The sequence below is a fragment of the Tribolium castaneum genome, chromosome 2 (assembly GCF_031307605.1).
Source record: "Tribolium castaneum strain GA2 chromosome 2, icTriCast1.1, whole genome shotgun sequence".
Taxonomy (NCBI): Eukaryota; Metazoa; Arthropoda; class Insecta; order Coleoptera; family Tenebrionidae; genus Tribolium; species Tribolium castaneum.
In genome coordinates this window covers 22,248,082-23,346,824 of record NC_087395.1, presented here as the reverse complement: position 1 = coordinate 23,346,824, position 1,098,743 = coordinate 22,248,082, and the positions used below count along the sequence as shown (strand labels likewise).

Here is a 1,098,743-nt window from a genome sequence, read left to right as displayed (position 1 = left end):
TGTGCATTTTTTCAGCATTTTTCTACAGTTCCTTATGATAAATATTAATTAATTAAAATTAATAAAATTCAGCCATAGAAATTAAATGATTTTTAACGTTATTCCTAAACAAACGATGCTTAAATAATGTTTTGAAGAAAAAATTAAACAAAATTGCTAACCTAAAATTACGTTTTTCTACTTTGGTTTAAAAAAAAAAAGTATATTACACTCGTTTAATTGTGGCACTCCTTCGTCGTGCTCCAAAATCATTCGTGCCACAAAAGAACGTCTTATAAAACTCGTATAATAATATACTATTAGTATTTGGATTTTTCATTTAATTCAGTGACAATTTTTTTACGATTTTTTTGCAAAAAACATCTAACTAGCGCTTATTCTAAAATGACGGAAAAGAAGTAATAGTTTTTTTGAAGTTAATAGTAATTCATTAATTTATTACTCTATATATTTTAATTATTTTAACCAAAAAATATAAACAAATAATTAAGTAAGTATTTAACAGCAAACGCTGAAATTTAACTTATTTAAATTTTTTTTTAGAATCTAACTTTTTTCAAAAGACAACCTTGATTTATTTAAAACAGGATAATCTTCAAACCTTACATTGTTACAAATTTAAAATACTTTTCCCTCTATGTGCATTTTTTCAGCATTTTTCTACAGTTCCTTATGATAAATATTAATTAATTAAAATTAATAAAATTCAGTCATAAAAATTAAATGATTTTTAACGTTATTCCTAAACGAACGATGCTTAAATAATTGCCAGCCTAAAATTACGTTTTTCTACTTTGATTTAAAAAAAGTAGTATATTACACTCGTTTAATTGTGGCACTCCTTCGTCGTGCTCCAAAATCATTCGTGCCACAAACGAACGTCTTATAAAACTCGTATAATAATATACTATTAGTATTTGAATTGTTCATTTAATTCAGTGACAATTTTTTTACGATTTTTTTGCAAAAAACATCTAAGTAGCGCTTATTCTAAAATGACGGAAAAGAAGTAATAGTTTTTTTGCAGTTAATAGTAATTCATTAATTTAATACTCTATATATTTTAATTATTTTAACCAAAAAATATAAACAAATAATTAAGTAGGTATTTAACAGCAAACGCTGAAATTTAACTTATTTAAATTTTTTGTTTAGAATCTACTTTTTTCAAAAGACAACCTTGATTTATTCAAAATAGGCTGTCTATCATTTATTTAATGATTTTTTCAGCCCCAGATTGGGGTGGGATTTTTAAAGTAAAATCAACTTTTGACTTGTAATTTTAAAATTAATTAGATAAGAGTGCCGGAAGATTTTTTACCAATTTGATTTGTTCACGGACAGAAGAATGGACTGCTCCTGATTTACATTGAATGGAGGCTGCATCGGAAGCTGCTTATATGCGCCTCATTTTTGCTTATCTGTTGTAAAACATGGTAAAAAATTAAAATAATTTCGCAATCGCATTAATTATACCACACTCTGTAATAAAACTGTAAGCGAACTACCCTATATACTTATCTCATTAATTAATTGGCTCGCTCTGAGTTTACTACGCAGATTACGTGTCAATGTTGTCCATTATTTTTATTTATAACTGAGGCTGTAATAAATGTTTTGTGTTGCGCTCCTAATGGGGAAATATCACAAGTGAAGTTTTAAATCATTCCCGGTTTTTTAGCGCAAACCTTGTCGGCGAAATATGAAATTATTTCCTCTCTGTGCCATTTCCATCGCAATTGCATAATCAATTAAATCCGATAATTCATAGTCCATGGGAATGGACGTTATTTACAGCTCCTCATTTTACTTTCAACGTGATCCTTTGGCGGGAAATGTCCAATAAAACAAATTGCGGATTAATTATTCATTGGCGATTTTTTCAACTATTGCAAAATTAAGACTAGTTGTCTCGGTTCGCTTTCATGTCTCGGGACGTATTTTACTCCACTTGGAGTTATTGGCTTGACAAGTGACTAATGTGGCGTTCTAGGAACAAAAATAGTCATTTTTTGATTCAGTCCGCTCGCGTTGGAGGAAGTGCGGTCGAGTTTTTTATTAGCGAGCTTGGGACTCCATTGATGAATCAACATTTATGATTCAACTAACCCAGTTGTGGCGAACAGGCGGCTACCGATTTGCTGACATATCTGGAGGATTAATTTTTATGGCGTGGCTTTGGTGTAATCTTAAATTAAGTAGCAATGGGCGTAAATCACGCTGATAAATTGGTCCTCACTACAATGATCACTAATCAGAACCAGCCGATACTATATGGTAATTTAATGAGATCATGCATTTGCATGGAGGTTTGAGGTAGCGGCTTCATTATTCGTAATTAATTGCCTTTTTTAATTACGCGAAAATTTATTGCACACTAAAAATCCACTATTTATATTCTTACACTCGCGTCTGAATACATCAGCTGCCAATAACAGCACAATGAAATAAAATATCACTCACATACATATTAGCAAATTTTCTTTTTTGCTATTTTTATTTTTAAGTAACTATTATATTTTATAATAAAATTAAGTGTTTAAATTTTTGAGATAATATGTAATGTGATAATATGACCGGCGGAATTTAAATTTGCAAGAATCAAGTTGCTAGGACTAACCCTTATGAAAATATGTGCAAAAATTTAGCCTTGTCAAAATTTATCGAAACCAAATAGTCTTCATTATTTTCTTTCTATTTGGGGTTATGTCTTTAGAATTGACTGTTTCTGACGTAGAATGACTGGCGGAATCCAAATTTGCAAGAATCAAGTTGCTGGGACTAACCGTTATGAAAATATCGGCAAAAATTTAGACTTGTCAAAATTTTTCAAAACCAAATTTTCTTCATTATTTTCCAACTATTCGGGGTTATGTCCTTAGAATTGAGTGTTTCTGATGTAGAACGACCGGCGGAATCTAAATTTGCAAGAATCAAGTTGCTAGGGCTAACCGTTATGAAAATATCGGCAAAATTTTAGCCTTGTCAAAATTTATCGAAACCAAATAGTCTTCATTATTTTCTTTCTATTCGGAGCTATGTCCTTAGAATTGAGTGTTTCTAACGTAGAATGACTGGCGGAATCCAAATTTGTAAGAATCAAGTTGCTAGGACTAACCGTTATGAAAATATCGGCAAAAATTTAGACTTGTCAAAATTTATCAAAACCAAATAGTCTTCATTATTTTCTTTCTATTCGGGGTTATGACCTTAGAATTGAGTGTTTCTAACGTAGAATGACCGGCGGAATCCAAGTTTGCAAGAATCAAGTCGCTACTACTAACCGTTATGAAAATATCGGCAAAAATTTAGACTTGTCAAAATTTATCAAAACCAAATAGTCTTCATTATTTTCTTTCTATTCGGGGTTATGACCTTAGAATTGAGTGTTTCTAACGTAGAATGACCGGCGGAATCCAAGTTTGCAAGAATCAAGTCGCTACTACTAACCGTTCGGAAAATATCGGCCAAAAATTAGCCTTGTCAAAATTTATCGAAACCAAATAATCTTCATTATTTTCTTTCTATTCGGGGTTATGTCTTTAGAATTGAATGTTTCTGACGTAGAATGACTGGCGGAATCCAAATTTGCAAGAATCAACTCGCGACGACTAACCGTTATGAAAATATCGGCAAAAATTTAGCCTTGTCAAAATTTATCGAAACCAAATTTTCTTCATTATTTTCCAACTATTCGGGGTTATGTCCTTAGAATTGAGTGTTTCTGATGTAGAACGACCGGCGGAATCTAAATTTGCAAGAATCAAGTTGCTAGGACTAACCGTTATTAAAATATCGGCAAAAATTTAGCCTTGTCAGAATTTATCGAAACCAAATAGTCTTCATTATTTCAACATTATATTGACGTCTTTTTTTGGGACACTATGTATAATTATTAATCACAAATATTTTCCTGAAATATGTCCTAGACTATAAATAACATGTAGAAAATATCGAAACTTTAACTTAAATAATAACTGACCTACAGTCACAATAAAAAAATGACACGCCTGAGACCGCAGCTACAAACCTTTTCGATGTGTAGATTTGGCTAATATATAAAGTAACTGGACAAACTGTTTGTTGAAATTAATGACCTAAAAGATTTTAGTCGGACTTTTGCTCTACAGCCCGATTGGTAGAGGTGTCATTTATTTTGAACGTGACTGTACAGAAGACGGGATCTGCGCTGGGCCAGCCTGTATAGCTGTATTTTCTCAAATAGTATTTGGAAACGTTGTCAAATAGAAACAGTGTGTAATAATCTCTTAATAATGACTACATTTTTAATTTTATTTTCGGTGATAAATCCAACAGTTTATAAGTTTATTAATTAATTTAAATATATATTATCACTTATTTGTGTTAACAAATACTTTTATTTCTGCCTTATGTCATACATAAAATTAATTATTGTGTTATATGCAGGGCGAGGATCATGACCAAATGTGTCGCAATTATGGAATGACGGCAGTCTGTAATTTTATTTTTAGGAAATAAGTGAGATTGGAAATTTTTAATTATTTTTAAAAATAAAGATACAACTTGTTCCGTCTAAACCCCACATTAAAAGTATTGAAAGTTCTAATAATAGTTATTTATTTAACAATTAACAACTTGTCCAGAAGGCCTTAGAACGACGCAGACTATAGATTTTTTTTTTCAAAGTCACACCTTTAGCAAAACTAATTAAAAATCGTGTCCACATATCAAAATTAAATCGTCAGTAATTGCTTTTGTTCTCTCAATTAACGGCAATTAATGCAAAAATGCGTTTAACTAGCCGGCGCCAGTTGATGGCCTTTTTTCCCGGAAAAAAGCTCGCAGCCATACAAATATCAATTAAAAATAGTAGTAACAACTATTATTACAAGATTGGTATCACATTAATTGTGAATTGCATTTGAATGTGTTATTTTAAATAATAATACACCAACACATTTTCTTATTGTCACAATAACGCACAATCGATACCACATTCCATATCTGGCAATGTAATACATAAAATTATTAGTCTTAAAAATATGTAACATGACACGAAAACATAACTTTACATATTTGATCCACCCTTTTTCAATTAAACTGCTGATCCAACTTAATTTCAAAATTACAGGTCATTCGGATCAAAACTTAACGCAACATTGTGGCGTTATTATTACAAGAGGGTTAAATTTAAACGAGGACCTTGAATCAAAGATTCATTTACAAGAGCTGGTCTGCATTTATTTCCGAGCATTTCCTTGTATAATTTATACAATCTATTAGTAGGAACGCTTGCACCTCGCATGCAATTTGTAAATTCAGCTCATCACAGGGTGCCTTCATTGCTAATCCTAATGGGAAATAAATAATTCACAACTTCCGTGTTGTCTTAGCAGTTTTTTGACATTTCCTACTATTGATAAATGAGTTCTACGGGCGATATTGTTTCGCGTTCAGTTTTTGGATAAATTGGAGTGACGACTTGCGTGGGACCCTTTTTTATGCTACCATTAATAAATGTCACAAATAATTAATTGGAACGTTTAAATATTTCATTCCGAGCAATTGACTCATAACGTGATATTCTGTTAGCTTAGTTAATTCAATATTTCAAACTTTAGGTTAAAACTTATTTCCTCAACTTGTTTCTTCGTTTCACCAAAATCTTCTTTAATTTCTTCTTCTAAAATCAATTTTTTTGGTTCCACTTTAGCTTCTACAATTTCCTATCTTTAATCTTAATAGATTTTTTACATATTCATAGTCCAAATTCTTTTTTTTTATAACCGAGATATATATTATATAACAATAATATACAATATATAATATATAATACATAATACATAATATATATAATATATAATATATAATATATAATATATAATATATACAATAAAACAATATAACCGCAAAATCCCAAAAGTGTTAGTTAACCACCTTATCTGACAGTTATCTACGCGCGGTTATGTTGCGGTTATTATAACTCCTGTTATATCTCAGTTATATAGCGGTTATGCCGTTAGTTAAGTAACCATTATATATGTACGTGGTTATATTGGTGGTTAAATAACTGGTTTCACCAGGTTACAACAGCTAAACATAACCATGGTTAGATAACCGTTATATAAGCTGAGTCTAACATAACCAATGGTTGTGGTTATATAACATTATACAGTGTGTTCAAAAAGTCTTTAGATCACCTCTTGCTGTGAAATTTTGAAAATTCTTTCGCAGTCTTAAGTAACCGTTTCTTGTTTCTACAACTGGATTGGTTACTTAGTAAGATATTGTTAGAAATTCTAACAATTTTATTATAGAGGAGCGAGAACTACCAAAAAAGTGAAGTGCGTTTTATTTTGTTTGTTTTAATTAATCTTTATAAAAACGGGTTCGTATTTGTTTTTTACTTCAAACAGATGCCCTTGATATTTGATAACAAAGAAATAAAATTAATATTTTACTGGAAAACAAAGCATTTAAACAACAAAATAGGCGCCAGAAAAGTGAGATGATTTGATCGGCGATTTCTAACGTCGTTAAAGTCTTAGCCATAATATCACCCCTCGAAAAAATAAGCCAGTGTCAGGCGATAATAAAACTTACATAACATATTTCGGTCGTGAAAATACGTTTTATGGCTAAAATTACAAAATTGGAGCCTCCAACATTAAACAAAGCTGATAATTGCGAAAATCTTTGTCGGTCCAATTGCTGAAATGTTTTATGTGCGTAATTAAGCACATTTTAATGTGATTTTATTATTATCAACATCTTTTATAAGCATGTTTGTCTAAAAATATGTGTGTACAATATCGAGTGGAAGTTTTATGGCTGTTTTAAAATTCTTCCGAAAATGTGGATTTTTTCGAAAATATGTGGACGGTACAATGACATCCACGCGCGGACTTACTTTCATTACCACACCTTGAGTTATACGACAGTTGCGAAGTGCACCTGCTGGTGAGATCTTTACCAGGAAAGTTGGCATTCTTTGAAAAAGTGCGTTTCCACCACATCTAGAAAATCACTGTCGCCACCAAAAATCCTGGCTCGAACTTTACGGCTTTATTATCAGTTTCGTGCCGGGAATAAATTAAATTGATTAGCCATTTTTAAAGACAGTGGGACATGATTTTTATTTAAAGTCGCTACGCTTTTCAAATGATCAATTTAATTTATTCAACACACGATTCGTTTCAGCGTGTGGATAATGAAATTATATTTTCGATAAATTATGCATGGACAAAATTTGTCATTTACAACACGTTAAAAATGATGTCCATTTATTAAATATCAGATATGAAGGTAAAGGACGGGACGTCCTAGAACCAAACAATTCGAGTTTTCAAAGTTTGGGCAAAAACTCCCAACTTCTTCAGATACAATAAATTGAATAAACGCTGTCAGACTCACAGAACGACCAACTTTAAATTAGGTTTGCTGAAAATATTTTTATTAAACGTCTGAAAGGAATACTTTTTCTAGACGTTGATGTTTTCATAGTAAGACTGAAAAGAAATTGGACATGAAACTTTACGACACATAACACTGTGTATACAGGGTGTGTCGTCTCAACCCCACATTAGAAATATTGGTAGTTTTAATAACGATAGTCATCTGAAAATTTGTGTACAACCATAATTTCTTAGGTCCTGCCCAATGAAAATATTTTCAAGATGGTGACACTTCCGGTTATACCGGAAGTCGCTATTAACTTCCTTACTTTAAATGGAAAGCTATATTTTTTAATGAGTTTTGGATTACTAGCGTTATTTTAAGATAGTTTACATAAGCTTTTCCTATATCTAAAAGCCGTTTACGAAATATTTAGAATTTAAAATTTTTTTTTTGGATTTACACCTTCCAGTTCAAAAATCGATAACTCTGCCATTTTTTAAAATTTGGAAATATTTTTTAGCTCTTTTGAAAGGAGAAGCCTAGATCTTTCATTTGGTGTTTTCAAATTTGAAAAAAAAACAAAACCGAGTTTTCAGAACATTAAGCACTCATTACTCAATTTTTTTTGCCACAATTATTTATTTATTTCATTAACTCGTAGAGAATTTAATGTTTAAAAGTTTTCAAGTTACAATAACTTTTGCCTAGGACTGAGAAATTTATTAGCCATGGGCCTTTTTTCATAGGTTGCCATGGAAACGGGGAAAAAAATGCGAAAAATTAAAGTTTTTAAACCAACATTCAATGAATTTATTTTATTTTCACAGGACGGACAACACGATTTTGAACAAAGTTTGTCGTTTGTTTAATAGAAATGTTTTTATGGCCAACTATGCAAAAATAGCTTGGTAGTTGGTAAGAAATTTTCTACAATGTCAAAAAAATCAACATAACTTGAAAACTATCACAGATAGGTATAGGGAATCTATTTTAATAAAATAAATCATTTAATAAAATAAAAATTAGGAGATCCCATTTGAAAAAATTAAGTTATGGATACTTGAAGTTGTCCAAACTTAACCTTAAAATTTTTGGGTTTATTAACTTCTTTTCCAATTTTGAACACACTGGAGAACAGACATAGGCTTTCTCTTTTAATTCTCCAAATATGATTTCGAAATCTCTAAAACTAAGCGAGTTACCGATTTTTTAAGTGACAGGTGCAAATCCAAAAATTTTCAAAAAATCTCAAATATCTCGAAAACCGTTAAACTTAGGTATAGGAAAAGCTGATAAAAACGGCCTTAAAATAACTCAACTAATCCAAAAACGCAGTGAAAAACATAGTTTCCATTTAAGATAAGAAAGTTGGTGGCGACTTCCGGTATAACCGGAAGTGCCGCTACGTTAAAAATATTTTCGTTAAACAGAACTAGACGGATTATGGCTGAGTACCAACTTTCAGATGAATATTTTTATTACAACCTTCAATACTTCCAATGTCGGGTTTAGACGGAACACCCTGTATATGATATTTAAAAATGTTTAAAACTCCTAGTAAAATAAATTACTATTTTTCTATCAACCACCGGTAAAAGTTTTCTGAGAGAATAAACTCGCTCCCAGGTGGTTTCTTCAATTAGAATAATCTCGCATATGTTGCGCAAGAATCTAATTACGGCACCGGCATCCAAATGAATTGTTTTGAAGCCATAATGGCTCTTCTCCGAACCGTAGTATTTGCTGTCGAACGCCAAAGTTACATAATCATCGCTTGCACATAATTGATATTATGAAAAGTGATAGTGATGTCTTCGTTTTAATTAAGCCTTTAATGAATAAATTAATGAAGGTATTTCTATGAGTTTTAATTGGATGTTTTTTGCTTCTTTGACCAGGAATGCGATATTCGAGCGCATGCACACATCTTCTAGAAAAACAAGTATTTTGTAACAAAACCGGACAATAAAAATTCAGCGACCGCAGCTTTACGAGGATGATTAGTGCTTTGGAAAATTCAAAGGACGAAAGTTGGACGCGCTCCAACTGGTTGACCCAAGTGGGGGCGTGCTGATCGCCAATAATATTTTAGCCGTTTTTTACAACGTCGCAAATATGCTCACTGGCCTGCATTTGCAAGTTTGATTCTGCCACAGACATTGGCCCGGTTTGCAGCCAATGACAGGCTATTTAATGGTAATTCAGTCGCGGGCTTTTTCTCTATTGTAATTACGTGTGGGCGAACAATGAAAGCCGGCCACTCCAAGGCATTTTTTCTAATCTAAATAGCTTTTGACATAATTAACAAGAATTCCGCAGCTTCGCTTTTTGTTCGACGTGTTAATGTGGGTGGCGACTTATGTAATCTATTAGAAAATAATACCGTATTAATAATTTATTTATTATAATACAAACAAAATTATTAACAATTAAAGTGACACAACAGGGCCGTGCGTCAATGCAGCGACTTCCTGACGGATTCTTCACTACACCCACCGCCAAGATGTGTTTACTCAATTTGCATTTGCGCCCACTTTACAAATACAAGATGAAAACGAAAGCCACAATAGCTGACTAAAAGCCGACGAAAAATATTATACAGACGTTTCGTCCGAAAAAATTACGACCCACTGGATGTTTATGCATGTAAATGGAGGCACAGGATAATAAAACATCACTTGGTGGCAGCTAGAACATACTTTAAATGGTAGAATTATAACTTGATTATCGCCACTCCTTACCCGAGCTTTCAGAAATTAAAAAAAATTATAAGTAACTTTCTGTTTCTAAAATTATGAATATTATTCAAGTCAATAATAAGGAACAATGTTGTTTATAAATGAACAAAAAATTACAGCCAATATCACATTTCAGGTAGATTATTTTTATTATTAATATAAAAAAATAACAAATTTCGAAGAAAACTTGAAGTAATAGTCTATGTAAGTAAGTTTAGATAATCAGTTAAAAGTTTTTAACAGCAGTTGTGAAAATAAAATTTCAAAAATAAAAAGAAAAATTGTTGCCTTATGAATAAATTGAGAATATTTGTTAGGTACATTTTTTCTCTTTTAACTAAATAACTAACCAATTATTTACAGTTAAAAAAATTGTAAAAAATGAGAGTTTTTTAATCATTCTGGAAATTTTACGCGTGGAAATAGATCGCCCAAATAAAATAAATTTCAAAAATAATTATTTTACGTACTGAACTTTTGTAGATTTTGTCAATAAATTTTGTTGTAGGTAAACGTTTTTCTATAAAAATTTCTCACTTTTATTTTGTTATTAGAAAAGCTCTTTCTTTGTAATATGTACATTTGGTGAAGTAATTAGAAATAAAAATGCTTATACATTTGGTTTTTCTTTAATTCTAAACAATATAATACACAATCTACACCATATTTAACTCCAAACAGTGTACTTGAAAAGTTTTTGGTACAAAAAACAGTTTTTTTTCTTTAGAATTTAGAAAATATCTAAAAAAAACAGGAGTTTTTTTAATCAACCTGAAAATTTTACGCTTGGAAATAGAATACATTACAAAAATAACTATTATATGTGTTGTATTTTTGTGAAGATTTTCTAAAAAAAATTGTTGTAGGTAAACGTTTTTCGGGGATTACCTGAGCATTTATTATTTATTTATTATGTATTTATTATACATTTGGTTTTTCTTTAATTCTAAACAATATAATACACAATCTACACCATATTTAACTCCAAACAGTGTACTTGAAAAATTTTTGGTACAAAAAACAGTTTTTTTTCTTTAGAATTTAGAAAATATCTAAAAAAAACAGGAGTTATTTTAATCAACCTGAAAATTTTACGCTTGGAAATAGAATACATTACAAAAATAACTATTATATGTGTTGTATTTTTGTGAAGATTTTCTAAAAAAAATTGTTGTAGGTAAACGTTTTTCGGGGATTACCTGAGCATTTATTACCTTACGTGCTCTGACCCTGAATCCTTCCAAAAATTCCTTTGTATTTGTATTTATTAATAAAGTATTATTACTTTTAACTGGATTTTGCAATTAATAATTTTCAATTTGTCCATTAAGTCTTAAACTACATTAAGAAAATAAATTTCCAATTCTAATAATAATAATAATAACAATAGTAATAATAGTAATAATAATAATAATAATAATAATAATAATAAATTCTCTAGAGGGTTCAGTCTATATTTAATCCCTAGGGAATAAATGACCCACTTTAGTCCCTGTAGACAGAAACTCGGAAGTGCAAAAAATAGTGTATATACCTCGGGACCAAAGTGCCTAAATCCCTTTAGTAGTTGTTGCCCTAGGTCTGGTGCTATTATTATAACTAAATAACATATTTAATTATTACGATAAATTTTAAATAACTTTGAGTTAAAAAAACTTTTTGCTTTGGAATTATAAAATATCTCTTAACGATAATCATCAGTCAATTATTTAAATTTTGAAAAAAAAATTCTAAAAGACGAAAGTTACCAAAAAAACACTTTTTTGAACTTATAAAATATATCAGGATAACCAATTATTTAAATTAAAAAAATGGGAGGTTTTTCTTAATCAACCAGAAAACGCTTAGAAATATACAATAATAATAATAGTAATAATATAATAAGTTTCAAAAATAATTATTTTACGTATTGTATTTTATTTGTTTTGTATTTAATCATTTCTTATTTGTCCTTTAGAACATATACCTGTAGATATTTAGTCTTAAACTACAATAAGGAAATAAATTTCCAAGTCTATTAATAATAATAATTTATAACTGGATAATATATTTAATTAAATTACGATAGATCTTAAACAACTTTGAGTTAAAACTATTCTGGTCCTTTGACTGAATAAAATCATAAACTCATCAAATAAAACGACTTCTATTTACCCGAAAGCATTTATTTGTACGCACATATTAGCAATTTAAATATAAATTGGAACGTAAATTTGCATATAGCGAAAAGTTTATTTATTTGTAGAGATATTAATGAATATATATTTGATAAATATGACGTATAAAATAAACAGACCTCGTTATTTTTTTCACAGAAAGACACACCACAGAACGTATAGTGAAAAATAATGCCATGTTTTTTCAAACATATTCAATATTCAATGGTGATCTAGCCTCTAGAAATTGCCGGGGCTTCCCCATTTGTAAAAGTTCGAATTTTACTGCAAACCTACTGACTGCGCCAATTAAAACTGTAAAAATGTGCTGTTAACTATGACTTTGAGACTAAATTTTTTGGGCCTTTGGCAAAAAAAGTGTCAATAAATCTGGGTGCTTAATTGTAAAATACCACTCCTGGCGCTTATTTCCCTGCTTTAGCAGCGATCAATTGGCTTGAATTTACTCGGTTTCGATAGAGGCCGCACTGACGCGTGTAGATTTATTTGGTTGTTGTGGTATCGGGTTTGTGTCGAGAAAAGAATGCTTTAAAAACCGGATCCTCTCATTAAGCTCAATGTCTAATTAACGTTATATTGAGCTCGGTTTACAAACTTCGCGATACGGTAGAAGACAACATAACACTGCCCTACTTGGAAATCCCATATCGCATTCTCGATTCGGAAAAAAGCATTGTTAAATAAATCTTTGCACTTGTTTTTTACCGAACACCTACCACCTGGGGCAGTTTACACGGCGAAATAAATCACTCGGACCGTTTTGCGCTAAAATGATACTGCCTTACCGAAAAATAGGCTAGTGTTTACCTGGTTTTGATTTATGGAGCCGTGCGATTTTTTTCAATTTATTTTTATTCAGCTGCATTCCGTTTGGATAAGTAGGTGGAACAGTAAAGTCGCGGTACTGCAAGTGCGGCAATTAATATTTATATTATGGATAAAACAGCATTGGCAACAATAATTTATTGATTTTGTTATTAAAATGGTATCTTTATAAAGTCATTAACTAAGCCCACACTTTGGTTACTTAAGGCAGCTACGTCACCAATTGCGTCAGGAATATTTGTCATCATAAACACCAGATATTGCCCATGACAGGTTGCAAAATTGCACCAGTTTACACAGCTGAATATTATTAATTCGTATAGATTTTTAGATAAGTTCAAAAATATTATATAAAAAAACACCATTTCAAATAACAAATTAAAAATTAATTATTTAATTTTTTTAATCAGTTTTCCTTATAGTAGCGAATTTCTTGTCGAAAATTACTTTTGAAATGTGCAGTTAAGCAAAAAAATATTTTTGGTCGCTACAATACCTAAACTGTAGAAGATAGAGATCTGGTGTTGCGGACTTTTTTATAGGAAATTTAATTCTCTACAACTTTGTTCCTTACACTTTTTTTGTATCTTCAACCGCATTCCCAGCGTTTTGATAAATATGCAACGGTGCGCAAAGAATTATCAATTTGCGTTCCACCTTATATTTTTGCGAACGCTGCAAATACGGTTGAAAATACAAAAAAAGTTCAAAGGACAAAGTTGTAGAGAATTAAATTTTCTACAAAAAAGTCCGCGACACCATATTTCTATCTTCAGCGGTTTAGGTATAAATTAACATTCAAATACTTGACCACCGGCAAAATGAAGCAAATTCGCAGCTTAAGCGTCTTTGAACGACTTTGGGGCCTAAATGGTTGAAGATAGAGATGTGGTTTCGCTGACTTTTTTGTAGGAAATTTAATTCTCTACAACCTTCTGTCTAACATTTTTCCTGTATCTGTAACCGTATTCGCACCGTGTTGAAAAATAGGGGGCATAGTGCAAATTGGTAAAAGTTTGAAATTTTTTTAAATATAGTTTACGATAAAATTTTTAAAGTATGTTTATGTCTTACTATTGAGAATTTAATGCTCTATCAGCCTGTATTTTTTTTGTTTGCTGTCTGTTAACCGTTATACAAATACAACCGTTTTTTCTAATAAATGCTTTAAAAACTTGGACGGTAATGGAACAACTGCGCTCTCTGGCGACATTAAGAGAACTATTGAAGACGGGAACGTTTTATTTGTACGTCGTTTCGTATCCTAACCTTTAGATATCCGTAGAATAATAAATAAATTATCAGTTTTTCAACGAAAACACAATTTTTTATAGAATCATTGTCAAAAATAAACCAAAAAAGAACCAAGTGATCTCGAAAGTTTTAGTACGTTTTTATTTTTTTGGTCTAAATACGCATCTGGCAAGAATTTTATTAGAAAGATAACTCAAAAAATAACTTTTTTCACCTGATTTTTGCCAAAACGGTTTAAAAACTGTTTTAATTTAAGCCAAAATTTAAATTCACAGCTACCTTATTTTGCTTTTTTCGTAAATTTAAGCAAGTTTATGATAAAAATGAAGCTTTTTTGCACGAAACTTTTACAAGCTGGTCCGAAAAATTCAAAAAATTGCGATATAAATTTTAAATTGTGTGGAAGACAAAACAGTTTTTGCCTTTTTCGATCGACTATGAACCAAAAACTCGCTTTTTCCGCTAAAGTTTGCTACAGCCATCTAAAAACATCCAAAATTTGGTCAAAAATGACATTATTATGTGCAAAATTTGGTCAAAAATAAACCAAACACTGATCAAATTAGGTCAAAATGTAGTAATATTTTTCTCTACCCGAGCCAAAAAAAATTTTTTTCGTCGATTTATTAATTAATTAAATTTTGTGTTACTGCTGAGGTTGATAATATGTGTAAAATTTGAGGAAATCTTGTGGAAGTGTTTAAATAAAAGACATCGTGGAACATTAGCATTTATTCATCAATTATTTGTACAATATTACGTAAAACATAAAGAAATAATTATGTACAACAACAACAAGGCACTAATTAATTATTTTTTGACGCTCATAATGACCCAAAAACCATCTCAGGCCCCGTATTGGTATTTTTAGCCTTCAGTTGACAAACAGTCTCGTCAGAAAAGAAAGTAAAAACAGGAAATAAACAAAAGTGCCATTCCCACTGGCCGAACTTTCTTCGCTCAAGCGAATTTGTCTGGCATTTATCGGCTGCTTCTCTTCGATTATTTCAGTGAAAGAATCGGTTGTGGAAGCGCCATCTAAAGTCTCTCTTACAAGTTCCGTCGTCACTCTTGTAGTTCTCTGCGTCGTGGTGCTAAAACTTGAATTTATCAAATAGATTTTCAAAAAGGTCAATTCCGGCAACGAATTATTGAAATTCCTGACAACGAAAGGAGCACTTTGGTCGTAATATCCCTCCGCCGTGACTTCAAGTTCGTAGTTTCCGGGCAGAAGGAGTCGCCAGAATTCTCCGGTTTTTCCGGTGCGGAATGTGATATTTCGGCCTGAAACTCGCAGAGCTGCGTGTGCGATGGGCTTGAGGGTGGCCCTGTCGAGGATTTGGCCCGTTACGCCCCTGTGGGCCTCCACACAGTAATTTAGCAAGGCCTGAAGTGGCAATTAAGTCGGGAATTGGTTATGGATGGTATTACCATTCTGTTTTCTTCCCAGAACTGTGGCAGGTCTTCCGCGCTTGGATATTTACAACACGAGATTTCTAGAGTGATTTCCATACAGCCGTGGAATGCATAATTGTAATCTTGCATTCCTCCTGTTGAAAATATTTGAATAAAACCTTGATCGATGAATTGTTGCTACGAGTTGTGTTTTACGTTTCACTGCATGATAAATTTTCGGTCCTTTTCTCTCAAAATGTTTAGTAAATTGCACGTTTTCACAAAAAAAATTTTTCCTTACTTATCTAATTTTTTGTGGTTGATTGAATCAAAGGCTAAAGCCTAAAAATCGGGTAAAATCATAAACTTATAATTTTGTTACAATAATTTAATAATTTTTCGGTTTAACGTGATGTAAAACATGTCCAAAGGCTTGAAAAGAGCAAAAAACGTTGGTAATTGATTAATTAGCGATTTATTGACTTCTGTTTTATCAAGAACTCGATAACTACGACATTCTGTGATCTTTCGGTTTACTTTTGAGGAAGTTTCGCTCAAAAATGGGCTAAATCGAGTGAAACTGAACGAAATAACATAAATTTTAATCCAATTTGTAATTTATTCAATGGTTTAATGAAAAATTAACTCAAAAACACTCGCATAAAAGGCAAATTTAACAACATTATCGGCCCAGTTAGGTAAATCTACGGCTATTTTAAGTATTTCGGAAGAGATGACGTAAAGATTAAATAATCTACCACATGCGTAAAAGTGCGTTTTTTTTGTCAAAAAAATACAGCCTCACTTGTATCATCTTGTCTTGAAAAAAAAATTCAAAAAAACAAAATTTTCAACTAAAAGTGCTTAATTTTAGGTTTTATTAGTAATTAACACAGTAATTCGGCCGAAGTAAATTGATTTAATCACCAGAAAAATTAAAGTGCTTAAAAGTTCCTTTTTATTTTTCATAAAAAAAGTACAGGATGATTCGACTAAAATAACCACGACATTTTGATGTCATCACCCTTTAGCTCTCGGAAATGTAAAGTATTATTTGTATTTACAACAAAATTAAAACATTAAAACAACATTAAAAACAAAATTTTTAACAAAAAACGTTTATATTTGTACGTTTTTCCATTGCCAAAGTGTACAGTAGAGTACAAACTTAATGAGAAAAAATTCCTACAGAATACGCCACTGAATTTGTCCATTTCACTTTTTTTAATTCGTTAGTTAGTTGTTTAGCGTGTTAGAAACACTATCGTTTGTGATATTTTTTTTTCTTTTGGGCAACTAGAAGAAGGTATTTATTTTTTGACAAGCACTAGAACTTGAAACACCCTGTATAGCGTATTATCACCATTTTTTTTCCTAGCAAATTTTATTAAAAAATACAATTCTACTTAGAATTGAGATTATTTTACCTAGAATTTACAATATTTGACTTGGAAAATGACTAATTTACCTAAGCAGTTTATTATTATCCAAAATTAATCTACAAAATGCTTAATTGTACATTTTTATTTGTTCTACGTTTATTTCGAAAAAACTTACCTTTTAATAATTTTTTAACTTGTATAATTATTTGTTAGGTTTTATTCGTTTTTATTTTTCAAGCAGAGACTCATCAAAGCTAACGTAAAATAAGCCACAAAAGTAACTCTAAATTGCCCACATTTTGCCTATTCTGCACAACTGAACTCGTTTTAAGCGAAATTATGTTAAAAATAAACCCAAAAAATAATAAAATTTAGCACTTCTTATTAAGTCAAAAACGCAATTATATCTCAAACTTCGTAAAAAACTAGTCGAAATTTACTCTTTATTTTGCAAGGGATCACGTTAAAACAGTAAAACAGCGTCATTAATTTAATCCGCAATTAAATACCTGGTCTAATGATCACGTGATCAAATTGAACCAATCAGATGCTCCTCTCACTCATCAGCTCATCACATTGACTTTTACAGCGCATTAAATGTGGAGCTTTCTTACAAACAAAAATGTGCCCAAACACTCGGAAAAGGCAAATTTTACAACATTTTCGAACAAGGTTTTAATTAATTTTCACACATAGGAGCAAAAAATGTTATTTTCGGCACGGGTTTATATAGTGCCATCTCGCGAAAAAACAAATTAGGAACTCCATATTTTTACAAAATTGTAGGTTTTCGACATATTTAAGGAGAAAGTTTCTGTGCAAAATGCCTGAAAATGTAAGAATAATTATTTAGTGACTTTTTCAGCCCAATAACTCATTTTGAAATAAATAACTATTTAACAATCGAGTATTTTCGTTAGTATTTACTAGAATTTGCTTTTCGACTGCAGAATCGGCCTAAAAACTGTAGCAGGAATTTGTAAATAAAACTATAACGTCATTCGTTTTTTGGGCGAGAATACAAAGTTTCATTAAGTTAAAGATTTAACGAAAATAATTGGATTAAATCTAAAGGCTGACATGAATTTTGCACCTGTTCAATAAAATTATACTCGTTTAGAATCATACAATCGTCCGAGATAACTTATTTTCGTCAAAACTATAACGTAGTTTGTTTTTTTGTGCCAGAATATAAAGTTTTCATTACGTTTTATAATAGTTTACTCTATTTTAAGCAAAGAATCAAACAGCATAAGCCATTTTTTTCCAAACTGATACATAATTCGCTCTAATAAGACGTTTTCAATCTGTTTGATGAAAGTTTTCTTGTTCACAGCAAAGAATCGTAAAAATATGCCAATTTTGTTTAAACTGACACAAAATTCGTATTTTTGTGACCGATTAAAAAAAACTGTTTTTTTAATGTAAGGTTCGTTGTTTCTAATAAAGAATCAACAAAAATAACGAACGAAAATAAATAATTCTTTGTTTTTTTGAAATGTTAACTAATTATAAATCACCAAATAAATAAATAAATAAACTTTTAAGTTTTTCAGTAAAACCCACGCTGACAACACTACCTGTAATCGGATACCACGCAGCCCCGTTAACAATCCCCCCCTGGAATTTTTGAAACTTGTTACAAGCATCACCCTTGTGCATTTTCAGGTGATTCCTGGCATAAACCCCGGCCAAATGCACGAAAACATCGTTATCGGGGGTCTCCGAGGGCGGATACGTATCGAACGAAGCTACAAACTACTGAAAAAACAACCACAAACTTAACCACAGCCTTACTCAATTCTTGCACTGTATCGAATGGGTAATTCGCGACCAGAGCCCCGCCATGGAGAGCCGCCGATAGAATAAAGGGCACCTCACGTAGCCACTTTTTCACAGCTTTGGTCTCCGGCGCCTCCGGAATCCGATTGGTGCGGAAATAATCCGGGAAGTTCCGGTTCAAGTCCATGCCGCGCAAAGCGTTATTCCGGCCGTATTCGCCCTCGCACATGTTCTCGCTAGCTAGCGCGAACCCGTCCGGGTTCAGGTTGGGCAAAAAGTGGATTTTTGTGTTGTCCAAGAGCCAGGTGATTTTCGGGTCAGTGCGGTAATTGGCGCGCAAAAACTACAACCATTGTTAGGAAAAATTGTGGCTTGGTAATTACAACCTCCATGAAGTGGAGCAAAATTTCGCGGCCAACTGGCTCATTCCCATGGACAGTTCCTATGAGTTTAATGTTCGGAACACCTAGTTTTGACTCTTTGGCGGCGGTCAAACGCACCACCCATAAGTCGTTGTCTGAAAATAAAACTCACTTTTCTGCCCCTTTTTTGCCGAAAACTATCACTTTTTGTTGATTTTCCGATGGAGTAAAGGCGGGTTTTAATCCCGCGTGTTGTTGCCGTGAAATTTTTCAAATATTTCTCGAGTTCGGTGTTGTTGTGGTATTGCCAGTCGAGTGCGTTCGTTAAACGCACCAAGAACAGGGAAATAATCACCAATTTGCGATGAAACATTGTCACTGGAACTTTTGGCGCGATTTTGCACTTTGGTATAGTGATATCGTTGTGGTCGTTCGATGCTTTTCAGCAAAATAGAGATAATGAAGTGTTTCTTCAGCAAGTTTCGCACATGACAGACGTGTGGAACAGAAACAAATCACTTTATCGCGGCGATTTATTATCATTTTGAATTATTTTCTTTTGATTAATATTTACTTTGACCGGAACGGAAACCACAACGGATGTTCTAAACGATAATAAATGTTTCACCTTTAACTGATTGTAAACATAACTTCTCATAAATTCAGCACGAGGTGAGACGCGTTTTAGAAGTTTACGATCAATTACTAATGTTATGAATAGAAAGTTAAATAGCTTCGTTTTTTCAAATCCATAACAGCGGTCTTCCTTTTCACAAATTTAAGAAGTCTTTCATTTAGGTAGAGATTTTTTTTATGATTTCAAATTCGACAGCTTCAGTAGTTCAGTAACATAATATTCGTTCTATTTTTTATTCTGTATTTCTGTATTTTTTTATCGTATTTCCGATGATATTTCATTTTGCCAAAGTGATTCTTATAGAGCTCTACTGCTTTTTCTGTGAAATTTTGTATATTTAAGAATCTCTATTGTACCCATTCTATTGTTATGTCCTAAAAACATAACTAACATTGTATAATAAAGAATCTATTTTAATCTCCAATCCATAAATAAACAAAACTGCAGGAAATAAATACCAAAATTTGCAAATCTTGAAGAATGCTTCTAGATACCTACTTAACATTTTACAAATCTAGGTAGGTGCTCTGTTTCAAAACAAAGCTAAAACCTTGTTCAAAATAGTGAGATTCTCTCCAATGCTGCGATGTAGTTTTTTATTATTAATAATTCTATTAATTAAAAAAATATTAAGTAATTATTTTATCCTAGTTATCAAAGTGCATCATAAAGTCCTGTCACAAACTAAATTTGAAAACACAGCAAAACACGTTTTATTTCTTTTTAAAACCCAGAAAAGTTCTGTTACAAGTATGTAACAATAAACGTAACAAACATAATCATCTCGATTGAATTAAACACATTTCCAAGAAATTCAAAGGAAGTGAATAACTCTTATTAATCTCGGTCAACCGGCACTAAATGCCACACAAAGACAATTTGAGTCATCTTGCTACAACACAAAAATTGTGGAAATATTGAAACAAACATAAAATTAATTTCAAAAATTGATTCATTTAATTAATTAATTCCTGCAATGAATACAATTTGAAAAATTTAATGATATTCTGTCAAAACAAAAATGAAAAAACACCAAGGCAAGTAAGAATATTATGAATTTAGCGGCATTTTTATGACGCCACGACCTTTCCCATGTAGTGGGTAAATTTACCCCTAAACCAAGCAACCACACATGCAACTGTGTGTGTCAGTATATCTACGGAAAAAACAGTAAAAAACAAGACTACACTTTTTGTCTGTTGCCGCAAATTTAACAGTTAATTTTATATATTTTGGGAGTAGATTTTTAATCTGACGTCCAAATTTTAGAGCTTAAGGGTCGGTTTACAGAAAGCGAAATTAGGATTTAATTCGAAATTAAACTAATTCGAATTAAGTTGCCATTTAAAATGCACTGACAAATGTCAAGTTAATCGCGATTAAAATTTAATTGCAATTAAAATTTTTTGTAAACCGGCTCTTAGTTTTTATGAAAAGAGCGGAAAACTAGAGAATCTGCTGGCTATTTTCAGCGTCTAACAGCAAAAAAAAATCTGAAGCAATAGAGAAGTAAATGACTAAAACATCTGAGTGCATTTTTCTAAATATGCTGATAGAAAAAATTGTTGGGCTATTCTAAGGTCAGCATCTAACAATAATTCAACAACAGCAAAAAAAATCTGGAGGTAAACTAGTGTATTTCATCTGAAATAAAAATCTGAAGTAAAAAACTAAATATCTCGGAAATCAGCAGTTGAATGAGATTTTTCAATAAAGCTTACGACAGACGGTTAGGTAACCAATATTTGATCTTGAAATTGCTACAGAGAAGAGATCAAACCTTTAGCTTTTTCGTTAACTTTCATGAAGTTGTACTTTGTAAAGTTATGAAGTAACATAGCATGAATTAAATAAATAACTACTACTCAAGTTCTTTTTTCTGTTGTTGTATAATTTTGTCGATTAACTGATTAGGAACATCATAATAACGAAGAACGCGCAACAAATAAAGAAAAATAATGAATAAAAGTCAGTTAAACCCTGAATCGACTAATAAAACACGTAGAAATTATTTAGGATAGAATATCCAGAAATGGGCCAACTAATTGGTTCTCGTTAAAAGAAAAATTTTTTTTTGCTGTCAGACCTTAAAAGACTTATTTCGGAAACAAATAATTAATTACGTATCAAGTATTTGTACACTGGATGAACTGGATTTTACATATTTCTTTGCACACAGCATTCGAAAAATCACTGCCTGATGACAAAAAAACTTGCTATCAGCTATTTTAAAAAAGCAAATTTTATTTTAGTTGAATTTATGTAATATAATGTACTCATTTCTATTCCAAATTCTGTAATCCATTTCTATATAATGTTTGTAAAAAGTCAAATCAATAATTTTACAAAAAAACCCGGAGAGAAATAAAACTAGTCTTATACACTTCAACTTCTTATGTTTTTTTTTTCAAGAGGTTCTACGTGGATTCTAATAGCATTTAACATTTTTCGGTAGCTCCAATAATTTCGCCATATTTGGCGAAAATTTCTACAAGTTTTTGCAGGCAATACTTATTTTATTTTTTTAATTTTTCTGTTACTATAGCTGTTCGCTGTTACCTTACTTTCGTTTCGTTCAAACTCGGTCCAAGAAGTTTTAAGCAGGAAAATAACCTGTTTATTGTTGTAGTTGGGAAAAAAGGAGTAGAAAAAGGGTTGAGAAGAGAGGCGCGTGTAAGTTAAGATAGCCGTTGCCATCACTTTATTTACACAAATATCCTGTTTACAAAACTGATGTGAATTAAATGTAGAACTATACAATGGCATGGGGGCTGCCGGAACCAGCGCAGCCCGTCCTCAGTCGAGACCAGCTCGAACCGAGCCACACATGAACGATGAGGCCACGAAACACACACGTGGCAAAAGTGAACTAAACTAACGAATACGTTGATTAATTTCAAAAATTGTGACAACACTCAGGGGAAGTCGAGAAGGCTACATCCTCCTCTCTCACTTTCTAAATGATCCCGGTCGGTGCTGATCTCGTCTGTGAATAGTCCACAAGGATAACAAAGCTCCAAAACGAGCTCTGCTCACAAATCAATAACAATCTTGAAATTCTCTTATATTATTTTATGTACATTGTTTCGTTAGTTAGTTTCTAATGCGCCTCTAACACCATCACAGGTCTCCGGGAAGACAAAAGGTGGATGATTTCGACAAAACAACACAAGATGATTTTAGTAAACTTATGCAAATAAAGCTTTCTCGAAATTAAAAGTAAAGTACCTCATGTCTTGCATGCAATTCTACTGTAGCAAAAAAATCGTATAATCGAGTTAGGTGAAAAAATAAATAGCTGCAAGTCTTCTAAAATTAAATTACTCTAGAAATATAATAAAAAAGCGTGAAGATCGATCGACCGAAGAGTTACCACTTATCTACAACAACTTCGCCAACTGAAACAGAATACAATACGGCGTAAGCAAAGAGAAAGATAAAGCGAGCGAACGTTAAAAAAACAAAACCAAAAATTAGTTAGGTCCGAGAGCTCCAAATCACTTCCAAACTCGCTCATCCAGTCTCAAGATGAGTGGGGCGTTATTCGCGAAACACAATTTGGGGGACTGGAAAAACCAAAATCGTCAAAAACACATTACATTCGAATCGAATCAAAGAACATAAACAATACTTACACAGACTTCACATCCTCGGAACAAGTGACTCGACACACCAAACAGGGATTAGTCAACAAGCACGTGTTAGAGTTAGCCAAAAAACGGAAACGGGCGCCGACCGGTTACAGAAACGTTTTTCTATTTAAAAATTAGCTAAAAATTCAAATATGTATTGAAAGTTCTAATAAAGATATTCATCTAAAACTTGATACCCGGCCATAAAACGTTGTATACATATTTTCAAATGACTATCGTTACTAGAACTACCAATACTTCTAATATACAGTTTAGACGGAACACCCTGTATAAACCACCCAAAAATCCGAATTTTTTATTTACTTTTGTTCATTTAATAATTTGAAAAGTCGGCGCCCTGAAAGAAACGGCCACGTGGCTAAAAAGGTGAGGTATATTAAAAATTAAAACATACAAAATGCAAAACAGTTAATGGCAAACACACTGAAAACGTTTATAACTTTATTATTTCAATAACACTGCCCATTACAAATATGTACATTTTTGTAACAGTTTACATAGTGTAAGACAAACAGTTTCCAAAGAAAAACCTATTTAGAAATCTCAATCAAACTGCACACAGTGGCTATTTGTACACCAGGGGAAGAAAGACATGTATCCTCCCCCAATGAATAAAAAGACTTTCCTCCAGTGTTATACTTGTGAAAATGAAAACTATTTGCCGAAACACCGACGAGCGCGTCGAAGACGCGCCAATAAATAAACTAGTAAATCACAAAATTGTTTTGTAATTGTTATACAAATTGAATCTACGAAAATCGCTTCAACTCAAGGGGTAAGAGACGTGAACCAGTGATAATTTCAAATTTACTGCATAAGTACACGAATGGCTATGTTTCTAAGTAAAATGGACGAGCACTATTAAAAATATCACCGAAATCTCTACGAAACGCGCCATAAATTTGAAACTACTTCTGATCAACAAACAAACATCATGCTCTCGCTTGTATTAATTTCACTAATTTACGCCATATCGTATGGTCTGTAACATTCGTTGCTGGTCAAAACTGTCAGTCTTGTTGCGTTTTATTGAACCATGCACTTTTATTCGCTTTTGTCTATGATCACAACACTTGAGGTTTACCAACTTGCCTGTTCTTGTCGATCGCGTTCAAGGCATGCACTTGTTATTGATCACAGGCATGAGGCATGCCTTGAACGAGGTGCTGGAAGACGCCTGTTCTTAGGGTACTAGGGGGCGCTAGCAGAGTTATGTAGCACAGTTAGTGAGTAAACGAGATTCAGTATTCAAAGCGTTAACCTAACCCATCCCATTATTAAAAATCTAATTTAAAACTGCACTTTTTATTACTTTTTTTTGATAATCAATCAATCAAGGGCACTTGATATAAACAAATTAAGTGAAAAAAAGTTGGTCCTACTATTGACACCCGTTTACGCACTAACACTGTCCTCGACCAAGGAGGCAGTCACACTTAGATGGGGCTCACACACAGTAAACCAAAGAAAACGGCCCACATTAGTACAATCCAATGCACAGTGTAAATTGGACTCTCACCATCTGTGATCTTTCTTGCGACGAATTTGAGCGTTTCATCAAGTAATACTACTGGAATTGAGAATTTCATTACAGTTAACCACTCGTCTCCGGTCAATGGACACACTTGGAACACAACCTGTGCGAAAAAATTAGCACAAATTCGACCAACAACTCGTAAAACTTACGGATAAGACATCAATGTAAAGAATAACAAAATGAAGGGTGAAGGACAGAGCCATCGAGCCCATCAACCACCAGTTGGACCATGGGGGCATGACAATCAACGACTGGTTCTCAGACAAGCTGCAACAACATTTCAGTAAACACGAACCCAAACATGCCCAGCTTCGCTTCATTACGGCCAAAAAATTATTACAAATAAGAATCGATTTTGAAAACATAAAAAGTAAAAAGATATTAGCAGATTACGTAAGTATGCAAAATTTCAATTCATTCGGACAACAGAACAAATTTATTAAAGAATTGCTGTGAGACATTAAAAAATGTCCCTGTACAATTTTTTTGAGCTGAGAATGCAGTAATTCCGACCGTGATAGAGCGAATCAACAGAATTGTACACAAGTTGGGAACGTACCTGTTCATAGCGTTCAGCATTTCAATAGTTACGAGTACAGAGAGAGCCATGGTCATGGGATGAGGATCGTTGAAGACCTTGCAGTCGATACCTTTGAATTCAGGCCCACCGCTGATGCATTGCAAGTGATGAGTCTACAACATCCCCATTACCACTACCATCAAACCCTTTTTTACCGACCTACCAATTGGTAATAATTCATTTGTGGGCCTTCAGGCGAGTACATAAACCACCAGGCGGCAGCACCAACAGTTGCAGCACCGACATAGCCACCAATTGCGAGATACCTGAAGAACAACCAGCCGGAAATGAGCGATTCGTCGGCTTTTCTGGGCGGTTTTGACATGATGTCCAAGTCGGGTGGATTGAAACCTAATGCAGTAGCGGGGAGACCGTCAGTTACCAAATTGACCCACAAAAGTTGTACGGGGATCAAAGCTTCGGGAAGACCAAGAGCAGCCGTCAAGAAAATTGATACGACTTCACCGATGTTCGAGGAAATCAGGTAACGGATGAACTGTTTCATGTTGTTGTAAATGGCGCGACCTTCTTCAACCGCTGCTACAATGGACGAGAAGTTATCGTCGGCCAAGACCATCTCAGAGGCTGATTTAGCGACGGCCGTTCCAGAACCCATGGCAATGCCAATCTCGGCCTTCTTCAAGGCTGGGGCGTCGTTGACACCATCACCAGTCTGGCAGAATAAATTAAATGCATTGGAAATTTAAATAATTTCATTTACAACTGCGAAAACCGCGTCTCTTTAGCTGCTCTCTACGAATTTTGCCCAATTTTATAACCAAATAGTTTTGAAAATAAAGAAAAGCAGATTTTAATTTTGTAAAAAATAGTTAAGTCTACAGAAAATACACGTACAATACACTGGCTCGCTTTTAATACGCCAGAGATAAATAAAAGTACTTGTAGGTCCAAATGGTTTTAAATTAATTTAAGTTCGTCCAGTTCACGACAATAGTTGAAATGTTGGGAGGTTTTCTGGATAATTTAGAAGAAAAATAAGTTACAAATTTTTAATAGTAGTTAAGAGTACATACTTTCAAAAAAAATCACTCGTACTTCCAAATAAAACTAAATAATTAATTTAGTTTAACAAACTATTCAAAAACCATATTTTTATGTTATCAACTTGAAAAGAAATTGTTTAATAGCCATTCAATGATTACGGACGGGACAATTCTATCAACTTTAATTTTCAAAATGATAATATAAATTTAAATACCCATAAATCATCAGTGTTGTAAGATTAATAATTTAAATACAAACTGCAAACTTTCCCAAAATCGCAATAAATAATTAAGTCTAAAAAACGTAAAAAAAATTGTGAATACTAACATAAGAACAAAAGTATGTTAGAGGTGCTAGATCTATTTACTCATAATAGAAATATTATGAGTTTTTTTATGAAAACAGGTAATACAAAGGAAGTGTAAAACAAAAATGAAGATTAGAGAGATTACGGACGGGACACAAAAAATTATGCAAAGTAATTCTATTATACCACGGAAATTTTTACAAAAATAAGAAACAAGCAATGATTATTAAAACGAGAACACGGTTTCACAACAACGTGCTGTACGTTTAAGAATTAAGCCTTGGAAAAATATTTTTTATTGTATTTCAGTTATAGGGTTAATACCGTCACTAATTGGAAACAACTTGCGCACGTATAGAACTCTTTAGCATTAATAATTATTGAGCAATCTTTGTTCCAAACAAATCTTTTTACTGAACGCAAAAGTTAATAAAGCAAAGATTTGGTTATTTAAAAAAAAAATTATATTTTTGAACGAAATTAACAAATAAAAATAAATCAGTTATGATAATTACCGTAGAATGGCTGCTAATTACTTGATATGTTTCATTCTATTCTACAAAGATTAATAATTCGAAGTAAACCTCAGTCAATCTGGTTTAGGGCAAGTGGAATTGATCAAAATTATTTTTATATACTTCATTTTGTAAGCATATAAGTTTTCGTTAAATTTTTTGTATTACCTTTATCTCTCTCTACTGAGAACTTTATGATCTATATTTATTTGTTTTCCTTGAGTCCCATCCTAATATTTAGGTATCCGTAGCTCACAACAACACTTAACAAAAAAATAGAAATATAATACGTACCATAGCGGAAATTTCGTTCATGCTTTGCAAATATTCAACAATCTTGGATTTGTGAGCGGGCTCCACACGTGAGAACAGCCTGGCTTTGGCACAGGCGGCCTTTTGTTCAGCCGGACTCAAATCGTCAAATTCCCTTCCAGAGAAAGATTTTCCAGTTGTATCCTCATCTTCCGTAAAGACACCAATACGTCTGCAGATAGCCTCAGCAGTAGCCTTATTATCACCAGTGATAACAATAACCCGAATACCAGCCGCCCGGCACCTGGCAATCGAATCCATAACTTCCTTACGTGGAGGATCCAACATCCCCACAACACCCACAAAGGTGAGATTAACTTCATAAGTGTAGAATTTGGTGGAATCACCCAAGTCCATCTCTTCGGGCTTCATCGGGTTATCGCCGGTCGCAAGCGCAAGACAACGGAGAGTGTCCCGTCCAGTACCGTAAACTTTCGTCAAATCCAAAATCCGGTTCTTGAGCGTGTTAGTAAGAGGAACTTTCTGGGTACCAACACGGGCATGCGTGCACCGCTCGAGCACACCTTCAGGGGCACCTTTAACGAACAGCTTAGGACCATTACCCAGACGCGAGGGCTTCAAAGGAACACAATAGGAAGACATCGATTTGCGATCGCGCGAAAACTCCAGCGTGAACTCCTTCTTCCACTTGGTCTCAATGTCCTGGCGCACGCAAATGGCCGTCTGGCGACGATCACCAGCCTTGGTGACTTGGAACGGATTCATCTTCTCGGCCAGGACAATCAGCGCAGTCTCGGTAGCTTCACCGACCTTCTCGAACGCTTGCTTAAACTCATTGAAATCGATGGCAGAGTCGTTGCACATAATGCAGATAACGCCAAGTTCTTGCAGACCTTCGTATTCAGAACACTTGACCTTCTGGCCTTTGAGGAAAACCTCGCCGATTGGTTCGTACGTCGAACCGGTGATTTCAAACTCATGGAAACTGCTATCGCTACCCTCAACCTTCTCGAACACGAACATGCGCGAAACGGACATTTGATTGGTGGTCAAAGTGCCGGTCTTGTCCGAACAGATGACCGAAGTGCAACCCAGGGTTTCAACAGACGGTAGTGACCTAACAATTGCGTTCTTCTTGGCCATACGGCGCGTGCCCAAAGCCAGACAAGTCGTAATAACAGCAGGCAAGCCCTCGGGAATCGCAGCCACAGCCAGGGCAACGGCAATTTTAAAGTAATAGACAGCACCCTTGATCCAGGACCCGCCATGGGCCGGATCGTTAAAATGCCCAATATTGATGGCCCAAACAGCGACACAAATCACAGAAATAACCTTCGACAATTGCTCGCCAAACTCGTCAAGTTTTTGTTGCAGCGGCGTTTTGATTTCCTCAGTTTCGGACATTTCGGTACGAATCTTACCGATCGCAGTGTTCAAGCCGGTGCCAACGACAACACCACGTGCCTTGCCAGCCGCTACATTGGTACCCGAGAAGAGGATGTTTTTCTTGTCCTGGTTGACGGCACGTGGGTCGGGAATAGCGTCGGTGTGTTTGATGACTGAGACCGATTCTCCGGTCAAAATCGACTGATCAATGCGCAAAGTTGTCGAAAAGATTTTTGTTAGACGAATATCAGCGGGGATTTTGTCGCCGACGGAGACCTCGACGATGTCTCCGGGGACGATTTCTTTCGCCCGGATTTTCTGGACGCCGGATTTGTCGCCGCGGAGGACTTTGCCCATTTCGGGCTCGTACTCTTTGAGCGCTTCAATGGCCGATTCGGCATTTCGTTCCTGGAAAATTTAAAATAGAGAATTGGTGGGTGTTCGAGGCTCAGGTAGGGATTGTGTAAGCGTGCCATATCCGGGTTCTTATCGGTGTTGCTTTATCGTTTGTTGCGCGATTAAATACAACAAATTGAATGTGGGTAAAGCTTACTTAAGATGTGTGCACACAAAAACATGGAAAAATTTCACGCCTCCGTCTGAATTTGGAAGAAAACATTTTTTTTAAACGAGACTATTTTATTTAGATCAAACAGAACCGAGTCGAGGGTGAGGAAAAATTATAATCAAGACAAGTTATATCGTATTCATTCGATTTTTTTTGAATCAGCATTGAATTGAATGTATAATTTTAACTAATAAACAGGCGACTTCAGATTAGAGAAACATGAAATAGTAATTTTTAAAAACAAGCACACTATGTCCGACTTTTCCATTATCTCCTCTTTGAATTGCTTAATAAATGTACACTTGCAGTCACGTTTATTCGCCCGTTATACAAACATTAAAAAAAATACAAAATTAATAGATTAAGACCATGTTAAAGTTATTTTCAAGAATACAGGGTTCTTTCAGAAATTAGTTACATGCACACTAATGCTTTTTTTTAATAAAACACCCTTTATTTTATCGGATTTTTAAACGTAGTTTTTAGTAAAACTAATGGTTTTGACCTAAACTTCTAATCGATTCAGCTTAGTTTAATAATAATTTATTTCATGACGAAAACAAAGTCTTTTAAAAATGTAATATTTCAAAAAAATAAAAATACTAGAAAAATAATGTCTACACCTCTTTAAAGAAGAAAGTTCAAATTAAAAGCTGTACAGTTGCAACTATTAACGTAAAAAAATAATTTGTTAAAAGTTGAATAAGTTAAAAAAAATAAAATAAAACACCCTATTTTTAAGAACAATGTCTAAAGTTGATAAATAAAAAAATATTTGAATATAAATGTTAATTTTAGCAACAATAGCCATTATTCAATAAGCACTTAATTTCTAATTTTAAGCACTAAAGCTCATACTTTCTACTTTTACGCTAACACGATTTATTTTTGTATTATTCTTAGTTCAGAAGTAATAAGTTTATAAAAAAGTAAGTTTTCGTTAAAAAAGTCAAATTAATAGTTGATAATTTAACCTAAACTTCTATTGACCGATTCAACTTAGTTTAATAAACCTATGTAATTTAATTTCTTGACGAAAACAGGATTTTTTAAAAACCTCATACTTACAAAAAATTAAAATGCTAGAGAAATAACGTCTTTATCCATTTAAAAAGAAAAGTTCAAATTTAAAACTGGACTAACTGTTGCAAATAATAACGTAAAAAATAAAGTAGTCTGTTAAAAGTTGAATAAGTTAAAAAATTAAAAATGAAACACCGTATTTTTTTACTTCAAAGAAATTTCTAACAACAATCACTTCTTGTTGATTTACAAAAACAATAAATAAGATACGTGTTTCATTAAAAAAAAGTTAACTTAAGAATCTTTACCGACTGTAACTCTTCAAAAAAATGTTAAAGCACTTTTAAAGGTTATACTTTATACTCTTCAGCACACAATTTTATTTATTTTTATTATTCTTGGTTCCAGAATACTGAATTTATAAAAAAGAGTGTTTTCGTTAAAAAAGTCAAATTATTTTAGAAACTAAATATAGTCAAACAAAAATTCAAAAAATATTTATTTAATTGAAAAAAAAAACACACAATGTTGTATCGAAACACCCAGTATGTATACTTAAGTATAATTTAAAGAGAATAAGATTAAGAATAAAAGAATTCGTATCTATAAAATCTGTACAGATTTATTTAAATATTTTAAGCTTTATCAACTTCCTGGATTAAAAAATGAACGAACAACTTATTTTATTTTGAGTAAATGTGCTGGGAAAATAATGGGTCACAGCCTTGACATTACGCACGTTATTTTCACAAGTACAACGAATTAATATAACAGTTACGTAAATATACAAATTTGATTGTGTTAATTCTCGAGCGCTGTAACAGCAATAACTCAACGTCTTTCAAAGGTTTCAAACGTTTATTAATCACTGAACCATATAGCTATTTACGTAACGAAAATGAATTTGAAAAAAATCCCCAGTTTATTTAAGACACATAAAAAGAGCAAATATTTTTGTTACAAGTTTTTTTTCAATTTCAGAATCATCTCACGTTTCCCCACAGTTATTTCTGTAAGGTTACTTTTGACAGGCTCTTCAAAAATAGCCCAGGAACATTTCGCTACGTAACACCTGACCTTACATTTCAGGGCGCTTTCGTAGGGATTTCCCCTAATCTCGCGCGAAATCCAATCTTGATTACATTTCCGAGAAGAATAACAAATTAATTTCGTGGCAAGCTTACGCATTTGCATAATTCTGCATCGACTTGGAAATTATTTTTTTCACTCACCTGCCAGACACCGACGACTGCATTGGCGATAAGAATGAGAAGAATAACGAAAGGTTCTACGAAAGCGGTGAAAGCTCCATCGTGTTCTTCAAATAAAGCGAGAACCTAGAGAGAAAAAATCCAAAATTTAGGACGTCGCGACGGCCGGGCGTCGATCGTAAAACCCCACCGGTCGATAAGTCAATAAATCAAACACTTACGAATGAAATAATGGCGGCCAACAATAAAATCTTGACTAGTAGATCATCGAACTGTTCTAAAACTAATTGCCAAATGGACTTTCCTGCAAAAAATCGCCTACGTAAACAACAAATGAAATTGGCCACATGGCATGCGGAAAAAAAAGGCAAAAAATTTCTACTGTAACCTTCATGTCACAGTTTTTGTTTACTTGACTTCAACGTGGCCAATTAATAAAGCTTTAAAATTATCTCGAGCAATTTTATTGCCACTTGATTAGTTTTTCCGGCAAAAACACTCGGTCACGCGCAGACTGCTGCATCCGGGCTCGAATCTACAATTTAGGTCGAGTTCGGGAGCTTGGAGAACACTCAAAGAAAAATTAAAACCACTCAGGGCTGCATTTGAGTGCCAACGCAAATGAATAAAAATCTAGTTTTAGCTATTTTAAGACCGTTTTCATCAACTTTCCCTATATCTAAGTAACCGTTTTCGAGATATTTAAGATTTTTTGAAAATTTTTGGACTGCACCTGTCACTTAAAAAATCGGAAACTCGCTTAGTTTTCGAGATTTCGAAATAATATTTGGAGAATTAAAAGAGAAAGCCTATATCTGTCCTCCAGTGTGTTCAAAATTGGAAAAAAAGTTAATAAACCCAAAAATTTTAGGGTTAAGTTTGGACAACTTCAAGTACCCATAACTTAATTTTTTTAAATGGGATGTCCCAATTTTTATTTCACTACATGGAAGAGAATTTTTTTCTGCATCGATCTGTATTAGCATTCCCTATACCTATCTGTGATAATTTTCAAGTTATGTTGGTTTTTTTGACATTGAAGAAAATTTCTTTCTAACAACTATTTTTGCAAAGTTTGCCATAAAAACATTTCTGATTAAACAAACGACAAACTGTGTTGTCCGACCTGTGAAAACAAACGAAATTCATTAAATGTTGGTTTAAAAAACTTTAATTTCTCACATTTTTTCTCTAGTTTCGATGGCAATCTATGGATTAATGAATTTCTCAAACCCAACAAAAAATTATTGTATCTTGAAAACGATTAAACATAAGTATAGGGAATGCTAATACAGATCGATGTAGAATTAAATTCTCTACAATTTAATGAAATAAAACTTGTGGCATTTCATTTGAAAAAACTGAGTTATTGGTGCTTAAAGTTCTGAAAACTTAACTTTAAAAATTTGGGGTTTGTTATTCTTTTTGAGAAATTTGAAAGCACCAAAAGAAAGATCAAGGTTTCTTCTTTCAAATGAGCTAAAAAATATTTCCAAATTTTTTAAAATGGCAGAGTTATCGATTTTTGAACTAGAAGGTGCAAATCCAAAAAAAAATTAAAAACCCTAAATATTTCATAAACGGCTAAATTTCGGTATAGGGAAAGCTTATAAAAACTATCTTAGAATAACTCTAGTAATCCAAAAACGCATTAAAAATATAGCTTTCCATTTAAAATAAGAAAGTTGATAGCGAGTTCCGGTATAACCGGAAGCGTCACCATCTTGAAAATATTTTTATTGGGCAGGACCTAAGAGTTTATGGTTGTATACAAATTTTTATTATTATTACAACCACAAATATTTTTAATGTGAGGTTTAGACAGAGCCCTCGAATAGTGTATGCAAAAAGGGTTCAGTTTCGACAACGATTTCACGAAACGCTGCTTTCATCCACTCGACTATAAATACCAACATGAGAGACAATAAGCCACAATCAACCCCTTCATCGCGTCCTCAAATTTATTAAAAAGGCCATTAGATCGCAAAATATTGATTTCAAACGACGAAAGACTAAAACATTCCGAAAATGTCAAGTGTTAATTGTTGCACGTGGAAAAACACCTTGACAATTATTCGCTAAAACCTGACCGGGCAATAATTAGCTTCATTAAATGGCCACGAAGACGACATGTATTGATCCTTTGTTTTAAATTTTAGATATGGTATTAAAATCGATAGACTAAATAAATAACAGTCTATCGTCAATATTGATTATTCGGGACCTGTTGCATCAATCAACTCACCTTCTTCCGCTGGAAGTTCTGCAAAAGAAAAAAATTCATTAGTATTTCTCCAACTCAATTGAATTTCGGAAAAATCGCATCAAGTAATTGTGTTCCTTTCACTTTATTAACAACATTCTAGAAACAAGTTTTAATCGCGGAAAATCTGTTCCGATTGACTTTTCTTAATCCATTTTACAATAACAATTTAGATAAAAACACACCAAGGCCAGCAAGAAACGTCACATCTCTGACGTGCCATCCACGTCATAAAAAATCAATGGCACACAATTATCGCAAAATTGTGATAATGTCCTCTCAAGTATCAACCAGCGTGTCACACTTTTAAATTCGCAATACGACATTGCGTTCCGTGTCACTGAATGAATGTAAAGATTACGATTTTTTAGAACATGACGCAAATAAACGCAGATTGAATATCCAACTGTGAATTATTCCGAGTCAAATTTGGTATCTGGCTGTAATTAAATTCATTAATTTAACGCGAATAAATCGATAAATCCCCCAGATTCGATTTTAATAGTCCAATCTGTGTGTTCCCGATAACGATAAACCAAATTTGATGAAAGTCGTCAGATTTAACCTTCCGCAAAAATACCGATTTGCTAATTTGAATACCAAACCGGCCCGATTATTTAGTAAACAAACCCAAACAAAGAAACTGTTTTTAATTTTTTTCAGGTGTGTTAAGCACGCTATTTTTTCCGTGTTTTTCAGGAAGGGGAGCAAACGACAGTAAAACCGATCGTAAAAATGGACACATGTGTGCGCTTCTCCTTCACAATGTAAACGCGCTTACGTCAAGAGATTAATTTTGATCCACTAGAGAGAATGCGTAACGACAACGAGGAGAAACCATTACGGTGGCCGCCGACTCTGCATTTGCACCACGTCACTACACCTTGAACAAATCAAACATTGCGGCCGATTTTAATGGCTGGATTACAAATATACGGCCGTATTTATGAACAATAAAATCCTACAAGGCGAAGGCTCTACACAAATGTGGAACGAAACTTCCACTTTGAAATTCCGAAACGTTGCACAATAACGTCTGATTCACCTAATTATTCATATTCCGAAAGAATAATTAAAACCTGCAATTCTGTTATCTTTCTAAAGAAATAGTTCAGCCATTCCAGGAAATTTCACAATGATTTTAGTAATGTTGTCTCTTTCAAAATACACGATTCGGTTCATATTTAAAGTATTTTGTATTTATTGAATTCCAAAATATGCATACTATGCTTTTTAGGCATAAAATACAACTGTTGAAGATTTTTCGAAGAGTATTTTTCTAGTTTCTGGTAGTTTTGAAAATGGAAATCGGTAAGTAAATTGATTAGTAATATTACTTTTTTTATTTTCATCACTTTTGATGTACCGTCCGTTATCGCAAACATAAAATATTGTATGTTGTTAAACAAAACCAAGAATTTTTCATTTCGACCTGCCTGAATAAATTTTTAGAGCTATTTTCACACACATATTTTTTTGTCCCGTCCGTCATGTGTAAAAGTAAATCAATCAGAAGTCGTAGCACATTGCCTTATTCTTCGGTTTTGTGATTTCAAGAATTTTAAAAATAGTTGTTGGAATTAGTGCCTTTTAAATTAACGCGAATGTTCAACGATAAAAATGTGAGGTCTTTTTTGTGTCCCGTCCGTCATGAATTTCTTTTTCCTGTCCGAAAAGTTCACTTCTACTGATACTCTTCGTAAAAACTGAAAATAAAATTTAAAAATTTGTGCAGTGTCCCGTCCGTTAACCTGGAATGGCAAATTTTGACGAGGTAGTTAACTTCTTAAACACGTGGTGAAACTGTTTATTTAATGTTGATTTTTTAAGGTTGAAAGAAATAATTTAAATTTACATTGGACTTATCTGCACAAACATCATTGTTCTAATGCACTACACGCCTACAAAAAACGAAATCATTTGCCTTAGAAGCGTAGTCAATGTCAAGTAATAGCAATATGATAAGTTATCAGATTATCGGTAGTTTCAGAAATCAATTATAAAACTAAACGTGATTTTATGTTAATTGGCATAAATTTAACTCGTCTGATGGGCTTTAATCAAATAGAAGTTCGCAAGTTGAAAACTTTACCTGAATTTTTTGCTTACTCATGATAGAAAAGTTCCGAATCATCAATTCGATCGATTGCGATAAGAAAGTTTCAAGAGTTGAGATTTTGGCCAACGAAGCGCGCCGCCGAGTTAATAATAAAATTAAATAATCCTATTTGTAACTGCATTAACCCGAGCACATTTTAACTTTGATCTATTTGTACCGCGGCCAATAAATTCCCCGACCATGTAGGCATGTTAAAATGCTGTAATTATATTTTCGTAATTGAAAAATTACTGCGGAAATGTGTGAACGATTTATATTGTTCCGGTCGTTGTAATCATCTCAACCTTCAGCCCATGAGCCCGGTTAATAATTTCACAGTTCAGAAAGAAGTCAATTTGATATTTTTATTATGTAAGGCGCACAAGTAGATTACAACATTTGAGTTATTTTGATTATTACTAAACGTTATTTTTAGCCTGGAACTGGGGCTTGTTTGTGGCTTACCATTGGGTCCATATTTTTCTTGGTTTCTTTTGACTTGATCTAAGGTGAGCCCCCGTTCTGGGTCGGTATTGAAATAGTTTAATACTTCTTCCACCGTTTTGGTGTGTCCGTCCTCCATGGTGTTTGTCAGTCACTTCTGCAACAAAAGCCGTCTTAGCGTTTGACGTTTGGGCCCCCAGTTGTTTCAAAAGTTAGGTTAAACCGTCGAAATTTTACTTCGAGTGGGAACTAGGGACAAAGTCAATAACCTTCAACATTTGCAGAAAGTGCGAGCTAACGGCAGTGACGTATAACCCATATACTGAAACTTTACTCACCACACAGGAAACGTGCATCAACTATTAAATATTTACGTATTCTATAACCTAAAACTCGCGAGAGGAAAACGGGCAAAAGCGCTACAAAACTCAGTGTTTCACCGAAAATGAGTCGCACAACACCAGCATTTTCTCACCGAAATCGTTCAGCAGCCACACTATCGTGAGTTACAGCCTCATTACCGGGAGCCGTGAGCCACGTTCGCGAGCTGCGCAGCGTGACAGGCGCTTTTCCACGTCTAACCTCACTCTACCTCCAATTAAACAGCGTGTTTTGCCGAAAATTTGGCCAAAATCGTGCTCGCAACTCAAACTGAATTAAATAAACGTTGACTTTCCGCTTTTGACAGTTTTGTCAAACAATCGGCATGTGGACGCCGCTGATTGGTGCGTCCCACCGCGCCAAAATCAAGCCGCCCGAAGCGGGCGCGATTTTCGAAAAGCGGAGACCCAGTGCGTCATTAGCGCAAAAGTTGCGTTTTATTTTGGTACAGCCCGGGTCTGGGCGTGCTGCCAACATGCTAGCGGACGGTTTTAGCACCGATGATTTTGGCAAGGCCCGAATTTGCGGTTTACGCAATTCAAGCAGGTCCACGTCGAGGGCACTGCACTGCACTAGAACTTACCGCTATCACAATTGTGGTCCCAGTCGTATCACTCGATAACGCTTTGTATAAATAAAAACTAACACGAAGTGGTTAGGCCCCCATGGATGAGCGCAACGTGTACTAAGCTGCTAAACGAACGGGCGCCGGACGAAGTTTGTCGGGGCTTTTATAAGCTCGGTAGCTACCTGTCGGGGACGCTGTCCATGGGCAAAGTGCCAACCCGGGCCTTCGGGCCTCCCCTAAGCGCCCGCATTTTACATTTTCGCCGATTTGAACGCGCGCCGCAATTTCCAAATTACCGAAATAGACGCACATGCCTTGCACTTATTTTAAGGAGGCAGATAACATGCAGTTTATCATCGGCACGTCCAGGCCTGGACAAAGGGCGCGGAGGGTCCGTACATTCCGAGTAAAGCAGCCCATTAGCGCAGAATTGCATATAAAATTATGAAAGTAGCAAGTTTATGGGAGCGTCTAAATATACGCACTTGCTAGCGAAACGTGGGCGCAAAAATTTCGGAGATTTTGCCGATTCAAAAATAGACAGTTTGCAACTCGTGCATTGTCATCGTTTTCTGATTTTTTTCGTTTTTTTCATATTTCATAACTGGGGAACTTTGCCAATTGTTGCGCCAAACAAAACGAGAAACAGGTTGGTCGATAAGGTGGTTTCTATTATAACGTAATCAGTTGGATAAACTGTGGAAATTTATTTTGTTGAAATGGGTGATTGTTGCGAGTGGTGTATTTTTGGAGGTTGGTATGAAATAAATCCGTTGTACTTTGCACCGATATGATGTCTGTTTATTTTTTCTACAAAAAATCAAAAAATCCAAGTGTTTGCTTAATGATTTGTGCGTTTATTATTCCAGAAAGTAAAAGACTTTCCACTCCTTGCGATTATTTATCTTCAGGAAATTTTAATTGATAGTTTGTTGCCTTTTTATATGTATTATTGTAACGTTTGTTTTCATTTCTAAATTTAATGGACCTTAACTTCTGACAAATTATATTTAAATCTGTATCTCTCCACCTTCTAATTCTTTTTTATTTAGTTGCGTTTCCAACCGAATTTAATACATGAACAAGAAACATTTTGAGTCAGAGTCATAAATATCTTTGAGCGATTTATCACAATACAAGGTGTCTCACATAATTGTGCAAAACTTTTTTCTTGTAGTTTGTACACCACTCAAAATAAACAACAACAAGTTGGTTTAAAAAATTTATAAATTACTAAATTGTCTTCATTAACACATTTATTTATTAAAGAACTATTTTTTTATTTAAAGCATGTCTCGTGACTTCTGAATATGCGTACATTAGGCACAAAAAATATGTGAAATATGCGATTGTATAGTTCAGGAGATAATTCACGTTATGGAAACCCAAAAAGTATCGGGGATGTAGCTCAGTGGTAGAGCGTTCGCTTTGCATGTGAAAGGCCCCGGGTTCGATCCCCGGCATCTCCAATTTTTTTTTCCGTTTACTTGAAGTCATTTTCCATTTAAAAATATTTTTCTAAGAAAACAAAGTAAATCCTGGAACGTCAATTATATTTTCTTCCTTCTAAAACGTCTTGTTAATTTGTCGTAAGTACTATTCTGATTACTTATTGACTTATACCACAAGTGCCCTGCGATCTTGACATTGGATTGGTAACACTGAACAATGTGGAAACTTGTAAATTTTGCTGGTTTACGTTTTGCAATATTCTCAACACAACTATTAATTAACGTAAAAATAAAAATTTCTAGGATTGAACCGGCGCATCCACCAAAATTACCAATAAAAAAATTATTTATTTCCAAATTGTAACAAAACAAATGTTGGCGAAAACAAACAAAGGCATAAAATATGTTGAGTGTTTTCTGCGATTATGTTTACTGGCGTTCGCAATGTCTAAGCGCGTTTCTCGTTTTGTGTTAGAAGTCTATATTTTCGTATTTTCGTTTAACGAGCACTAAACTCACGTTTAGTTTATCTTTGGACGTCTGGCTTCTTCAACTTCAATTTTAATGGCAAAATATTGCGGCTGAAATTCTTCAAACTCGATAAGTCACCCGAATTGTCAATTTTTGTCTCATTGTTAATTTCTAAAAATACCAAAAAAATCAAACGAAACCACAAGTCGCCCGTAGAGAAATAAAAGAGTTCGAAAATAAATTAAATAAACAAAAACTTCCAAAATATCTTTACGAGTTTGTCGTAATACAATAAATCTTTTTACCAACTTGGCAATGCGCTGCAAAATCTGCTTTAAACAAAAAATACTACTTACAGATCTCTTTAAACCCCACAAAGTACGATTATTTATTTTTTCTGTCTTAATTAGTGCGCAAAAGTATGTCAGAATTTAACAGTTAAAACGACACTATCGGTGCAAATATTATTTATATCACCCACGTGTGCAAATTTTCAGCAGCGATTTATGTTATTTTTGAAATACATATTAATAGAGGTATTCATAACTGCATCAAATTAGGTTTGAAGTGTTATTCAGCGATCGTGTGATCTAAAAGGAAGCAAATATCTGTGTATTTCCCACCATAAATAAATACTCTCGATACGACGTAAACATTTTTTCAAAATGAAAATAACTCAAAAAATTCCGATAGCAGATGCAACTGCCACCCGAACGTTTTGGCACCTCTGCAAATCAGATAATTCCCGCAAGGCCTTTCATCTCATTAAAGAGAAAAATAGCAAAAGGCCCGAATTTGAATTTCAGTTCAACAACGGCGCCCTATTTGCGCCAATCAAAGCCCTTCAAGGACGCTCTTGATCTTAAATCCCCAATCCTCATTGGTTAATCCGCCCCGAGCTCAGCTAAAACGAGGAAGCCACCACGTGACGAGTGTATTTTTAAAGTTTGAGTTGAAAAATGTGTGAAGTGACTAAAAATAATTTCAAACAAAAGCTTCCTGAAATAAAAAGAAGTTTAGAAAAGGCGAAATTTATCTCAATCGATCTGGAATTCAGTGCGTTGCAACCTGTGGAGCATCAGGCCCCAAGGTAACCACATAACCTCACAAACCGCCACTACTTGGGCAATTCCAGGCTTTTTGACGACAATAAAGAGCGGTACGCCAAACTCCGGCTGAACTTGCTCAACGTGATCCCGGTGCAGGTCGGGATCACTGCCTTTCACTTCGACAATAAGACTAACGATTATTTCGGAGAGGTGTTCACGTTTTGGGTCGCCCCGGCCTGCTTTGGGGACACGGACAAGGCGTTTTACTTCCAAGCCAGCACGCTCAGCTTTCTAACCATGTACAAGTTCGATTTCAATAAGGTATTAGCGGCTAGGGCCGAGCGAGACCGTTACAACCTTACGTAGTTTGCTTACTCAGGAGTTCCGTTTTTAAACAGCAAGGACGCACGCGACTTGAGATTAAAGCTAAAATCGGGCGACTTAGTCGGGGAAAACTGCACGTTGCGCCACGAGCTCGACGAGGCCTTAAAAGCCCACACTCCGGTCATCTCCAAGTGGTACAACAGCTGCAAAATCGGCGATTTTCTGGAAATACCAGACGTGTACAACAGGTTTGGGCCTTTCTACGAACTGCTGTATTTCCTCCACAAACATTTGCGCAAACGCTTCAAGAATTTGTGGACGTACGACCGGAACGGCGTTTTTTGCGTTAAAAAAGTCACAGAGGCTGATTTCACCGAGTTGGAGAAACGCTGCTCGCTTGACGACGCAATCCTGGACGATTTGACGGGTTTTAAGCACGTTTTTGACACTCTGACTGCGCTCAAGAAGCCGATAGTTGGCCACAACGTCCTCCAGGACCTTATGATTATGATAAACAATTTCGAAAACGCGTTGCCAGAGTCGTATTTGCAGTACAAGGCTTTGGCCCACCAGCTCTTCCCCACGATTTTCGACACCAAGACGATTTATTACGAGCTGAGGGCGACAATCCCAAGGGAGAAATTGCCGGATGATACGAGCCTTTCGGCCCTTTTTGACTATTTTAGAGGGGGACTGGGGCGCCACTTGGCCGTGGACAGCACGGCGATTGAGTGCAACATCGACCAGGGGAAATTTGGGAGTTACCATGAAGCGGGTTGGGATTCGTTTTGTGCGGGGTATATTTTTCTCAGGATGGGTTATTATAACATTTCGCAGCATTATCCCAAGTCGAAAACTTTCGTTTTTAGCGAAGTTGTGAGCGGGCTGGCGGAGTACAAAAATCGGGTTAATGTTATTAGAGGGGCAGCTTCGCACATTGTAAGTGTTGGTTGAACACCGTTTGATTGCGCGAAAACGTTTGGTGAAACGCATCAATCAACCAGTTGTGCATTTGTAAACAAAGTTTTAGAGGTGAATTGCATCCGCTTTATGCGAAAAGTAAGATAAACGGATTTGGAGCAGAATAACTTCCGGTTCTGCGTGATATTTTTTGTTTGTTTTTTAATACCTTGAATAATACTTCGTCAAATTGTTGTGAAACTGTAATATTTTTGTGTCTTCTTTTCATTTAACCCAGTTTTTGCATTAAAAAACTAAACGCTGGTTTTCATTTTATAAAAAAAAATCGCGGTTTCTAGTAAAATAAACTTTTGTATAAAAAATTAGTAGTTAAATTGCTATTTTTGTTATTTCCTCCATGACAATTGAATCCTCTAAACACTTTACACACCTGGATTAACTCACAAAAATCAAATTAGTTTGAATGTTTTCAAAATTAATTTTAAAAAAATCAAAAAACTATCGATATTTTTAAAGGTGTCGCCGATTTTACTGCTTTCTCGACGTCAATCGATTTCTCGGAACACTTTACATACATAGTTATACTTAAAAAAATATAATTTGTTCGTTTCTCTAAAATGAACAAAACAAGAAAAAATCTAAAATAAATAAACAAACGGCGATTTTTTTCAAGTTTTTGCGATTTCCTCGATACCAGTCGATTTCCCGGAACATTTTACATAGATGCAGTTTTCAGTTTTTTTCTCATAGTTTTCCCGAAATTGACAATTGAATTAAGTCGTGTGTTCTTTATGTGACCTAATTATGAAAAACCTATTTCAGACTTTTTTGGTATTAATTATTATTTCTTTACGTAATAGACAGTCCACTTACAGATAAACAATTTTCAACTTTAACCAAAAATTATTTATGCACTTGTCACAAACACTAAACTGGTGCTGTGTACTATTATTGATTAGTAGATAATTTTTTTTCTAGACAGTTTCAGCTGACTTAAATTTTTTAAAGACATTTTACAAGAATTTGTCAAAACGAGAGTACCTAAAAAATTATTATCAAAATAAGTGTGACTTAATTTCAGCCAATTTTGAGCGATTTAAAAACTGAAAACTGAAAAATTTTTAAAAAGCGATAAAATGTTACATGTAAAATGTAAAAGAAAAAAAATAACTTCATGATTTCAGCCAACGATGAGTTATTTAGCCAGAAATTTAGTTATTTTAAGGCAATTTAGGCGATGTAGTCCGTAAATAAACAAACTTTTGACGCGACTTCAATGATTTTTTTGTATTACGAATACCTACCTTTTTATTTTTTTTTGAATTATGAAATTTCATATAAATACATTCCCTCTTAGAACTCTCTTAAACTTATCTGAAAACTTTTTGGCTATTTGTGATTGTGTCTTAATTTTATTAAAATGCAAAACTTCTTCCAATTTCTTCTTGTAAATTCTAATAAATGGACAAAAAACACTTGAGTTTTTTTTAATTATTCCAAACTGCTTAACTCTTTCCAATATTATCAAAAATAATTTATTTAGATATTGAAGACAAGGTAAATAAATAAAATTGAATATTACAGCATTATGTACACAATTTATAATCTCCAAGTTTGTTTACTTTTGTTGGCCCAAAAAAAGGCTGTGGAGAAGGAGAATATTAACTAGATTATTAAGTGAGTGACTAGGCTTCCAAGCTCAGAAAATTGAAAACATATTTTTGTCTCTCTAAATAAATAAGTTATTAAAAAATGGAAATTGGAACTTGTTTTTGCATGCTTCCAGATTAAAACCAGCCAAAATGATGGATTAGCAGAACTGGACAGACGGGAACATTTGCTAAACAATTAAGACATCTCAAGTTAGGCAAAGGTCAGTTGCTATTGCGCCTAATATCGGCCTTAACCGTTTGGGACAAAAGACCGAAATATTTATACCACTGTTTTTATATAACAGATAAAACAATAAATTATCGAGCGGCGACGCAAATATTAATAATAGCCGCAAACAACCAGGTCCTGTCAATAAAGTATCCGAAGCAATTATTCGAGCAAAGCAAGAATGCGAAATGCTTTTGACGTTTAATTAACATTTTTTGGCTTTTGAACTGTTGCTTTATAAAATTGGTTCTTTATCTGCGGAGTTAAAATAAAGTTTTAATAATAGACTGTTTTCCAATATAAAAAAAGAAAAACGTTTCCGTCAAAGATTTGTGTGTCAGCGTAACCAAAATATTTTTTCTCATCTCCAGACCGAGTCAAGGTTGTGCGAAATAATCAGACGGTGTTCCGTTTTAGCCCTTTAATTCGTCTAGACGTAATTAACCAGTTTTTGCATTAAAGAAAATCGATGGAGAGGATCCAACTTCGCGAAGGCCCCCTTGGCTGATCGTCGAGTCGTTAAAAAATGAGCCGCTCGACGTGAGTGATGTAAGTGTGCAATTAATAACAAAACCGGCCAGAAATAGGATAATTTATGCAGACAATACAAATTTGAGAGCGTGTTTAATAGTTGCGCTTTTGCCAATCATAAGTCGGACCCCATTTTTATAACCCCCGAAATTGTTCGCTAAAAATAGGCCTTGGAAGAGGCCTTCCGAACGCTATATTTACACTTTTCCAACTAATTCGTTTGGACTATTTACTCACAATTCCAAACCGAACCTATTTGTTGCAGCTCATGTCCACGCTGAGCTCGTACGGCTTTGTCGATATCAAAAAACTGTCTTCGAGGGGCGACCGGGTCCTGGTCGCCGTGGACAACTTCAGGGCGTGAGTATTTTAGGTGTTAATTGAACTGTGCTGTACCTAATTGGCCCAGCAAGGATTCGTTTCATTACACCTGTTCTTAATTAATAACAGCCCGAAATGTGGCCAAATGTGTTTTTATAGACACTAGCAATATTTTTAGCACTTGACTGAATTCTTACAAAGACTTTTATTGTGCTTGCAGCGCACGGGAGATTTCCAAAACTTTCAAAACGAACCCCAAATTTCAAGTAAAGCAATATAACGTTCTGAGGCACTCGCCCCTGGCCCAGGCCGTGCTCTTGTGAGTACTTCCCCGAAATTGTTGTGTAATTCGTGGGCAATTTTCAGGAGTGCTGTGACCATTTCGGGGACGTTTCTCCTGTGGTTGACTCACACGATGGTGAAGAGGTAACGACAATTTTTAATAAAATTTTTACGCAACCACTGTTTTATTGTAAAAGGCTCCCTAGTAATTTTATTCGTCTCGGGCCAAGGCTTGGACTTAAATGAGCGTAATGTGGTGTTTGCTTGCATAATTTCATTTTAAAAATAACCGAGCTACAATATTCGCGTTATTTTCGCTCGCTATTGACTTAATGACCTATTAACTCACTTATTTGAAAAAATGTCAAGTCTTGTAATTAACTGTTTAAACCGAAATCGCTTAATTAATTTCGCTTCGAGGAGTGTCTATTAAAAGCTCGTATAAAGTGATGATTGATCGGAAGTTTGTTTTCAAGGCAGGTTTCGCAAACATGGAGCCAAGTTTATAGACCTCGGATTTATCCGACCTCAGGAATTAATAATTGATTGTTCTTCACCTTGTTATCGAAATAGTTTCATTTTAAAGTGCCAAAATAACTCAAGGCCAGGATTTTTTGTTCGCAAGTTCCCAATTAAAACTTAGATGCTTGCCTTACGCCTGACGACATAAACCGAAAACTTGGGTTAATATCCAGGAACTTAAGTTTGATGTAAAAAGTTTGTACACATGGTGGGTAAAATCAAAGCTGCAATTAAGTTGGAACTTCAACTTTCATTGCCACACTGAAAGCTCGCGCACTTTTTGCTTCTTTTGATGTTTTGTGGCAAAAAAAACCTTCTAGAGTGATTTTTTCTTTATTAAGATTTATTTTTAGTTTGCTTTTGTGCGAAATAAAAATACACAAAATTTTGTTATTGTTTAAAATCATGTTTTCCTTACTTTTTCAACCTTCCTTACAGCTTTGCTCGATTTAGCTCGTTTTTTGAACAAGAAATTCTTTGTACCAAAATTTTTAAAACAGATTGTTCAAAAGTGTTGTTTTTTGCGAAATTTCGCAAATGATTCTTATTTTTTCTTTTGTTTATCACATTTTCCAACCAGAGAACTAATTATTTCGTAAAATTTCGTTCAGATAAGCCGAAAACTCACAAAAATAGACTGAAAAAGGTATTATTTTTGTATTTTTCGAGAATATTAGCACATTTTTTAGATATAAACACAACTTTTTCGATTAGTTTCACTAACAGTAGCTGGAAAATCTGTAGCTTATTTCGTGCGATTTATTGCGTTTGAACTTTATTTTGCAAGATCATGTCAAAGCTTTGATTTGTTTTACTCGAATTAGCTCGTTTTTGAGCGACTTTCTCCAAAAGCAAGCTGAAAAACTGTTAAATTCGATCGAAAATATGTTGTTTCTATATTTTTCGGATAAGGAACACGTGTTTAAAGTTATATTCACATTTTGTTGTGAGAAACAGAGTGAAAAAGCATTAAATTTGGTCGAAAAACATTCCTTTTCTTTTTCCGAACGTTGTGATACGGTTTACAGCCAGAAAGAAATTATATCTCAAAATTATGTAGAAAACTAATCGAAATTTCAGCAAGTTAGGCCGAAAATTGTGTGAAATCTCGTTTTTCGAATTTTTAAGATATTTTAAGAGATGAAAACAATTTTTTTTTTTTAAATTTCGCTTAAAGTAGGTGAAAATTAGATTATTTGAACCAGAAATTATACAAGAACTTTTTACAACCATAAATTTTGGTCAAAAGTAATGTTATTTTTGCGTTTTTTGAGCATTTTTAGAGTAAAAATTCTAGTTTTTTCCCCATATTTCGCAGAAGAAACTGAAAAGTCCCCAATCAATCCCAAAATTATCCTGTTAGTACCTTTTTTGGGCACAATTTTATTAAAAACAGACCGAAAAGTCACCAAATTATACAAAATTTGTGGTTGTTGAGGTAAAAACTAGTGTAGTTTTTCACTATTCCAGCTCGTTTTTAAACAAAATTTCGTCAAAATAAGCCAAAAAACCACGACAATCATCTTCTGTTTTGAATTAAAATTTTAAGTTCAAACAAGTCGCTTAAATTAACCCGAAAAATTATCAGATTAAGTCGAAAATTACAAAATTTTTGCTTTTTTGGGGCGTTTTGCACGTGCACACGTGTGTGTGCAAATTTTTAAGCAAAGCATCAATAAAATTAGACCGAACGAAATAGTAATTACTGTTTTTTACGTGTGGTTAACACACGTTTTTTTCTCTCCAAATATTGCGCTAAAACTGCCTGAAAAATCACTTATTTTGCAAGATTTTGTCAAATTATGTATGTTTTTGAGCGAAATTTAGGCTGAAAATGCCAACATTCGGTGGAAAAGGAGTTATGGACGCGTCATTTTCATTGTGAGTGACTGTACATTAGAACTATGATTTATTAGTTATTACTCAAAGTTTTAAGATCGAAAAGTTGAGCACATGCTAACAGGCATATGCATCGCTTGATGGTGTTATTTATGCTCGACAATCAAAGTCCGATTTTATCTCTTACGACTTAAAATTTGATATTTCGTACCGCCGCATAAAATTTTTAATTAAGTCATAAAAGTGTAGTAAACAATGCGAACATTAGACGCGGCCGCAAGTTATTTTTTATGGGCCACTGTTGATGGAATAGCTTATTACCCACATTAAGCGATTTAATTTATTTACTGCTTATATTGCTATTTTTGCGCTATGTTAGCATTGTCGAGTGTCCACCCACAAACTCGCGCTTGGTTATTTTCGGGTAATATTGATGGATGCGCTATTTTAGCGGTTCTAATTTACGCACTTTGCAAACAATTAAAAATAACACATGTGGTCCGGCGGCCGATCAAACAATGGATTAATTTATGGCCCTGTAATCATAACTCGGCTTGAAAATAGTCCAAATCCTGGCATTCGATGATTAGTGATTTAAAAAAATCGCGCAGACCACCGTTCACGTGCGCACCGTTCGCCTCAACTGTCTGTAAAAATACGCAGCAAGGTTGCGTTTGGCGGAAGCCGCATGCAGCCCAATTTTAGACCATTATGAAACGATTTGTCGCAAAAATGACGCACGCCAAATTTTCCATTTGATAACGGGAAAGTCGTTTATTTGCAAAACATTACAGTATAACAGTTATTTGATTTTTGCGAGTCTTCTCGGCTTCACCAGGCCGGGCAGTTGCGGCGCACCTTTCACTTGAGGCTGAAAAAAACTCGGTAAAAATAGGCGAAGCGAACAAGTGGCCTACCATCACGTAAAGGTGCGTCGGCAAGCATCTCTCGACGAGCGATTTTAGCTGCTCTTGTCGCAGACCGGGGACTTCACCGGAATTTTCTGGTAGCGTCAAGACCAGCTTTGGCAGCGCCACGCTGCCAGCTATCAGCGGGTACAGGTTGTACTGGATTGACTTCACGCTTTCAGGTAATACCGACACGCTGAACTGGAAGAAAAGTGAAACTGGACGTTTGGACAGTGTTTGCTACACATGTCCATCACGCGATTCGCTAAATCACGCACAAGTGTTGAAAGCAAACACAAACAAAGCGGGAATTTTATCTAAATACAGCGAGATATCAATAAATCCAGTTCAAAATCGAGTTGTTTTTATGTTTATTTATTTTATTTAGTCAATGCACTGCGACAAAAATCCCAAACTGCAACATAAATCTTGCAAAGAAAAATATTTTTTTGTGAAATTTGTTTTTTTTTTATTGCACATTGTATTAAATTTTATCGGTTTTTAAATTAAATTTGAGCTGTTGGCTCGAAAAATTTAGAATATTTCAGTGTAACTCCTTTCGAATTACAAATATTGACTAAGGCTATCATGAATTTTTTTGGGGGTAGTGTCAATTTTTTTACACCATCGTTTGTTTTAGAATGGCATTATGGTAGAATATTTTTTTGTGTAGCGACTTAATAACTTTGATTACAAGGAATTGTAGAATAATTCTGAGATAATTTACTATGACGTATGTGATAAGAAACGCTGGTTTTCTGAGGTTTTTTATTAGTTTCTAAGGTACAGACTCAACCAAAAGTAACGCAAAAAAATCATAACTTTGTTAATAGTCATTTTTTTTTAAATCCTCGAATAAGTTGATCTAATTTTTTTAAATGCTACATTTTGACATCACATGATGTTCCTCATTTTTGAGTTGTTATTAATTTTTTAAATAACAACTAACATTTTTGTTCACTGTTTTAGATAGTACACATCTTTATCTTGCTGACAAGAAAAAAAATTAAAAAAAATTAACAAAGTAAAAAATATTGATAGTTAAACATAGTGGACTTTATCTATTTGTTGACTTATTTTATAAGCAGGCATTGTTTTTTATAATTAACATAAAAGCACATAATGATACCTAAAATCTAAACACAAAAAAATGACAAGAACAATCACTCCTTTTAAAATAAAGCAAGAACGAAAAGATATAAAGCTCTTTGTGTAATACTCTCAATTACTTTTGTAACTTTTTTATTTTATTTTATTTTATTCTTTTTTTAATTTTTCTTGCTACTTTTTTGAGTTTTTTATTGCTTACTAGAAAGATCACATTATGTCAAATTTCTAGTAAGCAACTCAACTGCGGTTTAAGCTTAGGTTAAATTTAAGCCAAGCTTACGTAAGGAAAAGCTTACGAAGCTCGAACTGAGCAACCAGGCTTTAGAGAATTGAAACCTTTTTTACGTTTAAATGTTGAAACAATAAAAAAAGAATTTTTTTGACATTTCTTTAACGAGAAGACGCTCTTTTTAAAAATCTAGTACACACAAAAATAAGTCTTGAGCTACTTTCAAAAAAAAAGTACTAACTTTAAGGCTGTAATATTTTTAGAGATTATCAATGCAAAGCAATAGTAATGAAAAACGTGTAGAGGGAAGAATAATTATTATAATTGTATAAAAAAATCTTTTATTTTCAAATTGAGATAAATTATTAAAATAATAAAAACTTTGAGACTTGTACAATAACTATAACACTACTTTTTAGTTGATTAAAAATTTTTCTTTGCAATAAATATTTAAGAAACTGTTGTTAGTCCAAAAGTGAAATAATCGTTAGGCTGCAAAACTTTTTTTTAGAAGTATTACATTAAAATTGTAATAATCTTATTTAATAACTTGTACGGGCTTTTTTAATTACAATGGTAACAGAAGTAGATTTTATTTTTTTCTCTTTTCGCCAAGTAATTTTTGAGTGCTCCAAAGCTGATTTCTTTTCGCAAATATTCACTAGCTTACGAATACAAAATTCCAATTGACGAAACAAATTCTTCTCTATCAATCAAAATCCAAGACCTCTTAATTTTTTATTACTTCAGTTTCAGAATTTTTGTCTTCGAATATTAAGTAAAATATTTTTATCTTCACAATATTTTTTAATTTTTTTTTCCGATGTTTTTCCTTTTACCTGTTTATACCCCGCGTACATAAAAGCCTCGCTGCCCTCCATCGCCACATCCAACTGCAGCAACTGTCTCGACCTATTATGCAAGTGATAATCGATAAGCAACGGCGTCCTCACAAACCCATGTGCCGGCACACTCATCTTCAACTCCAGTGGAATCCAGTGACACGTGTGCCCAATGATGGTCAATTGGCTGGTGGTACTCAACCCATTTTCCCTAAAACACACCACTAGTGGCGCCCTCACGCTCCAAAACCCACCTCCTCCACTTGACCATATATTGCCCCACTGTGACATTACTATCCGAGCTTTTCTCACACACCGCTAGGAATAACTCAACTCCAACTTCCTTATCTTCAAGCCTCGTGTTAGCTAAATGGCTTACGATGCTATTTTCTGTGGATTTACAAGGCGACGTCTGAAATAATTTTTTAGACGGACGCAAACACCAATAAATCAACGCACGAATTCGAATGAGGTATTTTCGATGATTAGTGGCCAAGGTGATAAGCAGCGCACACTGCACATTACGCCCACCTCCTCACCTACGTAAAACTGCCCAATTTCTTCCATCAGAGACGACTGGAATTTCGTACTGATTTCGAACGGTTTCACCACTGGCACTATTATAGTCTCGGTTTTTATGCTAACTACGGGCTTTTCGCGGTCCAGAGTGTACGAAATTTTAACTTCGATGTGGTTCTCGACCACTTTGTGGGCCCGTAGGTAGAAACACCCCGAGCATTTTTCGCCCTGTCGCAACGTTGGGGGCAGTTTCACAACCAGGGGCAGTTTTTCGGGAACCCCCGACGAATTTGTGGAGAATTCGGCTACAAAATTATTATAAAAAAAAATATAAAATTAACAACTCACTTAAACTAATCGTCTCGTCTTTGCTCAGAGCCACTTCGACTCGCATGTCTTTAATATCGTGCAGCTCCTCGTTGTTTATTGCAATCTTGATGGCGAACCACTCGCCTAAAAGCGCCGGAATTGCATATTCGAGCCCGATTTCCAGCTTGGAATGTCTCGGGATGATTAAAGTGGCGGTTCGGGGCGAGATATTGTCGAAGTTGAGTTTGTGGGGACTGTATTTGAAGTGCAAAAGTTCGGGACAGACGCGGTTTGGGCCGTTTTGCGGACTGAATTTGAGATCCAAATTCGTCTCGCTCGCGTTGCCCATCACTAAATTAATTGCGCCAATCTAGAAATTAAATTAAGTTGGCAACACCCAATGTTGCCAATTCAAATTTGGACTTTGAAGCTTTTTTCCCAAGTAACAATTTAAGTTTTATGATAGTCTGGAAGAGTGCTATAAGAATAGTTTCTAAAACTATTTAGAATGATAGGAAAAATGAAAAAAGGCCCACTCTTCAGGAGGTTGTCAAGTCTAGTCTTTAAAAACTTTATAAAACTAATTTGTTTTTTTTAAATAGTTTTAAAATGGTTTTAAGACATGCTCAAAGTGTCTTATAAAACCTGGTGTTAGAGCATTGGGATTGAAAAGGGTTTTATTGCAGGAATAAAGATAAAAGTTTAGATAACTCGTTTTTAAAATTTATGTTTCAATACTGTTATAAGAAATTATTTCTCGGAGCACAAGACTGTATTTATTTTTACGTATTTATTATATTTGTCTTTTATCCCTTTTAAAAACTATTAAAACACGATATCGAGGTAGAAAATTTAGAAACGACGGCCAGCTTTTGATGGAATTTATTAAGGAACTTGTAAAATTTTAACGCCCTTCATAAATACCGAAAATATACACATTTGTAAAAACATTATTTTATAGATATAAAAAATCTGCGTTAATTCTTTAAACTGATTTTTAAAGTGATAACAACTAAGTTTTACTGCTGAGAAAAGAAAAAAAAACAAAAATTATCACAATTTCTTCAAGGTTTAGAAAGTGCGTATTTTTTAATTTTAACTCTAACAGCAGTAAAATATGACTACTAAACGTATAAAACTATATCTTCTATATAAAATTACTTATAAAAAAATTACTCTCAATAAAAGCCAATAAAAACCACTATAAGACAACTTAGACTACAGATAAAGTGCTTTAATTTAATAAAGACTATAAATATTTAGATAAAACATAAAGTGCCATACAGAACCTTTTTAAAACCATTTAGTTTCAAGATGGTTTTATAAGGTAGTATTTAGTTAAATATTTCCCGACAGAAATTATAACTGTGTTCAACGTAGAGTTGGTTTAATTTTCAATTAAATGCTGAGATAATTAATCCATATTTACTTAATTTTGCAGCCCCTGCCTTATAAAATTTTTTTCTTCAAAAAAAATTGGTTCATTCCGAAAATAAGGAAAAATTCACAAACTCTAAGAAAAGACAATTTTTATTGACAGAGGGACTTTTTTTGTTGTACTCATGTACAACTATTAAAAAATTCTAACATCAAACAAATTCTATAAATGTTCGTGCGTTGGAGCCAGCTAAAGACAAGTCAGTAAATATGTATCTGTTTTTAACTTCATTCTTTCGTCGGTTGATTTTCTCTAGAATTTAGTAAATATTTTTTACTTATTTTCATTAGTCTATTTTTGAATAAAATAGAAATTCCAGTTCTACGAATAGTAAAAGTTCCGTAAAAATGCAAGATAGTTCTGAAAACTAAATTAAAAAAAAAAGTTCTTTGTAATGTCACCAAACATGCATCAGATTGTTTAATGTTTCTTTTACCAAGATATCTATTAAAAAATCACCTTATATTTATTTAAAAAAAAATTATTTCAAAAAAAAAAACGTAGCCATTTTTACAACTTTTTTCTATAATAAAGACATTTTTCTGTGCTGTGTACTAATTAGGTTTTTTCTACAATTACTCATCGTGAATTTTCTACTATAACATGAACTGAAACTAAAAATACACTGCTTCTTAAAACTCATTAACTAAACAATAAATAATTAAAGGTAAAAAAATACGACGAAAACTAAAAATGTGATCAATTTATTTAAAAAAAATGCAACCCATCTTCTACTAGATATTTTTTAAATCAAAATCAAAATATTTTTACCGTCTCAGGCTATAGCCTATTTAGCCGTTAGAGCAACCGTTATTTGCCAGAGAATGCCTTTTAACTAATACACGAAACAACGCAGCTCTCAATACTACAGTGAGTGTGTATGAAGCAAATATGTATTTTCTTACAACAAATTATTTATTTATTTATTTTATTTCATTTATTGACCAAATAAGATTGTCTGAGAATAAAAAGTTTTAAAGACGACTACCACCTGGCAATTATAAGAGTATTATAAAACTTTTGTTAAAACTATCTTAGGAATTATGACCTGACCTGACCTGACCAGTTAAGATTGTCTGGAAGTAAAAAGTTTTAAAGACGACTCCAAGGCAATTACAATTAAATAACTGTGATAAATCTCAAGCTGTATAATGTTAAATTGGTTTTATCATTTAGTTTGTGATCTGTAGGAGCTGTTTTACAGCAACTACCTTCACAAACAGCATTTAAATTGTTACTTGGGCTGGCAAAGTCACCAACTCACTTGGATCTCGCTGTTGACGTCGTTCGAGTCGGGTACAAAATCAATAACGAATCGTTTCGTCTCATCCGAGCCGAACTCCAAAGAATTCGAACTCAAATTCTGATTATCAACGGCATATTCGCAATTATACGACGGAGTATTGATCGTGACTGAGACTTTTGTGAAAGTTAGAGGCAGGGGGCTCGAGCATCTTAAACGAATTTATCAAAATTGTAATTTTTACGTTACAATTCAAGTACTTGATATAGACTTCAACCGTAACGTTTTGATCGACTTCGTATTTCGCTTGCATGAAAGTTGCCTTAGTTTCAATGCAAGTCGAGACATTTCCCAAATCGAGCGAGAGGTGAATCGGCTCGGTTTGCAGCTTTGGCTGCCACTGAATTACGGCGTGTTGTAACACATCGGGGGTTAGTTTCTGGTCCCCGAAAGGAATCTGTCTCTAAATTTTTCGTGGAATCGATACTTTTCGTTGCCTCCTTACCTTCAAAATCCTTTGGAGATTCTCATGGATGCGCTTTTTCTGCTCAACGCTCAGCTTACTGTATTTCCCCAAAATTTCAAGACTCAGTAGGACGTAGTCCTGGACGCTTGCCGTCAAATAAGCGCATCTGATTGCCTTCTCTAAAATATCCGTCAAGAGCAGCCACCAGTTTTCCGCCCGAAAATCCCACAGCATGTGGGTAAGGAGACTAATAATAACTGTGTAAATAGAAATCCGTCACTTATGGCAAATATTTACGTCAATGCTTTGCCGAAATCGTGAGAGTTGTAATATTCCTCGGCCATTTGCAGCACCAAGTGGCGCCTCGTCCGAGGGCATCTGTACGTCTTGTATTGCGAAATGGCCAAGCCATAGAGCGAAACGATTGCGTTCTGTTGAAACAAAAATTGTAAATAATGATCGGGGGATTTTGCCACGTACAGAGTGCGCAAATTGCTTTTCCAAATACTGAATTGCCTGGATTCCGTTCGATTCCAGTTGCGGGTCGGGAGGCTCGGCCGATAATTTTCCGGGCCTCCAGGGCCTCTGCCCGTAAAATTCCATACTGTTTGCCCCTTCTAAGGGGTGCGGTTGGGGCAGCGCTATGATGTTCTACAATTGGAGATTCGTTTATTTTAAGCGAAAATATATGGCTTTTGTAGTCGCTTCCTGCGATTTTATGTACTGATAATATTTACATAAACGATAAACTGTGTCAGTAAATGGAAGTCGTAAGTTTGGTTTTGTATGGTTGCCTCCGGAAGCAAAAATTCAACACGCCCACAAAAACTTCAAATAATAATCAATTACAGTGCGATATATTTTAGTTCAAACAGAGAGTTTCGTTTATTTTTGTAGCAATTCGTTATAAGGCTGATGAGTTATGGAGTTGAAAAAGTGTAAACTGGCGGTTCCTTAAACAATAGAATTTGCATTTTGAGCCGGATTTAAAAAAATCACTACAATATTTTTTATAATTAAAACAAACTTTACATCTTTACGCATTTTTTTTCAATAATTCAAATTCGACGAAAGATTGGTTTTGTACTTTTTTCGAGTGTTTGAGTGCAAAAAACCTTATTTGTTATAATTCTGTCAACTTAGATCCTTCATTTTTTATGCGGGGTTATTCTTTGAAAACGGCAAGGGCTTCACAATTTTTACTTATGGCCCCATTTCAGAAATTAAATGAATTATTTTAATTACTTCACATGTGTGGTGAAAAAATTTTCGGAATATTATCTTTTATTCCCTGCTTTTTGACGAACGTCATTGTGTTATTTGATACCGTACAACTAGAATTTATTAACTTTTATTCATTTTCTTCAAATCTGATAAGTTTTTTAAGCAATATTTTTTTGTACAAGTAGAACTTACCACTCGTATTTGTACCAAAAAACTGTTATCTTCCATTTTATGAAAAGAAAAATGTAGGTTCCAATTTAAAAAATAGCCCAAAATACACTATAATATTTAGAAAAAATGTAAAAGTATTAGATCATACTACATTAGAAGCCACTTCATTATTTTTAATTTTTGAAATCGGAACTATAAATAAAAATTCTACAGCCGATTTTTTAGTCACCCTGTATTAAACAAAAATTAATATAACGAGCAGTGCGAGGTTTTTCGCTTCAAACCTGTCTCATTTATACAAGGTGATTCTGCTAAAAGTACAATATTACTCAAATGTCAAAAACTAATATGTAATTAATTAATCAGTTATCACATAAAAATTAGCATTTTTATTATTATTTTATTATTACTTTTATTAAATACGTATTTTACCTTTTTTCTCTGTGCATATGAATTTTTTCAAATATTTTCTAGAATTCCTTACTATAAATTTCAATAAATTAAAAATATTAGTATTGAAAATATTAAAATATTCACTAATCGAGATTTCATAATTCCACATACTACCTACAAAAAATATATTTTATATAATTTTTAATTTTTATTTAAATATTTTTTGGCGTAGCGATACTTAAGCATTAGTTATTTTTTATGGCATTGGAAATAATATACGGAATAATAATTTCTTACAGCGACAATATTAGATAATTTATTAATCAATTAGTTAATCTTAATTACGAACAAACAACTGTAGAAAAATTCTGAAAAAATCACATGTAGTTATAGATACATTGAGAATAAGTTATTTTATTAAATGATAGAAACAAGACTAAAGTATTTATACCAATCGCTGAATTTCGTGCGATGATTAGTTTTTGAGATACACTTTTATTAGACTCACCTTGTAGATTTTTTAATGCTTATTACAACGGTGTTTTGCAATAGTTCATTTAATTTCGCTGTTTGTAATTTGAAAAATTATTTTTAGTCATAGTGTTTTGTACAGTAATAAGGATAATTTTATATTAATCGCCGTTTAAAAAAAGTTAAAAATTCTAATATAAAAAACTTTAAACGCATTTTTCTCGAGATCAACAGACCTGACGCTAAAAAAATTAAAAACCGCCTGAAATCTCTGTGGTTAGAATCTGCTTTTAATTTTCTATCGAAAAACTAGAACCCGGAGAAAATCGGATTATAATTTCGGCTACAGGATCTTTTTTTTTTATTTTTAAAATAAAAAAATTGCTACTCAAATCTCTAACAGTCTTAGGAGAAATGCGTTTGTAGTCAGTAATTTCGAAAAAATTGTCCGAAGACTTAAAAAAATTTTTTTTTCCTTACGGAACACAACTCCTGGCACGACTTTTTCCGGAGAATGGCGTACTGCGCAGCTTGCTGGTAGTAAATCCCCGGATGTTGGGTCTGGACAGCCGGTAATCCCAACTTCACGGCTTCATCAAAAATATCACCAAAAACGGAAAACCTAAACAAATAATGATTTCCCCACCAAATTAAACCACTCACTGTTTCGACAGCCAGGCGTAGTGTTCAAAACTCAATTCGTGAAAACCCATTCGATTTTTAAAGCGATCAATGTGGGCTTTAAACTGCGAAATGGCATCACGTGGTAAATTCAACGCAAACATCAACTTGCACAACTTGTAATTAATGAAACCAGCCACGGTCCTGATCTCTAACGCGTTCGTGTCCACCACCCGAATTTCCAATAAATAATTATACGCATGAGTGTAATGTCTACAAATTAATTAATTGAAAGAAAGTTGCAAAAGGACGTAAATGAAGTACTTGTGAGCCGTATGAACGTCCTGTTTGAGTTCATACAGAAACCCCATCTTGAACTGATGTCTCACGAATAAATACTGATGCGAACTCTTGTTCAAGTGTTCTTTATGCGACCTGATGGTTTTAATTTCATTGTGGTAATAACTCTGGGCGAACTCGTAGAAAGCGAAAGCGCTCTCCAGTCGCACAGCATACCCCTGGAGATGGTCCCCGTGGGGCAAAACAAACAATGAACTGGCGTTCAATTCGCAACTAGCGCATAAACTAACAGCGCGGTCAGAGGCCAGGACGTCCTCTCCAGGAGGCAAAGGAAGAGTGTTCTGGATCAGGACCACAGCTATGCGCGTGTTGCGCCCCTCCAGCGCTGCCCTTTTGGAAAAATGTAAATTTTACCCCCCAACAGAAAAAACGCACCTCAAGGACTGCACTCGAGAGGCGCATTCGATCATCTTCTCGTTCCACAAACTGTCATTCCAGTCCAAGTCGTAGAAAATCACAATCACTGCCGGGATCTCGTACAGGTGTTTGTTCATCCAGTTGCGCTTCAGAATCCCCTTTGGAATGTACCAGTCGTAGGAGTTGCGTTTTGGCTTAATTACGGGGAATTCGTGGGCATTGCTGATTAGTTTAAAGAAGACTGGGGACCGGTCAGCCCGCCTGTTATTGCTAAACGTCTCCCAGATTGATTTGTGGACCGCATTGTTGAGGGTGTCTAGTCCAGACACTCCTACCAGAGCCAGAGGCTTGGCGCACAATTCTGGCGGAAGATCGGAAGTGTTTTGGATGTAGGACTGCATTCTAAGTTATTTAGTTCACAATGTCTGCATACTTGAGTGAAAAAATCAAAAATTCGTATTTTTTGGCCGAACTGACATAACCACAAACGTCATGTTGTTGTGACGTTTCTCGCAAGGTGCTTCTGGATTTGTGTGAAGACAGCTCCCCAAACCAGCTCCTCGAATTCCGAAGAAACCCGACATGAAGCCAGTTTCACACTAGCAAAATACGTTTCAATTTGCGTAGATGTATGTTTGGTTGTCAGCGTTGAAACCGTTTAATAAAATAAAATCCGAAAAACACTAAACACCCTCTTAAAAATGACATTTTAAGAAAGTCACTGTGCTAATAGCGAAAAACTCAATTATTTACCACAAATTGCTTCTTAATTTTTCCCACTTTTTCACCTAATTTCAATAATTATAGCTCCGCAAATGCACTATTGCAGTTTTCGCCCATTTCACCGACCTAATCGGTTTTTCTCACATGCCCTTTTGACCACCAATTCAACAATAAAAAAGACGTTTTTCAAAAATAAAATTATGGCCTTTTAGTTGTCGGAACAATGTTAAAAAAATTTATCTTGTCCAGCTCCGCAAATGCACTATTGCAGTTTTCGCCACATTTCACCCCGAAATCGGTTTTGTCACACAATGCCCTTTTGACCACCAATTCAACAATAAAAAAGACGTTTTATTTAGAGTTTAGTTTAATCCCAAATAACTCGAGAACGGTACAGTTTTGACGACATGAAGCAAGAGTACCTTTTTTATTAAAAAATAATTGGGCTTTTGATTTTTGACATCAAAAATACGTGTTTATAGGCCGAAAAATTGAGTTATCACCTAAAAACTGGAAGGGCCCTCTTGTCACCGGAAATGTATAGCTTTTACAAGATTTCCATTTACACATATCAAAGGGCGTCTTTGTGTCTCTTGGCATGCAAAATTTCATAATAATCGCATGAACGGTAACAAAAATATTTTCAAAAAACCATTTTTCCATACCAATTTTTGAAAAATTGTAATTTTTCTTAATTGTAGAGGGGTATTCGTGGTTAAAATTATGCCACACATTTTTGAATCACCCGATATTATCAAGTTATTATCTAACCAAGTTTCAGTGAATGTGTGTAGAGAACAAAAGAATTATCTAGATTTATCTACAGGCTGCTCACAAACTGGCGCACCAACGCAGTGGTACGTTGTTGAGAAGCACGTGTAGATCACGGGAAAAATGTTAAAAAAATTCCTAAAGTCATATTTTAAAAATCTTGAGCTACAAACTTATTGTGTTAACTTCTTTAGTTATCATTATTTTTTTATATTTCTATGTTTCATACCAGGTAATCGTCCGTAACAAAACGATGAATAATTATTTTTAAATTTACTATCAGATTTTAGCAGTTTTTTTAATTAAAAAAAAATTAAAATTCATCCAAAAAATCACAATGTGTAGATGTGCCAACACTGGGAATTATTTCCTAGGAAACCGTTTCAAAAATAATTTATTTTTATTGTTGATCAAATTCTATTGCGATCATGACTGTTAGACAACGTTGCCACATATCATTTATCTAAAATTAGTTATTTATCAATAACTTTAATTCAAAGGATTTTTTTACTATTTTTACCTTTATATGTAACCAGTTCTCTACCACACACCAATGAGTTGGTGCGCCAGTTTTTGAGCACGCTGTATACTGACTGTTTAAATTTAAAGATCTACCGTTTTTAATGAAAATAGCAATAGCGGATTTGCATTTTTTTTATTGAAATAGGGCACAAAGGTAGACTTTATAGTTATAGTAAGTTATAGTTATAACTAATGGACCCAGAAACCCAGAAATTAAGAAAAATTTTTTGCTTAAGATTATTAGAAACCATTTACAAATTTCATTATGTAAGTAATTTAGTTTTGATAAAAAGAATGTTGTTTGCGCTTTGCATTGATCTGAGACACTTTTATTTTTGTATATATATATATAACTAAGGGCCATTATGTTAATTTGCAACTAACAATAGCAATAGCAATTGATTTGATTTGCGTGGTTAACTTTTAACACCGAATTAAATTTTAACAAACCATTTTATAAACGGGCCCCAAACGTTATATTAAATAATCACACTAACAAGAAGTAATAAATAATAATTAACACGAAAGTATTTGAATGGCATTAGTCGGACCATTAATTCAAAAATATGTACAATATAAAATAATTGAGAAATTTTTATTCAGTAGTTTGTTAAAATCGGGTAATTAACTATGAAGTCGCAATTTATGGCACTTTTTACACATTTCTAAAAAAATTATTGATGAAACTAATTTTTATCGAGGATTAATTTTTTATTCGTTTTTACTTTTGTTAGCTCTTTTGTAACAACTAATAATAAGAAGACAAAAGTCTTGTATCACTCAAGGATGAAATATCACGGGATTAAACTATTGAAGCGGGATTTTTAACCACTAAACAATATTTGAAGACGTAATCCGTTAAAACACTGGATTAAAAGAGAATTGGGACAAATTCAATTCAATTTTATCGAAGAATCAGCAGATTAGACTGTTGTTTATCCACGTTTATAAAAGAGATTCTGCTCTCGATACCTCAGTAGATATCGCAATGAAAGTGCCAGTACTGATAGTACTAGCCCTCGTGGGCTTGTCTAGTGCCAATACGAGGGGCTCAACAATCTTGAGTTTAGCATTGAAATCGAAAATGTTGGAACCGCCATTCAGGCTGAAAAACACTACCACAAATCGAGACAAGCTTTAGGTTTGGGAAAAATTACTTTTGACCAATATTTACCGCCACGTTGAGGTAACACTTGGAAAAAATAACTCCGTTTTTAGTTATTTGTTTTAAAGATTAATGCTTATTTGGCCCAACTGGCTAAAGACTACCCGACACTGTCACTCTAGAAACAATCGACAGTCGACTACAATCCGATCTATTCTTACAGCGATCTCCTCTTTCACGACAGCTTATACCGTTTATAGATATGTGTCTAGCGAGAGAATCATCGGCACGACCCATCAATCCTGAATACCCCGAAATATTGTGGATTTCATGTCCTGATCAAGCTGGTTTGGGGTAACTGAACCGTTAAAACCCATCAGACCGGCTTCCAATTATTAAAGTCCAATATCAAAAAGGAGGTCTTTGCTTTCTACTAAAACAATATAAACTCTGTAATTCATGTTTATTATAACTATATATATAATATGAAATATGAAAGGAACAGATTTAGTTGATCGAAACTGAAATTAACATGCCGCGTTGAACTTAAAAATAGCTACTTTAAATTCAAACAAAAACTGAACCGGTTTCTCTGGTATGTTAAGAGCCAAGAATTGCTTTTGCGCAACAAATGTTAATGAAACGTTCACCCATAGAATTAACAGCTATCTCAATGCGACCTTCTAGCGATGACTCTCTAGCGTCAAGTTGCAGATCATCCAGAACGTGAATAACATCCTCGCGTGGCAGGCACATCACAGATCCTTTCTTGTCAGAATCCACATGCATTGCCATAACAAAAGAAAGAGAAGGAGATTTCTTACGTTCATCAAAATACTTCTTATTTGTGAAAACATTGTAGTACCGATTTTGAAAGATTTGTTTAAATGCGTCTTGTACAGTATTTGGACCACATTTTAATTCCATTATTATCCCAGATTTATCATTAAACAGTACTATATCAACTTTGGTGTTATGAAATGGAATTGTTATTTCGTTTCCGAAGAGAAATCCTGCTTTACTACATGTCAATGTAATTATACTCTGTAAAGTTGCCTCATTCAATGGATCGATAAGTGTTGAACGTTGAAGTAGACAGGTTATACTATTTTGAAAATTTGCTAATTCTTTTTTGAACTTTGCTAATGAATCACCTTCATCACAGAGAATGGTTAGCTTAGAAAATGATGCTGAACAAGCGTTAGCCAATTTACTGTTAATACCAAATTTTTCAAAAAAATAAGCTCGTAGCAGCTTCGTAAATTCATCAATTAGCTCAGCGTTAGGTATTTGGAGTTTGTGATCATCAAATGAATATGTTAAGTATCCTAGAGATACAAGAAATCGAACAACTATTTCTATGTCACAAGTCAAATTTTGATTAACTAATATGTTATGCAAAGATTTCAGATCGCTTAATTGTAACGGTGCTAACGTGAATTGAAAATCTTCTTTAACACCTTGTAGAAGTTCATACAACAACGTTTTCACGCTGCCCTCTTCAAATAGTTTAGACATATTGTGAATGTAACCAGATTCTTGCCAATAATTTTTTAAAGCACCTTCTCCCAGAGATAAATTTCCCAAAAACTGCACAATCGATTGAGGATTATATAGGCATTGTTTCGAGCCATTTAAATACCCATTATATTTAGCCTTCGCTTTTTTTTCCAATTCCCCCGTTACTGCAAACCGATGAAATAGAGTACAAACTTCATCTTCAGTGAATCCATAGAAATCTTGGCACAGATTCTGGATTCCGAATTGCCGTCGCAATATATTACCCAATAGGGTGGAAATCGCTACACCACCCACATCCAAAATTCCGGTAATAAACGCTCCTTTAATGATCGCAGAAAATTTTTTTAGAGCATGTCCAATTACTTTAATTGGGAATGAGGCAGCTTCCTCTAGCTCTTTGAGCTCAGCCTCTGGATCAGCATTCTTCACATTATACAACGCATTTGAAATGATCGAGTCGTACTCGTCAACGAGCAGAAAAACCATTCTTTTATGAAACTTATTCAGATAAGCTGCCAAACATCCCAACCCCTTGACTACTTTGGCATCTGGAATTCCTGTGCAAGTAAATTCGCCACACCATTGTTCGCAAACCTCTTTTTCATCGTCTTTCAACGGTGACAATTTGGATTCGTAAAGGTATCTGTGTTGCTTAAAAGCTTCCGATATAGCGCTTCTACACACATTCACTGCATCAGATTTGCTTTTCACGTCATCATCACAGAGAAAATTTATGTTGATTATCGGAAATTGTCCGAAATGAGTATTTACAAACTTCTTATTCTCCATGACTTTTAAGTTGAACTTTGCTGAACTGAACAGTTTGTAATTGTCTTTGTCTTCCAAAACCGTTGCTTTCTCCTTTCCATTTTCATCTACTTCCAGCTCCAAGAATCGTTGCATCATGGATAAGTTTACAGATTTGCCAAATCGGCGCGGTGCGGTACACAATACCATAGGTTGATCGTACGTTTCAAAAACTGCTAACATCAACGCACTTTTATCAACAAAAATACCGGATTTCAAGACAACTTCAAAATCCGGTGAAAGGGTAGCTTTCAAAGAATTGGCCGGATTATCCTCCATAATAAACAAACTGCCTGTAACAATGAATGAAAACCACGAATTAATGTTTGCACAATAAATCGAAAAATACTACAAAGAAATGGGAAGCATGATAGACAAACCTTGAGTGAGTTTAACAAACGTTGAATTTTGAATTAACCCTTTAACTTATAATTTATGCAATAATTACGTAAGTTTGAGTATGTACAATATGCACCTTTTACGGACATTGTAAGTCAATGGATTAATGACAAAATTCAAAATAGAATTTGTAATAGCTCTAAGCTCTTTATGCAATAAGCTGCAAAAAACAAAGGCATTTTGCAACGTATTGCATACTAGTATTTTTTACGAATCAGTCACGAAAAGCAACCATTTTGATATGAGTGATTCTGAAGATTCTTAAAATCAAAGAAATTATACGAGTCTGCTTATAAAAACGGATGTTTCTCCAAGAGGATATAATAAATTTGATTCCTTGAATATATTAATGATATTCTACAGAGTGGAAAAAAAATGATTTTCATCAAGTCTCGTTTGGATTACTGATGTAAAAATACGTAGTCCCGCTATACGCAAATAAGGACGGCAGTACTCTAACCAAAAAGAATTGAATATTGCCATTCTCGATTTACCTTATGTGTCCAGGTCGGATGTACGCCTCTAAAATGTAGGACAGTAGGTATTTTCTTACAAACTGTACATGGAAAGTGTGTGTTACTACAGTTCCGAAAATTGTAATAATTTGTAATTGTCAATTTTATTGATTGATGACATTTATTGACAGAAATCCCAATGAAGCGGCACAGGAAACATTCCATGAGAAAAAATCTCACAAGCAACTAGATGAAAATCATTTTTTCCCACTGTACTTTTAAACAATAATTATAAAATAATGTTATTTTTTAACACTAGTGATAAAATGAAAGGCGTTTGACAACTCAAATGACATATCAAAATACCTGTTTTTCATTACTAAATTGTAAAAAATAAAGCAAGCAAGATTGACCCATAGTATTAACTACACACTGTTAACAAGCACACCAACAATTCAAAAACAGTTTTAAATCTTTTATACGGAACAGAAAAAAATAAACAGGTATACCCTTGTAAGTTAACCTTTATAAGTTAATCTTTACCCAAACTCTGAATAGATGTCTTATACTTTCTTTGTGAGTATAAAATTAGTCTCGAAAAAATTGACCTCCACAAATGGTGTGAGTTTGGTGGCTTATACTCTAGCAGGTGTAAAAAACAAGCATTTTTTTGTTGTCATGTACCTAATTAATAATCAGATAAATTTTCTAAAATAAATTAAAAAATGGCAAATACTAAAGAAAGTAAAATTGTAGCAGAATATTATACACCATTAAAAATAAGACAACAATCTGACCTCCAGCAATTTAAAAATAGTTACAAATCTTTTACTCAAGATAAAAAACTAAATATACCAAAAAATATCAAAGAAGTAACTCAAATGAGAAATCGTAATTTTGCTATAGAATATCTCAATTCGACCGTAAATAAAAAACTAACAAAGACAGATTTTTGCAAATCTAAAAGTATTTCCAGAAATTCCCTTAATATGGGACTAAATTCAGTTGGAATTAAGATTGCATGTAAAACGAGAACAAACGGGAACAAACCAGAGCAATCCGGAACAAAAGAGAACAAATCGGAACAATTGGGAACAAAAGAGAGAAAAAGTAAAATAAAAAATAAAAAAATATTCGATAATGTAGAACATAAAGCAGGTAGTCGTAAAAATACAAGTTTAGATGAAGAAGCAGACGAATTAATTAGTAAATCTTTATAAACTTTTTAGAAATAGACAGATTAGAAGATGGAGCAAAAATAGTTGGTTTCAAACAAGAAGTTGTAGATAAATATATTGCAAGAAAAGCAGCTAATTTATTCCTTGAACAATTAATTATGACTGATTGTGAGCTAGAGTCCGCTAATAATAAAATAGATGAATTGGAATATAAATTAGATAACTACAATAATTACGATCCTAAGAAACTAGCAGAATTAAGAAGCAAAACAGTAGTAATACCATCAAACATCGATGATGTAAAGAAAAGAACTTTGAAAATATTTGAAAGACATACTAAAAATATGAGAGCAATAAATGAAAAGATTCAAAAATTGTAAATTAAATGGAAAGTACTGTATTCAAGAATTTAAATATATTCAATGAAGAATATCCAAAATTCCGAAAAAAGTTTTCAAGTCTCATTCAACAAGTTAATAAATTAAAAATTATTATTTTTGTTCTTATGCTTATTATCGTAATTGTAATTATTGTTTTCTTAATTTATTACTTCAACACTAATAAAAAATAGCGATTATGTTATGTTATGTTATATTATGATGATACTAATACGTGTCCATAAGCTAATGTATCTGTAGAATTAGGTAAAAGGTATCTTTTATCATCTTTCCAACTTAGAGACTTTTTCTTTACTTCTTCAGTAAATATATCATGTTTATGACTCCTGATCACTTTCTGCCTATGAAAGTATTCTTTTTGATTAAACAAGCAATTTTTGTAATCTTCAAAACTTATTTCTTTCTTCAATACTGCTTTTTTGATACCTTTTAACTTTTTCGAAACAGACGTTTCAGTTCTGTAACTGTACATTTTTGACCTTAAACCTATGCATTCTAATATCTTAATACCATTCAATTCATCTTTGAACTTCCCTATTACTTTCTTATTTTTATCCGAATATAATGGATGATTCTTTGGATAATCAGCTGTATCAAAATAGTCGGGATTGTTTTTCATAAATTCATAGAAATCGGCATTTTTAATCTCATATATAAAGCTATCAGTGTCTCCATAAAGAAGTTTTACGTTTTCATTAAATTCTTTTTTAATTACATTGTAATGGAAGTTATACATTAACAATTTCGATAAATCTAATACAGCTTGTCCAATATAAATTGGTTTATTAAACAATACTTTTGTTTTAAAATTGTGAACTGCTGCCAGGTGTTTGCTAAATATAGTTCTGTGTTTAAAATTAGGTTTGTTTATCGCTTTTTGTAATTTTTCTTCATCACAATATAATTTAATATTTTGTTGGTTTCTAACAGATTGCATTGACTTACCATATGGGGCATTAACCATTAATTTCCAGAAATCTTCTGCATTCGGGTGCTTTTGATATATTTTCCACATATGTCAGATTTGACTTTACTAACTCTCTTTTTCCTTGGTTCAGCAAATAAATCATCATCAAATGAAAATATTTCTGAATTCGCTTCGCTCATGAGGACTCTGTCCGAATTCCGCAAAGGAGGCATAACTGATTTTTTTCCGTTTTTTATTTCCTTATGTAATTGCTCTTCAGCTTTAATAATAGCTTTTATTAAGTCTGCTTTATTATATTTTCTAATATATTTGATGTCTAATGATTTTGCAATATTAAACAGTTCAGATAAACGAAGATTACTTAAGTTCCTTCGTTCCATTTATTATAGGAAAAAATCTAACAAACAATTTTTAGTAAATAAATAAATTCAATCCATTTTTATGCAAATCTGTTTTTATATGCCTTTTAAAATTAGTTCTAGTGTAATATCTACCACAATCACATAATAAACGAGTAGAATTAACTGCTTTTTTACATTGTTTACATGTTTTTTCATATTTATTTCTATAGTTATAAAAATCATCTGGACATTTTAATTCCAAACAAATGGAGCAAAGACTTGTCATTTATTAGAAAATTTATTCATCAAAGACTTCAAGATTACGAAAGTGTATTTTAAGAAAATCTTATATTATATATACTTATCATATCGTTTAACCTTTTCTGAAACATTTGTCGTGCTTCTTGGTCATCGTTATGTGAGCAATTCATTTAATTTATTACATTTTTTTCATAAGAAATTATCTATAAACAGTGCATGATAAAACACACTGTCCCTTTTGAGGTAAACTTGTGATAAGCCTCGAGATTCAAAAAAATATGTGTGGTATAGGGAGGAGGTGATCAATTTAATGTTTATTTAATTCATTGTCAAAAAAATAAATACTTGTAATAAAAGGGATCTAGTACAATATGCGAGGCAATATGGGACCTACGTATTATAAAAAATAAAATAAATAAAACTATTAGATGTAATTATATGATGAAGACAAATAACGTATGGAAAGAATTTTATCATCCAAGAAAGAAGAAGCGAAAAATTAAAAATTAAATTATTGACATAGATAATACTGTTACTTGAAAGTTTATGATCAAGACGTATTTTTCATATTAGACAATGATAATCAACCTTTGTTTAAAGGTAAAGATTTAGCAGAAATATTGGGTTATGAAAAATCAACAAATGCTATAAGTAAAAACGTGGGTAGGTGTTGATTTTAAGAGAAAATTGATAGTCGTATTTTTTTGGAAATATGTTGTTTTTGCAGAAAAAGAAAAATATTAATCACAAATAATTTGCTTCAATTCATGGGATTTATTGAAGAAATAACGCGATTTTAAGAACTTTTTAAAGGACTAGGAAATCTCATACGAAGAAATAGATTATAAAAATGCTAAAGCAAATTTGTATAAATATATACAAAATGATTAAAAATTTTAAAGAATTAATAATGATGTTGAATAACAATAAGGCAAAAAAAGTTAGGAAATATCATTTTAAATTAGAAGAATTGCTAGATAAATAGGAAACTAACGTTAACGAATATAATCTTTTAAGGCAATACATAATTATAAAATTAATACTAATCCATTAAACCTGTTGGACTTTATAAATAAAAATAACTACTCCTATAAAATTAATTTGAGTACGTGGTTGACCGATATATGGTTTACGTTATTTAAAAGCAAAATATAATATGTAATAACAAATGATCCTTTATGCTTTATACAATATGGAATTTCAGTGGGGGGTGGCTATCCCCCACTGAATTTACGCGATATTAAGAAAGATTTAAAGAAAATTTTAGAAAACTATAAAATAGAATACAAATAATAAATTATGATAAGATTAAAAATGAATTATCATATTATAAAAATTGATAACAAAATATATTATAAATATTTCGCCAAATAGTTAATTTAAATAAAACAATATGGATTTTATTGAGTGTTCGTAATATTAAATCCCTAATAATAACATTAAATACAAAAACGGATCAAGAAATTAAAGAATATTATATTACTTTGGAAGAAATATTTTATTCATATTTGGAATACACTAAAAAGTTTTATTTGAATATAGGAGAATCACTCGAAAAGATAGTCAGATAAAGCAAATTGAAACGATAATTGAAATTAAGAGAGATGATTAAAAATATTATCAAGTTAACCAAAGAGCATATAATAAATAGTATAATAGTTTTATAGCAAAGATTCGGTAATAAACAATATAACAACAATTGTGGTAAAGACATGTTTTCATTATAATTTAATCGATGATGATAATGTAAACAGGTAACTCATCTTTGATAACCTAAGCACAACAAATTGTGCTTAAAAAAATCCAACTTTTAGATTACTTCAATATATATATATATATATATATTTTTGGAATGCAACTAACTTTGAGAGAAATTGTGTTGTTGATAGAATGAGTAGGTAAGGTTATTAAGGCTTCAGGGTACCGAAGCGATTGTTGAGAATTGGTGTACTACAAGTTGCATACTTTTTTTAGACCTGTTTTCAGTGACAGCTGTCAATCATCAGATAGGCATCCGACCTTCGCCTCGGGGTGTCTTGTCCCTTCTCATAAAATGCAAATAATGTAAACAAACTGAATTCCACTATCGCCCACGATAGTTTCTCTTATTTCAGAGATTCAAGCAACATACAGCGAAAAATACGTTTTTTATTTTGTTAAAAAAATTTGATACTAAAGAATAATAAAATACTAGCATAGTTTTGTAAAAAATAATACACCATTACACCATTTATTTATTAGGTTTTATGTTTTAATTAACCGAATTCTGCTCGCTATATTATCTGTCATGTGCATTTCCAATTGGATCACTTGCATTGAAAAAATATAAAATAAAATTAATTGGTGAAAACAGTTTAACTTTAAAAAAGTTACTAGGAATATCTCATTAAAATGATGAAAACTTCTTTAAACCCGCTTTTAATTTTATCCAGGTAATAAATTCTGAAAAATACATTGTTGTAAAAATTTATTGTAACTATACCCAGTAATAATTATAGTACAAATAACGTATCGAGAGATTGTAAGATCCAGTCTTAGGGATATAATTTGTTTACGTTACGCCTAGTAAAATAAATGATACTTTTATAATTATGTATTATTTTAGAATTTAGGAATTATTTCTCGTTTTTTTATTAAATTTATACAATTTTTCTATAACTAGCTTGCGAAGATATAGCTGCGTTACTCTTACATTATATAAATTTTGTGTATTTCTTTAAAATATAAGTAAACATTGCTAAAGATCGGGTACCTGAAACTGAAATCACATGTAAACAAAAATGTTTATTAGAAAGTTTAGAAAGTTTTTCATAAGCTCATGAGTCATAAGACTTGTATTTAGTGGAGGGTTTAGGGTGGTGGTTGGTACTTATATATAATCAAAACATATAGTTCTACAACTTCTTTACTCTCGGTGTCGGTGCAAGGACTAAAAAAATTTTATACGTGGGAGTTAAAAATAAAAATTGTAAAAAATGTATGTATTATAAGAAAAAAAAACAAACGACGCCCCCTCATAAATGTTTTAAAAATTGGAAAAACACTTCAACTTCAATGGAAGCAGCAATTATTTTGGATGGATTTAAAAAATCAGTAGACATGCATAACGTAAGATTTAAAAACCTCATAGGAGATGGTGATAGTAGCGTCTACAAAAAAATTCGTAATGCAAGACCATACGGGCCTAATTATTTTATTAAAAAAATTGAATGCCGAAATCATATACTACGAAATTTTTGTACTAAAATTAGAGAAATCGCTAAAACTCCTCGTTCTGACATAAATATAAAAACTTTTTTGCGCAACAATTATTTGAAATTTAGAACCGCAATTGTTTCAGCGATAAAATACAGAAAAAACGAAAACTGTACTTTCGATCAAAAAGCAGAAAACCTGAAAAATGATATTTTAAATGGACCTGCACATATTTTTGGTAATCATTCAAAGTGCGCTACGTATTTTTGTAAAACAGTTGGTCAAATAACAAATGCAGTTGCATATTCTGACTTTAAAAATAGTTACTTGTTTGAGTTGTTCATGCAGGCATTAAAACGAGTTGCAAATTTATCTTCAAGTCTATTGTATGATGTCGATAATAATTCTGTTGAGTCATTTAATTCAGTAGTTAACAAACTTGTTGGGGGTAAAAGAATAAATTTTTCAGAACGCGGTTCTTATCATGGCAGATGCTTTGCGGCAGTCGTAAATGTAAATAACAAAAACAAATTTGTGTTTAAAATTATGGAGAAAATATCAGGGAATAGTGGCATTTACACCACAAAATTTTCAAATCGCTTATTAAAAACCAAAGAACTTCAAGCTAGAAAATTAAATAAAAGAAAAATTCGTATTCAAAGTGCAGATTCGGATTATGGTGCGACTAATGACATAATAGACATGCCAACAGAAACATATGACAAAATAAAAAATGAGTTCTTGAATGATTTGGCTGCTTGCGATATTTTAAAAATTCCTTTGTTAACAATTGGTCAACGTAATAATGAGCATATTAATATGAAATGTACGACCAATACAGCGAATGCTGTAAAAGATATCTTGTATCGTGTGGGATTATCTAAATTTAAAAAATTACCCGAACCACTACAGTGGGAAATTGATAATGAAGAGAAAGCAAAGGAGAAGTTTGAACAGACCACAGGTATAAAGGTAGATTCATGCGGCTTTTTTGTTGATAAAGAAAAAATTTTTTTAGGTGTAACACCAGATGGGTTAGTGGGTTCAAATGCTATTGTTGAAATTAAATGTCCACTTAGCGCAAGAAACACAAATATTAAAACTGCCATAGAACAAAAATTGATTAAATACTTAGAAATAGATTCTCAAGATGATAGTAAAATAGTTTTAAAAGAAAAAGATAATTACATGTATCAAGTACAAGGTCAGCTCCACATTACTAATCGCCAAACTTGTTATTTTATAGTATACACCTCTCCAGATTTAAAATATTGTATTATTGAGAAAGACGATAGTAAATATTGGAACGGAAGAATGATAGATTGTCTTGAAAATTTTTATATGAATGCCATGTTACCAGAAATAATTGATTCAAGACATAGTCGCAATTTACCATTACGCAGCATAATAAAAAAGGATTTGTAAATAATATTTCAAGTTTAGTTTTAGAGATTTTTACATAAATACATAATATGATGATAAGCATTTTAATAATAATTATAATTTTTAATTTGAACAATAAAAGTAAAAAAAAACTTCCTCAGTGGGTTGACACTTTGTCGTGGTGAGGGAGCTCAGTAGTTCTATCACAAAACCTGTGCAGAACGAAGCTAAGTACAACCAAAGTTTTAATCATCTTTTTTATACTTTTTTTAAAACAGGAATAATTTTATTGTTAAAAGTATTCAAAAAAATAGCGAGCGTGGTTACTCGTATTTCAAAATCTCATAAGATACGTTGATAGCAGTGTCTACAAAAAAAACGTAATGCAAATCTATAGGTACCTAATTATTTTGTTAAAAAAATTAATTCCGAAATCATGTGCTTTAATTTTATACCACTATTAGAGAAATCGCTAAAATTCCTATTTGTGCCGATACATTTCTCTGTCTTGAACAAATGCAATAAAATTATTATCTTGTGGGTCACCCCAATGGTGGTTACCTCCAGCGGTGCGTCCTAAACCCGTCATAAATCTTCTTCCAGCTAGCTACGCATTCGAAGAAGGATGCATTAAAAGTTGCCTACTTACAATTTAATTTTTGCTTTATATCTAACAATTAAGAACAGTTAACAAAAATCTAAAATATCTCAGGTCTGTATTTTTAAATTTCCTATAAAATGGTTTTTTTAAATTCTCAATACAATGCACCGTTATCAAAAATTCGTACCAACTTCATTAACAGACATTTTATTTAATAAAAAAATATCTAGGCATTTATTTCAATCAAAAATGACTCTTCGACCTACATTTACTTATAAAGAAACACTGCAAATGTCAAGAAACTCTTCAAGTCTAAATTTGCGGCTAAAAACAGTGAAAACAGTTTACACGTAAAACGTATGCGCCAGCTCCCAGAGGGTCTAGAGCCTTAATGGTCAAGCTTATTTGCCTGTAAAGTATGCTATTATAAAGTAACTGCGAAAGGCAATTAGTTAACTTTAACAAACTAGTTGAGTTTAATGAATAATTGGTATTCTGAATATAGGTATGCCTTTCTTCCGATAAATGAGATTATTCACTTACTTCCAAGTATAAAAAAAATACCTATTGTGCGATTTGGACCTAAGAACAGTGTTGTATCCACGATTTCGTGATACTTCAGAAAGGGGAAATATTAATATACTCGGTGTAAAATTCAACAGATTTATTCTCTACAAACTTCCAACAACTTACAACGTTACAACAATTTACTTTTAGCTCTACATCGCGTCTCCTTCCCTCATTTTTGTGACGGTCCTTTTTAAGAAGGAAAAACTACCTGCTCCCAGAAGGGGGGCGTCACGAGCGGTTAAGGATTGAGGGTTGCACATTTAACAGGAAAGTGAAAGTTGTACATTACAACAATAGAAACAACTTACAGTACGAGTCAGCGTTAAGCAGACATTTTCTCTGCGATATGTAAAAACCTTTACAAAAACACAAATTCAGATAAGCAATTTTGCCTACCGAACAACACGTGTTACAACTTCCTAGTGATAACAGTATAATAAATATAATTATTCTAGTTATTATGTAATTACTGCCATGTTTTGGACGCGAAAACAATTACAATATAAAAACCACGTGGTCGTGGGTCAGGATTCAGTTATTTGATTTACTTTAATTTTAGACACAATCGTTGAAAATAAACATAATGTCAGACGAATTACATTTTACTTATAACATTTAATAAATATCAAGACAATCAAGACTTACCTGTTAATCGATGCACAACACGCTCACGCTGCTACAAGGTGTCAACCAGAGACATAGAATAAGAGAGAGGAAGAAGCGAATCTCTCTGTCTACCCCTCGTTTTTTCGCGAAAGCGCCACCTAACCCTGAGAGAACAAACTAATTCGATAATAGCGGGAAATTCAAACAGGACATTTTATTTATTTTCCAAATTTAAAGAATTATAAATGTTAAATGTTTCTGTACTCATGCACTGTTACGAGACATTTTAATAAAAAAGCATCTGTAACAGTTGCAATAGCATAAAAACATTTAGCATCGCTTAATAAAATGAAACAAAGTCTTTCCAATAAAAATTTATTAAAAAAATAATAACGTGCTGGAATGTATAGGCAAAATTAATTTAACTCGAATTGTTCTTCATAAACATATTCAGATGTAGTAATATATGTAAATACATTGTCTAAATATACACAATGATCCAGAGAAACTGAGTATGTTGGCATCAGATTAAATTATTGAATTGCTACCTGAAAGTGTACACTATTGGTATCCTTTAAAATTTAAATTCAGATTGCTAACAGACACAGTATTTCGGGATCAGTCTGTATAAATACATCAGTTTTGTTGGTTTGATTACTTGTCTACAGACTGTTCAGAAAAGCAAAAAAATATCAAAATTTTGCTTGTAACCTTTGACAATAGTCCAATTTTTAAGTCCATTAAGGCTAAATTTAAACAACTATTTTTCGAAATTTATTTGCGGTTATAAGGTTTACGGACGTTTGTAAAAGCGGCCCTAACACGTACTTTAACAGTTTGATGTCAAAGTTTTTGATAAGTTTTGAAATTTTTTAAAAGTAATCTCGATTGCATCGTAGTTATTAGTAAATTACTCAAACACAAAAGAATTACAAGTGTGCTAAAATTATTTTAAATAAAAAGCCACATATCTGATATACATAACTATAACTGGAAGTTAACTGATTAAAACTACCATGTAATCATTTAAATTTATAATAATAGTAGGCTTTAATATTGATTAACTTGTATGATACTTGTAGAATACGTTTTTTTCGCTTAGTTTCTAAATTAAGCAATCACAAAAAGGACAAACCTTATTTTTTTAACAGGCATAGGCGTTATAACATTGTGTAAAACAACATAAAAGATTAAGACATAGAGGGATATGGCGAATTTGAAAACCTTGAACCATAGCAAGTCCTAAACTCCCTGCTTTCACAAAATACTAGCTTCGCAACTACAATAAATTTATTTATTATTATGATATACCTATTAATTACTGCACATTATATTTAACTCGCCTTCATGGGATTTTCAATTACATCCCAAGAACCGTTATCATCTCCAAGGACGGTCTTCATCTCCTAAACATCAAGAAATTCCCTTATTAGAGAAGTTTGTGTGATCCTTCTTAGTGTAATATGATTATATTAATATCTAGAAATCGCAATTAATTGTTGTATAGACACCTTTCAATAACGTTTACCTTAATTTGCCTTAAGTTGATTCATCCTTCATTAAAACACTGTCATTCACACTATACACTAGATTCAAATAAAAGATCCATATAAAAGTAGAGATGTTTGATCACAAAAACATTCAAAAAATCACGTTAAATCGTTTTCTGAAGTCTTTAAAACACATTAAAACAAAATGTCGCCAAAAACCGCAACGACAGCAAAATAATCGGCTGTTGATAAATCAAAGAATTAAAAAGAGAAGTGTGCGCACGTCGATTATTTTTAAGTGAACTTTCTTTACTTTTAGCAAAATGTGTGACAGATTCCTTTAACTTTACAGATTTCTTTGGAACTGACGCGACCTCTAAGCTGGAGCACACGAACTATTTTAGCCGTTTCCCCTCTTTGCCTCACCCCTCCCAGTGAACACATAATTTGTATACACTTTCAGGGGCCTGACCAGAGACTTGGAATGTGTACTTCGGAGTGACAGACCGGGCAGAAATGCAACGGCGCAATCGTAATGGCTGCGGGTGCGTGCTGGGTTGACTCCGGACCGCCCGCCGATGAGCTGGGGAGTTTAGGGCGCGGCTCACAGGTGGCGACAGGTGAGATACAGGGGTGGGCCAATCGCAGGCATGGGTTTGCGCGGCTATTTTTCGATGTTGAATTTACAGGGATCGCTAATCACGGGTTGGTATTCTCAAATAAAACAAATTGATCAACCCTTAAGCCCTAATCATACTCGTAATTGGGAAATTCAAACGAATTTTTAATTAATTATAATTAATTAATTAACTAAACCGTTTTACCCGAAAAACTAAATTTTGGTCCGGTGCTACTTTTACTTTTTTTACTTTTTTTGACACCTTGTAGCAGCGTGAGCGTGTTGTGCATCGATTAACAGGTAAGTCTTGATTGTCTTGATATTTATTAAATGTTATAAGTAAAATGTAATTCGTCTGACATTATGTTTATTTTCAACGATTGTGTCTAAAATTAAAGTAAATCAAATAACTGAATCCTGACCCACGACCACTGGTTTTTATATTGTAATTGTTTTCGCGTCCAAAACATGGCAGTAATTACATAATAACTGTTATCACTAGGAAGTTGTAACACGTGTTGTACGGTAGGCAAAATTGCTTATCTGAATTTGTGTTTTTGTAAAGGTTTTTAAATATCGCAGAGAAAATGTCTTCTTAACGCTGACTCGTACTGTAAGTTGTTTCTATTGTTGTAATGTACAACTTTCACTTTCCTGTTAAATGTGCAACCCTCAATCCTTAACCGCTCGTGACGCCCCCCTTCTAGGAGCAGGTAGTTTTTCCTTCTTAAAAAGGACCGTCACAAAAATGAGGGAAGGAGACGCGATGTAGAGCTAAAAGTAAATTGTTGTAACGTTGTAAGTTGTTGGAAGTTTGTAGAGAATAAATCTGTTGAATTTTTTAGGGTTTTTGCGTGCGACCGTTGGCAGCGGTTTGAACTAACCCTAACCCTTGTTCTGTGGTTGACAGTTGACACCTTGCAGCAGCGTGTGAGCGTCGTGAGCGTGTTGTGCATCGATTAACAGGTAAGTCTTGATTGTCTTGATATTTATTAAATGTTATAAGTAAAATGTAATTCGTCTGATATTATGTTTATTTTCAACGATTGTGTCTAAAATTAAAGTAAATCAAATACCTGAATCCTGACCCATGACCACGTGGTTTTTATATTGTAATTGTTTTCGCGTCCAAAACATGGCAGTAATTACATAATAACTAGAATAATTATATTTATTATACTGTTATCACTAGGAAGTTGTAACACGTGTTGTACAGTAGGCAAAATTGCTTATCTGAATTTGTGTTTTTGTAAAGGTTTTTAAATATCGCAGAGAAAATGTCTTCTTAACGCTGACTCGTACTGTAAGTTGTTTCTATTGTTGTAATGTACAACTTTCACTTTCCTGTTAAATGTGCAACCCTCAATCCTTAACCGCTCGTGACGCCCCCCTTCTGGGAGCAGGTAGTTTTTCCTTCTTAAAAAGGACCGTCACAAAAATGAGGGAAGGAGACGCGATGTAGAGCTAAAAGTAAATTGTTGTAACGTTGTAAGTTGTTGGAAGTTTGTAGAGAATAAATCTGTTGAATTTTACACCGAGTATATTAATATTTCCCCTTTCTGAAGTATCACGAAATCGTGGATACAACACTGTTCTTAGGTCCAAATCGCACAATAGGTATTTTTTTTATACTTGGAAGTAAGTGAATAATCTCATTTATCGGAAGAAAGGCATACCTATATTCAGAATACCAATTATTCATTAAACTCAACTAGTTTGTTAAAGTTAACTAATTGCCTTTCGCAGTTACTTTATAATAGCATACTTTACAGGCAAATAAGCTTGACCATTAAGGCTCTAGACCCTCTGGGAGCTGGCGCATACGTTTTACGTGTAAACTGTTTTCACTGTTTTTAGCCGCAAATTTAGACTTGAAGAGTTTCTTGACATTTGCAGTGTTTCTTTATAAGTAAATGTAGGTCGAAGAGTCATTTTTGATTGAAATAAATGCCTAGATATTTTTTTATTAAATAAAATGTCTGTTAATGAAGTTGGTACGAATTTTTGATAACGGTGCATTGTATTGAGAATTTAAAAAAACCATTTTATAGGAAATTTAAAAATACAGACCTGAGATATTTTAGATTTTTGTTAACTGTTCTTAATTGTTAGATATAAAGCAAAAATTAAATTGTAAGTAGGCAACTTTTAATGCATCCTTCTTCGAATGCGTAGCTAGCTGGAAGAAGATTTATGACGGGTTTAGGACGCACCGCTGGAGGTAACCACCATTGGGGTGACCCACAAGATAATAATTTTATTGCATTTGTTCAAGACAGAGAAATGTATCGGCACAAATAGGAATTTTAGCGATTTCTCTAATAGTGGTATAAAATTAAAGCACATGATTTCGGAATTAATTTTTTTAACAAAATAATTAGGTACCTATAGATTTGCATTACGTTTTTTTTGTAGACACTGCTATCAACGTATCTTATGAGATTTTGAAATACGAGTAACCACGCTCGCTATTTTTTTGAATACTTTTAACAATAAAATTATTCCTGTTTTAAAAAAAGTATAAAAAAGATGATTAAAACTTTGGTTGTACTTAGCTTCGTTCTGCACAGGTTTTGTGATAGAACTACTGAGCTCCCTCACCACGACAAAGTGTCAACCCACTGAGGAAGTTTTTTTTTACTTTTATTGTTCAAATTAAAAATTATAATTATTATTAAAATGCTTATCATCATATTATGTATTTATGTAAAAATCTCTAAAACTAAACTTGAAATATTATTTACAAATCCTTTTTTATTATGCTGCGTAATGGTAAATTGCGACTATGTCTTGAATCAATTATTTCTGGTAACATGGCATTCATATAAAAATTTTCAAGACAATCTATCATTCTTCCGTTCCAATATTTACTATCGTCTTTCTCAATAATACAATATTTTAAATCTGGAGAGGTGTATACTATAAAATAACAAGTTTGGCGATTAGTAATGTGGAGCTGACCTTGTACTTGATACATGTAATTATCTTTTTCTTTTAAAACTATTTTACTATCATCTTGAGAATCTATTTCTAAGTATTTAATCAATTTTTGTTCTATGGCAGTTTTAATATTTGTGTTTCTTGCGCTAAGTGGACATTTAATTTCAACAATAGCATTTGAACCCACTAACCCATCTGGTGTTACACCTAAAAAAATTTTTTCTTTATCAACAAAAAAGCCGCATGAATCTACCTTTATACCTGTGGTCTGTTCAAACTTCTCCTTTGCTTTCTCTTCATTATCAATTTCCCACTGTAGTGGTTCGGGTAATTTTTTAAATTTAGATAATCCCACACGATACAAGATATCTTTTACAGCATTCGCTGTATTGGTCGTACATTTCATATTAATATGCTCATTATTACGTTGACCAATTGTTAACAAAGGAATTTTTAAAATATCGCAAGCAGCCAAATCATTCAAGAACTCATTTTTTATTTTGTCATATGTTTCTGTTGGCATGTCTATTATGTCATTAGTCGCACCATAATCCGAATCTGCACTTTGAATACGAATTTTTCTTTTATTTAATTTTCTAGCTTGAAGTTCTTTGGTTTTTAATAAGCGATTTGAAAATTTTGTGGTGTAAATGCCACTATTCCCTGATATTTTCTCCATAATTTTAAATACAAATTTGTACTCTGCAAAGACTCAAAGAGTAAAGAAGTTGTAGAACTATATGTTTTGATTATATATAAGTACCAACCACCACCCTAAACCCTCCACTAAATACAAGTCTTATGACTCATGAGCTTATGAAAAACTTTCTAAACTTTGTAATAAACATTTTTGTTTACATGTGATTTCAGTTTCAGGTACCCGATCTTTAGCAATGTTTACTTATATTTTAAAGAAATACACAAAATTTATATAATGTAAGAGTAACGCAGCTATATCTTCGCAAGCTAGTTATAGAAAAATTGTATAAATTTAATAAAAAAACGAGAAATAATTCCTAAATTCTAAAATAATACATAATTATAAAAGTATCATTTATTTTACTAGGCGTAACGTAAACAAATTATATCCCTAAGACTGGATCTTGCAATCTCTCGATACGTTATTTGTACTATAATTATTACTGGGTATAGTTACAATAAATTTTTACAACAATGTATTTTTCAGAATTTATTACCTGGATAAAATTATCAGACGAAAAAGCGGGTTTAAAGAAGTTTTCATCATTTTAATGAGATATTCCTAGTAACTTTTTTAAAGTTAAACTGTTTTCTGAAAGAACAATAATGTTTCACCAATTAATTTTTTTATTTTATATTTTTTCAATGCAAGTGATCCAATTAGAAATGCACATGACACATAATATAGCGAACAGAATTCGGTTAATTAAAACATAAAACCCAATAAATAAATGGTGTAATGGTGTATTATTTTTTACAAAACTATGCTAGTATTTTATTATTCTTTAGTATCAAATTTTTTTAACAAAATAAAAAACGTATTTTTCACTGTATGTTGCTTGAATCTCTGAAATAAGAGAAACTATCGTGGGCGATAGTGGAATTCAGTTTGTTTACATTATTTGCATTTTATGAGAAGGGACAAGACACCCCGAGGCGAAGGTCGGATGCCTATCTGATGATTGACAGCTGTCACTGAAAACAGGTCTAAAAAAAGTATGCAACTTGTAGTACACCAATTCTCAACAATTGCTTCGGTACCCTGAAGCCTTAATAACCTTACCTACTCATTCTATCAACAACACAATTTCTCTCAAAGTTAGTTGCATTCCAAAAATATATATATATATATATATATATATATATATATATATATATATATATAAATATATTTATATATATATATTGAAGTAATCTAAAAGTTGGATTTTTTTAAGCACAATTTGTTGTGCTTAGGTTATCAAAGATGAGTTACCTGTTTACATTATCATCATCGATTAAATTATAATGAAAACATGTCTTTACCACAATTGTTGTTATATTGTTTATTACCGAATCTTTGCTATAAAACTATTATACTATTTATTATATGCTCTTTGGTTAACTTGATAATATTTTTAATCATCTCTCTTAATTTCAATTATCGTTTCAATTTGCTTTATCTGACTATCTTTTCGAGTGATTCTCCTATATTCAAATAAAACTTTTTAGTGTATTCCAAATATGAATAAAATATTTCTTCCAAAGTAATATAATATTCTTTAATTTCTTGATCCGTTTTTGTATTTAATGTTATTATTAGGGATTTAATATTACGAACACTCAATAAAATCCATATTGTTTTATTTAAATTAACTATTTGGCGAAATATTTATAATATATTTTGTTATCAATTTTTATAATATGATAATTCATTTTTAATCTTATCATAATTTATTATTTGTATTCTATTTTATAGTTTTCTAAAATTTTCTTTAAATCTTTCTTAATATCGCGTAAATTCAGTGGGGGATAGCCACCCCCCACTGAAATTCCATATTGTATAAAGCATAAAGGATCATTTGTTATTACATATTATATTTTGCTTTTAAATAACGTAAACCATATATCGGTCAACCACGTACTCAAATTAATTTTATAGGAGTAGTTATTTTTATTTATAAAGTCCAACAGGTTTAATGGATTAGTATTAATTTTATAATTATGTATTGCCTTAAAAGATTATATTCGTTAACGTTAGTTTCCTATTTATCTAGCAATTCTTCTAATTTAAAATGATATTTCCTAACTTTTTTTGCCTTATTGTTATTCAACATCATTATTAATTCTTTAAAATTTTTAATCATTTTGTATATATTTATACAAATTTGCTTTAGCATTTTTATAATCTATTTCTTCGTATGAGATTTCCTAGTCCTTTAAAAAGTTCTTAAAATCGCGTTATTTCTTCAATAAATCCCATGAATTGAAGCAAATTATTTGTGATTAATATTTTTCTTTTTCTGCAAAAACAACATATTTCCAAAAAAATACGACTATCAATTTTCTCTTAAAATCAACACCTACCCACGTCTTTACTTATAGCATTTGTTGATTTTTCATAACCCAATATTTCTGCTAAATCTTTACCTTTAAACAAAGGTTGATTATCATTGTCTAATATGAAAAATACGTCTTGATCATAAACTTTCAAGTAACAGTATTATCTATGTCAATAATTTAATTTTTAATTTTTCGCTTCTTCTTTCTTGGATGATAAAATTCTTTCCATACGTTATTTGTCTTCATCATATAATTACATCTAATAGTTTTATTTATTTTATTTTTTATAATACGTAGGTCCCATATTGCCTCGCATATTGTACTAGATCCCTTTTATTACAAGTATTTATTTTTTTGACAATGAATTAAATAAACATTAAATTGATCACCTCCTCCCTATACCACACATATTTTTTTGAATCTCGAGGCTTATCACAAGTTTACCTCAAAAGGGACAGTGTGTTTTATCATGCACTGTTTATAGATAATTTCTTATGAAAAAAATGTAATAAATTAAATGAATTGCTCACATAACGATGACCAAGAAGCACGACAAATGTTTCAGAAAAGGTTAAACGATATGATAAGTATATATAATATAAGATTTTCTTAAAATACACTTTCGTAATCTTGAAGTCTTTGATGAATAAATTTTCTAATAAATGACAAGTCTTTGCTCCATTTGTTTGGAATTAAAATGTCCAGATGATTTTTATAACTATAGAAATAAATATGAAAAAACATGTAAACAATGTAAAAAAGCAGTTAATTCTACTCGTTTATTATGTGATTGTGGTAGATATTACACTAGAACTAATTTTAAAAGGCATATAAAAACAGATTTGCATAAAAATGGATTGAATTTATTTATTTACTAAAAATTGTTTGTTAGATTTTTTCCTATAATAAATGGAACGAAGGAACTTAAGTAATCTTCGTTTATCTGAACTGTTTAATATTGCAAAATCATTAGACATCAAATATATTAGAAAATATAATAAAGCAGACTTAATAAAAGCTATTATTAAAGCTGAAGAGCAATTACATAAGGAAATAAAAAACGGAAAAAAATCAGTTATGCCTCCTTTGCGGAATTCGGACAGAGTCCTCATGAGCGAAGCGAATTCAGAAATATTTTCATTTGATGATGATTTATTTGCTGAACCAAGGAAAAAGAGAGTTAGTAAAGTCAAATCTGACATATGTGGAAAATATATCAAAAGCACCCGAATGCAGAAGATTTCTGGAAATTAATGGTTAATGCCCCATATGGTAAGTCAATGCAATCTGTTAGAAACCAACAAAATATTAAATTATATTGTGATGAAGAAAAATTACAAAAAGCGATAAACAAACCTAATTTTAAACACAGAACTATATTTAGCAAACACCTGGCAGCAGTTCACAATTTTAAAACAAAAGTATTGTTTAATAAACCAATTTATATTGGACAAGCTGTATTAGATTTATCGAAATTGTTAATGTATAACTTCCATTACAATGTAATTAAAAAAGAATTTAATGAAAACGTAAAACTTCTTTATGGAGACACTGATAGCTTTATATATGAGATTAAAAATGCCGATTTCTATGAATTTATGAAAAACAATCCCGACTATTTTGATACAGCTGATTATCCAAAGAATCATCCATTATATTCGGATAAAAATAAGAAAGTAATAGGGAAGTTCAAAGATGAATTGAATGGTATTAAGATATTAGAATGCATAGGTTTAAGGTCAAAAATGTACAGTTACAGAACTGAAACGTCTGTTTCGAAAAAGTTAAAAGGTATCAAAAAAGCAGTATTGAAGAAAGAAATAAGTTTTGAAGATTACAAAAATTGCTTGTTTAATCAAAAAGAATACTTTCATAGGCAGAAAGTGATCAGGAGTCATAAACATGATATATTTACTGAAGAAGTAAAGAAAAAGTCTCTAAGTTGGAAAGATGATAAAAGATACCTTTTACCTAATTCTACAGATACATTAGCTTATGGACACGTATTAGTATCATCATAATATAACATAACATAACATAATCGCTATTTTTTATTAGTGTTGAAGTAATAAATTAAGAAAACAATAATTACAATTACGATAATAAGCATAAGAACAAAAATAATAATTTTTAATTTATTAACTTGTTGAATGAGACTTGAAAACTTTTTTCGGAATTTTGGATATTCTTCATTGAATATATTTAAATTCTTGAATACAGTACTTTCCATTTAATTTACAATTTTTGAATCTTTTCATTTATTGCTCTCATATTTTTAGTATGTCTTTCAAATATTTTCAAAGTTCTTTTCTTTACATCATCGATGTTTGATGGTATTACTACTGTTTTGCTTCTTAATTCTGCTAGTTTCTTAGGATCGTAATTATTGTAGTTATCTAATTTATATTCCAATTCATCTATTTTATTATTAGCGGACTCTAGCTCACAATCAGTCATAATTAATTGTTCAAGGAATAAATTAGCTGCTTTTCTTGCAATATATTTATCTACAACTTCTTGTTTGAAACCAACTATTTTTGCTCCATCTTCTAATCTGTCTATTTCTAAAAAGTTTATAAAGATTTACTAATTAATTCGTCTGCTTCTTCATCTAAACTTGTATTTTTACGACTACCTGCTTTATGTTCTACATTATCGAATATTTTTTTATTTTTTATTTTACTTTTTCTCTCTTTTGTTCCCAATTGTTCCGATTTGTTCTCTTTTGTTCCGGATTGCTCTGGTTTGTTCCCGTTTGTTCTCGTTTTACATGCAATCTTAATTCCAACTGAATTTAGTCCCATATTAAGGGAATTTCTGGAAATACTTTTAGATTTGCAAAAATCTGTCTTTGTTAGTTTTTTATTTACGGTCGAATTGAGATATTCTATAGCAAAATTACGATTTCTCATTTGAGTTACTTCTTTGATATTTTTTGGTATATTTAGTTTTTTATCTTGAGTAAAAGATTTGTAACTATTTTTAAATTGCTGGAGGTCAGATTGTTGTCTTATTTTTAATGGTGTATAATATTCTGCTACAATTTTACTTTCTTTAGTATTTGCCATTTTTTAATTTATTTTAGAAAATTTATCTGATTATTAATTAGGTACATGACAACAAAAAAATGCTTGTTTTTTACACCTGCTAGAGTATAAGCCACCAAACTCACACCATTTGTGGAGGTCAATTTTTTCGAGACTAATTTTATACTCACAAAGAAAGTATAAGACATCTATTCAGAGTTTGGGTAAAGATTAACTTATAAAGGTTAACTTACAAGGGTATACCTGTTTATTTTTTTCTGTTCCGTATAAAAGATTTAAAACTGTTTTTGAATTGTTGGTGTGCTTGTTAACAGTGTGTAGTTAATACTATGGGTCAATCTTGCTTGCTTTATTTTTTACAATTTAGTAATGAAAAACAGGTATTTTGATATGTCATTTGAGTTGTCAAACGCCTTTCATTTTATCACTAGTGTTAAAAAATAACATTATTTTATAATTATTGTTTAAAAGTACAGTGGGAAAAAATGATTTTCATCTAGTTGCTTGTGAGATTTTTTCTCATGGAATGTTTCCTGTGCCGCTTCATTGGGATTTCTGTCAATAAATGTCATCAATCAATAAAATTGACAATTACAAATTATTACAATTTTCGGAACTGTAGTAACACACACTTTCCATGTACAGTTTGTAAGAAAATACCTACTGTCCTACATTTTAGAGGCGTACATCCGACCTGGACACATAAGGTAAATCGAGAATGGCAATATTCAATTCTTTTTGGTTAGAGTACTGCCGTCCTTATTTGCGTATAGCGGGACTACGTATTTTTACATCAGTAATCCAAACGAGACTTGATGAAAATCATTTTTTTTCCACTCTGTAGAATATCATTAATATATTCAAGGAATCAAATTTATTATATCCTCTTGGAGAAACATCCGTTTTTATAAGCAGACTCGTATAATTTCTTTGATTTTAAGAATCTTCAGAATCACTCATATCAAAATGGTTGCTTTTCGTGACTGATTCGTAAAAAATACTAGTATGCAATACGTTGCAAAATGCCTTTGTTTTTTGCAGCTTATTGCATAAAGAGCTTAGAGCTATTACAAATTCTATTTTGAATTTTGTCATTAATCCATTGACTTACAATGTCCGTAAAAGGTGCATATTGTACATACTCAAACTTACGTAATTATTGCATAAATTATAAGTTAAAGGGTTAATTCAAAATTCAACGTTTGTTAAACTCACTCAAGGTTTGTCTATCATGCTTCCCATTTCTTTGTAGTATTTTTCGATTTATTGTGCAAACATTAATTCGTGGTTTTCATTCATTGTTACAGGCAGTTTGTTTATTATGGAGGATAATCCGGCGAAACGTTTAAAATCTACCCTTTCACCGGTTTTTGAAGATGTCTTGAAATCCGATACTTTTGTTGATAAAAGTGCGTTGATGTTAGCAGTTTTTGAAACGGACGATAAACCTATGGTATTGTGTACCGCACCGCGCCGATTTGGCAAAACTGTAAACTTATCCATGATGCAACGATTCTTGGAGTTGGAAGTAGATGAAAATGGAAAGGAGAAAGCAACGGTTTTGGAAGACAAAGACAATTACAAACTGTTCAGTTCAGCAAGGTTCAACTTAAAAGTCATGGAGAATAAGAAGTTTGTAAATACTCATTTCGGACAATATCCGATAATCAAAATAAATTTTCTCTTTGATGATGACGTGAAAAGCAAATCTGATGCAGTGAATGCGTGTAGAAGCGCTATATCGGAAGCTTTTAGGCAATACAGTTACCTTTACAAATCCAAATTGTCACCGTTGGAAGACTATGAAAAAAAGCATTGCGAACAATGGTGTAACCATTTTGCCCGCAAAGGAATTCCAGATGACGAAGTAGTCAAGGGGTTGGGATGTTTGGCAGCTTATCTGAATAAGTTTCATAAAAGAATGGTTTTTCTGCTCGTTGACGAGTACGACTCGATCATTTCAAATGCGTTGTACAATGTGAAGAATGCTGATCCAGAGGCTGAGCTCAAAGAGCTAGAGGAAGCTGCCTCATTCACAATTAAAGTAATTGGACATGCTCTAAAAAAATTTCCTGAGATCATTAAAGGAGCGTTTATTACCGGAATTTTGGATGTGGGTGGTGTAGCGATTTCCACCCTATTGGGTAATATATTGCGACAGCAGTTCGGAACCCAGAATCTGTGCCAAGATTTCTATGGATTCACTGAAGATGAAGTTTGTACTCTATTTCATCGGTTTGCAGTAACGGGGGAATTGGAAAAAAAAGCGAAGGCTAAATATAATGGGTATTTAAATGGCTCGAAACAATGCCTATATAATCCTCAATCGATTGCGCAGTTTTTGAAAAATTTATCTCTGGGAGAAGGTGCTTTAAAAAATTATTGGCAACAATCTGGTTACATTCACAATATGTCTAAACTATTTGAAGAGGGCAGCGTGAAAACGTTGTTGTATGAACTTCTACAAGGTGTTAAAGAAGATTTTCAATTCACGTTAGCACCGTTACAATTAAGCGATCTGAAATCTTTGCATAACATATTAGTTAATCAAAATTTGACTTGTGACATAGAAATAGTTGTTCGATTTCTTGTATCTCTAGGATACTTAACATATTCATTTGATGATCACAAACTCCAAATACCTAACGCTGAGCTAATTGATGAATTTACGAAGCTGCTACGAGCTTATTTTTTTGAAAAATTTGGTATTAACAGTAAATTGGCTAACGCTTGTTCAGCATCATTTTCTAAGCTAACCATTCTCTGTGATGAAGGTGATTCATTAGCAAAGTTCAAAAAAGAATTAGCAAATTTTCAAAATAGTATAACCTGTCTACTTCAACGTTCAACACTTATCGATCCATTGAATGAGGCAACTTTACAGAGTATAATTACATTGACATGTAGTAAAGCAGGATTTCTCTTCGGAAACGAAATAACAATTCCATTTCATAACACCAAAGTTGATATAGTACTGTTTAATGATAAATCTGGGATAATAATGGAATTAAAATGTGGTCCAAATACTGTACAAGACGCATTTAAACAAATCTTTCAAAATCGGTACTACAATGTTTTCACAAATAAGAAGTATTTTGATGAGCGTAAGAAATCTCCTTCTCTTTCTTTTGTTATGGCAATGCATGTGGATTCTGACAAGAAAGGATCTGTGATGTGCCTGCAACGCAAGGATGTTATTCACGTTCTGGATGATCTGCAACTTGACGCTAGAGAGTCATCGCTAGAAGGTCGCATTGAGATAGCTGTTAATTCTATGGGTGAACGTTTCATTAACATTTGTTGCGCAAAAGCAATTCTTGGCTCTTAACATACCAGAGAAACCGGTTCAGTTTTTGTTTGAATTTAAAGTAGCTATTTTTAAGTTCAACGCGGCATGTTAATTTCAGTTTCGATCAACTAAATCTGTTCCATTTCATATTTCATATTTATATATAGTTATAATAAAACATGAATTACAGAGTTTATATTGTTTTAGTAGAAATGCAAAGACTCCTTTTTGATATTGGACTTTAATAATTGGAAGCCGGTCTGATGGGTTTTAACGGTTCAGTTACCCAAACCAGCTTGATCAGGAAATGAAATCCACAATATTTCGGGGTATTCAGGATTGATGGTCGTGCCGATGATTCTCCTCGATAGACACATATCTATAAACGGTATAAGCTGTCGTGAAAGAGGAGATGCTGTAAGAATAGATCGGATTGTAGTCGGGGAATGTTTTTCGTACGACTGTCCGATTGTTTCTAGAGTGACAGTGTCGGGGTAGTCTTTAGCCAGTTGGGCCAAATAAGCATTAATCTTTAAAACAATAACTAAAAACGGGAGTTATTTTTTCCAAGTGTTACCTCAACGTGGCGTAAATATTGGTCAAAAGTAATTTTTCCCAAACCTAAAGCTTGTCTCGATTTGTGGTAGTGTTTTTCAGCCTGAATGGCGGTTCCAACATTTTCGATTTCAATGCTAAACTCAAGATTGTTGAGCCCTCGTATTTGGCACTAGACAAGCCCACGAGGGCTAGTACTTATCAGTACTGGCACTTTCATTGCGATATCTACTGAGGTATCGAGAGCAGAATCTCTTTTATAAACGTGGATAAACAACAGTCTAATCTGCTGATTCTTCGATAAAATTGAATTGAATTTGTCCTAATTCTCTTTTAATCCAGTGTTTTAACGGATTACGTCTTCAAATATTTGTTTAGTGGTTAAAAATCCAGCTTCAATAGTTTAATCCCGTGATATTTCATCCTTGAGTGATACAAGACTTTTGTCTATTATTATTAGTTGTTACAAAAGAGCTAACAAAAGTAAAAACGAATAAAAAATTAATCCTCATAAAAATTTGTTTCATCAATAATTTTTTTAGAAATGTGTAAAAAGTGCCATAAATTGCGACTTCATAATTAATTACCCGATTTTAACAAATTACTGAATAAAAAATTTCTCAATTATTTTATATCGTACATATTTTTGAATTAATGGTCCGACTAATGCCATTCAAATACTTTCGTGTTAATTATTATTTATTACTTCTTGTTAGTGTGATTATTTAATATAACGTTTGGGGCCCGTTTATAAAATGGTTTGTTAAAATTTAATTCGGTGTTAAAAGTTAACAACGCAAATCAAATCAAATTTGCTAATTTGTTAGTTGCAAATTAACTTAATGGCCCTTAGATATTTATATATATATATATATATATATATATATATATATATATATATATATATATATATACAAAAATAAAAGTGTCTCAGATCAATGCAAAGCGCAAACAACATTCTTTTTATCAAAACTAAATTACTTACATAATGAAATTTGTAAATGGTTTCTAATAATCTTGAGCAAAAAATTTTTTCTTAATTTCTGGGTTTCTGGGTCCATTAGTTATAACTATAACTTACTATAACTATAAAGTCTACCTTTGTGCCCTATTTCAATAAAAAAAATGCAAATCCGCTGTTGCTATTTTCATTAAAAAGGTAGATCTTTAAATTTAAACAGTCAGTATACAGCGTGCTCAAAAACTGGCGCACCAACTCATTGGTGTGTGGTAGAGAACTGGTTACATATAAAGGTAAAAATAGTAAAAAAATTCTTTGAATTAAAGTTATTGATAAATAACTAATTTTAGATAAATGATATGTGGCAACGTTGTCTAACAGTCATGATCGCAATAGAATTTGGTCAACAATAAAAATAAATTATTTTTGAAACGGTTACCTAGGAAATAATTCCCAGTGTTGGCACATCTACACATTGTGATTTTTTGGATGAATTTTAATTTTTTTTAATTAAAAAAACTGCTAAAATCTGATAGTAAATTTAAAAATAATTATTCATCGTTTTGTTACGGAACGATTACCTGGTATGAAACATAGAAATATAAAAAAATAATGATAACTAAAGAAGTTAACACAATAAGTTTGTAGCTCAAGATTTTTTAAAATATGACTTTAGGAATTTTTTTAACATTTTTCCCGTGATCTACACGTGCTTCTCAACAACGTACCACTGCGTTGGTGCGCCAGTTTTTGAGCAGCCTGTAGATAAATCTAGATAATTCTTTTGTTCTACACACATTCACTGAAACTTGGTTAGATAATAACTTGATAATATCGGGTGATTCAAAAATGTGTGGCATAATTTTAACCACGAATACCCCTCTACAATTAAGAAAAAATTACAATTTTTCAAAAATTGGTATGGAAAAATGGTTTTTTGAAAATATTTTTGTTACCGTTCATGCGATTATTATGAAATTTTGCATGCCAAGAGACACAAAGACGCCCTTTGATATGGTGTAAATGGAAATCTTGTAAAAGCTATACATTTCCGGTGACAAGAGGGCCCTTCCAGTTTTTAGGTGATAACTCAATTTTTCGGCCTATAAACACGTATTTTTGATGTCAAAAATCAAAAGCCCAATTATTTTTTAATAAAAAAGGTACTCTTGCTTCATGTCGTCAAACTGTACCGTTCTCGAGTTATTTGGGATTAAACTAAACTCTAAATAAAAACGTCTTTTTTATTGTTGAATTGGTGGTCAAAAGGGCATTGTGTGACAAAACCGATTTCGGGGTGAAATAGGGCGAAAACTGCAATAGTGCATTTGCGGAGCTGGACAAGATAAATTTTTTTAACACTGTTCCGACAACTAAAAGGCCATAATTTTATTTTTAAAAAACGTCTTTTTTATTGTTGAATTGGTGGTCAAAAGGGCATTGTGTGAGAAAACCGATTTCGGGGTGAAATGGGGCGAAAACTGCAATAGTGCATTTGCGGAGCTATAAATATTGAAATTAGGTGAAAAAGTGGGAAAAATTAAGAAGCAATTTGTGGTAAATAATTGAGTTTTTCGCTATTAGCAAAGTGACTTTCTTAAAATGTCATTTTTAAGAGGGTGTTTAGTGTTTTTTCGGATTTTTATTTTATTAAACGGTTTCAAAGCTGACAACCAAACATACATCTACGCAAATTGAAACGTATTTTGCTAGTGTGAAACTGGCTTCATGTTCGGGTTTCTTCGGAATTTCGAGGAGCTGGTTTGGGGAGCTGTCTTCACACAAATTGCTTCTGGCGTAGGCGACCGACTATACCGACGCCACAAAAAAACTAATACTGGCGTAAACGGTATATACCAATCCGAAAAAAGGGCCAAAAAATGGGTTCCATTTTGTGAATTTTCTCCTGAACAACATGGAAGGTTTGGGCAAGTCATAAATTCGATTTAAACCTATATTTGACTGGCTGATTATGTCCCTGTAATCGGCCATCCCATGGCCTCCTTGATGTATGGAGAGCATCCTCTTGTAATCGGGTCTATGTTTAGGTTTTGGGGTAAAAAAAGTCGAGTTGTGTCTTAATAAAATATATTTTTAAATATAACATAAAAAACAACATTACAATACTAGTAAATGTGTTAATTCCGCACATCGATATTTTCGAACAAGAAGGCAATGATGCATTGTCAGAACGTTACCAATACTGCTTACTGAGGCAAGCTTGGTACAATAAACTGTACGTATTAAACATGAAACCTTATACATTATTTTAATGTACTCCTTACCCTAATAAAGTGTCGAAAAATAAGTCATAGCGACTTTAAAAGGCTGCATAATGATCACATTTCATATAAAAGCACAATTTTGTACTAAGTAATTTAGTTGCCGTTAAAAAAATAAAAAGGGCTCGCTTTCGCAAGCAGTCCCTCACACATTAAAACGGATTCGGAATCCAGCAATTATAAATAACAAATAGGTACAATAATAAATAAAATTATATCACTTTGACATCATGTGTACGAAAATACAATAATTCACTAATATAGTTTACACGCCAGCGACTTATTTTTTAATAAGAGATCTCACTTTACTGACACATCGGTCCATGAAATTTCGTTTTCGTTTCGAATCACTTGAACCGCTCTGTATCGAAACTTTATCGACGTCCAGGTTATTTACACTTAAATTAACGTCTTCAGTCTGTTCGTCGAAATCTTTATCTAAATCGTCACAACTTTTCGTGTTTTGGGACGGAGTGGGTTCGCTTATAGTTGCGTCTGAAGCTGCACAAGTCGGTTCCGAGTCCAGAAGGCCATCGAGACTGCGAGACCTATTCGGGGTGGGGGGCTTCCCGGCCCCCAGGAGGCCCGACGGGCTGTTGGAACCGCGCCGGTTGTAGGGGTACTGCGGGGGCAAGCCCCGCGGGTATCGACTCGTGTTCATAATCCAGTTCCGCGACGGACTAGCGGTCTTATAAAACCTGCAAGAAAGAACTGAAATATTTACGTTAGTCGGGGAGCGGTTAATAGAAAAAGGGAAAGTTACATCAGCGGCTCAAATATGCACAAAAATAATGAAAGTCGTAAGCAGCAAGGGGGTCGTGCAGTCACCCTGGGACTCACCTTGGCAGCGGAGTTGGGGGGCCCGAGGCAAGGGGACCATCTAGTCAATCCCTAGAGAGTCCCGTGTTGCCGTTCACGTCCTTGTCGGAGCCTTTGCCACTGCCGGAGTCGTTACTGTGCATTCGCTGGTAACTGGGCGGCTGTCGGGCCAGGACCGGGTTCGCGGGGGTTCCCGGCGTGTTGTCGCCCTTACCAAACTTCACGCCTTCGGTGCAACGTGTGCTCAGTTCGCCTCGCATGAACCTGGAGTTCCACACAAATTTCATAATAATTATTACGTAATTTCTCGGGTTTATTTAAAAGAACTTATTCCCGATGAAACATACAGAAAATTCAGTTTAATTCAAAAGTATATCTGGAAAAAATTTGCTTATGCCATTTTAGAACAGGCGATAGTTCAATATTGTAAACGTAATTTTGCTCGAAACATTATTTAAGAACTTGTAAACAAAAAATTTCGGTTAATTGTTTTTGAGACATAGTAAAAAATACTTTTAGGAAGGGCACCTGACTATGAATTAATTTTATAGAAAAATTAAGTGTTCAAATATTGTAAAAATTGTGTCAAAAATGTCCACCATTTTTAAAGTAAACAAAAGAAAATTTAATATTGCTTAATATTTAATATTTAGAATTGATCACTTAATTTTTTTTAATTATAAAAGATTAAAACAGGAAACTCTTACATTAAGATGATGATGTCTTTTTTTCTATATTTTTTATTACAGCGATTATCGTAATGAGAGTAAATAACTTAAAAAGATAACTAAACACTTTTTAAATGAATATACGTACACATAACACTGTGTAACTGCGAAAAGTTTCATGATCGTAAATGTTTCATCAGTTTTACAATTTTTTTCTCATAAATTACCTTTCTAATTTGTCCACGCAAGCGTCCTGATAGTCATGAATCCACCGAACTCCGTTAAAGTGACACACTTGCCTCATATCTTCGGGTAATTCGTCCGCTTCCGGCCATTGAAAATTATCAATGATAGGAATAATGTTACACTGAGCTTGCAAAGCTGCCACAATCTCCTAAAATAAAAAAAATATATTTAATAAATACGATATGACACGCGAAAGTGATGTTGAAAAAAAATTATGTAAAATGTTTTTTTCTTTCTTTAAGTGTGTCCTCAGTGATATTTTTTTAAATTTTATAATAACTCTGTAAAGTTGTAAGTTTTTTTTATGAAATGTGGTTTATAAATTAATTGATTTTTATCCCCTGAAGTGTCCAAGTACCAAATTACATAATATAATACGTTTAATTAATTTTTATTTCTTCAAGACCAGACTGATTAAAAATGCCATAAAAATGTAAAAATAAAAAATAAATATATTTGTATTTTTTTATTTTCTTTTCACTTTCAGATGCAATAACACCACGATCGCACTTTTTTAATGTTATAGTATTTATTACGTTTATACTATAGTTTTTCTATTTTTTTATTCTTACAAATTTTTACATAATAAATGTATTCAGCTTACTCTATGCACCCAGTCTTTCCGTTCAGTGTCCCCTCGGCACCTCTCGAGCGCATTCGGCGTGAGCACCAGCAAGAAATGCTTGGCTTTTTGAATACTTTGCAGCAGATTATTATCGAATTTCCCTGCTTCCAGCCGCTCGACATCGATAAAAACACTGAATCCCCTTAATTGTAAATGTACTTTTAATAAACTAGCTAATTGAGATCCGTTCGACCTTCGATAACTGACAAACACGTCCAACGACTTGTCCAGATTATCCTCATTCAAATTCGCAAGCCCATTTTCCAGCTGCCTGATCCCTTCCATGATCCGAAACCGGTGAATCGAATTCGTGATTGTGCACTCATTCAGCAACTGATCCTCGGAAATATTCCTCAGCGCTTCTTTGGTCTCAACTCCCGCATTCAGCAAACTATACGTGTAAATACTAAACTCCGGACCCAGCGTTTGCAAAAACGTGTTAATATTGGCCGTGTCCCTCGACGTATAATCAGCCATTTTCTTCAACTTTTGCAACTCGCGGGTAAACCGCTTTCGCTTGATTCCGTTCGTCAGCCCGATATCCTCTCGTAAATTCTCCTCCGTTAGTTGGAGCAAAAGATCGCCATCGACCCGACTTTCAACAAAACTGGGGGCGTATTGTGCGAACCCGATCTGTTTGACCCACTCTTCCACGTCCTCAGCCGACCACAGGGGCACTTGTTGGCTCAGCTTGTGGGGCACTTCCTCGCCGATCAGCCTCAGGGCTTGAGCTGCGTATTTCGACGCCACGGCGTTCGGACAACTTGCCACTTTTTTGAGCGATTCAATCGCGCCAATTTCGGCAAAAATATTCGTGTTCCCCTGCTGTGCTTTGATCCCCGCTTCCATGCAAAAGTGGAAGGCGGCCAAATTGCGCGCCTCCTCCCGCTTGGAGCTCAAGACCGGCACCAGGTGCTTGAGCCACGTCTTGCTCTGGCCGTGTGCGTGCGCCAGGTTCGACCTGGCGAACTCGGAGGGGTTGTGCGACGTGACGAAGGGCTCGACGAGCCCCAAGGTGCCCGACTGGAGCACTTGGGCCTCGATTTCCGCGTTCGCCACCAGGACAGTGATCGCCAAACAGGCGTAGTATTTGATGTTGTCGTCGTGGTGGAAGGCCAGCGGGAACAGCCACATCGGCACCTTGCGATTGATCATCGCTTCCTGGTTCTCCGCCCCTCCGTATAAACTCAAGTTGGCCAAAGCCCCAGCGCAGTGCCGCAAAGTCTCCACGTCGCTCTTCCGGCATTCGAAGAGGAGGGCGTCCAGGCCGCCCAGCCTGACCACGTCGCTGCAGGTTTCCTCGCTGTGCTTGAACAGGTGCTCCAGGATGCCCGTGCCGACGCGGGAGTGGTCCACGGAGTTGGAGTTTTTCGTGCAAGCGCAGGCGATGTTGACCACTTTGTCGAGGCCGTGTTCGACGACGTGGGCCCTGTTTTCGGTGGTTAGGCATTGTTCTAGGAGGCGGGCGCTCGCGAATTGGAGTTTCTTGTCGGTTTTGGTGCAGTTTGTCATGAGGAGGTCCAGGCCGCCGCAGTTGCGGAGCGCGTTACAGAGGGAATAGCCCAGTTCGTGGCCGTGGGTCGGCACGGCCCAGGCTTTCTGCATCACGTCGTTGATTTTCTCGAGGATTAGGGGGGCGTTTTTCGCTTGGTCGGTCTTCTGGAGGCATTTAATTGACTGATCGAGGTACGAGGAGTACTTGTGGATGGCGCGCTCCACTTCTTGTGGGTTGGACGTAGTGGAGAGCTGCTCGAGGTCCTCGCAGGTCATGTTGAGGATCTCTTCTTCTTTGTTGCCGTTCAGTAAACTGATCTGGTGGCGGAAACAAAACCAATATTTTTAAACTTTCCGACACGATGTTTCTTACAAAAAAATTAAAATGCAAATAAAAAAGCTGAGTTTGGGCTGAAATTTGTCCGAGATGTCATAGAAAATCTGATTTCAACCACCGGTAACCCTTATTTTAATTAGATTTTTCATGTTGTAGCAACAATTCTGAAGAGTTGATTTTTAACACTCGTAAAGTAACTAAAATTTAACCAATAATTTTGCAGTTTGGCTCACTTTTGTAGCAAACCAGAGCCTATCTATCAGTAGTAGCAGATTTTCAATAAAGATTTTCGTTTTTGAGGAAAAAATCCTTTAAAGTCTCTCCGTACGATTTTGTACAAGAAATTATACAGCACAATTCAGTCAAGAATTACCTAAAAAGAATTATACTTTGTCCTTTTTTGGATAAAAACTCAAGTTTTTGCAAGAGATTAAATAGTCACGAAATTTTCCGCGTTACATTTGAAAAGGTTTTCGCCCGAAAACGCAATTACTTCGTAAAATTTTTTCCGTCAATGAATTGACTATTTTAAGAAATTTCCTCAAAAAATTAAAAAAAAACTTAAAAACTCGAAATAACTGCTATTAGGAGGAGAAAATACTGATAAAAAATAGTCATTTAACTCATTTATTTCATTTGTAAAGACAGAATGTTTAAAAACACAAAAATTAAAAAAATAAAAAGTGCTGAAACTATAAAATGTGAAAAATCCTATTTACCAATTTTTGACCAGTATTTGTTAACTTTAAGGGCCGGTTTATTTCAAAATCATAGTTACATCGTCTGAAAAGGCAAGTTTGTGAAATAAATCATAATAAAATATAATAATAAAAATAAAAACAAAACCGTTTATTTTTTTTGTACATATTTATTGTAAGAAATTGTAGAGAAATCCCGAAAATTTCACACTCATACTACTCACAGAGAAGAATATAAATCACTTAATAGATTGCCCATTTTACAAAATATGAATAAGTTGTAAAAAAAATTAGATCAATAAATTTTATGCTCGTTACACCAGCAGCATACGCATATACAACAGATTTTTTTTGTGACATCTCACATGCAAATTAATAATACGTTTTCAATTACCGTAATAACTATTGAAAAAAAATTAAAATAAATCAGCTTTTTTTTCCAATATATCAATTCCAAAAAGGATCACAGTTAAAATAAAACGCTTCGAACTTTATGACTTTTTTCCTACTATCTCAAATTAAAAAAAACATTAACTAACATTAGGTTTTACTGCTTTAGCTTTCTGTAAAGCATTCTGGTATGTAATTCGTACATATTGCGTCTTTATAAATCTTTAAAAAATAAGTATAATATAACTTTACATTTATCTTTAATTTCCTACCTGTCGCAACGTCGTGGCTGCCGAAGTGCTAATTCCTTTGGTGGTGGTCGTGTAGGAGTGACTAGATGAGGTGTGTTTTTCGGAATTGTAAACACCACTAGAGGTGACCGTTTGTCGTTGTTGTTCACTTTCCCTTGCTGTTTGCTCCGTATAGAATTTATCAGTTTTGACTTTCATATTAGTCTGTGCCATATTTTTCGACTCTTGTTGGCTAAGATCTCCAGCTTTCAGTGACCGTGTCTCCTATCAAAAACCAAAAGTCAGCATAATATACTAAATATAAATCTTTTATCTTTAGTGTAGTAACAAATTATTTTAAAGCCTTGAGCATATATAATCAGTTACCAAAAAACGTCATCTTTCCTGCAAAACAACTTGCAGTAACACAAACCGCCACAAAACTGAACCGGATGAAGGTTAAGTCTCGTGAATACTATAAAACCATTAGCGTGAGCACGTAAATAACTTCAAGGAAAGCTAAATCGTGGAAATATTTTACGTTTTTCGCGATGACAAGTTTCAGTGGTGGTGGTCCAAGCGGCGTATCACTTTGCCCAATGCTTCTGAAAGCGCCTTTTCGGACCGGCCACGGTGCCGACATTTCCGCACTACACACGAAAATTGGGCGAAAAATGCGAAACGTGGGTGTTGTTACATGTTTGCTTGCCCAACACAGATATAGACCTGACTGACAAAACTCTTCAACTGTGCAAAAATAAGGAATGAGCTTGGATAATTGCCATGTTTATTTTATGACCCGGAATTTCGAGAAACAATGATTTGGGCGCCGGATTGATAAGAAACGCACACGTGTGATTCACACACAATTTGCCAAATAAACCCTCTGTGAATCACACAATTTATGAATAATTACGGCGGTTTTCCAGAAACTAAAACTCGCATGTTTGCGGTTTGTTGTGATTTTTTTCGCGGCCAAGTTTTGGTGTAGTACGGCGTCACGAGTGCGCTATAAATATTAATGTATGGCGTAATAAGACTCAAAATCGATGGCTCGCAGTGGCGGCTCGGGGTCAAAAGTAGGTTAAAAATAATTCAAATCCGAGTAAAAAAGCAAAAATTCAATTAAAACACCGATAAATTACCGAATTATTATGGCGAAGTTACCCTTATTTTGAGCTAAAAAATCGGAAAATAGTTTCTAATGCATAGGTATAGCAAAAAAATTGTTTAATGTAAGGTAATTTATCAAAAAAGCGGTCAAACTGCATATGCAATTAGTTAAAAATCATTATTTTTCAATTAGTTTTAGTCAATGAGGATTGAAAATGAAATTACAATTATATTTTTCGAGCATTTTAGCACGTTTTTCAATCAAATAAGTTCCCATATTCCGCATAAATTCGCTAGAAAATATTAAAAAATCAGAAAGAAAGCGCTGGAAATTGCCTTTTTACTTAGATTTGTCTTGTCTTTGAGAAAGAAACTCAAAAATAACAGATGGAAAGGCCTAAACCCAAGTTTAGAGCAACAACACCGGAAAGTCACTGAATTACGTCGCAAATTAACCCATTTTGAACTAAAACATTTTCCGAAAATTCACTCTAGTATATCGAAAAATCTCATTTACGGTCGAAAATGAAGTTATTTTTATCTGCTTCGCTAAGATCTCGTATTATGGGATAATTTCCATAAAAAAACGAAAAATTACGTTGGCAATTATTTTACAATAAACCGAAAAGTTACCAGTAATTAAAAATGATTACTTTTTTCGAGTATTTTAGTACGTTTTTGAGTCAAAAACTCAAGTATTTTGCATAAATTCAATGGAAGAAGTTAAAATTCATGAAGAAAAAATTGAAAATTGCATTATTTTACCTAGATTTCTCTTATCTTTGAGTAAGAAATTCAAAAATAATCAACCCAAAGGCCTAAACCCAAGTTTAGAGCAACAACATCGGAAATTCACCGAATTACGTCGAAAATTAACCCATTTTGAGCTAAAATATTTTCCGAAAATTCACTTTAGTATGTCGAAAAATTTCATTTAATGTCAAAAATGATGTTATTTTTAATGCTTCGCTAAGATCTCGTCTTATGAGATGATTTCCATAAAAAACGAAAAATTACGTTGGCTATTATTTTACAATAGACCCAAAAGTTGCCAGTAATTAAAAATGATTACCTTTTCGAGCTTTTTTGCACGTTTTTGAGTCAAAAACTCACGTATTTCGCATAAATTCAATTGAAGAAGCTAAAAAATCAGAAAGGAAGGATTGAATTATTTATGCCTTAGATTTATCTGAAACTCAAAAATAACCAAACTAGGTCGAAACTGACGAATGATTTTGGTTCGGTGTAATTAGACGCACCTTAATCTTACCGGCAAGTCTTACGACGGTGAGCGTTTGCGGGCTTTTGTTGAAAATGTGTGAATTTTTGAGCAGAAAAGTGGCCGCTAGACGGCTCATGACGCGAGACTGAGGTCACGTCGGGCGTCCCGACGGCGCAGTGTTCCAATCGATGCAACAAACCTCTTGAGGCGAATTTGGTTGGATCGCGATAACACCAATAATAACGTTTGTTTCACGCGATTTATTCGATCCGAAAAAATCCAGGCATATTGCGCGCTTGATTAGAACGTGACAAAATGATGTATGGTGTCCATTATGGTAGCGCGCGGTAATTATTTTTATCTGTCTCGTTTATTTACATTTATAATGTGGCACACCTGAGAAGGAGTGTTGTCTCAAATGACCCAAATAGCGATTACAAGGGTCTCAACATGTCAAGGTTTCGCACGCTATATACCTACCTTAGCTTTCATTTGGCTCTTCTCCGCCGAGATACCGTCGATTTCCAGACGGGCCCTCGAAGACGCCGCTGCGCTGTTCTCCTCGTAGGACACGTCCCCGGCTTGGATCTTCTTCATTTCGGCACATTTTGCACTCTCCTTCTCGGCGCTTATCCCGTCTTTCACAACCTACAACAACGTGAATGTCACAGCAGAAAAACAAACTAATTATATCAGCTGTGACCAATTGCGAAACGCTAATTACGGCGCAATGGATCAGAAATCGGCCAAATGCAAACGCAAATGGACATTTTTCATAATGAATGTGATTCCCCGAAGCAGCCCGTGCCACAATTCCCAATACCTTATCGAATTATCGCACTTGGAGCCTCTAATTACCGAATTCAAAGTTATCTATTTATCCTTATCGCCGGTATTTCCAATTCTAAGAGCGCGTGTTATCAATCCTCAGAACTAACAACTAAATATTTGGAGGAATATCTTTGTGTTTATTTAAAAAAAAAACTAGTATAAATGGAAAAAGCACGTTTATTTTGTAACTTGTGACCTATTTAAAAACTACTTTAAAGTACTTGATATTTAACATAAAAATCAAAGAAAAAAAACAGAAATAATATCTGACAATTAATTGTTTGGGCAAAAAAAAGAAAAAACTTTTTAGTTATTTGTAACAACTCCTTTAGTTTTGAATTCCCGTTGGCATTTTTTTAACGAATCTGTCAGAATTCTGGCGTTTTATTGTTCCAAATATGTTCTATTTTATTTTTTTAAACTTTCAATGATCACTGGGTAAGACCTCTGAGATAACTTTGTGCCAAAAAGATCATGATATTTAAATCACGGCTATTTGCTGGCCGAGATATAAAGAAATTAATGACAGAATTACCGAATACTATTATTTGAAAAGTTCTACTGTGTAACACAAAGCATAATTTTTTTTAATAAAAATTCGTTCGAGATTTTATGTTTCAGTCGGTAGTTACGAACGTTTTTGCAAAATATATTTGATGGAGTTTATCACTAAATGGCCCAGGGCGACAAAAAAGCCAAATGGTACACAATACAAAAAAATGTCTTTGAAAAAAGTCAAAGATAACGTAATATTAAAGAAAAAAGAGTAAAAAAGACCATGTGATTTTTTTATAAATATCTTAAAAAATGAAGAAGGCACTTAAAAATTAGTGCACGTTTGGAGACATTACAAAAACTTTTTCAGGGCTTTTAGATTAATTTTCGTAACCATTTTGCATTTTTTAGAACTTGTGCTAGAACTGGGTTTGCTATTTCAGTCATAAACTGATTAAAAAAAGTTAAGGTTATTACGAAATTTTTGAGAAAATCAACTGATAAGAAGAATAAGTTAAAAGCAGATATGTACATACTAACTGATTTGCTTTTATCAAATTCCAATGCTCAAAAATTTATAGAATTTGTTTGATGTTAAAATTATTAGAGCCCTTTAGCTGTTGTTAAAACACCCATATCCATAACATTTGTCGAGCAGTATATCAGTTTATTTTGAGGTGTCATAAAAGGGGTAGTACCATTTAAAATTTTGAAAGGAAATTTACGAAAAAAAATTTCCCTTTCAAAAAATTTGGACCTTTTCGAAGTTTGTAAATTTTTCCTTAATTTCTGAATATTTTTTTGAAGAAATGTCATAGACAGGGCCGTCAAATTTAAGTAGAACCTAAATACACCACATGCAAACATTTGTTCCCTGGGTACTTTTAAGACAGTCTTTGTGAAAAATCTCTTGCTTATTTTTTAATAGTCGTTTTCGAAAATTTTAGAATCTCCAAAGCACACATCAAATTACGATTCATCACTAAATAAGACGTTTTTCCAGTCAGTGTATGTCCACTGCCTCTAACTTTTGACCCAAAGAATTTTAAGCAGAAGTGAGTAATGTCTTTTTTTATTTTGGAAAGTAACATTTTGTTATTCATTTATTTTTACTAAGTATGGTAGCAGCCTTTGCGTCCCAACTCGTGATCTTCCAGGATTTTTTTCTAACAACTAATCTTGCTCTTCAGTGTGCACTGAAGAATTGTCCAATTTTTTGGGAACTTCTAGAGCGAGTACTCCAAAGAAATTATTTTGCCTTTGTTGTAAATTCCACTCATTTAGTTATTTTAATCATTAAAAACGCAGTTTTCCATCAAATTGAAGATTAAACACAAAAACTTTGGTTTTTAATTTCTTAGCCCCCACACATCCAGTTGCCAAGCTCATGTGAGTAAATTTATCATTTATATTTTTTTCTGATAAGTGATTGAAAATTAGACAAAAAACACTTTACGAGTATTTAGAGAATTGTATAAGTTAGCTTGAATCCAAACAAATTAGGAATAAACTGTTGATAAAAATAAAAATAAAAAATAAGACGAGATTCCTAACACTTGTTAGGGCTCGTAGAAAAATTTTCTTCGTCTAAAATTAGTTTCGCGAGTCGGGGAAAATCCCGCCGTTGCAAAACACAAATTCGAAGCGCACCTTTGTCTTTTTGAAGTTGTTCATGGTCTTCTGCTCGAACTTGACGGTGTCGACCGTCCTCGTGGGCGAGCCCACCTCCGAGGGCACCGGCGTGTCGTCGGGGAAGGTGACCAAGGGCTGCGCCATCTCGGCCATGTCGTCGTCGTCGTCGGCGAGGTTCTCCAGCGAGCTCCGCAACTTGTTCAGATTCGATATGCTGCTCTTCATGTCGTTCAGATTGTTCTTCATTTCGATGAGATCAGATTTCATGTTAGATGCCTTCAGGTCGGAGGAGGTCACATGGACTCGTTGCGAAGAGGTAACGCGTGTCGTTGTCGTACTGCTTTGCGTATTCGTCTGCAACTGATTTTAAAAGGTCGCCCGATGAGACATGATAGTATTTTCAGTAATGTGATTCGAAGCGTTATTAATAGAGACGTTGGAAACAATCCAGTCGTTACGTCGAAATCGGCCGCAAGATTCGCGTGATAAATATTTGGGAACGGTTCTCGATAATCTACAGTTAAATCGTTGAGTAAATAAATAAGACACTACTTGTGATTACAATAAAGATCCGCCGATAAACACGATGGTTCAAGGCGAGGGACTTTAAACTGCGCCTGAACGGGAAAAATAAAGGAAGCTGTACCTGCGAGGATGTGGTCACTGCGGACCTCGGCTTCGGGATCGTCAGGTTCATCATCGTGGGATGATGATCGTTTCCGTTGGCATTGTCGACGGACAAATCGGTCGCCATCTGCAACCAAAACAAATTCCAATAACCCCTGGAGGTAAACAAGCATTGGCTCCGGACCGGATTTCCGGCCAAGAAGACGTGCTCGTATCACTTATTCATGATTTTGGCGCGAAACAAACGCTCTGATGCACTACTATCTCGCGTTATGATTATTACAAGAATGTCCGCGACCTCTCGCCGATATAACAAACTATTATTAGTAAAGTGATGTCACTGGAACAATTCATGAGTTACGTATGAATGAAAACGTAATACTCGGCGTATGACATGATGTCACATTGTTTCCTGCAAGTTCCATCATGTACGCGCTATTTGAGCGTGGGAGGCTTCTTCAACGTCCTTCACCAAATCAAACAAGTTCTAAATTAATGTTCTAGAAAACCAGGTAGCGTTTCAATTATTGTTGCGTAAATTGATAACGCGAGGGCTCATCTGTTCGGTTTTGATAGTCATACCTGTTCCCGCTCTTTGAAAAATTTAATCCGTTCTTGGATGCCGATCGGCCGCGCGTGGTAGAAGCTGTGCGTGATTCCCCGATTGGCTGAGTACATTTTGAGCAAAATTCGAACACTTTCATTCACATGGCGACGCGTCTGCTCCCTCGCAGGTAAGGAATAGCACTGGCGTTATCTTTACCTGCTCGGGGAAATTGTGAGCACTGCCCGAGATTACCGATCGTCTTGGCTTATCAGCGAGATTATTTGCGAAAAATTTTTACCTTGTCGCTATTTCCACATGTACCACATTGTTATTGTTAAATCGATCAAGCCATGACTGAGTGAAAATCCGACAGTCATGTGTTTATACAAGGCCGGGCCGATCGCGAGCACCCACGGTGGACGACGATGAATGGGAGAGAATTTAGAATTGGATTATCCTGCTGATTAGAAAAGCGCTTCAGCAGGATTGTGTTTGACGCTTTCGCGCCGGCGTAACCCAACTATGCCAAGAATTTAGGTACCTGAGGTCCGTAATTACATAAGTCACCTAAACATGCATAAGCCTCGTATTTTTAGATCCTGTTATCAATGGAGTCTGACTCATGGTGGTGAATCACCGGATTCCACGGATTTTTCAGAGCTTTGGGTCACCAGCTGATTGACCTGACGGTTACCGGCACAACAATTAACCGCTTTTTGCATCACAAAAACGAGATGACTAATTTTAACGAACGATTTCGACCAAACCTGTTCCAAACACTGGCCGTTAAGCACTTTGCAAATTCAACGGCACACAGGTTACGATGTTTCGAGATGAAATGTTGACTCAACTAATCAAATTGTAAAATTTTAACGATACTACCCGAGGATTGAGAGAGGAATCTTGAACTTCGGGTCATTTTTTAGAAAAAAAAAAAATAATACACAGTTCCTATTATAGATTACACGTGATTGTGATCAGTTGATCACTGATAGTAAAAAAATCATAATTAGTGAATGCTCTGTGGAAAATCAAAACTAATTTTTCGTAGTTTTACACAAAATCTGCCTAAATAATCAAAAAAATTCAACACTTAGTTGCGTTATCTTAAATAAAAATAAAGCATTTTATTGAAAAAATACAGTCGAATTGTGATAACTCGAATAGCAAAATAGTTCAAGTCATTAGAATAGTTAACAAAACAAGTTTTTAGCGAATAACTCCGAATGTGTTAGGATTTACGTTAGGGTTGTAATAAAAAAATTCGTTTTCTAATTCCGTATCAAATGATGTAAACACAAACAGGGATTCCCATTTGAAAAAGCTCAAAGGTTTAAAAAGTTTAGAAATAAGTTGTAGTAATTCAGATCAATCAAACTTTTATTTTTATTTTTTTAACAGTAATTCCTTAACCGATTTGAAAAAAAATAGATACATGTAAGAAGCTCAAGGGGTCACAAAAAATAACAGTATGCCATCAAAAAAATTATTGTTACAAACATTGGGACAAAAAAATAAAAATATCTTCCTGAAATGCGTCGTAAATCCAAATTTAATAATAACTGAGCTACAGAAGATGGAACCTGTGCTGGATCACCCTGTATTATGTATATTTATGCTCGAAAAAATCAAGTATTCGACCGTATTCGGTAACTTTTTGGGTTATCTTAGACCGTTTTTGACCAAATTTTTCTATTTTTTTGGGAAATTTTAGAAAATAATTGAATTATCATTAGATCAAACTGTGCATACACGCCCGAAAAACGCAAAAAGAACAACTTTTCCGACTCAATTCCACGGTTTTTGACGAACTTACAATAAAACACAAAAGCAACAAAATTATTTTATTTTCGACCCGATGTGGAGGATTTTCACCTCGATTTAGCAAAATTTCGCCACAAAAAGTAATGTTTAAACGCTTGAAACATACAAAAAATTTCTTCCATTTTTTATATTTTTTCATTTATTTACTGACAAAGCTCGAAAAACGTAAAAGATGTAATGTTTGTGTAAATTTTTTGGCCAAACCAAAGCAAAATCATGCATTATTTGATTTTTTTTGCCTCCTCTGTGAGGAAACTGTATCAATGGAACGATTTGCATAAAAAACAATAAATAATTCATTCCCGGCTAAACGTGGGTGAAATTTGGATTTTAGCTGTGTTTGATATACCTGTTAACATTTTTCAGTTGCTAAAAATTCGGGTGATTCAAAATTCCGATAATGAAATAAATAAATATCAGCACCTAGTATCAGCTCGGCATTTGTAGGTGTTGGTTTTTCTGAATTGAATGCAATTGACCTTAATCAAATCTTGTGTTATCAATTGATTTTAATTGATTTAGTGGATCGGAATTTACAGCTATCGGATGAAAAATGATCTCTTATTGTTGTGCTACCATGAATCGTTAACTTTGTGACCCGTTTTTCTATTGAAAAAAATCTAACTTGGTTCCATAACGTTTTCCTTAGATTTGAAGTGGGCGAACGCGACGGCAATTACAAACTCGATTTTATTACGTTATTGTTGCTTCGTCCTTGTTTAGTTCATTTACATGTAATTATACGGTACGGTTCAACGGTTAAAAACAAACGAAAAACCCAGTTGAGGAGTTACACATCGCTCCTTAAGTCAATTAAACCTGGAATGTAAAACAGCTGATATTCAAATCCAAAAATAGCCGCGAAGATACGCAGAAAACAAGGTAAATTTCCTTCTGGAACTTTGACCTCGCCATCTGCACGGCCATCTCCAATTACCAACATGAGGTTCTGCAATTTCACCCCGTGCAAATTAAGCTGTTTTTAAGCAGATTCAGGCGATTTGCGCTATCGTCTCGGAGGCACAAGCCACAACAAACGCATTTTTACGCGCCTTCCGCGCTCCTTTACTCCCGAAATTCCGGATATTTTTAATCCGGGTAACGTAAACATTTGCGGCGATAGGCTATCTAAACAAATTCCGCACGAAAATTTCACGGGTCACTCATACATCTAGCATAACTGCATTGATAAACTTATCAGAAAATTGGCATGGTAACCCGCACAGCGCGCCAAAATTTTTTCAAATTACCTTTCGGTTCAGGAAGACCCGACGCATGTTCATATTTGGCTGGGCAGGCATTGTAATTTTATTCACAACCATGCTTGACACAATATCACCACACCGGCCTATTTGACACAAAAACACATAGCAGAAGTTGCTGAAATTTCAGTGACTTCACAAGCGACTCGAACGCGCAACCGTTGCTTACTAAAGTCACTCAAGTCAATTCTGCTCACTATTTAAATCCCCCTCTGCTCACGTTTATAATAGTGAAGTTCTGCGAAACGAGATGTTGGAAGACACTGAACTGGAGTCACAAAACCGATTTTTCAGTTTTCAGGACGAAAAAACGGTTTGCAATTTCAGGAATGCCACAAAAGTGAGACAATCCCCTGATCGTTATCGCAAAATTAGTAGTCAATTAAATAGTGACATTTATACACCTGTTATTCACTTAATAACACCTAATTAATAAGGATAATAGCCTTGCTAAATTTATAATTCCCGCATCTGGACGGGAGACCTTCGAGCGTGAAAATTTACGCAAAAATAACTTATTTATTTACCGTGATCTCACAGAATTTTGAAAAGGTGGTTACGTTTCATAACGCGGTTATTATTACCTGCTTGTTTTTAGCGCGATAAATTACTGACATATTTGACAAATATTGGCGTACATAAATCAATTAACAAGTAATAGCTTCATCGTAAAGAGTATCGCCAATAAGCTGCAATTTCCGCCTGATAAGGCAAGGCCCCCCTCGTTCACATTGTGATTTTTTCACTAGTTCCGACTTTTGGCCCAGTTTTTGAGTAAATAAACGCGAAAATGTCAGCCTGGTGACGCACTATTCAATCTGTGTCTGCTACCATTTATCAACGGAAAATTATGAGACGTCACGAAAGTAGACAGTTAGAATAATTTGAATCATATTCATGAGGTTTTAAAATACCAAACTCCGGTAAACAAATTTGTAAAAAACAGCACATAGTTACAGGTTCGGTATTTGTTGACGGAATCCGGTATTTGATAACACTAAATCATCAAAGGCGGGCCCAACAATTGCATCAATTTGGTAGTGGTTATCTATTCTCTAACCGCGAAGTGAGGAAGGAAGAAATTCTTGACTTTGTTTAGATGACGAATGGGAAGTAATTAATCCAAACAATCGCTGATAAGAGTTGGGAAATTGTGCCAAGATCAAGTTTACGAAATATGTGATAGCAGGAAAATAATAACCATTTCCGAATTTTAATTTTTCATAATCAAAACTGTAATTATAATTTTGATGTTCTGGGAACTTCACATTTATTGGAACGTTTTTATTTTTAAAGACCTATAAATACAGAACTGAAAACCTCAATCTTTGTGCCTTATCTCCAGAATTTTGCATCTCTTGTTAATAAAGACCGATGACTAAATTCCCTGATAATGCGGTTTTTAATAAAACGGTTTCTTGAACCAATGTGGGTACACTCTTTACTTTTGATAACCCATGATTCGTTGGCAATAAAAACCTACCATTCATTCTCCGAAACCCCACATGACACATCTCGGTTATTGATTTAGTAAATCGCGTAAAGTGACATAACTTAGTCTCCTCTCGTGATTCATATTATTTAAGAAAAGATTATGCATGTTTACAGGAAATACAAATTAAAGTCGTGGGTGAATAATCCTTTCACAAATTCGTAAAAAATCTGATAAACAAATAAGTGTAAGGTAAAATGATACTCGAATTGCGTTCTATTTTCGCCGACCTAAGAAACACTTGTCAGCTTTTTCTCGAGTAACTGATAATTCATCTTATTCCTGGTTTCCAATGAGGAGAAAAACTAAATTTAAATGATCGTAACCGAGCACAGACCCGACGGCGGCTTGTCGTGTGTCGACAAAAGTTAATCGGAAATTGGTCGCTTGCCAGCCGTTCCAAAAAGTCACACCAAAATAAATACTTTATTTGTAAACAGTAGTAACCAGAAGAGAAAAAATATCGGGAATGGAAGAGCTGCAGTAATTCTTTTATATTTAATAAAAATTGAGAAATAGTGCATTTTTAGTGTTTCCGGGGAAGCACCGCGTTTGGTCGGTCAATTTCCCCGAAGTTTCCGCTCCTGCAACGTTGCGTAGATAATTGATGCAGGAATTTATGGTTTACGGAAATGTTATAACACTACCCCCCTTTGCGTTTGTTTTTGTGGTTACAAGAAAACAGCTCCAAACCCAAATTTTAAGCACCGGAAGCTCCTATAAAAGAAATGATGACGTTTCCTGTGTTTTAATTCATAATTACCAAAATCTAATGCTTTTAGGGCTCCAGCTCAAGCAAGTGATTTGCTTTTAATTAACGAATTTGCATATTTGAAAAGCTATGGTTTTAAATACCAAATTTGGCGCTGGAACGTGCACTGATAAGTCGCTAAAAACACGATTACTGTGTTAGTTTTTGGTTCATCGTTCATTCTTCTGTGACAATAGCGAAATTATATTTACATTATTATGTTGTACAAGGCTTCGTGAGTCATCTAAATAATTGGGATTTAATAAATTCATTGTGCGAACACGTACGTTTCTTGCAAATGCCATTCAAAAGTGTGGCGTTTAGTCGCGCTATTTCTTTGTTGGTTGGAAAAATCGGGGCCGTTTCCAGTATTTTACAAAACCCACACGTCGACATGTTGCAAGAGAAGGTGCAACGTTTCCGCTGCCCACATCACGAAATTACGGTCCAATATAATGAAATAAGTGGCTCCAGGATTCTTATAATACTCCACCAAGTTCTTTCATAATATTTTAATGATTATTGCAACGTATAAATCGGACGTAATGTCATATTCAAGGTTGCTTTTGTCCATCCTCCGGACGTAGGAGGACGAAGAATGAGACTCGTTTATCTTTTCTGCATAAACGGATTTGGCATATCGGTACTCAAAACAAGTTTTCAACTTATATAGAGATAAGGAAATTATTTGCTTGTTGGTGTAGGCAGGACCTGTAGAAGGTGATATATTTTTATTTTTTATGCCGCTAATAGCCAGGTTCTTGAAAACTTGCTCAACCGTTTTAACGATTTTAAGCCCAGCTATAAGTAGGACACGCGGCTTTTCTCAGTTTTAATTTGCGCGATTTGCCAATCGCAAGTGCCAGTTGCGCGAAAATGAAAGCCAAATTATTGACCATTTAGACTACACTTCGGCGGTTTTACTCAAATCACTTTGTCATTGCGAAAAATTGAAAATACTACCCATTTTTTTGAAATAATTTATAATAATTTTTGGACTAAAAACGTGTTTAAATCCTCAGAACTTTTTTTGCCAATTTTCTGTGATTTATTGGCATAATTGAGTTTTTGCTAAACAAACGCTAAGAAAAGGTAAATTTTTTGTCATTTTCGACCAAATTTGGTAATATTTCGTTCTAGTTTAATATAAACAGGAAGAAAAATTTGATTTTTCGTCTAAACGTTTACATTCTTAGAATTTGAAAAAATTATGTCATTTTTGAAAATATTCTGTGATTTATTGGCTTACCTTTTAAGACATTTTGGGCAACAATTGAGTTTTTGCGAAATAAACAGTTGGAAAAGGTACATTTTTGGCCATTTTTAACAAAATTTGGTAATTTTTTTTAGAAAAATTTGCGTAGTAACTGAATTTTTGCTGAATAAACGCTTAGAGAAGGTAAGTTTTTGGTCATTTTCGACCAAATTTGGTCAATTTTTTTCGTTCTAGTTTAATAAAAACAGTAGGAAATAACTTGATTTTTGCCTAAAAATGTGTTTAAATCCTCAGAACTTGCAAAAATAATGTCATTTTTAACATGATTCTGTGGTTTATTGGGTTATTTTTAAGAAATTGTGCACTAATTGAGTTTTTGTTTAATAAACGCTAAGAAAAGGTAAATTTTTTGTCATTTTCGACCAAATTTGGTAATTTTTTCGTTCTAGTTTAATATAAACAGGAAGAAAAATTTGATTTTTCGTCTAAACGTGTTTACATTCTTAGAATTTGAAAAAATTATGTCATTTTTGACAATATTCTGTGATTTATTGGCTTACCTTTTAAGACATTTTGGGCAACAATTGAGTTTTTACGAAATAAACAGTTAGAAAAGGTACATTTTTGGTCATTTTTGACAAAATTTGGTAATTTTTTTTTTAGAAAAATTTGCGTAGTAACTGAATTTTTGCTGAATAAACGCTTAGAGAAGGTAAATTTTTGGTCATTTTCAACTAAATTTGGTCAATTTTTTTCGTTCTAGTTTAATAAAAACAGTAAGAAATACTTGATTTTTGTCTAAAATGTGTTTGGATCCTCAGAACTTGCAAAAATAATGTCATTTTTACCATAATTCTGTGGTTTATTGGGTTATTTTTAAGAAATTGTGCAACAATTGAGTTTTTGTTTAATAAACGCTTAGAAAAGGTTCAGTGTTCAGTGTTGCCAATTTAATTTAAAAATCGTAGGCTAATTTGATCAGAAATGTAACTAAATGTGTGACACTAAAATATGTTAAATAATTATTGTCATGTGTATTCAGCGTCAAATAAACTAGAAAACAAAAGTTTTGGCAAAACTTACAATTTGTGAATTTTCAAAATTGACGTTGTACAATGTTATTTTTAGAAACGTAAGTTATTTTGCGTGTTTTAACGCGTCAGCATTGACGAGACAGATTAGAGTGCAAAATACTATACAAATTTGCCAAATGTGGAAATTTTTAATTATTCGCAATTTTGTCAATTTTTTCTCTCCCAGAAGATTCTGTCTCTGTAAGATAAATGTCGCCAACTTAATGTCACTTTGAGAATGAAAAAAATGACTGAAAGCATGGTGTGTTTAACGACAGAATCGTTTCAAACTAAAGTATAGAGCAGCGGACAAAAAGATCTACTAAAAGGATAAATGAGTAAATGATTAATCACTGAAAGGGAAAATACCCATTGGGAGCCTATATTTGTGTAAAAACAACAACAAATACCGAATTAACAAAACGGATGTTTAATCAACCGCTTGAAAATCCAATGATGGAGCAAACTGTTTGATAAAAATTGGAGTTGTCTCCTGGTGTTCTAGTGAGTCAGGTCACGTAGTGAAACGGATTTGCCTCATTTTCGTAGTTCTGCTCAATGTCGCAAGTGAAAATCCTTTTCTGAGCCATGCAGATGTGAATCAGGTTTATTTCTTGTCGACTAGACATGAACAGACGCCACGCTTAGTGACTCCATGGGATTTATTTACTCCAGCCCGCAAAAAAAGAACTCCGGTTCATACGCGACTAGCGTAAACAGAAAATGAGAAAAAACGCACAACTGCAACTGGCTCATTTCGCTCGTAATTTTCATAAAGTGACGTAACATTTAATTAATAAACAATCATTGGTTTATTTCAGGTGAACGGACCTGTAGTCCAAAAGGCAAAAAGCTGCCGCATTTGCAATAATTGCCTGACCTAGTTCCGGTTTTATTTTTTGTTGTTGTAACTATTGGGCAACTCTTTCATTCATTATTTTAGTTGGGGAGCTATTTTTAGGTTTTGTTGATGCAAGGATTTGGTCAAGATGAGGAATTCCTCAAGTTCCGGCCTCAACATCGGCCACTCCTTCCTGCGGGAGCGCCGACCTGGAAGTCGGACGCTTCTGCTCAATGACTCACTCTTTTACTCGAATTTTCGAGCTCTTAAAATTCCGCACCAATCGCGGTCACCACCCCGAGATTTTGAAAAAAAAAGTCTAAAATTAAATGTGTTCTGGTTAAAAATAATAAAAACAACGTAATAACACTATTAACAAGCCGATTTTTCTAGTTATTTTCAGTCAGTCCTTTCAGTATTCTAAATTTTTCGAAACTATTAAATTTAACTGAAAAATGAAAAATAATTCTCTGCGCAAATACGAATAAATATTTGTACGCAGGATGTCGAAATCTTTTTTAATTTTTTTTTAATCGTTATGTCCGGGTCACTTATTTCTCAAATGAGCACAAAGATCGTGAATTTCTTCACATTTTTTTCACAATGGCCTCATTAGAGAAAGCTGCAAGGAATAAATATCCACGATCAGAACCATTATTTGTTTTATTAGATATCAGTATCATTACAATAGTCATTCGTGAAATTTATGCGGTGAAAGTAGGTATCATAACACAGTTAAAAAGACCAATCTTTATACAAACTATTATTTTCAAAGCAGCCAAAGTGAACTCTTCTCAAATTGTCCTCGGAATTGTCATTAAAAGTTTTATCGCGATCCTTCCAAGTTATTTTAAAACAAATTTGCATTTCAATAAATCTCTTGTCAAAACAACCAAAATTTATGATTTTCTCTTATTCACAATTGGAAAGGAAAAAGAAAAAAATGGATTAGACTGGACGTTTTAAAATTAGCAAGAATAAACAGATGGGTTGTTTTCGCCTTTATGCTAGTATTAAAGCCCACAAGTGAAGACATAAAAATTAAATTATTTTGTGTTCATTCTAATAAAATTCTAATCGGTGGAAAAACCCAAAAATTGGCATTTCATTGCGTCCACTTTATTAATGAAGTTGATAACCAAAATTTATTGTTTCCTAATACAATCGTTAAAAAATAAAAAAATTCGAGTCAATCAGTAAAAATTATATCAACTGGCATGTGCAATAGGTGTTAAAACAGTTTTGGTGAATGTTACCAAGCATGAGACAGAAATCCTGCTATAAATTCAGTTAATCGCACGGTACATTTGGCACCATAATTTAATCAGTTGGACACAAAACACACACAAACGTGTATATTTTACACGAATGCAGAAATGTGGCGAATCGATAGAAGGAAAACTTTACGCAAATGGCGACCAAATCGCCGAGTTGTAGAGGCGGAAAATTTTAATTACATCCGTTTCGTATTCGGAAAGAAGTAGTTCCACTGCAATAGACCTGCTGCATGCATCAATTAAAAAAATACACTCTCCCTTATAAGGCAAAGTGATTCATTGATTGGCTGTTTTAACAAAAAAGCCGCGTTGATGAGTGTCACGTACATGCATTGCTCACATAAACAAATAAATTGGAAAGTGTGGGGATTTTCGGGTCCCCATCAAGTGTGGTCGTTTTTGCAACCTTTCCACTTCCCATCAGATTTAAATAATTCCTTATTCGGCCGGAAAAAGGCCAATGACTGGATGCTCCACGTGCGATTTGTGTTTCAAAGAAGATTGCCGCACTCACATTGCATAATAATTGTTGTAATGATGATAATGACAACAACGACTTGCTTGTCGCAGCAAACTTCATAATCTTTCGAAACTGCATCTCTTACAAATGTTAATTCGTAAACCAGACGTTTGTTTATAAAATAATTAATGGCATGGTGAAACTGTTTGTTTTAAAATTAACATTGTGGCATTTGAATTAAGGTTAATTGGAGCAGTTGGGAAAAAAAATTGCAGTTTGTGTGATTTTCAACTGCATTTTTTAATGGGATTTCCCGCTTGTTGTAACACTTTCGGAGCCCATGCAGGGTGAAAGTTTCCGTTAATGTTGAAAAAAAATTGCCCCGGGTGAGGATCGAACTCACGACCTTAAGATTATGAGACTTACGCGCTGCCTACTGCGCTACCGAGGCAGTTAATACACATACTTTATGTCCACATGTTGAGCATAAATTGCAGTTTTCAAAACTCAGCAAATTAACTGTTTAATAAAATAAATGCCGTAGAAACCTACATTTAGTTTCTCTTACCTTAAGTTTCAAATCGGGATTCTTTTGTTTCCGCTTGTGTCTTTCGGGGACAATTTTCCCGTCCATTCTTTTTACTTATGGTAATGGTTTAGTAGCAGATGTGCACTGTTAGGTGTGTTATTATGTAATTGGCCGTCCACTTGATTAGTTTTTTCCTCCACACCGAAACTTATAAATAACCCAAGTAGAAAAGGCAAATAATCCAAGCAAGGCCAAGAAAAATAATGTTAGAGCTATGGAAGAATGGGAAAAATGAGACGAGAGTGTGTTAGATTTTTTATTATCATAAATTATTCTTTAGTTATGGATTTTGATGGTGCTTTTAGGTCATTTTGTTTACAATTTTAGTAGCGAGGAGCACACGTTCTCAATAACACGAAAACTATTCAGTTTCGAGATGAGGCGACATCTGGTGCGGCCGCAAAAGAACAACTTAAAAATACTTTCACATGAACATCCGTAAAATGACGTTATTTTCGCCAATAAAACGATAAAACTAAAATAAAAAGCTTTGAAGATTTGCCAAGCATTTTTTCATTCTCTACAGGAGCTTTCTCAATCAGCAGGCTTGGGGCCTTTGAGCCGGAACTTTGGAAATTTATTACATAGACAATTTATTCTTATTTACTGTTTACGATAAACTACCTATGCTTCCTCATTTGTGTCACACTTGCTTATAAACATTTAAATTTATCTTGTAGTCCCCCACTGATGCAACTGCAAGCGACTATTTAGGGTATTTTAAAGATATTGGTCTCTTGTTTATGTATTTATTTGTTAAGCAAATAGATAAACTGAAAAAATACTAATAAATAATAAATACCTACAATCTGCCCATCTAAAGCTAATATTACTTAATACTTGATGTAAGTATTTATTTCTCTATGCACGTGAATTTTTTTCAGAATGTTTCTACAAAAAATCATAAATACAAATCAACGGAATAATTATAATAAATTAGCTCTTCTCTTTCGAAATATATTTTTACATAGTACCTATTTAATAAAATAAATATGCAACCAACTTTTCCACAGTATTCCACACTCAGAGTTCAACTTTTTTGCATCATAATTCAATGAACCAAATAATATTAATAATATAAATAAATTAAAAGTTGTCTTTATAATGTAAATAAAAAACCAAAATGTTTAATTCCTTTAAACATTTCTAGTGGTTTGAGTTTTTTATGTTATTGGTGTTATGTTTTTATTTCAATAAAACTTGTTATTTTAGCTTGACTGACTAGGCCATCAAAACACTATTTCAATTAATATACAACTTCTGTTTTTTTTGTAGAAAAAAACACATATTTTAAAAATGTGTCATTCCAACTACATGCCAATATTTTTATTACCGTGTTACATTATGCATGTTTATTTTGTTGGGCTTCAAAAGTTGATGTTTTGTTTAAAACTGTTTACATTGGCTTGGCCCAACGGTAGTTGAATTAAAAAAAAAAAAGGATTTTGGTTTCAAGTATTGGAAAAAAGTGTGTCAATAACTGGTTAAACATTATAATGAGACCCAGCATCACTAAGAAATAAAGAATGTTGTTTATCAAACAATCGATTGTTTCAATTTTTTGTCTTCAAAATTATTCCGAATGATGATCGCATCAAAATCCGTCTCGTCGTAACTGATTCATTGTGATTTATAGCACACATACGGAAAAAACGTTCAATTCGATTCGTGACCAGTGACCCTATTAAATTTTGCCGAATTTTAATAAGCCATGTCACGACTGATTTGTCTATGAACTCCTACACTGGCTCGTTCTAATAATCGCACTTGCCAACGAAAACCTGCAAAATGTTTAAACAAATAGCTCTGGCCAATGACCATTTATTCCACCACTCAAGTGGCGCTTAATTCCTATCCAAAAATAGATCTTTATGAAGCACGTATTTTTACCACCCAGCTGTTTAATTTAAACTATATCTTGAGCCACAACAAAATTTTGGAGCCATGTCAAATACGTAACCACCAGACGAAGACGATTTTGTAATTGCAGAAGGTGCGGTTTTGTAATTCTTATATAAAATCACGGATTTTGAAATTGATGATATCGGGACTGTCAAAAATGACCATGAACGCGATTGTGGTGAAGGGAAAAGTAAAAATAAATTGTAATCGCATCATACGTGAGCACTGAGCTAAAAAACAGTTTCTTGATAGTTTAATCATTTTCATGTTCTGGAATCGTCAAGATTGATTCGAGCCATTGTTTGTCAATGAACAACGCTAGGTAAATGAAACCCGTGTTTTGCGTGCGTCTAATGCATGATACATCACCCAAAATAACCAGAAAACGTACGTTTGTGATAAGTTTATGTAATAAGTGAGCCTTAAACTATTTTCACTTAGTTTCTATTGTGTGTAAACTGTAAACGCCTTAAATTTTCGTGCACTTACCGAAAATTTTGCCTTTTTGTATTTAGGGGCGAAACATTGTTGTACATTTCCCATCATCTATCGAATGCATCACAAAAACACAAACCAAACAAATTATTACAAATCGGCAAGAATCATCATTTTCGACCGTTCGAATTGTTAAGAAGCGCGCGCCTGTTTATTTTTTACGAAGCCGATCAAATTAACATACGCGGGGCCCATGCGCGCCTCTTATTTTAATAAAATACTCACAACCGGTTGGAGGCGCAAGATTATTTAATAGAAACTACTTTCATGGCATTTTCTCCGGTAAGTAACAGTCTTACTTTAGACTAGACGGAAGAAAGTTAAAGTTCTTACCTCCGAAGCAACCCCTTGAATTTGCAAATTTTCGGCCCCACTTGGGGCTCTCAAAACTGGCGAATTTTTGACCCAAGTTGAAACTGGCGAACATTTTTACCGCTTCTTGTAAATAAAGTATTAACATAGAACTTATTAATTCCGCAAACAGGCAGCAAATTCGTAAGACCTACAAATAAAATGATTAAAAATTTTGACGTTTGCCAAAAATGGCACCTTATTCCCAGTTTCCAGGAGTCTTGATTTTAACAGGAATAGGTTGGAAAAAAAGAAATTCCTTCTATCTGGGTTGATACGGTTGTTTTTACTTATAATTATGATAAAACTAACTGATAAAACTCAAATAACAACAACCACCAATATTCCAAATTTGTTTCATTAATTAGAATTGTTAAAAACGCAAAAAACCAAAATGGCAGTCATTTTTTCAAACGTCAACATTTTTAACTTGGTTTTCGTGGTTTTTTATTGCAGTGGGGGCGCCGGATGACTTGCTTTTCACTGGTAATTATTATTTTATCAGATATTTGTATTAAATGGTCACTAAACTATTTTTTTTGGGAAAACCCTCACATACTTTTTAGGGATGCAAGTGACGTAGGTTGGCAGCGCTCCCGCCAGTACGAATTTGTTTCTCGTAAGTTGTGACAGATTTTAGCCCCAAATATTGAATAATCACAGAAAAACCGTGTCTTTGTGTTAGTGCGTACTGATAATTGTGTTTATTGTGACCATTTGAGTGTATTTAGTGTTTCCCCAGCGTTGGTTCGTCAACTTGAAGGTGAGTGAAGCCCGCCATTTTATTTGGGGTTAGGGGTTTCACACAAATTGTTTTTTTTATATAAACTTGGGAATAACCATCCACAAAATGTGTATTATATGAGATTCATCCTAGTTCAGATAATTTTTAATGTCATGCACCCAGTTAAGGGGTGTGTTGGCCATGGGGCTTGTGTGTAAACTTTCCGCGAAGTGGCGTCAGTTTGTGTCACTGACACCGCACTGTTCATGAATCATTATTAAAATTTGAGTCGTCTCCAGTCATGAATATGTAGCGAGTGATTCACGGGGGAAGGTTGAATGAATGAAATAGTTGGTACATAAGTGTTGTTTATTTTTTCATATCAGAGTATACTAAGTTAAAGTAAACATAGACTGACCATTACTCGAAAAAAGTCTGAATAAAGGCAGCCCTACACGCCCAATATTGTCATGCAATAGAATTTTGCATAATATTGAACGTTAAAGGGCGAACTGATAAAATAAGTAGTTACAGTATTGCGTAATAGTTATTGCGCAATAATATTGAGCAAGAGAGGTGCCTTTATAAAATATATTTACATACGCGTATGAGATCTCTGGAAAAACCATTGGAATAATTACACAAATTCGTTAAATAATGCTAATGGAACTCGAAAAGCGCCGGACAATATTTACATGTTGTGGTTATTGACATGAAAATATTTCTGAATTTTTTTCGTCAATTTCTGCTAGAATTAGAATACAATTAACTAAACCTACGAAAGAGTAAACATGACTATTTACAACATTTTATCAAATCACCAACTTTGCAAATAATTTGTTGTTTGGTCGTAATCATTTGCAAAATAGCAGTCGAAAGAAGGATAGTGACTTAAGTGTACTGTTGTGTTATTTACAAAGAATTAAAGTAGCTACAAATTTCGTTAAAACAAGGTTACTAAAATTTCCTACAGAAAAATTACACTTAATAAAATTTACTAAACTTATGCTAAACCTAAAGTGTCAATTTCCTCTCACAATAAAAATATAATATTTACAAAAACACGATAAAAGCCTATAATTTCCCTGTAGGAGGCTTGCGGTGCTACCAACTGAACCAATCGTAAAATAGCACATTGAGCGTCAAATCAGAGTTCCAAATGAGCTAATACAAAGTAAAGGCCACTGTATAACCAATTCACTTCCATTACACTACATCGGCTTAGTAAAAAAATGTCAACTAATGAACAGAGGAGAGCTGAACTCGAGCCGAGTTTTCCCAGTCTCTAATCTCATTGCACACTTAACAACTCACACTGAATACACTACAGTACATACTATTTATATGTAAAGTTGGCAATTATAACATGAAGTTCGCTATAAAGGAATTTATAGAGCTGCACATCGTTTCTGGGTTTATATGTAGCTATATTCACAGTCTTTACCTTACAAGTCTTAAATTAACGTTAAACTACCAAATTTGCGGTAAACTTGGTGCTTGTCGAAGGCAGTTAAATCGATGTCGGGAGTGGTGGAGCTGAGTGAAAAATTTTGATTCTGGTTGGAATACCGACATGTGATCAACCGCCCAACATAAAAAACCTGCCAGTCTTATTCAACTAAAAATTCTATTATACTAATCAAGGCAGTGATATCTGTACACTGTATCTAAATTGGCTGATCTACATGGTATAGATAAAATCACACTCTGAGCGACTAAATATACACGAAACACACACTACGATAAGTTGCAGCGCGATTGTCCATTGTCCATAATTTGCATTGCATAGAATCCCTGAATGAATATATTTGGTGTACTGTTACTTATAAATAATTATTGTTCATCGAACAACGGAAAGAGACGAGAAGAGAGTGGTTATCTACGGACAACACCCCATGGTCAATCCCATTGGTGGGGCGAAGGAGGCAACTCGGATGGGTGAGCTACAGTCGAACTGAAACAACAAACAATTAAACTAAAACCCACAAAAAGCAAAGAAGGATGAAAGAAATGACTGATGCGAGCCTGGTCTCCCTGCCAAATTTTGACTCTGCATGCAAAACTGCGAAAAACGTAAAGAAAGAAAAAGAAAAAACTCAAATCACTAACCTAAACAAAAATGTAGTCACGCAGCACAGAGAAAGATGACAGGTGATAACAGAATTTCTAGGGTCTTCTTGAAAGGTTCACAGCCTTTTTCTTTCCTGTGCAACAACCATCATCTTACTTAATGCCAACAAAAAAGCGATGAGGTGCAACGTTAGTTTGTTACCGACTGTTCGAACTGACTTCCATGCATGTGTTTAAATTTTTACTAGACCTATTACGACGTGTTTACACGTCACGTGTAATAAATCTGATCGTCCCTCTCAAGTGCATCGTTATTAGTGGAGAAGGAAATGCTATTATGAGGTGGACAGGTTCTACGAAACCAAATAGGGAAGAAACCAGGTTCTAACTACTGTAAAAACAATAAAAATGCTCAAAACGCACGCGCCAGCATGGAAATCATTTTTGTGTAAAAGTTCCGATTATGTTATTTGTATGATTAAAAATAATAAAAATAACACTGAGACCCTTTGGTGCACGTTATTTTTCTCATAACAATACACAAAATGACTTATTAAAATAACACGCCAAACAAAAGTACCAGAAAATGTCATGAGTCTACCAATCACTGTATTGCAATTAACAGCAATAAAGTCGCTATTAAGCCAAGCAGTTAGTGGTTTTACCTTCTACACACACATCTACACTGTTATTACACGTCACAAGTATCTAGTTTTTGGGTAAGTCTTAAAACTGCTAAATACAAGTGCTTTACACACTTACCCTTTTAAATGTTTGAAAAATTGCAGGGATTGTTGTTACAGGACCCTGCGATTTATAATTAAATCTTAGTTCACGAAAATTGTGTTTTTATGGTAAAGGAAATAAAAACAGAGCGTTCAAGTTCGAAAATAGAGACCAAGAAATAAAAAACAACCACAGTTGTTTGCGTTCAACGTAAATATGAAACGTACTTTTGGTAATTTTCCAAAGTCAATATTTCTGCAAAAATACCAAATGCCGTCAGGCTGTGAAGCGAAATAAGGCATTTTTTTGAAAATAGTTGTGCTACGTCTTATTATGTTTTCCTTTATTTTCACAAAATAGACTATTTTTGTTTGCGGCTAATACAATAAGAGGACTGACTTCCAAATGAAGTTAATGCTGATGAAAAGTTTTCGTTTTATAAAGTTTTCGATTTATCTTTCGTACTATTTAATTCAAACTTTTTTTCAGAACTTAAGACGGTCTTAGGGAGTTTGTTTATGTTTTTCTTATGCTCGTAACTAGTTCAATGTATTTTTGACGCTAAAATCAGAATCGATGGTCAAAAAATTACGTCAGTAAAAAAATTATACCTGCCTTCAAAGGAACAAGTATCGTTAAAACTTGTTTATTAAAAATTGATTTTAACAGAAAATGTTTGAATTTTTTAACACCTTACTTGCGCTCCTCTACTTTTAAAGCAGATTTTGGATAAAAATTACCAATCAGGTAATTTTAACTCCAGAATTTTCGTGACCAATTTTCTTTTATATAAATCCGAACATTTAAAAATATTCCATCTAACTTTGCAATTTTTTTAAGATATTGGTTAATGGAAGAATTTTGTAGGATTATTTTGCCGTTCTGTTTTACTTAACATTTGTTTTTTTGGACTTGTCTTTAAAACTCACCAATAGTTAGTTCATCAAACTTTACTATCAAAGGGGAATAGGTCTGAGTTAGGTACATTTAAACTTGGAATCTACGCACTACAGTGTAATTTAACCATCTCCTGGGTGATAAAGGACTAAAAATTCCCATGAGAAAAAATTGCTTGAACCTTTTTTACCGGAATATAGCTCTTCAAAAGTTAGATTTTTGGAAATACTTTTTGGCAGAAAACTGTGCAATAATTCGTTGCTATTTTTTGGTTAATACTATTTTTATTTCACGTAAATGACAATTATTTATATTATTTTTGAGCAACTTTAAAAAAATTAAGCAATTATTTATTTTATTTAAACAATTTATGTTCGATAAACACAAAATCACGACGTTTCTCGTGTGCGGATGAGCTCATTCATGCCAAAATAACAGTTAAAAATAAGAAGGTAAACAAATAGTACACGTATTAGAGCCCATAAGAAGAGAATATGTAGAAATATTGCCACAGCTCTGCCAAAATTATTTAAAATAGTGAACCACACGCAAACGTGATTTTGTGCGAAAGTGGAAGTAAAAATGCACAAACTAACGTGAAAATAGAAGACGAAACAAACAGAAAAAACAACAGACGAGGTTTATTGATACTAGGATCGCAACATCAATATTTTGCAAAAAATAAACAGACCACGTCCTCGTCTGGCCGTTCCATTACTGCTATTTAAACCTCCCTCTCATGACACTTTCCGTTGCATTTATTTGGCCGAATGAGAATGTTAAACCTCGAATAAAAACAAACAAAACCAAGAGAAAAAAGTCGAAGTGCATGTATGATAAGTGCTTATGCAACGTACACCAAGAGGTAAGTGAGCGGTCACCTATGCAATGGCGCTGCGCTGGTCTGCGGCGTCGGCGGCCGTCTTACCTGGCGAAACTCTTGAACGCCGCAGATTGGGGGTTTATGCAAAGAGGAACTCTACTAGTATTCAGTTGCTCTGCTATGAACTTATGCATCTCCTCTGCAACAAACACCACATTAATAATGAAAAACGCGCCATTGCCGTCAATAGCCACCTTTCACATGTTGTACAGACGTCAGCTTCTTTTCCCAATGATCGTCGAATCCTTGGGGGGCGGTCGTTTCAAATTCGGACGTGTATTGTCTCATGCCGCTGGCTGTCGTGTAGCAGCATTTGCACATGCACGAGTGGTACCGCAGACGGCCCTCGTCCAAATAGGGGTGCGCCAAGGCGTCCACTACCGAGATACGTTTGTCCTGAAACAGATACGCAATTGGCACGTGTGCGTTTTCGCAATTTCGGATACTATTTCCATGGCAAGGCCTTGAAATTCGAAGATAAACGAGCGTTCTTTTGATCATCGAGGATCATCCGCTTCGCCAATTATGCGCTACTAGTTTATTGCTATTTGCAGGGCTCTTGTTCCACGCGCGGATTTGATACCTTTATTAGGTATCATTGGCGAAATCTCTCCGAAATAACGATTTTTATCGGGCGATTGCATGATACGCAAACTTTTTTGCTTTCATTTAAGTTTGTTTATTAGTTATTTAATGCACTAATTTTTTAATGAAGGATATTCATACGATCATCAATTATGTATCGATATACTGTTTAAAGCACGAACGAGCAAAAGCGAGATTATTTTACCTCAATAGGACTGTTTTGGGTACAGTTTATGTACACTTGCTCTAGTGAAAAAGATATAGAAAACGAAAAACTACGACATTAATTTATTATTATTATTATTTTAAAAAGTTGGCATTGGTACTAAAATACCTACCGGTATTAAATATTAATAAACGGGAATACATAAAAGAAAAAGGTATTCATTTCAAACAAACAAAAACCAAATAAAATAAATATCAATAAAAGACAACTTCAATAAAAAATTCAATTAAAATTATTAAACTGTTAAACTATTATTAAATTAAAAAAAAGTTGTTATAGACCTCTATCTACATAGGTACTGGAGTCAATCTATTTAAGGTGTAAAGTTTTGCCTTGGAAGAAGCTTTTTATTGGCTAATTTTCTTTAAAAAATGTTTTATGTGTTATTTTTCGTTTACGAGAAGAAAATTTTTTCTGCCTTTTATAGCCAATTTCTTACCCTCTCTCTGTTTTGTTCCTGCTTTTTAATTCAGCTTCTCTCCTCTCTCTTTTTTATTATCTTTATTTTTTATTCTCTATTGTATGTTCTATTCTCTATCCGAAGTAGGATAGGTATTTATTTTTTTTTCTATTTCTTATTTCTTTATTCTTTATTTACCTTTTATTCTCTACTGGAAAAGGGTTGGGGTTGCCAATATCCTCTATGATTTTTCTTCTTTTATATTCCTCTTTCTTTCCTGTTCTTTCTTCTTGCTACCGTCATTGTAAATTTTTTGTTGTATACTTTTTTCAATTTTAAATACTAGATCATGAACACTCGCGAGACGCTGTTAATTATTATTCCTTCAAATTTTTTATATACTTTACCTCTTCATATTAAAACCTTATCTTGTTAATTATTTAAACTCCAATATTAAATTTTTAGTAAATAATCCGCATTACTCTTCTGGGGAATTTTTTAATTTTGATTTTTCCATATTATACATTTTCACTTTAAATTATGTTCACTTTCAATGTTCAGTCACTCACTATACTTATATCTGCCTAAAGCATAGAAATTATTACGTCTATTATTATTATTATATGTTTTTTTTCCTTTGTTCAGTCTTCTAGTCTTCCATTCAATATTCTTTCTAAATCCTACTTTTTTCAATTCTGTCTTTCCTTCTCTGTTTTCTCAGACACAGAAAGTTAGAAACCATTTCTGGACATGGGTCTATAGAATTTTTTAATTTTAACTCAAGAATCTATGACCTAAGGAATCACTTTCCAAAATCTTTCAACGTTTTTCCATTGGTTATATTGGTTCAAAGAATAAATTGATTCAAAGAATAAACAAATAAAACACCTTATTCTTCCTCAAAAATGTAATTTATGGACTATTTTTTATTTATTTTGCACAATTTCTTGCTTAAAAACAAGAAAACTCCTTGAGATTTGGCTGAGAACGGCTTATTCCAGCCGGAACAACGACTTATTATTTATTTATATAGTTTAATAACGGCTTTTTTCGATGATTATTTGCTTAAAAACGAGAAAACCTTGACAGAACAGAATAAAAACGCCTTATTCTAACTCAGAAAAACGGCTAAAACCAAGACAACCCTTTAAGAATTGGCTGAAAACAGTTTATTTTAGCTGGAAACTAGGCTTTTCATTATAGTTTGGATGAAAACGGTTTATTTTGAAACACGAGAAAAAGTTTCACACAACAGATTGAAAACAATGTAACTGTTTTTTATTCTTTGCTTAATGACAGAATAAACCAAAAACGCGTTATTCTAACTCAAAACAAAGGTTAAAAACAAGAAATTATCTGAAAATGGCTTATTTTGACGATTCTTTGCTTTTAAACACGAGAAAACTTTTATGAAATAGACTGAAAAAGCTGTTACTGTTTTTTGGCATTTTTTGGACATAATAGCATCTACAAAAAAGAATACCGTCCTGGATAAAACATCACTTTTTAGACAAAATTGTTGATTCAATTTCCAACCACGTTAGGAAATAGCTATTAATCCATCTCGAAATGCGGTACTTACCGGGTCAAAAACGAGCATCTGACAGAGCAGATGGACCACTTCGTGCGTCGCCTGTGAACTCAGCGTGTAAAAAGCCGATAACGAAGGCGGCTTGGGCGCCCTCCTCAGCATATGCGTCTTGGCGCCTTCGCAGGCGTATTTCATATCGTCCAACGACGGCGTTCCTAACAATTCCGTTATTAATTCTAATTGTTGTACGGGATTTTGGGCCTGGAACAGTATCCTCCGGCCCAGTAATTCCCCGAAAATGCACCCGACAGACCACACGTCCACAGCCGCCGTGTAATGTTTCGCTCCCATTAGAATTTCCGGAGCTCTGTAATACTGCGTTACCACTTCTTGGGTCATATGTTTGGACGAGTCGGGTTCTTCTACTCTCGCTAAACCAAAATCACAGATCTACGACACAAAAAGATGAACCTGGGGCGGGTTATTTCAGTGTGAAAGCTCACCTTAAGAACACAATTGCTGTTTACTAAAAGGTTTCCAGGTTTTATGTCTCTATGTAATATCCTAGCCGAATGTAAATATTTTAAACCTGGAATTAGACGAGTTTTATTAGCGGGTTTCGAGCGGTGTGAGAGTCTAATACCGACCTCTAAGTATCTGGTAGAGAAACACCTTGATGTGATCCGAGGAAAGAGGCTGGTGTGATACTATAATTTTGTGTAAATCGCTTTGAAGCAATTCCGTTATTACATATCTAAAAATGTGTTAAGGAAAACACGGAATAATGCTCATTAAAGTGAGAATTAATAAACTATGATTAGAATAATAACGCAGTTATTTGCCACAGTCCTTTGCGATTTACGTACAAGTAGGGACTTTTGGTGAGGAGAAAGTTTTAGATATTTATGGAACTGAGGTGGGTGGCCAACAATTTCAGTTATGTGCAGCGCAAACCTGACAAAATTATTATTGTGAACTGCCTAAATAAATATGTACTGAGACGCGATAAAAATATTTCACAACCTTTGCCGCTTTCTATCAGGATATTTATAACTTTTAATACAGAAAACAGCAAACAAACGTTAAACTGGACACAGGGACTGATGTTCCAACATTTGTGCAGAAATTTTAAAGAATCAGAGAGTTAGCTCTTCAAAATCTGTTAGTTTTCCAAAAAAAATTAATAAAAAATAGTTTTTCGAACTTGATATTAATTTAGTCGTTATGAGAGCGTTTTAAAAGTGGACAAAACACGGGAATTTTGTTTGTGAAAAGCCTTTAGGCCCGAGACCCGTAAAAATTCAAATGAAACGACTGGCATCAAAATTCAAGATTTAGTGATAATCAACACCGCTGCGGACGTGTTCGGGGTCACAACAGCTTCCTCCAAGTAATCCATACTTCGGTAAAAAATTAAATATAGCAACGTTATTGCGTAATGAAAAAGTATTTTCATTTAGTTTGATTGACTTGTGTTTACACAAACTGAGCCTGGAGGATTTTCTCGAGAAAACTGGATTCCAGAATGAGGAACAAAATCAAACGAGTGATTATGCCAAATAAAAACCAATTGCTTTTAAGTGCTCTACATGATGATTAACGCTGATATAATGGTGCATTAATAATCTCGTCAAAAGGACTTTTTGTCCGTTAACATTTTCAATAAGGAAGTTGTTACGTTATGAACCTCCGGTGAGTCAAATGACTTCTGCTATATCCATCAGAATAACTATGAAAAATACCATAAAATTACAAAGTCTGCGGTTTCTAACCAAGGCAAGTCAAAATCGGGCCCAACTAGGTCACCACTTGACCTTGTCCTGTTCACTTCTGTTTACATGAAAAAATAGATCAGAGTTAAAATATCCGCGGTCCCATTTAAGCGACCCAACCTTCGATCGATTATGTTTATGAGGACACACCAACAAGATCTATATTTTTAACAAAATTACCCAACTATTGACTTTGGCGTGCAAATGATAAGACGGGAAAGAAGGTGAAGGTGACGTCTGGAACAAAGGGCTCAAGGCAGCTCCCATGGAACTATCGATTATTGTTCTTTGTGCTGGTTTTGCGCCAGTTTCGTGTTGATTTAGCCCCGTTTTAAGAAATTTAATTGACTCATCCACGCCTGTTAATATTGACACGACTTTCCCTCTCGATAACGCCTGATTAGCATGCCGAAAGTGATAAAAATGGAACTCGCTTTCCGGCGAATTTGGAAAATGCTGGCAAGTCTGTGTGAAATTCCGCGGAATCGCTGAATCAGTGACAGTATGGTAGCAGCATCGTGGGAACGTTAAACTCTTGTAAAAGTGAGTAGTAGGAAAGGGCAGGATGGTTGTTGGTCATCGGCATCTCCGCTTGCTGGCTACCAAGGCCGTCGGGCCTTTGTACCATCAAACCCGAGCCCAAACACCTGACCTGCTACTCCAGGTGAAGGAACAAATCACCAGCAGAGAGCAATGCCTCCTCAGCGGCTTTGGCCGCCACGGCAAGGAAATACCAGCGAAATGAAACAGACAATGGTGAATTGATCATTTTCAGGACACTGGAACGGAAAAACGCCATGCAATGCGCAACCTATTTAAATATTAACTCCTCTGCACCGAATGCGACTTGCTAACGATTTTTATTTACCGATATTGCATGCGAATGCCGCACAGAAAATTCGTCTAATTGCCTCCAAGGCGAGGTGTTTGGTTGAAAGCCGCCGTCGAAATTCTATAATTAGCCGTAGGTGCCTGTATACATTTTTCATTTTGAGTAATGTGTGGAAGACAGTGGAAATATTGATTATTTGTTCCGCTAAATTTGGAACGGTTTTAATTACAAAGCTTTTAACGCCTTACACGAAGTCACGTCTCAAATTTCCCTAATAATCTACACAGTGTTCCACGAAAACGTTACGAGTTCATTCAAATGCAACGCGAGATGGTAAAATTCCGAAAACGCTGACGTTTTATGGTTGAATAGAAGTGCATTCCAAGGTGCATCCTTTAAAACGTCGCGACGTCGATAACTACTTTACAAGTATAATTAATTAAAAAAGAAACTGGCGGACGAGAACCGATAAATGCATTTTTAATAAAGGAAGCAAGACACGTTTATTTGCATAAGTGACGGACCACAAAAACTAATTACAGGCGCTAATTTCATAAAGTGTAAAGCATGTTCGAGGTCCTAGCTTTGTAGCTATAGAATTAAAACACAGAAGAAAACGGCCACGCAATAGTTTACTGTTAAACGTTAATAAACGGCAAAATTTCAATTGTCAGATTTTTACGATTTTGGGTTATTTCTTTAATAATTCTTTACTAATCAATAATCGTTTCTAATTTGACAAATCACTGGCAATTTGGAAGTAAAAAATCGGGTCGATATTTTTATACGAATTGTGTTCAGGGTGAATCCGTTTAGATGGCTAAGTTCTAATAAACCGCAGAATTGAAAAAAATGTATTGTTAAGTCTGGAAATTGTTGAAGAGTTTGAAGATTATCTAAAAAACATTCTTGATATGTTCGCCAGATTACTCCATTCAATCTGTTGAGTTACTTAAATACTCTTGAAACAGCTCGTAAACTTTTCGAAAATATTTAGAAGTCTTTCATGTCACTCTTTATTTGATATAGTTGTTGCTGAAAAAAATACTGAATATAAGGTTGATTCGCACAAAATCAGCGTTTGCTGTTAAATACTTTATTTTTCTCTTTATGTGTATAAATAAGGAAGCGTAGTATTTTTTTTTAAATTTGCGTGCCGAAAAATTACAGATTGAACCAAAAATAACGCACAAATTTCATACACAGCTTTGTTACTAAGTCATTTTCCAAAAAAAAAAGCTCGAACAGGTCGATTTTATTTTTTTAAATGTTACATTTAAATAATGTTCACATCGTTCGTTTTTGAGTTGTAACGTCATTCTTAATTTTTTTAATGAAAACCGACGATTTGTTTCCTGTTTTAGAAAGTAGAAACTTTTAGAAGGATAATAACAAAAAAAAAATTAAAAGCAAATAAAATATTGAAAATTAAACATAAAGGGCTTTATCTTGTTGTGCGTGACATATTTTATAAACGGCAATTGTTTTTTATATATTTTTTTGTATTATTAGCATGAACACACTTAGTATAACACCTAAACACAAAAAATAAACGAAAATAAAATAAAGCAAGAACAAGAAGAAGTTCAGTTTCTGTGTGATTTTGGCTGATTTTTTTTTAATTTTTATTTATTAATAATTTCTTTTTTATTTTTTTTAATTATTATCTTTATCTGTAAGTAAAAAATTGCCAAAAATTACCTTTTCGAAAGTATACTTAGGCTTGTAATATTTTTTTTATTTACTTAGAAATCGCGATTTTCTTGGGTGCGCGATAAGGTTGCCTCACCTGGTATTATAGGCAAGTTTGTCTATAATTATAAAGTCACTCTGTACTCATTTTTTTATTTACAACTAATAAGTTACTACAGACGGCAGTAATAATCGTAGTAAAGAACTTATCAAAAAAAAACAAAACGAAATAAATGATTAGTTTAAAAAATCTGATGTAATGGGTGATTTAGCTGAGATTGCACCGTAGTTTGTTCTGTTCAAATATTGAAAACTGAAGGACTTTGTAACAGTTAATTACATTTGACAGTGACACTAAAAAGCAGCCTTTCGTCGTCTTTAACTGAATCACCTTGTACATATTTGAAGCCATTTTTTACATTATTATTATATCGTGAAATTACTTGAACCAGCCTTTGTGCGTTTAGAATTTCATAGAAATTGATAATTGGAATTTTTATCTCAGTACACAAGCAAGCCCAGGAGATAATGCCGCCGCCCTCGTGCAAACCCGCTTCTAGGGTAGACTCCGAGCCGGTTTTAACAATACTTTAGGGCGGAGTGGCACAAAAAGGGCTCTACAATAGCTATCCTACCCTCAAAGACTTCCTCATCCCACGAAAATCAAACAGTGAAATAATTCGCAATAACTGCCAAGCCCAAAAAAATTCAGTTAGTTATCCGACACGAGAGAAAAACAACAAGTCGAACTCGATGTTCCACACGTGTTCAGTGACGTCACACCCTTCTACGGTCGTACCCCACCCTCGGTTACGCCACCCCACACAGCTGGCAGATAACGAAACAAAATAGGTCATTTGAACTTCGTTTGCTTGTTTCAAACACACATTTAAATTTATTCGCGGAACGGAAGCGGTAAAGTTGAAAATAAATTCGAAACGTTAATTATAAATTGTGGCATTATCGCTGCCTGCGACAGATTGACGTTAACTAATAACGCACAAGCGCTCTTTTTTCCTAATCCTTGAGGATTTCAAAGTTTACGTCTATTTCGGTCCCGAACGGATGTGGCTAATGGACGGTGGGACCCAAGTCTGCACATGTTTCTCAAACAGGTGTCTGAATGCAAAAATTGTGTCCTTGGGTGGATTTGTCGCCGCCACTGTCCCTCACATGTAATAATGCATTTAATCTAAATTATGTATCTTGAGTGTGCTAGTGAATGAACCACTGAATTCACTCATTTAATAGCCAATTAAACGCTAACGGAAGTTGTAAATTAAAAACGCAGCATTCAGATGATTTCGACCCCAAAGGTTAACAGTTCCGACGAGGGTTAACTGGTAATATCGCCGTGCGTTAACAAAAAGGATACATTTCCTGGAAGAAGTCTAAGTGAGGCGGTTGGAGGATATCTAAGGCGGAAAGAACCTGAAAAAGATTGAATTTTCGTTAAACATTAAGCGAGTTGAGTGAACTTTTAATTAGGAGAGCACCCTCCAGATAACCGACTTGACACGTGTTGATCTGGACGAACTATGGAGCGATCACTTACGTTTTCGTGTTTGAAAAAGCAGAGCATTTTCAGTTCTCTAAACACTCTTTTCGATGAAACTAACGATGCGAACACATTCGGTAACTTCTTCAGGGCGACCCTCCTGCCGTCGCGGGGATCCGTCACCGCCCTGCAACAAATACGAACCCAGTTAAAAATTTAAAATAGACTCAATAAAAGGAGCATTAACAGCCTCGGTACACACTTGTGCGTTAATTTGGTTTATTTACGCCGGGGCCACCCAGCGAGCTCCTTATAATTAGCAAATTAGTAAAAAAGCTTAATGCGACTTTGCTTTTACATTAAACTCGCGTCCGATAACGAAGGGACATTTTAATTACGGCACTGCAGGCAGTGCCACTTTTCCGGACCTCTGCTTCGCGGCAGGTTCTGGAACAGTGGCCAAATTAAAAGTAGCTTTCAAGCACGTGCTTGCATCTAATGTTGGTCACACTGACCGGAAACCAAATCCTGACAATTGAAATTAGGAGAACAAAGAAATTTCTAGCGGCCTTGAACCTCCCTGTCCAATGCCGACTTGGATATTTACCAAGTTCAACATCCTCACCTCGGAAATGCTAAAAATACTACAATAAAATGAATGTATGCGAGCGCTTTTTGCGTCCAAATAATTGTGCATGCAGTGTTTTTGAACTGATAAAATAGAATAAAACGAACAATAAATTCTCGAGCGACGTAAATCTTCCTAAATGATGAGCAACGGTCAAGTGCTACGCTTGTATTTCAGGATTTTATTACGGAGTTCATAAAGAAGTCGTTGAAATACCTGACCAGTTGTAAATTCAATGTTCGTTGCTGGTTGGTGAACAAAAGAGCTACAGGTAGAAACGGACCTGGTGCTGGCTATGTGGAACACCTGTCCATCCGCCCGCTTTCACCCAAATTTCATAGAGCACTCCACTCAACACTGTCATAAAAGTGGAAAAATGTACCTGAATAGCCCCCATCACAAGACTTCGATTTTGTCAAATTCGAATTTTTTTTATTATAAAACTATAATAAAACCAAACAAGTCCTAACTTTTTACGTGTAAATTTGAATCTTTAGACTGAACAAAGTAACCTTCAAAATTTATATTTTTGTTATGGGTCACTTGTCAAAAAATCCACATTTTTGTTTACTGTTTTTGATAGTGTATACTCTTCTTTTTTTCTGCTAAGTACAAGAAATTCAAAATTTTAAGGAAAAAATCAAGAAAAGAAGAAAATAAAATAAAGTAATAGTAGTTATTTATCCAACGAGTTGGACTGTAAATCGGACGCTTTATTTCACGAATGGATTTTTAAACCACGAGGTGGAATAAAAGAATAGAATAGAACAGAATATATTTTATTTGTGTTAATAACACCAACAAAGTATTTTACAGACCTCCAATTTAATTAATTTGGATTTACATAAGTATTACATAGACAAAATATTATTAAAACAATTCTGAAGATATTCGTCAATCGAATAAAAAGTTTTGGAAATTAAATAATACTTAAGTTTTTAATAAAAACATATGAAGGAAAAAACTATAATGTCGGGCTTTTAAACAAAAAAAAAAAAAATAGAAAAAACGATTGATACAAAGCAGTTAAATACAACATTTTACTATTAATTTTAGTCAAATCAGACTCAACAAGGTTTAAAATTGCTCTAATTCTATTAAAAATAATCTGACGTTTTATATTGAGTAAAAAAAAGACGTAAACGTAAAAGTTTAACATGACTTAAACGTAAACTTGAACCATAAAATAACTTTCTTCTTGAATAAAAAATATTTAGAGCCAAATTACTTGACTATTTCATTCCGAGAAACAACTGATTTGAAGTGAAAAAAGAAAACTTTTATTTGTTAAAGAGTAACAACACAATATATTAGCAAACTCCTTAACAAAACCTATATTAAAATTTCCACCTCCCATTAGTGGACACCTCTCCACAACGGACAATTAAGGATTCCCCATCGGTGTCCGTTTTTGAGAGGTTTTACTGTATTTTAGAAAGATTTCATCAAGAAGTACTAACTTAAACATGTAATACAGAATTTATGTTTATTTGCGTATTTTGTGATTTTTTTTTTGATAATTTGACACAGTGTGCTTTATCTTTTTGTTCTTGTTTTATGTTATAAAGTAGTTTTATGTATTTTTTATTTATTTAGATTTACTATTAAGTGTTTTCATGCTAATTATTTAGAAAAATATATAAAAAACAAGAAATGCCTTTTATTAAACAAGGCAAGAACAAAAAGATAAAGCCTTCTGTATTAATTATCGATAATTTATTTGTTTATTTTTGCTTACTACCAGACAGATAAGGCAATAAAATAAAAACGACCTGTTGGAGAATTTTTTGAAAAATAACTCTGAACAAAGAATGAATTTTGTGCATTACTTTTCGAATACACTATCTGGGGGCTTAAAAATCAGTTTTTGAAGGCTTTAGCCAGTTCCAGGCCAGACAGTCTTGTTTCGTTTGATGTTATTCGACTCATGACCTTCTTGGCTTCCGTCGTATCGCGATCGGCGACGCCGCTTCCTCCCTGTCCGGAATATCGTCGGAATATTAAATTCTTTTCAGTTTTGGTGTCCACAACCGGTGCGTTTTCGGTATCAAGGGCACCAAAGCCTGGCATGTTCCCACAGTTTCAAGGTGAAAAAGCCCGGCCCAATTCGTCTATGAAACGTCAAAGCCCCCCAGCTATTTTTACCTGCCATCCGAAATATTCGCCAGTCGCTTTCCTCCCAAAACCGGCAATATCGTCTTTGTGTCCACCACCGAAAATCTAAAATTACCGCCGCTGTTCCAAAATCGGGTGCATCAGTACAAAATCCCCAAGTTAAATTTAGTCTTTCTTGTATGGGGAATGCGTTTCACAAAGCGCTCTCTAAATAACCCAACATTCATCTTCCGACACAAAGAGCCAGCTCTTTTCATATTCACAATAACATATGCGTGGTGCTTTCACACGACGACGCCACAATCGGAATATGACCTATCTTTCGGTGATTATCGATCAAGACAAGAGTCGGGGGCCCGAACACGTTTTTTCCCCGAGGTGCTCGGACTGGAGTTCCAGTAAATCAAGTCGATGATGAGCTTTGGTGCGGCCAGGACGACCGTCCGTCTAGACGGCAGCAGGTCGCCTTGGGTAGACAAAGACCGGAGCGACCTGCCAGCCAGTGGCGTACGTGCCCCCGGAATCAATAACCGCCGAAGAAATTCCGCACCAAGGCCACGACTGATAACAACAAAGAAAAATCATTTTTTTGGCGGACTTCTGCAGGAAATGGTCCAAATTCCGCTGTGCTGGTCGTGATGACCCATGGGGATTTAAATGCCCGGAACGAGCACCGTCAGCAATTACGCATGCTAAGAAGATGACGAATCTATGACACATGTGCTTTGTCATTGTACGGCACTCTGTGAACATGAAGATCCGAGCTGGGGGGCTTATGGTTCATTCTCTATTCAGTGTGCAGTAATAACGCTGCATCTGGAAGCTCCTCAACTTTATCGCTGGTTGGCTTGGGAACTGACAGGCGAGGGAGGATGCTTTTCAGGCAACTGCCACAGCTAAGTACCAGAAGCAGTGGCCGCCTTTCACTCCAGAATATTTCATTCCGGATCATTATTTAGGGAGATAGGATCGGTTGGGAACGGGAAACGTCAAAGACTCAATTAATTTTCTTCTCCAATTTACACTATTTTTACCCGTGGTATACTAACCCGGTTTAAAGTCACTCATAAATATTATAATTTCGGTTAGAACGAGTTCTAATAGCGTTTTTTTCAAAAACTGATCACAATAATCTTGCCGAGGTAGAAAATGTGCGTTGATCCAATGTTTTGATTGCAATTATTCCATCAAACCAATTCGATACAGACTACGGTTCAACGGCGTTCCGCAACGGTGCAAACTAAACCTCTCAACAACGGACACCGATGGCGAATCGTCAAATGTCCGTTGTAGAGAGCTGTCCCCTAATGGGAGGTGGGTAATTACAATGTTTTGTCCGTTGTGAAGAGTGTCCGTTATTCGGGAGGTTTCGCTTATTAGGAGTCGAAGCCTTGGAAGCGCTCAAACGTGAGAATCGATTGAGAAAAACACTGATTAGTGGTCACGTAATTTACGAATGTCATGCAGTTTACATAATTTCGGAAAATATCACTCAAATGACGTCTTTCTCACTCGTTTAAAAATAAAAATTCGCCACGTGTGAGTAACGCATTGAAAGGTAAATGTTTTTCCTGACTGATATGTAGGTAATCGCTATTTTTGCGATATTGCAACAACTATTCACTTTCTGTACACTTGAACTTACGTTGGTGGCTTGTAACCTACATAATAAGTAGGTTTTCCGACTGAGATTTGTGCCTGAAACGGCACAGTGCCAGGCAATTAATACCAAATGTATTTTTACAATAGATACGTATTTACTTAAGTAGCATGTTAAGAAGCCTTATCTGCTTTTTAATGATAATGGATTGATCCTGTTACGTGGGTAAGCGCAACGACCTCTTTCGTAAATTCGACGTTTTATCGAATTTTTTCGATCGTAATGGACAAAAGCGTGTATTCTTGTTTCTTAAAATCGCCATTATAAATATTCATACTTCCTTTTAAATTATGGTAATCACTCGAAATTCGCTGGAAACAGAGCCGGGAGAATAAATATTTCAAAAGCCGAGTTTTGCGTAAATCAGTTTACAAAAAGACCGAACATAAGGAAGCAATCAAAAGAAGGTGCAATTACAAGACGTACATAATTCCTGGGTAAATGAGAAAAGAAGCCAGCACGCAAGTCGGATGAATATGGCAAGAGATGTAATTTCTAAGAGACTTTCAAAAACGACGACCACATTTGGTGTGTACGGCGATTACGTGGAATATACTGGTGATTTCCACTAATTTTTACGTGTCGCAACCACACCCTGGCCGTTTGCGGCAAAAGGCGCAATTCGCTAGTCGCGTCCATTCGCTCGTACTGTCGTGTATTAATATGACTGCTCACGCCTCATCTTCCACCCAACAATGAAGGATTTATGTGATTGTGAACAATACCAATTTCCTCCTCGTCGCCAGACATAGACCCAGCAAGGATGCGTTCACCTTGGTTTCGTGCCGGTTTTCAAACTTCATGTCACGGAGACGCTCGGTGTATAATTTGGAAACCGGCGAGAGGGCGCACTGACCCGTTCGATATAGCATCCCCGGGTATCGAACCCAAGCCCATTGCGCACCCCTGCGACTAGAGAAGATTTTCTAATATAACACGAGCCCTGTCGGATGATAACCGCGAAATTAAATATGGAAAGGCGATAATTCATTAAAAATCAGACGACATTGCTCATTTAACTGGAAACGTGAATTTTTCGGGGATTTTCGAGCACCAGATGACCAGTTTTTAATGCATTCGGCGAACTTATATGCATTTTTCCCGTTAAACTCCCACGTAATAATTCTGCCAGAGCGTATCAGATTTTTTATAATGGAACTCTCTAATTTCCGGATTTATAAATTAAAATTAATTCCAAATCACAATTTCGTTACTTTCAAAAAATAGTCAGTGTATTTCAGAAATGTCGCCTACTGCGGCTACTTTTTATGTAATAACGGTGTAATAACTAATAAAATACGTATTTTATCGATGCATTGTAAAAATGTGAATATGAAATAAGAATTTTGCGAAACAAATGTTAATCTGCAAACAAGGCCACTGGCCTGGTGGTTTTTACAGTGAAATCTCTCTTAACGGACACCTCCTACAAGCGGCCATCTTTCTTAGCAACGTTTTGAACTAATGTATTTTAAATGGTATAGTTTCTCTTTTAAGAGGACTCTCCAATAAGCGGACGCGGATAATGCAATTCGCATCCTTGAAAACAAAATCTCTCCTTTAAGCGGACAGTATGCTATGCGCGCGTGTTATTATGACAAACCGGCAGAAAATTCAGGGGGAATCACATAAAAGTTGTTTTTACACAGTGAAATCTCTCTTAACGGACACCTCCTACAAGCGACCATCTTTCTTAAAACTGTTTTGAACTAATAAAAATAATAATAATAATAATATTAATAATAATAATAATAATAATAATAATGTATTTTAAATGGTATAGTTTCTCTTTTAAGAGGACTTTCCAATAAACGGACGCGGATAATGCAATTCGGATTCTTAAAAACAAAATCTCTCCTTTAAGCGGACAGTTTGCTATGTGCGCGGGTTATTATGACAAATCGGCAGAAAATTCAGGGGGAATCACATAGAAGGGAATACATATTTTGTTTCAATGTTAAACTGATTCAGATTCAAAAAACCTCAGTAGGGGTTAAAGTTATACGTGTTATACAGCGTTACCATGGTAAATAAAACTGAAATAGGGTTTGTTAGAAGAAAAAAAAATATTTTTTAGACCAAAACAATTAAATTAAAATTGTGTTTATTTTCGGTTTTTATTGAACAAAACCGATAGAAACAAACTGGTGTATTAATTATATTCATTCTGCGTCAAAAGTCAACAGAGGCCACCCACTATTGACCTTTTTTCTGAACGAGAAATTGCCACTAAAAATATTCAAACACAGCCAAAGCAAAAATTAACGACCCTCTTTATATTCAGCACAAAACAAAAAAAGAAAAAAATAAATGTGACGAAAGTAGTTGGGTCTTTTGATTTTTGAGTTTTGTGTTGATATTATCACAACTTTATCAATAATGCTTCCAGTTCGAGAAAGAAATAGCACCAATGTGCTCAACCCGATTATTACTAAACGAATAATTACAGAAAAAGCCAATCAACGCCAAACCAAACCGGCGAAAAAGCCCGAATCACCTTTCACTGCATTTTTTCCCACTAATTACCCAATACTTTTATTGTAATTAAAAGCTAATCGAGTCGCTCAACACACCAGTTATATGAATCAAAGTTCGTCCACACTACAGATAATAAATAAACGTCGCCTCTCCCAATATTGATCAAAAGTTGCTCTAAATTAGCAATGCACTTTTATCCGAACGCCGCCGGAATAAAAACGCGCCCACTTTTCGGTGACCTTTCGTTTTCGTCCTGTCAAAGGACACCGTGAGCACGTGCCTCCGCCAGGACTCGGACTTTTCTCAGCGAATAACTTTGAATATGAAATTAGTTTTGCATAGTATCGCGTACGTGTTCCATGACTCGCGGAATAACTCGAGATTATGCTTTTCTGACTCGGATGTGGATATTAAAAGTGTATAATTATATTCTAGACCGGCTCGGAGATGTTTGCGTTCAGCGACCTTAACGTCTTGCTCGACCAATGCCACCAGGTCTTTTTGTTATCCACACACACAACGACGCAAACCTGGAAAGTGCGATCGATATCTGCGATAGTAATAAAAAATTGGGGTTGGTGCAGGGGCGACCAGACTCCGCATAAAGGAGCAAGGGTTGCTACCCCCGAAATTGTGCCCTAATCGCTACTGCGGCGTCTGCAAGCGAGATAAACAATTACTCGCACTTGGATTAAACAAAAACGCGTCCAAAACATCCAGGGGAAATTAAGTCTTCGCTAATACAATCGAATTAGGCTATCTAAACTATTCATTGTTATCGACATGGGTTAACGTTTCTTGGTTGACAGTCGTCGATACGGCTTCGTGTTGGTGTATGATGATGTCATTTTCATTATTTAGAAGGATCAAATGTTTGAACAATAATGTTAAAAACTGTAGCAAGTTAAAAGAGAAAGTCGCCTGAAAAAGTGCTTTTTAACATTTTCCCGACTTCAAACGAATTCCTTTGGTGCGGAAAATCGCCAACTTTACGCTAGTTGTGAACGTAAATTAATCAACAGACTCTAAACCGTTTAAACCAACTATTTGTCGATTTAGTATCAACAACAGCGAAAAGTAAGGCGTGGGAATAGTTTTGGGCTTTTCGATCGACTTTGGGTGTTGGAAATTGTTACAGATCGTGGTTTATGTCAGCAAAAATCGTTCCGCTTTCGCAAAAAACCCGAGAATAGTTGCGTGAGATTGTTTATAGATACCTACATAAAGTTTTTTCTACTGCCGGAAGCTATGCACTAGTTAAATATTTATAGGCAACGGCGACATATGCCATTTCTTGGCTTATCGGCGATACACAACAAGCATTTGGATCTTTCTTGCTTCTCCATAGAGTGTGATGCAGAGTTTAGTGGGATCTATCTAAATGAGGTAAAAACTGTTGTTATATGTTTGTATAGGTCTGGTCTGGGCAATGTAGATATATTTCTAGAGCAACTTGGTCTGTTGCTAGATCATATTCAAAATAAAACTACAGATATTGTTTTGATGGGTGATTTTAACATAGACTTCAAAATGCATAAATCGAATAATAAACTAAAAGAGTTGCTAACTCTAATAATGTCTCATGGTTTAAAAGTTACTATAGATACCATGACAAGAATTAGCTCTTCATCCGAGAGCTGCATTGATAATATTTTAACAAATATAAATGATGGGTTATATGAGTCAGAGGTATTTAATCCTTGCTTATCTGATCACTATGCTCAACACATTACATTATTTAACAAAAATACCCTAAAACCAAGATCTACCACTGTGACAATCCGTAATAAAAGTAACCGCAATATGAGGCTTTTTATTGAAGCGCTAGAAACCGTAAATTTAAATTTTCAATTGAAAGATGTTGAAGAATCAACTAACTTTATAATTAACACATACTCTTATTTGATTGAGAAATTTTTTCCCTATAAAGAGATAGAATGTAAAGATTCCTATGTTCCGCTAAAATGGTTTTCTGATGAGTTGCGTAACCTCAGAAATAACGTCTCAATACTAAAAACTGTAAGTCTCGTGTCTAAAGATCCCATTGATATTAAAGCTTATAAAAGTTTGCATTCACAATATAAAAAAAATATTGCAACGACCAAAAAAAATGCTTATAATCAGTTTCTAAAAAATTCAGTTAATAAATCCAGGGATATATGGAAGCTAATAAATTTTGAAAGAAATTGTAATCCACACAGAATTAATAACGAGATTTCCAGTGATGAGTTTAATAACTTTTTTTGCTCTATAGCAGAAAAAATTGTAAACTCAATACAACCAAATTCATTTCCAAATACTAGTCAATCCTTCAATCGTACTATAAATACACAATCATTTTTTTTAGAACCGGTGTCACAAAAGGAAGTCAGCAATGTTATTAATAAACTAAATAATTCGAAATGCTGTGATATATATGACCTAGATTCCTCAATACTTAAATCTTCCGAGTTTATAGTAACCCCCTTCTTAACGGAGCTTATAAACAAATGTTTTGTTTCAGGAGTTTTTCCCAATAAACTAAAATGTAGCAAAATCATCCCAATTTTTAAAAAAGGTAATAAAATGAACGTTGAAAACTATAGGCCCATTGCAATCATTCCCATTTTAGGCAAAATTATTGAAATCTTAGTGAAAGAAAGATTAATTCGATTTTTTGAAAAATATAATCTACTAAGTAACAGTCAATTCGGTTTCAGAAAAGGCCGTTGCACAATCACTGCTCTTCGAGATATGGTGGAACACGTAGTTGAATGTTTGGATGGGGGACATGCAATAGGTGCAGTTTTGTGCGACCTTAGTAGGGCTTTTGACTGCGTGTCTCACTCTATTCTTTTACAAAAGCTAGAGCATTACGGTATAAGGGGTACGCCATTAAAATTCTTTGAATCTTATCTTCAGAATCGAAAACAAATGGTACTCTCAAACAACAAATACTCCAATATAGGGAAAATTGAACATGGCGTACCCCAAGGATCCGTACTTGGACCGCTATTGTTTATCATTTATATAAATGATTTGTCTGCTCACTTATCACCTATTAAAAATATTTTGTATGCTGATGACGCAACGCTACTCTTTGCTTCAAAAAATCGTAATGAAATCAATCTTCAATTTGAAGATGGATTGCGTAAAGCAGAACAGTGGTTCAACAATAATTGTCTGAAATTGAACAAAGATAAAACTCAAAAAATTATCTTTTCGTTTAACAACAATCATATAAGGGGCGTCCAAGTGAAACTTTTAGGTTTAATAGTTGATGATGGTTTAAAATGGAATTATCATATTGACTATTTGTGCAGAAAGATCTCGAGCCAACTGTTTGTACTTCGACAACTTAAAAAGGTACTCAACTTTAACAATCTAGTTACCACCTATTTTTCACTAATACACAGTGTTCTCAGTTACGGAATCCTTCTTTGGGGAAATTCATGTCACTCAATAAGAGTATTTAAACTTCAGAAAAAAGCAGTGAGAATTTTAGCTGGGATAACACAACGCGAAAGCTGTAGACCTTGGTTTCACAAATTTCAAATAATGTCGTTACCCTCAATGTTTATTTATTCTACTTTAATTGAAACCCATCATTCAAATAATTTTCAAACTCATGGTGAACTGCATGGTTACAATACAAGAGGAGCTCATCTCTTGGTTACGACGAAACACAACCATGTAACAACAGAAAAAAATTGTTTAAATCTAAATATATTTAATAAACTCAAACGCGAGACCAAACTCTTGCAACACAAACAATTTAAGCAAACAGTCAAAAACTATCTTAAAGATAATGTATTTTATTCCATCACTGAATTTCTTACGTCAAATATTACTATATAACTAAGTATTCATTGAAACCAGTAGATATATTTGTTAAAATTTAAATTGTAGGTCACTGTTTTTAACATTTAAATATTGTCTGTATTGTCTTATTATTTACAACTTTGTATGTTGAGCTGTTGACTTGTATACGTATGTTTTTTGTTATACTGACGTGTCTGTAAGTTCTTTTGTAACTGTTTTGACGAATAAATTATTATTATTATTATTATTATTATTGCTACGGTGCCGTTTAACGGAACTCCACTCGATTAATCCGAGTTTTGAGTTTTAAAAAATCGGCAGTAATGTAACAGTATTCGGATTATTACCGGTAAGTTGAACCTTGATGAGGAAAAAAGGAAGAGACTGGAGACTTCCTTGCTGTAACTGTTGCCAGTCTCGTAGCAAAAGGATGCAGAGTATAATTTACTGAAACAGGTGAGTGTCTCACCTGTGCAACGGTTAAAAGTTGCGAGAAATTTTCGTAAGAAAATCACCTGTTGAATCAAAAATGCGCTTCGATTGCGGAAACGGTATAAAGGTCAGTAATTAACCTTGGCCCTAAAAGCCAACAATGGGAATACACGAGGAAAGTATAAAAATAAAAGTAGAACCAACGAGTTAAAACTGTAACCATTGAGGCAATCGTACGTTGTGTCATAAGTCAAAGTGTGCCAGTAGGTCGCCTGCCACATCTTCCTTGCTCGTGTGGAAATTAAAACAGCGATTTTTCTGCATGCGAGTCACTGTGGCTCCAGATCGACAAAAATCGCCCGATTAATTTATGTACCAATTAGCTACTGCTAGCATTTAAAACGAAAGCGGAAAACGTGGTGTTACACGAAACGACCCAAATTCCGTAATGATGCACACATAAAAGCCTCATACACAAAATCACCATCGCTCAACAATCGTCAATAATTGACTTGTTGATACACACGGGAAAAAACCGTTGAATAATGGCGAAAAAGCGTTATTCAAACGAGATGCTACATGTGTAAAAACCCCTCCCCTAATTGTAGCATTATCAGGCAGCATTATGATCATGAACCCCTTCCCTTCCTCATCAAGTAGCATCGATCCAGGACACCCCAACGTTTCAAGTGACGTCACGAAACCGGCGTCGCAAAGCTCCACCGTTTCAAAACTTTGCTCTTTAATTAGACGACAAAGTGATCGGAATTGCGATTTTTCCCAACGATTATTACGAAATTGCCTCTAATTAAAAGGGGAAACTGACCAACGAGATTGGACGACATCTGCAGCGGAATTATTTATACTGCAGACAAAGGCGGAAGCTCAGTGACTACTGAGCATCCACAACGCAGTATCGACTACTGAGCACTGCTGCGGCAGGGTGCCGGCCCCTTCGTGGCTTCACCAAAAAATTACTCAATTTTCTTAAATTACTCAAAATATACTCTTTAATTTTTACATTTTGGCAACGTCTTTTGACAGGAAATCACACAAAAAATGAGGCATCTAGTTCCAAAGTGTACGATGTCTTAGTTTATTAACGAGAAAACCTCCCGACTTTATTTTTTTTTTCAAAATGTAAATATTCCGTTAACATTATCATCTATTTGTAGGTAAATTTAATAGAAAAAAATGTTTTGTCAAAAAAATTAGAATCAAATATCGAACAAATTGAAGGATGTACAGTCGCACAAAGTCAAAACGACCAGCCCCTGCTATGAGGATCTTTATAACCGCAAGCAGTTGCCACTTGTTTGACAAACGTCAAGTTAATTAATTGAAAACGTCCAGTTTTTTAAATAAAAACAATTTCTTAAAGAAAATTATGCATTAATCGGATGAAGTTGACAAATAAAGACAAATTACTATTAATGTATTTTTTTGATTTCATCTGTAACAATAATATTGTCAATGATTTATAAAAATTATAAGTAAATATTTTCTGAAATTTTATGTAATTATTCGAAACTATTTGTTATAAAATTACAATTGTTAGTAAATAGTTCCAATTTATGTAGTAACAAGTCAAACTTTTTTCTTAGGTTGGACGTGGGAACAAATTACATTTGAATAAATTGATGATAGATTTGTCAAAGTAATTATATGGAAATTATAATTTTCAAATATAAAAAAATAAAGATAAACATAAAAAACTGTTGTCTTTCCATGGTTATTAACAATTTACGTTTCCATTTATCTTGACATTTTTCAATGCGAAATAAATTCTGAATTAAATTTTATTTTTGCTTTCTAAAAACTGGCTTCTAATAGTTATTTATTTAATGAGTTTGAGTGTAAATCGGACGCTTTATTTCACGAGTGGATTTTTAAACCACGAGTGAAAACGAGTGGTTTGTCATCCACGAGGCGAAATAAATGAACCGATTTACACAAAAACGAGTTGAATACAACATTTTATTCTTCGAAATAGACTTAGCAAGGCTTAAAATTGCTTTAAATTTGTTAAAAATAATTTGACGTTTCGTACTGAGAAATGCCAAACAGTTGTCAAAACTTCCTTACACAGGAGAAAAACCGTAAATTTTGACAGTGTCGAAGAATAAAGGAATTTATATTGGAACTACGACTAATTTGCAATCCACAGCAGGGACTGGTTTATTGAGGCGTCATTTTCACTTTGTTCGCCTGTACATCAGTTTGATTAGAATTTAGAACTGTTTTACTAGACATTACAACCAAGCAAGAGCTTTTTGAAAAAAAGGAATGGTAAAGTTTATTTTAAACCAACACGTAACGAAAGAAAATATACAAACTCACAATAATATAAACAAAGCAGCAGATAATAAAAAAGGTAGCCAAAACCTTTCCCATCTACTCATGTTTGATATTTAATGCTTTGCTATCACCTGACGTATCAAATTGTTATTTCGTGCTTTAAAACACAATTTATAATTCGAACACTGTCGTTAAGAACATTGCAAGATAGCAGAAACAATAATATCCAGTATTTTATCTGTGAGTTGAAGTTTATTTTTAATTTCAAAATCGCCAGAGTTTGGTGCGATCTAATGGGTAAAACGACACGAACTGAAGTAAAGCAGATTTTATGGAAAAGTTCGCTTTTACAACCACTTGGCAGAAACTAAAGTATTGCATTTAATACCTCGACATTGGAGCTACAAAAAATAGATTTATGTCCCAGTTAAATAAATACAGTCACTACAAACAGGATAAACAAAGTACTTCATTATTTACTGCAAATGCCGTAAACTTTTTACAGCGACATTGTTACAGTTTTTAATCATGATTGCAATTTTTTCGACTTAAACACTTCACTATCAATGATTTACTAAATGCAACCAAACCAGTCCTAATTATTATCAAGTGAAGATAAAAATCCTCGTAACACGAGTAAATACCAGCGAGCCCTATGTACGTGCTGGTACCACGTTTTCACCAATTAAGCTCCCGTCTTACCATTTCTTCGCGTGCTTTGGTCATCTTACGAACCCATTCCCATCAGACAGATGTGGAGCCACCTGCCCTGAAACAACAGCTGGCTGCGCCCGTACGCGCCCTCAGGTTCTTTTTTCTCTTGCTCCAAGCCCACCAGATCACTTTTTACTTTTTACCAACAACAACTGCAGCATGTCCTGCTTGTTACTACCAGGAATTAATTGAATTTATTAACACAGTTTTGCGTTAAAGCAAAAACGGGCTTTTTGAGGGCGTACAAGAGCAGGTGAAATGTCCGATTCTAGCTCCAAGCACTTGCTCTTCTCAGAACCGGCCGCTAGTTCAACTTCTTTGTCCCGAACCTGATCTAAAATCTACCTGGATGGGATTGTGGGTAACTACTAGTCAAATATTTTCTGCAAAACCGACCGTACAAACAGGATTATATGGTCGGCGGCGAGGAAAAAAAGCCCAAGACGAGATGTTATTGGACAGTATCGTCGTCTAATTCAAGGACAGCACGGCCAGTCCACATCATAAAAAGGCCGTTTCAGGATTTTCGAAAAAATTCAACCATATCTTGCGCTTATTATTATTATTCGCACCCAAGGTGTGTGCGCAAATCACTGTGAAATATTAAACTTTGCACCTTCGATTCTATAGAGATTTTTGATCCCACACGAACTCCTTCCGGTGATCAGTTTTCACCCTAGTGAAAATCACAACCGAGTTACTCTCACGCTCAACTTCCATTAATTGCTAATACAGCGAAGAGTATTAATACTCGAATAAGTGTTTATAGTTTAATTGATCGTGTCATTCGGTTTTGATGGGTGGGCGCGATTTCCTCAACGTGTAATTACTTCCAATGGAGGTTTTTACTATATTTGATTAAATCAGCTTACGCTGAATAATGCCATCATCTGTAATTAACTCTGCTAACGCAGGAAAAATAACCACTGGATGGAAATGGAACGACAAAGTGCATAATAACAAGAACGGTTTATTTGCGATTTATTTAAGGAAAAGGATAATCCTTTCATGGGCGGATAAACTTTTAAACAAACGTTTGATGACTGAGATTAATTGATCTGTTAGGCTAATGTGTAAACTAGCCAAAGCGTTGGCTGTTTTAATAGAAAACCCAATTTCAACTAAAATAGCGGCTTTACTTGATAGTTTATAAATTTTCTAAGACATTCTATGGCTAATATTAAAATCATACTTTCATAACTCAAAATAGGGGCATTTCACGTGTAGAGGACAACTCAAAAAAATGCGACAACCAGAAATGTAAATACGTAATGATTTTTTTGTGAGCGATTTATTTAAAAAGTTATTGCCTTCTAAAAATTGACCAAATATTAAGCATAACGTTTTTGTAAACTGTTATTCTAATTAAACAATATATAACAAAATATTTAAAATGATGTTTTATACAAAAAATTCACTGTTCTTTTTAACTCTACAATCAAATTTGAAATTTTTTTCGTATTGGAAACCGAAAGTGAAGTTTCAAATTCGACTTTTAGTAATTTGGACATTTTTTTTAAATATTTTTATTTTAAAAATTGTTTAAAGTAAATAGAGCTAAATAGATATTATAAGCTATTTTTGAAATCAAAATAAATTAAAAAAAAAATGGTCCAAGTTATTAAAATTCGAATTTGAAACTTCACTTCCGGTTTTCTACACGAAAAAAAATTCAAATTGAAAATCTGATTTCAGAATCAAAAAGAACAGAGAATTTCCTGTATAAAGCACAATTTTAGATATTTTGGTATGCATTAGTTTTTTGAATAAAAGCTTCCAAAAACTCTGTGTCTCATATTTCGTCAAATTTTTAGAAGTCAATATCTTCACAAATAAATGTCATACAAAAAATTTATTATGTATTTCTAGGAGAACATTTAGCCCGAATATAACCGAATTTCAAGATGTTATTTTTTTTTCCTTGTCCGCTTCGCGTAAAATGCCCCAATATCTATTTTTTTAGCTAGTTGACAAACTAACCGTCTTAACTTAGAGTGAATTTTTACGCCCGGTATTTCAGTGCTTGGTTAAAATCTTTTTTTACGCCCGGTATTTCAGTGCTTGGTTAAAATCTTAGGTAACTAACCGATGAACCAAGCACTGAAATACGCCAAACCTGGAAATAAATTGGTAACCAGTATATTTTTGGTTTAACTATCAACTGAAATACCGGGAGTTATTAAATAAACTAAGGTTATGAATTTTTTTTAAACACCTCCGAATAACGGACACCTCTGTACAACGGACATTTTTGTGGAAACGTAACAAAACCTATAAATTTCCCACCTCCCATTAGTGGACACCTCGCCACAACGGACAATTTAAGATTCCCTATCGGTGTCCGTTGTGGAGAGCTTTTACTATAATTGAAACAATGGATGTTTTATCTTGTTTATAAACCAACCTTCTGACAACTTGGACAATTATTAAAATGCTAATTGAAATTCCATTCTATCTTTCAAGTAAATTAGCCAAGAATTTGGCTAGTTTGTTTAGCCAAGTTAACAAATTAGCCACAAATTTTTCGACATTTTCCACGTTACGTAAATCTGAGTCATCTCGCCGTGCTCTCATCCTGTTTCAGAATCGATAATTGCTCGGTAATTCCCTTAGAGAGGGAACGACTTTACCTACTTTGGAATTAAAAACTTGAACTCGGAGGCCTAAAGGCAGCTTAAGCAAAATTTATAATTCATGACATTTACAGTCGACTGCTTTATAACTCTGATCAGTGGAGTCATTTTCTAAGCTACCATGCAACAAAGGCCTCCAGATCACTTTATTGAGGGTATTACGATAAAGGAAAATTTATGACTACTTACTCAACTCCAACTGACTAGAGGTTTTGGTCAGTTTATTAATCTTTCAAAAGCATGAATAACGATAATTGCGCTTGGCAAAAGTGTACACCAAATACCATCCAGTCAAATAAATTTTGAAAATATGACGAGTTTGCACCGGAAAAACATCAACCTTTTAGACTGTAATAAAATGAAAAACGTACGGCCTTAGGAAAGCTGGAACAATGGGCAAGCGGTTGACAAACACTGCTCAAGGTTTGTACGCAATTACTGGATAGTGGCCCAAATTTAATTGCCGAATTTGAACCGTGACTAATTCGATTCCTGTTCTTGTGGCGATTTTCTCGATCATCGAAAAAAGCCCGACTTTCTATTTAAAACAGGCGCTCATCTCCTTATCTGGGTCGTAAACCCAGCGGCCGCTTGACAATTACCAAAATTTGAGGTATTGTTTAAAGCCTCGGCCATCGACCCACGCAGAGACAACGTGGTTTTATTTTGGTCCGTCTTTGTTCGTATAACCAAATATTTATAGTTCTGCACGAAGATAAAGGCTGTCCTTTATCAAGCGCACGCTAAGGTAAAGTTTTGATTCACGGACACGCTCCGACCGATTGAAAGCCGAGCTATTCCAAGAGTTAAAAATTTGGATACGCGGCGCCGCTGCTTAAAATGCAAACACGGAGCTAATGACCCTATCCGCCGGTCATGACGATTTACAACGCTAATCGCTTGATTTTCCGCGAGTTTACCAAAATTTTTGATTAAAAAAACAATGAGGTGGACTACTTAGGAAACAATGAGCATTTGGGTCGCGCTGTATGCGCTCGTTACGAAGAAATTTGCAATTCCCCTTCTAACACGTGGATTTGGAAAAGTGGTGGCCACAGGGACAAGGTGAGGATTTTACCAAACGCGTCAGCGTTCACCTCGCGTTATTATGGAGTCTATATTTACATTTCTCGTTTGAAATAACAGTTTCGTCGCTAAAACGTCGGTTTACAAAAAATGGTACATGGCACCCGACGTGTGAATCGATTAGCCTTGTAGTTCCACTAAAAATAATTGGATAAACACCAACTTTCAGGAATTTAACTTGATTATAATTTATCAGTGTGTTGTGGAAAACGAGCAGTGATCATAAACACACCGTATTTTTGAATCATAATCGGTACAGACAGGTGATGGAGTTATTGCATACAATTTTGTTTACGTCAAAAATGCTTTGAAAGATAAGCACATCGGTGTATGCACGTGGATTAATTACAGGTAATTCGGAACCGAAATAGCCAGACGCCCACTGGAGAGGTTTTTCGAACCATTGTGACCTCATTAATCAATTTTATAGTTTCGATAAAACTATAGACCAGAGATTAAGACGTAAATTGTGATTATCATTCATAAAATTTATCGCACGCTCACACTGATTATCTTGAATGGCTGCAGATAATTGAATTAATTTATTCAAAGAGCTTCGGCGACAGTATGCATTGCGACATTCGCAAGGTTGGAGAAAAAATATATTTTTAATTATTGCAGTGTGGAAATAGCTTTTGTTTTACGTTATTTTTATCTGTTACGTCTAAAATTACCCACAGAGTGGGATGGACTCGTGTAGCATGTAATCAAAATAATTTGGCAACTTTGTCGTGACTTTTGCAAATCGGCGCTTTCATTGTTGCAGCGAGAGTGAAAAATACTTCTGCGAAAAACATATTTTTTTCATTTCAAAACGAAACAACCATTCCAGGAATAATGCAATCGAAATTTTCAAAATAATTTTAGTACGTAAGGTTTCTTTCAAAATACATCATTCGGTTTATGTTTAATTATTTTGCGACAAAAGAGTTTTTTGTGCAGTGTTCAGTCATTCAAAATGAATTAGCTTCAAAGAAATGAGTGGGTACGATTTTCGAAAAAAATATATAAAGGAACTGAAAAACTGCTTTGTTTTCAAAATTAGCTCAATCTGGTGGTCATTCAATATCATGAATTTAATCACCAGCAGTCAAAATTTTCGCTTTTGAGTTTCAATTTCGTTAAAAATTCCAAAATATTTAAACATAAACTGGGAAGACTATTTTTTTAATCTTCTTACGTTAATTTAAGTGTAAATTTGTTTATCGATAATTTGACGTTTTTTTTGTGCTATTTTTATGCTAGTTTTGGTTATTTTCAAGTTTCTGATGTCTTTTTACTTTAATATTATCTAATAATTTTAGAAATTTCTAATTTTTCGAACTCAAACTTTAGTCATTTTGATACTTTCTGGTCAATATGCCGAATGAAATTCGGTCAAGTTCCGAAAATCTTAGTAATGAGTAATAATGAGCTCGGAATGCAACTTTAATTATTTAATATAAAAAAAGGCACTGGTTTAAAGGCATTATTTTTGAATTAGAAGTCATTTTTAGAGCAAAATCTTTTACCAAAAAAATTGCCGTTTAAAAAAATGTTTTAATAACTAACTCTAAAAATACCAAAATAGAATTTCGAAAAAAATTATTCTCGAAATTTTTCTTTCAATTACTTGATCATGTATTAATTAGTTTGTTTTCATAAAGGAATGCTTTTGTAAAACATTTGATAAGTAAATTTTGTTTTGAACAGTGTTGAAGCTTTTTTTTTCTAAAGTTTTGAGTATAATTTTAGGCATATTTTCAATTTTTGAGCATATTTAGCGTAAATTTCAAACTTATTTTAGCACTTATTTCCCACATTTTTGTGCTAAAAGTCCGAACTCTAATACGAAAGAAAATGATTTGAAGATTGCCTTTCAAAAATTTTGTTTTTAAACTTGTGGCACGAAAAATATTTGTTGACGGCAAATATTAAGATAGAATTAAATTAAAAAAAAACTCCAAAACATTATTTAAATAACATCTCGTTTTCACCTAAAATAAATTCTGCTTATAAGACACAATAAGTAAATATTTTTTACAGCAATGAATTCCTGCTCGTAAATTTTTTTTGGAAAAACGAAGACTAGATTTTCAAAATTTAGTTTTTAAGTTTGTCAAGTTGATAATACATTGTTGAACTTCTAGACCTGGCCGTACTTTTTTTATCAGAAAATACATTTAAAACACGTTAAAAATTTTGATAATTTGCAGCAACCAACAAAATTCACTGGAATGCCTTAGCATTTAAAACTTATGTTTTAATTGTGATTCGGTGTGTAAAAGAACACTTTGTATCATTTTTACTTCATGAAATGGAAATTAACATCGAAGTTAATTTTTCTTGTTCAAATACTGAAAAAATTCACAGGCATGGAAAAAAAGTATTTAATATCAAAAGCTGAGCTCTTTGCGATTATTAGTTTTTGAGATATAGTGAAAATATATACTTTAGGCTAATTTGCACTAAAATTTAAACAAAAATCCTTTAATAATTTCTTCTCAAATTGTCAAACTATCATTATCAATATTATCACTCTTGTACCTTTTTTGAACAAACTTAAACTTTTAATAAACCTGACTCTTGAGATAAAGTGGAATAACTGTTTATTGTTGTTAAAAACTTTAGCGTTATTTGGGAATTCTGAAGAAACGCAATTCTGAACAGTTTAAAAAATAAATTTCGCTAAATTTTTTCGTAAATAAAGCTGTACATTTGTCAAAACGAATTTAAGTGGCTAAGCATCAGAGCTACTTTCGTAACACTCACTGCTTTTTAAAAGGATAAAATTTACTGCATTTGTGCAAAAGCTCATTAACAGTAGTTAATTAAATAAAAAATAATTAGGTTTATGTGTGCATTATAAACTGAAAGCCGTTGTAAAATTTCACACTTTTTACGCTTTTAACCTTTTACTATCCCCATTACAATAATATTTTGCGAATAATTCGAAACGTGTGACTTTTGTTCACCTTGAGGCCCAATGCCTCAGTCACGTGTCCGAAAACCGTCTTGTAGCAATACGGATTTTTCGTCGTAATTAATGCAATTTGTGCGTCGGCCCCTCCCCAGTGGGGTGTCTGAGCGCGTTCTCATGGCAATTCGTTAAAAATCTCTTTGAGGGCTGGCGTCTCGCTCGCCCCTCGCATCCACCGCCCTCAGGCGGCTCCCCAAGCGTGCAACAAAGAGCTTTGGACTCACCAAACGACTCCGAAAGCTCCGTATCCGATCGGTCGGTCCGGCTGGACCTGCTCCTGGGTGTGCGCCGGGGCCGCTGCATGCTGGGGGTGGTAGTAGGGCTGCGCCGCGTGCAGGCCCCCTTGCTGCCCCCCGGCGGTGGGGCCGGCGGTACCCTGCATCAGACTCATGGACACGGACATGGACACCCTTGAGTGGCGGCTGGGGCCCACCACAGCCATCAAATACTGCACCAGTTCGACGCTGTTTTTTCCCTCCCGTGATAGTCACCACCACCGCACCAGGACTCGGCTCGGTCGACGGGTTTTTTAACAAAGCCTTTTGACTACTCGTTATCCTTGCGGTCGGCTTATGCGAAAACGGCGACTTTCCTTTCCTACACTAGGACACTAGTTTGTTTCATTACGAGTCACTGGACGAATTACGAGTGAACTTGGTGGTAAAATGCTAATTTCGAGTCCTTGTAAAGAGAACTTGTAATTAAATTTAATTTCACCGTCATGTTAACGCACTGCTCCACACTTTAATTTTGCCCTTTTTCTTCAACGGAAACGAACGCGCAACGGAAAGCTACTTTCGAGGATTTGGTGCAAAACAAGGGGGAAATAAAAATAAGGAAATAAGTTGTAAATTTGTGACACACAATGCACAACTTTCACAACCGTTCGATGCGAACTGAAATTCTACTAAACATGGCTGCAGGAGTTCCAAACATTTGCGACCCCACCATTTCTGATACTCTCTGCGCAGGACCGGACTCGGGGAACAGCTGACTACAGCTGGACTACGGTCATGTCAAGTTACAAATGCTGCATACAGCTGGGTTACCACCAATTACATCTTACATACACTTTTTTTTCACTAAATTACAAGCCCCAGGCTTGACTAAAACACACCACAAGCACTAAAGTTATCTCAAACGGAATTTGTCAATAGTATAGATTATGGAAAAAAGGTCACATTGACAGTATTTTTTCATAAAGCGCAAAGTGCAGAAATATTATCCTGCAACACACAACGAAATGTCAATACCATTATCTATTTATAACACCCTTTACAGTGCAAAAGGTCAGAAGAAATTCCTGTTACATGTACAATAAATTAGGAACTCAAGTATTAAAAACGCTTGCTTTGTGGGCTTTTATGACAACTTATGTAGTGCCCATGCGAAGTTATTCATTTTTACGTGTTTATAAATAAAATACTCATTTACAAAACTATTTGTTAGAGGAGACAAATGACGAGGCTTACGAACTATAAAGCAAAGTATTTTGGGTTGCATTTTGTCTTTAGAAGGCTCGCCATCTTACGTGAATCATCTGGTATGTTAATGGGACAGGCGCAGTGTAGGACTGTTTCTACTCAGTTTATTGAAGTTGCAACTTTCTCAAAAGATTTGCAATTACATTTGAATGTATTCTACTGTTTTTAAGGCTTTAAAAAATGAGATTTTTTTATTAATTCAACAAATTTCTGACTTCTTTGAAAAAGACACATTGAACGATACAAAATAATTCATTTTTAAAAGAGCAGTATTTTGTAGACACATTTTTTAATGGGGACAATTGGAGGAAAGCTAAATTTAGTCTTTCTATTTCCATTGATAAATCTTTAAAAAGCCAACAAAGCGGTCAATTTGGCCTATAATTTAAAAAGTAAAGTACCATATTTTTGCATAATTTAATCTTTATAATTTTATTATTTAAACAACTCATTCATTATTTTGCAATTTACATTTTGACCACAATTTATTCAAATGGTTGGAAAGAAACTGCTTCATTTTTAATTGGATCTACATGTTAAAATTAAAATAATGACTTCTGTTTTCATAAGCATTGTGGCATTTTTTGCCCTTTTTGCTTCTTTGCCCACATTTTGTTGGATTATCAAATAATTTAACAATTTTCTTGTAGAAAGTAGTTTGTACCAAGTATCAAGTGATACACCAGATTCTTCCTACATGGTAAATCCCATTTGAAAAAATCTTGAAATAATAATGATTTATTCATTCATGTTAATCAGTTTAATAACAAGAACAACAAAATTTTAAAGAAAAACGTATCCTTATTCCATTTAAATAAAAAACTACGGTTTTTTTTGAAAAATTAATTAATTAATTTTTACAAATCATGCATTTTAAACGTTTCTCCTTTTTAGCAAATGCTAATTACTATATGATTTAAAAATTAACACTAACTTCCAAAAATTTAATAATACACGGAATAGTAGCTTATCTGATACACAGCTAAAAACAGAAAAACTCAATAATGCAGCTCATTAGAACCAACTATTGAATTGTAATACAATTCCTGACTCCAGTCGTAGTGACTTTCAGTTAAATAACATCTACAACTCTAATTAGACATAATTATTTTCTTATAACATAAAGTATACATTCATTTACTGGTTTACCGTGATCATTTTCAAGAAAAATAAAATAAATCTACCTACTTAACGTATTATTGTCAACAAAGTGTGAGAGGCAAGTTATTAGACTCAGTTGGCGAGTAATAAAGCTCTGCTCATTACAACTAACCATCTTCACTGTCATTATTGTTCGAAATGAATCGATTTTTGCATTAAAACAAAAACAGTATTTCTGCTCATCCTCAATCATACAGGTGTAATTCAAAATTAATTAACACAGCAATGAGGTTTACGTAACGTTCGTTCCCAATAAATAAAAATCACAAAAATAGTGCTTTAATTAGAAAATAAGCTATTGATTTGCGTTACGTAACGCAACCACGTCAAAAATGTTATGAAATTAGTGACTGCTTTTAGCAAAAATAGACAAAGCAACTCCCATTATACTATTTTTTACTAATTTACATGGAAAAAAACACACAAGGTAACAGTAAAATTCACTCCACGTAACACAATTAGCAAGCTGAGACTTTTACTCAATAAAATTGAATATTTATTATTATTACACTGTGCAGGACACAACATCAAATTTCAGCAATTAATAGCTTGTCGAACAAGGCGAAGCGTGTAAAACGCTAATTTGTGTAACTGCCACATTAGCATTTAAAAACTTGTGCAAATCAACAATTGTTTATCGGTTCTTCGAGTGGGCGTATAATTAAACCGTTAATTGGTGAATAGTTACAAATTGTTGGAAGCCACCTAATAATTTTTGTGAGACAATCATTCTGGTCAATTAGGGCGTTTGCAGTAAATAATTTCTCTCCGATTAGCCCGAGTTATTTTTTCCAGGAAGGGTTGGATTCCTTACCTGTATCTACAATCGTTTAAATGCACCTCAAGCCAACAGGCGATGATATAATACCGAGAAGCAGGACATTTAAATTATGCCTTGTCTTATTATTCCATCCCGAGCTTTGATTTATTTTTATACTTCCACATTCTTAATGACATGACGCGATAAATCGTGTGAAAATTGTCAATTTTCCCATCGCGAGCGGAAAAAGCGGTGAATTTCTCTGTGTTGTTCACAGCGAGGCAGAGACTTGGCCTTGCTGGATTTTTACCACAGACCCACGGACACGTTAAAGCGAACCGGAGTTTTGAAACGGTAACTGCACAGTTGCATTAATAGGTATTGTGAGCGTCTGCTGCGGAAAAATGGGCCTGTTTTAGTGCAAAAACTATGTGATTGTTTCACCTTTCCGAGCCACAGTACAAATTTAAGTTCCTAAGGTAAGTGGCTGCACACATGACCGAAAAGGCCGAACCAAGTTTTCGATTGTTGCAATTCAAGCGTGAAAACGCTTGTTGATGGAACAATTAAAGCGAAAATTTCGTCTAGTGCCTTGGTACTACGTTGTACTTTTTCCCAAACCCGTTTTGGTAACGAAATTACGACCACAGGACGTAGGCAACTCACTTTACACTTTTCTTGCAGTACGATGGGTAAATGGATCTTCGCAATGACCAGTATTATCATTTTTAAAGTAGGGCTAAGTCTGGACTCGGCAAAGTCCTGCCGGAAACGGACGAGTCCTTTAGGGGGCGAGGAGCTGATTTGTTCCAACGCTTCGACCTCACTTTTGAGAAACAACGACTTTATTTTGAGCAAAACGCATTGGTTCACTTGCGAGAACTGTACCTTGAACACGCTAGACGGTACCACGTTCAATTTCACCAAAAACAGTATTAATTATTTGTACCTAATTTCGTCCCAAATTGTTACAATAAAAGGGCACGCCTTTGTCAAAATGAAATTTTTGAAAATTGTCAATTTGCGGAACAATTCAATCAGCGACTTGGACCCTGAAAGCTTCACGAACTTGACCCGCGTGACACAAGTCGATTTGAGTCACAACAGTCTCAGGATTTTAACAAATAACTTATTCAGCGAGTTGGCAAATTTGGATTTGTTGAATCTGAACCACAACACGGTTTTCTACATCCAGCCGGACGCTTTCAAGGGTTTGTCGAATTTGCGGCACTTGTACCTCAGCCATAACCGCCTTGAGCGGCTGGAAGGCTACGTTTTCAAGTATTTGCCAAATCTCCTGTTGCTCTATTTGGAGCACAATCGCATTATTTCGATCGATTCGTTCGCGTTTGCAAATTTGAGCAATTTAAACGCGCTCTATTTGAACAACAACAGCATCAACTTCCTGACGCAGTACAACTTCAAGCCTTTAAATAGCCTGGTGGACTTGCAGTTGAGGCGCAACAACCTTGTGGAGGTCCAAACTAGCGCGTTTAACGGCCTGACTAATCTCAAGCATTTGTATCTCGGGAACAATCGGCTGAGAACCGTAAAGCGTTACGGTTTCGTTGGCCTGGACAATCTCCAAAATCTGGACCTGATCGGCAACGATCTCAAGCATTTCGATTTGAGCCACGTCGAGAGTTTGAGAAAACTGAACATGCTGTGGCTGGAGCAGAACCGACTGACGAATTTGAGCATCGACGTTAAACTGGAGCCTTTAAATTCCTTGTATAGTTTGGGAATAAACGACAATAATCTGACCGTTTTGAACTACAAGTTGCTGTATAACAAGATGCCGAACATTCGGGACATTTTTATTTATAATAATAGCTGGAACTGCGAGCTGCTGATTAGCATGCAGCAGTTTTTTCAAGAGCTGAATGTCAGCTTGTGCATGAGCTTTGATTGCAATCCGGAGAAAAATAAACACGTTCTTGAAGCGTCTTCGTGTGATGTGCGACTCAAGGAGGAGGAGAGTGATGAGGATTTCGATGCCGATTTTGTGGCGGAGGCGGGGACTTGTTGTAGGTTTAGTGTGATTTTAGTTTTAGTTAATTTACAAATGTTAGTGTTTGTGTGAATTGCACTGTTAGGTTTTAACTACCAGCTACCTCATGTTGTCAAAGCTTTATTTGTAAATAAAATATTTACGACACGTTTTTTGTTTTATTTTTACGGCCAGTTTTGTCACGGTTCACGGGACAGGAAACAGAAGGAAATAAGAAACATTTATTCTTTGAATCACGCTTAATATGCAATATGAAAATTTGAAATTTTCACACACCCACCTTTCAAAGGTCGATTACGGCAAGACTATTTGAAAAAGTACAACTATTTTAATGTAGTCTTATGTAAAATAGTTGAAGAAATCGATTGTCGTCGAGAAAAGTGCTAAATTCCCAATAGTTTTTTAATTACGATTTTTTCAATTTTTGCTTTAGTTTGCAATTTTTTCGCAAACATTCGGAAAACATGATTTTTTTTTGAGAAAAATAGACTATTAAGAAAGCTTTTCAACAATAATAAACCCTATAGGGTTACTTATGTAAAATAGCTTTTGAGTTATTGTTTGATGAATACCGAAAATATGTTCAAAACAAGGAAAGTCATAAATTTATTTATTTACCTATTTCGGAATTTTTCGTTTTTTTTTTAATTGTTAAAATTGATATGTTCTAAATTTTTCTATTAAAGAAAATTAAAAAAAAATTGTAAAGTTTTCTTTTCATTTTTATATTTTTTTTCATTTCATTTATTATTTTTTTATTTAATTTTTTAAGTTTTGTGTATAATTTATCGTTATTAAATACTAGTCAAGATTTCTACTATAAAAACTCAAACAAGATTTTAAGCCTCGATATTTATTTTTCAGAATTTAAATTTTTAAGGATTCTATTATTAGGTATAATGTCTAGATCTAGACCATTTACTCTGAAAATATATGCTGATTTATTTTTTTAATGTGTTCTTTCTTTAGATTTTAAGTTTCTCTTTTTAGATTATTAATTTTTAAGACAATAGTTCACTAAATTTTTAAAACAGATTTTAAAACACTATACTGAGACGTCAAGATAACTGTTTTAAGAACTCAGTTTTTTTGAGATCTAATTTTTTTCTTAAGATTTAATTTTTTTAACCTAATGTTTGATGTCAAAGACAACTAGGTACACTTTTAGCGACGTTCTTACATAATTTTAATTTTTTGTTTCAAGATTTTTTTAAACTAGTAGTCTTTCGTGATTTATTATTAATTTTTAAGACAACAATTCACTACATTTTTTAAATAGATCTTAAAAAACTATACTGAGACGTCAAGATAGCTGTTTTAAGAACTCAAATTTTTTGAGATATAATTTTTTTCTTAAAATTGAATTTTTTTAGCTATTGTTTGATGTCAAAGACAACTAGCTTACATAATTTTAATTTTTTGTTTCAAGATTTTTTTAAACTAGTAGTCTTTTGTGATTTATTATTAATTTTAATGCAACAGTTCATTAATTTTTTTAAACAGATCTTAAAAAACTATACTGAGACGTCAAGATATCTGTTTTAAGAACTCAGATTTTTTGAGATCTAATTTTTTTCTTAAGATTTTATTTTTTTTACCTAATGTTTGATGTCAAAGACAACTAGATACACTTTTTAGCGACGTTCTTACATATTTTTTTTTGTTTGAAGGTTTTTTAAACTAGTAGTCTTTCGTAATTTATTATTAATTTTTAAGACAACATTTCATAAAATTTTTTAAACAGATCTTAAAAAACATATTGAGACGTCAAGATAGCTGTTTTAAGAACTCAGATTTTTTGAGATTAATTTTTTTCTTAAGATTGAATTTTTTTTACCTATTGTTTGGTGTCAAAGACAACTAGATACACTTTTTAGCGACGTTCTTACATAATTTTAATTTTTTGTTTCAAGATTTTTTTTTAAACTAATAGTCTTTCGTGATTTATTATTAATTTTTAAGACAGTTCACTAAATTTTTTAAACAGATCTTAAAAAAACCATACTGAGACGTCAAGATAGCTGTTTTAAGAACTCAGATTTTTTAAGATCTATTTTTTTTAAGATTGAATTTTTTTTACCTAGTGTTTGATGTCAAAGACAACTAGGTTACATAATTTTAATTTTTTGTTTCAAATTTTTTTAAACTAGTAGTCTTTTGTGATTTATTATTAATTTTTAATACAACAGATCATTAATTTTTTTAAACAGGTCTTAAAAATTATACTGAGACGTTAAGATAGTTGTTTTAAGAACTCAGATTTTTTGAGACATAATTTTCTTCTTAAGATTGAATTTTTTTTTACCTAATGTTTGATGTCAAAGACAACTAGATACACTTTTTAGCAACGTTCTTACATAATTTTAATTTTTTGTTTTAAGATTTTTTAAGACTAGAAGTCTTTCGTGATTTATTATTAATTTTTAAGACAACAGATCTTAAAAAACTATACTGAGACGTCAAGATAGCTGCTTTAAGAACTCTTAAGGAAAGAGTTCCAAGTTATAACTTTTTGCTTCTACGGCCTACCACTGATTTGTTTAGACTTTTCATTTTGAAATTTCCACTCCTTGTCACCGATTATTTCAAATCAAATAAATTAGAAATATCCGTCAAGTTCCTGTCAGCTGTAAAATGAGTGGCCAAGTTCCGGCCCGCTACAATTACACCAACTACGACATCTACTTCGGAGTGGTTCCCGTCGGCACCACCGTCGTCAAACCCTACCACATCAGGAACCACCACAACGTAAACCACCCCCAAACCCACTTCCTCTCACCATATTTTCCAGGAAGTCGTCTCTTACCTCGTAACCAGAAACACGCGCATCAGTCCCATCTACCAAGTCTTTGACGCCAACAAATACGAAACCAAACTCGATCCCGGCCGAGAACTGGTGCTAAAAATCAGTTATTCCCCCAACATCCCTGGTACCAAAAACTACGACTATTTCACAATCAACGACAGTCGCCAGAACTTCTACCGCCTGTGCCTCAGGGGCGAGTGCTCAGGCCCATCGGTCACAACCTCCATCCGACACTTAAATTTCCACAAAACGCCCAACCACAAAAGCGTCAAACAAATTTTCACACTTAGTAATACTTCGGAATGTTTGGCAAGGTTCCAGTTCGACTGTATTAGGGACGAACAGGGGGCTTTCGCAGTGGATCCGGTCGAAGGTGTTATCAAACCGCAAGAACATGTCTACATTGAAGTGAGGTTTTGCCCCAAAACTTTCAGGTTTTACTCGCGGCAATTGGCTTGTCTCATTTTATATCATGTAAGGTTGCAAAAATTGGGCCCGACTTTATACAGTTTATTAGGAACCGATTTTGATCAACTTATTTGGAGTCTACTCAAACATTGACTACGACTTGACCCAGTCACCTCTCAGGTACTATCAACTTCCATACGAAGAAACTGTGAGTTTTGCCGGATATTTGAGTGATAGTGTGACCCTCAAATACGTCCCTCCGCCCGTTTCTTTCACCGTTAATTACCTCGATTTTGGGCGAATGTTGCCGGAAAGCTCGTGTCAAACTTTAACAACTAGTTTCACAAATCATATGGATAAGCCAGTTGAAGTTGAGTGGGAGCAAAGCGAACTGTTTCGAATTTATCCGGAAAAACTTGAAATTCCGGCTAAAATGTCGGCTTTGTATGAATGTAGGTTTCGTCCAAGTGCCAAATGTAGACTCTCATCGGCCATAATTAATGGTTTGGTCACGTGGATCCCCACGGAGGAGGATAATCCCTTTACCATCAATGTCCCAATCCCTGTCTCCCTTCGTTTTATTGGTAAAATCCCCCTATTTTGGCTTGAATTTTATGGGTTTGACTTGCCAAACTATTTGTGAGGGTGGTTGTAAAGCAAACTGATCACCTGGGTTCAAACAACCTTAAAACCCAAAAATTAATTGCTTCGTAAAGTTCAAGCAAAGATAGCCAGAGTTTACAGTATGAGCTCGATTATGTGAACTAAAAAAAAACAGAGGTGGCCGTGAGATCGGTAAAGTTCACATAATCGAATTTAGTTTTTCTTTTTTTTAACTTTATTAAGAAATTTTGCCTTTTCCAGGCAATATACCGTTTTTGAGAAACGAAATTATTTTTCAAAATTACTCAAAAATCCAAAAGTCGGTACATAAATTTTGTCCTTTCGGGTCCTTTCGGCACATTGTCAATCAGAGATGCCGTTGATAAGTAAAATTATGACAAAAATTAACGGAAAAGTCTGTTAAAAAATGCAACAATTTTTCCATTTTTCGAAAGTTTGAGCACTTTAATAATAATAATATTAATAATAATAATAATAATAATAATAATAATAGTAATAATTGTTTATTAACAGACAAAACTCGAAATATGTTTACACAAGACACATATGATAAATAAAAATAATAGAAACAATAATAATAGGTCTATTAAGAAAAACGCTGTTTTTACAAAATTTTGCTAGATCTTGCTGAAAAATCAATAAATTTGATCCAAATATGATGAGATTTTACAATTTTTGCGTCATGTTTGTACGTTTTTTATTTAAAAACACAATTATTCAGTAATATTTCGATGAAAAATACTCAAAAAATGACCGCATTTTGTAAAAAAATTTTTTGGACACTTGAACACGTTTTTGAGCGAAAGTTTGAAGAATTACAAACTGGATCAAATAAAAAATTATTTCAGTAATGTGTTTGTAAAGTTTTCCTTCCAAAAATTCAATAATAATTATTTTAGTTTCCATAAAAATCATCGAACTGTGTAAATTGTTTAAAAACTAAGTTTTTGTCAAAAATTTTATGTAAGTGGGATGAGAAATTATTAAAATAAGAAAGATTTCATATTATTTCTCTTTATTTCGCCAAAACATCCCCGAATTGTCTTGAAAATGGTGTTTTTTTGGCACTAAAGCGAGTTTTTTTTTGTTAAAATGGAATGGAAATTTACTAAAGTAAATCAAAAATCTCAATATCTTTTCTTTTTTCGATAGTTTTAGCAAGAAACGTGATCATTATTTAAAGGAATGTCGTTCAAAATAAGCTAATGAGTAATTATATTTACTTTTAATTGCCTCTTTAGACAAAATCTCGTTTTTCATCCTTACTATTATCTCCGTAATTAATACAAAAAAATCGCAATAACACCTGAACAATTAACTAATTGGTAAAAGAAAAGTATTTTTAGTGAATTTAAGTTGTTTAAATTTTCCTTCTAAAGAATTTTTAAAGACCAGATCTCTGGATCATAAGATCATGCGCATTTTTTTCACTCCAAAAAAAGTTTCGCTTACAGTCCTTTCATTTCCTTCGTTTTCACATTCCTATTCCAGTTTTCAACATATTCTGCGATACTTCGGCCTACATTTTTTTGTTTTTTGTAGGCAGTAATTCCCAAAATAACCCACTTTCATGGGCGTTATAAATATTTGATCGTTTGTTAAATTCAAATGTTTGATTATTTTGTAAAAAATTTTTTGAGCTTTCTCTCGAAAGCATTTATTAAACGAATGTCGAATAATTTTACAATTTTCGAAGCTATCGGCCACTGAATTTTTTTTCAAAATTCCATGTAAAACTTTTGCTTGTGCCTTTTTTTTACCAGACGCTGGTAATTTTTTATTCGTTTCTCTTCCGCTTCCATTTTAGGTATTTTTCCCAATATCAATAACAGTAGATTGACTAACTGATATTTTTTGAAAAAAAAATACCTACTCAATTTTTTTGGATTGGTTTTGATAAAATTTTAAAGCTTGTTCCGAACACATTGAAGGGACACGAAAAAATGAAAGCAAATACCAACACAGACAAAGCAAAAAAGAAAAATTAACACAACAGAAGGTTTTATTTTTGATCGTTTATTGAACAATTCAAACTGAATCGAACTTATATTGTTTTGATTTTTTTGAAGAAAATACAATTTTTGAGGTTTTTTTCCATCAGGACACAGTTTTCCCGGAAAGCAGGCCTGGATCCCGTCCATTTCTATTATTCCCAGTACTATCATCCTTCCCTTATGTCTGCCAAATCACCCTTCTTGGACCACATTTATGATAGAGGCCCACGGCCACTTGCCCGTCCTTTTCAAACTGTTACCACCTCGCAAAACGTTCGTTCCCCTAATAAATATTTAATCCAAGCGTTGTAAAAACCTTTCAGAAATTTTATAATGAAACCAATGGTTGGTTTGGTGCGAACCTTTCAAATAATCGTCGTCCAACTCGAAAGCAGTTCCACCGAACCAAACTCATACATCGAAAAATGGAACATCCAGCTCAACGGCCACGAAAGCTCGCACCCAATTTTCATCAAAGCCCAAACTGACATCCCCAGAGTTATAGTAGGCTACGAAAACTGTATCAAATACGAACCCATGCAGCCTGGAACCCAGACAAGTCTTTATGTTCCTTTGGCCAATGTCTCCTGTTGCCACATCCAGTACTAATGAAACGATTCGAGGAAATTTTTGCTTGGAGTTGTTACAGGTATGAATTTTTGACCCCGGAGTTCTTCGGAGTCGTTACTCCACGGGGTGTTTTGGCCCCCAATGAAGAAGTGTTTGTTACTTGTTGGTACCAGTCGGATTTAAGTCAAATTGGTGAAAGTAATTTTTCGGTGAATTGTCGCATTCGGTGCATTTATAAGGAAAAAGTTCTAATTGGAGAACCTGTGGATATTCCTGTTACGGTTTTTGTAGAAGTGGTTTATTCAGAGCTGTGTGTAAGTTTGAAGGGCAGTTGGAGCACTAACGAAGGTTGTGTTCACTACAGTTTTCGAAAACTTAAGAAAACTGTCCTAAGGTGTTAGGAGAATTTGATATTAATTTTAACTTCTTCTTTTCCCGAGATTCCGAAAATTATTAATAAAGACTTTAATTCGTATAACTTCCAAGCGAAATAGAAATACTGCTAAGATTACAAACCAAGAATTAAAAAAATATGCCAATATATCACTTTTTATTACAAGAAGTTTTTTTAAAATCTAGACTTGTTTTTAAAATCAGAATTTTGAAACGAATTGGGAATACTTTGAATGTGATTTTTGTTGTAAACCCCGATTTTTAATACACGTAGGTACTAAAAAATTTTTGTAATTAAATTTTTTTTTCAATTTTTTTAAAGTTAATCCTCTTCTTAAAATCCCTAGGTGAAGGTGAAATCGAAAAACCTCCTAAAATTTTAAACGAATAATTAAAAAAAGGCCAATATCTTACTTTGTTTTACAATTTTTTTCTCTAATGAGATTTGCAGTTTTCTTTTGAATTTTATCTTTTTTAATCTAGACTTCTTTTAAAATCCTAATTTTGAAAAATTTTACTACGAATTGAATGTATGTAAAAATTTTGATTTTTGCCCTTGAAAAACTTTTAAACATTTTATGTAATTTAATTTTTCTTTAATTTTTTTTTAAGTTAACCTTCTCCTTATAATACCTAGGTGCAGGTGAAACCGAGAAAGTGCTAAAATTAGAAACAAACAATTTTAAAAAAATAGGCCAATATCTCATATTTTATTACTTTTTTTTTCTCTAATGAGATTTGAAATTTCTTTTTCGAATTTTATTTTTATTAATCTAGACTTTTGTTTTTGACATCACAATTTTGAAAAATTTTACTACGAATTGAAGAGGATACTTTTAATGTACTATTTAAAAATCTTGATTTTTGTTCTTGAAAATCTTAAAATTTTTATGTAGTTTTAATTTTTCTTTAAATTATTTGAGTTAACCTTCTCCTTGTAATCTCTAGGTGCAGGTGAAACCGAGAAAGTGCTAAAATTACAAACAACAAAACAAAATTAAAATTAAAAAAATAGGTCATTATTTCACATTTTATTACAAATTTTTTTTCTTTAATGAGAATTGAAATTTCTTTTTCGATTTTTAATTTTTTTCATCTATAGTTTTTTTAAAACCAGAATTTTGAAAAATTCTACGACAAATTGAAAAAGATTTTGAATGTGAAAACCTTGATTTTTGTTTCTGAAAAACTACTAAAAATTTTGTGTAGTTTTTATTTATTTTTTTTTTCAATTTTGTTAAGTTAACCTCATTATAATCCCTAGGTGAAGGTGGAATCGAAAAACTGCTAAAATTTCAAAGGAATAATTAAAAAAAATAGGCCAATATTTCACTTTTTATTACAATTTTTGTTTTTCTAAATACATACCTTTATTTCTAAAATCAAAATTTTGAAATCTTGAAAATTCTGAAAATTTTGATTTTTGATTTTAAAAATCTGCAAAAGATTTAACATATTTTTTACCTTGGTTTCAAGATTTTGATTTTTTTGAGCGTTAAAAATTTTTAAAATTACAAATAAAAACCCTAACTTTGATCTTGAAAAACTGCTAAAACTTTTCTGTAATTTTGTGGACTGTTTTCTTCCAAAATCTCGACTCACAAGATTTCTAGAATTCTTTAAAAAATTATTTTTTTCGTCATAATTTTTCGGTAAAATAATAGATAGCTTCTAAGATGACAAATAAACTATTAAACTCAACATTATCTATGGTTTTATTTTGGCAAATCACCAAGATTTTTGGAATTCTTGACCTCTTCACTATTAAAACTTGAAAAAAACATCGAATTTAATTTTAAGAACTTTAGAAACGAAACACTTTAAACAACCAAAAAATTATCGTCAGTACTTCAACTGTACTTCATCAAAGTAAAAACTGGCTCGATTCTAGGCTTTTCCGAGCATTTTCAAGTGCGGCCAAATCGAATATGGAACCACAATCAGCACTTGTTTCCACATTTTCAATTTCGGTTACTCTAACATTAATTTCAAACTATGCCACGACCATGCCTTAAAAGACGTTGCTTTGTACCCCACTTTTGGACGTTGTGGCTCTCGCGAAAAACTCCTAGTCAACGTCCAGTTCACTTTAACCAACTTGGGAAAACGAACCCTCCACATAGGCTACACGAACCGCCTCAACGAATTTTCCGAAAATGCTATAAACGAGGGAACGAAAACCATTTTCCGAATTGACTACGACTGCATCTGTGCCACGCTCCAAGTGACTATTAAATCATGCCTAAGCAAGTTTGGCTAAGTCATTTTGCAGATCACCGACTTGTTGGAACACAATTTAGGCGGTTTGTTCAGTCACAGCGACTTGTGGCGATTTTTGCGAATAGACGCGTAATTATTTACTAGTGAAGCCTGTACATTTTCACGTATTATTGCTCCAGAATCAATTCGGCGTTAAAAGAAACGAATGAAGGGGAGATATCACGCGTGGATTTGTGCGTCCCAGACTGTGAAATGTCCCAAAAGTTGTACTATTTGGTTTTTGTCGTGAAAAACGTGTCAAACGCCCACATGAGAGTGGCTCTAAAAAGGCGAAAAATCTGCGATTGTGAGCAAAGGCAGTCGGAGGAAAGCCTCACTTTCAGAATTAAAGTCTACGATTGTCCCCACAAGGACTTATTCACGCTTGAATTGGCCAATCCTTTGATGCCGGTATTTCGCTTTTTTGGTCTCCACTGAAGCGAAGTTGCATTTTAGGCCAATTCCGCCCAGCGCTTGACTCTCAAAATTAGACACACGCTCCCTGACCTAAACACGCTCTCATATATTCTCGAAATGGGCAATGAGAGGACAATCATTTTCAATATTTCCGTCAACAGTATCCCGCCTGATTGCTACGCCTTGTCTGTTTATCAGCTGGACTATAGGTTGCACCTGGGCTTTGTGTACATCGGCCTGAGGGAAGCCCCGGTCTTTGCCTTCTGGTTGTACAACAACACGAGCAAAGCAGTGCCTTTCAAACTGGACGATCTTGAAATCACGAAGTTGTGCAATGAGGACGGCTTTCCCGTTTTAAAGTCTCTCAATTCGATCGGCTTTGTCAAAGCGCAGAGTCGGGCGCCGCTTTTGTTCAAGTTTTGGCCGATTGAAGCCAAATGTTACCAAGTAAATTTCTAGTTAAAGGGGTATACGTTATACTGTGTTTCAAAGTGGTGCAGAATTTATTTTTTTTTATCTTTGTATCCATTCACTTTTTTCGGAAACGAAAATAAGTTTGGCCACAGAATCATAATTGAATTTGCGCCAACGTTTCGCTTTTTTATTTTTTGACTTATTTTTGAAAAAAAGTTTTAAAATAAAAATATTCTTAAAAATCAAAGTAGGGCAACGAATCTCCATTTCTTGCTGAATTCAGATGTATTTTTGTTTTCAAAATTTGATAATATTTTTTTAAATGAGATTCGAAATTTCTTTTTGGAATATTTTTTAAAATTCCACTTGTGTTTTAAAATGCAAATTCCGCTACGTAATTACGTAATTTGTGATTTTTGCTTCAATATCTTGACTTATAATAGGTATGTATTCCCAGTTTTTTTTTGAGAGTTAACTTTTACTTCATAGTTCCTAAATAAAATAGACTAACTTTAAGATTACAAATAAAAAATAATGAACTGTGAAAAAACACGCATAGGTTTTTATAGTGAGGTTTGAGCTTCTTCTTGTTAAACCAATAGGTTGAAAAATTCTACTATGATTTGAAGAAGATACTTTGAATGGGTTTTTAATCTTGATCTTGAAAAACTATTAAAAATTTTATATACCCAATTTTTAATTTCTTTCTCAAGATTTTTTCATTTAATTTTCTTTTTATAATCCTTAGGAGAAATCTTAAAACTGCTAAGATTATAAGGGGATTATTAAAACAAATAGGTGTCATTTTTATTCCAAGTTTTTTTTCTCTAATGAGATTTCGAATTCCGACTTCTGTTTTTAAAACCAAAGTTTTGAAAAGTTTTGCTGCGGTTTGAAGAAGGATGTTTATTATTTTTTGATTTATTTTTGAAAAAAAAAAGAAATAAAAAGTTTTAAAATAAAAAATATTTTTACATGTTCTTTTACATTGTATACATGTTAGCCACCAGCAAGATACTTTCTTCAGTGGTATAGAAAAAATTCAATTTTATGTAATAATAATAACAATAATAATAGTAGTAATAATAATAATAATAATAATAATAATAATAATAATAATAATAAGTTTATTTTTCCAACAGGTACATAACCCAATTACAGGAAAAAAAAATTAAAATACAATTAAAACTAAAATACAATAAACACTAGTTACAATTGCAAAAACAATCTAACATACACATTTTATACGTAATCTGTAAGCAACAAAAAAATTTTTAGAACTATATATATATTTTTTTCTGTATCTATGCACCCGATTTTTTTTCTACAATTCCTTATAGTAATTATTAACAATGAACTAAAAATATTAATAGATATATTAATAAAATTAAAAATATGACATTAAGTAAACAAACTGTCGTTCAAACAAACGATGCTTAAATGTTTTGTGCAAAAAAAATTGAAAGAAATTCAGGTACGAGTACCTACACACAGAAAAAAAATAAGCATTTAATAGCAATACTGAATTCTGGATATTGTACGAGTAGTTTCTATTTGTTCAGTCTCTTTCAGTTTTTTTTTGGTAACTTTTTTCGTGGAATGGGAAGCAGGTGTACAATCACGCTCATAAAGAATGTCCGGTTTGAGTTCAGCCCCTTGCTAGACGGCCGGTTTGTAGGGGGTAACATTCTTTATGATCGTGACTGTACTTGGGCTTCGCTTTCTGATTCCAACTTCTTCCGAGAGAATTTTGTGTATCTCAAAGAATTTAATTGCTGAAAAATACGAATTTTAACGTGAAATTACTTGCTGTATGCTCAGTTTTCTCAATCTCCATTACTCGAAATCTTCATTACAAATTGCTTTTTTACCGAAAATAATAAAATTAAATTTTAACCTATTGTTTTACAAAATAAAACGTAGATTTTGACATATTCTAAACTTTTGATCATTTCCATTTCTGAGCAATAAAGAAATAACACATAAAAATTACTAACAAAAGTTTCTTTAAAATTGTAACAAAAAAATGTCAATTTTTTTTTTTCAAAAAAGTGTTACGTTGGCGCAAATTTAATTTTTTGATTTAAAATTAGATTACAAATATCGCTAAAAATAGAAAAAAAATTCATTTGTCCCCTTTTCAGCCTTAATTAATCTCAGACTAGGTTGTAGTGCCCTTGATGCTAGGAACAAACCCTGCGACTTTTCAAATAGTGGGTTATGGGACCGATCAAATAAAAAAGAGCGAGTTTAGGGACGTTGCAAGTTTGGCCCAAAAACCGCTCTACAACAACGTTGTGAGCCTGTCGGTGGATCGTCTGGTGATTGAGCCACTTTTGGTGGCAAGTTCGACCGAACGCTTGTTTTTTATCCGAAATCGGGACCGAAATCACCGAATCCAGTTTCGCTGGAAAACGTTAGTTTCGTTCAAATGGCGCAAACAGGATTATATTTTCTTCCAGTTGTTTTATTGACGGTTTGGTCAAAGTGGAGCCGTTGACCAGTGACGGTTTTTTGGAAGCGCAAGAGGCGCAACCTGTGATTGTCAAAATTACGTCCCTTTGTGAACCGTGTAATGTTCGACTGTTACTTTGTTGCGAATTTGTTGATTACGACCAGTTGGTGGTATATAACGATTCTGCGACGTTATTTAATGAGAGACGGAGAAGTTCTGTTAAGGAATTCGTAATATCGGACGAGATTGATGGGAAAGAAAAAGAAAATAATGTTAGTTGGTTGTTGCTACCGCAATTTTGCTCAATCAGTTGCAGGAACTTGAGGATATTGAGCTGCCACCAAAACCCGAATACTTTACCATCACTTTACCAATTAATGTAAGTGTGGTTGGGTATTCGGACCGTGATATTTGTCTTTCTGTGGAGTCGCAAATGAAGCAAAAGCCTTGCGATACGGTACCGATTAACGTGGATGAATTTCTAGCAGAGTATTTCAAAGAAACGGAAAAAAAGGAAAAGCCGATTAGGCCTCCGTTACAAGAAATAAGCCAAGAAGAGGGTAAAGTTAAAGATGATGAACCCTTGATTGCGGAAGAATTGACCAAAAATGTTTTGGAGCATTTAACGAGGTAAAACGCCTCATATTCATAAAAACAAACAAAACTAACGCATTTCCAAGCCATGCTTCTGGATCTGTCAACTCTGTTAGTTGACATAAAAATAAAAAGAATAAAAAAACGAAAAAAATACGCTAATAGACCAAAAAACATCAGTATGACTCACTTATTTTTACAATACGTTCCTCATTTAAAATCAAGGTAGTAAATAAAAAAATAATAAAATTAAAATAAAAAGATAAAGTTAGGTTCTAACGAATTTATACGAAACAATGAAAGTGAATTTTCAGCTGAAAAACGCGCTGTAATGCTCCAGAAAAAATAGTTTAGCAAAATTTTCTGAGAAAACTGTCTTTTTTACTTTAAATTAGTTGCAAAAATAAATGAATAGTGTCTTTAGACCACTATTCATCCCTTAAAAGTGCAAAAAAGTCAACAGGATCCATTTTTTTGTCGAAATTTAACTAATTTTTTTTTAACTTGATATAACAATTTTTTTTGTATCTCGACTTTCTAGGGATCCTCAAAACTTAAATTAGATTATTCAATTCATCAAAATGTGTTTTTTATTCAAGTGATGCGGTCTTCTGTGACTATTTCCGCGAAAAAGTCAACATAATGAAAAACGAACCCAACCCCTTGTACTCCCAAATCAAACTCGATGGAAAGAACAGACGAAAGGAGTTGGAAAAGGAAGCAGAAAAATTCTTTACTCAAGCTAAACTGTCGGAAATTGCCGAAATTTCCAAAGAAGCGGTGGTTCACAGTTTGGAGGCGACATTTCACGTGGGACCGTTTGCAAGAAAACACAACGATGGGTTCGTACCACATGACCTGTGATTTGAAATTAAGTTGGCCCCACTGTAATTCCAACTTAATTTCAAAGTCATGGACCACTTTATTTCGTTTTTTATTGTTTACAATAATTATCTTCGATTCGCCGAAAAACAGCTAAGAACTTGTCGCCCTCGTTTCGCGTCACTTTCTGCCCTTCTTCAGAGCTATCAAATAACTTGTCCACTACTGGGTCACGTTTCTGCAATTAAATAATCAAAGAAATGAAACTGGCAGTTGTTTCATGTACCAATTCCTCATCAGGGATTTGTTCAAATAAAGGATGTTCGTTAAAATGTTGTTTCATCCACTCGTGAAGTTCCTTAACATCTGTTACCGTGTAAACTATCCCTCCAACGGCCAACACGTAGGCGTACTCAGCCAGTAACGACTGATTAATAATGCGCCACTTATGCTTCGATTTTTTAAAGTGTGGGTCGGGATACAAGAAAAACATTTTTTTCAACTAAAAAAGTGCAACAATGCGGCCTTCAAACAACTTACTTGCCCCTTCTTGAAGTAATTTGGCAAATACTTCATGGCGTTACTCCTCAAACATGCTATATTTTGGTACTGGCCCGGATTTTGCGACCTTAACGCCGCTATCCTGTCCATCACATAGTCGGACACTTTCACCCTAATTTCCATCCCTAGCATGAGCGTTTTAGGGAAAAGTGGCGACAGGGTGGTTAGTAAGCCCCCATAGCCGCAACCAATATCAGCAAACTCAACCACAGGGTTACTGCCTTGGTCCTTGTTGACCAATTCGGGGTAATAGGCACACCAGTCCATATCATCGGGGGTCCGGGGGCTTTAAACAACTCAGTAGAGACAATTTAGGACAAAATTAAAATTTACTAGTCGAAACAATGGTCTGCGATGGGGTTTGAATGCGCCCTTTGCCTGTAGTAGCGCTTTTGGGGCAAGGCCATCGGAATCGTAGACATTATTACGAAAATGAATTTTTTTGACACGTTTTTTTGTTGGGTTATGTTTACATTTTGTGACAGTTGACGTTGACGTTCAAGGCAAAGTTGCCATAAGCAGGGAACGTCAACTCTTGTTATCCCATTTTAAAATTAACTTGATGCGGTTTTTTAATTTTTGTTTGCATTATTCGAATTATAATAAGTTAGTACACTTGTTGGGCATTTTGTAATTAAAACCCCTCTTTTGTTGTTGTTTTGACGCTATCGCCAGTTGACGTCAGTCAGCGCGATGACAGTGACAGATAAAAAACAATGACCGGTGTTGCCAGACCCAAAATAATATTGTTCAAAAGTGGAAAATATGTTTGGTGCTTGTTGTGTGCACAGTGATTTTGTGTGTTGAGATGCCAGGTCAGGGGCAAAACTGACGAATTTCCACAATGTTCCACAAGGCGGACAACCCCAAAGGCAGTTTCCTCGAGCAGACCAAGGCTGCCCGAGAGGAGCGGGCCTTTGAGAAGCGGAAAGAAAGGGCAGCGACTCTGATCCAAGCCAGTGTCAGGGGGTGGCTCACCCGAGTCAAGTTCTCCCGCGATATTTTGTAATTTTGCACTAGGTGTCTTGTAACAATGTAAAACTGTGTCTTGCAGACAGGAGTTTGATGACACGGTGCCCGAGGTTGTGGAAGACGGGGCCAAGCCGAGCCTCAAGCCGGCGGTGCAAATTTACAACCAGTCCTGTCGGTTGTTGCTGATCTGGCGCAAGGAGCGGGACAAAGACAGGTTTGAGAAGCTGTGTCGATATTTAGTCGCTACGCTCGAGTGCGAATCCCCCAAGTTCAGCTACGTGGGGGTGGCACTGAGCAAGGAGCATGTGATAAGATGGATCTCTCATATGAATGATATTTTATGGAAGTGCTGTGAATACTTAAATGACTTGAAACCCGAGTTTGCTGGTGATATGAAATCAATTGTTTTGTATTTGCACGTGTTAGTTTCGTTCACTAGCACAAGTAACTGGATTGTGTTGAAACACAAGAATATGGAAGTCTTGAAGTCTGGGATGAACCAGTTGTGCGCCAATTTGATGGGCCAGTTGTTCCACAAGGGATTCTATCTAATACTGAAGGTTGCACATTGGGCAAATGTCTCTTATTTTGAATAATTTTTGTTGTTTAAGAGTCTCTTGTTGAGGGGTTTAGGGAGAATTAAAATTGCCTTCAAACATGCTACTTTATCGGCAATTTTGACTCTGGCCTTAAGACCGTTAATAGCTGCCAACTTTTCTGATAAGCTGATGACGATGTTTCTTATTCACATTTTATCAGTTCCTGCGCTGATTCAGCATTTGGATAACTTAACACCTGAGGTACAGTTAAATATTGGTCAAAGTGGCCTACGACTTCGAAATTCAATTGGCAGTACTGGCCATCACACTTCTAGTGTTGCCAGCTCAAAAATTTGTACAATAAATTTCGCAATTTCACGAGATTTTGGCTTTTGCCAAGTAGACGTGTTTAAAGCGTTCGAAAAGGGCAAAAATAATATAATTTTTGACTTAATTTGGTGTTTTTTTCTGGAAAAATATCTGAACTTTTAGTTTTAAAATGTGCTTGAAAGATTGAAAAAGCCTCGTAAAAAGCAAGAATTAACTCGAAAAAACAAAAAATAAATGATTTTCGGTTAAATTTTTGTAATTTTTTGACGAAATGTTGCCAAATAATTGCGTTTATGGCTGCGGATGTACTAATTGACTTGAAAAGGTCAACAAATAATATAAATTTTGACTTGAAATAATGTTTTATGAAAAAAAATATCTGAAATGTTAGTTGAATCAGCCGATTTTGTTTTCAAAATCATGTTAAGTCGACTATAATAAATATTTACTTTTTGTGACGTATTATATAGGTGTGTTTTGACGAGATCTTGCTAAATAAATAATGTTTTGCTTAAAAAATGAATTAAATAGAAGGGAACAAGGTAGATTAACATCAGTCTCGATCTAATTTGTGACGTTTTAATTGAAAAAAACTTATTTTACCTGAGAAAAGGAAAAAATTAAAGACTATTTTCGTTTTAGTTTTGTGTTTTTTGGGCCTATTCTCAAATAAACTTTTCGAAATATTGTGTTCCTGCCTAAAAAACCTGTTGACACGCTTGCAAAGGCAAAAATAGAATAATTATCGACGTAAATTAATATTTTTTCCAGTTTGTTTTAGTGAAATCTTGTGAGTGAAAATTACACCATTTTGGATCTAATTTTGTTTTTTTTTGGAACAAAATTTCACTCAAAAGCGACCTAAATCCAATAAAACAAAGAAAATAGCATTTATTTATGTGTCTTTTACGCGTATTTTACGGTTGTTATTAAATTTGTCGTAGAATTTTTTATAAAAAGTCGTTAATTTTATTATTTGTCGTGACTAGAGACCGGATTTTTTTAGTCTAATTTAGCTTGTTTTTAAGAAAATTTTGCCAAATAATTGTGTATCTGAATGAAAAACCTGTTGAAATGTTCGAAAATGTTTTTTTGGTTTATTTTAACGGAATCTCCTACAAGAATCTGAAAATTTACTTTTAAATATTTAAACAACTTTTATTTATTTGACACAAAATTCCACTCAACGGCGACTTAAATCCAATAAAACAAACAAAATAACATTTATTTGTGTCTTTTAGGCGTACTTTGACATGATCTTACAAAAAAATAAAAAATCAGGTGTTAAAAACGAGCGAGACAAACTATAACAACATCAGTTGTGATATAATTTGGTAATTTTTCAGCCAGTTTTGATAATTTTTTTGTAAAAGAAGACAAGAACAAGACAATTTTCGGTCAAATTTAGTGATTTTTTGGCTTGTTTTCAACAAAATATTGCGAAATAATTCTGTTTCTGGATGAAAAACCTGCTAAAACTCTCCAAAAAAGCACAAATTATTATGATTTATAATTTTCAAAAACGACCTAAACGGTTATTTATGTGATTTTTGGCGCTTTTTGAGAAGATCTTAGAAATTAAGACGCGAGAACTCGGTTCAAAAACAAGTTAAATTGTTGATTTTTCGTGATTTTTTTGGAAAAACTCGGTTTCTAGATGCAAAACATGGTAGAACAGATACACAAGTAATTTCAAATCGTCTTCGTTTTCTGCAGTTTTTGCACTATTGCCAACTTAATTTCAAAACCAAGAGCCACTTTGACCAGAAACAGTGATTAACTTTGTAATTTCTAGTGCATATCTACGATAAATAACCACAAATTGTTTTCAAAAAGCCTCGAACTGTTATCAAGCCAGCAGTCAATGCGAATCGTCTTCAACACCCTCGAAGGCAGCTACGCCCTTTGCCTCCTTGCAAACCTCCTCCAGTTGGCTTACATGGAACGAGACGCTGCCTTAAAAGACTTAAGTTTCCCAACTTTCACAGTACGGCCCCAAACCCCCCCAAGAACAACAAAAAATCTGTATCAAATTCCAGGTTGTTGTTACGGGTTTACTCGAAAGTTGCCAAAATTACGTAGTCAATAAACAATCCAACCTCACCCACTGGCACCCAGTGCTGGGTTGGTTCGCCCAGCCCATGGACCCAGCATTAAACGCGGCCATGCCGCACGTAAAAATCCAACTCAATCTCTTATGGAACTCACCGATTGTTCAAATTCTATTGGGCAATCTTTTACAACAACTTGTCCTAAATGTGGACTCGCCCCAGCCAAGCTCGAGTCCACAAAACATGAATTTCACTGGATCGAATTTTTTTAAGAAGGTTTTGGAATCTAGAGGCAACAAAACCAACACTCAGAAAAATTATCGCGCGCTGGGAAGTCCCGAAGTTCATCGAGTCGTGTTAGTGTGTTCGCTGTATCATACGGCTTTGAATACTTTGACTCAACTACAGTTGGATATTTTAACAGGTTTGGCGGCGAAAATGTTAGCAAATTGTGGAAGAAAAAATTGTATTTTAGGTTTGTGTTATCAGAATTCAATTTTGTACGATTTGTGGCTGTTCTTGTGCTCACTTGGACCAAATTGTGGGCTTAAAACGTTCCTAGATCATCTTGCAATTAACACAAAGTGCACAGCTCCCGAGTTTCAAATGTTGCAATTATTTTGTGATTGCATGACTCATTATGTAACGTAAGTGGCGTTTTTCTGCCCTAGAACGCAGGTAATGGGTTTATTTTAGGATTCTTGATGATGTGGAAATGTACGAGCAACAAAACCCGTTTAAATTAACCGACTTTATTGTTTTATCTTCGTTTTTAAACACGTTTCTGTACAAAGCCGTCTTAGGGAATTTATTTGGTAAGTATATTTACAAATTTCAAATCTTGTCCCTATTTTACTCATTGTTTCAAACTTAATTTAATTTTTACCAGAAATAGCAAGTTGGACAAACTATTTCAACAAAATTTTATTTATTGACAATGTCATAACTAAACTTAATTTCTTTTTTTTTGCTTATGTGGTCACTTTTTTTAAGTTATTACATACAATTTTTCAATAATTGCCTTAAAAATCACTACAGTCGTAGATCGTTAATGGTGTTATTTTTGAGCACGTTTTTAAATTAAAAACGGATTTTCGATAAAGCAAGGAAAAAATATTTTGCCTGTTCCAAGCGTTTCAGTGCATTTTCAGCCAAAAACGCATTTATTTCTAGAATTCTTTACAGAAATAAACTGATAAATCGTCGAAATGGATAAAAAATGATGTTATATTTTGGTCTTTTTTGCGTATTTAGTCAGGTTTTTGAGATACTCATTTTTTTGTAAAGAAAAAGATAAAGTTATGCGATTATTTCCTTCATTTTTGTCCAAAAAAAAACCAAAAAATTATCAGATTAGGTCGAAAATTATGTGGTTTTTGCCTATTTTTTGCTTCTTTTGAGCAAAATGTAGCACGTTTTTTGTAATTTAAAATTTAAATGTTTTTTAATCGAGTGTTTTCACCAGAAATGCGATTGTTTTGAGAAACTTCATCACAACTAGTTGATTATATGCCCTGTTGGGATGAAAGTGGTGCTATTTTTGTTTTGTTTGAACATTTTTTATTTATTATTTGAGCTAAAAGCAGAGTTTACATTATTTTTACATTTTCCGAAAGTTTTTTTTTAATCTGAAGCATATTTATTGCTCGAAGTTTGTCAAAAATGACACGAAATTAGGTCGAAGGTGGAATTATTTTTGTCCTTTTCGAGAAATTAACCACCTTTTTGAGTTAAAAATGCCACTTACCGAAAATTTTCTAAATTTTGTTATAAAGTACATAGGTCTTAATAGCCAATTTTCATTCTTTTTTTTTGAAGTTTTCAACTCGTTTTTCGGACAGAAACAGGTTTATTTTTTAAAACTCTCAAATGGAAATCGAACATGGTTTAATTTTGCCCTTTTTTCGAGCGTCTAAGTAAGTTTTTGAACTAAAGATTCAGTTATAACTCGTGATATTTTTCTAAACTTGGTAATGATTTGGTTAAACTTATCATTTTTTGGGTTTTCTGAATTATTTTTAGAAATTTCTGAACAGTAAACCAAAGACTACCAGAAAAAGTGGAAGATGGTATTTTAGATTTTTTGAGAAGGAAATCTCAATTTCCGAATTAGTTCTCAATTATGTAATAAACTACGTAATCTTTTGATACGTTTTTTTGGTCAAAAATGCGATTATTTTAACGAATTTCGTCAAAACTAACGCAATAAATGACCAAATTAGGTCGAAAGTTGTAGTATTTTTCCCTTTTTCGACTGTTTTTTTGGCAATAAAAGCTATTATTGCTCGAAATTTCCCAAAAATGAGTCAAAAAGTCACGAAATTAGGCCAAGAATGTTTGTTTTTTAAAACCATTATTTTGATTTTTTGCAGATTTAAAGACAATTCAGACCAACACGCTGTTCCAGTCCTTACACACTTTATTAATGTTGTTGTATCGGCGAGACTGTCGCAGAACGTACACTCCTCAAGGCCACTGGTTACTTAAAGATGTAAAAATATCGACATTTATGGCCGATCTAGAAAAGGGCCGAAAGGCCCCTCAATTGCTCCTCCAAACAATGCCACATATCATACCACACGAGGATAGAGTGCGACTATTTCGAAAATACATAACAAACGAAAAAACCGTTTTGGGTTTAACCGAGTCGGCTTGTGCCTCTCCCCAGTCGACTCTGATCACAGTTCACAGGTAAAAAAAACCACTCAATTTTCGTGTTTTTTTTTAACGAAAAACAATCCAGGTCTCGAATTGTTGAAGACGGCTATCGCCAACTGGCCCTCCTCCCGCCCCAAGCCCTTAAAGGCGTAATAAGGGTTCGTTTTATCAACGAGCAAGGTCTAGACGAGGCCGGGATTGATCAAGACGGCGTTTTTAAAGAGTTCCTTGAAGAGAGCATCAAACGTATTTTTGACCCCTCTCTAAATTTGTTTAAAGTAACAAGTGAGGAACGTTTGTACCCTTCGCCCACTTCATATTTGCAAGACAACCACTTGCAATTATTTGAATTTGTGGGCCGGATGCTGGGCAAAGCCGTCTATGAAGGAATTGTAGTCGATGTGCCTTTCGCTTCGTTTTTTCTAAGCCAGGTTTCAGGACAAACAGCTCAAGCTTTGTACAGTTGCGTCGATGAATTGCCGTCTTTGGACCCGGAGTTGTACAGAAGTTTAAGTTATGTGAAACATTACGATGGAGATGTTTCCGATTTAGACTTAACGTTTAGTTTAGACGAGGAATGCATGGGGAAGTTGGTCACGCATGAGTTGGTGGCGGGGGGCAAAGCCGTCCCCGTGACAAATGAGAACAAGTAATTATTTTGTTACTTTATTCACTTATTTTATTACTTTTGTGTTATTAATTCCTACTTTATTTGAAGTCCAGCTTTGGCACTTTTTGTTGTGATGCTTGGTTTTTGTACTTTATGTTCGTCCCCAAATTAGCTTCAATGATTTTATGCTCTACTTGAAAGTGGAGAAGTAATTATTATTTTGATTATGGCAGAGTGTTTTAATAAAGTTTTTTTGTTTCGAAGCAAAGAATCGTTTGTGAGGCATTTTTTTATTTTCGGAGTTTTTTTCAAAGGATAAATAATAATAATAATTAATAATAATAAAACTGAACATAGGATAATACAAATAATGTTATATGTATTCTGCAATGTTCAGTAAAATAAAATCCTTAGAGTATAATTTTTTCTAAGTGAGAACTTATAATACGGACGAAGTTTTTATGAATAATAAAGAAAGTTTGGTTTAGGAAAAGATAAAAAAAAGAAAATTCTTATTAGTGACCTTTTTATATGAAGATATTTAATGTATTTCCTTTGGAGTGTCAGACGTAAAAAGTCTTGTCTTTCTTTATATTTCATTTTTCAAATTTTTGTTTTTTCTGTTGAAATTACCATTTTTTCTCCTTTTTTCCACGAATATTTTTGTTTTAATTCCAATGAATTGTGCTTTTAGGATCAATTACATCCACTTGATGGCCCACTTCCGAATGCACGTGCAAATCAAGGACCAAACCAGCGCTTTCATTCGCGGCTTCCGCTCGATTATCAACCCCGACTGGTTGTCGCTCTTTTCAACACCTGAAGTGGGTTCAAACCGTTGAAAACGCTCTTTTAACAATAAATTTCCAGTTGCAACGCCTTATCTCGGGTGATAATGTCCCCTTAGACATGAAAGATTTGCGCAAACACACTCAGTATTACGGCGGTTTTCACGACTCGCACCGCGTGGTGGGTTGGCTGTGGGATATTTTAGAAAAGGATTTCACCGAGGAGGAGAAAGGAATGTTCCTAAAGGTGCCCCCCGTAATTTAAAGCCCAATTTTCCTAACTTAGGTAATTGCAGTTTGTGACAAGTTGTTCCAAACCGCCGCTTCTAGGCTTCGCTCATTTGGAGCCGCCCTTTTCGATTAGGTGTGTCGAAGTTGGCGATGATGAAGACACGGGAGACACGATCGGTATTTTTTTTGCAATTTGTTAGATTTTGGAAAAATCTGGAGGGGATTTCAGGAAGCGTCTTTCGGGGGTTTTTCACGATACGGAAAAAGGACCCACAGAATCGCTTACCGACGTCTTCCACTTGTTTCAATCTTTTGAAGCTGCCCAACTACCAAAAGAAAAGCACTTTGAGGGAGAAGCTGCGGTACGCTGTCACTTGCAACACTGGGTTTGAGTTGTCGTAATTGTTAGTGGAAATGGAATTTCGACATATGTGACACCCATATCAACCTTTTGTGTTTTAATATTACGATGATCCGTGTTTTTTTTCTCCAAGCCAAATATTTTATCAGATTAATTTATTTTAACCCAATTTGTTGACTATAATCACTTCCATGTTGTGATGTCTTTGTTGTATTTACTTATGTAATAAAATATATTTTAACGAGTTGTTTCACTCCCGGGGCTTCCCTCAATTTTTGGTGACTATGACATGTCACTATACGCACCAAGTTGGCGCCGCGTCAAGTCTTTTAAGCCAAACATTCGATCAGATTTACGTTATTTTAGCCAAATGTTGTGTTTAATTAACTAAATATTAGAAAAAAAGTTTTATTTATCAGTTATCACGTTTTTTGGTGATTGTGGCTTGCCACTGGTGCCGGTTGGCAGCCGTGCCAGTGGCCTTGTCAGTGTCACTTACGTCAATCTGGAATTTGTTTTGATAAAATGCACTTGGTTGTGTAAACTGGGCTAAAAACCGAAAAAATGGCATTTAACCCCTTGACCGAGGCCGAGTGCGGCCAGAAGAACCCCCTGGCCCGCCTGACGTCGCACCTGACCCACGATCATGCCTTCGCGGAGGCCCACGGGCATGCCTTCCCCAGCAGCTCGGACCAACTGGTCGAGCAGTTCCTGCAAGAGACGAAGTCGGTGCCCCAGAGCTTCCGGATGGACGGTAGGGCCCCCCCGTGCGTTAAAACCCCCGTAATTCACCTGTGACGCTTCCAGATTTGATGCGAGAAATGCACGAAATTGAGTCTCAAAGGTCGGCGCTGCCGCCAATTCCCGCCTCCACGATCAAGGACCAGATCCACGACGACGCCTGGGCGCAGCAGTACATCGACGACGGGAAAATCTTCAATGTAAATAGGCGCTGGTTGTGAGTTTTGCACTGTCATTTGTGTTCAAGGACAATGTGAACAGTGAGGCGATCTGGACGGAGATCCTCTCGCAGGAGCAGAACAATGCGGCTGTGGTGGACGACTGGGGCACTGATAATTTCCCAGAGATACTGCCAGGGCCCAGCAAGGTAAATGCCTCGCAGCAGAGCGCTCGGGAGTTTGTTGAGGCTGTTGATGACCCCAAATTTGTGTATTCGAAGGTCAGACGTTACGTCAGGGTTTGGGGACGGTAAATAATGAATAGGTTTCAGTTTATGAGATTCATGAAACAAGTCGGCGATGGTGATGTTAATTTGGAGGACGGGAGGCTGACGGAGGAAGAGGCGCAGTCCTGGAGCAAGGAGTTCCTCCAAAATAACAACGAAGCGGAGGCTGAAAAAGTCGCCAAAAAGTGGGAAAAGGATTACGGTAACCATCTTTTCCTTAAAAAGTTTTTATTTATTTTTTACAAAAATGTTAAAATCAGTAATAAACCAAAAGGCTTGAGCTAGGGTTTTGAGGTTTTGCAAATATTGGCGATTAAAAATTATCGATTATACAGAATAATATCATATATCTTAGGTAATGAAAAAAGACATCCAACTGAGTTAGAAATCGTTTTGATAAAAAATTGTTTAAGCCTTTTGTTACGAGATATAGCTGTTCAATTGTTAGATTTTTGAACTAAGTTTTTGAATGTAGTTAACATGATTACCTATCACTTTATACTTTCAGAACAAATTATCGATTTTTTTAATATATTATTACCAGAAAAAAAAATAGTACAAGGTAAGTAAAAACCAAAAAGCGAATTTTATTAAATTTCGAGATCATAAATTAAATAATTATCAAGGATTTAAATTAAACCAGTTTCTTTTTTTTTGTATTATTTTCTGTTTGTGTATTTGTTTTCCACATTTTATTCACATGAAATACAAAAAAGTTTAATTTCCTATGAAAATTTCATCTGGATTCAATTTTTATTTAATTGAAAAATACATTTTTTTAAATTAATTAATAGTTATTAATAGCGCTTTTATCTTTAAAATCTAGTTTTTATTTTAATTTTTATGTTCTTGACACTTGTTTACTTTCTTTTTGATAGTTTATTTATAAAAATAATAATAATAATAAATCAAAGCTTTTTATTAAATAAAATTGAACAATAATAAACAGATGAGAAGGCGCAGTCTAGCTTGAAGGTATTCAACTTACCTTCAAAGAAAAATTAACAGAAAATATAAAAAAATTAAATTAAAATAAAATAAACAATATAGAACTTGAATAAAAATAAAAATCGGAAATTACTTAAGAACTGAAAACTAAAAAGAAAAATCACTGCCAGTCTCTCAGGAACAAAGGCAAGAAGAAAGAATTCTTTAAGAAAATAAAAAAATACACAGGAAAAAATTCCTTTATGTTTATTATCAACATCACTTACCTAACTCAGTTGAGCAAAGTTAATTATTAAAAAGGAAATTTTTAATTTTACTCTCGAATGTAAGCATTGAATTTATTAAAACTTTCCGCTGTATTCGTTATTTGCTGTAATTACGTTGGAACCAAGCGTCATCCAAAAAAAAAAAAATCGCCGTACAAGTGTGCCATTAAAAAAATATTTTTTAATAACTCGAAACCTAAAAGAAATTTCAAAAAAAAATTCTTGAAAAATATCACATTTTAAAGTCCAAATAAATAAATACAGGCGAGTGATATAAAAAAGCTGTTTCTAAGATATGGATTTTTTGTTGTGATAACGCATTGTTAACAAACTTATCCGATTACACAACTGTGCAATTTTCGCTCAGTTTGTGAATAATGCTCTTATCCCACATGAATGTTAAATATTTAATATTAAGTTACAGAAGTCTTGATTTTTACGAGTGATATCAAGAAATTTTATTTGTTTTAATACAAAATGAATGATTAGGTCGAGAACTAGCCTTGAGCCCTAATTTCAGAAGACGATTTCAATTCCAAATACTGGAACAACCTCCAGGAAGAGCTCAAACAAACTCTAGAAGGCGCCGAATCTAGCGAAAACACTTGGGCGAGCGAATTCGACTCCTACTATACTGCCCCATACAACGACTATACCTTTACCGAAGAAAATCCCATGTTTGATATTCCTGACCCTTTACAAAGAGGCAAAAAACTGCTCGAAGACGGCGATCTGCCGTCGGCTGTTTTATGTTTCGAAGCGGCCGTAAAACAAGAGCCTGAAAACAGCGAAGCTTGGCTACTATTAGGCAAAACCCAAGCGGAAAACGAACAGGACTGTAATGCCATACCGGCATTGAAAAAGTGTATAGAACTGGAACCCAATAATTTAACGGCGCTCATGGCCTTGGCTGTCTGTTACACCAACGAGAGTTACTACAGTCAGGCTGCACAAATGTTGCTCAAATGGCTCACAAATAACCCGAAATATAGCGATCTGGTGCCACCCGATTTTCAACTAACTGGGCAAGTTACAAGCTTTTTACAGCCGTAAGTGAGGGGGCTGGCTTTGAGTGACTCTTTGTAAATATTAGTGCTAAGCTCAGCTTCTGTAATAACCTTTGTGCCTTCAAAGTTTCGGTCAAAGTGGCCGCGAAATTAAATTGGCAACATTTTATTTTAAGTGTTGCCAACTTAATTTAAAAATTCAAACCGCAATTAATTTTACGATTACATAGGAACCAGCAGCGATTCATCCAGGACTTATACATAAAAGCCGCTTTACGACAACCTGTGGATATTGATTACGAAGTACAGTGTGGTCTCGGCGTTTTGTTCAATTTATCTGGAGAGTACGAAAAGGCGGCTGATTGTTTCCGAGCCGCGCTGTCCGTAAAATACGACGTAATAACGGCACTGGTTTAGGGATTTTTGTTAAGTTGGTTTTGCAGGACGCCAAATTGTGGAACCGTTTGGGGGCGACGTTAGCCAACGGGTCCAAATCGGAGGAGGCTGTGGAGGCGTATCACCGCGCACTAGACCTAGAGCCTGGTTTTATACGAGCGCGGTATAATGTAGGAATAATTTGTATAAATTTAAGGGCCTATAGGTGACTTTATTTATTTGGAGTGTATTTTTTTTGAGAGGTGTTTTACAGGGAGGCCGCCGAACACTTTTTAACTGCTCTCAACCAACAGGCGAGGGGCAGGGACGTAAAAAATTCACCCGCAATGTCGCAGATGTCGGACACGATATGGTCCACGTTGCGAATGTGTATCTCTTTGTTGAATAAGGTGGAACTTAGGGCGGCAGTGGATAATCGGGACTTGGAAACGCTGAATAAGGCTTTCGATATTGTGTAGAATTGAGATTGTGCAGATTGTTATTTTTGTATGCCCCAAAAAATATACTGTTGGTCTTTTTACAAGTTTCATTGCTTATCTCTGTCCCCGTTAAAATCATTATCCCATTGTCTGTAACTTATTTAACCAGAACAACGGAAAATGATCATTTTTTGCCTTTTGTTTAGGTGTATGCAGTTGTAAGGGGTTTCACTGTAGTCATGTCAGCTTAATAATTGTTTGAATTAAATAGTTTCATTTTTGTGGGTAGCAAAAGGGCTTGTACTTTTTTCAAAGTTTTATTGCTTATCATTACAAAATATAACACATCCAATTAAATGATACTTTTAGATTTTAAATAACTAGAATCGATGAGCGTGACAAAACTTCTGTAAAAACGTTACTGTTTAAAGATTAAAACTTAATTTACATCACATTTGTAGTTTTATCAAAATGAACTCTGCACAATGGTACCGTGAAAATGTTTTATTTAGTAAACAATTTAATTGCCCCCTGAGTCTTTATCTACATTAAGTTTTTTATGTTTTTGGGCTGCTATTTCTTTCTGCACTCTAAGCTGGATCTGTGAGTACAGTTGTTTACTATCTTCAATACTAGCCTGAAACAAACGAGCAATAAAAAATTATTTAAAAAATCACTTTAATTCACCATTACGAGGAAAACTTTGATCACACCTTGCGGGTCCATCGCCGTGAACCGCACGCTTTTCTCACTAGCCTGTTCTACAGTCATTTCCGCCCAAATCTAAAAAATTACCGAAATTAACTAACCAGCTTTAATATATTTTAATGAAACCAGTTTTATTTTTTGATTAAAGACAAATGTGGAAAAATTTTGAAAAAATTCATAGGCCCGGGGAAATAACCTGGCCACTCACTTTGGTGTTCAGTATAACCCTCCAAATCCCCGTTGTCCGGAAAAGCAGCCGACTTTGCGCGTGCCCTTCGCCCTCAAAGTCGTTCAGCCTTAAAACCCCTCGGCCCCTCTCCTGCCAACTCCCAGACGCCTTATCAAACGCGAACAATTTACAATTAATGTTTAAAATATTCGTTTCGTTCTCTTCCCCCGTGATAATTTCCACCTCTTCGTACTTCCTCTTATTGGCCCTCGACTCCTCGTACTCCCTCGCCGACTCACTCAACGACTTCGTTTCTTTACTGGTAATGGTTCCATCAGTTTTGCCCTCACTCTTAATAGCGCTGCTAAAGAGCATTTCCGACGTCCCATTGGAATTTAAACTAGTCGAAGGTTTAGGTTCGTCCGCTTTCGCGTCACTGCCCACAACACGGTCCTGTAGGTTCTGTCCAAAAACGAAGGAAGTTGTCGAGAGGGTTGTGCTGGCCGTTGTTACAACCGGCTGAGTTGAGTTCGTTTTTGGTTCTGTTTGCACCAGTGGTACGAATTTTGGTGTTTCCCCGTTCAATTGAACAGTTTTGCTCTCTTCCTTGGCGCCATCATTTGTTGGTTTAGCAAACGGGTTCAGTCGACTCGGATTTAGAATAACAGCCGGTTTTGCGGAATTGTTAGCGTTGTTTAGACTCAACTGAGGAGGCTTCAAAATGCCACGCGTTGCCAATTTGTTTTGTGAAGTAGCGAACGGGTTTGTTGTAACACTTGTTACTGGAATTCTATCAGGAGTGCACGTTTTGAATTCTTCGTTCTTGGCGTTTTTCTCGTTGTCACCAGCTTCTGGAACGGGGCACGTGAAGCAAACACGAGCAAAGCGAAACGTTTGGGTTACCTGTTTTGTCTTCTTCCGCTGGTGCATCCACTTTCATTGTTATTGGGGGGTTAAGGCTACCACTATTGTCCAAATCTATAAAAGCGACAAAATCAAAACATGTACCTCGCACTAGCGCAAATCTAAACCAATTCTGACCGTTATCACAACACTGATAACAAAAATTGAAATTATATGTTTATTAAACAAACTCACTTTCTGTGGTATCCGCCATTTTTCTAATCAACCAGCTGCCAAAAGAGTGACGGCTGTCTATGCAACCAACACCACACGAAAAACACCCTTTTCCTTGCCCTTTTCCAGCCTTTGGATGATTTAAAATAATCAATAAACACCGTTTTAAACAACACTAAAAAAAATGTTGCGCTTAAACAATTTTATTAATTTTTTTCCAAAATTGTAATTTTTGGGTTGGCGACAGTGGGGGCGCCTTAACCTCGTCCAATTCGTAAATCGACAATTTGTGTTTTTTATCGTGGCAAAAAGTGCACAAAAACGCCCCATTTCCCAGTTGGTGTCAGCCCCCTTGGCCCCCAGCGCGTGTCGTAAGACTGCTGACGAGCGCGTATTTTTGACAGTTATCGACGTAACGCCGACTGTCACTCCGTAAAATGTAGCAAAAGTAAAAACAAACTCGTAATTAATTCGAAGATTTGGTTTAAATTCGCATCAAGCATGGAATACACGGCGGAAAATTTGGAAAAAGCCGTGACCTTATTTTACCGCACCGAAGCGGGGCAACAGGCGGAGGCCCACCAGTGGCTGACCGAGGCCCAGAATTCGCCCCAAGCGTGGAGCTTCGTGTGGGAGTTGTTGAGCCCCCATCGCGTAAGCCTAGTTTCGCGCCAGTGCGTAAAGTGAGCTTTGATTTGCAGAATTCCGAAGTGCAGTTCTTTGCTGCCACGACGCTCCATACGAAGCTGATGAAGCACTGGAATGAGGTGCCGGAGGATCATTACGAGCTGTTGAAGAAGCGCATTCTGGAGGCGATTATTAACTATGCCATGGGCCCCAAAATTGTCCTGAACCGGCTCTGCATTACTGTAAGTTACAAAGGGGGAAGCTTCGACTTATGGTCTGTTCCAGTTGTCGGCTTATATTATACACACTGTGCCGACGCATTGGCCCAATGCGTTTGAAGAGCTGGTTTCGAGTTTCCAGCCCCAGCACTTGCCCAACGTTGAGCCCGAAAGAGTCATTTGGATACTTTTAGAAATCCTGACTGTGATACCAGAAGAGGTAAGGGTTCGGAAATTGAGTTGGCAACACTTAAGTCACAGGCGACTTTGATCATGGTAATTTTTTAGTTTCAAAGCACGTTATTAGCAGTAAGCCAACGGATGAGGGTACGCACTGTCTTGCAAGACGTTTCGAAAGACATCCTTAAAGTGGTCGAGATGTGTCTCATGCCACTTCCAAGTGCCGGGTATTTACGCACTTTTAAATTAATTTCTTACAATTTTTCACACATCTTTTAGCTTCGATATGTTAAATTTGACGACGTATTTAAATGCGGCAAGATGTGCGTCTGCTTGGATACAGTTAGGCGGTTTAAATATTGACGATTGTACGTCAGTTATGAATCTTTTAATAAATTTGACGTGTTTCGCATATTGGTAAGTTCAGGAATCGATTTTGGAAATTTTCTCAGTTAAAATAATAAAGGAACAAGACGGATCCTGAATGCATGTCTCCAGAAGAAATGGAGTTGATGGAAGTGACTGTGGAGGCTCTAACCACCATAATCCAGCACCCGCACACTAATCGGTATCACAACCATGTGATGAAATGTAGTGCTGATATGTTGTACAAATTTGAAAAAATCCTTGAATGTGAAAGGAATAGTCCAGAGAGCAATAAAGTGAGTTTGGTTTAGGGAGGATAAAAACGTAGCCTCCTTGATGGATAGGAAATGGTATTAAAATTGCCTTTTTTGAAAATTAAGCAGATTTTTGGGGGACATTTTTTTTCCAAATTGAATCGAAATTGATACTTGATTTAATTCGTTTTTGAACTTTAGACTCATTTATTTTGTCAGTCAAATAATACGTAAATAATAACACCAAAAATATCTAAATTGATGGTACTTTGTAGTAGTAGCAGCTGACTTCAGTAAAATTTCGTCAAAACTAAGCTGAAAAACTCCAAAGTTTGTGGAAAATTGTATTATTTTTAGCTTTTTGAACTTTTAAAACCCGTTTTTATCTTAAAATTTCGGTTTTTTTACCGAAAGCTTGTAAGATAACATCCAAATTAAATTATTTTGTAAAATTTTGTTACAAACAAGGCGGAAACTCGCCAGTTTAAGCCGAAAATGCGATTATATCGAGTACATTTTTTTGTAGGTAGAAACGTTTTCCCAACAAATAAATTCATTGAAAAATTACTTTCTTACGTTTTTAGCCAGAAATGTCATTATTTCGCACATTTTCGTTGAAAATAAGTCAAGAAACCCAGAAAAATTTGGTTGAAAATTGTGTTGTTTCCATCTTTTTAGTGTTTTTAAGCACGTTTTTGAATTAAAATCTTAAGTGTTGGGTGAGGTTTTGCTAAAAGTGATTGAAAAATCAACACATTAAGCCAAAATTTGTGTATTTTTTTATGAAAAATGTCGCAAAACTGCTTGAATTATTTAATATTGAATTTATTTTGTTGTTACGAGAATTTTTTTAACTTCTTTTTAGGATTTTTTTTTCTTGAAAATTGTGTTATTTTTACCTTTTCACTTTTACACTTTTTTACACACGTATTTACGCAATAAATTCTTAATTTTTTGTGACATTTTGATAAAAGCGCTATTATTTCTAGAATTAAATTAAATTCTTCCATCTGTCGAAATTTGCCTTATTCTTACCTTTTTCAATTATTTTCAAAATAAACTGTCAGTTTTTTGTACGAACTCTTTAGACAAGACTGAAATTAATTACCAAATTAAATCGAAATTTTTTTTTGGCTGTTTTTGGGTGTTTTATTAGGTCTTAAAGCCATAAACGAAATTATTTCGCAAAATTTTATTAAAACCATCCAAAAATTCACAAAATTAAGTCAGGAATTGTGTTATTTTTGCTTTCTTTGAGCGATTAGTTTATTTTTCTTAAGGAGAGACGCAAGATTACGTTGGAAAGTAGTCAAAAAAATCACAGAATTAGACAAAAATTGGTAAACAAAACTGTTAGAATAAAAATATTTTAACCTTCTGCTCTATTAAAGAAAATCGATTAAAATCTGGTAAAAATTGCCACAAATTCCCTCAAGGAGGCTGTGATTTAGTCCTCGATTGAAGTGATGCTGACACGCATATTTTAGGACATTGTAGCCAACTTGTATGGCTTATTGGTAACAATAGCCGACGTGCATTCGAAAATTTTCATCAACAATTTAAAATCGGAAAACGTGGACGAGCAACGAATCAGTTTCGATTTTTTCAACTCGATTTTAAAATGTACAAATCTACCCGGCTTGTACCCCGTTGATGAATCAAGCAGTACCTTAACTTTCGGTTTTTGGTACACGTTACAAGACGATATTTTATCGCTAGAAACGGCCGAATGCGCCCAATTGTTACTAATGATAAAACCCTACTATCGCGACTTAGTTTGTATAATGTTACGCAAATCCATGTTTCCATTGAATGAGGACGGCGATTGGTCGCTGGACGATAAGGAAGTGTTCCGCTGTTACCGGCAAGACATCGCCGACACGTTCATCTACTGCTACAATGTTTTAAATTTGGAAATGCTCGATATTTTGAACAGTAAATTGATCGAAGCTCTACATAAGAATAATACATCGGTGGTTCCCCCGCCTATTCAATGGAACGAAGTCGAGACTTGCCTTCACGCCTTCGGCGCAATTGCCGAATCTATCGAACTCGAAAATTTATATTTGCCCAAGCTGATGGTTACGATTAAAGAAATCCCCTTTACCGACTTGCACAAAAAAGTCATGGCTTCGGCGCTAGAAACCGTAGGCTCGTACTCTGATTGGATCACCGAACATCCAGAAATGTTGGAAAATGTGTTACCATTGGTGATTTCGGCGCTAGACAAACCCGAAGTTGCAACCAGCGCTACCATGGCCTTGAAAGACTTGACACATAGCTGCCAGAAGTATTTATTACCATACGCCGACCATATTCTGCTAGCAGCACAAGTAGGTCATTCCGCCAACTTGAATTGTTACTTAAGTCACCACTTTTCAGTCTGCGCTACAAGGGGGCGCTTTGAAGTTGGCCGAATGTAGCCGACTTATGTACAGTATAGGAAAGGTTTTGAGTATTCTACCGGTGCCACGTATTATGGACTATCTCAATATAATTCTAGCGCCATCTTTTAAGGAAATGCAAGACTTGCTGAATGTCGAACCGGTGTGTTATCGCAGGTGATTTGATTTGAAGTGTTAATGTTGTTTTTAGTCACCCGCTGTGAAAACTTCGCTAATTACGAGACTTAAGGTGTTATCGTCGTTATTTAACTCGCTGTGTGTTAAGAAGAGTCAAACGCATATTATCGAACAGCCGACTGTCTTAGTTATGCAAAATACAATGCCCTTGTATAAGGTTATAGGGGAGAAGTATTGCACCAGTGGTGACGTCATGGAAGTAAGTTTTATTATTTTTATTTTATTTTTTTATTTATTTTATTTTATTTAATCTTGGATCCCATGAGTACACTTAGTCAAATTGATTTTGGTCTAAATTTTGGTAGTTTCGCCGTAATCGGCCTTTGAAAAAAATATGAAAATCGCGATTCGTTTTTTTGCGTTTTTCTCGGAAAATGTAAGATCTAGGATAAAAAGGTTAAGAGCATTGAAATGTGCTTTCAATTATCTATCGAATGGTAAGAGTCGCTCTTTTCTGATTACAGAGGAATTTTCTTTTTTTTTTACTAAAAAATTACTTGAAAACCAAAAGTTTTAGAGGAATACGCTTTGCTCAGGTGAAGTCTCAGGTTAATTTTGCATTTATTTAAACTTAAAAACTTAAAAAAAAATTTTAGAAAATTATTTATCATAGAACATTCTAAAACTTCTGTACTATCTCGAATTTTTAGTATTTTATGAACGTAATAATGTTCAAAATACATAGATAATAACAAGCGAAATTTTGACTGAAGGACATCATTTTTTTAATGAAAAAAATTATTAAAGTATGCAGTTTCACTTAAAAATTTGTTGTCGGAAATCGATTTCCTAGTTAATTTAAAAAAAATATATTTTTTCCAAAAATTATTTATCGTAGAGCATTTTAACCTTAAAATTACGTATGTAATGTTCAATTTAGATAAAAACAGAGCGAAATTTTGACTGAAGGACATTATTTTTTAATGAAAAAATGTATCAAGGTATGAAGTTTCACTTAAAAATTAGTCGTCGAAAATCGTTTTAGTAATTAATTAAAAAAAAATATTTTTCACAGAAATTTTCGACAGAGTTAAAAAAATGATACGAAAAAAGTTATTGTTATCACAGTTGTCATTTTTAATGATTAACAATTTGTTTTAATTTTTTTTTCATAAGCAATCCTTTGTTGGTTAATAAAAGTTCAGTACAAAGTTCTTTATGTAGTTAAATAAGTCTTTTATTTTAGTATATATTTATTTATTTAGTCTTTATTTATGAAATTATAATGGATCTTTTCGTTGGCAACTAATGGAAAAGACAAAAATGTTCATTAAAACCATGTACTGGTCACAAATTTTATTAAATAATTAAAGTATTGCACTCAAAATAATAAATAATAAAAAGAAAATATTTCCGACAAACCTTTAACCCCGATCCTTGTGTACAAACAATTGTTTTCTCTTAACACTAACCACTGAAATTAAAAAACGCACTGTCAAATGTCTATTACCCACTAGAAAATTTACAACACGCACTGGCCCTGTTGTGAAAATCTTAATCATCAAAAGACTGATTTTTATTTTAAATACTTAATAAGTTAATGAGGCGTCCGTTCGTGACAATAGCAAGTGACAAAATAAAAAGAATAAAAATTAAAGAATAAAATTAAACGGCACATCAATAAGAGAAATCATAATTAACAAAAAATATAATCCGTTTATATAACTTTGAGCAAAGTGTGAACAACGGAAAATAATTTTCTCTATTAAAACCTTGATCATTAACGTATAAAACAAAAACAGGAAACGTATGTCTTTTGAGAAATATTCAAATGGCCTTGCACCCATAAAATCTTTATTAAAATACATTTTCCAATGAAATGAGACATATTCCTGATTGTTTTAAAAAATCTCCTTTTCAGGAACTCAGTATTTTATTGAAATACGTTGTGACAACGTTATTGGAAGACTGCACCCCCCTTATTAACGACATCCTCCAGCTCGTTGTGACGGTGTATCGAGAATGCCCCCAGTCGAATATTTTAATGGTCGCTAAAACGGTTCGTATCCGTAATTATTTTCTCGGCTTGTTTTTTATCTGGCATTCAGGTGGTGATAATGTTTGGTCATGAGGAAGAATTCCGCGCTATAACGCAGCAACTTTTGCACGAAATAGTCAGCACAACGCTGCAAATGTGCGCGCAGCTGAACAGTGCCAATCAGTTAGCCGAAAAAACGGACGTGCTTGAAGGCTTCTTCGCAATGATGGCTCAACTAATCAAAAAGCTTCCTCAAGTAGTGTTTGCCAGCGGTATAGACACCGCTGCGTTGTTTCAGTGTGGTAAGTTTGCGTGTTTTAGTGATTGAAAGGTGGTTAATTTTTGGTTTTCAGCCGTTTTGTGTTTGTCTCTACCCGAGACTCAGACGTTAAAATTGTGTACTAGTTTCTTAGTGAACTTCATATCGCAAAGTCGTGATACAGCTCAAGCTAACATTGTCCAAAATTACGGTGAAAGTCTCGTTTTGCGTATTCTAATTAACTTAGGCAACACCGCGCCGAGGTCGTCCGTAGAGATTTTCAGTGATTTGTTACTTGCTTTAAATAAAAAATACTGTGATAATCTTAGTAGGTGGTTGAATGCTTTGTTGGCACAGGAGGACTTTCCCTCGCCGAGGATTTCCAGGCAACAAAAGGAGAACTTCATCAAACTTGTTTTGCGGTAAAATTTGTTTTTCTATTACTACCAATCAGGATTTTTACAATTTTTTTACAGTGAAAAGGCGAATAAACGGAAATTGAGCGACTCGGTTCTGGAATTCACTCTCATTTGTCGAGGGATATTACGGGAGGATCCAAACATGCCGTAGTTACGAAAATAAGGTAAGTGTTTATTAGAGCTAAGCCAATCATAATGATTGATTTTGTTCCTGCACCCCGTATTTTTCCAACAATTCTTGTTTCCGTCTCCTTAGTAGCGCTTGCTCTACTTCCTGTTGACTTGGCACAGGCACATGAGCTATGAATTTCTGGTCGCCTTCGGCTTTCTTCTTCTCCACGTCTTCGTCATCCGACTGTAGAAATTGTAATAGGAATAAAACTGTTGGTTTTGTGTAGCTTACTTACATCCTCGACTGCGTAAATGTGCTCCTCTTCGGGCATTTCCTCCTCTTCATCGTGTGTCATTTGGCGTTCCTTCTTCTCCTTCCATTCGGCAATAACTTTCTGAATGGCTGCAAAAAGTCGATTCGTGACAGTGATTTAAGGCTAATTTAAGTAAATGTTATTCGGAATCGGAATTTGTGTTTTTTTTTGTTGCACTCAAGTGTACATTTTGTAAGGTTAAAATGGTTAACTTCCGAGAAAGTAGCCTTAAGTGAGTTCTTACATGTTTTTTCAGCCGCCATCTCCAAAGGTATGAGTATACCGTCATCGTCGTCCATATACCCGTAGTAGTCCGCATCGATATCTTTCATCATCTCCGCCCTTGTTTTCCGCGGCGGAGGCGGTGGCTCTTGCTCAAACAATTCCCGGACTCCTGCAGCGTAAAGACAATACTCCACTTGACTATCCACAATCTAGCAGTTTACGATTCAAATAATGTGATGTTTTCTCGTTACCAACACAAATAATAGACCGTTTGCGTTTCATGTAGATAGTAATAAGAAAAAATTTCAAAATAAAACAAATTCAATCACCTGGCAGTTCTTTAGCCGCCCCAAAGTACTTGTACCCCCGATTTCCTGGCACTTCTTTTCCCTCGTGATCCAGCATCCGGGGCCCGGTGCGCTGGTAGTCCGGGCCCCCCAAATCCTTGATCTGGTCCTCCCAGTGGCGCTTCTCGCGCAACAGTTTGTTGATTTCGTCGTTGAGGTCGCGGATTCGAAACTCGCCAAGGCCGGCGTTCTGAATTTGGGCGACTTTTTTCGCGATTTCGCGGATTATTTGCATGCGCCATTTCTCGCAAGCGTAGAGACTTTTGCATTCGGAGGCCAAGTGGGGGCGGCGCCGCTTGTGCTTGTCGATTTCGCCGAGCTGGGCGGCGCGCCAGCGGGCCAAAGTTGTCCTAAAATTTCAAAATATGGTCCTATTGGATTATTTGTACGTGCGGAGGTACTTACATAGCCTTTTCCGCGTTTCTGGCCTAGAAAAATGCATAGTTGGTCGGTTTATTGATAGAAATATTCAAATAAAAGTTACTTACCATTTTAAGTTACCTGATTACTACTATTATACTACAAATAAATTTTCTACTGTACGGTAGTTTTTAGAAGTTAAAAAATGTTTTCATGAATGAAAGAAAACGTTTTCTTTGAGGTTAGACTTGTTTACCATCGGCTGTCACACTCTGTTGGGTTTACAGAATTCTGTAAATGCGTCATGACTACTTTAATTTCAACATTATTTTGAAAATTTTGTGATTTTTTGTATATTTTTTTAATGAAATATCTAACTACTTTAGGGACCATTCTGGGTTTAGAATTCCGTAAAGTTGTGCTTTTTTTTAACAAAAAATGTTTGTGAAATGAGCCAAATAGTCCACAATTTGTGCAATACTGTAATGATGGCTGCATAAATCAATTTTTATAAATTTTTTTGTTTATAATTTTTTTTATCCAGGTTGTTTTTTGAATACTCGTATACACAATTCCTCTTTCATTTAAATTTTGATTTATTTTTTTATTCTTCAAGATAAATTTTTTGTTCTGCTGCTGTACCAATTTCCAATTCAAACCTTTAAAAATTTAAATGGGGCACAAAAATTTTGAAAAAAAAAATAACAGACGGTAATTTCTGTGCAATTATAAGTTTTTGAGATATAGTAAAAAAATATTTTAACAGACTCACTCCATATACAGGAGAGTGTCAAGTTTTAGCACCAGTCAAAAAATAAATACTTTTTTTTTAATATCTCGAACGATAGAGTTTCTAACACGCTTCAATTTGATGTTTTATTGTTAGGTATTCCAAATTTTCATGGTATGAGCCTGAAGTGCAAAAACTATAATGAAAAAAAAAATCAAATTATTGCAATTGTTTTTTCACATTTTTTTCCTATATTTTAAATGAGAATTCCGAAACCAAAATAGTAAAAATTAAAAAAAATAATAAGTGACTTTTGTGTTATTATTTATTTTATGCAAAATCATCGATAAAACTATAGAAAAAATTGGGAAAACCAGGAGTTAATGGTAAATATTATTGTTAAATTACGCATTTTTTTAAATTATTTTATGTTTTGTTGGCATTTCATGTAATGAGCATGTTAATTACATGCAAATTAAACAAAATAGAAAATGAAATAAGTTCTTGATTGTACAAGAAATGTTTTTTTTTGCATTAAAGTAAATGTAAATCGAAAAATTTACACAGTTTCTAAATTATTACGCACGTGTAATAATAATATGAATAATATTATACACGTTATTTTTGAATATTAATTTTTTTCAGAGAAACAATTTATGTAATTGCCGTTCATACGTAAAGAAATAATTTATTCAAAACCAGTTCTTATCTGAAATAAATAAGTGCATGTAATGTTTTTTAAGGAACTAAATCGCTTTGAATGGTAATTTATTGGAGAGAGCACTTTATAGACCAGTTTTTTTGCGAAAACATTAGCGATTTTTGTAAGTACAATAATGGAAACTTGATTTCTTCACTCGCTTCGATGATATGAATTAATCAAACACGTTTTCCTTAAAATATTTATTTATTGAACACACTACAATTTTTCAATTCTGACTTTAACATCATTTTTGGGCCTCAAAACTAGATCCGGCCTGAACTCGATTTCGTACATATCATCAACCTTTTCCAACTTGAACTTGCGTAAAATCCCACAGAGAACTGTTTTGAGTTCCAGGAAGGCAAACTTCTGTCCTATACAATTCCTAGGTCCCGCACTGAACGGAATATAGGCAAAAGGGTGTCTCTCGTTCACTTTTTCGGGAAGAAAACGATCCGGATCGAATTTCAAAGGATCAGGATAAATTTCCGCGTTCCGGTGCAAATCAAAAATATGAATATGCAAAACCGTTCCCTCGGGAATCGTGTAACCAGTTTTCGTGACGAAGTCCTCACTGGCGTAGCGCGAAATAAAGGGAACGCTTGGGAAAAGTCGGAGCGTTTCTTTGATACAGCGCTCGGTGTATTTGAGTTCTTGGAGGTCGTTGTATGTGGGGATTTTCTCTTTTCCGACCACTGAAAGTATTTCTTCGCGGACTTTGGTTTGGACGTCTTGGAGGTTGGCCAGAGTTAGGAGGATGAAGGAGATGGCCATCGAGGTGGTGTCATGACCCTCAAACATGAAAGTGTCGACTTCTTCACGAATCCCCTCGTAGTCGATATCAGCGCCTTCGTTTTTGGCGGCCAGGAGCAGGTCCAACATTGCCATTCGTTTCTTCTTGGAGTACGAGGCTAAATTTTGCGATAAATTCGTGGTTCTTTCTTTCTCTCGTTCTGATATTATGCCATTGGAGAAGTCGTGCAAGATTTTAACCGTTGCATTTTCCTCTTCTGCCAATTTACTGTAATTGTAGATGGCATCAAGGCGGTACCAGGGTTTGGACAACCGTTTTAGGAAAATATGCCCGATTTTGTAAATCGCCTTCTTGTACTCCTTCTGAGTCAGTTCGTTTATGTTACTCAGACCCATGGCAGTTTCTGCAATTGACTGGAGGGTAAAATTTGTAACTGGAGGTACCACATCGATGGTCCTTCCACAGTCTTCACCCAGTCTGAGTACCAATTTTTCGGTCTCGTCGTTAAAAATGTTCAAAAATTGCTGCAAAATGTTGAAATGGAAGGCGGGGGTCAGGATTTTGCGTCTTTGGTGCCATTTCGCTCCTGCGATTTAATTTTTTAAGTTTACGGAGGACTATAAGTTAGGATACGAAACGAGTTGGATTTTTTGAGCTCAAAAAATAGTACGGTGGAGTAAAATGAAGGCGCTCGAGCGTTATATGGTCAAGTAACAGAAAGTTAATTTATATCTAAACTGTAGAAGATAGAAATATGGTGTCGCAGACTTTTTTATAGGAAATTTAATTCTCTACAACTTTGTTCTTCACACTTTTTTTGTATCTTTAACCGTATTCCCAGCGTTTTGAAAAATATGCGACGGTGCGCAAAAAAATATCAATTAGCGTTCCACCTTATATTTTTGCGAACGCTGCGATTACGGTTGAAGATACAAAAAAAGTGTTAGGAACAAAGTTGTAGAGAATTAAATTTTCTACAAAAAAGTCCGCGACACCATATTTCTATCTTCAACGGTTTAGGTATAAATTAATTTTCCAATACTTGACCACCGGCAAAATGAAGCAAATCCGTCGCTTGAACGCCTTTGGGGCCTAAATGGTTGAAGATAGCGATATGGTCTCGCTGACTTTTTTGTAGGAAATTTAATTCTCTACAACTTTCTTCTTAACATTTTTCTTGCAACTTTAACCGTATTCGCAGCGTTTTGAAAAATACGAGGCAGAGTGCAAATTGGTAAAAGTTTTAAATTTTTTTAAACATAGTTTACGACAAAATTTTTGCATCGTGTTTTTGTCTTACTATTGAGAATTCAATGTTCTATCTGTCTGTATTTTTTATGTCTGCTGTGTGTTAACCGTTAAACAGATACAACAATTTTTTCAAATTCATTGCTCTGAAAACTTGCACGCCCTCTGGCCACATTATCGGGAACGTTTTATTTGTACGTCGTTTCGTATCCTAACATTTAGATATCCGTAGATCACTTAAAACTTCAGTTGGCAATACTTAATTATTATTAGAGGTATATTCATATTTAGTGTTGCCAATCTCATTTGAAAAAACAGATAGTTTAAAAAATATTAAATAAATTAAGAAAGGGGAGTACCTGTGCTTGTGAGGAGGCCCGTTCCGAGCCAATTGTTCAAAAAAGTATAAATTTTGCTCTTGCTCAAATGTTTGGTGGTCGATAAAATTAGCTAAAATCAATCTTTTGATCACTATGTGTTGAATTTGTCACTTACTTCAATATCATTAGGCTCTAGAAAATTAACAATGTCGACATAAAGGGCCGAAAAGCGGAAAATCGGGTAGTACTCTCGAGAATATTTCCGAATCCTTGAAAAAAGTAAATCTTGACAAGAAATTACAATCTGGTTTTGTTGTTGTATAGACTCACCAGGGTCTTGTGTGAAGATGTACATGTGTCCGAAAATAGGTGTTTCAGGGGGCCCGCGTATTTTTTTCAAAATTGTCTTATTCTTGAAATATTTTCGGAAAAAACGCCAAGTTTGTAGCAGCAAAATCAAACCGACACCGGTTAATAACAGATAAAAGGAAAGCATTCTGTTGACTGGGCGAGAGTTATGTAACAAGTGTTGGTGTTGGATGCAGTCTGACAGGTTTTATAATTGTTGGTTTCAATGCCGATCTTTGTTCTTCTTGTTAACAACCACAACTTGCAAATTTGTGCTCGGAATAATCAATTTAGGCCGCAATTAACTACGTACTGTGTTTTTTTTTTGTTATCTGCGAGTTCAACAATACTTAATCAGAGACAGAGATAACGCCTGTGTTTTATTTATTCGTTTAAATTAGATTAGGAGTTGTATCATCATCGTAACATCGTAAAAATAAACACAAACATAAGCGTGTGGTAATGGTAACAACTCAAAGTGGCAGATTATCAGGAGAGCACGACGGTGTGAGAGCTCGGGGGCGACCAAAACGTCGCATATCAATCAGAAAATTGCCATAGAATAGACTTTAAAGCAATCTTCGAACAGGATTACACAAGTTCGTGGAGGTGTGGAGGCCGGAATTCGACGTGATTTACCAGAAACTAGACTATAGCGCCCCACAAACACCAGGAGCGCAGACACCCGGAGCGGTCTCAAGGCGCGAACGCGCTCAGACGCAACTTTTGAGTATGCGGTCCTGGTAAATGAAACGTAACGGCAACTTGCCACCTTCTATTATTTTGCAATTGCAAAAAATATATATATTTTTTAAAATGGTGTTTATTGATTAGGGTTGGCAACAGTGCCCGTAACACAGCGGTGTTACAACAATTAGATACAAAGAACCAAAACTCAAAGAATGTTTTGAGATAAATTCAAATCAAACCGTAATTTTGCAGTTCTGAAAATAATGTATGGCGCTTTAATTTCGAAATCTGGTGATTTTAGGTTTTCAATGTTGCGTTATACAGTGGTAAGGTTTGAATTAGAAGTGGGCTTAGGAAGCTAATATTTATTATTACAAGAGATAAAATTAGGAAAAGGTATGTGACTGTCTATGTAATTAATTCGTCCAAAGCCTTTTTGCACCTTGCGGTGTTCCTTCAAACGGGGTTTACTCGAAATAATTTATTTTTCAATTGATATTTTGGTTTATTATTCGTGGTTCAAGTTTACGGCAAGGAAACGCCGAAATTAAATCATTTTTCAGTTTATTATAAATAATTAATGAAATTATCTCCCAAATAATTATTTAGGGACGTCTAGGGAGTTTGGTGTTATTTGCACCTGGCCACCACTTGGCGGAAAGTCAAACGGTTAAAAGTCAAATTCGAACGTCATAACGGTCAAGTGAGAGTTTTTGTGTTCATTTTAATTCTAAGTCGTAAAAACCGTACATTTTGTGATACCGTCGTAATGTTAGTGTTAGTTAATTAATAAAATGGATTTAAAAAACGAAACTCCTTCGAAATCGAAGAACCTGATGAGCAAAGTATTAAGCAACCCGATGAACTGTGATAGCCCCTTCAGACTCCTGCCCAACGTCTCGACGCCGCCTTCAAGGTTCGCCAAGATCCTAAACCCCTTCGAGCCCCACTTGATCGACCGTATGCACCTCCCGACCTTCAGGTAAGTCGCACCTTGGTCGAAAAAAATCATGACGGTTCTGTCCAGCCCCAGTGTTTTCGCCCAAGTCTCAACCCCAAAAACGGACAAATTCAAGTGGACAATCGACGAGATCTCGAGCTTGAAGCCGGCCGACATCGACGAAGACACACTCTCGCAGCACGTCTCGGACCACGACCCCACAATCGAGTCGCTCGTGCAGGAAAAAATCGACAAGTTTTTCAAGGAGAAAGCGATCGTCCCCAGCCCCATGACCCAACCCTGCCAGCAACTGCCCGCTTTGATGTCGCCCCCGCGCTCCGACACGTGCGCCCAGACCGCGCTCTCCCTGCCCCCAGTGCTCCCCAAGCACGTGGAGGAGGCCCTCGCCCCCTATTTTACATATCAGGAGAAGGACGAGTTTGGGGACTCGTCCCTTTACCGCAAACTGTTCGAGTTCGAGGGGCACAGCAGCCCCGCCACGTCCAGCCCTGCGCCCTCCACGGGGCTCTCCCCCATCCAGTTCTCGCCGGAGTTCAGCCCGCATTCGCCCAAGGCGAAGCTCGAGAGCACGCTGGAGATGCCCGAGTTGCGGGACTGCACCCTGTCCCCCATCGGGCGCTCGCCCCTGTCCCGGTCCGCGTGCAGGCTCAGCTTTTCGGCGCACATGTCGGTGGATGCGAGCATGGTGGTCCCGGACGTGAATAGGAGTCTCCAGGTGACCAGGCTCGAGCAGGAGGTTTCGTTCCAGCCCCTGGAGGATGGGGGCCCCATGGACTCGCTGGTCAACTGGGACATGGAGTATAAGCAAGTTTCGATTTTGTCGCGGTCTCCAGTGAGCAGCCCCGAACGCTTGGATTCTTCAAATGGTGATACGCCCCATTCCCGAATTTTCACTAGTCAGAGAAAAAGACTGTCGGATAGTTTTAAAGACGAAGAGTTTGAGCGTGACGTTGAAATGGTGGAGGATGTGATTATGAAGCGGGTGAAGAATAGACTGGGTGAAGACACCACTGATGGTGGGTATCACACGGGGGGCGTCACCTTGTGTGAGAGTTCCACGCATATGTTTGCGTCAACGCCGACCAAAAGCAAGCACTGAACGAGATTAAGGCCTGTTTTTTTATTAATTAATTAACTAGTGGCAAGGTAAGTTTTAAGATACTATCGTGACTAAAAATGCTTGTGTTCGTTTTTACAAAACTAGAAGTCTTTTTTGGTTTGTAGTGGACAAAACAATTATTTTTGTTTATGTGCAATCGCCCCAATAAATGTTATACAAGACTTTGAATAGGACATTAATTACACAAGCTATTTCCCTCACGAATTCTAGCCAATAAACTCCCACGCCATTAAAAAACTATCAATCGAGTTATTCTTTTTTATTCAAAAATCGTGTAATAAATAGAAACAAAGATGAAACAATTACCTAAAATTTAAATTATCTTTGCCGTATCAAATATAAATTAAAATGTTTTGAAAAAAAAAACAGAAACAATATTTTCTTCAAACAAAGATTTAAAGGTAACTGAAGAAATTCTCGTATTCAGGAAAAATATCGTGTGCTTTATTTCACACAGAAAAAAATTTGCATTAAAAAAGTATCGTTACCTCTTTAAAACCTACCTATCGATCAATTTATTGCTGAGGATAAAATGATTTTAACAAAATAGCCTAGATTTAAGTTTCCCACCGACACTTCACTGTGATATTTAATTTATTGGTGTTAGATGCTATAATTCGGAAGTTATATTGTATTGTACTTGAAAACCTATTTGTCCTTGAATAATTGTTCGGAATTTTTTTATGTTTGAGCAAATACACACTTTCCTGAGTAAATAAATGTAAATTTTAGTGCCATTACAAAGTAATAAAATTTTGAATAACATGTCACGCTTTGGGAGATGTATTACTTAAAAATAAGTTATCTTAAGTTTGCCATCATTTCTTTGAAAAACCGTAACATCGTTTGGAACTTTAGTGCCGGCACATAGACACTCTCATGTAAACAAGGATTTTTTTGCACCAGATATTACCTCATTTTGCGTAAAATAATTAAAAAAAACTGTTCTAAATGAATAGGAATATTGTTATTAGTTTAGCCTAATGTCAAATTTTTTTTCTTGAAAAATATGTATTTTTTATATCTATTAAAACATTTTTTATTTTTTTGATTCGTTTTCATAACACTAATTTTGGATAACTCGAACATTTTGCTGGCAACTGCCTGTTTAAGTTATCGAAATTCGACTGTATTAATAAAGTTAAAAAATTAATTAACAGAAATTCTATAATTTCATTCTTAAACGTACGATGCGTAAATGTATGGTGCAAAAATTTTTTTTTTCTTAAATTATTTATTAAATTAATTATTAAAGAACATCCGTCCTAGGGGGATTTCGGGTAATAAGACGCAGGTTCATATCACAAACTAATCAATTTGTTAATAATAAAGTCTGACATATCTTACAAAATAAAGCAACAATTAATATACTCTATGTATAAATTATTTCACCTAAAACTGCTTTAAAACGGTTATGTCTGGGTTTTGGGTGTAGCTGTTGGTTGTTCACTGACGTTAATAACAGTCTGTTCGTTATTCAGCACTTGCGGGGCTGCACTAGTCGACGGGCCGTGCATAAAATTGGGGGGCATCAGAACTTTGGGATTAGTCTTAGGTAAAAGGGGCTGCTTGTCCCCGTGCGATTTTGATAATCGTTCGCTGAGCGCCTTCAACGCGATTTGTCTGAAACCAACAATGAGTAAAAAATGGCACAAGAGCCCCCTCCTAACCGCCTTCGCTCCATATCGTGGTGGTCGGCCCCCGGCACTGAGACAGTCACCCCCGTGGGGTTGGACATGTCGAAGCGCCTCACCACTTTTTTGCACAATCCGATCTTAACCAGGACGCTGTGAATACTGTTGCTGGCCACGGAAATCGGCGGCTGAATGACATTGGGGAAAAAACTGCAAGTTTTTAATTAAGCTCCCGTGTCTTGTCAATCAGTCTTGTACCTGGCAAAAGTGAAATAATCGGCCATGTCGCCCCGCGAGCCGTTGGTGTGCTTCTGGTAGAACCTCAAATAGACCCAGCTGACCAGCAGCCCGCTTAAAAACATGGCAGGATAGGTGCCATCCACCAGCCCCAAGACCCACATAATCAACGAGAGGAAAAACACACTCAGGGGCACATTGCGGTTGCTCAGCTTCCCCAGAGGGGTTTTGACGATGACCAGGTCGGGCATTATCTGCTTGACGGCCACCGAGACCCCGGCTATGTATCCCGCCAGGCCGTGGATGTGCACCGAGAACAAAACGTCGGTGTTGAACGTGCACGCGTACAGTATGAAGTAGTAGAACGTCGTGATAACAGCCACTCCGAAGTTAACCACCGCGAAAAAAGTCAACATCTCCATCTGGCCCCATAGGGGCTCGATCAGCTTCCCGCACAGCCCCACGGTCACAATGTCCACAAGCACTTCCCAGAAGTGGATTTCTAAGAAACAGAACGTGAATGCTGTCCATAGCCAGAAGGACGGGGGCATCAAATAGCCTGGTGTCACTGATATCACTCGCACGGCCGCCTCCGAATACGACAGCCCGTAACTGAACAGCACCACGGCGCAGATGAATTTCACCGACGTGCTCGTGTTGCCCAACAAGGCACCGAACTGCTGCCGCAAATACGGCAGATTACGACCTAGGGCTCCAAACACTGACATTGTCAAAGCATTAGGTTATGTTGTTGTCACTGACATTGCGACGCAGTAACGCCAACAGCAGCACCACAAAAACCCTTAAGTTGACAGTTTTGCTTTTTAAAGTCAATAAAAAAAAACAAGTTTAAACTTTGCTTCTTTTATTTAAAACGTATTGTTCGACATGATGTTTGGCAATCGTGTACAAAATCGAGTGTTTTCGGACCGCGCCGCCCACAAGCGCCCTTCTATAGCACTTTAAAAGCGACAAGTCCTCCTCAACTGGGCTCAGAAATGCGCCCAAAGGACACACACTTTGCTCCACCGTCACGTTAAAAATCTCAACAACCCCCATGTATTCGGACCACAGAGTCTTGCGCCACTTCAGCGAGTGTCTCTGTGCCAAAGGCACCAAAATAAAGTTACCAAATAATACGTCCCCATAGCTCACACCTTGATACTGTTCCAACAACTGGATGTAAAAGTCTTGAAAACTCGTAAGCCCCTGAATTTCTCTATCAAAATTAATCTCATTTTCACACTTCATGAGGTTACGGAGACACAACTTCAACAAATTCTGTATCTCGTCAATTAGGAACAAATTATCGCTCCCTAGAAAAACACAAGCTATGCGGCAAAAACGGTCAGTGGGGTTCACACCAGTTGCCAACTCCGGAAAGTATGTTTCGTAGATCAAAACCCATCTCAAACAATTCCGAATGACGAACACTTGCTCGGCTTCTGCCTGTCTTGCCTTGTTCTGTTGCTGGTTCGAGTATAACACGATTATGGGCGTGTAGATCCAGTCGATCGGGATCACACTGCCCTTGCCGTGGTCTAGGCACAAATTAGTGGCAAAAGTCGGCACGTCCTGGAAAAATTGTACGTTTTTGGGCACATTACAGCACAAATTTACCATTTTCAGGCCCAAAACTTGTATGTAAACTTGCAAAATCTCGTGCAAATTATCCAGAGACGTTTCCAAACAGTCGTGTCGCTGCTCAATGCTTAAATTCCGCATGAGAGCTTCGCTCGGGTAAAAACTTGCGCTAAACACGATTTTCTCGAGAATGAACTCAATGTCGGGCTTGCGATCGCTCGTGAAAATGCTCAAACACTTGACTGCGATTTCGTAAAAGGGCCGGGTGTCCAAATCGGCGCGCACGACAAGCGATATTTTCAAAATGTTCATTATTAAATCGCTCTCAATGCGCGTAAACCAGTTATCGCTCAAATGGTACTTATCCAAGGCTCGTAACGAAGTCAGATAGTTTGCTACGTTTTCGTGGCGCAAAAAATCTAATTTCAACTAAAAACATACACTTTACGGAGCTAATTCAATTGTTATGTTTATGTGTGTACCTTGTAGTTGCTTGAAGCCGCGATAAAGAACGATAAAGACGACAGAAACGGGATCGGACTGTTTGTTTGTAGTAAAGGCACCACGTGTTCAGAGGTATACCAAGCCGCAGCTTCGACACTTTTAAAGTTGGCGCTAGTTTTATGCGTTTCGTAATTGTTGAGCAACATTGAGGCGTTGCTAAAACAATTGTTATCACACTCATGTGCCTGTCTGCGGTGTTTTTGGATAAGAAAATATATCAAAAAATTAATACGAAACTGATCAATTAGTTGAGTAACTCGCGAAAAAACGAGTTATTGGTTCTAGTACGAGCTTAAGAGCTTGATAAAAACCATTTTCGTTTCAATTCGACAATTTTGTGGCGATTTTATAACAATATTACTCGAAAAAATTGCGTATTAAAACGTTAAAAAAAAGAAAAAAATTGGTTTTAAGATAATTTAAAGATATTTCAGACTGGCTTAGGAAAAACTGCCTGAAAACCGAGTTTAAACATTCGAAATTAAATAATAACTTAATATTTTTCGTAATAATTAAGCATTTGGCTAAAAATAAACGCACTTAAACGCTTGAAAAGGGCAAATTTTTGTATCGATTTTTTAAACCCAATTTTTAAGAAAAATAATATACAGAATCGTTTTTTTTATTACTGGATGTTTTTCCTGGGTTAAATCATTTTCTCACAGACCAGTTTTTATTTCGCTTTAAAAATTTGTAACAATGTTTTAACGGCTTAAACAGCTTAATAATTGTAATATTTATATGGAAAAATCTAAACTTCAAACAGCTTGAAAAAATACAGTATCATAAATAAGATATATTTATAATAAAAATAAAATGACCAAAAACATTTTTTTTATTTGTCAATTGACACGTGTATTTTTTTAAATTTATTTATATTGCTACTAAGGCCCTCAGGAAGTTGCGATAATTTTTTCACATACCATTTGAACTTTTTTTAATAGAAAAAAAATCATAAGAATTCAAAAAAAAATTCGAACTATTTGTCAACCTTGTAATAAAAATATCCAAAAACACCGTGAAACCTGCGCACTTACGTGACGGTCTGTGTGACCACTTTGAAACCATCTGACCCCAATAATCTCAAAATTAAGTTATCAAAAACTTCGGGAAGCTGCGTCGACTTGGCAAGTGACGCAAGACAGTGTGACAATGAGGCCACAATTTGCAGTTTACCGCACTAGAACAATAATTTTGCCACTTTTAAAACACTTATTAAAACAAAACTTACCGCAAATTCGGTCAAAGTCATAAATTGACTAAACCACTTGCTTGCACAAGTCTCAAGTGTGCCAAGGAAGGGCGTGACCAAACTCGCATTCTTCCAACACGAACCAATCAAACTCACGATTGCGGCCACGTGACCCTGTCTCACATACGTCACACTCATGCTGACATCTGTGTTCTTTAAGTGGTAATTCAACATTTCGACCAAAACTGGTTGAAAAACGCTAAAAAAATTATCAGACAAGTATAAAAAAAATTAAAAACGTACCGTAAATAATCCAAAGTCAGGTTAAAATGGGCAAAAACTGACCACAAGTGCAAACTTTCAGTTTGCAATTTTAAACCGTTGGTGTTCATGGCGTAATTCTCGTGCGACAAGTAGGTCAAAACGGCGTCCATAACTCGGTACTTCCCCACCAAATCCGCGGCAATTGTTTGGCTACGTGTTGCCAAAATTCGCAAAAACTTCATCGCTTGTAACAACGGTAAACCGTACGGTGAGTTGCGATCAGGTTGTATCGCATTTGGAAGAAAATTTTCAATAATACTAGACACCAAATTTTCGCATTTGTACACTTTTGTTAAAATTAATTGCGAATCGCGGACTAGTCGAGTGAGGATGTCCATACAGTAGACTATAGTTTCAACGGACGGTTTTACTGTATTTATAATGTAGCGAATTCGCGTCAAAATTTCAGTCCGCGCCAAACACTTGACCAAGTTAGTTTCGGCCAATTGTTGGTCGTTGACTCGGTCGTCGTCCTCTTCGTTGTCTACGGCCAAGACAGGCTGCACCTGACTTAGCCCAAAACCTAGGAGACAGTCCAAGCAAGTCTCGTCGACTTTGCTGTAAAATAAATTCCTCATGGCTTTAATTGCGGCGTTTAGGACCGCGGGCGTGTTGTCGTCCAGACAGAAACGCAAAACGAAGAAAATCTGCTCAAGGGGCAAGTCGATAACGTCGTCGTACACCCCTGTTGAGTGTAAAGACAGAATGTTGGCAATGGTGTTCAGCGCGATGATTTTTTGTTGGATTACGTTCGACCTACATTTGGGGAATTAATATTTTGGTGTTTTTTTGCACATAAATACCGTGATAATTGAAAGAGTTCCTGTAAAGTGTATCCAGGCCTGCCGGCCTCTTCGCCATGGTGGTACAAAACCCTAGATTTTTCGCTGATTTCTTTTTCGGTGTATGGCAGGACCCAGCCTTCAAAATCAAACCTTTAAACAGCGTTGAAATTGCTCACTTGTTGCAAATGTTTTCATTATTCTGACCAAAGTGGCCCTGACTGTGAGAATTAAGTTGGCAACGCTTAGTCAGTCTTTTAATTTTTGCACATTTTGCGTCCAGAAATACCAAAAATAAGTCAAAAAGTCAGCGAACTAGTTAAAAGACGGTACTATTTATTTTGAGTTTTCATTAAACCACGCCGAAAATATTATTTCTTTATTTTTTTTAACAGATATTAAATTACCTTGCAATTTGTTACATACAGAAAAATCACGACAATAAATCAAAGTTGATTTTGTTTATTTAAAATAAGCCGAAAAAACACAGAACTTGATCGGAAACGGTAGTATTTTTGCCATTTTCAGTCCTTTAGAACTAAGGTTTTACAATTTAAGTGAGGTTTCTCTAATAATAAATATATCTTACGCCGTTTTACAGTCGTAAATGTATTTATTTAGCAAATTTACGTAAAAAACAAGTCACCTTTCTGAAGTAGATGTATTTTTTTTCTGTAAATTTTAATAAAACCCGCTGCAAAATTACTAAATTTTAGATTGTTATGCTTGATTTTTTTACAAATTTTGAGAAAAATGAACCAACAACCCACTAATAAATTTGGTCGAAAATGAGCTTATTTTTATTTTTTGAAACCTTTACGCATGGTTGCGGACTTAACTGTGAGTTTTTTTTTGTAAGATTTCGCAGAAACAACAATTAGGTCAAAAATTACATTATTTTTGCTTTTTCTTAGCGCTTTTAGAACGTTCTGCAGTCAAAAACATGCAATTATTTTGCAATATTTTGTTATAAATAAGCAGAAAACTGTATTTTTCAAGTAGTTTTACTCATTGATATTGTTTTTTTTTTGTTTCACTTTGGTTATCTTGAATTTTGACAAAGTTCTGTTAAAAAAAATCCACAAAATTTGGTCGAAAATTACGTTATTTATACTGTTTTTGTGGACTCTAAGCACCACAAAACAGGCAGGAAAATAATCTTTAATCAAAGATTACATAATTTTTGTCATGTTAATAAATCTGATATTTGTAAACGCAATTACTTCGCAAAATTTCCTTTAAAATACGCCAAAGAATCATAAATTAATCAGAAAATGGTGTTATTTTTTGAGGTAAAAACAATTTTTTTTCGAGAAATTGGCTGAGAATCCACCAAGTTGGATATAAATTCATGTTCATTTCAACAGTTTCGGTCGATTTAGTTTGTTTTTTAACCATAATCATTTATTTTTCAAGATTAAAAAAACGAAAACATTAATAATGGTGTTTTTTTGTCATTTTCAGGCCTTAGAGCACAAAATAAAATAAAAAATTGCATTTTTTTTTTCGTTTTTAAAACAACTTCGCGTAAATTGTCTTGACAATATTACGCCGAAAAGTTTAAGCACGTTTTGGGGCAAAAAAAATCAGTTGTTTTCCAACTGCAACACCAGTCACAGGCCACTTTGATCAGCAGTTAGAACGCATTATAAACCTGGCTTCGAAGCTCTTATTTTTGTCTATTTTCGGCATTTCCACACCCTTCATCCACGCCAATTTCCCCGTCTCCAGCGTCTTGAAATTGAGCCACTTTTCCGCTTGCGGTTGCTTCAAAATCTCGCTCGCAGTTTCAATCTCGTCAACGTCCATATTTTCAGCCGCTTCGTTCTGTTCCTGAATCGTCGGCGTTCGATTCATTCTCGCGTCCTGTTCCCGTCGACGTGACTTCAAAAACGCAATAATCGCAGGGTCCATAGTTGCCATAAGTCGCTCCCTCTCCTCCAAAATCTCCTCCTCGGACATGCCCCTCATCTTCTGGACATTCTCCGCATGGATGGAGTCTTTTTCTGAGCCACTCAAGACAAAACTTTGGCTCGGAAGCGCCACTTCTGGTACTGGCTTAGGGGGGCCTTTGCCCCCTTTCATGCGTTTGAACTGCCGCGCGAAAATACTACCCCCATCGCTCGACGCCTCACAACTCGCGTCGCGACGCTTAGGCTTGGGGAAGCCCCCATTTGTGCTAAAATTTAACAGAGGCAAAGCTGTCTTGTCCGCCAGTTTTTCCACGATTTTTCCCACATTTGTCGCGTCGGGAATTGCCTCGAACGTGTTGGCGATCTGGTCCTGGATGTCGGTGGCGACAGGCGCAGCCGTTTGGTCTAAAAGGCACTATTTCCGGAAAATCAACAAAATGCAAGACCTAACCTCGCTTTTCGCTAATAACGGTCGCAGCCAACTTGATCTTGTTCTCGGACTGCGCCCGGTTGAAGTCTTCCTGCAAGCGGAGCAGGTCTTCCTCCGTCTCGCCAGGTTTAGGTCGCGCATACATTATTAAAAAATCCAAAAAAAAACCGCAAGATTCGAAAATTTCGCTTTGAAAACAACCAACTGGTACTTTAACTTTGCCGGGTTGGCCCCACTGGACGCAAATTTTACCCGAATATGAAATAACCACAAGCGTAAATACCGAGAAAAATTAGAAATACGAGGAAATACATTCACCCCTAAATGTTTGATTTAAATAAGGGGCGATTTTTGCCCAAATTGGAGTGATAGTTTCCGGTTGGCAGCATTGCCGACGCCATTCTTGCGGCAAGTCAAAGTTTGCGAATTTTGTCTTTTAATTATTGTAAAAATTCAGTGATATTAGTGCATTTTGTGATGGCTTCTGCGTACAAATTATCAGAAGGGGCGCTTCAGGTGCATTTCTCGCGGTGATAAGCCTTCGCAACGTGTTTTTGTTTCAGACGATTATGTACGGGGGCGAGGTCATTGACCCTCTTGTTCAAATTTTGGGGACTAAAAAAATGTCTCCAGGGGGTAGCGACAGCAGCTCGCGCTTACGCCTGATGATTTCGGACGGTTTGCACAAAGTAAATATTGCAGTGTTTACTGTGCCAAAGAACGACCAGACTTTGCCCCACGTCTTAGAGCAGGTGTTTACGATTATTAAACTAAAGCGCTATCTTTCCAACGTTATAAAAAACAAGAATAACATAGATGCGTACGTATTGCCACCAATTATTTTGGCAATTTGCATTGTTTTGCTAAAACAGGCGAGTTATTGCGATTTTGGAACTGGAAGTGGTTGCGCGTGGGGAGTTTGTAGGTCAGATAATCGGAAACCCTGTCTCTTTATCCGACTCTGAAACCTTGACGCAATCGAGTGACGTTATCAAGAGAAATGAGTGCATAAATGGCTCATTTTCCTCAAAAACAATCAGTCCCATAGCTAGCTTAAACCCCTTTCACAACAACTGGATAATTAGGGCGAGAGTCGTTAATAAGACGAATGTGAGAAACTGGAGCAATGCCAAGGGGGAGGGTAAGCTTTTCAGCATCGATTTGGTCGACAAAGGGGGCGAAATCAGATGCACCGCTTTCCGGGACCTTGTTGATAAGTTTTTCGATCGCCTTGAGGTAAACCACCCAAGGTTTTCCCCCAATCACGTGCGAAATTCCAGGTCGACAAGGTTTACTACATTAGCAAATGCCAGCTCCAGCCAATCAATCGCCAATTTTGCTCCTTAAAGCACCAGTTTGAAATGTACTTCACCCCGGAAACGATCATCGAGCCGAGTTATGACGACAATGAGATCATCCCACAAATAACGTACAATTTCACCACGATTGATAAAGTAGCGGTCATGGAAGCTGGGACCATTGTTGGTAATTGGGTAAAACCCAGCACTGTGTGCATGCGTGTATTGTTGGTTGCCGACGTTTTAAATTTAGAGAATGAGTATTTTAGACGTGATCGGCGTTTGCAAGACAATTTCGGAACTGCAGAGTTTTGTGGCGAAATCAACCAATCGCGAGATGCAGAAAAGACAGCTCGTGTTAGTCGATCAGACCAAAACCGCGGTAATTTTTTTTGTTTTTTTTGGGTGTTTTTTTTTAAATTCGTGTTTTTGGGCAGATTTCTCTGAATTTGTGGGGCTCACAGGCAGAGTCGTTCGCAGTCACCGGTAATCCGGTGATTTTGGTTAAAAATGCAAAGATTTATGAATTTAGAGGTGCGAAAAGTATCACTTTGATGGGCACTAGTTTGCTTAAAATTGACCCAGAAATACGGGAAACCCACATTTTGAGGCGGTGGTACCATTCGGAAGGGAATCAGGTGGAAATAACGAATGTCAGTCATAGGTTTGTTTTTATTTTTTACAATTAAAAATTACACTCTGTATTATTATTTGTAGATGACAAAAAATACATGAATACAACGAACTTATTATCTTTAAGGCATCTGTCGGGTTAAAGAGGTTCTACTGTGTATTTTTTTTATAGGAACGGATACGGATCTACGCCATGGCTGACGTTCAAAGAAGCGCGCCAACAGACCATTTCCGAAAAACCGCTTTACTACCAAACTTTCGGGACGATTTTGTTGGTTCGCCTCGACAGAGCGGTGTACAAGTCGTGTCCGAACGCTGATTGCCAGAAGAAGGTCCTCGATTTGGAGAATGGAATGTACCGGTGTGAAAAATGCAACCGGGAATTTCCGAATTTCAAGTACCGTCTGTTGGTTTCGGTAAAAATCAGACGTGGGATTCCCCAAGTATATTTTTAAATTTAATTTAGATGAACGTGGCCGATTCGTCGAGTAGTCAGTGGGTTACTGTTTTTTCCTCAGAAGCGGAGAAAATTTTGGGGAAAACAGCGCAGGAAATTGGGGAGCTGATGGAGACGGATCCTGATACTGTAGCAAATATGTTTGAAGAGGCGCAGTTTAAGCAATTTATTTTCAAGTGTCGCGCCAAAATTGAAACCTACAATGTACAATTCCGGCGTTTTGGGTGTTTTTTCTATGGTTGTTTTGCAGGATGAGCAGAAAATGAAGACTGTTGTGGTGACTGTGGCGCCAGTGGATTACGAGGAGTACAATGCTTACCTGGTGGACAGGATTGAAAAATTCACTGGAGTTCCTTGTAATTGATTATTGCTTTTGTTGTGTAACTTTCGCAAATAAATTATTGTTTTGTTGGGGATTTTGTCTTCTTCTTAGCAAAATGGTTCCAACCCATTGCCAACGTATAAAAACAGCTTACTTTTCACAAATCGATTAAAATCTTGCAATTTTTAAAAGTTGTTCGTAGGCAGCCACCTATACAAACTAGAGTATTGTAGATTGCCTATCATTTAGATTAAAGTTTTATTATAATTTAAAACCAAAATGTGTATTAGAAAGAGGTTTTAACAAGACAGTGACATTTTTTAATGTTTTTTAACAAATATGAAAAACCAGGCTCTAAGAGCATTTAGAAGAAATTGTGGATGAAAACTACCACTGTAAAAATAAAGTGCTATTTTTCTAAATTTTTGTAAAATTTCAAAAAATTTCATAAAAATTAGCAAAAATTTTATAAAACCTGAGATTCACAAAATGCGAAATATCTCCGTTCCTGTAGGAGATAGAGGGGTGGTTCTGCCCTTTTGAAAACCCCACCGTCCCGTAGTACTTTTCCTGGGCTATCGAATGGAATAGGTCCCGTTCCCGTATCTCCACCAGGAACCGAAATAGCACTGCACATTTTTAAATCACTTATCGGAGTACATGACGTAATAGAGCGTCAAAAGTTACGTGTGCATGCAAAATTTCAAGTCGCTACGATAACAGGAAGTGCCTCAAAATTGATTCGCAAAAAATGACTCCAAACAAATCACATTAAAAAAAATTTTTAACAAAAAAGCCTGAGTTTTTTATTAGTAGTTTTTATCAACTTTTTTTTTTGTCTTCCGGATTTATGAATATTTTGAACTTAAATTTGGGGCACTTCCGGTTGTCGTAACGACTTGAAATTTTGCATGCACACGTAACTTTTGACGCTCTATTACGTCATGTACCCCGATTAGTGATTAAAAAATGTGCAGTGCTATTTCGGTCCCTGGTTGAGATACGGGAACGGGACCTAGCCTATTCGATAGCCCAGGAAAAATACTACGGTGCCCTGGGGTTTTCAAAAGCGCAGAACTACCCCTCTATCTCTTACAGGAACGGAGATATTTCGCATTTTGTGATTTACACATTTTTCTCAAATTTTCATAAAAATTTTCATAAGTGAAAGAAAATTTTGGTAGTTTCAAGTTTAAGTGAAATAAAATCACATAAAAAAACTTTTAACAAAAAAGCCAGAGTTTTTTATTTGCAATTTTTATCAACTTGCTTTGTTTTCTTCCGAATTTATGAATACTTTGAACTTAAATTTGGGGCACTTCCGGTTGTCGTAACGACTTGAAATTTTGCATGCACACGTAACTTTTGGAGCACTATTACGTCATGTACTTCGATTCCCGATTTAAAAATGTGCAGTGCTATTTCGGTTCCTGATGGAGATACGGGAACGGGACCTAGCCTATTCGATAGCCCAGGAAAAGTACTACGGGACGGTGGGGTTTTCAAAAGGGCAGAACCACCCCTCTATCTCCTACAGGAACGGAGATATTTCGCATTTTGTGATTTACACATTTTTCTCAAATTTTGATAAAAATTTTAAGAAGCGAAAGAAAATTTTGGTAGTTTCAAGTTTAAGTGAAATAAAATCACATTAAAAAAACTTTTAACAAAAAAGCCAGAGTTTTTTATTTGCAGTTTTTATCAACTTGCTTTGTTTTCTTCCGAATTTATGAATACTTTGAACTTAAATTTGGGGCACTTCCGGTTGTCGTAACGACTTGAAATTTTGCATGCACACGTAACTTTTGACGCTCTATTACGTCATGTACTTCGATTCCCGATTTAAAAATGTGCAGTGCTATTTCGGTCCCTGATTGAGATACGGGAACGGGACCCACTCCATTCGATAGCCCAGGAAAAGTACTACGGGACAGTGGGGTTTTCAAAAGGGCAGAACCACCCCTCTATCTCCCACAGGAACTGAGATATTTCGCATTTTGTGATTTACACATTTTTCTCAAATTTTGATAAAAATTTTAAGAAGCGAAAGAAAATTTAGATAGTTTCAAGTTTAAGTGAAATGATTTCGTATCAAGTAAAGAGTAGAAGTCTCTTTTTTGTTAACGTCAGAGCACGAATTTAAATTTAGCCTCGCATGCTTTTGGTGCGCTTATAGGTCACTTATGAGGAAAGGTTTTTAGGGACGGAAGATAAACAAGTTGAGATTTAATCACTTTATTTGTAAAATTAAAATAAACATTAACATAAAGTAATCGTACTTTAAGACCTAATTATGCGAAATGCAAGACGACAAACTATTGTGTACAACTCGCAGTCAATTTATCCCTAATCTAAACCGTACAATTTTAATGTCCTGTCCATGGAAGTGGAAGCTATAAACCTGGCGTCTTTACCGAACCTAACACCCGTCGCTGCAGCCGTGTGGTCATTGAACACCTTCAGTTCCTGCCATTGCTTACAGAAATACACCCTAAGAAAAAAAAAATTAGAAACAAATCAAAATTAAAAAAATTGTTTACCTGACATCAGTTCCCGCCACCGCCAAATAGGTCCCGCTCTGATCAAAGCACAAGTCCTTGATTTGGTAATCCTCATCCAACTGGAGCGTTTTAAAGTTCCTCACTTTCCTCAAATCCCACAACTTGACGCAGGCATCGTCAGCCGTCGCCATGTAATACCCATTCTCCGAGAACGAAATGGCTGTGATCGCCCCCGCATGTCCGGTGCAAGTCGCAACATTGAGCTGCTCCTTCAGGTCCCAAATCTTGACTTGGGAATTCGCCGTCCCCGTGCCGAAAATCAGCCCGTCTGGATGCAGCTGGGCCGTCGTCAGGGGAATATTGCTCTGGTCGGCGACTTTCGTCAACAGTTCGCCCGTTCTGATGTCCGAAAACGCCCAATGCTGGTCCTCTGAAGCCGACAGGACGTAGTCCCCAGTCGGATGCAGGGACAGTCCGGTGATTGGACCTTCGTGGACGCGCAGCAGTAGAGTGGTTTGGGACGTTGGCACGTTCCAAACGCGGATTGTGGAGTCGGGCGATGCGGTGATAACAAGGTCCTCGTCAGGGTGGTAGACCACTTTTGTGACTTTTTTAGTGTGGCCTTTGAGAATCGCCACAACTTGTTCCGTGTCTTTGTTGAATACGGTGGCGTTGCGATCATTACCACCGGTCAGAATTTTGCTTGTGTCGGAATTGTGCACGTCAAGGGCCAAAATACCGGGGACGCTCGCCGAATGCAGCCCCTGGAGGCAAAGAAATTACTCTGTAAAGTGTACTCTAGCTCAATAAAAAATGTAATCTGCTAATTTTCGCCCGAACTTGGTGATTTTTCGGTTTGCTTGAACAAACTGAAAATGTGGTTCAAAACCTTAATAAAAGTAAAAAAAGATTAACCAAATTTAGGTCAAAAAATGAGCTGAATTAAAAGTGAATTTTTGGCAGTTTTGGCGAGTTCTAATGAAATGAAGAATTTCCTGGTTCAAGAGCGAACTAAATAAATGGTATCAGGTGTTCATTATTTAAAAAAAACTCGTAGCATGCTCTGACATTTTTACGGATTTCGTAGATCAATTTTTATCATTGTATTGTTGGTTGCCTATCAACCAGGTCATCACAATTCATAGCCAAAGATTGTTAAATAGTGTTCAAAGGCGATGTGTTATGTGTGTTGAACAACAAGGAAGACATTTCCAACAGTTTTTATAAATAATAAATAAATTTTATGATGAAAATCTGTTTTCTTTTAGTTGTCAAAAAGTAAGGTTATGAAAGAACGGATTAATCACAGACATAGTAAACAATTATTTTTTTATTTTCAAAGCACTCTAGAGTTTTTTTTAAATGAACACTTGTTATTGTGTTAATTAATTTGATGATTTTAGCCAATTCTAGCAAAAGTTTGTGCTTACAGCCCGGAAAAAAGTAAAACTAACACAATTTTCGACTTATTTATAATGAGTTTTGACGAATTTCACTCAAACTCAAATATACTAAATAATTAAATAATAATTAATGTCGATTCACTTATGTGACAAGATATTACAAAATAAATTAGTTTCCGAATGGTTTTGAACGAAATTTTGCGGAATATTTGTGGTTTTAAGTGTAAAACGTATTAAAATGATCGCAAATGAAAAATTAATGTAGTTTTCTATATTTAATTTGGCGATTAAAACAAAAATTCAAATGTGCTTGAAAGCATGAATAAAGAAAAAATAAGAATTTTAACAATTTCATTGGTTTCTTGTCTTGTTTTTGGGAACATTTCATTCAAAAATAAGCTGATAATAAGTTTTTGATTTTTAGGTGTTTTGTCAAGATCTCGTAAAATAAAAGAGTCGGCTTTTTATTTTTTTTACGAAATTTGGAAAACAGTTCTGTCTTAAAAGCGTACTAAAATGCTCGTGAACTCGAAAAATAATAAAATCTTAGAATTAATTTGGTGTTTTTTTCATCTACCTTTTTAGAAAAGCCTCAAAAAACAGAAAAATTATTTCTGCATGTTTTTCTCAGTTGGTTTTGCAAAATTTCGCCAAAAAAGCTGAAAATTAAATTCAAAAACGTGCTCTAAAGCTTAAAAAACGTAAAAATTTTGATCAAATTTTGTGGTTTCTTGCGTTTTTTTTTAAAGGGAATTTCGCGAAAGTTAATCAAAGTTAATAAAAACAAAATAATAAGTTTATATTTTTATTGTTGGGAAATAAATAAATTCCTGGCTCAAAAACAAACAAAATCGAAGGGAATGGTCTAAAATAACAACCATCTTGATGTAAAAATAGTGCTTTTTTATTAAGTTTTTGTAATGTTTATAGAAAAAAGCTTAAATTGTTTTCAAAAAAAATTTAAAACACTTGAAAACAACAAAAAAATGTAACATTTTCGCTCTTATCTTAAAAAAAAAATTCGAAATAACTACATTGTCGAATGTTATACGAATTAAATTGCCGGAAAATGGCAAAAATAACAAGATTTCAACGAAATTTTGCTTTTTGACTGCAAAATGTATTACGAAAATAGAAGATTTCCCAAATTAATTTCCTGATTTCTCAGAATAAGTTCGAGATAAACAACCTGAAATGACATCATTTTCGATCACTTTATTGAAATATTTAGATATTTACTTAAAAAAAACAACGCATTTTTGGCTCAATTCAATTAGAATTAGGTTAGAAAGAAATTCTTTTATTTGAACGAACATTTAGTTAAAAAATATCAGTGTTTTGAACACATCCTGTGACTTTTGGCTTATTTTTGATGAAATTTCGCCCAATAACAAGCTAAATCGAGTAAATCCAGCAAAATAACACCAACCTTTACACGTTTTTCCAATTGGTAAATGTGCTAAAACACTCGTAAGAGAGAAAACTAAGTCATTTTCTACCACATTTAGTAATCTTTGCATTTGTCAAGTGAAATTTTTAAAACGACAATTGTGCAAAATGCAAGAGATGTTCGGGGAAATACTGGATGGTATAAATAAAAACATTGAAAATATACCGGATGTGAGGCCAAAGTCTTGAATCCCCTCAACTGCTCCGGCGTGGACACCTCTTCAGGCACCGTCTTGCTCCTCTTCTTCCTCTCCTGCGTCAACACCGTGGCCTTGTCCTGCAGCTTCTCAATCACTTCATCAGTCAGGCCGCATTGCTCTGTCGGCTGGTTGGCGATGCCGCCGGCCTCGGCCGCCACCGCGGGCTGCGGCACCGTGATGATGCCCGCTTGGGGCTTCAGCGTGGCCAGCGCCTCCCTGGCGGCGGTCACCTCCTTGTTGAGGCGCGCGATCACGCGACACGCGGCGTCGTGCTGGTAGAGCGCGTGGCTCAGCTCCTGGCGCGCCGTCTGCAGCTGCTGCCTCTGCGTGAAGCTGTACAGCATCACGGCGTCCCACTCGTCCTGCAGCAGCTTCAGCGTGGCCGGGATGCTGGTGGCGCTCGGCGGCTTCGGCTTGACTATCGGCGGGGCTGTGTGGCGGTTAGAACCGAACAAGTTGGGTTAGGCTACTCACTCTTAATTTCAATGAGCTTGTCCACGGTGAGCTCGTCACCGCTGATGGGGTCCTTGCCGTGCTCCTGGATGTACTTTTCGATGATGCGTTTTTCGAAAATCGCACCCGACGTTGGGGACACGACTGGGTGTTCCGGCACCTCGTTTGAAACTGAAACCGGGCCAAATCGTTACCCAAACTGCGCCAGAAGCTCATTACTGACACTCGAATTAAGTTTTGATTCGTTAAAAAAGCGTACTTTATTCAAAATCGCAACAAAAATTCATACTTACGGGCACAAAACAACGCCATTTTTGCTAACTTAGCTTGATGTGTCGCCAACCGCACAAAGTGAAAAACACTGTGGCCGAGATATCTGTGCAGATGCACTAAAAATGATGATGGCACCATGAACATTACAGTCGACCAGACAATCGTTGCGCGCCTGGAGCTAGCAACATTCTCGTTTCTACAGCCAAGTTCACACCAGGAAAATTATCAAAATAATCGTAAATCATTAGAAAAACATACCCTGATCATTCTAATGTGTTTCTATTACAAATTAAAACTTGACTACATTTTTATTCTTATATTCAAGCAATGCAAATTGTTTTTTTTCACCCCCTTTTTACCGTGCAATGTTCATTATTTTTGTAGGGGAATAAGCCCTTCGATAGGGCCTTCGGCTGTAAAAAAATGTCTCAATTTTGCAAACTGCGTTAAAAAAATTCGTATTTAAAGATTGCTCTAATCAGTCAAATTAATAACTAATTTGTCCAGCAAGAACCACGTGGAGGTTTAGAGCATTCTTGCCAGGAAAAAAGGAAATAAGGATGAGGTAAACAATGATTATTGGAAAATAAAAGGGAATAAAGACATTACTGGTTTGTGTAATAAAAAAAAAGTACACAAAAATCAAAGTTTTTCACTTGGCGTTAAATAAATGTTCTTACCTTTATACTGCATCTGCTACCATTTGTAGCAAAACCTAAAAAATAAATTAAAAACACAACCAACAAAAAAAAATAATTTGTAGGAAAGTTACAAAAAGCGACACTAATAAATATTATACAGAATAAAGGATGCACAATACGGTATAATATATGGCACACAAGCTATTAAATTCAACACATCACAAGATAAAACGCAAAAAAATGCACCTACCTTCATATGGCTTCTGCGTTGGCTACTGTTTGTAGCAAGACATTAAAAAATAAAAACAACACCAATAAAAAATCTTTATTTGCATGAAAGTTACAACAAGCAACATTTGTCAATATTAAACAAAATAAAAAATACACAATACGTTTTAATATGTGGCAATTTAAATTTAAAACTTCAGTAAATAAATACACCTACCTTCATATCGCTTCCACGTTGGCTACCGTTTGTAGCATTAAAAAAATAATAATAATAAAAATGAAACCAAAAAAAAATGTTTGCATTAAATTTAGAGCAAGTGACTTTCATCGATTGAAATTAAAGACAAAATCAAAACGCGACGATAAATTGTTTGAGTGTTTTCTTTTTAGTTACTGAATTTAAAACTCAAACTATGACTTTTCAACACCGTATTAGAGCCGGTGTACACAACATTTTATTTGCAATTAAATTTTAACGAATTATTGGTTTGTGAAATAAATAAATACGACACAACAATAAAATGGACGTACCTGTGTTTCGCTTCCACGTTGGCTACCGTTTGTAGCATAAAAAATAATAATAATAAAAAAGAAACCAAAAAAAAAATGTTTCTTTGCATTAAATTTTGAGCAAGCCACTTTCATTCATTGAAATTAAAGACAAAATTATTACGTGGCAATAAATTGTTTGAGTGTTTGATTTTATTAATAGTTACTGAATTTAAAATGAGTCACTCAAACTGACTTTTCAACACCGTATTTAGAGCCGGTGTATACGACATTGTAATTGCAATTAAATTTTATGAAATTATTGGTTTGTGAAATAAATAAATACGACACAACAATAAAATGGACGTACCTGTGTTTCGCTTCCACGTTGGCTACCGTTTGTAGCAAAAAAAATAATAATAATAAAAAAGAAACCAAAAAAAAATGTTTCTTTGCATTAAATTTTGAGCAAGCCACTTTCATTCATTGAAGTTAAAGACAAAATTATTACGTGGCAATAAACTGTTTGAGTGTTTGATTTAATTTTTAGTTACTGAATTTAAAATGAGTCACTCAAACTATGACTTTTCAACACCGTATTTAGAGCAACATTGTAATTGCAATTAAATTTTATGAAATTATTGGTTTGTAAAATAAATAAATAAATACGACACAACAATAAAATGGACGTACCTGTGTTTCGCTTCCACGTTGGCTACCGTTTGTAGCATAAAAAATAATAATAATAAAAAAGAAACCAAAAAAAAAATGTTTCTTTGCATTAAATTTTGAGCAAGCCACTTTCATTCATTGAAATTAAAGACAAAATTATTACGTGGCAATAAACTGTTTGAGTGTTTGATTTAATTTTTAGTTACTGAATTTAAAATGAGTCACTCAAACTATGACTTTTCAACACCGTATTTAGAGCCGGTGTATACGACATTGTAATTGCAATTAAATTTTATGAAATTATTGGTTTGTGAAATAAATAAATAAATACGACACAACAATAAAATGGACGTACCTGTGTTTCGCTTCCACGTTGGCTACCGTTTGTAGCATAAAAAATAATAATAATAAAAAAGAAACCAAAAAAAAAAATGTTTCTTTGCATTAAATTTTGAGCAAGCCACTTTCATTCATTGAAATTAAAGACAAAATTATTACGTGGCAATAAATTGTTTGAGTGTTTGATTTTATTAATAGTTACTGAATTTAAAATGAGTCACTCAAACTGACTTTTCAACACCGTATTTAGAGCCGGTGTATACGACATTGTAATTGCAATTAAATTTTATGAAATTATTGGTTTGTGAAATAAATAAATAAATACGACACAACAATAAAATGGACGTACCTGTGTTTCGCTTCCACGTTGGCTACCGTTTGTAGCATTAAAAAAAATTAAAAACAACACCAATAAAAAAATCTTTATTTGCATGAAAATTACAACAAGCGACATAATTTTACGGCTGTAAAAAACAATCAACAATGTTATATTTAAGGATTGCTCTAATTGGTCAAATTAGTCAATAACTAATTTGTCCGGCAAGAACCACGTGGAGGTTTAGAGCATTCTTGCCAGGAAAAAAGGATATAAGGATGAGGTAAACAATGATTATTTGAAAATGAAGGGAATAAAAGAATTATTGGTTTGTGAAATGAAAAAATAGTACACAAAAATCAAAGTTTTTTCACTTGGCGTTAAATAAATGCTCTTACCTTTATACTGCATCTGCTACCATTTGTAGCAAAACCTAAAAAATAAATTAAAAACACAACCAACAAAAAAAATTAATTTGTAGGAAAGTTACAACAAGCGACACTAATAAATATTATACAGAATAAAGGATGCACAATACGGTATAATATATGGCACACAAGCTATTAAATTCAACACATCACAAGATAAAATGCAAAAAAATGCACCTACCTTCATATCGCTTCCACGTTGGCTACCGTTTGTAGCATAAAAAAATAATAATAAAAATGAAACCAAAAAAAAATATTTATTTGCATTAAATTTTGAGCAAGCCACTTTCATTCATTGAAATTAAAGAGAAAATTATTACGTGGCAATAAAATGTTTGAGTGTTTGATTTTGTTTATAGTTACTGAATTTAAAATGAGTCACTCAAACTATGACTTTTCAACACCGTATTTAGAGCCGGTGTATACGACATTGTAATTGCAATTAAATTTTAACGAATTATTGGTTTGTGAAATAAATAAATACGACACAACAATAAAATGGACGTACCTGTGTTTCGCTTCCTCGTTGGCTACCGTTTGTAGCATAAAAAATAATAATAATAAAAAAGAAACCAAAAAAAAAATGTTTCTTTGCATTAAATTTTGAGCAAGCCACTTTCATTCATTGAAATTAAAGACAAAATTATTACGTGGCAATAAACTGTTTGAGTGTTTGATTTAATTTTTAGTTACTGAATTTAAAATGAGTCACTCAAACTATGACTTTTCAACACCGTATTTAGAGCAACATTGTAATTGCAATTAAATTTTATCAAATTATTGGTTTGTGAAATAAATAAATAAATACGACACAACAATAAAATGGACGTACCTGTGTTTCGCTTCCACGTTGGCTACCGTTTGTAGCATAAAAAATAATAATAATAAAAAAGAAACCAAAAAAAAAATGTTACTTTGCATTAAATTTTGAGCAAGCCACTTTCATTCATTGAAATTAAAGACAAAATTATTACGTGGCAATAAACTGTTTGAGTGTTTGATTTAATTTTTAGTTACTGAATTTAAAATGAGTCACTCAAACTATGACTTTTCAACACCGTATTTAGAGCCGGTGTATACGACATTGTAATTGCAATTAAATTTTATGAAATTATTGGTTTGTGAAATAAATAAATAAATACGACACAACAATAAAATGGACGTACCTGTGTTTCGCTTCCACGTTGGCTACCGTTTGTAGCATAAAAAATAATAATAATAAAAAAGAAACCAAAAAAAAAATGTTTCTTTGCATTAAATTTTGAGCAAGCCACTTTCATTCATTGAAATTAAAGACAAAATTATTACGTGGCAATAAACTGTTTGAGTGTTTGATTTAATTTTTAGTTACTGAATTTAAAATGAGTCACTCAAACTATGACTTTTCAACACCGTATTTAGAGCCGGTGTATACGACATTGTAATTGCAATTAAATTTTAACGAATTATTGGTTTGTGAAATAAATAAATACGACACAACAATAAAATGGACGTACCTGTGTTTCGCTTCCTCGTTGGCTACCGTTTGTAGCATAAAAAATAATAATAATAAAAAAGAAACCAAAAAAAAAATGTTTCTTTGCATTAAATTTTGAGCAAGCCACTTTCATTCATTGAAATTAAAGACAAAATTATTACGTGGCAATAAACTGTTTGAGTGTTTGATTTAATTTTTAGTTACTGAATTTAAAATGAGTCACTCAAACTATGACTTTTCAACACCGTATTTAGAGCAACATTGTAATTGCAATTAAATTTTAACGAATTATTGGTTTGTGAAATAAATAAATACGACACAACAATAAAATGGACGTACCTGTGTTTCGCTTCCACGTTGGCTACCGTTTGTAGCATAAAAAATAATAATAATAAAAAAGAAACCAAAAAAAAAATGTTTCTTTGCATTAAATTTTGAGCAAGCCACTTTCATTCATTGAAATTAAAGACAAAATTATTACGTGGCAATAAACTGTTTGAGTGTTTGATTTAATTTTTAGTTACTGAATTTAAAATGAGTCACTCAAACTATGACTTTTCAACACCGTATTTAGAGCCGGTGTATACCAAAGCCAGTAGATATACTAAAGTAGCGACACGGACCTTGACAGGGCAACAATAACGATTATACACTCTACAGATGGCTCCACCATCAAAATTCAAAAACGTACGTCAAAAATGTCAAGATTTTTTCACGTTTGAAAAATTGGTGAATCAGAACAATAAATTCGGTGATCGTCTTTAATTTCACCCTGGTTATTACAGTTTATGTGTACAGATACCATGAAACCTTCAAACTTGTGCTTCACTCACGTAAAAATAAATCAGATCGTCCCTAAATTCAACTGAACATTGCAATGAGAAAGGCTTTTAGAATGCGCAGAATACAGCAACTCTTATGGACATTTCGAAGAAGGTGCTGGCGCTTCAACAGTGAATTCATTCCTTAAAACAATTTGAACTTTGTATTTAACGAAAAAGCCAAAAACACGTTTCAAAATAATAGTTGTTTGATCTCAAAAAATTGTAATACTTACATTTCTAATTTTAATAAACTCCTCTCTAAGTGTTTTTACAGTTTATCGTATTTAATTACTCCAAGATTTTAAATTGGTCGATTTATTTTTTTTTAATTAAATTTAATTTTTTTCCTCAACACTATTAACAACTGCTATGAAACCAAGACATTTTTCGCAATAAGAAAAGTAAATGTTTTCAATATTACCCGAGAGGTAAACCGCAGAGGAAATCAGTGTACAAAATTAAGTAAATAAAGAAATTTTAAGGAAATCACTTTAAAAATTTAGGGAAAATCAGAAGGAATCATGATAAAATCACAGGAAACCATTTGGGGTACGGTTTACACCTCGATATTACCTAAGAAATAGAAATGATACAACCTGAATTTCTCTTTATTATTTAAATGTTGTATAACATAGTTGCTGTAAATAAGTGGCTATAAAAAGTCCACCAAACTTCGATGCGCTACAATTTTCAGATTTAGATGCATTAAATTTTGTGAAACGAAGGTCAGTGTAAGCAGAGCGGTCTTAAATTCTTTCCCATTAAGACAGAATCTAATAATTTAGAATGAATTTTCAAGGAAGTATTGTTTAAATCTACCTGAAATACTTATTGAAAATTTGGTATCTTAGAAATTTCTCTTTCAAGTTGGTACCTAACACTTTATGTTTCTGAAACAATTTTTGTTTGAATGAGTTTCCAGTATTCTCACACACACGTGCTTCGTAATGTGGACGACGTTGAACACTCTGGAGGCCCTTTTGTTTAATGTTTTTGGTGTCGATTTATTATTTACGTGATTTAAGCACAGGTTTGAAAGTTCCATGAAATCTGTTCATAACCAATAATCACAGTAAAACTACAGATGAACGCCAGAATCACTGTGCTCTTTACCAATTTTTCAAAAGTGAGAGAATCTTGACAGTTTTGACGTATGTTCAAAATTACTGACAATTTGACGAACCTTTAAAATTACAGCGTTATTACAAAAAATGTCGAGCCTTGGAAAAGTAAACTGCCTGTTTAAATACATTCTCGATTTAAATCTATCATCTAATGTGACCTTTAACGAATATCTCTTTTGAGCATCCCCTTTAGCAATTTCATTTAGTGAAGATTAAACGTAGAAACAGAGACAAAACGCACTTACTAAGGCTTTTCAAGGCTAGGCATTTTATGTAAATAATGCGGTATATGTCGAATTTCGATAGTTGCGCCCTCTCTAGAGTATATAATCGTTATTGTTGCCCTGTCAAGGTCCGTGTCGCTACTTTAGTATATCTACTGGCTTTGGTGTATACGACATTGTAATTGCAATTAAATTTTATGAAATTATTGGTTTGTGAAATAAATAAATAAATACGACACAACAATAAAATGGACGTACCTGTGTTTCGCTTCCACGTTGGCTACCGTTTGTAGCATAAAAAATAATAATAATAAAAAAGAAACCAAAAAAAAAAAATGTTTCTTTGCATTAAATTTTGAGCAAGCCACTTTCATTCATTGAAATTAAAGACAAAATTATTACGTGGCAATAAACTGTTTGAGTGTTTGATTTAATTTTTAGTTACTGAATTTAAAATGAGTCACTCAAACTATGACTTTTCAACACCGTATTTAGAGCCGGTGTATACGACATTGTAATTGCAATTAAATTTTATGAAATTATTGGTTTGTGAAATAAATAAATAAATACGACACAACAATAAAATGGACGTACCTGTGTTTCGCTTCCACGTTGGCTACCGTTTGTAGCATAAAAAATAATAATAATAAAAAAGAAACCAAAAAAAAAAATGTTTCTTTGCATTAAATTTTGAGCAAGCCACTTTCATTCATTGAAATTAAAGACAAAATTATTACGTGGCAATAAAATGTTTGAGTGTTTGATTTTGTTTATAGTTACTGAATTTAAAATGAGTCATTCAAACTATGACTTTTCAACACCGTATTTAGAGCCGGTGTATACGACATTGTAATTGCAATTAAATTTTATGAAATTATTGGTTTGTGAAATAAATAAATAAATACGACACAACAATAAAATGGACGTACCTGTGTTTCGCTTCCACGTTGGCTACCGTTTGTAGCATAAAAAATAATAATAATAAAAAAGAAACCAAAAAAAAAATGTTTCTTTGCATTAAATTTTGAGCAAGCCACTTTCATTCATTGAAATTAAAGACAAAATTATTACGTGGCAATAAACTGTTTGAGTGTTTGATTTAATTTTTAGTTACTGAATTTAAAATGAGTCACTCAAACTATGACTTTTCAACACCGTATTTAGAGCAACATTGTAATTGCAATTAAATTTTAACGAATTATTGGTTTGTGAAATAAATAAATACGACACAACAATAAAATGGACGTACCTGTGTTTCGCTTCCACGTTGGCTACCGTTTGTAGCATAAAAAATAATAATAATAAAAAAGAAACCAAAAAAAAAATGTTTCTTTGCATTAAATTTTGAGCAAGCCACTTTCATTCATTGAAATTAAAGACAAAATTATTACGTGGCAATAAATTGTTTGAGTGTTTGATTTTATTAATAGTTACTGAATTTAAAATGAGTCACTCAAACTGACTTTTCAACACCGTATTTAGAGCCGGTGTATACGACATTGTAATTGCAATTAAATTTTATGAAATTATTGGTTTGTGAAATAAATAAATAAATACGACACAACAATAAAATGGACGTACCTGTGTTTCGCTTCCACGTTGGCTACCGTTTGTAGCATAAAAAATAATAATAATAAAAAAGAAACCAAAAAAAAAAATGTTTCTTTGCATTAAATTTTGAGCAAGCCACTTTCATTCATTGAAATTAAAGACAAAATTATTACGTGGCAATAAACTGTTTGAGTGTTTGATTTAATTTTTAGTTACTGAATTTAAAATGAGTCACTCAAACTATGACTTTTCAACACCGTATTTAGAGCCGGTGTATACGACATTGTAATTGCAATTAAATTTTATGAAATTATTGGTTTGTGAAATAAATAAATAAATACGACACAACAATAAAATGGACGTACCTGTGTTTCGCTTCCACGTTGGCTACCGTTTGTAGCATTAAAAAAAATTAAAAACAACACCAATAAAAAAATCTTTATTTGCATGAAAATTACAACAAGCGACATAATTTTACGGCTGTAAAAAACAATCAACAATGTTATATTTAAGGATTGCTCTAATTGGTCAAATTAGTCAATAACTAATTTGTCCGGCAAGAACCACGTGGAGGTTTAGAGCATTCTTGCCAGGAAAAAAGGATATAAGGATGAGGTAAACAATGATTATTTGAAAATGAAGGGAATAAAAGAATTATTGGTTTGTGAAATGAAAAAATAGTACACAAAAATCAAAGTTTTTTCACTTGGCGTTAAATAAATGCTCTTACCTTTATACTGCATCTGCTACCATTTGTAGCAAAACCTAAAAAATAAATTAAAAACACAACCAACAAAAAAAATTAATTTGTAGGAAAGTTACAACAAGCGACACTAATAAATATTATACAGAATAAAGGATGCACAATACGGTATAATATATGGCACACAAGCTATTAAATTCAACACATCACAAGATAAAATGCAAAAAAATGCACCTACCTTCATATCGCTTCCACGTTGGCTACCGTTTGTAGCATAAAAAAATAATAATAAAAATGAAACCAAAAAAAAATATTTATTTGCATTAAATTTTGAGCAAGCCACTTTCATTCATTGAAATTAAAGAGAAAATTATTACGTGGCAATAAAATGTTTGAGTGTTTGATTTTGTTTATAGTTACTGAATTTAAAATGAGTCATTCAAACTATGACTTTTCAACACCGTATTTAGAGCCGGTGTATACGACATTGTAATTGCAATTAAATTTTATGAAATTATTGGTTTGTGAAATAAATAAATAAATACGACACAACAATAAAATGGACGTACCTGTGTTTCGCTTCCACGTTGGCTACCGTTTGTAGCATAAAAAATAATAATAATAAAAAAGAAACCAAAAAAAAAATGTTTCTTTGCATTAAATTTTGAGCAAGCCACTTTCATTCATTGAAATTAAAGACAAAATTATTACGTGGCAATAAACTGTTTGAGTGTTTGATTTAATTTTTAGTTACTGAATTTAAAATGAGTCACTCAAACTATGACTTTTCAACACCGTATTTAGAGCAACATTGTAATTGCAATTAAATTTTAACGAATTATTGGTTTGTGAAATAAATAAATACGACACAACAATAAAATGGACGTACCTGTGTTTCGCTTCCACGTTGGCTACCGTTTGTAGCATAAAAAATAATAATAATAAAAAAGAAACCAAAAAAAAAATGTTTCTTTGCATTAAATTTTGAGCAAGCCACTTTCATTCATTGAAATTAAAGACAAAATTATTACGTGGCAATAAACTGTTTGAGTGTTTGATTTAATTTTTAGTTACTGAATTTAAAATGAGTCACTCAAACTATGACTTTTCAACACCGTATTTAGAGCAACATTGTAATTGCAATTAAATTTTAACGAATTATTGGTTTGTGAAATAAATAAATACGACACAACAATAAAATGGACGTACCTGTGTTTCGCTTCCACGTTGGCTACCGTTTGTAGCATAAAAAATAATAATAATAAAAAAGAAACCAAAAAAAAAATGTTTCTTTGCATTAAATTTTGAGCAAGCCACTTTCATTCATTGAAATTAAAGACAAAATTATTACGTGGCAATAAACTGTTTGAGTGTTTGATTTAATTTTTAGTTACTGAATTTAAAATGAGTCACTCAAACTATGACTTTTCAACACCGTATTTAGAGCAACATTGTAATTGCAATTAAATTTTAACGAATTATTGGTTTGTGAAATAAATAAATACGACACAACAATAAAATGGACGTACCTGTGTTTCGCTTCCACGTTGGCTACCGTTTGTAGCATAAAAAATAATAATAATAAAAAAGAAACCAAAAAAAAAAATGTTTCTTTGCATTAAATTTTGAGCAAGCCACTTTCATTCATTGAAATTAAAGACAAAATTATTACGTGGCAATAAACTGTTTGAGTGTTTGATTTAATTTTTAGTTACTGAATTTAAAATGAGTCACTCAAACTATGACTTTTCAACACCGTATTTAGAGCCGGTGTATACGACATTGTAATTGCAATTAAATTTTATGAAATTATTGGTTTGTGAAATAAATAAATAAATACGACACAACAATAAAATGGACGTACCTGTGTTTCGCTTCCACGTTGGCTACCGTTTGTAGCATAAAAAATAATAATAATAAAAAAGAAACCAAAAAAAAAAATGTTTCTTTGCATTAAATTTTGAGCAAGCCACTTTCATTCATTGAAATTAAAGACAAAATTATTACGTGGCAATAAACTGTTTGAGTGTTTGATTTAATTTTTAGTTACTGAATTTAAAATGAGTCACTCAAACTATGACTTTTCAACACCGTATTTAGAGCAACATTGTAATTGCAATTAAATTTTAACGAATTATTGGTTTGTGAAATAAATAAATACGACACAACAATAAAATGGACGTACCTGTGTTTCGCTTCCACGTTGGCTACCGTTTGTAGCATAAAAAATAATAATAATAAAAAAGAAACCAAAAAAAAAATGTTTCTTTGTATTAAATTTTGAGCAAGCCACTTTCATTCATTGAAATTAAAGACAAAATTATTACGTGGCAATAAATTGTTTGAGTGTTTGATTTTATTAATAGTTACTGAATTTAAAATGAGTCACTCAAACTGACTTTTCAACACCGTATTTAGAGCCGGTGTATACGACATTGTAATTGCAATTAAATTTTATGAAATTATTGGTTTGTGAAATAAATAAATAAATACGACACAACAATAAAATGGACGTACCTGTGTTTCGCTTCCACGTTGGCTACCGTTTGTAGCATAAAAAATAATAATAATAAAAAAGAAACCAAAAAAAAAAATGTTTCTTTGCATTAAATTTTGAGCAAGCCACTTTCATTCATTGAAATTAAAGACAAAATTATTACGTGGCAATAAATTGTTTGAGTGTTTGATTTTATTAATAGTTACTGAATTTAAAATGAGTCACTCAAACTGACTTTTCAACACCGTATTTAGAGCCGGTGTATACGACATTGTAATTGCAATTAAATTTTATGAAATTATTGGTTTGTGAAATAAATAAATAAATACGACACAACAATAAAATGGACGTACCTGTGTTTCGCTTCCACGTTGGCTACCGTTTGTAGCATAAAAAATAATAATAATAAAAAAGAAACCAAAAAAAAAAATGTTTCTTTGCATTAAATTTTGAGCAAGCCACTTTCATTCATTGAAATTAAAGACAAAATTATTACGTGGCAATAAATTGTTTGAGTGTTTGATTTTATTAATAGTTACTGAATTTAAAATGAGTCACTCAAACTGACTTTTCAACACCGTATTTAGAGCCGGTGTATACGACATTGTAATTGCAATTAAATTTTATGAAATTATTGGTTTGTGAAATAAATAAATAAATACGACACAACAATAAAATGGACGTACCTGTGTTTCGCTTCCACGTTGGCTACCGTTTGTAGCATAAAAAATAATAATAATAAAAAAGAAACCAAAAAAAAAATGTTTCTTTGCATTAAATTTTGAGCAAGCCACTTTCATTCATTGAAATTAAAGACAAAATTATTACGTGGCAATAAATTGTTTGAGTGTTTGATTTTATTAATAGTTACTGAATTTAAAATGAGTCACTCAAACTGACTTTTCAACACCGTATTTAGAGCCGGTGTATACGACATTGTAATTGCAATTAAATTTTATGAAATTATTGGTTTGTGAAATAAATAAATAAATACGACACAACAATAAAATGGACGTACCTGTGTTTCGCTTCCACGTTGGCTACCGTTTGTAGCATAAAAAATAATAATAATAAAAAAGAAACCAAAAAAAAAAATGTTTCTTTGCATTAAATTTTGAGCAAGCCACTTTCATTCATTGAAATTAAAGACAAAATTATTACGTGGCAATAAATTGTTTGAGTGTTTGATTTTATTAATAGTTACTGAATTTAAAATGAGTCACTCAAACTGACTTTTCAACACCGTATTTAGAGCCGGTGTATACGACATTGTAATTGCAATTAAATTTTATGAAATTATTGGTTTGTGAAATAAATAAATAAATAAATACGACACAACAATAAAATGGACGTACCTGTGTTTCGCTTCCACGTTGGCTACCGTTTGTAGCATAAAAAATAATAATAATAAAAAAGAAACCAAAAAAAAAATGTTTCTTTGCATTAAATTTTGAGCAAGCCACTTTCATTCATTGAAATTAAAGACAAAATTATTACGTGGCAATAAATTGTTTGAGTGTTTGATTTTATTAATAGTTACTGAATTTAAAATGAGTCACTCAAACTGACTTTTCAACACCGTATTTAGAGCCGGTGTATACGACATTGTAATTGCAATTAAATTAAATTTTATGAAATTATTGGTTTGTGAAATAAATAAATACGACACAACAATAAAATGGACGTACCTGTATATCGCTTCCACGTTGGCTACCGTTTGTAGCATAAAGAAATAATAATAATAAAAATGAAACCAAAAAAAAATGTTTATTTGCATTAAATTTAGAGCAAGTGACTTTCATCGATTGAAATTAAAGACAAAATCAGTACGCGCCGCTAAATTACTTGAGTCTTTTATTTTATTTATAGTTACTGAATTTAAAATGTGTCACTCAAATTTAAACCGAAAAATTTAGATTTGCTTGAGCACACGTCCGTTCGCGACAACGGCAAGTGACAAACTGAATAAATTGAACGAAACCGCACAATAATTTAAATAAATCGACTCACCTCGCTTCGCCTCGCCTACCGCTCCCGCTCCCGATCTGACCCGTGCCGCTGCTCGCTGTCGACTGAAGCGCTCTCGCCGCCTGCGCCGCACACCTAACCTCGGGACGCGTCACGGCTGTGACGTCACTGAAGTATAAAACAGGTCATTACCAGAAATATTCATTGGCAAAATCTGTCAAATTTAGAAACATTCATATACCGAATTATTCAAAATAGAACAGCATTGATCTAGAAAAATTAATTATGACAAATGTATTTGCCTATAAACGTCTAAAATTATAAAATTTCGCATGCAGTTAATGGAAAAATAAGAAACTGGCAATGTGAAATTTTGGTGCAAAATTAGTGGTATCACAATGCGTATGGCCACAAATTGTTTGTTTGGTTTGTTTTGTTAAAAATTCGATAGGTTCGAAATGTAGGGTTATGTTGTTACCTGGAAATGGCAAAATTTACACTTTTATGACTTTTGTCTCCATTTCTGCCCTTTCAGAGCGTTATGATAGGATATTTAGGACCGAAATCTCCACCTTTATTATGTGCAATTGCCAGATAGAGACAAAAGTTCAGAAAGTAGGGTTAGGGTTATTATGCTCTTTTCTGAAGTGTTAAATTGTAACTTTAATGGATTTTGTGTGCTTTCCTGCACTTTTAGAGCGTTATTAATTATTATTGAATATGTTTGAGGGCAGACAAATCTACCTTGAGTCAACGACATAAACTTCAGTGAGATTTGATAAAAAATTAACTTCTCGTGTCAACCTTTTCATGAAAAGGGGTGTTTAATCGTTTATAAAGGGCGTGTTAACGTGTGTTGTTAAGTTTACCACGTAATAAAACATAAAGTACAACTTTTCTATAAAAGCATTTTGCAAAATTCTTATTCATTACTTTCACTATTTTCCTCTTTTCCTTTGTGCAAACGAGCCTGTGATTTGAAGTTTTGGTGCGAAAATTAGTAGTACTGCCACAAATCGTGTTAATTTTAAGTCTCAGAAAATTCGGTTTCAAAAGTAGGGTTATGTTATCATCTGAACCGTAAAAATTTTCACATTTATGGATTTTGTGTCCGTTTCTGCTCTTTTAGAGCGTTATTAGTTATTATTGAATATGTTTAAGGGCAGACAAATCTACCTTGAGTCAACGACATAAACTTCAGTAAAATTTATTGAAATGTATATAGGGCAAAAATTAATTTCTCAAATATTTTCATGAAAAAGGGTGTTAAATCGTTTATAAAGGGCGTGTTAACGTGTGTTGTTAAGTTTACCACGTCATAAAACAAAGTACAACAACTTTTCTATAAAAGCATTTTGCAAAATTCTTATTCATTATTTTCACTATTTTCCTCTTTTCCTTTGTACAAACGAGCCTGTGATTTGAAGTTTTGGTGCGAAAATTAGTGGTACTGCCACAAATTGTGTTAATTGTAAGTTTCCAGAGAATTCGGTTTCAAAAGTAGGGTTATGTTATCATCTGAACCGTAAAAATTTTCACATTTATGGATTTTGTGTCCGTTTCTGCTCTTTTAGAGCGTTATTAGTTATTATTGAATATGTTTAAGGGCAGACAAATCTACCTTGAGTCAACGACATAAACTTCAGTGAGATTTATTGAAATGTATATAGGGCAAAAATTAACTTCTCAAATATTTTCATGAAAAAGGGTGTTAAATCATTTATTAAAGGCGTGTTAACGAGTGTTGTTAAGTTTACCACGTCATAAAACATAAAGTACAACAACTTTTCTATAATAGCATTTTGCAAAATTCTTATTCATTATTTTTACTATTTTCCTCCTTTTCTGTAATTACTGATTCGCCTTTCGGGGGCCATTCTGAATACTGTAATGAATTTTTAAAGATAAAGTTTGCGAAATCGGAAAATTTCAAAGAATCTTTAAAAATTAATTAAGGTCCCAAGGGGTGTTTGTCCGAACATGATTTTTTTACAGTCGAAGGCCCCATCGAAGGGCTTAATCTCCTGCAAAAATAAAGAAAATTGCAGGAAATAAAGTGGGTGAAAAAAAAAAAGTTTGCAAAATAGAGAAACTTTATAAAAATTAAAAAAATTCGTTAAGGTCCCAAGGGGTGTGTGTCCGAACATGATTTTTTTACAGTCGAAGGCCCTATCGAAGGCCTTAATCTCCTGCAAAAATAAAGAAAATTCCACGATATAAAGGGGGTGAAAAAAAAGTTTGCATTGCTTGAATATGAGAATAAAAAATTACTGAAATTAAATGCAGTCAAGTTTTAATTTGTAATATAAACACATTAGAATGGTCAGGAGATGTTTTTCTAATGATTTACGATTATTTTGATAATTTTCCTGGTGTGAACTTGGCTGTAGAAAACGAGAATAGTGGGGAAATGCGTGCAGCGATTGTCTGGTCGACTGTAGTGTTCATTGGTGCTGTCTTCACCGACATGTGGCCTAGGCAACTCGCACGGTACGGTCGTTTAACTGGTCACCCACCTTCGAGTGTTTTGACAAGACAGCTGTCAAAAACCAGTTGATTGCCCCCGCACGAAATCCTAACTGTATTTTCCTTTGTTCGCTGTATTTTGAACAGTGGAATGTTAAATGGGGACGTCGGCGTAAAGCAACAATGCTAGTTTGACCCGATCGCTCACCTTAACGCTCCCCAAAAAAGTGTACCTTCGGTGTGCAAAATGGCCACTAGGAGCAAACCAGGAGGCAAACATGACGACCAAAGCGTGGAGGTTAGTCCTTTGTCAAAATAGCGGTTTCCAGGGCCTTTGCCTTGTCAAACCAAACTCAAATTCAACTCAAAATCGCTAGTTCCGCCGAGATGGATTGTTTCACAAACACTTGCGACTCAGTAAGCCCCCTTGCGCCCCAATTTCACGCTTTCATTGTCCCCAGACCCTGGCCGAGGTCTTCCGCTGCTTCATCTGCATGGAGAAACTGCGCGACGCCCATCTGTGCCCGCACTGCTCCAAGCTGTGCTGCTACGTTTGCATCCGGCGGTGGCTCACCGAACAGCGGTCGCAGTGCCCCCATTGCCGGGCGTCGCTGCATCTGCACGAACTGGTCAACTGCAGATGGGTGGAGGAGGTCACCCAGCAGCTCGACACCCTGCAGGCCGTCAACTTGAACAGCAGCAGGGGCGAAGACAATGACCGGGACAAGTACTGTCTACTTAGCTGATTTTTATACAAATTGTACTTAAAATTCGTGGCAGGTGTGCCACACATTCGGAGAAACTGTCCGTCTATTGCTGGACGTGCCGCTGCTGCATTTGCCACCAGTGCGCTCTGTGGGGCGGCACTCACTCGGGGCACACCTTCAAGCCACTCGACGAAGTCTACGAACAGCACGTCACCCAGATTAAGGACGAGGTGGTTCAGCTCAGGCGCCGCCTGATGGAGCTGATCAGCATCGTGCAGGAAGTTGTACGTTCACAAAGTCTAAATTTTAGTTTTTTATAATCACCTGTCAACAGCTTTAAAACTGAAAACATATTTAGAAAATCTGACAGTTGATTATAAAAAATTAGCTACAATAATGATCTTCAGGAACGTAACGTGGAATCGGTTCGTTCGGCGAAAGACGAGCGCGTCCGTGAGATCCGCAACGCCGTCGAGCTGATGATTGCCCGTCTCGACTCGCAGTTGAAGACCAAACTCCTGACTTTGATGGGCCAGAAGGACTCGCTCACGCAAGAAACCGAGCAGTTGGAGCACCTCCTGCACGAGATCGAGCACCAGCTGCACACGTGCACCCGCTCGGAGATGATCTCGAAGAGTTCGGAACTGTCCCGAATGATCCATGCCATTAGGAAAAAACCAATGACGAGTTTCGTGACAGCTCCAGTTCCTGCGGATTTTCACAGCGAAATTGTGCCGGCTTACGACAGCAGCACATTCGTAATGCATTGTTTTTCCCAACTGCAACGAAAAGCCGACCCTGTCTACTCCACTCCCTTGCACTGTAACGGGCTCTGTTGGCGCCTCAAAGTCTACCCGGACGGCAACGGTGTTGTCCGTGGCAATTACCTATCAGTTTTCCTCGAACTGAGCGCCGGTTATCCCGAAACCTCGAAATATGAGTACCGGGTCGAGATGATCCATCAGGCGAGTCGCGACTCGTCGAAAAACATCGTTCGGGAATTCGCGTCCGATTTCGAAGTTGGCGAGTGTTGGGGCTATAACCGGTTCTTCCGACTGGACCTCCTGGCCAGCGAGGGCTACCTGAACGTAGCCTCGGACACGCTCGTTTTGCGGTAAAGTCGTAAGACTGTCTAGAAGGCGGGCGGCTAACCACGTGACAGGTTCCAGGTGCGCGCCCCCACCTTCTACCAGCGCTGCCGCGACCAGCAGTGGTACATCAACCAACTGCAAACCGTTCAAAACCAGTACATTTCACAAATCAACGAATCCAAAGAGCGCCTCGCCGCCGAAATCTCCCGAAATGCCGTTGCGGCGACTCTGGGGGCCGCCACGCAAATCCCCGACATTGCCACAATTGGCATGGTCAAAAGCATGTACAACATGGCTCCAGTGGTGCCATCTGAGGCGGCCGAGGCCCAACCAATGCCGTCAACTTCGAAAAATGGGGTTGCGGAAAAATTCGATATCACGACTTTGGCCAAGAATTTAATGAGCAATGTTAATACGTAAGAACGGGTTTTTAAATTTTGTTTTTCGTGATTAGTTAACTGCAGGAAGCAAGTGGCGACTACGACGGCAACGGGCGATTGTCCGAATAATACGAGTGGTTCGTCGTCGACGAGTTCCATCCAGACGAAAAAAAGGGAAACGGGGCGACAAAGTGGCAACGAATCGGCCACTGAAACTCCGCGACATTTACTGGGGCTGGGAGTGTCGCTCAGTTCGCCGAATTTGTTGAATTCGAACGTTTCCTTCACGCTTTGTTGCAGCAGCAGCGAAAGCGTGAGTAAATTTTAGATTTTTCAGCGATGTTTGGGATAAAAATTGTCGAGTTGTTTATACAATTATTGAGAAATGATTGCAGGACCTGAGCGAGCCGGAGAACCTGATGGAGGAGTTCGAGCCGGCCGAGGCCAACTTGATCAGCACTGGCGACAATTCGAACGATGAGAACGACGTCGACGACGAGACAATGTCAGGTGATTAGTTGTTTTCCTCCGGGGGTTGAGTAACTTTCTTGGTGGTTTTGAAGGTAACGGTGACGGAAACGCGCATTACTCACAAAATTCTAACAGTCCTACTAACGAAGCAGCCGAAAAAGACGGTAATTCCTGCTCCCTTCCGGCAACTCCCTAAACCAAATCTCCCCCAAAATTGTAAATTCGTCGAATTAAACGTATCAAACTGAACGCGTGTGTTTTTATAGGAGAGAATGATGTAGAGTATGCGGAATTTTCAATGACCCAGCGCCTCATGATGCGGGATTCGAGTCCTGCGGCCGCAGGAGCCACGGCTCTCTCGCCCACCGAGGGCAACTCATTTGAGGACAAACTGATGCTCTTGCAACTGTTTGATAGATTGGAAAATTCGCCACAGGCGACAACGGCACCTAACGGTAAATTCACCCAGCAAAGCGACCGATTTTGACTAGAATTTTCAGTGCCTCAGACCGACTTGCCACCTGTCAATCTCGATCTAGTTCTCTTAGACAACCTATCAATCAAGAGCGATGGTAATCACTAATCACTGACTTAACCGTCACGTGATGTAAACTAACTTGCAGATCAGTTATCATCGCCCACTGTACCTGACGTGGCCAATCGACGAAAACTGCGGAAGCGGTTCAAAGGGGGCGCCAGCAGTGAGGGTGGCGCTACAGCTAACCCGACTTGGACTGAGACCGTGCCATTGAACACGAAGGAGTCAGTGATGGGGCCTTTGGAGTCCTTCCTGCGTTCCATTAATTGTTATCCCGAACATGACCAACATCGCAAGAAACACTCTTCGAAGCGGAAACCGCTAAAAGGCGCCGAACGCATCCTTGGTTTCTCGCTGCCACAACCGGCGTCGCCTCCACCGCTCGGCGACAACGTCGATGGTAGTGTCCAACCATCGTCATCGAACGGTTTCAGCTGGACACCGTCTCTCTTAAGTCAGAGGCGCCCCAATAAAGTCAAACTGCAAACTGATCTCAGCAAACCGGAAAAGGAGTCCAAAAACGGAAGGTAAATTAAAGCCAGTCAAGTGCACAAAAGTGTATTTTCGTTCCAGGTCTGATAACCAGCCGCATTCCGCCTGATCTGTGTAACTTATTTATTATGATTAATTTAATTTTTTACGTGGTAGTTTGGTGGACTAATACAGTACTTAATGATTCAATTAATCCATCATTCCAGTAGGAATTAAAAACTAACTAAAATTAGGCTGTGTGAGTTGTCAGCTTTGAATGTCTCTAAATAAAAAATTCAAAGCCAGAAATTGGGTTTTTATTAGTAGGCGTGGTAATCCATGCCTTGACGTAAAGTCATACAATCAACTTCGTCGATTTTGAGGGTGTTTGTCTTGACGTTTATGTCCTCCTCCAGCTGTATTTGCGTCTTAAGCAAATAACGCAAAGACGCTTGCGCCTGAAAACATCCCACACTTTAAAACCTGTTCAAACGAACTGGCCGTGGGTTAAATTCTTTCTTCTTTAAGACTTCTGTTTTTATTATAAACGAACTCTGCACTGATTTTTCACAAATTGGTCTTTTTTAGACCTATAATAGTTACATAGGCGTTCCATTAAAAAAAATACAACTTTGGTTCGCCAACTTGTATACAAGTTGTTCACAAGTTTGTGAACAATACTTTGTGCAATATTTCAAATAAAAATATATAGACCGAGTACGCACCCCTGGGTCACCCTGTATGTGACTCACCTCGGCTAGCATGTGCTGCAAATTGGCCACATTCAGCCTCAACTCGCCCACTTCGTTCACAAGCGACGTTTCGACCAAATCCTTGCACAGCTCAATCCCCGGCCTCTGCGCCCGATTCCCCAGTCTCGTGTGCGCCAAGGCCATGAACCCCTCCTTCTCCGCTATAGCCTTCTCCAATCGGGTGACGTTACGTGTCATCTCATTAGCCTGTCGCGTGATCTGAAACAACGAATCAAACAACACCTCACCCAACTTAGCCAATCATACTTCGAAATGTTGCGTCTCGAGTTTGGTTTTCGCCTCCTTGACCTCCTCAATTCTCGCGCGGAACGCCTCGTTCACGGCATGCCATTGGTCCCTCAAATCCTCAATCACTTGTTTCAAGAGCGTGTCGACGTAACAGCGCAGTTGGCGCGCGCTGTTGATTTCCTTCGCCGCGCGCTCGATATTGGTGGTTGTGAACTGTTGCCACTCCTCCGCCGTCACGTTCCTGCAATCAGAGCGCTGGGAGTGGGTGGAGGGGGGAATGGGCGGGCTTACGCCGGGTCGAGGGGCGCGAAGCCGTGGTAGATGCTCAAATTGAGGCTGGTTTCTTTGAGGCCGCGGTTGTGCTCGTCGATTTTGAGGACGTTGCTCTTGTCCTCCAGGTCGCGGTCCATGAAGTAGATCGTGGAGCGCAGGCGCCGGATTTGCTCGTTGGCCTGCTCGAGGGTGCGTTTGAGGAGCTTCTGGGCGCCTTCTATGACGTCGATCTCTTTGAGCAGCTCGACTTCGACTTGGTCATGGCACTAAAATGAGCGATTTTTTTAAATTTTTTTTCTAAAGCGAAATAGGACCAACCAGGTCGATTCCGATGCGCCCCTCGCGCAGGATGATGCACTTCTTGCAGATTTTCAGCGCCTGCTCTTTGAGGGACTCCATGGCGTCGAGGATGCGCTCGCTGTAGGTGGTCAAGTTGTCGATTTCGATGCAGACTTCTTTGCGCTGCTTTTGGATCTCGTCGATATTGAACTGGATGTCTTTGAGCTTCTCGTCGAGCTTGTGGTCGGCTTCGCGCCGGTTCAGGAGCGTGATTTCAGCGACCTGGTCGCGGATTCGGTCGCTTTCGGCCAGAACGCGGTCGGCGAGAGTTTGCTGGTCGTAGCAGTTCCTGTTTCGGAGTAAATTGTTTAGGTGCCATTCCTGTAGCGTGAATCTGGAGGGAGGAGGAGGAACGGCTACAAGAGAATAGTCCTTTAATCTTGTATGGATTCGTCTGTTCATCTGAAAGACTTCACCGCAACTGGAACAAATGACAGTTAAATCGAACACGTAGAGTCATGGGAACAGTTGGCTTAGCAACAAAAACAAACACCTATCACATTTTCCTTTATTTACAAGATTCAGGTACAATCGGTCGCCTAACGAAATCACTGATTGTTGTAGGTTTGAGACGTGGTACAATTGATGTAACTAAAGCTAAACGTTGGCTTGTCGTTAAAGGTCACCTGGAACAAAGCAGAAATCGGAGTGTTACTATTGTAATTAATTAATTTATTAATATTATTATTATTGATTAAAAAAAAAATTAAACTAACTCCAGCAAATTTTTATGGACTTCTACATGTCTTAACAACCCACTAAAGTTGTTAAAAGTCCACAAAAAGTCCAAATGTTCGATTTTTTGATGTATTTTATTAATTTTCGTCGCAGTTTTTGTCGGTTTTGGGTACCCGGAACATTTCTCGAGCAATAGCTCCGGAACTATTAGAGATAACCCCATGAAGTGTATTATCGTTGGAAAGCTCTTTAAATTATCTATTTTTTTCAAAAAAGATTATTGTTCTCCGACTAATAGTTTTCGAGCAAATTGCTGCTAAATGCAAAAATTGGTAAAATTTTAAAAAATTCATAACTAAAAAACTATTGGGAATTTGGCAATTTTCTCGATGCCAATCGATTCCCCGGATCATTTTGCATAGGTGTGGATGAAAACAGTTCCACATTTTAGAATAGTTTAGCCGTAAATAAGAAAATAAAAAAAATTAAAAAAAAGTTAACACCCCCCCCTTAAAATCGGTCAATTTTTAAAGTGTCTCAAAATCAAATGAAACCTATTCTATCTTATAGATTTTGATGTGCTCTTTACGATGGAACAAACCGTTTTCTTGTAGCTCTTTTAGTTTGGCCGTAATCGGCGTTTGAAAATTGAAAATTTTTTTGCGAGATATCGCCTTGAGTCCTATGCCATTTTGTAGAGTTTTTTATTCCGGTTGTCCTCCATTTTTCCGTTTCTCGATATCTTTAATAGTTTCGCCGTAATTCGCGATTGAAAATTGAAAAAAAGTGAAAATGGAAACTTTTTTTGCGTTTTTCTCGGAAACTGTAAGACTTAGAGCAACAAACAAAAAACCATCTGATAGCGCTTAATTTTATCTATTTTTTCGTCTAAACCCGGAGCCGCTCCGGGCAACGGTTCCGGCTACAGAGGCGATCAAAGTTTTGCATTAAAAAAATTCATAACTCAAAAACTAAAAGTCGTAGAGCATTGCGGTTTGTTCCATTGAATTCTACGGCTCATTTTACATATTATATCAATTTTTCACAAGCATTAAAAATTTAAAATTTTTTGCCTAAATTTAGGGTAGCCATTTGTCATAGTGAAAAATTTTATTCATTAAAAAAAATCATAACTCAAAAACTAAAAGTCGTAGAGCAATGCGGTTTGTTCCATTGAATTCAGCGGTTCATTTTCTGTATTACACCACCTTTTCACGAGATTTAAAATTTTCAATTTTTTTGCTCAAATTTCCTGAGTAATACACAACTTACCTTCAAAGAGGTGAAATTTTTTTTTTTTTTTTTAAACTAACTCCAGCAAATTTTTATGAACTTCTACATGTCTTAACAACCCACTAAAGTTGTTAAAAGTCCACAAAAAGTCCAAATGTTCGATTTTTTTATGTATGATTTTATTAATTTTCGTCGCAGTTTTTGTCGGTTTTGGGTACCCGGAACATTTCTCGAGCAATAGCTCCGGAACTATTGGAGATAACCCCATGAAGTGTATTATCGTTGGAAAGCTCTTTAAATTATCTATTTTTTTCAAAAAAGGTTATTGTTCTCCGACTAATAGTTTTCGAGCAAATTGCTGCTAAATGCAAAAATTGGTAAACTTTTAAAAAATTCATAACTAAAAAACTATCGGGAATTTGGCAATTTTCTCGATGCCAATCGATTCCCCGGATCATTTTGCATAGGTATGGATGAAAACAGTTCCACATTTTAGAATAGTTTAGCCGTAAATAAGAAAATAAAAAAAAATTAAAAAAAGTTAACACCCCCCCCTTAAAATCGGTCAATTTTTAAAGTGTCTCTAAATCAAATGAAACCTATTCTATCTTATAGATTTTGATGTGCTCTTTACGATGGAACAAACCGATTTCTTGTAGCTCTTTTAGTTTGGCCGTAATCGGCGTTTGAAAATTGAAAAATTTTTTGCGAGATATCGCCTTGAGTCCTATGCCATTTTGTAGAGTTTTTTATTCCGGTTATCCTCCATTTTTCCGTTTCTCGATATCTTTAATAGTTTCGCCGTAATTGGCGATTGAAAATTGAAAAAAAGTGAAAATGGAAACCTTTCTTTGCGTTTTTCTCGGAAACTGTAAGACTTAGAGCAACAAACAAAAAACCATCTGATAGCGCTTAATTTTATCTATTTTTTCGTCTAAACCCGGAGCCGCTCCGGGCAACGGTTCCGGCTACAGAGGCGATCAAAGTTTTGCATTAAAAAAATTCATAAAAAAAAAACTAAAAGTCGTAGAGCATTGCGGTTTGTTCCATTGAATTCTACGGCTCATTTTACATATTATATCAATTTTTCACAAGCATTAAAAATTTAAAATTTTTTGCCTAAATTTAGGGTAGCCATTTGTCATAGTGAAAAATTTTATTCATTAAAAAAAATCATAACTCAAAAACTAAAAGTCGTAGAGCAATGCGGTTTGTTCCATTGAATTCAGCGGTTCATTTTCTGTATTACACCACCTTTTCACGAGATTTAAAATTTTAAATTTTTTTGCTCAAATTTCCTGAGTAAAACACAACTTACCTTCAAAGAGGTGAAATTTTTTTTTTTTTTAAACTAACTCCAGCAAATTTTTATGAACTTCTACATGTCTTAACAACCCACTAAAGTTGTTAAAAGTCCACAAAAAGTCCAAATGTTCGATTTTTTTATGTATGATTTTATCAATTTTCGTCGCAGTTTTTGTCGGTTTTGGGTACCCGGAACATTTCTCGAGCAATAGCTCCGGAACTATTAGAGATAACCCCATGAAGTGTATTATCGTTGGAAAGCTCTTTAAATTATCTATTTTTTTCAGAAAAGATTATTGTTCTCCGACTAATAGTTTTCGAGCAAATTGCTGCTAAATGCAAAAATTGGTAAAATTTTAAAAAATTCATAACTAAAAAACTATCGGGAATTTGGCAATTTTCTCGATGCCAATCGATTCCCCGGATCATTTTGCATAGGTATGGATGAAAACAGTTCCACATTTTAGAATAGTTTAGCCGTAAATAAGAAAATAAAAAAAATTAAAAAAAAGTTAACACCCCCCCCTTAAAATCGGTCAATTTTTAAAGTGTCTCTAAATCAAATGAAACCTATTCTATCTTATAGATTTTGATGTGCTCTTTACGATGGAACAAACCGATTTCTTGTAGCTCTTTTAGTTTGGCCGTAATCGGCGTTTGAAAATTGAAAAATTTTTTGCGAGATATCGCCTTGAGTCCTATGCCATTTTGTAGAGTTTTTTATTCCGGTTATCCTCCATTTTTCCGTTTCTCGATATCTTTAATAGTTTCGCCGTAATTGGCGATTGAAAATTGAAAAAAAGTGAAAATGGAAACCTTTCTTTGCGTTTTTCTCGGAAACTGTAAGACTTAGAGCAACAAACAAAAAACCATCTGATAGCGCTTAATTTTATCTATTTTTTCGTCTAAACCCGGAGCCGCTCCGGGCAACGGTTCCGGCTACAGAGGCGATCAAAGTTTTGCATTAAAAAAATTCATAAAAAAAAAACTAAAAGTCGTAGAGCATTGCGGTTTGTTCCATTGAATTCTACGGCTCATTTTACATATTATATCAATTTTTCACAAGCATTAAAAATTTAAAATTTTTTGCCTAAATTTAGGGTAGCCATTTGTCATAGTGAAAAATTTTATTCATTAAAAAAATTCATAACTCAAAAACTAAAAGTCGTAGAGCATTGCGGTTTGTTCCATTGAATTCTACGGCTCATTTTACATATTATATCAATTTTTCACAAGCATTAAAAATTTAAAATTTTTTGCCTAAATTTAGGGTAGCCATTTGTCATAGTGAAAAATTTTATTCATTAAAAAAAATCATAACTCAAAAACTAAAAGTCGTAGAGCAATGCGGTTTGTTCCATTGAATTCAGCGGTTCATTTTCTGTATTACACCACCTTTTCACGAGATTTAAAATTTTCAATTTTTTTGCTCAAATTTCCTGAGTAATACACAACTTACCTTCAAAGAGGTGAAATTTTTTTTTTTTTTTAAACTAACTCCAGCAAATTTTTATGAACTTCTACATGTCTTAACAACCCACTAAAGTTGTTAAAAGTCCACAAAAAGTCCAAATGTTCGATTTTTTTATGTATGATTTTATCAATTTTCGTCGCAGTTTTTGTCGGTTTTGGGTACCCGGAACATTTCTCGAGCAATAGCTCCGGAACTATTGGAGATAACCCCATGAAGTGTATTATCGTTGGAAAGCTCTTTAAATTATCTATTTTTTTCAAAAAAGGTTATTGTTCTCCGACTAATAGTTTTCGAGCAAATTGCTGCTAAATGTAAAAATTGGTAAAATTTTAAAAAATTCATAACTAAAAAACTATCGGGAATTTGGCAATTTTCTCGATGCCAATCGATTCCCCGGATCATTTTGCATAGGTATGGATGAAAACAGTTCCACATTTTAGAATAGTTTAGCCGTAAATAAGAAAATAAAAAAAATTAAAAAAAAGTTAACACCCCCCCCTTAAAATCGGTCAATTTTTAAAGTGTCTCTAAATCAAATGAAACCTATTCTATCTTATAGATTTTGATGTGCTCTCTACGATGGAACAAACCGATTTCTTGTAGCTCTTTTAGTTTGGCCGTAATCGGCGTTTGAAAATTGAAAAATTTTTTGCGAGATATCGCCTTGAGTCCTATGCCATTTTGTAGAGTTTTTTATTCCGGTTATCCTCCATTTTTCCGTTTCTCGATATCTTTAATAGTTTCGCCGTAATTGGCGATTGAAAATTGAAAAAAAGTGAAAATGGAAACCTTTATTGCGTTTTTCTCGGAAACTGTAAGACTTAGAGCAACAAACAAAAAACCATCTGATAGCGCTTAATTTTATCTATTTTTTCGTCTAAACCCGGAGCCGCTCCGGGCAACGGTTCCGGCTACAGAGGCGATCAAAGTTTTGCATTAAAAAAATTCATAAAAAAAAACTAAAAGTCGTAGAGCATTGCGGTTTGTTCCATTGAATTCTACGGCTCATTTTACATATTATATCAATTTTTCACAAGCATTAAAAATTTAAAATTTTTTGCCTAAATTTAGGGTAGCCATTTGTCATAGTGAAAAATTTTATTCATTAAAAAAATTCATAACTCAAAAACTAAAAGTCGTAGAGCATTGCGGTTTGTTCCATTGAATTCTACGGCTCATTTTACATATTATATCAATTTTTCACAAGCATTAAAAATTTAAAATTTTTTGCCTAAATTTAGGGTAGCCATTTGTCATAGTGAAAAATTTTATTCATTAAAAAAATTCATAACTCAAAAACTAAAAGTCGTAGAGCATTGCGGTTTGTTCCATTGAATTCTACGGCTCATTTTACATATTATATCAATTTTTCACAAGCATTAAAAATTTAAAATTTTTTGCCTAAATTTAGGGTAGCCATTTGTCATAGTGAAAAATTTTATTCATTAAAAAAAATCATAACTCAAAAACTAAAAGTCGTAGAGCAATGCGGTTTGTTCCATTGAATTCAGCGGTTCATTTTCTGTATTACACCACCTTTTCACGAGATTTAAAATTTTCAATTTTTTTGCTCAAATTTCCTGAGTAATACCTTACCTTCAAAGAGGTGAAATTTTTTTTTTTTTTAAACTAACTCCAGCAAATTTTTATGAACTTCTACATGTCTTAACAACCCACTAAAGTTGTTAAAAGTCCACAAAAAGTCCAAATGTTCGATTTTTTTATGTATGATTTTATCAATTTTCGTCGCAGTTTTTGTCGGTTTTGGGTACCCGGAACATTTCTCGAGCAATAGCTCCGGAACTATTGGAGATAACCCCATGAAGTGTATTATCGTTGGAAAGCTCTTTAAATTATCTATTTTTTTCAAAAAAGGTTATTGTTCTCCGACTAATAGTTTTCGAGCAAATTGCTGCTAAATGCAAAAATTGGTAAAATTTTAAAAAATTCATAACTAAAAAACTATCGGGAATTTGGCAATTTTCTCGATGCCAATCGATTCCCCGGATCATTTTGCATAGGTATGGATGAAAACAGTTCCACATTTTAGAATAGTTTAGCCGTAAATAAGAAAATAAAAAAAATTAAAAAAAAGTTAACACCCCCCCCCCCTTAAAATCGGTCAATTTTTAAAGTGTCTCTAAATCAAATGAAACCTATTCTATCTTATAGATTTTGATGTGCTCTTTACGATGGAACAAACCGATTTCTTGTAGCTCTTTTAGTTTGGCCGTAATCGGCGTTTGAAAATTGAAAAATTTTTTGCGAGATATCGCCTTGAGTCCTATGCCATTTTGTAGAGTTTTTTATTCCGGTTATCCTCCATTTTTCCGTTTCTCGATATCTTTAATAGTTTCGCCGTAATTGGCGATTGAACATTGAAAAAAAGTGAAAATGGAAACCTTTTTTTGCGTTTTTCTCGGAAACTGTAAGACTTAGAGCAACAAACAAAAAACCATCTGATAGCGCTTAATTTTATCTATTTTTTCGTCTAAACCCGGAGCCGCTCCGGGCAACGGTTCCGGCTACAGAGGCGATCAAAGTTTTGCATTAAAAAAATTCATAAAAAAAAAACTAAAAGTCGTAGAGCATTGCGGTTTGTTCCATTGAATTCTACGGCTCATTTTACATATTATATCAATTTTTCACAAGCATTAAAAATTTAAAATTTTTTGCCTAAATTTAGGGTAGCCATTTGTCATAGTGAAAAATTTTATTCATTAAAAAAATTCATAACTCAAAAACTAAAAGTCGTAGAGCAATGCGGTTTGTTCCATTGAATTCAGCGGTTCATTTTCTGTATTACACCACCTTTTCACGAGATTTAAAATTTTCAATTTTTTTGCTCAAATTTCCTGAGTAATACACAACTTACCTTCAAAGAGGTGAATTTTTTTTTTTTTTTTAAACTAACTCCAGCAAATTTTTATGAACTTCTACATGTCTTAACAACCCACTAAAGTTGTTAAAAGTCCACAAAAAGTCCAAATGTTCGATTTTTTTATGTATGATTTTATCAATTTTCGTCGCAGTTTTTGTCGGTTTTGGGTACCCGGAACATTTCTCGAGCAATAGCTCCGGAACTATTAGAGATAACCCCATGAAGTGTATTATCGTTGGAAAGCTCTTTAAATTATCTATTTTTTTCAAAAAAGATTATTGTTCTCCGACTAATAGTTTTCGAGCAAATTGCTGCTAAATGCAAAAATTGGTAAAATTTTAAAAAATTCATAACTAAAAAACTATCGGGAATTTGGCAATTTTCTCGATGCTAATCGATTCCCCGGATCATTTTGCATAGGTATGGATGAAAACAGTTCCACATTTTAGAATAGTTTAGCCGTAAATAAGAAAATAAAAAAAATTAAAAAAAAGTTAACACCCCCCCCTTAAAATCGGTCAATTTTTAAAGTGTCTCTAAATCAAATGAAACCTATTCTATCTTATAGATTTTGATGTGCTCTTTACGATGGAACAAACCGATTTCTTGTAGCTCTTTTAGTTTGGCCGTAATCGGCGTTTGAAAATTGAAAAATTTTTTGCGAGATATCGCCTTGAGTCCTATGCCATTTTGTAGAGTTTTTTATTCCGGTTATCCTCCATTTTTCCCTTTCTCGATATCTTTAATAGTTTCGCCGTAATTGGCGATTGAAAATTGAAAAAAAGTGAAAATGGAAACCTTTTTTTGCGTTTTTCTCGGAAACTGTAAGACTTAGAGCAACAAACAGAAAACCATCTGATAGCGCTTAATTTTATCTATTTTTTCGTCTAAACCCGGAGCCGCTCCGGGCAACGGTTCCGGCTACAGAGGCGATCAAAGTTTTGCAATAAAAAAATTCATAAAAAAAAACTAAAAGTCGTAGAGCATTGCGGTTTGTTCCATTGAATTCTACGGCTCATTTTACATATTATATCAATTTTTCACAAGCATTAAAAATTTAAAATTTTTTGCCTAAATTTAGGGTAGCCATTTGTCATAGTGAAAAATTTTATTCATTAAAAAAAATCATAACTCAAAAACTAAAAGTCGTAGAGCAATGCGGTTTGTTCCATTGAATTCAGCGGTTCATTTTCTGTATTATACCACCTTTTCACGAGATTTAAAATTTTCAATTTTTTTGCTCAAATTTCCTGAGTAATACACAACTTACCTTCAAAGAGGTGAAAAATTTTTTTTTTTAAACTAACTCCAGCAAATTTTTATGGACTTCTACATGTCTTAACAACCCACTAAAGTTGTTAAAAGTCCACAAAAAGTCCAAATGTTCGATTTTTTTATGTATGATTTTATCAATTTTCCTCGCAGTTTTTGTCGGTTTTGGGTACCCGGAACATTTCTCGAGCAATAGCTCCGGAACTATTAGAGATAACCCCATGAAGTGTATTATCGTTGGAAAGCTCTTTCAATTGTCTATTTTTTTCAAAAAAGATTATTGTTCTCCGACTAATAGTTTTCGAGCAAATTGCTGCTAAATGCAAAAATTGGTAAAATTTTAAAAAATTCATAACTAAAAAACTATCGGGAATTTGGCAATTTTCTCGATGCCAATCGATTCCCCAGATCATTTTGCATAGGTATGGATCAAAACAGTTCCACATTTTAGAATAGTTTAGCCGTAAATGAGAAAATAAAAAAAGTAAATACTGATTTTTTAAAAACTCACTTGAACGCTCGAACTGTAACTCCTCGTCTGGTCTTTCACGGAGTAAGGATCCGGCAACGAACTCTACAAACTCCAATTACAACAAACCACCACACACCTCCCTTACCTTATTATTCATCTCTGGGAAAATCGTACACAAATTAAAGTTAGTAAGCGACGTCCCTGCACTATTAATAGAAGGCGAAATTTCCGGATGCTGGATATTGCTCCTCGTCACCGGAACCGGAGGCAACGGCAGCAACGCCCCCGACCCCAAATCATTACTCTTCGTAAACGGATTCTTACACGGATAGAGCTGCGGCGTCGGCGGCTGCAAAAACCCACTATGCGTGTGAAAATCATCGGGCAAAATCGGCGAATTAATCGAGCCCGGCATCGACAGAAACGGAAAATCGACAAAACCCGGCAGATTCGTCTCGTTCGAGTGCTTCCGTTTCGACTTTTTCGGCGCCACGGCACACTGCTGCTCCCGCACATTCCTGTTAACAATCTTGCAGCTCTTGTCCTTGGTCACGGGCGGGAACAGCGCCAGGTTCTCGCTGTAGTCGTGCACGTCGTGCATGAAGTTGTACGTCGTGGTCGAGGGAATGAACGAGTTGGAGGTGTAGGAGCTGTGACTGAACGAACTCGTCTGGTAGTTCTGGTTCTGCTGCATGTACGTATTGTCCTGCGGCAAGTCAACGGTCGGGAAATACGGGATTATGTTATCGTGGAGGAACGAGGACACCGAAATGGCCTTATTGCCGGCATAGTTGCGGTTCTTGTGGCCCCCGTCGGCTTGCATCTGGGGCCCGATTAGCGCCTCGGCCGAGTAGCTGTTTTTCGCAACGTTGCGATTTTTCGTCTCGCAAAACAAGTCACTTGAATACCCCAATTGTTTCATCCCTTTGCCCGTCTCCACCTTATTCTCCTTTCTTTGGGCCGTTTTCTGGGGGACTTTCTTGCCCGAAGTGCCCCGATTGCCGCTGTTCCGCCGGGCTGTGGTCCTTGCTGGTGCTTCCTTGTTGTGGTCAACCAACTGACTAACTGATAAAAAGTTCTGGTTGCCCTCGTACTTCACTCGTTTCTTTTGGCACTTGTCGGTCTTTTGTTCGCCGAAGGTTAGGGGGTTCCCCAAGGCTAGGTCACCGACTAGCGTTGGGAGAGTCGACGAGACGAAACTATGGGGTGGGTCCAGGAATTGCGGTATTTTGGAGGGTGACCATGAGAATTGGTTCTCCTCCTGGTAGATGGGCAAATCGAGGCTTTTGCGCGTTTCCTGTGGGTTGTTCCCCACGTCGTTGGTGTTTGATGGGTACATGGGGTTCGTGTTGAAGTACGTGGTTTGTGGGTTGGTGAAAGTATTGCACGATTGGATCGTGTAGATTGAGTTGTGGCCAAAATCGCTCTCTTTGGTCGTAAATTGGGGCAAAACGTAGTCGCGATTGTCGGGTGTTGTCATCCAATTGATCGGAGCTCTGCTAGTCTGGGGCACATTTTTGGGTTTTTGGGCGTTGTTGGTGTTATTATTCGTGGCGAATTTCTGCCCATTGGTGTAATAGTTCGAGGTGGGGAAGTACGTATTAGAATCATTTTTGCGGTAATCCGTATAATTCTCATAATTCAACGAATAGTAACTCCTATTGTCAGTCTTTGGCAGTTCCTTGTAGTAGTTCTGATTGAAACCGCTATCAGAGGTGTTACTGTAAGTGTAGGTGGAACTGTTGGTATACAGCGGTTCTGGGTAACTCTTGATTTGGTTGGCGTACGAGCAAGTGGTTGTAACTTTGGGGGTGTCGAAGCTATTGCAGAACATCTTCTGGGTGTTGTAATTCGAACACTTTGCTTCCGCAGGTTTCGCTTGATAGCTCATTTGACTGACTGAATTCGTACTATTAGTACTACAAAAAGTCGGTATGGGGGCAAGATTGTGGTTGTCATAATACGGTACTGGCTGGTTCTTCACTTGCTTTTGCTTCTCTTCTTTGCTAACGCTCGGGGTAACAGTTGTGACGGTACTGACGGCCACTGTTGTGGCAGTTGCCTCAAACGAGCTGTAAAAACCGCCGATATCTTTCGACGAAAAAAACGATAAGTTATCGAGATTCAGTAAACTGGGCGTCAAACTTTCGGATTGTGTGGGCTTGGTGGTGTCCATGGTACCGATCTGGAGCAACGTGGGGGTGCCTCTCTGACTCTCCGTATTGTCTTCTTCGGTCACTTCGGTGACCTTAACCCCGGTGAGTGACGACACCAGGGGGAAAGCCAAGAGGAAGGCGGCCGTGGGGGACGTTGATTCGGGGTTTTGGCACCCGGCCGGTACTTGCAAAGAGGCGAAAATATCGTTCGATAGTTCCGAATTTATGTTTAATTCAAGCGTCTCGTCCGGTTTTTTCTGCTCGGGTTCGCTGGTGGTTTTAGGCTCATTTTCGGGTTTCTCTTCCGCTTCTTTCTCCTTTTCTTCCACGCACTTGGCTTGAACCTCCACAGTTTCGGCCACTTTCTCGGAAACTTCCTTTTCGTTTTCTTTATCCTCGCTGGGTTTCGCCTTCTTGGCTTCGGTGCAATTATCGTCAGGCGTCGCCTCTTTTCGTTTTTCCCCTTCACTCTTTTTTTCACCCTCTTTGGTAACCTTCTTTTCCACGGGCTTTGCCTTAGCTTTGGGCTCGTTTTTCTTAAGTACGACCTCGGGATTGGAATAACGCGAAGTCAGTGCGGGAATCGGGACTTTATTGACCTGAGTTGTTCGTGTGAGGCAATACTTTGGCTTGATGCGGGTCAGAGTCTTGACACTTGTAGTGGTGGTGATGGTTTTGGCGGTAGTTGTGGGGGTGGAAGTAGTGACGGGGTTTCGCGGTAATAGGATGATGGGTGGCGGTCTGGTAATGATTTGAGGAGCGAGCGGAAGGACGGTTTGCTGTGGTAGTACCGGCATTATGGTACCGTTGGCCAAAATCAAAGTGCCGGGGCCGAGGGGCGGCATGGAAGCAACGGTCTTGGCCGCTTTCGACGACACCAAAGGATTAGCAACAAGAGTTGAGTTCGTAATGACTGAAATTATTTTTTTAGAATGGATCAAACAAAAACATTCAATTACCAGTGGAAGAACCACCCAAAATATTGTTTGAAGGCGCGTTTGTGATTATGTAACACGGTTGTGTGGCATTCGGTTGCGACAACACAATCACACATTTTGAAGTTGGTATTGGTTTAATTTTCTTTTTCTTCGAGGGGCGCAATTTTTTAGAGTCGGACCTGTTCAAAATTGCTTTTCTGTGCTTGGGCGTGCTGTTTTTGTTCCGGCTCTTATTTGTGAATTTGCGGCCTTGGAGTTTCTTGGCCGAAGCATTATTTTCCTCTACAAATCCAAATTAAGGACACACTTTTTTGTATTTTTTGCACCTTACTGTCGAGCTCCTTCTTTTGTAAAATCTTGGCCTGCTCGGGCATAATTTTATTACACCAATTAAACGGAGGTTTGAACTTCCTGAGGGAGCACCCTGGCGGGATTGTGATCTTCGCTTCACGTAAAAGGGCGCACAACTGCTCATTTTTACTGAGAAGTTTCCTGATACGTTCTTGCAATTTTTTAAGCTCTTCGCCTAAAAAAGGGACTACAATTGGTGGCGTCAACTACCCTTAAAATTTACCCTTGATTTTTTTAGCCGGTTCGTCATTGTCTTGCGAGACTAGGGTTTTAACCTTGGTTTGGAGCTCCTCAATGTAACTGGCAGCATTACGCAAAATATCGATTTTACTAACGTTCGTAGCCGGGTCATAGCATGGCAATAATTTACATAACGTGGCAAAAGCCTCATTTAAACGATTCCTTCGTTCTTTTTCCCATTCGCGACACTTACTAAAAAAAACTTTAAGTAAACGAAGCTACGTAAGACACTAACCTTGACTCTCTGGGCATAATTATAACAATAAATTAAGCGAAACCGCATTTTCAATAAATTAGAACGATATTTCAAGCCTTTAGGTCCTCAACAGATAACAAATTTATTTACAACATAACCTCCTAATGTCAAGAATTTTGGGAAGTGGTTACCGTCACAATTTTTTTTAGCATTTTTTTTTTGTAAAAAAAATAATAAATTTCAAACGATATAAAAATTATAACCCCGCAAAGACATTGCACAACAATGCGTGTTATTTTTAATTAATTAGGGCCACTGCGGGCGCTTTGTTGCGTGTTTGTCGGCCGATTGGTGTGGCTTTGGCCACTTTCGGCCCTTGACAGCCGTTTGACAACTGTCAAACCGCGTTAAATTTTAAATATTAAAAGAATGAAAATGTCGTAAGTGCGCGATTATGGCCACTTATCTCACCCCGAACCGGCACGGCTACAGCGTCCGGTTCTCCCCCTTCAACCCCGACCGCTTGGTGGTGGCGACAAGCCAGTACTTCGGGCTGGCCGGTGGTGGCACCCTCTTCATCCTAGACGTGAGCCCCGAAGGCAAGCTTTGCGAGACGCAGTCGTACCAATGGTCCGACGGCCTGTTCGACGTCGTGTGGTCGGAGTGCAACCCCAGCCTGGTGGTGAGCGCGTCCGGGGACGGCGGGCTGCAGCTGTGGGACCTGTCGTCGCCCAACAGCCCCCCGGTGACGCTGTGGGAGCACAAGAAGGAGGTTTACTCGCTGGACTGGTCGCGGACGCGGCAGGAGCAGCGCATCCTGAGCGCGTCCTGGGACTGCTCCATCAAGCTGTGGGACCCCAATCGACAATCATCGATCAGCACGTTCTGTGGCCACTCGCAGCTGGTCTACAACGCGATGTTTTCCAACCATATGCCCAACTGCTTCGCGTCCGTGTCGGGGGACGGGAGCTTGAAGCTCTGGAGCACCCTGAACCCCCAGAGCCCCACGTCGTCGTTTCGGGTGCACGATGCGGAGGTGCTGGCCTGTGATTGGTGTAAATACGACGAAAATATGCTGGCGACGAGTGGGTCGGACGGACTGATTCGCGGGTGGGACATTAGGAATTACACGCAGCCGGTGTTTCAATTGAAAGGGTGCGAGTATGCGGTCAGGAGGGTGCAGTTTTCGCCGCATAACGCCACGGTTCTGGCGTCGGTCAGTTACGATTTTACGACAAGGATTTGGGATTTTAAACAGGGTTGTGACGCTTTAGAGACTATTAAGCATCACTCGGAGTTCGTGTATGGGCTGGACTGGAATACTCATAGAAAGGGGCAACTGGCCGATTGCGGGTGGGACAGTTTGGTTCATGTTTTTACCCCAAAATGCCTCGATAGTTATAACTGAAGACTGGAGTCAGTTCCTAATATTTGACCAATTGGTTCAATCATGAAGAAGGTCGGCTCGTATGAATGAAATGAGGTGGCAACGATTATTCTGAAACGGTTTTTGTTCATACGACCCTTGTAGCCAATTTACAGATAATGTTGATTTGTTTTATGGGTTCATGACGAAGACTGAAATGTCTCTAAATTGTTTTAACCGTAATTTGTTGCTTTTATTTTTTATATTTGTATTGAAAATTCTGAAATAAATTTGTAAAAAAATTAACTGCTTTTTATTCTCTCCATTTTAAAATTTTAATGGTCGAGACGCTTGCCTTCATGAATATGAAAAAAAAATTGAAACTCATTCTAGCAAAGTTTTATGAACTTTTATATGCATATACAACACACTCGAGTTGTTAAAAGTCCAAAAAAGTCCATATTTTTTGATGTTTGATTTTTTCAATTTTTGTCGCGATTTTGGTCGATTTCGAGTACCCGGAACATTTATCGAGCAATAACTCCGAAACTATTAGAGATAACCCTACGAAGTTTACTATCATTGGAAAGCTCTTTAAATTATCTATTTTTTTCAAAAAAGATTATTGTTCTCCGACTAATAGTTTTCGAGCAAATTGCTGCTAAATGCAAAAATTGGTAAAAAACTATCGTGAATTTGGCAATTTTCTCGATGCCAATCGATTCCCCGGATCATTTTGAATAGGTGAGGATCAAAACAGTCCCACTTTTTTGAATAGTTTAGCCGTAAATGAGAAAATAAAAAAAATTAAAAAAAAGTTGACACCCCCCCCTTAAAATCGGTCAATTTTTAAAGTGTCTCTAAATCAAATGAAACCTATTCTATCTTATAGATTTTGATGTGCTCTTTACGATGGAACAAACCGTTCTCTTGTAGCTCTTTTAGTTTGGCCGTAATCGGCGTTTGAAAATTGAATTTTTTTTGCGAGATATCGCCTTGAGTCCTATGCCATTTTGTAGAGTTCTTTATTCCGGTTATCCTCTATTTTTCCGTTTCTCGATATCTTTAATAGTTTCGCCGTAATTGGCGATTGAAAATTGAAAAAAAGTGAAAATGGAAACCTTTTTTTGCGTTTTTCTCGGAAACTGTAAGACTTAGAGCAACAAACAAAAAACCATCTGATAGCGCTTTATTTTATCTATTTTTTCGTCTAAACCCGGAGCCGCTCCGGGCAACGGTGCCGGCTACAGAGGCGATCAAAGTTTTGCACTAAAAAAATTCATTAAAAAAAACTAAAAGTCGTAGAGCATTGCGGTTTGTTCCATTGAATCTACGGCTCATTTTACATATTATATCAATTTTTCACAAGAATTGAAAATTTAAAATTTTTTGCCTAAATTTGGGGTAGCCATTTGTCATAGTGAAAAATTTTATTCATTAAAAAAATTCATAACTCAAAAACTAAAAGTCGTAGAGCAATGCGGTTTGTTCCATCGAATTCAGCGGTTCATTTTCTGTATTATACCAACTTTTCACGAGATTTAAAATTTTCATTTTTTTTTTCTCAAATTTCCTGAGTAATACACACTTACCTTCAAAGAGGTGAAAAAAAAATTGTTTTAAACTAACTCCAGCAAATTTTTGTGGACTTCTACATGTCTTAACAACCCACTAAAGTTGTTAAAAGTCCCCAAAAAGTCCAAATGTTCGATTTTTTGATGTATGATTTTTTCAATTTTCGTCGCAGTTTTTGTCGATTTTGGGTACTCGGAACATTTCTGGAGCAATAGCTCCTGAACTATTAGAGATAACCCCATGAAGTGTATTATCGTTGGAAAGCTCTTTAAATTATCTATTTTTTTCAAAAAAGATTATTGTTCTCCGACTAATAGTTTTCGAGCAAATTGCTGCTAAATGCAAAAATAGGTAACATTTCAAAAAATTCATAACTAAAAAACTATTGTGAATTTGGCAATTTTCTCGACGCCAATCGATTCCCTGGATCATTTTACATAAACTAGGATCAAAATAATTCCATATTTTCGAATAGTTTTGTCAACATTGAGCTTTAATAGTCCCAATTAATAAAAAATTTTTCACAACTTGCCGAACTAAATTGGTAGTAAACCGCAAAAGTTTTTAAGATAATCTAGTGTAATTTGGATAAATTATAATTTTTCCTTTATGCTTATGTGAAGTTAGATAATAAATTAACGTATAGGAAGTCGCACAATGGAAAATGTACAAGAAATGAAAGTAAACTGCAAGAAAAAACCACGTATCATCGCCAACAAAACAAACCACGTAACACCTGAATAATGAACGTGTCGAATCAATTCCGAATCGATATAATCACCAGAATGTCACCCGATCCCTTCAACTTTTAAAAAACGCATCTCCAACTCAAGACATTGAAATTGCCACTCACTCAAGCGTCTCGAATCAATCAAAACTCACAAACTGTGACCGTTAATTCGCCCGATTTGTTTACCATATTACCCCAAAATGACGCTATTAACTTGACATTCTTTAGAAATCTCTCCGCGACAAAAAATCCACCATTTCATTAAACCATTTGTGGTTTAATGCTTTTTTCGCTCCGACACCTATAAATAGCAAATCCTGGCCCCGACCATTCAGTCATTGCTCAGCTTTCTTCCAAACACTGCGACGATGAACCTCATCGTGAGTCCTCTCGGTCACACTCCAACATTTTCGTAATTTTTTTGCATTCTAGGTGACTCTAATCTTTCTCCAGATAACAGCATGGACCCACGCCACGAACGCCACTGACGACGCCGCCGCCACGAACAAAACCAAACGCACGATCGCAAATCAAGTCCAAACCTACGGCGAAAACCGGCCAGTTTTGCTCTACCCCGAAAACCCAGCCCCGCCCACATTCTACGCCCCTGTGACGATCAAGCCCGTCTTCGATCCAGAAGTCCCCAAACAAGTCGCCGCCCAGCAAGTCCTCTACGAGTTCCAGCAAACGCCAACCAATGCGGTTTCCAACGTCCACGTGAACCAATTCTACCAACCGGTGGGAAGCAAGCCGGAGAGTCCCCTCCCCGCCAACACAGGCCCCGCCCAGTTCATCAGCAGTTCGGAGTCAGTGGCGGCGCCTGTCCAGCACAGCGCCTTGATCAGACACGGGCAAAATTTCGCACAAGTCCAGTTCCAACCCCAACACATACAAACCCAGCAGTACGTCCCTGGGAAGTACCTCTATGTCAATGGCAAGATTTTGTACCAACCCAACCAGGCACAGACCAATGGGTTCCAAAGACCTGTCAATTTCTTGTATATGCACCCACAAAGTGGTACCCAAAAATTTATACCACAGGCCCCTTTGGTAAGACCCATGGGGTACCGGAGGTTCCACCCACCACAACCCCACCAGTTGCAAAAAATCACCAAGCCCATGAATGTGCCAGAAGTGGTGGAAGAGCAATCCGAGGAGGAACCGGCTGAGGAAAACGCTGAGAACAACAAGGAGGAAGAAGTTGAAGAAGAGGAGGAAAACGATGACAAAGAAAGTGAAGAAAGCGACGATGACGATCACTACTTTAGCAAATATTCATCGTTTGATGAAGACGACGATGATCATGGGAATTACCGGGAAGAGGACGATGACGAAGACAATGAAAGGGGTTCCTCGAGAACGGTGCCAAAAAAACACAGGAAGAAGGGAAAACCGGGGAAATACTCCAAGAGTAACAACTACAAATACAGCGAGAACTACAGCTCCAGCAGTAAATACGACAAGAAAAAGGGGAAAAAGGGCGGGAAGCCGGCCCCTAAAATGCACTACAAGTCGGTCAAGTACGTGAAGGAAGGGAACAATAAGCCGAAATTCGAGAAAATCGAAGGAAAACAGTCACAGAATGTGCCCGTCGTCCACAAACAAAAAATCTTCAGAGAGAAATGGTTCGTCACGAAGAGTACCGATGACTCAATCACGAAATAGTCTTATAGTTTCTAGTTTTTTTTATATTTTTGTTACTACGTGCTATATTAAGTGTTATTTTTCTTGTATTGTTATTGTTTTTATTGTTATTTAATAAACACAGTTAACATATTTGGTCGTTTTCATTTTATGGATGACTTGGTTTGGACGTGACTTCTCGGCAAATAGTTACGTCGAGAGCACTTTTACTTTCTTTAGATGCGAGTAAAAGTCACGAGGACCTTTCTTTTTCCCGAAGGAATTTTTTGAGCTCGATGAAATCGTCGATTTTTTGCGAAATCACGAAAGTGGGTGTTTTTGCAACACGAATGTTCATTGTCATTAGTGAATGTCATTGTCCATGGAAAAAAGTAATTGAATTCGGGTCTTGGTGCATTTCCCAAGAATCCACGCTGAGAACGAATGCAATAATGATAATGCACCTTCCAGCAAGTTGCAGTCGAGAATAAGTAATCTTGCATTTAAAAACAAAATTCTCGATTAATTTGAAAAAGACAAGAACCGACAAGAACAAGAACGTTTCTAAATTTTCAAAAACATGACAAACAGTCACAAAATTTTCAAAAAGATTTCAAATTCGTTTCATTCAAAACCAACTCAATATTTGAGCTCCGACATGAATTTTTTCTCATTCTTCTATTACAGACACAAAAATATTAAATTTCCAAATAAAGATGTTTCAAGTAAGTAACTACAGTAAGACAAACAATCGAGATAACGATTAAGCAAACGAACTTTTTTTTGTTACCGATGTAAATCGTTCAACATTAAACCTTATAATTGCAAAAACAAGATTTTCTTGAAACATTTACTGAGTAAATATTGCAGGAATAATAATGCGAAGTTATTTAAGTAAATAAAGACAAAGCTTTGGATTTTTCAAATCTATAAAAAAATTATAATTTCTCGTTAAACCGATCGATAATAATAAACCATCTCGTCTGTTGAAAAAAAAAACGTTTCCTAAAGTAAATATCCGAATATTATGCGTTAAAATAAATCTTCATTAACTGTAAACTATAAAATATAACCAGGGAAAAATTGAGATTTATGAAACAATTTATATCGCTTTATTATATTTCTAGACCTAACAAAAATTTTCGTAAGCCCCAAAATTATTTGAATTTTTTTGAATTTTTATTTCATTATTATTATTTTTTTTCTACGTATCTTATGCCCAAGGCAATATTTACCCATAGTTTGTTTAAGAATGCCATAAAAAATAATATATTTTTTGTGCAGTAATTCGGCATTGACTTAATTCTATTATTTTAATTATTATATTTATTAACAATCACAAATTAAAAATTTTAAAATTTATATTACACAATGATTGTAAAACGTGATGTGCCGCTCAATTTAAATTGTGAATGCTGTCAAAGTGACAGCAAAATAGTGGAAAAAGGCTTGAAGTCCAAAAACGAAAAAATACACAACAAAATTACGGAAATATAAACAAAATCAAGACAAATTCTACACTTGACAGCTTTGCCGAAAGATGCAAAATAATGAGTAAAAAGCTAATTCAAAGATTTGACAGAAATGACAATAGTCAGAAACTACGATAGCCATTTGGATGAAGCGGAACATTGAATTTGATATCCATAGTCGACTTGATGAACAATTTATTTTGAACACATTGTATAAAATGAAGTGTTAAAATGAAATTCAATACAGATTGAAGATTAAAAATTAAAATAGCATGACCACTTCGCGAAAAATTTTTAATTTTTAACTTGAACTTAATAATTATGAATCAGCTCCTATCTTTTATTTTTATTAAAAAAACAATAATTATTATTATTTGTCGTTTTGTCTTTATTGAGACGTAAAAAGCGCTAAGTAAACAAACATAAAAGTATAAAAAAATATCTACAAGCGTGACGCACTAACAACATTAAAATGTAAGTTCTGATGAATTAAATAGAGTACGACTCAATGTAGATTTGTTTTATTTTATTCCATGTAAGTCCAAGTTCAGTTTTTCATTTTTTTTATGTTTCAGACTTACATTATGTTAAATTCTGACAAAAGTTAGATGACTTTCATTATTGATATACCTAATTAAAACAACAGTAATAAATTACGAATTAGCAGAAATTAAAAAAAAGTTGAACTGCTTCAAATTTATAAAATAGTGTTATTTTTCATATTTGATATGTTTTCCTTGTCTACACGGTTCATTTACACTGAGAAGCAATATCTTGGTGACTTTTTAAAACTAAGTTTGAAAGTTAATATTTTCAAAATTTCGTATTTTTTCTTTTACTGGCATAAAATACCATTAACATCGTGCAACTATGGGTGTATGAAAGCTAGACGCGATTAAAACCGCTACACTCTGTCAACTCAACAAAAAACTAACCACAAACAATAAATTTAAAATTAGATTAAATTTTTGCAAATCAAAACTAAAATATTCGCAAGCACTTTCTCCCATCAATCGAAACCCAGACATCTGTACTAAATTATAATAATTAATAGTGTCTCTAGATAAACTTTAAAACATAATTCGGCTCACCTTTCCGTTCTAAATAATTAGTCGCATTCGCTATATTTCATTTAAAATACCGCGAATTTTAATGAAAGTCGTGATCCGAAAAAGATTCCCTAACAAACACGGAAATAATTTCCTCTTCTTGCCTGTCATATAATTACATTCCGATATTTATTCAGAGCAATTTTTGCAAAACTACAAATATATAAACCCACAGTCCTCAGCGGAATCACAACAAACCCAACCATGTACTCCTACTACACTCTTGTAAGTAACAACGACCCCAAAAAACCGTAAACCAATTTCTCGATAGATTTTGTTGGTGGCGACCGCGTCCTGCGGCCCCGTCAAGCGTGGGGTCGCCTTCGACGGCTACCCCCAGGACTTCGCGTTCGCCAACTTCGCCTTCGCCAAGCCGCACGTGCCGTCCCCGGCGGAGATCGCCGCCGCCATCCAGGCCGCCAAGGAGGCCTCGGCCAGCGTGATGGCGGCGCAGCACCGCGTCCAGGAGGCCAAGGACGAGGTCCTGAACCAGCAGCACATCGCCAGCCACAAGCAGGCGCAAGCCGCGCTCGCCCTCCAGAAGACGGAGGCGGCGGCCGCCGTCCAGCAGCAGGAGGCCAAGTCGGCCGCCAATGCGCTCATCCAGGCCCAGCAGCGGCTGGCGCACGCCAAGGCCGAGGTGGCCGAGCTGCAGAAGATCGCCGCGGTGAAGGAGGCCCACGCTGCGGCCGTTATCCAGAAGAGTGCGGCGGCGGCGGCGGCGGAAGTCCAACGGAGTGGTAAAGTTTGCCAAAAAAATTATGTGGGGTCATTTTTGGGTTGTAGATGAAACTGCACGGAAGTTGGCAGCTTTGCAACACTCCAATTCGGTGACTCTTAAGCAGGCTAACGCCGGGAAGGATGGGTCTTTGTCGGCTACCAGTGCAGCGGTGGCGGCGGCTAATGACCGCAATGGGGCCCAGCATGTGGCCTGGGTGGCGGCCCCAAAGTACGTCCAGCTGAACCCATGGGGCTGATTTTGGGGATTATTATGTTTCTGTATGTTTTATGAATGCAATAAAGGTTGAACTTTGACTTGACTCGGTTTTTTTTTCAAACTTTTAAAGAGAATAAAATCCATATCAAAATAATTGCCCGACTCCAATTTTTGAGACTTAAAAATTTTTGCTAGAAATTGTTCAAATCGCCTTATTTTGGTCGAAAACGAGGATTTTCGTACTGATTTAGTTAAAGTTGATTTTTAAGGATCATTGGCCTGAGAAGTGCTCGAAACGTTTTATTTTCGAGGAAAAAACGACTTCAAAAACTGTTTAAAATAATTGCCAAGGATTTTTCGATTAAAGACGAGTCAAAAATCACCAACAAAATACACCTTATTTTGATGAAAATGGCAATAATTTCAAATGTGATTGTTAAAATACAATGATTTTTTCCCCAAAAATGAGTCCAATTGTTTGAGAAACGCCTTATTTTGTACGAAAAAACGACGATTTATGCCATTCTTTGGTTGAAAAACGCCGACTTTTAACGTTGCTTGTTTAAAAACGTTCCAAAAATTGTGGGAGAAATCAATCGAAACACCTCGCTTTGGGCAAAAACTACCATTTCAATGGTAGTATCAATTTTCAATAAAAATAAATATGAAAATGAGCCAAATCGTCTGTAATTGGTTGAAAACAAGAATTTTCGTACTGATATAGATGACTATTTGCCTAAAAACGAGAATAGCCTAATTTTCTTCAACGATTTTTTGCTTAAAATCGAGCTGTAAGTCACCAGAGAACTAACTCAAAACACCTTAGTTTGGAAGAAGAAGAAAAGTATAATAATATTCAAATATTCCTCGCTTAAAAATGAGCAAAACTCTCTTATTTTGGACGAAAACGACAATTTTCGCACTGGCCGAGTTAAAATACATTGATATGCAATTAAAAACTAGCCAAATGGTCTTATTTTGATCGAAAACGAACATTTGCGCACTGGTTTAGTTAAAATTAAGATGTTAATAATGATTTCTCGTCTAAAAACGAACCAAATCGAATGAGAACAGCTTAGAACGCTTTATTTTCTAAAAAAATAAATACGACTTTCGCTATTGTTTCGATTGGAAAACGATGATTCTCTATGATCCTTCGTTAAAACCTAGCCAAAATAGAACAAAGAGAAATTATTCAGGACACCTCATTTTAGACCAAAATGACGAGACAATTAAAAAACCAGAACATAATAATGATTTGTAAAAACGAGGCAAATGACCTGAGAACAGCCTTTATCTTCTATAAAAAAACGAAAATTTTCAACGATTTTTTGCGTGAAGATGAGCCAAAAGCACCAAAGGAATAACTCAGAACACGCTATTACTTTGGAATTTGGAAGAAAATGATAACTTTGCTACTTTAGGACGTAGTATTTAGTTCAAATACGATGATTTTCAATGATTCTTCGCTTAAAAAAAAAAACAGTTTAGTTAAAAGATGTGAATTTTTTAATGACTCCTTGCCTAAAAATGAGCTATATAGCTTGAGAATGACTCAAAGTGCCTTATTTTCTGTGAAAAAACAATGATTTTCGCTATTCTTTGGTTGAAAAATGATGATTTTCAACGATTTTTGTAGAAAATGATGATTTTTGCACCGACTTTGTTAAAATACGTTGATAATTAACAATTTCTCGCCTAAAAATCGACTAAATATCGGCGAAAAAATTACTCAAAACACTTTATTTTCGACGAAAACGAAGATTTCAGCATTTTTTCGCATACTTTCAATAAAAACTCGCTTGAAAATGAGCCAAATCCCCATACTTTGACCAAAAACAAGAATGTCGGCACAAATTTCGTTGAAATATGTCTTTAATTCTTCACAATTTGGTGTCTAAAAATGAGCCAAATCGACTTATTTTGATCGAAAGCGTAAATTATTTCTTAAAAGAAGTTTATTTCCAACGATTCCTCGCCAAAAAAGACGCCAAAACACCTGAAAATAACGTTATTTTCTTCCAAAAAACAATAATTTCCGCACTGCTTAGTTGAAATAGAAAGACTTTCAACGATGTATCACTTAAAAACGAACCAAAAATCGTCAAAGAAACTCGGAACACATTATTTTTGATGAAAATCTTGAAGCAAAACGAAGATTCATTTTCGCAAATCGCCTGAGAATAGACCTCGGAACAGCGTTATTTTCTATGAAAAAACAAGTATTTCCTCTATTCTATAGTTGAAAAATGATGATTTTCAACGATTACTCATTGAAAAACCACACAAAAATCGCCTCAAAACAACTTATTTTAGAAGAAAATGAGTCATATTTTGATTTATTCCTGCTTAACAACGAGCAAAAGCGTCGAATTTTTGTAGAAAATGATGATTTTTGCACCGACTTTATTAAAATACGTTGATAATTAATAAAAATCGGCTAAAGATCGGCAAAAAAAATTACTCAAAACACTTTATTTTCGGGGAAAACGAAGATTTCAGCACTTTTTCGCATAAAATATGATGATTTTCAATAAAAACTTTCTTGAAAACGAGCCAAATCCCCTTACTTTGGCCAAATATATCTTTGATTCTCAACAATTTGGTGCTTAAAAATGAGCCAAATCGTCTGATTTTAATCGAAAGCGTAAATTATTTCAACGATTCCTCGCCTAAAAACACGCTAAATCGCCTGAGAATAGCGTCATTTTCTACCAAAAAACAATAATTTCCGCACTGCTTAGTTGAAACAGAAAGACCTTTAACGATTTTTCACTTTAAACCGAACCAAAAATTGCCAAGGAAACTCGTAACGAAGATTCATTTTCGCAAATCACCTGAGAAAAGCCCTCGGAAAAGTGCTATTTTCTACGAAAAAACATAATTTCCGCTATTGTTTGGTTGAAAAATGATGATTTTCTTAACGATGAGCTAAAAATTCGTCCGAAAACGAGAAATTTTACACGAATTTGGCAAAGATATCACACACAAATGAACTTTTGAATTGAAACAAAAAAAATAAAAGTTTAAGCATCCGCTTTCCTATAGATAAAGCAAGAAATTTCACTAATTTTGAAAATTTGTAAGTGGCGCCCAACACGTGACCGAAGCCCCGCATCAAATATGATAAAATAACAATTGAACCACGATTTGTTTCTTTTGTTTTCAAGGGGGGTACCTATGATGAGTTAAGGCAGGTCATTTGAAATCGATATCATCTGGCGTCGTCTTGGCAACGGGCGCGGTCCAGCTTCACACGAGATGAAACTCTGCGTTTAAACAATGTTTGTTTTCGTGATTTTTGCACTAAATTGGCTCACAATTCGGGCCGACTTGTGGTCGTCCAACAACCCCACGGTTTTCAACATCGGGGGCGTGTTAAGCAGCAATGAGAGCGAGTACTACTTCAAGGAAACAATCGCGGTAAGTCACCGCCGACCTTATTCAAAATAATCAAATGAAAAATAATTCCAGCACTTGAATTTCGACTCCCAGTATGTGCCCAAAGGGGTCACTTATTACGACACTGCAATTCTCATGGACCCCAACCCCATCAAAACCGCCCTCAACGTTTGCAAATACTTGATCACAAGTCGGGTGTATGCCGTGGTGGTTTCGCACCCCTTGACCGGGGACTTATCCCCAGCAGCGGTGTCGTACACTAGTGGTTTCTACCACATCCCGGTGATTGGTATCTCAAGCCGGGATTCGGCTTTTTCGGACAAAGTGAGTCAAAACTGCACAAGACTTTAACTTGACTTAACATTTTAGAACATTCATGTCTCGTTTCTGCGAACTGTGCCCCCGTACTCCCACCAGGCCGACGTTTGGGTCGAAATGCTCAAGCACTTCAACTACAAGAAGGTGATTTTCATCCACAGTTCGGACACTGATGGGCGTGCCCTGCTGGGGAGGTTCCAGACCACCTCCCAGAGCCTGGAGGACGATGTGGAGATCAAGGTCCAGGTCGAGTCGATTATAGAGTTTGAGCCGGGTTTGGAAACGTTCAAGGAGCAACTCAGCGACATGAAAAACGCCCAGTCTAGAGTCTATCTGATGTATGCCAGCAAAACCGACGCTCAGGTCATTTTCCGAGACGCTGCTGAATTTAATATGACGGATGCTGGGTATGCGTGGATCGTCACAGAGCAAGCCCTTGTTGCCAATAACATCCCCGAGGGGATTCTGGGCCTCCGACTGGTCAATGCGACCAACGAAAAAGCCCACATCAAGGACAGCATGTGAGTATTTCCCACACCAATCAAAAAATCAGTAATATTAATAAAAAAAGCATTTGCTTTTTGATAATCTCTAAGTATTAAAAAATAATGATAAGGCTTTCCTAAAGGTTTTTTCTGTATTAATAATACAAAATACAAGGATAAGCTTATAAGTTTCAACATTTTGGAATAAGGTGACCAGCACAGTAGGTATTTTTTGGTCAAAAAATAGTAAAATTGATGTTTATTTAAGTTTTTTATGGTCTTAAAAAAATTTAAAAAATATCATTTTAAACAATGACTAATACGGGATATTTAGAAAAAAAACTTGGAAGATTTTGGGGAGTGATTCCTTAAGTTACAGTAAAAAACAGTTTCGACAGACCCATGTCCAAAATGCTTTCTGATTGTCTTCGACTGAGAAAAGAAATAAAAAAGGAAGAGAGAACTGACAGATCCAATAAGACAGTGCAGAAAACAAAAATAAGAAATAAAAAAGTCAGGAGCGATGACAAGAAAAGAAGGGGGAAGGAAGAAAAAGAAGCCAAATTAATGACAGAGGATTGGAAAGCCCATCCCAGTAGAGAATAGAATAAAGAATAGAGCATAAAAAAGAGAATAGAAGATAGAAAATAAAGATGATATAGAAGAGAGGATAAAACCTAAACAGAAAAGGAAGAACAGGGTAGGAATTAGACCGAAGGCGGAAAGTAGAGCAAATCAGAGAAAAAAAAATCTGGGCAAAAAACTATATCAACATTTTTTTATTACTTTAACGAATATTTTTTGTTGATATTTATTTTATTTCGTTTTTGTTTGTTCGAAATAAATATCGTTTTCTTTTATGTATTGCTTTTTATTAATATTTGAAACTGGTAGGTATTTGAATAACTCTTCCAACTTTTTTTACATAATTATTAAGAAATTATGAGCTGTTTTTTTGTTTTTTTAGTTGGTTCTTTCGTTACAAAGGACCTAGAATTTGTCGAAGACAATGATCTTGAGAATCCTGTAGAATACGATGTGTATAGAGACGAAAATAAATAAGCAGTTTAGCTGCATAATGTTCTTTTTTTATATAATTTATTTAATTTTAAATAAATGATGGCAACGTTGTCTAATAATCATGATCGCAATAGAATTTGATCAACAATAAAAATAATATTTTTGAAACGATTTCATAGGAAATAATTCCCACTGTTTCTTTAATTATTTTTTTTAATTCAAAAAAGTGCTAAAATTTGATAGAAAATTTAAAAATAATTATTCATCGTTTTGTTAGGGAATCATTATTTAGTGTGAAACATAGAAACATTAAAAAATAATGAAAACTGAATTTGTATCTCCACATTTTTTTAAATATTATTTTAAGACTTTTTCCGTAATCTACACATGCTTCTCAACAACGTATATACCACTGAGTTGGTGCGCCAGTTTTCGAGAACCCTGTATACAAAATCTTGAAAAATATTCGTATTCAGACTATTTTCCAATCGTTACTTTTGCAGCCTAAGAACTTTTAAATACTCCAACAAAACTAGACGCAGTAGTTGAATATTAAAAAGATTTTTTCTTTCATTCCTTTCTAAATCAAATGCCTTTAAGTAGGTGAAGCATTTCCATGCTTCAGTTTGTTTTTTATTACTAGTTACGTTTATTAAATTAGTTTTTTTATTGTGATCTTTGAACTGCTATTTTTTTTTCATTTGTGATGTTTATCCTCTTTCTTATTTTAAGGAAAGTAGACTTTTATTTAAAAGAATAAAACATTTTTCACGGTATAATTACTGTTTATTTCCACTTTTTTTTCTCGGACTAAGATTCCTCTTCAGATAAGAAATCTCAGCCATTCTACAATAGGATAATTAAAAATCAACCGTATAATGTACGTACGTGGTGCTCAAAATTTTCTCATGAAATATCTAAATCAGTTATCAGTATCAAGCTAAATTTATTATTGAACAAATATAAAATCTGAAATTTTCCCAGTGATAAAAATTTTTTTTCAAACAAAATTAATAAAAACAAATATTCTTCTTACAGAAAACAAATAAATATGAAAAATATTAAAACCTTACACTATTAAGCAAATGCTTATTTTTATTAACACCATCAATGTTTTCAAGTTATGTCCTGGCGTCGGCTTTACGCGACCTAAACCAAACGAAGGAAATCACCGAAGCGCCAAAAGACTGCGACGATTCGGGCCAGATTTGGGAAACAGGCCGCGACCTTTTCGACTTCATCAAAAAGCAAGTCCTAATGAACGGTGAGACCGGAAAAGTGGCTTTCGACGACCAAGGCGACCGAATCAACGCCGAATACAACATCGTCAACATCCAAAGAAAACGCAAGCAAGTCACAGTCGGGAAATTTTTCTTCAACAGGGTTGGTATCACATCAACCAACTCTCCAAAAACTCGATAATTTCCTTCTCAGACCAGCAATAAAATGCGTTTGGCGGTCGACGAGAACAACATTTTGTGGCCGGGTCGCCAGCACGTCAAGCCCGAGGGTTTCATGATCCCGACCCACCTCAAGGTCCTCACAATTGAGGAAAAACCGTTCGTTTACGTCCGGAAGCTGGTGGAACCCCAGGACGTGTGCACCGCTGAGGAAATACCTTGTCCTCACTTCAACGCCACGCAAGATCGTAAGTTCAAAACCAGTAAATTGTTGTTCCATAACTTGGTTTCCAGTGGCGGGGAGTTACTGTTGCAAGGGTTATTGCATGGACCTCCTGAAGGAGTTGTCGAAGAAAATCAACTTCACTTATAGTCTGGCGCTGTCTCCCGACGGCCAGTTCGGCAACTACATCATCAGGAACAGCTCCGGGAGTGGCAAGAAGGAGTGGACTGGCTTGATAGGGGAGCTGGTGGGCGAGAGGGCCGACATGATAGTCGCCCCCTTGACCATCAACCCCGAGCGGGCCGAATTCATCGAGTTCAGCAAGCCGTTCAAATACCAAGGCATCACAATTCTGGAGAAAAAACCGTCCCGGTCGTCCACACTTGTGTCCTTCTTGCAGCCGTTCAGCAACACTCTCTGGATCTTGGTGATGGTGTCCGTGCACGTGGTGGCCCTCGTGTTGTACCTCCTGGACCGGTTTTCGCCCTTTGGGCGCTTCAAGCTGGCAAATACCGACGGGACGGAGGAAGACGCCCTGAATCTCTCAAGCGCGATTTGGTTCGCTTGGGGAGTGCTGCTCAACAGTGGGATTGGGGAAGGGACTCCGAGGAGCTTCTCGGCCAGGGTTCTGGGCATGGTTTGGGCCGGTTTTGCGATGATTATCGTAGCTTCGTATACTGCCAACTTGGCCGCGTTTCTCGTTTTGGAAAGACCCAAAACTAAACTGACTGGGATTAATGATGCCAGGCTGAGGAACACGATGGAGAATTTGACTTGTGCGACGGTCAAGGGGTCTGCGGTTGATATGTATTTCCGCAGACAGGTCGAATTGTCGAATATGTACAGGACCATGGAAGCGAATAATTATAACACGGCCGAGGACGCTATTGAAGATGTCAAAGTGGGGTAAGGCTGCATGCCCCAATTACAACAAGAACAGGAATTGAACAAAACTAATTGTTAGGGAATGTAAAAAAAGAAAATGATATTTTTTTCGGCCACCTGATAAAGGCACGGTTGTTAATAATTTACTTGGAAGAAAAATAATGCCAATTAAAATTTATTGTTAAAGTTTACAAATTAATGCACGAATTAAAGTCAAATGTTTGTGGTGCAGGCGGTAACACATACAAGGTGGTCTAGTGAAAAAAGTCCACTCGAATTTTTGGTGTCTGGACTCAGGAATTGTCTACATTTCCAAAAATTTATGTACAATTTGTACAAAATTCAAGCCCCAAAAATTTTTTTATCAAAAAAATGTTAAACTGCAAATTTTTTTTTTTTTAAATAAAACAACTTATATTTTGTGCATTTTTGAATATACACAGTTGATAATCACAATGTTTTTTACTAATATTAGCTGTTTCAAAACTATAAAAAATTCATGCACTTCAAAAAAATAATAGCTAATGTGATTTTTTACTTTACGTTTACATTTTTGTCAATGAGAGATCATTAATAACTATTTTGTAGTTTTTACAAATGCAGTAAATTCAAATTTCCAACCACCTGAGATCCTACACTCTTTTATAAATAGTCCGTAGTTTTAAAACAGTTGATAGATTTTGTTAAGTTTTTGAAATAATTGGATCTCATATTCATTTTAAAAATTAAAAAAAACTACAACATAAAGCACAAAAGGAAAAGTTTAGCTACGCTGTTTAAATAAGTTAAAATAATAAAAATTTCCGGATGAAAAAAGATTTTTTTCTAAACCTACAACTAAATTACGACTTCCTTGTTTTTTCCGAAAATCTTCCTACAATATTTTATTAAGTAATAATAATTTATTTAAAAAATGCTTCAAAAAGACTGTTAATATTTAAGAAACATCTGTTCCTCAGGTTTTTATATTATTTATTAAAAAATTAAAATTGAGGTATAATAAACTTTTGTCTTGAATCTGGGCACTTTGATTTTTGGAAAACAGCCGTAATTTGTTCTTTAGCTAAAGTTAAAGAACCATTACTATATTAAGGAATATAAAGGAATATAAGGAATATTTGCTCTAAGGAGAGCAAAACGGTTTGTCCTGTAGTAAACAGCAAATTAAAATATATACAATAGAACTGCTCTTTTTTCAAAATTTTAAATTTTATGGAAAAATATTAGAATTTTTTTTATTTATTTGCCCAATTACGGCAAAACTATTCAAAAAAGTAAAACTATTTTAATTTTCTCTTATGTAAGATAATCAGGGAACTTAATTGGCTTTAAGAAAATTGCCAAATTCCCAATAGTTTCTAATCGTAATTTAAGACTTATCAGCAGCTTGTTTGTTTTAAAAAACTTTAAGTTATTTACAGAGAATTTTATGATTTTTTCTTAACTGTCTTTATCCTGAACCAAACCTCAGTCAGGTTTTTGGAACACCCACAGCACTGCACTGGGTGTTGTTCTAATAATTCCTTGAAAGCTGCTGTTGGAGTTAAAGCCACAGTACTTGTTTCACTGGAGTATTCCAAATCTTCTGATGCTCTGACCGTCCTCTCAACTTTTGTACACCAGGTTTCCTCAATTATTTCCTCTGAATTACTCGTAATTTCCTACGCTTTTCTTGTATTTCCTCAAGATTTTTCCTAATCTTTATACTATTTCCCGTGATTTTCTCAACTTCGGTAAACCGCAAATTAAATTTTCTACGCCAACTTCCTACGCTTTTCTTGTATTTCCTCAAGATTTTCCCTAAGTTTTATATTATTTCCCGTGATTTTCTCAACTTCGGAAAACCGAAAACTAAGTTTTCTACGCCAATTTTGGACTCGCGACCCCAGATTTCCTCATAAGCTCCCAGAATTTCCTTTAATGACCTTCTCAAGGTTTCTCCGATTTTTTTAAATAACTTCCCATAATTTCCTCAATTTTTGATAATATTTGCGTGCATTTTTTAAGACATTATCTAGATAATCGGTTCATTCTTGATTCTTTCCTTTTTTAATACAGTAATTTTTTTAAACTAGGCACGTTGGCCATCTCAGAAAATAAAGTAGGAGAAAAAAAATCCCGAGACATGTCCATTTTTATTGACAGGATTTTTTGGTGTACTCTTGAAATTTATAGCACTGGCTTAGTAGTTAATCCAATCACCCTTTCAAGATTTTAAATAGTATAACTCCTCTTGTGACACGAAAGGTATTTTCGCACGAAATTTTTTGAGCTTCGATTAATTACGCAGATCCAGTTCTACAGCAACTTTGTCAAACAATTCAGCAGTGAATAAATTTCAGAAATTCTAGAAAGAATTCTCGTTCTCAAGCGTTTCATTGATAAATTTAATTTTCATCGTTGCTTTTTATATTCGCTGTTTTATATAATATTCTCTCAATTTTTTTTTGTAGAAAGCTGATGGCCTTCATCTGGGACAGCTCTCGCCTGGAGTTCGAGGCGGCCCAAGACTGCGAACTCGTGACCGCCGGCGAGCTCTTCGGCCGCTCCGGCTACGGCATAGGCCTCCAGAAGGGTTCGCCCTGGGCCGACGACATCACCCTCGCGATTCTGGACTTCCATGAAAGCGGCTTCATGGAGAGCCTGGACAACAAGTGGATCCTCCAAGGCAACGTCCAGCAATGCGAGCAGTTCGAAAAAACGCCCAACACCCTCGGCTTGAAGAACATGGCCGGGGTGTTCATCCTCGTGGCCGCCGGGATCGTGGGCGGCATCGGCCTGATCGTCATTGAAATGGCATACAAGAAGCACCAAATCAAGAAACAGAAACGCATGGAGCTGGCCAGACATGCGGCGGATAAGTGGCGCGGGTGTGTCGAGGTGAGGGCCACTTTTCCAACACTTTGAATTTTTGAAGGAGTCCACGTTTCAGAAGCGCAAGACCTTGCGGGCCTCCGCCACCACGCAACGCCGGATCAAGTCCAATGGGGTGAACGATCCGGCGACCATTTCACTGGCGGTTGACAAGTACCAGAGGATTGGGGGGCCCGAGAGGGCCTGGCCGGGGGATTCCGACATAAGGCAAAGGAGGGTGGAGGACAGTGGGGGCGTGCAACCAGTTCCTAGATATCTACCGGCGTACACTAGCGATGTATCGCATCTCATTGTTTAACTCGCTTAATAGTTGTTGGTTATTGGATGTAGTCATTTATCAGATGTGTAAAAACTTCCAACTCACTGAGATAAGAAAAACGGTATCTGTGAGCGAGAATTGGGGGAAAATCCAAATAAATGATTAGACGTCTCGTTTTATTTTGCCCGTTAATCCGAAACCACCACTTTAGCTCGTTACAATGTGTTGATTAGATGTAATTTGTTTCTTTGAACGCTTCGTTTAGTGTGATAGCAGCGATAACGCAACGTCTGTATTTTTTCTAGTGAAAATTGGAAACAAACATTGACCTTTATTATCAAGTGAGTACAACAAAATAGTTTGTTTATTTATAATTTAGGATAAACACAATCATTCGGCGTTCGTTCTGGCGACAAAACTTAACCCCGGTTGTTTTTGCAACTTGAAAAACTAAAAACAACACGGCTCTACACGTGTCAAATATTAATTGTAGTGTATCGGCTACTTTGATAGGTAAATACATCTTTACACAAGAAATGCATTAATCCCTAACGACTGGGAAATAAAGCATAAACACTGCCATTAAGTCTGAAGCTATGAATTGGGGCGGCTGAGTTTTCAATCAGTTAATTTTTTGTATTTCAGGACCATGTTGAAACAAAACGGAAGTGCAAAAAGCAACGAAACCGTGAAACAATTTTCAAGATCGAAAGAAAAAGAATTCAGTGCAAGAAACTCGCTCCTGACCGATTTATTCGAAAACAAGCACATCCGGACCGTTTATCACATGTTTATAGCGACTTTAATCGGCCTTTTCGTGAATACGGCCGTTTACGATTATTTCAAGAAGGAGGAGTGCGAGATAACGCATAAATAACTACAGTTTTTCACAAATTATTTATTTCAGGATAACTTTCGGTGTTAGACTAATCAAGCAAAGTTTTGGAAAAATACACATAGTGGCGGTATTGTGGCTTGGATATTTCACACTCACTTGCTTGGTCTATCACTTGTACAAATTCTGGGCCCAACAGAGGGTTTTCTTCCCCAAGTGTGAGTCTTGTGTCGTGTTTGGAAATTTTCATTTTGGAAATTTGATTTCAGTAAGTCACTTGAAACTTTGGAACTTGTTTGGCCTAACGGTACTAGGGTTCTACTATATTTCCATGTTCACTATAACGAGTTACATTGTAACGTATTTTGCTCTGCCGCCGGCGTCCGCATGTATCGTTTTGTGCGAGCAAGTGAGTACAGGCACCCTAAGTGAAAATGACGCGACCATAAACAAACGCCTAAAATCCACAAAATAAGGCAAAATTTGCCCCAAAATTACATAAATAAAATGAAGCTGATGTTACTTTGCGTGTTTCGTTTTAAAAATTCTGTCAAAAAAGGAGTTATTCTTAGTTTTTTCAAGCTTTGTAAATATGTTTTTGAATTTATTACCAAAATAAACCGAGCTAAATAACCACAAAAATTAGAACTTAAGAAAAACATTTTTCAATTCGTCATATTTTTTGCTGCAGAAACATTATTTCGTAAAAATTATCAAGAATAAGACAAAAAAACTGAAGAAGAATTTAATTAATCTTCAATTTTGTTTATTATATTATTCTCATATTAAAATTTATTGAGAATCAACCGTATAAGCTAAATTTCGCTACCTCATTATTTTTTCTCTAATTAAATTTGCAAAGAAAAACTAAAAAAAATAATTATTTATTTAACCTTCTTCTTAAACGAAACAATATTTTCCCTAAATTTTTAGCACGTTGATGAGACAGAAAGCTAACGATTTTTGGAATGAATTTCATTTTTGTTTTGTTAGGTTTACTATGGTATAATTTTTTGGTTTAATTTGCATTAATTTTTTGGGATAAAATAAAACACAAGTGATTTATTGTTTATTTTATTTTATTATTTATTGTCTTTGAACCTAAAATTCATGTATTTTGTAAGATCTTGTAAAAACACGCCTCAAAATCACAAGAATAAGCTGAAAAATGACAATTTGGTCGCAAAGGGATTATTTCTCCGCTTTTCAACACGTTTTTGATTTTCTAAAATAGTGTTTTTTACGTTTTATTTCAAAAGATGACGGCGAAACGTCGAACTTTTCAAAACTAGGTTACGCGTTATGGACGCGTCATTTTCATTTTGTGTGACTGTACACATTTGACTTAATTTCTCCCTTCTAGACGCGTTTCTTGATGAAAATCCACTCGTTTGTGCGCAACACTTGCCCCCGAAAACCCCACACTGAACCAGCAACAACACCAAACTTCCGCAATTTTTTGTACTTTTTGTTCGTCCCCACGCTGGTGTATCGTGAGACTTACCCTCGCCGCGAGAAAATCGACTGGACTTTTGTGTGCTTCCGGGTGCTGGAATGCGTGGGCGTGCTGTTCTTCATGAGCTTCGTTATCGACCGATTCCTCAATCCGACGATTCAAGACTTCGGCTTGCGACCGTTCACCGTGAAAGAAATCATTTTGGGCATTTTCGAGAACACGATAACGGGGGCCCTTCTCTTGCTGCCCATGTTTTTCATCATCTTGCACTCGTGGCAGAATTTATGCGCCGAGTTGACGCGGTTCGGCGACCGGTTGTTCTATCTGGATTGGTGGACGTGCACGGACTATTCCGGGTATTTCCGGAAGTGGAACATAATCGTCCAGGACTGGCTGTACCTTTACGTTTATCGCGAATCTTCCGAAACTGTTTACAAGGGGAATTTATGGTTTGCCAAATTCGCCGTGTTCTTGATTTCGGCGATTGTGCACGAGTGGATCCTGACGTTCATGTTTGGCTTCTTTTTCCCCTTGTTGTTTGTCGAGTTTTTGGTTTTCGGGTCGATTTTTAACTTTCTAGGGGCCCCGAAAACGCCGCTTTTTAACATTCTGTTCTGGTATTCGCTCTGCTTGGGGGTGGCCACCCTGGTTACCATGTACGGTATCGAGTTTTACGCACGAATTAATGCTCCTTTGGAAAATCCGACTTTTTTCGAAAACTTGCTACCAAGGTTTTTGACGTGTGATTGCTTGGAATTGTAGGAAGAGTGGGTTCTTCGTAATTATAGCTTGTCAGTTGTGTATATTTTTTATTTATATTTTTTGTATGTAAAAAAAGTAACGATAATTGTGTCACATGCGAATAAACGAATTTTTCTCACACGTAATTTCACTGTTTTGATCACAAAAAGTCAAATAAATTAGTTATATACACACAGGTTGTTCTCCCGAGTGGAATGAACCGTTCCTTATATACAACAAAAAAAAACAAAGCGACAGACTACACGTAACGCAAAAAAACTTAAACCTAGAAACAGAACACCCTGTATCAATTCGAAAAATAGAGGAACCAAAAGTTACACGATTTTCGATTCGTTTCGATTGCGAATCGGAAATTTATTCTCTTTATATGCGAGTTTTAGCGAATCTAATTTTTTTATATTCGACTGCGCCCCCTCACTATCGATCGAATCCCCCGATGACTTACCAGAATCGACATTATTCTGAGCGGCACTTTTCAAAAACCTGGCGCATTGTAGGTAGAGATCGTCGAATTTCACTTCGAGGAAGAGTTCGTGGAGCATCCGACGAGGTGACGAACGATACGCACATTCCGAAATCATTTTGCACACTTCTGAGTAAATACAAGCGTCTTGGAAGACGTGAGGACTGCCTTGCTTGTACTGCAAGAGCGACTGTTTCACCTGTTTGGCCCAAACGGGGTTCGAAAATAGGTCAATCAGGTGCAGAACCTGGCCCTTGAGAACGTCTACAAGCAAATTATTACACACAATCGGGGGAAATTCGCTACAAACTCACTGTCAGGGCTGTTTGGGTCGTATTTACAGTCCAAAGGGTCTGAAAAAAAAAACAATCCGCGATTAAAGGCTATTTTTCAAGGCTAAAGCCAGTAAATATAAACGTAGCGATACGGGCTACTTCAAAAAATTTAAATTTCCATTATTTGTTAATTTTGGCGAAATTGCGGGCCAAAATCGGGAAGATTTTATGTGAAAAATTCCGAGGAAACGATTGGTGCTAAGAAAACTGGAAAATTCTGGGTAGTTTCGATAAGTTACAATCTTTTTTATGTAAGATACACAATAAAAGTACTTACAATTAAGTTATCAAGCGACACTCGTTTGAAATTGTATTTACTTATGTAAAATCGTCGGGAAAATTAAAAAAACCTAAAGTTCCCCAGTTGTGGGTTTTTTAGTGTAAATTAAAATGCGCTGTCCGCAAACCTTGAGTTTTCCACTCGATGAACAATTAAAAGAAGATTCCCATAATACACAGTAATAGTATTATATTTATATTGAATAAAAAAATAATTACTTAATAATTATATCAATTAACTAATAACACAGATGACAATAACATCTGTCGAGTGCTTAATTGTTATTATGCCAAACACGACCCGTGTCTCTAATTTCTTATATTCACTCTATTCACTCTAAGCTTTATTGAACGTTTAAATGATACAGGCTGATTCTTTTAGGTTCTAATTAGAAAGTTTTTAAAACTATTTTTATTGAATTTTTAAATTCGTCTTTTGAAAGTAACTAAAAGGTACTTACCTGTCATAGTTTTTGACATGTAATTTTTTTGGAATTTTTTTTTATTTACAGGAGTTTATTTAAAAAATTATAGCTCTTAAACCCTTTACAAGAAGTGAATAATTCTTTATGCATTTGATAACCAAAAGTTCAAAGGGTATTCTAAAATCTTCAAGACTGTCAACAGTCAAATTGCAAGGCTACTATGATTTTTTTAAATGATAATCAAAACGCAAAAAACGGAATTTTAGCTCAATATTTTCATTTTTAACTAAATAAACTTTCGAAAAATTCGATAAGGTGTGCAATTAATTAAAAGAAATGTTCGATATGTCCACCATTTTTATTTAAGAAGTTAAAAATTCGAAGGCAGACTGACTAAGTTACATACTTTACATAATTCACTAACTTATAATAAACCATAATTACATATTATTGTTTTACTACTTATTCGATAATCATACAGCTAAAAACGAAATAAAATGTTGAAATTTGACAATTGTTGACCATTTTGCAAAGTCTACTTGATTCACGATGAAAATTACAAAATAAAATCCTTTTTTGTGATTTTTCAAAAACCGTAAGAGATAGGTATAAGACGTGTTAATAAGTCACCATAAATGTCGATGTTCTTTCGATTACCTTTGAGAAAATAAGGTGATTCCATAAAAAAAACTGAGTTAGAGCCGTTTACGATAATAATTTTCAAGAAATCATACTAGCCTTGAATTTTGACAGTCAACAAATTTGAAAATTTCAGAAAGCTTTTCAAACCTTCGGTTACAGAATGTAAAAAAATTATTCACTTATCGCAAATGGTTCAAGAGCAGTGATATTATAAATAAAACTGATATAATGTTAAAAACTATGACAGATAAGTACCAACAACTTGGGTAAATTTTACTCAGTTTGAAAACAGAATTCAGAAATGTGTTTTATTTTAAATTAATTTAAATCCAACTACGTCCTGAATTGTTTCACCAAATTCGACACGAAATATGACAAGACGATAATCAAAGTATAGAATTTTTTTTGACACTTTGATAGTAGTTTAACGGTTCAAAATCCTTCACCAGAGAGCGTAAAAGCGCGAATTAAATCCACATAATAATTAAATACCTACCGCTAGATGTCGTGACAAAAACCTCGTCTTTGGGCCCCTTCCACGAACAAACAAGGCACGTTTCAACATCGTGCCTCCACAGTGTCTCCTCACGCACTTTAAAATCGTGCATTGCATAGACAATCTCGTCGTCAATGATCGGAAATCTCTCCAAAGAGGCATCACGTGCCTCACTGTCCACATCCAGAAACAAATGATTAATGTCATGAGGCAAAGTCACGCCCATGTAACACCGATCCTCGCTTTCGTTCCGATCGTGGACACTAAACCGCTTAATACTTGTCCCAGTGGTATTTAAAAGATTGAAATCTTCGATTAGTGAAACGGGAACATCCCAGCTACTATCACTCCGGATATCGTCCGAGTCGTAGGCGGGTTCTTCCAAATACCTCGGCGATTTTCGTAAGGAACGAAGTGTGGCATAGCCAACCAGATCCTGATGGCTCAGCTTACTGGACCCGCCCCCGCCCAGCGATTGGAGCGAGCGATCCGAGTTAGACCCGCCTGAAAACACGCCCATTAGCCACGCCCAGCATAGCCTATTAAGTTACTTTGAACTGAGACACGCCGTGACGATTCCGAATGACGCCGCACTTTCGCCGATTGTTTTAACGTACTGAGACTACAGGAACTTGGTATAGGACTCAAGATTTGTGGCCGTTCGCTGAAATGCCCAATTAAGAAAAAACAAATGTAAAATAGTGACTTACTAGATCACAGATTTGCCTCCGCCGAAGGAATCGCACGAACTCACCCCGGACGTGGTCGATTCCGTGGTCGAATTGTTCCGAACGCGCCTCACAATCTCGGTACCCAATCGGAAGCTGCCTTTTTTACTGTCCTGAGGCGCTCGGATAATCTCGAAGGTTTTCGACTCGGACAGCGACCTCTTGTGGTAGCCCGCCGCTTGGTTCTGATTGGCCGGCAAAGTCAGGCTTTTCTGGGGGCCTGCCACTGTGGAATCGGGCAACATTGACTCGGACGTATCGTCGTCAGTGCTGCCCTCTACGTCCTTAATTCCCGAGTCGAAGTAATACAAAGTGGGCGTGATATCGGGGAAACTACTCGGAAGTCGTAAACTGTCCTCGTCCTCGTCCCACGCCTCCTCTTCGATGATTGGCCACGCCACGTGTCGGTTATGACGTGTGCTAAACCAACCCAGTTTGAAGAGTTCGTCGGCGCCTTGTCGCGTTGTTGCGATTAGACCGAGGGCGTAATACGAAGTTGCCCGAATCGAGAACACTAAGCACTCTTGTGCCAAGGTTATCAAAGCTGCCAAACAGTTGTGCAAAATTAGGTATCTTAGGCCCTCGCTGGTGCTGCCGAAGTGGCCCAAAGCCCATATTGAGGCTTTCAGTTTCAAAATATCGTCCTCGGTCTCACAAACGCCATTCGTGAGAAACTAGAAATAAAGAATTATCGCAATGTGAGCGCCTTTTAAATCGTAATTTCGAAGTTTTATAAAATATTTATTTGAATTGTGTAGCAATTTTCACGTTAAATAATTTATGCTGGCAGCGACAGTGACAAAATAAATAAAAACTGGAGGTATTTTTTCATTTTATATAAGTGCTGTGTATAAGTGTTTTCTGTTTTGCAAAATGATTTTCGAAGAATTAACTTACACTTTATTAAAATTGGGTAATAATACCAATGTTTCTCAGAAAAAAAACAAGTCAGAGCTGATAATAGTACAGCATACCAAATTACTAAGAACAGTGCTAAAAATTTTGACTTTGTAACACCGTTTTTAGTACAAATCTGGTAAACAATTAATTAAAGAAAAAAACGTAATTAATAAAAATTAAAAAGGGTACAAGAAAAAACCCAGATTAAAGCGCCAACAGGAATCAGACGAATTAAAAAAAACAAAAAAAAAGAATTATAACGATGACGATGAAAAAAATAGTCAACAAACGCGAAATAGAAAATAACAGTAGGTACTTATACAGAGTTTTGAACCAAACGTTTTGTGTCTAAATTAATTATGTACCTTACGAAAAAACTAATTAGTATTATGTATCATTAACTACTTTTAAAATGTAATCATTTTTCAAAAATAATTTTTTCAATTTTTTTTAGTTTTCGAGTTATTAAAAAATTTTTTTTTCAAATATATTTTTATAAATGACTTCTAATTCAATAATTTTGTTTTTAAAACAGTGTTTTTTTAATAAAGTATTAGAATTACGTTCCGAGCTCATTACGACGATTTGTTCAAATTTAGCCGAAGAAGTTGTATTCATGGATATAAATAAAAACATAACAATTTATTAAAAAAAAATACACCGGTTAAAAAATAATACTATTTTCAAGCAATTTTAAAGCACAATCATTTACCAAAAAAATCGCCGTGGTGGAGTATCATTTATTATTTATTATATATATATTTCTTGAACAACTCGAAAACTAAAATGAATTTCGAAAAAAAAAAATTAAAAATGCATAAATTTTGTTTTATGCAAAAAAATCGCCGTGGTGGTGTGTCAATTATTATTTATTATATATATTTTTTGAATAACTCGAATTAGAAGTTGTTTACAATTAAATATGAGCCACAAAGTAAATAAACTTTAGGGGTTCTTTATTTTCATGGGCTAGCAATAATTTTCTGTAGGAATATTTGCACAAAACACCATTTCAGAATATCATTAGCAATAAATAGACACAATATTAATTAATTTCTAGCATTTCAAGTATAAAGGATTGTAAAAAAAATTCTGAAAAAAATCACAGACAGAGAAAAAAAAAGTATTTAACAGCAAACGCTCATTTTTATCTGTGTATTAGTTTTTTAGATGTACCATGGAACAATCTAGTAAAACACACTTTTAGAAGTTTCACCTTGTAAACTTAGCACTTACAGCGTTTCGTTAAACAAATAAACGCTTTTTTATTTCACTATTTTTTAGATTGGTAAATATTATATTGGTAAATTTTATATTAAATAATTTGTTCTGGCAATCACTCACTGACAGAGACTGATAAAAAACATACGACCCATCAAGGATTTTTTTAGTTCCTATTTTGTGTTTTCTATTTTGCAAAATAATGTTCAAAGAATTAATTACAACCCGAAAAAAGGGCAATCAGTCCAGTATAATTTTTTTTGAATTTGTACAATTTTTTGGTACAAAATAAATGGGTGTTTCACCTGAATCATGTTTTCCAGCGACCCGTGCTGCACTAGAATGAGAAAGCCATCAGTGTGCCGCGCCAATTGTCCGTAAAGATGCGGCGGCAAGAAAAAATCCTTCCTATTTGTCGTCCTTATCGTGCTTGTCCTCTTATCGTATTTCCCGTCCTCGTCCCTCTGATGTAAAGTCAAAGCATCGGAGGTTTCACCCTCGACTAGTTTAATGTATCTATAAATGAAATACTCGTCCCATCGTTTAATTTCGTTCACAACGAAGTCGTTCTTGTTCAACAATTGAAACCCGGAAGTTATCGATAACAACCTGAGCGCCAACAACGAGCCTTTCTCGCCCAAATGGCCCAAGTCCGGATTTAACTTAACTAAAGTCTCTAAACAGCTTTCGACTTCACAAGCCTCATGCAGTGTGTTTAACGCGGCGAGGAACACCGACCGCGACGGATCCTTCAACTGTTTGACTAGACACCGAACGCCCCAGTCGGCGAAATTGTTAATTCCGGCCCTTAGCAGCACTAGTAGAAATTGGGTGGCGTACAGTCTTGAACTTTCAACGGCGCACTTTAACACCTCGGTCAATAGGTCGCGACAAGGCCCCGCGTTGCTGTAGTCCAGAGACGACACGATCAACTTGACGTAACAGTCGTTGTTCGTGGTTGTGGCCAAGTGTTCGAGTTGCTTGAAGATTTGTAAGCTGGTCAGCAGCTGCATTCCCACGTCGGTGGAGGAGAGACGGCCGAGGAAGAGGAAGTAGCTTTGGCATTGGGTGCTGTTCATGTGCTGGGGGCTGAAGAGACAGTCGTGGACGCTGCGGCCGCTCGTTATCGCATTAATGTTGCCCGAGATGTCCGACAACAGGTCGAGCAACATGCGGTTGCTTTCTTCGTCTTCGAGCTCCAGGAGACAGTTGATTAGGTCGATCCCGGTCAGGGTGTAGGCAATACTGACTTTAGGCGTGCTCAAGTCCATGTGGGAGAAGCGGTTGCGCGAAGGGGTGTAGAAGTCGACGAGGCGTTTTATGAAGTTGCGATGGGAGGTCTCCGAAAGGTCGATTTTTAGGGATTCACCCTGTGGGATTAAAAATGACGAAAAAATTTACAATAAATTGACTTACCTTTAGTACGATTTTGATGAGGTTCCAGTTCCACGTGTATGGGTCTTTGTTCACCAAAACCCCGGTTTCTTTTATCACGTCGTCTCCGTCTTTCCCCACAAGCTGGCAGATAAATCGTTTGTTTCAAAAATAATTAAAAACGAAGAAATAAATATTTATACAAATCTTTATAGAATAAACGATAAAATTAAAAAATGTGTGATCACATGGGCACTTAGGGAACGTAGCTAAAGGCAGTTTCATATTCGCCAAAAAATTAAATAAAAAACCGTGCTACAATGGTGGTAATTTCAAAATAAAAATAAATTTTGTTTCTATAACTTTTCCAATATGTTAACTTTCCTTCTTAGATCATTATTAGAGCTTGGCGCTGAATAAAAAAAACTCGGTTAAAAACAAAGTTCAACGTTTTTGGGAGAGAAGTATTAATGCCTGAACAACATTTTTTTTATTTTTTATTTTTTTAGAAATTATATCCAAATTTATTTTATTTGATAAGTAGATAATAACAATAAAACATTTTTTGTAACACGTCAGGTTTTGTCGAAAATAAAAAAGTAAATTAATTTTATTATTTCATTTTATTAATCAGTTTCTTTAACATATTTGAATATGTCACTCAAGATATTTTTCTTTTTATTCGTAGTAATAAAAAAATACGCTCACATACAGTAAAATTTAATATATTTTTAAAAAAGATATCTAATCAATTTTTTGGAGACCTGAACTGATGGCCAATTTTTCAGTACATTTTGAGAATTTGCCTATAAAAGTACATAAAAACACGTACTATACTTTAAAAGAAGAAATCATATTGACCAGTGTTCTCAACTGTGTATTATTCATAATTCCTGTAGTTCAGACTGGAAAAAAATTGCTAATAATATTGTTAAATTCTAGACAAAAATTTTGCTAGAATGTCATCTTTTGTTTGTAAGTCGAAAACAATAACGAGGTGCAGTTTCGACCAAAATTATTTGCTCAAAAAAATGAGCTTGAGAATATGTTTCCATATAAACGCACTTTCCTGTATATTCCAAGTACTCAAACAAAATGCTAAGTAATAATGTAATAAAAATGAATAAATCAGACGAATTTCTTTATCAGAGACAGACTATCATTTTTTCTTGATGATGATTTATCCATAGTCTTACACAACTATTGCTGTGCCGTTTAATTTCATTCAGTTTGACATTTACAGTTGCCGCGAACAGATGCCTTATAAAATTAAATAAATAAAATAAAAATACGTATTTCCTGACTAGTTAGATTTTCAAAACATAAAAATACCTTCATGTGCGTGCCTAATAATAATGGATATTTACCTAGAAGTACACAATGTTTAAATTTCGAGTGCTTAGTGTGTGCCAGTGAGGAAAAATGGATGAAACAATCGTGCTGTGAAAGATTTCGAAAAGTGAGCACATTTTACTTATTTTTCCGCTGATTGTCAAACGAGGTGTGTGAATACGCAATTTTTTGTGCTACAAAATTCTTAGAACACAGCAGTACTCAACAAAATTGAACAAACAATTATTTATTAGGAACCAAGTGCAAGAAAGATAAATTTATTAAGTACATATAGACATTAGATTTCTACCGAGGGTTTTGCCATTTTTTAGACAGGAATAGTCCAAAAATTAATTGATTTTCTACCAGAATAAAACTATTTTAGAGTTTCTAAAGTGAATTGTTTTGTTTTTAAACAAAGCATCGTATACATCATATATTTTGAACTAATAAAAAATCTTCCTCTACAGGAAGTATAAAGCAATCTTAGCTTTTTTTACAGTGAGTTTTGGCATTTTTAAGCAAGGAATCGTCCGATATGACGAGTTTTTAACTAAATTCATGCTTAAATCGTTGAAATCTTTCGCGTTTTGCCCATTTATCTAAATAATTACGTTTGTAGATAAAACAGTGTATGTTATTTTGAGCAAAAAAGTTTATGCTCAGCTGAATTATCTATTACTTTGTATTGTTATTAAATAAACGTTCTGTAAACCTTTCTCCAAGCAATTTGATTTTTAATTTCTAATATATATTTTTTGATTTGCATTAACAAATATTTTAATTAATTAATTTTGTCAAATTTAATTTATTGTCTAATTTATGAGTTTATGAAATGTCTGTAACACCACAGGACCCTAACTGGTGTTTTTTTAACAGATATCTGTTTAATGTTGTAAGATTTGTCGTTGTCGCTAAATAAATTCGAACAAATTTGATCTGAAACGCCAAAAACTTTGAGTTTTAAAAAACAAGGTAAAAAAATATAAAATAAAATAAAAAATAGACACATAAGATTTTCTTTACCTGCTGTAACTTAAACTTCAACGTCTTCAATTTGTGTCGGCTCTTCTTGCTGTTTTTACTCGAAAACTTGACATTGCCGCCACTTCTCAGAATAAAATCCAAGTGAAGACTATAGGACGCCGGCCTGGCCCTCAACAACCTAAAACCCACGAATCAAACCCGCTCCTCATCGCAATTTGCACCCACTTTTGCAACTGTTGAAGCCCATTGACAGCCTTAACAGCTTGCGGTTTCCCACACGTTGCGTATTCCAAAAGTGTTGGAAGAGCCGGCGAGATATTACAACACTCTGGCGGAAGAAGAACTTGAATTAAGCGTAAAAGCTCGCCCAGCAGCACCGTCGCTCGAACGCTTATAAACGTATCACTAGTCGCGATCACTTCAACAATCGCGCCCAAGAGACCGCATTCGAGAAAACAGTACAGCAGGAGGGACAAGTGCATATCGCTTATACTGGGCGTGGTTTTGGCTAAGTGAGGTAGAATCGAGCGGCCTTCGGCGACGACAAAGCCTTCGTTCAGTCTCCAGGAAGATTGGGGCTCGCAAGGGTCCACAGCGCTCAGCGCCACGGACAGCTCGTCGGTCCACTCGGGCTGAGGCAAGCCGAGTAGTTCGTACAATAGGTCCAAAACTGCTTTCTAAACACCAACGGTTAACTGAATTCGATTGGTGAATTCCAACTCACCCTAACTTCCAATTGGTTCAAATACAACACCTCAACGACCGCCCTAAGCCCCGCCTTGTTGGACGGCCCACAAAAATGCAAAATTCCAGGCCAACTGCGCAGAATTGACAAAAGGGCTAAACGGCTGCAATTGAAACGCAGCTCACGCTCATCCCTACAAGAATATTAATTTCGGAAGCAAGTGTCGAGGGATACTAACACAAATTTGTCCTTGTCTTTCCAACCGTGGCGGTAGTGGAAGTCACAGTAGGGGGCGGCGATTGAGTGCAAGTCAACGGCTGCCTGATTTCTAGTCGATGGTTTATCCAGTAAAAGTAGCAAGACGCCACACAAAGACTCCGCTATTTTTGGGGTCTGACACTCCAGTAAATTTCTGGTAATGGCGGCCACGCCCCCAGTTTCAATAAACAGGCTCGTGTTAACTACCCCTAAAACACAAACGGTCACGTGACTGTGTGACTGTATAAAGCCAAGCCTTCTTTGTTGATAAAACTAAGGAAACTAGTCCAATTTTTTTATTTTATTTTACGGTTGAATTAATTCCCATGTTATAAATAAAACTGAGTTGACATTGTCCAAAATTTTTTTTCAAATGAAATATTTTCTAAATATTTAACAAATCGGAGGTGACAAGTAATAAGGATTTAAAAAAAATACAGTTCAGTCTTTCAACTACTTCAAATCGCTTTTTATTTTTGGAAAATAAGTTATATAGTTTCTGAGATAATTAGGTAATCAAACTTTTACGAAAAAGTAGATAGAGTGATATTTAACATTATAAGAACGGCGGCTCGGAGGCATACAAAATCTTTACATTATTTTTGGTTTCACCAACAATAATAAATCGTCATATAAAGTTATGTGATCATAATTAACGTTTCCTATTTATTTACGTATATTAAATAAAAAAATGTTTCACCAAACTTTGTTTAGTTATCAAGTTATATATTATAAATTCATTCACGACAGCAGAGATTAGTTTTTTCTGTGAGCTTTTTTTCCGTGGGCTTTTTCATGGTTGGGCTTTTATTGATGTGGGTTTTTTTGTAGGTTTGTTTCTGTGTGAATTTTTTCTATAGATGGTTTTAATGTGAGGTTTTTGTGAGTTTTTTTCTGTAGGCTTTTTCCTTATGCGCATTTTTCGTGTGGGCTTTTTTATGGATTCGATAGGACATACCCAAAAAGGCACCATCTCGCGGAATTTAAATTAATTACTGTTTAAAATGACTACGGATATCTAAAGAGTAGGATATTAAACGACGTACAAATAAAACGTTCCTGTCCTCGATAGTTCCGTTAATATCGCCAGAGAGCGCTGTTGTTACCGCATTACCCTCTAAGTTTTTAGAGCAATAAATGTGAAAAAATATTTGTATAATGGTTAAGACAACAACCAAAAAAAATACAGGCAGATAGAGCATTAAATTCTCAATAATAAGACATAAACATATTGCAAAAATTGTATCGTAAACTATATTTAAATTTTTTTGCGAATACGGTTACAGATGCAAGAAAAATGTTAGGAAAAAAAATGTAGAGAATTAAATTTCCTACAAAGACAACGTCTTTGAGGCCTAAACCTTTGACGATAGAGATATGGTCAGCAAATTTAAAACTTTTTTTTCTCATACGTCTTATTTTCTCAGTCTGTTAAAAGTGCAAGGCCCAACATTTCTGCCTTTTTTCGAAGTGATTATTGAATTGGTTGGTTATAAAAAACCAACACTTACCCAATTCGCACAACGTTGCGAGACAGATTCGCAACATCCTGTCCTTCTCCTCGACCACGCTGTTGGCCAGAGCCACCAAACTTCGGGCCAAAGCCACGTGGAAGTTGGAAGGCGAGAGTAGGAGAATTTTCCGTATGAGTTTCATCGCTTCAATTCGTTCAACGTCTTTCTTTAACAACAAGTCCAACGATCTGGCTATTAAAAAAGGAATTAGGAGTTTGTTGAGCTGGGCAATGTCGTCCTCGTTGCGCAAGACGTGCCGAATGGCCCTTAGAGCCCCCGACCGGACTTGAGTCGACTCATGGAGAAGGGCTATGCGCAAGCTGTAAGTGGGTTCGGCGTTATGCAACCACCAAAACGGGCACAGTGACTTTAACTATGACACACACTGTACACTTTGTAAAAAGTGGAAAGTGAGCCCTGGCTTGTGCCAGCTGTCCAGACGACTTACCAGCACAGAACGTCCCCCATGCTAAACCCAATGCTCTCGAAGTTGCCCTCAATGTGCAGCGTGACTTTAACGAACGCGTTCAGGTAATTCAGGCGCTTTCCGTCCGAAATACCCGACGTCTGGCAAAGCGCTGACAGGATGTTCGTTACATTTTGCCGAGAATCTGCAACATGGAGCTGAGTTGAGCGTTCCAACGCAAACACGCAAATCATTACCGCTGTTTACGTCGATGCTGATGTCGTCTTCTTTGTTCGCAGACCGGCCTGCAACAACAATTAAGTACCAAACAGACCCGGAAAAACACTACCTCTGTTAAACCGACGTGTGTTTGGGTATCGCATCCAGCTCGTTGCAGCCATGTTCCCCAAGCGCCCAGACCCTAACCAAAACAACCAGTCCCACTTATTGTTATAAATTAAAATAAAAACACGGCATTATCAAATTTTTTGTACACTATTAGAACCACAAAACTGTCAAACTATGGTGGTTAGGTTAGGCGTTGAGGAGGAGATGGACTGTCAAGCGGCGCTGCCACATCTGCACCACCGATTTTTCCCACAATGTTTAATTTTTCCGAGTTTCACGAATTCAACGAAACTTTGTGGGACTCAACACTTGCAAGTTACGTCGAAGTTTCGACGATTTTTTATTTTATTTTTTGAAAACAGGCTGACCAACTGTCAACAGGTGAGGCGACAACATGACGCACATTTTCCGATTTTTTTCGGTTTTTCTGTGATGATTAAGGCGAAATGACGCCGCTTGACTATTTTTATAATTGGGCCCAGTCAGGCGTTTCAATTTATTGCGGAAATTGGGTTTTTGATTTGTATCCGCGACGACGACCGAAGACTAAACACGGATTCTTAACCGTTGGGGAAAACAAATGATGACTCAATTGTCTTTTTTTGGAGAAATAAAGCGCAGTATTTAATTAAAACAAGAGTTTTATTCCACATTCATTAAATAACAAAATATACACTTAAACACGTATTCCTGTACATTATCACAATAAAAAACTTACTACTAAATTAAATATTAGTTTGCGGGAAAATGAATAAATACGCAGCGTGCTGACAATACTTGAATAAGGCCACTTTGTTGGTTCTAGGAATGTTTCTTACTGGTAGTTCGTCCTTGGGTTGACATTAATCATTTCACTTGTGCTAAAAAACTGGATTAGATTGAACTCTCCCATGGGTAAAACCCACCTTTTGCCACACTTTATGTGGATAAAGAGCAACACAATCCCCAATAGCAAACAAACACAACCTACTACGATGTAGGCGATTCCCAGGAATGGGTTCTTCCCCCCTAAGAGCGAAGTCGTGCTTAAAATCATGCGCTTGGTGCCATCAAACGGCATCACGTTATACGCTAAAAAAAACCAGTATTGCCAACTCTAACCCAAATGTTCGAAAAGCCTTACAATAAGTAACCCTCAACTGGTACTTCCCCTTAAGTAACCCGTCCTTGTAGCCATCCTGACTGTGATCGATCTTCCGGTACAATTTTCTGAAAGTTGGCAGCGCTGCGGTCCTCATCCACACAATAAGATCCTCGTTTTGAAACCCATTATTTTCCGGGTCTTCCAGATCCAACTCCCAGACGTTCTTCTTCCAAGCTTTGGGTTTGGCAAAATTCTTGAAAGCCTCCTTCAGATCGCCTGGGGGGTTTCGAAATTTGATGTTCTTGTCCGAATCCCAGGCGATGCCTTTCCGGATCAAATCCACGTCTTTCCACGTGTTCCCCTCGAGTTTCTTCAAGGTTAAAACGTCGCTGAAGAGCGAGTTGGCGATGGCCCCGCAGGGGGCTATCGGCGTGTCCTTGATCTTGTCAAAGGGGCTGCAGTCCGACGAGGGGACGGGGTCCAAGCGCCCCAACAGCTGGTTATCGTCGCGCGATTTGACGTAGCGCCGGTGGTTTTGGTAGAAGTTGCTGAGGCCGTAGTACATGTACACCTTCCCCTTGAAATCCGAGTCGAGCGTGAAGGGGATGATGCAGGTGCAGTTCGCGTTGGCGTCGTCGGAGATGACATCGGAGCAGCGCTTCCCCGTGTCCGTGAAATTCCCGTTGGGGCTGCTCTCGAGCGTTTGGTTGCAGTTCGTGTAGTCGATCACCAGCTCCTTGACCTCGTCCGAGAAGTACAAAAGGCCGATTCCCACGGGAATGAAGGCGATCCCGATCACGAAAAACGTGGGCAGCACGGTGCCCGCGGTCAGGATGGGCTGCCAGGCGGGCAAACGTTGCTGCTTGAATGCACTATCTGGAAAAAGGTTTTAGAAAATTACAGTGGCAATGTCGCTGCTTACAAAGCAACCCCATGACCGCGACTGCATCAACTTCACTATTCTCCTCATTACGTATTGTTTATGAATTATAAATCATCGCGACCATAATTATTTCATGGAATGTCTCTCCACTTGAGAAAATTGCTATGTGGATGACCTTTCAAGGTATCAACACATGGCGATTTCTCAGCGAATGAGTCCACGGGGCTTTTTACGCTGACATGAGATCGATAAGTGGGGTGTGTAAGGTCGGGTCATCCCTCGGTGTGAGTTTAATTACCTGAGGGTTTTTTCGTTTTCGTCGATTCGCCGCTGTCCATTGCCATGCTTGCACGAACTGGGACGATAAAACAAATTCAGTAATCGCCCCAACACTTCAAGACCCAAAATCAACCCCAAATCACTGACACTTCGTATAACCAAATTGGTGAAATGTCAGAAGTCAGGATGACCAACGCAATGAAACAAACTCCAAAAGTTTTGGCTGAGTGATTTATTCAAGTTTAAATCATAAAACACACAATTTATTACGAGTTTTATTGTAATTAATTGTAGTACAATGTGTTAAAGAAATGATAGTGTTAACTTCGACTTAAATTATAAGTATACAAGGTGATCAAAGATAACTGTTTGGGTTGGTAGTGGTGAATTTTGTTTTTAAATCATTCGACCACAGCCAACTAAGAGAATCGTTGTCTTTTCTTGATTTTGGCCAATTTGTATTTCGCGTCTAAAGCTGAAACTTCTGATTCGCCTGACTGTCCTTTTTTATGTAAATTTACTGCAAATTCAGAAGTGAGACACGAATTGACACAGTTTATAGATAAATAAATGGTGAAAAAACGAGTTGCTATATTCTGAGTTTTGGTTGAGTGTGCACCACTAGCCGTTATGCCTAACCAAAGATTTATTTCCATCAATAACATACAGCTTCTACATTCTAGTGCATTATATCTCTATTATATATACATAAAAACTAGTAAAATCGTTACAAAGAGGTTAAAATACATCTTAGTTTGCTATAATAGTTTGCAATTACTTAAAGAAATATTAAAATGTGTCACTGCAGAAGGCTTTCCTCCATAGAAAATAATACAAAAATATATCAAGAGTTGTACAGCTCGCACTCCCCGTCCGATCTTAACCATCGTAGAAAAAAACGTATGGACCTCGTCCTTTACTCAATACAACTTAATACAAACTTCTCCCGAGAACAGGGCAAAACCAAAACGTATTTACAATCATATATGGATCGGCACGTGATCCAACAGTTTGGCTCTATCGTCAAAAACGGCACTGCACATCTCACACTTGAACATATTTTGCGCATGTTGCATCGACAACTCGGCTAATTCGTGCAGCCGACTCGGGTCAACCTCTTGCTTGACCTTCGTCTCCTCCTTGTCAGTGTTCTCAAGATCGGGGAGTATGTTCTCCGGCTCGACTTTCTTATTCTTCGTAATAATCATCCCGCCTTTGACCAACCGCACAACCTTGCTCCCCGGTCCTATGATAGTGCGCCCCGGCCGTAAGCTCTGCAACTGCGTCGGGGTCGACGTCACCTTGATTATGTTAGTTGGCACTGGCTCGTTATCCGTCTCCACCACTTGTTCAGACGCCACCTCGGGCGGCGTCTCGGCTTGGTCCATGTACACAACTCCATTACTCTGATCGAAATTCTGATCCTCCTTCAGTAGACTATTAACCGCTTGCTCCGTGTCATCGTCCTCGGGGAACGTGGCCAAGGGCAGCTTCTCCGAGTTGAGAATGTGATAACTGACGTTTTTAGTCCGTGGCCTTATCCGCTCCCCAGTTGCCGACTTCAACTCGGTCGGTTGCGTCCGCGTTACTAGAGTTTTGGTTTTGTGGCGGATTTTTCCATCCTCGCCGGTTTCAACCGGAACGCGCGTTTTTTGCGTATGGATCATTTTGGGCCTTGACGGCACCGGCGGTTCGGCCTTCAATTTTCTTTTTGATTTCGTCGCGGTTTTAGAATTGACTATAGAGTTGATGTTCTCAATTGCCGAAGAACAACTATTGTACAAATCGGTGTACGTTTCGTTTAAAGTCGGTTTAGGCGAACTCTTCTTCTTCTTGTTGTTCTTCTTCCGCAATTCCCGCTCATCCTCCGAGTCGGTGTACTGTTGTTCTTCCTCCTCCTCGACTTCCTCATCGGCTTTGTTTGAAATCATTTCGAGTTCGTGTGGTTTTAATTTCCTTCTCCGTTTATACTTTCTTGGGCCGACTTGTGGTTGGCGTTTCATTGCTGTGTTCAAATCGCAATGGTGGATCAAGTGCACGATCAGATCCTGAGACGTGGCAAACATGTCTGAGCAGACGGAACAACAATAGGGAGTCACACTGTGGGTGTATTTGGGGTCAGGTCCGGAATGGTGTGACCTGATGTGCTCCCTTAGCACAACTCTTTGGTTGAAAGCTCGGGGACAGACGGCACAAGCGTAGGGTTTTTCCCCCGTGTGAATCCTTTCGTGTTTTCGCAGAGTCCCACCGTCGGCAAAAGCCTTCCAGCAAAACCGGCACCCATACGGACGTTCCCCGGTGTGGATCCTGATGTGGATCTGTTGTGAGCTCCGCGATCCGAACGTCTTTCCGCACTCCAAACAGGGGAACTGCCGCCCGGAGAGACTACTGTGACTGTGTCTGTGGTTCATCAAGGAGCGCCCATCGGGGAACTCCTCCCCGCAGACATCACACGTTACGACTTTGTTCCTGTGTGACAACATGTGACGTTTCAGGCGTGCTTTATTATGGAAAGTTTTAGCACACTTGGAGCAAGCGAAACTTTTTTCTTTCGAATGCTCCCATGAATGTTTCAGTAAGGTACGGCGGTCCTTGCAAGAGCGTCCGCACAACATGCAAGTGTTTGGCGGGAGATTCTTTCCGTGTTTCGCCTGGACGTGGACAGCTACAGCTTGGTCATCAGCGCACACTTCGCCACAGATCATGCAACGGTGTTCCGAGCCTCGGGCATGCACCTCAGCATGAGCCAGCAAATCCAAAGCTTCCTGAAACGACTCTCCACACACGTTGCAAATGTGGCCGAACTCGTGGTCGTTTATGAACTCTTCTTTAATGTGCAATCTTTGATGCCGTTTCAAATTGTCCTGGCGGTGGAACGACAAGCCACACGTCGAGCAATAGTAGGTTCCATACTTGGTTTCTTCCTCTGAGTAGTCCTCATCTTCGTCATCGTCAAAATCTTCAATATCTCCGTGCTTGCTTCGGAGGTGTTCACGCATTAGAGCCACGTCCCAGAACATCTCGCCACACTTCTGGCATTCGAAGGGACTGTCACCACCGTGGATGCGTGCATGCGAAGCTAGAGCCTTCTCTCGGGCAAACCCGACACCACAGTGTTGACAAACGAAGGGTTTCCGAGGGTCGGTTATGGGATATCTGACCTCCACTGGCTGATTTTCCGTCATATAATCGCTATAGTCGACATAATCCCCCTTGACGTTGTTCTCCATAGCCTCCATAAGCCGCATGTCTTCATCAACGTAATTGTACGAACGTGAGCTCGAAGCCACAGTATCGTCGCCTTCATCATCGTATTCCTCCTTAATTTTGTTTTTCTTTCTTCGCGAAAAGGCCTTCCTTTTGGGCCTCTTCTCCCCGTCAGAGTCATCCAACGGTTGAACATCCTCCTCTTCCAAACCATCAGTTTCAGGTATATAGGCATGAACCTTCAAATGGTTCATCAAATCACACTTCCTTATGTACCGAACCCCGCACAGGTTACACCCGTGGGGTCTATCAGTCTGATGCGCCACCATGTGGTTCATCAAATTCGCCTTCTTCCTGAACCTCCGACTGCAAAAATCGCACGGATACGGCCTAGACGCCGTATACTCATCCTGATCGGTGGGTAACGGAATATCGAAATCCTCATTCGCTTGTTCATCGTCCCCACCGACGGCTTCCTCCGAGCCGACAACAATTTCTTCAGGACAACTTTCATCCCACTGTTCGGTTACAACTTCTTCGCTTATTTCTTCGGCCACTTCCTCGGTAACATCCTCGGCGACTTCCATGAATTCCTCCTGGAAGTCAACCGTTTGCGTTGGTTGCATAACAAGAACATTGTCTTCGGTTATGTAGACAATGTTGCCTTCAGACTCGGCGACTGTTTCTTCTTCGCCGACTTCCTCTTCCGCCTCCTGGATGCCGACGAATTCTTCCGTTTCGGCGGGAAGTATTTCATTTTCGATACTGCAAATTACTTCCTCGCCTTGAACGACGGCCGTCGAATCGTCCCAAGCTAATGCGAAATTATCTTCCATCGTGAGTGCACGTCAACAGCATATTTTCAAAATCTGAAACAAGGGATAAACACAATTGTAATCATAACAAAAACAAGTGAAAACGGATCTCGGAAGTTACGTATTATTGCGCTATCGTCGCGCTTATCACCTGAATACTTGCATAATGTGTAATTATGTACGTTGGGAAAAAATGTAAGTGAGTAGGTAATGCTGCTTGGGTTTCACTAAACTACTTGCACTAAGAACTTGAAAAATACGAAAACAATGTCGTTACTGAAGAAAGATATCTGTACTTTATTATAATTTTATTATGTCAACTAACTTTTTTAATAAAAATCATGATTTTATAATTCTTTTTTTTTTAGTGTCGACAATAACAGATCTTTCAGCGGATTTATTCTTTTATTCTGAAGAGCACAATTTTATTTATTTAAATAAAATGATTTTTTTACAACTAATTTTTTTTCCATAACTTAAATAAATCTTGTACCAAGTAGCTTCGGTTCTTTTGAAAGAAGGATAACCATTTACTATTCAACTAATTCTGCAACTCAGTATTTCAATGTGCAAAAATTAAAATTTAGATAAAACTGTTAAACAAAGGAAACGCCAGAATATGACAATTTAAACAATTTCGTATCGTTTTTAGGCAAATAATCCATTATCACCCTATTTCTATGAAATCCCTGCTAAAATAAAGCGGTTTAAAATATTCATGAGCAAATTAGTTCGTCTTTACGCAAGGAATTAAACAAAATTAGTTTTATGTGATACACTCTCAAAGAGATGAAAAAAAATTTTTTTTATTTTCCAGTAGATAATACTTCTACAGTTTGGATACTTCCCTAAACTCAAGTTAAAGATAGTCAGTTAATTTTAGTTATTAAAAAAATTACTTGTTAAATACAATGCGCTCTCAAAACTCTCAAAATTCCGAGTTCAAGAACTTGATTGTGGAGTGAAAGATGTTTAAATTTTTGTAATTTTTCCCAAAAATGAAATAACAAATTAAAAAAAAATTGATTTTTTTCTTCAAAATAAAGCTATTTTAGAAATTGTTTTCGTTATTATTCTCTACAATCATCTACACCATAAATAACTATGAACACTGAAACTTTTAGCCTGCATTTGAAGAAAATGCAGTATCTTCAAACAAATTCGATGGACTTCGTAAGGAAGCCCCAAAACTTATTTTTTTATATTTGGATTACTGAAGTGATTCTTTTAAGACACTCTGTATTAACAAATCCATGATATAAAAAAACATTTGGTAAATTTTAATTGACTCAAGAAACCAATATTTTCAATTAAAGTTTAATTCAACTAAAAAAAATTTTTCGCATTTATTTTTTCACATATTTGTATTAGTAAAACTTTTTCGTTGTTACCTATCTGTCTTACACTTGGAAAGAAAAAAAAACTTAGAAAAAAATTAAAGAATCATTTAAAAAAAAATTGAATATGTGCTTAAATATTTCATTTTCGCAATATTTTTTGGTATAAAATAGTGGAGCTTTTTGAATGAAATTGTCTCGGTGTAACAGATTTTTTTACACAGACCTCTTTCACCTTAAAAACTCAGTTGTGACGGTAGACGAGATATGATTTTTTTCCAAATTCGCTTCTTTTGACGCAACTAAATTTATTATCCATAAAACATAATGACTGAAACGTGTTTGATGCTAATGACTTAAAATTATCAAGATTATAAACCTATTTGAATTACGTGTATGTGTACAAATGAAGTTGTTTATTTAAAGTTTTTCAAATGTTTTCTTACATTTTTTCGATCTTCTGTGCTCAGTATTAATAAAACAGGAATTAAAAAAACATCTTTAGCTCAAATTAACGTAGTAATAGAAATAAAATAACAAATGTGCAGAGGGAGGATCAGGATTTTTTTTGTAAAGTTAAGTTCGTCCAGCTATTAAATTATTCAAAATCAATTAACAATATTGTTTGTCCATAAGTTTACACCAAACGGAGAGAATTCTTAACTGTGGCCGTTCAATAAACAAAAATAATAAATTCTATATAGGAGTTGAATAACCGAAGCTTTCTTCACGATTTCGAGTTTTTCATCGTCGAAGACAGGAATATAAATAACCATATTTCATAATCGCGAGCAAATATTGGCCGACATCTCGCGCATTACGTTCACGCTTCGATATAATTACGTTATGTCACGGCTATTATAAATCAATTACCCATCACCCAACTCGCATAATATTGACCTGGAACGTCTCCAGACGCCCCGACCTGGCCGTGAGCCCCCGCGCAAACCTCGCTCGCGCCACCCCACACCCATCACGCCCGACACCCGTCCCCAAGCGCGGTCCCATGGCGCGTCTCCCGTCCCAAAACCCATCAAAGGCGCCCACCTTGGAGGTTAAATAAATTTGACAAGTGAGGTTATGCTTAATTGAGGTTAGCACAGTTTACAATTTGAAAAAACGTAAACAAAGCCGTTTTTCCATCAAAACAAATCGATTTCCGCCCATTGCCACCGAAATCCCCCCGAATTATCCCAACTGCGCGCTATAACCGTCCATTGCATACCAATCTCGGAGCAAAGAAAGGAAAACGGCAATTACATCACGGCGCGACAGCGGCCCCAAGGGCCCAACTGCGGCCCCTTGTGCGGCCCCGGGCCCCAATGCGCCCCCACAGCCCCCCAAAGCGGTACTTACATGGGTTTTAACGGCGGAAAATGACAACCTAACCAAGCTTTACGACTCGGCGTCGACCTTCACTTTACAATGAGCAATGGCTGCTTGACTTGTCGGTTCGTGTTCTCGTCGGACACAAAGGCGCCGAGTTCGAAAGGGGCGCTCGGTTTGGGGCGAATTGGCGCGGTTTTGCCCCGGTTGGCGGCCCCCGACCCGGAATTTGCCACGGAAAACACAGGGAAAAGCCCGGAGCGAAACTAGGTTAGCAATAACCTACACAACAACCGCCAAAACAACGACGCGCTTCCTGGCACGCCAGCGCGCGAAATTCGAAATGAGCACGTTCGGCGGCACGCTCGCCGAAATCCCCGGAATCAGCGTCGACAGGTATTTTACACTGCGAGATTAATTTAATTAATTGATTGTTCCGGTCTTTAAGGTTTGATGGGGCCAATTTGGACTCGGAGGCCTTTTTTTTGTCCCATTGCCACACGGACCACATGAAAGGGCTCGAAGCGCCGGAGTTTCACGAGAAACTGGCACAAAATCGGCGCTTTTTGTACCTTTCGCACGTTTCGGCCGAAATCGTCCGCCGCATGTTTCCAAAAATCGGCGATAATTTGATCGAGTTGGACATGCGGTCCCCCACCAGCGTTTTTCTGCAAAGTGGGGCCATTTCGGTGACCCCCATCCCAGCGGGGCACTGCCCCGGCTCGATCATGTTCCTGTTCGAGGCCCAAGTCAATGTCTTGTACACCGGGGATTACAGGATTAACCCGCGCGATATCCCAAAATTTACGGCTTTTTACGACTCTTTGAACGCAAAAAAACGGATAGAAGCGGTTTATTTGGACACGACTTTTTTCCTAAAATCGTACGCCAAGTTCCCGCCACGTGCCGAAAGCCTGGAGGAGATTTGCTCCATAATTTCGGACTGGATTTCCAGGAGCGACAAACACGTCATAGGCCTGGACACCTCGGCCAAGTACGGCTATGAGTACCTTTTCATCGAGATTTACAAACAAATAAAAATGCCGATTCACGTCAATGACGAAATTTACGAATTCTACAGCCGGGTCCCGGAAATGGATCGCGCGGTGACGCGGTCGAAAGACACCAGAATTCACAGCGCCTGTGGGACCACATACCGGACGGTGTGCCCCAATACTGTGCACTACAACGTCAAAGTTGTCAAAGTCTCGGCGTTTCGCTGGAAAAGCGAGAGTTTGCAGAACGGGATTTCCGAAAAAACGCACAATACGCATTTTGTCTGCTACTCGACTCATGCCTCGTTTGAGGAGGGAGTGGAGTTGGTGAAGTTTCTCGAGCCGAGGAAAGTTGAAGCTAACGTTTTGCATCGCGAAACGGCCGAGGAGATTTTGAGGAATATTAGGGAATGTCTGGGCGAAGAGGGGCCCAAGACGAAGAAAGTTAAGCTGTTTGAGGCCGATGAGGAGGAGCGAGTTCGCGAGGTGGGGGAGAGGGGGTTTGGGGAACTGAGCTCTATCCTGGACTCGCCCCCCAGAAAGTACACGTGATAATTTGAGAAACTTTTTCCTTATACTTTTTTGTATCTTCAACCGTATTTACAAATTGGTAAAGTCAAAAAGTTAAAAAACAGGAAGCTATTGTTGGATTGTTACGGATTCTAGATTACTGTTACGTGATCACTATTTTCTAGGACAATGCCATCACAGGCTGATTCATTGCTTTTTGTTAGTTAATCTGTTACCTAATTAATGTAATTCCCTTTGTCTGCACCCCTGCAACAACTAGCTAAGCTGATTATGGCAAATTATCGACAGAACTTTATAATTTATTCAATAAATCAACCAGTTTATTTATTGGACATGTTGCAAAAAATGTTAATCCGCTTTGGTTAGTTTTTTAAATGAGCACATTGTATACTGTTTGTAAAGTTAGACTTGTAAATTTTACTAACTTAGAGATGTGGTGTATGTTTTGTACTTTTTTAAATAAAGTGAGTGTAATACAAATAATTTATTTTATGACAGAAGATAGGTACAAGTGCTGGAATGAACCTCAGATCTGAACTCCATTTGAGATCGTCTACCCTTACATTAAGAGAATTTCAATGTATTTTTATACAGTTGTAACAGTAAATTTACACAAGGAATGAAATCAATAGTAGAAAATATAAATTGTAAGTGGGGATATACTTATAAGTTGCATTTCCTACCGAGATATATGGCTTTCACATCTATTATATACACAAGCTATATATCACAACACTACATTACCATGCTTGTTTATGTGACATAGTATTATTTACAATACAATAAATTAGGAGAGTACTTGATAAAAAAAACTTATAACTATAATTACAGAGAAATAATCGGAACGTTTCAAACATGCTGTGGCCAAATGATCTGGCAGTATGTTGTTTAAAGCAAAAACGTTGGTCCAGTATTATTAAATTACCCTAACTATAATACAAATATAAATAACGTCGTTACGCACGTAAAGTTACATTTTATCGATATGCTTTTAATGTACCCTAAGTCACACAACTGATTGAACCCAACGATAACTACGTATTGGTCAAGTAAGCGCAGCTGCACGATAATTTCGTTTCATAAATACTATAAAAATAAAATAATGCCCAAAACGAAAAGTCAAAAAATAATTAGCTGCCATCGATTAAACCTACAACTACAATATTGACATCACTACGAACTGTTCTCCCATGGAACGGACAACGGAAAATCATGTACATGAAAACAGTTCATTTAAGTTGGTTCAAGTCTTTATTTCGTATTAAACATACACCTAGCCTGCCCGGGTTGTCTCTCAGTCGCTCTATCACTCACCCTGCACTGATCCCCCTGACCTGAGCGGCCAGAGCCAATTAGCGCCTTAAAATGGTAACAACTACAAAACTGGCTGACTGGCGATAAAACCAGGCAAGCAAATCAAACAACAAAACGCTGAAAACTCGAGCGATCGGTTCGGCGCGCGTCCGAAACGGCTGAACTCAAATACGAATTTTGCTAGCGCCGAACCGATCCAGAATCAGGCAAGCGACCATTCACACAAATCTCTCGTTCACATCTCTGAGAGAGGCACGCCTCTTATTACGATCAGAGAACAACATCGGGCAGACTATGTGGCCACTAGGCCCTCGAATCGTTATCGTGCACGATTTTTCGCTCTTTATAGTAAATCTCCTCGCTTTCTTTGTCGCACATTAACAGGACCACGCCGCCAAACAGGAAAATGGCGGCGCCCCAGCCCACTCCGTACGCCCAACCGAACTCCCATATCGTCCGGTTGCCCCGGTTCAGCTCGGCGGCGAAGAACACTGGGTACACTATCAGCGCCACCAGGATCGAAACCACTGAAATGAGCAAAATTTATTATTTGCCAAAATTTATCCGGCGAGTTGTATGCACTATTTTTTCTACAATCTGACCGGTTATAATAAAGAAATTACACTTTTTTTAACTTCAGATTTATTTTTAATACGTTTAACACCTTATATGTTTCTTACTGGTCATTGAATATTATTAAGTACAGGTCGCAAATAAAAAGTTTTAACTTATTAATTTTTAATTTGTTTTGTTGTCTGTCTTTCATAATTTTCGAGTTAAATTTGAGACCTGAAATTTTGCAACGATACGTAATCTCTATCACACTACAATATTTAGTTTCAATAATACTTTAGAAACAATTAGCAATACTTGTTATGAACAATTATCAGTATCTCGGCTCACAACTGATACGAAGTTAAAAACAAGGCCATTCGATAGAGCACAAAAAATCACAGAGGCTGTTATGTTTTTCAAAGGCTGGAGTTCCAAAAATTCCCAGGAAAGATGGCCTTTTGTTCGTTATTTGACAACTTTGTAACTAAAATAAGAAAGCGATCATCACATAATACTACGAGTATTATGTTTTTTATTAAAAATAGAGTCTAATAACTTAGCGGTTGAAGGGATTTCCCGATTAGATCTTGATTTATTTACCTTATCCTGTATTTTAAAGGCTAATAAGCTGATCCACTTTGAAGATTCTCATGATTTTTTATGTACTTGCATCTAATTAAAAGACTTTGTAGTCAAAAGTTTAATTACGTATTCCTAAATAAAATAGATTCTTTAGTTGTTTGTGAAGGTGACTTCCGTTAGCTTAGTTGATTACGTTATTATTCTTGCGTTTCTTCAATTTTTGTTTACTTAAAACATGTGAATAAAAATTCTACTAATCATTAACATTTTTGCGGTGATTCAAAGTCGAGAAATCACGAGCCCGAGAAAAAAAAGCCGAGAAATTAAAAATTCAACTCTCACAGGAAGGAGAGTTACGAACTGAAATTTTTCATACTCACGTAATTTCTGTGAAATTCCAAGAATCTACACTTTAATTAATGTTTGATAAATAATTAACAATTGTTATATTTATAAATATCTTTCCCCTTAACTGAAAAAGAAAGATAAACCAACAATTGGCTATAAAAAGCTGCTATAGAAAAAAAAAGGTTTTGTTTTCCCCAATGGTAACTCATACGTACGGGAGACACCCATGATTATCACAGCGAAACGGTAGTACTTGTATTTGGAGTGATGGTCTTTCGTTTTCAGACCCATTCCGGTAAGGAAAGTCGCCACGGCGTCCGTCACCAGCGTGATGACGCACAGAGCGGCGGCGGCGTGGATGTATGCTGGAAAAAATATTCAAATTACCACCTAATTGGCACGTTCTGTGATTCATAAATGCTATTGGAAATGAAGGTCTTATAATGCTAGGTGACCACAGAATACACAATCACACACATTCTTTTCCATTGATTTTTTTTCACAACTATCGACATGAAAAAAATTGTAATGCACTCCTGTCATGAAAGAAATAACAGGGAATAAAAACACCACGCAATAAATCAATAATATAGCGAAAGATTGGCTACTTTTAATACTTGAAAAACATTAAAGTCGTTGAAAATAGACACACAAACTCGAGTGTTTATTTTTGGCTTTACTGTTTTCAGTTTAGTTAAAATATGTTCGATCTCTGGAAGCAGACAGTAGTAAATATTTCCACAAAGACTAAGAAGCCCCACGCTTTGTCGAGAAAAACATCGTAGTATTGATGAATTACAAAGGTCAAAGAACGTTAATTTAGTAATAAGGGTTTTGCTCAAACAAAAGACTCGTAGAAGTTGCCTCCAGCAATATAAATTAAGCACATTAAGTGACTTTTATCTTTTTTACATCTGCAAGTTACGTGGTACAATCAACAACGATAAAATTAAATCGCATCAAATTAAATTTAATACTACTACAAAGCCAGTCCTAAATCAAAGGGATGGCCATTTAACCTTTTTAATAAAAACGTATTTCTTTAAAAAATAAAAATTAAATTCTTACAAATTTAAACACAATTTCCTTCTTTAATTAAGAATACATTCAAAAATAACGTATTCGAGGTAACGGTTTTTTGGGAACAAAAGAATACTGGCATACTGGCACACAAAACGATTCATGCATTGAGAAAAATTGTTAGTCGTTTTCAAAAAGACGGGTAAATCAGTACCTATTATTTGAGGGATTAGGGAGAAATATGGAATATCCGGATCCCTATGCAGAATCCTTAAGGGTTTTTACGTCCATTATTTTTACTTTATTCTATTTTTTTACAACGAACACCGATGGGGAATCTTAATTGTCCGTTGTGGAGAGGTGTCCGTTAATGGGAGGTGGAAATTTTAATATAGGTTTTGTCACTTTCCTACAAAAATGTCCGTTGTGGAAAGGTGTCCGTTATTAGGAGGTTTCACTGTAAACATTCGTTTAACCACAGTTCAGCTGTTTAATGAGAATGAAAATTTTGAAAATTTCTGAAAATTGAAATGAAAAAAAGCTGAAGTTATTTCCGAACAAGAAATTATTCCGGTAAAACAAAAATAAACAAAGACAATTTTAATGGATAAAATCTTATCATTACTATTATTACTAATAATAAAATAATTCGTCACAGGTAAGGCCCGCCAGATATCGTGATAACGTGCTAAATAAAGAATTTGATTTTTCCGCAATTAATTTTACATTTGATTGTTCGTTTCGTTATCTTGGAAAATCCCGCCAACTGGCACGTCCCTGGCGTTAACCTCCCTCTTGGCCCTTGAAACACAGCATTTCCCCCTTGCTGAATTATTAATTATGTCGCAACAAGCTGCCAATAAAACGCGATATTTGCATTCCGACGTTAGCTAAGTCGGAAGATTGATCGTAGGTTTGAAAACTTGTTGAATACCTGCATCCCTGGATTGGTAGCATCCGGGCGGTTCTTGCATGTCGAAGGGCAGAGGCTGGGGGGCGTCCTCTTCGATGCAGTGGATGAAGAGGCCTTGTCTCCAGCCGGCGGACATCAGCCAGTCGGTGGAGGCCAACCCCATTATCATCAAGATGATCACTATCAGCCCGCATATGAACGCAATCACCTGCAAATAGACAAAGTTAAGACAGGGTTAGGGGTGAAAAATTGATGCGCACTAAGCGGTACCGGCTGTGTTCGGCTGCCAATCTAACCACCGTTTTTTCACCCATTATTCACCTGTCTCGCACGGAAACTGACTTAGGCATGGGCCAGGAATGTGATAGGAATGTCAGTGATAACAAATAGAGGCGGAGCGGATTTTAATAGCCGGAATTGAGTTTTTAACGAGCGACTTGTAAGGAGGGAAAAATCGTAATGAAAAATTTCCTGTTGATAAAACATGATCCGTTGCACTTGATTTCATTTAGTATTAGTTTCAAGGAGTGGGAGCAATATTGATAAAGCTGACTTGGCCGGAAGGACAATTTAACGCACTGAAATAACGAAACCTTGAACAAATACGAATGCAATTTGGTAATCGGGCGTGCAGCAAGTCAATAATCAATATTTACACAATGTGTAAATAAAACGGAATAAAATCAACCCTCGGCGGTCGGTGTTGACCAGGTCGGGGCTCTAAAGCACCATCGATTCCATCTTTAAAATATTTTGCCCATTCAATTAAATTACCTAATGAAGGTCGAAAAAGAAATTATTTTGGTTTTATTCATTATTTGTAAACAAATCACTCCAATGATTGTACAGCCTGTTCCGTCTAAACCGCATATTACATTTAAATATTAAAAAATAAAAATTTAAAAGTATTTTTTGGGCGTATAAAACATTGATTTTATGTCTTTTTGAACGAATTTCACAACATTAGTTTGTAAAACGCCAAATATACCTCTTTGATCACTTTTTTTTGCATGCGCCAATTGGTCTGGTTCAGAAATAAAAAGCCAAAACACGGTATGTTGTAAGTTTTTTAGAGTGCTCGTGAGATAACTTTGGCTGATTTTCAACGGTTTTTTTCGTGTGTCCAATTTTTGGTTGTCCACAGATATTTGGGTACTTTTGGAGTGCATAAAAATTAATGTTTTTTGAAGAGTTTTAGGTCTTTATTGGTTGTTGACTTTTGAGAAAACAGCTAAATTTGTAGGATTCTGGCTTGTTTTTTAAGACGCCAAATGTCCTGGTCCAGAAGTAACATTTTATATGCTACTAAACTTGGGTCAAAGTTTGGAAAATCGATCTCTTGCATTCATTCCGGAAGTTCTTTGTTGTGCCACGACATGTGATGCCACTTAGAGCAGTCTCTCGATAAAGTACCAACTCTTAAAACTGCCACAAGTTGCTCCGTTTGTTTCCGTGTAGTATTCCTATAAAAAACTCGAAACAACTCGAACTTTTTCTAATTATCTCGCGTCAAAAATTAATTTGGCTTCCTTCCAAAAACTTCGCTTCGCCAATTAACAATTGTGTTAATCAGTGAGCGTGTATTCTGGTCGAATATTTCGCCGAATGATAAATATTGGTTGTAGGGCATGTTGACGTTGCGAATGACCGCAATTAGGGAAATGCGCCCCAATTGCGGTTACGCTCGAAATAATTTCAAATATCTGAAAGTAATTAAAATCAATGATTTGCCGCGTCGCGAAATTAAAATTCCGGTAGAGTGACTTAAGTAGAAATTTTCAGCTGTTTGATTTTTGAGCCCCGTCTGAAAATTACCTTGTAACCATAGTAACTCACGCTTGACGGTTTCTTCCAGACGAAAAAAATCGATAAGAGGCGGTTCCACGTCGCGCCATAATCAACCCCTTGTAGCACGGGGGCGCCCGGTATTAACCCCTAAATACGCAAATGTTACAAAACCGGAATTCAAGTAACGCTCCGCTTAATACTGAAAAAAGAGGGCAATTTTTCTCCGATTCCGGCATCGCCCGGATTAATAATGCAAACGTTGCGATTCTTTCCGGGTCCGGCGGCCTGTATGTAAAACAAGGGATGTTGCCTTGTAAAATGGAAATTGCACCGACGATACTTCGACCCCTTTTCTTTGCCGGATAAAACCTCGGTATGTAAACAGGACACCGTGTCGATTAAACTTGTTAAGTGGATAGAGGGCGCTATTCAAACAACTACAGGTGCATAATCACGAGCGCGCTAAACGAAAATATGCTTTTCATGAATTATTTCGACGCGATTTCCCCTCAGACGCCATAAAATGGGCCTAATGGACGCTTTATTGCGATTTTTTGCCGGCAGTGGCGAATATGTAAACAAATAAAACGAGATCAAGCGAATAAAAGATACGATGCTGTAAAACTAGAGAGACAACAACACCCAAATCAAGTCAAGTCAATTGCTGACCACTCTATACAATCTATACGATTGGTTCGGTGAGTTTTGATCTATGTGTCGGATTCTGAGCACAGTCCCATTTTCTGGTAATTATTCCCAGTGACATCCTCACGCACGTCCCATTTATCAAAAAATCGACACGAAAACAGGCTAATAACAGTATGGCAAAGTTTTATCGCCCATAAAATCAAACTTTGGGTAATTAAAACAACCCTCTGGTTGCGTATATCGACGAGCCGCCGCTGTCGCCATCAATTACAGCCCATAAAATAAAATAAAGCAACAAAACACACACAATACATTGTACAAAAGACGCTCATAATCCTCCCCCGGAGCACATTAATTCACATTAAAACCTAATAACGGCCCCGTTGGCAGCAGCTGCGGTCCGATGCCCATCGCCGGTATCCCTTTTTTTCCTTTTTACCTGAGCGATTTGATTTTCCGCCATTAAAGCCGAAAACTATCAACTGTAACTCCAAGACTGTGATTTCATAAAGTTCTTTTGTCGGTCTCGTCCTTCGGCCGTTCACCCCGCATCACTCACAGTCTAACACGCCACCACCAAACAAAACACCCAAATAATCGACGAGTTTATATCACACGTGTTTGGCGCAATTGTTGTTACGAAATGGGGCGCTAAATTCGAACTGTGCATCCGAACCGGCCGAAGAGTGTGTGTGTGCGTGTTGCGTCCCGCTGCCGCCCCCGGAATCGATTATTGGGACGGCGGCAGCGCGCCGCCGCCGACCTCTACACTCCGGCCTACGAGCGCTTTTTAGGCACCGGCTCGCAAAATCCACATTTTCCGAAAACTGATCCAAGGGTAGTTCCCCAAACCCCTCTGAGATCAGTGTTTTGAAAACTACCATTTTCAAATCCTGATGTATTTTAGTTTAATTAAAGAGTTTTTTCATGTCCTAAAGCCATTTGCAAATTCAAAAATTTCTTAAGCTGGCTATTTCTGACGTTTTTAGTTTAAGTACATTTTTTGTAATATTTGTCGATCCTTTTTTCAAATCCTCAACTGTTTTCACCTCGATGTTGTGACAATTCTCTGCAGACATTGCACTGAATTTCAAAAACATGTCTTTAGAATCCTCGTAGTGTAGAGTATTTTTTAAACTTGCAACTGTCTTTTGGAACTGGATATTTTGGCAAGTCATTACTAACACTTTAATTCAAGCATTTCTTATTCAGATTTTACTTGTAGTAATACTAATAATAAAAAAAATTCTTGAGGTTTCATTTGTCATAACTTTATCGTCATATCTTTCGTCATAAATAAACGGAAACAGAAAAAAATATGGCCTCTGGTGATAATCAGTAGGAAGAAGAAGAATAATTACCAAAATAAAAAAAATTATACAATTTATTTAATAAATAATTACCTTTCTGGCTCAACTACGTGCTAAAAAGCGGAAAAAAATACATATAGCATATTCGTTAAATAATAATCGATTGACTGAAAAATAATTGTTTGCAAAAAGCAAAACTCAAATCTCAATATTTTTCACCCAATTCGGCGATTCTTCGGTTCATTTTTATCGAAATTTTTCGCTTTTAGACAAAAAAAAATCCCAAATACAAGGCCAAAGTTTTTTTATATTTTCTAAAGTAATTTTGACGAAATTTTGCTAAATAAATCGTCGTTTTCAGGCAGTATGAAGCAATTTCAGGTTTTCAAGTGTTTTCAACTATCTTAAATTTTCGTTTTTTGGCGCTAGAATAAAACGTTTCAGTTTTTCTGCAATTCAATTTGTTCATTTTTCAGCAAAAGATCGCAAAAACTGTGATTTTTAATCGCTGTAAAATGCAAAAACTGCTCAATTCTTGTACTAATTTCGGTATTTTTCGGTTAATTTTTGGCCGATTTTGACTAAATAGCTACACACCTGCCTAAAATAATGTCCTTTTCAATCAAGTTCAGCTGATTTTTGAAAAAAACTGCGAATTAATTGCATTAAAAAAAATAAAAAGCCTCAAAAAAGCAAACGTTTCTTCGACATTTCAGTTATTTTGCACAAAATTCCTCAAAATAATTGCGTTTTTGGAAAACGAGGTAAAACACCTGAAAAAAGTAAAACATTCTGTAGATGAAACTAAAATAATGTCATTTCGACTTTTCGGCTTATTTGAATGAAATTCCTCCAAATAATTTATTCTTCGACACTGTCGTAATTTATAGATTTTCCCCTGGGTAGAGAAATTTTGAGAACTGTTTGGCATTTCTCGAAATTTCACGAAACTTCAGATTATTTTTAACAGATTTAAAGCAATTTTAAGCTGTGCTGAGTCTAATCAAATAATAAAATGGTGTAACGTCCGATTTACACTCAAACAAGTTAAATAAATAAGAATTCTGGTTGCAAAACGTACTAAAACGAACGAAGAAGAAAAAAAACACAAATTTTTTACTGTATTTATAACGTAGTACTCAGTTTTCCTTCCATTTTAACAAATTTTCGCTCAAAAAAAAGTAAAACAACACGATTTTTGTCAATTATTTGATTTGAAAAAGGCAAAAATAGAACCATTTTCAAATCTATTTGACAATTTTTGGCCATTTTTGGCATTTTTTTGCAAAAAAAAACCTAACACCACTACAATTATTTTGCCATTTATTTGTTTTACGGATTCGCAATGAAGCCACGGTAGGTGGAATATTACAAAGCCCTTTATTGATAGTACATTTTCATTCAGAAATGCAATTATTTTGCAAAAGTTCGTTAAAAATGTGCGAATAATCGCTGTTTTTGCGTTAATACATGCTTTTGAACTAAAAACGCAATGTTTGGGTGGAAAATTAATAACTTGGCGTTTCATTGGTTCTGTGAGTGTTTGAATTTATCCCGATCAACTTTGAATGAAATTCCTCCAAATAATTTATTCTTCGACACTGTCGTAATTTATAGATTTTCCCCTGGGTAGAGAAATTTTGAGAACTGTTTGGCATTTCTCGAAATTTCACGAAACTTCAGATTATTTTTAACAGATTTAAAGCAATTTTAAGCTGTGCTGAGTCTAATCAAATAATAAAATGGTGTAACGTCCGATTTACACTCAAACAAGTTAAATAAATAAGAATTCTGGTTGCAAAACGTACTAAAACGAACGAAGAAGAAAAAAAACACAAATTTTTTACTGTATTTATAACGTAGTACTCAGTTTTCCTTCCATTTTAACAAATTCTCGCTCAAAAAAAAAAGAAAATAACACGATTTTTGTCAATTTTTGGCCATTTTTGACATTTTTTTGCAAAAAAAAACCTAACACAAGTACAGTTTTTTTGCCATTTTTATGATTTACGGATTCGCAATGGTGCCACGGTGCGTAGAATATTAGAATGTCCTTTATTGATAGTAAATTTTCATTCGGAAATGCAATAATGTTGCAAAAGTTCGTTAAAAATGTGCGAATAATCGCAGTTTTTGCGTTAATACACGGTTTTGATCTGTTTGAGTGGAAAATTAATAACTTGGCGCTTCTTTGGTTCTGTGAGTGTTTGAATTTATCCCGATCAACTTTTCCGGTAATTGTCGCATTTCGTTTGTTGTTAACGAATCGGAAAGGCCGGGTGTGCGGCTGGTTGAGTAATATCATCGTTGGCTTTTTTCTCCTTGTGCAAACTATCGGTTTTATTGACCCAATTCGGGTTCGTTTCGATGCTAATGCGTCCCTGATTCATCGAAGCAAGCTCGTAATAATCAAATGCTGGCATAGTTGGGTGAACTTTGATGCATCCGGACACGGGTCAGGCCGTTTGCTCTGGGGAATACGAGCTTTACGGTGCAAAGTTAACTCAGTTACTGAGATAAAGTAGAGAACAACAACAGCGTCTAGTACGTTATTTGTCGTCAATTTACAAGGAGCAGCTTTGTGTAGTGGCTTAATTAAAGCACTAACAATAGTATATGTTTTATTCGGGACGTTTAAAGAAGATTAATGCGGTCGCAAACGCCCCATATCGGGCCCACTCTGCCATCTAATGAGTGATCTGTCGGCGGCCTTGATAAGGGTCTGACGAATGGACGAAAAATCAATTTCGCGAGAAACAACTCGCGATAATTGGGGATTTAGCCGGCGATTTTTGCACATGCGAGGAGTTCTTTATTGAGTTGGAAAACAGCCACCGACTCTTCTTCCGGAGAAGTTTTTAATTAAAATACAGTGTTGCCGACGAGACGAGTAAATTTTCTTGGAGATCTCGTATTCAATGTCCCGACACGATCACTAATTAATCTCTCACTTCCCCTTTGTCAGACCTACGAATCAATTTGGCACACCGAACGAATCTCCCCGTTTCGGCTTACTTTTCGCAATCAATTTACTAATTACGAGCGAGTCGGATTACAAAAGCGACTAAACGTGTTTTCTTCCACTATCACTCAACTTTACTTACCTCAATAAAAGGGTCACAAACTGACATACCCTCTGGTGATTAATATCGGCAAAGGGTGTATCCCAGAGCAAATTTCCATTTCGTCTCCCGGCGCGGCTAAATTTTATTATTGCCGTATAAAACGGCGACCTCTTCGTCTCATTTTCGCGCTCGCCAGACCAAAACAGGGCAGGCACGCCCTGTAATTGAAGCGGGTAGGAAAACTGTCCCATTGTCACAAGTCCTCCGCCAAATCTGATATTTTCCATTCGAACGTTTATCTCGGTGGGAAAGCGCGTCGTAAAATTGGATTCATTTCTCAAGCGATCGATTCGGAGAAAACATTCTTGTTTTAACAAATCGTTACTGCTTTTGTTAGGCAAATTTCCACCAACATCGCAGGAAAAATATTCAATGAAATATCCTCCGATGAATAATGAAGTTAGACGGAGTGGAACTCTTCTGCCTCGTACAACAGCGAGGCAAATCGTCTCTCCGTTACACTAATAATATCACTTTATTTCACTGAACTGTTACGGGAAACGTCAAGAGAAAGAAAAACCACATGACGTGAAAACATAAATTTGTTACTTTGTTTGCAATTTAATTATTCACTCGATCAAAATACATTTTAATGTGCAATTAAAATTTGTCGTACAATAAACAAGCTACAAAATACGCACTCTTATTTTATTTTGTTTAGAAAACCGTTTGAAGTTAATGAACAAATTTAAAATTAAGTCTTTTTGGTCTATTCTTCACAATTTCTGTGAAATAATTACGTTACTGCATTAAAAACGTGCTTAAAATTTTCGAAAAATCCGATTATTCGGTTTGGTTTGAATAAAATTCTGCTAATATGTCTATTTCTGACTAAAAAACGTGCTAAGCACTCAAAAAAAGGCAAAAATTATGTAATTTTCCATTAGAAAAACTAATATTTTCGGCAATTTCTTGCAAAATAAAAACTATAAAATAAAAACTCGACTATTCTACCAAATTTAGTCACTTTGCAATCTGTTTCTCACGAAAAGTTCAAAGGCGTGTTCAAAAATATGAAAATAACATATTTTCCGACAAAATTTTATATTTTTCAGCATATTTTGGAAGAAATTTCGCTCAAAAAAAGTTAAATTAAGTAAAACCCATCCAATAAAGCTTTGATTTGATTTCAAACGCACGATAAGATAACTTTGGAGGTAAATTTGGAAACATATCGTCAATTTGGATCAAATTCGGTGATTTTTCATCCAATTCTAAGTAATTTTTTAAAAAACTTAGTTTCTATCTCAACAAATTTGTGATTTTTTGGTCTTCTTAAATCTTTTAAGCAAAATCTCAAAAAAAAAGTTTTACTTTAATTGCTCAAAAAAGCAGAAACAACATTACTTGTGACAAAATAAAAAGCTGGTTCAAATAATCCAATTTTTCATACTTTCGCGAATAGTTTCTAAAAACAGACCGTAGTTTTCGATTCAAAAATGTGTTGAAAAATTCGAAAAACGCAGAATTCACCAATTTTCGGTCAAGCTTGTAAAGTTTTGGTTTGTTTTTGACTAAATTTTGAGAGATATAATCTGTTTCTCAAAAAAAAACGTGTTCAAAAATATAAAAATAAAAATCTTGTGTTTTTTTGGTTTATTTTTGAAGCAATTTCGCCAAAAACTAATCACATATTCCCTGATAAAGTAATTAAAATACCACAATTTCGTCTTGTGAATTAAGACGTTTTCCCCAAAATCTCAGCAAATAAATTCGTGGGGCATATTATTTTATTGCCCCGTCGAAAGAAAACTTTTATCCTTCTTTTAGATTTAGTGCGTTGTAAAAACTTCTCGTCTGCACAAACAGAAATATGCTCCCGCTCCCAGATTGACTTATCTTCCCTCGCAAAAAAACTCTCCAACACTTGAGTTATTCGCTCAATTAGTGCATAGTTCGACGAACGCCCCTCAGGAGCGATCGGATTTGGCTCAAAGCCAGTCAATCGATCCGACAATCAGGTGGACGAAAAAACCCTCGATTAGTGAATAAATTACCGACCAAAGCAAAAACCTTAGTAATGGTCTGGTAACAAGTAAAAATCCGCTAAATTCCCGATGCCCTTCGCGAGATCACACATTGAATAAATTACCCTGAAAACAAGCGACAGCAGCCCAGTCCTCGACCCGGATTTCGATCAAACGTGTTTATTCGCAATTTCCTATGAGCGAATAGGTCGATTTCCCGGAATCACCCCTCGAGATACTACAAGTAATCATAGAGCAGGCAGCGAGGGACAACGGCCAATAAAACGGAGGGCTGATTGTCGTGACACCTTGGGGCAGAGATTAAGATTGCGCTCGATTGTTATGCTTCCTGCTGCGTTTGTTTTATTCCACGGTGGGTTGTAGCCTACTTCCGGCTCGAAAGTGTTCGCAGGATTGTTCTCAAGACTTTCATCGCAACAAAAGACTTACCTTCAGCGGGCGGGTGATAGTGACTGTCTCGATTGTGGTCGTCGGAGCCATCGCACTGCAACGAGACCAACATTATTTATTGTAACAGTTGCGAGTCCGGGGCCCGGAGCCCGGATTAAGTGCGACGCGACCGCTTTTAACTAATCAATTTTCTCGGGATTTGCGAAAAAGTAACACTGTGACCTCCTTAGAAAGTCGCACGACCTGACAATGTAAATTACTGAATCATAGTTGCGTAAGGAAACTGTCGACGGCACGTAATTGGCAGAATTTCGCTAAACAGACGTGATTATTTTACTTTAATTAAATTAGCGTAATTGGACGGTTTGGAGAATTCGCTCCAGAAACTTGGAATTAAATTTTCAACTGATGGTGCTAATTAATAGAAGAGTCCGGCGCTCTTCTGAAGAATTTCAATATTGCCATGCGGTATTGGGCGCTCAAATCGACACAAGTTGGGAAACTTTAATCCGACTCAGCAAGTCAATTTGTAATAGAGGATTGGCTAAATCTGGCAAATTTTCAATAAGAAAAGGAATTTGTTCGGCACATGTGGACGCTTTGTAAATGATATTTTACAGACTGGGGCACTTGTGGCTCTCTTCGTTTTGTAAATTGAAGGAAAGCTGACAGAAACAGAGAGCACTTTGCGTGATGAAATTTGTGTGGTTTCTTTGTAACTTCTTAGACTCAAACTATGTTGGATAGGAGCACAGAAAAAATAAAAAGCAAACTTCGTCTCGAAATACTTTTATTTCAGCCTTCAATTCCAAGAATTTTAAATAGACAAGCAGAAGTGCATCAAAATGCGCCAGCATTATTAAAGCCAGACGCTTAAAATATGAAAAACATTTTAAAACATTACTTATAGCCTGTCATTTGTCAATTTACGTTAAATTATTCCCAAATAACAAAACTTCAAAATTTTATTTTAATAATTATTTTCCGCTCCGTAGTTCCGAACTCAAATTACGGTAGCGAACAAAAATTGAACAAATCAGTAAATATTATGTATTTGCTTATATCTTCATTTTTTTTCACGTTCTAATGCTCGAAAAGTGATTGAATTTATTTAATGTTAAAATAAATTAGACTTCCTTAACGGTTATAGACTTTACAATAAATTCAACAATCGTTTGAAAATAAAAAGTCGAATTTGCAAAAAAAGCGTTTTTGAAAAGAGTACTTTGGAAAAAACGTCAAAAATTTTGTTTAACAAACTAAATATTGACAGTTCTATTAAAAATGCGAGCAGAATTTTTATGCTTTTGTCTTGTTTTGTTTTGCGAAGAATTTCACTCTCGCTTTTCGTGTCGTTAAGTTTTTAAATAAGTAAGCTTGGAAGAAATGTGAACCTTCCATATTGAAGCTCAATTAAACCTCCAAAATCTAGTTTGTTTAAAAACAAAATTGTTGGCGTTTTTTTCCAAAGCACTCTTCGCAAAAATGCGTTTTCTCCATTTTGATCAGCATGTAAGAATCGATCATATCATGTAATATATCGTTGAAATCAGGAATAACAACACTTTTCAAAAATACAAAAAGCGAATATGGCTTCCATAAGAAAAACCAAAGTTAAGTGATGTAATTCTGACATCAAGAACGCCTTCGAAAATACGATGACAGATTCAGATTCCTTGTAAATAAGTGCCTGAAGCACAGCCTAGTTAAAAACGTATAGTTTTTTTGGTTTTCGCTTGAAAAAATTAAAACAAAAATCACAAATTTCCGTTTTTTTTTTATTCAAAAACCAAAAATGACATAAAAATGTGCAACTTTTTTTGACACTGGAAGATTTTTGACGGTAGGTATCTAGACTACCAGTGTTATTATTATATTTTTAAGAAAACTTCTGTTAGATTCAAAGCAACAAAACCTCTTAACTAATTAACTGCACTTCCAAGGCTGTAGAACAGCTCATTTATTTTACTTGAATCGGGTCAGCTGGGTTCACACACGATTCTCTTTTGTTCTTGACGTTATCAGTGTTTACAAATATGGCATTCCGCTCCAACTGTCAAGAAAAAACAAGCAACAATCTAATCAGTCCCGCCGCCCCCGATTTTTTGCCTTCTCGCGCAGCCCCCGAACCCCTGCGCCTATTGCGGTTTTCAATCGTCCGAGCGATTAAGCCATTACGTCCCTTAACACTGTAATAATTTTATAAGTCATTTGCTGTGATCGTAAATCGCGAATGTCGACCACCTGTGCACCCCGCAATTCCGCCCCGTCCGGCATAACCTCGAAAATGGGGTGCACCTGTCTGGAATTATTTATGTTGGTAATTCGTCATGAATTTCACGGCTTGCTCGGTGTTATCGAAAAAATCGCGCGTTCTTTGTTCGGAGCAGGAAGGGTTAATTTTGTCGCTGAATGTAAATGGGGCATTATTATAAAAACGGGTGTTATTTGCATGTCAAAGGCTCTTTAAATTGTTAATAATGGCACGCTTTACAACGACGTCATTGCTTACGTCAGGTTCACTCACCTTATCGTTATCAAAGATCAATATAAACACGGGGACCGATAAGGTATCGGGTGTTGCACTTAAAAGGGGCGCACATGCACTACGTTCGCGTCCATCTTTGTTTTGGAAACATGGCGGAGATGCTGAATTCTGGACCGAAAAATGTGTCATAAACTGAAAAAAAGGCAGCTGTGGAGGTGGAAGCAGTGCTGCCCTCTCACAACCGAAAGCCACGCAGCCAACAATACGCACGCCGCACATGCAGGCAACACACATCACGCCTTATCAATCAACCAAAAAGGATTATATTTTTATTTTTGAAATTAACATTTTAATTCCATGATTTCCAAAAATTACCTTTTGATAAAAATACAGCGTAGCCTGACAAAACTCTACCCATAGTAGCATGTAATATCAAATTGGTATATGATGGAAAAAATTGTAAAAAAATCTTTGCATAATCGTCTTCAAAATATGTTTTTAAAGTTATGTCGGAGATAAAGCATACGCTTATCGACATTAATGATGAAAATAAAAACATTTTTTTCCAATACAACTAATTTAATCTCAAGAACGCCGTAAGTAGCACGGATTAAAGCGTTTTTCTGCAAAAAAATTAAAATGTAAATATGGTACAAATCGTTATCATTGGAAAGTTGTGATAAAATTTTGTGGGCCTATTTATGAATCAGCTTATATATAATGCGTAGATACTGAGAATTTCATACTTTTGTGTAAATGTAACATTTCTTCGGAATGTTTTTTGCCCTAATTAAAACTTTAATGTGCAATGAAGTCTTTTTTTGACTCATACTCATAACATAGCAGTCATAACCAACAGATACAAGGAACTAATAATAAAATAAATAATGTAATAACTAATGACTCATGTGCGATGAATTACTCGGTAAAAGGCAACTATTTCCGGTGAAATTTCTTAAAACCACTAATCACTGAAATATTTCATTTATACATAATGTAAAACTTGATCAAAACCAAGCATATTGAAAATCAACAATGAGTAATAAACAAAATAAAAAAATTCCCATAGAAAAAATAATTCACGCCTATAGAAAAATAATACTACACTGATGAAGTTAATGACTGGTGAACTGATGAGTCCTAATAAGGACGAAATCAACAAGTCAATTACTGCTTGGAATCGATAAATCTAGACAAGTGTGCTGTCTATAAAAAATATGCACACTTCACTTTTCACGTCAAGTATTAAAAACCTTGATAAATCGCAACTTCAAGAGTAAAATAAACATTCATTCATACCTGTCGCCACTTGGCCAAGTGCTGCATTAGATTTGTTACGAAATAAAGAAGCCGCGTAATCACCCCCTGAAAGGATAATTACTTAGGGTATTTCAAAATGAGCGCAAGACTCAATTACGAAATAAAAAACACAAGTGATCGCAGAATTTTGTATTTATTTTCAATAAATGCTCTATAACACAGTGAACAGTAATAAATTCATTATAATTAAACATGCATCTATGTATAACAGGGCACATTAAAAACCTTAAGTGGTGAAGACGTCTTAAAAAACTTTACAACAAATAAATTAAAAATAACCTCGAGCTATTTTACACAATTACAAAAATACCGCCATTTGGATAATTACTTAGGCCGACCTGATCACAATTTCAGTTCCCATATAACAATATGCGCATCATTCCTGTTCGACTCCCTGATCGAGAACGAATTCTTCGACTTATCGGCCGGACAACACGGCTGCCTAAAATTCACATACCCCCGGCCCCCCATCAGGGTGATAACAGTCCTGCGCGCGTTATCCACCGCCACGCCCCCCTTACTCAGCGTCTTGCTCGCCGCCGGCGCCTTCTCCTCGCTCTCACTCACCTCGTTCAACTGTCTGCTCGCGTTCGAGTTGTTCCGCGAGACGCTCCGGCCCGCTCCGTGCCGCAGCGCCATGCTCTCCTCGCTCCCGGACGACGTGCACAGACTCGACGAGCGCGAGTCCACCGACCAGTTGGACAAATCGAGCGAGCGCGGTCTACTCACCTTCATCTTGAGCCGCCTGTCCAGCGTGCTCACTTTATTGGGAATGGCCAGCTCGGGGTCGGAGCGCCGCAGCGACTCGTAGATGGGGTCCGTGAGCATGTGCTCCTCGCCCTCGTAGTCCCTGATGTACATCAGCTCGCCGTAGAGGCCGTAGACGTCGCAGGTGTCGCCTGAAACTTGCGACGAGTTGCTACTGGTTGAAAAAATAGAGCCGCCGTTGCCGAACCCCCGTGGGAGGGTTTTCGACAGGCGGGACATGTCACAGTCTTTGGATTTGCGCCGCCGGACGACCACCGGACTACTCGTGAAGTAGCGCAGTTTCGACGACATGGACGTGTCAGAGAGCTGTTTTTCCATTTTTGGGCGGTCCTCTTGCGGAGTTTCGTCCTTTTTGGGCGTGGCCCCAGTCTTTGGTTGCAAGGCGAGGAGGAAGGAGATTGGTCCGAAGTGGGCGTGGTAGGATATGTTGACCCGGCCGCTGATGATGGGCACGCCCTCGAGGCGTGGCAGGGGTATGGTGAGGGTAATACCGACGTTGGTACCGACCCAAAGGAGGCCTTTGCAGGCCAGGAGGGCCGTGACGTTGACTTGCGACCGGTTGTTGTTAACACAGTCGCGCCCGCTCGATGGCGTGGTAACTCGCATGACGTTGGACGCGATGTTGATGTCCTGCAAGTGCTTGAAAGTTTCAGTATGGTAGAGACAGATGGTACTTGAGTGTTTCAGCGAGATCCAGAGACCGATCCCGCTGTGTGCCATCAAGTTGACGTTGCCGACGTGCTCGTGTTGAATACTGAAATTTTTTTGTACTTCTCCGGTGAGGCCGCTGATGACCCAGACTTTCTTCCCGCATGCCGCGTAAAGGCACGAGTTGATGGGAAGGAGGCTTGAGACCGCCTCCGAGCCGAGATTGATGATCTGCGGCTCTTGCAACAGCCAACTACCGTCGACCACATTCCGTCTATATACATTTAAAGTTCCGTTTGCTAAGGCGACGAAAACGCTATCACAGTGACATTTAATTTGGGTTATGACGTCCGAGACGGCCGCGCTTCCGATTTCCTCTTGTTTCTCGGGCTCGTCTGCTGCGTATAACAGCAGGCGGTGGCTGTCGGTGCCCATCCAGACCGAGTCCGAGGCAAGGCTGGGGCACGGCTGCGGAGCCCCTTTTACGAATTCCATTGCAGTGACTTGGGTCTCCACGAGACTGAAGGACGTCACGTCTTTAAGAACACTCGCTTGTTGGTGGTGTTGGGATAAGATCGCAATGTGGCTACTAGCGCCGTCTGTCGTGCATATCCAGAGGTAGTTTTGGGTGCGGTGGCGTCGGCGAGTCGTTTTGACGGAATTTACAGTGTAGTAGCACCCGCAGCGCACCTGGAAAACAGTTGGGTTATTGGCGCAGTCGGTAGGGGGCGTCCGACTTACTTCGGTTTGATGCTGCGATTTGTAGACACACTGCGACTTGACAAACAGCGGCATTTTGGTGGAGGGCCGCTGTTCCTGCTCCGGGACTTCCCACGCGGGTGAGTTGTTGGGGTCCAAAGCCAACTGCGCCAGTCTCAGCTCCGTGATCCACTCTTTCTTGATGGAGGGATTGTCGGTTTTGAACGTAAAGATTTCCTCTTTTCCTTTGGTTTTAACGACTAATTGGAGACAACACGAGTCGACCCACGCCATCTCCTCGTCTTTCTGCTGAATCGACGTCTGGATCTGGTGTAGGATTTTGCGGGTGTTTTCGAGCGTGATGTCCTTGTAGTTGCCCTTGAGGGAGCCAACCAGGTCCGAGATGCGACTCATGATCTCGTAGTCGTGCATCAAGTTGCTCATTTCGGTGCAGAGGTTGTTGGCGTCTTGGGGCTGTTGGCCGTCGAACGAACTGTTCGACTTGACGCTCCCGCCTTTGGTTAAGCCGGCGGTTAGCACCCGGCTTAGGGTGGGGGAGGCGCTGGTGTCCTGGATTTCGACGTCGGCCACCGGATACGTCCACTTTAAGTTCAGTCTTTCGCTCGTTCCGAAGTCATCGGAAGGTTTCGGTGCGACCGAAACGCACACGATTAAGTCGTTGAGGAGTAAAAGGCGGCGGTTTTTGGCCTTTGTTATCATGCCGCTCTGGTTGTACTCCTTAAACCGGCAATTAACACTTAATAAACCACTTGATGAGTGTGCTTACCAGTTGCATAACGTTATCTTCGCGTAGCAAATATCGGTTGCAGTCCGACAAAGGCCGTACTGAGAATTTGCCGCTGATGTGGCGCAACATCTCCTTGAAGGCCTGGTACTGTTCGGCCTCTCGTTTGCGCTCGTTCAGCATCTCGGCGAGTGACTCCAGCTGGGTCAGCGCGAGCTGGAGAGACATCCGATCGTGGTGGCCTTGCGGGGTGTGCTTTAGCAAGTCCTTCAAAAACAATCATTACTCAATTTCCAACTTTTACGTTCAGCTAACCTGTAGGAATAGAATAAACTGGGGGAATCGCTGCACCGGCTTGACCATTAACCCGAAAAATGATAACCGATCGTGTGAACTGATCTGTTTCACCTGCAACCGACAATTAATTAAGCCAACGATCGATTTCGGTAATTTCACACCGTACTTTTAAAAAGTCCGCCAACGCCGACTTTCGTTTGGCTTCCATTTTGGCCAAATCCATCGCGACTGAAAAGTTGTTGATAAAACCGCTATAAATATCGAGGACTATAGCTTTTGAAAATGATGCGACGAAAACGTCTCCGATTTTCTCGTCACGGTCCCAGTTTCGAACACTTTCGGCTAAAGCAATCCGGAACAGGGTATGGCACTGGAGAATTTCCGGCAGTCTGTGAAACAAAGTATGGATTTTGGAAGCGCTGAGAATCGCCGGACTGCTCTCCTCCAGCGGCTTCTTGTAATCCTGCACAAAAAATTACATATTTTCACTTTTCCAGAAAACCCTTTCAATTTTATTGAATGGATGAGAAAATCACGCCAGAATTTGTGAAAGTCGCATTTGGCTGATTTTAATCGAACTTTCCTCTTCAAAAACCCACTTTTTTCCATCTTGTATAATCACTTTTTTTAAATAACAGTCAAATGTGCGATACCAGAAAATGTTTCACGCTTTCAAAATATTTTCAAATGTAGAAATTTTGCATAAAGGTCACACATCATAATACATACTTCTGCTAAGTCTACTGACTGCGCCAATTAAGTTAGTGCCTGCCTACTAGTAGAGAACATATAAATAAATTTAAATATTTACGTAAATAAAAGTTTCAAGCACGAAAATAAGTTTTCTTTCATGTTTTTCCTTTTTTCTTTCAAATATTTATTTATTTCAGACGTTGTTTATTCTCGGAAATGGTTTTACATACTGTAAAAAGTACCGGGAAATAAAACAATAACAATAGGTTATTTAAGATAGATTTTATTTTGAGTCCCTTTTGCGAATTTGCTACTGCTACTCACATTAACCAGCCTTTGTAGCGTCGCGACGTAGGAGTTCTCGCTGTGAACAATCGCCGCAACGATCATCCTCCTCTTCAGCTGCTGCGGGGTGAGATTCTGCGGCGGCGGCGGCAAGGCAGGCGGCACTTGCCGCCTCTGCTGCGCCGAGCAGTTGAACACATTTTCCTCCTCGACCTCCGGAAGGAGCGGCATTTTATTCCCCGGACTCGCCTTCCCGTCCACATTCTCGATATCGTACTGGTGGGTACTTCCCCGCCGGATCGAGAACCACCGCGACAGCTTCCCCTGATTGGCTTGACTGGCCTGGTCCGGGAAAGTCCCGTCGAGGGAGAGCCGGTGGTTGGAGCCGATCCCGCCACTCGCCCGGAATTTATCGCACAACGTCTTCGCCTTGTTCAAAGTGTTGCGGAATTGGGTGCTGTTGACCCTACATGACCCCGTTAATTCGATTGTTTCGATTGTCTCTTTGCACTGACCTGGAATTGGAGGTGGCGCTGCGGTCGCTTTCGCCGTCCGATGAGAGCTCGGCGTCGGAGCCGGAGCACCAGCTGTCCTCGGAGCTCCGCTGGGACACCGTGTGCTGCAAAGTGCGCCCCGGGACCCGGTGCTCGCACGAGGCCTCCTCCCATGTGCCCGAGCGGATGCGGGGCTCGTCTGCAAGGAGAAAACGCGGTTTTGAAACGGCGTAAATGTCACTTTGGAGGTGGTACCCAAGAGTCATTAAAACGCGCAAATGTCACGCCGATAAAGGGGACACGATATAAATTAGGTTTTCGTTCATTTCACGCGTTTTGCAATATTATAAATAACTACAAAGTCCGCCAAGCCCAGCCCCAAACAAAAAGTGGACACCATTTCCAAGGGAAAAAATTAAATATAAAAAATGTATCTACCTTCACAGCACGCTCAAAAAGCACTGTTTTTGTTCTTTATTAATTTAAAAAAAATAAATGTGAGTTTCTTGTTTTTATTTTTTTAACAGTATCCCTAAACCGCTTTAAAAAATTTAAAAGACCACCCTGTAGGACATCCTTAATGGTCATCTCCGGACATTTTTGTAGGAACGTAACAAAATCTATATTAACATTTCTAACCTCCCACTAGTGGACACCCCTCTACAACGCACAATTAAAACTTCCCCATCGGTGTCCGTTATTGAGAGGTTTTACTGTATATAATTTTTTTTATAAGAAGTAAAAGTAAGAGTAATGAACGACGAGTAAACATACTAGACCGTCATATCAACTTTAGAAAAATAAATATGATACAGCATTCTGTTTCATTTAAATGCCAAACCGGTGAAATACCCACACGTGTACGGACGGCCGTCTTGAAAAACCAATTGAATGGGACTTTTGTTTTTCTAAATAGGAAATATAGAAACTTCCAAGAGAGCTGACAATGGGATGAAGGTGCCATTTTCGGGTTGTTTTTTCAAATGTCATGCTATATGTGGCCTGTGACATAAAAACAGCCGAGGCCGCCCATCGACTACTTGATATTCCGCAAACGGTTGCACAACGACGTTGGCCATGAAACCCATAATTATGACAAGCGGCGTCCCCATGGGGGGGTAACAGAACACACTGTGTGCAACATTTTAATCAGGAAGCTGATGACGCCTTATTTATTGTGACAATCGGTTTTTTTCCCTTTGAATAGTCCTTCGAGCCGGATGAACTTTGCACCAAAGGCAACTAATTAGTTCGGAAAAGTGTATTTATTTGTTCACAGCAACGACTTAAATTGCTTTAATTGCGTCAGCTTGTAAACTGGTACGGCCTTGGACGTTAATCCCAATTTTCGAAGAGTGCTCATCATCGACAAGAGCGCATCGATTCAAAACAAATACACGACTTTCAAGCACATTTATTTAAAAAAAATAAGCAAAAACAGCTACTCACTGGCACAAGCCTCAAGTTTTCTTGCTAGGAAGGTGTGCATAAGAACGGTTTAGTCCTCACACACTCGCAAAATCGCATTTTACGCCGAGACAACTACTCTCCGCCGTTTGCCCGTTTCAACTGGAGGCGCGTTGGAGTTGGAGAATCGACTCTCGGTGTTTCACCCGCGCAATAATAATTCTCCGACACTCGGCGCCTAGCTTACCTACATATTTTGCAAGGTGACTGTCTCATTAAATCGTTAAAAAACACATATGGTCATAGACATTTCCTTACATAAAAAAACCGACAACATATGGTCACACGCTCCAATAAACTGGGCCAAACGTTTAAATTCCCGCGCCTGATAACTCGTATAATCAGGGGCGTGGCCCTGAGTGACAGCTCAGTCGGGTTTTTATTGGCTGCTTCCGGAGCTCCATCCGCACAAATATGTTATTTACATTTGTTTATTTGTCGTTGAACCCTGACGACGCGATAATCAAGTTGGCGAATTTCGAGCGCTTTTCAGGGCTGAAACGAGGTGTACACGAGGCGGCGGCACGTGTTCGCGAATTAATTAACTCAACAGCGGGTTTCGAGGGCCAGAGGATGAATACGTTAATTATGGATTTTAAAAATCTAATTGCTTTAATACCGTTCAACGGTTAATTCGATTAATCCATAATCCGGGGAACCACCTATAAAATTAGTTCGGACTGTAGAGGTTTTATTGTAGTTAGGTTTTGGGATTAGATGAGGGCCAACAGCGTTTCTGTGGGAAATGGCATTTAAACGAGATGAATTCGAGATGGAAACGCTAAGCTTCCGCAGGTTCGGCCGGAAGCGGTTCCGCTTGATTCGGATTATGCCTTAATGCGGCCCTGTATTTTTTTCCCATTCGAGTAAATAAAATTGATTCAATGGGTTAGTGGGGGTCATTTGAGTTAATTTTGAAGGGATTGGAGAGCGGATGTGGGTAATTATTGTACACATTGTGCTCCGTTATCAAAAGGTCACAGATCCATTACCAGCCCACAAAATTAAAAATATGCCTCCGATCGACAAGACCGGAGATAAGACAGTTCAAGGCCACACCGTCAATTTTGTCAACCTCGAAAATGTTCAACAACCTTGTTGTTTTTTATTACATCCGAGTTACGCAAGTTTTATTGTCCCGTGTAAACCTGAATTATTCAAGGGGGCCGCTGAATGAATCATTCTCGTTGCGTGCCCCCATAAAGATCGCAATCGGTGTCTTTTCCGCGGTGTCTTTTGCACCTGCTTTCCTGCTCTTTCTATTTATCCAGCTGCACTCTATGAAAAGACACAACAAAAACAGAGCGGACCCACGCTGCGCCCGCCCGCCTGCCCGCATCTCGTGTTTTATTGCCAACATTAAACTTAATCAAGGAAACCAAGTACTGGGGAAAATTCTTTCGGTTTATTGAACTCGATTTTCGTTACACCTTGATTGTTTCAAGAGTACGACAACAGACAACGTGAGTCATGCGTGCAATCGGATTTTTTGTTGGACGGATGTTGGCAGCACTTTCATCAATGGCAGTGATGTAATCAAATACAAAAACAACACAACTGTTATCGCGTAACTCGATCTCGGGGTGCGTTCGAATTTTCGAAAAATGGAGCAATAAATGCGGTATTTTATGGAGAGAGCCTCTAGTTCATTTACCTTTCTTATCGCGTTTTATAAGATGGCGGGATTGTTGTTTCAGTGCCGAGGAATAATTGCGATTTTCGAGATGTTTCACTGGCGATTTAGTGGACGACTTGGGGGGAATTCCGTTCTAAAATGCGCTAATGCGGACTCTAAATATAATGTGGTTTGCACAGATGTTCCAACACTCTCTTGTAATATGTTGTGTAAGTTCATGCCGCATTTGCTTTGCATTTGCGCTCGAAAAAAGACGACTTGCGGCTTTTTGTCGGACGATAAACTCAAACAGACAATGAAGCTCTCGCAACCACGAAAACGACACTTTCAGGAACAAATGACGAGCTTTATTAATTGGAAAATGACTCGCAATTATTTCCACAGCACGCCGACAATTCAGCACCGGAATAGACCACAATACGTCTCTCAGAGATTAAAATATCCCATCAAACAGCGCAAACAATGAAGGGAACTGCATTTTATTAGAAAGCGGAGGAAATTCCACCCCATTCTCATCTGTTAAAAGTTTATTTCTTCAAGAAAATCGGGTTGCCATCGTATTGAAAAGAGAGGGCATGATAACTAGATAATAAGCCACGTTTTTAAATGTTTTATTTCGGGCCTTTGTGGCCTTTTTGACCAAAATAAATCGGCCTATACCATGAAGTATTCGCTCAATTTTCATTTTTTACCTCCGACAATGCGACAAAGACAGACGACCACCTTTAATTAAGGTGCGACAAAAACCACGTTTTAGTATTTATTTTTTATTGAGTATTTTATTATTGTCTATGATATCAGGGGTCATATTTGAGGAGAAACGTCACGAAAGTCGATTATGCTAATTCGTGTCAACAAAACCACGCCGTGATGACTGTGTTTACGAACCGGGGAAACTGCATCTTGCCTACAGATGAGTCAAACCCGGCACGCAATCAAATTATTTTGACTAAATTAAACCCGAATGTGAGGCGGTTGACAAAAATTAGTCGAACTAAACTGAGGAAACTTTTAATGATTGCACACCGCGAACGCAAGTTTTCAAGCACCAAAAATCGCGGATAATGGCGTCAGATTCATTAAAATTAATTGGTGGAATTACGCCCGGAAAAAAGTTCGGGCCCTAAACCGGATCTCGAATTACCCATTAAAGCGCTCGGTTCAAGTACACTTTTATTTATAGTAAACGAAGGCGATAAATTAAACCACATTGTTGACCCAAATACCCCGTGAGACGCGAACGCACCCCGTGTCCTTGACGGGATGTGATTACCAGAACCAGTCACTTTTGATTAGGTTGGCAACAGGTGGTTGAAACACCCCTGAAGTTGGGGTTTGTACCGCGTGCTGTGACTCGGGACGGATTTAGAACAGCGTACGGCGTCACAAGTCCCAAATTAGCCCAATTATAAATAGTGAGGGCCGTTGGTACCACACAATTACGGTGGAAAAAAAAAGGGAACAGTGGGCACCGGCGTGAAGTTGCGTCTGGCCCAGTGGTGCCAACTTACATTTGATTAGGACAACGCCGTTGGGGACATCCTCCATTTCAGTGCACTATCACACACTCATCACGAGGTCAAAGTTCACTGAAAAAGGGTGAGAAGATGGTGCACGAAGAAACATGGCGGCTGGGCGAGAGAACAACGCCGACTGGATGGAATCACGGTGGCCGAGTGCGTCAGTAGGTGAACACACGAACACGAATCCGAGCGAGTCTTCGACGAGCAGACAATGCTGCTGGGTTTTTTTATCTTTTTTTTTTTGTCTATCTTCCGGATGGGTCAAATTGCGGATAGTCGCGCTGGAAGAATGGGCGACTGGAAGGTCTTATTGCCCATCGTGGGCGTTAAGCAGGTGTTGCAATGTTTGTAATGCGCACTTCCCACGCGATTACTCAACGTAATCGCTCTGTTTGCAAATAAATGAGCGAAAACGGAGCTTTGGCTCGCTTGAGTGGGCTTCGGGAAAGGAGTATTTTCAAAAATTCACCACGCAATATGCTATTAATGTGGAGGAAAAAACCGGCGCTGATTTATCGAGGTGTTCCGGAAAATCGCTGTTAGGAGCTCTCTACCTGAGCAAATAAACAAAAGGATATATTGCGCTTTTGTTGATGAATGAAAACGAAATTTTGGCGAAGGTTCAACCGAATGGTACACAACGTTGTGAAAAATCCCGTGTTTGTGTTTCCTTATCCTGGATATTATGAATGTTATCTCGAACGGAAATTGTAGAAATTTTATTCGGGGTGTTGGGAACAAGATAAAACGGGGAAAAATACCAAATACAGGTCATTTATAAGTAGATAAAGCACAAAGTGCAGCCGCACAGTGGTCAATTCAAAAAGGTTTTTTCGGTTTTAGTAACCAAATAAACAGAATTTATTAAATTGCGTTTCCAATTCACATCACATTATACATTTATATTACACGTGGAATCAAAATAAAACATGTGGTGTACGAAAAACACACGCCGAATAGTTCAGAAGCACCTTTGATCTAAATAATTAATGGTGGCACGATATTTACAATAAATAGTCAACGTAAAAATGTGTATTTTCACAACGCAAATATAATTTTAATTTATTCGACTGTTAGTTGGCGCTGATAACTGGCATACCGATAATAAAAGACAAATTTGTTAACAAATCTACTGTTTTAAACGGGAAACTTTTATACACCAGGAAATTTTCAAAAATTGCACCAATTAAAACATTTCCCGGTTCTATTTTCAGAAAATTAATTACGCTATAATGGGCTGACACAGAACAGATATTAAAAAAACAGATGTTTTAAAATTTTATGAAAGTATGTTTTTTCAGAAGACAGGTATGAGATAATGATGCTATCGAGTTTTTCAGTTTGTTTCAGAAAAAAAATTCGCCGGCCTCTAAATATCGCATGAAAGGAGGAAAAATTAACGTTCTGTCATGGAATATTGGGATAGATAAGCGCACAATTATTGCACAGTCACCAAAAATAAAAATGACGCCGCTGTCAAAATCCTACTCAAACCAAACTCAAGAAGTGTTTTTCTCGAACAATTTGGCAATAACTGGCCAAAAAATCCCCAGATTTGATCGAGATTGCTATTAATTAAATCTTATTTCAGTCAAATTACTACTCTTTTGAACCTAATAAAACTCATTTATTTTGTAAGTTTTTGTGAAAATACGCTTCAAAATCACACAAATTAAATGACGTTGATGTTATAATTTGCCTGTTTCACTTGATTTCGTTTATTTTTAAACGAAATTTCATCAAAAATAAACTCAAGAACGACAATACTTGCTCAAAAGGAGTTATTCGTTATTTTTCAATTCGCAAAAATTTAATTGATCTTTAATTTTGTTTATTAATTCGAAAAGATCTTCTATATAAAATGAAAATAGAATTCGTGTTTCGCTGAAGATTTATGACAGGGGCTGATTGTGGACCTACTTTTAAGGACCCCGTCCGTTATTGCAAACATAAATAAATGTTGCTCTTATTCCTTACGTCATTAAACAAATCCAAGAATTTTTAATTTCCACTGTGTAATTTTAATATTGTTAGTCTTTAATAATTAAAACCTATCTGATAAAATTTTTTAGAGTTTTTTTCATACATAATTTTTTTGTCCCATCCGTCATGTCCCGTCCGTCCCTTTAATATTGAATGGATAAAATGCATTTTTTCAAAAAGCCAAGTATTGGACATAAAATAATTGTGCGCTTAGCCATCGATATGAAAGGCGAAAAACGCTATTTTCCGATAAAGCCATCAAAAAAATCACCTGTATAACACTGGAGGCAAGCTCTCCTCTCTCTTAGTGGCAGGCATTAATTGACATTTTTAATACGTTAAAAATGGTATTATAGTACAAATGATGAAAATAGAATTAAATTCGTCGCACGCGACGTTTCGACACTTCACTGTATCATCTTCAGCGCGCAAAAGGTCATAAGAATGCATTATAAAACAGTTTTTTTCCTCACACGGAGAAACAAATTAAATGGAGCTAATCCAGTTTTTGCGGCTTACTGGCGGCTGTTTTCGCTTTTAATCACGGATGTAGCCATTGGAAAATTTAATACAATCCTCGTGCCCAAAGGCTGTGAATCCCGCTCGCATCACCTGCGCTCGGCTCACAATGGTCGAATCCCAATCTGTGCCCAAACCTCACCTTTGGCCATTCTTCGACTTTCATTAGCGCACTATCGAGATCAAAGCCTCCCGTCGCCATCCCAGACAAGCTCTCCAGCTGGCGCATTCCGACACATGTTGCTCGAACAGCCGCCGCCTTTTTCCGCCGGCGAGGCGCCCAAACTAAATTATTCCCATCCACGTTCACCCTCGTCAGGCCGGAAAGCGCGCCGCTACCTGGGGCCCACCCTCTTAACCTTCGACTCAATTTTCCGGCACCCACTTCCCCTGCCCACAGTTTATTTATTTATGCACGATTTTCGATTCAAACAGTTCCTGGACGCCTCTATTTATAAATTATCAATTCGGTCTGTTCTGTGTCAGTTTGCCCGAGCGCTGTGCGACCATCAATCAAATTCTTACCGACGTCAGAGCGCTGCTCCATCAAGAGTATGCACACACAACATTTCGAGACTGAGCAGCCTTCTGGACCGGCTTTGCCCACATGCGGCCCACGGGGGGCCACCGAAACCGCAACAAGAGTATGGGACGGCGTGAGACAGGTTGCAGAAATGGCACACGAGCCACGGAAAAAATCAAGGACACGGCATCCGCAAATGCACGTTATGATCCATAATTCATTTATCTGTGTTTATTTATTTGGTAAATATTATTCCGATTTGTATAAAGTCATAAACTCGTTCCATGTTCCAATCAAAACACCACGGACTTCAAATAAAAACTTGTCTTCAGGCGATAAAAACTAATTAACAAACCGCAAATTACCCCATTTTAATTAGCAACTTTCCTGAAAACGTTGCCACAATAATTGAGGCAGTTTCAAGAACTTGTAAAGGCCACATTGGCCCAATGCCAGTTCTATCAATACCGGCCACTTTAATTTTACCCAACAACACACATCCCTTTTTTCCCACGATGCCACCAAATTTAAGGTGTGTTTTATGAATCATGTATGACTTATCTGACACGTAAAAGTTGTAAAAATAAAGAATGAACCAACTAACCGCAACAGATGAATAAATTAGATAAGGAAATAATTTTTTTCAAGTTGGGGTAGGCAACCAGTCTTGCGCGCACACGCATTGCGTGCCGTCTACGTGGGCAAGTGAGTGAATTATCAATTGACCTTGCCCGATAATTTGTTACTTCAGGTGATGGAATCTGAGATTATTATCACTTGAAAAAATCGCGTGCGGCGGATATGATGTGCAGAAAATTATGCATACGGAAAATTGAATAAGACGATTGTTGAATTAAAATTCCAAGGCTGGGGGAATTGCCAGTGATTTTTATTGCACCTCGTACACACTTATTATGTACCGGGTGACTACAAATAAACGCGATTTATTTGAAATCGTAGTTATCTATCATCTCAACGTCTTGTTATCATCTTGTCAAACTTTTAACAGTGACTGGTTTGCGTCACGTGTTTTAAATATGAGCCTGACCACGAGAAACAACAAAAAAGCGGCCGAAAATAAACAGATCGTTACGGCCCGAAATGTCATTTAAATGTTTAATTGACATTCGTCGGAGCTGTCAAACGAGTAGCTTCATTATTCATCTCCTCTCGGACGCCAAAAGCTACATCACCGGATAAAAGCACTCTGTTTGAAACACGAAGAAAACGAACTGAAATATTCATAAAAAATTGGGCGGCGATTTTCATAAACAAACACGGAGAGTGGCTTACACGTCTTTTATCACACTGTTACATCTCTCCACACTAGCGCACAAAATTTATGAAATTTCCAGCAGACAAACGGTAATATGAGGCATGGCCGAGCTATTAAGCCTCGCCCATAAACAAGTCGGTATTTTATAATATTTTAAAGCGTGTGAGCGATGAAATCAGACGTGAGTGATCCGAAAAATGCGCTTTGTTGGCAAGACTGCTTCATTTCGGGTGGTGTCCCGAGCGCGGAATTCGGCAATAAATCGATTGTCACCTGGAATAATGTGGCCACCAGCGTGTTTCGCGTCCGATAAATTTTAATAATGCTTTATTAATTTCGCTGTAAATCAATTGAAAATAGCCGCTGTGACACCGTGTCATCGTGTTTTTTGACCCCGTGCCAGCCAGCTACCGAGAACTCGAAGATTATACTTGTCGGAATGTCATAAACGTGAAAATACAAGTCCAACTGACGTTTTAACGCTAGAAACGATTTATGTCGAGTGACAGGTCGGGGCGTTGGTGGTTAGATCGATTTTAGGGCTTTATACGCTTCATTTGCATTTTATCGCTAAATCGGCTTCGGTAATGCGGATTTATTGTAAAATGTGACATTATCAAAGGATCGTTAGCAGTTTCTAGCAAAGTTGCCTTTTTGCATTATTTAGGAACTGTGCGTGCGGTTGGAACCATAACTTACACAAGGAAATTGTGGAAAAAAAGAACTTCTCAGGTCACCTCATTATTAAAAATTCAACAGTTGTCTCATTACTTTTCAAAGATGGGACTGGTGTTGACTGACTTCACTCGTGAAACGTAGCAATTTTGTATAAATGTCACGGATACGTAACGAAATCCCGAGTTTCGAATGCAAAACAAACAAAATGCAGGACCAGATAAAAGTTTAACGAAGTTTTGTTCGCTCTTAGTGGAAAATTAAATTTTGATTATGAATACAAAGTGGAAAGTTGGCTAAAATTTACATCAAGTCGGGGAATTTTTTGCGGAAATGACAAACTCGTAAAATATTAACGCGAGTATAACAAACTTATTGATTTAAAAATGTATGAATCAGATTTTTTGCAATTTTCTTAGTCACCGACACTCCACCTGTAACCCATACACCCACCAGAAATGGGTCAGGGCCAAAAAACTTCCGAGGGACAAAGATTTTTTTCAGTTTTTTCGGTATGATCAGGAATTTTGGCTGTTTTTATGTCAGAATTTTGAGAACACTTTATTAATTCACATATTTTTGACAAAACAAGTAATCTTCCTAGCGATGGAAAATTGAAAAAACTTATCACAAGGAAGAAATATAAAGATTACTCATTACTGTAATATGTATTTCGAGAAGCTAATTACCGAAATTTAATTATCACAAGTAAATCACAGAGTTATAGTTATAAAAAAAAAATATAGTTATATTAGGCTCTATCCACCACTTTTTAAATTAAATATTGTGTAACTTAATAATAATAATAATAATAATAATAATAATAATAATAATAATAAATAATTAAATCGTTAAATCAAAAATGGTTAAATAAACTTTTCTTCGAAATTTTTATTTTTTATGCATTCCAATATGGCAATATACGGGGTGTCTTTGTAAAACAGTTGCTTAAAAAATTTGCTTTATTTTGGAGAAAAAAAATTTTAATTTCAAACCATTGTATATGGAGAAGCCCTAAATCGTTATTTTTTTCTCTATATTTGGACCTCTGAAGTAATTCTTTACAACGCCTTATGAACTCGGAATTGACCAACTTTGAAACATTCAAAGTGGAAAAGTGGAAAGTCTAGAGATTTCTAGGGATTATAAAAAAATTCACTTGGCAATAGTGAAATGTTGCATTTCTTTATGAAAAAAATCTTATGAGAATTAGTTTCTTTCGCGGACAGATATTTTGAAAAGTTTTCCGAATTTTTTTTATAGCAGGTCTAAAGTCTTTTAACTTTGAATAAACGAGACTTGATAATTCAAGTGGCCGCTTTGATCGGAAATTAAGCACCCGAACATTATTACGACTGCCAGTTTTTGCAAACTTTGGCTCTGCTCCCACTTGCACAAACACAGCGTCTTTTCCCAGAAGCGCCTGCAGCGTCTTGCAAACCCTAATTTCCTCTGAAAAAACAATGTCGGTCGGGTAAACAGAACTTTTTGCCTTCTCTCCTCATAACTCGTCTAAATTCGTGTTATTTATCTGGTCGGTAATCGCAGGCTTTATAAAGGCCCGTACCGTACGTCCCGCCCACATGGAATGATTTTATTGCCCATTAGAGCCATTAATTCCTTGTCTCGTCTGGCGTACGACAAATTAGTAAGTCATTCCGTTTACAATTCCACGGTTTCTTCTGGGTGGCATCGGTGAAAAGTGCACGGCAATGGGAGTTTCACACATCCTTTGCGTCCCATCAATCATCCGGTCGTGCCGAAAAAACCCACGAATTTACATAATTGCCCCACATAATCGAATCAAAATTGATTATCAGTCGTAAATCATCCTTTGGCTCGTTTTTGTCGCGATCGCGACCTCGCTAGATGGCGCGCATCACGCCCCCGATTTAATTGTTTCGGACAGACGAGACGGTTCCCACATACCGTGAATTCCGACATTAAGAAGGCATTGTTCTTAAAAACCCGATTTGCATTTGTAAACAAGAAAGTTACGAAACAAAACGCGCTGTTGCCATCCCTTTGGGGGATTAATCTCGACCCCGGGACCTGGCATTTGTTCTGTCCCGGGGAACAAAGCGATGCCATTACTTTTAAGGATTTTAATCCCATTTAAAAACCGTGTGGGTGAGCGAACGCACTGCAAATTGCGCTGTGTAACGGGTCGGAACCGCCATTCCGATTTCAATTTTTCATACCAGGCAATTACCATTTTTCCACAGGGTCAAGTCGCATACTAAGCACCATTCATCGATTTTATTGTTTATAAATAGAACATTCCCAGAAGTCTTAGCTTGCTATGGTACCAACCTTTCTGCTTGTTGAGACTGATGTTGCTGGGAAACCCGGTGAGTTTCCTCCAGGCTTTCTTTCCCCAGAACCCCTTTTGTCCTTCAGTCGGCGTGGAAGTCCTCGGACCGGTCGAAATGGCCGATTTGGGCCTTTCGGGTCCGCGTCTCAAACTCCCCCCAGCACTCCGATAACTAGCACCGCTCGAACTGCCACTGAACCCACTATCCAAGTCCACCAAAGGCACTGGCGAGAGCAAATCGTCAGTGGGTCCGACGGTCAGGAGGTCGGCCAACTGGTCGCCCTCCTCGCGATCGGTGTCGTCGCTGCCTTCGCGCGACGACGACGGCATGAGCATCGCCTCGATGGACAGGTTGAGCTCCCCCAGGACCCGCCGGTGCCCGGTCTGCACCCTCCTCAGCTCCTCCTCCACCAGGCTCTGGTTGATGCTCATGATGCTCTGCTGCGGCCGCAGACGGGCCCTTGCCACTTCGCTGATCTCCTCGTAGATGTTCTCCTCGGTGCCGTAGCGCGTCAAGTACGTGTGACGCGTCCGGTAGGAGCCCTCCCGGTAGCCCGGGTACCTGCTAGGGACGTTGGTGTGGCGCGTCGGCGGGCCCGGCACGTAGTAAGCGTATGAATAGTCATTAGGCAGATCCCAGGCATTCTGACTTGATGGTCCTGGAGCACTCAGCAAGTGCTCTTCGGACATGGCAGAAGTGGATGGCGGAGGGTAATTAGGAGGGGGCGGAAACTGCAAGTGCGCTCGCCGGCCATGAGGGGAGCTTTGCGGGATGATCCCGAAGAGCCCTGCGTCTGGGAGGGGATTCAGCTGTTCCATCTCGCATTGTTGCCGAGCGGAGCGCGAGCTGCGCCACATCTACCTGAAAACGAAAAAATAGCGTAAAGAAGAGGCACTCGGATTGATCCTTGCGGCGCTCCCGACTTGTTTACGAGAGAACACTTGGACGACCCATCGCAACGAATGTCAATTGGTTCCGACCCCGATGTTGGTTCACAAGCAATTAAAATCATTTATTAGGGAAATGCAATATGGCGCCGCTCAATAAAGCCGCCATTACGGCCCAAGTATCGAATAAAAAGCGATAATGTGGAGCTTACTTAATCTTATTAGACACACGTGTTTAGCATATGTCAGAATGGACGCAGACATAACACGAATAGTGTAGCGAAATGTGTGACTCGCGACAGTAACAAATCACACGTTTTATTAAAAAAAACAGACGAAAAATTTATATGAATCATAATTTGAGCATTTGCCAGACACACTTTGAGTGTCGGAGACTTGATATTCCCTTTGACACAAATCTGTTTATAAAGGGATTAATGGCCCTTTCCTCGTCGTGCGCCAAAATTGGTGCAGGAGATGCAACTCTAATAAAGCGGACGCGTTCTCTTAATAACCGAAGCGAGATAACCATCAAAATATTTAAAACTCGTTGTACACATTTAAATTTGAGATTCGGAATCAACAGACTCGTTATTCATCTCGTTCAGTGAACTTGGCGTTTCGCTCGGTTGATGGGCAGCGATATGTTGTAGCGTTAATTGGACGTCTTCTACAGGGGTGCCAACAATGACCACAAAAATCGACGCGGAAGCTGTAAATCCTCCTCTGATCGTGGGTGTTCGCAAATCTGTCGTTAATAATTTTATCGGCGTCTCGCCGTTTTACGGCCGTAATTAATTGATGGGTGCCCTCTGCGTGTTTCTACTTAGAAGCCGCAAGATAATTAATAGTTGATGGGAACGCTCTTTTCGATACTCGTACGAATTTCGACGTTATTTCAGACGCCCACTTTTTCAGTTTACCACGGTCTTTGTTTTCTGTCATAAAATTCAATTAACGGAAGTAACGGAGCAGAACAACAAGGTTTTTAAGAGCCCCGGATCGCATTATTTTAAGAAACTGCTACGTTTGCCCAACTTTGAAAATTTTTACCTCAAAGTGCATTCAGATTAGATAAAGTCGGGACCCTAATGCAAAATATACAAACAAGATTACGTCGGAACAGGTGTGGCAAAAAAAACAATATTCCGGGAAAGTGGTATTTGTAATTTAACCGTAACCCCAACCGAACACCGATAAAGAATTATAAACAAATTGCTTGTCTAGTTGAAAAAATTCAATTTGAAAATTTGTTGACACACATTTAGCTGTAAATAAATAATTTAGATTAACTCCTCATCCGGTAAATAACGATGTAAAAATCCGAGAAAAAACATCACACATCCGTTAGTAAATTATTTCTAGCCCACATCATGAAGCTTCATAATTTTTACCCATAAAAATCAGGGAATGAACAAAAGAGATGGTTTAGTCACGTCCGTAATTACGGAGAAAAACTAGTCCAAGATTCAAGTTTTCAATAAAAAACAATTATGTGTGCTTATAATCAAGATCATCTATCACTAGACGGAACGAAATGAAATATGAAAATAATACATATTTAAATGCCTTAGAGTTTTTGGTTGTACCATAAATTAGGTATAATCCTGCAAAAAATCTGGGGATGTGCCCTCATTCCGGGCGTCTAAATAATTCAACCACAATTGAACGTAAATAGAATAATAGCACTCCATTTATTTAATCGATATTTGATACGTTACCCTTCATGAAAGTTTCAACGATAAAATATCGAAAATATAATCGATTCCAATCCAAACAAGCAACTTCACATTTAAGTGTGTTTATTTTTTATTAGCCGGGAACATAAACCGAACTGTAGACACAAGGAGATGTATTTACCTGATAAATTGTCCATTACAAAAATGTGTATGTGCATTGCTTTTCATCCGAAAAGATAAACAAAGCGCAAGGACACACATTCATCCCCTCAAAAAGTCACTCATTCGGGGTTAACGACAGCTTGAAAAGCTTCAATCATTACCTCAAATGCTTAGACCTGCATTTATACGCACACAATGAGCCCCCGTCAAAGCACCCCTATTGTGGCGAAGGCGCGCTTCAAGCTAATACCAGGAAGTGGCAAAATCGCGTCTATATTTAGCCCAAGTCCTTCCTTTTCTATTTTAGTAAGTTTCTGACTTACGCAACATCTTGAGGACACCACTACCCACCACTGCAACTTTTGTGACACTGTCAAGTCCACGCGGACGGCATATCCGCGCGCTTGCGTCCCCAAAATCTTCCATATGTTTGGTGCAGCTGTTTTTCCGGCAAACGCCGAAACTTTAGCAGCGGAATTATACATAATATTTCTTTATACAAGGATTTTCGAATGACTTGCGACTCTTTATCGGGTCTATATTACCCTAGAACTCAAGGTGAGAAAACAGTCCCTGGAACAATGTCGAAACAACTGGACGTAAAAAGTGAGTATAAGAAAACCGCGAAGCGGTTTTCCCCAAAGGAGTATCTCCTGTTGGGCGCCGGGCCCACGAATATCTCTGAACGGGTCGCTAAAGCCTTGTCCCATCAATGCTTGAATCCAATGGGGGCTGACATTTTCCAGGTGAGTTTCTTGGAAACTCAAATTGGGTCAAAAACCACCCTTGTGGCAGATTCAAGACGAAATCAAAGTCATGCTGAAGTATGTCTTCCAAACGAAAAATAATCTCACGCTTGTGAGCCAAACGTCGGGAAATGGCGGCAATGAAGCCATCTTGGTCAATCTTCTAGACCCCGGAGATCGGGTGGTGATAGCAATTGGGGGCACTTGGGGCGAGAAAATGGTCGATATGGGGCAAAGATACAGTAAGGCTAGTTTTGCTACGTTCTATAACTCCCTCAGATTTCGATATTCTCCCACTCAGGAAAAATCCCGGCGAAATTTTTACTTTACAAGAGCTTGAAGATGCAGTGGTACGCCACAAGGCCAAAATGTTATTTGTGACTCATGGAGAATCCACCGGAGGGACTCTCCAACCCCTTGAAGGTCTTGGTGCCATGTGTCACAAACACCAGTGCTTGTTTGCAGTCGATGCTATCGTTTCCATATCAGTGGAACCACTTTTTGTCGATCGCTGGGAGATTGACGCTGTGAGTGCTGGCAGTCAGAAAGCCATAGGTGCACCTCCTGGCACTTGTATGCTAAGTTTCAGTCCCAGAGCCGAGTCAGTACCGCAACTTTGCGCGATTTTTTAATAAACAAACTTCCAGGAAACGAATGAGCGAGATAAAAGTACCACCACCGTACTACATGGACATGAAAAGACTGGCAGTTTACTGGAAGTGCACTCCTGAACCAAGACAGTACCACTACACTTTTTCCTCAAATTTACTAGCTTCAGTACGGGAAGCTTTGGCTGAAATTTGTGAGGAGGGTCTTGTCGAGGTTTGGGAACGACACGCGTCCAACACGCGACTTTTCTGGAAGAAACTCCAGGAAATCGGTCTAGAACCGTTCGTCCAGAACGTCAAGAACCGTTTCATGGGGGTTACCCCCGTGAAGCTTCCCCCAGGAATCGACCAAATGGAGTTCCTCAACTTTATGCGACAAAAGTACTGGTTCGGATGAAGTACCAAATGGTGAAATTGTTGTTTTAGGTACCAAATCGATATTACACCGGGCTATGGGCCCACTTTGGGCAAAGCTATCCGCGTCGGCTTTCTAGGCCAGAACAGCAGGCCCGAAATGGTCGAATACATGGCAGAAGCGCTAAAGGGCGCTCTCGAACATTTTAACAAGTGATTTTTATCAAATAAATCCATTTCAGTACTATCGTTTTTTATTTTATCACCTTTTTCCTGTGTGTAAAGTGCTTAAGAGCTGTTCAGACTGTTTTTGCGTCAAATTTTAGACTCGCACCGAAGAAATAATGTAACTTTTTTTTATAAAAAATGACATTTTTCATTTTACCGTAACTAAGTAGACTTTTTTCATCGTTAACTGTCTAGTAATAAGGAAGTTAAAGCTTTAATAATGGTATTAATTTTGTTTTTCAACATCCCTTTTTTATCAACGTGTTTTTATTTGAAATTAATTTTACAGAAGGAGGTGAAAAGTTATCGAGTTATAAAATTTACTTGAAGATGTACAATAACGGCAAATTACAAGTGGATATTTCAAATATACTTGAAACCGAGTGTCCCCCCAACAAAGTTTGTTTGATTACGACCTAATATTTTTCATGATTTGCAATTCTTTATCAAACCTATATATTAACTCAAGTTTTGAAAATAAAATAACAGTCCAGAGTACACCATGTCAAAACAATTAGATATCGAATGTGAGTACAAGAAAACCGCGAAACGGTTTTCTTCACCAGAATACCTTCTATTGGGTGCTGGACCGATGAATATTTCTGAAAGAGTTGCCAAAGCGTTATCACGCCAACCTTTGAATCCTTTGGGAGCAGACATTTACCAAGTAAGTTGAACAAATCTTAATCAAATCATTTATGTTTTGCATCAGATTCAAGATGAAATCAAAGTCATGCTGAAGTACCTTTTCCAAACAAAAAATAATTACACTTTTGTGAGCCAAACGTCGGGAAATGGCGGGAATGAGGCAATAATGGTCAATCTTCTAGACCCCGGAGATCGGGTGGTTATAGCAATTGGGGGCACTTGGGGCGAGAAAATGGTAGATATGGCGCAAAGATACAGTAAGGCGAATTTTGCGACTTTCTATAACTCCCTCAGATTTCGATATTCTCTCGCTCAGGAAAAATCCCGGCGAAATTTTTACTTTACAAGAACTTGAAAATGCAGTGGTTGACCACAAAGCCAAAATGTTATTTGTGACTCATGGAGAATCCACCGGGGGGACTCTCCAACCCCTTGAAGGTCTCGGTGCCATGTGCCACAAATACGACTGTCTGCTTGCTGTCGACGCTATTGTCTCTATAGCAGTGGACCCACTTTTTGTCGATCGATGGGAGATTGACGCTGTGAGTGCTGGAAGCCAAAAAGGCATAGGTGCACCTCCTGGCACTTGTATGCTGAGTTTCAGTCCCAGAGCTGAGTCAGTACCGCAACTTTGCGCGATTTTTTAATAAATAAACTTCCAGGAAACGAATGAGTGAGATAAAAGTACCACCCCCGTACTACTTAGATATGAGAAGAATAGCAATTTACTGGAAGTGCACCCCTGAAGCTAGACAATACCAGTACACATTTTCATCAAACTTGCTAGCTTCACTACGAGAAGCTTTGGCGGAAATTTGTGAAGAAGGTCTTGTCCAGATTTGGGAAAGGCATACGTCCAATACTAAACTTTTCTGGAAAAAACTTGAAAAACTTGGTCTTGAACCTTTCGTGAAGGACGTCAAAAATCGCTTCATGGGGGTCACCCCTGTGAAGCTACCTCCAGGAATCGACCAAATTGAGTTTCTCAACTTTTTACGACAAAAGTACTGGTTTGCCGAAAGTACTCAAAAAACACAATTTGTACGTTGTTTCAGATTTCAGATTGATATCACCGCCGGTCACGGCCCTACCAGCGGTAAGGCTATTCGGGTGGGCTTTTTAGGCCATAACAGTAGACCCGAAGTGGTCGAATACTTGGCAGAGGCTCTAAAAGCCGCTCTCGAGCACTTTAAGAAATGATGTGTTATCAAATATATCCATTTAAATATACTACCACTGTTTTTATAACCTTTACCTTTCCTCAAAGTGAGCAATGTTGAGGCCCCATATTAAAAAAACAATTTTTTTATCTATTTGCTTAACAAGTGATACGGGTATCAAGAGAAAAAAGAAAAATAAATTGTATTCCAGAATTTTAGCACGCTCTATAAGTTCTGACACGTGCGTAAAGAATGACACCCCCATAACTCGGAGTCAGTACCAAAGCAGAGCTGAGTCAGTACCAAAACTTTTTCTCGATTAAAAAAAATATTCTTCCAGGAAACGTATGAGTGAGATAAAGGTACCACCACCATATTACATGGATATGAAAAAACTGGCGGTTTACTGGAAATGCACCCTTGCACCAAGACAGATTCATTATACTTTTTCGTCAAACATACTAGGTGTTATACGTGAGGGTTTAGCTGAGCTTTGTGAAGAAGGTCTTATCGAGGTTTGGGACAGACATGCATCCACAACTAAGCTTTTCTGGAAAAGACTTGAAGAAATTGGTCTTGAACAGAAGCTCTAAAAGCGGCTCTTGAGCACTTTAAGACCTGATTTTTCGTTAAATAAATGTGAATAAACCGCTGATTTTACGACCTTCCGTCAAGGGCTTTCCTCGCGATTTAAACACAAAGTATGCTTTACCGGGAGAAATCATGGCCTTTGGTGACCCGTACGATGTTCAAGCGAGGTTAAGCGAGGTCAAATCTTCACGACTAGAAAACTACTTGGCTGAAAATGCCGCTCGTTATCACTTAAAAAATAATCACACGGGCCTAATTATGCCAAAGACGCCGAAAATTTTCTTTCGCAACACTTGTTAGGCCAAGTGGACTGTTTTGGTACTACCAAATTTCACCTCCAAATGGTAGAATTAAAGCAATTAAGTGAATCAACTAATGGCTTTAACGTGTTAACTTGGAACCTCTTTAGGTTACTATTTTTACTGCCAGTTGTTTACTAATGATCCAACCAGATAATTATTACATGTGAAAGAGCACTTATTGGTGCCTGAACCAAGGTGAATAAGTGTGAGCCTATATCGTGACTACGATCGCCTTGGCGTAAATTCGGCCAAAAGCATTGGTCCGAAAGTGACCTCTTGCGTGCCTCCCTGTAGGAAAACGCCATTAATCTCACAAATCTGTATAAACGTCACGTAATTTTGTCCCGGGTTCGTGATAAATCCATTTTAAATAAGGTTTATGTAATAAGCCTTTTTCGCGATAAGCGTTGCGAAATTAGCACGGTTCTAAAAAGGGCGATTTATTGCCAGCGCGCGGTAGGTGGGACCGTAAATTATCGGAAATGGGTTGTTTATAATTGTGTGGATAGGGGAAAGAGTTTGTTTATCATCGGTGTCGTTTAATTACACGCATGGGTGGACCTCTCCGCAACTGGGAAGGAATGTCCACCGTCCCAATCGGCCCAGCTTTTTACTGAGACGCGCATTAAAATAGATAGACATCATTCCGGTACGTGGCCATGATAATAAGTCTAAATTTCGAAATAATTACGATCGGTTTGTGTCGTCGCACTGCTAATGGCTGGACACAATGAGAGATGTAGACAGTATTGTTAAATAAACCGGAGTCCATAACGATATTATCTGTCTATCATCAACAAGGATCATTAGAGCGGCTCTTGAAGCGCGTGTGTGAACCCTAATTGACCCTCGAGAGCGATTTGAAACTGCCGCGCTAATTACGCCATCACGTGACGAGCAATCGCGTTGGCAGCGCCGATTTGCGTGCCGGGTATAGTCCCGACTCGCAGTTACCGCGCCATTTACGAATTTCAAATCGTACCGGAAAACTACGATAAAATTTCATAGTTGCGACCACCTGTCGGAGGCCAGGCGCCCAAAAACAGACAAATTGTTAAAGCGGTAGCTGGCCCTCTAGTTGTCGCACCTGCCCATTATCCAGCTGGGCCTCGTTCCGACCACTTGACAGCAGATCTAGTAGATACACCCGGATTGTAATTACGTTGGCAGCAACAAAAACAGCAAACAATGCCGGGCATAATTTGTCATAAACATACTGTAAATAAATCACGGGCAAAAACATGGCTCCGCGTTTTCAAGGTCGACCGGATCGGCTTAAACTCCTCACAAAAAACCGACACACCGTAAATAGGAAATTCAGACTGACCCTGCCACCTTGTCATCGTCAAATCGTTAATTGGACAAGCATCGGCGTGGGAAATCCGATTTTATAGCGAATTTTTCAAATTTGACGCTGATTAGCGTGCCACCCAAGCTGGTCGTTGCGACGCCGACAGGGGGCGCTTCGCTAATTACAGGAGAGGTTATTAGTGCTTGAAAATGTACGAAACCAACGCGAGAATGCAGCCGGCACCTGACTTCGTCAGCGTTGCCAAGTCTAGTACACCTGTGATTTAAAAAATCCTGGAGAAAAAGGAACAGAGTAACAATAAAACAGGACCCCACTTGGTTAATTTCCCAAAAAACTAATCAAACATTCACAAAATGTTCAAAATCGTGTATGTAGAGCGCAAAAATGGCTGATTTTCCTTATACCACACACAGTTCGAAAATTCCCTAAATCTGGGGGGTTTTCGCAGGCCTGGCAACAGCGGGCACTTGCTTGTGGCTAGCACAGGTGACGCGTGGTCACGAGACCAGACAGACCTCTGCGTGTCTACTTGTTAGGGATAATGGCTGTGGGGCAGGTAGACGAACGGACGTGCCACCACTGCCATTACTACTATTTATACAGAAAACGGACCGGCTCGAATTTATGATTTATTGCTGGGTGTGAAGCGGGCTTTGTAAGCAAATAGAACGAGATTTCAGCGAGAAAATTGCTGGCAGGGGTGATAACGCAGGTTCTGGGAAAGGAGCGAATTAGCATCAGCTCGGGAAATATTTAACCAGAGATAGGGATATCGAACAAGGAAATTGAGAGGCGAGCAAAAAGAGCACTTATCAGATGCGAAATTTCAGATTAATGTTGGTAACAGTGCCGAGGCAAACTTATTATGATGGAATAAATAAAACCAAAGATAAATGAGGTGGAGCAAAAACGCTCACTGTTGAGTATAATTGATGTTGGGATTGCCGACCGATTCGACAAGGGCGAAACAGATGCTTAAATAATGCTAATAAGAACTCGAGTTGCTTGCGCACTTGACTTATTTTACAAAATGTGATTTGTTGAAACAATGAGTAAAAGAAAACAACCGCAGAATAAGAACTTTCACTGAGTTAACAATGAACTGGCTCTTATTTACGCTTGGCGGTCAGAGTGACACCGGTAGGCATTGTCCAAATAACACCATTTGGCAATTGACCACCTGTAAGGTTACCTAGTTAGCCAAAATATTGGCAATTTGAAAATTACGCAAGCCTTCGTAGTATTATAAATACTAGAAGAACAATAATTTTATTGTTAAGAAACATTGTAAAATACTATGTACTATGTAAAATAATTAGATAGACCATAATTAGATAACTAGATGCAATACAAAAAAAAAACGTACCGTATAATATATTAGGATGAAATGAGTAAAATCATTATTGTCCGTTAAAAATATCAATAAAGCTTTATTATTAAACAAACAACAAAAAATATAGAAAAAAATTGACTTTGCAAGGGCAATGTCTGATAACGATAAACATTTTGGTAAAACCCCCGCATTAAGGCAAACATAAATAGCAATATGTGTGTACTAATCTCAATAATTTTTTATTGATTAAAGTGGCATATGTTTTGTGGTCGCCATCTGCCATTTGGACCAGTTTCTAATTCTGAATTTTCAAAATATTATTCCACATTTTAAAAATCGTGTGCTAACATACGATGGAATATTCTTTTTGTCCAATAGTAAAAGAATAAGAAATAAATAATAAAATAAATAATATAATAAATAATAAATAAGTAAATATAAGAAATAAATTCGAGTTAGTGAGGTTCGACTGTATTTTTAGAAATAACCTTGAAAAATAAACATTGAAATGACCCATATTTCTTGCTATTTTAATTACTATCAGTCAGTTTAGATACAGAATGTGTATCTAAAATAATGATTATGGAACTATAAAATTTAATTAAGAAGATTTGTCAACACCAAGAAGAGATACTGAAAGTTCAAAGTAAAAGTTCACGAAAACTCTAAATATTGTTTTGCAATGTGTTACGAACGATTATTGTTAATAACAACGTTGATAATAATAATAGTGACATCAACACTGCTTCAGAAAAATGTGAGAAATGGTGACCAACCGCTCGGTAAATAATTTACCAATAATTTAGTTCCGAGTTAATTGATAGTTTCGTAAGAAAGTTTATAATTCTTTGAGACTTCAGCTGGTATTAGTGTTATTATGCCATTTATCTGACGGCTCATCTCCATAACGTCAAACTTTCATTTCGGTAAAATACCAACAATTAACTCGAATAAACTTGTTTGACTACGTCCATCTGGCAAGATAATGGTTTCGGGTTACAACAGAAGTAAATATTATTCTTTGTGTAACAACAAGAAAAACGTAATTAATTACCCAAAACAAAAAGTGAAATCCAAACCGAGTGATTCATTACAAGAAGGATTCGGTGCGTTACCCAATCCCAATGGACAAAGTTTCTAATCTAGTTGGTTCGGAAGTCCAGCACAAATCGTCGGAAGCCAAGCCGTCCGTTAATTAAAACAAATTACCATAAAATAAGTGTCTGTTTAACAAGTCCCGTTACGATGCCGTAAATCCAGCTCTTTTAGGTTTGGGGCCCGCGTGTGTTGCGTGGCCCGAACTATTTCTCGGCTTAATTTAAAACCAAACAAATTAAGTGAATTTAAATTTCAGGTTGTCGGACGAGTCTTTATTACACGTTTTAATTTGAAATTATAACTTACACTTTTATTTGTTCGCATGTTCGGTTTGGGTGGTCGCGTTTTTGTAACGGCTGTACCCAAAACGCGGGCACGGCTTCGGAAGCCCTTCAACCCCGAAGGGCTGTAACCGAATACGCGATTTGCACGCCAAGGGCCCCTCACTATTACGTGAAAAATCGGTTCACGTCAAAGCAAATTACTGGGGTATTTACCCGAATCACCTGCTTCCGGTACTTGACAAAAACCTAACCTCACTGTTTTTTCTTCAAAAATGGTACCCAACTGAAAATGGACAAAGGGCGACTCACCAATGGCCAAATCCAAGTCCACGCCGGTTTAAATCGCACATGACACCACTATTTCTCGCATTTAAAGCTCTTCTTCGTGCTTGAAGACCGGTTGAAGACGCACACTCGAACCGATGTCTGCAAACAACTGACTGGCGAACCAGCCGACTTGATACGAGACCGGCACGAACTCAACAGGTGGCCATATTGTTGTCTGGAAGGGAGGTATACGATTTTTTTTCTTTTCCTTCCAAAGTTGTAAAATAAAATCTGTTGCGGCGGCCTCTTCTCAACTCTGGAAATTAATTGAATTTGGCCGACACGCTGCATCAAGGCGGCCGAGTGTGCGCTGCCAACTGCAACACTCGGTGTCCCTCAAGTGATAAACGAGCGATTGTTTATGAGCAGGAATATGATACTAATAAAAATTTGTTTATCTGATCGGATGGCTGAACGCGTACAAGGAATCTCTTCATTATACAAGTGCCGATGAATGGCGATTAGTCACGTGACGCGACTGTCACTTGATTAAGTGACACAGGTATATTGTTATTTTCGCACAATAGTTGGCCTGGAGTGGGCGTGTCCGGTGTGTGCCAATCGGGTCAGCACTGGATTCAAATTGGCCAACTGCGCGATCGCCGCCATGTTGACAAATATGTCAATATGTTTATGTAATTAGAGCGACTTTATGGCACTTTTGAGCGCTTCCATGTGGTGTAACAACCAAATATTTAGGGAGCGCAGCAGTAAAAAGGTTCACATCAAAATAAACAAAGGTTTTGTTACCGCCTCCGAGAAATACTAGCATAAATTACAATCCTATCACTCACGCCTCATCGGGACACAATTATGTTTTTATTATTTCAAAGAGGCGGAATTATCTCGATATTGTGTAAAGTCGGAGGGTCCTATCGGACCCATCTTAATGTATTCTGGCTTAACTTATCAGTTCCATTTGCGCCCATTCATTGAAATGACCATGCATTAATAATTTTTCCACAGTTCGTCATCAAATTCTATACTTTTAAACCAAACCATACCAATGTTAAAAGGTTAAACCTTGATAAAGTCATTATTTTGATAAGCTTGTAAATAAAGAGCGATCATTTACATGCAAACTGATATTACAAGTTATTTCTTCCTTGAGTTACCATGGACGTACCACCGCCCCAAGAACTAACCCAGCCTTTGCAAGTCCCCTCCAAGACCCTCATGGGTCCGGGACCCTCAAACTGCTCCCCAAGGGTCATGGAGGCCATTTCGAGACCCATCTTGGGGCACATGCATCCCGAAATATTCAAGGTAAAGACGCCACAATTTAACCGATTAATTTCGATCAAAGAGCATGCTAGAGATACAGTAAAATCTCCCAACAACGGACACCGACGGGAGAGGTGTCCGCTTATGGGAGGTGGAAATTTTAATATAACTTAACGCTGAAAAAAGACAAGTATAACGTAATTTTCGACCTTGATTAGTAACCTTTCGGAGTATTTGAACAAATTTTTGTGATAAAAGTTAGACGTTTTCGATTTAATTTGGTGAAGTGTCGGCCAAAATTTTAATTTCGACCGAATTTAGCCGATTTTATTTCGCAAAATAAGTGAGTATCTCGTTCAAAAAATAAAAAAAATTCAGTTGCGACCTTCATTTGTTATTTTTGGCCCATTTTAGAAAATTTACGTGAAATAGAAGTTTTTGAGTGTATTGTAGATAATGGACGATATCAAAGCCGGCATCCGCTACGTGTTCCAAACTAGCAACCCCCTGACCCTCGCCGTCAGCGCCTCCGGTCACGGGGGCATGGAGGCCGTGCTCTGCAACCTCCTGGAGCCCGGGGACACGGCCCTGATCGCCGTCAACGGCATTTGGGGCGAACGCGCCGCTTCCATGGCCGGCAGATACGGGGCCAAAGTCACCACCGTCGAGGCCGAAGTCGGTCACGATTTCACCCTCGCCCAGATCGAAAATGCCGTCAGCAAGCACCGACCACACGTGCTTTTCGTCACCCAAGGCGAGAGTTCCTCCGGCGTTTATCAAAACATCGAAGGAATTGGCGATATCTGCCACAGATATGGGTGCCTGCTGGCGGTGGACACGGTGGCCTCCTTGGGCGGAGTGCCGTTCCTCGCTGACAGGTGGGGCGTGGACGCTGTCTACACCGGCACGCAGAAGGTCCTAGGCGCTCCGGCCGGGCTCGCCCCCATCTCCTTCAGCCCCAGGGCGCAGTGAGTGCCTTATTTCAGTAAAATAATTACAATTAGGAATGTTATTCGGTCAATGTACTAATGATAATTACATAATAACACTTAAAATAATTATCATTTTTTGAATGCTGTTGCGTCAAAAATGATAAAGCACATTTCAAATTTAAATAAAAAGTGATAATTTCACTTATTATGCCATTACTTGTCCTTAGACAAATTAATGTGTCTTGTGCTATTTATGTATATTATTTTTTTTATTTTGAAGGCTAATCGCTAAAATACCATCCGTACACTTGATTCATGAGTTGAAATTAAGTTGGTTGAACGATGAAATGTTGCCAACGTAATTTCAAAATCACAAGTTCTGGTAATACATTTATTTAGGCGTAAAATTTTCGAGCGCAAGAGCCCGGTGAAGGTGCTCTACTGGGACATGACGGTGCTGGGCGATTACTGGGATTGCTTTGGTCGTTCCCGGGTGTACCATCACACCATCGCCTCGCAGCTTTTATACGGCCTGAGGGAGGGTTTGGCGCAAATTGCCGAGGAAGGGTTGGAGAGCGTCAACAGAAGGCACCAAGAGTGCGCTCAGAGGTTTTACCGGGGGTTGGAGAGGTTGAGGCTGCAACCCTTCGTCACCGACACGTATAAGAGGTTGCCTACTGTGACGTCCATCAAAGTGCCTGACGGTGTGGATTGGCGGGAAGTGGTGGCGTACGCCATGAAAAAGTGAGTGGGTTAGGTTGGTAAACGTGTTCGTTCTCTACCGGTTTTTTTCAGTTATTCGGTGGAAATTAGTGGTGGTTTGGGCCCGTCCGCGAATAAAGTGTTCAGGGTTGGTTTGATGGGCTATAATGCGACGCCTGAGAAGGTTGATCTGGTTTTGGAGGTTTTGGAAAAGGCGCTGAAGGCGTCAGGTTGGAATCGCAGTAAATTGTAAATGAAAATGGCGGGTGTTTGTGAAGCGTTTATTTCTAGCTAGCAGGTACACTTATATGTATAGCTTGGATTGTTACATGTTGCATTATTACCACGTCCATGTCCTATTTAATGTCAACACAAGAAATAAAAATTACCAAATGCAATCTTGAGGCCCTCTTTATCACTATATTACAATCTTATGGATACAAAAGTTAGTTGGATAATAATAAAAGTATTATTACGTCTTAACTAGAAAAAGAAACTAATATACAAAGCGTATGGTTTTTATATAATCATACAGCAAAAAAACTATGTACAATAAATTTATTTAACTGATATATAACTTAACACGTCCGTAAATCACATTCACACAAAACTGTTACGTAACCTAAAAATAATTTAGCAAAATACTGTATTATTGCAAGGGAGATTCCGATTACATTTAAATGCTCGTAACGAGTGTGGTTTAAGTACCTAAAGAATTTTGGGGGATGGCACCAAATGATATGTCCTACGAGGATATTGATACAATTTACAAGAAGGAATATGCACAAGAACCCAAAAACTAAAACTTGAAGAATATCGAGTATAAATATTATACATAGAGGTCGGTTCCTGTCCAAATCCTGCGTCCCTATCAGCCTTCGTCTCTAGTGAGTATTAGGTTCCAGTCAGGAACCCCTGATACAACTATGGAATAACTTATACAATGTCAAATAAATAGTAATGATGCGACCCAGTCAAGTAATTAAGTAATATCCCGCCGAAAACTACATATAAAAAAATAAATAAATAATCTGTCAAAGAACCCGAATTAGTTGACTGCGCCATGTTCAAAACCTAATCTAAAAACTGACGTACGCTAACTCGAATAAATACGACAGCTCCATCCATCCTACTGTCTCAGTCTTCTTTGGTAAACGGTAACTGGACTTGAAGTCCTTAAAGTTCCAATGCATGTACAACGGTCAGTCTAGTCTAACTAGTGACGTAACCTCGGCCACCGATTCAACTCTTCTGCAGCCGGTGGCCCTTCTTGTGCCGGTACTTCCGGCACATACGCAGCGTACAACACTGGCTGTTGTTCCACCTGACGCCGGCCTCAGTGCGCTGCTTCTTCTTCATACGGAACAGCTTCTCGCAAGTGGCCTTGTCGCACTCCCTCCAACACGTCGGTTTACCATTCTGCGACAAAATGGCACATTCAGTAAAAGGCTTACTGTGCAAGCCTTACGGTGACTTACCTCACATTTACAAGTAACACACTTGTACTCCCCAAGGGAGACGATGGAGGGGTGGTACTCGCTGCCGTTGACGTAGGGCTTCCTCGCGTCGTACAGATTCGGACAGCCTCCCTCGGCCAGGATCTGCTCGGCGCTCTTGGCCGGGATCTCCTTCCGAGGCACAACTCCATGAAGAAGCATCGGGACTTCGTCATCGGCGGAGTAAGTGCCGTTCATGCTGTAGTCAACGCGGGCACAATTCTTGCAACACTGGTTCTCGTTGTAAATCCTCTTGCATTTGATCTCGAGGTACTTGGCGTCGCACGTGCACACCGTACACGAGTCAAACCCAGTGGGAATAAGGAACGGATGGAACCTACTCCCCGGGGAGTAAGCTTGACCGTTGAAAATACACTTTTGAGGCACATTTCGATTGCTTTCCACTAAACTAGTGGCATTGACACAAATCGCACAACACTCCCCTGGGACCTTCTCAAGCTTCATATTATCAGGACACGTGACTTCCGGACATTCCATGGTGAAGCATTTGTTATTCCCGTTCTCGCAAAAGCACGTAGTGCACGGGTTATCACTGGAAGTCCACTGGGCTTCCTGCTGGTAGAACTTGTTCTCGTAGAAGCAATCCCCACTGGGACCAACATCGGAGTCATCAACGATACTGTGGACGTCGTTGTCGGGGTTCTGCGGCTGGCAAGTCGAGGGTGCCATGACATGCCGCACCGTCGCCACGAGAAGAGTGATCTCGTTCTCCTTGACCTTGAGGAACCCAACTCCGTTATCCAACCGTTTGATCTCTTCCCGATTGAGGGAAGTGACCGGACTTCCTTCGACTTGGTTCCCTTCAAAATCGCCCAAGTAACGCGTCATTACGGGGGCCCCCGGTGCCAGCATCGGGAGCAACTCCAAGAAGAGTTCCAACCTCCTGTCGGACCCGAGACCGGAAAGGGACACATCATAGTGGATACAACAGTCATTGTCGACGTAGAGCCAGGCGATGCCAACGGCGGACGCCGGAAGTGTGTAATTCTCCCGTTTCAGCAAGAACGGCGCTGGGGCGTCGCGAGCGTCGGCCACGGGTTTGGCCACCAGACGCCCGCGGACGAGACTAGTATCGTTAGGGGTGGCAACATTGACGGCCAAATTTCCCGAGTAGAGAGGCTCCAGCACTTTGGGGCTAAGTTTGGCCAAAGTGCCATTGGCCCAACCGTTGGTGAAGTCAAAAGTTGGCGTGAGGTCTTCAAGCTCGGTGCGGCGTTTGGTGCTAACGTCCACCAGTGTGATAAAAGTGGTGTTATCGGGTGTGGTTTTGAGATTTTCGATTTGGACGTTGTAGACCAGAGAGCCTTCATTGTTCAAATATAGCCAAGCAAGACCAGAAGTTCCGAACCGATTGGTGTCGGAAGAACTTGAAAGTGTGGCTTGGAACAGTTCGCACGTTACTTTCGTCACAACGCTGCCGCTGAGACGAAGAGCCTCCGGTTTAGAGACAGAAGAGACGGTCAGAACGAGGCGACCGCGCGTCAGTAGACGGAGATCAGCAGGAGTCACCGGGGAACGAACCTCGACCATGTTTAACTCATAGTGGGGCTTTTTCACACGGACCACCTGAAACAACTCATTCATAACATCCAAAACTTGATGGACGAAATTGTCGTACCTCCTGGAGGATGTATTTCTTTTCGTCAAGTGACAGGGTGACGTTGATCGGGACGTCCGCAACGTCTTCTTCTGTGAAAAGTCCATTAAAAACAATTGCTAGGTAGATGGAGGTTGAGACTGACGTCGAAATCGACACTATAGCGGTACCGCCGGCTCCGGTCATAGTCCCAACAGCCGGTTCTAGCAACGAACTGAAATTTTCAGTAGCCAGAGCGGCGTATTTCATCACTTGGCCACTGAGAGTGAACTCGGCTTGATCTTTGACACCCCAAACGAGTGCCACGTAGATTTTTTCCATTCGGAAGCGTTTGCGGTAGTCGTGAGGAATGCGCTTCCAGACACCGCACACTTTCCGGGTCGCGTTTTGGTACAAACTGTTGACCAAACCCCCGGCCCTTGACAAAACAAACTCCTCGAGGATATTCCCCTCGCTGTCGACGAACTGAAGGGAGCGAGGTCTCGCCGCTTTGTCGGAAATATAGAACGAGTAGTAGAGATTTTTCTTGTGGAAGGTGAACCTTCCAGTCGCCACTACATTGTTCTTGTTTAGGTTGTTGGACATGAGTCTGAAGTCGTTCCGCAGGACTAGGGAGGACCTTTCGGTGAGCAGAGCAGCGTAATCTGTGGACGGTTACGTTAGTTTGTTTGTTTCAAATTGCGAGTGAGTGTCATACGTTTGGTGCTGCTTTTCTCCTCTTCGTCGAGCACATTTTGGGGGACAATGTCTTGGATGATGTCAGAATCTGTAATCGAGATGCAAATGAGCGGATTCCGGTTGTTTGAAAATTATGAATGGAAGTGCCGGACGAGGGCGTAAGTGCATCGATCGGAACAAATAGAAAGTTGGAAGAAAACAAACGAGGATCGTTCATATATGGCTATAACGACCGTATGCGACAAAATCGTCTCAAATCGGGCCAAGATGGACTTGCTACGTGCTGTGACCGGGCTAGTGGGGTTCATACGTGACGAAAATATGGCAGTTCGTTTAAGGCCGATCTAGGTGTAATATGACATGTCGCAGACGCGAGAACATTATCTCAGGTCGCGGGCGCCAGTCTGGCGTTAAAAGATCGCATTCATCACCGACAACCTGTCCATAAACCTCATTGATTATTCCATACGTTCGGTGGAAAAAAGCGAGGACTAGCCCCTGTACCAAATGGAAAATACCATCGCCGCTATTTTTAGCAATCAAGAATGAAATAATAGCCGTGCGAGAGTCGCAAGGCACGCGTCTCGCTGTAATAATAGACGTAACTAAATATTTACACTGGCGCCATGATATTATATGCAAACGTCATGAAACCGTGTCAGTGCTGAAGAACAAACATCTCGACATATCTCGATTGTATTGCTTTTTATCCACAAGGAAGCGAAGCCGCGACCATTGCATTCAAAACACAAGTATGTAATCTTTGTATGCAACTACTTTTTAGCCCAGTTATCATTTTGTCACCAGAAAAAATTTGGTCTTCAAGACAGAAGAAGATACTTGGATGATGGGCCATTGTGGGCCGCTGGCGGGTTCAATTAGCAATTGTGGGAGTATTATTTAATAACAGACGCGGTGCAGACGGAGGAGGCCCTCGGTGGCGCCATCTGCACTCCAGTGGGTGTCTTCGGACTCACCCACGACAGGAGTGTGATCGTGACGTTGCTCTCTTTGCACCGGTGGCCTTATCGTGCCCTCTGAACCCGGTTCAACAAGTCAACACTGTTTTGCAACAAACCAGGCGCCAATTAACCGATGTTCCTCGCTGCGATCTTATTTCGGAGCCAGTGGCGGCGCTCCTCGAGATGTTTATGTAGGTCGTCGGGCGCCGTTCACATCTCGATGTCCTTGCGCGCCGTACTCTCAAAGTCAATACACCGCGAAAATGCCAATTTATGCAGAAAATGTTAATGAAACGCGCCGAGTATGCGGTTTCGCATTAGCTATTGCGTAGCGAAGCCCCAGCTGGGGCACTTACCGTACAGATCCCCAGGACACGTCTTGCAGCAGCGGCCCGGCCGGTGCACCGGCTCGTCGCAGGTGGGCTCCGGGCACTCGTTCTTGATGCTCCGGCACTGGACCCGCGCCACGATCCGCCGTTTCTTCTGGAGCTGTCGAAAAAAGAACGAACCAAATCAAAACGGGAGGTTACAGTTAGCGGCGGCGAGGGCGCCGAGATGCGAAAGGTGTCGGTAGATCACAGATGGAACGGTTGCCGGTCACCGACCCGCCTGACCTCTACCTAGACGCCCCCATCTCGGGCTCTTCGCCGACGAGAAATCGCCGCTGACACACTCTCCGAGCGTGAAACTATTCCCCCAGTGAATTATTCATCAATGGATTATCGGGCTCGGAGACGCTTTCAATGAATGTCACTCACCGGAACGCACTCGCATTTCATGCAGTAGAGGACGCCGATGGGCACTCCGAGGTCGGGGATCCACTGCGAGCCCAGCTCGCGGACCTGCTTCCCGAACACGCACTCTGCAACAAAACACACATCAAAACCAGCCCAAAACTTTCATAGTCGGCAAAATAACCCCATTTTTTAACTATTAGAATTTGCGCCAACTTAACACTTTCTTCAAAACAAAAAAATGATTCGCTCGGAAGATCTCGAAACTACAAGCGAAGTCCAAGTACACCTGCTGCTTCCCATTCCAAGAAAAAAATTATCAAAAAAACTGAATGGGACTGAACAAATCGACGAAACAAATAGAAACTACTTCTGAAGTAAACTGTGTACTATAAATTATGCCCTGAGGTGCTTCAGTAGTCAGTCACATGAAAATTGAGTTTCGTTCATTGACGAATTTTGGATCATAATGACACAAAGGAGGTATAGATTTTCGCCAAAAGCCCACTTCGCCCACTTTGGGTATTGAAGGGAACACCAGTCGTTTAATCCAAAGTTGGTGACTTTATTCGAGCGTAGGGCCTTTTGTGTGCATCTTGTCCTTTTTGGTTGTTGGCCCTTGCGCTGGCGGCGTGTGCCAAGTGTCCCCCGGCAATGCGGCCATGCCCCCGCACATCGATTTAGATTTGACCTTTCCCAACTATTGCAGCAGACAACGTGTCTGTAGGTTTAATTGCGCGCCCCCCCGATGGAACCCCCGGCCGTTGCGCAACGGGACCGAACCGCGTGCGCTTTTTTTATTATTATTCGGTGATCTAAGCGACATTGGCCTCAAAAATATGTTTACTACGTCGTCGTATTTTTGACGATTATCGTTGTTTTTTGTTTTTTGTCTGGTCGCTTTATAATTAAAGCGCGCGCGACTATTTCCAACTGTTTAGAATCGCTCGCATTGCTACATTGCATCGTACTTCGCAAATGTCAACTCGGAGGTGTGATCTTTGCTCGTAACATGCATTTCCACTTAGTGTGCGGCTTACTTTTACACCGGCCATTTTGGACACACACGTGATCGCGGGTGAAACAATTAAGTCAGCGTAATTAATAAATGGGAAAAAACGGGCAATTGCCGCGTAATCATAGACATTAGACGCGCATTTGCATGCAGGCGTTTAATGCATTTTAATAAATTAAATGGATAGGTTGCTGCTCGGGCCGGACAAAAGTGCAGCCAGTGGCGGCGTGCACGGAAAATTAAAAGGCGATAAAACACTGAAAAACGCTCAGTGAAAGTTGCCTCCAACGGCAATTGACGTGTCCATGATTTATATCTAGAAATCATAGTCTGAAGAAAGCAAAACGCTAGTTGAGTGGCATCAGGACGCCTCAATAACTTTGGTTGTAACCCGCGCGGCGGTAAAAATGTGTTTTTCATTAAAATAACAGACGCGGTTTGCGAAATCCAAGTGTTTTATCATCTACTTTTAGATTTCAGGCGTTGAGCTGACGCGTCACTTTGACGACCTTTAGATTATTATTTTAAAAGTCCTTATTTTAAATATAATGCGAGTTTGTATCGGTGAGGTCAGGCTAGGCGTCTGGGAATAAAAACCAACGCCATGGACTGATTAATCTCTCAAACTTGGTTCGTTTAAATGACATTGCATTTAATCGAAATCACATGTTAACACATCAGCATGTTGAATAACATGAACTAGATTGCTCGCATTTACCTGCAATTATGTAAAAATCATCCGTGTCGTAATGGCTAAATTTCGCGCAAATCGCCACCTTATCTAATTGGTGCAGGCGGAGCGATAAAGCTCGCAAGTACACAATTTCGTTCTCAATGAATTAGAAAGGCGCATTTTGGGTCCAATACCCAGGTTTCGGTAGCGCGTCAAGGCCGCCTGTCGTGACGTCAGCAGTTCGCGGGTGGTTTTGTCGCAACACCGGTGGTAGAACCCGGTCTTGCCGTAATGATACCTTTATTAAACAAGTTGATGGCGAATGTCTTATTTACGTTAAGCAGAACAATTTCGCCTTGTTTTTGTTGTGCACGGCGAAGTTTTTCGCTTCACGGTGGGCTGAGACAGCTACAATTCTCTCTCTTGAGAACTGGTTTCATTTTTTCCGGAATGTAAGTAAGTATAACTAGCGCATATTTTGCGATAATATGGCGTCGCAGCAGTGCTGCTGCCGCCCTTTTCTGCTCAAACTAGAGGGCGAAGTTTGGCGGAAGTTCGCCATGAGCCGCGCGAAAGTGAGAGTGCTCAGCAGCGCACGCCATGTGGAAGACGCTAGACGCCGCTCAAATGCCAGGAGTTCAATCCAGATGGGCCTCAGGATATATTAGTCATGTTATATCGAGCTTGGCGCGAATTCAATGCCGCAGACGGACGACACACCTCTAGACGAGGCGCATCGGCCAAGAGGCGAGCTGCAAAGGTGCAGGCGACCGCTTCCTGGTCCGCTGACGACACCGTTGGACCGCTAAGCCGATAAATAACGCCGTTCGCGGACTAATAGCACGATAATTACGTCTGTTTAATCTTAATTTAATTCGATTTCGCGGCCGGCGCCACAACCGACCGCTCTCTCAATATGTCAGTATTACAGCCGCATTCAAAGTCAACGATCTGGTAATGTGGTTGCAAATACGCGCCCGGCACCCGCTCCTCTTTTATCCGACTATATTTAGACCTTTGATTCCCGAAACGAGTCGAATAACTACTTCCGCCAACACCATAATTAACACCCGAATCGCACACACGCAACTCGCAATCGGACCTATCCTCACATCCAAACCGGGCAAAGAAAAACACAACAATTAATAAGCAGAAGAATAAAAAACAAGGAGGCATCCAAAACAGAAATTGAAGGTGTTTGCGAGGTCCAGCGCCTACGATACAACTCGTTTTTGACTCCCAATTTAATTATTGGCCACACGGTGACACCTCTTAACAATGGGCATCTCTCCACAACGGACAATTAAGGATTCCCCATGGGTGTCCGTTGTTGAGAGGTTTTACTGTAGGTTTTTGGGTGACGGCAATATACCAGTGGCCGCCCATAAAAGTTTGATAATCATACAATGAAACTGAGTTTAAAATTTCGCCACAAATTAATCGAATAATTCCAAAAATGGGGCAGTTTTTGTATTTTTTAAACGTTGAATGAAATAAACACGTTTATGAATTGGAGAAAAACACTGAACCGAGCTAAAAACTACATTGAGTCGAAGACAAGAGGGTGAACTAAATAGTGATTCTATTTGTTTCGCCGATTTGTTCAGTCCTTTTCAGTTTTTTTGTTAAAGTTTTTCTTGGAATTGGAAGTACTTTTCAGTTTTTTTTTTGTTTTTTTTTGTTAAAGTTTTTCTTGGAATTGGAAGCAGGCGTACTTGGATGGTTGTTCATCAAGTCACCTTTGATTGTTTTAAATTCTCAGCAGGCGTAGATATATTTTTCTTAGGTTGGCCTCAGGTCCTGTCAGGTACTGTCTTTATGACGTTGTCTTGTCAAAAATTCAAAGACAGACCCGACTTTTTTAGCTAATGATAATGAGTAGAATAACAATAAAAACGTATGTAATTATTTATTTTAAAAACGAAGCAAACTGACAACAGTCCTTGGTTGTCATCAATTATAACCCAAAATAAATTTCTTATGACAACTCACAGTACTGCCAAATAAAATGTCAGATTTTCATAGATAGTCCGAATTTAAAACAATCATGAACGGTGTATAATGTGCGGCTTAATTTAAATTGTGAATGCCGTCAAAGTGACAGATCCGTCAAAATAATGCAAAAATGTTTCGAATTCAAAAAAATCACAAAAATATAAAATACAAATCAAGAAAAAAGCCAATATTTAGTAAAAAGCTTGTTCAAAGATTTTAACTAAAAATGAAAATTTTTTTTTCAAAAAAGTGTTACGTTGGCGCAAGTTCTAATTGTTTAAAAAGCTCAATTTCACGTTTCGATTTAAAATCAGATTGCAAATTTGGCTAAAAATAGGAAAATAATTTTCATTACACTTGCTTTTGTCGCACATTTGTCCTGTTTAGCTTTGAGTAATTAATAAAACTGCAGTGCGCCGCCTTAATTGCGGGCGTTTTTTGCAAAAGTGGGCAAAGTGAGGTAGGCGCGCTCCAATAATCCGGGCTAATGGCAGTCCCTCGCCCCTCGCATCCACCCACATAATTTATGGCGTGCCAAATGAACAATAAACACACACCTTAGCGCGCGAATCACAGGTGTTTTAAATAAGTATGACACACGACTTGTACAAATATTCGCGTTTTTTGACGGCAACACAATGCCCGTCCATTTTTCGACGTTCGGTCTTGAACTAGAGGGCACCTACGTGCGACCGGCCACACTCTCCATGCGGAACACCTCTGCATTAGCATTCAATAAAACGTGGCTGTGGTTTTTAAGCTCCCACACGAAACACGTTTTTGACGAACGGTAGTGGACCACAAACATTAAGAGAACCTCGGATAAACACAACAATGCAATAGAATGTCTAAACAATCTACGAAATGGCAACAAAAAAGCTGTAAATCATTTTTAAGTTGCTACAGTTAGTCACCGAATACCGCGCTTATCAGGGCCGGGCTGGGGGAAAATGTCCTCTCATCGGCATCGTTTGTTTTAGAACGACAGTTTGGTTAATTCATGTTTTCATATTTTTTATTTTATTAATGCAACTATTAATATTTACAATTTATTGATAATAATAATTATTACAGGAATTGTAGAAAAAAAATCGGGTGCATAGAGATACGGAAAAAAAATACATAATTTTTTGTTGGCTACTTGTAATTGATTTTTTTTTATATCACTGAAAATATCTTGCTGGTGGCTAATACACAGCTGCTTCCAGGCACTGCCTTCCTCACTGCCCAACCATAAGATGATTGAGGCGGGATAATTTTTTTTAACAAAATTCGTTTTTTGAGAACTTTCCCGTGATCGAATTTTGAAAACAAAAATACATTTGTGATCAGTAACAAATGGAGATTCGTCCCCTTGTCTGTGTTTTTCAAAAAAAAAATATTTTAAAATTTTCAAAAATAAGTCAAAAAATAAAAAAGTGTCACGATGGCGCAAACTTAATTACGATTCTATGACCAAAACTTATTTTGGTTTCCGAAAAAAGTGAATGGATAAAAAGATAAAACACACTTCGTGTTCTTCAGCTTTGTTCATTTTTTAAAAATTATTTTGAACGCATCGAAGTCGGTAGATGGAGCCCAAAATTGCGGCAATCATCGGTTTGGCACAGGCCGATATTACATAAATCTATTTTTGCGTGCGTTTTCGGGAAATTGAAAATTGGAGCTGTTTGGAGGTCGTCCAAGCCCTTTGCCCGGCCTGAAGAGCTGTCTGCACGACTTCCAAATTCGCTATCATCGCGGCTGTGGCATTAAGACGCCCAGATAAATAAACGGGCGCTCGAACAATAAACAGGCGATTTGAAGGCGTTGAAAGGCGCTCGCCGGCCAAAATTCCTCTGCACTTTCGAAAATCGAAATGTCGTTAACCTCGATGGTCGAGATAAATACTGCGCTGTTTTTACGCCAATTTCACAACGATCCTTATGTAAATACGATGATGCCAAATAGAACATTAATTTTCAAGGTAAATGTGTTAATAAATTACCGGGACTCGCGGAGAGAGAGAAGTAATTAAGCAGTAAATTAATTTTTAGTAACGTGTAATGTTGACATTTGCAAAAAATTCGCCCAGTGCGGCTATTTTTAAAGACCGCTTATTATGCAAATAGCGCTTATTACGGTCGAGGGGACTGTCGGGAGCCCCCCGAAGGCGGCCCCCGGAACTGAAAATTTATTTTGTTTATGTTTACCGCTGATTTAATCGCGTTTTTGGTGGACGTGTTCATTAAATATCGATGATTTTGCATTAATCATTTTTAATCGAAAGCGACGTGAACGCGCAAGGTTAGCTGTAAAGGCGGCAAGTGGACAAGACACTACACAAATGGCTGTCCGGACAAGAAGTGGAGTGACCATAAACTCCACCCAACACACTTAAGATTTTGTTTAACAAACGTTTCTTGTAGCGATTAAATTACAGCGATTTCACGTGTTGTAAACCTGAACCGGTTCGCGGCCAGGCTAGGCTTCCCGGCCTAGGCTGCGACAGCGATTAATGAATGGAGCGTCCTTGCGCCCCAAAAGGAAGCAAGTTGCAGCCGTCGCAAGTCCTTTTCGCGCGCTATTTATTATCCATCTCTTTACGATTTGTTGTCGTGGCTAAAAATAGCCGGCGCCAGCGATTGTTAAAATTCGAATTGGATTTGTTTATCGTCCGTTCGTTACTCAACTCTTTTCGCCCCGAGATGCCGTTTTACGCAGTTGCGTCTGATTTACGCCGGACGGACGCATTCCTCGCAAGTGGGATCGCGCCGCTGCACCAACACATATCAAAACAATTATAGTCGGCGCGGTTACGACGTCCACGTCGCGACGCCGAGCTATTTGAGGCTGGACTCGATTCAGGTCGTCCACTCCGAGACGGACGTCCGAAGGCGACCTTCGATTTTTCGGATTTTTTTATGTGAAACTTAACACGCGGCCTTATCGAAAATGGGGATCGGAGACGTGGAGGTATGTGACGAGTCGACAATGTCCCGTGTGATACGAGCGGGACTAAAAATGGAAATGAGTAGACGGTTATGTGCATGCCGACGTGACACAGGTGGCTCCAAAAAACAAAAATGCACGCTTTTGCGCGCGGAAACCAAAACAAAAAATACATCCGAAAAAATCTAATCCGAAATGCTTGCAGAAAATGTTTTCAAAATTTATTCAAAAAATCAGATATTTGGTTGATTTATTTTTTTATTAATTTTTAACTAAAATTCAGCCGCATTTGTCAAAAAACAGTTGTTAAAAATTCAATAACAACATGGAAGCAAAAATGGTCCTGATTTAACCAGAACAGGCTTACATTTTCGCTGTTTTGTTCTGTTCTTAAGTCTTCTTTATGTCCCGATTTGACCCGATTTTGATATAAACAAACCCAAATGTCCCGATTTTGTCACAAAAACAAATTTATAAGTAGGTATAACAGACTGTAAAAAAACTATTTCTGTTAATTGAAAATTTAAATAAAACTCCCAAGGAACAAATTAAATTTAAGTTTGGCTTACATAAGATTATGCAGAAAAAAGGAGAAAAGAAAAATTGAGTGGGTAATGTACGAAATATTTAACAAAATTACGAAAATGCTAAGAGTTTTTCATCGTTCTTAAAAATAATTTTGAATTTTATGCAGATTTTGAATTTTTGAAGTTGGTCACCATAATATTTACGTTAATTTGGTCACGAATAAAGAATAAAGACGCTTTGGAAGAAACAACATTTTTCCTAATCTTATAGTGGATCCAATTTTGTTTGAGAATACGAATTTAAACGGAGTACAAAACTAAATTAAATTACTGTTGACTGAAAGAAAATTGCTAAGGAAACTAATTTCGTTCCTGTTTGTGTTTCAGCTTAGATTAGGTTTTATGGCAAACCAATTTAGCTTTTACGCGAAATCTTTAGGTGGCGATCAATTTAAAATTAAAAGATATTAATATATAGAAAATTGATCAATGTTGTGTTTGATTAACCGACATATACAGGGGCGCTGAAAATTAGATACGATTAAATATATACTGAAAATATTTTCAAAACACCTTGAAATTTGGGAAACAATTACTGAGTGTTTAAACTCTATCATCTGAGATCTTTTTCAGTTTTCTACCATCACCATCCCTTAAAAAAAATACGAGGCTTAAATTAACTTATTTTTTAATTTTTTTTAAAGCATTTTTCTTTATTTTTAATAAATGAAAAAAAAATCAAAATTTTAATTCTGGATTTCGGTAAAGGCAAAACTAAGTTGAAAATACTGCCAAAAAATAAACTTGTGTGCAATAATTTGTTTCACAATAGTACATAGATGGTTGGTTATGGTGACAGAAAGCCGAGAAGTTAAAGGAAATCATTTAGAACATCTTTTGTAGCATAAAAAATTATTGTTTTCAGCTTTTTTTTTCAGTTAAAAGTGTTATTTTAACAATTGCTATTAACTTTTGATTATTTGTCAAGGTTCAAGCGGCTAAGGATAGATAAAGACAACATTTCCGAGGCTAACAAAATTTTACATTTTTCAAAATTTAATTGGTTCGATAATTTTTTTTTAAAGTTTTGATTAAAATAAGGTATTGTGTTACATCATAGAACTCAGAAGAAAATACTCCTCTTAAAAATATTAAATTTGGCCCTTCTAGCCATTAAAAAAATCAAGTTAGCTTTGGATCCTCAGAACAAATGGGTTTGATGAACAGTTTTTATAATATTTTAACTGACCCCTGTATTTTTGGGATTGATTTTCGGCACTTTTTCATGCAAATCTAAGGTCTTTTAGTAAACAAATACCATAATACTACTTGAAACCTGACATTTTTTAAAGAATAAAATAAGATTAATTTTCCTATTTTTAATTCCTTACATTTTAAATTAGGCATTTTTTGTTTAGGCGGAATTTTGTAAGTGACTGAAAAACCTTTAACAATATTTCATCCTGTTTACATTACACGTGAAATTAGAGCAATTTCGTCAAATTACGATTTAAAAAACTGATTTTTCAGAAAAAAAAACTGAAATAAAAACAAGATTCGGAGTAAAAGCGTGTAAATATCACGTAAGCATCTCGTAATTTTATCAAATCTAGATCAAATCCAGTGATTCAAAAATTGAAACAACCACGAATTAAAGTTTTAGCACGTTTTAGTTATAGTTTCAACTTTGGTTAATCTTGCTACACGTTCCTACCATTGGCAGATTAGGCTTAAGTAATTTTCGGAGATAAGACAAGTGATTGCTACATTTCCTTACCGATATTAGCCCCAAAGCGCGCCCTCGCCTAACAAACGACTAGCCCCGATATGATAAAAAACAAATTAAAGTGACTTTGATGAATTTTCGAAAATAAATAAATCAAGCGGACAGCAGGCGATTTTTGTAATGGCCCTCTAATTATAGGAGACCTTCATCCTGTTCGATTATGTCAAACTCGGCCAAAACAAATAGATCTATTTTTCGCCGTTTATCACCGAGATTAATTGGAGTAGCAGCTAATTATCGTCAATATCTCGCGATAAGCGATCTTAAGTTGTATATTTTCCATTCGTGCGATAAAGTTCTTATTTTCGCGTCCTGGAAAGTGAATGTTGCAGCGGCGGTGTTATCACTGGCTGCGACCTTGAGATTGCCCCTCGTCAAAAAACAAAAAATAAATAAACAAACCGATCAGGTGATGTCAAAGTTCAAAACTGTTAAAACGGCGCCGGGTTGCGTAATACCTGCAGCCTTGTTCCTGGTCCTGGTGCCGTCGTCCAAGAGCGGCGCCTTGTTCCTGGCGGTGGCGAGCGTGACCAGCACGCAAAAGAGGCCCCACGTGAGCATCATCGCACAAGATTTGCAAAAAAACACACAACACTTCACTCCGTGGCAGTTTTATCTCGAATACATCTTCACAGATACGACTTATTTATGTAATAATAAGGTGACACTGTGACGTAGACGTACGAACGCGTCGCCAGCCTAGTGGAAACTGATTGCTAAGAAAGCACGACGTACGACTATGTACTATTCCCCTACTCCCGGCTCCTTCTATTTATCCTGTAGGATGGAGCGGCTGAGCTTTAGGATAAAGCTGCGCCTGCCAATCGGCGCCGCAGAAGAGGCTTTGCCCCCCACCAGAGCCACCCCGAGAGGCGCTTTTTTGCGATCGTGATCGATGGAAATGAGCGAGAAGTGAAAGTCTCTTGCGTCAGATGGAGGCGATTTGAGCGGTTTCTTGCTTTTCCGGGCCAACGAAGACCGCGTGTGGGGGCGGCCGCGATTGCCCTCGTTTTGGCCGAAAATCACAAGAGAGTGCCGACAGTCACAACAAACACCAATTTGTTGATATTTTCGTAATACCTCCAAATACACCGCGCGCTATCACTGATAAGTGACGATTCCGAGGAAAAATCTGAATATAAAGGACGAGGATCAGCCTTGGGTTCTGCGAAATTTTAAGTGTGACTCAAAAAACCCAGCATTTGTGAAACAGAATGGCCTACCGTTAAGCAATTAAAAAAATTCAACGAACGTGTTCAGACGCACCGACAAAGAGAAAAATTCTGCAAAATTTTTAAAATGATAGTATTGTAATGATGACAAATCAGGTGATTGCAGGTCTGTCACGTGCGTGTTCGTTTATTTAAGTAAATCCATTTTTGACAACATTTTAACAAACTTAAGTGTAGCGCCTTTTACGTCTCGAAAAAACTTGAAAGGAAAATTAGCAAGTCATTATAACAACACTGGGCTGTTAAATGAACCAATAGAATTTTTTAAAATTTCTTCCAGTTCTTTTGCAATCACGTAGCAGTTTCAAAGTTCGTTTTGTTTAAATAGCTTTCAAACACTTAACGACATTTAACATTCTTCCACGGGATTTTTATAACAAGGCTCAAAATTTTATCCATATTGCAAACGTTTGCTCTGGTTTTTACAAGTTTTAATTAGTTTTTTTGCACTCCAAAGATCATTTTGTGCCACGTAGCTTTGCATAAAACGAGTGCATGGTTTTAAGCACGTTTGAAGCGGTTGAATAATTTTTTTAGCTGTTTGGTTTTAGTTAGGGGTGCTTTTATTTATTTATTTATTTATTTTATTTATTTTATTTATTTTATTTATTTTATTTATTTTATTTATTTTATTTATTTTATTTATTTTATTTATTTTATTTATTTTATTTATTTTATTTATTTTATTTATTTTATTTATTTTATTTATTTTATTTATTTTATTTATTTTATTTATTTTATTTTATTTTATTATTTACCATTTATTCAAAATTTAAGCGGTTCAGAACCAAAATTAACTGCATTTTAGGTTTTCTTCCCTTTTAGCTAACTACCCTTATTTTAAAATTATACTTAATTAATCTTCTTCCTGAATTTTTTTAAACGTAGAAATTTTTTTTTCGGGGCTAGGGGTGATTTTATTTTAGAAATTTTTAAATTCCTATAGCCTTTAATTAGTTTGATTTTAATGAGCTAATTTAAAATTAAAAAAGTCAGATTAAGCTCGTAAAGGGAAAGTTCAAAACTAAGATTAAGTATACCTGTTTTTGAGTTAGGGGTGATTTTATTTTTGAAATATCAAGACCCAGTAACTTTAAAATCATCATTATTACATTTTGGGTGTTGTCAACGTTGTTGTCAGATACTCTTATTAAAATTTAAAATAGTTGCCTTTACTTTTTGAAGTATTGTTGGAAAGATTGGAAATTATTTTTTTCTTGCCATATTTTTGAGTTAGAGTTAGAGTTTGAGTCACAGAATGTTCAGCATTTGTTATTACACAGAGTGAGTTTAAAATTAATATTTTTATTATTATAATTTTTCAAAAAAGCAAAAAATAAACAATCGCCCTTTATAAAATAAAGCAGAATCAGAAAGATAAACTCTTTTTTGTGTAGTTATTAACAAGTTTTTTTAACTGTTTTACTATAATTTACTTCTTTTTTAATGTATTTTAAATTCGTCTTTTCAATGTTTTTGTACTTATAAAAATAAAGAAATATAATATCAAAAACAGTAAAAAAAATGTCGGTTGCCGTTAAAAAAAATTAAATGACGTCATTACTCTAAAACCAATTACGTTACAAATATCACAGTGGTGTCAAAATGTAGTATTTTTTAAAATAAAATCGACCTTTTCGAGGATTTTTTGAAAAATGATTCACACGAAAACATAATTTTTATGCGTTACTTTAAACTGCTGTAGGTATGCATATGAATTTTTTTCTACAATTCCTTAAAAGTAATTTACTTTTATGTCGCCGCAAAAAAAAATTATTACGTATGTTATTACGTGAGCAATGCTTCAATGTAGTTTTGTGCAAAAAAGTCTCGCTAGCACCAAAAAAAATTAATTACTTAAAAAAAAATTAAAATAAGACAGTTTCTTTAAGCATTTTTGCTCATTTAAGCATCGTTTGATTTAGAATGACACTAAAGTGTTTTTTTCATATTTGTATTTGAATAATTTTTATTATAACGAATTATAAGGAAAAAGTCTTGAGACAATCACATGCATTGAGAAAAAATAGGTATTTCAAAACGGCTGATTCTTTTGTGATGATTACAATTAGATCATCATGTGATTGATGACCGAGTGATGATTCCGAAAGCAATTGGTGACTAAATCGCACTCTTTTTCTCTTTTGTGCGGAATCAGATTTTAATATCGAACGAAATAAGAAGTAGGTTATGCATAGTATATTTTTGAAAAAGTTATTTAAAAATAGATGGTAAATAAATTTAGGAAGTGCACAGTTATAAAATTATCTGTGTGAACACTAAATAAACAGAATTCAGCGTATTTCAAGTCAAAAATAAAACCGGCTGTAAGGTCGCATCGTCGAATAAAATTTTAGAAAATTGCACAACAAGTGCCGATAAGTATCGAACCAGCCTTGATTAGGTCAGGTTTATTAATTGTTTTCGGCGCATTATCAGTTACTTAAGTCACATTTCCTGCAATTTCGCGTGTAAGCGCCGATTTTCGCTTGCCGGATCAAAATTCAGCACGCGTCCCCCATTTTTCTCCTGCAGCTTCCAGTTTGCGAAGTCGTCCTCGAGACGAGGCGTTTTTGCCAACATGCTCGCAATTTGTACGATTTCCTATCAACAGTAATCAGTCGAGACGCACTTTGGAGGAAATGGACCAAGGTCTGCCGAGCCGCGGCCGTATATAAGGCTTTCTTCGACAGAACTTACCTTTTATAGCCAGCACCGAGATCTTTCCATACTTGTACCGCCGACAAGAACAACCGAATCGAACGAGGCGCCACGTTGCAAAATTGCGCTAAAACCGCAGTTTCCTCGATCTCTTGCCCAACAGTTTCATTATCGGAAAATAAAGTCAATTGCAAAATCGGTTTCAAAATCTGTTGATTTTCGCGCTCGCTTCCTCAAAGTTGGCTCGGTTATCGGCTCCATTATTGCTGTAGCTTCCTAATGCTAAGCCTTCGCGGAACCCCCGGGAGGCCGGTATTCCCAAATCCAGAAGTCAAGAGTCTAATGGCGTTAACAGCAGGTCGATTAGCCCGGGAATTTGGGAATCCCGGCCCTTAACAGGTAGCGGTAATAAAGTGGCGTAAAAGTCGCAATTAGAATAGTAATTTGTGTCCCATTACATTACACACTCGCAGCCGACATCAATCATTGCCGCATTCTTTGCAGTTGACTTAAGACATATTTTTAACTCTGCAGAAATAAATCGAGTTATGATAATAAAGAGGGGAATAATAGACCTATCGAGTACATTTGCATGACATCATCTATTGTTACAATTGCTCCGTATACGAGGCGCGAGCGAAAAGAAAACAAACGGTGTTTTCGTGGAGTTGTGTCGATTATTTTGCGATGGAAAGATGGAAATAAGCGTCCGTCATAATTCGCAACATCTGGAAGAGATCAGGGGCGGCCATGCAAATTTGGGGGTGGACCGTTCGCGGAAAAGCGGGGCTTCACAGAAGCGAAAAATTGACTTTGTTGGATTTTATAACAAAAAGTTTATAGGCAAGAGTGTTTCCTTTCAGACTTTAAGTATTTCTAAAAACGGATCATTGTCTCCCTAATCTGATTATGATAAATTCGACTTTGTAAATAGTTTAATCAGAAAAGGAAGTTGAAAATCAGCGTGATGTGTCGGGAAAACTGTCACAATAAGACCGCAAATATTTCAACAATTATGCAAAAGAACGCCTTGAACTTTAGATAAAAATATTGTAATAATAATAATATTTATTTAATGCAACATCGCAAGTTACTTTACTGCACACAATTACAGCAATAAATATAATTTAAGCATCGAAAATACCATTTATCATAAAAATGTTGACTGAGTACACAATATGACATTTACATAATATTCTAACACTTTGCACATTTGTATAAAATAAATATTAAGCGCTCGGTTTTCAACCGGTCGTCAAAAATTGTCAAATTGTCAAGAAGATAAATATTTGCGAGGCGTCGGGAGCAACTATTTACCTACTCAAGTTGCGTAATTCTGCCTGAACTAACTTAAATCGTAATGTTCACCACAATATTTTTTTTAAAACTTTAAGTTCACGTGAGTGGCAAACAAGATAACATTTTTTCAAGACTTTTTATTCCATCAATTGACCCTTATTCCCACTTTCTGGCTTATTTTTTAAAGTTGTGGTAAGTAGGTAAGTGGTTTTGGATTTTAATTTACTTTTCTACATTTTTTTAAATACTATCACGTATTTTAATCCAACATACTTAAAATGATGATCAATTGCTTTTGACATTAAAAAGTTCAAAGATAAAACTAAGTGGAACTGCGCTATGTTATTTTGAAGACTATTTAGTTGATTTTTCGCCAGTGGGAAAATTAGTAAGTTTATGACTGTGTTTCTTCATTTTACAATTTTCTGAGATTTTTCCTAAATAAAAAGGCTCCAAACTGCCTAATTTTTGCCCCTTGGATAACCCTCTAAAATCACTGAAATTTAGGGTGTTTTAGGATAAATTAAAAGGTTTTAAATTCAGTCTAAATTTATCTCTGTTTTTCTAAAAAACGCTCCAAATCTAGCGTTCATTAATGAAAATAACGCATTTTTGGAGTACATACTTTGCAATTCTCTGCCTTGTTGTTAGCAGATTTTACGAGAGTTTTTTCTGAAAAAACTTCTTGTAAAAAAAAAACGCAACAAAATGTAGATATAAAATCTCTAGAAATTAGTATCTAAATTTGTTGGTAAAATAAAAAGTTCTAAAAATCTAGTGAAGCAGACGAAAGTAACACATTTACTTCAGATATTTTTTTATTCCTTTTTGTTCCTTCTTATTTTAGCAAAATGTTTCAAATTAAAATTGAACGAAACAAACCTTAGAACAGCAATTATGTCACATAAATACGAGTAATCTGAACTTTCTCGAGCAAAACGCTCGAAAATACCGCTTTTCAGACTGAATTTTTCAGTTTTTTTCAGTCTTTCTTCAAAAGCTGAATTTCTACATGGATTAATTTTCAGCTTAATTTATAGCCAAATCTCAGGAATTTTATGAGTTTCTTTAGAAAAACGTTTTCAATCAAGCCAAACAGTCAAGAATTTCAAATTTGTTCTGGGCTTTTATAGAGAAAGACCAGCCCTTAAACCGGTTCACTGGTGTCTCATTTGTCCCAAGAATGAGTAATTGGCCAACAATTATATAAATATATACTGTTTTGGTTTAATATTTCGAACTCAGTTGCAAATTGACCAAAAAAAATGTGTCTCTTGATACAATATTACGATTTTCTGATTCCCTGTTTTAGCTAAATAACCTAAATCAAACCGAACAGATGAAAATAGCTCACTTTAGAACCATTTTTATGACATTTGCTGCGTTATTTTAGCAAGATCTTTCAAATCTAGTGGGTTCCTCGGTGAAAAAGGCTGAAAATTTTATATTTCAGCCCTGATTTTTTTGGATTTTCTGTCCTCTTTTCTTGAGAGCTTTAAATTTGCCTTTGAAATAAAAAAAATAGATTTTTTTCTTATTCGAATTGTTTAAATACAGACTTTGGTGAAATATCTCGAGCTAGGTCTTCTAAAACCAACAATATGATCAAATCAAAGCATTTTACATAGAAAAGAACCAGTATTAAAGAATTTTTTTTGTTTTGTTTTGGAGAAGTCTTCCAATGTTTGTGAGTTTATAGTTAAAAAAAGTGAAAAACATTAATATCACCTCAAATTATCAGCTAATATGACGAATGAAATTTTTACTTTTAGGAGATTTGGTAGTATTTCTGAAAATTTTGAAACTGGACTAAATTTTTCGCAGATCTGTTATCAGGCTTCTTGACCTATTGGCACCACATTCCTCGCTTTATTTACGCGGAGTCATTTTTCTCGCCCAAAATACTTCGTCTCAAAAACGATAAAATCGTCAAATCTTGACCCCATGTAGACTTTTTCCGTCCCAACAGATACCCAGCCACAATATTTGCAGACACACTCATAGTATTTGTCCTTTATATCGCAGAATAATTCCCGTATCATTTAATGCACTCGTTATCAGTGCATTCGCAACGTATATTGACCGTATTAAAAAAATTCCCGTCCAATCCAAATTTTTTCCCGAGTGTGCAAAAAGATAAGGCCGATATTAGCATAACAATCGCTTTATGTGTCTGAATGACGGGCGCCACTGCGATGTCTATCAGCGGTCCCGAAAATGTTAATTGGACCAGACGATGGCGCCGCTGATGACGCGCTGATTTATTAAAGAGCACCATCTCGGACTGACCCGTGACATTTTCGATTTGTTGGGCGCATTTTACGAGCCTGATATGGTAATAGAGTAATTAAATATGGGCCATAAATACATTAAAAAGCCGTAAAGTGTACCGAGCACCTCGACGGAGGCGCTAAATTCGTTTAGCGAGAGCGTTAATTAATTACGACGGTTTTATAAGGTTGAGGACGCGATTACGTCCGCGAAAATTGATGGCGATTATCTGATTTCAGCAAATCTATCTATCTTTTTATAGACAAAAGTCATGTGGTTTTTTTTACAACGCTCGTATTGTGATAAAAGTGGTGGGGGCCCGCCGATGGTTTTGATTGGCACGTGTCAGAAAAATGGAAAATGTTCAAAAATTCCAAAGTACAAGTGCTATCTTCGAAAATAAACTATTGCGATTTTTCTTGATCAGTTCCCCTTGTGGGAGAGTATTTGTTTCGAAATTAATAACACAAACAAGTTGTTATTGTTTCCATTAACTATTACGTCTATTTTTTCAGTCGGCTGGAGCGACTCGTTTTGCTCTAAGCGAGACGTATTTTTAGGCAAAGTGACATCACTGAATTTTAATAATTACAGCAAAACAGTGTTCAATCACTTCAATTTGCAAATAAAATCGCAGACAATCGATGATTTTCAAATTTGAAGAAACTTTCGGAAAGTGTAAATCAAAGCCAAAAACGTACTGTCATTAAAGTGAGAGTTCGGTCTTCTGTTATGTTACAACTTTTAAAATGGAAATGTTTTGCATCTATATCTGAATATTATTCTACATTATATTTATTTACATGTATTAAATTATTCCATAACCGCTAATCTGTTAAAAATGTTAAAGGTTGGTAAAAATCTTAAAAAATTCCCAAGGCGAAGAACGAAATTCACACGAAATGTCAAAAATTGATTATAGACATTAGAATTAAAATATAAAAGGACAGCCAATGTCTCCAGCTAACTGCTTCACTACATCATTGTACAGACCACTGATTGCGATTTTTTTTCTCATAATCGTTTGAAATCATGTCAAATAAATAAAAACATTAACTATTCTCCGTTTTTACATTATTCAATCTTGTCTATTTAATTTTATAACATAGATCACTTGTAAAGAAATTAAATGGAAGCCAAGGTATTTCTGTCTATTCAATAGTTTCTATCAGAATTTTTACAAAGGTAATCACTAATCAATGAAACAAAGCAAAAAAGGGCCTTCAGGTTCATTTTCTGTAATGAAATTGAGCAAAAAGCTCAATTATACTACAGTGATTACGTTGTAATTAAATTAAAAAAGAATAATAGTAGTTTATTATACAAGTAAAGAAAAGTTGTCCATTTGGAAAGAAATCACGAGTGAGAATTTTGACCCACGAGTGGAGTACGCTATATACACCCGTTGTGCCAACTGTTTGGCATTTCTCAATATGAAACGTCAGATTATTTTTAACAGAGTTAAAGCAATTTTAAGCCTTGTTGAGTCTAATTTGAAGAATAAAATGTTGTATTCAACTCGTTTTCACTCGTGGTTTGATAATCCACTCGTGAAATAAAACGTCCGATTTACACTCAAACTCGCTGAATATTATATTAATATTATATTATATTGAAATAATACATCGTTATATACAAGTGAGAATTTGGACTCACGAGCGCGCTTGCTCACGAGTGAGTCACTTCTCACGAGCTTTATAATGGCTTTCAATCACGTGTGATGTGTGATATACGACGTTTTATCTTACAGGTGCATTGTAAAAAATAAAATTTCGAAGTGACCTGTGTTGCTATAGTTATGAAATAAACAGTATCATTGTTTTCCTCAATTTTTCCCAGATTTACTCACTTGTGAGTAGAGCTGACAGCTATATCTCCCTTGTGAGAGAAATTTTCTCTGACCGAAAACAATGATATAATCGTAAAAAACTGCATCTGTAAGAAAAAACTCTGTGTGCTAAGTAATATTTTCAATAACTTTTATAATTTTTTTATTTAATTTTATTCTGTTTAATTTTTTTGGCTTTTAATTTGAAAAATCAAAATTTGTATTAGCAATAACACTAATAAAAAATGTCGGTCCTCATAAAAAAATTAAATTGGCCTTTTAGTTCAATCTGTATATTTGAATTCTACAATTGTTAGATGGAAATTAGAAATTTGAAAATTTCCCAGAGCGCCTGTATGTGTTTGTGAAAAAATCGGCCCGCATCGGTAAATGTCTGCATGATTTTTCCCGTTGTAATCTTTACGACTTGAGTGTCTTTTACGAGGTTGTAAACCCGTTTTCCGCTTTTCGCCAATAATGTCGCCCTCTGGCAAATATTCGCCAGTGGCGCAAAAATAGCACGAACCTTGACTTTGAAAAAAAACTGCGCTAAGATTAGAAAGATGCGTGAGGAGGCGGAGAAACTGGGGTGGTGGAGTAAAGAATTGACATAGTTAGCTCGATAATATATTAAATTGTTCCATTTACATACAGTAGTAAATTAGCATAATAGCATTTACGTACGGCATATGACGAATTTAATAACAACAAATAGTCGTCATCAATCACGCCAGTCCATTGTTGTGCACTTTTTGTGGAATTCTTCCTGTCGTGCATAATTTACCTCGGATTTATGACAAAGGTCCGGCTCTCCCTCGGGCCCAATAATCTTTTAGCGCGGTGTTTAGGGGCCTTAGTGGGCCTAGGTGTCGGCCAAACAATCAATTATATCTTTTTATTGCACCAACGCCATAAACGTCAGAACCAAAAAACGTCGCATGTTCATTAAGATACAAACACATCTATAATTAAAATCTCGTCGAAAAATCGGCCCATTTTCGCTCGCCGCCACTGGTTGTTGATCCTGTTCGGATTTCGGCGCGCCGCAGGGCGCCGCTCCGGGGCCCCTCCTTTCCGGAAAGCCGCCGGAGGAAACTCGGCCCATTGTGGGCGACTTTTCCAGCTAGACGAGCTGTCGCCTCGGCCCGGTATTTCCCAGGTCCAGCTGTGTGGTCCAGTTGTTTCAGGTGAGAACATCTGTTATCGGGTACATGTTTATTGCACCTTCTTCGGATGCGAACCTGTCCCGACAAGCACGCCAGGTATTATGCCTCTTAAATTTTTCGACGTGATAGATAATGTGGCCACAAATTCGGGGTCCTGCAGTTACACCATTAAGCCCTCACGAGGAGTTATTTATGGCCGCAATTGTGCGATCGCCCGAGCGAAAATTCGCTGATGGGGGCTATTATGGGGCACGTACCGTTATTTCGGGGGGCACAGGTTTTCCAGTTTCGATCCATTTTCGTACTCTCGACCGCAAATTGTGACGTAAGCGGGCGTTATCTGGAGTGGCGTCTACACTTATTTCAAAATAGAAGCACTCAGCTAAATAGATGAAAAAATTTTGTAACACGCTTCCATGAAGAAAAATATTTGAACAGAACGAGCTATTGACTGATAATTCACTATCAAAAATATTTACGAAAATCTTCGATCTGATGAAAAAGTTATATCATTAGATAACGTAACGCTTTTAATTCAAATTAAAAAATTTTAAAACCAACTTCATAACTCAAAATGGACAAATATGTGTGAATAATTCCGCAATTATTAGAAATTTGAAATTACAAAAATATCAAAGTCTTGAAACTAATACTTTTCGAGAAAATTGCCAACAAAAGAAAAAATAAGTGTTGATAACTTGAAAACTTTTATGAATTTTGCAATTTGCTCGAGGCCAATCGATTCCCCGGATCATTTTACATTGGTTTAAATAGGAGAAAAATAAACAATACTATAAATAAAAAAATAAATACATAAATAAAAATAATAAAAAATGTGTGAACACACACTAATATCTTATACAAGACGATTAAGAGATTGACAAAGTTTAAGAAAAAAACAGTTTTTGTTAACCCTTCAAATAAATATGTTGGAATTTGTAAATTTAATAATAAAATAAGTTTAAAACATTTTATCTACTCTTGTGGTTAAAGAGTTATTTTATCTACTCAAAAAGTTGTTAAAGGAATAGTTTAACATCCACTCTAGAAAAAAATCTTTTACTAGATTTTTTTTCGATAAGTAGGTATTCGTCATTGTTTAGAAAATGCTATAATTCCCTAAGTTCTTGGGTATAAATTAATCACCATGTATATTTTCATCAACGAGTCGACTCTGAGAAAAATAATTTCAATTTTTTTCCCCAAAAAAATCTTTCGCTTTACGTATTTTGTCTTTGAGACCATAACTTTTTTTATTTCATGGAATATGCTAGCACTAGCGATGAAAAAATTAAGAATTCCAAAGTATTGGAAAACTGGGGAGAGGTGAAATGAGTATTACATTATCTCTCTCGCTAATTAGATAAAAAATGAAATGGAAAGAAGGACGCTTCTTCCCCAAATAAGTGTTCTTTGTCAAAAAAAGTTCCTTTTTTTCTTTTTTTTTTTACTTTTTTTTCCTTTTATTTGTAATTTTCTCAAAAATTATTAGTTGGAAAACAATGATCTTTTTTGAAAAAGATAGATAATTAAAAGAGCTTTCCAACGATAATAAGCTTCATGGGTTATCTCTGATAGTTCCGGAGTTATTGCTAGATAAATGTTCCAGTTCCGAAAATCACAAAAATCCGCAAAAATTAAAAAACCAAACTGAAAGAAATCGAACCTATTGATTTTTTTCTACTTTTAACAACTCGAGAGAGTTGTAAAGGCGTAGAAAAGCTCATGAAACTTCGCTAGAGCGAGTGAATTGTGAACGGAAAAATGGTTAAAACAATAATTTGTGCTGATTTCTCCACGATTTTCCCCGGATTGTGTAATTTCCTCGACTTTTTCGTCAAATCCGTAATTAAATAAACAAACATTGTGAAAGTACAGTTAAGCCGGGCCCCATAACCCCACACATCCTCTATTTTAGGAACAAGACACATGCAACACGACATAAAATTCAAATTTAACATCTCAGGTAAAACCGCGCGACAAATTCGTTATTCTGGTTTCAATCCGCCCATAAACCGGCGACTTTACGGCCGCCCCTCGAATCGGAAAAGTGTCACCCGACCCAAAAAAACTCTCCATCTCCATAAATAAGAAAAATCCCAAACTCCGTAAACATTTCCAGCCCGTCCACGCACTAATCCCCTAATTATCCCGCCGCGATCTGTCATGCAGTCAAAACGGCGTATTTGGGTGCTTTTTTTTGGGTCTGCTCCGTCCACCTTCCACGTGCTTGACGTTTAGGATTCGGGCCATAAAAATCGAATTATAGCACGGGCTCCGCCGGCCCCGAACAGATTTATTCGGCTTAAACAAGGCGGTCCCGGCTTTGTAAACAGTAATTGCTGGTTTATTGTGGGCTGTAAAGCGTTCCAAGAGCTGAATAGCTCGACAAAAAGCTCCAAACTCGACGGGCAATAATGGACTAACACCTCGAGTGACGGGCAAGTCGGTGACGATTTGTCGGATGGAATGTGGCCTTTGAAAAGGGTGAATGGGACAGGAAATGAGGTCGGAGTGGAGTGATCGGGAACTCGCGCCGGAAATTACCATCCTTGGAAGCGCGCTTTGTGGCAAAGGATTGTGGGGATTTGATGGCAAAAAACCCTTCCTCCGATTGCACTAAAACGTTAAAAACCGATTTCTCAAAATACAGGATGTTCCGTCTAACATTTTTTAATTTTTAATCATTTTAAATAATAAATTTGTGTCCTAGAATTGTTTCCGAACCAGTTTTAAAAATTCAGCCCAACGTGTCACCCCTGCAATTGACTCGAAGAGTCTTTTCCAATTCCAGGCCTCGCTCATCTTTAATACATTTTGTCGAAATATTCGGAAGTAAAATTACCGTTGGGGGCGCCACTGAGCTAGGTCGAAAACAGTAACCATAAATGGCGGGAAAATGTTTATTCGGATATTTTGAGCGTTGTACGAATTTTGGGGCTTCACAATTATTGCATTGCCTATGCGGAATGATTATTGTATCTTTGATGCAAGAAACTTATGTTGACAAATGAGAGATGACGAGGAAAACACGAATAACGAATGACTGTTTGGTTCACTTTCTTTATTGGAAAATTATTATAAAGACATTGAAAAGCCTACCTTTTGGCATAATTTACGTTAAAATGTATCAGCAGTTGTTAATCTTTATTGTAGTTTTGTAGATTTACCGCAGCATTTCATGATTTTTTCAGTGGAAAATTCTAACCTAAAATTCACACACTTCACTAATTTATTGGTTTCTTGAGCCAAACCTTGTGTTCGCTGTGATCCATTACTTATAATCTTTAATTAGACAACTGTTTAATAACACTTTGTAATCAAAATTTAAATATTTTTCACTTTTTATCCACTTTCAAGTTCCAACAATAAACACTTTATACCACGAAAAACTACAGAACCAAAGTCAACGCTAGTATTTACCACCACGTACTTTTAAAGTGATTCTTTCTATTGTAAGTAATTAACACTATACACGCAAAATTGTTGAACAATTCATTAAATGTCAGTTAAATGTGGAATTACGAAAATTTCTTTACTGTTTTCGACATAGTTCAAAAATCATCACCAGAGGGCGTCTAGTTAATTTTATTTCTGAATTTCGCCAAACCTTTATCAGAGTTGCATCAAGCAAAAAAGCAATTAGCCCCAATTGATTAAAATTCGCTTATGGAAATGTTCAGCTCTAATCGAAAAGTCGGCGTCAGCGGTCGTCAATTATCGACTTTACCCCAGTTGATTGCTGGAGGATCGTATGAATGAAGAGGCGCCTGGTTGACCTACTACTGTTTTTTACGCTTGTTATTGTTGTTGTTTTGGGTATTTATCGCGTAACGATAGCTTATCTCGGTCGTAACTAATAGACTGCCTTTGTTACACGAACTGAATTTATGGCAGGCGTCGTGAAAATTGAAGAGTCTCTGGACACGACGCGATAATGATCGATTGCAGGCCGGGGGCAGCTCATGACCCACTGTTTTGGCTTGTTTGTTATTTGGGGTGTTTATCAGCCGATAATTGAAACCTTGAACGAGATAACCTTTTTGGCACCTTCCATTTGTACGGATTTGTAAAAAGCGACGTCAATGGATATGTCACTCATTGATGGCGTTCCGAATTAGTTTTGGCGCGTTGTCACGTCTGCGTCCGCCCGAAATTCCTCGGGAGGGTTGTAGTACCTGAATTTTACTATATTTCTCTCGAACGGGGCAACAAAAGACAGGATGTCTCCTCCGCCGAGGAAAACTGAATGAAGAGCTGGCGCCGCACTGTCCGGCCCATTGTGCGCCCAGCACCTCCGAAGTGGGATTCTTTATTTGTCACCTCGCATTCCTCGCTTTGTGGCCCGTGATTGACACTCAATCGCGGGGCCGGTGGCCGGTTGTGCAAAATTTTCTCACTCACGCTGTAGATTCGGTGCCAGAGCCCACCGATAAGAGTGTTTGCGTTGCATTCCACCCGTATCAGTTCGCACCAAGATTCAATAAAGCGTCCAACTTTGACCTTCTTGCCGCTTTTTTGCGACACGCGCATTTTCGATTTTGTTGACAATTTCAGATGGTTTCCGCGTTGCGCCATTCGCAGATAAAACGCGACGCCAGGAAAATCACGCTGTACATCATTTTTTCAGCGCGATTGGATTTGCGTATTTTTAGATAAGTAGGACTCGCGAATTTATCGATCAGAAATTCGCGATCTGCGATAGATCAACAGAGTCCACTGCCAATTGCCGCGAAGTGATTCCACGCCAAAAACTCTTAAATTACTGTATATCTTTGAAAAAAATAAAATAAAATAAAACTTTCAAATAGGTAACTGTTCAATGTGTTTTTTTTAATTGTCGAATTATTCCCTCAAAGAAAAATTGTTTCCTCTTACTGAGTCATGCCCCTTTTTTATATCGAATGTCAAATTAAGGAAATAGATGTACAGTCACGATCAAAAAGAATGGCAAACAAGTTAATATACAAATTGTCCAGCTAGTTTACACAATATCCAGCTGGTTTATAAATTATCCAAACGTACACATTAACCGTATTATATCAAAAAGCTTTGTGGCTGTGTTTTTTGGGTCATTCTTTTTAAGCGTGACAGTACCTACATCAAGAGACGCGTTTTGGAAAGCTATGATCAATCTTTATCGTTTAAGTTAATTAAGAAAGCCACAAATTACGGTTAAAGTTCAAATATCTCTCGTCATAAAGTAGATTCTTCACAGAGATCACAAAACACGATAACTACTCTGGTGTAGCGCACAATTGCATAATTTCTTGAAGAAATTTACAAAAATCGGAAGAAGAGAAGAAGATCTCTGCGTGAATGGCACCGGCGATAACCCTTTAAAAGTTTAAAACATTTTATCTACTCAAAAAGTTGTTAATGGAATAGTTTAACATCCACTCTAGAAAAAATCTTTTACTAGATTTTTTTTCGATAAGTAGGTATTCGTTATTGTTTAGAAAATGCTATAATTCCATAAGTTCTTGGGTATAAATTAATCACCATGTATATTTTCATCAACGAGTCGACTCTGAGAAAAATAATTTCAATTTTTTTCCCCAAAAAAATCTTTCGCTTTACTTATTTTGTCTTTGAGACCATAACTTTTTTTATTTCATGGAATGTGCTAGCACTAGCGATGAAAAAATTAAGAATTCCAAAGTATTGTAAAACTGGGGAGGGGTGAAATGAGTATTACATTATTTCTCTCGCTAATTAGATAAGAATGAAATTGAAAGAAGGACGCTTCTTCCCCAAATAAATGTTCTTTGTCGAAAAAGTTCTTTTTTTCTTTTCGTTTTTCTTTTTTTTAATTTTTTTTCCTTTTATTTGCAATTTTCTCAAAAATTATTAGTTGGAAAATAATGATCTTTTTTGAAAAATATAGATAATTAAATAATAAGCTTCATGGGTTATCTCTAATAGTTCTGGAGTTATTGCTAGTCATTCTTTTTGATCGTGACTGTGCCTACATCAAGAGACGCGTTTTGGAAAGCTATGATCAATCTTTATCGTTTAAGTTAATTAAGAAAGCCACAAATTACGGTTAAAGTTCAAATATCTCTCGTCATAAAGTAGATTCTTCACAGAGATCACAAAACACGATAACTACTCTGGTGTAGCGCACAATTGCATAATTTCTTGAAGAAATTTACAAAAATCGGAAGAAGAGAAGAAAATCTCTGCGTGAATGGCACCGGCGATAACCCTTTAAAAGTTTAAAACATTTTATCTACTCAGAAAGTTGTTAAAGGAATAGTTTAACATCCACTCTAGAAAAAATCTTTTACTAGATTTTTTTTCGATAAGTAGGTATTCGTTATTGTTTAGAAAATGCTATAATTCCCTAAGTTCTTGGGTATAAATTAATCACCATGTATATTTTCATCAACGAGTCGACTCTGAGAAAAATAATTTCAATTTTTTTCCCCAAAAAAATCTTTCGCTTTACTTATTTTGTCTTTGAGACCATAACTTTCTTTTATTTCATCGAATGTGCTAGCACTAGCGATGAAAAAATTACGATTTCTAAAGGTATTGTAAAACTGGGGAGGGGTGAAATAAGTATTACATTATTTCTCTCGCTAATTAGATAAAGAATGAAATGGAAAGAAGGACGCTTCTTCCCCAAATAAGTGTTCTTTGTCAAAAAAGTTCCTTTTTTCTTTTCGTTTTTTTTTCTTTTTTTTTTCCTTTTATTTGCAATTTTCTCAAAAATTATTAGCTGGAAAACAATGATCTTTTTTGAAAAAGATAGCTAATTAAATAATAAGCTTCATGGGTTATCTCTAATAGTTCCGGAGTTATTGCTAGTCATTCTTTTTGATCGTGACTGTACCTACATCAAGAGACGGGTTTTGGAAAGCTATGATCAATCTTTATCGCTCAAGTTAATTAAGAAAGCCACAAATTACGGTTAAAGTTCAAATATCTCTCATCGTAAAGTAGATTCTTCACAGAGATCACAAAACCCGATAACTGCTCTGGTGTAGCGCACAATTGCATAATTTCTTGAAGAAATTTGCAAAAATCGGAATGAGATTCTCGTCGAGAAGAAGATCTCTGCGTGAATGGCACCGGCGATAACCGGTAATTTTTCGCCGTGGCGTAATTTATGCCTGGATATAAAACCCATTGACAAACGCCACAGTTCGACTATTAAAAGTTGCGGTCGAGCGGCTGGCATTACCGCATGATATATGCATTTATCCCATAAAGATCGGCCATTACCTGGCTGTCCGACCGCAAAAATGCGAATGTGAACGTCCACGCAATGCGAGAACGGCAGCTTTACAATGTTTCTCACTACCGGTGGCGCCGATTAAAGGCGCCACCACACCGCAACTGCACCCGCTTTCAAGATGGCGCCGCTGCGGCCATATTGCTGCAGAGAAAATCGGATTGTTGGAAGCGGCGCCAATTAATTGCCATCTGATTAATTATTCATCGTTTAGAAAGACACATGCTATTTCAGGAATCGATTCAATTCGCTGCTGTAAACACAGTCGGGCAAAAATAGCATTTTTTGATTCGAAGGCGTCGTAAATGATGTGACGGGAAAAACACGCAAACACTTTACATGGCAAATGAGAGATTGTTGATTTCCTATGGCCCTCGGCGGCGGTTTGATGCTTTCTGATTGCGTAACGCGGACCATTATGTGTACGGATACGGCGCGTTTTGCGCGGTTCTGGCAATCTGGGCCATTGTTTGGCAATTCCGGCACGGAGGCGCAACAGAAATGTCTTCACCCCCAGGTCCAAAATCGTTAAAAACCTTCTAAAAGTTTTCAGTTCCTTCCTCCGCATAAGAAATGTAGATAAATCCGGTAAACACTATATACTTTTTGAAGATATGAAATTAAACACGATTAAAACTAAGCTTAGTGTCATCAGAAACGGTTTAGAAACCAAACAAAGATTATAGATTAAGCTAATGCTAAACATGAGATAACCAGCAGATATCGATAATACCGAGCCCCCAAACAAATTTTACTTAAAGTGGCCTCCCATTGTTAAATTGTGTTGGCAACATTGAAAGAGACAAGAAAATTAATAACTGTAGGTACAAACTTTTGCTATCAGGCCCGGTTAGTAGGGGTGTCATTCTTTTTGATCGAGACTGTACATCAGTGAAGTAGGCAAAGCAAGTCAAAATTTCAATCAAAATTTAAACTTTTTTTGAAAATTATTGGTTTTGCATCTTTCACTTCAAAAAGTCAAAAATGAAAATCCAAAAATTTTCAAAAAACCAAAATTTTTCGAAAATGACTAAACTTAGTTAAAGGGGAAACTGAGGAAATTTTAGGGAAATTAGGCCAATTTGATCAAAACTGACTGAAATCACAATATTATTGCAACGTTGGAAGAACTTTCAGGAGGACAAAAATTAAATTTTTTGTTTGTTCTAACTGTTCTAAGAAGCGCAGGGTCTTCACAATAGCAGCATGTAGAAGGTGTACCTATATGGTATGTTATACATTATCTGTCAGGATTCAGAACGAGAATAAAGAGCAAGCATCCAGGACTTTTAAGTTCCTAGTCTAAGTTATGAAGGAGATGGAAATCTCCAACACAATTCAGCCTATTTCTGGCGCAAATCGTTTATCAAACGCGCTATGCCTGCAGAAGCTTAGCTCGGACAAAGGAGCTCTGGTTGTGTTTTTGCAAAATGAAGGTGCGCCGTCTGCAGGGTGGTGCGCCGAAGTTGGCAATTCTTCAATTAAGCACTGACCCAGGCATGGAGGCGCGATGATGAGCGAGATGAGGACGGCTGGAACAACGACATAAATAACGGCGAGAAACCTGAATGAAAATCTGGTTTCGGTACACCCACGAATCCACCTCTTTTAGCGAGTGAGGCGTCACGCGCGAAGCTGTTGCATGACGGCGCCACACTTCATATTACAAGCCACAACAGATGTCCACCGAAGAACAAAAAGACAAAGGATGGCCCGAGGTGAACAACAAGAACGATTAATTTGGGGAGCGTTAGAAAGAATCTCAATCGCCTTGAAAAATTCCTCGGTGGTTATACAGAGACGCACGTAGAAGGAAATTGCAAGTTTCTTCTTCATAAAATATTTACGGAGGTTGGACGGATGTTTTTGCGCGCTTTGTAATAACACCAAGGCAAAGGACGACGGGGAGGGTGCAAGCGATATGGAAATAACCGCCGAGGACGATCTACCGCCATATGGCGCATTTCGGAGATTGTTCACCTGATGGGAGCTTCGGCGAGCCTTTGATACGTGCATAAATACATTCTTAATCGAGAAGACGCCGCAGAATGCACCGGTACTGTACCGAGAACAGCGCAGACATCTTGGAAAAGGCGGGGTTTCACCCGATCCCCAGTTTTTGGACAATTTTCAAAAATTGATACAAAAAAAAACACTTCAAGGAGAAAGGAAAAAAGTGATACAAGAACAGAGGATTTCGGAAAGAAAAATCAAAGTAAATGAAGAAGAATGGAGAATTGTAACAGTATATATCAAACAAATGAAGAAAACAAAGCAAATCTTAGACGAAAATATAGAAGCTACAAAAAAGGAGATTTTAATGCGAGAAGAAAGAACGACGTAGAGAAAATAAAAACAAGACAAACTGGAAAAAAGGAGGGACTAACATTAATTGAAATGATCGAAGATAGGGGATGGGGAATTTTGAATGGCACAAAAAGGGCGGTTTAGAAGGAGAATACATGACGAAGCATGGGAGAAAATTGTCAGGTTTAAGGCAGGAAACAGAGTAGAAGCAGACCATATACCTTCACAAATTACAACAAAAGGACAAAGTACAAAGAAAAATGTAAGAAGCAAAAAAGAAGAAAAAATATTCAAGTAAGAACCAAATGCAACGAACAAGCAAAGCAAAAGTATAGACTTTTTCTTAAACCATAGCTACTTGTGACAAAACGTAACAATTGCTGGAATAAAGAATATGAAAAACTGAAAAAAGAAGCTAGAGATAAACTAAAAGAATGGAAAAAAAGGTGTAGGTACAAAAACGGAATAGGCAATAGGTAGCAAGAAAACTATACGAGAAAAAGTGTAAAAAAAAACACAGAAAGAAGAAGAAGTAAACAAAATAAAGGAAATTAGAACAAAGTCAGAAGTGTATAAATTTATTAATAAAGAAAGAAAAAGTAAAGACAAAACAAGCGAACTTACAAAAGGAGAAATAGGAAAACAAAAAGTTAAAAAAAAGAAAGCTATAGAAGAAAACATATTTCGAAACGAAGCAAAAGATAGTGCACTAGAATTTATTGCTTACCCTCTATTTATTTAAGAAGTTTTGTTTTTCAAAAAACATAGACATTTTTCATTTTTTCGCTGATTTTTTTTCAAGATTTTTTTCTGTATGCGTTTTACTCAGACTTTTTCTATCATTACTCATTGTGAACTTTCTAATATAATATGAAAATTTGAATTTAAACTACTAAGAACTTCTTAAAACCCATTCACTCAACAATTTACTTACAAAATAAAAAAATAGGACGAAAACTAAAAATCTGATCAATTAATTAAAAAAAATGAAACCCGTCTATTTAGGTACTACGTATTTTTTTTTAATAAATATATATTTGCGCCCCTGCCTGGGCTATAGCCCATTTAGCCACTATGTAAATATGCCACTGAAGGGGCCAAAGATCAGCCGCAAAATTACCGGGGAATAACTTTAGAGGGTCGTTAGAACATTGCGTGTGGAGCTAAGAGTGTGCGAGTTTGAAAGGGAAAAAGTTTTAAACGGAAATGGTGAAGGAAAAGAATGGATGAAAGAAGAAGAAAAGAAAAATAAAGGCTAAATATATGTAATGTAGGCAATAATAACATTATAGAGGACAGCAATTGATTTTTTTTCATCATCAATAGTTTTGTGGAGGTCTAGAGTTTGTAAAATAGTAACTCCGGGGCACAAGATTCGTAAATGGCGCCACTTGAAGTCCAAGATGGCGCCATGTTCAGGCTCCTTTAATTTCCTGCGCGCTAACGGTGCGCATTGAGTGATATAAGTAGGTATGTGATCGAAACTGATCGAAAGGCTTATTCCCGTGCATGTGCACACGCCGGCGGCGCCAACGCGAGTTGAGTGATGAAAGCCATCCTCGAGGCGCCCACAACTCGGACTGTTGACCCCAGTGAGCTCTGCGACTTGCATTTTTGCCATCGTTTCGAATTGGTATCGCGCAAAAAAGCCGTTAACGGCCTTCTGCTTAATGAAACGGCTCCAGTGTTTACGTCTGTTTGCAACTTTGTGGCCGTTAGATTGTACATTTTGCATAAGGCGACGCCACTGTGGCGTGTGAAACGCGGCCTGTTTTGAAATTGGCGCCGAAATGCGGCCCCGCCTCCAACATGGCGCGCGGTTTTTGGATCGGTTTTCCTCAAAGCGGCCGATTTGGGCCAAGTTTGAGTGATAGGTGAATAAAGGCGACTTTGGGAGATCTCATTGATGATTATTGCAGCGTGATGATGAGATAAGGCGAAGAATTCTTTTGTAGTTTCGGCGGCCATCTTGGGACCCATTACAACCTTTATCTGTAGTCGAGCCGAAAAAACTTGATTTATGTGAACGATCACGTGTTCTTTTATTAAACTTGATTGAATTAGTGACATCATTTCGTAATTTTGATCAATTAGGGCGACGTCGGGACGTTTAACGAACCATAAAAACGGTTGGCTAATATCGATCCTGATTTACTTAATCGCAGCTTTAAACTATTTTACGACTCCCGTTATGGGCTTTTAATACAATGTGTGCGAGCTTCATAAACAGAATAATTACGGACTAGACTGTCACTTGCGTTTTGCTTTGTTTCCTCATAATCTAACTAATAAATACGACTGATAAACTTGTTTGCTCGCTGGTGAAATACGAGGGATCCGACTAATGTGATTTTCGGAAAATGGGACTTAGGAAATTCGATTTAGACGTGAGAGGTCGGTCGGTAAACAGTTTTATCGTTGATTTGATTTTATCGCTTCCAAACGACGTAAATCAATCGTAAGCTCCTTCAACGGCAGCATTAGGCACCTACGAAATCGAGTTACAAATAAGTACTCTTGAATGAAATTTTTATATTAAATAGCCGGTTGATCAGACACTAGTACCACCTTTAATTACTATTATAGCTACATCTAAATGTACCTACGTAATTAGGATTAATAAAGTATAATCTTAGGAAAAGTAAAACATTGATAAACAAGATTAATAGCAACACACGTAATGTTGCCAAAATATCTACACAAAATCTTTGATTTCAACCGAAAATGATACGTGATGCAGAACTAAGTGGGGACCCGAAATAATAAGCATTTTTCGAGAACTTAAAACTTGAGACCAAGATTAAATTATTGCGCCGCCATTGCATTCCACGTACAGTCACGATAAAAAAGAATGACACCCCTACCAACCGAACGCAAAAGTTCAATTAAAATTCATTTACAAACTCTCCAGCTGGTTTATAAATTACCCAAACGAGTATATCTAAAAGATTTGTGGCTGCGGTTTTAGGGGTGTCATTCTTTTTTGTCTTGACTGTACCTATTAATTGTCATAATTTTCATTTAAAAACACATTTATTTCGTCTAAAAAACGCCGAATTGAGTCGGAAATTGAAAGTAAGGCCTAAAGTCTAATCGAGTTTTTCAAGATTTTGTGCACATTTTTTATCTAAAAACATAATTATTTGGCAAAATTTGACACAAAAAATCACCGAATAGATCCGTCCCTGGATTTTCTATCATTCCTTCGTAAGAGGATAGAAAATCGGAAATACTTTTACATCTATTTTTAGATGAAACACGTTGTAGAGAAAATACCTGCATTTGTTCGTTTTTCAGAAACCAATTGAATTGTCAGTGTGAGACTTATGATTAATAACCGTAGGAAAAAAGATCTAGACTTTGCGGTCTGTTCATGAAATTTAAATTGAAATTAATGCGTTTAGATCGTCGATTTATATTTAGAAATGTTGTAAAGTCTGAATTGGTATTAATTATTTAATTTGAGCGTATCGAAGTGACGATCGCGACTTTTTCCGTGAATTCGGTGAGAGAGCGTTTTCCTGCGGCCAGTGGCGGCGGTCATAGACAAGGAATACAGTAAAACTTCTCGTGATATCCATTTATTTCTTTATTAATTTAAATCAATAAATAAATAAAATATGTATTTTCGTGCAAGTTTCTGGCTTTGAAGTTCGGATGAGAGAGGTTTGTCTGTAGATATCAATCGGGCGGTCCGCGGTAGACACACAATGATAGCGGCGTGAAAAATGCGCGTGTAGGTGTTGTGCACTATTAGCGCGGGGATGATTTATGGGGGCCTCGCGACGGGCGCCCCTGGCGGGGGTCTCGCCGTTTCTCGGAATGTCTAACACCCTCTCGATTATGCACGCTCATTTTTATTATTAATAAAGCAAAGGATAAACACTCGCAGGTATAATAGAGCGTTTAACAATGTCTGAAATATCCCCAATCAAGGACGGTCCGGGTCTTTGTGTGGAGGGCTTTTTTACGAAGGAGATACCTGGAGTAAGCGCGTTATTTATCGGCGGCGGCGGACCCGACTGTCATTGAACAATGTCGCTCTTGATGATGCCAATCTCATTTTCCTACAATGGCCGTCACGCCTAAAATTAGGCGCGACGAGACGCCCGGATTCCGGACATTCCGGAATTCGCATTCTTATCACACCACTATTACAACTATCGGAAAGCGGACAACACCACCATTTAGCCCAATTTATCAAAAACGCAGTAAAATTAATGAACAAAACCTTATCATAGAGGCGCATTCTTGTAAAAGTTCAACACGTTAATTATCAAAATACTAGTTATTTCATAAATTAATTTATTAATGAAGACGATTACTAACTGATATCTGCTGTTTAATTGTTGAGATTTTTAATCGAGCGAGTTGTTTACAACATTTTTTCGTTGACCGCAAGCTCTTGTTCTGGTGACAAATTTAAAATTAATACCAAATCAATTTTATCATTTTTATCGCACTGTCATTAAAATTTAGTGTGAACTAGATCAAAAAAAAAACGGTGGGTCGCTAGCTCAGAACATTCCGGAAATATTAGATTTAAAAAAATAGAAAACCAAGAAAAAAAAGAAAATAGCCACAAATTAGTTCCAGTAATAAAAAATTCTTTACGGCTTGGAGTACCTACGTAATAAGAAATAAAATATTAAAATAATGATGATTTGATGGCTACCTCTAATATTCGATAATTAACAATTCAAAGAAAAAATTAATTTCTCAATTTTAATTACTTGTGATTTCTAGAACTTTTTAGACCACGTCATGATTTCAAATATGTATTCCCCATTCAACGTTTCTTGTAAATTAATCACACTGCAAGGTTTTAAAAATATTAAACAAACAAATCATTTTCCAGAAACCAATAGTTGGATAATATTTAAATAAAATATTACCTGAGTGAAAGGAACTAATCAAATAATAAAAAAATTAAATACACTGAGTTTAATTTAATTTAAAAAAGGTCCCAAATTCATAAATTATTGTGTGGTAAAAAAAGCTGCTCTTCGAGTTTTTTTCGAAATTTGCACAGTTGCTTACTTAAATAAGCTGTTGTGCAAACTTCGAAAAAAATGTTTGACTTAGATTTTGTAAGTTTCAATAATTTTAGACTTCAAAAAATAAGTTAGTTCGTCATCACAGGCATTTTTCCAGGAACTTAATAAATGCAAGTATTAAGCGATTTAATTTCAAGCTCCATTTACTGTTAACTTTTTTTCATAAAAGCAAATAGTGCTAAGCGTGTTTCTGCATCTAAATAAGGTACTCTACATTCAAAATAAAGTTGCAACTGCTTTTTGTTTGTCAATAAAAGACATTACATTAGGTATCAAAGCCTTAGCTAAGACATTCTGCCGAATTCCTTTCTGAAATATTTAGAAAAAAGCATCATTATTCTGACTTCCAAATCAAAATTTCCACGTTTATTTATTAACCGAGCAACCAAAAGTTTATTTTCCACACTTTTATCATATTGTTGAATAAATAATTAATGTTAGTTAAAAAAGAGAATTAAACCGTTCTCATGTTAACGTTTAGGAGCTTTAGAACTTAGTTTATTCAGTCAAAAAAAAACATTTACGTTCTTGCGAAAATGTAAAATCAACAGTAGGGATAATAACAATAAAAGGAAATCAATGAAACAATTTGTGTTTTATTTCATTCTTATGATAATGTTATGTTTTGAATGCAGCTCTAATTGCGTATTTTGTTTTATCTGCAGAGATTAAAAATTCATTAATGGTGGAGAGATTTGCATAATATTTACGTTGACGGCTGATTTTATGATATTTTTTACAACATAATAACGGCTCTATTGACAGCTCCGTGATCAAGTCACTTACATTTCGAAATTTTAAATTTGTGTCGCATTTAAGAAAAAATCTCCGTTGGCGCGTTAGCTCGTCAGCGTCCGCTTGCATGAACCCCAAGTGGCCGTCGATGATTTTCAAAACGGCCCATTCAATTAACCGGCATTTATGCTCGAGTGCTGGCTCTAGTTTATGGCACCGTCTCGGCATAAATTACAATAAGAAAGAGATTTAGCGCGAAGATTCCAAATTGAAAAAGTGCAAATTGCATTCCGGATTGCATTTAAATAAATACGCGGCAAGTGAATGTGTTTCTTGTTGACACGTTGGTAAATTGGTTTCGGCGCGTTGCTTTTTTCCCTATCGCTGATTTGATCGTGCGGTTTAAGCCGGCCGGCGATTTCCCCGGGGAGAAGCGCCGCCCCCGAGGGCCCCGAGCGGAAGCCGCTTTTAATTAAGTGCTGTGTCATTTTTATTTATAACGATTCGCTAATACCGTATTTTAAGTGCATTTTTAATTAGTTCGCTCCTTTAATTGTGTTTCCCATCTCGTTGATGGGCTGATAAACGTGCCAGATAGTGGACACTTGGCTGAATTCGCTCCAATCGTTGTCATTGAAACGGCATTAGACGATATGACTAACAGCGGTTTTTTTGCCGTTTACATATTCAACAATTGCTCTCAACGACGTAATTTCATTAACGACGTCAATTAATTATTCATCGGCGGCGAGGAAAAATACTACAGACGAATTTTGACGGAAGTGACGTCCATAAGGCACCTGCTGAGAAAAACCGAGCGAGGCTCGGCCACGATTTCCATTCTAATCATATCTTATTTATGATTGTGGTAAATTCTGTTTATTTTTGAAAGATATCGGTATTTCCAATCTTGCTTGCCAAATTCTTGTTTGCAATCAAAGTTTAATGGAAAGATGTTCCAACCAAAAATAAATATCAAATTACAGTCAAACGTTGACGCTCTATTTTGTCACCTCTCAACTGTGCCGATTCCTCGCCAAAAAACACAATATTACATTTTAATTGTTAAAGATAAGATACGATCTTAAAAAAATACAAGCACTTCGTACAACGGACGTCTTAACAATTAATTGCTGAAGCACCGATAAAAGGTCATAGTTCCATTGTCTAAAAGTACAAATGAATTTATTTACTCGCTCGTACTTGTACCACTTAAAAATGCTAAAAATTAGCTTTTCAGGGCTTTTGAGCAACACAATTTTCCATTTCAAAATAAAACCACAAGCTCTGATTATTTATGTGTTCCTCCAATTATTTGTGTTCCTAGAACGTAAATAAATAAATAAAACAATTTATGTGCGAGTGATTGTTTGTCGGGTTGGCCCTTTATTTTTTCAAAACATTTAATACTTATTGAGAAAAAATTTCTTCAATTAAGTTACGAGAATTCGCACGAATTTCACAAAATAATGAATAAAACTTAGTGCGCCATCTGTTCATCAATTCTTGAAAAAATAAAGAAAATCTTAATAAATCCCATAACAAGATTTAGAGAATTTTTATTCTGTGGGTATGCAACCAGCAATACAATTAATTAAAAGTTTAAAACACCGGCCCCTTTACCCAAAATAAATCAATTTTTGTATTGGAATGTTCTTGTTGTTGCCAATAAATCTGTTGTTTCAAATTAAATGGGTAATTTGATTGTTTGACTCATTGTTGAAAAACTGATTATCGCCCGGTTAAATTAGGATTTATTTGTTTTGTGTTGAATTTAAATGCGTTTTATTGGGTCGGTGACTGGGGGGTCATTAGACGAGTAAAGCTGGTGCGGGCGCCTAATCGAGTCGTCGCGCAATGAAAATAAAAGAGTGTTTCATATGAAATGTGATTTATTTGCGGAACTGCAATCAACTACTGTCTTCAACCATGTTAAAAAATCTAAATAAAAATATGTATTGTATTGTCACACATTCGCTTTCCTTGAATTCCTTGACAATAGGTGAAATGTCACAAGAAGCATTAAAATAAATCTTTTACCAATCAAGCACAATACAATATATTTCACATGATTGACATTCATACATAATCGCAAAAGCGATACCTAAAATAGTTTCAGTAATTAATATTAACTAACTAGAGTAGCGGAAAACAATCTCTCGTTTTCGACCATTGTACAGAGTTCCAATAGCTTGTTGCAGATCTCCAAACACTGAACGATTTTAATAAACATGTTTTGTTCTTCCTTAGTCTTTGAGAAAAACGTAAAAATCAATAAAAGAAAAACATGTTGATTAAAATTTATTAAATTATAAGACAATAAGTTAATAATATAAATTTATTTCATAATACAGTATGTTGACAAACGGGAATGTTCACGAGACTGATTAGCCAATATATATTTATGACGGTTTTTATTTATTTTTCAAATTTTATATAAATCACTTGCGCTCCGCTGTTTGTCAAAAAGAAAACCTATTTCTCAACGGCTATCCGTAGACATGAATTACGATTAATGCAAAAGAAAAACCAAGAAAAGTAAACAATAAAATGTTTTGAGCTGAGCTCAATAAAAGATGTCCTATGATGAACATGGAACCTACCATATGTTACAAATAAAACACCTCACACGAAAACTACTGTACAAGTTATAAATACACTTAAAGTATGTACCGAAAATACAAAAGAAACCACGTGTCTTAGCTGGTAGGACTCTACTGTTTGCCCTCCATACCTACAATAAAAAATCAAGAAAACACGTTAAACGAATTTATTAAAGAGAGTATGTTCGACAAACAGTGGATGTGACAGTTGTTAATTGCAACATATGGTATAGTAACATTGACAGTCCCAATCACAATAATTTCAAGTGATTGCTTCTGAACAAAAAACTGAAAAATAATCAAAACACTGCACTTTAACGGTTGGCATTCTTCAGTTGGTTTGAGAGCCAGTCCAGACCCTCGTATAAACCATCTCCGCTAGTTGCACAGGTCGCTTGGATGTACCAGTTGCGATTCCTCAACGAGTGCAGTCCCAACTTATCCGTAATCTCGGCTGCGTTCATTGCATTCGGCAGATCCTGCTTGTTCGCGAAAATTAAGAGAACGGCATCCCTGAGCTCGTCCTCGGCCAACATGCGCATCAGCTCGTCTTTTGCCTCGCCTATACGCTCCCTGTCGTTGCTGTCCACTACGAAGATTAGGCCCTGCAACAGCCGATTGCTAACGCAAAACTACTTCAACCGACGCTTCCGACTTCCGATCTTCTCAATCCACGGACACAACACGACTTCTAAGCTTGATAATTGCACCCAAATTCAAATTTGCGACGAAATACCGATCACTCGAAACGTATTTCCGGGCGATTAAAGCGTGCCAAAACAACAAAAACTCATAAAATGCAGGCAGGAGATCGGGTTTCCGAATCAAAGTATTTGTTTATTGTGCTTTAAAATAAGTTGCATTAAATACGCTAAATAGAGTAAACAAGCACAAGGAAGAATTTTCATCCAGTTATTTTATTTAAACTGGTAGTTCTAACGAACTTATCCTCGTGTTTTGTTTGATATTTCCAACAATTACTAATTCCGAAGCATCAGATTACATAAGTAAAACAATGCAATTTAATTTTTATCAGTGTAAAATAATACATTCAGACATACTGTTATATCCTCCATTAATAAGTTGTTTTTTAGAAGGAAAAATTAAATACCTGGCATTTGACTGACACATCTAACTAATTTGAAGTCCAGTATAACATTTAATAAAAAATTATGCATTATACATAGCACGTAATATAAATACATAATTATAATTATATATAAAAAAATAAAAAGGAGAATTCATCTCTTTCTAACTAACACAAATGACAAGTCATTTGGCCACGAGAGGGTCCAAAGGGAAATAATGATAAAAAATACCAATTTTTTTTAAGTTTTCTGGATTATTTTGTGTATGCATGTTTTTGAGATTAAAAAAATTAGTACGCAAAATACTTTGAATGGAAAAAGGCATTATTTTTCCGTATTTACGTGCTTATTATTAGCACGTTTCTCGCCAAAAAAGACGAAACACAGACGATTTGGGTCGAAAATAATTACTACGAAATCATTTTTCGACCGTGTAGTTACGTTTTCTAGCCAGAAATCAATAAATATTGTGTTATTTCTGTCTTTTCAAGCATTTAACACGTTTTTAAAAATGTGCAGCTGGTCTCACTTCGATGCGGCTGTCTCTATGAAAATTACATACCAACATTATGAAATGGTAATCAAACTGATTAAAATATAAATGTGAAAACGGCAAATCGAATAAAACTTTTAATAAAAAACATAAAAAATAAAAAACAGGGCAATATTCGTTAAAAAGACAGAAGAAAATACAAAAATTTGACCTTTTTCAAATTCGTTATCACGGTGATTTCCCGTGTGATAACTTCCTGATATCTATTAATAAAAACCATTGGTTAAACATCACACTGATTCGTCATCTGTCCCCTTATCACCTGTTGCGTGTACGAAATATCGACAATTCAGACAACGTGCGTAAATTTTGATGACGTCACCGATTCTGTTTTTCACCTGTCAAATTCTCAGAGGGCGCATTAATCGCATTTAAAAAAAATCGAAAAAATTCCAACTCATAAAACCCGCCCCCGGCCCGTTTAATTGAAACGTGCAATAAAACTGCCAAATCATTACGACGCAAATAAAATTCACTAAACGTAGATTTAAACAGCGACGTCACATACCTGTGTGTTTTGGAAATAGTGTCTCCATAACGGCCTAATTTTGTCCTGACCGCCGACGTCCCATACTGTGAAGCTGATGTTCTTATATTCTACAGTTTCGACGTTAAATCCTGGAAATTGTTTTGGTTATTTAGGTCAGCTGGTCCTGTTTGTGAGAAAAACAGACACGTGTCTGTCAAAGGAACGGTCTTACTCACCAATTGTGGGAATAGTCGTAACGATTTCTCCTAATTTAAGTTTATATAAAATAGTGGTTTTACCCGCAGCGTCTAGCCCTACCATCAATATCCTCATTTCCTTCTTGCCAAAGAGGCCCTTGAATAAGTTCGCAAACACGTTCCCCATGTTGGCTGCTGGACAATGTAAACCTAAAATCGCAGAAGAAAACATGAATCATCTGCGCCCCAACGCGGTTAAATTTAGAACAAAGACCGCAGCCGTTGGCCGAACGCGGTTATTAATCTTTAAATAAAGCGGCGTATCGATCTAACAACCGCGGGCCTGGGCCCCCTTGCGTCGCAACGCCGGCGGTTGCCGGCCCGCGCCCGCGCCCCCGACCGCCCCACGCGCCCTGCGCCCCTTTCGCACGTACCTCTCGTAAAACAACACTCTGCACACAAAGAAGCGCTATCACATTCACCAATCCTCCCAAAAGTTGTCGTACGTCAATATGGCGGACGTAAAAGAGTTTCGTACTTCATGCCACGTCTTGGCCTAGCGCCGCTCCCATTGGCCGCCCCGCCCCACGTGACCCACAATTGCCAATCAAAACAAGCTAACCTAGTGCAGGTGCAAAGCCGAAATTCCGCCGAACCGGGCGGTTTTCTAAGTGCACCGACTCCTGGTTCACCACACGCGCAATGCCATACCCAGAATCACCCTTCGGGGACGACTTCGATGCGGGAATCCTGGTCCGGAGGGCCGATGACGACGAAACAAACGTCAGTGAGGTGAATGCGGTTGGCGGGTGGTAGCACTGGACTGAGCGCGCGATTGCAGATTCAAATCGGGGAGGTCACGAAATGGCTCTGCCAAGCGCCCAAAATAACTTCTTTTAGGGTAAACACGCTCAAGGCCGACGTGGGAGAGGCACACAGATGGATCCGGGCACATGTGAGTGAGGCAATTTCGATTTTTCGGCGGGCGTTACCGATTAGTCACGTAATTAGATCATCTGGACAGGACCGGCTTAACGCCTATTGCCAGATTGCAGGTGCAGGGCTGGACCTCCGCGTGGAGAGACACCCCAGCTGCGCGGACGCCGTCATTGTCCACCACCCTGTATCACACCAAACTCCCCAAAAACACAACAAAGAAATTGTCGTTGATGCGGTCTGTGGGGCCGCTGTCTTGCGGGGGGCCCACATTTACGCCCCCGGGGTCATAGGAATGATGTCAAGTATTATATTTGTCCCAAGTGGCATTATCAACTTATTAATGTTACTTAATAGACATACAAATTGGTGATAACGTGAGCATTTACGTCGATCTCGACAAGAAATGTAAAAAAGGCTTCCTCAAATTATACAACGGCAAGAAAACGTTCATCGGAAACGGTGAAGTAATCCTGGGACGTAATCACCTATTTTGCGAAACACCTCAAACGTAAATCTTTACGCCAAATAATCGAACACAAAATCATAATTTTTGTAGCGGCCTCGCCATAAAAATGATTGAAACAATATCAAGCTGTCCCCCCGTGTTAGGGGACAATTTTTTACCCCCAGGTGCGGCCCTGCTACAAAATTTGCCCTCCATAATTTGCACACACGTGCTTGCTCCGTGCCCCAATGACACTATTTTGGACATGTGTGCTTCCCCGGGGAACAAAACAACGCATATTGCGGCCCTTTTGAAAAACCAAGTAAGCCAATCGTTTGTTTTGGCCCCAGTTAACAGTTTTCTAGGGCAGATTGGTCGCAATTGACAAAACCCCGACTAAAGTTGCACAGTTGCGACAACGTTGCGAAAATTTCGGGGCTAAAGTTGAAATTTTACAAACCGATTCGACCAAATTACTCGATCGTTTCTGTTATGAATCTTTTGATAAAATTTTATTAGACGCCCCTTGTAGTGCTTTGGGCAAAAGACCGCAATTTGTTAATACAACGTCGCGGAAAATTCTGCGATCGTATGTCCCCCTACAACGGAAATTATTCGAAACGGTGAGTTGGCGACAGTGATAAATTTTCACAATTTTGATTTACAGGCCGTCCAACTTTTGAAAACGGACGGAACTCTGGTTTACAGCACTTGTACGATCACTTTGGCTGAGAACGAGGGGATTGTGGCTTGGGCTTTGAAAAACTTCAAACTCGAATTGGTGGAAGCGGCCCCAATTCTGGGCGGCCCTGGATGGGACGGGACACAGTTGACTAGCGAACAACTGAAAAAAGTGCAGCGTTTCGGGCCACATCAAAGCATAGACTCTGTCGGTTTTTTTATTGCAAAATTTGTGAAAAAATAAATTAATCCATGTTGAATTTCTCGTTATTTGAGCCGTGACCAGTCACGGGTACATCAATAAAATATTGAGGAATGTTGGTAACAATCCGCAAATTTGCGTTGTACGTTTTGCAATGTCTGGGAGTGAAATACACGGCGACGTCCACAAACTGCTTATTAACTCCAGTGTTTGCCTCAAGATGGGCACAACTTGGGTGGACCTCAAAGTCGTCATGTTCGGTTGTTTTGAGAATTTCGAAACTTGTTAAAGCTCCTAGAACGCGAAAATAGCGGTGGTAACACTTACACACCCCCAAACCTGTCATGTTGTAAATCGAAATCATGCTTTTCTTGGTGCGAAATAGGAGACACTCGCCGAATCTGATAAAAGGGGGCTTTACCTCGATGTGGGGGTAGTGGAGGCGGACTTGAAACGGAATCATCTAAAAAATTATAAAACTGACAATACTGGGTTGGCAAACCTGGCGCTTTGCCCCCTTTTGGAAAACGTTCAAGTCTTTGGAGATCACACTCGTGTAGTTCTCGACTGTGCTGTTGTCTTCCGACTTGTAGATAAATTCAGAATAGTCGAACAAGTCTTGGCTTGTGAGGCGACAAGTTACCGCAACCTAATTTTTTAAATAATTTTTTTGGTCATTCTTGATGGTTGTTACCTGTAAACATTCGTGTCTCTCGAGAATCAAGTTTTTTTGATCAGTGATTCCCCCGGGAATAGTTCGCGCTTCAACAATTTTGAACGGTTTCTCAATCTCGATGGAAAAAATGATCGAACTCATATCAATATTTCTCAAAAGAAGATAAACCGTCGGTATTTTATGATTTTTGAGGAGCAAATCATTAACGAAGATATCAATAGTGGTTTCATCACTTGCAATATCGACTTGCATAATCGGCAACTCCATCGTGACTAACACTTCCACTTTAGTTGGAGTGAGGTCCACTCCTGATAATCTTTTAAAGTAGTTCTCCTTAAACCTGTTTGAATTGATTCACCTCTGACAAAACGTAAAACAATCGTACTTATCGCTGTTTCTCAGACCAATAAATCCCAACAATGTGTACTTGAGCTTCGTTTTATCACAGCTTGGATTAAAACCGGACGCACTTATTGTCACACTAACTGTGGCAGTTTCTTGCGCCTCCAAAACTAAATCCCAGGGTTCTATCATAATGCATTTACTACAAGCTTCACACCCGTAGTAATCCCGGGACATTACAAACTGAACCTCATCGTCATTAAACTCGAGAAGAAAATTCACAGGGGCTGACACTGGCTTATGTTCATTGTCGTAGTACGTGTGCCAACTGATTTGAATCGGAACTGCACTGATGTTGGTGACAGTGAAACAAGTTGTGGTGCTTTCAGTCGCATACGCGATGTTTTCAAAACTGAAATTTCGGTTTTATTGGCGGTACCACCACCGGGGGAAGTACCGAAGAGTGGGACACGGCAGCGTTGTGTTGCGGGCAAAGGGATACTCAATCGGCGGTCCCACAACCTCGACCATTAAATTGAAGCAAAACGGCGTCAAGTCGCCAATTTCCACGATTATCTCCTCGAGGTACTTCCCCCAAGTGTTGGCGTAGATCCAGAGGTCGATCTCGACCACCTCGTAGGGGATTATGTCGCCGGAGCGGTAAACAGGCTCGATTACGATGCCGTAACCGTCCAAGCAAGCTCTCTCCCAAAAAAATTCTAAGGAAATTAAACTGCGATAAGCATTTGTCGGGTGTCTCAGCTTTGAAAAGGGGTAAACCGCTGTCGAATTGTGTTGAAATTACGCAGAAATATACCACTGTTTAATTATTGTTTGTAATTTCGTATTGGAAGTACTAATACGAATGTTATTTTGTTACCGTTGATTTTATGCATTGTATGATGTAAAAGACATAAATGGAGGCTTCAAAATCAAAAACCAGTTAAGTAACTTTTTTGGTTTAGAAGTCAGGAGACTTACATTTTTCAGAAGCCAATCAGTGTGTAAATTTTGCTATATTTTACAGAACAAAAATTTTTAAAATGTTTTATTGTTATCTCATTTTATTTATTTTTCCTTTGTATCGGAGGGAACTAAAAGAATTTGTACAATAATTACAGTGACAAATTTCTAAAAAAAGTCTTCGAACGAATTTCTTAGACTTAGCATCAAACGACTTCAAAGATTTATTTCAAGTAAAAACAAAAACGAATAAATACCAAAAAATATGTTACATTTTATGAGGATATTATATAATTATAAAGGTGTTATATTGGGAAAGTAATTGATAAACGAGCGTTTAAAATTACATTTGAAAATATAAAAGGAGCCACAAAGAATTTATAGGTGGGTATGACTTCTGTGGAAGAAAAATATACAATTTGTGGTCCTATTTTGTTGTTTACACCTTTTTTATTTTCTTGAATTATTTTTACTTTTTTGTGATTTATTGTTTATGTTTCATTAAAAACAAATGAATAAAATAGCGATAACTATAAAAAGGTTACAATTTTTAAAACTATTATGACATGAAATAAACTCTTACGGAAAAAAACTTCCGCAAATACCAAGAGATTATTTAATCAAGCACAGGACTTTAAAATAATATCACATCGGTTTACTTTTATTTAAATTTGCAATTAGATGTTTGGGGAATTATTTAAATGAATGTAAAACAATTTGGAAATTTTTTAAAATATTTGTAACAATATTTTGAAGCGGTTTGCCCCTCGCCTGACCTACCCCTGGTCCTAGTTCTGGCTTTAACCAGAACATGACTGAAACACTCGCTCGCAGGCCCGTAATTCGCAGCCTCAACCGCAAAACGCCCCTTAATCGGCGTTAAATTCTCAAAGTAGAAAGACACTCTTGTAGCTTCCCTGACCCCCACATGCCTCCTCTTGATCGTCGGGTAAGTCCCAGCGACTGAATCCCCCCCAATCAAAGACAAAAGACTATCGCCTAAGTCACCCCCTTCGCCATCCGACACACTTTCCCCCTTATCGCCCCGAAACCCGCCCTCCCCTCGACTCTACAACCCCAATTAACCGCAAGCAACTAACGCCAAAAACCATACGCCCATGCTGTGGTCCCACGCCGGCATTTCGCTCTTCGGCGGCCAGATGTACCTCCTGTACCCGCGGTCCCCGTCCGGGAGGTAGAAATGCACGTTGATCGTGGCCACTGAGCAGAGAACTCGTAAGGCAATGAGTCGCTCAGGATCTCCGACGAAGCAGGGGACGTGGACGCGGTCCAGGAGGCCCTCCTTGAGGGCGGTCAGCTCGACTCTGACCTCGACCGCGGCCCCTGGCTGGACCACCCCCGACTGGGGGCGGAATCGGAGCCGCAGCTTGTCTGCGTCGGCCCCCACGGGGTTGAGGAAGTAGAAGCAGCCCACCACCAGGCCCGAATTGTGGACGTAGATTGTGTGTATTGTGGGGATTTCGACGTAGATGAATTCCCGAGGGCACAGCACGGAGAGCTGGGTGTCTGTGCGGAGGGAAATATTGATTTCGGCGACTTGGTACGCGACTATACAGATGTATTCGAGGGTGTACTTCTGGCAAGTGCACGAAGGGCACGCGAAAAGGATTAAAATTGAAACCCAGCGTTTGGCGTCCTGAAAATACCACTGTCACAGGAATAAGAACAGTACAACCAACTTTGGCTTCGATCGTATAGTGAAGTTTCTTTTTTTGTTTCCCCTTCAACGTGCCACTGTAGTGGTCCAAATCGCCGGCTGTGGACGAGACGCAAAGGTACGACTTGTCGGTGCAATGGATTTCCATTATTGTCCACTCGATCTCATCGTCAGTCAAATTTTCAACACTTATGCTTTGAGAAACCGAGACTCCTTTCGGGACTATGCCAAAATTGAGGACTCTTTTTGATAGGCGCAAGGAAACAGGTGGGGACACTCCTTGGGTCGGGATGTCCAAACTGGACAAGCTTTGATTTTGTGGTTGGTAACAGTGTTTGTTTTTACCTGACGTTAACCGTAGCAAGTTTGACGGGTTCTGGTTGTTTAACCGTGCAGTTTATTTCTAGTTCAAAGACGTGGACGTCTCCTAACTAAAAATTGTGTTAAATAATAAATGAATAATAAATGAATTATCATTTACTTGCGAATCGGTGAATAAATTCTCACCATTGTCTTGCTCAATAGTGCAAGAAGAGTCACATTTGTAGTTGTTTATTACATGTGTTTTAGTGTCATAGGCTTCCAGACTTACCAGCGGGATATTTTTTAAATAAAAACTGAACAAAAGGTTGGCAAATTTATAACTACAGCCCTAATAACTAAATGTTTGGGCAAAATCTCGTTTTATATTTAATTATTTATAAATTTGTATGGATTCAAACTTATGTAATTCGCTAAAAACTACTTTTTGTTTTCTTAATTTCTTAATAAGTAAGCCAATAAATCACAAAATTATGTCGAAAATGACAATATTTTTGCAAGTACTGATGATTTAAACATGTTTTTAGACCAAAAACCAAGTTTTATCCTGTACTTATTAAACTAGAACGAAAAAAACACCAAATTTGGTCGAAAATGATCAAAAATTTAAATTTTCAAGGGTTTATTCAGCAAAAACTCAATTATTGCGCCCGATTTTTTAAAATTAAGTCAATAAAAATTACAAAATAATGTCGAAAATGACAATATTTTTGCAAGTTCTGAGGATTTAAACACGTTTTTAGACCAAAAATCAAGTTTTTTTTCTGTACTTATTAAACTAGAACGAAAAAAAACACCAAATTTGATCGAAAATGATCAAAAATTTAAATTTTCAAGCGTTTATTCAGCTAAAACTCAATTATTGCGCCCGATTTTTTTAAATTATGTCAATAAATCACAAAATTATGTCGAAAATGACAATATTTTTGCAAGTTGTGATGATTTAAACAGGTTCTTAGACCAAAAACAAAGTTTTTTTCCTGTTCTCATTAAACAAGAACGAAAAAATCACCAAATTTGATCAAAAATTTAAATTTTCTAAGCATTTGTTCAGCAAAAACCCAATTATTGCGCCCGATTTTTAAAAATTAAGGCAATAAATCACAAAGCTATGTCAAAAATGGTAAGTTGTGAGGATTAAAACAGAAATCAAGTTTTTTTTTCAACCTAGAAAGGAAATGTCATAAAATGAGGTCGAAAATGACTAAAAATTTATCGTTTCCAAGCGTTTATTCAGCAAAAACTCAATTATTTTTTGTTATTTTTGGTCTGATTTTCCATCAGTTATCAGAAAAAAAGTCAAGTTTTTGTATTTAATATTATTAGACCTTCAATCTAATGTAAGACCAAAATATTTATTACAATTATTTACAAAAAACACATTATTCACTGCTGCCTTAAAAAAAGCAGAGAACTCTATGGGTCACAAGTAAGTCTTAATTTAATGTACGTATTGAATCTGAAATTCTCGAAAACGAGTAAATAATAATAATAATAATAATAAATATATTTGTGCAATAAAACAGATTGTTTTTACTCATAAGAATAAGAAACAAACAAGACATTTTTCATAAAAACTGTTTCAAAAGTACAGTAAAATTTGCCAAGGAACAAATGACATTACTTCAGAGGGTCTGGGGCAATTTGAGTTCAATATGGGACAGTAAACAGCATCAAAAATAAATTGCAAACCCTCTGAAAAATTATATCCCGAAGAAATTTTTATTTCTCAAAAAAATTATGCTTATCTTATCACACAGCAAAACTTTTAAAATATTAATTTGGTAATTCTTTCATTAATTAAATGTTTTATTAGAAATCTTCCTTAGTGATCATTAAAAGATTTAAAAAATAAAATAGAACATATTTGGAGCAATAAAACGCCGAAATTCTGTGACAAATTCGTTAAAGAATGCCAGCGTAACATTCAAGACGTCATTAAAGCCAAAAGAGAGGTCACAAATTACCAAACAATTTCTTTCTTTGTCCAAACAGTTAATTGTCTGATATTATTCCTGTTTTTTTGTTTTGTATTAATTTTATGTTTAATATCAGGTCCTTTAAAGACGTTTTTAAATGGGTCGTAAGTTACAAAAGAAACGTATTTTATTAAAATATACTTGTTTTTTTTTAATAAACATTCATTGGCTTGACGCACATTTTCTTTACAAAAATGTATTCGTCCAAACACTCCAAACATTTAGTTGTTAGGGCTCGTAATAAACGGTCACCTTAAAAAAATGTAATAAAAACCCTCTTCTTCCGTGTCCGCTGTTAACTGTACAATAACGTCGGTTGTGCTAAAAGTTGGAAGAAATCGAGTGCCGTACAAAATTCGTATCCATTCAGGGTCCATTTTTTTCCCAGCGTACTTTTCGTCAGTTGAAGTTTTTAACAACCAGTAATAATTAAAATAAACCGGACTGAAACAATCACTTTGAATTTTTTCAAAATATCTTATCGCACCTGTTATTCAGAATCGAAAAAATGACACTTGAAGTCTGCCGAGGCGCTAAATTTATAGAAAGTAGCCGATTACTGTACGAAAAAGTGTGTTCCAGCAAATACATCTGCAAAACAATTATACACGTGTTGCCACCTGTTTAAAAATTACGTTGACTTTGAGAAACTTGTCCGAGTACAAAATACAGTCGCCCAGGATCTCAATTTCCAAATGCGAGTTGTTGTCACAGATGATGACGAATTTTTCGGTGAAAACCCCGACTTTGTCGGGCACGAAAGCGACGGCAATTTGCCCAATCTCGCCGCTGTCGATTTCGAAAAAAGCCGGGAAAATGGTGAAACAACCGTGCGAAATCTCACAAGCACGGACATTGAGTTCGCTGAAAACCCACTCGTTTTCAGTCGTGACCAGAAAGCGCCCTCTGACGCCGTCATTTTTCATTATCAGGGTGACCAACGAGTGGTTCCCCAAGAGACACGTACCGCAGTCGATCGTGAAATTGAGCGCCGTGCGCCTCCGCTCTGAAAAATACTTGCTGCCGGGCCCCGGCTTCCGGACGGCGTACCAGGGCAGGAAAGGGTTGAAAATGTAGCACGCGAGTTTGGGGGAATCCCGCGCGCTTGACACAAGCACGCTGAGATCGGCGCCCTTGATCGTGCGAAATTTGACAAACTCGGTGCAGTTTTGGAAAGTTTGGGGGCGAAATTCGACGAGAAATTCAGCCGACATGCCTGGGGCCACTCGTTGCGAGTCCGTTAACAATTTAAGGCGAAACGGACTGTCTTTCGGGAACAGATAGTAGTTGAAATTTTGCGGCGATCGCGTCGTGTTAATAATTTTGAATTTTTGCTGCAAATTGGTATAATTTTGGCGTGACGCCGGTTAACTCACCCTGTAGACTTGACCGAGCTCGTAGTTCCAGAAAATTATTTGGTGGGGCGCTGCCTGGAAAGGTGGGGTCACGTCGGGTTCGCTTCGCTCACATTTCCGTGGTTTCTTTTTTATGGTGGTTTTTATTTCGTTTGATTTTTCACCAATGCAAGGGTCGCACGTGTGCAAGCCAGGATTGTAGGTGAAATCTAAGTACTGTTCAATTTTGTTCGGGTACAGATCGCTTCGCTGAATTAGCTCGTAAGTCTTGACAGCATTGTCTGATAGTTTTTGGAAGAAGTCGAATCTCTTGAGGCGCAAGTGTTCGATGAGTGGCAAATTTTGTTCTTTTTGCACCAAAGCGAGCGCGTGGTTGCGCATCAGCTCCTCTTCCACGTCGGAAATGTCGCTCAAGCGCGGCTCAAGAGCCTCGAAGACTTTGACTGTGGCCAAAGCCGTGTTTTTCTGGTCGGTAAAATCGCCCCCGACTTTGTATTTTCGGTAGTTTTCGGCAACATTTCGGGGGTATTTACTGGCACAAAGAGTGTGTTGGAAAATTTCATGGATAAGGGGGAGGACTTCGTGATCTTCATTTTGAGGGATCAGAGGCAAACAGTTCATACTGACGTATGGAAAATTTGACAGTTATTTACTAAAATCCTATATTTTCACTGTTACATTCGTGAAAAAATCATAACCGAAATCTTTATATACATACTTCAAGTATTTTACACTCGAAACGAAACGAATTTGAGAAATAATACAATAAATGCTTCAAAACTAAACTCACTGAACATGAAGAATGAAAACTTGCAACCGCAATAGCATGGCTTGAAATATAAAACAGAACTAAGATCTATTACAACTCTAGACTCGCGTATTCTTCTGGGGTGACCTGCGTCACCATCACGTTGCCATCGGGCAACTTCACTAGCACTTTATGCGTTCCACCTGGAACAAAACCCATTATTATATTCTACCTTTTTTTATTATTTTTTTTTATTATATTGTATTATATTTTTTATCATTATAATTCCCCTTCTTGGCTATTTGTGCCTCAAATATTGGTTTACCAACTTTGAATAATTCGAAAGAAAAAGTGCATTAGACCGGTTGTAAGAATCTAATAAATTGTCTTTGATAGTCGAGAAAAAAAATTGGCCAAGTCAGAAAATAAAAAATTCGTAATTCTGAAACTAGCAGATATTTTTTAACGCCTTTTTGGCTATTTGTGCCTCACATATTGGTCTACCAACTGAGAATAATTCAAAACAAAAAGTGCACTAGAACAGTTATAAGAATTTAATGAATTGTCTTTCAACAGTCGAAAAAAAAATTAGCAACATCAGAAAATAAAAAATTCGTAATTCTGAAACTAGAAGATATTTTTTAACGTCTTTTTGGCTATTTGTGCCTCAAATATTGGTCTACCAACTGAGAATAATTCAAAACAAAAAGTGCACTAGAACAGTTATAAGAATTTAATAAGTTGTCTTTCGACAGTCAAGAAAAAAATTAGGAACATTAGAAAATAAAAAATTCGTAATTCTGAAACTAGCAAATATTTTTTAACGCCTTTTTGGCTATTTGAGCCTCAAATATTGGTCTACCAACCGAGAATAATTTGAAACAAAAAGTGCACTAGAACAGTTATAAGAATTTAATGAATTGTCTTTCGACAGTCAAGAAAAAAATTAGGAACATCAGAAAATAAAAAATTCGTAATTCTGAAACTAGCAAATATTTTTTAACGCCTTTTTGGCTATTTGTGCCTCAAATATTGGTCTACCAACTGAGAATAATTCGACATAAAAAGTGCACTAGAACAGTTATAAGAATTTAATGAATTGTCTTTCGACAGTCGAGAAAAAAATTAGCAACATCAGAAAATAAAAAATTCGTAATTCTGAAACTAGCAGATATTTTCTAACGCCTTTTTGGCTATTTGTGCCTCAGATATTGGTCTACCAACTGAGAATAATTCGAAACAAAAAGTGCACTAGAACAGTTATAAGAATTTAACGAATTGTCTTTCGACAGTCGAGAAAAAAATTAGCAACATCAGAAAATAAAAAATTCATAATTCTGAAACTAGCAAATATTTTTTAACGCCTTTTTGGGTATTTGTGCCTCAAATATTGGTCTACCAACTCAGAATAATTCGAAACAAAATGTGCACTAGAACAGTTATAAGAATTTAATGAATTGTCTTTCGACAGTCGAGAAAAAAATTAGCACCATCAGAAAATAAAAAAATCGTAATTCTGAAACTAGCAGATATTTTTTAACGCCTCTTTGGTTATTTGTGCCTCAAATATTGGTCTACCAACTGAGAATAATTCGAAACAAAAAGTGCACTAGAACAGTTATAAGAATTTAACGAATTGTCTTTCGACAGTCGAGAAAAAAATTAGCAACATCAGAAAATAAAAAATTCATAATTCTGAAACTACCAAATATTTTTTAACGCCTTTTTGGGTATTTGTGCCTCAAATATTGGTCTACCAACTCAGAATAATTCGAAACAAAATGTGCACTAGAACAGTTATAAGAATTTAATGAATTGTCTTACGACAGTCGAGAAAAAAATTAGCAACATCAGAAAATAAAAAATTCATAATTCTGAAACTACCAAATATTTTTTAACGCCTTTTTGGGTATTTGTGCCTCAAATATTGGTCTACCAACTCAGAATAATTCGAAACAAAATGTGCACTAGAACAGTTATAAGAATTTAATGAATTGTCTTTCGACAGTCGAGAAAAAAATTGGCACCATCAGAAAATAAAAAAATCGTAATTCTGAAACTAGCAGATATTTTTTAACGCCTCTTTGGTTATTTGTGCCTCAAATATTGGTCTACCAACTGAGAATAATTCGAAACAAAAAGTGCACTAGAACAGTTATAAGAATTTAACGAATTGTCTTTCGACAGTCGAGAAAAAAATTAGCAACATCAGAAAATAAAAAATTCATAATTCTGAAACTACCAAATATTTTTTAACGCCTTTTTGGGTATTTGTGCCTCAAATATTGGTCTACCAACTCAGAATAATTCGAAACAAAATGTGCACTAGAACAGTTATAAGAATTTAATGAATTGTCTTTCGACAGTCGAGAAAAAAATTAGCAACATCAGAAAATAAAAAATTCGTAATTCTGAAACTAGCAGATATTTTCTAACGCCTTTTTGGCTATTTGTGCCTCAGATATTGGTCTACCAACTGAGAATAATTCGAAACAAAAAGTGCACTAGAACAGTTATAAGAATTTAACGAATTGTCTTTCGACAGTCGAGAAAAAAATTAGCAACATCAGAAAATAAAAAATTCATAATTCTGAAACTACCAAATATTTTTTAACGCCTTTTTGGGTATTTGTGCCTCAAATATTGGTCTACCAACTCAGAATAATTCGAAACAAAATGTGCACTAGAACAGTTATAAGAATTTAATGAATTGTCTTTCGACAGTCGAGAAAAAAATTAGCACCATCAGAAAATAAAAAAATCGTAATTCTGAAACTAGCAGATATTTTTTAACGCCTCTTTGGTTATTTGTGCCTCAAATATTGGTCTACCAACTGAGAATAATTCGAAACAAAAAGTGCACTAGAACAGTTATAAGAATTTAACGAATTGTCTTTCGACAGTCGAGAAAAAAATTAGCAACATCAGAAAATAAAAAATTCATAATTCTGAAACTACCAAATATTTTTTAACGCCTTTTTGGGTATTTGTGCCTCAAATATTGGTCTACCAACTCAGAATAATTCGAAACAAAATGTGCACTAGAACAGTTATAAGAATTTAATGAATTGTCTTTCGACAGTCGAGAAAAAAATTAGCAACATCAGAAAATAAAAAATTCGTAATTCTGAAACTAGCAGATATTTTCTAACGCCTTTTTGGCTATTTGTGCCTCAGATATTGGTCTACCAACTGAGAATAATTCGAAACAAAAAGTGCACTAGAACAGTTATAAGAATTTAACGAATTGTCTTTCGACAGTCGAGAAAAAAATTAGCAACATCAGAAAATAAAAAATTCATAATTCTGAAACTACCAAATATTTTTTAACGCCTTTTTGGGTATTTGTGCCTCAAATATTGGTCTACCAACTCAGAATAATTCGAAACAAAATGTGCACTAGAACAGTTATAAGAATTTAATGAATTGTCTTACGACAGTCGAGAAAAAAATTGACCAAGTCAAAAAATAAAAAATTCGTAATTCTGAAACTAGCAGATATTTTTTAACGCCTTTTTGGTTATTTGTGCCTCAAATATTGGTCTACCAACTGAGAATAATTCGAAACAAAAAGTGCACTAGAACAGTTATAAGAATTTAACGAATTGTCTTTCGACAGTCGAGAAAAAAATTAGCAACATCAGAAAATAAAAAATTCATAATTCTGAAACTAGCAGATATTTTTTAACGCCTTTTTGGCTATTTGTACCTCAAACATTGGTCTACCAACTGAGAATAATTCGAAACAAAAAGTGCACTAGAACAGTTATAAGAATTTAATGAATTGTCTTACGACAGTCGAGAAAAAAATTGACCAAGTCAAAAAATAAAAAATTCGTAATTCTGAAACTAGCAGATATTTTTTAACGCCTTTTTGGCTATTTGTGCCTCAAATATTGGTCTACCAACTGAGAATAATTCAATATAAAAAGTGCGCTAGAACAGTTATAAAAAAAAATAAAATTGGTTGGTTTTGGCGTTCAGTGTACACACTGAAGTGTTACTGACCTGGACTTGGAGGCTCAGCCCTCATAAACTGCACCACAAGGGGCTCCTCCGGGTCCTGCTCCATCAACATCTGCGTCGTAGCTTCCTCACTCTGCTGCTCCGCCGCCTCCTGGACCGTCTCCCCCGTCACCAACAAACACTGCTGTTGCCCCTCACTATCTTGCGTCACAAGAATAGTTTGCCCCTCTTCATTTTGCCCCGCCACTTGATAAACCGTCCCATCATCTCCCGTGATGTACATCGGGCGATCAGTCGCCGCAAACGTCATGGTCGGGACTTCACCCTCCACTGTTGCTTCCTGTTGCCCTTCAACCGGTTCCTCGTCCAAAGACGGCATACTGATGGGGGCACTCGCTACCACTTTCGGCGGACTTTTCTTCACCACCGGTTGGGGGGCTGCTGGCGATTTCGTCCTGTAGATGGTCGTGTTGCCGATTTTTTTCGCCACGTTGTTGCTTTTCGGCGAATAGACATTTTTCGTTGGGGACAAGGGGGCGATGTTGAATTTGGGTTTGGGGAGCGGTGTTTTGGGGCGTATGGCTGCCGGCCGGGCGGCTTGCACTGGGGTCATGGCCGGGCGGGGCTTAGTGACGGACTGGTTGATGATCCGTGGCTGGGTTTTGGGTCTGGGGGATTGGAGCGTCTTTTGGAGGATGTTGGTGTTGGGTAGTGCCGGTATCAGGATTGATTGGCCGGTTTTGGCTCCTGTTACAACAGAGTAGACAGTGCTGGTGGTCGTAGCGGGGGTTTCAGCTGTGGTTTCGGGAGTATTTTCAGTTGTGATGATCGGTTCAGTGTCCGGTTTGAGATCGTCTTCTGTGATATCAGCGGCGGCTAATTTGACAATGTTGTCGAGTGTTTGCGAGGGACTTTCCTCATTTGGCTCCTTGGTCTCTGGTTTGGGTTCGGGTTCCGGGTAATCGACTCCGACCACTTTGCCCGTTGTTGGGTCCAAGGTGAACTCTTGAGGGGGGCTTTCGGGCTGGGGCAAGGGCAAGTCAGTGGGAAACTCGAGTTCTGGGAGACCGTCGTCGGAATCTTCCTCAGGGTGGGAAGTTTTTGCCTCTTGTTTCTTTTCCACAGGCTTGGGTTTCGGTGTTTCAACTTTTCTGACGATTTTTTCGGGTTCTTTCCGCACCACTGCTGTTTTTGTGACTACATGTTGGATGATTCTGGGTTTTGAAGCGACTACAGAAGAGTGCTGCTGCTCTGGTCCCTTTACTTGCACTACTCTCTTACTGCCGTCCTCCTTTTTGATTATTCTAATCTGGGTTTGTCCGATTTTCGGGCTCACTTTGACAATGGCTTGCCCACCACTTGTCGCAATTTTCGAAGCGGTTGGATCCAGTTTAATGATTCCGGATGATTTTGACATGATGTAAACGCCGGAACTGAGCGACGGTAATTGTTTCTGGCTGATCCGGACGACTCCTTTGGCGTCAGGTATCAGGACATTGTCGGGGAGCTTCTTCCCGACGCCGTTGTTGTAAGTGTGGATGATTTTGGCAACTTTACGAGCCGGAGTCCTGGGCTCATCTTCTTCCGTGTCTTCGGACTCACCATCAATTCGGATTTTTTTCTCAAAAGAGTCATCACTATCGGCGTCATCGTCATAGGGGCGTTTCCCGCCGCCTTCATCGTCGGAAATATTCCCGCACCAGGCCTTAACCTGGTTTAGAGCCTTCTGTTTGCTCGTACGCTGAGGCCGGCTAAAATAATAAAATAAAAAAAGTTTTAACGAATTGGTAATTGCACTAACCCTCCAGGTGTTAAGGCGATGTCTTCAACCGGAGGAGGGGCAACGGGTTTCTTCGGTACGACTTTTACAGCTCCCGGAGTCTGCGGATTTAAGCGTGGACGTCCTCTACCCCTTCCAGTCCCTGGGGGCTTATCTTTTTCTTTCTCAGCTTTTAATTTAGCTTCAAATTCCTGAACCAAATCTTTACAGTTTTCTAGGTGCAACAGAGGCTCCCATGTCAATCTATCAATTTGACGTATTATTAAAAAAAATATAAAGTAATTACACGTACTCTGAATAATTTTCCCATTTGACTTCGTATTCCCAGTACCTTTTCCTGGGATTAAACCTTTTCCCAACAATTTTTTCAACATTGTATTCTTCTTTGTCTTTCTCTGGTAGCGTCCTAATCCCCGTTTTTTGATTCTGAAATAATCAATTTCGTAATTCGCTTTCAGGAAAATAATTTATGTTTATATTTATACTAAAAATGTGTACACACGCAAAAATTAATATAACTTCTGCCCAAATGTGTTGCTTTCTCTTTCGTTGTTTTGGGCGAAAAACGTGCTTAAAGTCTTGAAAAATGATTTTTGATCTGGCTTTAAAACAATAAAATATCAAAAAAAGGAAAATAAAACGTAGCGTCTTGTTGGCTTATTTGTGCGGAATTTTCGAAAAATAATTGTGTTTCTGGCTTAAAAAACCTGTTAGAACGTTTGAAAAAAGTAATCTAGGAAGACAGTCTGTCCAGTTTGGAAAACACAAACCTTCCTCACCTCGGTTTCCGCCCCTGGAACAGAAATATTACGATTTGTGCTTCAAATCGGGTCCAACTCACCGTCATCCATGGCAAGGGGGTCTTTTTCCACCGTGTTGTCTCTGAGTGGCTTGCCATTGACGACTCTGGTGACCGAAAGGAGCGTTTTTCCCGCGGAAATCCACGTGTCTTTCTCGGGCTGTTCGAGTTTAGTCCACTTTTGGTAGATTTCCCACGACGAGGGCACCGGCTCCTCCTGGCTTTTGATCGTTTTCAAGTGCTTGTTTTTCCACAGAGTGAAGCCCCAGATCTGGGGCTTCTCCTCGTTCTCGCATTTCAGCACCGAGACGTTTGTGCACTCTCCGGCTTTGTGGCTTTGAAACTCCTCAATGAAGTGAAACGTCTCATGACAGCCCCCACAAACCAAAACATCGCTTTTTGACAGCTCTTTTTGTGCGTCTGCAAGCCAAAAATTACCAACTTGACGTGAAAAAATGCGACTTGCCTGTGATTAATTCCTCGTCCTTGGAGATGTCCAGAGGGTCGGTGGCTGTGCTCTCCATTGCGTACCTGCAAGATTACGGCCCCGTGTTCAATTTTTGTATTTAGCGCCATCGAAAAAAATATTTTTGAACGGATTTTCTGACACCGCTTCGGTAGGAAGATGGCCGTTTATCCTTGAGTGCTCTCAGGTTGCACATTTGACGCGAAATTAGAAAGAGTTTTGAAAAATTATTTGCTTACTTGGTTGGGGCTCCCTCACGCACCGATCCCCAATTTTCAACACTTCAAATTATTTCTCTTACCTCAAAAATTCTTTTTCATTTATGTTTGACGACTGCAAGCGTTCTAAACATAACGATGGTGCTGCACTCTGCAGAAATTACCGGCGTTGCTGGCTTGGCGGGAATTATTATTCCGCACAAAAGAGCTGCCCTTGCTCAAACGGCAGTATTTTTATTTCAAAAAACAACAACCAGCTAAAACCAACTACACATTTTCGGACCAGCTATAATTTACAAAAAAGTTTACACCTGACTTGTTTGGTGACGTTTGTATTTGTTTTTCTAGGTTGGTATTGCCAATTTTGGATTTTCCTTTTTTGTTGATCTTTATTTTGAAACCCAATTCAAAAAAAAAATAAGGAGTTTTTGGATCAATAAAGCTTGATGTATAACGAAACTATTGTTACGCTTTTTAACTTTTTCTGTCGATTGTTGCGTGCATTATTCTGTTGGTCACATTGAGTTGCAATTTCCATAAAATAAAATATGATTTTCAGAAAATTAAAATTCATTTAAATCTTCGTGTTAAAAAATGTTTGGTTTAATTCATGCAGTTTTGATTTGCTGGCCTTGGCGTTCTTGTATTTCGGAAAATTTCGCAAATAAAAAACAGGAAAAAATAACGAAATATCTTAATGCTACAGGCCTTCATTATTAAAAAATCGAAAATGTGTGTAAATCTAGAAAAACGAAAAGTCTGGATATTTGACTGGTTTGTCGATTTACATCACATGGTTTATGGTTATTGGCTATAAATGACGTCAATATAAAATTTAAAACCGTTTCTTTGTGAAATAGTCGTCCTTATTGGCTATAATGGACGTCATTATAAAATTTTTAATCCCTTCCTTGTGAAAATTGGCAAAATCCCCTCATCGATTAACTTTGTTCAGTAACTCCTGAAGTATTCGGGGAAAATAATTATTAATTAAAAATAATTAATAATAAAAATAATAATAATAAATAATTAAAAATTACCAGGAGAAAATAATTGGTCTACCTTTCTCTTTTCTATGAAACAAATTACGTAATATAAGAAATTAAGCTTTATTCTTTTTTTGCGTTTGCAGTATGCAACCAGTTAAACATATCTTCTATAGTTCTGAATCCAGGCGGGTGATTTGACTATTTTTTTTATTATTATTTATTGTGTGGAATGCTTGGTAATTAAAAAATAGTCATTTGACAAAGTCTGACAATATTTTTAAAGTGTCAATTAATACAGACAAGGAGCCAAGATGAATAAAATCGTCTTGATGAGTTTCCTGCGCCACGTTATCTTCCTTCTGTTTGTAATAAAAACTGTAAGTTTCCAAAAATGTAAAAATTTCAAAAACTGGATGCAAATTATAGATAAATGGTCTAATTATAATGTTCTCTGCGGAGTACTGTTTCAAGTTATTTCGGCGAAGTGAAATCCTCCCTCTGGACGGTACAAAGCCTCAACATGCAATTTTCGTAACCATAGACTTCGTCACTGTAATTTTTAATGGGTTTGGGTGTCTCACTGTGCTGGCAGGCTTGACCGGATTCGTGGGAGCGATTTGCTTGAATAAATACCCAATGATAAATTTCTCCGTAAGCGGGCAAAAATTGGGAAAGCTTAATTAACAGTTAATTAAGGCCGGTGTGTTGTTTATTCTTCTGGCGGTGGCTGATTTTGGTTCAATGGTAGCCACGCACGTAGTGATCAATTCTTTGAACGCAATCGTTGTTGAAGACATGAAAGATCTCTTCAAATCCAGTAGAGACGTCGTGCGTGGTCCCAAGGAAACTATTTCTGAAATTCAGCGGAAGTATAAAGCTTCAATGATCGACGGTTGGGGCAAAATAGCTACGGGAAACGCCCACAATCACTCGCTCATCGATTACATACAGATGAACGTAACTACGCCACTTTTGGCTGCACCTAAGTCAAAAATTTTAGCAAAAATGTTGCGGTGTCACCGGACGCCACTTCTGGCTTATTATGGTCCCGACGAGTTGTTGTCCGGATGGGTACGACGATAATACTTGTAATTTCGCCACAGCGTATAACTCCAATTGCATGCAATCCTACGATAATTTTGTTGCAACTTTGGTCACTATCGGGATACAGTTCTTCTTCTTCGGGGTTTTCTCAGTGAGGCGGAGAGGTAGAAAGCACTGTCCAACAACTAAACGAGAGAAAAAATGAACATTTGTTGGACAGTGCAGTGGCTTGAAGTTAAATAAAGAAGAGTTTTAGGTGTTGACGTTCTTCTGTTCTCTGTATTTGGCTCGTCTTAAAATTAAGTATCCTGAGGATAAGTACGACTCTGAGGACGATTCATCCTCTGGTAGTGATGATTATCAGTACTAGCTTAATTCATCAACATTTTATGTTACCACGAATGTTTATGTTTTTTTTAATATTGTTGCTTCTTTTAATTATAATAATAAATTAATAATAAATAAAATTAGAAATAAACACCTTTTTGTACCTCTTTGTTTTATTTAAAAACCAATGTAAATAATCTATCTTTATACTAAAATACTTTTGTGATTTCTGTTTTTGTAATTTGTTTCTTCATAAAACTAAACAAAATTACATTGTCTACAAAAACCAGATTAAACGAAACAAACCAAAAGAACTCATTTTATTTTTTATCTTCTTCTTCTTCTTCTTCTTATTATTATTATTATTATTATTATTATTATTATTATTATTTATTTATTTATTTATTATATTATATATTTCGACAAAAGATCTTCGAAATAAGATCATTTTTTTCTAAAAATCGGAATATATTGCGATATTTGGCTCTAATTCAATTGAAAAATTTGCAAATTATTTTTAATAAAGTTTGATTGTTGTGCAGAAAAAAAAACCACAGCAAGGAACTAAAAGTTTCTATAAAGAGTAAATTTCATTGAAAAAATAATACCTATGTTAAATCAATCAAAATAAGTTAAAAGATTAAATTTAAAACAAATATAAGGTGAGCCTGCAAAAAGCATATACCTACCTCCAACAGTAAACAGTAAAATCACACAGAAACAGAATAAACCAACCTAACACAAATTTTTGTGTGTGTAAAATTATAGGGGGCATTTAAAATTTACGTATTTTTCAAAAACTTTTATAAGTTTAAGTACCTGTTTAAGTGTTAGTTTTATTGAAACAATCAAAAAATGTTTGAAGACACTTTTATTCTTCAAAATATAGCCTTTAAATAATCTTTGTATCTTAAATACTGTATCTCTAAAACGAATAAAGATCCTATTTTGCGACTTTTAGTGTAAAATCCATATACTTTGAGCTATTTTTTTTGATAAAAATGATTGAAAAAAAAAATGGCCAACGTTACTAAAATTCGGATTCAAAATTTTCCTTCCTGTTTTTAACACGAAAAAATTTTCAAATTTTGAATCTGATTTCAGAATTTAAAAGAATAGGGAATTTTCTCTATAAAACACTATTTTTATTATTTTATTAAGCATTAAGACAATTTAATGCAATTTATTATGAAAATAATTACAACAATTTGAAAAATGTTGTTTTTGATCTATTTACTGACTTCCTTTTCACAAAATTGTGCTTAAAAGTCTTTTTTCCAAATGCTTTTTTAAGTATTTTTTGCCATGTTTTGAGAAGATAATGTGCAATAACAAAAAGATTTTCAATTTTTCAATCTAATTTGGCAAATTTTTGGTTAAATTATTATTATTAAATTATTTAACCATTCAAATTAGTGCTTTTATTTAACAATTTTGCGATTTCTGGAATGTCTTCAACAAAATAGGAACAATTCTTTCAAAAGAAACAGAGTTTAAGCATATAAACCAAAACAACTCAAGACATTTTTTCACACATATGTATTTTTGCATAAATCTTATTTAGTTAAAGACGATTTTTGTTTAAAAAATCAGTTTATTAAAACTGTATCGTCCAGAGAATAGAAATGTTCTCAAACAAGACAGGTGTTTGTTTAACAATTTGGCCAGTATGTGTAACTAATTAATGAGAAAATGGCAAATTTGTAAAAAATTCAAAGCTATTCCTTTTTACAAAGTTAATACGTGCGTATGATTTCTGCTCTTAATTAATTAAAATAAAGCCAAATTTTTGCATAAATTCTCAATTGCTAGTCTTAACTATATTTTTTATCTATATGTCAAAAGTAAGCCATCCCACATAAACAATTTGCAGGAATAAATAAAAAAAGCAGTTTTTTGGCGCTATTTTGTTAGTTTTAAGCCCCAAACACTCGCACAAATTATTTGCTAACACCTTGATTATTAAAAAAACAGTTCGCAAACATTAAACTTTATTCAAATGGCATTTTAGTCAAGAGTTTGCCTCGCCCCTCTTCGCCTTAGCGCCTTCCGCGTTGCACAAAACGAAAGCACCGCCAAAACACACTAAAAGACACTGTTTTAAACTGTTGGTTGTGGAACAAACCATCTACCGCCACCACAACCACAGCACTAGTCACAGTGCCGCGAAACGCCTTGTACGCTTTATATTTCTCGTCCAGACTTTTACTGCAACTTTTCTGAAACGCCGTGTGTCGGTCACATGGTGTGCCCTCACAACAACTGTTGGGAACTTTACTCCAGCTCTGAGGGCCATCCAGACCGCAACATTTCAACTACAACTTCTGCCATCAAAATTTACAAACTTGGAAAAGTAACTACGTGATGCTGGATCTCGTCCACGTGGTGCTTGTGCTTGTACTCCTGGTCGTAGGAGCTGAATATCTTGGCGAAGGTTTGCTTGGTCTTCTTGTCGTTGAGGTCGGAAGCGATCGCGAAGTTGACTGTTGCCAGCACTGTGTGGATTATTGCGATCAGGGTTGCGCTAAACGTAAGCTAGGAACATTATTAACATCAGCACGTTTTGCTGGAGGCAGTACCGTCTGGAGCTTGCAAATGTTCTGTCTGACGATTCCGCAGAAGCCAACAAGTGCCAGGAAAAAAATTAAGGAACCGTCGACCAGCCCAAAAATGCTGTAACTCTTCACGCGTCCGTCGATTGCATTGTATTTGATCAGAACAACGAAGGAGAAAACGAAAATGATGAGAGCTAACAACTGGGGACAATTCAATTATCGCACGATTTGGCGAAAACTTACAAAAAACGTAAAGTTGAAGACGAGCAGGAGCTTCTTCAAAACGTCACATTTTGACATTTTAAGTGCCTACTCGGGAACAAGAACAGGAATTTTTGGAAGTTTTGTAATTTACTAGATCTGTATAATGTGAGTTGTTCTGGTGGTGTCCAACCGCCGAATCATGTAGAAAACTAGGAGGGCTTCAAAAAACTAAAAATTGCGTGTTTGCGACCGTTGTTGCTAATTTACCGTTAGCACGAAGGCGGTGAAGGCGATGGAAGTCACGGGTGTGAGCATCTCGGTGTCCCTTAAATTAGTGTAGACGGTTGTTTGATTCACGGGACACAAAACCTTGTAGGCTTTTTCGCGTTGGCAGATTTGGCCCGCTGTCAGATTGGGGCAGCAACTCGGGGGCAAGGGAAACTCGCCGGCGAAGTTGTACTCCTTGTTACCGCAACAACGCCCCTGTGACAGTCCCTAATTATTTTCGGCTCGAATTTAAAAAATATTTCACTTTTTTCTGGATTATGTCCACGACTCTTCTCGCGTTATTGCTCGTCTTGTACGACTTGTAAATTGCCAAAACTTGGCGATCCTGGTCACTTCGGAACGAGATAACGATTGAGAAATAAACCAACCAGGCGCACATCAGCACCAGGGCCATTCCGTACTGGAAGTGAGAAGTGAGGGGTTTTAACACATTTGCTAATACGAACGAAAGATAGGCAGTAGCGGTTAAGGCGAGCGAATCCAAACATGCCAAAGGCGCAGACGACGCTCGACAGCAGCAGCATCACCCAGAATAGCAGCTTGAACGCGTCGTAGATGCGGCCCAGGTGGGAGATGGTGGTTTTGTCGGACATGAGAACGCTGTGGATTGTGTCGTCTGTTAGCAGGATCAGGAGCATCATGGCTGTGTACGCCAGCTGCAAAATGCGGTTAAAGGTTGAGGTTTCGGGGAATGCGTACCATTTTTGATATTATTATGAAGAGGGCGATCGAGCGGAGAATTTCCGTGCAAGGGTCCATGCTGCCGCTTTTAAGGTTGCGGCGGTCAAAGGGGTCAAACTGTGTGGGGCGCCTCTGCATTTTGAGCGGTTTTGACCAGCCGAAGGTTTGGCGAAATGGTTGAGCTGGATGGTGTCAAAGTGCAAGTGTCACAAAACAATTGTGACGGTTTATGTTTTATTAAAAATTTCAAAACTTGCTAAAAATTAGTTGGAGGTCCTACGTACAAATAAATTAACTCACTCTTGAAAATTTAAAAATTGGCTACATGATGGATGACTTACTACAAATAAACAAAAAAAATGGAACTTTTTGTGTGTTTTTTTATTAAATTTTATTATTTTGGAATAAATTAATTTCAATATAATGTAATTTTTTTGCTAAATTCCTATAACTTTTGGTATTCTGTTAGGTTGTAGTTTTATTATGTTTCAAGTTGATTAATTTTTTCCTCTGCTTACCTTATCTTTACACAGGGTTAGTCTACTAATAGCATTTTTTACTGTATCTCATAAATTAATAAAAAAAAAACAAATTAGCAATTGCTGTTATAGATAAATTCTTTATTTTCTTTTCCACGCATATGATTTTTTTCAAGATTTTCCTACAATTCTTTATAATTTAAATTAATTATTTTGATATAAATTGTGGAACTTGAGTTATTAAACTGAGAGTAAAAACCATTTCTTTTTCTTGTTTTTGTTTTTTTTTTGTTAGTACTCAAATCGATTTCTTGCTTCGAGTTATGTTATTGTCACTATTTTATCTTTTATCGCTAAATTATCTTGTGCGTTTTTATTTAAGATCTCATTTTGAATTTATTTTGTTCAATTTTTTAACTAAGATCTTTTTATTTTGGCAAAGAAATCAATTTAGACATAAAATTGCAAAAATAAAATTGACTTAAATGCAGGCGAAGACAAATTTAAGCTAAAAAATATTTTTATCACATTTAGAAGCTCTGATATGTTTAATTTATGTAAAAACATGTTTTGAGATTTGTTATTATCTTTATTTTGTTGAATTAAAGCGCTAAATCGCAAAAAATATATTTTATTTTTAATAAAAACTTTCTAATTTTAAGAGGTTTTGTTAATTCCATTAATGTAAAACATCACACTAATAAAATTGAAAATGCACATTTTTGTCAACCTGTTTTTTAGATTTTGCTAGTTTTTGACCAAAATCTTCTTATTTGCAAAAAACGTATATTTTGTGTAAAAATTTGCAAAAAGTAACTGGTTTATAACATCCAATTCATATAATTAAAAAATTGAACATAACAATTTTGGTGGATGCGCCGGGCTAAATTAGTAATATCTCTTAACAAACAATAATTGGCCATATTTTGTTAAACTAATGACATATATCACAAAATTGGTCATAACATTAAAAGGAAAAACAATTAATTTTTTTATTTTTGTTGATTTAAAACATCTATTAAACCTGATCTGTCTCTGGGAAGATCTTACTTGATATATTTAGTTGATGCAAAAACTTGCTTCAGGTTTTGCTATTGTTGTTATTTTGTTAAATTAAGACACAAAATTGCAAAATTATGTTAAATCTAAATTAATTATCCTAATTGATGTTAAATATTAATGTTAATGTTAAATTGAATTCACGAAAACGAAAAGTTTGTATTTTTCTCGTATATTTCACTCGATCATTTTTACCAATTTATCAACAAAATTTTTTTGTTGAAAACATGGTTCACGTTCCGTTCAGTTTGGCTTTCTGAAAGTTATTTAAATCTTGTTGAATAAATGAAAGAAATTGTTGCTTCTATTTTTTTTCTAAAAATCTCGCTTACTTTAAAGACAATTTTTTGAATCTACAATTGAAAAAATCTTTAAATTTTTATATGTAATGCGTGACGTTAGGCAGAATTTATAGATTTTATAAATAAAATAACACTTTATTGGTTTTATTTTTATTATAAATTTAGAACAAGTCGGTAGTACCAGACTCTTCATCCGACGAGGAATAATCGGCGTAATCACCATGAGGATACTTTTTTCTCATGTATGACAAATATAACGAAACCGCACCAGCAGCGGCCTAAAAAATAACATCGTAAACAAAGAATTGTACAACAATTGAAGAAAACAGATTATAAACGCCTATATCGCAAAAATTAAATTTCTAAACCTATGGAGCAATCATAAAAAGCACTGCTTGAAACATAATTAAATTGACTGTTTAAAAATAAACTCATTATTTGGAAAACTTCAGTGGTTTTAGAAAAAAAATCGTACTGAAATTATCGCAAAAATGCAACACTCGTTCCGTAATCCCACCGTGCACTGTCTGAAATTGTCATATGCGTTTTCGCAAGATCTGCTGTACGCATACTGAAGTATGCAGGTCTCATTCGGATACTTATCCGAGCAACAACTCCGTGGAATCGGTATTTCCCAAAAGGGCCTCCCGTTGAACCCACAACATTCCTGCTGTTTTACTTAATTATTTAAAGTTCGGCAAACCAGCGGCGATTTACTGTAATTTGCACAAAGTCCACATATTCGTGAACGACGTGGTTCCCAATGGCCCCAACGTGCCAACCATCCTTATAAGGCCGATACCATGCCTTGTTGTAACCAGGCAGATCGTCCGGGTCAATGGTATAATTAATAAAACCATTGGCGCTGTTAAAAAGCGCCAGCAGGTCTTTCCTGAGCACGAGATCAAACGACATGATCATAAAGTCAAAGACTTTCGACATGGTGGCTTCTATTGCGGTCGTAACTATCAAGCCCAGTCCACTCTTGGAACACAGTCAGTGCTTGTTAAAAAATTTAGCAAACTTACTGCAAAGATGATCAGCGGGCGCGAGTGTAAACAAATAGCCGCCACGAATCCAGTGATGCTCAGAATTATCAAAATGAACCCGATACTGCGGGCTAAAGAGTAGATAAAATCCACGGCGAAATCTATTTTGTAAACTGGAGCTTTCGAGTCGAGGGGAATAAGACTTTTTTGGTCAAACATTTGTTTGCACTCTTCCGACTGGAAGACCAGGACTAAGCTATTGACCTGGAATTTTGCGTCACAAAAGGGTCACCAATCGTCACTTTTACCAATTTCAAAATGACTAGCAAGAAAAGCAAGTGGCGGAGAAAACTCACGAACGCGGCTTTGTTCATCCTAAATTTGCTGACGTTTTTACAGTGACATTTACAACAATTAAATGATTTTTATCTTACAGGTGCAGTTTTTTAGGTACATTTTACCCTTGTTTTCGGTGAGAGAAATCAAATTTCTCTCACAAGGAAGAGAAAACTGTCAGTTCTACTCACAAGTGAGTAAATAGCTACACAGGTCACTACAAGAACTATGCTAATGTACTTTTTTATTGATTTTTTTAACAATACACCTGTAAGATAAAATGTCGTATATCATACGTGATCGAAATGGCTTACAAAGCTCGTGAAAAGTGTCCCACTCGTGAGTAAGCGCACTCGTGGGTCAAAATTCTCGCTCAAACATAATGATGCATTTCTATTACTTATAATATAATAGGTGAAGGTGAGCAATCAAATTTCTCTCACACGAGAGATAAAGCTGTGAGTTCTGCTCACAAGTGAGTAAATAGCTACACAGGTCACTACAAAAACTGACCCATAGAACTATGCTAATGTTTTTTTATTAATTTTTTTAACAATACACCTGTAAGATAAAATGTCGTATATCATACGTGATCGAAATGGCTTACAAAGCTCGTGAAAAGTGTCCCACTCGTGAGTAAGCGCACTCGTGGGTCAAAATTCTCGCTCAAACATAATGATGCATTTCTATTACTTATAATATAATAGGTGAAGGTGAGCAATCAAATTTCTCTCACACGAGAGATAAAGCTGTGAGTTCTGCTCACAAGTGAGTAAATAGCTACACAAGTCACTACGAAAACTGATACATAGAACTATGCTAATGTTAAAAGCGGATATTTACTTGAATTTCTTGGATTTCTTAGAGATTTCATCTGTAAGATAAAACGTCGTGTTACACACGTGATCATAAACCTCGTGAGAAATCTCCCACTCGTGAGCAAGCTCACTCGTGGATAAAAATTCTCACTCGAATATAATGATGCATTTCTATCACTTATACTATAATATAGGTACTATTCAGTCGGATTTATTTTTCAAGTTACAACTACGCTTTCACAGCTGTTTGTTTGGACTTGGAGAACTCGTAGACCAAGTTGAAGATCAGAGCTATTTGCACAACCTGTAAAAAAGCGTAGGACTTGTTCTCCAGTTTTTTTAATCTTACAGATGCTACAATAAGAGGAATGAACAGTAACATAACGTAACTCCTCAAATAGGCCTCTTTGGTTGCGTCGCAAATGGTTAAACGTTTAACACTGCAGAGTTTTTTGTGGGCATTTGTGTGGTAACAGTGAGTCGTATTAACTGGACAGCAACTCTCCGGTAAACTGTAATAATCCCTATAGCGAAAATCGGGAGAACCGCAACAGTTATACTGCAACAAAAGCCATCAGGAGAAGAACGCGACCGTAAAATCACCGACAGTGGCCTGTATTACATGCACCGCCCGTTTCAATTGATTATTAAATTCATAATCGATGAAGAGTTGCTCTTTTGTGTTATCGGTGTTGTTCCTCATGCACGCAACACCTCCCATGTAGACGAAGAAAATCGTTGCATAAATCAAAGACAAGGCGTACTGAAAAATACGCCCCGTTTCAGGAAGCACAGTTTTGGACACGTACCATAAACAAGACGTAACGATTCGAACACGCATAGCCGTACACAACGAAAAGGCAAACCGAAAGGCAACAAACTACAATGATCATAACGAGGATAATGATCGCATTTTCAATGTTCTTCAAGTAGGGCACATCTTTTTGGGATATTAGAAGAACGTTGTAAAACGGCTGGCGAGTGCTCGTCACCAGCATTAAAATTGCGAGCAGTGTGAGCTGAAATTTCAAATTTCAATCACAGTTTCTCACGGAGTCAGGTACCAATTTCGTTATTGTGAAGAATAGAGCTGTCGAACGCTTCAGCTCAAGATATGTTAGCTTCTTTTTTCGCTTTCTCTTCGATTTCTTTCGTGAACGTGCCACGTCCATTGTGACAGCTATCACTTTGACAAAAGTAAATCAAGCTCGCAGTCACTCCAAAACAACGTTAATTTGTGCCCTGATGAGTGATTTGTTGGCGAATTTGGATACAATTTTGAAAACACTGTCGAATAGGCAGCCTATTGACAATTTTCACCAAATGCTATTGTTTGTTTAATTTTAACAAAAAAAAAAGTTTATAAACTCAGATAATATTAGTGAATTCACGGTGAGGATTCAACGCTAAAGTTTGAACTTATAATTCACCTTTACGTTCATCTTTTTTTCTTTCAAAACAAAAGATATTTTCTCTTTATTAGGATGTGCTCTTACGTTTACAATTTGGCGCCTTTACGTACTTTTACCTTTTGCCGCAATATTTTCTTATTTTTGTCAGTTTTATGCTCCGCTTTACGTTTATACGTCTATGTGTTCTCTCAATCTCTTATTTTTGCTTACGTGTTGTTTCACTTGCCTTTTCTACACTTTTTTTTATAGAAAAATTGTTACCCTGATCCGGGTTCGAACCCTCGACCTCCCCCGTCGTAAGTGGCGCTTATACCACTGGGCCACCGGGCCCCAGGTACTGACCGTCTTTTGCAGATATTTTAACACAAACTTTTTAAATAAATCAACATTACAAACTATATAATTGTAATAATTTACCTAAAACGCAAATACATTCAGTTCAAAAGTCGAGAAAACATTTTCTTCCACTTTTTTTTTAATTCTCTAATTTTTCACCAGATTTCATCAAAAGTTACCGGGCGTATAAGTTGATTCTACAATTTTAAAATTGTTTTTATCTTTTTTGTGACTTTCAGCACGTTTTTGACCGAAAATGGACATAATTTTTCTAAAAATCACCAAATTTGTGTATTTTCTAGTCAAAAATAGTGGACGTGCGCAAATCCTACTGGATTCGCAGTGGCCATGATTTTTATTAACAATGATTTTCGGGACTTTACTAAACAAACTTAGTTAATTAAAAATTTTTAGAGATAAATTAAATATTTTCGTTTAATTTTTATTATAATTTAAGAAGTAAGTCATCTAAGGATTTAACTCTAAAGTTTGATGTTATGTTTCACCTTTACGTTCATCTCTTTTTCTCTCAAATCAAAAAGTATTTTTCCTTTATTATGATGTGCTCTGACGTTTACAATTTGGCACCTTTACATACTTTTACTTTTTGCCGCATTATTTTCTTATTTCTGTCAGTTTTATGCTCGCTTTACGTTTATACGTCTATGTGTTCTCTCAATCTCTAATTTTTGCTTACGTGTTGTTTCACTTACCTTTACTACACTTTTTTTCATAGAAAAATTGTTACCCTGATCCGGGTGCGAACACCCGACCTCCCCCGCCGAAAGTGGCGCTTATACCACTGGGCCACCAGGGCCCCAAGTACTGACCGCCTTTTGCAGATATTTTAACACAAACTTTTTAAATAAATCAACATTACAAACTATATAATTGCAATAATTCACCTAAAACGCGAATACATTCAGTTCAAAAGTCGGCGAATTAGCTTGAGAAAATTCCCCCTTCGTTCTAAAAATTAAAACACAGACAACCAGTTTTTTTTTCAACCGTAAAAGTAAAAATTCGCACGTCTTTGCATTGGCTTTGCAGGAGAACAAGAGGAAATTGTTTTACTGAATAAAAATAGACAACAACAAATAATACGATTAAAGTGTATCTGATTCTGTTGAAAATAGAGAAATTTTTCTTGTACTTCAGCTGATCGTTTAATTTTCTGGCATTTTTGTACCTATTCTATTATCATTTTAAAGGATTAAGCTTATGGGATTTTAAAGATTAAAGAGCAACTTTTGAGACATTGTAGTCTGTAGCTCGTTCCCAATTTAAAATATTGCTCAGTTAATCGTTATCAAAGTTACAAAATAATTACTTGACTTAAGTGTTCCGTGTATCTAGAACTTATCTGTTTTTGTGCAAAGGAGTGCCAAATATTTCAACGAAACTAGATAACTCTCCGGAATGTGTTATCACAAAAACAAGGATTAATGTTTTCTAAAAATTTATTGATAATAAATAGTTTTACAAAAAAATTACGATCGATTTTTGACGATGAAGGCGAAAATGGCACACACGAGCTGTAACAATTTTAATTAAAATTTGCTATTGAACGATTTGGTAAACTTACTTCAACTACTGCGAATCCGAGGGCGATTCCGCCAATGACTTTAATATTGTAAGTGATTACTTCTTGGAAGCGTTTCGCGCAACCGTCCTTGAAGATTTTACTTAGTTGTACATCCTCGTCCTCGTAACAACTGGATGGGGGTTGTATCATTCCCTTTAATATCCAATAAGACCAATTGTCAACACCACAACATTTAAACTGAAATTAATTCCGTAATTACTTTTGCGACTAAATTTGGAAATAAACTCACATCTTGTTGGATTGCATCAATTACTTTTTTTTTGTCTTCAGTTGGGTCCTTTACATAGTCATCAAATGTTTTGGTGACAACCTTTTTCACTTCCTTATCCAAGGAACCGTCGTCATTTTTGACGGCGACGAAGGCCATAGCCCCCAAGACAATTTGCAAAATCAGGAGAACAATCAGAATGACCGCATACTGCATCGAAAAGTTAGTTCCCGAGCGAAAATTAAACCTTGCAACTTACGGTAGTCAGCATGCAGCCATTTTCCTTGATGGCTCCGCAACATCCGAAGAAAGCAATAATAAAAATTATGACACCTACAGCTATAGCAAAGCCACCAACCGAGAAATCGGTGAATGAATCGAGACCTTTGCTTTCATTGGCCGTTATAACGGCACCCACTGCTATAAGGGTGATGCCACATATCTACCGAAGGGCGAAAAGTTTAGAAAAGCGGCAAATAGTCGACGGAAATGGACACTTACCACTATCAAGAAATTGAAGATAAATAATAAATATTTTGCGATCCCCGAAAGACAACCCATTTTTCAGCACTTCACTCCCTCGAGACAAACTACAGCAAAATGAGGGAACGTTTTAACTGATCTGTTTATAACAGGGCTCAGTTATCATTTTTTAAACAATATTAAACACACATGATGTGTATTCGTAGGTAATTGCTGATATGAGAGATAGTAAAAGGATGAATCACTATGGATTGTTCTGATCGTATGACACTCTTTCCAATAACAGTACCGGATGTCAAAATCTTTCCTAAATGATCTCATTGCCACTCTATGGTCCACCAAATTTAATTACATTTCTTTGAAATCTGATTTTAAATCTGTAGACAAGTGGTTCAAATTAATCAATTTCTTTAATTTCTATTGAATCTGATGTTACCTAACTTGTTTAGAATAGTAATTAATAACAATTTATCTGAAATAATTGTAGACCAGATTAAAGCGTAATTATGGTGTTTTCGAGAAATTTACAATTGTTTAAATTGCAACTAAAACGTTCTGCAAACGAGCCTTTAAAATTTTTGATTATTGAGGGGAAGAAATCACCTCGAAAAAAATTCGACAAAATAAGGTTTTTGAATATCTCTTAAGTTAAGCATAAGCTGTGACTTAAGTAAAGAAAGGTTGATAAAATTGTCTTAATTGTCTTCCCGTTTAAAATACTTCTACTACTTCAAAAAGATATTTATTTAGGATTTTGCCTATCTCCAAATTTTTAGATAAATATTTTTATTAGAAGTCAAAATAAGTCGTTTAATGTGATGCTTAAAAGCAACCTCCTGTAGGTACAAATTAGTCTGTTAAAATATTAATAGTCACGCAGAAAACAGCGTTTGCTAATAAATACACTTACATGTAAATATTTTCAGTATCTTTCTATTATTTCTTTTATCTAATCAATAATAATTAATTATTAATCAATAAATGTAATAAAATATTGATTTATTAGCATTTAGGATTTTTGCATAAAAAATACAATAAAATGGTTGCGAACTCCAAAAGTAACTTGAATTTTTAATTTTTATTAATATAATTATTGCATGGTACAGCGGGTCAGCTAGTGCCAATGTTTTTACGTAATTTTTGCACAAAAAAATATTTCAGAAATGTTTGTTTAAGAGTGACTAAAGAATTTTTTTGTTGTAAGTTATCTAATGCTGATTAATTAATTAATTATTATTATAAAGAATTGCAGAAAAATTCTGAGAAAATTCACTTGCAAGGTCAATTGCTTATGAACCATTCTGTTAGTATTCTTTATGAATAAAAGTACTCATAAAAACGCTCGACATCCTTTGAAAAGAGGCATTCAGAACAGAAAAAATTACCAAATAATTTGATTTGTTGAAATTACCTGAATTTAAATGGGTGGAGCTAGTCCGGCAGCTAATCTGAGTCATGCCCTTTCAATGTGCTCGACCAATAAAAAGGCAGAGATAATGTATAGACAAAAAATTTCAAAGTGTATTGGCGAATTTATCGCAGACCGATACAAAATGGTTTCGAAAATAAAATTGTTAATATTTCTTGCATCAAAATTTGCGCTTGGCATATTTGTTTTTTGCTTAAAAGCTAGACAGAAAAATTATAAATTTACCACCAGGACATGTTGGCGAATTTTGCCTCTTTCGAGAGCTTGAACACGAATTTTAAATAAGACCCCACTTTTTGTGAAATTTTAAGAAATCAGTAAATTGTATTCTGTTTTCTAACTTATAATTGTAGCTTTCAGAAATCCAAAATTACGGGCTCACAAGTTAAAATATTTCGCGCAAATTAATCGGTGGCTAACCTATGAATATTTTATTTGTAAAAAGCTAACTTTTTTTATAATCTGATGAGGCATGTTGTTTGACGAAACTTTTGTCTACGCCACCTGCTATGAGGTTTCTTTTTATATTTCATATTTTTTTAGTCTGCTTTAATTTATCCCAACACAGCTTCATTTCTTAGTCAGGTATTACCAAACTACAGTTATTTTTAATCAACATTTAAGAAGCCAAAACGAAATAAAACCACGAGAAATGTAGTTAGAAGGAATTTTCGGAAAACCAGTCTCTAACAAGAGGCAGATTTTGCTTACACTTTTGAAAAAAAACAGAGATTTTTTTATAGTGATGCTCTCATTTTTTCAAAATTTTGTGAATGTATTGTGTTTATAGCAGAAAAAATAACTTAATTTTACGCCACAGGACCGGATTAGCAAACTATCGTGAAAAAATAAGTTTTAGCCTAAGCATTTTTGGTAGCAAACTCTGGTTTTCCGTATCATTATTTTTTGGGATACCTACAGGGAAAATATACTTTGAGCAGCCGCAGCCTGTTGTGACGTGATTACGCTAAAATCATTGTCAAGGCTTTTGATAAAAACTCATTGAGGTACAAAGTAAATTTTATTATTAGCACATTGTCAATATTTGCATTTACAAAAGTAATTAAGTATATTGCATCTTTTTAATCTCAAGTCTTATATACCAGGCGAGAACACCCGAGACAAGCTGGAACACACGTGATTTACTCCAGGCCGAAAATTTCGCCCCCTCACCAAAACCGGCGAAAACCCGATAGCTACTCCTCCAATCACACCCACATTTTTCTCAATCGCGGCCGCATACACCCTGGCACACCCTTTCTCGTACGGACTGTCGCACCTCTCCCTCATTTCCGGACAGCAGCTCATCGGCACGGGCTTATTGAACATTTGCTTCCAGTAGTTGGGTCCATTGACTCCACAGCAGCGAAACTGTTTTATTATTACACTCGCTACTCACCCCACACTTACCGTTTTCTGTATGTGGTTGATCCTCTTGACGGCGACGTCGTCCTGTCTGCGGAACAGCCTCTGGACGTCCTTCTCGATCTCGTCGTCCTCGCGCCTGCCGCCGCTCACCGACCCCAAGGCGATGGCCCCCAGCACGATTTGCACGATGAAGAGCACGAGGATGGTGACGGCGTACTGGAAGCGGGGCTTTAGCTCCTGGGGCGGGAGTCGGGCACTTACGTAGGTCAGAATGCTGGGCTTGCGCTTGAACAGGGCCCAGATGCCCCAGGTGGCCAGGCAGAGGCCCAGGACGCCGATTCCGATCCCGAAGCCGCCGATGGATAACTGGGCGAAGCTGCGGACCCCCTTGTGCTCGTCCACCTGCAGGATGGCGCCGAAGGCCAGGAGGATGGCGCCGCAAAACTGGAATTTTTACACTGGGGGTGGGTTTTCCAGAAGGTGGACTTACGGCGACGACGATGTTGAGGGTGAGGAAAACTAGGTATTTGGTGACTTCGGAGACTGCCATTTGGGTTGCTACTGGCAGAATGATGGAGGTGACGGCAGATAATAGAGAAGATTTATTGCGGTTTGTGTTAATAAACTATCGAGGTGGCGCAAGAACGGGGCGCTGACGAAGGTCAATATACGATTTTTACATGTCTACTGTTCCTTTATTGGAGACTTTTTGGTCCCTTTCTTTCTCACAAATAAAGCAAAAGACGTGTTTATTCTGGTTTACTTACTCCAAGCTAAGAAATGTACCTACGTTTTAATACAAAAAAAATCACTTTATCTTTATAAAAATGAGAATAGATGTACTACTCCTAAATATGAATAGGTGTACGTTTTTTAATATTCCATTTCATTTTGTCTCTAGAAGGGACAAATGTCTGGGGTGTATAAAATTTAATGCTTTTTAAGGATTTTAGGTTTTTTTTCGTTTTTTTTTGGCGTTCTTGAGGCGATTTTGCATTGTTTTGAGAAATTTTAACGATTTTTTCGTGTGTCCGATTTTTGGTGGTCCACAGATATTTGGGTACTTTTAAGGTGCATAAAAATTAATGCTTTTTGAGAGGTTTTAGGCCTTTTTCGGTTGTTTGATTTTGGGTAAACAGCTCAGTTTGTAGGATTCTAACATGTTTTTTAAACGCCAAATGTCCTAGTCTAGAAGTACCATTTTATACTCTACTACAATTTATAATTTACAGTTACACTTTCTGTATTTTGAGTAGAAACATCTTCGGCATTTTATCAAAAAATCCCTGATTTTTTAGCTGTTTCGATAGGTCTTTTAATTGGCGAAAGAAACGGAAAAAATATTGACCATTTTCTCTTTTAAGGTATCTTTTTGTATTGCCACGAAAAATATTTTTTTAAATCAGTATTTTAATAATAATAATAATAACCTTTATTGTTCAACGAGATCATCAGTTACAGGACAAAGGTAAATATTGTAATGTTACAAAAAATAAGAAATCATAAATGCAGGTATTCTTAGAAATAAAACGAATTAAACGAATTATAATTTATGATTAATTTTTGAATTTTTTGAAGTTAAGAGTCTTATTATCTTTTATTAAATCTTGTTACAACTAAATCACTGGTTTAACAAGAAAAACATTTTTTTAATACTTTTTATGATTGAGAAAAATTGCTAAAGTCTGTACTCCTGTTTGGAAATCATTTAAAATCAACTTCCTATTAATACTTAAAAAAACAGAAATAATCAAGCGATTTGCAGTTTATAATTTGATTTATAATAGGTGTAATTCAGTGATTAATTATAATTAATAATAAATTATTATAAATAAATTTTCTTCATTTTTTATTTTTTTACTTCACTTTTTTTCAATGCTTGTGTTATATAAATATTTATTACTATCGAATAACTATACTAATAACTCAAATAACCTATTTGATTTTTAATTTTTCTGGTACGAGTATATCAATTTAAAAAAGTTTCCGCAAAAAAACAAGTTTTTATTTTCTTCACCCTTCTTTAGTGTGTAAGACACTATCATAATATTATACCTTCTTTAGTCAATGTATTCAACAAGTTGGAATATTGAATATTAAACTCATTAATCATTATACCAAAAAATCTATTTATAAAAATAATGCTGCTTTGTTCCTCTTGTATTGAAACTTTAAAATTTAAACGAACAAAGGATTTTCTGTTCGGTGGAACAAAAATATTTAATTTACGATTTGTTTAATTGTATTTATTATTTTAAATTTTGTGTATTCTTGGATTGGTGTAAGACAATACCTAGGATTATTTAATAACTAAATAATTAATCAAATCGTAAAAGTCTCCTGTATATTTGGTTGTCTACTCTGAAACATCAATGGTTTGAACAATTTATTTGCGTCCGCAGTACCTGCCATATTGTTGTTATTAATGTATCAGTTTATCATTGTCACTATTACCAAAAACTAGATACGAGCATATATTAATTTTTCCAAAAAAAAACGAATCTTGATGAACTAATAACGCCACAAATAATAAAAGTTTTGTTCTAATAACAGATAACGGCTTTTCAGATTTACCTATTTCCAAAAACATTTTTCATTGTTTACCAATTCGCAAAAATAGAAAGCAATATTTTTTATTAAAATTGTTCTAAATATAATCTTTATTAGATAATTTTTTCAATCAGTGCGTTAGTAATTTAAAGATACAAAAATTTTACATATAATACATAAAAATGTATTAATGTAATATATGTAGAGAATTGTTGACCATCCTTCACTAAAAGTTACTCAAAGTTGCCAAAAATTTGGTACCTATTACCTACTCGTATGTTTGTTCTATTTTATCGTACAGATAGCAGGAGGAGATAAAGAAAATATTGGCTAAAATGTAGAATAATTCAAACTGCGATGTGTTTTTCGGACAATATTAAGTTTGCGGCATCGGCATTTAACACAATTTTTATCGTAAGTCTGATTCTATCATAAAGTGGTTAAAACCCTCGCTGTTCGTAGCTAATCGGAGGAGCTCTCTTATCGATTGGCATTATCTATAAGCTAAGCTTTGATCAGTTATTTCAAGTCATTCCGGAAGCTTACAATTACCTAGAGCTTACGCCGATTTTGACCACAATTGTGGGTGTCGCCCTTTTAAATGCCGCTTTATTCGGCTTCATTATCATTTATTTTGAACGCTACCACCTTAAGACAACTGTGCGTAACAACCAAATGTCTCGCCAGACTTTATAGTTTTTTTCAGTACTGTGTCGTAATTTTGCTCATTTTCACGTCCCAAGTCTGTGTTGGAATTTTCGCCCTCGTGCAAACTAAAGATGGGGACGACCTGTCCAAACGTATTGTTACCACAACAGAGACACTTTTCAATCAAACGGAAAACGGAGAACTCATCAATGCAATCCAAACCAGCTTAAAGTGTTGCGGACCGTTTGGACCAACTTTTTGGAACGAAACCTCAAACAAACCGTTCCCGGAGTCCTGCTGTAGCGACAAAACCTGCACAAACGTGCACCCCAACGGGTGCCGAAGCTCCATCTTCGAATTTCTACTAAACAGTTGCAAAATAACCGGTATTGCACTTCTAGCTTTCGCGCTAATTGAGATGATTGGAACTGTCTTTATGTGTCATGTAAGCAGGAAGATCAAAATAAGTGGCTATCGCCGGGCGTGACTAAGCATTTCGATTTATTAATAGTGACACACCTTATCACATTTTCGAAATAAAGATCAACAAAAAAATATTTCGCAGTACTGTATCTCTCCCCACCTGTCCAATGCTATCTCCAGATAAGCTTATCCGGTGCAGACTTTCTTTCGGTTGAACGAAGCTTCGAAAATGTGTCTTGTGCAAGAATGTGTCAAGTTTGTGGTCCTTGCGTTCAATCTCGTATTTGTGGTAAGAATAGTCACGGTTTTATTTGTCTTCCAAATGAATGCAATAAAACACGCCCAACTTATCTCTTATCATCGGTGTTAGTAGAACGCAATTGTTCCAGCTCGTGGGGGCCGCTCTTATCACCCTAGGCAGCCTCTACTTGGCCAACTTAAACGACATCACTAAGGCCATCCCGGACCCCTACGACCACTTCAATCTCATCCCCATCCTGACAATCGTCATCGGCTCTATCATTTTCCTGATCTCGTTCTTCGGCTGCTGCGGCGCCTGCAGGAACAGCCCGTGTCTCCTCTCCACGGTGGGAACCCCCAAGCGTGAAAGTCACTACAATCTTGCTTTCAGTACGCTGTGATCCTCCTCATCATCTTCATAGCCCAGATAGCGATCGGAGTGTTCGCGTTTTTGGAAATTAAAAACACAGACGACTTGGGGAAAGAAGTTAATAAGACTATAGATGAAGTGTTCCACAAGACGTCCAAAGCCGATGTTGAACTTATCAACTTGATCCAGCAAGATATAAAGTGTTGTGGGACCGATGGGCCAAGTTTTTGGGCCACTACGCCAAATAAAACCATCCCGTCTTCCTGTTACGAGGACCAAAAAAACCTAAAGGGTTTGTTCCAGGAAGGGTGCCAAGGAGCGTTCTATAATTTCCTGATGGATGCTGCCAGGATTATCGGGATTGTTGTTTTGGTCTTGGCGGTCACTGAAGTAAGTGGTTTTTGGTAAGAGCTCCAATAAAAATGGTTCTAGGTTGTGGGGGCCACGTTTGCCTTGTGTTTGGCGAACTCAGCGCGAAACGCCCTCCGAAGGAATGATTACTATTAGACATAGAAGTATTTTTCCAAAATTATTCTTGTGTGTATTCCTGTCTGCCTAAACTAGACTGTTTACAACTTATATTATATAATAAGAATATACGAGTACTTTACATGAACCTTTGCACGGAGCAAAAACTTGTGTGAAATGATTTTCAATAAACGATTTATTCTGTGGACTTGCATGGTTTTGAATTTTCTGTTTTTGGTAATTTTTTCCGATTTTTCCCTCTCTTTATTATTTTTCCAGGGCGTGGCTGGGATATTTATCGCAACTGCGACGATTGACCTCATGGGCCAAACCTCCCCGCTTTGGGTCCCGATTTTGACAAATATTTTGGGAATAATCCTCTTGGCGAACTATTTTTTGGGATTTTTTGGCGCCATGGAGAAGCGCTTGAACCTCCTAAGAGCAGTTAGTGGTTTTTTACATTCGTGGCCACTAACATTTTTCCCAGTATGTTTTCATAGTTTCAGCGGTCTCACTTGTCGAATCAATATTCGGGATATTTCTCCTGTCTTATAAGTTTGAATCGCCCGTTAGGAACATTTTAATCGGTGGCGCTACAAATATTGGGCTTTTTATGGTCGTTGTGTCCGTGCTTAAAGTGGGTCGGTCACAAGTTTGGAAATGTTGGGACTGTAATTTAATTTCAGGGAATAGCGGCGATTTTTTTCCACCACTTTCGGAGGTTTTACGCAACGAGTAAAATCGAGTTTTTGGAATCAAGCACCGATTCGCAAACTTTAATCAAGGAAGATACAGAAAGTGTAAATTAGAGAACGTCAGTCCAGGTATTGTCCGTACCTCCGTCTTTGGTTCCTGATTGCGTTGGCGAGACTTAGCGAGAGTGTAGCCCCAACAACCTGTAAAAAACTGAAATAAAGTTTAATTTTTCTCCCGAAACGTTACTTCAATCGGTGCTAGGGCCAGTATCGTGGTCCCAATCCCCCTAATAGTTAAGATAATGAAATTGTAAACGGCTCTCTTGCACCCGTCTTTAAAAGCGAGTGTGGTGGGGTCATGATTTTTGTGGCAACTTTTTAGAATATATGCGCTAATTGTCATGTTTTTAATGGATGTGATGCCGTCTGGTCCGCAGCAGTTTAATTCGTCTTGAATAAAGTTAATCAGTTCTGTGTTATTGTCACTTTTGTAGAGATTTCCCACGTTGTTGTAAACGTTTTCTCGCAAATTGTCCTGGCTCAGGACCCAGAAGCTCACGCCACTTAGAATTATTTGAAGGATGAAGAAAACGAGAAGAATTATAGTGTGCTAAAAAATGAGTTAAATATTGCGTTTTTTGGAATTTTAAGAAGTACAGTGGTTAGGATAGGAGGGTTTTTTCGGCAAACTCCAATGCTTCCAAAGAGTGAAATGACGACGATTACGCTTCCTAAAATTATTAGTAAAAGAGGTGCGCTCGCATAATACGAGTAGGTGGAAGGAATGACTGCATGTAAATGGCTGTATTTAATTTTCCAATATGTTCCTAAGGCTACTAAAACGAAACCGACGATCTAAAATTTAATTTTCAACTAAAATATGAGTCGAAATAAAGGTGTTACCAAAAATATTAAGTTGAAGATGACAACTGTCCACTTTCGGCAGAATTTGTAGCAGGCCATTTTAATTAACTGATAAAATTACTAACCAGGGGTTATGTAATAACTATTGACACTCAGTGATAACTACCGCTAACCAATATAGTATTTTTATATAAACGATTAGATAAGAAAACGTGAGAAATACATTTTGATTTTCACTGAGAATCATGTTTATGAAAAGTAACTAATACGCGAATAAAAATTGCGACGTATACTTCGCTTGATTTGAGGCTATTTTCACAAAAACATTTATGAAATAAATGTACAAAACCTTAAAATTAGGTTTAAACAGTGTTAATTTGCCTTTTCTCATTGATTTAAAGTGTTTTTCACCAAGACATTTACTAGATTTAAGTTTCACCAAAGTAAGACAAAAAGTCGCAAAATTAGGTCTAAAATGCATACTTTCGCCTGCTTCGTTCTATCTAAAACTTAGAAAAATTGACTAAATTCAACTCAATTCAAACACAACAGGAAATTGCAGTTTTATGTTTGAAATACGATATTTTCGCCGGTTTTACTTGATTTAAAATGTTTTTAACCAAAGATGTAACATATATATTAAATTCGAGAAGTCTGAAAAAAACACAAAATAAAAAAATTGTTTGGATGCAAACTTTGCCCAAATTTTGCTATTTTCAGGAAGTTTCCTCTTAAAGTATTGTAGCCATTCCTTCTATATCCAGTTCCTCCACGCAAACGTGTTCTGGCTTCGAAAAATATTAAAATAACATTTAATCTGTACTGAATTATTAATGATCACGTTTTATAAATAATACTGTACTGTAGTAAGTATTAGCAAGCAATTTTAATCTATTATAAAGTTGTATAAAAAAATCATCAAAAAATAAAGACGTTTTAAGCAGATAAACCATCCTAGAAATTTTATTGAAACTAAAAAACCAAAAAAAAAAAAGCAAAAGTCCGTCTCTACCTACTTTTAGGGCATTTGGGAATTGATTACTGAATTTTTGTGTCCTTGAATAGTTCGACAATATCCTTGAAAATATATTTGTTTGATTTTGTCGAAGGTGTTATGTAGGACAGGGAAAATAAAATAAAACCATTAATTTCGTCGCGACGTTTCGATCATTTTATTTTATCTTCATCAGACGAAGAATTTTCTTTGCATAAACATGGGAGGCATGCTACAGTCAAGGACTGTCCTTACAAAGAAATCAAACAAATTAGTTATAATTTGGATTAGAGTATCATTAAGCGAATTTAATACTTAGTGGTTCTAAGGTTTCTGAACATCTTTATTGACTGTTTTAAAGATTTTCTTGTGGCAAACTACCTCCTGCAACTGAAATTTGGTTTAATTCTGTAACTTCTTTCGTGCTTTTTCCCAGTCAAAAAAAGGTATTGCCCTTTTTTCGAGTCAGGTCAGGTCAGGTTCCGGAAGCGTCGGTAAATCCGGCGCCGCCCTGTCATAAGCCACTCAAATACCGTTCGATCGATCATTCGCTTCACGTCCGCGAACCTTTTGTGTGAAGATTCGTGAAGCATTTCCTCCACTTCCTCGGAGGAAGCACGACTCGGTTTCCTAGCAACTCGCGCGGCATACACAAAACTTTCAGGTCATTTCATTCGGCTGTTGATGTTGTCGGTGACTAGAAGGCGGTGGAGTGTTGGTGTTTTATTTTTGGAAATATGGGCTGTTCAACAACCGTCGTCAAATATCTCGTATTCTTCTTCAATCTAGTGTTCGCCGTAAGTAGCTTTTGTTATTTTTTTGGGGTCAAATCAGAAAAATCACTGTGTAAATATTTGACGGATGTGCCAACGTGTTATTTTCGTCAGGATGATGAAACACGAGTGCAATTAAAAAATCATATGGCTCGGAGGGAAGTTGCATTCACTGAACATGAAGGTGGACAATGGCGTGACGAAACGTCCTGCGTGATGCCCGGCTTCACCTAAGCAATGCTCGTTGCAATTATTTAAAAATGCAAGATGTATTTTGTGTGACTAATTTGCTAAAACAACGGTGGCGCAGTTAATTATTTTTTATCAGATTCACCTTGACAATTACACTAAACTAAACCCCTTATCACCCCAGCAAACTGCGCCTTAGTGTCCCATAACTTTAACGACCCCATTATTGAACACTTCGTAATGAAAAATTCAAAGAGCTGAAGACGTAAATCGTCATGTCCTGTGGCAAAACTACGTTTTAATCAGGCCCATAAACCTCGTTGTCTGATTTGCGTGGACGCAAATAGACATGCAACAGTATTTTTGTTATTATAACAGTTTTTTCCCCAAATCGAATCGATCGGAAAGGTATTTAACACCAAACCGATGAAATAAAAAACTACGTGTTGTAAATAGAAACAAAGGTACAATGCCCATGGGTAAGTAGGTGTAGGGCGGTCGATATTATCTAGTATTGAGCGTCCGGTGAGTACACCAAGGGTTGGAAATAAACTGTTTATTAATAATTTACTCCACACGTATTGATCGTCTTAACAATCGCCACAAATCTCGCCTCGCACCACTTAATGAACAGATTTAAATTCGGCGCCCAAATGGCACATCCGGAAGTCGCCAATTTAGGAGAAAGCGCAATTAACACCGACCCAATTAACTCTACATCGATTTCCAGATCGCTGGCGCCGGTCTTCTCGCCTTGGGCATCCTCCTCAAGTTGAAAAACAATGACATTCAGAACTTCATTCCAGACAAGTACCATCTCAGCCTGCCGCCCGTTTTACTCATCATCATCGGCTCGATTATCTTCGTTACAGCCTTCTTCGGATGCTGCGGCGCCATCAGAGAGAGCACCTGCATGCTCACAACGGTAAGCCAATCGCGAAGCGCCAAATGGCCGACGCTCATTGGTCCACGCCCGTTTGCAGTTCGCCATCATACTACTGACGCTGCTGATCATCCAAATCGCCATCGGCGCCTACGCCTTCCTCCAGGTCGGCGACACCGCCGACATGAAGGCGTCGGTTACGCAAATGGTCGAAAAGTCCTTCAACCAGTACAACACCTCCAAGAGCGCCCAAGCGGAGTTCGACTTTCTCCAGAACTTCGTAAGCAACACTTGAATTCACAGGATTTTCCATTTATTCCATTGGTACCTCAACAAGTGTGAAAACGTTCTGTATAGTAAAAAAATTAAAAAAATTAGGATACGTAAAGAGGGCTGTGACGTAAGACAACATCTAGGGGATAAGAAAATTTCATTATTTTTGCAATAAAATTTTCTTGTAAAACTACGGGTTCTGTAATGAAGTAACAAACTTCAAATTTTAGTATCACACTCACAACACCTTAAATTAGATCCCTTGCTAATTTTCTTTCTAAAAATGAATAATCTCTAAGGGAAAACATCATTTAATATCTAAAAAAAATTCAAGGTTCTGTTCTTTCAAATTTTAAATTGAGGCCTCAAAAACTCGCAAATTGTGGTCGCTGAATGAATAGTTTTGGATTTTTGTGCACTTTTGCAGTTGCACTGTTGCGGCGTTGAGAGCGTGTACGACTGGAAGTGGGAGGGCGGCAAATTGCCCATGTCCTGCTGCAACAACAACAAAAACTGTACCATTGGGTCGACCAACGCGTACAAAGACGGCTGTGGGATCAAGGCGTACCAGTGGTTCAAAAACGGCTTGGATCTGTTGGGGATTTTGGCGGTGGCTATCGCGTCCATCGAGGTAATTAGGGGATTACATGCGGCCAGGCAGTAAATAAAAGGTCAAGGTTGAGGTGGATTAGCTGGGGTGGGTCCGATTGTGTAAAGGCGAGTAACAGGTGGCTGTTTGTTGCAGATTATCGGTGCCATTTTCGCATTGTGCCTTTCGAGTTCCATCAAAAATCAGTTGCGGCGTGAGGCCTACGCTTAAACCTTCTAGTGTATAATTTAGATGTTTGTTCATTCACACGAGCTTTATGCAAAGTATTATTATGTAAATAATTAGGGCAATGTACAAACGTCTCATCTCACGTTGTTTGATCACTCTATTCCACCAACTCATTTTACTACTTTACAGTGTCAAATTAAATGTGATAATAATTTTTATATTTTTTTCGGACTGATGTTAGCAGTTAGACTTCTACCAAAGAATAAGTGCACGTTATCTCACTTTGTTGGTACGTTTTGTATGATTTTTAACCGAATAAAGTTCTGTATATGTGTAAAAGGCTTGTTTTTCCCCTTCCCTCGCCGGACGCCGACGCTTCCATTCAGTGCGTCCCGGTTTTCAGCACGTTTCAGTCTTGGTGGCGCCGCCTCGGCCGAAAACATTCGATTTAAAAATAAAATGCGTCGGGTTGTCTCTGCAACTTTTCGATGATGAGTTGCGGAGAGCTGTTCCTCAAAGGTGCCAGCAGCACTTTCACCGGATATTTCCTCGTAAGTGCCACAAAATAATTAACTTAGCGCTCATTGCCAAACGAAAAGTGCAATTTTCCCTTCACCTTCATCTCCCGAAATTATTTACTCAGAAAAAATAAACGGGGTTAAAAATAGCCACAATTTTCGCACAGTAAACACAATTAATCTTGTGGATGGGAAATTCTACAAGCGCCCGAGAGGATATGACCCTAATTGCGCTATTTTTAACCCGATAATTTATCTAGAAAAAATTTCAGATAGTCAGCATAGCGTTCCTCCTGTACGGCCTCACGACCACGTACTACCTCCTGAAAAGCAACACTGCTGAAACCCTGGAGGAAGAACTAGTCTCACTGCCCTCACTGTGCCTCATCCTCTTTGGCTTCCTCCTCTTCCTCTTCATAATCTTGGGCTGCTGTGGGATTTGTCGGGAAATCCCCTGCTGTCTTGAAACTGTAACACTTTTCACCGTACGGTGCCGATTTATTCCCAGTTTTCTTCCAGTACGCTATTTTCCTCGCCTTATTAGCCGCAGCTCAGCTCGGCGTAGGAATTTTCGCTTTAGTGAATTTTGACCCAAGCAATGAAGATTTTCAAAAACGCATACATGACGATGTGGGAAAAATGTTTGAAATTTACTACAACAACCGCACACAATTGGACAACACCCAGCAATGGGTAACCGTCAAGTTTAACGCACAAATTGTAATTCTCCCATTTCAGATGAAATGTTGCGGAGTTACAGACGATGGACCAAGTGACTGGTTACAAAATCGTACAATTCCGTCATCATGTTGCGAAAATTCGTACCAGAATTGTACCATTTTCTCAGAGAGTATTTATCACGATGGGTGCGGACAGACGCTTTATTTTTACATTGTTGGGACTAATTACATTGTTGGGTTGGCCCTTGTAGTGACGGCCGTTACTGAGGTTGGCCACACTTGCTGATTTTACCCGAATGTTGACGGGTTTTGTTGCAGCTGATTGCCTCTGTGATGGGGATCGGATTGTCTTGTGCCTTTTGGAGGAACAGCAGAGTTATGTGGATTTAAGCGCTGTTAAGGCGGAGATACGGGTTATTTATAAATAAAAAGTGTATTTATTTATTTTTGTTTTTGACTGGTTTGCATTTGAGATTATTAAAAGTATATTATCGGTAAACTGGCCATTGCCATATTTTTTAAATTCTGGCTTGTAGGAAAAAATACAGACGTATTAGGTACAAATATTATTACAAATAATAATAATAATAATAACAATGATAATAATAATAATATAATTAAAAAAATATTATATGCATAAAGAAAAATACAAAGTCTTTAATAAAAACGCGGGTTTCTGAGTGTTTAATAGTTTTACTGTTGGAGATAAGGGTAGGAAAAATATAATATGCTTTTTGCAGGCTGACCTTATTTTTGTATTAAGTTCTTTTCTGCCCAACAATCAGGCTTTATTAATAATAATTTGCAAATATTTTGATTGAATTAGAGTCAAATATCAAATAATAATAATAATAATAATAATAATAACAATAATAATAATAATTAATAATAATAATAATAATAAAATTTTAAAAAAATTATATGCATAAAGAAAAATACAAAGTATTTAATAAAAACGCGGGTTTCTGAGTGTTTAATAGTTTTACTGTTGGAGGTAAGTGTAGGAAAAATATAATATGCTTTTTGCAGGCTGACCTTATTTTTGTATTAAGTTCCTTTCTACACAACAATCAGGCTTTATTAATAATAATTTGCAAATTTTTTGATTGAATTAGAGTCAAATATCAAATAATAATAATAACAATAATAATAATTAATAATAATAATAATAATAAAATTTTAAAAAAATTATATGCATAAAGAAAAATACAAAGTATTTAATAAAAACGCGGGTTTCTGAGTGTTTAATAGTTTTACTGTTGGAGGTAAGTGTAGGAAAAATATAATATGCTTTTTGCAGGCTGACCTTATTTTTGTATTAAGTTCCTTTCTGCACAACAATCAGGCTTTATTAATAATAATTTGCAAATTTTTTGATTGAATTAGAGTCAAATATTAAATAATAATAATAATAATAATAACAATAATAATAATAAATAATAATAATAATAATAATAATAATAATAATAAAATTTTAAAAAAATTATATGCATAAAGAAAAATACAAAGTATTTAATAAAAACGCGGGTTTCTGAGTGTTTAATAGTTTTACTGTTGGAGGTAAGTATAGGAAAAATATAATATGCTTTTTGCAGGTTGACCTTATTTTTGTATTAAGTTCCTTTCTGCACAACAATCAGGCTTTATTAATAATAATTTGCAAATTTTTTGATTGAATTAGAGTCAAATATCAAATAATAATAATAATAATAATAATGAATAATAATAATAATAATAATAATAATAATAATAATAATAATAATAATAATAATAATAAATTAATTTTCAAACTTCTACGGTTACTGATCTGTCAGCTCAAATCAGTGTTATTAGTTGCATTTTAAAAAAAATCCAAAATAACCCACTAATGACTCACCCTGTATTGTTATGCAAATGACTTTCAAGTTTATTAATATACCTATTTCAAAATATTTGCTAAAATTAATAAAACCATTGTACTTTTGTTTGATATTGCAACGTTTATTACTTTATTTTATTTGATAAATCTCACGTGGTGAACGTTTTACAGATTGGGTGTATTGTTGGTTGCATACAGCAACGTCTAACACAGGAGATCCTCCACAAAAACACTTGTATGTGTACAACAGCTGCATATTTCTTTGTAATTCATGTAATTTTTCATATTCTTTCTTGAACAATGGTCTATTCAAGGAAAATAGCGTCGTATTTGTGCTAATTACCATGAGTCATATCGCGGAAACGTTCAGATTGTTTCACATATTTATGATTTCGAGTAGTTCGACGTATACATAAAATTAGTTCACGCCATGAAAATAGCCTGTTGTGGCATAAATTTCCAATTAGCGCATTTAATCAAATGACACACTTGCGGAAAATCCTTAAGGCTCAGCTCCTCCCTGCTGGGAGCACTTAGTCGGTATTTTTTTGGCGCGTGATCCTCCCACCTCCCAATTAACCAGTTAAATTTCAATCGAGTTGTTCTCTGAGAAACTGAGTCAACTCGACCGAGCTAAGTGCATAGAACAAACGCGCCGTGAACCAATGAAAGCAACAACAAAACCAGTTTTCCATGTAACCACTCTTCAGTAGTGAGTTGCGTCGGCCGAGCAGCGAAGCGCCATTCCTTAGCTATTTGGGTTAGAGGCGTTAAAAATACCGAAAAACAGTTGTGTTGTAGTGCCGAAGATGGGCTGTGCCACCGGACTCGTTAAATACTTCGTCTTTCTCGCCAACCTCGTGTTCGCGGTAAGTACTGTGTGGGGTAACATGGGGTAAAAACAGTTGTACCCGAAAACCTGTTGCGACGTCACCAATAGGGGAGGAGCTCATGACATCATGCAGATGCTGAGAAAACACATGAATAAGCAAGAGGTCACTCGCTACGGAACGACGCGCGATAAAGCGCCCAAAATATTATTATTCTAGAGACGAAAATAACCGCGACCGATCTTTGGCCATCTGTGATAACTCGCTTTGTTGTCGCACACTTAATTTAGGAATGTCCAGGCTTTCCATAATTAAAGGCCGTTTCGAAATTCAGGCCTTGAATGCGTTTTTGCGTCCATATCATTATAGCTTTATAACTGTTATTCGTTTTGTTCTTTTATTATACTTGAATTATTGTTTGCTCTTATTTTAGACTTGTGGAGCATATGAGTCATAAACATAAAAAATAAACAAAACGCCAACTACAGCTTATTACGATTTTGTGGTTAATCTTAAGGCCATCGACACGTTTTCCCAAAATACTGGCAAAAAAATTTTTGCGATTCATTACAAATGATTATTCCGCGAAGGTCGGTTGGCTCATCCTGCACGTGTTTCCGAAATGAGTCGCGTTTTGCGAATTCCACCTTCCTGAGCCCCCATTGCAGTCGATTCGTTTTGTTTTCACTATTACGCAATCCCCAAGACGGTCGTTTGCATAATTATCGCATTTATTCATGTCTTCAATCGTGTTGCATCAAGGCTATCGGTGGTTTCCAAACAGGGCTACCAATCCCCAAACCGGTGAATCACCGGATTTTATTGCCCATGTAACGTCACCAGAGGTGACCGTTTTTTTTTGAAATTATAATCCACGTCCGCTTCCTGTGGATAACGATAGTGATTTTAAAATGCATTCGACAGGTAACCGAATGTGGGTTAATGTTAAGTTGTAAAAGAGGCGAATAGGAGTGGCCAACCTCCACACTAACCAATTTCAATCAAGGTCAGAGCGAGAGGTCGTGCCAAAAACCGCGAAATTTTCGATATTGCTGCTTTTCACCAATTATTAGCAACGTGTAAATTTCGAGACAAACAAGCCTTATTTTTATGCCGATACATCAGCTTTATTTATAAATTTGCACCGAGATCACGTTCAGAGTGCAAACCTTTGACATTCTAACATAATCGCAGCGGTGGCCTTGATATCGTCTCTTATAATTATAATTCTATTTGGACATCAATAAAGAGATCAGTAATAAATGCGATTTTCATCAGTGCAATATGATAAATCATCAGTATCCGTATAAACTATTATTATGCTGTACAATTACCTGCAAAAAATTCGATGTGTCATTTTTAGTTTTTGAATTATTGGAAAAAAAACGGAAATTTGAAATTTTGGTTTTTATTTTTTCAAGCAAAAACCAAAAGAACTAGACGTTTGTGAGTAGGACGTTCTTCATGCACTTTTTTACAAAGAATCTAAATCTATTTTCGTATTTGCCAAGGCCTTCTTGATGTCAGAGTTACAACACTCAACTTTGGTTTTTCTTATGGAAGCCACATTCGCTTTTTATATTTTTGAAAAGTGTTTTTATTTCTGATTACAACGATGTATCACATGATATGATCGGATTTTACATGTTGATCAAAATGGAGAAAAATTTCTGCGAAGAGTGCTTTGGAAAAAACGTCAACAGTTTTGTTTTTTGGCATACTAGATTTTGGAGGTTTAACTGAATTTAGATCTGAAACTTTCACATTTCCTACAAGCTTACTTATTTAACAACCAAAGGACATGATAAGCAGAAGTTTATTTTTCGGGACAAGACAAAGTTATAAAAATCCTGCTCTCATATTTAAAAGAACTGTCAAATTTAGTTAGTTAAACAAATTCTTGGCATTTTTCTCTAAAGCACACTTTCCAAAAACGCTTTTTTCTTAATTTTAATCAATCATTTAATGTGATATATCGTTGTAATCAGGAACAATAAGACTTTTCAAAAATATAAGTATCAAATATGGCGTACCAAAGCTGAGTGTTGTAACTCTGACATCAAGACCGCCTTGGAAAAGGCGATGACAGAATTAGATTTCTCCTAAAAAAGTGGCTGAAGAACTTAAAAACGTCTAGTTTTTTGGTTTTCGCTTAAAAGATAAATACGAAAATTAAAAATTTTTGGTTTTTCTCAATAATTTCAAAAATGACATCAAATTTTCTTTCTTTGTTTGCCCGAATTTAAACGACCTCGTATATCTTATAATAACTGAAACCCCCATAGTGGAGCTCGAAAAACGGACACGCTATATATTTTGCACAGTAAAAAATTTAGACTCTCCTGTTTTGAAATGCTAGTAACGTTTTTTAAATTAAAATGTTCCAACAAAAAAAATTGAATAACACTCATACAAAAACGCGTAAAGTTCTTGCGTGTCTAAGTAAGCAACTCGCATCCGCTCGTTGCATAATTTTTTTTTTGTCGTTTAAATAAAATACTGTGAATATAATTTGTGCCGATTTAATTGCAGTTGGCGGGCTTGGGTCTTGTGATAATCGGGGTTTTGTACAAATTCAACTACAGCGAAGCCACGGACGCCTTGCCCTCGAACTTCGGCGTCGCCCCGATTCTCTCGATAATCATCGGGGCCATTGTTTTCGTGACTGCCTTTTTGGGCTGTTGCGGCGCCGTCAAGGAAAGTCCCTGCATGCTGACCACTGTGAGTAAGCAAATGCCCCACTTCCAAACTTCATTGTTGCTCCTTCCAGTACGCCATCATCCTCTTGGTCATTTTCATCATCCAAGTGGCGATTGGCGTGTACGCCTTTATTAAAATCAACGAGGACGAGGCGGAGCCGCGCCGCCTCATCCACAACAGTCTCGAGAAGACTTTCGACGGCTACGGCCGTGACGTGAAGAAAACCGAGGCTGTCGACGTGATCCAAAGCTGGGTAAGTGCCGACAGTGCTACCAATCTCTTACTAACTTTCCGCTAACCCAGTCTTGCACTCGTCTTGGTGAGTAAAGTACTCTTCTCTTCCGTATCTCACCTAGATCAAGTGATTTTACTGATGATGTTATAGTTTCATTGCTGCGGTCTTGACCGCTACGACCAAATCATCTTGCAAAACGGCAGCTTGCCGCATAGCTGTTGCCGGGAGGGTGTGAGCGTTTGCAGACCCACCAATTACAATTCGTTTTACGATAAGCCCTGCTCGAAGGCACTTATGGAGTTCTATCAAAAGAGCTCTCCGATTATCGGAGGGGTTGCTATCGGGATTGCCGTCATCGAGGTACTTTCAAAATTTCGCTCTTTCCCCCACTTACTGTTTCTTTTTTAGATTATCGGTGCCGTGTTCGGCTTGTGTCTCTCTAGTTCGATAAGGAACCAATACAGAAGAAGCGCATACTAAGCCTTGCTCTATTTTTGTTTGTCACTTTCAAATTCTAAGCTAGTTGTTTTTATATTGTAGTTTAAGACGCATTTAACCATTCCATTTGTTACAAAACGTTCGAGTACAATAAAAGTTTTAGTACGGAGTTTATTATTGATTTAGGTCAGATATGAGAGGAGCCTTTTTGCATGTGCCGCCTGGGTTGGGGTCTAGCTCTGATCCAGTCACTTTTCAGCTGCATTGCTGCGGTCTTAATGGCCCGGATGAGTACAAATACGCGAACGGTTCGCTCCCCAACTCGTGTTGTTTGGAGGAAGTTCGCCCGTGCATGAAACGGGAGTACGAGTCGTACTACCATAACGGTTGCGTCTCTGCGCTTTACGAGTTCATGGTTGACAAGTCGAAAGTTTTCGGTGCTGTGGTCCTCGGAATCGCACTAGTGGAGGTACGAACACACCTGATGATTTCCCCGAACTTGACCATTTTCTTCCAGCTGTTTGGTGCGTTCTTCGCCTTCTGTCTAGTCAGTTCCGTCAAGAATTCGTACAGGAGGAGCCTCTACGCTTAGTTGGAACACCGATAATACTCTCGCTTTATTTTTGTAACATAACTAGTTAATTGTCGCTTGTAAATGTTGTCTAATAAAATAGTTGTTAAAAAAACGACTGCTGTAATCATTTTTATTGAATCGAAACATCGCATTGTTTACATAAATTCGATGGTAATTCATTTTGTCCTTTGCAACAACAATGTGGAGTTATAGAAGCTTTAAACCACGAGATAAAACGATATGGAGACCTAATACATGGAAGTTAATCGTGCATAATCTGAGTCTGTGCTATAAGTAGTAGAGAAAAGTCACAAGAAGATATTTTTTCTTCCAAACGTTTTTTGTACATATTTTATATAAAAACATCGTCTACAACTAACAAGTTTATAAACCTAAGTGGTGTTAAGGTTCAGACGCCATTCGAATCCTCGCCGACTCTCTCGACCTGTTGTGCACTTCCGCAGTCCGCAGAGTAATCCCAAATATATCCTCGTGATACCGGTTCTCATCCTGTAATACTGGCTAAAACACCCACAATCAAATCACTGGAGCTCACCCTCAGCGACAAGATTTTCTCCTCGGCTTGTTTCTCGCTCATGGCGCCGTACTTCTGAATTATGTTTTTCAAAGTTTGGTACACGTGCTCGGCCATTGTGCAGTCGCCACAAACGTAGAAGTGGCCCTTCTCCAAAACCAGGATCCTGTAGATTTCGTCGGCCTCTTTCAGCGCCAGATTTTGTACATATGTCTGAAATAATATATCATTATACACGTTTTATACGACGTTCTATGTGACACAAATGGTTTTGGAGCACGACGAAGGAGTGGCACAATTAAGTCTGATAAATCGAATGTAACATACTATTTTTTCTACTTTCTATTTTTGTTGTGTGTTTTTTCTCTAAATTTTGATAATTATTCGGGCTTTATTAATAAACGACTTGACGCTGTTGACAGAACACACACTAAATTACAGTGATGACTGATGTCACTCAGTCTAGCACTGCCAATACAACTCCTAAAAATTTACTAACAAATGAACAGTTTGTGAAACCAGAGTAGAAAAAATAAATTGTTTATTCCATTTTGTCGCACGCTGACTCACTTTAGGAACATTTGGTTCTCGCGACAATGCCAGGAAGACCTTATCCAGGACCTTCCTGCGCAGCATTTCGTTCTTCTCTTCTTTGTACAAGTCCAAGTCGTTTGTGCGGCAGCCGAAGAAGAGCCAGATTTTCCCGACCTTCTTCCCCGCCAAGACTTGGGCCAGCCTGTGCTGCCAGAAGGCCCGGAAGGGGGCGATCCCCGTCCCTGGCCCCACTAGAATGATGGGGGTTATGGGATCGCTGGGCAGATGGAAGTTGGGGGCTGTTCTAACAAAGAAACACACTTCCTGTCCCACCGGGACGTCCTGGAGGTAGTTGGAGCAAACCCCGTAATGGACGGGGCCTTCGCCATCTTGCGTCCTATAAACTACCACAGCTACGGTTAAATGCACTTCGTGGGGATGCAGCGCTGGACTGGAGGAGATGGAGTAGAACCGCGGCTGGAGGATGCTTAATTGTGCTATGAGGAGCGGGGCGAGGGGCGAGACTGACGGGAACTCCTCCAGGACCTCGAGGAGGTTGGGGTAGCGCCAGTGGCGCCAGTCCTCGTACGCGGCCGAGTCCGTGGCTAGGAGTTCCAGCTTGCGCTGGTCTTCCTGATCTGTGGCGATGGAAGCGAAGTGTTGGAGCAAGTTGGGGGTTGGGGGCGTTGTTATGTCCAGGAACCGGGACAGGAGGGTGCGCAGGGAGCAGGTCGGGAGGCGCTCATGCGGCGTCCAGGTTTTCATCACGCCGTTTGAAGTGTGAGTTTCTTTGAGGATTTGGAGTTCGATGGGGGTGTCAGGAGCGTCGACTCCTTTCAACCTGGCGATGATCCTGTCCACGAGTTCGGGTCTATTGATGGCGTACACCCCCAGGTGGTCGCCAGGCTTGTACGAAAGGTTGTTTTCGAACTCAAGGAGGAGCGTTGCTCTGGAGGACTTCTCCCCGTGGAGGTTTGTTCGGCGCAGGAGGCGACTGGAGTGGACTTTCTTGTTGTGGCACTTGGAGAGCGCCGTGGTGATGTTCTCGGCTTTGGAGGAGACAAACCGGACGGTTTGCGAGGTCAGGGAGTCACTCTGGAGGGTCATGGTGGCTTCGAGAAGAGTGTCGTCGTCGTCAAGGCAAAAGGTTTCGCAAGCAACCTTAAATTTGAAGTGAAGGGACGTGTCTAAGTTTTTTGTGAACATTACTTTGAATATTTGTGGTGCCCACTTTCGGAAAGCTTGTTCCTGGCCGCACATTTCGTCCCCGGAGGCCATTTTGCACAACCGTTCGCCCCCCAGTTCGCCCAGGAGATTGTCAACGTACTTCCCGAAGGCGCAAAAGTTGGGGTAAGCGCTCGAACCGAGCGCGAAAACTGCAAATCTGGACAAATTTCTGTTATTTGTGCTTTTCCAACTTGGAAGCCGGAGCCAAAAAGCGCGTTACCTGACGTTGCTGAGAGGTCCGAAAGTGTCTTCCAGCAACGGTTCGCTAACAGAGCCTCTCAACGAATCCAAGCGGTCTAGCTTTTTGGCAGTAGCGATCTCGCTTTGGCTATTGGCTTTAATGAAGGACTTTGACGTAGCCATGGTCATGCTGAGCCGCCACCATGAGGAAAGCAAGGATTAGACCGCCACCGTGAAATTAGTAAAGCCGTCAGTTAGTATTAGCAGTTACCTGAGTTTGGTGGCGTCGTCGTTCGAAATTCCGTTCTCGCTCAGCTTCAGCGTGTACAAGTTTTTGGCGAACTCTTCGCCGTTTTCCGGAGGATCGCCGTTACCGAAGGTCGACGTCACCACAAGGAGGAGAGCTTCGTGTTCTATGCTCGAAATGTCGTAGTCGGACATGCAGTAGACCTGGGCGTTGAAGGCGTGACCGAAAATTTCGACCAATTTTTTCGCGTAGCTTTCGGACTTTCCGGTTTCAGTGGCGTACAAAATCGTGGCCTTGATGCGGCGCGAAAGCGCCCTTCCGAACAGCTTGGACGTGAATTTGACCGCCCTAAAATATGCTGTAATTTTTCAAAAAAAAAACCAGGGCCAGTTACCTCGCAATTTGTTTGAAATGAAACTTGCGCCTTGGCTTCTTGCTCTTGCCGGACTCGCGGCCCTTTTTCCACACGTGGCATTTCCACGCGGGTTCCTGAAGTAAAAAAAATATGCTGACCCCTATTATCCAACCAATGTTACGCCACTGCTCCGCAAATTAAAAAAACAACACTCAATAAACGCTGATTTATTGTAATAAATGTTACAAATTGTCGAGGAAATTAATTTATGTAATTCAGGTCACTTGTTTAAATCATTATGAAAATAAAATTGTTCGAAAAAAAGAGAAATGAATGTAGGGAAATATCTGTGGCTGAAGTTAAAGGTTTAGATGCTCTTGACGAACGTCCCTGTGGCGCAGTGGATAGCGCGTTGGACTTCTAATCCAAAGGTCGTGGGTTCGATCCCCACCAGGGATGCCTTGTTCAACCCCTTTTTTTGAATAAAATTTTTAAATAATAATTAATTTTATTCATCCAACGCCCATAACATTTCCAAATCCCTTTTATTTATTCACTGTTCGACTGGAAATCCCCCAAATTTATCTGTCGCCTGCCTCATATTAGATTACTTTACGATTTGTTTGTGTAAAGCCGGCAAAAGCCGACGCAATTTGTACATTTTATATCACAAGAGGGTGGCGGAATCGGGGAAAAAGACAGTCGATTCGGAAAAACTGCACTTAATTATCGTACGGAACGCCCATGCGGCTGTTTTTGTGAAGAAAAATGAGTGCTCATCAAGTGTGCTTTTTAACCCGGAATGTCAATTTGGAATTTCCACGGGGGTGCAATAAAACAGCACGAAAAAGGGCGCTTTCGAGGTGGGGGCGGTAATTCCTAACGTAACGTAAACACGCAAACGGTAATAATGAAGCTTAATGATTGACATCGTCGCTGTGAAAAATTGCTCCAAACTGGACGCGATTTTTCAAGGATTGTAATCGAAGAAATGAGACTCTTCGATTTTTAAATGATTCTGTTTGATCTAATGCAGAACACTTGTATGATTTTAATAAGATTACCACCTCTCTAATGCAATCCCGCTATCGAACTAAATCAAATTATCTCCCCTTTGCGCTCACGCCTTTAGGTAAATGAAGTAGTGCCAATTGTCCTTGGCAGTTTTTTCGATAAGCTCCCATCTCCAAATCACCCCTCATTACGCCCCCGCGAACGTGCCCTGCATTAATTTTTTTAAGCTTTCAAGATAAAACCATTGATTCGGCATTGACGTCGAGACAAATAATACGAAAATCTGGCGTCCATTCCGCCCCCAAATCCCTTAACACCCCGAAAATGTGTGTACAAGAGTGGTAATCGTCGGCTGCAGTGTGTATATCACGCGTTTCATGACAGTTATTACCCGGATTCTATCCCGAATCCAATTCCACTCACTTGATACTCGTAAGACGGCTTCAAGTAATACAGAGCCATCTCCTGGTGGAAAACCGGGGTCGCCGACCCACTCAACGGCGGCACGATCCAGACCCAGTCCGCGGGACACCCGTTCCGCAGGCGCACCTCGTTCTCCAGGTGCTTCATGAAGGACTCGGAGGCCGTGTGGTGGTCGACGATCGTCACGCCCTTCGCCTGGAAGCTGTGCAGCACGGCGACGTTGACCTCCACCATGGCCTTGTCCTTCCAGAGGGTCACCGGCGTGCGCGTGTCCAGGCCCATGGCCAGGGCCACCGGCTCCAGCATGTTGAGCCGGTGGGTGTCGCAGATGTTCCGGCACCCGATCTCGGTGCTCATGTACCAGCCGTTGAAGGGGGCGGCGGTGAACTGCAGCCCCCCCACGTCGAACATCATGTTGGCCACCGCCGGCAGCGCGTACCACTTGAGCCCCAGCTCGCCGAACCACTCCAATCTGTACGAATAAAAAGCGCACACGATAATTTTTTGTTTGTGTGAGTTAGTTTGCCGCAAATTCAGATCTGTCCTCGGAAGTTTATTGGGAAAGTTTCGAGAGTTGTGCTTACGTGGGGTGCGTGAGGGGGACTTCGAAGATGAGTTCGGAGGGGATGTCGAAGTAGTCGGGGTCGTGGCCGTTGGCGGACAGCACCAGGGGCAGGATGTCCCACTTGGTGCCCGGCCCTCGCCACCCCAGCCGCAGACACACCTCGGTGAACTCCACGTTGAGGGGATCGCCGAGGATCGACCCGTCCGGCTGCCGGTAGCCGGCGTAGCTCAACAGCTGGGGATTCCACACTCGGAAGTCGTGACGGCCGTCGGTTCTCTGGGGGAAGATCGTTATGGCCGACCTGGAGGAGAATGCAGAACGTTTTACACCGACTTTGAATACGGTTTACATAAAATCGCAGTTACGAGAGGGGTTTTAGGGCGAATGGTGCGGTTCGCGCGGGAATGACACCAATTTCGATGGAAACTTTCAGAAACGCTTTGAATTTTTGATGGATGGGAGACCCGAGTATGTGGCCCCTGACATGAACCAACCTTATTTCACTTAGACCGCCTTTGCGGAGAAGATTTGAGGCTACTCCAAGCCCAATTGTTTTTTTAAGCGACGAACACTAAACTTCAAAGTATGAAAATCTGAAATAATAGACGTTGTGTGATTTATTTCCTGGGAGAGATTAAGTAAACCGCAAGAAAAACACCTCCGCGCGTCCACAATTATGCGTAAAGCTGGCTCACTTAATTCAGGCGACTTTCCCCGACTCGCTTATTTATTAAGGGATTTTCGCAGATTACAATGTTTTTCCCCGCAACTTATGTGTCTAAATTGGTTTCGGAATGTGCGAGCTGAGGATTTAGTTGTGAAAATGAAGTTGTGCACGTGCTGCAAGATTCCGCATCCGTAATTGCAAATACTGGAACGTTGCGTTCTTCCGGGATCTGCAAAAACCTCCCCCAGGACGGGGATTCGCTCCCGTCGCACTTTCGAGTTTTTAATCAGCGATCAAATCGGGCGTTAATCGTTGACGTAGCGAGCTTGATGGTCAAAAACGACAGCAACACAACCGAAAACGACTCATTTAATTAACTACAAATAATTCGCGATGGCATTTCGCCGAAAACTAATTAAAACTTGAATTAACAAAATAGTAGGAGACGTCTTTAATTAACACAACAAAAATCCTGCGAGATGGTGGAGATGGCGTCCATTTCTGCTTTTAAACAAATGGCGCCTTTGTTGCATTATTAACGACAGCTTTTGAGTTGCTGTGTAGGTAAGTGGCCAGGAAACGGGTTTAGGAAAAAATGAACTAGAGACGCAGGTGCTAAATTAAATACAAACTCGGCTTAATCCACGAACAAATTGGGCTAACGAACGGTTTTTAATTTATATAGATGATCGCGTTTAAGATTTTTTGCTTAAATCGAACGCGAGTTTTGTATGCAAATGGCCTTATTTCACGGACGGAATGCTCTCTGATACGATTCTAATCTGGATTCAAAGGTCTACCGGTGCTGGAGGAACATTGCCCGCTTAGAAGAAACCAGTCTCAATGTCAAGTGCAGGAATAATGAAAAACGAGACGACTTTGTCATCCAATCTTTTCTATAACTGTTGTGGCCAAGACATTAAATTAGCGGTGCATTATCGCACAAAAATGGAAAATGACTGTGACTTCGGGCCTCAATTTAATTTTTTGCTGTGTCCCGCTTGCACCATTTAAGGATTTTTCTAAAGTTTCTAAATAAATATTGATAAAATCTACACTTGGAGGTGCATTAGCTAGGAATGGTGTTTCTTGACGTTCAATTATTTCGGATGCATGGCTTAGAGCCATATTGGGAAAACAAATCAAGAAAGCGGCAGCTTCTAATACAAGTCAATAAATATGTACATAGAACGGCGCCAAGATCAATACGAGCGATCAAATCAGGGAACATTCCGAAAATTTGCAGGTTGTAGAGAGCTAACAAAAGGAGAGTGCGTCTTTCGTCTTGGAGCTGTCGCGTAGTTTCGCTGATTTGTGCCTCGGTGTAATTTCGGCATTAATATGTATAAACAAGCTGTCAGAGTGGTACCGAGCACAAACAAGGGAATACGTTAGTGAAAGCTGAAATTTATCGCCGAAATGGGGAACTTTATCTTTCTTAGCGACCGCAAATATTTATTTTTCATAATTGTCGCGAGCAGGATTTCCATTACTATCAAGCCGGTCGACGTGTGTGTCGTCGAAAAATGTCAATGGCTTCCGTTCCTCGTAATTACAATAAGGCCACCGGTGGATGCGTGACGTTGAGCCGAAGAAAATTATAATTGAATGTCGATGATAAACATGAATGGATAAAGTTGTATTATGTGGCCGTGATATTGTTGATGGGAATGAATAGGTGGAATGGAAATTATGCGCTCAATCTCGGGCCTGCACTCTGGATATTGGCGAAAAAATGAAAAAGATACAAACACTGGATTGAATTCCTCCCGCAGTTAATCAACCGGCCCGTCTGAAAAAATAACATCTCGGGCAAATTTGTTCCGATTTGCCACCGCTTAGTTAGGTTGGCAATTTTCGGGCGTATCTCCTCGACGTCCTATTAATTTTTATAACAAGACGGTAAATCCATTAGTCAGCCGCCGTGACAGTTTGACAATATCAAATGATTAAAACATCTGTGTAACCCCAAATCGGGAAAAACTTCCTTAACGAAATCGCAACTTTTTCCCGGGGGAAATTTTCAAATCTAAATTAGAGCGCTTTTAATGCGTTTTTTCCCGGATCAGCGCGAATGTTTAACCAGGAAAAAACGTCCTGGAGACGTTTCTTACCGAATGTTGCCTTTGTTGGTGCTGTATTTGATGTGGTTACACAGCGCCTCGAACATTCCGCTGGTGGTGGTCACATAGCGGCAGTCGAAAACCTGGAAGCAAATTCATGCAAACAGTCCCAACTGATCGACACACGTCCATTCTTTCGCAAACCAATAACAAACTTTTTTGCGGTGTTAATCTGCAGATTGCGTGCGCGGGGAATGCCAACGATGTTAAGACGGAAAATTACGCCTCTGCAGTAATCCTCGGCGTGTCTGTATCCCTGACAGAGCATCGCTCTGGTAAACGTGCCACTGACATGATCAACCTGACACTACACAAATTTAATCAGGGAAAACACATCGCGCGGATTTTTCACTCGATCGATCCCCTAAGCCCAATCGATGCGACATTATTCTGCGCCTTTGCTGCTATTATTCCTATTTCCGGCTCGAGTATTGCGATAATGCGAGAATTATGATCCAGTGTCACATTTCGCCCCAGCGTCTTGAGGAGCCTCTTGTCGGTGGCAAGACGCCAGCGTTTACTTGAATCTCGTTGCATAATCGCCGTGGACAACTTATCCCCACTTCACGGTCTTGTGTTTATCGCACTGCTCGGAATATGTATGAGACCGCAGCTGTCTCCAGATTTTCACGGGGCTTCTTACAAACGCCCGAAAAAATCCGGTGGTAATCCCATTACGGGCGCAATATGCACCATCGCTTTAATCCGAGGACGTGCCGGTTTTTCCAGAGGCCTTTGTCGGATGCTGATTCAGGCTAATCAAGTCGAATCTGAACGTCAATATGACGAATCTCTTGTTTGCTTTATACAGTAGGAACGCTCGAGTTGACTTGACGATTTTCACGCTTAGTTTATTCGGAGACTCTCTTTTAATCTAACCGAGATCCTGCCGCGTCGCCGCCCTACTCCACCAGATAAACTCGGAATTGCTTCTTTACAGCGGCAAAACGATGCCTAATGGCCGTGTTATTGCAAGAGGCGAGCCTTTCAGCACAGCCACATGGGTAAACACGGCGCACAAGAAGCACATGCCTCAATGCGAGATGCCAGGAATTTTTACGGTCCGGCCACGAGGGGCTGGAGAAATATGTACTGGCTTTACTTCTCTTGTCACATTTGTTGTGGCTTATGACCGTACTGAGTTCAAAATAACTTCAGTCTGGAAAATCAGTTTTTGATCATTTTCAGACCCGAAACCAAAAAATGTTCCCGACTATTTTTTAAAGACAATTATTAATCGTACTTTCTGTTTCGTTGTATTTTTCGGAAAACAATTAAATTTATCAGAAGAGTTAATGCATTGAATAAAAAATTTAGCTCGTTTCCACTCGTAACTTTGATTGTTTGTCCCTATTTTACATTATAGTTACACAAAAAGTTGCTAAGTTGATTTGGTGAATTATGGTGGAGGCGCCGGGAAAATAATTTTTAAATTTATTGAATTTTTTTTTCACAGATATTGATTAGAGTGAATACTGTAAAGATAAAAAACATTAAAATCTTCTTTTCTTGCATAATTCATTGTTGCCAACTTAATTTCAAATCCACAGACAACTTTAATTGAACGCATCGTATATTTGCCAAATAAATTAAAAAATTAAAAAAAGAGTTAAATCAAATTTTTCGAAGATTTTGAATGTTTTATTGTTCGATTTAATTTAATAGCAAAGGTATTATCTATTATTTAACTATTATTTTTCAAAACTTAAGTTACACATTTGGTTTTATTTTATTTTCTTTGACTACAACTTGCAATTCTTCACCAAAAATTGCTTGATCTCGTAACATCGACGAAGTCCTATGTTCAAGTAAATTTTATTTGTTGTTGGCAGATTCAGCTCAGTCCATTTAATAGTTGTTTGTAAAATAGAAATTGCAAGCAACTAGAAATTATTAATTTTCTTAAGAAATGGGTTTAGAAATGTGTGTCATTTGTTTTATAATTATGCAAATTGAAAAGGACTTATCTTATTCTTATTCTTATTCTTATTCTTATTCTTATTCTTATTCTTATTCTTATTCTTATTCTTATTCTTATTCTTATTCTTATTCTTATTCTTATTCTTATTCTTATTCTTCTTATTCTTATTCTTATTCTTATTCTTCTTATTCTTATTCTTATCTTCTTATCTTCGAAATAACTTTACTCTCATTAGGATATATTATTGAGTTCGTAGAATTTTATTAATTAATTTTTGACGTGTTTATATCATGTCTAGGCTAAACACGTATCTTTCTATCGTTTCTTTTTTTCAACTTATAAAGAGAAGCAATTGTCACAATTGGTCAATTTATTTAATTTTGTTTTTTAAAATAGTTTGGAAAACAGATTCCTACAGATAACTTCCAAGTAAAGTTATCAGGAAGTTTTGTATTTTACTTCAGAGAAGTGCATTATGGTGGATGCGCCGGGAACGATATTGTTACTGAAATTTCTTAAAACTGAATAATTTAGAGACAGAATATATGAAAATTTTGCAGCTCTTACATCGTCAGTTTCTGCATAATTCAGTGTTGCCAATTAAATTTCAAAGTCATAAATAATTTAAGTTTTTGTTTTTCCATAGTCTTTCATGGTAAATCATTTTTTGAGATAAATGATGACTTAAATGCCATTTTTACATCATTTTTAAAGACAACAATTCTAATCTTAATGATTATGACAATACAATAATCAGCTTTTTTATTTAATAAACGTTCAAATTTTCAAGAATGCTTACTATTTTGTTGTAGTTTTAGAGGTTTGATAAAAAAGGAAGTAAGTTTTGTTAAACGTTAATGATTTTTTTTGACCTCTCACCAATCCTATTTCAGACAACCTTGTTTTTAAAGGCCAACTATCTATTGATACAGGCGTATTACAATTTAAGAAGTAGTTTTTAAAGATTTTGGTGTTTTGTGTTGTGTTTTAAATCTATTATTTGTAACGTAAACAACGACCTTTTTTTTTCAATATTGTTATTCTGTTACTGAAAATAAACTTAACAACTGTGTGATTGAAACACTAAGAAAATGAGATTCAAAGAAATTTTCTCAGAAACCAAGAAATTCCAAATGGCCGACATTTACAAAATAATCAAGCAACAATTTTTGTCCAGTTATGAACGCCTTATGGTTGGTCTGTTTTACAGTTGGGAGAGCAATATCTCTTCGATATCCAATGACAAAAGCTTCAGTTGTCTTGCAATTTTTTGTGCATAAACAAGTAGGAGATGATTTTTATCGGTCAGTTACTCGTTGCTGGGACAAATGAGACACCAGTGAACCGGCTTAAGGGCCGGTCTTTCTCACAAAGCTGTATTTCGCCTTAGATGTGAATAAAATGTCCGTTTCTGCTTAATTCTTGAATAATTTGATTTCTTTGACCAAATTACACTTTTTTTTAATTTATTACACAGAAAAGTAGGACTTTCATATAACTAATTAAAATCTACACTATCGGTTTATTATTATTAATTGGCAAACAAGCAGCTTTTCAAGAATTTTAACTGTTTTGTTGTAGTTTTATTAGAGATTTATGTTTTTTTTGACCTCTCACCAATCCCTATTTCAACCAATTTTGTTTTTAAAGGCCATCATTATGAATCTGATGATACATAGGCGAATTACAAGAAGTAGTTTTTAAAGATTTTGATATTTTGTCTATATTATTTTACCAACAGATAAAAAATGTGTCGCTTGTTTTTTCTAAATTCATAATTAGGTAGATTTTGTGTCCTCTGGGCTTGAAGGTTTTGGCCGGACGTCCGGCCCCCGTGCCCACGCTTTATTATCCCATCCTGCCAAATAACTCGGAGGCGATCCTTTGTTATTGAAAGCGAACGCAAACACTCCATTCCAACCTGAATAGCAGTGCAAACGCCACCAAACCACTTACTTGCAGTTTCGACCACTGGATCCTGCCGATGCACCTGACGGCGTTCCTCCAGCCCAGCTTGGCTCCGTAGATGAGCTCGGTCTCGGTGAGGTGGTAGGTCCCGGTGGCGGCCACCTCCTTCTGGACCTGCTCCCATCGAGAAGTGTGCGCGGGACTGTTGGCCCTGCGGCAAAAACTCTCCACTACTAACTCGACCAGAATCAATGTGCTATCTAAATTAAGTTGGGAGAGCGCTTTGTGACGCGAACAATGCTGGTCCGGTTATTTGTTCGCCCTCACGCTCGCAACCGCAATCAAAAATTTGATGTCGCCGCCGATTTTTTCGCCGGCTAATTAAGACACCAAGATTTTAAAACGGGCCCGGGGCGAGGATGGGGATATATGGGGAGTTTTTGCCCGGGGTGGAAAAAAGTTGCGCGCAATTTGCTGCTTCTCGAGGGGGAAAATGAACAATTATCTCCCTGCTAATACTTGAAGTTGCTTCACTTTAATTTTAATAATTCTACTAATTTGCGCCGTGGTCAACGTTTCGCTTTCTCTGGTGAAATTTACATCCTCTGCCTTAATCTCGCACTATCACATTCTTAGGGTTAATTTATCTCCCCTGCTCAACCCTTTCGGAATTACTTAATAAATTTCCCGGCGCTTCCGAAAACACAATAAAACATAAAAAACGCCAATAATTCACGCTTCATGTCACCCGAAACTATTGTTTTTATTGCGGCATAATTTTCGTTTAGCATAATTTTAACAACGTGATGTTGCGTTTTATAACTTCCAATTACAATTATCAGAAGCTCTTAAGGCCTTAATGCATTGAATAAAAAATTCGGCTCAATTCAACTCGTAACTTTGATCGTTTGTCCCTACTTTACATTATGGTTACGCAAAAAGTAGAGTTAATTAGTGAAATATGGTGGAGGCGCCGGGAAAATTATTCTTAAATTTATTGAACAAACTTTTCACAGTTGTTGATAAAAGTAAATACTGTAAACGTAAAAAATTTAAAAATCTTCTGTTTTTGCATAATTCATTGTTGCCAACTTAATTTTTCAAATCCACAGACAACTTTAATAGAACGCATCGTACATTTGCCAAATCAATGAAGTTCGGATTTTAGTTTTTTTATTTTTTTACAGTCCTTTAAGGCAAATCATTTTTCAAATTAAATAATGAGTTAAACCGATTTTTTCGAAGTTTTTGATAGTTTTGTTCGATTTTATTTAAAAGCAGAAGTATTATCTATTAATTAACGATTATTTTTCAAAAGCTAAGTTACACATTTGCTTTTTATTTTATTTTCTTTGACCGCAACCTGCAATCCTTTACCAAAAATTGGTTGATCTCGTAACATCACTGAGGGTCCTACGTTTAAATAAATTTATTTGTTGTTGCCGGATTCAGCTCAGTCCATTTAATAGTTGTCTGTTCGGATTTTTTCTTAAGGTCTTAATGCATTGAATAAAAAATTTGGCTCGATTCAACTCGTAATTTTGATTGTTTGTCCCTATTTTCCATTATGGTTACACAAAAAGTTGCTATGTTAATTGGTGAAATATGGTGGAGGCGCCGGGAAAATTATTATTAAATTTATTGAACAAACTTTTCACAGATGTTGACAAAAGTAAAAACTGTAAAGATAAAAATTATAAAAATCTTCTGTTTTTGCATAATTCATTGTTGCCAACTTAATTTCAAATCCACAGACAACTTTAATTGAACGCATCGTACATTTGCCAAATCAATGAAGTTCGGATTTTAGTTTTTTTATTTTTTTACAGTCCTTTAAGGCAAATCATTTTTCAAATTAAATAATGAGTTAAACCGATTTTGTCAAAGATTTTGATAGTTTTGTTCGATTTTATTTAAAATCAGAAGTATTATCTGTTAATTAACGATTATTTTTCAAAACTAAGTTACACATTTGCTTTTTATTTTATTTTCTTTGACCGCAACCTGTAATCCTTTACCAAAAATTGGTTGATCTCGTAACATCACCGGGGGTCCTACGTTTAAATAAATTTATTTGATATTGGCGGATTCAGCTCAGTCCATTTAACAGTTGTCTGTTCGGATTTTTTCTTAAGGTCTTAATGCATTGAATAAAAAATTTGGCTCGATTCAACTCGTAATTTTGATTGTTTGTCCCTATTTTCCATCATAGTTACACAAAAAGTTGCTATGTTAATTGGTGAAATATGGTGGAGGCGCCGGGAAAATTATTATTAAATTTATTGAACAAACTTTTCACAGATGTTGATAAAAGTAAATACTGTAAAGGTAAAAAATTTAAAAATCTTCCGATTTTGCATAATTCATTGTTGCCAACTTAATTTCAAATCCACGGACAACTTTAATTGAACGCATCGTACACTTTCCAAATCAATGAAGTTCGGATTTTAGTTTTTTTATTATTTTACAGTCCTTTAAGGCAAATCATTTTTCAAATTAAATAATGAGTTAAACCGATTTTTTCGAAGATTTTGATAGTTTTGTTCGATTTTATTTAAAAGCAGAAGTATTATCTATTAATTAACGATTATTTTTCAAAAGCTAAGTTACACATTTGCTTTTTATTTTATTTTCTTTGACCGCAACCTGCAATCCTTTACCAAAAATTGGTTGATCTCGTAACATCACTGAGGGTCCTACGTTTAAATAAATTTATTTGTTGTTGCCGGATTCAGCTCAGTCCATTTAATAGTTGTCTGTTCGGATTTTTTCTTAAGGTCTTAATGCATTGAATAAAAAATTTGGCTCGATTCAACTCGTAATTTTTATTGTTTGTCCCTATTTTCCATTATGGTTACACAAAAAGTTGCTATGTTAATTGGTGAAATATGGTGGAGGCGCCGGGAAAATTATTATTAAATTTATTGAACAAACTTTTCACAGATGTTGATAAAAGTAAATACTGTAATGGTAAAAAAATTAAAAATCTTCTGTTTTTGCATAATTCATTGTTGCCAACTTAATTTTAAATCCACAGACAACTTTAATTGAACTCGTCATATATTTGCCAAATCAATGAAGTTCGAATTTTATTTTTTTTTACTTTTTCACAGTCCTTTAAGGCTAATCATTTTTCAAATTAAATAATGAGTTAAATCAATTTTTCCGAACATTTTGATTGTTTTGTTGTTCGATTTTATTTAAAAGAAGAGGTATTATCTATTAATTAACAATTATTTTTCAAAACCAAAGTTACATATTTGCTCTTTATTTTATTTTCCTTGACTACAACCTGCAATCCTTCACCAAAAACTGGTTGACCTCGTATCATCGAGGGGTCCTATATTCAAATAAATTTTATTTGTTGTTGGCGGATTCAGCTCAGTCCATTTAATAGTAAAAGTGAAATTGCAAACAACTAGAAATTATTAATTTTATTAAGAAATGGGTTCGGAGATGTGTGTTATTTGTTTTACAATTACGCAAATTGCAAAGGACTTATCTGTTAAATTAGCAATTGTTGCGGCTATATTTTCGAAATAACTTCGGATATATTATTGAGTTCGTAGAGTTTTTTAAATTAATTTTTGACGTGTGATATCATGCCGTTCTATCGTTTTTTCTTTTCGACTGATAACGAGAAGTAATTGTACTTGGTTAATTTATTTAATTTTGTTTTTTAGAATGTTTTGGAAAACAGATTCCTATAGATAACTTCCAAGTAAAGTTATCAGGAAGTTTTGTATTTTACTTCTGAGAAGTGCATTATGGTGGATGCGCCGGGAACGATATTGTTACTGAAATTTCTTAAAAGTGAATAATTTAGAGACAGACTTAATTTTTCAAATCCACGGACAACTTTAATAGAACGCATCGTACATTTGCCAAATCAATGAAGTTCGGATTTTAGTTTTTTTTATTTTTTTACAGTCCTTTAAGGCAAATCATTTTTCAAATTAAATAATGAGTTAAACCGATTTTTTCGAAGTTTTTGATAGTTTTGTTCGATTTTATTTAAAAGCAAAAGTATTATCTATTAATTAGCGATTATTTTTCAAAAGCTGAGTTACACATTTGCTTTTTATTTTATTTTCTTTGACCGCAACCTGCAATCCTTTACCAAAAATTGGTTGATCTCGTAGCATCACCGGGGGGCTTATGTTCAAATAAATTTATTTGTTATTGGCGGATTCAGCTCAGTCCATTTAATAGTTGTCTGTTCGAATTTTTTCGCCAATAATTTTTATTGCGGCAATAACTTCCGCTTAGCATAATTTTAACACCGTGTTGATGCGTTTTATTGCGCTCAGGTGCGGATTTTTCCGCCCCTTACGTAATGTTTTCCGCCACATATTTCCACCCCCGTGGTACGGGGGCGGCCTGACGCAGATTTCAAATGAATTGGCTTTGATTTGAGTGAATTGGTTTGTCATAGGCATAGGTGGTTTGTTAAGTGTTGAGAATGTTTGTGTTTGAGAGGATTAACCCATCATATCATACGCCTGGAAATTGACGGCTCCCTCGTGGCTGGATATCCTTTAGCGGTTACATTTCTATTCAAAAACGCCGGCATCGATCCTCGCCAAAGCCCTACCGCAATAATTTCTTTCCTAAGACCGCGAAATTGTATTTGCAACTGGAACAATTTCAGCGCCCGATTAAGTTGTGGAAGTGTCCGTTTTTGCGCGTTTGGGCGTAGATTAACCGCCTCTGGTGGGACTAATCCACAAAAAAGTCACGAGCATAACAATCGATTGTCGGCGGTGAAACATTGATGTGAAGCAGGTCGACACGTTTTAAAATAGTCCGTGGTCAATAATTCGGCGATTTAGCCGCAGAAATGATGATGAATGTCCGGAGTGCTTCTAAAAATAAGCGAAAATTCGTGCCACGGCGGCCGATAATCACGTTAGTCGTTACTCGAGAAACGCTGATCAGCAAGTGTTGGCGGACATGCTTTATCGCCGATCGGTTAAGAATATCCGAAAAATCTGGCGAGCTTTTGATTGAAATTCTTGTCTGAACTCCGAGACATATATCCTTTTTTTGAACAAATCAGACGGGAATTTAAATTCGATTCATTCTCGCAAGGGATGCTCCAAATAATCGGAATTCCACTGCGGCCTGTTAGATGGGTGGTGTCGATGTGTCAACGTACGATTTTTATAAGGCTTAGGGGAGTCGAGCGAAGTAACCGACCGGGAATGCGGGGAAGCCCCGACGTGACACCGCCAGTCGGCCGTGAAACGGGTCCCTCGACACGGATTATTACCCCTTTAGTTCGACAACAAACTGGTTTAGGACGACAGCTTGTTGAAAAAGTTTGATTTTGACCGGGGCGAGGAACTGTCTAGACCACTTACCGCCTGATCGACGTGAAATACTGGTCCAGAAAGTCCTTGGCGTGCTTCAGGACCTCCTGGGGGGTCCGGATTTCGTTACGCAAAGGGAGCGCCATCATGCTGCCCAGGCACACGTTGTTGTTGCATACGGTGTTCTGGAAAAAAATTCGTAAATTACAAATCAATAATATCGAACGTTTCGTACTTATTCGCATTTCTCTTTCACTTTACGTAAGAAAAACTAAATTTTATTAAATTTTTCCACGAACCTCTTCGGTAAATAAAGAGTATTTCTCCGGCAGTCGAATTTAATAAATTGCCGAAGGCTTGGAAATTATCGGAAAAACGCACTTCTCTGCCAGTTTATTAAGCTTCACGGGTCATTTTGCGTGTGGATAATTTTGAATTTTTAAAATTAACTTATAGTTTTTACGTTCAAATTTATTTCACATGAAAAATATTAATAGAATAGAACTTAAACTAGAGAAAAAGTCGCTCTTTCGTTGATATGGACAATGTAATCGAAACCAAAAGCTCAGTTTAGAGCATTTTTAGAATATTTTATCTATCATTATTATTATTATTTTTTTACTTTATGTTCTATGCCAAATTTTATTCGTCGTTTTAGACTTACAATCATTTCTAATTTTTCTCGTAGACAACGAAAAGAAGAACGAACACTCAACAAAATTGGAAGAAATATAAATGAAAAACACGGTGTTTCGCATTTCAACCGAAATATTTGATGGATTTTTATTAGTTTTTTAAAAAAATAAAAATAAAGCAATTAAAAATAAAGTTGTAAAATTTTTTTTAAAGATAGATTAGGCCGTTACGTACTGTTTTGTTTTAAAAAGTTTTAAAATTAAAAAAAGTGAAGTTATCATCATCATCATCATCATCATCATCATTATTATTATTATTATTATTATTATTATTATTATTATTATTATTATTATTATTATTATTATTATTATTATTATTGTTATTATTATTATTATTTTATTTATTTATTTGCAGAGCATAAAATACATTTTTGGATGATTATTCCATTAATTTGGTGGTAAAATGTAATAAACATTGGAAATTTGCACTTAGAAACATTTACGTTTCTATAATATTTATTGTTAAAGAATATTTTTGGGTATTGATTTAACTCGCAGATAATAACATAGGCCAACATATGAAAATTTTGTGGGTGGTGTTTTAATTTTGAGACAAAATGTCACAAACAAAAACGTTTATTATAAATTCTTGAATATTTTTCTAAACATTTTCGAAAAAAATATTAGATGACATCTATTCCTTTTGCGTTTTTCCAAAAAAATACGTCTGGGAGTAATTTTCTATGGATTGCGTAATCTATATACTGTTATAACTTAAAACTAACATGTCTCTGACGAGAGGTAAAATTCATAGAAAACGCGCAAAACCGAATATTTATTTTTTTTGAAATAAATAAAAATAGTTGTTATGTAGATTCTTTCGAAAACCTGATGAGTTCAGTACGAGTTCAGTAAAACCTCTCAACAGCGGACACTGATGGGGAATCTTTAATTGTCCGTTGTGGAGAGGTGTCCGCTAATGGGAGGTGGATATTTTAATATAGGCTTTGTTACGTTCCTACAAAAATGTCCGTTGTGAAGAGGTGTCCGTTATTAAGAGAGGTTTCACTGTTGTGTATTTGACAACAATATTATTGTAAACACTAAAAATCATGTCGATGTAGAAATTTTATTATATTGAAAAGTATTTTATTTTGGTGCTAGCTTATAATTTCCATTCAAAATTCGTTGTGAAACTCATAATGGGCCTTTCTGGTTAACGTCTTGAATAAAAGAATGACCAAAAGAGACATTAGAAGTAAAAAAAATTATTTTAATTTATTCCAGCTTAAATGTGGGACACAAATAAATATATTGTATTTCGTCGTTAATTCTGAAAACCTACAAAAATTGTAATTTGTCAGGAAAACAAAAAAGATGTTTTTTATATTTTTGTGTGACGATTGATGACCCTTGCTCTTATACAGATGGAAAAATTAGTTTTCAGGAATCGCGAAGTATCAGAAGTTTGTTTCAGAACCGAAAAACACTTATTTGATTAAAGAGAAATGTTTATTTTAGTATTTCATAAACTTTTTACGGTTTTTAGAACCATAAGTCCTCAGATGGAGTATTTCTCGTCTTTTTTTCAACACCATTCAATATTTTATTCAGCTATTTTAATAAAAATGTGACTATATTTTCCCGAAAATGCGTGTCCTGTTGTCCGAGTGTGCTTTGGCGTTGTCAGACCCTTCAAGCCCGTCATAATGGCGCACATAACCGCGACTTCAACGCCCCAAATCGAGGCCGACCGCCGCTTGCTCCAGTTTGAAACTTACGAGGACTATCTGGACTCGTTAATAACCGAACAAGATCGTTGTTATCTCCAGGACACAGTCGCGGCACGAACCATCGCCGAACTTGGCTACAGGTAGACTTCCCTCGCTTGTAAATCCAGAAATTGCTCGTTTCCCGTAGGAGTTCCGGAGAGACGTTGAGTCGACAGCAGTTCGAGAAGCGATTAGCCGCAGTCATCGCTTATCTCTACCCGGGCTACAAGCCCTACGAGCTGGCCAGTGAAGGGATCGCCGGAGGCGATCCCATCCAGAAGGAGCTAGCGATCAGAGAGCGGCCGAACCGAGTCGGCATACTTTCGGTGAGGCCGAACAAAGGCCAGAAAGGGTGATTTTGTGTTTGCAGACGATTATTTTTCTTAGATACCAAACGAAAAAAGGGTTCGAGGTTTCGGGGTATATTGACTATGCACACAGGCTTTCGAATCAGGACTGGAAGCCGTTTTTTAGAGGTAAAGTCGCTGATGACGCTGAAACTAAAGATAACACATCTAATGTTACGCGGACGCGTTTCCTTAATGAAGTTTAATGTATGCAAACAAAAGAATTATTTGCAAACGTTGCAAATTTCCGAGCTAATCCCGTTTTAATGCATTAAGGATGCATTTTATTACACACGTGAATTGATGAAGAAACAGTAGGGAAAAATTCAAACTTTAAATGCCAAATTTGATATATACCTTACGTGGGCATTCATATTCGAATTTAAAATATAGGTCACTTAGTGCAGACAAGAAATCAAGCGCCGGCGTTTCAATTTTAAGCTGAAAAAACAGCAACTGCCCTTGAAAGCTTAGTTTTCCGACATTTTTTCAGTAAAATGATTGTTAGCCCAATTCATTTGCTCTCATTGAAAAATAAAAATAGATTTTTTTTATTAAGGTGGTATTGTAGGACAACTGTGAAATACAAAGTGAAGGTGTTGAAAAGATATTTTACTGTATCTTAAAAACTAAAGGCAAAATTACGATTTAATTCAAAATTAAACTAATTCGAGTTAAGTTGCCATTTAAAATGCATTGACAAATGTCAAGTTTATCGCGATTAAAATTTAATTGCAATTTAAATGTTCTGTAAACCGGATATTAGGTTCGGTCATTAAGTTAATCCGCAATTAAATGCGTGATTAACTGATCACGTGACCAAACTGAACCAGTTTGATTGGTTCATTCGAGTTATTAACTTTTAACAACGAACTAAATTTTAACAAAGCTTTCGATAAACAGAGCTTAACATCACAATGAATTTAAGTGAAAAATGCTACGATATCTTAAAATTATTATAAAGACTTTGTCAAAAAAATATTATTTCTCGTGTCGTTCCACAACACACAATGTTTGAATATTATTTTGTGCAACAATACGTTAAATAATGTTGCTAGTCCCGAAAAATATTTAATTAAATAAAAATACAAAAATTAAATAGACGTAATTTTGCGGCTGGATTTTTTTATGTATGTATACACAGGACTATGTTCCAATAAAAAGTCCCTGTATAATCAAACAACGCGTTTAGTTTTCTATTTTTTTTTTAATGGTGAAGTCAGTAAAAAGGTCTGAATGCGTATGATTACAGCTTGGAAGCTAATACATCTTCTACATGACATTTCAAACTCCCCAAGAGCAAACGTCTTAATATCTGTTTTAAACATCTGGTTGTATTAATTCTTAGCAATTTGTATTTAAAAGTTTTTTAGTTAATTAAGGATCTCAGGCTTGAGGAATTGCTATGTTATTTCATCGATTCTTATAATTTTAATTTTGCTTCTTTTTCATAAATCTCATTCTTTAGAGCACAATACCGTATCATTAATAACAAAGAAAATTTTCAAACTCTTATTTTTTCTATTTAAACTGACCGAAAAATTTAAGTATATTATTGAATTTTTACGAAAATCTGAATAAATATGGAAAACAATATCATATGAGTTTTATGTGAAGCTTGTTACTTAATTTTTAAGAGTTGTACTGTTTTTGTATATTGCAGTAAAGAATATCACCTTTAGAAACAAATAATCTCAAAATCATGGCCTTCTGGATGTATGGAGACAACGAAGTTCTTCCCATAAATCAAGAAGGCCAAGTTCAAAATGCTGATAATCCTTGGAATATATTTAATACCAATATCTTAAATTCTTTGCAAATTGTTTATTTATTGACGAATTAAAGATGTTTAATTTGATTTTTTCATCATATCGGTAGAACATATTTTTTCAGTTTCAGCAATGTTTCATGAATGAGATATCACTATAAAAATTTAAAAAGACAATCCCCGCAGGCTCTGTTATTTGAACGATAACCGCGTGTTTTCTGAACTGCTTCATCGATATATTGTTGATTGAGCGATGCGAGCTGGCATATGAGTATTTATTATGAACTAGACAGCAGCAAGAGTTGTTATTGCTATAGTTAATTATCTCTCCTATGGGATAATAATTATTATAATAATATTATTATTATAAGTGGCTCAGGAAGGATCATCTTTTAAGCAATTTTTCTTAAATATATAAAATTTCTGTTCAAGAAAAACGATTTTTTTGGGATTACCAATGTAATTCGAAGCTGAGAAATAATTAAATTCTGGCATATACAGAGGGAGCTTTCGAAGTTGGCTCTTGGCGTCACATGGTACACAAGCCTCTCATTCCTGAATCGCCAATTCGGCCATTTTTCATCCAATAAACGTCGAATAACAGATGAAATATTTGTTTTAATAAAGTGCAACGCGATTAGCTCCGCACCCAATCTAAATTCAAAGAAAGCCAGCCCTTTATTAATTCCTGCTGACGCCTCATCTCTTTAATTTTCGCAGAGGGCCAACAAGTACTTCCGCAGCCGACCGACTTGGGATATTATCATTGGAAATTAGGAAAAACTATGTCGAACAACTCGATTAATTACAAGGTAAGTCGCTTCCATAACTCATCGCCGGATGCCGCCAACTATGTAATTTCCCCACACACTGGAGGAGCGCAGTTTTTCCCCCAATGGAGAATTTATCGCGCCCCGAGATAATTATCGAATTATCGGGAAGCGATTAAATATTTCAGACAGGGGCGAGATAAAGCACGGTTGCTGTATTTCGCGCTCCGGCATGAATATTCATAAAAATGCGGTATTTGTTTACTTGAATCGTGCCAATCGATGGCTTTATAAATCGCAACGTTTTCTCTCATAATAAATCACACAAACGATGAGGTTCGGGCGCAAGTAACGGCCATCGTTCCCGACATGCGATAACGGGAAAAATTGTTGCTTAATCTCGGAGATAAAAATGCGGTGCGAAAGTCGCAGCTGCGACCTTACATGTATATTATATGAATTGAAATGAGAAGCTAAAATGTAATCCCATCAACTAATCGAAAAAATTATCCGCGAGTTAAGCTCGCAATTAATCGGGATGTTCGCAGGTGTGCGTGGATCCGGTCAAAGGACTCGTCTTCCAGAACAGGTACGACAGGAGGATCATCTGCGTGGATCCCTCGCAGGAGCCCGGAGCCAACACCACCCGGAAACGCGTCGAGTCGGATATCTACGACCACGTCATCCTCTACGACCACGTCGTGCGACAGAGGATTTAAATAATAAAGGTTTTGGCGCGCAAAAGTGGTTTCAATCAATTTGGTGCTTGATTGGGTTATTAATTTTTATTTGTTGGTTCCGACAGATTGAATTTGCTTTGGGGGCATTAAGAGGCGACGTCGCTGCTAAATGAGGGAGTAAAAAGTTAATGATAGATAATCAAAGAAAATAAATGACGGGAAAAAATCATAAAGGAGTGAAACAAAGGGTAGGTGAAAGTTAAAAATTAGACGCATTGCGATACGAATGAGACGTTGACATTAAAAATGAGTCGTAAAGAGGTGATAAAAGAATGTTTTTTGTACGACTTGAGGGTCCTTTTGTTGGATGTTCTCTGTTGTTATTACGCTTCTAATGTTCGCTGTTTACTTTATGCATTTTTTATACTAACGGGAGAAATTCGATTAAGACAAATATTTAATTTAGCCATTTCAAGATGTTAGACGGCTTTAATTAAGTGCTTATTTGAATTTGTCTGTCGTTTGGAAAAAATCAATTGCGGCCTCTACCACATTTCAGGAATATTTTTTACATAATTTTATTTCGTATTCGTAAAAACGAGAAGAGAATTAATTTCAATAATTAATTTTGTAAATTTTCAATGCTCTAACATCCACCTACAGGGAGAATTATTTTCCATTTATTATGTAGGTAGGTTTGTATAACGCTGAATTATAATTTGTCACAAACTTTTTAATTAAACGGTAAACCTCATTCCAAACCTTTAAAAAAAGGCGCAATTGTTTCTCTAAAATGAACCGAAAAAATCAAAACAAACAATTATTTCGCCAAATTTCTCAAAAACCACCCAAAAATCATTAAGTGCGATCGGAAAGTACATTTTTTTGACTTTTTGGCTGTTTTAGCACATTTTCAGTCAGAAGTTCAAATGTTCAGTGAAAATGAACTGAAAATGAAAAAATTTTTCACTGTTTCGGCGATATTTTTGCGAAGTTTCTTGTTTCTTGTTCTATTTTGTTATTAGTTTTGCATTTCACGAGAGATTATGCACATTTTTCGGTCAGACAACGGATATTGTTATAGGAAATTTTCTCAAAAAATACGAAAAAAATAATTAAACAGAACTGAAAATGTTTTTTTTCTCATTTTTTCTCATATATTTTATTTATCGTCTATGTTTCTTCTTTGACCTGTGTAAAATATTTGTATTGTTAACACCAATAAACATTATTATTATTTATATTATTTATTTTTTTTATTACCTTTTCTATCTTATGGATCGATTTCACCGTCTATGAAGCATTAATTATTATTTTATTTTTTTACATTTTTTCCTGATTTGCTCCGGGTAAATTTTTGTAGAAAATTGAAGTAATAGGCCATTTGGGGCCGACTCCATTTTTTTGAAAATTATTACTCCATTTAATTAAAATTCAGCTCTACTTTTTATTGGTGCATTTGTATTGTTTTTAATGGAGTTCTGATAATATTTAAAACTTCCTGCTCATTTACTGATTCATTTCCACCTCATTTCCATGTTCCATTTATTATCAATTTAAATTCAAATTTTTCGTCAGTGCGCTAACATAAAAATAAAAGAATAGCGCCGCTGATCCAGGAACATAAATGTAGGAAACAATTTTAAACAAAGTTATTTACGTCTGCTGTCCGAGAGGTTTTCTCGAAGCCATTAAAGCCCGCCGTTGTGGTCAAAAAGCCAACATTTTTTAATAACGGTGTCTCGAGATGCTTCCGTATTTTATTAAAAAATCCATACAGTGGCATTCAGCCGTAAAAATTGGTTACAGTGTAGCGTAAGTGCAACAAATATTTCAACAAGTTAGGCGCAGGGAGCAATCCCAAGTGCAATTAATCTAAATTTCTCAAAGCTAGGAAAATAAAAACTTTACCCCGTTTGCCGTTTTATGTAACGTGTCGTAGATGTCCCAGTTCCCGTTGGCGTAATTCCTCGTCCGGACCGCGACATTTCTGCTGTTTTCTTTCGCAACGTTCATCGTTTATTTTTCTTCCGGTTTTTCTCACGACGGTCGCGATAACAAATCGTGGGAAATCGCGCCTTGATCTCAATTACGCGAAGCACAGATCAAAACTGAACGCTTGCTGGCTTTTGGCAAATTTATACACATGGGAGAGGACTCAAGAAAAATTTCCTGGTCGTATGGTAAACCACAGTGACGCGGTCCGCGAGCGGAGGCGGTCACGTAAAGCGGCCGAAAAAGCGGAAATTGGGAAAGTTGCGGCTTGGGATCGACTCCTGGAAGACGCCGCGGGGAGCCATTGTGTCATTAAAACCCAAAGAAATTTTGCGCTGAGTCCGGATCTTGATCCCGACTTGCCAATTGTTACAATCTACAAACAAACAGCAAACACGTGTCACGTGCTGTGGCTATCTGTTTGCAGATTTAATACAGAAATGCAAAACATGTGAAGATTTTCGTGTACTGTTATTCCGATCAAAATGCAATCGCAAACAGCTGACTATTTTTTTCCTGCTGAATCCAGCAGCCACCAGATCGGTGTTTGCAGGAGTGCGCACGTGAGTCTTGCGATTATTTGTTTAATAAAATCACAAGACTTACTGTCGATTTTTTTTAATAAAATATTCATGATCCGGCGAGCTTGAGAAATTTCGTTTTTTCGTGCCTGTCTGTACCGTTTGTATTCATGAACATGACGAATGATACGAGATATTACTTCATTTGGCGTCTGCAAAACGTAACTTCTTGCAATTTCTCGCGAAATATTGATATTGCAGACACTATTTCACTTAATTCTGAGCTGTGTAGTTCTATCAGCAGAAGGGTAATTTTGTTCTTAAACAAAATTAAGCTAAAAAGCAAACAAACAAACGAGATTAAATTTTTTTAAAGAATTTTATTCATAAATAGATCACGTTAAAAGATATTCGTTGTAACCGTTGTGCCACAATTGAGAACAAAATGCTAAGAACCTACTACTCTTTCAGAGAACTTCAAATTTTTAGCAGTTAACTTAACTCAATTTACATCCAAAATATGATTAATGGTAACGTGTACTTCGTAACCTTGACTTACTTTGTATAAATACAAGGTGAGTTTTCTAACAATTTATACCTAAGCATATTTTTATTAAACAAAAATATATCTCATGTCAAAAAAAATTAAAATGAACGTAATTTTTGTGCTAGCAACAATTTTAATAAGAATTTTTTGCTCATCATTATTTTGGAATGAGAAAGAATAATAAAATTTAGATTAATTAATATTTTATTATTTTCTATTAATAACTAAGGGCAGAAAAATTCTGAAGAAATGCCCTTGTATAAAGAAAAAAATTAAGGGCTGGTTTACAGAAAGCTTCATTAAAATTTAATCTATTGCTAAAAGTTCACAACGCAAATGGACCAATCAGATTTGTTTAATTTGATCACGTGACGAGTTAATCACGCATTTAATTGAAGATTAAATTAATGACGCTTCTATAAGAAATAATAAGAAATACTTTCAGCAGATTCACCCTGTATAACATTTATATGAAGCAAATAATTTATTCAGAAGTATTTTTGTAGCAATGAGGTTTTTGCAGAAATTATTACGATCATTGCTCCGAAACTTCTTGTTGGTTCTGCATAATTGACATCATTTTTTAATACAATATTTGTTGGAAAATGATGTGTGTATGTGACATTAACGTTGGTTAGTGCCACTGAGAGTCTAACAAAGATCCGAATTTGTGTGGCAATTAAAGTGTTAAAAACAATTTTTGCAACATTTTAATTATTACTGCAAATAATTGTTGTTAGAATAACACAGATATCATTTTAACAGTGTTTAAGTGACGCTCCTATGAACTAAGGGTGTCAGATATGTTGGAAATAATTGTATCTGGATGTGAATAAAATTACTTCTGAAAAATTGACAGTAACATGATTGTAGTCCATCGTTAAATTTTTTGACGTAACTTTATTTACATCCAAGTACAATAATTCTTGACCGGAAGGAAACTGGAAACTTTTTTCCACTCAAATAAATCTCGTCAATGTTTTTACGAATCATCAATTTCCTACAGTAACTGACAATGATAAAAAAATAATTTATGAATAAATTAAAAGTGACAAAAAGTGGTAAAAACGAAAAAAAATTATATAGAAAACGAAGAATTGAATGATGTATTTAGCATATTTTTTGCCTTTGCTTTATTTATTGATAAAACAATAAATGCAAGTGGTAACACGATTTTATTACTGGAAAAGACCGATTGCTGTAATTTTCCTTAAAACTAGCCATTATTCACCCAACCTTGCGTTTTTCTCGAAACGCTTAGAATAAAAAATGAATTTTAGCGAGAAAATGAAATTTCCGCGTCTTTTGACTTGAATATTGCTTAGTTGCGAGTGCTGCCAGTGTTGTGGACCATCAAGTACAAAAATAACAACACTGTGGAACAATTACTGCTAAAGTTAATCCGTTGTAGAAGCTCCAAATTGTTGCAACGTCCAGCTGTTTCAGTCGAAAATGCCATGTTTTTGTTTTTATTATTTAAAGAGCAATCAAAAACTGAAACACAAACAAAAACCAACCATTTATATGCTAAAAAATAATTGTAGCAGATAGGAAACAATAGAGCAACAAAGCGCCAATCAATATCACGCAAAGTTTTTAATTCTCCGAAGCAAAACAGCAATAAATTAGTTCCCCGTCATGAGATCATAGTTTTTGTAACGGCATAAATATGGCCCGTAATAAATTGGGTTTATCGACAGTTGTAGCACGTTTAAAAATGTATCAACTTTTTCCAAACAAGCGCGCTTTGTTTGCCTAGTTTTGCCACATCATTAAAGCTCGATGTAAATTACAATCGCCGGTTTAATGCACGCGAAATAATTGCAGAATCCGCATTTAATCCCGCGATAAATATCAATTCGAACACACGTGAAAAATTGCTTTGGGAACAAATTCTTTCGTGATTTCTACGCTGCATCCGGAAACTAAGCCATGTAATCATGCCGCCACCTAAAACCACACGATCCCTCTTTAAAGGTCGCAGGATCATGTGATTTTACGGCGAAAATGCAATTTTATGACTCAGCTCGTGTTTGCATAAAAATTGTAAACTAATGGTTAATAAATATTTGTTATGTAAGGTTTTGTTTTAGTGTTTTTATCAAAATGCAAATCCGGATGCTTCTTAGAGAAGTCAATAGAACGGTGGAGTGATTTACTATTTTTAGGTTCTGAAAAGTAGTGGACTTGTGCAAGCGCTTGATTGTCCCCATCGAGGCAACAGGTTCTTTGGCGAAAATAAAACATTGTATGGCTGATCAAATATTATTGAAATAAAACACAAATAGGTGTATGTATAATAACAAATATTTATTTTGTTTAACACAAAATATTTTTCCGATTAATAATTTCATAGTCGAAGCTTTCAAATTTTGATTGTAAGCAAGTTTATTTATTTGCCCCAACTAATTGAAAATTAATTGATTAATTAATCTAAAACTAATTAATTCCCAGTTTTGAATTTATTGCTTAGATTATTTTTATTTTTGCTTAATTTAATTTGATATTGTTGTTTTTTTGACAAATAAAATATGAATTTAAGGCCGTTCTCCGCAAAAAATTAAAAACAACTAGTTTTCTTTTTAAAAGACACGACATTTTTCTGGCCATTGTTTCCAAGGGTCATTTCATTTTGTGCCAGGCACTAAAAGTCACATTTTATTTTATTACAAAAGCAATCAATATTTCAAACTAACATACGGTGTGTGGCAGGAGATAAGTAAAATAGAGATACAGGGTGTAATTTTGGTAATTAAAATATTGCTATGCTGTTTTTATTATCCAATAGATCGACTTAAAATCCACAAACTAAAAATATTTTTATTATGGAAGCAAAGTTACATTTTTTAAATTGAACACCTTATATATTTTTGCACAATTGGAATCCACGCAAAAAAATAATGTAATTTTATGTAAACTATTATGGGTCTATCCTTTTTTGTTTTGGAATTATTCAACTTTTCGTTATAAAAAAAGACAATTTTAGAAAATTCACTGCAAATGATTATTTTTCAACAAACTTGCAACAAAAATATGCAGAATACCTTGTAGTTTTAGCAAATAGACGACTTGAAGTTAAATTACGCAGATAATATACAGAGTGTGCAAAAATGCAAAAAGTTGAATAACTCATTTTTTTAATGGAACATCCTGTATTTTTTGTCATGTATCGATAGCATTTTTGAGAAGCTTTCTAACGGCATGGGGCTTGCATACCAAATTTAAAATATTTTTCGAGATTTTTCAAAAAAAATATTTTATTACAAGAAAATTTCTTTTCCTAGAATCTGATAAGTCAAATGGTAATTTATTTTTTGATATGTACTAATGTGACTAATTAAATTAGTAATCTAATTATTACTTGATACATTAATGAATTTTGCTCGTCAAGAAATAAAAATAAAATAAATAAAAAAAAATATTTGAACACTAAGAAATATTTCAATTTGCTTTCATTTGTTCCATTTGAAAAAAAAATATTATTCAACCTTTTGGTACACCCTGAACATTATCTGCATATTTCAAGTAACAGGCGACTACTGCTAAAACAAATTTTTCGGAAAATATTCATAGGCGACTTTGCAGTAATTTTTCAAAAACTGTTTTTTTTATAACGAAAAGTGGAATAATTCCGAAACGAAAAGAGATAGACCTGTAATAGTTTATATAGAGTTATACAATTTTTTTGCGTAAAATCCAATTATGCAAAAAACATAGGGTGTTCTATTTAAAAAAAAGTAACTTTGGTATACCACCCTGTATACAACACCCTGTGTATAATAAAAATATTTTAAGTTTGTTTGTTGACAGTTAAAACGGCATAACAATATATCAAATAATAAAAAAGTTATAGGCCGATAACGCACTCTAGGCCAGCCTGTATGTGTGTGCTAAAAATAATTTTGATGAAACGAATTTTTTGATAAAAAGCATCAAGGGCTAATCGTTACGTGTCCACAAAATTAAAAATGCATGCAATTTTTGCCAAACGGTTGGTTTAACTATTCAAATCTCCGATATGAATGTAAATCACGTTTTTTTGAAATGTCAGGGCGTGATTTGATGCGGTTTGTTGGTTTTGAGATCATCATTAATTTATGCAATCGGGAAACACCGAAATTTCTGGCTACTTTCATCTGCCATAACACAAAGTCGCCGTAATGGGCGGATAACAAGATTTCTGCAGCAATAAAGATAAGTTGTTATCGTCTCCGGCAAAAGCACGAAAAAGCCCACGAGTGCCTCAGCCCGCAAGCTCCGTGACGGGCTGGTGCCTTCCCGAAATTAACAGATAATTAGGCGGAGGCCCGGCCGGGATGCACTCGGTTTGGGCGGACGATTAATCACGTTGACAAATATTTGCGCGCAAATTAAACGCCGCCTTAAGCTCAGACATTAATCAAAACAATGGCCGAGAATGCGGCGGATTGTGTTGTAAAAATTTTAATAAACTGTATCAGATTTCACGAATGGCCAACTTCCATTTCCTCAATCTCGAAGTCGGGCTCCAAATACCCATTTTAAATACTGACAGGGCGGATTCGGTTCCACGTCTGCACGGCTTATCCAATTTTTCCGCGGACACGGACAAGATAAAGGCTCATTGAATTATCGCGCACAAAAACCGACTTATTTTAATGAGACTGGCAGCCTAGCTATGCACTGCGGACAGTTTTGGAATTCGATGTACGATCCAGGAATTTGCAACGTACATTGGCTATTTTAGGCGATTGAAAAACGGACGGTATTCAACGTTTCAAATCCAACTTCCGGCCCACATTTCGCAAATACGGCATAAACTCATCTGGGGCTTTGGATTCTTCGATAAATTGCATTTTGCAAATCCCGGCGGTTCCAGCTGGTTGTTATCACATTCTTTGTTTAATAAGAAGAAATTTAAAAATTAAAAATTATTTAAAAGATGCACTAAAAAGTAAAAAATAATGTTTTTCTATCAGAGGAGAAGATTTTTGCCACAAATTAGGATTTTTAATTTAAGAAAGTAATTCTGCTGTATTGTTATGACTTATGACCGTTTCCAAAGCTTTTATAAATTTTAAAATCCTAATTTGTAAGCAAAAATATTCTCCTATTTTTTACTTATTAGCGCATCTTTTAAATAAAAGCATTTTTAAAAAACATTTTTTTATTTATCTATTTATTGCTTTTTAGTCTTTACTTATTATTAAACATCTTTTTCTCCGAGAATTATTTAACCAATTATTTAACATAGGATTGCATTGGCTTGCAGATTACGTAAGTATGCAAAATTTCAATTCATTAGGACAACTGGAACTCTTTCAAATTTGGCTCCGAAAATATGAAACAGACAGACAGACAACAAAGCAAGTTTAATACGATTGGTCTCGGATTAGATTTTATAGTTCTCCTCGTAATAACCTGTTTCGCAGCGAGAAACTGCAAATTAGACCAGTTTATAAAATTGTAATATGTGGACTTATATTTTTCCATTTGAGACTGGAAGTAAAGAATAACGAAAATTACAGGCTTAAAGCTTATTCAGCTGCAGAAAAATTTTAACGAACAAAGAATAATGAAAGTTTTGGAAATAATAACGAGGTATTTAAAGAAACTAACGTCAACATTTCAGTTTGTTATGTATTTTTAAATTGTATAAAAATTTTGGTAATTAAAAAACTAGTAAACGAGTAAAGTGTGGTAGGTCCTTGGAGCGTTTTGCGCGCTTGGGAGTGCTGCCAGCGTCCCAGCGTCTTTTAATAATTTTTTAATAAGAAAATCGATAAATAAGTGTCTTTTGTGTCAGCACTCTCCCACACAACCTAATTCGCGTAACAACTTCCATCCCTTGAGACGAATTGCGAAAGTTTTAAGAATTTAGCAAATAAATCCGCGACATGATTGATATCGAATTGAAGTATTATATTTGACTCAAGTGAATGATAAATTACTGCAACTATTACTGGCATGGCCACGGGCATATGATTAGCATATAAACCCCACAGGAAATTCTTGATATCGGCACAGCATGTTGTCAACCGTGAAATACAACCATAATGGAATGGAATCAGGTGTCCGATTCGCTGGCAGTGTGATCACTTGGTTACTAGAGTGCTTTTTATTGATCACTGCACATCGAAAATTATTTACGAGTAAAAAAACCAGTTAATGCAACGGACGTATGCACATCTGCATCTTTGGAAACTGTCTCCAAAGGCGTGCATATGACGTCCGCTCTAAATAAAACTCGATTCGGTTTGTTTGCTGCAGGAACTGCACCGATTAGCGTCGTTACACGCAATACATGTAAATTCTCCTGTCATGTTCGACATGAAACTAATTAGTCGATCAGCTTCGAGCTAAATACGATAACTTGACGAAAATATGGGGGTGACTTTAATTAATTTTTACCGCGGCTTTGCTGTTGCATGAAACAATGCGGGGAAATGTGGCGGAAATTGAAAAAATTCGTGCGCTAGGAGTTTCAGGTGATTTGGGGCAGAAATATCGATGCTTGATTGGACAGGAGGTTTTGGTTTTTGAAACATGGCTTCCAAACAACATTCCAATTTTTTGTTATCGCAAATAAATATTTGCAAAATACTATATTGTTTTGCTTATCATACAGACGCCAGAAACTGATTTGTTTAAATGAATTTGAGACATTTGTGAAATGTTTAATATTTTTATTTTTTGCTTAAAATTAGGGTAACCATTTCATAGAGGAAAACTTTATTCATTAAAAAAATTCATAACTCAAAAACTAAAAGTCGTAGAGCAATGCGATTTGTTCCATTGAATTCAGCGATTCATTTTCTGTATTATACCAACTCTTCACGAGATATAAAATTTTCAATTTTTTTGCTCAAATTTCCTGAGTAAATAACACTTAGCATCAAAGAGGTGAAAAAAAAAATTTTTTTTAAACTAACTCCAGCAAATTTTTATGGACTTCTACTTGTCTTAACAACCCACCAAAGTTGTTAACAGTCCACAAAAAGTCCAAATGTTCGATTTTTTGATGTTTGATTTTTCAATTTTCGTCGCAGTTTTTGTCGATTTTGTGTACCCGGAACATTTCTCGAGTAATAGCTCCGGAACTATTAGAGATAACCCCATGAAGTGTATTATCGTTGGAAAGCTTTTTGAATTATCTATTTTTTTCAAAAAAGATTATTGTTCTCCGACTAATAGTTTTCGAGCAAATTGCTGCTAAATGCAAAAATTGGTAAAATTTTAAAAAATTCAAAACTAAACAGTTCCACTTTTTAGAATAGTTTAGCCGTAAATGAGAAAATAAAAATTTTTTTAAAAAAGTTAACACCCCCCCCCTTAAAATCGGCCAATTTTTAAAATGTCTCAAAATCAAATGAAGCCTATTCTATCTTATAGATTTTGATCTGCTCTTTACGATGGAACAAACCGTTTTCTTCTAGTTCTTTTAGTTTGGCCGTAATCGGCGTTTGAAAATTGAAAATTTTTTTGCGAGATATCGCCTTGAGTCCTATGCCATTTTGTAGAGTTTTTTATTCCGGTTGTCCTCGATTTTTCCGTTTCTCGATAACTCTAATAGTTTCGCCGTAATTAGCGGTTGAAAATTAAAAAAAAGTGAAAATGGAAACTTTTTTTGCGTTTTTCTCGGAAACTGTAAGACTTAGAGCAACAAACAAAAAACCATCTGATAGCGCTTAATTTTCTCTATTTTTTCGATTAAACCCGGAGCCGCTCCAGGCAACGGTTCCGGCTACAGAGGCGATCAAAGTTTTGCACTAAAAAAATTCATAAAAAAAAAACTAAAAGTCGTAGAGCATTGCGGTTTGTTCCATTGAATTCTACGGCTCATTTTACATTTTATATCGATTTTTCACAAGAATTAAAAATTTAAAATTTTTTGCCTAAATTTAGGGTAGCCATTTGTCATAGTGAAAAATTTTATTCATTAAAAAAATTCATAACTCAAAAACTAAAAGTCGTAGAGCATTGCGGTTTGTTCCATTGAATTCTACGGCTCATTTTACATTTTTTATCAATTTTTCACAAGAATTAAAAATTTAAAATTTTTTGCCTAAATTTAGGGTAGCCATTTGTCATAGTGAAAAATTTTATTCATTAAAAAAATTCATAACTCAAAAACTAAAAGTCGTAGAACATTGCGGTTTGTTCCATTGAATTCTACGGCTCATTTTACATATTATATCGATTTTTCACAAGAATTAAAAATTTGAAATTTTTTGCCTAAATTTAGGGTAGCCATTTGTCATAGTGAAAAATTTTATTCATTAAAAAAATTCATAATTCTAAAACTAAAAGTCGTAGAGCAATGCGGTTTGTTCCATTGAATTCAGCCGTTCATTTTCTGTATTATACCAACTCTTCACGAGATATAAAATTTTCAATTTTTTTGCTCAAATTTTCCTGAGCTTCAAAGAGGTGAAAAAAAAATTTTTTTAAACTAACTCCAGCAAATTTTTATGGACTTCTACTTGTCTTAACAACCCACCAAAGTTGTTAAAAGTCCACAAAAAGTCCAAATGTTCGATTTTTTGATGTTTGATTTTTCAATTTTCGTCGCAGTTTTTGTCGATTTTGTGTACCCGGAACATTTCTCGAGTAATAGCTCCGGAACTATTAGAGATAACCCCATGAAGTGTATTATCGTTGGAAAGCTTTTTGAATTATCTATTTTTTTCAAAAAAGATTATTGTTCTCCGACTAATAGTTTTCGAGCAAATTGCTGCTAAATGCAAAAATTGGTAAAATTTTAAAAAATTCATAACTAAAAAACTATTGGGAATTTGGCATTTTTCTCGATGCCAATCGATTCCCCGGATCATTTTGCATAGGTATGGATCAAAACAGTTCCACTTTTTAGAATAGTTTAGCCGTAAATGAGAAAATAAAAAAAATTTAAAAAAAGTTAACACCCCCCCCCTTAAAATCGGCCAATTTTTAAAATGTCTCAAAATCAAATGAAGCCTATCCTATCTTATAGATTTTGATCTGCTCTTTACGATGGAACAAACCGTTTTCTTCTAGTTCTTTTAGTTTGGCCGTAATCGGCGTTTGAAAATTGAAAAATTTTTTGCGAGATATCGCCTTGAGTCCTATGCCATTTTGTAGAGTTTTTTATTCCGGTTGTCCTCGATTTTTCCGTTTCTCGATAACTCTAATAGTTTCGCCATAATTAGCGGTTAAAAATTGAAAAAAAGTGAAAATGGAAAGTTTTTTGCGTTTTTCTCGGAAACTGTAAGACTTAGAGCAACAAACAAAAAACCATCTGATAGCGCTTAATTTTCTCTATTTTTTCGATTAAACCCGGAGCCGCTTCAGGCAACGGTTCCGGCTACAGAGGCGATCAAAGTTTTGCACTAAAAAAATTCATAAAAAAAAAACTAAAAGTCGTAGAGCATTGCGGTTTGTTCCATTGAATTCTACGGCTCATTTTACATTTTATATCGATTTTTCACAAGAATTAAAAATTTAAAATTTTTTGCCTAAATTTAGGGTAGCCATTTGTCATAGTGAAAAATTTTATTCATTAAAAAAATTCATAACTCAAAAACTAAAAGTCGTAGAGCATTGCGGTTTGTTCCATTGAATTCTACGGCTCATTTTACATTTTATATCAATTTTTCACAAGAATTAAAAATTTAAAATTTTTTGCCTAAATTTAGGGTAGCCATTTGTCATAGTGAAAAATTTTATTCATTAAAAAAATTCATAATTCTAAAACTAAAAGTCGTAGAGCAATGCGGTTTGTTCCATTGAATTCAGCGGTTCATTTTCTGTATTATACCAACTCTTCACGAGATATAAAATTTTCAATTTTTTTGCTCAAATTTCTTGAGTAAAATAACACTTAGCTTCAAAGAGGTGAAAAAAAAATTTTTTTTAAACTAACTCCAGCAAATTTTTATGGACTTCTACTTGTCTTAACAACCCACCAAAGTTGTTAAAAGTCCACAAAAAGTCCAAATGTTCGATTTTTTGATGTTTGATTTTTCAATTTTCGTCGCAGTTTTTGTCGATTTTGTGTACCCGGAACATTTCTCGAGTAATAACTCCGGAACTATTAAAGATAACCCCATGAAGTGTATTATCGTTGGAAAGCTTTTTGAATTATCTATTTTTTTCAAAAAAGATTATTGTTCTCCGACTAATAGTTTTCGAGCAAATTGCTGCTAAATGCAAAAATTGGTAAAATTTTAAAAAATTCATAACTAAAAAACTATTGGGAATTTGGCATTTTTCTCGATGCCAATCGATTCCCCGGATCATTTTGCATAGGTATGGATCAAAACAGTTCCACTTTTTAGAATAGTTTAGCCGTAAATGAGAAAATAAAAAAAATTTAAAAAAAGTTAACACCCCCCCCTTAAAATCGGCCAATTTTTAAAGTGTCTCAAAATCAAATGAAGCCTATTCTATCTTATAGATTTTGATCTGCTCTTTACGATGGAACAAACCGTTTTCTTCTAGTTCTTTTAGTTTGGCCGTAATCGGCGTTTGAAAATTGAAAATTTTTTTGCGAGATATCGCCTTGAGTCCTATGCCATTTTGTAGAGTTTTTTATTCCGGTTGTCCTCGATTTTTCCGTTTCTCGATAACTCTAATAGTTTCGCCGTAATTAGCGGTTGAAAATTGAAAAAAAGTGTAAATGGAAATTTTTTTTGCGTTTTTCTCGGAAACTGTAAGACTTAGAGCAACAAACAAAAAACCATCTGATAGCGCTTAATTTTCTCTATTTTTTCGATTAAACCCGGAGCCGCTCCAGGCAACGGTTCCGGCTACAGAGGCGATCAAAGTTTTGCACTAAAAAAATTCATAAAAAAAAAACTAAAAGTCGTAGAGCATTGCGGTTTGTTCCATTGAATTCTACGGCTCATTTTACATTTTATATCGATTTTTCACAAGAATTAAAAATTTGAAATTTTTTGCCTAAATTTAGGGTAGCCATTTGTCATAGTGAAAAATTTTATTCATTAAAAAAATTCATAATTCTAAAACTAAAAGTCGTAGAGCAATGCGGTTTGTTCCATTGAATTCAGCGGTTCATTTTCTGTATTATACCAACTCTTCACGAGATATAAAATTTTCAATTTTTTTGCTCAAATTTCTTGAGTAAAATAACACTTAGCTTCAAAGAGGTGAAAAAAAAATTTTTTTTAAACTAACTCCAGCAAATTTTTATGGACTTCTACTTGTCTTAACAACCCACCAAAGTTGTTAAAAGTCCACAAAAAGTCCAAATGTTCGATTTTTTGATGTTTGATTTTTCAATTTTCGTCGCAGTTTTTGTCGATTTTGTGTACCCGGAACATTTCTCGAGTAATAACTCCGGAACTATTAAAGATAACCCCATGAAGTGTATTATCGTTGGAAAGCTTTTTGAATTATCTATTTTTTTCAAAAAAGATTATTGTTCTCCGACTAATAGTTTTCGAGCAAATTGCTGCTAAATGCAAAAATTGGTAAAATTTTAAAAAATTCATAACTAAAAAACTATTGGGAATTTGGCATTTTTCTCGATGCCAATCGATTCCCCGGATCATTTTGCATAGGTATGGATCAAAACAGTTCCACTTTTTAGAATAGTTTAGCCGTAAATGAGAAAATAAAAAAAATTTAAAAAAAGTTAACACCCCCCCCTTAAAATCGGCCAATTTTTAAAATGTCTCAAAATCAAATGAAGCCTATTCTATCTTATAGATTTTGATCTGCTCTTTACGATGGAACAAACCGTTTTCTTCTAGTTCTTTTAGTTTGGCCGTAATCGGCGTTTGAAAATTGAAAATTTTTTTGCGAGATATCGCCTTGAGTCCTATGCCATTTTGTAGAGTTTTTTATTCCGGTTGTCCTCGATTTTTCCGTTTCTCGATAACTCTAATAGTTTCGCCGTAATTAGCGGTTGAAAATTGAAAAAAAGTGAAAATGGAAAATTTTTTTGCGTTTTTCTCGGAAACTGTAAGACTTAGAGCAACAAACAAAAAACCATCAGATAGCGCTTAATTTTCTCTATTTTTTCGATTAAACCCGGAGCCGCTCCAGGCAACGGTTCCGGCTACAGAGGCGATCAAAGTTTTGCACTAAAAAAATTCATAAAAAAAAAACTAAAAGTCGTAGAGCATTGCGGTTTGTTCCATTGAATTCTACGGCTCATTTTACATTTTATATCGATTTTTCACAAGAATTAAAAATTTAAAATTTTTTGCCTAAATTTAGGGTAGCCATTTGACATAGTGAAAAATTTTATTCATTAAAAAAATTCATAACTCAAAAACTAAAAGTCGTAGAGCATTGCGGTTTGTTCCATTGAATTCTACGGCTCATTTTACATTTTATATCAATTTTTCACAAGAATTAAAAATTTAAATTTTTTTGCCTAAATTTAGGGTAGCCATTTGTCATAGTGAAAAATTTTATTCATTAAAAAAATTCATAACTCAAAAACTAAAAGTCGTAGAACATTGCGGTTTGTTCCATTGAATTCTACGGCTCATTTTACATTTTATATCAATTTTTCACAAGAATTAAAAATTTGAAATTTTTTGCCTAAATTTAGGGTAGCCATTTGTCATAGTGAAAAATTTTATTCATTAAAAAAATTCATAACTCAAAAACTAAAAGTCGTAGAACATTGCGGTTTGTTCCATTGAATTCTACGGCTCATTTTACATTTTATATCGATTTTTCACAAGAATTAAAAATTTGAAATTTTTTGCCTAAATTTAGGGTAGCCATTTGTCATAGTGAAAAATTTTATTCATTAAAAAAATTCATAATTCTAAAACTAAAAGTCGTAGAGCAATGCGGTTTGTTCCATTGAATTCAGCGGTTCATTTTCTGTATTATACCAACTCTTCACGAGATATAAAATTTTCAATTTTTTTGCTCAAATTTCTTGAGTAAAATAACACTTAGCTTCAAAGAGGTGAAAAAAAAATTTTTTTTAAACTAACTCCAGCAAATTTTTATGGACTTCTACTTGTCTTAACAACCCACCAAAGTTGTTAAAAGTCCACAAAAAGTCCAAATGTTCGATTTTTTGATGTTTGATTTTTCAATTTTCGTCGCAGTTTTTGTCGATTTTGTGTACCCGGAACATTTCTCGAGTAATAACTCCGGAACTATTAAAGATAACCCCATGAAGTGTATTATCGTTGGAAAGCTTTTTGAATTATCTATTTTTTTCAAAAAAGATTATTGTTCTCCGACTAATAGTTTTCGAGCAAATTGCTGCTAAATGCAAAAATTGGTAAAATTTTAAAAAATTCATAACTAAAAAACTATTGGGAATTTGGCATTTTTCTCGATGCCAATCGATTCCCCGGATCATTTTGCATAGGTATGGATCAAAACAGTTCCACTTTTTAGAATAGTTTAGCCGTAAATGAGAAAATAAAAAAAATTTAAAAAAAGTTAACACCCCCCCCTTAAAATCGGCCAATTTTTAAAATGTCTCAAAATCAAATGAAGCCTATTCTATCTTATAGATTTTGATCTGCTCTTTACGATGGAACAAACCGTTTTCTTCTAGTTCTTTTAGTTTGGCCGTAATCGGCGTTTGAAAATTGAAAATTTTTTTGCGAGATATCGCCTTGAGTCCTATGCCATTTTGTAGAGTTTTTTATTCCGGTTGTCCTCGATTTTTCCGTTTCTCGATAACTCTAATAGTTTCGCCGTAATTAGCGGTTGAAAATTGAAAAAAAGTGAAAATGGAAAATTTTTTTGCGTTTTTCTCGGAAACTGTAAGACTTAGAGCAACAAACAAAAAACCATCAGATAGCGCTTAATTTTCTCTATTTTTTCGATTAAACCCGGAGCCGCTCCAGGCAACGGTTCCGGCTACAGAGGCGATCAAAGTTTTGCACTAAAAAAATTCATAAAAAAAAAACTAAAAGTCGTAGAGCATTGCGGTTTGTTCCATTGAATTCTACGGCTCATTTTACATTTTATATCGATTTTTCACAAGAATTAAAAATTTAAAATTTTTTGCCTAAATTTAGGGTAGCCATTTGACATAGTGAAAAATTTTATTCATTAAAAAAATTCATAACTCAAAAACTAAAAGTCGTAGAGCATTGCGGTTTGTTCCATTGAATTCTACGGCTCATTTTACATTTTATATCAATTTTTCACAAGAATTAAAAATTTAAATTTTTTTGCCTAAATTTAGGGTAGCCATTTGTCATAGTGAAAAATTTTATTCATTAAAAAAATTCATAACTCAAAAACTAAAAGTCGTAGAACATTGCGGTTTGTTCCATTGAATTCTACGGCTCATTTTACATTTTATATCAATTTTTCACAAGAATTAAAAATTTGAAATTTTTTGCCTAAATTTAGGGTAGCCATTTGTCATAGTGAAAAATTTTATTCATTAAAAAAATTCATAACTCAAAAACTAAAAGTCGTAGAACATTGCGGTTTGTTCCATTGAATTCTACGGCTCATTTTACATATTATATCGATTTTTCACAAGAATAAAAAATTTGAAATTTTTTGCCTAAATTTAGGGTAGCCATTTGTCATAGTGAAAAATTTTATTCATTAAAAAAATTCATAATTCTAAAACTAAAAGTCGTAGAGCCATGCGGTTTGTTCCATTGAATTCAGCCGTTCATTTTCTGTATTATACCAACTCTTCACGAGATATAAAATTTTCAATTTTTTTGCTCAAATTTTCTGAGTAAATAGCACTTAGCTTCAAAGAGGTGAAAAAAAAATTTTTTTTAAAACTAACTCCAGCAAATATTTATGGACTTCTACTTGTCTTAACAACCCACCAAAGTTGTTAAAAGTCCACAAAAAGTCCAAATGTTCGATTTTTTAATGTTTGATTTTTCAATTTTCGTCGCAGTTTTTGTCGATTTTGTGTACCCGGAACATTTCTCGAGTAATAGCTCCGGAACTATTGGAGATAACCCCATGAAATGTATTATCGTTGGAAAGCTTTTTGAATTATCTATTTTTTTCAAAAAAGATTATTGTTTTCCGGCTAATAGTTTTCGAGCAAATTGCTGCTAAATGCAAAAATTGGTAAAATTTTAAAAAATTCATAAGTAAAAAACTATTAGTAATTTGGTAATTTTCTCGATGCCAATCGATTCCCCGGATCATTTTGCATAGGTATGGATCAAAACAGTTCCACTTTTTAAAATAGTTTAGCCGTAAATGAGAAAATAAAAAAAATTTAAAAAAAGTTAACACCCCCCCCTTAAAATCGGCCAATTTTTAAAGTGTCTCAAAATCAAATAAAGCCTATTCTATCTTATAGATTTTGATCTGCTCTTTACGATGGAACAAACCGTTTTCTTCTAGTTCTTTTAGTTTGGCCGTAATCGGCGTTTGAAAATTGAAATTTTTTTTGCGAGATATCGCCTTGAGTCCTATGCCATTTTGTAGAGTTTTTTATTCCGGTTGTCCTCGATTTTTCCGTTTCTCGATAACTCTAATAGTTTCGCCGTAATTAGCGGTTGAAAATTGAAAAAAAGTGAAAATGGAAACTTTTTTTGCGTTTTTCTCGGAAACTGTAAGACTTAGAGCAACAAACAAAAAACCATCTGATAGCGCTTAATTTTCTCTATTTTTTCGATTAAACCCGGAGCCGCTCCAGGCAACGGTTCCGGCTACAGAGGCGATCAAAGTTTTGCACTAAAAATATTCATAAAAAAAAAACTAAAAGTCGTAGAGCATTGCGGTTTGTTCCATTGAATTCTACGGCTCATTTTACATTTTATATCGATTTTTCACAAGAATTAAAAATTTAAAATTTTTTGCCTAAATTTAGGGTAGCCATTTGTCATAGTGAAAAATTTTATTCATTAAAAAAATTCATAACTCAAAAACTAAAAGTCGTAGAACATTGCGGTTTGTTCCATTGAATTCTACGGCTCATTTTACATATTATATCGATTTTTCACAAGAATTAAATATTTAAAATTTTTTGCCTAAATTTAGGGTAGCCATTTGTCATAGTGAAAAATTTTATTCATTAAAAAAATTCATAATTCTAAAACTAAAAGTCGTAGAGCAATGCGGTTTGTTCCATTGAATTCAGCCGTTCATTTTCTGTATTATACCAACTCTTCACGAGATATAAAATTTTCAATTTTTTTGCTCAAATTTTCTGAGTAAATAGCACTTAGCTTCAAAGAGGTGAAAAAAAAATTTTTTTTTTAAACTAACTCCAGCAAATTTTTATGGACTTCTACTTGTCTTAGCAACCCACCAAAGTTGTTAAAAGTCCACAAAAAGTCCAAATGTTCGATTTTTTGATGTTTGATTTTTCAATTTTCGTCGCAGTTTTTGTCGATTTGGTGTACCCGGGACATTTCTCGAGTAATAGCTCCGGAACTATTAGAGATAACCCCATGAAGTGTATTATCGTTGGAAAGCTTTTTGGTTTATCTATTTTTTTCAAAAAAGATTATTGTTTTCCGACTAATAGTTTTCGAGCAAATTGCTGCTAAATGCAAAAATTGGTAAAATTTTAAAAAATTCATAAGTAAGAAACTATTGGTAATTTGGCAATTTTCTCGATGCCAATCGATTCCCCGGATCATTTTGCATAGGCACATATTATACAAGAATTAAAAATTTAAAATTTTTTGCTTAAAATTAGGTTAGTCTTTTATATTGAAAAATTGTATTCAACAAAAAAATTCATAACTCAAAAACTAAGAGTCGTAGAGCAAAACGGTTTGTTCCAGTAAATTCAGCAGTTCATTTACTGTATTATACCAGATTTCCAGAAAATACACTTACCTTCAAAAAAGTAAAAAGAAATATATTTTATATGGCTTTACTACCTTCTCGAGTTATTAAAAGTCCAAAAAAAGTCCATATGTTCGATTTTTGTTGTTTGATTTTTCCAATTTGTGTCGCGATTTTGGATCAGTACCAGGAACATTTATCGAGCAATAACTCCGGAACTATTAGAGTTAGCCCTATGAGGTTTAATAATTTTACGGTATTAATTTTTTTTTAAACATTTTCTTGCACACATTTCTACCACAAGCAGAATACCTTTAATAACTTTCAACGATGTTTTCGTGTGTCTACTCGTAGGTGTGTAGTTCGATTGTAATTTTTCAGGAATTTCTTGTACGTGTATTAAAATTGTAAATCATAATCACAATTCGAAATGTTATGTACACGTACGACTGCAGAATGCAAATGAAAATAAAATGAAAGAAAAACTTGGATAAATCATTACCAGTTCGACTTTTGTTTGTCAATATTTGCATTCCAAATAAATTTTATTATAACTGTGCGTTTGAGTGAAAAATGCTAAAGGTATTTCGCATGCACTTTGCAAATTTAATTATCGCGAACTGCAAATATATGCCCATGTGTTTATATTAGACGAGCGATGGTATCAAATGTTGCAAACAACGCCCAAAGAGGCCAAAAAGCCGATCGCAAACCGCTTAATTGCTCCGTTTTAATCCCATTTACCACCCGATCAAGCACATCAAGTCAAGCAAAAAACGCAATAAAGACATAAAAAATATGAAACTTACTTCGCATGGCCTCAGATGCAGCGAATCGAAGGCCTCGGCTTTGCTAATGATATTTTTCAATCGTATGGGTTTTCTGTGAGCTCCGGGCGAGTTGTGCGTAATCGGACAGTGATTTTCGACGTGATTGCTGTTTATGATCGACATCGCAGCAACTTTCAGCACATTTTCACTGACAATGTCGCTTTCACTGCAAGTATAGAGAAGCGGCCGCCACTTTAAGCTAATTGATTCCTATAAATTGGCCGCTTTTATGATCCCATAAAATCGGAAAGCGCTCAAAATTAATTAAATAATTCGAGACAACGCCGACCGCGCCACTAAACTCTGATTGGGAAGTTCAATGAGCGATTTTTTCCCAGCCGCGAGTTAATCGCTGATTCAGTTTCGTAATAAGGGGGCTTTTCTCCAATTGCATGGCGATGTTTGTGGCGCGGAGGGACAGTGTTGACTGTATGCAATCCAGTGTGCGTTCCGGTTACCGGAGTCGGACACGGATTTCTGCGCTACGCTCCGGAGTGCGAAACCGTGCCGAGACGCTCCTCCCCACCATTCATCCGGAGCCCCACCACGGACTTCGTCACCTGTTGACAGTATTGCATTCAACTCCGGGGCGTCTCTGCGAGCGGAAGCCGAGGGTGGCATGAATTATTCAGCGACGAGGGACGCTGCCGATTCCTGCTGGACAAAGTTGTACAAACGAGGGGAATTACGCGCCGCCGGAAGCTGGAATTTTTCGCGCCGACAAACGGCCGAAAACTATTCTAAACAAGTAATTAAAAGTCCAGATATTTGGACGCCGATTGAAATTATTCACAAGTGGCTGTGTTTCAAGCCACTGCAGGCGGAAAAGATGCTTTAATTAAAAGTTGGGACATGAAAAAGTTCGCTTTGAACGACTTTGCAAACTTTTAAGTCGCAAAAATTCATAATCGAGACTAAACAAGCCAAATATTTGAGAAGATTCCCGTTATTAAGCGGCTGTAAAAACAATAAAGAACACATCTACTTCATTACGCCATTAACTGCGAGCAATTTAATGAAATGTATTATCAATGTTACCACCCTTATGTGTATCTTCATTTGTATACCTATATTGAAAAAAATAACTTAAAAAAAGCAAGTATATATTTACTGCATGTGGTCCATAAATAAAATACCGAAAGTGATCAAGTTTTGTTAATAAATAAAGCAAATAACTACAACTTTTTCGGATCTTGAATTATCAACATAATGAAATTAATTTGTAAACAGTTCAAAACACTTGTTCTAGTAATAGTGTTTTTTTCTTTTCTTTTCTTTTCTTTTCTTTTCTTTTCTTTTCTTTTCTTTACTTTTCTTCTCTTTTCTTTTCTTTTCTTTCCTTTTCTTTTCTTTTCTGTTCTTTTTTTTCTTTTCTTTTCTTTTCCCTTTCTTTCGGCTCCTTCGTCGCCTCGTTCTTAATCCAATTCTTTATAAAATTAAAACAAAAATTTAGTGGAAATGTGGTCTAGCTAACGGTAGCTCTTTACCACTTGAACTTTAGCTGAATAAGAATCGTAAAAATGACATTTTTAATAAAAAAAACGCACTTCAACAAAAAACTATTCAGCTGTATCCACGGTTGTTACTAGGTGTTTATAAAAAAAAGGGTATTACAATCTGCAACTTTGTAGCACAGTTGGTGGTAATTTTTATGAGGCTCTGTTAGAAGCTCTGCGTGCATTCTGACTTGAGTGACCTGGGGAGCTTTATTGGCAATATCACTCATCAGTTCTTATCAGTTTTAGAGTAATTTTTTGCAAAATAGAAAACAGAAAATAATAAAATTGCATGATTTAACAAAAGTTACTAGACAGTTTAAATATTTTTGAATAAAAAATTGCGATTTAACAGACGTTTGATTAAAAAATTACGTGTTACAACCTCACTTTTGTATACTCATGCTTTGTACTTGTTATGAGGGTGTTTATGGTGTTTTTAACCATTCACTGTATGGAAATAATTATAGAATTTAAACAATATGTACATAAATTTTACGCGTTATTATTAAATAATAATAATAAGAAGAAAAAGATTCGAGTTTGAAATGCACTTGATTAAAAAAAAACTAGTTGATATTTTTTTGTCCTTTTAAAAGTTCTAGAGACATGGAAAAGAGCTTAAAACGTTCATAAATTCAGTTTGAAACGAGCTTTTTTGTGTTTCCAAAAGTAATAATCGTTATTATTAAATAATTACTACCACAGATTTTGCATCTATTTATGGGGAGGACAGAAGTTAGAAAATATAAAAGTATTATGTAAAAACTGCTTTTATTTTGACCTCGTTACAGTTAATACATCAGTCAGATGTTCAACACTGTGATACATGCGGCACATTGTAAAGGGACAAAGTATTGAATACTAGTTCATGGGCACAGTAAATAAATAATAAATTTAAAGTTCGTTTCTACCAAAAACTATAAAAATTCTCCATCAAGTTTTGATCGCTGAATATGGTGGAATAGTTTTCGAGAAAAAGTCGCTTAAAGTAAAAATTAAGGCTAGTTAGACTTATTTCTTCATAAAACAACTAACGAATATACACATACAAAAAATATTACAATAATAATAAATTTTAATTACAAAATGCCATAGTCATATTTTCTCAGTCACTTAACTGAGGAAAACTTCCTTTAATAAAATTTTGTTCAGCTGTGTTAGATTAATATGAACTGGACAATATTTTTTCCACAGTGTTTTGAGAATCTCTATATTGTGCTAGTTACACTTTATGAATACGTTTTCAGTGATTTACCACTTGAGGGAACGTAACACATTGTGGGACATACGTTCATAAAATTTTCACGACTCACTTGACTCCCTTCATATTTATTATTTTAACAACATACTTGAAGAAGCAAATTTTTCGCAGGAGTTTTAGGAAACATAACGTGTGAAATATGAAACTAGGCAGTTACGTAACGTGAATAGCGTATTAGTTAGCAAAGGTGTCGGGATTGTTGTTGGCAAAATTTGGACAATGAAGGTCTCGGATTCAACAAGTTCGTATTAATAATAATTGTAACTGAACAAAAAGTGTTTCTAAAGTCTAGTCACAAAAATTATTTACAAAATACCGAGTCGCGATGGCTAAATCCCAGCAACATTTTTATAATTTTTCATCCGCTGTGTCAGAAACCAATTTACTTCGCATTATGTTCTTCAATCTAGCAAACAAATCCCCATCCCATCTCTATCCACACTCACTTCTGCCGATTCACCTCTCTCGGTCCTAAACCTCAGCCTCATTCACCTCTCGGTCATAAATCCCTACCTATAATAAAATGATTCGATTATTCCCCTCGCCAGTGCGTAACAATATCCTTATTGTTCCAATTCCGAACAAACCCCACTCTAAAAACCGCAATATTAATACACAAAAGCTTCATCATCCCGCTCCGGAAAAAATCCACCGCCCGAATTGTTGAGATTGATATCCGTCTTGTCGGGCTAATTTTCCTAAACTGACTATTTCTATTACTGAAACTTGCTGAAAGTAGTTGCGGTGACTGGAGCATTCCCACCAACCTAATAAATCTCGGCTTATAATTGAGTTATTGATAAAGTTACACGCACGCGACGGATTAATTTTAGCGCGGAGGAGCGTCTTATCAACCTGATCTGATTAGATAATTAAACTACCGCTGAAAATTGCTAGACAAGACCAACCGGTGGACAAAAACTTGAGCAACGGATTACGCCAAAAGTAGCTTAATGACTTAGCAAACTTTATTGAATTATGAATCGGTATCCCTGGACTCTTTTTGGGCGGCACATCCATCTGGATTTGCGCCCGGAGAATGGAGTTTCTTGCCGTTCCTCCGGGAACCAGTTCAGGAGCGGCAAATGCAAAATATCGTAACGAAGTTTTATTCCATGATCGGGAAAAATCCCATTTCGGCAAACAAATGCAGACCACCTGTTAATGTCACGCAACAATGGAGCGCCACCTACAATTATTAAATCAAGTCAATTTATCGTTAAAGCACTACGCTTAATTGGCGTTCATTAAACATAACACCCTCTCTCTACAGAAGGAAAATTCACGCTCGCGTCTAGGGCGGGAAATGAATGAAACGAAACAGCACAACGCTTGATTAATACACCAATTTGCGTCCATCAAGGGATCGGCAAAGAAAAATGCGAGCGGAGCGAAAATGCAAGAGGATAAAATTTGGTCATTTTTAATTTTTTCTCAAAGTGTTCTGTACCAAATAATTTAGCAATTTAGAGAAAAACCAGTTAATGGAAATTTAGTGATCCCTTAGGCCTACAACCTAAAAATATTTTACTTTCCGTTTCATTGGATGTGCATCCAGTAAAATTAAAATGCAAAAATAATATTTTGCCCCAAATTAAATCTCTGATGACTGTTGAATGCGCTGAAATCGTTGGACGTGGATTATCCGCCTTTTCCGGCTCCTCACGCGATTAGGAAGTTTTCAATTTAAGTTTAAGCATGTCAGAGCGCCCCGGCGTCCGCTATCGATTGTTTGAAATAAAGACACATATCCCTAGTTTCGCACTTGCCAAGTTTTCGGTCCACTTTTCGTTTTATTTCCCGATGCATAATGTATCCGGTAATCTCTCCATAAGTTGAACGGAAACGTAATCCTATCAGGACGGGAAGACGTTTTGTCGCTCCGACAAATCGTTTAATCCCGAATTTAGCGCCTCCTCCAGAAAAACATCGGTTTCCTGATCGCGATGCAAACGATCGTACACGAATTAAATCGGGGAATCGCTGATTGGGACCGGTTTTCTGGTCGTTAAAATGTACCAATTTGCTCTATTGGATTAAAGCAATTTTCGCAAGGACCCTACAGATTTATTGGGCAATTTTCTGGCACGTTTACCGGCCCCCGACCACCGCATTATGCAACCGCTAATCGAAAATTTATTGCCGCGCAAATCGAAAAGTCACAATTTCGCATCTCGATTTGCGACACAATCATACAAGTCACACATATCCTACCAAATACCAGCTCAAGGTGGCCTTAACTTAATATCAACTTATTTTTAGTTTCTTCATAATGCACAGTTAACAATAAAAAGTGTGAGAGAAAGCCTTCCACACTTCGTCACAGTGAATTATGGTGGAGGCGCCGGGAACAAAATTTTAACACAAACTTTTTCAGATAAGTGTAATGTAAAAAATGTTTAAAATTATATTTGATTGGTATTATTATTTGGAGTTATTATTAAATTAAATTAATAATAAAAAATGTAACAGAGAAGCTACTGAATTTGAAATATTCAGCACTTTGTCACAGTGAATTATGGTGGAGGCGCCGGCAACAAAATTTTAAAACGAACTTTTTTCAGATAATTGTAATGTAAAAAATGCTTTTAATAACATTCGATAAGTATTATTACTTGTTATTATTATTAAAGAAAATTAATAACAAAAAATGTAACAGAGAAGCTACTGATTGAAATATTCAGCACTTTGTCACAGTGAATTATGGTGGAGGCGCCGGGAACAAAACTTTAACACGAACTTTTTTCAGATAATTGTAATGTACAAAATGTTTATAATAACATGCAATAAGTATTATAACTTGTTATTATTATTAAAGTAAATTAATAACAAAAAATGTAACAGGGAAGCTACAGCAGTTGAAAGAATTTAACACTTTGGCACAGTGAATTGAATTATGGTGGAGGCGCCAGGTCAAAAAAAAATCAAAACAAGCTCTTTCAGATAATTGTATTGTAAAAAAATATTTATAATAACATTTAATAAGTATTATTACTTGTAGTTATATTTCAAGTAAATTAATAATAAAAATGTAACAAAGAAGCTACTGATTTGAAATATTCAGCACTTTGTCACAGTGATTTATGGTGGAGGCGCCGGGAACAAAGTTTTAAAACGAAATTTTTTCAGATAATTGTAATGTACAAAATGTTTATAATAACATGCAATAAGTATTATAACTTGTTATTATTATTAAAGTAAATTAATAACAAAAAATGTAACAGAGAAGCTATTGCAGTTGAAAGTATTTAACACTTTGCCACAGTGAATTATGGTGAAGCCGCCGGAAACAAAAATTTTGAACGAATTCTTTTCAGATAATTGTAATGTAAAAAATGTTTATAACAAGATTTGATAAGTATTATTATTTGTAGTTATTATTACAGTAACTTAATAATAAAAAATGTAACAGAGAAACTACTGAAGTTGAAATATTCAACACTTTGTCACAGTGATTTATGGTGGAGGCGCCGGGGATTTTTTTTATAAACGAACTCTTTTCAGATAATTGTAACGTAAAAAATGTTTATAATAAAATTTGATAAGTATTATTAAATGTAGTAATTATTAAAGTAAATTAATAATAAAAAAAGTAGCAGAGAAGCTACCGAAGTTTTTTAACACATTGTCACAGTGAATTATGGTGGAGGCGCCAGAAACAAAAACTTTAAAATTTTTTTTAAATAATTGTATTTGTAAAAAATGTTTACGATAACATTTGATAAGTATTATTATTTGTAGTTTTTATTAAGGTGAATTAATAATAAAAAATCTAACGGAGAAGCTACTAAAGCTGAAATATTCAAGACTTTGTCACAGTGATTTATGGTGGAGACGGCGGATTTTTTTTTAAACGAACTCTTTTCAGATAATTGTATTGTAAAAAATTTTTATAATTACATTTGATAACTATTATTATTTGTAGTAATTATTAATGTGAATTATCAATAAAAAAATGTAGCAGAAAAGCTACTGAAGTTGAAATATTGAACACTTTGTCACAGTGAATTATGGTGGAGGCGCCGAGACCAAAAATTCAAAACAAGTTCTTTCCAGATAATTGTAATGTAAAAAACGTTTATAATACAATTTGATAAGTATTATTATTTGTAGTTATTATTAAAGTAACTTATTAATAAAAAATGTAACAGAGAAACTACTGAAGTTGAAATATTCAACACTTTGTCATAGTGATTTATGGTGGAGGCGCCGGGGATTTTTTTTTATAAACGAACTCTTTTCAGATAATTGTAACGTAAAAAATGTTTATAATAAAAGTATTATTAATTGTAGTATTTATTAAAGTAAACTAATAATAAAAAATGTAGCAGATGAGCTACTGAAGTTGAAATATTCAACACATTGTCACAGTGAATTATGGTGGAGGCGCCAGGAACAAAAATTTTAAACAATTGTACAAATAATTGTAATGTAAAAAATGTTTATAATAACATTTGATAAGTATTATTATTTGTAGTTATTATTAAGGTGAATTAATAATAATTAATGTAACAGAGAAGCTACTGAAGTTGAAATATTCAACACTTCGTCACAGGTGAATTATGGTGGAGGCGCCAGGAACAAAAATTTAAAACAAATTCTTTTCAGATAATTGTAATGTAAAAAATGTTTATAATAACATTTGATAAGTAAAGTTTTTGTAGTCTCGTGACTTATGCTTGTATGCAAAATTTCAGCATGGAACCTTCGGACGTTAATAACCTTGTTTCTAGCGTAGATAGAAAGTTGTAGGATTTTTTTTAAAAAGCAAAAGCTCTATCGGATGACGTATTTCAGCTAAGTGCTGAAATAATGGTAAAAGTTTATAAATTATTACTCCAACAAAATATTATTTTATTCTCATAAAACGTACGTGAGTATGCAAAATTTCAGTTCGTTCGGATAACAGGAGCCCTCTCAAATTTAAATGTGAAACACTAGCAAGACTAGTAAGTTAAATAAGGGCTTTAAAAAGTAGCTAGTAACCACTTTTTAGGCCAGTGCGTGCAAAATTTTAAAAAACCGGCGAGGAAGTTAGCATCTGTCGAGCGTCGAAAAAGCCAACTCGAACGTCTGCGCTTCACCGAATTGAAATTATTAAACCCGGTCGGGCGAGCAACTGAAAACTGAATTAACCAACATTTCTAACTGTGCGAACTTCAGACAACTATGCCATCAATTAAATTCAACGAGAATAATGCAAAAGTAACAGATTATACGTATTGGCGTCCCATTTCGGTCCAATTGTCGACATTCTACACCTAGTTTTCTCTGGAATTTAATCATAGCACTCTTTAAACATTGGCTTTTCGTTTGACCGCTCCAAAACTAAACGCAATTTAATGGCGAAAAATTACAGGGGTCATTATTTGGCCGTAATTGGCAGTGCGGCGTTCGCTTTAATTGTTTGCAGAATCCCATCATGGATTTCCATTCCGGGCAATATTTGTAGTACGTCTATTATGCATTTGATTATGATCGTGCGCTATTCTAAAACCACGACGTATTGCTAGCCGTGACTGTTTCGAAATTCCCTGCGTGCCGATAAACCGAACAAAGCTTCTGGATAAATACACTCATAAACGATTTATATTTTTCGGGGGTTTCGAGAGATGGTCGACAATTTAATGGAAACGTCATGCAAACGCCATCCCTCATGGATGAGTTATAAGCTTGCACTTTTTTATTTGCTGCGGCAAGGCCTAGGCTCGGGCAATATTTTCACAGATAGGAAGCCTTTTGTCACTGGATAAACACTCTTTATGTATGACGAATGCGGCTCCATATGTATTACCACAGCGGAAAAATGGCCTGATACCGTTTAACGAGCGCCAGAAATAAAAATCAAGAAAAACGTGTGCAATAAAAACGGCTAATTCACCGAGAATTTCATAAAACATATACACATCTGCGTCGCTACTGACGCAATAAACTTCAAATTTATTCGCAGAAGAAAGGAAATGTAAAGTAATTAAAGGTAAAGTGAGTTTATTTCGCTTCCTGCTAACTTTGTTGGGAAACATTTTTATTAGATACAGTAAAAGTGGCAACTGAATTAATGCACAAAAAGACGAAATAATTAGTGTTTAAACTGTTAACAAAGTGTATGTTTTATTGTACCTTTGACTATGCAAGCTGTTTTCATTAATCAGATGAGGAATTCAGTTCCAGTGTAAAACGCTACAAAATAATTAAAAAATAGGACCGTTTCATATTCTTCTTTATTCGGAAACGCAATAAGCGCAGAAAACTTTCAGTAAAGACTGCAGACAAACGCCAAGAATTGACCAAAATTAAATTTTAATCGACCAATTAAAAAACAATAAGTGAACTTTTGAAATTAATTTTGAATTTTATGAGTGTAAAGAAGTTGTAATTTTTTCATTCTCTAATTTTCGTTGTAACTTTGTCTATCAGCTTGTTTTTTTATTAATCAGATCAAAAGATCAAGAAACTAATTAAAAAAAATGCATCATCTTCTTCCTTACTTAAATAAATAAGAACTGAAGTGAAGTTTTGAAAAAAAAATGTAATGTCGTAAAAAGGAACGAAAAAAATAAAGAGCAACAGCTGAATTTTTGTAGTTTGTTTTAATTTTTAAATAGAAAATATAATAAGACAATAGAACAGAGTGGTAAAATTTGAACGAAAAAAAAATGCTACTAGGTGTACAGTCATGTTCAAAAAGAATGAGACCCCTATCAACCGGGCCGTATACCAAAAGTCCAACTAAAATCTTTTAGCTAGTAAATGGCAACAAATAAGTTAGTTTACAAACTGTCCAGCTAATTTACACAATATCCGGCTGGTTTATAAATTAATCAAACATACACACTAACCCTACCATATTGAAAAGATTTGTGGCTGCGGTTTTAAGGGTCATTCTTTTTTACCGTGACTGTACCTACTTATAGACTATGAATACAAATAAATGTAAATAAACCAGTTAACCATGTGCGTTTCCTATTAAACATTTTACTACTGTGTTAATGTATAATAATGTTATTACTGAGTATTTTGACGTAATAAGCGTTTCATTTCCATATTACCTTGTACGGAATCCAAATGGTCAAACGTGCGGACGTATTCGGTAGTTTTATAACAAGGAAATTAAAAAAAATAAACAATTATAATATTTGAAAGTTTGTGGCTGTATAAGTTCTGCTGGGTTACTAAATATTTTTTTTTACAAGAAATAGACAATTTTCCGAACAGGTGTACAAAAATACAACCGTCTGTGAGCCTCCGTCAGCTTAAAAGTGTCGAAAAGGATACTTTTACCATCAAAAGTCTTTTATAGATAAAATTGCCTTCTGACACAGGTGAATTGTTTCGGTGGCTTTTAAGGAGGTTTATATTTCTTGAAGTGTCAAAACTAAGGGGATAACCGAAAACAAGCGTGCAGTAATAGCCTCTCTATATGCTTTAAAGTGTCGTTTGTTCCTTGCCGTTGACATATTGGGGCAAAAACTCCGAAAGGCTCGTATAACAGCGAAGTTGTGTTAAAAAGTCCGATCCGACGATCGGCCGTAATGGGGTGCATTGTGCGGTCATTCAGGCGGGCTGAAAGAAACAGAGCTATTCGTCGACTTTCATGAATACATCAACAGAAGCTTTTCACCGTCATCGTTATACCTAAACGTAAAGTTTAGATCAAAGCGATTTTTCTCGGCGCGCCAGAAACGCGAGCTTTATCAAATTCATCTATGATAATAGAGCCATGAATACACTCCTGACTTTATAGTTTCACCTTTATCGTTAAACACTCGGCTGCACTATTGCATTTTCGCGCCGGCTTATGCCGGAACAAGATTTAGCGTGAAATTCACGCAAAAAGCAAGATTTTTGACGCAGCTCGGGCGATAAATTAACGCGCTACAATGGTAAAGCCACTTTAAGACTTCCACCGGGCGTTGTCATGAACATTTGGTGAAGTTCTGATCCTCTCGTTGAGGCAGTCATTAACAGGTGGCTGCGGCGAGCTTCAAACGATTAAAATAAGTTGAAAGGAGAGGCAAAAAGTCGGGCTTTGTGAGCGAACAGACGAAAAACCCCATTCTTTTATAATTCCGGATAATTCGGCTCCGACACCACAGAATATATGCTAATAAAATCGGAGGCAATATAACACTTTGATTACTTTGAACTTTCCGATGATATTGGAAAAGCTAGTCGTTATTGGCAGTTTGAAATTTCGAATAAACACAAAGCCGATGGTTTTTAACGACAAATAATATATTGTGAGGCAAATTCAAATGTGGTGTACGAGATAGGACGGTCCTCTTAACTTCCATTCTGTTTCCGCTCGGCTATCTATAGTTTAGTGTTTGGCGTCCCACTTCATGCTATTCTCGCAGCACTCTCCTGTTGAGCTATTCTGTAAACGCTGCGGAAATTGAGACAGCGAAGGGGGCATAATTAAACATTCAAAATCCCCAACTCTGAAAAAACATACTTAAATTAATTGCTAATTAATTTTCACTCATTTACAATTCTCATTCCAAAAGGAAAAGGGAAGACGATTGGCTCTCGTTCCTTCTTTACAATTCGATCGTTTTATTTTCAAAAATTTTGTTCACTAAATAAGTAAACGAAAAAATTTTAAAAAGGTGGCACTTAAATTTTTTATTTGCATTCTCATTGCAAACTTTTATTTAGCTTGATTTCGTCGTGTAATTAAAATACCTAGTCTGTTATACTAAAATTTCCACTTCCCATTAGCGGACACCTCTCCACAACGGACAATTTAAAACTCCTAATCGGTGTCAGTTGTTGAGAGGTTTTACTCTATTTGAATTATTTATTTTAAAAGGATCCTATCACATGCCAGAGTTAAATTTCTCGTCAAAATATGAATTTTTCTCTTTTTCTAAATGTTTAGTCTATACGTTGGATAAAGAAATGTCAGAAAAAGGATATAATTTATTTTTATTTTTTATGATATTTCACTTATTGAAAATATACCTACACTAAGTAAAACAACAAAAGTTTCATGTAAAATTGATAAAGAATATTAAAAAAAATTATCTTACCCTAAAATAGTATAAACGTTTAACAAAACCTAGATTATAATTTAAAATGTTCTACTGCAACTATAACCAATATTACACGGTAGTAAAAATGGTGGATGCGCCGGAATGTATTAATTCTGCGTAGAACTTAAATACTAATAACAGGAATTATTGTCTTTAAACAAGTAGTTAAGCCCTTTATTGACCTTAAATATAATGTCGCACAATATTATTTGCTCAGAAGTTCTAAATTATACCATATGATCATTTAAATTTCTAATAAGAGTAAGCTTTAATATTTTTTTAACTTGTATGAAACCGAACAACGGACACCTCTTCACAACGGACATTTATGTAGAAACGTAACAAATCCTAAATTAAAATTTACACCTCCTATTAGTGGACACCTCTCCACAACGGACAATTAAAGGTTCCCCAGCGGTGTCCGTTGTTGAAAATTTTTACTGTATTTGAATTATTTATTTTGAAGGAATCCTAAATGTTGGTAAACACATTCCAGGCCTAAATTTCTCTCCGAAATATGATTTTTTTCTATTTCTAAATGTTTAGTCATTATGTCAGAAAAAAGATATAACATTTTTTTTATTTTTTATGATATTTCCGTTATTGAAATATTAATTTTTTTACTAGTATCAGTAAAAAGAAGCAATATTAAAATGCCTTATCACTTGCAACCAATCAATATTTATTTATTTTTAGTTGTGGTGTAATTCTGCAAAAGCAGCTTTGAATTTTGTTCGTATAATGTAATATGCAGTAATAAGGTAGTCTTATTAAAAATGAATCAGTGGACTCCTTAATTACGTCCTGGAGGTAGTTTTTAATATGAAATCTATAGTTTAACCCAAAAATAGTTACGTTCTTTGGAATCTGCTTAAAACAACGTACACACAATATAAGCTCATTAAGCTCATTAAACTTTGCTCAAGCAAGGCTGGCGAAACACGTGTGGGCAATAATTGGAAGGTTTGGTAGGGTAATCAATTATTTTATAATTTATGTAATAGGAGTAATTACTTCTATTATGTAATTAGTAATTACTATGTTGTTATAATAGCACAGCAATAAAAATACGGTTTAATTTTATTAAAACTGTAATAAATGGTTGGATCGCAATCCGAACCGGAACCATCGCCGCTGATCCGATTTTATCAATGGCGCCCATCAAACGCGCCTACTTCCGGCCATTCTTCCGGGACAATGTGACGATTCCGGGCCCGGAAAGCGCCGCGGTTCGAGTTCAGAAGGATTAACTCACTCTCAAGATTACGAATCGAACATCTCCCGATATCGCGAATGCGCTCGAAAATTTCGATAATAACAAGCAGCCAAGGTAAGTAAGCACCGGATGAACACACAAAAGCCTCCGTCCTAATTCGTTAAGTGGATGAGAAAAATAAAAACGGATTTTCCAGTGCTCCTCCTCATTACAGTCTTTCGTTTCTCGAGTCACGGCTTTGTTAGACTGTTTGTCTTATGACGTACTTAAGTTAGTCTGCCTCGCGGAAATATTGACTTTAGATTGACTAAATTACATTAACCGATTTCCTCCGCCGACAGCTGTTTTCCTTGTAGATTGATACCTCGCAGTAAAAGAGCCGATGACGCGGTGATGACAAACCGATGAGGTCATTTGTTGCTGGCGTCGCCTGTTTGAATTTGTTAACGCTCGTAAACGGACGCTTTAATAAAATCTCCAGCGCAAAATGAAGTGGAAGAACGAAATTCCCAATAAAGCGGAATTCATGAAAATCAACAGTTTTCATTTCATCGAATGCGAAAAGTTTCATAGTGAACTAGTGCACGAGGAAAACGCCGGCCAATTTTCCGGGGGTAAGTCAGGCGGCTGCGGCCAATACTAACAAAGCACTCGCTAAACCCACGCTGATTTAAATTCGAACAACCTTGAGATTTTAATGTTGCGTGTCCAATTTGAATCGCGAAATGATAAGATAAGGGAACTGTTGATCGACACCGAAACCCAGCATTGTTTAACAATTTCGTTTGATTGTTGTTATATTGTTTAAGGTCACGGAAAGCAGGTCAAAGAAACAAGAAGTTGTGATAAACAAGCGCAATCCGACTGTGAAAACAAAGAACGGTAATTTATATTTATTTTGTCGTGAAACTTCCGGCTCTATTTCACTCGCATTCTTGGTTGCCTACATTGTAACCAATTTCCACGAACCGGAAAACCCACACCCACATCTTTGGCATTTTTATTCCTCCACAATTGACCATTTCACATTTTTTTCAACCAAAAATAAAATTTGTCATTGGGGCCAATCCGTATCTAATCACAAAATTTGCAAAAAACGTCGCAATGGCGACCACGATCGAAAATCGCTCCAAATACGTGCCTGCAAAAATTAAACGCGCCCCAAACAATGAGCTATTTGTGGAAAAAATCAACAAAAATGTCAAAGTGTGAGTGTGGAAATTTTTCCTCCTTCAATTCTAATTTAATTTTAGTCGGACCATGAGCGAGACTATAACCTTGACCAAGTCCCAGACCGACTTCACAGGCTCATCCCCGAAGAGATACACCACCAAGTGCTACATTAAGCCCGTTACGACCCCCGTCTGGTACACGGAGTCGTTGTTTTTGAATATCAACTCAAGCAAACGCAAATACGACGAGAAAATTTACTTCAGGGTGATTTCGGCGATTGTGTTGCCAAAAAGTTGATTTTGGAACGTTTCAGGAGAAATTGGTGCCGTTCAAGTGGTCCGAAAGTATGATTACGGAGGTGAAGACCGGCCCCAAGTGTGTTTATTCCGATGTGGTCATTCCGGTTGATGATTGCAGGGACGAAGTTCATTATATTTCGCTAGAGCCTCAGCAACGTTCCGTCAAGTCGACTGATTTGTAATATAACTCTGTGATTTAATAAAGTTGTTAAAAACAAGCGTGGTTTTATTTAAAGCGGCAAAATTTCAAATTGAGGTTTTATGAACGAAACGGTGCGCCGATGAGTTATGCAGCACAATATCCAAAACTATTCGTAAAAGCGTCAATCAGTTTTACTTTTCGAACAATTTTTGAAACAAATTTCTAGAGGTCTAATAGTTATTATTCAATTAGTACAATTATGCAAAACCAATAAACAATTTCTAGAAACCTTTGATAAAATTTAATTCGCTGTTAAAAGTTAACAACGCGAATGGACCAATCAAACAATCACGCATTTAAATGCAGATTAAATTAATGACGCTTCTATAAACCGGTTTTTACAGTGCTTTACACTTTTTACAAAAAAATATTCCGCAATGCTCTTTTAAGTCTTTTTTATTTACGAAGTCATCCTTGGTTTACTATATTTGCTTATTAGGATTTATTTTTCCGAAGTGCAATACTCAACACATTTCCAAGATAAGAAACAAGATAAAGTTCCAGCACATTGCAAATAAATGTGCAGAAGATGTAGGAATTTTTAAAATTTCTAACAGATGAATCAGGAGCGAAATAATAGAATAGAATGAAACTTTATTCAAAAAATACTCCACAATGGCACAGAACAAGTCAAAAATATAAAATAATACAGGGAAATAATAAAAAATAATTAAAATAAAACAATACATTTAAAAAATTAAATCCTATTTCTAAATTATAAAACTGAGGATATAAAACCTAACATTACATAAACTATTTGAAAAACACACTTAAAAAATATTTAAAACTCATAGTACAGGTTGACTTATAACAGCATAACGATGGTTCCATTATAAAATTCAGTTAAAAAGTAAAAACATTTGCTTAATAAATAAATCTTGAGACGTTTTTTGAGATATTTTCGGAAGATGGTTAAATTTTCTTATTATTTCATTTTTAGCGCTTTTATGTACTATTTTAAATCGTAACTTTAACCGACAATAATGCACACAAAAATAAGTATGATCTGTTCTGGATTTATTTCAATGGGGTAAACGGGTCTGTAGTAAAACAAAAATTAAATCATAATATAAACTTACAACAAAAAGGGAAAATGTACACAAATAATTTAAATAAAACTAAAAAAATCGATAATTACAAAGGAATAAAAGATCTACTAGGTATCCTAAAGGATACGTGGTTGTGAAATTTCTGAAACATGATAAAACATTTCATTTTAAGTACTTATATTAAATAAAAAACTAAACCAGATTTAAAAGTTATAAAATATTTCTTTAGAAATGCAACAATTTGCCATTTAAAAAACATAGAAGGCTTTCTGAAAATTCATTTCGTCGTTAAAAGTTAACAACGCGAATGGACCAATCACATCTGTTCAATTTGGTCATGTGATCAGTTAATCACGCATTTATTTGCGAATTAATCTAATGACGCTTCTAAGTTTATTCCTCTTTTGGTTATTTATAAATCAAGCAGATACAACATTAAAAAAAAAACAAAAATTAAAAAAAAAGAATCCAGAAGAAAAGATGTCATTGTGTGACTATTTTTACTCACATCATAGGTGAAACTTTGTTCAACCCTTATCTAATCTCATCGACCTTTAAATAATTCTTTTAAGTAAATACAGTATCTATATCTATAACTATTGTGTTCTAATAAAAACTGTAAAATTTGCAACGGTATTTATGTTTGATTATAATCTCGATTATAATAATACATAAGGTACGTGTGACTTCAGTAAAAACAATTTTATATGTGTTGTAATACAACAATTTAATTTTCTTTTATTGCACTCTAGAACTACATTAAGACATATAAAACTTTTGTTGTAGCAATAAAATCAATAATATCGTTTAGTAAATTCTCAATTTTCTTGAAAACAACCCTCATCCTTCTAAATCTCTTTTCAAACATGACAAAAATAAATAAACACTTTCTGTATGAGAAAGTCCTAATAACAAAACTATAAATAAAACGAAAATAACATGAAACATGAAATGACATAATTATATACACAGTTGATTTTCCTAAAAATTTATTATTTCTTTAACTAAGATAACTTTTCGTAGGTACGCGCGGACATATTTGTTTATTAAATTATGTAAACCACCCACTGTTTAGGGTTCTCAGGACCAGAAAAATGCCATATGGTCGTTATTGGGTCTATCGCTACAGTATTTAGTACTAACTCTAGTAATTAAAACTAATTTATTTAGGATTATAGTAATTAAGAAGTTAAAACAACAAAGAATTTTAATGTGACGTGAATTAAACATGTGCAGGTACTGCGTAAGCACTCTGAATAATCAAGACAGTACATTGTTGTTATGTTTTATCGGTGCTACATTCTCGTATAATTAGGTGTTTTTAGTTCATTCTGGCATATTTTAAGAATTAATAATAACGAAGCTCCCACAACAAACTCTAGACTTTTTATCATGTGGAGGAAAGATATACGAAGTCGTGGGTGTGGGAGAGGGTTCAGTGAGACATTGCTGGGAAAACCCAACGGTACAATGATTTTTTCATATCATAAAATCGCAAAATTGCAGTGAAAATCTATCGCATTTTTCTCCTCCAAATCCAATGTCAGCGGTCTCAATTAAAGCCAAGTGGTTCAAATAAGTCATCAACGATCAATGTTCGCTTTCTGTATCAAGGAGATAAAGTACAAGTAGAACCAACAGCGATAAAAGTGAAACGGCTCCGAGTTGTTTTAGTCGTTCCATGTCGTTCGCGTTGCTCGTTCGTTTGAGGTCATAGCGAGTCACCTGTGTAAACCCAAATAAAAATGCACCGACTGCTGTACATAGCTGGGGCCCTGGTCCTAATAGGTGAGTGATTTCCCTCGTTCAATTAAACTCTGACCCGCCCTCAAGACGCCACTTCCAATTAATTAATTAACAAGTAAAACATCAACCGTGAAATTGAACCTTTGTCCTCATAATTAAATCTGAGAAAATTTATAATTTGCCAAGGCCACGTGTTTTGCGAAATCGACCACCAAATCGACGTCAACAACATCACCAACCAGCTGCAGGAGAACATCCCCGGCCTGGAGAATTTCAACGCGAGCAAACTGCCCTCCGAGGAGGACGTCGAGCGCATGCTGAAGGAAAAGTGCGAGAAGAACGGCGGCGGCGAGGAGGCTTTCCAGGCCCTCAAAGTGAGTGACTTTGACTCATCGGCACGGGAAAGTTTTTATCTTTTATCTTCAAAACTTATCATTTTCTTTGTATGCTGATTTTGAGATAAGAATTGAACCAATCTTTGGCGTCGGAAAAAACGAGTGAAATTTTTTAGAACCAGCAACAAGAACTCCGGACGTGCCTGGAGGCCCAGATGAACGCCACTCAGATCCAGCTGGAGGTGGAGGAGGCCAAAAAAACCGGTTCCATGGACGAAATCTTCGGCAAATACTGTCGCAAGTACCCGGAAATCTACCAATGCGTGGAGGTGGTGATCGGGAAAGTGAAGCCCTGTCTGGACGAGAAAGAGAAAGACACGATGAACCAAACGTTGAAAATCCTGGACGAGCTCAAGGAATTCGTCTGTTTCAAGGACGGCGACCGTATTGCCAGTAATGCACACAACCTCGCACATCGTTCAATTTTCTAACATTCTTTCGCAGTGTTTGTCGCTGAGGGCGGTGTCGAGTGTCTGGAGTCCCGGAAAGACGAGCTCCAGCAGTGTGCCAACCAGACGCTGGGCTCCCGGATCCCCACCGACATGTCCGCCACCAGCCTTCCGGTCTTTCTCTTCACCGATCGGGAGTGCAAGTGAGTCGCTTTCGCCGGAAACGGGCCCGACTTACGCTTTTTTGCAGCGACTTTGATAAAATCCGCGCGTGTTTCAACGACGAGCTGGAGAAGTGCAAGGACAGCACCCCGGCAAACATCGTGGATGCGTTCTTCAAGTTCTTGAAGAAGCACATGCCGTGCAATGGCGTCGCCGGGGCCAAGGAGGCGCCCAGTGCGGTCAAGGAAAGTGGCGGAAATTCAGCCGGAGGTCTGGTGGTCTCCACACTCATCGTCGGGGTCTCTGTCCTGATCTCGAAATTCTTGTGATTCGCCAAAACTTTGTTATTTATTGTTGTTACACGTCTTTTAGTAGTGGGTGCGTGACTGTTGCCGGAATGATATATTTTTATAAACAATACGTAATGTTTTTAAATAAATAATCTTTTTTTAATTTCCCTTGTTGTCCTTGACCGAGTCAAAGTACGAATGTACTGAAGCTCGTGATAAAAATGACCTGGCACGTAACTCGTGCTTGGGAGAAACTGGAATCTAAACCTCAGAGATATTGTTTTATCTACCAAAAGCGCGAAATCAGGATTTGCGTTATTGAGGTTTGTATCTTTCCGTTTAGTTCATTTTATGCAAGCAATCACAAAATCAGGGCCAATTATTGCGTTCTACCTGTTTCATTCGTTTGTATCAGCTTTTATGAGTTTTTTCTTTGAAAATATAATTTAAAATAGACCCTTTTCTTAAAGTACCTTTTTTTGAAAGTTAAAATTGTAATAAATTTACAATAACATGGCACGGAGCAATAAGCTTCATTCTAGTATGAGAATTTTGAGAATAATAAATAATAAACGCTAAGTGAAAATAATAAACTCTATTATTAGGATGTGCTCTTACGTTTATAATTTGGTGCCTTTACGTATTTTTACCTTTTGCCGCATTATTTTATTATTTCTGTCAGTTTTATGCTCCGCTTTACGTTTATACGTCCATGTGTTCTCTCAATCTCTTATTTTTGCTTACGTGTTGTTTCACTTACCTTTTCTACACTTTTTTTCATAGAAAAATTGTTACCCGGATCCGGGTTCGAACCCGCGACCTCCCCCGTTGTAAGTGGCGCTTATACCACCGGGCCCCAGGTACTGACCGTCTTTTGCAGATATTTTAACACAAACTTTTTAAATAAATCAACATTACAAACTATATAATTGCAATAATTCACCTAAAACGCAAATACTTTCAGTTCAAAAGTCGGCGATTTAGCTCGAAAAAACATTTTCTTACACTTTTTTTCAATTTAATTCTCTAATTTTTTACCAGATTTCATCAAAAGATACCGGGCGTATAAGTTGATTCTACAATTTTAAAATTGTTTTTATCTTTTTTGTGACTCTCAGCACGTTTTTGACCGAAAATGGACATACTTTCTACAAAAATCACCAAATGTGTGTATTTTCTAGTCAAAAATAGTGGACGCGCGCAAATTCTATCAGATTCACAGTGGCCATGATTTTTATTAACAATGTTTTTCGGGACTCTACTAAACAAACTCAGTTAACTAAAAATTTTTAGAGATAAATTAATTATTTTCGTTTATTTTTTTTATCTAAGGATTCAACGCTAAAGTTTGAAGTTATGTTTCACCTTTACGTTCATCTCTTTTTCTCTCAAATCAAAAAGTATTTTTCCTTTATTATGATGTGCTCTTACGTTTACAATTTGGCGCCTTTACATACTTTTACCTTTTGCCGCATTATTTTTTTATTTCTGTCAGTTTTATGCTCCGCTTTACGTTTATACGCCTATGTGTTCTCTCAATCTCTTATTTTTGCTTACGTGTTGTTTCACTTACCTTTTCTACACTTTTTTTCATAGAAAAATTGTTACTACCCTGATCCGGGTTCGAACCCGCGACCTCCCCCGTCGTAAGTGGCGCTTATACCACTGGGCCACCGGGCCCCAGGTACTGACCGTCTTTTGCAGATATTTTAACACAAACTTTTTAAATAAATCAACATTACAAACTATATAATTGCAATAATTCACCTAAAACGCAAATACTTTCAGTTCAAAAGTCGGCGATTTAGCTCGAAAAAACATTTTCTTACACTTTTTTTCAATTTAATTCTCTAATTTTTCACCAGTTTTCATCAAAAGATACCGGGCGTATAAGTTGATTCTACAATTTTAAAATTGTTTTTATCTTTTTTGTGACTCTCAGCACGTTTTTGACCGAAAATGGACATACTTTCTACAAAAATCACCAAATGTGTGTATTTTCTAGTCAAAAATAGTGGACGCGCGCAAATTCTATCAGATTCACAGTGGCCATGATTTTTATTAACAATGTTTTTCGGGACTCTACTAAACAAACTCAGTTAACTAAAAATTTTTAGAGATAAATTAATTATTTTCGTTTATTTTTTTTATCTAAGGATTCAACGCTAAAGTTTGAAGTTATGTTTCACCTTTACGTTCATCTCTTTTTCTCTCAAATCAAAAAGTATTTTTCCTTTATTATGATGTGCTCTTACGTTTACAATTTGGCGCCTTTACATACTTTTACCTTTTGCCGCATTATTTTTTTATTTCTGTCAGTTTTATGCTCCGTTTTACGTTTATACGTCTATGTGTTCTCTCAGTCTCTTATTTTTGCTTATGTGTTGTTTCACTTACCTTTTCTACACTTTTTTTATAGAAAAATTGTTACCCTGATCCGGGTGCGAACACCCGACGTCCCCCGTCGAAAGTGGCGGCTTATACCACTAGGCCACCAAGGCCCCAAGTACTGACCGTCTTTTGCGTATATTTTAACACAAACTTTTTGAATAAATCAACATTACAAACTATATAATTGCAATAATTCACCTAAAACGCAAATACATTCCGTTCAAAAATCGGCGAATTAGCTCGAGAAAACATTTTAAATAAAAAATAGTGTGTTAGGGTCGTATAATTTTGTAAGGAAGCCTTGTCGGTGCGCCACTGTGCGGCACTGCGCGTCCGTCAACTCCGATCGATTGCCTGCGTCAGCTGCGTCCACGTCAGTGCCGTTCCATCATGAACCACGTAAGTATGGAAGACATCCTCATCGAGGAGGTCCGCCAGCGGCCCTCAATCTACGACAAAACGACCTTAGTGTACAAAAACAACCGCATCCGCGACCAGGAATGGAAAGAAGTGGCGAAAGCCGTCAACATGAGCGGTAAGTCCGTTGAACTGCAGTCACGCAACGCAGCAACCCACAAAACACCGATTACAGACGTGGAAGCGGTCAAAAAACGGTGGCGTTCGCTGCGCGACTCCTTCATCAAAATCCAGCGCTCGCTCAAACTCAACCCCAAACAAACAATCAAATGGATCTATTACAACAGACTCATGTTCCTCATACCGCACATTGAGTCTAAAGAGTGAGTCGCACTCGCGTCTTTGCTAAATTCTCCCCCAGACTTGTTATAGACGGCAGCAAACACGAAGAAGAAGACGAAGCGGTTCAAGAGGTCGAAAACGGGAGCGATTACCGGTACGTGCCGGAAGATGCCGGATTTTTCGACGCGTCAACGAGCTCAAAACAGGAAGTTTCGGCAAAACGGAAACGAAATATCGCCGACGAAGATCCGTTAATGACCGCCGATCAGTTTTTTGAAAGTTGTGCCAAAAAACTGGGCGATGCTGACGAACAATTCTTACTAAGTTGTTTGCCGGCTTTAAAACGACTGCCACCCAAGGAAAATGCCCTTGCCAGGATGAGGATACAGCAAGTGTTGTTCGAGATTGAGTTCGGGACTTGCGACCAGAGCAGTATTGTAATTACCAAAGAAGAAGTTATTGACTGAATGTACAAAACGATGCAATAAACTATTTTACTAATTTAAGAGCAATACAGTGGTTTTTGTTGTCTGACTAAGAACTAGCGTTAAGCAGGTTGATGTAAGAGTAACTTGTTTGGAAAACCTGAAATAAAAAGTAAAAAAACAAACTGGGGTGTTTCTTATCTTACCGTCAAAATTAGCAAATGGGACACGTAACTAAACGGCCCAGCGTAAATTCGAACCGGCTTCTGTGCCCTTATCGTAATCAAAATTACCCCTTTTTGGAAATCAACGTCGGTGTCGCACCACTCACTATTGTAAACCGTTGTACCAACAGAATGGAACTGAAATTTTTGCTGATTATTGTGTCACAACTCATCTAAAGTGTACAGCGTCCATGAGCCGTTGCCCACACACACAAATCACAAACACCGATTCCATCCACCCGAAGAAAATAAACGACGAATTAAAGTTAGTTGAAGCGTTCTAAAAGCTAATCAAAGTGACAAAACCCAAAAAAGCGACTTACTTTCATGACCGTGTACCCAATACAACCGAACAAAGTCCCAGCACACAAAACAATAACCGAGAACGAGTACCTGTACGTATCGTTCATAAGCTTCCCGATGGAAAGGAGCCACAAGTGGTAATCGACCCACTTGGCCAACATCTTCCTCCTGACTTCGGGCGACCGCTCCGCCACTATTTTGGGGAACAGAATCTTCAAATCCTCAACCCTTAGAATCAAATGCTCGATGGTCTCCGACATGGCAAAAGAGATGGTCCCAGCACCGCCATTCGAGTACAAACAGCAGAAACTCTGCCAGAAGTACACAAACTGCTTCATCGGTTTGTAATCAAACCTGAACGGCAGCCAGACCGGCGACACGACCCCGCAAACCTCGGTTTTGTTCAACGCCACGTTCAGGTCCTCACAACTCTGCGTGAAAATCCCAGGCCAGGCGAACACGCTGATCACGAAAAAGTACAAAACCACCGAAAACCAGCGCGACCACTGGTTCAGCTGCTTGTTGCGTTTGTCGAAATTGTACGGTTTGCCGAATTTGGTGAAGTTGGACAGGTCGGCGTAGATTTCGAGAATGCCTTTGCGGTAGATCGTGAACAGGGTTAGATAATACAAGACGCCGAACTGGCCAGCGGTGGTTTCAATCACGTGCACTTCCTCCATGCCTGTGGAACATTTTGGGAAAAGCCTGGCAAATTACCTACTCACTGATGTCGTTGACAATCAGGTGCATCACGCTCCCGTAGAGAAGGAAGCATGAGAATGTGATGAGGAAAAAGGCGGGTTTTCTTGAGGTGACTGAGGCCGTTGGCCACAGGTACATTCGCTTCAAGCGGGTGACGGTTGATTCCATCATTTTGGACGGGATTTCTCGCAGGAAATTGGATGCGGAGGCTTTTATAGCCGAGCATTATGCAAAGTGGGGGTTAATTTCAAGCACGCTTGGATGGTACATCTGGAGCGCTTTCGCAGCGGCGTTTAATATTTTATTGTTTAATTTAATATTCAAACACTAATTAATAATATTCGTGGCCTCCACTTATCGATTCCGGTTTGAACCATAAGTGTGAGTTGACGGTTTTTGGGAAAGGGTTCTGTGCGTTATAAGTCGTCAGAAAACTAAAAAAATTAACCGAAGAGATTTTTGACTAAAACGTATTAATTTATTAAAGATTTACTTGATGGATCCACTGCATGAAATATTTAAAAAAATTAGGAATATAGCTGATAATTTTGGGTAAGGAGTAACAATTTTTTTACCATACTGACGAATGATTTTGTTAATTTTAAGCAGTGGTAAAAAAGTAATAGCTGCGATTAGTGTCATTTTGGGAAAAAATATTCAAGATCGATCTGTTTGTTGTTTTCTGGAATTTTCCCCAAGTTAAATTTTTAATCCGTTTTAAAATATTAAGATATAGGTCGTGCAAAACAGGTGCTAAAGCGAGCAAAGATATCATTAATGTCCATTTAGTTGCATGCAATGTTTAATTCTTTATTTCATTTCTTCTTATGGTTTTATTGATAAATATTAAAACTGAAATTGGTATGCAAAGAAACAAGACGTGAGAACTTTGCACCTGGTTGGCTTTCCTGCCTCACGGTTTCAATTATCAGGGACATTATTAACATTTTGGTACCTTTCAGGTCGACACTATCTAGATTCGGGCGATCAAACAATAAATCGAAATTGTTATTTACAAAAGTAAAGGTCTTGGAAAGACGCTTAAAATATGATTTGTTTGACCTGTCCTTTAATTTGTTTTTGATTTTACATTCGACTGATCTAAAAATGACCCAACATTGGTTTACTGATGGTCATGTGACGATAAAACGCATCATTAGCGACCAGAACAGCATTTATCATAATTATTATATTTAATTTCTTTAATATTCAATAAAATATTAATGGTGTTAGAATTGCGATTAAATATAAAGGAAAGGGTTGACGGTGGGAGATGAGTCTGCAGTTGTGGCCACGCTTGAATAGTTTTTGTAAGGTGTTGTTAATTAAAATTTGCTCCCAATTTTAATTTTTTATACATAACTAAATTATTTGTCAATGGATTATTATGAAATTTAGAATGCACCTATTTTAGGAGGTGGTCTTTCAATTAGGAGCAAAAATTGACCGTTTCTTATTTAAAATCAAGCCAAATTACCACTGGATCATTAAACCTTGAAAAATAAATGGCCACACAAAAATTAACCAAATCGCTCGCCTGATCCATGGAAAAAATTAAATTTTGTTGTTAAAAACTTGATCCAAATTTTGAAAGTATTTGAGCAGTCACCTTTTGAAACAATTGATGAAGCAGCATTTTGTGCACCATTGAAAAAACTGTCACAAGTGTTGGAAAAGTGAAATTGTATTAATTTGGTGAAATTACTTTAAAAACGAACAATAGCAGAAATTTTTGTGTTGTTGAAAAAGAAAAAATATTCGTCTATGGAAAGTGTCGTTGGACTTCAGGTGAAATGTTATTCAAATGAAGCCTTCATGAAATTTAAAGTTCAAAAAATCGGCAATAGCTTGAAGACACAGAAAGCGTACGTGAACTAAATCGAGTGAAAACAAAACACATCACTAAAAATAGTTGGGGCTGTAATTAAAGATTTTGAAGACCATGAGCGTACAAAATATCTCCAAACTCTTGAACTTTCAAGTGTTTAGAATTTTTCAGTTTTTCAGTTTTTTAGTCCTTTTTGAAAGAATTAAAGCATCTAGGTAAAAGTGAGTCAAAAATATTGTTTTTTAACTCTGGTATGGGTGAGAAATGCCACTTTTATCACGTTTAAAACACACTTTTTTTTCTTTTTTCAATGAAAATAAACGTTTTTTCAAGGTTGAGTTTTTTCCTACAGCATTTTTTATTGCGGATGAATTTTTTAATAAAAGTCTTAAGTGATTTAACATTTTAAAAAGGCATGAAACAATTACGTTTTTACGACTTGAGTTGTTGCATTAATTGGATTTTAATCCTTGCCTTCTATAATATCTACATTTTAAATTTCATAAAAATCTGTTAATAAATATCTGAGATATCAGGCTCGAAATCTCGCACCCCAGAAAAGAAGGAGAGAAATCGTCATAAAAAGACGAATAAATAATACTAATGCCAAAATTTTCCATCTTGAACGGTATTCAAGAAAAGATCGTTTTAAAATTCCAATTACTAACTTTTATCGTAATTTTAATGTTTATCAAATAAAATAAAAAATCAAAATTGGGAGCAAACTTTATTTTATCAACATAATTTTGTACTTCAGACAATTACAATGAAGTACATTTTAATGAAAAAAACCATTGCCTTTTTGTCCGTCACGGGCTTTTGGCCGAAAACGAAAGAATCCACCAAAACTCGCGCATTCTGCATCCTCTTCTCCAGCTCGTTCCTCTTATTCGGAAGCCTCGGTTACTTAATAGTTTACCGTAAATTCGGTGAGTTCCGCGTGCGTGAATCCCAACTCTGACATTTTCCTCAGGGAGCGACGACATAGATTCCATCGAAACCGCCACAAGCCATTTCGGAGTGCTATATTTCATGTTCTTCTGGATTTTGAAGCGAGACGGTCTAGTCCACATTGTAAACCTACTGTCGGATTTTTCCAAATTCGGGGAACCGCGCTTTTTCAACGACCGCAACCGGCAGCTGGACTACCTCCTGCAGTACTGCATTTTCGTCCTGAGCGTGGCCACAGGCGGCGTGTTCCTGTGCCCGATTATCTTCGTGAAAAACTGCGAAATGGTGAAGCAGGAAAAGAACCTGACGAAGGTTTGTGGCCTGGTGTCTAATGTTTGGGCGCCGTTCGATTACAGCGAATACCCGATGAAGCGCGTGGTCTCGCTTTGGGAGAGCTATTGCTGTTTTATTAATTTTGGGTGCGGGGGAATCATGTCGTTCACCATGATCAAAACGATGGAGCATTTGCACATAAGGGTTGAGCAGTTAAAAGACATGTTTCCCGACGTCGTGAATGAGAAAAACCTGGCTGTGAGGAAGCAAAAGCTGGAAAAGTGGGTGAAATACCACTTGCACCTTTACGATATTGGGGAGTTGATGAACAACACGTATCGCTACTGTTTGTCGGTTATTGTTTTGTGTGTTGGTATTCTGTTTGGATGTATTGGGATCTCCACCATGCAGGTGAGTTCTGACAATTTTTAATTGTTATATTTTTGCAATATTTATTTAACTCCAGCCTGGGTCTAGTCACAATTCGCTTTTTCTCTTCATGGGATGGTTTCAGTCAATTTGTATCCTGTGTATGGTTGGCCAACGTTTGCTGGATGTGGTAGTGACGTTATTTCACTATAAATTGAGAAATAAAATGTTGGTTCCAGTTTTTATCCGTGGGAGTGATGGCTTATGACAGCGCCTGGTACGAAAAGGACGTTGATTTCCAAAAAGCTGTCCTTATGATTATGATTCGGGCTCGTAGACCGGTTCTTATTTATGCAGGACCGTTTACTAATTTGTCTCATTTATTAATACTAGGGGTAGGCAAAAAAGTCTCATTCTTATTTATTCTTTATTATTATTTTGTTATGATTGTTATTTATTTATTATTCTTGTACTGCTTGTTCTAGGTACTCCAGACTTCGTACTCTTACATCAACTTGCTCAATGCAAAATAAACACGTTTATTTACATCACTTGTGAGTTTGGAATTGTAATTATCACACATCACTTCACCAGTAGCAAAAATAAAGCCACGGCGTAAAGGTTTTTGTCTTATTTATTTCCCACTCCTTTTTTTCAAAATGTTCCATGAAATTCACCTAAATTTATTGGCAGTCTTGCTAATTTGCCACAGACGCCAAAATCAAAGATGTTTTCTACGAATTAAATTAATTACAAACTTATTATTAATTTTTCTTCTAAAATGTAGCAATTACTTATTGAACAAAAGTTGAATTAAATAAAAAATCACATTATTTATTCGTTTATGATTGTCATATTTATCCCAGTCTAACATTTGGGTGCAAGTTTATTCATAGTACAACAGGGAAACTAAAAAAGTGTGGCAGAAATAATTTTTGCGCAGTGTTTTCATTACCCGCTTAAATAAACCTTTCTTTGCAGGATAGAAAATGTTATATCGTATAGAATTAATAAACACTAAAATCATATATTCAATAAAAACTTTATTAAAGAAAATAACAAATTGCTCATAATTAATATTATTAATAAGTGAACACTATAAAGCTATAAAATGTGATTAGATTTTTCACTTCTTTATAAACAAATGTGTAGTTTCATTGACTGCTGGATGTGATCCTCTCTCAATTTTTAATGCCAGTGTCAGTGTAGAAAACTAGGGCAACAAATGTGTTATAAAGCTATATTAGTTCAAGTACTACCGAATTTCTAAAACAAATAATTAACACGCCAAAACCATTGATATACAAAAAAATATTAGTCATAATTTAAGATGGTATACCTTTACACCGTTTTAGCATAGCTGGCGTAATATTTTTACGCATTTTTAAAGCATTTTGAAATAAAAAAATGTCTAACACACGTATTACTTAGTTAAGAGTTTCTGTTCTGTTCTGTTCTGATGTTAGATTTATTTTTTAAAAGACAGTCGAAACCTCGGTCAAAAAGTTTTTCTTATTTTCAGCTGAAAATCAAACACTTATTTTTTTTCTGTAAATTATTTATGAATTTTCAATACTCGCCGCTTAAAAATTAAAAAAAAATCACAAAAATTCCAGATAACTTCCAACAATCCTGAAATAATTCCTGCAATTCCAATTCTTAAATTACTGCCGATAGAAAAAATCAACGTAACATTTGTTCCAAGTAATTCTAAATTATTTAAGAAAGGTTTTTGGTACCTCTCAAGAAATTCCAGTAATTCACAATTAATTCTAGTAATTTCCAAATAATTCCAAAGTAATTCCGTAAATTCTAAAACTAATTTTGATAGCTGTTCAAAAAAAAATTAATTTCATAGTACTCGTAAATATGGAAATTAAATAAAGATTTCGATAGAAAAATCACTAGTTTTAGGGCAGTATTTAATTAAAATATGAAAAAAGTATTTTATTAAATTTAGTTACGTTACGAGTACTTGCCGTCTCACATGACCATCTTGTTTAGTTAAAATTTTTGGTAGATTAAATCTAGACTAGTGCAATTAGCAATAGAACAGTAACTTATTAAGAGTGTGTTAAGCTTCTGACTAAGTATCTGACACTAATCTGTGCCAAATTTACGATGTAGCGTTTAGGAGATTAATGTAAGAATAAGCGGATTGAAACACCTAAAACAGACGTGAAAAAAATATGTTATTTTTAAATTTTCAACCTACGCCCAAGAGTAATAACATGGACAAATGAGTGAAAGGCCCCACAGAAATACGAATTGGTTTTTGTGAGCGAATCAAAATCATAAGAACAGATTTCTGAAACGCAACATCCATGTCATACCATCTACTACTGTAAACTGCAGTTCCCACTGACAAGCTCTGAAAAAAAAGTTAACACGGTTCAAGACCAAAATCCTGCTTGAAAGGAAAGAGTTACAATCTGTACAAGTAAAATAAACAAGTTTCAAATAAAAGTTGTGCATCAAACAATGAACAGTAAAAGTCCTCAAACAGCCAAAGTTTCAAAACGGGTTTCGTTTCCAAAAATGTGCTAGACAGGAAAATTAGGTACCGAGTCGAGTAGCCGTTGACCCCACATACACAAAAACGCAATAGACGGGAACCAACCGAAAAACAGGCAAATTGAGTTGATTTGACTTGCCGTCGACTAAAAAACTTGCCTTAAAATTTTGCATCCAAAAATTAGACTTACCTGCAGCATGGAGATTCCAATGCAGGCAAAAAGCGCTCCCACACACAAGACAATCACTGACAAACTCCACTTATAGGCATCATTCATCAGTCTTCCAATCTCAAAAAGAGCCAAGTGGTACCTAACCCAGTTTTTCAGCATCTGTTCCCGAATGCGTGGATTTGGTTGGTCCAAAATTTTCGGGAAAATATATTTCAACTGTTCTATCCTTATAATTACATGCTCCATTGTTCCAACCATCGTGAGAGCACCGATTCCACTGCCAACGTAATTCATGACACAACAGTACACCTCCCAGGCAAACACCAAATGTTTCCGGGGATACTCATTGTAATCAAAAGGCAACCAAACTGGTGCTATTAACCCGCACGTTTTCGTCAAATTTAGCTGCTCGTTGGCCTTATGACACGAATCTATGTAAATCACAGGCAAGGCGGCCACAACAATGTTGGCAACGATCAGAATTAACACGATACAGCTTAGACGATAATTGAGTCTTGTGGAGCGTTGGTCAAAAAATGGTGGTTTTCCAAATTTCGAAAAATCGGACAACAGCTCGACAATCTCCACGATGTCGTTGCGTTTCCACGTGAAGAGGATCAAATAATACAACACTCCAAATTGACTAGTGATAGTTTCGATAGAATCTATTTCACTGCTCCCTGCCGAAATTTTTGTGATTTTATGACTGGTAAAGGTGGACTTACCAAACTGGCGATTTACAATCAAATAGAAAAGAATTCCAAAAAAAAGAAACGAAGTTGATAGGATGATCAAAAAGGCGCTTGCCTTTGACGATTTTGGTGACCTTGGCCAAAACCCCATGAGTGTCAAGTAGGTCAAGATTTCAGTCATGATGGCGTGGCCCATCTTGGATTATGCCGTTTCTAACTAAATTAACTACAAACAAGCTGAGCTTTTATATGGGAGTACATATGACGTGGACTGTACCCATCTGGGGGTAATAATAGTTTCTACCTCCATTGACACCTGCATCGCTTTATGAAAAATTTAATTTTCTGATGAGGTGTCCTCTTCTAGTGCCGTCTACTATTCATATTTTATTAGCAAAAAACTCTCATTTTTAGTCTCATTGTTTGTGAAGTTATAAAAGTGACCACAACAAAGCGTCATAATAAAATTGGTAAGTTTCACGCAAAAGTCAAAATTGTCGTCACAGATGCACAGTTCTCACCGTGTCCCTTGTTTATTTCAGTATTTGTGAATAAATGCATAGCGAAACAATGAGAACAAAAATTAAGACCAAATAATGTTGCATGTTCAAGTTAACTGTCTAATAATAATGTGGTTGTTAGCTTTCGCACCTGCTATTTACCACTTGTCTTAATATTTTACAATGTACTCCAAAGAAACAAAAGTACGTTCTGTAATTCGATAGCTTTTATTAAAGAAATACACATTTTTTATTTAAAAAAATCTTTATTTGCAATGGGTTCACAACCTCTTAAAGAAAAAACCTACGTAAAACATAAAAAACTGCTATAAATATTTAATGATGGAAGTATAAAATAATATATAAATGTATAAAAGAAACCTCATAATACCTTTTAAAAAATAAACATACTTAGAAAACAAGGTCTTTGAAAACCGTTTAACTGCAACTATAACCAATATTACACTGTAGTAAAAATGGTGGATGCGCCGGAATATTAATTCTGCGTTGGACTTAAATACTATTGTCTTTAATACAAACATTGCATATTTTTATAGTGTTTCAACGAGTTGGTAAAGCCCTTTGTGACCTTTAAATGTAATGTCGCACAGTATTATTTGTTCAGAAGTTCTAAACTATACCATGTGATCATTTAAATTTGTAATAAGAGTAAGCTTTAATATTTTTTTAACTTGTGAGAAAACGCTAATTATCATAATTAATCAAGCCGAAGAGTCAAATATTAACATTTCGAAGAATAATATCTTATTATAATATATTTTTTTACTCTTTTTCCGCTAGTATATCAATCATAAAGAAAAAAAACCTCCTACTCTAATTATAAAATTTCAATAATCGTATGATGCCTATTTTCAAAAGCCTTAGTTTCTATTTTTTATTTATATTTCAACTTTTTCAACCGTATTTCAAAAATAGTTAAATGTAATTCGGTGAAATAAAGAATTAAAAAAACATCACTGAACAGAGTAATATAAAAATACATAGTTAGTTGTTGAATATCTTTCATTTTAAGAAAAAGCCAAACAAAAGAAACGTCATGGCAATCAAAAATATAAAGTTCTGTTTGATTTGTTATTTTAACCAGACTTGAGTAATTAAAAAAAATTAAATGGCTCTTACGACAATTTACTTCACTTTATAACAATTATTAGCGTCTTCTGAAAAACAACTTATGATTCTGAATTAACAAAATGTAATTACTACTCATTTGAGTTATTTTTTTAATATATTTTACCATTTCTGAAATACAATACAGTGAAACCTCCCTTAATAGACACCTCCGAACAACGGACACCTCTTCACAACGGACATTTTTGTAGAAACGTAATAAATATAATAATAATAATAATAATAATAATAATAATAATAATAATAACAGTACTTACTTACTAATTTTGGAGAAAGCAAAACAATAACGTAATTAATGATTGATGAATAGTAAGTAACATAAATTACATAAAAAAGATATAAAATTACGAATAGAAAGACAGCTAGATCGCGAGAAAACTAGATAAAAATCATTTATTCTCTAATAACATGGATGTATAAAGTAACAAATTCTATATTAAAATTTACATCTCCCATTAGTAGACACCTCTCCACAACGGACAATTTAAGATTCCCCATCGGTGTCCGTTGTTGAAAGATATTACTGAAAATGGTGTTATGCTTCTATTTGTTCAAATTTGTCTAATTTATTAAAAATTATACTTACCTCAATATTAATTACTTTTTTTACAATCCTTTGGACTAAATTATACAATTACCTTTAAACAGTTGACTTTGTATAGCCATTAATAATTTTTTTTAATAACAAAATGATTACTAAGGCACATATTTACTGAAAAAGAGACTCAGTTCCAGCGAGTACATTTATTTTAAAAGAATTTAACAAAATTCCGTTTTTTCTTTGCAAGAAGAATTGGTATTTAAAATTTTTACATTAAAATGTCAAGATTTACGATACCTGTTGTATCCGACGTTTCATTTACGTGTGTAAAATTTATTTAATTATTCGGTGAACACTTTTATGTATTTTATTTAAGAGGAAGTAAATAAAAAAATAAATTAAGAGAAATTTTATTTAATATCTTAATATATTACAGCAATTTAAGGTAGATAATCAGTCTTTTTTTCTCAGTGTGCAAGAAACGTGAGCTGAAACCTGTAAAGATTTAAAAGTGATGTAGTGGGTATTAGTTGCTTTTTAACTTAAACAAGTATCAAAACTATTTAACCTCTTGCACTGAGAAGATTAATATACGAGTAAGCCGTCTGAAGGACCTGAAACAAACAGTAAGAGCATGAACCCAAATAAGAGAGTTGGAGTTACGCTTAAAATCAGTAAATGAGACAAGTAAGAAAACGGTCCAGTGTAAATCAGAATTGGTTTTTGTGACCGAATTAAAATCATATGAACAGACTTTTGAAACGAAACATCCATGTCGTACCATCTGCTATTATAAACTGCAATTCCAACTGATAAACACTAGAACAAATTTAAAATTTGAAACATTAGCACTGAAATTTACTACCGTGTCAATCAGACGCTGTCCGCAAACGCTCAAAACAATAAGCGACTGAAACCACCCTAAAAAAAGAAATACAGAATTGTTACTAGACGCGCTCTGCAACAAAAAAGAATTACATTAATTAAATTTTACATTGGTCAAGACTCACTTGCATCGTGGAAACTCCAATGCAGCCGAAAAGAATCCCAACACATAAGACAATAACTGACAAACAGTATGTGTAAGTGGCGGTCATTAGTTTCCCAATACCGAAAAGTGCCAAATGATATTGGACCCAGTTTTTCAGTTTTTGCTCTCTAATGTGTCGGTTAGCTTCGTTCAAAATTTCCGGAAACATGAGTTTCAACTGCTCGATTCTTATAATCAGGTGTTCCATTGTTCCGACTAAAACCAGAGAACTGATCCCACTGCATGCGTACGTTATGATACAACAGTATCCTTCCCAGGCAAAAACCAAAAATTTTAGGGGATACCCATTATAATCAAAAGGTAACCAAACTGGTGCCACTAAACCGCACGTTTTCGTCAGGTTTAGTTGCTCGTTGGCCTTATGGCAGGAGCCTGTGTAAATCGCCGGCAAGGCCACCACGCCTACGATGGCCACAAAAAGACAAATCACAAAGTAACTCAAGAGATAATTAAGCCTTTTGTTGTGCTGGTCAAATAAAGGTGGTTTCCCGAATTTTGAAAAATCAGACATCTGGTCGATAATCCTCACAGTGCCTTCACGTTTCAGCGTAAAAAACGTCATGTAATACAATACTGCAAACTGACTGGTGACGGTCTCGATTGAATCGATTTCATTGCTCCCTGACAACATTTTAAGGAACTGGATTTACACCAAGAATTTGGACTCACCAAACTTGCGGTGGACTACCAAGTATAACAAACTTCCAAAGAAAAGAAACGAACTTGACAAAATGATCAAATAGGAGATTGTTTTTGTTGATTTTCGCGATCGGGGCCATAAACCCAAAAGGGTGACGTAGGTCAGAATTTCGTTCATTATCACATGCCCCATTTTGTGGGATCTGACTAAACTGAATTTGAGCTTGTTGCACTTTTATACGGCGGTGTGACGTGGAGTCGTCTGGCTGGGGGTAATGATAGTCTCAGGCGCGATTAACATCAGCATTTCTTTATGAAAAATTAAGTTTTCTAATTGTTGTAATTTGTAATAATTCTTGAGTGTTAGTCAAAATAAGTACCCCGAACGTATTTTTTAACAAGATAACAGCATGACAATTTCACAGGTTTACACGCAAGTTTGAGAATACGTAACAGGAGCACAGATGTCGATTTTTACTACATTTATGATTAAGGTAAAAACTAAAAAGTGGATGTGCATGTCGTGCAACGCGTTCTCTAATAACATGTTTCCTCCGTCTAACGCGTAGCATTTATTACCATAATATTTTAATTCTTCTAATAAATAATTTATTGAAATGAGAGTATAATTGAAGAATCATTTTTTACATTTCCATAAAAACTATTTTTTGTACGAAAAATTATTCTCGAAGGAAAAATGCTTCGAATAAATTCAAATAGTTCGATGTGCAAAATTGGTGGATGCGCCGGGGAAAACCGTGTTATCAAAAATTAGTAATAAAAACGCGATAAAATGTATTGTAATATAATATGTTCGTAGTGTTTGCTAATCAGTACTATAATTAACAACATTTAGCAACATAGAATTAATTAGTGCAAACACTGGAAACTGGGATTTTCGTCTTCCCGAGTACAAAATTTATCGACTAAGGGGGTCATTCACGAAACTTATCTGCAAATCGTTACTATAACTGCAACTTGCAATTCCGTTACCGAGGCTTATCGAGATATTTGCAACCTAATTCACAAAAAAATTGCAAGCTATCGGTACCTTACCGGATAGTTAACGAGTTGTTTATAGCAACGCAAGCTGAATTGCAAATCCATTGCAAATCTAAATGTCACTTAGCAAATTGTCAAAACGAAAATTAAATTTATTATCAAAAGATGTTAAAAGTAATGGTGAAAACCTTAAAAGGCCAAAGATAATCCAATTATTTCAGCTATTGGGACCGAGGTATTGACTGGAAAAATAGAAAGAAGCTGTTTGTAACTATTTTTTTATCTAGTTTAAGGAACGGAACGTACACACGTCATGAAAGGCCGTTCGAATTTCACAGGTCTTGAAACGTATAACGTATGATCCTGTGGTGTCTCCTTTTAGAAGTTTCACAAAAGGGTTACATCGACAGAAAAAAATTATATTATTATATTGGTGGTTGTGACTGCGATGAAAATAAAATGAACGAGACAGTTACTTTTTTTAGAGATAATCTAAACTACCACCGTATACAATGTATTTAAATTTTGAATAAAATATGTATACTCGTAATAAAATTTTGATTATACGTTATTCTTCAGTTAACGATTTTTTTTTTTTGACTACTGACCGAGTCCGTGAAACACTTGTAGCATTTTTTATCAAACATTGAAGAAACCACCCATCTACCCGATCAGTCCAAATTTAAAATAAAAGCTATTATAAAAAAATTGCACCCTAATATTTCAGCTACAAATTTAGCAAAAACCATTATTTCACTAAAGATTAAAGTAGTAGATTTATTTTCAAGTTCCTTTTACTTGCAATCAAGTAAAAAGTTGATAAAAAATTCAACTTGCAATTACTTTGCGGCAAGGAACGAGGTACCGCAAAATACAAATGCTTATCTGACATTTGCAAGTGTTTGCAAGTTTTGATGAATTACTTTAACGAGTGCTAACGGTTGCTATGGATAGTAATTTGCAACTTTTTCGTGAATTACTTTAACGACGATTGCAAGTTATCTGACACTACCGAGCGTTATCGAGTTTCGTGAATGACCCCCTAATAAATTAAAATCTAAACGTATCAAACATACAAAGTGATTCGTTTTGAAGATACTAGTTTAAGTAAATGTGAACTTGTTGAAATATTAAATAAAGGTAGATATAATAATAAATACAGTAAAACCTCTCAACAGCGGACACCAATGGAGAACTTTTAATTGTCCGTTGTAGAAAGGTGTCCACTAATAGAAGCTGGACATTTTAATACAGGTTTTCCTAAGTGTCCGTTGTAAAGAGGTGTCCGTTATTAAGAGAGGTTTCAATGTAATTACATATTGCACAATTTTATCAATAGAAAACAGTAAGCAAGTGTAACAGAATTTGTCAATTAAATTGTATTTCTAGCGCTTATTTAAACGTACAGGTTCAGAAACGCTAACGAATTCCAAATTCTTTTTCGGTTCTTTTTGGGCAAACAAAAAAACTGTTGTTTTTTTAGTGGGACTGGACACAAAACAAAGGATCTAAATAAAAATGCGACACATTTTTAATGCCCTTTATTGCAAAGAAATTGATCAGCCAGTGGAGAAATAATACTTTGTTACAGTGCAGCCAAGATTACATCACATGTACAGACTAAAATTAAAATGCGTGACAGGTATAACTTATCAAATATCTTTCAATTTAAAATAAAACTTAGACACCTTATACAAAATTAATAATTTTTTATTTGAAAAAAATTAAGTAGCTTTTCAACAACAAAATAATTACTAAAAGACCTAAACAGTATTTTGATTTGAGCTAATAATCAAAGAATTTTTGATATTAAAAAAAATAAAGCTTCTTAGTGTCCTTACGAATTTATAATTTTTAGGTCAGGATATATTGCAATACTTTTGTGCAATATTGTAGAAGAAACGTGACAGCTAAAATCTGAAAAGATCTAAAGGTGATCTGGTGGGTTTTAGTTAAAGTTTGAGTGGTTTTTAACTTAAAAATGTGTCCAAAACTATTTAACCTTTAGCACCGAGAAGGTTAATATATGAGTAAGCTGTCTGAAAGACCTGAAACGAACAGTAAAGCGATTTCAATAAGAGTAAGTCTTACGCTTAAAATTAGCAAATGAGACAAGTAGGAAAACGGCCCTGCATAGATCAGAATTGGTTTTTGTGACCGAATTAAAATCATAAGAACAGACTTTTGGAACGAAACATCCATATCGTACCATCTGCTACTGTAAACCGCAATTCCGACTGATAAACACTAAAATTAAAATTTGTAAAGTCAGCACTAAATAAAACTTGCTACCGTGTCAAGCAACCGCTGCCCCCAAATGCACAAAACGCCAATCGACTGAAACCAGCCAAAAAACAGAAACACAGAATTGTGACTCGACGCACTCTGAAACCAAAGCGAGTCACTTTTAATTTTTTATCAGTCGAGGCTAACTTGCATCGTGGAAACTCCAATGCACCCGAAGAGAATTCCAACACATAAGACAATAACTGACAGACAGTACGTGTAATTGGAAGTCATTAACTTCCCAATGTCGAAAAGTGTTAAATGGTATTCGATCCAGTTCTTAAGTTTTTGCTGTCTGGTGTGCCGATCGGGTTCGTCCAAAATTTCCGGGAACATAAGTTTCAACTGCTCGAACCTTATAATCAGGTGTTCCATTGTTCCGACCAAAACCAGAGCGGCGATTCCACAGCACGCGTACGTCATGATACAGCAGTAAACTTCCCAGGCAAAAACAAAATTTTTTCGGGGATACTCGTTGTAGTCAAACGGCAGCCAAACTGGTGCTATTAACCCGCACGTTTTCGTCAAATTTAGTCGCTCGTTGGCCTTATGGCAAGAATCTATGTAGACCACGGGCAAGGCAACCACACCCCCGATGGCCACCATGAGGACTAGCACAAAGTAGCTCAAGAGGTAATTAAGCCGTCTGTTGCGCTGATCGAAAAACCGTGGCTTTCCAAATTTTGAAAAATCGGACAACCGCTCAACAATCTCCACAGTACCTTCACGTTTCAGCGTAAAAAGCACCCAATAATACAGTATTCCAAACTGACTGGTGACGGTTTCGATTGAATCGATTTCATTACTCCCTGCCGAAATTTTTAAGGAACCGACTTTTACGCTAAAAGTTGGACTCACCAAACTTGCGGTGGGCAATCAAGTAAAACAAACTTCCAAAGAAAAGAAACGAAGTTGAGGAAATGATCAAATAAGCGACTGTTTTTGTTGATTTTCGCGATCGGGGCCATAAGCCCAAAAAGGTTAAATAAGTCAGAATTTCGTTCATTATAACATGCCCCATTTTCCCGGATGTGACTAAATTGAATTTGAGCTTGATGCACTTTTATATGGCGGTGTGACGTGGAGGCGTCTGGCTGGGGGTAATGATAGAGTCTCTGGCGCGATTAACACCTGCATTTCTTTATGAAAAATTAAGTCTTGTGGTTAGTTGTGACACTTCCGAGTGGCGAACGCAATCCATATTTGTCAGGTGAGGTTTCAAGACTTTCAAAATCGTTCCTCAAGACACCAGAAGTAAAAATCTGATGATTTTTAAGAAGATAACAAGCTCACATGTTTATACAGCCAAGCAAGTTTGATTAAAAAATACGTCACAGATGCAAGGACGTCGTTTTTTTACCACGTTTATGATCAAAGTACAAATAAAAATGTGTATGTTGCCCATCGTCCAACGTAGTCTTTAATAATACGTCTCCTCCGTTTAACACCTAGCATTAATAAGAAAATAACGCGGCAAATGGTAAAAGTACGTGAAAGCGCCAAATTGTAAACGTAAGAACACATCCTAGTAAAGAGAAATTACCTTTTGTTTCGAGAGAAAAAGAGATGAACGTAAAGGTGAAACATAACTTCAAACTTTAGCGTTGAATCCTTAGATGACTTACTTCTAAATTATAAAAAAAATTAAACGAAAATTTCTAATTTATATCTAAAAATTTTTAGTTAACTGAGTATGTTTAGTAAAGTCCCGAAAAACATTGTTAATAAAAATCATGGCCACTGCGAATCCAGTAGGATTTGCGCACGTCCACTACTTTTGACTAGAAAATACACAAATTTGGTGATTTTTGGAGAAATTATGTCCATTTTCGGTCAAAAACATGTTGAAAGTCACGAAAAAAGTAAAAACAATTTAAAAATTGTAGTATCAACTTATACGCCCGGTATTTTTTGATGAAATCTGGTGAAAAATTAGAGAATTAAATTGAAAAAAAGTGAAAGAAAATGTTCTCTCGAGCTAATTCACCGACTTTCGAACTGAATATATTTGCGTTTTAAGTGAATTATTGCAATTATATAGTTTGTAATGTTGATTTATTTAAAAAGTTTGTGTTAAAATATCTGCAAAAGACGGTCAGTACTTGGGGCCCTGGTGGCACAGTGGTATAAGCGCCACTTACAACGGGGGAGGTCGGGGGTTCGAACCCGGATCAGGTGTAACAATTTTTCTATGAAAAAAAGTGTAGAAAAGGTAAGTGAAACAACACGTAAGCAAAAATAAAAGAATGAGAGAACACATAGACGTATAAACGTAAAGCGGAGCATAAAACTGAAAGAAATAAGAAAATAATGAGGCAAAAGGTAAAAGTACGTAAAGGCGCCAATTTGTAAACGTAAGAGCACATTATAATTATGGGAAAATACCTTTTGTTTTGAGAGAAAAAGAGATGAACGTAAAGGTAAAACAAAACTTCAAACTTTTGCGTTGAATCCTTAGATTACTTACTTCTTAAATTATAAAAAAAATTGAACGAAAATATTTATATCTAAAAATTTTTAGTTAACTGAGTATGTTTAGTAAAGTCCCGAAAAACATTGTTAATAAAAATCATGGCCACTGCGAATCCAGTAGAATATGTGCACGTCCACGATTTTTGAATAAAAAACACACAAATTTGGTAATTTTTAAAGAAATTATGTCCATTTTCGGTCAAAAACGTGCTCAAAGTCACAAAAAAGGTAAAAACAATTTTAAAATTGTAGAATCAACTTATACGCCCGGTATCTTTTGATGAAATCTGGTGAAAAATTAGAGAATTAAATTGAAAAAAAGTGGAAGAAAATGTTTACTCGAGCTAATTCGCCGACTTTTGAATTAAATATATGAGCGTTTTAGGTGAATTATTGCAGTTATATAGTTTGTAAATTTTTTTTTCGGTTTATTTATTTCACTCGTGAAATAAAGCGTCCGATTTGCACTCAAACTTGTTAAATAAATAACTATAAATGGTTGTGATAAATTCGGTCAGTATAATTGCAATACAAAATTGGTGGATGCGCCGGGAAAATTGCGTTTTAACAAAAATTTATCAGCGAATGTATTGTAATCTTTTTATATTTTGTATATTATATTTGAATAGTATTTGCTTATCACTAATTGAATTAATAACTTTTATCAAATTTGGATGTTTTGTCTTCCTGAGCACAAAGAAAGATTGCGTAATAAATTAAATTAAAAAAAAATAAACGCATATATATCCCAAAGTAAATCAAATTTTCACACCTAACTTTCTCGTTTGTGTACTAACAGAAAAAATGTTGTTATATTAGCAGAACTAAATATAAAACACAGAAAATAATAAAAAGCCATACATTTTTTAATGCTCTTTATTGTGCAGAGATCTCGAACAGCCAGTGAAAACAATATTTTGTTACAAAAACACAAATAAATATTCATCCTTAATTATTTGAAGCTTTCAGAAGTGTGAGATAAGAATACGCCGTTTTGAAAATCTGCAATTTTCACTATAACAATTAGACTCCTCACACTTAACCCACCGTTAAAATAAAAACATTAGATATTTCGGCAAAAGGTCCAGCATGTATAGTGATCGGTTTCTGCGTCCTCTTCATGATAGTAATCAAGTCCCTTTGAAACTTGTAGTCTCTATCATACCATTTACTGTTGTACACCTCCTCACCAATTGCAATAGACTACGAAAAAAATATTTTTTCTTTCTATCAATCACACGTTAATTTCCTACCCCATCATAAAGCCTTTGCGCCGACAAGCTGGAAAAAATCGCAGCACAAACCCAAACCACAAACAAACTCAACGTCTTAACCGAAATCCCCACAGTCAAAATACTGAACCCCATAATACCGAAAAGAACGCCTGAAAAAAGGACATGCACAAAAAGCGACCTCTGGTAAATTCGGTCAACATCAGCTGCGAGACTAAAACTCCAAATTACACAAAACATAACCACTTAACAAAAAATAGTACAGAAAAACGTGATTGTGATATTCCAAGCACTTGTCCAGCCGGCTTTTGCGCACCTGGGCGTCTTCCGTGTTTATAGCCTCCTGGATCATGCCTTGCAGATGCCAAATTCTCATCAAAACGTGCTCCATTGTCGCCACAATCAGGTAGGAAATGGCCGCGGAGCCTTCGTAAGTCCAGTAAACTGAATAGGTCTGCCAGAGGTAGAAAAGTTGCTTGTTTGGAAATTTTTTTATATCAAACGGCATCCACGAGTTGGTGACTAGACCGCAAATATCGTCAAAGTGTCTGGCGGCGTTTTGGCGCTCGCAGATGTGTTTGGTGATAATGGGCTCAAAAAATAGGCAATTACTACGATATTAAGACCACTCTTGTAAATTATAGCCAGGTATTTGAGCTTGACGGAGTGATCGTCAAAAGCAGGCGGTTTTCCAAAGAGCTCAAATGAGGATAACTGGAGGTAAAGTCGTGCTGCCACTCTTTGCAAGGGTACATAGACTATGATATAGTAATAGACACCGATTTGTGCCGTGATTGTTATCAGATCTTCCGCAACATGATAAAATGACCTGTCTGCGCAAAAATAAAAAAAGTTTTGTTCAAAATCTCACTCACTAGGTATTGAAACTTTGGACAAGTGTAGGACGCTTCCGATCAAATTTATAACTGTGCTAAGTAACACCACAACAAATTGGATGTAATACCAACGACTCGGGTCAAGTTCTTCATTTCTTTTGGGCCAAATGCGGCAAAAGCTCATAAAATCAAGGGTTGGACGCATCACAGTGATACTTATCGTGGGACAGTGCCTCAGCCAAACTTGGTGCTTTTATATACAGTGGGACCAATAAATGTTTAATAACTAAATCATATCCTAACAAGTAACGCCCCACGTTTGTTGAAATTTTAATCTATCAGTGTAAGGACGGAGTAAGACAGCTTGATCACCTTCAAAAACCGTGTAAAAATCATATCGACGTTTGGCTAAATACACACAGAGACGAACAGAGAAAAACACAAGACGTTGAACGGCCCTGCCCTCAACTCGACGCACTTCTGGCTCCGTCTCATCATGAATGATAAATCTCGCCGTAGTCGGGGACACGCTCTGAGCCAGTTTGATCCAAAACAGGCATCAGCTACCGTAACGCTCTGGAAAATAATTTAAATTTTCTGGCCTCGTTGGGGAAAATCTACCGAGTCTGTGAGAATCTGACCGGCCCAGCAAACCACAAAAATGGACATAATCCAGCCTATGTAATGCAAAACAGCTAACACATCTTGCTGCAAAAACTACAGTTTTCAGTGGAACCAACAACTGGACTTACGTTGACGGCCTGATGTGCCACGCAGGCACACGCCAAAACGGAGCAGACAATGTGACTGAACGCGGTCCAGTAATAGGCCTCGTTGAATTGTTCACACAGCCTACAATTATCTCGTTTAACCGAAATTAAAGAAATATGAAATGGAATTTTTGAAACATTTTACGGAGGAAATTGTTGGTTATTTAGGGCAGTTTCCAAATCATGCATCAATTTTTTTAAGAATGATCCTCTCGCACTAGCAAGTGTTCTAGACACACTCCAACAGTTCGGTTTTCTAAATGTTTCCGATCAACAAAAGGTGCACTATAAAACCTTTTCTTTCCTTCCTAGCCATCTATTTTTATCAATAACTGCAACAACTGTAGCTTCATTTTCAGCTAATGTTGCTACTCTTCTTTTAATGCTTTTAATTGGAGGCCTTTTTTCCCGCAGTTTATTTTGAACGTTTGAAAACTGTATCACACGGAGCCCGTTTATTTGGATATTATACGTGTATAAATGTGCAGCCTACGAAGCATTTTTCAAATATTCTCCACAAAGAGAACTGTTGCTAAACTTTTTAGTATAAAAGTTTCACTAAATTCAACTACAAACTCAGCACATGAAATGTAATGTTGGTTTCTTCAAAAAAAAACATTCAGGCTCATTATTACTCGTGGACTACCCTGTATAGTTTGTAATGTTGATTTATTTAAAAAGTTTGTGTTAAAATATCTGCAAAAGACGGTCAGTAGCTAGGGCCTTGATGGCCCAGTGGTATAAGCGCCACTTACGACGGGGGAGGTCGCGGGTTCGTACCCGGATCAGGGTAACAATTTTTCTAAGAAAAAAAGTGTAGAAAAGGTAAGTGAAACAACACGTAAGCAAAAATAAGAGACTGAGAGAACACATAGACGATAAACGTAAAGCTGAGCATAAAACTGACAGAAATAAGAAAATAATGCGGCAAAAGGTAAAAATACGTAAAGGCACCAAATTGTAAACGTAAGAGCACATTATAATAAAGGAAAAATACTTTTTGTTTTGAGAGAAAAAGAGATGAACGTAAGGATGAAACATAACTTCAAACTTTAGCGTCGAATCCTTAGATTACTTACTTCTTAAATTATAAAAAAATTAAATGAAATATTTAATTTATCTCTAAAATTGTTTAGTCAACTGAGTTTTCTTTAGTAAAGTCCCGAAAAACATTGTTAATAAAAATCGTAGCCACTGCGAATATAGTAGGATTTGCCCACGTCCACTATTTTTGACTGAAAAATACACAAATTTGCTGATTTTTAGAGAAATCATGTCCATTTTTGGTCAAAAACGTACTGAAAATCACAAAAAAGGTAAAAACAATTTTGAAATTGTAGAATCAACTTATACGCCCGGTATCTTTTGATGAAATCTGGTGAAAAATTAGAGAATTAAATTGAAAAAAGTGGAAGAAAATGTTTTCTCGAGCTAATTCGCCGACTTTTGAACTGAATGTATTTACGTTTTTGGTGAATTATTGCAATTATATAGTTTGTAATGTTGATTTATTTAAAAAGTTTGTGTTAAAATATTTGCAAAAGACGGTCAGTACCTGGGGCCCGGTGGCTCAGTGGTATAAGCGCCACTTACGACGGGGGAGGTCGGGTGTTCGCACCCGGATCACGGCAACAATTTTTCTATGAAAAAAAGTGTAGAAAAGGTAAGTGAAACAACACGTAAGCAAAAATAGGAGATTGAGAGAACAGATAGACGTATAAACGTAAAGCGGAGCATAAAACTGAGAGAAATAAGAAATAATGCGGCAAAAGGTAAAAGTACGTAAAGACGCCAAATTGTAAACGTAGTACATTGTAATAAAAGGAAAAATACCTTTTGTTTTGAAAGAAAAGGAGATGAATGTAGAGGTGAAACATAACTTGAAACTTTAACGTTGAATCCTTAGATAAAAAAAATAAACGAAAATAATTAATTTATCTCTAAAAATTTTTAATTAACTGAGTTTGTTTACTAGAGTCCCGAAAAAGATTGTTAATAAAAATCATGACCACTGCGAATCCAGTAATATTTGCGCATTTTTGACTAGAAAATACACAAATTTGGTGATTTTTAGAGAAATTTTCCATTTTCGGTCAAAAACGTGCTTAAAGTCACAAAAAAGTAGTTAACTATTTTTTTACTATCCACGTTATCTAAGAAACGTAATATTAGTTGCTTCAAAAAATCTTTCATGCTCATTATTACTCGTGGACCAGCCTGAATTTTAGCGACGTTTCGATTTTAATTAAATCATTATCACCTCCTTCTAGCCTGCCCTAAATAACCAAAAACAATTTCCTCCTTAAAGAAACAGAGAATTACTTTAAAATTTTTTCGTGGTAGCGTATGCATCTCACAAGTCGGCCCCGATTTAATTTAAGATCGTCGAAAGTTTGTACAATACACAGTTTAAGATGGTGAATCCGTAACTCAAGATTTAGTGCAATTTCTAGAACTTGAACCGAGTAAAACAAAGTAGCTCGAGTGAAAACCATCGAGTAAAAAAGCGTCACTATAAGGTGTGCAATGTAGGACCAAAAAGTATCGACAGTCCAGGGCGTCCACAGTGGTACCGTCAGTCCACAGACTTGAATCGCCCCTCTTTCCGCCTTACAGTCCGGTATTTTATAAATTTTCATGCCGATGTACACAGCCATGCCTATAATCGTGTACCCAGACGCCAGTTTTGAGTAAAAATCCAGCCTCTGGTTCAACTCGTCGAACTGCGGCGGTTTGCCGAACTCCTCAAAACTACAAAGATTGTAGATAAGGCCGCAGATTTTCTTGTGGTTTTTCGAGTAAAATATCATGGTTGAGAGAAACCCATAGTATGAGAACATGAGCGCGAAGTCTTCACTCGCGTCTAAATCACCTTGAAAAAAATTACGAAGTGTCCGAATTTAAATGCAAAATTAAATTACGTTCGAAGAGCTTGTGGATGTGAATGCAAACTGGCACATACAGTATTATGACAGACACGGTCAACAACACGGCTAGTTTAATGTAGAACCAGCGAGATGGGGTCATTTCTTCGTTTTTCGGCGGCCATATGAACGAGGTTTTGAGCTGGAGGCAGGTCACCGAGCTTATGAGCAATTTTCGGGGCGAAATCATCGCAAGGATTGAGGAAAAACGCACGGAATTTGCAATATATATTGTGCATAAAGTATTAATACAGCGTAAAAGCAGTGATTGGGTGAACGGAAAAATGAAAGAGCTGAACGTGATTGCTTCCCCAATTTCTGACCCAATTTCTAACTGAGGACGGTGAAGATCGAATATGATAGCTTCATAATCTGTGATTAAATTTTAGTAAAAAATTAACTGAACTGAAGTAAACGTACCGATACGAATAGTGCAAACGAGAGAACATTGAAAGGTCCAGTTGATACAAATAAGGCTTTTTGGGCCCGAAGGATAATAAGGATCAGATCCTTTCTCATTTTAACGTCCGCTTCGTACCATGGACAATTATAGAACTCATCGGCAATTGACGTGCTCTAAAATTGTGTTCGAAAAATTGCAAAAATAACAACACCTACCGCATCCATTAAAAGTTGACCGCCGTAGCAGGCAATGAAAGTGGCCGTGCTCCAGCCACCCATGTGCAGCATAGCTTCAGGCTGGTGCTCCTGAAAGTTTTTTTTGTGGAGCTAAAATAACCAAATCGGCACAAACCTGAACAATTTGATTCTCCAAACAACCGATGATAATTCCGGTGATCGCAAGGTGTATGAACATGACGTAGCTGAAACACCGACTGAAACGCTCGCTGAAACTGCGAAAAATAACTACTGGCTTAAAAGTTCGCACATTCGTACTCAATAATGACATTGTGGTATCTGATGCAAAAATCGAGCCGTTCCCGACTGGCCTTAAAATCGCGATCGAAACAACCGGCAATGAAGATTTTTAGCTGCTCAATTCGCAAGTTAATATGACTGGATATTTCCAAAACCTGGACGGAGACCGTCATCGCGACTTTAACCACGACGAAGATGTTTATAAGCACGTAGGTGATGACAAGAGTGAGAGTGAACAAATCTTCGGTCTCGAACGGCGTCCAAAAGGGGATCGCGGACCCGCAGACTTCGTTGATCCTTCTGGCTTCCTTGCACTTGTCAATTAGGATGATCTTGTCCATGTTGTAGACAAAACTGCCGAACATGGAGTAGAAAAAAATCAAATGCGCGTACAAATCCATCCGTTTCCGGACTTTGTCGAAATTTGGCGGTTTGCCGTAGGTTTTGAAGTCGCTCAAGTCGAGCAAAAGCAGTTCTAGGTCCTTCTGCCTACTTACGTACATCGTCATCATGAGGACGTAACCGATATTTGAGGCCAAAATCGCCAAATCTTCGCTGACGTCGTAACTACCGACTGCACCAAAGAATAATTTACAAAGTTCTCTTATTGTTACCTTTTAGAGACTTGTACAGATGCATGAAAATCATGGCAGTGAATGTGGACCCCGAAATTATTACAAAAACGAGCAGTCGCAAGTAGAGTCCCTTTGACGATTTGAATTCTTCCCGTTTTAAGGGCCACATCAGCGATAATTTTAAATAGTAGCAACTCCAAAGACAAAGACGCAACTCTTTCTCTTCGGTCATGCTGGACTTGACTTACACAGAAAGAAGGGAAGGCACTTATATAGTGTATTAGGAAAATTACAGTTAAAGGGAGGGGGTATGTGATTAGTGGCAGTAGGCACTTCTTGATCAATAGCCAGAAGGAAAATCTCTAATCGGCTATAATTTTTCGTACTGAGAAAATTAATCAACCAAATCTGATTTTTGACACGTTGGAGAGAAAAACTAAATGCAAATGAGTTGAAAATGGTTGGCACGTCACAAACGATGTGGTAAACCACCTTCATGTTTTATTAATGCTTGGAGTGTTAAACCCCTAATTATTTTTTTCTTGGGAAGGAAAAATTTGACAATAAGGGAATTGTGTCACAAATCGATCTGTTTAATAAATGATGGCAAAATTGAAGTAATTATAAATAATACTAAAACCCACCCACAATACATGCTAGAGGAACGGCCGTAAACTACCAATTACAAAAGAAAAACAGAACATCCCCCTTTAGCTATTTATACCCATGACGGGGAGCAAATATTATCTCTGCAATGATACTAATAATAATCTGAAAAAAAAATCCAACGTGTATTTTTTATACAGCCCTCGTATAGTAATTTCGACTGAATTATATTTTGATCCAAAACTTTTTATTTATAGAAAGTATGCTTTTAAGTGATTTGCTCTAAATGTCTATATATTTAAAAAAAAAAGTGCGTCTAAGAACGTGCCATGTTTTCCGTCTTATTGCAATAAAGTTAAAATGGAGTAGGACATTTTCATGACCTGAAACAAATCCGGTGAAGTGAATTAAGCGAAAGCCTCTAGTCATACGGTAACAAACAGAGCAAAGCTCATAATGTTGAAAGCTCCCGTGGCGAGAAAAAGCGGTTTTTGGCTTCTTTGAATCATAAGAATGAGGTTTTTCCTCAATTTAACATCAGCAGTGTACCATTGTGAATTATACAAAGCGTCTGCCACAGACGTACTCTAGAATTTTGCTCATTTGAGGAAACACTAAAGACTTGGAGGTGAAAATACCGAATCCAGTAAAATCTGACCGGCCAAACACGACGTGAAAAGAGAGATAATCCACCCGAAAAGGTGCAAAACACCCCCGGGTGTCGCGCCTTCAACATTTTGATTTTCCAAACAACCGATGATAATTCCGGTGGTCGCGAGGTGGATGAACATTCCGTTCGTAAAACAGTTGTTAAATCTCTCGCTATAACTGAAAATTTACCTCAAGTATTGGGACCAAATATTTCGTAAAAATACCTAATAATATCAATGTGGTATTGAACGCAGTCGTTTAGACGTTTCCGGCTGGACTGCAAGTCGCCATTAAAACAGTTCAAAATCATTGCGTTCAGTTGTTCAATCCGCAGTCTAATATGACACGAAATTTCCAAAACTTGCAAAGACACAAGTAGGGTCACTTTGTCGATGAGTATAACCACGATGAAAACAACCGACGCCACCAGCACCAAGACTGGTGGATAATCAGCGTCGAAAGGGGTCCACAGCGGCACGAAAACGCCACAAACCTCCCGTATCTTCCGGTTTCTTTTGCAATGCGGGATCTCGATAATTCGCATCAGGTTGTAGACAACGGCGCCGAAAATAGCGTACGAGAACACGAACTTTACCAAGAAATCTAACCGCTTGTTGACTTTGTCGAAGTTTGGCGGCTTGCCGAATTTTTCAAAGTTGCTCAAGTCTTGCAAAAGCGACGATAGGTCCTTTTGTTTGACCACATAGAGCACCATCATGGTCACGAGACCGATGATGGCCGCGAAAATCCCCAGATCCTCGCTGATGTCCATGCCCTCTGCAAGGCCAGGTTTTGGAAACTACCGCGCTTTTGCACTTACCTTCCATAGCTTCTAGAGGTGCATCAAAACCGGCGCTGCGAATGTGAGGATGGTGGCGAAAACGCCCAAAATCAGTCGGAAGTAGAACCATTTCGAGTCGGGTTTTTCGCCCTTGAGAGGCCACATTAGGGATAGTTTTAGATAGTAGCAACTCGAAAGGCAAAGTTGCAGCTCTGTGTCTTCGGTCATGTTGGACTTGACTTGCGAAGGGAGAAGGGAATGGCACTTATATAGAGTATTAAGAAAATTGCAGTTAAAGGGAGGGGGTATGTGATTAGTGGCAGTAGGCACTTCTTGATCAATAGCAAGGAAGAAGGACTTTAATCAATTGCTATTTTTTTACGGGAAAATTCATCAACAAAAACTGATTTTTGACATGCTGGAGGGAAAAACTGAATGCAAATGAAGTGAAAATGGTTGGCATTTCATAAATGATGTGGTGAAACCACCTTCATGTTTTATTAATACTTGGAGTGTTAAACCCCTAATTATATTTTTCCCGAGACGGAAAAATTTGACAATACAGGAAATGTGTCACAAATCGATCTGTTTAATAAATGATGGCAAAATTGAAGTAATTATAAATAATACTAAAACCCACCTACAATACATGCTAGAGGAACGGCCGTAACAATTACAAAAGAAAAACAGAACATCCCACTTTTATCTACTTATATCCATGACGGGGACGAAATATTGTCTTTGGAATTAAGCACTCTAATAATCTGAAAAAAAATCAAAAGTTTGTGTTTGTTTTTTACACAGCCCTCGTATAATAATTTCAAAAATAAAAACTTTTAGAAAATAGATAAAAAAATTTATAATCTTAAAAACACTGAACAAAAATATTAACTCAAATTTAAATTTAAATTGTTATTTTTCGTAACTTGTTTCAAACAGTAGATATCAAAAATAATTATAAGAAATTGTGGCAAGTTATTTACTGTAAATTGTTTATGCTTATAAGGATTTCTGTTTCATTGCAAAAGTTACAAGGTGTAGGATAATTTTCACGACATTATAACACAAATACTTAAGGTGAAGAAAATTAAACATTAAGCGGTTTTGAATATAGTTTTTTTTTCTGTCATGTTGGCTTTGACTACCAAGAGCTAGTTGACAGTAGGTTGACTTCTTTATCAATTAAAAATCGTTAACTTTAACTTTTGGTTAAAAATGAGCAAAAATTTAGATCGTCGTGCAAACGCAAATAAATTCAAAATAATGGCAAAGATTTTATTTCGTTTATGAACCAAGTATTAAGACAATCTACAGTACTTACTTACTAATTTTTGTAAGTAACATAAAAACCCACAAAAATAATGATAATAATAATAATAATAATAATAATAATAATAATAATAATAATAATAATAATAAACAATAATAATAATTATTTGAATTAAAAAATAGAACACTCGATTTACTCGAAAACGATTTACTTGTTTACTACACCACTAGTTTTGGTTTAACAGCATAAAAACAGAATACGAAAACTTCATTATCTGTAAAACAAGTTTAAAAATTGGAGCAATTTGAAGATCTACCTACGGCCACAAACAGTTCAAAACACAAGATATTGAAAGGCCCAGCTGAAAGAACCAAAGCCTTGTGGCTTCTCATTAGCACTAGAATTAAATATTTTCGAAAGTTGGCGTCGGTTTGGTACCATTTTGAATGGTAACCAGCATCGCCAATCGATAGACTCTGAAAGAAAACTACTGGAAGTGATTCATGTTAAATCTTACCGCATTCATTAAGATCTGTCCTGCCATGCAAGCTATGAAAAGTATAAAAATCCAAGCAGAAATAGGCGGAAGGGCCCATAAATCAAACTGGGAAAGACTTTTACTTCACTTCAATTTGTTCTACTGATTACCTTAACAACTTGGCTCTCTAGACAACCACAAGAAAGCGCCATCGTCACAATTAGGGAAAACATCGCGTGGGTGAAACATTTTTTAAATAATTTGCTGCAACTGTTACCGAAAGTTAGACTGTTAAGTTAAGAGTGGATAAAATACTTGATGATATAAGTGTGGTAACGGATACAATTCACCAACTGTTTCCGGTTTGTTTGCGAATCACTGTCAAAGCATTTCACTAGCATTTCTTTCAAATGATCAATTCGTAGTTTTAAGTGTGTAGTAATTTCCAAAATTTGTATAATAATAAGAAACAGAGCACAGTTGACAACAAGTGTCATCTTGAGGACGTACAAGTCCAGCAAAATAAAGAAAAGCCAGGAGTCAACCTTCCAAGGAAGCCAATAAGGTATGACTATCCCACACACTTGGAAATCCCTTTCTTTCCTGCATTCTGCCATTCCGACCCATCGACCCAAATTTAGGCCCGAAGACGCGATTAAAACGTAATAATAAACTCCAGATGAAATTAACCGGAATTTTTTATCCCAATAATCAAACCCGCGAGGTTTCCCGAATTTTTCAAAATCAGACAACTGCACAATCAGATACGAGGTTTTTTTCACGTGAATGACGTAAATTATCATAATAAGGGCAAAGCCCGTGTAGGAAATTATCACGAACAAGTCCTCACTCGGATCCAGCCCCCCTTAAAATTATTATTAACTTATAACCACGAAAAGTATTTCTACTTTCCACAAGTATCAAAAAATGAATGAACAGGGGCAGAAATGCGGTCAAGAATGATAAAATCAGGACTAGGATAAATTTCGCGTAAAATGACCGGGTTGGGGCTTCCTCAGGCCACAAGAAACTGTAACGGAGGTAGAAACAACTTTTCGAGCAAATTGCATCTTCTTGGTTCAAAGCCATTGCTGCAACTGGGTTTTCACCAACAATGCAATCAAAGTAATTGCAAAGAAGGGAAGCCTAACCACTAATTTGCCACTCAACTGGTTATAAAGTGAAAATACAACAAAGCACATTTTATGTTTCACAGTTAATAACACGATAAAGCGCAACTCAAAAGCAGAAATTCGTTGCTGCATCTTTAAAATAAAATTAAACCGAAATTGAATGACCAATAAAGTTCCCTTTAATTAAGATTATGTTCCGGATTTCTTTCTTATTTGAATATTGATGAAATACGTGTCACATTAGACAACTACACTGTTTTGAATTATTTAATACCACTGAAGCAACCAGCAATTTTCTCGCAAGTCGCCCCTGCGACAATTACAAAAATTATATATTTGGAAGTTCAAAATAAAAAATTAATTCAACTTGCACTTGCCGGAGTAAGCAAGAGTCCTTCTGGCTTCCCTTCAAGGATATTTAAGTATTGTTTACAGTTCCAAGGATCGATTACATTGCTTAATAAATGATAAGAGAACACCCATGTGTTGCAAGAAAAGCAATGGGATCTATTATTGAAGCAAAATTATATGATGCTTAATAGAATTGGCCCAGTTTTGTCCGTCTCTCTCAGGTGCACTTGTGCACTTCTCCCAAGGTTAAACGAGCGAGGGCATAAGACGTATTTGCAATGGAGAGATTTAAGTTTGATGAAAACTCTATTTTGGATTTAAAATCAAGAGAAGAAATTTTTTTCTGGATTTTTCGGACTTTTGTCACATTGAATCTCAAAAAATTCAATAAACTGGTTGTTTCTTGGGATAAAAAAACAAGGAGGACAAAAGAAATAAAACGCAGATTTATATTATACTATTGTATTACTCTTCAAAAACATAGACAATTGGCGATTTTTTTATTCTATTGGTGAAAAAATTTCTTTGGCTCCTTATGAAACTTTCTGAATGAGCAATATTTCTTTACTTGTCTAATAAACTACTATTGTATCGAAACTATTTCTATCCATAACTAGCTCTAAATAGCAAAAATGTTAGTGCAAGCTAAACTAAACAAAAGCTGCCAAAGCTGCAGTCGCTTAAGATCTAGCGTTAAGGAGGTTAATATACGAATAAGCAGTTTGCAAAACCTGGAACGAAAATAAACCGCAATCATTCCTTTTATACCTTTTACAACTTACACCAAGAACTAATAAGTTAGACAAGTACGAAAAAGGTCCTGCGTGTATTAGAACTGGTCTTTCTGAACGAATTAAAATCATGAGAACTGACTTTTGGAACGAAACATCCATTTCGTGCCACTTGCTATTGTAAACCGCCTTCCTTATTGACAAGCACTGGAACGAAAATTTTCGTAAACTAATCAAATTACACGCACCCGTACCGAATCTAGTAGGCGTTGTCCCCAAAAACACAACACAAAAATTGACTGGAACCAGCCAAAAAACAGAAAAACCGACGAGTTTTGAAAAGAAACAGACTGCAAGTAATTCAATAATGATTTAAGCTACACTTTACTAAAACTCACTTGCATGGTGGAGACTCCAATGCAACCAAAAAGAATCCCGACACATAAGACGATGACAGATAGGGGCCACTTGTACGTTTCGTTCATGAGTTCCCCAATCTCGAAAATAGACAAATGGTATTCTATCCATTTTTTCAAGCGTTTTTCCCGAATTTGCTTATCGGGTTCGTTCAAAATCTCCGGGAACATGTTTTTCAAGTGCTCGATTCTTATAACTAAGTGTTCCATCGTGCCAATTACAAGGAAAGCCCCCGACCCACTGCCCGCATAGTTCATAGTGGCACAATAAATTTCCATGGCAGAAACGAAATATTTCCGAGGGTTCTGGGTGTAGTCAAAAGGCAGCCACACCGGCGCCGCTAAGCCACAAATCTTCGTGGCGTTCAGTTGCAAATTTTGCTTATTACAAGAATTAATAAACACCACCGGGACAGAGACTATAGCAACGGTAGCAGCGAGAAGCACTGTCACAAAGAGGCGCAGCAGTAAATTGAGTCTCCTGCTGCGTTGATCAAAAAGCGGGGGTTTCCCGAATTTCGAAAAATCTGACAGCAAGTTTACGATTTTCGTAATACCGTCCCGTTTCACCACAAGAAGTGTTAGATAATACAAGACCCCGAACTGGCTCGTGATTATTTCAATGGTGTCAATTTCATCGCTTCCTAAAGATTCAGGGTTTCAGGAAAAGTCAGGTACTTGCGTGCACTCACCAAATTTGCGATGCAGAATCAGGTAGATTGAACTTCCGAAGAAAAGAAAAGAAGTTGAGTAGATCATTAAGTAAGAAATTATTTTTGGAGATGTTGGCGTTCTTGGCCACAGACCCAAGAACGTCAAGAAGATTAGCAATTCGTCCATTATCACATGCTTCATTTTGCCTGGTCTAAGTGCACTTAAGCTAATTTCACACGTGCTGAGATTTTATAGAAATGTGTGGCGTGGTTGTGGGGGTAATGATAGTCTCAGCACCTACATTTGCAGTGCTTTATGAAAATTTTATGATTGTGTTTTCCTTCAGTGACACCTCTCGCTTCAGTGGCGTCAATATTTCATTGCAAAATCTTTTACATGTTTCTGGCGTTATCGTTCCTTCCGCAGCATTTACTCATAAATAATTACTAGCATCTTTATTTTTTCCTCTTTAATCCCGCAAAAAAAGCTACGCTTTCTTAGGATAGTGACGAAATCTGATCTTAACAAGACTTTACACTTCAAATTGCTTCTTTTACTGAAATCAGACACTCGAGGTGACCTCAACGAGGTTTTCATTACATTACCTGAATCAAGAAGAACAACATTTTCCTCTTTCAGACAGTTATCAATAATTTGGAAAAATATAGTTAGAAAATTATCAATGAATATCAATTGGAGACTTAGCAGTTTTCGGATTTTGATCAAACAGAGAAATCTAGAGTAAAATCACTTATTAGTTCTAAGACAATGAGAGCATACACTTCATACTTTACACTTGGGACAGCAGATAATAATAAATGGTATTAATAAGTTAATATTAATCAATATTTTAGGCGACGATAACATGTTATGTGTAATTAATACACAAGTCTAAAATACACGTTATTTTTTGTTAATTATTTTTTCAACGGAAGTACAAGAAATATGTTTACCTCCTTTACTCAAGTTCTAGCTGAAATATTCTTCGAGTTATGCTTAGAAAAAAATAGTAGTGTCATTTTCTGTTTGTTTGTTCGATCTTCTAGCAATTGGTGTTCTCTGAACCAAAAGTGAGATCCAACAATCATTTGGTTTTGAAAATTATGAGTAATTTTAACGTGGAGTCTAATTTAAAACCAGCTCTTATCGAAGAACATGTTATTTCCGTTCACAATCTTGCGAAGAAAACAGAACTATGAAGTAAAGGAAAATCAAAATTTGTACAATTTATTTAAAAATAAATAAAGGAAAAAAAGTTACAATTCTAGCACAGAATTAAACTTTAGAAATTGCTGACAAAATGTTCGCTAATGTCTACAACACCTTTGCTTTACTGAATTCAGAAGATACTAAATATTTCTAAAACTGTAGCAACAAGTGCCTTCACGAGTTTATATATTCAGCAGAAAAATCCATACTTTTTAAAGCAACTAGAAGGATAAAAGTGTACCTACTTCCAGGATGTGTTGAAAAATTCTAATAAATTAGTAAATAATAATTCACTAGGAAAATTAGGGATTTCTGTGGTGTTGAACGTTTCAGTGATCGATTCGATCAATAAGTAATAGCGAACCGCCCATGTTTTGCAAGAAAACCAAGCGAATCTATTATTGAAACAAAACTAAGTGGCGTTTGAAAATGGCTGTTCAATCGAATTATCGTTGTGAACTTCACAGGTGCACTTGGTACATTTTTTAAAAGGTTGCAATGACGTGGATGATACTTATCATCGATTGATTCAAACAAATGATAAAAAATTGCAATATGGTGAAATTGATCCGAAGAAACAACCGGTTGCATATCATATTCTCCGACTCAGAACCTATAGTAATTATCAACAATTACTCGTAGACATTTTTGTAAAGAGGCTAAAAATAGAACAAATTGCGTTGGTGATAATTTGGTTTTAAAGACTATAGTCTAGAATTATTGTTATTATAGCTTATGATTACGAGATTTTATAATTATTACAATTAATTAAAAAATAGTAAATATATGAAACGTACTTGGAAGTTACTAAATAAAACAAGATTATGAGCAGTGCGAGTGTTTATTTAAATCAAATAAAACATCTACATAAATGTGTGGCTTGTATCCTTGACTGTTTTTCCAGAGACGTATTTATTGCAGGATTGTGAGAATGGAATACGACATTTTCATGATCTAAAAATTACTATTAAAAAGTACCCAAACACTAATCAATCGCACAGAAACAAACAATGCGAACGATAGAACGTTGAAAGGCCCTGTAGACACAAACAGAGCTTTCTGTGCCCGTAATATAACAAGAATCAAATCTTTCCTCAAGCTCACATCTGCCTCGTACCAAGCGGAACTGTAGGCTGCTTCCGCAACAGACAAACTCTAAAACACAAAACTAACGAATCAAAAATTACAAATTTAAATACCGAATCGATCAGAATCTGTCCTCCGAAAGACGAAACAAAAATTGCAGTAATCCATCCACCAATGTGTAGAATGGCTTCAGGGCGGTGCTCCTGAATTAAAAATTAACACTTTCTCAAGCACATTAAAGGCACGAACTTGAACGACTTGATTTTCCAAACATCCACAAATAATTCCAGTGGTTGTGAGATGAGTGAACATCTCAATAGAGAAACATTTGCTAAATATCTCACTGTAACTAGAATTTTCGCTATAATTTTCGTAACACCAAGGGAAAAAATACCTAATGATCTCCTTGTGATATTTAATGCATTCGTTCAGTCTCCGCCGACTTGCCTCAACATCACCGTCAAAACAACTCACAAGCATGCAGTTTAACTGATCTAAACGCAACTTGATGTTGCAGGCGATTTCAAGAACTTGCAGAGACACCAACAGAGTGACTTTATCGACGATAATAATAACAAGGAATGTGTGCAAGATGAGGGGTAATTTAATTGACCAATTTTCAGTATCGAACCAAACCCAGTAAGGTATCGCGACTCCGCAGACTTCGTTGATTCTCCTCGATTTTTTGCACGAGGGTATTGCTAGGATTTTAACCAAGTTGTAAAACACTGAACCGAAAACACAATACCCGAAGACCATCCTGGTACACCACTCTAGTTTTCTATTGACTTCGTCAAATTTCGGCGGCTTTTGGTATTTTTTAAAACTGCTCAGGTCAACAAGCAGAGACTCCAGATCCTTCTGGCGGATGATGTACAGCAACATCATAAGGATGTATCCAGTATTGGTGGCCAAAATTGCTATGTCTTCGCTTATGTCGTAATCACCAGCTGCAAGCTACGTTCAGGAAAACTTCACTTGATTATTGCGATAAAACCTTCCACAGATTTCAAAAGATGCATCACAATCATCGCAGTGAAAGTCAAACCTGAGATTATCACAAATGCGAGTAATCTAAAGTAGAGCCCTTTGGATGTTCGAAACTCTTCGCTTTTCGTCGGCCACATGAAAGACCATTTCAGGAAAAAACAGCTTGAGAGGCAAATTCGTAACTGTTTCTCTTCAGTCATCTTGAAATGGGGCTTCCGAGCTTATGATTTCTCCTTATATGTTTGGCAATTACGCTAAATTGCTCGGGGGGAAAGATGTGATTAGTTCGCCCCACTTGATCAATACGTTAATTAAAAATGTATGACTTAAATTGGTTCTTAACCATTCAAGTAATTGCACACTTTGAGGAACTTTGAGAAGGATAAGAAATTACAAATTGAAAAATTTTAAGCAATATCTCCGAACTACGTCACGATTATTACTTTATCTAATTACTGAATTGTTAATAATAATAATAATAATAATAATAATAATAATAATAATTCGTACAGCCATTGATCTCTTCCGAGATATCGGCACCGTCGCATCGAGCATGTTAACTTTGTTAGTTAACAAAATCATCAAGTTTATAATAACAATGCTCTAATAAATATGATTTTAACTTAGATTTAAATTGTGTCAGCGAATTTAGCAAACGAATGTCCTGCGGCAAATTTCTGAAAATCTGAACAGACTTATAATAAACACCATTTTTAAAAAAAGAGGAGTTATGTTCTGGAATTCGGATGTCTTTACAGAACCTTGTAACTTTATTGAAACTTACATCATATTTGTCTTTATTTTTTTCAAAGAGATGCTCATTCTCTTTCACAAATACTGCGAGACTGTAGATATACATTGATGTTAGAGGTAGAATTCCAAGTGATTTAAAAAAGGACTTACAACTCTCATGTGGTTTTTTGAAAAGCATGCATCGTATGATTCTTTTTTGCAACACAAAGGCTTCTTTTGAACTTGTAGAAGAGCCCCAAAATATTAATCCATACGAGAGAGTAGAGTGTACATACGCAAAATAAAACATTTTTAAAGTATCTATACATACACTAGTGCGCAAGTTACGAATAATGTATGAATATTTGGCTAGTTTGCGACATACATAATTACTATGTGCGTTAAATTTTAAAGCTTTATCGATGTATAAGCCTAAAAACTTTACTTCATCGGCCAACGGAACAGATTTTGTACCAAGCTTAATATAGATACTGGATGACATTGGGCCATTTCTATATTGTACCACAAGGGTATTGTTCATATTTAATTCTAAAAACTGAGCCTCACAATATTTATACATTTTAGAAGTTGCGTCCGAAGCTTCCGCAGAAGTAGTGTGTAGGTCTTTACCTATTGCTATACAAGATGTATCATCAGCAAATTGACAGGGTGAGTATTTATTTAAAGATTCTTTAAGATTGTTTACATAAAGAACGAATAGCAGCGGCCCCAATATGGATCCTTGAGGAACACCTTTTGAAATGGTTATAGGCTCGGACAACACATTCAAGATAGCGCCATTACTGTTATAAGTGAATTGTTATTTTTTTAGTATTACTATAAACATTTGATAAACGTATAACTGGTATAACCGGTTAATAAATTGAAATAATACTTAAAATAATGATGTAAAAGACATTTTTCCAAAAAAAAAAAATGGTTTATTCCCCGAATTTGGATTCTTCTGCGTCAAACATCCAGCATCTCGCATCTAGAATTCAGTTTCTGTGAAAATGAGACACCCATACTTAGTAAAACCATGCGTTTGCATAAATAAAGTCAAAACGTGTTTTTCCAGTTTAAGTTGACGTCAGGTACCAATAAAATTTCTGGTTGCATAATGTGGCTTAAGCTTGAACTTAAGTCGACTTACGCCACACTGAGTAAAAATTACGCAAAGTGCAATAAACCGCCAGACAGAATCTGACTCACGTCCCGGTTTGATGAGCAAAAAGTCAAGAAAACCTTCCTGTACTTGAGCAAAGACCTTGACGATCTGAATTACTTTTCCGATAGATCCAAGTCTATTATCAAACACAGACGTAAGAAAATTCAATTTTCTTAGCGTGTTCTGTAATTATTCAAATGATAGTCAAGCAAATACTATAAAAAGGACGACAGTAGCATCATAAATGGCAAAATGAAAGAGGCAGTTTTGCAGCAAAGCAAGAAAGAAATGCATCTGCTCAATCTGTGGCCCAAGGGCCACGTAAAGCACTTCCGCTTCCGTTACGTTATCACCCTAATAATAGTTTCACCGTTCACGCTCGGCACCCTGACCCACTTTATCAACGTCCTCAAAGGTGTTAGTTTTTCCGAAAAATCAAAAATCAAAAACTCTTGCAGAAAACTTGGACGTGGATTTGAGTGGCGACATTTCGGTGATCGCAGTGGTGACCGGCTTGCATTTCATGCTCATTACTTTTGTGTGGGGCCACAAGAAAATCGCCTACCTTTGGGAGAATCTGGGCCCGCACGAGTACTTCGGCAAGCCCGACAATTTTGAAAAACGCTGCAAACAGCTCAATTTTTACTCGCGCCTCTATGCCTACTATTGCTACCTAGGTTTGACGGTCTACATCATCATGAAAAACCGTGGCGGGATCGAATGCCGCAGGCTAAACGTTGAGAGAAACTTGACGGAAATTTGCGGCCTGGTTACCACGTTTTGGGCACCTTTTGATATTGACTTTTTCCCGTTTCGCCAGATTTTGTTCGTTGATCAGGTTTTTGCCACCTATTTCATCGTCAAAGGAGGGGCTGCCATTTCGTTCACTACGCTGGAAGTGGGCGAGTATATTATCCTCAAAATCAAGCACCTTAAAAGACTGGTGAAGGAGGTGTTCGATGATCCACGAGAGGAGGTGCAGAGGAAGAAACTTGTGTTTTGCATCAAATATCACCAATATATTATTAGGTGATTGTGACGGGTAAAAGGACAATTATAGTTATTAATAATGCGAGGGCTGTCTAAGAACTTTAAGCGTTTTCGCATAATTGTTATTCTAAAATTTTGTTCTTGGAACATTTTAATTTAAATCACGTTGTTATGGGAAGCGTGTTTTAAAATAGCAAAAACAGTAACTTAAAACACGTTGCCATGGGAACGGATAGTGAAAACACGTTGCTATTGGAAACGTGTTTTAAAATCTTAATCTAGGATTCAGATATTAAAAAAAAGGCTTAAAACCAACAAAAAAATCATATTTTTTTAGTATTCAGGAATTATACGATGGGCGCTATAAGCACTGCAACGGGTGCTATATTCTAATGGTTGGGATAATCATAGCAAGCCTTTCAAACGAAATAATGAAGGTAGGAATAATTAATCAAGGAAAATTTCTTCAAAACCGTTTTGTTCAGAATCACAATATTGAGGCACTACTGCATCTAGTGGGTTGGGTTTTCAGTTTTTACATTTGCTGCTTTTCTGGCCAGTCGCTGCTTTCAGAAGTAAATCACTGGAATACTTGACTACGTCTGACTCCAGTTTTTCAGAGTTTGACAATTCCAGACGCAGCTTTTGAATCTAAATGGTACGAAGCACCGGTTTATATGCAAAAAGATCTGCTCTTGATGATGCTAAGGTCACAAAAACCGTTAATGCTTCACGCTACTCCAATCGGAGTCATGTCGCTTAGCCTTTTTATCACAGTAAGCCACGGTTAAAGGGTTGGTAGTACCTTAAAAATTTCTCTTCAGTTGGTCAAAACCTCGTACTCATACTTCACCCTTCTCAACCAATCCACTTAGCTGTTTTTGCACTATTTATTACTAATCGATTATTACAACGACCCAATTAGATAAATTACAAAGCGGGCAAATATAAATAAACCTGAATATTAGTGTAGCTCACACTTTATGATTATCCCAAAGCTTATTTGAATCAACAAGCTATATAAAAGCTCCAACACCAATACAATGCACATTTGACGGGCAAAATGGCAAAAGACACGTCCCCAGTTTTACGAGAAAGTATCGAAGTCATGAAATATTTGCAACTGTGGCCCCAAAACGAACGAACGAATTTACGCCGACGCTACTTCATTGTTATTTTTCTCTGCTCTCCTCTACATCTAGGACTAGCAACACATCTAGTCGTGTGTTTAAAAGGTAGAAAAAAATTCGAGACTTGGTAAAAACAATAAAAAATTCTTCAGACAATTTGGACGTGGATTTAAGTGCAAACATCGCTGTCCTATCTGCGGTCACTGGCTTGACGTACATGCTCATCGTCTTCGTCTGGAGCCAGGACAAGCTTGTGCACCTTTTGGCAAAGCTGGACACTCACGAAATCTTTGGCACGCCCGATAATCTCACAAAACGCAGTCGGAGACTCAATTTCTACGCAAAACTGTACTCATATTACTGTTACTTTGGGATTGTGATTTATTCACTGGTGCAAATTATTGAAATGCCGCAGTGTCGCAAAATGAATGAAGAGAAGGGTTTGAGTGAAATCTGCGGCATGATTGTGCCCTTTTGGGCACCTTTTGACATTGACTGGTTTCCGCTAAAACAAATTTTCTGGTTGAACCAACTCTTGGGGATTTATATTATTATTAAGGGAGGGGCGGCTGTCTCGATCACCACGTTTGAAGTGGCTCAGTATATCTGTCTCAAAATTAAGCATCTTAACCGGCTTTTGAGGGAAGCTTTCGACGATCCGTGTGACGTGGTCGTCGAACAAAAACTCCTGCACTGCATCCGCTACCAGCAACACATCATTAGGTAACTCTGGCTTGTTGCTTTAGTAAACTGGCCGAAATTTCAGGACTAATGAGCTGTTTAACGTCTGTTTTAAACACTGTAATGGGTGCTATGTGGTCATGGTCGGGATAATAATTGCCAGTCTGTTGAACCAAATTCTTAAAGTACGAGTAGCTGCGCCAATTTGTTGTTAATTTGGAAAGTTTCAGGAAAAAAGCGTTGGGGCCTTGGTCCATTTTGCAGGCTGGATTTGCAGCTTTTTCATCTGTTGTCACGCCGGTCAGGCTGTCATTTCAGAAGTAACTCACACCGTAAATAAAATTTTCACTATTTTGTAACTTCCAGAGTTTGACGATCCCAGAAGCGGCTTTAGATTCGCATTGGTACGAAGCTCCGGTTAAGTACAAAAAAGTTTTGCTTTTGCTTTTGGTGCGTTCGCAGAAAGCTTTCAACCTCCAAGCGACCCCGATCGGGATCATGTCTTTTGATCTTTTTATAGCAGTAAGTTGAAAATATTCGGAAAATCAAACAAACTATGTTTCCAGTTGCTGAAAACTTCATACTCGTATTTCACGCTTTTGCACAAATCCACATAGGACGACACATCTGGACGATTAGTTGGGAGAAATAAATTGCTATTTGTCTATATTTAGCTTATCAGCTTTGTCGTTGTATAACATTTAAATAAAAGCTATTGTAGTCAAAAATTACTTTGATTCAAACTTTCCACACACTACAACAAATCCGTGCTTCTGTTTGTCCGATAAGTGATCAATTATCAATTTAATAGTTAAAAATCTTAAGACTAGCCTTGAGAAATATAAAATATGCAAAAATGATGTAAAGGAAATTATTTTTAGAATCGCTTATCAGAATGAAAGGAAGTTATCAATAAAAATAGAATACAATAGGATTACAAATCTTGACTCTTAATAGTCCAATATTACGGCATATTCTTGAATTGAACAGTTTGTTTGCTTGGTACGAGTATTTATAATTATATTTATATTTATAATATAAGCACAAAAAAATATAGTTTAAAATTTTATAAATGATTCGATCACACTGAACGAACTGCGTTCTCACTCAAATCAATCGAACTTTATATCTCAAATCAAGCGAATCACGCGTGATCTAAGATCACTGATTCTGCACTTTCTAAAATTTTGGAAAAGTTACATGAATACGCATGTCGTCGAGACGCATCTCCCACACGCAATCGAAACAAGCGTTCGATTTTTCATTCGAATGCAGTGTAACAATCGCTCCACACGCACTTAAAAAATCTTCTCCGAACAAATAATTGTCCGGCGAAAATGGCAAAGGACTCGTCCCCGGTCCTGCAAGAAAGCATCGAAATCATGAAATACTTGCAACTGTGGCCCCAAAACGAACACACAAATTTACGCCGACGCTTTTGCTTTGTTATTCTCCTCTGTTCCCCTTTAACCCTCGGACTAGCTGCACATCTGATCGTGTGCATTAAAGGTAGAAGAAAAAAATTTCCGCCCCAAAATTTAAACCTCTCTTTAGACAATTTGGACGTGGAGTTGAGTGCAAACATCGCAGTCCTGTCTGCAGTCACCGGCTTGACTTACATGCTCATCGTGTTCGTCTGGAGCCAGGACAAAGTTGTGCATCTTTTAGCAAAACTGGGCACTCACGAGATATTTGGCACCCCAGATAATTTCAAAAAACGCAGCCGAAGGCTCGATTTTTACGCAAAATTGTACTCGTATTACTGTTACTTTGGGATTGTGATTTACTCGCTGCTGCAAATTATTGAAATGCCTGAGTGTCGGAAAATTAATGAAGAGAAGGGTCTGAGTGAGATTTGCGGCATGATTGTGCCGTTTTGGGCGCCTTTTGACATTGACTGGTTTCCGTTAAAACAAATTTTTTGGTTCGACCAACTTTTGGGGATTTATATTATTATTAAAGGAGGGGCGGCTGTTTCGATCACTACGTTTGAAGTCGCTCAGTATATTTGTCTTAAAATTAAGCATCTTAATAGTCTTTTGAGACAAGCTTTCGACGACCCGCACGAGGAAGTCATAGAAAAGAGGCTCCTGCACTGTATTCGCTACCAACAACATATCATCAGGTAGTTTTCACCTCATTTGGTTTTCGTAATTTCGAATTTTCAGAACGAATGAATTGTTTAATGTCTGTTATAAGCACTGCAATGGATGCTATGTGGTCATGGTGGGGATCATAATTGCCAGTCTTTTAAACCAAATTATTAAAGTAACAGCCCCCGGATTGTATTTTACAGTTTTAATTCCTGAAAAATTTCAGGAAAAAAGCGTCGGAGCTTTTATCCATTTTGCAGGCTGGATTTGCAGCTTTTTCATCTGCTGTCACGCGGGTCATTTCAGAAGTATTACACAAAATAAATGAGGCTTTAATTATTTTGTAACTTCCAGAGCTTGACAATCCCGGACGCGGCGTTGGACTCAAAATGGTACGAAGCTCCGATCAAGTCGCAAAAAATGCTGCTTTTGCTCTTGGTACGCTCGCAGAAAGCGTTCAATCTTCACGCCACGCCAGTTGGTATCATGTCGTTTGCCCTTTTTGTTGCAGTAAGTTGCAAAAAATCAAAACTCAAATAAAATTTATTTTGCAGTTGCTTAAAACTTCGTACTCGTATTTCACTCTTTTGCACCAGTCCACTTAGACAAGCTTATCTGGATGATTAATTACGAGAAATAAAGTAGTGTTTGTCTGCACTTGACTTATCATTTCACCCAGAACGTTCGAAAGTTTCAATTAAAAAAATTATATTTGTTAATTCCTTAGGCATTTTGTGATAATTTGGAAAAATTAAAAAAAAATTGTTTATTGTATTATTTGGTCATATTAATTTATATTTAATAATGTTGTTCCGATGACTCGGATGAAAACATATACATAAATCATTACAAAAATTACCTAAAAATACTAACTAATTAATGTATTCATTAAAAATGAATGGTGGAAAATTCAATATTTTCGGTTTTCAATTAAGTTTTTGGTGCGCTTTAGCTGGTCGGCGCCAGTTCATGCGCAAAATAAAAGCCACTGTTCAAAAATCTAAATTGAATGATAAAAATTTCCACAAGTTGCAACAAATCGCAGCTCTTGGGCCTTGATTAGTGATCAAAATACCAGCCCAATAAACCCTCCACATTTTCTAAATATGCATAAAGAATGATGTGAGGGAGGAAATTATTTATAAACTCATTATCAGAAGGAGGGAAGTTATCACTAAAAATAGAACACAATGGGATTTCAGACCCAATCCAATGCCAGAACCAGTTCTTGATTTGAACAGTTTGTTTGCTCAAACGACCATGTCATTCCTAATATTACTGCGCCAAATGAAAAACTTAAATACTGAAACCGTACTAAATGGTTGTGACGAATTTCTACATTTCGCAAGTTTTATGGGTGATTGAAGATGGCACAGGACGAAAAAACTCAATGTCATGGTGCGGTAGTGGGTATTTCATTGTTCGTTCCGAAAATTTGTGTATTAATGCTTTACGGACGTCACTGTCGATAGTAAAGCAAATATCCAAAGCAATTAATGTAAAAAAGATGGAGATAAGCTTGACGTCACATTGCGATATTATAATTGGCCGCAGGCGAGTTCTGCCCAGTACAAAGGTGAGGTAATTCCGTGATTCATTTTTGTGACGTCCTCTAACAAAAATTGCAGATCAGATCGCCAATCCACCAATCTTTGGCGATTTTTGTAAGCACTTGCATTTGACCCAGTTTGCGCAATTCGGTTAATATGTCGCTGGGGCACATGTATTTGGAAAATGACTCGACACTTCAAATATTTACGATCAAAAAATTCCTCAGCGCTGGACTTCCACCCCACACTTTGAAATACCCAAATTATTGCTAATAAAATGTTTCAGAGATAAATGCCATCGTGTTAATTGAGATAAAAATATTAATAACCCTAGATATCTATTTTTAGTCTCCCATAGCCCATAGAAACCATCAAGGCTATCTATCGACGCCAGAAAACTATAGGAAATTCATTTCCATTTGATGAAAACAACAACACTTTAAAAAACTGTTTGTCCAATTAATTACAAGTGTTATTTTCGTGCTGCTTGCAGTTTGTTTGAACAATTTGCGTGAAGCTCGTCCCATAAAGATAAACAAATGATTGCGATACAACGCAGGTCAAGAAACCTTGCCTAATGTTAATTCTTTTACGTACATATTAATGGAGCACACCACAAAGGAAATCAAAGTGTGTGCACTAATTGAGATAAAAAACACTCAGATTTTTCTGTCTGGGTGACAAAAATCTAAATATGAATAAACAACCGACAAACAACTTCAATCTTGTTTACTCCATTGAACCTCTTGATTTTTTGCCCCTTCTGTCCAAAATCGAAAAAAGCAAGAATTTTAAAATGTTGTTAGAGCACGTTTTCAAAAGATGGAAAGGACGTTCTCGGGCCTAAAATGTTCCCCAAATCAGTTTGAGATTTGGTGACCTAATTGTTGCCGCAGATCAAATCTTACAATGAGTACCCTTCTCCAACAATTAAAGTCGTAGTATTCCGGTCCATTATCTCGAGCATTTAAATAAGTAGAACAGTGAACTTGCGTAAGCCCTGATTATAGAACTGAGATAAAGATTTGAAACGATATAAATGGAGATTCTAGAGTTTTCTTACTAGGATAAAATCGTGATAGTCATTTGGAAGAAACAGAATGATTGCTTGCTTTTCACCACTCGGTTTATTATACGAGATAATGCTTTTACTGGGTTGGATTATGCGATTATAAATTTATCAGCATTTTTACGAAATTTTGGTAACAATGAGTGGTAATCCTTTATTTTTCGTAACCACTTTCCACAACTGACTAAAGCGATAATTGGATTCTACGGCAGGAAGTGCAAACAAATACGCAAAAATCCATAACAAATCAGCTTCAAGGTCTAGACAAAAAAATAGGATTTTTTATGCGACTCAGCTGTTTGCTAGCAGTCGAAGCAAATCCCCGTCAAAAAAGACGTCTCTAGTAATAAATCTTATTTTATTGTTATTCTTGGTTTACACGGTTTCCTTATCTGAAGGTTATTTTGGATTCTGTGACAAGTGAAGCACAGGAATAAGAATCTTTTATTTACTAGGGCAAAAATTACAATACTTTTGCCACTATGTAAAAATATTTGCATAAATCTTTCTAAATCCCACGCTCCAGAATCTTTTTCTCTCATCATAATCACTGTAAAATTAGAGGCAAAAAATCGTTAATTCGTGTTAAGAGACCAACAAAGCATTTCTCTATTAAAAAAAGTCACAAGCAAATGGTGGCGTTGATTATTGCTGATTATTTATTGTTTTTTTATAATAAATTTTCTATAATTATTTTTTATATCGTTTCTAATATAAATTTAATTTTTTGTTAAGAATTATGGGATTTATATTTCAATGTTTACCTACTTTTTTGTAATTTTATTGTAGTGTACAAATTTTAATAAAAACTAAAACAATCAAAGCTCTAGAAGTTTGAAAAAAGTTTCTAGTTCGACAATAATTCAGACTTGAAAAAACGTGATTATATAAATGATAGAACAAACAGGTTTCAAATTCTGATTTTGTTCGGAATTTTGCATAAAACTATAGATTTTTTCTTGGACAAGAAAGTGAAAAAAAACAGTAAATTAATGGCTAAAATCAATATTCGGATGTAATTTCCAAAGAGCATACACCATTTTTCGTCTGAAGAAAAAAATAGAATTTTTTTTTTATTAGAGACTCCTAAAATTGAAAGTTTAAGGATACAGAAAGTCCTCCGTAATCAGGTTTGGTTGCAATTCTTCATTCCAGAGATTCAAAGTACAGCTTTTGGCCTTTTGGTGGCATTTTTCAGCGCGTCATTAAAAAAAGAAAATAATTTTTGCGCCTTGAACATGAATTTATAGATGAATTCTCTCGCGTTAATTTTTCATGGACGTCGATAAGGCAAGGCCAGTGATGTTTTCGCCTTTATGTCGATGAACTTATCCATAAACAAGGAAGAAGGACCAGTTTAATGTGTAAATAAGGACGTGGTAGTGGTACCACCTAAAGAAAACGACGGAAGCGGCTCCAAAATTTTATTACAAGAAACTCGTTCCCAGCGATTCGAACAATTTACTGCCCAACAAAAATCGGCGTCCTTCCCGCTGCCCACTATCTAATAACTTGGCAACATGAACACCTTCTAATTTATTTGCAGGCAGCATTATGCATTGACCTTGTACTGCCAAAAGCGAAATAATCAATTTTCGCGCAAATTTCCCTCAAAACCGAAGAAAACCACGCCGCGTCCTATTAATAACCGGGAAAAATGCGCCGCGCTCATTCGCTCCTGCACCAGATGGACAGATCGGCACTTTTCCGGAGAAAAACAGCGGGTCCACCGGTCGAAAAGGGCACTCGACCGATAAGCCGGTCCAGCGAAGAAGTTCGATGACGAAACGCCTCGCATGGAAACCGTCAAGATCATTATCACCTGCTGATAAGCCACGACAGGTACAAAACCGACCGGATCGCGACGTAAACTCCATTCCTGAAATCACACACGGACGGTGGACCTCGCGCTTTGCGGTAATTAATAAAAAGTGTGCGGTGTTGTGTCGATGTATAGTGGCGGACGAGCGTCCAGCGAAATGGGTCTTCCCGGCTGCAAATGGTTCGTTATAAGTGTGTGCTGTATGACGGGGATTTATGGCTACAGCATACGGCCGATAGGTGAGTCCTTGCTATTTTTGACGTCCCGTTTGCACCAAATCTAGGACAGTTTTGCCGTGGGACCGCCAGGACAATGCGGCGGTCACGGTTAACGCCACAATTAACTTAATTGCTCCGTAATCGACTACTTAAACTGTTTTTGTTTTAAAACGTCAATTAACTCGGTCGTTATCATCCTTGGTACGAAAACCGAAAACTGTGTGTTTAGTTATTCCCGGGCGCGTATTAAAATAACAAACCGTTTCTTATTTTAATTTTGTTTGGAGCTTGTTGGCGTTCTTTTGCCAACTTATTTTTGCGGTCGGCGTTCCTTGACACTGGACAAATATTTGAAAAACTGGATCAGATCTGTTGACCCGTGGCTTTAACCAAATCCCTTTGTTGCCCAATATGTCACAGGTAGATTTATATTTGTTATTTTCCCCACAATGAATCACTTTGCCACAAATTTATGCTCGGCAATATTGATAAGACAATCCGACGTTTTAAAAAACAGTCCAAGCGACAATATTTGCAATTTTGGTGCTAATTCGGCTACCACGTGCTACTTAGCACGTAAAAAATAGTCCCACGATTACCAGGCGTCTCAATTATCATAATTTACTCAGAAGGTTTTAATTCTATCGTCTGATGTTTTTCCCACTACCATTACACCATCCAGCTTCGAGGAGATAACTCATGAAAATTCATATTAGTCATTCACAGGAAACAACGTTATTGTTGTGTCCAATGTTTGCGGTTTGTTGACATTTCGCAATTCTATTTTTATTTTTGGGAATATCACGCCAATCCAAATTCGAGTTATGTAAGGTTAGGCTAACGGCAACAATTGTGACCCCAATTATTTCACTGCCAAATCTTAAATGGTTCGGGTCATGGTAATTGATCCTTCAAATTAATAAGTTAATTGATACAGCAAGACAACTCGTGCCAATAAAACGGCACGGATTGTTCGCAGAGCCCAAGAACTGACGCAACTGTTAATTTGATACAATACGGTAAAAATCTGCCGTTAACGTATGATTTGCTAACGAATTAACGTCTGCTAATTAAGTGCTAACTCTTGTAACTTCCTCCATTTTGGTTCAAGTTTCCCTTGGCATTGTATGGTCACTGGTCCAATTTCCGCTCGCCGGTTACTCAACTTCCTGTAACTGCTTCTTCCACTTATCTAAAAACCAGCTCCAAAGTCCACGGGCTTATTTTCGCACGTTTTATCATCGCAGTCTTAAGAACCGTACCGGGAATTTTTTTGCCGTCACAATTGCACACCGTCAAGGTTGCCATTGTTACAAAAAATGTGCAAACTGTTTTGCATTAGCCAAAATAATCGAGGAAATCTCCGTAATATTAAACAAATAGCGGGTCATTGTTTCAACGGAATGCCTCTATAAACCGAAATTTACGTCAATCAACACCTGCTCAAGTACATCTTTCTGTTCCAGAAGACGAGAATGGACAACCCATCAATCTAGACAGGGATTTTTTGTTCACCTATGACACCAGACAATTCCTAGACAGTTTCGAAGACAGAGAAAAGGAAATGGTCGACGGTTCCAAATTCGAAGCCACCAAACCTCCAGGTCAGTAGGCAAATAAACCGAAACACGTCTAACGATTTTTTTGCGTTGTTAGGTGCTGATGACGCTGAAAATCGAATGTTTTTGTTTTTCGTAAACAACGATAAATACACTGGAGGTAAATAACGCTCTAGTGGTTCTAGTACCTAGTTTAGTATTCTAGCACTTTCAATAAGATGCGATAATAAAATCGAAAAATTTATTCGGATCAACCTTTAACACCATCACTGGTTATATCTAGTGCATTTTAATAGCCCGACTTATCTTGCACGTGTTTTAATTATTTCTTTTACTATATCACAAAAACTAATAATCAGTACATAATGAAGTACCTATTTTGCATGTGAATTTAATAAACTTATTTGAGAGTTTTTGAGATGCAGTAAAAACTTGTCAGGACAAAAATAGAGTTTTTTGGCCAGAACCTAATTTTCCCTCCCTTTGCAGGCGACAGCACGTCCACGCCTCTGGACTCGTGGTCGGTGGTGTGGTACATCGCCTCCTTCGGGGGCCTGATCGTGTTCTTCCTCATCGTGTCGTGTTCGGAGTGGTGTTGCCGGCGGGCGCTCCGCAACAGCCAGAGCTGCGGCAGGAGCGCGCCCGCCGCCGCCGCCCCCAGCGTGCCCGACACGCCGCCCCCGTCCTACGACCAGTTCGCTCCGCCCTCGTACGAGAGTATCTGTCTGGGGCGGAACGGCAGGGGCGGCGAGAAGAGCGAGTACGACATCTACGTGGTTCCTGTCCACGCTTTTGGTACTATCATGGAAAGCAGACAGGAAGATGCGCCCCCGTCTTACTTCAGCGCCTCCGGTCGCAGCTTTGTTCCAGCTGTGACGGAAAGTAATCAAGTGTCGCGAGTGACGTGAAAAACGAGCGAGTTTATTGCTTGATAAGGAATCTGAAGGCAATAATGAATGATTGTTCCGGTTGAGAAACGTACCAAATATGAGATTATTGTAGTGTTGGGGCGCCGATCACGTTGTGATATTCTAGTGATAGGAGGAAGTATTACGGACTTGATGAGCCATGAGATTCTCAGGGTGTAGAGTTGACTCGAAACAGTATTACTTTATTACCCAAAACTTGTGCCTTATTTATTTAAGTCTACTTAAGCATAAGACTGTCGGAGTAGATTAAGTTTTGTACCTGCCTGTAGATAATTTATTTATACGTCTCTTGTATTCCTCTTGTGATATTGTTTGTGTAAAGTGACGCCAGTTGAAGCACTGACCACTGTATTGTTCTAGACTAGGTGATAAATAAAACGAAAACAATCTAAGCAAACATTTTAATTATTACGGTTATGACGAAAAATCTTCCATGCCCAACTGTTAATGCAATTTAAATTTATTGTGCATTCCAATCGCACATTAGACTCAAGGTAAGGCTGGAGTACGAGTCGTTTGTGCAAATTTGTACAAGTTCTATATTTGTGTTCAGACAAAGATAAGTTCGGTCCTGTGAGAAAAATAAAACTGTTAATTAAATTAGCGACTTATCTCGTAATGACGTCCCCATTCCAACTAATAAATCAAATCTTGTTCCGGATTTACTGATTTATTGCCGATCAAAAGCTGAGGAAAATACCGATGTGGACAATTTTACACACTCTTGACATTGAATTACGGAACGTTGAGTAATCAAGCGAGAAAACAAAATTACATAAAATTCGACACAATCTACCTACTCATTGATACCCCACAATGATGCAAGATATGATTTCACGTCGAGTGTTTGTCACGTTTACAACATTTTATTACTCCGTAAACGTCCACAACAAATAACACAGTCATTATTCCGACTGGCTATTGGTCTATAAAGATAACACGGAATAAAAAGATTACAACCAACAAAGAAAAAATAAAACAAACTAGGTCGCAAAATAAAAGAATGCGCCAAACATTTCCAAACAAAGTAGCGATAAAAATTAAAATGATTAGCCCTGAGCTGGGGGTCAATTTTGTGATTGGACAATAAAATTAATAGGTATGTACGTGACAACTAAAATGGGAACTTAATGTTTGCGTTTTTAATTGAAAAATAACTGAACATTTTGACTTATCGCAGTTGATGGCCTCGGAACAAGCACCAAAGAATTTTTATTTTATAAGTGTTTTCGAAGTAAAAAAAGAGTAATAATTATTACACAAAAATATTTTGGGCGCCAGGCTATCAACTGTGATAAAAAGTGTAAAAAACTGATTTGTTAGTTGCTATCTCTAAAGAAAAATATAAACAATTTTTCACGTCAGGTGCTAAGTGCAATACTTAAAACAATAACGCGAAGCCTTGGACCTGTAGTCGTAAAAATATTGTCGGTATTGTAAAATAAAATTTACATTTATTAGTACTACTATAGTTTAGTTTTAACAAGTTTTAGTATTTTCGAAAAAGTTTCAAAAATTATAATTCTAAACAACTTCCTAGCCAAAAACATATTGAAATTTAAATTATTTTTTGTGTTTTTGATTTATGATATAATGTAATGAATGCAGTTTTCAAATGAATAAATATTTTGGTCATTTCATTGTTTGTTTGATTTATACCCAGCCTTATAAGTTTTAAACTTTTTCAGATAAAAAAGTTATAGTTTATCAAAAAATAATTCCCACCTAAATTTTTACGCTAGAGTTTCTTAAAATTTCTTCTGGTTTTCCTTAATTTTTTTTTCATAAATTTACCAATTTGTTAAGAGAAATTTCATTTATCTACCTAGACCTTCGTAGAATTCTTTAATAAAGAATTACGACAAATACGAATAATAAAATTTTCCAACTTTCTAATTCTGAATAAATACCTGTTTGGGACGGTAAACTACTACCTGGCAGTGAGAATCTTAGTTTCGGAATTATTCTGCTCTTATAAGTGAAAACAATTTCTGGCACAAATATTCTAAGAATAAATATATAAATAAAATAAAAAAGCGTTTCAACTGCTACAAAGTTCCAAAAAAAAATAATCTTTTTTCATTAGTCCACGTAAACCCAACATTAATTAGAATTCAAATGTGCTGTCGGTTCGTAGAATTAAAAATCGCTTCGTCTATTATGTTATTATTATTATTATTAGAGACGAACGAGGTGTCGGACAACCAGTTATACAGACGCGCATTCATGGTCTACATCGTAGCGCTAATTTGAATTACAACTCTGTAAAAAATGTGGTCAACCTTGCATTTTCTGTTTACAAGTCAGCTTTAGCGATTTTACGAGCCAATAAATAAAAGACAGTGTCTTGTAACTGAGCGATTCGAGTTATTTTTAACCGAAATCTGCATAATTATAAAATTTTCGCCGTATCCTGGCCTTGCGCGTAATGATTATTTTTCTTTTAACAATTTACCAACCAATCGTAGAAACTCACACAAACTAGCCGGCTTATTAGGCCAACAATAATCTAATGATATGTAATTAATCCATCGCTCTTTGAAAAACCTCACCATTAGCCTCGTCGCCGACCAGAAAATTATCGAGGCCTTTGCCGTATACGTGACTGTTTTAACGTTGCTGCTGCCTCCGGCTGGGAGCGAATTTTTCCCGGAGTTGGGCCGAAGCCCACATATTGCATAATTGTCGAGCAATTGCCATGAGAGAGACAATATCCCGTCGGTGTTGCTGTAGACGAAAGAGTAGTAGTAGAATGGGTATCATGTGACTCCCCACGAACCGGCAATCTAGAATTTCAAAGAACCAATCCTTAAGCGCTAGTACACCGTTCGGATGTGCGGCCGAGAGTCGTGCCGGTTTTTCCGTGAAAAATGCCCAGCGCATCAGTGAAAGTGTGCATTTGATGCGACGAAGAAGGAAAAAATTTTTTGTGTACCTGAGGTGTTCCTAAAAACCGAAAATGTGCAGAGTGGCTATTTTTGCCTGCGTGCTTTTACTAGTCAGTTCAGAAGACGTCCTCATACGGACCACCGATTCTTCGTGTAAGTTTTCGGAGAAATTTCAATGGGCGGTGTGTAAGCAAAAAGCTTGCCAGAAGGTAACGCAAGTCCCGATTTTGATGTTCCTCACACTCATGCACCGGAACAGGAAATCATAAACCAAAAATTTCAGTTCGTTTTGAATTTCTATACGCTCTACCGGTTTCGATTATATCACCGGCGGGCCTTATCTAACGTAAATTAGCGCAAAGCCCAACGTTTTATTGATAACACCTTTCTTTTCCGTCATCGATAATGGCTTTATAATGAAGCGTTTTGGCCCATTATTGGGGGAATCCCCCAAACCGCACACTCTTGACTTGACCTGACCGGTTCTTGCCAAATGTTAACAAAGTGAAGCAACGCTTCCTACTTAAAAATGAATTAGTTATGAATGTGAATTGGCCAATTTTACAAAACTGCGAAAAAGTAAAAACCGGAGCTGCACTTCTCATCAATTTCGTTCGAGTAAACAAACACATTAGCACTTTCTCCCCATAATGAGGCCGTAGCACGTTCTAAAGACACAAATTTTTCAAAAAAAGCACAAGTGGGATTGTTTAAAGTTTGTAAATTCGAAATAAACAAAAGTGCATTTTAATTGCTCGCACAACTATCAATGCATCAGGGACAGTTGAGTAAGTTGGCTCGAATTACCATTTGTTTTACATAACAAGACATACTAGTGCTTTTGGCCATTTAAGTAAGAAACTTCCAAGAATTAGCCTTACTTTAAGTGCTACAACACATTTTATGGTTTGTGTTTATTACAGAATTACCATTTTAATTTTGAAATTACTCGCGCAGATAAACAAAGATATAACGTGTTCCGTTTAAGAAAAAAAAAATTCGCGGTGCCTTTGAGTTGTGCAAAGTCCTGGATCCAGCTCTGCTTTGACTTTGAGAAGTCCCAAGATAACACAGTTAAAAAAAAGAGCAGATTAAGCATTGTATGCGGAAATTTTCAAATCGAGTCCAAGAGATAACCAGTCGTCCAATTGAAGTTTCTTCACAGCAAGTAAATAAGTGTTATCAGCAATATTGACATGGTGCGTTCGTAGAGGTTATCATTATTGATTCCTATAACAGTTTTCTTGACTAACAGTGACAGTTTAATGGTTCTGATGACTCGAAAAACTAAATTCTTTCGTAAATTTCAAGGAAAGAGCGCATTCAATAACGGAGGCAAAAAGTGCGAAATAAGGGTCACATTCGTGAAAGGTGAACTTGTGTTAATTCCCCCAATTATTTTTGTATGCTGTTAGAATAATTGACCTATTTAATCATTGTGTTTTTTACAAGGCTTGGCCAATTGATCGAAATTTTTATTTTCGAGTAAATATAATTCGATACGAAACAAAGGTCAAAGGCTAGCCAGATATTGCAGGAATAAAAACAGAAAACAAGTTTACCGTTCCGCTCTCTGCGCTTTTTATCATTTTTAATGGCGTTGTTCAAACGCAAGTCAGCCCTTGTGGCGTTGCGTCATAAGTTGGCCCAATTTTAGGGCGGCAAAGTCGGTTTGCTAACGCTATTACATAAAAACGGAACTCTGCCGAATTAATTGCATTTCCTTGTATACAATAGCGCTCCTAATTACGAAAATTATCAACTCGGAGGTCCTTGACAGGCGTGTGTGCCTCGACAATATGTGGCTCGAATGGAGGTCATTCTTCGCACCTGCTGTAATTTAACAGTAACTCAGAATTAACTCGAATTTGTGTATTTGAGTTAATGGTCCTTTCACACGATTATTTTTATAACGTTGCTTTATTATTGTTAACGGAACAAACTTCAAATTTAGCACAGATTGTTGATTCAAGTAATATTCCTACAATCATTTAATAAAAAGCGGATTTGTCATAATTTAATTGCAAATCATGTTCTGCACCAATGGGTTTTTCCTGATATACGCAAATTTCTGCGGTTTACACACGTTTTTCTTTTTGGAGTTAATTCAATTAACTTTCTCCCAATTTTTCTAATTGGTGGCGTAGTTAACAGTTTCGCATAATTTTTTTTTTTTTTTTGGAAAATGTTTGTTTTCACATCACCTGATATTACGTATTTAACTAGAAAAACAAGAAAACACGACGCATAAATTTTACTTTCTATACGCCATTGGTGGTTTTTGCACGGCCTTGAAAATTTTAATTGATATTTGATCAGACAATGGGATGTAGGAATAATAAAATATTTTTTCTATAAATTGACTATAAATAATTTTTTCACATAAATGAGTCATCCCATGTGAAAACAAACCCATAACTAAGTGGAAAACAAAAACAATGACGAAGGCGCGACCAGTCCTTCAAGCACAAAAATTGATAAGTATAGCCTAAGGAGCTGCATCCAAGGTTGTTGGTGAATAACCGAAATCAGATTGGGTCAATAACAAGAACACAGCTAAGGTCTGGGCGTAGTCACAGCCTTTCAGAAGCCCATTTTCAAATTTTCCGCTCGTTTGAAATATTCCAGCAGGCGCCACGAAAGCCGCGGTCATTAATTAAGACCTCAACACGACTGCACTACCAACAAGCACCGTGTAGGTCTAAAATTAGCTCGTTGTCATCAAACTATCCATCACTTTTATCGTAATCGGTCACACTTAGCCAAAGTTTATCGCATCTCCGCCTGCGATAACCTCCACCATCGACGAACTTCTCCCAAAAAGCATTGGTCCATAGAAGGACCCCTGCGGGGCCCGCCTTATGAATATTGCATGGAGTGACATATCTCACTGGCATTTCTTTGTTCCAGTAATCAGCGCCAGTACAGAGCTATGCGGCTCTGATGCAGAAATAGAATTGACCAAATCAGGGGAGACATCAACAATGACAGTCACGTTGTCGCCCCTCGAACACAACAGCGTATGCAAAATGCGCGTCAAGGCCCCCGCGACCCACGTGGTCTACGTCCAGTTCGTGGAGCCCACCCCCGAGGTGAAACGCGCCCTCAAACTCAACGCCACCACCAACCACCCCCCGTGCGTGATGAGCTTCGTAAGTCGCCTCCACCTCCCCAGCGACCCTCTAACGAAAATTTGCAGTTTCTGCCCGAAAACCCGCGCGTGCCAGTCTGGAAGGGCGATCCGTGCTCGGAAAACGCCCTCACAGAAGTGGATCTGCTCACCCCCGACTTCAAAATCATCTGGAACCCTCCCGCAAACCCCGCCTTCACCAAGGGAAGGAAGTTCGTCCTGACGGCGGTCGGCCAAGGCGCCGTGTGCAAGGAGGAGGGCCAGCACACCTGCATGCGGATAGGCTGGGACCCCATGATGTGCGTCGCGGACAACCTCCTCTGCAACGGCTTCCCCAACTGCCCCAAGAGCTCCACAACGAGCGACGAGGACGAGAAACTCTGCAAGAAGAGTTTCTTCGCCCCGACGTCGCTCGAGCAACTGGCCGTGGAGTTGTTCAAAAAGTGGAAGCCGCCAGAGTTGAGCAACAAATGGCTGCATGAGAAGCTAGACACCGCCTCGCCGACCCCGCCCCAGCGCAAGCCCTTCATCAGCTGGAGGGAGTGGCAAGACGTGCGGAAACACGAAAGTGAGTAGTGTGGGGGTGTGGCGATTTTGTCTAACTCTGATTGGTTGCAGGCACGACCGCGGCCCCGGAACAGACCACGCCCAAGAAGCCGCCCAAAGCCACAGACTCCATCTCGCAGGTCTTGTCCAAGTACGGACCGTGGGGGTATTTGATGCTGGGGATGCTGATTTGTGGGACGGTTTTGATGTTTTGTGGTTTGTGGGAGTGTTGTTTCAAGAAACCAAAGACTGAGATTGAACCGCCGGTGACTCAGACTCAGCCCACTACAGTGCTGATCATCAACCAGGAGGAGGCGAGTCCGAGTCCGCCCAACTACGACGAGCTGGACCAGCCGCCTTCCTACACCACTCTCTTTCCGAATTTTAAAGTGATTCAGAACCCGGACGATAGTGGGCATAGCACGAACAATTGCCAAGTGCAGGAGGACAGTACGAACTCTTGTAACGTGCAAGACAATACGAACTGTAACGATGAAAGTAATATGCAAAGTGTTGACGAAACCTAACGCCCCGCAAAGACTTTAGGAATCTATGTATTGTGATAATTAATTCTCGACTGACTGAGTTATTTTTAATGTTAACGCAACTGAACCCTTTTTTAATAAACCTTGTAAAAAGTTTCTATTTATTTAAAACCGGATTTTATTTATCCAAGCAACCTAGTCTGAACGTCAGAAAATTCATGTCTTCGAAAGCCAAGAAAGGAAAGAAAAAACCCAAATCGGTTAACGATGTGAGCAAAAGCAAAGACACTCTGACCAATAAAAAAATCCACGCCTATTTCACCAATGAGGAGATCGCCGAAATCAAGTCCATCATGAAGACGAAGGACGTGGTAGGTAACCCCAAACCCCCCCTGAACTGACCCCCTCCCAGACAGGAGTCCCCTTCGCCATCGCCGCAACCCTCCTCTACAAACCCGACCTACTGAAAAAACTCCTCAAAGACGGCTTCAACGTCAACCAAACCGGCCAGGTACCACCTACCCCACTTTTCCCCAATTACCACCCCGTTGTAGAACAACATGACGGCCCTGATGTGGGCCGTCAAGCACAAATATTTGGACATCGTCGACTATCTCCTAACGAACGGAGCCGACCCAACTATCAAAACCGACAGCGGCGATAACGTGCTAATCCTAGCTCTGGAACACAAACTTTGGGACGAGCAGTCCATGATCAATCTCTGGAAGGCCGTCAAAAAGGTCAGTTTCATCGACGTTAACTTCACCAGCAAGAACGGCCACAACATGCTCCACATGTGCGTGCGAAGGGAGTGGGAGCAGCTCCTGAAACTCCTCCTGAACGAAAAGGTAGCTAGTTTTCACAAGCACAAAGCTAAACCGAATAAAGCCTGACGTAGATGCGGGGAACTCGAACGGGGTTACGCCCCTGATGCTGGCGTGTTTCCGCAACAATATCAGTATCATTACAACGTTGATCAATGCGGGCGCCGATATACTGAAGGAGGACAACCACGGGAGGATGACTCTGTGTTACGCCATCTCCTCGTGCATGAAAGTGAGCAAGCCGCCGTTTCCGGCCACCGAAAAAATCATAACCGAGTTGAAAAACAAATCGTCGTTGGAGAATTACCTGAAACGGCGATTGGAACTGATAATTGCAACGGCAAAGAAATCGGAGATCTCGTGCGCAACAGCCGAGATGCTAATCAAGATTGTTCAATTCGCGGTCCAGTATATGGAAGAGGGTATTCCAACGTTTTTGGAGTGTGACGTATTTGCACAATTGTTAGAAGTGAGTTGAGGAATTTTAATCGGGTTTGTGGGCAATGTTTGTTTTGAGATTATCACGTCGAGGTTGGACAATAGTGCCATCGTCAAATTTCTCCTCGAGGTGTGCGAGGAGATCCTTTTTTACAACGAACAATGTGTCGGGTACAAAGTCGAGTTGGGTAATAAACTGGTTGAAGGTTTCTACGCAAGCGGTCTAGTGGATAATGTCTTGGAAGTTCTGCGAAAGCAGAGTGAAGAAGCCAAAATTGCGTTCAAGGTGCTACTTTTGGGGTTTAACAATGACGAACGGTGGGAAAAAACCATGAGGGACAACAGTGACGTCCTTTCGCCGCTGCTAAACGACCCTCAAAACTTGGATGAAGACGAAAGTCGGGCAAAAATCGTAGCTTTGCCCAGTTTTGAAAGTATTAGACTTAACCCTTGTATGTTTAGTTGAAGAACAAGAAACGAAAATTGAAGAAAGTCTTTGAGAATTTGGACGTGGTGGCGCAACCGTTCGTCGATTCATCGGACAAGAATTCGGAAGAAAAGAAGAAGAGTGAGAATGGTGTTAACTTCTCGAAGAAGTCAAGAAGACGTTCCAAGACAATCAAAGCTAAGCTCACAAAAATGAAAAGTGCAGAACTTACGAAAAGACTGAACTTGAACGGGAAAAAACTCAACCAAAGACCCTCAAAACAAAATTTGAATAACAAAGTCGGGCCCAATGGAGAAATTGAATTTTTACTCAAACCGACTGATACGTTCGAAGGTCGCAATCCGATAGTTACCTCGCTTCGGCACTTGTTAAAAATTGACGTGGACACATTTGAGAAGAAAAAGATAGAACAAGACGTTCACCCACACTGGAAGAAGGAAATCTTAACAATGTCACAGGTTGATATTTCCAAATATTTTCCTTTAGATCAGGACAAACTTGCCAAGGCTGTTAACTACCTCAAGGAATCAACTTGCCAAAAATACAATCTAAATATTAACCGTTCCCTGAACATTATTATAGACTATCTGAAACAACTCGTCCAACTGATAGTGAGAAAGTACCGAGAGCATTGGGAAAATGATAGAATATCGGGCACTTGCTCCTGTTTAGATATAAATGGTAAGTAAACTAAAGTCTACTTACAACGAAATAATTTTTTGATGATAGAACACGTCCCTTGGTTATTCAACCAACACTTGAGGAACCTAGAATCGCGCGAGAAGCACATGCTTCAAGAGTTGCAAAAAACCTTCGACCAACTGATCAAATCCGTGAAAGAACTGGCCCACAAGGACGTGTCTCATTGCCTCAAAGCCCTCAACCAGATTGAGACCTCAATCCTCAATTACGAAATCCGCGGAATCAAAGTTCTCTCCTACGTTACCGGCATGGAAACCTTTACTCTCAAATACAAAACAATGAACCCGAAAGTGGACACCACTTTCGTCCTGAACCACGTGCAGAACGTGGTCAATAATCTCGAAGAGGCGCGAAACGACATCGAAATTGAAGTAACCGACGAAGTCGATGACGTCTCGTTCGTCGAATCGTACAAATCAGAAACCCCGATTGAGCTTTTTTTCCGCGAACTGTCCCAAGTCGGGGAACCCGACCCAAAAAACAAGCGCAAAGAAATCGAGGCGAAACTGAACACAATCGCTAACGGGTTTCACTTGATTAACTCGATAATGGCGCTGTGTGACGACGACTCAAGTGAGCAAAAATTCTACCGAATTGCCGACCTGATGTATCCGCTGCGGGGCACGTACCAGAAACCGCAGTCCTATCCGGAGATTTCCGAATATATGCCGAAACGGCTCAAATCGCAAATCTCCAGCTTGCAGAACTGTAACTCCTTCCAGAAGCTGCTAGGAGGGGAAATTCGCATCGCCACCAAGGAGCGGAGAGTTAATTACATTATTTCGGCCGGCGTTAACTTCACGGCCGTGGAGTTGGGGTTGGACATCAACAGCCAGCCGCTGGCTGTGAAGAGAATCCCGCGGGAGAGCTGGGTGGGGAAAATGGTCAAGACGCTGGCGGAGCCTTTGCTAGGCTTGATGGACAATCACGTTTTGCACTATTTCGCGTGTGAATACGAGGGGAATGAGTTGATTCTTGCCACTCCATTGTGTAAATGGACCCTGGGGCAGTACATTCAATTGTTGAGACATAGCACTGCGTCCACTGTTCCCAACTTGACGGGGCTCCAGCTTGTTAAGCAGTTTCTGGCCGGTCTGATGGTCCTGCACAAGTGCGAAATGCCCATAGTGCATGGCAATCTCAAACCGTCAAACATTTTCATAGATTTTAACGGCTTGGTGAAAATTGCCGAGTTCGGCATTCACAAAGCTCTGTACAAGATTATCGAAGCACCGAAAAGCTCGCTGATTTGGTTCGCCAAAGAAACTTTGGATATTTACAAAAATAGCTCAATTGTTGACTGTACGCTCAAGTCGGACATACAAGTGGCCGGAATGCTCATTTTTTACATTCTATCGTTCGGGAAGCACCCGTTTGGTTGCGATACCGACGAGATTTTGAAAAATATACAAGGGGGAGCCCCCAGACTTAACATAAAACACCTCGAGATGAAGGACCTGCTTTCGTGGATGATGGCGAGTGACATCAACGAGCGGCCCAACATTGAGCAGGTGTTAGCGTACGTATTTAATAATTGTTTTTCTGTGGTGATTTCACCTCTTTAGGCACCCTTTTTTCTGGTCCCACGACCACAAATGGAGTTTCATTCTTTGTTGCTCCGGAATTAACGACACTGGCTACATTTTACCGCTCAACATCGACAAACTTCACAGGAGCATCGATGCTTACGCCAGTTTTTACATTAAATTAGAATGGCATGAAGAAATCGCAAAGGCGTTCCCCAGTGTGGGAATCACCGAATATAACAATGTTGTCGGATTGTTGAATTTTATCAAAAACTGTCACGACCACCAGGCAGAGCGCGAATTGACGGTTTCAGATTTAAGTTGCGTCATTTTATCCCTGTTTCCGGCGCTTCCGGTGGCTCTGTACAGGGCGCTGCAGAACACAAACTGGTTCAGGCATCCAGTTTTTATCCCCTTTTGTCAGTTATTTTGACCGATTTTATTTATACTTTTCATTGTGATATTTTTCGAATAAAAACCTCGTTTGTGTTATTATATTATTAACAACACTTTCATGAGATTAGTAGGTATCAAATATTAATTAAATAATTAATATAGAACGGGTCGCCAGGAGCCACAGTAATTGTACCTCAACCAACCGATTAGAGCGAAATTTATGTAAGCTTGAAAGAGGTACGTATGTAGCGAATTATAAAGCGAATCATTCACAAAAAATACGCAAGGGAATTTGTAGGAATTAGGATTGAATTCATATTTTTCATTGGAATTTTTGGAATAAGATACGAGTTTGTATTAATCGCTTTATTTTTCTTGTAGAGATTGGTCAACGGCAATGCATAATCATGACATAAATCGAAAGCAAAGCGGTAGCTCTATTAATAAAAACTTGATGAGATTCTGTCTTAAATATTCAGTTTTCCGCCAAAACACTCCAACCACTAGGTTCGAACTTTTTGGCGCGAAACTCCTACCACATAACATAATGCTTCATATATTCTAAAATTACATAAATAAACCGTGAGAGCCACATAAATGCATATTTGGTTATAGTTCCTTTGGTCTACGTTCCTACAAACAAAAATAAAAATCTTTGGTAAATAAAACAGACAATAAATAAATATATGATTAAAACTACTTCGTTAGTTGTATCACCCGTCATTACAGCAAAAACTGAGATCATATGACTACAGCCCCGGCCTCGGCCCTAGTCTCCGACAGGGGCGGACACTCCGCCCACGAATTTGTAATAGGATCAAAACATTCCACTGACGATATAGTACACTGGGCCCTGTAGAAGGGCGTGGCGTGGGTCTGAGCCCCGCCTATTACGTACAGAAGGCCGTCCATTGCCGCCACCGCCGGGCCACTCCTCTCGACGGACATGGGTGGCACCATACTCCACTTATTCTACAACCAACGACCTCACCTTTTGTCCCAAACCCCGCCCACTCACCGTCTTAAACGAATAACGTTCGACGGAATTCAAGACCTGCTGCCGATTCGTACCCCCCACCACGTAAAGATAATCGTCTAGAACGGCCACGCCCATCTGGAAACGCGCCACGGACATTGACGGCAGTTTCTTCCACTCGCCGGAAAACGGGTTGTAACTCATCAAATCCTGGAGATTGCGTTGGTTGAGCGAGCAGCCGCCCACCATGTAAATCAGACCTGTGTATCACACTGTTTTAGTGGGAGGGGCGAAGGGAACGGGGCGGTACCTTCGTATGAGACTAGCCCCATGCTGAACCTAGGCTCGGGTAAACTACCCACGAGCCTCCATTCGTCGATTTTCGGGTCGTAGCGCTCGATCGAGCCGCTTATGTCAGTGTCGACCCATCCGCCCATGGCGTACAAGTACCCATCGAGGGCGCACAAGCCAAATTCGCAACGGGAGACCACCATACTGGCCACTTGCGTCCATTGGTTGCTTTGGGGCTCGAACCTTTCGCAACTGGACAGTATGGAGGAGCCCTCCTCGCCCCCCACCACGTAGATGTGGCCGTTGAGGGAGGCCACCCCTGGCACAAGTCGATTGACTGTCATGTCGGGTACTTTATGCCACTCCCTAATCCAAAACTCACAAATAATTGTGAAGAACACAAATGGGGAGACTGACCTACTGAACGTATTGAATTTTTCCACGGATACGTAGTTCATTTCGAGCCCCCGGTCCCAGACGCTGTGCAGCTCGCGTTTGGAGCCGCCGATCACGTAGATGTCTTTTTTGGCACATTTCCTTGGAGTTACGTTTAACGGAACAAGACAACCTTTTCTGTTAAGCAAGTCGGCGTGGATCGACTTGAGGGCGACTCGCAAACTACTGTCGTTACACTGAGTTATGGCCCTTTCTAGCAAACCGAGTGGAAGTAAAGGAAGTCGTACGTTTTTCAAAATGTCGAAGACGTACTGACGCCGACCTAAGATATCGTGGTTGATCCATCGCAACGCCGCTTGGAACACTTGGAACTCTGAGTCGATTTTTAAATTCTCAGACGAGAGAAATTTGATTATGGTGTCTTTGTGTAAGTCGTACACTTCGTCCTCTTTGCATACTTTGGGGAAATTGTTTTCTATGTATTGGACGGCGGCGGTTTTCAACTCCGTCCAATTGTGGTCGTCGGCGAACCTATTACAGTTTTTGAACTTTGAACTATTTGCCAAAAGTGGCAAATTAAATAATAATTATCGTGTTGAATAATTTATTTTTACGTACACTGATTATGTGTTTGTTTTTGTGCGGCATTCAAAAACATTGCTAAAATGTTATATTGCAGTTTCAAGGCCCGGGACTTTGTCATTTGCATATTTTTTGCAATTTAAACGAATAAACGAAATAAACATTTCAGTCGTTTCCAGCTGATTAGGTAAATCCACTTAAACACACGTCCTAGATTTACTCATTACATAAATCATACTATTTACCTGTAAAAATGCCGCAAAAATGAATCTTTCGATTTGTAGTCACAGAGCAAAGTTCAAGATATTTAAAATTGCAAACACAATCAATTCAAGTTTTATCTTTTTCATTTGTCAATAACTAGTTTTATCCAATGCGAGTTTTTTAAAAAATGCAAAGCACCTAAAAAACCCGACCCAAACCACTCAAGATGTTTCTAGAAATGGGTTGAGATATAAACCCTGTGACGAAAATTTTATTTCTCTTTTTCATTTATTTATTATTATTTTTATTATAATTTTTTTTATCTTTTCAAGTATTTAAGCCATTTATTAAACCAAAAAATAAATTTATAACTACTTTCGTCCTTGACGAGCAATTAAGCAATTTTTGAGCTAAGGATTTAGTTTTTTCGTGAGATTTCGGTAAATATGACGAAAAATATTGTTCAGTTAGGACAAAACAGACACTCGTCTCTTTGCTTTTTCAGAAGTCTAAGTATGATATTGTTTAAAAAATTCAATTTTGGGCGATATTTCGGTAAACTTACCCATATAACGCTTAATTAGTTCAGAAATTACAGTCAAAAACACAAATACTTCGAAGAATTTTTAACTAAACTATTTTGAAACTAAAAACATTTTGTAAGATTCGCTAAACCTAGTCAAAATTAAACCGAAAATATTTTTACAAAACTTAAAAACATCAAAGAGTATAGAAATTTCGTAACTTATCTCATTTGCTAAACTGATAAATCAATTTTAAGTTCACTTATTTTTTTAGCATAAGTTTTAATATTTTTTAAATCTAATTTACTCATATAATATACAGAGTAATACCACAAATATCGTGAGTAAATAATAAGTTTTCAGGCTTCAATAAATTTGCTGACCACAATGGTTTACCACTTTGAAACTGTCACACGATCAGAATTTTACATATTTTTCGAAAAATGTAACTCAAAACAACGTTTACCGATCGTTACCAAAATAAAATTTTGGTATTGGCCAACGAAAAAAAAAGTATTTAGAAGAGTAAAAAGTACCGAGAATTAGAGATGTTTCTGATCACGGGCCTAGTTTTACCTGTAAATCCCGATGGCATTGAGGGGGTGCAGCTCCTTGATTAAGAACTCAGTGCACCCCAGCACAATTTCGCTCAGGCCCACCATATCGGCCGCCACCATCAATTCCTGTACATTATTCTGCGTGATATTAACCTCCCCTGAGTAAATAAAATTTAACAAAATTTCAAAAACGTAAGACGTTATGCCATGCAGCTCCACCGACTGCTGGTCCTTTTCGCATAAGCCGCCCGTGAACATGGCTTGGAAATAGGGGCTGCTGGCGGCCAAAACAGCCCTGTGGGCCTGGAAGCACAGTTATACGAAAATCTCCTCGTGCGTCCAACCGACCTGGAATATTTTGTCTTCGGCAATGATCTCCACATCGCAGAACCTGTTGTGCCTGCGAAGCTCGTTCAAATTGTTGAGAACCTTCGATACATAGCTGCGGCAGGTGTGCTGGGTGTTGTGGCTCGTCTCGCTTGGCAATTTCGTCAAGAACAAATTGTCGATGCGGGCCTGGGCCACGTCCGACATGCACTTGCTTATTTTTAGGGGTGGCATTATGAAATCCATTAGGAATTTCATGTAGAAGTATTTTTAGCATGAAAGTACGCACAAAACAGACACGCCTTAAAGCTGGCACATGACGACTGCACTCCGGGGGCACTCCAACTGGCCGGGGGCCTTCAGTGCGGTGTTTTAACAGCCGACGTGCCCTTAATTAACTTTTCATTGCTTATTTATTAGAGCTGTTCAATAATAAAGCAAACGGGGCGATAGACGTCATTAAAGTCAGTGTCACTTGTCAGCGCGCTGCCAACGCAACAAAACCAAACTTCCAAAAACACACTTTATTTCGAAAAATTATCAAAAGATGCAACAAACATTAAATAAAATTATTGTAAACCGATGGATTGGATCAGGGATTCGACTTTGGCAATGTACTCCTCTTTCGCTTTGTCTTGGGACATGCCTTTTTTCCCGTTCCAGGCGTCCCACTTGGCCTTGCCTTTCAAGTCCAACATACCGGGCCGGTCTAAAAAATTTTAAATTTTCCACCGCATCTAGCGATTAGCAAATCAACCTGTATTGCAGTCCCCGACTGAGCCTTGCTTAAATAAAGCGTAAATTTCCAACAAGTCATCGTTGGAAGGCTTTGATTTTAGTTTTTGCACGTCGTCCGCTGCTTTTTTGAATCTCTAAAAAAATTACACACAGTGAACTAATATTAGCTTTGCATGTTGACTATTACCTCATCCAGAGACATGGTTCTGGAAAAAAAAAACAAAATGTATTAAGGCGCTTTATTAACAATTAACACACAAAAACACTTGTAATTGTTGGGATTGGTGGCAATGTTGCTAGTAACACAAAAAACCACTTGAAAACTGTTATCTCAATGTAAATATATTAAAAATACTTATCAAGTTAATATAGCTATGATGATAACTCAAAGTCGGTTCAACCTCGCCAATGTTTCTAAATACAACGGTACAAGACGTATCGGTAGCATTTTTCTAACAGAGAACAGTTTGAGGTCAAAATACTGGAAAACATAGTAATTTACTTCAAATTACGTGAACTAAATGTCTCTCAAACGTGGTTTGAATTGAGGCATAATTATCATGATTGTGATTAAGAACAATCATCGTTTTCTGTTATAACGACCTTCATTCCAGGCATTCCCTTCAAATATTAAAATTCAAGCGTTGCGCGCCATTCGAAACCGGTTCTGCATCGATTTAAACGACAAAAAACCTAAGCCCGGGTACAAAAATACCTCTTGAGGAGGCAAAGCCTCCGAATAGCTCTCCTTATCTCTGTCTGACTCATGCAATAGCCAGTATCTTGTCCCAATTAATTTTTGATTAATCGCACCAACGCGGTGAGCAATGGCTTGCCGGAAATGACTCCGGACTTTTTCCACCACCGAAATATTTAACAAAAATAAAACATAGTGGTTTTTTGTACGTTCGCCAAGTCCCAGTTTTTAAAATTCCATTGATAATTCCCTACTTACATGAATTTTATTGACGAAAAGGGAACGAAGACGTGCTTGCTGCGCCACTGAAACACTTCTGACGAGTTGCGTGGAAAGGACACGTATTTACGCGGATGAGCAGGTGGAAAGGGAAAATACGTAAAACTGAAAAATTGGTGGTTTTTCAAAATTTAATGAGGAAAGTCGGCTTATCGATTCATTTGCGAAGTCAGTGTGTTTTTTTTTTGTAAAAATGTATTATCGTATTTTGCCAAGGTCTTCAAGGCCAAAATAATCCATTCAAATGTTAAAACAAGTAAACAAAATTACAATTTATTGTTGCGATCATTTGCATCAGGCAACACACCATACAACCGGTTTTAAGGGGCTAGACAACACTCAATCCAGCTGTGAAATTTTATTAATGCTCAGGCGTGTATTGTACAAACACTAAACTATTTGGTAAAGCACAATCGGTGTTGCCCATTTCGAAAAAATCAGTTTATGCGTAAGTCGGCGCCAAAGCTTTGATTTTTGCCACGTACTGCTCTTTGGCCACGTTGGCGTTAAGGCCCTTTTTGCCGCTCCAAGCCTCCCATTTGGCCTTAGCCTTGGCTTCGCTCGGCTTGGCTAAACAAAAGTTACAGAAGCAAGAACACGACACTACTTACGAGTGTTGATGTCCCCCACAGTGGCTTGTTTGTACAAGGAGTAAACTTCCAACATATCGGAATCCGAAGGCCGTTTTGTGAATTGTCTAATCTGATCGCATGCAGATTTGAATTTCTGTGGAAAAAATAGTTACGTGGGAACGGAGCGCTTGTACTGACCTCGTCGAGAGACATCCTGTGACTTATTGTCAAACTCTCGCGTTTTGTTATATAGGGTCAAAGGGGGTAATTACGGTCAGAACATGAAACTAAACGTTTTATTCAAAAGTTAGAGTAACAAGCCGGTCATGTCAGTCGGTGGCATGTTAATACTAGCGGCAAGGACAGGGTTGGCTTGCTCCTTTCGCATGACAAAGACTCGGATGGCTTGTGGTGGTTGGGGAACCCCCTCATTTGTCAAAACTTCGGTCACCTTGGTCTCCATTTTGTACGACAGGCTGGGCGGAATTAGGGGCACCTGAGACAGCACTTAATCACCTATTCCAAACAAGTTAAATACGCACGAAAACCACATAAGTCGATAGTTTGTAAACGGAGGGCTTGGCATGGAACACTACCAAAAAATTGTAAATCGGTTTTTCCGCATTCATGTTTTCTAGGGTCAGAATTAGGGTAAACTTGGGCCCCAAACCTAGGACTTGCGCCGACAGTTTAATCTCCTCCTGGGCATTCCCAGCCCCCGACTGGTCAGTCAGACTGTGCACCAGAGCCCTGGCTGCAGTCAGTCGCAACCTGACCAAGTCCTCCTGAAAACTCTGATGCATCTCGATCGGATTCTGCCGCTCCCTCATGCTTTGCTCTATAAATAATTTACTTCTTTTCGGAAGGGGCAACGGCTTGGTTTGCAAAGTCGGCGCCGCGAGCTTATCCTGATTCGACAGATTGAAGTCAGCAGTGCGCTTCAATATTTTAAAATTAATCGTCCCTGCTACAATTTGCGTTAATCGCTTGTGGTAGTTACTGGTGCTTTACCCATGGTAATTACGACCATAACGTGTTCTTCTTGACCCAATTGGCCGAAAACCAGCGCCGAGGGGGAGTCAGGTGAGTTGGTGTAATCAACAGGCTGGCGGCCGTGGTACAAATGGACTGAGCCCCCCTTCAAGCCCACTGCGATCAAGTGCGTGCTCAGGTGCTTCAAAGGCACGAGGCAGAGGCAAGTCACTGGGCTGAACACAGGCGCCGACCAAACCCTCTGGCCCTAAGGAAAAACTAAAATAAGAGAATCGCGATTTGGAAATTAACCCTCTTGGTGTAGCAGTGCAGGAATTTGCTCGCCGTGGCGACAACTATGAAGTTATCACCCGGAACCAAAACCATGTCCACGATGTCTTCGGTCATTTGTATCAACGACTTGCCCTCCAACCAACCTCGGCGAAGAACACAAATGCTGTTTTCGCGGCAAGCTATAACAATACGGTACTCAACATCGAACATTCCTGCTGTTTTAATAATAGCAGGAGTTGTTCGCACGTTGCAGACGTCGGCCTTAAACCGACCAAATCAAAAGTTTGATCCTGCGACTGACAGCACCTACTTGGTGCAAAATCGTGAACGTTTGGGAGTCCAGGATGTAGATTATCCCGCTTTCGGTGCCTAGGACAGGGCACGCGATTGCGCTTTTGTCCTCACTGAAGCGATTCAGCGTGGTCATGCTAACAATAGGTGAGGTCTTCAAAGGAGTCAGTCCTGTGAACCGAGTGATGTACTCCGGGACTTGTTCCGGAGGGAGAGTCAACAGTTCCTGGCTGCGGGCACTCAGCTGGTTGAACCTGACCGATTTTAGGTCAGTCATGACTTGGGCAAAGTCGCAGTTAGGTTCCCCGAAACGTTTCCACGTTTCCTCCTCCAGTGGGGTGATGGGGCTTGGGGGGACGCAAAATTTGTAAAACGGTTTGTTGTTCTTGTAAATGAGGAGGTCCGAACCGCAAGCTACGGCTATTGACGGCACCCTCGGCTCCAACTCATCGGAGTAGAAGCTGATGAGGGAGCTGGGGATGTCTGGGAGGACCTGATCCGACGTCAGGAGAGTCCCTTTGTAGACTTTAAGCCGACTGCGCTTATCGGCCTCGAGCCGGACATCGGTGAGGACTAGTCGGAAGTCACCGTCGCCGCAGACGTCGGCCAGGATGGCGTTCCTGGCGAAGGTGTTAAGCCCGGCGCTGCGGTCCGAGTGGGCCTCCAGCCAGCGCGAGATGTTCAATTCGCTGCGATTGCCGAATTGTTTAAAAGGAGTTGGGAGTTTTTCTTACCCTCTGCTCATTGGGAACCGCAACACGTGTTTGTGTTGGGAATTGCTAGGCTACCGAGCGATCGATTTCGGCGCAAAAGGACTGTTTCCCGTCGTAAAGCCCCTGTCCTTGACTTAAGCAGGTGCGAGCATTTGAGACAAACAAAGCCGATTCCGTTACAGTCCGAGATTGATGATCGGCGCCACGTGACCAATTTTCGAAAAAATCGCCACCTACGTGCCTCCTATCCCCTCACTTGGTACACCTGAGGAATGTTAAGCTAAGTCGGCCGGTGGCTGAGTACGCCGTCGTTCGCCGAAGAGAAACGAGTAAATGTCAGACAACAGTATAACATTTCAGTCGTTGAGTGGCCGACGCGCGAAATATGCTATTAACTGTTTTATTGAAGTGTATCCGGTTTAATGAGGCACACATCAATTGATATTGATGCGAGCGTAATTTTTGCAAGTGCTTGGCTCGTGCTGTGTTACCACGTCGCCCAAAAATGTGATAACGTGCAAGGTGAGGCGATATCGAGCTACCTACTCTGCATTTTTTCCTTGTTGATCTTCCGCTATTTCGGGGAAAAGTTTGATTTTTGATAAAAAGCTATCGCAAAGACCTTGGGGACTACCAATCAGCTGGTGGTCTCTGGCCCCGAAGAAGTGTGACGCAATGTCCACTTAACAGTATTTTGTGTTCGTTTCACAAGCTTCATGCTCGACAATCCAGCATTGCGAAGCAAAAATGCTAAACATTAATATTTATTTATAATAAAAACCGTAAACCGCCGACGCTTGCAAACCAAACAGTTTGTTGACATTGCTCAAAATCGCTAATTAAAATGCTGTTGCAATTGCGTGTCTTTTGGAGGCTAAACCCCTGTCCATTTAGTGACGTTCTCATAATTGTTTTTCTTGCGTCACTGCAAATTCTATGGATCATGTAACTTTCATCAGATGCAATGAAAGTGATTCCGCAAGAATCGAATCAATTTACCACAAGATATTGCATACGGGCCCGTACACACGCCAATTATGTAATTTTACACTTCCTGAACTGCGGAATGTGAGACACTTTGCATCAAGTGGGCCAGGAAGTGCAATGCCACCAAGCCGACCGACCTGGCACCCATTGAAAACGCCCGGTTTTGGGATTTTGACAAGAATTTTTTTCGTGTTCCACTTAGCGGTGTCGCAATGGAAATTTCGATTAGGTGTTCACCGCAAACGCTTTGGTATTCAATAAACGGTGCAGCCTCAGCAGGCACTCCCCACACTGCCGAAGAATGGCAATGTTCCAGAGCAAAGAATCTTATTTAAAAGAATTGCGGCACTTTTTATGAATCATTAGAGTTTACTTGCGTGAAAGTGGGTCCTTGGGTGATAATAACGATTCAATAACCGCCAGATAAGCCGTGGTGTTTCCAGACTTGTGCGAAAGCACTGTTTTAATTAATTGTAATTTAAAAGTCTGGACTGTTATGATGAGAAAGTAGCATAAGCACAACGAGCATAATAAAGTCTCTGTGATAAAAACAGTTATGGTTTGAGTGTAAATTAGCTTGAGGTTACTGGCCATCGGAATACACAAAGATGCTCAAAAAACGACAAAATCTAGCGAAAGTCGAGATTTATCAAGCGGTTAAATGAAATATAATTACAGTGTAGTTTCATGACTCTTTGGAATCTAATTTGCGGGAAAACAGAATTTCTGCGCCATGTAAATGGTTTTTTGATTGCGAAATTGTGGGAATTTTATCGGCCAGAAAAAATGAAAAGTGATGAGACAACTTTTACTCGTAATGGATCGCTTCAATACATTAAAATAAGAGTTGAAGACATTAATCATGTGTGAAATCGAGAGTTTTTGGTCTTATTTGCAAAAGAGAGTCAACACACCCTCAAAAGTTTCCACAATTTAGCTGTGATTGCAGATTTTCCTCGTGACTTTGTTACAAAATATCTTCGTTGTGGTTTGCATTTTTTTAATTATCAAGCTCATATTTAACGTCAATTATTTCACATTTTTTCCTTTATTGTTATCTGTTTAAGTTTATGACGGCTTTTAAGCGTGGTATTTATGATACAGGGATTTCGATAATTCCCGATCTCCGTCACAACGCCACTCATCGACCACACAGATAATTAACAATATTTATAAATAGTGTTGTATACAAACAAGCATCTCTTATAAATAATTCATAATTATTGTTGTAACGGGTGGACAAAGCCTCATTCCTGGGCCAATCTCCACACCCAGCAATTAAGACCCGTCTTGGAGTCCTCCACTTAGTCCAAGAAGCATGAATCATACGCCCATGAGGGCAAAAATGCATTCCTCTGCAACAGGTGACCGCTGAGTCACTGGAAGCCATCCACATCTTCGGCCAGTTCAACGTTTTGACAAATTGTCGCGAAAGTCGTCAAGGCTGGCGAGAGGATGTACGTTTGTTGAATATTTCAGCAGTTCGATTGTTGCCACCATCATCAATCATCTGCTCTAGACTTGTATTTGTTTGGGAAAAATTTCTGTTAAGTGAAGCGCAACAAGCACGAACTGAATGCGGTGAAAGGACCCAAGGAAATGGGTTAGCGAAGAATTTTTCAGATGCTGCGGCACGACGAGAAATTTTATGTAAATTTATCGATTTGATGTGTAGCCTTGATCAAGAATCGAAGCGAGAGAAATTCAAGATAGTATTTATTGCCCTTCAAGAGTAAAAGTGCAAGACAAAAATGACAATCTCCGCATGCGGGAATCAGGTTACCATCCGAATGTCTTATCTCGCTAGACATTAAGCACGTGTGTAAACTGGGTTTCTGTGATAATCCAATACCAGCTACAATAGCTTGTCATCGATCTACATGCTGTCATTTTGTTCCAGAATTTTGCCAACCATGAGACCGCACATGTCGCATTTGAATAAAAAAGTGTAGTGGCCTCGGGTAAGTGAATTCACTCCATGAGCGGAATTTCAACTCTGGATTTTTATCAGAGTTGGTTAACCACTGAGGTCGCCGTATTATGCTAAACGACTTTAATTAATGCCTTTGTCTAGCAATTTCTCTAATTCAATTCAATTACAACTGTCACTTTTCATTGATCCGTTTTACGAGATCAAAATTCGAATGCCCATTTCGGGTGAAAAGATAGAAAGTGAAGACCTGACGTGAATGCGGATCCATAGAAATTGCCTTAACGAGACGATTTCCTGCATACGGTCACATCTGCTCTCATTGTTGCGACAAAATGTGAATTTATAATCGAGACGAGTAACGATTTTAATTGGTTCCGTAGTCTGTATTTTTCCCTGTAAAAAGTGACCACAGTGGTCACATTTCAGCGATTATAGTCAGTCATTTGAAGGTGACGCTTATTGTTACCCAGTTTCTGATAAGAAACTAAAGTAGGTGTTTGGCCGGAATAAGATTAAAACTCTGTCAATTAACAGTAACCACAGCTTGCCGATAACCAGTCATTAGCCAACAATGATGTATATAACGTTGCAAACAACCCAACGTAATCATGCAGCAGTTTTGTTGTCATAACATATTTTTAAACGAGAATTAAGTACATTCCTTTCTTTACCATTATTATTGCCACATTTACGCAACTTTGGAACGTTGTAAATCGCTAAGCATCTGCTATAAACAAGATAAGATATGATTTGATAATTTCCAGGACGATGGCAACCTTAAATCCAGTTCAGTGGGAGAAGCCTTTGTCGTTGGACCGACAAAGTCCATCTCTCCACGTCCTGGAAGTCCCGCTTCCAAGCCTCCAAAACCCGTCGTTCCTCCACTCACAAAAGCTGCGAGAGAACCTCATCGAATCCCGCAAGGCGTTCCTTCGCAACCTCAATGAAGACGAAAAGCTAGAACCCAACAATGAACCCCGGAAAACCCCCACGAAAAAAATCAGCTTCAAAATCAAAAAAACCGCCTCGATCTACCGCCACAACCAGAAAATGTCCACGATCAGTGCAAGCAAAGTCGCCGAACTCACAATGAAGTTCAACATGATCAACGAGAAGAACTCCCTCCTGGAACAGCCCAAGTTCCGCAAGCTCGTCAAGCGCGTCAACAGCCAAAGAAGCTTAGACAGTGATAAAGTGACCAAGCACAGTGTTAAGAACGTAGTGACGCGCAAACCCAGCGTTAAAACGAAACCCTACGAGGACAAAGAGATTGTCATAGTGAGGCGCAAACCGACGATCAAACGCAAACCCAGCCGTGCCAATTTAGAAAAACCGGTGCTAGTGACCGAACAAAACCGCCCCACAACCCTCCCCCTCGACGAACCCCAACCGCCGTCCACGGGAACCGTCCGTGCGGCGATCGAAATTTTCGAACGCAGAAACTCAAGCCCAGTGCCAAAACCCAAAGTGCCTGAAAAACCAACGAAACTAAAACCCGACAAGACTGACGAAGATTTAGTACAAATCGTTAACATTCCGGCGGTGCTGCCGCAACGAAGATGTGATTCCATGTACGAAACGCTCAATGTTACGAAAACACCACTCCTAAAACCGACCAAGTCGGAGGAAACCATCGTTAGGCCAAAACCCAACACTTCCTTCCTCTGGAGCATCAACCAGGACAAGTCGCCCTCGGCCAAAGACGACTGGAAGGACCTCTACGACTTCGTCGACCCCTCCCCACAAGTCCCCCCGAGGGCCGCCCCGGCGAAACCCCCAACTCCCCCGAAAAAAACCTTCATGAAGCCTCCTCCCGAGGAGAAGATTTACGAGGAGTTGAATGTGAGTCGGGACGAGGACACGATCAGCCACAGCTACGAGTACTGCGAAGGGGATGATGGGTACGAGATCTGTGCCAAGGAGAATATCTACGAAACGCTCCCGCCGCCGCTTCTACCCAGGAGGCAGCAGCAGGAACCGCTTCCGCCAAGACCACCCTCCCGGAGCAGCTATTGCACGATTCAAAACCCGGAAAACGTGTCAAATTGCTACGAATCGATCTACAATCCCGAATCCAAGTCGAATGAGAGTACTTATGAGAGTATCTACGGGTGCCAAATCCGCGAGGGTGGCTCGAATCGCGATTCTCTTGTGTCCTCGGACCAGCAGAGTAATAGTTTGTACGGGAGGGCTAGTCTAGTGGGGTGGGGTGAGGATGGGACGAATCCCTACAGCGGCAAGGCCACAAGTGACTTAAGCACGAGTGACCGGAGCGATGATTGGGTCGATATGACCGATAATGAGGATAATGACAACAACAATGAAATCATCATGTGAGTATTTTCACGTCCTATCTAAAACAAACATTTAAATTTAGCTTCCTTTGCTCAACCTTAAACGGAAAATAATTGACACGATCAGAATCTTCACACGACCGGTTTTATGACGTCAATAATGATTTCTTGATTGGCAATGATTTTATGGAAGCTTCTGTTAAACGGCTATCACTAGTCTATTTTATTACATTTGTGGCAGGAAGTGGTCTTAAATAATCGCTATTTTTAATTTCAAGGAAGCTTTATCAAATATTTTGTGTCAACATTCAATATGTACGAAAGATATGTTTTTCTTATAAGTATAACGATGCAACTACCCACACACGCACGTTTACTTGGTTGTCCACTCATACAATTAAAACAGGCCTTTCGGCTTGTTCATAGGTATAATCTTTAAAATTTTACTAATTATGCAGATTACAACCATTTTCGCTTCCATCAAAGTAAAAGCGATTGGTTTTTTGCTACAAGTACCATTTCAAAAGGCGTTGAAATTTTTACATTCTTCTTTGCTAATTAAAATATTAGCAGTGAAAGTGTTAATAATTAATAAGCGGGGATAACTGATCCGTTCAAATATTTTATGTAACTGATTTTTCAGAATCCGCGAGCGTCAAAAGGCGAAGAAGACTACCGGTTGGTCCCAGCAATTTCGGGAGCAATGGTCTAAATCGCCGCGAAAACTCCCAACTGATCAGCGTGAGTATCAGCGACCCATTGAGGTCAATGCTTGTCGTATATCCTTATTTGTTTCTCTCACTGTTTTGTATTTATTGCTCAACTTTGGGAAACATTGCTCTACATATTATCCATGTAATGAGCTTTCTATTATACTTGGATATTCCTAACAAATCACGGACGATCAATTGCTACTTTCTGTTGCATCGACGGTAGCCAACAATCGATCACAGCTTCTAGAATTTCTTTTTTCCCCTTTTGGAGCCCCGCCATTCAAATTACATCACATTTTTATTTTTTCCCGCCTTGAGAATGTTAATTGTACGCGCGGAGTTTTCCCTTAGAAATCTTGAGAACAATCTTTGTCTTGTACAGATGTTGTCTAAACACACGGAAACGTTGGGTTAAGGTCAAACCGTTCTGAATTAGCTGTTAATCGGCTACAAGTAGGTAACGCAACCATGATAATGCATTTCCTGTTGCACTAATGTACACCTTAACTTTCCCTCATAAAATTTAAGCAGATGCACGATCCACTACGTGAGCAAACTTGTAAAAAGGCGCATTCGTTTCCGACAAATTGCCCACCGTGACATAACCAGCCGGCGCAGGCATTTGTGTAACGAAAAAATGGCGCAATTTTCGCGCAACACTTGCCCAATCCAAGCCAGTTTTTGTTGTTGTTCAAGGTGCGGATCAGGTTGATTCAATGACAAACATCGGAATTGCGGCTCGTAAGTGGTCGTGTCTTTTCGTGGCCGGAATTTTTAATCGCTCCGAAAGAAGGTGAAACCACTCTTTGTTGTCCACAAGTGCCAAAACTTTGGTATTTCCAACAAAAACCAATAGTACTATGCGATCGCCGACATGACTTCGTAATTAAGTGCTGCATCTAGTGAAAGTTTTGCGTTCAGTACGCGCCAGTACCACGGCAAGTGCGCTCCCAGTCGCTCTTCGGTCCCATTTGCGGTCCATGGAATTTTACGTGTGGGATGCAAAGTGATGTCATTGAAGGTTGTTACACAAGAAGTAGATCGGGATGTTGCCAATCAAACTTCTAGTCGTTCTGTGATTATTCAATATGAGTGTCGGGGAAAATCCGCGTCATAGACGCTCGGTGTCCTCCACTTCGGGGCGGAGGAACGAGAAAAGTACCGTTCCGGTACCACCCCCCAGGTCAGCACCCACCACCTGGCGAAGGCCGCGGCGAAATGTCGGCGATAGAGTTTTCGTCACTTCGCCTACTAAAGTATACATGGACTATATGGACGAAAACCTGAAGACAGTCCTGAGGGAAGTCCCGAAGGAGGAGGAGGAGGAAATGGACAAATGTGATACAATTAGCTTAGGACAAGAAATACGCAACTCTACGGACTTCCCCAAGATCAGGAGCAGGATTTTCGAGGAGAGCTTGGAGAGCCAAGAAATTAGCTTCTACATAGGTGCAGTTTTAAAAGAGAAAACGAAATTTTAAAGTAGTTTACTTACTATGTGAACAAGTTAATTGGATAAGTTAATCACGTTGCGATAAATAAGTGTTCGTAATAGTACCACCTAATTGAGGTTTAATTACTAAGATTAGCATAAGTAGAGGCGTTTCGCACAATCAGGGAAATTCCCTACTCACTGCTCCGACCCAATTTCACACGAATCTAGTATCAAAAGTATGAAATTGAATATGTATTTGGGTTGATCTTGATGCAAGGCCTCCCTACTCAATCAACACGCACCTCAAGGCAATACCTAACAGTGAGTGTTTCAGGTACTGACAGTGACCCGGACCACCTCTACGAGAGACTTTGCACCAATGAGAACACCCAAGACGACGATTACGACTCCTTCGACAGTGATAGTGATTCGGAAGGTTCCTTCACTAAAGTCAATTCAGTAAGTACCTCCTCCCCAAAATCGTCATTTAACTCTTGCGTTAGCATGACAGCGGCCTGGACATCGGCAACAGCCAACTCCCCGAACCCCCAAACAACCAAACCTACGTCCTGACCCGTCTCGCGGCCACCGCCGGCAAACACATGCGCAAGCTGCGCCGCAACTGGTCACTGACCAAAAACGACATCAGCAAATCACTGAGTCGGATGACCAAACGCAAGTCGCGCACAGACCTCGCCAAACACAGGAAATCTAGTCCCGAAATTCTCCAACCGGAGGAGCCGCCCCCTCCTTGTGATAACCCCCCGGAGGCGGAAGCCAAGACCCTGCCCAGGAAGAGCTTCCTGACGAAGTTCCGGAGGAGCATGTCTCTGAGTGCCGAGTCGGCGAGCGAGCTCACCTCGAATTTGGATAAGCCGAAGAGTACGTTCTACTTGACGGAAATTGACATCGATAAGAACGAGTCTGAGAGGGACAGCGGGGCGTCGTTATCGCCGGTGCAGAGGAACTCCAAGGTCATAACGCGGCCGCAGAGCCCGCCCCCGCCCGCACCGGTCAGGGAGAAAAAGCGGTCGACTTCGTGGTACGCAGAAGTGGGGCTGTTTAAAAATTCGGAAAGCAACGCGCAGAGGAGGAGCAATACGTTCTGGTACGCCGAAGTCGGGCTCTACCAGACTGGGATGAGCACCCCGAGCACGAGTTCGGCGGAAAATAGCGGAAATACAACCAATGTTTCGATTAAACCGGACGATTTTATCAACCAGGATAACAGCGAGGAGTACTACAATCTCAAGAACGGCTCGGATTATTACAATGACAGTATTAACAGCTTTAGCAGCACGGAGACCAAGAAAGATCAGTCTTTGACGACTCTGGCTACTGACGCTCACTTGAGGCTGGAAGATGAGCCTTTGTATCAGTTTTACGACGCTGCGGTTTTAGAGGTTTGTTGGACAATTTCCGGGAAGTATTACTAAAGTTTGGTTTTTCAGTCGGTTTGTCACGATGGTGTCTCCGATTTTGATTCCGACGGCTATGAAGAAGTCGGTGATAACAACTCCGAATCCACTCTTTCCTCAAGACCATCAGCTATGGAACTAGTCACACCCAACAAAAATTTACTGACGGTTTCAAGAACCCTTTGGTGTGAAATACCAGAAGTGATACAGTCGTCGGTGTTAAGTACGTTATCTAAATTTTGTAAATTGATTGTTACAACTTTCCTGATTTAGGCACTTTGAGTACGCATCAGAAGAAGTTGCAAGAAGCTAAGTTCGAAATGATCACGTCTGAAGCCTCCTACTTGAACTCCCTCAACGTTCTGTGCAACCACTTTGTCAAAAGTTTCGAAAGTTTGGATATTTTGTCAAAGGATGAGCTCGAAATGTTGTTCGGAAAAGTCGCAGATGTGAAAAACTGTTCGGAGAAGCTTATATCCGACTTGGAGAAGTGTTGGCAGGAAAATATTCTGCTTCATGGAGTGTGTGATATTGTTCAGAAGCACGCTGAGGAGAATTTCCACGTGTATGTCCCCTACTGTGAGAATCAAATTTTGTTAGACGACACGTTAAGGCGTATCAAGTAAGTCACATTCACTTAGCTTCTTTGTTTTTTAACTTGTTTGATCCAGGGAACGTCCAAATTTTCTCGAACAATTAAAACAGCTTGAATCAAGCTCAACGTGTCAGTCACTCACACTTTACTCATTTTTAATGCTCCCAATGCAGAGGATAACGAGGTGGCCACTGCTTGTGGACGCCGTCTTGAAGAGGCTCTCGCCACAAGACTCCGAATATTTAACGTGTCAATACGCGCTTGCAACGCTCAATAAAGTGAGAGCCCCCTTTTTACGTTAAATAAAGTCTAATTTTGTTATTTCTAGATCGTCAGTCAGTGCAACGAAGGGGCAAGACGTAAAGAACGCGAAAATGAAATGAAAAAAATCGTAACACAGTTAGAGTTCGCCAAGGGGGTTCCCCCGATTGAAATAGTGTCGGACAATCGGTGGCTCATCCGCTCCGGTACTGTAACCCACATGCAGCAAAGGAACGATGAGATTAAGCTGACTTTTGGAAAACGGTTCACGAAAGTGACGCTACACTTGTTTTTATTCAACGATTATTTGTTTGTTACAAAACCGAAAAGGTAAGGTTATGGCAACAGAACTTAAAAATTAATTGTACTTACCCTGATTCCCTCCGAAGCACGTACGTGAAAAGTTTCTACTTCAACAAGCACACAAATGCAACTATTTGAACGTTTTAACACGCATTTGCACGATTACACGAAATTTAGGTCACAATAACCCGCCAAATCCCCGAAGTTGGCGCCAACTTCTCGCACTCAAAGTAACCAAACCACTACTAAACCGACTTATTTTAATTCATTTGAACTTGCCGTATGCTTGAAATATCCTTAGATAACTTTAACACAATCGGCGAACGATTTTCGCGTTAGTTTTTCGCACAGAACCCACAGGCCCGACTTAAGCGCTACCAATCCCTCCTAGCCAAAGTCACTAACGGTCGGTTTATAGAAACCTTCATTAAATTTCAATTCGTTGTTAAAACTTAACAAAGCGAATGGACTAACCAAATGGCTTCAATTTGGACATGTGATCAACTAATCACGCATTTAAATGCGGGATTAAATTAATTACGCTAAGATGTTTAAAATTTGTTTTTAGCGAAAATTTGTACACCGTGGTCCATTACTGCGCCCGCAATTTGGTGGAGTTGAGCAGCACCGACATGTTGGTGTCCCTCCCGGTCAAAGACACGCAAGGTCGCCACTTGCTGTTCCTCACAATTTTGGAAAATCAGAATGACAAGACTGTTGAATTTGTATGTGTTTCCCCCGTTGGGATTGTCATTTCAACGTTTTTTTTTTTTCAGTTGTTGTCTTGTAACAGTGAAAGCGACAAGGAGCGATGGATCGAGGCGCTAACGCCCCCAAAATCTGAAGACCCAAACGAAACTCTTTACGAATGTTGGGACTGTCCGCAAGTAACTGCCATTCATAATTATCTGGCTAGTCAACCCGACGAATTGGCTTTATCTCGAGGGGATGTGATTAACGTTCTCCGCAAAATGGCCGATGGTGGGTGAATTTAAACGTTGAATTTTGGGTAAATTTTTGTTGTAGGTTGGTATCACGGAGAGAGAATAAGAGATGGCCAAACTGGCTGGTTCCCCGCGAATTATACTGTAGAAATAGCGAACCCTCATGTCAGATCACGTAATTTGAAACAGCGATATCGGTTGTTGGCGTTTTCGGAAAACTATTTAAAAACTAAATGAATTTGTTAAATTTTTTATATAATTTATGTTATGGATGATTTTATAGACACGAAAGGTAGTGATATCAAGCGTTTTTATTGATTGTGCATCTGATAATATGAACAAACTGTACATAAATAAAGGAATACGAAATAAATTGATTAACCTATTTTTTAATTGTCGTTTATTTTGGCCTTAAGTTACGTAAATAATAGCACAATACAGCCTTGTATAAAAAAATAAATAACAAGTTACGCACAACCGAGCTAAATCCGCGACCGACTGCTTCCCGACTTGATATCGAACAACTTCCGGACAAAATAAACCTGAACTGCGGTGGTCGCCATGATCACAATTATCTGAATAATAGACCAGCGGACGACATAAGTGTTGTTATCTTGTAATAGATTGAAATCCCACGCTTCGCGCGCCCTTGAATGGTGTTGATACTGCAGTATGTCATTAATGTTGCGATCCACTGTCACAATAGTGTTCTACAACAAACACTTCAAAATGCAAATTGAGACAAGCAAACCTAACATACCGTAAAGTTCTCCATGTTCATGTTAAGCTCGTCAATTTCCTTTGTGTACTTCTCCCACATGTCGTACCTGACGACCGTGATATAAATATTAACAAGTTTGCCCGCAAACCTCGAAAACTGATTATCTATACACACGGAATAATAGCCCCCTGTGGAGGTTTGATCTTGGTACTCGCTGTTCGGCTTCCATTGATAGGGGTGTACAATTTGCCCCGAGGGGTGACGTACCGCAAAGCCCGCCATGCCGTCCCCACCTCGCACCACCTGCAATCCGCATTTGTTAGCTCAATGGTTGTTTACATTAAATCAATCTACTTTTGTAAGGTCAATAAACCGGTAATAAAATTTCAAAATAAAAATTTTATCAATATTATTGCTCTGTTGTCGCAGATTTGAGCTAGAAAATAACAGTACGTACTTGAAAACTGACGTAAAAAGTGGCACCGGGGTTAACATATTGGTAATAACAGTCCTCTTTCCCTGGGTCTATATGGACCTTATAGTCCATGGCCACAGCTGGGAGATTTTCGTACCATGGTACAGTCGATTGGGCCCCGGTTTCACATAATAAAATGCAGAAAAAAACAAAAGTTGGTACAAAACATGCAACGAACGTGGCACTACTCTTAACCATGTTTCGTGTATTGCGGGTTGCGGGGAACAGGCAAGATAAATTAGAAAGTTGAAAATCCTTCAGACGTGAAAAAAGCCATCATTGAGGGGAATTACGCCGTGAAATGACGCCACGTAACCTAACAATATCATTTATTGTCTAACTTAACGGTCCAAATAACAATAATAAACTAAACACTACTGGTTCTGAGCTGCCTCTTGTGAGTTCTTGTAGACTATTTCAAGAGCGGTTGATATCGTCCTCACATCACCCTCAATTGATTTAGCCCAGTTTTCCACGTCCCCAATTTCTTTCAATGCGCTGCTGAACGACTCCACCAAGTTCAGCCACTGTTGCGTCTGCTTTGAAAAATTCGTAGCACTGGCGTGCAGCTGTTTTGCCTCAGCGTCCAGTTTCTTCTGGTTTAGGTATGCTTGGGCCACCCTAGTAACGACTTTAGTACTTTAATGCCCAGTCACAGGAAGAGCTTACCCGACGTTTAAATGGTCCACTAGAGCCTGAGTGAGATCACTGGCAGCAACACAAGCCTCCTTGCGCTTCGATTCTGGAACAAGGGGGCTAAAAACATTTCCGCAAATTGTTATCATTTACCCTGAATTTCCTTTTTGGTGCCTTGCTTGGCTTGATGCTCCTTCACCATAGACGAAAGCATTTTGCTCATTTATGTTATTAATCACTGGTATTGTAAATTTTCAATGTTTTTATTTCCATGTCAAAACTGACAGTAGATCGAATGAACCTCGCGCAAGATCTACGGTAACGTTTCCAAAACTGTGGTCTGCGGACCAACACCAGTACGAAAAATAATATTAATACAATTATGCAAAAATTGCCACAAAAAAGTGCAGTTAATTGAGTTTGGTAACATGTTTTGTGGTTAACGGGGATAGGATCCAGTCCTTTCTCAAAAAACAAGTCTTTGGTGTAAAAAGTTTCGGACTCGCTGACATGATCCCGTAGATCCAACGACCGTAGGTATTTTATTGTAAATATAACCTTCATTATCACATTTTGAACGAGATGGATGAATTCGTGAAATTAACTTGGTGCCGCCCTTTGGCCCCTTTTCTTAATTGAGTAACGTAACGCTCGGAATTTCAGGCGCAAAGAGGTGACTGATCCGGATCTGGACGAGCGATTTTTGAGCGAGGAGGCAGTGTCAGAGTCCTACGTTTACAAGAGTTTTACTAAACCAATTAAATCCAAACCGAAACGAAACGTTAAGCTACATGTAGCTAAAGAAAAATACGTCCCTAGTTTAAAGTATCACCGCTTAATTCGGCGCAGATCTCTACTAACAAAGTCACAAAAGTCGTACTGTTTGGAGGCCCTAAAGTTAATCCAGAGTGGCAAAAGGTCCGACCTATTGACCGAAAGAGAGAAGTGCTGTCTCAAAATTTATGGTGTAAGTAATTTTGTCCAAAAGTTGAGTTCATTTTCATGACTTGAAGCGAATCAGGAATGCCAGTCAAAGATTGTTGAGGAAAATCAATTATTTCAAGAATATGCCAAAAATATGTGGCTCAAATACAAGGACAAGCCTTTGAAGACGAAACCGGGGATTTACATGTACGCTTGGCCAAAATGGAAGCAGAAACTCTGCAGATATTTGGACTATCCCCAATTTTACAAGGAAATTGCTTCGGTTTGTTTAAACTACGACGAGAATGAGGCCACTGTCGATTTTCAACATTTGGTGCAACCTCAGGAAACGGTAACAAATTATTGTTTTTTTAAATATGTTGTTATAACAAAAGAAATTATTTAGGGCACACTGGCCCGCTTTGTGCAACCAAACCTCAAGGAACAGTGCTGTTTAAAAATGAACACGTTCCAAAAAGTGGCAAAGGAGGTTTTGCTGAACTCAAAATTGCCAGTCAGTCAAGACGATAATATACCAAAACTGCTCAAAAGCCACAAATTTGACGCTGTGATTTCGTCCAGTGGCCTTAAGCAAATTATTGACTACACTAATATTAAAACTAAGTGGATCATCCCGGTTGTGATTAAAGAAATTGAAGACGAGGGTGGCAAACTTCGTAAAGTTGTTTTCATTGATAAAGTGCTACCAAAAGTTGACCCCAGTCCGCACGATTTAAACTGTTATGCCTACAAACGGCTCCTAAAATTGAGTTTTTGCGAATATGAGGCGTTTAAGTATCCTGTTGAGGAGACACCAATTGGTGAAGGAGACGAACAAGGTAATGAAATTAAAGTCAGTGCTTCATTTTTCTAATAAATTAACAGACTGCGAGACCGAAGACCCAAAAGATAGGAAAAAAGTCATTCATCATAACGCGAATTACCGCATTTGGAATATAAAAAAGACAACAAGTCACAATACTCTAATGAAAAATCAGAGCAAAGACACCGAAATTAACCTTTTGGTTCGCTGCAAATTGGACGGATGCGAAGTATTTTTTTGCATCATTTTATGTTAGTTTGTTTATTACGGTAAAATTTCAGGAAACTGAGCAAAGTGTGTTATATCCGGTCACTGTGCGGCCTAAAATAGAGCAACAGATGCAGTACGGGGTCAATATCGCGTCGCGGAGCGAAATCGCTCGTGACTGGACCTCGCTTTTCTTTCGTCTTTATTCGTTTCTTTACAGAGGTAACATTTCCAACGAAACTGCCAACTCTATTTTTGCCATTTTTAGCGCGCATTTATAGCCCCATGCACGAAGTTATCTCGGTCGAGAAATGCTCAATACAAAAGATCAACATCGAGGCACAAACTCACTACGATTATAAACCCATTCTAGGTTTAGGTGTTTTGGAAAAGGTCTTGAGCCAGTTGGTGGGTCTCGAGTGTGGCACTTATCTTCTGCAACATTTACCCAAACATGAGTCGTTTCTTTCAATCATGAAACAATCCGATTGGTATTTTTCAGATGTGTGTGAGCTTGAGGTAATTGTACACGGTTTTAGCACTGAAAATGCGTACGATTTGCACAAAGAATGCGAGGAAACTAAAGTAAATACGGAAGGGCGGCTAAGTTGGTTACCTATTGATGTTAATTATATTTTGCCCGTGCATGAGGAGTATAAACAAATTCCTGCGGTTTTTCACGGTTTTGATAACAAAAAGGAGCCAAGTGGTACGACGGTAAGTGATCAATTTGCTTAAAACCTTTTCATTCGAACGACAGCGAACTAAATACAAGATACAAAATGACTCGATTTCAATTTCAAAATTCAATAGTTTAATAATTGCAAAAAACCAAAAATTAATGGTATTAAAAATTAAAAATTTGCGCTCCGTCCTATATTTTGCTCTACTTAAATGTTTTTTCACGTATTTTTTTTCTGAAAAGGTATAAGCGTGTAATACCTTTCCACAATTCGGATTCTTGAGACATTGTTTGTACACACAGTCCACTTGAAATATAAAAAAAATCGTCTATAATTAAATAAGTAAATAAGAAAATTTACAACACTTTTGTATTAGTGGCTGCGCTTAACTGGAAGAAAAATAAAGAAAATAAATGACTGGCAGCCCTATGTTTTAAGAATGTTATCAACGAAATTCTTTATGTTGTTCTATAATGAATAAGTGACTGTTCGCGATAACAAGTGACGAACGGAATAAAATGAAACGGCACATCTATACAAAAGCCAACAGATAATAAACAAGAATACAGAAATGAGTCAACAAATAATTAATTACATATTAATATCCGCTGCAGCAGTTCCGTCGAAGTTAACAAAAATATTTCATTTTAAAAATAAAATAATAAGCGCAACCTACATTTTCAGCTATTTGTTCCTTCAGGTAGTCAGGAAGCTTTTCTAATCACTGCTAATAATGCAAGCGACAAAAACAGGATTACATTCATTATTATTAAATTAATTGAACTAAAAGATGCGAAAATTAAGAAAGATACCCGTATAAACGTTAAGTTGGACTTGTTAAGCATGGTGAAAATCTTGCAGAAACAGATGTTATTTTCATTTTTACCAGGTGAAAATTTTTTATCATTGTGACTAGGTTTCCCATTTCTATTCTTTCAAAATTTTCCTTTATGATCCTATTTTGCGAAATTCTTTTTAGCTCATATCTCAAAGCGGCAATGACGAAACTTTTATTTTTTACGAGATACAGTACTAAAGCGCCACAAATTCGTTCGCCAACATTTCGACTTCCTTTAGATGCACTGCTTTGGTTCCCGTGGCCGGGGCTGCGGACACCGCCCTCCCAATATAATGAATTTCGCGTGACCTATTCAAAAGTGTGTTCAACCGCGCCAAAACGTACAAATACGGCCCCCCGTTCTTGTGCTCTTCTTGAGCCCAGCAAATTTTCGCGTTTGGATACTTCTCGAATTCGGTTTTAAGCAAATCGTACGGAAACGGCGACAATTGCTCGACTCTCGTAACGGCGATCTCCTTCCCGACTTTTTTCTTTTTGAAAGCGTCCATAATATCGTAATACACCTTCCCGGTGCAAAGGATGAGTTTCTTGACGTTTTGCGGGTCCTGACTCGCTGGCCCACTGTCGGGGATAACTCGTTTGAATTCCGTCCCTTCGAGCATTTCGTCGAAGGAGCTTTTGCACTCGGGGTGCCTTAGCAGGTTTTTGGGACTGAACAGGATCAAGGGTTTGCGGAATGGTAGAGCGACTTGGCGCCGCCAGATGTGGAAGAGGTTGGCGGGTGTGGAACAATTGGCCACGATCCAGTTGCAATCGTGGAGTTGTTTAATAGCAAAGTCGGGTCCTGGGGGCGGGACCACGTCGGGGTCGTCGTCACAGTTCTGCAGGAAGCGCTCAGGCCGGCCGCTGGAGTGCTCCGGGCCCATGCCGTCGAACCCATGCGGCAGGAGCACAACGAGGCCGATCTGCCGCATCCACTTGGCCTGGCCACAGCACAGAAACTGGTCCATTATGCACTGCGCCGTGTTGTAGAAATCTCCGAACTGGGCTTCCCACAGGATCAGGGAGTTGGGGTTGGCCAGGGCATAGCCCACCTCGAAGCCCAGGACGCCGTACTCGGACAGCGAGCTGTTGCACACCACGTAGGGCGCTTGGGCGTCGAAGACGTCACCGAGGGGCTGGTAGGTCATTTTGTCCACGGTCTGGTGGTGGTAGACGTGGTGGCGGTGCGAGAACGTCCCGCGCTCGACGTCCTCGCCGGAGAGGCGCACGTGGACGCCCTCCTTGACGAGGGACCCGATGGCCATCGCCTCCCCCAAAGCCCAGTCGATTTGCCGGTTCTTGACCATCGCTTCGCGTTGGTTCAGAATGCGAGTTATGCCCTTGTGGAGCACGAAGTCGAGGTTTGGGGGCGGCGGCGAGGAGACTTTGGCCCCGATGTGCGCGAGGGTGGCTTCCGGCACCCCGGTGGGGGTCACCTTGAGCGGGTCTTTCCCCTCGAAGAAGCCCGACCAAGGCGAGTCCAACCAATCTCTGATGAAGATTTGTGTTTGTTTGGACGCCTTCACGTACTCGTCTTCGCACAGTTTGTTGTAATCGTCCTTCACGTGCTTGATCTCGTCCTTCGTCACCACTTTCTCCTTCAGCAACTCGCTGGAGTACTTGTCCCCGATGGAGGCCATGCTCTTGATCTTGGTGTACATCAGGGGCTGGGTGAACATGGGCTCGTCGGCTTCGTTGTGGCCGTGGCGGCGGTACCCGACCAAGTCGATGATGATGTCTTTGTGGAACTTGGCCCTCCACTCCGCCGCGATGTTGCACACGTGGATAACGCTCTCGGGGTCGTCGGCGTTCACGTGGAAAATGGGCGCGTTCACGACTTTGCCCAAGTCGGAGCAGTAGCGCGACGACCGGGAAAACCGAGGATCGGTGGTGAACCCCACCTGGTTGTTTATAATGAAACAGATAGCCCCGTGTGTGGTGTAGTGGGGCAAGTAGGACAGACCGTAGCTCTCGTAGTTGACCCCTTGGCCAGAAAAAGCGGCGTCTCCGTGGATCAAAATCGCCAAACTCTTCTTGCCCTCATCGTCGCCTTTGTAGAACTGCTCGGCGCGGGTGCGCCCAAGCACCACCGAGTTGACGCTCTCCAAGTGCGATGGGTTCGCCAGCAGCGTGACTTTGTAGTGCTTCTGGGTGAGCTGGTTGGTGCGCTGGGTGTGACTCCCGTGGTGGTACTTCACGTCGCCGGACCCCAAATCCGCGGGCTCCAGCGGCACAAATTGGTTGAAAATCTGGTAGAGCGGCTTCCGAAGAATATTAGCCAGGGTGTTCAAACGGCCCCTGTGACTCAACCCGAGGAAAAAATGCTCGACGCCGTGTTCCGTCGACTTGTCGATGATTTGTTCAAGTCCAGGAATGAACATGTCGCAGCCTTCGATCCCGAACCGCTTCTCGGAGGCCCATTTCTTGGCCAAGAAATTCTCAAACTCGACCGTTCTAATAAGCCTAGTCAAGGTGAGTTTTTTCTGGACCGTGCTCTGGTTAAGCACACCTGGGGCTTCCATCCGGCGCCGGATAAAATCCCTCTGTTCCAAATCATCGATGTACATGTACTCCACCCCGATGTGGCGGCAGTAAGCCAACTCCAGCCGGTGCAAAATCTCACGGAGAGGGAGTTTCTTTTCGCCCTCGGCGCCGATGTACGTGCTCGACGGCAGTTTGTAGACTTTGTCCAGGTTTTCCAGGCGGAATGTTCGGAGGATTTCCTCCGGTGGTGACCCGGTTTGCGACACCGTGGTCGTGGTTTTATCATTGAACATGATTTCCAAAGGGTCTAGTTTGGCGACTAGATGGCCGCGGGCTTGGTAGCTGCGAATGACGGCCTGGACGGCTAAATGGTCCTCGATTGTTCTTTCGTCGAGGGGGGCGGTTTGTGGGGGGGTTGCGACGGCCGCGATTTGGGAGACTAGGGCGCCTTTGGAGGGCGCCAGGTTCGGAGGGGCGTGGTAGGGTTGGGGGAGGCCTTGGCTGGTGTTGCGGAAGAAGGAGTCCCAGGAGACGTGGACGCTGGATGGGTCTTTGAGCCAAGCATTGTACATGTCTTCGATGTATTGAGATGAGGTTCCAGTGAGGAAGGAGGTTTCCGAGTAGTGGCGGAGGCATTGTGGGGCTAATTTTAAGAAGGAGAGGAGTTTTAAACTTGACATGATTTAGAAGGGAAGACTGAAATAAAAGTGGTTAACACTAATGACAAGTGTCATGCAATTTTGTGTTTTAAATGGGCTAACTGGATTATATTCGGGGGATGTTTTGCGACCCAGTGAAGATTTTTACATCGCTTGGACATCGTACATGAATTTAAACTGCTTTGCGCAAAAGTTGAATGGATCGTTAGCAAATTAAAAAAAATTGATAACTATTATTTTATAAAAAAAAAGTTCCAATTACCTACAAGCCAAAGTTTCGACAAAAGTAATTTATTTTTGACGATTATAAAATCAGTTTAATTTTTTCGACTGAAAAGGCGAAGGATGTTTTACAGTTTCTCACCGAAAAACGCAAACTAAACAAAATTGCTAGCTATAACATAATTATTTTGCTGATAGAAGTGCCTCTGAATAAGTAAATTACGCATTAGAGCAGCTTTGATATGGGGACCCGACCTGACTTATACGTAATATTATTTTTAAATAATAAGGTCCGTAATTTTGGCAGATGTAACTTCAAATGGCCTGGAACTTCCACTGTTTTACTTTAAGGTGACCAATTTCCGAAAATTCAAAATAGGAACGTTAATATTGATGAAAATATAAAGTGTGTAACACATATTGACACAATAAGCGATGAAAAACGTTAGCAACGTGATGGGATTTTTTTCCATTTTAAGACATGGGATAATTAACACGTCCGTGAATGGAAAAATCATTTTCATGACGAGTTGAACACAAGGCTGGAAAATGAGTGCACGTAATTTTTGCTTGAGTTTATCATTAAGGTTTGAAATAATTTTCCTTATTTTTTATTCACTGGATAATTACAATCACATCGTAAAGTTTTATAGCACATTTTCCTTGGCATTTTGTGAACGATTCTGAAAAAACAATTTAATTCAAGCTGCGCTTAACCGATGTCGCGGCTATTTCGCATTAACTCTTTGTGTCCATTGGCTGCTTATTTAAAAATTTGCCGATTTCTCCCACACATGTTTAAAAATAAGCCAACCTTGCTGATTTATGCACTTAATATTCTGCGTATGTTTTGCTCTAATTTTACGTTGTTTTAATTGAATGGATTATTGTTGCTGGTGTAGTAGTTTTCATCGTACCCCACGTGACGCGGTTCCTTTGTTTATCGATATCGGGTCATTGTTTTAGGCAAGGAGAGCGCAATGAGTCAGTCGTTTGCCAAATTATGCATAGGTTTTGTCCTAAATGACATTGTATTTCAGGCGCTAAAAATAAGAGGGAAGAAGCGGAGGAAAAAACCGAGGAAAAAACAAACTTAAGACTCTTACTATAAATAACATTTTATTGTGGCCTTTTTACATTGTTTAAGCATAATTATCAAAATACAACTCGAATGAAAAACTTATTGTTTTATTTTCCGTCCAAAAAACACACAATTGTACAAATGATCGAAAAATGCATTTTTTTGGAATTTTTTATAAAAGCAGTTAAAAACCCAACCTTGAACAATGTTAATAAGATTTGTTATGTACACCTAAGAGTTAGTTGGGAGGGGACTGTTAATAACACGGAGTATATGGTAGAATTTTCGAATGTAGGAAAAATACAGTCTGTTTTACTTTATTTTTCATTTTTTTAAATAATAATTACAAATAGCCTATGACAACTTTTTAGCCTTTTGATAAAGCGTATCTACTACTTTGCTCATACTTTGTATTGTTTCTAGCGCCATTTCATATGTTTTATCTACAGGAGTTTCTTCGAAAACAATTAAGACACCTAAAAGTCAGAGAATAAACAGTGAGTGGGTTTGACAAATTGCAGTTTTGTTTACCTTCTCCTTGGTCCAAGATGCCGTGAAATTTGGCGTCTAGAATCATCTGCGACAGCTTCTTCTCGACCTGTGGCATGGGCAGCTTTATCGTTTTGGCGACGTAATCGACCTGGACTCGCGAATAAGGCTCAATAATCCGGCAGAGGTTCTGTTCGAGCATATTGTCGTATAACGTCCCGAGATGTGCTCTGACGATGACGTCGTCCTCGAGCTCGTGTTTGAACTGTTTGACGGCCTGCTGGAAGTCGGCGAGCGACCTTTTGTGTGAGGCTTGTGCGACGGCCTTCATGGCATCGATGTCCTTCCCTGCGTACTTGATCGCCAGCTTCCCGCTGACGATCTGCTGCACGTCCTCCGGGTTATTGAGCATGATCTTGGACAAGAGCATGTACTTGAGCGCGGTCAGCGCCTTGGGGGACTCCACGCTGTCGAAGCCCTCGAAGGCCTCGTAGAAGTACGAGTAGGCGGTCTTGAAGTCCTTCTCGTCGGCCGCGTGCAGGATGCCCGACTGGAGGTCCAAGGCGGCCTGCATCTTGGGGGGGCAGTAGATCGCGTTGGCCGTCGTCCTGGCCGAGGTGAGGGCCGCGCGCGCCTTGGGCAGGTTGCTGAGGGCGTGATATGTCTTGCTCTCCAGGAGCTGCACCTCCACGAGGAGGTTCTTGTCGTCGAGCTTCTTCAGCTCCTTGAGGAGCGTGGAGCCGAGCTGGAGGGCCTCCGTGAACATCCCGGTGTCGAAGTAGAGGGCGATGAGGCGCGCCTCGAGGCTCTGTCGCAGGAAGGTCCTGCGCTCCTCCTTGGCCCACTCGATGCACTCCTTGCACAGCTGCACCTCGATCCCGATGCCCGCCTCCAGGTCGAGGAAGAAGTCGACGAGGGAGCGCACCAGTTTCGCCGCCTTCGCCTTGCTTATCATGCTCAGGAAGGGTCGGGTGGCTTTGATCAGCTCGGCGAGTTCCTTGGCCTTACCTTCCTTCTTGTACTGCTCGCCCAGGTTGAGGATGTCTTGTTCTTTACTTTTGATATTTTCTTCGTCATTGTCGGGGTCTTCGCTGGCACGTTTCAGTTTCAGGAGTTTCTCGTGGTTCGAATTTGGAACAGATTGCGCTCTTTCAAACAACATTGCACCCGCCATATTAGTTGTCTAGAAAAGCACTGTCATTCAAACAGACATGTCCGCGAAAATAGACGGCGGTGGCTAAAGTCACAACACCGTGTCAAATATTCACTGTTTCACGCAATTTTGAACGCATTTTGCACCCCAGAGGCCCCAAAGTGACAGTCTGACTTGCAAACACCAATTTTGAAAATTCTTACTGAAACCAACTTGTTTCCAAGCGACTTTTTGTGCCAACAATTGTTTGTTGTATAGTTGATTGCATAACTAACAGCGGCATTTTCCATTATTTAAAATTCACAACCGGATGAAATAACTTCTTGGTAAAGTTTTATGTAATACTGTACAAATACCAGTTCCGGCAACTTTATCGCGTATCCAGAAAACCACGACTTCTAATGAAATAAAATTCTTGAAATTTTGATTGATAATTATTATTTTTTTGTTAATAAATAAAGCCAAGTTTTTTATTTAAAAGGTCTTTTTATTTAAACGCAATCCAAACGCGTGATTTATTAAAAGATAGTAATTTTCTAACAAACCTTTTTACAGTCTCGCAATAAAATTGACAAAAACTGATGCATTCAAATATCTCAACGAAATCTTTTACAATCCTACCCCAGTTACAGTTCATATTGTCTCCTAAATTTACGAGGCCACCAAGTAGCAGTTCATAAAACAAATTTTTAAACAAACAAAGAGTTAAACAGAATAACTAATTGTCTAACTAGGGAAGAAAGACACGATTATAGACCGTTTTTCCTCTTTCAATACTCACAAGCTCAAAATAAGGAAAAGCAAAAGCAAAAAAATACCATTTCCGAACTTATTTGGTATTTTTGCTTTATTTTTGGCAAAATTTTGTTAAATAATTGGATTTGTAATTCAAACTGTTTTTCGAATAAGTGTCGTAGGTATTTTATTGGCTCATTTTTCGTAAAATTTAATGCGTCTTTGGTTGAAAAACTCGCTATAACTTTGGAAAAAAACAACAATCATTATCTAATGCAATGACTTTTAAGTAAGTTCAGTTTCCGTAAAAGTTAATAAACTCTTGAAAAAGGCTAAAACAAGACAACTTCCGATTTGATTTGGTGATTTTTGGTCAGGCTTAACGAAGTCTTGTTGTATAACGCGCTTAAGCTATCGAAAAATGCTAGAATTATATAATTTAAATTCGACTCATATCTTTGTGACGTTCGGCTTATTTTTTACGAAACTTCACGAAATAATTGCGTCTCTGGCGGAAAAACGAGCTGAAACTATAAAAAGGACTAAAGACCTAATTTACAAGAGTTCATTATGATTTAGTTCAAAAACCTTATAAGAAGTAAATGCTGAAATAACCATTTTACACCTGATTTAGGTATTTTTCATATGGTTTCTCGAAATAAGGCTTTTTTGAACGAAGAAACCTGCTAGAACAGTTTAAAATGCTAGAGCAATGCAATTTTTCGCCCCGATTTAGCGAAAAATGTGCTTAAAAACTTTTGAAAACACAAAATCCTGGGTCTGTCAGGTGCCTTTATTGTGTTCTAAGATTTCAAAAGCAAAATGCATAGTCTTGATTGGGATAATTATGTGTGTAATGTGATAAATAAATCCACTTCTATACTAAAAATACTTTATTTCTAAAAATTATGACAAGCACGTATAAAAACACTAAATTTAAGTCAGTATTGAGCAATTCCTAAAATTTGTACAGCACCAGATCATGCCTCGCTTGACTGTCTCACCTCGTCTTCTGACGCCGCTCGAAACCTCGCCGCTAAATTGGTAGCCAATCTACCGATATCTAATCTAAACAAAGAGATATTGTTTACAATTCAAAAAAAAAAAACGCGACTTACTGATGGCGGTTCCCCGGCTTCCTGACTCTTCTACATCTCCCTCTCTTATCCCTGGCATAGCCACTTGCGCATTTACGATAGTGGAGGACTTCTCCAAGAGTTGGGGCCGTTCCGGCCCCCATATCGTCGACTGGCACAATCGGGTTCGATTCGTTTATTATTTGCACCTTAATTTTGTCGGGCGAGCTTGTGCTGACTGGGACCGAGTCGGTGCTGTTTTCTGACTTTGCGGTGCTTGATTCCGGTTTTTCGCTACTTGTTGGTGATGGTTCAGGTTTAAGCGGCTTGGCTGTGGTGGCGTTTTCGGGGGGCGGTGGTGGTTTTAGTGTGATATTGGTCGGGGGTTTGATGGTGAAGTCCGAGTAGTCGTAATTGTAGTCATAATCCTGCCACGATTAATTATTATTCAGGGGCGATGATTTTTCAGTTACTTACACCAAAGGCTTCGTCCCCCAGCAGAGCGATGACTTGGAAGTCTTTTAGGTGCAGTTGGATGTTGTAGTCGCCGGTTTGTTTCTGGTCGTAGACGGTTTGGGGCTGCGAGGTTTTGTCTTTGCTGGGGGCGCTCCGCACGGAGGCAGTGAGGATGAGCAGGGCTGGGAGCAGGTGCTTCATTTCGGCAGGAGTCCTGACGCTCGACTGAAATCAACAGTGATGGTCGATGACTTCTTCAGATGCAAGGCTAAGGAAGGTCAAGATCGGACCAAGTGGGAGTTATGGTTTGATTGGCAAGATTACCGCTAGGTTCAGGGAACTAAAGTTCAGGTTTTTGAACGGCCCGTTGGTCAATAATCGGTTGAGTGGCCTTGGATGACCCACAATATTATTTAACGCAGTTTTAGCCCGATAAGAATCTATTTCGGTCCCGATATCTCCATGATGCAACTACAGTTAGTCGCGTCGAAATCCTGCAGTTTGAGAGCCTGCAGGTCACAAACCTTCCGTTAGTTGCGACAGGTGCTAATGTACGCTCTTCGCCAAAAACGCCGTCCTCAGTCAATCCTCGCCACGGCTCCGGTGCACACCATGCTGACCCCAACTCTCCTCCTGGTCGCCGCCGCAGCGGCGCTCTCCTCGCCGGTCCCGAAGGTCCTCTACGACCAGCGGCAAGAGGGTGAGTGGAACGTCCACGCGGATTTGAGGAACTTCGTCATTATGGTCATCCCGGCACAAGCCTCCTCGAGCACGCCGGCCACCGGCGGCTTACTCGACTTCTTCGTCAAGTCCTTGCCGAAGCGATCGCAGCTCAAGAACCTGGAGAAGAAGGCGGTGCCGGGGGAAGAAACCCTGCATTTCATCGAGTCCAAAACCGCCCCCTACCATGTGGACATCAGCAGAAGCAAAAGCCAGTTGGCGAGACTCCATCCGGACGTCCCAGCGGTGGTCAACGCTGAAGAAATCGTAATCGCGAAATCACCCACGATTGAGTTGGTCAAGGACGAAAACCCGCACCCGAGAATTGCCAGAGCCTTTCTACTGACAGTACCACAGGACGAGGACTTCGACCGGAAAAAGGACGGGAAGAAGAAGAAGGAAATTTCAAAGTCGGTTTTGAAACTGTTGGGGGCCGAAAATGACGAGGAGTGCGGGCCTGGCCTTGCCAGGGACTCCGAAGGAGTCTGCAGAACGATCAAGCAATAACTACCCTATTTCCTATCACATGTATTTATTTTTTTATAAATAAAATTTTTGTAATTAAAAGTTTGCTTTTTTTCCTCGTCTTGTGTAAAAAATAAAAGACAAGTCCTTGGTGAAATATTTTTATTTATCGAATGGAAATAAATAGACATGATAATGAGGCGATGGTTATTGGTGAATTTGGTGCCTCCTTCTGTACGGCCTGAGAAACCCGGGCAATTTCAGCTTCCTGCAAAAACCATTAATTTGGGCAAGTTCTGGGCGAGGTATTACCGTTTGGTGCTCCCCACTGTGGTGGCTTCGGCCTCCGGCGCCTTCGTGGTTTCCGGCTTGACCGCCACCAAATTCTCTGGCTTTTCTTCGCTTTCCGGTTTGAAGAAGTCCGATTCGCCGAACTCCGGTTCGTACAAGGCCGGGTCGAGGAGCATGGCTGCTGTTAGCAAGGATCCGGGAGGGGTCCACACCAGGACGACTTTGTTAACATTGAGTCTGTAGTTTTCGGAGCCGTTTTGTCTCTGGTCGTAGACTTCGTCGAATTGGGAGACGTCGTAGGAGTCGTTTTTCTGGCTGATCACGACTTCGTTGCTCGACGGTGGTTCGGTCGTGGTTGTTGTCGTTGGGGCACTTTGGACACATAGCAAGTACGTGAAGAGGAGGAGGATTGGTGACATTGTCGGGATGCTCTCACATGGAAGGTTTAGGACGGAATGGAGGCTCGTCAACGTGGGAAAACAGCAAACGAGTTCTGCATGGTGTTTGCGGAAGAGCGGTCATTGGAGGAAGGGAGTTGTGGAGTGGACTATTTGGATTGTTGAAATGCGAAGCTTTGACCGTTCGTGGCTTGTCATTAATGAGTTCAAGTAACGGGCCGGACGGGATTGGGAAAAATTGAGAGATTATCCATAATATACAGGCTGTTTGTACATGAAGTACGAGTATATATTATATTAAATAATAAATACAGTTCAGTTGAAAAAAAGACTTAATAAAATTAATGAATCAGACATTATTGTAGCAGCTTGATAGCTAGCACTGATGAGACCAAAGGTAATAAAGTACTGTAAAATTGTAATGATTACTAATGATTATGAAACTAGAAGCTTTTATTTCTTGATTGACTGTAAAATTTGGAATATGCTGTATAGTCGAAAGTAAGATATTATGCAGAACAGAACCTGTGAGGTTGCAAGGGGACAACGGGTTTTTACACACGACTTTTTTCAAAAGTAACCGGAATACGACTTGTTTAACATATTTGAGATTTGGTAAAAAGTACTTCTAACGGAATTTATTTCTTCTTCGAAATATAAATGAAATAATTTAAATTTAATTATTGTGGGTAGTTGATAACGAAAAATTATGCACAATTAATAAAACATCGCATGTTTAGATACTAATGATGGTAATAAATAACAAACAATGAAAATCTATTTAGATAGTGTCGAAGACAATTAGCTATCTTACAGATTATATTTCTTGTTGGTGACGTTTTATCCAAATTCTTATACAATTATTGTTGTTACTTGTTATTGGCACAAAGGCCGAACGGACGCATAATAAATTAGAATCTCCAATTTTTAATGTCTTGCTACAAACTATAGTAGGAGAAGATACCGTAATAAAGGCATGTAAATTTAATTTTTTTATTATTTTATCATCAAGTGAGAAAATTTGTCTTTTATTTTGTATCTTAGTTCACAAACCAATAATTTATTTGTTTTTTTCTTGGAAAAAATGCGCATGTGGGGTAAAGGTTATGCAACCAACAAAACACATCATTTAAAATATTTATTACTCAAACAAATGTACAAAAAACTAGATAACTTATGGCATTTTCAAGAGGGGCTCCAACTGCATGATCTCCCTCCTCAACTCCTCCTTCTCCTCGTCAGTCTTCAGCCCCACACAAAACTCATCAAACTTCTTCTGCTGATACCTTTGTATAAAATTAAAGCAATGTTTCATAGTCGCCCCCGTGTACAAAATGTTAAGGTGGACATCAATGGTTCCAATTGACTTAAGAATGGGTAAACTACTAGCCACCAGCTTATGGGGGCCATGCCTACACCGAATTATTGCAACTCTAGTTTTTTCATTACAATATCTTAAGACAAATCCGGCCGTACAGGCAGCCACCCCAAAGTCCCCGTGTAATTTTTGAACCATGTTTATAATGGAGCGGTATAAGAGGTTCTGATTGAGTTTAAGCGCATTTGTGGGCTTACGGGTGTCTCCGGGTGACTCCGTAACCTCAATGATTATATACCTGAAAGAAATTGATTCGTTTGTGGCCCTGGAGCACGTAAATCGGCAAACCTGTTCTTGTGACGCACCATTTCAGTCAATTAACACTACAATTATCGTTAATTATTGAAAAATTCGGAAATACATAACCCCAAACAATAAACATGGAGCAGTGACAGAGGCGACCTCTGTCTAAATCAAAATTTTCAAATTTGAAAAATTCAATTTTTTTCACCCAATTTGCTAAAACAGATCAGTAAATAAATAAATGATTGTTGTTTAGGCAAACTCAGCTTAAAAATTGGTCTTTTATTCCGCCACTATGCCTCACTGTACTAAATAACAATTAATCCATTTTTATCTCTGATAAGAGTAATAAATGGGCAATTACAGCACTACTTTGCGTTCACTGATAATTCCGAGTCCTTTTTGTGCCTTCCATAATCACAAACCGTCCAAATTTGCTCTTATCAGTATAAATATGAAAGGCTATCAAACCGACCTCTCTCCCACTCACTATAACTTTCTTCAATAATTACAAAGACCTTGGCAAGGTTACTCGTGTTGAATCAGTCATGTCGAATGCATATTTTATTGGTGTTGACGTGGGCACAGGTAGTGCACGAGCCGCCTTAGTCACCGATAATGGCAAAATTGTTAAAACGGCGGTCCAAAGCATCCAAACGTGGAACCCGCAGCAGGATTTTTACGAGCAATCGTCGGACGATATCTGGAATGCCTGTGTGACGTGCATTAAGGTATGGCCACCCTGTCTCACACCTGGTCAAGCGTTGGTTGCAGAAAGTGGCCGAAGGGGTCAACCCCGACGATGTCAAGGGCCTGGGCTTTGACGCCACTTGTTCACTCGTGGCTTTGGACAAGTCGGGGAACCCCCTAAGTGTGAGCCCGAGTGGCAATGACCGCCAAAACGTAATTCTGTGGCTCGACCATCGCGCTTCGGGCGAAGCCGCCAAAATCAACAAACTCAGTCACTCCGTTCTTAAATACGTCGGGGGGAAAATCTCGCTCGAAATGGAAACGCCGAAGTTGCTTTGGCTTAAAACCCACCTCCCGAAACAATGGGCTAAAGTGGGGCTTTTTTTCGACTTGCCTGATTTTCTGACGTGGAAAGCGACAAGTTGCGAGACGCGCTCGCTTTGCTCGTTGGTCTGTAAGTGGACTTATGATGGCCAAGCCGGCTGGAGCCCCAGCTATTTTCAAGAAATCGGTTTGGGGGATTTACAGGAGGATAACTGGCGGAAAATCGGCGCCACAGTGCTGTCACCCGGCTCTCCGGTCGGCCAGGGTTTGAGCAAACAAGCGGCCAAAGAGCTGGGGCTTAAATTTGGTACCCCTGTTGGTACTTCCATTATTGACGCCCATGCGGGCGGTTTAGGGCTTGTCGGGTGCCGAGCTGGCGTTAATCCGGATTTTAGTACAAGATTAAGTATTGATTTCCTTGAAAAAATCGTCATAACGTTAGAAATTTTTTTATCAAGGTTTGATTTGTGGCACCTCCACTTGCCACATGGCTGTGGCCAACAAACCCGTCTTTACGCCAGGTGTTTGGGGGCCGTATTTCAGCGCAATGGTCCCAGGAATGTGGCTGAATGAAGGGGGGCAAAGCGCCACCGGAAAACTAATAGACCATGTGATAGACTCACACCCGGCCACTGCAACTATCAAAGGCAAAATCGGAGAAATGCACATTCAAACCTACTTGAGCAACCTTTTAAAGGATTTGGCTAAAAAAGCAAATTTAGATAATGTGGCTTTTTTGACGAGAGATCTCCACGTCTGGCCTGATTTTCACGGGAATCGGTCACCAATCGCAGACCCGACGCTGAAGGGGGCTGTTGGTAACGCCACAAGTGTTTGCGTGCAACTTAGTTAATTTTGCAGGTTTCTGGACTGACTTTGGCAGAAGATGAGGAAAGCTTGGCCCTGCTGTATCTAGCCACTGTCCAAGCTTTAGCGGTAGCACAATTTACTGTCTTATTTTCCATTCTACAAATTGTTTTTAGTACGGCACTCGCCACATTCTTGAATCGTTGATTAAATCAGGCCATTTCATCGAATCGGTTCTAATTTGTGGCGGTTTGAGTAAAAATTATTTATTCACGCAAACCCAAGCCGATGTTGTTAACCTTCCGGTTGTCTGTCCGGAAGAAATTGAGTCGGTTTTGTTGGGTTCAGCAATATTAGGCGCCTGTGCTGCGAAGTATTTCCCCGATATGACCACAGCCATAAAATCAATGGGTGGTAAAGGAAAAGTCGTATCACCGAATCCCTCGATTATGGATTATCACAATAAGAAGTACAAAGTTTTTCTAGCCATGTACGAACATCAGGTGCAATACAGAACGATCATGAGTCAATAAATTGTTTAAAACTGGCCTTCTTGTTTGAATTTAGCGGGTGGTCCACATCGGGTGTGACCGCCACCACCGAACAAAATGTTCGGGTTTCGCTTTGGCGGTTGTTTGGTGGTGAAAATTCTGGTGAAAAAGGTGTTTTATTCGTTTTATTTACCAATTTTCGGGTAATTTGTGTTGTTTGTGGACGCTTGAGGACTAATGTGCGTTTGTTAATTGCACGGGAACATTGAACATTGAACATTATAGTGGAAAATAGTGGCACAGGGCTCATCTCCCTGCCACAAACTTTGTTCCACAATATTGACTTTCGTGAATCTTTGTGCACTTCATTATTGGATACCTGGAGACAGACACTGTTTTGTGTCTAAAGACGAAATAATCGGGTGCTACTGTTAAAAACAGACTGCAAGTAAGTGCCTACAGTCACGATCAAAAGGAATGACACCCTGGAAACCGCCGCCTCACATTTTTTCGATATGCTATGTACTATAAATTGCCTAGTTTAGAAACTCGTTGGAGATCTACTAAGCTAATTGGATAGTTTAGTTACAATTTATGACCTAAAAATATATTAGTCAGGCCTTTGATGACCGGCTTGGGCGTCATTTTTTTTGATAGTGATTGATCTTATACAAAAGTGCGTTTCTATTTATAAACAAATTATTATGTGCTGGATACAAGCGGTCTTATTTCTAGCGGTCTAGCAATAAATTTTTCCTGCGTTTGTTTCAAACTCTTTCCTCTTTCCTTGTGCGCAACCAAATACCCTTATGTTATCGTTTTCTTTCTCATTTATAAATGTTTTGAATACTCATCACTTGTAAGTTCTTCAAGAAGAGGTAAGTGTGTACCTATTTCATATATTTATTATAAAACACGTAGGTAATAGATGCCAATGCTGCAGTTTCATATTTTTTTGGTAAATGATTATAATCATTTCCTCGAACTATTGATTTGGAAACGCGCTGTAAATGTTTAATTCATTTTATTTTGTAATGTTTATTATTTTTTATTTTATCGATCGTTGGTGGTTGAATAGTGATTATCAAGATAAATGGTTTCTCGCTTTTTATTGAAGTTTTTACTTTCTTTATGCTAGAAGAGGAAAGTTCCAAATGTTTTTTGTTTTATTTTAAGACGATTATTATTTTTTCCTTTAATTTGCCCACTTTCTCTAGTACTCTTGAGTGCAGTTTCTTTTATTGCATTCGTAGATATAAGGCGGAAATAGAAAGTTTATTTTGCAACGAATTTACTATCGATTTTAACATATAATTGAAGCAATAATATCAATGCAGCAACAATAAACCAACAGTCTGTGGGTCAAGGCTGGGTGCAGAAAGCTTGATGTGTTTTACGGTGGATTGGGAATGGAAATAAACAAGCGATTAAATTTTGATACATTTATTAAAACTTATAAATAATTGTACACATACTTTATCTTGCAAGTCATATATTAACTCTATGATATTACTCAATAAACTGGAATAAAAATATAAATATAACAAATATAGAAGAAACAACAAATTTTCATTGTATGAACGCGCTTCGTTAAATTCCTATTGGTCCATTAAAGAAATTGTACTTTTCTATTATACGGAATTGGAAGTTAACATTCACAAATCTTGAACACTAATGTAATTTCCTCTAATTGGTTTAGTTGAACATCAAATTTCGTTACGTTATGAAACAGGAAACAGATTGCTTCTCGTTTTTAAGAGCTACGACAACAAACATCCTACATTGTTCTATAAAACGTAATATAAATATCTCAACAAATCCTTAAATATTTATAAAATGCTCTATTATAGTTATAGTCTTAATAGAATAGCACACACAGCTATGAGTATTTGATTATAATACATTCAGTAGGTCTTGAGCTTTCGTGTTAACAAATTTCGTTTCTGTACAATGTTAATAGACTGGTTAATATTTAAAGATAATGAGAAAATTAAAACAGAGGGACGAAAGAGCACACGGCGGTGTGTTCGATCTCCCGACGATTAGCTACGCTACGATGCTATTTAGTAATGCTGATCTCTATTTTGGCATACTTTTTATGAAAAAATGAACACCAAAACAAACACAATTTACACATGCAAAATCATGTCTGTTTGAGAGTCCTTTAGTTGGTGTTAGAAACGTTCGGGTTGTTGAGAGGCGTTCACATCCGAGACTTTGGCGCTTGAAAGCGCACTGTCCTACAATCTTTCAGTAACACACACCTTTGCATCACCACGAAGTGTCGGACTACGAACAGCGAAAGATACTAAGATACCAAGTGCCACCAGCACCATCGCAATAGTGTTCACTACTATCCCTTCTTCCCCAGCTTCCAACGGACTCTTAACGTAATCATCCCTGAAATTGTTAGTAGTGAACAATTTTGGCTTATTTACAAAGCGCCAGACTCGGATCGTCCAAGCATCATGCAAAAAGAAGAGAGAGCATGCAGGAAATTGTTAGTGTTGTATTGGTTCATGTATAAAAACAGTACAAAAATCATTATCACTAAAAAATTTCGATCATGCGAAACTATAGGTCGCCGGAACGGATGAGGATGTGCGCCCGGAACCGGAACTCCTCTCTCTGCAGGATATATCCTGTAACAATAGCTAGCGCCACAAGGACCATTCCTAAGGCATTTACAACATTTCCTTCGGGAGGGAATGTGGTATAGTACGATCTAAATAAGAGAAAAGAAACGCATTAGTCAGATCGGCACCTCGACTCGACTGAAATCCTTGACATTTTGCATTCTTAGGATGTTTGCATTCAAAAACATGCTTGCTCTCTTGTAATTTTCACCGAGATACTTACGACAGCGAGAAGAACACTTTCTCAGTGAGGCCAGTCAGACACGCCGCAATGGCCAACATGAACGTCGTCAGCCCGAACGAGGCATGGATAGGAACCAGAGACGCCCGAAAGCCTGCCGTCGCCCCTTCGCAACACAACAGGATGAGGAAACTGAAGAAACCCACGACGAACTACCAACAAAGAACTCAATTAGCGGCAGGCGCCTCATCGAGGTCAATTAACGTTAAAACACGATTTTGTCTCCTTTACATAGCCAATTGATGCGGAAGGAGCGCATGAATGATATTGTTGTTCAAAAAATTGTGCACCCACATGAGTAAATTGATAACAATTGTCCAATTGCGCTCGTTATAATCCAGCGTCACGTCATAGAACCGTTGCAGTAACCGAAAAGGAGCTTTTCTGTTATTAATCTAAGTTAATTTTCCATCTCGCCGCTTATGACACGATTTCGTAAGATCCCCGAGGTCACAAAGTACCTTGAAGTAACTGTTCTTTCGAACACGCCCTTTATTATCGTTCACCTGCTGCTTGTTAACATATCACGACGGCTAATTAAGGAAAATGCTCACCTGTATAGCGAACAGGCCCATTGTTACCAATCCGATCCAGCTGTGCAGGGAGTAGAAGTTGGGGATGGGCGGCTGGGCGAGATTGTGGGAATCCAGAACCGTCAAGAAACCGACGGCGACGCAGGGAATCGCCAAAGCGTGAAACACGGTGTGGAGGAGCTTGACGTAGATTCTCCGGCAACACCGACATATTCTGTACAAGAGGATGGCTGCAAAATCGAAGATGTCAGTTTGGTGTTGCGAAAGATGGTCGTCGACCTTTCGGTCAGCCTAGTAATTGAGACTATCCGCGCTATGTAATTAAAATTTCAGCCTTGACAACAATTTGGGGTAAGGAATCTACATCAGCGATGCGGTTGTCTTTAATGCAATGAATACCGAGAGAAATCCACGTTTGGTCTACTTCTTCGCTTCGCTTGATCGATTTACTCACAGAATCCGCTGAATGTGATGAAGCCGGCCACCATGAGGACCGGATGGAAGTTGAACTGCTTGATGGGGTCGTCTCGCCATGCGAAACCTCCTCGATGTTTGATCACCCAGTACAGGGTCAGAGCCAGCGAGGCCAGGAGGAGGATGCAGGCCAGGATCATCACCAAGGCGTACTCCAGCCAGCTGCCGCAGCCCCATTCGTTCTCCTCCTCGTAGTGCCGGTGTCTGAAAGCACGCTCAATCAGCTACCGAAATATTAGTGGACAAGTTCAAGTTCGTGATGAAAACACCGCGTTAGAAGGCGATAACATCGACTCCTATAAACATATAAATGATCATAGCAACTAGTGTAAAACGGATCGATACGGAAGTCATTGTTTGCCATCGAAGCGAGAAAGTCTACCATACGTTTCACCAATTAAGTCACAAATCAGGTCCTTTCATGAAAGTAACAAAAGACGAAATGACCAAGTAACATCGATTGTGAGAATCGTGCTGCACATCTGTCGGAATAAAAAGTTAAAACGTTTCACTCGCATTGTGATTTTTCGACGCTTGGTTTTTAATTTTTATGATGGTTTCACTTGTTCTACAACGCTTGACTTGGGCGCTTTCTCCCACATACAAAAATCAGACTTTTTCTATCGTTTAAACCGAGTCAAGGCAATTATTATTTACGTTACAAAGAAAAATTTCTAGAGCGAGGATCTGACCCTTTACGGTGGAGATTACGTGCGCACCCCTCCAGCCACTTTCTATTTCTCCTGATATTTGTTACTCTCAAAGAAAGGTCAAATGTTGGCAAAGTACAAATTCGATTGCAGTATTTGCAGTGAAAACACGTTCGTCCGACACCTACATCGGGCCGATTTTGTGTCGGTTTCTTTGAGCCATTAACAAACGTATAATTCACGCAACGCTAATGGAAATCGAATGATTTTTCCCAAAAAGCGTCAGAGACCCACTTCGACCGATGGAGTGTGAAGAAGCAGTCGGTCGTCGACCCGAATCTTGTGCAACGTCTTCCTCGACCATTCATTTTTCAGACTTTCTGCCGTTCTTTCAAGGGTTTCGTGCGTGCATTCATCAACGCGCCCTTTCACACGTTCATTTACTACGGACCATTTATTCATTCATTGCGAATTATTTAGTTAGTGGCGGAGCCGTCACGTCAACTCCGTCTCTCTGCCATTTATCACCGTGCAATTCCCAGCTATCACAGCTGCTTAATATTGCATTCGTTCACATATCTAACAGATGTAAGCCGCCCACGACAGGCTCCCATCGCACTAGGCATAAAAATTTCATGCTTCTTCCCGATTCCTCCGACAAATCCTAAATGTTAACGATGCAATGTTTCTACTTTCTAAACTGTAATCGCGATACACCCAGCACTCGGTCTGAAACGAGGCCGTAAATCAAACAATGACTCGAAAATCATCAAAAGGGACGCCAACACGCAGGTGTCTTGAGCCGAGATGTGTAGCAACTCTTGCATTTCCTCTACTCTGAACCAGTTATTGAGGGTTATTCAATATCGGGGTAAAAGTAAAAGTTGGTCACAATGTGACAAAAACTGCACCAATTTCTGGTTTTTACTTTTCTCACAACGTAATACAATGGCGCAACGGTGAGATTCGGCCGAAAAGTTCGCTCTCTTCAGAAGATAATCAAGGCCCGATAACATATAGGATTACCGAGAAGATAGAGCCGGTCATTAGCAATTCCAAGTGCTTTATCTAATTTCAATTAATGGATGGGTTGTTTAAGCAAGACATGCCTGCCATTAGCGTTGCGTAATGGCCATTCGTAAATGAGGAGAGAATTGCATAGACATTAAACTCCTTCAGACCTGAATAAATAAGACGACTCTTAGGAAATAGCATAATCTTCCGTTACCTGGTGGGTGTCGTTGCATTGTATCCCCGTTCGATTTTTTCCAACTACAAACAAAGGGATATTAATCGGAAAGCAGGTAATGAGGATATTTTTGCACCTGCGTTTTCATTTTTACTCGAATGTTCAATGAATATTCAGACTCCCGTTATGAAATTTATAAAAATGACCCATTCATGGTAAATTGTCATTTCTGTCATTGAACTGTCTGCATTTTTTGAAATATTGATAAGTAGACCACAATAACGACATTGTTGAAGGGAAAAAACCGTCCGAATAATTGAAGGCTATTTACTTGTTGTTGAATCGGTGTAGACATTATCATGGTGAATGAATGCTTGAGTAAAGAGAATTTACATAATAGAAGACGTAACTTTAGAAGATAACTGGATCAAGTCAGCTTAACGCACCGTTTCGGTGCAAGCGGGGCCACCAAATCGCAGAATTGCGGAAAAACGCACCTGCAGTTCGCAACAGTTCGGCCTTGATTTAATTCACCTCTATTACAGTGACTAATCACGTTATTAATAAAATCCGTATTGTTTGATTATTTCAACATAAAGTTAAACAGTTTTCGCACATGTGTGTAAATCATTCGAAACCGCCTCCGTGTTAATGAACTGGGAGAATTGGTAACATCTTGGCCCAGATTTCGCCATTGAAGAATACCTCCGGTATTTTAAGTACTGAACGTGCTAATTCCTAAAACTAAAACCAAACCCGGTTTGCCGAACACAGTTACAATATTTGCTACTTTTGTAATTGCTGTTATAAAATTCGTGTTGTTGGTTGACCACAAAACGTGAACGGCGTTTTCAGTGTTTGAGGTAGTAAACACGATGACATTGTATCGTAGATAAAACCACTCTTAATTATAAATAGCCTCTGACTTAAGTTAATCTTAATTTCCCCTCTATCTTCGCGTTAAGGTCATCGATGGTACTGGTTCCTCAAAATCGGACTAACTGTGCAGGCAATTTAAATTCGTGTTGCCAAATTACAGTATCATTCCTTATTAATTTTTTTATCGATGGTGCTCCAGGGCTTCTCATGTTTTCCGCTAACGTTGATACAAAATAATGCACATTTTGTCTCCAATTAGCGCAATTATTTTTAGTCATTTAATAAAAGTACTTAGTCACATCCTGTTTAGTGTGCTAAATTTTTCCCTCGAATTATTATTTTCACGTTACGTAAGTGTCACAAAGGTATCGATAATACGTGATGCCGCTCCAAGGGCGCTCACACATGAATGGAAGCTTAATTATTTATGTGTGAATGTTTACACGTTTTTTAAATGTTGTTTATTTTTATAAGGTAGTGTAGGAACAATGCCAGCCATTTTCCACACGTTCCATGCAGTCGAATTGAATTAATAACACAATGTAGCAAATGGAATTTCCTTGTATCGTAATAACAGAAAAAATTAAGTAATGTCTAATAATGGAAGAATCACCGTTTGGATACAACCTTGCTAAACACATCAAGTAATTATCTTCAACACAGACATAATAACTTAGACTCGGGTTGAAAGTTATGAGCCAAACCTTATCCCTAATTGATTAGAAAGCTCACACCCTCGCGAGCACAAGGGCTAAAGCGAACATAATCCCCCCAGAAAGCGCATTGTTTAGTCTAAAATTGCCTCTAAATAAATAAAAACCTGTTAATAAAACCTCAGGCAAGGTTAGAGTGTTTTTATCCGAAAGGAGGAAAGATAGATCTCGCGTTTAGGGACGCGACCTCGTTACCTCCCGAAATTGATTGAGCTAATTTGCTTAACAGGTGTAAATTTACATTGTATACACTCGTAATATTTATTAACGCTCTCGCAAACAGATGCTATCACATAGTGGGTCCGTTTATGACAAAAACTTGTGCTCGTAATTAAAAGACGATTAAAGAGGTCCATGTTGAGGAGCGGCGACGTTTACTGTTACAGCAGTACGAGAAAAAATTCGCTCGTCTGTGCTTCCCCTGCCAAATGGAGCGTCGCCAAAAAATCGCAATACGTCAAAAACGTTTGACACGATTAAGCTAATAAAAGTGTGCATAAACATTCTTAAAAAATTTATGGCCCAGTACAAATATTTTACTAGTGTTGGAAGTTTTTCTCGACGAACGGGTTTAAATGTCCGGGGACGCTTTGGGCGATGGAGCCGGTTCTGGGCGTCCATTGAGGAGTACCACTTACGTGTGCATCTTATTCTTCGCCATGGTCCAAGTTTTGGAAAAATCAAATTCGGGAAAATTTCAAACGTGCACTTTGTTTACACAACATGCGCACATACACCACGCACAACGACCGCAAGCGAACTAAATAAAAGGAAGACGAAGAGGCAGAGCGAAGAAACCCACTTTGCTGCTGCTTTTGAGTTTAGAGCGGGACTGCGCGAGAGCTGGCGCGGCTCGCTAGAGTCGACTTTTCTGTTTTGTTTGGATGGCGACATCTGCTGTGAAGAAGGGCTTTTGATAACGAACGGCTAGACGATTTGGTGGAATCTCGGAGGGTCACGTGAACCGATGTGGGAGATGTAGGATGTAGGCAATAGAGGGAATGAGGAAGAACAATCAGCTACTTTTATATGCTAATTGGGGAGTTTGCTGCACCGCTCACGGTCAGCGGGCCATTATAGGCCAATTCAGGACCTGTTAACTAACCGATTGATTTGTCCCAAAATAGTGACCTATCGGGGAAATACCAACGCATTGTTATGTTTCGTAGGCAACACATTATACAAATACGCGCCTGTGTACAACAATAAATTATGAATGTTTTTTTAACTTTCGTCAATTTAATGATTGAGGGGCGTTTCCTTTTTTTCTTCAATCATAATTGACTTTTCCAAGTTCAATAAACCGTGACTTGATTGACAAAAACACTATTGTAGTAGTAGGTCCTCGACCTTATTGTTCACACGATACACAAAACAGTGCGTCTTTTATTTTCCCTTAAAATACTGGAAATTGAATGCAAAGATAAGGCTTGAGCTTTGCGAGTCGCTGGAGAAGAAACCGGAAGTGTGAGATATCAAAGAGCTGGATGTAACCAAGGATGTCAATAAAAACAAACCAGTACTTGGAAAGAGTGACTAACGACTCGTTCAATCAATTTAATTGGCCGGAATGAGTGGCAAGGGGGTTGTTGCGCGATACGGGAATATCACTGCGTGTGCAGATGCCGCCCCTCGGGATCATAGCCTGGATTAAATGGATTAAAATTCTCATCGGGGGTGAAAGTCGGCACGCATCGCTTGCATTCTTATCAGGTGAAACGTAAAAAACGACTTTCGAGATTCCGCATGACGTGGATATTGTTTGATAAATAATAAAGCGATCGGTCTATCGCCGGTATTGTTATATTTTATTCATCTGTGACCCAATTCGCACGGGATTTACTCACGCTTCCTTTTCCTTTTCTTCCTGGACGGTGACGGTGGTCGGTGGCGGCGGCAGGTCGTCCATGGGGAGGGTGTCCTCCGGGGGCGTCGGCGGGGTCTTGTCGAATTCTGCCATGGGCGCCATGTCCGGCATGGGCGACACTGAATTGCTCTCCATGGTTCGTTTCAACACTTTACAATTAGGCTGAAGCACTTAGGTCACGCCATCGCGGCTCACACTCTCGTTGCTCGGGTTTTCTGCAAAAGTAAAAGTTTTTCTTGAGGCGAGTGGGGTCGAAATAACTCATCCGTCGCGGATTAATAAGTGATGGGCTCCAGTAATGGAATTTCTGACCGCACGAATTATTCAGAGATGCAGCATCGGAAAAGTGGTGGATGCGCCAGGTCAAGAATCGATACAAAGCGAAATTAAACAGATGTCAATGCCAACGCACTCGTAAACCAAAAATTCAAACCAATGCTGGACCGAAATAAACCGGCGGATGGAGACGCGTCTATAAGCAGACTGCTGGTCCTTGACAGGACTAATCAACTTTTAATAATTTAAAAGGCTAGGTCCGGGGAGCATTACGTCGTAATTAATTGTACAGGTGTGCTAGCGTCAGAGGGAAATGTAGAACACGGAGGAACGACGATCGAAATGGTAATTCGAAATTTACATGGCGACACCCACCTGTGGGTGATTTTGGTGCAATTTTACCTTTCGTCCGGAGAAAGCAAAAGTTGGAATAGAAATTTTGCGATTTTAATAAGATTAACCCCAAATTCATACGGTGTGGAAGAGTAGTCTTATGTTTATTCTATTCAAATCGAAGTTTTATGAAGGTTTCTCTCGATTTATGGCCGGTTTCGAAAAGACCGGACATAATAAACCGGGAATTTTTATATAGATCAATAAAATAAATCGCCTCTTAACCCATCATATGGTCTTCAAGGCTGCGTTTTCGCGCCTTGCTCTTCATTACGCGTTGTGTAAATAAACAGCGTGCAAAAAATGCGAAAAGCGCGCTGCATTTGCCGAATTAATCCGGCTCAGAACAGGTCTGTGGCGAATGTAATCCTGCTGATGTACGGTGTTCCGGGTCCCGCAGGAGAATGAACCAAAGGGCGTGGCATTGCCCGGGAAACTTATCTCGTCGAGGTGAAAATCGAAAATTTTCAAAAGTGGATCGAAAAGGGGGTCGTCGGCCACCCCCGAATGTGAGTTCGTTGCTCCCGACTTTTGGGAGTGCGGACAAAAACTCGACCCGAGTCTGCTCGGAGGAATTTCGAAGGACCAAGTCGCAATAAATTGTAGCAGTGATGAGTAGCGAGCGTTTTTTGGATGATTTAACAGTTTCTCACGACCTTTACGAAACGGAAGTTGGTAGCGAAACCTCAAGAGAGAATTTATTCAATTGGAGCACAATTAGCGTAAATAATGAATTACGGATTGTAAAGTGCATCGATTGGGGTTGAAAAACCCCGAGAGGAAGGCTGTCGTTAATCCACTTCCGGTGGATGAGAAAACGCCGAAATCTCATGTTGGACACACATGTTCCCGGCTAAAAACTAACAAAGTGTGCGTTTGTGTATCAATTCCTCCCTCCCCCACTACCCTCCTCTCGTCAAGACGAACAAAGAGCTTTTTGCGCAAAAATTGAAAATTGCGCGCCGAAAATTAATCCAGCTTCCGCGTGTATTTTTAACTTACAGTTTCTAACTGGTGTCATTTTGTGGACGGTTCTATTAGGATCCACTGATTGGGGAAACTTATTCACTCAAAACGGAAACAAAACACTGGCAATTAAAGCGGACAAGCTCGCCGCTATCTACAGTGGATGTAAAACTGGAAGGGTGTGTGTACTCTTTGGCTCAAATCGCTGCTTTGACGCACTCGCAGTGTGCTTACGGAGGCTGCTCTTGCTCTCTCCGATTGCCATGGCTACGGAGCGCTTATTTTATAATCGCTGCTATCATGGTTTTGGGTCCACAATACCCAAAAAGTCGGAATCGATCTCTTTGAAAAAAAATCCCCCGAGGTCCATCCGGAAGTTGGGTAATCAGGAGCGGCGACTTTGTTTACTCGCACCTCAAGGATTATGAAGAGGACCCGGAGGAAATCCCGGATGCTAAATCCGGGACCGGAATTGGGTTATTTTCGTGTACACAGTCATTGTTAAATAAACGAGACGAAATAAGACGGCTATTATTTCCATAATTTATGCACATATGCAACCAAGGCCGACTTTGAACCGTATCGTCGCTTCATAACAAATGCACAGGTTTGCGCCTCGAAATACGATTTTGGCACGCTCGGGATTTCGACGAAAATAAATATTTTTGAGGAATTTCCGGATTATTGTTCCAACGGTTTGAGGCTTTGATCTGTAATAAAAATGTTTGAATGGAGACATGCGACGCCTCTTTTTGGAATACTTGTATACAGTATAATGTAAACCGGACACTTTTTATAGAAGCGTGTTTATTAAGAGAAAGGGAGGGTGAGCAGTCTTCCGTGGAAGTATCGGGACTGAAGAGGAAAAAAGAAAATTATCTGATTTTAATGTGAGGATCGTGGAACGAAAACTTGCCTCATTTGTGTAAAGACTTACAAAAGTAGGACATTCACTAATTAAAAATTAATATTAGCCATAGCGTGTCGATGTGCCTTATGACAAGGTTATTTATAGTTTAATTGGGTAAGGGCGGTATATTAGATTTGGGTTAATAATGGTTAAAAAAGAGTGAGTTAATTAATTAATTAGCTGCTCGTATTTGTGCCAAGACTTTATCGACCGGAGCCTGAATTTTTATCTGCAACCAGAAATACAACCGGCTTAGTAACGGAGTGAAAATTGCGATCATTTCTGTTATTACTCATTATTTAAAGTCCGCGTTTGCTGAGATTGGTCTGATTAAAGTGGTTCGAGATATTTTGTCCTGGCTTTCTGGTGATAACGCAAATGAAAAGAATAAATCAGTCGTGATTTCCCAGGGTTTAATAACAGGCCTAAAGTCAGGTTTATGTACAGGAAATTGGGACAGGATTAAAAGACAAAATAACAACTAGTATGCTGTATACATACAATTAGTTTACATTTCACTATTCTAATTCAGATAAATTCAGTACATTAATGATTCAATACATAACATTATCTGACAAAATATAGTTAGTTGACAATATAGCATAGAACATTTGTAATTATACCTTTTTATCATTAAATTCTCTTAAAAGTCTAATCGTTTTAAGTTTTGTCATCTCTCGTCATAATATAAGCAGCTGGGACCAGGGACGTTCCCGTAGTGATAAAAGTGGATAAAAGGGAATTTCCCCCGCCTCAGCCTTCTCTTTATCATTTTAATAAAACTTCATAAAAAATAAATAAAGTTTACATTTCTCATTAACTTCAGTCTGAATTATATTATGGTAAGCGTCGAGTTTAATCAAGAGAAAAAAAGTAAGAAAAAAAATCGTCAGTATCAACATTTTTGGGAGGCTGGTGACCAAAAATATTAATACTCGTAATTCCTCCACTTGGTTGCTGATTGTAGGCTCGTGACTGGAAACGCGATATCCTTTCGAATTGACTGAAATATTCCACAAATAAGAAAAATATGTAGCGTAACGTTGATACATTTATACACAAAATATATATTCTTTACAGATAATTATATAAGTTGTAACATATGAAGTAACATCAATATAGACGTGTTTTTATGTGAGAAAAATAAATCGGAGAATCTGCTTAACCCATGGATATGTAATCATAGAGGTGAACCAAAGAGCAAGGTACGTGTGTGTGAAGATGAAGAATACGTCAGGTCCGAAACAGAAAAGCCGAGTAACCCCGAACAGGGCTGGTTGTTGGGAGTTGCTCTTAATCAGATCGGTTTATTGTTTGTCTTTGTCAGCCTGAGCGGGCGAAGGTTGCGGTGGCAAAGCTTTTAAAATGGCGTGGACTTCTTCAGCAACAGCTGTCAGAACGAACTCAAATTGCTGCTTGGTGGCAACCATTCTCGGCCTCTGATCCCGCAGATGTTCCAAAGTCGCTGCGATATCAATCTCCTTGGCGCCCTTTGCCATCCGGCTCAGCACCATATCGATCAAGCAGTAGGTGCCCGTCCTCCCGGCCCCGTCGCTGCAGTGCACCACGATGGGGCACGACCGCCCTCTGTACGACTTATTCACCTTCCGACGGAACTCCAGCAGGGCCTTGGTGGACGCCGGGACGCCCGACTCGGGCCAGGACAGGAAGTGGAACTGGGTGACGGTGCGCGTCTCTCCGGTTTTGACATTTTTCAAGTAGAACGAACGGACTAGGTAATCGTCGCACCAGATGTGCTCGCTGACGAGGTGCACCTCGTAGATGTGGTACAGCTCGGAGCCCTCCTCGGGCCAGTAGCGGTGGCACATGGCGGCGCCGCCCTCCGTCAGCCGCGTCAGCATCACGATCACGACGGCGCCCTGCTCCCAGATCAGCTGCCAGAAGTCGGGGGCGGTGAGCGGGAGCGGCCCCTGGGTGGCGATGTAGGCGGGGTTGCGGGGGTCGTGGTCCGTGATGCTGGAAGCGTTGATGTAGTCGGATCCTGAAGCATTGGAGAGTTCGTTGAGGACGACGCGGGAGTGGTCGTAGGGGATGATGTCCGGGTAGCGGTTCTTCTCCAAGTTCTCCTTCTTGGTGGCGATGCTGGTGTCGCAAGGTTCGGCCACGTAGGCGCACAGGGCCACCCATTCCTGCTCCAGACGGTCCTTGTTCTTCAAGTGGTCCTCCATGTAGCTTAGGACCATATGACCGGTGGAAATGTCCATATTGTGCAAAGCTGGCTCCTCGCTCCATGATGATGTGCTCGAGCGGCTGCTGGGACTTTGCTCGGATTCACGTGACAGGGATGTAATTCTGCCATGGACCGTATCTCCGACGGGTTGGCCTTTGGCAGCCATTCGAGCGCGGCACAAATCTTGATAATCTTTACTGGCCTCGGTGTCTGGACGCGACAATCCCTGTAACTTTTCCTTAGACTTCAAATGTCGCCGGATCAGGATCAGAAGTGATGCCGCAATGATCATAGCTCCTAATACTCCACAAACCATGAAGATCACGATGTAAAATTCGTTGTCGTACATTGGGGCAGATACAACAGTTCGCATCTTAGTCTAAGACATTTTAAACTATTATCGGAAAACTGGATTAAAGGACTCACCTTGTCACCAATTCCAGCTGCCGTAATTACAATACCTGTAACTTCTCTGAGAGTGTCCTTGATCTTACCTACAAACAAAAAGTTAAAACAAGACGAGTCGCTTTTGGGAACGCACCGATTTGTTCGGCCACTTGTGTCGAATTCCAACCCTTGTTGTTCGGTTCTACTTTGAAAGTAACCTCATTATGGTCCACGCTGCAAGGATCAAAATCAACTTTGCACCAATTGACCTCCAAACTTACCGTCCATGGCTGAAAGCCGACCGCTCAAGTCCCAGAAGATCGGAAATATTTCCGATCAACTGCTTACCTTCCGCCCACTTATACACACTGAAAAATGGAAAATAACAATAATAATAATAAAAATACGAAGAACTCACTCGTTTTCAAATTCGACGTAAACGTAGTCCGTGTCGACAACGTAAGGCTCTTGCGGGACGACGTCGTTGCCTTCGGCTTCCTTTTTCGGCGGCGTGAAAGCCGAGTGGAAGCTTTGGTGTCGGTTGGGCACTGCTCTTTTCCCGTCGGGTATTTGTGCGTCGAACGGTGGCCCCGGCTTTTTTACATCGAGTCTTTCGGGTCGTTTAAACCCCAGATTGTACTTGGTTAAAATTTCCTCGAGATTTTGCTCCTCGTCGTCGGAACGAGGGGCGTAGACAACTCCGCCCTCGGTGTACACACCCGGAGCGTTCTGCGGCCGGTGTTTATGCTGCAATTCTCTGAAGATCTCCTTCGTGTTAAAATTATTGTCTTCGAATTGATTTTTCAATTCTCGGAAAGCACCGCCCGGGATTATATTGTAGCCACTTCCGTATTCCTCGCTTGGCTCGTCGTTTTCGTCGAAATAAATTCGTGATTCTGGGATTTCGTCATTGTAGCTTAGGGTGTCGCGGGATTCCCAGCCGGCGCGGAAGTTGTCTGGAGTGTTGTATTCCAGAGTGAAGCGTTCGAAAGGGTCGGCTTGTTTGGTTTCGAGTTCTTCTTCATTCGGGTCAGTTGCTTCGATTTGTGCTAACAGTTGGATGAGTTTGTCGTATTCTTCGGGGGTGAGAGTGTCTTGGATTTCTTCCGGACTTAGCTTCATTCGGTTCAGGTATCTGATGAGAGGGTACATTTGGCGAACGTCATTCACTGTCATTTCGTCGTTTTCGGGTGGAAGAAACTCGAGGTCGTCTCTAGATTCTCTTCCTGCTCGGAAATCGCTAGGTGTGTTGTAATTTTCAGTAAAATAATCCGAAGTGGGAAGAGAACGGCGATGCATTTGTGGTATCCATGTCCGTTTAATGACTTGTGCGTAAGGATCCTCTATGTCGTAAACTGATCATTTGTTAGGTTTGAAAATTTGTGGGTGAATTAGGACTTACGGTCTATAGCATTTGGTGCTAGAATTTTCTCTCGGAGGGCTTGTTGGGGGGTTTCGTCTACTGGGGGGTAATAAACTTCGTCAGCAAAGTCAGCATGTGGGTTTTCAATACTAGGAGTGTATTTGACAATAGCCATTTCTCTCGGATCTAATGGATCTTGTTCTTCTAGAGCTTTCAAAGCTCCTTCCAAGTCCTGGTCGACTAAATGGGAGCAAGCATTGTTCTCGAACGATACACTAAACAAAGAAAACAATCAAAAGTATTGTCATAACGTGTAACTTACTCGTGCTTGGTGGCATATAACATCGCCTGTAAGCGACATTGCGTGTAGCCGTGGCTCCATCGATATCCCAACGCAAACAATCGGCGCAATTCTCGACTTATCTGGTGCAAAACTTCTCGCTCGAGACTGTATCTAAAAACGCGTCAATAGAAAAAAAAACGTAAAAGTTGGCCATAATAAAACCTATACAAGTCATCCTCGTCGACATCCGAAGCTGGCGGTAAACATCGACCAAAAGCGTAATCTGAAATTTCAATTCCAGTCAGACGTTCGCGAGCTTTTCTACCGCTTACCGTCAAAGCACCATTCGTCCTCCAAGCACAATCGTTCGCTGAATAAACAGCCTGAAAAAGATGGGTCAGTTACTTAGGAATTTCGGTCATGTGTCTCCAAAACAACAGTCCAATTCGGCAATTTTCATGAATGGGGTTGGGATTCATTGATCAGTGTACCTACGCTAAAACGGCTGAAAACTGACGTCACGGCGCTGATGCGTGGGCGGGCGAGACCGGGATTTGTTGCATTCGGCAAAATATAAAATTCAGAACGAACAAGCGGTACAGGATTTTGAAGTTAGAGCCAAATAGTCTTAAAGTGAGGACTGCGTCATTTCTTTGTTGGATGCCACCTACGTCAGCAGGTGGAACAATCAATATATCGATTAGTGTGTAAAAAGGGAACAAATGTTGGAATAATAGCGCGTCGGCGATACATTTTTTATTTTTTCCGTTTTGATTAATCCGCAGGGGTGAGATTGAGTGATAGGAGGTTTCAGTTAAGCTGCGTCCCGATTTTTGCCACTTGTGATGAATATTTCATAAATTCTAATTTAGGCGAAAACGGTTTTCTAGCAAACTTAAAATGCTAATCCACTTTACGTCACGTTTGATATTCACCATGAATCTTGAGCGTGGTATAGTTTTTGCGATGCACTGTTTGATTAAGGACGTTACTTACCCACGTTCCCTTCGGAACGAACTCCCGGTGGCCCGACGGTGGCAATCAGGAGAAGAAGAGCGAGCCGTAACGGTACGCCCGGCCACAGCATGGCCTTTAATGAGAAAACATTATTAGATTACTAACTAGTGACACGAGATGGAATTAACGTGAGCGTGCAGATGAAGAGCTTTGTAGCTCGACGATGGTATGCTAATTAACGGCGAACTATCTCACTGTGCAGGGGACAGAAAGCGGGTCTGTTATTACTTCGGGATTATTTCTGAATTGTTATCAGAATTAATCGGTTTCGGAAAGTGATTAACAGCTTGATAGCTAGAGTGGTGGGTGGTTTTGGAGTCAGCAGAAAATTCGAACAGCCGTCCTTCCAACTGATCAAAGAGTAATTGCCATTAAAAGTCACTTGAAAAATGTGTGCCGACATCTGGTTCTTTGATGTTACCCCCTGCCAACGATCGATATGTTAGCGTAAAAGCCTATAATTTGATTTCTGGGCACTGATGTTTAAAGTTTTTTTCTGGAAGGCAATTACTAATCTTCTAGCATTAATTAGGTTTATTTTCTATTGATTTGTTTACCAAGCCGGGTCTTTGGGAAAAACAATTTGCAAAAACTGCTGTTCCAATGTTAATTAGAGTGTCTCTACCTACTAAAAGCTTTGGGTAGGTTTTTCAGATATTGATCTTCGAATCCTCCGAGCACGTAACACAAAAATAAAAAAAACATCACAATTCTTGTAATATTGGACTACAATCATGTCATGTAAGATTATTTGTTTGGTCACGAAATACAGCTAAATGTCATTCGGTGTTATCAAAAAACGCTAAAATATCTCTTGTCGCGTAGGCCGTCTAATTGATATTCATTTTACATGCCATGTAGCGCTTTTACAGTTGGTAATTGAAATTTTATACACGAAATGTTTTCGTGTACAATTTGGAGGTTTTTACTTGACAAAAAGGATCCAGCTGTTTATTAGCCAAGGTTTTCCTATCTCCCTTTTTCGCCAATTTTTTTTACATAAAAATGCAAAAACGTATTCCTTCGAGCCGGATTTGAACCAGCGACCTATGGATGTCCACAAGAAATTCCTCTACAGTCCACCGCTCTACCAACTGAGCTATCGAAGGCTGTGCTAATATCATTTAGTGACATTTTTCTTAATGTGCTTCATTAACATTTAATTAAATTTTAATGTTTCAAAAATATTTCCTTCGAGCCGGATTTGAACCAGCGACCTATGGATGCCTACAAGAACGTCCTCTACAGTCCACCGCTCTACCAACTGAGCTATCGAAGGCTGTGCTAATAATGTTTTACGACATTTTTTGTGAATTTAATAATTGAGATTAATTTTGAATTTATAAAAAATGATTCCTTCGAGCCGGATTTGAACCAGCGACCTATGGATATCTACAAGAATGTCCTCTACAGTCCACCGCTCTACCAACTGAGCTATCGAAGGTGTTACTTTCGCCTTTCTCCAAGCCAGAGACTGTCCAAATTTGGTCTACTTAACACCGAAATAAAAAATGCTTTCCTTCGAGCCGGATTTGAACCAGCGACCTATGGATGTCTACAAGAACCGTCCTCTACAGTCCACCGCTCTACCAACTGAGCTGTCGAAGGTTGTGCTAATAATGTTTTACGACATTTTTTGCGAATTTAATTAATGAGATAAATTTTGAATTTGTAAAAAATGATTCCTTCGAGCCGGATTTGAACCAGCGACCTATGGATGTCTACAAGAATGTCCTCTACAGTCCACCGCTCTACCAACTGAGCTATCGAAGGTTGTGCTAATAATGTTTTACGACATTTTTTGCGAATTTAATTAATGAGATAAATTTTGAATTTGTAAAAAATGATTCCTTCGAGCCGGATTTGAACCAGCGACCTATGGATATCTACAAGAATGTCCTCTACAGTCCACCGCTCTACCAACTGAGCTATCGAAGGTGTTACTTTCGCCTTTCTCCAAGCCAGAGACTGTCCAAATTTGGTCTACTTAACACCGAAATAAAAAATGCTTTCCTTCGAGCCGGATTTGAACCAGCGACCTATGGATGTCTACAAGAACCGTCCTCTACAGTCCACCGCTCTACCAACTGAGCTATCGAAGGTTGTAAAAATGTGCGATAAAAAACGAAAAATTCGTCAATCACACCGCTTTCAACGTTCGACCTTTGAGCTTTTCAGCAGGATAACAAGATCAATGCAATCAATCCTTTTATTTCGTTAAAACGCAACTCTGATTCCAAACGCGTCTCAATTAAAACAATTTCTATGAAGCAAATGAAACCACTAATTGCCTGGATTAAATTGAGACAAGACGATTTACTGTGCTTTCCGCAGACTCTCCAACTGTTTGTCTAAGGGTTAAATTAAATTGAGCGAGGATCGGGGGTGGCATCCCAAAAAATATGCAAATTTCGTTCCGTTATCCAACCGACTAGCACATGGTGATAAAACAACGAAATTGGAAAACATTCCATAAATCGAAAACAGGTGGGTGCTGACATATTCCTGATGGAGGGATCGAAACGTCGCAAAATAAGCAAAATCGACTCACCTGGTGTGCAAGCCGAAGCCGTTCACTGCATCGCTTCCTTTGATCCCGTGATCACAAAACAACAAGAAATTGGTGGTGAATTCGGTGGGCAATAACGGGGACGCCGTCACCTAGCCCTCTAAATTTTCCCGATTGTGGTATTAAGTCGTCTGTTGGAGATGACGCTGGGCGCCGGCGCTTTGGCGTCGCTGCGAAGGCGGACGTAGGACGAAAATCGATTATTTCAAGGGATTGTATTTGATATAAATATTACAAGCCCATTCAAAACGACCGGACTTGTATTTTTCGCACGTCGATTTTTTAAACCACCGATAAGGGCCCGCTTACAGCCTGTTATTGAGCGCGATAAGAGCGCCTTATCACGGTGTTCCTGGATTGATTAACAAAAATCATCGGCTTTTATGAGATTGTAATTGGGGCTTTTATCAGAGCTTATCTGGAGGGCTTAGTACGACTCGGAGCAACTTTTAGACATTGGATTGTAGGGTTGGGGAGAAAAACTACTGTGAACTGGATAAACTGAAAATTATATTTACAATTTTCACAAAATACAACAACACATACAATTTGTACTTAAAACTATAAAAAACAATAACAGGCAAGAATATGCTCAGCCTATGACCTTTATACACCAATTCACAAGCAAATAAACAATATTTACAAAAAGTGGCTAGATAATATATTATTTTGGCACAGTATTCAATAATACTGTTTGAAGAAGGAAATAATAGAAAGATGAAAAACGTGGTAATCAAAGCATAAAGAACTAAACATGAGAGTAAAACAACACAGTTATGTACAAGCCTAAATCACTACAGTTTTATCACAAATTTAATTGCTTCACCTTGGAATTGAATTAATTCATTACTTTTAGAATCACATACATTTAAAGGAGCAAAAACTTAAAGTAACAACAAATAAATGCTGTAAAAATAAAAACTCGGCCGTCATAATATTAGAAATTACATTTCCGTCTTTTTCAAAGATCAAAAAACAAAACCTTAGCCTACTTTCACACGAAACGAAAGCAACTTCCATTCTATGTATGAATTTACCCTAAATAAATAATGATTATCAATGCACATGCGTATTGCACATCATCAGCTCAGTCTATCCCTTTAAGGCACGCGACGACTTAAACGTGAGATTCGAGCGGTACTTTAAAAACGGCGGTTTCCGGAAAACTCTGGGGCCGAGCGCCCATCAAATGCTGCTTCAACGCCACGACCATGTTCTCGGGCCCTATCAGGTTTATTTCGAAGAACAGCCTCTCGCGCCTCGTCGAGCTCAAGTCCGGAGAGCTGGTCCGCAAGTTCTTCTCCTTATTTTCCTTGTTTGAAGTCACTTCTTCCTGGTACTTGTTGTCGAGCCACGTGACTTTGTCTGGATCCTTCGTCCCGCCAACAGTGTGCCGTCTCTTGATCGACCGATCCGGCATTCCGTTTTTCCTCTTCAGCTTGGTCACATCCTTGGAGCGTCGCACGGAGGTTGCCAACTCCCGCCGCTTGTTCAAGTTGCTTTCGGTTTTTTCCGTCTTGGTCAGACTGTCCGAACGCTTGAGTTTATCCCCGGTCTTGTTCAGACTTTCCGACCGCTTCAGCTTGTTGTTCAGTGGCGAGACTGTCCGTTCGGGCTTGTTCAGCGACTCCGAACGCCGCAGTTTCGAGTTTGGCACCGAATTTTTCCTGTTGTTCATGTGCTTGTTTGATATGTGCTTCTCGGATGTCATTGTCGAATCTTCGTCTTTCTCGGTATCGTTTTTCGATTCTTTAAGTTTAGAGTCGTCCCAGTGTAAAAAATTCGCTTTGTTGCTAAATTGGTTCTTGTGTAAGCTGGGATTTCGGTAGCAGTCGCCTAAATTTGGCACGTTTTCTTTGTCCGAAAGGGAATGCGCGATGATTCGGTGGGTCTTCTCCGGTGATTCGTCCGCGTAGGGGAAGTCCTCCCCGGAGAGGAGATTCTCCCGAGAGTTCTTCTTCTCCATCAGTTTCTTGTCGTAGAGGTTGGTCAGAGTGGTCACCAGATCCGCATCTAGAAAGAAAAACCCGTTTAGGTTTCTGTCTTAGATTGTTATTAGTAGCGAAAAACCGCATACAAAATGTTTACACCTTAAGAAACACTGAAAGCATTTAAATTTGTTATTGATGGGGGAAAACAAGATGGAGTAGAATTAATCGAGGCGTCTGTGCATCAGTCACGTGTTACGCTAAGCTAAAAAAAGGGGTGCGTGAAGCTTGTCTGGAGAGCACGTTTCTACCTCACAATCTGTTGTACAAGTGTCGGGTACGTGGGGGACGTTGTGGTGGTGCGGTAGTTGGGGGCCTGACCGGCCGCCACCCTCTAACAGGCGGCAGAGGTGCACTACACCCTAACACACCCAAGATTACTAACAGGGTATTCCAAGTTTTACCGCAAGTCAAAAAATAAAACAAGTGTTTATTTTTTGGCGGGCGGTAAAAGTTTGAATGTCCTGTAGACTTTCTAGAGTTAATTAATAACTACGACACTTACCGTCATCTATGGACACCTCTTTGTGGAGGGAGTCTAGAGAGCCGCCCTAAAACCAACAATTTCAGTCTCGTTTAAATTTCCAATTGAGAAATTACCTCATTTTCGTACTTGACTTTCTTCATGGCACCATTCGCGTTCAAGTCCATAGAACTGGAATTGACGTTCTCGACGGAACTGCCACGTCGCACCAACCGGCCGTTTTGCGTACTAACACTCTCGTTTCTGTTCGTGTCGCGTAAACTGCCACCGAAATCACTATTGTTTTTATTGTATTGCACTTGGTACGAATTGTCCAAACTGTGTCTATTGTCCATGTTGATAGTTCGTGTAAATACATTGGAAGCACTGTTTGTTTTAAGTAAATGGGAGTCGACCGTTCTTGTGGACAGTCGGGGTGTTTGATTTACGTTACTAGCCGAAGTACTTTTGGAAGCTGTAAAATTTTGCGTTCAATTAATGGAACACCAAATTTGGGGTTCTTACCGATGTTGGTCACCGAAATCTCCAAATGTCGCGGCATTTGCAACATAGCTTCCGTCTCCTGTTTGAAGTTTTCAATACGTCGGTGAAAATCCTCTTTATCAGTCGAGTAATTAAACCAAGGCACTTTTGCAGGCTGTTTGCAACTCTTTTCGATTTCGCTCACTGTTGTGGGTATGACGTTACTTTTATCGTCCGTAATTGTACTCTGGAAGACAGGCGATTGTAACAAGTGTAAATTTTGGGCACAGTTCTTACATTTTTGAGATCAGATTGTGAGAATGTGTCCGAATAGTAGCCTCCGGTTCCGTTCGGAGACGTGACTTCTTTGCTTTCGCTTAAGGAACCTGAACCTTTGGTCGTTTTCCTTTTCACTTTTCGCTGCGCCGCCGAAATGATCGATGAAAGCAATGCGCCATTCTTTTGCTTATCCTTTAAAGCTGCAACCGAGTGATTACCAAAAGGGTGACAATTATCGAAAAATTACCTTCATATTTGCTAATATTTTCGAGTAACAGAGCTTGACTACTCGGGGGTTCTGGCTCGTCCTGCGCTTCGGTTATAACGGCGGAAAGAGGCACTTCGTCCGTGTCGTCGTCCGAAAAGAACCAATCGGCGCTTGTCAGTAGAGTTTCCACGATTTTATACTGATGGGTCATGTTACTGACCATTGTTTCCATATTGTCGTCCTCGGGCCTGACAATGTTCGGGCCGAAGACAATCGCTAAATTTTTCGCTTCCATTTTATTAATCTCAGAATTATCCATAACTTTCTTCAAGTGAAACATGATGTGTTTAAGCGTGTGGTAATTGTGAGGGGGCAAACTCTTAATCAGCCTCTTCAATTCCTTCATCCTGGCTTCGGGATTCTCGATTTTGTCGGCCTTAATGAAACTCGGATACAACGCACTAGTCACTAAAGAATCGGGGATTTTCCTGAAGAAGGCCTTCAGAAGGCTACTAACAACGTGTAGGTCGTTCCATCGTGGATCATCCACAGGCACTTCTTCGTAATTCCTGTTGATTTCGTCGATCAACGCTACAATCGAGGCGTTATTTCCCGGCACTCGGTATATCCCCACTGTTTGTAATCCGTGAGCGTCGACAATGTCCGTACACACTTCGACGAACCTCGGAACGTAGGGATTCGTCGAAGATGTGAGACACTGTTCGATGGGAATCCCGAAAGTTGAGCCTTCGGGAGCCGTCGGGGAACTCGGCGAACTTGCACCTTGCATTCGCCGGAACTGTTGGGCCACGCGACCCCGCCATGTCTTCACTTTAGGGCTGGTGGAGGGGTCGGCCACTTGAGACGGTTTGCGGTTTTTGCTCACGGGGGATTGACCGGTTGGGGAACGGTTGCGGGAGGTGGAGGATTTGCATTTGGTGGGCTGAGGGGAGAGGCGGCTGTTGCCTTGGACTAGGATGGAAGTGGACGCTGGGATGGTCTGTGGTACGGCTTGCTGTTTACTGCCAGTCGATGGGTCCTGCGGTAATTAATATTAAATGTGAGGGTTATACGAAACACTGATTGCAAAATTATTCATTATTCAAGTCAAAAATGAAAGTGTAGCAGTAATTATCTGCCGGAAACGTACCTCTTCAGTGATACAACACAAAAGAGTTTTTGATGTTCTGTTTCTGGTGTTCATGACAGCACAATGCGATTTTCGTAATGCATTATCTAATCGTTGATAAGGAAAATAATTAGAGATACTTACGAATTTCGCTTCGGCCTCGGTATTCGTGGCCATTTGTTCTTGCAAAGCCTTGAACCAGTCAGTGAATTCTTCTGTGTTTTCGGCTTGGAGGAGGAATTCCGACCGACAAGGATTCACTGATGATACCCTCAAGACATGTTTTCGTTTGGTGTAATCATCAGCTACGCGAACTTCGCTGGCCCTCATGTCCACGCCACTGGCTAGTGAATGTTCAACGGCGTCGGAAGTACCCATCGGGCTCTACGCGAAAAATTTTTTATGTAAATATTGGCATCATTGATAAAGAATCAATTTATTTAAGATAAGGTCGTTCAAAGATCTGTTTAATTTTGTCAAAATTTGTGTACTTATCAAATAAACCCGTGTAAATAACTGTAATAAAAAACTCGGAGCGTAAATCTGCAATGCAAGAGCAGTAGTCACATGAAATTGGTTTAATCGTTCTTTTTCTCGGCGTACATTCCATACCATGAAGACCTTGAAGACACCAAGATTTAGTAATGCGTTTTTCGCAACCGTTTTACACACGGTGAAAAAATCCCTTAGCTATCGCGAAACAATAGCGCGAAAATCGCCTCCGTGTACCTCACAGTGTCGTCATCCGTGTCATTTTCGGCCACAAAAATTCCCACCAAAAATAGCGAAACAATGGGCAATGAATCGCACACCTGTCATAAATAGGTCTAATTACCCAGGATCCTGTCGACCCCCATCGGCGCAATTTCCTGGGGAAAAATGCGTGTGTGGAGAAATTCAGGTTGAGTTGAAGAGGGATGCAGGAGACCGTCCCGGACTTGTTCCGGTGCTGTTCGGTGAGGACGTTCATGATCTCGCTTTCATTCCCGCACAACTGAAGCTCGCGTCTTTCGATCGGGGATGGTGCTAAATATAACCACCGCTGATAGCGAAATTATAACAGGTCGAACGAGATTTTCAAGTGCGGCTTTTAATGAACGCGTCGAGTAGGTGGTCGAAGAGAGGTCTCATTAAGAAGCTTCGACGCTTCCAATACAACAACTGACTGGCGAGACCGACACGCGCCAAGTAAAAGTCCGTGATGGACGAGGAGGCGCATATGTTCCGGAGCCGTTTTTAATTTCGTAAAGCTCGATACGGGCGGAAGTTGCCATATCGATGGCCGCACGTCACCTCGCCATTTCTGGTCGAGGAATTTACGAAATCGCACATAAAATACTAATCGGATTTAGCCGAGGACCTCGCATTGAAATCACCCGAAATTTCCTCCACGATTGGGAAACAACTGCTCTAACCAAGTAACCTCGATATCTCGAAAGCGGGACGTCTTAATCTCCCATCTGCTATTCCAAGTTTCGAGCTCCTAGACAATAGAACGACTACTTATCACTTTGCAATTACCACGGATGAGTTTCTCTCCCTTGTAATTAATATCACGATCGGGCGCATGCTCGCCTCGATTGTTTCATTTCCAACAGTCATAAAAACAAGTGAAAGTTGCGATACTCTTAATGGGTTAGTTAAGTAGAGTTCGAAATTATCATGTTTAGGTATAGAAAGCAAAAGTAAACGCCTTCTTTCTCCGTCTCGAAGGGATTCGCTTTGCTGAGCACACCACATGTCATGTAACACTCACCTGGTGATGCTTATCTTTGTGCAGGAACAGTTTGGGACCCTTGAGCGCGGCCCAAATTTGCTTCCATGACCGGTCACCGGAACGCTGCAACAAGTCACGAATCATTTAAAGCAAAATCACTCAATAAAAAGTCCTACTTTTCCATCGATCTCTGTGATTTTACAATGCAGCGGACCTTCCCTGATCACAGGGTGCTTATCCTTGTCCAGCGGACTTGCGTTGGACTTTTCGCGGTCCAAAGAGGCGCTACTGCTGCTGTTTCCGCTCGCGCTGCCGCTAAAATAATAATAATAATTAGTCACGGTTCGCGCCTCAAAATTGCTTTGTTAGTAATCGGTGCTCTTTCTGCCCAAAAAATGTGCATTATGTGATCGCTTTCGCTTTTCTCCACGCGTTTTTTGACCACTGGAGCATCTCGTGAAGAGGGGCTTCGGTTGCGAATTTGATTCCATGACGCGTTTCGAACGGATTTATATGGACGGCGTGGAAAGTTCGAGCACGTTCGGCGTTAATGAAATACGAACACGTCGCGTTGCATTAACAGCCGATGAACTCGAGATGCAAGGCCGAAATCGAAGAAGAAAGCAGAAGGAGAAGAAAAGAAGAAGAAGAAGAAGAGTCGTTGTCAAGCGCCCACAGCCACCAAGTACATCCATTATCTCGAGACGACTGGTTTTTCATTACCCAATTAAGTGAATAATTAATTATAACGCCGGTGCCATTAGACGAAGAGTTATTATTTCCGTTATCTGGAGGAAACTGCATAGTCTTCCAACTGACCCAGAAGCAGCAAACCGTCATTTCCAACCGAAACCTCCCCATCACCTGGTACCACCATCAGTAAAACACCAGTTGCACGCCTTTCGCGCGTGAAATTATTCTACCACCCCCTGCAAGCTCGAGAGCGCCACCAAAGCCGTTAGACAATGTCTACTGGGGTTAGTCGTGTTAAATGCCGGCAAGCAAATTCCAGCTCACCCTAAAGAGGAAGCAGCGTCCTCAAACAGCTTACGAAGTTGTTGAATGTCCCCGGGAAACAAAGGAGGCCGCCAACGTCTGTGCGCGCTAAACGCCAGAAGGAGATTAACAATTATACAGCGACACCAAAGACTCGAACCGTAAGCAAAAGGCTGAGTGTACGTGTGTGAAAATAGGGGATGTGGGTGGACGAGTCTCGACAAAAAACTCACCTTCGCAGGACCTGGGGCGAAACATCGCTGTCGCTCATGTCGCTATCGAACGGCATTCTGCCACCCTCGGTCGCCTTTAAATACGACTCGCGGCGGGTTGTCCTCTCATCGTCGGCTATAAACAACAACACGATCAAGTAATGCGCAAAAATCGGCGACAAACACAAAAGCCACAAAAAATTAGGTGTTATTGGGCAGACGCATGAAATACTTACCCAGGTTAGTATTTTTAGTCCTCCTTTTAACCACAGCTGCTTTGTTATCCTCCCCAATGACTGCAAATCAGACGGCATGATTAGTATGAGACAAACACTCGCTAAAAACAGCAAACAATCGAATGACACAGATGCTGACACCAAGACGTTAGTAAAGTTAAGTGAGCCATGAAGATTTAAAAACACAAAAAGGGGTTCAAGCCCCCTTCGTTAGTTAGGTTAGCAGCCACGAGCAGTGATCGCTACCTGGTGAAACGGGACGACGCATCGGCGTGTCAACTGACGAAGACGGTGGTTTGAGGTGTCTACTGGGCCTGACGGGCCCTTCCAAGTCAAGCTGGTTGGGCCGAACGGCCTTCGAAGGCTGAGGAACTAAAACTGTGGGAGCTGGAGTGATGGAAACGGAAGGAGTGAAATGCATGTGCTCGACGGGTTCGGGGATAAGAGGAGGCAGGTCGGCGTACGGGATTTGGCCCGGATCGTCCACCTGGTGGTCTGAGGAGCAAGACAAGTGTTTATCCGTGGGAAAATCAAACTGTACCCAAATTGTGGTTTGAGTCAGACATACCTTTAGATTTGTTACCATCGTCGACGATCGCATCCTGTCTGCTTATCCTCTTGCTGGGCTCGGGAGAGTCAACGATCACCCACGATTCCGCCGAGTTAGAACGGGCGCAAATTCTGTTCGCCTGGTTCTCTGACGCTTCTGAAATGTTTCGGCAAGATTAGGAAATGATACGCGAGAAGGAAAGTCTAGTGTTAAGTTTCTACACATTACGTCAGTCCGGGAAATCAAGAAAACTCAAGAAGAAAGTGAAAAATAAAAAGCAAAAACGTGTACAAACATCGCAATGGTTTGAGAAATTTAAATGTCGCAAATTGTGTTTCTTGACGTGTGACATAATTCTTGGCAATCGTCTGGTGTTATCTTTTGTTAATTCGAATGTTATGAAACAATACGACAAACAAATAGAATCGTGTATTCTAGTGAGGGTTTTATTGCAGCGATAAAACCAAACAGCTACAAAACGTATTAACGATTAGTAAACTGGAAACTGTAAAAATGTTTTCCTCTTCCATATCGACCAGTTAGCGAAGGCAGGCACTGATTAGTTGTGAGGTTGGGCGTGACATCTAAATTTGAACGAACTGGCGAAGCAATTACTCGAAGAAAAATCAGTAATTGATGATGGTGCCAGAGATGAGATTAATTGCGCAATATGGAGATGCGATTTTTGCCCGCTGTACGATCACACGTTCCGCGATAAAACATCCCACTTGTTCGAAGTCAATGAATTTAATTGTCACGCCCCCGCAACGGCAATCATTAATAAACTCGCGCCAACACCTATATCTAACCTGTGGGCTTGCCGTATTCTGAAGGTGGTGGACAGTGAATATATTTACTTCCAGTGGAAATCATTACATTTCCAGAAAGTCGTTTGGCGATCGTTTCGCCGAGGCTGGTGTTGCTGCCGGTGCTCCCTTTACCAAAATAAATATCACCGGCTATAAATCGAACCAACTTACCGTTGCTGTCCAGGGATCGCGAGTCTCTCTGGATCCTCTTGGGACTGATGGTGGTCGCTGGGGTTTCGCGGTTCGTAGGCTCGGAACGCGTTTCGAATTCTTGCGCTCTTTCGGTGACGTTCGGAACGATTTTCTTCGAGCTGAATCTCGCTATTTCGGATTTGAAATAAAGCGTGCGGTCGCTGACTTGCGGGTCGTTTTCAGGTTTGCCGCTTTCGAATTGACGAGCTCTCTTATGCACCATTTGTAGACTAGTTGGGTATAATCTACAAGTCACAGTTAGAACGATTAAAGTGTTTAAAATCACATTTATCACCTTTTATCGTCGGAAATATCGCTATTTTCTGCAGTAAACGATCCATTTAGCTGCTCCACGTTATCTAAACTACTGGGAGCAACCGAGGCCTCCTTCATTCTGTCGTTGGTGGCCATCGAGGGTTTATCGTTCGGCGATTTAGCACCTTTCTGTTGCGGCAAATTGCGCGGCACTCCTCCGCTGCTCTGTAACAGATCCCGTTCGTTCTCGATGTCGTTTTTGACCCTCTGGAAGTTCTGATGGGTCGGCTTGGTCTTCGAGGGTGATTCTTGCCGCGCGGGTTCAGCCGGTGGCCACATCGCCCTTTCCAGTTTATTCGGCCTGCTGTAGAACTCGCGCGGTTTCACCGACGTGTCCGTGGGCATTTTCAAAAACTCTTCTTTTTGTTGTACGCTCTTTCGGAACCTGGACATTCTGGCCGAATCGTCCGTTTCTTGCCCCGTCAAAGTCGACGTCGAATCGAACGAAGTTAAACTGTCCTTACTGCCATCGGCCAGCGATGAAGTCAACGAAGAAGACGACTCCCTTCTGCCCGCGTCCAAACTGAGGCGACACCCGGCCGCATTCGGGTACCTCAGACCCGGCATTTCGGAGTTTTGGTTATCTTGCAGATAACTCGGCTTGTGGATGGTCTTCATGTCGTTCAAATCGGAGTAGTCACTGTAGTACTCACGGTCGGATAAAGCACAGCCGTCGCTAGCCCTACGTCCCATATTTCGATACGGAGGCACTTGGGGTTGTGCCCGGGGTCTCTGCCTTCTGAACGGGTCATTGGGCTGGTAGGTCAGTCTATCGTTCAAATCGAGATTTTCGGCACTTCGTTGCGACCGCTCGTGCAACGGCTGCCTGTAGTCATAACCGTAGGGACTTTGTAAGGACCTCCAAGAAAGAGCGTCCACTTGGAACTCGGGAGGTTGGGAAATGGTCTGAGTGAGGAATTGTTGCGCTGCTTGGTGGTCGTTCACGAATCTAGACGGGAGTTGGTTGCTTGCGGGGTTGTAGGCCGTCTCCGCGAAATACTGCAAAAACAGGGACCATAAGGAAAAGCACTGCACTAATGATGCACACTGTTATCTTGACTGAACTTGGGCCAAATTGATTTGTTTTGTTCGATCGCAATTATGATTGCCTTCGAGGAAACGATTAGATAAGTAGCTAATGGCGGTTATGTATAGAACGCGATAAGAGACACGAATCACTTACCCTTTGGAGAATGTCATCTTCTTTGGGTACGACGAGCAGTTGTAGACAATCAGGCGTATTTTGTATCAACTGCACCACTTGCGCGTAGCTCTTGTTGGTCACTAAGACGTCGTTGACTTTCACTAGACGATCTCCCTTTTGTAAACCTGCTCGTTTAGCCGGGCTTGGATCTTTGACGTTCTTTACGAAGATGGTGTCCATAGGGGCCGAGAGAGCCCCAACCGCGGCATACCTATCATCGCTCTCCTGGAAGTAATTTAATAGCAAAAAGTCGGTGTATTTTACCTCGCTACTTACAGCGATCGAGTCCGGAGGATACACGATGAAATGACGTAAAGTAAAACCGAAACTGTCTCCGTTACGCTTAATGAGGAGCTTCTTAGGGCCTCGTCGCAAAGGTGCTGCAGCTGCTGCTGCTATCCTGGCTGGATTCTGCAAGGAATAATGCGATTTTAATTTATGTTACGATGGGTCATTACCGTTGACGTAATGTAGAATTAATTAAATTACCCAACGAGAATAGGTATTGTTCTAAATTTGATACACCCTAAGTATAGTTAGGTTTAATGGCACATTCCGTTCTAAATTAAACGAATCTGCGAGTCCGCCTCGGCCGTGCAAGATAACTGACTGCCTTGATTGGAACGGTTTTTACACACAAGTTATCTCCATTCAGGATTTGATAGTTTATTTTGTCGTTTCGATTCCCACTCACCAATAATTTGGTTCAAATGGTGATTTTTTAATTCGCAATTACTTATCACGATTAATTGAAAACATTAAATTGATTTATCGTTGCACTTTGTCAAAACCAGATTGGATTATCAATTCAGTAATTGGATTCGATAAATGAGAGGGTGTCAACTACCTTTCTTTAATCACTTTCCTAAAACTGAAATAGGATAATAAATGACAGCACTCTTCCACATCACCGAAGACGAGTCAAAATACGGGCTTGACGAAACTGGATAAACTAGTGCATCAAAATGAAAGTGTCAACCTGAACTGTTACGAAAAGAAACCTCATTAATAAAATATCAGTGAAAATTGCCATTAAAGCAGAGAAACCGTTAAATCCGATTTATTTTTCCTTTTGCTCGAATTTTGTTCCCCAAACCCGTGCAAGACCAAGGCTGCATTTTTCTCACAGCAAGTGTGTGAAAAACCGACATTTGCTCGCGTTTTTCACATGTGCGGGCATGGCAAAGGTCGAGGATGGAAGCCTTTCAAGTGGGAGGATTAGACATGCAAGCCCTACAAAATCAAGTGCAACGACATGTCGAATTCGGGAGATTGCTCCACTGGTGCGGCCTTGGGGCTTTTGTGCTCTGGTCATGACACAGATACTTTTAACGGTGATCGGAGAACAACAAATATCAAAATGTTATTGCAACATCTGATGGTGAGCACGATTGGAAGAAGAGCGTTTCCCAGCTTTTGTGGCGCGCGAGTGTTATGTAAGGACAGCGAGCGGTTGCGTCAAACAAGCCAGATAAGAAATTTATAACAATAACAATGATAACACGCGCTTTGGGTTAGATTCATTCATAAAACGGACCGTCTCTTATTATTACAGAAGAGATTAAAACGTGGTCGAGTTGACTAGAATGGGAGATTACTCATAGTTGCCTTTTCAATTATGATGGTTTCTGGCAAATTTTGCTAATCAGGTGTGGGTGTTGGAATAAAAGTCATAGAAGAATAATGATCCTTTGTGTTTGCGTTTGGCCTTCTTACCGTTGGCATATTTTGCAAACACATCCCATTTATCCACCTTTCTAGCATTAATCTCATTCCGCAAAGTGTGAATTCCTGAATTCCAAAGATTGTGATTAACTACTTTCGTAAATATCAATGTTATTATATGTTTTTGCCGATAATGCGCACCTGCGAGTTGCTTATTATTACGAAAGTTAATTTATATTTTTTCGTGTGTGTACGGTTTTCGTGAAATAAAACAACGTGGGTAGGTAACAATGAACCACTTTATTATCTCTCGTTGTGGGAACATTCCTCAATTAACATAATCAGGAATAAATTACAAACGCAAACGTAATTAAAATTATTCGCGCATAAATAACTGGTTAAGGCCATTCGAACGCGACTTATCGCCGGCAATTATCGAAAGGGGAAAATAGAGAAGCAGCAAGAAAGCTCTTCCGACAATCGGGCCTTTGTAAAAATCCTTGTGTCCCCTCGACAGCCAGCCATCCGTATTTGTCTCGGCTGGTAGCTTATCTATTGTCCATTTTGTTGGCGAGCATTCGCGTGCGCAATTAAGGCGGAATATTTACACCGGCTGATTAGCAATTACAATGGCTCTTGGTCTTGAACACGCTTCTAACCGCCACGACGTGGAGTTATTGGCTGCGTTCGAAGACCTACACCTCTGACACCGACACCCACTTGGACCGAAAACCCACCTCGGATGTGGATTTTTTCTGTGTCAGACGTCGACCGGCGAACTGCAGACAGCCTGGCGACATTGCGGCAACACTCTCGTTTCGAATCGCCGCTCTGCGTGGAGGTTGTCTCAATTCATAAAGGACGATTATTTATTGGATAGGTAATTTATATGCCTCTCCTCGATAAATCATAACCGGCCGCTATTTAGCGTGTCTGATACATGTGTTCTTTCGCGACGAGACAATTTAACCAATTAAGCTTGACATTTTTTCATCCAGTAACGACAACACACGCCAAAATCGCATGCTAATGCGAGGGGTTTGCGCAACCTGCGACCTCAAACGGGGGATTATTTAAGAATTATTTAGACAAAAAGGATGATCTCATTGCTGCATGAAGCCACCTCTGGAAATGCAAATGCAAAACGTGGCTTTTGCACAACTTTGAACATTAAGACGAGAGCTGAGGATGATCTCACTGCTTTATTGCTGTCTTAAGAAACGCGAAATTGGCTTTTGTACGACGCTAAAAAGGGGATACTTCATGGTTAGTTAGTTGTGAAAAAGGGGCGTTTGATAGCGTCGAGGATGATCTCATTCCTTTAGAAATGCAAAGAATCTCCGTTTGAAAACAAGCAAGGCGAAATTGAGCAGATGCAACCTTGATTATTGATCGACAGAAAGCCTGGCAGTATCAAAGCGTAGGTAATGCACACTTAAAGTTTATAAGACGTTGCGGGAGCGCATTACGATTAAAAAGTTAAGGTCAATTGCATCAAACTGTAAACATCTGGAGCAGCGTGATGCAATTCGAGGAAATGTCCCGAGATTCTCAAAACAACGCCAGAAATATGGATTGGGAAATGGCGTTATGTCACCACGGGAGTCTCTCAAATGATGTCATAATTATATCCAGTGATGTCGAAACACGAGCTTTGATTTAGAGAAGACGAAATTCCCGCATGGAATGCCGACCGAGATGACTATCCGGTTTCGGCCTTGACTGTAGCCTTCACCCCGTCTCGGGCCGATCGAATAAGGGTTGATGGCATAATGCACGCTTCTTGCCCACAACCGGTCGTTTTTTCCTGCTCGGCCGCCGTAATTTATCGGATTTTTGCAGACGTAAATGCACAGTCGCGACGGCGACGTTAGTGGAATGCACAGAAGAAAACTCAGCCGAATATTGACACGGGGATTAAGACCGGGAAAAATGACGCCACAGTCCTACTGACTGCGCCAATTAACTCAAATATCTTGTTTTTTTTTAACATAAATCAAAATCCAACTTTTAGATCAGATTTTTCTTAATTACCAAGCTGCTCTTTTGTTTTGGCGAATATATTTACGAAACAACAATTGTTTTTATGAATGTTTTGTGAAATTGTTAAAACATATTTATTATTCGCCTCTGGGACGTCGGGTAATTCGCTTTTTTGGCATTATATAAAGGTAAGTCGACTGAGGGAACGCTCGGTCGATTTTCCAGAGCAATGCACGGAAAATGGGTCGGACGATTTGTTATGGCAGAAATTCGCCCTACCTAGACTGCGGATAAAAATCTTAATTAATTAATTGAGTTAATCGCTTACCGGAAACTTGTGCTCAACTTGCGTTTCCTGTGCTCTGTGGAATGTTTCCTGTAAATAAAAAATCGGATTAGAAACGCGCGTCTATCCATTTTGGTGTTTTGTTGACAAAAATGCGATTTTTTCGGCGCGGATCCAGTTAGAACAAGTAGGTTACGGCTTCCGTGCTGATCTAAATGATCGCATCTGTAAAAATTCGCGGACTATTAACACCTGCATAACTGTACTCGGTTTAGAACGCAAATATCATAATAACAATGTTATTATCTGAGAAATGCGGCTGCCGATCTGGCCCAGATGCCGAATTTGGAAAAACTCAATGGGGAAAGTTTGGAGTGACATCATCGACGCATTGCCCGAAAGAAAATTCTCACCTTGTGGGTCTAATCTCGTTGAGAGTATGATTTATGAAAAATTTAAACACCTCGTCATAACGTTTTAACCGTTACCGCTCCTTAACAAAGACTGATTTATTGCCATCACCGACTAGCACACACGATGCCATGTACGCGCCGTGTACAATGGCTATAAATAATAAAAGAGGTTGGAAATATGAAGTAGTGTTTAAGGTAAAAATGTCGGGTGTCACCTCTCAGCGATCAGGAAGCTGCGACGATCGTAAGGATTTATTCATGATGGGGTTGTGATTTATTAAGTTTCGCCACGGTATTTAATTAGCCTTTTAGATTAAAACCGTTGCAAAATCGGACCATCAAACAGGAGCAAGCCGCGTTTTATGAAAACGTTATTATTTATTACGGCCGTAAAGAGAATGTCAATGTGTGTGTGACACACTCGAACCACTGACTGAAATTTACCGTTTCAAGTAAGCCTTTGTGAGTGGACCGTCTCGAATTACCTTCACTTAAAAGGCGCTTCTAAGTAAATTTAAACACTAGGGGGGTCACTACTGTTGGTTAAACGTCAAGAGTGTTTATTTCTGGCGGTTCTTCGTGTAATTTGTCATTCTAACACTTTCGACAAACACGCCGACAAGTGGAAATTTATTAGGATTTGTTTGACAGTCTCAATACTCTTTGGTCTTTATGAAGTTTCGAGAAACTCACTTTGCTGTGTGCAAACGTGAGGAAGACAAATTTGCACATGGCATATGGACTGCAGCCCTAGTACCAGGTCAAGGCGGGCTGCGGGCATGAGAGCGGGAGGTTGCAAAGTGTGCCAAATTCAAGAGTTATGGAGACCTAATAAGTTAATAAAAAATAGCGAGGGCCCCGTGACCCATTTGGCGACCCTCGTGTGCCTTGGATAGGTCCGGGAGCGCCTCCGAATTGGCAATAATCCACTCAAGTCGTTCGGCGAGCGGCTCGAGTAACAATCTCGAGTAACTTGTGTGTTTATCAAATTACAAGCGTTTGTTTATAGTGGTGCAGTGTATAAATGTTGTATTTATTTATAAAAAGCTTTCCGTGGATTCTTGAGCTTGTTTGATGCTTTCTTATATAAATAATGTAAATTAATGTTTGCTTAACATTAAACCATAGTTAATTATTTATTTACACAACATGACTAATTCGGTCGGTCCGAAACCGGCCGGTCCCCACGCGTGACTCATAAATTTCGTGAAAAAGAAAGAATTAGCACGATTTTGACGAGCCCGACACATTTCGGACTCCCGGCCGATATAAATCTTTCTCCTTTCGTCTAGGCGGCAATTACCAGTAAATATCGTCGACGTTTTCGTTCGAGCAAATAAATTATATTCTTTGAGCCGACACCTGACACTCCACCGTTTGCTATTAATTACGACTCCCGTAATAATAAATAAGGGGGCGCTCACTAGCCGCGAAACCAAATCGAAGTAGGTCTAACGGAAAGGCAAATAAATTAATGCGCTTTATTTGCATGTGATTAACTTTCTATGTCCGATAAACACTGGTCCGGTGCTTTTTCGAGAGTCATTACGGAGGGAAAATCGGGAACGTTTGGGAACGAGTTTGCGGAAAAATTGCGCGAAAGTCGGGTTTTTTGGGAAAGTGCGCGCTTCGTGTCGAAACCTATTAGGTTGAAAAGTTTTTACTGCCAATTTCTATTTGATTTATGGTAAAATCGCGTAATGGAAAGTATCCAGGAGTGGACATAATTCAATGTTCGCGTGGCAGTTGTTCTGCAAGTAGGTAAATAAACAATTGTGAGCAGGAGGATGTCAGATGCGAACGGAATGTGTAATGATACATCGTATTGAATTAACATATTTAAATGGTTTATAAAGAATCACTTAGCATACAACATTTATTATAATGAGAGAAATCCGAATGAGGCATCCATCTAGACTTACGGATGGACGGCCACGTGGAACGGCCATAAATAATACATGCCACGACTAAAATCAATTGAATTGATTCTTGAAACCCTTCGAGGAGATTAGACGGCTTAATTGTCTTAAGTAGGAACTGCGTGCTCAAGAGGGCTCTTTGAGGTTTTTCTTTTGCAGCGGTGATTATTTCGCGCCGGCTTCCGTATTAATCAAGACTATCTCTTCGGGTTTTACGACCGGTGTAATCTTTGTCTAGAGAATATTATTACTTTCTTTAACAATTTCAATGATCAATGGTTTAGTGTGGATTTGCGATAGCAATAATTGCCCAATCTAGATTCCCGGACTGAATTGGCTTTTCCTCCCTTTCTATTCGAACAACCGCTTGATCAATTTGGAGTCTTCACTTTCCCCATTGTTTATCTTTCCCTAACTAGTAGATTTTCTCACCAAGAAAAACCAAACATGTGTGTTTGTGTAGCGGCAAATTGAGGAAGCGACAGCTTACATTAAACCGTCCGCCGACTTTATTACAAACAACTAAAAATTCAACTTTCATGTCTTCCCGTACGTCACCCATCCGTCGAGTGACGTAACGGAAATATGACGTCCATAATGGTCGTATGGCCATATCGAGAACATCATGCAAGGGGGAGGTATCGAAATCCTCCGTGATTACCCGACAGCTCCATTAATCACCTTGCGGATTTATCAACTTTCATTAGTTCTTCCTGAACAAAAACGATTATTAATGATGTCCATTGAGGAAATGGTTGTTAATCAAAGACGTTAACTTTGATCCTGTTTTTCTACCTGGTCGGAAGATAAATCGTCGGGATAAGCGGGTCATCGCGGTGATTAGTAAGCGTGTGGTGCTTCCATAAATTATGGTCATTCCAGATGTGCACCGATAAGGTTAAATCATCAGTGGGTGCGTGTATGGTAATTTATGGTCGATTTTCCATCGATGCTGTCTCAGATCTACATTTAAATATAATGGTAGCTCACAATCGCTCCACAATTCAACTCGTGCCGTCTCTTCCTCAGAGCACCGGTCCATTCAAGTCAATACGTTGTCGGCATTTAAAACAAAAGCTAACAGTACACCAGTTTTGAGCAGAGAAAACATCCAAAGTGGCAGGATTTGTGACCAATGAACAGTTAGCTGCATTTGCATGCTGATTCCAGACTTGCATATATTCCAAGGTTTTCTTATGGTTTATATATAGACGCATTATCAATACCTGTTTGCAAACTTGTCCGAGAACAAATTGCCAAAGCTATAATAATTATGGACGTTCCGTAGATGGAACAGGACGCTCATTCATTTTCCGACTTTTGCCCTATTCATTGACGCAAAGCAAATGCGCTGTCGCACTCACTACCGCTTTATTTATAATTACGCACTGGTTAAACACGATGTGTTTCATTTCAAAATATATTTTATATTTCAATATCTCACCAATAAATAATAATTACGTTACGACACTGGCGCTGATCCAGGAGATTTGATTTATTAATACTTGGCTAAATTACGGCAATAAAACGACTCTTTACTTCACTTTGCACAAGAACGACTCAATGCACACACGAAAAGGACCAGAACGACAATAAAGAATCGCAAAGCGTGTTTAGCCCACGTTCAACACACCAAAACATAATAATCGAACGGATAATCGCGATCTGTCAACACAAAAATAAAAAAGAATTAACCTACATGGCACGGACCTGGATTCTGCGCCCACGATTTTGGCAACGCTCGAGTCTAGACCCGAACATGCATGATTTTTGTTGAAAAATTATAACAATATATTTCGCTTAATTTTCGAGTCATTCAGCCGATTTCGTACACCAGCCTACTTGTCTGGAGCGCGTCCAGCAGCAGAATTGATGTAGCTTGTTGTTACACACGAAAATTTTTGCGAAACTTTTCCTCGAAACTCGGGGTAATTAATCAGCGCGTTTGGTGGTGAAACCGCATCATTATGCCTTCTACCGCTGCGCTATGCCGTCTGAAACAATGTAGGAAATGCCGCATTTCGATCCAATTTTTTTGCGAGAAATCGCATTTGGAATGTTTTGCTTTCACTGCAGCAAAAATAATCGGAAAAGGCAGGAAGAAGAAAAAGTATATGAAAATAGAGACACTTAAGCGCAAGCATGTGATACTTCCATTCGAGCATTTAAATGGCACGGCAAGAATTTTGCCATATTCGGAATTCCGAAAACTTTCACGATTTTTACGTCAAACTGTGCGCACCGAAGGGAGACTCGTAAAAACCGTTAAAATTCGATTCCGTCGCGACAATCAAACTTTCTAATCATTTTTCCTGCCCGATTTCCGGTTGGGCAACATCTTCGAAAAAATTCCCGATGGGAGGAAAATCGAGCGGCGTAAACCATGATTCATATGCCAGTCCACCGGAGAACATATGTTTTATTAAACGAGCGCTATAAAACACATCAAAAAACAACAAAAATCGGCCGCGATTTTTATAGCTTATTAATAACGTGTTGTTTACCGAGTCAGAAGCTGTTTCCAATTAAACCAGTCTTGATTTATGCCACCAACGATGTGCTCATTAGACCGACGTACCACTTCTAACGCGCATAGGTGAGATTTGCGCCATTAGAAGTAGCGCCCGTCCGTTTTTGCACGACTTGGCCGTACTGACGGCACTAATTACCGCCGTACTTTATTCAATTAGCAGATGGTGGCCGTTTTGACGCCACAGTCCCGCGAGTGTCCTGCTGATTATGTAATGCACCCGAACGAATCTGAGTTGAATTTCATCAAAGTGCAACGATGCATTGCCGGAGAACCGGTCGACGGGAACGGCTTGTGCAAGCTGATAGGGCCGAATTGAATTGTAGAAAAGTTCCAATTTTGGTAGGGAATTGAGCGGCAATAATTAAGCCGATGTTTGTTTAGAGCAAGTGCCCAAAAGGATTGAGAAATGCTTCCGTTGAAATGGGAAGAGCCGGGAGTTTTTTATCGTTTTGTTTGGACGATCTTGAACGTGTTGCAGACGCAAACATGCCATAGACCCATTTCGAAAATACCGCACTTGTATAATCGATCGAAAAATTGGGATTTTTTCTTGTTGTGTGCAGGAGGAGTTGCGCAATAGCCAACACCAGACGGACAATTACTCACAAACGTTAGTCATTTCTTTTTCTGTACTCTTTTTGGGTGAATCGTAAATAGGATTATTTTTAACATGCTTTCCCACAAGCGCATAAAAACTCTTTAATAACAATAATTACCATTATTTTTGACAATTTAATGGGATGGATCAAACAGCAAATCAGCTTTCTACTAGATATCTTGACCGGAGTCTGATGTCATTGCCAGGTGAGGTGAATAGGTGCGGAGATCACGATTGCCGAATCTGGGAAACTGAACCCCGGTAATTACTCTTCATCAGAAGATCGAAGCCAAACCAAAAACGAAAAGGTGAAAGTGTTTCTGTGGCACAGGTCATTAGAGAACAACATGGTTTCGAATTTGCCAAACACTAATCACGTTTTGTTTATTGAAGCAAATTGAACAACAACGACGCCATGGCAAGCAATTAATTCCAAAGCAACATATTAACTCTTGGACATGAAACGACCGGTGAAGCATTAATTTAAAATAGCCAATAAATAAAGTAAATTAAATTTCAAAGCCAGGTGTGTCTGAAAAAAACGGTGGCTCTTAATTATTCCGTGACGGCACTTGTCGGCTGGAAATAATAGAAACGATGATAGCACAACGACGATAATTAAAAACTGTTTGTAAGGCGTTGGTTAACATTGTAGCAAATTTGAAAGTCGGCCGAAAACACAATAAATTATGGCGCATTCTTGGCAAAAGCCGCACAAAATGACTAATCAAAAATTTCGGCTGGCGCAGGTATGGAGTCTCGAGGTAACCGAAGGGTTGAAAGACAAAACCCCAAACATTCCAACTTTCCGGCGTAAATTTAGCCCGACTTCCGTGCCGCCGGTCCAAAACCAACAAACACAGTTTGTAATTGCTGCCGCACAATCGATTGCCCAATTCCTAATCTCGTTGTTGGAGACAGTCCGTTATCTTCAGTACCACACGCAATCGTATGTTTAGGGAGAATTGGGACGTCACCTGTCATTGTCCACGGTGTCAGCCACACCATTACCTAATCTGAATACCAAGCACCGGTAAAGAGTGCAACGTCCAACTTAATTTTTCCAGTCCTAGTTCTAGTTCGCGCAAAGAATTCGAGAGCCGTCCCTAATTGAGCAATAAACATAAATAATTATCAACATTAATAACACGCTCGACGATTGACATTGATGAATCGCATCTATACCATCTTGGATCCGCACTGCGATCTAAAATTACACTCACCGGCGAGCGTCCACAGCATCCAAACAACACAAAACAACACCAAAACGGACCGTAACTCCAATCGTAAAGTCAAAAACGGATTGTCCAGCACGAATATAGACGCGCACTGCTGCTGGAAAACCGTACAACCAGCACACCACACTTGGATCCCCTCTCCGGTGCGTGTACACCTCATCGGGAGCGCGATTTTCGAGCGGACCGCGGACTAAATTCGCACATGGAGGACCACCAAGTCACCAATTCGCGTCAATTAACGCACACCATCTAATAGGATGATGCGTTTGATCGCCGACTCGCTCAAGTTCAAGGGAGCGAAATCTGCCAACGAGATTCGACGGTGATAAGAGTGACGACAGGCCGACCCGATCAGTGAAAGTACCACCTTTAATGACTTAAAAAGTAAACTGACTTTTTCTGGGTCAGGATTTACATATTATTATCCGATAACGTAATTTTTGAAGCGTCCACAGAAACGGTTCAATTAAGAAAATCTCGGATGCATCGATCATGAGCTCCTATCAGGACTAGGTAATGGAAAAAGTCTTGGGCCCCGTGGTGCCCGATATGACGAGTTTATAATTCATGCATTAGATTTATTTCAAAGCGATAAGGGCGAGTCGTTGAAGGTGTAAGCCTTATCAAGGCATAGAATAGAAAGTCTAAATTGGAAAAATGGCCGTTTTTCCTACACACCTAAAAGCAATTAGCGTAATTAATGACTTTTCAAGAGATGATCAATTAATTACACGGAGACATTGAAGTGACTTTTTGAAATTATCAACAAAGTCGTCTTGATGTCTTTATGAAAGGTTGTAAAAGTTATAGGTCGCGTATAGGAGGTAATAAAACTTTTACGACTGCGATTACCCTAGAATTTTTCAGTTGCAACGATATTTACCTCTGAGACACCCTCGTGCCTTTGGAGAGACATTTCCAAAACACATCACAAAATGCACCTGGGGATAGGTTCTACAGCATTCTAACTTCATTACGTTATCTTATCAATGACGGATATGATAAAAAAGTGCAAATAAAGTATGTCCAAAATCGAGTCGAAAAAATAAATAGTGGAAATTTTGAGGTAAACAAATTATGCGGGTTTTCTCATCCACTTGGAACATTTTCCTAATCCGATAAGATTGGCCATTCATTAGTTTCATTTAATCTGCCAAATTCTACCTGGCTATAATTACCGGTAAAAGTCTCGCCAAGCAATCTTTCATCGCGTTTAATTAATCTCTGATAAGATCAGTGCAAAGACGGATGACTTCATATGGCTATATTTAAGGTCTCAAAAGCTGCAGATAAGGATTGACCTTACCCGTGAAGTTGCAGCGAATGCAGCGAATGACGCACTAAACACGAATTCAATCATTAATCAAGAGTCTAACTTAGGTCTGTCGATACCCATCGTAAGACAAGACAAGAATTTTAACATAGTTACAGACGCAATAAACTAAATATAGACAAGAACTTCATTAATAGCAAGGTCGAAATGTACAATACATCCGAAAATTGGACAGGATATGAGCAACTTGAGCGCTCGGTAAATATTTATTTACCAAGAGGTGTTCTTTGAGGTGAAATAGCCGAATCCAATCATAGATTTTTTCCGTCACGCGAAAATTCGCGTCGTCTGTTTTCGAAGAAGTTTGACTTCTCCTATCTAAACTATTCCGGGAAGCTCCTGGTGTCTGTCAATTTATTTATACAATTTCAAGTTAACAGTGGCTGTTAATTTTACAGTACTTGTGCTTCACGGAAACGCTCAATCGTCTGTCTATTTAGGTGAATACCTGCCAACGAATGAGACGTCTGCGAGTTACAGTGCTTTTGGGAAATGTATGAGAGCTTTGTCAAGGCTGGACCACGTCCAACTTGTCAATTATCGCGATTATTTCGAGCAGTTCTGTTTAGATTCGCGGATACGGAAATATAATTAAAGGGTTCGAGTCCAAAGGGAAAGGTCGCTGGATGGCATTTGCTCCGGCATTTCATGCCGGAAAAGCCACCACGTGCTGCGAGGAAACCCGATAGCCAGTGATTAGCGAGGGGCGATAGGAACCCACATTTTTTTGTAACACGATACTAATAATTATCGACACCTATAAGCCATTCTTTTCCTAATTTGCACTTCCTACTGGTTTTGCGGCAGTGGAACCTTTAAAGACAAGTTTCGGCTATCAGAAACATTATCTACATGCCTTTAAGTTTTTTGTATGTTTCGCAAGTTGCAAATCATTTAAATTTATGTCATTTGCCGAATAAAAAACTTGTAATTCCATAACCATAAAAGTTGTGGACTTGAAATGAGACGTTGAAGGTTCCAAACATAGAATAACTGACTTACCGAAAAGCAAAAGTAAAAAGTACAAAACGCAAGCTATCGGGAATGTGGCCAGCTGCCAACATATTTTGACGGAAGTACGAACGCGACAAGAGCAAACAAAACATAGTAACACAAGTTGAAATAAAATGCAAATTATCGAGCATGACGCACCCAACAATAGGCCATGTCGCGTGGAATCTGACGGACAATTAGATATTCCTGAGGTGAGAAACGGACAACAATGCGCGGAGCAAACAGAAGAGACATAATAGAATAGTGGCTAATTGAAAAAAAGAACAAAGATGGTCACTTTCCGCTGTGATTTTGCAAAATTTGGGTAAACAGCCGGTTCGTGGTGAGTCAGTGCACTTTCTCTCGAAGAAAGAGGAGAACCCGAAACTCATTGATGCTTTCATCCAACACGCAAACAGATCGAGCTGATAAAAAACAAACGGAACCGAGAGAAAAAAATCCAAGTTCGTATAGTTTTAATTAAGATCGAAGTCGATTGCTGGCATTATTCACGACCAGCAGGCGTAAAGCTCCTCGTCTCGCAGGAATGACGGATGTGCACTAGAGATGGCACTCCGGGCGGTTAATAATAGCGCTCGTCTACGTCTTATCACTACTATATTCGCGAAGCGATAGATGGCCCCCATGTAGCATTCGCAACGTTTGAATCGCACGTGTCCCTGTGACAAAGCTAATAAAAATCCGTGCTTCCTTAACTAAGATTAATGCGACTGCGCTCCCCATAAAAACCAATTAATTTTTATGTCGGTCAACACACTTTTCGCATATTGCATATTTATTTTCCCCGGACGATCGTAAATTACACTCGCCGATCGGCATGTTTACGAATCTCTAATTTAATAAAGCCAAGCTAAATAAATCATAAAATTCGATAACGCTCCGAATTTAACGGTAAACCCGATCCGTGACTCCGAATTCCTCACCGGGAGACAATGGAGGAGCAGCGGGTGAAAGCATTCACATTCGAGAGGTGAACTTTCCAAAACGAAACTCATTTCGGCAAGCGACCCGCTACCCTTTGGGTTTTACGACGGGCGTCGCCCTTCCGCGCCACGAAACTCATTACCGACTAACCCAGACGAAAGGGTGAACTCACGCCGGGGTTGCATAATGAAAACGTCACCCTCGGGTGCAAAGGGCCTCGTTAGTATGTTCCCACAGGCATTATGTCAACTGAAAAATGGAGTCGTCACTGACTCGCATTGTGAGAGAATCGCCGATTTGTGGAAGCACGTGTGAGTAACGGGGCGCCAAATTGGCAAATAATAAGCGGCAAAATTAATCAAAATTTTCTCTACTAAATGATGTTTATTGAAATTATGCGTGGCCCAGGCGCCCTTGGCCATTGGGAATGTACCCGCATTCGAGCGGCCATTTAACGATGGCAGTTCGCTCGAAGGAAGCATTAAAACCCACTCTCATTTTTACAGTAATTTTATCTTCGCGAATTACAGCATGATGAGGCATGAATATTGAATGTTAGTACTACTTTCGTTCCTTTATTCAGCGGATCAGCATGTCCGTCATTGTGTATTGATTAAATTCAGTTTTTTACGTTGTTAACCTTCGCTCCTTGACGAGACTATCGATTAAGGAGGAAGCCACTATAGTAAAATGTGTCTACCTCCTCGGAGGGGTACCGGCTTGCGAGCCAGGTAAACCGATTGTAAAACTTTGTCATTTCCTTTCGTGTTGTAACGTTACCTGGGGCCATCCCTGGTCTGTGCCAAATGCCTCAACAGGCGATTTCTAGTAGCTATTTTCCACTTGGACACTTGCAAGATATTGTGAACTTTACTTGCATGACTGCCAATCATTTTTGCCGACATGCAACTCCATTTTTTGATTTTGCAGGTTACTGAACTTTTGTGATATTTATCAGTCAGTCCACTTGTTTTCACTTGATACCAAATAAGCCTTAATCTTAAAAACACTTTCAGCGACTGACACTATCTGATTGTGGCTGAAATTGTGATTTGGAAGGGTTCTTGACCCAGCTCAAAGGGCGCCTTTGGTTCTGGTGGGCGCTGTCTGGATTTGACGGCATTGTGCCTGGTCAGGAACGCGGGAGGTCGTCGTCGTTGGCGAACACAATTACTGCACCGATACCGATCAGGGTGTAGGAGGTGAACTGTCCGGGGTCACTTCCCGGCTTGTGCAACGAACGGGTTTCAATTTCACGAAAATGTCCAAACGGTATCGGCTGCAGTAACTCCATATTTGTCGATCGCGAAATAACACTACCTTATTTGGACAAACTTGTTTGCTTCTCGTTTAAATAAAGCCGATCCTGAGGGAAGAAGCGCGCCACGTGTGGCTTTGGTGGCTAAGGTCGCAAAAACGCCTCTTTGGCTCGCACTCCAAGCTCAAGGCTTGAATCAACATCTCCTAAATATGCATGTTTGTTATTTACATTGTTGTTAACGTCTGCGCCAGTGATAGCTGCGCGGAATTTAGGCGCCGATAGTTGCAATAATAATCAATTAAAAAGACGAGTGATTATCCTTATCGGGGTTGCGTCACCCAACCAAATTCCAGCGATAATGCTGCCCCAGAGCCCCACACCGAAACCTTCTGCATAATCCATTCAGGTCGTATTTTTTCTGGCACTCCGGCACCCTGGAAGTTGTTGACCCAAATGCTTAGACAGAGGAGCATTTGTTGGAGTCGCGAAAAACGTTTAGTAGCAGTTAACGCCATCGTAAAGCCTCACCATATTATTTATGTGGTGGCTCGCATTCCGCAGCAGGAATGGTACGATTTTGGCGTCAAAAATCGGCGAATTTCACTTTCACGGGTGAACGGGTTGGAAATTTGTTATCCGATGCCGGAGAGTTTGTATGTTTACAGTACGACACGGCGTGTTAAAACAAACTTTTTCTTAGGCGGAGATTTTTAACAGACGCCGGTCTATTTGTAGCTGGTAGTAGGTACTTTATGTAACTGCATTATGTTTGTTGTAAACAGATCGTTTTCTAAACTGAGGCGAAGTGTTTGGACAGGGAACCGACGGATTAAATTAATAAGGCACTTGGCCGGTTTATTTTTCTTTAAGTTTGTGAAAAACGAGCGGATGTTGCGAAAAAGGTAACCTTCGGGTGCTGGCAGCACCCGGAGGTTATTTTTCTACGTGCGCGCTTCGAGCAGTTCTTGTGTTGTAATTAAACGCACTGCCTTTTTTTCAGTAAACAATGAACCTTCACTCGATTGAATAACAATAATTGGTGAAAAAATGAGCGCGTGATTTCGAAAATTTCAAAATACGTCCGTGAACAATCGGAAAAATGCGGACAAGAGGGAAAAATCTCCTTCAAGCCGCACCTTGCGGTTTCGGTATTTGTGCTGTAACGTTTGAACCGCAAAATCACGTTTCTGAAACTGATACCCGGTCAAGAGTCCTGTCGTTACCCAAACGAGCCGAGGACGCTTCCTGCTTGCGCCCCCCGTCTATTGTTGCAAATAAATCGCACGATAAACTTATTTTTAGCGTTATGCCGACAATTAACGCAACTACTAAGTCGGTTAATGGCGTATACAAAAAACGAAAATAGTTTCGGCGAAACAATCAAATCGGACGCAAATGGCAAGGTGTAAAAATAGTCCGTCGCGGATTTTTCTGTAAAAATGACAGAGGAGTCGCGCTTCGTTGGGTACCAACAAAGCCGGCTCTACAGCACCTGCACAGCTACTGCGTAAGCGGGGGGACGTCAACCGGCTGGAATTATTAAATCATTACTAAACTTTATGCAAAACGTGAATACATCTCGAAAAATGGCTTGCCTTAAAGGCGCTCTAATCACCTCTTGCGCGTCTCCCAGGAGGCATAAATCAAGCAGTGGCGCAACCGTGGGCAAAATCAAGGCCGCCAGTCCGGCGCGTAATTTTTTTAACACTTTCTCCGGAAAAATTAATGGTCGGGTCACACCCGCGGCGACGAGCTGCAACGTGTGGGCACATCAGCTCGGAAACAAGACGTGTCATCGTATAAATAATAATTACTTATCCATTCATATCGGGTAATGGCGGGATTAGCGATATAAATCATACTTGCCTGCGGCCTGTGCGTCTTGGGCTTGGATGCATCGCCATCATCAGCCATTGGTGCCTGAAACACACATGAAAATCATTGTTAAAAAAGCCACGATTGGTGTAATGCGAATCACGCGATACGGACGAAAAAATCAGCGCGAGTATGGCGGATTTCGTGATGGAAAGTTTGCAAGCTCATTCCCGGAATGAAAAAGTACCATTCGATGTGGGAAGGTAATTTAAAACGCCGCGTCTAATGAACGAGGATAAGACGTGAAAAACGACGATGTGGGCAAAACCGTCGCTGCGACCCAAAAAGGACCATCCGCAACAATTACGCAACCAAAAGGAAGATCACAGCCGGACCTCGGCTCTAGGAATGTAAATTGCCTGTTCAGCCTCGCGCTGATTACTTCAGGAAATCTTCAATCATTCTCTACTTGCATTAATTACCACCGGAATGGTGGAAAAGACATTAGAATCGAGCCCAGAGCGGTAATCACCACTGCCATGGGCCACCAGGCGGTCCGGGAAAATTTAACAGCGGTACAAACATTATCATTATTTAAGTACTTTTTCGGCCAGGGCCGCTGTCAGGTTTTCGCCTTTTTAATTTCGTTAAATAAATTATAATCCATGAATGTTTCCTCATTTTGAGAACCATATCTTTAAGTGTTATGACTACGAGTGAGTCTTCACAATTTTTTTTCTCTCAAGAATTAGACGTTTTTAAATTAATTCCTTAAACCTATTATTTAAAAAATATTAAACTTGATACAAAATTCTATAATAAAAGGTAATTTTGAATTTTTTTGGCATCTCCATCTAACACAACACGACTTCATTTTGGTGTTCATAAAAAAGTTTTGGTGCGTACGGTTAGCACTGTTGAAAATTTTGGTTCTACATTAAAAGTTCAAGGCACACTTTAAAATGTACCAGCACTCCTCATGTTGCTCAGAACATTTATATTTTTTAATAAGATGATGTCATGCCAAATTTTTATGGATCATCTTTAAATTAATATTTCCAGCGGAGCATCAAATATTTCATATATGCTTTTTCGGTACATCCTTTCCGCGTTTTTGCTTTTTTGAAATGCTTAATCCTGTGCGCCCCTGAGCGTTTGGCAAAATAATAACCACAAAGACAATGGGAGCAGCGTTGCGTGCACGCAGTGTGCGTGACTCCCCGAATGTCAAAACACGTAGATCCGCCTCCGGCTCACAAAACCACGCAAAATACGAATCTTTAACTGTGTTACGCAAAGCCCGTATCCGGAGGGTTCAACAGATCTCAATCGCTTTTTTCAATCGGGTTAAGTATTTTGGGCGGGGCTTCGTACTCCGCCTATCGTTGTAAAAGCTTTGGAAAAAAGGATCTCGTGATGTTCTTAGCACTTGGCAAGAATCTCGAGGAAAAAGGGCGTTCCTCATCTGCGAATACGAAAAAATCGAAAAATCCCGCAAGGTTCTGTATGTGGATTGAGGCTCGGAGGAAATATCAAACCTATACTTATCTAAAGTAAAAATTATTCATTGTGTGACCTTCAACGAAGATTAGTATTTTTGTGTCTTAATTTGCGATGCGTAGATTCGTGCAGGAGGCGGAATTATTGCGAGAAACGAGCTTCCTTTTGTTGGCGAGATGTTCGAGCGGATTGTTGTAAAATTGATTGTCTTCGGCAAAATTGATGTAACGGTGAGACGAAGACAAAACCTTTGAAACTGTGCCAATTTAAGGCGTCCCACGCGACAATTAAGTTGTATATTCGCGAGTAATAATTAAAATTTCAATACATAATTGCCATGCTTTCTCTAGTCGTCGTTCCCAATAAGGCTGTCGATTTTTCTGCACCAACAGACGACATTTTCCCCCGCCGATGACTCACTTGGGCTTTAGGAAGTTATTAAACCGGTGTCAGGTTTCATACACCGATAATAATTATCCCGACATGTTAATTTCTCTGCCTTGTTAATTTCCTATGGCTTATATAAACACCTCGTACAAAAGGCTAATCCAGGAAAAAACCTCGCATGCTTTCTAATGCGACAATGCGTCAATCTGGGTTTGAAGGTAACCCAATTCGCGTTTATTTTCGACTGTCAAGACTTAAAATAGTGTAGCGGAACGTTATTGTCATACACAAAGACAACAAACGTCTATTTTGAAAACACATCAACTAATCACAAACAGCATGAGTCACACTATACACAGTGCGTGCGTGAAATATTCCACCGTTGCGTTTATTTGTTGTCATTGTTGATACCTCGCAACCTTGACGGTCTTCATTTTTGCAATAACAGCCCAAAATGGCGGCGCTTGCGAAGGCGTGCAACAATTACATAAGTAATTTTCTGCAGAATCGGGTTATTCAGACGCGGTAGGAAGAAAATTGCAATCTAACCATAATGATATTATTTAATATGAAATTGTAGCCGGAGGGCAATAGGTCACCATTTCGTGACGTCAATTTTAATTAGCGCCGCGAAAAAACTCGCTATTGTTGCGTAACGAGTTTCGGCCTCCTTCGTCCTAAAACGATCGATTTTTTTCTCGAAATGAAACTCGAAACGTCCCACATAACGGGGCATTCAAATCTTATCTTCGTGCGACTGACTCATCTGCTCATCATATTCAGGTTAGATCGTTTTTCTTCCGCGGTGTTGATGAATGCCATGTAGGTAGGTTCGACGGAAAATACGACATCGCTGGCTAATGATTGGATTGTGTATAAGCCACCCACGGGGCTCCTCAAATCAACACTCCAGAGATTCACACCATTGTGTTCAAAGTTTGATTACGAGATCATCAGCAAAACAAACTGATGCCTACTGATGAGGGATTTACATCCACATTAGCATACGAAAGAGGCTGGACATGGGGAGCTTTGTAGCTTGATGCTGACAAATGACGAGGGTGGCGGAACACAGCCGCTCTGAATAGCACGACAACGTGTCGCAACACGAATTTTCCAATTCACTTTGACTAATCTACGAGATCTTGCTCCGTGGCCAAGGGCCTCGGACGAATCTCACGCAATGATCTGGATTTTTTACGGCACGCCGAACAATTAAATCGTCATGACTGGGGTCTATTCACTTGAATTGCCACCTATTATTATTCTCACGTCATTTCTTCGGTCCCTTTTTTACAACTAATAGTCATGGGAAAAGCGTTAATTTTCCTTTCTTTGTTACAAACAATACGGCGTCATGAAAGTTCCTCCGAAAACTGTAAGCACCCAAGGTTTTTCTCCTATGCGTTCTATTTTTACGTTTCGCGATAGTGGCTATAATCAATATCTAGTCCGAATTAAAAACAGAGCGTATTATTAACTTTCTATATGACTAATTTTGTAACAAATTATAATGCTAATCTAAAGCAGCATAAACAATGAAATTTAATGCGACTGATAAGGTAATTTATGGTCGTGGATTTTTTCAAACAAGACGATACATCATTATTGCATGACACGCGTTCTTTTCTATCTGTAACAAATATCGTGTGTTTTTACCACGGGTTCATTAATTTTCACTTTCGACAAGACCAACCGAACCATTTAATTAAGAAGTTTGTTGAGGACAAACACCCCACCGAACCAGTTTCGAGACGGGACACATACCAGCGCTGTATACCTCCCTTTTTCCTGTATCTATTTTTATTGACGTTTTGTTTATTGTTACAAAAATGGAAAGAATGTAAATAATTAAGTGTCGAGGTGAATATTAACATGAACAATCTAGCGTAAACAAACGCTCACTTGTACAAACAAGACGACATTTAACACCTGACGAAAAATCGCGCCAAAAGCTCGGTTTGAGCTTTTGGTGGCGGTTACGTGAAATTGATCGGTCGCCACTCGTCGATGAGGAATGTTATCAGCGCTCGGGATTGATAAGCACTGACAACACCCCTCGACCACAAATATTTGTTTTTAACGGTCTAAACCGAAAAGTGACAAACGACATGGCCCAGGTCCAACCGAAAATTTAGAGTGCCATTAGTCGGCCGTCTGTAGTTGGTGAATTATTGATGTTTTATCAAAATCTAGCTAACTAGAGCTCGCATGAAAACAAAACAACCTGTTAGGAGGATGTTAACGGTTCTCGAGGTTAGGATGTTGCAAATGCAGCGTCCGCTCATCCACAGTAAAGATAAAGAGTTGTCAGGTGACGTAAACCGAAAGGACGTGTTTTCCAGGTCAACGTAATAATAAAATGATAACGAAACTTACCCGAAACACAACGTCCGAAAAAAATTGTCTTGGGTTATTCGCGGCCGCACTTCCAATATGCATCCATTTCACGCAAGTTCCGCACAAATCTCACATCAAACACTTTTCGCACGGCAGCACTTTAAATAACGACACATACTAATATACATTCTAAATTTACACTGTTTCCATCTCGCTCGAAACACGTCTGAATAAGTACCGAACACGATTGTGTATACGCGAAGATGGCGACTCTACGACTGGACTGATTTAAGCCTCCGAGGAGGCTAGAGAGCACCATCTACGAATGGGGGCCTAAAGCACACCCAGAGCGCTTTCGCTACCTGTAAATCGCCACAAAGCTCCAGGCTTTCCCCCAAACTGGGGGTTAAACCACATTTCGACACTGCTCCTCCCGTATCGACTAATTTGATTGATTGTAATTCACACCTGGGCGTGGTTTTGTGTGTCATTGGCCCACGTGTGGGGATTTAAAACCCACCCACTTTGATGCAACTTGCCGAAGATGCATCATGTCGGTATCAATTTTAGTCATAACGTATGCATTTTTACACGTAACGGAAGGGTCCTTGGGTGACCACTCCCCTTACTATCAAAGGTGTTTAGAAAAGTGTGGATTACTGAACTGCACCGAAGGTAACCAGCTAGGTTATGTCGGTGTTTCAGTAAACAAAGTGTTTCAGATGGGGATTTTAGGGATTATGAGCAACCTATTTACTTGAATTTGTTGCAATGGTCGTGTGAGGATGAATGTAGGTACGAGTGCATGTGGAAGACGGTCGAAGCGTTCCATGAACGCAACTGGCGGACGCCTCAGTTTTACGGAAAAGTAACATTTTCGTAATTTAAAAACAACACTGAAAGAGTGGTTTCAGTGGCCTTTTGTTCGATTTTTCGGGATACAGGAACCAGCATCGGTTTTTTTCTCACTGTTGAATTTCTATGCCCACAGTAAGATGATTAAGAAATTCAGAAAGGAGGTGCCAAAGGATAGTCCCTTGTATTGGCTTTGGCACGCGTTTTGTTTAGTAAGCTAGCACAGAAATGGGGTCAAACGCCACTAGGAACTGTTTTAGGTCAGTTTAAACGCCTGGTTGTGGTCAACCATTTTCCATACTCGGGACTTCCCCATCACTGAGCTTATGGATTATGCGTGCGCTTTTTCAGTGGTGCTTATGTCGTGCTATTGCATGATTATGAGGTTCCTAGACAGTTTTGTGCTTCTTGAACTAGTTCAATTTTTTAGACTGTTTCGCACGGCTCCGAGGTTCGTCCTAGTTGCCATCACTTCATTTTTTGTGGCTTTTTTGGCCAATCATGTGACGTATTTAGGCATGGGCCGGTTCGATTACGGCTACAACATGCAACTCAACATTTTTATCGGTCTGTTGGTGGGTTTTATGGCTAAATGTAACAACAAATTTTAGGAACTTTCACCGCCATTTGTTGGTTCGGGTGGAGTACCTACAATCGCATCCGCCAGCCGTACGTTTGGAAATGTGCAATATTCGTAGCCTTGGCTGGTGTGGTCATGCTACTCGAAATAATCGACAGACCTCCGATTTTTTGGGTTTTCGATTGTCACTCCTTGTGGCACTTCGCAACAGCGCCACTCACGTGTCTGTTCTATAGTTTTGTGATCGACGATTGTAAATATCTAAGAGAGGAGCAGCAAACTAGAAAGAAGAAGATCGACTAGTTAACGTTTTATTAAATACACCAAGGAAAACGTTTTTTCTTCTTCTCTGGTTCCTTTTGGCTCTCATGACTATCAGCTTTTTTCGTTTGCTCCAGCTGGTCGGTCATCGAAAGTGAGTTGGTTTTGCGTTCCAAGCTACGAAACAATTGTTTTGGGCCGTTTTGTTCGTAAGAGTTTACCTTTTTTTGCGGTGCAAATCTTCGAACATTTCGGCTTTGGTTTTGGCAAAAGTGGTCATGAATAAGTGGTCGCGCAACCCTCGAATCACTATATCCAGCATATCTTTCACTTCGAGTATTTCTCGCCGTTGCTTTTGTATTTCGTTGAGGATTTCCTCCATGTGACGACTGTTTAACTTGGCTTCTGTCTTGAGAAAGTTTTCCAAGCTGGCGACGCCGTCACCACTTGGCTTATCCCGAGGAATGATAATAGTGTTAGTATTGCACCCTCCGCCGCCCCCACCCCCGTTTTTCTTGTTATCGCATCGCGTGCAATTGCACACAGCCTTGGCAATTATGTCGTCAATATCCACACTCGAACTTTGCGTTTTCCCATCGTTTACGCTAGGTTTCGAGGTTTGGTTGATTTCATCTGCTTTGAGTGCCTCGTCTGATTTTTTCTCCTCGTCAAGTTTGCCTTTATCTTTCTTTTTCTTGTAAAATCGGAAACAGATATGTTTCATTCGACCCTCTTTGTCGTCGCAAATGCAGTTGTCGTCCGTGGAGGTCCCTTTTTCCAGGGACGAAGAGTCGTCGTCATTTTGGTGTTTTACGTAAATTTTGACCGCACTGGGGCATTTTGACTTGAACACGAGCTTTTCCCCATCGTCTGAGTCGCCAGCGGCCGGCTGTGGGCGCCGCTTGACACATTTGTCGTTTTCCGGATCCGAGGAATCCGACAAGATGAGACACTCACACTTGTTGCATTTAGTCAGGGCATTGTCGTGGACCTTGCTGTCTCTATAGTCGGCACTCATTTCTCTGGGGCATATTTATGGGGAGATTTTGAGGACGATCACAATTCACATCTAAACGTCACAAATTTTGACTGAGGGAACGTGTCAAAGGGTTTTGAAATGAAACAGATTCGCCTTTTAGGTTAATATCATGGCCTCCTTGATGTACGGAGACAACTTCGTTGTTCAGGCCTGGCGCATCGATAAGCTTCAACGTTTTTTTCGAAACCGTAGATGGCGTCCTATTTAGCGCACTGACGTTTATCTGACAAATAGCATTTGTAAGGTTAAATCCGAAAAAAAATTGAATTTAACAAGTACAATCAGCAGAAGAGAAGGTGAAAAAGAGCCCACAATGTAATTGATAATTTCTAAATACAAAAACTCAAAAAAATTTATAAAGTAGTAGATTTTTTTCGGGAGTTTGGTGATCCACGAGCGGTGCTTGAGAGTGAGCAGAAGTCCAGAAAGGGACTTTGGAACGGACGGTTCAGAGACACTCCAGCAGAGAGTAACGCAGCAGAAGAACGCTGGATCGAGCTTTTTTAAACCATTTCATTTGAAAAAAACGACTTTCTTTGCACATTTTCTAAAACTAAATTAACAATAGCAGGTTTTGAAAATACGTGTGTGCAAAATAGTATCATTTGCCTAAACAATGTATTGCAAATATCTGCTGGTTAAAAGGTTGCAAATACCTTTCAGAAAACTTAAGCCATGTCTTAAAAATCATAGATTTGTAACGCATTCAACCTTAACCATTGGTAAAACCATAGAGTATGCATAATAAATGGAAGGTTCTTTGAAACATCGTTTTCTCTGCATCTGTGTCTGCGTACTAGTGCCGTAGGTTATGCTTAAAATACTTATAAACGATGAACAATCAATTCACCTTAAAATAATTTGTATATCTTCTGAAGCTGAAAATAAAAAAACCTAATGATCGTAAAATGATTTCCTGTAAAAGTTACACTATCCAAACGTTCATTCAGGGCATAACTTTAGAATTATCCTCACACTTACATCTTTCAAATTTATTAGTCTTTAACCTCAAAATTGGTATTTGTCAAATAAACGTCAGTCCGCTAAATGCAGCGCCAGTGGAGAATCAGCCGAACTTAACGATGCGCCAGGCCTGAACAACGAAGTTGTCTCCATACATCAAGGAGGCCATGGTTAATATATTTCCCTAAGTGTTATTGTCCCAGTCACTTAATTTTGGATCCAACAGTTCAAACATTGATATAGAGTGCAGATTGGTGACACCTCTCTGCGAGATTATTTGGCAGTGCCCCGATTTAAACAAACCTAACGATACGAAATTAAGTACAGTTAGTTCGTAAATAATATCACATCGCATACTTAACGTATTAGAATCATTAGGCTTTTAGTGAAAAAAACCAGAAGTAAGCCATTAGGGACGGCAATTCAAAGTACTTGTTGAAGAGTATTATACGTAAATCGCGGCCACGGAAATTAACGATTAGTGCTGATTATGAACACATTGTATAGTTGATCGTGGTTTTAGGCAGGACATTTTTGGAAGTTTTTGGCTGTCCAGGACGGACTTGACTGCGTCTTGGACAGACTACTACATAGCTGGTAGAGGTAAACTAGTAAGCTCTTTTCCAATAGATTAAGTTTTGCGTTATACACTGTAAAAGACTTATAAATCTCTACGTTTCTCCCCTAACATTAACGTTATGATTGCAGCAACATTATACAATATGATATTATGTACACAAGTTTTTACATAAGTCCCATTTTTAATGTACAACTTTTTTACACTACTTTCTATAATTGACTCTCCTAAGTTTCCCCTATTTAGTCTTTGAAGAATACTCGATCTACCACGTCGAAAAATCTATGCGACAGAATCCTTTACGTTCTAAGATTGTCAGCCGATATTCCTAAGAATGAGATTTCAATTGAATTTGTTGAACTCGCATAGATTTAGAACACTGGTCGGAAGTCTAGGTAAAAAACGTATAAAATTCCAAACTTGAAGCCTAACAAAGTACCGAAAAACTTAACACTAACCAACGAACGTAAACTCTGAAGAAGCTAATTTGGTCCATTCGAACAACAAACAAAACTACCATTTAATGGCAGATCAAAAACAACAAAGAATAGTTCCGATCAAATACTTTGAGTATGGCACAAAAATAAAGAAGAGTCAAAAAAATACTGAACAAAATACCCGACATACGCTGCAAGTTTCGCACAACCATCGAAATAAACAATTCAATTATGAGCTGCTCGTTTTCCCGCCATGTAACCGATCCATCTTTCGGCGGTTTGAGCAAACAACGGCTCATTCTCAATAGTACTCAGCAATAACAACTGATTGATATGTGTGGCATGATAATCCCACCGAGCCAAATTCGGGGCCACACCTAGCGTCACATGTCTCAAATCGTACGAAGTAACACTGCCCATATCGTAAAAGAGCAGCATTCCCTTTAGGGAAATCATCCCTTCTCGGAAAAGAAACTCGGCCTCGTCCGCCTGCCCTGGCGGGGCAATGGTCATCAAGTCGTATAATCCGAGAAGGGAGTAAATAAAGCCGTTCAAGACAAATGACGCTGGTTTCGTTGGGTACTCCTCGTACCAATGGTACTTGTTGAGGAACGTCGCCAGGACGCCTCCCTTGGTGCTCGGCACTTGGAAGGGCTTAAGGCCGGCGAGAGCCGCCTGCAAGTACCGAACGTCGCCACCAGAGTGGTGGTACGCCCGGGACAAGACGGAAATCGCGTGGCCCTGACCCATCGCCGAGTACCAACCTGTCAAAAAACCAGAACGATATTATACAAAATATATAATTTTCAGTCAGTATGTACCTGATTGCAAGTCGTGGAAACCCGAGGCTAGTTTTCTTTTGACTGGAATCGGCCATCCCCCGGTTTCGGTGTCCTGGTGCCTCACAAACCATTCGGCGGCGTCGTAGAATTGTTGGATATGTTCTGATGACGATAGTGTGAGATTGTCGATGGCGCCGTAACCGCGTAACAAAATTGTAATTATTTTCAATTTTGACTTTGGTATTTTGCGCTTGGATTTGTCTTTGTCGAGGTAGTTTAGACCCTTTTGTAAGTCGACGATGAGATCGCGGGTGAGTTTCTTCCATTCTTGGTTCATTCCGAGACCATGGTACACGTTATTGTCCTGGGGCTGAGTGTCAAAAGCGACGCAATTATTGTTAAGCGACTCACCTGCACCGTGATGAGTACATCGGAGGTGATATAGTGAAGATTGTAAATCTCGCGGGTTTCCCGGTTTTGTAGAACGATGCTAAAACTACTATTGCCACTTAGGACGATATTGAGACTCATTATAAAATCAAGTACGTGCTCCATTTTCAGCTTGATCGCGTCTAAATAAAGTTCGCCGGTTTTGAACTTTAACACCTTGCTGCCGGCGGTTTTGTCGTACACCCGTTCGATGGTGCCGGGATGGGGAACCCCCCATTTGGCCAGTTCCCTCTCGCCGTCTTCGATTATCTTCCGCCTTGGTTCCGGCTCTGTGAGATTTTTGCTGTAGTGAGATAGCCCGAACTGGGCGATTTGAGTTGGGTAATAGTAACCCTGACTTTCCCATTGGGTCGAGATAGGGACTCCCTCGACTGCGCTTACGCACTTGACGCGGTCTCGCACCTCGACGTTGTAATTTTCAAAGTACATGAAGACCCCTCGCGGGTCATACTTCCCTTTCGGGTGGTAAACCCTGCTATAACTGTGCGACCACTCAAACCTTTCCAAACCGTCGTAAGTGGCCAGCTTTCCGTAGACTTCGAAATACTTATGCAAAAACGAGAAGGGGAGGTACACTTCGTCTCCTTCTTTCCTACATCCTATAACATATTCGCCGTTTATATCACAATCTATTTCTTCGGCACTCTGCAGTTCGGCCAACCGGTCCAGACTGAATTTACCAGTCCTCCGCCAGTCTTGCAAATTGTTCGGCTCTTTGCCGCAAACCGACCATAAGATCAAAACGGTGAAAAAACCGATCGTTGTCAGGAACAACAAAGCGACTTTTACGTTCAGACGCATCATAATAAAAAACAAGGGGGGGTCCTGCAACCTGAGGCTTAAAAGGGCCCAAGAGGGGAGCCAGGGGACATACCTTGGTAACGTGGAAAAATTTTTGGCTTGCCCCGGAGCCAATTGGTTTCGGTAGGCTGCTCATTAGTCACTCACATGTTTAATAACTTCTGTTTGCATTGATTTAGCTTATCTGTCGATGTACATTTTTAAGTAATCGATTCTCCGAATTCCGATTCGCTTTAGATGTTTTTATTGAGAACTGTCAACATTGCAACATATGGTTACTGTCAGACTCGGTCGGTAAGAACAGGTGGCGATTACGCAACTTCCGCCCATTTTTGAGTTTTTTTGAAAAATCGTATTTTAGATTATTTTCGAAATTTCACTGCTGCGGTTTATTATGCATATAATTTTATCATATTTTAAGTTAAGAATGTATTTCAGATTGCTGGCAGTTTAGAGAAATTAAAATACAAAAGTCAAAATTAAATTTCGTATTTAATTTTTTTTTTTTTTGATTAATATTAGTTTATAAGTAGATCGGAATATGTGCGCTGTGATTATTTCATGTAAATAACATGAAATTTTATGAATACAAATTCTAGGAGGTTTTTGTTGTTCTTTTCCTCCACTTTACATATTTTTTTGTGTTATTTGGATTTTGTGTGGGTATTTTTGGGTGTGGGAGAAAAAATGTTGGTGGCGGGTAGTAGTCAAAGTGTCGTTGTGATAAAAGTTTTGTGAAAGTGTGAAAGACGAAGAGGTTTCTTGTGGGCGCAGGTGCTATCCGCCTACCACTCCATCAGTGGGCAAGAATGCGCGTGGGGATGCGCGACGCCAGGCGCCGCGCCGCACCTTCAACGTAATCGATCGGACGCTAGGGGGCGCGTTTGTCGGGGCAGTTTGCAGGGTTGCTGCTTGTAGGGGTCACAGATAGTCCGATTGAATTTTGGTCGAGAATGGACAAAAAGAGACGGATCGGGCTGAGAATATGCGGTGCCGTGGTTTAGTGACAGTGCCGGTGCCATAGAGGAGTGCGCGGGCCAGCGGCGGGACGACGGCCGCACCATAAGAGATGCCGTGATGGCAAGAGAGGTATAGTTGATGATGATGATGATGATGGTGGTGATGATGATGATGGGGAGAAGGAGGAGGAATAGTTTTTGAATGTGTTTTTTTGTTGGGGGAGTGTGGCTGATTGTGTCGGTAATTTTCGGTGGGCAGTGGAGCGCGCGACGAGCGGCTAGAACGGCAACTAGGTGCCAGATAGGGTGGTAGGTGTGGAGTAGGTCAGGTCTGGTCGGGATGCGGTCGAGTGCACAAGTCTGAGCGGTTGTCGGTCTCTGGCGTTGATTGGAGATGGGTGTGTTGCAGGAATCCCGCGGAAAGAGACCCTTCAAGCTATGGGACGGGCGTCGTAGTGTGCGCAAGGGGCTGGTGGTGGGGAGCCTCGACGAGCTAGTGCAGCGCGGAAGAGACAAGCTCGGCGTCTCCATCGGAGAGCCGGTGCGATTGGTGTTGGAGAGCGACGGTACCCAGGTCGAAGACGCCGAGTACTTTCGGACGCTACCTGCCAACACCATCCTTCTGCTGCTGAGGCCGGGCGAGCGATGGCTGCCCGCCGGCGTGGACGTCATCCGAGCAGGTAGGTAAAGGGCTGTCCGGGTAGCGCGTGTGACCCCCGGCCGTGTCTGTTAGTAGCCATCTCAGCGATCCCGAAGATCGTGTGCGAAACGATCCACGCTTTGGAGCTGCACGATGAAACGCCCTCGTGGAAGATCATGGACAACAAGGGCCGCGTCACCGTCGTGCTTCACTGGGACCAGCGTTCGGCCCCGACGAGGACCTCCTCGGAGACGCCGTCGCCCGCCCCCGGCAAGTTCTCGCCGAGCAAGCGGCCCTCGCTCGTCATCCAGACTTCCGTGGGGGGCAAGAAGGAGACTCTCATCAATGATGTGTACGTGCCTCCAGGCCAGCCCCAACCTCGCTACTCCAGCCCTCAGATCACTGTGATAAACCACGACGACGTTAAACCCGTTCATCGGCTGTCCAAGCAGGGCAGCTCCTTGGAGAGCGCCACCATTCACATCCATACGCCCGAGTGCGCCCACCACGCTCACATGCCCCGCGCCGGTAGCCCCCAGAGCAACGGCGCGATCGAGTGCGACTTCCACTGCTGTGCCCTCCACGAGGAGGGCCGGAAGATAGCCGTGCACAAGAGCGTGGCCACGTCGCCGATTCAAGATGCTCAACAGCAGACCTCACCGCAACCGCCATCATCTAGACACGTGCGTTTTTTAGACATTGAAGGTGGCGGCCGACACGGCGGCGGGCAGTCCGAACACGAGAGCTCCGAAAGCGAAACGGAGAACACCGTGATGGAGGACGAGGCCGTCACCTCTGAAAAATTCCTGCTGTTGATCGACCAATTGAGCGTCGATCAGAAACGACATCTGAGCATCAAAGATATCGGGATCATACTCGAAAGGCTCAGCTCGAAAATTTTGGACGTTGAAAGGTTAGATCGCGAGAGCGAAAGCGACGATTGCTACAACTGGACCATCAAAGCGACGATTCGCGGCGATGTTCTGCGCGAATTGGGCGTCATCTACAACGGCAACTATTACGCCATTTCGGAACATCCAGGTTACAAGGAGGAGAACGAGGGGGTCATTGAGGAGGCAGAAGAAGAAGAAGAGGAAGAAGACAGGCTGTGAACTGACAGCTAACGACTGCCAATGTCATAATGCACAAAAGCAGACTCTAGTAATAAGCACAGGTGCAAAATATCACATATCGGATGTGAACTTTGTAAACCGTACTCCGTACTGACTTGCCATGGTGATCGATCCTTCTTAAAACACGCGTTGCGAGTTGTGCGGGGCGACGACTGCCACACCGTCTCGTAGTCTAATAAACAAAAAATATTGATACCTATTGGAAATTAAATGAGAAAAAGATAAAACCACAAAAAAATCATTAAGGAAAACATAGGAAAACAAAATTAACGACACGACTTGACTAGTTGTATAGGGTTGACAATCGATTCTCGATCGGTGCGATTCGATTCGTTCGTTTAAACGAGTTTTTAAGTCACCGACGATGATTACACACGAATACTGATGCAAAAGAACATGAAAAATTGTGTTTGTATAGGTATCCTTGTTAATCATGTAAATCATTTATAAATAATAAAACTATTCGCTTAGATGGTTGTTTGTTGTGCGCGCGAGTACGCGAAACGCGTCGCAGGACTCTTCTCATGATGACTTTCATTATAACATTATTACACTCAACTATCCACCGTGGACGTGGCTTTAGCCGCACGGGGGACCCCTAGGATTATATATAAACGCTTTGTACTTTTTATAATTATGTGGATTGTACGAGTACTTAGCCAATTTAAAGTTAATTATTTTTAAGAAATTATTAGCCCAGGTCATTTAGATGAGACATGATGATTCAGTATTTATATAAAATATATTATATAAGTATATAAGAGGAAGTTGTTTAGGATATTTGAGATGTTTATAACTGGGTTACTCGATGATTGATTGATTGATTGATTGTATATTGCTCAATTGTCCTTTTGTTTTTGTAATCATTAACCACCATCGGTCGGGTATGTTGTGATAAGATATTGCCGAGCGCGATATATATTATATATATTATTGTAATTAAGTATATATAATATTGAAGAAAAAAGAAAGCTAGGGTTGGGGGGTGAAACGGGCGAATCAATTTGGGACACTTGGTGATTTTTTCATGAGAATGGAAAGCAAACGTAGGTCTATATTAGATAAATTAATTATAAAGTGAATAAAACTGTGCAAAAAAATTGAAAAAAAATTTTTTTTGGAATTTGATCTGGGGGTGCGTTTCGGCTCCGCGGTCCGTTCGCACGCCGCTTGTCTTGTTGAGGCGTGCCTCGGAGCGGAATCGCATCGATGGTCGATGGACGCGTCCCAGCAAACAAACAGCAAAGAACAAACGACGTCGAGTCCATCCTCCGCCAAACATGTTCTAAAATCTAATTACCACTGCCATCAACCTGTAAACCACGAGAAAATTGCAAAATTCCGGGTGATCAGCTGACGGGACGGGACGGGACGACGGGCGGGGCGCCGCCCCCCGCCGGAGGCCCCCATCGATCGCCGGTGCACCATCGGGACCCCGTCTTGGTGGTGCACGGCCCCGAAAACGGGAACTGCACTGCGAAACCCGAGTCGGGGGCGGGCCGGGAGCGGCCGGGTCGAGCGGCCGTTGACTCCTGCGAGGGGAGGACGCGCTCCTGTCACGGCACACTGCCCTACTTCCGAGCGGAGGGGCGAACCTATCATTCGGCCTCCGGTGTTATTATGCAATACGTGATAATTCTCATCACTTCCATCAGACGAGCCACCAGCTCCGGGTACTTCGTTCGTCGTGCGAGTGAATTATTTATTACGGCGTCACTAACACATTATTCATCGCGGATTTTTCATTCGGTTTTCGACGTATTATTATAATTGTCGTTCGTTCGTTCGTTCGTTCGTTCCTTCGGTCATCATCAAGCAAAAAAAGAGCAAAAACGAAACGAAAAAACTATTCACTCATCGTTTCTACATTGTTCATCATCATTGTTTTAAATAGGAAAATTAATGTTAATTAGATAAACAAGAAAGAACTATTATTTATTTCGATATATTATTGAAACCATTATTCAAATAAACAAATTAACGAAAGTAGGAGATTTATTCAATTTTATAATGTTCTTGGTTTACATTTATAAAACGAATATGTACTTTATATATAAATTTATAAGTCGGAAAAATATAACAGTACAAAAATTATTTACATCTTTCAATCTCAAATAAATAAGAATATTTCTGCAATTACACCCTCACGATCCCGGCGCATCCACCATTGTCCACTTCCACCAAGCTGCTGAAATAATCAAAAACTTGCAAAATAGTAATCTTTTAATAGAAAAAAATGTAGTTTTTAATTTAATTTTTAAATTCATAGGGGATAGTCCGTTGGTGCATCGGAGAAAAAAATTTACATTCTGTTATTTATGACTTCAAGTAATAAGATTTTCTTGGAAAGTATCGAATTAAGTTTATCTATCGAGTTTTGTGAGTGTGGACACTGGTGGCTTGTTTTTCGGGTGAATAGCTTGTAAATAAACCAGCTCAGTTCTGCTAACTCCTTTGAATATAACGCAAAGGTAGAACGCAAATCAATAACAAAATTAAAAAATAGAATTTTGAACGTGGGTTAAACAACAAGCGAACTTTATTATTTACTCTATTCCATTGTGATCTGCACGTGTCTAGGTGACTTTAGAAAAGGTTAAAGTTAAACTGAGAGAAAAACAGAATTTTTCCCAACAATGAGTTAGCAGATAAGGGTCACGTCAAGTAAATTTTCCAAAAACAAATATTTGTCTAGTGTATAAAATCCACTTAAGTAGGTAAGTAATTAACTACTGTTTTGTGCCTTTTCCCCGTTTTATTTTTAATTTTACGAGGCCGTCAAACGTAGATTAAGTAACATTATTACAGGAAACGATCTTATCTAATCCAAAAACAAAGCAGGACCGTTGCAATAAAACAAGCGTAAAGTCGCAGCCCCCTCATTAAAAAACATTCTCCCGGCGCATCCACCATTTCTCAATGCAATTGTTGCATTTAACCTGGTTTTGCCGAAAGAAGTATCGATTGCTTAAAGTTCGATCCGCATTCCTCGAGTCCCACTTTCGCGATTTTATTCACAAAGGGTGGGTGGCAGTCTTTAGGTCCAAAATGGCAGGAGTTTTTGTTTTATAGGTAAGTTGATTAGGCGAGGTGTGCGCGCCGTTGTCCTGCTGCTGCCGCTGCTGCGGTTGATAACTCGCTCGTCGCTGTGCGCTGGTGCAGGAAAGGGAGTACGCGAGAAAACAGCACGTGGGCGGTTTGCAGGATGCAGGAGTTGGCCCGGGCCGCATGAATGAAGCGTGGGTGTGTGGGCGGGGCCGACGTGGGCGCGCCAGGGATCTCATATTTCACAGCGCCTTCGCCATGAACGTGGTGGCCGTTCGGGTCCCAGATGCACACACTTCGTTACGTGGTCGACGGGAAATGTCAAATGTGAACGAGGGGGCGGCTTTTTTCAAATTACACCGCTTTTTTCAACGGAAATGCCAAACGGCCCCGACGTGGGGAGACTTATTTAATAAAAATGTTAACAACATTTTCTGTAGATAAATGTGAACACAGAAATTTGATTGCATACCTACAGTGGATTTTGACATAAACGAATTTTATTTTCTCGTTAAAGCATTCAGAAAGTGTCTCAATTTTGAACTGGTTTTTAATAATCAGTTTTTAAGCTTTTATTGCTAAAGCTAACACAAAAAATTATTTGATTATTTATGTTTAAATAACTGGATTTGGGACCACGCACGGTTGGGGGACGAGACAGCTAATTACTCGAGTGGGCGAACGACTTTGGTATAGTTATACACTTTCGATCATTATTTTGACGCACCGGGGGCGCACTCCCACGAGGGCTTTTGGGATAATTAAATTATTTCATGCGCCTTTAACCACTAAAAGTTTTTTTTCGATTAAATAACGCATTATTTTAAATCAATCGCTCTGATCAAAACTATAGGTGATTGGTTCTTATCATAAATTATTACCACCGATTGGTTTTATTATATAAAATTAACTCTAAGAATAACAATTAAAAAAATATTTTTGACAAATAAATGGGTAATTGACTTTTTAATTATCTGAATTTTTTATGAGCACAAATGACGTCAATAAAGTAAGATGACGTCACTAGCAATGCGCACACCCATCGATCTATCTCCTGGGCTAGGCCAAGCAATGACAAAAAACGATTTGGCATTTTAGAAGAAGCAAATGTGGATCAGGGATTTAATTAAGTTCGTAATATTTTTATAAAAGAAGTATTTATTCGCATAATTACAAAAAAATATTCAAATTTCAAACGTAACGCCAATCCGTAATATTATAGTAATGCCCACCAGAGGCGCTGTGTTCGTGTCAATTATTAGGGAATTCTCCCTTCTAAAGTTGTAATGTCAGTGTCAGTGTCAGTTTCTGTGTTTAGAGGTTAGATTTTTGTTTTTGTAAATAAAAAGTGCCTTAATTACCCGTCCAACCAACGGAATTGCAATGGATCCGTCCGTTGAAATCAGAAAATTGCCTTTGGACGTGCGCTCCCACCTCATAAGCCTTTTGGAATTGCAGGACTCTTGGAAAAAATTGATGGCCATAATACCGCAAACACTGTCTCTAAACGAGTATAAATGCGATATAAACTTCAATAACCCGGCCAAATACCGGTCGGAGCACTTCCAGTGAGTCCCCCAATTTTTCCTATTGTCGAAAACACGTAAATTTCAGCATAATTGAGGACAACTCCGTCAAGAAGCGAATTTTCTGCTCGGAGATTTTGTTGCGCGAGTGGGGCACCTCAGGTCGGGTCAGGCCCGCCGTGGGCCACCTGAAATATCTCCTGCAGAAGGCAGAGCTGTTTCGTGCGGCTGACTACGTCGCTGTTGATATTTTAAAGGAGGAGCCGCCTCCTAGGCCCGCCAAAGGGCCAGCGGCCCCAGTTGTGTTCAATCCGGACGAGTTACTAGACCCGGAGACGAAACGAATCGAGAAAATTCTGGACGAGATCAACTACCCCAGTTCCGCAATCGAGAATATCAACAAACTGAATTCGTTTAACACAAACTTGAATTACAGCGGCAAAGAAACGACGAAAGTGATCCCCAAGATTATAATCAGCGAATCACCGGATGTGGAAGAGACGCCGCCGCCGTTTCGGCTACCGGTCGTTGTCCAGAAAGTCAAGTCTGAGTCGGATTTGATTAAGTTTTCGCAAGAATCGGTTTCAAACAGCGATAATAACGCAAATGTGCCGCATTTGTCGTCGCTTTTGACGGATGAGGCGTCCAATAATAACATTCCTGCCGTAATTAGCGATTTAGTGTCACAATCGAGCTCAGAAACCACTGAAAATGCCGATTCTGCGGTCAACAGACCGGAGTTATCGTCACTTTTGAACCAGTCAAGTGACGACTCTGAGCCCAATTTCAACGTTCCTGCAATCAGCGAATTGAGTCTGGCGTCAAGTTCCGACTCTTCGTCAAACTTCCCCGCTTTGAGTCAATTAATCGATTCTGAGAAAAATTCGCGGTCGTGTTCGTCGCCGCTCCCGAACTTGTCGCTGAACACTCCTTTGCCACACTTTAGTTACTGTGATTTAGCAACGGCGACTAATAACTTCGACGAGACACCGGTGGCCCAAGGGGGCAGGTTTTTGGGGTCGGGGGCTTTCGGTAAAGTTTATTTGGGTGTGGGGTTGGTTAGTAAACCAGTGGCGGTGAAGAAAGTCATTTTGGAAAATGTTGACGTCGTTCGAGTTGATGATATGGTTACTAAACAGTTCCGCAACGAAGTGGAGATTTTGAGTAAATATGAGCATGAGAATTTGGTGGCTTTGAGGGGCTATTCGTGCGATGGCGACACGTATTGCTTGTTGTACGAGTACGTCCCTGGAGGGGCACTCAAGGACCGGCTACAGGTCAGTGTTTGCCTACTGTGAGTAATTTTTAAAATAAAAAAAAAACAAACGAGATAAGACAATAATTGGGAAAATGAAAAACTTTTGTTAATCTGATTTTGTTTAATAGTTTTGAAATTTTTTGCCTGAAAATTTCATAAAAAATAAACAACTCGAAAACTAAAAGTCCTAGCAAAACGGTTTGTTGAAATCCAACAATTCTAGGTCAAGACCTAATAATTTTCGAAAGATTTTTTTCTTAAGATAATTAATAATTAATTTTAGAAACATGAGTTGATTTGGACGGAAAGGCTGTATGTAGCAATGGGGACAGCGAGGGCGATTGCGTATCTCCACACTGCATACGCAAGCCCCTTGATTCACCGTGACGTTAAATCTGCAAATATTTTACTCGACAGTAACAATAAACCAAAGGTTGTTTTTCGGTAGTTTGTTACAAAATAATCACTTTTTCTTCAGTTGTGCGACTTTGGGCTAATTAAACGCGCTCTCAACCAAAATACAAACACCGCAACTACAATTTTCGGGACTTCGGCTTACATGGCACCTGAGGCTTTCAGGGGAGACGTTTCAGTAAAGTTGGACACTTTCAGTTTTGGAGTCGTTTTGCTTGAACTACTCACTTCAATGCCTCCAATGGACGAAAGCCGGGAGGGAGTCGATTTGGTTACTCATGTGCAAGAAACCTGCCAGGACGGTATTAAACCATTGTTAGACACAACAGTTGGCTCATGGATGGCCAATAGTATTAATTTCGGCGAGAAATTATACGAGATTGCGACGAGTTGTTTAAAGGAGAAGAAAGAGAGACCCACTATGACATCAATTTGCGGTATTTTAGGCGATCTAGTCCAGAAATTTTTATAAAAGAATATATTCCATCAAATGATTATGTTATTTGACCCGCTTAAAACCCTCTTCCTCTGATTGGCTCCTATTAAATTCGTTATTCTATGATTGGACGGTTTGAAAGCTGTGCCAACGTAAATCACAAGTTGGTCACATTGAACGTCAAGATCCCTTAACCTTAAACTTGTGTTTTCACGTTTCAAATGCAGCACGTGTGTTTTATGAATCGGTAAAATGGGCAGAAAAGCGCGGTTTAACACGGAAGGAGTCCTCGTTAAACGAGGGCCTGGCAAAAAGGCAAAAAAACAAAAGGACCCGACGTTTCCGAAAGCGTTACTCAATGGTAAAAATACACGAGTGGTTTTCGTGTCTTATTGAACTTGTAGGTGATTCCGACGCGAAAAAACTGAGCCACAGACAGAAACAACGTTTGAAGAAAAGACTAGTTAAGAGGAAAGATGTGGCAAAAGTCGCTAAAGAAAGTAGTGAGTCAGAGCAGGAGGATGAAGAAGTGTGGTTGAAGCCTTCTGTGAGTCAAAATGACACGAAGGTTTTGCCTGGCGAGGGTTTCACGGACGATAACAAGTCCTGGCTGAAGCCCAAGCGGCAAGTTGTGATTGAATCTGAGGAAAGTGACGAGGAGGATTGTAAAGTAGGGACTTTGAACGACGTTTCGGACGATTCTGAACCTGACGATGACGACCTTCTCCCGATTGAAAAGGAGAACAAGATACTTAAGCAGCAACAAGATGAGGAGGAGCAGCTCGCTGAGGACGAGCTCCAAATGAACATTGCAGACAGCGAAAAGTTCAAACTCCCGTCAAAGAAAGAACGCGAAGAGACCGCAAGTTTGCAGGAAGTGCAACAACGCATCCGTGACGTGATCGGAGTCCTCTCCGACTTCACCAAACTCCGCGATGAGAAACACTCACGTTCCGACTACTTGGAGATGCTAAAAGCCGATCTTTGCACCTACTACAGCTACAACGACTTCCTAATGGAGAAGTTCATGCAGCTGTTCCCCCTGACCGAAGTTTTGGAGTTTCTTGAAGCCAGCGAAGTCCAAAGACCGTTGACCATCCGCACCAACAGTCTGAAGACGCGGCGTCGCGACCTGGCCCAGGCCCTGATTAACCGCGGGGTTAACTTGGACCCGGTGGGAAAATGGAGCAAAGTGGGCCTCGTTGTGTATTCTTCCCAAGTTCCGATCGGGGCGACCCCTGAGTATTTGGCCGGTCATTACATTATTCAAGGCGCTTCGAGTTTGCTACCGGTCATGGCGCTAGCGCCGCAAGAAAACGAGAGGATTCTGGACATGGCGGCGGCCCCCGGGGGCAAAGCCTCGCACATCGCCGCGCTGATGAAAAACACGGGGGTCTTGTTCGCTAATGATGTCAATAGCGAGCGAATCAAGGCAATCGTCGGGAATTTCCACCGGTTGGGGGTCGTTAATTCGGTCATTACGTGCGTGGACGGCCGAAAATTCCCGAAAATTTTGAAGGGATTTGACAGGGTCCTGCTGGATGCGCCCTGCACCGGGACGGGGGTTGTGGCGAAGGACCAGAGTGTCAAGACTAGCAAGGACGAGCAGGACATTCAGCGGTGCTATAATTTGCAAAGGGAGTTGCTCTTGGCGGCGATTGATTGCCTTAATGCCAAGTCGGAAACCGGCGGATATTTGGTTTATTCGACTTGTTCGGTGTTGCCGGAAGAGAACGAATGGGTGGTTGATTACGCTCTGAAGAAGAGGAACGTTAAGTTGGTCGATACGGGACTGGAATTCGGGAATGAAGGCTTTACGAATTATAGACAGTTTAGGTTTCACCCGAGTTTGAAACTGACGAGGAGGTTTTACCCGCATACGCATAACATGGACGGGTTTTTTGTGGCCAAGTTTAGGAAATTCTCAAATTTGATTCCGACGACTGCGGGCGAGGAGCAGGGCGAAAAGAGGGAATTGGAGGAGGAAGTGGAGGTTGAGGAAGTTAGCACTAAAAAACAGAAAAAGAATGGAGAAACGCAGCCGAAAAAGGCGAAGAAAAGTAAGGAAAATAATACGAGTCAACAAGAACTGAAGGAGAAAAGTAAAGAAATTAATACGAGTAAACAAGAACAGGACGAGGAAGTGAAGACTAAAAAACAGAAAGCGAAAAAGGTTAAGCAAAATGGGGATATTAAGGACAATAAACAAGAAAAAAATGCGGTTGTAGATGATGGTAAGAAGAAGAAAAATGTAGTGCAAAATAGTAAAGCGGATACGAGGAAAGAAGGAACGAATTCGCCGAAAGATAACAAATTGAAAAAGGAAAAGTCCGCAAGTCCGGGCAAGAAGAATGTGAAGACTGGTGAAAAACTCGATTGGGACAAAATTCCGAAAGAAGCTAGTGTGAAGCTTAATAAAAAGATTAAGAAAGTTAAGAAGAAACAAGTTGGTGTTATGAAGAATAAAATGTTCAAAAAGAAGCATACATAAAATCAATCATTTTTATTTAAATGTTCATTTTTTATTAATAAAAATAAAGCAATTATGATTAAGTATATATGTGATTTTTTATTGCTTACAAAAAATACCATCATTATTTTTATTCCTGATAACTCCGTAAAGCACCACTTTTGAAATAAACTAAATAAAGTAAAGATTTAAAAAAATCTTTAACCTTTCTGGGTTAAATGGAGACCGACATTCTTGTAACTTTTTTTCTTACATTTTTTAATTTTTTCTTTGTATTCGCAGCTGAAGAAAATTGGACGTATTGCAGTTTTTTAATGTTTTTTTCTTATGTTTGTCATGAAAATTTCAATCTTTTTTCTAAACTGTTAGTGAACTGCTTATTTAATTTAATTTAAATAAATTTTCAACAATTCGTAGCTACGAGTATGACGGTTTAACGCTCAGTATTCTCCTTTTTACTCGGCCGCTTGAAATTTTTGGGCACAAAAAAATAGTTTATATTATCTTAGCTAACAAACTACGTTTTATCTCAAAAAACGTGTTTGAAGATTTGAAAAATGCAAGCATGGTTCTATTTTTTGATTTATTTTCAACGAATAAATTGTGTACTGAAATGCAGAAAATATGTTACATATGCGTATGTAATGAAGTTTTCGTTTTTTTGTTGTCCGATTTAGCGATATCTTATTTTATTGCAGCATTTCATTCACTGAGTATCAATTGGAGTCATTATTCCTTTCCGAGGGGCAATATAACAAAGCCTGTTTCCCTAACAATATCAAATATCAATTTGGTAGAATGTACTCGTACATGGTTGAACAATACGCATTTCATATATTTTTTTGTGCTTTAAGAGATGTTCAGTGGGATTTATTCGGTGATTACATGTTCACACTATTTGACTTGGAATTACGAACCGAATTAGTTTGTTGTTAAAAAAAGCAAATAAAACAATGACTTTTATTTAAATCACTATCGTCGAATCCTAAAAATAATTTGTTCATAAAAATTTAATTAACACCAGTGTGCGCACTTAGGCCTTCACAAATCTTGCAAAATTGTCTTTGCATGGATCAAAACAGCTCTCTGTGAGTTTTGACCCCTCTAGGGCCTTTCTCACGTTCTCACCGAACTCTTGTAACTGTTTGTCGCGATGCGTTACCACAAATTTTTGGTTTTCCACTAAAACTAGCCCGTCTTTTGCCAAAACGCGGTCCACCAAATCCTTATTTAAATGCTCGGTGTAAAAACACCCAAAGTAGATTATTTGGAAGAACTCCCGGTACTCATTTTTGTGCAGCATTAGCTTGAGGAGCGACAATGAAACGAATTTGATGCTTACATCTTCTAAATCGATACACTTATTTTTGGCGGTGTTCCGCGTTTCGTTCGTTTTGGTATCAATAACCCGTTTTTCGCCGACTTGCATAACCACGGGCCCTAGCTGTTTATCGGAGGTGTTTCTGTGGGAGTACGTCTCCCCGTATTGTATCTCGTGGAAGATTTGGCAGAGATTGCGCTCGGTCACATCGGTGGCTCTGTGCATGTTTTGGCCGTTCGTAGCTTTGAGATAGTTCTCGTCTTCGCATTCCAGTCCGAACGAAACGAACGGACCGGTCTGCATGTCCCCCAAATACCCATAATGGACGAACTTTTCCCCGTTCGGGATCGCCAGACACACCATCGATCGGTTCGGCTTCGAAACTTCCGATTCCAGCCACGAAAACGCGACCCCGTTTAGTCGGAAATTGCGATACTCTTGATTACACAATTGCTTGCCTCCAACTGAATGGAGCCTCATGTGGAGGTCCCAGTCGAAAGCCCCCAATTTCGAGTCGTACCTCACGCCCAAATTCTTCCTCAGACGCCTGTCCCAATAATCGCAAATGTCGAATTCGTCGCGACCGCACCAGAATTTCAACAAGTTCTCCAGATAGTCACGTTCTTTGTATTTTATCTCGAGGGTCACGAAGGGCATTACTTGGTTCAAGTATTCGTAGTCCGTCACCATTTTCACTAATTGGGTCGCTGTGGCTGTGAGGAATTTGGCTACGGCGGGCCGCACAAGCGTGTTGCCGTACAGTTCCATAAAAAACTTCACTTTCTGCACAAGGCCCATAATTGAGGGGTCTTGCAGGGCCACGTTTAGGAGGAGGAGTTGTTTGGCGATCGTTTCAACGCTCGCTTCCATCACGTAAAAGTTGAGTTTGGTGGTTGTGTGTCTGTAACGGCGGGCTAGCGTTTGGAGGACGTGGCGACTGTCTGCACCTCCGACGAGTAAAATGTTTAGCTCCTCGGGGAGGGTTTTGTTTTCTTTGAGGTATTGTTCTTGGAGGTCTAAGGCTGGAGATAGGCCCCAGAACATTGTAGTGGCACTGTCACTGTCAGTGGGAGTATCGAACTAACGTTGCCATGGGGATTACGCCAGATGGTAATGAGGTGGAGGAGCTGAGGGATTTGAATTTTTGACGGTGAACACAAAGCATCCATTTCTAAAGAGATTTTATATCAGATGGAGGATCGAAATTCAGTTTTTTCCCTTGAATTTAAAGTATTTCTTTACAAACTGACTAAAACCTGGTGGCACAACGTATTTTAACTAAATACGTTCAATAAGTTTAAGTTCTTCGTTTCAACTTTGTTGAATCAAATCCTTGCTAAAACGCTCGGTAAACACTGAAGTAAAGTAGTTTTCGACACAAATATTTTCTTGGTTCAATCCGAAATAACTAAATGATTTTTGTGCGTGTTTTGATAATTTTTTTTTAAATAATTGCTCAAAAAATTACTATAAGGGGCCAAAATAATGTTAGTTTCGATCTAAATTAGACACTTTTTGACGAAGTTTTGCGCTTAAAAAGGAGCTAAATATCTGAAGTAAGTGAGTTTTCGTCTAAACGCTCGAAGTATTTTTTGCTTTTGTTGGCAAATTTCGTGATTGTTTAGCATATTTCTCAAAAAAAAGTTTCAGATCATTCTCACGTCATCACTGAGAAGTGGAAAGTATGTATAAGTGTGTTAAAAAAGTGGTTTAAAGAATTACGAACGCTTGCAGATATTTGAGAAACACCTTATTGCATAAACTTTCGGCGTTTTGTTGGAAAAAATTAGGACACTGAAGACACTCTAAATCTGTCTCTGTTAGAGCGGAAAATTTGTGTCGTAATTTGCGCTAATTTTGCTGCTTTGTAAGGTTTGAGAGCTGTGGAATAAAAGTCGCATAGGTAATAATTAATTTATTTTTATAGGCAGTGTGATTAAATCGTCGTAACACTATATTTACATCCATCTGTTTTTCCTTAGAAAACTTTGCAAGTGATTCCGCATACATGTGAAAATTTCTCTTATATATTACCCTGAAATCTTCTACCCCCTTACAAATAAACTTCAACATACATAAATTTTATTAAATACAGTATAGGTTTCATAAGATATTCGATTATAAACATAACATTATGTACAGAGGGTACAAGATTTAAACAAATAATACAACAATGAGCAATTTTTCCATCGGGTATCCTTTATAATGTACTAAATATTTGAGACTTTTTGGTTTGTTCAAATTGCAGCTGGTGTGTGGTAAATTTGTGCCGTTCTCTGTGCTAAAAATGAAACAAACTGTGCACATTTTAGCCGTAAAATGATTAACGATGCTTCCATTAGGAGGTACTATTGTTAAATGACCAGTTTGGCACGTCTTTTATTATATTTCTCCTCGTTTAATAACTGAAAAACGAATATTGTACAGCAATTTCTAAGCTACACAATTATTATTTTGGTTCAGAAACTGAATTGCACATTGGATCTTAGGTTATTATAATATGGACGTTATAATTGACATTTAATTATTTATAACGTAAGTATCGTGTAAAAAGCAAACAAATTTGAGTTGTTTGATTCTTTTCTCGTCACTCGTAAAGGGGCACACACAACTAAATCGAAACCAAAAGTGAGAACAAACGGTGCGGACCTTCCCGGTTTTATTTCTTTTGTAATGAACATCGCAACAATGTCTATCGTTCCAGTAACTCACGATTTTCTTATGTACATTTGCACACTACTTGCGCTGGACTATTTTTCTCATATGTCATTTTTAAAATTCTGCAGACTTCTTCTACTGAGCATTTAGAATTGTTTTAGTCGTGGTGAGACCTGCTCACTCTTAAGGCGCGCGGTCTGCGGCGCCACCTGTTGTTTAGATATGTCAGCCTTGCGACGGGTCGCGGCCTTAAGAGTCAACGTCCACTTAAAACGAATTGAATAATATCATCTAACAACTAACTCAATTCGTTCAGGAACAACACTACACATACTGTACCCACTCACGACTGTTTTTGAAAGGTACTGTACATCATTCACCGAAATGGATGGAGAGCGTAAAAAATATTCAACAACTTTCTCAACAGAAACCTCAGACAGTTCAATTGATGCAACTTAGCGGAACGTAAAGTAATGTTGGTGTCGTAGGTAACGTACGCGTGAAGCTAGGTTTACACGAATCGACCTGTCTTCAACAAAACACTCTGCGTTTAGTACGATGATTTAGGCCTTCGCCTCCGTGAAGTATCACTAAAGAGAAACTGGAGACTAACTTACAAACTACAATAAAAAAAATCGCCTCGTGGAACGATTTCGTGTTGTATTTTATTAATTTGTTTAACTGTAACGTTTTTTGGCGGACTTCACCTCTCGAGCGGGCTAGGCTAGGGAAGCAAGGGCGCCGACAACTAAGGCAAAATCGGGAATCTTCCAACATTATACACACCACGGATTTAGAATTATGCATGCATTTCCTTAATCAACTTTGAATTAGTTAAAATGCACGTGTCTCTCTGTAAACAAATTGTCAACAACTATAAAAGTCAGCCCGAAAATGCGGCTGCACAACACTTAACACGGGGAGAACTGTTCGTGTCACTCCAGCGGGGGTTAATGCGGGGCGAGGTCGTCGTCTTCTAGGACGTTTCAGTCTTTTAAGGTTGTTACGGTGCGTCGCGGTGAACTAGCTGGCGATGACGACGTTTAGTAAACAGAAAAGTCGGCCGAGGTCGGCCCTGCACGGGCTAGAACGTTCGAAAGAAATACAGTGGCTAATACTGATTTCGAGGCGGTTTTTAAATTCGAATTTCGGGTCAGGCTCCAGATTCGTTCAACTCAACAGGAAGCGGCGGAAACAGACAGGCGGAGGTATAACACGTATCAAAAAGTGTATAGACGGAGGAATGATATAACGCGGCGCCGCCACTGTATTTCCCCCAGGCTGCGTCGGAGGATGAGTCTTTCGGGCGTGCAGGACCGCCGGTCACACGTTGATTTAGAATATTTCCTACGTACGTTGATCAGTCACCATCACACGCAAAATTATGTACAGGTCGTGTCACTGGGCGCTTGTCGCTGAGAGTCTACCCTGTAATTCAGTCACTATCAGTGTTTATACTCGGGGTATCGCTTGGGCCGGTGGATGGTGGCGTGCTCCGGGTGGGGCGGCGCGCCAGGGGGCCCGGGGGCGGGGACAGGCGCTCGGGCGATGCTCGGCGGCTCCTCGCTCGTCGAGCTGCTCGGCGAAGGGAAGTACTCTCGGGGCACGGCGCCGCCGCCGACGCCGCTGACGCTCGCACTCGCCTGTCCCATGGCGTCCTCACTCGCCCATCGGGCCATCTGTTGCTGAGCTTGAATAAATTCATCACTAGAAAACAATAAGTATAACAGAACTACCAGGCGCTGGTAGCGAGCTCGAGGACGCGGCTCCAAGGGCCGCAAACCGGCCGCCTCTCGCGGGGCCGAGTTTACCGTCCTTGTTCTCGCCACTCGACCCTCCGCCCGCAAGCGGGCGCTTGCGGGCGGAGGGTGGGCGACCGCGCCGCGCTTTACCTTTCGCTGTCGGGGGTGTCGCCGCAAGGGGCCCCTCTGTCGTGGTCCGCGCTCTCGTAGATGCTCTCCTCCTCTGCCTGGTGGTGGGAGTGCGGGTGCGGGTACGGGAGTCGGCCGGACGGCTGCCGGTACCGCCCGTACACGAACCTGCTCTCGCGGTGGGACTGGTGACTGCTTTCGCTGCAGGCAGAGGAGGACTCCTGGCGGTAGTGTCGGTCGGCCTCCGTTTCCGACATTCGGATGTCTTCCGAACCGCTAGGACTCATGTGTCTCGAATGGTGTTCGAGTTGACGGATCAAGTCTTCTAAATTACGAATTCTAATAGGACCACATGGCGGTACCTCGTCTTCGTCTTCCTCTTCGGCTTCCACGACGACCTAATTAAGCAAATTGTCACGGGTGTACCATCGAATGATGGAGAAAGTCCGGATTTTTAAGTTATTCATTTTTAACGAAATTGTAATTATGGTGGATGCGCCGGGTCAATTATTTCAAAACTAAAATCCGGACTCTGGCGATGAATGCGGACCCACCTGTGGCTCGCATACCTTCTCCTGACTACCACACCTCTTGTATTCCGAGTAACTTTCGGCACATTGCTGCAAACTTCTCCGTAAAAGTTCCTCGCTAAGGGCACTACTGCTTCCGGAAGGTGTGGATGTGCCTCGATGCGAAGCAGCATTCCTTAAAGCTTTAATAATATCTTCATGATAACCGTTTAAGGTTTTTAAGGTACGTTCAACTTCAGATGCTCCCGAACCTGACATTAGTTGAGTCATACTAGCTTCAGCTTGACTCATCAGTTCTTCAGATTGGGCACCATCTCCCATCGATAAACAGTAATCGTGTTTTTTCAAGATACCTTTCTTTTCGGGCAGCTTTAGGTTGTTGTGTTGCAAATCGATGAAAGACACTGATTCTTCTTCTGTATTAGAATGCGTCAGACGTGTAATTAGCGAAACGTATTTTGAACATACCCGAGTGTCCTTGATCGTCCTCGCTAGTCGCCCCAACGCCCATTCGTTTAAGCTGCTGCATTTTGTGCTCCCTGAAGATTCACGTTGCACAGATAAATATTTTTGATTAGTTTTTTGTCCGTGTTCATCAACCGTAACATTGATGGCATGCAAGCGTGCAAAATCAAAATAAAAAGGCACACAGTTTCTGTTAAATGTACTCGTATATTGTACGTACAATGAACATAAATATAAAGAAAATAAAACGTGGTAGAGAACAGTTAAATGCAACATTTAGTGTGTAACCATCACATCAATTTCACTAACTGGAATTGGGACGGTCCTCCGGCGCCCATGTGGTTCGACGAGCGAAACAACACCCTTTGTGAATCGGCCCGGCTGACAAAAAATAGTAGTGTCTTAGTATATCTGGTAAATGGTACAGCCACTTTTGAGTACAAGCCGATGTGGGTTGAGTTTTTGTTGAAAGAGGGAGTGTGTCGTTTAAGTTTTTGTCTTGGATGGGTCAAGTGGCGGAAAGAATAGCTTTCAAGTTCGAGCAACGCATCAAAATGTATGACGTGTCCGCTTTGCATCGTTCGTGTTTTTGCTTGTACTGAAAAGTGCTCAACACTGGCGAAAAAATATTATTTGCAGATTAAGCCGACGCTACACGTTGCAATAATATTTTTGTTGCAAGTTTTTGCTTCGGTTCGAAATCGATACCGTGAAGTGGATCTCGAACCTCCGCTCATGTATCATACAAGAAGAGACGATGCCATTGTACAAAGCTTTTTCATAAAACCATTCACTAAATGAACATCCACTGAATGACCTAACAGTGTACATCACTAGAATGACCGCTCATTCAAAAATAACGCAATAAACGCAAAGTAGCGGAAAAGAAAAAATGTATGGACTCTCATTCACTCAGCATTCGCGCAAGGTATTGAATGGCCGAAACGTGGGATCTGGATGACGACTTACCCGAAAGTTGCGACCCCTCCGCCTAAGGTCAGGATCTTGTTTGCGTTATCTAAACTGTCCTCTTGCGAGTGGTTTCCAGCAGTGTGGATGTAGTTTTTCGGAATAGGCTTTTTGTACGGTTTCTCATATTTGCGAACGGTCGTCTTCCTTCCAGTTGTTAATTTACATAAACCGAACAAAAAATGGAGGAAAACGAAGAACCGGATTAATAATTGATCTCGAACGACGCGGCGGACTCGACTCGAGGAGAAATAAACGGCTTCGTTTACGGCTTGTTAAGACCTGATCATCCTCCAAGAACGACTCTTTTATTGTGTCTTTCGAGGTGGTCACGTATCATGGCGTCATCAGGAATACGATATTCCTGCGCCTGTTTTCAATTAACAAGGGGCGGCTCGAGTCGAGCTAGCTCGCCGCGTCTGGCGTCGAACATGAAGAAGAAGAATACAAAGGACATGCCCAGTTATTGGAGTAAAAAATGTGACAAAGTTCTGGTTTTTATTTTTGACTTTTGCAGGTATGGAAGCGGCGTGTCTGTGACTTGAATAATTTATGTAAGTAAGTGTGTTGTGTAAGTTTAGTGAATTCTGGGGTGAGGTTAGAAAGGGCGCATACACTCTGCTCGCATTCATAAGGCAGCAGTGGCTAATAGAGACAGAAACAGACATTCCCACATTGCATAACTCACTCTTATGCATATATACATGACATTAAATCCCGAGCGCATGCAATATATCGAGCTACATGAAACAAAACACCTACAAACGACATCTCTTTCGAGTCGCTCGTAGAAGATAATGAGTAGGCGATTGATTTAAGTGGATATTGTCGTTGGGGGGTGATTCGTTCAGCTGAAAAAGATGGCGCATGCTGCATGCTTAGGTTTGAGGTGGAGTTTGAAAGATTTACAATTTTACCGCAGCATCCCAATCATTTACGGTGGGAGGGGGTTGCGATACACGATTCATAATCAAATCGACGTCCAACCTGATGGGGCATTTATTGACTGCGTCAATTACACAGGCGTAAAATACGAACTCAAATTGGATTTTGACATGGTTATAGTCGGATTTTTAATATCTGGCGCGATCAAAACTCGAAACTAAATTATCTATCCGCACGACCGATAATTCGCACGCTGAACAAATTAACGTGCCAACCAGCGCCCAGCCAGGCCCAGTGCCCTTTTCCATGTTTTTGGCATCCAGAAAGAGAGTTCGTATTCGTGCCGCTAGTTCGCCGCGATTACGCTGCGAGCGGCCCATTGTAAATCTGTGTGTGGCAGTCGCAAACAGATATACGTTTAGGCACATATCGGTCGGTGACGGATCGTCGCGTAGCTCTGGGCCGGCGATGCGTCACCGAATGTTGAAGTAGTAGAGCTACACACAACTAGCTTAGAGGCAAATCAAACGAGAAGTAAAAACGGATCGCATCGCAACGTAACGAAAGAAGCGAGAGCGGATGCTGAGAACGTGGATCGCTACCTGGATGGTCTGCTCACTAACCTGAGACAGAGCGAGAAGTTTTTGTGTACTACGACTGACCTGTAGCAAAGGGCCATAGTTGCAAACAGAATGAACACACCCCCTACCACCGACATGAGTGTACCCACGAGAAATATCGTGTTGGACCCGTGATAGTCCGCTGAAGGTCCAGCAGCGCAGCGGAGGCGAGACGGGAGGCAGCGGTGCGACGCACGGCGACGTCAGTCATCATGCATCAACACACAGGCGAAGAGAGAGAAGGAAAGCACCAATGAGACAATATACAGACACGAACGCGGGCCGATGGGCCCCGTTTTCGCTATACTTAGTATCAAAGTCGTTATTTGTACAATACACACAGAGCAAACACATTCGGAATATAAATATAAATGGGATAATATAGTGTTACTTCACGAAAGCCTATGTACAGGACATTGCGCAAACTGTACTCGGTCATCACGCCACGGATCTCACTCTGTATATACCTGTAGCAAACGGCCACAACAGCAAAACAAATGAAGACGCCTTTCACCACGCCTACCAGGATGAACACCATGGTCAGCGTTTCCAGGTTGTCCGAGTTGTTGTTGCCTGCGAACGACACGCCATTTCTGAACCGACCGTCATGTGCTCTGTGTTTGTACACAAGCAGGCTAGAAAGTGATGTACGACACCTCGGTATACTGGGTGTCGAACTCACTCCCGCCTGATTATAATACGTCTTTTTGCCGGACTGCTGCTGGTCGAACCGTTTCGACAGAACCGCATACATACCGTAGGGGGTTTCTTTCTTTTGCATGCTCTTCGTTAGGTCAATCGCAGTGGTATCGGGGGCGCGCGTCGACATCGGCAACACCGCCACCTCCACTTGAAGCGAGCAGTCGGGGCCGCCCCAGCCCAACTCGCAGTAGCACTTGTTCAAATTCGTGCAAAACTGGAAACAAACAACAACCATGGAAGCTAGCAGTTTCGTCCTGGAGGACGACACTCAGCTCCTTAGTATTTTTGACTGAGTTTTGACTCTAACGGGGTCTAAGGGGCTTCCGAAAATTTTTGTTTTGTTTAATAGTACGTTTATTAATCAATTATTTGCTGATCTCTGCCTTGATGTAATCTTTTTTTATTAAACACCACTGGTGTGACTCTCCTTTATACTCACCCCATGCCCGGAGCACTCGAGGTTGGGGTTGTTAGTAGGACACTTTGTTTGGTCGATGTATGGAAAAATGCTCGTGCAAGTTTGATTAAGGCAAATGAGGTTATCTCCGCAGGGTGTTCCGTCCAGAACTAGGCCGACGGTGCGGTGGGATTCTCCATCGTCGCTACCACCGGAGGAGGATCTGTAAATGGATCTGTTTCGAGTTTATAACTAATCCCATGATTGGTCCCTATTGAGCGACTTACTTGCATTCGTACTCCGTTCCCTGAATGGTGATGAATGTCCTCGAGAAGGGCGGTTGGTCTGCACCCGATCCTATTAAAGGCTGTCTTTTACCCTTCTGGCAATGTAAAGTCCCACACTTGACATTTTCCGGTGCACATTTCACGAACGTATTGCTGCCCACACTGCCGCAATGGCCGTTGATCGAACCTTTCGAATTGAACTTTTCGAAACATTGATCGTCGGCCGCCGTTCCACCTGGAAACACGTTTCCTGTCTTCGAGATGAGTTAAACCGGGGCGAGACTCACCATATCCCCATATGCTCTGGCACTGGAGCGCCAAAGTGGGACACACTCCGTTAAAGCAATAACCCTTGTATCCGCAAAGATGTCCGTTCTTTTTGAACACGTCCACCGGACACTCGCCGCTGTCTCCTGAGCAGTACTCTGGCAAATCGCATTCGTTGGAAGGCTCCCGACAGACGACGCCTCTCTGCTTCAGCATGCAGTTGTCGCAGCACGGTCCCGAGGCGCATTGCGCCTCCGTCGTCAATTTGCAAGTGATTGGGTCGCAGCACGGGTCCACACTCGGGCACTCGTCGATGGTCCCGCAGTCGCAATCCTCCCCGTCCTCCACGATGCGATTCCCGCACGTCCTCCGCACCTTCGGTTCAAATTGAGTCCAGAGCTTGCGTTTGCTCGCGCTTACCTCTAGTTCGTTGGGCTTGTTCAGCAGGCAAATCCCGTTCCCGGTCCTCAGCCTGTCGATGTAATCCGAGCGACTGCATTCGGAGAACTTGTACGGCTGGATGTTGTGCTGTCCGATGATAGCCTGGGCCATGATGCAGCCGTGCCAGTCCCTGCAGTGGCACTCGTTCCGGCCGTCGTCGTGTCCCATGCCAATGTTGTGGCCGATCATGTGCGCCATGGTCCCGGCCAGCAGATGCGGCTCGTAGGTGTTGATGTCCACGCTGATGCCCACGGCTTTGGGGGTACACACCGTGGCCGGGACCGCCATGCCGGCCTCGCCTCCGACGAACACCTCTCCGGTGAGCAGCTGCGTCGTGTCCTTGTCGATCTTGAACAGCTTCCGCGACGTGTAGTCGTTGAAGTTGGTCAGCGCCCTGCCGATGTCCTCGTTCCGGTTGATCTGGGCCTGGTTGCCGCCCTGCCAGGTCTCGATGTACACCACCGAGACCCGGGTGTTCAACGTGCGGAAGTACAGGTCGGCGATGTTGGCGATTTGGATCGAGTCGTGGACGACGTCGGTCCTTGTGCTGCCGTTTCTTTTCTCGAACATTGCCTTGTCGATGACAATCGCCGTTTCTATGTATTTGGTGGCCTCGCGGACGTCACGTTTTATTCGCATGTTCGATGATGTCGGAAGGAAACCCGCGTGAGTATTCAGACGCCATTCCATGTTGCCCGAATTGGCGCAACCTTTGTTGGCGTTCGTTCGAGCTTCAAATATCACGTGTGGATGTTTCTGCTAAAAAATAGTGAAGCTGTGCAGTCACATTTGGTTCGCAAGCAGGGAAAAGGATCTGCCGCCGACTTCTACTGCGCTGGACCATCACGATTTCGCAGAAAGTCGTAGACTCGATTACGTTGAATAATTGATATTAAACGGTTTTATCGGACTAGATAACCGAAATAAAAAACGGAACGGTCGATTTAGTCTTTATAGAGCCGCCGTAAATATAAAGGAAGAAAAGGGCCTTTAAATATTGCAAGTTTAGTTTTATTGCAGCCAATATATACGGATAAGTACTCTAGTATAGGAAAACAAAGTGAAAAGAAATCAGGTAAGGTATTTCAGCGTTTTCTCCTCCACACCGGGCTGGATGGAGTTGGCTGAAACGCTGTTTACATGGAGCAGGACGTGTAATATGTTACCCGATAAGAGCGTACGGCCTAATAAACTACACACACTCGCAATTCCCTTTCCTAAATTATTATAACGCCCGCAATTAATCGTGCTAATAGATGGTGGTCTCCAAAAGTTGCCTTCAATTACCAGATATTATTCCAAATTAATGGTTTGTTTTGATTTGTCGTCGGAAGCATCAGACGGTTTTAATTGTGGCAATTATCGGTGTTTACTTAAAACAGTGTGTATAGTTGCCGGGGGTGATCCGTTTCGTGTTCGAGCGTTCGCATAATGCGTTTGGGTTAAAAACGGAATAATGGCCGTCTATCGCAACTCGAATTGACAATCAGCTAAGCATCTGGTCCCTCGGGTATGTTGTCTGAGGCGGGCGAACCGGGTCAGGGCAATCCCTTGATTAGAAACACGCCAGTGTGGCCATTAAAAGAGGATTAGGCCGTTAATTCCGACTACTTCAAGCGCAGAGTAGTCGAATGGACCGGCGATGCCCCTTTTCGCTCGTCCGCAAAACTCTCCGACAACTTTTATAATTTTATGGTGGTGCAGATTATGCGATAAAAGGGACAGCTCATTGTTCCTATACCATTGTTTCCACCGAATTCCACACACGGAAAACCAGCTTATCGGATTAAAATTCGCATTGTAATTGGAAGGGGAATATGAGATGCATATTAAAAAATCAAGGATTTTAAGCACAAAAAGAACCTGATTTATGGGCACAGGCGCTCGGGGCCTAATTGGACGAGAAGACGCTCAAACGCCACATACTCAACGCGCGTTAAAGGCTTGTCAAAAATTGTTGATGTTATTTTTTTTTAATTTCAATTTATTTTTTTTATTTTTATTTATTTAGTTTATTTAGGGGAAAATGTTTAATTTTGTTAAACATAATGTATGACTTTTCACATAATGTATGACGATATTCGTATTTAGAAGAGATACTTTCTAATAGATGGATTGGACGTGAGGGAACAATTACGTACAGGGCTTTCTCTCTCAGTACCTGTGTTATTAATGGATAAATTTGCCTGACACAGTTTATTAAAGAAAAAATATATGTATGAAATCTTAAAAGCTGTTTTCAAAATAAAATTCACGTGGCAGTCGGCAGTTATTTTTTTGGACAAAGAACAGTATTTTTTGAAAAAACCAAAGAAATCATTAAAGCCTTTTAGGTTTTAAACAATTTTTTTTGCTGCAGAGCAAATCTGGATAAGATTTGATTTCTGCAAAAATATCAGAAAAAAACTTTGGGATGGCGTACCAAAAAATAATTTGTCTTAATACGAGAAAATAACGAAATATCTTGAGAAAAAAAATTCAGAGGTTATTGTTTCTTCACAATTTTTTTGCAATAGAAGACTTTTCGACTATGCTTTGTATTTTGCAAAATATAATGACACAGCATCTTGAGATTTTAAAAAGCAGTTTGTCGGTTTTACAGAAATGCTTTGACTAGGCTTTATTTTCTGCTTCAAACCTTCAGCTTAAACTGTTATAGGCCCAGTTGAACAGAGAAATTTTCAGATTGCTCTTTTTGGTTAAAAAAATACAAATACGCACCGGTTATTTTTTCTTAAAGCTTGAAATGGAATGCATCCACGTAAAAATATTTTATAATAAAGCATACTTTTATTGTATTTGTGAATTGGTTTGTTGTTCTTTCTGTGTGTAATTATGCGGAAAGTCGGGATTTAGGACAAATAAACATGGTTCCAATGCCTTCTTTTTACTTTTTTATTGCTTTTCTTAATAGCTCGTTATTGTTTTTGATGAATGTTTGAGTTATTAAGTTAAAAGTTTCGAGTAGTTCCGGTTGCGGTTTGAAAATGGGTGTGTGAGCGTTTTTGGCGCTGTCGTATAATCAGGACAAGACACGATTGGGTGATCTCCGATCCCGGAGGACAGTGGACTGGAGCAAAAACAAACAACACTCCTTCTAAGGAATAATTACGGGCCTTCGGGCCTGATCCGATCCGGAGACAAAAACCCGACCCGAGATGCCACCACTTAGAGTCTTGTCCCTTCTGATTGATTTAATTAGGCATGAGCGATAAAAAGGGCAGTCGAGGTGATGTGATTGTGCAGAGTTGGGTTTTCGGCTCCGGCCTCGTTTTGGGTCTTGGTAGTGACGTTAGTAAATTAACATCTGATTGGTGTAAAGTTTTTGATGGCACGGCGGGCTTTAATCGGGTTCGTGTTATCGACAGGGGGTTCCAACAGGGCTGGTGTACCGCCGAAAAGGGAAGGGGGTAATTGGCTGTCAGTTGTCACCGAGCCCTCAGACATCCGTACCGACGTGTTCATTAAAACTTATTCCAATTAATTTTAATTAATCCGTTGAAACGTGGCATCGCGGGTCAGTTTTGATTCCGCATTCTGTGAAAAAATCGATGCAAATATCAATCTGCCCGTCTTGGCAGTTATGCGCCGGCGATTTTCCGGCGGTTTTATTAAAATTCTCAGAGACCGGCCTTGTGCCCCGCATTCTTCTGACCGGAGATTGGCATTTTAATTGATAATAGCCGGGATATGAATCTGGTGATTTTATAATTGCTTCTGGACCCTGAGCAGACGAACGTGCCTTAATTTCCGTTCATGCACGGCATGAATATTTGAAAGGAGGAGATTTCGACACTTTTCGGCGGCAGATCCGTTCGCTTACTTTTTGCGGTGCAGTACTGACCGAGAGGTCTCCTCCGTAGAACGGGTGGATGACGAACGTCTCGTTGCCCAAGTGGATGACGCCGCTGACGCCGTTGCACGTGTGGAAGGCGGCCGAGGCTCCGGGGTAGTCCTGGACGGTCCCGTGGTAGTAGCAATGTTCGATATCCTGTCAAAAGACGGTAATAGTTAAGATCTTGTTCGGCAAACGTGACGTTCGATGAAAGCCCCGATTCGATTTAATTATTATCGAGGTCTCGAGGTCCAATTCAAATCTTGTCGTTCCATTAATGGATACTCCCAAAGCTAATAAGGATGATTTGGTATTTAAATAAGTTCTGTTTGCTTTAACCCAACTCGAATCTAATTGACTAACACTATTTTCTGAGCCGGAAAAGTCGAATCGATTCAACCGCCAGACGCGCTCCGCATCGATTGATTTTTTAATCTGTTTGATTTTTTCCGAAATAATTACACTAGTCACATTTGCATAATGCAGCCACCAATATTCATGCATTTCACTTGCAAACGTTATTATCATTAAACAAATGCGAATAAATTATTCCGATAGATTTTTAGCGTATTGCTGGAAACATCGGGCATAATGAGCCAATAAATCAAATTGGGGACATTTGCATATTTACATAGATTACAAACGCAGTTATCCGACTGATTTTTTCTGCATCAAGGTATCATCAGTCGATTAAGAACCGCTTGAACCTCCTCTTCTTGTTTCGTGTAAAGTATACAGCTGTAACAACATTACTAATTCTGAAACTAAAACCAACAATAACAAAGTTATGATATTTAAGCCGTTCAATCCGATCGTTAGCTAAACTTCACTACAATACTAATAATAGTTTACATGACCCCGTCACAAAATCCAATTTGTTACCCTAGAGAACAATTTATTTCTTCAATGACAAACCAATTTTTATTTTTAACATGTTAACACACAATCTGGCTTCCTTCTCCTATACAGCATGTTCCACGCTTGTGAAACTGTTTAGTTTTTCATTTTTCTCGTTTTGTTTGAAGTCGGGCTTCTAGACAAAGTTAAAGAGGAAACCTTATTGAGTTGTTACGTCAAACAACTTGAACACCACTCAAAAATCGCTGTACGTTCTCCATGCTTTTATCAAGAAACGCTAAATTTTACGGAATTGTATTTTACGCGCTAAATGTCCAGTTTTGCTAAAATTCATCATTTTCTGCTCTGAAATAAACAGTGGTTGATAGTAAATTTTTAGACTCAATCACTTTTTCACTTTTGGAAAATAGTACGAAATAATATTTTATTATTTTTATTACTGCAGACAGATATGATTTAATGTTCTAGTTTTCAGTATCCGTTTACATGATTTTTTATCAAATTTTTGAAAGCAAAGTTATGTGTTCTGTCAAGATGAAAAATTGCGTCATTGAGGCTCCTTAATCCAAAGGATGTGTGTCACGTTGGGATACGGTGATGGAAATAGATCCAAACAACCGTTTCTGCCGTTAAAAATCATCTCACATAAATAATTGGTTTAACAGTTTGGAACTAGAACACGCTGTATATCCACAGTTCGCGTGATCGCTTGTAGCTACTTTAGCAAAGCGACGTAACCTTCAATCCAACGAATGAGAAACCTAAATTATACTGAAATTACAGGGGAGCATGTCCCGACAGACAACAGAACTTATTCAGCGTCACTTTACGGAAAAATTGATATCAACTTTTCCGCTTTGGAGTTATTCGTATGATATAAGCTTCCGCCGTTCCGTTGGAATGGCAGCGGAAATTGTTGGGAACTGCTGCTCTAGCTTTTACAAAAAGTGCATTTCTCTAGCAACGTAGAGCGTCATCTGAGTCGCAAAGCGCTGCAATTTACGACTGTAGTAAAATTGGGAAAACCGCACAAACACCGGAAATTGCAATAGATTCCGGTAAATCCGGGAATTATAATATCTCGACGATCACGAGCTATAAAAACCATCCGCGGCCGTAGCCACCCCTTGAGTCAGTAAACAAACCTAAAGCACTCTCTTTGAAGGGTTCTTCCAGTATTTAGGGTCTTGTGGATTGTTATTATCACGCCGGTTTGGAACATCACTTGAGACGTGTCGCGAATAAGACAACGAAATTTTAACGTAACTTTTTTATTAGACAATTATTATAAAATACAGTTAGGGCTCTAATCGGTACGGCGGTTGTGGCTGCGTTTTCAGAAAATACGTCCCCCGGTCCACCGGATTAATCTCGCCCCCGAGATCAATGATCCTGCTCTGCTCGCAATCCTTCTTCTGGAAGGACTCGTAATTTTTGCACTGTATTGCGAAAAGACTTTGCGGCTGTGCCACTGCCTGGATGTAAAACCTGTAGCTCATGTGGTGGCTGCAAAACACTAGAAATCGCCAATTTATCTGCTTTTTCCGCGAAACCAAACTTACGAATGTCGTTTTGGCCGAAGTCTGGGCATCCAGGCTGGATTGCCACCCCGTTATTGGGGAAAACGTCCACCGTGCCGCAAGCGTAACTGTAGCCGAACTTCCCCCGATCTGAGTGTATCACGAAAACGACTTCGGCGTCATTCCTGTCCAAGTGTTTCCGATTGATGTTAAAAATTCCCTCAAAAAGCGGTCCCGCAGGATCCAACGCCGTGATTCTCGGCAATCTATAGCCGGTTTTTCGCAAAACGTATTGACCGGCGTATCCGGCAATTTGTCCGCCGAGTGAATGCCCACATATTTCAATATTTGATAAAGACACGGCCTTCAGCATGGCCAGAATGAATTTTCCTATTTGATTTCCTGCAATAAATTTTGTGCCAAATTGGGCTTTATTGAGTTCTCCGCATTACCAACTGCCACGCTTTTTTTGACGGCGATCGGGTACAGCTCTGAGGCCACTTTGTTGTAGTCCACGTGTATGACGTTGTAGACGACGTCGGTGCGCGACAAGAAGGCATTTTTCAGGTCTTCGAACCAGTCGGCTGTGCGATTTTCTGACCAGCCGTGGATTAGTAGGACTGTCCTGGCGTTGTCGTGCAGATTCTGCTCAATGTTGCTCTGGTCGAGCTGGATCAGCTCGTAGAAGTTCGGGTTTTCTTTGGTGAACAGGTAGAACGTTACGTCGTTAGCTTTCACTGCGACTAGAACTTGTTTGAGAATTTTCCTTTTTTCAAAATTTTAGTCACCTGTGAGAGCGAGCACCACCACTGCACTAATGCTGCCGGCCCGAGCCATGTTTTACAATAGAAATCTTGGATTGTGAGAACACAAATTTTATGTTGCAATTGCGGTTGTTACGTTATCAAGGATATTATGAACATATTCCGAATTAAAAATATTTTGAATAAGTTGAGGATAAACATTTAAATAAAGACGCTCCCGCTGGCGATATTGTGGCATTACCATTCAAAAGAAATGCAAATTAGGCGTAATTAGCACTGCTTCGTTAAAGTAATTGTTTTTTGCGCATCAAATTTATTAAATTATCGCTGTTAATTTCGAAGGCGTGCCTTCATTTGATTTATTTACCCGCAATAAACGACAGCATAATTAAGACTTTCTTCTGTCATTCCCTGGTTCATGCTCTAATTGTTCGCCCAAAACGAGCTGTTTTGTAATTGCTTATGAACAATTGCAACAGAATTGGCTATCGCACGCCACACACCGCTGGCCGGGTGACATAATGCGGGCCATTCGTCGAAAATTTCAGCAGCCGATCAAATTTCTACACAGTGTCCGAATTCAAAATTATGCGGTCGGGGCGCAATTTGCTCGCATGGCATCAGGGTTTTCGATCACGTCTTAATGGGACTTGGATTGAACACCTGAATGATTTTCCGAGATCACCTCGCCTTCAAGTGAAAAATCGGCTTTAAATTCGCCAAATGGATTCTGTTTTCTCCAGGGCTCCACAAAGCTCTTACACTCAGATTTGTTTATATGGGGCAATTACGCGAAAGAAACGGTTCATTACGATTTGGTTTGAGTCGCGAAATAACATATCAAGCAAAAATTAATCCCTTTGTGAGCCACTCGGTAAGGTTCGAGTGAAAAGCCTTAATTATCTGCTCATTACGGATTATAATGATATTTGTTACGTAAATAGACGGCCTTGGAACTGTTACGTACAATTAGAGCGCGAAAGTTAATTAATTCGATTTTTCTCTTTTGTGAAACGACAGCTGTGTCGAAATTTCTGATTAATTCGTCTTAAATCAATTTAATAATCACGGGGGACAATTAATACAGGCGGCGGTGAGGCTTCGCTTTTATGCTAATAAAGCTTCGGCACAATTTTGAAGAGATAAGTTACGGACTCGGTACTGCATAAATTGTAATTAACTCGCTCAAAGGATTCTACTTTTATTAAAACCATTCCGATACTAATTAAATATTTTTCTTTATTCCTCGACTGTGAGCATCGGGTTGCTCATTTGTTGCTAGTTTGATCTAAACACTCGGCTTCGACCAATTATGTCACAAGTTGGTGTCTGCCACTTTGTACATTAATACGTAATTGGTTACTTCAAATATTTGCGCTCTTGTACTGGTTAGTGGAATCTTGCACCAATAACACGAGCTAAGTGAGTTTGCTCAGAATTAGTAAACATTTTAATAGATGTCGCCATATATTTCTGCTTAAGACCCGATTGTTTGTAAGCCAAGCTTCCTAGTTATTTTACTTGACTGTGATTAAATTTTATCTGATGGGGGATTTTGACGCGAAGGTGAGCGAAGAGTTCGTTAAGGAAATGCCGGGAAGCACACAGAACTGGAGGTTTTACGAGTAATAAAAAACAGTTCGGGATTCAAATGTCGTCGTTAAAATATTAGCGTGGATTAAGTCACGATTTTTGCCATTTTGACGGGTAATTTAACAAACAAGTGGGAAAAGTGTAACCACTGACCTGCTTCGAAACCTGTTCGGCTCCATTGGCTAGAAAATGTTTCTGCATGATGTTCGGTGCGATGAGTTGCCTGCAAAAAGCGTAATTTGATTAGAAAAATCGCAAACGATGTGCTTAAAGCGCATTCATTGTGTTAGTTGTCGACAAACAAATTAATCGAGGACGCAATTTTTTTGAGTGTTCCCTAAGTTAATTTGCACGAATAAATTCCGTTCCGGCTAACGAACTGTCTGATTTTCCGCCTCTTTTTCGGATGATGCAAACAAATTAATCTGTTGCCATCCTAATTTATCAGAACGTATTTACAATCTCGCAATTAATTTATCCGAGCGAGCTAAAGTTCGTCAATTGTGTAAAAAACGCAGACCTATCGTCGTATCTCAACAGTTGCGGTTTCGTTTCCTATCCCGGGCCATTAATTAGTGCGTGATCATAAAAGTCCATTAGATCTAATGTATGAAAATTATAATGTTTTTGCCGGAAACACTCCCTTTAGATCTACCCCCATTGAAACGCTTAACGGCCTTATTTTTTTGCCGGGAAATGTCACGCTTTGCCCGTTTTTAGGTCGACGCACTAATGCTGAACCGATCTCGTAAATAGCCTTTCCTAAATTGCCCCTGTAATGCGGATAATCACGTTCATATCTATCTATTATGGCCGACGGGGGCTAGATATCAATTATTTGTCAATCAATAACCGGAACACGTTATTTAATCATTCGGAGGTACACTATCGCGACCATCATAAATTTCAACTCGCTTTTACTGCCTACGGCCCGCTTTCCATACCCCCTTCATTAACCGGGAATAGCAGCTCGGGCTTTATTTTTGTTTTTATGGGCCTCGAGACCGTCCTCACGCAAGAAACTCTGATCTATTCACATCGTTCCGTTGTCCCTTTTGTCTCGCTTCTATCAATAAATTGTGATGCCGCATCGGAAATCACCACTGCCGACGCCAAATACTCACCACAGATGATGAACAAGGCACGAGAGCGAAATCAACGGACGTTTTTAGGCCAAGTCGGGAAAATCAGCCACAAAATGAAATTTTTACAGAGATTCCTGCTGGTTTTGATATTTAACCGGCAATTGATTTTTGATATACGACAGCGCTTGCACTGACTTACTGCGATAATCTCCAGTTATTTGTTGCTTTCGACGTGTTCCGGCACCATTATTATACAAAAGTTGAATTAGAGTGATTTATAATATTCCTGCTAAACAGTTTATCATACATTTAGCGGCTGTAAATTAAAATGATCCAGTTTAATCAAATACTGTTTCCGCATAATTCATTCACAATTTAAAAATTGCTGGTATTTTTACACAAGCTTCAAAATTACTCCAAATGCCACTGATTATTATTATTAGCAAAGTAAAGTTAAAACAAAGTATTGCGGTTATTAGCACGTATTCTGTAACTTTTTTGTATTATAATTTAGAGAAATGAGAAGTGGGTCATCTGTTGATCGTGTGAATAGAAATGGTTTTCCTTTATGGGATTTTGTTATGTTCTAAGCTGCTTTGAGAGAACGTTTCTGCGTTTTTATTAGTTTTGAACTGGCTTAGAGTAAGATATAATTGCCACCGACTCGCTGGTGGTTTTATTTTGAGTTGGTTGTGTCTTGCTGGAGTCTGTAAACGCGCCAGTCGTTGAGTAAATTTTTCAATTTGTTTGTATCCGTTTTATGGTGTCTGTTGAAATTCCGTTTTGTAAAAATGGTGGAGGCGCCGGGATTCCGCGTCATAAACCGTCCACAATATTTTTCCGGCGCGATTTTTTCTCGTAGTTGAATTTTTAAAATCCGCACCGACTTGCCTACAATTCAAGTGGATTTTCGAGCTCGTTCCCGTTCAGACGTCAGTTCAGTCCGTAGGAAAAAGTGACGTAACTTGTTTTATGAGCCGCGGTGTAAAATCTTCGGTGTGAATAAGCCGATTTCCGTAATGTTTCAGACAAAGTTTTCCGCTTCTTTCGTTCAATCGAGTCGAAAAACTTTTAAGTTTATTTATGTATCGAATTTGTTTGTCGATTTACGGGGTAAAAAATATAATAAATAAATGAGTCGTGCCGCATCTGGCGCCGTGATTCCCGACTCGTGCGGGATTTATCTTGAGCCCCTTGGCCACGTATAGACCGAAAATTCTTAACACAAATTGAAAACTGTAGAAATGTTCCGGGCGTGTACGTGAGGTTTCCCTATATTATACAGGAAACGGAAAGGAAAGCCAACTATCAATCACTGTCCAGAAGAGCCTTCTTAACCTCGGCACTGTGTTTGTGTGATCCTTTTTTATCCTGTCGACCCTCGGGCAACACTTATACAGACCGCCCCGAAATGGAACAGAAAAACGCGTGTACAACACAGCTGCGAATAATTTTCTTCCAGTCAACTGGGCAAACGCTCGCTGAAAATTTTCACGAATTAATTAAGAGAGGTTTAATCGGCCTCGATGACACTTTTACATGGCGAAGGCCACACGTCCGCCATTAGCTCCTCTCTAATTTTGTTATCGCACGCCCTTCACGAGAGAACGAGACGCCACACCGCGATTTAAATCTAGTGCCTTTTTGCCCTCTTACCACTAAATTTATATAAACTTACGTGAGCGGCAACACTAGCGCCGCATTAATATGCGACACTCGATTTAACCCACGTCACCTTTGCCCCAGCGCTTTATTTTCTTTCTAAACCGGAAACTTTTAATTAATCGGACATGATAAGGCCAAGCTGGATCAACATGCGACTCGCGGCAGCTCACCACCAACAAAATTAAATAAAAGAAAAAGAACCCGAGTAGTGTTTCAAATTGTATTTAAATAAATTAACCACGTTCTTATGAAAATGTGACCCTCAAGCCGGGAGCCAGGATTTGCGCTTTTTAAGGGCCTGTTATCAGCGTGTTTGAGGGCCGGCAAAGCTTTATTGATCGTCCCGAATAAGATTCTGATCTAATTTGAAGTCTGACGTAAAAATAGCGGACCTTCGTCCGGCATCCGTCCAAATTTGTCGTCGCAGCCCATCAATAATTCTGTCTTTTTACGATAGTTTGCAAAAGCTTAGGATCGAGTTGTAAAGGGCGAGATCCCGTTGATATTTTTGAGTTAAGTTTAGTGTTTCTCCAAGCCATTATCCGGCTGGACATGTGACCGAGAAACACAGTGAGAGGTTTTTTCCGCGCCGAAATCGTTAACGCTTCTTGCAAAACGAAATAACTCACGAGAACGGTCATTTTTCACACGCTTTTCCTTCAAAAACTGGACACTGACAGAACACTTCAAACGCCCCCGGCCAAATTTATTATTGTAGGAAAATTATTAATAAAAGCACGAACGTCGACGAAAGGACCCTTCCAAAACATGATATTGCTTGTGTGAAAACACTCTCCGGTTTTACACTTCCTTTGAACGGAATACGGGCTCGCAGGCGTCGTGTACAATGGCTTGTATATCATTTTCGACGTGACTAAAATTGAAAACTGTGCTACGACAGGTGCGAAATTAACCGAGTGCTGCGACAGGCCCTAACGAAGGGCCATTACAAGTTTAAAGACGTCGTTAAGGGCCTTGCTTGGGTTTTTTAATTAATTCGATAGTCGTAACTGTTATCAAGTTGCCATTTTCTCCCCTCCGAGATTATTAAATATTGAATATTTGACTCTGCTCCTCCATGTAACGTTCTAATGGATTTTAAGTTGTTTTACTTACGTGTTGAGTTCAAGATCCAGGCGAAACTTGTGGTTGAAGGCTTTGAGGAGAAGCGAGGTACGATGGAAGTGTTTGCCGGTCTGAAACAATAACATACCTGTTTTAAGCGCCGCTCAATTTTTTGCATGAAATAATTGAGGATCTGTTTGTGTGTACCTTGCGGTAAATGTCTACAACTTTGTAGATAAGACGTATTTGCATATCTATGGCGAAATAAGCAGACATGGGATAATGAGGAATAATTAGACCATCAAGAATATTAATAACAGTTTCCAAGTTTAATACAACTAGTAACACAATAGTTGGAACTGGGTCTTGTACTATCATTGTTTTAGAGCATTAAGGCCGTTCCGAGGTCGCTATTCCATCAAGACTGCGCAAAATAAATCAAAGTCGAAAAATGGTGGATGCGCCGGGTAATTTTTTGAATGCTTCCTTGCGTAATAGATTCAAATCAGAGGCGCACCCGCCGTAACACGTCTGATAAAACTTTTATAGACAATATAAGAGACGTTACGTTATTTTTATGACAAGATACTACATTCATTGCTACAGACTCATATTTATTCATGACCAAATCGGAATAATGTATCTGCATTACAAACAAGCCATAAATTTTATATTTCTCAATCAAAAAGATTGTCGGAAACTGTGTTCCCGGGCAAAATAATTAAAAAATCAATCAGGGCCGGTTATGATTGTTTTAAAACAGTGCGGGTGCGTGAAGAATAATAAACGAGGACGCGGCTCTGGAGGATTCCGCTCGTCAGTCGCTAACTCATTTGTCGACACTTTGACAGCTACATTTTCCCGATAGGCAAACCTTGGGACTATTTATCAAATCCGACCCGACTCATTCTTTCTTTAATGCTTGCCAATGCGCTTTTATACAGTTGAAGTTTGCGCCCCAGAGGATCGGAAAAAATTAATTGTGGAACGCGAGTGAATAGTTTAATTAACACTTGCGTCTTTGTCCGGGAACGCGGCTCGTTCAGACGATAACAACTTTTTCTCGTTTAGTACAATCGTTACATTCCGCCTCACTAACGGCCCTTAAAGAATAATAAAATTTAGAAAAGTCAAGTGCATGCCTCGCTGGCTCTCAGACGGAATTATTAACCCGACTTTGGCGCAAAAAGCGAAAAATAAAATCCTTCCATCAATAACATTCGCGTTGTCTTGTCAAATACAAATTTAATATCCGCCATACAGGAATTGTTTCTTGAGGCGATACATCCAGGACTTGTTGCGCTGGAAAAACGCACGTCGCAAAAACATAAATTCTCGGGACGCCCTTATTAGGATTGAAAGATCATTCCGATGCTTAATTTACCCGAAAATTGGGATAAAAGTGAACGCAATCGGCCCCGAGATTTTTGCTTTATTAATCGAATTTCACGGTAATTTCAATAGCGATGCTAGTGTTTTTCAACTCCCATGGAAATATCAAAGGTAACGCGCCAAGCGAAGCGAGAGAAGGAGACAGTTCAAAAGACGCACAGATTATTATACGTTTAGGAAACTTGAACTGACCCTCTTGAAAAGCTTAAAATTTACCCGAAATGAAGTAATAAAATTGTAAGCTGAAACTTTTCCACTGTATGACCAGATTAAGTGAACAGGAAAGGGAGGATGGAAGAACGAATTTTAGACTAGATTGGATTTAATGAATTTAACGTGTTTGACCCGGCGCATGCACCATTTTTGTATCACGTCTTTTGCCATCCAACCCACTCAAAGTTCCGCATTACCTTGAAATGCCTTCTTCATTACTATATCATTAATGCTTGAGACTGGTCATAAATTTTAAGCGTTTTACTCTCTTTTGACAGAAGGGATTTGTTATTTTTGGCAGAAAACATGAGTAATGATCTTTGTGATCTATTTTTCGTAATGACTAAGTAATAATAACTTAAGTTCCATTAGACAGTTTCTTCGGCCAGATTTTATGACTTCTGGCTGGGTTGTCTGAGTTTTCAAAATAGAATGATATTGTTCTTGCACCTTCTTAAATAAGGATTCATTTGAAATACTTCTTATATTCCCTATCTCTTTACACATAGAAAGATTTAAGATTTCTTTGATCATTTTATTCGTTAACACCTTATTTGGGAATACAAATTTTGTTATCTTAGCTCACTGAATGATGTTTCAATTTACTACTTCTTAAACGAACGTAAAATCGTAAAGACTTACTCGTTTTAATTTAGCTTTAATTTTCGTTTCTTTACGGAAAAGGATGTGAAACGTTTTCCTTTATTGTTAAAGATATACTGGTAGTGTAGCTCTAATAGATTGGTAAAAACTTTGAAACTAGGAGGTTTACGACTTTGTATCAACGTACTTGAAAAGCACAATGGTTCTTACTAAGTTTTCGTATTTCTTAATAAATTTCAGTAAAAATCAAAATTAAATATTTCCCTCTGTACTGATTAAACAACTTCGATAAAAAACTGTTTTATCTAGAAATGCGGCATTGTAATGATGTTATATGCGTAACATCGGACATATTACACTAGTAGAACATGCTCTTGGCTTTTGGACATTATTTTTCGTAACTTTTTCTTGATTTTTCCAATAAAACGACGTTTCTGTATCTTTTCTCGTTCAAAATTACTTGTTACGCACAAATACTTCTAGTTTAGATTGCTTTTTTTCAGTTAAAAAATTATATAAACTTAAATAATTAAATGTCGCAGTCGTAGATAAAATATAGTATTCAATTCGTTTATAATCTATAAATTCTACGAATTTCAAGGCGTATTTTCTATTTTTTCTGTTAAAGCTCACAGAAATAAAAAAGAAAAAGAAAATTACACTAGACTTTATACCAGTTTTTCAGGAAATATCGGAAATGGTTCAGTTGACCTTTTTTTCCGATACTGTTCTGTTTCAAAACAGAATTTATTTTTATGAAAGCTACAGTTTTTTTAAGCGTGTTTATTAATGTTTTGACTGTCTAGAATAAAATAATATTGTGAGTTTCAGTTTTTTAATGTGTTATTTTACATTTATACAAATCATCACATTCAAGTGTCAAGTAACATTGATGGATAGTTTGCTGTTTATGAAATATAAAATTTATGTGGTTGTTTTTATTGTGTTTGCAATTTGTGGACGTGGATCGTTTGTCTATTCAGTTTTTTGTCCAAGAGCTGTCGAGTGAATAAAAATAAAATAATTAGCGCTTTCGTAAAAATTTATTTCGGTCTTAAGAGGAGTTTATAGCCTTAAAAGCACAGTGGAGTTAATGTTAAATATCGTGTTAATAAATAGTGCATTAATTTTTCCCATAAGGAACGGTTTACGATGACGCTGAGCACCTTTCAGTAAGTGAAATATTTTCGCGTGCTTAAATCACTGTCGTTTTTGAGTTGTGATCCAGCTCCGTATGAAAATTCATCGTGAAAAACTCGTTTAACGTTTCCGCAGTTATCTCGGATGCGTTCGGCGTGAAAGCAGTTGAATTATGTGGCTATAGCAGATTTCGATTCAAATTTCCTGTTGCCGTTTGTCTGAGAGTAGGTCGTTTTCGGAAAGTGGTCGAAAGCGTCTGGAAGATAATTAGACCTATACAAATAGTACGTCCAGTCGAAATTGATTGGATAAAAACGGTAAATGAGTCAGCACTTTTATCGGCTTTAAGGGCTTCAGGGTACATTACACAACGAAATGGGGGACGTCCTGACGTCCTTTTCCTCTTGTTATTTCACCGACGGTTACTCCAGCCTTCGGAATTGCGTCAGTTATGAAAAGCATCCGAGCTGAAGTTACAGCCAGCGTTACACTTGTAACAGTTTTGTTGTTCGTTCAACAGATGCTCTCGGGTGATGTTTTATTCAATGATTTTAATTTCGCGATTACGCAACAAATCTCCCGTCCCGATTTATTTATAAAATAAATATGATACATATTTATCACGCGACTGCCACTCAAGCGCCATTCACTTTTAATTAAACGCTGTCCCGATGTCAATTAACGAAGATATACGCGGGGATTACGTTTATTGTAATTGTTGGGCATAAATCCTGGATTTTTTACGACTCTCCTTCATTACGGCCTGGCATAAGGTATGAGGTGAGGCATGCAAAACATGTGGATGATTCTGAATCTCACCGCAGGCGGCAGCATTGCCACGAGCACCCGTTCCCCTGGTAACCACTTGCTCTTAATTGAAAACCAACCTGATGACGAATCAATAAAGAGAACCAGAGCACCACGCCCAAGTTGACGGCATGCTTTATCTTTGCCTTTTCTTGCGTTTTTCCTAGGTTAGGCTCCACTACAGCAACAACGCGCCTTTTTTAACCTGGAGACTGAGTTTGGTTCGTTCTGCGTGCATCCAGGCCATTATGTAAATTGATATAGTTTACATTATGGATCTGCTACACGTGTTCGCGATAGTAAACAGCGAGGTGTAGGCACCAGCCTGGATGTATTCCGAGACACGTTAATGTGCCCTGTTTGCGCCCTTGCTCTCCCATCAACGTTTTAATTGCTTTATATAACCGAATTGTTGCGACGCAAATCACTTACGCATGTTTAAGATGGAGCTTGTTCCAGATAGAAATCTAATTTCACAACAGATACGTTTTCTTTTGTTCGTAATGAGAGAGGAGGTGGATATTGAGTCGTGTAACGCGATGATTGATCGTTAAAGTCGCTCAAAAATATCTCAGACGTTGTTTTGTAGATGCGGGGTTTTAGTATGTGGGTCTGAAAGCTCGTTTTAGTCTCTCTTATCGTACGGCTCCTTTGTGTTTTACTCTCACATTTGTATTTACTTGTTCATGAACCACTCTTTGTTATTTTTAGTTAGTCCTCCTAAAATGAGACTCGTGTAGGCGCACATTTGCCTTCTCTAAAGGAGATTTAGTTTAAGTGTTTTAATTTTTAATAATAAAACTCGTTGAGCGTTGGTGTTAATTGTTATTTTCAATCACTAAATGGATTTGCAACTGTTAACTCTCGTGTTGAAAATAAAATCAAACAGAGTTGGCGTAATTAGTTTGCTGGTTTGTTTGAGGAAATTTTCGAACTATTCGTCCGTAATTAGATTTAATGCGATTATTGTCAAGGGACTGGAATTGACTGAATTGCGAAAAACTTGCTCCGGGAAAAGAAAGTTTATAACATTTTGAAATATTTCTTAAATCTGGTCGTAAATCAAGAATAGTTTGCAAAAACTTTATAAACAGTCTAGTGTTTGCCATCGTTTCAAGTCGAAAATCTAAAGTTCTCATAACAAATTAATGGATAAATTTTCTGACAATGTTGCTCTTAAACCATTTATTACTTACTTCTCAATTGTGTTCGAACATTTCGATACATTCGAGACTTTTTTACGATATGGTGGATGCGCCGGGTTAATGATTGAAATTGCTATCAGAGTCTAAAGACGTCTACTTTTTTCGTTTTTTTGCTATTCACTTTACAAAAAACATAAATAGTACAGTATTAAGTTTGTTAAAATTGTGACCATTTTTGAAGAGCAATTTTTTTATTTTGTTGAAAATTTTATTGTATTTTTTTTAAATAGATTATGTTCTAAAAATACTCATCATTTAATAATTTGCTTTTAGAATTTGTTTTTTAAATAAATTATTAAATTTATGTTCTAAGCTTATTCTTACGAACATCTTTCGAACTTGACAGATGCACTTGTTTGCAAAAAATTTGGCTCTTGTTTAGCTTATTTTTATTTAAAAAACACTGGATTAAAATAGACTGTAAATGTAAAAATAGTTTTCCACTTAAGATAAGTACAATATTTTTTGTAACGAATAACTCAAAGATAAAACAGTAAAATAGTAAAATAAATAAATCATTATGTCCATCTTAACTTACCTAATAAATGTCCCTAGACGTTATTGTAAAGTTAAAAGTACTAGCATGGATAGAATACTAAAAGAAATATTATGATTTAGAAGTTAAAAAATTCTTCAGAGTTGAAAGAATTTTGAAAAATTTTATTTCTAAGAATTGACCATATTTTACCGGACCTAAAAATCTACTAATTACTTTTCGTATAGTACATAGTTAAGGCGAAAAACGCTTGATTTGAGATATTTGTCCATTTTCGTATAACAGGTGAATTAAAAATGGCATGACGCAAAAATGGTGAATGCGCCGGGCTAGTGAATAATTTCGTACTTATTCGTTAGACTATTAAAAGAATTAGATAATTTGCTTTTATTTTTTTAATGTAATTCTTTCATTTGAAAAATGGTGGATAGAGTTTTGATATAAAAAAGTTCGGAATTGGTTATCAGTTATTTGGGTGGTGTTTGAGAATTTGAATCGTTAGGTACAATTTGCCGTTGCGATTGAAATCGCTGGAATCTGTGAGTTCTTGTCGGTGGTGTGATTGAAAATTCGTCAGTTACCTCGCGATCAATTAAAACTTTGATTAGAAATCCTTCGATAATTGTCGGGTCGTGTCGTGAAAAGGTTCGAATGGAAACAAATTAAGTCGATCTTCGTAAATAGAAACGATCGAATATACGGCAGGTTCTCCGGTGCCGTTAAGCTCGGGATGAGCTTTCTCGCTTGAAAGGTGTAAAGTTCGATTAAATACTTGCTTGGGTTTGATTGTAACTGAAAAAGCAAACACTTGCAGAATTTATTTCGTCGGCCAGCGGCGGAATTTAATCGCTCATGTGGGGAACCGGCGCGATTAATCTTTTCCTCTCGAAATTTATGGCGACCATCAGAACGGTCGCTGCGAAATCGTTATCCTGAATAGTAATCATTATATTGTGGTGACGGCCGGCCATTGCTCATAGCGTTTTCCTGGTGCTGTTTTTATATGCGACAAATGAACTCGGCGGGATTTGTTTACCGACCGCGCCTTGTCTCAGGGAAAGGGAAAGTGCGTTTAAAAGGGAGATATTTGCCCTCGAAACGCTGTTTGCCCAACTTCCTACCATATTCAATCAAAATTCGAGTTTCTAATTTCTGTCGAACTCCGGTCTATTGGAAAAGGATATCTCGGCAGGGATGTCTCCTGTGGCGTTGGGATCGGTCCCTCTGCAGCATTCTTGCGATGAGTTTCAGACGCACAAAGCCGAATCCCAATTTCGAATTATCTTTCAAAAACAAAACGAAAGGAAGGCACTAGCGAAATATTACGAACAAATCGAGCCACGAGATGCTGCAAGAATCTAATAAATATTTTCTTGCAAAATCGAAACGCTCTATTTTTAGTCCCAACTGAAACAACGAAGATCAACATTTGATGATTCGGCCCAACTAGAACGTATCGACAAATCAATAAATTTGCAAACGTGTAACTCTTAGTAAACAGTTTCGACTCGAAACTTATCCGCTGATTGATTGGGAAATGCACTGAAACTACCAATAAAAGATTTAAAGCTTCTGCTGTTTCAAACTTTTTAATTCCTCCTCGAATTCAAAGTTTCCTCCAAGGATTAGGCAATGGTCTCTATCCAGTCATACACACCAACTTATTCTTTTACTGCAGATTGTTATATTTCAGGCTTCAGACAAAAATTTACACTGATAAAGCGTAGGTAAACATAAGACTTATTGTATTTCCAGGATCAATGTTTCCAAGTTTTTTGTTTGTTATTGAACTTTGATGAGTAAAGTACACGACAAGTGTTTGCTTCTCATATTTAAAAACTCAAAGGTTTGTGGTTTCCAGATTTTTATTCTGAGGAAATAAATAAAAAATCCAAGAATAAAACAAACAAACTGTTTATGTACATTTTCATGGACACTGTATTTTATTTTTTAAGACATTACGTTTATACAAGGTGAGGCTGTCAAACTTTTTTCTGAATCTCAAATACTAATAATTACACAGAAAACAGCGTTTCCTATTAAATACTGCAAGTGATTTTTTTCTGAAGTCTTCTACAGTACCTTATAATTAAAATTAATTAAGTACAAAGGTTAAAGTATTGATTAATCGAAATTTTACGATTTCTAGTCTCATTGTTATGGTTTTTATTTAATTTATTAATTTTGGGTATTTTACGTATTTTTTGTGTAAAATAATATTAAAGCATTGTTTGTTTTTTGTTCGACAATTTAGTACTAATAAATAAATTAATTAATTTTGTTTAAAGGAGTTGTTTAAAAAAATTTGAAAAAATCATATGCATGAAAAAAAGCATAGAGTATTTGTTAAATCAATGATTATATTAACAGTAAAAATGCTTTCAAAACCTTGTAATCCTTTCAAAGTTTCTTCGTTTGAACCAATCGGCGATTTAAGCCTATCAGAGATTTATTCAAATTAACCAAAATCGGCATTCGATCCGATTAATCGGCCGATCAGTTCCCCCATTAAACGGCCGAATGGGCAAACGAACTTGCTGAAAAGGTTAAAAGGCAGAGTTCATAGTTCAGAGCAAAAATACCTATTGAAGAAAAATTGAAAGATTCTCTGAGTATCACTTGCCATTTTGAAACCAATTAAATAACTCATGTTTGTATTTCAAATTTCTCTTCTGGTACATTTTGTGAGCAAAAACTTGCTAATTGATTTCAATTGTCATTTTTCTACGTGTTGGTGAATGGAAAATGAGAACATGAACTGTTTAATTTCAATTTTTATGTGGACGTGATATTGTTTGGTTATCGGTGTTTTTGTTTCAACAAAATTAAAACAATTTATTTGTTTATTTGTATCCGCATTCCAAAAGAGAAACAGTTTTAGTAAAAACTTTTCGAGTAGTTTCAATCGTTAACGTTGGTTCTAGCATTGGTTTCTTTATCTGAAACGGGATTCATGCTTCCGATCCGAACTCCAAGTTTGCTAAGATTTTTAATCTTTAATTTAGTTTTTAATTTATTCTGCTCTAAATCAGATTTTCCTTTTTGGTGTTATCAGTGGAAAAGGATCCGATTTGCAAGTGGTATTGCCGAAAGACCTTCACTCAGGCATACATCTCTTTCAGCATCTGAGAATTCCACCGGTTTACCGGCGTGTCCGGAATGTAATATAGAGGATAACTTTCATCGTGTTTTTTCGTCCTGTTGTAAATTGTGTTTTGCGACAATAAAAGTAAATTTCTCGGAGGGAGCACCTGTTTTGTCGTCGTTAACGTAACTCGGTCAGCGGGAAGTAAATGCCGGGATCGTGTGTCAGAATCCTTTTTTAATTCATTGGGGAGTAAAGAATTGCGAGATCCGTCCAGGACACGCGATAAATATTTAAATAGAAAAAAGAGTGGAATGGCGTGGCCCCGCTGAGCCCCGTCGTCTCTCCCGCTTTAGAGATTAGTGCGTGACGAAGTTTATAAATACTACTAAACGAAAAAGCAATCTATTTCGGGCTGCAATGGAAGATGGCTCTTCATGAAACCATCCCCAGAGTACGAAATAATCACAAAAGCTGCGACGTTTTATCCCGATGTTTCTCGTTTTGTGCGCTTTTTTGTGGATACAACCCATCCAATTTAATTCCGGTTTCGGTTTACACGTGCGAATGGTCTAGGAATTTGTAATAAGCTTAATCGAATCCTCCAGATTCGGGATATTAAGGAGATTTATCAAAACACGAGATTGAAAGCGGCGGTCATTCAACACCTGCTGACATCTCCATGAATATGTATGCCGTGATTTGCCACAAGAGGGGTGTAAACCGGAAGTGTTTTTCTACCGTAATAAAAACCAACATTGAAAAATTCCGCATTCGCAGATTAATTTCCATTTTTTATTTGCGCGCTGAAACCAGGGCCGGGTAAATGACGGTTCCTGGAACAGCCACCAGGACCGAACTTTGATTTTTCGAAGGGTGACGGGAGGACAACGCAATGGAAGTTTTATCGTATTCTTGGCACGCCATGGGCAGTCTTCTCATTGGTAATCCGTGACGGTCGAGGCATAATCCACTCTCTGATATTGAATTGCCTGCTTGAATTCATTTACGGAATTGGTTGCCTCACGGAGTATTAATTACCACAACAGGTGGCTAAAATTTTCATTTGTCATGAGAATTCCCCCGAGTTGAAGCAGTGAGATTGATGTTATAAGAAATACGTGACAATGTTCCATCCCACGGTACCCATGTCACGGCTTTTCGTGACGTTTTTGCACACCATAAATATTAATTACGGAGCGTTTCGCGTTTTAGGATATTAAAGAATATCATTAGAGACATGGGAGTAAATGGCCAAATCTTTATGAATTAGGGCGGAAAGGGATCGCTTCCACCGGTCGTCAATCAAAAATTGGGCCAGACGATACCAAAGATGAAAGATGTTCAGACATGATTAAAATCTCTAAAGACCTGTTTTCAACTGCCTTCACTACAGCTTTGGTTCCGCAGATTTTTCTTGCAGACTTGTTTGAGATAAACTTTTTCGTTTTTAATGTTTTCCGGGATCTCCGACAATAAAAATAAATAAAGAGATGAAATGTTATAATAGTTACGAGTGCGAAAACACAAACTTAAAGTTCGAAGGTTGTCGTTACGTAACGAGCGTATGCGAGTTACATACACCCAAGAACTTTCAGAGTTATTTCATAAGTGTTATTAAATTTTATGGGAAGCATGTTTTAAATTAGTGGAAACATTAATTTAAAACACGTTTAAAATCAACTTGAGAGAATATGGAATGTAAATAAACGCTCAAATCAATATCGGTGTGGGTATGCATTTACGAATTTGATCATTTCGATTGAATTGTCGTCAAGTTTACCTAATTGTGGGGGTACACACACATAACTGGACCAAATATTGATATCATTCTGCGTTCTCGGACTAATAGTTATTGAAAAGAATATTTAACGAGTTATGACAAAAAAGTGCAAGTGTCTCCAAATTTTTTAAAAGAAATTTTGGCAATTTTCTGGTCTGTTTGTGTAGTAATTTGGGTCATTATGTGAGGACAAAGACCGTTTTATTTCCACCAAGTTCGACCAAATTGTTAAAGTGGTTGCAAAGTTTAAGGCAAGGATAATGATGTAATCTAATTTTCCAATTTAAAACTTCTCCACCTTTCAAATGTAGTGTACTTCCGTATAACAGAGAGGGTTGTCAATGTTATGACTATGATGCATGGCCCAGACAGAATAATAACTGTTGAAACGAGCTTTCTGTAATTTTAGAAATAATTGTGTTAAAGTTGTTAAACATTTTAAAATAAAATCTTGTTTTGAGGCTCAAATAATTATTAATAATACGAGTGTGAAAACACAAGTTAATGTTTGGGTGCTATGGGAAACCATTTTATTTAAAACAAGTTGCTATGGGAAATAAATATTACGAGTAAGAATTTTTTTAATGAATGCTGTTGAATTTTAAATCATGGGTCATTTATTCATCAATGAGTTTATTCTTATTTCTCAGAAAAAGAAATTTTTGTAAAATTATTTAATAATTGAGTGCAATTATTGTGTTCCTACTTTAACCCTTAGTTCCAGTGAGCATTAGTAGTTCTTATTCTTACATCCTGAACGAGCTAACTTTTTTTTTCTTATTGTAAGATCTTAAATTTGTTCATGATGCAAATATTTATCTGGAAAAAAATATATTCGAAATTTTAATTGGTGTATACGTGTTCTTACTAAAATTTTCTTGCCTTGAATTTAGTTAACAGTAGCGTACAGTCAAAGAATTTGAAAATGACGCTTCAACAAACTTCAGGGAGCACTAGGCTCAATCATAAATTATTGGATTGTAAACTAAACGTACATATATATTAATTTTTGTATTGTGGTTAAAAGTGGCGGCATCCACAGTTGCTCACATTCATTGTAGCTTCGACAAAGTATTGACGATTTGAAGCTATTGTGTTGTTGTAATAAACATAATTGTTGGTGAATTAAATTAATGAATTTCTCTGGGCAAGGAGTTAATCATAACTCGCGCGAAATTCTTTGAAGTTGCTGAGGAAAGTTGATTATGAAAGGGACTCATTGAAACAAATTTCCCTAATTCTTGTCAATCTTTGTTATTGACTGTATTATTTCGCGGATAATTAATTTTGTGAAATAAATTCCTGTCACGTATTTGAATTATCCTTTGGCTCGATTCCGTGTCCATGCAGTCTTTTTGTTTATCGCCGATTTGCAGCATTTAACCACCTGAGTTTCGTTTGGTTGGAAATTTACGGTTCGGGTTTTTGTACTTCGACCGAGTATATTTCAGCAAGAGCGTAGAAGTGGCGGGTAAGTGCCCTACTATCTATAAGGGCGCCATCAGCAGTCTGTCAACTTAATGGCGTCCAACCCCGGTCAGCTGCTGTATTTTACTTATTTGTTTTTTCCGTTTCCGGCCAGCGAAACTTATGGCTTTAGTGCACGCCTCCGTACCGTCCACGTTCGGTTCACAACGACGCGACAATTTCATTAATAAGTTTATTGCCGGAGTTAATTATGGGAAAGTTTTACAAACGACGCTCTTGTTTCGAGTTTAAATTAAAAAGTTTTTATTTTGGAAGCGCGCGAGTACTCTTTTGTGCGAGCCTTCGAACGTGTGCACCACCGGCCACAAAGGCTCAAAGTTAAATTTGCTCCGTGCGCTCCCAATTACTTCGGCGAATTAAATTTTGTCTCGATGATACGAGGGGGAATTAAATCTGGCTTTCGACGTTTCGATCTCTAGGTGGAAAGACAATTATAACCGGGTCGTTTAGGTCGCATAAAATATAGCACTTTTATTCATTAGAGTCGCTAAATAAAACAATTACGGCCTACTCTAGCGAAGCTTACGAATGTCGTTGAAAAGGAACGAAAACAATTAAAATATACACGCGAAAAACAATTCCGATCTATCTATATCCTTCGGACCCGGTCGGAATTTATGCGCGACTGTGTAATTGAGTTCTTTGCTGATTTTTTTCTTCGTCTTTCGCGCTGGGTGTGGCGATAAATGGGTTTGTTTTCATGATGTACACGAGACACAATTTAACTAAGTGCACATTTTCGGAAGTTATTACCGAATAACTCCATCCAAGTTCGCGCAGCGATCGTCACGCACTCTAACTCAATTACCTCAGATATGCAAATGCGTGCACGCAATAACTTGTTTGCTACTATTATACGAGATTCTTAAGAGAGTTAAAGCTTGTCAGACTAAACGCTCTTGACTAAATAATAGGATTTCCGCCGGAAACACGTCGACGATATTTATATATAACGCTTGTTAAACTCGAAGCGAAATAAATCAAAAAGTCGGGCATCTAACTAACTGCATAACGGCATGATTTCTTATTTCGCTCGTGCAAAGGCCGCCGACATGAGAGATACTCAAACTGAATTTGGAACTTTCTAATAGTTAGGAAAAACGTCTCTAAAGTTGTTTGTTGAAAGACGACATGCCTTCCAAAGGATCTGCCACTCTTTGATACTTTATCCGATAAAGGATACCTAGGACGTTTCAGGACGTCCACACGGACGGCATCGCGATCTCGTCCTTCGACAGATCGCAACACTCATATTCCATTATTTCGTAAGCCGGGCAATATTGACGTAAACCGCTTTCTTTGATTCGAGTTCGATCGCAGCCCCGCGTGGTGACTATTTTCATATCCGCCATCATGCGTACATTATAAATAAGGAGCTTTGTTTCCGTAATTACAAAGCTCAGTCTTTGTGCTGCGAGGAACACGCAGCATATCCAAGTACCTCGTACGCGAGTTTATTTCGTCCGGAAATTCCTCAACAACTCATATTGTAAAATGAAGTGGTGGAAAAATGCATGCAATTTATCCACTCTTTCCGTCAACAATTTCATTATATTCCAGAATTATTTAATGCACCGTACAACTTTAATTTCGCACAATTGCTTTAATCATCCGACACGCTCAACAAAGGTGGATCTTTTACCGTCTCATCAAGCTGAAACCCTCCCAATTTCGCATGAAATATGATAATTAGCTCGCTGGAGCAGACGCCAATCATCGAGTCGACGTGCACTTTTTTAATCTCCTTTCGGCGTCATCAGCAGTTGACATGTCATGCTCTAAAATTAATGTATTAATTGCTTCAAAGTCAACTTCCAAATTACTCGGCACAAGATCTCTTGAATACATTATTAGATTCAGCAGGTCGCTGCGACTTCAAAGAATAACTCGCTTTGTACTGATTCAGACTTGTTTTCCTAAAGTTAAATTGACAGCGCGATAGAGGCGCTTTGTCCTATTATGTCTGGACATCGAAGATATTTATACGGCCATTAACATAAAAACTTTGCCGTTTTTAGCACAACCGGTGCATTTATTCACCAAGTGCGAGCAGTTTGTGTCAGAAAACACCAACTTATTGTACGCCATAGATAACAAATCGGCACAATAAAATTAGACTAACAGGCAGGCGCAATTTTACGAAAGCGTGTTTACCGCTTTTTTGGCGACTAGTTCATTTAATTTGTTCCATTCAGTTCGTGAAATACCGGGTGTTCCGCTGGAAGATGCTCATTAGGTCATCTCTCTCGTGTTAATGGCACGTCATAATACACTCGCTATATGAAGGCCATAATCACGCCAAGCCAGCACCCTCTCGTGCCCGTTTCTAATTAGCAATTAGTGAAGTTGTAATGCTCCATTGACAGCTGCTGACATTAAATAGTTTGCGAACGCACCAGAACCCATGTAATAATGACATGTTTCACCACCTATGAGACTCTCGCCGCCAGCACGTCAAACTATAATAATTCGCGGAATAAACCCGTTTGTTTGGATCGATTTTTCCGTCTAATTGGCTCGGAGTAACGCTAACGGTAACGACAACGTCTTTGTGTTTTTCTTCGGAATTAGTTTTAATCCGGCTAGGGACATAAATTCCGTTTCTTTGAGCATGATCGTTAACTGTATCGGGTTTTTTCAAGTTAATTTGTAGCTTTAATAACGTTTGAGTTTTTAATTTTAATAGGCTCGTTTATGGATGTTTGTGCCTCTCGGCTCAAGGAGAGGGTCCGGGTCAGTATCCTCTCTTTATTATGGATGCAAGAGGTCCGGACATGTGTCTATTAATCCACAATATCGGCTTTCGGCTCGTATTTTGATTGGATCATTACAGCGCTAGCTTCCGCCGTTATTAACAATTTAATTTCCCATTAAAATTCCACCGTAACACGCACATAAAATCGCATTTAATTAAAGAAATGATTATTCGTCGCACTCCGATCTCAGACCTTTAATACCTTATTCATCAAACGCTCCCCACTATTCCCGGAACGTTCCTATTCATACGCCCAACTTAATTCATCACATGAGGTTGGAACAGTTTCAATGGTTGCGGAAAGGAAGCCATGCATCATAGCTCTCAGTAATTTACAGATTCTAGAGAAAGGAAACGCAAAGCGCACTGTTACTCACGATATATGTGTGAGTAGGGTGCAGCGTTCGATCGCCTCACAATTTTATAGAGCGATAAAGAACGGTTTACTTAAACAAGTTTTTTATGACCCGGATTATCATATTAAACGTATGGGAAAATCCGCCGAAAATGACTTTTTCAAGTAAGGGCGAGGTTTTTTACGTGCGTCTAACAATTCACGTGGAAATAACGGGCTAACTAGTGTGGCCAGTCTGACACTCCCCTCCATTAACTTTGGCCGCTTTAAAGTGGGAGTTTAATTTATTGTGCGCTCACTATCATTAAAAGGACCCAGTAGCTGCCCCAGGGCTGTTCTTAATTCATTCTCTTCCCGAAATTCAAAAACATAAATAATAAGCCGAGTGAAAAATGGTAATGCTCGTCTCGACCGTAAAAATAATGAAGAGTAAAATTTCGGATAAACACTGGCGAAATTTTATACTTTAATGTGGACTCTTTAATATCAATTCGAGCGTCAGTCTTGTTTTTTCTTTAAGCAATTTAGCACAGTAACACGAAACTGAAATTAAATTGCGTCGTTAGCAATCATTTTCATTGTGTTTGTATTAAATGACTCGTTCCTTGAGCCGTTGGAACGATGATGCATAAATCCGGACGATTGCGGATTATCTGGATACAAATTGGTTCTGAGTGGCCGCTTCCATATGGAAATTTCGCACGTAATGGTCGATAAGATGGTATTAAGTGGAAAGTGGTGTATTATTGTGGATAGCGCGCTTTGTCGCCACTATCCGGTCCTATCTTAATTTATATCCGCGGAATTATTTATCTGCGACAAAAATGGTGGATGCGCCGGGTTTGGAAGAATCAAATTGCTTCCTGGAATGATAAATGAATTGCACCGTGGTCAGGAAGAACACTTCCCCAACTTTTCCTTTTCCTCATTTTCCTCGCATTGGATCAAATTTTACTTGACTTTTTTTATGTAAAAATAAGGCGCACTCGAGTTTCCAAGTTAAAACAGAGTTTATAATTAACTGTCCAGATTTACTCGAACTTAACGAGCACCTTCGGAAAATATTTAGATTAAATTTTGACAGCTGAAAAAATATCGAGCTTTAAAGCGACGAAATTACGTTTTCGGTCGGGGACAACAAAAAATTAATAATTTAAATTTAATTTGGGCTCGTTTTGTCATTCTTATTCTGAATGGATTAGAACTCGCTTAGAAGAGTGTGTAAAGGGAACGGTTTTGAGCCCAAGTTTCCCTTTGGGGATAATTACGGTCTAAATTATCTCATGTTGCGTTATAATGAGGTTGCGAGGCAAAGTGTGTGGGAAAAATTAAACCTCCATAGACACAACAAATTAATACGAAAACTAAGTGCAGCTGGATTGAGTGAACCGATGGCGATTATCATGAAGATTTTATTCATGTCGTCGTTCTGGAATTGATTCAATTCCCGAAATAAGAGCCGTTTCCCTCTCTTAACGAAATCCGCTCATGATTTATATTATTTTTCAAGACGTTCGCCATCATTATTCGAATTATATTTTGCGTCGTGTTTTTGTTTTGATTATTATTGCCCCCGTATTGAATTGTAAATTTCTTTTGATATCTCGGCGAGAGAGACGGATAATTATGTTTATGCAGTCGATGAAATATCGTCGGGGGCTTTTTCGCGTGTTTATTTTTCATCATGCAGTAAAAGGATATTTTTTAATAAACAGTGTCTGACTTACTTTAGCCGGCCGACCCCTGCCTTGGTATCCTCCATCGACCTGGCCTCTCTGCAAAGATAAATCAAATTTATTCCGAACTAACTTGTACACACATCAAAAAGAATATGGTTCAACATGTAAATCGGCCGCTGCGCACACACGCAGACACACAAGTCGTATTATAACAAAGCGCCGGAAAACACATCAAAGAACACAAAAACGTGCCGGAATTTGAATTAAAAAAGCTTCACCCGCCCGGAAACGAATTAATACAAGGAGGAAAGGAGAGTTGATCATGTTAACAATCGCGACACGAATCGCCGAAAATAGTTTTCCTTTGTGACGAGTCTAGTGGACTGCTTTTTATCTATTGTTGCTCTTTCCAAGATCTGATGGATTTCAGAAGGGTAATTCGGAACTGGAACTCTATTATGCGAGGGAAGGCGCTTTCACAACAAAATCAGAAACATCCTCAAACAAAGAGTTGGCGTGTTAATCAACAAAGGGCCAGCTAATACAGACCCTGCGCGGATGAAGCTTTTTTATAATTAAGCATAAATACTGACGCTTTCAGAATGAAATTATTACTGCACTGCTAACGTAATAAAGCACTTGTTGGAGAAAAATTTAGTTTAGAACTCTTTAATCATTTCGCAGTACAAGTTTGCTTCAGGAAAAATTCGTAAAGAATGATCGATGCGCTCAGGAATTTTCATAATACGGAAAAATTAAGGTAATTTATTTATTGCACAACGAAAGTGCAACGAGTTGATTAAAAATTCTTAGACAAGAAACTTGCTTTCATTATATGAAACCCACCTAATTTTAGCGTACATGAAAACCGGAGTTTTTTTAACATTCTACCAATACCCAGTGATTTTATGCAAATATTCAGATACCGTTTGTCTCTTGACTGCTACCTTCTTTACATGCCGATTAGACTTTAAGTAGGACCGCTTTTCGCGTTTTAGCATTGCAGATGTTGCACAGTCGAGAAAAGGCTAAATTAGAATGGGTTGCATGTTCTATTTTATGGTTGAAGTCACTGACTAATGCAACTTTGAGGCTTTCATTCAATTTGAATTATTCAGTTAACAAGATTGTAGGTAAGTTCTTTTGAAAATAAGATTATTACAACTGTTTAAACACTTACGTGTTCAATAAATTGAGCAAAAATTATATCAATGAATTGCACTTTTTGGTTTAATTTTTTCGTTTAGCTTCTTTTTTTTCAAAATTATAAATAATACAGAGGTAATAAAAATGTAACTTTGCGAATGCTTGAAAAGCCACAGTCCTGCACAGCAGCTTTTGATGTTTTCACAGTACGATCAAGTGCTTTGTGTTGCAACAAATGTTACTCAACGGACAAGCATTCGCAACATTTTTTGTGATTTTTAAGTGTGTTTCGATGTTTTAAGGTTTATCAGTCAAAATTCTTGTGAGACAAAAATAGACAGGACCAAATTATTTTGCTTTATTGCAAGTGCAAATTTGGTGGATGCGCCGGGAATAAAATTTATCTGTATTTTTCTATTAAATACTTACGGCACCATGGACATTTGCTTTGTTGTAAATAATGAAATATGCTCCAGAAAATCATTACTGATGTTTTAACGTTTGTGCAATTATTTAAAAAATAGGAATGTTTTTAATAATAATAATTTTTAATAATGTTGTAACATTGCTGATGTGTATTGTCTGAGTTAATTAGGTTGTTGCCACGGTTTAAATTTAGTCTTGCGATGAAGAAGTTCCTAAATTTGTCAAGTGCGTGTGGAGGAAGAAGGTAGGCAAGTATCATTAAATTTGCCGGGACAAGACAACGTCTGAGTGAATGTCTGAAAACCGTCTTGATGAGGCTGAAAGTGCAAATTTGTCCCGTTTTAAAACGAGTTATGACAAGGAGAGAAATTTTAAAATTCAAGAGTCGGGTGTCGAGACCTCCTCAGTAATTATAATATTTTATAAGCCTCGAGCACTCTTTTGTCTGTGTATAAAAAGGACGTTGTTGGCAAAACACACGACATTTTATCTTAGAAAATCAGCTTACGCTGCGAATCTATTCCCAGCTAGTGGGATTTTTCTTCGGAGACTTTTCTCATAAATTAAGCGACGAGGCAGTGGTTCTTTTTGTTATGAGTGTGTGTGTGTGTATCGATTTGGTTAATGTTTAATAACAAAGTTCGGCAAACATGGCCATGTTTGGGCTATTTCTGTGAGAATGCACACGAATTCGGCCGTTTACTGTTACTAATACGAGCGCCGGCACGTTAGTTGCTGTGGAGTTTAGTTTAATAATGAAGTGTTCAATAGACCTAAACTTGAGTGCCAAGCTTTCATCCCGACCAAGCAGCTTATGAACGTTAGAATTTAATATTAATCAAGTATTAATAGTAGTTTGGAGGGTAGTTGGGGGTAAGTTTTGTTATTAAATTTCCTATAGAAACATTGTCAATTATGCGAGACGTGATTTTGGCGTATTCGAAATGCAACAATCGCGTCCGGCATGTGATTAAACATAAATTAGTTTGGCTGTAATCTAGATCCATTGATGTTTGTTTGTGGGCTTTTTACAACCGAATCATGAAAACGCTGATGCGAATATATCGAATGCGATACATTCAGAGACCTGTAATTAGAATTTGCATTCTGAACAAATTAATTAGCAAATCAAATCGCTAATTTCGAAACGAGCAAACTTTTATCAAAGCGCTAATTCGACTTTAAATTTTCATCGAGTTAGGCGGAAACTAATGCGTGATATAAATATAAGCGGACAAGTTCGGAGAGAAGTTGCGGCCCAACCGCAGGACCATATGTCAGGAAAGGATTGAAACTCATGCGAGCGTAACCGTTAGCCGCACGTCTACGCCACGCTCGCCAATTACTGCGCCACTGTGAAAATTAACGAATATTCAATAACTAATTTGGGCAAACAATGCGACTACGTTCTCGCCGCTCCCGAAAAACGCCTCTTTGTCGAAATACGAGACCTTTTATCCCGCTCCGTATACACTTAAATCAAATAACCAACAAGTAATTTAATCTGACCTTTGCATTGACGGGAACGCTCCGAATAATTGACTGCTATTGAGTGCGTATTATACTGAAATAATTTAATTAGTGGCAAGGTACACGACGCTTCATTAGCGTTTTCTTTGTTTAGTAAAACATACCCTTAATTAACTTAATCGACATTAAAAACACGACGGCCATTTCAACAAAACGTCAGACATTCATATCACACTAAATTCGATTATGCACCCAATTCGCTCCACACCAAAACAACGACACTCCAATTTACTGGTCTTAAAACGGTCGCACTTTCCACGAATTTTACGCAGCATAAAGTGCCTCTCACAAGTCCAACTCACTTGTAAAATATTTCCCCGCAGACAACATAAAAACTCGCCCATATTTCTCACTCCATGCTTTAACAAATCTATGCATTCTGTCCTCATTGACGATTTTCAAGATTGGATATTTTTTAAAGAAGGATATTTGACTCAGACAGTTGGTAAATTTAGTAATATTAATTTCAGAACATCAGAACTGAGTTAAAATAAAATGGAATTAATGAAACACTCTTTATTTTTCTCATTGTATTTTTGGAAGTAATTTTTAAGAGTGTGATCTAAACTGGTATTGGTAGATTCCTTGGTTTTTGAAATTATTCAGTTTTTTGACGCAGTTTTTTTTATAGTTATTAATAATACGACTGCGAAAATAAAAGCTTAAAGTTCGAGGGCTCGCATACTTTTTTTGTTGAAACATTTCAATTTAAAATACGTTGCTCTGGGAAACGTGTTTTATAATAGTGTTCATAATCCAGGACTCAAATATTAAAGAGAAGGCTTAAAATATTACCTACAAAAAAATGTGTCACGCAAAAAGTAAGAATACTTCACGACTTTAAATACGAAAGTTCAATCTTAAAGTCGTACTAGATGTTTAGCGCAATTTTTGCCTTAACACCACAAGAATGTCTCCAGAGATGTGTTTTTTTGATGTCTTTCAGAATTTAAATTGAGTGCATGTTAATACTTGAAGCAATAAAATTTCCAACGGACTTGCAACGTGACGTGAAAATTTTGCAAACAAACGAACAAAGTAACAATTGCATCAAAATAAACTTTGCACAAATACAAGTTATAGAGTTATAAACAGCACCTGAAGTAATTTAGCGAAAGAAATATTGTGCAACTTTTGTTTATTAACCTTTGAGTTACCGGTATGTCTACCTACACTGAATTCTTCTTAATGAAAGGACTTTCGAGAATGCAACTCATTTTACGTCATTTATTAGTATTTGCTGTTTCAAAAATAGAATGTGCGAGTGGGTGGTCTTATTACTGAATTCCTTGAATTTGTGCTGTTTCGAGGAAAATTCTCGGTAGATTAAGCTGATTTGTTATTGGTAAGTGCGCTTGGCCCACTGTCTTTCAGCCGTTTTGCTTATGAGCCGAAATCATAAATTGTGTTGTTTACTGTCGCTGTGAGTGATACCGTTGTCGGTTCTCCGTACACGGCGTTTCTTCACGTGGCGGTCGTTCTGGGCGTCGGCCGTAATTTAGCTTCGGCATCGGATCGTGTAAGTGAAGAGGGATTTGACGCTGCAGTTGATTTGGGGGTGTAATAATTCACAGTCAGTGAAGATGAAAGGGTGTCAGAGCAATGTTAGGCAGGAAACGGAAACCGAGAAGCCCATGAGAGCTTAATTCAGAATAACAAGTATATGGGTCCGACAGATCCGGTCGGATTAACGACTTGTGCCGGTGATCGATTAACTTATTAGCCTGAAATAATTCAGGCCGGTCAAGCAGTGCTCGTGAAATTTGCAGGATGCGTTAATTGAACGCGAGCGAGGCGAGCTGTTTCGCTTTCTCGGAGACAGTGGATGTGATTGAGATGCAATAAGTTGGTTTATCGGCGGCGGCGTGAGCGTATCGCCGTCTTCTGGTGTGTATACAATGAAGCGGTACAAAGGCTGATGTGCACGTATTTCACCGAGAAAAACACGTACAGTTAAGTAGACAGTCTGACATTAACAAAGGCCCCACGCCACCCTCCATTGTTTGGAGTTTCTCTTGTTTTTAGTTACAATCACTATCTTCGTTCACGAAGCCGTATTGAGTTTCCACCCCTTTCTCTATAACTCCAGTTAACATCTTTGAAATCGGCGCTCTATCCAATTACCGGTATCACATTTTGTCAACAGCTTTTTGTGCCCCGAAAATTTTAAATACCGAACGAACTTTAATAAGACGGTGGAAACTCGTCGAAAGTTCGAGATTCTTGGGAACCTTAATTGCAATTTGCTCATAGGCCAACCGTGACGGTTGCGTACGTCGCGATATATTATCGCGAGCATGATCGATTTGGAGAGGAAAGTGCGAAAAGTGGGGCAAATTAGAGCATCCTGGTTGCGGCCCCTTTAAAGCGAGTAGACTCAATTTGTGTCGTTTTGCGAGGGTGGGAAAATGTCTTTCGCGATCTCGGCTCCCTCGAGTGACACCCTAACCGACAAAATGCAAACAAACGCCGAATTTAAATGTTAATTCGCCGATTGTTGGCCGTCCGCACACATGCATACGAAGATTTTATATCCGAATTTGTTACGGGCCTTTTTCTCAAAGACACGGCAGTTTCTCTTTGATCTCTGAATAAATACATATTCAGGCCGAATCGAATCGAGCTCCATCGGAATGAAGATTTATTAAATTCCGCATTTAGCGTGTCCGCTTGCGACAAATTGCACATGACAGAATGTGGGATGAATGATGGGACAATTAATGAAGTGGCGTGCAGGTGAAGTTGCATTTCGCTCGATGGCCGAACGAAGTGCAAATTCCTCGGAACTCAGTGAATAATGAGATGAAGAAGTGCTGTGACATACCGTACTCCGCTCTTTGCGTACCTTAGACGACCCTATCTCCCTAGTGGAGATGCCCATCTTCTTGTGCTGGCGTAACTGTACGGGATAGATGATCTGGTAGTAATGAGAGCCGATGTTTCTGACCATCTCCTGGTTCTGCGTGTACTCCCTGAGGAGCCGCTCCACCTCCCCTGCAAAATTACAAATCTCTTCATAAACATGCCACTTGATAAATGAACGGATCTGGCAAATAAACACGTTCATCGCTTATATATGTTACTTCCTTCATTATTTCATAAATAACGACCCAAAAGAAATTGCTTTCAAACATTTTTCATTGTCAGACGCGGTGCGAAACAGGAAGGCGGGAGAACTAACATAAATTTCGCAAATTTAACAGCGGATGCAGCCAGCACAACACAATCAAAACTTAACCTTACCAGAAAATCATTTTAAGCAAACGGTAATGCACAGCAAACAACTTTTTCAAATTTGCACCAAACGGCGCCGCGACATTATTTCAACAAGTAAAACCACCCTTTTTAAAGCGAATTTTAAAACTTATCAAAAGTTTTAACAAAAATTGGTGAAAAAATTTAAACGAGAACTAAATATTTTTACGTTGCACTTAAAAGAGCTTGAATTTTCTGTAAAAAACATCTGGCAAGAGACACGGTCAGAATTAGAATGACTTTCTAGTCTGGTAACACTGTATGAATATTAACTCTTTTCTGCTAAGCTGAATAAACAATGCCAAATTTTATTAAGTTATTGGAGAAAATAGAAAAACAGCTCATTGGTATGCCAATAGAGGATGAATTATCTGATACCAACAAAAATACAAATATTCTAAGGGGTAATAGTAGAGCTCAACTTGCGTTATCCGAATATTTACAAGTAAGGAATAAGCCAAATAAGAAAGCTAATAGTTAAATAGTTGAAATTTTCCGAATCCGAGGTTCCGCCAAAATAATAGCCATTTTATTCCAAAATATTTAATGTGACCGTGTTTTTTATAATGAAGTAATGGTCCTTTTTAAAAGTTAAATTAGATGTGTGCCTTGTAATGTAAATAGGGAGAGAACAATTTTTATTTTTCATTAAACAAAAACATTGAAAATTTTTAACTGTTATTAAAAACTCCTTATTTGCTCGGGCGTGTGTGCAAAACACCTAATTGAAGTTATAAATTTATATTAAGTGCCTACAGTACTGTCTTTGCACAAAAAGGGAACAGCAGCTAGTCACTAAAATGGCTGTATTTACTTGCCGTTTCCAATTTTGTTATAATATACCGCCTTAATTAAGGACATAGTAATTACGATAAAAGTCAACATAACTGCCATGAGGAACACGTTTGTGCCGGATTTCAAAAAGATCATAAATCTTTGAGCTTACTTGTATGTAATTACAGTATCTTTTGCCAAATGTGCCAAATCTGGTTTAATTAAAGTTGCAATATGCTCAAGAAATGAGTAGCAACAGCGTTACCTTTGAAAAAGTGAGCGAATTTGTAACAAACTTGTTTTTTAATGAAATTTTTAACTAGCAGACAGGACCTAAACTGGGCCTTTGGGAAATTAGGTCACATAAATATCAATGCAAAAGATGCAGGACCAAAATGCAGTTTGTATTGTTATTAGTTTTGTTGCGATCACTATTTTCAGCTCACGGGGAGAAATTGCACATTATGTGTGTAACTTTTGTGTATCTGGTGAAGTGCGGATATTATGCAAATCGGTGCATTGATCCCATTTTGGGCGTGCGAGCATTTTTCGGGCTGCTGAGCTGTGCGTGTTGTTTTGCAAACTGGGATAATTGGGTCGTCAGTGCGTGTTGGTCCCGTTCGGGCGTCAGAGGCGTGAAACGTCACCGTCGGGATGAATCCCATAATAGAAAACAACAGTAATAACAGAAAAACGAACAAAGAGAGGAGAAATACCGATGGCTTCGCGTTGAAGAGAAGTGGAGCGAATCATACAGTTTGAAAATAACAAATCCCGCCCATTGTATGCGGCTTTGTTCGATTTGAATCCGGCAATGTTACGTTTTGTAGCCGGCAGACAATGCGCACAAAGAATCTCCGTACAGATCGAAAATATGGACTATCGGTGTCGTCGGTAAATCACAGAGTAATTGCGCTGCGCTTTGATCTCGCCTCACAGGTGATTTACCGAGCCGATGACTTCTTTCCGTAATTAAAGCCACCTTGATTGGACTAATCACAGATGATTCCGTGTTGATTGTGGAATTCTGCGGTTCGGTTTGTAAACAGTTGTGGTTGCAGCTAGGTAATGGAAGCACTAGAAAAGCTGCGTCCGGACGGATATTAGATTGTTGCTCTGACCGCATGTACTGAATTACATGTAGGGACAAGCTTCCCTGTTTTACAACGCTTTAATTACCTGCAGAGTCGGGGGAAAAATCTGCGGTTATTAATTAGACTCGCGGGCTTATTATTCATGCAGCGTTAATAATTGCACATATCCTATTATCTTTCGGAATGGCTCCAGAATTTACGAGCCGCGAAAGCACTTCGAGCTCTTCCATCTCTCGAGGAACGTTAAAACACCCGATTCTAGCTATGGCTTACTGCATTATCACTACACATCTAATCGGGAATCTGGGTCGTTATACGTCGATGATAATAGGACTAACGCGAGACTGATGAAACACTCGAATGTCTCCATTAGGAAGAAGCACATCCCAATCTTTCCGAAATTAGTCGAGTGTAGTAAATGATGAATGGCTGGATAATCCACCGCGCGCATTTAATCACAGGTGCAAGTATGCCGTCACGTCCGCCACCACTTACATGCAACAAGATAAACGGTGCAATTTTTTAATTAAATTCGAGCTCTTCAGGCGCACGGTATAATTAAATTTGCGCCGATCGTGTTTTATTTTCGTTCCACAGGTGTCCGACAGTAACAAAGTGGTGATAATGTGAGGACAATCGTTAAAAATGTCACATCATCACGGACTTGTTACAGGTGGATGGGACGATTTGTAAAAATTTCAACGGATAGGTTTCGCCAAATGAGGTAATTTCGAGCACAAAAACTTGCATTGGGTTGAATTATTCGCTAATGACGGTAATTAAACTCGGAGAGTGTTCTAAACACCACTAAAGACCACCGGATGATTGTTCGTGCAAAATGTGTTAATCGTCAGTAACGAGACTCACTTTTGAGAGTCTGCTGAGAAATTAGTTTCTTTCTAATTCACTACAAGCGCTTGACTCTAGCTGCGCTGCGCTGCGAACTACCAGCCAGAATGGTTTCAATTGCGTAGCGAAATTCATTCACCGAAGGCTATTGAAAAGCCATTTTAATTTAATTATTTATTAATGAAGCAAAGCAAATTCATGTCCCAAATGTAACGAGCAACTTTCAATACACTGAAAGCGGCGATTATGACCACTGTTTTAGTATTATACATATTTGTAAATTGCGAAATGTTAATTTAATCATAGTTTTTAATTTTTTTCGTGCTCCAACATTTAATTAATTAACAAACAAGGTACAAACACAGTCTCTAAAAATTAATTAAAAATAATAAAGAACAACTTGTTTCTGTTTCTGTATTAAATGGGGAACCTCATTTTTTTTGCTACAAAATGTTAATTTCATCATAGTTCTACATTTCTTTAAGTTTCGAATACGTATCCTGCAAAATTTCAATTTTGAAGTTTTCGTAAAATATGGTGGATGCGCCGGGTTAGTTTACAATAGTAAAACGTACAACCACTCTTGGAATTATTAAGTTTGCAATAACGTATTAGAAGTTGAAATCTGAAACTATGAAGTGCTTCGCACCTAAAATCAAACGAGTTGGGATTCTAGAATCAGATAATTGAAATCTTGATTTTAAATTGTGGGCTGCGTCCTTTGAGTGCAAAAGGCTAAAGGACAATTAATTAGACTAACGCATTGTCCTTTGAAATACAGGACGTTTGGCAACTCTGCCAGTCAGCAGGAAGTTTGTTTTAGAAATAACCGCAGATTATTGGAAATCGATTACACATCAGTTTGTATAATCTTGCAAATTAATTAATATGCAAATGTGTTAGGTTACTAGAGTTCCTTGGCGACACGCTCGGTTCAGTAATCAGCACATTTCTTAAATTTCTGTAAATTAGCAGAGCTGTTGATGGTTTAGTCACGATATTAATGCGTTAGTTTGTTACGTTCACCGAGTTTAATTTTATTTTGTGCAAAAAGATTTGCTTAGAAAACTAAGTTTTTTACGATTTATTGGAAGCAAACAAGTGAAGGATTAAAGTTTAATGTTTGAAGGCGGCTTCTCCTAAGAGGTGCGACTAAAAATGCAATTTTGTTTGTGATTAGGTGTATTTTTGGAGCGTTCAGTTCTCATGAATTTTGATCCTTTTCAGGAACCAATTAATGAATTAATAATTTTGATGTATTCACTCGTCAGGATGCGAAGGGGTAAACGTTCGACATATGTTGGCATTTTCCAGCTCGTTTTTGTCCAATTTTTAATTCTGGTTTATCGGCAATGTTTGCTGCGGCGTTATTATTTATGCCGCGTTCAAAAACGCGGCTGTTTTTGTTTCGTGTGCGATAAGTTGGAGTGCGCCTGAGCCTTTAGCGGTTTAACTAATAGCAGAGTCGTTTTGTGTCCGCGGTTTTATTACCAGTGGCGGTGGCACCATCTGACGTTCCCTCCGGTCCTGTTTGCTTTATCCTGTCGTTCCGCAACACCTTGTCTGACGTATTCGCAGCGCTATTAAATTACAAAACGAGCGTCTCTCTGGCTTTTTTCGGCGCGTAATTTTTGCGGCCGCTAGTTTTGTTTCCGCTTAATTAATCCGGACGAGAGTCTTCCCTTATTTACGACGTTTTTCCGGTTCATTTCCCCGACACATATTGCCGATAAAATCGGCCCCGCAGCAAAAATCTTTCGATTTTTATTGCCGGCGCATTATGTTCTAACGGGCGATAGCGGCGCATTGCCTGTCCGCGCCATAAACACGACGAGCTGCCGTCGCGATGCGCCTGATAAGATGATATTAAACATGAATTATGCATAACAATTTTCCCTTAAACAAACAATAATTTATTGTGCGCCACCTCTAACGAAAACAAAAGTGTTACATAAATCGATGTAATCTCACAATTTATAAAGTGTGCGAGGGATAATGTAGGTGCGGCCCATTATCATTCGACACCTGAGTTTATTTACGACCTCTGAGATTATTTCGAGCCGATTACCGCAGAAAAAGCACAGATTTCTCCAGCACAAAGCGGATTTCCAGGAGTGGACCCAAACACTGTATTATTTTTCAAATAAATTCTACAATTTTTGGTTTGTTTCCCAAATTTTGGCCTGGAGCTGGATTTCGCTCGAGTGATTCCTGGACGAGGTGCTCGAGTTTTTCTCTTGTGTCGCTAGATCTAGATGGAAAGTTCCAATACATGGTGTAACACTTGGCTGGAAGGGGGAACAATGGCGTGCTGACGTCTGATGACGAGGGGTAATCGTTAAACCAATGTTAAACATTAACCTCAAATGACCCGGAGAATCTGGGGTTGTTATGCGTGAATCCGGGCCATCGCTCGACCCTCGGCGATGTTGTTCATTAACACACCTAAGGCGAATTTAATTATGACGACAATGTTGGACGTTATTGCGTCCTCCATCATCAGCGGGGATTTTCCCGATTGAGCTTTTTGCGTTTGATAAACCCAGTCAGGTGAACATATCACCGATTGCGTCCAGAATTGAACTGCATTGTACTGCGATTGCGATACCATTCAATTTATGTGCCTAATGGCATAAAAACTGCTCGATTTAAATCGAGTCGGAGTATCTGGGTCAGGCCATGGACGATGAATGTTTCGTCGAGTCGGACACAAATTACTGATCAAAGGGTTTTTTTTTCTTCCGACGAAATTATTGGAGAGGTAAACATTGATATTTTCAATCAGGAGCTTTGATTTTGCCGACTGCTCTTTTATGGTTCTGCTCGAACATTTCAACTGGAAATTTTTCTCAAGAGCGCTCCTTAAATATATGGCCATCTTTGATATTTACGTTATGTTTCTCTAAGTTTAATGGGAGAAATATAAGTCGCAGCGAGGGGGTCGTCACGTTTTATGGGCGCGGTTGGACCTGATTCAATCTTTCGGAAAACTTACCACACATTGTTGAGGACGCTGTGCCGTTCACAAGTACCGCTTTGTTCCTGAGCGAAAGGTCGCACAAACAGAAATAATCCTGTTTCCATTCAAACTACCGACCTATTGAATTTTCGGCAGCTTAACAGCATATTAAAATTCGTTAAAGAATGAGAAAACTTTGTTAGGAAGTTGTTAATATTTCGTGCATTACAAGACTTTGATTATATTGACTCAAAGGGGAAGTTTCGATGTAATATAAAAACTTTGCTGACAACTTGACAAGAGAATATTACCAACTCACTCGACAGATAATACAGCGAGTGTGAAAACCATCGCCGTCAACCGACACCGAGGTAATTACAAAATCGGCTCCTATCGCCCGTGCGAAGCTCTAATATTGGAAATATTACTACTCCTTACGTTTCTTATTTTATTCTCACATGAGCTGTTTTTATTTGCGGTTTGACTCGAAAAACTGATCAAAACGAATGCTTTGGCCGGGGGTCCTACGTTCAAATAAATTTATTAGCCCCCTAATAGCAAGCCGCTCAGGCTTTTATAGGCATAAAACTTAATTTGCGTTAATGTTAAAACATACACTAATAAGATAATTATTAATTAGGTATAACACTGTCTCCTATCGCCCGTGCGAAGCTGGAGTATTGGAATTATTACTACTTCTTACATTTCTTATTTTATTCTCACATGAGCTTGTTTTTATTTGCGGTTATTGAAGTTCTCGTAAAATATGGTGGATGCGCCGGGTCACTTTACAATAGTAAATCGTACAACAACTCTTGGAATTATTAAGTTTGCAATAACGTATTAGAAGTTGGAATCTGAGACTAAGAAGTGCTTCGCTCCTAAAATCGAACGAGTCATGATTCTAGATTTAGATAATTTAAATCTTGATTTTAAATTGTGGGCTGCGTCCTTTGAGTGCACCCAGAAGGCTAAAGGACAATTAATTACACTAACGCTCCAATATTGGAAATATTACTACTCCTTACGTTTCTTATTTTATTCTCACATGAGCTGTTTTTATTTGCGGTTTGACTCGAAAAACTGATCAAAACGAATGCTTTGGCCGGGGGTCCTACGTTCAAATAAATTTATTAGCCCCCTAATAGCAAGCCGCTCAGGCTTTTATAGGCATAAAACTTAATTTGCGTTAATGTTAAAACATACACTAATAAGATAATTATTAATTAGGTATAACACTGTCTCCTATCGCCCGTGCGAAGCTGGAGTATTGGAATTATTACTACTTCTTACATTTCTTATTTTATTCTCACATGAGCTTGTTTTTATTTGCGGTTATTGAAGTTCTCGTAAAATATGGTGGATGCGCCGGGTCACTTTACAATAGTAAATCGTACAACAACTCTTGGAATTATTAAGTTTGCAATAACGTATTAGAAGTTGGAATCTGAGACTAAGAAGTGCTTCGCTCCTAAAATCGAACGAGTCATGATTCTAGATTTAGATAATTTAAATCTTGATTTTAAATTGTGGGCTGCGTCCTTTGAGTGCACCCAGAAGGCTAAAGGACAATTAATTACACTAACGCTCCAATATTGGAAATATTACTACTCCTTACGTTTCTTATTTTATTCTCACATGAGCTGTTTTATTTGCGGTTTGACTCGAAAAACTGATACAAAACGAATGCTTCGGCCGGGGTCCTACGCTCAAATAAATTTATTTGCCCCCTAATAGCAAGCCGCTCAGGCTTTTATAGGCATAAAACTTAATTTACGTTAATGTTAAAACATACACTAATAAGATAATTATTAATTAGGTATAACACTGTCTCCTATCGCCTGTGCGAAGCTGGAGTCTCGGAATTATTACTACTTCTTACGATTCTTATTTTATTCTCACATGAGCTTGTTTTTATTTGCGGTTATTGAAGTTCTCGTAAAATATGGTGGATGCGCCGGGTTACTTTACAATAGTAAATCGTACAACCACTCTTGGAATTATTAAGTTTGCAATAACGTATTAGAAGTTGGAATCTGAAACTAAGAAGTGCGTCGCACCTAAAATCGAACGAGTCAGGATTCTAGAATCAGATAATTTAAATCTTTATTTTAAATTGTGGGCTGTGTCCTTTGAGTGCACCCAGAAGGCTAAAGGACAATTAATTACACTAACGCTCCAATATTGGAAATATTACTACTCCTTACGTTTCTTATTTTATTCTCACATGAGCTGTTTTATTTGCGGTTTGACTCGAAAAACTGATACAAAACGAATGCTTTGGCCGGGGGTCCTACGTTTAAATAAATTTATTTGCCTCCTAATAGCAATCTGCTCAGGTTTTTTAGGCTTAAAACTTGATTTACGTTATTGTTAAATCATACACTAATGAGATAATTATTAATTAGCTATAACACCGTCTTCTACCGCCCGTGCGAAGCTGGAGTATTGGAATTATTACTATTTTTTACGTTTCATATTTTATTCTCACATGAGCTTGTTTTTATTTGCGGTTATTGAAGTTCTCGTAAAATATGGTGGATGCGCCGGGTTACTTTACAAAAGTAAATCGTACAACCACTCTTGGAATTATTAAGTTTGCAATAACGTATTAGAAGTTGGAATCTGAAACTAAGAAGTGCTTCGCACCTAAAATCGAACGAGTCAGGATTCTAGAATCAGATAATTTAAATCTTTATTTTAAATTGTGGGCTGCGTCCTTTGAGTGCACCCAGAAGGCTAAAGGACAATTAATTACACTAACGCTCCAATATTGGAAATATTACTACTCCTTACGTTTCTTATTTTATTCTCACATGAGCTGTTTTTATTTGCGGTTTGACTCGAAAAACTAATACAAAACGAATGCTTCGGCCGGGGTCCTGGGCTCAAATAAATTTATTTCCCCCTAATAGCAAGCCGCTCAGGCCTTTTTAGGCTTAAAACTTGATTTACGTTATTGTTAAATCATACACTAATGAGATAATTATTAATTAGCTATAACACCGTCTTCTATCGCCCGTGCGAAGCTGTAGTATCGGAATTATTACTACTTCTTACGTTTCTTATTTTATTCTCACATGAGCTTGTTTTTATTTGCGGTTATTGAAGTTCTCGTAAAATATGGTGGATGCGCCGGGTTACTTTAGAATAGTAAATCGTACAACCACTCTTGGAATTATTAAGTTTGCAATAACGTATTAGAAGTTGGAATCTGAAACTAAGAAGTGCTTCGCACCTAAAATCGAACGAGTCAGGATTCTAGAATCGGATAATTTAAATCTTGATTTTAAATTGTGGGTTGCGTCCTTTGAGTGCACCCAGAAGGCTAAATGACAATTAATTACATTAACGCTCCAATATTGGAAATATTACTACTCCTTACGTTTCTTATTTTATTCTCACATGAGCTGTTTTTATTTGCGGTTTGACTCGAAAAACTGATACAAAACGAAAACTTTGGCTGGGGTTCCTACGCTCAAATAAATTTATTTGCCTTCTAATAGCAAGTCGCTCAAGCTTTGTTAGGCTTAAACCTTGATTTACGTTAATGTTAAAACATACTCTAATGAGATAATTATTAATTAGGTACAATACCGTCTTCTCTGAATGCCATAATGTTAGAATTATTCCTTACATTTTGATGTAGTTTTGATTTACAAAAGAACAGATTATAGAACTTTGTAGTGTAAGGCGTGCGAGGGGTTTGATTCGTACGACTGCCACAAAATACATGTCGAAACAGCTGAATAGTTTGCTGGAGCAGACATTTTTGCAAGTTAGAGTAACAAGACAAGTTGACGGGAGAATATTAGCAACTTACTCGTCATATAACGCGCGCTTCGCGTCAAACCGTCAGCGAGTTAATTAGAAAATCGTTTCGTATCGTGTGTGCCTTTTTCCGAGTGTCAAGCAAACAGTTTTGATTCGTTTCTTTATCCAGCGACGTGCATGTATTATTAATGCAGTCGGGGTCCCGAAGCCGGCGGGAAATTCGCCAATAAATCGCTGGTTCAGGTAATCTCGCGGCGGCCCAGGCACTTCCAGATGAATTAAATATTTGGCGAAGGCACAACTCTCTTTCTGACGGGTGGATTGATGGCGTCACGCGTCTTACGTGATCGCCCGGCAAACAACTGCAATCTAAAAGGCCAGTACGTGCCTGTCCTCGAGATTAGCTGCTTATTGCACATGTCCTCCCCTATTAGTCATGTTTTCCATGCCAGACCTGCACCGGAAAACGACAACAATCGACGTCGGTTTCCAACTTTTAACAAGCATCGCTTATATGACCAATTACGGGACTTTCCGAAACATTAAAATCCCAGGTTTGATTTGTAGACGGCCGTCGGGAAAGATGAGGACTCTCGGAAAGTTTTTTTAATGATCGCTTCGATGACATTTTGATTGGACAAGTTTCACTATTAACGGAGATGGAAGGATGTTCGCCAAGCAAACATGCTATCCGAAGGATTCGATGTTCTAGGCATAAGTCTAACTTCATCGTTCCAATCTGTTCCGGATAATTGGATTTAAAGCATCTCCGATCTTCATTATACTTGTCAAAGACATTCTATTATGTTTGGCTCAACGGCGACGATTGTCGTTTTGTTCTGAGCTGTGATAACCATGTGGACGTTATTTTTTAATAAAGGATTGTGGCTGAGCGGGTTTGGTGTGGGAAGGTCCATTTTCGAAGGATTATTCTGCGATTTAGGTCGAAGACAACGATGGGAGCCATCTGAGCACGTTCCTAACATTTCGGATAACACCTCACTTACAAATTGCCTAATTCTGGTGTGTGGTGTTGGGTCCGATTTCAGTACATTGTCTGGAACCGGACCTCCCATTGAAATAAATTATGTAGCCGGATTATATTAAGTTGGATTAAATCGGATCGCCTCAATTTGAATAACGCCGTTTGGATCAGTGTTTAATTGGACATTAATTTTCAACATGATTGGAGTTTTTTGGATTAAAGAAAACCAATTTGGTTATTGGATTTGGTGTTATTGTCAATACTTTTTCGGGGAAAGAGCGGACCGGCATACAAATCGCCCTTAAAAAACATAGCAGAGTAATGCCTCAAAGCCATCCATAAATATTAGAAGGCGTAATAACCTTAAAATGCGACCCGAGGGTATTCCATAAGGCATAAAATTCCGAAAAGAGGACCGCCGCCGAAACACGAGTTAGACCATTCAAATCGGATTTCTGAAGGTACCGAGCTCTTGTTCCACCTGTTTACCGCAAGTTGAGTTTATGAAAGCCTGGTAGTGAACGTGTTTCGGGATTAATTCTATAATAAACCTCCTTATCCGGAGCGAGTCGAGTGTTAGTCAACTCTGCTGGAAGGAAAATAATTTACGCCCGACATTATTTTATTCCATTTTCATGTTAATTGGAGTCCCACTAGTTTATTGTCCAAGAGCCCTAACTCAATTTAAATTGCACAAGTGCGACAAGACGACGGAGAGAGCGCCAGCCCACCGCTACAACGTTTATAAAACCATTACGGAGCAAGGATAAGCGAATCAAGTGCGGTTCTGGTACATTTAGCAAAAGTGATGGACGCCATTTTCGTGCATTCTGCATACGACTCGTGCGGACATAACTTATTACACGGAATGAGCATCCGGCAAATAGTGTTGCTGTGCTTTCGGTAAAACTCGCAGGAAATCACGGCAAACAGCTCAGACATCAAAGAGAAAGGCGAGTGTGTGTGTACTCACCGGCCGGGCTTTCTTCGATCCAGAATGATTCATCCAAGGTATAATCGGCTTCTGAAATGGATAAGGAAAGTGCATTAGATAAAAGCAGTCAAGAATGAGTGCGAGTCGAAAAAAGTACACAGCGTGTGTTCAAGTGCAATAAAACAAGTTTAATACTCGCTTTTACCGGGATGGGTCGATGAAACGTACAATGTGATTGCAGTTGCACTTTTCAAAGGAGCCATTCGAACATTATAGACAAAGCCAACACGAAATCTCACGAAACAAACAAATATACATCGAATATGTAAAGTGTATTGATTCTTTGTACGGCACATCGGGGATTTTACAGCAAAAATCCTAATACTACCAGATCCAAGCATATATTTGAATACGATAGCAAATACACCGACTTTACGTCTCATAAATTTCTCATTTCCCATCAATAACTAAGGCATACTAAAGAATTCTTTTATGGAAATGTAGTTTTAAACGCTAATACCCAAATACTGGAATCGAAAATCAGCTCTTATTTCGCTTTTTACTTCTCTGCGCCAAATCGCGACGAGGCGGTAAATTATCCAAACTTACCGTCTTTGTGTCTAAAAAAGTTTACCCATTTTCTGAACTAAAAAACCTTTTGCTAGAATTATTCACATTTTTTCATTTATTATTTCTAGTATTTTGAAACTTGGACAAGACAAACTCCTGCTATTACAAGTCATCTTTAATATCTACCATCGGCAGTTGTTTATTTTGTAGAAAACAAGAGTAGAAAGTTGGAGCTAAGTAAAGTATGTACATACAAACATTATAGTTACTGGAATGACCGGAAACACTACTTGAAGATAATCAGCCGAAGAGACAGAGATACAGTTCTAAACAATTATTTATTATTTATTTAAGTAAATCGCTGATAAATATACTGACTTGGCTTCGTATTTTGATTTTTTTGGAGAAAATACGAGTTATACTTTTTCGTTCGTCTTTAATAAAAACCCAGGCACCACTAACTTATTATATTTATTTGGTTTACAAGAAACAAAACAAAATGCACTGCAATATACAGTATCTCAATGATTTAACAGACACTTCGTATTTCTTCTTGGAAATTTCGTCAAGCGACGTGAGTAATGAAAGAACGGCAAAATATGCTGTCACGGGCTAAGTGAGGAGACTTCAGGTTCATTTTGTTGCAACTATTTGTGAAAAGTGTTTTCAGTTGTAAATATGCGCCAAGTACGGGCAGACTCGATATTCCCCGGGGCTTGGTAACGTGTTTCACAATTGCACATTTCTGTTTGATTGTTTTATAAGCGTTGGCATAATCAGAGCTGCGAGGGCCGAGCTCCCGTCCCTTATATCGTTTTAAAGAGAAATCCCGTCGCCTAAGTGCCCCAAATCCGTAAAAAATAACTTTGGAAGCTGTTATGGAATTAAACGAGTTTGCTGAAAAGCTCCGTTTCTCGGATTCTCCAGGAATCGGTCCTGTAATGAAATACGTGAGCGATGCACAGTTTTTCGTCGTCACGTCTTGAATATGTTTCCAAATTCGTCGGTTGTTAGGGCGGTAAGCAAACAATTTGAGTATTATTTGAGCGGCGTGTAGCGATAATCCGACATCGGACTTGATGGATCATTTCGGAACATTAGTGGCTCTGTGACAGCGATCGAACATGCAAACGTGATGACTGATGATGAATCGGCGCTCTGAACTGACCAATTTTCGAATTACGCGACCCAATCTTGAGCCTAGTCGAAAACTGCGCTGTAAAAAACCGGGGCCAATTTTGCCAAAGCTTGGATAATGGGGATCAGGACGATGTCTTTATCTAGCGGGGCATCGCTGATGGAACATTGCATACGTGACCGGATTACAGTTATTACGTTTTAACTCTGCTCACTGATCTGGTGCAAGAGATACGTCGGTGATGGTGAATGCAAGCACCTCCAAATGAAAACATTTTTTATTGCGCTGAGAGGAAAAATGACCGCTGGAGCTAATGGGCGGCCCAAATGGCCCCAATTAGGGCCAGCATTAGGAGAGGTGCTTATGTTGAGAAGTCGTAGAAAATTGCACCTCATTTCAATAAAATACTTGTCAATTATCGGGACAAAAAATTACGACCGAGGGATTTTGCAGGTGTGCTTAGTAGCCATCAAGGCTTGTCCGTTAAATAAATCTGCTTGTAATATTCCCTTTATTCGTGTTTTACGATTCCGTAACTTTATTTTTCCGCGGAATATCTAATAAATCCATTCGTATGCAATCTCTTCAAGTTTCGGTGGAGTTCTTTATTTCCATTCCCTTGAAATTTATTAGCGTCATCATCCTTTTACGGTTCCAGTTTACATTTTAGGCAGTCCTGAGAAACTTTGGCACACCTAACTTGTGAGCTCTGGATGAGTGGCGTTTTTTCGAGTTTGTTATTGTTGTTGGTAAAGCGAGTGTGTATTTTGTATTTTAAAATAGAGCCGCAAGGAGTTGAGTTCTTTAGTTCGTAACTTTGTTACAACAAATGTAAATTCGAGTCTAGAAACTTTAAATTAAAGCGTGGACGTGATGTATATCAAACAGCTAAGCAAATACGTCGACTGAATGCTGTTTGTTGCTAACAAGTGGGGAAAAATTTAAATTAAAATGAAGCGATTAATCGAATTAAGGAATCCGATGGATGGGAAAATAAGTAAATAGGAGAGCGCACCTCAAAGTAGAACGTTCGATCGATCTAGGAATTATATTGAAATTCCTCGCATTCCATAGTCAATTTAAAGCATTGTTTTACCATTAACGAAGTATCTCAACAATGCCAACCTACGTGTCGTTCTTATTATTGCCAACTAATTTGATGTCAATTGCCGTCATAAATGCACAATTGAGCTGAAGTAGCGTCGCTTCGTAAGCTGGGGAAAAACTTACGTCACCGAATGCGCACTTCCAATTTGCGTTCGCTTTCTAGGAAAGTAATAAAAGGAAAACGGTAAACAATTTTAGGTTAACAAGGTTTTTATTACAACTCCGAGACTTGGGTGCATGAATAATTCCGCGCGTCCTTATGTAATATACTTTGTATATGATAGAGCGACCCGAGTTTAAAATTTGGGGAGTCTGTCTGAACAAGTTGAAAATTTTTAAATGAATTCCTCCAAGTTGGTGTAACTCGTGGCAGTTCCACGCAATCGGTTGCGATTCATGAATATTTTTCGCCGAGGTAATTTAACTACATTCCCAGCCATTACTCGGAAGTATTAACGTAAATCACGTGAATTTTCCCCAAATCGTGTGGGCAAAATAACAACGGGGTTGGGGTTATATTTAAACACGACGGATCTTAATTATGAGCTTGTTTATTGAGGACGGGATTTATGCTACTCTAGCCCGCTCGTGACGTTATTTATGTGCGAATAACAAAATAATTGTTGTTATTAACTTAATGCGCTCTGGAGCTGAAAACTTGCGCTAATTTGGACACGAGTTACATTAAATCTAATTCCACGAAACGCAGCGCTCACTGCTGACACCGAACCGACAAACGACGAGATTAGAACAAAACAAAATATTTTCGCGCAGCTTCTGACGACGAAATGAGCTGTCTCGATCCGGTTTCGCGTCACGTGACGGGAAAAAATAACAATCAACAAAGTTTAGATTGTAATCCAGTTACAGCTTTAACCTGCAGCTTGCCAACTTTGAAGTACGATATTAACGTCAGCTATAATAACTTGGATATAAGCCAGCTCTTGCATCTTCATTTCCCAACGCCAGAACTCGACTATTTGCATGTGTAACACGAGAGGTGGCGTTAGTTTCAACTACCGACACTCGCTAACTGCCGGCACGGCTGTATAAACCTACGACCGAGATTTTCCAAGAGTTTGCAGAGAATTCCAGAGGCTATAAAGACCTGATTCGAGCTTGCAAAATTTGACAAACAGTGACTATTTTTCAAATTTCTTCCAGATCAAAGCAATTGAACCGTCGAATTGTGTTTTCCTATTTCATAGCTGCTGAGCTTGGAAATTTTCAAGTACTACTTTGTGTCAAGTGTTTACTTCATTTTTCAATTAAATGGATTCTCAGGAATTTAGTTCCCGGAGCTAGAATAAGCGCTATTAACTTATAAGGGGTAGTTTCTAGCGTTTCAGTGTTTGATGGTGCGATATTTTTTGTTCGGGTGCAAGTCTTTGGAAGTGGGATAATTATCCGAGGAATGCGTCGCAGTGCGGCGGAAGTCTGAGCGTTCGACGCCCTTGTAATTATAAAATTATTTTGTAAATTTATATCCAGTTGGTCTAATTTGAATGCAAATGCGTGCGTTTTTTGCGGCTTTATACAGCTCTTTTAGTGGCCATTTGTATGTTTATGTAGCTCTTGCGTAATCAGGAAAACCAACTGGCCTAACAAAATTTTTATTTCTTAACGCAATAATAAAAAAACTCCGACTGCGACAATTTGAAAGCGCTCCAAGGTACACACATATTTCAGGCGAGTTCGAATTCAATTTGAGGGTGGAAATAAATTAGACGAGCATAACAGCGGTCACTTAAGAGGTTTTTCAAAGGATTATTGGATTCGGGGACGGCACATGCATTCACCTCTATTTACGGGACGGTTTCCGGTTCGGAAAGTCGCTCGGATGTCTAGTTGTTTGGCGTAAGGAATTATGGCTGAAAGCGATGCACACGAGGCGTTGCACTTAATGGCAATCTAAAATGAGCACCGACGCGAATAACAGAAACGCTCGCGTTACGCCAGTATAGGAATCTAATGTACCTGTCGAGGGTTGAGTAGGTGATTCATAATACGCTAAGACGTACACAATCCTATTATTCCGACTGGCACGGTTGGCAATCCTGAGTGTGCTTGGTATTCAAAGACGGACGTCTGCAATGATGGAGCGGATCCGTCTTCACCACGGTTTTTCAGGTGCGCCACCGCAACACTTCATGATCCAATTCCAACACCACGACAAAACCGACACGAATTCAACAATTTTGACGAGTTTTCACTGCTTCATCTCGTTTTTCTAGTTATGAGGCATTTTTTGGGATTACTAAATTTTCGGAACTAAGAGATATGTTTAGAACAAAGCACAAGTTTTTTTAAGTTAATAACTTGGGCAAACTAATATCTTATTGCCATTTCTAGTTTTTGAGTTATAATCAATTGTTTAATTTTTGTTTTGTTGAGTATTTTTGGGAAATAGGTTAATTGTCAGTAACTTTCTCAACCTTTAGATGAAATGATTGAAGAATTTGAATTGTTATTAGAAAAATACTTTAGTTTCCTTTACTCGTCGTTACGTGGTGAATTATGGTGGAGGCGCCGGGAACATTACAATTGATATTGAAATTTCCTAAAAAATTTTTTGTGGATGGTGGCAAATGTGAAAATGGTAAAAATTTAACTCTTTTTAGTTCTCTTATGAACTGATAAAAAAAACTGAACTGTTATTAAAAAAATACTTTAGTTTTCTTTACTCGCCATAACGGGGTGAATTATGGTGGATGCGCCGGGAACATTACAATTAATATTGAAATTTTTAATTTTTTTTTTATTGATGTTGGTAATTGTGACAATGGTGAAAATGTAACTCTTTTAAGTCTCTTTATGAATTGATAAAAAAATTTGAATCGTTATTAATAAAATACTTAGAGTGATTTTTAACCGTTTTTACGCTGTGAATTATGGTGGAGGCGCCGGGAGCACTACAACAAATTTCTTGAAAAAAAATTGTTTACAAATGTTGGAAAAAGTGAGTAATGTAGGGACAGAAAATTGGCAACTCTGATATATTCTCTCGCTGCATAATTCAATGTTGCAAACTTAATCTTAAGACACAGCTTCTCTACTGCGTTATAAACAGAAATTAACTCATTGTCTTTTTGTATAGAATATATAGAATTAACATATATAATGTTAATGTTATAATGAACTTAATAAAAGATACGAAAATGACTTAATATAAATGATTACAAAATTAATAAAAAAATAAATGAAGAACTAACAGAAGCATACACAGAAATGAGCAAAAGTATCAAACCAAGAGTTTTTGCTTGAACATAGTCACTTAACCAAAAAAGAAGTACTTTTATTAAGTCCGTTAGAATCATTTTTGAATAATACTTCGACCATTTACGTTTCAAAGTTTTTTTTAAATAAATTATTAAAGTTGCATTTTGACGTTCCAAGCTCAGTACGAAGATTTTCTGTATCAAAAGATAATTAATAGGAATCCATTTAGTAAATTAATTTCAGTTTCATCGACATCTTGTAAAGTAAAACTCACTTTTTCCGAATACAGTTAAAGCTTAACAGATACACGACATGGTTTTATTTTAAAAACTTTTTATAATATACTATTTTAACACTGATAAAATTAACACTTAATGTTATAGGAATTGTACCTATGTAGCAGCAATAAATAAATATACTTCAGCAATATGCTAATAACTTTTTGAAATTTTCATCTTTGTGTTTTCGTACGGTTTTTACAATTAAAAATTTTGTACAGGGTTATTCTATTAAGACTTTTTTTTATTCATATTTTTTGAGTTCTATTCATTAGTTATCCAGTTCTTATTTAATATTTTTAATATTTTTTAATATTTTACTTGTAACCATGTCATAGCTTAAAAAGTATTGAAATCTGTAAGTGAAACGTCTACGAAATATTTATTTCCGTAGTGATAGCAATTATTTTGGAAAATAGTGTAAAACGCACTAGGCCTAGTATTTGCAAACGCGGATAAAGTTCTAGCGGACGCAATTAATTTGTTTGAACAGCATTTTATTTTATGTATGACAGATAATAATCATTAGTCGAGCGCACTCGTATTTGGGACAATAAATATAACGAATGTTTATGTAGAGTTTTATCAACTGCATGATGTTTTCCGTGTTGGTTTGACGTCCGTTGTCGAAAATAATTATTATTGTTGACGGATTGCTGTTGGTGAAAATTTCAAGCGCTCAATTAATTAAATATTGCTGCGTGGACCACGCAAATGGTACTCTTGCAGTCATTAAATCTGGGAAAAGATTACGTCGTGGCGACTTGTTGCTCGATTATTTTTTCTGTCGTTGGGCTCCCTCATAAAGTCGCAGTTAAGGTCCACGTACGGCTTACCGTTGATCGCGATAAGACCTGAATATTCGCATAAAAACCGTTAAACGGACCGAATTAAACTTTCATCCGCGAATTTCCGTCGGCAATTTAGCGCCGGCTTGCGGTCCGCAAGAGGCACCTTAATGGTAACCATCATTTAGCGAGGGAATAGTGCGGTGGAGATGACTCTTCGTCACGCGGCGTTTTAACGGCCGTGTGTGTTCACTTGAAAGTTTTAACGGCCGCGTCTTCGGCTTAATTAAAACCGACGCCTCAGCCAAAGGTTCGATTCAGAATCCAAACGCTTTGCCAGCCTTTCACACGGTAAAGCGTAGGAATTCTAAACCGAAACGTGGCTCTCCGGATGACACCGATCCTGGCACGAACAATTCAAAAATTAATCACGGGGTATTGTTAATTAAAAAATTGATTTGTTGCAACTTGAGCGCACAATGGCCGGTGGGGAGGCGGCGGCTCGACGCGAATATAAATAAAATCAAATTTCTACGTGATCGGCAAGCGACGTGTCGCCGGATCAACGTTTTAATGGCGGGCGTTTTAAAGTGACAGAAATGTCGCACGTCAAGCAATTTTCAAACTTGCTAATCGACTCGAGTAAAATCCACCGGAATGCACTTTTTCTAAGCGACATTATCGGAATTGACAGGTGCATCGCACTTTTATTCCATCGGGACGCGTCCGACTCAATTTGGACGACTCCACGGAAATGCATCCGAAGAATCCCATAGGTGGGGTGCACTTGAGTTCCAAACCAAACCAACTCAAATGTGATTTTTTTGAGGAAAATTTTCTGTGATTTTGAGAGTGTTTTTATTTTTCACCTGTCGCTGGCAGTTTTTGAGATATCGATCAGTTTGTTTCCTCAAGATAAATATAAGTTATACTGAGAGGTCTGTGCTTTTAATTGATTTATTGGAGTTAAACCGTTGAAATAGTTGTTTACCAGCTAAATTATTCAAGAATTCTGTATCTGTTTTTATTTTTTGTCTTCAAATGATAGTTTTAAATATATCGGCCATAGTTTAAGGCATTGGTTAAAATTTACTTTGTCAAAATCCAAACACTTCTGAAAATATTGTATTTTACAAAGTGTAGTCACTCCTATTTTGTTGTAAGCCTTTTTTACGGAAAAATACCTCAGGATTTTGAAACTGTTTTTATTCTTCATTTACAGCTAACAGTTTTTGAGATATCAATCAGTTTGGTTTCTCATGTTAAATAGGTATTAGTTAGAATAAGATGTCCGTGCTTTTAATTGCTTTCATCGAAGATAGACGGTTCAAAATAATTATATTTTAATTTTTTTTATGCAGAATTATTCAAGGATTCTGAATCTGTTTTTATTTTTTGTCTTCAAGTGGTAGTTTTTAATATATCGGACATAGTTTAAGGCATTGATAAAAATTTACTTTGTCAAAATCCAAATACTTCTGAAAATATTGTTTTATGCAAAGTGCAAAGTCACTCCTATTTTGTTGAAGGCTTTTTTTACGGAAAAATACCTCAAGATTTTGAAACTGTTTTCATTCTTTATCTACAGCTAACAGTTTTTGAGAGATCGATCAGTTTGGTTCCTCAGGTTAAATACGTATTAATTGGAGTAACAGGTCATTGCTTTTAAATGCTTTCATCGAAGTTGGACGGTTCAAAAAAATTATACTGTAGTTTTTTATATGTAGAATTATTCAAGGATTCTAAATCTGTTTTTATTTTTTGTCTTCAAGTGGTAGTTTTTAATATATCGGCCATAGTTTAAGGAATTGGTTAAAATTTACTTTGGCAAAATCCAAACACTTTCGAAAATATTGTTTTATGCAAAGTGCAAAGTCACTTCTATTTTCTTGAAGGCTTTTCTTACGGAAAAATAGCTCAGGATTTTGAAACTGTTTTCATTCTTTATCTACAGTTAACAGTTTTTGAGATATGGATCAGTTTGTTTTCTCAGGTTAAATACGTATTAATTGGAGTAACAGGTCATTGCTTTTAAATGCTTTCATCGAAGTTGGACGATTCAAAAAAATTATATTTTAGTTTTTTATATGTAGAATTATTCAAGGATTCTAAATCTGTTTTTATTTTTTGTCTTCAAGTGGTAGTTTTTAATATATCGGCCATAGTTTAAGGAATTGGTTAAAATTTACTTTGGCAAAATCCAAACACTTTCGAAAATATTGTTTTATGCAAAGTGCATAGTCACTTCTATTTTCTTGAAGGCTTTTCTTACGGAAAAATAGCTCAGGATTTTGAAACTGTTTTCATTCTTTATCTACAGCTAACAGTTTTTGAGATATGGATCAGTTTGTTTTCTCAGGTTAAATACGTATTAATTGGAGTAACAGGTCATTGCTTTTAAATGTTTTCATCGAAGTTGGACGGTTCAAAAAAATTATACTTTAGTTTTTTATATGTAGAATTATTCAAGGATTCTAAATCTGTTTTTATTTTTTGTCTTCAAGTGGTAGTTTTTAATATATCGGCCATAGTTTAAGGAATTGGTTAAAATTTACTTTGGCAAAATCCAAACACTTTCGAAAATATTGTTTTATGCAAAGTGCATAGTCACTTCTATTTTCTTGAAGGCTTTTCTTACGGAAAAATAGCTCAGGATTTTGAAACTGTTTTCATTCTTTATCTACAGTTAACAGTTTTTGAGATATGGATCAGTTTGTTTTCTCAGGTTAAATACGTATTAATTGGAGTAACAGGTCATTGCTTTTAAATGCTTTCATCGAAGTTGGACGATTCAAAAAAATTATATTTTAGTTTTTTATATGTAGAATTATTCAAGGATTCTAAATCTGTTTTTATTTTTTGTCTTCAAGTGGTAGTTTTTAATATATCGGCCATAGTTTAAGGAATTGGTTAAAATTTACTTTGGCAAAATCCAAACACTTTCGAAAATATTGTTTTATGCAAAGTGCATAGTCACTTCTATTTTCTTGAAGGCTTTTCTTACGGAAAAATAGCTCAGGATTTTGAAACTGTTTTCATTCTTTATCTACAGCTAACAGTTTTTGAGATATGGATCAGTTTGTTTTCTCAGGTTAAATACGTATTAATTGGAGTAACAGGTCATTGCTTTTAAATGTTTTCATCGAAGTTGGACGGTTCAAAAAAATTATACTTTAGTTTTTTATATGTAGAATTATTCAAGGATTCTAAATCTGTTTTTATTTTTTGTCTTCAAGTGGTAGTTTTTAATATATCGGCCATAGTTTAAGGAATTGGTTAAAATTTACTTTGGCAAAATCCAAACACTTTCGAAAATATTGTTTTATGCAAAGTGCATAGTCACTTCTATTTTCTTGAAGGCTTTTCTTACGGAAAAATAGCTCAGGATTTTGAAACTGTTTTCATTCTTTATCTACAGCTAGCAGTTTTTGAGAGATCGATCAGTTTGGTTCCTCAGGTTTAAATACGTATTAATTGGAGTGAGAGATCAGTGCGTTTAATTGCTTTCATTGAAGTTGAATGGTTCAAAAAAATTATACTCTAGTTTTCTACATGCAGAATTATTCAAGGATTCTGAATCTGTTGTTATTTTTTGTCTTCAAGTGGTAGTTTTTAATATATCGACCCTAGTTTAAGGCATTGGTAAAAATTTACTTTGTCAAAATCCAAACACTTCTAAAAATATTGTTTTGTACAAAGTGGGAAGTTATTACAATTTGTTGTAGGCTTTTCTTACGGAAAAATATGTCAGGATTTTGAAACTGTTTTTATTTTTCTCTACATCTAATGGTTCTGAAGATATCAGCCAAAGTTTGGTTCTCCAAAATAAAGACAGTTGTAGTTAAAGATGATGGTTTTTATTGAAGTGATACTTCAGCTTTCCGTAAGCAAAATTATTCAAAGATTTTATATCGTTTTCATTTTTTATATACGGGTGACAATTCGGAAGATATCAATTAAAATTTAAGGAACTTAATTTTGTCAAAAACTAAACACGTTTGAACATATAATTTTCCAGACAATTCCAAATGTTTTTCTTAAGAAAAATTATTATATGAGGATTCCAAAACTGTCTTTATTTTGCGTAAAATTCTGAAGGTCTCGTAATGTAAATCTTGATTCCGTTTCGTGTCTTGTTAAATTTTAATTGCATTCTACCACCACAAACTGATGCTTATCAGAACATATCCGACTATCGAAATGTTGTTAAAACAGTATTGTTATATGTATCTCAACGGAACTCATGGCGAAGAAGTTATTAATATAGTAACGTCATTGGATAAAATAAATTGTTTTTTATTGAAGTTGCCAGTTCAGACAATTGATACTGTTCAGATTTTTATGTTAAACTATTCAATGATTTTGGATGTTTTCATTTTTTGGGTAGGATCTATAGTTCCTAATATATCACTCAAAGTTTAAGGAAAAGGGTGTGGTCGGAAAACCAACAATATTATTGATTATTGCTATAGCAACAACTAGTAATGCTCTTTAGATTTTGTCAGTTTTATTGCAGAATCCGCCCCATGGCAGTGTAATTTCGTCGGTGTAATTGCGTTGCGTTGACAATGGCTTTGAAACGCATCAATTTGGCCGAGGCACGCATGTAGGTTGTTGAAAGTTATCCCAATTAATCGACGCAAAGTCTGTTTACCTTAAACAAGAACCTGCTCATTACTACGATAATCTAATTTGGGATTTCTGCGAACAAGATTAATTACCGACTTACCTGCGCCGTCCGAGCGTTGATTTCCAATAGGACTCGTGCGGCGCTTAATTGGCTTGTCGGAATCGGCGCGAAAAAACAAGCCCATATCGTAATGAAAATACATTTTCTATCTTCGGTTCGGAATCGAGTTTTGTGTATGGAATAAATGCGACGGCAGACTCGGAGCGAAATAAAGAAAATCCAGCGATGCAAACAAATTTCCATACGAGTTGTCATTTTGAACTTCTTGGACGGCTTGCACCGGCTCTAATCGAAGCAGAACTAACAGTGCCGTTATTGTCAAGTTCAAAGTTATTGCGGCCCATTTTTTAATTAATTTTAATATTTAAACAAACATAAGTTTCACTGGAGAAATTCAAGCCGAACGCGATTTGTTGAGTTATTTTTTAATGAAATGCTGCGAACTTTAACAGGAACAAACGCCCGACTGTTTTAGCGATTTTTTCAAGTCGCATTGCAAACGATAATTTCCTCCCGGGAAATCGCGAGTCCTCGAGCCCTGTTGATAATTTGCGTGATATATAGCGAGTGTGTCACTTATTTCCCGTAGTTTCCAACTCGTTGCGACTGCTCTCCGATAATCACTGTTTTTCCTAGTTGGGGGATATATGGACAAAAGTTCGGTTCAACGGTTCCATAAAAATCAGCGGTTTTACACAATCGCCATTTCGGGAGTGAATTATGTGCAAATACCACTTCAGAAAATTCAATTTTCTACTAATCTGATTACCAAGTGAAATCGTTTAATTTTATCCGAATTGTTGCGGCAAATCAACGGAATGAAAATATTTTACGAGGGAATTAACTCGATTATGATGACCAACGTTCGGGGACACTCGCTGCTCGCTGTTTTCCCGTTCGTCATATTTTCGATGGTTTGATTTATGGTCTTATTTTTGGTCGCTCTTATGTATAAATCAGCATATGTGAATATTACATTTTTGAGCCGGACCTTTTCTCTTTTTCCCCGAATCCATTTCAACAATTTTAATATCTCGGGTATAAAGTCTGATTTCCATCAGATCCCATCAATATCAGGGAACGTTAATGGAGTGGAAGTAAACTTTCTTATAAAGAGTTATTAAACATTTCGCGAAAGCAAGAAAAGCCTATAAAAACAGATGCCGGGAGAGGCGAGCCGCGTGACTATCGACCCGGAGGAGATTTCGAAAAAATGCGAGAAAGGAGTTTATTTTAGCGTCTTGTTCCAATTAAAATCTCAATTTTCCGGGCGCTCATGCCCCGCACAACAACGCCGGTATCGAGACTATTATTTATCTTGTGACATTCGATAATCTTGTCTCCATAGACCTCTTCAATTAATTCTTAGCGCGTCGTAATAGTGGTTTATGTCTTAATCCGGGCATATTATGAACGAGCATGAACGTTGTCATTGAGCGCGTCTGTCATTTAAATATTCAACAGAGAGACAGACGCAACCAAAATCGGACTCGTCACTGAATTTCCCCCCTTAATTAAGACGCCGCCCGTCTTTTTACTCCCAAACAAAACAAGAAACCTTTTTGCGACATTAGTGACTTTACGGCAACTTGAGCGATGGCGACTTGCCAACAAAGAAATTCATTCCCAAAGCCGTATGTGAATTTCTATGGTGGAGCGGAGAACTTCGTTATAATTAAAATGAAATGCAGCCTCTAAACTTAATTTGGCGCCACTTAGAATAATGAAAACCGGTGCTACATGGATTTTCAAACACTCAGACGAGTAATAACGTCGCGAAACAACTTTATTGTTACTGTTCTTGGCTTAAAAACTACTCACATCAAGCGAGCGATTAAAAATCAAACAAATAAGGCGTCCTTGGCAAACTGTTGCCGCAGAGACGTCGAAGTGAAAACCGGGATCGGATTTAAAGCGAGTCTGTAAGCGAACATACGTTAGCCATAAATTCCATAAATCAAAGAAAAATAACTTTGATATATTTGCGACGTTATAAAATTGTGGCCGTACGCCGGATGCCAGAATATGGGACGGAGATTCGTCTCTAAGTAGCTACCTATCTCGGTCGTTCCGTGCCAAGTCTGGCACGCCCGTCAAGATTTATGTTTGTGTAAATTCATATTCTGGGGCTGGGGGACTTGTAAACGGATTATCTTCCGTGACAATACGCGTTCGGTAAAAGTGCGAAATATTCGCCCGAATTAGCCGGCGTTCAACGAGGCGGAAGGGACCTCGTAAAATCACACTAAAGAGCGGATGCTCGCAAAAATTAATCCCCCAAATATACAAGTTGCGAGCGAACTTACATCCTGTCAAAGGTAGCAAGTCTCGTTCTTAAGTTGCAAATCAAAAGCTGAAATCGCTTTATGCCATACAGAGTTTGGTATTTTACGATTTGTTAATTTACTGGAGGACGTAAAACTAAAATAGGCAATGTGTAAAATGTCAGTTTAGAGTTCATTCAAACTTTATTAATTTAATGCCGGCTCAAATCGTAAAGGCTGCAATTAGATTCGCTAAATTATTTTCTACTATGTCCGGTTATTATTCCGAAATTAGTCATATAATGAAACTCATTTTAGATATTTATTTTCGCATTACCATCCGCTTGATTCAAATTAGTAAATAAATTATGTTGCTGCATGTAATTCGAATTCGCTTATTTTGATTACAAATTGAATTTAATTTAATAAAACAATTTCATTCCTATCGCGTTAAATTATTACTCAGATTTAGGTCACACTACAGTAGTTAGTTCGTTTTATTTCCATTTTTATGACTAAATTATTTAGAATAAAATTAAGAACTAGCCCGGCGCATCCACCAAAATTGCACTTTGGTTTTTAGGGACCTTGTAATCATTAAAACCTCAGCCAACTTATTGTGAACAGTCAAGGCTAAAAATTACTTCGTTTTCAGTTCTACAACTTATTTGCAAAGTGACGTAAGCTTAACTAAGCCATCAGTGTAAATATTAGAGGTTATACGATTACATACATCCGTATTTACCATGCAAGTTAATTCTAGTTAATTCGGCTTTGCCGGCTATTTACCCGTTATAATGTTGATACGGCTGTTTTTTCTGCCAGATATTGATTCTCCTTTTTTATAATTTCTACTTTTGCACTATATTTTTTTGCTTAAAATTTGGTTACATTTATAAGAAATTTTAGCTTCCACCGACAAAGTACGGTGTAACCACTTATCGTCAGTAATTCACCTTTTTAGAATTAATTATTGATTTAAGGAGTGAATGTTTTACTTGTGAAAGTTTGCAAAGTGTGGCTGCAGAAGTTTGCATAACCCAAAACTTGTACTCGTAATAGCAGATTTACTGAAAAGTGGTGGATGTTGACTCATTTATGCACAGTCACAAGTTGAAACCTACTAACTATTTGTAATGTAAGTTGAGTCATTAAAAATGGCCACCGAATCTAATCAGTTTTTAAGTAGTTTCACGTACGTTAAAATAAAATTTTCCCCGCAGTTGTTGGCTTTTTATTAGCTGAAGTTGTAAATTTTCCATGTACAAAACCTCAAAACCGCACAATCAATTTAGTTTCCCCGGTGCATTCGCGGAAAATATTGTTTTTTTAATATTTGCTGAAATGTTTTAGACATTTCTGTTTTTATTAAGCCCGCGTTTGTGACAAATAATAATTTGCTGAAACAATGGACCCAGGAATAATTGTGAATTTTGAATGGATAAAAATTTCCTGAACCAGTTTTCCATAATAGATGCTGTGTCGAGTTAATAGAGTCGGGGTCGACCTTTTTGGAGGGTGATTTCCGTCACGGCCGCCAAACAAACAGCGGCCCCATTTCGAGTCGTGATTCGGGCGATAGTGGCCCTAAAACAATCCGTCGATCCAGTGCTAGCACCTGACATAATGCGTTCGCTATCAGATATGCAAATGTGGCGCTGTGGGGCCCTCCAGTTAACCCTTTAGAGGTAGAGCCCTGTAATGGCAGGCATCTTTTGCAAACAGCTCGTCGTGTCACAGGACTGTTCGAAGGAAATTATAGCCGTTCGAGTCATCTAATTAGGTTAACATCCACGTATACTTGTAAGTTGGGTAATTAACCTGGTAATATTTATAGGGGGAGTTGTGTCGGAGTTTGCGAGCGGCAGTCGATTTATTGAAGTCAGATTTTCGGCAAGTTCTAGCGGAATATCTGACGTATAAGCAAAGTTTCCTTTTCAATCAAGCAAGTGTAAATAAATTTTATCTAAAATTCGAGTTTAGCGAGAAAATTCCCAGCCTTGTATCGATTAGAATGTGTTTCCTGCACACTCCGGCCCGGACCACTTAAGCACCCAGTTTGAATATTTAAATTGCGCGATCGCGATTATCGCTTATCGATTTGTGTTTTCGCGAGCGACGAAAACACTAATAAATATTTCTCCAACTCGGATTGAAGCTCGCAGGATAACTAAGAGGGTTGTTGCGTGGCGGAGTTTGTATCGAAGAATCCGAGGTAAAAGGTTTCTATTTATCCAGCAGATATGTTGTGGATCAAATCGGGGAAAGCAATCAGTCAGTCCCCGGACGGATGAATGAGGGTGGCTGGGGATGGAGTTTCAAAGCGTGTTTGGAGGCTGGAAATATGCTCGTAGATGGAGCGCGATTATTAACAGCTCTCTTTCATTCCGCGACCCAATATTACACCAACACCTGCTTTTATTTACCAGTTCGATTAATTACAACTTTGCGCAAAGTGTTCGCCCGCTCACTAACAATTAAAAGAACACAGACGCCGCACAATTCCGCCAGATTCGGACGCCAAATCTGATTTATCGGGACGTGGCCGACCCTCAAATTCTGAAATAAGTCGCGAACACAACAAACATCTTGAAAATTTATTGTTGCTGTTAGGAGAAGAGGTCTATTTACTTTTCGGTAATTCTCCCGATTTATCAATTAAACATGATAGCCTTGTGCATCCTCAGTTAACTCGCAACTTGCCGAGGACAACATTTTAAGCAATAATTTTGCCACTTCGTTAAAAATAAAAAGTGTGCTGCTACTGTTTGCATTTGTTGTTGAATAAAATTTCATTATATTTAATACTGACGCCATTTGTGATCAATTATTATTTACCAGCAAATTTTTTAGCCGCTGTCAACTGTAATTTAAAATGTGCATTAATGCTTTTAATTACTCCCGAAATTGAAATGGAATGGAACTGATGTTAATCTGCTTTTTAATTTTTATTAAACTGTAATCACCGTTTAATTCTGAAACAATAGCATGATCTGCGTAAATAATTTCTAAAATACCTATGGTTTGTATTGTTGTAAATGGATACAAACTTCGGGGAAACGTGTTTATAATGATGTTTTGAACATTAGAAGGTAAAAATATTGTTTTCTAGTGCTCCATAAATCATGCCATAATGAGAATAACCTGATGTGGATTTCCGAATAAAATTTAAATGCGAATGAATTATTAAAAATATTTATGGATTAATATTTAAATAGGTGTGCATTGTAAACATAAAACTGTATTATCATATTAAATTTATGTTTAGTAAATAACATTTTTAGAGGTATTCAAATAAAACTAAATTAATTTTTTATTTCATTAGTAACAGAAAATCCTTCACCTTTAGAAAACCTAACAAAGAACAAAAATGTATGCTATTATTGATTAAGTACAATAACTTTGTTTAAAGCTTTAAATAGTTATAAGAATCTTTAGTGTAACAATTTTTGGAATATGGAGCCTTAAAAATGCACCTATGTCGCCTTATTGTGAATTTAATAAAATCGTGAATTTTTCATATTTCATTCTTTTCTCATGAATTTTCCTAATAAATTTCGAATCTTTGCCGAATTTCACATCCGAATAACTTAATTTTGGGGCGTTTTGACAACTTTAATATCCGCTTGGATTAGGAAGCCTTTGTTAAATTTACGCCGAAATCATGAAACTCTGAAAGTATTGGGGGCACAGAAACGTGCTTAGGTCTTTTATTATGCGTTTTTTTACTGTACACGGAACAATAATTGACTAATATTATTTCTTTCGATGTTGAATTTTTCTTTGCCCGGCGCATCCACCAAAATTGGTTGGTCCTGTATTATCATTCCGTGTGGGCTTGACCACCGATTCATCATCATTTACGCCACTTTCTGTAAAATATCGCTCTTAAACATTGTTTCGAGGCATCCATCACTGATCCTCTCTCAGTTATAGTTTTTCATGCGGATAAAAACGGCCGGGCGTTATGGCCAATAATGAACAACTATGCCATCGATCGATGTGTAACAATTAGGGAGCACAAAGAGCGGTTCCTGTGTCCTGAGCTGGTTAATGGGCATGCAGCATTGTATCGCAATCGTCAATAGATATTTTGTCGCATCCGTTGAAAACTGGCACTTTTTATTCGCTGGAAGAGTAATTGAGTGTCTTGTTTCTGCGTCCTGGGGGATAAACGGTGGCCTCGCCTAACTAAAATTGTCAGTAAATTATATCTGGGCCTATTCCGCTTAAGTGCAAAGTTTCCAACTTTACGGAATTTATGTAGGCGGGTGCAGTAAATGTTGATTATTATACCCGGGTGGAGTTTTTTAAATTAAGTCGGTTTGTAGGAACACCTGAAGAAATAATTGTCGGGGATAAATTTTGCTCTAATGGGCGTATCATTAGAGTTGTCGGGCTCCGGGAACCATCGTTAGGATTAGGTTTCTAAAGGGTCCCATGTGTAGTGCGTTAATTTGCCCGACTACGTCGGATAAATATGACAATAATTATTCTAATCCAGGTTTAATCCGGGAACTTTTGCCGGAGTAAGACGCTTCTGAAGGATAATTATTAATTAGGGGACAGCACGCACTGATCCTTTTTGTCCCCGTTTAAGTGACACTCGGGAGATGCTCGATAATGAAGGCGATTTAAGAATTCCTCTGAATCATAATTAAATCTGAGTTTAACATCAAACTTTTTTAAAGAAAATCGGATTTTTCCCTACTTGGGGAAACTTTCTCAGTGGGGATATCTCCGAGTTTAAAAGTTTTTTGGGGCGGTTTAACACTCATCCTTATCTGGTGACAGTGCCGGACTCTTAATTTTTGGCCCTTATCACTGACTTGCGTTTCATTGGTTCCAGCGGACGCCCTAAATCACTCATAAACGTTTCCAAATTATGTATTTTGTAAAAGCAAACTTTGCAAAAAGTTTACACTTTCTGATAACACGTTAAATGGTGATGAATGCGAGCCGTGCTTAACAAGTCCTAAAGTTTTCCTGTTTTTACCACTTTCTCATTCTCCTTTAATATCTGCAAATGTAGGACATAAATTCTGCATACTTTATGGACGGCGTAGCCGAGATTGTAATGTTCGTTATATCTCGGCTCCTTCTGCGGCGACGAATATCATACACTTTTACGATTTATATATTTTCTCGCAATCGGAGAAATTCAGACTGACGTCTCACCTTACACCTGAGACATATTTCATCAAAGAAGCTACTCTTTTTCGGCCATCCAAGTGCTGATTGTCATTCAAAAAATTAAACAAATCATTTAAGTTTATTTTTTCTTTTCCAATAATTTTTTTGTTTTATTAAATTCACCGGCTTTTAGAATTAACAAAAAATTCAAACAGCTATTTTGCACAACCGCCTCCAGGCTTATTCTCGTGAATGGCGTTTTAATTTAAGTCTGCAAGATCTATTCTGTTCTAGCCATTATGTTGCAAAAACGAATCTGACTATTAAAACAAAGAACAAAGAATTTCTCAAAACTTTAAGCTAAATTGAAATTATATTATTCATGAAAGCTGTAAACATAACAAGGCGCGGTACTTTTAATATTTTATTATTATTTCGCGGAATAATAATAAACGACGTTTAAATTTTTTGCAGTGAGTGCAATTAGTTGGAGTGTTTACGTTGAGTTTCTAGCTTTTTGCAAATAAAGTAAAAACAGTCTCTAACAAAGGTTATAAGTACTGCTGCGTTTTCTATTTGGTTCCAATAAAATTGCTAAAACTGACATTAATGAGTTCTGTTCTGTTGAATCATTGGGTCTTGGCTGTTTTTGGTTTTGGTGGATGCAAAATCGCGCGTTCAAAGCGAACCGTTAACTTGCGGTAATTTCCACCTTTATCTCGGAATAATGTAAATTATTCCATTCTTCAAAGACTTATTTTAAATTAAGATGACTGCAGAGCGCCTGTATGAATATTAATTTATTAAAATATAACATCCGAGTGAGGTCTTTCTAATGATTTTCATTGTGAGATGCTAATTCGCATTGCAGCAATTTAAATAATTTTCGGTCACGGCCGAGCGACGAAACAAACAAAAAATACACAACACGTTTCGAGGGGAATCGATAAAAATCAAATCTCCTCTTTTTATTCATGCCGCCAACATTATATAATGTTTGCCATAACAATTTAAAATTGAAAAACTCGTAAACTCATAAATCAAATATTTGTCCGCCCATTTTACTGGTTGCAAACATTTAGACGGAAGTAACAATGGCTTCCTCCCCTTTATCTGTTATCAATAACTGACGAAAGCGGGCTGCTCGGGTCGAGATAGAAATGTCTGATACTGGGAGCTGGTTATTCAGAAAAGTCGCCCGCCGTTGAGCGGACTGAGTTATTTTTATCGCTGGATAGTTTCGTATCCCTTTTATTAATTCGGCGGACGAATTAATTCGTGCCGAAGAGAATATTAGGTGGAAGTATAAAAGAATATAAAAATGTAATTTGCATGATCTTAAAACTAATTGGATTATCCGCCTTTCATCCTTTTATATTACCCGTGTTTGAGTTTCAAATATTAATAAAAAAAGGAAAAAGCACTTTCGATTCCTAATAATGTATTATTGTATCTTGTAGGCAATTTCGTTTGGCGAGCACTTCTATCACAGCGAGAAAATGGAAATTAGTCTTTTGTGTCGCAAAGTTTAATAAAGAGCTGCTGATAAAAATGTAATAAAACCTTCAACTGTTGCTCTCAGAATGTGACAACATGAATTTAAATTTTACTCAAACGACACAAAGTCAAAAAATAAGAACTGCTCACGCCGATTTATTTGCGCTACGGTGTTTATCTCGGTGCCATCGGAGGTCGTTATGAATTTAAAACGCGCCACCCGAGGTGCTGAAGTTATTAGCTATATCCTCGATGCATAATGAAGCCACGCCAAATGAGCCGGTCTGTTGAATTAGAGTCCATCAGGCCACGATCGATCCACCTCTCTGTGCTGGTCTCACAGCGGATTTTTCGACACTTCGTCATAATTCCACGCTTTTTCGGAACTTAATAAGAAGCCTTGCCGCATGAGCGATCTCCAATTTTTATTCCAGCGCTCGAGTGTTATTCTAATTTCATGCAAAACAAAACTTCTGTAAAACAAACGTATTCATCCGGTTTTCCGCGCAGGGCGCGCTTGTAAATTGTGTAGTTACACGGGGGCGGTTCGCCCCAGCCTCCGATTTTTAATTGTAAATAAGCCACTCTCGAATGCGTAATTCGAGTCTGGCACAGCGGTCAAGCCGAGTGAATATAAGTTGTTTTTTATTCCGATGAGATGTGGCCATTTGTCACGCCCGGTTCGGGTGTAAACTGCGCCATCTGCACCTTCCGGAAGTTTGGATTCTTTTGCTCATTGAATAATTTAGGAGACGCTTGCACAAACCTGGCGTAAATATTTGTAGAAATTTAAGGGCAAGGTAATCCGCAAACGTGTACAAGTTTGTATAATTAAAGCCGTTATGAGAATTTCATTAGTTTTGTTTCGTACGTTTTGCTTTTGAACGGCGCTTATTACGGCGTTGCCGCAAAAGCTGCAAGACAATTATTTCGCTGGACCGTCCTGTTTATCGGTGGCATGCGTTATGTGCCAGGATCATATCTGTACTTCACAGGCTTCCGAACGAGACTTAATTACTGGAAACAACTCCAAGCTCGGCCTCAATAACGCCACGTCAAATTGATTGTTCGATTTCCACTACGAATCTGCCGTAAAAACTCCACCACGATTAATATTCGTTACCACCCCGACAACAAAACTAATCCCGACACGAATTCGACCATTAATTTTTCTTCGACTAGCAACTATCAACCCGCAGCCCGCAGCGGGATTAAAACAGTTTTTTACAACTGAACGGGAAATGGGAACGATGCTTGGCGCTTTTTCTATTTGTAAAGTCGAGTTTTCAGCAAAAATTAAAAATAGAAACGCGCTTTAAACGACAGGTAACTGAATTTCGTTCCCACTCAATATGTTTACCTATATTTTCAACGCTTTCGCGCTTGTGGCAATTGTATCTGCGGTTTTTATGATAGGTACTACATGCTGAATATTCCAATTTTGCCAAATATTCGAACAAAAGCTGCCAGTTATGCGCACCGCAAATGCAAAATAATGCCAATTAATATTCCAGAACGTTAATCCAGAATGAGAAAGCGCAGGTACTTGTTCCTGCACTCTCAACCGCTACAGGATTTAATGGATTTACTCCATTTGTTATAGCCATTTGATAGCTATTTGCATACACTACAAGCGGAGATAATAGTGTGCAGACCGCGACTAAAATTGACTAGTGTCAAGGGACCACCCCAGCGGCCGCCACCGAAAAAACAAATTTTTGCTAGAAAATGCCAACAAGTTTTGTGTTTTTATCTTCATACATGAACGTACACATCTTCATTTTGCGTATCTTTGAAAATCTTTTGTTTTTATTGACGCATAAAAATACCTGGTGTAGGTTTTATATTTCCCGACTTTGAAAATATTTAGCTCAAATTTATGAAAAATTTATTCTCGTCTGATGTGTCAGAATTTCAAAAAGCTTTGGTTTATTACACAAATGAATAAAAACGTTAACCGATATTAAAACAAAAAAAATTGGTAAGTAAATACAGCAACATTGGCCCGGCGCATCCACCAATTTTGCTCATGGTTGATTTTAAAAAGTGTAATAGTCATCATAACTTATAGCTTCAACCTTCACATCAGGAGGCATGGAAAACATCAGTTATTGTATTTTAAAGAAACACTTAAAAAATGTGATATGGTGATAAACACAAGTAAAGTCTCTATTTAGATAAAAAATTACTATTTGTTGTAAATTTGGGTTATACTGTATTTTTAAGAAAGGTGTTATTTAAAGGTAAATCTTTTTGTTAATGTTTTGTTCTAAATGTGACCAAACACAATATTTACTACATTTTTTTTATTTGCTTATTGTTGGTCTGTAGTGTTATCACAATGTCATTGGTAGACCAAATTTTTATTTTTTTTATTGCATTCATGTATCGGAATTAAAATAGGGGCTAATTTCTGACGGGCGATATATTTATTTTTACGCAAAATTTTTATATCTGCCCAACGTAAAACATTTGTTTTGCAGGCCATTGTATTGCAAATTTTTAACGAGTTGTTTGCTTTATGTTTTGATAATTTATTTACTTATGTGGATTTTGTATTGTTTATTACGTACAATGTACTTTTTTTGATAATTTGATCCAATTTTACTTCTGGTGTAAAATCATAGTTGACTCCTTAAACTTTTTTTTAATTAAATCGTAATCAAAATTATTATAATTAATTAAAGACCAATGTTCTTTTTCATTATTATTGTAGAGGCGCGATTGTAATATTTTATAAAAGATGGGAAAATTTAGGAAAACCTAAAAAATATAGTACAGATATTTTATTTGCCATGCTTGTGGTTCTTTGGTTTGCATTTTTCTACTTAAATTTAACTTGTCATTTGCACATTTCTCCTGCCTTTGCCCGTGCAATTTAGCTCGTCCCTGCTGGCATGTATCATTTCTTTTCAGGGTGGAAGGAAGATCTGGGGCATAAAGCTGGCAGGTGAGTACTTGTAGACAATAAAAGTAAAAAAGTGGCTTTCATTTTATCGATGATGGTGCGCGGATGGCATAATATTTCGGAAATGTGTATCGACCCCATACTTGCGGCGCTTCTATGGCCAATATTTCACCACGACTCGGGTCATTTGTTATCGGCCTGTTGAAAGATAATACAGATTACGTGCAACGACTGTAGATATAATAAAGTAATAGATATTTAGGATGTCTTGGGATAATTATGAGTGAATTTATTTTATCGATTCGAGTTTTAAGCCCGTTCTCCCTTTCACCGCCTTTCTTATTTAATTTAGTCACCCTGCCGTCGCTGCCATTGACGCAAAAACTATTCGTCCTGTTTATAAGCTGGCAGTTTCGAATTCAAATAAAGGCGCAGAGTGTTCGTAAAAAATAAAGAGAGTGATAAATAATGCACGAGAGGACCGTTCGACGTTGTACAACAGATGTATAGACCTCGAAGTAACGATGTCATAAACATCCTGTGCGTATTTTCGACCAAGTGGCATCTCGGGGGAGGCGTAGATGTGGCGAGCTCTCCAGAAAACAACACGCCGTTATAAATAAACCCGCCGCAGCCTTACCTGGAACAAAGAGAAAAATCCTTTTAGTTTTTTTTAATCGCAAGTTTTATTACGATTTATGGGCACTTGGAGCAGTGTCTTATTACGTGTATCTGTCGTAGCGTATGAGCAGATTTGCGTGCTCGCTTCGCCGGACCCGCTCCTCATATCTTTGGTTCGCTGACGCGTAAATGCTAACATATTTGTCGTTCCTCACAATCGAATCGAAAATGCCCATCATTTGAATTTTAATCCCTCCAAGGAGCTGACAGCTCCAATTACCGGGCAAAAATTCGCCCCAATTAATTTACCCGAAATAAAAGCGTTACGCATAAATTGACGGCGCCGGAGCCATTTGTTATGTTATGCGCTAGGTAATTGGATTTTAGCTGCTACGTCACTGAATATGGGCCTGCGGACCGCTGATTGTCGAACATCCCGATTCCTGGCGCTGACATCCTCAAACATTATCTGGCACGTCATTCAAGGCAAAAACTCGGCCCGGCTCCAGCGCTAATAATAATAAATCGGGCGAAAGGGGCAAATGGACGGAAAAACGCCGAATGGATACAGGTGACGAGATGTTCCCGGCGTTGATGGCGACGGAAAAAGCGGGGACAAGCCGCACGATCTGTTTTTTTTTAATTAAATTCATCGAGGAGAAGGCTTCAGTGCGCCCCATTTGACTGATGGGGGAAAAATTGGCAGCACCCAATCTGCTGACGTCATAAAATCAATCACGCATTACCCCAATCAGGATGTCCCTTGTATAACTCAATTAGACCTCTAATTGCCGCCGCTTCGATGATGGCGCAGGTTAAATGCCGCAAAAGTCAAGAACTTTCGCCAAAAAATTGTATAACTCTTGTGTGCTAATTGTCGGTGATCAATAAACCAGAACTTTTCCCCATGTCTTGAGCCCTTGAATCGGGCCGTTTTTAATAATTAACGAACGTCGGAGTCGTAAATGAGCCGAAATGGATCACTCGGCCACAAATGCAGTCAAAACTGTTGATGGAGCGAAGTCGTGCTCCTCTGGTCGCAGGGGTGGCATTTGTCACCGGTTTAATCGCAACCGTACAAAAAGGTGGATGTCTGAAGGACAGTTCCCGTCCTCTTCATTGATTTCGTCCAAATTGAAGCGTGTTTCGTCGAATATTGGCCGTTTCGCCTTTCTGCGTTTTCGATTCCCGATCCGCTCAAAACTTATCATGTGGAAAATACTTTAAATTTACATCAGTGCGCCGCAGAAATGAGGTATCGGAGGGAATTGTTTTACGGTTGACACGGCGATAAAGATTCAATCGGCGGCTGGCGACCATTAGGCCAAGAGATCGGATGACCGAAAACTATTTTCCATTCCGTAGTTAATGTTACATTTTAGAAATTTTTTTTGGAAAACCACAGTGTTCAGTTTTTGCTTATTTTATTCTGATATTAAAAAGGACAAGTGGACAAGGTAATGGCTAAAGGCTTAGACTATTAATAATAACTTTTGGAATACATTTAAACACCCTTTTTTCTTGAAATGGAGCATTCAATGTGTGAATTTAAGTCTGGAAAACCATATTATGTGAAACCTTTTCGCGAATTTTGTTAAATTTTTCAAGAGCAATTTATTTAAAAAAAAACTCAAGGAAATATTTTTTTAATTCGACCCAAGGACGCACTTTTCCGTCTCTAGCTAAAACTCTTCATATTAAATGTAGTTAAGTCTTCCAGAACTTCAGAAAAATTAGTTCCCTTTTCATATGTTTTATGTATCTTATGAAAAAAAATCCTTCGACTAATATTTTTTTAAGAAAAGCTGGTAATTACTAAAAAATGACTGGCAATTTTGCGTTTATCTCACGCCAATCATTTTCCCGCATCATTTTGCATACAGTCACGATCAAAAAGATTGACACTCCTATCAACCGGACCAGATAGTACAAAAGTCCAGTTAGTTTACCCAGTATCCAGCTGGTTTATAGATTAGATAAACGTACACATTAATCGCATCATATCGACAAGATTTGTGGCTGCGGTTTAAGGGTGTCATTCTTTTTGATCGTGACTCTACATACGTTTGATTGAACATACTATCACCATTTTGTCGAAAAGTTCTCCGTAACTGACAAAATAAAAGAGGAAAAATTTACGAACAAAATGATCGACTTTAAAGATGGCTCAAATTCAATTTAAACCTACTATATCTTGCAGATTTTGACGTGCTTTTTACGACGGAATAAGACGTTTTGTTACATCTCTTTGGCGCAATCGGCGTTTGAAAATTAATTTTTTACGAGATATTGCCTTAAGATCCGTTTTATAGACCTTCTTACGCCGGATTGCAACATACTTTCTGCATTTTTCTCGGAGCTATAACTTCGGACAAAAATTGAAATATCGCTGGAATCCGGTTCAAAAGAGCAGAGGCATGTTTAGTTTTTCACTGAAAAATAAACATAACTCGAAAACTAAAAGTCCCAGGGCAAGTCGGTTTGTTCAGGTAGATGCGGTAAATTTTACGAACGGTGGGTACGTTTCATTGCCTAAACCCAGAAACTTCACAATATTAAACAACTTCTCCCAAAATCTCATCAATTGACTACCATTTGAAGAAATGTATAATGTTTTGTACCCTGTTTTCCGCTTTTCCATGAAATTCCGTGCCTGATTAAATTTTTGATTTTGCGGATTAGAGTGCCTAATTGGGTTCGGCGGGTTTGGGGGAATTACATTTTAATAGTTTCCGTCAAAGTGATCAATAACGTAAGCTGTTTACCCCACATAATCTTTCTCCAACAGGTTGTAAAGTGTTTAAGAGGGCTTTCCGCCGTAATTCGCGAAGAATCAAATTGAATTCTCAATCGAGCGTTTTATTAAAATTCATTATGTGATCTTTATGCATTCTTCAATTAGTCGAGTAATTGGGCGGTATGGCCTCGACTGGAGTCGGTTCGTAACGGTTTCAAGTCACGTATCCTTCAGCAGACATGACTGCATTCGGCAATGTCGCTCGCCAAAAGAAAAACTTGGACAATATGGGATTATAAAAGAGTTTTCGCGGAACGCGCTTATTGTTAGGAATATCAGGGAACTAGCATGGAAATTTGAATATAAATCACAGCGGTTCGACGCCGAAAGAAAAAGATTTTTTAACCGCCGCCGAATAAAGATTAGACGATAAAAAGGTGGGAAAGGGATTCTTTTACTGTGGGTTTCATCGGCACGTTACCATAACGACCGGTGTAGGTTTCGAAAACGGCCACTCCACTCCCGTGCAATAACATTTTGATAAGTGAAAGAACATCTCGAGCGGTAATTCGATCGGTTCTCCGTAACAGAATTTCCATCATAGCGGAAACGTGTCGAATAACGACCGAATCACGTTCTATTTTATTGTGAAAACTGTCAACAATCGCGAATTAATTAAATTCTGCCGGGCCCTTCGGTTCGCTGTGCCTTTTCCGTTCGAAATACAGCGAGCGCTCGATTTTACATAATCCAAATAGAGGCATGCTGGAGGAGATGTCGACATCGGCTTGTCGCTGCATGCTCACGTCGTTACGGGGGCACCCCCCGAAAAAACCGCGCCGACATGAAACTTATTGTTAACACGGCGCTTTGCATATTATTGAAATATGAGCGCGCGCTCGTCATCGAATTTTTTCAGCCCCCAAAAGTTCGAGTCGATTAGAGACTAGTTATTAAACGAAACTATTTGAAAGTTTTGGCTTCGGCAGCGCGTCTTTATGAAGCGACAATAGCGACTCTGCGGAATTTAATTTCGCATCGAGGCACAAAGGTAACAAAAACACAGGAACTTAATGTAGTTCCATCTTATTAAAATATAATATTCAACAGGATGCTACACGTTATGCGACTCCCACTTCCAGCAAATATAATAAAGTCGAGTTAGAGGAGCACGAGCTGATTATAAAGCACTAACCCAAGCGGGCTAATGTGAATTTTAATAAATCCCGATAAAGTATCAGCTCTCGAGACGCCGGTCCTGCTCAAAAACCCCATTTCACCTGAGTGCATAATGCATGAAAATTTATGCGTAATAAAATAAGATTCTACTAGTTAAACGATGCTAAGACCCCCTCAATTATCCTTCCTCACACGTCCGTTTTTTCACACACCTGGCCGCTAATTGAAGGAACACGTTCCCTCCGTAATTGGCTATCAAATTTCCCCGTAAAAAATTCAGCGATCGGCGAAGCGGTTGCTTAGAAAGCCCAGCGTTGATGGAAATATAACCTGATAATGACTGGCGGGGCGTTAAATGACGAATGATTGAGCCTCGCGGGCTTCAGACGAAAAACATCTCACAAAATGCTTGGATTATCCGCCCCACGCTTGTTGTAATTAACGAATAGGCATATGTGGGGCGTGCGTGCGTTGACGCCTAACAAGATGACTGTCTCGTGTCTTGTGTATTTCGCCTGTTTACTGAAGGGTCATGAAACATACATTACACAAAGCGTCTGCAAAGTCCCCGTCGGTCTTGGAGATTAACGTACATTACCTACGTTAAATCCGCTCGTGCTCAGAATGAGTTATTTTGCGCTTTGCCTGCTCTTAATAAAATCTTAACCGCCGTTACGTGTGACAACTATGTGTCCGGAGATTTACGCACTCCACTTCACGTCTATCTAATTATTCCGCGCCGGAAAAAACGATTTGCTCCGAGTGGCTTTGGCACCAGGAAAAAGAGTCTTTGGCTCAAAAAAGCTACATTTTTAGCGTATTTGGACGAGATCTCGCAAAGCAAAATTGTAACATAGAGACGATTCACGCCCGATAATACTTTTGTAGTTGAATTGTTGAAAAATTGTATTAGTTGGCCTTTTACAATTATAATATACATGGTTTTGACAGCTACGATAATTTATTGTAATTAAATAATAATTGCCTAATTATTCGGAAAACGGTTCATTAATTGAATAAAATACAGATTTTACTGTTGTTAATTTATACCTTTTGAAATAAATATTTAAATATTGTTGACAGGACAAAAGCAACAATGTAAATAATTAATCAATAGGATGATCTAGAATTCTTGAGTTTTCTTGAAAACTCGGAGTACGCTTTATATTTTTACAAACAAACTTTTCCATTAGAGCAGTTTTAAAATCTTAGAATCTGTTTCTTTATTCTGAAATCATCTGATTTCGAAATGGCAATTTTTTGACGCGTAAGATGTATTAGCGAGAAAATGTGATAATAAATTATGAATGTATGGTGGCTGTAATTGGAAAAGATAATTTCCGTTTAGAAGAGCACAGACTGAAGTTGAGAGATTTATGAATAGATGAGCGTCATATTAATAAAATCGATTACTGTAAAACAACAGAAAAATGAAAACGAGTTTTCCCTGTTTTTTGTTACGTGATAACTGATAACAAGTTTTCCTCATTGTTGCTAGTTGTAGACATTCAAGACTCTTTGTATTTTTTTGCTTAGCACAACACAATCTTTATGGAGCGAACGTTTGAAATCCTGCAGTGTCAGATTTTATTCTCAGTTTCACAATTTACAAGCTTTTAAATGAAACAGTAATACCGGACTTTTATTCTTGAGCTGTGTGAGTGTATGTGATACTAAGAAAGTGACTATGACTATTTTTTTTAAAGTTGACGATTTTGGTAAATCCTGCAATTTTTTCCAGAAGATTTACTAAAATATTGTAAAAATGACTCAATAGTACAATGAGTCCCATCTAGTTAGCTTTGAAATTGGTTTACATGTAAAAAAAACTTGTGCCGCTCTGCTCAATTGAATCCTCTGTCAACAAGTGTCAAATCTGTCAGTTCAAAAATTCTATATTTTTTTTTAATTTCATTGAAATGCAAATAAATTGTTACACCGTGGAGACTTGATAAATGGAGAATGGTAATATTCGATGTCTAAATGCCTATCATTAGCTATATGAAGCGGCATTTTCTGAGAAATCCACAGACGACTAGATGAGAATCATTTAAAAACACATTGTATATTAGAAAACAAATTTCACAAGACCAGTTTTTTGAAATAGTGAGTGCTTTAAGGTTTTATGAAACTAGTTTTTTTGTAATTCTACTTTTTTTGTCGTTTCCTAACAAAAATTGTTATTTTAGACGATTTAAAAATTTAAAATTTTTGTTTTATCCAAATTTTGTCAAAAAACAAAAGTATGGTTGATAATCTTGGATGAACGCCTACTGAATTTGTGAAATTAGCAAAAATACGGTTCCAAATTTGCTTCTTCCTAAACTAAAAATTCGTAAAATGTTCCGTCAAATAATGACTATAATGACATCGCATTTGATGACGTTGCGTGCTTTAAGATATCTATTAAAGCATCAAAATGGGGCAATTTACAAAAAAAGAATTAGTCCATCCTGATTTTTTTCTTTTAAAGCCTGAAATTAAACTAAAATCTGTTATCTACGTGGATCAAACAGACCGCGTTGTGCATCTACCAATATTATTAATATGATATTATCACAAAAGCCCCAAATTTTAATCACAAGTTATGCAGCTGCATTAATATCGCGAAATAGTAATGTGGGGAGATGTAGGTGACAAATCTCAAATTAAGCTCGAACTAGAGTCGCATAAATAAAGTTTTGCGGTGAAACATGCATGTAGTTTGTGCTCGGATTGATTAAAGTTCTTTGTTGTTAGGAAATCACGATTTATTAATTTGTGTCCGAGCCGTAGTTCTGAAAATTCGGCTACAATTAGTTATTGTAGGATAGTCTAAAACAACTCGTAACTGATTGCGATAAAGTGGCTCGTGTTTTATTAAAAACGCAGCGAAGTACGGCATAAATGAGCAAAAAAGCGGCATTATTACGGGAAGAGTGGAGCCCCGGGCGGTTGCAAATGGCTGAAATATTGAGAACACATCACATACCTCGACTGGAGCAGCCACTATTCCATTAAAACTTTCCGCTAAATAACTCGCCATTGCGTCCGAGCTGTATTCATATCGACCATCTTTAATCAGCGTGATATTTGCTCTGCCGGGGGAGGATTTTTTGAGTCGTGTGTGGAAAGAGAAAGTCGTAATTAGATTTGGTCGATATTAGTTCGCACGCAGGGCTTTTCATTAGGCTGGTGTCAGAAGTTGGAAGACGTGGAACAACTCGAAGACCAAGCCTGACTTAGCATTAGTAATACGACAAATCCGAAACCGCGAGTAGTTGCAAACAACACGCGAAAGCTCCCCGAGCCACACCTCTCCCGTTCCGATAATTGTGCGAGTGAGGATTCGTATAATACCTGTCAGAAATGTCGTATCTTAAGGGGTTGTAATATTACCGATCGGATTAGTGACTCGGTAGATGTGTAATTCTCCAAAGTTGGAAAAGGCGGCCTCGAGGGACGATGCCTTGGAAACTTTAATTCGTGAAATAATGAAACTCACCCCGGTGCCCAGATTATGTGACACAGCCGACCACAAAAGACACAATACCGCCCTCTCCCGAATAACAAATTTGATTAATAAGCTTCGAGAAACAATAAAACTAATTCGCTCCGAAAAATAATGACTAACTGACGATCTTCCAACAATGGAGACGTTTAACTCGGCGCGACAATAGCGACTTGGTAAATAATAAATGGGAGATTGCCGGCAATTTGTTCAATTCGACGGAAAAATCTTCACGAATCGAAACCTGACGATAAAACCCACACAAACCGGCCAATAAAAGAAACTGGACCCCGGCTACAACTATTAACGAAAAAGAACAACACCGGGATAAGCGGCTCGAATTAACTCCAATGATCGAACCGCCCGGCAATTTACAATAAACGCATTGTTTACCATAAACACGAGCTTTTATGTCGTGTGACCGCTCCACAAAGAGGGTGTAAACCGTGAGCTTTGATCCTGGAATATTTTTTAGTGCCGGATTTTAATAGTTTTCCTCATATTCCCGGCACTAAACTGGGACAATTAGGTCACCACCATGTAAAAAGTTATTCCAAGTCGAGAGATAAAAGACACAATAAAAATTATGTCGTACAGAAGACGTCCTCATACATTATTCTCCTCACTCACGTCGAATACCAGCACTAAATTCAATAAAACTATCGATTCGATTCAGGTAATTTATGACGACTTTACGTTATTATCTGTAAAACAGTTTGTTTCTCCTGCACATTAAAGTCCCTCGTCCATTACGCCGGCAGTTTTGATAAACACGTCCCGTGACAGCTAGAATTTTTATTAACATTGCGTTTCTAGAAACGTTAATTTCAACTAAATTGGAATTTTTCCGCTTTCCGGGCCACTACGGTGATGTTTTATGTGTTGTTGTATATAAAAGTTCGATATAACTGGTGTAGTCGCCTCACAAACCTGTTAACGGTAACAAATTGCCGCTTAAATTATTTAAAAACTGAAGATATATAAGGCAAGTTGGGCTAGCCAAGCATCGAGTCGGAGCAAGCTTTTATGAGGGCATTTTTCATTTTAAAATAATGATTAGAGACCGGATTCTGGTCGCAAAACACTTAGGGAAGCCAGTCGAGGTTTAAGGAATAAAGTTCGGCTTTAGTTTTTTTAACCAGGAGAGGCGGCATTTGTAGAATTGTAAAATCTAAGGCACTGATAAGTGATAAGACTGATAAATAGAGATGTTCTGTGTAGTATAAGTATTAGCCTTCTCTAGTTTGTCCACCTTTTCAAAAATTACAACATTTTTGAGTGATTATTGATTAAAATAGATAGTTCGAAAAGAGATTGGTTTGCCAGCTACTATCATAGGTTTCCAAAAATTAAATAATTATTGTAATTTTTTGTATCTAATGTTTTGTGACTTTTGTATATTTGGGTACGTACATTAGGCGCAGGCCTCGTAAAGTTGTGTGAAACACGCTGTGTATTATTAGTTATTACAGTAAGAAGTTTATGTCTTTTATAGACTTCTGTAATACCAAAATTTTATTGTTCTACGCTAATTTCTCCTAAAAAATATTCATCCATTTTTGTGTGTAGTTCGGATTTTGCCTGAACTCATGTTGAGAATCTATATTTCTAGCAGCAAAAGAGGTGTAATTTTTCTAGACATTATTATATAGATTTATAGATAGTTTCAACAATGTTGGAAAACTTCCTTACAGAAAGGAGGTGTTTATTATAAAAGTAAGAGCACCCACAATACAAGAAGAAATACTCTTGATTCTCATATCCTGATGAGTTTTTGTGTTTAAGTTTTTTTATTGCGTTTTTTTATTCAGTAAATGAAACTGGAAATAAGACAAAAGATTCACGTAAACGGAAGCTCCTAAAATTAACTTTTTCATCATAATGTTGATATAAAATGTGAATTTACTGAAAGAAAGTAGTCGCTAAATACTCCAGCTGGATCATCCATGGTCTTATGTGAAAGCTTAGTAAAGACTTGTTTAATTTAGGAGCTTTTACTATTAGTAATTATTACATCCCCGATTGATTTTGATTTGGTGTAGTCTATTAACGTAATAATCATTACATTCTTTCTTTTTTGTTAGTAGCTAATAAGTTTGAGTAAATAAGTTTTATAATGACTATAGACTGGCTTAAAATCCGAGTTCAGAGAACAGCACTCCGCTAGAAAGCAAACCACTTGCTTTACCTGATAAATTTCTTGTCCTTTCAGTATAATATTTGTTAGTTTAAGTCGTCTTACTTATACATCTGCGTTTCTGCAGTGGAAAAGACTAAAAAAATTTACAAAATAAAATATAAATAATTTAAACTGATCATCAAAAGTATTAGGTGCACATAACGCTGTCCAATCGTCATTGCGAAGGTTGTTAAAGTTTTCTGATTTAAATATGCGAACATATTTAGTCCTGTTAGTATATGCTTATCATTAAGATTCGGAAAATATATGCTTTAAAAGTTATTTTTAATAACAAAAACCATAAAAATAATAACAAAATTCCATTAAGTTACTTACAACATGCTAAGTATATCCAATTTTTTGCTGTTACAAACTATTTTTTTGACATATTTTTGTTAAAATATTTTTTTTATTAACTATTGGCGTATAATATTGTAGCATTATTTTATGTTTGCTTGAATAAAACTTTGTCCCCTATCTGTTAAAATTAGTTTGTAGAAAAAAAAACTCATTGAAGCAAATTGAAATTTATTTACAGAATAGGGTTTATTATTTCTGACGCTGAGCTTTTTTAATTTGGGTTAGAAATGCAAATATTAATTAAGTAATTGTACATTTTTAAAAAGTAGAAAAAATTAGGTGTATGATAAGAAAATATTTTTTTGCTACAAACTACACAAAAAATATGGTTGTCGTTTTGTAAGACTCTACCAAAGCATTTGATTTCATTTTCAAAAACGAAGGTTAATTTTAATACTAGGAATTTACTAATTTCTAAAATCCGTTCAATTATAGGTAATTCATAATCACCAATTTTTTTTGGAAAATCCAGAAAACCCCACAGCTTATCGCTTAGCAGAAGATACGGATTTAATTCTACCTGCTTACACATTGATTATTTGTAAATTGACAATAATTTCTGGAAATTCCTGCCAAAAAACATTGAAAATATGCAAATCTTATAAATGCATATGCATTTATAGAATGTTCTCAAAATATGCATATATGCACTGTATATATTTTTGTATATATTGTATGTATCATATTTTCTGAACTTTACTCATCATAATAATAACTTTACAAAATAGAAATAGATGTTTTTTATTCTGTACAACAAAAAATATGCATAACATAAGTCAATCTTGAAAATGATTTGCGTAAAATGAGGTCTGTAATGGTGATGTCGGCAAACTGCAGAAAACGGGCTTGGAAACGGTGTCATCCCGGCCGATCCCGTGACGTCACGTCCACGTAATGAGCTTGCAAGTTCGGTGACGTCATGGTTGCCAGGCCGACGGTTCGGGATGCATCCGGAAGGACGCGGAGGAGCGCCGAGGCTCCGCTCCTGACCCTTGTAAACAAAATCGACGGCTCCATCGATCCATTTCGAATTCGTAACGAAAAATGCAAGCATGACTGGTCCTCATTTGGCCCTAATGATGTGATACATCTGCACCGCTCCGCCAGGAAACACTCCTTTGTCTTTGGCAACGGCACAAAGGACGCGTCAGGAACAAAAAAACGACGAGAGCATGCTGTTTGATAGCAGTTCTTCTTGTGCCGGCCGTAATTGAAGGAAATTAATGAAGCGTTCCCGTTAAATAAGGCCCTTTCTTTTGATTCGCTCCTTAACGGGAGGATCACGACACGTCTACCGAAGCACAAATAACCACTTTACGTTCACCTATAAATAAGCTGCGAAAGCACCGGCTCATAAATCGCGGCTTATCAGCGATGCACACTTTCCGACTCATCGAGACGCCGATTCGAACACTGAAACTGAGGGATTTACGGAAACACGCGGAATGTCTTCTTTTCGGAGGTGTGACAGTTAAGGATTGGCCTTCGGTAAATAAAGCAACCGATGCTCCCGCGGGGCGCCGTAACTAGTGTTAGATTAGCGCAAAGACAGCCGTTTCACCCTTTTCAGCGAGTATCGATTTGAACGCTTAATACTGACGCAAATTTTATTTGGGGCTCAAGGGGTTGACTCGGAGTCTAATTAAATATGAAGGGGATTAATTCTGTTAAGGTAAATAAGGCTCGCTCGTGTTTTATCTGAGCCGCGTGAATTTTTTACATTTATTTTATCGGCGTATAATTTGGATAATTTGGCCCGCGAATCCCTCTCCTGGGCATTTTGCAGCGCGTAAAGCCGCACTGGTGTCTCCTGATTCGCTAATTCGGGCCGGAATATAATTTTTTCCTCCCCAATTATGCCTTTGATCTCGCAGAGGAGAGGGCGCCAGCAGAAACCGCTGCCTCGCGGTGTCGCTCCCAATTTTGTATAAACAGAACGCAAACTCGGGACGACAAAAATAATTCCGCGTTGGACATTGTGAAATTGCGAATGGCGCTGAAAGAAACCGCCCGTCTGTCTCCTTGACTACCCATACAAACGCAGTCGCTATGATACATGATTACCACTGCGTGTACCTACCATGGTTTCCCTTTGTTGGCAGATATACTCGCTCTTTTGTACGACAGAACACGCTAATTGAATACATCCCTTGATTAATGAATACCCGCCAGGTTTCCTCTCATCCCGTATCTATGCCGTCTACTTTCGGTTTTGTTCCCCATGTGCCATTTTTTCTCCGCTCCGATTCGCCCTAATATCACTCAATAAGCGGATTTTTTGCGCCGACCCACGGAAGGAAACTAATTAAATTCGGACAACACACAAAAAAAGAACAAACGCTTCCGATTTTAATTAATAAAACTTCTCAAACTTTGCCCGATTGATTCTTTAATTAACATCCGAGGGGCGGCAATTGCGCTGGCTCGGGCTTCTCGTAAAATAACAATCGTTGGTGTCCGCAAAGTTTACTGTTCTTGTTCGTGTAGCAGTTTGCCGAGTTATGTAGGCCGTTCATCAAGCCAAGTGGCTGTCAGCGACGAAGAAAGCCCAACACGGCCAACACCGCACGCGAAATATAAACCGCACGCGTAAAACCGGACTCAATTTAATTAATCCAAAAAATGATCGGAACCCAAAATTATCCAGTCAAAATTGAAGTTATCATTCCTACACCGATGAACTATTGCCGCAACTATTTACTTTACGAAAGAAATAACGTGATCATTTTTGAAGAATATTTTTTTCGAAATTCTTTTAAGTTTTCGTGTTTTTTTAATGGCACCCTAGTGATTTTTTTGGTTACTGATTATGTTCGAAAAATAATAATATTGCTTTTGGACCAGTGTTTTTTGAATAAAGTGTTAAAGTTTTTGGCAACTTAATTCGAATACTTCAATACTGAACTAAATAGTAAGTAATTCGCTTCATGTAAACCGAGTGTCAGAATATGAGACCAATACATACAATACATACGAAGTATGCCGTCTAAATCGCCATACAGGGTGACCCAGGGTACGTAATCGGTCTACAACTTTTTTGGTAATTGAAATATTGCTATGCTGTTTTAATTATGCAATATATCAAGTCAAAGTCCACAAACAAAAAATATTTTTATTATACACAGGGTGTTGTATACCAACCAAAGTTATGTTTTTTTAAATGGAACATCTTATATATTTTTGCATAATTCGATTCTACGCAAAAAAATAATGTAACTTTATAAGCTATTATGGGTCTATCTTTTATTGTTATTATTTTATTATTATTATTATTATTATTATTATTATTATTGTTTTTATTATTATTATAATTATTATTATTTTTCAACTTTTGTTAAATTTTTTTTTGTCAATTTCTGAAAAATTTGCAACAAAAAAATTCAGAATATTTTGTAGTTTTAGCAAATACACGACTTTTAGTCAAAGCACGCACGTAATATACAGAGTGTGCCAAAACGCAAAATGTTGAATAATTCTTTTTTTTCGAATTGAACATCCTGTATTTTTTTATGTATCGATAGCATTTTTGATAAGTTTTTTTTGATAGCATATTTAAATATTTTTCGAGATTTTTCAAACAAAATATTTTATTACAAGAAAATTTATTATACCAGAATCTGGTCAAAGTCAAATGGTACTTTATTTTTTAATATGTACTAATGTGATTACTCACATTAGTAATCTAATTATTACTTAATACCCAAATAAATTTTGATTATCAAGAATTAATAATAAAAACAATAAGAAAGAGAAAAAATTTTCTTGAACACTTTAAGAAATATTTCAAATTTGCTATACAATCCACATATCATTGGAAAGCTTATAAAAAATGCTATCAATACATGTAAAGAAATACATGATGTTCCATTCGAAAAAAATTAGTTATTCAATTTTTTGCGTTTTGGCACACCCTGTGCATTATCTGCACGTTTTAAGTAAAAGTCGACTATTACTAAAACTACAGGATATTCTGAGTTTTTCTGTTGTAAATTTTTTGGAAAATATTCATAGGCGACTTTGCAGTGTTTTTTCAAAAAATGTTTTTTTATAACGAAAAGTTGAACAATTCCGAAACGAAAAGAAATAGACCCATAATAGTTTATATAACGTTACATTATTTTTTTGTGTACAATCCAATTATGCAAAAATATGTAGGTTGTTCCATTAAAAAAAATTAACTTTGGTTCAGGACCTTGAATACAACACCCTCTGTACAATAAAATTATTTTTAGTTCATCTACTTTAAGTCAATCAATCGGATAATGAAAACGGCATGGCAATATTTTAAATAATAAAAAACTTTACAATACCCAGAGGGGGTTTTCCACACTAGTTCTAGTTAGTTTTTTGATGATTAGTATTGGTGATTATTTAAAATTATGCGATTTTCGTGAAAATTTTTGTTGACAAAAGGGTCTCTCCATAAAATAGTCGGGATCCGTGGTGTTGATTTTATTGGGAAAATTCGTCCGTGCAGTTGGCAGCTGTATAACGCAAGGCTCGAGATCAATTCGCAGACGGAAGAAATAAGGAAATACACTCTAAAATATACACAAGCCGAGGCATTACTCGCCTAATGGAAGGAAAAGGAAAAACGTGTGAAATGCGCACCGCTCTTTAGAAACTGTAAAATACGTACGTATCTCAAATGCTCTCACCGTTAGAAAAAAGGAATATAAATAGGAGCAGAAAAGTTGCAAAAAAATGTTCCCCGGCACGTAAAACATTAATTAAGAGGGCGCTTTCATGACCGCAAAGACAATAACGAGTAAAAACGGCACGGCGATAATACTTTATTTTCATTTGAAGTGAAATAATAAAACAGGTGGAGGAAAAATGGCGGCGGCATTTTCCTTCGACCACACCAGAGGGAATTCAGCCGATGCGGTTATGTGCCGTTATGGAACAAGAATCGGCGGTGAGCTTGTTTGGGAGTTGGATCTGGCGACATAAAAGGCTACGGTTTTTGCGGTTTGGAGCGCAAATCACACAGAAATCTCGTAATTGATCGGTCATCCGCCGATTGATTGCGATATTATCTCCTCTAATTAGCCGTTATGGCGGCGTTAAAATTCATTGCCGTCCTACAATTGAATGCCTGACCACCTAATACATTCCGGCGATCCAAAAATTAATTACGGATTAATCTGGAAGCGCGCGCTTTCGGCCAGTATTAATAATGTTGCCGTTATATCGGAACGTTATCTTTACATAATTAAAACCCCCATTTAAACAGTGGAAATAATTCATGCCAGTTGATTGTCGGACACCCAAAATTACATCGTTTGAACTGCTAACGAGACTCTTTGTACGCTACGAAGTGAGTCTCGGAGGCAGACAATACGGTTTTTTAGGTAAGAACCCGCAAATTTTGCCGGGAACAATAATGTGCTCGAGCTTGCCGGAATGTCTATAAACATTGTAGCGGATAAAATGGCTTGGTGTTAAAGACTGTATCGTTCTCCTTGTAAAGCTCAACTTTCATAGCCGGATATTGTTGGGAATTTTCAAACGCCGCGTCTCGCCATATGCTCTCCCACATCATCTCTCCCAATTTATTTTAATAAGTACAAGTTTCGTTGCTTTGATTCCTAAATGAGACGGTGCAGGAATATACGGTTTCCCGATGGAGACGCGTCTTTGTCGGAGCCGTGCTGATTAAAAATGAATAAATTGCATTTACATAAAGTATGTTTTCATTTATTCTGTGGAAAAATTTAATCTTGTTATATGATAGCTGTTATGTAAATGAGCCGCCGGTTAAGCACACAGACACGTTGCAGAAGCAATTTAGCCGCCGCCTCTCCACACTTCTTGTTAAAATCTGTAACAGCGTGTCGAAGCTGCAGTCCGGACTCGAGACCAAGCACCGAATTTAAAACTCATAAATCGTGGCCTCGTACATCAGTCAATATAAACTGCACCGATAAACTTCTCGCAATGGATTTATTGCTCCGCCTGAATAGAAACAATTTTTTGAAGCGGCATTAGAAAACGCTTGATTTATCGAATCGGTCCGGATAAAACGGCAAAAAAGCATGTTGAATCGATGTGTAGTTGGGAAAGTTGGCGACTAACAGTAGTAAATCCAACAAACCGTTGCCGAACACATTAATTTGAACGCAGGAAGGGCGACGGGGCCGAGCAGACGTCACTCAAACTGCAGTCACAAACTTGGCTCGTTGGCTCGGATTGAAACGGCCCTCGATACCATCTCTCCCGCCAAAGGCTCCAGTCCCGCTCTCGCATTTTTCTGCGTAATCGCAGCCATAAGTCGGAATATATTTACGTTTTGTATAAAAATCCAAGTCTTCGACTTGCATTGGCATACAGATAACTATTTATAAACTTTGGCATTGGCCTTTTGAGTTTTTCGAAAGAGCGCGGCACGTCACGTGCGCGGAATATGGCGGATTGCAGGGACAAAGGGAGGATTTATAACCTGTGTATCGCCCTAAACGATAGTGGCGCATTTGCGTATAAACAAACGAAACAGGGCGTCATAAAGCTGCGTTATCACCTTAACGCACGTATCTGAAATGAAGCGTCACGCAAGAGCTACGTGCCCCAACTGGAAATGCTGCGACAACTGACACAAACATGAGCTTCGACGCGTCTCAAATGCGAATAAGCCGGCGATTAGTTCGTAATTTGATGGCCCCTTTTTCAATCAGACTTTTAAAAGCTTCCATCCGTCGCACACATGTCGCACGATATGAAAATTTCGCTTTGATATCCGGAGGCAAGTCTAAATCTTTGATCTTTTGCGAAGATTCGGATTTCTCCTCTCGATATGGAACATGTGTCGACTTTTAGAAGCTTCAAGGAAATTCCGACGAAAAAATGCAGCCTTTTTAATCTCCACCTGTCGGCGAAAGAACGTATCGGGCCCTGATTGATGTTTCATGCCCTCTTTCTCGATAATTAAGTGGGCCGTCGTTTCCGGCATTTTCACGTGTTTTTGTTCCGTGAAGGACGATCGGGAGGGTCCTTTATGATCCCCTCGGCGCTGTCTATTTATTGCCTGTCTCTCCTGGATGCTGTTGCGATTATCCTGATGATGCCGCGCTAAGAACCAGCAGTCGGCACTCCCATGGCGAAAAAAGCGGTGCTTGTTAGAGAGCGGATGCATAATTCCGGTGTTTGGTCATTAAAATGAGAATAAGGGCACGTAGTGGAAACTTGAACAAATCAGATTCCCGAACTTTATAAAAGTTAATTAACACTACATTCTAGAGACGTTGACAACACCACAAAGCTATGTTTAAATTAAATATGGAATACGGCACGGCAGTGCCGACATGAAAACCGCATCCGAACTAGAACTATTCAGATCTGCGAAGCGTAAAAAGCATCAACTCAGTTTCAGCTAATCTGCGAGACGTCAAGTTAAATGTTTGAACGAGGTTTTTAATTCCGGGTCACAACACCGCCTGATAAATCACGATAATTGTTTGCGACTTGAATATTTCAAGGGTGTCCGGTGAATTTTTTATCAAGCCGTGCAAACGCGGCATGTACTCCCACTTCCGCCGACTTTACAAAGATCCATTTTGAAATTTAAATGTTAACTTTATTCGTAACAAGGCGCAGAGAAAGAAGTTTTAATTACAGCTATGCAAATAAGGCGGGATGTAGCGTTTTTGACGGGCGGAGAATGCGCCCAAAAAGACGTTTATTTGTCTCGTTGTATCGGCCACAAATCATCCGAAAAAAGTAATTTCTCGGCACGGCGTTTCCCAATCTAAATTCCGAACCTGTATCGATTCGTTCATATAAAACAGTGACAGAACCCACCAACAACCTAATATAATAATTCAGTTCACTGAATCGATCTCGGATACTTGTTAAAGTTTTATGTTCTTCTTTATCTCCATCATTATTGTATTTTGTAACAGAAACAATTCTGCAAACGTGTCCAAACTTTCTCCCCCAAAGGAATCCAGCCACAATACGGCCCAAAACTGAGAACATCTCCAGTTGCACGTATGCGTGACTGCCGCCGCCCCCCGCCAATCGGGGACTACGGACGGAAATAATATACAAACCCCCACAAAAAATACCTCATTCATTTCGGCTTGAGTGACAGCGCAAAAAAATATTATATATAGACTGGCATTACGCTTTTTCGGGTGTATATATTTTTTTTCAAATCATTCTTCTCCCGTCACGTAGATGGAGATACAGAATTATGTCGCCCCATGACAGATATATTTTTAATCTCGGATTAAAAATTCCCCCAGCATTTGATTAGGCGAACGCAAACATCTTACGACCCCCCAACAGCTTGTTTCAATATTTTCGTCCTAGATTTTCCCCTCTTCCAGAACGTGTCCGCACCGGAAGTGTGGCCAAGCGCAATTAGGTCAGGCTTAAGCAACCATAATCGGCCCTTGCGTAGACGGATTACCATAAAAAGGTGGGTTGCTTGCGATTCTCTTTCTTTCGTCCGTTCCTGGCTACGGAATAGTTTATCACGGCCCTGTCAGGCACGATGGAGTGGTTTTGCAGAAATGACGAATACCAATAATGTTACACCGAGACTTTTATAAATGACTGGCTTATTTCTGTTTGGTTGTAATCCGCCCGCAAGGCCTACGGGAACCATAAAACGCGAGATTAACATTCTGGAAATAGTTAAGGAAGTAGTTTCAAGAATTTAGAACGTGCTCCGGCACTTGCAACGATCGAGGCACCACCAGGTGATGGAAGGCGCTCGACTTTGGCGTTAATTATACCAATCGCTTGACTAACCAGTAATGACGACTTCCATTATTTTTTTGCTCCAACAAAGCTTAAAAATGAAGTTGGAATCAATTAACAAATTCAAAACTTGTTAACTTTAATGAAAGCAACTTTTATTCAACACCAACATTTTGTATGAATAAATGGCTTTTTATTCCCACGACTGTGTGCCGTAATTATTCATTTTCCTCAAAACAGACGTCTTCGCCGGCTAGTTCGTCTTAATATAACGATTGAAAGGATTTTGGGAGGCTTTTTACGATTCGAAATCCGAGAACGGTATAGCGAATAACTTGTGAATCTTTTGGAGCGTTTCCAAACTTTATAGGGAACTTTTTTATTGTTTTGTTGGTCTTCACATTTGCACTGTTTGCCTAATTTACTCGTACGGACTAGCATCCTTGTAAAAACAAATGGAAAAAACAAAGTATCAATGCACATAACAATAATTCTTCAAGGGAATTGAAAAAACGATATTTTAAATACAACACAAGTACGGTATTGAAAATATCTCAGAAATTGTTTTGAGCTCCGTTTAAAAATAAATTTCTCAACTGTTGTTTCCGAGCTTTTAGATACATGTTCGTCGCATTTATTTATTAAATTCATGTCGTTCTCCGTGATATTCTTTTATCAATTTTAACTTGAAACTTGTTAGCGTTACTTTCAGGAGTTTTCCAGCAAAGAGCTAGGAAAAATTTAAACTGGAGCTGAAAGCGGGTAATGATGGGATAACTCGTTGGTTTGATAATCAATATAAAATTAGTTCTACGTTTTTAGGAGCTTGTCGCTGTATTAAAATTAATTTTAATTTTTTGGCACGCATATGTTGGCCCAATAGATTTTAAAAATGTTGGGAAAACGATAATATTTTTCATTTTTGCGTGAATATTATGGCTGGGATTGGGTCTGAGCTTCGAGAAGCTGGTGACACGGGAAAAAGGAATTTGACTTGTTAAGGGTGGTTGAATCGGTTCGTCTCGATTTGCTTATCGAGTTATCGTTAAACCGTAAGAGTTTCCATAATTTAATGTGTGCCGAGTGGAGCAAGAGTCAAATCGGAGTTTCTCAATCGGTAAATTATATAAAATCTAGGTGGATGTGTTCGGTTGTAGTCAACAAATCAGGCATCTCTCCGTTCGGAGCGTAAATTCTTGTCTATTAGCCTCGGGAGGGTCGGTTGAGTGGTTTGTTAATTATTCTTCTACATGGAAGGAGATTGTATTTCTAACTTAATAAGGTTTAATGATATTTCGCGCGGAAGTGAGATTACTCGCCGACGAAATACCAATCTAAATTTATAATGTGCACTACTGATTTGACAGTCCGATTGTCCTGGGATTGATCCGGACCTTGCTCCTCTAATTTGATTTATGGCATGTCGTATATCTCGCCGTCGTAAGCGACACAATCGCATTAATGCCATTACGGACGTCCACCGATATAAAATAAGGACAAGTGATAAACAGGGCCGGTGCGAAAGTACAGCGAAGGGTGCGGTGCGAGTACACGTAGCCCGGGGGTAGGTACGTTGCCAAGCAACCCCGGCTGCAGCTTCCGACAGACAGTTGCCTACCTGACGCTGTCCTGCAACCAGTAATACGAGCTCTTGGGGTGGCCACGACCCCCAAGTGGTTTGACGAAAAATGTCGACCGTTTTTAATTATGGGCCATTTCTTGGTCAGCCGGTCCCTTGAAAATTGTTTATTTGGGTCAGGGCAAGGGTCGGAAATCCGGACGGCGGGGCGAACAGGATATTTAAATACATTATATAACTTTACGATGGCACGTGGAGTGATATTTAGATTAGGGCCATATTTTGGCTACAACTTAGTTTAGGTTCGCTCGTAAACCCGTCCTAGATTGAATAGAGTCGGTAATAATGTGGCGAGGTGACATTGCATACATTTGGAATGTCATCAGAATTCATATCGTCTAATTGGACTCCCTTACACGAAATTATGCACAAGTCTTTGTTTTCAGTGACTGGACAGTCCTTCACGACTGCATTTGTCTGTTGCTCTTATAGGAAAGCAAATTTTTATTTTAAAAATGGTGGATGCGCCGGGCAAATCTCAATTATTTAGTTGATTTCTTGAGAAGAAAACTTATCAGAATGTCTGTATTACAACATAATTACAACCTAGTCTTTTTAATGCTTTCAATTAACTGGCGCGAAAAATGGTGGATGCGCCAGGCAAATTACACATTACCTCTGTTTTGTCGAAAACATGAAGCAGTTAATTGGCTAAATGCCTCTCTTGAAGGAAATTATTTAAAAGTCAATGTTTCCACGATTGGCCAGTTTTTTCACGCCTGTATTTGTTCGTTGCTCTTCCACGGAAGCAAACCCTTATTATGTCCTCGCCAGCGTATTGCATTATTCGCTGTGGAGGCTTACTGTCACTAATTGACGTTATCTCTTCTATAATTCTTTCTTCGATACTCAATTCGGGCCAAAATCAAGTTTGGAATGACTAAAAGCAGTGATTAACTAAATCTGTACATTTTGGTCGATTCCGTGTGTCCGGAACATTTATCGAGCAATAACTCCGGAACTAGTAGAGATAGCCCCATGAAGTGTATTATCGTTGGAAAGCTCTTTTAATTATCTATTTTTCTCAAAAAAGATTACTGTTCTCCGACTAATAGTTTTCGAGAAAATTGCAGATAAATGCAAAAATTGGTAAAATTAAATAAAAATTATAACTCAAAAACTAAAAGTCGTAGAGCAATGCTGTTTGTTCTATTGAATTCTACGGCTTATTTTCTGTATTAAACCAACTTTAAACGAGATTTAAACTTTTAAAGTTTTTTGCTAAAAATTAAGATAGGCAATATCTATAATGGAAAATTTTATTCAAAAAAAATTCATAACCCAAAAACTAAAAGTCCTAGAGCACTGCTGTTTGTTCCATTAAATTCAGCGGCTTATTTTCTGTATCAATCCAACTTTTCACAAGATTTAAAATTTTGATTTTTTTTGCTAAAATTTCCTGAGTAATAACACTTTCCTTCAAGAAAGTGAAAAAAATTATTTTGTTTTAAATTCGTTCTATCATACTTTTTCGTATTTATATATGCCTTTACAACTCTCTAAAGTTGTTAAAAGTCCAAAAAAAGTCCAAATGTTCGATTTTTTGATGTTTGATTTTTTCAATTTTCGTCGCTGTTTTTGTCGGTTTTGGGTACCCGGAACATTTCTCACGCAATAGCTCCGGAACTATTACAGATAACCCTATGAAGTGTATTATCGTTGGAAATCTCTTTAAATTATCTATTTTTCTCAAAAAAGATTATTGTTCTCCGACTAATAGTTTTCGAGCAAATTGCTGCTAAATGCAAAAATTGGTTAAATTTTAAAAAATTCATAACTAAAAAACTATTGGGAATTTGGCAATTTTCTCGATGCCAATCGATTCCCCGGATCATTTTGCATAGGTATGGATCAAAATAGTTCTACTTTTTAGAATAGTTTAGCCGTAAATGAGAAAATAAAAAAAATTAAAAAAAAGTTAACACCCCCCCCTTAAAATCGGTCAATTTTTAAAGTGTCTCAAAATCAAATGAGACCTACTCTATCTTATAAATTTTGATCTGCTCTTTACGATGGAACAAACCCTTTTCTTGTAGCTCTTTTAGTTTGGCCGTAATCGGCGTTTGAAAATTGAAAAATTTTTTGTGAGATATGGCCTTGAGTTCTATGCCATTTAGTAGAGTTTTTTATTCCGGTTATCCTCCATTTTTCCGTTTCTCGATATCTTTAATAGTTTCGCCGTAATTGGCGATTGAAAATTGAAAAAAAGTGAAAATGGAAACCTTTTTTTGCGTTTTTCTCGGAAACTGTAAGACTTTGAGCAACAAGCAAAAAACCATCTGATAGCGCTTAATTTTGTCTATTTTTTCGACCAAACCCGGAGCCGCTGCGGGTAACGGTTCCGGCTACAGAGGCGATCAAAGTTTTGCACTAAAAAAATTCATTAAAAAAAAACTAAAAGTCGTAGAGCATTGCGGTTTGTTCCATTGAATTCTACGGCTCATTTTACATATTATATCGATTTTTCACAAGAATTAAAAATTTAAAATTTTTTGCCTAAATTTAGGGTGGCCATTTGTTATAGTGAAAAATTTTATTCATTAAAAAAATTCATAACTCAAAAACTAAAAGTCGTAGAGCAATGCGGTTTGTTCCATTCAATTCAGCGGTTCATTTTCTATAATATACCAACTTTTAACGCGATTTAGAATTCGAAAGTTTTTTGCTAAAAATTAAGATAGGCATTTTCTATAGTGAAAAATTTTATTCACTAAAAAAATTCATAACTCAAAAACTAAAAGTCGTAGAGCAATGCGGTTTGTTCCATTAAATTCAGCAGTTCATTTTCTGTTTTACACCAACTTTTCACGAGATTTAAAACTTTCAATTTTTTTGCTCAAATTTCCTGAGTAGTAATGCACTTACCTTCAAAAAGGTGAAAAAAAATTTTTTTTTAAACTAACTCCAGCAAATTTTTATGGACTTATACTTGTCTTAACAACCCACTAAAGTTGTTAAAAGTCCACAAAAAGTCCAAATGTTCGATTTTTTGATGTTTGATTTTTTCAATTTTCGTCGCAGTTTTTGTCGGTTTTGGGTACCCGGAACATTTCTCGAGCAATAGCTCCGGAACTATTACAGATAACCCTATGAAGTGTATTATCGTTGGAAAACTCTTTAAATTATCTATTTTTCTCAAAAAAGATTATTGTTCTCCGACTAAGAGTTTTCGAGCAAATTGCTGCTAAATGCAAAAATTGGTTAAATTTTAAAAAATTCATAACTAAAAAACTATTGGGAATTCGGCAATTTTCTCGATGCCAATCGATTCCCCGGATCATTTTGCATAGGCATGGATCAAAACAGTTCTACTTTTTAGAATAGTTTAGTCGTAAATGAGAAAATAAAAAAAATTAAAAAAAAGTTAACACCCCCCCCTTAAAATCGGTCAATTTTTAAATTGTCTCAAAATCAAATGAAACCTATTCTATCTTATAGATTTTGATCTGCTCTTTACGATGGAACAAACCGTTTTCTTCTAGCTCTTTTAGTTTAGCCGTAATCGGCGTTTGAAAATTGAAAACTTTTTTGCGAGATATCGCCTTGAGTCCTATGCCATTTTGTAGAGTTTTTTATTCCGGTTATCCTCCATTTTTCCGTTTCTCGATATCTTTAATAGTTTTGCCGTAATTGGCGGTTGAAAATTGAAAAAAAGTGAAAATGGAAACCTTTTTTTGCGTTTTTCTCGGAACCTGTAAGACTTAGAGGAACAAACAAAAAACCATCTGATAGCGCTTAATTTTGTCTATTTTTTCGACCAAACCCGGACCCGCTGCGGGTAACGGTTCCGGCTACAGAGGCGATCAAAGTTTTGCACTAAAAAAAATCATTAAAAAAAAACTAAAAGTCGTAGAGCATTGCGGTTTGTTCCATTGAATTCTACGGCTCATTTTACATATTATATCGATTTTTTACAAGAATTAAAAATTTAAAATTTTTTGCCTAAATTTAGGGTGGCCATTTGTTATAGTGAAAAATTTTATTCATTAAAAAAATTCATAACTCAAAAACTAAAAGTCGTAGAGCAATGCGGTTTGTTCCATTCAATTCAGCGGTTCATTTTCTATAATATACCAACTTTTAACGCGATTTAGAATTCGAAAGTTTTTTGCTAAAAATTAAGATAGGCATTTTCTATAGTGAAAAATTTTATTCACTAAAAAAATTCATAACTCAAAAACTAAAAGTCGTAGAGCAATGCGGTTTGTTCCATTAAATTCAGCAGTTCATTTTCTGTTTTACACCAACTTTTCACGAGATTTAAAACTTTCAATTTTTTTGCTCAAATTTCCTGAGTAGTAATGCACTTACCTTCAAAAAGGTGAAAAAAATTTTTTTTTTAAACTAACTCCAGCAAATTTTTATGGACTTATACTTGTCTTAACAACCCACTAAAGTTGTTAAAAGTCCACAAAAAGTCCAAATGTTCGATTTTTTGATGTTTGATTTTTTCAATTTTCGTCGCAGTTTTTGTCGGTTTTGGGTACCCGGAACATTTCTCGAGCAATAGCTCCGGAACTATTACAGATAACCCTATGAAGTGTATTATCGTTGGAAAACTCTTTAAATTATCTATTTTTCTCAAAAAAGATTATTGTTCTCCGACTAAGAGTTTTCGAGCAAATTGCTGCTAAATGCAAAAATTGGTTAAATTTTAAAAAATTCATAACTAAAAAACTATTGGGAATTCGGCAATTTTCTCGATGCCAATCGATTCCCCGGATCATTTTGCATAGGTATGGATCAAAACAGTTCTACTTTTTAGAATAGTTTAGTCGTAAATGAGAAAATAAAAAAAATTAAAAAAAAGTTAACACCCCCCCCTTAAAATCGGTCAATTTTTAAATTGTCTCAAAATCAAATGAAACCTATTCTATCTTATAGATTTTGATCTGCTCTTTACGATGGAACAAACCGTTTTCTTCTAGCTCTTTTAGTTTAGCCGTAATCGGCGTTTGAAAATTGAAAACTTTTTTGCGAGATATCGCCTTGAGTCCTATGCCATTTTGTAGAGTTTTTTATTCCGGTTATCCTCCATTTTTCCGTTTCTCGATATCTTTAATAGTTTTGCCGTAATTGGCGGTTGAAAATTGAAAAAAAGTGAAAATGGAAACCTTTTTTTGCGTTTTTCTCGGAACCTGTAAGACTTAGAGGAACAAACAAAAAACCATCTGATAGCGCTTAATTTTGTCTATTTTTTCGACCAAACCCGGACCCGCTGCGGGTAACGGTTCCGGCTACAGAGGCGATCAAAGTTTTGCACTAAAAAAAATCATTAAAAAAAAACTAAAAGTCGTAGAGCATTGCGGTTTGTTCCATTGAATTCTACGGCTCATTTTACATATTATATCGATTTTTTACAAGAATTAAAAATTTAAAATTTTTTGCCTAAATTTAGGGTGGCCATTTGTTATAGTGAAAAATTTTATTCATTAAAAAAATTCATAACTCAAAAACTAAAAGTCGTAGAGCAATGCGGTTTGTTCCATTCAATTCAGCGGTTCATTTTCTATAATATACCAACTTTTAACGCGATTTAGAATTCGAAAGTTTTTTGCTAAAAATTAAGATAGGCATTTTCTATAGTGAAAAATTTTATTCACTAAAAAAATTCATAACTCAAAAACTAAAAGTCGTAGAGCAATGCGGTTTGTTCCATTAAATTCAGCAGTTCATTTTCTGTTTTACACCAACTTTTCACGAGATTTAAAACTTTCAATTTTTTTGCTCAAATTTCCTGAGTAGTAATGCACTTACCTTCAAAAAGGTGAAAAAAATTTTTTTTTTAAACTAACTCCAGCAAATTTTTATGGACTTATACTTGTCTTAACAACCCACTAAAGTTGTTAAAAGTCCACAAAAAGTCCAAATGTTCGATTTTTTGATGTTTGATTTTTTCAATTTTCGTCGCAGTTTTTGTCGGTTTTGGGTACCCGGAACATTTCTCGAGCAATAGCTCCGGAACTATTACAGATAACCCTATGAAGTGTATTATCGTTGGAAAACTCTTTAAATTATCTATTTTTCTCAAAAAAGATTATTGTTCTCCGACTAAGAGTTTTCGAGCAAATTGCTGCTAAATGCAAAAATTGGTTAAATTTTAAAAAATTCATAACTAAAAAACTATTGGGAATTCGGCAATTTTCTCGATGCCAATCGATTCCCCGGATCATTTTGCATAGGTATGGATCAAAACAGTTCTACTTTTTAGAATAGTTTAGTCGTAAATGAGAAAATAAAAAAAATTAAAAAAAAGTTAACACCCCCCCCTTAAAATCGGTCAATTTTTAAATTGTCTCAAAATCAAATGAAACCTATTCTATCTTATAGATTTTGATCTGCTCTTTACGATGGAACAAACCGTTTTCTTCTAGCTCTTTTAGTTTAGCCGTAATCGGCGTTTGAAAATTGAAAACTTTTTTGCGAGATATCGCCTTGAGTCCTATGCCATTTTGTAGAGTTTTTTATTCCGGTTATCCTCCATTTTTCCGTTTCTCGATATCTTTAATAGTTTTGCCGTAATTGGCGGTTGAAAATTGAAAAAAAGTGAAAATGGAAACCTTTTTTTGCGTTTTTCTCGGAACCTGTAAGACTTAGAGGAACAAACAAAAAACCATCTGATAGCGCTTAATTTTGTCTATTTTTTCGACCAAACCCGGAGCCGCTGCGGGTAACGGTTCCGGCTACAGAGGCGATCAAAATTTTGCACTAAAAAAATTCATTAAAAAAAAACTAAAAGTCGTAGAGCATTGCGGTTTGTTCCATTGAATTCTACGGCTCATTTTACATATTATATCAATTTTTCACAAGAATTAAAAATTTAAAATTTTTTGCTTAAATTTAGGGTAGCCATTTGTCATAGTGGAAAATTTTATCCAACAAAAAAATTCATAACTCAAAAACTAAAAGTCGTAGAGCAATGCGGTTTGTTCCATTAAATTCAGCGGTTCATTTTCTGTTTTACACCAACTTTTCACGAGATTTAAAACTTTCAATTTTTTTGCTCAAATTTCCTGAGTAATAATGCACTTACCTTCAAAAAGGTGAAAAAAAATTTTTTTTTAAACTAACTCCAGCAAATTTTTATGGACTTATACTTGTCTTAACAACCCACTAAAGTTGTTAAAAGTCCACAAAAAGTCCAAATGTTCGATTTTTTGATGTTTGATTTTTTCAATTTTCGTCGCAGTTTTTGTCGGTTTTGGGTACCCGGAACATTTCTCGAGCAATAGCTCCGGAACTATTACAGATAACCCTATGAAGTGTATTATCGTTGGAAAACTCTTTAAATTATCTATTTTTCTCAAAAAAGATTATTGTTCTCCGACTAAGAGTTTTCGAGCAAATTGCTGCTAAATGCAAAAATTGGTTAAATTTTAAAAAATTCATAACTAAAAAACTATTGGGAATTCGGCAATTTTCTCGATGCCAATCGATTCCCCGGATCATTTTGCATAGGTATGGATCAAAACAGTTCTACTTTTTAGAATAGTTTAGTCGTAAATGAGAAAATAAAAAAAATTAAAAAAAAGTTAACACCCCCCCCTTAAAATCGGTCAATTTTTAAATTGTCTCAAAATCAAATGAAACCTATTCTATCTTATAGATTTTGATCTGCTCTTTACGATGGAACAAACCGTTTTCTTCTAGCTCTTTTAGTTTAGCCGTAATCGGCGTTTGAAAATTGAAAACTTTTTTGCGAGATATCGCCTTGAGTCCTATGCCATTTTGTAGAGTTTTTTATTCCGGTTATCCTCCATTTTTCCGATTCTCGATATCTTTAATAGTTTTGCCGTAATTGGCGGTTGAAAATTGAAAAAAAGTGAAAATGGAAACCTTTTTTTGCGTTTTTCTCGGAAACTGTAAGACTTAGAGGAACAAACAAAAAACCATCTGATAGCGCTTAATTTTGTCTATTTTTTCGACCAAACCCGGACCCGCTGCGGGTAACGGTTCCGGCTACAGAGGCGATCAAAGTTTTGCACTAAAAAAAATCATTAAAAAAAAACTAAAAGTCGTAGAGCATTGCGGTTTGTTCCATTGAATTCTACGGCTCATTTTACATATTATATCGATTTTTTACAAGAATTAAAAATTTAAAATTTTTTGCCTAAATTTAGGGTGGCCATTTGTTATAGTGAAAAATTTTATTCATTAAAAAAATTCATAACTCAAAAACTAAAAGTCGTAGAGCAATGCGGTTTGTTCCATTCAATTCAGCGGTTCATTTTCTATAATATACCAACTTTTAACGCGATTTAGAATTCGAAAGTTTTTTGCTAAAAATTAAGATAGGCATTTTCTATAGTGAAAAATTTTATTCACTAAAAAAATTCATAACTCAAAAACTAAAAGTCGTAGAGCAATGCGGTTTGTTCCATTAAATTCAGCAGTTCATTTTCTGTTTTACACCAACTTTTCACGAGATTTAAAACTTTCAATTTTTTTGCTCAAATTTCCTGAGTAGTAATGCACTTACCTTCAAAAAGGTGAAAAAAATTTTTTTTTTAAACTAACTCCAGCAAATTTTTATGGACTTATACTTGTCTTAACAACCCACTAAAGTTGTTAAAAGTCCACAAAAAGTCCAAATGTTCGATTTTTTGATGTTTGATTTTTTCAATTTTCGTCGCAGTTTTTGTCGGTTTTGGGTACCCGGAACATTTCTCGAGCAATAGCTCCGGAACTATTACAGATAACCCTATGAAGTGTATTATCGTTGGAAAACTCTTTAAATTATCTATTTTTCTCAAAAAAGATTATTGTTCTCCGACTAAGAGTTTTCGAGCAAATTGCTGCTAAATGCAAAAATTGGTTAAATTTTAAAAAATTCATAACTAAAAAACTATTGGGAATTCGGCAATTTTCTCGATGCCAATCGATTCCCCGGATCATTTTGCATAGGTATGGATCAAAACAGTTCTACTTTTTAGAATAGTTTAGTCGTAAATGAGAAAATAAAAAAAATTAAAAAAAAGTTAACACCCCCCCCTTAAAATCGGTCAATTTTTAAATTGTCTCAAAATCAAATGAAACCTATTCTATCTTATAGATTTTGATCTGCTCTTTACGATGGAACAAACCGTTTTCTTCTAGCTCTTTTAGTTTAGCCGTAATCGGCGTTTGAAAATTGAAAACTTTTTTGCGAGATATCGCCTTGAGTCCTATGCCATTTTGTAGAGTTTTTTATTCCGGTTATCCTCCATTTTTCCGTTTCTCGATATCTTTAATAGTTTTGCCGTAATTGGCGGTTGAAAATTGAAAAAAAGTGAAAATGGAAACCTTTTTTTGCGTTTTTCTCGGAACCTGTAAGACTTAGAGGAACAAACAAAAAACCATCTGATAGCGCTTAATTTTGTCTATTTTTTCGACCAAACCCGGACCCGCTGCGGGTAACGGTTCCGGCTACAGAGGCGATCAAAGTTTTGCACTAAAAAAAATCATTAAAAAAAAACTAAAAGTCGTAGAGCATTGCGGTTTGTTCCATTGAATTCTACGGCTCATTTTACATATTATATCGATTTTTTACAAGAATTAAAAATTTAAAATTTTTTGCCTAAATTTAGGGTGGCCATTTGTTATAGTGAAAAATTTTATTCATTAAAAAAATTCATAACTCAAAAACTAAAAGTCGTAGAGCAATGCGGTTTGTTCCATTCAATTCAGCGGTTCATTTTCTATAATATACCAACTTTTAACGCGATTTAGAATTCGAAAGTTTTTTGCTAAAAATTAAGATAGGCATTTTCTATAGTGAAAAATTTTATTCACTAAAAAAATTCATAACTCAAAAACTAAAAGTCGTAGAGCAATGCGGTTTGTTCCATTAAATTCAGCAGTTCATTTTCTGTTTTACACCAACTTTTCACGAGATTTAAAACTTTCAATTTTTTTGCTCAAATTTCCTGAGTAGTAATGCACTTACCTTCAAAAAGGTGAAAAAAATTTTTTTTTTAAACTAACTCCAGCAAATTTTTATGGACTTATACTTGTCTTAACAACCCACTAAAGTTGTTAAAAGTCCACAAAAAGTCCAAATGTTCGATTTTTTGATGTTTGATTTTTTCAATTTTCGTCGCAGTTTTTGTCGGTTTTGGGTACCCGGAACATTTCTCGAGCAATAGCTCCGGAACTATTACAGATAACCCTATGAAGTGTATTATCGTTGGAAAACTCTTTAAATTATCTATTTTTCTCAAAAAAGATTATTGTTCTCCGACTAAGAGTTTTCGAGCAAATTGCTGCTAAATGCAAAAATTGGTTAAATTTTAAAAAATTCATAACTAAAAAACTATTGGGAATTCGGCAATTTTCTCGATGCCAATCGATTCCCCGGATCATTTTGCATAGGTATGGATCAAAACAGTTCTACTTTTTAGAATAGTTTAGTCGTAAATGAGAAAATAAAAAAAATTAAAAAAAAGTTAACACCCCCCCCTTAAAATCGGTCAATTTTTAAATTGTCTCAAAATCAAATGAAACCTATTCTATCTTATAGATTTTGATCTGCTCTTTACGATGGAACAAACCGTTTTCTTCTAGCTCTTTTAGTTTAGCCGTAATCGGCGTTTGAAAATTGAAAACTTTTTTGCGAGATATCGCCTTGAGTCCTATGCCATTTTGTAGAGTTTTTTATTCCGGTTATCCTCCATTTTTCCGTTTCTCGATATCTTTAATAGTTTTGCCGTAATTGGCGGTTGAAAATTGAAAAAAAGTGAAAATGGAAACCTTTTTTTGCGTTTTTCTCGGAAACTGTAAGACTTAGAGGAACAAACAAAAAACCATCTGATAGCGCTTAATTTTGTCTATTTTTTCGACCAAACCCGGAGCCGCTGCGGGTAACGGTTCCGGCTACAGAGGCGATCAAAATTTTGCACTAAAAAATTCATTAAAAAAAAACTAAAAGTCGTAGAGCATTGCGGTTTGTTCCATTGAATTCTACGGCTCATTTTACATATTATATCAATTTTTCACAAGAATTAAAAATTTAAAATTTTTTGCTTAAATTTAGGGTAGCCATTTGTCATAGTGGAAAATTTTATCCAACAAAAAAATTCATAACTCAAAAACTAAAAGTCGTAGAGCAATGCGGTTTGTTCCATTAAATTCAGCGGTTCATTTTCTGTTTTACGCCAACTTTTCACGAGATTTAAAACTTTCAATTTTTTTGCTCAAATTTCCTGAGTAATAATGCACTTACCTTCAAAAAGGTGAAAAAAAATTTTTTTTTAAACTAACTCCAGCAAATTTTTATGGACTTATACTTGTCTTAACAACCCACTAAAGTTGTTAAAAGTCCACAAAAAGTCCAAATGTTCGATTTTTTGATGTTTGATTTTTTCAATTTTCGTCGCAGTTTTTGTCGGTTTTGGGTACCCGGAACATTTCTCGAGCAATAGCTCCGGAACTATTACAGATAACCCTATGAAGTGTATTATCGTTGGAAAACTCTTTAAATTATCTATTTTTCTCAAAAAAGATTATTGTTCTCCGACTAATAGTTTTCGAGCAAATTGCTGCTAAATGCAAAAATTGGTTAAATTTTAAAAAATTCATAACTAAAAAACTATTGGGAATTTGGCAATTTTCTCGATGTCAATCGATTCCCCGGATCATTTTGCATAGGTATGGATCAAAACAGTTCTACTTTTTAGAATAGTTTAGTCGTAAATGAGAAAATAAAAAAAATTAAAAAAAAGTTAACACCCCCCCCTTAAAATCGGTCAATTTTTAAATTGGCTCAAAATCAAATGAAACCTATTCTATCTTATAGATTTTGATCTGCTCTTTACGATGGAACAAACCGTTTTCTTCTAGCTCTTTTAGTTTAGCCGTAATCGGCGTTTGAAAATTGAAAAATTTTTTGCGAGATATCGCCTTGAGTCCTATGCCATTTTGTAGAGTTTTTTATTCCGGTTATCCTCCATTTTTCCGATTCTCGATATCTTTAATAGTTTTGCCGTAATTGGCGGTTGAAAATTGAAAAAAAGTGAAAATGGAAACCTTTTTTTGCGTTTTTCTCGGAAACTGTAAGACTTAGAGGAACAAACAAAAAACCATCTGATAGCGCTTAATTTTGTCTATTTTTTCGACCAAACCCGGACCCGCTGCGGGTAACGGTTCCGGCTACAGAGGCGATCAAAGTTTTGCACTAAAAAAAATCATTAAAAAAAAACTAAAAGTCGTAGAGCATTGCGGTTTGTTCCATTGAATTCTACGGCTCATTTTACATATTATATCGATTTTTTACAAGAATTAAAAATTTAAAATTTTTTGCCTAAATTTAGGGTGGCCATTTGTTATAGTGAAAAATTTTATTCATTAAAAAAATTCATAACTCAAAAACTAAAAGTCGTAGAGCAATGCGGTTTGTTCCATTCAATTCAGCGGTTCATTTTCTATAATATACCAACTTTTAACGCGATTTAGAATTCGAAAGTTTTTTGCTAAAAATTAAGATAGGCATTTTCTATAGTGAAAAATTTTATTCACTAAAAAAATTCATAACTCAAAAACTAAAAGTCGTAGAGCATTGCGGTTTGTTCCATTGAATTCTACGGCTCATTTTACATATTATATCAATTTTTCACAAGAATTAAAAATTTAAAATTTTTTGCTTAAATTTAGGGTAGCCATTTGTCATAGTGGAAAATTTTATCCAACAAAAAAATTCATAACTCAAAAACTAAAAGTCGTAGAGCAATGCGGTTTGTTCCATTAAATTCAGCGGTTCATTTTCTGTTTTACACCAACTTTTCACGAGATTTAAAACTTTCAATTTTTTTGCTCAAATTTCCTGAGTAATAATGCACTTACCTTCAAAAAGGTGAAAAAAAATTTTTTTTTAAACTAACTCCAGCAAATTTTTATGGACTTATACTTGTCTTAACAACCCACTAAAGTTGTTAAAAGTCCACAAAAAGTCCAAATGTTCGATTTTTTGATGTTTGATTTTTTCAATTTTCGTCGCAGTTTTTGTCGGTTTTGGGTACCCGGAACATTTCTCGAGCAATAGCTCCGGAACTATTACAGATAACCCTATGAAGTGTATTATCGTTGGAAAACTCTTTAAATTATCTATTTTTCTCAAAAAAGATTATTGTTCTCCGACTAATAGTTTTCGAGCAAATTGCTGCTAAATGCAAAAATTGGTTAAATTTTAAAAAATTCATAACTAAAAAACTATTGGGAATTTGGCAATTTTCTCGATGTCAATCGATTCCCCGGATCATTTTGCATAGGTATGGATCAAAACAGTTCTACTTTTTAGAATAGTTTAGTCGTAAATGAGAAAATAAAAAAAATTAAAAAAAAGTTAACACCCCCCCCTTAAAATCGGTCAATTTTTAAATTGGCTCAAAATCAAATGAAACCTATTCTATCTTATAGATTTTGATCTGCTCTTTACGATGGAACAAACCGTTTTCTTCTAGCTCTTTTAGTTTAGCCGTAATCGGCGTTTGAAAATTGAAAAATTTTTTGCGAGATATCGCCTTGAGTCCTATGCCATTTTGTAGAGTTTTTTATTCCGGTTATCCTCCATTTTTCCGATTCTCGATATCTTTAATAGTTTTGCCGTAATTGGCGGTTGAAAATTGAAAAAAAGTGAAAATGGAAACCTTTTTTTGCGTTTTTCTCGGAAACTGTAAGACTTAGAGGAACAAACAAAAAACCATCTGATAGCGCTTAATTTTGTCTATTTTTTCGACCAAACCCGGACCCGCTGCGGGTAACGGTTCCGGCTACAGAGGCGATCAAAGTTTTGCACTAAAAAAAATCATTAAAAAAAAACTAAAAGTCGTAGAGCATTGCGGTTTGTTCCATTGAATTCTACGGCTCATTTTACATATTATATCGATTTTTTACAAGAATTAAAAATTTAAAATTTTTTGCCTAAATTTAGGGTGGCCATTTGTTATAGTGAAAAATTTTATTCATTAAAAAAATTCATAACTCAAAAACTAAAAGTCGTAGAGCAATGCGGTTTGTTCCATTCAATTCAGCGGTTCATTTTCTATAATATACCAACTTTTAACGCGATTTAGAATTCGAAAGTTTTTTGCTAAAAATTAAGATAGGCATTTTCTATAGTGAAAAATTTTATTCACTAAAAAAATTCATAACTCAAAAACTAAAAGTCGTAGAGCATTGCGGTTTGTTCCATTGAATTCTACGGCTCATTTTACATATTATATCAATTTTTCACAAGAATTAAAAATTTAAAATTTTTTGCTTAAATTTAGGGTAGCCATTTGTCATAGTGGAAAATTTTATCCAACAAAAAAATTCATAACTCAAAAACTAAAAGTCGTAGAGCAATGCGGTTTGTTCCATTAAATTCAGCGGTTCATTTTCTGTTTTACACCAACTTTTCACGAGATTTAAAACTTTCAATTTTTTTGCTCAAATTTCCTGAGTAATAATGCACTTACCTTCAAAAAGGTGAAAAAAAATTTTTTTTTAAACTAACTCCAGCAAATTTTTATGGACTTATACTTGTCTTAACAACCCACTAAAGTTGTTAAAAGTCCACAAAAAGTCCAAATGTTCGATTTTTTGATGTTTGATTTTTTCAATTTTCGTCGCAGTTTTTGTCGGTTTTGGGTACCCGGAACATTTCTCGAGCAATAGCTCCGGAACTATTACAGATAACCCTATGAAGTGTATTATCGTTGGAAAACTCTTTAAATTATCTATTTTTCTCAAAAAAGATTATTGTTCTCCGACTAATAGTTTTCGAGCAAATTGCTGCTAAATGCAAAAATTGGTTAAATTTTAAAAAATTCATAACTAAAAAACTATTGGGAATTTGGCAATTTTCTCGATGTCAATCGATTCCCCGGATCATTTTGCATAGGTATGGATCAAAACAGTTCTACTTTTTAGAATAGTTTAGTCGTAAATGAGAAAATAAAAAAAATTAAAAAAAAGTTAACACCCCCCCCTTAAAATCGGTCAATTTTTAAATTGGCTCAAAATCAAATGAAACCTATTCTATCTTATAGATTTTGATCTGCTCTTTACGATGGAACAAACCGTTTTCTTCTAGCTCTTTTAGTTTAGCCGTAATCGGCGTTTGAAAATTGAAAAATTTTTTGCGAGATATCGCCTTGAGTCCTATGCCATTTTGTAGAGTTTTTTATTCCGGTTATCCTCCATTTTTCCGATTCTCGATATCTTTAATAGTTTTGCCGTAATTGGCGGTTGAAAATTGAAAAAAAGTGAAAATGGAAACCTTTTTTTGCGTTTTTCTCGGAAACTGTAAGACTTAGAGGAACAAACAAAAAACCATCTGATAGCGCTTAATTTTGTCTATTTTTTCGACCAAACCCGGACCCGCTGCGGGTAACGGTTCCGGCTACAGAGGCGATCAAAGTTTTGCACTAAAAAAAATCATTAAAAAAAAACTAAAAGTCGTAGAGCATTGCGGTTTGTTCCATTGAATTCTACGGCTCATTTTACATATTATATCGATTTTTTACAAGAATTAAAAATTTAAAATTTTTTGCCTAAATTTAGGGTGGCCATTTGTTATAGTGAAAAATTTTATTCATTAAAAAAATTCATAACTCAAAAACTAAAAGTCGTAGAGCAATGCGGTTTGTTCCATTCAATTCAGCGGTTCATTTTCTATAATATACCAACTTTTAACGCGATTTAGAATTCGAAAGTTTTTTGCTAAAAATTAAGATAGGCATTTTCTATAGTGAAAAATTTTATTCACTAAAAAAATTCATAACTCAAAAACTAAAAGTCGTAGAGCAATGCGGTTTGTTCCATTAAATTCAGCGGTTCATTTTCTGTTTTACACCAACTTTTCACGAGATTTAAAACTTTCATTTTTTTTGCTCAAATTTCCTGAGCACTTACCTTCAAAAAGGTGAAAAAAATTTTTTTTTTAAACTAACTCCAGCAAATTTTTATGGACTTATACTTGTCTTAACAACCCACTAAAGTTGTTAAAAGTCCACAAAAAGTCCAAATGTTCGATTTTTTTATGTTTGATTTTTTCAATTTTCGTCGCAGTTTTTGTCGGTTTTGGGTACCCGGAACATTTCTCGAGCAATAGCTCCGGAACTATTACAGATAACCCTATGAAGTGTATTATCGTTGGAAAACTCTTTAAATTATCTATTTTTCTCAAAAAAGATTATTGTTCTCCGACTAATAGTTTTCCAGCAAATTGCTGCTAAATGCAAAAATTGGTTAAATTTTAAAAAATTCATAACTAAAAAACTATTGGGAATTTGGCAATTTTCTCGATGCCAATCGATTCCCCGGATCATTTTGCATAGGTATGGATCGAAACAGTTCTACTTTTTAGAATAGTTTAGTCGTAAATGAGAAAATAAAAAAAATTAAAAAAAAGTTAACACCCCCCCCTTAAAATCGGTCAATTTTTAAATTGTCTCAAAATCAAATGAAACCTATTCTATCTTATAGATTTTGATCTGCTCTTTACGATGGAACAAACCGTTTTCTTCTAGCTCTTTTAGTTTAGCCGTAATCGGCGTTTGAAAATTGAAAAATTTTTTGCGAGATATCGCCTTGAGTCGTATGCCATTTTGTAGAGTTTTTTATTCCGGTTATCCTCCATTTTTCCGTTTCTCGATATCTTTAATAGTTTCGCCGTAATTGGCGGTTGAAAATTGAAAAAAAGTGAAAATGGAAACCTTTTTTTGCGTTTTTCTCGGAAACTGTAAGACTTAGAGCAACAAACAAAAAAACATCTGATAGCGCTTAATTTTGTCTATTTTTTCGACCAAACCCGGAGCCGCTGCGGGTAACGGTTCCGGCTACAGAGGCGATCAAAGTTTTGCACTAAAAAAATTCATAAAAAAAAACCTAAAAGTCGTAGAGCATTGCGGTTTGTTCCATTGAATTCTACGGCTCATTTTACATATTATATCGATTTTTCACAAGAATTAAAAATTTAAAATTTTTTGCCTAAATTTAGGGTAGCCATTTGTTATAGTGAAAAATTTTATTCATTAAAAAAATTCATAACTCAAAAACTAAAAGTCGTAGAGCAATGCGGTTTGTTCCATTCAATTCAGCGGTTCATTTTCTATAGTATACCAACTTTTAACGCGATTTAGAATTCGAAAGTTTTTTGCTAAAAATTAAGATATGCATTTTCTACAGTGAAAAATTTTATTCACTAAAAAAATTCATAACTCAAAAACTAAAAGTCGTAGAGCAATGCGGTTTGTTCCATTCAATTCAGCGGTTCATTTTCTATAGTATACCAACTTTTAACGCGATTTAGAATTTGAAAGTTTTTTGCTAAAAATTAAGATAGGCATTTTCTATAGTGAAAAATTTTATTCACTAAAAAAATTCATAACTCAAAAGCTAAAAGTCGTTGAGCAATGCGGTTTGTTCCATTAAATTCAGCGGTTCATTTTCTGTTTTATACCAACTTTTCACGAGATTTAAAACTTTCAATTTTTTTGCTCAAATTTCCTGAGTAATAATGCACTTACCTTCAAAGAGGTGAAAAAAAAAATTTTTTAAACTAACTCCAGCAAATTTTTATGGACTTATACTTGTCTTAACAACCCACTAAAGTTGTTAAAAGTCCACAAAAAGTCCAAATGTTCGATTTTTTGATGTTTGATTTTTTCAATTTTCGTCGCAGTTTTTGTCGGTTTTGGGTACCCGGAACATTTCTCGAGCAATAGCTCCGGAACTATTACAGATAACCCTATGAAGTGTATTATCGTTGGAAAACTCTTTAAATTATCTATTTTTCTCAAAAAAGATTATTGTTCTCCGACTAATAGTTTTCGAGCAAATTGCTGCTAAATGCAAAAATTGGTTAAATTTTAAAAAATTCATAACTAAAAAACTATTGGGAATTTGGCAATTTTCTCGATGTCAATCGATTCCCCGGATCATTTTGCATAGGTATGGATCAAAACAGTTCTACTTTTTAGAATAGTTTAGTCGTAAATGAGAAAATAAAAAAAATTAAAAAAAAGTTAACACCCCCCCCTTAAAATCGGTCAATTTTTAAATTGGCTCAAAATCAAATGAAACCTATTCTATCTTATAGATTTTGATCTGCTCTTTACGATGGAACAAACCGTTTTCTTCTAGCTCTTTTAGTTTAGCCGTAATCGGCGTTTGAAAATTGAAAAATTTTTTGCGAGATATCGCCTTGAGTCCTATGCCATTTTGTAGAGTTTTTTATTCCGGTTATCCTCCATTTTTCCGATTCTCGATATCTTTAATAGTTTTGCCGTAATTGGCGGTTGAAAATTGAAAAAAAGTGAAAATGGAAACCTTTTTTTGCGTTTTTCTCGGAAACTGTAAGACTTAGAGGAACAAACAAAAAACCATCTGATAGCGCTTAATTTTGTCTATTTTTTCGACCAAACCCGGACCCGCTGCGGGTAACGGTTCCGGCTACAGAGGCGATCAAAGTTTTGCACTAAAAAAAATCATTAAAAAAAAACTAAAAGTCGTAGAGCATTGCGGTTTGTTCCATTGAATTCTACGGCTCATTTTACATATTATATCGATTTTTTACAAGAATTAAAAATTTAAAATTTTTTGCCTAAATTTAGGGTGGCCATTTGTTATAGTGAAAAATTTTATTCATTAAAAAAATTCATAACTCAAAAACTAAAAGTCGTAGAGCAATGCGGTTTGTTCCATTCAATTCAGCGGTTCATTTTCTATAATATACCAACTTTTAACGCGATTTAGAATTCGAAAGTTTTTTGCTAAAAATTAAGATAGGCATTTTCTATAGTGAAAAATTTTATTCACTAAAAAAATTCATAACTCAAAAACTAAAAGTCGTAGAGCAATGCGGTTTGTTCCATTAAATTCAGCGGTTCATTTTCTGTTTTACACCAACTTTTCACGAGATTTAAAACTTTCATTTTTTTTGCTCAAATTTCCTGAGCACTTACCTTCAAAAAGGTGAAAAAAATTTTTTTTTTAAACTAACTCCAGCAAATTTTTATGGACTTATACTTGTCTTAACAACCCACTAAAGTTGTTAAAAGTCCACAAAAAGTCCAAATGTTCGATTTTTTTATGTTTGATTTTTTCAATTTTCGTCGCAGTTTTTGTCGGTTTTGGGTACCCGGAACATTTCTCGAGCAATAGCTCCGGAACTATTACAGATAACCCTATGAAGTGTATTATCGTTGGAAAACTCTTTAAATTATCTATTTTTCTCAAAAAAGATTATTGTTCTCCGACTAATAGTTTTCGAGCAAATTGCTGCTAAATGCAAAAATTGGTTAAATTTTAAAAAATTCATAACTAAAAAACTATTGGGAATTTGGCAATTTTCTCGATGCCAATCGATTCCCCGGATCATTTTGCATAGGTATGGATCGAAACAGTTCTACTTTTTAGAATAGTTTAGTCGTAAATGAGAAAATAAAAAAAATTAAAAAAAAGTTAACACCCCCCCCTTAAAATCGGTCAATTTTTAAATTGTCTCAAAATCAAATGAAACCTATTCTATCTTATAGATTTTGATCTGCTCTTTACGATGGAACAAACCGTTTTCTTCTAGCTCTTTTAGTTTAGCCGTAATCGGCGTTTGAAAATTGAAAAATTTTTTGCGAGATATCGCCTTGAGTCGTATGCCATTTTGTAGAGTTTTTTATTCCGGTTATCCTCCATTTTTCCGTTTCTCGATATCTTTAATAGTTTCGCCGTAATTGGCGGTTGAAAATTGAAAAAAAGTGAAAATGGAAACCTTTTTTTGCGTTTTTCTCGGAAACTGTAAGACTTAGAGCAACAAACAAAAAAACATCTGATAGCGCTTAATTTTGTCTATTTTTTCGACCAAACCCGGAGCCGCTGCGGGTAACGGTTCCGGCTACAGAGGCGATCAAAGTTTTGCACTAAAAAAATTCATAAAAAAAAACCTAAAAGTCGTAGAGCATTGCGGTTTGTTCCATTGAATTCTACGGCTCATTTTACATATTATATCGATTTTTCACAAGAATTAAAAATTTAAAATTTTTTGCCTAAATTTAGGGTAGCCATTTGTTATAGTGAAAAATTTTATTCATTAAAAAAATTCATAACTCAAAAACTAAAAGTCGTAGAGCAATGCGGTTTGTTCCATTCAATTCAGCGGTTCATTCTCTATAGTATACCAACTTTTAACGCGATTTAGAATTCGAAAGTTTTTTGCTAAAAATTAAGATATGCATTTTCTACAGTGAAAAATTTTATTCACTAAAAAAATTCATAACTCAAAAACTAAAAGTCGTAGAGCAATGCGGTTTGTTCCATTCAATTCAGCGGTTCATTTTCTATAGTATACCAACTTTTAACGCGATTTAGAATTTGAAAGTTTTTTGCTAAAAATTAAGATAGGCATTTTCTATAGTGAAAAATTTTATTCACTAAAAAAATTCATAACTCAAAAACTAAAAGTCGTTGAGCAATGCGGTTTGTTCCATTAAATTCAGCGGTTCATTTTCTGTTTTATACCAACTTTTCACGAGATTTAAAACTTTCAATTTTTTTGCTCAAATTTCCTGAGTAATAATGCACTTACCTTCAAAGAGGTGAAAAAAAAAATTTTTTAAACTAACTCCAGCAAATTTTTATGGACTTATACTTGTCTTAACAACCCACTAAAGTTGTTAAAAGTCCACAAAAAGTCCAAATGTTCGATTTTTTGATGTTTGATTTTTTCAATTTTCGTCGCAGTTTTTGTCGGTTTTGGGTACCCGGAACATTTCTCGAGCAATAGCTCCGGAACTATTACAGATAACCCTATGAAGTGTATTATCGTTGGAAAACTCTTTAAATTATCTATTTTTCTCAAAAAAGATTATTGTTCTCCCACTAATAGTTTTCGAGCAAATTGCTGCTAAATGCAAAAATTGGTTAAATTTTAAAAAATTCATAACTAAAAAACTATTGGGAATTTGGCAATTTTCGCGATGCCAATCGATTCCCCGGATCATTTTGCATAGGTATGGATCAAAACAGTTCTACTTTTTAGAATAGTTTAGTCGTAAATGAGAAAATAAAAAAAATTAAAAAAAAGTTAACACCCCCCCCTTAAAATCGGTCAATTTTTAAATTGTCTCAAAATCAAATGAAACCTATTCTATCTTATAGATTTTGATCTGCTCTTTACGATGGAACAAACCGTTTTCTTCTAGCTCTTTTAGTTTAGCCGTAATCGGCGTTTGAAAATTGAAAAATTTTTTGCGAGATATCGCCTTGAGTCGTATGCCATTTTGTAGAGTTTTTTATTCCGGTTATCCTCCATTTTTCCGTTTCTCGATATCTTTAATAGTTTCGCCGTAATTGGCGGTTGAAAATTGAAAAAAAGTGAAAATGGAAACCTTTTTTTGCGTTTTTCTCGGAAACTGTAAGACTTAGAGCAACAAACAAAAAACCATCTGATAGCGCTTAATTTTGTCTATTTTTTCGACCAAACCCGGAGCCGCTGCGGGTAACGGTTCCGGCTACAGAGGCGATCAAAGTTTTGCACTAAAAAAATTCATAAAAAAAAAACTAAAAGTCGTAGAGCATTGCGGTTTGTTCCATTGAATTCTACGGCTCATTTTACATATTATATCGATTTTTCACAAGAATTAAAAATTTAAAATTTTTTGCCTAAATTTAGGGTAGCCATTTGTTATAGTGAAAAATTTTATTCATTAAAAAAATTCATAACTCAAAAACTAAAAGTCGTAGAGCAATGCGGTTTGTTCCATTCAATTCAGCGGTTCATTTTCTATAATATACCAACTTTTAACGCGATTTAGAATTCGAAAGTTTTTTGCTAAAAATTAAGATAGGCATTTTCTATAGTGAAAAATTTTATTCACTAAAAAAATTCATAACTCAAAAACTAAAAGTCGTAGAGCAATGCGAATTGTTCACGGCTAAATAGAAAAAAAAACACGAAATCCCGTATTCAACTAGAAGGCTTCAAAAGCAATTTGTCCAGACACAATAGAACTAGAACAGAGCTTTATTTGTATTCTTTTCTGGAATATATTTACTCTTTTACCTCGAGCAAGAAATTTTCATTGGGCCAAAATCAAAAATCAGCCCATTGTTGCGTCCCTTTTCCGATCGAAAATATTTGTTTGGGACGATTCCGAAAAAATATTATTCCCCGATGAATTAAAAGAAAACATAAGTCACCCCCGAAATGAAATTTGTCCGTGTTGATTCTACACTAACCGCCCGTCTTAATTCCCGCCCCCTTAATTGGTGCGCACCTCGAAGAGGGCAGAGGGCGTTAAAATTTTATTAAACCCGACTAGTGTATAGAAATAAAACATCGAGAACGGCGTAAGCCCCAAGGAATTCCGTTAGACCCCCGACGAAGTTTCCAACTTAATTTCGAGTTAATTCCAAACAATTAATAAAACTTTGTAAAACAACTCACCTCAAACCAGGTGATCCTTTTAAATTTAGTATCGGAGCGCCGGTATGCAGAAGCCACAACAAGGCATAACCGAGATTGCATAGTTTATGGAGTCGATGATAATGCCTCACCTGGGCACACACTTTTAGAGATGGGACGCTTGATAACTCGGCGCACGACCGAAAAGGATCACCGGCTCGGGGATAAAACCTTAAATAAATTAACGCGTCGCCTCCTCGAGATTTTGGGTGCCGTCGGAGGGCCACGTGCAGCACTCCAACGGTCTAACGAACCGAATTAACTTTCGAAATAATGGGATTTTTTCCTTTTGAAAGGAGCTCGTCAAGCCTGAATAGGCCCAAATTAAATTTGCCAGTTTATTCATAAAGTTCACTCTTCATTTTAATCATTGCTTAGTATTTATTGGATCCAAATCAAATTATTGTTATTTATTTTGTTTCAAAGCGACGTTCCGACGTTTTATTGCGTTTCTGGCGTTGCCTAATGACGCAAATTTAAATTGTATAAGAGAGGCCATTATGCTCAAAGCACGGATACTCGCTCCATTATGACATTCCGGGAAAATTGAACAATTTCGCTTCGAACGGAGCAAGAAAAAATTGCTCACGGTGGCCGAATAAATCACGATTCAATCTCAGGTTAAGAAAAGAGTACAACGAACGCAGACAATGAATTAATCTGAAAACAGCTAATTGTGTAAGAGCGGTCTTATCTCCGCGAAACAATGGACAAGGCCATTTGTTGCCGACTCGGCTATCTCGGGGATAATTTCGGATAAAAACGAGATGATAAAGAAATCATTTCGGGACAATAAGCGGAGTCAAGTCGCGAATTTCGCCCAAATTAAGGGACTACATTTAGCGATTGATGGACGCGTGTCAGGAGGTGAACGCAGAATGCGGCAACAGTTTTGATTAATTTAATTAGGAGATTGGGGATAAATTGATTTCTCATACATATCGCCGGGCGTTCATTTTTCAAGTCAGAGCGGTGAAAGGAAGTTTCTTAAGGAAAAACCGGTTAGAATCTTGGCCCATTACGGCGACCCTGCGAAAAACTAAGCGCTCGGTTCAAAGGCCGCTTTGGGGCCTAATGGACAAGAACTCACTTAAACTAACATAAAGAGCCCCACATTGCTACTTCACATAACGAGCCAGGTCAACCGGACAAGCCATAATTTTATTACGACACTCTCGGAATCGCGCCAGACACAACAAAATAACCAAAACAAAAATAAAATTTGGCTTGTCAAGTCGAGTCGTGTTTCCGGTGAATTAATCATCTCCGAAGTTCGGGTTTAATTAAGCACCTCCGAAAGGAGCCGCCGATCGTTCCACGTAATAAAATCTACAAAACAGGAAACTCCGACTCTATGAACGAAAAAGCGCCTTCCGCGGGACAAGCAAAACAAATTAAAATAACAAAAGTGATAATTTTTCCCGTCTGACACGCGAAAAAGCCCGTTTTAGAGCGGGAAATTATTTCGTCTTAGGTCGATTATTTCGTCGTAGTCCGGGCATTTTCCAGGTGAGCTTTCCGGTCGGCTAGCTGCTGCTCGTCGTGGGTATTTTAAGCGGTTTAGGACGTAAACGATACGATTCAATATTTTATAATTCCAGACGAGTCTGTGCCCAACTGCGCTATCTCACACGGAGATTCATTAGAAGTTTTTAATTAAATAAAAATTTCCCAGGACGCGCGTGACCGCTTTAACAATGATTTAAAACAGAAAACGGCTAATTCTAAGCGCGACAAAAATATTATTGTCGCGCTAATTACCTCGCATCCGGGGCTAACGAGTTTCTCATTTGCGCACATGCACCGCCCGCCGCTTTTTATGACAATGAATCTGATTGGATTCCGAAAGGAACGGCGCTCACAAGACGCTGAAATTTTATTAGCTCGTCCCTGAAAGTTTAATTCATTCCTGACGCTTATCATACAAAAATTATCAGAGCTACTATTAAACGGGACTTTATTCCCGCGCAATCAATATTGATTGTAGTACTTATGCAAAACTTCCAAACTTCGACGAGTTCCAGACTAGTATTAATAAGACTCGACCCGAACTCGGACTCGGGATCGTATTTATAAAGTCTTAGATCCGACACGGCGTTGCTCGAGAGCTTAACACGCCGCAGGAACCCTTATAAATATGTACGGCAGGATGTATTTCGTCTTCATAAAACCGACGCCTTCCACCAGATGTCTTTTGTATTTCCCTTGCATTTTTTCCAAACCTTATTTTGCAATTTTTCTACATAAATTTCAACGGGAACAATTTCTTGCCGGCCTTCGGGAGCAGAAAACGCAAAAACTCCACAGACGGATGCAAATCGGCGGACGCTTTTTCGACCCGAAATGAAAATCACGCCGAATTTTTCGCCTTTCCTATATTATTCGTCATATACGTTGGAAATGCGTAATAATTGATGAAAAATTGCCTATTCTGTGTAATAAATCCCGCTTTGTTTGAGCTGTGCAGCCGGCGCAAGTAAATAACAATGTTGGCCTTTCAGCAAAACTGAAAAGCAGCAAGTTTTTCCCAAAATAAACCCACTATTTGAGGCGCTAGCGATTGGTTGGAAAAATGGTGGATGCGCCGGGAGACCAGAAATTCGAACTATTCTAATTAAAACCAAAAAATGTTTTTATTTATGTTCGTGGCATATTTTGTAGGTGGAATACAATTGCGGCATGAAGCTAATAATTGTATGAAACAAACAAATGATTTAACTCTGAATAAATATTTTGAATTTCAAAACTCAGTTGCGTTTAAGTTTTTTTATAATTAATCTGTTAATTAGAGAATGTTCGTTCATTATCTGCGACTTTAATTAATTCATTACTTTTAAGCCAAGTTTTGTGTCATTATTCTTCAAACTGATTTAAAAATTTCTTTGATGAAACGAAATAATACTCCGCCTTTTGTTGCTCAAAGCTCGATAATATCAAGGAATTAAATCAAACGAGATCAGAAATGCTCGTCTTAAATTAACATTAATTAAATCCAGATTTTAAACATTTCTTTCGAATTCAGACGATTTTTAAGGAACGGATTACGAATAATTAAAGAGAGATAAGGTGGGACGCTGCGCAAACATTCCGTAATTACAGCACAAAAATTTGTTTGTGGAAATATTGCCATTTTAATTGAAAAAAATCTTTTAAGTTGATATTATTGAAGGATTTAGCGCGAAAAGGGGCGCTTTTTCGCAATTATTTCCTAATAGTCTATCACAGATCGGCGTCTACAACAGAAGTTTCCCTCTTCCAACTTTGAGCGTTTGAAATTAAAATTAAAAACTTTTTAAAACAACGTTGACATGCTCTCGGTTCGATAAAAGCCCTCTTTGGCTTTTGCCCGCTATTAAAATCTCGTGGAAATAGCATAACATCAGACGATTCGAAATTAAGGCCGACGACGGTCTTTTCCCGGCAAAGCCACGATTTCATCAAAGCGAATTTGTCGTCGTTCGAGAACGCAATTCCGCAGGTGGATCTTGCCGTTTATTGTCCGAAAGGCTTACGCAATAATACACACACTCGCGGCAAAAAATAAATCGTATAAAGAAAATTTCTCGTGAAACTCCCATCCGGAGGCATAATTCAAAAGCACAGTGGACGACTATCTCCGCAATTGCCACATATTTGTCCCGCACATAATGCCTTCCCGTCCTCTCTTATCTCCGCGCCTTCGTCGGGACGCCCGTCGAGAACATTCAGGACGGAAGAAATAAAAACGGCGCTCTATTGCGTCCCGGAATATAATTTTTTCCTCAGCTCAAACAAAGCGCTCGGCCAGTAATAAATCGCCCAATCAATATGGAAATGTGGATGCGATTGGATAATTTTTCACCTGGCAAAGACCCGAACGGAAACAAATGTTGTGATCACCGGAGGGATTTCAATAGAAACTGGATCACTAGCAAAACCATAAATAAACGCAAGGCAAAAAATTTACCGTTCAAATCGTCGTCGTCAGCGCAGCGAAAATATTACGCGTCTCCTGGGATTTTAACACACGTACACAATTTGTTAATCTGGCGCAACAACGCCGGAGGGTAGTCAAGTGGAATGAATTTCCCCCATAATAAAACAAAATTGCCCCGGCTAAGACCTCTTAAATACGCATAAATCAGGAGTATTTTAAGATGGCGAGGCAAGATTTGCACAGGTAATAACGGCCCCGTTTCAATACAGTTAAGACGTTTTATTGCTAACAATAGCCCAATTAAGGGAGGGTCGTGAATCTCAAGACCCTCTAAACAAAAACTCAAAGCGATTTGATTAGACTCGTCAAAGAAAAACGCACGCGAAATCGCATTCGTTAGGGAAGTGGCGGCACTTCATTAGAGCCGCGTGTGTTTTAAAATGTCGCCACCTGCGGGCCATTCACGTTAACGATCCAAAATGCCGGCACACTTCTTCAAGAACCGTGCCAAGAGGTGAGAAATTCCGCGTTTTATTCGCGCCGCAGGCGCATTTCGGTAATTACAACGGTTAAAACCGGGGAACGGCGGAAGAGTTCCGATCTCTACACAGTGATTGAGTGAAATACGAACACTTGCAAAAATACAAAAATAAACCCATCAAAGCTGCCTGAGGTGTTCGGAAAAAAGGCAACCAGAAGCAAGCTCTACTATTGACAGCATCACAACCTTGTCCAGTATTAATTTCTAATAAGTGCATTTTCTTTCAAAATTAGATGATATTATTCCTGCACTTAAAAAAAAATAATAGCCAATGTAATTTATACTTTCTTATATAAAAAAATAAATCGGTAAAATGCGACGTTTGCGTTTTTATACTAATTTCAACAACCAATATTACAATAAATTTTGTGCCTTCCAAAGAACACTTGTTTCATTTAGTTTTCTTTATATAACTACACTTTCACTATTTTTTTTTATTATTTGATACAAACTGTTTCATCCAAAATACACAAAATCATCATCTTAAACTAAAATCTAGGTTTTTTGTTCTTCATATTACAATTTTTGTCAAGAACTTTACCGTTCATTATTTATACGTGTTTTTTAAATTCGCTTTTGAAAATATCCTTGGTATTAGTCCCACCCTTCAAGATTTACCACTACTACAAAATGAATTCAAACCTGAGAGCTCTTTAATCTCTTGAAATAAGTCGATTTTATTAGTTTCAAATATTTCTAGCGCTTAAATTTGGAAAAAGAAAAAGTGAATTTTTAGCACAAAGCTGGACGACTCAAAGATTTTTACGAACCGTCCATCGAAAAGCTAATTCTTTACTGAATTTCGGGACCATAAAAATTTTATTAGAAGAAGAAGCTGTATTGGAATATTTCATAAAAAAAGGGCAACTATCAGCAGTGCTTGTATTTTTTTACTATCCCTTTTCCATTTGTATTTCAGAAAGTGTTTCAGATTAGTCAAATGTAGTTCAGATAGTATCTATTGTATTTCAGAAATTCATTTGTAACACAATTATTTTTTTCTGAAGTATATTTTATACTTTCTGACCTACATTTAATATATTCTGAAATACAATTGACTATTCTAAAATACATTTGATACCTTAAAATTATTTGAGCCTTAAAATTAAAATACTTCAACTGGACTTTTCAACTTTTTAGTTCATTTAAAGCTCTCTTAAAAAATGAAGGAATTTTTTTCCTATCTTACAAATGCGTCAATTGCTGAATCAATTTAATTACTTTTTGAAATGAAGATTATAACAAAATTGCGGATAAATACGCCCTAGTATCTCCCAGAATCCTTATTTGTTTCTCCTTCTTTCTTACCCTTTTGCAACACTTTTATAATATCTGACACGCAGTTCGCACTGACACCTTTAAATTTCCACGAATTTTACCGCTCTTACGCCTGTTTCGACCCTCATTTTTTCTCCAGCATTTACCTCTCGCCAAATCCCTGTGTAACTTTTTCTGCCTTCAACACCTAACATGGATACTTTTCGCGCGTATTCTTCATCTCGTTTCATCTAGTAGGTCCCAAAAATCCCTTTTTTATTAAAAGCTTTTATTTAACTTGCTTTGTTGTCTGTCTGTCTGTTTCACATTTTTGGAACTAAATTGGAAAGGGTTCCCGTTGTCCCAATGAATTGAAATTTTGCATACTTACTTAATCTGCGTGACAATGCATTCCTATGTGAATAAATACCCCCTATGGGTTTTATAGATTTTAAGATCCTATTTTGTAAGCAAAAATATTCTCCTCTGATAGAAAAACATAATTTTTTACTGTCTAGTGCATCTTTTAGATAAATTTTTTCACCTATATCTCCAACAGTTATTTAAATAATTAACAAATAAACTATAGATGGGTCGAGAACTGGCGTGCGCTAGTGGTACATGTGCGCGCCATCTGTGGCGTTTTTCCCTCGTCGCTGATTAAAATTCTATCGGACTATCGACACGGTTTTAATTGAAGTCGACGGAACGCGCGATCTGTCATTTGAATATTGCAACGAGTTGTCGTGCGCAAAATTCAAAACGCGAAACTGAATAAAAAAAATCGTTATAACTTTCATTGCATTTTATGTGAAACGGGTGCAGTCGAGGAAATTGCACGAGCGAACGGGTTTGTGAAAATCCACGAAACAATTTTATCCGAGCACGTATGAAATGAGTATATTTTGCATGGAAATGATAAATTTGGAATTTTCACCGTTTAAATGTCGGAAACGAAAGTAGTGGCCGTTCGATAGTACAGGCGAATCGATTCAAGTTTCTAAATAAAATACGCCACATGTTGCTCTGTGCCATTAGGGTCAATTAGCAACGGAGACATCAAACGGACCGTAATGAAATTATGGACAACCGTAAACCGGACCATAATCAAATGCGATATCGTTAATTATTCGAAAGTATGGCTTGTAATTGCGCCGGTTTTCAGCGGAAAGAAAGCAATGCTTCTGGGAGCGGCGTTTGAATTATAGATGATCAGACATCGCATATCTCCCACCTTTGTTCCAGATGCAGAGAGAGGAAACCCACACGGGATTCCCGCGTTCGGAGACCCGCCAGACTTTCATAAATCAAAGCAAACGGCGTATTACACTGATATTAAGCCACGACCACTAATGATGGTGTTTGCAGAAACGTCGCCGAAATAACGCGCGGGATAAATCAAGCGTGCGCCGTCGAACAGCAGAGGTCCCAAGACGCACCTCTGCGATCCGCCACACGGAATTGGATTGGATCATAATCTTGCTAATCCAATCCAGCTCCGGACTGGTACCTTTTTGCGGCACCGCGTCGCTCTTTTAAGTGTCATTTTAAATTCAAATCGAATTATGTTTGTATGTGTTCGACACGCGCGTTCCATCACAAAGCTCACCTCAATTTAATAAAGCTTGCCAGATATATGGAACATGTCTGCAATTAGGCGCACGTTCCCCAAAAAATATCCGAAGGAAATAATCTCGTTACACTTGTTCGGCTCTCTCGCCTGTCGTGTCTTGATGAAATTTATATTGTTTACTGAAAAATATGTCTCGAAAGAGTTGCCCGAGAATAATTAATATACTTTCCGAGAGATGGAAACGTTGAGCTATGAGCGGTACGAAATGAAAATGAGTAATATTAAAGCGGGGAGAGGAACTTTTCCAAAATAACAAGATTCGCAAAAATAATAAAAAGCTTCCTCGAGGGAATCCGATTTTAATAAAGCCGTACTGCCTTGCACTAAATAAAAAATCACGTGCGGAGGCAATCTGAAGGACGCATCATTCACCGATTTGCTGGAATAACAGCGGGCTCGCTGCAGCTCCTTGTGGAATTGTCTGCTCCGACCTTGCGGAAAATTTATCGCTGTATTACCGCACAGCACAACAAAGTTTTTACAATTGCGGCCACGCTAAATGTTGCTTGGACTCTCCTGAAACCGGCAATTTGCCGCACAATTGCTATTCACCTTCACAAACCTCTGCCTGTCCACCAAGTCACTTACTTCTTTGACTAACTGGCACTCACCTATCTTTTCCATTCATAAAATTACTGGTGTTGGGAACACCATATGAGTAAAATAAAAAACAGATCGGTTACTGGTCTTTTGAAATTTGACCGTCTCGTTTAACTTTTTAGAGTATATCAGATGGCATTAAGTATCAAGGAAAAATTATCGGAGCGTGGAATTTTTAGAACAAAAACATCTCTAACCTTTACTTATGTAAAATACCGTTCTTATAAAATAACATCCTAAAGTACTGAGAAGCAAGAATATTGTTTCATAATTAACTATTCACAATCTATGTATACAAGACGAATTTGCTAAGGGTATTCTTTCCTTTTTTTCACTATGTGACGAAGTGAATTTTTTCAGAATTTTTCTACAATTCTTTGTAACAATTTGAGTAATTATTTAAATATCAATAAACGATGTTTAAGTGATAGTGTTTGAGCAAAAAACTCTTAAAAAAATTGTTGCTAGCCTAGCCTCAAAATTAATCTTCACTCAGACCGTGTCAAATGGAAGGTGTGTGCTTGGAAATTTTAATTAAACACTGTCGTAAATTCTTTATTTAAAATTGGTTATTAATCATGGAAAACTGTTACCTTAGCACCTGTCAGAATGATTTTTAATGGAATTAATAAAATATTGAATCGATTCAATAAGACAATTTATAGTGAAACCTTTTGAATTATTATTTGCAGTAAATTTATAATTTTACAGCTGGTAAATATTTAAAGAAGGAGCTAAATTCTGCGCCCGACGGCATGCACAAATTACGTATTTAAACGCAAGGGCATATCAAATTTGATTTTCATAGTTAACTTGATCCAGAGGCATTAATAAACATTCTGTATTACACATTACTAATCCAATTGGTTGATTTTGCTCTAAAACATGAAATAAAGTGAAGCGCAATAATGTAGATATGCAAGGGAGTTTATCGTATTTAATGGATCCATTTTAACTTAAAAATACATAAGGAGTAGCTCCCAAGGTAACAATTTCGGAGGGCGTGTGCAAAAAACGTATTATTACGTTATTACTATTATTAGAGATCCTTTGATCATTGCGCCCCTGTTTCTTCAACATTTCAGTCGTAAAGGTGTATTTCAAAGTGGCAGTATCTGAAACTGCCAGATCTGCTCAACATAATGAGGAACTCCAAATCAAAGCAGTAACTCGAAGTGCTTTCAGCCTGTCTTAGAGGCTTTAATAATTCTACTTTCAATCTTGCAAAAATAATTCCAATTTCTGGAACAGATGTAACGTGGGGAGGATGGGGGTAAAGTGGCCGCTGGCGGCTCCGTGTCAGTTTATGATTATTTGTGTTCAATCATGCGACGACAGTGCGAGCCGATGCTGTGGTCCCTGTACGATAAACAGCGCGATTATCGGGGCGCGATGGCCGCCCGTTCGGTCGGCGATAACGAACACACCAAACAATAATCATTGTAATTGTTTACAGATCGGCTGATTGACTCTTCGATGCGATTTCCGCTTCCGGTTACTGATTATAAGTACGTAATAACGTCCGGTTGCCTCTGTCTCGCTTTATATAGTTTTAATAAGTCGCGTGTGGCGGTTATTGTGGCGATTTCCCCCGGGGATATTCGATCTTTTTGACGTCGGATATTCGATCATTCTCTGAGTCACGTTGCCGAACCAACATGTCAATCGAAAACAGTGTTAAGATTTGTGATCTGCGAGTGATAGAAAATGTGATTTCTCCTGTCGCTGCCATTACTGAACTACAGCCGATTCCATTAAAGCTCGCATCTCGGGAAATTGTTTTCGGATGTCTTGACACAGACAAAGTTAAATTATACCTGCTGGTGATACCGTGACAAATAAACCTGCAAGACATGAGTGATAGTCTCCAGGAGGACAAGCCCCGAGCAACGAAAAATCAAATCTATAGACAGACCGACAGGACAAGGAAAATCAGCCGGATTCCATCACACGAAGCAAACTCCGATATCGATAAAATAAATTCAACAAATTACAAATAGCAACAAATGGTGGATGCGCCGGGAGAGTTGCAATTTGATGGAGGTTGTAGTTCCTTGTGGAAAAATTAATCACTCGTTAGCGATTCATCAAAAGGGAAGAAGGAGTGCGAGTGCTTTATGTTATTTATCACGCGTTTTATCGCGGCAGACAGTGTTGCGAATGTATTTCAGTGGCGCGGAGCACCTGTGCAGGCCCGCGACAAAGCCAGGTTACTTATTTGATTAAAGTCTAAAGTTGGCTCTCGTGGATTTATCGGAGCTCGCGAACTCCTCAAAGCGTTCGGGGCTTAATTGCTTTCGGAATGCGAATCCTTGATCATTTTTAGATCCAGACGAGCCCAAGGTGAGGCAGCGGTTAAGACCGAGATAATCGCGTTCACGTCGACCCCATTCAGATTATTATTAAGTACCGAATTGTTGATTTTCGTGTACGTTTCTTTCGCCGTCTCCCGGAACTCGGCGCTTAATTAAAAGTGAACAATAGAGGCGTAATCATGAAAAACATCAACAATTTTATCTATTCGCAACACCTGAAGCCACCTCGCTGAAATATTACGTTAATTAAGGGAGGCGATAAAGCCGATTTGGCCTCGGCTGGAAAAGCGACGGCGGTGTAAACAAGAAATTATAGCCGATATTGCCCAAATGGCCATCTCCGGCCCTGATTCACATTTCGACAAATTTACAACCGGCGACATCAAATTATTCTTTACCGCCTCTTTATTAGCACCAATCAAAAGCTCCCACATAATAGGTGAAACGACGAGAATTTATCGTCTTCAGAACAACCGCAAAACATCAAATAAATTTACTTAGAAATAAAGCTCAAGTTAAAAATGGTGGATGCGCCGGGATAATATTTTTTATTTATCTAACGTTCGCCTCTTCGTAAAATAAAACGGACAATAAAACGCTTTCGCCATTCTCAGATGGTATTTATGTTACAACCAGCTCTCACGCAATAAAATTATTTAAAATAGCTTTTTGTTCTACTCAAGTGCTTGTGTAGAGGCCTCAAAACACTCTCTAATTTTTTCAATATTGGTATGTTTGTGATTGTGTTTACTAATTAAACTACAACTGAAACTTTCAACTTTGGAAATTACGAGCGTGGGAGTCTCTTGAATGTAAAAATTTGCTTTACACATCCATTGCTGAGAGCGATGTACGTTCTGGAATAATACTTTTTACCAGTGTACAATTCGTTTCATCGTAAAATAAAACGAACAATGAAACGCTTTTGCAATTGATATTGGCGTTGCGGGCAAAATTGTTAAAAATAACTTTTTTTAAAACGTCCAACTTTGTTTCAAATGTTTCGATTTTTGATTCTCGTGTGCAGACGTAAATTAATTCCGAGCGGAATTAGCGGAGAAACTGGCCGAAAGCGCTGGAGTCGCGCGTGAAAAAAGTGAAATTTGCAGCGTTTGTGGTCGTCCCAATTTGAAAATAACACGACGCAACACGTAAACTAGACAATAATCTGCAGAATTAGAGTGTCAGCGGGAAAAAGCAGAAATCCAGGCCTTCATCCCGTCCTATTAATTAGTCATTTTTGCGCCAAGCAAACTCAACAGGTCCGATGATGGGAGTTTTCCTAGCACACAACGAGGAGCAATTTACCCATCAGGATCAGTTTACTCGCAAAATACGTTCCGGTTTTAATTAAAAATTAAGAAATTGCGTCGCGGAAGCGCCGTCGTTCCTCATTAAAATGTATGTATTCGGGGCGAAAATTTCGTTCGGGGAAAAATCGCCGGGATTTTCTTGGCCGGCCAAGGGAGATTTGATTAAGGGTGGGCGTGCGATTGTCAAGGTGGCCGTCGCGGCGCTATCGCCTCGTTTATCACAAGCTCTTCAGCGAGGATGATCTCCTTACGGCTTCGCTCGTCGACGGAATAACAATACCCGGCCTAGAGGAGCCGACCTCTCCACTCCCATTCTTTCGGCATTTCTTCTCTAGTATCCGGGGCATCTCAGAACGTCCACTTGCCTTCATTTGGATTATCGCTCGGCTTCGAAAGAGCAAGTGCGCATTAATTGGGTCCGCCCTCGCCGAATTTTTCAATTAGTGGCGCTTTCGGACTACCTGGAGCGAACTCCCGGCGGCGGCTTTATTTTAAACAAATTCGCGCTCTGCTCAGCCCAAAATCCAATTTGCAATTTTTGCGAGGCCGTAACGAGATCAGCCGACAAGTTCAAAGACGGTTTGGCTCGAAATAACTGCCTCCTAATGTCGTTCCGCGGCGGAATGACGCAAATTGAGTCATTTTATGATCTCAGACATGCGTTATCTCTCGACACTCGAGGCGAAATTATGTAAACAGCCGCGAATTAAAAGAGGCGGCTGCTAAACGAAGCAAGAAAGTCCGACCCGACGCACGACGTCGTCAAAGAGATTGGCTTTTTGCACGGATTTTGGACGCCACACGTGTGAAGGAGCGGATATGTGATCGCGCACCTGACACGCTCTAATAAAATTTTACGGGAAACAAATGAGGAAAAATTACGTCTTGTGGGAATCGATGCGCCGAGAAATGATAAGAGATCTTCCAGACCAGCGGTTTCCCAAATGAGACTTGGAAAATTTTAAATTGGACGCAAAGTCAAGACAAATTGAACGACATTTCCCCCGACTTGCTATTTACTCGATATTGATAAATAAAAGCAGAACTGGGAACTTTTCATGCATTGTGGTCATACATCCGGCCTTATTTGATTAGGTCGGACGCCTGATTGATTTTTTCGGCCCGTAATTCATTTGGGAAGGGACTAAAAACCGCATTGAGTCCGACATCAGACTCAGAAGAAGTGTTGGTAAAGAATTTCCCCGAGTCTTTTATCCCAAATACACGATATTGCCGTGGAAATGACATCTAGATAAAAGATGTCGTTTGAAGGGGAAACGAGTCTCGAGTCGGGAAGCCATTAATAGGTGAAAAAGCAAGTAATCCGGCAGCGACCGTCCCGCATTGTCCCGAGATCGTCTTAATTTCGTTGATTTAAAAAACGCGATAGCCGAGATGGACGATAACCATTGTCCCTTTGTGATAATGTGCAGAAATCCATTATAATTCTGCATCGGCTGGTAAATACAATGGGCGACCCGCACGCATAAGTGTTGTCGTCCTGTGAATATTTTACTATCGTGGATGAAAGGAGGCAGCAGGCGACCCGCTGACCCAAACGCTGATTGTTCGAGTCTTGGTAGTCGACGGCGACGTAATCAGCCTTCGGGCTGGGCCACCTCTATTCAAGCCCAGGGAGCTTGATTAAGTGATGCTCTTAAGCCGATGGCCTAGTTTACATGATACACCCATTTCCAGTTTATAGCAGGAATCTCCACATTCAATGAAATAGTCACCGATAGATTGAATGCGAAAGGAAACTACAATGGCGACGGGTAAACGACGCTTTTTCTAAGGGAAATAGTTTGCGAAAGAAACGGCGTCCCTCCCTAATTCTATTGACACCTTATTCAACAACGAACCAGACCGTCCGTCAACTCAACAATTAGACACCAACTTTTTCCGTGTTCAAAACTTTATTAAGTTTCTAATAGTTTTAAGCATTCTGTTATTAAGAGTTTCATCGAGCTGAGAGTTTGGAAAAGTTTCGAGTTTTTGTACTCGGTCATCAGAAAAACTCTTTCATTGCTGATGTGGCACTCGTGTCGATCTTGTAAGCGCTGAATTAATTAAGACGTGAAAGCTAGACACCATTATTTTTCTGCACTTTAACTAACTATTTGCAAATTACATTTTTCAGTTTTTTCGTAATTAAAATGCAAAATATCCGAACTGCATTTGTGTGGAAGGTTGTAAACATTTCCCAACACACATTTTTTGAATTTAAAACGCTGCTCGCATGTCTAAAATTAAGTACTGAAATTGCAGCGTTCGAATTCTAATTTTACCTAGAGTTCCTGTATTGGGAGAATTGTTAATTGTAGAATTAATTAATTAAATTAGAGAATTAAATTGATTTGAAAAAAAGGAAGAAAATGTTTTCTCGACCTAATTCGTCGACTTTTGAACTGAATATATTTGGGTTTTAGGTGAATTATTGCAATTATATAGTTTGTAATGTTGATTTATTTAAAAAGTTTGTGTTAAAATATTTGCAAAAGACGGTCAGTACCTGGGGCCTGGTAATGGCCCCGCGGTATAAGCGCCGCTTACGGCGGGGGAAGTCGGGTGTTCGCACCCGGATCAGGGTGACAATTTTTCTATGAAAAAAAGTGTAGAAAAGGTAAGTGAAACAACTCGTAAGTAAAAATAAGAGATTGAAAGAACAGATAGACGTATAAACGTAAAGCAGAGCAGAAAACTGACAGAAATAAGAAAATAATGCGGCAAAAGGTAAAAGTACGTAAAGGCGCCGAATTGTAAACGTAAGAGCACATCCTAATAAAGGAAAAATACCTTTTGTTTTGAGAGAAAAAGAGATGAACATAAAGATGAAATATAACTTCAAACTTTAGCACTGAATCCTTAGATGACTTTCTTCTTAAATTACAAAAAAAAATTAAACGAAAATATTTTATTTATCTCTAAAAATTTTTAGTTAACTGAGTTTGTACAGTAAAATCCCGAAAAACATTGTTAATAAAAGTTATGGGCACTGCAAATCCTGTAGGATTTGCGCACGTCCACTATTTTTGACTAGAAAATACACACATTTGGTGTTTTTTGGAAAAATCATGTCCATTTTCGGTCAAAAACGTGCAGAAAGTCAAAAAAAAAGGTAAAAACAATTTTAAAATTGTAGAATCAACTTATACGCCCGGTATTTTTTGATGAAATCCGGTGAAAAATTAGAGAATTAAATTGATAAAAGTAAAAGAAAATGTTTTCTCGACCCAATTCGTTGACTCTTGAACTGAAAGTATTTTCGTTTTAGGTGAATTATTGCAATTATATCGTTTGTAATATTGATTTATTTAAAAAAAAGTGTGTAAAAATATCTGCAAAATCTGTATTTATTAAAATGTTAACACCGAGAGTGAAAATTTGGAAAAGTAAAAAATGGTGGATGCGCCGGGATAATGTGCCATTGCCAAGAAATGCATATTTGAGCTCGAAGTGTCACAAGTATGCTTGCAGTTTGTCCCGATTTTAATCGCGTGGTGTTATGGCGTCGAAAGCGCATCTGAAAACTTGTAATTGAATTTAATGTTTGGAAGTTTGTTGTGCGAATGAACTTGTACATTCCGTGGAGTTTTTTGCGTTGTAATCCAGGTAGTTGTTTAAATTGTCGGTTATTTTGTGTTTGATGTTGGCAGTGTAACACCGGGCCTTTAATTGTGAAGAAAAATCCCTCCCTCGTTCCGAAAAGTTCGGAATTCCAATAAACACCCTCCCTGGCAATTCGATACATTAGTTGTAATTCCATGGCAATTAATCTAATGGCATGGCCGAACCGCATTAACAGTCCGAGCAATAACAACACACTACTAATTGATTCCGACCCGTCTGAAAATTTGAGTAAAGTTGTCAGTCTCGGCCATTAGCGAAAAAGTGGCCGCTGTTACGCAGAGCCGGTTTAATAATTCATCGGGTTTCCGGTCTGTCGGCCGGAATTAATAAAATATCAAAACGAGTCACACACAAGATAAGCCTTTTCCGGACACATGCAATTTCCGCTAATTTCGAGTGATATCTTCGTCGAGCGAGCGTTTTTCAATCAGCGCTGTCAGAAGATTGTCTGCTTTAATAAGCTTTTGTGTTGACTGCAATGAAACTTGCACCGGATGCACAGATAACTTTAATCCCTCATCAGTTCCGTGTTCATTTGGCACATACGTACATCCGGTTGCGAAATTCAATCTAACTTTCGCTAATATCAGCGGAAAAAGGGACAATCAAAAATTATCGTAAAGCTCGGCGATTGTTTGAAGTTAGGGCGCCAGAGGTCTCGTCTAGCGTTAACTTAACGATATATCCCCATACAAGACGATGAATACAGCGTGTAATTTCTGAGTATACTCGCCAGTAATGAAGTTATCGATCGTTCCATTAGACGAAAGTTGCGACCTGTCACAGTCGCGTTCCTTAGCGGAATGTGGAGGAAAAACAGTGCTACGTATATGTTTACAGATGGTTCCGTGCAGCGTAAACATGTTTATTTGCATCGAATCGTATTTATTGCAGCTTATTGGAATATGAAAGCTTTGAAATCGTACAGAAACGGCGAAAACAGATTCGCTATTTCGATGAAACGGCCATTCCAAGGCGTTTATTTCAAACGTACTGTCGTAAAATGGAATTTAAGACTTCGTTCCTTACTCCCTGGTCAAGAGAGAGAGGAATATCACTAATCAAAACCGCCCGATTTAAACCGACGTGAATCGGTGACACTTTAACTAGCCATAAAAGTTTAAACACGGAGCGAAGTATCTATTATTTATGGTATTTATGAGTGGAACTTATAACGACTCACAACTTTCTATCACGGTTTATGCGCACTTTGAAGACCACTCGTAAAATAATAATTGCCAAGGAACCTCAAGCACTTTACGTACGAGCTTGACGTGCAAGAAATGGAAGCAATTTTTTGTTCTCTTGCAATCCCGACTTGACCAGGTTGGAACGGTTTCGAGCGGTTGCTTTCTCTTAGACTTCCATCTTCCAAGTCATCCACTCCTTACAATTTTATTACAATGTTGTTGACTCGTTTAGCAAGTCTGAGAAGTAACTCAATTTGCATTCGTAGTTAGGCGAAAAAAGTCTCTGATGCAATTAGAATATCTGAGAGCCGAATACGTGCCGTAATTTCGAATGTCAATTACTTCCCCGGCTCGAAATGCAATACTCTGTCGCCACCAGAAATCGGTTAACAGAAACGCTCTTGGCCGGCATAACTCCCAAGTTTGTTTAAAGCCTGCACATGCAAGTTTTCTCATTACTCGGAGACACACTTTACGGCTGAGGCATTTTTTGGCGGTGTAGCATTGCAATTTTCTTCCGAATTTATGCTGGGAAACAATATGAGGGAGATGTGCGCTGTGTAGCGGGAGGTAAAATTTAATTTTCCCCAAGACGTTTGCAAAAATTTTTCGTCGGGATTACTCCCGCACCAATTACCATTCGTCGACAGCGAAATTCATTCCTGTGATTAACCGGAAAAACGGAAAAACCGGCCTGAATAGGTCGCGTGATGTTTGAATAACCGGATTGATTAATCGTCTCCGAATCGAAACTCAAACATGAAATATAACTCGGCCGAGTTTAAATACAAACAATTTGTCATAATTTTTTCAGGACGACGGGCTCCTATCCATCTTCTCGTCCCCGTAGCATGAATAAGCAAAGGTTTTAACGGGCGACTTGATTTCGAGACTGCAATGAAACACGTTCGATTCAAACGCGATAACTTGGCGGCAATTTATGGCGGCTTACGTATTTGATATATTTACTTTTGGAAAGTTGCAATACCTGCTGCTTTGTTCCAGGGCCTGGTTTTGCGTCGTCTGTTCTTAAAAGCTTTGCGCGATTAAAATTGTCAAAGTTCCACACAAATACTAAACAATAATTAATAGTGTTCGCTCTGCATAAGATAAATTATTCAAACAATGAAACTTGTCGTCTCCCACGCCATGAAATATTGCCGTACTCAAAAAGTTGTACGTCGAAATTTCCAAAATGACGCCACGAAAAAATATTGCGCACGTAAATTATTCACGTGTACAATAGAAAATGGTAATATTTGTTATGTACACCCAGGCCCGACTTCTATAGCTTTATCTCCTGCCAGACTTGACGTCAATTCACATTACGCCGTATTGACGCATACTCCGCATAGTGGAAAGTCTATTGAAATACTTGAGGACCACATATTTTATACTTTGCCTCTTACCCTCTCCTTCTAATGAGATCCGCAAACCTGAAACATCTACTTTCACTCGGCGCCACAACGAACGACAAAAATCCGAACAGCCGTAAACCCCAACTCCCGCTTTTGGGCTGGTCTTCAAATGATCAAGAAAACATAAATACTTTCATCCTTTCACAGATTCCGCAATTAATTTGACTCATAAGCGCCGAAGTTTGAACAAGAAATTTCAATTCATTAATTTTCATTTTATTTTTTTTAATTATGACTAGTTTTCTTGGTCATTTCCTTATTTTCTATTTTTTTTTTCAACAAAAACCTATATTTATACCATCAAAAACAAAGTTGAATTTGACTTTTTACCCTGATTTTTAACCCCTAACTTCTAACTCAGATTTTCCAAAAACATCATTTTTTTTAAAATGAGTCGATTTTCAAGTTTTAGTCGTTGAAGTTTATTGAGTTTGAAAAACAGCCCATTAAGGTTTATTGAATAACACAAACAATAGATGAACTGCTGATATCTATTCATTTTTGGTTGTTCACTTTTAGTTGCTTAATATTTTTTATGGTTCCAATGTATAGAAAAGTTTTTCTAAGAAATGAAAAGAAAGATTGAAATTCCATACCTTATTATAATGAAAATCGAAACAGAATGAAAAGATTCTAATTGATTAAATAATTCTAAATGATATTATAATTTATTTTGATTCTTGTGGTCAAAGAAGTCTGAAAAAATAAAAAATATCAATTTATTTAGAAACCAGGCAATAAAAAAAGAATACAGCTCAACATCTCTCTAATTTTTTTTTTAATTGACGTGTGATAAACTCACATCTTACTTTCAAACTGATGTATGTATTATAAGATTATTATTGTTTAAACAATTATCAGGAACACCTTGTTTGTGTGATATTATTTCTCATTCACGAGATATTTTCTTTAATAATTCATATTCTTCTTTATCAAGAATAACATTAAAAAAGTATTTTTTTTATTTTAAATTGAATTGTACAGGTTGTCTGAAAGAAAGGCGGTTGCACAGTGGATAAAATAATGGTGGGGATTGGAGCTCGTCTTGTACAGTTCTACTGTTTACATATTTTTCTTACAGATACTCGTTGTCTATCTCCTGCGTATTTCGCGGCCTTTTTATTTTAAACACCCAGTAGATAATATTCTCTTTTAAATTTAGGGATATAAACTTTTCCAAGCAAACAAACGTACATATATAATACATTTACTTTATTCTTTATAGTTATTATAATAACAAAAACTAAAAAAACTATCAAATTATAATTTTATGTTGTAGAAATTCATAGACACCTCTGTAAAATCCTGCACAGGACATACACAACGAATTGGAACATACTCTGCTAAACTATTGCAGTTTTTTTAATTCTTCGTCGTTGTCCGGCAACGGAATGATGAAATTCTTGCCGCTTTTACCTATTTGAACAAAATGGAGAGTTCGATCTCTCATTTTGTAAAAGACTCTCCATGCACATGATGGTTTATAATTTCGTTTCACTTGTAGGACATCATGTATAGTCACATCTTTCTAGCAGCTGCGTAAGAAAAGTTCTTGGCGTTCTCTATTTTCTTTTCAGACAAACAGACACATATGTATTAAAACATACTCCAAAATTCGGATAATCTCCTAATAATGCTTCTTTAGAAGTCATACTGCTTACAATGGCGGACACGAGCAGACACGACAAACAACGTTGAGTTCATCGATCGTATTTAACTGCGGCTACGCAGGCGTGGAGAAGAGATGATAGAAAGAGGGGCGCATTGGTTATTATTCAAATAATCTTTTGGTTTTTAAATAAAATATTTGTGGGAAATGAATTAAATAAGAAACGATATTAAACCAATTCATTTAATAAAATTTTCGGTTGTTCCAAAACACCTAAATGTATTGGGACAATGAATATTGAAAGTACCAAAATAAAATTTTTCTTCAACAGTTAAAAATAAGAGTGAGAGTTTTCATAATTACAGTTAATTATATCCATAATTTATTAGAAAAAAATCATATGAAAATGATTACAGATGATTAATTAGTTTTATTGTGTGAGCAATAAAACCGCATTTAAATCCGAAATCTGTCAAGTCAAATTTATCAGGTTTTACTAATGAATTCGAAATATTATCAAATCCATAACACTATTTCTTTTTTTTTTTTAATACATACTTTATCATAAAATATATGTTTTTCCAGAATAAGTTCTAAATATTGCATCAATTCTTTTTCCTTTTGGTATTCCTAAATTTTTAATACATTGACCATTATATCCATTAATTAAATAATATACATTTTTAACAACTATTAAAACACCACCTGAAGGTCTTTGATAAATATGTGAAATTTCTTGAAAATCATCTGGTAAAAAATATAAATAATCTGTAATTATTTTAGGCTCTTTAAAATACGTCATGTCACATAAATTACCAACTGTTGAAAAAAAATGTATAGAAAATCAGAAAATGGCCAAGGCCCAGTTTCTGGAAACATATTTAACAGAGAGATAAATTCAAACCACAGTTAAACGTACCAACGTCAATCGGATACGCTCTACGCTAGCAACTAACAAAGATAAAATTTAACTGAGGTTAATCTGAGCTAAAAAGTTGTTGCGGGACAATTTTTATTACTGCACGTGTTAAAACTAAATGAAAAGTGGTAAACCAGACAGAAGGATTCCGTTTAAAATTATATATTGCGTACTTTTATGTTCCAGCAGTTATTTATGTTTTTGGACTTTTGCTACATTTCATCCATCTTTATTGTTCTATAAAAGCAATATTTCTTTTATAAGATATAATTTTGTTGAAAAGTCGCGACATAAATCAAAGCGAAGCAATTCAGTACTTGTATTTTTGATACCATCCCTCTTGTCGGTTGTTTGGCCAAAAGAGTTTTCATTTTGGGTTTTGCTTTGTGCGTCTGAGGCGCTAATTGGATTTTATAAACCGCGCGGCTTGTACTTGTGCATAATCGCAATTATATTGAAAGTAACATCTGGGCCACTTAAGTTAATTAGTTCCATGTGTGCCCCGGAGTAGGTGCAAGATGTCGGCTGCACGGAACGATAAGGCGCTTCTTGGGTTATTGGCAATTAATCCGTCCTTAGATGGGATCGAATTACCCGTAGCTCGGCTGGAGCGGTTTTCATAAATATGGATTTAGGCGAAACACACATGATGGTCGTACGATCGCAGAATCTTTGTGCGTAATCTATCGGGGATTACCCTTCTCAACTGACAATTAGTTGTTTACCAGCGGCCAGATTCGATGGGTTAATCGGCGCCGCTAAACCGCGGATTATCGCCGATGGAGTGGAGGCTGCTTTTTTGATCGTCTTGGCTCCCGAGGGAGGCGCGGACTCCCCAAGGTGCCGCGATGCATCTCCGTCGACCTCGGATGTGAGCGAGCATAAAAAGACCAAGTAATGTTCCTCCGGAGGGAGCGCTGCCGTCTGGAGACCGCGTCGTAACGTCGCCGTGGAAATATGAAGATAAATCCGGATCTTCATTTGTAAGCGCCATTCGGGCGCTAATGGAAGTCTAAGCCTCGTTGGAGCCATCGAAGAATTAAATATTCCAGCGTTCGGGTGTTTTAAATACCAATCCGTTGTGCAGACGAGGAGATTTATCTTAATTTCGCGCCAGAATATTAAATTAACATGAGTACTGGATGTTGGCCGTCGGGCCTTCTAGAGAAATTTAATTTTGTTTCGTAATTCTCCCGGATTTAAAAAATGTCGAGGAGTTCCTCTTCTCGCTCGAATTAATTCGGATTTTTCATTCCCTCGGAAAAATTATCCAGGTTTCGTGCCAATTTTGTCCGATTCCCATGCAAACATTTTGCGAGATTCCCAGTTTACAATAAATAAAGTCCCAAATGGGCGTTGGTCTCTTTCTTGTCCCTCTTTTAAATTCCCATGTGTAGCCATGGCTACAAGTTCGTCTTTTTTCCTTCATTTCTTAACAAACAAGCCAATGAGCGGACGGACGCTGGAAAAAAGTATTCGTTCGGAAAGTTCGGACCAAAGGCCGATTCCGGTTTTTTCCTCGAAAGGACGGTCCGTTTGTTTCAATTTTTCAAGCATGTAAAATTGATCGCTTCAAAGTCGGCCCAAGTCCGAATGATCAAAACCTAGACGAGCCGGGGCCTCTAATTGGAATTTTTCCTGTTGACGGTGGGTTTTTAGCGCAGCCCTGGGAAATCGTGCACAATTACGACTATTTACGAGCGCATTCCGCCGGGACGAAGTTAGATTAATGTAGGAATTTGAGTGTGGCATTGTCGGTGCGCTTTTGACGTTGCAACCTGTGGTGCCACCGCCACAATCCCAGATAATTTCGCCCTCATGTGAAGGCACATTGAGCATGGCATACGTAATACCATTCGCTAATAGAGTTTGGGGATTCCCCCGCTGCACGGATGGGTCTTGCGGTAAACAGTTAGTAAGTTGTTATCGAAATTGACGCAAACTTTGCTAATTTACTTTATAAGGTTGAAATTGGGAACGGCCCTACTTAACCTAATAAAAGTACTCGACGGTTTAAAGACCGAAATTAGCAAGTTACACACCAACTCGCATAATTCTACTATTTGCAGAGTCTGGAGGAGAGTGCGCAACTAAAACACAATGATCTGCCGCTGTTTACTCGTCGGGGTGAAGGTTTTACGTGCACGCTAACTAAATAAAACATTTCAGCAATTTCGGCGATATGGCGAAGTTGCGCCGTCTGATTTTTCGGACAGTGACCGTTTAAGTCAATAACTCACCGAAATTAAGCAAACACCGGCCAGAAATTAGCTAATTAAAACGCTTCCGGACGGAAAAACAAATATTTTTCCGCAAAATCACAAAAAACTTAACAACAAACACATGCATTTGCATCGCATTAAAACAAATTGACACATCCAAAGCGAACTTTAATTAAAATTTCACGTAATTGGATCCAGCCATTGCGCATGCAATTTTTGCCTAAATTATTCACTCCTTGGTCGAAATGGAAAATTCCACATCGTACGTCTAAATAATTCAAGGGGTTGTCACGTTCCACTTTTCGTGAAGAATCGCGCGCTTCATGATGTATCGTCTTGTCAGATGCGGGACAAGGAGCAGCACCGGCTTTCTAACGACCTACAACGAACGTTTCTCGAAATAATTATCCGTAATGGCGGCCATTTTAAGGTGGCAGCTGTCGGGATAATTAAATTGTAGTGCCTCTTAAAAAGGACCGAAACGTCAGTTTAAACGCCGCTGTTTACGTCGACCTGCGAAAGCAGCAATTGGACATTTTCATGCCGAAAATGTTCCGATTCTAAACTTATCCCAAACCGAGTAACAATCTAGGTTCGAATCTGAACCGAATATAGAGCTCGGATGCTCCAGATTTTTTCGAAAGTCGAAAATCTCAGAAAAAAAAATTAAAAATCCGAGCGTGGTCAAATTTTATTGGGAATTTTATTAGATCCGAAATATTGGATTCGGTTCCCGAGATTTACCTAACTCTAAGGGATTTGATTTTTTCCGCGTCAGATTCGACTGTGGATTTAGGTTCAACCCAAAGGCAGTACTACTTTGTAGGCTCGCTAATGTGGCGCATGAAGAAAATCCGATCTAATAATACAGCGTGTTAGGGAATAGTTTAGCGAAAATTTATATAAATTTATATAAATCAAAAATGCAAAAAGTCGTTCTGAAATTAAAGATCTAGAATTATAAAAATTAGCGAAAATTTTAATAATATTAACAAAACAGCAATGGTAAATTATGTTTAATGAAAGAAATAACTGCAAATAAACTACCAACAGCCATACAATGGCTGTCAACAGGTGGGTTAATAAAAATTTCTGAAGAAAGTACGCACTTTTTGGAAAAGTGATAAAGGGTTCTAACTCGTCTGATCATGACAGATTCACATACGAAATGCGCTAAGCCATTCCTTAACACCCTGTGTATGGTCGTAGTAAACGAGAGTATCCTAGTTGTATTGATCGGTAAATCAGCGCCATAACTCCAGGCAATAAACAACTAATTACAGGAATAAACCTACAAAATCGCCAACAGAGCCGGTAATGCACCTGTATGTAATTCAGTGGCATTCCGGGTTTATAACGCTTTAAAGTTTTAAAGAAGAACGCTCTGGTGAAAGAATCGCGACTTGACACTTTGGTAATTTGGCTGTTGATAAAAAGCTGACGTCAGTCGAAGAGCGTCGTTATCGCGGGTTTACCTGAGACGTCGCTGGTTTTTCGAGACATCATCTGCGCCCCCCTCGGGATATTATGCGGACTTACCTGGAACAACAGAATTCCATTAATATTTTATGAGATCTATAGAGAGCTTTTTATTTTTATTCAAATCACGTAACGAAATGGACTTTTTAAGCAAACCGGCTACTCAGAATTAATAATGGATCCATCACAATATGTAAATAAATTTCGGTGAAGTTTATAAGATCCAGCGTCAAATATTTCCGAAACAACAATTAAAATGCAAAATAAGCCGTCGGAGCATTTCTGTGGGTTTGGCGAGCGCGCGCGCGTTTTTCCTAAATAATAAATTAACGCTTTTCAATGGCAAACTTCAATTACTTTGTGCCGTTTCGAAAAGGGATTGTTAATACTATTAAAAGATTAAGGTCTTTGTTTTTGCCACTCCAAACCTTAAAAGCGTCAAATTAATTTACTTATTGTGCGCGGAATCTATCGGATCCCCGATTCCGCTCCCACTTTATGAACCCGTCCGGATCGGACCGGACTCGTCCGTTTTAAAATTCAATATTCTTCTTGTCGGAGTAGTAAAATTGTGCTTTAAAGCGCGGTGCGACCCTGGGGATGTGTACAATCGATCTCTACAAGCAAGGATCACCTCCCCGAGCGAAGATTCAACGACACGATGTTCCATTTAGAATCATCTTATCCACTCTCCTCTATCTTTTTATCTGCTAAACAGTCTCCGGCACGGCACGGGTTTAAACAGCAGCGCGTTCTGAATCTAATAAGGCCATCTCCTCTCATTATCTCGTCCGATGGCAATATTTGCTCTTCCGACGATATAAAAGCCGAGCCATCAATCCGCCCCACACTTAAATCCCAGTCCAGTGAAAAAATTCAGACGCCATTTCGTGAATTGTCTGACGAAACGTTGCTGCGGCAACGGTGTAGGTGTTGCGCCGCACAGAGACAGGTGTTTCAAATATAAGAAAAATATTTTCCCCGGCAACATGTTCTCTCATATTACATTTCGATTTTATGCCCACGAATAGACTCCACTCTGTGTGCCGCTCGCCAATCGTTATTCGCAGATTTTCGACTGCTGACAGAATACAATTCGCTGGCTACGAGGAGCTTGCCATAAGTAGAGCTCCTTTACTGGGAGAGTTGGAACACTAAACGTCAAACCGAGCCAGTTTTGTATTATGTGAATAAAGTGTAAATTTTTCGATATTTATTTTAATTTAAGAAGTAAGTCATCTAAGGATTCAGCGCTAAAGTTTGAAATTATGTTTTACCTTTACGTTTATCTCTTTTTCTCTCGAAACAAAAGGTGTTTTCCCTTTATTAAGATGTGCTCCTACGTTTACAATTTGGTGCCTTTACGTACTTTTACCTTTTGCCACATTATTTTCTTATGTCTGTCAGTTTTATGCTCTGCTTTACGCTTACACGTCTATGTGTTCTCTCATTCTCTTATTTTTGCTTACGTGTTGTTTCACTTACCTTTTCTACACTTTTTTTCATAGAAAAATTGTCACCCTGATCCGGGTGCGAACACCCGACCTCCCCCGTCGTGAGTGGCGCTTATACCACTGAGCCACCAGGGCCCCAAGTACTGACCGACTTTTGCAGATATTTTAACACAAACTTTTTAAATAAATCAACATTACAAACTATTTACTTGCAATAATTCACCTAAAACGCAAATACATTCAGTTCAAAAGTCGGCGAATTAGCTCGAGAAAACATTTTCTTCCACTTTTTTTCAATTTAATTATCCCGGCGCATCCACCATTTTTTACTATTCCAAATTTCCACTCTCGGTGTTTAACATTTTAATAAATACAGACTTTTGCAGATATTTTAACACAATTTTTTTAAATAAATCAATATTACAAACTATATAATTGCAATAATTCACCTAAAACGAAAATACTTTCAGTTCAAGAGTCAACGAATAGGTCGAGCAAACATTTTCTTTTACTTTTTTCAATTTAATCCTCTAATTTTTCTTCAGATTTCATCAAAATATACCGGGCGTATAAGTTGATTCTACAATTTTAAAATTGTTTTTACCTTTTTTATAAGTTTCAGCACGTTTTTGACCGAAAATGGACACAATTTCTCCAAAAATCACTAAACTTGTGTATTTTCTAGTCAAAAATAGTGGAGGTGCGCAAATCTTACTGGATTCGCAGTGGCCATGATTTTTATTAACAATGTTTTTCGGGACTTTACTATACAAACTTAGTTAACTAAAAATTTTTAGAGATAAATTAAATATTTTCGTTTAATTTTTATTATAATTTAAGAAGTAAGTCGTCTAAGGATTCAACGCTAAAGTTGAAGTTATGTTTCACCTTTACGTTCATCTCTTTTTCTCTCAAAACAAAAGGTATTTTCCTTTTATTAGGATGTGCTCTTACGTTTACAATTTGGCGCCTTTACGTATTTTTGCCTTTTGCCGCATTATTTTCTTATTTCTGTCAGTTTTATGCTCCGTTTTACGTTTATACGTCTATGTGTTCTCTCAATCTCCCATTTTTGCTTACGTGTTGTTTCACTTACCTTTTCTACACTTTTTTTCATAGAAAAATTGTTACCCTGATCCGGGTGCGAACACCCGACCTCCCCAGTCGTAAGTGGCGCTTATACCACTGGGCCACCAGGGCCCCAAGTACTGACCGTCTTTTGCAGATATTTTAACACAAACTTTTTAAATAAATCAACATCACAAACGATATAAGTGCAATAATTTACCTAAAACGCGAATACATTCAGTTCAAAAGTCGGCGAATTAGCTCGAGAAAACATTTTAACTAGTCAAAAATAATTTAATTCTCTAATTTTTTGACAAATTTATTTAACTTTTTGCCAAATTTGCTGTGTAACACCACTGATTTGTATCTATTTGTTTTTTTACACATTTCAATAGACGTATATGAAACAAAATTTCGAAAATTGACATTCAGTGTCCCAACTCTCCCAATATAGGAACTCTAGCCATAAGTTCCTGGAATGCAACCAAGCGGCGAGAATTTCTGCCCTTCCAAACATTTTTTATTTAGGAAAGGGATGAATAACTCAATCCCTTTCCGTCAATTTCCGGTCCTCTGGAATGGCGCATTGTCTTGCAATAAAGCACACCTTTGCGGGCCGTTTTGGCTGAGAATAATATTCTTTGAGCCAGTTCGCAAAATGTTTAAAGAGCACCTCGTCCAGTGGTAATTAGATAACTGGCGTGAAGCGCTGGCGTCGGCTGAACACGTAAAGATGTGAGATTATCCCGAAGCTTTATGTCTTAGTCATGAACCGCCTCGTAAAAGCCTACCTAAAATAATAATTCTAACTCCGAATATGATAATAACTGTAGGTATGCGACTTGATTCACAAAGCTGCTGTTAGACATTATTAACTAATTAATTAAAGGATTAAGTCGCGGAAAGCCTTTTCTGCGAAGTAATTCGGTTATGAATAATATATCGCTCCGCGCGCGGATCGCATAGAATTGGATCAAACCGAAAATGTAAAAATTCAAACTACCGCACTTACTACATCTCTATATTTCAAACGGTTCAAGGGACCTGAGGGGTTTAGTCGGTGGGCGAATTTGCGATATTTTACGGCCAAATATCCGAGTCATGTAAATTTACTAAGCCCCTAAAATATCTCAAATTTATGTGAGTGTACTGGTGGAAGTTTATGTTGGAACTATTAAGATTGAAGCCGGCTTGACCTTCACATCGGGAATTAGAGAAAGAAGCGAAACGCCGGTTCAGAACAAGGAGAAAGCTTTTATGTAGATGAATTTAATAAGCTCGCATAGAGATGAGGGAAAAGTGCATCTAATACTGAGGGACGGCCGGATTTAATGGTGAAAATGGCGGCGGTATGACCAACTTTTTTGCCTTGTCTGTCGCAAATTACCCTCGAGCTCCGATAAGATAAAGCGCCGGTGTCGGAAGTCCAAAAACATATCGGTGAAGGGTTCGGATATTAAAATGCCACGGAAATTTTGCCGTTTATTTTTCGAGTCACATTTTGCAATAATTCGGTTTAATTATGTGGCCCCGGGTCGCCCAGCCCAGGTTTTGGCGGTAATTGCGTCAACGCCGCAACTTGGAAATGCCTAAATAATTCCATTTCCTTGCGGCTGTGCAAAATCCGTAAAAAGAAGCCGAGTAAATGTAGAATTCTTTAACACATTCCGCTAAGTGCTCGGATTCCGTTAGTGAATCAGCTGATAGCAGGTATGCGTGTGTGCGGAGCAAACGCCCGGATTACGGGCTTTCGTCAGAGCTGCGGATAAAATATTAACCCTCTGCTGTAGAGTCTCATCCCGGGTACTCTCGACGCACGCCGTACGCCAACAGTACTCTAATTCGCTGTAAATTAATGCAAATGGCTATGAAACGCGAAATAGATTACTTTAATGCAAATCGAATACGAGTGCATTCGCGAGCAAAGCACATGTTAACCGGCTTGAATTGTGTAACCCTCTATTAATATTTTATATGCAAATCCGTCACGCGACCGGTCAACACTCGCAAAAAGCGCACTTTTCAGCCCGCTTTCGCTCCACACCCTTTCATTTCAATTAAATCCTGGTTTTTGGTCCCGCGGCTGAAAAATCGATGTCCCCGTCGGGCCCAAGGTACACACAATGGCTAATCCCGAGATAAGTCAGGTCGGTACCGTGGAGCGAAATGAAGTGGGCTGTGGAGTGCGACAGTTGAGCATCGCGTTCAGCGAAGGCTATTGATCGAGGCAGGCCAGGACGATGGATAGGCCTGGACCGAATGTCCTTTGGTCTCAACGCGAAATATTCGAAACGGAGTTTGCGGCCTCTTGATAAGTTTAAGTTTGTCAGTGTCTTTCCTGTTTGCTCTGGACATATTCTCGACAAGTTTAGATTAGTTTTGGCTCGGCCGACAAGTACACGGCTTGAAAAGAGGGCGATTTTTTCCTGCGGTTGCGTCAAAAAAGAAAAACCTGAAAAATCCGCGCCGGAGGTGGTCTTTTATGCAATACGTTCGGGCTCCTGACAGCAAATTGCCAAAATAAATCTAAGGCCCACGAAGAATATAGGCCATATATTTAACAGTCGGCTAACAGATTGCGTTCGGCTACAGACACGCGGATCCCTTGCAATTGCGATTTTTCAAATTAACGGAAATTCTTCGGTCATTACTTGCCCAACCAAAGCACAATGTGGGGAGTTTTTCCGACAACAAATAAAACTTTTCAAATCAGATTCAGTAAAATATTCAACTAAAATGAACAATATTCTATGTAATGCACAATATTTAATTTAAATATTTATTCTGAAACTAAAAAATAGTTTCAGAGCCTCCGTTTGCGCGGAAAAATTGATTGTATCGAGTGAGTTATCGTGTATACAAAAAATCAGCATAAGATTTTTAAGAGTACGTTTGTAAGTATGTTTGGTGTTGTTCCTGAACTAAACATTGTACAAAATCTCGTTTAAAACTTTGTTAGATGCTAGAAATTATGTAGAATTATTAAAAAACGAAGTACCGGAATCGATAAATGAAACTGTGGGATTAGGATTCATCTTCCAAACTTAGAACTGGAAGAATTAATTTTTTTTCGGTAAAATGAGTTCTAATAAATGATTTTGTCTAAAAAGATGTATTTATAGACGTCATTAATGCACTCTTCTTCTTCAATACGCAATTTCTTCAGTGATTTTGACGTTTAAAAATTTATGTGCTTTATGTAGCCTTGCTATCTCTCGTTCATTCTTTAAACAGTATCGATTATTATTATTCGTTTTCATGAATAAATTTATTTATTATGCAACTATTAAACACTAGGCTCTAGTAATGTTTTTGTGTTTTATTGAGAGACCTTAATGATACATAAAATTTCAGGGAATTGCTTTTTTACAAAATTATAGAATTCAAAATTTGAAATTTTTTCTGATATACAATATATACCAGAAACAGTGCCTAACCCTAAAACACTGTTAAAAGGATGTTTATCCTACGATGATCAAAATTTGGAAAAGTTTCACAACTTAATTAGAGAAACAGATTAGATTGCGGCACTAACCCGGCGCATCCACCATATTTGGTCTTAATTTAAAATCTTGCCGAATAAGTTTTCACTTTTCACTTGTTCCGCACTTGCAAAAAATGTTCACTTTTTGCTAATAATAGAACTAGTTGTGAGACATCACATGAAATTAACTTTAACTTCATAAAATTTAACGTTAAGCTTTTATACAATGTGTTTTAAAACGGTTGTTAATCAAGTCACCCATGAAATTGAACGTAATGTGTCGCTTATTTTAATTTATGAATGCCGTCAAAATCCAAAACCAAAATCCAAAAACGAAAGAAAACACAACAACAAATAAACAACAAAGGGCAATTAGTGAAGGTAAAGTTAATCGAGTAAAGTTATGAGAAACGTATGCCAATTTTTCAGTACTTTTATTAGTTCAATACTATTATAGGCAGAAAATATGAAAGCTGTATTACAAGTGGGTTTTATCGTAACACCATTAAAGAAATTTCGGATACTTTTAGCACAGCGCGAAACTATTTGCTTATTTTTTCAATGCGGGAGTTCCTTTATATTTTTCGAGTTTACTGTTAATTTTAAGTTGTTTAAACATGCCGGTTGTTGCGTGAACGCCTTGAGATCATAAAAATTTCGGCCGCGGTCGGTTTTGGAACGAGTGACAGTTGGCAAAGCAGCCCTCGGAAGAAGTTAATTAAGATAAAATGGGACATCTCCAGGACACTAGTCCAAGTCTGGCTTTGACTAGCTCTGAAATTTTAATACGTAGCGCTGAACGCTGTCCCTTGTAGTTTGAATATTCAAGTGGAACATCTTGGTTTTCAAAGTGAAAATTTCAGAAATATTTTAAAACCGTTCCATCATGGATGAGAGCGGAAAGCAGAACGAAAGCGACAAAGAATCGTCCGTTTAGTGTTAAATATTCAAAAAGCCGGGAAAAGGCTGAAAGTCCAGTCGATTCACGTCACATAAATAACAATCGCGTCTGTAGAGTAAGCAGGTTTGTTGCGGTCTCAATTTGTCACTCCATATGTTGTATCGACATGGTATGACGAGCGTATATGGCGACCACCGGCACCAGATGGAACCGCCACACCATGGTGACAGACCGACAATCAAAACGTCCACCCCGGACAATCATCATCACAATTACAGTTGCGTGGATGCCTCCAGAGGCGCTTAAAATAAAATATACCGTCGTAAATTCTTACGGCGCTTGAAAATTTGCGATGTTATGGAAATTCGATCGGAAATGACCGGATTTATAAAGAAAAACACATTTGCGGCCGCTCCATCCGCTACTCTAATAGAGCATAGGCGGACTTTATTTAAATTTTTATTATTATGCCGGTTTTAGGGCCGAATTCGCTGGAAACGAAGTGTGTGATCCGCGAGCCAAAAAGGGCACAATCAATAACGCTAGAAGGAACAATTATTTGACATTGGCTCAGATTGTAAAGTAGACAAAGGGAGTCGGGAACGAATCGTAAATTCCCGATGATTAATTGATAGAATAATAAAACATCGAACTAGAATGCTGTTTGTGCTTTCTGTAAAGTTTTTCGACGAGATGCTACATTTGGCCCGAAAATCTCCGCTGATTCATCTCGCAGAATCAATATCGGTGGTCCTAATAGAGCTCTTTGTGGCGGCACATTAGCTTGGCGGAATTTTTCCAACTTAATGCAATCCTGGAAGAGACAAGGACTGCGTTGTATCTCGTCTTGAGAAAAGCAAGACGCAAAGTAATTCACTTTTCTCCATTAAACGTCAACATCCTAACCGTGTTATGCACGGTCGGAGGCCATCAACGCGGACTTATCTAGCAGCGGATCAAATTAGGCCGCGGATTCGTCAATAGAAGAGGGATTCGATTAGCGCGCGGTCGTTTTTGAATAGCGGCTGTCCCGAAATTAATTAATTTTCTTTATGTTGACGCGTCTATGAAACGTTAACGAGACGTCTTGTTGGCAGTTTACACTGCGGAACCGTTCACAGGAAGACGTATGTATATTTAGTAATTCCGTACCTCCATTCCTGCGCTATGTAAATAGTTCAGTATTATTTGAAGACTGAGATGAGTACAAATTGTCGAATTTGCATTTACAATTTCGCTGGCATTGCGAAAAACTCAAGCGTTAACTGCACGGAATTCTGAACATAAAGCAGGATAATAAGACCGCCAGCACCCTAATGAAATATTTCTTAATTGCGAAGATCCCGCGTCCAGACATTAAAAAATATTAGCACTTCCGCTACGATCGAACAAGACGGGAAAGTAATTGGTTTCCTATCCGAAACGGCCGAGTCATCATCGTCCGCATAATTTGATGCCTAATAACGCAACCCTTGATCACGTCCGCAAAAAATACTAACTGATAAAACAAGAATAAAATTACTCGGCTCCGAGAATGATGCTTGCTAAAAGGGATGGAAAATAAATTTAAATCGGCCGAGATAACGGGAAAAATGGGTTAGGAACTAGCGCTATTATTTTATTCTTTTCTCCTTATTTCTTTCTAATGTAAATCACACTATTCCTCTTCGTTGTGTTTTATTTTAATTTGATTTATACGCCGCTTTTTGCTCATTATTCGGCTCATAAGAAACTTTTATTTATTTCTTTCACATCCGCATACTCTGAATAATGGGGGCTTTGCTCCTGCGTTTAGAGAGTCGAAATGAAATTTATTAAACCTGCAACTGTAGAGGAAATTCGAAAGGCCATCGAGCAACTCGTCAATTAGTCACAAACACTTGTTTCAGCGAAAAACTTTTATTCGATGTCTTTCAAATTAAGTTAACAGGCAGCAGGCGAGGAAAAAGGTAATAAAGGGAGTGAATGAAAGTGGAATCGGGAATAATTATGTGTCGGTGGATTTTTGGTGAAAGAACACCAAAAAAATTATTTTTTCGCGTCAGGCCTAAACCTGGACACGTCAGAGTAATATGCTTGACCCTTTAAGAGACCTTGTTTCAGAGGACATCCCATTGATGTCCTTTTTTCCGTTCGATGCCGCCGTTCCGAGATGAAAACAGATCAATTTGTAAATGTGTTAGAGAAAGTTTCTTACTCGACAAAGGCCACTGAAGACTGATGATCTAAAGAGTATAAACCCTTGTCACCGACCTTTTTTAAAGCAACTACTTTTGTATTCTCGGCACAATCGATCAATCAGCGGCCTAATGCTGTCAAACACTCTACACGAATAAAATATAACATATGTGCCGAATTTTCCAAAAGGGGGCTAATGAAACAATCTCCCTCCCCTTCACGTCTATCCCATTTCCGTTTCCTCACATTAATTAATCGCGTAATTTCCGCACTGTCATAATGCGGTAATCGCAAACGTTCACTTTATCGGCCGACCTTTGATTCTTTCTTAATTAACAGCACGCGGCAGGAATTAAAAGCTCGTAACAAGCGAAACGATGGCATGATTTTTATCGACGCGGATAATCAATCTGCATTCGACACTAAAACAGAAATTATCCTCGCCTCGGCAAAAAACCCATTTTCCCTAATTACACGTGTCGTTAATGCAGCCCCGGCACGAACACAACATTATCCGGCGATAAAAGTCCGAAAGCACCTCCCCCGCCGGACGATTCGTGTAATATACATAATTAAGTGCCTACGTCAAAGACTAATTGCCCAATTTCGGTGACTTTCAGGTTAAACGTCGGCCGCGATCGTTTCAAAAATTTATAACGTGTCCTCGTCGAGCCGATAATTTGATTACGTCCGCGTAATTAGTTAGGCCGTTTCATCTTCGAGACCCTTGCCTAAATCCCTTCATAATTCTGTTACACAGTTGGAAAATTCGTTGCTTTAAAACACGCAAATCGCATTTAGCGGCCGCGTCGGTTTATTTGAATTCAATTAAGGATGTGTGGGCACAAAAATATCAAAGCATTCATAACCCGCACGAACTCAAAACCCCAGCGAGGCGCGCATATTTATTAATGTGTGGACGGGAATTAGGCACGAAGAGGAGACCGCGGCGCCATCTCTCCTTCCGGACACCATCAATCTATTTGCAGTGACCTGTACTGACGCCTGGGAATTACACATAATCACAACCATGATTGCACAATCGTTTTTGCTCAAAGGGGGTTCCACAGATCAAAGCAGCGAATTAATTAGTTTGAATAAAATATGCTATAATGAAACTAATTTATGGAAGAAAAATGCGAGTGTCTGGTCAAATGCAGAATTTTATGGAACGGACCGAATTAATCAAAGCACACATCGGGCTCCAGCCGAGCGGAACAAATCGGACTAGAAAAACACCAACACGCGCACCTAACACAATATGATTTTAAATGTTTGCCTAAAATCGCTCGCAGTTCGCAATTAGTGGGCAAACAAACGCGAGTTGGGTTTTTGCGGCACGTAGCCGTCCTAGTTAAAGTGGAATAAGAAAGCATTCTTGGCGAGTTATAGAATTTTACGAGGCATAATTTTTTTAGTATGATCCACGGCGATAAAACGATATTGAGGTATTCTCCTTTATCGGCCGTAATGTCTCCTTTTACGGCGGTATTTAATATAAATTCGATAGTCATAACTCGGCGCGGTATTCAAATTTCGGCCCGGTGGCAAAATCAACGAATGTGGATTAATTTCAATCGAGTTTACCTAGAGCGAGTCTTTAAAACCGGTCAATAAAAATGTTGGCCGCATTCCAAATTCCTGCGAGACAACCAAGACGACTTACTCCGGCCCCGGGACCGGAATACAAATTCGCTAGGTCTCACCCCTTCGTACGTCCCTTATCGGTATGCAGCGGTGCAGGGCCGGCGCATCCGCCAAAAATCAACAAACGCAAATACAAGCCCAGGCCGGATATTGCATTCACCTTTTTCTTTTATTAACGTGCATAACCGGATTTTGTCAATAATTGTGGCATATATCCGTTCCGTGTTTTTGTTTTTATCCGGGCACTGTATTGATTGGGTCAAACAGTTGGATGGAAATGTTTAAATAAAATCGGGATCAATTCAACTCAAAGCACGAACAATTGGGGTTTAGCTCTGCTTAAGTGAAAACTATGCTGCACCGTGAACTGAAAATTAACTAAATGGTGAAGTAGCCGACCGCCGAGAGCGGGAATACACACAACACACATTTTAGTATTTGTATAAGCTGACACGTTATTTTGCCGCGAAACTAAACTCCTCCATATAAAGCACTTTGCGATTGATAAATCTCTGCCGCAGACGCGGTGTCTTCTTATTTAAGAATGTGCAGTTGAGGGAAAGTTCGGGAAAAAATGTTTACACGATACTAAACTTTATGTAGTATATTTTGTTTATAGCGACAATAAACGGTTTACTACTTTCCAAATTGAAGTTTTATAAAAACATTTAATTTTCAAATATTAGATTCGTAAAAAGCGACTTTTCTTCATATAGTTCGACTTTTATTAAAACTTCAAAGGTACGAATACTTTCCCGCGTTTATATTAGCCAGTGACATTTATATTTTCTTCCAGAAGGTCAAACATTTTACAACTTTGTCGCTCTTATCGTCGCAAATATGTTAACTTTATAGAACGTTTAGAAACATATAGTTTTTATGGCGCAAACATTAAGCTAAGATGGTTATACTACGCCCTAAAACTATCAATTTCCTCCATACTTCGAAACTTGTCACAAATGAACTTTTCAATAATTTAATTTCCAATTATTTTTAAACTCGTACTCTTGTACATTTTCATTAAAGGCAACAATTTATAGCCCAGTTCCGCCTATTAACTTTGTTATGTTTCAGCTTCTAAAGTTAAAAGAATTCTTTTATACGTTTTACGACACAGGAATTAAACTAATGTCGACGTTTGGTAATAAAACAACGCCAGTATCATGTTAGGCCAAACTTTTGCACATTTTTCTTTTATTAATTAATTAATATCGTAGGAAACTGACACCTTGTGCAACTGTTATTGAGAAACTTACTTTTTCCACTAGTTTGATGGAATACAACTTCCACTACAAATATTTTGTGTTGCCAAATATTTTTGTATTTGCTATGTATTTGGTGTAAATATTGCTTTTGGAACAACAAATTAAAACATAATAATTTGTTTTTCGTTTTATTATTTTACGAAATAAAAGTTAATGATAGTGGGAGCCAATTTCGGCGTCATAAATATTTAACTAGCCTTGCTTGTGAAAAACTCAATTTATTAGCTAGTGCTCCGTCGTCATAAACATTATTTGTGTATGTAAATTAAATGACAGAGCCTTATTTCGCCATTATTTATTCGTTTAATTTTCCCCCTTGTGCTTTGCAAAGCAAGTAATTTAGCAACTTAATAGTAAATCTTAGTTGTGCTCTTGTAGCCGGGTTTTAAAACAGATTTGCTAAAATTGAGTGCACTTAGATAATGGGAGCTATAAATGCTCCAAATCAATGATAAATTCACTATCGGCAGCGGCAACCAAAATACGAATTAATTTGGCCGTTCCGTAATGACTCCCCGTCGCTTAAGAATTCTTTCATAAGTTGGAGTGCATTCACGAATCCGTTTCAACAACTGCAATTCTCTGCAGCTTCTCAACGGCGCATTCGCCAAAGTCAACCTTGTTAAAAGCTTCCCTTTTTAAAACTGCTGTTTGAACTTTCAGCATCACTTATTTAAACAGAAACTATTCTCTAGTGTTTACTCCATAACTTTTGAATTTTTTACCGTTTCATACAGCGTCGGGTTCGCATGCACGCGCCCGTTTGATTTCTGATCGAAATTTTCATGCAAGTTTGAAACGCGCTACAGTAAATCTTTTTTAAGTGTGACCCCGTTTGGCGTAGCCCGCGGCCCTGTCCTGCAATTTCCCCGTGTGAATGTCGCATTGACCTGAAGAAGGCGGTGTCATACATCATGTTTGGCGGTTATGCATTATAAAGAATGGAGAAGAGTAAGAGCTCAAGGCATATGCTGACCTCGCATGACCCGTTCTTAACCAAAATGTGGCTAAATGAAAGTTTTATGCGGCACTGGAGGTCCATAAACCACTTTAGTGCTAAATACATTTCACGTTGTCAAGATTACTTTAAGGATAACCATTCCGGTTTTCAGACGGGCCGTAAAAAAAGAATGAGGGTTCAGCTTTATTTGATTATAATTAGGTTCGGTCGGCGGATCGATGAGGGTGAATTTTTTATTGTTGTAAATTAAACGGGCTTGGGGGCTTAATCGACTCGGTCGGAGTGTAATTTTGATTTAAATATTTATTAATTTGTTTAAAAATGCACGCAATTTGGGAGAAGAGGTGAAGAAAAGTGAAATTTCGTTTCTTACTTTAATCAAGACGGTTTTAATTAAGGCAGGACATTATTATTAATTTAAATTTTACGTAAACATTATGTCCTGTTTTATTAAGAGCGAGGCTGTTAATTTATATTAAGGCTGGGGACAGGTTGTAAACTAATAAAAAGAAAAACGGCCGCAAACAAGTCCGTGTCAAAATCTGCGAATTTATATATCGCCACACTTTTTACGACTTGAACTTTTCTCTCGTAATTGATAGTTGAGTTTTCTTTGTTCGAGCCTGCAATGGTGGTTGGGGACGTAATTGAAAATTTTTCCAAATTTATTCGAGTAGTGGAACGGCTGTAGTAACGTAGTTAGGGTGTTTTAATAGGCACGGCGTAAAAAGACTTAAAAATGATCTTAACTTTTAAGCAAAGTTAATTTAAAAGTTGCCTCTCTTTTTATTGCATTTTGAAATTAACCGAGTTTCTCAGTATTTTAAAAGCTTTTATAGAGAAAAATCTTAGCCGGAGATATTTCTATAGTCGGTGATAATTTATTTCGCTGCCGTTGGCAGATATTCACCGCTGCGTAATTTTTTCTTCATCGTTCTCTCTTCGTGAATAGTTTGTTGGTCGAACAATAACCCCATGCAAACAAACCAGATTGAAACGTACTGGCCGCAACAATCAGCCTCCTTTGTGTCCCCGTCAAAGAAGCGAATTAAACCCGGTCGAAGATTAAACGCAATTTTCGATTTAATTCTAGTTTTCAGCTTCGGTTCCGAACGAAATGCGTGACGTAAGTTTGCGGTTCGCCGTTGACTGACTTCAAATTGGCCTCCCTTTGCCGAATGATTTAAATTCATTATTTGGTCGGAAAGCTGAGTTTTACAACTTTGACGGAGCGAGAGGGACGCAATCTGCAATTTCGGACGATCGACCCGACGGCTCCAAGGACCCGCATTATTAGAAAATGGACGTTTTGCGGCCTGTCTCCAGACAGGTGACGCGGTAAGACCGAAAACCGACCCTTTCAGTCACGGAAGATTAATTACCGGACGACTTATTACTATCAACGCGACGGGGTTATTATTCGCCCGGCGCATCCACCAATTTTCAAAATTGCCATCTGCGGCAGTGACTTCGCATACACATTCTAACATAAAACAACATAAAAATAACAAACACTGAACACACATTTTACATTAAAACCGGTCCGAAAGATTTTAAAAATTTAATGGTGATAATAACGGCACTAAAAGCTGATCAACTAGCAGCATTTTTATTACAGAAAAACACGGCTGCAGTCCGTCCAATAATTTACGTCAGCAATCATACTAATAGCTGTTCTTTGATGCCGAACAAGCGCTTGGAGGCAACTGAATGTCCCCGAGCTAATATCTCGCCTAAATGCAATTTTGCAGTCAACATCACAAGTACTTTTCAAAATAAATATGTTGTAACCATTTGAGAAATTGCGGAGCTGATTGAAAAAGATAATCGAAATTGAAGTTTTGAGTGATGTTAAAATTTTTTTAGCGAGGTGTTAATTTATTTCTCTGGCTGGTCATTTCGCGGTGAATTTGCGAAATTCGGCGGCCCCGTCGATGGCAAGCTGCAGACGATGGCTCTGTTTATCTTCCAAATCTGAACGGTGGACGGGTGTTGCCGAGTTGACACTTTGTCAACAGCAGCAAACACGGGGCGGTTCGACGTGCCGTGTACTTCAGAATGCAAATAGATACTGTTAACATTCCCTGGCTACGCCCTGGCTCTATCGATTAATAACATCGATACGGAATGAGTAGACAAACGCAAAAAACACAAAATGACAACATTTCTTTCCTCTTCAGATATCGGCCGTCAATCAAGGTAGGAAAGACGCGCGCGCGCTCCAAAGGAAGCAAATAAAATAGGCACACCCTAAGTGGAGCGGCGGAGCGCCCTTCCTGGTAATTAGATGCCGAAACTTAATTTGTTTTTTATGTAAACATGTTTATCGAAGTGGAAGATGAAAAGTTCGGCTTGGAATCGATGTGGACGCCACTTTTAAACCGGACCCGAGTTTAATAACACACAATGGAACAATATGGTGGCGACTACACAGGTTCCTGTATTAAGCCATTGTACACAGAGGAACTGGCATTGTTCGAAAAGTTGTTTTTATTCGAGATTCGACCAAATTTCGGCCGCCGAACAATGGCCGAGGTGCTCCGCGCTCTGCAAACACATGTCAGAAAGCTCCTTAACTGTCCCCTTGAAGTAGAATTTTTTTCCAAAGCTGCAGGTGTCCAAGCCGCGGGCGATTGAACGTCTGCAAACTTATCGCGTGGACCTGGGTCACGCCCTAAATAAGAGAAATCTCAGAAAGCACAGTTGGCTGCCTCCTTGAACTTAATTCCGAGTCAAACTTTGCGAAATGCTCTGTAAATGTTTACAAAGTAGAGGAACGCAACGAAGCAAATACATGCAGAAAGTCAACCTCACTCCGTTACGCCGCTCAAGGCGCAGAGAAACGTCAACTTATAACATATTTAAACGATTTTTTGCCATCCAATCAGCTCGCGATTGAGAGCCGACCGGCAAGAGCTCATGCCTGATTTGTTATTGCCATAACGGCATATTTTATTCACAAGCCCCCTGCTAGTAAAACAGGGGCAAGGCGTTATCTGCTTACGAAATAAATTATTTTCGACACTTTTTACTTAAAATCGGGATGGTCGGTGGTGTGAGCCGGGCTCGGGCTGCAACTGACAAATCCCGCTTAATTTCGTGGAGTGAGAGGCGATTTGGGAGTTAGCGGCGGTTTAAAATTAAAATTAATCTGAAAAATAGATGGGGATCGAAGGGGTGGGGCCGCACGCACCTGGTGGCCGCCCCCGAAACAAAGCTAATCGTGCGTAGGAAAAAAAGAATAAAGTAACAGGGAATATGGCATTCTTTTGTGCGAAAATTGCAAGGCTTTTTGCGCCCACTTTGTCCTGAATTTGCCTCGAACGCAGCTCTCCCATAAGGGAGTTGTGTTCGATAACGATAAAGAAAATTCCCAGCGACGACAAATCAAAGACGAGTGGGAACATCACCTGAGAATACAATTAGCGCGCTGCACAATTATTATTTACGGTCGGGTGGGCGTGTGTATTGACGTTTTATTTTTGCAACCAGAGTGTGTTTATAAAGCAATCAGTTTCGGTTGACATGCTGATATTCTCATTACGGAGATATATTGCCCCTTAGTTCGACTTTTGAGCATCATTTATTATTCGAGCGGTTTTTTGAGTCGTATTGCGCCCCAGTTTTGCAAATAATTGTCTCGGATGCGAATTTCGAGCGTCTCGACGACGCAAATAATACAATTTTCACCGTTATTGCGTCTATATTGAATCAAAGCGTTCGCCAACGAACGAAAAATGTTTCACAATTTTCTAACGAAGTGACATATTGATTAATTGCAACGCAGTGACATTAAATTTACTTGGCTTTATTCCACCGACGACACAAAGACCTCGGCGTCGTTTTGTTACACCACTGCATTAATAACAAAATTATTAATCAGCCTAATTGGCATGAAACAAAAATTAAAAACGGGGAACAAACATCTGCACGCCGTTTAATTAAATTCGTTCGATTCTTCTTTTTCATAATTAAATTGCAAATAGAAAATGTTTCGGTGTGCGATCTTGATTTGGTTCCATAAATAGACGTCGAGATCGTTTCGGAACTTTAAAACAACAATTAATTAAATTTTAATTAATCGCTGCAAAAAAGTCGTACGAGTGATTAATGAGCGAGGTGAGTGCGTGTTTCTGGAATGGAATTAAGAAAGTCGCCGGAATTATTTTAACGGTGTTAGGCGAGTGCACTTTGGGCGGTTTATTAAATTATGTCAGCCCCCGTCTCGGTGATCCTACGCCAACGTTTTCCCGATTTGTGTTTTGCTTTAAAGTTTTCAGTATTGATTGTGGGGTATTTCGTTCGGGGTTGCTCCTCGTTTCCATAAAAACAATATTATCGTCGCGGATATTTGCCCTCGAATTGTTTTAATTCCGTCGCTTTCGCCTCGTTATCACTACATTCTCGCAAAGTGCTTGAAATTCTAGTGCAATTAATTAGTAAACAACTACATTTTCCATTACCATATTTTTATAGTTGTTTGGCGCAAAAGCGATGAAACACCGAACCGAATTGTTCGAAATGAAAAAGTACGTCTCGTTGTTTTTATTGTGGAGGATTGAGGATGCACCAATAAAACATCAGCGCGATTAAAAACAAAATTGCGAAATTATACAACCGGAACGAGTGTCATATTTCCGTGATTAAAAAGAGTCGTCATGTGACACATAAAACGTGACGGTTGAAGAAGTGATCCTCGTCATTAATTACGTAAGCCACAACATAAAAGCGCTGATCCTTCATTTCGGCAACGAAAGCGCCCTTCAATGATGACTAGGCCGCAATAATGACACATATATAACTTTAATTTGTCAATTTGAGCAGTCAGCAAAAGACATTGAGACTGGATGAAGCAGTCATCTAGGGGCGTCTTGGCGTCTTCGTCAGCACACGCCCTGACGGATGCCCTCGCCAAACTAAGGTAATAATGTCTCTCATTTGTCTTCATTTGCCTAAGACCTAACAAACATCGTTTACTTTGTTAGTGGAGATATTAAGAAAGGAGAGACTCCGTAATTTATTCACCGACATCATCGACGGATCGACCCTTGACCCCCGCCTTTCTTTCTTTCGTTCACGTCGCTCATTTCAAACGTTGCTCCCACACTTCCAATTACTTTATTAATTGGCCACGATAGATTAAAATTTCGAGGCGGAGTGCGTGCAGGTAGAAGTTTACCCCACATGCAGCATACAAAGTGTCACACTTGTAGTTTGATTGTTATCAAACTCAATAAAGACGCCAACTTCCCGTCCGCCTCGACAACAACAACTACTTAACGAAGCCTGAATTTATGGCGACGTATTAGCTAATACAACCACAACAGCTTGGGGCGAATTGTAAGAGCGTATGGCCCTTTGATGGCAAAGTTACGACGTGCGGCCCAATTGCTCGTCAAAATTCGATTTTTAATTGAGCAACTTTGGCTATAATTAAAGCTTCATCGGGTCGTGTGGGCGGCTGTTTGTTTCGATTTCGTTCTATCAAATCATCTTCTGTTAATCCGAACGTAAGCGTTATTTTTTGTTCTTGTGAGAAAGAAAACATATCGTTTCATTGTTATTTATTTTCTTTGTTAACCGGGGGGAAAATAAATAAACGGCCGCGATAAATAAATGCTGAACTGAGCAAGATTCAAGGGACAAAATAGTGTGTAGTTTTTTCGCCATTGTTGGTGTTAATAGTTCTAGACAGTAATTAGTCAAGCAGAAACTATAGAGTGAAGCTGCTTTGTAAGACAGACTGCTTTATTTGTGTGGTTTCTTTGTTGTTTCTTGTATTCCGAGTCTGACGAGTTAGCTGAAGAGCTATTAATTAGATAGAAGCCGTGACGTTTGCGATGCAATACTTTCAGAATTTGATACGCGGGTTGGAAATCTTTAATCAAGCAGAAACGTTCGAATCTGTGTATTCATCGAAGCACGATATTTTATTCAGTTGCTTCAGCCAGTTGTGCAAAATGATCATGGGATAATTTCGGAAGAAACTTGGCAGCATTTCAGGCATTTTTTCGATTGAAAGTTTATCCGTAGTTGGTGAATGTTTCAAAGCGATCGTCCCCAAACCAAATATCGGCCTAAAACCATCGGGAAAATCTCCGTTTAGTGGAGGGCTTCTTTAACATTTCATCTCGACGAGCAAATAGCAATTCTGGAGTAAACACCGTCGCTATTTAAGGACCATCTCATCAACAACATGAATATTTTAATAGAGACATGATCGATCCTTGAGCGCATCTCGCATCCATTTTTCATGACGTATGCCATCGATTTCTGCATTACGTGACTGCTTTATGAATGTGACATTTGTCGAAAAGGCAATTTTTTGCGATTTTATGGATGCGTAAAGGAAACACCGACACTTTCGCTTATAGCAGCACATTAACCTGGAAATATTTTATCGACGTTCTTGGTGAAAGTAACCGTGATTTATGAAGACAAAGGGGATTTTTGTTAGCAGCATCGATTGCAACTGCATGCATCCAAATTACCCATCAATCATCCCGAGTCGAGCCGAATCTGTTACGCCGAGGATTAAAATATTATTGCGAGCGGGGCCTCCAACAGGTCTCGGGCTCCCCGACTTTTATTTGCCTTTCACAAACAGAACTAATTAAAAAATCTCTGTTTGTTAAACAACAGACCGCCGGAAGGAAAACTCGAAACTCCTTCCCTTTGACCAAACAGAGCGAAAAACGCACTGTTATCCCGGCGCCTCCACCATCTCTTTTCCATCTCAGCGCGGTGATAGGTTAGGTGTGGGTCGACTTACCTCTTTTAGACGTGACTGAGACTGCCAAAGCGGCTTCGAACAGGGCCGAGGCCAGAAAAACCAGTCCACAGTATATCCACAACATGTTTTACGTGTTAAACGCATGATTCACAGCCATAGTCGGATAGTTTTAGAGGCGAGCGATCGGACACTGCATTAGGCACGACGCGCACCCTGCCTGATGTGTACCACTGCAAGCTTCATCGCGTAGTGCGTGCGGTGATCCCGGTCTCGAGAGCTTCGCGACGGCGCCATGGATGCTGCCCTACCCTTGCCCGGCTCACACCCTCAGCTTACAGCATCCTCCACCCGGATAAACGAGGCCCCAGCTCCGGAGCTGCACCCAGCGCACGGAGACGCTGCCCAAAACCCAAAAAGACCCCATCAACCCTTTTCCACCGCATTCCCAATAAATATAATTTAGATCTGACCATTCAACACAACCAAAAAATCAATTTTATCCTACAGGGGAACAAAAGAACTTATTTGAAAAAACAAGCGGGTCACTCAATAGTGATGACATCAAGTCAAAGACATTTTATTGGTGGGTTTGTTGATGACCCGCGACCGTTAGTTCACTGGTTCTGAACAGCGGTGGATTTGAAATTCGGTGAAATCACTGTATTTATGTTAATTTTTTTGCATTTTTTTGTTAGATCTTGGATTTTTTTCGAAGTATATGCTCAATGGCCGAATAGGTTTTCAAAATTCTGTAAAGAATTTACTGAGGCAGATAAGATTTTCATCTGTCATCTTATACAGGGTGAACTAGCTCAAGCTCCCGTCTTCTGTAGTTCAGTTATGAGAAGAGTTGAACTTTTGATATTTTGTAGACGTTATTTATACTCTAGGACGTATTTCAGGAAAATATTTTTGATTATTCAGAGTGACTATACAAAGTATGACGTCGCCATAATATTTTTTTAATGGTATGCTATTATTTTTTGTGCTCATTACGATCCTTATTACATTACTGTCTCTAATTTTTTTTCAAATCAGTTCAGGAACTTGTTTAAAAAAAATAAAAACCAAAAAAGTCGGTTATACACCTTTGATTTTAGAAATTAATAAAAAATAGAAAAATATTAATAATGGTGACATTATTACTAGAAACGTGGTGAACAACGTCTAACAGACTTATTAATTAAGTTTGATTGATATGAATTACTACAGGGGGTTTACAATTTATTTCCAAACTTTTTAAGCTTTAGGGCCTTTTATTTTGCTTATTTCAAGTGGCAACCCCTGTTTATTTTTATATTATTTGATAGGGAATTAATAAACGTTTTTTCTTATTACAACCGTAACGTAAATCTTAGCACATTCCGAGTTATTTGATAAAAACTTTTTTGGCAAGTATTTTAATAACAAATTTATTGGATACATATCGAAGATGGTCTCAACTCCGCTTCTTATTATATCAATCAATGCAGAATAAAAAAATACAATTTTTTGTTATTACAACCTTATTACAAATCCTAACACATTCGGATTATTGGCTAAAAACTCATTCTGTCAATCGAATATGGTTAAGGTTTTTGGTAAATAACTCCGAATCTGTTAGGATTTTTAATAGGGTCGTAATAATAAAAATTGTTGTTTTTTAATTCCTCATCGAATGATATAGAAATGAAAAGGAGTTGCCATTTGAAATAAGCAAAATCTAAGGCTCTAAAATTTAAGAAGTTTGAAAATAAATTGTAAACACCCTGAAGTAATTCGGATCAATCAAACTTAATTAATAAATCTCTTAGACCTTGTTCAAGACGTACGTACTAATAATGTCATCAAACAAGCGCCGTTTCAATTTTTTATTAATTTTTAAAATTAAAGGTGTAAAACCGATTTTTTTTAAAGTAATCCCTAAACCGATTAAAAGAAAATTAAAGACATGTAAGAAGTTAGAAGGTCACTCTAATGAGCACTAAATAATAATAGCATGCCATTAAAAAATTATTATTATGACGTCATACTTTTTTAGGACACTGTATAATCAAAAATATTTTCCTGAATTGCGTCCTGAAAAACGTCTAAAAAATATCAAAAGTCCAACTTTACTAACAACTGAGCTACAAAAGACGAGAGCTGAGTTCGGCCACCCTGTATTTGAAACCAGGATGATACATTTTTAATAGACTGGCGGCAGGGCACCGACAAAGACATAAAAAAATAATACGATGATAAATATCATTTCGGCGTTTAAATAACGAAATGACCGATATAAACAAGAAAAAATGGTTTGGAAAATTTTAAGCGAATTTGTGCCCAGGGCGCCCCGAGGCCCGAATCCGCCCTGCATCTCAAACAATAATATTGTTGCCCTTTGATCTAGGCGCACTACTTTGATCACACATTTGCTGCTCTGTATAATTCAAGCCAGGAACTTCAAAAGAACTATAGCAAAACATGTAAAGCACGCGAATTATCGCCGGAAAATTATAATTTCATAAATTTTTGATGGCATCGCGACGAACTAAACCCACTACAACGCAAGGTGCGGTGGCTTATGCTGATTCTTTCAATCTCACCTAAGCCGGATACTTACACCTGCTGCTGGCGCCAATTGCTCTTTTTCTTAATCTTTTATGCAACGAAACGCAATGTTTGCGTTCCATGCATTCATCAGCGAGTAGATTATGACGTAATTGTGTTGATTCCGAAATCAGTAACAGAATTATCCCCACAATATTACCCAATGCGCAATATTTGTAATCAAAATAGAACCTCGATCGATAATTATAATGCCATTGTGGTTGACTTCAGCTTTAGAATTTTATTTCCGCCGGCTTCATAATGCCACCCCTGACACGCCCCAAATGAAACAAAGCATTGTTCGAAAATTTTATTTTATCAAAAAATTATGTACAACAACGGTGTTGTCGCTGCCGCAACTGGCCAGTTGTAAAACCCTGTCGTCCTTTTCCTGGCCCGCTGCGCCGAAAGCGGGCCGGAAGGCTAATCTCTTCACGGTCAAGTGATGAGCAGCACTGAAAAAATGACATTAGGAAAAGAAACAAACAAAAACGCTCGACAGACTTTTTATCCAAGAATAAAATTCTCTCCCAGGCGCTTGTTGACCATTTCAAACAGTGAATAACCCCGACTTCTAACCCGACGGCAATCAAATAACTCCCGAAAACGCAGTCCGGTGCAAAAGCGACCGCCGTTACTGACTCATTTTTCAGCTCCAAGTGCACTGAGGCGGCTTCATACTGCCCTAAAACACCCGTTTCTTGCTTGTTTGCGTTCTTCGTCCAAACGGCCACTTTGCCGTCGCGTGACCCCGTCGCGAAATATCTCGAGTCGTGCGTCCACCCGCAGCACCAGATTATCCTAGTGTGGATTGATGTTCTCTTGTCTGTTGTGGCCACCAGCTCGAAAGTGGCGTTTGGGTTTTTCGAAAAGAGGGACCATCGGCGGTCACGCGACACCGAAAGGAGGTGTTGGGAGTCGGGAGAGAAAGACAACTGGACTACGGTTAATGTATGAGAGACAAGCTTTTGGATTTGTTTCCAGTTGGAGGTGTCCCAAAGTAGGATCGCGGCGTGTTCGGGGGTTGTCGCTTTACAAGCCGAAGCCAAAAAACGACCGTCTGGGGACGACGCCAAAGAGTAGACCTCGTAACCGTGACCGTAGAGCTTCTGCACCTCCGGCCACAAAGTGTTCTGGAGAAGCGTCTCCTCGGTGGGAGGAGCTGAAATTAATTTGCAATGTCCCTTAGAACACCTACCTAATTTTTTACCAAATTTTCACTTATAAATAAAGCTAAAAATTATCACAGAATGATTAATAATAGCTGGGCGCATAGTGAAAAAAGTTGGAAATAGAGATAATAAAATAAATACATTGATCAATAGTGAATAAAATGCAAAATCAGCGGATGAAATTTTGTTTGTCATACATTTCATAATGCGATAAATTAGAAAAAAAAATGAAACAGTTGTTGATGAAAAAAAAAATTGAAAACAATTCACAAACTTTCAAGGAGTGTTCAAAGTTATTTACACTATTTTGACACGTTTCAGCTACTGTGAAATAACTTTGAACACAAAAAAATAGCTCGATTTTCTGTACCAAAAAATGTTTGCGATGGAATAAAAATGAGCCTAAGTTGGCCTCAGCTCCAAATTATTTTAACTAGTTCACTAATTGCGTAGAAAATCAGATAGGAACCTTAAGCATAAAAATCTTAATAAGCTGGGAATTGACGACTAAAATTTTCACGACAAACTGGGGGAAAAAAATAAATTTAAAATTTGCGCTTCGTTCCAGATTTTTCAAAATGCAGCAAAACTATTAAAAAATACAAGGAAAATGTAAAAAACAAAGTGATAGAATTAAATTTCCGATAAAAAGTAACGGTTTAGAACTCGAAAGACGTTCAGAATCGCTCATGCGAGGGATTCGTTTCATTTTTACAGGTCACTGAGTGAAGGGAGAATTTATTTCTTTTCAACTTTATTTCTTATGCTTTTTTATCTTCAACCTTATTCACAGAGTTTTGAAAAATATGGAGCAATGGGCAAAATGGATGTTTTAAATGTTTAAAATTTTTTTTTAATGTAGTTTTCAATAAAATCTGTCCTTTATCGCTTACTATTGAGGATTTTATTTGCATATATTTTTTTTTTGTTTGCTTTGTGTTCGCCGTTATTTAGATACATATTTTTTATATCATTGTTGTTAAAACTTCCTAATATACCCACCGTTTAACTGTTTGGGCTGGGGATTCGGTAAAAAAAACTCAAAAACCAATCATCGTATAGCGTAAAAATTTCGCGATCTAAAATTGACCTTTTTTTTTGAACTCATTTTCTAAATAAAATTCAATTCGACTTCTACAAACGTAACAACGTTTGATGCATTTTTCTGTACCTTCAGGACTCTTAAGAGAGGAGAAAACGTCATTAATTAATTAATTTTTTTTTAATAATTTTTTTGTCGAAACTATTTGATATTCCTTTATTTTAAACAAACCTGTGAGGACCACTTCCGTGAAATGCGACTCTTCATCGCCCCCTCCCTCGCTCAAAAACACCGCTTTGTTCGAGAGCCCCAACGAGGGGACCGCCGCCCCTTTGGGTGCACTTCCCTCCACAACATCGTTAATTTTACAAATTCGCGCAAAATTTTCGACAAAATTCCTCGGAGCCTCAAACGTCCGAATCACTTTTTCCTCAGCCGAGGAGGCAAACCTATACCGCGACAAAACCGCCACTGAACTCAAATCATAACCGTGCACTTGGGGCCTCGCGATTTCGTGCCACGTGGCGTCTTTATCGTCGCTCCAGGGGGCGTGGATTCGCGTCGTTTGGTCGGCGGAGACCGTCAGGAGGAACTCCCCCTGGGGGTCCCACGCCAAGTCTGTGACTTCGGCGAAGTGCCCCCCGATGGTAACGCACGGTTTCCACCCGCTGGAGGCGTTTTCCCACAAGTGGAAGGCGCCGTTGTAGCCATGGGCGAGGATATTGTGGCCGTCGGGGCTGAAGACTCCGCCGTAGAACCCCAAAGTGTTGCCCCCGACTTCCCCAACCCTTACTTTCTCGGTCCATAGGTTAGTGGAAGAGTCGAACTCCCAGATTATCATGGATTTGTCGAGGGAGGATGAGAGTAGTTGGGGCGATTTGGGGCTCCAGTGCACGGAGTAAATCCAGCCTTCATGGCCAGTCAAAATTGTGTCTAGAGACACTTTATACAAGGCGTTTTTTAATTTGATTACATTGTGGGGTTCCGAGATTTCGGACTGAGGGGCAAAGCGCCACAGACGGATATAACAGTCCTGCGAAGCAGACGCCAGGAGCAAGTCTTTACCTAGCATAAAAAATTATTACACAAGTTAGGTAATTAACAAAAAATACCATCAGTTGTAAAATCGAGTCCCCTGACCCAGTCCTCATGACCCTTCAAGGTGTGACAATGTGCGAATTCATTTTCCTCAACATACAAATCAATTGCAGAATTATCCATAGCACACGCCAGGATTAAAGATTCTTTTTGGGGGAAAAACGCAATTCTGACCCCTACACAAATCGAGTGCCCACCCTTTATGTCTCTAATTAGCGTAAAATCGTCTAAAATCGGCAAATCAGCTTTGTTTCATTACGTAAAAGCCATAAAAACCTGATTCGATTGCCCTGAACCATATCTTTACGACAGCGTCCATCGCAACTGTGACAACAACCACCCCTTCATTTTTACAAATCCCGTCAACTATATTTACGATGCTTTCGTGCTGTAGCACCATGGGGGCATATTTGCCGCCAGTTAACTTCCAAACAATCGCAGTGTGGTCACACGCCCCTGACACCAGCTCCGCCCCTGAGAGCCACCTGACTGAGTTAACGCGCTTCGTATGCCCCACCAGACTCGCTATAATTTTACCACCGGAGCCCCACTAAAAAACTAATAAAAAAACATTTCGAGGTTATGTGATATAACCTCACTTTTGGGTCATAAATCATGATGGAGTTACAGGCGGCGTAACAGATTAGGTTATTGGCACCCCAATGTGCCGCAGTCGGGGTCTGGTTGCAGTTACAAGACACGTAACACCTCTCGTGTTCCATTTTTTGCCACTTTTTGCTGTTCTAACCTAAAAAAGTGGTGCGTTCGTGGCTCCCTCTTGATTGTGGCACCTGTCATTTTTGTGTTTTTCAAAAAATAGGATGGAAGCCACGAATAAAATATACGTGAAATGGAGCGGAAAAGAGTACGAGATTGAGTTAACGGAGAACGATACGGTTCTGGACTTGAAAAATGCGATCGAGAAAAAGACGGGAGTGCGCCCCGAGAGACAGAAGCTTCTCAATTTGAAGCTGAAAGGTTTGGGGCTTTAGTGAGTCTGAGGTGACGACTGGGGTTTTGCAGGCAAGGCACCTGATGAGGAGTGTCGGTTAGGTCAGCTGAAGCTAAAGCCGGGGTTTAAGCTAATGATGATGGGGTCGCTAGAGGAGGACATTGTTGAGGCTAACACGGCCCCAGCTGACTTGCCCGAGGTCGTAAATGACTTAGACATAGAAGACGAGGAGGTTGCAATAGAGAATCAGGAGGTTTATTTGGCGAAAATTGAGAAAAGGATTAAGGAATATAAAATAGTCATGCTTAATGAACCTAGGCCTGATAAGAAACTCTTAGTCTTAGACATAGATTATACGTTATTTGATCACAGATCCACCGCCCAGACCGGGGCGGAGTTAATGAGGCCTTATTTACACGAATTTCTCACTTCAGCTTACGCTGACTACGATATTGTGATTTGGTCCGCGACTGGAATGAAGTGGATTGAAGAAAAAATGAGACTTTTGGGCGTTTCGACGAACCCTAATTACAAAATCGCTTTCTATTTAGACTCATTAGCTATGATCTCCGTGCACACTCCCAAATATGGCGTGATGGATGTAATTTGTGCAAAATAAACGTGGTCTAGAGTGCCCTGGCGGTTACCGTAGTAACAAGTCACGTTCAGAGCACTCTGGACCGACGATTTCGCAAGTAATTGGCTTTTTTAGGTGAAACCGTTGGGGGTGATTTGGGGCAAGCTCCCCCAGTTCAGTGCGAAAAACACGATAATGTTTGACGATATTAGGAGGAATTTCATAATGAATCCGAAGAACGGGTTGCGGATTCGCCCGTTCCGCCAGGCGCACTTGAACAGGGACAAAGATAATGAGCTTTTGAAACTTTCCAAATATCTCAAAGACTTAGCGGAAAACTGCCAGGACTTTTCCTCCGTCAACCACCGGCATTGGGAGAAGTACAAGCCAAAGAAGCGACGTAATAATCAGCGGCAATAACGTGTTGTAACAATTTTGCAATAAAATTCGATAACGCAGTTTTTGTTATTTGTGACGTCATTGAAATTCGCTGAATGGACCAATTCGCGCACAGCGCACGCGCACAAGCATCGATTGTAACACTTTGGAGTGGGACGGCGTGCTGGTGTTCGCTCCCTCTTTGTTTAGTGTAACAGAATGACAACAAATTGTGCAGTTTTGTGTTGACAAGTGCTCGTGGTTTTTGAGTATTTTCGAAGGATTATGGAATTGTTTCGGACGAACGAGTTTTATATTTTTGTTAGTGGGGAATATTCTCTATGGTGGGACCGCCAAACAGGCGCTTTCATACCGAAAACAGGTAAAAAACGCGATTTTTGGCTTGACGTTTCTGTGATGTAATACGAGACGTTTGAATTATTTAATCGAGGCGCTTGCCTTTTCCTGATTTAATCAATTGGGAGTTTAACTGAATTGGGTTGTTGTGGCCCGTAATCGCGTTAAAAATTCATTCTCTCATTTGAGAAGCACGCGGTTGTGTTACATTTTTTAGAGCGGAAAATTAGACTACAAGTAAAAATACACTTTCATACAGCTTTTCCAAGAATTTTCAGATTAATCATTCAGCGGCCGAAAATCCCGCGCTGTCATCATCACTGTCATAATAAAGCGTCATCTGTCAACGTCGCTATCTCGCCGCCCACTTCATACGATATGCACCATTATCTCGGATATTTATAATCGTTTGCGATCCAATTTCACGCACGTTATTTTGTATTCTTCCGCGAAATTACTTTGGGGGCGGCAGACCCCGGAGTCCGGTACTTTACCCAATTTAAAGTCCCGTGACACGTGTCATTGACCTGACCTGACCTGACCTGACTGCAAAAACTAAAGTGTGAATTAGTGTTGAACACTAATTCAAACAGTACAAAGTTCATAGACAACAAGTTTTTTTGTACAATGAGCGGGAAAGTATGGACTTCCTGACAATTTTTTTGATTTGCCCAATGTCAATATACAGCATGTTAGTAAAAATTTGACGGTAGACAACTACAAAACGAAGCGATCAAGCAAAATTCGTGTATATCGTTAACGTATAGTTTTCCCAAAAAAAATTTGGAACATTTAGTCCCAAATTTTGAGAACCCCTGAATGGGGATAATAAAGATTAGTGTGTACTTCTAAATTATTAACTAAACGACAGACCCGTAATTCTTTCATTTCAATTTGTATTATGTTATCAAATTTTACAAAAAAAAAAAAGAAATGATCCCGTACCGAGATTCGAACCTCTCACACAAATGAACGGACCACGAAAAAAATTTCAAAAAAAGTGTCTGCACTACTATGTACATTTTGTTTAAGAAAATTATTAACTGCTAATAAGCTACCATAAGCCACACAGTGGCTCTCAACTGATGAGTAAATAAAAAAATTTAAAGCAAGTTTGCACTTTTTGAGAAAATAATATATGGGGTTTCATTGTGTTACTCATTCCTGTAACAGAATAAGGATGTTTGTAGCACTTGTTTTTTAATATACTATTTCCATTGAATTTGATATAGTATGACATATGTGATGTGTTTTTATTTATTTATCTACTAATTAGGAAATAACATAAACACTATAAAAGATATACTTAATTTATTTTTTCCTAATTAGCCAATGCAACAATAAAGTATAAAAATACATTTTGAAAACACTTAATTAAACATTAAATTGAAACAAACAATAATTTCTCAACCTCAGTGTTTCTCGTAATTATTGTTAGGAAAAATAATAATCGAATTTTTTAGGTGACCATTATGATGTCACTGACAAGTAATAAAAACGTTTTATGATATTTGTGAACCGCACAAAAATAGAACTATTATTTAATTAGAGGTAGTGGCGTTGGTACATATTTAATGCCGACTCCAAAGTGGTTGATGGATCTAAAATAAGAAGTCCCAAACAATCAATAAAACTCAGAGGACGATGAACGCATTTTATTTATTTATTTAATCGTTTTTTACACCATATTTCCTACTTCACGTGCCTTATGAATAAAAAAATTTGGTAGTGTTTTATTTTTTGCGCTAAGTCCTTTTCGTGCTTGCACTTGCGATTAATATCAATTTCCGAGAACCCTTGCTTGCCGTCGACTCACACAATAATTATTTTATTATTTTCTGAATATTTCACTTAGCTGCTTGCTAATCTCTCAGAACGTGGCGTGTGCATTAGCACGCAAAACTCGCTCATTAGCCGTTATCAAGCCCTAAATAGCGTCAACTCAGACCGGAAATAAATATTTTAGACGCAAGGCCGCATCTTAGCTTATCTCTGGTTGCAGGATGGGACTTGGCCGACGCTGACGACCCCATCTGTCTCGGTTTGTGTGACGGTATCGTGGGTAAAGTCGAGCATTCGTCCGTTTTCGACCAACGCCTCCTCCTGATCAAAGAAAGTCTTCCAGTTGGTAAACTACACGGCGACAATGACGTGTACAAAATCAAATCGGTGGTTTTCCTTCCACTCGGCCCAGAAAACGTCGATCTCAACCTGCAAACGTGTCCCAAACACAAAAGTTACAGCGCGAAGAAAAACACAAACTCGCTCTTTGATATTCAGAAAAACGCCGCCTTGACGAAGACCTGGGGCACGCTAAAGAGCGCCGGGAACACGATCAAGACCACCACGCAACAAGCCGCCGCGATCGCCACCGGGACGCCGAAAAGGCGGGATTTTAAGGATAAGGAGCGCTTCGAAAGACAGATTATTGAAGAGTTTTACAAGATTTTTACCGACACGAACTCGTTTTATTTCTCGAGAACCACGGATTTGACTAACTCGCTGCAGCGGTGGTGCTGTCTGGAAAAACAGGACGCAATCGATCCCAAAGCTTTGTGGAAAACGGTCGAGGACCGCTTTTTCTGGAACCGGCACATGCTGAAGGACCTCATCGAACTTAACGTAAAACAACCACTTTGCCGGAAGCCCCAATTGGACTTTTGCGTTTCAGAACCCGCTCTGTGACCCCTGGATCCTGCCGATTATCCAGGGCTACATCCAGATCGAAAACTGTCGCGTCGACTTGCCCAAAGAGTTCCAGTCGAGCACGGGGAAAAATTACGAAATTTTCACGCTGTGTATTTTGTCGCGTCGGAGCCGGTTTAGGGCCGGCACCAGGTACAAGCGCAGAGGCGTCGACGAAGACGGCCAGTGCGCCAATTACGTCGAAACGGAGCAGCTGGTGGCGTACCAAAACCACGAAGTGTCTTTTGTCCAAGTGAGGGGCTCTGTACCGGTTTATTGGTCGCAGCCGGGGTATAAGTATCGGCCCCCGCCCAGGATCGACAAAGGGGAGGCCGAGACGAAGGTCGCGTTTGAGAAACATTTCTCGCATGAAGTTCAGAAATACGGACCTGTCTGTGCTATCAATCTCATCGATCAGACGGGCAAGGAAAGAGTCATTTTCGATGCTTACTCGAATTATGTTTTGCTTTACAACAGCCCTTTTATTACTTATGTCACGTTCGATTTTCACGAATATTGGTGAGTTTGGTTTGGTAGGAATTTAAATGCTAAGGAGGTGACACGACTTATAAAATAAATCTGGTGAAATTTTATCAAATTTGACGATTTAGTGAAATTTTTTTCAAAAATTTAATATCTTGTATGTTTCTACAATAAAATTAAAACTGCGTATATTGTGGATACCCAACATATTTTTTAGAAGTTAAATTCATAGAGAAATTTCTTGAAATTGGTAATTGTTTCTGGGTAATTGAAAATAAACTGAAATTACGTAAGTACGTACATGACAAACAATTATTATTTTATTTTGATATTTTTTGTTCTTTTTCTTCATGTTTGGTTTATCCTACGCTCGATCCTACGGTTACTTTGCCTCATTTGTCTCATGGTTTGTTTCGTATAAATTGAAACGCTGAATCACTCAAAATTAACTGCAATTACGTTATTTCAACTAGTTATAAGTGATTCAGTTCCACAAATGAGTTTCTTGCTCAAAAAGAAATTAAATTGCTGCAAATTATCTGGAATAAATACGTATAATTTGCTCGTGACTCAACGGAATTTCGGCTTTTTCCAAAGAAATGGATATGAGATACTGGAGACGACCAAGTTTTTCTTGTATTTATCGAAGATTTTGAACGTCCTAAACGTCTTTATTTAGTGAAATTTTTTTAAAACAAAGCGATAAATATTTAGAAAATGGTGTTGTTATACGATTTTTCTAGCGTTTATATGCGTTTTTTGCTCAAGATTTGCCAGTAAATCTCGACTGGAGATATAAATTAATATTATAGTTTTAGCTTCTTTCGCTCTATTCGATTGTCAAAACTGTACTAGTAATAAAAGTTACAAAAATAAACGTAAATTGATGCTATTTTGTTTCTTCCACTCGCTTTTGAGCGAAGTTTTGTAAAAAAGAATCCCAAAATTTTACTTTTCTAGAGAAATTTCTTGAAATAAGTATTTCTGACTGAAGAATGAGTTAAATTATTCACGTTAACTGAAATCACTTAACAAACACATAATTATATTTTGTCTCAAAAAAGAAAAAACTTAGGTACATAAAATTAGTTTTTATTCTGTTATTTCAGTTATTGTTATGTGATTCAGTTTAGTTTGTATTTTATTTTATTTTTAATTTGTATGTTTCGATTTTCTTGCTCGAAATTTTCTGTAATAACATAATTTGCTTATAAACTCACATTGAAAAATAGTAAGATTATGTCAAAGTCGAAGTTTTTTATAATTTGTTTGAACTTTGCACGTTTTTTAGTCCAAAACCCAATTTTTTCGGCCGAAAATTGTGCCCGAACTGCTGTTATTTTTCTGTTTTCCAGTGTTTATACACTACAAACAAAGTTTTTTTAATGTCGCTAAAACTTGCCCATAAATCTGTAAATTAGATCAGAATTGTTGTTAGTTTTGGCTTCTTTCGCACGATTTTTTCCTGTCTGAAGCAGACTCAACTATTTTGCACGATCTTGTCAAAAGTGGCTTTAAAATTACAAAGCTAACTGAAAATGGTTTTGTTTGTTTCCCTAGTTTTTAAATGAAATTTTTTCAGAAATAAACCCAAGAGTCACAAAATTAAGTCAAAATTGTGTTTTCTACCTTTCCTTAAAAAATACACATTTTTTGCCCTTTTTGAGCACTTTAGTATGTTGGTATTAGAGCCAGAATGATAATATTGCTCAATGCAAATACGAAAAATTACAGAATTAGGCTCAAAATGTTATTATTCTTGCCTTTTTGGAGCGTTTTATCAATTTTTTGTGGTGTTATATGAAATTACCAATTAGTTCTGCGAATAAATTGAGAAATTTTTCGATCGAGTTTTTTTTGTGACGTGCCGCCCAAAATTTTTGGGTCCAGATTTTGAGCCTCGTTTCGCCTCCTAGTTAGTAGTTTTTGGTTTTGTGAATTTGCATTTTTAAGCCGAGGCATGCACTTCGAGAACGTCTCGATCCTGATAAACGCCCTGGCCGACGTTATCAAAGACATGAATTATTGCTGGCGGGACAAGCAAGGGCACATTTGCTCGCAAAACGGCGTTTTCCGAGTGAATTGTATCGATTGTCTCGACCGGACAAATGTCGTTCAGGTCTGTAGGACTTTCCTCGTTAATAATTAATAATGATTGCGGGTAGACGGCCATAGGTAAGGCCGTCATGGAGATGCAGTTCTGCAAATTGGGCCTGATCACACCCGAGGGCGTCATGCCCAACAACATCAAAAACACCTTCCAGCTGCTGTGGGCCAACAACGGCGACACCATCAGCAAGCAATACGCCGGGACTAATGCTCTTAAGGTTGTAAAATCCTCCCGTGGGTGAGGTTCATTTCGAGCGATTTTGGCTGCTTTTAGGGCGACTATACCAGGACTGGGGAGCGGAAATTCACCGGCATTATGAAGGATGGCATGAACTCAGCCAACAGGTCAGTCTAAGTTAGACCACTTCCCGGATTAAATCACGTTTGTACAGATACTACAAAAATCATTTTAAAGACTCCGTGCGTCAGTGTTGCTTAGATATAATGCACGGAGTCGATCTGAACGAAATCGAAGTTCAAGACTTTTGGACTGATTTAAAGACAGTCGGGTGTATAGCAAGCGAAATCCTTCCTGACGAACCTCCATCCTACACACCCCAAATCGCCCTCCAACAGGAATTCGAATTTGCTAACCTCCTGTTCGAAATGTCTAGGTCAGTCGATTGGCACACTTTGGCCCAAGCAAAGGAAACGCCGGAATGTAAAATCGTGAAAAAATCTATTTATAATAAAATGAGTCTTCAGACGTGCCTACATTCCGTGTTGTCCCTTTGTGGGCCTCGTTTTGCCCCTCTTATTAACATTTGAAACAGGTGCAGAAACCTGAGGGAGACCAAAGGACTGTTCTCTCGTTTTACGTAATAGCCTAAGTTTTGTCGCTTTCTAATCTAATTAATAAAACGTACTAAAAAGTTTGCGTTTTTGTGACTAGTTTGTACTAATTGTAGATACTACTTAAGTCGGTTTAAAGACTCAACTCGTCAAGGCACCATCGACTTGATGCTAGGTGAGTCCACAAGGCGTTAAACCAAGTCTTAGGCCGTCTTGCAGGCAATGTCGTGTCTGAGGATAACTTCACTGAGAGCAAAACGCAGCAGTTTGAGGAAGACAGCGCGGCGACGGCCGAGCACGTGAAGCTGCTGATTGAAGACTGCAAGAAGATGCTGATTAACCAGCCCGAGCTGGTCTTGGGTTCCTGGGGCTTGATAAACGCTGATCCGGCGACAGGCGACCCCAACGAGACCGAAATGGACTCGATTTTGATCCTCACCAAAGACTCGTATTTCGTGGCGGATTACGATGACCAAGTCGACAAAGTTACCAAGTACCAAAGAGTTTTATTACAGGATATAAGTTTGCTCGAGTGCGGGATCCCCGAGGCGGGCGCTTCGCTGTTCAGAGCCGCCAAAAATCGATTCTGTATTCGGATTAACTATAAAGTGGACGGCGTGAGTGGGTATTACCACATGTTCAGGTCCACCAATCTGCGCTTTTTCAACAATATGGCCGTCATGGTGAAGAACGAGGAAGAGGAAATCGGTGAGTGGCGCTGGGAGTGGGGCAAGTGTTGAGTTGTCACTTGTAGAATCTTTGAAAGCGATTTGTGAGGCGTTTGTTGTGGCGCTGGATATTTGCGGTTTGCCGCCGGTTCCATTCAATTGTGGCAAATGTCTCGATAGAAGAAAGTCCAAAGTGATCAATAACGAGGGGCGCAGCATCTATTTAGACATCGTGGGCTTGCCCCAAATCACGCGGAACGTCTCCGAAAGTCAATTATTGTCGTTGAAAAACGTTGGTAAGTTAAAATAATAAAAAGATAGTTCCCTGCAGTATTTGTTTCTTATTACATGTTTTAAAATCAATGTTTAAAAAAAAATCAAAATAAAAAAAGAACTACACAGACAAAATGCTCAATAGTAAAAGATAATAGTAATGCAAAAGTTTTATCGAAAACTATTCTGTCCTGACCTGACTTGATCCTGTCAACTCGCGCGTAAACCGCTGGATATAGAATCTTGAAAATTTTACAGGAAATATCTTTTATAACATAGGTTCCACCTCCATGGAAGGATTTTTGTAAAGTCAAGCATTAGGGGGTTACATAGGATGTTAATGTTTGTAAAAAAAATCCATATTTTTTTGTTGTCCCCATGAAAATGTGTATTTGAGTTTTGGGTTAAAAATCAAGAAAAACATGTGCTTTTTACTGCATTCCCAGCATTGTCAAAAATGTGTATAAGGCGAGACGCAAATTGATAATAATTGGTGATAATTTTTTTAATATTGTTTACGATAAAGTGTTTGCACTAACTTTACCTCCGACAGTCAACATATTTCAATGACTAAAGTACTTCTGTGCCTAAAGTATCGTCTATTTTGATAACTTCTGTTCTTGTATTTTTGTAATCTTCTGTTTAATACTAGTTTTGAATACATATTTTTATACTTCTCAATAAAATTTCGTATTTTTTTTAAATAAATATCTAAGTAAATGTGTTATTCTCATTATTATCATTTCTTATAAATTCTATAAGCCGAAAGTTTTGGCCACCCAAAGTAGATCTGATAAGCTTTTTTGTCACATTACCATTTCGAAATCAAAAATTGATTTTTGTTGTTTTTGGACTTTTTTGTTGGAAATTTAATTGTTTACTACTTTTTGTTTCATATTTATTTTTTATATATTCAGTGATATTATGAGAAATATGAGAAAATTATTATTGAACTAGTTAAATTTAAACCAATTGGGTACGAAAAATTGGGCGATTTTACACATTGCTTCGTCTTTTATCATTGATTTCTAAAACTAAATAGCCAATTCGTTTGGTGTTAATTTCCGCAGGCACCAAGGCCATCTCCAACATGACGCAGCAGTTCAGCAAACTGAACAAAATCGGGAGCACATTTAAAAAATCCAAGTTAAAGAAAGCCAATTTTACGATCGGCACAAACAAGGAATCTTCCAGCGACACGGACGACGACTACGAAAACTCCATCTTCCAGCCGAACGCCTCGACGGAAAGCGGCTCATTGCACTTCGCCACGGACTCCAGCTCCAGCACCAGCCACGTCGAGGAAGGCGTCGAAGCCACCGAAGACACCTTCTTGCCCAGCGTGGGCATCGTCATGGGCAACACCGGCGACGCCGTCGAACTCACTCTAGAGCAGAAGCAGAACCTGCTGACCCGCGAAGACTCGAGCCAGGTCGACAACGTGCAGCTCTCCAGCATCATGCAGATCTCCCTCCAGAACCCCGCCCCGGAAATCCAGATCAACTCGGAAGGGTTCGACAAGAAGCAGCCCCCGAACACGCTCAAGCTGGACAAGAAGTTCAGCCACTCGTCGGGGGAGGTGGACGAGAGCGACTCCAAGCCGGCGGAGCGGTTCGACAAGCGCTCGAATTCGGACTACGACGTGGCTTTGAACATCTCGCAGTCGCAGAGCGAGTCCGCTTTGAAAAACAGACTGAGTAACGTTGCGAGTCCGGTGGCGAGTGCGAAGGATTTGTTTTCGCCCTTGAGTAAGTTTGCCAAGGGGGTGCAGAACCTGGGGGCCAACCTGGACCCGCGCAAGCTGGGGCAGGTGCGGGTCAGCGAGCGCGAAATGGAGGAGCATAGGAAGTTGCAAGAGAAGTGGCAAAATAGCAAGACTAGACTTATAGCGCTGTAGATGTAGGTTCCGTTGAGTTGAGGCCTTGTTACCGTTATGTGATGTTGTTTATTTCCCCGAATATTTATTTATTTATTAAGTAGGTTAAGGTATGACACCAAGGGAAGTCGAGTATTCAGAAAGACGCTTTAAGAAATTTACAAGACGCGAGTCGGGTTGAGACAAGAGCCGGTCGGTCGAACACTTAAATATGAATTAATTCAATTTGGTGTGTGTTTGGAGAACACTCAAGTTGCTAATTAGTTGAGAGCTCTTGATGTGAGGTAATTGAATTAAATTATTTTTGATACTTTGATTCTAAGTAGGATTTTTTGCCAATAAAACACTTGCCCGCTTCTGTCAATTAACTCGTGTTTTTTTATGATGTAACAGTGGATGTCACGTTGAATTTTAATCATAAATCTGTTGTTTTGATACCGTTGGACATCATTAATGTGCGCTTCCGTAGCGAAATCGATTAAAACAGTTTTGATGTCGCCATAACAGAAAACCGTGGATTTTCATTACTGATAACATATTGTTTCATGTTACCGTTCATTCAGTATTATTTAGGTAGAATGGAAACGTGTAAAATACGCGTAGTTACCTACAGGACTACTTACCTAAAAGCTTTAATATCGACTAAAGAGGCACAAAGCTTTTTAGAATCTACATGTGATAATCTAGAGTAAAGTCATATCTTGTTAGATTTTTTCTAGTTGTCATCAGTCTGTGGTGTACTTAATTTCACGAAAAAAGTCAATTAACATTCCGTGTTATTGTTATTGTTTTTGCTGGTTTATTTAATAGACACATAGACAATAGAACAAGTTTATTTTTTTGTCCCTCTCCATACCCAATGATTCCAAATTTCCCTCCAACCTTAGGAGAAAAATCATTTCAGGCCGAGTTTCTGGTACGATTAAACTTCAACTAAATACAGGCTGTCCCAACGATCCCAAAAAGCTCAAGGACTTGTTTATTATTAAAGATATTGACTTTTTTTTGGATTATAGCTGCGTTCCTGCTGCATGTTTCTAAAATATTCCAGTACTAAAAAAAAACACTAAAGTTAAAAACTACAATCTATAGACTCGGTCAAAAATGTAAAACGACATTTAAATCAACTCTTTACTCTTTAGAAGGGGTTATTTTGCTCAAAAAGCTGATAAATGCCTGAAATCACACTTTTGAAAAAATTGCCAAGAGTGCTTTGACTTTGACTTTGCACCATTTTGGACGCTGCTTTTGACAGTCGTCACTGTCGGTGTCGTTATCTCCCAGAAAATCAAACAAAACCAGTGAATAGTTGGACTATGTGGTTCAAAAGTGCAAAGTGGGGCCCTGTTTTGTGAAATAATTGTGAATTTGAAAGTCCGGGCGTACTTGGCGCAGCGCGCACCATGTGCCACGAACTGTCCCTTGATTGTAGTTTTGAAGAATACCCGAGGAAATACCTGCCCAAAGACTGTCTTATACAAATTTTTCGATTTGAGAAAGGTAGGTGCCACACATTTGCGTCCAAAACCCATTGGAACGATAATTTTATTTGCATCGGATTGTGGCGTGATTGTGACGTCATCGTGTGACGTCATTATCGGTTAGCGGGCCCTTGTGACGTCATTAACAGTTTTAGAGGGCCCTTTAAAATATTGTTTCAAACTTTTTGACTTAAAAGAGTGGAATCGTGAATCCTAAGTAAAGTGTTGTTTGAGACTTAGTAGCCCCGTAAAGGAGAATTTGGCAAAAAAACTCGAAATTAATGTTAATTGTCCAATTTGACATGCCATACCATAACCCATAACACACAACATACAGCCAAAACTATACAAAATCCGTGTTAATGAGCCTTAGCCGATCCAAAAGGCCTAAAGGAACATTTCCATGTGCATAGGGAGTGAGTGTCTTCCCCAATTTTCAAATGCTCCAAATATTGCAGAGATACAGCGCCTCTAAGAGCTCTATTAGGTCACTATTTTTTTAATAGCTCAAAGGTGCGTTTTGTGGCAAAATAAAATTAAGGGGGTTGAAGGGCGCCAAAGGGGGGCAAGGGGGAGTGATTTTTTATAGGAGTTCCCAGTTTTTTAAAACTGGTATTGGAGTGGGCACCAGAATATGTATTTTTGATTATTTTGGAGACGCAGGCTCAAAAGTGATACTGAACAAAATATATTAGGTGCTACAACCTACAGACAATAATTGTCTCAATTTACAATCACCTGATAGCGATATTAGAGATAAATTTGAAAAAAAAAAAGATATTGTCGTTGAAACAATTGTGACTAACGGTAACTATTATAATTCCTATTAGTCTTGTTACTGTTATCAGTTATCACCGTTCAACTTATAACTGGAAGTTATACAGCTCTTTGAACTTCATTTCAGGAACTTATTTTTTTTTCTTTTATTTAACCTTTCGTGTTATTGTTATTGCTGGTTTAATAGTAGGCTAAGTTTGCATTTTTTGTCTTCTTCCGAATCCCGGGAGAATACCAAGTTCTAAACAATGTTGGAGAGCACTTTGGGGGGTATCTGTCACTGTCGCGCCTGTCAAAATTAACTTCCGTGACGGTTTATCCCTCCCGATTCGATGTATTTCGCGAAATTTATAGTCGCGCTTCGCGCAAACAAGTTGTGATTGCGGGTGAGAGATTATTCCTCCTTGGGAGATTAAAGCTAGTGCAGATGCACCCGAAAGTTGTGACATATTTCACCCCCCAACATGTGTGCTTGAAAAATCTCAAGTAGCAAAGTTGGAGTTTAATTAACATTCCAACTTTTGGGAGTTTTGGCAATTTGTTTAAAAATGAATCTCCAAAGTGAAATTCACGACGGAATAGGCTAATTGTTGGATAATAAAGTTTGGAGAGTGAATCCCGAAGCGGCAATGCGTTATTTTGGGTCGATATGTAAAAGGCCGTTGTAATATTGAAATGATGGGAGGAATCTTTTCTCGTGAAATAAGCGTAATTTGAATAGATTATGCCGGGTCGGAATGGCTCAAAATGAGTTGTGGAATTGAATTTATTCGGTGATAATGCACCGAGCCGATACCGGCGGAAATAAAGTTAATTCCAGAGAAACCAGCTCAAACAAAAGTAATGAGGCCTTTCATTAGGGCGGATGCATCCCGGTTTCAATTTCTTAACACGTACATCCTTTTTGTGGCGCGGTTTTAACAATAAAAAACTTTGCTTTTGTAAATAGTCGTTACAAAGGCATAACGAACCGGAAACACGTGTTCCAGCACGTTCCGGATAATCATCCGGAATGATCCTGTCATGATTACGACTAAAATAATTCATTAAGGCCCACGGGAAGAGGCACGTCCAAGAAGCGCCATCGTTGCCTCAGCAACGCCAACTTGACGCTAATTACTCCATCGTGTTGGATTAATAAGTCATCCCTTTCTGAACTTTTGCCTCATCGCCTCGCGTCACGCCACCAAATATGATTGGGATAAATCGACGGCGAAAAACCCATCAACTACTCGGACGGATTAATGGGACCTCAACCGACTTAATCCACCCTTGTTATTTCGCTTTGGTTTATCTCCGGAACCCTCGAATCCAGCTCACCGCTGCTTTGCAAATAACCTCATTGTCGCCAAGAGATGACACGCGATTTCGCTCCTTCTTTCAATTTTTAACGAGGCGAGGAGCGACAAAACGTTTTATACACACGAAATATTAAAAAGGGGGCCATTGTCTCCCAAGGAAACAATAGACCTAATTGGGCTTCCTTCAGTTGGGACACGACAACGCTTCCCACTTTTGTTGCAACGAGTGGGTGGATAATGTGCTTTTAAAGAAGCCTTCCAGCATCCCCAAATGAATCAACCAAATATCATACAGAAATCGACCGAATTTCTTGCAAACTCACTAACGACTTTCGCAAAACTTATGTTTGTAGGTGCTTAGTAAAGAAAACAAGAGTTTTCATTGGAATAAAGCCTCTTCTGAATATTTTTACATATCCTTACCCTTTTTACGTAGTCTGCGTCATCCTTCGGGACAAAATCTACCCTCAAACATTGTTTTAAAAGTCTGAACAACAAACTTCCAGCAAATTCGACTCAGTTTTAATTATTTGGGCCCACAATCCCACACAAATTTACCGCTAAAACACCAAAAAATATTTATTTTCTGACAGAAGTTCTTGATGTGGAACGAGTGGTTTTATCAAAGGTTGGCTGAGGTTCAACAGAAAGGAAAAATCCACTGTTTAAGCGAAAAACGCGAACGTGACGAAATACTTTGTTTTCGAATTGCAAACAATCTGGGATTATTTCGCAACGAATTTTCACAACGAAATTTTAACTTCATTTACTCTGTCTTAAGTCAAGTGCAAAATCTTCGTAATAATAACTGTTTTCTAAAGTTTTTACGTAAATAAGGGAATTTCACAAAACCAAGTTTTTGCTTTCGTTTAATAGACCACTTGTATTATTTACAGTTATACAAATTTAAACTAATAGGGGTTTCAAATGAGACTCTCGGGGTACATCATACGTTGCAATAACAATGACATGGGGCTTACTACTTTGGTACTAAAGAAGTGGCTTGATGGCCAACATTTTTGGGTACTAACTGGGCCTCTTATTAGGCTAAAAGGGGTGTGAAAGTGAAGTTAGTCCTTCGTAAGTCTGGAGCAACCAAAAAGTGAGTTTAGGGGGAAAGGATAAGTTTGCGATCATTTAATTAAATTAAGTCATCTCGTGGGTCCATCAGGTCAAGAAACTAATCAGCTCGACCTGTTTGCAACATTGATTCAGTTGAAAATAAACTGGAATTTGCATGTGGCCGCCGCTTTATGCATTTGATAGTGTAAAGTGTGATTGGCTTGTCGGTGTAACAATTAAACCGTAATTTGTGAAAAATCAATAGATAGGTCAAGTCTCCATAAATAATTTATTTGGGCCGTTATCTGCACTTCTTTCCTCCGTGCCGGTACATAATTTCCATGAAGCTTTGACATTTAGCGTACATGTGGGGCGTCTAATGAAAATTATGCGTGTCGTTCCCAGGTAAGCGGAAAAGCGTCTTTCGAGATGCTTCGTTTAACATAGGAAAAGTCGACCTCATCGACTTGTATTTATCTGGTAAATGATAAAATCAATTAACTTGCGGGTGAAGTCGGCACGAAATGGCCTCGAGGGTCTAAGCAACTTTCTTTCATTATGAAATTATGTCTTCACACGTACAAGGCCGCCAGACGATTTTTCTTTCTATTATTTGCTGATAAATCTTTTTTTCTTGGGGTGGGCCATTTATCACAGCCGCGATTTATATTAATCGCATTCTAATAAATATATTCGAGTCTGCTTTCTTGACATTCACTTCAGGCGAGACTTATCGCATTACTTTGGCTTCATCGATACTTTAAAACTTTTCTTTCACACTAGACTTGACTTTTGTAAAGGTGAACAAAGCTTTAAATCCACTTTTCAATATGTGTACTACATTCAAAGGCTTTGCTTAAAGAATCACGTTTGACTACGTGGTAGTGACACAAATTGTACGCCTTTTTATGAAACGACGTTAAATTAACTCCCGGTGAAGATATAGCAGACAGCTGTGAAATAAACTGTTTTATTAAAACACAGCTGTTTGAGTAAGGTATCTTTGTTGAAGACATTTGGCCATTTTAGAGTTTACGCCGGATGAAATTATTTTCCATGATAAGTTCGACTCAGAACTCCCCCGAAGCTTCATATTGTCCGCACCAGATACTCAAATTAAACTCCCAAGTTACTACACATAACAAATTATTATTGGACGAAAGTCAAGCACTCAGGAAATCGAATCATAACTTGCCGGACAATTCCAAAAGAAAACAGGATTATAGCTTCGTTCAACTTCGAGAACGTATCGATGCATTCCTTGAAACAAAGTTACCCAAACGTTTCTAAATTACGAATTAGTTTTCTCTTCCAGTTGTCCCTTCTCCAATTTACACTTGCAGTTGCACGGGAAACCCTCCCTTCGTGCACTGAATAATATTCAAATTTATTTGCGTCGCGGTTGAAATTAATCAAGAAAAAAGCAGTGAAGAGTTTCGGTTCGTGACCTTTTCTGTATTATGCGTGGCATCATTTTTAACGAGCTCTGCAATTACTCGTTGGGAAAATTTGCAAGTAAATGCGATCTGGTTACTGAGAAGAGGGCGTAATCGAACTGTGATGCCCTTATTAAGTATTGTATGCTTATTGTACACGCTTCAATAGCAATGGGTGCACACAGTGCCCTGCAAAGACGAACCTAGAGCAATCAATAAGCGCAGAAATAGCCAACCAAGCAAAGCAATTACAAGAGCTTTTTTTTATAAATGTTTATTTCAATGCAACGTGATAATTTCTAGTTGAGTAGGTACACATTTACCAACAAATACGGAATTAACGAAACAACAAGAATTAAAAGAGATAACACGGAATCGCACTAAGCGGGAAAACACTGTCTTTTTCAGGAAACAAATGAACGGAGTTTTTCAATATTTGAACGCTTTAAGTTCTCCACAATTTGCAGTTGATTGAAATTTCGATAATTCGAGTTTCAACGCCGACTTTTTAGCTGTTTTTGTGCAAAACGACAAATTTTTACATCGGCTTTAATGGACTACTGCAGTACCTATCTCTTTGTATTGAGCTAACACCGAAATTTTAAACATTAAAACCATTATTAATTATTAAATTATTAATAATAACATTATTATTTAATGATTTATTTTACTTACTTATTAAAGAAAATACGTGCAATTAATAATGAAACTGAGGATAAATAATATTATACGATAACACTTAATAATACAATTACACTCTTTTGTATTGTATATGCCCGTATTTTTACTAGATCTTATTTGTAATTTTTCTAGATAATTTTTATAGAGATCACCAATTTGTTTTAATTGGGACGAATTAGTATAATAATTACATTCCAGAAGCTAGTTTATTCCAATCAATTTAACAATTGACTTTATAAAGCATTTTGTGTAAATGTCGAGAGAGATATTATTACATTTTTACGTATTGTTTGTTTCTGTTAAAGAAGCGTCGTTTCATATATCACAAACATTATAGGTTTTTCTATATTTAGTGCCTCTAATTTGAAAAGTCCCGGGATGTAAATGTATGAACAAATGTATCGTATTTTCATTAAAAAAAACTCAGTTTGAAACTGAAATACTCGTACATTCAAACATTTAAACCTAGGTATAAATGTCAAGGACTCTCGATATGGAAAATTTGAGTTTGTAGAAATGCTTTTCTTTATTTATTTATTTCACCTATCACTGATGGTCACTGGTGATACCTACAAAATACATAGAATTTTGTTGTGGAAACATCATCATTAATTAGTCTGATGAGTTTATAAACTCGTCAATTTTATCTTTTATTTTGAACAAAAGTTATCAATGGTTTTATTTCGACTCTTTCGAAGGTTTTCAACGAAAAGACTTGGATACTGAGGACAGAACAACACAAGATGTATTTTTTTTTTTTCAATTGGCACGAATACCTATTTACATTTTATTCTCACGTTGTACAGTTAATTTATTTCTACAACGTGTATCAAATGTTTGCACTCCCGACGAACTGAAAATTCAATATAACCGTTTTGGGTCTTTGAGATAACTATATTTACGAAAACGGGTATGAGTAAGTCTAATTAGACCGTTAAAGAGATAGGTAGGTTAAATATTTACCACAAAGAGCGAATTGATTCTATTTTGTGCTATTCGACCAATTACTACTGCTGTCTGTTATCGCTTTTTGCTTGGCGAAGCTTTGCTAATGTACTAATTATAAGATAAACACGAACATTCAGCCCCGTGTCATCATTTTAAAATGTAAATTAAAAGTTTACAATACACACTTTGGGTTTGAAAAATACCAGTTTTTCGTACTTGTCTCATCTTGTACTTGCCAGCAAATGCAATTTTTAAGAGAGCCTCTTTTTTAGTTTTGCATTATTTATATCTAAACGCGACTCTCGCAATGTAATATTTATTTCATGCCACTCTAATTTAAATTCCGGGTGATAAAATTTCAAGTTTCTCGTTTTGTAGATGATAAAGTAATTGCAGTAGTTAATTTCGGGCCGATTTGGTGTACTAAATCGCATTAAAGCTATTCCGTTTTGTTGATATTAACGAGATTAATAACAGGGGCTTTATTAGAATCGAGGCGCCTCGAGGAGGATCCGATGTAAAATTTATCTAGTGCGTTCGAACGCAAGAACGAACGATCAGACTGAGCTATAAATTCCAGCCCTTACCTCGAGCCCAACTATTATTACAAATATATTCCAGCACCTGAAGTTCCTCGATAAATTATTAAGGGAAGCACCGAAACGGACATAGAAACGCCGTTTCGGCTAAGATGGCGTCTTGTTCCGCACCATCTTTCACTCCAGCTTGGCGGTGAATTAGCACTTCGGTGGAGGATTTTTCATCCAAACTCGCGCATTTATTTCGCAAGTAAATACAGAATTAGGTTTTATCTGGTGAAAAGAATGACCGCGATTTTTCCGATCGGATATTGCGACAATCATCAACTTTTGCCCGAAGCGAGAAAAGTGATAATTCAAGCTTGTGGGTTTAGCTGTAGTTGCTTTAGTTCCTCAGCTAATATTTGTAGACGAGTGCTTGCAATAGATTTTAAATCTCTCGGCGCGAGATATATGGGAGTGAGGATTCCATTTCGAGTGGAATTTTGGCTTTCTAACGAAAAATTCGTAATGATAGTACATGACAGGTTTCGAATTACCTACAAATTCGACAAGACATTTTCTAAAAAGGAAAAATGTTCTCGGAACATTGTGGCCGCAATTAATTTTAATTGCGGTCTGTTTAGGAACCCCTACAATAACGATATCGATTTTAACTTTTGCAACGTTTATTTAAAAATAAATACATTCTCGACATAAATTCACTTGGCAATTAAACCAAATTGTACACAATTTTTCATGTAATAACGAAATTCAATCGCTTTAGTTGAAATCAATTTCCAAATCGATTGCTTTATTTGTGTATCACAAATTTATAAGGTAATAAGTATTACAAATTATGATGGGTTTAATGTTGGATGAGTCGGAAGGTGAAATAATATGGTCGTTATTATTTGATACAATCCATACGAATCAATACATTAGGTCTTAATGGCTATTTGGACGTTTAGTATATGACGATACACCTAACAGTTGTTGGTTTGACAAAATGGTACTTTTTTAATATAACTTACCATTTTGCACCGTCCATGAAACGAAAAAAACAGCAAGGTGTGCCTGAAAAGTGCTGCTTTTTAGGCACACGCCTTTGATTGTACACTGTAGTTACGTTACATTCTATACACTTGTTGGTGTTACATTTATTAAAGGGTTAATCGTACAACAATGATTGGAGTTTTACTTAACTTTAAGATACTTCTAAGGATTGTTCTCGTCTTGGTCGTTTTCTCTTGCTATATCTGATATGAAACAACTACAGGTAACGGATAGTTTTTACAACTTAGAAGCTCAGACAACCACTCAAAGTGTCTATTCTAAGTATAGAACGTTATATGAATGGATTATTTATTAGTTTCAGTTGCCATCAAGAGCACGGCCTTATAAATATTTAAGCGGAATCGATCAGAATAGTAACGATTTCGGTCACGCTATCAATTTTTCTATAAATGCGTTAAAGCACAATCGATGAGGATCGCGCTCTATTAAAATATTAATTCGAGCACGTTCTCGACGAGAAGGCATTTTCAGGAAACTCCTCGGACAGGTATTATACCACTAAATCATAACGTAAAGCCCATAATGATGTTCGCATGCTGCCGTAACCCACCACCTTGAGCCCCATATTTTGTCACGCGTGACCTGACCTCTAGTCTCCACAACAATCGACATTTTCATTGAAACACAGAGACTCGAAAATTAGCTCAAGTTTGATAACTAAATCGACGGTGATGGAGGTGCTTTTGATGTTGACAATAACTCTAATTACTCGGATGGAACTTGGTGGGTGAAAAATGAGGCCTCTCAACTTAAGGACGAAGAATCGTGGGTTGAGTGTGGTCACTAGGACAATGAATGGTCGATAAATGACGTCCACAGACGTCACCTCAACGTCACCGAAGACTGTTTTTTAAGACGTCAATGAGCACGAATAATGACAACGCGACCTATTTTTCGCTGTCACAGCACTTTTATTGAAAACGATTTTAATTGTAATAAGTTTGTTGTTACAGCGATTCAGGGTTGTTTGTGTTCGCGTCGGTGGCTGGCCTCCACGTCCTTTTGGTATGCTAATATAGCCATTATGAGTGTATAACTGGCTCGGTAAAATAGACTGCTTAATGGATCCCCGGTTTTGAAACACCACTTAATGTCTAACGCTCTAGAGACTCGGAAACTACGAACTGGAGGCCAGAAAATTTCTAGTTTTGCAACAATGTTCAAGCGTTAATACCAATATTTTGTTGCACAAAAACTCGAGAGGAAATTTATATTTTGTAAAATAAGCGGAACCGTAAACAAGCGTGTAAGTCGCTTAATTGTGTTACTCGAAGTATTGCAAGCGTCTTGTCTTTGTTAAATTTATACGGTGATGCGCCTTAAATCAGAGATTTAATTTCAACAACTTTGTGCCTTGTTTCGTCAATCAAAACTTTATTAAATATTACGACGCGAAGTCGCATGTCTGTAACTTTTCGGCGCAGAAACTAACAAATAACCCTTTTCAATTTAACCATCAAATATTAATGATCGTATACTTAAAAATGATAGTCCCGTGTTATTGATTTATTGACTGGTTCCCTTCGGAGGAAGTGCATAGAGGGTTTGAGCACAGATCAAATAAGAACCCACTTTGAGACGCTTTAAAAAACCTTAATTAAAAACTCCACACTTTACCTTCTATGCACTCGAGTTCCTTTGATATGTCAAAAAACCTCAGCGCTTAAATAGCGTCTTCACTTTGCAAATTAATAATTTCACCTTCGGAAATGTTATAGCTGAATCTTTGCGCCATACCCTCGGCTCGTAAGTCAGTCCTGAGATGGTTATTAACGTGCATCTCGCTCGACGCGTTGCTGTAATTCACCTGATGATCGCCCCTTGACCTCGGCCATTTCCAACAGACCAACTTGGAGCTCAGTTGGCAGCAACTCTGTAACGTTTTCTTGAAAGCCACCCGAAATTCGCGATTGAAATAGGCGTAGATTAGTGGATTCAAAGCCGAATTGAAGTAACCGATCCAGAAAACTAAAGTGATCACCGACGGGGGACTGTAGCAACGTTTCGAACCACATAGAGACGTTATCACGTACCTGAAATTCAAGATATCAGACGTGGCATTCACAAGGCTCGAGGCCAATTATCAACCGGAGAGATATAAAATTGATGCGGGATTACGTTAAATAAACCTTAGTTTAACCTCAGCTCTAAGTGGCGAAGACGCTACTGGTTTTAGAGGTCGGATGATTCGCTAACTCTTGTGTAATTCAATCTTGTCATGCATCTTGCTAACATTACACGTAATTGTGTTATCGAACGTGTCGGGTTTTACGTGACGAGTTTATAATTAAAGCCAAGTTGTAATTATATGTCCACTGTTTTATTTTATCAGTTCCGGAATTTATTAAATCAAGGGATTTACCCCCGGCTTAGCGATTCCATCTCTACGGAGATTTTTCCCGGATTTAAGATATCTCGTTAATTAAACGTTTTTGCGATACGCAAAATTAACTCTAGGATTTGGGTGTCTTACCACAGAAAAAAGGGAAGCCAGCAAGCTAGAAAGGCCGACACGATGATGCCTAGAGTCCTGGCAGCTTTTCTTTCGCGTTTCATTTTGCTGCTAGTTCCAGGATCAGGAGTTTTTTCGGATTCGAGTCCTGCGTCTACCGATTGACGAAGCGCCGTTAGTCCTGCCGATATTCCGTTGATTTGCAGGTGTTTGTTGAGCAGGGCTGCTGCTACTTTACTCCTGCAAAGTGATTGATTCCAATTTAATGCCAGCAAACATGCATGTATACATGGAATCCTGTGCGCAGATTTTTTAAATTCCCAATGACTGCACACACAACAGCGAGTTTCTCTGAGTCTAGGTGTTTACCTATCTCAGGCTCGGAATCTGAGCTATATTATTCAATACTCGCTTCGTTCTCCTTATTAAAACGAATACTGTTTGGGTTTATTCGGGGATGCTTTGTTCGAGTGAAAATTTTCTTTTCGAAGCGGATTTTTCAGGCAACTTAAATAAATTAGATCCGTAAACGAGAAAGTTAATTCAATTATTTTGATAATACTCGTGCTATTATTACGTGTATCGAACGGGGGAGGAGCTTTTCGTTATAAATGATGCATCCGTATAAAGCGATGACAGTTAAACTGGTCAAGGATCCCGAAAAAAATTAAAGTCGTTCATAATTGATCGAGTGAAAAATGTAGCAAAGTCGGATTGGGTTTACATCGTTTAGCACTTAAGCTTTACCTAAACAGTACGGTTAACGACACGCGTGTCAGTTAATTCGGGTAAATATTAGTGAAACCCGGTGTGAAAATCATCTCTATTGAAAAGCTCGTTGTTTTGTGTGAGTGATGTACATTAAAGTCGCTCGGCGGACGTGTTACATATTTATCTCGATGGAGAGCACGCGTTTAATTCCGAACGCGTCGCAAGTCAACGTTTGCTTGAAAGGACACGTGCGGATTGCTAAATGTTTCTGTCTATCCTAGCGACACAATAAAATCAAGCTCACATTTTTGCATTTAATTGAACTTCCGCCTTGACGGATCACAATAAGCCGTGTATTTTCCAACAGAAGGGCGATACATTTTTAGTTCTATTTGCGTCAGCATTCGGAAATTCAATTTGGGACATATGTAGCTTTTTATTTCGGTGTCATTTCAATAATGGAAGCATTTATGGGCGATAGGATCGTGGCGCACGGCACTCATCAGATAAGGAAACAAAAAGATTGCCGGCCATGCGTTTTCGCCTTTTCCAAGACGCTTATTTCATATTTTTCACCTCGGGGGTGATTAATTTAATAGCTTAAATACTCGAGCCTAATGATGGAGCCCGTTAAGTTAGGAGTATTCATGTGTCTTAATTAGGGCGTTTTTTCGGGTGGCACAAGCTTTAATTGTCAGGCAACGGTCCGTGAAAATTCCGATTGGTAACAACGGCAAGTTCCTATCAAAACAATGAGTTAATTAATGTTTTAACTGATTTTATCCAGATACAGATCGTATTGTTTACTAATGATGTCGCGAAGGTCTCAAAATGATTAATGATAATCCAGCAGAGGGCAAAGTGAAAACGACTATCATCCTCTCCGTCTAAATTAAATCAATGAGGGTCAAGATCAACCGGAATTTTCGTGTCATTTTTCATTTTTCGTTTCAGTATCGATCCGAATTTTAAACGCGAGCAAAAGTCTATGGTGTGCAACACCTGAGAACACGAATATTTCAGCGATGGCGACAGATGCGATAAACTCGTCCGCACATCTGCTTTCAGGAGCTTTCAAAATTAATTATAATCCGAAATTACGAGAGATGCCTGATCGAACCCTTTGATTCTCGTAAAACGCGTAATTCTACATGCAAGATGTTTTCCGGTCGAACTGAAAGCATTCGCAAAATGCCATAAAACGATCGTTGCCGTATTATGGTTATTTATGAGTTGTCCGTCAATGCTTGGACTCGTTTTTAATCGCCAAGCACTAACACACCTGCTACAGTTTACATGTTGGAGAGTTAAGCTTTGTTTTCAGCTTGTGCGGAAAGTTGCAATTCTGGAAGTGGGAGTTCCGGTGCATTGTGCGAAAATGAGCCAGTTGACACTTCTACAAACTTAAAACTTGGAAACATTGGCAATTTTGCATGACGTCTTTTCTCGCGATTTATTTGAGCTTTTCCAAATGGTTATTTGTTGAAAACGATTTTTTCTTCGTTTCGCTTTTAACTATGTCTGAGGCAAGTTACTAAAAGCAGCTAAACTCCCAGTTTAAAGTTGCTAATGTTGATGCTTTGCGATGTCACTATATCCGGACGTCGCTAAACCGGATATTAAAAATATGCCCCATAAGGGATATTTGAATAACTTTATGCCTTTCTATATAAATACACGTACTTGTTGAACGTAAGTCCGAGTGCTTATGATGAAAATTTTATTCTTAATTTATTTTTGAGTTGTTATTGGATAACAGAAGCGATATCAGAAACTAAACTAGGTAAACACAGTTCGTTTCGGTATTCATTAAAGAATTTTCACTTAACTTTAGATAATGTTAAAAGATGCTATCTTTGAAAATATGGTAACTATTTACCTTCCACTAGAACTACTTATTAAAGATGCAAAGCACAAACAAATTTAAAATAATTTTGCCAGTAAGTATAGCAGCTTTTGTTGCAATTTTATTTTAATGTTAAAAGCAGGTACACGATCAGCTTCTGATTTTTTAAATTCTTCGTGTTCTATTTTAGTGACTACAACGTTGAAGAAGTTTTTGTGTTCATTTTTGAAGTAAAGCAAATGTTACCAGGACTTTAATTTCTTGCTTTTAGAGATTTTTAGCGTATTCCGCTTTTAAAACACACCTTAATTTCAATTTTAATTGTTTAGAGACTACGTTGGCGGCGTCAAAGAGTTTGTCGCTTTTAAGCGTTTCCTTTAGTGCGCTTAGCAGTTTTTTAAAAAATCATTACGACATATATTGCTGTATTTTTGTTTTGAAAATAAGTTATTACGTATCAGAAAATCTCTATCTGCGTGAAGCGTAAATAACATCTTCCCTCTTCACGGTAGGCATATTTTATATTTGCACAACGGACGAAGGAGTTGAAAAAGGCATCGAGTTGATTTATTACCCCATTTTCATGCGTTTTTAGCATTCCGACGTCTAGAATTGCAACATTTCTCTCGTGCAAAGCTATTGTAAACAGATATTACGCACCTGACACCGTTTGATTTGTTTTGATGGTTCCTGGCGTCGCGTTGTAGAGCTTAGTTCAGAAACTGGCTGAAATTTGCTGTTTAGCACTCAAGCTCTTGAATTATTTGTTGCTTTGTTGTTAATCCCGAAAGGACATTTAATTAAAGAATGGTTTAAATTAAATCACGTATTAGCCAGTGCTGAGGGCAACGAAAGGATAACGAAATTAATTATAATTACGCGAATTTTGCCCTAATTTGAAGTTTCTCTAGCCGAACAATTTAATTAGTTTTAATAATTGTACGCAAAGTTGCGTTGTGAATTTCGAGCAAGCTGTGAAGTTTTTCGGTCGTTTTGAGCTTTGATTACTGTCGGCAGAGAAAGTCGTTCGACGGCCTAAATTTGGCGTAAATCGAGGTTGTCTCTTGCAACACTATCGGTAATTCGATTTCTGGAGATTTGGAGCGCTTAAAAGTTGGACGAATTTTGTGGGAATTTCAATCAGCGTGACGGACGTCAAAATGTGGACAAAACTGGGTAAATTATTAAATCAGGAGAGCGTGCAACGAATTGTTGCGAAGAGAATGTCGTCCAATTCGAAACAAGACATCGGGATTGTGGCCACGGCCATAGCCACGTCTTGTGCCTTCTTTTCTTACATTTTTTCGTACAAGGATTAGCTGAATAAATCTGGGCACCTCGAATGGATTTTTATTTCAATTAGTCATAGGATAGTTGCGCCGTCGCATGAATATTTGATGAAGTAGACCCGGGCTGACCGTTATTTGAGCTAATTAACAAACACAAGATGTTATTGCAAAGTTTAATTTAATTAAACAAACCGTACAACAATTTGCACGAACTTGCGCTGATAAATCATAAAAGGAGGAGCATTTTTCTGAAGAATGGAAATGTTTCCAACTTCGGTTAAGTCGTTAAGTTTTAATGAAGTTTTCGGGAACTCTGCGATTTTATTCGTTAATACAGCTGAGATTAATGGAAAAGCACACTCAGACTCTCATAATTAGGTGTATAATTGTTGTCCCGATTCATCGAGGAATCTTTTCAGGAAATCGTATTTTATCCGTTCACTTGAGAGGCTTTAGGAAAAATGTAATTCCTGATGGAATTCGCGTCTCGGGTACATCAAATATGTGGCGTATTCGCTTGTACATTATTAAAGTTGAACGTATTCATTTCCCGAGTGTATTTTACAAGTAGAGTAATTTGTCAACATGTGACATTGTCGGGTGGTGGCAAGAGGCGTTGAAAGTAGACGTAACAAGACCACAGTTGGAGTGGCGAGGTCTTGGATTAGAGATGTGTCTTGAGAGCACAGTTGACCAAACGCGACATTGTCTGCGATCTTTTATTTTTACGACATCGTCATTGTTTGGTCATCTCGAGACGACTTTGCCGGGATATCCAGGTGAGAGTAGACGGATAACCCGGAGGGAGTTGCTTTATCGCCGTGACGGTAATTGAAAAGAAGAGAATATAAAAAATTGCACAGGAATCTCGGACACATACATAAACAATGAATGAATTTTCCTCAAGGAGAACATCGCCCGAATTTCCGTTTTCACGACACTGACAGGCGTTTCATCAGTTTTTCGCTTCGGAGCTATGCAGCGAATTACATTGTCATATTCTCATGCATTATGGAACTACACGTGATACCCGATGTTTAATTCAGAGCTTACATTCGGTATCAGCACCTCTCGAGCATCGATGTTTTGCTAGCATTGCTCGAATTACTTAATTATAAATTTGCTGCGAGTGCAATCGATCGTTTAAATAAATACTGGAAGCAAGACAAAGCTTTCTTGCATTTGTAACGTGACCGTGTCAGAGAGACTTCGAGTCCGTGCACTGTGTGGTGTCGCTTGTAGGACTCAAGGGCCCGAAGCATGTTTATGAGATTTCTATTAAATTAACTCATAAATCCATTTTGTTGAAGTTTTTCGTGAATTCGTGTGTTGGCGTGGCTTTTACGGAGGAATAAAGCAATCTCCTCAAAGCTTCCATTTTAAAAATACATTACGCTGTGGGGAAAATAACAAAATGCGTCTAATATTTTGTCGAATGTCGCTCGGCGTTGCTATTCACCAAAGTTTTTCAATTAATCGAAACAAAACGCAAAAGTACTGCGATTTTTCCTCCCTTTGATGCAACTTTTATCGGTGGCATCGATACATTGTTCTTTACACATGGCGCAAACTCGAAAATTTATCGCGGTAGACGAGTGCCCGGCTTTTGTTTAAAACAATGAACCGATACTAGGTCATCAACTTGAATATTTGCTGATTTCGTCCCGGACAGGGTTAAAATCTTCTTTATTGATCTCGAAGAATGGAGATATTCTTTGTAGAGTTGCCTTTCGAATATATTTTGGATTGTGCTTTACTAAAAATAAATCGCAAAGAAAGCTCTCTGAAGAGGGTGCCTCGGACGAGCACGTCGCTTTTCGTTACATATCCGAATTTCAGCTCAACATCATAAATATACATTAAAATATAAAAATGGATTGGGAATACAATTCCTGGGATTGTTTATTAAAGCTTATGCGTTTTTTCAGTCGTCGACATTTAAATATTTATTCAGCGTGTACACTCGTATGTAGAACGAATTGACGAAATTTCCGCTAATTTTTTTTTTTTTGTTTCTCCACTGAAGCGAAATACATTACGATGTTTAACTTTACTTAGTGGAAGTTTGTACTTTCACAAGCGGTGGTTAAATATTAGAGTTGTGGTGGAAGTTTTATCAGTACCTTTGAGTATCGGGTTCTGGTCACGACACATATTATTCTAAGCTTTTTCTACGATTTCAAAAGATTAAGTTTTCCCATTATTAATTTGTTTATAAAACGAACAAGTCAATATTTTTTCGACCGAGAAATCTAATCCTCCTAGGGATAATAAAAGGAGGAGATGAACCGTTTGAAATATTGAATTCGGTGAGGAAAAGTTTGAAAATTCGATAAATATTTAGAAGACGAATTGCCGTAGAAAAAGTTGTAATTTCGATCGAGTCGATTGAAATTTTCTTGTAAGGTTAAAAGTTAATGAAGTGGAGTGAATGGCGAGGAAAGTTAGGTGTATGAATATTGTCAGGTTACGAAAATGTTTTATTCAATAGGCGGTAATATATACGAATTTTTAAATTACTTCAAGTTTTGAATTATTAATGTTATTCGATAAAATAATTTTTTATATGTCTCACTTTTAAGACGTTACGAGTTTTTTTTAATTAAAACGGGATTCTTTCATTTGGAGAATTGCTCAATACTTGATAGGAGAGGTTTAATAAAAGTCGTTTCTTGAAACCTTATTGCAGATTTTATTGTGTTTTTAAATAAAAACGAATCAATGTAGTCGGTTTTAGCTCGGATTTTGCTCATTGAATATTTTACGTATTTTCACATGGATTTAATCTCGTGATGAATCGGTGGAAAAGGGAAAGCTTTATTTAAAATGTAAATTACCCGCGACGTTAATAATTGATATTAACATCGTGGTTTTAATAAACCGACGCGAAAAAGACGAACATAAGTTATCAGAAATTTTAATTAAATTTTTTCTTGTCTTTCCGCAATTTATCCTCATGTTGGTACAGTGTGGGCTTCTTTGAATCACCGTCACATGTACGAATCCAATTGAATTTACACAAACGTTGAGTTTACCTTATTCCGGCATGTTTTTGTAAGGCAAAGCGAATTTCGGTTTTGTTAACTTGCTGATGTGCTTTTTTACGGCGAAAGGTTCCATAGTGGGCGGATTATTGCGGGGGAAGTTGTGTATTTTTTATTTTTTATCGTGATACAGATAAATATTTTCATTTAAAAGCGCAGCTCGGCTAATTTGAACATTTTCATTTACGTGACGTGTTAACAAAATATGTAAGCGAGCAAATACGGAATGTTGGTGGTTAATTTTATTATCCGCAAATCAATTCGGGGCAGAAATCTGATTTTAATTTGCAATTATTTTTGGTTTTGCCGCCGAATGAAATGAGAAATTTCCGATAGGAAAAGTTAAATTGGAACGAGATAAATAAATAAAGAAAGGCCGTGTCATTACCACTCAACTCGTTTGGTTTATTGAATTTATTTGCGTAATTGCCCGCAAAGCATTTTTAATTTCCGATTTATTAAAGATGCGTTTTGACGTGTTACACACGCTGGCGCGGCCTCGGCCATTATTTAATAATTCAGGTCGGCCACCCCACTTTATAGCCCAATTAATATCCGCGTTTGGAGTTTCGTCGTAATTTCCATCACCGCTGAATGAATCGTGCCCAGAGTCTGTTTACAGTAAAAATAGTAATATGCTGGTATGCACTGCCGGCCCAGCAACTAACAAGCATAGTTTACAGCCGATGGATATCAAAGGATTCAGGCCTGCATGGCTCTTCAAACGTGCCGTTTGTACTGATATTAGGACGAACTAACTTTACATTGCCATTCAAGATTACGACTCTTATTACGATGTGGGACGATGTTGACTTCCGTCGAATCGATCCAGGAAGCACTAGCAAAGTTTAGATGGCAAAAATTTTACCGAAAGAAACTAACACGAGTAAAACATTAATGCATTTGAGCTCTTACGGGTCTTTAGTTGAGAAAGAACAAACGGCCTGGGGCTGTTTGCACTGCTTGTTACCGGGAATCGCTAAAATGAGACCGGCGCAAGTATTTATATTGTGGTCGAGGTATTTTGTAAAATCGGCGCATTTTGGGGATTTTCTTGTCGCTTCGGTATTATTTACATGTGCGGTGGTTAAAGGACGAAACTTATAATCCCGTTTTCTGAGCATTTCCCGACTTGGATTGGAGCATTTTCTTGTAAACATAAATGATCAATTTTCGTTTGATGGTGTTTACGCAAGGACTAAAGGAAATGTAGCATTATTTGAATACCGGTCTTCTTGATGGTTTTAGAAGGGAGTCTCCGAAGCAATCCGTTGAATTTCCCTTAAGACAAGACGTAATTGCCGACGTCACGGTATTTTCTATCCGTCTAAAGCCGCTCACAATCACGACTCCAATTAAATTACGTACGGATCTAGATATTTGCGAATTTGAAATTCAGCGGAAATTCGGGACTTGAAAATCAATCATATCGGGGGCGTAAAAAGCATATTTGAGTGGAAAGGGCGAATATAAAACATGAAACGTTGAGGCGTTTGTTTATGCAGAATGATTCTTTCAGTCGGCTTTCTACAAAGATACAAATATGTTTTCTGCCGAGAGATAATCCCGCGTCTAAGTGTCTCATCGATTACGTTTCGATGACGGGAAATATATAAGTTAAGAGACAAAACCCATCCGAGAGTAAAATATAAGTTATGGAATACCCCCGGGAATTGTAACCCTATTTCAGGAACGAATAGCTTTCTTTGCTCGAGTCAAGTGATCTAAACTAATATTTACTCAGTCGGTTCGAGAAAGTTTGATATTATTTAATAGTTTTAACCGTAATTACTTCAGTAAACAGTTTATTAAACTAATTTTAGATCGCGCGCCAAGTTTTATTTCCTTATCGTTCGCGAGGGCTAGAGGATATAGCGAATTCGCTCCAAGCTACGAAACCTAATAAAGGCCACTCAAACTCCATTTCTTACGGTCGCTTCTTCATGATAGAGTCAAATCAAAGAAAATTTACCACAAAAGGCATTAACATGCAAATTAAAAGTTTCGGCGCGTTTTCATTCTTTGTTTCCGGTTTTAGAAACATGCTGCCACACTGTTTGCACCGAAAACGTCGAAATTAATTCCGCCTTGTTTGACGAGATAAATATTTAAGCGTAGAAAATATTTAGATTTATTTCCTCTCGGGGAAAATGGTGGATGCGCCGGGCGAGTGTGAATAGTTTCGGACATTTCTATCGCTTTTCAAAAGATTACGTTGGAATGTATAACGATATAACGACGCCGTTTCGATCCCTTGCCGAATTTATGGCTGGTTTCGCAGATATAATGGCTCGGTGAAGCCATTTTAATCCTTTAGTTGCGCACAATGAGACATGTGTCGTCGATATCAATAGAATCGTTCAGTGATAACATTCCGTGCGGGAACGGGGGCTCTAATTTCTACCTCGACGGGATTAAATTATTAAAGCCCGTCTTAAATCTGAAGAAATCGTACGCGGGCAAATTTTTAATTTGCCGGGATTAGGTGGTCTAAGAGCGGCTTTATGCGGCTCTCGAGAGACAGCGTTTTTGTTTTCAGTTTTCGGTCGTCTCGGTGCGGAATCGATAGAGGTTTTTTGTGTACTGTATTATTAATAGGCGACATGAAATTCTAGCCGAACAGTAAAATAATTGACAAGTTTACAATACGGGGAGCTTCCGCTTTGTGTTTCTCCGGCGAAGGAGTTTAATTACACTTTGATCCTACATAACAGCTGATGTGTATTCATGAATATTAATCTTGTTTTGTTGCTGTTGTCTTGCGCTCGAATCAAGTGGTCAATATCAAGAATGAAGAGTTTCGTTTTACCAATTGATGGACGTTGAATCGGCGACTAATTAATCTGTTATTATGAAAGCGCCGGTGCAAGGAAATTGAGGCTTTCAATTTATAATACAATTAACGATAATGAGGCATTGTTTGTTATAATTTAAGAGGAAGCCGTGCTAGTCTGTTGCTGCACTCGATTCTCTATCAAAGTCTTTGGTGGTATTACTCAATTTCCCTTTTTGTCCGGGGAATGCAGATATTGTGTTACTCATGATTGAAACATTACCATAAATCTCTCGGGGAAGCTATGCATTGTCGGTGGGAATTTAATTTACCAAAAGGCTTGTTTTAAAAAAACTTGATAAATATTCCCGTGGCGTCTTACCGGTAGAGCATCCGCTCTTGCCTGTCGGCTTCCACATAAATTCTGTAGTACATGAATATCATGACCATGCCGGGCACCCAGAAGCTGACGCTCGAAGAAATAACTGAATAGGTCCTGTTGACTGTGAAGGTGCATATGTAAGGATGCTTCCTCCTGAATTGTAGATGTTCCTCGGTCGTGTACCACTCCATAAATATGGGCAAGAAGGACACTAAAGCCGGACTGCACCACACGACTGCCAGCATGACCGCAAGCCTTGCATTCGTCATGATCAAGGGATAGTCGAGTGGCTGCACGATGGCGTAATATCTGTCCACACTTATACAACACAAATGTAAAATAGACGCTGTCGAAAAATACACGTCCAGAGAGTTCCACACGTCACACATAAAGTAGCCAAATATCCATCTACCGCCCGTGATCTCCACACTGAAATTAAAACACATCGCCCAAATTGCGACCAGCATATCGGCCAGAGCTAAGCTCACGACGAAATAGTTGGTGATAACGCGCAGCTTCCGATGGCGCATCACTGAAACTATCACTAGGAGGTTGCCGAACAACGCGGCGATTATGATTAGGGCCATCACGGTGGTCTTGACCGTCAGCAGGAAGCAGAGGAGCCAAGAGTTTTTCGCCCATGTCGGCTGGAGAGAGTACGCGTAGTTGTTGGATATGTGGATCGCCTCGGACGTGTCGTTGGGATTGTCGGTGGAGTTCTTCAGAGAGGCTTGAGTCACCAAGTCGGTTATGACGAGGATCTCGTTCATGGCTGAGTTCAAGTGAGGAATTGGCGTGGTTTCGACATCTGAAAAAGTCCGAACCAAATATAGAATTTTCATAAATATCTAAAACGGGGCCTCATCGATTCAAACGCGCCGATAAATAATCAAGTGGCAGCAAAAGGCGCTAATTGGGGACTTACTATGGTAAAAAAAGGTTACTGTGTCTCAAAGAGTTGTCGAAAATGTTGGCACGTTTTGCTTTGAGTTTTCCGGACGATGGTAGTTTTTGGTCGGCAACGCGCGGCAAACTGTGCTGTTTAGGGTAACTCCGGAGCTTTTCGCGGCTTTGCGGCGAAGCAAGCGACCTCTTATGGAAAACGCGAATTTCCACTACCCACCTAAGCATCGCTCGGCTATTACCTGTTACATTTGTTTTTTTTTCTGAGATATTTTTATCCCGACAGCGAAAAGTGCGCATAAAGTGGTTTATTCCACTTATAGAAAATAAAAATAAAGATTTTTCCAAACGAGCTTGTGTCGCTTTGATTGAAACAATGTTTCAGTTGAATTATTATTATCAAATATTAATCTTCGGAGTAGTTATTACTAATGCGAGGTGCATTATGTTTTAGATGGCATCTTGTGCTGTTATAAATTTATAAAATGGAAGACTCATTAAAAATTACGTCATGGCGTGGCACGAAAACGGTATTAAAAATTAAGTTAATAGACTAGCTCTGTTCAACTTTTTTTAAAACAGGAGCTTTCAATACATGAGGTGTCATCTAGTGGAAATTTTCCTGATAATGGAAAACTCGCACAGGATGCTTTTCCCGGTGGAATCAAATGTGTGCTGCCTCTAGCGCTGAATAAGTCAACTAAATTTAGAAATCTGGCAGTAATATAAGTTCAAGAATCCTAATTTAACAAATGCTGAGTAGTTTTGGTTCAAAGCTTCCACCGTTTTGCTCCAAACATTTCAGTTTGCTTTACTGAATCGATAAAGTTTGTGATTTATGTAATTAAGTTTTATCAGTTTTTATTAGTGTTATGAAAGTAAACATGATTCAGTGCTTTCAAAAGGTCTCATTAATTATTTTGGAATCGTTTAATCTAAATGGCATACATGCGTGTGTATACACAAATAAACGATTTCATCGCTGGTAAAGGATAAAGGGAAAGCAAACAAGCCATAAAACGGCGGATTCAACAAACAATATATTTGCAGTATATTTCTTTTATACATGACATGTAACACGAATGATTAGTTGATGACATTCGACATAAAACTTGTTACAAAATAGGCCTACAAGATTGTCTTTGCCTTTGTATACAATATACATCTAGACAACAAACTAATAAAATATAAACATACAAAAACATTGTTTTGTGTAAAAATTGCATTTTAACCGGTTCGTTAACAAAACATTTCATCAACAAGATAACAAACAACAGTTGAGCTTTTTGGAGCTTTACCGAAAGCTACTGTTGGGACGATTTGAAATGCAAAACCGTCTCTCGAGAAATTTTGTTTGTGTATCAATTTAGAACCTCGAAAATTACACGTATGGAAAGAGATGATTTAATTTTTGATGAAGAGACGATGCGGTTTCGATTCCCAACAGTACCCTTTATTTGGCGGCGCATTTCGCTCGGAACTAAATGAGAAATGTTTAAACCAGTAGTTTTTGAGCGAAAACAAATTAAGAAAGGGAAGACCGGGAACATAAAATACGTACAAAAGTGGAACAAAAAATATACATTTATGGTACAATCTTCCTAAATAGGCGTTTTATGTACAAAATTAAAATCACATCTTTATTATCACACATTCGTATAACAAACTATTTACAAACCAATCAAATCAAACTTTCTTTAATTAATATCACAGAAACTAGTGATTTTATCGGTTAGAAACTCTCTTTACGTATTTGTGTCCTTGAGAACGTGACGAAAGCCAAGAAGTCTTCATTTATTGCTTTTGTGTACGACATGACGTCTTTAAATTTTCGTTAAAAGCGCTTCTATTGCCTGCGTTTTTGAACAGTTTAAATCGTTGCTTGTATAACACGCAGAACATTAGTTCTGTCATCGACCCTGTCTGAAAGTAGCTGAAAATTAGTTTTTCTAAACTCGAATTGGCGATCAAAAATTTGAGAAAAGCGGCGTTAAAGCTTAATATCGGTCTGAGAAGCAGTTTCGTCCGGCTCGTTAGAGTTTCTCGTCTTGGTAAGCCGGCGTTGTATCCTGTGGCTAAAGGAACCTTGCAGGATTTTTCCAACACGTGAAGCAGCACGGCATCGCGCACAGCAGGGTGTCTTTGAAAGCTTCCCGGAAGTCTCTGTTAAAATAGGCGTAAATCAGCGGATTCAGGGCCGAGTTGAAGTAGCCAACCCAGAACAACATGCCGATCAGCCAGTCGGGTGTCGGACACAAGTCGTCGCCACAAAGCGTCGTTATCACATACCTGTTGAGCAAAAAAACCTTTGATTAAAAACCACCCACTGTAATCGGTAGTTTTCCGTCTAGTAAATAAACCGCCTAGTCTATTAACACACGAACGGCGCAAGATTAACTGCCGCACTTGGGAAAGGTACATTAGACAAATTGGCTATTCCGTCGAATGCAGAATTAAACAGCACTCCAGAGAAGCCAAGATACAAGAATCTCGTATTTTGAATAAAGACATTGATCAACACCCACGAACGAGCGAGCATAAATTTTACAGTGGTGATTACGCGTGTTACGCTGTTCTGAGGGGCTGTAACCGCCCCTAATCCGGCATATGCAAATTTATACAATTATGCGCTGCGGCTTTCAATCAGGTTTTTCGTTGTAAGAGAAAACAAAATTGACAAGAGTATCAGAAGGGGTATTTCTAGTAAGCTTTATAAAGCTTTCTGTTGCGCTGCGAAAACCACTTTAGGATTCCTACCTTTTCAACTCTGACCCGCAAAATTCCTGCCGGCTTTTCTCCACTATGAAGTTTCCGAACAAGTAATTAACCACGGTCTCAGAAAAATTATAAATTCATAAGTGTCTTCAAGTGTTTTGATTTCGTAGTTGGAGTGGTGCTCGAGGAGACACAATACCACTTTTACTATGCCGTAAGTCAATAATAAGAGCTGAGACAGCAATAAAAATATTTTGCGTGCGTGGGCTGGCGTTATTGAAAACGTTCCGTTAAGTAAATTTGCTTTTGCGTTTGGAACCATCTAGCATGAAATTGTAACTAGAATTGAGTGTTTTTTGCAAGGGCATAATTAACGGAAACTAACACCCAGCAGGTTATTAAAACTAGAAACTAGTTTTGTTTACCGGAACTCCGACTGCGGCCATATTTAATGTAAGTGACCCATTAGCAGAGGCTCTGTACATGGCAGACGGAATATTCATTGAATCGCTAGTTTTCCCAAAAGGAGATTGCATTGCGTGCTTACGAGTGCATACGGGCATAAATTCAAAACAACATCCGCGCAGACAGTTTCTATACAAATTGAACACGGAAACGTTGAAGATTCGCACTGAATAGGGTGCTATTCGCGTTTATGCGAATGATTATTTTGCGAATTATATTCGACGTGGGTTGGTCTTAAAAAGATAAAAGTTTAACAACGGAAGCTAACTTTACTAATCCACCATCTAACAAATCGTGAGCTCCTCGAGGGATTCCTGAAGCGTGCAAATTTGATTTGCGTCCATTTCGCTATTGTCTTTGTGGTTGAGAAGGTGTGTGGAAGCACAAAGACGCTGGATCGACTTTCGTCTAATCGTCAAGAGTTTCTTCTACTTCTCTCAAACAAAACAAACTGGAGTATCAGAGTTCCTTTTGGTATCGATCTGATACATCATCATAAACTTGTTAATATGAAGTTTACAGAGTTCTTCCGACATTTACAAGTATCGTGTTAAACATTGTAGCTGCATGCTGATTTGATTACCCACCGGCGCTCTTGCGATATAATCGTATCGGTTTTACGAGGATATTAATTGCAAAGGTGATCAAATCCTTTCAGGATTCACTTTTAATCCCCTGCAGGATGTAATGGGCTAGTGCAGCTTAAAACAACATCCGTTTTTATTTGTTTACACGGGCTTAATGTAATTAAAAGTCGTCAAAAGCAGTTACGACGTGAACCGTCCAATGAAACAGTAATACCTGATGTTTCTGTGTAATTAAATTAATAATCATCAACTATTCAACGTCAGAGCAATAGAGCAGATTAATTGATCGATACGCCTGGAAATGTGTTAAGAGAAATGTTCGTCGATGACCTTATGTGATCAAAGCCCGGCAATTAGCTTTTGATTGATGGTCGAGACTTATTTAAGAATATGCTCCAAGTTAATACGTTTTTGCGTCCCTTGGGGTTATTGAAGCTCTATTCGAGTCGCTCCTGGGAGGAGAAAAAGTGCGAGCTTATATCTTTTAAGCTCGAGGGTGTAACAGAACTAAATTTGAAAAAAGCTTTCTTTGTGCGTGCGTGTGCGGTTTTTACAAGGCGTCCTCTCAATGTCAGATTTATGTACTTACCATAAGAAAAAAGGAAGCCAACATAACATGAAAGCACCCATTATTATGCCCAAGGTGCGGGCGGCCTTGTGCTCGGCTCTCCAGCTTTTGGACTGCTGGCGAATGGAAGTGCCTGGAAAAGAACAAACGGACATGGCGAAATTAATTTGCATCCAGGTAGTAGCTGAGTGAGCATAATTAAGGGGAATTGCAGCGTCGGATCGGTTGTTGCAAGTTATCGGCTTGTGTTCTAGGTACAGATCACAATGGAATTAAAGGGGTTAATTAACACGAGCAAGCTAGTTAAGGCCGACGTTTCGTGTCGGATTTAACACCGCCTTTGACGAACTGAAGGCTCCGAAGGGCCAAGGAACTTCGAGTTGGCAAAAATTAGACAGGTATCGAGAGGAGTTTGACGTGAGCTTGAGATGGGATCGATATGCGGGCTAATATGTTAATAATTTAATCATGACGAGGATGGGTTCCTATTGATTCAATCAAGGGCTAATTTAGGAATGTCGCGTTTTATCTCAACATCTTGGCGTTAGACGATCAATTGACATCGGAGCGGATAATGTTCAGGGAGGGTCACTGATAAGCCGATAAATCATCCTTAATTAATTTATGTCAGGGTGGCAAACATTAATTCAAACACAAAAGGATGCTCCGGCAATATTTACCCAGAAGTATTTGCATGTTGGTTTAAGAAGAGGCGCGAGTAGATTTCTGAGGTTGTCCCGAACGCAGTTGCTGTTTTGGCGAAACCGCGCACAAAAGGCGGAATTAATATTAAATTAAAAGAACAAGGAGACTCGTTATGTTGGCCGAAATTTCCCCTAATCATAATCAGACGCTGGAAAATGATCTAAATGAAAACGGAAGATTTTGGCACCTCGCAGCTCAATTTATGTATAGCGCAATACAATTAGAATAAGCACGGAGAGACGTGAAAGAAAAATTGAATATTCTCTATTTTTGAATTTCACGGCGAAGCTTTCAGAATAGGTGACAGTCTGTCACACGGAGAGATGGTTTTATAAACGCGGTCGGGTTACTTCCTGGGCGTACATCTCTGAATTTTCTTATTTATACAGATGATGGAGGAGTGCGTTATTCGGATTGATGGATAGTGGAGGTTGAAAAATGAAACGTGATTTATGAGCGAGATATTATTCAAAAGACAAATAGGAACCCTCGTCCGATCGCACAATAGCCCCAAATTTTGACCGAGCTGTTGTTTGAGCAAATAAGCCGAGCTTAAAAGCTCAAATCAAGTATCAAATGGCGTCAAAGGACGCCTGCCACTCAAAGGACGAGGCGCAAGACTGCGATACTATGGTAACAGGAAGGTTAGCTTGCTGCGACACCTTTAATTAATTACGCTCACAATCAGTGAAATTCTAATGAAGCAGGCAATTAATTTTCGTAATGCTAAATGCCAATAATAAGTTTGACTCTAGTCGATTATTCGGTCATTGATTGCTGGCCTCGTTCTCCCTGAGATATATATTCATTTGGAACAGGCCCGCGGCGCTCGACTTTGCATTTACATTTGTAGATCGGAGGGCTTCCAGTTTTAATTATCGAATCACTTTATGAATGATTCTGCACTGATTCGCTCTTTGTATCAGTGCACCTTTGGTAAAAAATTATTTCAAACAGGTGGAAACGGCGATTGTGTCTCTCATTTCGTTCACGTTTGAGTTTTAATCTGACTAAAAGGCGACAAGACGCTACGCGATGTATAAAAGTGAGCTTTGTTCCTACCGAACTTTCGTTTTAATATATTTTGTTATTACAGCGATGTAGAGGAAATTTTATTCGTTTCGCTACTTTTGAGCTTATATTAGCGTAACATTCTTCCAGCCAGTGATACTTAAAATTTATCTAATGGAAACATGTTACGGCAATATCTCTTGTTTCGGGATCGCTTTATTTGATAGATAACCGACAAAGCAAACCATGAATCGCCTACAGTTATCAATTCCATTAAGTCTTCACAGCTTCCGAGAGAAATGGCTGAGGCAATACATTTTCAAGCCCGCATTTCGCTTTTTTACGTGTTCGTCTGTAATAATTCAACACGCATTTAAATTGTCTAGTCTCGGATCCATATGTAGCCATAAAGATGGCATTGTTTCGTATTTGAAGCGTCGAAGCATAAATGTCTCGAGATGTTGGATGAAACTCCATTTTCAAGCTTGACAAACTTTCCGAAGACTTGGAAAAATTATTCGTCAAGCACGTATCGCCGTGAAAATAATTTCGTTTATTTCTATTTATGTCCGACGTACATTTCGGTTTGTCGCTACCGAATCGTTCGATTTTATATGTTTCAATTTCTGAAGGTCGGACAAGAAGTAAATAATGGCGCTTATTTGTATCCAGGCCTGCGAAGCTTGCTGTTTGAGTGTCGCATTTTGATTTAAAATCGTTCGAAGGCTGTTTGTGACGGGGACAAATAAATATGTTTTTAATTTCGCGAGTTTGAGAAATATGGATAGCGAATCGTTTTGTTTGTTGTCAGTTTGTAGTTGTATTGTGTCGACGGGGGGCACAAAAGTGGCTCCGGTGGTTGTAATAATGTCGACGTTAATAGTCGTGTTTATTAAAACATCAATCTTGCCAAAGTAAAGCAGCCGAAGTGTAGTGAATATCGACGTGAATGGGCGATTCGAGTAATTTATAATACGGTTTTATAAGGGGTTGAGATAAGTTTGAAACTCGTGGGCGGCCCTATTATCGAAAATTCGCCGAGGAGTTGGGATTCAAAGTCGGTTTATTATCGCAGTTCTTGCAAGTCTTGCACTTTCGCAAATAATTATCTCCAAGTGTCAAATTTGATGTGGGAATTCGGTCAGAATCGCCTGGGAATAAAAACGGTGATGGAAGTGTGCGAATATTTACATATAAAACGGATAGAAAGAGGTGTTGAAGTGTGATGGTGCAGACGCTGTTCTAAAACACACTTTGTAAACGCGCATTTTCGGAGCCCGGGGCACGTACCGACACGCTTTTCCCGCTTTTCGTCTCGATTATCAAATATGACAATGCTCGAATTTATGTTGGGACACGGTTCGATGCGGTAATCGCCGGGCCACTTACGACAACCTGGGAAAAATCGATGTTTGCTACTCCTGTTGGACTCATCTTGGAAAAGGAGGTGCGGGAATAATTTCCATGGAAAAACCGATGATGAATGGACATTTGCCGGTTTTTTCCGTTTCATTTCCATAATTAAGGCCCGGAGACGGAAAGTTTTTCGTATCTTTGGCTTTTTCAGATAGCAGGTGAGAGTCCTCAAAGAGGGACCCTGTTATTTTAATAATTAATCGGGCGAATTTATGACTTCATTAAGGCGCATGTAAACGAGGCGCGAAAAAATTCCAGCCCGAATTCCTAGAGTGAGATAGCGTCCTGAATATTTAATGGAGCAATTCTCGAAGATGGTCGGTCTTTACTCAGAGTGGAATATAAAATAGGGGACAAAGCCGGCTTTATTGAATAACCGGCGCAACATATCCCCTATATCCGTCCAGCTTGAATTAGTGCGAGTCGGCCAAAGTTTCCCAATCAATTTTTCCCATTCGATTTGTTTTTATCCGGGATTCGGCTGCTTAATCCCGGCTTAACGATTTGCCTAATTGGAGCTCTAATTTTGAATTGAAGAAGTCGGGTTTTGCTAAACAATGAGAAAGCAATGCAATTGTTTTGTTTGGGAACAACGTCGAATGTAAGTCTCACTGGCACGTGAGAACTTGCTGTTTAGATAATAGACGTTAATAGACGTTCCATTATCCGTAATATTCGGTTCAGCACCGCAGGCATTATAGTCGTTGTGTGCAAATGCCCTGTTAGCGCATAGACACCGAGAGCGGAAGTCGTACCGGGGGCAAGTCGAGTTATTGCTATCGTTACATCAATCAAACACACACCTTCAAGGCACCGGCGAGAGCCCTATTTAACCGACACAACGGCGGAAAGCCCCGATTATGCCGGCACGAGAACTCTTGATAAAAATTTCATCAATGTATTACAGCGGCACACTTCAAATCTAATTTTATCCATGAGTAAATCGGCTTTCGCCATATTCTTTCTGGAAACCGGCAGATTTTGCACTCGACTGAGACATCGAAATTAATTATGTTATGATTTTCAATTAGTAGAAGGGGAAATGGGCGGGCTCTGTGAATGAGAGGGGGGCATTGTCGCCTTTACTACTCCGTTCAAGAAAATTGTAACGCTCTGTCGTCTCGCATTTCAGCAATAAACAGAACTGTTATTGTCGAGCTTAGGGTCGGACTCGAGCAGAAAGGAAACGGCGTTCTTCTCCAAATAATGTATTTCCAACAGTGATTACAAATTAAAGTGGAGCTTTTTCTACTCTAACTTGGGCGATCCGACGTCCGTTCTCTAATACCCGCTCGTGCAATATTGCGGTGGCGGCCCCGAGCCGGAGGGCCATAAGTTGGAGGGTTTTCAGACTGGCTGTCATGTCCCGGTGAGAAAGGCCGGCAAGTACGCCGCAATCTTCAACGCCGATTTGGTAAATTGCGACGCCGTTGCCTTCGTGCAGGCGCCATTTCAGCTGCGTTACCAAATGTTCGAACCGCTGTTTGGTCGGATTGACGATTTTGAGCTTGTATTCGATGTTCCCGAGCTGGGGCTCCGGCGGGAGGCATTCCCGGTTGTTGTTGTCTAAGACGAAATCGTCGATGTTGCAGTCGATGTAAGGATTGGGGTTGAACAAACTCAACGACCAGTCCATCACTTTGAAGTGGTCGACGCGAAACGTCGACACTTGACATTTATAGCGACATGTCAAAGTGGGACGCCGGAATTAATGAGTGAATGTTTTGCGGCAGATTTATAAATAGAGAGACTTGCACTTGTGTATTCTCTTTGTCGGGGCAAAAATCGGAAAGTCGAGGGCACGCTTTAAAGGGGCTTTAAGCAACTTTTCAATTTTACTCGAAACCACTCGTCGTACTTAGAAGCTTACGCCACAGTTTACATAATTTCTCGAAGAATTGCAAACAGCAACTTTCATCAAATATTTACAGATTTGTCGACCATCACGAGAGGGAAAGTTCACGTTTGCTCGGCTGGGTTTTGAGTCAATTAACCGCGCTCCTTAATGTGGGAAAATCTGGCCCACGTGAAAAATCGATTACTCAAATTTGCATTTCGGGGAAAAACTGATTTTCGTTTGATGGAATTTGCTTTTTTCTAACTTAATTTTGCCTTTGGCGGAATATAATTAACATTCTTGCCGGGGCGCTGATATCATCCCATTACAAGTTTCAAACAAATTAATTGCTGCCGGCGAAGAATAAAGAAAAAATCCAGGAATAAGAGGAACGGATTTAATTGGGAGTGCCGTTAAAATCACGCTGATGATGCTGAACAAACAGAAACATTTATGATTCTATGGCCGTACTTAAGCACATAATACAATTTCGTATTCACGTCTGGTCCACGAGGTACAATAAAGGAGATGGAGTCGAGGACTGTCGGGCTCTTGTAGCGTCTCGACGCCGTCTAAGGGTCGGAATGGTTAACTCGCCACATCACGCCGGAAAAGATTTATGTTTTATTTATCGATAGCCTCGCAAGTGTTGATAAGTTTGCGTAAAGTATTCATTAGAACTTGTCCGTGCTTTGCCCCGAGGCTTCCGGTGAAAGCTTTTAAAAAAACACAGTCTTGTTTTATTGAATCTTTTTGCATGAGAGCTTTTGCGCTGCAAACGACCAAACCGAAATCTCTTTAGAGCGATCCGAACAAAAGTTCCTCTAATATTTCCTTTTTCTCAAAGGTGCGTGAGGGTCATTTTTATGTTGCTTTCGTGCTGATGGTCTCCTAAATCCTGCAGTTATTTATTGACGTCCTCTCTTTTAACTGTTGCATTTGCATTATCTTAGTGGCGTGACAGACGCAATGTCAGCACGACAATTATTTTCAAATGAAACTTTTACTAATCAAGCATAAAAAGAACTCACAATTACGCTTGCAACAAGTTTGTAAAACGAGCGAGGACATGCAAACCTCAGCCACTTTCTTGTCGTGTTGACTTCTTAAAGTTTCTCTTGTAAACATTCGACTTGTTTGTTTTTCGTACGAGATGAGCCACGTTGATCTTTGCCCAAAAATCGCACAACTCTTTCCACCATAATTAAATTGTAACGAGTTCGTGTCGTTTTTTCCCACCTCTAATCCAATTATCTATCAAAGTAACCGAGAAAAGCTAACATGTTACGCTCGGAATTATTTATTAAAGTACGAATTCAATTACCGCGCTTGCCCTTTTTTTGGTTATTTTCATAAGGATTTGCCGACGAGGATCTTCTCTGCAAATATTATTCCACACGAAAATCCCCAAAATTCGTGCTCTTTTTTTCCCAACTATTACATGATTGGTCGGGGAGAATTTATTTGGTATTGTTATTGATTTTTATTTGAATTAATACACGAGGCACGTACTCGACGGCCACATATTCCCATTCCGCAGCCTCTCTACCGAAACGTACGACCGTGAAACCTCACGTAAATAAACACAAAAATGCGGTTTTTGTTGCGGACAGAATTAAATTATCGTTTGATAATCCGACTCGCTAGTTATCTAATTACCACAAAATTTTGCCCAAATGGGAACTCCCTGATTCTCTAGACACTCTAAACCGATGAGCAATTTGCAACGCGAGCAAGCGTCGTTACTTTGCAGCAAACAGCCAATAAATGTGAAATGGTTACCTATTTAACGGGAAGGTCGAGACGAATTTCATTAGATGATGACTTACGTGACAAAATTAGATTTTAATCTACTTTAACCGCCTGATGTATGTGCTTTTTTACCGTATAAATGTAGACAATCCTACTTTAGCAACGGTCCACCTGTTTACTTATATCCAGCTTAATAAGCTGAGGCGTGTTGGTCAGATCCGGGCGTCGGTAATTATTCAAATATTGCCCCAATTAAAACGTGAATGTAAATTGTTGTCTTGCTTGAGTAAATTTCCTGTGCGATCGTTTCCGGTCAGAAGAAGGCCGCTCGAAGGGCCCGAGTGGAGCTTTCGGACCTAGCGGGAAAATCAATAGGAATTCTCTCAGTATTAAGCAGGCTCTCTCTGTTTCGCTTGTCCCAACTCCTGTGCCAAATATAGCCTAGAACGGTTTTTGGCGCGAAGTTTTCTCCATGAGCGAGTAAAAATGCGGGCATAAATCAGCCGCTAATTAAATCGGAACGACTTGGAAGTTCTATTTATACGCGAAATTGCAACAGAAACGTACGAGCGACACGCAACCACATGGAAATTAACATGAAAACATGGCTTGCTTACCTCACGTGACGGCAGCTGAACTTGATCTTCCTTCTGAAATTTTTTTCGTGTTGGAAAACACGCTATATACGGGACCGTTGAACCTCGAACCTGTTCCTTTGTATTCAATCGGTTGCGATAAACGAAATTAAGCCGATGAAATCTGGGAGATAAAGGATTTAGGATCGTGTCCTGGGGGTCTTGACTTTGTAAGTACGAGGTTAAGGAAACGGTTTTTTGAGGCCGGTTCGTGACGAGTTATTGACGATGATTAAGCCCGGCTCTGAATTAAAGCACTTTAAATCCGGACTAGTCTGGAACGAGTAGATTATCTAGGATCCGGTTGGAGAAACTAGATGAAATTTTGAAATTTGCGATATGTCTCCGACAAACGCGTTTATCTGAGAAGGTAGCTAATTTCACTGTCTCCCCGATGTTTGTGCCCAGACGTGACCAAGGACTTAAGGCGATTTATATCAGCTCGCTCTTTTTACATTCTTTTTTATGGCGAAAGCAAATGTAAATTACTTCGGGGATTCTACCCGTTTAGCGAGATTACATATAGCGCTTTCCGTGTAATATCCGATATTGAAAAGTTTTGATAAAAGCTGAACGACGTAGACCAACACGCACGTTAGTCAACTTTGATGCTTTCAGCAGGATTTCCTTCGAATATAATCAATCGTCAAGAGAAGCTGCCGCGGGAACGTATCGATATAACGTAGAAAAAATTTTAATACTTTTGCAAAGCTGACGTTTATGCATTTTCCTGTCTCACTGACTACAAAAAACCAAACCAGCGATCCATTTTTCCATGTTTGAAAATCACGACAGCGAATTAAATTGCCGGCAACTCGTGTGACATCAATTTAAATTGAAGTTACTTTCTATCAACGATAATCCAACCTGTGATGGTTGTTTTAGGGTCAATTTTAGTTAAATGGCGAGTCTTTTGTGACGCCACAGCAGTTCTTTTTCTTGTTTTCGAGCATTAAGCTGGAATTTCATCGGCACCGAGAGCCTTCAGCGCGAGAATGTCCATCGATTAAATTCTTCTATTAAAAATATGTCTAGGCATTGGAATTTTGCAGATATTGATTTATGGCATGCAGTCTTCCAAAGTTGATCAGCCGGTATTAAACGAAATTGGTTTCTTTCAGACGGAAGCACTCCGAGACGGAAAAAGCATCCAGAATAAATTACCTCGTGTCAAGGTTCTGAACTTGTTTTCCCGAATAAGAGGAACTATCGCGCTTTAGCAAAAAATCTTTCAATTCCACATAATAATAAGTAATCCGGTAAAAGCTGAAAGACACGTTCTAGAATTGAATCGATAACGAAAACTCCAACATCCAAATGAAAGTTAATAAAAACATGAAAGCTCAACTAACGACATCAGAAAACTGATCCAAAGCTCTCAATTAAAGCGAATGAAAGCAAGAATTTCTATTCGTCAAAGTCTCGCTTCACTTTAATCGCATAAAAGTTCAAAAGCTGCAATCGTTCTTCGTTAAATTCTAGGGCGAACAGAGCAATATTAAGTTGGAAACGGAGCCGATGCACCCATAAATTTCGCACTTTGTATGTGCAGGAGTTCGAGGAACGCATCGTTTATCGTTAGGGAGCTCCGCAACTGCATCCTCAGCCATAGACTTTATTGTATATTTTAAGAGTCACCAGAAAAGTTTCCATTCTCTTTTTTCCGACGAGATTTTTGTGAATTGCGAGAATAAATGGGAGAACGGGAGTCAGGAAGCCCTTTCACAAACCGAGAATTAAAACAAAGAATTTAAAAGTTGAGTGAAAGAAACTCGGTTGAAACACGGAGTTTTGGGTTTGTTCGACTGTGTAGTCACTAATTCACTTCATGCTAACATCGGATTAAGTCACTCACCGTTCATATTGAGTTCGGTTGCGGCTTTACTGTTGTCTCTGCTGTTCATTGCTGTATTGAATTCGGTTGTGGTAGTTCCGTACGATACTGCTGATCCCGAACTTGTACTTCTCCGGCCATTGATTTGCCCGACTGTGGTCAATTCGCCATCGGAAGGATGCAAGAAATGGTCTCCGTATCTGTCTCTGTAGGAAGTTCTGTGTTGGTGGATTGAGTTCAGGATGATATTTGAGGAAGTCCTGGATAAAGCTTTGCGTTGCCGGATCGCTTCTTTGTATATCCTGCAGTACATTGTTACCATCACTATCCCAGGTATCCAGAAACTTATGGAACTGCTGATAAGTGCGTAGTATTGGTTGACAACAAATTTACAAACATTGGGATTGGTTTTTCTGAAATCGATATGATCCTCCGTTGTGTACCACCCAAGGAAGATGGGTGTGAAGCTGATCAACGCTGGTAGAGTCCAGACGTTGGCTAGCATGAACGAAACCGTCCGATGGGTCATGGTTATGGGATATTCCAACGGCCGCACGATGGCGTAGTACCTGTCCACACTGATACAACACAGATGTAAAATCGAGGCGGTGGAAAAGTACACATCTAGAGAGTTCCACACGTCACACATGAAATACCCGAACAGCCATTTGCCCCCCGTTAGCTCCACGCTAGCGTTGAAAGTCATCGCGCACAGTGCTACCAGCATATCGGCCATCGCCAAGCTCACCACGTAGTAATTCGTGATCACTCTTAGTTTTCTGTGTCGATGGACGCTTATTATCACCAGAGCGTTGCCCAACACGGCACTCACGATTATCGTTCCGAAAATAAACCCTTTCACGATCAGCAAGAGCAACTCCGTCCAGTGCGGATGAGGGTTGCCCACGGTGGCGACGTTTGTATCGTTTGATGTGCCGTTTTGGAGGACGCTCGGGAGGTTCGTCGATGTTGCCGTCAATGTTGCTGAGAATGAAGCCATTGCGTCATCACTATCATCGTTTCGTCCTTTCAGACACGACCGTTGTCAGACGCTAGATTCTGGCATTCTCCACTCCTGAAACGTACAGAAATAACACAATTTTCGTTTGGCGTAATCAGACTTTTGCCATAATTATGCCTCGTTTCAAACGCTGATGAGGAAAATTCAACATTAACCATTCGGTGCTCGTAAATTACTTTCAGCTCGCACAATCCGGCCTTTAATGCGAACCAAAAATGAAAAATTCAATTACATGTAGTTGGAAATTAAACCGAGGCGGAGTCGTTTGCGAACTTAACAACATGTCATTTAAGCATTTTCTCTTATCTCTAATCTTTTTCAACGAGTCCTGTGATCAGTCCAACAAAACTCACTTTTCAGCAAAATTACGTTTCGTTTCCTGAAACAATATCTCGAAGAGAATTTTGTTTAATTGCTCCACTAACTCTGATAATTGAATTAGAGCATAATCTCGGGAAAATTATAAATTAGCCAATCGTATCTAGCAATCTCTATTTTCGATTTGACAGTTTCTCTAAGACTGCGTAATTTAGTTGGTTGATGCAACTTATTTATTTCATTAAAATTTTTCATTTTCTTTACAAATACGTAATTTTTGATAAAAAGCAGCAGTGTTTAACTATTTAATATTTTTTTTAATTAAATTATTACTAGAAAATTGAAAAAATAAAATTACGTTATGTTGAAAAATGGTGGATGCGCCGGGCAAGTTTTATATTAGTGTCGTTACGGTGCCTAAAACGACTTAATTTGATTGTAATTTACCTAGTTTTTAGCTCGTTAAAAATTGATTTGCTTTGCGGGGCTCTAGTTGGGTAACTAGAGTGGATGAATCATTAGACGCAATGCAACGTCATTTTCGGTGTCTTGTTGTCCTCAATTTTAAATTTTTCATCCGATGCTTTCTAACTCCAGGTAGTTTTACAGACAGAAGGGTCAATTTGCTGCGGTTTAGAAATAAATGCTCAATTTACGTTATTTATTAACGATTCTCTAATTGTTTTATTTGTTTTGTTTCGGTGAAGGCCGGCGTGTTCTGCAAGTTTCAAGGTTTGGGTGAAGGTAGGTCATCACATTTTTCCTTTAATTTTAAAATTATAAGCCGGATTTAAAAGTTGTTGGGTGGAGAAAGTTTTTTATTTATAATTCTGCGACAAATAAGGACCGGGAAAGTATCAGGTTTTCGTTTTGTACCAGAGTCATAATTCATGTCCTCGTCGAGTTAAAGCAATGCCGACATGTTTACATTAAGTAGATTACAAACATTTTTAATCGTCCGAAAGAAGTTATTTTTAAATATTATCACCGTGGCAAAACTCGGTCTCGTTACTCGGCTAACTTTTAACAAGGCACAAAAGAGGCCATTAATTATAACATGAAATGATTACGTTCTTAATTAAATAAAATGTAAACCATTGAGTAAGTTTGTCGAGATGGGGTTGTAAGATTTTTCGAGTACAAAAGGAAAGTAAATTTATTAGAGCAATTATTGAAGACTCGATTCCTGGCAGTGGCGAGCTTTTAAGCTCAAACCGCATGAATATTGATGCATTTGCGATTAATTAGTTGATTGATCGAGGACTGTCCAGCCGGGCTCGAAACTTGGGTCATTTGGTTTAATACCGAAAGTTGATGCAATCCGTTTTGCATGTTTATTTTCGAAGGAGGGTCCCGCGAAGTTTTAATGCGCCCGGAGAGGCCGTAGAATTTTTGCAAAGACGAGTCGGTCTAATTAAATCGAGCACCGAGGTCATGAATGTTTCATGAAAAAAAAAACTTTGCGGTTACGACTAGTGGGAAACTTTAAATAGATGCCGAGAGCCGTTAAAGTGGGACAAAATGGGCATTGAGAGACGCTCGGAATCGATAGTCGAGTTTCGTGAAATTGCCGCATTGTCCGACTCGAACCAAAACAATTAATTTCCTCCGCATTATGTTGATGAGTACGAATCTAGCAGCGCTCTTATTGTGGTATCTCGGTGCGAAACTGAGCGGTAAAACCAATTCTTTTTTCCATTAACACAACCAACGAAAAATATTTCACCCTGTGATAGGGGAACAATTTCAATACGTAGCCAATTAAGTGCCGTGATCAAAACTGCTGCGTTTATCTCTTCACACACAGCTGGGCGCTTCACGCAGAAACGGCGTCCTTTCGGGAGAATTTTATTTGGCCGCGTAATCTCCAATATCGGTTACGGTAAACATACGGTAAAATCCTCGTTACGTTAAATTGAAAATTTATCGTTCTGCGTCCCGATAACTTATCGCTTTGTTTGAATGCAATCAGGAAAGGAGCAGAGGGAATTTTTCATGAGGTTTGTGACAATGACGCAGGTCGGCACTATTAAATAATGAAACAGGAAATTCGGGTTATCTTTAGCTTTGGCAGTATTGCCATTTTTCCTGTATCAATCTTTCAGGATCAGGGTGGCGCGTTTTTTCCGACAAAGGCAGGATATCTATTGATTTAGTTTTTATGGTTTATGTCGCAATAACTGTTTCATTAACATTGCTCGACTGGAAAGCTCGCCTACAATACGCATCGCTTTTTCTCTAGCAATATTTTATCAATCGGGATGGATATCGATGCGAGAACTTTTGTCCGGACGTGAATTTTAACAAAGGGGTGTTTATTGATCCTCTTTTCACCTCGTGACCGTTTAGCTGAGACAAAGCCGCCGGAGCTGTATTTTTTTGGATGTGTGTGTGGACGGTGTGTACATGTTTTCACGACAATTTTCCTACACGTTTCGTGATGGCTTTTATTCGGGCCGGATAAAGGTTGCATTGTTTCAATCTAGCATTGTGTCGGTGGGCTTACAGTTTATAACACCTAAACCCCCGCAACAAAACATTATTTTATCAGTTAATTGGGACGGCAGATCCGTTTTTAGGTCAGTCGAGATAAATATCCTCTCGGCGGTTATTTTAAGGAGTTGTTTATCAATGAAATCATCCGAAAGACAGAAATAGACGGTCAATCGATTGGATTTTTTATACCTGCAAGACGTGCGACTAAAATAAAATTGGAGCAGCGGTGGCGGGTAATAAACTTGAGGGATTGAGTTAAGGGGGGAAATCCCGGCAAGAAATAAATAAATGGAAAATGTAACAAAGAAAATGAAATAGGTGGGCTTTGTAGAGCAAGCCGGCTCGAGCTTCGTCAGAAAGGATTCCAATTTAATTCAGAAAGTATCCTACTTATTGTTGCACTTATATAAAGGCTAACGATTTTTTCTTTTCCAAGTCCGATCTAACCATTAACTCCGGAAACAATTCGCAGGACGCTGTCCTTTCATCCTTTCAGATTTACTTCCAGCGTGCTCACATTTGACTGGAGAGACGCAAACATTATCGTTTATTAGCGTAAAAGTGGGCTTAAAGTACGTGAAATATCGGACTTTCGATTTGGACGAGAGCCAATAATTTATAAAGTATTAACGCGATACGATCGATTCGTAAAGTTGCAGATTCTCTCTTGACCGGAGAAGTGTCTCTAAATAACGGAAAAGCTTTATCAGGATGACTTGTTTTGACACGGTTCGATACAAATTTCAATAGATTCGGTACCTGGAATAACACCGGTGGCGGTTAACGCAAATTAGGCATCGATTCGAAATTAATGTTATTCATGTTCGATTCAAATTTGTCAAGTTTTTGACCACAGCTAAAGGGTTATTTTCGGCATACCGTATAATTTTGTTTTACGGAATATTTGAATAATTTGTATGGCAATGTAGGGACTAATTTTATTATACTAAATTAATTAATTTTGTTTAGGGTTGATGAATGGTTTCGGAAAACACACAAGCTCTAAACGAAACATGTACCAAATTATTATTGTGTGAGTAATATTATTACAACATGTCGACGACTAAATTGCTTAACTTAAAAACACTTTAGCACGTCATAGTATTTCTCAAACTAGACAGAGGGCAGAGTCAGTTATGGGTTATTTTATTTTGTAGTTGTTAGAAAATTAATCCACGATTGCATTTTGTCAATTTTGTGTTGACATTTTTGTTAAAATAGGATTATGAACTATTATTATTTAAAAGATACAAAATCCATTTTGATTCAATTGATGCATTTTTGATTGTATTATGTTACATGATTTTGTTTTTCCTTATCAGGCGTACACGCTATCGAGGAATGTAGTACGTGATACATGTTTCAAATTGCAATTGGAGAATCTACGACCAAGAAATACCATTTACCTCAATATCCGAATATTGGAATTTTCTAAGCATACACAGAACGATAATTGTAAATTTCGTTAGTCTTTTTGTTTCTGCGAAATTGGTGCTCGCTAAAGTGCATTTGTTTTCAGCTCACATCTCCTGACATAATATCTAATTCAAAAGACATCAAAGATAACACAGCATATGTTTTAAGTGTAGTCATAAAAATTTACGTGCTAAAATCGTAACCGTAACCCGTGTTAAATCTTGTGCTAGAATTACTTATATAAAAAGACACAAAATAAAAATGCTCCGGTAATTCTTTGACAATTCGTGATTTGTTCTGTAATGCAATATTATTAATCTTACTTAAAAAAAATAAGTAAATAACAACGTATTATGGAAAATACCTGTCCACATAATTTTTACATTTATAATGGCGTGTTAAAATCTTTCTAAAATCCGATTAGTGTTTTAAATTTTGTGGGATTTTGTTTATTTTTTAGTTGGTTGTACAAAACCCACACTGCAAAGCGTAAACTTTGACATTTTGATACACATTATGTGTATTTTCATGCAATAAATATTTAGCTCACATGTTGTATCATTCAAATGTTTTCTTTCCGTGCAGAAAATACTTCAGGGTACTTTGTCCAATAAGTAACTCACTTTCAGAGCTCGTTCTTCAGCTTCGTTGGAGTAAAAACTTGCTGATTTTAATTATCTTACAAACAAATAACACCCATTCATATGCATAGTATTATTTTATTAAGACTGCATTTTATAAACTCTGGTTGAGTCGTTTGTGACATAATTACGACATCTACAATTGTTGCAATGTATTTTTGAACATTTATTCCCAGGACAAATTTATCGGACGATTGTAAAAGCGACTATTAATAAAATTAACCTTTAAAATTATAAACTAATTTTAATGAGTTATCTAAACAGTGCGTGCAGAAATTCAGTTTATTTAATTTTGTATTGGAATTCTAGTTCTACTCTTTAACCCATAATTTGTGTTTTTACATATGCGGCGAGCCGGACTTGCCAATAAAATTCTATTTTTAGCTTTTCATCAAGCAATAATCAATTGCCTTTAATTTTTAATCCAAACCTATAAAAACAGAAGAGTCTTCAATTGGGATTTTAATTATTCAAAGGGTGCACATAAAGTGCACAGTGCATTAGTTGGTGAAAATTTAATGTAAAAATTTGACATGGTACAAATCGATCAGCACGCACGTTTATAATTAAAAAAGTCGTAAAGAACAGGTCATCAACTCTCACAATTTACGTCCATAGATATCAATACCGCCTTAATTTATTTATAACTGAACGAAGCTAATGAAAATCGATAATTTACTTAAATTCCCATATCATGAATTTCCTTGTTTGTTGTAATCTATTCACTCGCTAAAGTCAACTCGCAAGTCGATTAAATATCACAGAAATTAATTCAATTGTGGCGTTTACAGTAGGTATATTGCATTGTGGTTTGTTTGGTTACATTAACATTGTGTGTGATGCCAATTAAAAATAATATTCCGTCGATTTCCAGCGCTAATTTTCCCTATCAGAACAGAAATCGAGCTTTCTTGGTTGTGTGTGGTCAGTTCTATTTTTGCGTCCTGTCTCAAGGATACGTTTCTGCACCGTTTAATAAACCAAACGTTTCTCGATGATGTAGCAGTGACGTACCTAATGACGCACCCACCTACACCCATCATTGCATAAGTTATGATGATGTCGTGCCGCACGCCTTCCCACAAAAAATTCTTGACCTAAACGCGATTAAAATTTAATATTTTCCCAACACGCTCGAATATCGACGGAACGGTTAACAGATTGAACCGATCCGAACATCTCGACTCCTTCGAACAGACAAAGACGGAAATGAGGCACGTACGTCTGGTAACGACGTTAACGTCTCCTCGAACGGTCTTTTTTATTTATGTTCGGGACGTATATAATAACATGAAGGCACGTCGCCGGCGAGTAAGAACTCTCCGGCTGGGATAAATGGGGCCTGCGGGATGTTGCGTTCTTATTTATTATTGTTATTCTTCTTGTAAGATTCTCGGCGTACATAGATTTTTTTCTCATTGTTTGCGGTTAATTAGGTCCAGTTGGCGGCTTAAAAGCCGAAGCGAGACAGCAAAATCATAATTAACTTCGCTACAATGCTTTAACGAATTCGTATTGTTGTCAAAACAGTCATCTTGGGAGATGCAGAGGCGTGGCGGACGCTTTACTGCTTCGAGAGAGGCGAAGAGGCGTCTTTGTTGCATCTGCTAGCACAACTTTGTTAAGCAAATCAGGAATGCGCCGTTGGTACTATTTTATGTAAGAAGTGTTTCAGGATAATCAAATTTTAACGGTGTTTTTTGCCAAGGTAATGCCTCCTCAGGGATATAAAGCGCTTCAAAACAACTCAAATTCACCCTCTGCCACTTTTATTTTGATAAGATTTTTCCGGCTGCGGTGATGCAAAAAAGGATGTTAAACGTTTAGGGGCATTTTTCGTAAATTTTTTGGCTTCCTGGACAACGTCTGGGGCGTCCAGGTATTTGATCTGCAAAAACTAAGTCATAAAAATTTCATTGGCGCGCCGCGATTTTAATCAGAATTTCTCGTCGATTGCATCGGCTTTTGAAGTTGCATCGCGCATAATGGGAGGCATTGTCAAAGCGCTTCTTAATGAAAAATTACAGAATCCGCGCACTTGGAGCTAATTCGGTTTTGGGAGGCTTCCGGAAGTGGCCTAGTTACCAGCGCTGATTTTGTTGATAAAAGGTTACTTACTCGTGTCAGCGGGGTGCACTCGAGTCAAGGATAAGTTACGTAACTCCGACCAACAAGTCTTTCATTGAGTGGTTGAACGGACGGGCGAAGAGCGCGAATCGCCAGACCTTGGCGTCCGTAGACAGACTGGATGGCGTCCCGGCGCTCAACCCCCTAACGTCGAGACGCTTGCGCTATCTACAATACCATGGATTTCCATATCAAAACTCTTAAATTACAGCGGGCCCGAACTTTGCAGATAATACCAAGAGGGAGGAAATGAAAATCAACTCGACTGGTTAATATTAAATGTTAATTATCGCAGTACGGACTAGTAGTTTTACAAGGGGTTAGAGGATTCATTAGCCGACACCTTAGGCTTTGCTGAATACCGCCAAGATTACCATCGGCCCGAAGTTCCACTGATAAACACATAATATGATTAAGTTATTTTATGCGAAAGTTTGTTTGCCTTTCAAGAATTATTTCGGGCCCTTCTTACACGAGTTCGGCTTTCAGCGCGCAATTAACCTAAACGGAGGTATTTACGGCAAAAAATACATTACAAGCGCGAACTGCGAGAATTTGCCACTAAGACTAAGAATAACGTTCGTTAAATACGCTAAATTACAGCGTTCGGCGAATGTGAAACGAACGTCACTATTATACAACTTTTCAACCACTCATGGCGGTCGTCCTTTTTGCCATTATGCGAATTCTTCTTTTTCCGAGGGCAGTAAGGCCGCTTGCTATTAATTTAAACGCGGGCTTTCGTTCCATTGTGCGCCTTTGGAACGGCGCTTTTTCAAAGATCAGGTGCTGAAACTGACCCATTATTCTCCTCGACCGAACGCATCGTCTTATCCCTGAACAAATATAAATTTCGTTCCAGAAACGTAAATAAACGTAAGGAGATGACACTCCATTTGTATCAGCTCAAGCTAATTACGCCAAAGCAAGACAGATGTTCCCTTTCGGATTATGAATAATAATTCAGGGTGAATCGGAAAATTTTATCTGCTTGTGACCTAAAAATAACAAAGGGACGAAAATCAATTCGGAATTTATGTTAATGTGAATGGGATTTGTACGTTGATTGATTTATTCAACGATTAATTATTTATCAATAAATGGTGGAGGGATTTCATACCGAGAAAGATTTAGTAACGGTAGCGTTATTTTTATTTGAAATTTATTTACGCATATGTAGTGTTTTCTTCTCTGGTAAATAGTTTGCTTTCGGACCATTTATTAACCAGACAAAAGCTAATTGTTGTTTTTGCTGTTTTTATTTTTTAATCTGACAACAACCGGTTATTGGATTTTTATTTGTGTTTGGGTTTAACTGGTGATCGTCGATTTCCACAACCTGGAGTTTTCCCAAAGCTCATCACACGTTATTATTGTATTTTTCATGATGTCCTTCGTTTCGTATTTATGTAACGCACATAAATTGAAATATGTTTGCCAAGCCGATGAATTTCGTTTATTAACGGGAGCGAAGAACAACGGAAATCGCTTGGAAAGTAGAGAGAACACGTTGCTCCTGTCGTTAGCGTTTAGTTTTTCATTTTCTAATTTGTTGCAAACAGACGGATATTGTATTTTATTTTTATATTGGATATTGTCGGGGTTTGTGACCTGGCATTTTCCAGAACCACCTCCGTTCTGCACGTTATTATTGTATTTTTCCTTGGTTGTGTTGCTGTTTTTGTGTTTTTATTATTTTCAACCTGGCGTTTTTCCATTTTTAATTTCCCGATTTCCTTTCATGTCATTTCGCTTGAAAAATCGACTGTTGCGAAATCACTTCCATCCGAATTGGCTTCGTTCATTTCGCCCCTCGTTTCAATTAATTCCCAAATAGAATTTCTAATTTGACATTCCTTAACCCTCCAAAAGAAGTCCCCAATACAAACTTTACAATAATACACAACACACTCAACACATATAAATCACCGATATAAAAGTTCAAAGGTGAGGATTTTCTTTCACAGATCAATTTTCCGGCAAAGGCTCTATTATTGTGGGTGTCGGTTTCACGCCGAAATCTAATGAAATTGTAATGACTCGACACCCATCACGAACGGCAACTTTTTGTCGAATTTCTAAATCGGCGGCTTAATTAAAAATCTCTCAAGTATTTTCGTTCAGGTGAATAATTGGCGTGTCACTGACAAGAAAAGTCGCTCCTATTGACCTGTCACGGCCGTTCTCAGTGTTCAAACGAACAACAGGATTTGTAAATAAATTGATTTTCCCCATTGTTTATTGCCCGGAGTGTCATTATTAGGCCCGCGTTTGCTTCATATTGATCAGTTTTTTCTCCGACGTAACCTTCGAACTAGTGATCTTAACCGAGCCGACCTACACCTACTTCATGCAACTTGCACCGGTTAAAACTCATCGATCATCAAGGTCCGGTCCTGTTTGCGTTGTAAAATTGGTGGATGCGCCGGGTCAGGGAACAACACGCAACTATTTTATTTTTGATGAACGTTTGTTAATCTCAATAATAAAATGATTCTGCTTAAAAAAGAGGTATTTACTGCACCTTTTTTGGTATTTTGACGTTTAAATGTTAAGAAATTACCGTGGCTCCTGGCGACCTTTTCTTGGACACAATTTACAAAAAACATCGTTAGCACTTGAAAAATGCATAAATTACGCTTTACACTTTATTATTATTATTATTATTACTATTATTGTTATTACAAAACTTTCACTGTGTTTCTTGAATTTAATTTACAGTAAATTTATTATTCAATGACAAATAATTTTTAAATAACTACGTATTAACTTTAATGCTATGTGGGTACGAGATTTTACAAAGTCAACCTTTGTGAAATCAATACATTACAGTAGTGTGATTTATATCTGATGCATCCAAAGCACTTTAATTAATAACAGTGTTTAGTGTTGCTTTTATCTGTAATTGTAGAATATTAATTAAAGTAAATCCTTTTGACGTGAATGTCAAAATTTCTTTGCAAAAGGATTATTTGCGGATGAGTTTCTGCGAAATTTCAAAAATCAAGAATAAGTACTGTTGTTTTGTAAAAACATTCAGTGCTTCTTCAAGAAATGGGTTCGTGTGTTTGAAATTTAAACGTATAATTATCCATTCATTGCCGACGTTTGGTTTCACCTCGCTGAAATGAAGCTTATAGTTGAACGCAGTTTAAACGCCAACTGAGAAATCACCCTCGAGTCGGCAGAAATCACAATCGGCAATCTGTTATAATCGACATCCATACATCAATCATAGAATCTGGCGTTTAAACACGCATGGCGATTCCCCGAGGTCTTTTTCGTTCTGATGCAGCAGTAATTCAAGATCAACGTCTGGTGCCGTTTCGGCGTTCATTTCGAGGACGTTTAAGTAAGCTCACAGCCGGAGGCAGTTTCCGCTTGATTTATTCGAGTCGAGAAGAACGTTTACCATCAGTCAGCGTCGACGCTGACGAGAAACCGTCAGTTTTTGATCGAAATTTCGTCAAGCCTGTTGTTATAGTCGCATCAGACACCATCGTTTATAATTACATAAACACAAAACAAACTTTGAGCAACTTGAATCCCACATGAGTTTAGAAACGTATACAACCGCAAGAAGCTACACGAGGAAACTGGCCGAGAAAATTTTGACAAAGGAACATGATATAATTAGCTCAAACATTAATTTTCCATGGAGAGTCGTATCTGTCGCGTCTCGTCCTTTGACGAGGGATAAAGGAATTCGACCCGAAATCAAAGACCGGCTTTGTTTGCTTTCGGATCCTGTAAAAAATTTATTAATTCCGGAAGATCCATGTAATTATTGGCTCTCGGGAGAAATTGAAGTAATTTTGAAAGTGGCCTTGAGATGATGTTTTACAAGTGCAAACACTCGCCTACGAATTCCAATTGAAAAACAATTCGCGTGCGTTTTTTGCGTGAGCGTCGTCGGATTTATTTTGTTATCGCAACTCGCGACGAACTCTAATACAAGCTCGCTTATGGTGACTAAATCCGGTCTTTCTGATTTAAAATAATGGATTTTGTTCAGTTATAATTTGCCGATCAAATAAATTCAATCAAATTGAATTTAACCGATTTGATTACTAATGAGCTTATGAATTGTGGGTCAAATGCCAACATTCTGCGATTACAGGAGTTGCAAAATATGATCGCTCTCGTATACAAATCGAGCAGTGTGCACCATTACGAGATTGCGGGTTCTTAGCTTAGAATTTTACGACTATAGTTGAACAAATTTAACGATATATACACATAAAAGACGCTTTAAAACTTAATCCGTTGCGCTGCCATTGCAATTGCGTTAAGTAAAACAGGGACGGGGAGGTAATAACGCCGGTGAGGGATTAAAACCAGGCAACGTTCGCTTTATTCATAATAATCATAAAAATTACGGTTTATGGCAGCACTGAAAATACAGGAAGTGAAATAAAGGAAAGATATACATTTTCAAAGAGCCGTATTTTTGTTTATAGCACCGGCAATTATTCTGCACTCTGCGGCCAACACCTACGACAAAATAGACAAATTTTATCTGCGAAACCATTACACAATATTTTTATTTCTGTTGAATAAATTCTATCTGCGGTAAAATGTTTCAGAATTTATTCGCAAGTTAATGTTCTCTTGAATCTACATTACGTTTTTTCTTCCTAAATTATTAATATAAATTTGTAATTAGGGAACTAAATTTTCTCCAGGTTAGAAAAAAACTAAATTTACAATGATCTCGTTCGTTTACGTTGGGACAATTCGTTTTTTATAGTAAAACAGAAAGATTTTCAACCGCTTTTGAAGTCCGTAATCAATAGGAAATATACCCTGATCAAAGTGAAATCGAAGTTTTTGCTCTTGTCATACACCAAAGAGAGTAAAAAGAAACAATTTGAAAATTGCCATTGCTACTGGTCATTAAAATAAAAAGATTCTCAACGGCTAGCTTTGTATATCTCGGCACATTCAATCCAAGAAGTGGGTGGTTTAAAAATACTCAACAAATCCTCGTGAAACTTCAAATAATTATATGCAAAAAAACACTACTTGATAAATTATTACAACAAATAGTTTTCTGACTAGTTTTTGATCCATAAATTAATTATAATGGTAGATGTGCCACAAAATTGGAGGAGATATTTTTGTAAATAAATACGTGTTGGATTTTGAAATGCAAATTTCGTAATTGTGTAAAAACTGTATACAAATTAATACGGAATGATTTTTTGTGTTTTTTAATTAACTATTGATTGCTTTATTGGTTATTTGTGCCTCTTCCTCGGTGAAAAGCCGCAAAGTGCGTAAAAGGGCCACTAAATTCATCGTCGGTGTGAAATTAAAACAGAGATGAGTTTATTAACGTTATAAATTAATAATGAGGACGAGGTTGCAACTGCTTGGAGTTGGCGTTCTAATTTTCATTTTATAAGAGTTTATTCGGCCATAATTAGGTCGCCGTCAGACAAAGAGACATAGAGCTAAAAATAAATGGAATTAGGAAAATGCTCCCAAATAGGATTGAAAAGACCCTGGGGAGCAGAAAGGAGCGACTCGTCAAAATTTAACTTAACAAAAATTTATTTGCCGGCTTTTGATGATTAATCGAATTGGGAATTTTTCTTCAGCTTCCGTTTGAAGTGCCTTAGTTTCGGCTTGTTTATAGCTAATTTCGAAAGGTTAGTTTGTGCGGTTTTGCAAACTCAATAAAATAATTCGGCGTGGGTGAATGCGGTTCATCGATTCGCCTATCTTTATGATTTTGGGGAGTCAAGTAAAGTTTACTTTTTGGAAAGGAGCGGGATCAAGTCATGCCGGGTTCTAGGTCAACACGTCGTTGCGGATTTAGGAAGTTTAGAAATGAGGCGGATAAACTTGACTTAGTTTTCGGATTCATTTAGCGGAAAGATATTATTAATAGGAAAATGGCGGATGCGCCGGGCTAGGACGTATAAATTCTTGTTTAGGTTGCGAAACGCTGACAGAGTACTTGTAAATTTCCATTTGGCGACAATTTTATTGTCTTGATCCGCTTTTAAAATGCAAACTTGGGCACTTGGAGGAAATAGTGGCGGATTCTGGAGGTGGAATAAGTGTCACATGCGACGCGATACAAAAGGAGGAGAATTTATAAAGTTGACTTTTCTGTCATGGCGGCAACGAGTCGACTGTAATTGAATTTTAAGAAAGTCGAGTTTGTTTTATAGACGTCAAAACACGGTCTGAGGTCAGGTGAAATGTTAAGTCGCCAAGCTTTAGGAATTTCTATCAGGAGACAAGAATTGGAGTCATGTCACACGCTAGACGCTTCAAGTTAATTTGGGAATAGTTGAGCGCGAGGCAATAACAATTTTTTGCGTATTTTTCGCTATTTGCTGTCGGCTTGAACGCGCAATGATTTTTTTCGGGCGAATCGACTCAACTTTGCTCAGACTATATTAGTTCGCACAACAAATCATTCCCGAGGAGCAATTTCGTGAAGGTTCTTCCAGTATCTCGTTAGAAAAGTTTCACAGTGGTAAATGAGTTCTCTGATAACATCGATTCAGTCTTATTAAGAAGCTTTTTTGGAGCCGAGCACTTCTCGAAACTTACAGTAAAATTTCGCAGAAAAATCGGAATTAATTAGCTCAATATCGCGAGAAAACAGTCGGTAATTGAGAAGTCATCTCGGCACTTCCGATTTTTCAGTTTGAAAAATTGCTCCACTTTAATATCCCGCCGAGATATATTAAGTTTGTGGCGAATAACGTTTAAAATGAGTTTCGCAGCGGAAAAACGAGTTTCCAAACTTGGAGTGTGTTGGCGAAACGACCAAAAAAAAACTAATTGGTAAAATGTAAATTTTTGACGGTACGTTTGCTCTCCGAACTTAAACTTAAAAGAACAAAGATAATTTGATTTTAAATTGCCCCACGTTATACTCTCCTTTAATTTATTACTTGGCGTCTTTGATAACTCCATCGTTCCGGATGAAAACAACGGCGTTAACAACTAATTGCCAAGGAAAGAAAACGATAATTAAGTGTTATCGGCGTGATTGAATATTAATTGCTTGCGACCTGCTATTGGCGCTTTTGAGTGGGCAACGGCTTCTTATATTTATACTCTCTGACGATGAATCGTCTGCACGACGTCGGTAAACAGAAAAACTTGCAGCGGATTTGTCGAACGTAAACAACTTGTTTATTCAGCGGATTACTATTTTAACGTCTGCAGAAAATTATTTTTAGGCGTTAATTGCAATAACTTAGCATTCGTGGGCTTTGCTTTGAGGCGAATTTACGACTGAGCCAAGTTTGTTTTGTCGCTTTGCTTCCTGCAGCAGAGCAAATACGAAAGAATGACTTTATGTAAATAAACTCTGTTGTATTTACTGATTTTACGAAGTATATCGTTTATTGTTTGCCGGACAGATGCTAAAAATGTTTTCAGCGAAACTTTTATTTCAAAATGTGCTTGTACTGATGAGTCCGACAATTTTTTCCGATTTGACAATCACCGCGAACACATTTTTCATTTTGTGGATTTATAGTGCGCATTTGAGTTCTGGTTTTAGGAGGACATTCAATAACACTTTTCGGTCGCCTTGTGCTTCGAGAATTTCAACTCTATTTCAAACTTTATTGTTAAAAAAGTTGCAAAAGTTGTTGTTATATTACGCTCTAAACTGAATTGCGAAACTTTGTAAGTGGAGACAAGTGATTAAAAATGGTGGATGCGCCGGGTTTTAAACACGAAAAAAATGTTTAAACGAGATGAGTTATGATAGTTTTTTATTTGAGACGAACAAATGTTGGACGACAAAACTGCCAGGCGTTCTTTGTATTTACATGAAAATATTTTTTTGCCGTCGATACGGCCAAGTTTTCCGGCCAGCTGTCACTTTTTCAGCCAGGGAGGCGCCGGTAGTTGTGAAAACTTTGCTAATCCTGGTCTCCTCTCGCCTCTTAATATTAAAAAAACATTTCGTTTATGAGTAAATTAAGCTCCTATATTTTTTCTTGTGGCGGACGCGGTCATGTGCTCTTCCATCAGTTAAGTACAAAGTTTGAAACGCTAGGGAAGTGACGTTCGTGTTGCGGTAGATGCAATAAACAACCAAGACGTTCACTGACATTTTGACACGGCTTATACTCTTATCGATTGTTCTGTGAAGGAAATTCCTGTTTGTAACCCCGATTAGAATATCCTGGAGCATCGCAACTTTGATAAATAAATATTAGTTTAAAGTGGGTCGACTGTGATGGAACAAAATGCAAATCAAGGACCGGAGCTGGAGCATATTGATTGAATCCAGTTGCAGGCTGCACTAGGTCAACAACTGACGCGCCACCAAGTCACAATGTGGCGTTTCCCTCCTTCGGTAACTAACACCACCCTCAATGACCTTGATCAGCAACAATTCATTTTAATTTTTTTGTAATTGTAACTTTATTCTTGATCTTGGATATACAGTGGTCTTATTCTATTTAAAAAAAACTGTTCAGGAAATAAAACATATACTTGCTACCTATACATTAAGCTCTGCACCAGAAGAGTGAAGCAGCAAAAAAAAACACTTTTTATAGGATGAGCAGTGTAGAACGCAAGCTTAAGCACCTAATTACGCCAAAATCAGACAACAAGGACTTGCGGCATCTATATGTTTGCCTATAAAACAGAAGTTTGGCGAAATCAATACACTGAGAGCTACTTTACCGGCCTTTAATAACATATTTTTTATAAAATTGGTGCAATTTTTTTCCAACCGTAAAACTTTATTAAGTTTTTTAATTTACAGTATCGTTGGGCTTCATTTTTATGTATTTTGATCAAGAGTAAATAGCCTTTATACGCGCTCCTAACGCCGAATCGATGAAAATAGCGAAATGCCGAACTTTACCCTCTTTCAGGAAGTAAATACGTTTTCTTCGTCGTTGAGGTGACAAACTTTTTTCATTTGCGGTTATAAAATTTAAGAGGGGTTCTTTGGTGTTTGCAGCTTTTAAAACATTTTACCGTTTAATCGACCCGATATTTTGATTCCTACGAGCCTTTTGAAAGTGTTCTATAATGGAATTTTCTAATAAGATGTAAAGTGTTTAGTAGCAAGCAAAATTAATTAAATTTATTACGAAGGCACTTGGATGTAGATAGAACCTAGAACGTTTAAAGTAAATTAAATACTTTGTATTGATTGCGAAAGTTTGCAACAAAAGTATACAGTGCGAAATTAATTAACTTCACTTCACGCTCTTAATGAAAAAGTGTTTGCATGGAGTATTTCGTTGTCCAACAAATTGTTTGTTTGCAAAAAAGTTCGTGTTAATTAATATCGTTTGGATTAGTGCTTATGATATCTTGAATTGGACGCAACGCCGTACATAATGTTTTTCTTGAATAGGAGCAGCGGGATATTTATAAAGAGAGTTGAGTGTTTACGTACAATGTACATAAACCTGTATAGAAATTGCGTTTGCATCGGGTTAGCTTTTGTATTTCGATATGAAATGGAACGTAGCGAGAATATAAAACTGCTGCTTTTGTCATATCATTTTATGAATATCACAATTTTTTAAAAACAAGTCACAAACAAAATAATTTAATGGAAAAATGACTGAAATCGAAAATAATAATTTAAAAAGTTTGTCCTTAATTAAAATTTCGATTAGCAAATTTCCAAACTTCGGTGTGTAATTTATTAACAAAATAAATGCTTCCCTTTGTGCATTTTTTCCTTGAATGGAAACACGCAATATCCGTTTTATGGATCCATAAATCACAATACAGAGAAAATTTTCTTGTCCATAATGTTTTATTATCATTATGTCCGCGCCCCTTATCGTTAAACTCAACGGTTACAATGTTCTAAAACAGGACCTTGTTACGATCCTTTGCAGGATAGATTAAACGAGCGCAGGAATCCTGAAACGATCTTTTCAGCGTTCTGCAGGACTGCATCAGCTAGAGCCACCTGGCGGTCGGTTAGACAACCTCGCTGCTTTGAAATCTGGTTGAGAGAGGTCTTTTGAGTGCAATTTGGCCCCCGAAATTGATACTTGCAAGTATCGGAATCGTAAACCGTGATTAATAAGCTTTAATGGTTTTGAAAGCTTTCAATCTACTTTACAATTAGCCGTGTTTATTTTCTTCGAGTGGGCGTTTTTCTCTCTGTGAAAACACCTGGGAGCTCGTTTCAAATATGATGGAATAATTGCCGCCTCGACCTTGCATTGTTTTTCTTTTAATATCCGTCGGTAATCGTTGATTTACGTGAGTGTAAACCGGGGATAAAAACGGTGATAAAATCCCCGGACTCACGGTATTAATGGACCTGAGAAATGTGTTGCGAGAGTTTTGGTGGACACGCGACGGCCTTGCATGGCGTAACCTTGCAATTAAGGGAATGTTTTGCAGGAAAGGGCGGTTTTTTCATCTGGCCTTGGAATGATAGCCGAGGAATTTATTATGTAGATGGGGAAAGGGTGCCATAATCGTGTTAAAAATTAATTACGCGTGCCGATTGCGTTCCGACCGTTGCGGTCGGCGTGTTTTGAAGGAATTTAATTTATGGACGCTGTTTTTGGACAATGAGCTCTCAAAATGAGTTTATCGTATTAGTGCACGGATTTTTCGCTAATGAAAATTGCTAGCGTGCTAACATAACTGTTTATTGTTGTTCAAATTTGTTGTTGAACAACCGCAACGACACGAACGGTTAAGTTTGATTGTTTTATAACACTAATTTAAACTTTCTGTTTACAATCAATCGTTTATTCTCTACTTTGGTTTCCAGTCCGTTATACTTAAACTAACCAGACTGGAGACCGAAACAAAGCGAGTTCCGATATTTTTTGTCCCCAAACACAAATGGATAACCGCAACTTCGATCTAATTCAATCGTGAACTTGTTGATGGCAGAAATCGTCGCGAGACGTCTGCTCCCCTGTTTCTAATTAAATCTAGTAATATCAGCACCACCTGCGTGTTTTAACGGCTAGATGTTTCCAAATTGTACGCCTCCGTGTGATGAAATATCCTGCGTTTCGGGACAATTCAATTTAAAACCGTCAGAGCAAAAACGTATTAATCCGAAACTATCTCCATTGAGTTTGACAAAGTTATTTCGTTAATAGGATGCGAGCGGAATTTTTGAAAACTTTGATAATGGAGTCGTTACAAAGTTAAAGCCCTGCCACTAAACTGGATGAAATAATAAAACGGCTGTAGACTTTTCCGTATTTTTTATTAGCGTCGATTTAGCGAAATTTCATATCGGGAGCCGCGTTTTACAATTTTTGTTTTATTGTTTTTGGCGAAAAAACGTCGTGAAGCGCAAACATTATTAAACCAGAACGCTGTGTGAAAAAGAACGTCGTTCGAGAGCGCTGAAGAATATTAGCAATCAACAATTTTTTGTGCTGAATCCATCCCAACAAATTAAATTTTCATCTGATATCAATCATTCCGGGGAATACTAATACAGCGTTTTGAATGACACACATAAAGTCTTGAGGGCTGGGAAAAAATATTTGCCCCGTTTCTAATCAGCGGTGGTCTCGCTCCTGTGATCGATATCGAAAGAGAGCAGCAAATATTTGACTTTAGAATCAGGACGTTTCGACGAGATATCACACACAGGAGCGGAATAACGGAGAGCAGTAAGTTATAATTAACGAATTGCCGCGTCTGCACCTCAATAATTTACCGAGGTCTGTGTTCCTAATTCCGGAATCGGTTTTAAATCGGCTTTAATTACTCGAGAAGAATTCCGGCTCCTTCCACGAGAGTCTTAGGGGATTGTGCCTCGGGGTTTTGCGAATTTATTGTCGCAAATAATAACTTCCTTCAGCAATTAATTTTTCAAAATAATGTCCTCTGACACCCCCTCGGTCTGATTATATTCGAACTCACGACTCTGGTGTAATTTAACGTCTTATCAAAACTGCGCCGTGTAATGAGGGTTCAGTTTACGCCCATAAATCATAAACTAGGTCTAGTGCCTTTTGTAAATAACTTATGCAATTTGTTACACATTTAAGACCGCGTTCCCCGGGCGAAGAGTCATTAAAATGAGCGATCACCATGGAGAACCACCACTCATGTTAACTTTGTTGCTAAACTAATGCGATTTACGACCTTAATTAGCGAATTTAAATCGAAATTAATCACAGATAACAATAAAATTTAATTTAACTTGAACAATTTCGAGAACGTGCCTGAAAAACAAGCACGAGGAGAATGATACTGCCCTAAGATAAAATCGGATTCCGCTCCGAAACATAATTTCATGCAAGAAGTGACAACTGAAATCCTGCGGATTGCAGAAACATTGTCCTAAAACATTTTTTAATTTCAATTGTAATAGTGTGTTTGCATAAAGAGCGATCCCATCACAGACCCTCTCATATTTATATTTATTTTTAATTTGGCCTGTATTCAAATGTGGATTTAGCGCAAATCTCTGAACACCGTTGTTATTTTCCTGCAAACACGCACACAACTCGCCATTTATTAACAAAAAACAACGATTCGTGCATTTTGAACCAGAAACTCGCCACACCACGGAACAAAAACCTTGAAAAGCGTACAAATTGTACGGTTGTTGTTTGCAACACTTCCAGCCGCGGGCGTTTTAAGGAGCGGAGAAAGAAGAACACGGATGAGTGGTCTTAATTTTTTTAAGCAGCGAAAATTGTTCGTTTTTATGGCTTTATGTAAACTGAAACATGGCGCTCTAAGAAGGCGGCATTTGGCCGCTAATTGCTTTTGTGCGATGATGTCCGTGTGCCCGTTACATCCCATTTCTCGTTTAAGCCGACAGGATCAAGCCAGGATCGTAATTGTACGGTGTCACTCATCCTGCTGAAATTCGAGAGGGACCTCAATGCCGATATTGTACTGTCAGCGTTTAAGATTGCAGGAATGAGAGATTTCGGGAAAATAATGCCTTTATTGTCCAACAACAGAAATACTGACTACAGGGATAATTTCGTGCTGGAACAATGGGCTTAATTTTGAGGAATTTCTTGTTGTTCCAATGAAACAATGATCTAATAATTATGTACATTTTAATTATCACGTTTGGAACAACAAAGACAAATAACCCTTCTCAGTCCTAATCAATAAAATCACAAACAAAAACTTTAAATAACTTGAGAAGTAGAAAAGTTTAAATTTGTGAAAATGTTTCGTTTTCCTGCTCAACGATTCAATTTGTTATGATTCAAATAGTGTTTCAGTTTATTTGTATTAGTGTGGCATAGATAATTCATCGCCGCAAATCGTCGCATTGCGGTGGCGTTTCTTGCTCCACTATTTAAATGTATTCATTAAATTTTGTAGCAAACCTAAAATCTGGAAAATATATTAATGAATAAGCTAAGTATTGAATGGCCACATTGTTATACTTTAATGGCTACTTGATTAAATAATTTTCCTTATCTTTAAGCAATAACTACCAAAATTGATTGTTTTAGTTACGTTTTTAACAAAATGACGGCATTAAAATGTTTGTACATTAAGTCAATTATGAAATTCAAATGCAATATGCCGTTTCGTGGCCTTTGTGTGTTTGGCAGACTTCCATTAATAACATATTTGTCAAATCAACACTAAAAAGCTTTGAAACGCCAAAACACACAAAAAAGAAAAACAACGAATGCATAACAAGGAAGAGCTTAGCCTTGAAGCACTTTCATCGCAGCAATTGAGGAAAAAACTCTAAATTGTTAACCGAACAGTCCAGAAAGCAGAATACGAAATTGGAAAAAACACTGCAGGAGGTGTACTTATTTTGGTATTTTTGCGCATTTGGACAATTATGTGATGGGAGAAAGTTGCGAGAGTGTCTTTGATTTGTCTGTAATGACAGAAACGAGCCCCTGGCGCACATATATGGGGAATAATCGATGAAATTGTCCAAGAATATGGCTTTTCCAATTTCCCTTTGAAGGCTTCGCCGGATCATGCTGCGAAGTAATTGCACGGTGTCATCCATCTGAAAATCGAGATGGGACCGTGTCAATATTATATTGTCGACGTTCCAAGATTGAAAAGGATAAAGGTTGGGTTCGCGTACGAGAGTGTCAATTTACGTTGCGTTTAAACGTCACGGCGAGCAATTTGAAAACGTAACTTATTTTTCGGCGAAGTGGAACAACACGTCTGATCCGTTTTTTCGGGGTGTCGTTTTCGTCCGAGGTTAATACGTTTCATCCCGTATATAATCCGGAGATTATTTGGGCCGGAGCCAAGTTGGGCTGGCTGTTTCCACCCCCGGGATAATCCCTATAAGTATAATTTTGGAGTAAACGTCGCTCATTTTTGCAGGCGTTTGTGGCGCAGAAGGGCGTGCTAACAATTAGAGAAATGACGAGAAACAAGAGGAATTTTGCTCGTTTATCATAATTATAATTTACATTCCTGCTAAATGTAACCAGAATTGGTTTGATGGCGTCTCGCTGTAATAAATTACAGTTAAAAAGGACCGCCAGTATCACTTTTTAAACGGCTAAATGGCCGCACTCATTGAGCTAGTTAAGACCAAGCGTTTTAATAAAAACTCCAACTGAATTAATTATCGAAAATTTAATAACGTCGCAACATGTGGAGCTTACCTGGGAACAGAGAAACTAACTTTGTTAAAAATGGAAAGCCAGAAAGCTGGAATCTCATTTCGGTATTTTCATGAAAAGTAAAGTCTGCATCGTTACACCGAAACAGACTTTTCACTCTTCGTGCTCTTCCAACGAGTAATGCTCAAGTCGGGGCTTATTTATTGAGATTTTCTTCGTAAAACAAACTTTACTTACCTGTTTTTATTGATCACTGAGAAGAAACTCGACTTGCTTATAGTTTATGCGATCATTTGGATGAAAATACAAGATTTGTACTTCAACTTTCCACGTTTTATTGTTCCAAGAGAGCTGTTTTTGAACAATGTCTCAATTCCTTGCTACCACTGAAAACATTAAAGTCTCCTTGAATAACTAACTACATGATACATGTAACTGGAGGTTCAAAGTTTCGTATCAAAGTTTTCAGTACTAATTTTGCATTTAGACGGTAGATTAGGTTTTTTCTGGTGGTTACGTCGTGGGTCGTACCTGTTTTTCAAACTTTGTTCGACTTAGATCAGGATTAATGCATACATCCCGAGCTAAACTTAGTTAGGAAACTATAATCTCGATTTTAACTGATTCGAACTCGGCTTAACCGAATCCGCACACTCTTCTGCGAAACCATGACGTTATATTCGTTGTTGCGACACTAATTCGACCACATGAAACTAACTCGTGAACTTGCAACTTGAAGAAGTTGTGACTAATGAAGCTCCCATAACTAGTCGCCGGTTTTCAACATTTTTTCGATAATTTGGTGCCGTATTAAAAGTTGGCAAGTTCTTTGATGTACAAACTCGACGGGAATAATTTACGTAGGAGGGGACGGGTTGCAATAAAAGCACACAGACGGAAAATATTAATGTTATTTATTGAATTCTGTCCTGTTTGTCAAAAGCAAATTGTCAGTTTTATGTCGGAAGCGTTTTTACAAATGTACAAACTAAACTTAAATATAAAATTGTCAACAAACAATAAATATTTCATTAAGTAAATGGGACTATGTACAAAATCTTTTTAAACTGAAGTTTGGTATGCAAGCACTGCTCAACTAATAGTTTAAGTGGACATTTTTTAAAATTTTTTTGTACATGGAACATTTATCTTTGAGACATCGATTCTTTTAACAAGTCGATAGTTTTATTTGAACACTGATAATGTAGGGGAAGACAATACAGAAAAATATTATTAACATGTGCGCTTTAGCCGATTTGTCAATGAAGTTTTTTTGAAAAATATTATTCTTCGATGTTGACCTTCCTGTAGGTTCATTACTAAGTTTTATTGCTTCTCGTAACAATTTACGATTGGTCGATCTTCGCTAATATTAGATTCTCTTCTAGTTACTTAATTGCACATTTGTTAAATTCTAAAATATGATTGTATCTCGCTACAACTTTCTGATAGTTTTGAAAATCTTCACAAATACACAAGTTTTATTACACATCGAAAAAACATTTACTTCTATTTTTATACGAATATGAATTAAGTCTAACTGTAGAAAAATTGTTTCTTCATTGGAGTATTCGCAAAAAATGGATTGCAGTCTTAAATTAAGTCTTCAATTCGGTAAAAATATCCTTTACAAAAGAACTCGTACAATTACACATTCATCTTTTTAAGATCGTAGAGACTAAAAATAAATACAAAAGAACTAGTTTTTGGCATTATTTACAAGGATTAGTAGCTACTCTACCTAAGAAGTATCACACACTCTATCACGTTTCTCTCATTCGAAAAGTAAAACCAAAACCAACTAATGTAGCACCAATGATATTTCCCAAACTAGCAGCAGACTAGAAACTAGTGGTCGTAAGTCTGCTGCTAGTTAGGTCTACTCAGAGACTCGACCCAAACTCCGAACTCCTCCTCCTATCAATATGTTTTAAGTAAGTTTCCGAATAGATGCTTCTAGTTCTATCATCATACCTTATCGACGGTCTTCTGATATCGAACTTGTCTAAATCAGATGGCGGACGGCGGCACAAACTACAAAAAACGCACTGCAACGTGTTCTTGAACGCTTCCCTGAAGTCCTTGTTGAAATAGGCATAAATCAAGGGATTCAGCGTCGAATTGAAGTACCCGATCCAGAACAAGATCCCCACGACCATGTCGGGGCATTCGCACGTGGTGCACAACGAGATCGAGACGTACCACAGGAAAAAGGGCAACCAGCACAACGTAAACGTCCCCATGATAATACTCAAAGTCCTCGCGGCTTTGTGCTCGCGCTTCATTTTGTTGAGATTCCGCTCCTTGGTCGGAGTGTGGTGAAGATCCTGGTTGATTTCGTGAAGAGTCAGCGTTTTGGAAGAACCACCAGAGTTCGACAACATATCACCGTTGGTGTTGTTCTGGTGGAGGAGCAAGGCCGCCCCCTGCCTATTATACATGTCTTTTTCCTGCTTGTTCGCCTCGCGGAAGATCGCCAGGTACATGTAGATCATGATCGTGCACGGAATCCAGAACGAGATACTGCTACTAATGATCGCGTACAACTTGTTGACTTTGAACTCGCACGAGTCCGGATGATCGAACCGGTCTTTGAGGTGCTCCTCCGTCGCGTACCAGCCCATGAAGATGGGCAGGAAACTCAAAAAGGCTGGCATCACCCACGTGGCGAGGAGCATCAACGCGACGATGTTCTTGGTCATGCTGAGCGCGTATTTGAGCGGCTTGACGATGGCGATGTAGCGATCTACACTGATACAGCACAGGTGGAGGATCGAAACTGTCGAAAAGTAAACGTCTAAAGAGTTCCACACGTCGCACATAAAGTACCCGAACAGCCACGTATCGAAGATTTGCACGCTAAAGTTAAACGTCATGGCGAACATTGCCACCAACATGTCGGCGAAGGCTAGCGAGATGACATAGTAGTTGGTGATGATGCGGAGTTTGCGATGCCGCATCACCGACACGATAACAAGGAGGTTGCCGAAGATCGATACGACGATTATCGAACCCATGATGGTGGCTTTCAGGAACACGATGAGGTAATGGGTCCATTCTTGGTCGGGGGTTTTGGTGATTTGCGTCGTCGATGTACTGAGGTATGTTAAGTTGTCCATCGCCGGTTTTTACGCTGGCTGCTTGTCGAAGAAAGTCAAGAGATTCATGGCGGTTGCGATCTGGAACAAAACAACAATGAACATCCAGAAAATAAGGTTTCTTGTAAAAACTACAAAAAAATCCAACAAACTATCAATGAGAACAGAAGAATTTCTAACAGCACATTATGCCTACAAATCCTTTTTGGATCTACTTATTAGAGTTATGTCTTTAGGTTTGAGTGTTTCTGACGTAAACTGATTGGCAAAATCTAAATTTGTAAGAATCAAATCGCTACGACTAACGGTTCGGAAAATGTCGTCAAAACTTTAGTCTCGTCTAAGCCAAGCTATCTACATTTGCTCTCAACTTATAGGAGTTATCTGCTTGGGATTGAGTGTTTCTGACGTAAAATGACCGGCTGAGTCCAAATTTGCAAGAATCAAATCGCTGCGACTAATCGTTCGGAAAATATCGTCAAGAGTTTAGTCTTGTCAGAAAATATCTGAACCAAATTTTCTACATTTGCTCTCAACTTTTAGGAGTTATCTCCTTAGGATTAAGTGTTTCTGACGTAAAATGACCGGTTGAGTCCAAATTTGCACGAATCAAATAGCTACGACTATTCGTTCGGAAAATATCGTCAAAATTTTAGTCTCGTTAAAAAATATCTGAACCAAACTTTCTACATTTGCTCTCAACTTTTGGGAGTTATCTCCTTAGGATTGAGTGCTTCTGACGTAAAATGACCGGCTGAGTCCAAATTTGCAAGAATAAAATCGCTGCGACTAATCGTTCGGAAAATATCGTCAAGAGTTTAGTCTCGTCAGAAAATATCTAAACCAAACTTTCTACATTTGCTCTCAACTTTTTGGAGTTATCTTCTTAGGATTGAGTGTTTCTGACGTAAAATGACCGGCTGAGTTCAAATTTGCAGGAATCAAATCGCTGCGACTAATCGTTCGGAAAATATGGTCAAGAGTAAGCATAACCAAAATTTTTCATTTTGGGGGATCTTTATTTTTTCAAAGAGGGTAGATGCTACAGTTTTTAAAAGTGCCCCTTTCTCAGACTTTCCCATTTTTTATAATTCTGAGATGTGTAAAGTGGCTCGTTTTAAAAAATCACCCTCGGTAATTTAAGCAATCGATACTAGCGCGAAGCTGAAATTGTTTCGTGTGTGGGCAACCCGCCGTATGCGTGTCAGGTATGTGGGAGGAGGTTTCAAAACTCGACTAAAACAAATCAAAAAACTCATTATGGCACAACAATAGATATAAGATGCTCGAACCCAAAGCCTAAACTTTCATAATTAGCAAAGTTTGTCTGAGGGCGGGCAGGGGACACCAGGCCGTCTACTGTCAGTTTGCTGGAGGAAAACACGATTAATTTATGTATTTTTTATTGTACGATAGAAAAGCAACAGATGGTGTCTCGTAGCCAGAGGGAGGTTATTACGTAATTTGACCCGCGAAAGCACAATGCATCCAATAAATGGAAGAACAACACGAGTCGGTTTATTATTATTCACGACAAGATATAGCCGAGGAAATATTAAATTCCGGCGACAGATGGCCGACAATTACGTTACGAGGGTTTTTCAGCCCGAAATTTGGGTAATTGGAGCACGAATGATGGACGCTTGAGATAATCGGGTCAGGTATGCGACTGCCGGAGGGATTTATTAATAACTGTCTTAAATCATACAGGATTTGCACCGAGATTCAGGAACTTTGTTCCGTTTTTGCATGCATTTGTCATTTGCTTGAAAATTTTGTTTTAAAAGTAGCCGCTCTAAAATTACGCTGGATACGATCCAAACATTCAAAAGTGGCAAATTTCGTCACAGATATAATTTTTATAGCTTTTGTTCAAGCATATTGGAGGTCAGGATGCGGCGAAAATTAATATCCGTCTAGGCAAGCGGGCGATACACCTGAATCCCTACATCCCTCAGTGTTTCGTCTTAATTAAAAATCCGCCTTCTGTCTCCGTTGCATTAACTAATTACGAAATTAATCTAATCCGGCGTCTAATTAGACGAATTTTTTAATTAAAGAAAGAGAAGAGGCTGCGATATCGCCGACTTAAGCCGCAACAACGATTCCAGTGCAGCATTGCAATTAATAAAGTTTAATTGGCTTTCTCTGGATCCAATCGCAATTTATAATAAGACCGGATCGGGCGTAAAGTTCCACCTGGATGAGAGACTCGCATGATATCTACTTGCGGCCCCATGCAAATAAAGCTCGGGTTAGCCTGAATTAGCGCACTGCGGCAGTTTGCACTTGCATAATAACCTTGTGTACCGAATTAAGGGCGAAAAGTGGTCGGACGAATACGATATTAATATTCCGACTCGTGTGTCACAAAGGGGACTCCCTTCAATAATAATTGAGCGAAATAAATCTTATTCAGTTTGAAGAGCGAATGCATTCCATTAATGATTGTGTGCGTGTATGAATAGTGGAGGCGCCCATCTCAAGAGACGTTGACGATTATAACAAGACTCCACTATTCACAAAATTCACTCTTCGCTGCCTGAATATAAGGGAGTTAATTTGGCGAAATGTTTGTGGAAATTAAGACGGATGGTGGGGCTTAAATTGTACCAATTAGCGATTAAGCCGCCCTCGAGATTACTTTCGTAGTGCAACCTCTTGGCGATTAGAAGCAATCATCGGACGATTGTCTTCGAATCGTGTTGAGAGTCGAAGCTAGAATTAACAATAACAACGTTTAGGTTTCCGTCGGTCATTTTGAGATTCTTTCTGGACGGGAGTTTCCGGTTAGGAAAACACAAATGAAAATGCGGTCCTTCCGGCAATGGAAACTTCTCGTGCGTTAAATACCGCAATGCGCGGGAATCCTCGAAAGGCCGTATTTTTGACGACAGTATCTCCCTCCTCGGAGCGTCAACCGGAAACCAATTATTCTCCGTTCGTTCTCGTACGTGCTCGCATATTTCATACAATATTTTGTCGCCGCGGAATAACATTGTTATTTTTGTTCAATGACGAAGGCAACGAAGCAAAAACACACCTGTTTTGGCATATCCCCAACGAGAGAGGAACGGTAATTGTTCTGGTTACGTAACGTTCGAAAAGACACCGATCGAAGTGTCGGACGTCAAATATTTACCAGTTTCCGACAATGACATTGATGCGCTTTATTCGCTCATAAAATATACACACCGGGAAAAATGGAGCAGTCGGACGCTGCTAAGAATAGGCGCGTTCGACGGACGCTGTGGAAGGTCTCGGTCGTTAACAGGAGCGGAAATACATCCACCACATCTACCTACACTAATATAGCCGGTCAAACAGAAGTTGAATAGAGTCATTACCGGATGAATTACGAGTAAACCTCGTTTCGAGTGTCAATACGGCCGTTAAGCCGCCGTCCAAAGTCTGAACCGGCTCAATGGAAAGTTTGACTAAATTAGATGGCCGGATTAAAGTTTTCGCTTAGGAAACTCGCAATTAAACGTTTTTCTTTTGATAATGAGATCGCGGAGTTTTTCCGTTTGCAGCGACCAGTGGCGGCAAAATTCACAAAACAAGTTCTTTTGTGCAACTCTGAGACGGACTCAAAGGTTGAAAGGAAGAGACTATTTTTTGTATTAAATTTGAATAATTATGTTATCTGCTTTTAATGTTAACGCAGTTTCTTATACTCCACCTGGCGAACGGGCCTGCAGCGTCCGGAGATGGCGAATTTAAACCTGTTAGGAGTTTAAACTAGTTTAATTACTCCACATAGGCAAATCTGCGTTAAATTAGCATGGAAACTGAAACTGAATTGTGATGTGTCTCTAGGATGGGCTTAATCCAATTTTGGGCATTCAATAATTCGCCGTAAAAAAAGCATAGAGCATTTAAACAAGTTTCCCGTTGAAGGCAAATCGAATTAGCTGAAATTCATTAGGTTAAGCCGCCGGAATCGGAGAAAGTTTATTTCGAAGCAAACATGTTTACATTAAGGACCTTCAAAATCCAGCCAAGATATTTGAATCGTCTGTTTCAAAAATAGCCGGAACCGTAGGTGATCCTCGTGACGCAATTACGAGTGATCCGTCAATCCAGTGCGGCATTATTCATGAAAATCGCTCGAGAAGTGGAAATTCCTGGGTTAAAAGTTCGTGCGGCGAGCACATAAAGGAAACAATATTTTTAAAAGCGCATTATTTCGGCTATGATACCGGCGGCAATAAATCTAGCGGCTCTGGTCCTGTTAGATCCCGCCGGATTCCTAAAGCTCCGGCTCGGTGGGCGGCGTTCGGCCATTAGGGAACCGCCGGCTCCAGGATTTCCAGTTCTGGATTCGACCGTGAAGCATTACCAATCTGTCTCCCGCTTCGCGTGCCCGCTTAATGTCTAATTCAAATACGAATCGGGAGAACAGGAGAAAAAGTCCGTCGGGAACTTGCAAAGCGCAACGCGAGCTGGGTTCGAAACGGCACTGCAATGCGATTTCAGAACGGATTATTTTGTAATGCGATGGCTAAGGGAGCTGCAGCGCTTTGGGCTCTGAAACGATGAAATGCTTTTCCTCGATTAGCACGTCTCTCGCCTCGGGATTCGGGAAAAATTCGAACTGAATTATGTAAACTAAACAGCAAAGCCGTAAAATAGACGAGACTAGTTCGGAGTTGGGTTGTTCTCATGAATGGAAGAGTTGCTCGGAAAGTTTCACCGGGCGGATTCAAAATAAATTATTCCACGATTTGAAAACAATATAAAACAAGTCAAAAGTAACGACCGCCGAGAGAATCTAAAATTTTGTCAGGAGCCCAGTATTTTTACGACACAAATCACAATTTTTTATGATTAAAAAAAGCACTCTCAAGACTGCGAGTCTTTGGCTTTCTACTGTCTCAAATGCCCAGCATGTTGGATGCGCAGAACAACTCTATTACACCCTTGAAAGAAATATGCTCAAGGAAATGGACATTGAGCGACGTGAAACTTGAGTTGGGAGCTCGGCGAATTCGCAATTTATTTTTTCCCTTACGTAACGCACTTCCTGATATGATTTTTATATTTTCTGGAGGAATTCAAGTCTTATTTAGGAAAAACTGCATTCACAAAGATTTAAAATTAGATGTGGAAGTTTCTTTTTGAATTTAAAACCACTGAAAGACTTGGTAAGATTTTAAATTTTAAATTATTCAATCTCATTTCATATGATAATTACGAGGCTAATAAATCGAGGGAAATCCGGTTGCAGTCCTTCCGTTGCACTTCTTAATAATAAAGAAACTCGCAGGTACGTTTTGCCAGATTTCCACGATCGTAAAACTTCTTTGAGATTTAAATATCGCTCCAAATTTGACTGATTTCGAGGCTTGTTTCTTTCTATGACTGTCGTTAGCGGAGTTAATTTAACAGAAATTTTGTACATAAAGCACAGATTTATAGCTAGTATTTCAGTTGATTTAGTATTTATTTCGAAAACTGCCCAAACCTCTCCCGCTGTTAAAGCGTTCCTTCGCAAATATTTAGACAAGAGGAAACCTATTTTATTAGATTTCCTCAAATATTGTGGGAGCAAATCGTCGATACAGTCTGAAAATTACCTTCACAAATCCCCCTATAAGTTCTAAATTATCAGACAATTTGTCCTAGCCAGATCTAAGCTTTTCCAGTCACGCAAGAAAATTTCTTCTGATTGCTTTTACCTTAGATTTAACCGTTATTAAGACATTTAGATAGTATCCTGGTTTCCTACTATCATTTGTGTGGAGACTAATTTTAGACAATTTAACGACTTTAGCAAATTAATCCCAAAAAGCTCATTTCATTTAGTTATAGTGTGCAGACGGAACAAGAATTATTCGGCAGTTTTCAAAAATAAATTCGTAAAATTGCCAAAATTCAGAGAGCAAGTCATTGTTCCGTTTTTAGCAAGTGTTACATCATTGTTTCCTTGAGACACATGCAATATTTCTTAAAAATAAAATAGGACGATGTTGAAGCTTCTAAAGCCGGCTTAAATTTTAATCGAGTCAATGTTAGTTCCTTTGTGAAGGAGCTGTTAGAGACGTTTTTGCGCACATTAAGACGTCTTAATGAAGGCGAGTCGACGGCAAAAAAGAAGAAAAAATAATTAACAGAGGCACGCCTTGATGAACGAAATTGGGTTATGTTTGCAATTTTATCAACAACTTGGAACCGACTCCTGCCAAACCGATCTATTTTTAATAAGTCCCGAGATGACGCCAAACAATCAAAAAGCGTTCGGGTTGGAAAATTCACAACTGATAAAATAGAACGGAAAAAACTTGGAAAGTTCTTTCCCCAAGTCATCCCATTGTCCCTCCTTCCGAACTTGTCCTATTTTTATGAAAATCGACGATTCGTCGGCTCCTGACAAAACTGCAGCGCCTTCATTAAAATCCACACAAAGCTCGGAGTAATTACGCCGGCAGTTGATCCAAAAAAAAAGGCAAGAGGGTCGCTGATGTAAGTTTACTAAACATCAATTTGTAATCAATACGCGCAAATGCAGCCAGGAATAGACAAAACGTGTTCTCGGCTAAATGCAACGATTATGAGAAATGTCGTGATGAATTGGAGAACCTTGAATGCTAACGCTATCGCATTACTCATGTCATTATATAACATTAATGCGATGTAAAATGGACAGTGGAGGCGGAATTGGGACTAAAGAGCCCGTTCTGGGCGATTTCTTGACGCGGAACGTTAAACGACGGTTAAACACCATCAGACAACAAGCAATATTTTTGAAAAAATCTACACAATGCGTTAATAAATTCATTCAATTTTAAATGATTATTTTCCACCAACACGATTTTCTGGTAGACCATAATGAAAATTTAACAGTTCTTTACAAACTATGAAACTTTAATCATTGCTTTCATAAACGCAGCTACTGAAACCCTAGAAGTGCAAAAACAATCAGAGTATGAACGCGAAGGTTGAGTGTTATTGCCGTAAAAATTAAAAGGTATGCAAGAATTCGCCTCGAATTACGATCAGTTTACTTGTCGTAATTTATATTTATTCTGTTACAACTTAATTACGGTTGTAAGTATGCTCAAATAAGTACTAATGACCGGATCTAAGTTGTTTTTATTGCTCTGCGTTTATGAATCGGAATATAACAAACGCAGTAGCCCATTACTTACAACTACAAAACCGAATCTATTATGAATAACCGACTATTTTTACCGGCAATCAATATTAATTTATAAAATATCGGGTAATCAAGAGCTCTTCTCTCGTTGAAATAAAAATTCGTTTTTATAATTTAATAAATATCGGCCAACATTGGGATTTTTAATCATGTCCTTTCTTTTTCCCTGGAAGCAATTAATCATGGGTATTTTTCGCTTGTTAATGGTCAAATTTACGGTGCAATTTGTGATATTTGTAGCTTTGTGATGTTTATTGTGTGTGGGAAGTGCACAGCCATCGTGACAGGGGTACAAATAGGCGAAAATGGCCGTGCTGTGAAAAAAATCACTAAATCAAGCGTCGCTGAAACGTGAAAAATGTTTATACAAAAACGTCTAAAAATCCAGCACGCCCTCATTTCAAAGGTCGTCCCTTAGCATTTAACAAGATTCATCACGTCGTCCCTCCCACTGTAAGTGGATGCAATAATTTTTATGGCACGACATGCACAACAAATGACTTCATAAATTCTTGCGATTCATTATTAAATAGACGGAAGAGATAGCGAGGTAACGCATCGCCGTCATAATAAAAAGTGACATTTTTCGCGGCGTTCAATTTTGGATCGGGGACGATGGACAATATTTGGTTGATTAACGATTCGAACGGTTGATCACGTATTTATCACTTATCCAATTATTTTTGCGAGGGGTAGCAAGAATAAAATTTATCGGTGCCTGGACTCCCATTGTCATAAATCTTCCAATTATGAATCCGCCGGGATGGTAATATGCAATATTAAAGCGTTTTAACGGAGCGTCTGGTACAAGCCGCAGGACTATTCTACGTGCAACCGCAAGCTGCCACGTCCTGCAGGATAAAATCCTCCGATATTGGCTATCCCTAATAGCTTGTTACTACAAGCACAAGAGAATCTAAAATTAGTGACGCTTATCGCTACACGTTTAAAACACTTAAATAACAACAAGAAACCATAACAACAATTAATGTTATCGGGCGGTAGTTTTCGTGTTTTTTAAACACACACTCACTTTCAAGGATTTTATAACATCGTGAAAACGCCGATATCGACATTACTGCGTCACGAATGCACACAGGCCGGTCTTTAAAACAATGATTAAAAGGTCAGAACGTGTTAGCCATCCCGAAGCTACTTTAATTTACATTTTTAAAACGAAAAAATTCGTTCGATGTGCATAGAAATCGAGTGTTTAAGCTTCGCAACCTCGGTTAATATTAATTAGGTCCGTTTTTCTCCCTCGGGGCGCGTCCGAAATACTGCAAATACAGTTTTCCGAACTAGGATTCGATTAAATAAACAGGGACCGAGGCCCCGGTTTAAAGCCGGATTATCGATGGAAAGTTTACGAAAGGCTTTGTTGAGTGTTCGCACAAATGTCAGCGCGATTCGAGGGTAAAAAGCGTCGACCCGCGTTGGACGACAAATAGACTCGCTGTGCTTGTCTTATGTGTGTGTGTTTTGCAAGAGAGAGCAAAAAGCACAAGCCATAAATTTCGCAGTTAATTCGAAACTGTGTTTGTTTACGCTTGCCATTTTTATGTTTCTGTGAAAATAAGCCAGATGTAAGGGGGCAGGTGTGCGGGAAAGTTAAACACTGGCGCTACTTAATCGCCTAGCCACGGTTAACCCCCCAAAACCCGAGATTAGAACTTATAATAGAAAATCTAATCCGCTTGAATTCAATAATTTTTGTCTCTCTAAGTTTGAACGGAAAAAGACAATAATTCAAACTCGCAGATTTTTGACGTTGCAAAAATTTACAGATTTGTCGTTCTTTAAACACTAATTTTCACAAAATATTATACGGAATAATTAGCATTTTTAACAATGAGCCTGAAAAGGATATTCTTCTTACGGCATGACTATGAACAAAGCTGGAATTAGCATCTTATAGGCCCAAAAACATTGGCAACCCATAGATACTCCTCAATTTTATAAAAAAAAAGTGAAAATTTTACGGAATGTTTGATTTAAAAACGAACCCGGCGCATCCACCATTTTTCGCAGGGTGAGATTAAAAGGCTTGTGGATAGTTTTGTGAAAAAATGATTTATTTATAAAATGACTACATCTTTTAAGTGCTTATTTCATAATGTTTCAGATTAATTTTAAAAAATATTAAATATTTCAGATTAGACAATTTTGTTAATATAACTGAGGAAATCGCTGTTATGAGCAAGTACAGACATTACATTATATATTTATAATTTAAAAAGGATCGGTAATTGTGCAGTCGTCTCGACGCCTCAAAAATACAAAATCTTCGAGCACAAAAAGGACTCTTCATCATAAATTTAAAAAGTTTTAAAAAATTCTTTAAAAATTTTTTATGAAGTGTTTCGAGCAAAGTTTCGGGAGCTCATGTATATAATTTTAGAGTTGTTGTTATTACTCCTAGTCACAGTTAGTAAAATAAACCATCTAAAACAATTACGCAAATAACAATGTTGATTTTCCAAGGCAATAACCAAAACTGTGATAACAGTGTTCTTATTCAACGCAAAGTGTTGTTTAAAACAAACTAGTGCACTGTATATATTTATATTATTTGCTCATAGCTTTTAGGTAAACACGTAAAACTGCGAAAAAATATTAATATTCATGTTTTATAATTATTGGTTGTGGTGCACGCTTTGTAAATAATTAGAATACAAGAATAATAAAATAAACAAGTTTTGCTGACGTTCTTTACAGTAGCATAAAATGCTGCTGTTGAAACTTGCGTAAATAGTTACTTCAGGTATTTTTTTCCAAATTTTGAGACAGTTAAAGGCTGTGAGCATTTGCTCACAAGCTGTGTTAAAAATATTTGAGGCCCCTGGTGTTTAATCGGCAGTTCCCTGGAGTTGATTAACAGCAGCTCAGACCGGCTGCTACGAGTTTTCCGCGGAAGTAGTGGAGTCGCAACTAAGTGCAAATAACGCATTCATCTGGCGCAATTAAGGTTTTAATTTCTTAATTACACACCACGAGTGCTGATGTAAACAACGGAAAAAGAAGGGACGCACAACAATATATTATATTTAAATGAGACAATAAAACGTTCAATAACATTTAATTAGTGTCCATTTCGGTAAAGTGGCACTGTTGGCGCGCGTTTATAAATAGTCGATGGACTTGAAATAATGTCAGTTCGTATCGTTTCATCACGTCCATTTAACTTGTCATACATTTTAAAAATCGTGCCCTTGAAATATCGGGAGGTTGTCCTAGCGTTCCGTAATCACAAAATGATTATTTTTATGGGTTTTCATTTCAATGCCATTACTTGCGTAGCGATCAGGTTTGTCGTGTTGGCGAAAATTTCGCGTTCAGTGTCAAATTAATAAAATTGCCGCTAATGGCTGAAAAAAGCCGACTAATTGTGGTCTAGCCCAGCTCCTCTAATGTGGAAAAAAAACCGAATTGGAGTCAACATCTGGCGGAGATTTACCACTATTGTTATTTGTCGAGTAATTGAAACAAACAATTTTAATAATAGCTTATAAATAAATTGTTGCGGACGCAGTCCTTGAACCGCGATAATACGGCCGAATGCGTCCCAGACTTCCTCTCCAATAATTAGGGCTGAAATTGAAGCTGTGGAAGCGGGAATCTAGTCTGGTCGCGTCTCCAGCATATTCAAACATTTTTCCAGACTGTAATGCAATTCCATCCAGCCCTTTCTTCTTCGCTTAACTTTGTTAAATTCGGGCCGAAACTTTTTCGAACTTTTCACGAAACAATCGATGCTCTCGGCTCACTTTGGCGTGACCGATTCTTTTAATCGTCACCGACAGCATAATTGGGCATTTGTATACATAATCCCTATTTACATGCAAATTAATTGAAATTGAAGCGTGTGTGTTGGGCGAGACAGTAAAAATCGTGTTAAATATTCATAACGTATAACGCCGACCGACTGACTGACATCAAACATCGGTCGCAATCGGAAAATAGAAGGGAAAAAATAAAAGAACGCTCGTAAAGTTTCCCGGATCATGCCGACCTCCACATCATATTTTATACGCGCGACTTGACCGAAATCGCAGATAAGGCTGTTTGAGGAATTGGATGTGGTCGGCCGGCATTTTTAGGTTTATCGACGGTCTCTGCCGCAATTAACGTAAATCGGACGGTTTAAAGCTTGTTTACTTCGTAAAAATTTGGGGCGCTGTGTTACATTTGGAATCGACTCGGCTATTACACCTCCGAAAAGCCACCCATTTGCAATTGTAATCGGAACAGGAACTCGATAATGTGGCCAATAAGAAAACTCCCCAAAAGTGACTTTCAATAAAGTAGAAAGGCTACAGATAAACGGTTTATAGTCTTCGACTTGCTCAAATTTTATGTGATCTTGACAAAGGACCATCACACGGACTTCAGTTCCTTTTCAGTCATTACATTCCACTGTGATGGCTCATGTCTTGCCTTTTGCCAAATTGAAAATAAGTTCTTTATAAAAGGCCAAAGAACGTTAAGTTCGTTCGTTCTGTTCAAATGCCTTCCGAAACCTAACGTACTAATTTACAAAACTGTCCTAGAGTCATTTTTACGTCAAAATTGCTAAAAAAATCGTCGAATGTTATTTTTGCCTTTTTTACATTAAAACTCAGTGTTTTGGCGAATTTTTGTTGAAACGTTCGTTCCAGAACCCACTAAATTTGTTAAAAATATACGTACATTGCTTATCATTTTTTCAGGCGTTTTAGCGTGATGTTCAGCCCAAAATGAGAACGCAAATATTTCGCCAAAAAATTATTCGCTAAATTGTTTATGTTTTCATAAAATAACTGTTGAATTAATATTTGATCAAAAATTTATGTCGGGGCGACTTTGGAGACTTGTTATGCAAGAAGTGACGAATTCTCCATTTTTGGATCATGGTAAGAAGAGGTATCCTGATAGACGGACAAGTTTATACAATCTAATTATTATTAATTTACTCTGCAGAGTTGCCAACAACTAATAACAGTTGTTAGCTCCCTCCAGTCGGTACAAACTAATTTATTCAAGTTTCCGAAAGCCCAGTTTTGCGAAGAAAATGCGCTCGATTTATTTTATAGCGCCACATTGAGCGTTATTTATAAACGTTTGAAAATCTCTCTTGACATAAATAAATTGGCAGGACGCTCAAGTTCGAGCGGTCGCGGCCTAATAATAGGGATCATTTGCTATTTCTTGGTCGCGAGAGGGGTAAAGAAACCCATTGTTTCAACCACGTGTCGAGGTGGGGGCAGGGAACCGGCGACTTTCCCACTTTGCATACTTGGTGTATTCATAGAAAGGCGGTTAAGTCAAAAGCGACATTTTATTCAGGTTGTGTGGCTCAAGGCAACCGCTAAAGAAGTCGCAAGCGCCCTTATCGCCACTTCACCGGAAACGACACAAACTTCGTTTCCCCTTCGACCTCCGTATGCAAACGTTTACTCGATCGGTTGGGCATTGTTAACGTGTAAATCATTCCTGTTGGTAAACTCGGCGAAATTTAAGAAAACCTGTCAGACATAACAGTGATGTATTAACGTTCTGTCAGCGCGGCTTAACTTGATCAACTCGAAACTTTCGACAAATATTTGACAAGAGACGCTGTCGACGTAATTTATTACATGGAAATTCCGGTAATTGTTGCTTTTTTTCGCAAGAGCAAGCTTCGCCCTCCGGTAAATATTTAGGCACCGTCGTGCGAATTAAAGCGATTTAACGTTTGCACAGCTGGATTTTACCGAGGCAATTAAAAAAAGTTGTTGTGCATTTATTTGCGATGATTATCCTGCGGATGAATGATTCGAAATTTTTGTCCAGGGGTCATTAATTGTCTAGCGCAGATCATGCACATAAATAGATTGGAATAATATCCCGGAAAATCCGAATTGTTTGATGCTGGAATGGACGGTTCAAACGACTTTATTGGACTGAATATAGGCAAAAATTAATAACTGCTCTTGCTAAATACGAATGGCAGGAACGCTCATAAAGTGAGTAATGCTTTCTAATTCATAAACAATCAACAAAAGGATTTTCTGTTTACTCATTGAATAGCTTTACGGTTACTTGTACGCACTCCGACTTCCACTGCCATAAAATTGTCAATATTTTCTACAAAAGAGGTTTCTCATTTAGTAAATTAAACGGCCTCCCACATCTTGAATAGCTCTTTGTGATTTATTTACGTTTCTGTATCTGGCTCTATGAACGAACTGAATATTTGTGCTGCAGCAGAATTTCAATTTGCTCGTGTGTACTTGGGAAAATCAACAAGAGAAAAATGAAAATTATGACCGTAGATGTCCAATAAATGGCAGCGTTAAGATTCTTTACTTACGGAACAAAACAGCAGTTTATTAGCGAATCTGAGCGAGCACATTACTTTATTACATGTTTATTATCTGACGTTTCAAAAACATTCGATCCGTGTGCGGCTTCTGCTTAGTTTCTCGCGGTTGGTTTGTTATAAAAGGTAATCAGATTTATTATATTTTGTGGCAACCAGTAAATAAAGAACTGTTCTCATACATAAACTTTGATATATTGCACTAAATAAATCAAACATTTTACGTTGTATTTCACAAACTGAAAGCTCGATCGCAAAAAATGGAACGCCAATGGCAGCAGAGTGAATAATTTCATGTTTTAATTGATTGAAGTAAATTCTGTAAATGCTAAATTGACTTTTGGTCAGAAATATCGATTTGTCCGACCAAACGAGTCATTTTTTAATTTCAACTTTCAAACGGGAATAACTTTGAACATTTTGATTACCCTGTTTGAAGCCAATATAAAAGTTCGATGATAGAATTTTCATAAACGACTACACCCACCTAATTTCAATAAATATGCCTTAAATTTCTATTTCGTAAACAAGAAGTATATTGAATGTTGTGTTTTTACCAAAGAATAAATAAAACATTAGCATTTCGTAAAAAATTACACTACATGAGAGGCATAATTAAATTGCACTGCGCCTACGTGTACCTACCTGTACACAACACAACCACCAAGGGCAGATTTGAGTTACATTGTTTCTACGAATAAACATCCCGGAAAAGCAACATTTTTCTTAAGGCGTTTGCTGAAAATCTTAAATTTCTTCGGTTTTGTTCAACTTTTTACTCTTTATTTGAACTAAAATGCTGAAGTGGGCAAGAGCCGAGTTCCAACATAATGGAGCTGCTGCTCGCGCTTTTCTTTTTCGTGAAAAAAGTCGCAATAAAGTCGCGAAAACGCTCCGATTGTTTAAAAGTTGATTTTAAATATTGTCTAAAAAAGGGAAACGACACTATTAAGTTTAAAAAATCAATACTCGATGTGAAACATTTTGTTACGTCAACAAAAACATTACGCTTTGTTTTATGCATAAAACCCCCTCGTTATCCAGTCAACTCATTCGATCGTTGTAAATTTTTAATCTTTTAATAGATTTTGTCCGGTGGACTGATGATGTTCACTATCGACTTTTAGTTCGTGGAAATCGGGCAGACTGCTTGAATTTTATTCAAAAAAAACGTGAAATTTATTCGCGTAAATAATGGAACGCATATAAATTGTTTTTTGAACAAACTTCCCGCTCTAACTTATTTACGGTTAATTAGGAAGTCAGGAGTGGATTTAATGCGATCTGATATAAAAAAATTAATCCTGTCAGAAGCACGAAACTGGCCCTTTCTCCTGTTTTATTGAATTCGACCGATGGATTGTTTATTAAGGCTGAATGTGGCAAATTCTGATCACGACACAAATTCAGTGGGCAGCCCCAGGACCTTGTTAGTTTGACCGATCGATCGGTAAATAAAACAGTGCTAACTTGCACACTTATCAATATTAATAAGATCGATACAATCATACGAGGCTTATCATCGATTCGTCCCACGCTTATTAATTTTTCCGAATGATTTATCGCCTTTCTCCGAGGAGTCATTTCCTGCGGTGCAGGCGCTGAATATTCAGGAGGTCCGTTGCAGGGAGTGTTTCAAGCGTCAATCAGCACTCGAATTTAAAAGTTTGCGTCGATTATGTCGTCTAATTTCCATAACGGACGACTCTGGCGGCTTGATGAATGGAAACGGCCGTTAAAGACCATATATCCCCGTGCGTATTCATTACTAAAAGCATAAACTAGACGTGTCGTAGATAATAAAACAGAAACGCCGCTACGCCAAACCAGTGCATGTTTCCAGACGATTGTTTCAATGGAAATGCGAGATTTATCGTTTCAATTTCGACGGCGTGGTCGAGCGACACGCCATACACGAGATCGGACCCGATAAGGGTTGCGACACTGACGAAAAGTGGATTTCTGAGCGAAACGGGCGACTTTATGGGAAATTCTAGCGAAAGGAGACTCTACAGACGGCGGGGAGAGACAAAGGCTTAGATAATGGGGAGGGCTCGAGTTAAGCTAAAAGAGGTGGTTTTTCGAGGATTTACATTTTCGGAGTTTTATTACCGAGTTTCGGGCTCTTTGATGGGTTAAATTTGACGAAAAGGCACCGAATTGGAGAAGTTGAAAGAAACGAGGGTTTCTTGTAAACTAGATGCAGCTTGTCGGCCTTCGAGGGAATAAGTATTTCTCTTGAAGCACTCAACTGAACTGACTTTTCAATTTAAACCAATTTCTTTTGTGGCACATACACAATCAAAAAAATACAGTGAAACCTCCCTTAACGGACAGCTCTTCACAACGGACATTTGTGTAGGCACGCAATAAAACCTATATTAAAATTTCCACCTCCCAATAGCGGACACCTCTCCATGAGAGGTTTTAGTGTACTTTTTACAGTTTCGGAACTTGGAACAATATAATCTTTTTGTGCACTTCTGTAAGAAAAAAAATGGCCGCTGGAAAACACGTTTTGGTAATTATTCATTGCAAATACGTGAGTTTTGGTGCAGTAAAAGTTCTAAAATGAATTCACCAAACTGAAATAGAGTCGGACATAAAGGGGCAAAGTTCGATTACGTGCAGAACTTAAGCCATTTCAATGATGGGCCATTTTTCTAATTCGTCTCTGCTCTAAGTTAGTAGGAAAGTTTCAAAGTTTTGTAAAGTTTGACATCTTTTCAAATGAATTGGAGAACGCAGTGGTCAATGTTCAAGGATTGAAAGTCCATAATCCCAGTTTGTGATTTTTGCCATCAATAATAATTATCGAAACTCGTTTTAATTATCGGTAAGATTCCAGGGATATCCTGGTATTAATTGGACAATTAATGCATTACGACTGGAATTCAGCAAAATCAAAGGATCTGACACTCAAAAGAGCACAATTCTGACAGCGGAAGAGCTTCTGGCAGTCAAAGTTCGGGCTTGAATTCCTGAAGTTGCTTATTAATTTATCGAAAAATCGATTAGTTCGGATATTTAATTAGCCCGCGAAAAATTCTTTGATGTTGTGTGCTATCTATAGAACTTTCTTTCTCAAGTCAAATTGTTGCGAATTTCCATCATTATCGTCCATTGGACTAAATTTGTATAAAATTTCCGAAGTTGCAGCTGCAATCGCTGCACTGCAACTCTTTTTCGAACTTTGTAACGAACTTAGGGAACCCGGGAACGTTTCCGGGGCGGACAAAAGTTACTCCAGTAAACTAATAATAGATGAAAGAGTGAAACGATAAGTAAGGACTCAAGATGGCAAAATCTAGTTATTTTTTGCGGCAAGTGTCGTTTCCCACGCACTTATTTTTCGGCGAAAAACTAATTTGTCCGAATTATTCGCCGAGAGTAAATTGTCCGTGAACGCCACTGTTTGATTTTTTTTTTCGAAAATCGCACTGTTTACCAAAACTTCACAGATTTGACACCGTGCCAATGATTACGTTGACAAGCACCTGTTTCATTCGTCTAGAAATGGGAATAACCCGTCTCGACCTCTTTCCAAATCTGTTTTGCGAATCGAGGCGATTCAATATTTTTTCTTCGAGGCCTCTTATATTTATAAATTGGTTTGTTGACGCACACGCGTCAAATGTGTTCAAAATAAATTTATTATTAGAGGCTGTGATTGAGTTTTTATTTACCGGACGACAACAAACCTATTGTAGAATACGTCAGGGCATTAGTTTCACAAATTCGACTGTAATCGACTAAGGTCATTTACATTGATAACGTTTCATTATGTACACAAACAACTCACTCAAATGGTTCCCAGAAGTATTGTTGTCTGTGATTACTTTAACAATGACAAAAAACGGCTAATTTTGCCATTTGGGGAATAACCCGCTCGTCTGGCCGCATGGAGCTATCATTGACACACGCTTAGTCAAAACCGCAGATCCGACTTGGTGAAGTTTTACGAGTGAAGGAGTTCGTGAAGAGCCATCCAACTCAGAAGTATTCAAACTAGACAAACGTCATTGTACGTTGTTGGTTTAGTGGTTGTTAAACGAGCTCAAGTGTCGTTAAAATTAATCGGAGATTATATTTTTACGGCTGTTGCCCTGTCGGTGGCAATAATCCGCACTTATTGAATTAGAAGACGGTTATGGACCGGCGTAAATAAGTAACAGTTGGGCCCTGACGAGCTCGTTCGCCGATGATTAATTTTATGGGATTTGCTGGTAATCAGTCAATCTTAGGTTGACGTCGACTTGTCATACGCGAACGGAAGCGAAAATGATCTGACGGACGATTCTTGTTGCTTGACTAATGGATTTTAGCTAACAAGTTTTGTCAAAACCGATCGCTTTATTAAGACGAGCAATAATCGTTGTGGTCGCTCGTAACTCACATTATGACTACCAGTTAATTACGTTTTGATTTGGTTTCGAGCACACAGACTTCGCAAGAAAAGGGAGTTTTATTCGGGGATTTACCACACTTTTCGCGCGACTTGATGCATCGTAGCGCAGTCCAACTTTCGCGCTGTATTAGTATTAGTTTAATTAAAACTGCATATTACAAAGTTTACGAGGCGAGTTTAGTATTTGATAGCTCGTTACTGGAAAATTATTCCCGCTATTTGATTATGTTTTAATTTAGTCCAACTACAACGCGAAATATTAATTTGGAACTCCACTGAACTGTCAGAATTGCATACATCATTGTTGTTATTGAAATATTTGCTTTCAAAGTCTAATAATTTTTTAATATTGGTAATTAGGTTGTTTTGTTGGAAAACTCTGTCATAGCCGAGAATCGAGTTAAAAATAACGCTTGCAGAATAACCGACTGCATTTTGTGCTGCTTGTTATACCGTAATTTTTATTAATTGAAGTAAACAATTTGTTGCACTTGTACGTAAACACGATTGAAGCACTGATAAGTGCGGCTAAAAATAAACAGAAATTTTAATTATAGCCACTGATTTGAAAAGAATGTGTGTGACAAGGTTGTATTTTTGGGAGTTGCGTTTCCGGCCGGTCCGTGCAATAAATCCGGAGTCCCAGGTTTTGGTAAGACGGTGGAATGGAAAAAGGTGATAATTTAGATCGGCCAAGTGTCGGGGTTTACAATTAATTAGAGCTAGGACTTACGAGAGAGAGTTGACGGTGATTAACTTCCCTTAACCTCATCCATAAATCGAGCAAAGTCCCGGATTATTAGTTTCGGTGGTGTTACACGTTAACAATCACTGGAATAACACTGACGCTACCGCCGAAGGGGCGAAAAATAATAACACACTACACTGATCACTGGAGTGACGTCTGTACCGAAAAGGCCGAATTTAATGTAAATTTTCGTTGGATTAAATTCAATGTTGGCCTGGACTATTTTATTTTTATTTCTCTTCCCGGGTTGACATTTTCATCGTCCCACTTTGTTGCCATTAATTAAACCATTTCGACCTGAAAATAATTTTAGTATCTCTCCGTAAGAAAATAATAACAGATTTTGCGAATTTTACAATTCAAATCGAGTCAATTAAACATCGCTTTGTGTTCATGGTTGGGGCAAGTGGCCATAGCTGCGAGCCTCCCATTGGAAGTGCAGTTTTGCCCATGGGCCCAGCCAGCCGCCCCCGCACTTGCGCTCTCCGATGCAAAACAGCAACTCTCATGCTAGATTTCTCTCGCTGGGGTGGTGTAAAAGTGCAACCTACCGTATTTCGCGTCCGAATGGGGGCTGAGTCCTGGTGCGTGTGCGGGAGGTCCGTCGGCGTAGCTGCCACTGAAGCAACGCGCGGAGAGAGACTGAATCGGAGGCGCGAGCACGGAATCGCGACGCTCTCGGCGTCTGTACGCTCGGCGTACAGTTTAACATTGATCAAACCTACTGCAGTTGCACCTGCAATAATGCCTTATCATTCCTGCACAGCAGGATGCTAACGTGCTCGAGCCGGCCTATCGTCGACTGGTGCTTGTGTGTGTGGACGGTTACGACTCACGATTTAATGACGGCATCGAATGCTGATAATATGGCCATTGTAACGTTTACGGTTCGCCGGCTGCTGGACTTGCTGTTTATTGTTACTGTGGAAATCTCGCGCTGGGAGCTAACGACTCGCCCTGCGAGCGATCTACGAGCATGCGATGGATCGGAACGCCGATGCCAGGATTTACTGATTTTTTTAATGAAAGGATGCGAGCAGTTCTTGGGAATGGGGCTTATTGCTACTTGACCTACACATCGAAAATCCATTCTTCGGATTTTTTGCTGAAAGGAACTACGTACAAAATTACATTGTTATTTTGTAACGTAAATCTTAAACTCAAATACTTGGAACTAAATGGCACTGGTTAATAAACTCGCAGCTTAGGATCGCATTTCGACGTCAAATTGCTTTTTAGTGCCATAAGCATTCGTATAGCATCTTCAGGGTGGAAATAAAAAATTTTATCATCGGATGCATTTTAAAGAAAAATACTAGTTTAAGAGTAGTATTGAACTAAAAATTTAATTTAAAGCAAAATCTATAAGCAAAAAAAATGCTAATAATTTTGCTGAACTCGGAAACTAAAAGGAATTTCGAAATTTTTTTTTTAAAGTGACCACATATTTAGAGGTCTTAAGAATCTACCTACTATTTATTTTTTAGTAAAGTGAATAGTTTAGGCAAAAAAGGCTTTGCTCCATATTTTTGCTCAACCCTGTATGGTATGTGGAAATGTAGTATATTCATGTAGAATCAGGTAAACCAGTGTATGTATTTTGAAACTATTTTGATATACATTCATTAATGAACAACTTTTAATAATGGAAACCATAAATTATCTAATATCAATTAAAGACAAAAATTAGTTCGCAATTTACAAATAATTTGTTTTTTGTATGAAAAATTAATTATTTTAAAATTAGCATGTGTCACCTTTGAGGCCATTTTATTATGGTTGCTAGTAAATTTTGATAGAAACACATGTATATTTCTGTTTTATATTCTTTTTGTTGCTTCTTTATTCCATACAAGTACAACATTACATATTCGGTTAACCCTATTCCCTAAAGGCATTGACAACTTATTTTAGCTATTTTATGTTTTAACGGAAATTCAAAATACGGTACATTTTATATTTTTCAAAATTTCCTGTGAAGCGAGATAATTGCTTCCATAGAAAGAAATCGTGACGTCACAACCGCCTCTCATCACAAAATCGTTTCAAACACCAAAAAATTTACATATATTTGAACATTTTTCACTCATCTTTCAAAAAATAAAAAATTAACTCCTTTCTCGACTTCTTTCTGTTCTAAATTTTGCCTTAAACTTTGCGAAAACATTGAGAAATTTTGCAAAATTTTGGTAAACTCTGTCAGTGTCACTTATAAAGTCAAAAATTATTTAAATCGAAATAAGTTGAGTTAGAGAGCAGCGTTTTCATTGCTATGATTTAAGACAAAGTTGCTTTTTTAAGTAGCTAAAGTCTTTTAGAAACCTCATTGTAAATTTTTTGACCTAAGGTAAATACTTCAAGGTTTGTTGAATCAAACTTAATATGATATTAAAAACACGTCAAAATCGACTCCCATTTTCCCAAAAATTAAATATTCTAAATTAGACAGCCTTCTCATAAAAAATCACTGTTAACATTCTGTAAACTTAACACAATAACAAAGATTTTAGAGAATACCACTATTAAAATATTCATCTGACCGTTCAAAGTTATTTAATAATGAACATAGATTCTAATGAAACACCAAAAGTAAGGCGCACAGTGGTTAGCACTATATTTTAAGACTTTGGTAATTATGTGATAATTGAGCGATAATTATTTGACAGTGTGAATAATTAAACTATTCATTAAGTTTAACTCAATGTCCCAATATACACTATCGGACAAAAGTAAGGCAACATTTTGAAAAATATAGAAATTAATGTCTATCTAATGTAAATAAATTATGATCGGGCAAACTATGGTATTATTAAAAGAATCAAAGGAAGCTACTGTCTTTAATGTCAAGTAATTATTTATTAAGGTTGAAAAAAACCGCTTTGTTGACTTGTAGTGTAAAAAAGGATTATTTTAAGACGACAAAAGTAAGGCAACATTTAGATTTTTTTCAAAAAATGTTGTTATAATGAAAAATTTGTTAGGCCAATATTAACAGTTCGTCTTGTGCAACAAGAGCCATGCCAACGGGTACACCAATTGGTAAAGAGTTGAAAGAAAGAGTGATAGATGCTTTCTTAAACAATGAAAAACAAGCGGATATTACAAGAAGATTTCAACTGCCTAGATACAGTGTGTCTAAAATAATTATTCGCTACAACGAAAGAGGACATTTAAACAATAATCCAAAATCGGGAAGACCACGAAAAACCACTACAAACATGGACAGACGCATTAAATGAATTTCGGAAAACGATCCATGGAAATCTGCATCTAAAATTATAGCGGAAATACCGGAAGTAGGAGTTAGTACACGAACAATTCAAAGAAGACTGGTTGCAGCAAAGCTTTTTAGTAGACGTCGTGCTAAAATACCTTTGATTTCCGAATGAAATAGACGCGCCAGACTTCAATTTGCAAGAGAACATTTGAATTGGACAGTGCAAGATTGGAGGAAAGTTCTGTTTAGTGACGAAACTCTATACAAATTATTTAATTCGGATGGAATGAAACGTGTGAGACGGCCAATTAATACACGATTCAACCCCAAGTATGTTACACCCACTGTTAAACATGGTCATGCTAGCGTTTTTCTGTGGGGGTGTTTTTCGTGGAATGGTGTGGGTCCGTTGAGCTTTACTGAGGGTAATATGGATCGGTTCATCTATAGGAACATACTCCAAGATGTAATGCTGCCGTATGCAGAATGGGAAATGCCTCTTCGTTTTATCTTTCAGCAAGATAACGACCCCAAACACACTTCTGCACTGGTCAGTGAGTGGTTTCAAAATAATAATATTCATGTTTTGCAATGGCCTGCCCAATCACCAGATCTCAACCCAATTGAGAACTTATGGGAAGAGGTAGAGCGACGAATCCGGATACAAAGATTTCCCCCAACAAGCAATCTTTGATAGATAAAATCAAGGAAGTGTGGTCAAATCTGGATGGCAATGTTATTCAAAAATTAATTTCTTCAATGCCCAGACGGTGCCAAAAAAATTATACTTAATAACGGCTATGCCATAAATTATTGAATTTTTCGTTCTATTTATTTAAATTTTAGTGTTGGGTAGTGTTATGTAAATGTTGAATAAAATAAAATTTGAGTTGAAAATATTTTCTGACAATGTTGCCTTACTTTTGTCGCATTAATATCGGGCATTTTTATATTTTAAGCTAGTAGTATGTCATAATAATTACCCACAGGCTATCCATTTTCAACACGAATAAGAATATCTTTAAACATTTATTATAAAATTAAATTGAAAGTAAATACCAACTCTTAAAATTTAAAATACCAATATTTGTATATTTTTCAACATGTTGCCTTACTTTTGTCCGATAGTGTACGTGTCAAAAGTCGCCGACAGGCTTTCACACGTAGATTACTGCAGACATTTATGGAAATGCGTACAAATGATCGTCAATATCTTGCATCTGATGCTAAACACAATTGTAATCAAGCATTTATCACATTACTTGAACAATCCAAAAATCCACAAAATTTATAACGTGATTGCAAAAATTACAAGAGACACAGTTGTGTTCGCTTCTTTAACGTAAAACATGTTGTCTTATTTTGATTTCATCTTTTTCTTATTGTCTAAAAAGGAAATTATATCCTTAATAACTACTAAAAGAGCTGGAAAAACTCACAAAATGTCTTGGGGTGTTTTAACTTACCTTTTAATATCTGCTTATGTCACGATTAAGGCGACAGTTAATTATAAGAAGTTCATTTTCTTACTTACAAAAGACTTTTCAAAAAATTGAGGGAAAGACACTGAAATTAATTGAATATAAATTTTACACACTCGGGGTGTGATTTTAAAGATCGAAAAATTTGTTATAAATGAATGGCACTCAAGTTATTGTCATGTGGTGAGAATAGGCCAATTTAAAGTCGTATTTTTGTTAGGTGTTCAATTTCGTCCCGTCTTTTTATTTTTTTCATTATTCAATCTAACAGGTGCTACGGATGGAGCAGCTGAAAATTTATCTCCGCCAGTAAAATGTTTGAAGATCTGGTGTGTTATAAAAGCGATGGCAGTAAAAAATATTACATATATGCATGTTTATTGCGCTCACATTTTGAAGTAAATTTTGCCCCATCTCCATGAGACATAATTGGATTTATTGGCGCAAAAAACGTTTTCATCAAATAAAATGTTTATAGCTTGACAAAAATCGGCAAATCTCGGTAATGTGCTTGGCATTTTCTCGCTTCGGCAATCCCGATGCAAAAAAGTTGATGTTTGAAGTTTGTTGTCGGCCGTAAATTGTGTTGGGGGTAAGGGACTTGTCTCGATTTTTCTCCCAAAGAATGTGAAATCAGCGATTGCAAGTAACATATCGCACAATCTGTCGCGTCTGAAACGGACCGTTTTTCTGCTGCATCGATTTGTTCTATTTATTTTCGACGCCGATTTATTATAAAACAATCCGCCCCCTCCCGAATTATTTCACATGAATCAGCTCCAGAAATTTTTCGACGGAACAAGCAGGAACAGGCGCAAACCCAATTGAAAGATGATAAAATCGAATCCACTACATCTGTTACTCAATATTAAATTTACATGAGCCGAACATCTTTTTTATTTATTATTTCTAAGCCGACACAAAAGGAATTGTTCGTGCATTTGGGAACTCAATTTCACGAATGGATCGCTCCAAATGCCGGGGAACCATACGGACGTCCACGCCAGATCAGCCGGAAATTTTCGAGACGGGGAATTAAAATTGATTTTTTAATGAGGAGGCGAGAAGTTTGCGGGATAAACGAGGGGTGACATTTGGTGAATTGTTCATGTGGACGTCCCGTCATTTTTTCGGCAATTCAATCGATTTCCGCCCTCTAATCCTTGAACTAATCTCATGGGGTTTAATTTCCTGCTTCCTACCATATTAAGGGATCGCTGGAAGTTTAACAATCCAACGATGAAATTATTCCGAATGTAATTTCAAGCCGACTTCAAGATCTCACTGTTATTACCTACAACTTACAAGCTTTGGCGTGAGGACTCGCGAGTAGTAAAGCCGGAATATTAGGTCCCCCACCCGAATTTTTCCAACGCGTTCCGGCAGCAAGAGCGTCTCAGTACATAATCCATAAATAAACGATGGAAATTACAGGTCTCCACTCAATTTAATTAATTTTTAATTGCGAAAATGAGAAAGTACGGCACTTAATTATTGATAAAATCCGTGTTTTGCCCGTCTTAAAATTTCTGTTGCTGTCGCAGAATTTCCCGCCGGTTTTCCTTCAGGTATCTGCGAAATAATTGGTTTGAAGTCGCTCGTTGCCAGTAATTGTTATTGCTTTGCTTTGATGCAAATGGCTTTGTTGGCTGTTTCTAATTTCGGAGACCGGACCCATTTTTCCCCCGTCGCTCCATTTCAATGTAGACCGGCATGAATACACACGTGAAAACCTTATCTCCTCGAATTCACATCGAAACTGTCACATATGTCCCGAGAAAATATCGCAACATTGAATGCTTGGAAGACGTGACCAAATTAACGGAATTTCACGATTCTTCTTACTTTAACTAAGATGTATTAGCGCTTTTCCGTACTTCATCACTCAGGCTGACGCCGTTTTTTTCAAGTCTGAACGTTGATAAAGCGGTTACGGCGAAAATAACTCACGGCCAGACTCATAAAGAACGGATTTATCAATTTCCACCGGAAAAATCGATACGTTTTGCACAGGTTTCCGAAAAACTACAAGACTTACGGCCAAATCGGCCATCCATCAAGACTAAGCACGTAAATATCATGCAGAAACGCGTGTTTGGAAAATACAATTTTTCCCATGAGCCCCCATTTTCTCCAGGCATGGTTTTATTATTAATTTATGCTATCGCTGACTATTTTTTTATTATTTCCAATTAAACAATGCTTGAAAAATTGTTGCTAGCCCTCCGAAAAAATTGCGCAAATTCTACCGGATTTGCAATGGCCATGATTTTTATTAACAATGTTTTTCGGGACTTTACTAAACAAACTCAGTTAACTAAAAATTTTTAGAGATGAATTAAATATTTTCGTTTAATTTTTTTATAATTTAAGAAAAAAGTCATCTAAGGATTCAACGCTAAAGTTTGAAGTTATGTTTCACCTTTACGTTCATCTCTTTTTTTCTCAAAACAAAAGCTATTTTCCCTTTATTAGAATTGCTCTTACGTTTACAATTTGGCGCCTTTACGTACTTTTACCTTTTGCCGCATTATTTTCTTATTTCTGTCAGTTTTATGCTCCGCTTTACGTTTATACGTCTATGTGTTCTCTCAGTCTCTTATTTTTGCTTACATGTTGTTTCACTTACCTTTTCTACACTTTTTTTCATAGAAAAATTGTCGCCGTGATCCGGGTGCGAACACCCGACCTCCCCCGTCGTAAGTGGCGCTTATACCACTGGGCCACCGGGCCCCAGGTACTGACCGTCTTTTGCAGATATTTTAACACAAAGTTTTTAAATAAATCAACATTACAAACTATATAATTGCAATAATTCACCTAGAACGCAAATACTTTCAATTCAAAAGTCGGCGAATTAGCTCGAGAAAATATTTTCATCCACTTTTTTTAAATTTAATTATTTAATTTTTCACCAGATTTCATCAAAAGATACCGGACGTATAAGTTGATTATACAATTTCAGTTTCTACCTTCATTAAGATGTGCTCTTACGTGTGAGCTACTAAATATGAGCCACGCAAGAATATACTTTTTGTGTACTCCGCGCTCTCATAAATAACTATTTGGGTTTTTTTGAGGCTCGCAACAATTTTTTTACGAAATTATGGAGCATAAGTTGATTTTAGTAATTTTGAATAAAAGGAATTGTAGAAGAATTTTGAAAAAAATCACAGCCCTAGACAGGGAAATAAAGTGTTCACTGCCAAGTGCTGGTTTTTGCGTGATTATTAGTTTTTGAGATACAGTATTGGAAAGTACCGAAGGACAGAGTCCCTGAAGTGGTTACTCTCGCCGATTACTCCGGAATCGTTGGTTGTAACCCCTTATGTTTGGTACAATTGGAAAGTCCTTTAAGTTTTCTATCAGTTAAAAAAAGATCAGCGTTCTGCGACCAATCAAAAGAAAATAATTGTGTTAAGGCGTAAAACCTAAAATCGGGCCTCTGCTCATGAGTAAGAGGCGGGAAATTGTGGTATTAGGTATTTCTGCGTCGTGTAATTTTGACAAATTGGCGGCTCTGCGAAGGCAAGTCGAAGCCTGGAATGGTATAAACTCGGAGCTTGTCTAATCAAAACTTATTAATTACCGTAAACATGCACTACTAGCTCGTACATCAGCGTCAGCGAAGTAGGAAGTTGGAACATCCCTCCTAGGGAAATGTAGCGCGAGTTTAACCGTTTCCTGTTTAACTCGACATATATCAAGATTCTCGCGCCTTGGTACTTTTGCGATTTCTTTTCGAAGTAAATCACGCCATAATAGTAATTTACCGGATTTGGAGCAGTGAAGTTGCAACTGGATTTAATCGCACTTGGTAGCAAGTATTCATTAATATTTTATTGTAGAGTTTTACGGCTCCCGCAAGCTACAATACTATGTTAACGTGGAACTTAACCGCGCACCCCGTGGGGAATGCGTTTATCAAAAGAGAGGAGTTACGACTCGGAAGGCTTTGTTTTTATGACGGTCTTACTAAAGAAGCGACTTTTCTCAAACGAGGTCATAAGGCAACTTCCCGGACGAGCACTTGATTGAAAAGTGTCAACTAGTGCGGAATTATTTATTTCAATAAGCAAAGAGCGAGGATTGGCGAACACAACGAAATATAAATATCTGGAGGTCTGAAGCTTATAAATAAAACATCGTGCTTTTGAAAGCTTCTCACTGTTGTTTCAGTACAGTTCCAAAGCTCGGCTGCGACAGCCCTTTGACTCAAATAAATAAACAAACAAACGTCCTAACGAAATTCCCCGAGTCCTGTCATGTCGCCTTAACGAATTATGATCCTTTCAGGGGACAGCTTTTGTATCATACATTTAATTGAATTTCGATTCGTCAGAATCCACAAGGCCTGACAATCCCGCCGCCCACGTCGGTTCGAATCTTTCGCTCGACTCCAATCTGTACTGATTGTTCTGTTCGAAATTTTCGGCGAGTCACGCATCAGAAACATACTGGAAAAGTTACAGCCGGCCCTGTATATCGGGACAGATGTCCCGAAATCCTGAAAGCTCGCTAAATTGAATGGCACCCGGGAAAAAGTCGACTTGTTGTCAGCGATAAAATAGATCGATGCATTCCCCTTCCTTCTCCGGGAAGTAATCGGATTCCTCCGACGGATTCGCGACCCGGAAATGACTTTTTTTCTTATTAACGAAAAAATCGGACGAGTAACGATCACTCTGAAATGCGCCCAAAGTAACCCGATTATTCCCTCGATAAGCGCAAAATCAACACAGATTAGAGCTAAACCTATTCCGTTTGTTTCCTTAATTTAATCCCTGTTTTGAAACGCCCTTCACCGGGCGAAAACTAACCTGAATTTGTTTAAATTAGCGTACTAATATTTTCGTATGAGTGATTAAGAGAAAAATAAATACAAGAAATTTAAATTACAAAATATAACTTTTGCTTTAACAAAAAATTAATCCAAGACGAATACGTTTGGTCTCTTAATTTTTTGTAGCTTTGAATAGAAGTTAACAGATTCGGTGAATTTGGAGGTATTAATGAGGTTCTTGTGCGCCTGAAATCGCCGTAAATGAAGACGATTGTTTTGCGTTCTTTTAATCCATCATCGGTTTTGTTTACATTTTCGGAATAACCTCGTCGCTCCAATTAGAATACATCAGTGAAACAAAAAGCTCGACACGAATGCAATTAGGAAACTATAATAATAAGTCTGACGTCTCCGGCAAAGAATTGAACTGTCTCGTCCAAGCAATTAAATCCGAGCTTGAAAGCTCATTATTTTCCATTGAAACGAAATTAGTTCCATCTAAAAAAACATTTTAGTTGTAATTCGGCTGAAGGAGCGAATCTCGATCGAAATTAAGATGAGATCGCGGATATCATGTAGGCCGGCTCCCGCAGGATTCCGGGGATTCCGGGGCATTCCGGCTCTCTTTGTCTCGTTATTCCGTGTCAAGTCCGGGATAATGCGGACGCTCCCGTAAGCCGGAAACATTGCGAGCGTAAATAAGTCGCGCCGGTTACCTCAAGTCCTCCAGAAAATTCGAAAATCGACCGGAGCTCTGATTTGTGTGCTATTGACGTTGGAATTGTAAGTCTTATGTACAGCTCTAATTACCTTTTACGACAGCCATTAAATGTTTATAGTCGAACGAAAAACAAACAGCAAATCGAAAGAAAACCGATAAAACGCTTTATAAAGTGTGCTTGAAAAGCATCGAGGGACTCGACTCGGTCTGTTCGGATGCATTTTATATTAGGACGTTATTAAATGTAGATAGATTGTTTATTTTTGTTTATTCCGCCGAAGTGTGTCGTAAAATTTACAGCCAGGGCATTAAAAAAAGTATCTCTTTGATTTATTACGGGAAGATTTAAAGCTGTTTCACACCAAGTGCTCGTATATCGATGTTATGGGTCGACATTGAATCATTTTTATGCTTAATATCTGAGCGAAAGTGGAATTTAACGGGTTGCAGAGTGTCGTCGTAAAATGTTTCAGGTTCCACTTCATGTTTCGACTTTATTTCGACACAAAGGTCCGATTCTTTCATTCCGGTGATGCATCTATTTGACGTAATTTCCGCATTTGCTCTGTAACACGGGTTATTATTTCCAGTCCGAAATTGACAAAGTTAGAATAACATGATTCAATGCAGCGGCATCGACAGATAAACAAACGCATTCCCGATTATTTGCAGATGAACTGCACTCGACTTTCATTAAATCGCCAACTATTGGATCGAAATTAATTTTTGTTATTGGCACAATAAACCGATGCACGCTTTTCCTGAAATTCCTGCGGAATAAGAGTGTTTTCGGGCGAAAATTACTTGTTGGCTGCTAACGAGGCAATCGGGAGAATTGCCTAATAACAGTTTATCTTTTCTAGTCGCACCGAGGCTCGGATTAAGCCGTTGGCAGCGATCTTGTAAAAAATATTCGGTTTTGGCGCCAAGGGGCAACAACGTTTTAATTTCCGCTCCGCCCATGAATATTTAAGGCGTCAACTCGTAATTACATTTTTAGAGACAATTCCTTGAAAAAATGTCTTGATTAATTCATATCAGGGAGCCGTTATTAGGCGGTTAAAGTGGGGCGAAAAATTCAAACGCTGGAATGACTTCTTGATCTAATAAAAGCGTTTTGCATAAAGCTGCACCCCGGGAAAAAGGCTTAAAACACTCAACTTTAATTGTTTGGTCCATCGATCGCGGCGCTTTTTTTCTTCTTAACACTTATCGACAAATCTCCGCCAAACTTCTCGCCGAGTTTAAAACTCGAAGAAAGAGACATTTTTGTGTGTGAGCTCGACGTTATTTTATTACACCAAGAGTTTCTATCATTTCTTTCGTGTGCGTCTGAAATTAGTTCTGCTCCTTTGAGAATTATTTTGCTGTCAGCGCAACTTCAATTAGAAAAGTTTGCGGTTCCAAGACCGACGTATTTTTGTGTAGCATTGCCGTTATTAAATTCAATTATACTTCTGAGCCGATTAGTCCGACCCAGGAAAAATCACACACAGACCGAAAGCTCGAATCATTTATTCACCAGACATTCGTCTTTATCAACCCGCCATTAATTAATTGCCTGATCCTCCCCGATTAAAAGCTCCAAGAGGGCAAAGTCGGGGTTATCTATCACGTGTGCTTAAGGAAAACCAATAACCGCAACGAAAAAGCTACCTTCGGAAATAATTACCCCAGATGAACTCACTTCTAAGATTAAACGAACGGTTAATGTAATGCTAACTATTTAATAAAATTAAACTTGTTGCAGTTTATCTTTACTTAGTATGTGGATTAGAGGTGGTCTCGCCCTATTCGGCTTAAACGCGAATGATAAATTAATTTAATGCATACGCATGTCATGCACACATGTTCTAGCATGATTTATGCGCTGCTAACTATTCGCATAATTCCGGTCCCGGTCCGGGTAATACGGGCGATGAAGCGAACATTCAAAAAACGCTTGAAAACCGGCCCTTTTTGTTCATTTACTTATTGCGAGTGAAATTATACTCTCTGAAAGACACTATTCAGTGGGCTAAGCCGCGCTTTTAGTGCTCTTTGAGCGATCTCATCTACAATGTAGATAGAAAGCTGAATCTGTGCCTCATCCAACGATTTCTAAAACCGTAATGAAATCCTTTTGTTCTCTCACCCGTCCGAAGTCATATTTATTTAGATGCGTGAAAGAAGTGATTCGTTACGTTAAAGAAAATGGAAAAATTGCCAAAAAACCGGAAAACGGCGTGCATCCGCCAATCAGCGTCGCAGTTTTTTCTCCTTCAGGATAAACATCCGCCTTTTACGATTTAATCTCGTGGAAGTAATCAACGACGAAAGGAATTCGTCCGCTCACTATCTCGGACGGCGGAGATTTCGAACGTCTGCGAATGACGGGCCCTAACGTGATTTTATGGCCTGTCAACGCGCCACATTCACCTTTTATGTCGTTTTAACAAGCACCAAAAGCGCACAACCTTTTCACCGACGCTGAAATATGCTGCGGATTTACATTACCAATACGCTCAGCTTTATCTTCGGCGTTTTTGACGTTGCTCATTGCTCAAAAACTTTCATAGGTTTTTTGGAGATTTTTCTATAAATAATTCTGCCTCCAAAAATCGATTATTGCACGGTTTGAAATCGGGTAGAAAGAAATCTCAACAGCGGCATATGGAGCTCCGAGCATTTGAATTGAATTGAAATGACATCGTCAGGAAGGCGTTAAAGTCTCATGTTCAAGAAAATCCAAAATTGTATTGATTTCTAACCAGTTCATAAAGCACGTGATTTATCATTCACACACCAAGTTAATGTAATTTTGTTGTTGTCATAAAAACCATTGAGGATTTCTTCAGGTAACTGCTTCAATTGTGTTTACAATGAGCAATTTTGTTGATCAACTGTGTGGTTGTTAATAATATCAATAATGGTCTTTGATTTATCAACAAGAATCAATTGTTTGTGCAACATTCAAAATCTCATTTTTATCAAAAATAAACCGATCCATAATTTATCCACGATTTTTGATCCTAAGTGTAATAGAAAACTTGAAATTTCCTTAGAAAACTGCGAAATTCCAGTTGGTTTGGCCGACATTTACAAAATAATCAAACAACAGTTTTTTGTTCAGTTTTGAACGCTTTATGATTGGTCCGTTCTACAGTCGGGAGTGCAGTATCCCACCCATAGCCAATAACAAGCGCTTCAATCGTATTGCAAGTTTTTGTGCATCAGATAAACAAGTAGGAGGCGATTTTTATATTTTTATTGGTCAGATCAGGGATTTCGCCTTAGAAGCAAATAAAATGGTCGATTTTGCTTAGTTTTTGAAATTATTTTATTTTTTTCACCAAAATACACTTTCACACAACGAATCAAAATCTACAATGCCGGTTGGGAAAAATTCATAATTACAATTACAATCATTAAAATAAATAAATTTTAAAAATCAAAATTAACACTGCAATTTTGACTATTCTATGTAAATTATTTTTTTATCCAAAATCCAGGCTGATACAAAAATTGTTTTAAATTAAATAATAATTTAATGTAGAAATAGCGTGTGCATATTTTCAAAAATTAAAAGTTCAGACACTGCCAAAAGAATTTTGACGCTGAGAAACTAGAAACATAAAAAACTAAAAATTATTGAGAACTGGAAAATAAAAACACTAATAAATTGAAATATTAAGTTTTGAATAAAAAACCAATACACTAAGAGACTGAAAAGCTAAAAAACTTAAATACTGAATTATAGAAAAACTAAAAAACAGTAAGATTAAAATTCTGTAGATCTAAGTGACTGAAAGAGAAATAATTAAAACAGCAAAGTAAGAACAAACTAAAAAACTAAAATACTGGACGCCCGAGAAACAAAAAGGTTAAACACAACTCATTTAGTATTCAATAAAATTTTGGAATTTAGGAAATGATAAAAACAAGAAACAAATTTATTTCGAGTTTTAAGAGAAGCCCTTAAAAATTGCGTGTTAGGAAATATTCCTAAAATCCGGTCTGTAGTGATAACTCATTTTCAATGCTTAGAACGAAATTTTTTATTGGATTAGAGAAAGTTTGAAATAATTTTGCGCTGTGGCGAATGAATGAAATTAGAAAATAAAACTGTATTGTTGTCGCTTTTTCTCTTCGTTGTTATGATGGTTGCAAATCAGGGCGGGGAAATCGAGTTGATGCGAACTGTGTAGTGATATCCTTTGCCCTCTTTGTGTTAGGCGGAACAAACACGGGCTTAATGAAAGACACAATTAGCTGCAAGACGGTGTAAATAACTGAAATTAAAGGAAAACCTTTAGGACGTAAATATTTACCGGTGAAATTAAGCGCGGACGCTGTACCTTCACTAATTTTCCATAATTATTTTTGCATTCATTTATTTTAATCAAGATCAAAGAAAACGAGCAGCGTGCGTCTCGACCGGCAAAGTAAAAATTGTGTTTCCTGTGTCCGCTGTCAGACCTTTCCTGCACGCATTATCGACTTGTACGAGCTCGTCGAGTGATCCCGCTTTTCACTGGCAGATTACAAATTATGAGTGACAGCTGAATGGTAGGATTGTTACGTCTATACAAACCGTTTTATGCCGGTGAAACAACGTTCCACTTTGTGTTGATATCATGTCGCTAAATAAAGCTCTCACGGTAGTGTGAAACGACCGAGATTTCACCTCTAACCGATGCATATTTCATGTCTTAATAAATATTTAATGAAAAGACGCGCGGAAAGGGCGGCGATTTCACGGCTCACCGCGTTTTTGATTGTTTGGATATTAACAAGGATACATTTTGACAACAATTTAAGAGCTTTTACGAGCGGCCAGTGCATCCCGCCAGCTATAAATCGCACAAGCGAGTCACTTTAAACATCATAAAACGCTCGGGCTTTTAAATTTTGCGATCGAACACTAAAATTCCTCTTCTTCCAGACATTCTTTGATAGCAACCGGTCGCAATTAAATTTCTATTTGCTCCGAAAGAACGTCTTATGCTCGACTGCTTTATACGCTTAATTTCCCTCACAGCAAAAAATTATCATAATTTGGTTACCGATTTTTCCCCCTTCACTTATTTACGTTCAAGTAACGCAAAAAGTACAGTCTTGTTTCTAAATTTGCCCGGATAGAAAATATTTTCAGTTAAGCGACAGGTGGATTAATGTTGTTGGCTTCGATGAAATATTTTCAAATTTTCTAGAGTGCTTAAGGCAATACGTTCCAATTTTTACGAAACAGTGAAACTTTTTGCAACTGCGTTAAAAAATTACACGCCGTACTAATTCTGTAGCTAAAATTATAATTGGACGCGGTCGGGAGTATAAATTTCCCCGGAATCGCGTTATAAACTGTTATAATATAATGCATGAGATTCGCTCAAAGACGCAATAAATCGCGATGTAAAGTCTGTTATCGCTAATTACTCCCGATTCAGTGCGAAATAAAATGCTAACTTTGGTTGGATTGGCCTCGAAGAGCGCGCTCACGTTCCGCTGAAATATTTTAAAAGCTCACGTTCGCATACAAACCTACGTGGCTGTAATTCGTTCAAGTGCATCGTTCCGTCTTATTTATTAAAGCGGCAATAACAGTTAAGCTCCTGAAAACAAGCGTAACTTGACCCAGTTGGAGCTTCCGGTGACGAGACGCCCCTGGAAATTGACAAACGGCCAAGAGGAGGACAAAAAGCCACATTAATAACTGACACCGGCAGGATGTTCTTCTCGGTGAGGGTCTCGATTTTTGTTCCTCGGAGCGTGTTAATTAGACGGCGCTTTTGTTGTAAATTTCTGAATTTATGGACGGGCGGTTTGTAGCCGTTCCAGGTGCTAACGGAAGAAATTGGGTTTGTTTTATGGCGGTTGCGCTTCATCTTTTAACCGAGATGAGGAATTTCGCTTCCTTTTGATTTTTTCCTCTCTCTCTCGGGGTCGGTCGTAAATAATCGAAAATCGGAGCTTTGTGGAATTTTGGCAGCGGGCCTTCACGCTCACGCGAACAGATAGACCAACGACAGGTTCATTAGAATTCCGGGCCCGAAACAGCCACCATCTTAGAGCAAGAGCCCCACCCCGGAGTCGGACGTGGCTCCATTAGCAATATATTAAGGCAGCCTTTTGGCACACGCACCGGTTTAATTCTGGCGGTTTTAACTCGAAACGTCAACGAGTTTTTCGAATAGACTCGATAATGTCGCGGTGGTTCGAGCTTTTTAATCCGGAGATAAGAGCTTTCCGACGCGACGGCTTTGTCTCGGACGTCACCTGTTCAGCGGAAATGACGGACGCTGGAGAAAAAGCGACCGTTTCATCGAACAGTTTTATTTCCTGCTCGCGTTTCCACAATCGTAAATAAATTTAATCTGCATTGCAGAAAATCCCGGTATTTACGGCGTGTTTTCGACGCTGATTTGGGAAAGTCTTCGCACGCAAATATAAAATCCTATTTTAAAATTTTTGGAGCTTGCATGAATTTATGTAGTCTTGTAGTAATAATAGCAACAATGATGGTCTGTTTCATAATTTGCGGCGTCTGCCATTGGCCAAATTCCAAAGAGTTGATCAAAAATTCAAATTTGTTAATGCTAGCGCACGGTTTATTCTTAGCTCAAGTTACACTTAATCAAATTCTTTATTTTTGTTTGCGACGCTTGAATCGCAATCGTAATCGATTGGTTACTTTAGTGAATCCGTCTTGAGTCCCCGATTCATTAATTTAATATCTGCGATCCTTGCGGTTAAAAACGCTCGAGGGGCTGAAGGAGGCAATCCCGAAGTGGTCTTTCCATAACAATTAGCGTCTTACGGTTCGAGTGATGAATGGCGACAGGAGAGTCCTCCGAGTCCACCGAGAGAGCCATAGATTATGCATGACCGGCAATCATAAGCTGTCAACGTTCTTGTGTCAAGCATCCTCAAAGCTCCTTTGATCGGGCACTTCTTAGGGGAGTCCGACTTTTCCGAATTTGAATGGGGCGAAAGCTTCGTGTTTATTTTACCGCGTTTATCCATTTCGTTCGGAATAAACAGAACGGCAATGTTTTATTCATCCCGACTAGCAACACCTTTGTTTTTAAGGGGTAGTTTTTGTGGGTTGCACGTAAATCATCTCGACAGCAGGCTTCGATAAATAATTTTTTAACTGAGCGAATTTTGAAACGCTATAAATTCGCCCGAGTGATAAATTCATCTCGAATAATGTATTCCCACCTAATGGCCGATCATCACGCATCGAAATCGCACCGTTGCTATTTATTCGCTCTGACACAAGACGGCAACAATCCAAAATAAACTCGCGCCAAATTCGCAACGCTCGCTCCGAGGCTATCATTGATCTTAGTTGCGGCTATTTCAGGCATTTGGAAAAATATTTTCGTCGCGCTGTGCAGCTGATCTCTCTATTTTAGTTGTGTACAAATATTGAGGGCCGCGGTTTGTTAACACGGACGTAATGAAAAATATTTCTTTACTGGTCAAGGCCCCGTTTATTTTGGTGACTCAGACAGGCACAAATTATCAAGTGCTAAATTCATTATTCCCAAAGTTTGATCAAAGTTTGACAATCGCGTAAATAAACCCGCCAAAATCTGTTTACACTAAATGTCCGATATTACCAAACAAATCACTGGCGTCTTATTTATTTACGAATGAGTAATTTTGAGGCGAAATTCGCTGCGAATGTATTAAGGCAATTTCTTCGAGTGTCTGGTCAACATTTGCATTTAAAGTGGAGCGAGTGTATTATTTTAATCCGGGAAATGATTCGGTGCAAGACTTGGGTGTAGAATCAGATAGAATTCGTTCTCGATTCAACATAAATCTCTTCTTTTCTCGCTTCTTTCGCCGACTAATAATCTATTAATATTCCGTCCGTTTCGGATGCAATATCCTCGACGATGATGCGATGCGAATTCATCCTCGGAACATCTCGTGGGAAATTGGAAAAACAGGAAGAGCCGCCGCCCCATTAGCATGATCGCGTATGTCGGTTTTCGCGTGGTTTTTCCTCCGGAGAAAATCGCGAAAGACGGGGCATTTGTTTTCATTTTCGCTGGTCGTACATTCATCATAATGTTTGTCTAGCGTGTTGCGGTCCAATTTTCGTGGATTTTTAATGGTCGCTGTTATCGACGCCATCCGCGAGTGTCGTAATCGTAATTTATAATGCGCGACCAGTGACAAATGGACTTTTTGCCGAGACTAATGACTGGGGGAAGTCGCCAAGGGCGCAATATGAGCCGGGAGGATTGATTTCGGATTAGGAAGTTTCTTGGACGTGTTGCGTTTGTTTGTTGGTTTTGAACGTTGATTGGATGATTAATGGACTGCATGACTGCATCATTAATCTACACTAAAAACTCCATCGACGATGATTGCCTTAATTTATTATTTTTCCTTCTGTCGCGGCTAATAGCTTCCTCCAGCTCCTGGAAACGACTGATACGGGGATCTCCAACACGAAATCACCCTTTTATGGATACTCGCTCAAATTTATCGCTCTTCATTTACCCGATATCTAGCAGATATAACAGCGAAAAAACTTTTCCATCGGCGATTGAAAATTGCTGAATTATAGCAGAGGCCGTAATTGGCCACAATAACCAATTTTTCTGCCAACCCCAAAATCCGATCGATGAACCAATTAGAACCGAAACGGATTGAACACGGAAACGAAATGTGTCAGTGAAGTGTTGCTTATTATCCGATTTTCTGTATCGCACCCGCCACACCCCGAGCTTTATGCAAGGAACAATGCTCCCATAATAGGTCAGGTCATCGAAGGATTCATCGTGATTTATTTCGGTCGAGGAGGCTCTGGCTGAATCTCAGAGGTGTCGTAAAACAACAAAAGCGTGCATATTTATGTTCGTGTGTGCGCTACAACGATTTCATAAAATACGATTTTTCCTCGAAATTGGGACTTTCTTGACGTGTCTTGCCGATGTCACGAGCAGATGCTGATCATTAATAGAGTCAACGTGGAAGCGGAATTAAGAGATGATGAACGCCATTTTTCCTGGCGATCATTAGCCATGAACCTCACGTGATCAAGATTGAGAATAAATAAATAATGGAGGCTATGAAATGTGTATTTGTATGAACATATTTCATGTACTATGTGTGCTAGAGGATTATAAGTGGATTTAAAGTTTCCACAAAGTTTGTATTTTGGCAAGAAACCCCAACCCTCAAACTTTGAAACCTGAATTAAACTTACATAACCAGTTGATAAATACTCAATACTGAAACTTCGCTTAAAAATACTGACACTACTGTGCACTCTGCTCACAATATAGTGAACGTGCCGAGATAAAAATCTAAATAACTTGATTTTTTTTTACAAAAGTGTGTGTGTTGTTTCACAAGCTTATAGAACGTATGGAGTCGAGGGTAGTAAATTCTTAAAAAGCCGAGATAAACTTTACCCGGATAATCCGCAACAATTAAAAACAGTCGTTAACTGTGAGTCGGATAATCAGGGCTAATATCCGCCACAACAAAAAATTAATTAATGTTGATCACTAAATTTCAGTCCGAAAGTAGAGATTTTATTTTGAACATCTATAGTCAAATGAATGTGGCAAGACTGATCCAAACCAGGAGTAATACATTTTCACGCAAAATTTGTCTGAAAACGGCTAATCTGGAGCGATGAGGTGCTTATGAATAGGAATGACGTTTGAAACGGGTCCAGAATTGAAATTTGGGTCACGTTTTAAATTTTGCTTAAAAAATTTGGCAATTTCTGCTTCCACCTGGGGCACGTTTTGAAAAGAGCTTTTATTTAATCCAAAATATTGCGCAATAACCATCAAATCTGGAATATGGCTCGACCGCAGACATTTCCTCTAGGAAATGTCCCTACTTTCGGAAGACAAATCTGGTGTACGCTGAAGCCTCGGTCACTGCGTCATTTGCATAATAAACGTGCCCCAAATTCTTCCTCCTGAAAATAATAACAGCGCCGACATCAGCACTCGCAATGATCCTGACTATGACATAATAAAATTCTCGACATTCACGTCGTTCTAATTATCAAAAAGTCATACTCATTTTCTGTATTTTCGCAAGAAAATATTTTAATAAAGAATTCGCAATGGCGTACAGCCGCAGCGAGGAATTTTAATTGAATTTTTGCGGTTTCGGGCCCCTTCCGTTCAAGGAAACTCATGTTATCACACTAATTTCGCGATCGGTCCAGGCTAACAGATGGAAGGAAACAAAAAATCACTTTGAGATGTAAGCTTCTTACGTCCAAACAGGTGAGCTTTTAAAAGCCGTGCCGGCGATTTGTCGTAAAACTGTTAATGCGGAATTAGCAAAAAGGATCCAGGGAGGAGTAGGAGACGAGGGAGTCCTTTACCAGGCAAAATAGCCGGTGAATAATATATGCAGTTGTGAGAAGCCGTCGTGGCTGAAAACAAGCCGAGCTTTCCAAAGCTCGGCTGAAATATTAACTAGACAAGTTCCGATGCCACCGTCCGATAGGAAAAACTTGATCGGCTTAAAAATCGGGTGCGTCGATAGTTTCGCGACTCGAAAGTTTGCTCTTAACTGCCTCCCACCGCCGCTTAAATCCTAAGCTCATTAAAAACGAGTTTAATATGCAAATTGGTCGAGCGAGAGGCAACGCTAAGTGATTCCGAAGTATTCTATTACGCCCCGAAAAAGGGACGTCAGACACCTGAATTTGCTCCGAGAACCTAAATAATTAATCAGAATTCTCCCTTCGTGTTGACGGGTACAATAATTACGAGTTTACCACCCTCCAAGAAAAACAAACCCCGATCGAAGCACCGTTTAAACTTTACGCGACTCACTTTTTGATGAATTATTAAGATCAAGCGACAAACGGAATAATTATTTCGCTCTAAACGATAGCGAGGATTCGATTAATTTCACTCGCTGAGGCAAGAAACGAGAATTAGCTTGGACAACATCCGAGTAATTGATGATCAAAACTCGCAGGATTAGCGATTACGGCTATAAAATCAGATTACGGCCATCCCTTGTTTGAATGCGGTTTCAACGTTATAAATTAAATCCAAACCACTTTGAATTGTCATGACCGGCAACATAAATAAAGAAAACACACCACTAGCAGAACATACGACTTTATAAATGGTTTAAATTATCACGGGCTTCCCCAGAACTCACTCCTGAGGTAGCTGTTACAATTAGGGAAAAATTCGATTGAAACCATTATCGTTTTTTTAATCCGAACCAACTCGTTTCATCGTCCGTGGTTAAATTACTAAATAATTCTGAAACAGCTGTACAAAGCAACGTCACAAGTAGCTTAACTGACAGAAAACACACTTTCATCTTTTATGTAGCATCTGACAGCGCATAATAGTTTTACGATGCCAAAGATAAAGTGCATTTGATGATTTGAAAAATTCAGCGATATATCAAAGAAATCAAAGCGGTTTCTAAAGCTCTCTCTACTGTGATTTAATGAGGCATGTTAAATATAGGTGTATTTTATACTAAATAGAAGAATAAATGCAAAATCAAACGATTTATACTGTGACACAGAAAACTACCACTTGTAATTTTGTATGAGTATTTTAAGGTTTCGCTCTACCAAAGATAACATAACAGTAAATAAATACTTAATTTGTTATGTGTGAAACGAAGATAACATTTCTAAACATTTTTCCGCCTTCGTTAAGGTGCAATTAACAGATAAGAACACTTGCTTTTGAGTATCACAAGTGTTTACAAATCCAGTCTTTTGATTAGTTCATTAAATAAGTTGATAATTTCTGACATAAAAATAATAATCAGCGAACGCCAGATTTGTACAGTCATAACAATACAGCCGATAAAATACATTTTAGTCAGATTCGGAACAGGTGTGTGTGCAGACTCTAAAATTTTATCATTCCTGGATTAGTTTTTTCAATACTTTTACCCTGCAATAATTTTAATGAAGATTATTGTTGTTATTTATTGTTATTTTAGTAAAGTTCACCAAATTATAATATTTTATTGGTTATTTTCAAAACACGCTAATTAACAACTTACAACAAAACTGGTTCAATTATTTTTGTTGTTATGAACAAAATTAAATCCCAAATTCATTGGCACAAATGTACAGCATGTGAATAATTTTTGACAAACCGTTTCAATTATTCTATTTCAATTAAATATTAATTTTTAGTCGGCAAATGTGTGTAGTTATTAATAGAAATTAGAAGTAATTAGTTTTACATTTATTTTTGTATAGACCCGAGTATAGACCTAATTATCCCTCTTATCTGATTCTGTTTGAGTTGAATAATCAGGAATCATTTTACTTTTACCTTAAGTATCTTTCAACCTTTCTGCAGTCTTTATACTGTAATTTATGGTAATGATGCTTTTGTCCCACTTTTAATAGTTTTTCAGTGGGTTTTGTTTCTCTACACTTATTCTAATTTTGCAAACCATTAACTTTGTTTCATTTTGATATTGTTTTAATTAGCAAATTATTTAAAACTGGTTTGTTTATTTTCGTTATGTTATTAATCAACAATAACATTTGATTACGAATGTGTGCGATGTTAGGTCAGTGATTTCATTATCAATTGACAAACTGATTTTACGCATACTACGATCCAGCATTGAGACTTTCTTTTGTTTGTTTTTAAAGGTCAAATGTAACACGGTCCTTTGCAACATCAATAATAGAGCTTTTTATTACCTTTGGAAGTGTTTGCCAACACATGGCCCAGACAGGCATTATTGTTGGAAAGCAAAAAATACGCGAAAAGGTGGTGTCATTTGGTAACAAAACGTAAAAACGAAGTTTAGAAGTGATATTAAAGAAGTTGGCGATTAATTCAGCTTATAAACTTTAGTGAGCTCCACTTAACATAAAAACTTTAATGAAGAGGTCCTTTTGACAGGTATAATCCTTCCGGAATTGAAAATTAGAGTTATCAGAAATACAATCAAAACTTTCCCTGAAATTACATAATTATTTGTGTCTCTTCATGAATATCCATCGCTTCGCTTTGGAGTCGCATTACCGACCTAATTTATGCATATTTACCTCCACACTAAAATATTTAGATATCTGTTACATAGCTAACCCCACGACCTGAAACCCTCCACATCACAGACGTAAGGCGATGCCGCCTTTGGCGCAATTAATTCAAACTAAACCGCAAATCTACTCGTGGGGCACGGCGCCGAAAAACTTCCTGAAATCGTCCGAAAAATGCTATTTTTGGTGGTCTATGTCTCGAAAGTGACCGAAATGGTCAAACACATCTCTTGGTATTGAAAAATTTTAATTATATCACTGAATCCTGGGCGCAGGACATAGAAAGGACGTTTTTCCAAAGTGTTACGCAACTGTCCGGAGCGGCGATGGATGGGATTGCCGACTCGGAAGGCGATAAAAATAATTATCGGCGAGTAGAAGACGTCTGGGAGAAATTAGCTGCTGTTAGGTCGTCTAGTAATAAAGTTTGCGGCGAATCGCCCACGCAAAGTCCGAGAGCTTTTTCGCTGCGTCTTGAGCTCGGCATTAGTCAGGCGTTCGACATTTGTGACGAAATCGAGTTACTGGGGCAATGTAGTTACCAATTACACACAGAGTGGAAACAAATGCAGCTTCTGAAGGGCCGCACTAGGCCTGGGAAGGCTGAATCGATCGCAGTTAGCGTAGTAAGCTCATCCAGTCGCACGATCGCGGACTGCCATGAACGAGCTACTCGACCGAGAATCACAGCCTTTAGAGACCCATTGATACGCATACACGCACCAGGAATAGATACAGAATGGAACAAGCCCATTAAGAAGGCTCTATAGGTCCCCGGCATGTATTAATTTCGGAAATATTTACATCCGGGGCTTGATAATTGAGTTAAAGCTGGATCTCGGGGAAAATGATGAGACGGGCGAATTCGCTAAATGAACAATCTTTACGGGGCCCCAGCTGCGATAGGACGCCCGACTTCGCGTCTAATTTATTTACGTGTTAAAACTGTAAAGTATAGTGTTCATTAATGTTAATAAATCGTCGAGAAGAAACGCTAAACGGATGAAAAATGGATGATTATAAAATGCGGCGGTTTTTCAACCTAATTGCACCAAGCGATGCGACGGGCCTGGAAAATTAAAAAAATACAGTTTACAATCAATAAATTAATTTGGTAATGAAGCTGATTAATAGTCAATACTGCCTAAAGCACGAACGAGCAACAGCGAGACAGGAGTCATTCCATTTTAACGGACTGGACACTACACAAATTTTTAGATTTTATTTTCAGTTTTTACGAACAGTATCAGTAGCAGTGAATTTTTCTTTATAGGAACTTGTTACCAGTCAATTTGTTTGCAATCTACAATTAGAGCCACAATTTTAAAATTTGAAATACGAAAAAGAAATAATAGTTGATGACGGACGGGACACAAAAAAGACCTCACATTTAAGAGGCACTACTTAATACCAACAACTATTTTTGAAGTAAAAGCAGGAAACTTGTTAAAACTTTTGAAACCACAAAGCCGAAGAATAAGATAGCGTGCAACGACTTCTAATTAATATACTTTTTGTTTACACATAACGGACGGGACAAAAAAAATATTGTGTGGGAAAATAGCTCTAAAAAATTTATTCAGACAGGTTTTAATTATTAAAGACTTTGACAATATTAAATTTGGTCAGTGGAAAATAAAAATTCTTGGGTTTGTTTAACAACGGAAGAAATAAGAACATTTTATATTTGCGATAACGGACGGGACATCAAAAGTTATAAAGACTAGACTTCGCCCCACAGAGTTTGTATATTTATTTATTTACATTTATATTTTATTTTTCTTTAATAAAGGCCTAATTATTATTATCATTATTATTATTATTATTATTATTACTAATAAATATACTTACCGATTTCCATTTTCTAAACTACCAGAAACTATACAAATAGTCTTCAAAAAATATTCAACAGTTGTATTACGTCAGTATTTTATGAAAACGTACCGTTTATAATTAAATTTTTAAAAGTTAAAATTAAAAAAGACAAAAAACGTCATTAAGTTTTCCATTTTTGTAATTGTTACATTAATTGTTGCATTATTTGGTAAATCGAACTCCGACTAAAAATTTCTGATTGTCACTTAGCCCCGCCACTGGTAAGTGTTTATGTCCGGGAATGTTTTAAACATTGATTTTTACCATAAACGTTACGACAGTTTTACTATTGGTTGATGTTATTTCCTCTTGGATATCAGAGACGGAAACGTCAAGACGCCGTAAAACCCCGAAGGAAACAAATTTCGTTGACAGTCATCGCATGCATATAAACGTTTGCCTGAACGATGACCTCAGCAACATTAAAGTCTGGTGAAAAATTTTGTCGGAAAACGGACGACTTTTCTCGTAACATCCCCTTCTGACTCCAGCCGTACTACTTTAATCTGCCCCCATAATTTACATTCCATTCACGGACGTCTTTGTACCACATACAGGACGAAATAAAAACATATTTCATCCCAGGAAATTCAATATTATGGCTCCTCTTGCACGAGGCATTTGCATTTTATATCAGTCATGGAAATAGCATTTTCTGCTTCTCTATTTACTTTGTTTTAACAAAGTACAAACAATGTTTTCAGATTCTGGTTGCCGTTGCAGGTAACTAGTTAGTTAATTACTCATTACACGTAAAAATACAGTTTTAAGTAAACTTTAAGCAACTTTAAAGAGAAGTAATATTTGGCAGTTTCAATATCAATTGTATTGTAAGGTGTTTTTAGACGCTATTACCTACCGCAGCTTTTAACAAAAAAAGTCTTGTAAATTTATGTATACAACGTGCCCTAATAAAGCTTGTAATTTTAGCTGAAATTGGTCGGTAATAAAATTATACTTAATATAAACGTCGCCACTAACTTTGATCGATAAAATACATTTCGTAATATAAAATTTGGTTTGTTATAATTATTAAGTGGAGTGAATAACGTTGCTCGTTGCCGTGATACAGGCTCAGTTTTCGAATCGATTGTCTAATAACTATTTCAGTGGCATAGATGCTTCAACGGTTTAAGCTCATCTGACTTAATAACTGCATAAGGTAATATATAAGAGAGGATGGGACCAAATATATTCAAAAGTTCCCCTAAAAAAGACTGCTTTATTTGATCCAATTTCTGTATTTTTTTTGAAACGTTAGACGGTTGTTTTTCATAACTAGCACAAGCGTGCTTGTTGGGTTCATAAATATCTGAACCGTCAAAAAAACACATAATTTTGCACTGTAACGCATTAGGCAAGAGCCACATATTTATGAAAGTAGGTGACATATTTATTAATGCATCGTACCATAATTATGGTATTTAATTTAAATGTGATTGCGCTATCCCAATAATTAATAATTTTGTGGGTGAACGGGAGAGAGGTCATTTGGTGCAACATAAATCATCGTACATATTTAATTTGCAGTGTTGGAACTCCTAATCTATGCCATTTTGAGAGTCAACTTTATTTTAAATTAGTACGTTTGAACTTTGAACTCGTGCCTCTTTTGTCTTAATTCTGAAACTTTGTAACAGAAAGCAGCAAGTGTTTAGGAATAAAAATGCGCGATTGTTTTAATTTCAGTGCTGCAAAGTTCTAAAGTTGCACAGTCCTATTCTGGTGCAAGTTTAATAAGCGCTCATCTTGTACCTAATATCAGCGGTACTTGCAATAAGGTGTAATTACCTTAAAACAGCACGGATACAACAGTCGCCTTTAGTTTGTAGAGCTTTGTCGAGGGAAGAAAAAAGTTCAATTTGCTCTAATTGCGTGCCAACAAAACTTGTAATGATTTTATTGCAATAAATTTCGATGCTAGGATCAGATAATCGAAAGGGAGCATCGCAACACGACACCCTCACTCGAGTCGCTCAGATTTCCTCGTGTATGATGGCAGGAGGGCCGTCCAAAGCACCCAAATGAAATTAACGTCACGCGCACTTATTTTTAATTTAACTGTCGACAAAAAGAGTCCCTTTTGTGATTTTTTCGCCCGCGCGGGGTGCATTTGAGTGACAACAATGTGACACGGAGCCCATTACCAAAATGTAGTTTCGTGCCGTTATCGCGGAATGTTTACCGTGATTGCCAGTGTTTCGGACGTTTTATGCGCCATTATCAACCCTCACGGCACCATGACGCGCGGCGAGCTTATGAATTATCGCTAATGGATTTCGGTAGTTTAATTAAAAATTCAGATTGGAAAAACATCGTCTCGGATCTCTATAATTGGCTGTTGGGACATGACTGAGGGATAAATCAGGCGTACGCCCGTTTCTTATACAAAGAAAAGCGTAATTACGAAAAAATCCCTCCGTACAAAGGAGCTTATTCGGTGGCGTTCGGAGTTAATTGAGTCAAGAGGAGAGGGAACAATAAGATTGTATACGTTGATTCGAACGGGAACAAGTGACAAAAGGAGATTATCTCCAAACATCTCGCACCTACACCGCAACCCTCCGAGAGACTTTGTTTTAATTAGAACTTAAACTGCAATTTTCGAGCGTAACTTGGAGCGCAAGGGTAATCTCAACTTTTAAGTACCTGCGCCAGCTTTGTTAGCGATTATTGAAGCAGGTGCAGGGGGACCTGTACATCACATGCACCAGTTCACCTTTGTTAAACCCCGCTTTTGTACTCATTGTTTATTTTCAAAACTCTACAATAGTTGCAAAATTGTTCAGCACGTTACGCTGCGAATATTTAATCAAGCCCTACAAACAAACGAAAAAATGTATCATGTTGCGCGCCACATTTTAAACAGTTTTCCACCCAAACCCAAAATTTTGGAAAAAAAATTGAAAAAAAAATCAAATTGCCGGGTAGGCAACCAAGAATACTGTCGTGACGTCACGAGTCGATTACTCAGTGGTTGGGGCGTGCCTGCCCTTATAATTATCTCATTTATGTGATAAAATGGTGATATCAATGTACAAATCCGTGCTTATCTCGCTATGCTATCTGTCTGTGTTTGGTAAGTGCGTCCGTAACGGTTATCTAAATCCGTTACGCCGAGACATTTCGAGGTTATGTTTACGTTTTTGATTTCGCCCAACAGCCCCTGAAATCGACGCAAATTGCACGATACCGGTCATTCTCAGGGGGAAATGGTTCTCGCGTGAAAATAACGTTAATAACCATGTTGAAATCAACGATCGGATGATGACCGATCGGGGGGAGTGTGTGGACATCCAGGACCACTTCCATGTCAATTACACCATGCTTTTCAAGAACTACGACTGTTACACGTGTGTGAAAATAATCGTCCGCACTGTGAATGTCTTGGAGAAGATTGAAAGTAATCATTGCCTGGCCTTTGGTCCAGTTTCTGACCCTTTTTTCCAGCCCCGTGTTTCGCCGTGAAACACTACGACGCATCGGTGGACCGTGTGTGTCGCAATCTGGACAACAGTCAGCAAATTATAACGTTGTTTTCGGAAAATTACGTCCCGATTAACTGTCGGTCGTCGCTCGAAGGAGTCTGGAATTTTGCCTATCAGAACAGGTTTAAGTTCACGGGGGAGTGTCGCCATCCAGACGCCCAGATTAAGTCGTGCCAAACGGCCGGATCGCAGTTTTTGATTTCCAACCAAAAGTTCAACATCACGTACAAGAAGTGTCCCGGGATGACGGGGACCTTTGATGGGGGTAAACCGACACGCTTGATTAAAAAAATGTTTTAATTGTTTTTCCAGTCGTTGAGTATAGTTGTCTCGGGGCGTGGTTTGTTGGCAAAAACCACTACTTTGCCGTGGCCAACACAAAGGAGTCACGTGACGACGAGAAATTCCGCTGTTTGCTCAAAAATCGGGACGATGATTTGTACATTGGTGTCTCGATCACGGCCGAGTGTAACACCCTGAAGACCGTGGAGCAGAGCCCGGAGCGGTTGCACATATGGCCAAGTAAATAGCTATTATATACCAAGGGGGGAAAGACACGTATTTTCCCGAAGATGAATCAATCATCTAAGGGAGAAAAGAGACTTTCCTCGTATTTTTGTTTCTGTTTTTAACGCAGTTTTTAGTCAAGAGCGAGGTGGTGGAGCCCGGCTGCCGCCTCCCGCAGAACTTCACCGGCGAGTGGATCAACACGGCCAATATTGACGCCGACATAGTGATAAACGAGACTCACATCATCGAGACGTACTACCCGGACGAGGGTCGTTTCCGAAGGACGATTTACGTGTGCCGGGAACAAAGGGACACTCGCGTGATGATGGCGCGGTTAACAGTCGACGGCTGGTGAGTTGCGATAAGAAGAAGAGGGCGAACCAACACTGTTATTTCAGTCAGAAAGACTACGTCTGTTTCGACTTCGTCCCGCAGCACCACAACGTGATCAGGTACCGGAAGGGCATCGCCGTGATCAAAGACGACTTCCCCACGGTGTGCTCGTGGGTGCAGTTCCAGAACAAGGAGAAGTGGCGCTACGATTTGTACCTGAAGCGCAATCCTGTGCCGATCAAGTGCCCTCTCGCCGGAAAATTCAATTTCACTCAAAAGGGAGAAGTGCTTTTTGAAACACGGTAATATTCGCGTCGGGCGATATTGGCAATATGCACATTCCGTTTTTAGTATTTTGGGTGGTGTCACGCTCAGTCCACGCCCCAACACGTACTGCAAACAAAACATTTCCGATTTTTCGGTCTGTGATACCGAACAAAAAGAGATTGCAATTGACGAGAATTATTGCCTTTCGGTGGATCACCTGGGGCGGCCTGTCGATATTTACAGTGATCCCGATTATAAAATGAAATGTGTCGGCTTTTGGAAAGAGAATTTAAAATCGTATTTAATCACGTATGATGCGCTTGATCCCTATTCGAAGTATCGCTGTTGGGTGTATCAGCGCGCCGACTTGAACAGAATTTTAATGTCGCAAGGTTGGTAGTGATTGATGTGAAAATTTGCAGGAGATTGGCTTTCATTTCCAGCTATCGGGCCGTTCTGTGATTTGAAACAAGATGTGACTTCGTGGAATCACACGGAGGGCGCGGCTGTCGCCATAGAGATGCAAGAGTACGAGAGAGAACGTGAGTACTCTTTTTAATGCTTCATTTACCTAATAGTGTCAGAAGAAAATAGACAAAAACCCGTATTTTCTCCCGATACTATCAGTGGCGTAACGCTAAATTTGATACCTACTTGAAACGAAGCGTGGCGCTCGCTTTATCGGCTTTTTTATTTACATCGTGATATAACTTTGTTAACTTTTTCTCTATTGCGGAAATAGAGCACAAAAAGTGGCCGATTTCGGTCTGAATTACTTGATTATAAGCGATTTCGTTCGAAATTAAACTGTGCTGGCTGCACACATTTTGGGCATTTTGTTACGTCACTGCTTTGCACTTCGTGTGGAAAGTAATGTCGGGGCATTAATCAGGTGACCAATGTCCCATGCACTTTGACGACGGCAGCAATCCATGGCAGGAATCTGAAGACGTCGTCCAGGTTCTCACCTTTGGATTTTTAGGGACTGACTCGGGTGTTATTACCCAACCGTTTATTCTTTTATTTATCGGCGGTATAGCGATTCTACACATTTTGAGTTAATCGAGTAACTCAATTATTTTCTGGTGGCGGAGCGGGAAAAGCTCCATTCATCGTGTTATTTTTTCGATTGCCAACATTCTATCCAAGTGTTCGATTAGAAGATATTTACTCATTCCGTCTTTATTCATTGTAATTAGTGATAAAACTGTTTATGTGGCCTTGAATCGCCTTGAACTGTTATGCAATTTGCATCATTATGTAGTGTACAATTTTCATCTTTGTGACAATCGATCCGTCCATTTATTTGATATTTTATATTTTGATCCGTCCATTTATTTGATTTCTGTATTGTTTAGTGTTAAAGCAAATTTACTAACGATTGCGCACGATCATCATCACTCCGCTAATAGAAGTGTCATTTATCGTTAATAAATCGACGTTTTATACTTAATAGTGTTAAGTCAATTTGTAATATTTTGTATGGTCAGATTAAATATTTGTTGAGTACGTTGTGTTTGCGCCCTGGAAAGTGACTTTCAGGTGGTCGAAATGAGAAGTCATGGTTTTAAAATGGAGAGAGCTTTACTTGTGTAACATAGCTGACATGACACATAGTACCTATACATAAATGGGGCTGAGTATTACACCGACAGACATTATGAAATATATACAGATGTATAATCAGTAGGGGGTGGTGTCTTCCTACGTAAGGCATGACGAGGGTCGTGGAAAGGCAGAAAAATAAAACAAGAACGAGTAATGACTTAAACATAATGTACACTCCCAGGAACTTGCGGGGACAGGCTGCGCGCGAGCCCGGAGATTCAGTCAAAAGCGATGCAAACATAACAAACGCCGCGCCAGCGCGGGGTGGCCGACAGAGGACGCCAGCGTCCTACTGCCGCACGCGCCACCACTGCTGCACCTTCTCGGTCAGCTTCCGACAGAGGCCCAGCAGCCTCCGTCACATCGGAGCTTCCGCTTCGGCTTCTCCTTCGCCCTCTTCAAGGGTCACTTGGAAGCGGATGCCGGGCCGCTGCTGATCGGGCACGTCTTCGGCCGGCGGGCTCGGAGGAATGGCGCTCTGGTACCAGTCGCGGTTCTCTTCCAGCGTGTCGAGGATGTCCTGGGCGTCGGGGTGCACCAGGTCGGCCCACGTCTCCCACAGCGGGTGGACGATGTAGTCGATGAAGCCGACCTGGGACTTTTCGATCGTCGCCGAGTGTCGATCACACATCGGGCTGATGTCCATCTTCGCCTCGCGTTCTTTGTCGCCCTGCTGGAAGAACTCCTCCATCAACAAGTCAACCCAACGCTTGTACAAGGCCAGAGGTTTCGTCGGATTGCTCAGGTCGGCGCAGTGCACCAGGTTCTCCAACACTTGGATGCGGTCCGTGTAGTTGTCCAGCAACAGCACACCAGAACCGGCCACTTTTTTCGTCTCCACCATCGTCTTTAAATCCGCCAGCAGACTCATATGTTTTGACATGTCGGTACTTAGCACCATATCGATCACCATCTTCCTCAACGTCTGGCGCTGCTTCTTGTTCATATTTATAAAGATATCACAACCTTCGTTCTGGAGGAGTTTGAATGCCACCGCCAGGTGGTGGTTCTCCAAAACGCTTTCGTCGTTATACATAAGTGCCAACTCGGAACTCGAATTGATTAGAAATTGATTGGTCAGTCCGGGGTGGTCCACGTCGTGGATGCAAGCGGCGAAGAGCGCCGCAGTCACTTCCAAGGGAGTAAAAACCGACTCTAGAGCCGGCGTGTTCAGCAGCACGTGCGTGCTTTGGGTAACGTCCGCCGCGTGCAACGAATTATGAAACGGATTGTCCTTCACGTAATGATCCTCCAGCGTCATCATGAACGTTATGAACGTCTTCGGCGGAATCATCATCGATTTGAGAAGTTCCCTCGACGTGAAAGTCGTATAAGCCACGCAGGTGAGGGGTCGTCCGTTGCTCATTTCACCGATGCGGAATATATCAATGCCCCACCTGTCGATCTCGGCCAGGCATTTGCCGAGATCCTCCTCGAAGGGCGTCTCGACGCCGTGCTGCGGCAGACGTTCGCCAGTGAACGAATTGGTGTGACATAAAGGCTTTCGGTTCACCCCAGAAATCTGGGACATTGTCGAGTAGGGGCCGCGGGGACGCTCCTTTCGTTGCGTCCCCTTCGGCTGAGCCTCAGTGCCTTCATCGACGCGCAGCGACGGCAAATCCAACTCTTGTTGCTTATCTGCAACAAAAAAGTCACAAATTACGTTTTTGTCGCCAACTTCGCTCCATAGACTATTGTATCCAATTCCATTATCTCTCCGAACAATTGTCAAGAAGTTGAGTCAATGGAATACAGATACAATTTTTTGCGCCTGGAAAACTTACCGAGGAAAGTCGAACAGATATACTCAGATATCTGATTGCCGGATTTACTGGATTCGGAGAAGTGTGACAGTTCTTTGTTCAACATCCGTTTGAACTGGAACAAAATTCGATTTAGAACGGAATAATAAAATAATTTTAATACGGACAAGTTTTCGGCCCGTGATGGGCTGAAATGCATTGAAAAGCCCCGGCATTGTGAAGCGCGTCTGTTCTTTGCAAGTCCGTGGCGAAAAAGAACTCAAATCACCCACACGATGCCTCAAAGTCTCCCCAAATAAATTTAAAGCCGTTTCAACACGAGAACAATGCTTTTACGTAATTATTTAATTAATTTAATCCCTGGACAAACAGAGCGATTAATTTATGTGGACGTTGTTTGTGATAGTTTCCAGATTATAGGACTGAAACGCTCGGATGCCAACAGAGAACAAAAACGGAACATCACAAGATTTTTATTGCTCTTTTGATCGTAATAGCGGGTCTATTAGTAAGCTCGTTAAAGAGATTAAATTTTGTTTGATAAAGCTTAAACGATCGGATTTGATCCGGTCGCGAGCTTTCGGGTTTATTTATAAACATTCGATTGAGATAAGACAAATCTATATGCAGCTGTACGAAGAAGACATGCTTGGAGCAAGTGTTATTGACGTAGGCTACTATCTTGTTATTTTTTCTTCGCGCCTATTCCGATAGCGAGCAATTATTGGCAATAACATTTGTTAATGTCACGATGGTAGACCGTGTTAACAATCAAACCGAAGAATTTATTTATAGAAAATTACTAAAGGGTTAAACGAGATATCAGACGGATCCGCGTGACCACCACGAAAAAATTAAGGTAAGTAAATAATTTTCAGGTGGATTCACCTGTAATAAATTTCGGTACAACGACCTCTGAAGTTTCGAAGTAATGATTAAATATTTACCTTAATTTCGGCAATTGCCGCGGTGATAGCAATATCCGCCATGATATTCATCCAGGGCAGATTATCAAACAATTTTTCAGAATGGGGTGGGATTCTGTCAGCCGCGAGGATTTCGTCCTGAGACAGTGCTTTAGTCAACACCCTTTTGCGGGCTTTCGGATTTTCATCCGAGGATAACATCGTAGCAATCCACGGTCACTATCACCCGCTTGTCTCTTGTTACAACAACACAAAGCTCACTTCGCTCTAGGCTTAAAGCTCGAATATGTTATTCACGACTCTACGCCTAGCTTGCGACTAAGTTCAACGATTAAGCGCGAATTCTTAAATAGGATTCGGCCGCGCCGCCTACTGCGTTTTCCGATTATACGTGTCGCGCTTCGCGTTCGGACTATTGTTGACTCATTGAATGTGTGTCATTTTCGTCGCAACGTTGCCCAGATTATTTTATATGGATCGTTTCTGTGTTATCAGGTGCAAATATTACGCTAGACGTCGAGATAATTTCGGCGATTTGGCGTTTTGTTTATTTATTGTTTATCCAATTATTTTTGAGTGTTTTCAATCTTTTTGGGGCGAGGATTAGGGCTTTCAGGACATATGGCGATTATTTTTACGTTATTGTCATTTCAAGACCTAGTTCTGAATTACCTAAATCGGATCGTTTCTGACGAACCTTGGGGTAAAAATAACAGGATTAATAAAAAATTCATTTATACGTGACGTAGTCACTACTATAATGGATGGCTTGTATTTTCCACAACACGGAAAAAAGCAACAACAATTGTACAGGGTAAACATAAAAAACATGTTAATCGGTCTAATAAATTATACGCTATTCCACCGGAGACAATGGCGAAGTCGATCCCGCTGGTAAATTATGATCGATTTAGAAAGATTAAACCTGTGGAGTTGAACGCAGCTCGTTGAACATTAAGCAGACCTTGGCGTTTTTGACGGACATAAATACGGTGGAATTTCGTAAACTTACGGAAAAATGTAATCTGTCCGTCGCCACGTCTCGATATTTTTTTCAAGTCTGGAGAATATTGAATAAAACGAGTTTAAAATGACGCTCAAATCGACATTACCAATTCAAAGCTTTGCTATCTCCCTTGTTACCTGATTCGATTGATACTTGTTTATTTCGAGTCTCTTTACGAAAGAATGACTCGTTCTCTTGTGAATGGCAGTTCCCGGTTTTGTTTTAGTTTTTCCCGTCTTTGTTTCCACATTACGACTTTTCCGCGCGTTTGTCCGCATTTTTCTATTTTTAGTAAGAAAATACAATTACCGAACGCGGAAGCATACTCAAAGTAAACAAAGGCGTCCGCTCTCGGCATGTAAATTCAGTTTTTTAGCATCACTTACGTAATTTTTATTAAATTACATAGAGCGAATGAAGTTTAATGAAGGAAATGTCACATGAACCCATTAACACCTCGTCAATGTCAACGGACATGCAGTTGGGATTTTTTATTGTAATATAGTTCCATTTTTCCGCGACCTATCGACAGGCTTGTACATGCGATTAATAATTCTATCACGCTACCGCCGTGACGTCAATTTCTCCCTCACCACACCCTCTGCAACCGCCTGCGCCCGTTCGTTCGAATTCGCTCCAATCTGAATAATCGGATCCATTAAGTGCCTTCACCTCGCTTTAACTAAGACAACAAATTATGCAAATTAACGGAAGCCACGCGTGACCGTCGAAAACATTTTAAAAAGCGTTTGCGAAACAAAACCGCGACAATCCAACTTTCGAATTTCCTGCGATTCGATTCCCATGTTCAACGAAATTTGCGTCAGTTCACCCCAAAAGGTGAACGCCCAAAGACGTCCTCTGGGTCTATTTGCATTCGCCAATCGAGGATGGTGGCGGTTTTCGGCTAGGAATTTTTCGACTTCCTTATCTTTCGCACTGTTGCTCATTGGTCCAAACGACCTCAATTTTTATATTACTCTATTAAATAACCGTGTTTTGAGATGGGGCCGCGCATATGCATACAAAGCAATCTGACAATGACGCATTGATAAGCTATTTTTTCCCATTTTCGTCAAGATTAATTTTATTGTACCGCAGTGTTTACGAAAAATTGACCGACTTTCGCCTAATTACGCCCACAAATTGTTATGGCAAATATTTGATGCGATAGCCGGTGATTCTTTGAAAATATAACTAGTTTGTGATGCAAATCGACCTCCTTTAACGTCGTAAATATTTGCGAGTAGTAAAAGGCAAGACAAGTGTGAGCCCTCTCGGTTATGTAACAGGCCGATCAATTATTGGCTGTAATCACGTGGGCACGAGCAATTTCCTAGATGAATCGAGAGGAATCTTGTTGGAAATAATAATAGTGTCGACTCTCTGAATTAATTCACGTCATATTCAGGAACACTGTATATTTTCGCGTATAATAATAGTTCCTTTATATTATTATAATGTACGATAGACGTAAATGCTGTAAAAATAGAGGCGCGAAACAAAGCTCTGTGTTCGAAGAGAAAGTCGATTTTGGTGCGAAAAGAAAAAATCCGGATGTTTATTATTTCGTTGAGAAACAATGAATGAAATATGTCCGATCAAGGTTCTAACGTAATAAAATCGACCATAGAGGGAAAAATCCACGTTCACATTCAGTGACGACAAACCTAACGATCATACGTCACCCACTTTGTCTGCAATCCGCAGATTTCTCTCAAGATCCAATTGTAAATATTTTTTGCGATTTTAAACTATGCAAGGTCTCCCGCAAAACAATAACATAAATTTAGCCGTCGCTTCTCCGCGTTTTTGGCCCCGCTTTGTTTACAGAAAAAAATGTGAAAGGTTAATTATCTGATTAAGTTCAGGATCCACTGCAACCGATTTTCGGATTTCGGTACAGAACCAGCTTTATTAAAAGATTTAATCTGCTCTGATTTCTATTCAATGTTTGTTCGAGTTTGTTGAAAAAGCTCGTCGTTGAAAAGTTTGATTTCCGATCACGAATAGTTTTAAAAGGACGACTTTGGTTTACTGGGAAGATAGACGTTCGCTTGTCAAAGCTCGGGTCGGAGTCTGTTGAGCTTTGAAATCGTCTTGGAGTTTAGTCCGTAAACAACGGCCTCAGAAAAGAGATTGAGAGTCCTTCTAATAAAAACTTCCCTTAATGTAATTTTTATCGATCGCATAATTTTTTCCGAAATGGGAACTGATCACCTGCCTTCCGTTTTCATCGCGATGATTCAGAAAAACTCCAATTATAATCGAATTTGTCCATTAACGTCACTTTATTTTACGGATTTTTTTATTAATGGCTTGTGGTCGGGAGCGCTGGTACTTCCTGATAAGCCTTTAATTGGAAAATCCTTAATTTCAATTAAGAAAGCATCGCGAAATTTCCAAGGCAATTGTAGTTTGGCGAAACAAATTACCATAACTAGCGAGCATCATACATCATTGCTCAATCATTATTATTAACGCGGACAACCATGACAATGACAGATAATTAGGTAGGAATAGAGTTCCTATAAAGTTCCCAATAAAGGAACTCTAGGTAGGAACGTAGAAAAATTACCAAGTGAATCATTTGAAAACCAAAATTGTGATTTCTCCGATAAAGCGAAACAACAATAAAATAATTGGGACATAAACTATTCCGTCATCGAATAAACTGGGAGATTTATAGTGGAACCCATTTAAGCCAATTTGTGTACTTTATCTACGTAATTAATTGGGCACAAGGAGAGAACACGTTCGTGGAATGGAACTGTTGAATTTACACGAACTCTGGACCCGAGCATAATTTTGTCTTCCCCAGATCTAAGGGAAATTTTCACGCCACTTTTCCTCGAAGTCCACGAATGCATCCTCTCACGTACTAGCAATTCGCCAGACGCTAACGAAAACAATTTAACAAATGACTATTAATAACACCGGCAGAATTCGAAGATAAGCGCGAAATGTGGGACAGGAAAATCATTAATAACCAGCTTTTTCCCCCGAAAAAACCTGGACCGGTTCAACAACCCCGAACCCGGTCCAAATTTCAAAAAGACTTGCAACACAATTTACGCTTCGTTGAGTGTTTTCGTGTTTTTAAAATCTATTTCTGTCGAAAATTGTCACATTTCAATACAAACAAAACATCAAATATTTATATTCAGCTGGGTAATCGCGATTAAATTATTGTATTTACTGCTGCTAAAAATACTTCCTTCTTTGCTCATCTTAATTAGGAGCAAAAGTCAGGGTTTTATGATTTTATCGGCACCTTTAACCCGATCGAGGAGTTCTGGAGTCTGGAATCGCTTCTTTTCTCTGCTAGACTGAACGTCGACTTAATGATTTTTTATCAGAATTCATTCTTTTCCGCTCAAGCATTATGACTAACAAAATCTGATTCACATCACACGACTCACTAAGCCAATCTTAGTGTTTCCACATTTCAGCGAAAGGTCGCCTGAAATTTTCATTTTCAGCTGAACATTGTGTACTCTTATCACTCGCGACAAAGCGCCTAGATTGCGGATGGATTGCAGAAACTTCTGTCACGTGTAGCTATAAATTTTCATAAATCACAACTGATGTTACAGCTAATATTTGCTGTGTGTGTGTAATGTAACGCGAAAAAATTCACGCGAAAAACGGGATTTTTGAATGACGAAGGGTCATAATTTCTTGACTAATTGTGCAAACGATGAATAAGTTATAAATTTCGCGGCTATGTGGTGGACACAGAAACGTGGCCAAATTTTTGAAATTTACAAGCATCCCGAGGTCGGTTTTTCCGCAAAATGTAAAGGTCGTCTGTTTGAACTTTAAAAGACACTAAATCTCGAAATAGACCGCTGAAAACTTGCCAGATATCAAACGATTTTTGTTTATAATAACTGTAGCATTGCATAACTTTGGTTACCTTCGAACTATTTTTCTAGATTTATTATCACTAATTGTACAAGGATTCGAGCGCGGAAATATTTTTCTAAAAGAAAACACTACAGGTTTTGCCTTCAAATTACTAGGCACATTAATAAGATTTGGTCCTGAAAACACAACGTCTTTCAGGTTCGGAAAAAACTCATTAATCCTTGTTTCCGGCGTAATGTGATAACGTGGCAACTGGAATCATTTTAATAACGGAAAAATTCGTCTAATTCAACGTCAGAATGAATTACTGCCGCTAAATATTGATGGTTTACGCCAGAAATAGCTCCATGTAATGTAAAAATAAATTCGAGAGTACCTACAAAATTTTAATATGTTGTATTGGGCCGAATTGCGAGCTTTCCATCACAACTAAACCAATTATTACAGGATTACGAATTCATTTCGACAATAGTAGCCAAAATGAACATTTCTATTGCCAGTCGACAATCATCAAATTTCGCTGAAAATACAGTTATTTATGATATTCGCCAGATTTTTTAAATAAATATACAATCACAGCCTTCCAAACGATATTACGGACAATATTTTCGTTTAATTTGCTTTTTTCTGAAACCTATTTATAAATCATTTTTAGAACAAGAGTGTTCCAAAATCAAATCAGGTTTACGAGGAACCACTTGCTTTTGATTCCAAGCCAAAAGATTTTCGCGGAAGTAATCAAAATTTTCAACACGATTCTTTTTACAACAAACCGCCGTTTATAGTTAATTACAGCGAATTAATCAAAATTAAAATTCGGCGCCACGTATCCAACACAAATCAAAATTCGGAGATTTTTCTTGTTTCATTTTTAAAATGGTTGTCGATAAATATTTCGCAGGCAAGATCTAGGCGGGGTTAAAAGGATATTTAAAAAATTCAGTATATAGCACGACCCTAACTGTCCAATGACTTATTTATTTTTTCCGTTCGTGCAAAATAAAAGATTTATTGAAACAGCAGGCAAGTTTCGAGTAATTCTAAAAGTTAGTCACGTCGGTTTTGTGCTTTTATTCGAAAATTCGTTAATTTCAACGTTCAGCGCTTGAAATGTTTTATTTTATGATTTCCAGTGCAAATATTTGCGTTCATCAGCCATTGTCGCGTACGCCCCAATTCCCTCCGACCCAAATTTGCCAGAGTTCACCTTCACAATGAAAAACGATCGTAATTAACACGAAATACCTGTCGGAACGGTATAAACAACTCCTAATGGTTTGTGTATGCACGAGAAAAGCCACCCGTTTTGATCAAAATCTGGCAAAGTGTGTGCTACAGAAGCATAATCAAAACATGTTTTACAAAGTTTAAAAGTGCTGCGGGTGCATTTATTCAAATAAACAATTATCGTTTTTATCAGCACTTGATCGCCACTTAATCAAACACGACAAACGTTTTTAACGATGAAATTCCGAAAAGAGTCGGATTGACAAGAGGGGCACGTGGGTTTTGTATAAAACTCACCTTAAGTGACGCCATGTCGGAGACGGACCGATGGGTTTGGATGGTCTCGAGTTGGTCCAAACACCAATCGAGCTCTTCCATCGTCTCCATGGCCATTTTCATGTAAGCTTCATCTGGGAAAAAAATTCAAGTTCAAAAACATACAAATTATGATAAAACAGACATTGTTTATGGTTTTTGGCACCTGGCGGAATAATGTGCTTTATCAGACGAAAACAAAATCAAAAAACACAAGTTAATCTAAAGCTATAATCAAATTTCACCGAATTTTCGATAATGAATTACATAAAACAAATTTCAAGGAATATGGCGTAATTAAGCTGTAGGACATGATCATGGGAAATGTGTCAACTGTTTGTGGAAAGGCAATGATGAATGTCGACAAATAAAGAAAACAGGAATTTGTCGCTGAAAAAATCTTTTTATGGCTTGCAAAACATGAGAAAATTACTGGCTTTATATAATTATTATAATTTGAGTCCATCCACCCACGAGTGCAACCCGTCGATATGTAAATCACGCTCCACGTGCAAAATTAATTATCATAATGCAAAAATTAAATGTTTGTTTTCCACTCTCCCAATTCGTTTATTTATTAACTCCGAATGGAGAAGAATCGTGGGTTTCCTCGTTGCGATGCCATTAGTCCAATTTATTCGAGCGAAAAATAAACCAGATCGGGGTGAACATTGTCTTTCGATTCTCTTTAATAATAAATTAGCGAGAGGTCAACGTTTCGACCGATCATCACCCGTGACGTCAACGAATATTTTCTACAAGATCTACAACTCGATTATCGGAATTGCTTTAAAAATAATCGGATAAATCCGGTTTGCCAATTTATGGTCAAAAGACAAAATTGATTACAAATCACGTGCTTAATTCATGTTGCGAAATAAAAATATATCTCGTCAAGTGTAAACAAACGATTACTACTAACCTCCAGGCACAAGATTTCTTGGTTGAGGGGTGGCGGACGTCGCTGCTCCCGAAGAACGGCGAGACCTGAAACAGCATATTTACGTTGCAAATCGGTTTATGGCCAACCACAAATCAACCACCGGTTGATTTGTGGTTTTTCGGCGGCTCGCACTCACTTGTTGGTGGGCACGTTGGTAAGACATTGGAAATTGTTGCGTACGCTGCGCAAACTGGCAAGAATTTGTGCGAACGGTGTGACAATAAGATCTTCTCCATGACTGAAAAAGAGAAAAATAGGAAACAAATGAAACGACTCGCTGGAGAGCTTTTTCCTGCACAAACAACCACTCTATTAATGGGAGAGCAAACTAATTCCCAACACTAATCAAAATAACCTTCCACCCCCATATTTTGATTCGGTTTTAATTTGCCTTAACCGCCTCGCGTCTTGAGTCAATTCTCTTTTCCCCCATCCCGCAACGTTCGAATTCCTTCGGCATATTTCAGTTTGAGCAGATGTAATATTCATCCCCGTCACATATCTGTAGTGGTGGAGAGGTCCTTTTCCCCGTACTTGTTTTGAATCTGCAGCCGTTGCCATGCCAACCGCCCGTTTCAGCGAACAAGCTGAAAAGCGCTTCAGAGACGGCTCGTCTCGTTTATTTATTACAAACAAGCGACCGAACTAGCAAAAAACCGACCCGGGACCGTTCAATCAAAAACCGACAAAACATCGGCATTGTGGTCGAGCACGTTCGAGGCGATAAAACGTCGAAAATCATCGTTGACGTTTTTTCAAGCCATCGACGGCACACGCCACTGTCCGAAAGCTCGCTCCTGGAATATGAATAGAGCCGTTTAGAGCGGCAGCAGTAAATATCAATGAGTGTACAACGTCGATGAGGATCGTTAGTTGAATGCGAGTCGGCCATAATTAAAAGTCCGGGCTCCCGGCTCCGGGCGAGGTCAAGGAGCTTTTTCTAATCAAGCTTCCGGGAATATAAGGAGAGGAAAAACCTAGGGCACTCCTATTGTCCGGCTCTTCGAATTAAGACAAGAGCTTTATCGATTCAATACCGGTTATTAGTTTTAACAACCTGTGTAATTATTATCCGGCGAGCTTTTGCGTTGACGAGTGCCTATAGTTACGAGAGCTAGTCTGTGGTAAAGGTAATACGTTTTGATGGCTCGTTCGAAAGCAATTAATCTTAAATTTCAAAATATAGCTGCCAGGAACAGCAATTATGATAGTTTGTGTTGTTTAGCTTGTTTGTGAAATTGAGAGGAAGATGGGATCGTTCAGTTTCCACAAACTCGTCTTTGCTGATGTAACAATTCGAACGAAATTTCCTACTTAAAACGCTGTTTCATCGACAAATCCTCGGCACCGTGCTCCGCTATTAACTGAAGAGCGTCTTGCCCTTTATTATTTAAATAACACGATTTTCAACGCTTAACCTGCCAAAATGCAAATTATTAATTATCATGTTGACTTCCTCTGCCGAGCCAAAATCCCGCAAGCAGTTTTGTTCCAATTTTTGTTTTTGTTTCAACCGAGGAAAACAACAAACTCTGACTAGACAAAAACGCTCCTTTAATCAATTTCGTTCCAGTCTGTAAACTCAACTTTTAACGAACAACTGATAGTGACGCCTTACTGTTCAAACAGTGGCCGATTTACCGTTCTTTTTTCGAGGTAAATCGCCAAACACGGGACAATCCGACCGATCGGTGATAATGAAATTAGCAATTAAAGGCCGTGATACTTTTCCATCTGTTGTTTTCGGAGAAACGACTTGGCAACAGTCGCTGGTTACCCCTATTTTTATCGAGGGAAGAATCATTTTTCTCACAAGAAACGACGGACAAGGATGCTCTGTCGGCGCACTTGCGCTCATTTCAAAATTAGCAGCTTTCATCAGAACGCTTCTCCTCGACTCAAATTTTCGGCTGATTGCAGGTGGCGACAATATTTCCAAGTTCATATAAATTACAATCCCGATTTCTCGCAAGCCACGTAAAAATATCACTGATAGCGGTTTTTGGCAGCCGGTCTAGTGACGCATTCGCGTCAAAATCTCTTGTTTGTTTTGCTAAATTATTTGTCTCGTGTGCTTTGCCAAAAAAGCATTGTTTTTTCTAATTTTCTTGGAAGTATCCCCAACTATGAATTTTTTATTGGAAAATGACGTAGAGATAACGAATGGGATAATGGATACGTTCCAGCATGAATGAATGTCATAACTCAGATATAAATGGCAACAACCCTGCCACCATTTATTATGAACTCATAAACATGTGACACTCATATAATCGCATTTGAGGCGAAACTGTGCTTGAACGAGAAGTGAATCTCCTCCTCGTCTTGAAGCCAATTTACTCGTTCAGCCTTTCACGTTTTTACTTGATTTAAACACAAAATGTTTATATAAATAAATTGAAACATCTGCAATCGCTCAAATTCTCCAATTCTAAAACCAAATATCGGTAGTTTTAAAAATAAGCCGGGATAATAGTGTTTGTTTTTCTTGTAAAAATAGCATAAAAAGCTAAAATAAAACCGCTATAAAAATTCGCGTCCAAAGTAATGCGCCGCTTGCTGTCGCAAGACAAAAGGATTCTGGTTATCCTGCGGCACGGTTAGGTGTGGTGCAGGCAACCAGCAATACCGCACCGGATTCGGGCGCCTGTTATTAGCATCGTTATGTGTATCAGGTTGCTGTGTGTCTTTGTCGTAAAAAGTCGTGAATGTCGTCGATATTCGGGGATCAACTTACAAATCCCTTTTGGTCCTTTCGTGCCAGAACTTGTCCCAGAAGGAGGTGCGATGTTTGATCCTTAACACTGAGGTAGATAGGGTTCGCGGTAAGGCGGGGTGTTCCGGTTGGGGCGAGGCCATCAGCAGTGACGGGCTGGAGCAATTTCCTAGGGACGAGCGGGACAAGGAGCCCCTCTGCGTCGAGGCTTTCCTGGATGTCGGGGGGGATTCAGGGGTCGAGGGGGTCGAATCGTTCTCCGGAGAGGCCAGATTGAAATGTTTTAACACACGTCAGACCATCACTGACACTTGACTAAGTGTCCCGTCTTTTCCCGCGCACTAACCCATTATGGGTGCGATTCAGCGGTGCCGGCCCATGACTGGAGATGGTTTTACGAAAAGGGACGTGCGGCACGGCCTCAGCAGGAATAACGATAACATCCTGGAAACGTTATCTGGTTATTCTTTTATCTGGCGACCGGTCTAATCCGGAAGATACACAATCGATAAAGTGGCAGACATGGGGAAATTGCCAATAATACGACGCGCGTTTACCAATGAGTATTATTAGAAGATTAGAGAGCGTCGAATTGTGATCGAATGATGGAGATCGCCAAAGGGTAACGCAGCGAAAAACCTCGCCTTATGATGATGACGGGGAAAAAACTTGAAATTTCCGCAATTCGCGACTTCAATTTCCTGGTAATAAGGAAGGGTCATTGTGCCGTGACTTTATTAAGATTTCAATTTTCTCCCGAGCGACAATAAATGCAACAATTGCTGTTCTATGCAACATTTTCGTGGAAATTAATGTGAGCTTTACCATAACACTTGCATTTATAATTAAATTACATAATCAGAGAATTTACCTAAACAGGATTTCGATAACACTCGAGAGATTTTACAAAAAGTAACCCTAAGCCATAATCGATAGACGGTATAATAATTCTCCAAATAGAATTTGAGCTGTGGTGAGACCACTTCACTTCGGGATACATAATTGATCGATTAATGAAATGAAATTTACGAGAATGTGATAACATGAGTGGAGAAAGGCACTAGCTTCTAGTTCAAATCGTTTTTTTTTGTCTCCAATTTAATAGACAAAACGTGACTATCCATAAGCGATACATTTATACCTTTTACCGGTGCTAGATTAATCATGAAGCTAAAAATAAGCCAAAAATTATTACTTGATTACATGCCATTACTTCAGGGATATTAATCATATAAATTTTACGATTCATTCTTGTTGAACTAAGCACCAGATTGGTCAGTAATTCCTTCCCAACAAATTGCTCGCAGTATTTCTTGCGACTTGCGACGAATTTTTAGCCTTACAAAAATTAACTTATTCACGTGACCCAACCTTATCAACGACAATTGTTATTCAAACAACGTCACCTAGGGCATAGAAAAAGTAATAAAAATGAATGAGAATGACGGCACTTATCACTCGACACATTATTGCTTCCGACTCATATACGACTAACTTTCTGATTTCTTCAATTGGAATAAAAATCGATTAAACCCAACGTCTTCTAATTTTCTCCAATACCCAGAGCGAATTTTTTTAATTAGAAAAAATCCCGCCATTCAGCTTTTATACGCGGATTACGAAGTCTCGATAGGTTTTTCGTTTTTCCTTTCGCGAAAAGAAATGCGAGCGATGGAAATGTGAAAAGTTGAAAATACGCTAGTTCCCGGATTTCTTCAAAACGACTATAAAAAAACACAACAATTAGAGTTGAGTTTTATGTTACTTCCAGGGTAGCCGACTCTGAAACAAAGTAATTATCTTCATCCTCTTTAACCTCCTTATTTTTAGAGTGTTGACGTCACGTGGCCCGTTTCCTAGACAATATCATTTTCGCCGTAGAGCCGTACTACCACTATACGAAAACTTGGCCATTTAAACCCGAGTGTTTATGTGACAAACAATTATCTTACATCCACTCGAACCGTCAAATGACACAGTTAATTGAATTTTTTATGACATCTAGTTTCGCGAGAGCAGCATCACGTGAATTTAAATGATTATTTAAACCGGACTGTAATTTTCGGAGTCGTACCTCGACCATTTATTTTAATTTTTTGTTCTCAAATACGTGGAATATCGGCGAAAATCGATCGAGCTGGCTCGATTCACGCGGGTGGTGTTTTCGGTCAATTTTGGTGGCGATTTTCGCGTTCATGCGAATTAACATTGATAATTTTTACGCGAAACACGTGTTGGAATTGCTCGATAATGGCACGTCTGACACACCTTCGGTTTTACATTTTCGTATAAATTAATAAGAAAAACCTTACGCAACCACAACAATAACGATTCGTTGCCGTTACGCACGAGGAGAATAATTCATCATCTCGGATCGACGGCGACACTGTCCATCTTTTTACTGAACACAACCCACACTCACCGTCTGTACCGAACAAATGTGTGTTTTTAATTGAATTACGCTGGCGCGGTTACGCAATAATAAACATAAACAAATCGTGAATTATGGGGACAATAACGACAATTTACATTTGCGCCGTCGAGTTCGAACGCGCCGGAGTTCGAATCGACACTGACGGACCGGAGTTTGTCTTCGAAGCGGCGGGGGTGGGGACATCCCCTATGGCTTTCGGAGCGCGACCCATTCACGAAAACCGCGATTCGAGAGGGTGTTCACCGGAATTTTCACGCGTTCCAGGAGACGGCCTCCATTTCTAATTAAATAACCACTTTTCGCGTCATGATCACGATTAATTATTATTACTACGCTGACGTCACCACTTTCAAACACGCGCACGTGAAGATGCACAAATCAAAATCATCGATTCAACATCTCTGCGAAGATCAAAGACGAACGAGAGGAAATTTCTCCGGTTTTATGATATTACCGCTTTCGGTTTAATTCCCGAAAGGTTAAAGGTAAAATTATCTAACAGAATTGAGACGTGCCGATAGAGATACTGTTGACGACTTCTTTAGCCTGTGTCTCAAAGAATTTCCCGATGAACCTTTTCTATTTCCGGCGAATTTGACGTGATGGAGTGACAGGCGCCTCCACCATTTTTCGACCATGAAAATAATTAATATTCAAGTTCGATCAAAAGTTTATTTTGGGTGCATTTGTCCTTCAAAATACTTAAATCTTCGCAGCTTATCAACTTAAATCTGTGTTTCTATTGCAGATGTTTTAATCTAAGTTAAACATTAGGTTTGGCATGCAAAAAAATTCAAGTGTGTTATTTGTCAGGTGTAGATTAATAAAACGTTGATGGATCACTATCGCATTCGTTATCTCTACGTTTCAACATACATTTTAAAATCTCCCTGGACTCTACCTCTCTGACCACTGTTTGAAAAACATTATCGCCAGCTATGCGCGAAACTCAAAGAATTTTCATATTTCGAATGTGGTCCTTTGAAGTCCTTTTTTCAATGCAATTTCTGGTATAATACCGTACGTGACATGTTGAACAATACCACCGGATAAAATCGATATAATAACCACCTGGGGAGATTGATAGGAGCGAGCAGACCTCCCATTATTTATAAATATCGTTCCGAGCCGCATTAACAATGTTAATCGTAAAATTTGTTTACCGATCCCAAATAACCAATGTAATCTTTTATCGCGGATTTTTTTTAATCACCTGTTGTTGGCAATATTGGGGAGGTGTGTTTGTCGCACGCAAATCTCTGTATTTTTCAAATCGTTGACGTCATTGCTTCATCGACAAACCCTCCCAGAAGATCACTCTTTTTTCTCTCGTCCTCCCTAAACTTTTAATTAGATTCGCGAACGAAACCGGGGCGGTTTCATAAAAACGATCCTTTTACGATAGAGCCGAACTGAAATTGGTCATTACAACGTATCTGCCTAACTCTACAAGCCATAACTAGACTATTATGCCTAAAAACTAGGTGTGAAAAGTGTGAAGCCAAAGTTTTTAATTGACTGTCGAAAACCTTCAGATTCCGTATATTTAAAAACACATAAAAACATTTTATAGATGACACAGAACGTAGTAAAAACACCGATAAAAATTCAAACAAGGGGACGATATGTCTGAAATCGTATAATGTGTGTCAGTAGCATGCTGGTTGACCGGTAAGTACGCGCAAACATGCAGTTCGGACGAATCTGAAGATTATTCGATCAAAAAGGGCTGAAAATAAGGGTCAAGAAGAGTGTTAAAAGGAGTGCAAGAATAAAACATATCCAAAATCCACAAAAGTACATACGATCTTTCCAATATGTTTTCTGTCTCCTTGAATCTGCAAAATAGATCGTTCTTTTATCATTCATGACCAAGAGAAAGAAAAGAGAAAAATAAAAAAGAAAATAAAAATAAATCACACATGATAAACGACAGAAGTGAGTGCTCGAAGCGATCAAAAGTGAAAGATTTATTTACATAAGCATCTGCTCAAAACTTTATTGATTGTAGACACGTCTCCTTTATTGCCGAACAAATTCAGCCTTTCGGCACCAGATGGCTGACACATACCGACTACAGTTTCCTGTAGCAGGACAAATTGCGCGCTCTGTTCTCGTAATAGAAAAACTCAAAACAAAACCTATGATTAGATAATCAAGTCTCACCTTTCGCTAGCGATCGACGAATTCCTGGACATCGATTTCGGAGACATTTCGAAGTCGCTGTCGGATCTGTACAAGAAACTCTCCCTCCTTTGGGGGAGATTTTGGAGGACCAGGCCAGCAGAGGGGGACGCTGCCCCGTCCAGAGGACTCCTCCCCGGACTCGCTCCATTTTCAACGTCGAAACTGCAATCGAAAACAAAACAAATAAATTAACATGCGAAGCGTTTATCCGAAACAAATTATTTTTTTTCATAACGTAAACACCCCTTCCCCGAACCCACGATTTCTATGCAAATCCGTGGGTATGACGCGCGCTGATTGGTGGAATCGTTTCGATTATGCTCAGACCTTAATAGAACAGGTCCGTTTCTCCCCAAGATGAAGTCGGAATTCCTCCGAGGAATTTTCATCGGACTCCTGTGCGAAATATAGACCGGCATTGTTCTGGCAAACCTTCACTGGCCATATATACGACACTATTACCGACATAACTGTCTCTCTATTAACTGCAAATAAATTGGTTATTAAGATAAGATAAAAACGACATAATCTGAAGATTATATGACCCAACAAAATCATGTCGAGTATAAGCTCGGCGCGAACACGACAAACCAACACGCTCGACTATGAATACGAATTGCGATTATCGTTCGCCGATCACGTGACGGGGTGGAATTCGTGAAATTAAAACTAAGCGAGGGGCGAAACGTCGGAACGCGACCTTTTACCTGAATCAATTAAATCGAGATTAATAGCCATAAAAAAGATAATACGATTTAAGCGTTTCCGCCCAATAAATAATTGTACGAAACTCGAACGCACATTGTACCTAGAGAATAGACACTAATAAATATTCCGATCAATCACTGATAACCTTTAGAAACAATGAACTGCTGGTGTTGAGTGAAAGTGTTTGATAAGGGTACTGCTCTTCAGTGATCGGATCGTTTTTTTCATTATCATGTTTGTGGCAATGGAACGAGAACTCGTGCGAAGTTTGATGCTTGTCAGGCCTCACAATATAGTGGTATCGCGAAAAAAACTGACTAAACAAATGATAATTACCAATAAAAATGATGAACCAATTACTTCGCATATTAATGGATTAAAGCCAAAAACAATAATGATAAAACAATAATTGCAGGATTTGCCGATCGCCCCTTTTTTATCAATGTGAATCATAAGTGATTTGCGAATTGTTATAATTAGATGAAAAAGCTATTTCTAGAGCTCCTACTTGAGAATAAAGATCAAGAGGTAGGAGGGATACCCAGATAAGAGAAAATAATGCGAAAAAGATGAAAGTAAACCCACTTGTGAGACCTGTACATTTTTGGGCCCTCCTTTCCCGTGGCTCATACAAACCTCCCAGTAGTTCTCCGCCTATCATAAGTTAAAGGAAACCTCCTAGTGTGTCTCCTAACTTGCGACGACCTCACCGAAGACCTCCTCCTTCTCCCTAGACCTTCGGAATGCCGTCTCGAGCCGTCGGACGAGACTAAACTACCCGCTGAAGCAAAAGACGCTCGCGAGTCCGTCGAATCCACCTCATGTTCCGGGATCGCCTCCGAGTCCCGTCTGGACATATCCGACGACCAAAGACTGGTAACACTGGCCCTCGAGTCGATGGACCTCTGGCCAATAATCTCGTAGCGTCTCGAAGACGTGGAAAACGAGGATATACTCGTGACCGAATGCCGACTTTCGTTGCCGACGTCCACCGACGACTCCCTCGAGAACGGGGAATACCGCGAGCGGTAGCTCTCGGTGGACATCCTCGTCTGGGACGACAGAGTCATGGACAACTCGCTGTGCAAGTCCAGAGGTTCGGGAGAGGGCGATTCGGGGACCGGCGAGGGTGGTGCGGGTGTGGGAGTGCGTGAGGAAGGTTTTCTTAGACCGCGAATCAGGGACCATAACAGAAACAACAAAGTCAGCATTATAAAACGAGGATCGTCCGTGTGGCACCCATCGGAGGAAGAAAAATTTTCCGGTGTGCGGAGCAACAGAGTATATTGATCGGAGCTGGCCGGGATCGAGACCGCCTCGACAAAATGTCGCACTGGTCTTCTACATGTCTCTCGAAGACCGAGCGACCGTCGACATCAACCCCAGCGAGTGTCTCAGTGCTGGGGGGGCAACAACGTGCACCACGTCGTCGACTCCCTCCCCCGGTTGCCTCTCACGCCATTTTGGAGGTTGCGTGCGGCACTCATTGCACCACACTATATACCCCACGTAATTAACATTATTAACCCCCCTAATCAACGTTTTGCACCTAGTTCTCGCACTGATTCAAGCCGGCCGACGGGTCCCCATCTATAATTCACTCCGGACAAATGTCACACACGTCCTACATAAACAAACCAATTAGACCATTTGTTTTATTGTTTCTCGGACCATTCGCCCCACCATCGCTTCCACACACAGCAACAAATCCCTCTCCCCCACAGGAACAACAACATTATCAAATGTCAATGCGGCAAACAACATTCATTTAGAAAAACATGGTTCGACGCGCGCGATTTTCACACAAGCGTCGAGAAATTAGAAAATTTTCCCTCTTCGATTACGAGCGTTTTTTCCCGCCTGCGCTGCGAACCAGACTCGTTACTAAATCACTGCGGGAAATTGTTTGTGGAAAATAGGTTGTGTAGAGCGGGAGCGTGCCGTATCGTAGCCGCCATGACGATGGAAAAGCGCGCATGTCCCATCTCTACCTACCCCGGAGCCTGGCACTAGACTGGATGCGAACCACGCGATCTACCCCCTTTTTACGGCCTCCCGAGAGACCGGAAAGTGGATAAAGCCCAAACCGACGATGGACAGACACCCTTTCGCCATCATCACGTCCTGACCTGGATTGATTATTAACAAGAAAAGCAAAATTAAACTCTTTTCCGGAAAACTTGGCGGCATTCCGTCGGAAGGAGCGAGAGAGAAGCCGGCGGAAAAGCCCCGAAATTAAATTTACGCAGAATCTAATAGTCTTTTCGCTTTCCGTACAGTCGTCACGGAAGTAATTGCGAGAGTCGGAGTGAGGAAAACGACAAACAATACAAGTAATCTCAAGTATTTAATAAAAGTCAATTATGAGGAGTTTTTTCGTTTGTAAAAAGAAAAACCAGATGCAATTTTCCGACGACACGAGCACCTCTTGAAAATATTTCGCAATCATCCGTCTTTTGCGCTCCGAGACGGATTAATACGATATTAAATTTTTCGACGGGGGAAGCGAGCGGAAAAAATATCTTGTATTTTGTGGGAAAAGAGCTTCGATTATTAATTTTTCCGATTTCGCGGAGGAAAATACGCGGAAAGAAAATGTTGATTTTCATGAGCGATTCCAGGATTTCCACTATTGAAAGGTCGTCGTAATGTGACGCACAGAGGCACCTTTAACGTCGACACGAAAGGACCTGATGCGACATCAATCTCTCCTTTGAACCGAAGAATTGAAAAAGGAATTAAGGAAAATAAATCTAAAGTTAACATATTATACGGGAACCACAAAAGCGGATTTGCCATAACCAGGAAAAACCCTTCAAGACACATGGCCGATAATAACTCTCCCTCATTGCCGCCTCCTCTTTTTATCGATCAGCAACGAGGAAGAAACGAAGCGACAAGATGAGTTAAAAATAGTCCAAAGATGGATTGGTGGTGAGAGGCCAACAACACACAATCAGCGAACCACGACGGATTCGTGACGTACATTTTTGCGTTAGTGGCGAAAGAAAAAATCAAGTATTTGACGCAACAGTGCTAACTAATCACGATTTAACATCGTTTTACCCTTTAACAACAAAGACCACGCAAACAATAGTCACGTTATATGCTGTATAAATCCTTCGAGGCCGTGCTCTATACCTTGCCAGTATGTGTAATATCTCTGATGACGTCGGTAAAGAGCGCCGTTTACGTCACACGGACCCGGCCAACTATAATCGCGACCTATCTCAATGCAGCGAAAGTAATAATTGTGTAGCCGGCACTTTTCGAGGACGCTCAAGATCCGATAACGTGTGGTTATTTTTAAACTTTTGTTCGGAAAGGAATAGGTTTGTCTTCGTGACCTACTACACACATCGAGAGGGAAAGGGGGCGAAACTTGGAATGGCGGAAATTGATGGCGTAATTAAATCTGTTACGCCACTGGTGTAACCTAATCAGAACGGCAAATATGGGCTCGGAAAAGCGAAGGAACGCCATTACTTGTTTCCGTATTGCATACATTTTAAGCAGGAGCGCACCCGACTCACTTTTTCACTTTAGCAAGCGAACAACTTCACAAATAATGCTCTTCATTAAGTTTTCTGATTAAAGTTGTAATTAGAATTAAGACGCGACGACGCGGACAATAGGCGCCGGATAACGCTCCACTCAATAATTTCTGAATGCAATTTTTTTCCAATAAAGATTGAGAATAACCAAGAAAAAGTGAAAATAATCCAATGGAAAATAATGTTATGGCCAATTTAGTGTTGTTGAAATTTGGTGGATGCGCCGGGTCGGAGCAAAACAAAACAATAGCCAAGAAAAATTGAAAATAATCCAATGAAAGATAATGTTACGGCTAATTATAAAGTTGGGTCGAGTTGAAATTTGGTGGATGCGCCGGGTCGGCTCTCGCCGAGCAAGTGAAAACGATTAACTACAGTGCTGCTAAGTGGCGCCAGCTTAGGCGATCCATTACAGCAAAATGACTGTTTACCGTGAGGGATGAACCCGGAGTCCAGGTCCGCAGGGACAGCATGTGGTTCCAGTTCGTTTTCGTTTCTTGCGCACACACCAATCCTGTCCCATGCCGAAGGGATTTTTCGAGTCACTCGACACGTATTATTAAACCGACACCAGAAGGGCGCTGACCCGTTTCATAAAGCGTCCATCGAGGCGCACTTAACACCCTCACGTGTGCTGCAACCGGGTGCATCACTTCCGAAGAACGCCCGGAATAAAAATAAAGCAAACCAAGTTGGAGGGGTTGGAGAAAGGGAAGGACGTACTAATGGTCCGTCACGATTTTCGTGATCATTTCCTGCTGGGGCTTTTTATTAGCGGCGTTGAAGCGATAATGACTCCAGAGTCCCTAGTGGGGGACTTTAATAAAATATCGAACGCGCTCTATGACGTCAGGATTTCGTTCGGTCGGGATTTCAGCGGGTTCGTGACGTGATAATTCGAATCGAATTTCCTCAGAGATTACGAACGTTTAAAGCGACCACGACAGATGTCGGACACAGGTGCTAAAGGGAAAACCACAACAACAGCCCTCGTGCTACGCCAGAAATAAACTGATTTGAATTTTAAGCGGGAGATTTATGCAACGCCGATCTCTGATAATGTAGCGACGGCCTTGCCGCTTACTATTTTTGCAATTAAACGCTGATTTATGCGGCCGCTTTTAGCCCAGAATAATTAAAATTATAAATTAATATGCTAACATCGGGAAGATAAAAACGGCAGGCGGGGTGGGAGCCAAATACTCTACTACTACACGAGCGTAAAAAAAGAATCGCTAATCTAATAAGACTGGCTAATACTGGGACGATTCAATGAGCCTGAATTGCAACCATGTTCGTGACGAGACACATTTTGTTTACAAAGCACTCTGAACACGTTTGACAATATTGCGCTAGTTAGCAAGTCGAAAGCGCGTTTACAACTAGAGACACTATCGGGGGTAACCCGAACTGGGGCGGCCATCTTGGACTGCAACCAGCATCCGGGGGGTGTGTACCAGGCCCCAACCCTTCCGTAAAAACTCAACTTTAAACAACATGCGAAACAAACGTGCCAAACGTTAGCCAACAACTGGGAAATAAAAGAAAACATTTACGTTTCCCGATTCAAGGAAATGATATTTCCGCGATCAAGAATGTCATCTAGTTGCGTGATAGTATTCTCAAGCAATTGTATTGATTCAAATTGTGTGCACAAAAGGGCAATCTAGCCGAGGCCGATAGCGACTCCCGGCCCCATCTGTGAACGAAGCTGCTGAAATGCGCGACGTTTAAGCAGGTTCAGCTTTCGCTGTGTTCCTGCAAACCAGCACAGATGGCGTCGCGAGGCGTCCCTCGCGTCGTAGATTCAAAATTTGCGACAATTTGCCACGTGGGACGTAATTGCCTGTGAAACGGGCTTAATAATGGAGGTGGGTTGATTCATGCTTGCGCAAACATGACAGAACAGCTGCTTGGCTTCAGGCATGTGGAATTCATCATTTCCTAGCGAACAGAGACGGACGCGCGTCTATAGTAATAATATTAATGATGGGCTATTAATAGTGGTCGGTGGTCAATGTTGAGTGTTCTTTACAAGATATTTTATTCATTTTTTATTTATATGAAAAACCGCCGGAATTTTCACGTATTTGTAGCTCAATTTCTCCAATTTCATTCTTGAGCCCAAGAGCTATTTGCTTTGTTGACTTGAGCCGCACAAAACCCCAGAGAAAGACGTCGCACTGTGTCACATTGTGGGATCCTGCGAGCCACTTCTGTATCTCTCTATTCCACTGCCACATTTGTTAAGCTGACATTATCACCATTTTTGTAATAAGTATACATTTCTCTATTAAAATTCAGGTTAAATATTGTGGTATTTGTGGAGGCACGTAGTCAGAGTCCGTCTCTGACTGCCACAGCTTAATTTAGATTAGGAAAAAATCTGTGACGAACAGAACCGCGGTGAAAGACGAATATTCTCTTTAGGAACCATTCCAAAATTCTCTTGCAACCGCGTCATGTAGCTAATCCGCGAAAAATCCACGATTTTAATAATGAAACGAGGACGAAATTGAGAAACGTAACTTAATTAAGTTGCGACGCTAATTGAATATTCCATAATTGAAAAATTCTGGTACTAAGTCTACTGAGAATACTTCACCAAAAGCTCGTGAATCCCTTCTCGCTCCCACTTACCTAGAAAAGAAGGAAAATGGAATTAGTTTCGAGTAGTTCAAAAAGAGTAAATCGCAACAGAGAATAAAGCAAACCAGCATTTCCGGCGGAAGAATAATAAAGCTCAAGTTATAATATTTGCGAAAAGGAAAACACTTCTCCGTGGGTGTTTGTTCAATACTGTCGATACGCTTGAATCAATAAAAATTTAATTATGCGATATTATAAAAAACGCTTTCGTTCGGTGTGAAAACGTATGTGTAAATAGCGAAATCGCGGCGTTTTAATGTGAGAAATGCGCCAGAACAATAAGAAAATGACGTGTAATCGATTTTAATATTAAAGAAAATTGCTATGAAAGGGGCTAATTGCTGGGAACTACGTTTCTGCTTGTGTGTACGATTTTATTGACAACTACTTGTTTTACAAAGGTTAGCATTTCATGGACGATCGATCACTCACGAACGTGATATTTATTCAATCAACACGATTATGATACTTCTTTATTTACCCCTAAAACCTAATCTGCGATAAAATCGCTCAACATAATAATTAAAAGTGAAATTAACGCAAATTGAAAATTCAACGAACGATATGGCTTGCCTGCTAATTTTTTCCAATTACGAGTAAATTTGGAGCAACAATGAACGGTCTCTATTCATACCTCCTTGCTTTGTTCCCCTTCAAGCCATATTCATGTCGTGATAATACGTACAATATCAAATCTTGTCCAAATAAGATTGAACTCGAAATATTATTAATCGATTTTTGTTAATGCAAAGCAAGCAACCCTTCCATCCGTCAAAAAAAACACAAACCCTTGTTTAATTTTTAAACAACATCGGATCGAACGTAATAGCTGTCGCTAAACCGGAATAATCTAGATTATTTCGTCCTTTTATGAATATAAAAAATGTTTTCTCCCTTTTTTCACACCCTGCGTAACGAACAATCCCGAAAATGTTTTAAAGCAAAGAAATGGAAAAAATTCGAACACAACCGATCGATAAGTTCGAATTATTTCGAACGAAATCGAGTTTCCCGCATACGGGTGAGTTATGGGATAGAGGGATAGTTGTCGTGCGATTCCTCCTCTTATTTGCATATTGTAAAGGTCGGAGACGACGCTAAATGATCGCTTTAACCCAGTGACCTATGCAAAACGACAACGATTCGTCACGACTTGTTTACACGTTATCTTCGTGATAAGCCGAGTTTTCCAGTTGTAATTTGTATTTGTATCAGTTGACTATAGATGAACTCACGGAAAGCTCGGAACGCAGTGAAGAGTTCAAGGGCGTATACTGAAGAGCTTTATTGATATCCCTGGACAAAAATCCATCGCCGAGCCACTCAGATTAATAATACAATTAAAACTCGCGTCTGTGACAAATTGTTCCGGAGATAAAGGGCTGGAATTGAGTTAGTGATGATATTGAGCTGCACGGAGCTCGTTTAAAAGGCATTAGGGCAGCACCTCCAGAAACAGCAATGTGTGTGTTGGTAATGATGTCGTCGAGACACCTGAACTTCGATCGATCAAATAAATTTATCTGTTTGGGAACAGCCTCGTTCCATCGCGCGCACAAAGGCAGAAATATACAATTTATTTTCTGGCCTTTATGAGGTTAATGTTAAAAGAGTCGCTCCATCGACCTGTTGAAATAAAATATTCTAGAAGCTTAACAAACCCGTTTTGCATCTCGTCCCTTCTCGCGTAAAAGTCGGAGCTGTATAGGTTATATTTCACGTAAAACAGCTGAAAAATTCATGAATTTTCAGCTTTATTAATTTAAAATGAACACACCGTGCTCCGGGACACATAAACGCACCTACTAATCAATATGATAATTTCCCTTTTTGATGGATGCCAGAGCCTTCCAACAATCGCTCAAATTCCGTGCGAGAATAATAAAGTCGTTCGAAAGCTCTCTATCACAGTCCACACGTAGTGCGACTATCGAGTTTTTGAATTATGAGCATAAATTATGTGAACTAATCGACGATACGTGTGGAAAATTTCTCCGTTTTGGCTTATTTAAGCGCAACAAAAAGCTCGTTTAAACTTTAACAAGCTCCCCGACCTCAGACCATCGCGGGCTTATTATTAATGCTGAAAATTTCCGCGATGCATGTACTAGGCAGAACTTGACAAAAACTTTCGCCGTTGACAACCTATTAATTTTTTTCCAATTAATCGCGGAACGAAAGTTCCGCCTTGTTAGCATGTCCGTTGCCGAAACTTTCCCAATCAATCACGGCTTTGTGTTTTGGTGTGAAAATCATCCGTGGAATGTCCGTACGACCAGAACTAATCTCCCGCTGAAATAGGCCTTTCTGGCGCACTCAGATGAAGACATTTTACTCGGGGGAATTCCCGTTTGTGTCTTGGATCGGCGTTAATAGCGTCAGAAGGGATGAGATTGATCGTTAAACGAAAGAATTTCCGCTTAGCACACAAAAGCTGAAGGCCAATTAAAAGCAGACGGCACAACATCCAACCAAAAACAGGGAACAAACTAGTGGTCATAGTGCACGTCAATGGACATTCAATTATGGCTAATAGAAGGAAGAAGGCGGGAAATTGACCCGCAACTAACACTCCGCTGTCAATTACTTTTATAAAATAAGGTGGTTCTTTCGCAAAAAATGTGCAACGGGAGTAGTTTTTTCGATAACGATGTTTACTACCAGTTTGTTTATGCGTTCTTCCTTCTATTTCTACCTACAAACGATGTGTTTGTGTAATACTTAAAGCAGTGAGGAACGCTACTACGAGTGCGATAATTGAATTTTTCGTTCCGTGTAGCGGTATTAACATGACATTTAGCAATTTCAGTGTACACAATATTTTTCCGCCTGAAACTCGTCTCTAATATACGGCACGTCATATCAAATGGACTTCTCCTTTGATACATTTCATATTTATATGAAATGTGTCTCCGCACGTATTTGAGAAATTACGACGCCTGTTGCTGAAAATTGAATAGACACAAGTTCGCCACCTGTTATTTTTCCGGGACGTGTATTACGTTTGGTTAAAGTTAATAAAAGCAAAAGAAACAGTGGAAGTGCTATAGCAACAAACAAGCAGCGTAAACAACTCTGCTGAAAAATCCTTTTAACCTTAGGAACCTCCGGTAATATCTAGTATCGGACGTGGCAATGGACATGTTCCTGTTGATAATATACACGGCATTAGTATGTTCATCTGTTCACGATTTGGGAAAGAAAATTCGCAATGTGTGCCTCTGTGACTTACTCGAGGCTGTGTTCGGAGAAAACCTCGCTGATATCCGAGTCGCTCCTCGGAAGCACGAGTCTCGGCAAAACCATGGCTTTCTTTCGCCGCGTCTTGAGCGTGGCCTGAGACAAGTGCATCAGATCGGGCATTCTGTGTGGGGAGTGAGGCGACAGGATGGTCAGTTTCCGGTCGCCCGGACTCAGGTTGAGGTAACCGGCCGGCGGTGGCAGACTCAGATGCGAAGGAACTCGTACTTTCCCCGACCACAGGCCTCTGCGCTTTTCCGCGTTGATGGTCTCATCTGAGCTCAGCATGGACCCGGAGGACGTCAGCATTGACCCCTCGCCGCTGACGGCGTGTCTTTTCAGCCTCATCTCCCGTTCGAGACTGTCCAGTGACTTGGTTTCGACACTTTCGGAAAACACCCGCCGCATGTCCCTCTCGCTGGTCGACAAGAAGGACCTGCTCGACGTCCGTAGGCTTTCCATGCTTTTGGCGGTCTCCGTGCGGATCCCCGCCGACAAAAATTGGCCTTTGTTGGCCTGTTTGGGATCCGGTTCGTAGTCTTCCTGGGAGGAACTGGAGTGCGGCGACTTGGAAAGGAGGGAATATCGTGGGGAGATTTTTTGCGATATGGACGACTCCTCGCTTTCCAAAGAGTCGCCGCTCGCTTGTTGCGTGATTATTTGACATTGAGGCTGTGCGGTTTCGGCAACGAAAGTTTGAGTGGACGTGCGAGAGATTGAGTGTTGAGTTAGAGTGACCGTCGAGGCGGTCCTTGAAGTGGTTTCGTCTTCGTCGTCTTCCATCGTCAAAGTGGCGGGCGTTTCTTTGATGATTAATTAAATCGTCATAAAATCATCGTTGAGGTTCCTAAAAGTTGTACATTTTTGCCGATTGCGAGCAAGAGACGCGTCTGCTGGTTGCACCTGGACGCGTTCTTTCGGAAAAATAATCAGGAGATAGTCCCTTCTGATCAGGAGACAGAAAGCGGTAAGGATGGGCTTATCATTTTACGGGCAGGTTAATCGATTATTACGCGCATGTAAGCCAAAATTGTTATCGGCTGACCCCGCTATGTGGGCAAACAGACCTATAATTGGAAACAGTTTTGACGGTTTTATTGTCTTCACTTTTCATCAGTGGCTTATCGCCTACGTAATCGATGAAATAAATGACCCTTTTATGTACACGTTTTCTATTAATAAAACTGAATAATTAGAAAAAAGAACATGTTGACGTCACTACCGACGATTCTACCTAATCACACGGAATTTACGAGCTACCACGTAGTACTCCCAAAATATTTATTTTTAATCTTTCGATTCAAAATAGATTATTATAAGTTTCGGTAGCCAAACAATTTGGACTACGCATTGTAATACTATTTGAAATATGTCACATTAAATGCCGTGACAAGACGAAATAATCGTTCGTTACAAATTGTTGGAGTCTGCACGTTTAGCTACCTAATAATAAATACAAACTAAAATAAACATAGACACTGCTTTCCGCGACTTGTAAAGTTTTATTTTGAAATCGTAACGAGGTTTAAGAGAATGCTTTATTAAGCTCTCGAGGCGTACTAATTTGTGCCACTTTAAACGCAGTTAAGTTAGTTTACCTGACAAAATATAAAGTGCCGTTTCTAGTAATGCAAAACTCCCTTGTTTAAAGCTCCCTGTATAAAGTTTAAAGAAAATTGTTTCATATTTGTTGCATTAAAAGTTAATTAAGATCTAAAAACAAGGAAATAAGAAAACGTAATTAATATTAAAATATAATTTATTTTCTTTTATTACAACCTGATAAGACTTTTAAAATCATTAATAATATTTAGAAAAATTCAACTGACGCTTTGTAAATTTATAATAAACATTTTTATAAAATATTCAAAGCATATGCTTGGCTATTACCTAACAAAAACTAAACTGTTTCAGTAGAATAATGTCACTCGTGAACATAATTTTAGGTACTAAAAAAATTTAACTAAAAAAAGTTCTCCCATAGTTAAAGAATAACTCAATTATAATTTTATTAATTATTTTTAAAATATGTAGACTGGTTTTCCTTAATTCCCTCAAGTCCTATTATGTTTTATGGAAGTTACACAAAAACCTGTGCGACAGCAAAACTAGGATAAAAAGAGGATTAGTCCAGTGTAGAAGTTCTGAAAACCCAACTACATACAGAGGGTTACCGAATAGCGCATAAGCTCTCTGGTATGTTGTACGTTATAGGAAACGACTCAGGAAACCTCTAAAAAAGTTTTTTTTTAATAAATTTTTTAGACTTTGTTGGAACGTGTGCCACAGCGTACTAAAGAGCTTATGCGTTACTTTGCATGGATGGACCTTGCATTTTTTCAATTAATTATTGCTAATAAGGTCACACAAACTAAATCGGAAATTTTATTGCTTTTATAACGACAAAAATAACACTATATGGACTCCCTTATAAGCCAAGACTTATACAATCAAGTCACTCTTATGAAACTTGTGTTTTAATAAACACTACCTATTTTACTTAATTTTGTGTAATAAAGAAAAATCACATTTTTGAACCCACGACCCATATTTCATTTTGGACTCCCACTTAACCCTTAAACTTCAAATTTTATAAATGAAAATAAAGTTGCACGTTTAATAAAGGAAGCTAAAACTTCAAACTCTAAATCTTCCCAACGAAAATGAACTCCGTCCTCTATTGTTTGTAATTCAAACTGCAATTTTAGTGTAAAGGTGAAGTGCAAAATATTTTTATTAGAAAAAATTCAATTATTTGCAAAGTTCCCGTTCCATAAAGATGAAATTTCAAGAGCAAGCGGTGCTCTTAGAAATGACTTCTGGCTTTATTAAGGAAAATTCACTTCTGTGTACTTTATTCCAATCAAAAGTTATATTTTTGCGTCACCTTGTGTAAGAAAATCTCTTTGTGATACGATACGCGCAAACCGCATTAATAAGTGGTGTCATTTCAATATTCCTTTCTAATCATTTTATAACACATACTTCAAAGAGATTTCTGCTCGATTTCGTTCCGCAATATCCATTAGACACTTTAGTAATGAAAAAAACCGTCAAACGCTTGATTGCCGAGCAAATCCCTTCTGCCAATTCCGTGCACGTACGATTTTAGTGCAAAATACACCGAGAATATGTCGGGCTTACGCGATTTGAATAAAATTTTCATAACAGCCGGCGGAATCACTTCTTTAGAAGTTCTAACACCCTCCGTGTACCCATCGATATTTCATCAACTGAAAGAATAATCTCCTCCGAGTTCGCTCGATAATAATTACCCACAATGGACGTATTATTTCGTTCTATTGTGCGCGCTCCCGGAGAAAAATTTTTAAGAACCTTGCAACTTTGCTCCGCGATATATTTAATATAATGAGAACGTGAATAAGGAAGGGATTTACTCGTCTCCTGGAAATAATTTTTCTTGATTTTCCTTTGGAATGTTTGTTGCCTCTCAACCTGGATTTAACGCCCGAGAAAATAATTAATGTCGAGACATGTACGTGGGATCAGTTGCGAAATCGAATTTTTCACCGCGCCACCAAAAGGATATCGAACTGTCCGACTTTGGGGGTCACAAATTATAGAAAATCGCAGGTTTGTTAACCCCGACAGGTCATTAATGATGCACATTCGCCGTATATGGCGCTATACTCCAGAACGATGCAGGTAATCATTAACTTTGATTAAGCGTCGCCATGGTTACTAACCGCGGAAATCTCTTGACCCTGCAGCTGTTCAGTGTTTAGATTCACGCAGGTTAACATTGTCTTTCGGCTTGTCGTTAAAGCTTCCGATCCGCAATTGACGTCTAGTTTTTACGATCGAATTTCGGGCGCAATTAAACTTCATTCTGAAGGGTTCGCACTCGATTAACTGAAATCGAATCCGGGCGGACACTTTGCTTTAATTAAAAAACTGAATGAGGCCCTGATTAATTCCATTGTTAATTCATTATCAAGATTTGAACATCATATTAACTTGGGATTTCGCTGAATTTGTTTAATTAAACATGTTTGCAGTTTCGATAGCTAAAATATGTTTGATAGTTAAATTGACTGCGTGTGGCATTTATACACTAAAATTAATTAAAAAACAAACGGTAAAAGCGCAACGTTATTTACAAATCAACTTCATTTCCTAATTGGTCCTTTGTAACTTCATAATCAGGATTTGCCTTCATGACGGTGTAATTCGCCGTCTCATGGAAAATTAAAAGTCGCTAGGGGAAAAGATTCAATTATGCTATAATCAATAATTACCTTAACGTAATGGGACTTAGTTATACAGAAGGCTAACAACCCTAACACACCACAAACTGAGAAAATTGCGGATAAAACGTTTATTTCGTAATTAACAAAAATGCATTCCCAGTTTTTTGAAAAAATATTTTTATTCTTCCACACATAATGATTGTGTGTTCTAGAAACGTATTATCTGAAAAGCTTTTTGAAAACGCTTTTGAAACAATAAGCCAAAAGCGTACTCCACCACGAGTGAAGTGGTTTAGTCTAATTATAAAACTATAATGGTACTGAAACACCAACTACATGAATTGTATGAAAATAATAGTTCAAAATAATAAAACGGGCTGATTTCCAGCATTTAAACGCGTCGAGTGACAATAAAAATGTGGAATGTATAGCATGTTTAGTTGCAATTTGTTAATTTTGTGGGTTGGTAGTTTTCGCATAAATGCGTCCAATTAATAAAGTGCGACTGGAAACGGAAATAATAAACCTTTGCTAAATCAGTCGCTTTATTATATTTTAAATAAGAGCGTTAAACCAACTTTGAACAAGTATTTTCCCGGAACGACATAAAATATGCAGGAAAATCCTCGCAAAGTTTGTAGAGAAAATTTCGTAATTTTTCCCGACTGTTGCAAAACTCTAATAATCAAATCCGTCATTTTCAGACGACGTGAAATCAATAAACAATAGCGTTTGAGGATTGAAGTTCGAGCGCAAAAAGTTCAAAATTGTGGATAAGTCAAGGATCCCTTACATCCTTTATCGGTCCCGTTGCACTATTATTAGTAAAGGAAATAATTTCCTTTCTGAAAACCGACAAAGAATGAAATCCCAGCTTCGTCCTCGATTCCTGGGAGAGTGCAACCTCTCAGAGTGAAATATTCAAAACATCCATCATTTAAATATTTCAAAATAAACTCTGTGTGCAAGAATGACGAGAAAATATGGAAAACGAAGACGGGAAAAATTCTTTAGCGAGCAAACTCCCTAACTCGATTCTTTGGACGACAAAGACGACCATTAAAACTCTAAATCAATTAAAAACCATCTCGTGGAAACCTCCTTTGTAAAACATACAAGGTGTTCTAAATTGCGTCTCAGCTTAATCGCAGGGTCTTACTTTTTAAAGCCCAGTTTTTTAAATTAAAATTTATTTTAAATCAGGTCTTGTTTTCGTTTAAATTGACGAAAACTAAAGAGTGTCACGCATATTCAAGTTATTTCCTATCAAAACAAATAGAGACACGTCCTGATTAGAATCGTAGTGTTGCAAGATTGGCAATTAAGAAGCCGGACGAGGGGATAAATATTTGACGTCAACATGCAATCCTGGGGTGATTTAAACGAGTGAAAAAATATTCATGTCGGAGGTCGATGTTTCCCCTCTAACCTTGCCTCGTATCAATATTTCCGATATTAGTTTGTCAGCGGGCTTATTGTGGCCCGAAATAGGTGTAATCCCGTTGCGTACTTTCGCCAAAAAAATCGTAAAAATTGAACGGAATCGATTTTACATCAGGCGCTCGCGACGATTTAATTCGAATTGTTTCCTAGTTCTGTAGACGTTGTTCTGCAATCATTTTTAAATAAAAGGACTGGATTTGTGCCAACAGAGACACAATCGCGATAAACATCAGCATAATGGCCACTTCTAAATTTGCAAATCTGGCACGGGTCGCCGTTTTACATATAGAATTGTGGTCATTATGAACTGCAGCGACACTTACTCCGAAATGGGAGACGGCAAGGAAACATAATGAGGTTTATGCGAGAGTTAAGGCCGACGAAATGGAGACAAAGTTTGTGATGAACGTATTGTGTGGCGATTCCAGAGGGAAAAAATCCCGGTGGGCGTAAATATTATGTAAATCGATGAACCGTTAAATAAAACTGTAAACTATGCACTCTCGTCAACAAATCAATTCTCGGATTGTTTTGGTTGCTTTGTTAATTACCACCCTCGACCGTACTCGAATCGAAGTCGATTGCGATGAAGTTTGAAAAGTTCAAAATTCTCATGTTTATGCAAACGCCGTCTGCACGAATAAGCTTGATCTCAGTAACAATGACACGAGATTAAGCTCTGTCAATATTTGACTTAAACTTGGGATAAATTCTGCAGGACCTGCCTTAAAATTTTTGATTTTCCTGTGACATTACTGAAAATGCTGTACCTCAGCTCCCCACAAAGACAAAGGATGGCAGAGGCAGGATAATCGCTCCAAAACAAAACTAATTTAGTTGAAACGAAATTGGTTGTGTGCGTGTGCGTATTTTATCCAAGGAAATATTCAATTGTAAGTTGTAAAATGGAGCATCATTTCATGCTTAAGATTCTTCCAAACCTATTAAAATCGCATTTGGGATTGTCAACCAGTAAAATTTATGATAATTTATTTGTTCTGGACGTAATTTTTCCTACAATAGCGTAGCTGTTCTAGCAAGAAATGTAAACATTACGTTGGCATACCTGTTAATTTACGAGTATGTTTCATTTATGATTCATGAAGGTTGTCCTTTGAGGGAAAATAAAGGAAAGCCACAACCTCAAGTTTTCATGTGAAAAATTGTAAGAGGATTTCAAGTGTAAAAACGTGTAATTTCTGCTAAAAGAGATTGCTTAATGGCTGCTTTCGCAAGAACAACCATAAACCGCGACTTGGAGTATGTTATTATCGCTGCAATTACAACGTCTTTGTAATTCCATAAACGCACTTTTTTAGTAAATAAACAAAAAGACCGCGCCTCAAGCTCAACCAGCAGCCAGCATCAACAGGAGCACCACCTTCTTTTCCACCATAACCACCTGTCTTTTTTTCCACCTGAAAATAATCCGCCGGCTCGTCCTTGGTGCTTATATAAAGGACGTTGAAACAAACCACACGCACACAGAGCACACTTTGACCACGTTATTCGAGTTCACTAGTTTCACAGGCGGCGCCGATCGTCCTTTTCAAAGGCCACTAGATATCCCGCGTTCGGCGCGTTCTATGAATGCACTGGGTTTTCGAATCCGGGAGCTCTCACACCGGAACGCGACGATCACACTCGATGCTGCGCGACACACTAAATACAAAATTTTCACGCGGTTTTTCGGACGGATATCGTCTGGAAAATCAACATTTTGCCCAACAGGTCCTCAGATTTTTTCCCTCTCGTGCTTTTTGTTATTTTTAGCGTGGATCATGCGTATACCCCGCCCACGCCTTCGACGGCGTACGTTTAGGGTTAAAAAATATTTTCAGTACTTACGAACATCTAAAGGTCCGGTTCAAGTCCAGCTCACGAAGCTTGATGTGTCGCGGCATCGCCACCAGCTCGGCTTACGCGAAACTACGAAATTTTTGGCCGAGGTGATAAGACAACGAAATTATTTATTGTTAAAGCAAGGTTCCCGGCTGTCTTTATTGTTAGTTTGCTATAAGTTTCGACGGCCTTGGTGGAAAAGTTCTATAACTTTCTGAATTTTTTTTTAATTTCTTATAATCAAAATTAATTAATTAGTTTAATGCACTTTTAAAAATAAAATTTGACTTGCTTCAGTTTTTTTGCCACCAATTTACAAAATAATGAACTGATTCCGTTCATTTGCACCATGCTGTATGTAAATCAGAGTGTAAATTAGGTGGGGCTGCCGTGGGTTTCCGCAACCGTAATCCGGCCCTGGTCATATTTTTTGATGACGTTCGAACCATGACTATTTTATTTCATTTTTCCAGCATATCAATACGACATTAACACAAATTAGCGCATATTGCACAATGGCTAATTAAAATAAATGGAAAATAAATATTATCTCCTTTAATATATGCGTAGCAAAACAATTAATGTAATTACACTCACAATAAACCATTTAACGGGTATGCAGCAGCGGTGTCATAAAGTTGATACAACCCAATTTAAGAACATCAAAAATTAACATTCCCTGATTAATTAAAATGTTAATACTCAGACCCATGGGTAAATTATGTATAATTTACAACAACAATAAAATTAATCCCGCATCAGATTAGATTATCCAAATGATGGATTAAATTAATTTACCCCGTAAATGAAAATCTAGCATACTTCATATTGATCAACCGTGGCCTTTCATCTTAGCTCGGTTGAAAATTTAGTTTCGAAAATGAAATTAGCTCAATTTCAAACAAACTTCATTAGCTTTTATCTCGTAATATTTCATATATGAACGGAAACAAAGTGGTATCCTTACAATCAGTACGTACGGCAAACATTATTACCTTAACTAATTACACTAGAAAATGAGATGAACGAGGCAGGCAGCTTTGTAAGCTCTAAAATATCAGTTGTCGCGGGAAAAGCCACTCGAAAATAAAATTAAAGTGTAATTAATTAATTATATACCTAGTTGAGAGTTTATGACGTCAAGAGCGTAGTCCTTGTGTAAATTCATTCAGAAAACGGTAAAAATCTAAGTCGGAACCTTGCACAATTACTTAATGACTCACAAAAGCTAACAAAGAAGAAAGCATACAAACAACATAATCGTCCTGAGTACATTCATCTTTATTAAGATGGTCCCGGGAGCTCAAGACCCTTGTCTTGAATTCGAATGAAAAACGTCACATTTCGGGCCGCCACGGATGAGAAATAAATATAAAATAATCTAATTAGAGATTGATTAAATAAAGATCGGGCCCCTCGTCACTTGAATTAAATTTAATTAAAAGCTGTTTATTCGCAACAAGCCGCTCTTCGAGGTGTATTAATTAGAAAAAAGACAAGGGAAGAAACAGAAATCAAAGTTGTTTCAATCGTTATACAGTTTACCCGGGTCGTCTAATAACGTGTTCGCGTCCTGGAAGTTTCAGGATTTCAGACCGGATTCTCTGGAGTAATTTATTGCGAATTTATCTGATAGAAAATGGAGTTGGAAGTCCGGCGATATAATAGAAAGTTCGACAAAAATTCAAAGTCTCTTAAGTCCTCCCTGGACGTTTCAGGGAAGCAACATGCAGTTTATGACGACGTAAAAATAGCAACGTTTCGCTTTTTAACGAGCGAGTAGAGTGCAGGAGTGTATGCAGGTGTGACGTCAGTCATTGATTCCCTCGAGCAAAGAATTTTTAATCTATTTTATTAAAGCACAATTTAATTTACAGACGCATTCATATGAAGTTTGCATTTGCCGTGCTGCTGCAGCAACACCACAGAACCTAGCAAATGGAAATTTCGATGGCGTCAACTAATTAGAAGAGGATTTCCACGAGATAAATAGGTGGACAACATTTCGAAGTTCACAAATCCGGATTCAGGAAACTAATCAGAATTTCAGGTGGCTACGTGATTACCATCATCGATGAGGAAATTTCGGACCCAAAAATTAAATCTAAAGCAAGATTAGGCTCCCAGTTTTTACACAGATGACAATTTTGCTTATAAACGTGGGTTGCGAACCAGTGTGCTTATTTCCAATCCCTTTACCACAATAAACATCACTCATCCCTTAAACACGTTACAACAGGTAAATGAACACAGTAATAAAGCCTCTCTATTGGTAGCAATAATAGATAAACAAATATCGATGCCCCTATTGGAGCTATCTAATTAATCGAGGGAGTTTTAGTGACAACTCGCTCAGAATATTCTACAATACGCACCTGTTCGCTCATGCATACATCTTTAACAACGGCACAGAACGCTGCGGATTGAATTCAGATTCATTGAATAAATTAACGCAAGAATAAATGGAAATCGGGGAAAAAGTGAGAAACGTTCAAAATTTACATTTCCCGCATCGGGACAATAAAGGATGATTTTCGACATGCGCGCCCCGAAACGATCAAAGCTCCAAGTTCTGAAACACAAGTTTCAGGAATTTTCAGCCAAGTTTAACTACTCCCCGTCAGAGCGCGCTCGAATTTTCAGTAACGTTACAGGCTCACTTACAAAGTCTGGCACGATCTCAAACAATTTTGAAATAACACCCACTATTGAAATTAATAACTTTACGTAACTTACCAGCCTAGGCCAAGTCAAAATATGGACTTACCTGAAAAGGAAAGAAAACACAATTAATTTCCGGCGCAACAAAAGGGCCCTAATAAATAAACAGTGTCGGGAGCAAACAACAACTGACTTTGTCTACTCCATGTTGATTTAGTAAAAAAGGGCGCAGCAGCCCCCAGTTTGCTTTCCCAATTACCCTGCTAATTGCCCTTAAAACAATATTTATCCACCGAGAGGCTCGCTTTCGATTTGTTTTTTTAAAAATGTTGTTTCAGCGGCTATGACAAGCAGCCGACGCGTTTACACACTAAAAATTGTACTTCCACATTAAACCGTTATGGAACAAGTGCCCGTATGAATAATTCATCGTTTTCCCCAAACTCCGGACGCAATTAGATCGCACCGCAGAGAAAAATTACCCTCTGTGCAGTTCGGGTCCGACCACCACCGTCCACCCCCGTCGCCGCCGCAAAACCCTTTGTTCAAACGCGGCGAAATCGTCATTGTGCTTCTTTCGATACTGATGAGCCGACATCGTGATCGTTTACACTGTCTTGGCGACTCTTGAATGTTGACACATTTTCGCACTGGCGTCCTCGCGACGGTTACGCGGAAAAAACTTCCCCAAAGAAAACGTTTTCGACAACATTTGTCATAAACTGAATGTCCGAACGCGACTCCGGTTCGAAATAGAAAAATAATCGGTGTCACCCTGCGAGAGCGGCAAAAAAACCGAAAAACGGTGCAAAACCGCACATCTCGATTTGTGTCAGTGTGAGAATAGTTGACAAAGTGCCATCATTGGCTGTTGGCAACAGAGAGAATCTTTACGCCACAGAAATATGAGAAATAGACTGGTCTTTATTACCGACACTCATCACCCGCAAGTATCAGGAACCGAAGCGCGGGTTAATTTTAGTACAGAGATTTTTCATCCACAAATTTCTTTAAAAAATTCAAGGAAGCTCAGTTCTCAAGGGTATAACCGGCGCTCGTTCATGAGGCGAAATTTGGAGACAGATTGTATAGCTGCGTATGATTCACGCAAAGTTTCTGACTTTGTTTTCTGAGAGCGACCAAATGTCGTCATTAACGTAAAAACATTAAAAATTCATATCGGGCTGGTGCCTTAAAAGCTACACCGAAATGTTTTCGGAAGACTCGAGAGCTTTTAAAAGAGTAGCGCGGATCGGGAAAGCTTCGCGAATTTAAAATAAAACTTGTGCTTGTAATTCAATTTATTACGCTAATGGAATATCGAATAGCAATAACTGAGATGATACTAATGAAGAAATCCGATGTCGCCCAATGTACGCATTTCCGTTCCCGTCAAATCAATCGTGTTTTAGCCAAGAATCCCGAGATGTTTACGACTGTTTTAGTATGACATATTAGAGCCTTATTATCAGCAATAATCCACCGCAAACGGCTTTTTAAAAGCGTTTTAAAAATGGCACGTCGCCAGAAAAAACGCCAACAACACACAGCGAAAGGAACTCAAAAAAGGACAAAACCAACAATTTACGCAACAGGCTTCAAAAACGAAATTTGTTATCTGCCGGTCGCATTCCGGTATATAATTTTTATCACACCGGCCATTCAATAATAAACTCCGGGTGTTATCAGAGATAATTTAAATTCTTCTATTTTTTGTTTGTGACCCGTTTCATATATCGCAACGAATCCTCCAGACCGGCGATGTTACGTAACTCCGGAGAGCTCCGGGAGATCGATTCGGACTCGGGATCGGGTTGCAGCTGCACAACCCGGATTTTCGGCAGTGTCATGCTCATGCTGACTCACCCTGCTGCGATAATTTCTTTTTTCAGCGATCGATACCCGCAATTAATACGTTTCCCGACGACAAAGGACATCAAATCTCGTCGCTATATGTACCCACGTAACGCAAAAATATGTCGTCCGCTCCGGGATAAATTGTTATTGTTGGTCGGAAGTGCTGAATAGAGCTTGATAAATGACAGCTTTCAGCCGACGTTCATTTTTCAGCGAGTAGGCGATAGTTTGTTATGTTGGTGAAAAAGTTGCTGATGAATTTATTCGCTCGACAAAGCAGGAAGACAAGAACTAAAATTGATTCGAGTTGTAGCCGCGGCGATGACGTTGTCTAACCAGCTGAAAAAAGTGTATCGGGAAGTTTTCAGTTTCTACCTTTGACGTCGAGTTTCTCGATACGTGCGATAAATGCGCACTGGAGCCGAAAGTTGCCTATCTGTGGCGAAAGAGGAGTGTGCTTATCGGCGATAAGCACGATTTATGCCATTGACTAGTATTTAAAGCGGCCAACCTCCGCCTAGTCCGGGAGGTAGTGCATTGTCACTACTTCCTGGGGTATACTCACCCACAGATCCAGCTGTGCCTTCGACGAGGGGCCGACGGAGACGGCGGTACCAAAAGTTGGCTACCACCTTCCGGCGGCCCCAGCCGCAGTTCGGGGACGCGAAGTTCCCCGCTCATCATGTCACACGTACGCCGCTGGCCGGGCACATAGCGGCGCGGCCCTCCTACAAATCATCCCTCGTAAACACAATGAAAAATAAAAGCAAACGTTTCGTCTCAACACTTTGTCATCTGCAAGTAATAAATTTTGCGTTTTTGTGTTTGGAAAAAAGCTCGCCTAAAAGCTGGGACGGCGGCATTAAACTAGTTATTCGACGCTATTTTGTTGCGGCTGATTCGATTAGTGAGAAAGGGAGGGCGGTTTTTGCCGGATGAGTTTGATAGCTACCTAATTGTGGTCGGTGTGATAAAAACACGATGCGTTCTGGAACCGAACTGAAACTCCGGTGGCGGCTATATAAACGATTTTCGGCCTTTACGCCCCTCCCACAACACGAGAGGAGGAGGAATTTCAATAAATATTACTTCCATTTAAATCTTTTATTTAATGAGATGTGAACTTTTGATTCATTACATGTGATATTTTTTATAAATGACTCCGACCTTCGCGGTCCCGGTATATTTAGATTTTTTCTCCACATTTCAGATTTATTAAAAATTCGATGCGCGGCTTCGACTTTACTAAGAGACCGGCACTTGACAGGTTAATCATCGCTTGGTGTGTTTTTGGCAGAAATGCGACATCGCCGCACATATTTCATATTTCTCGCGAGTCGTCTTTCATTATTATAATATTTGAAAAATTCGTTGACGTTAAATCCGCGTTTAACTCCTCGGATTACAACTTTGGAACCGTTCTCTGATATAAATGCCAGAAAATATCAACGTTCAATTTATTTTCGCAAGGTGAGGATTTTTCCTCGTCAACGTCGTGATGAAAATGTAATTTTTAAAAAGCGAACGATTCGATACAGCACGTTAATCATAACGGTTTGTCGCTGTCATCCACTGGCATAAGACACCTAACAAACCCATTCACCGAAGAAAAATTTCGCAAAATGTTTAATTCAATACGATTCAAGCTCGCTCGAACATGTCATATTCGATCTCATTTTCTGCACTGAAAGTAGCTCATTTCAGCTTTTCACAACTTACTGCTTTGGTAATTAAGATTTGTTTTGACAGGGAGGAATGTATTCATGAAATAATCCGAGTAAATGCGCAACTACGTATACAACTTCTATATCACAGCAGCGCAGAGTTGGTTGTATAATTCAAGCTAGCTTTACGATGGTAAACAATTATTCAGGAAATTAATTAAAAAACAATTACTGCAGAAAAAGCAAAAAACCTGGAATGCGGTGACAGTCATCGACCGATTCATAACACTTGGATCTCTTTGTTAATTTTATGGCGAGTTGTCGATTACCATTTTCAGCACAAGCAAATGATTTTTGGACGTGAGCCAAATCATAAAAATCTGACAAATCTTGGACAACCCATATACCATTAAAACCGTTTTGAAACTTGGCCAAATAATAGATGGAAATTAGGCAAATCGTTTATTTTCGTCAAGAATAACATTAAATAAATATTGATCTTAGCATCTACAGTGGATCGTTTGAAATTCAACGCCCAGATTCTTATTCCTTTGAAATACAGAATCAACATTGTAGAACAGCCCCAATATCCGAAAGAAAATACAACACAACCACTCGCTTTAATTAAAAATGTAACATAAAATTATAATTAATTTAACAATTCCACTTTGTATTCATTCATTAAAGTTTAAAAACATTTCAATGCAATTACCATCGCCGGTAATGGAAAGGAAATCGGCCTTTTGGCGACCTTTTAACCTCAGACCTTACGAGAATTCGACGACCAAAAAATTCTCCCTGACCTCGAAATACGTTCGCTATTGGATGACCCGGACCGGACTTCCAAACTCTTCCATTACCCGGATTCGACTCCGGCGGGCGGGCGGGCGGCGCTTCGATCCGCCAAAAACCTCACCACTTTTACATAACCGTGGCGAATCCCGAACCGAATTACGACGAAAACTCAAAATAACAAACACACGGTGTTAGCCAGGAAACAATGAATGAATTCCTGCGACGACACCGGCCAGCTGTGTGCTCATTATTGTCATCACAAATTATATGCGCAGCGTTGGGCCATCAAGCATTTCCGGATTATTTGCTTTGCCAAATCTCCCTCTTTTAAAAAATAGCGTGCATCTCTTTGTCAATTCCGGAACGTCACGTCACGACTCGATCGAGACGAGACTAATTCAAATCGGAAAATTTCAAACACGTAGTCGTTCCCTGGGCGGAGGGCATGACCGGAATAATACGCGAATATAAATATATACAGGGCGGGGAATCACCGCCTGGCTCAATTAAAAAAATAAAATAAAAATGACGTGCCACTTTTCGGGTAATTTTTCCGGCAAGTAAGCGATTCCGGTGGCTGTTACAATATGGGGTTCGCTGTAATAAAATCGCGGTTTTATTATAGACGGGACTGTAAATCGGATTGCCGTCACAGCTGACGGAACGTTATCATACGGTTGATTTCACGTCCAAAAAATACCAATTTCCGAACTGTACCACTTTTCATGAATAAATTAAATTCGGATCGGTTCTGTTAGATCCGAATCGGATCGATAACGTAAATAATGCAATTATATTATGCACGGCTAATGTGATGTCAGTGAAGTTATACAAGTGACGTCTGTATTTGTATGCATAACATTTAATAGAGGCGACTTTGAAATTAATACACGGCGCGGCGTTGCGTAACTTATCACGGAATTAACGTCTCAGTGTTGAAAATTCTGTCGAAACTGCCAACAGGTGTAATTTGGGATTTTAAAAATACTTTTACGATGCAGGTTTGTCGAAAGATCGTGCATAAACCAGAAAAAATCGCACGTTTGTGCTTGAAAATGTGTGTTTTTTCCAAAATTCCATCGCCACCTGTTCCTCATCCATTATTTAACCCCTTAATAACCCAAGTAGGCAAAGTAAGCGTGTGCTCGGAGCGTCTCGAGCCCAGGTATACCTCGCTCACAAAGTAATTAACTTTGCTCTCGTGAACAATGGATACTGTAGAGTAATCCCGTTGAATAACGTGATCCAATAAAGCGGGCGATTCTTGTATGTGTTGCGTACGTACATATAAAATATATTCGTGTGCGTTTTGCTCCAGACCGCATGTGACACAAGTTTCGCCGACAAAGCTTTACTTCCGTTACTGTTTTAATTAAATTGCTTTTTCTTTCGCTGCTAACGCACGCACGGATGAGGGCGCAAAACTGACATTACGTTAGGGAGAAAGGTCAGGGTCTTGATAATGGTACGATCAATCGCGCGATGTTTGAATGCCACCAGGTGTTCCGATTCGGATCAATTTCTGGGGTAAACATTGCATTTGGCAAACGTTACTCCTGAGGGGGTGAGTTAACATGGCTAGGTCACGACGGTTTGATTTATCTTATTAGGGGTGTCGAGGCAACATCACCAGTTGAACGTAGACCTCATGCCAAACCCCAAGAAAAAATAAAGTCAATGACATATATTTTCGGTAGTGTAAACTCATTAACCCACGCAAATCAATCAACAGTCGCATTATAGCTCACAATGGCATCGATAAACCGAATTTTAATTATCCCACTCCACGCGATTTCTTCATTCCAAACTTTGCACAAAACTTTCACTAATTTATCCAGTTTGTTGCAACCCTTCGAAAAATGGACAAATTTCCGAACTCAAATATTAGTCCGCATTGATGCTCCCTTTGTTTACGAAGTAAATTTGTCTTTCCTAATGCACGCAATTAACTCCAATTCTCGATTTTTCCAAAACGTGCGCCCATAAATTCGGATTTATGCACTATCATTAATATAATTAATTGCGACAAATGCGCTTTATTTATTTGTGTTAGTCCAGAGATTCAAATGATGTTTTTTCAGCAAATACGCCATAATTTATGCAAAATACTCGTTAATAGGAAATTTTATATAAAAAAAGTTGTGTGATTTGACAGCATGGCCTTCAGAGTTATGATGTTTTCTCATTATATTTTGATTTATATCTGCAATATTTATTTTATTTTTTATAAATGGCTTATTGACGCAACTGTTAAGGACGTTTATTTTTTGTGCAGAGCAGGTGGATCCGTATTTTCGAAAATCCGCAATATTACGGGAAAAATTATGGCTTCCAGAAGGTGCCAAGCAAATTATGCTTGGCACAGAACAAGTTTCGTTATTTCGAAGATTTCAGGAAAAGCGTGATTTTGTTGCTTCGAAAAAGTGTGAAAAGCAAATCCGCAAACCGCACAGTCCTATCTCAACGAAATTTAGAGCAGCGAAAGCGGAAATCAATCCCGAAGCAAATGTTCCGTCGAAAAAATATTATCACAATGGATTCCTGCAGGAACCCCTCGAATCCTGCGAGCTAGTCGCAACTTTTGTAATTGTTCCCCGTCCAATTAATGAAAATAATTCAAATTGTGCCGGAACCGCAGACCTTGGAATCTTAAAAAATCCCTAATTGGCCAATTAACATTTTTAAATTATCCACTGACGTCAGTCGAGAGAGTCGTTTAGCCACATCCCTCATCAACGCCAGAAAGAAAAACGAAAAACAGCGCACACGTCCAATTACCTTCCCCTTAAAACGATATGGAAGTGACATTTCGTGGCCCGAACGAGACAACCATTGACGTAACGAGCAATTAACTCTATTTATTTCTCGAGTGTGTAAAAAAATGTTGTAATAAATCGAAACGAGCGATATTTTCTCCGGCACGCCATCACACAATCGACTGTTAAATTTGCACAAACAGAGAAAAAAACTCGACGATTAATCACGTGCTCGCTTATAAACACGCCAAATCGTTCCCGATCTTATCGGGGAAAATCCTGACCTGTTTACCGCGAGTATCTAGGCCACCCCATCTCCACACTAATCTTCTTCGAAGGAACGATGGATTTCATATTGAAGGATTACGACGCACCCCCGGGACCATGTAAAATTACAAAACATGGAGCCATCCAATTATATATGACGAAAATCTATCGATCAACGACGACGCAAAACATCCCCCGAGACGATCTTTTCTTATATTATTAATGATGTTCTCGCGAATTACCGGAGCGGGATTATAAGCGTTTATTAAAAATTCACCCCCATCAAAACAACATCGTCTCTCTAAAGGATCGAGCTTAAAGACCGCCTCTTTGAACACAGCACGATTTTTGATGCGGCACGCCACTGCTTTCATTCATCATCCGTACATGGAACAAATTCGATTTTGACGACCTTGACCACTTACGTAATGTTCTAAAAAATTCACTACGTAAACTTTTCTTTACGCCCATATTTCGCCACGAATTCAATCAATTACTCCAAATAACCCGCATGACGTAAAGATCGGTGCAGATTTAATTTTTGATTGTCGGTTCGAAACCATTAACTCAATTACACATTTTTCATGCGCGACTTTTTAATTATTTTGCTGAAACTGTATCAAACAATAATCACCAATTTGAGTATCGGCGCTAAACCGATAATTACAATTAGCATTGTACTGTTAATAATTTACATAAACACGATCATTAAACCTACGTTTAAATGAAATTAATCTAAATTATTCAACATCACGGACGCTGCTTCTTTAATCATCAATTTTTTGTACCGGGAGGCTGAAAAAAACCAATCCTGGATTAATCCACGAATCTCCGGAACGCATTGAGGTTGTTATTCCATTTTTTGCCTCCTGAGGCATAACACAAAAAATATTCCTGCCAAATTAAAAATATGTAACTGTGCAAATAATTACTTTAGAAAGACTTTAAAAAGATAGAAACGGCTAACGGCTAGCGAAAGTCCTAGTTGCATTAGATCTTTAACTGCAACAGATCATAAAAATTCAGAAATCTACGTTAGTGCTATTCTAATACAATAAAGTTAATTAATACGAAATAAAAACTAAACTTAGAAAAATAAGAACTGAAATCGTCATCTCCAAGGGTTCCAGAGATGTGAGGAGTAGGACTTGCAGGATCGCTTTTTTCTGGCCACCCGGTAAATCATTTTTTCCAGTGGTGTTCATCATTTTTATCTTGTCAGATTTATTCAGCACGGAACTTTACCATTAAATTAAAGCTATCAGAAACGTTGATCGTGGTTAATAGTTATTCTGCTAGGTTTATCGAGTATCCATCGCTATTTTCGCTTCGTCATTACAATACAGATATACGCAGGTTATATTTTCAAAGCTTTGTGCTACAATTTAAAATAGAACGTCGTAATAAATATGGAAACTAGATTCGAGTCGGGCCGCACGCAATTTGCAAACAAAACTCAAAATAAAAATTGAGATGGATCATCAAAGGAAAGTCTGAGGATAAAAAATTCTTCCATTTTCCAGTAATCCCGGTTCGTGTAAAATGGTCATTTTACACACTTCCATGCATATCTGATAAATCGCCGATCTACTTTATATTAAACATCGATCAGAAAATCCAAGGTTTTCCGGCCCGCTCCTAGATAATTGTCGTTTATTGACCCAACTTGAACAAGTTAATCCTTCGATACATTCCGTATCCCTTGACGGTATTGCTTTACATAAGAATTGCTTAGTTTTATTATCATATCATGTATAATAAATAGGTTTGTTAATAAAACTCGGATTACGAAATTTCTCAAGGACGATCAGATTAGATCGCATAGTATACACACTAGTATAGCAAGCGATTCGAAACGACGTGTAAACGCACTCTTCTCAAATAACATCGAAAATATTTTATCTAAAGCGTCCTTGATGGGTTTAGCGATTTTAATTACGAGATGGATCCTGATCTCGGCTAAAAAATCCAAACAAAACAATTAAACCGGTTGTATCCATTAGACCACAATTAAGCCGAATTAGATTACCTATTTAGATAAATAAGTACGTCCCTCCTGCCCATTCTAATTAAATTTTGTCTTCGACGATAACATCTTTTGCAAGAGAAAATTCCAAAAAGAAACCTTGAGACAAAATCTTTATTGCCTCAAGGGCCGCAACAAAATCCATTAAACTTGTAAAATTTTCTTTAAAAAAGCAAACACAAGACAAAGTATCAAGCCGAAGCGCAACTTTTTGCCAAGCAATTTTTTACTTTTTCCTCGGCGGTCAATAATCCTATGCGGACGTCATCAGGGGCCCAAAAAAATTCCCGTCCAGTGCCCCAACAGCCACAACCTCACGTGTTATTTTGAGAACATTCGCATATTCGCACACGGTGTTCAAAGCAACCCGACCGCACTATACTGAATCAACACAATGTGTCATTCCAGCAGTCCCGCGAAAACCGGCGAACACTTCCGCCAAACTCCGATCAGACGGCGCTTCGCACAAGAAAAACACAAAAACCGACTCCAAAAACACCCAAACGCGACGAAAAAATCGCCTGCGATGCCGCGATCGAGTGGATTTTTAATTAAAACGGTAAACACGATTAACGCCGATTTTCCGACGCCTCTCGATCTATCTATTATCCTGCGTGACGGGATCAGCGAATGACTTCATTAATTTATTAACGCGCTTAATTATTAACCAGATTTGGAGTCCGGCGAGAGCGCGAGATTCGAACCATAACCCGACGCGGATGGTTTCCGTCAAGGCGTCGAAATTACCATAAGACAGTTGAAAAAGTGGCCAAGTTTTAACGCAACTTTATGGAAATAACGTCGGCTTTAATTTGCATAAGATAAATACGGGCTCCTTTTCACGAGATGCATTAAGAAAATAACGGAAAGATGCTTAAGACTTTTGCCGTAAAATATTCAACAGGATCACGTAATTGAACAGCGCTGATGAGAAAGAAAGCAGAAAGGCAAACTTGGTCGCACACGCGTCGGGTTCAGACTGCAAGGCGCGTCGGCGGCTCGACGGGCGTCCCGAACACGGATTTTCAGAGGATGTGGTGCAGGGTGAAGGTGGCGACAAACAGCATATTTCAAGAGTCTTTCACAAAGTCGCATGAAATAGAAAATCTTTAATATCTACGAAAACCGGATGTTTCAACCGAAAAAATCCTTTTGCTCCTTTCACCGAAAAGCAGCGAAATGTGTAAATTCCAAATAAGATTTCACAACGGAGTTTTAATAAACCATTATTTAGATATTCCTTTTCTTTACCGCCGAAAATAAACAATATATTTTTTTAAGTTTGTTCCATACTAAAAATGTTAGACCTAGAAAGTGGATAAAAACAAAACTATTTCCACTTCTGACAGAAGATAAAACATCAAATTATCGATCTGTTGACTTTGATTAGTATTACTTTAGCCAAAGAAGAAAATAAATTCTTGTCCTTTTAGACTTTGCGAAACAAACTTTGTCGTTTGCTTCGAACTTTAAAACTGACAAGTCCGTATTTGTGTTGAATATTATACCGTGAAGGAAAGTGTTCGGTAACGACGAGTGTTTTCATTTCGGAATTGTTTACTTCATGTTTCAAATGTAAATTATATCCACACAATAACAATGGTCAAACATATCTTATGTTGGGTCAAAATTACACGGATTATTTTTTGTCAAGGTCTGATGAGATCGCACCTTTATGCAAATCCAAATTTGAACATTTTTTATATGGAAAGTATATAAAAAGACACTTATTACCGAGATATATTTATTTCTTTAAGCCTTTAATTACACACAAAAATATTTCGCGTACGAATATCCACATTAAATCCAAAGAAAAAAAATTGTAAGATTCAATTATTTACTTATTTTCTTTTAAAACTTATTATTTGATACTACGTTTGATTTAAATAATAAATTAAATCAGAATTATTATAAGTAAGAGCGTGTTTAGTTTCTCATCGTTTGAATGATAATATCAAGACAAACTTGACAATACTCAAAACAAGGTAATTATGAATTATTTTTATAATTTTTGCATGTAAGAAAATGTTATAAATACACCATAATCAAAGTCGGATGCCTTAAAATTTTAAAATGGAAAAATTAAAAAAACTGGCTACTAAATATTGAAATTTTTAATAGAATATTAATTTTCTGGTTATTATGAGTTAATATTTGAACAAACCACGTAGGTATTTCGTGTATATTTAAAGGAGAGATCATGTAACCCTATCCAATAAAACAATGTTTCGCAATAGTTCTGTTTAACATTGTTCACGAATAACTTTTACAGCTTATTTAATTGCAAATAATTGCCAGTATAAGAATAGCTAAATCTAAACAGATCTACGTGACTACTCGTAAAAAGTTTAGAAAACTCTATTTTGAAATTCATAGATAATTTTTCATTTTGAGCCCTGAAAAATCGTCAAAAAATTACTATTTCATTTTTAATTTTGTCTATAGGTTGTAATCACAAGTTGTACAAAAGATAATCTCACTCAACAGTAAGTTGTAGATAATTGTTGAAAATTAAGTACGTTATTTAAAAACGCTTTTACTACTCCATTGTTTATTCAGGACAAATAATGTCACAAATATACCAACAAGTCAATTACGTAGTCATTTATGTCGTTATTTATTATCACCATTAAATCTCTCATTTTATTATTTCTTTATTGGTTATTATTACGCATAAATGTGCAATAAATAAGTGGCCATAAAATATGAAGCTGGATCCAAATATACTTTCAACAAAATAATCTCAAAAGATCATAAAAATAACTCTTGGTTCTACACACAGCATTTAAATAAGTAAACATGAAAATATATTTTCAGTGATAAACAATTTAGATTGTTTGTGATTTTCCAGAAAGGTGGCGATTTCGCGTCAGCGAAACAAAAAAATTACACCTCTGGCACACCTATTCCACAGCAATTAGTCACGGAGTAAGAAAACATGTAAATGAACAAATTACAATTAACATAAAACAAAAGTAATGCATTTATTTACATTTACGATAAAGTTCTAGATTATTACGCTTTATCAAGCGGGGAACGTGGCACAATAAAAATAATGGTACACGTTTGTGTGGGTAAACCACAACCAGAATAAACACAGCTTGCTGGAGGATAATCAGGATCATGTCTCGAAAAAAAGCTGAGAGTTTCGGCTTGGTGAAATTGTATTTTCTGGAACAATGAAGCAACAATAAACTCCATTAAATGGCGTTGTATATCCGGAACGGTATAGACTAAACGGGAGGCAATAACAAAACAGAAATGGTGTAACAATCGGCCAATAAAAGGCAAACATGCTCAGTTTTCCGATGAGCTTCGCTCTGGCAGGACTCCTCTTTTCCAAATGGCTAATTAACGTCGATTACTTGGTGTTGATAGAAACGGAACATGCATCGTTTTCCGCGGGGGTGAAGTACCTGCCTCTTGGCGTTAACGGTGATCTGCTGGGGACAGCTGAGAAAGCGCGGCGTCTGCAGCGACATCCTCGAACCTCCACCACCCACCACCTCCTCCAGCGATCAATCGTCGCTGTCGCGAACTCGTCGATACGTCGAAATTAGTTTAGTTTTGCCATAATGTCGTCGGATACATTATCGGCACCCACAACAAATCGTGAATTTCAGAAGACTGCCAGGTCAGCCGGTGCTGCTCATCGATCAGAGAGAGGATCCCCTTCTGCGATCGTGTTAACCGGAGCGTAATTTTTATTGTTGAGTAAATTTTTGCTTTTATGGACATTTAATGGAGCTCGAACGCCGGCCCCCGACTTAATTAAAATCGCAGCCACCGTTCGGCTTAGATTTAATTAGCGACAAGTCATCGAAATCACATCGCTCCTTGAGTCTTTTCAACACACATCCGTCTATCGCCATAACTTTCAATTTTATTGCCTCTGTTCCCTTTTTTAAGGCTTTCGCGTGCTCCTAATTCAATTAAGGGTGAGGCCGCTTCCAAGGACGGCGCGATTAGTGCGGCCGCTCGACGTGGAAAACACCCCCAGAGTACCGCTTAAGAAGATCTACGACTCAGCCGCAACGTCAGATATTAAAAAGAAGAACCGTCATTCCGACAAATTTACATTTCCTCTCCCCATCATCCTCGGCGGTTCCGTGACGGCTAATCTCGAAAACGGGGTGGTTCATGCGATTTATTACGTTCAAGGTCGCGGGCGCGTCCCCGTGACGTTATCTCTTTTATTTTTCGATAACACGTGAAAATATGTCACCATGGTTGATGTTTTGACGTAATTTACAACATGGGAAGTTGGCCAGATGGTAGCTCGTGTTCCCAATTAATCTTGATGGAACCTGGCGAAACATTTTGACAACAAGAAGCAAACATTTAATTATAATCATTGCATAAGTAACTCGCCCGAAACCAGTTTGCGAAACCAAACCTTCCATTGGCGGAACCAAAAACGCAAACATGGGGAGCCGAAATTAATTTCATTCGACCAAACAAAATGTTCTTTCCAGGCTTTAAAATAAGGATAATATGTTTTATGAACCATGCACAGACATACAAAATACTAAACAAGTCTTCCCTTTCTATACAAACATTAGAACAAGGAAGTAAATATTTGTGTTAAAAATCCACCAACAGCTATTTTTTGTGCAAAGCCGACCACCCTCCCGGAAAGCTTCCCCTTGGGAAATACAAGACACTATTTACTTAAAATTAGAATCCAAGAGTATCGAAAAATGCAAAAAGTTAGCCTCCGCTCTACACGTTCCAATTAATAATTGAAGTAGCAGTAGGGCTTTAAGAAGATTGGAAAGCCGCTCTGACGGCTTTCGAATTTCGTCAAAAATTCATGTAGTGTGAATTAGAGTTAATAGCAGTCGCTAACTATTAACAAAGCGCAGTCGATGCATAAAACCGAAATAGAATACACACAAGGGATAGCTGCATTCAGAATGTAATTGTAAATGTCAATTTGCAGGCGTATTACGGTTGACCCTTGTGGAGCTTTATCACTTTTCAAACACACGTATTTTCATCATTAACCGCCAGTCGTAAATTCCTCTAATGAAGAGATAACGCATTTCTATGATTTCGCCTTTGATGAAACGAATAATTCCGAAGATCTGAGCTAATCCCGTCTCGCACCTGATGAACCGTTCAAACCCAAGGTTTCTAATTTCTCCCTCACAAGTGTCTGAATCGGGCAATGACTGAAAAACACACGGGTGATTGACCGAGATAAATACAAAGTGGCGCAGTCGGCAGGATTCTCTTCCCTCACAAACAGATCTGCAGGAATTCACTCCCTGACGTCACACCGAACACGTACACACAACAAACCATCGAAGCATGTATTTTTAAATTAATGTGTTTCGAGTTGTAAAGTCGTCAAGTCAATGTTTCGCTTGCCAAATCTCTCATAAAATCCGATTGTGCACAACGCACAATCCTGAAATATGCCGCAGTCATCCAAATAAGACCATTCACCCAAGATCTTGATTAAAAAACGAAAAATTCAATTACGCCCCTTTGGAACTGTTCTCCTCTATTCATGAAACAAGAACTGTCCCGAGGCCCCTATCCAACTTCCCTAATTTATATCAACATTTTTCCATCCCGATCGATTCGAAAGCTCATAGTTTGGCCTAGGAGTGGTGGAAGAGGTCGGTCGTTGCGTCATACGAAAAGTCGATAATCCCGGCAAGATGCGAACCAAATCGGTCAGCAGTTGCAAACCGATTAGGATAATCGTCGCGCGAATTTTTCTAATCGCATCGGCGCCATCGATTGACCGTTTTCACCAAATGCGAATCGCGTAACGCGGCGCCATCTCGGCATTGGTGGCCAAACTAGAGCGAGTTTGCGCACCTTAAGAGTGCAGAATTTCGGTTAGTTCGAGTGTTCGCCGTCCGGATCGATCGTGACCTCTGACCGCGGCCAAGGATAGATAGCGGAAGGTGAATTTTTCGGGGTAATTACTCACGTACCTGAGTGCGAGAAATGCTCTCGCGTTTTCGAACCGACTGGTGGCATGTAATTGATTTAATTTGAGGGCGAAAAGCCGGGACGTTGCAAAATTAATCCCATTAAACGCAAACAAACGGGCGAAATTTCCTTCGCTAGTTTCAAAGATAAATTATTTAGGGCCGGCAATGAAGATGCACGGGTCGATGAATGCTGATGGAACGGTCCAAGTCTTCTGCGATTGTTGACTAACAAACAACTTCATGAACGCGCTATTAATAGCTTTCAAATTATTAAATGAGTTCTAGTCTGGCGGTTTTGATAATTCAATTATTTCGGTTATTAGCGATATCGATTCACGGGCCAATTCGATACCTTTCTTTCTTTAATGTTATACATTTTTAAGGCGATCCGGTCGATAAAGCGGATTCATTATTTACAAGCGTCGGATTTAATAATTTAAATTGTCTAGCCCAAGCCGAGTAATGATCGCCTCTTCTTCAATCAAACGATCGTTTTGTGTTTGTCATTTTTTTCTGGCGATTACAGGTTTCAAAAGCGTAAAATTCCCCTTTCTTCTTTCCTCAAAAGAAACTCTAATTTTATTGCGTCAACTCAATTCGCTCCGGTTGTCCCTCTAATTTCGAAAACAAACTGAAAATTCTAAAATTTCACAAGGACTCGTTATTTATTCAGCATCTTCAAGGAAACCCGATACGGGAATCCTGCCACCCAGTGCCGGAGTGAGCCGTGAATTAATTTGAGATTTGCCTACAGACCAAAAAAGCGATCATTGAATTATTAACCCAAGCTAAATAAATCGCGTCAACTGATATAAAAATTTAATAATTATTAGAAAAGGTATTTGTGATGACTAGTGACTCAAGAATAAATGAGACCCCGGAAACTTTATCCTGCTACGCCCCTGCAGCGCCACCAAAACGAGAGAAAAAGATAAAGACCGTTTTTAGATATTATCTCGTGATATGATACAGTGGTTCCTTTATTATTTAAATTCGAGTTTTATTTTCATATTTCACCTGTCACGTTTAATTAATCTAATAAAAGTGACAAAAAAATTACCGTCGGGAATAATTTTAAAGCGTGTCAAGTCAGAATTTAAAGCGCGTAACACATTTTTTTGACGCCGCTACGACTGATGTATATCCCAAAAGTGTCAGAATGATTGAGATGATTTCGGTGAGATTCACTAAACCGAGACAGAACAATCCATATATTGAACTGACACCCGACTCTAATAAATTTCAGTGGCAACAAAACTTGTCGCGAGCAATTGCCAGTCGAGAATTTCTATTTCAAACACGAACAATATTTTTCCCACAAAAAATTGTCGCTTGCAAGCGCAAATCCTAAAACAGTCGCAAAACTGGTCCAATAAAGAAGTTACACGTATGACACTCTTCGTAAAACTCATGCGGGACACATGACTGATTGGATGCAGACCCGATGTTGACAACGTATCTGAAAAATATTCGCAAGAAGCGCACCGGTAATGACTCTCCTGAAAAGAAGTCACCCGCCGGAAGCCCTTGTCCACCCCCTTTACGAAAATTCCACTCGTGCTGCGACGTCTCAACGTCGATAAGAGCAAATATTAGGGCCGAAGGGAATGTGTAAGGTCGACACTTTGCGGGAAAGCTGCGGAACTTGGAAAAGCACAATCGATCCGCGACGACAATCGAAAAATTTAAACCCATAATTGCCTAATGAGGCGGCAGGATTACCACCACCTAACAAAACGCACTTTCCTGCCGACCTGTCATGACGTCGAAACAGCAACAAGCCTATTATTCTTGACAGCAGTTTACATAATCTTATTATCGAGTTACCATAATGCGATTTGTTTGTACTTCGCTTCCGATGAATGAAAACCAGTTGAATAACGATTTACGAAGGCGCCGGATTTTTTTCCCACATTGTTTTTAATTATAACCGCGTCAGAGGAAGTATCGAACCGAAACGGTTGTTGTCTGTTCCAGGACCTACGAGATTTAATTAATTAATGTAGATCTAAAGCCCTAATCCATCTTTATTGTCTTGGAAACAAACTTGCTCTAAAGGTTTATTAGAGCTCAATTAAATCGGCCATTTGATGTTGTTTGCGATAAATCGCAGACACTAATCAATTTACAGAAATCTCGCCGTTTCGTCCCCGCGGAAAGTGCATTCGACCTTAACCGGTTCAAATGAATTCTATATAAATCTTGAGTTACCGACGGCGACCTGTTGCAACATAGATGCTTCGCCATGTAACAGCTAATTCAGAGTTTCCTAACGATATTTCAGTGAGTCTCTAACGTCAATTATTGGCAATTCGGAATTTTAACATAGAAGCTACAAAACTAAAACTCAAAGCGAGCGGTTTAAAAAAAAGTGTGACCCAGTAGAAAATCTCGGGCTCGAGCCCGTACATTTTGAAAAATAATCAATTTGCAAATAATACAAATTCACAAAATAAAGTTTGAAGGAGTGACTGAAGAAACAACTACGGACTATTTTTTTAAGGAAAGTGCAAATGCATTAAGTCTTCACTTGACTGGAAGGGAAAAAAGTCCGGGAATTTTTAAAGACTGGATTCGGACGCGGTTGAACCGCCCCGGAGTCTGCAATTATGACTGACAAACAAAAAATCGATAGACGTCTAAGAAACGACAATGAAAATTTAAAAGAAACCTTCGCTTTACGTAATTAGAAGAATAGGAGAGAGTCACGCAGCGGTGAACTTCCCAATTAATTTTTCTCCGGCCTCAAAGTTGCTCACAACCCCAATATTACTGGAACAATCAGAATAAAACGACGAGAAAAAATCACAGCCGCTATATTAATTATTCTGACGGAAAGAAGATTTTCAAACGTTGACGCTCTTCTCCCGGAATAATTCCCGGATTTAATTCACCCTTGGTGAGTATGATTTTCAGCTCCAATTTCGAGATCGAATCGCAATTAAATGGCCGACAATACAAACGAGAATATAGATAAGTGACATTTCACACAATTAATTGGCCGTTTGAATTCCCGACAATGGCCTCCGCTTGAAGGATTTCAGAGAAGCATTTGTAACTGTTATGATGCGGGGGTAACGATTATTGTATAGTGTTGCAACGATAAAACAACACGAGCGCGATGACAATCAAATTAAGTGCGGGTCATTTATCGCAGTTTTTGTCGGAGCTTCCTGTTACGAAATAATCAAGTCGCAATCTCGAGGGTTGGTGAATAATTTTAATGACTCTTCTTCCGAAAAAATGGCTCTCGCAACAAGTAAATCACGACTGCGAGAGGATGGCACAATTTTCAATTTTCTCGGCCATTAGCCGGTCGCAAAAACCCTTCGTCTCTCATTAGACGACTCCATATCACTCGAGAAATCAAGTAGGCAGCTCGGTATTAAACGGAGGCGGTTTCGACCATCGTCTACCCCTAAACAAATAAAACGTTTTCTTTGAGCTTTCATCGCCGTCCATCTGCAAGGCAAATTTTCGATACCGCATCCGGAAATTCCTTTCACTATTTTCCTCCGGCACGAACCAGAAGTTATGCAAATTTGACGCGGCGTTTGAACGAAGCCTTTATTAAGATTTTGTCAAGTCGATAAAAACGACGCGATTTCACGCAGGTGAATAAGTTTTTATATAATAATGAAGCCAAATTAAGGGTTTTTACGATTCGAGCTTTCGCCGAGAAAGCTCGTTAACTGGTTTAACCTAATCTTACCCTCATGTTGCGGGAACGTGAAGCTTACCTGAAAAAAAAACAACAGTTAATAAACTGTTTAATTGCGTTGGGCTTTGAAGCTCCTCAAATCTCGAAAGTAAATAATGGAACACATGGCAGAGGGTGTGCTTATTCTTAAATAGAATTATTCAGGCGATTTCACTAGGAAATTAAACGAAGCAAGTACACGGCGGTTTCCTTTGAACTTACTTAGCTGAAGCACTGCTAGGAAACTTGAACGGCTTTCGAGCTTATTTTTCGTCTGCCCTCTTCGTCACTGATGTCTTTGTTAACCGACGGAAATTAAAAATTCCCGACGAAAGTGAAAAGAAGCGATGAAAAAACCTCGACTCTTTAAGAATAACTTATTATCAACTTAATTCAGAAGAATCGGCTTTCGAAATAATTAGACGATTCCCTATTAAAACATCTAACTTCTAATTGAAGATCCACCCGCCACCCACGATTCAAATTAACAATTAGTTTTAATTAAACTTCCTAGTTGTATGGATGCAACCGTTTCCAGTTTTCAACACAAGTCTATGCACAAAATGACGTCATCTTCGAAAGCTCGGGATTTTCAATCCGATTAAAAGCTTAAAGCTCTCCTCGATGACGTGTTGAATTGAAACGTGCGAATGAATTTTAATCGACAATAGTAAATTCGTGACAAAAATTAAAGATCTTTATCCCACCGCTTCATGATGCTTTGTTTTCCATCTATAGGCGTACACGACATAGATGAAATCGTGTTTTTATGTCCGTTTTAATTGAATGACTCGTTTAAAAGTTCCACAGATTTTGTGACAGTCAGCAACTGGCGGAAATTTATACAGAAAATCAATTATCGCTTCCAACAGATCTTGTGCCGCAAATTTTCAACATTCTACTTCAGGAAATGCAGCATCTGGACTTGTAGAACATCTTTATAAAATTGCACAATAATGATAGCGTCACCGTTCTTTTATTTAATGGCAGTGTCACCATATATGGGCCGCTTCTTTGGCAAATATCACTTAATTTGATCCAATCCCCTTTTATGAGTCAGCATATTAACAACTTAATTATTTCACTAGGAAAAAAACTAGTAAAACCATTATCGCGTCAATTTCAATAAATTTATTATACCATTACGAAATGGACGATTTCCTGGCTCTAAGATGTAGGAAGGCAACCGTACCATAAAAATCTCGCGACAAAAGCTCATTTGTTTCAGCTCAAGCGGGAATAAATGGGTCGAGATCCAACAATTTTGTCAACGGACCCTGTGCATGATTAAACTTTGTGAGACACAACGTTCTCGCTTTCCCGACGATGTATCATTTCCCGCATGACAATCGGAACAAACCTTGCACAATCACTATTTAGTGTTTTGTCCCCGAGAGATTTATTCCATGTTTATTCACCTGTTGGCGTTGATTAAAACGGAAATAAACTAATTAATCCCTGAGCATCGAACAAAAACGTCAAAATTTACAGATTTTACGTGAAAAAGCAAACATCTGATCAATTGTGCCGAACCCGCACGTCCCGTTTTTCTAATGAAATGGAGCCCCCGACCCCAATTCTCGGCGTTTCTTTCCCCTCATTGCTTCCCGGTGGAAATATTGAAATGATGTGGTGGCTGTGTGTCTTTGCACGCCGTATCAAATTTTAACAACCGGCATTGCAATTAAACATTAAAGAACCACCTCTGGTTCGTAATTTAGCGCCGAACCGACACACAGAACAAACAAAAAACAGCCCTGCAGGTGATGAACGAAACGAATTTATTAAACAACGGGCAACAAATTAGACGATAAAAGCTAAAATTTAATTACGTCCGCTTTTGTAGAAAAACAAACTGTTGCACGAAATAATATCGGACATTTATTAATAAAACTTTTGGATAAACAGCCCTAATCCAGAGCGTTGGGTCAGGTCAGGTCAAATCGCGACTTTAATAAAAATTCTACACACGAGAACCAAATGCCGGAGATTTATCCGGGGGGCTCTTAATCTTTCAAAGTAAATAATGTAACGCACGCATACATGGCGACGTAAGGCCGTTGCTGCCGACTCCCCCGGGGTTCCGGAACTTTGTCCATTAAACGTTCTTGAACGTCGACCGGAAACCGGACTAATTTCGGTCCGATCGACGATCGAGAAAACAGGAAATGAGGAAACGCACCGAACTTCGATCACATCGGCCTAAGCGACAGTGTTCGCTTTCGGGACCATTCCCATACACGCGAAAATTTAATACAGGATGCGCAAATACAATATATTTGCGGACGTCGTTTGTCCGCGGAAATCGTTAAATCTTATTTACTGTCGCTGAGGTATGCCCATAAATACTGACTCCAAAATTCCATAATTTTAGGAATTACGAAACTATTATTAACTTTGTATTCAGTAAATGCAAGTTATATTTTAACAAAAAAAGCTTAATATCTAAAAGCATTTTTTGATCTCTGGCTTTATGATTTTAGAGAGAAGCAGGATTTGGAGTTTTGAAAACAGTTAATCGTACTATTTATTCGTAATCTCTTCTTTGAATAATGAAAATACAGAAGCACTAATGGTCACGGTTTCTCGATTTTTAAATAGGAATTTTTTTCGATAGATTTTCTACATCCATCTACTTGTGCTTTGCCCGATATTTCGTGCCTATGATTCCTTTAAAAACGTAAATATTATTTTGTTGAGTTTTGCTTCAACTCTTCCTTCAGTAATTTTGTGTTTTATTTTAATAAATGAGCTGTTAGATGCTACAATTTTTTTATTCTGACAACAATTATTGACATTCCTGACCGCATTTACAATATAGTAGCTGGTTCTTCGATGTTAGATAATAAATTACTTCATTACCTTCCTTGACATATGATAACAAACAAAACCCTCCACAAAAGCCAGAAAAAACAACAAAAATTGTTGAATGTTGATAATAATCTAAGTACATACTAAATAATCATGTCTGGACATAAAAGTGAATAACATAATTTCACATTAGAGCAATGATCAATTTTCGTGTATCATTCCACCCTAGTTTTATTCATAACGTTTAGAAGTTATTCTTTCTCAATCTTGTCCCAAATAACGCAAGTTTACGAATAGGTAGTACATACGTAAAATTTACTTCTTCAACTTTATGAGCTTTAGCAACAATTCTTTGCATTTCACATTATAATAAAACAGCAGGTTATGTTTATATTTTCAGCGATTAAAACTCAGATACAACTCATATTCCACAAACATTTTTTTTCATTGTTTGAATTGTACATTTCATATGATGTAATATTAATACTTTTCGGAATAAAATTTCCCAGGGTTTGTTTTACATTGTATTTTGGTTATTGCCTACAGTTAAGTTAATAGGGCAGAGGATTGAGAATCGTTCGAGTCGTTTCCAGTTTTGGAAATCTAAAAATATCAAACAAATCTCTTCACACTTCTTTCACCTTCACAATCATCTTGACCGGTTGAACGAAGTGGACACTGTGTGAATGTATCACAATTTCCTGAATGTAGGAACAAATGAGTTAATTATACCGTTTATTACAAGGGTTCATAAGAAGGCTCGTAAACTTGTTATGAAAGTTATATTTCTGTATTTATAGATGTCATGTTCAACTTGATTACGTAAACTAATTTAATGGATATTTTGGAAGTTTAATGAGACGGCAATAAATCCAACAAATAACGCTTGAGCTTTTACTTATTATTTTCTCCCTCAAAACTTTACAAGAGATAAAGCTTTTTCACCTTAAAAAATGCAGTAGATACATCACATGGAGAACACTTTATTGACATTTCCAATCACCTTCCGAACAAAGCATTTGTTCACTTTCCCCTGCCTAGTCGAAATTTTCCATTTGCCTATACACACGACAGCGACCCGTCGTTTTTAATGGTCCTCGAAACCTCCCAGCCGCAGAAGTAACGCCTGATTTATGCCTCGGCGAACCCGCAGGAGAACAATAATAAATCATTCGAAAATTATCGAGCGATTTTTGCATGTCGCACCCCGTCCAATTAGCATGATGACATTCGAATAGCATGTCTCATTACTTTCGCCGGTAAGTCCCCGCGGACATTGCGTGAATCGAAATGTGGAAAATCACCCCGAAACAAAAACTCCAATAAGGTTTTTATTTTTCGCTAGTTTCTCATGAAATATGCACGAACCTTATCACAATATTATGCCAAACAAATTTAAACTTGGACGGGTCTGTTACAACTAATCCAATTAATATGTTACGCATGTCCAGATGTTTTCAATTTGCTTCAATCTAATAACCCGGACCCAACTCGCCATCCGTTACGTTATCAAAAAGTCGAGGAAAGGATGGACCCGGAAGTGTCCCTTGAGGCAAGCAACGGCGCCGACGTCACGGCTTTTACAGGGTTGAAAAACACGCACGTAAATATTTCATTTTCGTTAGTTCCATCCCACACTAGAGTCACGATGAGGCTCAACTTCGCCGTCGATAAACCATAAAGAGTCGGCGGCGTAAAAGTTACGGGCCAACTTCACACGCAATATTTTACCCTATTGCTGCAATTTAACGCGAATAATCCGGAATTAATCCGCTGTTTTAACTCGACCAACTTTCGACATATAAATTTCAACTAAACGCGAACTTGGATTTCCTATTCATTTCGACGAAATTATCGAATACCGACTATTTCTGGAGACTTCGATTTTTTATCCATAAATAAAACCCCTACAGTGGAATGTCGACTATCACAATAATTAGGGTTCAGAACGAGCGAAACGTGGATCGAAAACGTGATACCTCCCGAATAAAAAATTAATCCCACCGAAAAGACGACTAAACCACAAAAGAATTCGCCGCGCTTCCACGCTTGTCGATTCTGAAAGATCTCTTTGAACTCGATAACACAAAATCTCGTTCTGTGCGATTCTCATGCGCCAAAAAATGTCAAAAACGTGCACCCGGGTATCCTAATTAAAAGAAACATTCGTATGGCAGCTGGCCAATAATTCATCACCCACATCTTGCGAGGAAACCATAAAATTTCCTGTCATATATACGTTTTGCCATTGGCGTACTTCAAAAGACCGATGATTTTTGATTTATGTCGTGTGGATCGCGTTCAGACACTGTTGCAACAACATCCGCCGGTTAGGAATAATTACAGGCAGACGTTAACGAGCGATTCGTTTTAACAAGCCTTGATATTGCCCCGAACTGGCGAACTTACCCATCAAGAGTTTAATGGCAAACGCGCAAGTGTCGTCTTATACGACAGACTTATAAAAGTGCTTTGATATCGTTTTATAATTCAAACTGGTCAAAATTAAAATAAGACCGCATAAACGTTCGGCTAAGCCAGGAGTAGAAACTTGAGACGGAACCTAAAGTTCCATTCGAAGCGACAGAAACACGATAATAGAGTCTGGGGCTTGATCCTGTCGGATGTCCTTTAAGGACTCGAATTGCGATATTTACGATCCCAGCAGTTCATAATGATGATATAAAGTCCGTTCCTGTCGAGATTTCAACGACACGAATCCTGAGTGAAACAAACCATCAGCGGGTCAAGCCCGAATTAAGAACGCGGACTAATTAAAAACCTAATAATATTCAAAATTTATTAGCCCATCGGATGCATAAATTTCGATTTTTATTCGCGTCCAAGAGTCCCGCCTTCTGGCCCCATCAAAACAAATTAATATTCATATTTTCTGTACGATTTCCATCCGATATGATCCCATAAATAATGACACGAGCACGTAATAATTCATTTCCTGATTATGTGCTCTTGCTCGAAATTCAACGCACATAAAACCGTAACGTTATATTCCTGCTGCTTTCGCTTTCGTTGACTCTTGTTATTTTATTCAAAAAGAGGTTTTTTCGCGAATAGGGTGCAAAGCGGCGCTGTTGTAATGAGTATACTCAACCGAAATAGCGAAACAAAAATTTCGGTGATCTTTCGGGACGTCATCGTGCAATTAATGTCGGTATAAATTATATCTTTGAGAATTTCTGGGATCAAGCCAATGCTGATTCAAATGCAGGTGCAGTTTGAAACATTAACGTCGCCAATTTTGCATAAATCACATCCAAATGTCCCAAAACCGATACGATAATCAACCGGTGGGTGTACACATTTTCGGAAGAATTGGTGCAAAAATAACGCGTCGACGATTACAAGTCGTAAAAAATTGGAATACTTCGGCATTCACGTCACCTCGTCGACGGTGGCATTTAAAACTACTCAACATTAATGAATTTTTTATCTTTTCAGTTCGATGGACGAATTAAAACGTACTAACTTCCTCGCACGTCCGAAGCTAAAATAAAATCGATGATTTATGTTGTTATGCCAAAAAGCGCGTTTAATTAATTAAATACAACTTTCAGTATACTACTTAAAGTGTGTATACCTACCTACCTTCTGCAATTAATTACGGGAATATTTCGTTACTGGACCAGAACATATACGCAAACAGTATTATTAGCCGTATATTACTCTCCTAAACGTTCAATTAATAACCCAAAATTGCGTACACGAACCGAAAGAAATAAAACCGTCTCTTGAGGAAAATATTTATCGCGTATTTAAACTTTCAAGAGGTGTTAAAATGAATTCCAAACATTTCACATCAATTTAATTTGGAACATCGGCGAATTATTTAAATAACTATTAACATGTTTCCTTAATTAAACTGTAACGAGTTTTCCGATAAATTAGGGCACTCAAACCCAGGTCAAAACGAGAGACTTACTTTCCAAACATGGCAAAAAACAATTTGAATCCATTATAAAACATGGTCATCTGGATTTTTGACTAGAAAATACACAAATTTGGTGATTTTTGGAGAAAGTATGTATATTTTTGTTCAAAAACGTGCTGAAAGTCACAAAAAAGGTAAAAGCAATTTTAAAATTGTAGAATCAACTTATACGCCTGGTATTTTTTGATGAAATCTGGTGAAAAGTTAAAGAATTAAACTGAAAAAAAAGTGGAATAAAATGTTTTCTCGAGCTAATTCGCTGACTTTTGAACTGAATGTATTTACGTTTTAGGTGAATTATTGCAATTATATAGTTTGTAATGTTGATTTATTTAAAAAGTTTGTGTTAAAATATCTGCAAAACACGGTCAGTATTTGGGGCCCTGGTGGCCCAGTGGTATAAGCGCCACTTTCGGCGGGGGAGGTCGGGTGTTCGCACCCGGATCAGGGTAACAATTTTTCTATGAAAAAAAGTGTAGAAAAGGTAAGTGAAACAACACGTAAGCAAAAATAAGAGACTGAGAGAACACATAGACGTATAAACGTAAAGCGGAGCATAAAACTGAGAGAAATAAGAAAATAATGCGACAAAAGGTAAAAGTACGTAAAGGCGCCAAATTGTAAACGTAAGAGCACTATGAAATATAATGTTGGTGGCTTCAAAATTTTTTTCAGGCTCATTATTACTCGTGGACCACCCTGCATACCGGTTTACATTTTAATTAAAATTATTGTGTTAGAATAGAAATCTACATTCAAAAATAATATTTAGGTAAATTCTTTCTTATACCTAAGATTTGTTAGTTTACTCCAACAATATCCGACTTTTGATCGTTTTGATTATTAAAAGTTATGTAGGCAGATACTTATTCATAGACTTTTAGAGCAAAATTATGCCAACGCTTCTGAAAATTTGATGTAAATTCATGAAAATTTGCTTAAACAAGACAGAAAGTGCTAAATAATGTAAGGACATCAAGCGTCCTTTTACTGCGATAACGTAAGATTGGGCTGATTTAATCAAGTCCCTCAAAAACGAATATTAAAGTTTAATTACAATGGTGTCTAGTTTGTTATCCGTTTCCATACAATATCATTTTTAATAATCCAAAACTTTTGACATGTCTGCACCCAAGTGAAGAATTACATTTTCAGCAACACTAAATTTGTCATGTTATGAACATGTCAGGTGTCAAATCTGCGTACCACGGGCTGAACATTACCGCATCCATAATAGCGTCCGCCCCATTATATGGATTACATATACTGGGTCGCTAATAAGCATGGATGCAGCTAAATATTTTTTTTATGAAAATGTGTTCTTTTCTAGTTAAAAGTGTCATTTTAACAATCACCATTAACAATATTAACTTTTCGTTATTTTTTGGTCAATGTTCAGGCGACAAAGAGTTAACGTTAAATAAAGACAACACTTCCAAAGCTAACAAAATTCGATAATTCGATATTCAGAGGTATCAAAGAACGCAAAAAAACGAAAGAATTTAAATACATTTTATAATATGTAACAGTATCAAGATCTTTTAGCGACCCTGTATTAAGGGAATTAATTTGTATTTCACGGAGAATAAGGGGAAAAGACACAAAAACAAACATCGAGCCTACAATGGTAGGTTATTAGAGTTAAAATTGGCTAAAGCAAATATTTACGTGGAGTTAACATCAGTTCTCCCATAGTGAAAATATTTATTCGAAAAGCAGTGGCGTACCAGAGCAGCCGTATTAATAACATTCACGACGTGTCCGGATAACAGCCAAAGAAGAGAAAAAAGATGTTGAAGAAAGTTAATTTAAAGTTTGTGAAGAGGACGGCTCTTTGTAAGTTCGAACCCTTGCAACTTGCCGATATTATTAATAAGACGTTTGCTCCGGTGTAATCCGGCCGCACTATAACATCACCATATTGAACAATTTCACATCAAAGCCGCATCCCTCCGGTTCGGTTTATACATCATGCCGAAAAATCGATCCATCGTCTATTTTTATCATGGTAAATTCCTGAAGACAACTCTAATATAGACTACTCAGATGCGTGCTGCAATAAAATTTCGACGTGGTGGAGTGTTTGATATCTTCTTTCTATGTCGGTGGTCTTACATTAAAAGACCGACGTTCCACTTTACAGTCCCGACTTTTGTTTAAATTTGCAACGCAATATAAACGGAATTCCGCCTTAATGCGAAATAAAGATGGCATTGTCTCGTGACGGCGCCAGAGGCGTACACTTTGTAATTACAAGATTTAAGTAACGACACCTGATATGAGCTCGATTAATTGGGAAATTAGTAATTTTGCCTCGCTCCAACCGCGTTACAAATTCTCCCTTACTTACTTAACACACGTTAATTCGGTTTAAGCCATAAAAACAGCTGATTGAGGTCCGCGAACACATCAATACTCACACGTGGAATAATTTGATTATAATCACACAAAAATAATCCAATCAATTCACCAACGTACAACACGCATTTCACTCCATTCACTTCCGACCCGTTGGAAAATAAACTTTATTATAGTAATGATATATAAAAAATTGTTCATTTCTGTTTGGATTACCGGCAAATTAAAAAGAATGATGATGGCTTTTTTTATTCATTCTGACATGACCAAGGTATTAACGTCAGTCCGTTGCCGGAAAAGTTATTTTTATTTATCGACAATAAAATATAAAAAACACTTGGTCACATGATTTCATGTTCGGCCGACTTGTTTAAAAATCAGTGGCGCTCCCAATGACCGCAGCGATGGCGCCGAAACTATTAAACTAATTAATTTCGTATTTAGTTTTTAAACGGTGGCGTGAATAACGAAAAGTCGTTTATTAAAATGGGAATTAAAACACGAACGTAAGTGCAAAAATTCCTACAATTAAGTGATTACACGACCAGTTTAGTCAGTTATTAATTAAAGTACTGCCAATTACAACTGGAAACTGTTTACTCATACAGATAATAGGAAAGCCTTTTAATCGCAAATTGTGGAAAAACTACAATGCGAAAAAGACTCGGAGTAAACATAGTAATGGAAAACCAATAACTACATAAATATGGCTAATGCATTTTGGAATTGCCATTTGGTGGCCGCGCTCATGACACGACGTGTAAAAAGTTTTATGAAAAAATGCGGGAATTTTATAGCGGCGAAATAAAGTGTAGATAGACAAGTAATCAAGATAATGATGATTTTACGACAAATAGGAGGTACTAGTTACGTAAATAACGCATTAAAACCGGCACAATACCAAAGACATACAATTCAGTTCGCATGACTCTATTGTTGCATATTTTTTTAATTGTTCCGGTCTATTTTTCTTCCAATTCATAAACTGTAGTTGCGACAATTACTAACTTGTTGCGCTGTGTGAACTTCCGCAACCCCATTATCCTTAATATACATCAGAATCGACGAGATTGAGTAAAACTTTCGACATTCATCATCTCCTAAGAAAAAGTTTCCTCGGGTGCGCTTCTCGTTATTATTTTTGTTATTATTTCGGTTCGTTCGTCCGGAACCTCCATGTTTTCCGTGTAATTACCGATCGTTATTATGTTAGGTACTGAGTACGATTAGACCTCGAGAGCCCGATACGTCATCGTCAAATTGCATAATCACATAATCGTTTTCGCTTACCGAACGTTGGCGAGCGTATGCCTTCTGTTCCTCAGATATCGGTTGTGGTACTTCTGCAGCTCCCCGATGGAGCCCTGTTCGGCCTGCATCTTGACCGTGGTCGTGGACGAGCCTTCACTGGACGTGGTGCTCGTCACCGACCTGGTGCGTTGTCCCTTTCGTGATGCTTTCACGGATAACGTCGGCGACGGCGATTGGACATTCCGGCGCTTGTTTTTGTAGCTGAGCCTCGCGGCCAGCGGCTGGAGCGTCGCCTGTTCCTCGTCGAGGCAGGCGGTGGAGTCGTCGTCGTCTTCGAAGGACTCTTCTTCGGCGATATCCTGGAGATGTGGCGACGGTTGGCGCGCTCTTATCGGGTTCTCAAACGGCGGAACTGGCGGGGAAGGGGGAGCCGCCTTGCCTTCGGCCGGGCCGCACCAAGGCAAGCAGCACTTCCAAACCCCGACCAGCGTGGCGAGTTACTCACCCCTCAACAAAATAACATCACATATCACCTGTTGCCACCGCACCGGATCGATTATTATCATTTATCGATTGTCGTCGGATCGTGGATAATGAATGCTGACACGCGCCGCGTCTTCTCCTCACCAGGTCCTCCTCGGCTTGGGGATCGGCGCGATCATGGCGGCCACGTGCACCGAGCGGGGTCCAGCCGGCACTGAGCGTATCTCCGGCGGCTATTTCGGACCAGTTGTAGGAGGATTACGGTCTGATTGACTCGCCCAAGGTCGCCGTGTGGCCGTGGTCGGGCCCCGTGCTCCGGGTCCCGGATTTCACCCCCGCATCGTCCGGAGTTTGGAGGTTAGGTCCGCACACAACTCTCAACTAAAAAAACGACGGCGGGACGTGTCTCTGCCCATCACATCGTCGCGATTCCGCACATTCCGATCGAATTCATTCTAAATATAGTTCTAGTGTTGGTGTTTAGATGATGAGAGAGGCGGCGGACACGCCACACGCCGCGACGAACAGCTGGCCTAGTACTAAACGACGCCGGCAGTGGCGCTACTCCCCTCCGTCCCGAAAGCGTCGATGCACGACGCTCGTGGCGGCGGCGAGAGGGATGTTTACCCGCTTCGGGTTATATTCGGTTAATCTTAAGCCGGGAGACCAGGTGTAGCTACAGAATGCCTCCTGCTCCTGCTGCCTTTCCTCCTGCTACATGCACAAGTGACGATTTTCGCGTCTAATCCTTCATCATTACCAAAACGCCGAATCGTCAAACGTCGTCTAAATCAACATAAATCATCAAACGATGCCTGCGGCGAACGGAGGGAGAAAAATTATCCTCTGACCCGAAAGAGAAAGGACGAAACCGCATTATCGGATTAAGTTCAGGACTGATGGAACAAATCTCATTGTGTGGAGGTCATAATTAATTCCATGACCTTAACGATTTCGGTACCGCTCCTACTTTCACTCCACATCCTGAATTAAAGGCTAATAAGGCCGGAAAATTCTGCCCGGAAAACTCGAAACTAACAATTAACCTTTTGTACTACTTCCCAACTTAAATCGAGGCTCACAAATCCCATTTCCAGATTGACTTTTAGCTACATTAACCACTTACTCTCCCCTCCTCATACATAGTTAATTTTTTACAACAAATTTCAATTTCTTATAAAAATGACGACAAATTGTATTATATTACACAGCCACGAATAATTACCTGTCAAGGTAACCAACGTACAACAAATTAAAAAAATTATAACTGTCACACTCCTATTATGTTGCAGAAAACTGGACATAATAAATGATCAATTAAATTCAACTCGTCCGTGAACGTATCAGAAAAAGCTCCGCATTAGAGAATGACCTTTAAAATTCGCTCATTTCCTAAACTCCGGAAATAAAGCATCCACGATGTGATGTCGCAGCGAATTACATTGCCGAAAAAATAAACATTAAAAATCCACACAAACATTCACTTCGTCCTTTCGTTCCCGAAAAAATTGAACGAAATTTTCAATGAAAGAGTCTCGAAGGTCTTCAATACCCCAAATGAATGAAGCTTCAATTCAAGCCCGGAGCTTTGTCCGGAATGCTACTAAATATAATCGAACTAGTCGCAAAACCACTCTTCGCTGCAAGAGATCATACGAATTTGTCTGAACCATTTAGTTTCTTTTTTTGGCAAAGAAGGTACGACTCTAGAGGGACTTACTTGCTCCTTTTGTGTATTATTCATATCTCTTTAAGAAATCCCTTTAAAATCATCCCCCGTTCGCTTATCCGTTCGCGGTCGACAACTTGCCAAATATCTTTCGCTTTCTTTTCGTCTGATAGATGCAAATTCCATTTAGCGTTTCCCGAACGGCCTTTTCTGGAAAGTGCTCTTTCGGAGAGCTTTACTCCGGGAGTTTCACGACCGACGGATTGACTTAAAAAACCGCAGTTTGATCGCACCGACCGAGTTTAATTAAGCAGAGGCCTAACTTGCGGATTCCCAACAATTTAAGCAATTTACGACTTGTTATTTCGACCTCAATTTTAAATTTCGCGCCCAAGTGGCCCATTAAATCTCTCATAATCATATTCTTGGCCAAGTTTAGGAGCGGATATATTTAGCAAGTTAATTGAGAAAAAAGCGGAGAAGCTTAATTTTTATTCCGAACACTCTTCGTAAATAGATTAAGCGTTTCACCCTTTCGCGTTGCTAATTCCATCGACGTGTGCTAATATTTGAGCTTTTGTAGTAGGTACACATTAATCGATGCGCGTAATAAATCGCAAACACACATAAATATTTATCGCAAATAAGTCGGACAGCAAAGCCAATTGACAGACCGTACCAAGCAAATTACTCCCCACAATAACTGCTTTGTCGTCACAACATCACAATTGAAACGCTCAAAACTTCACAGTAAAGCAGTCGGATTTAATCAGTTTGATTTATTTAATAAGGTCATCGGCAATTTCGCGAGACCAAAAGCCTAAATTTACGTCCATAAACCGATTTTATTGTCAACACGGTTTATTTACATTGGGCGTAAAAAATCGCACATCAATGTCCCTGAAACAGCACAAATAATCACGGGAACCAGCGGCGGATCATTAGTCACTGTACGTGAGGGCAAAGTCATAAAAGACATTCTTCCCAAAAGTTCTCAATGAAACGACATGATAAATTCGATTTAATGGCCGCACAATTGCCACAAAAACAAAATTAATGAACACACAAATTCGCATTCAATTAAACGAATAATTAGGAAAGTCTTGGAGTTCAATTAACCGCGAGCGCGAATTGTATCGGTTTTTCGGCTCTCCCTCGAAAACATTCAACGAAGTAGTTTTCTTATCTGATTTAATAACAGTGTTTGTCCAACGAATGAAAAACAAACCTTCATCTCGTGTATTGGAAACGATTCTAATGTTAGCATAATGGACTCAGATAATAACAGTTTGTTATTAAAGCTCGCGGAAGCTTGTTTTCGTGATATGTGGGTCGAGATGAAAGCTCTTCGCGAGGCCGGCGACCACGAAAATGTATCGTATCATCGGAAGCATCTCGCTTGAAAGTACCAACACGTATTTCTGATTCCCTCTCGGAGGCGGTGGAGTAATCTCAATTCCTTTCCCTCATTTTTTGTTGCAAATTTATGACGAAAATTCCGGAACAAAGCGTTGTTTACATAAATGAAACCGGCACCAGTTAGAGTCTTTGATAGACACGGGGTGGAAATTCAAAGAGTGTGAAACGAAATATGTCGACGAGAAAGAGGAAATGAGCCAGGAGTACATGCGCCCGCCTATCGATCAATCCATGACGCCGCCAACCTTTGAAAATAACACCGGCAGACATCATCATCCACTGGACTAATTTTAAATTAAATCTAACATTGAAGCAAACTAGGAGAAACTATTCCGGTAGTGCTCCGGGGACCGCACGGAATATTCTACGGACTTGACGGGTTCAGGGCTCCGGGCTCTCTTGCATAAACATGGGATATCAAAAGGAAAACGTTATATAAGACGGAATAAACACGATTCGGGATTCTTTCGGGTGATCGAGCCGTCTCATAATGTCCCCGACACTCGAAAAAATCAATCTCCGACGTAACATCTCACGAATTCTCAAAGAAAAAGCTTCGTTATGTATGCTGATTGATGTAGTCCCTCGCGACTCGCGCCGTCCATCAAAATTCCCCATATTTATATTTTTCCATCGATTCAATTTGACCAAGTTTGCGCAGATTGGAGTTCATAAAAGCGCCCTTTGTATGAGCTGCAATGTTGCCGACACATGCCGGCCCGAATCCGGGCCACAATGAGCCGTCAGTCCATCTTCATTAAAGCGACACATGATTGATGAATCTGTCTTACTCTCCCCAAATAATAATAAAAAAGAAACAACCACCGCAGTTCAGATAAGTTACCCTTTTGAAAAATTACCCTCGTCGAAACGGGACCATATCACACCTCCCGCACCACGCGAAAAACTCTGTTTGTTTTTCATTATTGTAAAACAGTTCGGTTATGACGATCGAGGTTTATACAACGGCTGATGCCGCGGGGTGTTATTATTATTAAATCTGCGAACCCGCTGATTGGCGACTTTTAGTCCACTAATGATAAAAGACGAGAAAAAACATTTCTTCTTTTTGAATAATAATATTTCATAAAGTTTTTTTCAGACAGTAAACATTAATTGTACAAAATGTAAGTAGGTATGTGGTCCACAGGAAAAATTCGCGGCAATGCAACCAACTCTGCAATCTCCAATAAAATTAACATGCATAAATTTCCCGACCACGTCGCGTCCGAAGGTTGGAAAAATTGCATACCATGGGGCGGATAGAGAACCATTTGTTACGCTTCCGCTCCAGTTTCCCGACACTACGAAACAATTATTTTCTTTTCAACTTCCGCAATTGAGCGCCGCATTTTCGTATCCGACTAAAAACCGTGAAAATACGTCTCCCTTAAAATAGCAGGTGTGCCTTTGCAACGTTCGTCGTCTTGGATATTATATTTATGAAGTGCTCCTAAAAGGAAATCTGTTTCCCTGATTTAATCACAATCGTGCCAGCCTCTTGTCGGCATTTCCCCGATTGCTGCGGCGGTCAAAATAAGCCGAATAACCATCGCAAATTACACCACCACCTGCGACAAAAGCCGGTTGCGAAATTATCACGACCGTCTGGATTTGCTCGCCGACTTTATGATCTCCTAGACTTTTTCCGCATTCGAAAAATTGATTTTCGAAATTAAACGTCGGATAATTACGATGCGCGACTCAATTATCGAATCGCGTCTGCTTCTGAATTGTGGAAATCGATTCTTGCTCGTCTGTTCGCAAGGAATTGCAATCATTTCCGGGGAGTCCTCACACCCCCAATCTCTCAAGCACCATAAAAACGTCCAATCGACAGACGAGCGCATTAAACGCATCTATTGTCCATTTATTGAAGCGTTCGTCGAGTCGTCGTCCTTAATATTCATGACGCACGACAAAAAACTGGAACGCTGCTCGCCACGTCCTTCGAGAAATACACCGCAATCCCAACATACTATTCCCAATAGCAACCTGAATATCCTTATTGTCGATCCGAAATCTGGAACGCACGCAGTCCCTTGGTTTTTCCACCTCGAACGGCGGGAAAGTGGGACGCACCGTCAATTAAAATATTCGAGAGGGGGTGTTTTTTTAATTAAAACAGTTGCTTCGTTTCAAGCTCAACGTGATCCTGTCAGGACGAGTCGGCGTTATCCTGTTCCATATGCATCGCATCAGAGGAATGGGACGAGTCGAGCGAAAGGAAGAGCAGCTTCTTGCCTGATAACGCTATCGCCGCATCCACCTGTGGCCCACCCATGCGACACAATTCTCGAGAGACTAATCAAACGACACGAACGACTTCCCTTCCGCCTCTCGGCTTTCGCATGGAAACAGAGATGCATTTCGAAACGCCGGATCGAACTCGACTTGCGAACAAGTGTCGCGCTATTTATATCGTGTATGGTCGGCCACGTAGTGTGAGATGTCGACAGTTACGCCATCTCTCACCCGCAGGGGTTCAAACTTTACAATTTCGTTTCCGAAACGAGATAATTAACGCGTCTTTTTTCTAAACGCTAGATGCTTGAGATTTTAATTACAGACGAACATAAACAAAATGAATTACTTCCATTAACGTTGTTTCTCTTTCCAGGTAAAAATAAAACTTTTCAAACGCAAACTGTTTTCTTTTTCTCTAAATAAATAAAGCCTTAAATATTTGTGTTTTGTGAAAATGAGGGGATAAAACGAATGACACAAAAAGCTCAGGGAAAAAAGCGGAATTAGAACCCGTCACTTGAACAGAGGATACGATGTAGGGTAGGCCGAGTCAGTAGTTTTATTGATCTTGCAGCCTGTTGCTCGCTCCCTACCTACCAAACCGAGTGAACTGGTACTTGACCTTCTTGTACGTCCCCTCTCGTAAACAATATTGCAATATTCCTGCCCTAGACCACTCAAATTGACTCAAATCTGCCTGACAGCATGTTCCATAATCGCATCGGCTAAATCAAACAAACCGAGTCAACTACCGACAAATTCTGATATAAAAAAAATCGATTGACGTCATTCGGTTCATTAGGGAGAGCAGATGAAAGTTTTATTCCAGTCTAAAATAAGCGCGCTTTTTGCAGAAATCTGTAACGAAACTGTGCACCCAGCACCATCTACGACACATCGCCCGGACTAGTACAGATAGAGAGTTACAGGCGGTTCGCACCCAAGCTACACTCCAGCCACCGTCCAGCAGAGAGCGCTGAATTATTCACATGGAAAATGTATTGTGTGTTGCGTCTTAATTTTGTAGGGGGTGCCATCTTACATGAATCAACTAACACATAATTTAAAATTGCACAAAGCGCCCAACTTCACCAAAAATTCATAAATAGGATTAACGATTAAACGTGGGCTTCTCAAAATCATAAAATATTTCCACACCAGGTGTGTGGTTTATAACCGGCGGCGAGTTATGACAATGTAAATAAATTCATTTGAGAGTTAAACGAGTTTACACACGCTTGAATTAATTTTGATATTAATATTTCAATATTGGTGGCACGCGATGGTGGCATGGCGGCTCGATTTAAGAACCTACATGTTGCCACACCAGGGATTAGAAATTTCTAAAACACACATTTCAAACATAATAGACTTTGCGTCCGTCGTCTGGAGATTAGCATTGTTACCGACATTTAATTAAAATCGCAACATCAGAGAGACTTTTCACGAGAAACGAGTCACGTAAAGAACATAAAGTAATTTTTGTGCGAGTAATGCAGACAAAAAACAGACAACAGCAGTAGGGAATGTATATCGATTGGTATGCATTTGTAGTCCCTCTTCTCGTTATGAAGGATAATATTGTTTTAATTATCTGAGATACTAATTAAGTGCAATTCTCAGGCGGGAATACATTCTCGTAATTTTTATTTCATTTGCGCTTTTTCACAGATGCCGGGTTTCAATCAGGCCTATGCGTGCTATCGCACTGCTCTTTTCTGTTTTTTTGTGGGTATAAACCGGGATTTAGCATGTTCCGATTGGCACGACATCGATTCAACATTTAACATTGATTGTTCAAGTTTAGTGAAAGCCCGGTGAAAAATCACAGGTTCAAAAATCGAATAACGAGTCTATTTCATGTTTCGTTGTAGTTACCGGTGCTATCGATTCTTTGCTGCACTCGTGGAAACACTAAAATGGTTAGAACGTCCCGCTTGCATTACAATGGGATAAACAAATCACCGAACTCGCTCTACACGTAGTGATCGATATTTACACCACCCGGTAGACTGTCGTTAAGTGTTAGACGTTGTTCCTCCTATTGGATTAGCGACTTGCATAACCCGCAAGATCGCAACCCTTGTCTCTCCGCACACGCGACTTGAATAAATCGAGTCAACATTTATTTGGAAGAAACAAATCAAAGTGGAGAGTCAAGTTTCTTCTAATCAAACGAAAAATTAATGGATGAGAATTGACATCCTTAAGGCAGTTGCGAGCAAGGGGGCGGTTCAGGTAGTTTACTTGTGTTCTTTTAAGTAAACAGGCACTTGCAAAGCTTTTAGGGAAATTCTGCGAGTTCATCGGAGGGAAGAGAACTTCATAATAAACTTGAGGACAAAGAATTTCTTTCTCGGCCGGTTTATGGCGGATTTTATGGTAATTAACCAAACGACGTGCATAAATATCTTGGTAAAGTAATCAAGTCCGAGAGTGTGATGGTGTGCACTAATGCAAGGTTAATTCAGACTAAAACCATCTTAAACCGCGACTAGAGCACTCTAGAGCCGGCAGAAGAGGTTGTCGACTTGTCGTGTAAATTTACCCTGTCATCTGTGTTATTGCTCAGATCGGTTTGCTCGGATGATTAAAACTGCTCGTATTTCTTGGCGCGGTTATTAGTTGCCACCGCCATCAATAACCAAACGTTTTACTCAATTACGTCGTCCTGACGTTATTTTTTCTGCAACAACAAGGAATCAATCAAAACGATAGCGTTGAAGTATCAAGCAATCAGTTTACGACCGATTTACGGCAAACAGCGTTAGAAATGCCCTCAGGAGATTATTTAAATCATTTACGATAGAAAAACGCAGCTTTAATGACTCGTTTCAAATTAAAATTAGCTCTGAAAGCTCCACGCGCTGAGCTTTTATTGTCAACTTGTACCCGTCTCTCTCTATTAAGTCTGCGCGCACAAAAAGCTCCTATGGACGATTTTACGGTCCGATTTAATACCGTGTCAAAGCCAAAGACTATTGTATGTTTGTGCTATTTAGTACCACATTCATGGCCCGAACGTTTGATAATTCTACCCACATCAAAAAAGCCATGTTTTTTAATTGGATACCTTCAAAAAACCCAATTATTTTGCTCCAGCGATAACGTTGATTAAGTCAAAATTGTCGGGATCTGGGACGAACCGACTTATCTCATTACATTCGAGATTTACAATTAAAAAACCATCTTTGCGATTACGAGCAAACGACTCGTCCTGTTTTCAGGCATTCAGACCTGTCCGTGTTTATTTGAACGGAGCGAAACCCTAGTAGTTGTAATCAACGAAAACCGCTCAACACTAATCAAAAGTCGCTACCTTGTTATTACCATTTCATGATGAAATTTGACGGTGTGTTTTGTTTATTTACGTGTTTCGTCCCGTGATTTATTGATTACCAATTTTTATAACGAAACGAAATGTTTGTCACTGTCACTTCGAGTGCGAAATATTATTAGAAGACGCTTCTTTGAGAAAAGTCAGCTATAGAATAGGATCAAGTGCACTCGTAGACTCACAGAAGTCGGAACTACAACTATAAAAAATGGATGAAAAGATCAAATTGGATTTGTGAAAGTAACGCGAGTACACGAGGATGAATAAGATGAAACACACACAACAAATTGGTAGATAAATCTTGTTTAGTTATTGTATCATACGTCAAGGACTAATAAAGTTTTAAATAACATTTATTGTACTGCTCTGCAACAACCACCTGTACGAACAATGCAAGATGCATGCACCCAATGAGCCATTTACATCCAAGCATTCACAACTCCTCACGATTTGGTAAAACTTTTGTTATGCTAATTTTTATTTAAATTGCCCTCCACTCTGGTAAACAAGACTAGGGCAATTTTTATTTTTAGTCCCGTATGCCTTTTAAACAGGTTTGTCTTACGTAAATCGTAGTTTTTACTACCAATAATACGTGCATCTCGGGAATTGATTCGTATTTTTCGAGTCGGACAAAATCGTTTTTAAAGACAATCTTCCTAAAAAAACCCAGACAATACCCAAGTATTCGCCTTTTCATCTCTTGTATTTATTGCTGTTTTTTAAATTTTTATATTGGAGGATTGGGGACCCTTTTAAAGTCGACTTAAAGAAGCTTCTGAAGTTCTGACTACAAGCGGCTCAGTTCGCACCATGTTCCAACGATTTTTCGGTTTTTTCTACATTACATAAAGTGGAAGTTTTCCTGATTCAACAGCGCTTTAAATGGTGCTTAATTTAAATTTTGAGATGACCAAGTGTAAGCACCTCGTGAGTAATGAATCCCTCTGAGGTTGAGGTCGGACCCTTTCAATCTCTCTAATATTACCTCAAACAACGCCGTGGTGATAAAAAAGTGTTTGGGTTTATCCACCTTGAAACCCATCCATACATTATTAAAAAAGTTGGAAAACCGACTAATCACACGTTGAGGATGACCAGCCAAAAGTGACCATATATTATTTAATTTTAATACTTTCGCAACAGCACCCTCCGGGGTGACTGCGGAGTATCCAAGAGTCACGACTTCATTAAAACTGCAAGAGCCAAAGTATGGAATGAACGAACATATCGAGCAATTCGCGTAAAGTTTTTTGTTGCACCAAGCGTGAAAATAGCAAAATTGGACGTTTCTGAACGTCGTTCAATGCATTTACACACTTTGTAATTACGTCGTAAATCCGGATGGGCTGTAAATGTCAGACGATAGGTTAGAAGCGCGAAAATTGTATTTCCTAACGCTTCCATTTATTCATTAGTCTTAGCTTTGTGGCAGATGAATAATTAATTGAGTTGAGAACAAATCGCACTTTAAATCCGAAAATTGCGCCAGCGGCGTCCGTCTGCAATGATTTAACATTAATCACATATAGCATGTGTCACTTATTGCACCATCATCTGTTACGTCTATCAATACCAATTTCAATCAATAAAATTAACACTATAATTAAGCGAAATCTATTTATCACAAGTAGCAAACATATCGATAACATTTTTTGTGGACACGATATCCGGTGTCATTATAAACATCCAGGAAAGTAAACTGTTGTGTCGATCCTTGAACCTGATGGTCCGTAATCAATAAACCGACCTGTTAGGTGTCTGTCTATAAGCGTCGTCGGCGCTTTATAAATAAAATACACACCGTCGAGTCGCATTTTTTTCGGTAACCCCCCGACACCACGCATGCGTTTGTGCCAAAAACGGCAGATTTTTCCCGCCAGTGGGCCCACAATTACCGCTAATCGTGCTTGAAAACTCATCAACAAGCTTTAAAAGCTCTCCCGATAAACAAGTTACTATCTTGTTTTCCGCATGACATATCTTTTCCGATCTTTCGCCTTGACGACTCGCTCGACTTTAAGTTTGTTAAAATTTTTCCGACGACATTTTCATGTTAAATCCCGGAGAAAACTTGAATAAAACAAGAAACGCCGGACTTTGCTTTGGTTATCTCGATTTATGGATTTGTGGCATGAGATACTGAAGGGAAATATGAAAGCCGGACCGATTCCTACGGTTCGGCTGAGTAAATGGGACGCTTCGAGATAAAAAAGAGAAAAAATAGGGAATATTGAAAGGGCTGCAAGTCGGGAACGAAAGTGAAAATGGCTTTTTTTCTGCCGAGCGTGCGACGTCTTTCCGTTCAATCATTGGTGATTTGACAGCGAATGGTTTATTTTAATTTAAGAGGAAAATCTAAATAGGGAGGAGACGTCGTTTTGTGATTATTTTCGTCATAATACGAGATTCTCAATTCCGATTAATCCATTGTGAGCTTTATTGACGCGCTTCTAAAACATTCGAAACATGCGGAAAAGCTCAAGCTTTTAAGTTTTCCCGTATTGTAGAAAACAAGACGTGACTCAATTTAAAAATATTTTATTTACTCACACGAAATTCGAAATAATAGCAAATATTTCGTGATTCCATTTGAACACCTCATCACTTTACACTGTTTTTTTGAGGTGTTAAAATTCCGTTTCTTGTGCGACAATGAACAATGTTTAACAGTTTCAATAAAACTCAGTAAAATTTAAAAGTCACCAAGAACACATCTGGAAATATCTCACGTAAAATGGTCTAACGATCCCAAATCTCCACACAATAAATTTCCGTCATATTGGCTACCTGATGCTATTGAAGCAAGAATTGTTGCTTTCACAGATATGAAATAAAATAAAGAATCCAATCTTATCTACCGTCTTTCAAGGCACTACAATAAAATGTATCTTAAATTAATTAAAAAGAAAGAGTAATTAGTTCACTTACTAAACAATAGAGAGAAGATAATTCATTTAATCTTTTCTGTAATAAAACATGAATTAACATGAATAAACTATACCAAGATAGGATGCTTTATTAAGGTTAAAAAAGTTTAAATAAATAACAGAGAATCTTGGAAAAAAAAATGTTTTTTAAAGCAACAATCGATAAGTCCATTAGGGAAATGGGTACTCGTATTAATGAAGATCACCCTTTTCTTTGAAATCCATTACAACTTTAAAACAATAAATTGTCATGTCAGAATAAATCTCTTTGGGTAGATAAATGGTTGGAACTCATTTTTTATTAAACAAAATGAAAAATTTTCGTTTGAAAAGTTGTTCTAAAAACACCTATCGACCATCATTAATTCTTTGACACTTAATGAGTCTTAACAAAATAAAACCATCATTATTAAGATAACAGAATGACAACAATTATGGCATAAATGTTTTATAGACAGAAGTGATCAATTTTTCATAGGTAGGTCACCTATCAGAACTTCATACTGGCGTACATAATAAAAGCTAGTAATAATAATAATTTCAATTTGAAATTGCCTAACAATTTTCTTTATTCCAACAATGTAATGCGTTAATAGTTATTTAATGGTTAAAACAAGAAGATTTATCAATAACTCATAAAGACATCACATTAAACGTTTTCATTCTATAATTCCTACCTATGCAGTTAAAAATAGTTATTTCTATTAAGTTTCCCGAATACTTTAACGTAACTTATTTTTACATAAAACAAGTTTGCAACAAAATTTTAATAAATATCGCTGAAAAACATATTTTCATAATTTGAATTTAAATAACAAATTCTCCATTCCTGTATTCGGCAAGTTTTTATTGAACAAATTTATTTTAAATTATTTTATATTACTTCTTTCACTAAAAAATGCAGTTCGTTACGTTTCAATAAATTGAAATTTCGATGAAAACTTTATTTTTTAATAAATATCATTGCAAAAATTTGAATAAAATTAATAAACAGCAATTATCAGCATAAGCAACAACTAAAATATAATAAAATTCCTAGAGAAATTATTTATATTTCAGTTCATCGCAAAAATTGGTTAGACTCTAAACTTTTCGGTTTTTCGTGTATTAATACTAGTGTAGGTGTGCGATATTTTAAACTAAAATTATCTACTTTCTCACATTTTATTGATTAATAATCTAACCAAATTCGTAAGCATAACACAATTAGGTTCGAACCGAACGAATTTACATACTCTTCAAAGTGTCGCCGCACCGATAAGTTCGTTTCCATTATTAATTTGGGTAATTTCAGGCTGCAGATTTTTTAATAAATCTCTTCATACTTATCCTCTCTCATTATGAGAGGATTATGAAATTAATTTTGTTGTTAATGCGTAAATGCCAAACCAAAAAAATAAATAAACAAATAAAAACTTTTTCGTGTTTTATTGTTTAAGTTACGCAACTGCTTTTGCTTTTGAAATTGTTACGTAGAACTTCCATGTTTGTGGTTTTGTTTAAATACCTACCCCACACTTTTATCAAATTGTGTTCATGCATTTGAAATTTCAATTTTATGTATTGTTTGAGCTAATTACCTTGTACATATTTTAAAACCACACCAAAACTTTTTTGACAGTTAAATATTAAATCCTTGGAGGCAACAAGTTTGTAAATAAAATTCATCCTAGCTGTTCCAGACTTGATGTACGTCTTGGAAATAATGAAAAAAAAATCTTGACAACACAAAAGTATCTGATTGAGCAGCAAAATCTCTTCCCAATTATTGCAAACTATTAGGAAAAACGAGAGTTCTTATCAGTTCCATTTTTATACTTGTCTTGTTCCTACATTTCATTCTGTTCGCAATTTCACTAGTCCGCTTTCATTTCGCTTATCTATAAATACCAAGTCTGTCCATTTAGCGATTAAGTCCCGGAATCTTGACAAAGTCACCTATAAATTTTTTGATAAAGACCCGAGACGTCCGTTATTGACCATAAAATCTCGTCATAAAGCAGTGGTCCTAAAACGCGATGACAGACAATTTACAGTCACTCTATCACTCGCTCGGAAACATTATAAATTGTAGCGTTTCCTTCGGTCTTTATAAGGAGATACTTTGATTCCTCCGCTGACCGCAAACGTAACGGGAATTGTCTACAATGTTTATTATTGATTGTACGAAAGTCTTGAATTATTTCCGCTCGACAAGAGCAATTCAACAGGTTTATTAGAAACGCATCATGGACTTTTTCCTTGTTGATCCGCGCATCTTTAGGCGGTATTGTAACAAGTTACGTTAACATCAGAACGTCAAGATTGAAACGAGGATTTTCCTGAATATGACGGGCAAAAATTTAATCACACTTCACCCCCTTGCAAAGCTGAATCTAATCACATCGCAGCTCGTCGGCGCTGACACACAACTGTCATTAGCTCTCGCGGCGACAATGCGCCACCAAACAAACGCTTAATGATCCAGAAGGGTTATTACAATTCAGACGTCCATAATTAATCTCGTTTAGCGAAATTAATAGGGAGCGCGCCCGACGCGGCCGTTTGATCTCCTCTGATTGACAATTTCGTTTCGAATCCTTGCCGTCGCTTTGATAAGTTTCCCGCATTAAACCCCAACTCTATTATCCACTCACCTACTGCTCGCGACCGGCGCCACCGGCCACGACCTCCTCGACCTGAGGATCAGCGCCGTGCGCGGCTGGGCGCCCATCTGGGGCGCCGACGTCCTCTTCCGCGACCTCTTCGTGCCCCACAAGTGGTACCCCGGATGGGGTCCCTGTTCCGACGCCGAGCGGTGACTTTTCGCGCACAATTTCCCGTCTTTTTCCAACCTGGACGCTACTTCGCGCTGCACCTCGATCGCTGCCGATGACATCGTCAACACTTCAACCGAGCCCCGGAAGCTCTTTCGAGTGCATTTATTTATTTATTTCGATCAAGCCCGACTATTTGACCCACTCGACATCACTCACAATCAAGAAAAAGCGCTAAATTATTCGATTAATTAGCGACTAGTAATCACACTCGCAATTAGCACAAGGGATGTTTTTAAGGACCGATCGATGATTTTAATAACGCAAGTGATTGCTAGTCGTTAATTAGTTCCACGCCCGAAGAATTTTTAAATGACAATTTTTCGGCGGGGATTCCTTCAAACACCCTCGGGAAAATTACATTTTTTAATGAAACATTTCTGGAATTATTTGACCCCACATAATGATAGAATCAAGTAAACAAACGGTAAAAATTCGAAAATAACCGCAGAGATGGTAATTTAATCTTTTAACAAATTATTCGCTGATGTAAATTCCAAGCGTCTCATTGTTTATTATTTCCCATTTCTCTTCCACCACCGTTCGTTTACACAAAGAATATTTACAACGATGTGCTATTATCTACCTTAATCTCATTTCTATTTGTGAAAAAACACAATTAGCACACCAACCGTAATTGAAAACAATTTTCCTCTAAAACGCGCAAAACAATTTGTTTGCACAATGATCGGCGTTCGTCCTTCCCCTGTCGCAAAATCGCCAAATAAAAACTCTAGTTTAGCCGTTTATGTGAATTTTCACACATGAATAAAATTCGCCGGTTTACCACCTCACCGACGCGCTAAATGCACTGGAAAGTTTGCGCCGAAAACAAAACTAAAGCAAACAATACTGCTCCAGTTTTCGCGAATGCACTGTCGGTATCTTCAAATCGGACACTTTCACTTCAAAGTCCGCGACTCGTGCGACTTCATCGTAATTTACCCGGAAAAAAAATAGCCGCACGTTGCCTCCACCTAAAGTCCGTTTCATACGTGATATTCGCTCCGAAGTAGGCGAACGCACGAATAGACTGCCAGGTAAGCGCTATTTCACCACGTGTTTGGAAGTTGCGCTTGCGTTTGGATGCAGACGCGTGGAAAACGTCGCGAGGGTGATTCACCCTCGCGATTGATTTCCCTTTTCGCGATCGAATTTTCCCCATTATATTCGTAGAAAGATAATTGCCAATATAGGAAGTTTTTTCGAAACAGGTCACGCGTTTCATTAGGAACCAAAACAATCAGGCGCTTTTGATTAAAACGTGGAGCTGTGCAAGTTCGTCAATAAATTTCGTCACCTCGAGTAGAGCTGTCGGTTAATTACTGTCTCTTTGATTAACTACCACTAGCATTAAATCACCTGACCAAAACCTAATTTCCTTGAGGTTCAAGAGTATGAGATTGCAAATTGATTGGTTTTATCGAAATTTTCTTCAAAGTTACGGGAGATCGACAAAGTTTCCTGATGAAAATTAATACCTGACGAATCAAAAATTCACTCTTACAATTTAATTAACCGCAGATAAGGACGTAAGATCAACAGGTGGCACGTAATCCGAGTTAATTTTTAATGCAACTTTATACGAGATAGAATATCAGATTTTAATTACGCTTCGTATTACATTAAAAATCAATTTTCCAGCAACATTTCGTGTAACCTCACTCCCTGTCACACACATTACACAACTGTTCCAATCTCGCAAATAAATTAAAATGAAACCAACCAGGCTGTATATCAATGCAAAACAAAACAAAAATGTTAATTACTCCTTTTCAAGAAACATTATCTTAACAGCAACATTTTGTCATTTGATAAGTCGGCGCAAAAATCGAGGCAGATGCCTTTGGCAAGCAAATCTCATTATGTGAGATCTCAAATCGCCAATAACCAGTTCATGAGTTGTCAAAACCGTGCACGTGAATCGTGAATTGTTTGAATACCTGACTCAAACTCGGATTAATTATTGCCTCCCTTGCACAATCAAGAGACCCTTCAAAGAAAATCCCGAACAACAAGGATAATCACGTGTATAAAGGCACCAAACTTGAGGAAATTTAATTGGGCTACGATTTACATATCGGAGGAAAAGAGAGACATTTCAAGAGCAGACGATAAAGCTAATTTATTATTCTTAAAATTTCAAAGGAAATTTCGGAAAACGTCTCAATACAATTATAGGTATATTGTTCACGTCGCACTTCAAACGTTCCACATATGATGTATACACATTTAGTTTATACAATTCATTTGTGGAAAGACAGTTGTATGCCAACCTCTCGAAAATAAAGGGAAACATAAAGCTTCACCAAACATATACAAAATCGATGCCACCTTTTGTGTTCCAACATAACAACAATAAGTATATGAAAGGAACTTCCTTCGTAAAGGTTAGCGCGTAATTGGATTATTTTTTAACTCGAAAATAACGAATATTTTCAATGGTAGAAACGCGTGTCAAGAGAGAGATTACCATTATGTTTTATCCTCCGAAACAAATATTGACCGTTTTTTATTCTTATTTACCTTATCGCCAGGGGCGAAGTTGCGCTTTCGGGAGCACCAAGCGCTACAAGAAACGCAGTTCCTGCCATATCCACAATTCTTTTAACATTTTAAAATAGTCAAAGTAGTTCCGATTATGGGATTTGAGACGATAATTTTAAATGTATGCAGATTTTTGACTGATATAATTGAGGCTATTTTTTGGATAAATTTAAAAAGAATGATTGTGGAAAAGTTTAAACTTTTCCGACAAAAGGTCATTGACGACCCAATCGTTCTAAAAATTTGGCAAAAGCTCTGGAAAAATAGATGAAGCTACTTCTGTGCCCAATCAAATTTATCAATCAATGTTACAGAAAATCGCGATCCGTATTTTGTTTTTTATTTGTAATAATATGTGGAGAAATTGCAGAACAAATGAGATATTATAGGTATTATCTTTATAAAAATTAAAAAATAATTCTCAGGAGGCCTTACGGTATAGACTTTTCACAATCAACTACAAAATATTAAAATCGTACAGTGATGTTTGCTTACAAACTTGAATCGAATGGGAATTTTCTTTTTAATAAATTATTGGTATTTTTACAGTAGATTTATTACCATTAAATTGTTACTGAGTAACAAAGCTAGCTTTTTTATCGTCTCTTTGAAAAAAGCCGCCAAATTATTGCTCCAAATGTAGGTACTACGATAAATTAATATTAAATTTGAAAGAAACGTTAAAAATAATAATCCATGGGATATTACACGAAGGTTTCATAAATTGTAAAATTATGTACTAGAAATTTTCTCAAACACTCTGAATTATCAGAAATTGTAAACTAGTCTACTAGCTATAGAAAGTCTCTTGTTTTTTTTTGGGCCTAAGTTTTATTACCGAACGTTATAGTTTTTATGGCTACGATAGCCAAGTTATCTTTTTTTGTCAATAATAATTAATAAAAATGACAATTATACCCAACTATACGTATCAAATAAAAAAATACATTTTTTCACGATATTAAATATTTTAATAAATGTATGTATGTATTTACCGATGGCATGCTATTAATTTTAAATACCCACTTACAAGTGGTAACAGTTTATTAAGTATTATAAGAGAGAAGTTTTTGGTTGTGTAAGAAGATTAAACTTTAAATATGTAGGTGGAATGTGTTTTTGTCTAATAATATTTACAGAGTCACTGTAAAGTATTTTTAGATTAGATCTAACAATCCGTGTAATTTATTAATTAAAGATGTATCCACTTTAGATAAATTTTGGGATGTAATTTTTTATAAAGAAATCAGCAAATAATTCGTTAGCGGCCTAATGAAACCCATCACAACTTATCATTATTTACAACTCTGCCCGTCGTCTGAATCGATATTATACCCCGGAACTGTTGACACAATACCAAATCTAATTAATGCGTAACGCGCTCCAGAAGCCTCCAAAAATTCTATTTACCATTCAAATACCTCCCACAATTGTGTTCTAATTTCGCCAATAAATATTTAGACAAACCCGCAACAGCGTAAACAATACGCAACGTTTCTATCTCTGACACTTTTATTCCGCAATGTAAACTTTGAATTAGTCCTACCTTGCGGCCGGCCATTCAGATTCCGTGGTGGAGGCCGGTGCAGAAGTGCTCCTTGCCGGCAAGCTCATACTCAGCCGAGGCATAATCCGGAGCGTTATAGGTCGCCTCCGTCTCGTCGAGCATTCTGCAATACAGAAACTCGGTTTGTTTCCAAACTAACAGGAAACTGTATTTCCCCGACGGGAAAAATCCGGGGTTCGCCCCCGCACTCACCGGCCACCGACGAGAGGGAATTCCGGGGTGCCAACAGATGAGGCGTCAACAATTCCCCTCCGGAAAAGCCACCGGAAGACGTAGGCACGGATATTGCGTGAGACTCCTCACGAGTCACCTTGAATTTGATCGACGTTGCTTTCATTGCGGATCTGAAACAATTCAATTGCAGGGGCGGCTCTCCAAAAATCGGCCAGAACATTAAAATAATTACCATCGCAAATATATACAGTGCGTTCAAAAAGTCTTAGATCAACTCTTGCTATGAAATTATAAAAATACTGGCGTTGGAGAAAATCGTTGGGTCACAGCCAGAGTTGATCTAAAGACTTTTTGAACACACCGTGCTAGTAGATTTAGGTGCGGGGGTGGCTAGGTTTTTTATGAAATGATTTTGCAGGAGCCGCCACTGTCTGGATTCGCTTTGAATCGACGCTCCGTGACAGGAGATCGCCTAAATTTATTTGCATTTATTTTTCTCGTCCTTCGACAAACAGTATTATCATTCGACTCTTGAATTTCATCTGCCACTAATGCAATAGAGCTTCAATCATGTGAAAGCACGGTAAATGTTTGCGCGTGCTACCGTAGTAACGAAACAGGTGCGTGGGACGAAAAGCCCGAAACGTGGCATCTTCATTCCGATAGTTTTGCACTCGAGAAATCTCCCACATTTTTATTACACTCCCGGATCCAATTAAGCGGTTACATGTTGATTTTTTATTGGCGGCGCTTAATAGAAATCTTTAGTAAAGCGGCGCCGTTAAATCGGTTATTTGGCGCAAAACCACCTGTTATGGTTCCGATTTCGCAAACACGAGGTGAATTCATTTCGGAAAAGTGATATTGATGGAATTCCACCAGCGCTGTTTTCGAACTCGCTGGCGATATTCGATACTGGAACTAGATGCGATAGTTGCCGCAATTTCCAAACTTATTTAATAAAGTCAATTTGTATGAGAAGAATTCGGCCTTGGTTGTGATAATTGGGGGTGACTGGCTAAATGAATATTTCAGGGGACGTCCGCCCAGATTCGCACGAAAATAGTACCGAGTGGGAACACAAAGACGGTTTTTCTTTGTTTCCAACTGACTCGAGATAATATAAATACCAGCCGCGGGGCGCAATTCGAAAATTCCCGGAATTTATTGTTTACATAACTTACTTTAATTACGACATGTCGAATTTTGGCAATAATCTGCTCGATTATTTATCTGACGATAGCGATTATTAGCGTATTGATTTCTACTCGAAAAATTCGGACACGTTTGACTCAAACGGATCACGTCTTCTGCTTCAAATGCGAGCTTTTAAGTATATTGTGTTTGCGGTGTACACAGGATAATTAATTTGTACTAGGTAAAAGCGACAACCCTCTGATACACATTCAATAATGTATTGCAAACATGTCGGAAGTTTGAGCTCGCAAGTCATAAAAAACGATAAGAAATCTGGTGGCACAATCAATAAGAAAAGTAAAAGCACAATTATTTTTCACGCTCACGTGGTGCATAAATTAGGAGACAGATCAGTTCGGAACGCCATGAAATATTCAAGTGAGCGATATTTTTATAAGAGGGTAAGACGAGACTTTCATCCAAAATTTATACAATGAAAATATCCACAAAAAAATCGAAGACTCGCAACTGTCACTGCTAAATCAGTTGCTTAATTGCATTATCAACAATCCAAGGGCTTTACCTGTCAATCTGAAAAAGGGAAACACAATTAGGCCAAATAGCACCACAATAAAAGGATCAGTCTGTTTGTCTTCAGATTCCCTTATCTTTTAATCTCGGCGAAAAATCTCTTTTTCTCTGTGGAATTGACGCATTTTTGTACCTTTCAGAATTATCACTAAGCACTCTCCACTCACAAATTTACAGTTGCGAACACGAGTATTGTTTGAGAATTAGCATCCGCATGCTAAATTGTCCAAGTTTGCCTACAATAATTTCCGAAAATAAAATAATGTGTCGACGAAAACAACTTTTTATTCGAAACGGTCGTGCATGTTCGCGAACTGACAAAGCGAATTTAACTCGACCACATGCTTTCCCGACTTGTTTTCCACGATGGACGCGTTTAGCGCTTGCGTTACGACTTGATAAATGAATCTTTTTCGAAAAAACGAACGATTGCCGTGAGAAAACTTTCTAATGTCCGAGCTAATTTCATGTTCGCAAGCGGCGAAAAAATATCATTGGGTTTATCTGAACTGAAGGAAATAAAACGCCAGAAAAAGTGCAAAGTCGGGGGGAACCTAATCAGTTTCTTCAGGTCTTTTTTCAGTCATCACGTAACGGTAAAGACCTACTTTTAAGCCAGTTTAACGAAACACCTTGATATTTAAGTATTTTCGCCAGAGAGCATTGCAGTTACATTAGGGATTCGGATTAGTGGGATGATTTAAAAAAATCTTAAATTAGCAATAGCAACAGGATCTCTATATTTTTTAAAACTAGTCTAGAGATAATTAAAATTTGTAATCTAAACTTGGTATCGGAATACTACGTTTTGCAGGCGCAGTTGTCGTAAGATTATGTGATCCACCCTGTATGAAAAGTGGTAGAGTTGTTTTTTATTACGAATAACCATAAGTGTGATAAACAGCTTTAGCAAAAAATTACGTTTTTCAGGATACACAACTTTTTTAATTTTACTTTGAAAATTAGGTAAAAACGCAATTAAACTTATGCAACCAGTAATACACAACTTGCGTACTTTTGTCAACTTTTAGGACGATTTCTCTAATGTAATGACTATAGCACATGAGTCCTTTAGGGGCTACTTTTGGTTATTTTACGCACCATTTCGAACACGGATGGTTTCGGAAAAAATAAAATTGTTTTACTTCTGTACCTACAGGAGTCGAATACATGTGAAGTTTGGGGGTAACGGTTACTTGATCTTTGATGGCCTTTCTACTTGATCGATTTATTTAACGATTTGTTTCAAATACTGTTGAAAAATTAAACTTCTGCTAACAAAAACTCGGGAATTGCAGTGAAACTCATCAGTTATCATATCTGACTAGCAGAAAACCAATCTAGCGTCTTCACTTACCTTAATAACTCGCTATTATTTCAGTGACGAAATCATGTTGAAGTTCCTTGCAGAACATAAGAAAACAGTCTTAAATTGCTGTTTTTTAACAAAAGTAATGTTTTAAAACGCGACATTTTGTGAAGAGACGCACGAATTTCGAGTTACCGGCCGAAATGTCAAATTAGAATTTCAACGCCAACTTCATGCATAAACGTTAAAATTATTAATTGCGCATCAAAAATTAATGAAAACCTACGAAAAGGCATAAATAATAGTGCGTTCCGCGTTCCCTTCCTGAAAAATCCAGTACCATGTGAGTTTTACGTAGCTTTGCAATTACTTATTGAAATTAATTTGAAAATTAAATTTGGTGTTATTCGTAGTGTTGGGTTGGCTATCACCGTTACAATTTTTCGAATTTAAATCTCTGGCGCTGATAAAAAATTATCTAATTAAATTTTTCCAACAGTTACGCAATTCTCACGAACTTTCCTTCCCGGATCCATTTAATCTTTCACAAGGTGACTTATTATCTTTGCGTCTTTATTCCCTCGTTGTGTGATTTTTTCAAGTCTCTCATTTCTCATTCCCCGTTTAATTCGTAAATTACAGCCGACTTTCCGCACGCAAACTCCCTTTTATCTTTCATCCCAACGGGGCACCAACTTTCAATGAACCAATCAATATTTCTTTGAAGCATTTAATCGTAAATTTCCTTAATAATAACACTATGCAGCAAAAACACGTTTCATTTCCTAACAAGTCGTCAATTTACAATAAATACTGAGTACTATGAGGATCACTGAGCTTGGAGCCTATTTATTTACAATATACACACTTCGTATGCCAAATAAATTATACCAAAAAAAAAAATTACAAAAAACTAATCTACACTCTGGAAGGCATTTTAAGGTTATTGATGACCGCGTAGGTAAACTCCTGCGTGCTGTTCTGTCCCCCGATGTCCTTAGTCCGGATTTTGCCGTCCTTGAGCACCTGCTCGATCGCGTTCCGGATCATGTCCCCATACTGCGGCAAGTTCACGTGCCTCAGGAGCTTCGCCGAGCACAGGAGCATGGCCGTGGGGTTGGCCACGTTCTTGCCCACGGCCTCGGAGTACGTGTGGCGCGCGCCCTGAAACACCAATCAAAATGCGCCGCTAAAAAACAAAAACTTACGGGTTCGAAAACGACACAGTTGGCGGAGTACGAGGCCCCTGCGACGACTCCGGCGCCCCCCACGAGTCCCGAGGCCAAATTATCTACAATGTTCCCGTACAAGTTGGGGGTCACCATCACGTCAAACTGCTGGGGCTTTGACACCATCTGCATGGTGCAATTATCGACAATCATTCGTTCAAACTCTATTTTGGGGTACAATTTCGCCATCTCCTCGCAGCTCCGCAGGAAGAGACCGTCCCCCAGCTTCATAATGTTGGCCTTGTGGACGGCCGTCACCTTCTTCCTGTTATTTTTCGTTGCGTAATCAAAGGCAAACTTTGCGATTCTTTGCGATTTTTTCGCTGTTACGATCTTAAGACACTCAACAACCCCTTTCACACTTTCGTGCTCCAATGCCGAGTATTCGCCCTCCGTCTGTTCTCGGATTATGACACAGTCGATGTCCTCGTGGCGCCTTTTAACCCCCGGGAGCGATTTGACGTGCACCACGTTGGCGTAGAGGTCCAGACTGTTCCGCAGCTTCATGTTCAAAGTCTGGAGCTCCCCCGTGTGGCTGTAATCCGGCGTCGCCAGAATGCCTTTGAGACAAACCCGGTTTTTCGAAATTGACTTGGCGACGTCGTCCAAGGGGGCGCTCAGCGTGGGGTTCACCTCCGAGAAGAAATATGACTCGAAGTCGACGGGGATCGACGCCGCCTTGAACACTTCCTGGACGGAGTAGACCAGTTCGGGGCCCACTCCATCCCCGGGGATGAGGGTGCAAGTGATGCGCGTGTCAGGGCGCTCGGAAATGCCCTTAAGGGGCAAGGTTTAGTCATTTTTTGCACAAATTGGGGCTGTACTTACGGTCTCATTGAGGGAGGGTAGCGACGAGTGGAGGCTGCGGACGCCCGCCGTCTGTGTGGCCTAAAAATAGCGCGTGTGACAGGTCGTAAGGGGGCCACCGTGGGGCTTACCTGGACCAGGATTTTGGAAAAGTTGCGCGCGAGTAACGACATTATTGCAGTTAAATCACGTGTTACTTAATAATATTTGATAATTTTAGATCAAAGGTTTTGCAGGTTAGGGTACCACGCACACGCGCAATAAGGACCGAAAGTGGGGGTAATACCCGCCGAACAAAAATTAAAATCCAATAACCGGAAATAAATTAGTACAATAAATTATAAACCAAAGTTATATTTCATAATAAAATTTTAGATTAAATTATTGTTTGAATTTTTGTTGCGTATGCAACCGTTGTATGCACGTGTATAGTGAGTTGCTTGCGTATGATGTAATTCTGTGTTATTGTAATAATGAAATAAACATTCCTGTAAAGCCTTATGAGCGTTGCTTTTGTAGTTTTTGTATAGTTACGCATTAATATTACTACAAATAAAGAAAAAAATGAAATTCTGTACACTTGTACATTTTTTTTTTATTGAAAACATAAAAACAGCAGTGTCAGCCGTCTAATTGTCTTAATTTTGTTCTATTTAACTTATTTTTAAACAATGTTAATTCAAGCAGAAGTTGTTCCTAAGAAATTAAACGACAGAATTGAGTCTGCTCAAGTAGTTCCCCCGATAATCGCGTTCGAGCGCAGACACCACGTTTCCACAATGTAATTTTGGCGTAAGGTCCCGCGGGGGCATCTCTCGAACTCTGACATTTTCACCCTTGGAAGCCCATTTTAGCTCGCCCCTAAACCGATGTGTTGCAAGATGAACAGATAAGAGTCTGTGTTTAAGACAATAAAAGTTTTATGTACTGCAGCGTGGCCTCTTGTTTGTAAACCATTCCTGTGATGATCTTTCGCGAGTGTGACAAATCCGCGGCGGCATCCGCCAGCAGCAGCGGTATGAAAATAGCGCCATTCATCATTGGCCATTTTTCCCGAAGAAGTCGTTAAAGAGTCTAAAAATACGTATCCGAAAATAAGGGTGTGAAACAGCGCGATGAGATCACCCTTTGGCGTGTGTTGACCCTTCATAAATCAGTCATAAGGCACAAACTGATCAACAAATCGTCTAAAAATATTGTGCCATATCACCGGTCATAATTTTTTTATCGTCGTTTTCCTTAACGAGCGCTTAATTTATTTCGGTGGGGGCAATCCTGAAAGCGTACGGCTTTCAATCTTATCTAAACTTGTCACCCCGAGAGCACACATGTCTCGATGTATTCGCCAAGTCTTGCGTCTCTGAAGGAACGCTCGGCTTCAGTCAAATAGCGCCGTTTCACGTGCTTACAACTGAAAGTGAAATGAGTGCGAGTAAAGTTTTGCGTCGTTTGTGCATCGATTAATTTCGGGCGAGTGATGGATTAGGTGAAGGTGCGATTTTCAAAAAAGCAAAATGAAGCTGTGGAAGGTCCTGGCCAGGAACAGCCACATCTACACCAAAGAGAAAGGACACATGATGGAATTGCAAGGTTTTTTTAATCTCTCAAAATAATAACGCAAAACAGATTCCGTAAAAATTAAACATTACGTTTGAGACAAAACTTGACTTTCATTTTGCATTTCTCCGGTCAGCAAGCATTGTCTAAGTGGATTTACTTAGAGAAGTTTCATTGTAGCAATCACTATAATATCGATCTGTTATCTTTATGCCATCTAGGTCAAAATATAATATGATTTATAAAAAAATTCTGTATATAATATCTTTGTCATTGGAGTAAATCATAACTAGAAAATTTATTTTCGCTAATAAAATTCTTTTTTAGAAAATCTTTTGGTGTAGTGTGCATTTTTGTGAGTCGATAGAACTAAGACTAATGACTATGGTTATTCGTATTTTTTATTTTTTTGAAAATGTATAGAGCATAAAATAAATTATTTTCCACCGCAAATCTCAGTATAAACTAGAAATTAAAATTTAAATAGGTAATACGATTTTTAAATTAAGTTAAAGAAAAATAAAAATTGAAGCAAAAAAACAATCGCAAAAATTAATAAAACATGAAAATGCGAGTACTAAGAGAAGACTAAAGAGCACTAAAATAGTGAAGTACTATAAAAGCAAAAATTGTTTAATTACTATAAGACACATGAATAAAAAGCTAATATTCCGCAAAAATAGTCAACAAGTTTCCCAAAACTGTGGATGAACAGCATCTCGAGGGTGAACAAACAGACTTCCTTCCCAGCAGCACTTATTTATTTATATTTAAAACGGCGTTACAACTAGACAATTTGTCGACTTAATTATTCAAATGAACTCATCTATTCCTGGTCGGAACCCGTCTCAAGCCAAGCGTCTGTTTTCTTAATCAACTCCTAATGATCCGTTCACATGTCCTCCACATCTGTACGAGACGGACGTCACTGTTCAACCCTCATATCGGTTCATTTTTCCCAACCCCGTTAAGTGGCACAAAAACTCGAGTGTCTTACGAGATTTTTATGGTCGCGTTAAATGACAGATCGCTGCGATTTGTATATTTTCGGGCCATTAATGACAGCCGTTTTCGGCGCAACATTGTGCTCAATGGCCCGATATTTATGTTACAGAGTACAAGTCGCGGTCGCCCACCTACTCGGAGGACTCCGGGCGGCACTCCAGCAGCGCCCTGGACGACCCGCAGCTCCTGCTGACCACCGTCCAGCTCCGGAAGCGGGCGGGCGAGCCCTTGGGCATTGTCTTGGGTAAGAAGAGTTCACTTCCTAATGTCTTCGACCGGATACGGGGATGACGCGGCGTGGGAGTTATAAATAGGCGGCGTCGGCGGCCTATACCTGGCCAACGGCTTACTGGCGAAACAAAAAAAATTGTACTTTGAACAATTATTAAGAAATGATTACATGCTGTGAGGAAATTTTGACATCAGTGCAGCAAGTGCGAGAAAAATGTTAAAAGCATGACGGGAACTTGAAATAATTAAAGCAACAAAGTTGGCATTGATGGAATAAGTGCGCTAACTGCAACAGTCGGCTGCAAAATAGAGGAATTTAATTAAATTCGAGCAGAAGAAAAAACAAGATTAATCGACGCGAGTTTCTATAGTTTATGTTAATTGTGACGCAAAACAGAGCGAGTAAAAACGTCGACGATAAATTGAGGAGAACAGATCCAGATATGATTTTTCCGGGTTTTTGTGTTGTTCCAGCTGTTGCTGTTGTTATTTAATTGGAGGAAACTGACTTGGATGAGCGTAAACCGGGAAACGGCCAAATTCCTGGAAGATCGTTATGGGGAGTCAAAATAGACTTTTCTCAGATTATTTGTCCTTTTTCACGCGTTAATTCTAAATTCGAACCGCGATTAGAAGCCGAAAGTCACGAACAAAGAATCAAACGACGATGTGTACGACAGAACCCGGAAGAACCAAAAAAGCACTTTTTTAAGTACAAACTTTTGAAGAATTTTTCAAAAATTGTTTTTTTTTCAAACTCGCTCCAAGGATGTTTTATGCACTTTTCTAAGCCTTTAGAACGATTTAGAGGCCTACAAAGTGCATAAAACATCAAAAAGTTCGATTTTAAAGTGTTTGACTTTTCTTATTTTTGCCGGATTTTGGTGGATTTCCGGTACCCGAAACATTTATCGGGCAATAACTCCGAAACTATTAGACGTAACCCCATTAAGTTAACTTAAATGTTTCGTTTTTAAAAAAGATCATTGTCCTACGACTAATATTTTTCCCAAAAAATTACTAACAAAACCAAAAATAAGTAAAATTAAAAAAAATTACTTAAAAAACTATTGGGAATTTAGCGATTTTCTCAATGTCAATCGATTTCTCGGATCATGTTACCTGGTTTACCTACATCAAGATAGTTCCACATTTTTTAATAGTCTTGCCGTTATTAAACAAATAAAAAATTGAAAAATTTGTGACCCCGTTAAAGCCCATCCTAATAACTGATAGATTTTGATGTGCTCTTTACGGTGAAATAACACGTTTTCTCCTAGCTCTTTTAGTTTAAAAAAATTGATTTTTTTTTCAAGATATCGCCTTGACACATAAGGCATTTTTAAAAGCCGGTTCTAATGATACTTGACATTTTTCACTAACTTCAACAGTTTCTCGGTAATCAATGCTTGAAAAGTGAGAAAAAAGTGATGATTTCACAAAGTTTTTGGCTTTTTTCTCGGAAACTATAAGATTAAAGCAAAATTTAAAAAAACTTGGAACCGCTTCGGACTCCAGAAGCATTTTTAGTTTTTCACTAAAAAATTTCTAAGTTGAAAACTGAAAGTCGTAATGCAAAACAGTTTGTTTCAGCCAATTCTACGGATCATTTTACGTATTATACTAATTTTTTGCAAAATTCGAATTCTAAAATTCTAATTATCAATCTCACTGGGCCTAGATTTTCAACGGTTTTTAACGACTTTTTCTTGAAAACTACACAACCGTGTCCAGAGCGTGATTTTACGTCCAGAAAAGTAATATATTTGATACGTTTTTGCGATCTAAAGTAGATCAAAAATTTTTAATCTAAGGTTTTATGCACTTTCCCATGCCTCTAGAAACTTCCACAGCCCTCAAAGGTTTAAAAAAATTAATGCGGTCAATTCTAATTTGTTTAAGTTTAAAAAAAATGTCTAAATCATTACATATTACGATACGTCCTTTTCCGAGACAAAAAAAAATACACAATGAAATCAGCAAGCTAGTGCTCCCTTGTATGTAAATAAAAGAAGTTCATTTGATTTTTAGTAAAAACTAGGAATTAACATTATGTAAAATTATACTCTTGCGGGTGAAAAATCGGTCAGATCCGCAGACAAACCACCAATTTGTGATGATTTTCTAATTCGTCGATCTATTTCTGGGTTTTCCCGTCTGGCTATTAATATCCGCCAGATGTACGAAAGTGAAAAACTAAAAAACCCATTCTTTCCGAAAATCCTGAAAGAGTTTCCTGAAAGAGGAAAATCGGGATCAACGTTCTTTCTGCATCGTTTGGCCGGTTATGACGGCAGCACACTCATGTTTATCCCAGAACACGCAACAAAACTTTAACGATGTTTGTATCGGCGTATAACGAAATTAGACGCGCAGAACAGGTACAAATTAACAGAAAAATTACGAAACGGCTTCTGTGCCAACACACCTAACGTCTTTCCGGCGTCGCGCACCGTCTCTAAAACTAAGGAGGTTAAAAATAAACAGATTTCGCTATGACTGGCTACTGAAACGACAACACAACTACTAGAACCCAAAACGCTGCTCTCATCTCGAGACGATCTTGTGTCGGTTCCATAATCCGCGTGGTTTTGCGCCCAAAAAGTGCCGATATGGCTATTGCCGTAAAACGGAGTGTTTATGTTCGCAGCTAATTATAAAGTGCTAAGCGCTGTTTTACGAGCTAAATTTAGTCCATTCATTGGGACAATGGACTTGCGAGATGAGGTGAAGTGATCGAGATGTTTACTTCGTTTAAATTGCCGTCGCTGAGACCCAGGGCGAAGAGTCTCTCGGAGGATGTGCCTCCCAGCATCCTCTGCAAGCCTCCCAAGACGCCCATCGCAAGCCCCAAACAGAAACACGGCAAAAGTAACGTATTGTACAATGTGCGCCAAAGTGCTTCCCTGGCACGGGACTCCAGGCAAAGCCCGCCAAAAAATACACACTCAGAATTGCCCCTCTCGTATTTTTAGCACTCCCGAAGTGGGCTTTTGGACAACTTAAGGATCAAACATGTTTAAATTAAGATTTTTCCGTAAAAATTAAATTAATCTTTTAGACGGAAATAGGTGTAAAAGACACAACCGAACCTTTCTACGTGAGAAAACTACTAATAAAAGTCGTCCAATTTTAACTTAGGTGTATGTGTTTTCTTCTTTTGTGGAGAGTTTGTGCTTTAAATTATTATTCGTTTTTGTGGCTTTCATACTTATTTTGTCAAAAAATTTCGATTTAAAACACTTTCTGGCTTCAAAATATGGAATCTTCACTGTTTATCGATTTTATTATAAAAAAAATTGCACTTCCGTTGTCCGATTTTTGTAAAGTGACCTCATTTTTGACTTTTAGTTCGGTTTTGCCAATTTATTTGTAGAACTATCAATTTAAAGCAACGGCATGAAATTATCGTTATTTCAAGAGTTAATGGACTAAAACCATAGAATATGTGTATTAAGAAGCTCACTAAACAAAAATTTGGCTCCTTTAAAAATAAATTTGACCATCAGACAGGGATACCTATCTAGAGAAAAAGTAATCAACAGGAAATGAGGACAAATGGAAATCGGAATTCAGACTAAAATTATGGTGTGACGAAAACATGATAAAGCACTAACTACTCTGAATTGAACGCAAAAACTTGTTTGAAGTCTGAAAAAATAAAAAATCCACGTTTGACTTTAGAAATAAAGTCGATATGATCTGACGTATAAACTGAACATTTCTGAAAATTTTCAAAAATATTTGCCCACTAGAGTTTACAAAATCGCAAGATTGCGAAACAATTTTATTAAATCTTTTCGTCTTTTGACGAAATTTTGACGCCCAAGATATTATTGTCCTTGAATAAGAGTAACGAAAATAAGCACCAAAAGTACTGGTTAAACATATTTAAAACACTTATTAAAATAATGACTAAACCATTTTGTTTTAATGTAATTGGATTAATCTACATAATTATCCAACTGAGTGATTACATTTCAATCCAAAAAAAAATTATATCTACGCTATAGGAATAAAAGCAAGAGTTACAAAAACGTAAACTTCTCTAGAAAAATCGAGAAGGAAATGCTCCCGTTTAACTTCAAAAAAGAAAAATTTATTTAACTTTCAAAGAGGTTTATTTTGGACCACTTTGAAAGCATTTGGATTTGAAACAACATTAGGTAGTTCCTGTGAATTTTGTTCTTAATTTGAATAATTTTTAACAGAATCTAAATCACTTCATTGTTTTGTTACGATCAGGATCTAAATGGTTTTTCTCCAAAAGCCATTTATGTAATCGAGTCCTTTTAAAGTTCTTAACATGCTTAAGCAATAAAGTCCAAATGGCTTGATTAAAAAAAAGTACTTATCTACTTACACGGATAATAATAAGCAGAAGAACAAATGCAAATCATTTGACAAACCACTTGACAAAACAACTTTTTAGTGACTAAAATATGTATTACATATTTTCTTTCTGTTATAGGATTATAGGCATTCCTCGAATTTTATTCTTGTTTATAGATTTTTGTAAACTTTTTCCACTATTTTCATTTAAACCCATAATTGTATTGTTTATAATTACTTTTTTAATGTTTACAGCGAGACTTACGATCATAAAAATCTTGTCAATTATGGAAAATTGTTGAATCTTTCATAAGACTCGAGTTAACACTTAACTTTTTGCAACAAAGCGGAAAATCGGAGGCAATTACTGGGGGGGTTATTTTTAAAGTTTTTCTATATCTGGTTGTTTTGAAACAAGATCTCTAAATTTTCCGTTTCCTAAAACACGTTTTAAAATGTAGCAAATTGGTAAGTGAAAATTTATGATGATTTGACGTAGGCCAAGGACTAATTTCGGATAGCGTTACAAAAAATCCTAGCCTTCCCCATTTGATGGAATATTTTTCAGGATCGAACTTGAATCGGTATAAAATTGCAAGTGTGGGTGAACGACGGTGCCCAGAATAAAATTTAGTCGCATACGGGCCAAAAAGTTGCCTCAAAACTTTTGCCCTTGTTGTATTTTTAGCTTCCCCAACTAATGACATTCCTTAATCAAGTCTCGCAGTCAGCGTAGCGCACATATGCCATTACTGTCAATTTCTCCCATTTCATTTGTTTTCTCTAGCACTCCATTAAAAATAGTTACAATTCACTGGTAAATAAATACACACCTCAACATATTGCACGCAGATGTATGTAATTTGGCATTTCAACAAATTTATGATAATTTTATAAGTCTGCCATTATCACTCGCTGAATCACGCACCACGTGCGCCTTAAATCATTTTCCTCGAAAAACATCGCGACCTGATTCCGCTTAATTATCGCCATCAATGAATTTAAACCGACCGTAAACAATCGCAATTTGAAGGAAACTCGGAATTGGAGCCATGCCCCAGCATCGCGTCGCTTCGTCCCGGCTCGGTGGCCTTGACCAGCGAGCAACTGCTTCCCGGAGACCGCATCTACAGCGTGAACGGCATTAACACGTCCCGGATGCGGCCCGAAGACGTCTCCAAGCTGTTGGAGAACGTGGACGGAAACGCTCTCCTCGAAATACAGTACTCCCTCCCCAACTACGGTAACGTCCCCCGCAGCCGCCCCAACCCCCCACTCACTCTCATGACTTCAGCCTCGCAGAGCTCCCTCTGCGTCAGCTCCAAAATCACCGAAGTGACCCTCGAGCGGATCGACGGCTCGCTCGGGATCACCCTACGGGGCGGCTCCGCCCCCGAGCACCCCCACCTGAGCCGGCCGCTGGTCATCACCCACGTGAGACCCGGCGGCCCCGCCCACAGGAGCGGCCTCATCAGGGTGGGGGATCGGGTATTAAAGGTGGACCATCAGCCGCTCGTCCACAAAACGCTACTCGAAGCCCAGCAGATACTCAAAGACAACGCGACGTTTGCGTTCGCTACTTTGACCATTGAGTATGATGTTAGTATTATGGAGTCGGTTAAGTACGCGCAAGGGGCGCTCTTGGTCGAGATTGACCGGCAAACCGAGGAAGATTTCGGTTTGGTTCTAACCAATTGTTGCGAACTGGGCCCGGATGAGATTCTCGCAGCTGGGTATTTTATTGATCATGTCGTACCGGCGAGTACTGCTGATAGGTGTGGTGCCTTAAGTCCTGGTGATCAGATTTTGGCCATTGATGATTTGATTCTGGAGAATTGGAATGGTAGTACCAACGATGCCGAGAGGTTGCTACGAAGGGCCACCAAGCTACAAATCCTGCCGTACCATACGGTACAAAGGGCGGGGTCCCGGAACTACGCCAGTTTCAGTACTTTGAACTCAAGGCGGTCCCGGAATCGGGTCAAGAGACAAAGTGTTTTCCACAAATCGCTCGATGGAGACTCGGGGAGTAACTTTTGTGGTTGCACCGGAAATATGGGAGTGTGTCACGTTGAAACTCTCACAACCACTCTAGTCTCGGATCGGGGGTACGGTTTCACAGTTTCAGTAGGAGAACACAGTGAAAATCGAACTGCCGATATACTAATTTCGCGGATTTTGCCCGACTCCCCTGCGTACAGGTAGGTGAAGCTTCCCCGTGAAACTCCTCCTGAGGGCGCTGTTTCAGGTGCGGGTGTCTCCAAGTTGGCGACCGCATCGTCTCAGTCAACCACCAACCGAACTTAACCCTCCAAGAAATCAACTCGATTCTAGACCTCGGTAACGACTCCAACTCCAAACTAGCACTTGAAATTGAATTCGACGTGGCTGACACTATAGTGCCATCAAGCGGCATCTTCACAGTCAAGCTACCGAAGCGAGGTCCAGGTCTCGGAATCACAATAACCGCGTCCAAGACACGTCCAGACGAACCCTTTCTCATTTCGGAGATCCGTCGGGGGTCAATAGCGCACCGGATCGGGACTTTGCACGCCGGCGACCGGCTTTTAGCCATCGACAACCGACCGCTTGACCATCTGAGTCTCGAAAGCGCGTTCGAAATCCTCCAAAGTTCCACAAACGACATAGTCACCCTCAAAATTGAGAAAACCGAACTAGAGAATGCTAATCTATTCCTGGACAGTGTGGTCTACACTGTCGAACTGCACCGCTACGGAGGTCCCTTAGGAATCACGATTTCAGGGAGTGAGGACTGCAACGAACCCATAGTTTTGTCGCGGTTGACTGAAGGAGGCCTGGCTGAAAAAACAGGAGCGCTGCACGTCGGAGACAGGATTCTGGCAATCAACGGCGAAAGCCTGGAAAATAGGCCTCTGAGTGACGCTATTAGACTCCTCCAAACGTCTGGAGACCGCGTCCAGTTGAAAATCGCCAGAAACATCAAGAATTCGGATTCTGGGATCGAAGAGGGCCGCTGCAACTATTCGAGCCCCGGTGTTTTGAGTGTCGATAGTGCCGTCCATTCGTGGGACAGCAACACAGCTGACAACACCAACGACAATATGGGTACCCATACATGATTTTTTCTACAACTCCAAACAAAATTTTTCCAGATGTGCAGATCAAGGACGAGGAAAGCGTCTTGAGCGAGCCCCTCTCCCTCCCCTACCCAGACAAACAGAAGAAGCACGACTCCCAACTCCAATTCTACTCCGACACGGAGGAGATGTTCTGTCCCAGCCCCCTCCCCCTCCCGAACTACAACTTCACGAACCCGAACTACGGGCAACCGTCGGCGAACTTCGTCAACCGTTTGCAGGGGACTTACAGCAACGAGAGCATCCAAGACCACGAAATCTACCACGTTACTCTTTACAAGGACTCGATCTATGACGATTATGGGTTTAGCGTGAGCGACGGGCTCTACGAGAAAGGGGTGTACGTGAACAGGATAAGGAAAGGGGGCCCCGCCGATATCGTAGGGCTCTTGAAGCCCTACGACCGGATCATTCAAGTAAATGACACCAAAACGAAGGATTTTGATTGTTGTCTCACTGTGCCTTTGATCGCCTCGGCCGGCGATCGAATTGAGTTGCTAATTGCCAGAAATCCGTACTTAAATTTCACAGAAAGGGTGAGTGGGAGGGACGAAAACGATAATTTTGTGAAAGTTGTTTCAGGATCACCAGGATAACGTCTCGAAAAAGTCGTTCTCCGCCAGTCAGAACACTATTACCAAGACTTTGTAATTTATACGCTATGTAATTCCAGAGTGGCAGAAATATATTTATTTTTTATCGTTGTAAGTTGGTGAATTCATAATTAAATTATTTACAAACGGCGCACGTTTTGATTTAATGTAATTCTGACTAATAAAATTTTCAAAAAACTGAATCTAGATGCAATATAGCCCCGGTTTTCCACTGATCCACAGTTTTAAATACATGTGACTAATAGCAGTCACAGTCACAACGAAAAATAAATTAATTAAAATGCAAATACAGTGTCATTTTGCTATAAAGTAGGTTTAAACGCTTCAGTTGTAACAAAATTTTAAATTTTTCAGCTTATTTTGTCCAGAATTTAATTTAAGAAAAAAAACAAGAGTTTTGAGTTCAAAATTACGCCAATTTCGAACTAATTTTGTGGCTAAATTCTCGAAATAATTGCCTTGAAATATTTTGCAGTGTTTGAAACTTGAAAACGACAAATTGTAGCAAAATTTAAACGGAATAAAGTAGTACACTTTTGGGGGAATAACCGATTTGTGTCAACTAGTTATCGGCTAGGCAACCAATTATACGCTCCAAATTCAACTTGGTAAAAACGTGCGCATGCTCCTGTTCCCCAATTTCTGGCCGCTGATTGGCTCATGGGCAGATGTCATGTTGACGTCCCATTGACAGTTGTGACTGCCAGCATGGCTGACCGCAAACACACTCGAGAAATACTCACCGTATTAATCCTGTGTGTTTTATGGTACGTTGTCAGCTCGAGCAACAATGTCATCGGCAAGACCCTTCTCAACGAATTTCCGTACCCGATGACGATGACAATGGTCCAGCTGCTGTCAATCACCGTTTTTAGTGGCCCCCTTTTCAACTTGTGGGGCATTCGCAAGTACGCGGACATCTCCTGGAGGTACTACTTCACTCTAATTGTTCCTCTAGCCTTCGGGAAGTTCATAGCGTCCGTATTCTCGCATGTCAGTATTTGGAAAGTGCCAGTTTCTTACGCACACACAGGTTGAGGTTAGTTTCTAGGTTAACATATGTTGACGATTTCGTTCGCAGTTAAGGCCACTATGCCTCTTTTCACCGTCGTTCTCTCGAGGATCCTCATGAAGGAGAAGCAGACGTTGAGGGTTTATTTTAGTCTGATCCCGATTATTACGGGGGTTGCGATTGCGACCATCACTGAAATCAGTTTCGATGTAATTGGGTTAATTAGTGCTTTGGTTGCAACCATGGGTTTCTCCCTTATGAATATTTTCTCGAAAAAAGTCTTGCACGACACCAACGTGCACCACTTGCGGCTGTTGCACATTTTGGGGCGACTGGCCCTCGTCATGTTCCTCCCAGTGTGGGTCCTTGTTGACATGTTCCGACTTTTGAAAGACGACACCGTCGTAAGTTTATCACAATACCTGGAAAAAAATCTAATCAATTGTTGTAGAAATACCACGACTATCGAGTCATTGGACTCTTGATCATGGACGGAGTGCTCAACTGGCTCCAGAACATCATCGCTTTCAGTGTTCTGTCTCTAGTGACTCCCTTGACTTACGCTGTGGCTAACGCCAGTAAACGAATTTTCGTAATCGCGGTTTCGTTATTTATTCTAGGCAATCCCGTGACTGGGACCAACGTTTTCGGGATGCTTTTAGCAATTTTCGGGGTTTTATTGTACAATAAGGTGACTGATTTTGGCAAAAAGTGCGCAAAAATAACACGGTGTTTCAGGCGAAATACGACGCCAAGCAAGCTGAGAAGAAGCAAACTATTCTTCCCTACAGCCAAAACAGTTGGCAAGACCGGACGGGTTATACCGTCCTACAAAACAGCGAGCCGGTTAAACCCGCTAACGGTTTCACCGTCGTCAACGGCTCAAATAATAATTCGTTTGTCTACAACTCAAAGTCTAGCTCTAGTAATTTATTGTTTGTGTGAGACACGTTAAGCTTAGCCATAATTTTTAATGTTTATGACGGGATTTCAGTCCTGTGGCAATAACAAATGTTATCTCTTGATTGTTTGAGGTTTAAGATGTAAACGAAAGTTCTCGCTAGTCACGAAAGTGCTTTTTACGAATGTTACCAATCTCGAAATTTACTTGTTTTGTTGGTGCTCAACTACTTATTACGTCTCTAAAGATTCCTTTAATTATTGTTAAGTAGGTAATGAACGTGTACCTAACTGTACATACTAGCTGTATTTTATTTATTTGTATACTCAAGTATTGTGGACTGTATGCAGTCGCGGTTGATTTTTTATTATACCAACGTTTGGTCATACAGTATTTATCGGAACTGTACATAAAAAGGAAATAAATATTTTTATACAAGTTTTCGTTTGATTTCACATATAATTCTTGTAGGTTCAAGGGAATTAATCAAAAAATGTCGCGAATAGTTACTGGCAACAATCATCATAAAAACAATAATTAGAAAAATGTTTCTTAATTGCCTTCTAATCAACTCAATTCGCAGTTATCGCGTTCCACAAATCGATATTTCGCATTGTTTCCGTATCATTACACATTTTCTTTCGTAAAACAAATAGTTACGTAGTATTTTTCTTTTAATTTCACACAAGACTCATAAAAATCTACAGTGTTATAAGCATTTCTAAAAACAATGCGTAAAATAAACGAAAAAATGGCCACGCGGACACCGTTACTCTCAAGCATTTTCCTCACTAAAGCATCTGACTATCTTTAGGTCTTAATAAACTACTATAGAGCAAGGATTTTTGTGGGAAAAATTTAATACTGTTTTTTTTGTAATATAATTATTACCGTATAAAAAAACCGTCATTGTTCTTACTCTCTGCAAGACATATTTTCCGAAATTTACATAATAAATAAGAACAGCTTTCACCAAATATCTGAATAAAATTAATGGATAATTTATGTTCCACAAGCTAAAACATAAGATCAAAAAAATTCCTTTTAATTGTTTACAATCCTGCCATTAGACTGTTAATTTGTCGTTTAGTTTTTCCACATTTTAACAGATTTATTAAGCATCAAAAATCTATATTCTGACATATTTTATTAATATTTAGCAGTTTTTCCTTAAACTTTATCTGAAAAAGGAAACTTTCTTGTGCCTACATTTTTTTACATTTGGACATAATGCCTTTTGAAGGTCTGCCCTTCATTTATCTTCACATTTTTATTAATTTTTTATTAGTTAACTTTGAAAAACCAGTCAGTTGGCAGTTGAAGTGTCACCGTTTGTCACTAAAATTGTTCAAGGTAATTTCGATATGTCAATTAAAACTTTACTTTTGAATATTTGGGTCAATTTTTCAAATAACCAATTTTTGGTTGTCTGTTAGATGCTAAGGCATCTTAAAGGCGTCTAAGAGCTGGGATTTTTAAAAACTTTTAGCTTTTTTTCTATAATTTTTGCATGTTCTTTATCATACACGCTGGGGTAGTAATTTTGCATAGAGAAATTTTTTTCAGTCTATTTTTTCCTTGCACATTTCATTTAGTTAAATAACATTATCAAGCCGCCGCAACTGAAATTTATAAATCATATTTCCTTTTCATGCGCCTTTTTAGTTCTGTTAAGCGATAATTATTGATGAAGACCGGTCAAAATTATAATTTACATTATTATTCTCATGGATCTTTTTTCAAAATTTTCCTTGTGACAGAGAAACCATTAAAACGGTATTTCTCGTTAATTTATATTGTACTGTCGGTTCGGTTATTATCGAACTTTTTATCTTGAAGTGAAAATTTCACCAAATAACATTTGGTAAATAATAATGTATAAAGTGTGGAAAAAGCATTTTATGCTAAACTCCCTATCACTTTCTAGAAAAATTAATTTACTACCTTAAAAATGTAACCGTTTTTGGTAATTTTGAACTCTAATTAATTGCCAATAAAATACATAGAACTTAAAAAACAAAAAAAATATAAAAGTGGCTCGTGGTAGGTATTTTATTATTTTTTCACTGAAAATACTGTTGTATCCATTCGTTGGCAAATGTTGTAATTTCTGATAAATTGATTACAAAAGCTATTGGCACATCAACTTGATTAGGAACTTGTTTGTTATCTTCTTACTGAGGATATTTATTCGGACATTTGAAACATTTCCGTTCTTTTCACAACAAACAGAAAAATCTGCAATCTTATCTTAGTTTGATGTTTATCGCTGCGAATTTTTAGCGCGCCGCGCTAACCAGCCTGTGTGTACTTCCACTTATCGCACATAAAAATAAGGTCAGTGTTACATCATAAAATACCGATTCTCAAGTTTACGATAATTACTCATAGAATAAACAATAAGTGCGTTATTTTCGCAACTCGCTCCGCCAAAAATTAAGAAATCATCGATAATTCAGCGTCGGCGCTCGAAACTCTCTGTGCATTTGCCTGTACTCGGTGTGTAACCTCCCAGCAAAGCAATATCAAAGTTCAATAAGATAGTCCCTATCAACGTAATCAAGGCCACTGCCATTACTCAAATCTGACTACCAAATCAGTATCGTTACCACATAATGACAACGCACTCAATTCAATAAAATGGGCATCAACATCAACATCGACCAACCCCGCTACGACCAGGAGACCTACTCGGGCCGAGCCAGGCACTTCTTCCTCACCACCAACCCCCTCAACATCTTCGTGAGCAATGCCCAGCTGGAGGACGCCAAGAACCTCGTCACCTGCTACAGGTAACAACCCCACCCAGTGACCCCAACTGACCCCCACCCCCAGGAACAAGCAGCCCCTCCCCCCCGGCATCACCGAGGAGGACCTCTGGCGCGCCAAAACCATCTACGACTCGGCCTTCCACCCCGACACCGGCGAGAAGATGAACATCATCGGGCGGATGTCGGCCCAAGTCCCCATGAACATGCTGATCACCGGCGGGATGATGGCGTTCTACAAATCCACCCCGGCCGTCATCTTCTGGCAGTGGCTGAATCAGTCTTTCAACGCTCTAGTCAATTACACCAACCGAAGCGGCGACGCCACCTTCACCGAGAAACAAATCGTGACCTCCTATGTCATGGCCACCGGGGGCGCAGTGGCCACGGCCCTCAGCCTGAACCGAATATGTCGAGTGAGTGGCTGGAACAAATCACTAACTGGTCCCTTTTTTGCTGTTTTTAGAGCGCGCCGCCGCTGCTGGGCCGCCTGGTGCCGCTGGCGGCCGTGGCCGCCGCCAACTGCATCAACATCCCGCTCATGAGGTCGCAGGAGCTGCAAGAGGGGACGCCGGTCTACGACCAGAACAACAACAAACTGGGGTATTCGAAGAAAGCGGCGCAGTCCGGCATCGGCCAGGTGATCTTCAGCAGGGTCTGCATGGCCACGCCTGGAATGTGTGGGTATTGCGAGGTGTGGGGTGGTCCGGTTTGAGTGGTGTTTTGCAGTCCTGACTCCGATCCTGATGAACTATTTGGAGAAGAGGGGGGCGCTGAAGAGGCGGCCCTGGATCAATTTGCCCGTTCAGGTGGGCTTTGTTGGGCTGTGTCTGACGTTTGCGACGCCGCTGGCGTGCGCCTTCTTCAAGCAGAAGGCGCAGTTTGAGTACAGGAAGCTGGAACCGGAGCTGAGGGTAAAGGAGTACTTGGCACCGGTTTGCTGTTTCATTGCTGTTTTTCAGGAACAAATCGAGAAGAAGTACCAAAGTCCACCGAAATACGTATTTTATAATAAGGGTCTGTAATAAGCGAATCGGCGCCAATAATAATTACATGTGAAATAAAAAAGTAGTCATTTGTTATGTCCCGTGACAATAAAGGATTTATTTTATCGGGTTTCTTTCACTTGGGTCAAGTAAACCTCAAACAATTAACAAAATTAGGAAAATAACCAATTTTTTTTTCGAATATTTATCATTTTTGGTGCTTCAGTCCAACATAATTTCGCAATTTTAATAGTTTTAGGTTTAATCATCTATCTGTAGCACTTTGCTTGTTATAGATGTTTTAAAACAGATACAAAAATTGTACAGCTTAGATTACCGGTTCTTAATCTGCTGTGTTCTGGATCACAAAAAATCTGGGTTTATTTTGTTGAGTTTATTTAATTTATGCAAGAAATGTCGGAAAATTTGGCACTTTCTAATAGTTATTGACTTTTTTTTGTTAAATTAGTAACACATAGCAGCTGATTTGTTAAATAAGAAGAATAACAATTTATTTTGGCTTGTTTGAAATATTTAATGAAAACTAAAAAATGTGATATTAATTTTTCAGCTTACAGCTTATTTGCTGGATTTAACTTAAGATCGTCAATGAGGATAGGTGATGTTACTAGAAAAAGATTTAGTTTCTGGACAACCAATCTGGATTTTTTATTAATTGGCTTTTTTTCAATAAATTTAATGCCAGGTCTCGTAAAATAAGTCCACTTGTTAGAAAAATAAATGATTTAAAAAATTCTTGGTTCAGAGAATCACAAAATAAGTTCTAAATTTATATGTTTTTGGCATATTTTACTCAAAAATTATCTAAATTTGACTTTCTTAGGTAATTTATTCAACCTAATAAGTACTTTTTAATAAAAACCGCTCTTATTAAAAAAAAGGTTTATTATTACTAATGACAATCTGGCTTTTTTATGTTAAATTGTTACAAGAAATCGCAAAATAAAACAATTTGTTAAAAAAAATGTCGTATTTATTATTTCAAAGATTCTTTGTCGACATAGAAAATCACAAAACAATTTCTAAGTTCAAGAGTTCATTCGACTCACCTTTTTTTTAAGTGAATTATTGCCCTGATTAAAAATTTGTTCACTCAATTTATGCAAAAATAAGCTTTGAAGAGTTATTTTGGTTTGCTTTGTTCATTACGACTTTTTTACTTATTTTTTTGATTTTCTTGAAATTTCAAAATTAGCGAACGTTCTGAGTGAAAATTTTGCTTAATTTGACAAACTGTTTTAATCTAAACAGAAAATTGCAAGAATGGGCATTTGAAACAACAACAAAAATTAGTAAATGAGATTGGAATTTTTAACAGTTATAAAAAACACAAATACTTTTTATAACCGTTTGCACTAGACTTATCAGTTCAGATAAGAAAAGATATAAACCACTGGTTTAAACAATACCAGTATAATTTTTCAAATAGAGCAACTGAAAAAAAAATAAGAAAATATTAAAGTTGTAACGGAAGGAAACCAGAAAATTAAATTCATATAGAAATTATTTTTGTTTAAAAGAAAAAACGTTAGGTATGTGTAAAAATAGTTTATTCGTAAACAACATCAAGGAAAAAAATACAATGTGCAAATTTTAAATAGTTATAATTTCAATAAAATAAGCAAGTTATTTTCAATGGGAGCTCCACACCCATGACCAAACTTCCATGGGCCCACGTAGTCGGCGCCCGTGAACCCAGCAGAACATCCTTCTGTTGAAGTGAAAAAATCCACTGTCACAACCAATTGTCAATGTCATCAGTCTTTTCCACAACCATACAATTATCAGCCATGTTCAGCACCAAATCCTCTCAAAATTGAACCAATCGTGAAAAATGTGCAGCAACAAACATGTAGGAAGACTCAATCTCGACGACTCTCCGTACGACCAAGACACGTACTGGGGTCGCTTCCGCCACTATTTCCAGCGAACCAACCCTTTCCACCTCCTCACCAGCTCCGACACACTCGAAGACTCCAAATGCCTCTACCTCAAATACCGGTAAGTGTCCTAGATCCCGACCCGCAAATTGCAATTAAGCCCAGATGCGGGGAGCCTCTGGCGGCCGATGTGACCGAAGACGAAGTCTGGCGAGCCAAAGCCCTGTTCGAATCGGCTTACAATCCAGAAACCGGCGAGAAAATAAACTTCTGGGCCCGGCCTGCGGCCTTCATCCCCGTCAACATGGTCCTAGCTGGGGGCATGATGGCCTATTACAAGTCCACTCCGGGGGTGGTTTTCTGGCAGTGGTTGAATCAAACGTACAACACGTGGGTCGGTTACAAGAATAAGGGCTCGGATGATGAAATCACCAACACGCAATTGATCACGAGCTACGTGGTGGCCACTGGTACTGCCATAGGCACCGCCTTGGGGCTAAACCGGCTTTTGGTCAACTCGCCCGCTCTGGTGGGGCGGTTTGTGCCGTTCGTGGCCGTGGCGGCGGCGCACTGTGTCGGCACGCCACTGCTGAAGGCCCAGTAAGACTTTTTCCCCAATTTTTTCTATTAATTTATCATTGGTTTTATAGAATTCTCAAGAATGGTACCCCGATTTATGACGACTGTCACAACAAACTGGGGTACTCGAAGAACGCAGCTTATGCATCGATTAGTGACTCCATTATGAACAAAATTTTCATCGCCGTGCCCCCCATGTGTGAGTATTTATTACGTTCGAGAAACTTCGTTTAAAGTCAGGGTGGTACCAAGCCCTTACTGATTCCATACTTTTTGGAGAAAATAACTCAGTTACTGGTCAATTGCTCAACACAAGACTGCTTGTTTCAGTACTGACCCCGCTAGTGATGAACTATCTAGAACGAAGGGGCACCTTGTGCCGGTACCCCTGGGTGAATTTCCCGGCCCATGTTGGTTTCGCCGGTCTCTTCCTGACCTTCCTATCGCCCTTGGCTTACGCCCTGTACGCCCAAAGACCGCACATGCCTTACAAGCACTTAGAAACCGATCTGAGGGTTGGTTACTTGCAGTAATCTTTCTTTTAGTAATTTCTGATCTTTAGGAGGCTCTCTGTAAAAAATTCTACGACCGTCCCCCCAAATTCGTTTACTACGAGCAAAGTGTATAGTTCCGTTTCCGTAAAATAAAACCCTTTTGCTAGAAATCTCGTTTATTGCGTTTTTCATGTTAGACAATTAAGAGAGGTTCGTCCGGGAAAACTTTCGGTTGGACAGCTTTCCAAGCCGCGTGAAGTACCTCACTCGGACTTTTGGTCACTTTAACAAGTTCAGGTAAGTGCGGAAAAGCTGACACATACCCTGAAAAACGCATGACCAACAACCCACAACACAGCACGCACATACCGGGGAACCACGCGGGGATTTTCGAGCCCCGAATTTGAATTTTAGTGTCGTACGGCACGACATCGGCATCGAGGAAATAGTCGATGCCGTTGGCCAACTCCTTGCTGATATCAGCTGAAGTTTCAAGTGCGGAGAGATCACTCGTGTCTAAAAGATCAATCGGATCGCCTCCCACCAACGTGGAGATTTTCCGAACGGTGAAGTCCTCCCACGGCGCCGGCTCGCCCTCCAGAAACATCTCGGGGGCTTTGTTCTCCCCTAAGGAGCGTCAGTCAGTGAAACACTTGCCTGTTTCAGTGAAATACCTTTAGCCGCGCGCTCCGTCGCCGAAATATTATTCTCAGAGCAGAGGTCATCCGTGGGCAACTCTTGCTTGTTCTGGATTTCGGAAGCAATAAACTCCTCCATTTCGGAAGACAGAGCCTCGTCGACCACCCTCACGGCGGGATCCGTGGGGACGACAACATCCTCCAAAGGCCCGGGAGCCACCGAACTGACCCTAATCCGCGCCTCGTGCACTTCGGGGAAGAGACTGTTGAAAATCTGGTTAGGGGCCGAGTCCGGCGTCGCCCCCTTTTCGACGGCATCCATGACCGTGGCCATCAGCTCCGGGGGCGCTTCGGCATCGACCTCGTCAGCAGTGGGCGCAGGATGGATGACCGACTGAGTTAAAAGACTCACAGGCTCCGCGTTAAGCCGCAACTTTTGCAACTTTTTCTTCAAAGGAAACTTGTCGATGGACGAGGAGACTAGACTCGGAGGCACCATCTTCAAGGTGTTTTCCACGTCTTCGGTCTCCTCCTTAACCAGCCGATTGATGTGGTGCGGGTTCAAATTCGGCTTTTTGGCCAATTTCGAGGCCTACGAAAACACTCTAATCGACAAAAAACTAGGAAATTTATTACAATAGCGGTCTGCTTCTTGTAAGTTTTCTTCAACTGCTTCCCTCCCGAAGTAATCGAGAGCGTGCTAGTGACCGAAACAGTTTCGTTGACACCGGCCTGAAAATTTCGTTATTTTTCGGTTCTAAATAAGGAAAAATTATACCGATTCCGTTCCACGTGTCGGGTCGCTGCAAACCCCCGAAAATTATTAATATAATAAAAACTGTTACTTGTTTATAGAGTTGGGACCATGAACAGCCAATCTCAATAAAAATATAAATAACAAAAGTTTTCGATATTTTTAAAGCACGAACAAGCGATAGCGAGTGAGTGCCTTTTATACTTGAGATTTATCACCCATTAAAAAACGAGTTTTTCGTTAACCGCAAACTCATACTCAGATAAAAATTTTTTTTTATTAATACCATTCTTGCATTCTCACATTGTACGTATTTCTTTGTGTTTCCTCGCTTCCTGTTTCCGTATTTTATTTTAGTCCCCCATATTTTTTATATGCTTAAGGATTTCTGACATCATGTCTTCTTATTTGTATTTTCCTACTTCTTTCCCATGACCCATGACTTCTTGAATCTTTTTAGCAAGAAAATTGCCAATTTCTTGTTCACTTGTTTTTCTTTAGCTTCTTTCTGCTTCATAATCTTTCAGTTTTTAAATCAGGCCATTTGTTTTTACTTTGTAATGTTTGTTCATTTGTTTTTTATTTATTGTATTGTTATTTAAAATGCCTACAACTTGGCGAAAAATCGGGCAAATTAGTTAGTCCTTAAAAGTCCTACTTAAAAAACACAACTTGATGACTCCCAGTCTAAAATCAGTCCACGATTTGACTTTTTAAGATTTTCGTAAAACAAACCATTCAGTTTCCCAACTCTGTTAAATTCCTGACTGGACTCACATCTGTTGCGAGGTGAGTTCCAGCTGGCGCGCCACCCCCGAGGGGGCCACGTCGACGCCTCGCATGGTCTTGCCGATGTACTCCGCCCTGGGGCACCTCTGCACCGTCGTCTCCAGCGACATCTGCTGCACCACACATTCCTCCCCTCGCTTCGTTTGCACTTTGGGGGGTTTAATCTGTGAGTGTGAGGCAGACACCGTCCGCACCTTCTTCCCAGGGTCCGCCACTGACTTGGCCAAGGTTTGCTTGAAGACGCCTTGTTGGAATCTCGAGGGCCCCTTTCTTTATATTAGTGGAAATTGGGACAAGTCGGGTACTCACTGGTTGCGGAGTCCCTTCAGGTTTCACAACTCCGAGCTGACGCCCGACTCCCGACCGGGGATTGCGCTGGGACTTTTCAGTCACACGGGAAACTCCGCGAGGGAGTCGGGATGAAGCGGGGTCTGGGACCACACGCTGGGAGGTTTCCGTTTTAAGTCGAGGAACACGGGACATTTTGTGGGTTGTTGCGAAAAATTTGACAGGGCGGAGCGCAGCTCGCTTGATCCACTTCTGGGGTTAAGCCCACTCTCTGTTTGAGATTGGGATTAGTTGCAGCGCTGGTGTTGATTTTAGGGATTGCTTGGCTCTTGGCAATGAGTTAAACTCTTGTTTGTGTAACATTTATTATATTTGAACATTCTTTTTACAAATTTTTTCTTTTTCTTTGAAAAAAACAATATGACACAAAACTAAAATAATCTAACGTAACGGTGACAAGGTCGCTTATCACAATACATAGAAGACATAATCTCTGTTTAAAAACACATAGCCTTCTATTACGTAACATATAAAATATGATAGTACTCCCATCTGAACGAAGTCAATATCATACATAGAAAAAATAGTTGATAAGGACTTTATCACAGTCTAAACAGCGTCTTCGTGACGGCAATACAAGAGCGAAATCTCTCCGCGACTCTGAGTCTCAAGCCGTTCGCATTTTCATCCCGATCCACACGAACACACGAAACGAAACAGAATGTAACGCCTTAATAAAATAACTTTCTACTCTGTTGACGCCACAACGCCACGTTTTTCATAAATCAGTGGAAGTATTTCTATCATCCGAGTCACCCAAAAATCGGGTCAATAAAAATAAATAGTACTTTTAGAAATATAGCGAGTCGTTTTTTATTTTGACATGGTTTCCTCCAACAGCCACTGAGTCCGATATTCCGTTATTGCTTCGCAAATAATATTCGATAAAAAAATAACTGTGTAATTTTTGAAAGAGTGACTGAAATATCGGTTGTCGGTTCCACCTACTCTAATTACCACTAGTGCTTGTATTGTCAAAAATACGTGCATTATCAGCTTACCAACAAAAACGAAACAAAATGCGTCGTCACTTTGCGTCTTACACCTAACACAAGAGCACTTCGGTAAGCTGCAACGCCCTCTATTTACATTTTAGACACAGTTGAATCAGAAAACCATGATGTTCGGTGACCGGTTCTAATACTTACGTATGGAAACAAATCGACAACTCACGCACACTAAGTATGGACGATGTCGAGGATCGAGTCTTTCCTCCTATTCGTGTACCCGGTGTCCGAGTGCATCGTATTAAACGAGATCGAGCCGTAGATCCCCGCCCCGGACATCGCAGGCAACTCGCGCGGTTTCAGATTTATCTTTTCGGTCGGTTCGTATTTCGGACTCTCCTCGGCTAAAACCACACTCGTCGGAGCGCTGACCAGCCGCACCTCCGCCGACGTGGTCAGCAGATACTTGAAGAACTCGTACGTGGACCAGCAGATCGCCGTCGCCGGCATCTGGTACATGACCCGGGCGCCCAGGCCCCGGAAATAGCCCGTCGGGCCGCCGAAAATGTACACCTTTTTGACGGCCTCCACCAGGCCCGCCGTGGTGCCCTGCTGCTGGGTGTTGAGCAGGGTCTTGCAGACGTCGAGCGGGGTGGTGACGGCGGCGGCCACCGCCCCCGCCAGCGCGCCGCTCACCATGTGCGCCGCCGGGTTGTACGTGCCGTCCTTGTTGGTGATCTTCTGGGCCAGCTCGTACACCATGAAGTGGATGCTCTGGAACGGCACGTTCATGGTCAGCTGGGTTGTGTACGAGCGGTAGAACGCTGGGACGCCCTCTCGCCTGTAGATGTCGGCGAAACAATGCACCGCCGACTTGTACGGGGAGTTGAACATCTGCATGCGCTGTTTGACCACTGGAATTTGGAAAAAAAACGTATTTCTGCCGACTGTTAAACGGGCAAAGTACCTTCGGCTGGGTTCATAATGCCGTCGTGCAGGAGGGTGGATATGCAACCGGACGCTCCTGGAAATTGAAATTGAAATAAATCGAGCATTTGTGTGATTTTTTATTCAAACAATTTCTGCCGACTCACGGAACTGTATCCTTGCGGCTCGATTTGAATTGGAAACAATTCGTTCAAAAATTAAATTGATAATGAGCCGATTAACGTCAGCGTTTATGGCCTTTGGAAAATTCAAGACAATAAATTAATTAACGTTTTTTCGGTATTCCAATGACGACAAAAACTTTATCTCTGAATGATTATGATAGAGGAAAAATGTTCATTTTACGCAAAGTGGGCGATTGTTTCGACTCAGGTGTAAAACCCGGAAAAATTGATGAAGGTGTTACCAACAGGAACAATTTGTTTCGGTGATTTATGATCGATGCGAACCCTTAAGAAAATAAGTTAATAATTCAAGTGAATTTAGGATGAAAAAGGGCAGCTTTGGGCAAAAGCCGGTGATAAGACTATCAGAGCAAATAGCAACGTCACTCAAATCAAGTCCCAAATCTCTCATGTTTACCTTGTGTTCGCTATCTCAAGTATTATTACAGAAAATGCATAATGTGTTTGTCAGCAAATCAACGTACAAAAAACTGTGTTTCTAATAATATAATAATTTTATAATAACTGTGACATGCAAGGAATTATTATTATGAATTAAATGGCAACAACTCGTTACACTGTAAGAACGTTGGACTTTTTCAAGGTAATGCTAATTCATTGTTTTAGTTACAATCGAAAGAATTCCAAATCTGCATTTGCAATAAATTATCGTTGTCAGATGTCCAATTCATGTAATCACAAATGTATTTTTATTGCGCTTCGAACGATTAACGTAATAAAAAATAACTATACGCAATTAGCCGAAGTGGTTTTTAATCTTTTTCATAATTTCGCGCAATGACTTGAACAAAAGTTTAGCTTTTTTCTACTCTGCCTTTACAAAGAAAAACATTGTGAAAACGAAACAGGTGTCACAAAGATGCATTATGGAACGCATGACATATTCTAAGGTTGGCGAGAGAGAACATTATGCTTGTAAATAGCCAGTATTAATACAGGACAGATGAGCGTTCAATTATCCACTCACCACTAAAAATACCGACAAATTTTAAGGAAATCATTCTAACGGTGTAACACTACCTCAATTTTTTTGCTCATACACTTATTTAAAATAAAAATAAAAAGAACTAGCAATAATACGAGTGATTCTTTTTTTGTTTATTTTCATAATTTCAATACAATACTATTTTCAAGAATATTGAGTCCACCGTTTGAAAATTTATACACTAAAAATCGCGATTTCTTATTACTTATAATTATAGATACCTAGTCTTATTAATAAATAAAACAATAGCAGTTTTGTGGGTTATAAATCTTACCATCTTACCCTACTTATTTAAAGCCTCCATTGTCACATAAATTTATGACGGCTCAAGTAAGCAGACCATAAACAGAAAACCAATAATTTCTAAAGTTAAAATGTTAAGTGGTTTTATACTTTTTACGTTGATTTCATAAATAATTATCGAAAGTATAAAAAACTAGAAACAGATTTTTCGACAAATACAATTTTTTTCATTATTTTTGAAGTTATTAGCCACAACTTACAAAAAAAAATTAAGCGTATCCAATGTCTCGCTAAATATGTTAAAGATAGACATTTAATTATTTAAAAATTACGTACACATATTTATTAATTATTAAAATTAAAGTATTAAAACAACAATAAAAATTAGTATAGTAAGTATTTATATTTATATTTAGATCATATGCAAGTTGTCCCGTCTTAGAAATTAGAAAAAGAATCTGCAATATTATTTTTTATCATTTTATTCTCGGGCGAGTCTTGTGATCTGACTGACGTAATAATAATAATTTTCTATTTGGCATTATTTCTTGTCCTTCGAGCCGGATGTCAGCAGAAAAATTGGAAATTTTCTATCTGCTACATACTTTTCAAAAGGTAAATACCGTAGAAAATAAAACAAAACGCCGACGATATACATTGTAAAAGGATTAATTACTTAATTAAAGTAATTAAAGCAATTTTGTTGAATAAAGCGTAACTATATTTTGTGATATAGCCATCAAAAGTTAAAAAATCTTTCAAGTCAATAAAACTGACAATGTTGAATATAAATCAGCATGTTTCGCGATTAAACTAATGATTTATGGACGTAAATGTAGTCAGGTTTAGTACTGTCTAAAAATAAATTCTTTTTTGTATGATTTTTAATATGAACTATGAACAATATACTCCAGTTCCTTACTTGTGAGATTAAAAGGTCACGTTGGGTCAGGTCAGGTTTATCACAGTTCTGAATAAAGCAATTCCACTGCAAAAAATATACTGTTAATTAAATTATAAAGTTATCTAAAACGTGATTTTCGGAGAGCGACAAACTGTAGTAAGGATTAAATAGGTCAGCCATGCTCTCGCTCCCTTATGTAATAATTTAACACAAAATTTTCAAGGCTGTGATAACATCGGCAGAAAAAAGACACTGTGTAAATACTCTCAAGGGGGCTTTGATAAGATTCATGCGAATTAAAAGGCCAAGTAATGATCCATTATCGTGCATCTGTAATTACTAGCCGCTGTGATGATAACACTAAACAATTACTTAGGAATCATCATGACGCGCGTTTTTCCAAAAAAGCCCCGTCTGGCTTCTTCAGCAAACAAGATAACCCGTACCGTAAATAACTGTGTGATACCGGGCCGTGGTGGTGTGCTTGATGAGGGTGTTCTTGAGGTACTCGTAACAGCTGAAGTAGAGGGCATGCGAGGGCCCGGCCCCCACGACCATCGCCGACATGCCCCTGACGGGCCTGAAGAGGCCCTCGTGCCGCACCATCTTGAGGAATGTGTCGACGATGCCCTCGCGGCCCGCCGCGGACAGCGACTGCATCCTCGTCTGGAAAAGCGAAATGACATAACCTCCAAGCGACCTAACCTTAAAGCGGGGCCGTGCGATCCGGGCCGCCCCAGGCCCGGGGCCGCGCAAGAGACTTACTTTGACCGAATCGAGGGGATACATTACGCAATGTTCCATTATTCCGGCTATGGCTCCGGCGGTCATATGCGTAACAACATTGTTGGTTGGGAGCGACTCATAATCCTCAAAATTCATAATAGTCCAGTGAAAGGCCGGGTTTCGGAGGCGATGCGTGCGTTCAGGGGCGAATTCCGAGATGACAACTTGTCGGCAGCGAGTTTTCGCTCAGCGAAATGGTCACACGAAAAATTTTGTTCACACAAGATGACACCACGCTCGAAAGTAAAAGAAAGAGAAACTTGACAGCTGAAAGCGCTGCTGCCACGTCGATGACACTAATACCACTGCTGGAGCGCGGTTGGATAACGCGGTCCTGGGCCAGTATCAAACACTGATAAGGCGGGCAATACAATGCAAAAGCACGGTGGAGTAGACAATTACCACTTTACGCAACGTGAAGCCCTTAGAACCTTATCGGTGGTTCAACCGTTGTCGCAGCTTCGGTGAAAAAGGGGACGATGTGGCGGCCGTGCATCCCCACTCTGCTTTTTGTATCATGTGGTTAATCGAAACCCGCGCTTTTCGCGATTAAAATACGCTCTTTTAAGCAGTTCCGGCTTTAGGAGACGATGCCAAGGTCCTTCGCATAATTGGGTCCCCCTCGGTTACCCAATTGGCAGGTTGCAACTTGTTTTTATTTTTAGAGGCATTGTTGCGTAATGGCTCAGTGGCGGCGCAACCACAACCAAAAAAAGTAAAAAAAAACTCGAGCACCGGGTGATCATGAATGACTGTTCAAATTGGCAACAGAATCAAAGGCATTTTCGTATTCAGGTGTTTGCAACACCGACTTGAAAAAGATTGTTTATGAATGATAAAGTGATGCCAACTGTTACAAAACTTGGGATTTTTTTGAGTTTCAATTTAAATTTGCAATTGTGTGGGTAATAGCCGGAAAAAGCTGACAAAGCAAAAATACCATTGTTTGTGTATATTTTTGTAAAATTGTTGCGTGCGGTTCGATGTCCTTGATAAGAGACTCTCCAACCGCAAATTAACGCAAAATAAAATGTTAATAATAATAGAAATGCACCGAGTGAGTCTGTATTGGCTCTTCTCCGACCTTTCCCCTCAATAAATGCAACAAAAACATAAATAAATAAACGTCACTAAGTACAAAAGTAATTAACTCCTTATCTAAATTATCTGTCCATTCATTTTTTCACGTACAGATTAAGAAAAAGGGACACTAATTTATTATCTCTATAAGTAGTATACTTACGCGTCATAGAGGAAAACATTTAAGAACAACCGAAAAGCATTCAAATATTTTCAAAAGCCTTAATTTTTTGTTC

The 1,098,743-nt window shown here is 37.9% G+C and overlaps 119 protein-coding genes, 7 long non-coding RNA genes and 14 other non-coding genes across 262 annotated transcripts; 62 read left to right on the top strand and 78 right to left on the bottom strand.

Moving 5' to 3' along the window:
- Positions 1-15,091: 15,091 nt before the first annotated feature.
- Positions 15,092-19,799, bottom strand: LOC100142054 (carboxypeptidase D). The gene is made up of 6 exons (XM_001812147.4): positions 19,500-19,799; positions 19,320-19,450; positions 18,949-19,276; positions 18,732-18,902; positions 15,806-15,924; positions 15,092-15,761 (listed from the first exon to the last, which is right to left on the bottom strand). The coding sequence occupies exons 1-6, from the start codon at positions 19,666-19,668 to the stop codon at positions 15,249-15,251; spliced, it is 1,431 nt and encodes a 476-aa protein (XP_001812199.1). The 5' UTR covers positions 19,669-19,799; the 3' UTR covers positions 15,092-15,248.
- A 2,807-nt stretch (positions 19,800-22,606) lies between these two features.
- Positions 22,607-38,106, bottom strand: SERCA (Sarco/endoplasmic reticulum Ca(2+)-ATPase). Of its 5 annotated transcripts, none has more exons than XM_015983596.2 (11): positions 37,760-38,106; positions 36,817-36,952; positions 34,236-34,253; positions 32,212-32,294; positions 32,012-32,116; positions 27,824-29,596; positions 25,866-26,375; positions 25,682-25,815; positions 25,272-25,389; positions 25,105-25,222; positions 22,607-23,330 (listed from the first exon to the last, which is right to left on the bottom strand). In XM_015983596.2, the coding sequence occupies exons 2-11, from the start codon at positions 36,932-36,934 to the stop codon at positions 23,302-23,304; spliced, it is 3,006 nt and encodes a 1,001-aa protein (XP_015839082.1). In that variant the 5' UTR covers positions 36,935-36,952; positions 37,760-38,106; the 3' UTR covers positions 22,607-23,301. The 5 variants fall into 5 exon arrangements, with proteins under 5 accessions (XP_015839082.1, XP_064211108.1, XP_966783.1 ...); XM_064355038.1 differs by having other exon boundaries at positions 23,247-23,498; XM_961690.5 differs by lacking the exon at positions 22,607-23,330 and having other exon boundaries at positions 24,013-25,222.
- A 1,035-nt stretch (positions 38,107-39,141) lies between these two features.
- Positions 39,142-39,213, top strand: TRNAA-UGC (transfer RNA alanine (anticodon UGC)). The gene has a single exon. It is a non-coding gene; the product is annotated as a tRNA-Ala (tRNA).
- A 920-nt stretch (positions 39,214-40,133) lies between these two features.
- On the top strand, positions 40,134-46,038 carry LOC659943 (pre-piRNA 3'-exonuclease trimmer). 5 transcript variants are annotated; one of them, XM_064355039.1, is made up of 8 exons: positions 40,256-40,756; positions 40,802-41,036; positions 41,082-41,978; positions 44,304-44,390; positions 44,638-44,732; positions 44,914-45,012; positions 45,060-45,119; positions 45,456-46,038. In XM_064355039.1, the coding sequence occupies exons 1-8, from the start codon at positions 40,626-40,628 to the stop codon at positions 45,616-45,618; spliced, it is 1,767 nt and encodes a 588-aa protein (XP_064211109.1). In that variant the 5' UTR covers positions 40,256-40,625; the 3' UTR covers positions 45,619-46,038. The 5 variants fall into 5 exon arrangements, with proteins under 5 accessions (XP_064211112.1, XP_064211110.1, XP_015839086.1 ...); XM_015983599.2 differs by having other exon boundaries at positions 40,301-40,756; positions 45,452-45,577; XM_064355042.1 differs by lacking the exon at positions 40,802-41,036 and having other exon boundaries at positions 40,134-40,756; positions 41,114-41,978.
- Positions 46,039-48,083: 2,045 nt separating this feature from the next.
- Positions 48,084-58,537, bottom strand: gry (gryzun). Of its 2 annotated transcripts, none has more exons than XM_064355035.1 (15): positions 58,016-58,537; positions 57,605-57,970; positions 57,323-57,553; positions 57,140-57,281; positions 54,881-55,051; positions 54,698-54,831; positions 54,440-54,647; positions 54,195-54,397; positions 53,956-54,145; positions 51,293-51,623; positions 50,885-51,249; positions 50,680-50,837; positions 50,423-50,636; positions 48,254-48,445; positions 48,084-48,207 (listed from the first exon to the last, which is right to left on the bottom strand). In XM_064355035.1, exons 1-15 carry the CDS (start codon positions 58,396-58,398, stop codon positions 48,139-48,141), a joined length of 3,357 nt encoding a protein of 1,118 aa, XP_064211105.1. In that variant the 5' UTR covers positions 58,399-58,537; the 3' UTR covers positions 48,084-48,138. The 2 variants fall into 2 exon arrangements, with proteins under 2 accessions (XP_064211105.1, XP_064211107.1); XM_064355037.1 differs by having other exon boundaries at positions 54,195-54,391.
- A 3,102-nt stretch (positions 58,538-61,639) lies between these two features.
- On the bottom strand, positions 61,640-75,934 carry LOC135265509 (uncharacterized). Of its 2 annotated transcripts, XR_010333240.1 has the most exons (3): positions 75,290-75,934; positions 73,801-75,240; positions 61,640-63,739 (listed from the first exon to the last, which is right to left on the bottom strand). It is a non-coding gene; the product is annotated as an uncharacterized LOC135265509 (long non-coding RNA). The 2 variants fall into 2 exon arrangements; XR_010333239.1 differs by having other exon boundaries at positions 73,801-75,934.
- A 133-nt stretch (positions 75,935-76,067) lies between these two features.
- On the top strand, positions 76,068-88,361 carry LOC107399061 (uncharacterized). 3 transcript variants are annotated; one of them, XM_064355193.1, is made up of 3 exons: positions 76,068-76,170; positions 76,716-76,836; positions 86,186-88,361. In XM_064355193.1, exon 3 carries the CDS (start codon positions 86,200-86,202, stop codon positions 88,204-88,206), a length of 2,007 nt encoding a protein of 668 aa, XP_064211263.1. In that variant the 5' UTR covers positions 76,068-76,170; positions 76,716-76,836; positions 86,186-86,199; the 3' UTR covers positions 88,207-88,361. The 3 variants fall into 3 exon arrangements, with proteins under 3 accessions (XP_064211263.1, XP_064211264.1, XP_064211265.1); XM_064355194.1 differs by lacking the exon at positions 76,068-76,170 and adding an exon at positions 76,486-76,668; XM_064355195.1 differs by lacking the exons at positions 76,068-76,170; positions 76,716-76,836 and adding an exon at positions 85,410-85,585.
- LOC103314624 (uncharacterized) lies at positions 87,903-88,941 on the bottom strand. Its single transcript, XR_010333241.1, has 2 exons — positions 88,745-88,941; positions 87,903-88,697 (listed from the first exon to the last, which is right to left on the bottom strand). It is a non-coding gene; the product is annotated as an uncharacterized LOC103314624 (transcript).
- Positions 88,942-91,754: 2,813 nt separating this feature from the next.
- Sarm (Sterile alpha and Armadillo motif) lies at positions 91,755-117,546 on the bottom strand. 9 transcript variants are annotated; one of them, XM_064355192.1, is made up of 9 exons: positions 117,455-117,546; positions 103,412-103,519; positions 102,784-103,125; positions 100,288-100,455; positions 97,515-97,757; positions 94,303-96,135; positions 93,680-93,846; positions 92,806-93,048; positions 91,755-92,676 (listed from the first exon to the last, which is right to left on the bottom strand). In XM_064355192.1, exons 2-8 carry the CDS (start codon positions 103,517-103,519, stop codon positions 92,850-92,852), a joined length of 3,060 nt encoding a protein of 1,019 aa, XP_064211262.1. In that variant the 5' UTR covers positions 117,455-117,546; the 3' UTR covers positions 91,755-92,676; positions 92,806-92,849. The 9 variants fall into 9 exon arrangements, with proteins under 9 accessions (XP_064211262.1, XP_008198214.1, XP_008198213.1 ...); XM_008199992.3 differs by lacking the exon at positions 117,455-117,546 and adding an exon at positions 117,116-117,271; XM_008199991.3 differs by lacking the exon at positions 117,455-117,546 and adding an exon at positions 114,704-115,081.
- LOC135265510 (uncharacterized) lies at positions 111,350-112,774 on the top strand. Its single transcript, XR_010333242.1, has 4 exons — positions 111,350-112,061; positions 112,107-112,320; positions 112,379-112,464; positions 112,519-112,774. It is a non-coding gene; the product is annotated as an uncharacterized LOC135265510 (long non-coding RNA).
- On the bottom strand, positions 114,514-114,586 carry TRNAM-CAU (transfer RNA methionine (anticodon CAU)). Its single transcript has one exon. It is a non-coding gene; the product is annotated as a tRNA-Met (tRNA).
- Positions 117,547-118,547: 1,001 nt separating the features above from the next.
- nmo (nemo) lies at positions 118,548-153,232 on the bottom strand. Of its 8 annotated transcripts, none has more exons than XR_010333237.1 (10): positions 152,337-153,206; positions 131,366-131,495; positions 131,186-131,241; positions 126,162-126,268; positions 126,018-126,103; positions 125,566-125,964; positions 122,967-123,168; positions 122,747-122,911; positions 121,029-121,073; positions 118,548-120,150 (listed from the first exon to the last, which is right to left on the bottom strand). XR_010333237.1 is itself a non-coding variant. In XM_008199985.3 (10 exons), the coding sequence occupies exons 1-9, from the start codon at positions 152,552-152,554 to the stop codon at positions 120,322-120,324; spliced, it is 1,371 nt and encodes a 456-aa protein (XP_008198207.1). In that variant the 5' UTR covers positions 152,555-153,232; the 3' UTR covers positions 118,548-120,150; positions 120,306-120,321. The 8 variants fall into 8 exon arrangements, 5 of the variants coding, with proteins under 5 accessions (XP_008198207.1, XP_064211267.1, XP_971053.2 ...); XR_010333238.1 differs by having other exon boundaries at positions 122,771-122,911; XM_008199985.3 differs by lacking the exon at positions 121,029-121,073 and adding an exon at positions 120,306-120,400 and having other exon boundaries at positions 122,818-122,911; positions 152,337-153,232.
- Positions 153,233-154,593: 1,361 nt separating this feature from the next.
- Positions 154,594-157,675, top strand: LOC103314309 (insulin-like growth factor-binding protein complex acid labile subunit). Its single transcript, XM_008199983.3, has 2 exons — positions 154,594-155,996; positions 156,202-157,675. The coding sequence occupies exon 2, from the start codon at positions 156,206-156,208 to the stop codon at positions 157,598-157,600; it is 1,395 nt and encodes a 464-aa protein (XP_008198205.1). The 5' UTR covers positions 154,594-155,996; positions 156,202-156,205; the 3' UTR covers positions 157,601-157,675.
- A 2,369-nt stretch (positions 157,676-160,044) lies between these two features.
- Positions 160,045-171,577, top strand: LOC103314308 (uncharacterized). 2 transcript variants are annotated; one of them, XM_015983546.2, is made up of 16 exons: positions 160,046-160,276; positions 160,320-160,808; positions 160,852-160,922; positions 161,199-161,326; positions 163,468-163,633; positions 163,684-163,962; positions 164,010-164,244; positions 166,215-166,547; positions 166,596-166,672; positions 166,723-166,993; positions 167,039-167,446; positions 169,579-169,829; positions 169,876-170,140; positions 170,185-170,498; positions 171,062-171,304; positions 171,438-171,577. In XM_015983546.2, the coding sequence occupies exons 1-16, from the start codon at positions 160,163-160,165 to the stop codon at positions 171,439-171,441; spliced, it is 3,648 nt and encodes a 1,215-aa protein (XP_015839032.2). In that variant the 5' UTR covers positions 160,046-160,162; the 3' UTR covers positions 171,442-171,577. The 2 variants fall into 2 exon arrangements, with proteins under 2 accessions (XP_008198203.3, XP_015839032.2); XM_008199981.3 differs by having other exon boundaries at positions 160,045-160,276; positions 160,852-161,326.
- LOC659413 (uncharacterized protein) lies at positions 171,302-172,360 on the bottom strand. Its single transcript, XM_965721.4, has 4 exons — positions 172,179-172,360; positions 171,825-172,131; positions 171,571-171,786; positions 171,302-171,522 (listed from the first exon to the last, which is right to left on the bottom strand). The coding sequence occupies exons 1-4, from the start codon at positions 172,265-172,267 to the stop codon at positions 171,397-171,399; spliced, it is 738 nt and encodes a 245-aa protein (XP_970814.1). The 5' UTR covers positions 172,268-172,360; the 3' UTR covers positions 171,302-171,396.
- Positions 172,361-172,514: 154 nt separating this feature from the next.
- On the top strand, positions 172,515-180,626 carry LOC659339 (uncharacterized protein). The gene is made up of 13 exons (XM_965656.4): positions 172,515-172,850; positions 172,900-173,377; positions 173,429-173,617; positions 175,482-175,673; positions 175,726-176,161; positions 176,213-176,384; positions 176,434-176,552; positions 178,110-178,428; positions 178,481-179,044; positions 179,700-179,829; positions 179,876-180,040; positions 180,090-180,201; positions 180,254-180,626. The coding sequence occupies exons 1-13, from the start codon at positions 172,690-172,692 to the stop codon at positions 180,424-180,426; spliced, it is 3,210 nt and encodes a 1,069-aa protein (XP_970749.1). The 5' UTR covers positions 172,515-172,689; the 3' UTR covers positions 180,427-180,626.
- A 221-nt stretch (positions 180,627-180,847) lies between these two features.
- On the top strand, positions 180,848-184,711 carry Pex5 (Peroxin 5). 2 transcript variants are annotated; one of them, XM_064355196.1, is made up of 8 exons: positions 180,848-181,139; positions 181,193-181,326; positions 181,374-181,565; positions 181,617-181,773; positions 183,306-183,806; positions 184,019-184,188; positions 184,236-184,393; positions 184,442-184,711. In XM_064355196.1, the coding sequence occupies exons 1-8, from the start codon at positions 180,950-180,952 to the stop codon at positions 184,644-184,646; spliced, it is 1,707 nt and encodes a 568-aa protein (XP_064211266.1). In that variant the 5' UTR covers positions 180,848-180,949; the 3' UTR covers positions 184,647-184,711. The 2 variants fall into 2 exon arrangements, with proteins under 2 accessions (XP_064211266.1, XP_970686.2); XM_965593.5 differs by having other exon boundaries at positions 183,306-183,834; positions 184,023-184,188.
- Positions 184,712-184,905: 194 nt separating this feature from the next.
- RanBP3 (Ran binding protein 3) lies at positions 184,906-186,739 on the bottom strand. 2 transcript variants are annotated; one of them, XM_965527.5, is made up of 5 exons: positions 186,583-186,739; positions 186,388-186,462; positions 185,524-186,335; positions 185,295-185,390; positions 184,906-185,244 (listed from the first exon to the last, which is right to left on the bottom strand). In XM_965527.5, exons 1-5 carry the CDS (start codon positions 186,599-186,601, stop codon positions 185,128-185,130), a joined length of 1,119 nt encoding a protein of 372 aa, XP_970620.1. In that variant the 5' UTR covers positions 186,602-186,739; the 3' UTR covers positions 184,906-185,127. The 2 variants fall into 2 exon arrangements, with proteins under 2 accessions (XP_970620.1, XP_008198201.1); XM_008199979.3 differs by having other exon boundaries at positions 185,524-186,332.
- A 123-nt stretch (positions 186,740-186,862) lies between these two features.
- On the top strand, positions 186,863-194,422 carry cdm (cadmus). The gene is made up of 14 exons (XM_008199977.3): positions 186,863-187,215; positions 187,263-187,430; positions 187,474-187,626; positions 187,695-187,813; positions 187,866-188,003; positions 188,053-188,248; positions 189,694-190,539; positions 190,589-190,753; positions 190,802-190,987; positions 192,650-192,787; positions 192,837-193,068; positions 193,120-193,447; positions 193,502-193,608; positions 194,126-194,422. Exons 1-13 carry the CDS (start codon positions 187,063-187,065, stop codon positions 193,593-193,595), a joined length of 2,916 nt encoding a protein of 971 aa, XP_008198199.1. The 5' UTR covers positions 186,863-187,062; the 3' UTR covers positions 193,596-193,608; positions 194,126-194,422.
- LOC659037 (uncharacterized protein) lies at positions 193,596-195,086 on the bottom strand. The gene is made up of 6 exons (XM_008199978.3): positions 194,930-195,086; positions 194,847-194,869; positions 194,424-194,791; positions 194,114-194,263; positions 193,852-193,958; positions 193,596-193,799 (listed from the first exon to the last, which is right to left on the bottom strand). Exons 1-6 carry the CDS (start codon positions 194,930-194,932, stop codon positions 193,635-193,637), a joined length of 816 nt encoding a protein of 271 aa, XP_008198200.1. The 5' UTR covers positions 194,933-195,086; the 3' UTR covers positions 193,596-193,634.
- Positions 195,087-196,419: 1,333 nt separating this feature from the next.
- On the bottom strand, positions 196,420-199,252 carry LOC658965 (cytochrome P450 monooxigenase CYP4Q6). Of its 2 annotated transcripts, XM_008199976.3 has the most exons (4): positions 198,887-199,249; positions 198,732-198,841; positions 198,596-198,686; positions 196,420-197,574 (listed from the first exon to the last, which is right to left on the bottom strand). In XM_008199976.3, the coding sequence occupies exons 1-4, from the start codon at positions 199,050-199,052 to the stop codon at positions 196,451-196,453; spliced, it is 1,491 nt and encodes a 496-aa protein (XP_008198198.1). In that variant the 5' UTR covers positions 199,053-199,249; the 3' UTR covers positions 196,420-196,450. The 2 variants fall into 2 exon arrangements, with proteins under 2 accessions (XP_008198198.1, XP_015839031.1); XM_015983545.2 differs by lacking the exons at positions 198,596-198,686; positions 198,732-198,841 and having other exon boundaries at positions 198,887-199,252.
- A 944-nt stretch (positions 199,253-200,196) lies between these two features.
- bora (aurora borealis) lies at positions 200,197-201,843 on the top strand. Its single transcript, XM_008199975.3, has 2 exons — positions 200,197-200,576; positions 200,622-201,843. Exons 1-2 carry the CDS (start codon positions 200,389-200,391, stop codon positions 201,652-201,654), a joined length of 1,221 nt encoding a protein of 406 aa, XP_008198197.1. The 5' UTR covers positions 200,197-200,388; the 3' UTR covers positions 201,655-201,843.
- A 1,127-nt stretch (positions 201,844-202,970) lies between these two features.
- LOC658749 (uncharacterized protein) lies at positions 202,971-204,339 on the bottom strand. Its single transcript, XM_965111.5, has 3 exons — positions 203,568-204,339; positions 203,346-203,519; positions 202,971-203,298 (listed from the first exon to the last, which is right to left on the bottom strand). The coding sequence occupies exons 1-3, from the start codon at positions 204,272-204,274 to the stop codon at positions 203,088-203,090; spliced, it is 1,092 nt and encodes a 363-aa protein (XP_970204.1). The 5' UTR covers positions 204,275-204,339; the 3' UTR covers positions 202,971-203,087.
- Positions 204,340-204,394: 55 nt separating this feature from the next.
- Positions 204,395-210,503, bottom strand: LOC658688 (uncharacterized protein). The gene is made up of 9 exons (XM_008199928.3): positions 210,297-210,503; positions 209,587-210,250; positions 207,954-208,085; positions 207,130-207,906; positions 206,866-207,085; positions 206,672-206,814; positions 205,613-205,790; positions 205,167-205,559; positions 204,395-205,121 (listed from the first exon to the last, which is right to left on the bottom strand). The coding sequence occupies exons 1-9, from the start codon at positions 210,418-210,420 to the stop codon at positions 204,396-204,398; spliced, it is 3,357 nt and encodes a 1,118-aa protein (XP_008198150.1). The 5' UTR covers positions 210,421-210,503; the 3' UTR covers position 204,395.
- A 129-nt stretch (positions 210,504-210,632) lies between these two features.
- Positions 210,633-213,079, top strand: LOC658608 (replication protein A 70 kDa DNA-binding subunit). The gene is made up of 9 exons (XM_964984.5): positions 210,633-210,791; positions 210,839-211,095; positions 211,148-211,511; positions 211,556-211,760; positions 211,843-211,955; positions 212,011-212,237; positions 212,379-212,622; positions 212,673-212,867; positions 212,914-213,079. The coding sequence occupies exons 1-9, from the start codon at positions 210,753-210,755 to the stop codon at positions 213,025-213,027; spliced, it is 1,758 nt and encodes a 585-aa protein (XP_970077.2). The 5' UTR covers positions 210,633-210,752; the 3' UTR covers positions 213,028-213,079.
- Positions 213,080-215,204: 2,125 nt separating this feature from the next.
- Positions 215,205-219,416, bottom strand: Prp19 (Pre-RNA processing factor 19). The gene is made up of 5 exons (XM_964912.5): positions 219,285-219,416; positions 219,013-219,162; positions 218,505-218,968; positions 215,526-216,250; positions 215,205-215,476 (listed from the first exon to the last, which is right to left on the bottom strand). Exons 1-5 carry the CDS (start codon positions 219,406-219,408, stop codon positions 215,332-215,334), a joined length of 1,608 nt encoding a protein of 535 aa, XP_970005.2. The 5' UTR covers positions 219,409-219,416; the 3' UTR covers positions 215,205-215,331.
- A 5,024-nt stretch (positions 219,417-224,440) lies between these two features.
- On the top strand, positions 224,441-225,339 carry LOC107397546 (uncharacterized). Its single transcript, XR_001574632.2, has 2 exons — positions 224,441-224,605; positions 224,653-225,339. It is a non-coding gene; the product is annotated as an uncharacterized LOC107397546 (long non-coding RNA).
- A 9,853-nt stretch (positions 225,340-235,192) lies between these two features.
- LOC661701 (E3 ubiquitin-protein ligase TRIM37) lies at positions 235,193-239,178 on the top strand. 3 transcript variants are annotated; one of them, XM_008198233.3, is made up of 12 exons: positions 235,193-235,509; positions 235,673-235,938; positions 235,992-236,202; positions 236,326-237,032; positions 237,081-237,425; positions 237,474-237,702; positions 237,785-237,899; positions 237,953-238,024; positions 238,127-238,315; positions 238,361-238,432; positions 238,484-238,925; positions 238,972-239,178. In XM_008198233.3, the coding sequence occupies exons 1-12, from the start codon at positions 235,459-235,461 to the stop codon at positions 238,997-238,999; spliced, it is 2,727 nt and encodes a 908-aa protein (XP_008196455.1). In that variant the 5' UTR covers positions 235,193-235,458; the 3' UTR covers positions 239,000-239,178. The 3 variants fall into 3 exon arrangements, with proteins under 3 accessions (XP_008196455.1, XP_972942.1, XP_015840432.1); XM_015984946.2 differs by having other exon boundaries at positions 235,496-235,628; XM_967849.5 differs by lacking the exon at positions 237,953-238,024 and having other exon boundaries at positions 235,195-235,509.
- Tektin-C (Tektin C) lies at positions 238,941-241,019 on the bottom strand. The gene is made up of 5 exons (XM_967890.4): positions 240,462-241,019; positions 240,162-240,409; positions 239,889-240,111; positions 239,622-239,840; positions 238,941-239,327 (listed from the first exon to the last, which is right to left on the bottom strand). The coding sequence occupies exons 1-5, from the start codon at positions 240,882-240,884 to the stop codon at positions 239,190-239,192; spliced, it is 1,251 nt and encodes a 416-aa protein (XP_972983.2). The 5' UTR covers positions 240,885-241,019; the 3' UTR covers positions 238,941-239,189.
- LOC100141983 (mucin-2) lies at positions 240,977-253,885 on the bottom strand. Its single transcript, XM_064355241.1, has 7 exons — positions 253,718-253,885; positions 253,466-253,674; positions 253,223-253,417; positions 252,913-253,173; positions 249,943-252,866; positions 249,837-249,899; positions 240,977-241,108 (listed from the first exon to the last, which is right to left on the bottom strand). The coding sequence occupies exons 1-7, from the start codon at positions 253,732-253,734 to the stop codon at positions 241,031-241,033; spliced, it is 3,747 nt and encodes a 1,248-aa protein (XP_064211311.1). The 5' UTR covers positions 253,735-253,885; the 3' UTR covers positions 240,977-241,030.
- Positions 253,886-254,037: 152 nt separating this feature from the next.
- On the top strand, positions 254,038-255,350 carry Pex7 (Peroxin 7). Its single transcript, XM_964771.4, has one exon. The coding sequence runs from the start codon at positions 254,133-254,135 to the stop codon at positions 255,084-255,086; it is 954 nt and encodes a 317-aa protein (XP_969864.1). The 5' UTR covers positions 254,038-254,132; the 3' UTR covers positions 255,087-255,350.
- A 1,762-nt stretch (positions 255,351-257,112) lies between these two features.
- LOC107398694 (histone H3.v1) lies at positions 257,113-259,125 on the top strand. Its single transcript, XM_015983787.2, has 2 exons — positions 257,113-257,729; positions 257,782-259,125. The coding sequence occupies exons 1-2, from the start codon at positions 257,718-257,720 to the stop codon at positions 259,012-259,014; spliced, it is 1,245 nt and encodes a 414-aa protein (XP_015839273.1). The 5' UTR covers positions 257,113-257,717; the 3' UTR covers positions 259,015-259,125.
- A 1,806-nt stretch (positions 259,126-260,931) lies between these two features.
- Positions 260,932-262,593, top strand: LOC103314293 (uncharacterized protein). Its single transcript, XM_008199926.3, has 4 exons — positions 260,932-260,979; positions 261,729-261,778; positions 261,825-262,293; positions 262,340-262,593. Exons 2-4 carry the CDS (start codon positions 261,758-261,760, stop codon positions 262,528-262,530), a joined length of 681 nt encoding a protein of 226 aa, XP_008198148.1. The 5' UTR covers positions 260,932-260,979; positions 261,729-261,757; the 3' UTR covers positions 262,531-262,593.
- Positions 262,594-265,699: 3,106 nt separating this feature from the next.
- Positions 265,700-273,535, top strand: Nmdar1 (NMDA receptor 1). Of its 2 annotated transcripts, none has more exons than XM_015983540.2 (8): positions 265,700-265,913; positions 265,965-266,216; positions 266,262-266,731; positions 268,837-269,098; positions 269,150-269,363; positions 269,410-270,244; positions 272,677-273,103; positions 273,141-273,535. In XM_015983540.2, exons 1-8 carry the CDS (start codon positions 265,773-265,775, stop codon positions 273,393-273,395), a joined length of 2,856 nt encoding a protein of 951 aa, XP_015839026.1. In that variant the 5' UTR covers positions 265,700-265,772; the 3' UTR covers positions 273,396-273,535. The 2 variants fall into 2 exon arrangements, with proteins under 2 accessions (XP_015839026.1, XP_969654.1); XM_964561.4 differs by having other exon boundaries at positions 265,701-265,913; positions 273,156-273,535.
- Positions 273,532-276,534, top strand: LOC658068 (sterol O-acyltransferase 1). Of its 2 annotated transcripts, none has more exons than XM_008199974.3 (5): positions 273,532-273,697; positions 274,002-274,211; positions 274,264-274,409; positions 274,461-274,600; positions 275,555-276,534. In XM_008199974.3, exons 2-5 carry the CDS (start codon positions 274,006-274,008, stop codon positions 276,407-276,409), a joined length of 1,347 nt encoding a protein of 448 aa, XP_008198196.1. In that variant the 5' UTR covers positions 273,532-273,697; positions 274,002-274,005; the 3' UTR covers positions 276,410-276,534. The 2 variants fall into 2 exon arrangements, with proteins under 2 accessions (XP_008198196.1, XP_969574.1); XM_964481.5 differs by lacking the exon at positions 273,532-273,697 and adding an exon at positions 273,718-273,869.
- rictor (rapamycin-insensitive companion of Tor) lies at positions 276,444-288,944 on the bottom strand. Its single transcript, XM_964406.4, has 15 exons — positions 288,804-288,944; positions 288,712-288,759; positions 288,497-288,659; positions 288,046-288,368; positions 286,515-286,743; positions 286,316-286,469; positions 285,817-286,268; positions 285,631-285,769; positions 283,315-283,416; positions 282,204-283,268; positions 279,760-280,451; positions 279,601-279,713; positions 279,050-279,553; positions 277,187-277,225; positions 276,444-277,136 (listed from the first exon to the last, which is right to left on the bottom strand). The coding sequence occupies exons 1-15, from the start codon at positions 288,853-288,855 to the stop codon at positions 276,724-276,726; spliced, it is 4,488 nt and encodes a 1,495-aa protein (XP_969499.1). The 5' UTR covers positions 288,856-288,944; the 3' UTR covers positions 276,444-276,723.
- LOC135265443 (uncharacterized) lies at positions 288,444-289,439 on the top strand. The gene is made up of 2 exons (XR_010333101.1): positions 288,444-288,579; positions 288,754-289,439. It is a non-coding gene; the product is annotated as an uncharacterized LOC135265443 (long non-coding RNA).
- On the bottom strand, positions 289,426-291,238 carry Cdc50 (Cell division cycle 50). 2 transcript variants are annotated; one of them, XM_964334.5, is made up of 4 exons: positions 291,068-291,238; positions 289,926-290,762; positions 289,708-289,873; positions 289,426-289,662 (listed from the first exon to the last, which is right to left on the bottom strand). In XM_964334.5, the coding sequence occupies exons 1-4, from the start codon at positions 291,111-291,113 to the stop codon at positions 289,617-289,619; spliced, it is 1,095 nt and encodes a 364-aa protein (XP_969427.1). In that variant the 5' UTR covers positions 291,114-291,238; the 3' UTR covers positions 289,426-289,616. The 2 variants fall into 2 exon arrangements, with proteins under 2 accessions (XP_969427.1, XP_015839028.1); XM_015983542.2 differs by lacking the exon at positions 291,068-291,238 and adding an exon at positions 290,809-290,965.
- Positions 291,239-291,676: 438 nt separating this feature from the next.
- LOC100142123 (uncharacterized protein) lies at positions 291,677-297,902 on the bottom strand. Its single transcript, XM_001810805.4, has 2 exons — positions 297,764-297,902; positions 291,677-295,124 (listed from the first exon to the last, which is right to left on the bottom strand). The coding sequence occupies exon 2, from the start codon at positions 295,089-295,091 to the stop codon at positions 292,029-292,031; it is 3,063 nt and encodes a 1,020-aa protein (XP_001810857.1). The 5' UTR covers positions 295,092-295,124; positions 297,764-297,902; the 3' UTR covers positions 291,677-292,028.
- Positions 297,903-297,995: 93 nt separating this feature from the next.
- Positions 297,996-299,691, top strand: Snm1. The gene is made up of 2 exons (XM_964120.4): positions 297,996-298,129; positions 298,182-299,691. Exons 1-2 carry the CDS (start codon positions 298,077-298,079, stop codon positions 299,278-299,280), a joined length of 1,152 nt encoding a protein of 383 aa, XP_969213.1. The 5' UTR covers positions 297,996-298,076; the 3' UTR covers positions 299,281-299,691.
- A 37-nt stretch (positions 299,692-299,728) lies between these two features.
- LOC657593 (uncharacterized protein) lies at positions 299,729-315,957 on the bottom strand. 3 transcript variants are annotated; one of them, XM_964044.5, is made up of 5 exons: positions 315,768-315,957; positions 313,280-313,334; positions 304,013-304,199; positions 302,274-302,423; positions 299,729-301,100 (listed from the first exon to the last, which is right to left on the bottom strand). In XM_964044.5, exons 2-5 carry the CDS (start codon positions 313,328-313,330, stop codon positions 300,877-300,879), a joined length of 612 nt encoding a protein of 203 aa, XP_969137.2. In that variant the 5' UTR covers positions 313,331-313,334; positions 315,768-315,957; the 3' UTR covers positions 299,729-300,876. The 3 variants fall into 3 exon arrangements, with proteins under 3 accessions (XP_969137.2, XP_015839030.1, XP_015839029.1); XM_015983544.2 differs by lacking the exons at positions 313,280-313,334; positions 315,768-315,957 and adding an exon at positions 306,867-307,112; XM_015983543.2 differs by lacking the exons at positions 313,280-313,334; positions 315,768-315,957 and adding an exon at positions 304,252-304,503.
- A 1,205-nt stretch (positions 315,958-317,162) lies between these two features.
- On the bottom strand, positions 317,163-345,652 carry LOC657517 (uncharacterized protein). 5 transcript variants are annotated; one of them, XM_008199969.3, is made up of 9 exons: positions 345,296-345,652; positions 333,593-334,455; positions 321,699-321,876; positions 321,223-321,649; positions 320,372-320,668; positions 320,224-320,316; positions 319,951-320,175; positions 319,206-319,901; positions 317,163-319,154 (listed from the first exon to the last, which is right to left on the bottom strand). In XM_008199969.3, exons 2-9 carry the CDS (start codon positions 334,449-334,451, stop codon positions 317,391-317,393), a joined length of 4,539 nt encoding a protein of 1,512 aa, XP_008198191.1. In that variant the 5' UTR covers positions 334,452-334,455; positions 345,296-345,652; the 3' UTR covers positions 317,163-317,390. The 5 variants fall into 5 exon arrangements, with proteins under 5 accessions (XP_008198191.1, XP_008198192.1, XP_015839025.1 ...); XM_008199970.3 differs by lacking the exon at positions 345,296-345,652 and adding an exon at positions 336,646-336,749; XM_015983539.2 differs by lacking the exons at positions 333,593-334,455; positions 345,296-345,652 and adding an exon at positions 329,331-329,475.
- Positions 336,812-338,275, top strand: LOC657363 (alanine--glyoxylate aminotransferase). Of its 2 annotated transcripts, none has more exons than XM_015983541.2 (5): positions 336,812-336,928; positions 337,069-337,310; positions 337,348-337,669; positions 337,716-338,057; positions 338,103-338,275. In XM_015983541.2, exons 2-5 carry the CDS (start codon positions 337,139-337,141, stop codon positions 338,245-338,247), a joined length of 981 nt encoding a protein of 326 aa, XP_015839027.1. In that variant the 5' UTR covers positions 336,812-336,928; positions 337,069-337,138; the 3' UTR covers positions 338,248-338,275. The 2 variants fall into 2 exon arrangements, with proteins under 2 accessions (XP_015839027.1, XP_968920.2); XM_963827.4 differs by having other exon boundaries at positions 336,813-337,068; positions 337,118-337,310.
- Positions 338,730-340,136, top strand: LOC657288 (alanine--glyoxylate aminotransferase). The gene is made up of 5 exons (XM_963756.4): positions 338,730-338,925; positions 338,971-339,163; positions 339,201-339,522; positions 339,569-339,910; positions 339,962-340,136. The coding sequence occupies exons 1-5, from the start codon at positions 338,761-338,763 to the stop codon at positions 340,104-340,106; spliced, it is 1,167 nt and encodes a 388-aa protein (XP_968849.1). The 5' UTR covers positions 338,730-338,760; the 3' UTR covers positions 340,107-340,136.
- Positions 345,653-346,284: 632 nt separating the features above from the next.
- LOC657046 (alanine--glyoxylate aminotransferase) lies at positions 346,285-348,569 on the top strand. Its single transcript, XM_008199968.3, has 4 exons — positions 346,285-346,579; positions 346,991-347,505; positions 347,869-348,213; positions 348,265-348,569. Exons 1-4 carry the CDS (start codon positions 346,430-346,432, stop codon positions 348,422-348,424), a joined length of 1,170 nt encoding a protein of 389 aa, XP_008198190.1. The 5' UTR covers positions 346,285-346,429; the 3' UTR covers positions 348,425-348,569.
- On the bottom strand, positions 348,439-363,353 carry sog (short gastrulation). 2 transcript variants are annotated; one of them, NM_001042571.1, is given in 10 exon segments: positions 348,688-349,383; positions 349,386-349,387; positions 349,390-349,521; positions 349,523-349,590; positions 349,650-351,254; positions 351,307-351,929; positions 351,983-352,051; positions 353,282-353,414; positions 353,684-353,787; positions 363,045-363,147. In NM_001042571.1, coding segments are annotated over 9 exon segments (2,839 nt in total). In that variant the 3' UTR covers positions 348,688-349,383.
- A 27,353-nt stretch (positions 363,354-390,706) lies between these two features.
- Positions 390,707-394,140, bottom strand: Arf1 (ADP ribosylation factor 1). 3 transcript variants are annotated; one of them, XM_008199967.3, is made up of 4 exons: positions 394,004-394,140; positions 393,332-393,502; positions 393,135-393,244; positions 390,707-391,590 (listed from the first exon to the last, which is right to left on the bottom strand). In XM_008199967.3, exons 2-4 carry the CDS (start codon positions 393,477-393,479, stop codon positions 391,300-391,302), a joined length of 549 nt encoding a protein of 182 aa, XP_008198189.1. In that variant the 5' UTR covers positions 393,480-393,502; positions 394,004-394,140; the 3' UTR covers positions 390,707-391,299. The 3 variants fall into 3 exon arrangements, with proteins under 3 accessions (XP_008198189.1, XP_008198188.1, XP_968387.1); XM_008199966.3 differs by having other exon boundaries at positions 393,915-394,047; XM_963294.5 differs by lacking the exon at positions 394,004-394,140 and adding an exon at positions 393,727-393,865.
- LOC656705 (uncharacterized protein) lies at positions 393,950-395,617 on the top strand. 3 transcript variants are annotated; one of them, XM_015983718.2, is made up of 7 exons: positions 393,950-394,084; positions 394,134-394,247; positions 394,341-394,533; positions 394,586-394,739; positions 394,788-394,998; positions 395,042-395,299; positions 395,344-395,617. In XM_015983718.2, the coding sequence occupies exons 1-7, from the start codon at positions 393,995-393,997 to the stop codon at positions 395,599-395,601; spliced, it is 1,278 nt and encodes a 425-aa protein (XP_015839204.1). In that variant the 5' UTR covers positions 393,950-393,994; the 3' UTR covers positions 395,602-395,617. The 3 variants fall into 3 exon arrangements, with proteins under 3 accessions (XP_015839204.1, XP_015839203.1, XP_064211306.1); XM_015983717.2 differs by having other exon boundaries at positions 394,134-394,295; XM_064355236.1 differs by lacking the exon at positions 395,042-395,299 and having other exon boundaries at positions 394,134-394,295.
- LOC103314292 (uncharacterized) lies at positions 395,560-403,497 on the bottom strand. The gene is made up of 15 exons (XM_008199924.3): positions 402,895-403,497; positions 402,154-402,852; positions 402,006-402,109; positions 401,771-401,962; positions 399,700-399,835; positions 399,564-399,649; positions 399,241-399,517; positions 398,655-399,197; positions 398,321-398,609; positions 397,035-397,296; positions 396,621-396,989; positions 396,254-396,575; positions 396,062-396,208; positions 395,899-396,022; positions 395,560-395,853 (listed from the first exon to the last, which is right to left on the bottom strand). The coding sequence occupies exons 1-15, from the start codon at positions 403,492-403,494 to the stop codon at positions 395,603-395,605; spliced, it is 4,401 nt and encodes a 1,466-aa protein (XP_008198146.2). The 5' UTR covers positions 403,495-403,497; the 3' UTR covers positions 395,560-395,602.
- A 21-nt stretch (positions 403,498-403,518) lies between these two features.
- Positions 403,519-411,090, bottom strand: Chro (Chromator). 3 transcript variants are annotated; one of them, XM_008199964.3, is made up of 8 exons: positions 410,934-411,090; positions 410,633-410,697; positions 410,209-410,586; positions 410,138-410,160; positions 409,660-409,793; positions 409,389-409,610; positions 407,630-409,338; positions 403,519-403,824 (listed from the first exon to the last, which is right to left on the bottom strand). In XM_008199964.3, exons 2-8 carry the CDS (start codon positions 410,688-410,690, stop codon positions 403,733-403,735), a joined length of 2,616 nt encoding a protein of 871 aa, XP_008198186.1. In that variant the 5' UTR covers positions 410,691-410,697; positions 410,934-411,090; the 3' UTR covers positions 403,519-403,732. The 3 variants fall into 3 exon arrangements, with proteins under 3 accessions (XP_008198186.1, XP_008198187.1, XP_968159.1); XM_008199965.3 differs by having other exon boundaries at positions 410,147-410,160; XM_963066.4 differs by having other exon boundaries at positions 410,872-410,996.
- A 1,011-nt stretch (positions 411,091-412,101) lies between these two features.
- Positions 412,102-413,314, top strand: LOC107398657 (uncharacterized). The gene is made up of 5 exons (XM_015983506.2): positions 412,102-412,216; positions 412,266-412,490; positions 412,536-412,796; positions 412,840-413,034; positions 413,140-413,314. Exons 1-5 carry the CDS (start codon positions 412,151-412,153, stop codon positions 413,251-413,253), a joined length of 861 nt encoding a protein of 286 aa, XP_015838992.1. The 5' UTR covers positions 412,102-412,150; the 3' UTR covers positions 413,254-413,314.
- A 1,870-nt stretch (positions 413,315-415,184) lies between these two features.
- LOC656293 (tetraspanin-33) lies at positions 415,185-417,180 on the bottom strand. 5 transcript variants are annotated; one of them, XM_064355070.1, is made up of 7 exons: positions 416,957-417,180; positions 416,704-416,913; positions 416,502-416,657; positions 416,237-416,452; positions 416,009-416,197; positions 415,790-415,966; positions 415,599-415,734 (listed from the first exon to the last, which is right to left on the bottom strand). In XM_064355070.1, the coding sequence occupies exons 1-5, from the start codon at positions 417,074-417,076 to the stop codon at positions 416,120-416,122; spliced, it is 780 nt and encodes a 259-aa protein (XP_064211140.1). In that variant the 5' UTR covers positions 417,077-417,180; the 3' UTR covers positions 415,599-415,734; positions 415,790-415,966; positions 416,009-416,119. The 5 variants fall into 5 exon arrangements, with proteins under 5 accessions (XP_008198184.1, XP_008198185.1, XP_008198183.1 ...); XM_008199960.3 differs by having other exon boundaries at positions 415,790-415,959; XM_008199962.3 differs by lacking the exons at positions 416,237-416,452; positions 416,502-416,657; positions 416,704-416,913; positions 416,957-417,180 and adding exons at positions 415,185-415,295; positions 415,343-415,525 and having other exon boundaries at positions 415,572-415,745; positions 416,009-416,192.
- A 1,732-nt stretch (positions 417,181-418,912) lies between these two features.
- On the bottom strand, positions 418,913-420,275 carry LOC103314290 (uncharacterized). 2 transcript variants are annotated; one of them, XM_015983508.2, is made up of 5 exons: positions 420,076-420,275; positions 419,807-420,031; positions 419,496-419,762; positions 419,254-419,445; positions 418,913-419,056 (listed from the first exon to the last, which is right to left on the bottom strand). In XM_015983508.2, the coding sequence occupies exons 1-5, from the start codon at positions 420,139-420,141 to the stop codon at positions 418,940-418,942; spliced, it is 867 nt and encodes a 288-aa protein (XP_015838994.1). In that variant the 5' UTR covers positions 420,142-420,275; the 3' UTR covers positions 418,913-418,939. The 2 variants fall into 2 exon arrangements, with proteins under 2 accessions (XP_015838994.1, XP_015838993.1); XM_015983507.2 differs by having other exon boundaries at positions 419,254-419,448; positions 420,076-420,267.
- Positions 420,276-421,116: 841 nt separating this feature from the next.
- On the bottom strand, positions 421,117-422,135 carry LOC103314289 (uncharacterized). Its single transcript, XM_015983503.2, has 5 exons — positions 421,986-422,135; positions 421,731-421,940; positions 421,529-421,684; positions 421,271-421,480; positions 421,117-421,225 (listed from the first exon to the last, which is right to left on the bottom strand). Exons 1-5 carry the CDS (start codon positions 422,091-422,093, stop codon positions 421,151-421,153), a joined length of 759 nt encoding a protein of 252 aa, XP_015838989.1. The 5' UTR covers positions 422,094-422,135; the 3' UTR covers positions 421,117-421,150.
- A 1,976-nt stretch (positions 422,136-424,111) lies between these two features.
- On the bottom strand, positions 424,112-425,144 carry LOC656039 (tetraspanin-8). The gene is made up of 5 exons (XM_962594.4): positions 424,985-425,144; positions 424,743-424,925; positions 424,505-424,693; positions 424,255-424,452; positions 424,112-424,204 (listed from the first exon to the last, which is right to left on the bottom strand). The coding sequence occupies exons 1-5, from the start codon at positions 425,042-425,044 to the stop codon at positions 424,160-424,162; spliced, it is 675 nt and encodes a 224-aa protein (XP_967687.1). The 5' UTR covers positions 425,045-425,144; the 3' UTR covers positions 424,112-424,159.
- A 2,259-nt stretch (positions 425,145-427,403) lies between these two features.
- LOC655960 (23 kDa integral membrane protein) lies at positions 427,404-428,606 on the bottom strand. Its single transcript, XM_008199959.3, has 5 exons — positions 428,254-428,606; positions 428,025-428,207; positions 427,806-427,979; positions 427,569-427,766; positions 427,404-427,521 (listed from the first exon to the last, which is right to left on the bottom strand). The coding sequence occupies exons 1-5, from the start codon at positions 428,311-428,313 to the stop codon at positions 427,459-427,461; spliced, it is 678 nt and encodes a 225-aa protein (XP_008198181.1). The 5' UTR covers positions 428,314-428,606; the 3' UTR covers positions 427,404-427,458.
- A 2,906-nt stretch (positions 428,607-431,512) lies between these two features.
- Positions 431,513-432,670, top strand: LOC655796 (CD63 antigen). Its single transcript, XM_008199957.3, has 4 exons — positions 431,513-431,673; positions 431,774-431,971; positions 432,016-432,384; positions 432,427-432,670. The coding sequence occupies exons 1-4, from the start codon at positions 431,614-431,616 to the stop codon at positions 432,499-432,501; spliced, it is 702 nt and encodes a 233-aa protein (XP_008198179.1). The 5' UTR covers positions 431,513-431,613; the 3' UTR covers positions 432,502-432,670.
- LOC103314304 (leukocyte surface antigen CD53) lies at positions 431,773-434,215 on the bottom strand. The gene is made up of 4 exons (XM_008199958.3): positions 434,061-434,215; positions 433,815-434,012; positions 433,405-433,767; positions 431,773-433,358 (listed from the first exon to the last, which is right to left on the bottom strand). Exons 1-4 carry the CDS (start codon positions 434,118-434,120, stop codon positions 433,278-433,280), a joined length of 702 nt encoding a protein of 233 aa, XP_008198180.1. The 5' UTR covers positions 434,121-434,215; the 3' UTR covers positions 431,773-433,277.
- On the top strand, positions 432,584-433,398 carry LOC135265515 (uncharacterized). The gene is made up of 4 exons (XM_064355231.1): positions 432,584-432,699; positions 432,742-432,906; positions 432,950-433,099; positions 433,149-433,398. The coding sequence occupies exons 1-4, from the start codon at positions 432,640-432,642 to the stop codon at positions 433,269-433,271; spliced, it is 498 nt and encodes a 165-aa protein (XP_064211301.1). The 5' UTR covers positions 432,584-432,639; the 3' UTR covers positions 433,272-433,398.
- Positions 434,216-435,595: 1,380 nt separating the features above from the next.
- Positions 435,596-438,250, top strand: LOC107397415 (leukocyte surface antigen CD53-like). The gene is made up of 5 exons (XM_015983579.2): positions 435,596-435,812; positions 436,708-436,902; positions 436,961-437,140; positions 437,561-437,764; positions 437,879-438,250. The coding sequence occupies exons 1-5, from the start codon at positions 435,753-435,755 to the stop codon at positions 437,951-437,953; spliced, it is 714 nt and encodes a 237-aa protein (XP_015839065.1). The 5' UTR covers positions 435,596-435,752; the 3' UTR covers positions 437,954-438,250.
- Positions 438,251-438,290: 40 nt separating this feature from the next.
- On the top strand, positions 438,291-439,553 carry LOC655627 (CD63 antigen). Its single transcript, XM_008199955.3, has 5 exons — positions 438,291-438,462; positions 438,702-438,899; positions 438,949-439,122; positions 439,168-439,377; positions 439,428-439,553. Exons 1-5 carry the CDS (start codon positions 438,400-438,402, stop codon positions 439,497-439,499), a joined length of 717 nt encoding a protein of 238 aa, XP_008198177.1. The 5' UTR covers positions 438,291-438,399; the 3' UTR covers positions 439,500-439,553.
- A 2,003-nt stretch (positions 439,554-441,556) lies between these two features.
- LOC655706 (23 kDa integral membrane protein) lies at positions 441,557-445,857 on the top strand. 2 transcript variants are annotated; one of them, XM_015983577.2, is made up of 5 exons: positions 441,557-441,836; positions 444,330-444,518; positions 444,568-444,750; positions 445,430-445,639; positions 445,688-445,857. In XM_015983577.2, exons 1-5 carry the CDS (start codon positions 441,777-441,779, stop codon positions 445,760-445,762), a joined length of 717 nt encoding a protein of 238 aa, XP_015839063.1. In that variant the 5' UTR covers positions 441,557-441,776; the 3' UTR covers positions 445,763-445,857. The 2 variants fall into 2 exon arrangements, with proteins under 2 accessions (XP_015839063.1, XP_015839064.1); XM_015983578.2 differs by lacking the exons at positions 445,430-445,639; positions 445,688-445,857 and adding exons at positions 444,883-445,092; positions 445,141-445,339 and having other exon boundaries at positions 441,565-441,836.
- Positions 445,858-445,860: 3 nt separating this feature from the next.
- Nos (Nitric oxide synthase) lies at positions 445,861-489,784 on the bottom strand. 3 transcript variants are annotated; one of them, XM_015983575.2, is made up of 13 exons: positions 489,295-489,784; positions 462,807-462,940; positions 457,492-457,654; positions 453,606-453,697; positions 450,844-451,125; positions 450,260-450,731; positions 448,862-448,956; positions 448,492-448,815; positions 448,261-448,410; positions 448,023-448,197; positions 446,850-447,974; positions 446,301-446,492; positions 445,861-446,254 (listed from the first exon to the last, which is right to left on the bottom strand). In XM_015983575.2, the coding sequence occupies exons 1-13, from the start codon at positions 489,436-489,438 to the stop codon at positions 446,147-446,149; spliced, it is 3,456 nt and encodes a 1,151-aa protein (XP_015839061.1). In that variant the 5' UTR covers positions 489,439-489,784; the 3' UTR covers positions 445,861-446,146. The 3 variants fall into 3 exon arrangements, with proteins under 3 accessions (XP_015839061.1, XP_008198175.1, XP_015839062.1); XM_008199953.3 differs by lacking the exon at positions 489,295-489,784 and adding an exon at positions 470,639-470,856; XM_015983576.2 differs by lacking the exon at positions 448,261-448,410.
- TRNAR-UCU (transfer RNA arginine (anticodon UCU)) lies at positions 449,209-449,281 on the top strand. The gene has a single exon. It is a non-coding gene; the product is annotated as a tRNA-Arg (tRNA).
- Positions 465,055-468,791, top strand: LOC655462 (hypothetical protein). The gene is made up of 5 exons (XM_008199952.3): positions 465,055-465,263; positions 465,311-465,488; positions 465,533-465,638; positions 467,998-468,089; positions 468,596-468,791. Exons 1-5 carry the CDS (start codon positions 465,100-465,102, stop codon positions 468,764-468,766), a joined length of 711 nt encoding a protein of 236 aa, XP_008198174.1. The 5' UTR covers positions 465,055-465,099; the 3' UTR covers positions 468,767-468,791.
- A 12,942-nt stretch (positions 489,785-502,726) lies between the features above and the next one.
- LOC103314285 (hypothetical protein) lies at positions 502,727-504,016 on the top strand. Of its 2 annotated transcripts, XM_008199900.3 has the most exons (4): positions 502,727-502,940; positions 503,136-503,208; positions 503,580-503,763; positions 503,813-504,016. In XM_008199900.3, the coding sequence occupies exons 1-4, from the start codon at positions 502,814-502,816 to the stop codon at positions 503,978-503,980; spliced, it is 552 nt and encodes a 183-aa protein (XP_008198122.1). In that variant the 5' UTR covers positions 502,727-502,813; the 3' UTR covers positions 503,981-504,016. The 2 variants fall into 2 exon arrangements, with proteins under 2 accessions (XP_008198122.1, XP_008198123.1); XM_008199901.3 differs by lacking the exons at positions 502,727-502,940; positions 503,136-503,208 and adding an exon at positions 503,278-503,534.
- Positions 504,017-506,678: 2,662 nt separating this feature from the next.
- LOC663912 (27 kDa hemolymph protein) lies at positions 506,679-508,194 on the top strand. Its single transcript, XM_969941.5, has 5 exons — positions 506,679-506,837; positions 506,982-507,169; positions 507,307-507,583; positions 507,635-507,782; positions 507,830-508,194. Exons 1-5 carry the CDS (start codon positions 506,795-506,797, stop codon positions 508,068-508,070), a joined length of 897 nt encoding a protein of 298 aa, XP_975034.1. The 5' UTR covers positions 506,679-506,794; the 3' UTR covers positions 508,071-508,194.
- Positions 508,195-510,730: 2,536 nt separating this feature from the next.
- On the top strand, positions 510,731-511,731 carry LOC103314284 (transcription factor Adf-1). The gene is made up of 3 exons (XM_008199899.3): positions 510,731-510,957; positions 511,015-511,162; positions 511,201-511,731. Exons 1-3 carry the CDS (start codon positions 510,813-510,815, stop codon positions 511,586-511,588), a joined length of 681 nt encoding a protein of 226 aa, XP_008198121.1. The 5' UTR covers positions 510,731-510,812; the 3' UTR covers positions 511,589-511,731.
- Positions 511,601-512,974, bottom strand: LOC103314254 (odorant receptor 76). The gene is made up of 5 exons (XM_008199722.3): positions 512,799-512,974; positions 512,094-512,755; positions 511,955-512,050; positions 511,753-511,908; positions 511,601-511,706 (listed from the first exon to the last, which is right to left on the bottom strand). Exons 1-5 carry the CDS (start codon positions 512,944-512,946, stop codon positions 511,656-511,658), a joined length of 1,113 nt encoding a protein of 370 aa, XP_008197944.1. The 5' UTR covers positions 512,947-512,974; the 3' UTR covers positions 511,601-511,655.
- Positions 512,975-514,028: 1,054 nt separating this feature from the next.
- Positions 514,029-516,816, top strand: LOC103314253 (odorant receptor 77). Its single transcript, XM_064354898.1, has 6 exons — positions 514,029-514,090; positions 515,361-515,532; positions 515,577-516,238; positions 516,294-516,386; positions 516,436-516,591; positions 516,682-516,816. Exons 1-6 carry the CDS (start codon positions 514,049-514,051, stop codon positions 516,727-516,729), a joined length of 1,173 nt encoding a protein of 390 aa, XP_064210968.1. The 5' UTR covers positions 514,029-514,048; the 3' UTR covers positions 516,730-516,816.
- A 424-nt stretch (positions 516,817-517,240) lies between these two features.
- On the bottom strand, positions 517,241-519,777 carry LOC107398656 (odorant receptor 67c). 2 transcript variants are annotated; one of them, XM_015983504.2, is made up of 5 exons: positions 519,609-519,777; positions 518,902-519,563; positions 518,761-518,856; positions 518,412-518,567; positions 517,241-518,363 (listed from the first exon to the last, which is right to left on the bottom strand). In XM_015983504.2, the coding sequence occupies exons 1-5, from the start codon at positions 519,769-519,771 to the stop codon at positions 518,313-518,315; spliced, it is 1,128 nt and encodes a 375-aa protein (XP_015838990.1). In that variant the 5' UTR covers positions 519,772-519,777; the 3' UTR covers positions 517,241-518,312. The 2 variants fall into 2 exon arrangements, with proteins under 2 accessions (XP_015838990.1, XP_015838991.1); XM_015983505.2 differs by lacking the exon at positions 518,761-518,856.
- A 2,382-nt stretch (positions 519,778-522,159) lies between these two features.
- Positions 522,160-523,706, bottom strand: LOC107398651 (odorant receptor 67c). 3 transcript variants are annotated; one of them, XM_015983497.2, is made up of 6 exons: positions 523,486-523,702; positions 523,060-523,437; positions 522,776-523,011; positions 522,631-522,723; positions 522,429-522,584; positions 522,160-522,379 (listed from the first exon to the last, which is right to left on the bottom strand). In XM_015983497.2, exons 1-6 carry the CDS (start codon positions 523,646-523,648, stop codon positions 522,329-522,331), a joined length of 1,077 nt encoding a protein of 358 aa, XP_015838983.1. In that variant the 5' UTR covers positions 523,649-523,702; the 3' UTR covers positions 522,160-522,328. The 3 variants fall into 3 exon arrangements, with proteins under 3 accessions (XP_015838983.1, XP_015838982.1, XP_064210916.1); XM_015983496.2 differs by having other exon boundaries at positions 522,776-523,437; positions 523,486-523,700; XM_064354846.1 differs by lacking the exon at positions 522,160-522,379 and having other exon boundaries at positions 522,485-522,574; positions 522,776-523,437; positions 523,486-523,706.
- Positions 523,707-525,982: 2,276 nt separating this feature from the next.
- LOC107398710 (odorant receptor 67c) lies at positions 525,983-527,764 on the bottom strand. The gene is made up of 5 exons (XM_015983843.2): positions 527,602-527,764; positions 526,891-527,552; positions 526,750-526,842; positions 526,549-526,704; positions 525,983-526,505 (listed from the first exon to the last, which is right to left on the bottom strand). Exons 1-5 carry the CDS (start codon positions 527,762-527,764, stop codon positions 526,455-526,457), a joined length of 1,125 nt encoding a protein of 374 aa, XP_015839329.1. The 3' UTR covers positions 525,983-526,454.
- A 2,322-nt stretch (positions 527,765-530,086) lies between these two features.
- Positions 530,087-535,171, bottom strand: LOC103314252 (uncharacterized). The gene is made up of 9 exons (XM_064354788.1): positions 534,975-535,171; positions 534,376-534,925; positions 532,036-532,135; positions 531,905-531,991; positions 531,702-531,859; positions 530,711-531,058; positions 530,469-530,661; positions 530,263-530,418; positions 530,087-530,217 (listed from the first exon to the last, which is right to left on the bottom strand). The coding sequence occupies exons 1-9, from the start codon at positions 535,165-535,167 to the stop codon at positions 530,164-530,166; spliced, it is 1,839 nt and encodes a 612-aa protein (XP_064210858.1). The 5' UTR covers positions 535,168-535,171; the 3' UTR covers positions 530,087-530,163.
- Positions 535,172-535,214: 43 nt separating this feature from the next.
- On the bottom strand, positions 535,215-537,361 carry LOC135265432 (odorant receptor 85b-like). Of its 2 annotated transcripts, none has more exons than XM_064354926.1 (6): positions 536,471-537,361; positions 535,875-536,430; positions 535,732-535,825; positions 535,596-535,685; positions 535,398-535,553; positions 535,215-535,349 (listed from the first exon to the last, which is right to left on the bottom strand). In XM_064354926.1, the coding sequence occupies exons 1-6, from the start codon at positions 536,661-536,663 to the stop codon at positions 535,308-535,310; spliced, it is 1,131 nt and encodes a 376-aa protein (XP_064210996.1). In that variant the 5' UTR covers positions 536,664-537,361; the 3' UTR covers positions 535,215-535,307. The 2 variants fall into 2 exon arrangements, with proteins under 2 accessions (XP_064210996.1, XP_064210995.1); XM_064354925.1 differs by having other exon boundaries at positions 535,732-535,831; positions 536,471-537,359.
- Positions 537,362-537,428: 67 nt separating this feature from the next.
- On the bottom strand, positions 537,429-543,767 carry LOC107398709 (uncharacterized). Its single transcript, XM_015983842.2, has 10 exons — positions 543,541-543,767; positions 542,831-543,492; positions 542,687-542,782; positions 542,484-542,639; positions 542,394-542,432; positions 539,100-539,109; positions 538,509-538,733; positions 537,913-538,465; positions 537,676-537,865; positions 537,429-537,624 (listed from the first exon to the last, which is right to left on the bottom strand). Exons 1-10 carry the CDS (start codon positions 543,701-543,703, stop codon positions 537,463-537,465), a joined length of 2,256 nt encoding a protein of 751 aa, XP_015839328.2. The 5' UTR covers positions 543,704-543,767; the 3' UTR covers positions 537,429-537,462.
- On the bottom strand, positions 539,931-541,396 carry LOC107398711 (uncharacterized). Its single transcript, XM_015983844.2, has 6 exons — positions 541,126-541,396; positions 540,533-541,082; positions 540,388-540,487; positions 540,257-540,343; positions 540,060-540,215; positions 539,931-540,013 (listed from the first exon to the last, which is right to left on the bottom strand). Exons 1-6 carry the CDS (start codon positions 541,304-541,306, stop codon positions 539,966-539,968), a joined length of 1,122 nt encoding a protein of 373 aa, XP_015839330.1. The 5' UTR covers positions 541,307-541,396; the 3' UTR covers positions 539,931-539,965.
- Positions 543,768-545,539: 1,772 nt separating the features above from the next.
- On the bottom strand, positions 545,540-547,032 carry LOC107398653 (odorant receptor 49a). Of its 4 annotated transcripts, none has more exons than XM_064354836.1 (6): positions 546,795-547,032; positions 546,192-546,747; positions 546,047-546,140; positions 545,911-546,000; positions 545,711-545,866; positions 545,540-545,665 (listed from the first exon to the last, which is right to left on the bottom strand). In XM_064354836.1, exons 1-6 carry the CDS (start codon positions 546,985-546,987, stop codon positions 545,624-545,626), a joined length of 1,131 nt encoding a protein of 376 aa, XP_064210906.1. In that variant the 5' UTR covers positions 546,988-547,032; the 3' UTR covers positions 545,540-545,623. The 4 variants fall into 4 exon arrangements, with proteins under 4 accessions (XP_064210906.1, XP_015838985.1, XP_015838987.1 ...); XM_015983499.2 differs by having other exon boundaries at positions 546,047-546,146; positions 546,795-547,027; XM_015983501.2 differs by having other exon boundaries at positions 546,047-546,146; positions 546,192-546,794; positions 546,846-546,932.
- Positions 547,033-547,788: 756 nt separating this feature from the next.
- LOC107398646 (uncharacterized) lies at positions 547,789-548,541 on the top strand. Its single transcript, XR_001575443.2, has 3 exons — positions 547,789-548,049; positions 548,105-548,188; positions 548,241-548,541. It is a non-coding gene; the product is annotated as an uncharacterized LOC107398646 (long non-coding RNA).
- A 398-nt stretch (positions 548,542-548,939) lies between these two features.
- Positions 548,940-550,633, top strand: LOC107398716 (odorant receptor 49a). The gene is made up of 6 exons (XM_015983858.2): positions 548,940-549,102; positions 549,146-549,716; positions 550,015-550,114; positions 550,163-550,252; positions 550,298-550,453; positions 550,502-550,633. The coding sequence occupies exons 1-6, from the start codon at positions 548,940-548,942 to the stop codon at positions 550,550-550,552; spliced, it is 1,131 nt and encodes a 376-aa protein (XP_015839344.1). The 3' UTR covers positions 550,553-550,633.
- Positions 550,634-550,740: 107 nt separating this feature from the next.
- LOC100142012 (odorant receptor) lies at positions 550,741-552,216 on the top strand. Its single transcript, XM_001814810.3, has 6 exons — positions 550,741-550,912; positions 550,960-551,530; positions 551,574-551,673; positions 551,719-551,808; positions 551,855-552,010; positions 552,055-552,216. The coding sequence occupies exons 1-6, from the start codon at positions 550,741-550,743 to the stop codon at positions 552,103-552,105; spliced, it is 1,140 nt and encodes a 379-aa protein (XP_001814862.1). The 3' UTR covers positions 552,106-552,216.
- Positions 552,217-552,825: 609 nt separating this feature from the next.
- Positions 552,826-554,231, top strand: LOC103314251 (uncharacterized). Its single transcript, XM_064354787.1, has 5 exons — positions 552,826-552,997; positions 553,043-553,613; positions 553,657-553,773; positions 553,929-554,091; positions 554,136-554,231. The coding sequence occupies exons 1-5, from the start codon at positions 552,826-552,828 to the stop codon at positions 554,184-554,186; spliced, it is 1,074 nt and encodes a 357-aa protein (XP_064210857.1). The 3' UTR covers positions 554,187-554,231.
- Positions 554,232-557,445: 3,214 nt separating this feature from the next.
- On the top strand, positions 557,446-562,368 carry LOC103314282 (uncharacterized protein). Of its 5 annotated transcripts, none has more exons than XM_008199893.3 (4): positions 557,446-558,261; positions 559,710-559,844; positions 559,897-559,959; positions 560,289-562,368. In XM_008199893.3, exons 1-4 carry the CDS (start codon positions 558,150-558,152, stop codon positions 560,705-560,707), a joined length of 729 nt encoding a protein of 242 aa, XP_008198115.1. In that variant the 5' UTR covers positions 557,446-558,149; the 3' UTR covers positions 560,708-562,368. The 5 variants fall into 5 exon arrangements, with proteins under 5 accessions (XP_008198115.1, XP_008198114.1, XP_008198116.1 ...); XM_008199892.3 differs by having other exon boundaries at positions 557,477-558,261; positions 559,707-559,844; XM_015983574.2 differs by lacking the exon at positions 557,446-558,261 and adding an exon at positions 558,268-558,660.
- Positions 562,369-563,466: 1,098 nt separating this feature from the next.
- On the top strand, positions 563,467-567,933 carry LOC663734 (uncharacterized protein). 4 transcript variants are annotated; one of them, XM_969769.5, is made up of 4 exons: positions 563,467-563,769; positions 566,527-566,768; positions 566,816-567,314; positions 567,365-567,933. In XM_969769.5, exons 1-4 carry the CDS (start codon positions 563,688-563,690, stop codon positions 567,817-567,819), a joined length of 1,278 nt encoding a protein of 425 aa, XP_974862.2. In that variant the 5' UTR covers positions 563,467-563,687; the 3' UTR covers positions 567,820-567,933. The 4 variants fall into 4 exon arrangements, with proteins under 4 accessions (XP_974862.2, XP_008198113.1, XP_064210910.1 ...); XM_008199891.3 differs by having other exon boundaries at positions 563,707-563,825; XM_064354840.1 differs by lacking the exon at positions 563,467-563,769 and adding an exon at positions 563,842-564,815.
- Positions 567,934-567,956: 23 nt separating this feature from the next.
- Positions 567,957-572,207, top strand: LOC663720 (uncharacterized). 2 transcript variants are annotated; one of them, XM_015983571.2, is made up of 8 exons: positions 567,957-568,145; positions 568,190-568,288; positions 568,332-568,625; positions 568,666-569,070; positions 569,119-569,451; positions 569,502-570,168; positions 570,217-571,708; positions 571,755-572,207. In XM_015983571.2, exons 1-8 carry the CDS (start codon positions 567,996-567,998, stop codon positions 572,146-572,148), a joined length of 3,834 nt encoding a protein of 1,277 aa, XP_015839057.2. In that variant the 5' UTR covers positions 567,957-567,995; the 3' UTR covers positions 572,149-572,207. The 2 variants fall into 2 exon arrangements, with proteins under 2 accessions (XP_015839057.2, XP_974847.3); XM_969754.4 differs by having other exon boundaries at positions 567,957-568,148.
- Positions 572,208-572,462: 255 nt separating this feature from the next.
- Positions 572,463-576,454, bottom strand: LOC663708 (uncharacterized protein). Its single transcript, XM_969742.5, has 6 exons — positions 575,990-576,454; positions 575,661-575,944; positions 573,796-574,305; positions 573,398-573,744; positions 573,130-573,347; positions 572,463-573,083 (listed from the first exon to the last, which is right to left on the bottom strand). The coding sequence occupies exons 1-6, from the start codon at positions 576,224-576,226 to the stop codon at positions 572,853-572,855; spliced, it is 1,827 nt and encodes a 608-aa protein (XP_974835.2). The 5' UTR covers positions 576,227-576,454; the 3' UTR covers positions 572,463-572,852.
- A 23-nt stretch (positions 576,455-576,477) lies between these two features.
- On the bottom strand, positions 576,478-577,787 carry LOC663695 (putative acyl-CoA-binding protein). The gene is made up of 4 exons (XM_969731.4): positions 577,662-577,787; positions 576,894-576,912; positions 576,726-576,840; positions 576,478-576,677 (listed from the first exon to the last, which is right to left on the bottom strand). The coding sequence occupies exons 2-4, from the start codon at positions 576,906-576,908 to the stop codon at positions 576,538-576,540; spliced, it is 270 nt and encodes an 89-aa protein (XP_974824.1). The 5' UTR covers positions 576,909-576,912; positions 577,662-577,787; the 3' UTR covers positions 576,478-576,537.
- Positions 577,788-578,025: 238 nt separating this feature from the next.
- LOC663684 (putative acyl-CoA-binding protein) lies at positions 578,026-578,588 on the bottom strand. The gene is made up of 3 exons (XM_969720.4): positions 578,453-578,588; positions 578,294-578,408; positions 578,026-578,252 (listed from the first exon to the last, which is right to left on the bottom strand). The coding sequence occupies exons 1-3, from the start codon at positions 578,465-578,467 to the stop codon at positions 578,125-578,127; spliced, it is 258 nt and encodes an 85-aa protein (XP_974813.1). The 5' UTR covers positions 578,468-578,588; the 3' UTR covers positions 578,026-578,124.
- BBS1 (Bardet-Biedl syndrome 1) lies at positions 578,539-590,840 on the bottom strand. Its single transcript, XM_969706.4, has 7 exons — positions 590,533-590,840; positions 580,546-580,789; positions 579,831-580,500; positions 579,539-579,781; positions 579,266-579,494; positions 578,797-579,221; positions 578,539-578,750 (listed from the first exon to the last, which is right to left on the bottom strand). The coding sequence occupies exons 2-7, from the start codon at positions 580,554-580,556 to the stop codon at positions 578,562-578,564; spliced, it is 1,767 nt and encodes a 588-aa protein (XP_974799.1). The 5' UTR covers positions 580,557-580,789; positions 590,533-590,840; the 3' UTR covers positions 578,539-578,561.
- Positions 580,823-591,800, top strand: Exn (Ephexin). Of its 2 annotated transcripts, XM_008199889.3 has the most exons (13): positions 580,823-581,046; positions 583,412-583,472; positions 584,209-585,777; positions 586,382-586,479; positions 588,221-588,345; positions 588,390-589,289; positions 589,338-589,527; positions 589,578-589,926; positions 589,976-590,177; positions 590,228-590,490; positions 591,032-591,188; positions 591,240-591,444; positions 591,490-591,800. In XM_008199889.3, the coding sequence occupies exons 3-13, from the start codon at positions 584,213-584,215 to the stop codon at positions 591,642-591,644; spliced, it is 4,209 nt and encodes a 1,402-aa protein (XP_008198111.1). In that variant the 5' UTR covers positions 580,823-581,046; positions 583,412-583,472; positions 584,209-584,212; the 3' UTR covers positions 591,645-591,800. The 2 variants fall into 2 exon arrangements, with proteins under 2 accessions (XP_008198111.1, XP_008198112.1); XM_008199890.3 differs by lacking the exon at positions 583,412-583,472.
- On the bottom strand, positions 591,791-592,822 carry loj (logjam). The gene is made up of 3 exons (XM_969663.4): positions 592,586-592,822; positions 592,168-592,431; positions 591,791-592,117 (listed from the first exon to the last, which is right to left on the bottom strand). Exons 1-3 carry the CDS (start codon positions 592,799-592,801, stop codon positions 591,890-591,892), a joined length of 708 nt encoding a protein of 235 aa, XP_974756.1. The 5' UTR covers positions 592,802-592,822; the 3' UTR covers positions 591,791-591,889.
- LOC135265381 (uncharacterized) lies at positions 592,418-592,990 on the top strand. Its single transcript, XR_010333023.1, has 2 exons — positions 592,418-592,503; positions 592,558-592,990. It is a non-coding gene; the product is annotated as an uncharacterized LOC135265381 (long non-coding RNA).
- On the bottom strand, positions 592,916-593,561 carry Blos1 (Biogenesis of lysosome-related organelles complex 1, subunit 1). The gene is made up of 3 exons (XM_969648.4): positions 593,393-593,561; positions 593,273-593,345; positions 592,916-593,224 (listed from the first exon to the last, which is right to left on the bottom strand). Exons 1-3 carry the CDS (start codon positions 593,460-593,462, stop codon positions 592,978-592,980), a joined length of 390 nt encoding a protein of 129 aa, XP_974741.2. The 5' UTR covers positions 593,463-593,561; the 3' UTR covers positions 592,916-592,977.
- Positions 593,562-593,710: 149 nt separating this feature from the next.
- LOC103314281 (uncharacterized) lies at positions 593,711-601,261 on the top strand. Its single transcript, XM_064354839.1, has 9 exons — positions 593,711-593,847; positions 593,903-594,206; positions 594,261-594,515; positions 594,570-595,002; positions 595,049-595,215; positions 595,268-595,415; positions 595,462-595,684; positions 595,733-595,910; positions 601,123-601,261. Exons 1-9 carry the CDS (start codon positions 593,822-593,824, stop codon positions 601,177-601,179), a joined length of 1,791 nt encoding a protein of 596 aa, XP_064210909.1. The 5' UTR covers positions 593,711-593,821; the 3' UTR covers positions 601,180-601,261.
- LOC663572 (2-oxoglutarate dehydrogenase complex component E1) lies at positions 596,864-600,014 on the bottom strand. The gene has a single exon (XM_969611.4). It carries the CDS (start codon positions 599,879-599,881, stop codon positions 596,909-596,911), a length of 2,973 nt encoding a protein of 990 aa, XP_974704.1. The 5' UTR covers positions 599,882-600,014; the 3' UTR covers positions 596,864-596,908.
- Positions 601,183-602,995, bottom strand: Rpn6 (Regulatory particle non-ATPase 6). Its single transcript, XM_969594.5, has 2 exons — positions 601,695-602,995; positions 601,183-601,639 (listed from the first exon to the last, which is right to left on the bottom strand). The coding sequence occupies exons 1-2, from the start codon at positions 602,824-602,826 to the stop codon at positions 601,518-601,520; spliced, it is 1,254 nt and encodes a 417-aa protein (XP_974687.2). The 5' UTR covers positions 602,827-602,995; the 3' UTR covers positions 601,183-601,517.
- Positions 602,996-604,415: 1,420 nt separating this feature from the next.
- Positions 604,416-605,543, bottom strand: LOC103314280 (uncharacterized protein). Its single transcript, XM_008199886.3, has 4 exons — positions 605,397-605,543; positions 605,094-605,297; positions 604,659-605,044; positions 604,416-604,608 (listed from the first exon to the last, which is right to left on the bottom strand). Exons 2-4 carry the CDS (start codon positions 605,271-605,273, stop codon positions 604,521-604,523), a joined length of 654 nt encoding a protein of 217 aa, XP_008198108.1. The 5' UTR covers positions 605,274-605,297; positions 605,397-605,543; the 3' UTR covers positions 604,416-604,520.
- Positions 605,481-606,359, top strand: LOC103314279 (uncharacterized protein). The gene has a single exon (XM_008199885.3). The coding sequence runs from the start codon at positions 605,622-605,624 to the stop codon at positions 606,297-606,299; it is 678 nt and encodes a 225-aa protein (XP_008198107.1). The 5' UTR covers positions 605,481-605,621; the 3' UTR covers positions 606,300-606,359.
- A 45-nt stretch (positions 606,360-606,404) lies between these two features.
- Positions 606,405-607,095, bottom strand: LOC103314278 (hypothetical protein). The gene is made up of 2 exons (XM_008199884.3): positions 606,570-607,095; positions 606,405-606,525 (listed from the first exon to the last, which is right to left on the bottom strand). Exons 1-2 carry the CDS (start codon positions 606,965-606,967, stop codon positions 606,465-606,467), a joined length of 459 nt encoding a protein of 152 aa, XP_008198106.1. The 5' UTR covers positions 606,968-607,095; the 3' UTR covers positions 606,405-606,464.
- Positions 607,096-608,071: 976 nt separating this feature from the next.
- Pop5 (POP5 ribonuclease P/MRP subunit) lies at positions 608,072-608,784 on the bottom strand. Its single transcript, XM_969541.4, has 2 exons — positions 608,613-608,784; positions 608,072-608,562 (listed from the first exon to the last, which is right to left on the bottom strand). The coding sequence occupies exons 1-2, from the start codon at positions 608,630-608,632 to the stop codon at positions 608,121-608,123; spliced, it is 462 nt and encodes a 153-aa protein (XP_974634.1). The 5' UTR covers positions 608,633-608,784; the 3' UTR covers positions 608,072-608,120.
- A 200-nt stretch (positions 608,785-608,984) lies between these two features.
- Positions 608,985-610,935, top strand: LOC663480 (uncharacterized protein). The gene is made up of 5 exons (XM_969522.4): positions 608,985-609,298; positions 609,342-609,987; positions 610,040-610,395; positions 610,443-610,517; positions 610,565-610,935. The coding sequence occupies exons 1-5, from the start codon at positions 609,116-609,118 to the stop codon at positions 610,919-610,921; spliced, it is 1,617 nt and encodes a 538-aa protein (XP_974615.1). The 5' UTR covers positions 608,985-609,115; the 3' UTR covers positions 610,922-610,935.
- A 1,371-nt stretch (positions 610,936-612,306) lies between these two features.
- Positions 612,307-621,912, bottom strand: nemy (no extended memory). Of its 4 annotated transcripts, none has more exons than XM_008199883.3 (6): positions 621,733-621,912; positions 620,042-620,276; positions 614,744-614,967; positions 614,311-614,519; positions 613,739-613,908; positions 612,307-613,604 (listed from the first exon to the last, which is right to left on the bottom strand). In XM_008199883.3, exons 2-6 carry the CDS (start codon positions 620,194-620,196, stop codon positions 613,454-613,456), a joined length of 909 nt encoding a protein of 302 aa, XP_008198105.1. In that variant the 5' UTR covers positions 620,197-620,276; positions 621,733-621,912; the 3' UTR covers positions 612,307-613,453. The 4 variants fall into 4 exon arrangements, with proteins under 4 accessions (XP_008198105.1, XP_008198104.1, XP_064210913.1 ...); XM_008199882.3 differs by having other exon boundaries at positions 612,307-613,279; positions 621,733-621,906; XM_064354843.1 differs by lacking the exons at positions 620,042-620,276; positions 621,733-621,912 and adding exons at positions 616,642-616,685; positions 616,739-616,765 and having other exon boundaries at positions 612,307-613,279.
- Positions 621,913-623,005: 1,093 nt separating this feature from the next.
- IA-2 (IA-2 protein tyrosine phosphatase) lies at positions 623,006-630,586 on the bottom strand. The gene is made up of 11 exons (XM_008199879.3): positions 630,399-630,586; positions 627,827-627,920; positions 627,163-627,213; positions 627,053-627,113; positions 626,870-627,001; positions 626,587-626,822; positions 625,603-626,539; positions 625,466-625,552; positions 625,339-625,418; positions 625,224-625,291; positions 623,006-625,176 (listed from the first exon to the last, which is right to left on the bottom strand). Exons 2-11 carry the CDS (start codon positions 627,915-627,917, stop codon positions 623,914-623,916), a joined length of 3,006 nt encoding a protein of 1,001 aa, XP_008198101.1. The 5' UTR covers positions 627,918-627,920; positions 630,399-630,586; the 3' UTR covers positions 623,006-623,913.
- TRNAY-GUA (transfer RNA tyrosine (anticodon GUA)) lies at positions 628,867-628,956 on the bottom strand. The gene is given in 2 exon segments: positions 628,867-628,902; positions 628,920-628,956. It is a non-coding gene; the product is annotated as a tRNA-Tyr (tRNA).
- TRNAY-GUA (transfer RNA tyrosine (anticodon GUA)) lies at positions 629,037-629,126 on the bottom strand. The gene is given in 2 exon segments: positions 629,037-629,072; positions 629,090-629,126. It is a non-coding gene; the product is annotated as a tRNA-Tyr (tRNA).
- Positions 629,202-629,291, bottom strand: TRNAY-GUA (transfer RNA tyrosine (anticodon GUA)). The gene is given in 2 exon segments: positions 629,202-629,237; positions 629,255-629,291. It is a non-coding gene; the product is annotated as a tRNA-Tyr (tRNA).
- Positions 629,365-629,455, bottom strand: TRNAY-GUA (transfer RNA tyrosine (anticodon GUA)). Its single transcript is given in 2 exon segments — positions 629,365-629,400; positions 629,419-629,455. It is a non-coding gene; the product is annotated as a tRNA-Tyr (tRNA).
- TRNAY-GUA (transfer RNA tyrosine (anticodon GUA)) lies at positions 629,531-629,620 on the bottom strand. The gene is given in 2 exon segments: positions 629,531-629,566; positions 629,584-629,620. It is a non-coding gene; the product is annotated as a tRNA-Tyr (tRNA).
- TRNAY-GUA (transfer RNA tyrosine (anticodon GUA)) lies at positions 629,696-629,785 on the bottom strand. The gene is given in 2 exon segments: positions 629,696-629,731; positions 629,749-629,785. It is a non-coding gene; the product is annotated as a tRNA-Tyr (tRNA).
- On the bottom strand, positions 629,859-629,949 carry TRNAY-GUA (transfer RNA tyrosine (anticodon GUA)). The gene is given in 2 exon segments: positions 629,859-629,894; positions 629,913-629,949. It is a non-coding gene; the product is annotated as a tRNA-Tyr (tRNA).
- A 320-nt stretch (positions 630,587-630,906) lies between the features above and the next one.
- Positions 630,907-662,652, bottom strand: RhoGAP19D (Rho GTPase activating protein at 19D). Of its 11 annotated transcripts, XM_015983548.2 has the most exons (23): positions 662,446-662,652; positions 658,231-658,284; positions 645,174-645,221; positions 641,474-641,608; positions 641,177-641,422; positions 639,974-640,992; positions 639,658-639,923; positions 639,487-639,612; positions 638,696-638,833; positions 638,374-638,622; positions 638,128-638,187; positions 637,913-638,027; positions 637,701-637,787; positions 636,860-636,998; positions 636,723-636,806; positions 635,111-635,350; positions 633,877-634,876; positions 633,648-633,829; positions 633,393-633,597; positions 633,005-633,342; positions 632,910-632,955; positions 632,656-632,766; positions 632,229-632,429 (listed from the first exon to the last, which is right to left on the bottom strand). In XM_015983548.2, exons 1-22 carry the CDS (start codon positions 662,506-662,508, stop codon positions 632,657-632,659), a joined length of 4,950 nt encoding a protein of 1,649 aa, XP_015839034.1. In that variant the 5' UTR covers positions 662,509-662,652; the 3' UTR covers positions 632,229-632,429; position 632,656. The 11 variants fall into 11 exon arrangements, with proteins under 11 accessions (XP_008198092.1, XP_008198095.1, XP_008198093.1 ...); XM_008199870.3 differs by lacking the exon at positions 632,656-632,766 and having other exon boundaries at positions 630,907-632,429; XM_008199873.3 differs by lacking the exons at positions 632,656-632,766; positions 637,701-637,787 and having other exon boundaries at positions 630,907-632,429.
- A 172-nt stretch (positions 662,653-662,824) lies between these two features.
- On the top strand, positions 662,825-664,174 carry PGAP3 (Post-GPI attachment to proteins 3). 2 transcript variants are annotated; one of them, XM_008199877.3, is made up of 6 exons: positions 662,825-663,081; positions 663,129-663,274; positions 663,321-663,473; positions 663,522-663,646; positions 663,692-663,828; positions 663,873-664,174. In XM_008199877.3, exons 1-6 carry the CDS (start codon positions 662,958-662,960, stop codon positions 664,142-664,144), a joined length of 957 nt encoding a protein of 318 aa, XP_008198099.1. In that variant the 5' UTR covers positions 662,825-662,957; the 3' UTR covers positions 664,145-664,174. The 2 variants fall into 2 exon arrangements, with proteins under 2 accessions (XP_008198099.1, XP_064210911.1); XM_064354841.1 differs by having other exon boundaries at positions 663,522-663,828.
- Positions 664,139-665,302, bottom strand: LOC103314277 (hypothetical protein). The gene is made up of 2 exons (XM_008199878.3): positions 664,324-665,302; positions 664,139-664,279 (listed from the first exon to the last, which is right to left on the bottom strand). The coding sequence occupies exons 1-2, from the start codon at positions 665,118-665,120 to the stop codon at positions 664,156-664,158; spliced, it is 921 nt and encodes a 306-aa protein (XP_008198100.1). The 5' UTR covers positions 665,121-665,302; the 3' UTR covers positions 664,139-664,155.
- A 970-nt stretch (positions 665,303-666,272) lies between these two features.
- Positions 666,273-669,454, bottom strand: Hsepi (Heparan sulfate C5-epimerase). Of its 2 annotated transcripts, XR_010333022.1 has the most exons (5): positions 669,225-669,454; positions 668,312-669,175; positions 667,940-668,264; positions 666,462-667,882; positions 666,273-666,407 (listed from the first exon to the last, which is right to left on the bottom strand). XR_010333022.1 is itself a non-coding variant. In XM_015983551.2 (4 exons), exons 1-4 carry the CDS (start codon positions 669,285-669,287, stop codon positions 667,344-667,346), a joined length of 1,791 nt encoding a protein of 596 aa, XP_015839037.1. In that variant the 5' UTR covers positions 669,288-669,454; the 3' UTR covers positions 666,273-667,343. The 2 variants fall into 2 exon arrangements, 1 of the variants encoding a protein (XP_015839037.1); XM_015983551.2 differs by having other exon boundaries at positions 666,273-667,882.
- A 377-nt stretch (positions 669,455-669,831) lies between these two features.
- On the top strand, positions 669,832-672,353 carry Drep2 (DNA fragmentation factor-related protein 2). Of its 2 annotated transcripts, none has more exons than XM_008199867.3 (3): positions 669,832-670,240; positions 670,520-670,790; positions 670,844-672,353. In XM_008199867.3, the coding sequence occupies exons 1-3, from the start codon at positions 670,229-670,231 to the stop codon at positions 671,860-671,862; spliced, it is 1,302 nt and encodes a 433-aa protein (XP_008198089.1). In that variant the 5' UTR covers positions 669,832-670,228; the 3' UTR covers positions 671,863-672,353. The 2 variants fall into 2 exon arrangements, with proteins under 2 accessions (XP_008198089.1, XP_974468.2); XM_969375.5 differs by having other exon boundaries at positions 669,836-670,240; positions 670,847-672,353.
- Positions 672,354-676,187: 3,834 nt separating this feature from the next.
- LOC663280 (serine/threonine-protein kinase pelle) lies at positions 676,188-678,621 on the top strand. Its single transcript, XM_008199862.3, has 4 exons — positions 676,188-676,496; positions 676,543-677,731; positions 677,996-678,145; positions 678,191-678,621. The coding sequence occupies exons 1-4, from the start codon at positions 676,312-676,314 to the stop codon at positions 678,596-678,598; spliced, it is 1,932 nt and encodes a 643-aa protein (XP_008198084.1). The 5' UTR covers positions 676,188-676,311; the 3' UTR covers positions 678,599-678,621.
- Positions 678,622-678,716: 95 nt separating this feature from the next.
- Positions 678,717-681,120, top strand: LOC663261 (uncharacterized protein). The gene is made up of 2 exons (XM_969317.4): positions 678,717-678,923; positions 678,967-681,120. The coding sequence occupies exons 1-2, from the start codon at positions 678,815-678,817 to the stop codon at positions 681,051-681,053; spliced, it is 2,196 nt and encodes a 731-aa protein (XP_974410.1). The 5' UTR covers positions 678,717-678,814; the 3' UTR covers positions 681,054-681,120.
- An 858-nt stretch (positions 681,121-681,978) lies between these two features.
- Positions 681,979-683,470, bottom strand: Dnaaf3 (Dynein axonemal assembly factor 3). The gene has a single exon (XM_969298.4). The coding sequence runs from the start codon at positions 683,395-683,397 to the stop codon at positions 682,066-682,068; it is 1,332 nt and encodes a 443-aa protein (XP_974391.1). The 5' UTR covers positions 683,398-683,470; the 3' UTR covers positions 681,979-682,065.
- A 783-nt stretch (positions 683,471-684,253) lies between these two features.
- On the bottom strand, positions 684,254-690,111 carry LOC107398644 (uncharacterized). Its single transcript, XM_015983469.2, has 7 exons — positions 690,007-690,111; positions 688,847-689,121; positions 688,187-688,258; positions 687,881-687,951; positions 687,437-687,828; positions 686,904-687,280; positions 684,254-686,718 (listed from the first exon to the last, which is right to left on the bottom strand). The coding sequence occupies exons 1-7, from the start codon at positions 690,109-690,111 to the stop codon at positions 686,457-686,459; spliced, it is 1,554 nt and encodes a 517-aa protein (XP_015838955.1). The 3' UTR covers positions 684,254-686,456.
- On the bottom strand, positions 689,019-850,479 carry mmd (mind-meld). Of its 3 annotated transcripts, XM_064354726.1 has the most exons (14): positions 850,247-850,479; positions 739,597-739,647; positions 727,758-727,927; positions 721,880-721,927; positions 704,882-704,961; positions 701,169-701,238; positions 696,269-696,436; positions 692,425-693,204; positions 692,025-692,379; positions 691,738-691,972; positions 691,493-691,685; positions 691,108-691,267; positions 690,819-690,924; positions 689,019-690,493 (listed from the first exon to the last, which is right to left on the bottom strand). In XM_064354726.1, the coding sequence occupies exons 1-14, from the start codon at positions 850,329-850,331 to the stop codon at positions 690,244-690,246; spliced, it is 2,751 nt and encodes a 916-aa protein (XP_064210796.1). In that variant the 5' UTR covers positions 850,332-850,479; the 3' UTR covers positions 689,019-690,243. The 3 variants fall into 3 exon arrangements, with proteins under 3 accessions (XP_064210796.1, XP_064210797.1, XP_064210798.1); XM_064354727.1 differs by lacking the exon at positions 690,819-690,924 and having other exon boundaries at positions 689,021-690,493; positions 850,247-850,478; XM_064354728.1 differs by lacking the exon at positions 690,819-690,924 and having other exon boundaries at positions 689,022-690,493; positions 692,425-693,201; positions 696,290-696,436; positions 850,247-850,478.
- On the bottom strand, positions 698,398-699,792 carry LOC103314248 (pancreatic triacylglycerol lipase-like). The gene is made up of 4 exons (XM_008199710.3): positions 699,447-699,792; positions 699,111-699,401; positions 698,701-699,060; positions 698,398-698,654 (listed from the first exon to the last, which is right to left on the bottom strand). The coding sequence occupies exons 1-4, from the start codon at positions 699,493-699,495 to the stop codon at positions 698,437-698,439; spliced, it is 918 nt and encodes a 305-aa protein (XP_008197932.1). The 5' UTR covers positions 699,496-699,792; the 3' UTR covers positions 698,398-698,436.
- Positions 746,968-747,035, bottom strand: Mir927a (microRNA mir-927a). Its single transcript, NR_036311.1, has one exon. It is a non-coding gene; the product is annotated as a microRNA mir-927a (primary transcript).
- On the top strand, positions 746,974-747,032 carry Mir927c (microRNA mir-927c). The gene has a single exon (NR_161902.1). It is a non-coding gene; the product is annotated as a microRNA mir-927c (primary transcript).
- On the top strand, positions 836,790-842,558 carry LOC135265304 (uncharacterized). Its single transcript, XR_010332906.1, has 3 exons — positions 836,790-836,903; positions 842,323-842,413; positions 842,466-842,558. It is a non-coding gene; the product is annotated as an uncharacterized LOC135265304 (long non-coding RNA).
- A 2,596-nt stretch (positions 850,480-853,075) lies between the features above and the next one.
- Elp2 (Elongator complex protein 2) lies at positions 853,076-856,825 on the bottom strand. The gene is made up of 6 exons (XM_008199859.3): positions 856,690-856,825; positions 856,367-856,640; positions 856,105-856,317; positions 855,224-856,057; positions 853,283-853,940; positions 853,076-853,233 (listed from the first exon to the last, which is right to left on the bottom strand). Exons 1-6 carry the CDS (start codon positions 856,810-856,812, stop codon positions 853,089-853,091), a joined length of 2,247 nt encoding a protein of 748 aa, XP_008198081.1. The 5' UTR covers positions 856,813-856,825; the 3' UTR covers positions 853,076-853,088.
- An 86-nt stretch (positions 856,826-856,911) lies between these two features.
- Positions 856,912-858,077, top strand: Ublcp1 (Ubiquitin-like domain-containing C-terminal domain phosphatase 1). Its single transcript, XM_969224.4, has 3 exons — positions 856,912-857,068; positions 857,114-857,643; positions 857,755-858,077. Exons 1-3 carry the CDS (start codon positions 856,912-856,914, stop codon positions 858,037-858,039), a joined length of 972 nt encoding a protein of 323 aa, XP_974317.1. The 3' UTR covers positions 858,040-858,077.
- A 77-nt stretch (positions 858,078-858,154) lies between these two features.
- Positions 858,155-868,070, top strand: sp3 (spermathreecae). Of its 2 annotated transcripts, XM_008199858.3 has the most exons (11): positions 858,155-858,379; positions 860,357-860,976; positions 861,026-861,558; positions 863,476-863,641; positions 863,688-863,849; positions 863,906-863,976; positions 864,024-864,245; positions 864,540-864,598; positions 864,643-865,131; positions 865,178-865,387; positions 866,435-868,070. In XM_008199858.3, the coding sequence occupies exons 1-11, from the start codon at positions 858,283-858,285 to the stop codon at positions 867,259-867,261; spliced, it is 3,456 nt and encodes a 1,151-aa protein (XP_008198080.1). In that variant the 5' UTR covers positions 858,155-858,282; the 3' UTR covers positions 867,262-868,070. The 2 variants fall into 2 exon arrangements, with proteins under 2 accessions (XP_008198080.1, XP_974291.2); XM_969198.5 differs by lacking the exon at positions 864,024-864,245.
- Positions 868,071-876,111: 8,041 nt separating this feature from the next.
- LOC663111 (octopamine receptor beta-1R) lies at positions 876,112-890,149 on the bottom strand. Of its 2 annotated transcripts, none has more exons than XM_015983459.2 (4): positions 889,944-890,055; positions 889,019-889,826; positions 878,995-879,213; positions 876,112-878,554 (listed from the first exon to the last, which is right to left on the bottom strand). In XM_015983459.2, exons 2-4 carry the CDS (start codon positions 889,786-889,788, stop codon positions 878,185-878,187), a joined length of 1,359 nt encoding a protein of 452 aa, XP_015838945.1. In that variant the 5' UTR covers positions 889,789-889,826; positions 889,944-890,055; the 3' UTR covers positions 876,112-878,184. The 2 variants fall into 2 exon arrangements, with proteins under 2 accessions (XP_015838945.1, NP_001280514.1); NM_001293585.1 differs by having other exon boundaries at positions 878,185-878,554; positions 889,963-890,149.
- A 799-nt stretch (positions 890,150-890,948) lies between these two features.
- Positions 890,949-911,589, bottom strand: LOC663084 (octopamine receptor beta-3R-like). Of its 2 annotated transcripts, XM_008199856.3 has the most exons (4): positions 911,457-911,589; positions 903,468-904,521; positions 894,278-894,389; positions 890,949-892,210 (listed from the first exon to the last, which is right to left on the bottom strand). In XM_008199856.3, exons 2-4 carry the CDS (start codon positions 904,444-904,446, stop codon positions 891,997-891,999), a joined length of 1,305 nt encoding a protein of 434 aa, XP_008198078.1. In that variant the 5' UTR covers positions 904,447-904,521; positions 911,457-911,589; the 3' UTR covers positions 890,949-891,996. The 2 variants fall into 2 exon arrangements, with proteins under 2 accessions (XP_008198078.1, NP_001280505.1); NM_001293576.1 differs by lacking the exon at positions 911,457-911,589 and having other exon boundaries at positions 891,997-892,210; positions 903,576-904,446.
- A 15,307-nt stretch (positions 911,590-926,896) lies between these two features.
- On the bottom strand, positions 926,897-948,588 carry Octbeta2R (Octopamine beta2 receptor). 7 transcript variants are annotated; one of them, XR_001575439.2, is made up of 4 exons: positions 948,304-948,583; positions 947,738-948,049; positions 927,741-929,178; positions 926,897-927,677 (listed from the first exon to the last, which is right to left on the bottom strand). XR_001575439.2 is itself a non-coding variant. In XM_015983458.2 (4 exons), the coding sequence occupies exons 3-4, from the start codon at positions 929,116-929,118 to the stop codon at positions 927,647-927,649; spliced, it is 1,176 nt and encodes a 391-aa protein (XP_015838944.1). In that variant the 5' UTR covers positions 929,119-929,178; positions 947,738-948,049; positions 948,304-948,587; the 3' UTR covers positions 926,897-927,646. The 7 variants fall into 7 exon arrangements, 6 of the variants coding, with proteins under 6 accessions (XP_015838944.1, XP_974214.2, XP_008198076.1 ...); XM_015983458.2 differs by having other exon boundaries at positions 927,974-929,178; positions 948,304-948,587; XM_969121.4 differs by having other exon boundaries at positions 926,897-927,916; positions 927,974-929,178; positions 948,304-948,584.
- A 27,185-nt stretch (positions 948,589-975,773) lies between these two features.
- udt (undicht) lies at positions 975,774-1,016,264 on the top strand. Of its 3 annotated transcripts, XR_010332907.1 has the most exons (10): positions 975,774-975,932; positions 976,017-976,256; positions 976,304-976,606; positions 976,654-976,863; positions 976,986-977,202; positions 977,250-977,486; positions 977,536-977,843; positions 977,895-977,993; positions 1,015,971-1,016,086; positions 1,016,144-1,016,264. XR_010332907.1 is itself a non-coding variant. In XM_064354644.1 (9 exons), the coding sequence occupies exons 1-9, from the start codon at positions 975,875-975,877 to the stop codon at positions 1,015,982-1,015,984; spliced, it is 1,686 nt and encodes a 561-aa protein (XP_064210714.1). In that variant the 5' UTR covers positions 975,774-975,874; the 3' UTR covers positions 1,015,985-1,016,264. The 3 variants fall into 3 exon arrangements, 2 of the variants coding, with proteins under 2 accessions (XP_064210714.1, XP_974163.1); XM_064354644.1 differs by having other exon boundaries at positions 1,015,971-1,016,264; XM_969070.4 differs by lacking the exons at positions 1,015,971-1,016,086; positions 1,016,144-1,016,264 and adding an exon at positions 978,344-978,960.
- dnc (dunce) lies at positions 979,017-1,067,381 on the bottom strand. 16 transcript variants are annotated; one of them, XM_008199845.3, is made up of 10 exons: positions 1,067,049-1,067,381; positions 1,065,347-1,065,498; positions 1,065,134-1,065,257; positions 996,426-996,608; positions 996,065-996,097; positions 989,246-989,347; positions 989,089-989,153; positions 988,149-988,261; positions 980,844-980,937; positions 979,017-980,697 (listed from the first exon to the last, which is right to left on the bottom strand). In XM_008199845.3, exons 2-10 carry the CDS (start codon positions 1,065,489-1,065,491, stop codon positions 979,418-979,420), a joined length of 2,139 nt encoding a protein of 712 aa, XP_008198067.1. In that variant the 5' UTR covers positions 1,065,492-1,065,498; positions 1,067,049-1,067,381; the 3' UTR covers positions 979,017-979,417. The 16 variants fall into 16 exon arrangements, with proteins under 16 accessions (XP_008198067.1, XP_008198068.1, XP_008198061.1 ...); XM_008199846.3 differs by having other exon boundaries at positions 1,067,190-1,067,381; XM_008199839.3 differs by lacking the exons at positions 1,065,134-1,065,257; positions 1,065,347-1,065,498; positions 1,067,049-1,067,381 and adding exons at positions 1,006,454-1,006,504; positions 1,006,590-1,007,444; positions 1,013,633-1,013,858.
- Mir3905 (microRNA mir-3905) lies at positions 1,046,528-1,046,651 on the top strand. Its single transcript, NR_038764.1, has one exon. It is a non-coding gene; the product is annotated as a microRNA mir-3905 (primary transcript).
- Positions 1,067,382-1,069,081: 1,700 nt separating the features above from the next.
- Positions 1,069,082-1,070,688, bottom strand: Idh3b (Isocitrate dehydrogenase 3b). Its single transcript, XM_968860.5, has 4 exons — positions 1,070,533-1,070,688; positions 1,070,423-1,070,482; positions 1,069,574-1,070,371; positions 1,069,082-1,069,529 (listed from the first exon to the last, which is right to left on the bottom strand). The coding sequence occupies exons 1-4, from the start codon at positions 1,070,572-1,070,574 to the stop codon at positions 1,069,284-1,069,286; spliced, it is 1,146 nt and encodes a 381-aa protein (XP_973953.2). The 5' UTR covers positions 1,070,575-1,070,688; the 3' UTR covers positions 1,069,082-1,069,283.
- Positions 1,070,689-1,071,620: 932 nt separating this feature from the next.
- Grip (Glutamate receptor interacting protein) lies at positions 1,071,621-1,081,388 on the top strand. 3 transcript variants are annotated; one of them, XM_008199837.3, is made up of 7 exons: positions 1,071,621-1,071,991; positions 1,073,073-1,073,207; positions 1,078,560-1,078,769; positions 1,078,821-1,079,727; positions 1,079,775-1,080,613; positions 1,080,661-1,081,181; positions 1,081,219-1,081,388. In XM_008199837.3, the coding sequence occupies exons 1-7, from the start codon at positions 1,071,916-1,071,918 to the stop codon at positions 1,081,294-1,081,296; spliced, it is 2,766 nt and encodes a 921-aa protein (XP_008198059.1). In that variant the 5' UTR covers positions 1,071,621-1,071,915; the 3' UTR covers positions 1,081,297-1,081,388. The 3 variants fall into 3 exon arrangements, with proteins under 3 accessions (XP_008198059.1, XP_008198060.1, XP_015839088.1); XM_008199838.3 differs by having other exon boundaries at positions 1,071,625-1,071,991; positions 1,081,228-1,081,388; XM_015983602.2 differs by lacking the exons at positions 1,071,621-1,071,991; positions 1,073,073-1,073,207 and adding an exon at positions 1,075,653-1,076,065.
- Positions 1,081,389-1,081,924: 536 nt separating this feature from the next.
- Positions 1,081,925-1,083,610, top strand: LOC662690 (solute carrier family 35 member E1 homolog). The gene is made up of 4 exons (XM_968773.4): positions 1,081,925-1,082,292; positions 1,082,341-1,082,675; positions 1,082,723-1,082,962; positions 1,083,010-1,083,610. The coding sequence occupies exons 1-4, from the start codon at positions 1,081,968-1,081,970 to the stop codon at positions 1,083,214-1,083,216; spliced, it is 1,107 nt and encodes a 368-aa protein (XP_973866.3). The 5' UTR covers positions 1,081,925-1,081,967; the 3' UTR covers positions 1,083,217-1,083,610.
- An 816-nt stretch (positions 1,083,611-1,084,426) lies between these two features.
- LOC662657 (sideroflexin-3) lies at positions 1,084,427-1,087,051 on the top strand. Of its 2 annotated transcripts, none has more exons than XM_064354652.1 (6): positions 1,084,427-1,084,525; positions 1,085,773-1,085,964; positions 1,086,008-1,086,356; positions 1,086,407-1,086,620; positions 1,086,670-1,086,854; positions 1,086,903-1,087,051. In XM_064354652.1, exons 2-6 carry the CDS (start codon positions 1,085,813-1,085,815, stop codon positions 1,086,963-1,086,965), a joined length of 963 nt encoding a protein of 320 aa, XP_064210722.1. In that variant the 5' UTR covers positions 1,084,427-1,084,525; positions 1,085,773-1,085,812; the 3' UTR covers positions 1,086,966-1,087,051. The 2 variants fall into 2 exon arrangements, with proteins under 2 accessions (XP_064210722.1, XP_973834.1); XM_968741.4 differs by lacking the exon at positions 1,084,427-1,084,525 and adding an exon at positions 1,085,359-1,085,509 and having other exon boundaries at positions 1,085,564-1,085,964.
- Positions 1,087,052-1,088,781: 1,730 nt separating this feature from the next.
- Positions 1,088,782-1,090,070, top strand: LOC662623 (sideroflexin-1-3). The gene is made up of 5 exons (XM_968709.4): positions 1,088,782-1,088,948; positions 1,088,993-1,089,427; positions 1,089,478-1,089,605; positions 1,089,737-1,089,921; positions 1,089,969-1,090,070. Exons 1-5 carry the CDS (start codon positions 1,088,782-1,088,784, stop codon positions 1,090,032-1,090,034), a joined length of 981 nt encoding a protein of 326 aa, XP_973802.1. The 3' UTR covers positions 1,090,035-1,090,070.
- On the bottom strand, positions 1,090,059-1,092,632 carry LOC662593 (uncharacterized). The gene is made up of 7 exons (XM_971334.4): positions 1,092,391-1,092,632; positions 1,092,070-1,092,347; positions 1,091,317-1,091,341; positions 1,091,175-1,091,270; positions 1,090,575-1,091,130; positions 1,090,270-1,090,527; positions 1,090,059-1,090,224 (listed from the first exon to the last, which is right to left on the bottom strand). The coding sequence occupies exons 1-7, from the start codon at positions 1,092,562-1,092,564 to the stop codon at positions 1,090,094-1,090,096; spliced, it is 1,518 nt and encodes a 505-aa protein (XP_976427.1). The 5' UTR covers positions 1,092,565-1,092,632; the 3' UTR covers positions 1,090,059-1,090,093.
- Positions 1,092,633-1,092,717: 85 nt separating this feature from the next.
- On the bottom strand, positions 1,092,718-1,097,965 carry mfrn (mitoferrin). The gene is made up of 4 exons (XM_968653.5): positions 1,097,407-1,097,965; positions 1,097,088-1,097,307; positions 1,094,344-1,094,400; positions 1,092,718-1,094,290 (listed from the first exon to the last, which is right to left on the bottom strand). The coding sequence occupies exons 1-4, from the start codon at positions 1,097,521-1,097,523 to the stop codon at positions 1,093,608-1,093,610; spliced, it is 1,077 nt and encodes a 358-aa protein (XP_973746.2). The 5' UTR covers positions 1,097,524-1,097,965; the 3' UTR covers positions 1,092,718-1,093,607.
- Positions 1,097,966-1,098,743: the final 778 nt, after the last annotated feature.

Bases quoted from the DNA above. Each gene is read 5' to 3' on its own strand.
- LOC657517 (XM_008199969.3), bottom strand. From the start codon at position 334,451: ATGTGGCGCAGCTCGCGCTCCGCTCGGCAACAATGCGAGATGGAACAG. The intron at 321,877-333,592 runs GTTGGTACCATA...TTCTCCTTGCAG, and splicing joins CAGTCTCAACAAGCAGAAAG to ACGAGCCCCGCATCCGCTCG. The intron at 320,176-320,223 runs GTTAGCTGAACG...TTGTTTTTGAAG, and splicing joins AGTTTATTCTATTCCTACAG to GACTTGCTAAAGCACACCCC.
- LOC107398709 (XM_015983842.2), bottom strand. From the start codon at position 543,703: ATGAAGCATGTGATAATGGACGAATTGCTAATCTTCTTGACGTTCTTG. The intron at 542,783-542,830 runs GTGAGTTTTAGT...AATTACTTGCAG, and splicing joins TTGGAGTCTCCACCATGCAA to TCTGTTTCTTTTCAAAACTC. The intron at 538,466-538,508 runs GTAAGTGCAAAA...CTGGCCTTGCAG, and splicing joins ACCTCTAGAAGCTATGGAAG to AGGGCATGGACATCAGCGAG.
- LOC135265432 (XM_064354925.1), bottom strand. From the start codon at position 536,663: ATGACCGAAGAGAAAGAGTTGCGTCTTTGTCTTTGGAGTTGCTACTAT. The intron at 535,832-535,874 runs GTACGAATGTGC...TATTTTTCGCAG, and splicing joins TACCACAATGTCATTATTGA to TTTCAGCGAGCGTTTCAGTC. The intron at 535,686-535,731 runs GTTTGTGCCGAT...AAAAACTTTCAG, and splicing joins TGGAGAATCAAATTGTTCAG to GAGCACCAGCCTGAAGCTAT.
- Grip (XM_008199837.3), top strand. From the start codon at position 1,071,916: ATGAAGCTGTGGAAGGTCCTGGCCAGGAACAGCCACATCTACACCAAA. The intron at 1,078,770-1,078,820 runs GTAACGTCCCCC...TCATGACTTCAG, and splicing joins GTACTCCCTCCCCAACTACG to CCTCGCAGAGCTCCCTCTGC. The intron at 1,079,728-1,079,774 runs GTAGGTGAAGCT...GCGCTGTTTCAG, and splicing joins CCCGACTCCCCTGCGTACAG to GTGCGGGTGTCTCCAAGTTG.
- LOC658965 (XM_008199976.3), bottom strand. From the start codon at position 199,052: ATGCTTTCCTTTTATCTGTTATTAACCGGTGTCGGTTTGATTTTGCTG. The intron at 198,842-198,886 runs GTGAGTCTATAC...TTTCTTGTCAAG, and splicing joins CATCTTCACACAAGACCCTG to ATTTACTTTTTTCAAGGATT. The intron at 198,687-198,731 runs GTAAGTGACAAA...GATTGATTTTAG, and splicing joins TAGAGCCTAATGATATTGAA to CTAATTTTATCGACCACCAA.
- BBS1 (XM_969706.4), bottom strand. The intron at 579,782-579,830 runs GTAGGTGCTGTC...GGTCGGTTTAAG, and splicing joins CGTTCACGATTTTGCACCAA to GCCGACGTCTGCAACGTGCG. The intron at 578,751-578,796 runs GTGCGTATTTAA...GTGCTGTCTCAG, and splicing joins TATCGACTTATGTGGTTTTC to GTGCCCCTAATTCCGCCCAG.
- LOC663912 (XM_969941.5), top strand. From the start codon at position 506,795: ATGCACCGACTGCTGTACATAGCTGGGGCCCTGGTCCTAATAG. The intron at 506,838-506,981 runs GTGAGTGATTTC...TAATTTGCCAAG, and splicing joins TGGGGCCCTGGTCCTAATAG to GCCACGTGTTTTGCGAAATC. The intron at 507,783-507,829 runs GTGAGTCGCTTT...GCTTTTTTGCAG, and splicing joins TTCACCGATCGGGAGTGCAA to CGACTTTGATAAAATCCGCG.
- LOC103314308 (XM_008199981.3), top strand. From the start codon at position 160,163: ATGAGTGGCCAAGTTCCGGCCCGCTACAATTACACCAACTACGACATC. The intron at 160,277-160,319 runs GTAAACCACCCC...CATATTTTCCAG, and splicing joins ACATCAGGAACCACCACAAC to GAAGTCGTCTCTTACCTCGT. The intron at 163,634-163,683 runs GTTCGTTCCCCT...AAAACCTTTCAG, and splicing joins CTGTTACCACCTCGCAAAAC to AAATTTTATAATGAAACCAA.
- LOC659339 (XM_965656.4), top strand. From the start codon at position 172,690: ATGTTCCACAAGGCGGACAACCCCAAAGGCAGTTTCCTCGAGCAGACC. The intron at 172,851-172,899 runs GTAATTTTGCAC...TGTGTCTTGCAG, and splicing joins AAGTTCTCCCGCGATATTTT to ACAGGAGTTTGATGACACGG. The intron at 179,045-179,699 runs GTAATTATTTTG...TTGTGCTTTTAG, and splicing joins CCCGTGACAAATGAGAACAA to GATCAATTACATCCACTTGA.
- LOC135265515 (XM_064355231.1), top strand. From the start codon at position 432,640: ATGATTTTCAATAAACGATTTATTCTGTGGACTTGCATGGTTTTGAAT. The intron at 432,700-432,741 runs GTAATTTTTTCC...TTATTTTTCCAG, and splicing joins TTTTGAATTTTCTGTTTTTG to GGCGTGGCTGGGATATTTAT. The intron at 433,100-433,148 runs GTGGGTCGGTCA...ATTTAATTTCAG, and splicing joins TCGTTGTGTCCGTGCTTAAA to GGAATAGCGGCGATTTTTTT.
- LOC103314277 (XM_008199878.3), bottom strand. From the start codon at position 665,120: ATGAGTGCCGACTATAGAGACAGCAAGGTCCACGACAATGCCCTGACT. The intron at 664,280-664,323 runs GTAAACTCTTAC...ATTGTTTCGTAG, and splicing joins GATTTGCACCGCAAAAAAAG to CTTGGAACGCAAAACCAACT.
- LOC663480 (XM_969522.4), top strand. From the start codon at position 609,116: ATGTCGAATGCATATTTTATTGGTGTTGACGTGGGCACAGGTAGTGCA. The intron at 609,299-609,341 runs GTATGGCCACCC...CGTTGGTTGCAG, and splicing joins CCTGTGTGACGTGCATTAAG to AAAGTGGCCGAAGGGGTCAA. The intron at 609,988-610,039 runs GTATTGATTTCC...TTTTTTATCAAG, and splicing joins GGATTTTAGTACAAGATTAA to GTTTGATTTGTGGCACCTCC.
- LOC658608 (XM_964984.5), top strand. From the start codon at position 210,753: ATGGCTTCTGCGTACAAATTATCAGAAGGGGCGCTTCAG. The intron at 212,238-212,378 runs GTTTGTTTTTAT...TTTTTTTTATAG, and splicing joins ATAACGAATGTCAGTCATAG to GAACGGATACGGATCTACGC. The intron at 212,623-212,672 runs GTAAAAATCAGA...AATTTAATTTAG, and splicing joins AGTACCGTCTGTTGGTTTCG to ATGAACGTGGCCGATTCGTC.
- LOC107398653 (XM_015983499.2), bottom strand. From the start codon at position 546,987: ATGACTGAAGAGAAACAGTTACGAATTTGCCTCTCAAGCTGTTTTTTC. The intron at 546,147-546,191 runs GTATTTTTTCCC...CGAAAATTCTAG, and splicing joins TATCACAAGGAGATCATTAG to TTACAGTGAGATATTTAGCA. The intron at 545,867-545,910 runs GTATTTAAATTT...TTTGTGTTTTAG, and splicing joins GACAGATTCTGATCGATTCG to AGTTTGTCTGTTGCGGAAGC.
- LOC656039 (XM_962594.4), bottom strand. From the start codon at position 425,044: ATGGGTTGTCTTTCGGGGATCGCAAAATATTTATTATTTATCTTCAAT. The intron at 424,694-424,742 runs GTAAGTTGCAAG...TTTTCGATGCAG, and splicing joins ATGGCTGCATGCTGACTACC to TATGCGGTCATTCTGATTGT. The intron at 424,205-424,254 runs GTAAGTTTACCA...AAATTGTTACAG, and splicing joins TCGGATTCGCAGTAGTTGAA to CTCGTGTGTGCCATTTTCGC.
- LOC663734 (XM_015983572.2), top strand. From the start codon at position 564,882: ATGGTTCTGATGACTCGAAAAACTAAATTCTTTCGTAAATTTCAAGGA. The intron at 564,988-566,526 runs GTGAACTTGTGT...TCTTTGTTCCAG, and splicing joins AAGGGTCACATTCGTGAAAG to TAATCAGCGCCAGTACAGAG. The intron at 567,315-567,364 runs GTGAGTAGTGTG...GATTGGTTGCAG, and splicing joins AGACGTGCGGAAACACGAAA to GCACGACCGCGGCCCCGGAA.
- LOC657363 (XM_963827.4), top strand. From the start codon at position 336,835: ATGACTTGCGACTCTTTATCGGGTCTATATTACCCTAGAACTCAAGGT. The intron at 337,311-337,347 runs GTAAGGCTAGTT...TAACTCCCTCAG, and splicing joins CGATATGGGGCAAAGATACA to ATTTCGATATTCTCCCACTC. The intron at 337,670-337,715 runs GTCAGTACCGCA...ACAAACTTCCAG, and splicing joins AGTTTCAGTCCCAGAGCCGA to GAAACGAATGAGCGAGATAA.
- LOC107398644 (XM_015983469.2), bottom strand. From the start codon at position 690,111: ATGGGCCGCTCGCAGCGTAATCGCGGCGAACTAGCGGCACGAATACGA. The intron at 687,829-687,880 runs GTATGTTCAAAA...ATTCTAATACAG, and splicing joins GGACGATCAAGGACACTCGG to AAGAAGAATCAGTGTCTTTC. The intron at 687,281-687,436 runs GTGGGTCCGCAT...TTGCTTAATTAG, and splicing joins AGAAGGTATGCGAGCCACAG to GTCGTCGTGGAAGCCGAAGA.
- Nos (XM_015983575.2), bottom strand. From the start codon at position 489,438: ATGTCGATCATAAACAGCAATCACGTCGAAAATCACTGTCCGATTACG. The intron at 447,975-448,022 runs GTAATGTTCACA...TTCAAATTTAAG, and splicing joins GGGCACCACAAATATTCAAA to GTTGCTTGCGAAACCTTTTG. The intron at 446,493-446,849 runs GTGAGTCAGCGT...ATATTATTTCAG, and splicing joins GAGAACCAAATGTTCCTAAA to ACATATGTACAAAATCTGGC.
- LOC663084 (XM_008199856.3), bottom strand. From the start codon at position 904,446: ATGGCTTCATTCTCAGCAACATTGACGGCAACATCGACGAACCTCCCG. The intron at 894,390-903,467 runs GTGAGTGACTTA...GTTCTTTTCCAG, and splicing joins AACCGAACTCAATATGAACG to GCACTTCCATTCGCCAGCAG. The intron at 892,211-894,277 runs GTAAGTACATAA...TTTGCTCAACAG, and splicing joins TGGCTTCCTTTTTTCTTATG to GTATGTGATAACGACGCTTT.
- LOC663111 (NM_001293585.1), bottom strand. From the start codon at position 890,149: ATGCTTAGGTGGGTAGTGGAAATTCGCGTTTTCCATAAGAGGTCGCTT. The intron at 889,827-889,962 runs GTAACCTTTTTT...GGACTTTTTCAG, and splicing joins CGACAACTCTTTGAGACACA to ATGTCGAAACCACGCCAATT. The intron at 879,214-889,018 runs GTAAGACGCCAC...ATCACTTTGCAG, and splicing joins CAAGAGCGGATGCTCTACCG to GAGTAAAGTAGCAGCAGCCC.
- LOC657593 (XM_015983543.2), bottom strand. From the start codon at position 304,305: ATGGGTGAAAAAACGGTGGTTAGATTGGCAGCCGAACACAGCCGGTAC. The intron at 302,424-304,012 runs GTATTCAACAAG...TATTTTTTCCAG, and splicing joins CTACCAATCCAGGGATGCAG to CATACATCCACGCCGCCGCC. The intron at 301,101-302,273 runs GTACGTATGAGT...TGCTCATTTCAG, and splicing joins GATAATCATGGGTGTCTCCC to TGGTTTCGATCCTGGTGGCG.
- gry (XM_064355035.1), bottom strand. From the start codon at position 58,398: ATGCAGTCCTACATCCAAAACACTTCCGATCTTCCGCCAGAATTGTGC. The intron at 51,250-51,292 runs GTGAGTTGTTAA...ATAATTTTGTAG, and splicing joins AGACGAGACGATTAGTTTAA to CCGAATTCTCCACAAATTCG. The intron at 48,446-50,422 runs GTAAAAGGAAAA...CTTTTCTTCCAG, and splicing joins TGTACGCGGGGTATAAACAG to TTCAGCGTGTCGGTATTACC.
- LOC100141983 (XM_064355241.1), bottom strand. The intron at 253,174-253,222 runs GTAAGGTGCAAA...TTGGATTTGTAG, and splicing joins ACAAAAGAAGGAGCTCGACA to AGGAAAATAATGCTTCGGCC. The intron at 241,109-249,836 runs GTGAGTTTTTAA...GCTTTGTTCCAG, and splicing joins GTTACAGTTCGAGCGTTCAA to GTGACCTTTAACGACAAGCC.
- LOC103314284 (XM_008199899.3), top strand. From the start codon at position 510,813: ATGAACCACGTAAGTATGGAAGACATCCTCATCGAGGAGGTCCGCCAG. The intron at 510,958-511,014 runs GTAAGTCCGTTG...CACCGATTACAG, and splicing joins GAAAGCCGTCAACATGAGCG to ACGTGGAAGCGGTCAAAAAA. The intron at 511,163-511,200 runs GTGAGTCGCACT...ATTCTCCCCCAG, and splicing joins CCGCACATTGAGTCTAAAGA to ACTTGTTATAGACGGCAGCA.
- Hsepi (XM_015983551.2), bottom strand. From the start codon at position 669,287: ATGAGCAGCCTACCGAAACCAATTGGCTCCGGGGCAAGCCAAAAATTT. The intron at 669,176-669,224 runs GTATGTCCCCTG...CTCAGGTTGCAG, and splicing joins AATTTTTCCACGTTACCAAG to GACCCCCCCTTGTTTTTTAT. The intron at 668,265-668,311 runs GTGAGTCGCTTA...ACTCAGCCCCAG, and splicing joins ATGTACTCATCACGGTGCAG to GACAATAACGTGTACCATGG.
- mfrn (XM_968653.5), bottom strand. From the start codon at position 1,097,523: ATGAATTTTGAGGATTATGAGTCGCTCCCAACCAACAATGTTGTTACG. The intron at 1,097,308-1,097,406 runs GTAAGTCTCTTG...TCGCTTTTCCAG, and splicing joins ATCCCCTCGATTCGGTCAAA to ACGAGGATGCAGTCGCTGTC. The intron at 1,094,291-1,094,343 runs GTACTTTGCCCG...TCCAAATTCCAG, and splicing joins CATTATGAACCCAGCCGAAG to TGGTCAAACAGCGCATGCAG.
- LOC100142012 (XM_001814810.3), top strand. From the start codon at position 550,741: ATGGCAAAAGACACGTCCCCAGTTTTACGAGAAAGTATCGAAGTCATG. The intron at 551,674-551,718 runs GTACGAGTAGCT...GGAAAGTTTCAG, and splicing joins TGTTGAACCAAATTCTTAAA to GAAAAAAGCGTTGGGGCCTT. The intron at 552,011-552,054 runs GTAAGTTGAAAA...CTATGTTTCCAG, and splicing joins CTTTTGATCTTTTTATAGCA to TTGCTGAAAACTTCATACTC.
- LOC103314304 (XM_008199958.3), bottom strand. From the start codon at position 434,120: ATGGCCTGCTACAAATTCTGCCGAAAGTGGACAGTTGTCATCTTCAAC. The intron at 433,768-433,814 runs GTACTTCTTAAA...CTCATTTTTTAG, and splicing joins ACCCTCCTATCCTAACCACT to CACACTATAATTCTTCTCGT. The intron at 433,359-433,404 runs GTAACGTTTCGG...AGTTTTTTACAG, and splicing joins TGGCCCTAGCACCGATTGAA to GTTGTTGGGGCTACACTCTC.
- Octbeta2R (XM_064360054.1), bottom strand. From the start codon at position 929,118: ATGGACAACTTAACATACCTCAGTACATCGACGACGCAAATCACCAAA.
- Pop5 (XM_969541.4), bottom strand. From the start codon at position 608,632: ATGGTGCGTCACAAGAACAG. The intron at 608,563-608,612 runs GTTTGCCGATTT...AATTTCTTTCAG, and splicing joins ATGGTGCGTCACAAGAACAG to GTATATAATCATTGAGGTTA.
- LOC656293 (XM_064355070.1), bottom strand. From the start codon at position 417,076: ATGCAGAGGCGCCCCACACAGTTTGACCCCTTTGACCGCCGCAACCTT. The intron at 416,914-416,956 runs GTACGCATTCCC...CGCATTTTGCAG, and splicing joins TCATAATAATATCAAAAATG to CTGGCGTACACAGCCATGAT. The intron at 416,198-416,236 runs GTAAATTAGCAA...CGCAATTTTTAG, and splicing joins TCACCGCCTTCGTGCTAACG to TTTTTTGAAGCCCTCCTAGT.
- RanBP3 (XM_965527.5), bottom strand. The intron at 186,336-186,387 runs GTAACCCAAACG...GCCCCGTTCCAG, and splicing joins AGCGGAAGAAGACAAAACAG to AAGCTGGTGACAACGAGAAA. The intron at 185,245-185,294 runs GTGAATTAAAGT...CGTTTGTTTCAG, and splicing joins TCAAAGTTTTCCTCGTAATG to GCTAGTATTGAAGATAGTAA.
- LOC103314293 (XM_008199926.3), top strand. From the start codon at position 261,758: ATGTACTCCTACTACACTCTT. The intron at 261,779-261,824 runs GTAAGTAACAAC...ATTTCTCGATAG, and splicing joins TGTACTCCTACTACACTCTT to ATTTTGTTGGTGGCGACCGC. The intron at 262,294-262,339 runs GTAAAGTTTGCC...TTTGGGTTGTAG, and splicing joins GGCGGAAGTCCAACGGAGTG to ATGAAACTGCACGGAAGTTG.
- LOC659413 (XM_965721.4), bottom strand. From the start codon at position 172,267: ATGTCTACGATTCCGATGGCCTTGCCCCAAAAGCGCTACTACAGGCAA. The intron at 171,787-171,824 runs GTAAGTTGTTTG...GCACTTTTTTAG, and splicing joins ATTACTTCAAGAAGGGGCAA to TTGAAAAAAATGTTTTTCTT. The intron at 171,523-171,570 runs GTACATGAAACA...ATTTAATTGCAG, and splicing joins AAATCCCTGATGAGGAATTG to AAACGTGACCCAGTAGTGGA.
- Chro (XM_008199964.3), bottom strand. From the start codon at position 410,690: ATGGAGAGCACAGCCACCGACCCTCTGGACATCTCCAAGGACGAGGAA. The intron at 409,794-410,137 runs GTTTGTGTTTTC...TGATTATTTCAG, and splicing joins CGGAAACCGAGGTGAGGAAG to AATCAAAAAACGGGGATTAG. The intron at 409,611-409,659 runs GTACGTGTAATT...TCAAATTGATAG, and splicing joins AAATGGGAAAATTATTCAGA to ATTGACATGGGAGCCTCTGT.
- LOC107398651 (XM_015983496.2), bottom strand. From the start codon at position 523,648: ATGGGGCATGTGATAATGAACGAAATTCTGACCTACGTCACCCTTTTG. The intron at 522,585-522,630 runs GTAGTAAATTTC...AATTTGTTCTAG, and splicing joins GACAGCGTCTGATTGACACG to TGTTTATCAGTTGGAATTGC. The intron at 522,380-522,428 runs GTAACTCCAACT...TGTTTGTTTCAG, and splicing joins CTCATTTACTGATTTTAAGC to GTCCTTCAGACGGCTTACTC.
- Pex7 (XM_964771.4), top strand. From the start codon at position 254,133: ATGGCCACTTATCTCACCCCGAACCGGCACGGCTACAGCGTCCGGTTC.
- Idh3b (XM_968860.5), bottom strand. From the start codon at position 1,070,574: ATGTCGTTACTCGCGCGCAACTTTTCCAAAATCCTGGTCCAG. The intron at 1,070,483-1,070,532 runs GTAAGCCCCACG...CGCTATTTTTAG, and splicing joins TTTCCAAAATCCTGGTCCAG to GCCACACAGACGGCGGGCGT. The intron at 1,069,530-1,069,573 runs GTAAGTTTTTGT...TTGGTGTTTCAG, and splicing joins ACTGTGTCGTTTTCGAACCC to GGCGCGCGCCACACGTACTC.
- Nmdar1 (XM_015983540.2), top strand. From the start codon at position 265,773: ATGTTTGTTTTCGTGATTTTTGCACTAAATTGGCTCACAATTCGGGCC. The intron at 266,732-268,836 runs GTGAGTATTTCC...AATGTTTTCAAG, and splicing joins GCCCACATCAAGGACAGCAT to TTATGTCCTGGCGTCGGCTT. The intron at 273,104-273,140 runs GTGAGGGCCACT...GAATTTTTGAAG, and splicing joins AGTGGCGCGGGTGTGTCGAG to GAGTCCACGTTTCAGAAGCG.
- Exn (XM_008199890.3), top strand. From the start codon at position 584,213: ATGGCAACCTTAAATCCAGTTCAGTGGGAGAAGCCTTTGTCGTTGGAC. The intron at 589,927-589,975 runs GTAAGTCACATT...TGTTTGATCCAG, and splicing joins GACACGTTAAGGCGTATCAA to GGAACGTCCAAATTTTCTCG. The intron at 591,189-591,239 runs GTATGTGTTTCC...TTTTTTTTTCAG, and splicing joins ATGACAAGACTGTTGAATTT to TTGTTGTCTTGTAACAGTGA.
- nmo (XM_008199985.3), bottom strand. From the start codon at position 152,554: ATGGCTGTGGTGGGCCCCAGCCGCCACTCAAGGGTGTCCATGTCCGTG. The intron at 126,269-131,185 runs GTATCCTTTTTG...ACACATTTTTAG, and splicing joins TTAGACTTCTTCCAGGAAAT to ATATGTAATAACGGAATTGC. The intron at 125,965-126,017 runs GTGAGCTTTCAC...TTTGTGTCGTAG, and splicing joins ACAGCAATTGTGTTCTTAAG to ATCTGTGATTTTGGTTTAGC.
- LOC663695 (XM_969731.4), bottom strand. The intron at 576,678-576,725 runs GTTGATTTGCTA...AAAATTTTTTAG, and splicing joins AGTCGGGGACTGCAATACAG to ACCGGCCCGGTATGTTGGAC.
- LOC663720 (XM_969754.4), top strand. From the start codon at position 567,996: ATGTCTTCGAAAGCCAAGAAAGGAAAGAAAAAACCCAAATCGGTTAAC. The intron at 569,071-569,118 runs GTGAGTTGAGGA...GTTTGTTTTGAG, and splicing joins TATTTGCACAATTGTTAGAA to ATTATCACGTCGAGGTTGGA. The intron at 570,169-570,216 runs GTAAGTAAACTA...TTTTGATGATAG, and splicing joins CTCCTGTTTAGATATAAATG to AACACGTCCCTTGGTTATTC.
- LOC663572 (XM_969611.4), bottom strand. From the start codon at position 599,881: ATGTCAAGTTTAAAACTCCTCTCCTTCTTAAAATTAGCCCCACAATGC.
- LOC658688 (XM_008199928.3), bottom strand. From the start codon at position 210,420: ATGTATGCGCGACCTAAACCTGGCGAGACGGAGGAAGACCTGCTCCGC. The intron at 207,907-207,953 runs GTATTTATGTGC...CCCCAAATGTAG, and splicing joins GAACTCTTTCAATTATCACG to GTCGAACGTAATCCAACAAA. The intron at 205,122-205,166 runs GTAAATTTGTGC...CAATTTTTCCAG, and splicing joins AAGTTTTGGGCCTGAAAATG to GACGTGCCGACTTTTGCCAC.
- LOC103314285 (XM_008199900.3), top strand. From the start codon at position 502,814: ATGAAGTGGAAGAACGAAATTCCCAATAAAGCGGAATTCATGAAAATC. The intron at 502,941-503,135 runs GTAAGTCAGGCG...ATATTGTTTAAG, and splicing joins CGCCGGCCAATTTTCCGGGG to GTCACGGAAAGCAGGTCAAA. The intron at 503,764-503,812 runs GTGATTTCGGCG...GGAACGTTTCAG, and splicing joins ACGAGAAAATTTACTTCAGG to GAGAAATTGGTGCCGTTCAA.
- LOC655796 (XM_008199957.3), top strand. From the start codon at position 431,614: ATGTGTCTTGTGCAAGAATGTGTCAAGTTTGTGGTCCTTGCGTTCAAT. The intron at 431,674-431,773 runs GTAAGAATAGTC...CAATTGTTCCAG, and splicing joins CGTTCAATCTCGTATTTGTG to CTCGTGGGGGCCGCTCTTAT. The intron at 432,385-432,426 runs GTAAGTGGTTTT...AAATGGTTCTAG, and splicing joins TGGTCTTGGCGGTCACTGAA to GTTGTGGGGGCCACGTTTGC.
- LOC103314290 (XM_015983507.2), bottom strand. From the start codon at position 420,141: ATGAACAAAGCCGCGTTCGTGAGTTTTCTCCGCCACTTGCTTTTCTTG. The intron at 420,032-420,075 runs GTAAAAGTGACG...GCAAAATTCCAG, and splicing joins TGCTAGTCATTTTGAAATTG to GTCAATAGCTTAGTCCTGGT. The intron at 419,057-419,253 runs GTACGATTTTTT...GTTATTTTTTAG, and splicing joins GCATTTTTGCGATAATTTCA to GCCGCTGCTGGTGCGGTTTC.
- LOC103314251 (XM_064354787.1), top strand. From the start codon at position 552,826: ATGGCAAAGGACTCGTCCCCGGTCCTGCAAGAAAGCATCGAAATCATG. The intron at 553,614-553,656 runs GTAGTTTTCACC...TCGAATTTTCAG, and splicing joins TACCAACAACATATCATCAG to AACGAATGAATTGTTTAATG. The intron at 553,774-553,928 runs GTATTTTACAGT...ATTATTTTGTAA, and splicing joins AAAGTAACAGCCCCCGGATT to CTTCCAGAGCTTGACAATCC.
- Cdc50 (XM_964334.5), bottom strand. From the start codon at position 291,113: ATGGCAATGGACAGCGGCGAATCGACGAAAACGAAAAAACCCTCAG. The intron at 290,763-291,067 runs GTAATTAAACTC...ACCTTTTTCCAG, and splicing joins GAAAACGAAAAAACCCTCAG to ATAGTGCATTCAAGCAGCAA. The intron at 289,663-289,707 runs GTGGGTTTTACC...CCAGTTTTTTAG, and splicing joins CACATAAAGTGTGGCAAAAG to CACAAGTGAAATGATTAATG.
- LOC662593 (XM_971334.4), bottom strand. From the start codon at position 1,092,564: ATGTCCCGTGTTCCTCGACTTAAAACGGAAACCTCCCAGCGTGTGGTC. The intron at 1,091,342-1,092,069 runs GTGAGTCCAGTC...GGGGGTTTGCAG, and splicing joins GAACTCACCTCGCAACAGAT to CGACCCGACACGTGGAACGG. The intron at 1,090,528-1,090,574 runs GTATTTCACTGA...GACGCTCCTTAG, and splicing joins GACGGAGCGCGCGGCTAAAG to GGGAGAACAAAGCCCCCGAG.
- LOC662690 (XM_968773.4), top strand. From the start codon at position 1,081,968: ATGGCTGACCGCAAACACACTCGAGAAATACTCACCGTATTAATCCTG. The intron at 1,082,676-1,082,722 runs GTAAGTTTATCA...CAATTGTTGTAG, and splicing joins TTTTGAAAGACGACACCGTC to AAATACCACGACTATCGAGT. The intron at 1,082,963-1,083,009 runs GTGACTGATTTT...ACGGTGTTTCAG, and splicing joins GGGTTTTATTGTACAATAAG to GCGAAATACGACGCCAAGCA.
- Sarm (XM_015983593.2), bottom strand. From the start codon at position 104,070: ATGTACTCAGCCAATCGGGGAATCACGCACAGCTTCTACCACGCGCGG. The intron at 103,520-103,974 runs GTATGACTATCA...TTTTGGTTGCAG, and splicing joins TTTTCAAAGAGCGGGAACAG to ATGGCGACCGATTTGTCCGT. The intron at 93,847-94,302 runs GTAAGCTGAATA...TTTTTATTTTAG, and splicing joins GGAAAGACTGGGTGCATAGA to GAGATTGTGGCAGCTTTGCA.
- Snm1 (XM_964120.4), top strand. From the start codon at position 298,077: ATGAGCACGTTCGGCGGCACGCTCGCCGAAATCCCCGGAATCAGCGTC. The intron at 298,130-298,181 runs GTATTTTACACT...CCGGTCTTTAAG, and splicing joins CCCGGAATCAGCGTCGACAG to GTTTGATGGGGCCAATTTGG.
- udt (XM_969070.4), top strand. From the start codon at position 975,875: ATGGTGATATCAATGTACAAATCCGTGCTTATCTCGCTATGCTATCTG. The intron at 975,933-976,016 runs GTAAGTGCGTCC...TTCGCCCAACAG, and splicing joins ATGCTATCTGTCTGTGTTTG to CCCCTGAAATCGACGCAAAT. The intron at 976,864-976,985 runs GTAAATAGCTAT...CGCAGTTTTTAG, and splicing joins GCGGTTGCACATATGGCCAA to TCAAGAGCGAGGTGGTGGAG.
- LOC662657 (XM_064354652.1), top strand. From the start codon at position 1,085,813: ATGGGCATCAACATCAACATCGACCAACCCCGCTACGACCAGGAGACC. The intron at 1,085,965-1,086,007 runs GTAACAACCCCA...CCCCACCCCCAG, and splicing joins AACCTCGTCACCTGCTACAG to GAACAAGCAGCCCCTCCCCC. The intron at 1,086,357-1,086,406 runs GTGAGTGGCTGG...TGCTGTTTTTAG, and splicing joins GCCTGAACCGAATATGTCGA to AGCGCGCCGCCGCTGCTGGG.
- rictor (XM_964406.4), bottom strand. From the start codon at position 288,855: ATGGCTGCAACGAGCTGGATGCGATACCCAAACACACGTCGGTTTAAC. The intron at 286,470-286,514 runs GTTAGTATCCCT...ATATTCTTGTAG, and splicing joins AAAGACAAGGACAAATTTGT to GGATGAGCGTGAGCTGCGTT. The intron at 283,269-283,314 runs GTAAGTCAATTT...TTAATCCCACAG, and splicing joins TCATCAAAATCGTACTAAAG to GGTGAATCCCTAAAAATCGA.
- LOC658749 (XM_965111.5), bottom strand. From the start codon at position 204,274: ATGTCAGTGTTTGGAGCCCTAGGTCGTAATCTGCCGTATTTGCGGCAG. The intron at 203,520-203,567 runs GTACAAGACTGA...AAAAACTTGCAG, and splicing joins GATTATTTCACTTTTGCCAG to TTTTTTCCCCAATGTCATTC. The intron at 203,299-203,345 runs GTTAGGAGGGGG...TGTTGGTTTCAG, and splicing joins CACGATATGGAGCGAAGGCG to ACAAATCGCGTTGAAGGCGC.
- LOC663261 (XM_969317.4), top strand. From the start codon at position 678,815: ATGGGCAGAAAAGCGCGGTTTAACACGGAAGGAGTCCTCGTTAAACGA. The intron at 678,924-678,966 runs GTAAAAATACAC...TTGAACTTGTAG, and splicing joins TCCGAAAGCGTTACTCAATG to GTGATTCCGACGCGAAAAAA.
- mmd (XM_064354726.1), bottom strand. From the start codon at position 850,331: ATGTTGTGGATATACTGTGGACTGGTTTTTCTGGCCTCGGCCCTGTTC. The intron at 721,928-727,757 runs GTATGTCACAGC...TTATCTTTGCAG, and splicing joins TACGCAAAGAGCGGAGTACG to AGAGGCCAGGTCGATGGAGG. The intron at 696,437-701,168 runs GTCAGTGGTTAC...GTCTTTTGACAG, and splicing joins CCGAACAGGTTTCGAAGCAG to GATATCGAACATTGCTACTA.
- Blos1 (XM_969648.4), bottom strand. From the start codon at position 593,462: ATGAGCAAAATGCTTTCGTCTATGGTGAAGGAGCATCAAGCCAAGCAA. The intron at 593,346-593,392 runs GTAAATGATAAC...CCCTTGTTCCAG, and splicing joins CACCAAAAAGGAAATTCAGG to AATCGAAGCGCAAGGAGGCT. The intron at 593,225-593,272 runs GTAAGCTCTTCC...AGTCGTTACTAG, and splicing joins GTGGACCATTTAAACGTCGG to GGTGGCCCAAGCATACCTAA.
- sp3 (XM_008199858.3), top strand. From the start codon at position 858,283: ATGGAATTGTTTCGGACGAACGAGTTTTATATTTTTGTTAGTGGGGAA. The intron at 861,559-863,475 runs GTGAGTTTGGTT...TGCATTTTTAAG, and splicing joins TTCGATTTTCACGAATATTG to CCGAGGCATGCACTTCGAGA. The intron at 865,132-865,177 runs GTGAGTGGCGCT...TGTCACTTGTAG, and splicing joins GAACGAGGAAGAGGAAATCG to AATCTTTGAAAGCGATTTGT.
- LOC657288 (XM_963756.4), top strand. From the start codon at position 338,761: ATGTCAAAACAATTAGATATCGAATGTGAGTACAAGAAAACCGCGAAA. The intron at 338,926-338,970 runs GTAAGTTGAACA...GTTTTGCATCAG, and splicing joins TGGGAGCAGACATTTACCAA to ATTCAAGATGAAATCAAAGT. The intron at 339,911-339,961 runs GTACTGGTTTGC...ACGTTGTTTCAG, and splicing joins CTCAACTTTTTACGACAAAA to ATTTCAGATTGATATCACCG.
- LOC663280 (XM_008199862.3), top strand. From the start codon at position 676,312: ATGGATCCGTCCGTTGAAATCAGAAAATTGCCTTTGGACGTGCGCTCC. The intron at 676,497-676,542 runs GTGAGTCCCCCA...CGTAAATTTCAG, and splicing joins TACCGGTCGGAGCACTTCCA to CATAATTGAGGACAACTCCG. The intron at 678,146-678,190 runs GTTGTTTTTCGG...CTTTTTCTTCAG, and splicing joins ACAGTAACAATAAACCAAAG to TTGTGCGACTTTGGGCTAAT.
- LOC107398657 (XM_015983506.2), top strand. From the start codon at position 412,151: ATGAATAAAATCGTCTTGATGAGTTTCCTGCGCCACGTTATCTTCCTT. The intron at 412,797-412,839 runs GTAACTACGCCA...CAAAAATTTTAG, and splicing joins TCGATTACATACAGATGAAC to CAAAAATGTTGCGGTGTCAC. The intron at 413,035-413,139 runs GTGAGGCGGAGA...GAAGAGTTTTAG, and splicing joins TCTTCTTCGGGGTTTTCTCA to GTGTTGACGTTCTTCTGTTC.
- LOC663708 (XM_969742.5), bottom strand. From the start codon at position 576,226: ATGAAATTCCTAATGGATTTCATAATGCCACCCCTAAAAATAAGCAAG. The intron at 575,945-575,989 runs GTCGGTTGGACG...CTGTGCTTCCAG, and splicing joins CCGAAGACAAAATATTCCAG to GCCCACAGGGCTGTTTTGGC. The intron at 573,348-573,397 runs GTACCGCCCCGT...TGTGATACACAG, and splicing joins GGGGCTAGTCTCATACGAAG to GTCTGATTTACATGGTGGGC.
- LOC655462 (XM_008199952.3), top strand. From the start codon at position 465,100: ATGGCGCACATAACCGCGACTTCAACGCCCCAAATCGAGGCCGACCGC. The intron at 465,639-467,997 runs GTAAAGTCGCTG...TAATTTTCGCAG, and splicing joins CTGGAAGCCGTTTTTTAGAG to AGGGCCAACAAGTACTTCCG. The intron at 468,090-468,595 runs GTAAGTCGCTTC...GGATGTTCGCAG, and splicing joins ACAACTCGATTAATTACAAG to GTGTGCGTGGATCCGGTCAA.
- LOC657046 (XM_008199968.3), top strand. From the start codon at position 346,430: ATGGACGTACCACCGCCCCAAGAACTAACCCAGCCTTTGCAAGTCCCC. The intron at 346,580-346,990 runs GTAAAGACGCCA...AGTGTATTGTAG, and splicing joins TGCATCCCGAAATATTCAAG to ATAATGGACGATATCAAAGC. The intron at 347,506-347,868 runs GTGAGTGCCTTA...ACATTTATTTAG, and splicing joins TCCTTCAGCCCCAGGGCGCA to GCGTAAAATTTTCGAGCGCA.
- LOC103314289 (XM_015983503.2), bottom strand. From the start codon at position 422,093: ATGGACGTGGCACGTTCACGAAAGAAATCGAAGAGAAAGCGAAAAAAG. The intron at 421,941-421,985 runs GTACCTGACTCC...TTGAAATTTCAG, and splicing joins TCTTCACAATAACGAAATTG to CTCACACTGCTCGCAATTTT. The intron at 421,481-421,528 runs GTCGGTGATTTT...CTTTTGTTGCAG, and splicing joins TGCATGTAATACAGGCCACT to TATAACTGTTGCGGTTCTCC.
- Drep2 (XM_008199867.3), top strand. The intron at 670,791-670,843 runs GTAGGTAAAGGG...CGTGTCTGTTAG, and splicing joins CGTGGACGTCATCCGAGCAG to TAGCCATCTCAGCGATCCCG.
- Dnaaf3 (XM_969298.4), bottom strand. From the start codon at position 683,397: ATGTTCTGGGGCCTATCTCCAGCCTTAGACCTCCAAGAACAATACCTC.
- LOC103314252 (XM_064354788.1), bottom strand. From the start codon at position 535,167: ATGATTTCGCCCCGAAAATTGCTCATAAGCTCGGTGACCTGCCTCCAG. The intron at 531,860-531,904 runs GTAGATTTTCCC...ATTATTTTCCAG, and splicing joins GTCAGATTCTCACAGACTCG to AGCGTTACGGTAGCTGATGC. The intron at 530,419-530,468 runs GTAGGAAATTAA...TTTTTTTCGTAG, and splicing joins CGCAAAGGCTTTATGATGGG to TCTATTGCAATTGGTGAGGA.
- LOC103314282 (XM_008199892.3), top strand. From the start codon at position 558,150: ATGTATAGTGGCGGACGAGCGTCCAGCGAAATGGGTCTTCCCGGCTGC. The intron at 558,262-559,706 runs GTGAGTCCTTGC...TTTCTGTTCCAG, and splicing joins CTACAGCATACGGCCGATAG to AAGACGAGAATGGACAACCC. The intron at 559,845-559,896 runs GTCAGTAGGCAA...TTGCGTTGTTAG, and splicing joins CGAAGCCACCAAACCTCCAG to GTGCTGATGACGCTGAAAAT.
- SERCA (XM_961690.5), bottom strand. From the start codon at position 36,934: ATGGAGGACGGACACACCAAAACGGTGGAAGAAGTATTAAACTATTTC. The intron at 32,117-32,211 runs GTAAGTGTTTGA...TTTTCTCTCTAG, and splicing joins TGGCCGCCATTATTTCATTC to GTTCTCGCTTTATTTGAAGA. The intron at 25,390-25,681 runs GTACGTTCCCAA...ATGTTGTTGCAG, and splicing joins ATGCTGAACGCTATGAACAG to CTTGTCTGAGAACCAGTCGT.
- loj (XM_969663.4), bottom strand. From the start codon at position 592,801: ATGGTTAAGAGTAGTGCCACGTTCGTTGCATGTTTTGTACCAACTTTT. The intron at 592,432-592,585 runs GTACGTACTGTT...TGCGGATTGCAG, and splicing joins CTTTTTACGTCAGTTTTCAA to GTGGTGCGAGGTGGGGACGG. The intron at 592,118-592,167 runs GTATGTTAGGTT...TGTTTGTTGTAG, and splicing joins TGAACATGGAGAACTTTACG to AACACTATTGTGACAGTGGA.
- LOC658068 (XM_008199974.3), top strand. From the start codon at position 274,006: ATGTTGAAACAAAACGGAAGTGCAAAAAGCAACGAAACCGTGAAACAA. The intron at 274,410-274,460 runs GTGAGTCTTGTG...ATTTGATTTCAG, and splicing joins GAGGGTTTTCTTCCCCAAGT to TAAGTCACTTGAAACTTTGG. The intron at 274,601-275,554 runs GTGAGTACAGGC...TCTCCCTTCTAG, and splicing joins GTATCGTTTTGTGCGAGCAA to ACGCGTTTCTTGATGAAAAT.
- LOC103314280 (XM_008199886.3), bottom strand. From the start codon at position 605,273: ATGAAGCACCTGCTCCCAGCCCTGCTCATCCTCACTGCCTCCGTGCGG. The intron at 605,045-605,093 runs GTAAGTAACTGA...TAATCGTGGCAG, and splicing joins TGGGGGACGAAGCCTTTGGT to GATTATGACTACAATTACGA. The intron at 604,609-604,658 runs GTAAGTCGCGTT...CTCTTTGTTTAG, and splicing joins AAGCCGGGGAACCGCCATCA to ATTAGATATCGGTAGATTGG.
- Rpn6 (XM_969594.5), bottom strand. From the start codon at position 602,826: ATGGCGGGTGCAATGTTGTTTGAAAGAGCGCAATCTGTTCCAAATTCG. The intron at 601,640-601,694 runs GTAAACAAAACT...TCTGACTTTTAG, and splicing joins CATCTTGGACCAAGGAGAAG to GTGTCTTAATTGTTTTCGAA.
- LOC107397415 (XM_015983579.2), top strand. From the start codon at position 435,753: ATGGGCTGTTCAACAACCGTCGTCAAATATCTCGTATTCTTCTTCAAT. The intron at 435,813-436,707 runs GTAAGTAGCTTT...ATCGATTTCCAG, and splicing joins TCTTCAATCTAGTGTTCGCC to ATCGCTGGCGCCGGTCTTCT. The intron at 437,765-437,878 runs GTAATTAGGGGA...TGTTTGTTGCAG, and splicing joins TGGCTATCGCGTCCATCGAG to ATTATCGGTGCCATTTTCGC.
- LOC103314253 (XM_064354898.1), top strand. From the start codon at position 514,049: ATGAGTCTGCAGTTGTGGCCACGCTTGAATAGTTTTTGTAAG. The intron at 516,387-516,435 runs GTAGTGACGTTA...TGTTGGTTCCAG, and splicing joins GCCAACGTTTGCTGGATGTG to TTTTTATCCGTGGGAGTGAT. The intron at 516,592-516,681 runs GTAGGCAAAAAA...TGCTTGTTCTAG, and splicing joins CTCATTTATTAATACTAGGG to GTACTCCAGACTTCGTACTC.
- LOC659037 (XM_008199978.3), bottom strand. The intron at 194,264-194,423 runs GTGATTGAATTT...TTTACGCTGCAG, and splicing joins GGCGGCTAAAGAACTGCCAG to GAGTCCGGGAATTGTTTGAG. The intron at 193,959-194,113 runs GTAAGAACTCAC...GACTTTTTGCAG, and splicing joins GATGGCGGCTGAAAAAACAT to CCATTCAGAAAGTTATTGCC.
- nemy (XM_008199882.3), bottom strand. From the start codon at position 620,196: ATGGAGAGCAATTCAGTGTCGCCCATGCCGGACATGGCGCCCATGGCA. The intron at 614,968-620,041 runs GTGAGTAAATCC...GCGTGCTTTCAG, and splicing joins GAAGAAAAGGAAAAGGAAGC to ACACCGGCACTACGAGGAGG. The intron at 613,280-613,738 runs GTAAGTATCTCG...TAACAATTTCAG, and splicing joins AAAGTGTTCTTCTCGCTGTC to GGATGATTACGTTAAGAGTC.
- Pex5 (XM_965593.5), top strand. From the start codon at position 180,950: ATGGCATTTAACCCCTTGACCGAGGCCGAGTGCGGCCAGAAGAACCCC. The intron at 181,774-183,305 runs GTAACCATCTTT...CCCTAATTTCAG, and splicing joins AAAGTGGGAAAAGGATTACG to AAGACGATTTCAATTCCAAA. The intron at 183,835-184,022 runs GTAAGTGAGGGG...ACGATTACATAG, and splicing joins GTTACAAGCTTTTTACAGCC to GAACCAGCAGCGATTCATCC.
- LOC662623 (XM_968709.4), top strand. From the start codon at position 1,088,782: ATGTGCAGCAACAAACATGTAGGAAGACTCAATCTCGACGACTCTCCG. The intron at 1,088,949-1,088,992 runs GTAAGTGTCCTA...AATTAAGCCCAG, and splicing joins TGCCTCTACCTCAAATACCG to ATGCGGGGAGCCTCTGGCGG. The intron at 1,089,922-1,089,968 runs GTTGGTTACTTG...TCTGATCTTTAG, and splicing joins ACTTAGAAACCGATCTGAGG to GAGGCTCTCTGTAAAAAATT.
- LOC655627 (XM_008199955.3), top strand. From the start codon at position 438,400: ATGATGAGTTGCGGAGAGCTGTTCCTCAAAGGTGCCAGCAGCACTTTC. The intron at 438,463-438,701 runs GTAAGTGCCACA...AAAAAATTTCAG, and splicing joins CTTTCACCGGATATTTCCTC to ATAGTCAGCATAGCGTTCCT. The intron at 439,378-439,427 runs GTTGGCCACACT...GTTTTGTTGCAG, and splicing joins TAGTGACGGCCGTTACTGAG to CTGATTGCCTCTGTGATGGG.
- LOC107399061 (XM_064355193.1), top strand. From the start codon at position 86,200: ATGGAGGATAATCCGGCGAAACGTTTAAAATCTACCCTTTCACCGGTT.
- LOC655706 (XM_015983577.2), top strand. From the start codon at position 441,777: ATGGGCTGTGCCACCGGACTCGTTAAATACTTCGTCTTTCTCGCCAAC. The intron at 441,837-444,329 runs GTAAGTACTGTG...ATTTAATTGCAG, and splicing joins TCGCCAACCTCGTGTTCGCG to TTGGCGGGCTTGGGTCTTGT. The intron at 444,751-445,429 runs GTAAGTGCCGAC...GTCACTTTTCAG, and splicing joins TCGACGTGATCCAAAGCTGG to CTGCATTGCTGCGGTCTTAA.
- LOC103314309 (XM_008199983.3), top strand. From the start codon at position 156,206: ATGGGTAAATGGATCTTCGCAATGACCAGTATTATCATTTTTAAAGTA.
- LOC107398710 (XM_015983843.2), bottom strand. From the start codon at position 527,764: ATGGGGCATGTTATAATGAACGAAATTCTGACTTATTTAACCTTTTTG. The intron at 526,843-526,890 runs GTTAGCCTCGAC...CTTTGGTTTCAG, and splicing joins TTGGAGTTTCCACGATGCAA to AGTGCGTCGAGTCACAATTC. The intron at 526,705-526,749 runs GTAGCAAGTTTT...TTTTAATTTTAG, and splicing joins GGCAGCGGTTGCTTGACACG to TGTTTATCAGTCGGAATTGC.
- bora (XM_008199975.3), top strand. From the start codon at position 200,389: ATGGATTTAAAAAACGAAACTCCTTCGAAATCGAAGAACCTGATGAGC. The intron at 200,577-200,621 runs GTAAGTCGCACC...GGTTCTGTCCAG, and splicing joins ATGCACCTCCCGACCTTCAG to CCCCAGTGTTTTCGCCCAAG.
- LOC100142054 (XM_001812147.4), bottom strand. From the start codon at position 19,668: ATGTTTCATCGCAAATTGGTGATTATTTCCCTGTTCTTGGTGCGTTTA. The intron at 19,277-19,319 runs GTTGTAATTACC...CAATGGTTGTAG, and splicing joins TTTTGCTCCACTTCATGGAG to TTTTTGCGCGCCAATTACCG. The intron at 18,903-18,948 runs GTAAGGCTGTGG...AGTAGTTTGTAG, and splicing joins CGATACAGTGCAAGAATTGA to CTTCGTTCGATACGTATCCG.
- LOC107398711 (XM_015983844.2), bottom strand. From the start codon at position 541,306: ATGGCTTTGAACCAAGAAGATGCAATTTGCTCGAAAAGTTGTTTCTAC. The intron at 541,083-541,125 runs GTAGAAATACTT...AATAATTTTAAG, and splicing joins TTTTTTGATACTTGTGGAAA to GGGGGCTGGATCCGAGTGAG. The intron at 540,014-540,059 runs GTAGGTAGATCT...CTTGTTTTACAG, and splicing joins GTTTTGAACTGTTTGTGGCC to ATAATGAAGTTTTCGTATTC.
- LOC655960 (XM_008199959.3), bottom strand. From the start codon at position 428,313: ATGGCAGTCTCCGAAGTCACCAAATACCTAGTTTTCCTCACCCTCAAC. The intron at 427,980-428,024 runs GTAAGTGCCCGA...CCCCGCTTCCAG, and splicing joins AGCCCAGCATTCTGACCTAC to TACGCCGTCACCATCCTCGT. The intron at 427,767-427,805 runs GTAAGTGTGGGG...ATAATAAAACAG, and splicing joins TCAACCACATACAGAAAACG to TTTCGCTGCTGTGGAGTCAA.
- LOC103314248 (XM_008199710.3), bottom strand. From the start codon at position 699,495: ATGGCTCGGGCCGGCAGCATTAGTGCAGTGGTGGTGCTCGCTCTCACA. The intron at 699,402-699,446 runs GTGACTAAAATT...AACAAGTTCTAG, and splicing joins GGTGGTGCTCGCTCTCACAG to TCGCAGTGAAAGCTAACGAC. The intron at 698,655-698,700 runs GTAAGTTTGGTT...GGCGATTTCTAG, and splicing joins CTTCGGCCAAAACGACATTC to TGTTTTGCAGCCACCACATG.
- Elp2 (XM_008199859.3), bottom strand. From the start codon at position 856,812: ATGGAACACGAGAGGTGTTACGTGTCTTGTAACTGCAACCAGACCCCG. The intron at 856,318-856,366 runs GTTTTTATGGCT...TGCCGATTTTAG, and splicing joins GTTCAGGGCAATCGAATCAG to ACGATTTTACGCTAATTAGA. The intron at 853,941-855,223 runs GTTTGTTTAAAA...AATTAATTTCAG, and splicing joins CACGGAAGTGGTCCTCACAG to CTCCTCCCACCGAGGAGACG.
- LOC103314279 (XM_008199885.3), top strand. From the start codon at position 605,622: ATGTACGCTCTTCGCCAAAAACGCCGTCCTCAGTCAATCCTCGCCACG.
- cdm (XM_008199977.3), top strand. From the start codon at position 187,063: ATGGAATACACGGCGGAAAATTTGGAAAAAGCCGTGACCTTATTTTAC. The intron at 187,814-187,865 runs GTATTTACGCAC...CACATCTTTTAG, and splicing joins ATGCCACTTCCAAGTGCCGG to CTTCGATATGTTAAATTTGA. The intron at 193,448-193,501 runs GTAAAATTTGTT...ATTTTTTTACAG, and splicing joins TTCATCAAACTTGTTTTGCG to TGAAAAGGCGAATAAACGGA.
- LOC663684 (XM_969720.4), bottom strand. The intron at 578,253-578,293 runs GTAAGTAGTGTC...ACTTTTGTTTAG, and splicing joins TGTGGGGGACATCAACACTC to CCAAGCCGAGCGAAGCCAAG.
- LOC107398716 (XM_015983858.2), top strand. From the start codon at position 548,940: ATGAAAGAGGCAGTTTTGCAGCAAAGCAAGAAAGAAATGCATCTGCTC. The intron at 550,115-550,162 runs GTAGGAATAATT...CGTTTTGTTCAG, and splicing joins TTTCAAACGAAATAATGAAG to AATCACAATATTGAGGCACT. The intron at 550,253-550,297 runs GTAAATCACTGG...CCAGTTTTTCAG, and splicing joins GCCAGTCGCTGCTTTCAGAA to AGTTTGACAATTCCAGACGC.
- LOC661701 (XM_008198233.3), top strand. From the start codon at position 235,459: ATGGCCACTAGGAGCAAACCAGGAGGCAAACATGACGACCAAAGCGTG. The intron at 235,510-235,672 runs GTTAGTCCTTTG...CATTGTCCCCAG, and splicing joins ATGACGACCAAAGCGTGGAG to ACCCTGGCCGAGGTCTTCCG. The intron at 238,433-238,483 runs GTAATCACTAAT...ACTAACTTGCAG, and splicing joins CCTATCAATCAAGAGCGATG to ATCAGTTATCATCGCCCACT.
- dnc (XM_008199839.3), bottom strand. From the start codon at position 1,007,380: ATGGAAGACGACGAAGACGAAACCACTTCAAGGACCGCCTCGACGGTC. The intron at 996,098-996,425 runs GTGAGACTTGAT...TCTATTTTGCAG, and splicing joins TCGTCGATCGCTAGCGAAAG to ATTCAAGGAGACAGAAAACA. The intron at 989,348-996,064 runs GTATGTACTTTT...TCTCTTTTTCAG, and splicing joins GAAAACATATTGGAAAGATC to TCATGGAGAAGATCTTATTG.
- Tektin-C (XM_967890.4), bottom strand. From the start codon at position 240,884: ATGAACAGACGAATCCATACAAGATTAAAGGACTATTCTCTTGTAGCC. The intron at 239,841-239,888 runs GTATGATTGGCT...TCGTTGTTTCAG, and splicing joins TCGAGACGCAACATTTCGAA to ATCACGCGACAGGCTAATGA. The intron at 239,328-239,621 runs GTGAGTCACATA...GGATGTTTTCAG, and splicing joins TGCAGCACATGCTAGCCGAG to GCGCAAGCGTCTTTGCGTTA.
- LOC103314281 (XM_064354839.1), top strand. From the start codon at position 593,822: ATGGATGAATTCGTGAAATTAACTTG. The intron at 594,207-594,260 runs GTAAGTAATTTT...GAAGCGAATCAG, and splicing joins GCTGTCTCAAAATTTATGGT to GAATGCCAGTCAAAGATTGT. The intron at 594,516-594,569 runs GTAACAAATTAT...GAAATTATTTAG, and splicing joins TGGTGCAACCTCAGGAAACG to GGCACACTGGCCCGCTTTGT.
- LOC103314278 (XM_008199884.3), bottom strand. From the start codon at position 606,967: ATGTCACCAATCCTCCTCCTCTTCACGTACTTGCTATGTGTCCAAAGT. The intron at 606,526-606,569 runs GTAATACCTCGC...TGGTTTTTGCAG, and splicing joins ACAGTGGGGAGCACCAAACG to GAAGCTGAAATTGCCCGGGT.
- LOC100142123 (XM_001810805.4), bottom strand. From the start codon at position 295,091: ATGGAAGATAATTTCGCATTAGCTTGGGACGATTCGACGGCCGTCGTT.
- sog (XM_015983445.2), bottom strand. From the start codon at position 363,150: ATGATGCTCACGTGGGGCCTCTTTTGCGTGCTGGTCACGCTCGCCACC. The intron at 352,052-353,281 runs GTAAGTGCCCCA...TCTCGATTACAG, and splicing joins GTGTCCTGGGGATCTGTACG to ATTCTGACATCATCCAAGAC. The intron at 351,930-351,982 runs GTATGACACTCA...AACCGTCCACAG, and splicing joins GGAGAAAAGCAGCACCAAAC to ATTACGCTGCTCTGCTCACC.
- IA-2 (XM_008199879.3), bottom strand. From the start codon at position 627,917: ATGCTGTGGCCGGGCGTACCGTTACGGCTCGCTCTTCTTCTCCTGATT. The intron at 627,214-627,826 runs GTAAGTAACGTC...CATCTTTTTCAG, and splicing joins TCGTTCCGAAGGGAACGTGG to GCTGTTTATTCAGCGAACGA. The intron at 625,419-625,465 runs GTAAGTTTGGAG...TGATCCTTGCAG, and splicing joins TCGGCTTTCAGCCATGGACG to CGTGGACCATAATGAGGTTA.
- RhoGAP19D (XM_008199870.3), bottom strand. From the start codon at position 662,508: ATGCATATTGGAAGTGCGGCCGCGAATAACCCAAGACAATTTTTTTCG. The intron at 641,609-645,173 runs GTAAGCGATTAA...TATTCCTTGCAG, and splicing joins AAGTTGAGCACAAGTTTCCG to AATCCAGCCAGGATAGCAGC. The intron at 632,956-633,004 runs GTAATTTCTCAA...TGTTGGTTTTAG, and splicing joins AAGTCAAGTACGAAAATGAG to GGCGGCTCTCTAGACTCCCT.
- LOC103314292 (XM_008199924.3), bottom strand. From the start codon at position 403,494: ATGAACTGTTTGCCTCTGATCCCTCAAAATGAAGATCACGAAGTCCTC. The intron at 399,836-401,770 runs GTGACCGTTTAT...CCTTTTGTTCAG, and splicing joins TTTTATTACATTTTTTTAAG to TTTTTATTTAAAAAATATCC. The intron at 398,610-398,654 runs GTATGGTTTTTG...TTGGGGTTGTAG, and splicing joins CGTGGGACCACAGCATGGGC to AGTCGAGGGGAGGGCGGGTT.
- Arf1 (XM_008199967.3), bottom strand. From the start codon at position 393,479: ATGGGGAACGTGTTTGCGAACTTATTCAAGGGCCTCTTTGGCAAGAAG. The intron at 393,245-393,331 runs GTGAGTAAGACC...AACAATTTCCAG, and splicing joins TACGACTATTCCCACAATTG to GATTTAACGTCGAAACTGTA. The intron at 391,591-393,134 runs GTATGTGACGTC...CGGCTGTTGCAG, and splicing joins ACTATTTCCAAAACACACAG to GGCCTAATCTTCGTAGTGGA.
- Prp19 (XM_964912.5), bottom strand. From the start codon at position 219,408: ATGTTCATGGTGCCATCATCATTTTTAGTGCATCTGCACAGATATCTC. The intron at 218,969-219,012 runs GTGAGTAGCCTA...ACCGCCACACAG, and splicing joins CAAGCTCATTGAAATTAAGA to CCCCGCCGATAGTCAAGCCG. The intron at 215,477-215,525 runs GTAAACAATTTT...TTTTTTTCTTAG, and splicing joins GTGGCGGGAACTGATGTCAG to GGTGTATTTCTGTAAGCAAT.
- LOC107398656 (XM_015983504.2), bottom strand. From the start codon at position 519,771: ATGGGCCACGCCATCATGACTGAAATCTTGACCTACTTGACACTCATG. The intron at 518,857-518,901 runs GTAAGTCTAATT...CAAGTTTTTTAG, and splicing joins TTGGAATCTCCATGCTGCAG to TCGACGGCAAGTCAAATCAA. The intron at 518,364-518,411 runs GTAGGTTGAAAA...CGTCTGTTTTAG, and splicing joins CCATGTTATTACTCTTGGGC to GTGTTTCAATCCGCTTATTC.
- LOC656705 (XM_015983717.2), top strand. From the start codon at position 393,995: ATGCCATACCCAGAATCACCCTTCGGGGACGACTTCGATGCGGGAATC. The intron at 394,534-394,585 runs GTATTATATTTG...GTTACTTAATAG, and splicing joins GGTCATAGGAATGATGTCAA to ACATACAAATTGGTGATAAC. The intron at 395,300-395,343 runs GTGAGTTGGCGA...TTTGATTTACAG, and splicing joins AACGGAAATTATTCGAAACG to GCCGTCCAACTTTTGAAAAC.
- LOC659943 (XM_064355039.1), top strand. From the start codon at position 40,626: ATGTGTGAAGTGACTAAAAATAATTTCAAACAAAAGCTTCCTGAAATA. The intron at 40,757-40,801 runs GTAACCACATAA...GGGCAATTCCAG, and splicing joins GTGGAGCATCAGGCCCCAAG to GCTTTTTGACGACAATAAAG. The intron at 45,013-45,059 runs GTGAGTACTTCC...GGCAATTTTCAG, and splicing joins CTGGCCCAGGCCGTGCTCTT to GAGTGCTGTGACCATTTCGG.
- PGAP3 (XM_064354841.1), top strand. From the start codon at position 662,958: ATGTCGGTATCAATTTTAGTCATAACGTATGCATTTTTACACGTAACG. The intron at 663,082-663,128 runs GTAACCAGCTAG...AAAGTGTTTCAG, and splicing joins ATTACTGAACTGCACCGAAG to ATGGGGATTTTAGGGATTAT. The intron at 663,275-663,320 runs GTAACATTTTCG...GAGTGGTTTCAG, and splicing joins CGCCTCAGTTTTACGGAAAA to TGGCCTTTTGTTCGATTTTT.
- LOC103314254 (XM_008199722.3), bottom strand. From the start codon at position 512,946: ATGATGGAATCAACCGTCACCCGCTTGAAGCGAATGTACCTGTGGCCA. The intron at 512,756-512,798 runs GTGAGTAGGTAA...AATGTTCCACAG, and splicing joins CCTGATTGTCAACGACATCA to GCATGGAGGAAGTGCACGTG. The intron at 511,707-511,752 runs GTAAGATAAGAA...TTTTTATTTCAG, and splicing joins CCCATTTGCTAATTTTGACG to GTTTTCCAAACAAGTTACTC.
- Ublcp1 (XM_969224.4), top strand. From the start codon at position 856,912: ATGGAAGCCACGAATAAAATATACGTGAAATGGAGCGGAAAAGAGTAC. The intron at 857,069-857,113 runs GTTTGGGGCTTT...GGGGTTTTGCAG, and splicing joins TCTCAATTTGAAGCTGAAAG to GCAAGGCACCTGATGAGGAG. The intron at 857,644-857,754 runs GTAATTTGTGCA...TGGCTTTTTTAG, and splicing joins CCAAATATGGCGTGATGGAT to GTGAAACCGTTGGGGGTGAT.